The sequence below is a fragment of the Podarcis filfolensis genome (genome assembly GCF_964270895.1).
Source record: "Podarcis filfolensis genome assembly, chromosome: 5".
NCBI classification, from domain to species: Eukaryota; Metazoa; Chordata; class Lepidosauria; order Squamata; family Lacertidae; genus Podarcis; species Podarcis filfolensis.
The window spans coordinates 75,076,455-76,061,706 of record NC_139608.1 but is presented as its reverse complement, the minus strand read 5'-3'; the positions used below and the strand labels follow the sequence as shown (position 1 = coordinate 76,061,706).

Below are 985,252 nucleotides of genomic sequence, written 5' to 3'. Positions count from 1 at the left end.
GGACATGATCCAGCTAATAAGCAATTTTTACAAGTGCCACTGATATTTCAATGGGAAAGTGTTAAGCATGTTGCTCAGGCAAATTCCCCCTGAAATCACTCTCTGGCTGGATCAGGCCCCAAGGGTCTAATGGATTTAGTTATGAATCTATCTATGTATGTGTTAATGGGTTTGCTTAAAAATCTAGGTCAAAAGTAATAAATGTCCTACTTTCAAAGGACAAAGAGAGAGAGAAAGATGAGAGACTTAAATATTGTAACATTAAAGCAAATGCAGTTTGTGCAGCATTGAGGTCCCTTTGGAGTCTTGATTTAAACACAGACAGAAAACATACTTTAAAACACATGCTAAAAGACCAACTGTATCCTTCCTCCCCAATCACATCAGCCAAGGGCAAGACTGTGTACCGTATACTAAGAAGTGCGTACACGTAACGAACAGACAGGGTTGCCCCCTAGAGATGAATTGATTTTGAAAATTTGATTTTGAAAATGCTGTCCTGTTATGTTATTAAAATGTCCTGTGCAACTTTTGACCTGCTAAGTCAAATGAGCCTGAAATGCGCTTAATATTTCCCTTCATTTTGTGTAGCCACACAAATAAATACAGTTAATTAATATCTGTATGTGGCAGGAACCAGTGGCAGCTAGTGCCCATTGGGACTGGGAGACGGAGGTCAGGGAGGCCAACAGAAGGTGGCAGCAGAACCAACAACAGGCAGAGCCCACTAATTCTACTTTTGTCCCCATCCTCCTCCCTTCTGAGTTCTACAACACTGAGACCAAGGAGCCTGGGCAGGCCATTGGCCTGGGCAGGCCGGGTTATCCTCTTATATACCTGCTGGGATTGATAAGGCATCTGACCCTCACCTGAATCTCATAACTCTCCTGACGAGTGCTTTGGTCTGCCCATCAGATACCAGGCACTCTACTATTCAAATTAGGCCCCCGTGTTTTTGTTACAATCCCCTTCTCAATTAAGTAATCAATTTTAATCTAGAATTTAAATTCTCAAAACTTTCTTATTTGTCAATTCAAGCAAGTAAACTACTGCTCTCACTTCATTATTTTGGAGCTTTATAATTTAGGAAGACTTTGGAAGAAATGATTGACAAGTCTTATCAGTTGCTGACGTATGAGCGGATTTTATTTGCTGCTATTTTGGGCTTCTGGTGCACCAGGGTTTACACCAACATAATAGAGTTGGCCAGGATGCCAGAAGGGATACAATTTATGAGCTTTCTCCATTATCTGCACAGCAGGGGGTGTTCAGTCAACAGGGCAAAGGCTGAGCTGAAGCGTTTCCTGCTGGTTACTTGCTTTCAGCAACAGAGGTCGCTGTTTGGCAGTACCCAATTGGTTAGCTGTCAGATTCTAGAGCTCCCTATTGGTGGCTCTTAGGTAATTCACAAAATATAGAGTCCATTCATAAAACACAATGTTCATTCATAAAGCAGTAACATAAGTCTCCATTGCTACATATTGGCTGTATATTTCAGCGGTTGAACGTACAGCTTTATGGAGATGCTGTAGTGTAGTGCTTATGTGACTGTGAATAAAAGGTGGCCCATTGTCTCAGGGTTTTGGGGGGAAGAGGTGACAAAACTGATTTCCAATAAGTGCCCCTCCTTTATTTCCATAACAAGTCCTTGAGTCTGTACTCTGAATGGTGACACCAGGGACCTGGAAGGTGCAGGGCTTGTCAGTGCAACCCCTGTACAGTCTCATCAGGGCTGACCTTAAGGCAATTGGAGCAATTTGGCCAAATTGGGCCCCGCGTGCCACACCTAAGGGGACCCCCGCACCAGGGCAATCTAGATGGATTTTATTTATATCTATAAGATTTTGCAGACTTTGGCTGTGAACTGGGGCCCTACAAAAATAAATAAATCAAGTTGCGCCCCACTGCTTCAAATTGGGCCCCACTGGCTAGCCCTGAGTCTCATAGTTGCTGGGCCTGAGTTGGCCTGCCCTTGCATGAAGTCTTGGGTTTACAATTTTGGGAGAGGGGAGACTGCCCGCTGGGGAGCAGGAGGGCTGGCGAGGCCCCCTAGATTTAGAGGCCCTAGGCTTCAGCCTACTTAGCCTATACATAAATCTGGCACAGGGTCAAGGCAGCGGCCGCCCCTCTGCCACCGCCATCACTGCAGCAACAATATCCCGAACGTGTACTGTAGTATTTATTTATTTAGCCACGCCCCCCGGCCAACCAGATTGGTCAACCCAAGGAGTGACGCAGCTGGGGACTCCCTAATGGCGTGGGGGCTTGCCACGCCTCCCACGCAGAGCTCGTGATGAGCCCACAAAAAAGGAAATGGCTTTGGTGGGCAGGCGCTCGGGGGCTGCAAGAGATTGCTTTTTCAAAATTGCCTGGGCGACCATTTGAAACCAGCCCAGGGGCTGCAAGTGCTCCCCGGGCCGGACTTTGGACATGCCTGGACTAGAGAGTTACAAATTATGCTGACCTGGATTAAGATAACGTTTTTATTTAAAAAATTGACCAGGACCCTCCAACACTTCTCTTATGAAAATAGGGATGCCCTATTCAATAATAATGGGACGCGGGTGGCACTGTGGGTAAAACCTCAGTGCCTAGGACTTGCCGATTGTATGGTCGGCGGTTTGAATCCCCGCGGCAGGGTGAGCTCCCGTCGTTCGGTCCCAGCTCCTGCCCACCTAGCAGTTCGAAAGCACCCCTAAGTGCAAGTAGATAAATAGGTACCACTTTATAGCGGGAAGGTAAACGGCATTTCCATGTGCTGCGCTGGTGCTGGCTCACCAGAGCAGCTTCGTCACGCTGGCCACGTGACCCGGAAGTGTCTTCGGACAGCGCTGGCTCCCGGCCTCTTAAACGAGATGAGCGCGTAACCCTAGAGTCGGACACGACTGGCCTGTACGGGCAGCGGTACCTTTATTCAATAATAATAATAATAATAATAATAATATTTCTACCCCGCCTATCTGCATAAAAACATAATAAAACATTAAACAAAACTTCCCTATACAGGGCTGCCTTCAGATGTCTTCTAAAGGCTGTAGAGTTACTTATCTTCTTGGCTCAGGGGTCACATAACTCCATACCCTCCAACATTTCTCCAATGAAAACAGGGACGTCTTAAGGAAAACAGGACATTCTAGGATCAAATCAGAAATTGGGACAGCTTCTGTAAATCTGGGACTGTCCCTGGAAAATAGGGACACTTGGAGAGTCTGGACACACACACACACACACACACACACACACACACACACCTGTCTGGAGTCACACCAGGACTAGAACTGAGAAACTTAGCTCAGGCCAGTGAGCAACTGCTGCACATTGTGAATTAATGGAACTACAGCTTGGAGTATGATACTCTCAAGCTTAATAATAATAATAATAATAATAATAATAATAATAATAATAATTTTATTATTTCTATCCCACCCATCTGGCTGGGCTTCCCCAGCCACTCTGGGCGGCTGTCAGCACATATTAAAACATAACAAAATGTCAAACATTTAAAACTTCCCAATACAGGGTCGCCTTCAAATGTCTTCTAAAAGTCAGATAGTTGTTTATTTCCTTGACATCTGATGGGAGAGCATTCCACAGGGTGAAAGCGACTACTGAGAAGGCCCTCTGCCTGGTTCCCCGTAACCTCTCTTCTCACAGTGAGGGAACCACCAGAAGGTCTTCGGAGCTGGACCTCAGTGTCTGGGCTGAACGATGAGAATGGGGACGCTCCTTCAGGTATACAGGGCTCATTCAGGTTTACAGGTCAGCACCAACACTTTGAATTGTGCTCGGAAGTCAGTGAAGAAACTTTAGGACCAGTGTTATATGGTCCTGCCTCTACGCTGGCCAAGCCCTGATATTGTAAGCTATGGCAGTACAGAAATACTGTTATGAAGAAGTGAATAAAACTTGGGAGTGTACTGGTTGGCTAGCTCTGCAAACCTGCCCAGGACGGCTGTTTGATCCTCCTGGACAAGAAGCAGTGTCAGAGTGCTCCCTCTTAAGCCTTAGCTGAGTACAGGGTATTCCTGAGCTTTAGCGTGTTCCTGTATCCTTTCATTCTGGCTTGCTTCTTGATCCCACTCCCTGGTTTGTCCTTTGGCCCTGACTTGCTACTGGCTTGTCCCACAAGCTCCTGGGCCAGCTTAGAGTAATGGCCTTGGCCCAGCCTGGACACCACCTGTTGACAAGTGCAGATCCAAGTCCTGGAACCATGGTTGTGTCTTTGCCCCTTCTGTCATCCTGTGACAGATCAAGCTGAAAGTGGGTCAGTTATGGCCACCAACTCGGATGGCTTTAAAAGAGGATTGGACAAATTCATGGAGGACATCAGTAGCCACTAGTCATGGTGGCTATCTTCTACGTCTATCATCAGAGGCAGTATGCCTCTGCACCAGTGGCGTAGCGTGGGTTGTCAGCACCCGGGGCAAGGCAAGTAATTTGCGCCCCCTAACCCGTGGATTTGCGCCCCCTAACCCGTGGATTTGCGCCCCCTAACCCATGGATTTGCCCTAACCCCAGATGTTGCGCCCGGTGCGGCCAGCCCCCCCTGCACCCCCCACGCTACGCCACTGCTCTGCACACCAGTTGCTAGGAATCACAGGTGGGCAGAGTGCTGGTCTGCTCATCTCCTACTTGTGGGCTTCCCACAGGAATCTGGTTGGTCACTTTAAGAACAGGATGCTGGCCTAGATGGGCCGTTGGCCTGATGTCATGGTCTTCAGTTCCATCAGTGCAACTAAACAATCAGCCCTAAACAAAGGCACACCTCTACAGAGCTTCCCAAAGCGGCTCCCATGTCTTCCAGCGGAAGCCTTCCTTTGCAAAACTGCAGACCTGCGGTCTCTAAGCACAAGCAAGGATCAAGAGACTGGGTAACATCTGGCCAATTATCAGCTACCCAAATATCGCAGCCATGCTTAATTGCTGCTGTCATGGTTCCTGAGCCTCCCAGCCACCCTGCCTGCTCCCTGATTGACCTTAATTACCATCATTAAATTTCGTTGTAAAAATAGATGGCATTAGCTATTACCGAAAAACCTTTGCGAGGAGAAGAGAAATCTCACTGTAACTTGGAAAATTGGGCCCGGAGGGACCTACTTGGAGTTTCCAGCTCTTACACTGCTTCTCTGGGTATAGTTAACTTTCAGTCCTCAATTGGGAAAGCAAAGTGATCCTTTGCTATGGGAACTGATGATCCTGCTATGGGATCCTGGGTCTTGCTACTTCCCTCTCTTCCCATGTTTCATGCTACATGGGACAAAGGGAGAAGCAACAGGAAACACACAGGCCAGAGGTCCACGTTGGCTTCCCACGGGATTCCCATCTGCCCCTCAGTTATACAAATCAACCGCTGTTGCTTGCAAGGCAGGAGCCATAGCTCAGTAGCAGAGTACAAGTTTTCCATGTGGAAAGTCCCACGTTGAATCCTGGCATCTCCAATTAAAAGGTTCAAGCAGTGGGTGGTGGTGAGGAAATGCTTCTTCCCGAGAGAGCAGAAGACTGCTGGGCTAGTTGGACCTGACCTGGTGGGAACCAGCAACTCCCTAAGCTTCAAAACAGGCAAAGAACTCTTAAACCCAGGGCTGGGAACCTGTGGCTCTCCAGGCACAGCGCACATCACTCCCAGCCAGAATGACCAAAGGACTGTGACCTGCAGTCTAACAACATCTGGAGGACCACAGATCCCTGGCCCTAGGCTGTGTACATACCACATGTTCAAAGCACATGTCTTACCCCAAAGAACCCTGGGGGAACCCCTCCCAGAGCAACAATTCCCAGCACCCTTAACAAGCTACGGTTCCCAGAACTCTTGGGGGAAGTGATGTGCTTTAAGTGTATCTGAGAAATCATTAGCTCTTGCAGTTCCGTCTGTGGTCTGTAAAGGCATTCGCTGAATTTTTCATCCTCTGTTGCTTGCCAAATTCAGGGCCTTTCTGCACGTACTGTTTAGAGCAGAACAGCTGCTCTTTGACCTGACATTTTTAAGAGTGGAGTTGTAGGTGATTGTTGGCGTTGTTGGTCACATGTCGCTATGATCGGAGAGCGAGTTTTCCTTTCCACACTAAACTGCATACAGTAGAGGCTCTTGCTTGTAGGGAGTGCATAGGGCCACCAGACTGGGCTTCTCTGTACTAGCACCTTTACACAGGTAGCATATTTACAATCACTGTAGTTTTTACCATGACAGCAGTTAAGCAAGGGCTTCCTCTATCGCAGACCAGATATGCACTGAACACAAAACGGCAACTCGTAGTAGCACAGCCTGGAGGCAGCCCTGAGTAATCCCAAGGCAATTGCATGAGTCATCATCATATGTAAACCAGCCCTTGATGTCTTACAGCTGAATCTATGAACTGTTTCCACTGACAAATATCGTGTATGACCAATATCCCTGAACTCCATGTTGTGGACTTGAAAGTTCCCACTTTCTTACACAGGAATTTCAGAAGGGAAGCTCCAGTGCAAAATAGCTGAATGAGAACTACCAACTAAGTTTGATTCTCTCGATTTGGACATGAATAGAGACAATGGTTTCCTGTCCCACTGTACATGTTAATTAACTTTGCAAGGCTGAAATGATTGTGTTATCATGAATTACTGCAGTTGTGAATGGTCACTATGCTTATTTTCCATAGCTTTAAGCTTTCAATGAATTTCTAGTCTGCACTTTTTTGCATTTGATTGCTATTTGAGTCCCTTGTCCTTCTCCCACCGTCCTTCTAAACATATTTCTGCCTATTCAGGATAAAATTTGATGCATCTGAGAAAGTGAACCCCATTCCATGAAAAGCCTGTGCCATAAAAAATTCCTTTAATGTGCCACAAAACTCTTCGATGTTTTCGTTTAGTGCAATGCTTTGAGCAGCTCCCACAAGGCTCCCAGTGGGCTCCCATCCAGACACTGATGCAAATTTCAACAAAGGTGCAGCATCAACTGTTTCCAGATATAAAACCTCTAGGAAGACGACTCTTTCACACTTCCAAGCCATCAAGGAACTCATGTGAACATGGGTGTCTATGTACTTGAACAGGACTTTAGTCCAGTGAGGGCATATATTCAAAATCTCCTGCCTCAGTCTGCTTGTGTCCACAGAAAAGATCTTAGTAGCTTCCACACACTGCTAAAGGGAAGCATGGCAATTTGTATTGGAGACCCTTCCTGGTAACAGAGAACAGAAGCAGATATAAAGGGTCTCTGTATGCTACTAATGAACAAAGCAGTAACTGTACAAATCAACAAAGCGGGAAAGCTAGAAAGCTGAAAAAGAGGGAAACTACGAAAAAAAGAGGGTCTCTTTTCCATTTGATGTCACAGGAGGGAAGAGAGGAGCAACGGAAAGCATCTAATTTCCCAGAAATTTCTTAAAAGAAAAGAAAAAATGCCCACAACGTTCTCATAAAAGCATCGGTTGGGGGCAAACAGCAAAGGCAGAATAAAAAAGCTGTCTATTTCTGTAGTGCCCCAGTGTGCAGAAATTGGGGGACTCCTGGCCATTTCTGAGGCAATAAGAGCACTGCTGGAGTTCTGTTTGCCCCTGTCACAAGTTTATTGTAAGCAGTTGGTAGTACATTATCTATTCTATAATTATCTTTTGAAAAGGAGCTGTTTATTTCATTCCGAGCACTGTTCTCTGGAAAGTAGAATGCAAGCCAGGCAGAATCTTGTTTACTTTTTATCTGTATTTTGAGAACATTCACATCCCTACCTTTGCCGTGGAGTCAGCACTGCATGGTTAATGAATGTCATTTGACAGCACCCACCCACCCATCCACCCACCCAGATATACACAATGCTAATATCATTCCCTCTATTTCCGGTGCTTAGGCTATGAGTGCCATTGTGAATGTAGCCAATACCAATTTGGGATCTCTATGTGAACTCTAAAGGCTATTTTTATTTCAGTCCGTTTTCTATCTGTTTTATTGCTGACCTCTTACTTGCAGCTGCTTTTATTGTATGCTTTTCATGACCATACATAGCTGTCAACTTACATATTTGAAAATAAGGGACCAGCAGCCTTGAAAATAAGGGACCATCGGCCAAAATAAGGGACCTGCAGCCTCACCTGTTCCAGGCACTCCAGTCTTCCTGTCCTCCTGCAGTCTGGTCAAACTCATGCTGGGTAGCTCCGAGAACACTGTCCAACCAACTTTGTAACCAGAGGTTCAACTGAATAGAATCTGAATCACATGCGCCACAAGGCCTATGCAGCCTCAACTTAAGATGGCTCCCCGGCCTGGCTTTGCACTGCAAAGTTTGCAGCAGCACATGCAACAAAATGGCGTCCAGCATTCAAAAAACCCCTCAGCTTGCATTAACTAGCCACATACAAGGCATGCAAGCTTCACCCCCCAGTCGTTCTTAGACTTCTTATTGGGTGAGCAACACAGCCAAGCAACAAAGTTGGAGCCTCCCTCCTCCCTGGCCGGCAGGGAGGGAGGGAGAGGAGCTGCTTCCTTTGAAATTTAAGGGACATTTAAGGGACATCCATCAATAAGGGACAGCAGTGGGACATGGTGCTGGAATAAGGGACTGTCCCTTCAAATAAGGGACACTTGACAGCTATGTAACCATACAATAGATAAGTTGACAATAAAGAAGGAACCATTAAATATGGTTGCTCAAGGGCATCATTTCACCTGAGACAAGCAGGCTTAGAGAGCACTGATCAGGCTTGCAAACAGGTACTAGCCTGGTCACTTTTGATGAGTAAGAATTGCCTCCTGGTGATCAGCAAAGATGCTTCTGAATGCTGCTGCAATGGGGTAGCCTTTTAAAAAATAAATAAACTGTGAGCAAATCAGGGACTTATTTGCGAGTCCAGAAATCAGTCTCATTGTTTGGTACTGTTAGCAAACTATGATGCTGCAGTTATTTTCTGTGCTTCCGTTATGGGTGCCACTGGAGAGCTGTCCAGGAGAATTAAGGGTATGGGATCTGTGCCAGATCCTGATCAGGGCAAACTGATGAAGCCACATACACCTCTGCCAGAAAGCCATTAGCCTGTCTCCATCTCCCATGGATCAAGCAATTAATAGATCAAAGGTTTCCCAAGCAACAAGGCCTTCAAGGGAATTAGTACAGGGAGACAACAATTATGCTGTCCACAGAGGTCTCTGCTCTCTTTACAAAAAGCAGCCATTTAATTTGAAATTAGAATGCGCTCCCCCAGTTATTATTGAAAGTCCAGTTGATGGTGCTGACGAATCATCATTTTGCAATGCTTTCTGTGATGCTCTCCTTCCGCCGCCACTTCTAAGATGTTAGGATGGTATATTTCGCTCCCTGCACAGCTAAGTCCTGAAGTGGCTTAGCACTATTGCCACACCTGTACAGAAGAATGGTTGTGATGGCTGGTGACCCTGCCCCTCTTCCTTCAACACCACTTGCTGTCCATTCTCTCTCCTTGAAGAGAAATTGACAGTGTGGGGGGAGGACAATTTGAGGACAGAGTTGGAAGGTCTTCAAATGAGCATTGGGTGGGCTGGAAGAGTTGGGTTTCACCAGCTTCTCCTTGATTGCCAGCTTTCTGATGTCCCCAGCTTCCCAACTTTCCTGAACATTGTTTACATGTGGTTGACTGTAAGAGCTGGAGCGTGGGGGGGCTTTCACCCTGACTGCCCATCAGCCTGTCCTTTGACTGCTCTCCCCATACCCTATTGCTAGGCTTGGGCTTGATGTCTAGGTTGCTCCTTTGTGGCAATGATAGGTCACAAGGGAGCTTGTGGGGCCATGCTGGGGCTGAATGAATCTCTCTGGTGATGCTGGGAAATAATATATAATGAAGTTAAAACACATATATGTTTAAAATAACTTTTGTTAAAAGACCAGAAGCCTTTCTTTTAGGAATTTTAGGTGAAGACATACCGAAGGATATGAGAAGAGTGTTCATGTACACGACTACAGCTGCAAGGATGCTGTTTGCTCAGCGATGGAAAGATGATAAGATGCCGACAAAGGTGAACTTCCAGACAAAACTATTGGAATATGCAGAGATGGCCAGACTGATTGGGAAAATCAAAAATCAGGGGGACCACAACTTCAATAAAGAATGAGACAAATCTAGATTGTATTTAAAAGAACACCGTAAATACTTGAAATCTTTGGCAGGCTTTGAATAACTCTTGCAAGGACACAAAGATGGGGGATATATTTGGAGAACTATACCATAATTTGGATGACTTATAATACAGTGGTACCGCGGGTTAAGAACTTAATTTGTTCCAGAGGTCTGTTCTTAATCTGAAACTGTTCTTAACCTGAAGCACCACTTAAGCTAATGGGGTCTCCCGCTGCCGCCACGCTGCCGCCGCGCTGCCGCCGCGCGATTTCTGTTCTTATCCTGAAGCAAAGTTCTTAACCCGAGGTACTATTTCTGGGTTAGCAGAGTCTGTAACCTGAAGCGTCTGTAACCCGAGGTACCTCTGTATGCAGTAGACTAAGATATTGGAAGGACCCACAGAGGGAAGGAGGGAAGTCCTCAGATTCGAAAGAATCTTGTTTTTGTTTTAAAATTTAAATGTTCTAATTGTGTGAATCAATTTGTAAAATCAATAAAAAATATTATTATTATTATTTTTAAAAAGGCCAGGAGAAAAGGAAGACAGAAGAGAGAATTCCAGCAGGTGAAGCTTCCCGTTCCTTTTTCTAGGTAAAGGTAAAGGTACCCCTGACCGTTAAGTCCAGTTGTGGACGACTCTGGGGTTGCGCGCTCATCTCACTCTATAGGCCGAGGGAGCCGGCGTTTGTCCTCAGACAGCTTCTGGGTCATGTGGCCAGCATGACTAAGCCACATCTGGCGAACCAGAGCAGCGCACGGAAACGCTGTTCACCTTCCCACCGGTGCGGTACCTATCTATCTACTTGCACTTGACGTGCTTTTGAACTGCTAGGTGGACAGGAGCTGGGCCCAAACAATGGGAGCTCACCCCCATCATGGGGATTCGAACTGCCAACCTTCTGATGGGCAAGCCCTAGGCTCTGTGGTTTAGACCACTTTTTCTAGATAACTATTAAAGGTGCAGAAGCCCGTATTCTCTTCTTCACCTATGGCAGACTCCCGCCCAGTCACTGACCAGAACAAGAACTTCCTAGTTTCAGCAAGATTGTGGCATCCTGGCCCTCAGATGAGATTAACAGCCATCAGCTGAAACAGTGGTGGGAAGTTACTGTGGGAGCATCAGTGTTTGGCCATGGCCATGGCTCCAGGGGCCACAACTGAGACCAAACATTCTCCCCAGCCATGTCTTCCTCTGAGTGATGCTACAGATTCCCATAGACATTGAACAGAAGAGAGGATCAGCAAGGGAGCTCCAAGTATGTCATTACTGCAATTACTGAAACAATTACTGAAATGATAAAGGGATATTTCCTGTTCCCTGGTGGCGGGCTATTTAATTAATTGTTCAGGTTATATATTATTACGTCTCAGAATCCCAGTTGCACTGTCATGTAATTGTTGTGATTCTTTTTTAAAGAAAAAACCCCCCAACAAGAACACTAAACTAAAACTGCTTGTTGCCAAGGAAAAGGAAATGACACATTAAGGCCATGATACTGTACACTTAGTTGAACAAAAGGGAGATTTATTTCTGAGTAAATGTGCATAGGATCAGGCTGCACAGGAATGATTTCAGTGCAGTTCAAAGCAGGTCTTGCCCTTGGCTAAGACCTGAACAGATTCACTGTCTTAATGACAGACCAGTCTTCATCCATTCAAGCTGGCTGCTAGGAAATCAATCTAGCTCTTTTAAAGTTCTGCAACCATGTTTCCCCCCATCGCCAGTACAAAGCCCATTGCTTCTCAAGTCTTCTTCCATTGAAAGGCTAGATAGCACATTTGCTTCTCCTCTGCCAAGTCTTAGAATTCTGTAAACTGGAGATGGAAGTATTTGTTTTCGGACTGATGACTATTTTAAACAATATTTTTGTTTATTGCCTTTGCTTTATCATGTTTCACAGTAGACCTAAGCAATTCTGTAGGGTGTTTTTTGTTTAGCATCCATCAGTGGCTATTGCCAAAAACAGGTACAGATAAGTGAAAGGTTTTTCAAAGTCTGGCCTTTTTAACAACAAGAACAAGCAACAACAAAAAAAGAGGAGGAGGAGAAGCTAGGATAGTCATTATGCCCTATTTGGAATGTGAATCTTGTCTTTCCCTGTTTCAAGTAATATCCAATTTTGAAATTGAAGTGTGCTATGGAGGAAAGGGTTGGGCACCAAACAGCACTTTGCTTTTGTTGGGAAAAATACGTGAGTGCACATTCTCTCTCTCTCTCTCTCTCTCTCTCTCTCTCTCTCTTCTCTCTCTCTCTCTCATACACACACACACACATACACACACACACACCACAAATTCAAAATAAGAGAGGCGTGTACAGCTTAAACCACCCTGGCAAAATTTCTCATCAAGCCTGGATGATTTAGTTCCTGGAACGCCATTAAATTCAGTTTCCATAAAATAAGCAGAACTACAGTATTGGAAAAGTGAAACATATTAAATCAAAGAAAACACATGAATATTTCCACTACTTTGAAGAGACAGATTGAAAGGCTATTTCCTCCCTCAGTGCCTTGTTTTATTTTCTTACCTTCCAATGACTGTCAGGGTATTAAAATGGGGGACTTTTATCTCAATTAAATTATGGATGTGCTTTTTTAAACATAAATGCCACCAGGAAAGCAAGAAGAAGAGGCTGTCAGAATATTATAGCTTACCTGTTTACTGCTTATGCAATAAAATAAGATGCCCCCCATGTTCTGGCAAGTTTAGCCCAAGTAGATAATATATTTTCTTTACTAATAATGCAACAAGCCATTCTCTTGAGTGCTGATGCTTATGTAACCAAAACAACACTCACCCACACACAAGAGGAAGGTACCAGCAGGCTTTGGGGATCCCCATGGTTTATAGAAGCACAAAACTTTGGGATGGGGACAGCAGCATAGCGGGGGTTGCTGGCGCCTGGGGCGGGCAAACCACGAATGCCATCAGAGCCGTGCTGTGCTGCCTGCCTGTGCAGGTGGGAGCCTGGCTGGCCGATGTGACCCTTGGCAGGTGAATCTCTCCGATGCCCATGGAAAGAAGCGCTGGGCCAGGCCATGCTAGGGTCATCCCTTGCCTGCTTCCTCCCATATGTGCCCACTCACAGTGGGCCTTGGCTGCTCTGCTACCTTTGCTGGGGCAGGGATTCCTGCGGAAGTCAGCGCCTGCATGGGGGCGCCTGGTTGTGCACCCTCAGAATTTTGTGCCCGGGGCCACGGCCCCCCTGGACTCCCCTCATGCTATACCACTGGGTTAGGAGCCTGGCCAGGGGGAACACCCCAAAATTCTTTGAGGGAAATAATGTTCTTTAAAGATATAGATCGCTTGAAGATCAAGTGAGGACTGCTAAAATGTGTTTGAAGCTCCTAGCCGTCTCCTAGTTGCGACAAATGGAACATGAGACCTTCATGTTTTAAGGATTCACTTGCAAATCCTTGGATAGCATATAGCTCGCTCTATATACTGTATATGTGACGTACACCTAGTCCCTTTTAACACTGCCAGTTAAAGGATCTCAGATAACAGAGCAAGTCCTTTGCCAATCACAGCAGGGAATGCAGGGCTCGAAAGCCCAGTGACCTGACCCTAATGAAGGGAGTCTCATCTGTTCAAGTTTATTTGGTGATGTGCAAATAAGGATACTTCTTTGTATGGCAGCAGTCGTATGCAGTGCATGACCAGACCAAAGCAACTCATCATGTGTAGAATTTTCTAATGGCTGCTGGACTAATCCAGGTGGCCAAATGCGCACATCACACTCCAGTGATATCTGTTGGAAACAATCATGTCGCTTGAGGCACAGATGCTTTTACTCCACACAGCTGGTGTGTGAAATAAACCACATAATTTACTTGACTCAGGCAATTGCTTTCTGAAGACCTTCATGGGTGGCAAGAGATTCAGCTCCCATTTTGGCTCAACAGTGTATGACCTTGTTGCTCAATTCTTTTGCCCTCCCCCACGAGGTATTTTGGTGCTTTTTCTTCTAAGGAAAAGCACCAGGAAGCAGCTTGAATCTTGAAGGGGGATGGCAGCTCAACCTTCTCTTCGCCAAATGTTTGAGCGCTAAGAATCTCCCTCCTCCCCGCTGCCCCAAACTGCTGGGAAAGCAGCTGACAAATGACAGGCAGGGTAAGGGTTAAGCTGTGAGGTACCCAGCCTCATATAACCAACCTATTGAATTCTAATTGGACTAGATGACACTTGTGGTCCCTTTCAACTCTGCAATTCTATGATTCTATGATTCCATGCTTCACTTTGCTGCATATTTAATGACTTTAAATCTCTGCTGGGGTTCTCTCACCAAATAATTGCTGTCCCAAACTTGGATCTTGGCATCCAGAAATTCTCCCTCTCCCTCTCCCTCTCTCTCTCTATATATTTGTACCACCATAGACACTCACTATCCATTGTTTTTAAAGCAGTTAAGAAACACAGGCAGTACAACTTAGGTTCCAAAGTGGTGAGAGTTTCTAAATTATTCGTATAGAAACACAAATATGGCTTGCTAAGCCTAGAATATCTAGCTTAGACCACCTTACTGGTAGGATTCACATGGTGGAATGGGAGAACAAAGAGCTTGATAACCCTTCATTCCAAAGTGTGGGGGAGTGACCTAGCTAAGCCCAGCAGGACAGCTTACTCTATGGTCTTAACCCCATCATGCACTAATCAAACTTAAGGATATTAGTTATATGAGGCTGTCTAGCCCACAATCTGAAGCAGCATCCAAACCCCAGACTGCTTGCATCATTGCGTGAAGCTCAGCAAAACAGGGATTCTTTTATTATTCATTCTAACAGAAAGGGATGTGCACCGGCACGATCTTTTGGGTATTTGCATTTTTACAATTGCTGCAGGGACTGCAGCATTCTTTCTGAGATCTGAATCTGATGAGTATTTCCAAAAATACATGTAAACTTTAAGAGGCTATTGGTATGGGGGTGGGATATTAACACAATCTGAATTTCATATTGAAGCAGAGAAAATTGTGTGTCTGAATGTACTTTTTTAAAAAAAATCCATTCTTTGGAAGTTTATTTAAAATGATTTCATAGATCACATTATGACTCATTTGGCAGGTTCTGAGTCTTCTGTTGATGCTGTAGCTTGATAACCTATGAGTCACCCAGCCCATTAATCCTTTTTCTTTCAGTTGACTTTTATCTGCTATTCACTTTCTCTCCCATTAGAGCCCCTCCACATCCCTTTCCCTTCACTTTTCTTTTTTAGGATCAGTTCAAATGCATTTCCCCACTACCGGTCCATTTCTACTGTTTCTTGCCATTTCTGCAAGGGGCCAGAGAGAGAGAGAGAGAGAGATTTTTTGCAGCTTTCATTATTTTCCTTTACCTGGATACGAGCCAGCTTTTGAAATGCCACTCGATTATTATTTTTCCTTTTGATGCATCTAGATCCCATCTGCCAGATGCAAATGGCAAAAGCAGCAGAACAGATTAGTGGATTGGGGCAAAACTCTAGAACTAACTCATGGCAGAAACAGATCATTGTGTAAGGAATGGTTAGGAAGAAACCCCTTCTTGACAATGTCCCCAGGTTTATGAAATTATCCAGGTGAGCAGTGCAGTGCATTGAAAGATCCTTACTTCGGCTGTGCGCATATGGTTATGTAGACTGAAGATTGTCCTTCCTCAAAAGGCTTGAAGGTCAAATAGAAAGAAAGGCATAGATCTCCCCAGGAAAATGGGTGCAAATGGGGAGGGAGGCTTCTGCCCTGGTTCCATCTTCCCCCCAGACTCTTTGAGACAAACTGTTACTTCTACAAAGTAATGCTACCTCTTCTGTGGGTCCCTTAAAGATCACAAGGAAAATTGAATCTTGAATTCAAAATGAGCCACTGAGTGTGGAAATGGCATTGAGTTTCTCAGTTTAAATTGCTTTTCAACTCTGGATCCTATCTCCAGGAGTGTTAGCGATGGAACCCTCAAAAGGAGAAGCATAGTTGAAATGGGCTGCTTTTGAAATATTTCCTCGATTTGCATACACAGCTTGCATTCAGACAATACGCTTGCAACCTCAAGGGTGGGGAATTTGTGGCCCTGTGGATGTTTGGCTCCAAACTCCCATAATTCCCAACCATTGGCCATGCTGGCTGGGGCAGATGGGAGTCAGAGTCCTGCAACATCTGGACAGCCACAGGTTCCCTATCCCTACGGTACACATATTATTATTGAAAAATCATGGTTTGTTAGTTTGTTTAGCAACATTTACCTATTGTCCAACAGCAATTGTCCTCTGGGTGGTTTACAATAAGACATTTTGCAGAGCTTTTTAAAGATCTTTTGCATTCGTGGCATTTGCTGTTGCTGGGTTAACTCTGGCTTACGCTGCGAATGGTTTTAATTTGTTTTAAATTGCATTTTATCTCTTTGTCTCAACATAATTTTAGAACAAATTGAAACCAGCCATAGGATATACCAGAGTAAACCCAGCAACAGCAAATGCCATGAGTGCAAAAGGTCTGAAAAGCACTTTAAAAATGGAAAATATTCTTAAATGGAAAAAGATGAAAAGGCCAGAGATAATTGAAAAATAAAAAAGACTGCAGTTTGGCTTACTTCTGAGTAGGCGTGTATTGGATTGTACAATTAGGCTGTAGTCCTGTACTCACTTACCTGGGAGTAAGTTCCATGGAACTCAATGAAGCTTATGTCTGAGTAGATATGCACAGGATTGTACAATACAAGTCAGTTTTTACTATTTAGGTATTCAGTATCTCAAACCTGAGATTAGGGTGCCTGCAGAAGAACACATTCTGTATCTGCCCTACCCCATATTTTGCCTGCATAGTTTTTACTGCTACTCTTGCTGTGCACGAATGCATGATTACAAAGTATGTAATAAATTATTATAACAATAGTATTTTTAATCTTACTTTGCAAGTTGTTGCCTTATTCTTTCTTAATTTGGGTTAGAAGGAGAAAGCCAGCTTACTTCGAAGCTGGACTTGCACAAAACAAGGTTTTTCAGTCTCATTCCTATGCTTTTAATTTTCCGGCAAAGGACGGCAGTTTGAAACTCTGTTCAACCCACACACGTGAGCTCCTGGAGAGATAAACTGCAATTAATATATCCTCTCCTACCCATTAAAACCCATAACCCATCCCTCACCAATTTCTCTGTATAATGTCTCTTACAACAATCATAAGCATTTGTCACTGTATCTCAAAATGCCCACCCAGCTTCCCTAGCCAATTCTTAGGAAAGTGTTTTCCAACAACCTTTGAGGAAGGGGAAGGGAATCAACTGCATCCCTACCCTAGATGGAACTTTTGTTGGATTTAAGGTCATACAGCCTGGCAAGCAGTAGATGAAGAAACCCTATTTCCACCTTCCCTTTTGTCTTCCACAATTTTAAATTTAACAAACCCCAGAGTAGACAGACAGGCTAACACAGTGCCATGAAACAGGCAAAACAGAGAGGACTAAGGGGTGGCATTGGGGTGTGGGGTGGTAGTTTTTCTATCCTGAAAAAAGATAAAGGAATCAATGTCAGGAACATAGAAAACTTAGTATTGTCTACACACTGACTGGTAGCAGCCCCTAGGCTTACCCATAGGAGTTAGAAATGGCCAGGGACTGAACCCAGGGTTGTCTGCATATGCTCTACCACTGAGCTGCAGCCCTGTAGGTTTTCCTAGTAGCCCTGTGGACTATTAAGGCTTAAGCAGTACTAGCGATTTGTTAGAAACTCCTAAGAAATGTGCTGGCAAACCCTAATAAGCCTAACGAAACACCAGTCCTTTCTGAATCAAGCTGAAGGGCAACTGCAGTCATTTTGAAGTACTCTTCATCTTTCCTTCCCTCCCTATCTGCCAGGAATGAACTTATACAGTCAAAGAGGCATTCTTTGGCCTGGGAGCCTGTTTGCATTGTCTTCCTGCTTCCCTGCCTGCTATTTATTTATAATTACATACAACTCTCTCTCTCTCTCTCTCTCTCTCTCTCTCTCATATTGAGCTTTTTCCAAAACACTTCCCTCAGATTCCTACACTTGTCAGCTCCCAATTGCATGTTGATTGCAGCTTGGAGGTCAACATGAGATTCAAGAGGATGAAACAGAAATGCAAATTTTCCTCTCTCTTGTCTTGCAAATGTTGCTCCAGCCACCTCAGGGAAGAAGAAGAACAGACCAGCTGATGTCAAGCAAAGGCCTCTCAAGGAAAGCTTGATCACATGGACATGAGGCCATTTTTCACAATGGCTGGAAACTTCCAGTTGATTATTGGGTAGGTAGTCAAAACTGAACTGAGGAGGGCAAATTTTAATTGATGAGTGAGCTAAGGGCACATGTATGCTTTCCGAATTCATTTTGATTCTGCTCTCTTTTGCAGTACTAGGAAATTTTAAAAACCCTGCAACCTTATGCAAAAGTTCCACTTTGAACAGAAATGAGGAAGTGTGAGTCTCTTGAGGACACAGAAAATTTCCCAGTTCTTTGTGACTGTTGGACTTGAATAACAGCCTTCCAGGCAAATAAAAGTTGTTTCTTAACAACTTTGGGTATATCCAGAAGTCCAGTCTCCTCCTCATCTCTCGTTATTTGCATTTCTTTCTTTTCTTTGCAAGAACAGCTCCTGGGAACCTCAAGACTGGAGTAGGAAAGAGCCATGTGAGATCTAGGAGCTTACAACAACTGCTTTGAATAGATCAGATGGTCATAGAATCACAGAATTGTAGAGTTGGATGGGATGCCAAGGGTCATCTAGTCCAACCCTTGCAATGCAGGAATCTCAGCTAAAGCATCTAGGACAAATGGCCATCCAACCTCTGCTTAAAAACCTCCAAGGAAGGAGCGTCCACAAGCTCCCAAGGGAGACTGTTCTACTGTCAAACATCTCTTACTGTCTGAAGGTTTTTTCTATGTTAAGTCAGAATCTCCCATCAGGTTTAAATCAGGACCAATTTCACCCATGCTCACAAAACTACACTGTCATATAACTCTATGAATAAACTTGATGGCTACAATCCAGGAGAGATTTAGATATGTTAAAGTTGATTAAAAACAGGGGACAGAGGCCTGAATGTTGTTGTTATTAACCTTATTTATAGTCCTTCACCTGAAGGTCCTGAGGCAGAAAAAACAAACAAAATTAAAACCGAAACGAAACACTAATATTAAAATCAGCCAACATAAATTCCATAAAAATAAAGCAGCAATAAAAAAAATGTACCTCATCCTTTCCCCAAACCTGAATAAAGAGGTGCGTCCTCACTTGAGGATGAAATGACAACCATATCATGGAGTGAGACACTTCAGAGGCAAGGGGCTGCCTTTGAAAAAGCCCATCATCACGTTCCCACCCCATGGATCTCACTGGGCGAGCGGATCCCTAAGTGGGCTTCCATGGCAGATTTTAAGACATGATATAGGAGGAAGTATTCTTTCAGATACTTGGAACCCCGGTCATTTAGGGCAGGAATGGGGAAGTTGTGGCCCTCCATATGTTGTTGGACTCCAACTCCCATCAGCCCTAATCAACATGGTAATTGGGCAGGGATTATGGGAGTTGTAGGCTGGCAACTGCTAGAGGGTTTCCCCACCCCTAGCTTGGGGCTACAAATACTAAAGACATGGTTCTCACATATAGAATTATAACTTGATTACTGTGTGAAATCTGTACACTCAGATGACTGTGAGGTAAATGTGTACATCAGCCTTCCCCAATGTCCGCCATCCCTGATTTGATCATTGACCACACTGGCTGGAGGTAATGGGAGTTCAAAAACCCCTGAAGCCCGCCAGGTTGAGGAAGGCTGAACTAACTCTAGCACATGAAAGCACATGCCCGGAGTCCTTTGAGTGGACCTGGGGCAGGGGAGTCTAAGAAACTACCATTCCCAGAATTCTGTGAGGGAAGCCATGGCTGTTTAAAGTAGTACAATAGTGCTTTAAACGTATCGTGCAGATGAGACCACGCTTAATCATTCTCCTCACTAACCATGAGCTGGAGCCAATCTTTAGTTTCACTTCCTGTGGCACGTGGACCAAGCTAGTAATAAGCACATTATGACAAGATAGTGTGCTGAGTGGCGACTGGAGTACAGGCCGCATTTTTGGCCCTGCTCCCTGACATGGGGTTCTCCCCCCCCCCACCTACAACAACCTCCTGTTGTGCATGATTGTCTGTAAAGAAAGTCCAATCTCCTGCTTGTGATGGTGTCCTGTCACATTCATTGTTGGAAAAGATCTAGTCCTGGGGATGGGACCAAAAATGTAGCCCCATCCTCAATTTTCTGCATGGTTATGCTCTAAACATAAGTCACATATGGTGCATGCCTTCTCTCTGTTGAAATGTGTTCCTTTTGTGCTTAAGAGACATAGGATGTTCTATCTATAATAGCCCATTCGAACATGCAAGCCACTGCTTGCTGTTCATTTTGTACATCTCTCCCTCCCCACTTCTTCCAAGGTTTTCAGGATAGCATATGTGGCTCTCCCCTTCTCCCATTTTCACCTTCACAGCCACCCAGTATGTGGGGCTGCCTCTGAAGACTGGTTGGAAACTGCAGATGGTGCAGATCAACAGTGTGGAAACCTGAAGCAATGCTGGAGAGGCAGAATTAGAGAACGGATCCATGCAAGAAACTTTTAACATGGTCAGTTGCTCTGAATTCTTCTTTCTTCAACAGGGCTCAAGAGGACTTCACACGCCAATGTGGTGGTTACTGGATCAGTATTTTAATGGCGATGTAGGTGGCAGATCCTTACCCTGCAACTGATCTCTGGCAGAGGATAAACGCTCGCGTAAGCAGTTTCTTTCAGCCCCATTCATATAATGCAGAGGCTAGTTTGTAAGAGCCAAGTTACAGTGGCCCTTTCAGTGACCTCTTCTTAGGAAGAAATAATGCTCAATTTAGATGCAAATTTACTTTCATGCTCAAGGAAGCTGCAGTGTTTTCATGGAATATTGTACATTAACAACAGAAACACTAAGCGTAACCAGGACCTGAGGAAATGTTTATCCCAAACAAATTCCCAGTCATTTAACTGATGGGCTAATCCTCTTCTTGTGGGTTTTGACGCTCCCCCCCCCAGCGCTTGCCGTTCAACACCCCCACCTAGATTAGCATTTATTTTTCACAGTGGTTCCCTGTCCTCTTTCAAAGCGCAGAACAACTTACATGGCATTGTCCCCATGTACAGTGGTACCTCGGGTTACATACGCTTTAGGTTACATACGCTTCAGGTTACACACTCCGCTAACCCAGAAATAGTGCTTCAGGTTAAGAACTTTGCTTCAGGATAAGAACAGAACTCGTGCTCCAGTGGCGCGGCAGCAGCAGGAGCCCCATTAGCTAAAGTGGTGCTTCAGGTTAAGAACAGTTTCAGGTTAAGAATGGACCTCCGGAATGAATTAAGTACTTAACCTGAGGTATCACTGTATAGCGATAGCACTATATGTACATATGTATGTATGTATAGCGAAAACAACTAAGTTTGTTATTGGTATGAGCTTTCGTGTGCATGCACACTTCTTCACAAAAGCTCATACCAATAACAAACTTAGCTGGTCTTTATGGTGCTACTAGAAGGATTTTTTTTATTTTGTTTCGACTACAGCAGACCAACACGGCTACCTACCTGTAACTAAAACCTGTGGGGAACGTTAGGCTGATAGATAGTACTTGTCCAGGTCCAGCCAGCCAGCTTCATGGTGAGCAAGGATCTGAACCCAGGACTCATTGGTCCAAATCTGCCCAGTGCACTGCCTTTTACTGAAATGCGAGAGCCAATCAGAGTGCAAGGAAGCACCTCCAATAGAAGAATCTTTCTGTATAAGACCGGAAATCCTAGGTCTGAGTCTGAGTCGTGAGACTATGTGTCTAAAGCCAAGCAATCTAAGAGACTCAGGTGGAGTCTGCGCCTGATGCCAAATGCTAAAAGCCATCCTAAGGAAAGCAGGAGAAAAGCAATGACAAGCCTAGACAGCATCTTAAAAAGCAGAGACATCACCTTGCCAGCAAAGGTCCGTATAGTTAAAGCCATGGTTTTCCCAGTAGTGATGTATGGAAGTGAGAGCTGGACCATAAAGAAGGCTGATCGCTGAAGAATTGATGCTTTTGAATTATGGTGCTGGAGGAGACTCTCGAGACTCCAATGGACTGCAAGAAGATCAAACCTGTCCATTCTTAAGGAAATCAGCCCTGAGTGCTCACTGGAAGGACAGATCGTGAAGCTGAGACTCCAATACTTTGGCCACCTCATGAGAAGAGAAGACTCCCTGGAAAAGACCCTGATGTTGGGAAAGATGGAGGGCACAAGGAGAAGGGGATGACAGAGGACGAGATGGTTGGACAGTGTTCTCGAAGCTACAAACATGAGCCTGACCAAAGTGCGGGAGGCAGTGGAAGACAGAAGTGCCTGGCATGCTCTGGTCCATGGGGTCATGAAGAGTCGGCCACGACTAAATGACAACAACAAGGAAAGCAGGCAGAACTGCGACAGGGCTGTGGCAAAATGTCGTAAATGGATTAGCCTTTTTTGCCAAGCACTCACAAAGCAAGCTGATAGCTAATTTCAAAACAAAACCAAGCTTCAAGAAAACCACCTTCTTAACCATTAGACCTACAATTGGTCTTGATATAAGAAAAAAACTGCTCCTGTTCCCTTATGGGGTACCCAAGAGCCCATATAGAGTCCTTTTGTAGGTTCTCTATTGGTAGAAGAAAATAACAGAGACCAACCAGAGAATATTGAGAAGCAAAGCAGCTAGTAAGCCTGATCTTTATTAACTGTTGCAACAGGGTGCTCCTCCACACGCAGGAGAGAGGAGGAGGACCCAGAATAAAGGTGTGCCTGCCCTTTCATAGACATTTTAAATTGCCCGCCCTGGAGTCCAAGACCACCCCCATATACATCATACCTACATCACAGAAAAGGCGGTCTACAACAGAAATCTGAGTGCGTTGTTTATCTCATGTGTGGCAAGTTACCTGATTGCATTATCTGGCTTTTGGCCACTCTTTTGTTATTATAACTACTTAATTCCTGAATCTAGGTCACAGGCTCACACCCTCTTCATATCTTGAATGTGCCCCTAAGACAGGATTTGTGAGGACAGGATTTGTGAGGAAAGAGACAATGGGGAGGTTTCCCACTTTGACCTTGCAGAGAAATATTTGAGGTCAGTTTGTTCAGGACCTTTTTTATGGGGTTTCAGACATGTGATTTATATATACAATTATGAACATTTTATAAATATATATATGACCTTAGAATTCTTATAACAGTCTCATCCTCTCAATCTGCTTTATACGCAGGGGAAGTCCCTAACTCGCCAAGGTCTTCGCATGCAGAACGTGTGTATGTAACCTGTAAAAGGCAAAAATATTACGGATGAAGCAAAAGACAGTGCTCAGAGACTGGAGCTGTTGTGTGGTATAAAAGCTGAACAGAGAAGATATTTGTTAAATATTCGTGCTGAACTAGGGTTGCCATATTTCAAAAAGTAAAAACCAGGACATATCCCGAAAGTTGTTGAGCCTTTTTTAAGGAAACCACTGAAATTGTTCAGCTTTTCGATAATCTTGCCTAAGATCAAGGACAAAGCGCCACCTTTCAGAAATCCCCCACCAGAGGTTGATTCCATCTTTGAAATCCTGGACATATGGATTTCTTTTAATCACATTAATTACTGTTAAAAGGCATTTATTGGAGTTTCAGATTATTCTGTCGTTTGTATTGCTATGGAAGTTGAAAAATTTCCTTTTGATTTCATTCATCTGTGAAAATGCCTTTTCAAAAGCCCTGTTCTATACCAGCTGGCCACCTAAAGAGAGCCCAGCCTTAGTTTTTCCGCATTCAACCCAGTTTTCTTGACACATGCGTATAATTGCCATCCGCTTCAAAGTGAGCACCTCTTTAAATAACCAGCAAGCCTTAACTGCTGGGGGCAACTTCAAATGATACTATAACCATTTAATCTCTCCTGATCAAACAGGTTGCAAAGGTTTTCAAAACATCTAAAATCTTTTTTAAAAATCTGCTTACCGGAGGCAATGACGGGACAGGGGTGCACACAATATGGGCAAGCATGCTTCTGTAGTGCTACGTTTAATACAGCTGGAGGAAAAACCACAGATTTACAGATGGGCAACAATCCTACATTTGCTGCTGAACTCCGCCAATCTGCTGCTGTTATATTAGCAAGTAATGCCAGGGTGGTATATATATATATATATATATATATATATATATATATGGAGAGAGAGAGAGAGGAGGAAAGGCCCTCATTTCCATTTCCATTCCCCAGCAATCCAGGAAGATTAATTCCCAGTTCTCCATATGGGCCTATCAACTTCTTCTGAGCTAACAGGTAAATGCTGTGTTATTAAGCAGTTCACAGAAATGCAAACATTTATCACAGATAATATACCACAATGCTCTTGCATGTCACTGTCAAGGCCAATTTAAAGAGTTATTCTTGGGAACGCAGGGCCAGTGAATGGAGTCTATTAAACGGATGCGGTTTCCACTGACATTTGGAGCAGCTACGGTTTATCACGTCAGGCCTACTTGGAAGTTTTCCAGATCACAGAATACAGAACCGAGGGAGCCGTGAGGAGAGTACATATGAGTGGCGAAGACTTTCTGTTGGCCAAAGTGAACTGTGAGCCATATTTATAACCGTATCCCTGAAGTTCTCAGCTCATCGGGAAAGAATCCTCCTGCGTTTTGCATACTGGTCGTAACTCAAGGGCAAAATATATCGGTGTGTTCGTCCGAGGGGCTGACCGTGAAGAAAGGTGTCCAGGCTTGTTAGTTGCTGCAGCATCTGTTAAAGCTGCCAGGCCCGGCCTCCCAGCTCCTCCTGGTCAGCCAGTGGAAACTCCCATCTAATGCAGGTGTCCTGAGCATATCTAGCCCAAGCAGGACAAACGTCCAATAGTTTAGTTCTTTATTGACAAAGCACACACTTACAGCAGCTCATAAGGTGCACTGAAGACACACATACACACACACTTCTTGTGACTACGTAGGTGAAATAAAAACGGGATTAGACAGGAGGATAAAGCTGCTAGTGGCTGCTGTTGATGGTGGCTCTATACTGCCTCCCTGAACTGGATACCTGATGCTGGGGAACAAGTGTGAGAGAAGACTATTACTCTCACGTCTTGCTTTGGGGTTTTCAGGCAACCAATGTGAGAAGAGAAATACTGGAATAGATGGGCCTTTGGTCTGATCCAGCAAGGCTCCTGTTATGTTCTTTAACTACCATTTCCTGAATAAGAGGACAGAAATCTTGTATAGTTCCCTAAGGATAACCATTGGTCTGTCAAAGTGAGCTTGTAGGAGATATGTCAAACTGCTATGTATTGGGTTTAACACATTTTATGTTACAAGGTGTGTTCTAACCAATCATAGAAGCGTTGGTAGACGAACGTTCTGAGGGCATTTAAGCGCATGCACTTTCAACTGTCAACGGTCAGTTCATGCTTGGGATTATTATTGTGTGTCCAGTCAGTTTGGTTCTTGTGTTCCTATGAGTGAGCTGTTGTCACTGACAAATGTTGAATAAACTTAGTTGAGGAACTTATATTGCCTTGGGATTCTGACTTTTTCCGAACATTTAATATTGGCGACGAAGGTGGGATTGATGAGCTCCCGCTGGCTGCCAGAGGCGCAAGACTGCACCGCAGCACCACCACCTGCTGCCTTGCAATAAGCGCAACCTCACTGCCACGCTGGACTCAGCAAATAGTCCCGGAAATGAGACCGCTCCTGCTGCGTCTTCACAACCACCCACAATCGCACAAGCAACTGCTCCAGGTCCGAGGATGGCCACCAGTCATAGTCAGCTGCCACCGGACTTCGATATGAGCCATCCTACAGAATGGCCACAGTGGCTCTGCCGAATAAGGAGCTATGTCTGACTACAAGGCTTCACTAGGGAGGCAGACAAGGTGGATGTGCTACTGACGGTGATGGGAAGTTCTGCCATCACTCTACTGGAAGGTCTGATAGCACCCAGGGACATAGAGGCATGCACTTTCGATGAGCTGACACAGGCTATGACAAGACACCTCGTGCCTCAGCCACTAAGAACCACCGCCACTACAACTTTGCACACAGAGAGCAACAAGCGCAAGAATCAGCGAGTGAATACATCTCGGTTCATGCTACAGCACAAGGACGCACTAATATTTCAGGTAGGAACATCTCGACTTCCAAGATTCTGCTATCAGAAACCATTTCCTGCCGCCGGTTCCTTTGAAGCAGTTTCTCCCTGACTAGATCCTGATGAGCAGGATCCACACCTAGTGTAAATGGCAAGCGTTTAACAGAGACCTTTAAAGGGAACCTACTTTAAAATGCAACGGCACAAATGTTTTATTCATGTTCCAAAGACAGTCATGTGCACGATCACTGTCTTTTGAGTTATGTCAATTTTAGCTGACAAAGGTTCATGGTTGAGTACAGCATTCCGCTGCACTCCTGTTTAAATAAGGGATATTTTGTAAAGCCAGAGGCTGTGTGGCCTCAGGAGACGTGGGATTGCGACTAGACAGACACAGTAGTTTTGCGGATGTTAAGTTGTAAACTGGAATCTCCCTGCAGAGAAGGAATCTACGTTTTAGTCTGTTTTATAAATGAATGAATGAATGAGAAAGGCAGCAATTCTGGGGTGGGGAAGCTCAGGCCTGGGGTGGAGGCAAATGCAGCCCTTCAGCCTCTCTATGTGGCCCTCAGGACTCTTTCCACACCACACCACCTCCACCGGCCACCCCTCTCGCCAGCTCTGCTTTTCACACTTTTTAAGTATTTTGCCTGACTGGAATATGCCCTTGAACTCTGATTGTGCCTTGAACTCTCCTCTGGACGGAAAGCTGTGTGTGAGCCTCAGGGCGGGTACCAGGAGCAGGTCAGCAATAACTCACAAGGTATCAACAAAGGGAACACTTTATGCAAAGAAATAAAACAGCTCAGGCCCAGTGAGCACAGCAACTCTTCCTAGCAGGTCTTGTCCCAATGAGGCAGTTGCGAGGACAGTTTTCTAAGTCTCCTTGTTCCTCAGCTCCTTCCCAAGCAATCTCAGACTCCAACACCTTGTCTGTCTCTGCTCTGCCCTCTTCATACCTCTGCCAGTTCTGGGAGACTGGGGTGGGGTGGGGAGGAGCTGGTTACAGCAGGAAGGGGGGGGACTCCTTGACTTCTTCAGCAGCCTGCCTGATCTCTGCCTCTTAGCCTCCCTCTTCTGCCTCAGCTTCTGCCTCTGATTCTGGGCTGCTCTCTGCCACAGCCTCTTCCTGCTCACTAAACCCTGTTACCTCTTCAGCTTCCGACACCTCCTCCAGCCTGCACCCTTGTCTCTCTGACCGCTCATCGCCATCCCACCACCACTCCCCAAGCACGCCCCAAGCACTGAGCCTTCTTCCCTTGGAGGTTCCCTAGCCCTGCCACTCCTCGGCAGCCAGCCAGTCCGTGGCAGTCCGTGTATGCAGAAAATTGACTAGTGTATCATTTACATGATGTCCCGCCCACTTTTGCCCCTGGCCCCACCCATCAATCGCACCTCAGAAAGTTGCCCAGAGGAGAATGAGGCCCTCGAAGACTCAGGTTCTATCCCTGGCATCAAATGTGAAGAATTACCACCAGGAGGGGTTAAAATTCTCCTGCCCAGAAACCTAGAGAACTGCTGGCAGTCTGAAGAGACAATGCTGGGCTAAACAAAGCGGTGGTTTGACAGATTAATTTGATTAAGGGTTGTAACAATAACGCAGTACATGCATGTCTTCACAAGCCTTTTGCTCTTATCCTGGCAGCAGGTCACGAAAACAACCTACGGCATGCGGCTCTGTTGTTCTCTTTGGAGTATTCCAACAAGCCCTACAGTGGTGTGAACCGAGGATGGCAATAACGCTCTCCTCAACGGAGGGATATTTGCATTCCTTGTCAAGTACTGCTGGTGTCTCTGTGGGATTCCATTTCTGTTCTGTTATTATAGTGCTTTCTGAAGTCGGTGGTTAATATTAACTGACAGGGCCAGCTGAGAATGTTGGGCTTCCCCATTACGGCTAATGAAGCAAAATACTAATTGAGGCACTGACTGCTTCCTTGTACTTAATTGCATTACGGCATCTCAACTTGGCTTCCCCACAAATTCCAGGGCCTGTTGATGTACAGTGGTACCTCGGGTTAAGAACTTAATTTGTTCTGGAGGTCCGTTCCTAACCTGAAACTGTTCTTAATGTGAGGTACCACTTTAGCTAATGGGGCCTCCCGCTACCGCCACACGATTTCTGTTCTAATCCTGAAGCAAAGTTCTTAACCCGAGGTACTATTTCTGGGTTAACGGAGTCTGTAACCTGAAGCGCCTGTAACCCGAGGTACCACTGTATCTCTTTTTAAGATCTGGGTTCAGATACCTTCTCAGCCACGAATCTCTCAGGGTAACTGTAGGCCAGTCGCTACTTTTCGGTCTAACCTATCTCAAAGGGCTGTTAGTAGGGGGGGAAAGCAAGGAACGTGCAGGCTACGTTGTGCTTCTTGAAGAAAAGGTAGGATATAAAACAAAATGGTTGGGTCTGTGATTATTACGCCTCCAAATGTGTTGTGAACAGAACCTTTAAAAAAAGAAAACTGAAAAACGATCGCAGCTTAAATGAATTTTAAATGGAATATCAGAAGTTCAAATTTGTCAAGCTAAATTGAAAACACAGTCCTTCAATATGTCCGGCTGCACAAGCTCATTGAGACGAATGGACACTTTCCAATCACAGTTAAGGCCTGAAATGAAGGGTTTCCCCCCGTGTTAAAAATATGGGGAGGCAGCAGATTTTGTCCCCGCCCTCACCCCCTCCACTACTGTCCTCTAGTGCTGATGGGGCATGGCAGTCATTCATTACTCCAAATTGGCTGTGCTCACCCATGTCAAGATTTGCACAGGAGAAGGTCCTGGTGAACTGTGCCCTTAAGGGTTTAAACTCGCTCAGTCATTGCATCTCCTCCAAAAGTAATGTGGAGCGACTAGCAGATCTTGCCATGGTTTACTCTTTAGCATGGTCAGGGAAAGGTTGGCCTGAGACGTTACCTTAATGGGCAATCTCTCGGCAGGGCAGGTTCCCACCCTAGCAAAGTCACTACAATAAGGAGTCCGGAGAAAAGGAAAGGAAATCCCGATAACAGCTTCCTTAGGAAACTGAACAAAAACAGTATATAATTTGAGGACAAAGAAACAGAGAGGTTTTTTTTGGTCTTTTTTATTTTGGTCCTTGTTCAGGGCAGGGATGTATAGGACCCAACATACACCAGCAAACATCTTGCCTGTCTGCCTGGTTGCTAAGCAACACCTCCCCAATTCCTGGAAAACCCGGATGTATGGCAAGTTGGGCTATTTTAATTTTTTAAAAATATCTTTAAAAATTAAAGAAAAGCCCCCAAAAGCTCAACAACTTCAACCAAATACAAAAAAGAAGAAGTTCAACAGCTCTGTCCAGATTTTCACTTTTGGGAATATGGCGACCCTACTTTAACACGGGATGAATCCCTAGCCGGAATTAAGATTGCCGGAAGAAATATCAACCACCTCAGATATGCAGATGACACAACCTTGATGGCAGAAAGTGAGGAGGAATTAAAGCACCTTTTAATGAGGGTGAAAGAGGAGAGCGCAAAATATGGTTTGAAGCTCAACATCAAAAAAACTAAGATCATGGCCACTGTTCCCATCACCTCCTGGCAAATAGAAGGGGAAGAAATGGAGGCAGTGAGAGATTTTACTTTCTTGGGCTCCATGATCACTGCAGATGGTGACAGCAGCCACGAAATTAAAAGACGCCTGCTTCTTGGGAGAAAAGCAATGACAAACCTAGACAGCATCTTAAAAAGCAGGGACATCACCTTGCCAACAAAGGTCCGTATAGTTAAAGCTATGGTTTTCCCAGTAGTGATGTATGGAAGTGAGAGCTGGACCATAAAGAAGGCTGATCGCCAAAGAATTGATGCTTTTGAATTATGGTGCTGGAGGAGACTCTTGAGAGTCCCATGGACTGCAAGAAGATCAAACCTCTCCATTCTGAAGGAAATCAGCCCTGAGTGCTCACTGGAAGGACAGCTCCTGAAGCTGAGACTCCAATACTTTGGCCACCTCACGAGAAGAGAAGACTCCCTGGAAAAGACCCTGATGTTGGGAAAGATGGAGGGCACAAGGAGAAGAGGACGACAGAGGACGAGATGGTTGGACAGTGTTCTCAAATCTACCAGCATGTGTTTGACTAAACTGCGGGAAGCAGTGGAAGACAGAAGTGCCTGGTGTGCTCTGGTTCATGGGGTCACGAAGAGTCGGACACGACTAAACAACAACACTTTAACACTAGCAGAATTAGCCCTTAAATTGCATACTTACCTAAATGATCTCTGCTGCTGCATTTCCACCTCCCTCCACAACACAGAGTCTGTACCACCAGAGAAGAAAACCAGCTGGCAATGGCAAAGTAACCACCAGCAAGGGGAAATCATTCGGGGGGCCTTCAAAGCATCTGGTTTACTTTTGGGGGTACTGCTGCTATTTTTGAGACTGGCATTTTCCATCTACTTGCCGTTCTGCTCCCCCATGCTTAGCATATACTCTCTCTCTCTCTCTCTCTCTCTCTCTCTCTCTCTCTGTGTGTGTGTGTGTGTGTGTGTGTGTGAAAACACATGTGTATAAATGAATAAACAGCTATCATAAAAATCTGTAATCCTCTCTTGTTTGGAAGAAAACTAAACCCTGTAGATTACTTCATCCTCAGAAGTGGAGAGACTGTAGCAATATGCTTTTAAAAATTATTATGTATTTTAATACATTGATATCTCACCTTTCTCCCATGATGGGGCTCAATGTGGTATTTCCTGGTTGGCTCCCATCCAAGTACTGACCAAACCCAGACCTGCTTAGCTTCAGCAAGGTTTCTGCATCATGTTTGCTCAGTCCATGCCCTTTGTTATGCTTTCAAATGAAGTCATAGCTATGCTTTCCATTAATGAAAAAGCAACCAGGTGCCCGAAGCATTTTGCCTGTTCCTTAGCTTTGACATTTTGACAATATGCTTCTTGTGTGTGTTGATATTATATGACTTGCCTCCATCAACAACTACAACAATTAAAACAAACTTCTTTGTTTTTTGGCTCTCCCCTCCCCCCCCAAATCCCACCTTGCTAACATTTTGGGGTGTGGGCGGAACTATAAATACATGCAGGCAGTTCTTTATTGATCCCACATTCTGTAGGGTCCCCCCCCGATTCAATTACATTTTAATTTCATTTTGCTCAGCTCCGATTTATAATGCAGTCTTTGCTTCTCTGCATTTACATCTGTCAAGGACCTGCTTGGTGATGTATAATTTAGCAGTGCTCCTTTGAAGACAATGATTAAAAAAAAAAAAACGCACTCAAGGTGCAGCCCAAATCCTCTTTGAATAATAAGTTCACAGCTTTGCCTTAACTGTAATTCAGGCGTCTAACATGATTTTCACCTTGAATTACCACAATCTCCTTCTTAATGAACCGAAGGACAGAGATGTGAGTTAAACATTCCCGGCATTTCCTCCAGAGCCACTGCCATGCTCTTTGCTTCCCATTAGGTGTCAGTGCAGACCAACGCAATAGGATGCCACTAAATATGCTTTTCTCCTTTATAAAAATGCGTCTAGGCACACTTTACGTGTGAAGACTATGTGACGCACCTATCGTCATGTCAGCTGGGGAGGGGAGACTGCCTTTATACAGTAAACACCCCTAACGCAGGCTGCATCCAAGGCCAGCTGAATTCGGGGCCCGTAGCTCAGGCATAGTGCCTATTTCACATGCAAAAGGTCCCTCAGCATCTCCTCAGCATCTCCAGCTAGGGCTAGCAGGAGAAAACCTGGACAGCTGCTGCCAGTCAGTGTAGATAATACTAAGCTATATAGACCAATGGCAGAAGGCAGCAGCTTATGTTCCTGTGAACATTTATTTATTTATTTGCTGTCAGGGGAGAGTGGCAAATGCCTTCCCCAGTCAAGGCATCAATAATACCCAAGGCTGGCCCCTGAGACAGAAAATCCTATAAGCATCTCTCCCCGCCCTCAGCAAATGAAAACACAAGAACAGAAAAAAATAATTAACAATTTGATACATGGGCATAGCCAAGGGGGGGTGGCAGGCAGGGGCAGCTGCCCCCCGATCAATAGAAATTTTAAAAAATATATAGTAAACTGAGGTTCTCCCCCCCCCCCCGACAAAAGGTCTGCCCCCCCCACAAATCCTGGCTATGCCCATGATTTGATGCCCTCTCACGATGCCAAAAGTCAGTTGCCTGAGGCGGCTTTCTCACTGTGCCTAAGGAGATGGGAGTAAAAATATGAAATGATCCAGTGGCAGGAACTGAATGTATACAGTGCTTGGGGGGGGGCACACATACCCCTAAACATTTTGTGAATTTAAGTTTGGCCTCACTGAGGGGCAGTATTTAATATGAATAGGAAAATGAGAGTACCCCTAAACCTTTTTTTTTTAGAAAAAAAGCACTGAATATATATATATTGTTGCAAGGAGCTATTACGATCCTGAATGGTCTGGCCTGTAAACTGCATCTCAAAGGAAGGAAAAGAGTTATATTAACCTTTCCTAAACCACTGGAAAATTGAATTGTAAAACCATTTAAGCCACACACCACCCCCACCCTCATTCAGGTGGCATTAAGTGTCTTCCTTTCTCTACCAAAGTGTTTGTGACTTGACTTTTCAAAATGCTCCCACCTGACCTTATGTTCTTGGTGCGTCTCAAGGACCAACCAGCCTTTGATGTTGCAGCCCTTGAATGAGCAATCATCCGGTGCTTTTTTCCCAAGAATCTAGTCTATTTTGTTGGAGCAAAATGGACAGAAAACAAAGGCAGGCAGGCCCGTGTCTTGGAACCAGGGCAAGTGACAGGTTGTTTTTTTGCAGAGAAGCCAAAAATGTTCGTTTCCCCTCCTTGTTGGGGAGGGAATGTGTTTGCTGACATTCTGCTGAACACTTCACCTGCACGGAGTCATGTCACAGGCCCAGAAGCCCAAATGCATGTGCCCAGTTTGGTACAGAGTGCTGAACCAAAAGGTTTAGTGGTAGCATGAGAATATTCTGTGCCATTGTTCAGTGGAGAGCTGATGGGAAGCAACAAACTGGCCTCTGCCACTAGCTAGGGCCTCAAGATCACCCCCCTCCTCCCGGTCTTCTCCCTCTTCTCCCTCTGACCCCTCATCATTGTCCCACCACCAACCCCTTGGTTCTGAGCCTTCTTCCCTTGGGGGTTCCCCAGTGGGTTACTATCACCATTCCTCTGCGTCCAACCAGTCCATGACACCAGCCACACCTCTGAAAGCGAGTAAGGAAACTTTCCTGGGATCCCAAAACGTCAGGCAAGTGAGTCAGATTAGCACCAAAGGGAGCTCTTATCCTGCCCATGGGCCTTAGAGCCTTAACCCACAGGCTTCAGGAGTCTCCGGTTGCCCTACGTGTGCCTAAGTGTGCACTCTTCCCACCTTGGATCAAATCTACGCTTCCAGGTGTCATAAGAAAGCTGCAGAGATAGTGCAGGATAGTGCGCACCCCGGAAATGATCTCTTTCAGCTTCTGCCTTCTGGAAGAAGGTACAGGGTTATAAAGACTAGGACTAGCCACCTGAGAAACAGTTTCTATCCAAATGTGATTTTGGTTTTAAACGCAGTGTAAGGTAGTCTCTATGGGAGTATATTGTATTTAATTATAGGGTATCAGAGTTTTTAGGGAGCTAACCAGGCTGGGATAGCTGGGATAGCAGGCTTGTTGGTTTTTGAATGTCTGATGTAGATTTTTTCAATTTCGTTGTCCTGTATGGGACAATGACAATAAAGATTATCATATCAGTTGCTCACTTAGGCAGCCTGTCTACTCCATCTTCCTGCAAAAAGTAACTAGATTAACTTATTTAGTTTCCTGTGTTGCAGGGGGTTGGTCTAGATGACACTTGTGGACCCTTCTAACTCTACAATTTTATGATTCTTATTTATTGTATTTATATATCACCCTATACCCGGAGGTCTCAGGGCGGTTCGCAGGAAAAAAAATCAAAATATAAAACCACAAAATATATAATCAAAATAAAAACAACCACCCAATACCGTCCCCCCACCCCTCCCTCAGATCACAGTTTTGGGCACCCACCTCACCTAGTTTTGACAATTCTTTTCTGTCCCTGTTTATTTACCCAAAAGCCACGAGCAAAGTTCATCTCCTCACTTTACACGTGACAACAATGCTCTTTCTGAGAGCCGAAGGGCATCCTCAAGTAGCTTTCTAAATGGAATTATTTCAGGATGAACAATGTTCATTTTATCCTACCCACTTTCAAGTGTGATCATTTCAAGGTACCAAAAAACCCCACATATGGGCTTGATTGTTTAACCTCTCAGCAAATAGGTGATCCATGGGAATGTTTGAAACAGGCAACAGTCTTAAGACTTACAAGCTGTTGGGATGGCTGTTGATTTTATTTTCTATTTTTTTACAAGTGTCAACTTATCATATTATCATCTTGATTTATTACTGGCCCTTTGTCCTAAGTTCCCAGGGCAGGACACCACAATTTAAAACACAACATTAAAATCAGTTTAAAACAAATGACAAAAACAGTGTGGGGTAGGTCAAAAACCATAAGTCAGGGTAAAGATGCATGTATCTTTATGTTTGGATGTTCTGTGCTCTGGTAATGATCTATTTTTATTACAGAAGTCACAATAGCCAATCAATAGGATTGTGATTTCACTTTGCTTGTCAACTTCTTCAGATTTATCTATCATCTATCTAGTGCATCTGGTACCTTCTTAGATTTCAAAGGACTGTGCAATTGAAACACGCAGAATCTGCTTAATACACTACAGAGGTTGGTACTACCAATATAATCAGAATCACAGGAAACTGAGTAGAGCAGCTCATTTATTTAGTGCTGCTTTTTAATGTGTTTACTGACAGATTTGCTTTGCCATATTCCATTGCCTCTTAGTGACAACACACACACACATATTTTTTAAAAAATCTATTTTATTCCGCTTCATTATTCTAGCTGGATCATTAATTCTGTCACCTGTTGGAGGTAAATAACTACACAGCCACCCTGAGATTTCAGTGGCCTGTGAATTGCTTTTCCCCTCGCCCCCTTCCTTAGAATTTCTCTTGTAATGTAATAGCTAGGCTGTTCTGTTTTGCAGAGGAATATGGATGGACTTTTGTATTCCTTGATTGATTGTTTAATAGCCCCTGATGGGCTGCTAGGGCCTTCTTTCACAAGGTGTGTTTGGGCAAGGTGGAGACTGAGCTGTTTTAACTATCTTACTGAGGGTTTCGCCATTATTTAATCCTGCCATTGCTGGCACTTGGCTCTCTGTGTTTTGTGTTCTGATGGGTGGATTGTATTTTCCTGTTCAGAAAGTTTGCAAGCCTGCTTGAAGGACCTAGTTTTATGTTAAACATTGTAAATAAATAACGCGTGTTTGTGTGAATGAATCCTTTGGATGTCCAGGGGCCATCTCTGGGAGTGGGGGTTTCTGTCGTCAGGTTTCATTCCTCCACCCATATCCATTTAACGTCATGGTTTTCCCCAAAGAATCTTGGGAATTGTGGTACCTCAACGGTGCCAACTTCACCCTTCTCAGCACCCTCAACAAACTACAGTTCGCAGGATTCTACATGGCTATGAAAGAAGTGTAGGACCGCTTTAGGTTAATGGGGTGGATGTGAGGGGTGCTTATTTTGGACTTTATGACCTGTAGCATGGCTGCTATACATCCTAGGAGGTAAAGGAGGCTGGGGCCCTCTTTGGCATGTGCTTTATTGACAAGCCCCTGTCAATCCCTTCCACAGAAAGCGACACAAAGACTAGAAGAACTCGCTGAGGGGGGAAAAAGGGCGGTAAAGAAAAGGGAGAGAAGGCTGGGCATAGGGCCGTGCAAGATGAGGAAACTACAATTTTGGACCTCTAACTGCAACTTTTTAAAAACAACAACAAAATTTCAAGTTTTACATAATTGGTTGGAAAATAAATGGGGGAAACAGAACCTAAAACAGACATCATTGTTCTGATAAAACAAAAATATGATTTATTATTTCCATTTCCATTATGTGAGAATAATACACTTTCCAGTGTGGAGCTTACTGCTATGGGGCATTTGAAGCTTGATATACCTTAGGGCTTCAACATGTCTTAATATGGCCCTTGTCCTGTGTCAAACAGCTTACCACAACCTCATTCTGAGATTTAACTCCTCATCTTGAATACTCAGGGCAGGAGGAGGCTATGACCCTGAACCCTGTTGCCCCCTCGCCCATCACCATCCTAGTCATCCAACACTCATGTCAGTAAGCCATGTTCATGAAATAAAAATAATAAAACCAAAAGTCCAAACGCCACCAAAGAAAAGAACTTTAACTTGCCCCAAATATCCTGGGTTGGATTCCAGTACTGTGTGTGACTAGCAGGAGAATCCTAAGCATGCCTACTCAAGACATAGTAAATTAAATGGGGTGTACTCCCAGGTAGGGGGTTAGGAATGCAGCCTAACTTGCCCCATTACCTTCAACAGTACTGCACTGATTTAAGTCCTACTGGATTCAACCATCTGGTACCTTACCACATCTTATCAGAGATAGCTACAACGTGAGAAAATGTAATCCTGCAATTCCCACTCCAACCCAGCCTAAAATAACTATATTTTTAAAAAACAACCTTTGGGTTTCCTCAAAGTTTCTCATATCTCTGCTTGAGAATGAACCTGAATTCACTTCAGATTTTGCTTTAGACAAAAACTTGTGACAACCAAGGGATATGCAGGACACACAGAAATATTGCTAGTCTTAATGTAATTCTTTCAGCCTAGCACAATTTTTTTGTGCGTGTGAGAAAGAACTCCCAAGTAAAATTTGCTTTAAAATACATTCTGTGAGAAACAGTGGTGGCAATCCTGTTAAAAACTGAGATTTTTAACGCAATATAGTTTAGTAATACTGTCTTTCAGGAGCGAATGTTGCTCACTGTTCATGTAGGAGTTGGGGCGGGGGTGGGGGGGTGGGAAGACTGGTGAAGATGTACTGTATGAGATGTATGACTATCATTGTTGCTTCATCCTGTAGAACCAGTATTTCCAGCAGCTATTACCTACTAGGGAGGATTCTCAAACTGGCATGATTGTACCATATGGGAGTGTAAACTGCAGAAAAGAAAGGGTGTTTGAGCGCACAGCAGTTCTTTGCTGACTGGCTTGCACTTCTGACACAGGGGAGCCATGATAGGGATCACTTATTGATTCCCCATCTCTTGAATTTTGATTTCAGTCACTGATACTTGGTTTTTCACTTGCCAGCATTTACAAAGCTGACGTATTCTAGCATTTAGGCTTCAGGCCATCTATGTGCCAGGTTGCAATATCTTTAGTAAGGGAAAGCAACCAGTCAGAAGCTGGTGCTCAACTGCAGATTGCTGGCTAAAATCAGTTCAAGTTGTGCCTCAAAAGTAGACTCAGAACTATGGCCTTGGGCACATAAGCAAGCGTAGAACTTCTGTCAGACAACATTGATTCTTAAGATACAAATGAAGAAAGATTGCTTCATAAAATATTTTACAAAGCCCCCTCAATATACATGTGTTTTACAATATCAACGTACGTAAAACAAAAACTAACCAAAACCACCAGATTACTGCCTCCTGAAGACTATGGATGAGAGAGGGAGGAACGTGACCTGGGATAATAGATTGAAATGAAATGTAAATACATGTAACACCACAAATGTCCCTTTTAACTTTATGTATTTTGTATTTTTATGTTGTGAAGCGCCCTGTGATCTTTGGATGAAGGGCGGTTTTCAAATTTAATAAATATTCTTTTGTATTCTGTTGGAAGCCGCCCAGAGCGGATGGGCAACTCAGTCACATGGGCAGGGTACAAGAAATTAAAATAACAACAACAACAACAATTTCTTCCCTCTAGTTCATGGGTAGGCAAACTAAGGCCCGGGGGCCGGATCCGGCCCAATCGCCTTCTAAATCCGGCCCACTGGTGGTCCGGGAATCAGCATGTTTTTACGAATAGAATGTGTGCTTTTATTTGAAATGCATCTTTGGGTTATTTGTGGGGCATAGGAATTCGTTCATTATTTTCCCCCCAAAAATATGGTCTGGCCCCCCTCAACGTCTGAAGGACAGTGGACTGGCCCCCTGCTGAAAAAGTTTGCTGAGCCCTGCTCTAGTTATCCTTCTCTCCCTCCTCTCCTTTTGTTGACTCTGGCCAGTGTTGAAATTTAGACTAAAATTATTCATGTAAGGACCTGCCCTTTTGCTTTTGTTACATGGTAGAGCACTGCTATACTGATAGAGCTATATAAAGTAACTATGATGAGGATTTCAACATTGTCTCCTAGGTAGGGTTGGAGGGGAGAGGGCCAGTGCCACTCCCCTCACACGCACATCAACAGTTTCACCAAGGGCCCTCCTTTATTTTATCCCATATATGTGAATGGAATTAATTCTTATGGGGCAAAGTAAAGTCCAGAAAGTCCAATGAGAGTTCTTAACCAGCTTGCCCTTGCCCATTACTGGATGTTCTCCATTTTGATCAAGACTCTTGAGATCAAGAGTCTCTTGTTTTACTGACTGAGTTACGTTGCTAGGCTAGAGAATCAGACTATATACAATATTGGTCCACACTAAAGCCAAACTACAGGAAGAAAAGGAGTTAAATGGCAGCAGAAGCTTGTGCATTTAGAGACAAGAGAACAATCAGAAGTTTGGGGCTGGATTAAATATTAAGCACATAATTACGGCATCAAGGGAAGGGAAACACCACAGACATTTTCCAATGCCAGATTTACCATGGACCATGTTGTGCAGCTGAAAACAAACATTATTTATACAAATATAGAAAAAGAAACATTTTCCATCTTACTGTAGGTTGTTTTATTTTGAAAAATAAAATTGTATTTTATGGTTTAATATTGTTTATACAGTTGTACCTTGGAAGTTGAATGGAATCCATTCCCGAAGTCCATTCAACTTCCAAAATTTTCGAAAACCAAATTGTGGCTTCTGATTGGCTGCAGGAAGCTCCTGCAGCCAATCAGAAGCTGCGGAAACCCCATTGGACATTTGGGTTACAAAAGAATGTTTGCAAACCGGAACAATCACTTCCGGGTTTGTGGCATTCAAGAGCCAAAACATCCGAGTTTCAGGGTGTTCAGGACCCAAGGTACGACTGTATTTTGAAATAGATATATATAGGGGAACCAAAATCTTTGAAGTGCTTTGGGCCTCTACAGGTCTTAATCTGGCCCTGGTGGTGTTGTGTGTATGTGTTGTTATTTCCATCCCCATCATTCGGCCCAGACTGAGGTCCAGCTCCGAGGGCCTCACTGCGAGAAGTGAGGTTAAAAGGCAACCAGGCAGAGGGCCTTCTTGGTAGTGGCACCCGCCCTGTGGAATGCCCTCCCATCAGATGTCTATGAAATAAACAACTTTCTGACTTTTAGAAGACATCTGAAGGAAACCCTGTTTAGGGAAGTTTTTAATGTTTGATGTTTTATCGTGCTTTTAATCTTCTGTTGGGAGCCGCCCACAGCGGCTGGGGAAACCCAGCCAGATGGATAGGGTATAAATAATAAAATTATTGTTGTCATTTGCATGCTGCTTTTAACCCAGAGGTCAGCAAGGTTTACCTCGCCTGGGCCGGTTCACTCCAGCGGAGATCCCTGTGGGCCGGATTGTGAGCGTGCGCGGCTGCGATTTCCGGCATCTGCGTCTGCACAGACACAATTTTCGGCATCTGAGCATGCACAGACGTCATTTCTGGCATCGCGGAAGCGAGTTGCCGTGCAGCGCCGGTTTAGTGCAGTGCGAAGGGACTCGCTGTGCGGGTGGCTCGGTTTGGGGGTGGCTCGTGGGCCGGTTAAACGACCCCCGTGGGCCGCTTGTGGCTCATGGGCCTTAGGTTGCCTACCCCTGTTTTACCCCATGGGTCCTTCCCGCAAACCAGAGCAACAACCCATTTCAAACTCAATAAAAAGCAACGCATCCAACAGCCAGACCACAAAAAACAGGGGATATTAAGTAGGTAAGCTGTCAAGGGAGCCCTTGGGCCACTGAGTCAGCACTGCTGCGGTTTGCAGAACTCTCCAGAGGCTCCAAAACGCGTCCCCAAAAAGGGAAGTCACCATGACTGTGCGCGGGCGAGGAGGAGCAGGGGGCGAGGAAAGGAGCTGCAACCAGCCAGACGGAACACCAACTACAAATCCTATCAGCCCTTCGGCTGGCTGGCGCGCGCGCGCCCGAGCACGGCCGGCGGCGGCGCATGCGCGACGTCGCCCGGCTCGTCGGTTGAGCAACGCGGGCCGTGATTGGCCGCGGCGGCGGCGGCGACGGAGGGAGGCCGAGTGTGTGAGCGCAGTGACGGAAGGAGCGGGGGGCAAATGGCGGAGAGATGGTCCAGGGCCCTGTTCAAAGAGCAGCCGCACTAGTAGTAGCAGCAGCAGCGGCGGCGGCGAGAATCCCGGCGCGGAGGAAGCGGCGGCGCAGCAGCAGCAGCCGGAGGAGGAGGCGGCGGCGGTGGTGGCGGCGGCTCGGCGGCTCCTGCGAGGACGCGAGGCCGGCGCTCTAGCCCGGGCGGCCTGTGAGGAGAGGCGGCCGGAGGAGCCCGAGGCCCCGGGGGCGTCGCCCGAAGGCACCGAGCGAGGGCAGGAAGGAGAGAGCCCGGGAGCCCGGCCGTTGGGAGCGAAGCCGGCGGAGGCCCCGCCACCCCCGTCCCTCTCCACCTACCACGGCAGGTTTCGTTCCCCCCTCCCCTTCCGTTTCTCGGTTGTGGTTGTGCGTTTGTGTGCTCGCTTCCTCGGCCTCGCTGTGGTAAGTGTGGAGAATTAGAGAGAGGCCGAGCGAACTCCCGGAGGCCTATGCCGGGATCTCCGGCGTTGGGTGAGGAGGAGGAGGCGGCGGCGGCGGCCTGCTTTCTCTTCCTCGCTTTCGGACACGACGGGAAGCCTCGCAAGGCCGCAGAAGGCGAGGCGGCCCCGAGGATGAAGCCGGGAGGCAATCCGTATATAAATATGCGTGTGTACATAAGGAGAGGGGGAGGGTGGAGGCGTTAACCCCGAAGCCTGGATGGCCTGCGTTTCTGTGACTATAAACACCAAGCAAGGGATCTTGTCTCCCTACTCCCTCCCAAAGCTTAAAAAATACCCCTCCCCGGTTGCCCCCCATGGCACGCAACCGGGATCGGGGGCTGCAATCCCGGGCAGGAGGACTCGGTTCATAGCGGACCGCGGCGCAAGTGACTCCCGAGGAGACGTGCGCGGCGAATCGGTTCCTGCGACCTGATTATTTCGAGGGTTTTAACCCGCCGCCCTGCATTTCTCCTCCCCTCCCTTCCCGTCGCCCCCAATCGAGAGCCGGGCGGTTGCGAGCAAGGGGGGCCTTGGGGCGATCAGGTGGGTCGGAATCCGAGAGAGAGGCGTCGACTCCCAGCGCCGAGGCCTCTTCCGGGGTAAGTGCTGAGGAGGCGACTTTGGCCTCATCCTGGAACGGCCCGCTTCGGCTCGGGATGCTCCCGATCTCGGGGGGCTGTTGCCCAAAGTACGAACTCCTGCCAAGCTGTCTCGTGCGGTCCTGTATCCCCCCTCCCCCAGCTCGGACTAGGGTGCGGCTTGGACGCCGCCTCGGGTTCAGGGCCTCTCCCCCCCTTCCCACCCACCCGTTATTATTCGTAGGGGTCCCTGTCCCGAAACAGAGGCCGCAGTGGCTCTCTGTTTCCCCGCTTTCCCCTATGGTCGCGCTGGCGCTGTCTGCTCTCTTGCAAGTTACATGGGTGGGTGGGGAGCGAGGCGGGAGGACGGTAACAGCCATGAGAAAACCGGAAGGGAAATGACGACATCTTCCATTAACTTGGTGTTTTAGTTCTGGATGACACGGTATCCCCATCCTCCCGCCCCTCCATTGTCGTCATAGGGCACCATCGCCCGTGCCTTAAGTTAAAAGGGGGAGGGAGGGAGCTGGCCGCCTTTCATGATCTGAGAAGCAGTGCAGGAAAATACATTAAGCCCCTTGAGGCAGGCTATCTTTAAAAGGATGATCAGGTGGCTTTCAATATAACTTTTTGAACAACCATATGAGCGCAGCATTAATACTTAATGATGTAGTAAACTTTGCACATTTATATTCTGTGATCTTCTTTTTCACTGTCCTAGCCTTAGCTAATATCTTAGTGGTCAGCAAAGAATATGAAAGGGCTAGGTTGTGAGCTGCAAAGTAAAACTGAAGCACTCTTGGAAGAGTAGAAGGCAGAAAGGAGAAGGTGCTTCAGTTGCAAACATTTCAAGGCTAGTTTTTTTCATAGTGTGCTTGATCTGATTCAGAACTTTAGATCAACTTCGGTGTTTTGAATTTAAATAATTCCTAGTCTAATCAAATGAAATTGTAGGGTGGGCATAGAAAACCTGTGGCCCTCCAAATCTTGCTGCGGTACAGCTCTCATCATCATTCACTATGGGTCTTTGCTGACTTGGTGGAGTCCATCTGGAGGGCTGCAGGTTTCCCCATCTCCACAGTAAAGTAAAACAAGTTATTTACCAGGCAATTTTGCAAGATGCTGTTCTAAAAACTGGTGTGTGTGGCTGAATGTAATTTGTTCTTTAGCAAGTAATACTATTACTGAGCACAATTCAAAGTGTTGGTGCTGACCTTTAAAGCCTTAAACAGCTTCGGCCCAGTATACCTGAAGGAGCATCTCCACCTCCATCATTCACTGAGGTCCAGGTCTGAGGGCCTTCTGGTGGTTCCCTCACTGCGAGAAGTGAGGTTACAGGGAACCAGACAGCGGACTCGGTAGTGGCGCCCACCCTGTGGAAGATCCATCAGATGTCAAGGAAATAAACAACTATCTGACATTTAGAAGAAAGCCCTGTGTAGGGAAGTTTTTAATGTCTGATGTTTTATCACTTTATTATTATGATTATCATCATCATTAATTTTGTTGGGAGCCACCCAGAGTGGCTGGGGAAACCCAGCCAGATGGGCAGGGTATAAATAAATAAATTATTATTATTATTATTATTATTATTATTATTAACCACCCCTATAGCATAAGTTGACAAGTTGCACCAGTGTATCAATATTGATACTGGGTGAGACCAGTACAGGTCATATTTGAATTGCCCCTTTTACCAGCATGTATTCATATATCATTTGATGGTCTAGTAATAAATCTATCCTGGTTTAATAAAATATTCCACATATTTCAAATAGCAACTTTAAAAAGCTTGAAGAATTAAAATGACAATAGGGTTTTAAAAAGAAACAAATCTTATGATAAGGGCAACAGCGTTTATAAAACAATCTTCTTCTAGTCTTGTGGGCGTAAGGATGCCTATGTTTGAGAGGATGAGATCCACAGCCTTAGGGTATTCCTGAACAATGTACGATACATGGAATATCAGGATTTTAGTTGTTAGGGATGCTTTTCATGGCTTGATAACAAATCAATCAATACATTATACTTTCTTTTGTCTACTGTATTACATTCTACAGAACTGTTCTAGACAATTTGAATCTGTGGCTGTTTTTGCAAACACTGACTTAGTTGTGTGTGGGTCTGTAGGGAATTATGTGCTTTGATTGAGATGGGACCATGGGTGTAGCTGGGGGGGACGGACAGCTGCTCCCCCAATCAACAAAAATCAATAAAAATACTTAACTAACTGAGGTTCTGACCCCCCTAACAAAAATCCTGGCTACACCCATGAATGGGACATAAACCGAAAGAAAGGTTGCCACAGTTGCTACCTTATAGGCAGAAATAAAATGAAATACTGAAAATAACATTAATCTACTTAATATGTATGTATGTAAAATGGGATTAACAGTTAATAGATATTTTTGCCGTTTTGTCTTGTACAAGCTTTGTGTCTTGAATTTTGTGTGTTGAAATACTTACCTGGTATATTGAAACATCAGCTTTTTTCTCTTTAGCAGAATGTTTGTCTTCTATGCTGATAAGAAACTCTTTCCCCCACTCAAAATATTGAGTCTTTGGATGTTTTGTTTTTGAAATTTCAGTAAGATGCACTGTGGTCACAGTCAGTAGTTTTATCATCTGTTAGGAGGTTCAGGAATGTTTATTAAAACAATATAGCTGGTGTCCCAAGTTCTTAGGAAAACTACAAAGAGACTCACTGTTAAGATAAGAACCCCAAATAGTGTTTTGATTCCATATCATGGTTGAAGCATGGGCCATTTACTGCTAAGAGGAGAGCTAATATTATGGCTGTGGTTTAAACCACAAGGAGAACAGGCTGTGCTGTCATTGATGATTAAAGCTGTTTATGGTTGTAGCATCAGAGTCATGGAGTGAGCCACTGGTGTTAATCATTTTAGAAGCAGTAGCCCCCCCAGAGTGTTGTGGTCAGAGGCAGAAGCCTGTACCCATAGCCTATGAGCTATGTCCCCTTCCCCCCACTCCCATGGTTTAACTCCATAAATTTAAAGCGTTCTTGCCCTGTTCATCAACCAAAAAGCCTCCCAGGACAGCTTGTAGATAATCTTTTTAAAAAAGTAGTCTCTGACCTCATGACACACAAGGCAAAAGTGTTGAGGAGGGAAGATGGAAACTAGCAAGCACAAGAACCGCTTCTTGATGTTGTCGGGTTCTTATAACAAGCAGCTTTGATGGCAACAGTTCAGTGAGAGAAGAAGCCCAAAACATCTGCAGAGCTGGTGGAGTGGTCCTGCTTCCCTTCTGCCTCAGCTGCAGTCTGATGGAATAGTAAAGGGCAAATTTTCTACCTTGGGTAGAAAATTTGCCTTTAAGGCTTGATGGGAATACTTTCTAATACGAATGGCATGTCATCGGTAGTATAAAAACAAACAAGATCATGTAAACAATTGAAAGGGAGCTTAACTATGCACCCCCCCCAAATAAAACTAATGTCAGGTGCCGTCTGTGAATGTAGTGTGAAAAATATTTTAAGATGACGAACTTGAATTTTTATCCATAACTTGTGTTATTTTAGGTTGGCGGCAGCTAAACCAGTGGCCCTCCAGAGGTTCGGAATTACATTTCCCATCATTCCTGATGGGTCTGATGGAAGTTGTAGTTCAGTAATGTCTGAAGGGTCACAGGTTAGACAGCCCTGCTTTAGCTGATATTCTGTAAAAGTGCCATGAGTATTGTTTCTTGTAATTATTGTTTATTTGAAAGATGCTTCTGTGTGTAACTCTTAATGTAATAAAATGTAGTAAAAATTGTATTCTAAAAGATACTCATTTTTTTATTTCTACAGAGAATATGAAACAGTTGTCAAAATGACATCCAGATTTGGGAAGACGTATAGCAGGAAAGGGGGCAATGGCAGTTCAAAATTTGATGAAGTTTTTTCCAACAAACGGACTACTCTTAGTACAAAATGGGGAGAAACTACCTTTATGGCCAAGCTAGGACAGAAGAGGCCCAACATAAAGCCAGACATTTCTGAAATTCCTAAGAAACCCAAAATAGAAGAGGAAGCAATAGAAGACCCATTTGGATTTGACAGTGATGAAGAATCCCTGCCAGTATCTTCAAAGAATGTGTCACAAGCTAAAGGTTCTTCTCAGTTGGAGTCAGTTGAACCATCTCAGTCTGGCGACTTCTCTTCTGTACTTGAATCTAATAGCAAAATTACTCAGTCAATCAGTGAAGATATTTTGTCCAGCAAATGTGTGTCTTTCGAGAATGCTGTTCATGGATTAAAAGAGAAGAACTCAAACAGAAATATGGAGGATGGTGACCTCAAAAGCAGCAGTGTTAACACTGTAATAGCAGGTAAGCTTGGATAATACAGTTAATTTCAGAGTTAACAACTAAAGTCCGCCAAGTTGGCCACTCTTTTGACCAAATAATGTTTTCTTTCAGATTCAGATGCTTATCAGATCCTCTGCTTTAATTGTTCCATGGCATGGGCTTATGCATAGGGATTTCTGGTTGTGAGAGATGAAGTTTCATAAACTTCACATATTTGCAAGTTGGAACGTTTAATAAATTTGTCCTCACTAGCTGCAAGTTGAAAGTCAGGGAAGCAAGGAATTGGTTGAGGGATCTTCTGGAGCACATTTTGGAGGTGTGCAGTGCGGAGGAGGGAAAGGTGAATCCGCACCCAGTATGAGTGGAAGTTGCCCAAACAACGATGGATTCCTCCCTTTACAATGGCTCTGCCAACTTATGTGTGATTAAGTAGTGTGTTAGCTTTTAAGATTAAAATAACTTTTATGACAAGTGCAGTATGGTTGCTTTTGTTCTTTCCTTTATTATTTTTAAGGCACCTCTATAGTGATGTAGAAATGTCAAGTTCTCTGCAGAAATGTCAAAATATCTACTTTGTATATTAGAGAAGTAAGAGAAACAGAAATATGATTGAAACTAGGGCTGATATTTTTTAGCCCTTTGTGGATGAAGTGAAAAATCTAAAATTGGAGTGGAGCAGAAGAAATGTCCTGGGAGGGGGCAGTTGCAGAAGTTTGGCTTTTTGCTTGGCACATAGCCCCAGGACTCTCCAATATCTAGCTTACGGGTGAGGCTGCAGAGATCCTGGAGAGTGGTGCAAGGCTTAAAAATAGTTTAAAAAGAACAGCACTTGAATGCCACTTAATGTTGCATTAAGTGGCAAACCAATGACCAACCCCCCCATAACTCCCATAAACATTTTAATGAACTTATTTTGCCCTGTCGGATGACAAGCCTCGTGCTGCTGTTGTGAGGAAAAAACAGATTTGTAAAACTAGAGGTAGGATGCTACTGAAACAGGGTTCTGTTTTTGCTGTCTTATTGGTAACATGCAGAGTAGGGACTGAAGTATCCTCCCTACAAAATAGAACATGTAAATCACTTCGTATGAGATCAGGGGGTCTGCACTTTGTATGTTACTGCAGAAGCAAGGAAAGCACAAAACTGACTTGCTTGTGCTTCTGTTTTGCTCACTTGGCATAATGTGCAACTGGTTTTGCATTTTATACATAGCTGTAAGGGGAGGCTTGTGGTGTAATTACCTGTATTTTAATGTTACTAGTTTCTGAAAATGTGTTTAAAAGTTGGATAAAAGACCTAAGGTATAACAGGAGGTGAGGTTCATTTGAAAATCATAGAGCAATAATACTCATTAGCAAAATCCACCTGCTCAAGAATTGAAGAAAAACAGATCATGTTTACCAGAAATCTCTGGTGTGCTCAAATTAAATCCCACAGAGTAATACTCATCTGGATTCCTGAAATACTTGATAAAACAACAAGTGTTCATTCACTACGCATGTGCCTGCATAGATAATCAAATTAAGGTAGTATACACATATATTATATGATAACAGTATATGATCTCTAAATCTGATCACATAAGCTGTGATCCAGGAAATTACTACATTTGTTACTTTCCTAAATGCATAGTTGGGCACTCGAAGTCTGGCATCTCACAAAATGTCGCCCCCTCAGCAGCTTAAATTTCAGACAGAGAGTTATGGAATGTTTTAAGTTAGTAGGGCTCTGCTGTGCTCTTATGTCCAAGACTGAAGATTCTAATTCATTTTTAAAAGCGGGTCACTTGCTTGACTGTCAATTTGGCATTGTTTGCATGTCATCCTAAACCATAATTTAGTAGGAACAAATCACAATGAGCTTGCTTCACCCCGCCATACTCTTGTCCATCCTAGAGGAGAAATACAGAAGATTTCACTTAACATGTTCAATTGTTGGACTCTGGACCAACAAACCTGCTTAGCTATGATAAGTTTCAAACAAGTCACCTTCAAACAGTAGTTATTGAGGCAGGTTTGTTTCTACTAAACATAGTTAAGATTGATGACAGTTCTGGATCCAGATGGCATGGCAAGCTCTGGTTAAGCAAAACTTGAAACAAACGCTTCTGAACTCCTTCCGGAGTCCAGACACATGGGAGGAAAAGAGAGGGAAGTAAATAAGCAGTTTGTTGCTGCTTGTTTCTTCTAATTCACGTTGCACTGAGCTTTGGTTTAGCATGATGCAGAAATGCAGCCGCTATGTATACAGTTTTTTTTGATAGGAATGTGAGTTATGATTAGAGATGTTGTAATCAATCTGATGCTGAGATGCACAGTAATCATAATGATTTATGTAGCTTTTGTAAATGTTGCCTCCTCCAATTGATAGTACAAGCTAATAGCTCTTGCAGCTAGAAAGCCAAAAACACAAAATCTAGAACATGTTGCCTAACTTTTGATCAGCCCCATACGCCATGGCCATTGGCCAGAGATGATGAGAGTTGTCCATAAACACCTGGAGAGGCACAGCTTAGCTATCTCTGATCTATAGAACCAGCAGAACCTCTTTATATTTCAGAGAGATCTTGTGTTCAGAAGTGCTAGGATGATTTTTATGTGCATAGTGAGGAGGGTTTGATCTTGCCTTCTGGCTTTCTTGATAACACTCTGGTGTGTGCAATCATGAGTAGTAGTTGGGAGGAGGTTGCTTAATGTTTGCCTCCTGATAGACGCTTGAGCTCTGCTAATGAAATGCCATACTAATGGAAAGCTTTTGTGCTATTACACATGATCTTCCATGCTTTTCCTCTCTCCAGAACTGGATGAGTTTATGAACAACAGCTGATTGAAGGAGTTTGCTCTCCTTATGCAGGTGAAATGAAAGTATGTAGGTGCCATGCCAAATTAAGAGGGAAGAAGGACAATCCGTGTAGGGCTATCCTTTACCCCTTTCTGTAGCTGCAGACTTTGACTGTCAGGTACTAAGTGTCACATCCGTTTTTTGAGTATAAACTATTCTTTCATGAGTAGTGCATGTTCTTTGGTAGTTAGTGCCTGTTTTACCCAGACCTTTACAAATGTAGTCTGAGACAACTCTTTATGGGCACATGTTCTAACTCCTTTTTTACTTGAATTCCTCAAAAACTCTGTAATGGTTCTGTTTGGTCACTTTGGAAAACTTATCTTGATGATACAGTTGGGAGTTTGCTTAAAGAATGGTTATATTATCTTTTCTGTCCTTTACAAGTAGTAATACAGCAGATACATGCATAGTCGTGCCAGTTTTCCCTAATTCATTTTATGATTCTAATTTATAGTCCTATAAAATCATGATATTCCTTGAAGCCTCCCTTTCCTATTAAATATCATTTATTATCTGTATAAAACACAAGCTTGTCCTGGTAAGGATGTGGTTAAAGGGAACATCTGTTGGAAGGATTCTAGATAAGAAGGCTGTGGAAAGGTTACATAAAGATTAGAGCAACAGCTCGCCCAGCAAAGAAGCAATTTTGGTAAACGTGGTAGGAAATAGTCAAAGGACAAAGCAGAAGTAGCAAGCTAAATTCTGTTGTCAACAGCATTCATCCTTAAAGAGCTCTACTGCTGAATTCATGAGAATTGACATTGCATTTCTGCTTTAGAGCACAAGCAGTGCGGAGAGTTTTGTTTGATTACCACTGTTGGTAGAAGTTGTAGTGAAGCTTCAGTTTAACTATTTGTGATCTTGAAATATTTTAGACACTTGGCGGATAGCTTTTTCATGGAACATGAAAATGGGTTATTTGCCATGTAAATGTAGGTACTCGTCTTAATTTATCAGTAAGTATGTTTTGAAAGCTTCATACTACACTTGTTGACTTGGAATGTTTTGAAGCCTATACAGTGGTACCTCGGGTTAAGTACTTAATTCTTTCCAGAGGTCCGTTCTTAACCTGAAACTGTTCTTAACCTGAAGCACCACTCTAGCTAATGTGGCCTCCTGCTGCTGCCGCGCCACTGGAACACGATTTCTGTTCTCATCCTGAAGCAAAGTTCTTAACCCGAGGTAATATTTCTGGGTTAGCGGAGTGTGTAACCTGAAGCACATGTAACCCGAGGTACCACTGTATGTGATGAAGTGAGGGTGGAATAGCTGGAGATTTGTGAGGAAAGTAGGGTTATCTGCAGCTTATATTCACGAACTTACAAAAATAGTCTTGGAGCAGGCTTGTGCTCGGATGTTGCCTGGTTTTGGCTGGGCCGGCTCCCAAGATGGCGGCACAGCAAGTGAGGAGGAGAAGGAAGGAGCGCGGACAAGACAGCGAGTGGGGTCTGTTAGGAGGAGGAACAGGAGGTACAGCCGGTGTGCTGGGACTGGCACTAGCTGCCTGGCTTTAGCCCGCTGAGGGGCATGTGAGTCCCACCAGCCCCCGCCTCTCTCTGCTCGTCCCATCAGGGGCTATGGTGTTGCTGACCTTTTGGAAGCTGCTGCCGGCGGCGGAGTGAAAGTGCTGTCCTCTTGGCCCCCACTCCTCGGGTATTGTCTCCCCCCCCTTTAATTTTAAAGGTGCGGCTTATATTCGGGTGCAGCTTATATTCAGACCAATACGGTACTGTACAAACTGATTTCAACAAATTAGACTTCCTCATCTCCAAAAGTACGATGCACTTCATTGGGGAGATCATTTGAAAGTTTTGAAACTGACACTGAAAAAACTCTGATATAGACCCTTGTACTTCTGACCTCATCACGTGTAGGAATCACCACGAAAGCCCCTTTAGCTGATTTTAAACCAGGACAGGTTGGTTTGGCAAAGACATTCTCTAAGATATTTGGGTCCCAGGCTATTCAGGACAACATAAGGACTTTGAATTCAGGCCGAAACTTGCAAAACATGTAGTTGTTTACTAGAGGCGAGTGACCATTCACCATTTTGAAGAAGTGTTATTTGAATTGGTACAAATAAAGAACCAAATAAAGATTGCCAAAGACAGTAAAACAGTATGCTAATTACAACATAAGGAATAGACACAAAGCATGGTTACCATACACATTGCAGAAGCAGGCCCTTTGAAAAAGCAGAATCCAGTCATTTAAGTAGTGTACATACAATTCTCTCACCTCATGCTTCAAGTTATTTATGAGGATCTGTATTAGAGAAGGAGAGTAGGCACATAATACAGGCAACATCTGGTGACTGATGCTAGTCTTCAGCACAAGGGGCTGGGCCAGTTCCCAGTGGTTGTGCCACTTTGCACCATCCCTCCTCACCATTCCTGTTCACTCTAGCAGCAGCAGAAGCTCCCTATGACGTGTAAGTGAGCAGTATTCCTTCCCCAATGGCTTCATTCCTGGCAGAGGTAGGTTTCCTCTGGAGAGCTGCCTGCTACCAGCATGGGCAAGGAGCATAGCCAATAGCAGGACTGATTCGAGATTTCTCATGACATTTTTGTCTCCCTTTAGTAGAGGAGCATGGCTGATGGAGGCAGCCGACCTTGTATTGCCCACCAGCAGAAAGTTCTTTTCCTGGACTCAAATGTAGGTAATGGCAGGCTTGGTTCTGCAAGTCCCATCATAAAGATGGTAATGTGTAATTCAGCTGCAAGTTTTAATGAGATGAGCTTGGCACATATTTTAAGATTATATGGCAGAGAAACATGGCAGGCTGTCAGGGCAGTACTCCATTCTTCCTTTGGCAGCCTGCTCATTTGCCCGGATGAATTTTTTTGTCGCCAGTGGTGACTAGGTGAGTAGTTAAAAAGCAAGTCTAAAAATAAGAATAAACGATAAAACAATAGGGAACGAAACTTTGTTTGCAACCTTAAAGCCTCTAAAAAAAGCAAAGTGTGTGACCTGATACTTAAAATTCAACAAGGCAAACTTCTTCCAGAAGGAAATTCCACAACCTAGGTTTTATTTGAGGACTTTTCCCTTCACTTCTCTACCTTCACAAAAGAGAACAGTGTAAATTGAACATGAATGGTCTATGATTTTGCTGATTTCTCTGACCGTTTCAACTGACAGATGCAGACTTGAATTCAGTTATGTGAAAATATAAATAGAAGATATTTCTGGTCATGGGGTGGGGTGGTGTCCAGCCTACCCATGTCATCTTCAGAAGTGACTTTTCACAGCATATGGGGCATTTAGCAGAAGAGAGGAGTAAAGCAGGAAAAACCCACTTATATTTCTAGTTGTTTTCGTGGGTCAGAGCCATAGTTAAAAAAAGGGACCGATGGTTTATGAGAAATGTAACAAAAGCAAAACTAGAGAGGATAGATAAAACTGTCAGCAGTCTTTTAGGTCTTGTGGGGGTAGGAGAATAACTGCTTATCTTTATCAAACTGTTTCTACTATCCTTCTATTATATCTAGTTGGCTTCATTGTGTGGATTTTCTGCAGGAATAAACTTGATGAGTGTTGCAAATACCTTAGTTTACAGTGGCTAGGAAAGAAGTCAGAAGGCCACATATAATGGGCTCATTAGGTGTAGTTAAAGCACTGCTAATACATTGATTTAATGCTTATTAACTTATTAGCCTTCACAACAGTTCTGTGAAGCAGGCCATTGTTCCTGCAAACATTGTTAAAAATGTTAACTGAGGTTGAATGAGTAGAAAGTGACCTGTTGGAATCGCATCTACAGTGCATCACGGCTGAGCAGAGATTTGAACCTAGGCATTAAAAAATTTCAATGCAGTACCTGACGTAGTGAACCAATGCCAAGGACATGGGTTCAGTTCCCATAGGGCCACCTCCATATTCCAGCATTGCAGGGGATTGGATTAGAACACCTTCGGGAGTCCATTCCAACCCTATAATTCTATGACAGTAACTGCAGTTACTTCCTTTTTTGCAAATTTTAATTGGTTTACAGGAGCAAGAAAGCTTCTAGTGTATTTAGTGGATAAGCTGCGCTTAATATTGGAAGATTGAATACAGAAATTTCTAGTACGCAGCTAATGTAATGTTAAGCTGTTTGTAGGTATTGAACCTATTATGAACAAATGATATACATTGGATACATCACTTTATAATTTATTTTGCGACCTTCTGACTAAATGTAGTAACTTGATCTGACCAGCCATTCCAACATTGCTCTTTATAGGTTTTGGTCTATGTTTAGTACTATCCCAAACAGTGTTAACATGGCTTGGTCAAAGGATCTGTAACCTGAATTCAATTAGAGTTGTGAATGTTGCTGAGGCTGGTCCATAGCAATCCTGTCTGAGTTTACATTGAGGCATGGTACTGTACTGGGTAACCCGGGTGGAGTGTAATGAAAGTGGGTGGAGTGGCAGCTTTAGTCAGCAAACTCCAGACATGTTACATGAATGCTGGTTTGGTTTTGCTGCAGAAGAAAAACTGCAGCTATGGAGCGACTCTTTCCTGCCCCTGGGTGGAGATATGTTCTGTACCCAGGCCTGATTATTGTCACTAAAAACAGAAGGTAATATTGTAGTGAACCTAATATTAACAAATAACTGTCTTGTTAATGTGTCCCAACTGGGAAATTGCTGTTTGTTGAATATTTCTCTATTTCTTTGTAAAGTATAAATAAAATGCAGTTAAACTTAAAATATAAGCTATATTTAATTATTGCTATTTGTTTTATAGATACAGTACAGACTTTTAACGACAGTGAGAACAGTCACTTCATCTACAAGAATGTTGAAGACAATAATATAATTAATGCTCAAACAGCAGAAATCTCTGGGTACAATATTGAAATGAAGGAATCTCATGATTCTTGGGACTCCCATATCGGGAAGAGAGACTCTCCATCAGAAGTGTCACTTACAAAGGAATCATTAGTGACTGGCTTATATGAATGGGAAGATGAGAATGAGGATACCCGAAGAGGAGAGTATATGTTGGGTTTTGATGATGAACCACTTTCAGAGATAAAAAACAAGGAAGAATATCTGGTTAAAGAAGATATGGAAAGTCCAAAGGAAACCATTAGCGAAGAACTGATGCAAGCTGTTCTCAGGCCAAGTAATTGTCGGACATACTGTAGATCCAACAAAACAAAATCACAGGGGACAACAAATTTTGATAAGCTACTGGATGGCACTCTTCAACCTTTAGCCAAAGCAAACAGTGATTCAAATACTGATGGTGTGAACCCAGTGAAAAAAGTTGCTTTAAGTAGTGGGACCAGTTTTAGAGGGACTGGAAGGACTAGAGACTACACTGTTCTCCATCCATCATGTTTGTCGGTTTGTAATGTTACTATACAAGACACTATGGATCGTATTGATGAGTATGCCACATCTACACCTACTGATTTGGGAGAAGCAGGACGTCTGAGAAAGAAAGCCGACATGGCAACAACCAAGACAACAACTAGATTTCGACCTAGCAATACCAAATCCAAAAAAGATGTCAAATTAGAATTCTTTGGGTTTGACGACAATGATGAAGGAGGGGGTGGTGAAGGCGGCTCTAGAACATCTGGAAGCTCAAATTACAAAATTAAATACTTTGGTTTTGATGACTTGAGTGAAAGTGAAGATGACGATGAAGAGCGGCCGTTAGAAAGAAAAGTCAATAAAAAAAGAAACCGGGCAGCTCCATCCTCTTCACTTCAGTCCAGTTCTGATGGAAGTGAGAACTATTCACAAGACAGTCAGTCAAGCACTAACCCAGGTAACATTAATTTGTTGCACTCGTTTCACAATTTAATAGCTACAGTTTGATAGTTAATAATTTGGTTCATTAAGCCAAGAGTGGAAATCTGAATCTTTCTCTTTCTCTCTCCCCCCCCCCCCTTTCTGGCCCCCACATTTTGCATGTCAGCTTCAGGGCTTCTGACCTGGTTAATTCAAAGCAGTTTTCTGTTGCAGTTGAATTGAGAAACTGTGGCTTCATCTTTGTGTAGTCAACAGGGTCTGATCTTGTTTCACAGAAATTCCAGTGAAGTGTCATCAAAATATTAGGAAATTGATGTGATTTTTATTGTAGTATGTGTTAGGCTGTCTTTGAAAACAGCAACAAATAATTGAACTTAGTGATGGCATTGTGCCTTTCTGATAAAATCAAGTTACTGATCTTTATTTTTGGTATGGATTGGTAAATATGCAGACTGAAGATCTGAATAATCAAGACCTCTTTCCTTTATTTACATATACTTTTAAACATTCAAGGTGGTGAGTTACATTAATTTTGAGTGTGTGGAAGTATATGAGGTTATAAATCTTCAGGCACCCAGACCTAAGATAGAAAGCTGATGAAGATCACCTCCTCCAGTAATTGTTTGATAACTGTAGTCCTGTGAAATAAATGGAAGCAGTTGCTGTAGTTTCATTCATTGACTACAGAGTCTCCCAAAACTAAACTGGGCCATTGGAGTACAACACATGAAATGCTTGATCAGCAAGGCAGACAAGATAAACTGGTTAATCATTGTAGTGATGGTTGCTTTAGCCAAAACAAACATGAATTAATCACAGAGTAGAAGAGAATTGAGGAGAGTGACAGATTATGAACCAGCTACTTCAAAGATGACTGTGTTTCCTGTAAACATTTCAAAATGAAGTCTTCTATCTCTTATTGGTTCTCCAGCATAGTCTAAAAATATCAAGGCTAGAATGGATCTCCTCTCAACAGATAACTCTCATATCTTCCTTACTCTGCCATGTTAAACATTGCAGCAATTTGTTGAATTGAAGATTGCTTGCATGATGTTCCTTTGCCATAGATAGGTGATTGGATTCTGTCAAAGAGAAAGTGAACTCTGTTCTTATTTGGGTAGCTAAAGGATAATATTTGTAAAGCCCTCACTTATTTGTATGCTCCTCTTCCGAAAAAGCAGGTCTCAAGTGTCTCCCCCCAAAAACCAGTCCCAAAATATTCACCTCTCTTTTTCTTGGAGGTGGTGGTTCATGCTGATAAAGCCAAAATACTCCCTGTTCCTTTTCAGTGAAACTCCATATAAAAGCAGATTTTATTTATAAAAGATAATGATATGAGTGCTGTTATTCTTGGAAGGAAGTAATAATTCACACAGTAGTCAACTAGAGGATTTAAATATTCCTGAAAGTGCTTTAAAGTAGTGAACTTGCTAACAGAATTTTGTGTCTTAATGGTCAAGTAGGTGGGTTGCTGTTGAGTCTAATTGAACTGTCAAATGAGATGGCCATGAAGTAAAGTGTAGTGTTGTGTAAGTGGGAGCCTCCATTTTCAGAGGTATTACAAGGTTGCTTGATAGCAATGGCAGGAATGAGGCCCTTTGCTTTCCACTATTGTAGGTGTCAACCTTTCTTCTTAGGTAGGTGGTGCCTTGCAACTTATCTCAGATTGTTCCTTCTCACTTTTCTTCCATTTAAGCCACATAGATTATATACAGTCATACCTTGGAAGTTGAATAGAATCCATTTCAGAAGTCCATTCAACTTCCAAAACGTTTGAAAACGAAATCATGGCCTCTGATTGGCTGCAGGAAACTCATGCAGCCAATCAGAAGCCCCGTCGGATGTTCAGGTTCCAAAATAACGTTCACAAAGCAGAACAATCACTTCCGGGTTTGCGGCGTTTGGGAACCAAAACGTCAGAGTTCCAGAGTGTTTGGGATCCAAGGTACAACTAATTTCTTTCAAGCTTCATGTTCCTGTAGGTATCTTTCAGCAGGAACACACAGATCACACAAGCAGCCACAGAATTGCTACAGAATTTATTGTATTTGATGTGGTGAGAAATGTCCCCCTTGTGACCTGGGGTCTGTAAATCTTCTGTAAAAGAATGGTGGCTTTCAGAAGACTACCATATTTGTAACTTGCAACAAATTCAGTTTTTCTTACTGTTCTAATTAATGTGCTTTAATTTGACCAATGCACAGCCAGTCAGTTTGACAAACCCAGGATCGAGGCTGGCATGACTGACTGCTTGTGTTTGCACATGAGTATCTTTTTAACCTCCACCTTCCAAGCAACAGTGCCCTGCACCTGGAAAAGCCCACTTGCAAGTTCTAGCCCCTCCAGAGCAACATATAGTAAAATATGAAGGGTTACCATCGAAGGGATTTTTGCCCATTTGCACCACTCCCAAATGCAAGCCTTCTGCTTGGCCCAGAGGAACAGTTTTCCCCCCTAGAGGTTGTTAAATGTCAACCCTGTGCTAAACATTTGATCCCTAAATGTTAAGTTAGTTTTCTAGCTAAAGATTTAAGTTATTGCAGATTTAAGTTAATGCATGATTCGTGAATCTGCCAAAGAATCTGCGTTGGTGCGGATGTTAAAAAGGAATGATGGAATTAAAGAGGTGGATAACTTGGAGAGAACGCAATGAAATGGGATTCATTGTTGGTTTGTATGTGAAAGTGTAGCTTTAAAACCATGACCATGAATAGAGTAATGTTTAGTAGGCACATCAAAATAGCTGAACACCCAAGAGCCTGGCTCACTTGCACATGTTCATGACTGCAGTATCAAATAATGACTTCCATGCTTTTGGATGGGACTACACAGATAAAAAGCTCTTCCACATTGTCCCCAATGTAATAATAATTTATTGAACTGGTTTTAATACCTGAAATGGGAGCAATTAATTTCACTACGGGAGGTTTTTCAGCAGGCCTCGTGAGTTTATTTTCTTTCTGTTGTGTGTAGTTTAATTATAACTATTATATGATGATTCTTTCTCCTGTTATTAATCCAATTGTTTTATGAACTAGTAAGTTGTTGCAAGCCTGTTTGGTTTACATGTCTTTCTAAGACAATTGTAATGTCTGGTTTACATTGCTTTCCCTAACCACAGAACAGGGCCAATGAGACTTCCCTATCTCTAGATCAGGGCAGTCCAACTTTTCATACCGAGTGGACTGCAAGAGTACTTTGACATGAAACCTGCAGGCTGTGTTGTCATGCAGTGAAGGGGTGGGTGGGAGGGAATGCATTTGATGCTCCCGCTGCCTTCCCAAAGCTGGGTAAATGAGGTGCCAGGCTGAGTTTTTGGAAGGAGACGCAAGGCTCTAAAGGGAGGGCGGTGGGGCTTTTCATAATGCACTGAGCTTTGGAGTAGGTAGTAGTGGTTAGACTTGCTGCTTCTGTCTGTTTTCAAAGTGCAGTGCAATATTAGACCCCTTCCCTGCGTTGTCTGGCACAGGACTTGGTGGAGCTGAAGGTGTTAACAAATCAGGACTTGGCTAATAAGACTTGCAGAAACCTGTTTCTATATGATGTGATTGTGACAGGACTATGTAATGTAATGTGCTGTATGTTCTTGATGAGTTGATAACTTGATTTCAGCTTTCATGTTCATGTGATTATTCTTAAGCTATGCTTTATTTAACATAGAATGTGCATTTGAAACTGTTATTCCTTCCACAATAGAGTGATTTGTGGTAAATCCCTACAGCCCCACCTGTTTTTCTTTGGGAGGGGGAAATTTTATATATTCAACTAGAGTTTTCATCTGAATTCCACTGTTCCCTTTTTAAAATGTAGACTAGCCTCCTCTGATGTTTATGTCAAAAGGAGAAGGCTGCTGAGAGACTTTTCCTCCTAATGTAATACTAATGTCTCAACAAATGAAACTGATCTGTGGAAAATGTAACTTGAAAAAAGAGACATTGCACATACTTTTGTAAACCAAGAAATCTTTAATAAAAATATGTTCGTTTGTTTTTAAAAAGGAGTAGGCTGCATGTTCTGTAACAGATCACACACACATTTTTGTGATAAACAAACAAATGGCACTTTTGCTGCAAAGTACTGTTTGTTAATTCCCTCCCAGTATGCAGTACCCAGTTCTCAGTGTGTTTGAACGTTTCACCCTACATGAAGGAAACCTCCCCGATACAAACTTGAAAAATTACAACTCCTTGTCTTACTCTTATCCCGGCAGAGCTATTAGAGTTTCCAGAAGATGCATCCAGTGTTCCTGAAAGCAATAAGAAATCCATAAATCCACAAGGTGATAAGTCTAAGGAAAACACACGGAAGATATTTAGTGGACCAAAGAGGGTAAGTAGTACCAATGAAATTAGACTGTCATGGTTTTAGTAGTACTTTTGTTTAAGAGACAGTCCCAGAGCCTAGTAGTTCATAGTGCATGTTTCCAAGAACGAATGCATATATGGAAATATAATAGGATGAAAAACCCATCTGGATTTTATAGCATGCTAGTATCCTGCTGGTTGCTCCTCAGGTCCTTTACTTCCTTTATTTCTCATATATCTTGATAGAAAACAATTTGCAACAGGCACCCACCATTTGTTCACCGGAGGTGAATGTTACTGGGCTCTCTGTGTGCTGCTTGTTGTCCTGTTCACCAGATATCCTCAGGGGCTCTCATTTGAACTGTGGGTTGGTGAACGTAAGAAGTGCTGTTTTGAAGAGAGACTTTATTTTTTCTGTACTCCAGCTCAAATGAGAGAAGATTGCATATCCGTCCCAAAACCTCCCCAGCTCTCTGGAATATGGAGAGGGAGGCCATTGATTGTGGCAATTGATTGTGGCAACAAATAATGGCTCGCTAATAAACAGACTCAAGAGTTGTAGGTCCATGACTAGTGAACTAAAATGCAGATTCCTTTAGGACATGAATAATGTGAAATATTTGTTTATTCCACACCCCCATGACTATGTTAACTGATAGAAAATCTTGAATTTGAGACAAATATATACACCTTCTAAAGCTTAGTTTTGCACATAATGTCATGATGATGAGTTCTGTTCTGATGTTCTTAGAATTTAAGGGAGTAAAGCACTGTCATGTCAGTGTTAATGTTCAAAACTCCCGTGAAATGTTTTGTGGAAGACAAAACATGATGTAAAATAAATCTCATAGAGGATTTGAAATGGGTGTTCTTATAAATGGCTGGTTAGGTTCTAAATGAATATTCCAACTGTTTTGTTTTGCAGTCACCAACAAAAGCTGTATACAATGCTAGACATTGGAATCAACCAGAATCTGAGACTCTTCCGACATCACAGGTGTTGAAAAATCCAAGTGTCCCTGTGAGTAAGGGGATCTTGTTTTCCCTCTGCCAACCCTCCCAGTGCTTAGAGATGATTCATCTACACCAGGAGAAGTAGCCTGAGAAATGGCTTAAAATTATAGTAGTATACATCAGGGCAGTGTTGCAGACACTGCTGGATATTAAGGTTAAAAAAAAAACTAGCATATTCCATGGTTGTGTCATGCCTTTAGTATGACAATGGTTATGAATTTAACCAGGAATAATAATGATATTTTAACTACCTTTTCTTAGATTGAAAGAATACGTTGTCCACTGACATTGGTTTCTTACATTTAGGCTTCTCTTTTGTATGTGGCTATGCAGGTTGAATCCAAACTCATTACTGCATGTTTACTTCTTAGCATATGGGATGGTTTATGTAATTTAAACTGAAATACAAATTGCTTCAACAAGTTATTTTTTGTGACAGCTAGCTGTAAATGTTTGCATCTATTACTTTATAATGCACTTAGAAATGTTATTGGTCCTCAGTCCACACAATTTTAAATCAGGGTTTTTATTGGTCAAAGACATCTCCAAATCATATAAATAACTGGAGGTGATAATTGTGCACAGAAAGTGTTTCCATTACACAGCCAAAAATGAAAGTACAAAATGATTTTGTTGGGGGAATAATATTTTGAATGATTCTATGGCTCAGCATGAGCATGGTTTCAGGGACATATAAGAGGGAGCAGTTAACAGCTGCCATTGTGTTTTAAAATATTTTTGGGTTCGTGTATGTCTGCTTAGTTTTTTAAAGCTTAAATGTGGTTCCATTAGTCTGGATTCTTAAAGTAAATGGTAAGGATGTCACTATACTGTACTTCCATTTCAGTTGCCCCCTGGAGGCCCTTTAAAAAAATACCCTACGACATCTGAATTGTAATCATCTTGCACATACAGCATGTGTTCACTCATTTAATTTGCACTTTTGAAGCCTCTGAAAATCCCAGTGGATGAATGCAACAAATGCACATAATTTTCTGTTACCTATTTGGTGTTCATATAAGGCTTAAACATCTACCCATTCAAGTACTTTTCATTAATAGGTAAGGCTGTCTTCAAAGGAGGCAATTCATAAAGATGATGGAGTGTTCAAAGCTCCTGCACCACCTCCCAAAGTGATAAAAACTGTGACCATACCCACTCAACCCTATCAAGAGATAGTAACTGCCTTGAAATGTAGGAAAGAAGATAAAGAAGTAAGTGGAATATCTAAAACTTTCTTTTTTCGACAGTAAACTTGGTGAAAGATTTTTTTACCATTTATGATCCAAAGAACAATTGGCCAGGTGGAGAAACCTCCCTATTAAAAATAGATAACTTATCACTCTGAGCTGGCTGATGATTTCTGTTGCTGCCAGATAAAGTAGTCTTTTAAATGGGAGCTCTAAAACTAAAAACAAGTTTTATACATCTGCCTTCCAGTTATACACTGTTGTTCAACATGTGAAGCACTTCAATGATGTAGTAGAATTTGGAGAGAATCAAGAGTTCACCGATGATATTGAATACTTGTTAAGTGGACTGAAGTGCAATCAGCCCCTAAACACACGTTGCCTTAGGTAAGATATTTCTAATAATAGCATTTCCACATTTACCAAATAGCATTTTTTCTTGTTAGGTGTATTGTGTTCATAAGCATTGTAGACTATTGCACCATTGGGAGGTGAAAGCAGAAATGTGCTAATAATATACACATAGCAATTTTGTTTCCTTCAGGAACGTCCTATGGAGAACCCATGTACTGGTGCAGTTGTGTAAAAAGTATTGCTAGTAAATTGGGCTGATGTTGAATGGAAGTCAATCTGTATAGCTTAAGTCATACTTGTTAATAAGGAGAGCTATTTGTTCTCTGTGTTCTCAAGAGAATATAGTAGCCAGATTTTGACCTGACAATGCATTCACAGTAAATAGGTAAATGAAATAATTCCCACTATTGTTCTGAAGTTGCATGGTGTGATTTTTATTCCCCATATGGTTAATAAGGAATGTCTCATACTGTTTAAAGAAAGCATTGAATAGTTACTTGGGTAAACACACTGGTGAAAGGAAGTTATTAATTGTTATTACCTAGTTCGCTTTTTCTTTCTGAGTAGTTATCACAAAAGTATTTCGTTGATTCATTTTTCAACCCCTCTTTCATCTTCAGGGAGTGCTCAAGAAAACTTGCTGTAGTTTAAAATAAAACTAAAAAATGACACTAAACTTACACAAATGCAACAGAAAAACACAAGATCAGAGCCATAGTTGGATTACATTTTAGGGTGGGTCAAACATCCAGACGGTCACATAGATTAGATTAATAATTCATCAGTTGCTTTTAATAGGTTAATAATTAATCAATTGCATATGTAGCCAGTCAGTCTCACCCTTCTTTCCATGAAGAAATCTTGTTTCAAACTGGTGTTGTCTGCTACAGCAGAGCGAGACTGCTGATGGCAGGCACCCCTTCTCCAGCCTTAACCATTATCGTTAGCATGTTGATCCAGATACAGTAAATTCACCAGACAGCTGGCACTGAATCGGCTGGAAAGAGAAAGAGCTTGTGTCATCAGAATACCACTATCAAAAAACATAATGGTATCTCTGCATAAGGTTGTACATGTATGCATACCTGATTGTTTCATGTAGCTTGATCTTTCTGAGGTAGTACAGGGTAAATAGAAAACGAATAGGAGATCTCTAAATGTTTGTGACTGTGTGCAGACATCTTGATTGGAGCTCTTCAGTCACTGAAGCTCTTCCCTCTGTAAACTAAGCATTGATCAATCCTCTTTGCTGGACTGTCCTTAACTAAGGGACCAGACTACAAGTGATTGACAGGAGCTGTGATGGTGGCAGCTCTCTTGCTGGTTTGTGGCTTAGCCAGCTGATTGTAAACATTGACAACTTCCTGATTTCAGCTGCTTCCCAGGGCATCACACTGCATAGTAGTAGTCATAGAGGGGAGATGGGGAAGGGGATCAGTGGAGCACTGGGGGGTTTCTTCCTCACTACATACGCTTGCCAGGCACACTATGTCCACAGAGGAGCACCTTGAGTCAAATTGCTCACTGCTTCTGATTTTGCTATAGGCCTGCTGCACTGGGAGTGGGAAACATGTCTGACTGTCAGGCTATTTGTGCTACAGGCCTGCACTTTTGGGTAGTACCTCATCGACAAAGTTTCCTCTACGCGCTTTGGGTTTGCTTGACACGAAGCCATTGTCCTGTGGTGTGCACTTTGTCATTTGATTGCTTCATCGTGACTGTAGGGGTTTTGCGGGCAGGCAACCTGGGCTCTCCGTTGGTTGTTGAATTCTTTAAAATTCTGTGCTAGAGACTTGGAGAAACTTTAGTTCATAAGATTTGTTTTGTTTTGTTTTTAGTGTTATCAGCCTGGCGACAAAGTGCGCCATGCCCAGTTTCCGAATGCATTTGAGAGCACATGGAATGGTAGCTATGGTCTTCAAAACACTGGATGACTCGCAGCATCACCACGTATGTAGAGTTGTGGTTGCAGATGTGAAATGGCACATCCATCACTTAAATACTCATACTGGTTTTAATTGTGTTTTTATTTCGTCTGTTGTGTGTTATTTTATTGCAGTTTAAATTCTTCGGAATGCACTGAAATATAATCTCTAAGAAATGAAAGAAGCGAAAGAAATACTATTTAAAAATAATGCAGCATCTAGTACTGTGCATTATAATTGTTGTAGCAAGCAGAAAAATCGTTAAGTTTGTCTGCCAAGACCCTCAGCAATTTTTAAGTAGCCCTTGGGGAAAAGTTGGAGAACCACTAAACTGAGAGTTCAAAAAGCTTTTGCTTGGACATAACCTTGCCCCTGACTTGTGTAATGAAAGTCTGTGGGCTAACTGTAACTCCTTGGAGGACTTAAAAAATACTATTTTGATTGTGGCAGGGCTTACCCTTGTTTGTGGTGGCATGTCAGACTTCCTGAAGCCCATCACAAGTGGGGAGGAAAGAATGCATCTGTAGCATGGCATATTTCTGGATTCATAGTGGTGTAGATGGTTTAGAACCAATTTCTCTAGTCTGTTGCAGTCAGCCATTTTTGCACAGCCCATTTTTGTGTGTATCATTTTTGTATTTTGAATTAAAGTTCTCAGTGCTGTTCTTGCTGCACACAGTGAGAAGAAATAATGGCCAGCAGAAGGGATACAAAAATACAGGATGGAGGGGCTGATGGACAGAAAACTACAGTAGTGAGAGACAAGGGTAAAGAGAATTGTGAGGGGCAGCATTGGGTTTTGGAGACGGGCAGCCAAGTGGGTACCTGAGAAATGGAGGTGCAGGGAGAGAATGTGTGAATGGAAAAGCAAAACTGTGCAAACATGGTGTGTCAAGAGGACAAGAGAACTGTGTGTGCAAATGGGTGCAAGAGAGATGACAGCTAGTGAGTAGAGAGATAAAAGGAAGAGGGTTCATAGAACGGTTCAGAGGGAAGGATCCAGAAAGAGAGGACTAGTGAAATGGACTGAAATAAAATGCCAACACACCAAAATTTATATTTAAACCTCATGGCCTCACAAAAGCCAATTCCATGAATCATGGAACTGTCAACAGTCTGTCAACTGCAGAACTGTCAACTGCAACAAGGAGTTGCAGTTGGAATTTGAAGTTGAAGTACGGAATAGTTTGTGAATGCAGAAAGATTTTGGGAGCCTAGCTAGTGTTAATTAAGCATGTCAGAATTTTCATACACTGCACACAGATCTTACATTCATGTTTAAATCATACTGGATTTCTGCATCTTAACCAAATATTTACTACTTTGTTTTCCTGTTTTTCCTTTCCACTGAAGAATTTATCACTTTGTACAGCAGCTTTAATGTATATCTTGAGCAGAGATCGCTTGAACATGGATCTAGATAGAGCCAGCTTAGATTTAATGATCCGGCTTCTGGAACTAGAACAAGACTCTTCTTCATCCAAGTTGCTCAATGAAAAAGACATGAACAAGATTAAGGAAAAAATCCGAAGACTCTGTGAAACTGTTCACAACAAACACCTTGATCTAGAAAATATAACGGTAGGTTGTGTGACTGTTAACCTAATTTTTCTCTAATGTGAAAATGGTACAGGTGTTATTGCTGTTTTTGTGGGTAGAAACTAGTTAACTTTTAAAAGATGCTTTTAGAACAGTAGAGTGTAGGAAAACCCTGGCACTTCTGAAATAACAGCAGTGATCCCTGCAGGTATCACTTAGTGTAGTCATGGCTTCTTTCTCTCACATCTTCTAAAAATTCTAGGGCAGATGAAGAGTGTTGAACTCTTGAAAGATAAAACCCAAACACTTTTAAGTATTTAACAGTGCAGTTTTCATCTCATGGTTTTTTCTTCTTCATGGTAATAGGCAGACGGTATAGAACAAATAGATCTGTTTAGCTCAGCCACAAAAATAGTGTAGTTAATTGATTCTATAATTAAACACTAATGAATTTTCTGAATAATATTTCACTTGATAGAGTGGGAGCTGAAATCGGTTATTTTCGTGATTCTGTGTGTATAAAAATGTCCACTTTTACTAGGGCTAAATGTGCTATCTGGTATGAAATCTTTACATGCTACTAGTATAAGAGGTCGCAGTGTGTTTTCCTGTTCAGGCACCCATTCCTTTTCCATAATTCCTTTTTCCTCCCCCCACAAAAATACAACAGCAGCCAGACAACTCTGAATTCTGTGGCTGTTGAGCAGGAGAAGTTATCATTTGGACTGTGTTGGGGGATTCCCTGCCCCCCTTAAAACATTTGTGTATTTCTGCAAACTTTGCCTGTTTGAGTGAGACCCTGTCAGCATCTGACACCTGTGCTCTGGGATCTGAATTGCTTGCCAGTTTGCTGCTGAGCAAAATTCAGTGTGTTGCTATTAGTACATAAAGCCCTTTACAACTTGGGACCAGTTTACCTGCAAGATCGCCTCACCCCATATATCCCCACTTGACCACTTCAGTCTGTGGAACTGACACTGTTAAAGCTGCTGCATAGAACCCCTTTTAGTGTGGCAGCTGTTGTACTTTGGAACTCCCTGCCTATTGATATTGGGCAGGCACTTTTATTGTACAGTAAGCCCGCAACCTACATGCATTTAACTTGTGTGCATTCAGGTTTATGCATGAGGCAAAAAAAGGGGGGGGATGGAGGGCGGTTCTAGGGAAAATGACTGGCAATCCTACCCATCATTGAACCCAATGTGTTTGGACTATACATAGTTTTGGCTTTAGGTGACTAGGTAAAGAAATACAATGGTTCAATTTGATTTTGCATATGAATTCATTTATTTTGCGAGTAGCAAAAGAGTTGGAAGGGAGTAAGACATGGTGATAGCGCAGCAGCATTTTGCTAAGATACAATAATAATCTATAAACGCACGGAGCAGTAAAATATTTTGGTGGTTAATTAACCTGCACTTTCAAACTTATAATACATAATCATGTAATCGAGATTCAAGTGACAGTGTTAATGGAAGAAGTACCTGATAGGTGCTGCTTTTAATTTATAAACCATTTTTTCTCTGTGTGTGTTTTCTAGACAGGGCATTTGGCAATGGAAACATTGCTCTCTCTCACTTCAAAACGGGCAGGAGACTGGTTTAAAGAAGAGTTGCGACTTCTTGGTGGTCTTGATCACATTGTAGATAAAGGTATGCACATAGCTTGAGTGAGAATTAAAGTATATATCTTTTATTATTAGAAGGTAGTTTATATATTACTCGTGTGGTAGAATGAAAGGACTGTGTATTAGAATACATGCAGATAGTGAAATTTTCTGATGCGTTGGATAGACGAGCCTATGGAATGCTATGAATTTGCAAAACCCTTTTCTTGTAGTGTGTGTACTTAAACTTAGCTATTGCAGTAGTAAAATAATATATACAACTGTAGTGATATGACCTTAGTTTCAACTTTTGCCCAATAAAAAGGTATACTCTACAAGATCATGAAAGAACTGTCCCCAATAGAGAACAAAGAAATAAAATTCCTAAGTTGCCCTATTAATTTATTCCATCAGTAACTTAAATAGAGATCTTAATCATAGTTAATTCTGTGAGAGGTCCCCCCCCCCACCATTGCAGCAGAGGCCTGTTGGTACTCCTTGCTGAATGAGCCTAGTAGTTGTGGAGTGCTCAGTTCCCTAGTTAAATTTTAACATTGCAAGCCATCCCAATGATGACCTTGGGAATAAGAGTTTGTCTTGATAATGCGTACCTTTTGGAGCAAAGGAAATGGATTGTGGCAAGAGCTACACATGGATAGGAATGGATCAGCTGTCCTCATTGAAGTGAATCTTATTTTACAAGAATCAGTATCCTACGTAGCTCTTGCTTTTCCCTGCCAGAGGTTATATGGAGAGTTCTGGCTATGTGTATCAGCTGCCACAGGACTGAAACCTTGTATCTGAAGTTGTGGGTATCACTTGATCCCCACTGACCTGAGGCACACCATTGCTGGGAAGTTGTAGTGGACTTTTCCTGGAAGTATGCCTGGGCCTTGTAGGACAGGGTACAGACTGGATTCTCTTGACATCCATGACAGTCATGTTACTGTGTGCTTTGCTACTTGACATTTATGCACATCTGACATGAGGGCTGTTGGGCAAGTGTCATGATCACTTGGTGTTGATTGAGTTACAAGACTTGTGGTGTGGTTTTGCCAAATCCTTGAGACAGTCAGGATTGCATCTTAAAATCTTTTAAATGATAGCAGATGGTTATCTGTATTCTGCGTACATTTTACAATTTGATAGCTTAGGCTACCCAGGCATATAACTCTATGGTTGCGTTCACATGTAATGCTAAACCACTTAGTGTTGTTGGTTTTTTTTATAAAAAAAATCAGCTAAGCAGTATATGTATCACACTAGATAAACCAACCAGTCATGGTTTGGTTCTATGCAGATTAGCCTAAACATGCCCAAGCAAAGGGTTGGCTTTCATGCTCCCCACCTCCCCTCTTGCTTCCCTCTTGCTGCCATATGGAGGACTTCAGCACAGTTTAATTTCAATTTTACAGAATCCTGGCTTAACATTAACGTCACTTTCAGACCGGGGTCCTGGTTTAAAACAACTGTAGGTAACTTTCATAACAAGCCAACGAATAAGTTATGAAATCTTTTTTAAACCACGACCCCTAGTTTGAAAGTGAAGTTAATTCTGGATTTTGAATGAGTGAAGCTAAAGTCTTCTGATGCCCTCTTCCTAACTTGGTAGGAGAAGGTTTGTACAGGCCCATTCACTTAGGGCTAAACTCTGATTTAGCGTGAAGTGTGAATATGGTCATATATGTGCACGACATACATGTATTTTTAAATTGGCCTCTTTGTGTTTTATATGTGTGTGTGTGTGTGTGACACAAGTTGGCTTAAAGTATATTGATAAAACATAATTAGAGTATTAGGGTATTTCATCACATACATGCAATTTTGGAAAGTAAAAAATACTTCCTTTAACAGTTTAGTAATAACATAAACTCTTTGTTTCTTAGTTAAAGAATGTGTGGATCACTTAAGCAGCGATGAAAATGAAGAGAAATTGGTTGCTTCATTATGGGGAGCAGAACGATGTTTACGGGTTTTAGAAAGCGTAAGTATTTAACTTCGTAAAGAGTGATTTATTTTTAATGGTCCAGAACCAGGGATGAGGAAAGTCAGACCAATGGGTTCTATCCATATAGCTTCTTTCTATTTGTGTGCCATTTGTGTTAATTAGCTACTACACTGCTTTGGGTTAGCCCTGGGTTAAGCTTGATGGGCCATATTCAGATTGGGCATTCTGAATCTAATTATAAAAAACTAGCTCACTTCAGCAAATGTCTAACTGGTAGCGCTTTCCTAAATGGTATTGAGGTGAAAGATGTTGCTAACAAGGTGTGTGTGTGGGAGAGCGAGAGAGAGCGGGTGGGGAGAATTTCTTTGTTCCCTTTTTCTATTCTGTTTTTTGGTTCCTTGGGGGAGAGAAATGGAGACCTGCAGCCACATTGGAGGGGAGCTTGTATGTACCTGTTTGTGTGTGTAGACTAACACACATGTATATTTGACAGTATTTATGTTTGTGAACACAAGGTGCTTTGTCTCTTTCAGGGTTTCCCAAATTTGGGACACCAGCTGTTTTTGCACTACAATTCCCATCATCCCTGACCACTAGTCCCACTAGCTAGGGATTACAGGAGTTGTAGTTCAGATACAGCGGGAGATCCAATTTTGAGAAACCCTGGTCCATTTGTATATTAGCATGTCTGTGTGTGTATTATCATGAGAGATATTATTCGTTCACTTCCTGTTAATGGTGGGACGGTGACTCTAGAATTCCTTACCAAGCCCAAAGTAAAAATGTGGCGCTGGCTCTATATGTTAATGAGGCTCTTAGCTAACAATATACTATTTGTAACACCTCCGCCTGCCCAGTCAGCTCTAAGTGGGGGTAGTGTTGAAATGGCCAGGCTTGGAGAAGTTAAACTGGCTGAGGGTTTGGTTAGTTGGCCTTGTAGGCTTCCCTGAGTTTGTTCTGTTTAGCTTGAGGACTCCCTAGCTTTTTGCTTTAGGCTGGAGATCTCCCAGCTCAAACCTATTCCCTTAGCCCAGGCTGTTGGGCAACGTCAAGTGTTCTAGAAAATCCAGGTTTCTATAAATTAAGTTAATGGTGCTTGCTTAGCACAAAGCAGAATGTTAAATTGCAGCATTCTAGAAGCTTGAGAGATCTGTTAAAAGCATAGTGTTCTTTCAGAAGGTGAAAGGAGCTTAACCCGCACATCAAAGGATGATAGCTGTATGATATTTTCTTTTCTTTTTTAGGTAACAGTTCATAATCCAGAAAATCAGAGTTACTTGATAGCATATAAGGATTCGCAGCTCATTGTCTCTTCAGCTAAGTAAGTTCTAATGAATGCTTTTTAAAACACAGTATGGTATACTTCTTTAAAGGTTTATGTTGTTAGGTTATGTATTAACACTGCGATCTTGGTGATAGCTTTCCTCAGCATGGGTGTGTGTATTGCAGCTTAGTATTTTCAAATGAGGGGGAAAGCGAGTTAGATCGTTTCCTGCTTCCGCTTACTGATATGCTTTTTTCTACCTGCTGGAAGTAACTTCTGTTGCTAATTATGTTTTGTATGATAAAGTTTTGCAATCAAAATCACTTTTGATTGTGAAATGTTTCCATACAAACATTATACACACACCCCACATTATCTTTATACGTGCTTCTCAATTTGGGGGAACTTCTTTTTCTTTCAACAACTTCCCTATGGAACTCACAGGATTGGGGGGGTGACATAAGTAGTGCTTTCAGAAATTCTGGTCAGCACTCAAGCAGAGTAAAAATATTGACAGGAAGATTTATATGTAGTTTATGGGTTCCAGAGAGGGAAATTTGTTGACATAAACCCTGTATACATTTACTTACGTTTGAATCATAGCAATTAAAGAGAATTACATGGCCATATACAGTGATGCATGTTTTCTGTGCAAGCCTCTAGAGTGTATAGTATGGGGGAGAAGCTTAATCTGTTGCCATAATTGAATGAAGACACAAACCTGGAATTAGCATTGTGTCTACAAGAGTTAGCTTTACATGACTTCATCTCTCTATCAAATACGTCACGAACGTTAAAAATTCTAATTGCAAGTTTGTTTGTTGGTTTGTTTAATAAACTGCCCTATACCTGGAGATCTCAGGGTGGTTTAGAGAAAAGAAAAGTTTATGGATTATGCCGAAATGGCAAAAATGACCGGAAGAACCAGAAATCAGGAAGACTCAAATTTTAATAAGGAATGGGGGACATTTATAATTTATCTTAAAAACCGCTGTAAACAGCTAAAATTGTTAGTAGGATTGGAATAACACTTGTAGTTTAATGGTGAATTTTGGACTTAATGGAGATGTAAAAGATTTGGATTATTATAAAAGATGCAGGAGGAAATGACTAACAATAGGACCCACAGAGGAGGGAAGTTCAGGAGATTGTCTGGAATCGTGTTTTTATGTTGGATATTGGATATGTGATTGTAAAACTTTAATCTGAAAAACCAAATAAATAATTTTATTTTTTTTAAATAATCTTACTGCAGACATTTGGTGTTAAGTGCAAACAGTCCTGTTCACATTTAGCTTTATGACCAGACAACTAGTGCACATAAAAGGGGCCAAGTGACTAACATACCAGTTATGGTTCTGCTTTTTCAACGCCTTACTTCAATACTTACTGGATCCAAAGTGCTTTGTGCTGCTAATATGTTGCAGATTCCTGTGTGAAGAATCTGGGACTAGATCACTATGAAGTGCACCTTTGGACCTTTTTTCCTAATAAAAAGTACATGAGATGATGCTTTCTAATATAATTTTGGGGACTGTGTCGCTAGTTACCATTAAACCAGCATGATAAATGAAAACTAAGCTTGCTGTTTACAGCTGGAACTAGGTTTTTTACGTGAAGAAATTTTGTCACACTGATATGAAAATGATTTGCGTTGTATATTTTGTTTTTGTTTTTTTTGTAACCTTCAGAGCACTGCAGCATTGTGAGGAGTTGATCCAGAGATACAACCGTGCAGAAGACACCATCTGTCTTCCAGACAGTAGGGTACTGCCACACCAGAATGTAACAAACCATGTGGGTAAGGCAGTGGAAGACTGTATGAGAGCCATCATTGGTGTCTTACTCAATTTAGCAAATGATAATGGTAAGTTACTTATCCTAAAGCATAAAATCAGATTATCATCTGTCCTGTCGGATTGTTTCCCATGACGTCTAGAGAAAAGTATTCCTGTATTTATGCTTAGGCCAGGTGGCTGGTTAATCAGGTGGACAGTAAGAGGTGTAATAATGTCCTTCCAGCTCCCACAAAACAGTGCTGCAAATGTGAAATATGCATGCAGCTATCATTTGAGTAGAGTTAGTGTCGGTACTGCAAATGTTGGTTTTCAGTTTACAAACTTGAGGCGGGTGAGTGTGCCTGGCTGCCAAATTAGAACAATGGAAAACAAACTGTCTCTCATAAGGCAGCCTGAATTTTTTGGCTGACCTTGCACATGTCACTTAGGTATGAGTTGGGAAGCAGAAATGTCAAAAATACTCTTTTGGCTTCTACTCTGTTACATTTGAGATGACTATCGTGATTAGTCTGTTCAGTTATTTCACCTACTATGGCACCAGAGAGTCATGATGGGTTAATGCAATATTCCCAGCTACGTTGGGCTTAGATGGCTTACGTTCTGGTTTAGTTACCGGGTGTAAAAGGTGAGATTCAGTCTCCTCCATTGCAGACTGGTGTGTCTGCCTGGGAGAGGTGTAAACTTGATCAGAGATTTGTTTGTGGGACCAAAACCTTAATCTGAAATTTGATCATGGCCAGGTGTTATTGCCAGTTGCTACTTTTAAGTGGTGTAAATGCATGTTTGAAATGCCTGTGCTTTTTTAAATGTCTAATCAGCATTTATATCCTTTAACGTTTGCAGAGTGGGGTAGCACTAAAACAGGTGAACAAGATGGTCTTATTGGCACAGCGCTGAACTGTGTGCTTCAGGTTCCAAAGTTTCTACCTCAAGAACAGAGATTTGATATTCGGGTTCTGGTAAGAAAAACTTTAAAAAATGCCTCTAGAAAATGTAAGGCTTACATGTTAAAAATTACTTGTGCTAACTTCAGTATATCACATTTAACATGACATCCATGAAAACTGTTTGAAAACTTCCACTGGTTCATAACATGACAGCCTTACTGTTAACTGATCATATCATTTCTCTGTTAGGAAAGGGTTGTGATTCCCAACACATTTCTGAGTATAAGCCTATCAGTACAACAAGCACCAGTCAAACAACATCATAAAACATAAAAAACCAAGTGAACAGCAGTAGAATGAAAGCCGTAATAGGTTCAGGTAAAACATATTTGCCACTGGAAAAAAGTAATAAAAAAAAAAATAAATCTTCTTAGAGCATGCCAAAATGGGTGGATACACAGACACTGACTGGCAGATTATTTCATGGTTTAGGCAACACAACTGATCTTTGCACTGATGGCTGTTTCCGAAGGACAAGTCTTTGGCAGTGATCAAAGTGAATTTGGTGTGTCCTCTAGCAAAACATTTGTAGGAATTACAGATCTCAAATGGTTCTGTATGACTCCTAGAATGAAATTAATTCCTCTTTACTTCTGGATGAGACAAGGGTATGGGAGAAGGCTTTACATGGGGGGGGGGGGACGACGGACCCAAACACATACTCTCATTTCATCTTTAAAAGCACACATTCGGAAGACCTTTAAGACAGACATTTTCAAGATAAGGTAATGTTGGCTGGTGTAAATGGACAAGAATATTTTGTAGGGTTGTTGAAGGTGCAATTGCCAAGATTTCATGAGGCTTGCCACTTCTTGAATTTGCCAAAATTGGCCATACTTCTGAGCACCCTGAGAGTGTGCAAAGTACAGTTCTTTGTACTCTACTATCTAATATTTTCTTCCTTTCTTGCAGGGTTTGGGTCTGCTAATCAATTTGGTAGAGTACAGTGCACGAAATCGACACTGTCTTGTGAATATGGAAACAACATGTTCCTTTGATTCCTTCTGCTTGGGAGAAGCCAATGATAGCATAAGCACATCTGGACGGATGGCTGCTGTTCATGCTTTAGTTCAGGTAAATCATAGTTTTTACTTAAAAGAACAACCATTTATGCAGTGTGAGAAACAGTTATCTCCAGAGGAAAGAAGCAGTGTTGGTCTAATGTTCAAATGTTGAACTATTTGTCATTCCCATCCCTTTTAAACTAACAGAGACGATAGGCCAGAGGAGGCCCTGAGTCACTTATTTGTCCCAACATATTTTGAGCCATACATCTCTTTATAGGCCATTGATTTAATCCATGCAAGGGATAATTGAAGCCGTCTTGTGTACTATCTTAGTGGAAAACCAGATGTTACTGGGAGCCCCACAAAGAGCATCCTTGTGATGGCCATCAACTGGTTCTTCTCAGCAACTTGTATTTTACCTTTGAACAAGGTGTTCCCCTTAGTTGTTGTTGCCAATAATAATTGATTAATTTGCGGAGGATCAAATTTTGTAGAGTTTTGAGTCAAACATAGTTGTGAACATTTGGCTTGCCTCTTTAATTATTTCTTCATTAGATAAGAGATTATATTTGTTCACTTGCATTACATTTTTCACTGGGCATTACATGCAGCATGAATTGGAAACTCATATATTAATCTTCTGCTGAATAAGGTATATTCTCTGTCTCACTTGTGTTTGGCTGTTCTTGCCATAGGCATTAGGACTTAGTTTATTATTATGCTGCACACCAACTGTTGGTGTACTATGCTGTAATCCCTCAGTTCCTTTACGAAATATTATTATTGGCATTTTTATCCTGCTCCACAGCCAAAAAAAGCTGACAAATACCATTGAGGAGGCAGATACTGATCTCGGGCTTAGAATCAGAAAGGAAAAGGCACTGAGAGAAAGTAGGTGGGGGGAACTCAGGCACTTATTCTTACTTACAGAGATCTTGTAGTGAACTGTAGCAATGGGGGGAAAACCAGGAGAGCCAATGGAGAGCTCCTGTAGTCCCATCTCTCTTGCAGCCTGATGGAATGTCTGCTGATGACAGTTGCTGGAGGAGCCTGATGGCATGTAGTCTTTTAGCAGAGCTGTTAGAGAGTACCTTCTCTGCTTCTCCTATAGCCTGAGATGGGATGCCTATGCACAGTGTTAGAAACGGAGATATGAAAGCTAGGAGCTAAATGGCACCTTAAACCTAGGTTATGGGCGCCGCAACGGAGTGTCTAGGTGTGCTTTTTTATAGCAAGACTACAAAGCTGAAAATGAATGAACTGCAGCTAAAATCTTACGCTCATTTTCCACATAATCTAGTCCTCATCTGAAGACTGCAAAAAACAAAGCCATACTTCCCCTGCCCTCCCCGCTAATATTCTTGAGAGGGCCCCTTCTCCAATCTTCAGAGAGTAGCTGGAAGTGGGGAGGCAGAAAACGGTTCTCCTTTCCTTCCAGCAGTGGCTGTTTTAATCTGAATTCTTCGGCGCAGTACTGCACCCAGAGCTCAGAAGCTGCTCTCATTAATGAAATTCCCTGTCGCAAAGCGCACCTAGAACAATGGGAGTTTCGAACGCTGCCTAGGGATGACAGGATGAAACATTCAGTACAAAAGCGAATGCTAATTTAAGCAAGGGAAGGCACACAGATGAGATGCTCCCTGCTGCCAGTTAAGTCGCATGTAGCATTTGGGTTCATGACTCATCATCTGTGGAATTTTCCCTCTCAGTTGTTCCTTGAGCGTGAGCGAGCAGCGCAGCTGGCAGAGAGCCAGACGGATGAACTGATTAAGGAAGCTCCTGCTGCACAACATGACAAGAGTGGGGAGTGGCAGGAGACGAGCGGAGAGATCCAGTGGGTTACTACAGAAAAGCCTGAGAACGCAGAGGAGAAAGATAAGAAAGAAGAAGATGAAGAAGAACTTGATCTTAATAAAGGTAGGTCCAGGTTCCTGGGGAAGTCAGCAAAGGAAAGAAGTGCTAAATTAAAAAATGTCAGAGCTGCAGTTTTAGAATCCTTTCTTTCCCTTTTAAAGCAACTGGGACTCTTGTCCTAGTTAATCTCTTCCCCAAAATGCAGTGGTATTAAGGATCAAAATACTTTCCTGATTCTTACAAGCCTCACTTCAGCTTCTTTTGCTGAAGATGGTTATCGTTACAAAATACAAAAAGTTGCTCCTTGACATATTGTCATAGTAAACGTTAATATTCCCTTTTTACTAATACTTCTATTTAATTTTGGCCCATTTATTCTGGCTCAAACGTATCAGTTGATCCTTTCTTAAACATTGTTTTTCAGCACTCTTCTCTGTAATCATTCCCTTCCCTTCGTTTTATGGTTTCCACCTGAACATCTAATTTATCACACTGCCCTGCGTCTGCAGGGGGAATAAACTTAACTATGTTTACAGGGATGGGATGAGGGTATTGGTCTGGGCAACAGTGGCATTCCACAAAATCACAATATCCACAGTTAGAAATGTTGACATTCTTGGGTACAGAATTATGCTCTATGTGTGCATGTGCACATACACATAGAACACATAGAAGTAGCTGCTTTATAAGTATTTGGGCAAAGTGACATTAAAATATAGTTTGGTTATACTTCAAATATTATTGTTTTTACTTGCAGCCCTTCAGCATGCTGGGAAGCACATGGAGGATTGCATTGTGGCCTCGTACACAGCATTGCTTCTGGGATGCCTTTGCCAGGAGAGTCCAGTAAGAAAACTTTTCTGCATAGTTACTAAATGGGTCTATAAGGCTGGGTAAAAGAGACTGTCTTGAAACCATAAAATGGATCTTGGGAACAGGCATTTTACAATTTAAACTTCAGTTGTTAAAATTTTTCAACTACTTCATATGCTGTCTCAAAATGCAGTTTCCATAAGGGGCAAAACTATATGTCAACCCAGCTTTGGGTTGCATTGCATTGTCAATTAAAGTGCAAAAGTTTGATGCTTTTCAGTGTGTTAGTCTAATGGAAATTCAGTCATACTTTCAGCAGAGCTCTCAGTAATAAGCAGGCTCCTACATGCTGAGCCAGCTCCTTGCTCTATTAGCCTGAATAACAACAGCTCTGAATAACAACAGCTCTCCAATGTATTTGCCACTCCTGTTGCTTACGATGCTTGGGATTAAATGGAGTACCTTCTGCATTCGAAGAATGTGCTCTCTTACTAACCGGTTCCCCTCCCTGAGGATATATTACACACTCAACTGGAGTGTCTAGGACATGCTTGTAAATAACCACAGATGAAAAAACATTACTAAATCTTGAAGGGACATTCTTCAGAGAATGGGAATAACTAATCCTGTGGGTTGGTCTTTATATATGCTTGATATTCTCTCCTTTTTATTTTCCTGTGTGCTACATTATTTCAATAGTTGTGTGCAACTGGAAAGGGGCAAGAAGGGGCTCTGGCTTTTCCATTAAGGCTCGGGGTTTGCTTCCAACTTTCACGAAACGTTGAGATTTGTGACTTGGAAGCTCCTGTGTTTTAGTGAAAAACTGTCAACTACTAAAGGTTTGGTAACGTTGTGTCAAGGCATTGTAGGAAATGCAGGTTTCTGACATCGTGCCCGTACTGCAAGAAAGATGTATGTTGAGCAGGAAAGGAGAATAAATGTGCGGGTTGGTTACTCTAGCGTCGTGTTGGGAAGTCGATTTAATTGCCTTGTCAGAAACTTCCTAATTCTGCATTTATTTCCTTAGATCAATGTGACTACTGTGAGGACATACTTGCCTGAAGGGGATTTCTCAATCATGACAGAAATGCTGAAAAAGTTTCTCAGTTTCATGAACCTTACTGTAAGTAGTATATTACAATTGCTTATTTGTCTGGTGTTTCAGATCAAAATGCTTGAGATGACTTATACCAGTATGCCTGTCATCTTATGGAAGGGTAGGCAAGCTTGTTGTGTGTGTGTGTGTTACTAGGAACTCCGGATGTACACCACTCAGAGCCAGGTGCAAAAAATGGGTTTGCGAGATGCACCGGCACAGAGCACCTCTGAGGATATATGTTTGCAGTGCCAGAACTGAGCTCACAATCCTTTGGTGCAAAAATCCTGATTCTCCTCTCCAGTGTTATTTATTATTATTATTAAGTTTCATCAGCCTAATTGAGAAGTCTTTTCATTGATATGGAAAAGTTTCCTGCTCAACTGTAAATAACCCAGTGATGTACCAGTAGATATCATTCCATCTTCTACAAGCCCTGTTGTAATAGAAGGGCAGGCATAGGAAGATAATCTGGAGAGATAGCTCCTTGTTATTTCTCTCTCTGGTGGGGCAGTTTCCCACTTGTCAAGGAACTGTAACCCCTGTCCCACCCACCCCACTTAATGGGGTTAACAGTGAGCAGGATAAGTGACTTATCCTCTTCCATCTGTCCAAATGACACCACTAGTCTTGCCTCTATTGTAGACTGAGAAGCAGTCAAATCCCCCCCCCCAAAAAAAACCCCCTAAGATCACCTTCATTCAACCAAATCAGCTGTGGCAGCTGCAGCAAATCTCTCTGGTGTTGCAAGATTATTTTTGCAAATTTATTTAAATAACAGCAGATGTTAAATGATGGCTTCTTCTAAGGCTGAGACATTATAAATTACAGACCGCTGTTTGTAAATAGACCGCTTTGCGTGTAAATGGGGAACTGCTGCTACTTAGGTTGATGTAACATAGCATTCCAGACTGTGACCTGCTGTCACATAATCCTTAAATTAGGTGGGAAAATGCATCTTAAACGTTTAATAAACGTCCCGTGTTTCCCTCCACACCTCCTTTCCTTCCCAGTGTGCTGTTGGGACAACAGGCCAGAAAACTATCTCTAGAGTGATTGAATACTTGGAACACTGCTAGAAACTCGAGTCTTGCCGCAGGCACTTGAATGCTGGAGCTCTACCCCTCCGATAAAGGAAGGAAGTCGTGAAAGGAGTCCTCGAGGAAGCACCACCAAGAGCATTCATCAGTCTCATTCGTGTTTGGATTTTTAAGGCTACCTGGTCTCTTCACCATACACTCGGCATTTTCCGAGAGACAGTTCACCACCACATCAATCTGCAACTATCAAAAATTAGGGGGGAAATATCTGAGGAAAGTAAATCAAGAATTCATTATGTTTATAATAATGCAGTGCAGTATTTAAATATATTTGGCAGGGTTTACTCTCCCTCTTTATTTTTCTGGCTTTGTTTGTGACAACTTTAAAGGGGAAAACTTGCTGCTGGTAGTGCAACTGCTGTTTACTGTTGAGCCACTGTTTTTCATGCCAGCCAGGTGCAAAGGCAGCTTTAGCTACTGAGGTATCAAAAAATCTTCTAATAAAGATGCTCTGGGCAGCAGCATTGCTCTGATTTGAGTTTAATTTGCTCTTGCTTTTTAAAGAGATTATTCCAAAATCATAAGAAATAGAAAAATTTTAAATACTTTTTGTGATTTTAACTACTGTCTATATTTAAAATGTGTTGGAATCCAAAGAGGTTGAGGCTTGGATAGTTTATTTTTTATACTGTTTTGATTGAAAATTGGGTTGTTGGAAACTACTTCTCAGTTCTTAAAATTGTCGTGGCCTACGTACTGTAAACTGATTGACCATAACACTTCATAGCTCTAAGAGAGGCATGCAGGAAGAAGAAATAATAATCCCCTCCCAGCTGGTGGCTGTCTGTATTTCTTTGAAATGCAGTAATTGTAAAGCACCCTGTTTAAAAAGGACAATGTGAAAAAAATGTTCAATGCCAGGGGAGTTTACACTTCATGATGCACAAAAAAGAAAGGAAAAGAAGCTGTTGATTTTTGTTTCAAGGAAGAAATGTGGAGCTAAAACACCAGTGGGGATTAATGTTTCCAGTTGACATAATCTTTCTATTTCTTCTCTAGTATGGCGCAGGTAAATGCATACAATACGAAGCCTTAAATAGCTGAATATAGTGAAGATTTTGTTCAGTATGGGGTTCTAGTTCACAGCAAAGGATTGTGTTGAGACTTTAATGGAACAAAAATCCCTGCTAAATACTTTTGTAAAAGAGGTTTTGGACATTAGTGACTTCTCGCACTCATTGTTCCGATGGACAGAATTGCTCATGGTTTTTATTAAGCTGGTCTTGAATTATTCACAAAATGTTTTGAGACATTTGCATCACAGACACTTTCCACATTACCTGTGTAGCTAGTTGCATCATGTTACTTCATTGAATTTGTAAAACTTGAAGCCATAAAAATATTAGTTCTGTGTATAATGAGGGGTGGGAGAAATAACAGAAAATCTAACCTGCTTTTTAGATCTTGTGTTATCTCCATGTATAAACTTACAAACTTGTGCTTTTGTATCAGTGCCAGCTGTAAAATTTTTACATACAGTGGCTGCCTTCTATGTCTTCCTATTTTTGATAATGCAGATTGTTGGGAATTTGGTAAGGAAGTGACTGATTAGAAGCAAAATCCTATATTGGTCCTGCTTTTTTATTTTTATTTTCCTTAACATCTTAATTAAGCAAACTACCCCCCTACAATGTACCAGTGTAACTTAGAAAAAAAAAATGCTGAGGTTATGTTTTCCCTTGGATAGAGCTTCCTTATGAGAGGAAGAGCAACTTAGTAAAGCTGTACTTGTAAATTATTTCTGAGATGCAGGATTTACTGGATATATTTTTTGGCATTTAGTTTTAACAACTTAGAGCAATGGCTTTCATTTTTAGTTGGATTTCATATAGATTTAAGTTAGGCTTTTTTTCTGTATGCGCAATGACGGGGGATGATTTTAAAATAGATGCAGTGATGAGGTGGAATCAGGAGCCACACTTCTCTGTTACACTGGTAATGACCTGGATCGGAATTGGTTAAACTCGTTGTGTTGAGCATTTCTTAATTAGCAAGCACTGAAACATGCAGACTGTTTGGTTTTTGGAGAGAGGGTCAGGAAACCACCCTGCAAGTTGCAGTGTGTTTTCTTGTTTTAAACCTCATCAAGCTCTGCATTAAATGGGTACTTGAGGCCAACCTTCAAATTTAAAAGTTTTAAAGTAACTTTTTTTCCACTGTAAATATATATGTAAATAAGCGCAATTGGAAACTAGAACAGTAGAGTACTTTTCTGAATCCAATCCTATTTTTATTTTATACAGTATTTCTCAGCTGTGATATTTGGAGCAAAAGCCAACGGCAGGAATAATAGTTTGTACCAGTTTCATGAAGTATGTCTTTTGGTTTTTGTAAATAATTTTAACTCGAATAAAAATTGCTACTTTCAATACATAACATACATGTAATGAGCATAGTTTCTTGCTATTGGAGACTCTACCCATGACCTTTAATGTGAAACAGCAAATGGTATGGCTGCCATCTTGAAATTATTCTAACTATGATGCAGTAAAATGAGTGCCATTCTGTGATCAGAAAATGAACTTGGCCTGGGTTGTCTAACAGCTGGTGCTAAACATTTTATCATTTGGTAATTGCTGCAGATCAAACTGTTATTAAAAGAACAACTACCCAGGGTAGATTAAAGATTGACAAGAGTGCTTCCCCATAGCTGTTTGTGGCAGCATCACCATGGTGTCTGTGTTGTGCTTCCACAATCAGTATGAGAGAATCCCATGTCATTGTCCACTTCTGTTATAATTGGAGTGTCATTGGTAAAAGAGTATTTCTCATTGGGGTGCTAAAGATTAGATCGGAGCTTTCCAAACTGCATGTCGCCGCACATTAGTGTGACAGCTAGTGTTTAGGTGTGCCGCGCAATATGTGCCCATATCTCTTACATGGAGTTAGTTTAACCTCTGGTTTGCTAGTAAAAGTGAATTACTGTGTTGCGAAATGATGCCTGTCTTAAAAGTGTGTCACCAACATGAAAAGTTTGGAAAGCTCTGGATTAGATAGTGGGCCATTTCCTTCATAAGTACTAACATTTTAATAAGAGTCAGTTACCTTTTTCAGCCAGTAGCACCCATCTGGTAGCCAACACATGCTTTTGGGCTTCAAAAAGGTATCCATGCCAATTATGCAGTAATTAGTTATGGATAACTTGAATGATAAAAACAAGTAGCTCTGCTGGAGGTAAGTATTGAGGTCGCTCCACATGCATTGGTTATGCAACTGCTAGAAACTGCTTTCACCAGAAACTTAAGATGAATTGACCTGTGTGTTAAACCCAATTTCTTCTATCATCTCATGGTATGCTGTTAGTATGTTCATGTGCATTCAAGTTTATTTGTAAATCTCTGAGAATTGAGTGGCTAATGAATGAAAGTATGCAACATTTCAATTTGCATGCTAGTATTAAATTTGTTCTATCGAAATAAGGCTTTTAAAAATCTTGTTTAGATTTAGTGTTAGTTACCAATAGCAAAGAACAACCTCTCTTGCATTAGCATCAATTTAAATATATATAACTTTTTCATATTTAGGCTTTAGGTTTATATGATAGCTCAGTCGGTAGAGCATGAGACTCCTAATCTCAGGGTCATGGATTTGGGTGTAAGATTCCTGCATTGTAAACGGTTGGACTAAATTACCCTCTTGGTCCCTTCCAAGTCTACAGTTCTATGGTATTATTATCTAGCTTTGCCTACCATCGTTTTCATACGCATTAACAGGCTGGTCATTGCTGAATTGAAGTGGCTATTTCAGATGTTAGATCCTAGATCCTATCTCCCATCCACCCTAGCAAGCATGGCCAATGGTCTGGGATGAACTGCCAGGCCAAAAGTTCCCCACTGCTGTTGTATTGAAGCGGAAGATTGTCTGACATCTAGTTGTGGCCAGTGAGGCCTCTGAGACTCAAATCGAAATAACCAGGAGCGCTATGGAATGCAGTTGTACATGGTACAAAGTATACACACTTGGCATTGCTACAGACTAGCTCAGTGATGCTCTGCATATGATGGGCTAGCCATATGCAATTTCAGCAGACGAGTAATTTGCTCAAGAACAAAAAATACATTTATGGTATTTCCCTTCTTTTACCCCACTGAAGAAAAATCCTATGCACATAGCACCCTGGTAGTTACAGCTGCCACGAAAAGCAAGACACTAGTGGCTTATTCATCTTTATGTCAAAATATGTAGACTTCAAGTTGTTCATTGCCTAAAATTGAGATCAAGCTTAATTCATGACAGGGGCCTTATGAAAAACTTTGGTTGAACTGCCCAATTCAAGGCTTAATTTAAACAAAAGGTCCTAGTTCATTTCAGTGAAACATTGACACTAATTTATACACACCTGTCTAGAAAATGGCCCCAAACAAGCTGACTGGAAAGCCCTTTTTAACTAAAGAGCAAGGCCAGGTCAAAGCTTACTTGCCGGTAACACTGCAGTTTTGGTTCAAGTTAAGATTCCTGCTTATGCAAGCTGCCAGGGCTATGTTGGGCACACATGGTGAGAGAAGCTGTGTTATCTGCATGATAAATTAATGTGTTTGTGCTAATGCCTTAATAATGGCTTATTTCTGGAAGCACTAGAAGTGCTTCTGGTACTGTAGATCTGCTCTTCAGCAGTAATAATGAGGTGTAATCATGCAGTCTTGAAATTAGCTTATATAATGGTTCCTTCTGTACAAGGGCTTGATAGATGTCTATCAACCTACCCTGTGATGCGCAGATAAGAGTGAATGGTTAATAATTATTTGCACCTGCAAGGTAAAGTTACAAGGATACCCGACCCCTGAGATAGGTAAAATGTTTTTCTGGACATACTACCGGTGTTGGGTTGAAATAGTAATACTTCACCACAGAGCAGCACAGAGCTCTGGTTAGACCCAGAATGACTATTTGCAGTGTCTGCACCTGCCTTGGAAGAACAGCTCTACCAGCGTCTATGGAAATCCCTATTACCCCATGCAGTGTCCTTAGATGTTGCCAAGAAAGTAGGTGAAGGCTTCACAACAAGGTTCTCCTATAATGGAGACAATGGGAGAGTTTGAGGTGGAATGAAAGTTTGTTGCTTTTATTTTTAAAAAACACAGCTTGGGTGAACAAAGCCCATCCAAAGCCATTTGCAACAATGAAAAGACACGCACACACACCACTATTACAAAAAATCCAAAATAATGGCTTGTCACCCAGTGATGAGAGGCAAAATTTGCACCTTGAACTTGACTCACAGCTGTGTTGTGCAATGGCTCCAAAATATATGAAATCGAAATTATTTTTCCCTTGAGCAGTGAAATGTTGGCTTTCCATTTTTACTTGGACTTCTAACAGAAATTATTACACTTGGGACTCCAAGTGGTTTTCACATCCTCTGTTCCTTCGTCTCTTAATGCACAATGATTATTTCTGAAAATATGCTGACAGCGACACAGCGTTCAGAAGGCAAGTATAAGCACTTCCAGAAAATCCACTTAACTGGAACAATGTCTAGGAAATGCCACCTTCAGCAGTTATGAAGGACCTTTATTATCTTAATAGAATAAAAGCAAGTAGCTTCTCTAATTCATTTCTGATTTTCTTTGAAAACATACTCTTGCTACCCCAAATTTCTAGAAGGCTAAGGCTTGATGTGGCAACAGTATATTTGGGCAGTGTGTCTCAAATGTAGTAAGCCGTTTGAGGAGAAGAACGCATTTGAAGATGAGTTGGAGAAGAGTGTACTTCTGCTGTCTTGTAACAAGAGGAGGATGTACAGTGAGGGGGGAAAGTATTTGATTCCCTGCTAAATTTGCCCGTTTGCCCTCTGACGAAGAAATAACCAGTCCATAATTTTAATGGTAGGTTTATTAAAGCTGTGAGACAGGAAAACCCCCAGAAACCTAGAAGACAAGAAATTGCTTGCAAAAACATGAAAAGATGCACATACGTTTTTGAAGATTTCTTTTAAAAATGCAGACATGGAGCAAACCAAATTTAAGGCAAGAGACATGTATAACTGAAATGGATATATTTGCCCATCCCTAACCTGTACCTGTAAATTATTTCAGTGGTTAATTTATTAACTACCTTTTAGACCAGGGATGGAGAACCTGTGGTCCTCTAGTTGAAGCTGGACTCCCCACGCCTAAAGGCCTCCGCCAGATGAGTTGATGGGAACTGCACTCTAAACAACAGTAAGCGTTGGCAGGTTTCCTCCACTCTACTCCATATACTCAAAACAGTAATCCGGATTTAATCTTTTAAAAATACAATTTGTGTAATTGCACCCAGGACATACCACGAAAACGCTGTTTTGCTGACAAACATGGAAGAACGTTGATGCTCATGATCACATTTAACAACATAAGAACACCTTGCCTGAGTCAGAGATCCATTTAATTTTGTTTGTTTCTAAAAGCAGTAACTAACAGCACTAGCCTATACATGTTTGGCATGGAGTAAACTCCATTGCGTCTATGTTTATATAAAACATAGTCTGCAAAATACAATAATCTCTTTGAAGGGGTTTAATAATAAAAATATAACAATATTCAATGCAATTTCCTTCCAATGGTGGTATATACACAGTGTACCTTTACAGCACATTTGAAACACATTGTTTCAAAGAATTCCAGGCACTGTAGTTTACCCCTCACAGTTACAATTCCCAGCATCCCTTAAACTACAGGATTATTTAAGGGGTAAAGTGTGCGTCAGAGACATAGAGAAAATGCAGCTGTATTGTCACAAAACTGAGTGATGTACAAGCGTCAAGAGTTAAGAAAAGCTTAAGTAAAGATGTGTTTAAAAGAGGCTTTTAAAATGCCATCATCATCTCCATCTCAGAAATTCACTCCCCGGAAGGTGTGTATAAGACTGGCCTAGTTTGGGCTTGGGAAGCTTTTAAGCAGGGCATGCCAGCAACATGCCCTTTTGTCTGCTTTCTCACATCTGCATGTCAGTTATACAGCCTGTATGTAAGTGCTCCAACACTAGCGACAGCTGTTGACAAGGCCAGGAATGGGGAACCTGGTGTGGTTGGACTCAATGTCCATTAGCCCCAAAGAGCATAGCCAATTTTTGGCAAATGTGCAATATCTGGAATGCCCGCAGGCTCCCCACCCTTGTGATAGAGCTATCCTTAAATCTGTCTAGACCCTTCTTTCTGGCCATCAAAGGTAAGCTATTTGAATCACAGAATTATAGAGCTGGAAGGGACCCTAAGGATCATCTAGTCCAACCCCCTTTCTCTTGTGATAGGTTAATTGTGCATTGTGTGACGAGGATGCTTAACCGGGAAGGGATTACAGTGAAGGCCGGAAGAGAAGGTTGTGCATTCTGGGGGGGAAACCCACCATTTTTGAAAAAAATATACACATTGTCTATTTTCTCCACCTTACATTACACTTCATTGGATGGCAGGCACTCAAAGACTTTTTTTTTAAAAAACTGCCTTTTAACCATTTGATTAAATTTTAAATAACTGCATATCACCTGAACTCTAGTGAAGAGTCCAAAGTCTGGCATGTCCAAAGTCTGTTTTGGGGGCCTAATCTGGCCCACCAGTTGGAAATCCGGCCCCTGTGATAAAATCCTAAAAAAAAACCCCTCAACATCTTCAAACCTAAAAAAAGCTCAACAACTTACAACTTTGGTTGGCCCTCACGGCCCTTCATCAGACACCACTGCATAAGTGATAGGAGACAGATGTCTTTGCAACTTCATGGATGGTTAAGAAAGGCTGCAACCCTATGCACACATACCTGGGAGTAAGCCCCATTGAATTCAAGGGGACTTCTGAGTGGACACGTGCAGGATCCTACTGTTACTGTCCACTTAACTCATGCTGCTTTAAGGCTCTTAGTAAAATATACAGGGTTTGTACAGCTTCTGCCTTTTCCCCTGAAGCAGACATGCACCAGCAGCTTGCCATCATTACAAACCTTTAATTACATTGCAAACAAAGTGAACATTTTGTCACTGGCTTAAGGCTGAGACCCACCCAGTGACTTCACTGCCATCTTGCTTTACAGGTACAGATAGGTAGCCGTGTTGGTCTGCCATAGTCAAAACAAAAAAATACTTTTTTCCTTCCAGTAGCACCTTAAAGACCAACTAAGTTAGTTCTTGGTATGAGCTTTCGTGTGCATGCACACTTCTTCAGATACACATCTGAGAAAGAGAAAGGGGGTGTGTATCTGAAGAAGTGTGCATGCACACGAAAGCTCATACCAAGAACTAACTTAGTTGGTCTTTAAGGTGCTACTGGAAGGAAAAAAATATTTTTTTGTTTTGCTTTACAGGCTAAGGTAAGGAAGATGCTCCCTGGGTGTTCTTAAAACAATGCTTCTAATGCCCAGGTGCAAGCGTGCCTGTACATATCTATTGAGAAGTCCAATTTAATTAAATGGGGCTCACCCTTAAGTACCAACGGAAGCCTAACAGTGTCTACTCGGAAGGAAGTCCTGGTGAAGTCAGTGGGGATCCCTTCCAGCAAACCAGGGTCAGGACTGAACTGCAAACCTAACGGGTTGATAGAATCGCACTTTAGCAGCGCAATCCTAACGCACTACGATCCACTGTCCAGTGGGGCTCCCTCCCTAGTGCTTTTACTACCCCAAGCTTAATCCTACTTGTACAACGCCGCCCATGCACATAATATAAACACGGAAGAGAGAGGAGTCGCTCCCCGAACGAGCGTGTCTTGTCTATCCAGAAAGCAACCCCCTCCTTTTCAAGTCAAACTTTCATTTTTTTTGCCCCCCCTTCCAAAAAACAAAAACAACCCTCTATGTTTGCACACTGATGCAGATCAGGGATTTTTGACGGGGCGGAGAAGGCTGCAGCCGAAGTCCTGCGCGCTTGTCTAGGCATAAGCACCTCTCCCTACGAGGGCAGTTTTTGCAAGGGGTTGTGGGGCAGGGATCCGCTCCGCAGGAGCAGGATCAGTTTGGTGATCCTGGCAAGGCAGCGGGAGGCGATCGGCTTCCGTCGCTTCCGCGTGGCGTCGTAGGAGTCTGGCTTGCCGCTTCTCTCCCCGGCGCGCCGGCGCCGACCTCCTGCACCAGCTCGCTCAGCATGGAGATGTAGATCTTGGCCATCTGCAAGGTCTCCGCCTTGGAGAGCTTCCGCTCGCCTCGCAGCGCGGGCACGACGCTCCGCAGACGGTCGAAGGCCACGTTGAGCACCAGCATGCGCCTCCTTTCGCGGGCGTTGGCGGCCAAGCGCCGCCGCTGCCGGATCCACGCCCCGCCGGGAGGCTCGCCAAGGCGTCTCCAAGCGCCTAGCGCTTTCTTGTGCGCCGCCGCGGGCGCCCAGTCCAGGCGGCGGGCGGCGCTCAGCGTTGCCCTGACGTGATCGCGGCAGCCGGATCTATCGAGGAGCTGCTGATCGGGTACAGTCCAGACAGCAAGTGCCGGCTGCGAAGAGTTCGCTTGCTGCTGAGCCGGCGCCCTTCCTCCTTCCCTCCCCTCCTTGTGCCAACAGGCAGGGAGTCTCAACGGACTGGCGGTTTCAAAACCGGCCCACCCTAGGGGCTGCTGTTGGGAGCGGAGCTCTTTCATTTTAGCTCCGATTGGGAGATCTGGATGCCTCTCTAGATTTGCAAGCACACCCTCCCGCTTCCTTTTTTTCCTCCGGGGAGAGCACGTGCGAATGAGCAAGTCAAACGCAGGGAGGTTGGTTTGTTTATATTGCTGAGCTTGGGGCGGAGGGGGAGGACGGGACACGCGAGGGAAAGGGAGAAAGGGAGGAGGCTTGCAAACAAAACCCACGGGGGTTTCAAAGCGAAACCGTGACAACTTTTGTCACTTTCAAAGGAAAATAAAAAAGGAGGAGGAGGAGATTGGGGTGGAGGGAGTCTATTAAGGGAGTTCATTCAATTTGGATTAGTCTCTCTCGAGTGATCCTCTGAAGTGTGGCATCAGGAATCAAAGAGGCGTTAATCCTCTAATCTAAAATGTAATTAGATCCTTCCACATGGAAGGATCGCATGCAGTTTTGAGTTTGAAACAGGAACAGGGTTGTTTTTTAAAAAGCTTTGGAAGGCAAGGACAATAGTCATTTAGTCATTTTATTATTTCCATTTACTAGCTGGAGATCTTGAAGTGGTTTGCAATAAATTAAAAGTACCACAGATGCACACAAGGACAAAGTACAATAAAAACATCGTTGGGTGATTTACAAGGAGAGAAAAAATTACAAATACATAAGCTGTCACTAGATCCATAAACACAATACACATAGAAATCAAGACAGAGCACTGCAGGGCAGCAGAATGCAAAATCCCAACCTGCATAAAACACAGTTAATGCAATGTACACCCAGTCTCACCTTCACAATGCATTCCCCACTACCACTACAATAATTCACTACCACATAAATTAGCAACCAACCACTCATGCTCCACAATATTACAACCAATATGCAAAGGATCACTGCCAAACATACATGTAAGATACCTGCCCCATCTCTGATATGCTAATGGACAAGTGCAATGAATACAGTGTGGAACTAAGACCTGGGAGACCAGGATTCAAATTTCCGCTTGCTGCCTTCTGGCCTAACCCACCTCACAGGGTTGTTGTGGAGAAAAGGCAGGATATAAATGCAATAAATCAATAATTATTCCTTCTCTCACCTGGGAAGGTCTTGCTGCTACAACCAGAGCAGGCCTTTTCACCTGTGTGTTTTTAAAACTACTTCCATCCCCAAAATAATTGTACCATGCACAGTATTGCACAATCCCACCTCTGGGTAAATAACCATTCAGCTCTGGTGGCAGACACAAATGTCAGTCTCGGCAGCCATGGTGGCCCTGAGGGTCATACCAAACTCCATTTGTCATTACCTTGCAGCTGTGGAACAACCTTTTAACGGAAAATTTCCTGCTTTCATTAATTCTGTTAAATGATCTAAAATGGAGGGGTTTGGGGCCTAGGTCTTCCAAACAAATGAGGTAAGTAAAGACTCTGTCCTGACTGCCCGCTCCCAAAGCTGCGCTGTATGAATGTGACGCAGGAGATCCATGATTTGAAACACCAACATTTTTTATTTACATTTAAAAGCAGGGTTCGGGCATCCATGACACCCTCAAGTGCTGTGGCCTTGCTTGCCTGGATTAGAAACCTGTCATTTTTGCCTAGCTGGAATGAGGCCTACTATACAATGAAATACCTTCAGGAAAACACTCATGATTTTTATTAACATTTAAGGCTACCACAGTCAAATGTGGCAGGAAATAGCATTATGCTATTTTAGGACTATGCAAAACACACACACACAAGTTTAAGGTGCTCATCTGCAAATTTTATTACATTCTGCTATAGGTTCTGGAAAGAAAATATGGGACAGCAGCATTCTCTCTCTATACATCAGAAATAAAGGGGAAAATAGCACAGAATAGAAGGAGCAAGGTCATGTGCCAAGTCCCATGCTTTGCCCCACACACTTTTTGCTGTGAAAGGTTCCTCAACCCTTGTGTAAAATGATAATAAAGAAGACACATTGCATCAAGCATGGCTCCACAACTCCCTCATGTTGGGACAGTCAGGTTGCATCTCATCCTGCTTGTCTAACATCCCCATTGCTGTGCTACCCCTTCTGGAGTAAACTCGTTTATTTTTATTTTATTTTTTGCTTCACAGTGAACTAGTATACTGGGGGTGGGGGGTGACCAGGAGAAGAGAAGGTCAGGAGAAGTCCCAGTTGCCTTCCTCTTTCACAGTTGCGTTGCTAAGAAGACACGACCTCCATGTTGGAATAACAACAACTCCAACCTGCCCTCACAAGGCCTGCTCCACAGTATCTTGAGGCACTGGAATTCTGAGATGGCACAATGGAGTCTTCCATTTCAGACTGCGGGTGAATACTCGCCTGTAGTGAAAAACAAAACACCACTGTGTACATGGAAAACAAGAATGGCAAGGAGCAGACTAGGGCTGGAACTGTTCTCCCCACTAATACTGGCTGCTTTTTACTTGCAGGGATTCCCAACCCCCTTCAGCTAGCTTTAAAAACAGTATTCCTGCCATCACCACCCCTAAAATTTGAAGTGGTTCAGCCACTCTCCTGAATGCTGCTATATGTGTAAAGCCAATATGAGGCAAGGTCTTGATATGCAACTCTGCCACAATCCTGTCACCACCTCAGCACTTATAACCCCTTCCCCAAATTAACCAGTGCTCCATGCTTGTCAGTTTTGGTTGTTTCTGTTCCCACCTCTCATACACAGTTTTCTAGTATGCTGAAGAGGTTTGGGGTCCTGCACCTTATAATAGTCGAGTACATGAGGGGATTTCGAAGCCACGCCTGCTGAAAATGCCTCCTCTGCGCAACTGTCAGAGGCGCAAGAGGCCTGTCTTCTTTCTCACTTAGCCCCCATAGATACTGCATTCAACCCAACCTTGTTGAATGTGTATCACCACTATCCAGCTCTAAAGTGAGTTTCCCTCAAACCTGAGTGTGCAACTTTCACATCACCATTTGCACGTGACCAGAGTCCGATTTAGGTTTGATGAGGCCCTAAGCTACTAAAGGTAATGGGGCCCTTTATGTCCAGCTCTCCTTTGTCAACAACAAATTCTCACTGTTTTTTGTGTTCAATATATGCTATATGGTAATTTATGGACCTAATAGGTATCTAAAGCCATTTACACATGCAGAATGTAGGCACCCTATATACAGAAATGAGCAAACCAGTGATATTTTAGGGTGCAGGCTAGCAGGCGGGGCCCATTACTTACATCATAGGAGCCTACACAACACAAAACACTTGCTGTATGTAGGTTTTATTTTATTTGTTTTATTTTATCTTATTTTTGGAAATGTACATCCAGTTGTTTTTTTTCTTTAATTTTTTTTTGGGCCCCCAAGAGAGTGGGGCCCTAAGTTATAGCTTGTTTAGCTTATACGTAAATCCGGCACTGCATATGACAATGTATTTAAGATTTTCTCCTGCCTTCTGGCAGAACATGCAACTCGGTCATTCTGGAATAGCAGTGGGACGCACTTGCCCTTCTCTGGAGCAGAGTCAACTGTCTGGAGCATTAGCTATTAGGAAGGCTGCCTACATATAGCCCCATGGGCAAACATCCCATAGGCCTTTAGGCAGGTCCGGTCAATAGTTAGCGCTACCAGGCTACCCACGAGCCCTTTCCCCCCGCCCCACTGCTTGGCACAAGAAGAAAAAAGGAAGCCTTTGAAAGCCAGGATTTGGATTCTCAGGACATTTCCAGGTAAAGAGATTTTATTTTCATCTGTTGATGGGAAACCAGGAAAGAATGGGCTTCTGTACATTCAATGAGTCCCTCTTCCATACAATTATTAAAGGTTTAGGAGTTTTGGCCTCTGGCCATGCTCTGCTTGTTACACTTTTGCCTTGCTGCTTCTCCAGAAAATTTGAGCTGGAGTCCTAGGAATTTATAAGTGACTCTTGAGGGAGGGATTCGATTTGTGGCAAAAGGAGGATTCCCAAGGCAGCAGTGCCCCCCCCCTTGCAACAAGGGCAGAAGCAGCAGGGAGAAGTACCGTACTTAACCCTTCTCCCGCCCACTATTTTTTGCTTTGCAATTTCTGGCTCAAAAACTAGGTTTCCTGATGAAATGGGGGAAAGGCAGCTGGGGTTGGAACAGGAGAACAGTTTCCGGTGTTATCGGACTATTCATTTGGCACCAGAAGCAGCTCTGACGAGCCCTTTTCAGTGCCTTTATTCTTTGACAATCTTCCTGTATTTGCATTTTGAATCCAAAGCAGCAGAAGTTTGTCACAATTGCAGAGAGATGTAAAAGAGCATTAAATTGGGGCTGTGGGGGAGGGCACACCCGTGTTTTCTTTCTCCTGTGGTTTGTTAAGAATGCCACAGCGCTACAGAAATCAGACATCTCTGCAGGGAGCCGGCATTAATGAAAGGTCATTCTGGGACCTGATTCCATATTAACCACTTTGAAAGGGTTTTGCTCTCTCTTGGATCGCTTTCAAACATCTATTAAAAATTAACAACTCAGCAGGATTAAAGTGCCTCCAAACCTCCCTTTGTAGGGGCATTTGACGGAAAAAAATGCAAGGCAGTGTGTTTGTGGGTGGGGAGGGACTGCAGAACTTGAGGCAACCCAGGTTACTTTTTAAGAATTTTGGTAGATTTTCTGTACGGTTGGACTGCAAGAGTACTCTTGCTGTCAGTGGCGCCATCAGGGCAGAAGTCAAGGAGCCCCATTCAGCAGATTGAGTAGAAGGGCCCGTCAACACAGCAGGATTGGCATGCCACTTTGGGGGGGGGATTAAAGTCCTATTGTTGTTGATTGTTGGCATCCGTCTATCTAGGGAGACAATGGAGTGCTCCTCTGGGGGTGAAGTCAAACCGCTGCATTAGCTGCACTGAAGTGACCTCCCCAGGGTCCTGTGCCTGGGCAGTGTGTATGGAGGTCCTAGGTCTCACTTGTGTGGTCCAAAGGAAAGCAGAACAGTATATTTGGCATCAGCTTGGCTGCAGGAGTCTCTGAAACAAGGCGTACAAGGCGCCATCCAACCATCTTAGATTTGTGTAATTTACTCCTTAGCCTTTTATTCTCCTAAATCCATCCCACAAGGCAGCGGAGGTTTAGGATCAGAGCTTTCCTTTTCCTAGATGGGCTAACTTCCCAGGTTGATGAGCCCTCACTTCCCTCTTCAGCACCGTTAGAAACTGCCATGTTGAGTTAGACCCACTACTGGTATTATCTGCTCAATCCGCCAGAGCTTGTTTTTGCAAGCAGGGGAAGTCCCTAATTCACCAAGGATTTGAGACCCATCAGCTACCCTTAGCTGGTTTAGCTGACCAGTCAAAGCTGTTCCTGGGGTGTGGTTGGTGTCACATGCAGGCAGCTTCTAGGAGCCACAGGTGGGAGCTGTGTGCAGGGTGGGGACCAAAGGTGAACAAACTACCCTGGAAGGAGTACGACGTGTCCCCCACCAGAGGTACTACACCTCCCCTAACACCCTATGCTCCCCAGTCATATATAGTACCATCTAAAAAACCCATGTTAATACCATTAAGTTCAGAGTCTAAAATTGCCACCTGGCACCACTGCTTACTGTATCAGACTAAGGTCCATTTTGCCTACTGTTTCTGCTAGGAGCACACCAGCAAGACATGAAGGCTATGCCCTTTTCTCAGGTTTGTCTGCTGCATCTGGTGTTTGGTGTAAGGTTACCAGATATTTTTCAATGAATCCGGGGACACTTTTCAACTTCAGTAGGAATGATAGGATTTTGTCAGGGGATTTATTTGTAAATCCGGGGACTGTCCCCAGGAAACAGGGACATCTGGTAACCTTAGCTTGGTGGTATACTGCACTGGTATGCATAGGTTCTCTCTCTCTCTTTCTTCTTCTTCTTCTTCTTCTTCTTCTTCTTCTTCTTCTTCTTCTTCTTCTTCTTTTTTGGCCAAAATTATGGATAGTTCAGTATTCTATGGATCTAATGCTTTGTTGTTTTCTTAGTAAACAACTAAAGTAGTGTCTGTTGCCAAATATTGAAGTAGTAACTTCCATATCTCACCTCTTGCTGCTGCTTATTGAGCTATAATGTATATACAGTGGTACCTCGGGTTAAGAACTTAATTCGTTCTGGAGGTCCATTCTTAACCTGAAACTGTTCTTAACCTGAGGTACCACTTTAGGTAATGGGGCCTCCTGCTGCCGTCATGCAATTTCTGTTCTCATCCTGAAGCAAAGTTCTTAACCCGAGGTACTATTTCTGGGTTAGCGAAGTCTGTAACCTGAAGCGTCTGTAATCTGAAGCGTCTGTAACCCGAGGTACCACTGTATATATTTCTCTCTCCTGCCTAGGCTGGAGTGTGTTTAGTATTTTTGCCTGGCTCAAAGGGGTCCTTGAACTCCGATCATGCTGCTTGCTTGTCTGTCTGCAGGATAAAGGTGTATGTATGTATGAAAGTGTGTAGAAACCAGCTGACTGCATAAAATTCGCATTGCTTGCTCCACCCACTGTTGCCTCTGGCCCCTCCCTCCACTTGCATGCATCCCTCAGATGATTGCCAAGAAGGGAATGCGGCCTCCACACTGAAAAATGTTCCTTACTCCTGGATTATACAGAGGATCCAGCCAGTGTCAGATTGCAGTTGGAAGAGTCTTGCTAGGAGTACATGGCTTGGCACATACATTGCTCTCCAAAGATGCTTATAAAATGCTTTGCCTTGCCTAAATCAAGCCCTATTACTATATCTAAGAAGAGGTGGGGAGTCTGTGGGCAACATTGCAGTCCTCTGCCAACTTTTATGTAGGCCCCGGCATCTCCTGCATCATGTGGCGTCTCTTTTTGCACCACCATGCATCTCTTTTGGGTCTCTTGCACTGTCTCCTCTCTGCCAGACCGAGCTGACTCCCCTGGCGCAGGCAATTGCCAACGACTGTGAGAGAAACAGTTGCCTTGCCCCAAAGTGGTTCTGCCCGCTTCCTCCCAGTTGGCTGCACATCCTCCGTTTCAGGAAGTGTGGCCAGCTCAGATGCTGCGTCAGAAAGTCTCACGCCACTGCAAGCAGTCCCATGGGGCTCCCTCCCTACCCACAAAAAAAACCTGCGGTGCAGCTGAGCTACCATTTCAGAGGACTTTCTTGATTCTCATTGAAATGACCTAATCTAAAGGAAAGTTATTCAAAAGACTGTGCACAACCCCCTTCACATTTAAATTGCACAGCTTTCCCCCCCAAAGAATCATGGGAACTGTAGTTTACCTCCTATAGAGCCACAGTTCCCAGAACCCTTAACAGACTACCTCTGTTCATAGAATTGTATAGTTGGAAGGGACCCTGTAGATCACCCTCTGCAGCGCAGGAATATGCAACTGTCCCATAAGGGGATCAAACTTGCAACCTTGGCATTATCAGCACCATGCTCTAACCAACTGAGCTATCCAGGTGTCTCTGAGGGGAAGCCATGCGCTTTAAATGTATGGTGCGCATGAGGGAGGTGTAACTGGTAATGGACGGTAGCAAAGGCAGTAATTGCACATTTAGACTTTATTTGAATAAGGAATGTAGGCTGAGGGGTTGTCCTGTGGAAAAGGTGGGTTTTGAGAAGGACTAAGAGGTGTTAAGAGCTGGAGTTGAAGTATCGGGGTAGCAAGTAGGGCTGGAATAGATTTAGGGCCTGGAAACCAGGATTGCTGCTGCAAGTCAGTGTGGACCAGAATGGGGAACCTGTGGTCTTCCTGATGTTGGGACCACAGCTCTCACACCCCTGCCCATTGGCCATGTTGGCTGGGGCTGATGGGAGTTGGAGTCCAACAACACCTGGAATCCCACAGGTTCCGTGGGCAATGCTGAACCAGATGGACAGTGATCTGACTTAATACCCTATGTTCCTAAGGGAGAATGGGCTGCAAATCGCCGATTAAGGGTTGTGGTGCTAAATATATATATATATATATATATATATATATATATATATATATATATATATATATAATTGTTACAGTGGTACCTCAGTTTACCAACAGTCCTGTTTACGAACGATTCAGTTTATGAACTCCGCAAAACCGGAAGTAGTGTTCTGGTTTGCAAACTTTACCTTGGTCTACGAATGGAATCCAAATGGTGGAAGGTCACTGGCGGTGGGAGGCTTCATTAGGGAAAGCATGCCTCGGTTTAAGAACAGTTTCGGTTTAAGAACAGACTTCAGGAACGGATTAAGTTCATAAACCAAAGTACCACTGTACCACAAGGTACCACAGCGGCACAATAGTCATCTTCCAGCAGCATCCCGTTTCCATTTGATAAAGTACGTGTCACGAGGCAGTCTCTAAGGAGAGTGCATCACCGGCGGTATGGCAGGCATCAAAAGAACAGGCATTTTTGAAGAGTTTTTTTGGGGTGGGAAACACTTCTCCAAGAAAGGCCTTGCCGTTTTCTTTTGCGACATCATGGGGTGTACCGCGGAGACGATCCAGACAGTTTTGAAAGATAGCCATGGAGTCTGAAATAAAGCACAGCAGGTAGAAAGAATTCAGCAGGACCTTGGAATTATATTAATATCCATGCAGAAGCCAAGGGTATCTTTTTTTGAAAAAACAACCCAAGAAAACCACAACTTCAATGCCATCTTTTCACCACTGAAGTGTTGTGACACCTCGTCGTTTTTTTAGGACAGACCTTTCAAAATATATTTTTTCAAAGCATCACGAGCTGCTGTGATGCTATGCACATTGTTGTTATAATACTTCAGCATAATGGCAACGAAATAAGCATTGGTTTCATTTTCTTTAGCATTCCATGCACTTACATTAGAGCTTTTGTACTGAAGTGTCAGGGTGATACCCCCTACCCACACCCCAAGGCTATGCTTGCTTTCTACTCACTTAATAGGAATTGCTGCCAAAATGATTAAAACAGCAAAGTGTTGGAGTTGAATAATAGCTCTACTCATTTCTTCTTCTCCCCATAATATTCATTATACAAATGGTGGTGGGGAGTAGGGATGAGCCAGTTCGCCCCACTTCATCCTGCACACCCCCATCCCCATTCCTGTAGCCTCTCCTCCCCACTCAAAGTATTGGGGACTGGATAGCTCCTGCTGGGAGTCTGCATTTTCCAATGGAGAATCAAATGGAGAGAAATGCAACAGGGAGGAGCCAGGGTGGGACACAGTAGAGAAGCACCAGGCGGGGAAGAGGTTAAGTAATCCCTTATTCTGTTTGTTTCCTGCAAGTGGCCTTTTCCCAGTGACCTACACAGCAGAGGCAGCTAGTGTACTGAGAACCCCATATTTGCTGCTGAGACCCACACAATAACCCCCCAACAGGTAGGAGCACTGTAGGAACAGCAATCGGACATGAAGGAGGGGTGGAGCCAATGAGTGTATCTTGACAATGTATGTGGATCACAGTTCAGTTGTGCACCTATGGTCAATCTGTGCCCACGTTTTCTCATTCCTCAGGGGAATCCACATGGTGGAAGTTGGACTGGGGTCAGGGAAGCAGCCTTTATTGTTCTTACCGCACCACTTAAGGAAAATAGCTGTTGATATGTCTTGGGCTGACTGTAGCAAAAATACAGGCGAAGGGTTTAGCAGCCCCTCCCAGCCACCTTTAAACCCTTTGTCTCCCCACTTTTAAAGAATTCACTGCTATCCACCTTCTAACAGTAGCCCCGTGCTGCCATATGTACATAGAACCTCAGAGTCACCGCCAGGCCTGATGATGATGAACGAAACATGCCCACGCTCCTCTTCTGAAATGCCAGCACCTGAGCATCAAATTGAATGACATGGCTTTTAAGGCCCCGTAGGTGGTATATGGGGCAAGCTGGTGGGTTAACCTGCCTCTTCTTTCAGCAGATGCCGAGAGGCTAATTCCTGGAGAGGCGTGAAGCAGAACTGGCGGCCACCTCACAGGCCTCCCTGTGCCTCTTGCCAAAGAAGCCATGGCAATGCACATCCGCAGCTTTCAGATTAATCCCATTAGGCGCTCTGCAGGATGCCGCCCACACTTTGATTGATCCAGCTAGAGCTGTTTGCCAAGACCTTCCTGCTTCATGGTCCTGCACACTCTTGATGGGAGGGTACAAGGTGTGAGGATGGGGGGGGGGGGCGGTGAGGGAGACTACATGAACCACTTCAAGCTCTCTAGCCAATTCATTCGCTTTCCGGAAAGATGGAGGTCAGAATAAATACTTACTGGGCTGCAGGATCCCTGAGGAGACCCGAAAAGTGACGTGACCAAATCAGGTTCTTCAGGCTCTTGTTGGAGAGAAGTGAAAGGCTCTTTTTACGTAGCTGAACTCCCCCACCACAGTCTGTCCAAGACACAAATAAATACATATTTATGTAAATATATTTTAGTGTGGTGTGTGTATATAGCATATACATACACATATGTATACAGACACCCTGCACACATATCAAAAGAATACAAGGAATCACTGGGATTTCCAGCCTGAGCGTGGATGGGAAGACAGAGTGTTTGTTCATTTGTTTCATTTCTACTCTGCCTTTCCTTCAAGGAGCTCAGAAGCTGGGGTATCAGGTGGGCTCAGCTTTGTTTTAGAAGGTGCCTTGTGGCCATTCTTTTCCGGCCAGAGGAAATTACCCAAAGAGGCTCAAGGGCAGTGGAAAGTCAAAAAGAGATGCTCAAATGTGGCAGGCTTGGTGTTCCTTCAACCTTTAAGAGTAGTAGCAAGTGCCGAACTAGCTATGGCCTGCTGCCTTCCTGCTTTGTGCAGCCATGTTGTCCTCTGATTACATCAGAGAGGACTGGCTTAAGCCAGTTAAGCACCTCCATGGAAGGCCCTCAAGGAAGACCATGACAGTGCAGGAACTACTGGTTTTAATGGCCTTTTCCAAAGACCTGTGAAGTTGTGACCCAGTAGCGGTTGTGTCTGGCCCCATAATAGCTTATGTTGCTATTTCTGGACAGATATGGTGAGGGTTGTATACTGTGTCCTTTATGATAAGAGAGTTTGCATCAGGTAGTGCTCAATTTCTTCACCTTTCCTCATTTGGACACCCAGGGGTATTTAAGTATCCAGCACTTGTCATCTCCCAGGTTATGGTGTGAAGGTAGATGAGGCCACCACCTGACTGATGCTAAGCAGGTCAGTGCCTAGATTGGGTGACTACTTGATGAGCACTTGATAACACCACCTTAGGTTCTGTGAAAATGTAAGAAAAATACCTGGCTTGATGTTTGCTTAAGGCAGCAGTCCTAAGCATGTTTACTAGGAAGCAAGCCCCATGGAATGCAGCGCGACTTACATATGAGGAAACATGCATAGGATTTGTTGAATTCATCCTTCTGATGGTAGTTTATCTTTGTAGGGGCAGGAAGTAACTGAAGAAATTGAACTTGTTCTCTCTGAAAAGTTCCATCTGCACTTTTTGTCGCTAAATAGTTTGCCAGTATTTACTTTCTCTTGCGAAATAATTACTAGTACTTATCTTCTTTTAAAATAATGGTTCAAAATGATTCAATCATGTCTTCAAGATTTGTGTGTGTGTTAGGTTTTCTTGGAAAATGGATGGTTATGGTTCTATTTTAGCAAATAACTATTACATTGAATAGTTAGTGAGAAGCGATTTTTCAGAGATCGAAAGCAAATAAGGAAACTTAGGTTTTCTTTGGAGCAAGTTGATTAAAGGAAATTGAGTGAATTACATTTTCTCTCAGAACAGTTGATTAGAATTTTATTTAAGAAAATATTGTTCGGATAAACACCTATAATCTTTTAATGTCTAAAAGTACTTTTCGAACCCTTACTATAAAACAAATGGAGATACTTGAAAACTAGAAAAGCACTTTTAAAGGGGAAGAGCTGTTGTGAACCACTCTGAGATCTATGGATGAAGGGTGGTATACCAATTTAATAAAATAAATACATACATAAACTCTGTACCACATTATAAATTGAAGGTGATGCTTTTTCTGTGAAAGAGGTGGTGAGAAATATTTGAAGAAAAACAAAAAGTCTCCCTGTATTTTAAAGGAGGATAATTTTTGTAGGAAGACTTTTAACATCTTGTTTGGGTAATACATTTATGTTGGCTTTTATCTGATGTTGTATGGGTTGCACATAATGAGAGTGGGAGTAATTACTTCATCTCAATGCATATGTATGTATTATGGCACCCATAAAAAGCATAGCAAGCTCGAAACATATTGGGCAATTATTTAAAGTCAGTTTTCTGTGGCACTGCTTTGATGTCTTCCTTCTGATTCCCACCCCCCCCAATGACTGGAGAGAAAGGTTGACAACAGAATCCAACCAGCAGAAGTATGAGCTTTGTCTCTCCCTGGAAAAAAACAGCTGGCTTGGGGTGTGCATGTGTGGATCAGAGATGGCCAATGTGGCACTCTCCAGATGTTGATGCACTCCAGTTTCCATAAGCCCCAGCCACCATGTCCAGTCCAGCAACCTCTAGAGGCCACCTGTTGGTTATTTCTGGCCTGGGTGTTTCTCCGTTTCCTTGTGCTCAGCTTGCACATCTTTAAATAAGTCAATAGAAAAATAACTACAAGGCTCGAGTACTCTCTGCTTGCAAGGAAGGAGGAGCCATGCCCTAGAATGCCCTACCACTTGGGGAAGTTGTGGGGTCTAAGAAACATTAAGGTAGAGCTATTAAAGTTCCCTGCTTAAATCCTAGTGTACCTTCCATATAGTGGTACTATCAGGGCAGGAATTCAGGGCCTTGATCTTCTGCCCCAATTGGCAGAATGAGGAGGAAGGGACCCAATTTCAGCAGGTCTGGCTTGCCAAAGAACTCTCATGTTTCCATATTGAAGGGATTTTGAGAGTTCCTAAAGATTTCTCTACTGCAGTGTTATTTCCTTGAATGTCAACGTAGTCTTCCAGCTCTCAATGAGTGTGCAAAAATACTGTTTTCAGGGAGAGGTTTTCAAGTTATCACGCATGAGAACTCAATAGGAAGAAGAAAGGTTATTTGGATTTGAGAGAAAATGGTAGAAGATGGTAAAATGCTAGACAGTGCCATGGATGGTATTTTATACAACCTTTAATAAAATAGAGATTTTATTCCACTGCTGTCTGCTTTTGCCTGCCTACAACCTTATTGACTTGGGGACAGAGCTGCTGTGATATCACAGAATGTCCACAAACCTCCTAATAAATCAAAAAGGTCAGGTAGCAATCATGTTGATCGAAATGCCACTTCTGTGTGGGAAGTGAAAGGCTAGTTTAGCTAGGGGAAAATTCATACAGGGTTTAAGGATGAGAGAAAGTGGGCTACTTCAGCAAGATGGGAAGAGATGCAAAAGGGAATGAAAAAAAGGACTTGGGAAGTGGAAGTTGTAAGGGAAAGGAGATACAAAGGCAAAGTGGCTGCAAGAGGACAAAACAGATGATGTTCTTAGGAGTAGGAATCAGAGGAACATGTATGGGAGAAAAGGCAAGGAGTTGAGGAAAGAAGAGGAAAACTGTAAACAAGTGAGGCTATGATCAGTTGGCTGTTAGTGAGGGAAGACACAAGGAAGCCCTGGAGCCTGTGGAAAAACAAGTTAGGGAGCAAAAGGAGATTAAATGTACTGTACTCATTTTCATTTGAAGCTAGTCAAATTTCCAGCAGCACATCTCAGGAAATCCTTTTATTTCTTCTTGTGGGTATCATTAAGAACAGCTGTATGAGAAACCTCTTCTAGATGTCTGTCTCCTCCACTTATCCTTTCTTTTGCTTGATGTTAATACTGTATTTCGCAGCACTAATAATACACTTTCAGAGAGGCCCAAACATCCTCAATATTTGTTAGTGCCCTCTAGGGGACAGAAGTAGAGTAGAACGTTATTTTCATCGTTCAGAAAAGAGAAAGTTAGAAGGGAGAATGAATGCAGCTCATAAGACACCCAAGTATTTTGCACAAGAAATATGCAACAAGGTTTACAAGCCAATAAAATGAATTATTCACTTGTCAGCATACATTTATGCCATGCTAATGGATATGCATGAATAAAAAGCTGGCTTGACATTACCGTTTTGTAAATAAATCCAAGGTTCTCTTACATTTTGATAGGCCATGAAAGTCATTAGCAATCATTTGCCTTCTCTCCTAGTAAGAATACTTGCATGGCAATTCTGTTTCATTCCAGCATACATATACCGTCTGCAACGGAAATCCAAGAACGCGCCAGGCTGTCTGCCTAGTGTTCTACTCATTTTTTTAAAAAACCCCTATTGTTTATTTACTATTTATTAAATTTCTATGCCACCCTTCATCCAAAGATCCACAGGGAAGTATACGATACAAAATCACCTCTCTAGTCCTCAAACTGAATATATCTGGCCACTGATGCTTGCATGCTTTGTAGCTATAACTGCTTTGTGAATCATGGAGTTGGGTTTGTTTGGCTTCTGAGCGTACCTGTTTAATACCTTAGCTCTTACTATTGGAAGCAAGGCAAGCTATAAAAGTGAAAAGAGCAGGGCTTTTTATATAAAAAAACACGTTTAGGGGGTATTCTCATTTTCCTACTCATATTGAAATACGGCCCCTCAATGAGGCCAAACTTAGATTCACAAAATGTTTAGGAGTGTGCATACCCCTGTGTACCCCCAGGAAAAACAAGAACTGGAAAAGAGTAAGTGCATTTGCAGGGACTATTAATTTGTACAGTGCTTTAAGTTGAGGGCATACACACACACACACACACACACAAAGCTTTTAAGAGAAGAGGATGTATCATGAAACCACCCTGATTACATTAATCTCTTGTCTGTGCTGGAACACTCCAAAACTGGTTCTACAGGGTTTCAATATGGCATTGTTCCAACCAGGGAAAAGTGGATTGCGAAGGGTGCTCATTAGGTAGAACCTGTGACATTGCCAGCTCATCTTCCTCCCCATTCCCAGAGCCCTTTTCAATGCAGTTAAAAACCCGCAAATGTTTGCAACTATTTTTTAATCAAATGAAGAAGGACACATAGGCACATAGTTGAGGCTGGTTCATTAGGGCTACAAATCCCAAGGACAGTGTCAAACAAAGAAATAAAATCCCCCAAACTTCAAGGCAACATAAACTTTGAAGTCCCACACACATTTTAAACATTTTAAATTTGATCTGAGAAAAGCTCTCCAAACATTTCTGTCAAGCTACTACAGTGGTACCTCAGGTTAAGAACTTAATTCATTCTGGAGGTCCGTTCTTAACCTGAAACTGTTCTTAACCTGAAGCACCACTTTAGCTAATGGGGCCTCCTGCTGCCGCCGTGCCGCCGCCGTGCAATTTCTGTTCTCATCCTTAAGCAAAGTTCTTAACCCGAGGTACTATTTCTGGGTTAGCGGAGTCTGTAACCTGAAGCGTCTGTTACCCGAGGTACCACTGTACTGTTCTATGGACAATCAGGTCTCTGCAGCAGTCTCTGGGGAGAAAAACATGTGAGAATTTGAATTGTGCAGGGACTACCTCTTTTCTAGGCACTGTTGGAAAATCCACTCCACTTCCCAGTGGGAGGAGTTGTGGTGGATCGTGTGGCCACCCACTCCCCACTGGGGGTGGGGGACTTCATCCCCCATTGCCAGGGGGATCCCGGCCACGTCAGAGCCCGGCCAGCCAACCCGTTGGCCGGGGGAGCATGGCCGGGGCTGTTTAAATGGAGGAGCGATCCAGAGCACTTCCTCTTTGGCTCGCTTCCTCAATCACCTGCCCTCCCTCCCTATTTTGCAGGTTAGGCCTACAAATGGACTTCGGTTGGTTGCCTTGGTTGTCCAAGGGGCCTGGTAGGAATTTTTCCACTTGGCAAATTGGCACTGGCCACTTGGTTTTCGCCTACCTCGTAGCAATCGTCACAACTTTGTTAGGGTTGCGGTTAGGCATTGTTTGACCTTGTGTGGGGGAGGGGAGGTGTGGCCATCACCTGCACCTCCATGCTTAAGGGTATTCCGTTAAAGGAACCCGGGGGTGTTGATCTAGTCTGAAGCCCGGCTGGGGGGCTAAGGCCTTGACACGACCCCGACGGGAACACCAGGGGGAGCTTGAGTTGGTTCGCATTGACAGGGCTCTCCCTACCGGTGGCTTACCCTTACTGGACTTCCTGTACAATGGGCAGGAGTCAGATATAGTCAGGTCCAATCAATGCCTAAGCCAATACCACTCACATTCTGTAATTTCAATAAAGTTGTGGCCAAAATTTGTCCAATAACATAAACCTAATATCCATGTCCTTGTGTGAGTTATTTCCAACGAGGGGGTGGCTGCGGGGTCTCGACACGCAATTATCCTACCCTATCTGAAAGCTGACAAGCATTCTCAGTATTGGCCTAGTAGGGCTGCCTTGAAGGGCAGTATGAGCATGCTCAGAGCTGTTTCCTTGAAAGCTACACCTTAAAGCACATTTTTGTTGCTATCCAGGAGAAGGGTGGGGTTGCTGGTCTGAGGAGCGTTGTGTTTTTTATAATGTTTTTAAGAGAGAACGATGGTGGATAGAGCGCGTATCATTCTATAATATCTATTTTTTTACTTAATAATTTGCATTTTTGTGTCTTGGGGAGGAGGATTGGGAAGAGAAATTGTGGGTGGCTTCCATGCGTGTGGCAACTTTCAACCTTATGTGCTATTGAAACTGTAGGGTTTGTGCACATTTCTAGGTTTGAGAGAAGTATGGAGGTTTTGCATTCCTGATCTTCTTCAGCACGTCTTTCCCAAGGAATGAATTAAAATTCAGCTGGATGCGTATTTTCTTTAGCCTAGAACATCCCGCCTTTTGTCTCTGTAGGTGATGAAATCCTTATGTGCTTGCTTTTCAAATTCTCTAAATACCAATGTTATATTTAAGCCTTAAAAAACAAAAGCAAAAAACAAAAAATAGATCAGCTTCTGCCTCTTGCTACATGGGAGAAGAAAAACAAGTCAAATGTTCAAGGGGAAATAGCCAAATTCATCATGTCGCATCATTAAGAAAGTGGGCTGATAAAATGTGTCATTCTGATGCCAGACAGTTATGTAGATAAATTGATTTTGACCTTGAATCACCTTCAGTGACCCATTCATTTATTTTTTCTGGCAGGGTGGGGAGGGGAATGAATGACTAGATGCAATTTCTCTTTCAAGAAAGATGCATTGTCATGTGGACTATGGCCAGAGAAAATGTGAACTAGTCTATTGCTATTTATTTCCTGGTCACTTTTAATCCTTAGACTACTCCATACTGAAGGCATTACCCTCTTTCCTGTCATATTTTCTTCCCAGGGTTGTCTCACTACCCCAAATGCAGTCTGTCACTGATGTAGAAAAAAGCCCTCTGCTGATGTCTGAAACATATGTGCAGCGGAGGACTGGGATAGTGCCAACCTGCCCCACCTCACGGCGCATCAACCCCACCTCCCTTTTGTGCATTTCATCCCACATTTCCATAGGGCATGCTGGCTCAAACATTTTGCTGCCTGAGAGGGAGAACAAGAAAGTCTTCCCCTCCAAATTAGTTAGTTACTTCATCCAGTCATCATATTTATATACCAGCTTTCCTGCAAGAAGTTCAAGTGGGTGTACATAGTTCTGCCCCTCCCCATTTATCCTCACAACCACCCTTTGAGGCAGCTTAAGCTGAGAAACTGTCACTAACTCAAGGTCACCCAGTGAGCATTATGGATGGGTGTGGATTTGAACCCTGGTTTCACAGGTCCCAGTCCAACACTCTAACCACTACACCATGCTAGCCAGACTGGCAGCTAAATCTTACTTTGGCACTGGCAGCTGGACTGCATTCTCCACTGCAGCTGAGATCAGCAGACCAGCCTAGAGGAGCACATGGCAAGTCACATGACACACAGTGCTCTATCCTCCCAACACATTGCTGTCTCTCCAGCTCCACCCCTCAATAGCATCTACCACCAGCATCTACCAGCTCCTGTTCCTCCATGGCATCTGCAGTAGCTGCCCCACTCTGCCTCCTGTTAGGGCTGCTGCTGCTGCTGCTGCCCATAAGAGTATATTTACATAGAGTCCCATGTGCAAGGTCCAAACAACAAACAGGCAATTGTACACTTTGATTTTGTAGTGCAGGGTTGGGCAGAAGGTAGATCAGGATCTGCTACTTCTCCAGCTTCTGATACCTCCTCATCCCAGTCTTCTCCCTCATCTACCTCTTACCACTCTTACCACTCATCATTGTCCCATCCCCTGGCACTGAACCTTCTTCCCTTAGGGGTTTCCCAGCTGTTGCCTCCCTCTGCTCCCAGCCAGTGCATGTCATTTATTCAGAGTTATTTTGACTGTTCCACTGATTTGTTTCTTTAAAAATCAGTTTTAAAACTATGAATAATAATAATAATAGTTTCTGACTCCCAGTCCCCTAACAATAGCCACAGTTTATTCAAGTTGGGTGGGGAAACTTTTGGAACAGAGTATTCTGCATTATATCCACAATTACCTGCCAACCCCTTTCTCCAAATCCCTCCTTAGCCCTACTATTTTTGGATGTAGACTTAGGCTCCACCCTTCACCATAGCAAACTAGTAGGTTTCTTACTGATTGCAGCATGATGAGCAATAGCTCAGCAATGGAAGACCCAGGCTGAAATACCCCTGAACGTATGGGAAAATAATATCTGGGATACAGCAATGTCTGAGTTTCTCACCAGACACAGGAGGGCAATCAAAGGCATGTCAAATAGAGATACCATCCAAGAAACGTGGACCCCTTTCTTTAACTATGTTAATGACCAAAATCAAGACCTTCTTATATCAACCGCTTAGTATTCTCAGTGGAGGAGTTACGTTAAGTAATATGTTTGAATGTGGAATGTGTAAATGGATGAAACAAACACCATTAGATATACTGCTGGATAAGTGTTGAATGGTTATTGTATTTGTTTTAAAACCATAAAAAATAACAACAGTTAAAAAGCTTCTCACCACCACCCTAAATTAGGCTGCTGAGACAAAGAAAAGTTGGGGAGAATTTTTTTGTCCTGTGGCCTGAAGCATCCTGACCAAGGGCCTGTAGAACGTGAGGTCATTTCCTCCTGCTGCAGTTCACATTGCACTTTATGTTGCTGTACACACCATTACCTGATTTGCTTCCCCTTGTCTGCAGCTCTCTGAACACCTGTTCAACGAAGGCCTCATCTGTGCAAGCACAAGGGATGCTTAAAATTTACACACCCTAGCTTAATGGCGGTTTGCGTTATGGAATCAGACGGAAGCTGGTCCGAGGGAAAGCACATTAAACCAGCATTATCTCTCAAGAAACTGCAGGATACAGATGGCTAACAACATGTGTACTTGGCTTCAGCCGCCATTGCTGGGAGTGCACTGGAGCTGGGGTAATATGCACATGGCTCTTAATTCTTAGCTAACATCCTCCCTCCTAAGCACTGTTTTGCACCTGGCTCTGGTTAGTAGACCACAAGGTTCCTGTTGGTTTGTTTTGTCTTTTTAGTAGATCCTATAAAGCTAAATTCTGCCCAAATGGATTGTGGTGTACTGTATAGGCTGCACAGTGGGAGAGTACATCTTGGGGCACTTATCGAAACATAAAATTTGCAGACAAATGGTAACAGAATGGCATGATCACAGCCCCACACTGTGCAGAAATTCTGGAAGTCCTTATTATTATTATTTTTTATACAGTCCCAGTTATTGTCATATTAACTACAGGTCCATAAGATACTGAACAGAAAGAAAATAACATTATATAACTAAATTGATAGGTCCTCCCCTGTGTTACAAAGCCCATCGCAGAGAAATCTTGCCATCTCTGTTCAGACCTCTTTTTTTGGTAGACATTACAAATTACGCCAGAGACACACCATTTAAATCAATGCTACTGAGTAGTGAGGTTCCAACGTCAGGCGAAACAGCTCCTCTGATGGAACTTTGTGCCACAAAGCAAACATGACCTGATAAATTAACCAGTAAATTGTATTTCACAGTCTCCATCAATTCAGTGTCTTCTTTGTCTGTCGCAATAGGAGAGGATATAGATGTTTAAACAGAGAGTTTTCCCTAATTTGCTGCATTTGTGATTCTCTGATTCCTTTTACGTCACCAATTTGGCTAAAACAACATAATGTTCAAAGCCTTCTCCCCTTCTCTATGTAATCAGGAGGTTAATGAGATAATTTAAAATATGTTCAATTACTACCCCCACTACATACACTTATACAAAGTTGAAACTGGGATCAATGAAGATACCTCTAAATAGTGCTGGTTTTATAGTTATAACAACTGCTGATTCAAGCCTCTGAAATTCAGCCTCAATTGCTAGCATTTAGAAGAGATTCATTTATACTAAACATCATCAGATTTTGTATGTATAAAGACCATGGCAATCAATTAACAATTTTCTGCTTTTTCACAACACCCCAAATTCAGCAGCCTGAGGACACCGCCTAACTCTCTCTAATGGTAGGGCCAGCCCTGCAGGATTGCATATTTTATCCCTATTGCTGGTTCCATCTGCTCTAGTTATGGCTCCTATTTATCAGGGATGGTTCTTGAGTCTATACTTGATAAACCATTGCTCCTATTTTTGCCTGCTAGGGAGAATTTAAGGATGAGATTTTAAAACTTGCTAATGCAAGTTATTAGAGTTGACGTTCTACGGATTCTGTCTCCCTTCCCTGAGTCTTGAGCAGAGGGCGGATGCACCTTGGGAACAATCCTGCATGGCCGACACACACACACAGAGAACCACTTTTTAGGTGCTGGAAATCTTGTCACCCAGCAGTGGGCTGCCTTTATGCCAAGCCATTGCCACACAGCCAGGCCATTCATTCCAAGACAGGCACTTCTGTCTTTTCTATACAAGCGCCCACAGGCTAATCTCCCCCTCCACTGCCAACCTGGGGTAAAGAACAAGAATACTGCTCTTCACAGAAGCTTAGGAGTGCATGACTTTCATGGTAATGCTTGTTTTCATTGAGGCTCAGGAAGTGTTACCTTTGAAAGAAAGGCTGTGCCACCTTCTAGGTAGCATATAGGGCAAAACCTGTTTTTTTGCTGCTGAAATTCATTTTGAACTATCGATGACATAAGCTCTCTCTAGGCATTCAGGCCTTGTGCAATTGCCCTGCAGGGTGAGGACTGCGGAGAGCAAGAATGAGCTCACTCACTGGCCCTGCTCTTCCTGCTGCACAAGTTGGGAATGGACTTCTGCATTTTATCTACTCATTTATAGCCTTTCATTTATACCCTGCCTTTCTTCTTTCATGGAACCCGAGGTGATATACTTGTGGCACACATACTTGGCAGTTCACCATGCAGAGAATGGTCCAGAGTCCCAGACCTGCTTAGCTTCAGCCAGTTTGCATGTGCCTTCAGACCAAAACCTGGGACATGGTCTGTAGTCTGAGACCGTGTACAATCAGGGTTCTAAATAGTGCAGGAACTTCCTTGTGTGGAGATGACTCTCTGCTACAGGTATTCAGCCCCAATGCAGGGGGGCAGGGAGGCCATTGGGAAAGTGGCAGAGGGGGGCAGGGAAAATTAGCACTTTCCTGCTCCCCCACTACCAATGAAGTAGGGAGCACATGAGGGGGAACATCTAGAGAGGACTATACTCTAGGGCAGGGGTGCTAATTTGTGACCCTCCATATGTTATTGGACTCCAAATCCCATCAGCCCCAGCCAACCCAGCCCACAGTTAGGGATCATGGGAGATGTAGTACAGAGACATCTGAAGGGTGATGAGTCAGCTGCCCAGGATCTAGAACCATTGTTTTCTGAGTACAGTGGTACCTCGGGTTACATACCCTTCAGGTTATATACGCTTCAGGTTATATACGCTTCAGGTTACAGACTTGGTTGAAACAGAGACAGCTGAAGACAGTGGGAGTTTGAATTAGACACTGACAGAGGCTGAAAGTTTTTTAGCTGGAAGTAATTGGGCTGGAAGCTATGGGAGGCTATGTTGCTTTGGAGAATATGATGCAGGATCTTGCAACCTGTTACCGGAGGTTATATGCTTCCACTATGTTCTGTTCGTATAGGTGCACATAAAAAGGATATTACAAAGGCACAAGGTCTGCCATTCATAGTCAGAAATTTCACCATGCATGCACAAGCCTTTGGGCAGCTCTTTTTGGATTCCTGCTATTCCTTTAATCTTGAATTTGTCCAAGGGTTGATTTTTAAAAAATCCCTGTTAACTGTCACCCACCTTTCTCTGATCTCTTTGCCTCCCTTTCTACAAAGATCTAAAATCATGCCACTGTGCATCATGTATGGTCTGTAAGCCAGAAACGACAAGTGAATACCACATTCAAATATTCAATAATTGTCTTGGATTAAATGAACCCAGTGGTCCCGCTGGGATCAATTATGAAGTGCTAGTCATCTGAAACCTGCTAGGCAAACAAGTAGTTAATCAGGCATGTAGAACTCATATATCAGCTGACCTCCGTGTCCAAGGGCATGAGGTGGGTCCTTTCTCACTTGATCAGCGATGGAGGTGTGGCCAATTAGACTCGTTTTTCTCTGACATCAATATCCATTGTGTTTTCTCTTGTCCTTTAATGACCTTACAATTGATCTACTCACTCTTTGATCCTAGTTAGCTGACCAAGGAGAAGCTGGCATCCGCTTCAGTTGCTTAACTTGTTGATTTCAATTGTTGAATATAATTTCCTTGAGTCCATTGTTGCTCATTTCCATGGATGAGGTTTAAATTAGCAGATCAGAGCGGGGAAATGCATCCAAGTTCTTTGTGGTAATTAAGAAGAGGAGGGTTTGAAAGGCTTTTCATAATGGCTGTAAGAAGCATGACAAACTCTGATGCAAAATAACAGGCACTTTTAAAAACAGGCTGCTGTCATAAATAGCCTGAAATAAATTCCAAACTGGAGCTTTGAATTAGTCAGTTGAATTTTCTTTGTGGGTGTTTTCCCCCCTGAGCTAAAGCCCTGTTAATAGAAATGTCTAGTAGGAAAAGATAACAATTGCAGCCAAAATTTAAACAGTGAGAGTAAAATAGTACCTTTATGAAGACCAACCAAGATTCATGATGTACAAACTTTGGTTGACTTAGGCTGCTGTCCTAAGCACACTTACATGAAAATAAGTCCCTTTGAAATCCAGGATCCTACTTCCAAGTAAACATGACTAGGCTTGGGTTAGTTTTAGAGAAGTAAAAGTAAAAGTCTTACGGGTCAGGGATATTAAAAGGAATAAGGGGAGGCAGGTGGAATTGAATTGGGCCATGGGAAGATGGGAAGCTTGGGACAAAGCACTTGTGTTGGATTTAGAAGATGATGGTTCATATGAATTTTCAGGCTTCATAGGGGAAGAAGAGGTGTCAAGAAAAAATTCTTACAGAGCTTAGGAACTGGTATAGTGTAACAGACAACTCAGGGCCAATTTAGGGAGTATCTGATTCAAATCTGCTTCTGTAATGGATTCACTAAATAAACTGTGGTTTGACCATATTTCTCATGTGTTTTGTCAGCTCAACTGGCTTCCACTGCATTTCCAAGGTCCAATTTAGAATACTGGTTTTAACATGTAAATAGCTTGGGACCATGTTACCAGAAAGCTCTGTTGAGATCCTATCCTGATTGCTGCATTATTATATATAGAGACTGCTTCTGAGAGCAATTCGGAAATGCTTCTGGACCCAATTTGAATTGCTGGTGCATACTTTTAAGTCTCTAAAAGCATCTTGGGAGCAAAGTACTTGATGGAGCACTATCAACCTGTCTGCATGCTGTGGTCATTGGGCGCTGCCCTTCATAGAGAAGTAAGGAAAACCAACAACAGAAAATTGGGGGGGGATGACAGTGACCCCCCAATTCATCCCCCCCCCATGCCTTCACATCTCTAGCCCTTCCCTAAATAATCACCTTCACTATCTTGTAGCTATCAGCAACACCCCACTTTTAAAATTCACCCAGGCATTTTAAAGCACCTTTTAATATTATCATAAATGTTTTTAACACTCTGAGACTTTATTGCACTTTTATCTGTTTTCAATTTGTTCAAAGTTTAGTAAACCACACTGAAATCATATGGATGCTTTAAAAAAACCCAACCCCCCCGTCAATTGGCATTTTGTATATATCGACACAGATACGTATACTTTGAATGATATGGTAGATATAGGATTCCCTCTCCCCACACCTTCCCTGTGGGAAAAATATCAATCTAGGGTATAGCTGACATTGAAACGAATGGCGATCCTCTCATTGGAATCTGTGCGGGGTTTGCTTTATTTAGCGCACCGCAGCTGAGCTTGATGAATGAGGTCTTCATGCTTCAGGGTATGATGCTTTCTTGTATTTGTCTTGTCAGCTGTGACCTGCCATTGTGAAGTCAGCAAGGAGGTCAACATACGGTAAGCTCTGCAAATGAGACAAAACCTCCACAATGTCTGTGTCATTGGCCTGCCCATAACTGGGCTTGATGCCCAAGAAGACTATCCAGGTCGGTGGTCCAGAAACTCCAGGCAGGCAAGGACTTGAGCAAATGCTGGAAACCAGATGGGCAGTCAAGTTGGGACAGGTAGTCCAAAAACAGTTCATTCTTCCCCCAAGGGATGAACTGTTCACACTGAGAAGCCAGGCCAGCGCATGATGTGAAAGATTCTCTTGCTCAGAGCCTGGAGAGCAACTGTCAGTCTGTATAGTACCAGGACAGGGACCCCTTTTCTGGCTGAGGGACACATCCCCTTATGGGCAACTTTCTGGGGGGCACGTGCCAGTGGTGGGTGGGACTAGAGGCAAAAGTGGGTGGAGCAACAAATGCAAATTTTAGTTTCGAAGAGTAGATTAGCTTCTGCACAAATGTGTCCTTTTATTTAAAATGCATCTCTGGGTTATTTGTGGGGCATAGGAATTCATTCATTCCCCCCCCCCAAATATAGTCCGGCCCACCACAAGGTCTGAGGGATGGTAGACCGGCCCACAGCTGAAAAAGGTTGCTGACCCCTGGACTAGAGGGTGGAGCAAGGCAGGTGGAAGGAGGCCTTGCCTGATAGAGTCTCTCCCCTCACCATCTCCCCTCCACCATCTGAAGGTGTATGCCTGGGGATCCTTGGATCTTGACTGTTTTCACACACTAGCAACACATCCTGTTGTATTTTATCTGCACAATCAGAATAAATTTCAGGAACCAAAAAGTCGTATTGTTGCCCCATTCGTAAAGGTGCCCCCAAATGGCAACTAGGCATTCAGTTTTGGCAATCATCACCCTGGTTAAAGGAGCCATTTGATGCCTAGCTTATATTGCTGAGTTTCTAACACTGCACACATCTTCTCTAAAGAGGTCACTGAAGGATGTCTTGGTGGTTTTGACCTACCCTTTTCCTGCTTATTTCTCAAGATCTATGAACAGAACATGATTTGTGAAAACCACAGTTTGGAGATTCACCTTGCAGATCCCAAAAGTGTTTTTTTTAAAAAACAACAACAACAACTCCCTAGTTTAAATAAAAGCGTCTTGGGAGTTGGGTGCAGAAGCCTCTGAGGAAGATGTCAGCTGTAAAATCCTGCTGAGGACCAGTCACTGCTGTGCTGGATGGTAGCCAGTGCCTCTAAAGCTCTGGCATAATTTGACGGGTAATCTGGAATGATGGAACAGAACAAGACTCTGGCTGCACAGATGGGTCATTCCTTTTCTTTGCTCTGCATGCTGCTACTTACTGTCTTGTCACCTCAAAGCTTGCAGCGAGGTCAGCAGAACCTCTGCAGCTTAGATGGCCTGATCCTTACTGGCCTGATCTTTGCTGAGGTTAATAGGCAGTGTGATGCACAATCTTAATAGCCATAAAGGCATTTGGAAAGCCTAAGAAGGGAGCGTTCTCAGTTCATCTTGCTTTGGCAATAACATGAAGCACTCAGCGAAAGACTTCACCCATGAATGTGAAGTCCTCAGTGGGAATTTCAGGAGGAATCCTGGATCAATATTATATTGTCAGATGCTACTTCCTTAAAGTGATGAAAGCATCTAGGGGCAGTCATTCCTCAGTTATGGCTTCCTCTGAAGAAGAGCACACTGGAGACAAGTGGTATTTACTTGAACTCACTGAAAAAGACCTTGTGGTTGAAACAAATTTGGTCATTAAACTTTGTACTGATTCCTTTCACTGCATTCATCACTTTCAGTTCTTCAGTATGCTGATGACACACAGCTCTATTTCTTCTTCATTTGCAAGGTGTGGTGGTGGATTTGCTAAACTGGTGCCTGGCCTTGGCAGTGGACCTGATGAGGACTAACAAACTGAAGCTGTGCCCAGCTAAAAAAGAGACACTGTTAATAGCTGGTTGCCCAGTCTGGATGGGTTAAGTGTGTCTTGTTATAGGTCACTCTTCCCCTGAAGGGGTAGGGGCACAGCTGAGGGGTGCTGTGGATTGTCATCAAAGGAACATGTGACCACTGTTGCATGGAGTGCCTTCTACCAGCTTCAGCTGGTGGCCCAGCTGTCATCCTATCTGCATGGGGGTAGCCTGACTTGAGAGATCTGTGCTCCAGTAACCGAACCTATTGGTTAGATTACTGCAATGCGTTGTACTTTGGGCTGCCCCTGAAGACTTCCCAAACAGCAATAAGTGCAGAATGTGGTGGGCAGAGTATTATCCAGGATCAGGTGGTCTGAATATATAACTCCAGTTCTTGGCCCACTTGTGCTGGTGGTCAATTGGTTTTTGAGCCCAGTTCAAAGAACTGGTTTTGACCTATAATGCCTTGCAGCACATCTTGGAATCCCAATAGCTCAAGGACCACCTTTCTCCATATGAACCCATTTCTGGACCCTGAAATCAGCACGGACCCTGAGATCAACATATCAGGCCCTTCCCTGTGTGCCCCTTTCAAGATATGTTCAGGGGGTGGTAATGAGTGAACTGACCTTTTCTATGGTAGCACTCCACCCTGTCCTTATAGAATGCTTGGCCCAGGGAAGATCAGCTGGTTCCAACTTCATCATCTTTTTGGTACCAGGCATAGATTTTTTATTTTCCTTGATATTTGGACAGCACTAATGCTCTGGCTTTTTGGTGTGTATTCTTCTGTTGGATGTCAATGGATATTTTACATTGTCATGTTGGGTTGTTGTTGCTGTTGTTTTCAGACAAACACGTTTAGTATACCTATGTATATGTATTGCTTTAATGGATTTTGAATTGTATATTGCATTTTTCTGTGTTTTATTGTCATGTAAATCACTTTGGGACTCCTTTTGGGGCACAAAGCCATATATCAGGACCCCCACAAAGAAGCCTACAAACTGTGCAGCGAAGGCTGTTGGATCCTCACCCTCTCTCAACAGTTACAATTCTCAAGGTTTTATTTGAAGAAGAAGTAAGTGTTAAACCAGTTTAAATATGCTGTGCAGATAAGGTACCTGGAATAAGGGGACCCAAAGTTGAGTGCTCAGTGACTCATTGTTTCTTGAACATCTTCTGTTATATGTAAAAGCTTATTTAGATCTCGCCCCCCCACAATTAATCAACAAGTGCGCTCACATTTTATTTGCTTCCAAGCAAACATTACTATTTTCAGTTATAGCCTTTTTTGTACTTTTTTTTTTAAAAGAAGGAAGCACTGAACAGTCTGCGACAAGTGCAGTAGTTCATTAACCTTCCCTTTTTGCCAACCTCTGTGATTCTTCCAGAATTTTAATCTCTGTAGTATTTTTTTTTAAATGCTACAAAGAAGTGCTTTGCTAGGACCATTTATCATCCTTTGCCTTAAGCAAAGTATATAAGATTATATTTGTTCTTGCATTATGCTGTGAACTTCTGGGACTTTTGCAATGAATAGCTGAGGAAGTAGCATATTTTAGCAAATGCAGTGTTGCTTCTTTAAAAAAAAAAGTCCTCTAGAACTAACGCTCCTTTAAATACTGGTTTGTTTATTTTCTCTGATTGTTTCCTGGTTTGCAGTGCCACCTAGACATTTTTATAAATCTGCAGTTCAGCTGAACATGTAGGTTCACACCCCCAACCCCCAATGCCTCACTCACTGATAGTTACTTCACACATGAAAACAGAAGGAACCCAAGATTTACCATTACGGTGTCATGATGAATCTACCCATATAATTCAGGTGTTGCAAGGACATGCTTGTTGTATTCATGCTTATCCTCATGCAATGGATGACATGACCTTGGTCTGGATTCAGATTTAGTTATATTTACTGCTTTCTCAATAGTAACCTGTGCAAGCACAGAGGAGATGAAATATATATATAGAGAGAGAGGGATTAAGTTTCATCAGGTACAATAATTCAGCATTAGGAAGTGCCTCTTTGAAGCAGTTGGTCCAATTTTGTGGAGTTTGGTTGTTGTTGTTTTTACACATACTGAGCATAATCAGTCTTTCTCATTGACTTCAGTCTCAGAGACAGATTTGTATGCTCCATGAAAGCAAAGGAAATCTCTGGCGTAGGCTAATTCTGTAGAAATAAGTCCCATTGACACCAGTGGAGCTTTCTGCCACGGAATTAACTTACATTATGGAAGCTAAGAGCAACAACTTTGGTGAATACAGACTGCTTTTAAAACAAACTGGTGCTGTAACTTCAAGGCAATACTCTGAGAGCACTAATGGGAAAAGAAACACACTGTGATCATCATCAAAAACTTGCCTCTGAAACTGCTGTGTTAGTGGAGAAAGCATGCACACAGCAAAACCATTTCTCCCTCTGCTGTTATGTATGAGCTTTGGTGGAAGTTCAAGGAGGATGCTGCTTGAGCTGTGATGAATTGTGAGGCTTCTGCCATTGTGAGTAATTGATGCTTAAGATTCAACAAGTCAAATGCTTGGGAGCAATCTGTTTCAGCCTGCTTGTCATCCATTTATTATCTGAAAGTTGTTCCTCAAGGTCCAGCAAGTAAAAGCGATGCTTCCCCTCCCCACCTCAAATAATGGGCCTTCGGTGACAAAGCAACCATCAGTGGTGCAGTGTACAAATGTTGAACTGCAAGACAGACTCCAGGAGCATCTTTGCTTTTCTGCGATGTTTTTGTACATCAGAAAATGTGTGATGGAGAGAGAATGCCTGATATTTATCAGAAGGTATCAGCAAAGATGTGTCACACAGGTTTGTAACATAGCTCCTTTCTGAACTTGCTAGAAAGAATGCTCAGCTCTGCCCACAGAGGTGAAAAAAGGCACACTCTGGTTCCCTCTGTAAGTGACAGGACGGAGGACAGTGTATTGTTTTTGTGTAGTTTGATGGCTTTGTTGTTGTTTTCTTGTAGTTTTTGAAGGTAATTCATCCAATATGCTGGTTAGGAATCTTCAAAAGGAATAATATGAAATATATGCTTAGCTCATGAGCTGAATGAGTAGCTTACAATATTAATGAAAAAGACCTGTGTAATACGGTCAGCTGTCCAAAAACAAGTTGTCAAAAAGTCCACTATACCATTTCATTTCATTTTGTTTCATTTACAGTGGTACCTCAGTTCACGATCTTAATCCGTTCTGGAAGTCCGTTCTTAAACCGAAACGGTTCTTAAACTGAGGCGCGCTTTCCCTAATGAGGCCTCCCACTGCTGGTGCCCTTCCACCATTCGGATTCCGTTATTAGACCGAGGTAAAGTTTGCAAACCAGGACGCTACTTCCGGTTTTGCAGAGTTTGTAAACCGAGTAGTTCATAAACAGGGCTGTTCTTAAACCGAGGTACCACTGTATTTAGTTTATATCCCTTCCTCCTAAAAGAGCCCAGGGAAGCAACTACATCAGTGCATTTTTTGGGGGGAGGGGGAATTAAGACATTTCAGAATCATGTATCACAGCCCCTAACTCCAAAATGTTTTAATGATGTTATAGGGTAACATTCTCTCCCAGGAACAAGATTTTATGAACTTTTCTTGGCAGACAAGCCATCCTTCGTGCTCATTTATTTGAGGTAGTTGAGTGGGTATGAAATTTTATATTGCAGGACTTCAGGCAAACTTTTAAAATGTCTAGTAGGTAAGAATATGAAGCTCCAGTTATCAAAAGAAGGTAATTAAATTTCTAGTGATGGTTCGGTGAACTCTGTGTGCTTTGTCACATCTGTGAAGGCTCCTCACTCCCTGGGTTAAAAAGTGGTTGCTATGGTGTAACTAGCAGTTATGACATCATAAAGCAAGCTGATGTTAGCCTTTGAGTGGGTGGATTAGATAATGATTTGACTTGGTCCACCAGCTCATACCAGGGACAAGCAGCTATTTAAATGCAGGAGTTTCACAGTGAAGCCCAGTAATTTGCCCATTGCACCTTGCTGGTCCATAAAATTTGTATGCCAGCAAAGAATCGTCAACATTTATATCCATTCAGTCAGACTTCAGCCTTATTCCGAACACCTGGGTGAGTAATGACCTAATAAATCTTCAGCTATACTTTATTCATTAATGATCAATAACTGTCATCCCTCCCTGTGTTTTAAAGACAAAAGTCTAGTGTTACTTCTATAAACCTTTTGGCCTTTGGTGAATATCCATCAGTAATGTTTAAAAGTTATATAGCACTTTTTGAGTGTTCAGAAGCTTTTCACATGCATTTGGCTCAATAACAGCAGTATCATAGTCTTATTGCAGATCTGAAGTTGAGAGATGGTGGCTTGCCCATAGCCACCTGATGATTTTGTGCCTGAGGCAAGTCAGGATTCTGAACTGGAGGCTGTCGAATTCACACTTCAGACATGCTGGAATCCCAACTACATAATGCATGACTGGTGGTCATGCAACCTTTGCTTAAAAGCCTACAAGGAAGGAGATTCCACTACCTCTCATGGGAATTTGTTCCACTGCCAGAAAGTTCTTCCTGAGGTTTAGTCAGAATCTTCTTTCTTGTAACTTGAAGCCATTGGTTCGGGTTCTAGCCTCTGGAGCAGGAGAAAACAAGCTTGCTGCCTCCTCCGTGTGACAACGCTTTAAATATTTGAAGATGGCTGTTGTATCTGCTCTCAGTCTCCTTACCAGGCTGAATATACTCAATCCCCTCAACTGTTCCCCATAAGGCTTGGTTTCCACACCCTTTATCATCTTGTCTGCCCTCCTCTGCACATGCTCCACCTTGTCAACATCCTTCTTAAATTGTGGCACCCAGTACTCCAGGTGTGGTCTGTCCAAGGTTGAATAGAGCAGGATTATTAAATGCCTGGAAAACAATAAATTCCTCTTCACTGGGCATGGAAGACTGGACACTGAAAGAAGCAACTCCCAGCTGATCTGAGAGCAAGTTCATAGATGGTGTCTTGGCCAGCCTGCTTCTCCTAACACTCACTCACACAAGGCAGTCGATGTCCCATTGCATTAATAAGCACACCATAGCAAATATGACTTCCAAGGGTAGAATACTACGGCTGTGCCCTGATTGGCTGATTCAAATACCAAGGTTCCTGTTTGGAGCAGTGGCAGTTGGCTGAAGGGAGTCGGTTGGTGAGGTGTGGCAAGAGGGAAAGTGGAACAGCAATGGACTTTCTGCGAGGAAACTATAACAGTTTAACTGCATTGGTCAGTAGCAGTCTCTTTTTCCTATCTTCTTCACCCTGTGGACATGGGCTTTAAATCTTCAACAGCAAAGGGCCACAACCCAGAAAGCTACATCAGGCAGGCACAGCCCACTGATGAAGCAAAGTGAAGTGCTCGCCTTGTAGCCTTGGCTTCAGCCTCAAGCAGCAGAAGCCCAAGAGGTGGCACCCACCACCCACCCCATCACCTCTGCCAGCAGCGGAGAAGCACCATCACCAGCCAGGGGCGGAAGAAGGGGGGTGCGGTGGGGACGGACCACCCCAGGTGTCTTTGCTGAGGGGGGCGATTCCCAAGCCTACCCTGAGCCATCAGGGGAAGGGGGAGCTGTGCTGTTTTGCCAGCAGCATTCCCACCTTCCCCCTTCATTTTGACAGCTTGGGGGAGGCTTGGGAGTCGCAGGTGGGCGGCACGCCAAATGCCCGCCATTGGCAGATCGCTCCACCCCCGTGGGCAGCTAACTCTGCCCCTGGCTACAGGGCACGCATGCACCTGAGCAGCTATCCCACGCCTGGGACCCTCCGCATCCTGCCCCCTTCAGGAGCACCCACTGCCCCCCTTGGGAGCGTGCCACCCTGGGCAGTGCAGGCATATGCTTCGCCACTGTCGCAAGCAGCAGTGGATTACAGCAAGATCTCACCAAAATCTTGCAAGATTTAATCAGAGGTGGGAACCACTGCCAGTGCAAAGCAGGTAGGAGGGGTTTAAAGAGGTAGCAGCAAGTGGGGGTGGGGTAACATTCCTATTTTGCCTCAAGAGGCACAATGATACATGCTGTCCCTAACTTCAGGTGTGCTTATAGGCCCTGCATGTGTCAAGTGGGACCCCACCCCCTTTGGACAGGGTGGCTTCTAGGCTTTTGAAAGACTCTCAGAAAGTGCCTTTTCCCACAGAGCATCTTTTCAAATGGGCAGTTTACCCTGTGAAAGCTGAGGTGGTACAGTCAGTGCCACAAGGGGGCTCTACCACACTGAATTGGCTCGTGACCTGGAGATGAGCTCAAGAAGAAGTCATACCCATATACCATACCTTTAGAGCTCTCTTAGGCCATGGCTTCCCTCAAAGAATCCTGGGAGCTGTAGTTTGTTAAGGATGCTGAGAGTTATTTGGTGACCCCATCACAGACTTACAACTAATTTTGAATGAAAGGTAAGGGCATACACAATACATACGTACGTACACACGTACGTACGTACATGCAAACAAACAACTCTGAAACAGGTTCATCTGACACCTGGGCAGTCATGAATCTTTTGGGGAAAATATAGTGTCACAGTCTGACCCCATGATGTATCTGAGCACCATTCAAAGTGATGGTGTTGACCTTTAAATCCCTAAACAGTCTCGGCCCTCTATACCTGAAGGAGCATCTCCACCTCCACTTTCCAGCCTGGACACTGATCCAGCTCTGTGGGCCTTCTGGTGGTTCCCTCACTACGAGACATGAAGCTATCAGGTACCAGGCAGAGGACCTTCTCAGTAGTGGCACCCGCCCTGTGGAATACTCTCCCATCAGATGTCAAGAAGATAAAGAACTACAGTACACGATTTTTAGAAGGCATCTGAAGGCCTTCAGGGAAGTCTTTAATGGTTGATATTTTACTCTGTTTTTAATATTTTGTTGGGAGCTACCCAGAGTGGCTGGGGAAACCCAGTCAGATGGGTGGCATATGAATATCAATATCATCATCATCATTTATGAACAGTACAGAAGACTCATAGTCTTAAGTAGCCCCTCAGAAGTACCTGATACGGTCCCCTAGGTTTATGTGAACTTAGCCTTATAGATGCAGAAAATGCCAAAAGGAAAGAGGGGAAACCAATTTAAGCATTGCTTGTGAAAATAGCCCTCCTGGGGAAAAGAGTAGACTGATAATTTTAATAGGTAATGCTGTCTCAAGAACCTTGTTCTACAGATGTAACACCTCTAATTAGAAAGAGCCTGAATTTGGGGCTTAGGAGAAAGCAAAAGGAATAGCTTAATCACATTAGCTGCAAAGCATTTCATTCGCTACGGTGTCTTATACACTGGAGTTTTCTCAAGCAGAAGGCAGTCATGGTGCCGAACCATTTTTTTGCCCCGACTCCCACCTTCCCTCCTGTTTATACTCATTCTAAGTAATGAAAGTCCTTCTCTAAGGACTCATTTAGCTCAACATCCAGCCTGTCCCAATTAGTAAACATTTTGCATCACTGATCTCACAATTAATAGGACAATAGTCTTCTAGCTAGTTGTGACATATTGACTACATCTCAAACACTATTAATATCCTGTTGTCGGGGGACAATGCATACACACATTACAGTTGTCACATTTTTAAATTATGAGCATCCATTCCCCAGTTGAATTCACTTAAAATTGTTTACGTATGTTGATGTAAATTGATTGATTACACCCAGGCGCTCTGTTTTCTTCAAAATTACATCACCCAGTTTCACTGTGTGTTGGTGTTATATATAAACGTACATTCCAGACACCAGGCTTGTTGGCTGGACTAGCAGCATTTTGCTTGAGAGCTTCCAAGTACCACGTCTGCTGCAAAAGCAACAGGCAGGAAAGGTTTTTCTTTTCTGAGTATCACTTTGTTTCATATCGTTGAAACTGGAGTTTGGATAAGGTTTGGCAGCTGCTGAGGCCCAGATCCAATAAGGAGGCAGCTTCCTGGCTGGCATTATTTGCCACTAGTTTGGCTCTCATTTGATTACACCCCATAAAGCCTTGTAACTGCATTGAGATATTCTGTTTTCTTTTTCTTTTTGCTTCAGAATCAAGTGGTATATACGTTTTGTGAAATAAACAGAGTCCAGGGTTTGGTAACATCAACCTGAAATCACTGGGTGAGGCCATTCAGAGATTTAGAAGCATGCACAAAATCCCTCTTTTTCATCATTCTGGTAGAGACAAAGAAAGCGCTGAATCAGTGTCTTGGATTTATACTGGACTGGATGAAGGTCCAAAAAACGAAGCTCAGTACAGGCCAGAAAGGAAGATGGTGCTGTTCATGGTTGCTTCATCTAACCAGGACTGGGGTGTTAAACTGATTCTGGATTGAATTGTACTGCCCCTGAAGGATTATGTTTGCAGATTGGGAGTGTTGATAGATCTTGTATTGTGGCATTCATGGTGAATATATAATACTTTCCACCAAAATCTGGTGAGCCCACTGCACCCCCTCCTGGTCAGAAAACGCCTCACCACGGTTTCCCATGCCCTGCTAATTTCCAAGCTAAAATTATGGTAATCCAGTGTACATGTACAGTGTACCTTTGAAGACTTCTCAAAAAAATGTGGTTAGTCCAAAGTATGATTGCTCAACTACTAGATGGGAAAGAACAAAGGAAACATATCTTACAAATCGGTCTTTGTCCACAGGGCTTCCCTCTCTCTGAGATTCTATGGGAGAGTATCTTCTTGACTATGTTATCCTGAATGCGAAATGCCCTCTGCAAAGAGACTTGCCTGGCCTGGGTTCTCCAGGGTGGGGGTGGGGGGACGACAGAGGGCAGCTAAATCGAGTAAATAAAAAATACTTAACTAAAAGTGGAAATTGTAGAAATATTTTGACAGATTTTTCTGAGCACTTGGGGGTCAAAAGAAAGTAATTTAAAACCACTGTTGTTGAGACATTTCATTCTGAATCTGCTAGGCAGAACCAGACAGAGGATGATGACAGGTGAGTGTCGTGCCTCCACCCCCACCCCCAACATATATCCTGGTGTGGCGTTTGCTTCCTAGGTGGGTCATAAGGAAAGGGTTAAATGAGTGTCATGTGATTGGCCAGTGAGAGCCCAAGGGGAGGAGTTAGAGTGAGAGTTGGAGTTGTGTGAAAGTCAGTTGAGAGTTGGGAGTTGGAGAAGGAAGAGGGAGGATAAGTCTGTGGGTTGGTCGAGTTGTGTTGTGAGAGAGTGAGAGGAACTGTTAGGTGGAGTCAGATAGATAGTTGGGATAATCAGTTTGAAGTTGTTAGGAACGTATAGGACAGTAAAGGAACCAAGATTAAGAAACTGACAAGAAAAATTAACTGAAACCTTAAACTTGTTCATGCTTATAAAAATAAACTTGATTATTTGTTACTGTTAACAACTGTCTGGACTCCGTGTGCACCCGAGGGAAACGGGTTGGTGGCAGCGAAGAGGCAATCACAGTGGTGGCACAGGGATCAATAGACCGTCAAACGTCCGGGGAGCCTGTGTGATCTCCCTATCTGGCTACACCCATGTTGCCTGTGCCAGTTTCTGGGTCTTTCCAGAATCAGGGGCCTTTTTATTTTCCAAATATATAATGGATTCACAGATAAAATAATCATGTATACTTATAAACCATAAACCACATACAAATGTATGAAAGCAATTTAATAGTTATTTTTATAAAGAATACTTTGTGTGTTTTTGTTTCAAAGACTCAATAATTTTTTTATTTCCGGATGTATAAAAGATCTTACAATACCAGAATTGACAACATTATCATATTATTCACACTCTTTATTTGGAGACATGCAGATGATGCAGCCATGGTATGTCTTAAAGTAAAGCATGTGGATTAATTTGATGCTCTGCTTTACTGTTCCAATAAAATACAAATGAACATTCATGAACTCCATTTCTCAGGGAGCTTACTGTCTTTTTGTCTGCTCTTTCTAACTCTAATAAAGTTAAAGTACAATCTGAATCCCCAATCCACCAGGCTGAGGGGAGAGGGGGTAGGATATGGTCATTTGTGTGTGTATGTATGTGTGTTTGTGTGTGTGTGTGTGTGTGTGTGTGTGTGTGTCTGTGTCTGTGTCCCAGTTGAGATGAGTCCATGCCAGCATAAATATTCCTGTCATCAAAAGCCAATTTGCCTTCCAACCACTGCCCAGATCACAACTCTTGCAACTGGGTGGGTATTGTGCCATCTAAAAGGGTGGCACACAGGGGCATGCCCCATAGGAAGTAATGGGAGAGGTGCAATCCCATAAAATTGGGCCATGCCCTCTGAGCATCTACAGCTTACTACCACTGTGGAATACCTTTGAGAAGCTACCAAGGGCTCTGGCAAAAGGGCAGGAAACAAAGATCTGAATTAAATGAATATTAGTGCTAGCTGGATGGGGGTAAACAGCTCTCTCCGCCACTTTTTTGCAAACAGTTTTTTCAACAGTGCAAAAGAAACTGCATTGTGATCCAAAGAGCTATTAAAGGCATAAAAAGGTAAAGGGACCCCTGACAGTTAAGTCCAGTCACAAATGACTCTGAGGTTGCGGCGCTCATCTCGCTTTACAGGCCTAGGGAGCCGGCGTTTGTCCGCTCCACAGACAGTTTTCCCGGGTCATGTGTCCAGCATGACTAAGCCACTTCTGGTGCAACGGAACACTGACACCAGAGCAGCGCACGATTGGTTGATTTAGTTTCCTAACAGAAGACTTCATTGCCATGTTGCAAAGTTCCTTTCTTTCTCAAAGCAGTGCCTTGAGGAAACTGGTGTTTGAGAAGCAGAGGGCTGCAAAGAAAGTTGTGGTGAATGTGTAAGTAGTTATGTAATTCATTGCATTCTGGCCATTGTTTTTGAATCTTGTGGCCTACAAATTGGACTGGGTGCAATATATACATTTAGGTCCCTTGTGCAGAAGTGATTCTATATCGTAGAGAACATAATTCACAGTTTAACAAAATTGAGTTTCCATTCATCTGCTTTCATTCTTCTTGGTGATACGATGTCTTGGGTTTTTGGCAGGTGATGTGATCAAGTAAGTAACCTTGAGCTGTCACTACTGTTGTTGTTGTTGTTGCAAAAGTACATTACATACAGAACATGGAAGGAGAAAGTTCTCTTTTGAAAGCAAAAATTGAATGGTTTCTCCTTTATACTCCCTTTTCCTGCTTTGACAGCCATTGTGCCAATAAGCATCCTTGCTTACTCAGAAACTTGTTTCAAAAAGAATAATTGCAAAATGGCATCCATGTTTCCAAGGAACTGGGACTCATGCATGTAATTGCTCAAATTAATGACAGGACTGGGATGGAGTGTTTGCTCTCAGAACAAAGCCATCTTGTTAAAAAATGCTACGTGCAGACAACACACAGCAAATTGCTGAACCAGCCTTTTCTACAGCATGATTGATGACCAAAGTATAGGGCAAAATTCATTGTTTATCAAGCATCATGCCAGCTTTGGCATTCACAAAAGTATTTCCTGGATGAGGGCTGAAAAACAGCTATTTTGTTAGTTTCAAAAAGTTACATACTGCTGTGTATTTAAATGCAGAAAGGTTAAAGAATGTTGAAGTAGAGACAGGATATTCAGTGCTGAAAAGATACAAAGTAGAAAACTCGAATTTGTACTCTAAGATCTTCCAGAATCTATTATCCTTGCTGCCACAAGAGGAGCTTGTATGTATATGTACAGGCAGTGGCAGTTTTGCATGGAGGTTGCATTCCTGAGCACCACAAGTGTCAGTGGAGGAGATTAGTTCTCAGTTTAAAGGGGCAGTGCTTGCTTTTGAGGTGTGCACCCCTGGTATGTCTTCTTCTTCTTCTTCTTCTTCTTCTTCTTCTTCTTCTTCTTCTTCTTCTTCTTCTTCTTCTGACAAATTGGCAAAGTCAGGATGTTTGGATCTTCCAGGAAGGAGTCGTCAGTCTCTGTGGGTATTGGCAAGAAACATTGAGAGCAATTGGAAGAGGAGTTACTGTTCGTTGGTGTATTCCATTTAAGTAAGAACCTGCAAGATGGGTTACCTCAATGGCTGCATCCTAAGATTGTCCAGGAGAACTTGCGCCACACTTTTCAGGGCTTGTGATATTTCAGGATGACTCACTTGATACAGGAGTGTCCAGGTACTGGGTCGTGAAATCCCCCAAACTACTGCATATCGATAATCAGAGCCTGTTACATACTTAACATTACATATTATCAAATCTACTAATTTGTTCAACACATAGCAGGTAATAGATCTTTGAATATCCCATGAAAATTTGAGCATTCAAAGGAAGTCCAGAGAAGATTCAATCTCAAAATTTGCAGAGGACAATGCAGAGGAGACATTCTGGGCAACAACTTCTCCAAGACCTTCCAGTTACTGCCTTTCAGAACATAACAAATTCCCTTTCCCCTCTGCTTTTGGTGGCTCCAAGTCTGCACAGCGGCAAAATTGTTGCCTTGGATACCCAGTCACCTTGCATCATTTATTTTTTTAATAGAACTGTGTGATCTGTGCCAGTAACTTGATCATCACGACTTTGCATAGATGTAACATTCCCGAGCAAAAGGCAATTGCTTAGGTGACACTCAAAGTGGTGCAGATTCACAAGAATTGCTTAGCAAAACAGCTACTGGAGGGGGGGGGGGCTGCGCTGCTGCAAGCATTCATTACCGTAATAATTGTGACATGAACTAAGTTGCAGGGAATGTAAACTATTACAGAACGTCCCAGTTCTTTATTGTTCCCCCTGCTTTCTTCTGTAGAGAATAAAAGCAGCCTATTAGTATGGATGTTGCCATTGCCTGATTGAGCTTGTAGCGTCTGCAGTGGAAACGGCAAATTCCGTGTTGTGGATCATTGAGAAGGAAATCAAAATCAAAGCTGGTTCCAGTATCCTCAGAAAAGGATATCGGAAAAGGTACAGAAAAGGGCAGCCAAAACAATCAAGGGACTGAAGCAACTCCTCTGTAAGGGAAGCTTACAATATTTTTGGCTTTTTAGTTTAGGAAAATAAGGCTGGGTGGACAGGGACAAGACATGGTATGCAGAAAGTGAATAGAGAGAAGCTTTTCTTCCTCTCTCTTAATACTTGAACCCAGGAGCATCTCCAGTGAAGCAGAATGCTGGGAGACACAGAGCAAAGGAAATCCTTTAGGCGGTGTACCAAAAGTATGGAAGTTGCTTCCATTAGCTGCAATAATGGCCTCCAGATTGGATGGCTTAGACAAATTCATGGAGGATGAAGCTGCCAATGGCTTTTACAGTAACTGTGAAGGCTGGGTGCAGAATCAGCGGTGGGATGCCTCTGAATCTGAGCGACTAGGAGCAATAGAGTGCTATTGTACCCATGCCTTGCTTGTTACCTGTCTGGCCACCGTGGGACCAGCTAGGCAGGCCTTTGATCTGACCTAGCAGGTCTTTTCTTATAGAGCACATTGTCATATTTGTAAGAAGCTGTACTGTTTGTTTCTTCATTTTTATAAAAGCTGTAGTAAAATGTAGCTGACTATTTAAGTTCTTTTCTTCTTCAGGGCCAGCTCAAGTTAAATCACTGTCCTAGGTGAACAAAGTCCTCACCAGGAATCCCAGTGATATGAGTTGAGTGGTTGCAAAGATTTGGAGATAAAAGACTTCTAATTGCTGATGCCCATGAGAATAACTGGCAAAATTATGTCAGAGTGGATTATCATATTCTATGGAGGATCCCTGAGCAGGATTCTTAATTTCTGTTAAATCTTGCTTGCCGAATTTACTTTTAATGTGTGGGGTTTTTGTGGGGTTTTTTAGTGACAGCTGATTAACAGGCCAGGGACTCAGTCTGGCTCTCTAATGGCTCCCACCTAGCCATCAGCAGAGCATCCAGTTTCAAGGACATCTCTCTTAGGAACCTCAGCAGAAAAGCAACAGGCTCTTTTCACGCCCACAGTCTCCAGTATGAGAGGCAGCAGAAGCTCAGGCAGACGTCTTTTGTGCATCTCAGCTGCTCAAAGCAGAGGGGAATGTTTATGTAACCTTCTCCCTCTTTAGTGTGAATAGCAATGGATGCTTAGGAATGAGCTTCTGAAGGCCAAACTAGACAAGATGGCAGCCAGTCTGTGCAGCTTTCCCCATTATTGGAGCTCAGCTGAGGAAAATTAGCTGCTAAAACCAGAACCTACTCTTTCCATGTGGTTGGGGCAGGCATGCTGGTCTGCTGCCATAATGTCTTGTTTGGTGCTGAGGTGCGTAAGGGGAGAGCTCATATCCTTATGCTCTGTACTGATCCTGCTTACACAGGCTGCCCATTGGGTCCTTCTGGTAAGAAAGAGATATAAAAGGCTTCCGTCTGAGGTGGAGACTTTGCTTGATCAACAAGGTATTCCTGGCTCTGTTTCCTCACCCCAGATCCTTACCTTGCTCCCTTTCTGACTCACCTTTGCCTGCTTCCCACTTCTCAGGATCAGTTATTATGCACATTGCATGGACTTTGGAGGGGCAGAGAAGGAGGATAAACAGTCCATTGCCTGTCTTAAGGAGCGAAATCAACATGGCTGGTTCTTCTGTTCAACATGTGGCTCTCATTAAAAATCAGTACAGTGGTACCTCGGGTTAAGTACTTAATTCGTTCCGGAGGTCCGTACTTAACCTGAAACTGCTCTTAACCTGAAGCACCACTTTAGCTAATGGGGCCTCCTGCTGCCGCTGCGCCGCCGGAGCACGATTTCTGTTCTCATCCTGAAGCAAAGTTCTTAACCTGAAGCACTATTTCTGGGTTAGCGGAGTCTGTAACCTGAAGCGTATGTAACCTGAAGTGTATGTAACCCGAGGTACCACTGTATGTACAACCCACAGTGAAGATGCCCTATCACCCTGATTGCACCCACAGGGTCATTTATTTATTTTTTGAACATCAAATACAATGACTGAATCTGTGCAGTTTCATTGCTGTAGTTTCTGGGCATTATATGAAATGATTTGGGCTTTGAAAGTCAGGATCCACATTGTGACATAAAAGGTTGAGCCACTGGCTCAGCTGCTTTTGCATTCATGAAAAATGATGACAAGGAAACCCCAGCTAGACACACATGGTGACAGCTCCAAAAGCAATATATTAGTGAGTGTTATTGATAACTGCATGCCGGAGCATCTAAGCGTCCAGTGCTGAGTTAATCGTGATTGAAATGACGGGAAAATAATAAACTCCGTGGAATGATATACTGCATTTTCTGCAAATGGTTGCATTTCAAGTGCTTCTCCCTCTTGGTTGTCATCAAGCAATTAAGATCGCATATTCTCCAGAGGCTCCAGGGTTCTGTATTTCTTGGGGCTCTTTTCTGATGAAGCCTTGGATATGGTCCTACTTCATTTGACTTGCTTTCCTGAGTGACATCAGGAGCTCCCCCCACTTCTTTTTCTTTTTCTTTTATTATTATTTTTTATTTATTTTAAAACATATTGTTTAACAAACATTCCACCAAATTTCACCTCTTATACAATCTTTTTGGACTTCCATCAGTGCCTCTGTAGATCTTCCATGTTTATTATTTCTTCTGCATTTCTTAAATTCATATTGCCTTTAATTATCATAACTAATATTATCCTTTTGTTTCAATAATGCAATAATACAAATTATTCCCCTCACAATGCTTCCTGCAAACCTACAAATGTAATCTGGTCATCACAATTACTTTTCATATAGTCCGTAAATTTACGTCAATCTTCCGTGAATCTCTGGTCCGCCAGTTTTGAATTCTTCCCGTTAGTTTATCTAATTCTGCATAGTCCATCAGTTTCATCCTCCAATCTTCTTTCGTCGGTAGTTCTTCCCCCCCGCTTCTTTTTCAAAGCCTTTCTAGCTATGTATACACTATACCTTTAAAGCACATTCACAACACATTCCCCCCCTCAAAGAATTATGGGCACTGGGACTTCCGGTCAGCGCCAGCAACTGTAATGGCGGATTTCCTCCGATCTCCGGAGGAAATCTGCTTCGTGGAGCCAGGGTTCTACCGCTACGGCGAAGCGGGGACCCGAAAAAAATCACAGGCGGGGAAGCCTGTGAACTGAAGGCTCGGCGGGCTCCATTTGCGTCCCCCCCCGCTGCAAAGGAGCCTTTTTAAAGGCTCCGGAACATACCGGGGGTGAGCGGCGCGGAGCTGAGAGCTGTCTACCCGTCTCCGCGAAGCGAAGCCGCATGCCATGGTTGGAGAGCGCTGACTTCTTCCTTTGAAATTTGGACTAAAAGTAACAACCCGTGAGTATTACGGAAATTGGATATTAAAAATCCCCTTTTTTGATTCGGCACGAGCGGGGAAGGCGCAAAGAGGAAGTCCGTCTCCCCCTCTTGTAAACATTTTAAAGCAAGGACTAGATAACTAAGGTTGAAAAGAACATCTTCGTGAGAAGTCAAAAGTAACTAATTTCACGTTTTAGCAGTATAAGTGAATGTGCTGGAGGATAAGAGTTAATTCTGAAAGTGGATTGTTACCCCTCCCCCAGGACCCGGGAGCGATCCGTGAGGGAGCCAGTTGGAGAGATTTAAAAGACTTTGACAGCTGTCAAACTAGCTGTCAAAGCTGAGAGGGAAAAAAAGAGAGAGAACTTTGTTTCTATTGCCTCGGCTGGTCATATTTGTTACATTTAGGTAACAAATTGTCGAAAATCAAGGAAAATAAAGGACTTTTGGATTTATAACTGGAAGGAACACTAAGTAACCAGTACTCCCCTAGAGGGGGCTCTGGGACATTACAGAATGGCTGTAAGTGGAAAAATACAGACGGCACTTGAGAAGATCTTTCGTAGCCTGGGAAAACTTCAAGAACAAAGCACTGTTTTGGCTAGAAATGTTACAATATTGAATGAAAAAGCAAACAAACCTGCGGAAATTGGAAGGGACTTGACTCAAGTCTCTGTACCAGAACAAAAAGACTGTGCCCTTGAACTAAAAACTCTTGCAGCCGAACAAGAAAAGGAATTTGAGAAATTTGAAGAAGCTACACATGACAATTTAGAGGGAAAGGAAGGAGGAGCTATAATGCAGCAGAGGATTAAAGAAAGAAGCAAAAAACAAGATTTGGATTACAATCATAAATATGGAGACCTGGCAGGCCAAAGGCCTGTAAAGATGGATTTAAAGGAAAAGACAAATCTGATCAAAGTGGAAGCAGGAGTCTCTGGGACATTTGGACTTAAAAGAAGTAAAAAACAAGATTTGGATTAAATTTTAAATATGGAGGCCTGGCAGGAAGAAATATGGACCTTATGGGGACAGAGCTTCTCCGAGATTTGGCGTTTAACATAAAGGACTATCAAAAAAACCGGCAGAGAGGAAAGGAGAGAGACTTAAGGGCCTCGGATGTGAGATCACCAGGCTGATACCAGATGGATTGATGAACATTGGTTGGAGATTGAAACCGGGAAAAGCGGGGAGTGGGGTTTTGGGTATCCAAAGGCGGTACAAATATATTCTTTTTTTTTCTTTCTTTCTTGCAAATAATTTGTTTTGCTATTCTAGATTAAAATGGGGAAATCGTGAAATGGAATTGGGGTTGACTTTAGAAAAAGGTATTAAGAATAAGATTTGATGTATTAAGATTGAGATTTATGTTAAAATTGGTTAAACAAAAAGGATTTAAATATAATAAGGTAAAATTTGGGGATAGGAACTTGTTGAATTAAAAATTGAATTGGAATACAAGAAGGGGAGATGTGGGGAAGTCAAGGAAAAATGTTATTGAAAGGTATATGTTTGTTTTTGGTTTTTTTCTTTTTTTGTGTGTGTTTTGTTTTTCTTTAAATTTTTTGAAAACTTCAATAAATATTTTATAAAAAAAAAAGAATTATGGGCACTGTAGTTTATTAAAGGTTGCTGGGAGCTGTCACTCTGTGAGGGTAGAACTACAGTGCCCAGAATTCTCGGTGTGAGTGTGTCTGCTTCAAATGTGCTTTAAAGGTATAATAGTCTCATCCAGCTCTTGGCTAGGGAAGGAAGGAATAAACCTTTCTCCTCAGGGAAAACCTCCCTTTCCAGTGCCTATGATTAAATAGAGAAAAAGCACAGATATAGTTGCACACTACACACTTAGCATAATATGCAAGAAAGGGATTCTTCTTCTTTAAAGAGCATTCTCTTGCGGCTGCTTAAAGGAGGATATTGACTGTATTGAATAAAAGCTGATCAAAGCGAAGAGTTTGGAAATACTGGGGCGGCGGCGGGGTGTTCATCAAAACCGTGTAGCATCTTTGTTTGATATTCTCATGAATTAACAATTAGACTGGAGGGCAGAGCTGTGTAGTGATCAGAGTGGGCGGAGGTCTTTCTGTAAAGCCAGCCCTCGAGTGTAATGTTATATCAGGAGGCAGAAACGGCAGCAGGAATTTCGTTACCTAATTTTGCGGAGGATTCAAAGAGGACATGAATACTAAACTCCAGTAGTAACCACAGTTACTTCCTCTTTCTTGAGTTTCCTTTAATCTTTACAGGCTGTACCTTAATGCGATCAATTCTTGTCTCCCTGCTTCTTCTGCATCTCTCTTCTCTGCATAAACGCAGCCCTGGAGGCCTCCCTGTCTGGATATCAGGATACTGCCCTAACTATGCCTCTTTCTCAGGTGGCAACAGCTGTCACTGGCCCTGATCCAAACCCTCTTCAAGTGCTTTTCTGTGGCATTAAACTGTGATAGAGAGGTGTGTGCATGAGAACATAAGAAGAGCTCTACTGGATGAGGCTGATGACCCATCTAATCCAGCATCCTGTTCTCATAGAGGCTGACCAGATACCAGGATTTGAGCACAACAGCACTCTCTCCTCCTGTGGTTTCTAGCAACTGGTATTCAGAAGGATATAGCCTCTGGCTATGGAGGCAAACACAGTCATCCTGGTTAGTGGCCACTGAAAGACTTGCCCCCCTTGGATTTGTCTAATCATCTTTTAAAGTCATCCAAGCTGGTGGCCATCACAGACCCTCCAAGTGTCCCTATTTTCTAGGGACAGTCCCTGATTTACAGAAGCCATCCCAATTTCTGATTTGATCCTAGAATGTCCCGCTTTTCCTTAGGATGTCCCTATTTTCATCAGAGAAATGTTGTAGGGCATAGAGTTATGCAGCCCCCAGCCAAGGAGATAAGTAACTATACAACCTTTAGAAGACACCTGAAAGCAGCCCTGTATAGGGAAGTTTTTTAAATGTTTTGTTATGTTTTTATATATGTAGGGACTCAGCTACATTAGCCATGTTACAACGCTATAATTGTGGTATAAACATGCAAAACCAGATGGAGGTGTAGAGCATTTTGTTTATGTGGTTTTACATACAGTGTTTTTTCTTTTGTTGTAATGATTTAATTTATGACTTATAGTGGTTTTTTTTCTGTGTGTAGATCCAGTCTTGGAAGCTGCCCAGTGTGGTGGGAGCAACCCAGCCAGATGGGTGGGGTATAAATAATAAAATTATTGTTATTATGATGATAGAATAGAACATCCCTATTTTCATCAGAGAAATGTTAGAGGGTATGCCATCAATGCCTCCTGTGTGCTGCATGAAGAAGCACTTTCTTTTATCTGTCCTGAATCTTCCAACATTCAATTGCATTGGCTGACCATGAGTTCTAATGTTATGAGAGAGGGGGTGAAACTTTCCTCTCTCCACTCTCTCTATGCCGTGCATCAGGAGGAACGCGGGTGGCGCTGTGGTCTAAACCACTGAGCCTCTTGAGCTTGCCAATCAGGTCAGCAGTTCAAATCTCCATGACGGGGTGAGCTCCCGTTGCTCTGTCCCAGCTCCTGCCAACCTTGCAGTTCAAAAGCACACCAGTGCAAGCAGATAAATAGGTACCGCTGCGGCAAGAAGGTAAATGGCGTTTCTGTGCACTCTGGTTTCTGTCACAGTGTTCCGTTGCACCACAAGTGGTTTAGCCATGCTGGCCACATGACCCAGAAAGTTGTGTGGACAAACACCGGCTCCCTTGGCCTGAAAGTGAGATGCACCACAACCCCATAGTCGCCTTTGACTGGACTTAACCATTCCAGGGTCCTTTAACTTTTTAATTTTATGTATTATTAAAAGTATTATTTTATGCACTACTGTCATGTTGCTTCTTAGTTGCCTTTTTTCTAACCTAAAAAGTCTCAAATGGCGCAACCTTTCCAAAAAGGGGAGTCGTTCCATCCCCTTCAATCAATTTGTATAGAAACTTTTGACTATGCAAAGATGGAATGTAGCCTACTGTACAAAGGTAAGAGTCACATCTTTTGCTCCCCTCGTTTCTTCTTCTTCTTCTGGCCATGTCCTCTTTTGACTCTGGCCTCACCCACCACTGGCACATGATCCTTGGAAGACTGACTCTGGAAGTGTGTGTGACCCATGGACTATTCCTCATCCTTGGTCTAAAGCAGTGCTTTCCAAACTCGGCTCTCCAGCTTTTTGGACTACAACCCCCATCATCCCTAGCTAGTAGGACTGGTGGGCAGGGATGATGGGAATTGTAGTCCCAAACAGCTGGCAACCCCAGTTTGGGAAACCCTGGTCTAAAGCCTTACTTAGGGTCAAATGATACACAAATGTCATTTGTAGTCACCTGACAATCCTCTTTTAAAGAGGTTTGGTGAGGTCGTGAGAAGCAGTGGGTTGAGGGAAAGGTTAAAGCATCCATTGCCCATGTGTTGCTTCCAGGATTGTACTCAGGGGTTGGTTAGACTGGCACCCGCCAAGGATGCAGGCCCTATGTGTGTGTGCGTGTGCACGTGCATGCATATGTAAAAATCATGCTTCTTTACTCTGGCTCGCAGTGACTAGGAGGCTGCCCACCTGTCTGTGTGCTCCCTAGGCTGCTCCTCTGCATAGCCGGGTGAGGTGTGCAGGCTCCTCTGGGTGCTGGGGCAGAAGGGAAAGCAGCAAGAGGAGGGAGGGAGGAAAGCAGGCAGGTACAGACGACAGAGGAAGAAGAAGAGGAGGGGGGCAGCAGCGGCAGAGCAGACGCAACCCCAATGGCCATGGAGGATGTCACTGGCTGAGTGCAAAATATACTTTTTTGAATTTCTGGTCCATGGTGTCTCCTGGATTCAGAGGCACCAATACAGTGCCTTGCCAAGGGTGCAAAGGAGCCGGGACACGCCTCTGGTTGCTTCTCTGCTCCCGGTTGTGCCATTCCAGATGGGTGTCAGTGAAGGGAGAGTTGCTTCTGCAACTCATGTTGTCGTGCAACATGTGTGGTCCTTTGTTCCTGATTCTTGACATTCTCATGCCCAAGGGATTTGTTTTATTTATTTATTTGCAAATTTATATTCTCCACTTTCATAACAATCTAGCAATACAGAAATGGGTGGCCATATGTCATATGCAAGTACTAATCTCTCTGCACTCAAATGTTCTCTCTTTTATTTATGTAGTTATTTGGTGCATTTATTACCTGCCCTTCGCCAGAAGGTCCCAGGGCGGGTTTTACAATAATAAAACAACACAGGGCTGCACTTAAATAGCCAGAAACTGCTAGAATCGCTTTGTCATAACTGGTATAAAATCACTAACTGCAAGGTGAAGCAACCAATTGCACATTCCTCAAAGCTTGGGGGGAAAGGTACACCTTAGCATGCTATACTACCCTGAACATGCCCGATCTCATCTGATCTTGGAAGTCAAGCAGGGTCAGGCCTGGTTAGTACTTGGATGGGGACCATGCTTTTGCATTTATGACAGTGAAATAAAGCTTTCCTCTGCTCCTTGATATGCCAGGCAGAATCCAGACCTTTGCTGTAGCCCAGAAGATGGTTTTGCTGTGAATTCTAGACTTCTGTAGGCTTTTTGGTGGGGCTGGGGATAAGTCACTATCCAAATAAATTTTGCATTGACCTCACATGCATACATACCCTCCAACATTTCTCCAATGAAGATAGGGTCCCATTCCATAATGGTAATTTTACTATTTATACCCCCCACATCTTCCTGGGTTGCCCCAGCCACTCTGGGCAGCTTCCAACATATATAAAAAACATTAAAACTTTAAAATTCAAAAAACCTTCCCTATACAGGATTGTCTTCAGATGGCTCGGGGGGGTCGGATAACTCCATACCCTCCAACATTTCTCCAATGAAAATAGGGGTGTCCTAAGGAAAAGCGGGACATTCCAGGATCAAATCAGAAACCAGAATAGCTTCCCTAAATCAGGGATGTCGCTGGAAAACAGGGACACTTGGAGGGTCTGTGCATGGGGTTTTGTGACATCCAGAGCTCTCCACATTGAATGCATCATAGGCCTATCACGTGCCTTGGTCAAAGTGAACATGCATCTAGCTTTGTGTGTTTTTTTTTAATACAGTGGTACCTCAGGTTACAGATGCTTCAGGTTACAGACTCTGCTAACCCAGAAATAATATCTCGGGTTAAGAACTTTGCTTCAGGATGAGAACAGAAATCGCGCGGCGGCAGCGGGAGGCCCCATTACCTAAAGTGGTACCTCAGATTAAGAACAGTTTCAGGTTAAGAACGGACCTCTGGAATGAATCAAGTTCTTAACCTGAGGTACCACTGTAAAGGCATTATCATCTGAAGATTTAAAATTGCATACCCACTTTGCAGAATAATATAAAACCTTTAAGAAAATAAAAGTAGCTAGAGGCGAAGAGGCATGCAGAGGCCCAAGAAAGAGCTGTGGACGTAGAGGAGCTTTATTTGCCATGATTGGGGCCCTCCAGGAAACTCACCCAACCAACCTGCTGCAGCTGGGTGTGTGCAAAGAAGCTGACTTGAGTGCTGAACGGGACACAGCTGTGACCGGGCCTGACACACAGCTCCATTAACCTTGCTGTCATGAAAACAAACCTAGAGAAGGAGAGACCAGGGTGGTATCAGCAATCTCTCAGTGCTCTCTTCATTGTGAGAATTTTTTTGGGAGGGGATTGGTGAGTATGTTTGAGTTCAGGGTTCATGGGTGGAGTCTGGGTTGAGAGGTATTGAGTGGGGAGGAAGCAGAAGGAAGTGCTAGGAGTCTATGCCAGTTGTCTATTTTTTGCAACATTCGGTGTTACAAAAGTTTTGCTATATTAAGCCGGTACAGAAATGGTCTAAATAAGCATAAAATCTATTACCATTTTTATTTATACAGGCTTTTGTTTTCAGGAGTGAACGAGAGGTGTATGTTTTGTGGCTTGCAGCTTTTGTGTACTTATCTCTTACCAAGGCTACTCTTTTAGTTAAGATAATGTAAGAAGCAGCCCAAAGAGACACCAGAAAATTGCTTCCTATTTGCAGGTTGAAGTAAGCCTGCTTTACAAACAAGAAGGGAAGGGAAGGGAAAATGACAAGCAAAAATTTATGGAGGCTTTTGCCTTGCTTATTGAGACAAACAATGATTTTTGCAAACAGGGGATGGCACTGTTGTACTGCTGCTTTCTCAGCCCTCTGTTTTAAAATGCCTGTTTACAGAAAAGCTTCATATCTACCAGGAAGAAAATAGACAAGCCACTTTTATTACTGGTTCTTTTGGTTTGTTTTTTAAAAATTGTTTTGTGTAAAATATATTACAACCCCTTCCAGAATACAAGTAAGATTGTGTTTTGATAAGCACCCTAAAGGAAAACCTTGGTGTTCCCTATGAAGGGATTTTGGACTTGCATTTCTAACCCTCTTAAACTAAAAGTACTTATTGAATTGTCACATCTTAAATGGCCATTTAAGAATGACTCCGGTTTGTGTTATGGGCTAATCACAGAATGAAATAAGTGGTGTATTGCTGATATTCTTAGATGCTTGTGAACCGTAGCATCTATTTTTTTTGTTGGGGGGGGGGATGGCTGTTGCTGTGAAACCAACAAGAGTATTTTGTCTTGTTATCTATGCATGGAAACACAGGGTGAATTGTGATTGCTTCACTGCTGCAAATAGACAAGATAGAAGCATTGGTTAGAAGCGGAACTTAGTATTGTCGAGGGCAAAATGGGAGGCGGGCTTATGGAGCAACGACACACTTCTCCCCTCCTCCTCTTCCTCCTCTGTGCCATTTTGTTTCCTCCCTTACCTCACAATCCTAGCCAATGAAGGATCATGTTGAGAACAAGGTGATGTCATGCTTCCACAGAGCCAATTGGAACTGGTGATGTACAGTCATTGCTGAGGGAAAGCATTGTTCTAAATGTGTGTTCCCGGGTTGCCTAGGCAGCAGCACAACACGGGGAGTTGGTCACCATTGGTCAGTTGCCTGGAACGTGCCAGGGTGCTTCCCTGTCCTCTGGGGATGCGATTCAGTTTCTCAGTCCACCACGGAAAGATGAAGAAGCATGGCAATTTTCCTTAGGTTGCTACAGCACAAGAATATTGGGGGGAAAGGGCTGTCTAATCGCTGGGGCAGTGGTGGGGAACTTCAAGCACAAGGAGTAAATGCAGTCCTCCAGGCCTTTCTGTCTGGCTCTTGGGGTTTCTCAGGACATACTCGTCCCTCTGCCATTCCCCAGCAAAGGCCTCCTCTGCCCATTTCTTGACTGCTTTCTGCTGGCTGGGATGTCTTCTCAAACTGTGATAATGCCTCTTAACTTGACCGGAGGGAGCGAGGAGCATGTAGAGAACTCTGAACTGTGTATGGCTTGAATGCACAAAGGCAAGGGCCGCATCTGTTGGTCCTCCCATTTTTTGCCTCTGGCCACACCCCACTACTTGTATGTAGGCCCCTGGATAACCATGGGTGGGTGTGTGGTCCTTTGTTGCAGGAGATTCCTCCATCCTTGGCCTAAGGGATGCTGCCATGTCTTTTGGCACTGTGGTGCAAGACTGCAGCACATCACCAGAAGATAAGGCAGCATGTTTGTGTTACCTAGGTAACCGAGGGAGTTGCTTTCATCCCTCTTTCCCTAGGCAATGGGCAAACATAATCATTAGAGGACCCTCCTGGAATATTGACAAAGCAGGGGTGTTCTTTTTCCTTCCAAATGCGCAGCTTGTGAAGGAGGACACAGTGTTAAGGGGTCTGCTCCAGACTGTCCCAAACTGCAGTGACAGGGGAGCTGCTGGCAAGTATTCCTATACCTGTCAGGGGTTGCAGTGGGTATTTATATTATGATGGATGGTACGATGTGGTATAGACTGTGTGCATCTAACCTGTGGCAAGGGTGAAATAATGGCCACAGGCACATGGATTTGCAGCGCTCCTAAGGAGGAGGAGGGGAAGGGAAGGAATCTTAGCCTAGAGTCACGACCATGGGTAGGCAAACTAAGGCCCAGGGGCCAAATCCAGCCCAATCGCCTCCTAAATCTGACCCGTGGACGGTCTGGGAATCAGTGTGTTTTTACATGAGTAGAATGTGTCCTTTTATTTAAAATGCATCTCTGGGTTATTTGTGGGGCATAGGAATTCGTTCATATTTTTTTTTCCAAAATATAGTCCAGCCCTCCACAAGGTCTGAGGGACAGTGGACCGGCCCCCTGCTGAAAAAGCTTGCTGACCCCTGGTCAAGACTATTGCTTGTTTCCCTAAAGGATAGTGCTGCCTGCTCCCCAGCACAGTAAGGACAAAGGTAAACCGAAACCAAAACCAAAACACCTCATCATGGCATCAGAGGGGATGAGGCTGTGCTCAGTTGGTTGAACATGAGACTCTTAATTTTGGGGTCGGGGGTTTGAGCCCCACGTTGGGCAAAATATTTATGCGTTGCAGGGCGTTGGATTAGATGACCCTTGTAGTCACTTCCAGCTCTATAATTCTGTGATTCTATGTGCTCTAGTGCAGACAGGAGCAACTCTAGGATTTGATTGGTGGTCCATTTGCCAAACATGTTGGGCCATCTCTGCGTGAATCATGAGTCTGGCTGGTGACTCCTTCTCTGAGTATCCATAAGGCAGGGGTCCTCTGTGGCCCAAAGAGGTTAGCATCTATAGCTCAGGGAAAGCCCTGAGACAACAGTGACAACATGTCCCAAGCTGACAGCTTCATGGTTGTCCAGGTGACGAGGATAATGCATTTTCTAATAGGGGCAGCTGTCTTTCCCCTACCCCAAGAATACTCCTATGAATGATGCTATTTCATGACGAAGGTCACTCCTTTCAGGACCCTCTGTCCCAAGAATGCTGCTAGGCTGCTGAAGACAGACAAGGTGCTGCTTGAAGGGGTGGCAAAAGCTGTGTGTGGTGAGATAGAAAGACAAAGAAGTGCAGAAAGAGCCCTCAGCAACTTTGTCTTTAAATATTAAACCTGTCTTCAAATGAATCCCTCCAAGTTCCTGAATATTGAATTCAGCTTTAGTTAGGAATGAGGCTGCAACAACTGGGATGCTATCTACCATACTGGCCTGAATATAAGCCTCACTTTCCCCCCAAATTCTGACCATGAAAAATTAAAGTGCAGCTTATATTTGCGACCTTACGGTATGCAGGCAGGAGCATGGGGCAAACAGTGCCAGGAGCATGGCAAAGTGGTGCCTGCCCTGTGTGTAGTCCCCCATCCTCTCCCCCAAGGCCGGGAAGGGAGAGAGTAAGAGGAAGGGCCACTGGCAACACAGCATGGTCCCCCCCCCCCAGTATGCAGCCAGGAGCAGCGAGGAATGGAACGACTTATATTCGGGTATCTTTTCTTTTTTCTCCCCCCCTTCCAATTTTAAAGGTGCGGCTTATATTCAGGTGTGGCTTATATTTGGGCCAATACGGTATATTTACTTGACAGTTTGAAATTATTTCAAAGGAACTTAAATGGACAGCTAAAAGAAAGGGAGTGGTGGGATGTAAGAGGACCTTCTCTGTGGTGGTGCTCCATCTCTGGAATGATTTTTGAGGTGTGTATTGTGCTAACTTTACTAAGATGCACCTCATTGCTCTGGTCTTTAGTAGGGATTGGGGATTATAAGGAGTCGTTCAATGGCTACTGAATATTGCCAGTTCTGAAAGTGTGTTGATGTTGATTACTTATTTTGACGTTGTTTGTGCTTTTGGTTTTATTGCTATTAATGTGTTTTAAGATGTTGTACTTCCACCTTGAAACCTGGGGGTCTAGAAATATCACCAACAGCTAGGCAAGACTGCAGTACTATGCAGACTTATCTTCGAGTTAAAACCATTGAATGCAGTGTTACTTCTAAGTAAATGCTGATAGGGTTGCACTGAAATTGCTTCAATTAGTCCATTTTAGTGGTCCCTTGTGATGGAAACTTTTATGAAAGGTGCCGGCAGGGGTAAGTTCTTAGCATCTCGTAGAGGATTCTTTTAGAACAAGTGGTGATGAATGCCCCTGTCTGAAGCTAATCTAGTCTGTGTGCCATTTATGCATTCAGCACTATTGAAATTGGGCTGAGAGTCAAAACACTGATGACCTACCGAGCGCTGAAATGAGACTGATGATGCTCAAAGTGGTGAAATGTTTATTTCCATACTTGGCTGATGATGCACTATTTATTTTAAGGCTGTTGAACTGTGTAATAGTTACACCGTTTATGAAAGGCAGTTATCAACCACCCTTGCTGTTTATCTTACATTTATAACTCCAGCTAAGCTGTAGCCAAGGCCCTAGAATTGCTTATCACTGAACTGAGGCCCTGTCCAAACTCAGAGAGTACTTGAATCTGATCCTTCTAGTCCACACCTGTCTCTAATTATGCCTTTAGAATACCCGAACCCATCTGACTAGGATGAGAATTTACATCCATAGAGTACAAGGTATGATGAAGAGATCAGAGGCTGTGTATATGTTTGGTCCCAGTAGGATTTGCTTACTATTTTGTGCTAGGTGGGATTTTGTCACGTCTATTTCAAAGCTCAGGAAAACAGCAGAACTAAACAAACAATGTGAGACATTGAATGTAGTTCCATACAGTGAAAGCCAAAATTTTATCAAATCCCCTTCATTTCCTTCAATGTATGCTTGGTTCCTGTTTAACTCATAATGCTGCAATTTCCATCCATTTTTTTTGTTTTTTCCTAGTTTCAAAAAGAGTACAACCACGTATTAAAGCTACCATCTAGTTAAAATTGGAATGCTTCCTTGTGCATTGGATCTCCTTGTGTCCCCAGACTCAGTCCACTTCTCCCCTGGGAGCCAGACCTCAAGGGCAAAGGAGTAGACATGACAATGTATTCTGGCATCAAAATGCCCACAACTTTATTAAATTTCAGATGTAGGCAACCTTGGCATAGGCATTGGGTGTGTATCCCTCTCAGCCCCCAGATGGGGGTCTGAGGCATGGTAGGGTCAAACGAGAATATGGAACCACTGCAAAATGTGCATTTACACAGCTGGTCCCCTCCCACAGTGCTGGGGGGAGTTCTATGGCCCACTTGCCATCTGCTTGTGGACAGAGACACCCCTTAAGACCCCTCTAATGGAGTACCCTGCTATTGCTGCCACAGAAGGGATGAGTAACCACTTCACCCCTTCTTCAGTTGTTAGACTAAAGGATTCCATCCAAGGCCTAAAACCACCAAAGTTGTGACAATTGCTATGGAGAAGGCAAAATCTGCGGAGCAGGGAAAATTCCTTCCCGGCTCTGGAAAGCAGCAACCATCATATGACCATAGCAACACCCATGAACCGAAAGGAGAAAGGTTAGCCTGTAAGGAAAAAAATGGGTTAGAGTTAGAGTAAGAAAAAAATGGCTTGGGGGGGGGGGGAGAGACACATTCTGGAGCCAACTGTGCTGCTGGTGGCAGCTCTGGCCCTCTTTTGTGCTTCAGGAGCAGACCAGAGTGATGCCTGCCCTAAACTGGTCTGCTCCAGCTGCCCAGGCCACCACGGATAGGCTGAAATTTTGAAACTGGGTTTGGTGGGAACCCAGCAGCCTCCACGACAGCCAAGGGAGCAGAGCAACAGCTGGCAGGAGTCGACGTGGCTTCGGGAGGATGGGGAAGCCGCGTTCAGGGCCGCAAATGTTGCCCACCACCTGATTGGCCATTCTGTGGTGCTGTCTTGAATTAATGCAAGTGAATGTCAACTAGCAGCACTGCCTTTCCCCATCTGTATGTTAGCCAGTGGGAAACAAATGCAGTATTGGCATGCAAGCGTGTTGGGTTACTTTTGATAAAGTGTTCAGCACCCTGGAGAGTGCATGCGATGCAATGAAGGTTCAAGTATGACAGTCCTTAAAGGGGAAACTTTCCATGCCCTGCCTTTACAAATCAATACAGTGGTACCTCGGGTTACATATGCTTCAGGTTACATTTGCTTCAGGTTACAGACTCCGCTAACCCAGAAATAGTGCTTCAGGTTAAGAACTTTGCTTCAGGATGAGAACAGAAATCATGCTCCAGCGGTGCAGCAGCAGCAGGAGGCCCCATTAGCTAAAGTGGTGCTTCAGGTTAAGAACAGTTTCAGGTTAAGAACGGACCTCCGGAACGAATTAAGTACTTAACCCGAGGTACCACTGTACACAAAATAATTAGTGAAGCATAAGCTTCTCCCTGGGCTGATTCAGAAGTAATTCTAATTAGTTTGACTTTTCTTGTATTCTGTGTTGAATTAAACTATTTATATATAAAAAAGAAATAATTATAATGTGCTGTATTTCACATAAACTAGGCTATATTCCAAACTAGGCCCAAATCTCTCTTCCAGTGCTCAGGCCTGGTACAGTGTGCCCTGCAAATATTGAAACATCAAAGGCCCCCTGCAAGATAATGACATCACAGGAATGCCCCAGGACCTAGAAGTCTCACACCCTGTTTCAACTTTTCTTGACAATAATCCAACTGTCTATAATAAATAAGCTGAAATAAGGAGGCTTAATTCTGGAGACACATATGCATCCACACTTCCTCCAATTCATACTGCATTTTTCATGCTTAATAGGAATTCTAAATTCTCTTTCCTGGCAAAATGGAAAGAATTCTAGTCCCCATCCATTCTGGTTGAAGTCAAGGGATTTGATACCCATTCTTCAGAAATTAATGGCGTGATACTTGGCCTGCCTTAATGTTGTTTTCCTCTCTAACTCAAGCTGGAGAGAGTTGATAGATATTTCAGAGAATTGGAGGTGATATGGCCGAGTCATAACTGCTTATGGTGAGCACACCCAACTAATTCTTCTATACTGTCTGTAGGTTTTTGTGTGCTTCTGAAATCTGCCAGATCTGTTTTTACAAGAAATGCTGTTAGGACACAATGGTAGGAGCACACTAGGAGCAATGATGCCTGTCTTTAGTGCATGATGTTCCAACTCTCTTAAAAATAATTGTCGGTTTCCAGCTTTTATATATGGCTCCTGCCACCTTTCTGGACAGGGTCCTGTGACTTTGAGTGACATGGCTACTAACCCTGATGACTAGGTTCCACTTGCACTGTCAGAGACAGTACGTTTCTGAATACTGGTCACTGGAAACCTCAGGTCCTGCTTGTGAGAAAAGGACACTGGTCTAGATTGGCCACCTGGCCTGATCCTGTAGACTGTTCCTACATTCTTATGGAGATTCAGAGATTCTTATGGCAATGCAGTAGGAACATTTTCTGGCATGAAAATTATCAAAGAAAATAATAATATGCCTGTAATAATGAGAAAACCTTCGGCTGCTGCATCTGTTGGTTTTGCAGCAGTTAAAGGAACAAGGCCCTGTCCTTTAAAAAAGGTCGCAGCCTCTCCTCCATTTCAGTCAGAATTCTGCTTTCACTACCAATAGGTCTTTAAAAAATCCATGTAGCAGATTCTAAATGAACCCCATCAAATAATTTAAGACATCTCCAGATCTTCTTAAATGTCTGCCGACTAGAAACTGTTGAATGATAATTCTCCACAGCCAAGGATAAATGAAACAAAACATAGAACTGTGAAGTATTTTCTAATAATATTGCGTTTGGTTTAATTGAAAACCAAGCAAACATTCCAACTGTGCTACTGAAGCATTCAGCATTAGCTTATGTGCTTTAATTTGACAAGCGATATGGGAGTAAACAAATAAAATTAATAAGGTTAAACAGAACCAGGGCTACATTCTTTCCAAGATAGAAGAAAATAGTTGTTAGAGCAGTTTGTTTCCACGGTAAAAGGGATGCAATAATGCTCAGCATTTAATGCAGTACATTTCAAATGTTCAAAGCACTTCAGATTAATTCAGTAATCCTTGCAAGAGTGGCCAGTATTATTATGCCCACACTGCAGATAGGAGGCTAAGGCTATTTATTTCTTAGTTAAGTTTTTATCATGACCTTCTTCTCAAGAGCTCAGGGTAGTAATTTTGGCCCCATTTCTTACAACCACGGCTACCCTGTGAGGGAGGTTAGGCTGATAATAGTGGCTACTTTTTGAGTTTTATAATTCAGTGGAGCATTGAACCTAGTTTTCCCTGGTCCTAGTCCAGTATGCTAACCATGAGGTGGTCTTAGGGTAGTGTGACTGGTTAGGTCTCATTGGGTGCTGTGCTGCAGGGGTTGCCACAACACTGCTGTAGAATAGAGTGAGGGGGGGAGGCACTGAATTTTAGTGTCACACAGAGCTCCGCTGAAATTTGAGAGCCCAAAGACTACCACTGACACCAAACTGTGGACTCAGCTATGCAGCTGCAAATAAAATGTTTTAAGTGTGGGTTAAGTTCATTATACAAATGTGACACTAGATGGCGATGGTGAGCTATGGCAAATTCAATAAGTTTTTCAAAACTTGTTTTTTTTAAAATGCATTTTCATGGCTTTTTTATATGTGTCTAGATTCCACCTTGTCTCTGAATAGCGGTTTGACCAAGGCCACCTATTTGGGTCATAACTGAGGGGACATTTGTATCGAGGAGTTCCGAGCTCACATACTTTGCCACTACATGTATGTTGAGAAATCTGTTGTTAGCCAGGCACCGGGTAGGTAATGCCTTGCATGATGATATCAAGGAGACTTAACGAACTGAAGGAAATTGTCCTCTTTCCATTCTCCTCCCGATGGAAACATGCAAATGGGGACAGATATACCCCTCCTTTAAGTAGTTTACATACTGTCTTCTCTGGTATATTATTTACTACAAAGCTCGATGACTAAGCTCTTTAGCGACGAAACGTTTGATTACTGGAATGATGTCTGAGCACTGAACCACTGGTATATTACAAGTGTACTCTTTATTGCTGTGTTTGCAATTGTTCAAGATAAAATCTTTTTTGGAAAGAAACTACTCTTGACATTTTTATGGACGTTTATTGTTTGTTTACAGATAGTTGCCTTGGTGCTATTATCTTGGGTCGATTGCAATGGGAAGGAGTGGCGGGGAGCAAAAGGGAGTGGAGCAATGGAAATAGAGTTTACCTTTGTACAGTAGACTGGTCCCTACAGACGCCCACACTCCTCTCTATCCTCCATCTAGCAAGCAAGAGCCACGGTCAGAATTCAAGGACACATTCCAGCCTGAAGAAAGGATTCCAGAAAGGTGTGAAGTGAGGCTGGTGAAGGATATGGCCTGGAGTTAGAAGACATGGCTGTGTTTACATACCCATCCACTGTCCCACATTGAGTGGGACATCCTGGAATTACAGAAGCCATCCCAGCTTCTGATTGGCTCCCAGGATGTCTCGTTTTGCCTCCCGCGAGAGTGTGGCTCTGAAAGATGCCTTTTGGGAGGGCATGCTATTGCACAAGTCTTGTGACTCGTGCAGGAGTGTGGCCCCAAAAGAAGTGCATCTCAATTTCCCTCTGCAGCGTGTTGGAGTGTCTGTGTGTACGACCTGGGAGAGAGTCCTGGGGCATAAAAAGAGTGTCCTGGAAGGTTGCATTTGACCCCTGAGCTGGAGGTTCCCCATTCCTGGCGTACATTTATTTAATCAGCTGCAGAATTTGCAGACCACTTAACACAGAGAAACAAATCTGCAAGTAAGATAAAGGTAAAGGGATGCCTGACCATTAGGTCCAGTCGTGACCGACTCTGGGGTTGCGGCGCTCATCTCGCTTTATTGGCTGAGGGAGCCGGCGTACAGCTTCCGGGTCATATGGTCAGCATGACTAATCCGCTTCTGGCGAACCAGAACAACGCACGGAAATGCTGTTTACCTTCCCGCTGGAGCGGTACCTATTTATCTCCTTGCACTTTGATGTGCTTTCGTACTGCTAGGTTGGCAGGAACAGGGACCGAGCAACGGGAGCTCACTCCGTCGCGGGGATTCGAACTGCCGACCTTCTGATCGGCAAGTCCTAGGCTCTGTGGTTTAACCCACAGTGCCATCCGCGTCGCATAAGTAAGGTAAAGGTAAAGGGACCCCTGACCATTAGGTCCAGTACTTTACATTAAATAGTAAGTGGCTTACATAAAATTCAGATGTAAATGCCAATAAGTTCAATAGGTAAAGTGTTTGTCAGATTGTAGCCTAAATAACATTGATCTAGGTTCTGTTCAGATGATATTTTGTGCTGTAAATCTGCCCAGGCCTCTTGATGCGTAATGATTCCAACATCCATAGCCAACAAAGAATTGTTGTACGTGGGGAGCATTCTCATTAGAGAGCTACAACTCCAATGATCAAAAATCCCATATGCTGAAAAGAGACCAACAGATGGCGTTTGATAAACCCCATGCTTCCTTGTCCTACAAACGGAGATTACCAAGTGCATAATGACCACACTGAAGGAATAATATTCATTTCCTGATAGTTATATATATTACGCATAAGTAGACAACAAATACCTTTCTGCCTCTCACTGTTTATGCAGTTTTGTGGCACACAAAGTATTATTAAAGGGCATTGTGAGGTGGAACACTTAAATGTGGGCATCTGTCATGCAAATGGATCCCATTTATTTTGCCCTCTGCTGATTACAGTTCCTAACTCTTTGAAGTTTGCTTGGCACTGCAATGATATTTTCTCTCGAAGAAAGGATTTCACACAGTTTAGAAGGCATTCTCTCCTTTTGTCACAGGGAAGGCAGCAACTGGCAATTAAGTTCAAGATATGTTTCAGTAAAAATAAGTTGCTGCTTTTGAAGTGTGGAGTAAGTAGAGTTTTCATGTGGTTTGTGCAACCCCCTTTGCAGCAAAACTTATGAAAATCTACTAGAATGCTAATCAAAATGAAGAAAAGAGTGTTCCAAGGAGAGATGGAATTAATTTGCTCCCTTAAATTTTCTGCTAATGTGATATTTTCTGAATATTGGAGGAGTGATTAGTTAATCCTTCAATTCATCTCAATTTTATAAACGTTTGAAATGACCGTATTTTATAATTGACATGGTCTAATCATTGACATGTAACTGCGTATTTGAACATAGTTCTCTATATTCAAGAACTGATAATAGTTGACATTTGATAGCTAATATTTGGCAGTGTTTAGTGGATGACATGCAGTGGTATTTAGTATTTGACAGGTTATGAGATTTCATATCTGAAAGCAAAAGCAATCAAGGGAAGGCTGCAAGAGCTAAAGTGCTCCAATTTCTCATTTTGGTCAAATTTATAGATTTCTTTTTATTTTAATCACATTTGAAATTTGATATTATGGTGACACCTTGGTGAATTTCAAATACTTTTCTCCAGGTCTTCTGAATGCTTCCTAGAAAGTATTCCTTTAAACATTCCTCATTGTCCAGTACTTGGTTGACATGCACTTTCTGAAACCAGATAAAACCTTTCCAGCCTTTTTTCAGGATCAAAATCTTTCAGAAATACCAAAGGTAGGGAAATAAGAAATTACTATTTTGGGAGGGAGGGCACTGCCAAAATCTGGGAAAAAATGGATACCCTCTCACTATCATCATCAGATTTGGTTCTGCCTTTTTTGTTCAGTATTAATGTGTAAAATAGATCTGCCCAGTCATATCAACAGTTATAATCCATTTAATATGTAATCAAAACTCATTAAGATGAGCGGATGAAGGAATACTTTGTCTACGGTGAGTGATTGCAAAATATGATAATCGCTCTCACATGGGGTTTGTGCTGATGGTACATTTTACTCCTGCATAGTTATTTTTCTTTCCCATTATTTCCCCTGAGCTGGGATATATTTGCTGATGGGAAATGACTGACAGGCAAGAAGTGTAGAGTCCCCAAGATGGTTGGGGCACAAAATCAAAGTGTGTTGTGAAATTCTGGTTCAGAAAACAACAACCCAGCAGCAATCTAAAGCCCAACATGGTTTGCTTTAATACTGCTTCTCCTAGTAGTAGTACTCATAGTAGTAGTAGTAATTCATAGTTAAGATAAACTAGGAGCATCTTTTTGACAACACCCTCCATGCATCACTTTCTAAGGGAAACGGCATTAAAAGGCATTCTCCATGGTACTCCCTTCCCCTCAATCGACACGTCAACCTCCATATGATGCTCAGTCATGGGGAGGTTTATTACTTAAAGCAGCTGCAGGAAACTGCAATCTGGACATCTTCCAAGCGCCTTCCACAAAATTGTATAGGCTGACCCTGAGCTTGTAAATGTTCTCTCTTCGACTGGCATTCATTGACTAGGAAGGGGTTATTCAAGTGTGGGGAACCTTTAATTTAATTGGACTTTTTATTTTTAACTGTGCTCACTTACCTCTGTGTGACTTGGGAAAGGACTGGATAGTGATGGAACTAACTGAATCTGATCTGAATAATGTTTCTTGTTACTTTGGAGAAAGTCCTGTTGGAGATGTGGGAAATGTGCAAGCATCAGCAAGATGCATCCACTGCGTAATAAAAGCCAGTGCCCTTTCTCGTTCTTTTAACTCCTATGTAGGTGGATAGTCTATGTCAGTCCCCATATACATCCCCCTGATGATTGGAAGATGACATGCTGATTCGGTTAGCTGTAGTCCTTGCATTACCTGGCTCTCAGACTCTATCTCCAGATGTGAACTCTCTATTTCTCAAATACTGCCGCCACTGGAATTTGCACTCTGGGATCTTTTTGAATACCAGAACCCACTTAAAGCATTCTGGAAATGCTTGATCAAATGTTTTTTTACAATGAAGTGGCCTAGAGAAACGAGGGCTGCGTTCCAGAGATTTTTTACTTTTTTTGGCTGCCAGATTTCAATGGTGGCAGGAGAAGCGCATGCACATGCTTGGTTTGACCTCAAAGAGAGGGGAAAAAAGGATTGCTTTGCTGCAAGAAATTAGAAGCAATTGCAGCATCATGATCTGGCAACCGTTCAAATTCTGCCTTAAGCTCGAAGGCACTTAATAGAAAATTGCTCCAGTAGCAACTTGTGTGGGTAACGTAATGGGGCAGGATTGAAAAAATTGTTGTTAGTAAAGTACTGGAGCATTGCAGCTGAAGTTAACGGTGCCCCCCCTTCATCCCTGTCTATGTTTTAAAGTCTCACTGAGCCACATAGGGCAGTAGTAATGTGAGCAATCTGTTTAAATACTGAGAGGCGATTGCACTCAGGATCTTCTTATGGGTTTCCCATAGACTTCTGTTTAACCACTTGTGAGAACTGATGGTTGATCTAGATGGGCCTTTGGCCTGAACCTCCAGCACTCTTCTGATGCTCTAGTGACGATGCTTATCCTTGAAAAGATGATGCTTTTTCCTTGTGGAATCATGCCTGATAGAAACTTAAAGTAACTTGTCTGCAAGATTCCTATCCCAAACATGGGCCCCGGTTGATAATGTGAATGAGAGAAAACATATTTGAAATGTGGTTGCCCAAAGTGGAGAAAGTGCTGAGAAGCATTCTTCTGCCTCATAGGCTTGGTATACTCACGCAAGTACAGTGGCATCTCAGCTGCATGTTCCAGGACCTCTTGACCCGAGGCTGCGACCTAGCCTATTGAAGCATCTGGAACAGTGTAAGTTGGGGGTCCAGGGCCTACTCTAACCACAGAAGGATGCGACACTTAGAGCATCATCCCTTTAGGTGGCAAGTGTTGTGAAGGTATAGAATTGGCCAGGCCAGGCTTACCGTAAATACTTGAAGTCTAGCTCCTTGTCTTGGGGCAGCAGAGCAAAACTTCCTACCTTTTAGGTTTCATCTTTTAGCTCCCATTCTGCAGTCTTATATGGGGCACTCTGCAGCCTAGATTTAAGCATGGCCTGACCCTGAGATGTGTATTGTTCTGGTTGGGTTGATGTAGGCAATCTTATGTGCTGCTTAATGCTGTATCTTTTGACCTTGGGTCCCCAGATGCGATTAGTCTACAATTCCTGTCATTCTCAGACAGCTTAACCCAATGGTCAGGAATGAGAGGAGCTGAAGTCTAGCAACACCTGGGGACCCAAGGTTGAAGAATACTGGTCTGATAGACCAAGTGAGACTTATACCTCTGACTTGGCAGAAGAGGGAGAGCACAGATCCCTGAGCAACTGCTAATGTCTTGGTAGGCTCTAGACATGGAGAATCCTAGCTCTGTGAAATCCCTCATAACTCCATGTCAAAAAGGAATATGAACAGCTGCCTTGAAATACAAGTGATGCAAATGAAAACTGAAAATGGTGAGATTATTGTTACTGGAATCTAAGCCAAAGCTGGATCAGAAAGAACTGTCAGTGCATATGAGTAAAAACCTTGCAAGTCAGTGATAGTAGACCAGAGAGCAGGAGTGGATCTGTAACCTGGAGGGTCATGATATCCTCCAATGAGCAGTCTAGTTTGTCACACACCCTCATTGGCCAGGCTCCATAATAAGGTTTCTGCTATATGGAGCAAATATTCTCAGGCATAGCCAGTGTATACATGTCTTTTACATACTGCATTCGAAGTGTGGTATATTTCTATTTCGCACAACCTGAACACATTTTCCCCCCTTGAAATCGTATGTATCAACACTTCACCATATGTTGAGTGACATCTACTAAGGCCACCAAAAGCCAGAGGAAATTCTGTTGGGGGCCAGATCAGGTTGTCAGCCATCAGTTTGCTTTCACTAGCGCAGAGACATCTGAGGCTTTGAGGAAGCCTCAGGATATGGTAAAGCAAAGGGCACCATTGCAATAGCAAGGCAATAAAGCTGACGAAATGTATTTCTCTACTGCACTGCCACAATTGCTGAAATGGATCTACATTGTATATTGTGAAAATAGCAGGCCTGTCTCTTTAAGGCAATTTGTATGTCAAGAGACGCAATAGCCTATGACAGTTCTTCTATGCACTTTGAGTAAATAGCAGACCCTATGTAACCACGAACATATCACGGTTCACGGTAATAATGGATATGTCATAAAGCAACACCTCTCGAATCTTTAACAGAGAGTTGCTGGTTAACCAGGAGCTCACCAGATGAAGAAGGTACAGAGTACATTCAGGCTAAAGTTGAAATCTTTCCATGGCCACCATTCTTTCTCCTGTAGTTTCTTCAGTTGGTGAGCTACAGGTTAGCAAGTACGACATGGTCCAAGATTGTAAACCTACTGGAGGTTTAGTTTACAATTAAGTGATACATATTTTTTTTTGTTAAACTAGTAATGGTTGAAGGGAGAGAAGCAGGGATCACATGTTTAAATCTCTCCCATTGAAATGTATGCTCCAGTAACTTCCAGGTTAGATTACTGCAAAGCTTTATACGTGGGGCTGCCTTTGAAGACAGTTCTGAAACTGTGAAATTCAGTGTCTAGATTGTTCTGTGGTCTGAGCACATAACAACAATCCCTGCCTGACTGTCCTGGATTCTAATTAGTTTCTGGGCCCACTTCAAAGGCCTTGTTTTGTGACTCACAGCCCAGTATCTCAAGGACTACCTCTGCTGACATAAACCAACCTGGACCCTGTATTGTTCACCTGAGGCCCTTCTCTGTCTGCCCCCCTCTGAGGGAGGTTCAGAAGGTGATTTCCTGCTTATGGAATGCTCTTTCCAGGGAGGCCAGCCTGGTATCACCACTTTCTTTTTTGAGGGGCCAGACAAAAAAATTCATATTCATCCAGGCCTTGGGAATTCCATTTTCTGCTTACATTTTAGTGGGTGGATTTGAGTTGGTTTCATTTTTTAAAAATAAATGCTACATTCATGTTTAGGGACATGGGTGGCGCTGTGGGTTAAACCACAGAGCCTAGGACTTGCCGATCAGAAGGTCAGCGGTTCGAATCCCCGTGACGGGGTGAACTCCTGTTGCTCGGTCCCTGCTCTTGCCAACCTAGCAGTTCGAAAGCACATCAAGTGCAAGGAGATAAATAGGTACCGCTCCGGCGGGAAGGTAAATGGCGTTTCCGTGCGCTGCTCTGGTTCGCCAGAAGCGGCTTAGTCATGCTGGCCACATGACCTGGAAGCTGTACCCGGCCAATAAAGCGAGATGAGCGCCGCAACCCCAGAGTCGGCCACGACTGGACCTAATGGTCAGGGGTCCCTTTACCTTTACCTTTTACATGCATGTTTAGTTATTTTTTCCTCATTTTCATCCTTGTTCTGAATGTTCATTTTGTAGGTCATTTTGAGTTTCTTTTTTGGGGAGGAGGGGAGGAAAGCAACAGATAATAAATTATCATCTATGCTGCTGAAAAATGCTTGATGCTGGTGAAATTGCACCCTGTGGTGTCTGGTTTTTAGCCAATTGAATAACATGTTAACAGTTTTAGCTGTGATCTGCCAAAATTGGGCACTTTAAAGTCCATTTTATTTCATTTCATTTATATGCTGCCCTATACCCGCAGGTCTCACAGAATAAAATCAGAATATAAAACCACAAAATACATAATCAAAAAACAAACAAACATTGGTTTCAATAGGACTTAACTCTTAAGCATATGCTTAAATCTGTCACATGGAAGAGGGACCAAGCTAGGTTGTTTTTTTCTTGTTCTGGAAGGTAGGACTTGAACCAATGGCTTCAAGTTTCAAGAAAGGAGATTCCGACTAAACATCAGGAAACACTTTCTGACAGTTAGAGCTGTTTGACAATGGAACAGTCTTCCTTGGGAAGTGCAGGACTCTCCTTTATTGGAGGTTTTTAAGCAGAGGTTGGATGGCTGCCTGTCATGGATGCTTTAGCTGAGATTTCTGCATTGCATGGGGTTGGACTAGGTGACCCTTGGGGTCCCTTACAATTCAGCGATTCTATGATTCTAAGTCAGTTGGCTGAGGGAAGAACTGAGGGCAGGAGCTGTCCTGCCCTCTTGGCCCGCATGTTCTCACCAGCTGCGCTCCTGAATCTGATTGGTGTGGGGCCTTTGGCCAGCACATTAAACTTATTGAATTGAAATTGGTGTGGGGAGAGTGCTTCTGAGATGGGACAAATCTATATCAAGGGCAAGGCAGCCCAAAGCACCACAGATATCAGCAAAGAGGTGCTGCTCTTCTAGGCAATCTTTTACCACATCCTTTTTGTTTGGAGGACCCCAGGGTCACAAAGGCAATGGCTACATCTGCTTTAGAAGCCACAAAACCGAAGCATCAGTTGGTTGAGCAGGAATCGGAGGGCAGAAAAGATAAGCACGGCATATTTAATAATGGACAGTTTTATTTTGGTCTGAAGATTTATAATGCCATTTCAAAGTCTTTTAGTTTAAATCGTGTGTTTTCAGGTGTACTTGACATTTTGCGGTGCATTGATGATATCACTTTTCTTTTTACTAAAGTCCCAAGGCTAATTCACAAAAAGGAGAAAACCGCCACCCAAAACTTTTCTTTTTTACAAAATTATATTGACCTCTGATAGTAGTTTTAAGGCAGGGATGGGGAACTGGGGAAGGTGTAGTTGTTCATCTCCCATAATCCCTGATCATTGGCCATGAACTCAGGTTCATCGTGACTGATGCAATAATAGTGCTCTGCATAGGCAAATACAGTACATGGTGGCTAAACAAAAATACTTAGTCCATTTCTTGGCTAGTGTACATAAGAAAACTTAATCCAGTTTTGTTCAGAACCATGGTCCAGTGCCATTTTTGAGGGTGGGAGAAACTGTAGCATCCACAAAAGTAGTCTTGCAGAGATGAGAGGCAGTGTGGTTTGGTGGCTCAAGTAGCCATAATCTAGATGTGGAGGAATGCAGATTTTGATCCCATGAGCTTCACCACATGACCTTGGTCCTATGTATCTTGGTCTCTGAGGCACAGGGTTGTTGTGAGGTGAAAATGCTTGGCTACTTGTGGATCAGCTCCTGAAACAAAAGGGCGGGATGCTAAATTGGCATGCAAGTATGCAAACCGGCTTTAAAGAGTGCACGGAATTGAGTGGGTGTCTGGCAGCAAAATTCACTCTGCTCAAGAGGTAGCTTTGTGTTATTGAGGAGGATTGAAAAAGAGGCTGACATCAAATAGTGCTTGAATGCCATTTTCCCTGCTCTCTTTTGCATAAGGAGATGAATGGCGGTGCGGACACTTTTTCCCTCGTTCAGGAATGGATTCTGGGGTTGTTTAATTTAATTGCCATTTCTACTGCTTTCAAGAGGGCGCAGTGGCACTTCTAAGCTGCAATGCAACCACTCTGTGGCTTTGGCTGGGTACTAGAGAGGACAGGAAATGTGTATGCTTTTGTTTTGGGCACTGGAGATTTCTCATTCTATGCTGTGAAATGCTTGCTTTTCAAATGGCTGCTGGATTTTGCCCAGAATGCATTTCAAATTGAATTTGGAGGTTCTTGAGGGAAGTAGAACTAGTTTTGATGAAACTAGAACCATTTCCTCCCCCCCCCCATAGGTGGTCTTGCACATACTTATGTGGGACCCACAGAACACATTGATGTGGGTGGTTTGATTGCTTGGTGGCTTCCAGAGAGCCAGTGTGGTGTAGTGGTTAAGAGTGGCAGACTCGTAATCTGGGGAACTGGGTTCAATTCCCTGCTCCTCCACATGCAGCTGCTGAGTGACCTTGGGCCAGTCACACTTCTTTGAAGTCTCTCAGCCCCACTCACCTCACAGAGTGTTTGTTGTGGGGGAAGAGGGGAAAGGAGAGTGTTAGCCGCTTTGAGACTCCTTAGGGTAGTGATAAAGCGGGATATCAAATCCAAACTCTTCTCTTCTCTTCCACCTGCTTCTCACCAAGCTGATTGTCCTGCAAGGTCTGTTTAAGAAACCCCTCTTACAATGGGAGACATTTGCTAAGGTCTGGGACTAGAGTTGTCACCAAACTTTATTTGGGATGTAAGTCAGTGCTCCCATGTTCACTCCTCAGCATCTCCAAGTAGCCTGGGAGTGTCCCAAGTCTGAAATCCTGGCGAACTGCTGCCAGTAGTGATCTGACTTCCCCCAAGACAGATTCCTACAGGATGTTCCTATCTAAAGCACATCTTCAAGGTGAATTCAGAGGGGCCTTTCAGGAAAGAACACCTGAGGAGCATTGAGATGCTTAACAATTTTTTGATGACTAAGATTAGGCTCAAACCCCAACCCATTTTGAAAAAGGAATACAGTGGTACCTCGGGTTAAGAACTTAATTTGTTCTGGAGGTCCGTCCTTAACCTGAAACTGTTCTTAACCTGAAGCACCACTTTAGCTAATGGGGCTTCCCGCTGCCACCGTGCGATTTCTGTTCTCATCCTGAAGCAAAGTTCTTAACCCGAGGCACTATTTCTGGGTTAGCGGAGTCTGTAACCTGAAGCATCTGTAACCCGAGGTACCACTGTACTTCTATTGAAACTGCATCTATTATGTCTCAGCTTGTTTCCCACAGAACTGCATGATCATTCCTGATTATTATAAATTGGCATATACCAGTATACAGATGCTTGATATATCATGATGTTGAAAAAGTATTGCCCAGCCCTAGCACTAAACTAAATCATCAGAGGGTGAGCTGTTGTGCTAATCATAGTGGCAATTTGCCTTGTTGGACTTTGAAGATGAGGCATGAATCCCAAACTCATCAGGCAAGATTCACTGAAAACCCTACCTACAAGCAGTGGGAAAGTCCTCTAATGATATGCATGTGAATCCATCCCATAGAGCAAGCTGTTTGTTCTCTCTTCCTCCCCCTCCCACTCCAATTGCAAGAGCCCCAAGAAACTGTGTTAGAGGTTTGTGCCCAATCCCAGCTCACTTGTCATCCGGTAACTTTCTCACAAGTTTTTCCTCTGCCGGCAAGCAGGCCCTGGTCATAAGCAGAGGCTGGGTGATCTGTGGATCGTTATTGTGGCTTTCACTGTGAAATTAACAAGATAAGTGAGTCCCTGGCAGGGGGTGGTGCCACGGACCCCCTGGGTGTGTTATGCACCCCGGACCCCTAATTGGGAACCACTGTCTTAAAGGGTCTGCACCCTCTCCTTTGACATTTGTAGCTTCTTGATGGGTCTGTTTGTGTCCTATGTGAGGGAGAAAAGGTGAAAGTCAGATTTGGGCAACTTGGCAAAGTGGCTGCTAGGAGGAGGTCTGGCAACTTGGGTGGTCTGTGGGACTTACTCCCTTCTAGGCAGCCTTCTGGGGGTCATGTGCCAGTGATAGGCCAAAAGCAAAAGTGGGTGGAACGACAAATGTTAATTGACTCACACACCTGTCTCTATCTTCTGTCTAGGCAAACAAGAAACATTTTTGGAATTCCTAGCCAGTAAAAACCACTCAAAGACAGGGGGAAAACAGTGCCAGTGTGGGGTGCAGCTTGGACAGACACCCTGGAAGGCCACATTTGGCTCCTGAGGCTGAGGTCCTCCCATGCTTTATGGGCGTATAAGCTCTCTGAACTCACATAGTTCAGACCAGTATCTGGGTCATTGTCAAGGATATGAAAAGTGCCCTTCTTTTAGCCAGTGTCTGGATCATGGCTTGAGGAGACAACACCCTCAAGAAAAGACGGCACCTTTCAATCAGATCACTACCAATTAAAAATTTGTCCCCATCACTTAAATTTTGCTATTTAATCTACTTAAAGCTTTCCTTGATTAGTATCAAAGTGATCAAGGCATGCAGCCTCCTTCCTCTCCACAATGTTGAACTGGCACCACAATTAAAGATTTATTATATCTGGATTCCACCCTTTCTCTAAAGAACTTGGTTGAGCATACATGATCCCATTTGTCCCCACAGTGACCCTGTCAGGTAGGTTAGAATGAGGAGAAATGGCTGCCTCGAGTGAGTGACATAACCGATCAGAGGTTTCAACTGGAGCCTCCCTCATCCAAATTTACAATAATCTGTACCTCTACAATATCATGTTCCATAGAAGGGCTGGGGAACACCTGGCCTTCCAGATGCTGCTGGAATACATCTCCTATTATCCCTGACTATTGTCTGTGTTAACTAGAACTGATGGGAGTTAAAGTGCCAAAACATCAGGAGGGCTGCAGGTTCTTCACCAGGGCTTCCCAAACTTGGGTCTCCAGCTGTTTTTGGACTACAACTCCCATCATCTCTAGTTAGCAGGACCAGTGGTCAGGGATGATGGGAATTGTAGTCCAAAAACAGCTGGAGACCCAAGTTTGGGAAACCTTCTCCTTCACCCTTGATGTATGGTTATAAGTTGCAGAAACATGACATTCATCCTAGGTCACACTTCTTAAAACCTGGGATGGTGAGTGTGTTTAAGAAGCAGGGTGACAATTGAACAGGCTGGATTTCCCCGGGGAAAGAAATTCAGGAAACTAAGCCCCCTGCCCCATACTTTTTGAAGTGAGGCATACCGTGTAAGTTGGGCTAATGTTTTCCATTATCAAGCCTTCATTGCATCTATTATTGAAAGCAATGGTGTGTGTGCTGAACTTGATGAAGAGCAACCTTACACAGAAGGAAACAAAAATCCCTTGGGGAATATTCTTTTGCATTCCCCTGATGGCTGCCTGCCATTTATGTTAATGTGTGCAATAGAATTACAATACAATCCTCATAAAAATAGGTTCTGCAGGATCTTCTTTTTTGTGAAATCCTGAAAGGAGCTGGGCAGTGGTTTGCAAACGGGTTTCCCTCAGGAAACTGAGGCTCCTTGGACACTTATGAGGGATTCCCCAATATGAACTGCAAGGTTTCCTGACTGACCTCCCAGTGTCTGTCTTTCCCTTACCATGAATAGCTGGGATTGTAGCTCATTGGCAGAGCAGACCCTTTCCATGCTAAAGGTTCAATCCTTGTCATCTCCAGGTAGCAGAGACTCCTCTCTGAAACCCCTCAGAGCGACGGCCAGCCAGTGAGCTAAATGGATCAGTGGTGTGACTTGGTAAAAAAATACTTCCTGCATGAGCAGGAAGTATTATTACTTAATGACTTGAGTGCCTCTGAGCCTTGACTCAGTTGGTTAGAGCGTGGTGCTGATAATGCCAAGGTTGCAGGTTTGATCCCCATAAGGGACAGCTTCATAGCCCTGCATTGCAGAGGGTTGGACCAGATGATCCTCAGGGTCCCTTCCAACTCTATGATTCTACCCTATTTATTTTATTAGTTTCATTGCATTTATATCCATATGTCCCCCAAAGAACTGAAGGTGGCGTACATGGTTCTCCTCCGTTTTATGCTCACAACAGCCCTGTGAGGTAGGCTAGGCTTGAGAGGTCATGACTGTCCCAAAGTCACCCCTGAGCTTTGTGACTGAGTGAGGATTTGAACCCTGGTCTCCCTGGTCCTGGAGCAACACTCCAACTGCTACCCTATGCTGGCTTGCATATGCCGAGTGGCAGAAACGCTTCAAGTTTCGGCCTTGGTTTGTGTGGAATGACAGGACTCTAAGGTCTCACAATCACTCTGTGGCCTAGAATGTGCCCCAATGGACACATTCTCTCCAATGGACAAGGGCTCTGCAAGGCAGAGATGGATAACCTTTTATGACTTGAGGGCCAAGCTTTGCAGCTGGGGGTGGGAATGCATGCCAGCAATGGCTGTGGCCACTCAACACTCTTGCACGCACGTACGTACGCACACACACATAAAAGGCATACAGCTCTCCCCACCAGCAGACCTGTGTAGGATTGGCCCTTTAAGGACTGCATCTTTCAAAAAGGGGTGGAGCCTGGAAGGGGTGACCTGCAAGCAGAGACTCAAAAGGTCTCAGTTCCCCTCTAGGCTTTGTTGGAACAAGTTTTTCTGTGATGTGGTGCCTTGCCCCATGGGCTCCTTCATGAGGCTAGAGTTGGCCAGTGCCAAGCAGGGCCGGCCCACCCATGAGACAAGGTTAGGTGATAGCCTCAGGCAGCAGGACCCACAGTGACCTCTTGGCAAATCTCCTCCTAACCTTGTTCCCAAAATAGATATTTATTCCCGCCTTATTCCTGATGTAGATCTTCACTCACCTGTTCTTCCCTGACCCGGGCGTTGGGGACGCCATTTTGTGGCTTGCCTCAGGTGCCAAAATGTCTTGGCCCAGCCCTGGTGCCCCGTGAACCTCTTTGGGGAAGTTGTCCCATAAATAAAGAGCCACTGCTTAGAAGGTCCTTCCTCCTGTGGCCACCAGCTGCATCTCAGCTTTGTGGGGCACTTAACCGGCCATCTTTCTCCCGGGGATGTTCGTTATTCAGAACCCGAGGAAGAAACTCTACAGCACTTCAGTATTAAATAGCCAGCCATAAAGGAGCAGGGGAAGATAATGGAGATACAGATACACAAGCAGCAGCAGCAACACTTAAAGAGTAAGTGTTCCTATTGAATATACCTTTATTCTTTTGAAAACCTTGCACCTCACTCTTCTTCTCTTCTCTTTCTCCTATGCTCCATAGCAAGAAGCATTACATTATATGAACACAATGGCTATTGTAAAGCAGCAGAGGAGACGGCATATATATTTTATGATTTATCTGACTTTGTGCATTAGTATGGATAAAAAAACTGACCACTTCAGAATGCTACCCGTTGCCTTCTCCCATGTCTTCGGAGAGCCACGAAGCTGAGCTGTACCCTGTTTAAAATACTCTGCTCTGTAGTCTCTGTGGGAGATCAGGAGCCAAGTGGCTGGGTTTACCAGCCTCCTCACCAAATGCTTCATGCCGTCAGTAGTTACAAAAGCAGGAATAAATGGCAGCCAGCACCTCAACTTTTAGGTATTTGGAAATGCCTCAGTAATTCATATTAAAAGGGGACGGCGTGTTTTCCAGTAATGCACAGTACAATGGAAGGGTGAGGGCCGAGTGTGCACTATACATTTACAGCAACCCCCCCCTGAGAATCATGGGAACTGTGGTTTGTTAAAGGTGCTAGGAATCGTAGTTCTGTGAGGGGTAAGCTACAGGTACTGGGATATCCTGGGGAGGGAAGAGCTATGAAAGTATGGTGCATAATCCAGAGGCAATTTGTACAATACAGTGGTACCTCGGGTTAAGAACTTAATTCGTTCTGGAGGTCCGTTCTTAACCTGAAACTGTTCTTAACCTGAGGTACCACCTTACCTAATGGGGCCTCCTGCTGCCGCCACACGATTTCTGTTCTCATCGTGAAGCAAAGTTCTTAACCCGAGGTAATATTTCTGGGTTAGTGGAGTCTGTAACCTGAAGTCTATGTAACCTGAAGTGTATGTAACCCGACGTACCACTGTAGATGGGAGCAGTTTGTCATCCTAGTGCAATAAATTCACTTTAAAAACCACAGGGAGTTTTTTGCAGTTAGGAAACTGATAGGGAAATGCCCTGAAAAGTGCCGGGTATGGGATGGCCGAATGATTAACGGGGAGACATACAAACACCCCACAAACACATCATGATGAATGCTCATTGGCATATATAGCCACCCTGTTAGAGTGTTGGACTAGAACTGATAGAGCTCAGTGAGGTTTACTCCCAGGTAAATTGGTACAGCATTGCAGCCTATAGCGCGTATGGATCTTGTCCTCTTGGCAAGGGTGGAGAAAACAAGAACAGTTTATGTGTATCTACTGCTGTATATGCATAAAGAAATATTTAAAAATCTACGGTCTGATTTAACTTTAAAAGAGGATGATTGACACAGAGAGAAAAATGCTGTTTCAAAGGACTCCTGTCCTCCTAACCTGGAGCTTAATGGCAAAGTTTTTTTGAGGGTGTGATATTAAATCCAGCTAAGAATAGGTTCCACTTCTCTTGTTCTGAAACTTAATACAATGATAATTTTGCAGCAATTATGCCTTTACTTCCTGCTGATTGCAAAAAAGGTATCTAAACGTTGTAAACACAATAATTTTGATTTTAATTGCTAGAGACTTAGAAGGATACTGTACACTGAAGACTGAACAGCTAATAAGTAAAGATGCTTGATGCATATTACATAGGGAATAAGGGAGAGAAGGTAGTAGCAGTCATTACTATCTCCTTTGACAGCACTTAAAGACAGCGCTTGAGGCACTGCTTAATAAGACAAAGTAGAATATCTATTTTTATGAGCCAGATTCTACGATGAGGAGTCGGAAAGCTTTATCCAGTTCTATAATCTCCTTATCAGAATAACTCTTCAGTAGAGTTATAGAGGTGCCATCCTGCAGCCCGTAGTTTCTAATTAGAGCTAAGCCTGGTTCACACAAGGCTGCAATATCAAGTTATTACTTGTTTATGTGAAAGAGCTCCTGCAGATCTAGCAACTCAGATAAAACTTTCATTTAAGCATACACGTCAACAAAAATACCCCACCTTGGGCATGGGTGGGTGCCAGTGTGGCTACATGTGCAACGGTACCCACAGCTTCAGCATGGGAAATAGGGGAAATGGCAAAACATGTGTTAGCCTAACCCTTTGTCAGGAGCCAGAGTCAGGAGTAGGTCAGTAATAAAACACCCGGAACTAATCTATACTGGTCAGTACAAGTTAAAGGGCCCCTGGATGGTTAAGTCCACTCAAAGGTGACCATGAGATGCGGCTCTCATCTCACTTTCAGGCCAAGGGAGCCGGCGTTTGTCCACAGCCAGCTTTCCGGGCCATGTGGCCAGCATGACTAAACTGCTTCTGGTGCAACGGGACACTGTGATGGAAACCAGAGCGCACGGAAATGTCGTTTACCTTCCCGCCACAGCGGTACCTATTTATCTACTTGCACTGGTGTGCTTTCGAACTGCTTGGTTGGCAGAAGCTAGGACAGAGCAACGGGAGCTCACCCCGTCGTGGGGATTCGAACCGCTGACCTTCTAATCAGCAAGCCCAAGAGGCTCAGTGGTTTAGACTACAGCTCCACCTGCAACGTTTTAAATGCATTATAAGCATGTGATGCCAGAGGGCGCTGTAGAGCAATGTAAAATGGCAATGTAAAATTGTATTGAGAGGTATATAACTTTTCAAAATAGCATTTTTACAGTCTTTATATATCCAGCCCCAGTGCCAGTCAATTTAACTCTTTATTGTGTCTTCCCAGAAGGTCTTGCCCCAATGAGGCAGTCATGAAGACTGAAGGCCACCGCCTTCCCGCCGCTCTCTGAGGCTCCTCCCCCAGGCTCTGTTGTCTTGTCTCTCTTTGTTTGGCCCTCTTCATTTCTCTGCGTGTTCTAGGAGACCAGGGCGGGGGGAGCTGGTCGCAGCAGGAGGGGGAGACTCCCTGGACTCTTAGCAGCCTCCATTATTGCTTGTCATTTGAACACTTGGCTCTTGGTGCTCAATGTGCAAACTGTTGTGCCCATCTGCACCACAGATTTACGGCAAAATGCTTATGCATGTCTACTGGAATTAAATCCCCTTGAGGTCTCTAAGGCTATTCCTAGTTAATTGTGTTTAAGTGGATTAACAATATTCTTTTCTTCCCATGAAATTCTGGGAGCTGTAATTCTAGAGGAGAGGGCCACAGATCCTTAACATAATCCCCACCCTCTCATCAAATATAATGTCCTGCATACCATGGGTAGGGTGGGGTGCCCTGACCTGAAAATAAATATAAGGTTGTAGTGTAAATCTGTCAAATTTTTACGAATTGGTGCAACAGAGCAGCACCTCTACAGTTGTAAAATTGTCTTGAACTGCTGCTAGGTTATATATACACACACACATATATATAAAATATCTGAACTGGCTCAGGTGGTAAGTGACATCACTGATTGACTTTCACATCTTCACGGGTTAAAGCGCTTCGGCTCACTCTTTCAGGATATTCAGGAATTGTAATGGCTGTGAATTTTGCAGACGACCCTTCTTGTACAGTAGCAAAGCCCATTCGATACAGGTGGAACTTCTCATTTCACGTTTATTCTGAAAATGGAAATCCGGGCACTCGCATTTCTGCAGCAGTTTTGCAGGAAGGGGAACAATGATAAAATGGTGCCTGGTACTCAAAAGTCAAAACTGCAAAAATAAAGAGAGAGAGAGAGGCTGATGCATGAATGTTGCCATTCCGTGGTGTTCATTTTATAAGGCATTCCATTTACTGTATATGCTCATTCAAATGGCTCCCTCATGTAATAACACATGACAGTGCCTTCTCTCCTACCCGGTGATGACTGGATGCTGTGGGCAGAGAACTGTTCTTACTATGCAAAAGACATGTGGATTAGTTTAGCTTGGAGAATATGTTCATAGCCATGGGACCATGTGAGTGTCTTTATTATGAATGGAGGACAGCTGTATTCAGTGCTGTCTGGACCTTGTTGGGGCTAGGTGGAAGTAAGCCAGGACCAGGGAAGCACATGCCTCCCTGAGGAGCCATGCCATAGAGAGCCCTTCATAGGACCAGGTAGAATCCTATTTGAGACTCAGCTACATTAGTAAAAAACAAACAAACAAGCAAGCAAGCAAAAACACACACATTTTAAATGCGTTCTAGCACTGTGACACCAGATGGCGCTGTTGAGTTCGGTCTTTCGGCCACGTGATTTCCCATTATGAGGTTTACAACGCGTTTTCCTGAAACATTTTTTTGATGTGTCTAGATCCAGCCTTGGTTCCTTCTGGCACCTGACCCCTTCACTGTAGCTGCAATATCACCTATCCGTGATGGTAGGGTTGGGAGTATAGCAGAGGGCAGCTGAGAGGTTCCCTCACAAGAATCTGCTTTAAGATGAATCTCAGACCATTTGTCCAACTAGCACAGCGTTCTCTACACTGGCTGATGGTTACTTCCCAAGGAGGAGACTCTCCTAGCCATACTAGGAGATGCCAGGGGTTGAACAGATGTTCTAGCATCTCCCAGAGAAAGTAGGATGTGGTACAAAGCACCTAATCTTGTGTATGTGTTTAAAAAGCCAAAATACCATCCTAAATAATATAGGGCTTTCCCCACAGTATACAGAGATCATGCTTGGATCCTTGGTCCTCTGTGGTTGCATACTGATTTGATGCAAATGTAAATTAGGATTAATTTTTAGTTGCTCCATTTGTCAGAATAAGGAAAGTTTGTATTGATCTTTGTTCTAGGGCCCAATTACGTGGATTAAGTGTTTTTATTACATGAAATACTGAGCATGCTATCTATTTAATGGGCTGGCATTGATTCGTAGGAAATTGCATGTGTAAAATCAAAGCCTGTAAGTAAGGATGGTTAGAAAGTGATTTTAAACTATTTTTAAAACTAGCACACACACACACGTCTTCAAGAACTATCTCTGTAGCTATAAAAGCTATTGGCATAAATTTGATACTTTTATTATGTTCATTCCTTATGTTCTCTCCTTTTCCACATCTAAATCAACATAATTCTCCTTACCTCTAATCATCCTCCATCTATGGAGCGCTCTCTCTCTCTCTCTCTCTCTCTCTCTCTCTCTCTCTCTCTCACACACACACACACACAATTTAGAAAACCTTTTATGCACTTCTGTTTTTTGTAAGGCAGGGGTGGGGAACTTGCGGTGCTCCAGGAGTTGCTGAAATACAAATCCCAACAGCCCTAGCAGGCATGCCCAGTGACCAGAGGTAATGGGAGTTCTGGGAAAGGAATCTAGGTGTGTTGGGGAAATCTGCTATTATTTAGTGGTGAGGATAAGGCTCCCTATGTAATATGCTTTAGAGAAGAGTATCTCAAACTTGGGTCTCCAGCTGTTTTTGGACTACAGTTCCCATCATCCCTGAACACTGGTCTTGCTAGCTAGGGATGATGGGAGTTTTCCATCCAGTTTTGTTTTGAAAGAGAATATTTGATTGGGAGGGGGAGCACAAATCATTTTGGCTAGGCTAGCAGCTCCTATCCCATTCTGTGTAACATCTAAAGATGTTCAGTGTGTGATGTGACATCATTGTTCTGCAAGCTATCCTGATTGGATGCTAGCTGCAAAGATGGGGGAAAGCATAACATGATGGCGTGATGCCACATACTAAGTATGCCTATGCCAGCCTTCCTCATACTGGTACCCTCCAAATGTTGTTGGACCCCATCTCCCATCAGCCCAGCCAACACGGTCAAGGGTCAAGTCCAATGGGAGCTGTAGTCCAAATCTTCTGAAAGGCACCAGTCTAGGGGACATCATCCCAGGTACGATGGGAGGAGAAGGGAAAGAGCAAGCCACAGGACTGATGTTTTGGGCTTCAGCATTCAGTTTCAGCCTACTTTTATATATTCGTGCACACTTATTTAATAGGCGCATTTCATTGTCACTCTGACATATAGTCACAGTGACAGTGAAATGTGCCTGAATCGTAAGTATGCATGTTGAGGGCACAAAGACCAATCAGCAGTCAAGGTCAGTTGGCCAGTGTGGAAGACCAGAAATGCTTCTGTTAAGTAGACAGTGGTCACTTTCTCTGAGAGGTGCGGGCAGTGCTCCTGAAGGGCTTGCAACCCCTGGGGAGGGGAGAACAGCAGGGAGGGTTTGACCTTCTCAGAGTTTCCATACCCCCCCTTTTAAACATCTTAATTTTTTTTTAAGAGGGGGAGGAAGGGTATGAGTATAGCAGTTAAGCCCCATTTATTTCAGTAGCTGACTTTGCTCTCTCCCATTGGGAAACAAGGGGGTTCAAAACACTTAACTTTGACTGAATTGTGCCCTAAGGTTCTAGCCCCTTTGAGGCACAAAGCTGTAGGAGGCAATGAGGAGGCAATTTTACATCCAATTGTTCAGTAAGAAGTAAACATGCTCTTGGGGAATAATCCCATATCTTATGTGGCAGCAAACCTGGCTTTACAATGAAATATGCACTTGACTGGGACGCGGGTGGCGCTGTGGGTTAAACCACAGAACCTAGGACTTGCCGATCAGAAGGTCGGTGGTTCGAATCCTGCAACGGGGTGAGCTCCTGTTACTCGGTCCCTGCTCCTGCCAACCTAGCAGTTTGAAAACACGTCAAAGTGCAAGTAGTTAAATAGGAACCGCTCTGGTGGGAAGATAAATGGCGTTTCCGTGCACTGCCCTGGTTCACCAGAAGCGGCTTAGTCATGCTGGCCACATGACCCGGGAGCTGTACGCCGGCTCCCTTGCCAATAAAGCGAGATGAGCGCCACAACCCCAGAGTTGGTCACGACTGGACCTAATGGTCAGGGGTCCCTTTACCTTTACCTTTATGTACTTGACTGGGAGTGGCCGCCTGTCCAGGATCTTTAAGTATCTGTATACCAGTGGTGTCCAAACATTTTTCAAAGAGGGCCAGATTTGATGAAGTGAAGGTCCGTGAGGGCCGACCAAAATTGCTGAGCTTTTTTTAGGGTTGAAGTTGTTGAGCTTTTTTAGGATTGACGTTATTGAGGTTTTTAGGATTTTACCCAGGAAACACTGCCACAGGGTCCGAGTTAAACTGACTGGCAGGCCGGATTAGGCTCCCGAAACGGACTTTGGACATGCCTGCTGTATTCTATATGTATTTTCCACATTGTATTATTAGACATTCGCCTTAAGAACAGTGAGGGGAAAGGCTCTGGGAAGAGTGGCAGGTACAAATTTTGGAACGTTGCACCAAAGTCCACTTTATATATAAAAGGAATGGTTGAATGAATGAAGCAGCCCCAAATATATTAAATGACTTCTGTTTGGGATCTCTTGCTATTTTGCTTCAATGTACAATGCCCCACCTGGCTAGAGGCCTGCCTGTCACATTTGTGATGCCAGCAAGCTACAAGCTTCAGTGCTCCATCACCAATCTTTGCACTTTCAAAATTGACTGCTAGTCTTGTCTCCGGGTACCCAAAGGCTGACACTGCAGCTCTCCATTGCTCAGGCTAACCTGAGGCTTCAGGCTCGGAGCCACTTAAGTACCGTACTTGGCATCCCGCTTCTCCACTCATTTTTCCTGGCAGTGGTTTTAATTTTGTCTCTCCAGCTCCTGAATGAATTTGTTTTCTCTTGGATCCTTGTGGCGTATTGAAAGGCTTCTCACGTTTGGGTGCCTGCAATCACAGATGCGTTTGTTTTAAAGGGATGAATCAGTCTTCTGAGCCTAAGCATGTCCAATTTAGGCACGAGATTTCATTGAAGGCTTTTATTTTCATTATACATTTTTTTTTAAAAAACCACCCTACAACAACAGCAGCACACAAGCAACCTTTCACGCACCACTTTCTCTCAGCACGGGAGTTAAATATTTATTTTCCATTAAAAGCAACACATCTTTAGGATCTAAAATCAGAAAGCAAAAACGGGGGGGGGGGTATAGCAGAAGACTTTGAGCTGGATTCTGAATTTAACAGCCCTAGATTTTCTTGTATGTATGTATGTATGTGTGTGTGTGTGTGTGTGTACACGCACACACACACATACACACACACACTATATATATATATATATATATATATATATATATATATATATATATATATAAACTATATCTATATCTATCTATTTATATAAACAAGGGCTGCAGTCAAGTGGCAAGGTACTGACCTGAATGAAACTGTCAAAATAGGGAGCCCAGAATAATATGAATTCAAATACACAGAGTTTGTGATAATCACTAGCACTACTATCATATGAGTGATGAAGACACAACATCTGGTCCTCCTATTAAGCAAAGAGCCCAGATGTTGAATGGATGGATAACTTCGACAGAAGGCTTTTCTACTCCTTTGCTTCCTTTTTAAACTTTTCGGCAGCCCTTTCACCCTCGCGAAAGGTGGGTGGGAGTGAACAGGATCTCCCGGGTCATCATCTTCTGAGAAAGGCACCTCGGTTCCATAATCCTAGATGGCAGCGCCCCCTTTCGCTTGCCCCTCCTCCCTCTTTCCCCCTTCCAACCCTCCATGGGAAGAGAGTTAAGATGTATCTGCGATCCCTCCGGGTCCCTCTTCGGTGTCCATTCATCCCTCGGAGTTCTTACAAACAAGCCCGAGGTCCAGCGCAAGGAACCTGAGCTGCTCGCCTGCGCACGAGCCGCTCTCCCGGAGGGTCGCTGTTTGTCGTCTCAGGGTGCTGGGAAGCCTTCTATCCTCCCCTCCCCTCCCACTTCTTCCACCTGCGACCCCGGGGCCACGCTTCTTGGCTATTTCTCGAGAGTTGCGCTCAGGCTTCTCCTCTTCAACATGTTCAAAAAAATATCCCCCTCCCCGTGCGCAAAACTGGCACTACTCTGTGCCTTCCTGTGGAGATGGGCTACCCTCCCCGTTCTGAGAAAGCAGATTTCCACACATCTTTTCCCCATATCCCCTTAAGAAAGAAAGAGAGAGAGAGAGAGAGAGAGAGAGAGAGAGAGAGAGAGAGAGAGAGAAGCATTTGCAAATCCTTGATCCAAACTCAACTCTCCTTTCTCGGTTGCTTCCTCCTGCTGCTGCGTGCGTGGTTGCTGCTCCTGCTGCACACACACACACGAGCGCGCACACTTCGCCGCCCCCCCCATAGGAGCTGCTTCTCCATCTCTTCTCTGTTGCCTTTTCGCCCAGACTATATTCAGTAGTGAGGCTCTGCAATCACGTGGGTCCTCGGTTTGATGCGGGGGGGGGGGGGAGGATCGAGTTAGAGGAGGGGGGGTGCCTCCGCAGTTTGCTGTTTGCTGGGGCCCGGAGACGCGCGCGCGCGCGCACACACACGCACACGGAGACACACACTCTCTCTCTCTCTCACACACACACGCACGCGCACACACACTCACCCACGGAGTGCTCAAGAGCTATTGCTGAAGTCTAAGGCTGGCTGCTTGCTCTACTGCTGCTGTCGCTTGTCGCCTGCTACCAAGCTGGGATCTATCTCTCGACATACATTTTTAAAAACCTCAACCTCGTTCCTCCTTCTTTCTTTTTGCTGTGGCTCCATCGTTGCTGGTGGCTTTTTGGGGGTTGTGCTTTTTTTTCCCCTTTGGGTTTTTTTTTCCGCCTTGCGCTTTCCGACTTTCAAACCTCAAGCTTGGAAATTACTTAGGTTTTGGGGAGGTTGGGATTTTTTTTATTCCCCCCCCCAAAAAAAATCTGGGCATCTTTCCTCTCTCTTTCCTTGCTCTCCACCTCCTTCCCTCTCCCCATCTCGGTGGCTTTTCGCCCCCAATCCGGGCTGATGTGCTGTACGAGGGGTCTGAAATGGAAGTACTGATGCTTTGGTTTTTCCCTTGGATATTTCAATGCGTTACGGTGCGAGCGGACTCCATCATCCACATTGGTAAGGGGAAGAAGCTGGTGTGTGTGTGTGTGTGTGTGTCTGTCCCTGTCCGCGCGTCGTGCGTATATATGTGTGTAGATATATATGCAGGCTGCAGGGTAAGAGTAGCACATAAGCAATTACCATAAGAGTGAAAGGAGGATCGGGTCTCATTAAGGCGCAATAATAATTCTGATCCAGGAGGGAAGATGGAGAAAGCGAGTTGAACTCTAGCGACGGAAAGAGAGAGGATGGCGAGAGCTCTCGCTCGCTCGCTCTCCCTTCCTCTTCTCTTCCACGCCACCGCAAATAAAAGCCCTCTGAATGCACCTCACTGCAAAGTTAGGGGCGAAATAAGACTGTCCATGGTGAAAGCTGAATTCTCTCTCTAAATCTCCGGAGGCGGTACTGAGGAAGGTTTGCGCTTGCAGTTGCTTTCCTAAGCAAACCCTTTCTGTGGCTTTGGACCTGTTTGCGCCTATATTACTCTCCACTTCCGAGGAGGAGGAGGAAGAGGAAGATGAGGAGGTGGTCACACACACCACCAACCCCCACCTGAAAAGCTCCCCATAGGGAAAACTTTGGAGAGGGACTTTCCTTCTGCCCGGGCAAGTGTGGTTCTCCCAAGCCCGGACTGTGGGAGGCACAGAACTGCCACTTTCAAGTTAGCTGGTGTGTTTTTGCCGGGGGGTGGGGGAGAGATTGCAGGTGCCAAAAGAACGTAGTGTGGGTGCTCTGTCTGTCTGTCATTGGACTGGATGAGATTTCATTGGTGGATTACTGAGCACCGTGGTTGGGGGTGGGGTGCGGTGGGGGTCTCAAAGGTTGGATCGGGAGAAGAGGAAGCCGGAAAGGGAGACGGGAGATCCGGGGTTCCCTAAAAGGAACTTTGAAGGAGAACGGTGGCTCGTGCCAAAAAGGAGGGTGGGGGGACCGGACTTGCCACTGGCAGACTTTCTTCCTTGAAATTAAATAAAAGCAACGGCCAGACTCTGCAGGGATCAGCAGGAAGAAGGAAATGAGTGTGTGTATGAGAGAGAGAGAGAGAGAGAGAGAGAGAGAGAGAGAGAGAAGGGAGCTGGGGAGCTTTTGATTCCCAGGGGTCCTGGTGAAGGGAGGCACGGGAAAGCTCCCTAGTAAGAGGCAATGCGATGGAAAAGGCTGGAGAAAAACCCAAGCGAGAGGCTCTAGCAGATGATGACATCTTTTTTAAAACTTCGTAGAGATCTTTTTATAAAAAAAATCAAATCAGAGGAAAGGTCTCCTCCCCGAAGGCGGGGAGAGGAGAGAGAAAGGAGAAGAGAGGGTGGGGGAGGAGAAGGAAAGGCATGTGGTCAGGCTGGAGGGAGAAAGAGGGCTGGGAAATGCTTTCGGGTCCGCTCGGTGGTGGCTGATGGTAAACTCGTCCTTCTCTACTACCCCGCGTGCTCCTCTCCCGATGCCTTAAGCAGGAGGCTGGCGAGAGCAGGCCAAACAGCATTGCGGATCCCTTAAAAAAGATCGATTGGGGAGGGGAGGAGGGAGTCTGCTGTGCTACAGCTAGGTTTGGAAAGACTTTAGAGTTCTCCCCCATCACCCCAACCCCGAAGAGAGAGCGGCTAAACTTTAACTTCAGCTGCGTGAAGGAACCGGCTCAGGATGGGCGACTCTTGATGTCGGATTTCAGAGGGGCGCACAAAGCTAGGCACCTGCAGATAAAGTACCCCCCCCAAATCTCCCTGTACCTGTGGATGAAGGATTCTGTTCTAGTCAGAACTTAGCCCTGCCCCCTTAGTCTCTCAGCCACCTGCCTCCCGCTCAAGTGGCGGGCGGGAAGAGGAGGCTGCGAGCAAGGATGACGGCTTCTCCAGGTTGAAAAGCGAAGCTGAACTTCGCTTTGGAATTTTGCGCACGGTGTGAGCATCTGGTTGGCATTTAAAGGCGCAGGAGAGACGTGAATAATAAGTTAGAGAGGCGGACCGTGGAGGTGGGTGGCGTGTGAGGATGAGCAGAATAATATGCTTAGGCTATTTTTTTTTAAAAAAAACCAAAATACATAACAGAGTAAAAAAAAAACCCCACCACTATATATTTACCTCTCTCCTCTCTCTTCACGCTCAAAGCAGGGGTATATTATGTAAGGCTTATCGCCAGATGTTTTCCTGCTAGCTGCATAACCAAGGCTCTGAAATTAAAAGCTTTCAGGTTACTGAACACAAAGCTCAGATCTCCGTTAATATGGGGCGATGCACAGGAGGGAAGTGACGGGCAGCCCTAAGAACAGAAGGGGGGGGGCACCCATTCCGGAGGCTGACGCGTAGGTGTTGTATTGTCCTACCTTTTTGCGGATAAAACTTTTAGGAAGCCTTTCCTCCGCCTCCCCCACCCCGCGTGTCTACATCTATATAAATCAACACAGGCTAAAATCCCAAGAGCCGAGTGGAACCCCAAGCTCACGCTGCTTATAAATTGGACTGTACAGTCTGCAGGCTCCCGAGCTCGCCCACTGGCTGAAGCTGAGCAGGTCTGCGTCTGGTCAGCGCCCGGTTGGGCAGCCCCCTGGGCACCGCAGCCACGCAGCCTTGGCTCTCGAAAAAGCAGAACATAATATATTTGCAAGCAAACGAACAAGAAATGTGGTTGCCCTCTGCCACAGGGCTTCATAACCGGGAAAAATCTAATTGATCCCCACAACCCCTGAGCAAGGGAAGAGGAGAAGGTTCCCATCGCAGGCGCTCCTCTCTGCCTTGGGAATAAGGACTCTTTAGCTGCCCGTGGTGTCACAGAGGACTTGCCCTTGGTGAATATAAGGCACAAGGGAGCGGGAAGCTCTCCTGCGAAGCCGTGGCCTGGCCCGCAGAAACGCTTCCAGGAAGGCCTCGGGCATGTCCTCTGCCCCACACATCCCTCCTTCAAGGCAAGTCCAGGACAGCAGCTAGGATGGTCCGGCCTTGTCATTTTTATTGAGTGGAGCTCAGCTGAGCAAACTTCCAGAGCTCAGTTCCGCGAGTTCCTCTTTAGCTCTCCTGTTGTAACAGCAGGGCTACGAGCGAGCGGCTTCCTCCCCTTTCAATGCATGCTAGTTCAGGGTGAACACAAAAACCTGCTTTTTATCGTTGCAGGCCAGTGGTCCACCTAAGCCAGTGTTGTCCACACGGACGGGCAGCAACTCTCCTGATCTTCAGGCAGCCGACTCCCGCACCTCTGCCTGGAGAGGCCGGGGATTGAACCCGGCACCTTCTGCGCGCAAAACTGATGCTCCTGACCCTTCCCCAGCCCGCATCTGTAGCTGTGTGAATGTGGGACAGGCTTGCGCACTTGTTGCAGGAGAAAAAAAGGCCAGTTCGGGGTGTGTGGCTCCGTCAAGAAGCAGTCAGTGGGCACGACCCCTTTTGAGTAGGCTTAAATCCCCCCGCGGTTTAGGAGGTTGGGAAGTATATGTGCATGGAAAGTTGAGGGACGAGCGTGGATAAAGTAGCCTTCGGAGTAGAAAGCCTTTCTGGGTTCACCTTCACGCCACTGGCACGGCCTTTCCTTCCCATATGCTGGTAATGGGGATGATGGTTTATTTGTCCTCCACCCCCAACAGGTGCCATATTTGAAGGCAACTCGGCCAAGGACGACGAGATCTTCAAGCAGGCGGTGGCGGACTTGAGCCTCAACGATGACATCTTGCAGAGCGAGAAAATCACGTACACGATCAAACTCATAGAAGCCAACAACCCCTTCCACGCCGTCCAGGAAGGTAAGGGCGACCGCGAAGGAGAGAAGAGGGGCTCGCGACGCGTTGGCCTCCAATGCGCCCCTGGAACTTCGAGAGGGCGCGAGTGATCCACTCAGGCTGGGTTGCTCTCTCCCTAGAAGCGCTATAGACGGCGGGGGCAGCAGGAGGAGATCTGGGCAGTTGTCGATCTCTTGCCCCGCCTTGCCTTTAGCTGTTGCTATGCCCGGAGAGCTTTTGTCTTTCTCGCCGATCTCTCCTTTTGCACGCGGGATTCATGGAGGGCGCTTTGCCTAGCCAAGCCTGCGGTTCCCACGCGCCGGCCCCCCTTCTCTCTCTGTCTCTGGGAGGGGCTTCGACCCCCACCCGGGGGTAGGAGGGGGGAAGGGAGCAGGCAGCTGCCTGGCAGGGCCTGTGGCACAAAGCGGACGTTGTTTGCCGGCCGAGGTTGTGTGTGCGTGCGTGTGGTTTCTTTGCTCCGCGGCCTGGCTGAAAACTTTCCTTTCGGCCAAAGGTTGGCGCTGTTTGCCAAGGAAAAAAGCAAGCGGGGAGCGAATGAAAGCTGCAGGAGGTGTTTTGGGCGCCTTGGAGAGGCGAGCATCCTCTAGCCTTGCTTGAAGCGCTGGCTGGAGGAGTTGGTCGCTGGTTTGGAAGCCCTGAAACGACGTGAAAGGATAAATCAGTGCAGCGCTGTCGGGAGCAGACGCGCCAGCTGCCTAAAGAAATCCGAGGCTCTCTGTGTGCGGCTGTGTGGTTGTGAGTGTGTGTATACACACAGGCATATTGGAAAGGCCTGCAAGCCAGATCCTTGGAAACCTATAATCCTGGTGGGTTTCTAGTGTGCTGTGGTTCACAGCCTTAAAGAGGAATGGAAGTGGATGAAGGGAGGGCGGTTTCTTAAAGTGGAGAAAAGGATCGAGGAACATGAAATATTCCCGTGTGTATGAAAGAGGAACACCTTTAGATATTGATATATTGCCTGTGGAAAGAGCTTTTGCAGGGCAACAGGTGGATTAATTTGTGCCTGTAACTGGAGACTTCCAAGGTCCTGCAAAAGGAAGTTGCTGCCTTTAAGGCAGATGTGGCACAACTGTGGCTTTCCAGATGTGGCTGGACTCCAACTCCCATCAGTCCTGGTCAGCATAGCCAATGGCTAGGGATGAGAGGAGTTGTGGTCTAGCAGTCTCTAGGAAGGAGTGCAACTTCTCCACTTTTAAGAATAACAATGATAAAAAACATTATAACCCTATTCACTCCATTATACAAAGTGAGACTTGCCTGTGTGAGTAAACATGCATATGATCTGCCATGCACAAATCGTTTTCCTGGTTGCAAAGGATTGGTTCTGTGTCTTTTGAAGAAGGAAGGGCAGGACTGGTAGCTTAGAGGGAGAGAAATGCTGGAATCCAAGGTGTAGGAAATGTGAGCAGCATGAAGTGTTTTGCAGGGTGATGGGTTTGATGCTGTGTGGATGAAATGGCTTCTGCAAGCAAAGTCCCTAATTAGTTTGTTAACCATCAAGGTGTTTGTGAGATTCTTTGCTGTTTCTTGATACCCTCACCCTTTTAAATACTGTATTCCAGATGATGTGAGAAAGTGTTATGGTGTGGTATTTTTTCCCGTGTTTTGCAGTATCTCTACTCTTCTGTTTAGCCTTGGCCTATGGAGAGTCTATCCCTGCAGCAGGGAACCGAGGATAGGTGCCGTGAACAAAACATGTTGATCCGATGTTCTGAACTGCTGCCAGAGCTATTTAAAAAAGAAAGAACAGGGACAGGGAGGTGGGAGGAGGGCAACTAAACAGCAGCTTTGTGATCTGAACATTTCCTTCCACCCTGGTCTTGTTTTGTGGCACCTGTCAATCTACCATCCTGTTGGCAAGGGGACAGGACACCCAAAGGGAAATATTAATTGGATAAGCACAAAGAAGAGCTGTTTCAGGACTCTTGTGTCCTATCCATCCCGGATGTGCTTTTTACGGCAATAAATAGGATACATTGTACGTGATCAGGAGTCGCATGTAGGAATTATCACCTAGTGTGGTGTTTTCTGAAGGGTTTTATTTTGAAAGGAGACTGACTTGCATGGAAGGAATGAATGAATGGTCGTTTTAGAAAGAGAGGCGATGTAAATGCAGGGAGAAAAGCACACTGCATCTAGATTTTTCTTGAGCCTGACCTGTGAGATCAGGCTTAGTTACTTGAAATGTGCAACCGTCGCAGCATCTTTCTGTTGTAGCTACAAATAAAGCAGCATGGAAAACATGTGATAACCCGAATCTCTCCAGGCCTTGGTTCTGATCAACTGGTCAGCCTAGATGATGGAGGCAGGCAAATTGCCAACCTATATTATGTACAAATGCATTTTATTTTTGTGTTCTTGCCATGCAGCCAATAATTCCATAGACTTAAAGATGGTTCAGATAGGCCAACTTAAATGACAGCCTGCAAACTATCCTCAAGTTCATAAGGTTAAGACAGTAGCTGGGCAGGTAAAGGAGTTCAATTCACAGAAGAAAACATTCTAGATCCTGCCTCAGATTAGGAATGTTATGTGGGGGGAGTTTGGTAAAGAAGCTGAGACTGGTTACCGGATGCGTTACTTCAGCAGCTGTGTAGCTCCGTAGCAGTTCTCCAGAAAAGGAAAGCTATTTATATGTCTTAGCAATATTACTATTCTTCCCCCTCCCCGGAACGATGAATCATTAAGCCTTTCTTACCATGCATTGGAAATAGTTATTCCACCCCCCCTTGTCAAAATTCATGCATGCTTGTATGGGTTCTTGTTGGCTCAGCACATTCTGATGAGTTTTTTTCTGGATCATTCCCATCAAAACTCACCTCGGTTACTTGCACTTATTATAGCATATTATATTTAAATTGCTCCTTTTACTAGTGCTTTGTGCTCTCTTGGGTGTTTCTGTTCTACTTGGGGCAGCCTTTCACTTTCCATGAGATGCCAAGTTACTGGGGAAGACAACGTTTTATTTTAGTGTTGACATCAGTTTTTGCCCATAGCAAGATTGCAAGGCTCAAGGAAGGTTCAAGAGAAAATTACTGTACTGTGCTTGCACAGCACAATCCTGTGCAAATTTACTTGGAAGTAAGTCATGCTGTGTTCAATGGGACTTATTCCCAAGTAAGTGTTTCTTGCAGAGATCGGGAACCTGTGACCCTCCCAGGTGTTGTTGGACTCAAACCCCCATCAACACCTGCCAACATGGCCAACGGTCAGGGATGATGGGGACTGTAGTTCCAACCTTGCATGACTGTGTTCACAACATGGAGGGCTGCAGATTTTGCATCCCTGCTTTAGATCATTGCTGCCTTAATGTATGACAGTGCAGCAGCGGCAGCAAGCGATGCAACATCTGAGTTGTGTGTGTGTGTGCTTCCTATTGCATTATCTTGCACTTGAAACTAGCAGAGAATAGGGGAGTTGATTATTGTCAAAAGTTTTAGCGTACAATCAGATCTTCATAAAGCTACAAAGGATCAGTGGCCTATTTTGCAGCTGATTCATATTCATGGAAGTAACAGCAGTTGGATAGCTGAAATAGCATTTTGAACAGTGTCTCCTCGCACAACCTTACAGCATCTCCTTCCCTGGTTTGATTGCATTTGGGATTTAAAATATGACACCCCAGCAGAGAACGGAAGCATTTGGAGCACAGGAGACTTGTATTTTCTTCCTTTGCGTGGCATGCATCCAGACACAGATATATGTATATAAAATTTGTGGTGTTTCAGTTCTATATCGGATGAAGAAGCTATGACAAAGCTAATGTATGAGGCATACTCTGGAGAGTCCAGGGAAGAGTCTAGTCATATTTTAATCTGTTTTGGTACAGCTCATTAGGCATTGCAAAATTTTCTGCAAGACCCTGATAGGTGTTGTTTTAAACTGTCCATTCATGGGCAGTAGGCCTCTAAAATTAGAATCTCTCCCTAAGCAGAAGCTGATAAGCTGGAGGGCAGATGGGATGCTGGATAAATGTTACAATTCTACTTAAGAACTACCTCTTTTGGAGGAGTTAATATGTGCTTCTCTCTCCTGGGGAGTGATCAGCTGTTCACTCAAGGGGTGTCAGAACTTTGACACGATGGGTGAGTGAAGATGATAGTGGTAGCTCTATCTTGATTTCCAGGCTTCTTGTTGGTGTTAGACAGACGCTTCTCTTTCTCCCCCCATCGTTTTAATTTTCTTTTCTTTTCTGTTATACAGTGTGCTGACAGAATGATGCATGGATGAGCCAGGAGCCATACCATTGCTCTGTAGTATCGTTTTGGATTGCATTCTGCTGTCACTCTTACCGTTTGTTATCTTAGCGCTGTTGGTTTTTTTCCAAGATGCTCTGCTTGTTTTCCATGCAACTTTGCTAAGAGCTGTCAAAATGAAAGAAAAGATGAAGCAAATCAACTGACCTGCTCTGCGAGGACGGTGCTATGGCAGCTGCACTAAGGCCCTAAGGTGTAAAATGTTTTGTTTTGATGCTCCGTGCTTTCGTGAGCAGCGCTATATAGCAAACATTAGCGTAGCTGCAGAAGCATTTATGGTCTGTTCCTATGGTGATTTGTGCCAACAAACACCTTCGAGTAGGTATTCAACATAGCCTAATCTGCGTGTTGCCTGAATAGTATGAATGCTGTCTAGCCATGGTTGATGCTCCTTTACAGTATATATAGTCCTGGGCGTAGCCTATGGTTACCAGATGTCGCCGTTTCCCAGGGAGAGTCCCCGGATTTACAAATCTGTCCCCGTACAAAATCCGTCCCCGGATTTCATTTAATGTCCCTGGATTTATATTTTAAGTGTTGTAGATTTATCAGTAGGGAATGAATGTTGTGTGATTGGTTCAACGGCACAAGACACATCATAGGGACTTCCGGTGAGGCAAAATGGTGGGTGCCACAGCAGCGGGCCGCTCCTGAAGCCAGCCAGAGCCAACTGTGCTTCCAGTCTGGCTCCGGGCTGCTGAGATTGCCGCTGCCGCTGCTGAGAGGGAACCAGGGATGCCCGGCACATCAACAGGGGGAACCGCTGACCCCCCCCGACCCAAATTGAGCCAGGAGTAAGAGCGCCCAGCCGACTGTCCAGTGGTGCTCTGGGGCCAGCAAAAACCCTGGAGCCGATGCAGGGAGAAGGAGGAGAAGAGAAGGAGAAGGAAGAGAGAGAAAGAGGAAGGAGAGAAAAGAGGGGAGCCCTGAGCTTGCTGCACCACTGCTGCCACTGAGGAGGAGAGGTAGGAGAGCACCAGGAGGGCAAGGACATGTGGCCGAACCCAGGCTCGACCCAAGCCCACTCCACGGTGGCTAACGCTCCAAGAGAGCAGGCTAGGGCCCAGTGGAAGGCCACGCGAAGAGACCGCAGAAGAGAAGTTATTACTTCTTTTTAAATTAAATAAATATTTTTTAAATAAATTTTTTTTTCTCTTTTCAAAAAGAAAGTGTCCCCAGATTCTTTGATAAAAGTCTGGTAACCTTAGTGTAGCCAGGATTTTTGTTGGGGGGTGGAGCAGGACTTGGTTGGGGAGGCAGGACTTTTTTGGGGGGAGGGGGCACAGAAACGAAGTGATTTGTCAGTTAGTTAAGTAATTCTATTATTTTACTTGATCTAGGGAGGGCAGCTTCCCCCATGCCCCCACCCAGCTACACTCATGTATATAATAGTCATGTCAGTGCTGCCAGTCACCATTGGCTAGGCAGGGCCTATGGCTGTGGAAACCTCCTGTGTGATCCGTCCCTCACCTTTGCAGAGCATTATGGGATGCAACCACAGAGCAGTCACATGGCTCTCTGGGAAGCCTGTGAATTCGTCCTATGATGCCACACCAGTGCTGGAGAGACGTCGCTCAAGAGCTGTAGACAGCGATATTAACGATTGAGGTGCCCAGGGTACCAGTGTTCCTTCTTTTAGAGAAGGTCAAGTAAGAAGTGAGGCAAGCTGTACCTTGGCTGTGGCTATGGTTGTCCATCAGTCAACAGGTATTTGTGCTTTTGCACAGCTGAGGATCTTGCAAGTAGTGGACTGTCTCTACATTTATTCACAAGTGTATGTCTCCTTGCCTCTTTTCACTCAGCTTTAAAATAAAAACCAGCTGTCAAGATTCTAACACAGAGAGAGGATTTCCTGCAGTACCTTTGTGCCCAGGTGGAATACTATCTGCTTCTAAATAAGTTCTCGCACCCCTGTAGCTAAGCAAACCCTGAGTTGCTTATGTTAACTAGAATGCATGAGATCACCCATAAAGCATGTACGTCTATATTTTTTGGAGGTCCTGTCAGGTGTTATTCTGTCCATGAATATGAATCAAGTTACGTGAGAGAAATGACTATATAGTAAATTGTCAAACAATATTTATAAGATAAGAAAATATGGTATGAAAGCATGGAACACATGCAAAAATGCAGTAGTGGTAGCTGTAATAAGCAAAAAACAAAATAAGACAGCTTTCTAAGGATCCTTGAGGATCATACTTAAATGATCTCCCTCAGCTTGTCCCAAAGGAGGAGGAAAAGGCAGCCATAATAATGTAAGGGACTGAGATGTCATAAGCCTTCCCAGATCTTCTTCTCTAAACTGGTTCTAATATTTACACCCTTTAAACTCTCATAGGTCAGCAATAATCCCCAATAAAAAAATAATAATTGGGGGAGGGATCATCACTCTTATGCACCATATATTTAAAGCACTATTACACCACTTTGGGCTTCCCCCAAAGAATCCTGGGAACTATAGTTTCCCCCCAAGGGGCTGAGAGTTGTAAGGAGATCCCAATTACCCTCACAGAGCTCTACAATTCCCAGAGTTCCCCAGGAAGAAGGATTGGTTGTTAAACCAATCTGGGAACTGCAGTGTTGTGAGGGGCATCCTAAGTATATATAAAGCCTAAGGGTAGACAGAGGTGGCATGTAAAATAGCAGCACATTTTAAAGAGTGCTCTCATCTGCTTCCCTTTCTATTGCGCTCATAGAGTGTGGACAGCAAAAAACCACCAAAGGAATAGAAATAGACACAGGGGTGTTTGAGCCATTGAGAGAGAATGGAGAATATGAGACCATTATTTACATTTATCATTCCCTTCCTCCACCTCTGTTTTGAGCCCTTCTAGAGTTACTGATCACTGTTGTATTCTAAAAGAGAGGAATTTCACACTATTTGTTTTTGGGTGTGTACAGATGGTAGAGGGATGAACTAAAGTGAAATTGACACTAGCTGGTCCAGAAAGGAAGGAGAACATAACCAATTCTATAGGAATGAAGTGGCACTTTCTGGCTGTGTTCTGAAGTAAAAGTTTACTGGAAGAAACTCAAGGAAGCGATAATGAAATTGGGGGCTTAGGATAAGATCCTCCTCATTCTGTTGGCATAGCATGCAAATTTTGGAAAATCATAATGAGACAGAACTAATTTGTTTACGGGAACAGCAAATGTTAAAAGAATTAGAGGATAAAGAAATTTCTATTAAAGAGGTTATTTGACTACACCGTCATGTACAAATTAGCTAATTTATATATGAGTTAAAGGGAAGATATGGAAAGGAAACATGTAAGAGTAGCTGGTTATTTGTTATTTGGGGAACCAGTACTTTATACGAATTTAAATTATTGTGAACATAGTTTTGATTTTCAAAGACGACAAAAAAATGCCACAAGGATTATAGTGTGCAAGGAGATAACCACTCTTGGCAAGTACTCAAAACAACACAAATTAAAGTGACAACTATGAGCTGTTTCATACATGCACTTTTATCATTTGATGGCTTAGGATCTAATGATGTGCATCTGTGAAGGATCCATCACAGATCAAAACACTAGAGAGAGAGACTCTTCATAGCATGTCACATTGACTCAATTACAAGGCTTTTTCGGTGGAGTTGGTTCATCTATCTGTGAGCTATTCAGTAATTAACTGATATGCAGGCATGTGTGAATTACACTGATATGTGGCATCAAGGCTATGCAAACATTTCAGCAAACGATCAGCTTCACACTTCTAGGCACTGCATGTGATCACTCCCTTGGGAATGCTCCCAGCCTAACTTGGAATCTTGATTTGCAAGGCTATAGCAGCAGTTTTCACACTTTCCACCTTCAAGGAATGCTTTTCCTGCTTGCTTGCCATGGGACTCCTTATATATTGCAGAGGATTCTAGGACGAGCACTAGGTCTGGGCACAGTGGTCTTCCGAGCCTTAGCATGACACTTGTGCAATTACATTGTGTTTAATGGGACTTTGTTGTGGTTATTTAGTTGTTTAGTCGTATCCGACTCTTCGTGACCCCATGGACCAGAGCACGCCAGGCCCTCCTGTCTTCCACTGCCTCCCGCAGTTTGATCAAACTCATGCTGGTAGCTTTGAGAACACTGTCCAACCATCTTGTCCTCTGTCATCCCCTTCTCCTTGCACCCTCCATCTTTCCCAACATCAGGGTCTTTTCCATAGAGTCTTCTCTTCTCATGAGGTGGCCAAAGTACTGGAGCCTCAGCTTCAGGATCTGTCCTTCCAGTGAGCACTCAAGGCTGATTTCCTTCAGAATGGATAGGTTTGATCTTCTTGCAGTTCATGGGACTCTCAAGAGTCTCCTCCAGCACCATAATTACATTGTGTTTAATGGAACTTACACCCCAGTAAATAGGGATTGGGAGGCTGCTATGGGGGCTTCATTTGTTCCCTTGTATTCTGGCATCTTCAGCTGCTTTCTTGACAACCGATTTCATGCTGATTCATTGGGAGGTAGCGTACATATGTGAACTTGCAGAAACCAAACCCGGCTCTCTAGAAAGAACATACGGTTGCATGCATCACTGAGTTTTAATCTGTTCTTTCAATGCTTGCTAAGCACGTGCCAGACACAGTGGAAAGTAGGGGGATCTTTTCCATATTCCTAGAGTCCTGACAGTGTTCCTGCACAATTTGCTAACCAGTCTGCTGCCATTAAATGTTGGTGCTCAGTGGGATGAAAACGCATAATGCTTACCTCCTGGTGCCTTCCGAGACCAAACCCAGACTTGTTTAAGACTACCACCGGGAAGACATCTGCGACACTATCGTCTCGTTCTGCATGTGCTTTTATGCTTATGAGCTGCTTGATTTGACGCTCCTTCTTGGGCCTACATTGAGACGAGCTAGAAATAATGCAGAATAGCTCAGAAGGAAATCCTATTGAATTCAGTGGGATTTTCCGTTAAGTGTGTGTTGGTTTGCAGTCAATGCCTGTTCTTAATACAGTGGTACCTCGGGTTACATACGCTTCAGGTTACATACGCTTCAGGTTACAGACTCTGCTAACCCAGAAATAGTGCTTCGGGTTAAGAACTTTGCTTCAGGATGAGAACAGAAATCGTGCTCCGGCGGCGTGGCAGCAGCAGGAGGCCCCATTAGCTAAAGTGGTGCTTCAGGTTAAGAACAGTTTCAGATTAAGTACGGACCTCCGGAACAAATTAAGTACTTAACGCGAGGTACCACTGTAACAACAACAACAATAATAAAAATTATTATTATTAATAATATTAATTTATAATTTATACCCCGCCCACCTGGCTGGGTTTCCTCAGCCACTCTGGGCAGCTCCCAACAGAATAAAAAAGCGATAAAATATCAAACATTGAAAACTTCCCTAAACAAGGCTGCCTTCTGATGCCTTCTAAAAGTCAGATAGTTGTTTATTTCCTTGACATCTGAAGCTTACACTCTGAGTCTTCACCTACTCTGGAGTTTTGTGAATACTAATACTAACAATAAGTAAATTTTTAAAAGTAGTGTTTCTCTGCTGGTGGGTTTTATTCTGCAAATTGCTGTGCAAGAGTTGGTGAAAAACTTTGCACAACTTGAACAGAAAACAAGCAAGCATCTCTAGATGTGTGCAAAAGATTGTGTGACAATTTACAGACCCTCCAAGTGTCTGTATTTTCCAGGGACATCCCTGATTTAGAGAAGCCATCCCAGTTTCTGATTTGATCCCGGAATGTCCCACTTTTCCTCAGGGTGTCCCTATTTTCATTGGATAAATGTTGCAGGGTATGGAATTATCCAACTTCCGAGCTGTCAGAAGGCAATTCTGTATAGGGAAGGTTTTTTTTAATGTTTAATGTTTTGTTATGTTTTTACATATGTTGGAAGCTGCCCAGAGTGGCTGAATGTGATGCATAAATAGCAAAATTATCATTATGGAATGGGACATCCCTATTGTCATCGGAGAAATGTTGGAGGGGATGAACTTATACAAAGCAGCTCTCCCATTTTCCCTCCTCCTTTTGTAGCTGTAAAGAACTTGTACTAAGTTAGGGCTTTCTACTTGCGAAAGAGTAGCTTCACTTGCGGAAGGGTCCATTTGGAGACAGCCCAGCAGTTCCAACCGTCTTTGTTGAAGTAATGCTTGACTTAACAGTTTCTTGAAGTGTGTACATATGCAAATGTGTACACAAGAACAGCAGAAGGTTGGACACAACAGTGTTCCTTTGCTCCCAGTGAGCCTGTGGCAACACTGATGCCCAACAGGGGAGTGTTCACTGTTGCAAAGTTCTGGCCATGTGCTTCCCTGAAAATGGTCTGTATCACCCCGCTATATGTCAGACTAAGGTAATTTGACATGATTAAGTGTGTGTGCTTTCCCCCTCTTTTGCAGTGTCCATATGCTCATTTTAAGTTCTGGCATTGCAATTGTGTGCTTGAGCACTCTAATTATTTTTTTCCTGCAAAGGTCAGCATGTAGCACTCTCAATTGCTTTTCCCCCTGCTAAAGTAGAGATGAAACCTGCAATAAGCATGGATGAAGCAGGCGGCTGCCTCGCACACTGAGAAATTAGGGACATTCTTGCCTTCTTTGCTTTGCCGTAATATTTTCTCTGAGGTTGAAATTCCTTGTTTCAGGGAAACAGTGGTGGTGCACTGAGTCTTGGGACCTCCACAGCAGTGAGTGTAACCTGTAGTCGGCTGAGGATCATCTATAAAGTATTGCATTCTCATATAGCCATGGCATGTTGCCCCACTGCAGCCAACGGCCAACCCTTTCCTTGTCACAACTTTGCTGTGGGGCCGGCTAGTTTTGATGCTGTTTTTCTTCGATAGGAAATGAAATATACTTGGAGTCAAGTGTGAAAGCTCAGTACATAACAAGAAACTTATCCAGTGGAACAGGAAACCATCTAACTAGCATTCAACATCTTGAAAATCTAGCTGAGTGCGCACTGGAACGCGTAAGAATTTAGAAGGGATGGTAATTTCCAATGATATGCTAATATCCCAAGCATTTTTTCCTCTGCCTCCTCATTTCCATAGCTTTAAGACGCTAAGTATATAAAAAAGGGAAACGCATGTTGAAACGGTTTTCTTTTATGTGATGCCTAATAACGTAACATTTAATGAGAATGTTGGAGACTTGATGATTACTGCACTTGATAGGGCGGTCTTGGGTTTGTGGGTTTTCAATTGCTGGTGAGCTGTCCTTCCCACAGCAGCCCTCTGCTTCCCTAGCAAGTCTCCGTTTCCATCTTGGTGCGCTGATGTGGCGGTGTTCGCCCTCCCTGACCCCCACTGCTGCTACTACAGCCTCTTGAGCCTTCCTCTCCCTGTACATTAATATTATATTAAATATATGCAGTAAGAAATGGGAACAGTAATGATCTCCCTTTAAGGGGGGTTGGAAACCGAGTGGCATTAATCTAAAAAAAGAAGGGGGAGAAAAACCTGCTGTTTTGGCTGCATTAAGTCTCCCAGCAGGATTTCTCCTGCTTGACCTTACGCAGAGCCATTCCCTTAGCAACTTTTCAAAGCAGAAAGAAAGACAATGTTGAAAAAGAGACTAAAACACTCCCCCCATTTTTCAGCTGAATATAAAGTTGGAGGGATGACCTTAATTTTTTTTTTTTTAAATGGAAAACAAAGCCTGGCCAACAAGCTGCTGAATTTATTTTTGGGTCACAGTTTTTTTTGTTTTTGTCCATGGGTTTAGAATTGCTTTAGTTTTAGACTCCTTGGGGCTTCTAGTCTGCGGCACCATCGCTGGGTTTTGTTCTGTTTCATACAGGAAGTGAAGCAAACAGGATTTTCTGTGGCATGAAATGTTTCTGGAGTTACTGAGCATTAACTTTGTCAGCAGGTGCCTTTTGTTTTCTGAAAGCGCAAAGTCCCGAGTTCTTACTACTGTATGGCCAAGAAAGAAAGAAGAAGAAAGGGATTGCAGTAGGATTATTTTAAAATCTCCTGTATTGATTTTGAAACACTTTATTTATGGTGATGCGATTTTACTGGTACTGTAGCCCTCTTCAGGCATGGCAGCCATGAATGAGCCGAAAAGAACTGCCCCCTTTGCCCTGTTCCCATCACCCCCCTGTGCTGATGCCAGCTTCCCAACGTTTGGGTATATGGTCTGCAATGGGGAGCCTTTTCTGCTTGGGGCTCCCTGCATGATTAGGGGTGCTGATCTTAAGAACATAAGAAGAGCCCTGCGGGATCACATGGCCCATGTTGTCTGCCAACTTCCTGTTCTAAAGGAGATGCCGGTGGAAAGCCCGCAAGTAGGACATGAGTTCAAAGGGTGTGTCGCGACATGTTAGTGTGTCAGCTGCAGTGTGTAAGCGTGTCGTGTGAACGCTCCACGTGCTTTTCCTGGGGCTGGAAAGGAGCTAGTTTATTCTCTGGATTGCTAGTAAAACTGAATGGCTGTGTCGCGAAATGATGCGTGTCTAAAAAGTGTGTTGCCAACTAGAAAAGTTTGGAAAGCTCTGGTCTAATCTGTCCATGAATTTGCTTACTCCCCAGTCTTCCAGGAACCTCCATGGGTTGAAGAGGGAAGAGTTGCCAGATACGGGATAACTGGAAGGAGCCAAAGATTGGGAGGGGAGCATCATTTCCTGCTTTCCTCCTTAGGTTTGTCCCTGCAACACATGAAGAGGGCTTCTCTCTATCTGTTTTGTTTTATTGATCATTACATTTATATGCCACTTTTCCTCTGGAGAACTCAAAAGTGGCATGCATTCTGCCTCTCTATATCCTCACACAACAATCCTGTGTGACATAAGCCAGGCTGAGAGACTGCGGCTGGCCCAACGTCACTTCATGTCAGGGATTTGAACCCTGGTCTCCCCAGTTCTAGTCCAGCACTCTAACCACTGCACCACACTGTCTATACAGCACAGTTTTTTTTAAAAAAAACATTGCCCTTTATTTGAAGAGCTGATGGTGGTGCAAATGCGGTTATCCCATTTCATTCCAACAACTACCCCACAAAGAAGGTGAGGCAGAATGAAAGGGCTGTTTTGCACATACTTATCAGTCAGCTGATTAAGTGCTGCTAGTATCTGTGTGCTTGGGCTATCCTAGATCTGGCACTATAGGTAAAAAAAGGTTGTATCACCTTGAACACAGTGCTTTGGCGCAGGGTCGGTGCCCTCATCCACCTGCCAGCTTGCTGCTACATGGAAATCTAAAGATGCATGTAAGCCAGAGTTTGATGAATTTTTGACTCAGTTGGAAAAAACCATTATGTTGGTGGCTTAAACTGCAATTTGCCATTTCTCCGCAAAGTTGGTTCCAGGAAAAACTGACTGGCTTGTAACAGAATGGGGAGGGTAAATTTGGAGAGGTGGTTGTCACTTTTTGCAAAGCCCCTAAGCAGAAAAATCTCCTGTTGTCCCACTTCTTGGCTCGATCATGAACATTCTTTCAGATATGTGTGTCTAGGATCCAGCAATGAAGTAATACCCATGGATATATTTCTGCTTAAGAAGTGTGATAATACACAGTACTTCAAGTGCATTACATCCAAGTAAAATATGATTAAAACTCCAGTCTTGGTTTTAAAATTGCAATTTAATTCTATTTTTTTTTAAATTACTGGGTACTTAGTTCCCAAGTGTTGCTAAAAATGTACATTGTACTGTGTAAATAACTCCCTGCAATCCTACTGGCTTCAAAAACAGCTGTGTCTTATTGCACAGAAGATTAAAATAACATCTCGGCTTTTATGCTGTGCTGGTAACACAGAATAGGAGTTCCTAATTTTATTTTATTTTTATCTCGAGCCTGAGCTGTGCCACTTCCCTAGTCCAATTCAGCAACATGTGTGAAGGCCGCAGAGCAAGAGCCACAGCAGGAGTGGGGAATCCTTTTCAGCCTGGGGCCACATTCCCTTTTGGGGGCCTGTGGTGGGCGGGGCTAGAGGCAAAAGTGGGTGGGGCAATGAATATAATGTTTACCATTGTACACCAAGCTAGTTTCCATGCACACTCAAACAATCCCCATCTACCTGATTCTTTATCCAGAGAAACAAAACCCAACGGTGAACTCCATGGGTTGGACTAGCCTGCTAAGGCAGTTGCCAGAACTGAGGATCTGAGCCTCCCACTTCCTCTTAAGGCTCCTCACCAGCCGGCTGCCTTCCCAACAGTCACAAACTCCCTCAAGGAGGGCTCTCTGTGCCTTTTGTTCTGCTACATGCAACCCCCTCTTTCTTCTTGGGGACAGAGGAGTACGGTAAAAGGAAACAGTGGAACTGGCAGGTGGCTGGGGATGTGTTGCAACATCAGCCTCCTCCTCAGCAGCCTCAGTCACACTTAAGCCTGTTGCTTGCTCAATCTCCAACCCATCTGCACCCCTGTCTTCCTCTGACCTGTCTCCTGCATCCCACAATCATTCTCCTGGCTTGGAGCCTTCCCCCTCTGATGCTTTCTGGGGGGGGGGTGTTCCCCAGTTGTAGCCTTACACCATTCCTCCTTGTCTAGCCAGTCCCTGACAATCATGATGAGTTGTTCTCCTGCTACTTAGAGATGGGTGCTGGGAGAGAGGGAAGCTAGAGGTACATGCAGCCTCTTGCTTTCAGATCCTGGAATTTTCTCACTCTCTGCCAGCCCCAAATCATTTCCAAACAATCCAAAAGGCATCTCTAGTCTCAGCAATAGGCATCTGGTCCTCTCCAAGATCTGGTCCAAGGATCTTGCTGTGACAAATCTGTTGTAAAAAAACAAAAGTATTTTGCCAATACATCTGGCAACTGGGAATGGTTATTCAACAAACAGAGATAGGGAATAGACAAAAAATAAAAATGCAGTGCTCTTTTCATGGCAATCTCAAATCCATATGGGGCAAGTTCCTTCCCTCCTCTTGACTGCTGCATCGTCATCACATGAAATGGCCATCAACCATAGCAAAATTGTATCAAATTTAGTTAAAAACTGGAATATACAATAATTAAAAGAATAGAATGATCCCATTGAAAACCAACCTAGGCAGCATAAAATACTTCTAAGATGGCATTTAAAACACAGATGAGAATAGATAGTTTCAAGTCTTGAGAGAATAAAAGTAAAGGGGTCCCTGACCATTAGGTCCAGTCGTGACCGACTCTGGGGTTGTGGCGCTCATCTCACTTTATTGGCCGAGGGAGCTGGCGTACAGCTTTCGGGTCATGTGGCCAGCATGACTAAGCCGCTTCTGGCGAACCAGAGCAGCGCACGGAAACGCCGTTTACCTTCCTGCCGGAGCGGTACCTATTTATCTACTTGCACTTTGACGTGCTTTTGAATTGCTAGGTTGGCAGGAGCAGGGACCGAGCAACAGGAGCTCACCCAGTCAGAGGGATTCGAACCGCCGACCTTCTGATCAGCAAGTCCTAGGCTCTATGGTTTAACCCACAATGCCACCTGCATCCCCAAGCTGGGCTGTGCATCCCATCATGGGGAATCGAACCGCCGACCTTCTGATCGGCAAGCCCTAGGCTCTGTGGTTTAGGTACGAAGAATGCTGTCTAGTACAGAGTCAGACCATTGGTCCATTTAGCTCTGTATTGCCTACTACAAATTGCAGAACACTTTAGTGTGAGAGCTCAGAAGGGTTTTCTCCCCTCCTTGACTTGCGAGCAGAGGGAACTAAGTTTACAGTGTATTTCTGCTTATATCACAGAGTGTGACCCACACTGGGGGCTGTGGGTGAAGACAAAGGAGGGGATGGAAAGAACATAAATAATCTAGGGTTGCCATTGTTAGAATTTGTCCAGAATTTCCCGGACATATCTAGAACACTGCAGTTGGAAGCAGCACCCAGGTGGAAATCGCAAAAATGTCCAGGAAAATCCGGACGTATGGCAACCCAAGTCGGCAGTGTCATTTTTGGCAGTTTTCCTTTAAAACGGCTCAAAAACCCGTGAATTTGCCAAAAAAAGTTCCACAGCTTTGGGCAAATTCCAGATTTTCACTGTTTGAAATATGGCAACCCTACATAGATTTGTTATATCAAGGAAAACCACACTAAAAAAAAAAAGTGTCTACTATACAAAATTGCATACAAATGTATGTACTGGGAGAAATTCGCACTAAAAAAAAACTGATGTTTTCCAGGAGGACTTAAAAAATATATTAGCAAACTGATGTGGAAAACCAAAGTTAAGTTCGGAAAAATGAGAAACCAAAATAAACGTAAATGGACAGATTACCTACCTGCTGAATATATGAAATTGGGGAGGGGCAGACACTTCCTGTATTCTAGAAACAGCAACAGTCAGTCAACATTTTAGAAGGCTTTTCTCCCCAGTGGTTCCCCGCTCCCCCCAGGTCATCTTCTAGCTCCCTCAACTAAGCCACACATGGGAGTTATTCCCTTGTTTGCGGGATGTAGTGATGCGTTTGACCAGCAAAGATTTGCCACTGCTACTCCAGCATTGCTTCAGGAGTTTCCTGCTCCAGATTGCTTCTCCCTCCAGATTGCTTCTCCCAATTGTATCTTAATTACCTGTTCCCTGCTTTTCCAACACAGAATAGCATGTGTGTGTGTGTGCTGCTCCCCCAGTCAAGTGCTCAATGTAGATGAATTTATGAACATGACTTACTGGATTATTATAATTTCTGTAGCATTTTAATCATAATTACAATAACATCTGTTGGCAGTGGCACACAGATGTCTGACAGCACACAGTTTGTAAACGGTTACTCTCTCTCTCTTTCTTCTGAGAAAATGGATCTCTTTTCTCATTTCCCATCTGCCCAAGAGCAACTGGAACTGAACAGATATGGATGGGGAGGTACAATATCATCATAAAGCTGTGGCTGCCTTCGCTTCCATTATTTTGTCACCAGTTCTTCTAATTTTTTTCCAAATTGTTGGTCCATCTCTTTCTTAACCAACCCTATCAGGGTTTGTTCAAATACAAAACCTCCTCTCTCTCTCTCTCTCTCTCTCTCTCTCTCTCTCTCTCTCTCTCTCTTGTTTTCTATCACTTAAATTATTTGTCTTGGCTTGGGATACTTTGTGTATGTGTGTTTGTATATATATGTCATTCGCCCTGTTGAGACATTCATAGGAAGCAGTGTTATACCGAGGCAGATATACATTTCCTCATCTAACTAGGGTGGAATCTACACACACACACACACACACACACACACACACACACACACCGCTGTGAAAATGCTTTTTTAAAAAAAAGTTTTGAAAAATACATTGAATGTTGCATAGCTCACTGTCGGCATCTAGTGTCACATTTGTATGTTTCACCTTACAACACATTTAAAACGTTTTTATTTGCAGCTGTGTAGCTGGGTCCTTGGTATCATCTGCACTGACTGGCGGCAGCTCTACTGTGTTTCAGGTAGGGGACTCAGGTAGGGATATCAGGGACTGAACCTGCTCTGTCACTGAGCTATTGCCCTTCCCCATGTAGCGGATGCAAAATATTAACCAGAATACATATTGTGTAATGTAGACTATGTTCCCACTTCCACTCTCCTCCTTTTCATATGAAGATCTGAATAGAGCCTACACGCAGTTAACCTGGTTCCGATTCTTCCCTCACTTCATACACACAATGTGAAAAGGAGTTGGGACCTTTGAGGACACAGTGTATTTTAGATCTTCCCATATGGCCTGCCTTCAGTGGATGAAGTTACATTGTGGAAATTAAAGGAAGGCTGCGTCACAAAATGGTTTTCTTTGGCAAAAATATTAAATTTTCTTTGGCAAAAAATTAAAGAAAATATCCAACTGGATGGGATTAAGTCTTGAGAGTTTAATGTGATCCTATCGATGTCTACTCAGAAGTAAGTCTTACTGAATTTAGTTTAATTAAACTTACCTTTCACCAGTTTCCAAAGTGGTGTAGAACAATAGTAGAACATTATAAACCACAGTTAATTAAAATCAATTGCATGCATTACAGTACAAACATTACAGTATTAAAACTATGCAATGCAGACAACCTGGCCCTAAGGCAGGATTAATTGATTCCTCCAAAGGCTCAGGAGAAAATACAGGTTTTTAGACATGGCAAAAAGTTGGGGTGCAGTTGCCGAGAAGGCTCTGTTTCTCATCCCAACATGGCAAGCAATACTCAGTGGTGGGACTGCAAGAGGCCCTCCCAGTTGAGTTCAGTGGGACTTGTTCCTAGGTAAATGTTTATAGGGTTGCAGCCTAAATAGCCCATAACTGATCTGTTCCCTAGCGAGAAGCTCCCAGCTAAGTCTCTTGATATTTGGATGAAACCAGTATAGGACAAATAGCAGAACATAACCACTATAGGATGATTATTTTGAGCTAAATGGCGCAAATTTAATGACTTCTTGGTTTGTGCCGATATCTACCATTGAAATGAATCATAGAATCATAGAGTTGGAAGAGACCACAAGGGCCATCAAGTCCAACCCCCTGCCAAGCAGGAAACACCATCAGAGCACTCCTGACATATGGTTGTCAAGCCTCTGCTTAAAGACCTCCAAAGAAGGAGACTCCACCACACTCCTTGGCAGCAAATTCCACTGTCGAACAGCTCTTACTGTCAGGAAGTTCTTCCTAATGTTTAGGTGGAATCTTCTTTCTTGTAGTTTGGATCCATTGCTCCGTGTCCGCTTCTCTGGAGCAGCAGAAAACAACCTTTCTCCCTCCTCTATGTGACATCCTTTTATATATTTGAACATGGCTATCATATCATATGAATGCCCTCCCCCAAAATTTGTTCCTGTTCTCAGCTATTCCTGTACAAAAAGTACCTTAGTGGAGCAATAACAAAATAAGAACATTAATTTTAATTTGAAGAATTTTCAGATTTTCTTTGGTCTGAAAAACTAGGAAGTGCTTCAGTTAGCATATTATATAAACTATATCAAGTCTCAAGGAGGACCGGATTTTCTAACATTACTGAGTGTTATTGTGTGAAATTGGCAGTAATATCAGGTTGATATAATAGGGATATTTTGCTAAGGCTGAACAAGGAGAACTGAAGACTCTTTGAGGATGTATTATGTGGCATGATGAGTGGAATACTTTGTCCAGACTTAATATCACCACTAAATTCAAAATCTTTTAGAATTCTCCTAATGTATTAGTTGGTATTGCATGGCGACATTATGGGGGACTGAAAGTACATTGGAAATAACTATAGATAATCATATCCTCTTCTGTGAAGAAGTTGTTAATCAAACTGATGAACATAAGCCATCTTCTCCCATGCTTTTTGAAATGTAAGGCACGTAGTATATAATCTTAAGTATTTTGGGATAAGACAAAAAAATAATTCTAGAGTCATTAATAGTTAAACCTAGAGCTAAAGGGTTGATTAGACATATTGATTGTTCTTATATTTGAACAAAACACATTATCTTTAGAGTGAGAATGAGATACACCTTGTATAATGGGGATGGGGAACCTGTATCTCTCCAAACATTGCTAGAATCTAGCCAGCATGATCAATGGTCACAGATTATGGGCACTGTAGTTGGTTAAATGTTGCTGGGAATTTAACTCTGTGAGAGGTGACCTATAGTGCCCATAATTCTTTGAAGGAAAAGATGTACACCCCTAGTCTTTCACTCTCATCATATAATACTCCCTCACACACTATTAATGGGGGCACTGAATCAATACAATCAACACTCGTATTTCTGAAATGCCTTCTCTACAGTTTTGTGATACTTCTGTTCTCCTCTTTCATTCTTTCCATCTTATCTTTATACTTGTGGATCTAATCATGGGCACACCTATATGAGCATAAGCCCTGTGCTTATTAGGACTGACTTCTAAGTAGAAGGTCATAGGATTTTATATACTTTTGTTCATACACCTACAGCAGCTGCCCAGTGCAACTAACTTCCAGGAAAGCTGAATGGAGGCCCTGATCAGAGAGTTCATCTATTTTCTGATGGGGCAGTCAAGCTCATTAAGAAAGAGTTTGGGATGCAGCATTCAGCCTGAAATTAAATTATGTAAGGCCATTCCCACTCAAATATTAAGTCCCAAACTTTTTAAAAGCATGACTTGGTTCTCTCCAATTAATGGCTTTATTAGTTTTGCAGCTGTTAGTAAGGCTACAATTAAATTCCACATCTGACTTCTGAATAACCCCTTTTAAGTTACCTAACAAGGCAGCTTCAGGATCATAAGGCATATGTAAGGCAGGAACGTCTTTAATGAATTTATAATATTGATCTTAGGACAAGTCCAAAATATATGATTAAAAAACCCCCAGCAATTCATAGTATTCGACCTCCAGCTGCTATATTTGCTTTAATCTAGGAAGGGTAAGAGAATGATGGTGGGGCAGCATAGCAGGTTCTCATATGGGAACTAACCATAATTTAAAAGGCTTGACTTCAAATCCACTGCCATTCCTCAGTACTTTGCAACAGGTATGGGAAACGCAGACCTCCAAGTGTCCCAGTTTTCCAGGAACAGTCTGGGATTTACAGAAGCCACCCCGGTTTCTGATTTGATCATGGAATGTCCTGCTTTTTCTTAGTGTTAAGTTGTGGGTGAACATATCAGACGACACAGCGATTCTTCAAACAGCTCTTGTTTATTCACAGGCCAGGACAGAACTGGCTTGAAGGGCTCAGTCAGCCTGCTTATATAGAGCTCCAGTACCAAGTTACTGTAACAACTTCTAAAACTATCCAATCACCGAACATCACTTTCGATCCTTCATTTGCATAACTATCTACAGTATCCCCCTGCTGGCCCAGGGTGAGAACTTCAGTACATAACACTTAGCATGTCCCTATTTTCATCAGAGAGATGTTGGAGGATATTGGGGAAATGCTGGACGGAAACCTCTGACCCTCTAGATAGCGCTGGACCACAACTGCTATTATCCCTGACCATTGGCTATGTTGGAGGACCACAAATTCCCTACCTTGATCTGGAGTCTAGTTAAAATTACTTATCTGCACCATTGCATATGGACATAGTTGGCTTCTTCCCTCAACAACTAAAAAGTAGGTTGCATGTGTGTGTTTGTGGTGGGGGAATTTAAACCGTAGGTTAGGGCAGGAGCAAGGAGTTAACCTCTGAGCCCAAAGTTGGGATCCTTCCTCAAGAAAAAAACGGGGAGAGTCTCCATTTTGTCATGGGTGCTCCACGTAGGTTCAAGTTCCAGCATAAAAAAGGAAGCAAACAAGAAACAAATGCCCCCCCCCCAAAAAAAATTGAATTAAGGAATATTCTCAGTGAACCTGTTCAAGGTGCAGTTTATCAATATTTGATGGTAGAAATGAGGAAATAAAATCAACACTATTAAATTTGTTATTAGTGGTAGCACGTATTGGCCATGGTTCAGAAGTGGAAGGCATTAGAGGAAACTGACATTGGAAAGTGGTGGCATAAAGACTGGAGTATACAGCAGCCATGAAGGAAAAGCTCACATGGCATGTAAGATTATTGTCTGGTAGGATTAAGCCAGAAGCCTTTGGGGCAGTTTGGAGAGATCTTACTGAAAATACTAAGAGGGCACAGCTGCCACTCCAGCAGATATATGGAATATGTGAAAATGGTGTGGTTTTTGTAGAGCTATGTTGATATTTCTAATGCATCCCCATTTCCCCTTCTTTGTAGCTCATTTCCAATTTTTGCATTCCTTCTGTGAAGTATAAGATAGACCAGCTTCTACTGCCCATCAAAATGTGACCTGCCAGTTCTTTTTGTAGTTTTCTAAACAAAATCAGTGAAGTGTGTTTTAAAACACACACCAACTGGGGCCAATCTTTGTAACGTATCATCAGTGTGAAAATTTTATGCCCTGCCTGCTACCATGATGTGGTGGGGGTGATTTGTTTTCTTTGGTTTTTAATCAAAGGAGACAGTGGCCTGAGACTTTTTGCTGGAAGGTGAATATCAAAGTGCAGAAAGGAGAAGAGTGTCATCAGTGGGTGTTTTTGGACAAAAGATGTGGTAGCTGTTTCCTCCCACATAACTCTCATAGCTCCATACCTTCCAGCATTTCTCCAATGAAAATAGGGGCATCCTATGGAAAAGCAGGGCATTCCTGGATCAAATCAGAAACTGGGGTGGTTTCTGTAAATCCGGGACTGCCCTTGGAAAATGGGGACACTTGGAAGGTCTGTGAATAGTTTTGGGAAATAAATATTTCAGATTATATCTTTATGGTAATCGCCCTTTTGTCTTTTGGTCCTGAACTGGTATGCTAGCAGCAGCAGCAGCAAGCTGAGAGGAAAGGCCTTGGCTGTTTGGAGAACCTGTTGCCTGGCAGGCAATGTCAGTTACGGAAGCCACTGGTGTCACTGATATTGGCAGGCGTTGCACCAAACCCCACTGTCATAGCAGGCCTATTTGCATGGCAAGCAACCAGCAGACCTAACCTAAGGAAAGCAGAAGAGACTGTGCAGTTTAAGAGGCTTCGAAGCAAACGGCCAGGAATGTAGGTAAATGTTTGCATACAAATATATGCAACCAACCAACACAGCCATCCACACCATTAGCTGAGGGTTTTGCTTTTTGCTGCTGTTCCAGATTATGACCTTCTTTTTTTAAAAAATTTTTTTTTATAAAATTTTCCATTTTAACCATCCAATCAAATCACATTAAGTTTTCCAAATTATACAAATACATATCATATAGTCCAAATATTCTGCCAAATTATAAATTTTTGTTGGGGCTTCCCACGCTTCAAGTTCAGTGGGGTTCTAATCATCTTATGTTTCTACTGCTTTGAGTTTCCAATAGTTCCTTCTTTAAATCTTCCTGTTGTTATCCTTCCTTCCTTTCGTGGCCTCTGAGTTGTTTCCACAGGCGAGTTGAAATAAACAATAATGTGCTTCTGTGTGAAATTTGTATGACTCTTCTTTTTTTTGCAGCTGGTAAGTCTGTTGTTTGCAGAATGTCCTCACAATGCTGGTGTTTATGCCAAATCAGTCCAAAAGTCCTCTGGTGGCAGACGCCATCTTCACTCAGTTCCGATGAAATAAAACCAGATTATGACCTTTTTTTTAAGGGGAAAGGAACAATGCCCCTCCCCTGACAAGAAATAAAACATGTCCATAAGTCCTCATGAGCATGCATTTTATAGGGGAGAGTCAGCCAACAAATGCCAAAATAACAACCGAGATTTATCTCGGCTGAATTGTGTAAGAAAAACACACGTAGTGGGATTTTAAGCAAGGATTCTCTGACGGTGGCTTTTCCTTTTTTTCTCCCCCTCATTGAAACATTTTGCCAGATGCCAGACTTCAGCTAGCTTGCCTGCTTGTACATAGCGGATGTACAAACGATACACTTATTATCTGATATAAGTAAAAGGGTGCTATTGATCCCTTATGCCTGGCTGTATGATGGAGCATTGAATAGGCGAGTCATGACATTGTGTTGTAGAATAAGGCAAATATGGATTAGTTTAGCACTGAGCTGTGTTGTCTTTGAGGCAGAGCGCTACCGGTCACACTCTATTCATAACAGGATTGCACATCTGCAGATAATTGCTCTTGTAAGAAAAAGTATGGCCTTCAATATTAAGCGTCTTTGAGCTTCAGTGAACACGGAAAGGAAAACTTTGAAATGAAATCAGTGAGAAGGATGGAAACATCTCCTAGCAGGCCCAGAACCCAAGGCATTCTTTGTCTTGCTGGACAAAATGGTAATATTCTAAAAATATTGAAAGCTGCTTTGGGAAGGGAAGGCTGCTTAAGAACGGAAACCTTTAAATAACACTGCGTCTTAAAATTAAATCTGCTTTCTTGAATATGAAAAAGCTTATTGTTCTCCTTTTCAACATTTATTACATTTGTATCCTGCTTTTTCTCCAGAGAACTACCATATTTGCTTGAATGTGATGCACACCATTTTTGGCCAAATTACGTCACGAAAATTAGGGTGTGCATTAGATTTGATGGTGCCTTTACATTTGCCAGCAAATACTTTTTGGGTTTCAAGGTTTTGAAAATTGAGGTGCACATTAGATCTGATGGTGCATTAGATTCGCGCAAATGTGGTATGTGTGGAGTTATTTTCAGCATTCCTCTCCCCACAAACTTTTTTGTGCTAGGCTAGGCTCTGTCTGAAGGATGATGGCCGGCTGGCAATTCTCATGGCCAAGAGGAATTTGGGCTCAGATTTTCTCATCCAAATCTAGTCTGTGACTCCAATCCCACACTTAATTTATTTCATATTCTGGAGATGTGCTCTCCTATATTTTCTCAATAAATCCCACCTGCACTACATGCTTACATAATTTTATTGGTATGCTGCCTTTCCATATTTAAAACCAAGCTCAAAGTGTTTTATATATTAAAAAAAATACAAATACTGCTTTTTTTTCTAGGGGTACTCAAGGGAATGCAATACCTACAATATTAAAAGTGTGGCACTTATGATAACAGCTTCATGGTGAGCATAGGAACCAACTAGGTGCTGAAGTGCCTTTGACCCCCCCCATAAAATATTTGAGGGGGCAGCCCCCCAAGTTAATGGGCATTGCCATTCAAATGAAATGCATATGCTGCGTCATGTGATCAATTATGTAGGGTGGGGCTTACCTGGCCCCCGCAATATTTTATTCAAGTGGGCACCCCGATGGAAAGTACCGGCACTTTCCCCCCCCTTTAAAAGCGCTGATTACAAACATGGCAAAAGTAGTGATAAGCATTAAATAGAGCATCAAAAAATACACAACCAAATTAAACAATTTTCACATAATAATACGCTCTAAAATAAAGATACAAAAAAATATACATTTGAAGTGTTATTGTGCCACTTTTAACAGTTAAAGCTTCTTCCCAAAGCATCACCAAAAAGCCTGCTGGAAGAGATCTGCCTCTTCCTGTTTCATACAAGAATTGTTTTAAAAATGTGGCCAGGATAATAATAATAATAATAATAATAATAATAATAATAATAATAATAATTTATACATACATACATACATACATACATACATACATACACCGCTCACTCTGAGTAGCTTCCAACCAGAAGATTAAAAATACATTAAAACATTAGTCATTAGAAACTTCCCTAGACAGGTGCTGGAGAAGACGTTTGAGAGTCCCATGGACTGCAAGAAGATCAAACCTATCCATTCTGAAGGAAATCAGCCCTGAGTGCTCACTGGAAGGACAGATCATGAAGCTGAGGCTCCAATACTTTGGCCACCTCATGAGAAGAGAAGACTCCCTGGAAAAGACCCCGATGTTGGGAAAGGAGACGACAGAGGAGAAGGGGGCGACAGAGGACGAGATGGTTGGACAGTGTTCTCAAAGCTGCTAACTTGAGTTTGACCAAACTGCGGGAGGCAGTGCAAGACAGGAGTGCCTGGCGTGCTCTGGTCCATGGGGTCATGAACTAAACGACTAAACAACAAAACAGGATCAATTTTTACAGACAGAGAGTGTCTCCATTTACCTCCAAATCACCAACAAAGCTTTCGAGGACCTTCAGAGCATCTCTGCTTCACTTCAGACAACCCCAAATCAGCCCAGTTTCACTTCTCACTTCAGGGTTTGCCCAAGGCAGGTGTGGGGAACCTGTGGACTCTGGATGTTGCTGGAATATAACTCCCATCATCCCTGATCACTGGCCATGCTGGCTGGGGCTAACGGGAGCTGGAGTTCAAAAGTTCCTGGAGAGCCACCGGTTCCCCACCACTGGTGCAAAGCAGTTGCACACCCCAAGCGGATTCCTCACTCCGAAGAGGTACCGCCTAGGTACAATCATTCCATCTGGTGAATGACTGGCCCAGACTGTGTTTAAAGGGCACATCTGTGCAAATAAAATTCCTGCATCTGCATGCCCAATAACACTCTGTCCTTGCCCTTCAATGTTAGAGAGTGATTGTGCATTTTTGACACAAGTGTGCCAACTCTATGCATGGAGATTATTGAGTGTTTACTCCCTTTTCTGGTCTTTTCTGGAGCCTCTGTTTCATAAAGCTGGAGTTTGCAAGGAGGTGGACTCAGTCCGGTTCCCAACACAGAGTATAAATATATTGGCGTCAAATTATTTGCCCATTACTTTCCAAGTCAAGATGGGACACATTCTTGTTTAATTTGGCAAGGCTGCAGAGCTGAAGGACTTTGTCATATACTGGATGGTTTCAAAGATGACAGTGATTGATTGTCCTCAATGAGCTGAAATGAAGAAACGCCATTGAGTCTGGGACCTTGGTGTGCAAATCGCCTCTCTACTCATCGTTTTCAGGCCTGTTACATAATGTACCACACAGGTTGGAGAAATAGCCCTGTAGGCTCTTCAGAGGTAATGGGCCTCGATGAAATGAACTGGATGTAAGGATTTGGAAAATTAGACAATTTTATCCTCTATTTGCTGAGCGTAAGGGCTCTATCCCCATTGTATAGGGTTTATTGTTTTTTGAAAGAAGGCATATTTGGTGCTTATCAGCGAGCGAATAATTATTTTAACTTCTCTTGATGCACTCTGTGTTGCGAAGTCCTATGATAATGATATCCCAGGCTTCTTTCATCTCCTGATATCCTATGCTGTTATAATGGGAAAATGTGTCTTGAAGTAATATTGACCTAATAATGGTTTCTGGTGTCCCAGAGTTCCATTTTATGGATTCCTATTTAAAGCCGCAGGGATTGCACATCTCTGTTCTCCTGGGATTTTATTGTGATGTTAGCAGAAGGCCCACGCTGAAGATGGTGAGGCTGTTAGGGGGCAGGCGAGGCTTTAGCGCTTTCATGTCTTCACCCCTTTTTCTTCCAGCGCTTGTGTTCCTTCTCCTTTGTTTGTTCCTGCACCATGAAGGAAAAGTGTTTGAAATGCATTTTCCTCGCTTTCTCTACCAGAGGCAATTCCCAAGCATCGGGGCAAAGGCATTGATGTTGTTTAATCGCTTAGTCGTGACCGACTCTTCGTGACCCCATGGACCAGAGCATGCCAGGCACTCCTGTCTTCCACTGCCTCCCGCACTTTGGTCAGGGTCATGTTTGTAGTTTCAAGAACACTGTCCAACCATCTCGTCCTCTGTCATCCCCTTCTCCATGTGCCCTCCATCTTTCCCAACATCAGGGTCTTTTCCAGGGAGTCTTCTCTTCTCATGAGGTGGCCAAAGTATTGGAGCTTCAGCTTCAGGATCTGTCCTTCCAGTGAGCACTCAGGGCTGATTTCCTTAAGAATGGATACGTTTGATCTTCTTGCAGTCCATGGGACTCTCAAGAGTCTCCTCCAGCACCAGAATTCAAAAGCATCAATTCTTTGGCCATCAGCCTTCTTTATGGTCCAGCTCTCATTTCCATACATCACTACTGGGAAAACCATGGCTTTAACTATACGGACCTTTGTTGGTAAGGTGATGTTTCTGCTTTTTAAGATGCTGTCTAGGTTTGTCATTGTTTTTCTCCCAAGAAGCAGGCGTCTTTTAATTTCGTGGCTGCTGTCACCATCTGCGGTGATCATGGAGCCCAAGAAAGTAAAATGTCTCACTGCCTCCATTTCTTCCCCTTCCGTTTGCCTTTCTATTATGGCAGTGGCATAATCCAGCCCAGACTGACAAAGCAGGAGATTGAGAAGTAGTATGCACATTGGATATATCTTTCACAATACCTTCAAAAAGACACCAGGCTTAACAGTACAGCTGGTATCACAGCTATATATGATAGGTTCTTGTGGCTGAAATAATTTAGGTTCTCTTTGACTCAGCTGGATAGCCCAGTTGGCTACAGCATGGTGCCGGTAATGCCAAGCTTGTAGTTTCGATCAGCTGCATTGCAGGGGGTTGGACTAGTTGATCCCTAGAGTCCTTTCCAGATCTAAGATTCTATACCTTCCATTTCCCCCTTCTGTACGTAATACCTAAAAGTGAAAGCGGAGCAGTCTGTGGAATTCAGATGCTTTGCCAAAAAAGATGAAGCAGCAAAGCATTTCTGCCACACACTTACTAAACTATCTGGGAACCATTCAGATACATTAGCACAAAATAAATGTATACAGTGATTATGCATTGAATATTCCACTCCTTCATGGATGCTATTTTGGTATATGTACAGGATATAAAATGAAATAAAAACAAAAATAAAAACAGTATGGCAGTTGTAACAAGCAAGTCCTCTCTCTCCTCTCAGTCCCTCTCTCTCTCTGTGTGTGTGTGTGTGTGAAGCCAAAATAAAGATAAAATCCAAAATGGGACAACTTGTATTTCACCAGGTGTGTTTGTGCGAGATGTGAACTTGCATTATAAATATGTGCTATCGCCATCAAGCATTCAGGGCATGTTTGATGACAGGTGTGTGTGTGTGTGTGTGTGTGTGTGTGTGTGGCTATGGCTACAAACCTTTCTAAGCAGCTTGAATCTCAGGCTCGTGACCGTACAACCAATTTGGAAGTTAGGTGCATAGGAAATTCTGCAAATGTCACATGCGTGTGACCTTTTGAGTGTAGCATTCTGCAAACTCACGTTGAAAGTGCTTTTGGTGCACGGACGTTTGTGGAGCCCTTCCTCCAAAACGCACACCCTCCTCCTATTAGTCTGGTTTTCAAAACAAACTGCATAGCAGTGTTTGGGAAGGGAGGGGAGATTTACTATTCTTAGAACCAAGGACATATAATGTAATATTGCTCATACTAGACACTACTTTGGGCTATAATTCACCTTTTGGTTAAAGCTCTTCAGACATTTATAGTTTACAGTCCTGGGGCCAGATCAAGCAAATGCTTAACCGAGTGGGGAATGCTTAATTTTTTTCCATTGAGGCCAGTGGGACTTTAAAAAACCATTTAGCTTTCATTTCTGGGAATGTGCTATGATAAGAAAAAATGAAAGATTATAATTTAAAACGTAGACTGTTCATAACTATATATGTACAAAGTTGGGTGTGTCTGTGGAGCATTTGGTTCCTTTAGATTACATCTGTGTTTCCCTTGAGAGGTTGTGGACTCTCCTTCCTTGGAGGTTTTCAAGCAGAGGTTGGCTGGCCATCTGTCATGGATGCTTCAGTTAAGATTCCTTCATTGCAGGAGGTTGGACTGAATGATCTTGGTGTAGCTCCCAACTTTAGAGTTCTATGATTCTATGTCTGGGACAGTATCTTTCACTGACGGATAGTTGTTCTATATTGGAGAAGAGAGGCCCCTGATCTGGATACAACCCACTTATTTTCTTTGATAATACCACGTCCTATTACTTGACAGCTGTAAAAACAGTAGATTATCTTATGAGAGAATAATGTACGATGACTATTTCTTTAAACTCTAAGTTTAGCCAACAATTATGCAAATTGACATGGAATTTCAGTGAAATCAAGATGTTCCTGAAAGCATTGCATTCTTTACTAAGCCAAGAGCAGTATGGGTGACAAATGTTAAATAAATCTTGATTAACCTTCACAGCAGATTTCTGAGATGCAAAGTTGATTCGGGTAGCCCTTCCTTAAGGTGGGGTTTGACTCTCACGTCATATAATGGGAAAGTGCTTCCTTTCAGCTAGGCTGTGGTCGTACTTCTGTGACATCACTTCTTGCTTAAAATTTGTCCTCCTGTCAATCTGAATCAGCTTTCACCGTATTAAGAATACCCAGAATTTATTGGGTATATTTCCATTGTTCAAAAATACTTAATATACATTGCTCTGGTAATTCTCAAAGCACTATGTGAAAGAGCAGTATCAACCTCACAGGGCTGATATGGGATGAGAATAATTCCAAGCTCTGGAACCAGGTTCTGGTTCATGTATTCAGTCGGGTGCTGAAATAGCATGGTTGAGGGCTTCTCCTCTCTGTGATGCACATAGCCTCCAGAAGTCCAGTTCAAATGGTCCTGTCATTACTGGCGAAGAGCCACCATTTTTTTCCCCTCAATGCCCCTGATGTAGCATTGCTCAGGGGCATTGTGGGAAACTAAAGTGGCTCTCAGAACTTCTGGCCAACGCAATGGGAAATGCCAGAGTGGGTGAGTCCTGGCAGCAGGCAGAGGGTGTCCCGTGCTGATGCTGAACCTGTTCTAGTTGATGTAATTTCTCAACTTGAAAATGATCAAAGTGCACTTTGATGCAAACAGAGGAAGTTGGTGCTTACTATTTTCTAGGTGAGTGGAGATTTCAGCTTCCACATCCCTGCATCTGCAGTAAGCTTATATGCAAAATAAGCACCAGCATGTTTTACCTGTGGGAATGCATAAGTTGCTCACCTTTGTGGACCCCCTGCTTTGAAGGTTAGCAAAACCTTTGATTGTGAAAGAAGAGGAGCTGACATCACTGTTTAATCCAGAAGGTTTCTCCTCCTTGTTTTGCATAATAACTGTATCCATTTACTTTTGAGTGAATCCTAAAGGGTTTTAGTCAAGAAGGATTTAGATGAATACTGAAAGGCGATGCGATGCCATTACCCACTTACTTCATATGTAGTCTTTGTCATTTTAGCAATGTCAAAGTTTATTATGGTCTAAATGTTTCAGAGAGACAGGTAGAAATATGGAAATGCATTGATTGGTTGGAGTAGTTACACATTTCAGACTTGTCAAAGGGAATTTTAAGATATCAATCTTTATTCCAAACGAACAGTCCACAGAATTGCTTTCACGTAAAATGTGCACTTGCATAAATTGAAATGTACATTAATCACTGGATCATGTTTGACTTTTCTAGCAGACACACAAATATCAATGAGGTTTGCAATCCCAGACACGTTGTTGTTTTTTCCTAATCTACTTTATGAGGCTCCTTCAAGAGCTAATTACCAAGAGCTGCTTGTAACAATTAGAGAAAATAAAATAAAAATGCTGAAAACTTTGTGGTTCTGCGAAAATACCTAATTTGTTTTCATTTTAGAGGGAAATCCTTATGCTTACTCTTCCATGTCACTGCAATGCAAAAGATCAGACAGAGATTATAATTCCATTTACTTACAAATAACATACTGTTTTTCCTCTGATACACAGATGCATTACAAGCAATGTGACAAAAAACCCCAAACCCATCCTTTATCCTTAAGCATTTCTACAAATGCATGCATTTCTCCTGAAAACATTGGGGTAATGTAATGGAACAGAGGGTTGACCTGGGATATCTCTCTCCAGTGGAAGTTACATGGAATGCTCCAATGCCAGAATGGTGAATCGTACAGAGGTGCAGCAGGGAGCCTTCTTGAACTCATGGGAGCTTTTCATTTACTGTTAAGGACTTGCTAACAATCCTCTCGTGGCGGATGACGATTTCCTACCAGTGTGGATACTAGTGTGCTCTTAATAATAATAATAAATAATAATAATGATGATGATGATGATAATAATAATAATAATAATAATAATAATAATAATAATAATAAATTTATTATTTATACCCCATCCTCTGGCTGGGTTTCCCCAGCCACTCTGGGTGGCTTTCAACAAAACACAATAACCCACTGAACATTAAAAGCTTCCCTAAACAGGGCTGCCTTTAGACGTCTTCTAAAAGTTTGGTAGTTATTTTTCTCTTTGGCATCTGGTGGGAGGGCGTTCCACAGGGTGGGCGCCACTACCGAGAAAGCCCTCTGTCTGGTTCTCTGTAACTTGGCTTCTCACAGCGAAGGAACCGCCAGAAGGCCCTTGGCGCTGGACCTCAGTGTCCGGGCAGAACAATACAACCGCTCTAAATATTGCGGTTTTATTCATGGTAGTTGCCAAAACATCCCCCTCCATTTGTTTCTGGGAATTCAGGAGGATATATCAGGGTTGGGGATTCTGTGGCCCTCCAGTTGTTGTGAGGTTCCAACTCACACCAGTCCCAGGGAAGATGGGAGTTGTCATTCAACAACATCTGGAAGGCATCAAATTTAGCTACCCCTGGGATTTAGGAAATGACCAGGTCATGTTGGGATCTCATTGGGGGTGTGTGGGAGGTATATGCATCTTCTTCTAAATTGCACATTTCTGCCATGGAGAGAGCTTTGATTCATTTTGCTTCATCTTCACTAACTGCAGTTTGTATAAGCAGGGTTGAGCAGGGTGGTTGGGGGGAAATGACAGTGAAGCAAAAATAGAGCCGGGGCAATGACACTCCAGGGCATGCACACATAATTCTGACTCCCTACTTATGCTTTAAGCAGAGATGACGCCTGCGACCCTGGGTTTCCCATTCTCTGTAATAATAATAATAATAATAATAATAATAATAATAATAATAATAATTTATTTCTACCCTGCCCATCTGGCTGGGTTTCAAGAGCCACTCTGGGTGGCTTTCAACAGAACATTAAAAACTGAATAAAACTTCAAACATTAAAACCTTCCCTAAACAGGGCTGCCTTCAGATGTCTTCTAAAAGTCAGATAGTTGTTGATTTCCTTGACATCTGATGAGGGCGTTCCACAGGGTGGGTGCCGCTACTGATAAGGCCCTCTGTCTGGTTCCCTGTAACCTTACTTCTCGCAGTGAGGGAACCGCCAGAAAGCCCTCAGAGCTGGACCTCAGTGTCCGGGCTGAACGATGGGGGTGGAGACACTCTAGGTATACTGGGCTGAGGCCATGCTGTGCTCTTTTGCCACCTGCCTTTCCTCCAGTTTGCCCCTAGTCAACTACTACCTTTAAATGATCTTTTTTAGCTGGTGAGCCTGCTGGGTGCTGTAGAAATTGGACTGTCAAGCTGATGGTGTTTCTAGACGGAAACCATGACTTGAGCTGTCCTGCAAATCTCCTTGTGGGTGGCAGGTTGTTGTCACTTTATTAAGAACAGTCTCTGTCCAACCTACCAACAGATCCAGAAATGTATGTCAGTCTCAGTCTTCTGGCTTCTCTCCCTTTCTGCTTTCAAAGAACTTACAATGGCTTGAGCCATAGACACTGGAGTGGGGGGGGGGGGTTGAGCAAAATAATTTTTGGTTAAAAAATTGTTAGGACTGGCAGGTGCTGAATAAAATTGCCCCAGGGACTGGATGCATCCCATAGTTGGCTATTCTTTCTTTTGTACTAAGGAGCTATATGTTGTTGCTGGCATATGGCATCCTTGGGTGCCCACTGGTGGCAGCCCCCACTCTGTGCCCATGGCTGTGGATTTATCTGCTGGTGGCAATTGTTGACAGTTATTTTAACCTTCCACAAAGCTACGTCAGGGACATTATGAGAAACTGAAAGGGTAGAATGGGCTGCTTAATAATAATAATAATAATAATTTTATTATTTATACCCCGCCCATCTAGCTGGGTTACCCCAGCCACTCTGAGTGGCCTCCAACACATATAAAGACATAGTAAAATACCAAACACTGATAATAAAAATCTGATCCAATACAAAAAAAAATCACAATTGATTTAAAACAAACAACTTGTATCAAATAAAGCAGTATTCAATAATCCATTAGAATATAATAGTACATAGTAAAAGTAAATACCAGCAAACAATAATTAAACAGTTTGTCCTTATCAGTTACAATAAAGAATTACTAAAGTATAATAAATAAAAATAGCAGCAAGACACAATGCACAACATACCACAAAACATACAAAATCATCATGCAAGAGGATCAAATTGAAAAGCAAAGAAACACAACTTTTAAACTTTTTTAAAAAAATAAATAAATATCAGAACTCTTCTCTCTTCCCAGCTGCTTTTGCTGTTCTCAACATCATGGTCCGGGAAAGGTTCCTAGGAGGACCAGGAGAGGATGCCATGTTAAGGGTATCTTCTCCAGCTTGGAACTGGCCCTGGCATGGAGGCTGCTTCTGTGTGGCAAAACATCAGCCTTGCTACTCACTGCATGGGGCGACATACAGTATTTTCACAAAATGGACACCAATTTGACCATTCAACTGTATGCTCCATTTGCTCCTCCTCTTCCACTGCCCTTCACCATAAGGTCCTGGGGCAGGTTGCCGCAATTTAAATTGCAGCTTTAGAAACTGCTTAAAACAAATTACAGTTGCAACAGTAGGGTGGGTCTCTGTATGGCTTGTGCGCGGCGAGGGTTGGGAAATTTAGAGGACCACATGACAATGGTGGGTGGAGCCAGAGGCAAAAGTGGACGGGGGGGGAGTGGATTTTACCTGTTCAGAGTAGGCTAGTTCCTCCCCCCCCCCACTCACCCCCATCTCTGCCCTCCATCCCAGCAAGCAAGAAGAGCTGCCAGAGTTCAAGGTCTTATTCCTTTAAAACAACAACAACAACAACAAAACTTTATTAATTTAAATAAACTCATATACAAAGAATTTACAAAGAATTTACAATCTCATACTACAAAAAGAAAATTAAAGAAAAAAAATTAAGAGAAAAGAAGAAAATACAGAAAAAAGAAAGAAGAAAAAGAAGATTTATGTGCATAAAAAAACGTAATCTTCCTAATTAATACTTAAATAAACACTTAAATAAAGAAGACTTCTGACAAAGCGAGTCTTCCAATCATTCTCATTGTACTATTTATACTGTCGTTGTTTTCCTCCACAGTTTTATATTCTTTAATATTGTTCCTGTCTACTCCACAAACGGTATATGTTGTGTTTACAAGTATCACTCAAGTTCTGCTAATATGGTGTGGTTGGTACAATATGATCTTACATAATCCTTAAATATTCTCCATTCTCCAAATATTTTCTGGTTCAATACTCCTCTAACTCTTCCCGTCAGTTTTGCTAGTTGTAAATCTTCTAGCATGAGTATCTGCCAATCTGTGATTGTCGGTATTGTTTGGTTTTTCCACTTCCTTGCCACAAGAATTCTTGACCAAGAGTTCAAGGTCTTATTCCAGCCAGGAAAAAGCACCCAAGGAGGCTGAGAAGTGCAGCTGGTGAGTGGTGTATCTCAGAAGGGTGTGTACCCTGGGAAGACTGGATAGCTCAGTTGGTTAGAGTGAGGTGCTGATAATACCAAGGTTGCAGGTTCGATCCCCATATGGGACAGTGGCATATTCCTACATTGCAGAGGGTTGGACTTAGATGATCCTCAGGCTCTATGATTCTAGGTGTCTCAAGGACCAGATATGAGAAACCCAGAGAGCTTCATTAGGCCCCTAGGTTCCTCATCTCTGGGATGCCTACATGTGGCTATTTTATGGGAGAGGCTCAGTGCTCCCATTGCCGTATTCTGTTGTCTTCCAGCTTACTTTCCAGACTAAACTTTGCTAATTATTCTACATCTTTGATAGTGGAGAAGATGTGTTGCCAAGTTCCTTAGAGCTTGAGCTCATCTCCCTTCTGATCTCATTAGGTGCTGGAACTCTGCTGCTCTCGGTACATGGCCATTTTCTTTTACCTTGTTATCGCATCGTCTTCAGCTCCTTCCTCACCTCTCTCAGAAGAGTTGTCACTCTGAGCATCTGCTCAGCTGGTATGTTTTAAATCAGAAGCTTTGTAACAAGGAAGTGGATAGGGAAAGGGGCCAAAGGACACAAGTTGGAGGCAGCAGAACTTCTGAATACCAGTTGTTGGAGACCACAGGAGGGGAGAGAGTGTTCCTGGGGTTGGATCCTGTGCCATTGGCCTGATCCAGCAGGCTCTTCTTAGGGTCTTACATTCTTATGAAGCAGTGAGACTGCATTGATGCCAAATAACCAAAATGCCAATAGAGATAAGCTCATAAATATTCAAAAATATTCAATTGTATTATAGTTAAGTTTGCATTTCTCATATCTATTAGAAATGATGTCTTGTGCTTGGTCAGTCATCTCATTGCCTTTCTGTTTATTGGTCCGGTCCCTTGAATGCCTGTTGCAGATTTACTTCCTTGTGAACAATTGGATAAAATGACTCACAAAGTACATTAATACTTTAATAACACCATACCAAAATATTTCCATGACAACAAATCCGAAATTACTATTTATAATAAACAGATAATAGTATTATGTTTTCCATTACTACTGCTTTGGTATTCTCCTTTACTTGCTCAGTACTTTTTTTTTGTTCCACTTTTCTACCTCTGCAGACTCATGATCTGTGTGTTTCTTCCGCAACCCCACTTGCCACAAGGGAATGAATGAAACGATCAATTTCAGTTTCTCATTTTGTTCAGTCTGCCACATTTCCTCATCAGTTTGTGATTATTTTAAAATAATAATAATAAATTGCCAGTATTTTAGCTTGCAATTTTGCTTTATCTATACGTCACAAGCAATTTTCTCTAATATTCTGTGTTTGGTTTATTATTTTCACTAAAACAGACATTTTTAAAGACATCGTCCCCCAACATACACATTCTTTGGTTGGCAAACTGCATCACAACAGTGGGAGCAGTGTGACTTTTGAAGGTTAGCTTCGTTTTGGTTTCTGTCTTCTTGAAGTAATAGCAGTGAAATAGCAGCAAAGAAGCCCAAATCATATATGTGACCGACACTCTTCTTTGGAAATTAAACCAATGTCCAGAATTTAACATTCAAAAACTTTACTTGCAGAAACTTATAGATGAATTAAAACATAATATTTACAGTCACATGCTACTCCAAGCATGGGTTTACAGTCTCTTCGTCTAACTTCTAAACAACTGTATTTTCCTCTTTCCAGAGCTCAGCACTCAGGCTTCTGTATCTCAAACAGGCCATGCCTTGCAGCTCCTATGAGAGATTTCCACTTTTACATTCTCCTGCGGTCTGCTCTCTTTCTTTCAAGCAGCGAAGAAGCAGTCCAACACTCTGTTCAACTCAGTGTTCACAGTGGATTCTAAAACACAGTCATCCTGCGTCACATAAAACGCAGTCTCTCCTTTGCTAGATACCTCCCTTGTGACCAACGCTAGCCAATCCCATGAGAACTACTAGAGAACTCTCTAGAATTCAGTTACTGTCCAATTTCAGTGAATTAAATTACTATACTGTACTTAACATGTCTTGTTTCAGGAAGTGCAAATTAGATGGGCTTGCATTAGAATCCAAACCAAACCCAATTTCTCTCCCATCTCTACTTACCGCTGCCAATTCCACCAGCTAGAAAGCTCTAGGAAAACAGAGCATGTAAATGGCAATGTTGTGTATTTAGCACCATCTTCAGCAAACTGGCACCTTGCAGATGTTTTGAACTCCAGCTTTTATCAGCCCCAGCCAGCATGGCCAATACTTGGGAATGATGGGAGTTGTAGTCCAAAAACTTCTGGAGGACACCAGGCTGGGAAGGTTTCAGTCAGGGAAGGCGGGGAAGGGGAGGGAGGAAAGAAAACACAGAAAAATGCACCCCCCAAATGCACTTTTAATGTAATGGGTGGGTTCTCTTGTGTTGCTTTCCTAAAAAATTGCTTCTTCTAAAGTTTAAATAAGTACTCTTTCTGTAGGCTGGCCATTGTGAAACTGCAGCTGTTGACCACATACAGTGGTACCTCAGGTTACATATGCTTCAGGTTACATACGCTTCAGGTTACAGACTCCGCTAACCCAGAAATTGTGCTTCAGGTTAAGAACTTTGCTTCAGGATGAGAACAGAAATCGTGCTCTGGCAGCGTGGCAGCAGCAGGAGGCCCCATTAGCTAAAGTGGTGCTTCAGGTTAAGTACAGTTTCAGGTTAAGCACAGACCTCCGGAATGAAGTAAGTACTTAACCCAAGGTACCACTGTATAAGCAGAGCTGCAACAGTTCTAGTCAAAATAAATTTCCTTTGTTCTTTGCACATATATATTACATGAATTGTACTACAACGATAGCTGTACTTCCCTCTGTTTCCCTTTTATTTCACTTTAATTTCCAAATATGACCTAAGTTCGATCCAAAAGAGTAGTCTCTTTCTGCATGTACACCAGTGCATTCAGATTCTTTTTTAAAAAAAACCTTCTTTGCTCTTTTAAAAATAATTTATAGTTTTATCTCCATTAAAATATGGTAAGTGAAATGAGCCACAACTTTTCATAAGCCGATGACCCTTTTTTGGTGCACTGGAAACGTTAAGTGGTTAGAATTTGCGTCATTTTTTATCAAAGGGAAAAAGAACATGCATTATTCTTTTGCTGTGCGTAATTCTCATTTTTTTAAACAAAAAAAATACTGTCAGCTCAGTGTCAGTCTGTCATATCTTGCTTGTCTTGTGAAGCAACAAATGTTGGCTTTACTTCCTTAACAATGACTTTGGCGGTTGTGCTGTTATCCTGGAGTGGGAAACCATTGACAAGCTTCTTGCCTCCTGGCATTTTCTCACCCATATTTATTGTTTCTCCTTTAAATCTTAAACACCTTGAGATAAAATTGGTTAGTGTAACATTCCCTCAAGTTGCAGCTTTCTAATTGGAGGGTCAGTGTTGCAGTTTTGAGAGCCCAATTTCTCGGCTGTGTTTGGCTTTCTCGTAAAGCCGCTAGCTATTACCATTTTGAAGTGAGACAATGATTGCTCTCTTCCAGTTCAGGATGCTTTCTAATTAGGAAGTGAGGTATATGGGACTTCGAACTGGCTACCAGCTTCCAGCCGTACCAAAATGTTGTAATGCGCTCTCTCACTCTCTCTCTCTTGAAACCCACTGACTTCCATTCCTGTGTCTTCCATCTCTGGAGAGTCTCTTATATCTACCTTCTAGAGCAGTTTGCTTCTTGTTTAAAGGGCATTAATAAATGGAAACACACCGAAGAAGAACTGCAAAAAGTCTGAAAGAGCTTCAACTTTCGCTATCTGATGAATCCCTCTTGCCTTTGGAGCCGCTCGCTCGCTGCTCGCTGTGTTCTCCCTTGTCAGAGGATTTTGTATATTGACTGAACTCAGCAGCATTGCCTGAGGGGGAGCCGAGGCAGTCTGCCAATGTTTTCTCGTATTGATGGAGGCCTTTAGAGGAGGTGAAGGCTGGGAGAGGAAATGTGTGTGACATGCCATTAGAATGAAACACATCCTGTTGCATGGAGGAAAGGACAGAGAGAATGCTAGCAGTCTTGTGGTGTTGTGGTATCCATTTCATTGTTGGGGCTTGTCTGGTGCTGTAGGCAGGTGTACTGCTGAAGAGTGTGGCCTTCATTTTGGGGAATCTTGAGGCCTGGTCCTGGGTCAGCTGCCTGAGCTACAGCATGCAGAGGATACTATGCTATTGACCAGGCAAAGGCAAGAAATTGGGTTCCCTGTGTTATAATAGCATATGCTCCAATTGTTTACCAGCCCAAATCCAGGGCGTCCCCTCCCCCATGATGCCGTTGCTGTGGCCGTTAAAGTTACATCATCTAGCCTTCAAAAGTCATTGGGCAAGCACCTTCCGCTAACCCTGGAAACATCAACCGACCATCATTGCCCATTAGCAAGCGATCAAGCATGCAGAATATGGTAATCTGATCAGTTGACACCACACAATAGTATTTCTGTTACGCTATTAAATGGAAAGAGAGAAGAAAAAGTCACTTCTCTTCTCAGTGGGTGTTGCACTGTGCTCTGTGCTCCGATGAATATTTATCTTGGATGCTCATTAGGCTGGCTTTTGATAATCTCATTTGTCTTTTGGGTGGTGTTCTGGATCGGCTGAGGTCGGTGGCAACTACGTTTGCATTGTTAATAGAAACGCTCTGCATAGTACCTTACTTGGCAGAAAGGCTCATTGAAATTCAGAGCTGGTACTCAGTACTATTGACATTCAGAGGGTGAAGCTCTGGACTGCATTCTACTTATTCAACCTAAATAAAGCACATCCGAGCATGGGTGCCCTTTCTCTCTTTCTCCAGGTATTCAAGGGAGTAACGCTTGAATGAATGCCGGATAAGAATCTGGTGGCATCATAATAGATAGGCTGATATAAACAAAGTTCTTGCTCTTCCATAGTTGCTGTGGAAAATCCTCTCTTACGGTCCAGTGTAGCTGAGGCCTTTGGTTTAGGCAAAGAACACACAAAGTGATAACTAAGGATTTTAGGAGCCTCCATGCTTGGAAAGCTCATTTTAAAAAGGAAATAGTTTTAGCTGAAGTTCATCCTGTCCAAAGAGGAACCAGTTCAGTTCAAGCTCATCCAGATGAACTTGGATCGTTCCTAAAAGGTTTATCCTCTGCAATTTCCCCCTGCTTTCATGATATTACAAGCTGTTAGGGTGAGATATAGGATCCAAAAGTAAATCAGGGACCACACACAAGTAATAAGATGTCTGCAGACAGAATGTCAACAGGTGAAGCTTTTGCCATCATTGTATTGCCATAGTAGAACAGGCTTACCCTGTTTAATTTGTGCCAGCCACATGGTACCACACTATTCTGCCTTAGTCAGACCACATTGGAATATTGTGTCCAATTCTGGGCACCACAATTTAATGGATTTTGGAAACCTGGAATGTGTGCAGAGGAGGGCAACCAATAAGATCAAGGGTCTGGAAACTAAGCCTTATGAGGAGCGCTTGAAGGAACTGAGTCTGTTTAGTCTGGAAAAGAGGAGACTGAGAGGAGATATGATAGCCATCTTCAAATATCTTAAGGGCTGTCACATGGAGGAGGGAACAAGCTTGTTTTCTCCTGCTCTGGAGGGAAGGACTTGAACCAATGGCTTCAAGTTGCAAGAAAGGAGATTCCGACCGAACATTCAGAAAAACTTTCTGACGTAAGAGCTGTTCAGCAGTTCCCATGAGAGGTGGTGGACTCTCCTTCCTTGGAGGTTTTTAAATGGAGGTTGGATGGCCATATGTCATGGATGCTTTAGCTGAGGTTCCTGCATTTCTGGGGGTTGGACTAGATGACCCTTGGTGTCCCTCTGAACTCTATGGTTAAAAACGTCTTCGGGTGTCTTATAAAGGTTGTATAGTTACTTATCTCCTTGGCTCAATGGAGGCTGATGAAAGATAAGGAGGTAAGTTTTCTGCTTTGTCAGAATTCAAGTTTGTACAACCTCCTTCCCAGCCTCTGCAATGAGAAGCTATGTAAGGTTTGGCTGAGAGTCCCGTGAGCTTCATGGCTGTGTGAAGAGCTCACCCTGGCTCTCCCTGGCCCAAGTCCAACACTCTATCCACTGCAGCATACTGGTGCTCCAAGAGCATATACATTTTGACTCTCAAGCTCAACCAGAGCATGCCACTGTTGCAAGAGAAGAAAAGCAGTGGTGGTTATTGTTAAATTTGTATGTCACCTTTTGACCAAACTGCTCCTCTGGGCAGCTTAAAAGAGACTGGCAGATGCGTTTATACGAAATATTCCTATGCTGTAGACAGCATTCCAAGTTGAAACACAGGGAGGGGATAAAATAACGTCAAAAGTTTGAAGGCAATGGAAGCAGGGTGAGAAGCTAGTTGAGGGAATCTGTGGTGTACGGCGAAGCTACTTTTCTCATAATGTGGGTAGTGAGCAGGAGTGTTGGGATGCCAAACAAAATCCTCCCAAAAATCTGTATTTCAAAGTACCCTGACTTCTTTCAGCAAGTCAACAGAACAAGCACAGATGCTGGGATTCTGTAATTTTAGCATCTTTGTCTCATTTATGCCTTTCAGATTTCATTAAAAGAGAGTAATGTTTCATTAAAATTTCATTAAAAGTCAGCCATGTTTATGGCTTCCTAATATCTTGTAGGAGTGGAGAAAGGGCTCTAGAGGAGGCAGGCATGCTTTTTTTGTTTTGTTTCTCTCTCTTCCCAACCTATCCTTTATCACTGGCAAGGCTGGGCAAGGTCCCAAGACTTAAACGAGGAATCTGTGGCCCTCCAGATGTTGGTTGTCAAATCCTATCAGCCGCAGCCGGTGTGGTCAATGGACAGAGATAATGGAAGCTGTTGACTTTCACCTGAAAGGCTACAGGTGTCCCATTCCTGGCTTGCTCAGTGCTTCTTGTTGATGTGTACAAATTGGAACCCAAAAGCAGGTTCTTCAAGACTATTTTTAAAAACCCCAAAACATTTAATATGAAATTTGGTAAAATAATCTTCTTTTAATTTGGGTTTGTTTGTTTTTGCAGTGAACAAAGATGCTTCTGCAATTGAAAGCTGCAACTGGAATGTTTCACATTCCCTTTTATTAGAAGCTTTCTATTTACAAGGGCCTGACTTTTAAGTCTCCATTGACTGAATAGAATTGGAAGAAAGAAAGCATTTTCCAGTGGGATCAGAGGGTCATTCCAGTAAACCGGAGGGTGATGCATGCTGCCAGAGAGAACGCTTGATGCCTGATCACAGGTTGTGTGAATTTAAGTACCAGGAGGGCTATTAACTCAATGGGGTAGCAACAGAATAAGTGAGTCATGCAGCTTGTACAGCAGAATTGAAATACAGTAACTTTTTGCATTCGTATACTTTTTCATAACCTTACTTGATCACTTCCAGATCTGTGCAGAATTACGTGGCTGTCCTTTTCCTGTTAGGTAGTAATGTTATGAAAATCCATACCGTTGTGTCCATTAGAGCTGAGCTAATAATGTGATGCAGTAACTTTTTGGCACTCATCGGAGCTGTTGGGTGGGGGTGGGGAGAGTTTAGCTTAGCAGAGGCACATTTTCCTTATCCTCAGTTGCCCGCTGTGATGCCATGTAGTCAAATTGGATAGGTTGTTTATGTGAATCCAGATTAATGGCGTATTGCCATATAAAACACTAAGCATGACATGACTGAGGGTAGCAGAGCTCAGATGAGTCAGCAAAAATTGCCCGTTAACTCCGAGCTGCTGCTCTGTTTCTGGAAGTGAACAATTTCAGTAATACTTGAGTTGTGGGGCACAAGCCAACTTTCCTTTGCACGTGGACTCTGTGAGGCTTAAGAAAATGAGCCAAGACATGACAGTTACATAATCCAGCTTTCCATGGTGCAGAATCCACCCACCCCACCCCCCGATCTCTCTTGGTTCAGGGTACTTTGTGACAATAGCTTTAAAAAATGGCACCTTGCCCTATTACCACAACCATGCTTTGTTCTGGCAGGATTAGACTTCCTGTAGGTAACAGAGAAATAAACCTTGTCCCCGATTTTTCCAATCATCTGTATCCTGCACATGATTTAGAATGTCAGTTGCAAGCAGTGTCTTGGAAATGAGAGATGGACTAAGTCTTAATTACAGAAATCATTTAGTGCCTTCAGATTGCTAATAAAACTGAGACTTGGAACACATTCACGATCAGGGAAGGGGAAAAAAAATATCAGGATAGCCAATTAACTGCAAGTTATTTGCTCTGTTTGAGTCCGCTGCAGTGAAGCACATAATGAGTTTGGTGCAGTCATGGTGCCACTGTGCTGTGTTCGTGCATGGCAAGTGTGTGTGTGTGTGTGTGTGCAGGTTTCTGTTTCAAATTTGATAACACTGAAACAGTCTCTTGCTCTTCAAAGTTATGCTGGGTTGTGGCAGCCTAGGTAAGCCAGAACTCTATTTGCTTGGGTGTTTTATCCTGTCCTGTTTGGAGAAGGGTTGGAATAAAGTAAACTTTATACAGAATGAACAATAAAAACAAATAAATAAATAGGGGAACAAAACAAACCAGTGGGACATTCCTCTACCTCTACCCTCCCAAAGCAGTTACCAGATGACAAAAGCAGAAATCCTATAACGCTTACCTGGGAATCAGTCCCATTGAACTAAATGGAGCTTACTTCTGAGTAGAATTAATGCACTGAATTTCGCTGTTAGTAAAAGTCCTTAGGCAGATAAGAAACTGTACACTAGAAATGTAGTGAGAAATATGCATTTGATGCACTGAATTCCTTTTTTCCTCCAATTTCAGTGCCTGGGTTTCTCCTGTAACAGACTGAAACTGATTATTGCAGTAATTATCAACCGTGTGTTGGGGTGGGGTGGCGTGCTGGGTGTGTGTTTCCAAAAAAACATGTATAATGTAAGTAAAAAATTGCAGTATTCAATCATAAAAATATAAAGTGTTACGTTTGCTATTTTTTGTTCTTATGTATTTTGTGGTTTTATTTTGTGTTTTAAGTTGTAAAACATCCTGCGATCTTGGGTGAAGGGTGGTATATAAATTTAATTTAAAAAAATAATAAATAATTGAACTTTGGCTGGTGAGAAGCTCATATGCAGCTTCTGAACATGATCTGCACATCAGCATAGAATTTTTATATTATCTAAAGGGGTGGGCATGAGTTTTAAAATGGTTGAGAAACACTGGCTCACTAGTTTTAGTTTGATTGTTTACCATCAAGACCAGAGAGAGAGAGAACACTATTTTAGTGGGAGACTACCTGTGTGCTTACATCAACTAGCTGCAATGTGAAACAGTTTTAGATTGGGCCTGTTTGAATTCAAACTGTAAGCTGGGAATAGGTCTAAATATAGAACTCCTCTTTGTGGGCGGAGGGAACAGAATACCACTGGGAGAGTGCCATTACTTGTCATCTCTGCAGTGGAAATTTCGCAATATACAGTATATGCGGAGCATGTCTGGGGACTTCCAATCTCCTCCCGAGTAACAGACGAGCTCTGATGTGGGAAAAGGGTTTCACCTGTAACAGGGTCTGGTATGATTCCAAATTGGATGGGGGAACCACTTGTTGAGATTCTTCTGTTGCATAACATTGTACTAAATGACACTTGTGGTGCCTTCCAAGTCTGTGATTCAAAGTAAGATCTCTCTCTCTCTCTCTCTCTCTCTCTCTCTCTCTCTCTCTCTCTCTCTCTCTCTCTCTCTGATTTCTGGTATTTTCTTACTTCCACATGACCAAGAAATGTACCGTATTTTTTGCTCTATAAGACTCACTTTTTCCCTCCTAAAAAGTAAGGGGAAATGTGTGTGCGTCTTATGGAGCGAATGCAGGCTGCGCAGCTATCCCAGAAGCCAGAACAGCAAGAGGGATTGCTGCTTTCAATGCGCAGCGATCCCTCTTGCTGTTCTGGCTTCTGAGATTCAGAATATTTTTTTTCTTGTTTTCCTCCTCCAAAAACTAGGTGCGTCTTGTGGTCTGGTGCGTCTTATAGAGCGAAAAATACGGTAACTTAGGGCTGCCTTCCTTGTGTCCCACTGAGTCCTGCTAACTGCCAGGGCAGGGTTAACTCTATAAAGCTAAAATGGACCTGAATTTGGGAAAGTATGGAGCTGACTGCGCTGAGTATTTAGGCTGTATTCTCCAAATTATGGTCCTTGACTCCTTGTATAGCACTTGTTCCTGTGTTTTGGTTGATGTGTTTTGACATGTACCACAGCGATCTTCTAATTACACAGTTCTGTATCATTGCGTGCCATTTGAACAGCTCTTTCTGCGGCTGTGCTGTGATCATCAGCAGAAGCTTGAGGATTCGAAAAACACTTGTGGGGTTAATGCATGGTAAAAACGTTTAACCTTTGTGAACAGATCTGTTTTCTAATTAAAACCGTGATGTACAGAACACTGAAAGCGATAACGCTTCTGGAAAACGAAACCATCTATTAGTTGCGAATCAGGTATTGAATGTGGCAATCTGCAAGTCAAGTGTATTTTCTACACAAACATTCTCTTCTGGGGAATTAGAAATGGCTCTCAGATACAGTAGTACGTCGGGTTAAGAACTTGATTCGTTCTGGAGGTCTGTTCTTAACCTGAAACTGTTCTTAACCTGAAGCACCACTTTAGCTAATGGGGCCTCCTGCTGCTACTGCGCCGCTGCTGCACGATTTCTGTTCTCATCCTGAAGCAAAGTTCTTAACCTGAGGTAATATTTCTGGGTTAGCGGAGTCTGTAACCTGAAGCATATGTAACCCGAGGTACCACTGTATAAGGAGTTGCAGACCCTCCAAATGCCCTCATTTTCCAGGGACAGTCCCAGATTTACAGAAGCCATCCCAGTTTCTAATTTGATCCCAGAATGCCCTGCTTTTCCTTAGGATGTCCCTATTTTCATTGGAGAAATGTTGGAGGGTATGGAGTTGTCTCATCTCAAATCTGATCATTGGTACAGCCAGCCCACCCTTGCAGGAACAGGGGGTGGGAGTTGTCATCCAACAAAACTTGGAGGGCCATAGGTTTCCCATTGATGCCATACTCACTTTTTCAGTTGGTGGCGGCATAGAAACAGCCCTGTTACATGTAATCCTTTTATCGGAGATATTTGGGATGGAACCTGGGATTTTCAAGTAGAATCACAGAGCTAGGAATCCTTCATCAATGACTCTCTTATACAGTGAGGCCCAGTGATTGACCATTTTTTTAATCCTTTGAAGCCTTTTGTTTTTCTCAAAAATAATAATGATCACCTTTACCTTTACACAAACAGTTATGAGGCGGACTGAAATGAAGTAATATTTTTAATCTCTGTTAATTCTTCTAATAGTTTCCCGTGAAGATATGTGCTTCCCCTCTGAACCCAAGAGGAAAAATCTGAATTATAGAAGAATTATAAAGTTTTGCTGCAAAAGTGGGGTGTGTGTGTGTGTGTTTTGTGATGCGATTAGCGACCGTGAAGAAAAGCTGAAATAGTTCCACCTGCTTAAAGCTATTCAGTTGGAATAATAGTTTTTTGCACCTGCTGTGTTAAGAGACCCTAGTTCTTATGGAAGATTTTTAATAGACTCTGTAAGCTATAAGAGCCTAGGCTTCTAAAGCATGTTTCCTATTAGAGGGAATGTTTGGTTAAGTCAACTACTCTCTCTTTATGCTCCGGAGGGTTTGAAAACAAGAAGAAATTGCCATGGCTGTCTGATGGGGACACAGAGCATCAGCCCTCTAAATGAGCACAAATTCTCTTTGAAATGATGCTCTGTTAATGGTGCCACCATACAAAGTTAAGCCTGCAAAAAGATTGCTTTTATGTAATAAAAAGGTGCCATGGTACTTAAATTGAAGGAAAGAGAATTAAATTCATTAAAAGCAGGAAAAGGGGCACAAGCATTTTCTGATCGATATAGTGTGTCAGGAAGTGTCTGTTTGGAATACTAATGCCATGCTGCCTCCCACAATGTTCCGCAAAACTTCCAGTGAGGACAGTGTGCATTTCTACCACATGGGACTCTGTGAAAATGCTCTCCCAAAAGTGATCCGTCCTATTTGTGGGTGGGCAAAATGGGAGGGGATTCACAGTGTAGTCTGTGGAGAGACAGAATTCTCCAACAATTTGGACTGGGCCAAAAAATATATACCATAATTGTCTTACAGCGCAATTTGATCTTGTCAGTGTCAAATGAAATCATGTTGGAAGTTTATGCAGATGGATGGAGGAAGCAATGGAATATTTACCTTTCTCTCCTCATCCTTCCTCCATCACATGGAAGAGGATGCCTCTTCTCTGATGCTCCATGCTGCACACATCCTTTCTCATCACATAGCCCTGTGGTTGCTAGGCACCAACAGCACGACTCTGTATTTGAAAACTTCTCTGTTGTGAAATGCTGGTTGCAGACTGGCAGCTGAACATTGCAACACTGTAGTCTATTTAATTTTTAAAACAACAATGGCTTCATAATCTTCTAAAGACTACGGGAGCATGCTTTTATCTTACTATTGTGTTTGTTCATATTCAGATCTATGCAAATGTAATCATTTAAAATCATACATTTAATTGACTAGGATGACTTTAGTTGGGTGACAGGTCTCATTCTCAGATCTCATGGTTCTGAAGAAAGATACAAGGGAAGTTTGTGTTTGCCGTGATTGGGGGAACGCTTCCCCCACTTTGCACCACTTCAGAAGAACATAAAAACCCAAGAAAAGCCCTGCTGGATCAGACAAGAGGCCCATCTAATCCAGAAACCTGTTCTCACAGTGGCCAACCAGATGCCTGTGAGAAGTCCCCAAGAAGAAGTTCAATAGCACACTGTGCCTGCAGTTCCCAACAATTGGGGACAGTGAAGGCAGAACAGAACCATTATGTAGTTAGTAGCTCTTGATAGCCTTATCCTCCACAAATTAGCCCAATCCTCTTATAAAGCTATCAAGGGTGGTGGCCATCAGTGCCTCCTGTGGGAACAAATCCCCTGTGTAATCTCTACGTGAATCTTCTAACATTTAGCTTCATTGGGTGTTCCCAAGTTCTAGTAGTAAGAGAGATGGAGGGAAACTTTTCTCTGCCCACTTTCCCCACACCCTGTTTAAGCACATCTCCTTATTCTTAGTGGAAAGAGAAGAGGTTGTGAGAGATGCCTGTACCTCTATTACTTCAGAGTTCTTCACTCTATCATCTCACATTTTTCCTCTCTTTATTTTTCAATTTGGTGCCATGTAGACCTGTTTTATTGAAGAATTGTACTCCGTTCCTCTCCACAGTCTTTTTCGTTTGCAGCTTATAAAATTCAGGGTTGCGTAAGTGCTATGTCTGCTCAGGAGGACTGTTGCCTGAGTGGTCAAATTATTGAACCTGTATTTATGATACTTGGCAAGATTATTTTGTGTGTGTGTTTCTAAAAAGTTTCTGTTTATCAGGGCATCAAAAATCCTATTTAGGAGTATCCCTATCATTTAAATAGGCTGTCCTGTAGGGTGACATAAAATGGGATTTTATTGCAGATTGAACTAGCATCTGTGAAACCACTCATTGAGTCAGGAGCAAAGCGCTTTCTCATAAAACACAAGAGCCATCACATGCCCATTCTGCCTGTTTCTTTCCTCCAAATGTTACTTGGCATGAGGGATGGAGGAAAAAAATTTTTGGTCCACATTTCTATTGTAATACAACGAAACCAAAACACCAAACCGGCTTGCAAATATAAAGAACAATTTTACTTCGTCTAGCAAATTAAAGTGCAATATGCATATCAAAGCCTGGAGATACTTCTAGACATACAGTCAACTAGTGGCACAACTCTGCCAATAATGTATATAGAATAGTGTCATAGCACAGTTGAAACAAGCAAATTGTTCTACAGTTAGTTATCTACTGGAAGCACAAAGTCCTGTAAGTGGGAACGGTTGCAAGAAAGGGTTCTTCACATGGCCATACGTAGAGACAGGGGTTATACGTAAGTAGTAGTTGCAGATGAGCACCTCCTCACCATCCCACAGCGAAAGTAGTACAGTAGATCAGAAGACCTGTACTCCGGATGTTAAGTAACAGCTGTGCCTGTGATGATCTTCTATTCTTGGTGTATCGTGTTGAGTGTATAGTATTATGGACTGATGAAGCTGTTGCAAAACCTGCTTAACATCTTGTTAAAATTAAAAATAGGGACACACTAGAATCACCCCAGTTCTAATGCAGATGATTGCAGTCTATGATCTATCAGTAAAGTGGGTCAATAAACCTTCAGAATAAAGTTACGAATGAACAAGTATATTGACTGGGTTTTTTTTGCTATACTTAGCAGTGCCTTTCTCCTGCTGTCTTAAACACAAGAAGGCATTTGTTCTTACGGCTGGAGCAGGATTTGTTTTATTTTAAACCGCTGCTGAAGTGTTTTAATGCTTGACCTGGTTTAATTTTTTTCGGTTTCATATGTGGTTTTTAATGTTCTTTTGTGCACTGCCCTGAGATCATTTCCGATGGTCTGGAAAAAACAAACAAACATGCTGAATAAGCATAATTGTTTTCCAGTAATGGTTTAGAATGAGTTGTCAACTGTTATAGCCCTGCACCTGTAGTATTTGTGGAGTTGTTATTTCTCCCCTCCTGCTCCTGAGTTCGTCATACTACTATATTTCTTTAAGTAGCCTGAAAAAGGCATGTGTTCTTCCTGAAATGCATGCATTTGCATTAGGGATGTCACCAGAGCCTGAACAGGAGTATCCCTGGTTGAGCTCTGGTGAGCAGCCCACCTTAAGGGGGTCTCTTGCTTCGCCTCTACTGCCTGCTCTCCATCCCCAGAGGGGAAGAAATGGCCCGTCATCTGGGCCATGATAGGAATCCAGAGGGAATTTGCTCCGAGATGGAAGAGGCTTGTTTGGCCTCTCCTCCTCCTGTGACTATTTGTAAAACAAGCAGGAGGCCAGTACTAGAGTGACTTCCACACCAGCTTTCCCCACAGAGGATCATGAAGCTTGAATTTCAAACTCTGCCACCCCTGGTAGAAGATGCCGGTATCCTTGTTCTCTCTCCTGCGTTGCTTCAGCACAAACATAACTTTGGCATGGGCTTGGTTTCTCTTTCATGTTAAGCCGTGCCCTGTGGATATCCAGGCTGTGAATATCTGATGAGCTGCTTCTGTGCTCTGTAGAAACTGTTTCCCCCAAGCCCATATTTGATTTCATTGTCTGCCAAGAAACCGCCCACATTCTGCTCGGAATTCATCAACAGCGTATTTTATTTCCTTTCACAGCCCCTCCCCACCGAAACCCCTCTGGGCCGTGACTCACCTCTCTTGGGGAATAGGTTAAATGCTCTCCCATATAATTGTTCAGTAAGATACAGTTTTGTTTGCTTAAATTTAAGCTACAGGTCCTCTGGGGTGTTAAGATTGGCAGAGGGGGGCCCCCTTGGTTTTCCCACTGCCCTCAAAAGTCCAAGGAGGGGGAAAGGGGTGGCTCAGGAGAGGCACCCTCTGGGGCAGCCCCTAAGCTGTGACATTCCCTCTCCACAGAAGTCACTGACTTTTGCCACTTGCAGACTACGCAGCTCTTTTTGCTTTGGCCTTTGACACCTGAGATTTATTCTTTTGGATCCGCCTTACTCTTCAGGCTCCAAATACAAATTGATTGTGATGTTGTAGTTTAATATTGTTGTACCTCTGGGACCTTATTTTGAAGGGGGGTGGGTAAGAAATCCAATAAATCATCATTATCATTGTGGTAGTAGCTGCGCTCTTCATTACTTCCAACGGCAGTGCCCGTTAGGACTATCAATCTAGATGCATGCAGCTGCGTGCAGGGGCTGCGTGCTTTCTATGGGAGGGTGTTGAGCACCAGTGACTCCCATTGAGACCAACAGGTCAAGACTGAACATCTGGCTTCATGCATATTTGACTCACAAAGCTGCATAAAGCCTGTCAACCAACTTTGGTTGGCCGGGACCAGCAAGGGTGTAATAATAATAATAATAATAATAATAATAATAATAATAATAATAATAATAATTTATTATATATACCCTGCCCATCTGGCTGAGTTTCCCCAGCCACTCTGGGCGGCTCCCAATCAAGTGTTAAAAACAGTACAGCGTTACATATTAAAAACTTCCCTGAACAGGGTTGCCTTAAGATGTCTTCTGAATGTCAGGTAGTTGTTTATCTCTTTGACATCTGATGGGAGGGCGTTCCACAGGGCGGGCGTGACTACCAAGAAGGCCCTCTGCCTGGTTCCCTGTACCCTCACTTCTCGCAATGAGGGAACCGCCAGAAGGCCCTCGGCGCTGGATCTCAGTGTCCGGGCTGAACGATGGGGGTGGAGACGCTCCTTCACTGGTGTACTGGTGGCACAAAGCCCAGGCAGGAAAACAGGACCAAGGACAGCTCCCAGCAGAGCTGGCTAGTATCAGGCTAGATAGAGGGCACCAAAGGGGAGCCAGCTAGGACATTGCTCCAGCAACTATTTGAAGAGTATGATACTCTTAATCTCAGGGCCATAGGTCTGAGCCCCACATTGGGTGAAAGATTCCTGTATTGCAGGGGGTTGGAATAGATGATCCTCACGGTTCCTTCCAACTATACAATTCTACAAAGCTTTCTTCCTTATTTCTTTTATATTGTTTTATTTCTGCCAAGCCCTTTCGGAAAGGAAGGGCTAAGCTGCTAAAAGCAACACACCAATGTCATGAATAACATGTAAAAAAAGAGTTAGCCAGGGTTTAAGTAGTCCTGCTTTCAGTCTAGCATTGTCAACTCTGCTCCCTCTGAGGAAACTGTTGCAATTTGAAGGGACGTGCCCTATTTGCCAGATTTATTTATTTTATAAAATTTATACATGGCTTGATTGTTTAAAAAAAAGGTTTCAAAGTGATTTACGAAAAGATAAAACAAGAAAATCAAGAAAAAAAATTACAACAGTAATTTAAAACATTCAAAAGTTTTATTTAAAGGAAGCACACTCAAAACTTGATAATATGTTCAGGGTTTTGCATGGAATGTACCTGAAACCTTTCTCTTTCTAAGTTATTTTCCTTTAGTGATGACAGCTTGGGTGTTTCACTTTGTCCCTGCTTAGTGACAATGATAACTTCTAAAGAATAGCCAAGAGAGCCTTTAAAAAAACCCAAAACAACCCTCCTCAAAAACATTAAAGGAATGCTTTAAAGATATATGCTTAACATGTTCCCAAAGGAGCCTAGCTGTTGGCCTGCTAAAAGGAGGCATTCCCAAAGGCAGCAGATGCTTATGTAGTCCAGGACCAAAGACTGGCTGGCAGGGGTAGGAGAGGTTCACAAACGAGATATCTCTTACTCCTTTTGAAGCATAGAAGAAATGTGCCAGTGGGATTTCAATCGGAGAAGGACTAGGAAGCAATGCATTATATTGATCAGGGCTGTTCTTGAACAGTTTGGGGACACGTGTAGCCTGTGTTCCCATTTCTGCCTTCATACGTGGCTTAAAAACAAACCACAAACACTTTAAATATATATTTTTCAACTTGCATTTTCTCTCAGAACAAGGCATTTCAAAACATATTTCAATACTTTTTATTGAGCTGGAAAACATGTTGGTGCATTTGGTAAGCTTGAAGGCTGGTAAATAACTCAAAGTTCTGATGTGCTGGGGAAGTCCAGATCAGGTCACCTAGTGCTGTAATTTGCAAAAACCGACTTCCCCAAGATATCCCCATTTTAAAATAAACTTGCAGCTTCCTCCTAGCAACCTGATCCCAGCAAATCATGTAGTCGGCATGGTGAAATCTCCTGACACCAAATCTGATTGGAATTGCCTTTGTGATGATGCCACATAAACATAGCTGGGGTAGTACTTCCTTCATTCCGGCTGGCTGATGGCATCCTGGAGGCAATTCAGTCCAAGGGAAGGAAGCAGTCTTGAGTGGCTTACAGGGAGCATGTTGCTAAATACTTGTTCAAAGTGCCCCCATGAAAGTACTTATTGGGTAAGTGTTTTATCTAATATCATTTATGACCTGCCTTTCAGGATACAGATCTTTCCAAGGTGGTTTGCAAGAAACTACAACACACACACAAAATAAAGCATATCAGCTGAGTGGCACCCCCTCCCCATCTTTCCTCAGCCTAATAATTAATGTAGAATAGATTCTAGGAAGTCTTGAGAAATTAAGAGACTGCTTTCTAATTTGAGCCATCTAATGCTTGAAATACTGGATGCAAGCTTTCCTTGAGTGTTCAGACTGATTAGGGTAATAACTGATTGACATCAGATTGGAAAGAGGCACTGATTGGGACTGAGTTCTACTCTGACAATTTCATTAGCTGCTCTATGAAGGACTTGAAAATCACATCAAGGCATATTCAGTAATTCCTAAGCAGCTTTAGGAAACCGATGTTGTTCCTTAATTGTTTTATACGTATGTATTGTCTGACTTGCATCATGCAAGGCTACGACTGGAGAGTGTGTATTTTCATATTTGTGAATCACTGCAAAGACCGCACATTGTTTACTCCCTGACAATGGTATGGCATTGTCAAATCAACAAAGAGCACAGTAAGTGCAGTGTATATATAGCTTGAGATGAGCAGGGGAATGGGGAGGAGGCAGTGTCTTAAGTCTGTGCCCGCAAGCCTAAGATCGGTGGCTTAGCGGGGGAGGGGGGGCACAGGGACTGTTGCCCTGGTCGCAAAATTGTTACAGGCGCAAAATTTCAACACCTGGTACTGCCTCAATACAGCTGTGTGCGTCTGTTGAAAAAAGCTTCTCTATGTGAACCAGGAAGTGATCTCTCCAGACGACGGAACTACTACTCTTTTCTTATCTCTGCAGCTGTGATCCCCTGGGTGATGTGGACACCATTAGGCAGTTGAATGCACATGCGTACTCCGTCCGTGTGGCCCCAGGTGCTGGCAATCCATGCTACGCCACTGCCTAAGATGCTTGCTGTTTGTCTCTTTGCAAATTTTGACCCATGCTTGGATGCATGAAAGCATCATAGTGCAGACTGAGAGTGTAGAGAACTGCATAAACTTGAAAACCATTGTAGGATGGCCTAAAACGCGTATCACTTTATATGGCAAGGAACAACAATTTGAAACATATTAGATAATGAGCTAAGCAGTGGAGTCACTGTCACTGAGAGGGAGATAGCAACTGCTTGACTTGCTGTGGGGGGCGGGGGGGCATTCATCATCTATTACATATTGCCCTTTTACTGTAAGTACAGTTCTTTAAATAGTGGACTCTGAATCAAGGTAATTAAGACTGAGCTGTTGGGGTGAGTGGGTGGAGGCGACAAACATTTTTAAACTTAATTTGAATATGCTGAATGGATAATTTGTTTCCATCTGACACAAGTCTCCCCAAGGGTGCTGGTTAATAGCAGAGACGATCAGATTTTCTCATTTCTGTTGAGTTACTGTTCCAAAGCTTTGCTTGAGACCTGTGTTGTCCTCCCACTTTCTTTCCAATTTAAAATACAATCTGGAACTTGCATATGGGCTTTTATTTCCTCCCTTTTGTCCTCTTTTTTTTACGGATGTGCATGGGCGATTTTGCGTATTGATGAGATGCAGAGTGAACCAGTGCATTAGTGGACAAACAGTCAATAACAAGAGCACAGTTTTTTCTTTTCTTTTTGCACTGTCTTTTATCAATATGCAGAAGTGCTTGTGCAACAGGGAGGAAAGGGGGATGGATGCTAATGAAGAAAATCAAATGTTGCATTGCTGTTTATGCACAGCGGTCCTTACCAAATCTGAAAATAAGCAACAAAAGAACAGCAGGTTCCTAAAGCACCAGTGGTAGAGAATTTGGTCCAGGTACAATGATGAAATCAATCTCTTCCACCTGCCCATCTTTTCCAGGTTCTACAATATGTAATGTACCACTCTCTTATTCTGTTAAGAATATTTCACTATCTAAAAGCCAAGTGACAGACTGGTGCTAGCTTTTGATGCCAATATATGCCATGGGTGATATCACCTTAATTGCAGTGTTGTTCTGTCTGATAGCTTTTTGATTGACTATCTCTCTAATTCTCAATAACTTTTTTTGTTGTGTGAGTTTTCTGAGTGTGTGGTTTTTAATTTTTTTTTTAATTTATGGCAAATTTGCATAATTGCATCTAATTATGTCGCCCTTCTGCTGAAACTTATAATTGCAGCATTACAATAATGACACCTAAAAATCTATATTAAATGTTGTGGTGGGGAAATAATAGCAACATACAGCAGATAAGTTGTATTTAAAGATCTAGCATTAGAAATATGGAGATTCTAGATCATCATTTTTTGTCAGGAGGATAATGGACATAAAAATATTTTTTTAATGAAATATTTTAAAATAAATATTGGACCTGGCTAGTTATAGTTTGGTGTTTTGACTTTAAAGTGAAACTTAATTTTTAATTTTTCTTTTTAGTTCCTGGTCCAAAACCACATTTGTGCTTCAAAAATTATTTACATATTTGTATCTGAACTGTGTAAAACTTTAAATAGCAGCTATAAAAATAATACATAGCAATACTGGACTCTGACCTTGAACATGAATTATTTGGAACCTCTTGTATATGGGTTCTCGTGTGAATGTATTGCAGCATGAATGTTATTTATGCTGTTTTTCAGTGCATTTATGTTGTCCATTGTCTATGGCTCCTGAAGAAGTAGTTTTTGGACTTTGAGATACATGCTACATTAAAGATTTATTGTAGAAGCAATGACTGGAATCCCGCCCCCTTTTTGCCCCACATGATTCAAAGTGATTTACACCAATAAAAGACTGGGCTGGATCTTATGGTAGTTCAAGCAAGAGACAGGTTGAACAGTCCATGTTTGGATTACTGTACTGTAGCGCATTCTATGTGGACCTGTCTTTGAAAACAGCCGAGAAACTTCAGAAACCTCAAAGAGCTGCAGCCAGACTGTTAACTGGGGTTGGTTACAGGGAGCAAACTTGTTAAAAAGCTCCACTCACTACCGGTCTGTTTTTTGGCACAAGTCAAAATACTAGTGACGACTATAAAGCCTTATATGGCTTAGGTCCAGGCTGTCTGAAGGGACACCCTGTATTTTTGTGGCAGCCATTTGGGGCACTGTGATTTCATGCAATTTCATGCTGAGATCTTGCCCCCCCCAAAAAAAGTGCCTTTGGGGCTCCATGATCTCACACGGATCATAAGAACCACATGTCCTGGTTTTGGGAATCAGTAAGTTGGAGGGTGTGCTGTAATCTCCCATATGAACCTGCCGAGGCTCTGAGATCTTTGGGGAAGCCCCTTCTCTCACCCCCTTCTCTCATCCTCACCGAGGTGCTTAGTAGGGTTGCAGGAGAGGGCCTTCTCGGTGGTTGCCCCCAGACTGTGGAACTGCAGATACGTTAGACTGGCTCCCTCCTTATTACCCTTCCTCCAGGAGGTGAAAACTGTTTTATTCTGGCAGGCTTTTGGGAAGTGATTGCTTTTAAGGAAAGGACTGCTGTTTTTAACTATCTATATATTTTATATTGCTTTAATTCTAATATAGTTTAAATACTTCTTGACTATTATCTTTTATATGTTTTTTTGCTTTCTGTGTTTTATTTGAGTTACCTTTATTTGTTGTGAGCCACTCTGAGTGGGGTATATACATAAACCATGGGTGGACAAACAAAGGCCCTGGGGGCCGGATCCAGCCAAATTGTCTTCTAAACTCGGTCCGCGGACCGTCTGGGAATCAGCGTGTTTTTACATGAGTAGAATGTGTCCTTTTATATAAAATGCATCTCTGGGTTATTTGTGGGGCTTAGGAATTCATTCACCCCCCCCAAAAAAATATAGTCCAGCCCACCACATGGTCTGAGGGACAGTGGACCGGCCTCCTGCTGAAAAGTTTTGCTGACCCCTGACATAAACAAACAAGCAAAATTTAAATTTCACTCCCCTCTGCACCCCTGATAAGCCTCTCCAAAGGGTTGGGGGCTTATTCTGAGCAATGAGGGGCAGGGATGGATGGAACTGCTGCCAGTGGAGCACAGGAAGATCTTTTTACCTGATTTCAGGCGATTTCCCCCCCTTGCACCGCAGTTCTGTGCATCTCAGCCCATGTTCTGCAGGAGTGCACCCTGATCCTCTAGAGAGTCTTTGGAGAGGTGCAAGGGGAGGGCTGCAGAAGAGAGGATGGGAAGGGAATTTTTTGCTTGTGCAACCTTTCAACACAATCCAGTAAAAACAACGGGGTAAGAGTTAATCTAAAAACAAATTACAGTGGAATCCAAGGGGAGGGGGGAAAGCACTGGCACTCAAATCCTTTTAGACACTTTTAATATTTTGAGGATTACAGCCTAACACCCAAGTCTGTATGCATTGACTTGCAGCTGGGGTGTGATGGTTTGCTCAGTTCCTTGAAGACATTAATATGAGTCCTGCTCCTGCTCTTTGGAAGATCAGGGCTCCCTTCTACCAAGGATCAGAATCGTTCCTCAAGGTAGAAGTGGCCTCTTGTCACCTTGGCTGTGCTGCTGATGTGAAAAGCAGTCATTGGCCACTGTTACTTTCTAGAATTTGAATGCGGTGCTTCCTTTTTTTGCTTCTCAAATAATAATAATAATAATAATAATAATGGGACGCGGGTGGCGCTGTGGGTTAAACCACAGAGCCTAGGACTTGCCGATCCGAAGGTCAGTGGTTTGAATCCCCGCGACGGGGTGAGCTCTCGTTGCTCGGTCCCTGCTCCTGCCAACCTAGCAGTTCGAAAGCACATCAAAGTGCAAGTAGATAAATAGTTACCACTCCGGCGGGAAGGTAAACGGCGTTTCCGTGCACTGCTCTGGTTCACCAGAAGCGGCTTAGTCATGCTGGCCACATGACCCAGAAGCTGTACGCTGGCTCCCATGGCCAATAAAGTGAGATGAGCACCGCAACCCCAGAGTCGGCCACAACTGGACCTAAAGGTCAGGAGTCCCTTTACCTTTACCTTTAATAATAATAATAATAATATGCCTTGGTCAAATGTCTGTCCTTGGAGCCTCTCCTGTCCAGGAGCCTATTTTCAGCACTGGTAGAAAGGAACTTCGTTACTCCCCATTTGAAGGAATGAGCAAAGTGAACTCAAGTCCCATTGATTTCAGTGGAGCTTGCTACCAAGATCTTGACCAATGTTTTTTCTGTTTTGCTCCAATGAGCCCTGATTTAATGAACTTCCAAATGTAACATTTTCTGTAATTTTGTTGGGCAGGTGTTTTTATTACCTCTCTTACTTTCTTTCTTTTTTTTATATAAAGATATTTATTGAAATTTTACAGACAAAAGAGAATTACAGAATAAAAAAAGAAAAATAACAATAAAAAGAAAAAAGATACAAAAATGCAAAGAAAAATACAAAATACATGAAGAAATAAAAAATAATTAAAAATAGATCAATCTTTTCATATCTTATATTTCAATTACTTGTTTCCTGATCTCCTCACACCTCCCTTTTTTGTATTCCAATTCACATACATAGTTAATTCAGCAAATCCTTTCCCTCTTTGTTTTTATCTTAATTCTATATCTTAACATATTATAACTCTATATTTTCATCCTTTATCAATTCATTTTTGCATATTCTTATTAACTTTGTTGCTAATGCCACTTATTTTCAATCCAACATCATTTTAACATTCATTAATTTTACAGTGTTTCTGCAGATAGTCTTTAAATTTCTTCCAATCTTCTTCCACCAGCTCTTCTCCCAGGTCTCGGATTCTGCCAGTCATTTCCGCTAATTCCATATAGTCCATCACCTTCATCTGCTACTCTTCCAGGGTGGGTAGATCTTGTGTCTTCCAATACTTTGCAATGAGTATTCTTGCTGCTGTTGTAGCATACATAAAGAAAGTTCTATCCTTCTTTGGCACCAATTGGCCGACTATGCCCAGGAGAAAGGCCTCTGGCTTCTTCAGGAAGGTATATTTAAATACCTTTTTCATTTCATTATAGATCATCTCCCAGAAAGCCTCTCTTACTTTCAAGTCTCAGAGGATTCATTACTCTCCTTGGAGTAAATCTCATGGCAATCTGCTTATGTAATGGCCACAATATACATTTAGAGCATTATGAAACCTCGTTAAATGATCATGGCTTCCCTGGAAGAATTCTGAGAGCTCCAGTTTGTGAAGGGCGCTAAGAGTTGTTAGGAGACCCCTATTTTCCCTCATAGAGCTGCAATTCCCAGAGTGGTTTAACAATCAATCCCTCATCACGAGGAACTCTGGGAATTGCAGCTCTGTGACTCTCAGCACCCTTGACAAACTGCAGCTCCCAGAATTCTTTGGGGGAAGTCGTGCCTATTTAAAGTGGGATCATAGTGTTTTAAATGTGTAGCCTATGTCTATGTTCAAAGTATGCTATAAGTGCAGAAATGGCTTTCAGCCATTGTGGGATTACATGAAAGAAGGAAAAACACAGAGAAAGTGGTATATGATCCTATGCAGGAGAGGTAATGATCAATACGAATCAGTTTTAAGAATGCTTACTCAGAAATCCCATTGATGAACTCCAAGGTAGGACTTTGCTGTGGGCATAGATCTTGCCATATGTTTCAGTGGATTGGAGCCTAAATATTCTGCCAAAGACCATAGTCCACACTTATTACAATACAGTGGTACCTCTGGTTATGAACTTAATTCGTTCCAGAGGTCTGTTATTAATCTGAAACTATTCTTAACCTGCGGTATCATTTTAGCTAATGGAACCTCCCACTGCCGCCGTGCCGCCATCGCACGATTTCTGTTCTCATCCTGAGGTAAAATTCTTAACCCAAGGTACTACTTCCGGGTTAGCGGAGTCTGTAACCCGAAGTGTTTGTAACCTGAGGTATTTGTAACCCGAGGTACCACTGTAATTTATTTGATAAATATACTTATTAGCTGTCACTGCCACCACAGTTTTTGGGGGAACATCGAAACCATATATAACCATCGGTGTCTATAATCAGAAATGTATTATCTTTCTGTAAAATGCTGCATATATTTGGCACACACTGCATAGCCAGGCCACTTTTTTAAAAAAAAGAAGGTCATATGCAACTGCTGTTGTCTGGGATCAATTACAGCTGCTGTATGAGATGTCCACAAAAGCAATCTGAAAGCCTATCATTTAAGGCTGGGAATAATGCTAGGTTAGAGAGGGAGATGATTCTTGTTCCTTAGATAATTTCATAACTTTTATTTTTTTATTGGCGCGCTCTTTTCTAAAGAACTCTGTTTTCCTTCACAGTCAGGGAAACTATAGTCAGAGGTAAAAAGAACAGTTGACAGAATAATCTTTTTACCTCAGACTATAGTTGCCCTGACAAAATGATCTCTTACATTTTGCACAGTGCTTTCTTTCTTCTTCAAAGCTCAGAACGATCCAGCAAATAGCAGAAACATTTTCTAGGCCTGTTTTAGATTGAGCAAAATTGTGTCAATATTTGACAAATTGAGCTGGTGTAGCATGAAATGGCATACTTGGGGGTGGGGGAGAAAAACCTTCTTGCTTGATTCTGTTGATCATATAAATTGGCCCCTAGAGGTGAACTGTGAGCTGGAAATATCCCAATTCAAGTCTCACCTTACTCAAATTCACTTAGGTGGCCTTATAAGCTAGGATGCTATCAGCCTTTGTTCCCCTGACCTGTCCCACTGCTATTTCTGAAGACAGAGAGGAAGCTGGATAGGATTTCCAGCCAACGGAGAATGGGTCTCTGCAGAACTCCTTGACTTTCTCAATGCTTAGCAGCAGCAAACACAAATAAATGTATGGATATATTAAATCCTGACATCATTCCACGATGATTTACATATGATGGCCATTTTAATAGAGGGTGGTAGTCAACTGTGTTTTACCCAGAATAGAACTATTAAAATTAATGGCCCTTGGTCATGTTCTTCAATTTCAGCGGGTCTACTCTGAGGATAACGTAGTTGTATACTAAGAACAATGTACATAGTGGTGTGTTAAGTAATGTGGATCCATTGAACGAGGAGGGAGGTAACACATGGGTAACCTGATAAGTGAGCGATTTCTGACCGACCTCAAGAAGCGTGTGGGAGATCAAAGAAGCAATTCATAGTCACTTAGAACTTTAATTGACGTGGTAGGCACAGCAGTAGAAGGCCAATGTTTGGTCATTCATATTCTCGTATTATGACTTACTTGGAAGTAAATTGAATTAATGGGACATACATCTGTGTGAATATGGCTAAGGTTGGGCTGCTAGATGGTAGCAGTGATGGAGGGAGATTCTGCACTAAAAATGTCATGGTAGCCATGCCAGGTCTCTGCTTGTTAAGAGTTGAATTGCTGCATGCAATTGGTACACAAGTTGTGTGTTTTTTTAACCCTCATGAAACTACTATTTAAGTGTGCAAGTGTGATGAGAAGGATGCACCAAAGGTTTGAATCATCATCCATAAATGCCCATGTCGTATTCTGAAATATGTTGCCTATCTGTGCAATTGTTCTGAGAGCCTTAAGAACTTCACAAGGTGTCTAACTTGGCATTAAGTAATCCAGGGAAGCCTTGGCATCCCAAGTTGTGGTGGTGTTGTCTTATGTTCTGGGGTGGAGTTTTGATTTGTTTTTCACACAGCCGGTAGAAATTATATGCATTGGCTATTCTGGAGTATTTTCAAAGACCTGATTTTGCCCCCTCAAAGTCTCTACTATTTAGTTTTTGACCAACAAGATGTAATTTATTACATTCTACACCCCTCCCTTTTGCACTGTGTTTCCTTTGCAACAAAATGAATGGGGTGGAATAATGTAAGTTGTGTAGACACTGAGGTGAATTTGCCAGAAGATGAACAAGGCGACAAGGTGAAAACCACGCTGCATGCGAGATATACAGGGCAGTATGGAAGACGAAGCCTTCTTACACCCATACCCTGAAGTCAAGCCAAAATATTAAAGAAGTAGCGAGAAGCAGTTGAAGGAACAAAAGTGAGGTTGCCACAGACAGAGGTATACTTTCCCTCTTCTTTATTTAATTTCATTCCCGATAACTGTTTCTGGATCTGTCTGTCAGTCAAACGGCATTAGTTTCAACTTGCGCCAGACGTAATGAGTATCTTGGTGGCGCTTCTAATTACATTGCATCGGGTAGCAATAGGAACAGCATAGCACGAAAAGAAGGATGTATGGAACACCCCCTAGAAACTTAAGACTAAGCAGTCCTGGAAACTCTAGAGGCAGACTTCCACTGGAGTTCTGAGAGACTGTTCCTTTTTATAAATGGCTTCCAGCATCACTGTATATAAAGTGAGCCTGCCTGAAGGCTTCCCGTAGATCTCTGCAGGGGTCAAAGCTTCATGTCGTTGGCCCACCCACAGTCGTGTGGGCTTGGAGCGTGTGTGAGTTTAGTGAGACAGATGCTTTCGCAAGGGATATAAAAAGAGGCTAGCTCAGCTATTTCTCCATTTGGCTATGAAGTTTGCCATAATCCAGGGGTGGGAAACACATTTTGTTGTTGTCGAGGGCCACTTTTCCTTGGGAATAATCTGTTGCAGGCTATATACCAGCAATGCACAAGGATGCAACAAGTATTGGGTGGAGCTGGGATCAGAAGTACAGTGGTACCTCCGGTTGCGGACAGGATCCGTTCCGGAGCTCCAGTCGGATTCCGAGAGACTGCTTCTGCGCATGTGTGCTCGGTGGCAGACCGCTTCTGCGCATGCACAGGGTTTGTCGCTTTTGCAACTCGAAGTTTACGTAAGCTGAGGTGCTACTGCAGATGGAGAATACCTGCTTTACTTCATTTAGATTAAGTACGTGGGGGGATGTTTAGTGTATCTGCTGAGTTTGTGGGATGGGGAACCATTCCTGTGCCATTAGGAAAGGTTTTTGTTTTTTTTTTGCTTCTGAGTTGCTAAAAAAAGAACCAAATTGGACTGCAAGGCAATTAGTATTTTGACCAAAGCTGCTATGACGGGGACCAAATGAGAGACACATTTAGCTCCACAGATGTAATTAAATAAAACATGCTGCTGGAACATATGCTGAAAGATTACAGCTGAGGGTTGCTATGTGTTTGAGGAATATTTTTAAAATAGGCTTATTAATTATTCACAGGCAAAAATGGCATACTTAAAAGACCACAAATATTTTTCATCTGCTTATTCAAAAAACGGAGAGAAGATTTCTCTTCTTTGAGGATGTGGTGTGAAATAATGCTCCTTTAGAGTGTTAGTTCTCCATTGTATACCCCTGCTGTCCTCACCCCCACAGAAAAGGCAAAGCATTGGGGGACTCTCTGTTTTGCTCCACATCAGGGCCAGGACACAGCCTGTTCAAATTAGTGATGTTTGCTCACCGGCGATTTGGCAGAATTCTGCGAATGTTCGCTTTGGGTTGTTTCCCTTTTTTAGCACTTTTTTCACAAAAAGGCCTAACATTTAAATATAACTTCATGTTTGTGTGCCTGTCTTACACCATAACGGAAGAGCTGGAATGAACACACAAGACTGTAATGAGGGACGAAAGGAGCCAAGGCGTTTGTCTCTGCAATGTTTTGTTGGCAGAGTTGGGGGTGGATTCTGTCACGGAGCCAGTCTAATTCCAGTGCATCTTCGATCTCCACAGCTCAGACATTGATCTGAGGGTGATCATCTACAGTACCTAGATAAATAATTGGGGAATGGAGTCTGCCAGTACTTAATAGGTATATGTGATGTAGCTGCTCTTGTTGATACTGAAGGCCTGGGTGAGCGGTAGCCAATGGGGTTCCCTCTAGACATCATTGAATTCCAGCTTCTATCAACTTCAGTCAGCATGGCCAATGGTCAGGGATGATGGGAGTTGTGCTTGAGAGAGGGAGCCATTAGAGTAGTGTGTGACACCCCCAAAGTGGACTCTAGTCTTATCCTGGTGAGTTATCCAGGTAAATGCAGAGGGGTGTGTGTGAAGCTTACTGTAAGCAGAGTGTAATTACTTCAGGTCTGGAGAGGGTTAAGGGAGCCAGGCAGAGAACAGAGGGTTTCAGCAGTGCGTGGAAAGACATCAAATGGATGCAAGCTTTACTCTTAGATCAGGGTGGGGGAACTTTTTGGCTCCCTTCTCCCAAGGACCAGCTTGGACAGGTGGAAGGGACAACCTACCTGTCAGTCACCTGACATCATTGCTCTGTGTCATGATGGGCAGGATGGTGGTTCCTCCCTCCCTCCCTCCCTCCCTCCCTCCCTCCCACCTGTCCAGGTCCCTTGTACATCCGATTCACAAGTGCCTGGGAACCACAGTGCAAGGGGCTTTCCCAGCCCTTTGCTTAGTTGCTTGGGAAGGTTATGCCCACTTTTCCCAGATACCTGAAAGTAGCTGGCTGTCGAGTGCTTTGAGAAGCACTATGCTGAGCACTTTGCAAGCCCTGTGCTCAGAGCTTCCCAGGCCCCAAGCACAGGGCGGACCAAGCTGGTTTCTGCAGGGATTGGTGGCACAATCAAGTTCCTCGTGCGGAGCTCAGCCATGCTGCTGATCCAGCAACATCTCTACTTGCCCTACCCCACCCGCTCTTGCTGCTCCTCCTCCCCACCCTCTCTGTCTGTTTGCACCACTCACTCTTGCTCTCGCCCGGCACGCTGGTGGTTAGCAGAGTCGTACCACAGGGCTGGGTGGGAAGGCACTTTGGTGCAATGCTGCTGACAATCACCAGAATGAGCATCTTCTGGTCCAGTGTGTATGCCATAGCACCAGACCAAAACCTAGGATGTTCCAGGATTGAAACAGATGCCAGGATTGGCTTCTGTGATCTGGGATGTTCTGCTAAAAGTGGGACAGTTGGTGGGGATGCTACCCCTGATCTAGTAGATGACTTCAACCCTGATCACTGCAGGGATCCAGCTGTGTGTTCAAGATCCTCTTGGGGAACTTGGCCAGGTAGCCTACCTTGCTATGTCTCCATCCAGCTGTGTCTCTTACCTGCTCTGCACCTGACCTCTCATATGATGTCAGGTTTGGGGCTGGTTGGGTGTGTGTAGTACAGGGATGTGGTTTTGGGAAAACAGCCTTGTAGGCCAAATAGGGACCCTTGCAAGGTCAAATTTGTCCCACAAGTTGGAGAGGTAGACCTGGAATACTCGTCTCTCAGAGGCCAGGTTCCCTTAATCCTCACTACCACTCAGTCACCAGATCTGTCATAAATGGTAGACCTGTTCTCTGGTTCTAGTTGCATATGTTTTTGTTTGCTTCTTTAGCGGGAGTATTTACTTTGCTCCTCCACTGGAGAAAAATCCTGCAGACACCCAGGGCTCCATTGAGTTCCACCAAAACTTCAGAACTGATTACGCAACCCACCGCCTGCCTTGTTCAGAGAGGCCGGGCACAACTTTCTTCCCCATGCACCCAGGCCTCCAGCATGGTGAAAGGTGTCTGGTGGAAGATGTAGCCAGAGCTGAGAAATTTGTTCCCCTCCCCTCCGTATTTTTTGAACAGATGCAGAACATTTATCTGCAGAGAGAGTGAGAGAAAGCATACTTCCAGAGTTTTGTGTTTTCCAGTCAATCATTATATATCACCCTGCTACACAGCTTCTCCACTGATAAAAGAAACTAGTTTGGATTCTCTTTTGCAGAGAAGATGTCCTTAAGAATAATACGCCCTTGTAACTCTTGAAAGCATTTTGAAATTTTGGAATAAAAAGCACTATTGTCCGTCATTCTGTTAAAATCTTTTTGTTCATTCACTATTATGCTAGACAAATGCCTGTCCTGTTGTGTGTGTGTCTGTGGATTTTTTGGTTTGTTTTATGATGCATGGGGTTGGCTAGAGGCTAGCAAATCGCTCAAAATGACAGGGTACACTTGATGCTTTGTTCACTTAAAATGGGTTCTGTCTATCAGGGTCTTCAAAGAATGATACACGCATTAGAGGAAGAGTTAGGATTTATCCCACAGAAAGCTAATATTAAAGAAAATTACTGTCAGGTTTTTTCTTCTTCTTCTATGCACATTCTATGAGGTGGCAGTGGCTATGATTGGATAATGTGCTCTTGTTTTTATTGGTGTCAAAGTCTGATGGATGGGGAGAGTAAACTCATAATACATACTTAATATTTTCTCCCTTTTACTCCAGTCAGTCGAGTTGACTATATAAAGTTTGCTATTGAACTACAGGTCACGTAAAAGGCCACCAGGAGAAAATAACGTTCCATACTGTTGTGGAAAAGAGGTATTAGGCTCCATCAGATAGCAGAGAGGAGAATAGCTTTTAAATAAATAACAGAATTGCAATGTGATGGAGGTGAAAGATTTAATCTCTCAGATGTTTTAGTTGTACATGAAGATTTCAGCGGATTTCTCTAGCAAAATGTGAAGTCTGGAGTCCAGGGGTGTATGAAATATATAATACAAAATTATGTCGGCGGAGGTGTTGTAAGTAGATAGATGAAAGTTGAATCAAAGATAGTGTTCCATTATACTGCAGTAATAGAAGCTGACCTTGTGAGACTTTGGGGAAATATTTGTTTTTAGGGTTTCATTGAATAAGTAGTGCATATGGGGTTTGATCCAGAAATTTGTGAGTGCCTTAAAAACTGGGAGAGGCGCTGTTTTGTGGATTGTTATGTGACAGCATGCGAAACAAGTTGTGGTTGTTGCAAGAGATGTGGGCTGGCGCACCTCTTGAGGCATATGGGGCCTTGTACAATATGTTGCACAATACCGAAGGCAAATGGAAGCCCATCTCTGGAATTCAGTTCTCTTTTCACACACAAAAGAGATTTTGATGGTGTGATAAACCTCAGTGTTCGAAACTCCCATTGTTCCAGGCGCATTTTGTGACAGGGAATTTCATTAGCGCAAGCAGTTTCTGAGCTCTGGACGCAGTACTTCACCTAAGATTTCAGATTAAAACTGCAGAGTGGAAGGAAAGGAGGACCTTTTTCTGCCTCCCCACTTCCAGCTACTCTCTGAAGACTGGAGAAGAGACCCTCTTAAGAATATTAGGGCGGTGGGCAGGGGAAGGACCAGACCATGTGAAAAATGAACATAAGGTTTTAGCTGCAGTTCGTTCATTTTCAGCTTTGTATTTTTTATATATATAAAAAGTGCACCTAGACATTCCATTGTTGTGCCCATAACCTAGGCTTAAGGTGTCATTTAGTTCTTAGCTTTCATATCTCAGTTTCTAACACTGATAAACCTTAGCCGGCATGTTCTGCCAGATAAATTAGGTTTGCTCTGCTTGGCTGAGCCCATCAGGGAATGATCTGTGGAATTTTGAGTGTAGAACAGGTGAACTGAGCTCAACTGCTTCCTCCATTTTGCCTAAAGGCCCATTGGTAATATGTTAGGGTGCTTTCAAGTGTTTCCCCTAACAGTTGCTGTGACACCAAATAAGGAAGTGTGACAGAAAATACTAACTTGGAGGTAGGCAGTTTTAGAGGTTCCCACTCAGGAGAAACGTCATGAGAAATTCTGAAGAAAGGAAGATTTTCAATAAAGCCAGCAAATTTTTAAGGAGGGTTTTGCATATGCTTATTTCCTATGGCATGAAGTTTAGAACCACTGTTGCTGCTTTGCCTCAGCTGATTTGTAAGACTGAGGACTCAGCTATACAGCTACAAATATAACATTTTAAAGTGTGTTTTATGTGCATTATGCAAATGTGACACTAGATGGTGATGGTGAGCTTATGGCAAATTCAATATTTTTTTTTAAAAAAGCATTTTCACAGCGTTTTTTATACAGTGGTACCTTGGTTTAAGAACAGCTTAGTTTATGAACAACTTAGATTAAGAACGCTGCAAACCTGGAAGTAGGTGTTTTGGTTTATGAACTTTGCCTTGGAATAAGAACATGTTCTGCTTCCTGTTGAGTGTGTTCTATTTGTAAATTGAGTCCCCCGCTGCTATAGGAAAGCACGCCTTGGTTTAAGAACACCTTGATTTAAGAACGGATTTCCGAAATGGATTAAGTTCGAAAACCAAGGTACCACTATATGTGTCTAGATTCCACCTGATGATAGCAAGGAATTGTTTGTTAAATAAAATAAGGGACAGCTTATATTTTGTACAGATGGGCCCACTTTCCCTTTGGCTCATCTATTCCCCTTTCCAGTAGCGTTTGTTAGAACTTGTCCTACCGTGCCTTATCATTAGGGCTGACCTGACGCTACTAACCCACTTTAATATTTTATTTTCATGAGTGTTAGAGCTTATGAAACTTATTGTAAGCAGAGGCACATTGTTTCAATGCTGTTTGACACCCTTTCCCTTCCTGGCTACTGTTGCTTGCTTTGCAACATAATTTTCCTTCTTCTGTTTTTGCCCTCACTGCCCCTCAAACTCAATTGCCCCCACCAGTGGTCCTGCTAATTGCATGAATGGGATCATACCACTGTACCTGACATGGAGGCATCCTGGATGCCTGTTAAAAAATAAATAAATCCAGAAAAGTGGCAGGAACAATCTGATTAAATAGCAGAAAGAGCCTGAGTCTGAGGACAGTGAGGGCAAAGTGATGGCAAGAAGATTCAGCTGCCAGAAGAACAAAGAGCATTAAGTAAGGGTCATATTAGATTATCTCCATAGCTCCTCCCAACTGTAAAATTATTTTATTCTATGGAGCAAGTTTGGTAGCTTTTCATTTGCCTCCCTGTTGTGTGTCAGCAGTGACCATCAGTTCTTAAAATGACGCCACCGGTTGCCCTATGGTCAAGAATCAAGCAGCTCTGCTAGCTCCTAATATCACCAACAAAAATAAGTTTTAGTTCCGTAAGTATCTTGCAAGATGATTCATACTCATGATTGTGGCACTTATCAAACAAACAGAATGATTAGAAATGTATGCAGATGTTCAAGAGCTGCAAAGTCTGAGTTTGAAACAGCCCGATGATGGGATTGAGGAGAAAGACCTATCATCTGAATTAGTTTTTGCCTTTTTAGACATGGCCTAATCAGAATTAGGAAAATGAAACCCAGTTTATGTAGTGAGGTGGGTAGACGGTGTGTATTTCGTGTTTTCAGTAAATAACCTGCCCTTTTTGATGAAATGAGCTTGCAGGAAGGATGGCTATGTCAATTTTGGTTTCTCTCAGTTTCTCATCCCTCCCCCCAATTTTAAGATTAATTCTTCACATTTCCATAGCAGATTGCATTTTTTAAAAAGTTATCACAAAATTCACCATTGTTTAAATTTCTCTTACTATACACATTTATATGCAATTTTGCCCAACATAATGCATTTTTGTATGTTCCTTCCACTAATGCATGGATTTTTACTTCAATATATACATTTTTGTACAAATGACCTGGTTGGAGACCTGCATTGCAAAAATCAGAATTCAGTGTGAATTTCAAAGGATGGCTCTGTTTCAGTTCACATATTTTGCTTTAGAAAGGGCACATTAGGTAAGTTTGCTTTCAGATGTGAACTGCAAAAAAATTTTTTTTCCTTCCAGTAGCACCTTAAAGACCAACGAAGTTAGTTCTTGGTATGAGCTTTCGTGTGCATGCACACTTCTTCAGAAGAAGTGAAGAAGTGTGCATGCACACAAAAGCTCATACCAAGAACTAACTTAGTTGGTCTTTAAGGTGCTACTGGAAGGAAAAAAAATTTTTGTTTTGTTTTGACTATGGCAGACCAATCTATCTGAAGAAGTGTGCATGCACACGAAAGCTCATACCAAGAACTAACTTAGTTGGTCTTTAAGGTGCTACTGGAAGGAAAAAAAATTTTTGTTTTGTTTTGACTATGGCAGACCAACACGGCTACCTATCTGTAAGATGTGAACTGAATCGCATTTCCCCCATCTCTACTTGCAGCCTTCGCTTCTGCTGCAACAGACTAACACATACTCTGTTCCTAAATAAAAACCAAGAGGAAACTCTCACTAGGGTGGAGTCTACAAACTTATTTAAAAATGCTGTAAAAATGCTTTTTAAAAAAAGTTTTGAAAAATATATTGATTTTTTTGCGTAGCTCACTGTCGCCATCTAGTGTCGCATTTGTATATTGCACTTTGCAACACATTTAAAACATTTGATTTGCAGCTGTGTAGCTGAGTCCTAATTTCATTTCCAGATATGTTGCTGAGTCAGACATAAATCAGAGGTTAAGCTGCAGGGGATGATTTTTCACTTCCTCTCTTTTTTGTTCAGACTGGTCTTCCTATGAAAACACTAAGATATTTTGGGGTGAGGCTTAGCCCACAGCTAGTTTGCGTAGGATTGCAGCCTTAGAGTAGCCACATTTCTCTGGATGGCTTATGCACATCACTGACAGTTGTATCTTCAGGAATCTGCAAAGAGAGGCATGCCAATTGTTGGTGTACCAAATGGGTACCAAATGAGAAGATTATTCCTGATGAATAAAAGATATCAAATGTATGTTGATAATGAATCGTCCCAGGAGGCAAAAGAAAATACACTGTGCTTCTCCCACTCCTTGCAAAACAGACTCATTTCTTGAGATCTTCTCTCAAGAAAGTAATCTAGGAAGTACCTCATGGTTGGGGGGGGGGGGAGAGAAAGCCCAGCAGAGCTCATTTCTGCTTTTATTGGAGCACAATTGACTTTTAATACTACTTCAGTTTGGGAATAAATGTTCTCATTTAGTACTGGCTTGGGGCTTTAAACACTGTGGTGATTCACCTTAATGCTGCTTTAGCATGTAGTAAAAAAAGGGTAAAGGGACCCCTGACCGTTAGGTCCTTTCACAGACGATTCTGGGGTTGCGGCACTCATCTCGCTTTACTGGCCGAGGGAGCCGGCGTACAGCTTCTGGGTCATGTGGCCAGCATGACTAAGCTGTTTCTGGCAAACCAGAGCAGCGCACGGAAAGCTCATTAGAACATGGGGGTGGATTGCAGCCCCAATCAGTCAGTTTGGAGAACAGGTCAATGGTCAAAATATTCACCATTAGCATGTAGTAATGGTGAATATTTTAACCATTGTCCTGTTCTCCAAACTGACTGATGGGGGCTGCAATCCATCCCCCATCTTCTATTGAGCTTTGAAGTGGTGGTGGCTTAACTAGCCTTCCACCAGCTGCTGCCAACAGAGTGATCCTTATGACACTCTGCTGCTGAAGACCTCCCCACCCAATCACTGAATGTGTGGACCAGTGGGAGACTTGCTGGGGATATCCCCACTAGGGGTGCTTGATAGAAGCTCTGAAATGGTGCCTTCTGAGGGCGGAGCTGAGTTTTACCTAAAGTTAAAGCAAAATTCAAAAATGAAGATTTCTTTTCATAATAGAATCATAGCAGTGAGGAACATGCTGGGTCACATTACCCGGCTTCCTTCTCCATGGCAAACCACCGTGTTCTTGTAAGCATCCCATAGTATTTTCAGTATTTTAGATATGACAACATAAAGTTTGGAAATTCCAAAGGCTGCACTGAGGAGGAGCTAGCCTGAGACTCTTTTTAGGAGATAGTTTCTATGGGTCTTTTGGACGCAGGAGGGCGATCTGGAAACGGTTCCGCATAATGTTCCACACCAGCACATTTTAAAGGTAGCATTCCTCGCTTGCTTAGTTCAGAGGATTTTATTGGGCTGTATCTAATCTTCAATTTTTTCCAATCCAGTTTTTATTTTTTACGTATTCTTCAGCTCCACCAAAAAGCAACCAAGTTGTATTTTGCAAGGTGAGTGTGTGGTAATTGGCTCAGGTGCATTTCTAAGCAAGTGATTTTTATATAGAAATATGTGGTGATTTCATCAAGAAAAAAAATCAGCTTTAAATTGTGTAGGATAAATTGGGTGTGTTGCACTCTTTAGAACTGCTACATTTGCTTTGCAACCCAGCCATCATCCTATTCCTTTCTGCCCTTCTGTGTGCAGTGTTACATGCATGAACATTGCAATGCCAGAGTGGCAAATTAGAGATTGCCTTTCTTCGTTCAATTTATATAGCCAGTGACCATACCAAATCTGCATTAGCCCAGAAAATTGGGGCCCTTTTAAGTTCTACATATGCTAGATGCCATGCCTGAAGACCATTGAAATGGGTTCAGTCATAAAGGAATACAGTGGTACCTCGGGTTACATACGCTTCAGGTTACAGACTCCGCTAACCCGGAAATAGTGCTTCAGGTTAAGAATTTTGCTTCAGGATGAGAACAGAAATTGTGCTCCCGCGGCTCAGCAGCAGCAGAAGGCCCCATTAGCTAAAGTGGTGCTTCAGGTTAAGAACAGTTTCAGGTTAAGTACAGACCTCCGGAACGACTTAAGTACTTAACCTGAGGTACCACTATACTAAGCATTTGTATATTGCTATTTCCAGGTGTTCAAAGCATTTGCTATACATTCTCTCTTTATCTCCTATAACGGTGCCATGTAGGTCAGTATTATAATTATTATTATTATTGACTGTGAGGTGGGTTGATGTTTAAAGATATTAAGGCCACTAAGGAGTACACAGTTGAGCTGAAATTTTAACTTGTTAATTTCTAGTTTGTAGCTCCTAGATGATTCATTTAAGTGATGCTTCTTTACTACTTAGAACAAAGGATGTTAAAAATGTTAAAAGGATGCTAAATTTTTCCATTCTGCCTTGTCTTCATCCACAGTGGTTTGAAATTTTCCTGTTTGCTATGGCCAGATTTAACAATGTAATTATGTGGAAATAGGTGTTGGAGAGGGGCAAGAGGTGTCATTTGGAGAAATTAGGCGGTGATATGGGATGGAGGGTGGGTGAACATTCCTAGGTTGATTTGGAAATAGAGGGCGGGGTGAAGAAGAAAATTCTATGTGAAAGCTAAAATAGGGCTGCTGGAAAGGGGAGGCAAAGAGCTATTTGTGTTTGTGTGTGAAAGAAAGGATTGACAACCAGAAGTGAAGTATATATAGATTTATATACACACACGCACCTTATAAGTTATAGTAGACAGTTAAAACAGTAAAACAATACAGCATTGTAGTTTGTCCTAAAATCATAAAAATCCTGCACCAAGAAGACCTGAATTCTGCAACTGGTGCATGCTATGCAGTACATAATTTATGCAGATTATTGTTTTCCTCTTTTTCCAGAATAATTTCCTCAGCTTCTCAGCAGGGCCAAGCACAACACTCCTGTAGATCCTAATGGGGTCTGTTTGTTGTTCTAAGAATTGTGACATTTCCCTCTCACATACTTAATTTCAGGAAATGCATAACCTTTTCTGCAGAGTGCAAATTGTATTTCGCTAAGAGGAATGAATGGTGCTTTTTTCCATCTCACATTTTTTTGCTTCCTTTTGTTTTCTTTCCTACCTGAAGTAAAACACTTTGTTTTCTGTTTTTCTGTTTGTTGTGACTTTCTGCTTCCTGCTGCAGTGTTTTTTCTGACATGTCACCCTTGCTGGTACCTTCTAGTTTGTGCACTGTAAAATAATGAAAAAGATGACTAAATGTCAGACTTTTTTAAAAAAACAACAACAACCCAAAACTTTAAAATTTGACCCAAGACTGGACTTTCCAAGAAGGGGTGTGAGAGAGAGGATGAAAAAATTGTTCTGACCTGGGTTCTTTTCCTTTTCCTTGTGAAGAGGTGAAACATACATCATTGTTGTTGACTCCCCTCTGCCTTAGGAGACAATGGCAGAGTGCGCCTTTAAGGGTGAAGTCAAACTGTTGGAGAGTTACAGCGCCTGCTGTGGCTGTGGAGACTGATACAGGAGAGATGCGTTTGGTTGCAGGTGGGGCTGATGAAGGAGTCCAGTTGTGCTGCTGCAGATGCACAATGGTGTTTCTACTCTCTGTGCTCCTCCCAGCATATATCATGGTGCTCCTCAGTAAAGTGCTTACTTACCTTGTTAAGTGTTTTATGTGAACCCTCTCAGTGATGATAAGCCTTGTCACAGAAGTTGGCTGATTTGCATGAATAACGGCCACCTATAAAGTCCACCAATAGGCAGCCAGCTTGCTCTGCACATGAATGGTTTAGCCCACATGGCCAAGGGTGTTTTTAATGCAATGGCTACACATGCACAATATTCACACAAACAAGTGCTTTACCCATGACTACAGTGGTGCCTGTTTCAGCCCTGCATGAGAGGGAAAGCAAATGGGTCAAGAAAGGAAATAGAGGCAATGCTTTTTAAGCAGTTTTAATCTCTGCCGGTTAAGATGGAGGGATATTCCACCCCTACTACACCCAAAATTAAATGGTTCTTCATAAACTTGGCTTTGGGCAGAACTGGGGGCCAAGGCCCTATCCCAGACTAGCCCTTGAACAGATTCTGTAGCACTTGAGATCTTTCTGATCTGTGTCTGTATCAGCCCTTTCTGAGGTCAACTAGCACTTGAAGTATATGTAATGAAGATTAAAGTGCCTCTGGTCACGTACAGAGTGTATTTTCTTTTAACACTACAGTCATCCCGCTTTTGTGTGGCTTGGAATCAAAACAGGATTGATCTTCAGCACTTCTCTTGTTTATAAAAAGTAATCACTGTTATTGTGACAGGTAAGATTTCTAAATGCACAACAGAATGATGAACAGGTACTTGTGTGATTTGTGTCTGCTTTTGGATTATTTTGAAGAGGACTCCCTGTGTTTTGCTAATTCACTCACTCAAATTGGCTTCTTGTTTCAAGCTTCCTGGTGAGAAAATGTAGGAAATTGGAATTTGATAATTTCCTGTCTAATCTCGTTAAATATGCAGTTTAAGCAAATTCTGGTGATTGTCCCTTAAAAAAAAAGGAGAGAAAAGAAACCCAGAACAACATAATTGTCTTGTCACACAATTGCCTTGTGCATCATTCATATGTGACACACAATTTTAAAGAAGGTGTTTGTGCATATTAAGGCTGCAATCCTGATATGGAGTAAATTCCACTGAATCCACCATTCTGCATTATACATCTGGTGGGATACAGCGTAACTGATGATTCCTGACAAGGAAATGGAGGAGCTTTCAGTCATGCAGTCTGCGATCTGAAACTGTGACATCCAAATGCAGGTTTACCATGCAACAAACTGTTAATCTGAGCAATGGTTTTACCAACAAACTTTGTGAGCTACATGTATAACTGCCTCTCTTGAACAATGGCCACGTTGAGTAGCTGGGGGGAAACCCTCCAGTCAGTTCTCATCTCAAGTGCCAAATATGCTTCCACAAAAACTCTCTCTCAAAACTGATCTGTGGCTGATCTGAATTTTGGTTGACTGAGACTGGGAAAGAAGCAGTGTGTTAGATAATGGTTAGTGAACTCTGTGATATTAATCAATAAAGAATAATGTGATGACTATCAGTGTGTGTGTGTTTAATCAAATGTTGTTAATGGTATTTATCATTTTAATTGATATGTACTACCAGGCACCTAAACTGAATTGAGCATCAAACTGGAGAGAGGTTATCCTTCCCCCCTTCCTTCCTTCCTTCCTTCCTTCCTTCCTTCCTTCCTTCCTTCCTTCCTCACTCCTCCCCCTCCTCCTACTTCTGGGTTGTTCTCACTAGCCAAACAGACGGCGGAATGTTTTCCTTTCCATTTTATGAAAGGAAGTTTATAATTGACAGATATTTTATTTTGTGTGAACTATATGCCAATAAACACCAACATTTATGATTACTAGTCCTGGGATGAAGAACCATCCAACATATACAGGGGAATGGCATCTTGCTGATAAATGAAAAGCTGCAGTTCTAATTAAAAATATTGAGGTTTACTTTGAAGAGCAGCCATGCTCGAAACATCTCCTATGTTTGATTGACCACAGAAATGCCTCATTTCCATCACATCTTTGTATCTGGCACCAGGCTGTCTGTTTTTCAATTGAATTACTGTTTTTAAATCCATTATAGCGTCCACAAAGCAACTCAGCCATCCTCTCTGCAAAAGCAGGTTGAACCATCTATGCATGTGCCTAACCTCAGAGAAATGAATTTTCAAGATGCCTACCAATTTCCTTAACATTCCCCCCCCCCTTCATATATTTCTCTGAATTGTCTTTTCATTGCATATATACAACTTTACTGATCAGTGAGTTTTGCTAGGACTGACATGTAGAAACTGGGCAACAAGCAGGCACTCACATCCAGTGAGTGCCTGCTTGTTCCACAGAAATCCCCCTGCACAATTGCATGCTCTGTAGTTGCCCTCCAGAGCCCAGTGCATTCTCAAAGTCTGCTCCAGTGGGTCTTGCAATTCTCCAGAGCATATTTTGGAGGCACTTGGTTGGGGGTGGGATTGGAGGATGAGAGAAACCTGAAGCCCAGTTGCCAAGCGGATGCCCACTCACACTACATTGAAGGTGCATGGGGATTATAGGGTTAGTTTTCCAGAAGAGGATGCTAGTGTTTTTATCCTGGATTCTAACATCCCATTTACACTGCATTGCCTCTTGTACTATGGACCTGTGGCTTTTTCATCACCCCCCCTTTTTTTTAATAGCGGGAAAGAGCTGCGTTCTGGAATACCACCTGGAATTTCACCCCATGAAATTGCAACATAGAACTGCAATTTTCTGGGTTAAGAGGATTGCAAATGGATTTTTTTCCCCCTGGAAGCAAATAACATTGAAATGGGAGCTAAACTTCCTCTAGATTCTGATAGCTTTCCAGAAGTGGTTTTTATGCCATGTGAAATATCACATAAAATGTGGAAATTATTAGGTAAGGAAACGTCTTAAAAATCAGGCGGGGGGTGTGCTGTTTGAATGTGGCCTGAATCTCACCTCATGGCTGCAACTTTTAATTTGTTCGATCAGTAGACAAATCAACTAAAGCTTTAGTTGATTAATCAGAGCAAATTTTAATTAGTTGGATTACTTTTGGTAATAAATGAAAGAGAACATTCAAACTCATTTTCTACCAATGATGACTGGTGAGTTTTACTAATTAAACTGAAAGGTGGCTTTTCCCAAAGGCCACTCTACTGAGGCTTTGGTAATGTGCACACTTATTTAAAATTAATATGCTAATTGGTTAGAAGGCATATGTCAGCCTTACTATGAACCTACTGAGTTTGCATAAATAAATAAGAGTTGAAAAAGTTCTGATGTTGGTTCTTCAATGTGGTGAAGACTTTACTGTATCTGGTATTTTTTTTATAAAGATCTTCCACACAGTGATAATTAATCTAGTGAGGAGTTTCTCCAGGATAAATCCTATTCATGCCTGCTGGGAAGGCAAGTTCAAAACAACCCCAAACACAATGTGTCTGGTCAGTTTCAAGATATCTTCTAGGAATTCATAAGTCACTAAGATAACTTGACCACAAAACAAGGTGGGGCTGAACCAGAAGATAAGCTTCCCCTTCTCATACCCTCCAAGTGTCTGGATTTTCCAGGGACAGTTTTGGAATTACAGAAGACATTCCTCTTTCTGATTTGATACTGGAATGCCCTGGTTTTCCTTTTTCCTCATCGTGGAAAACAATTTAAAGTGGTGGAGAGATCAGACCCAACTCCTGTCCTTTTTGGAAATAGTTCCCTCTGGATGGTCATGTCTTCTGGTTATTTGTAAACTAAAATAAAACTGGACAAAATAACAGACCAATGAAAACACTAGTCATTTTATACTGAGCTAGCCCTTCTCTGTGTGCCCCACCTGAGGGGACACATGGAAGGTGGTCACACATGGACGGGCCTTTCCAGTGGTGTCCCCACCACCCATGAGATGTTCTCCCTAGGGAGACACACCAGGCACTGTCCTTGTCAGCCACCAGGCACCTGGCTAAGAACTTTGTTACTCAGTCTCTTGTAGTGGCGTAGCGTGGGTTGTCAGCACCCGGGGCAAGGCAAGTAATTTGCGCCCCCTAACCCGTGGATTTTAGCACTCGAGTGCGAGCGCGCCCCCCCAGATGTTGCGCCTGGTGCGGCCAGCCCCCCTACACCCCCACGCTACGCCACTGGTCTCTTGGTAATGACACTGCCAGCTATGTTGATGCTCATCTTTTAGTGAAATAGGACCTCTCCTTATTAATATGTTATTAAAGGAGCCTTTTGTGTATTTTGTGTTGTCCATTGTTTCCCCCTCCCCCCGGAATTTAAATTGGCTTTTATTTATTTCATCTTGTCAAGTCACTCTCGGATATTTTCTTTTGTATGAGGTAAAGGTAAAGGGACCCCTGACCATTAGGTCCAGATGTGACCGACTCTGGGGTTGTGGCGCTCATCTCGCTTTATTGGCAGAGGGAGCCGGCATACAGCTTCCGGGTCATGTGGCCAGCATGACTAAGCCGCTTCTGGCGAACCAGAGCATCACACGGAAACACCATTTACCTTCCCGCTGGAGTGGTACCTATTTATCTACTTGCACTTTGACGTGCTTTCGAACTGCTAGGTTGGCAGGAGCAGGGACAGAGCAATGGGAGCGCACCCCATCGTGGGGATTCGAACTGCCGACCTTCTGATCAGCAAGTCCTAGGCTCTGTGGTTTAACCCACAGTGCCACCTGTGTCCCTTTTGTATGAAGAGACTGGTAAAAAACAGCCACAACAATTGGGGGGGCAGGATAACCTCAGTGAATCCCCCCCCAAATGCACACCTACCCTTGCACACCCACACAAACTTTACTTCAGTATAAAAGAGAACAGAATGAGGTTTCATGTGAAGTTATTAGGGATCACACACTTTCCCCCTCCACCAGGCTGATTGTTGTGCCCTGTATACGATACCATTACCTAGCTCATTTGCCTGCCGCGGCAGCTTTCTCCAGAACAACCAGGCAGCTATAACACAGCCAGAGGTTTATTACTCTAACTGAGGAATGAGCAGCAGCAGCTCTTAAGAAATCTAAGAACTCTCTCAAGAAGCCAAGATTAGACTATGTTGATAAGTGTCTCTGGTAGCAATAATAGTACCTAGGAAGAAATATTTTTAAAGCCTGAGAAATACCTCATTTGCACACAATGATTTGCAACCAATTCACAGAGCCCCTTGAAAGCGAGAATATCTGGATTTGAATGTGTAGAGGGGAAAAAACACTTTAAAGAAGTCGGTGGTGGATAGAATGCAGGGGGTGGGGGCCAAAATCTTGAGATCTAGCCTGGTCTGGTGCAAGTATTTAGCATGGACAGTTAATCCAGTAATATTTCCATTAATGATACTTTTATGTGACTAGCAAGCTCTTGGATACTCTTCCTCATTTAGATTCCTCTTGGTCTGTGAACACGAGGGTCTTCTGCACATTTTAAGCAGCAACAAAGATGTAAAAAATTGTGGATGCAGGAGGGAAAAAAGAGCCAAGTAGTAAGAGTATTGAATTAATACAGTGGACTAACATTTGAGGGGCAGGGAGAACCAAGAACCCTGAGCTCCTTGGAGGAATTGTGAGATATAATGAAAGGTAATAATAACAGCAATAACAAAATAATGTTTTCTTGAACTGAATCTAGTCCGCTTGTTTGGAGAACCATGTGCTTCTGAGGTGTGGATGCCACTGCGGTGTGGCTAGTAAGGAGGCGCTGTGAGTATTTAACCATAGATCATGCGATGAAGGTATTCAGCTGGAAATTCGCCACTTTGGCTTTGCCTTTTGTTTCCAGGTAGAGTGAGAGAAGGATGTGATTGTGAAGCCTCTCAAGGAGCTGCATAGCCTTAGGCTGGATGCAGGTTGATGGGCAAGACAGAGCTTTGATCTGTGCTGTGATCATAATTATATATTTAAGAAGAAGAACATATGTTTGAATAGGCAAATGCTTTATCCAACTTTATGGCTGTATCATGGATTGTTTCTGTACCTGTTTTGAAGAAGTTCTGGTTAGCAAAGCTTTGACTAATACTTATGGGTCTGGACAATTTTTATTCCAAAAGGAGTCGGCTTTTATGCATCCAATTGCTTCATGCTGCACAATATTAGCACCTGCAATTTGTTGGCTATGGTAGAACATGCAAACCTGAGTCTTGCAACCACATTGCACCATATGGACAACTTACAGTCAAGGCCATGTGCGAACCAGCCCTAAGTATCAAAGATATGTTTCGTATTTATTTACAGTACTTCTAAGTACCCCACTGTTGAACATCATCTGCATTTTATTCTCACGTAGGTTCATAATTGAACATTATAGGAAGATCTCCTGATGTTTTAGGACAGGCTTCCTCAACCTCGGCCTTCCAGATGTTTTTGGCCTACAACTCCCATGATCCCTAGCTTGCAGGACCAGTGGTCAGGGATGATGGGAATTCTAGTCTCAAAACATCTGGAGGGCCAAGGCTGAGGAAGCCTGTTTTAGGATTTGTACAAAAGGAACACAGGAAGCAACCTTATACTGTTACCCTTGGGCCTACCTAGCTGAGTGCTGCCTGCCCTGACTAGCCATGGCTTTCCAAGATTTCAGACAGGGTTATCTCCCAGCCTCACCTGTAGATGCTGGGGATTGAACCTAGCACCTTCTGCACACAAAGTGGATGCTCTGCCTCTGAGCTACAGGACCGCTGTGGGATTCTGCCCCTCATACCATCGTCACTCATGTGCTGGAGTTATTCCTGCTTTCATCTGCGAGACGCCGGAGGGCATGTAAGGGCAGTAAATAATCTCTAGCCATTCTTCCTGGTGCCTGTAGTCATAATAAATAGTAGCTTTTATGTCCTGCACTTGAAAGAAGAGGCAAAAAGCAAATGCTAAAAATGAGTTGTTTCAGTCAAAATATGATGAACAGCTCCTTTTTATTTATTTATCTTTTTATTTTTTTAAGCAACTCCATTACAAATCATTCTGTCAACATACTAAGATCTCTGGACCTTCCAAGTGGGGGTGATTGCCATGGTAACCAAACCTAACAGATACTTCATTCCCCCCCCAACCTCTATTCATGACAAAAAGAGTAGGATCTCATCTTTCTTGTGCTTGAAGACGAGGGAAGGGTCCCCCTCCCTGTGCCTTTTAATCGGGTCTTGATGCTTCTGTCGAAAGACTTGCGTATCCCCTGTACAGAGTTGAAATGTAGCTGAGAGGGCAGGTGTTCCCTTCAGCCTATTGCTATGGAGCGATGTGCTTGCGGTTAAGATAGAGAAATCATCTCGCTAAAGCACTTAAATAGTCCATAATGGCTTATGAATCGCTAAAGGGGGGGATAGCATCCTGGAGCCTCATGTGCATGCACAAGTGTTAGAGAATGAGAGCCAACTTTCCTCTCCAAGCCAGCCGTCTTTCATTTCCCATGACAAATTTATCGTCTTTCAAGGGCCCAAGGCTAATAAACACACCTGGCTCCTCAAGACACAATTTGCTTACCAAAGTCTCTCCCTGCAACACAGGGAGAGAGAAGGGTGTTTAGCTATTGCTGCATGATCACATACAGTCAAAAATTGTCTTTTTTTTTTTAACACACACATCTTTTTATAAGCATCTCCTCACTTTTCTGAAGCAGCCTTGGCAGCCATCTGGAGGAAATTAATTGCGTACCTAATGTGCTTCACTCTTATCTGCTTGTTTTTTATTGTAACAAGAAATATGTGTCAAGCTTACCCTGTTACCTAGGTTTTTTGGGGTTGTTTTTTATGATGTGGCTTGCACCCTCTGTTGGCTGCTTGCACATGATGCATTGACTTTATGTATTTTCAGCAAAATTTATATAATGCTCAATTTAAAAAATCTCCAAGCAGCTTGCATGAAATATTCATTTAAATTCATAAATTGAGAGTTTAAAAACAGTAGACATAATACAATTATGAAAATAGAAATGAAACCAACAGTTAAATGTACAAATTAAAAATAAATGTACATAATAATATGACATGTCTGGGTCAGCTTGTCTGAACAAAAAAGTTTTTAGCAGGTGCCAAAAAACAGTAGAATTAAAGGTGCTTGTCTAACCCCAAAAGGCAAAGTTTTCTAGATTTTGGGGGGTTTACAGTTGGGTGTGCTTGTTGTTGGTTAGCGTGCCTGCTCCCCCAAAAAGATGGTGTGTGAATGAGTCTTGCAGATTTTTGAAAATGCACCCATCCTACAGGTGTACTCTTTAGAGAGCTAGGGTTGGTAGCAGAATAACTAGGGTTTAATCCCTGGCATCCAGTTAAAAGAATCAGTTAGCAGGTAATGGGACGGACCTCTTCCTGAGGCTCTGGAAAGCCATGGCCTGCCAGGGTAGCCGGATGGGCAAATAATCTCACCTGATGCAAGGCAGCTCACTCAGCAGACAACTTGGGCTTAAGGCCAAGCAATAAGCAGAAAGGTCTACCCTTAGGCTTGCTTCTTGAATATCTTTTTGTGCCTTTTGGTCATGTTGCTCTCAGCATCACATTGTGAAACTCATGTGCATATCTCAGTAGCAGCGTATGCAGTTGAAAACTGCACTGCTTACTTCTAAAAATAAAACCGTGCCTTTTATTTCTTACCAGGGAAGTCCCCGGTGCTGCTCAGGGTGGCTTGAGCACAAGTCTGTGGTTACTAGAGCAGCTATGCACAGAGTGATCTGTGATCTGATTTATACAGAGCTGTGGAATTATGGTGGACCAAATGGTTGCAGATTCCTTCTGCCTCCTCAGCCACCAACCTTTAGTCTCTCTCGCCTGCTTCCTGGGTTTGGGGCTCCTGCACAAGGATCATAGACAGGGCTTTTTTCAGGGGGAACTCACAAGAACTCAGTTCAGGCAGTTTTCATGTGGGCACCCTTGCCATTCTAAGAGAACAAGGCAGGCATTCATGGTGAATTCTGGCACCTCTTTTTCTAGAAAAAGAGCACTGATAAGTGGTCATTCATTGACAGTGAATTCTGAAATCAATAGCCATGACCCGAACCCCCAATTTTCTTCCATGTGATGTCCACAAGAGGTCCTGTTGCATGTGAAGCATGTTTCTCTGGAGCACACGTTCAGAGGATCCTGATCACACAGTAGCTTATACTTCCTTCCAAACCCCCACTGCATGTATTGGCCTGCAGGAGAAGCCCTGGATCATACCCTGTGAGTGCTGAGGGAGAAGATTTTTCCCCATGGTCAACATAATGAGTTTCCACTTCTCCCTTTCTTGAATTCCCTTGATTGTCAGAAGCACTTAAAGATGGGGGATGAGTGTTCTTTCATAATTATTGCAAGATGTAGCTTTGTCACAATCAGCTGGTTTGCCTAAATGAGTTGGACATGATTATCATAAAACAGATTTATTACCTTAGCATTTGAGGTCAATAATATAGGCAAAAGAGCATTCAGAATGAGGTTCTTAACCTTTCAAGAGTTCATCAATCCAATTTTCGCAACACATTTAATTGAGCTATTTTGTGTCCGTTGGGTAGAATCTATGGGGACTATTAACCAGGACCAAATGAATAGCTTCTTACAAATAAAATGATTAATTTTCATTCTTCTGCTTCTTGATGTCTCATGAAAGAGACCACTGTTTATTTTATAATTTGTAGTATTGTTGTATCCTATGACTCTGCATTACAAAGCTGGAAAACAAATTGTGGCATCATTCAATTTTTCTCATTACAAAACTGGATCTCTGGATGGAATGGGCTCAGGAATTGGAATAAACCTAAGAGTGGATGCTTTCATATGAGACATTTACTGTGAAATAGCCACATTTTGTTAATTCACTATTTATGGGTCACCTACATGTCACTGTCATCAAATAATTGCTCTCCTGTGCCCTTTTCACTTTTTCCTCAAACTGCAGAAAAGAGCATCTTTGTTGCTGTTCTTGAAATAATGGAATGGCAGCTCACCGTTAGTGCTTTTGAAATCCAGGGTGTAATTTGTTTCATGTTGTCAGGAAGTAGTTTGTTTGGGGTGGGTGTTTTTGTGCTTTTTAAAATTATTATTATACATTCTATTTTTGATAGAGTAATATCAGACCAGACCAAAGAACTAACTAGTCCAGCATCCTGTTCTCACAGTGGCCAACCAGCTGCCTTTGGGAAGCCTGAACACAGGACTTGACACTCTCTCAGTTGTGATCCCCACAACATGCTTCCTCTGATCCTGAATTTAAGATTTGGAGGGTCACATTAAATCCCACCCCGGCCGTAGTGCGCTTGTTTACTTCAGACTGCTCTTATGGTAGAACAGCCCAAGTGAAGAACAGGAAAATTCCAAACTTCATGTACGTACTTGAAATCTACAGGAATGGTAGCTGATGTTATTTAAAAGGCCCTAGAGTGAAACATATAATTTAAAATACACTTTTCTCTTGAGAAACAAGGTCAATCAAGAAGAAGGGGAGGGGGAACTCTCATAACTTGTATACATTAGCTGGTGAGAGGACTGTGGGAAAAATTAAAATGCAGCTTTTAGCTATGAACTGGATGCAAGTCCCTTTGGTGAATTTATTATTTTCTTCAAACATTTTTGGTGGGCGGAGGTTGGGAGGAGGAAAGGAAATATTTTAAAATAAAATGACTTGTGCTATATCTGAGCTTCTGTTTTAATGATACCCATTTCTGTTGAACTTCAGGCACAGCTTGGTGGAAATAGAAAACCCCCAAAACCAAACCCCAGTACAATACTGCAATATGATTAAACTTTGGATTTTATTACAGTCGGCTTGCTACCCTAGTGTTTTGAAAATACTAGGTTTCGTGGTTGAAATATTTTGAATTAATAATCACCAGAGATTTAAGTCCAATGGTCTAGTCTAGGAATAGATAACCTTTTTTTTGTCGGAAGGCCACATAATCTTCTGGGGAACATGCTGGGGAGCAAGGGGTGTGTGGGGCCAGTAGCAAAAGTGGGTGGAGCTGCAAATGTGAATTTTTCCTTTGTGTAGTGGGCTAGTTTCTGCACTCATAGATCCCTCTGTGCCCTCTATCCAGGCAGCAAAAGGCATGATCAGAGTTCAGTTATACTTCCAGCCAGGCAATAGCTCTTGAGGAGGGTGTAGAGCAGGGATTGTGAACTGTGTGTGTGTCTTGGGGTCAGACAGAGAGGCTTGGAGGGCTTGAGGTTCCCCACCCTTGGCCTTGGCCAGGAATTTGTTGTTGTTGTTGTTGTTGTTTAGTCATTTAGTCATGTTCGGCTCTTCATGACCCCCATGGACCAGAGCATGCCAGGCACGCCTGTCTTCCACTGCCTCCCGCAGTCAAACTCATGCTGGTAGCTTCGAGAACACTGTCCAACCATCTCGTCCTCTGTCGTCCCCTTCTCCTTGTGCCCTCCATCTTTCCCAACATCAGGGTCTTTTTCAGGGAGTCTTCTCTTCTCATGAGGTGGCCAAAGTATTGGAGCCTCAGCTTCACGATCTGTCCTTCCAGTGAGCACTCAGTGAGCACCATTTCCTTAAGAATGGATAGGTATGATCTTCTTGCAGTCCATGGGACTCTCAAGAGTCTCCTCCAGCACCATAATTCAAAAGCATCAATTCTTAGGCGATCAGCCTTCTTTATGGTCCAGCTCTCATTTCCATACATCACTACCGGGAAAACCATAGCTTTAACTATACGGACCTTTGTTGGCAAGGTGATGTCTCTGCCAGGAATTATAGAGTCACAAATCAGTCTCGGCCCAACCATTAGGCAAGGTGAGGCCTGCTGCCTCAGGTGGCAGAAGCCCCCAGGCACCACTCCTGTGGGTGCCCTGTCTGTCCCACTGCCTCTTCCAGCAGCAGACACATACCAGTGCCCTAGGTGCAGATTTCAGGCTTCAGCGTGTCCATTTTGGATGAGATCACACCCATGCCTGAAATCTGTGCTGCCCAGGTGGTATTGGCAGATATGGCAGCAGCAGGCATGACGTTTGCAGGAGTGGCAAGAGATGCAGGGCACCTGCTCCTCTGGTCACAATTTTGCTTTATTTACCCTGAATGACATCCCTGGCAAAATTGACTCTGGGCAGCTCTGTTGGATCATTAAGTCTGCGGCCACTGAAGCACAAGATGATAAACCTTAGAAAATACTGGAAGGTTGTCTTTATTTTTAATGGTACCTCTGAGCAAGTGATACGAGGGCAAATACTTAAGAGCGCAGGCAGAGCTGCATATTCAAGATACCCTCCCCCCATTTTGTAAATGCATTTCTTCTTCTTTTTCTGATGCTTCTCCTTGAGACGTACTGTAATTTCCATAAGCCAGTGTAGTTTAGTGCTTAGAGTGTTGGGTTAAGACGTGGGGGACCTGTGTTCAAATCTCCACCACAGCCATGAAGTTCAGCGGGGCCAGACACCAGACATTTTGGGCCAGTCACCATCTCTCAGCCCAACTTTCTTCACAGGGTTCTTGCTGGGAGGAGAACAATGTATGCCACCCGAAGGTTCTTGAAGGACATAAATGAAATAAATTAATAGATGATAGATAGATAGACAGACAGACAGCACCAGTTATTTAGCAGAAAATTCCCATTCATAAGCTCCATTTGAGATATCTGGGAGTCATGCTTTTTGAGGAAAATCTATCAGTAGATTGTGGCCCTTCTCATATTTTTTATACTTTAAATGTCCTTATTGTTGTCAAGACAGTGTCTGTCTTGAGCACCTGATCTGTTGACTGAATCAGTTCACAAAACCATGAGAGGAAGAAACAGATTTTTGGTTGGTTTTTTTCCGGAGAAGCTTTTGCTTTGTACACCCCACTGTTGTTGCCACAGAACAGAGGATGGATAAGAAAAACCGCAAAAGCCTTGTGGAGTTTGATATCTTCTGGACAGTAATTGGGAGGTAATAAAAGCCCATGTTTCAAGAAACCTTTAACTTCTGCAAACCCGAAAGCCGAGGTTGGTTTTCCTTTAACAACCTGAGGAAATTATTAGCTGGACCAAAAAATCAGGAAGACCATTGAGTCTGAAGAAAAGGTCACTGCCTTGTTTTGTGAGGTTATGGGGAGTAATGTAGCAGGACAGAGTTTCTGAAATAGCTTTGGCAAAACTCAGCGAGAGATGAGGATGACATGGGACAATAGTCTCTAACCTATTGATTTCAGCCACCCCCTCCTGTTTCTAAACAAATGGATTAAGAGGAATTAATCTTGGTGTCTCTAACAGTTTCATCTGCAAATAGTGCCTACCCTTACCTGCTTGGAACAGAGAAGTATAATAATATAATAAAAGTAAGGGCAAACAGAGGACCATCTTCCTCCTCCACTTTCAACCAATACATGTCTCATTTAGGTCTACAGAATATTTGTGCCTTGCCTGATCAGGGAGATTCAGAGTGCTTCACTTTGGTTGGAACATGCCCATACTTAGCATATATCTGTTTATCTAGACATCAGTTTTGGAGATGCTGTTTTCCTACCAGAGGAAAGTGGTGCGGTCGCATCAGGTGCACAGCCGAGGGTGCCTTCTCAAAGCCCATTAAGCACCTGCCTGGTTTGGGGAAAGAGTTGTGAAGGCTCTGACAGGGTCCTAGAGTCCTCCTTTCCAAAGCTGGACAAGCACTTACTGGGCTTTGGGAAGGAGGTAGGAGGGCTCTAGAACCCTGCCAGAGCTTTGTGCCTCCTTCCCGAAGCTTCACTGAAGATGGTGCCATGTGGGCTGGATGGGGGGAGCATCAAACAGCCTCATAAAGAGTGGTGTATTGCCAAGGTCAGCCCCTGTTCCTACTCCCTCCAGCTCTGAGCCTTTTGTAGGCATGGCAAAAAAGGAGAAAGGGCTCCCTAAAATCTGAATGCCCCCCATTTCCCCCATAAATTTCCCTCCTCCCCCAGGATCTGTAGTTTGGCCCCTGGTGAGTCATATTGTTTCAGTCTAGAGTGATGGAGCTAGAGAGCCTGATGTGTCCTGCAGCTTGGATATAGGGTACAGGCCCTCCAGGTGTCCCTATTTTCCAAGGACATCCCTGATTTAGAGAAGCCTTCCCGGTTTCTGATTTCATCCTGGAATGTCCTGCTTTTCCGTAGGATGTCCCTACTTTCATGGGAGAAATGTTGGAGGGTATGGTACAGCAGCAGTGACACTGGCAAGTGGTGCAGTGGTGGTGACTGTTGCACGGGTGGTGATGGTGGTGTGGCAAAGCAGAATGGCACTCCCTGTTTTGCCTCAAGTGGCAAAATGGAACTTACCACCCCTGATCTCAGGATTCCAGAATTTGCAGCTGTCAGTTCTGAGGGAAGGCAGGCAAGGACCCACAGCCCAGGTGGGGCTCACTAGCTTGCAGGGGAGGGGGAGGTGTGTGATTCCTCAGCTAGAGTAGGATCAGGACAGGTGGGGGTCACATGCCTCATCAAGCACAGAAGGTATAACAGGAAATCCATCCTGACTAGGACATAGCTCTCCTGACAGATGATTTGGTCTGGAGCCACAGTGTGGAAATAAAGGATGAGATTGCCCCTACTACTCCGCATGGGGTCTCCATTGTGGTGTGCCCAGCCCCCACTCACACTACTCCTGGAATTATCCGACCCCCGAGCCGTCTGAAGGTAATCCTGTATAGGGAAGCTTTTTTAATGTTTAATGTTTATCATGTTTTTATATATGTTGGAAGCCACCCAGAGTGACTGGGACAACCCAGTAAGATGCGTGGGTAAAATAATCAGTATGGAATGGGACGTCCCCATTTTCATCAGAGAAATGTTGGAGGGTATGAGGGTATGAAAGCGGCCTGTTTGTCATCTTCATTCGGTATTTGGATGCATACGCTGGCTTGGTCATGTCCGCAGAATGGAAGCTGGCAGGATCCCCAATGACTTGCCCTACAGGTTGCTGGCTTCAGGCTCTGGGCCCGTTGGCCAACTCTGCATTGACAAAGATGTCTGCAAACATGACACAAAGGCTGGCAACATCGACCCTGCCATGTGGGAATCCCTTGCAGATGACCACAGTGCTTGGAGACAGACAGTCGTGTTTCCACAGCAGTGACCAGAGGAGGAATGACCGCTAGGAAGAGCACAAAGAGAAGAAATGCCATGGTGCATCTGCAGCAGCACAACTGGATACCTTCATCAGCCCTAAGTCTCTACAGCCATGGCAGATTCTGTAACTCTCCAATGGTTTGATTTCACCCCAAAGGCACACTCCTTCATTGTCTCATGAGACAGACAGATGCCAACGACAATGATAACAACTGCCCTGTATTTCGAGGTTCTTTTTAGCTGTAATAGGAGCTTTGCTTCATCTCATGCATCTAGTACTAGTCAAATATGTTTCATTCCTTCCACCGCAAAACAGCTGTCTAACCACTAATGCACTTCTACATTGGTCATCAGCAAATGTACTTTGTTTGAATTCACCAGCTAGCTGGCATAAAAACATTATTTTTAATTTAACTGTATATCCAGCTTTCAGTAAACACCTTCTAACTTTTAAACTTCCTTTTAACCAGCTATGTTTTGATATTTAAGTGGCATATAATTATCATATTAAGCCACAGTGCTATTAAATCCAAGGGAGTAATTTTGAATCTAATTAGACAAAACCTACTCCTGTTTATAGTGGGCATTAATTTCCCTCCTTTAGTGGAAGTTGATATGTTGTTCCAAATTTGCTGGAATGTAGCATTAATTGCCATTTCTGTAGTACACTTCATCTAAGGATCTTGCATTATTTTTAGAAATCCTTTTTGTGGGCTGCAAAGTTAGTGCAGCTATAGCCTTGCTATAAAGAGCCACAGTTACTTTGTGACAGGCAATAATACTCTTGTTTTCTGTTGTTTAACGACAGTGCCCTGTTGGTTTAAAACATTTGGCAGCAACAACAAAACAAAGAACTGTGTTATTGGGTCAGACAAACAATGTGTCTTGTCTAGCATCCCTGCAGAGCAATTCAGGACTAGTCTATCCAGTTGGTATATCCAAGTGGAAAGGCTTTTTCGAGATGGTTGCAAGTGTGTTTTGGTGGGTGATGGAATTACTGTGAGAGTATATGGCTCCATCTTTACCCTCTATTTAAGGAGTAGCATATCAGTTTACACAGTTATGGCTCCCCCCAAAGAATCATGGGAAGTGTAGTTTGTTATCAATGCTAAGTCCTCTACAGTGGTACCTTGGGTTTTAAACACTTCGGGTTACAGACTCTGCTATCCCGGAAGTAGTACCTCAGGTTAAGAACTTTACCTCAGGTTGAGAACAGAAATCGTGCGGCGGTGGTGGGAGGCCCCATTAGCTAACATGGTACCTCAGAATAAGAATGGTTTCAGGTTAAGAACAGACCTCCAGAACGAATTCAGTATGTAACCAGAGGTACCACTGTATTCCCCTCAGAGACATACGATTTCCATAGTTCCCTGGCATTGAGTATTAAACTACTCTGGGAACTGTAGTTCTGTGAGGGGAATAGGAGTTTCCTAGAAATTCTCGGCACCCTTGACAAACTTCACTTCCCAGGATACTTTGGAGAATCCAGGACAATGTATGTATGGATGTATGTATGTATGGATGTATGTATGTAATAAATTTCTATTCCATCGGAGGATCACAGGGCAGTTGTATGCGGTATGATACTGCTTTAAATGTACAGTGCAGATGGGGGCCTGTGATATAGCAACTGCCTGCCTCTGCAATATCATATCCTCCCCACAGTGTTCTGTTCCCCACCACTGCAGCAGCAGTGGCTACTGAGCATGTACAGTTCTCTTTAGGCTGCCTGGAGGGGTGGGAGTTTCTCCCAGAGGGAATCCCGCCCCCCAGATCTTTTTGACCTTGGGATTCCCCCAGACCTGCTGACCTCTCTCTCTCACACACAAATGGATGGTGCCTTTTTTTGCTCTATACACAACAGCACATAGAAAGCACATTGGAAACAGAAGGAACGATCTGTAAAAAAATTATCTCTTGAGGGCATAAATAGGGATTAAATAATTAAACACTGATATTGCGCCTGGTAACTGTGGTGGTATTCTTCTGCATCTCAGACACTGCCCCCACCTGCACACGTATACCCTCTCTTACACACACACAAAGACCTGGCTGTTCTCTTGGTTTCCTGCATTCATTTTTGAAGTTTCAGACATTGTGTGGATGTGGAGGGGGTGGGGGAATGAGAAAAGAAAAGGCTTATCCTATTAGTGGAAAGAAATGTTACGCAACTCCTATTTTCTTCTGTGAAGCAGAGCTCTGTAAGATTGTCAGTTTAATATGGTCTTAATTCAAAAGAGGATCATTTCTCAGTGTCATACCCATTGTCTGATCAAGGATTAATATTGGCTTCTGCTCAGTTGTAGTGATACGTTAAATCACCTTTCGGTTAATTAGAAAACTGATGGAGATGTATAGATTCTTAATTAAAGAATAATAGAATTTGGGTTCGGCTCTGTTTCAGTTGTTTAATTTAGACTGTAGATTTATAGACCTTGCAGTGCACTTCCAACAATAGAGATGCATTTCAGTAGACAGAGACATTTTTGAAAACTAATAGCTTTACTAGCAGGGGAGTCTGTTGTCATTCTTGCCAAATGGAACGTTCACATCAGGGCAAAACTTTGGAAAATGGAATCCAGTGGCACTGCAGATTTGGTTGGGGTGCTGGTTCAGATATCTTATTCTGGTGGCAATACTATAGGGGAAGGATGTAGCTCAGTGGTAGAACATCGGCCTTGCACTCAGAAGGTACCAAGTTCAATCCTCGCTGTCTTCAAGTAGGGTTGGGGAAAAGGTTCCTGCCTGAAACCCCAGAGACCTTGTTTCTGTCATTGGAGATTTGCAAGCTCAAAGGAGAATCCTGCCCCAGTAGGTAGTTCCAAAAAAACTCTAGAATCAATCCAAAGATTCCTATGAACATAGGAATGGGATGCCTAGCTAGTTTAGGTGTTCAGCTGTAGGATCAAATATGAAGGTTATGGTTAAAACATCATAAAAACATCATAAAAATGGAACTGAGGAATTGGCTCTTACTCCAGTGGCTTCATAAAGGACCCCTAAATGTTACATTCTTCTCCTTTCTTATGTGATGGAGTAGAAACGAGCCATGAAACTCTGGGAGTTTTTCTTTTCTTTTTTCTGAGCAGGAGCTGTCTATTGCATGCCAAGACCCTGTGACCTGGCAGTTCCCCAGGGAGTGAATAACCAGACAAGACAGCAGCATATTAGGTTGATGGGATCATAGGTACATGCTCTGGTTATCACCTGCTTGGACTACTGCAATGCATTCTATGTGGGGCTACCTTTGAAGGTGACTCACAAACTACGATTAATCCAGAATGCAGCTGCCAGACCTGTGATGCCAGGACCATATTACACCAGTCCTAAATGATCTCTGGTTCCCAGTATGTTTCCAAGCACAACTCAAAGTGTTGGTGCTAACCTTTAAAACCCTAAACTGCCTCAGCCCAGTATACCTGAAGGAGCGTCTCCATCCCCATCACTCAGCCCAGAGAGTTCCAGCTCTGAGGGCCTTCTGGCAGTTCCCTCAGTGAGAGAAGTGAAGTTACAGGGAAGGAGATTTTTGATGGTCACACCCACTCTGTGGAACACCTTCCTGGCAGACAACTATTTAGCTTTTTGTAGACATCTGTTTGGGAAGATTTTAATGCTTGAGGTCCCCTCCTCTTTCTCTCTGTATTTTGAAGAATGGCTCGGGCAACCCGTTCAGGTGGGCAGGATATAAGTATTATTATTATTATTATTATTATTATTATTATTATTATTATTATTATTATTAACAACTGCTGATGGGAGTGAGGGTTCTGCAATATCTGCAAGTCCACAGCTTAGCTGCCCCTAGTTTAAAAGGCAAGGTATAAGTGAAAGTAAGTAAATGGGAGGGAGGAATATGTCCTTGATAGTTATTGCAGGCCAAGGTAGAAAGGTACCCAAAAACGTTGGGTACCATTTTCTAAGATGCATCCTACAAGGCACAACCTTGATTTGCTATATTGAGCTATTTGGTTTGCTGGAAAGAAAAGCAAGCTTTTTTAAAAAATAGTAAAGCGATTGTACATTACGAGGCAAAGAATACCTTTTGATTAGGTTAAGACGACATGCTCTCTCCTCCTGCTTCTTCACCCTTGATTGCTTTTATACGGCCTGGCTGCTTTTGCTCTATTTTTGTGTACCAGCTTACCATTCATAAGACATGGCCTTGTATGGGGTCAGAGAGAGGACTGGTCCATCTCTCTCAGTTTTGTAGACACTGACCACAGCAACCTCACCAAGGGTTTCAGATGAGAGACTTTCCCAGACTTACTGGGAGATCCCAATGACAGGTCCATGGACCCTCTGCATTCAAAACATGTGCTCTGTCACTGAGGCATGGTCTTCCAAATTATCTCTCAGAAATTTTAACCTGAGTCTGTGCAGGTGGGTCTTTCATCTTTGGCCTCCTCAATGCTGCTGGCACATGAATTGTGCATTTTGATTTTGTTTTTTTCCTCCCGATAGAGCAGATTTTTCTTCTGAGGCCTTCAATAAGTTTCGTGTCACTAGGTCTGTATGAGAACAAGAGCTGCCTGACATGCTTATTAAACTGCAAAGTAATGAAAAAGGCATGTGGCATAATGAAAAAAAAGAGTGACCCAGTTTTTTGGCTGGCGGGTGAGAAGTACAAACATAGACCAGGGCTTTTAAGCGATGGCAGAACCCCTTGGTTAGGGGCAGCTGAGGGGAGAAAAGAGTCTGGCTGCTTTCAGTAGGCCTGCTTAGGGGAGCTGGTTTGGAAGTAAAGGGGCAATAGTCTTCATGGCATTTTAGGAACTTAGGAAGATGCCTTGGACTGGGTCACCACCCTTTTTAGGCCATTTGGATTTTTATGTGAGTACTATGCGTACCATCCTATCTGGACGCTTCCAACTGAATTAATCTGAGCCTTGAAAAGTATATAGAGCTGGAAGAGGAAGTTGGGAAGTTCATCCACCTTTCTCCTTCAGCTTTATGTACTTTTCGAGGGAGGAAAAAGTTGCCACCCTCAACACCTCACAACCAAGGGGGCAGGGGAGGAGCCCGGTGGCTTTATGGGCAGCAGGAAACACCTCCAAGGCATCATGTTGGCAACCCCTGGCTAAACTGACTGGCAGCAGCTCTCAAGGGTGTCAGGCAGGTCTTACCAAGCCCTACTTGGCATTTCTGGAGATTGAACCTTGCAGACGTTCTACCACTGAGCTACAAGCTATGTCTGAAGCTACGTTGCACCTCTGTGTGGTTTTAACAGTAGACCATTTTTGTCACATGAAAAGGAATGAAGAGATGCCATTTGAAGCCAGAGGCCAGGGGCGGATCAGCTGTTAAAGGAATGTATGGAGATGTTATGACCAGGACAGGGCAGGGGGAAGCCAATCAGGGAAAATAAGAAAAGAGCTATGTACTGAGCATCTCTGAGCATCTCTGAGGAGATTTAGTAAGTCCTGAATGGAGGTTAGCTAATCTTTAAAACAAGCACCCCTCTCCACGTGATTTATGATTGTGTTGGTGGCATGAAGCAAGGCTGCTGGTACGGTTGTGTTTCCTGTTGGCCTTGTTCTACCACTGTCCACATATGGGGTTTTTGGGGGGTGGGGAAGGGGTGTTTGGAAATATCTATGAAGTAAAGTGTGCTGTATGCATTTATGCTCAGCAGACTTTCCTTTATGGATACTCCCCCCCAACATGTGGACAGGGTGAGAGGGTGGAGCTAGGAGGCACAGACCCAGTCTCCCATCTGGGGAGGGGGAATGCTAGAAAAAGGTGAAGAAAGAAGCCTGATTGGTGCCTGCTCCTGCCAACCTTCGAAAGCATGTCAAAGTGCAAGTAGATAAATAGGTACCACTCCGGTGGGAAGGTAAACGGCATTTCCGTGCACTGCTCTGGTTCACCAGAAGTGGCTTAGTCATGCTGGCCACATGACCCGGAAGCTGTACGCCGGCTCCCTCTGCCAATAAAGTGAGATTAGCACTGCAACCCCAGAGTCATCTGCAACAGGACCTCATGGTCAGGGGTCCTTTTACCTTTTTACATGGTCATCAGCCAGGAGGCTAATTTCTTGCCTCCTTTTGTCTCATTGGTTTGTGTACATTTTCCAGAGTTACAAAAGTACCCTTGGCATTCTGAGTTTGCCGCAAATTTTCCCCGGATTTGGGGAGACTGGCTTCTTGAATTTTCCACATCATGCAGAACAAGTCAATGAAATCTGCGCCTGTACCACTTCAGAATGCAAATGGGGTGCTACCTTTTAAATGCTCCCTCACATAAAAGAAGCCCCCATCCCTAGCTTGAAGTTGAAGAGAGAAGCTCAACACAGCCCCTTTTCTGATACAATTGGCTTATTCTGTAAATAATGCTTTTGATATTACCCTTCCCCCTCTGCCCACCCACAGTCTGAAGTGGTACGTTCCAGGATTCTGTCGTGTCAGTCTTATCACTGCATCTTGCATAATGTGTAAACTGGAGTGGCTCTTATTTAGTATTATGCGATGTTCTCTAGACCTGAAAGCCCAAACTCTGTGCAGCAGCTCAGACTGGCTGTGCTTGTCACAGATGTGTGCTTGCTGATAGATGAAAGATTTAGAATTTTAACTTTGAACTAAGAGAGGGGGATGCGGGGGGGACTCAACACTTCTATTCTCAATTTCATTCATGCAGGAAACAGGAAGTATCTTCCCTAAGTCTCAGGCTTTGCCATTTTTATTTATTTAATGATTAATCTGTGAAGCAGAATAAAATAAATCAGAATTTCATTCCCAGCAGGACTGACCTAAAAGTTTGTGCTCATAAATGTGTATTACAGTAATCTATAAATCGCATTTTCATACTCTGCTTTTTCTGCATTTCACTAATTTGCATGTCTGCTTTCTTGTATGCATCTGCTTCAGTTTGTTTGCCTAATTGCATTTTTGCTTTACACTTTCTCCAAGGAGCTCAGGGTGGCAGACGTGGTATTCTATATATTTTTTAAAAACCCACCTGCACTTCATAACTTGTCTCATCAGGCTTTTGCACTGGATCACATCAGATAACAATCAGTATAATTAAAAACAGAAGAAAAATTAGATCAGACATCCTCAAGGACTTGAGCCAATCCTACGGTGGGTACCATGTGCATACAGGAAGGAATTACCGTATTTTTTGTTCGAATGCAGGCTGCACAGCTATCCCAGAAGCCAGAACAGCAAGAGGGATTGCTGCTTTCACTGCACAGCGATCCCTCTTGCTGTTCTGGCTTCTGAGATTCAGAATATTTTTTTTCTTGTTTTCCTCCTCCAAAAACTAGGTGTGTCTTGTGGTCTGGTGCGTCTTATAGAGTGAAAAATATGGTATGTTAGAGTGGGTGGTCAATGCAGTATCCTCCATATGTTGTTGGGCTCAACCCCCATTTGACCCAGCCAACATGAATGATGGTTAGGGATGGACTCCCTTCTGAAATATGAGAGGCTCCATCTGTATTGGCATCCCACTGGCTTTCGAATACGTACCTGTTTATACAGGAATTACCTTGGTCTCTCGACATCTGTTGTCTTAACAGGGTTGCTTTATTGTGTGTTTTAAAGGTGGAAGGTAGTATTTTAATGTTTGTAGAACTAGTTTTTATGTTTTGTAAATTGCTGGGAAATCTTTTTGGCATCAGTTATCTATGCCCTGGTTACTTCCAGGCCCTATTACTGCAATATTGTTTTCTATGTGGAGCTGCCTTGAAAAACAGCCTGGAAGCTTCAGCTGGTGCCCAGTGCCATGGCTAGTTTGCTGTTTTGGACTCTGTACATGGAGCCCATAACTCCAGTCTTTCTCCCTTGGCATTTGCTGTCCAGCCATTTACAGGCTCAATTTAAACTGCTGGCGTTGACCTTTGTAATGTGCTGAATGGTTCAGAAACCATGTCCTCCAAAACCAACTTGCCCATACTTATAAGATTACCGTACCTTTGGAAGCCCTGCTCTATATAGGTTCAATTTATATGTGATGTCAGGTGGCTAGGAATGAGAGACTGGGCCTTCTTGATGATTGTGCTGATGTTATAAAATTCATTCCTGATGGGATACCTGCAGAGCAACCTCTCATTTTGTTTTTAAAATGCCAGTGAATCCTTTTTTAAAAACTTGTTTTTAATGTGTGATCTACCGTTGTTATAAAATCTTTCCCTTTTATTTGTTGGAGGGTTTGGGGTTTTGTACTGTTGCCTTACTTCAAGTTTTTATCATTTTTGCTATTATTGTGTTTGTTTAGCCTTGACTGCCTCTTCCTTCTGGTACCCAATCCTAAAGAGGTCACTGTGCTAAGGGATACCTTTCTCCCCTTTTCAGTACTGAGAGATGTCAGGGTCCTACTGTGTTAACAGCACAGTGTAGGTGTTGGAGTAGGTACTAAACCCTTTAAGCATGGGTTTCATGAACAATTATGCAGGGTTAGCAACAGACAGCATTTTATTTGAGGAATGATAAAAACACTAAACTGAATTCTGGGCCGGGTGCTATTGTAAATACAGTGGACACTCAGGTTGTGAACGTGATCCGTGCGGGATGCATGTTCGCAACCCGCAGTGTTTGCAACCCTCGGCGGCATGTCTGCGCACATGCAGGTTGAGATTCGGTGCTTCTGCGCATGAGCAAAGCGCGATTTAGTGCTTCTCCGCATGCGTGACTGCCGAAACCCGTAAGTGACCCGTTCCGGTACTTCCGGGTTTCGGCGGTCCGTAACCCGAAAAAATGCAACCTGAAGCGTCTGTAACCCGAGGTATGACTGTAGTAATCTTCTAAATGCATCCCTACCCAGCTAATTTGCTCTACTCTCCACCCTCTTTGAACTGTGAACTGACACTCCCCAACTGTCTCCCCCAACTCCATGCTCCCTTCAACTCTCCACACTCACTGGCATTAACACAGCCCAGCCCAAGCAATCTTCTTCCTCACCCCCCTCCAGACACAAACCCCAAATTTGGTTCATTGCATTGGCAGAAATCAAATTAACAGAAAAGGACTGCAGTGCAACAGAAAGAGAATCACAGACCCTCCAAGTGTCCTTATTTACCAGGTGCAGCCCCAGATTTACAGAAGCCATTCATGTTTCTGATGTGATCCTGGAATGTCCCGTTTTTCCTTAGGACATCCCTATTTTCATCAGAGAAATGTTGGAAGGTATGGAGTTATGCGACCCCCGAGCCAAGGAGATAAGTAACTATGCAACCTTTAGAAGGCATCTGAAGGCAGCCATGTATAGGGAAGTTTTTTAAATATTTAATTATGTTTTTATATATGTTGGAAGCTGCCCAGAGTGGCTGGGGCAACCCAGTCAGATCAGAGGGATATTGTAAATAATAATAATAATAGAATAGGACTTCCCTATTTTCATCAGAGAAATGTTGGAGGGTATGGAATCAGGAGTAGTTACTCCATACATTCCTCCAGGGAGAGATAAAATAAAACGACATAAGTCTAATTTTCTCCTTAGGATGCATGCACACCCACACACTTGCTGTGTCTGTAAGTATTAGCAATAACAGAGCTGTGCTCAGGAAAGAATGGATGCCACGCTCCACAGGCTAGTCAAGAAGAAGCTATCTGTTCGTGGTCATTTTGAGAGGGAGCTTAAGAGGCTGTTTCTACTCCCTTGCAAAAGGTGTATTGGTGGAAATCTCTGTTCAGGATATATAACAGTTTTATTGCACTGCGTCATCTGCTTTGGCATCTCTGACCAGAATCGAGACTTATGGAACAAGACTTGATGTTTTCGGGATCTCTGGGTAAAAAGGCCAGCTACTTTAATTTCCTTCCCTTTCAATATATTCTCCAGCTGTGATTGATATCCCTTCAGGTAGCAATGATATATTTTAGACGTTATCTCTCTGCTTATTGCATTGATATTGCAGTGTATTTCATCTCCTGCTTGTGGCTGGGACTGCAAACCGAGCTGCTTCACGTAATGTCCTCTGGATAACTGGAGCACAACATCGATGCATTTTGCGGTGATATCTGGAAACATGACAGAGTTAGAACGCATTAGACACAGTGAAGCTGTTTATTCCCCCCCTACCCCACAAATAAGCGATCTATGGTGATACTCAGAATGCGAAGGTAGGACAATTGAAATACAGTGTTGACACCTCACCCAAAACCAGGTGGATTTGTAAGTTTGACCTTTTTCTCTCCAATTTTGAGAACTTCATAGGAGTTAAAGGATATGTAAGTTGCGCTGAGCAAGGCAATATCTTTTTCCTGCTTGTTTCTGCACTATAGCGGTGTTAGGGCACAGCTCTGGTTGGTAGCTGGGCTGCAGCCGTGCTTCCTAGGCCACCATTTCTCCTTTTGCAAATGATGGGCCTCATGGTCCCAAGCAGGCTTGCCAGCCCCTTGGGTTGGTTACGTCCTTTGCTGTTCCTGAATAGCACCCCCCACCGCCGTGTTTTCAGCCTTTCATCTGGAGGATGTTGCTCCCTGACTCATTACTGTGCATCATTGTTAGCTGTTCCTGCCTTGATCCCTGGCCTTATTTGACCGCTTCTTCACCCACATTGTCATTGTCTTTGCCTTCCTTGTTTGCTTTGGGCTTCTCTTACAGAACTAGCCTCCCAACAAAGACAGCCTGGTTTTCTTGCCAAAGGAGCCTGTGGGGGGTATAACCAGTGCTCCCCCCCTAAAAAATGCTTAAGGGTACTCTCGTTTTCCTACTCATATTGAAATACTGCCCCCTCAATGAGGCCAAACTTAGATTCACAAAATGTTTAGGGGTATGCATCCCCCTGCGTCTCCCCCAGAAAAAAGCACTGGGTATTACATACCCCTCAACTTTCCCAGAAAAATTGTGATATCCTCTCCCCCCCCCCCGAGAGCACGGTTGCTATTCTGGGTGCCACAGTGTCACCCCGAGAAACACTTTTTGGGGGCCTCAATACCACATGGGTCATGTGACTCATGTGGGAATGGGGCCCCGGAAGATGGCACTCTGGTTTGGTTATTTTTTGCAATGTGTTGGAGCATATGGTACTGCTTTCCTTGTAGCCTGATCTCCCCAAAGAGCAATCCTGCAAGGACTCCTCTCTTGCTAGGCCCCGATTCTGCAGGGAAGTGTCAGGCTTGGTTTATTTAGGTGATTTACATACCACCCTTTGCACAAGCCCCATTACAATAAAAGCAATTGCTTTTTGAAAACCCACGGTCCAGAAATGACGCACAACAAGCAATAACTGAAGGCCAGCGATGAATAACAGGAGCAATCAGGTCTCTCCTTCTCCAAATGCCCTCCCAAAAAAGAAGCATCTTGAGCAACCTCCTGAAGCTATAAAGAAGTGAGGCTAGGCGCACCTCAGCAGGACAAGAGTTCTCAGTAGGTGCAAGGAGCCACCACCAAAAAAGCCCTTTCCCAGGACTTCACATATGCACTTCATCCTGTGCAGGGATCACCAGGAGGGCCTCACCTGCTGATCTTAAAGGATGAGGCAGGCCAGTATGGGAGAAGGCATTGTCACAGTTCCACTCAAAGCATAGCAGGAGTGTTGGGCAGAAATCTTGCCTGAGAGCACTGTGCCACTACTAAGCAGGCTCCCTTTCGGCCTTCAAAGTACCTTGAACATAAAGCTGCTCTGTGGCAGCCGCCCTCCTTCTACTGTGAATTAAGTGGCACAGAATGGAAAAGCTGGAAGGGGCACAGGGGAAATGTATTTAATGGCTAAAACTGATGACGTTAAGAAATGATACAGCGTCCACAGAAGACCATGAAAACCCTTTAAGGCAGTCTGAGTGCAGCGAGTGCTCTTCACGTGAGTCTCCTTTGCTTGCACAATCTCAACTGCGGAATTAAAAGCAAAAGACTGAGGATCGTCTCATCTGGTATGAAATAGCTGCTCTCTACAGCAAGACATGAAAAGTTTCACTCGGGCTGATTAATTTTTGATGCATTATCCTTTAAATAGCATGCAGAGCAGCGATGCAAAGAGGAGACAGCTTCTGATGCTGACAAGGAAATTAGCCCTCTGGTTGCTGAGTGGTGGGTGTTCTTTTCTGAGCCGTAGCCCATGGAGTCTGAATTAAAAATAGGAGAAACAATACGGATGGACCGCGGCAATAACACACTGCCGGTGGTTGTGATACCATCCAGCATTTCAGAAGTATGTTTATGTAGATATATGTGTCACACACTTTCTTAATATAATTAATGATTTTAAAAAAAACTCGCTAGGCTTTAACTCTCAGTAGTTATTATTGCTTCAAAGTTGTTCTACTGTATTTTGCTTTTGAAATGGTTGTAAGCCACCTTGCGGCTTTTTGAGGCCAAAATCATCATAATAAATAAAATAAAATAAAAATAAAATATATAAAGGCCTGGAGGGAGGACTTGTATGTTACAATGACCCTTGCGTTGCACACTGTATCTCCCTCCCCCCTGCAGTGAGGTGCTTTTTTTTTGCCTTTTCCTTATAGCAGTGAAAGAGAATACAGTGGTACCTCAGGTTAAGTACTTAATTCGTTCCGGAGGTCCTTTCTTAACCTGAAACTGTTCTTAACCTGAAGCACCACTTTAGCTAATGGGGCCTCCTGCTGCTGCCGCGCCGCTGGAGCCCGATTTCTGTTCTTATCCTGAAGCAAAGTTCTTAACCTGAAACACTATTTCTGGGTTAGCGGAGTCTGTAACCTGAAGCGTATGTAACCTGAAGCGTATGTAATCCGAGGTACCACTACAGTTAACTTGCACGAGAGAAAGCAAAAGGGGTGTTCTGTTTGGGTGTTCTCTTTGCCTCCCCACTCAAGCTATTATCACTGCATGATAGCAAGAGCGGGGGCAGGTATCATAGAGGTGCCATTACTGGTCTCACAGCCTTCCATGTGCTGGGACTAAACTGCTTCAGGAAGGAACCTGCTGTACCCCTGAGGTCCTAAATCACTCCTTTTTGTAATCCGTTTCATAATTGCAAACTGCTTGCAGAACACATTGGCAATTAAATAGTGTAGTAAATTGTTGCGGTGATGGGAGCCTGTTGCAAGAAAGAAGCCTCTGGGTGTGTAAGCTATATGAGTCAAGGCTCCATTCCTGCTTTTGTTGTTCATGCTTACATGTGTCTATAACAGTTGAATAGGGCTGATCATATAACAATATTATTGTTATTGTTCTGTTATTCTTATTCTTATTCTTATTGACTAGGTGTTTGAGAAAATATTTCTTTTGGCTAGTCAAATGGATGAACAACTATCTGACTTTTAGAAGACATCTGAAGGCAAACCTGTTTAGGGAAGCTTTTAATGTTTGATGTTTTATCATGTTTTTAATATTCTGTTGGGAGCTACCCATTGTGGCGGGGTATAAATATTATTATTATTATTATTATTATTATTATTATTATTATTATATTTAACTTGGTTTGTGACACTCTCAAAACATAAAGCATTGATGTGTTGCTGCTGCTGTTGTTTTAAAGAAACCATGTTGAAATTCATGAAACACCTAAAACACTGTAAAAACCACAAAATGGCACTGTAGTTCATAGAATCATAGAATCATAGAGTTGGAAGAGACCACAAGGGCCATCGAGTCCAACCCCCTGCCAAGCAGGAAACACCATCAGAGCACTCCTGACATATGGTTGTCAAGCCTCTGCTTAAAGACCTCCAAAGAAGGAGACTCCACCACACTCCTTGGCAGCAAATTCCACTGTCAAACAGCTCTTACTGTCAGGAAGTTCTTCCTAATGTTTAGGTGGAATCTTCTTTCTTGTAGTTTGGATCCATTGCTCCGTGTCCGCTTCTCTGGAGCAGCAGAAAACAACCTTTCTCCCTCCTCTATGTGACATCCTTTTATATATTTGAACATGGCTATCATATCACCCCTTAACCTCCTCTTCTCCAGGCTAAACATGCCCAGCTCCCTTAGCCGTTCCTCATAAGGCATCGTTTCCAGGCCTTTGACCATTTTGGTTGCCCTCCTCTGGACACGTTCCAGTTTGTCAGTGTCCTTCTTGAACTGTGGTGCCCAGAACTGGACACAGTACTCCAGGTGAGGTCTGACCAGAGCAGAATACAGTGGCACTATTACTTCCCTTGATCTAGATGCTGTACTCCTATTGATGCAGCCCAGAATTGCATTGGCTTTTTTAGCTGCCGCGTCACACTGTTGGCTCATGTCAAGTTTGTGGTCCACCAAGACTCCTAGATCCTTTTCACATGTACTGCTCTCAAGCCAGGTGTCAGCCATCTTGTATTTGTGCCTCTCATTTTTTTTGCCCAAGTGCAATACTTTACATTTCTCCCTGTTAAAATTCATCTTGTTTGTTTTGGCCCAGTTCTCTAATCTGTCAAGGTCGTTTTGAAGTGTGATCCTGTCCTCTGGGGTGTTAGCCACCCCTCCCAGTTTGGTGTCATCTGCAAATTTGATCAGGATGCCCTTGAGTCCATCATCCAAGTCGTTGATAAAGATGTTGAATAAGACCGGGCCCAAGACAGAACCCTGTGGCACCCCACTAGTCACTCTTCTCCAGGATGAAGAGGAACCATTGATGAGCACCCTTTGGGTTCGGTCAGTCAGCCAGTTACAAATCCACTGAGTGGTAGTATAGTCAAGACCGCATTTTACCAGCTTCTTTACAAGAATATCATGGGGCACCTTGTCAAATGCCTTGCTGAGATCAAGGTAGGCTACATCCACTGCGTTCCCTTCATCTACCAGGCTTGTAATTCTGTCAAAAAACGAGATCAGGTTAGTCTGACATGACTTATTTTTCAGAAATCCATGCTGAATATTGGTGATCACAGCATTCCTTTCTAGGTGCTCACAGACTGTTTGCTTAATGATCTGCTCCAGAATCTTCCCTGGTATTGATGTCAGACTGACTGGGCGGTAATTATTTGGGTCCTCTCTTTTCCCCTTTTTGAAAATAGGGACAACATTTGCCCTCCTCCAGTCTGCCGGGACTTCGCCTGTTCTCCAGGAATTCTCAAAGATGACTACCAGTGGTTCTGAGATCACATCTGCCAGTTCTTTTAATACTCTTGGATGTAGTTCATCTGGCCCTGGAGACTTGAATACATCTAGACTAGCCAAGTATTCTTGTACTATCTCCTTAGTTATTCTGGGCTGTGTTTCCTCTGCTGAATCATTTGCTCCAAATTCTTCAGGTCGGGCATTGTTTTCTTTATCGGAGAAGACTGAGGCAAAGAAGGCATTGAGGAGTTCAGCCCTTTCTGTGTCCCCTGTTTGCATTTCACCATCTTCTCCTCTGAGTGACCCCACTGTTTCTTTGTTTTTCCTTTGCTACGAACATACCCATAAAAGCCTTTTTTGTTGCTTTTAACCTCTCTAGCAAGCCTGAGTTCATTCTGTGCTTTAGCTTTTCTGACTTTGTGTCTACACGTGCTGGCTATTTGTTTGAATTCCTCTTTGGTGGTTTCCCCCCTTTTCCATTTTTTGTACACATCCTTTTTTAATCTTAACTCAGTTAAAAGTTCTTTAGATAGCCACCCTGGCTTCTTTAGGCACCTTCCATGTTTCCGTCTCATTGGCATTGCCTGAAGTTGTGCTTTTACTATCTCCCTCTTAACAAACTCCCAGCCATCATGAACTCCCTTTCCTTTTAGTATTACTGTCCATGGGATCTCACCCAGCACTTCCCTAAGTTTTATGAAGTCGGCTTTCTTAAAGTCCTTCTATAGATTTATTGCGGCCATTGGCCCATATCGAAAACAATACATCAAAATTTATCCATAAACAATACAATTTAAACAGTTCCAAGTTAAAACACCCATATAAAACCAATTTTACTTCAGTTAAGTAAACACTATACACAATAAGCTCCCTCTATGTAAACCGCAATTCAAATCCATCAGATTTTGGGGGTATGCGTCTTAGTTCTGGCACTTATTGATGGTTCTTAAGTTTAGCTAAGCTGTCAGAGTCATACAGTGATCCATTTCTCCTCTTTTGAAATAAAACATTAATCAGGTATCTAGCGACTGCAAGGGATCTACTTGTATCTTCGTCGTTTAATAAGTATATTATATGGGCTTCCTGAGGTCTGTCAGCAATTCTCGATAAATATGGGGCCAGAAACTTGGACCGTGAAGCCGAATATAATGGACAACAGAAGATTATATGATATAACGATTCTATAGATCCACTTTTACAGTCACAGAGGAGTGAGATCTGTCCGTTGGAGAGTCTGTTACCCAACACGTTTGATGGGAAAACATTGAATCTAGCCTTTATAAAGGCATACCTGTGCGTCACCACAGATAAGGTAGTTAAATAAGATGGAAGTTTCGTTGGTGGTGATAAGCCAAGGTTTATCGGCGAACAGGTGCCACCACCTGTCGCAATATTAAATTGTAAATCCATCTCCTCTAATTTGTGAGTTATAATTCTCTTGGCAGAAATTAAATCCAATTTTAATAGTTCAGATGGAGATAGTCCTAGGGACACAAGTTTCCCATGTATTATTTTTGCCCAGGGGCTAGGGAAGTCATCTCTCCAGAGACACTGTATCAAGTGGAGATTCTTAAAGTCAAGAAATTGAGTCCTAGTATGCTTGGCTGCTCCTTTCCGCTGTATAGTAAACTTCAGAAGAGCATGATCACTCGCGCCTAATGATCCTTCCACTTCTACCCCACTAACCAGGTCATCAACATTGGTTAGGACCAGATCTAAAATGGCTGTTCCTCTTGTTGCTTCTCCCACTTTCTGGACAATGAAGTTGTCTGCAAGGCCAGTGAGGAATCTGTTTGACCTTATGCTCTTGGCTGAGTTTGACATCCAACAAATATCTGGGTAATTGAAGTCCCCCATTACTACTATCTCCCTTCCTTTTGCATGCTTGGCCATCTGTTCCAGGAAGGCATCATCAATGTCCTCCGTTTGGCTTGGGGATCTATAGTAAACTCCCACAATGAGGTCACTGTTATTCTTCTCTCCCTTAATTTTGACCCAATTGCTCTCACTTTGGCTTTGAGGTTCTAAATCTTGGATCTCTTCACAGGTATACACATCCCTGACATATAACGCCACTCCTCCTCCTTTCTTGTCTGGTCTGTTTCTCTGAAATAGATTGTATCCCTCCATTATTACATTCCAATCGTGGGACTTATCCCACCAGTTCACTGTTTGTATCACAGGGGAAAGGTAATGGGGGGAGAGACTTACCTTGACTCCTTTCAGTTTTGGCCAGGGGAACATAACAAAAAATGAGAAGGCAAGTCCCCACCCCCAGCCTCCCTCCAATTTAAGCCACTGTCGTGTAGTTCCTGACAGACATCTTGAAAAAACAAGGCAATGCAGTGATGGAGATTATGTAGATACTCACCAGGGGGACATGGTAGAGAGAGCCAGAAAAGGGGGCAAAGGAGGTCCCTCAAATAGAGGGAGGGCACCAACACATGCTCCCCCAAAGCCTTCTAAAACAATAGCTAAAGGGGGAAGCACAAATCTGTGCTTCTCTGTAGTTTGAATGCTTCACATAACTTGATTCTCCTAACTTTTTCATCAACATAGCAAAAATACTTGGTCTGTGTACAATGTTCTGGTTAGAATTTGTCAGCAATATTTTTGGAGTTTGGTGAGACGATAAGACTCTGAGAATGGGACCTAAGTGGAACACGTGGCAGAAGATAACATGGTGTGTTATCTTCTGACATTCTAGTATCGAGGATCACTAGAATGCTGGGCATGCATATTGGTCCTTTTGTTGGAAGAGTATTTGCCAGTTATTAAAGACTCTGTTTGTGATGAGTCAGGGAAAGTCACTCTTGATACAGGATAAATAGAAGTGAGGAGTATTTCAGATAATGTCTTCTTCCATTATCTGTTATCTTGTAGCCAGAGCTGCCTTGATTAGAGCTTGCACCTATTCCTTTTTGCTTTTTGTAAAACTGTGTCGAATCATTTTTAGGGCCCTGAGCAGTTTGCAAGGCTGGCATTGTTCAGATCCCTTGCTCCTAGAGAGCTGTTTCTTCACTGAGCCAGATGGCATGGCTGGGCAGCTGCTGATTGCCACACACTGTCTTCTCACTGGTAGTCTTAAGAATTGAGGAATCTGCCATATAATGATCAACAGCATTGGTTGATCTAGCTCAGCATTGCTGATACTGAATGGTAGCTAGTCCCCAGGAGTCTTTCTCAGTCTTACCTAAAGGTTCTTCTACATGCAAAGCACATTCCTGCATTGCAGGGGGTTGGACTAGATCACTGTTTCCCAAACTTGGGTCGCCAGGTGTTTTTGCACTACAGTTCCCACCATCCCTGAACACTGGTCCGGCTAGCTAGGGATGATGGTAGTTGTGGTCCAACAACAACTGGAGACCCAAGTTTGGGAAACCCTAGACTAGATGATTCTCGTGGTCCCTTCCAACTCTACAATTCTATGATTCTATACTTTGCCACTGTGCAACTCCTTTGTCAGTAGTATTGTCAGTAATATATTGGCTGCAGCAGGTGGAATGTAGCAATGGCTGGAGCACCAAAGAGGTTGCTTACAAGGTCTTCCCTCCTTCATATAGCTACTATGGCCATTCAGGTTAAACTCTCCTCTAAAGGTCTCTTGAGGGCCATGTATCACTCTGTAGAGTAGACAAACATCTGGAGGATGTTTATTTATTTAGAAGCAGCAATGCTATTTCAAGATACAAGTTGTAGCAAATTCTCCTCTTTGTGCAGGAATAAAGCAAAAAATAAAATAAAATAAAATAACATTCAAAGTGCCAGCAAAAAAAGTTTTCACTTGGAATAAGTTAAGAGAAGAAGTTTCACTTAGCAGGAAGACTTTTGATCAGCTTTCACATGTGAAATCAAGAGGGTGATATTTAACTGAAAAGACTGAAGAAAAGGAAAGTGTGTGTGTGTGTGTGTGTGTGTGTGAAAGGAGGGGAGGAAACTTGCTTCGCAGAATCTAGGAGAATGTCACAGAGGCCAATTAAATATAGTAGTGAATTTTGTAAAAGGACTACAGTGACATTTGCTGAAAATAAGGTTTGAAGTCACTGCCAATCAGCTAACTGGCAGTGTCCGATTAAATTCCCTTTACCCGATTAAATTTCCTTTTCAGGTACAGTTTGAAGCCAGCCTGAGCCTTTAAAGAAAACAGTGGGTTACCTGACACCATAGTGATGTCAGGACCTGGCAGGTGGGTGGCCCTGCCTATGTATCAAAGGGGGTCACATTATGGGAAGGGGGGACTCAGGATGTCATGCATCAACCTGCTCCTGTTCCTCACTCCTGCCTTATGGGACAATGAAAGCAGGCCACTAGACTGTAATTTGGACTGCTTGGGTCAAATTAAGATTTGTATCACTGCCCCAGCTGATCAACAATTTTGCCAGTTTTTAAATCCCTTTAGAACCCAGAATTAGATTTCTAGCTACCTTCCTTGCCATTGTGGCTGTATGCAGTGTGGGGAGGTTGTCTCGGTGCTAAATTTGGCCCTGAAGCCTAGGCAGCGTCTGCAGCTCCAGACATGCTGCACCTGCTGAAATCAATAGAATCACTCCCACAGGCACACGGTAGTCTGCATTCTTTCATCTGTGCTAAATTTAAAGAGCTGCCGCTTAAATAGAAAGCCAAGGTGGGACTTCAGATGCAATCATCACTATATAGCTTTGTCCCCAAAGCTACTGAGTTGTCCTCCTTGGACTTGAGGCTGCAACAGATGCAACGACAGCAAAATCTTCTGCATGCTCACTGAACTCCAGAATATATTCCACAGACTTGGACTTGCAGATGACAACATCTGCTGGAGATGTTCTGCGCCTCGGGGGACCATAGTTCATATTTTATGGCCTTGGTCTGTCAGAGCTCCATTCTGGCAAGAAGCAGAGCTGTGAATTAGCTCCCCACCGCCTCCCCGCTGCCTTGATTCAGCCTTCAGATTTTCTCCTTTTAACCTAATTTAAGGATATATGTCATTGACATTGGAGATTACACCATGTTGAAAAGTATGGATCACACAAGCTTCTATGATAGCTCTCCAAAACAGGTTAACATTGAGCTTGGCAGCTATTGAAACCTGATTGGAGGAACTATTAGACTTGTCAGTCAAATAACAAATCCTACTGAAGGGGTTCAGTCACAGATTTGGGCTGTGTGTTGCTGAGGAGACTCATTGGTGCTTGGCTACAGCAGCTTAGCATCCTTTCCCCTTAAAAGTCTTCAAACCAGCCTGGTGTACCATCTCGAGTCAACCTGGTGTTCTCCAGTTATTGATCATTGGCCACATTGGTTGGGCCTGATGGGAAGTGGAGCTCAACAAAATCTGCAAGGCACCATGTTGGCTACCCCTAGTCTATAGTGAAAAGGTTTGGACTTAACAGATATGATAGCAATGCATTTAATGGCATCTTGTCTGAATTTTTAGAATTCTCTGAATCCTGATTCTTTCCGTGCCTGTGTATCTGGTGTGGCTTCACACACCAGCCCTTTCATCCTCTCCATTTCTTCCCCCTTACTCTGACTCTTCCTACCCATCTCCTTCTCCTCTTCAGAGCTTGCTGAGTTTCTCTTTCAGAAGGAGTGGAGCAGAACACCCAACTGTTACTTTTGTAGGGAGGTTCATTTGTTTTGCACATTAGCATAGTCAGAAAAAATATCTAAAATGTGCAACATTTTTTTTAAAAAAAGTTTCACTGTGCGTACACTATCTGCTCTTGAAACTGAACAGGCCCAGGTTCCACTGAGAAGAACCATATGGGGTTGCTGTGTGTCTTAATGTGCTCCATGATGTCTCCTTGCCCCCCAGGTTGGATCCTTGTAGTATATTGGCCATCTTACTACTCATTGCTCATCACAGTGATGTTTATTTGGCTAGTTCTGTTAGGCCATGAGTTAATTTATTAGGAAATGATCACTTCATGTGCACAGATACAACTAATTCCGTGTCATTTTTGTTTTGTTTAATATTGACCACATTCAACTGTTGAAGTTGTCAGCCTAACATCACAGCGAGTTTCCGGCTGCATTTCTGATAGCCACTTTGTACTGTCTTGATATCGCTCGAAGCTTTGTACGGTTAAAGGTGTTTAGATACTTCCGCTCCACCGAAAAGCACACTGTCACAACTCTTAAGTTTGTCTGAAAACATCACATTACAATGCAAAGGTAAGAGAGGGACCATCTCTTCCTCAAATTTGCAGTGCTTCCAGAGAAAATGTTTTGTTCTTTGATATGGGCTAGAGTTTTAGATAAGCTCACGTTCTTTAAAAGATTAGTATCTATAGTCTCTTACCCAATCTGAGACTGTAGTCCTGAAACTCCTTGCAGATATACAAATCCCACCAAGGGGTTATAAATGTCCAAGAATTGCAAGTCATTGAAAGACATGCTCTTGGGAGAGGGATTGAAATGAAGCCGAGTGACACATTTGTGGGAGAGTATCATTGCCTTGTATGTTAGACAAGAAGTGACATATCTATTACGGGGAAATCTAAAAGTTAGACAAGCAGGAAAATGGCATACCTTGCATATCCAGTTGGAGAGTGCAATGAATATTGAAGGGTAATCATGATAATCATTAAAAGTGTTTGCTGAGAACTCCATTTTCATTTGTCTGGACTTTTGATGTTTTGAGTAGTGGGCATTTCTGTTTTCTGTGAGCATTTGTCTTGTCATCAAGTGAATCAAAGTGCAGCCTCTACCAATGTTTCGGTCTTGATTTTTCAAATCCAGTGCTGGTTGTAATCCAGGCTTTTAGCAAAAGCTTTTGAAGCTTATCCTGCCCCCCCTCGGTTTACGGCCCAGGGGGTCCTAATGACATTGCTTACCAAGGGGGCAGGGAATGGTTACCGCCTACTATAAAGAGTAGAAACATAGAGCTGAAATTTCTGCGTCTGCTGCTTTTGAAACTGCAGCATTGCTCTATGAAAATAGATCCAGTTTGGCAATGTGCAAAACAGTGTTCTTGCACTATAATGATACAATTTTTCTTAGTGTTTTATCCATGCTCTTATATATTGATAAAGTCTGCATTGTAGCTAATCAACGCAGAGCAGTGCTTTTTTTTGACAGCCGTAATGAAACATTATTCCAACTCTCTTCATCATGAGCTTACTTGCTTGCCAGACTTGTAGGCAGTGAAATTCTTGTTTTGTTTTGTTTTGTTTTGTTTTGTTTTGTTTTGTTTTGGACAGGGAAGGGGAAGGGGAAGGGTGATTTTATTGTTGCCATCCTGTTCACTTCCCTATCATTCATTCTGCTTTTAGAAGTGCATCTCACTTGATTACTCACATACCCTCCAACATTTCTCCAATGAAAATGGGGATGTCCTATTCAATCTACTACTGCTACTAATATTTTTATTATTTATATCCAGACCCAGCCATTCTGGGCAGCTTCCAACATATATAAAAACATAATGAAACTATACAGGGCTTCCTTCAGATGTCTTCTAAAGGTTGCATAATTAGTTATCTCCTTGCTTTGTGGGTTGCATAACTCCATATCCTCCAACATTTCTCCGATGAAAATAGGGACGTCCTAAGAAAAAGCAGGACATTCTGGGATCAGAAAAAAGGATGACTTCTGTAAATCTGTCTGTAAACAAGGACACTTGGAGGGTCTGTATTCAACAGTTGGTGACTGGCAGGTCTTGTGCTCTTGCGCTTGGAACCTGTTTGCAGGTTTCTCGTAGGCATCTGAGGGGCCACTGTGTGAAGAGGATGGACTGATGGCCTGATCCAGGTGACTCTTCTTTTGTTCTTATGTTCTGATCTCCAGGTAGGGCTGAGGGAAAGCCTAACAAACTTTAGAGAGCCTCTGACAAAGCAGATAAAACTGAACTGGTAGGGCCTGTGTTCTGACTTAGTATACCTGTTTCTCAGTAGTCATACTTGTGGCAGTAGGCAGTTAGGATGCTGAGGTGAATGTGTTGCTTTTCCTCATGCTGAGGCATGTCATGCTTGTAAATAACATAAAAATTGGGTCTTAGAAGGCCTAAAAAGTTAATGGCTCCTGTCACCCTCTGTGGCTGGAGTGTTGGAATTGCTTGCAACTTCTCCTCACAGGAAGGCATATTTTACTCTGGAAAATCATTCATGTAACTGAAGCAAGTGACTGTGCTTATTGCAAATGGTTTGCGTTGGCGGATTAGAACCAGAGTGCAATGCTTTTCAGTTTCAAGCCCCCGTCAGTTTAATTCAGCCACTTATGCTTGCATTGTACACTGAATGTGTCTAGGCTTCCTCTTGAACTGGATTCTTTGTGGACAGAACCTTGATAAACAGAAAACTGAATTGTCTACAAATGATAATACTTGGCATTTAAAATAGCACGTTTCAAGTGGAGTTGGATGAATCTGTCAATTTCAGTTTCAGTTTCTCATTTTTACAGTCTGCAGTTTGCTTTATCGCTGCATGTGTTTCTAATTTTTTTTAAAAAATATAAAAATCTCGGCATGAAAACATATGCACACCTTTGTGCTCATATTTCCCAACATATGCATTTTTTGCATACATTTCTCCCCTGATGGAATGTATTTTTTGCACTTTATTTTCAATAATACAAGCATTTTCAAAAATAGATGCATTCTCCACAAATATACCCATTTTTTTTTTTTAAAAAATTGGGTTGGAGAAATGTGTCACTGTAGTTGGAAAATTTTGAAGGAGAGCTGTGTTTCAATTTATGTATTGATTCAGGAGGAGCAAATTTAGTAGACTCGCACGAAAATGGGTAAACAAATTTCTTCTCCACCCCTTAATCTGTCTGAAGTGCATCACACGCAATAAGCCTTTAGGGTAGATAGTATTATTACCCTCATTCTGCCATTGACAGTGGCTTGCTTGCCTTATGAGTGTAAGCTGTGTTTTTCTAGTCGCCAACTATTATTTTCCTGGTTCTACTAGTAAACCATCTGACAGTTAACCAGTACTGGACCAAGAAAAACCAGTACATCTCAGACAAAAGGTTCCCACTTCTATTTAGGTTGGAGGATGGATGGTGGCTAATGGATTGAGGTTGAATCCTGACAAGACAGAAGTACTGTTTTGAGGGGACAGGGGGCGGACTGGTGTGGAGGACTCCCTGGTCCTGAATGGGGTAACTGTGCCCCTGAAGGACAAGTCATTTTGGACTCACAGCTGTCCATGGAGGCGCAGGTCAATTCTGTATCCGGGGCAGCTGTCTACCAGCTCCACCTGGTACGCAGACTGAGACCTTACCTGCCCGCGGACTGTCTCACCAGAGTGCTGCATGCTCTAGTTATCTCCCGCTTAGACTACTGCAATGCGCTCTATGTGGGGCTCCCTTTGAAGGGCGGCCTCCAAGACCACATAACACTGGTCTTGAAAGACCTACATTGGCTCCCAGTACGTTTCTGAGCACAATTCAAAGTGTTGGTGTTGACTTTTAAAGCCCTAAATGGCCTCGGCCCAGTATACCTGAAGGAGCGTCTCCACCCCCATCGTTCTGCCCGGACGCTGAGGTCCAGCGCCGAGGGCCTTCTGGCGGTTCCCTCATTGCGAGAAGCAAAGCTACAGGGAACCAGGCGGAGGGACTTCTTGGTAGCGGCACCCGCCCTGTGGAACGCCCTCCCATCAGATGTCAAAGAGATAAACAACTACCTGACATTCAGAAAACATCTTAAGGCAGGCCTGTTCAGGGAAGTTTTTAATGTGTGACATCTTAGTTTATTTTTGGTCTTTGTGGAAGCTGCCCATAGTGGCTGGGGAAACCCAGCCAGATGGACAGGGTACAAATAATAAATTATTATTATTATTATTATTATTATTATTATTATTAACCATAATCTGTATCCCGCCCTTTCTCTGCTGCTTCCCAGATAAGTCAATACTGTATTGTTGAAACTTAAACTTTGGCATTTACCCATAGTCATCTTTGATTTAAGGGGGTGGGGGGAAACCCTTATATCAGGCCTATTTAAAAGTAGGGGAGTTCTTTCAAACAAAAGTCATTGATAGAAAGTAAGGCAGCATTCAGAAGAGTATCCATAAATCAGGTTTCTGTGTATTGTAAGATCCTTTAGCAGAGGAACTTAATGTTCCAGCGATGACTGTTGTTGTTGGTTGTTGTTAAGTTATGAAAAATTGATATGTGCCAGCGAAATGCGGGAGAAAAAAAAAAGCAAATGTAGTATAGATTTTCAGGAGAGGGAATAAAGGAATGATTGGTGCAGCCATCACAGTAGTGGAATAATGGAACAGAAATTTAAGGAGCACAGCCTCTTGAGGGTATAAGCAAATGGTGATCAATCAGCATTATGGGATTATAAAGGATAAATCTTTTCAGGCAGATATAATGTATTTTTGGAGTAGAAATGCAGATTTTACAGATGACAGGAATGGAGTAGCTATTATCATCACATCTAGGTATATTGGTATGTGCCGCACAAATATTAATCATTTTTTTACTGTGGTTGCCCAGAATTTTTCTCCCCTCGAGAGCTCATTTAGAAAAAAACACTAAGATGTACGCTTAAAATTGCATCCAAAGTTCTGATCCTCTGACTTGAAGCTGAAATTGAATCACCACTCCGCCCGCCTTTTTGTTTGCTATTGCCATGTATGCTGGAAACCAACTGAGCAAAACTGTTGACTAGGGAATTTCATGAAAATTGCTCCTGGTTACATTTTGGAATACTAAATGCCCTGCTTTGCACATCACAGCCAACCAAACTATGGCTTCCCAAGACCGCAACTTGCAGGGCTTGCAACTGTTTTGTTCCTCCTCAATCCTCTTTGACTCCAGAGTCATGCTGAGCTAAGTCCAGGTTAGCAAGGAATCTGAACCTGGGCTTGTGGTTAAACTCTGTCCTCAATAAGCATGAGCTGCAGCATAAAATAAATAAATAATACAATACAATACAATACAATGTGAAATAAACATGTTCCATACTATTAAAAGTACTACATTTTCCCAGTGTAATAAAAGGGTAAGAAAATATAGGCCTTAAAATAATGTTGAAGGGAAAGTTGGTATAATACCATGTGCTCAACCTCAAACACTGGCCTGCTTGAAATTGTCCAAGGTGACAGAGTTGTTGGAGTAACTACATTTCCAGTTATCTTAGTTCTCTTGTACTGAAGATGCAGAATTTGTGAGAGACAATATGCCAGAGTGTTTGCATCTGAATATGGGACGCAGAAGTCAAACCCTTGATCAGGGCTCCTTTACAAATTTCACTTTTGTAGATAAACTTGAATATAGAAAGTGTGAGAAATTTGTCTTTTGTAAGCACTTGTATCACTTACTGGCTGGCTGTGGTTCCCCTGTTGCATGTTTGTGCAACAGCAAACCCAGATTAGATGTTTCCCAATGTGTCAAAAAGCCTTCAAGATGAAGCTTACCAGGCAGCCTTGGGCAGGTCACTGTATAACTAACTAACTTACCATATAGTCCAGTCGGCAGTTCCATACTTGTATTATGGAGATGGGAATAAATTGCATGGGCCTCCAAGTACAGTGGTACCTCAGGTTACATACGCTTCAGGTTACAGACTCTGCTAACCCAGAAATAGTGCTTCAGGTTAAGAACTTTGCTTCAGGATGAGAACAGAAATCATGCTCCGGCGGCACAGCAGCAGGAGGAGGCCCCATTAGCTAAAGTGGTGCTTCAGGTTAAAAACAGTTTCAGGTTAAGTACAGACCTCCGGAACAAATTAAGTACTTAACCCGAGGTACCACTGTATTCTTCTCAGAAGGATGTGTTGTACTTGAACTTTCAAAGGTGCATGGTCTAAGCTTTCCTTTTCCAATGGCTTTGCACATTGAGGACTGAACCTACAAAACCAAAATATGTGTGCAAAAGTGAAAAGATTGAGCAACACTGACAATATGAATACTTAAATTTGATTCCATCCTCGCTAGTTTGGGAAGATTTCCTATACAAATAGCGTGTATTCAGATCAGTATTTTTACATGGTTCTTCTTGAGCAGACTGAAGCTGAAAAGTTGCAATCTGTTCCTCTGATTTCTAAATCAAGTTATCTCTTTTTCTCTAGCTTCATTTGCAGTTCTAAGTTCACCAACTCTTTACTCTCAATAGTAAAACCGTCGTCCTCTTAGCTGTAATGTAAATGACACTGTGCAGTTGGAAATTTTGCTTTCAGCCAACCAGCCGACCAAACAATGGAGCAAACACAATAAAATTTGTTGGGTGGTTGATTGCTCTGATGGGAATGCAACTTCATTTTGTCCCAGACTCACTGGATAAGTGAAGATGAAAAATAGACATTGAGACTATCTCACTCCATCATTTGAACACTGGAAACCAAACCATATGAGCAGTGACATCATGCAGCAAACATTTTAAAGCTGGGTAATAACTAGCAGTTATTCCTGAGTTAGGGAGAATGGATTCAAGTCCCGGACAAGCCATCTTGTTACCATGGGAAAGTGTGGCCTTTTACAAGATGTTGGACATAACATTATGTTTGCTGACTGGGAACAGTTGTGGACCACCAGTATGAAATTTATGGCATGTAATGCCTTAAGAGAGAATATTATGAAAATGATATACAGGTGGTACATGACCCCAGTCAAGCTTGCAAAAATATATCACTTGCCCGATAATAAATGTTGGAAATGTAAAGAAACTGAAGGTACATTCTTTCACCTTTGGTGGACGTGCCCAAGGATTAAGGCTTTCTGGGAAATGATTTATAATGAAATGAAAAAGGTATTTAAATATACCTTCCTGAAGAAACCAGAGGCCTTTCTTCTGGGCATTGTCGGCCAATTGGTGCCAAAGAAGGACAGAACTTTTTTTATGTATGCTACAACAGCAGCAAGAATACTTATAGCAAAGTATTGGAAGACACAAGATTTACCCACTTTGGAAGAATGGCAGATGAAGATGATGGACTATATGGGACTGGCAGAAATGACTGGCAGAATCCGGGACCAGGGAGAAGAGGAGGTGGAAGAAGATTGGAAGAAATTTAAAGACTATTTACAGAAATATTGCAAAATTAATGAATGTTAGAATGATGTTGGATAGAAATTAAGTGGTTTCCAGCTGTAATGCTTTAAGAATATGGAAGAAGGGTATAATTAGGTAAAAAAATAACTAAAATGGTGTTGGATTGGAAATAAGTGGTATTGGCAACAAAGTTAATAAGAATATGCAAAAATGAATTGATAATGGATGAAAATACTGAGTTATAAAATGTTAAGTTATAGAGATAAGATAAATGAAAGAGGGTAAGGATTTGCTGATTTGATTATTTAAATGGGAATACAAGAAGGGGAGGTGTGAGGAAGTCAAAGAAACAAGCAAATGAGTTTTATGTTATGAAAAACAATTGTTTTTAATTTTTCTTGTTTTTTCTGTATGTTTTACTTATCTTTTTATTTTTTATTTTTTTCTTATTATTATGTGTTTTTGTATATTTGTCTTTGTAAAATCTTAATAAATATTTCTTTAAAAAAAAGAAAAAAAAGAAAGTGTGGCCTTTTAAAGAAGAATAGTTAAAGTAATAATATAGGAAGAAACAGCAGTAGCTGTATAAGGGTCGAAATGTATGGCATAATGTGTAGTAGAAGATCCTGGAAAGACAGGCTGGTTAGCTTTTAACATCTGTCCCAGCAAAGTATTGTTAATGATAAAATACCTAAGCAAATAGAAGAACAAGCCTTTGCTGAAGCAGACCAGCATGGCTTCTTCAAGGGTAAGCCCTGTTTCAACAACCTATTAGAGTTCTTTGAGAGAGACAACACGCATATAGATGGTGTTGGACTTTCAATAAGTTTCCAACAAGGTATCACAGGTTAGCCACCCCTGGTTTGCACAAAGCAGCAGTGGTGCTCCAATGTTTTGATCAGGCTTGTTTCTCAACTGTACATGGAGTTGACAGGTGTCTGAGACTTCCTGTGTGCAAATCTAAATGTTACTACCCCCCAAAAAAAATTAAAAGCAGGTGTTTAGAAGGAAGGGGTTATTGGTTTTTCACGGACAATAGCAAATGTAATGCTTAGATATTCTCCCTGAAAAGAGTATATTGCTGTCAAGTGAAGCTTGCAGCAGCTTTGGGTTTTCTTTGTCCTATTGCATATAATGTAGCTTCTTATTCATACAAGTCCCAGACGAATTCTGTTTGGACAGTAGAGCTGGGATCTTAAAAGGAATTTGCTAGCACAAATAAATTGCAAAAAGAACTCAACTAGGTGTATATTTTGGTTGTAAAGGAAAGCATTTCATTTTTTCCCCTGCACAGACTGAAAAGGCTTAGCTCAAACTGTGTTTAGTTCAAACATTTAAAAGCATCCTCTCTAATCCTCTCTACAATCTGAATGGTGTTTCCCCCCAAAAAAAATAATAATCTGCCAACAGATGCAATGGAAAGCTAGAGAAAATGCTGCCAAACCTAAATATGCTCATATGAGGATCATGGAGCAATCTACTTTTTCTGGAATACGTTATTTTACTTGTTTTGGAATACTGTAAATGAATGCAAAAGTAAGGTTGGTGATCTGGTCAATGTGGTTCAGATTGGGAGCTGACAACAGGATTATGTGCTCTCTTGCCCCAGCCCTTTAGCTCCCTGAAACAGATTCCTCCTGTCCTTTCCCCAACCATGTCGATATGGTTAGACTTACCGCACTATAATTGTTAACTGGCGAATGGTGAACATCATTCCTTCTTAACCAGGATTTGAAACTAGTGTTTGAAGTTGGTTAGCAAACTCTGGATAAGAGAACCTGATAACCATTTACAACTGTGAACATTCATGCCAGTGTAAGACTTAATTATGGTTAAGGCTAAAGTGGAAAGGATAGGGTAAAGTTGCGCATGAGATCAGTGTTACGTGGATAAATCAAGCAATGAAGCATAAGATTCCCCTCTTCAGTTTGTTTATTTACTCAGTTTTATATCCTACCCATCATCAGTTTCATTGATTTCCCCGAACAGGTTGTTAATCATTTACCTGATTACCTTCAGCTGTTCTGGTAGGATTCAAATCTAAGTAATATACACACAAACACGTTTTTTGAGCAAAGAGTTGATCATCATCTTTCAATTTAGATATGTACAAATCCAAATGGATCTGGGAGTTCCTGCCTAGCATTTACCACAGAGGTAGGAAATATTTTGGGGTATGTGGGACAGATCCTATCAAGATTGGTGTGGGCCAGATTTGACAGATGCGTGGTCAATAGGTAAAGGACCCCTGGATGGTTAAGTCCAGTCAAAGGTGACTATGGGGTTGCGGCGCTCATCTCGCTTAAGGGTGAGGGAGCCAGCATTTGTCTGCAGACAGCTTTCCAGGTCATGTGGCCAGCATGACTAAACCGCTTCTGGCACAACGGGACACCATGACGAGTGCCAGAGCGCACGGAAACACTGTTTATCTTCCCGCTGCAGTGGTACCTATTTATCTACTTACACTGGCATGCTTTCGAACTGCTAGGTTGGCAGGAGCTGGGACAGAGCAACGTGAGCTCACCCTGTCTCACGGACTGGAACTGCTGACCTTCTGATCGGCAAGCCCAAGAGGCTCAGTGGTTTAGACCACAGCTCCACCCGCTCCCTCTTATAATGTGACATCATAGCAACATCACATGATTGACCGGAGGGCACCCCCTGCTGGGTTAACAAGTGCTGCCTGTTGTTGTGGGAAGAGACAAAATCCCGCATTTAAAAAAAACAATCAGGATCAAACTTTAGTGCACTTGTTAATATGCACAAATTGTATACAATATTCTCCCCCCTGTTAGATACTAACATTTATGTTTATGTTGAAGATGGAGGCAAATTCTCTGCAAAAGGGATTTTTTACACTCTGATGCTTAATACAGCTGTCCCTTCAGTCAGCTTCCTAATGTGAATGTGAAATCTACATTGGCCAGTACGCTGATTTGCATTACAAATGTCCTCCAGTTTTCACTCCACAGTAACAATGATCAGGCATTTACATAACTGGCCCATGAGAGGCTCAAAGGCAATTTAAGACTCACCTGTGAAAATACCCAAAGTTTGACATTTTGTACATTCTAGGTGTGCTTCAAATGCATGATCTCCCTGGTCCCTGCCATGACCTTCAACAATGCTGAAATTCTAGCATAGTTGTTATATGAGGTTAGCTGGGAAAGAAATTATTTAAGGCCCATGGGGAAATAAGGTTGCCACCTGTTTAGAATTTGATACGGGCTGATCTTAGTTTAGAAACTGGGTACCCAATGGATGTTATGATGGATAGACTCAGTCTGTATTTTCTGGGTTCAAACAGATTTCAGTCAGTCATGGATTGCGTTACAAAGAAGGGCAAAGGAACAATGAATGAACTAAGGGTAACTTCATTTAAAAAACAACAATACAAATGTTATTGGTTTTCCAGGTAAAGACAAATCCAAAGGAATCAACTGTTACAAACATATGTCCATTGCTTCCTGATGTTGTCACTTCCTTTGTCTTCTTTAATCACCTTCTCATCCTTCTACTAATTTTAATCCATTTTTTCCTTGCAGTCAGCACCTTTGTTGTTTCCCAAACATATAAACATCCATTTCTCATGTTTAGCCCTTTCAGCACTCTGTTCCCAGACCTGGTGTGTAGACATAATTTATTGCCATCATCCTTTGTCCATTCACATTCCACTCCTTTGAAAAATTCATTCCATCGTTCAAGGACTTGCTGGGCTATAAATAACTATATTTATAGCCAAGGTTGCAGGTTTAATCCTTGTATGGGACAGCTGCACATTCCTTTGTTGCAGGGGGTTGGACTAGATGATCCTCAGGGTGCCTTCCAACTCTACAATTCTATGATGTTACGCACTTGAAGAGAGAATTGTTCTGTGATTGATATTTGGATCAGTTGCTATCTTCAGCAATGACTTCCTCAAATAAGATCATATACAGTGGCGTAGCGTGGGGGGTGCAGGGGGGGCCGGCCGCACTGGGCGCAACATCTGGGGATAGGGCAAATCCATGGGTTAGGGGGCGCAAATCCACGGGTTAGGGGGTGCAAATTACTTGCCTTGCCCCGGGTGCTGACAACCCACGCTATGCCACTGATCATATAGGTCCATATATCTAATCAGAAGAACAGGCAACCAGAATGCTGTTGCCTATAATAGGGACCCTTAGGTTCGTATTGAAGGCTTTAGCAGATTTAGATGACTGCCATCACTTTCCCCATTACTGCAGACATAGGCAGCAGTTTAAAGAAAAAAGCGTTGCTAGCATTCATGGCAGTGGCCTGTATCCAGCGAAGCAGTTCTGTTAGCACAAGGACTTCTGGCTGTGCAACAGAACTTCTCTTCCTTCCCCGATCTCTGCGTCCTCCCCAAATCTGCTTTGATGGCTTGGGTGGGAAACCCAGAACAGATTTATGGGGTGCATGTGGGGAGGAGAAGGAAGGAGAATTCCATTGCATAGGCAGAAGTCCTTGCGCTAATGAAACTACTTCATTGGATAAGGCCCAGAATGTTAAAAGCAGCAGCTTCCAGGGAGCATTCAAGTTGCTCCCTAGAAAATCCATGCTACAGATGCCAGTAACTTGGAATACGATCTCTGAGATCATGGAACTCATGGCGTGGGCTGTGTGCTTTGTAGAAAAAGACCCAAAAAGGAGGGGGGGAGGTGATGGGAATGAGGGGAAATCTGAGTAGTATTACTTCAAGTCTAGTCTACCCACATGCTTGTACTGTGGTTGAAATAGCTTCTTACTGCTCATTTTGCCCCATTGATGAAGTGACTCATGAGATTGCATGTGCTTATCAAGTCAAAAGCTGACAATTTATGGGTAAGCATTTTATTATGGTACATGTTGTCTTGCTGCAAAATGGAAACCGCAGAATTCCATTGGTGCTCTGTGGGGAAAGAGAGATTGTGATGTCCTTGAATGCTGTTACAGTGGAGGTCAAATGATCTTTTGAAAGGCTGCGGAATAAGAAAGCAACTTCAGTTTTCGTTAAATGGAGAGAAATGGAGCACAATTAGAGTCATTTCTAAAGACTTTCTATTAGGGCTATTAGAGAGCAGTGACACTTGGACATGCAGGCCAAATTAGAAAATGTACTCCAAATTCTAAAATTATAGGCTTCCTAATTATTTAAAGAATGAGGAAGCCTGCATTATTACTGTGTACAGCAGTCTCCATTTCATGGAAGGAATTACACCCGTCACTGACCCTCACAGAGCATTATACCCCATAGACCTTTGGCAAAGACCTTTTCGGTGGCTCAGTTCCCTTTGGGCTTCCTATATCATGGACAAGAACACAGTGGTCTTTTACAATTAATGTTTTATTCAGTTGGATCAGGAGTAAGGTATTCCTAGTGTTATGTGTTCTTTTAGAAGGAAGCTGCCTTATACTGAATCAGACCATTGATATCTATTTCAGTGTTGCTTGCACTGACTGACAGTGGCTCTCCAGGTTTTCAGACAGGTTTCTCTCCTAGCAGGCCCACCAGCTTGCCCCTATGATTGAGGGGCCCGGCACATGCAATGTGCTCAACGACAGCCATGCATGCTGTTGTCATGCACACACGCCGTACGACAGACTGATGTGTTGCACATACAGCGCATGATGTGTACATGCGGTTGAGGAGATTTCACCCCTCCCATATCCAAGAATCTGCTGATGTTCTCTGCTGATTCTCCAGAGAGGAGGGGGCAGTTTCTGCTCTCTACTTATTCCGCTCCAGCCTCACATCAAAGAGAGAGAGAGACTGAGTGTCAGAGAGAGATTGTGTGTATAGATAAGGTTGCTGCTAAGAGCAGCTGCAGACACTCAGTGCAGTTCAGCATTTTCATTTAGACCTCATTTAGCTCTGTATATAGTTGTATATTATAGTTGTAGATAGAATAAAGAAGATATTCTACAGAGCTGCTCTCCGAGTCGTTTATATACTCTGCTAGACTCTGCTATACTCTGCTGTGCAACGACTGTCTTGTGGAAGTGAATCCGGTGCTCACAACTCTAAGCTGTGAGTCCACAGCACTTTGACCTGTTCCTGTGCAGAAGGTGGTCTCTGGAAGTGCTACCCCAGCTCGCTGGCCCAGTCGGGGCTGAAGTGGATGAGCCCAGTCGGTGGCACTGGCTCAAGGGCAATGCTGACAGTGGTGAGCACACGTCACCATGGAATTTTGAGGGGCCCAGCCCCCTCCTTGAAAATGGGGGGCCCTTGGCTCCTTGGCCTCCTAGCTCTCTGTAGGTGCCGCCCCTGTTTCCTCTCCCTAACTGGAGAGGCCAGAGAGTGAACATTGGATGTTCTACATGAAAATCAGACCCAAATCTGCAAAGTCAACAACTTTTACCTTAGTCGCTGTTTGTACAAATCTAATCCATCCCCTCTTAAGTTTTCGCCAAACCTCTCTCACACACGAGTGACTCCCATATGCCTTGTTGCCATATTATCAAAGGGCAGCTCCCATGAATAGGTATCATCCTGTTCCTTATAACAATCGTGCAATCCAAATTAATGCAGAGGGGAATAATAGTTGAGCTACAGGTGTGCAAAGGGATGAGTTGTACAAGAACCTGCAGAATTGAGGTGTCACTTTTTAAAGCATGCATATATATATATATATATATATATATATATATATATATATATATATTAATCTCAATCTGTTCAGCAGGGCAAATCCTAAAGCACCAGTTTCGCGTAGACAATAAAATATTCATATCCCTTTCAAACATTTATTTGTGCAACATTAATAAATTAGAAGACAGGAATATGACCTTGCCTCTCTCTGTTAATAAGGAGGACAGTTGTCTGACATAACAGAACCTCTAATATATCTGTAACAATGAATTTTAAGAATGTAGTACTCAGAGCTATACTTAGGTGGGAGGATGGGTTATCATATCTTATTCTCTTTCTGTGTTTCTTTTGAGATCTGTTCCAAGAGAATAAAGTTTAGCCCTTGTGTTCCCCACATTCCTGTGGCATTTGCATAACCTAGTGACGTGATTTGGGGGCAGGGGGAAATAGACTTCCACTGACAAGCAAGATCGTTTCCTCTTCAGCCACCATTGTCTGCTTGTTCGCCAGTCATTTTGCCAGAAGACTGTGGCCAAAGCATTTCACAATTCATCACAATGACCGGGGTTCTCCACCATCAACCTACACTAGGGGTAGCCAACAGGAAGTGTTGCTGGACTCCAGCTCCCGTCAGCCCCAGTCAGCATTGCCAGTGGGCAAGGATAATGGGAGTTGTAGTTCAGCAAAAGCTGGATGGCCTCACTTTGACTACCCTTGACCTATAGAAATGGGTTAGCCGCCTTCCTCCCAGCTTTCGCCTGGGGGTGTTTTGTTCCCTTCCCATTTACAGGCAGGCCAGCAAAGAACTTAGATGTGAACAATGATAAAATATATAATATTACATGTCCTGTTCCTGCAACCCTGGATCTGACCCATTGTGTACATGGGCTTTTGGTGCCCTAATTCCAAATATCTAAGCAGTCCTTGAAGCCAGAGGCCAGCCAGTTATGTTATTGTCGTTTAGTCGTGTCCGACTGTTCGTGACCCCATGGACCAGAGCATGCCAGGCACTCCTGTCTTCCACTGCCTCCCGCAGTTTGGTCAAACTCATGTTTGTAGCTTCAAGAACATTGTTCAACCATCTCGTCCTCTGTCGTCCCCTTCTCCTTGTGCCCTCCATCTTTCCCAACATCATGCTCTTTTCCAGGGAGTCTTCTCTTCTCATGAGGTGGCCAAAGTACTGAAGCCTCAGCTTCAGGATCTGTCCTTCCAGTGAGCACTCAGGCTGATTTCCTTAAGAATGGATAGGTTTGATCTTCTTGCAGTCCATGGGACTCTCAAGAGTCTCCTCCAGCACCATAATTCCAAAGCAGGAACTGGCAAGCCACTCCAGTATCCCTGGCAAGAAAACTCCATGGACAAAAACAACAGGCAGTTATAGTTCTTTCCAAAAAGACCCAAGCAGGGCCTGCCCCCCCGTCCCCCCCCGGGCCCACACTAAAAGCTGCTTGTAGGTAGATTATGCCTGGCTATGAAGTTTTAGGGAGATCAGGGCAGGGGAAGTGAAATTGCACCCTCTGTGAAATAGAGACCTCCCCATGAAGTCCTGTCAAAAGCCCAAACCTCTACACCATATTACCCATGTGTCAGGGGCTCGGGAGCAAGAGCACAGGGGATAGAGGAAATGGAGAGCGAAGGGGAAGAATCCGAGGGTAGCGTAGGGGAGTATGACAGTGACCCGAGAGATTCCATGATCTTCTCCAGCGAATCAGAAGATTCCCAGAAGGGGGCGCCGATGGTCAGGGCAAGGGGGGTCCCAGGGGGGACGCACCAGAAACAAGGAGCCAGCGGGGAACCCCAAAGCAGCAGCGGGGGATCAGGACCAGTTTCCCCACCAGAGCGTAGTGGGGGGGAGGAGTCACATGTGTCAGGACCAGCGTCTCCTCCAGCGGGGAGAGGAGATGAGTGAGGGCTGACCACGCCTCCATCGGAGAGTGGGGGAACGGAGGGGAGGTCAGTTGCAGCTAGCCTCCCCGAAGGGGGAAGCAGTGACAGCAGCAGTGAAACGGTCAGGAGGAAAGTTGCTGGCTGGGCACGCGCGCCAAGTTCAAATGTACAGGCGCGAGGGACAGCAGGAGACCCGGATTGGGAACCAGCTCCTAAAGCCCGCCGGAGGGAGGGAGAAGGCTCAGGGGAATCAGCGTCAGAAGAGGCTAGGAAGGGCGAGACCCCGACGGACAGGCGGAACCAGAGGCGGAAGGAGCAGAGGAAGAGGTGGCGTAAGGCTAGAGTCTTAAACTGGTGTCTGGGGGGAGGAGATTCAGACGGAGCATCAGCGGTCTGAAGTTTGAGATGTAGAGCTGCACGCTGCGGCTCTGGAAGTGAAACTGAACTTCAATAAAGACTTCCTTACTTAACAACGAAGCGGCGTTGGTCCTTTGTGAGCTGGGACCTCGGGCAGCTCTGACACCATGTTTTCTGGAAGGTGTATTGTTGGTGCTTATGGTGGCAGCAAGGAACTATCTCATTGCTGAGATTTGGTGTTAGTAGGCAAATATTAAAATACTAACACTAAAATAGGCAAATACTAATTTATTTATTTTTAAATCATTTTTCTTGTTGGGGTGTGTGTCCATGCTTGCTTACACATTGGTAGAAGTATTTATTTAATGCTTAACCTTGAATTGCTGGTGTCGTTTAAATGCCTGTAATTGCAACTTCTGGATCTGAGATAATTAATTGGTAGCTAAATGACTGATAAGTGATAATATAAAGAAGGAAAATATGAAGAAGGAAAAGGGACCTGGTGGCTGTTAAGTAGTCATGACTCAGCAGCGATATCACTTAATTTCTAAAGGACTGTCCCCACCCCCACCCCAGATCTATGCAACTTATTTTATTACACAGTGCTCCTCTACACATTATTCCACAATTGGCCATGGTGACTGGGGCCAGCTAAAGACAGACACTGTCCTGGAGTAGAGTTCAGAAAGAAAGGAGTTTTCTGAATCCAATCCCATGCCATTTATAACACTTGAACTTCCTTTTAGGATCCCTTGAGTATTGTTGCAATGTGGGTGCTTCAAAAGAAGCCTCCGCCATTTTGTGTAAAGTAGGTTCGGAATCCTTCTCAGATGACTGATCTAAATTTGACAGCTAATAATAATAATAATAATAATAATAATAATAATAATAATTTGTATGCCACCCATCTGAGTGGGTTACCAGTCACTGGGTAGCTTCCAATGAATTAAAACACATTATGGCATTACTCAGTTCTATCTTTGTTTGAAGTTGTAAATTTTTCAGATACTTATAAATCTTTTTTTTAAAAAAAATATTGAATTTTGGTTAAATGTTCTGTGAAGCCTGGTGTCTACCTTCCCTCTTTAATCATGGGGGCCATTGATAGCCATGGCAGAAGTGAAGCCCTCCCCACTCATCAGTTCCACAGGAGTCAGGGTCAAACATGTCCACATATATTTTATTAAGGCAGAGGCACCCCCTGCCATGCAACACTTTACAGAAGACATATTCACCTGCCCTTCCCATTATGTCATATGGCCTTTCTTTTCCAACAGACCTTGGGCTGTAGTTCTAGATGTCTCTGAACAGGAACAGGAAGTGTCACCACAATGGTAAATGTCCTAGCTGCCTAGGGGCCAAGACTACAATGGAATCCATTGTGTTTGCTGTGGGGAGCAGAGACCTTAATGTGATCTGAGAGCATGCTCAGTGCTTCTGAGAAAGATTGGACTATGGAGAGTCCTAGAAGACTGCCATTTTTGTAATTTGCACAACACACTTGTTACTCATCATTGTTCAAATAAGTTCATGATTTTAGCATTTGACCAACCTTTTATAAATAGGCAGATTTTGATGGTGGAAACTTCCACCTACTTCATTTCAGGATTTCTTTGGAGCAGGGAGAGGCTGATTTTTAAGGGGTGGCATGTTCAGCTCTTGCGGGTCGTCCACCTCTTTTATGCAAGGGTTCAGAGCTGCATTTCATAATTAAAACTTAAGTACCTGTTGTGTTTGGAAAGCCTACACGTGGCTTTTGATAAACCGGTTAATGAACAATAAAGTTTAATTGGGTGTATTATTGTGCAGTACACATGAACATCTAAATGTAAGACTGAAAGCAGAGTGCAATGAATGCAAAATAACGCATGAAATTGAGTAACTTTGTTGCTGTTAAAATACAGCAGCTTTGTCACCATACCCAGCCACCCAGAACTCAACTTTTTCTAGCCGTTCAGTTCTCATTAAGGAAGCAGTAAAGCAGGTTTTCTTCCCCTGTAGATTAAAAAACCCCAACACATTTCTTGAGCAATTCAAAAGAGATTACTAGTGAACGTATATAAAAGTGTGTGTGTGTATTGTTATAACACAGGAATGAAGAACCTGTGACCTTCCACATGTTTGGACTACAACTCCCATCCTGGCTGGGGTTGATGGCACTGAAGTCCAACAACGTTTGGAGATTACTAGTTCCCCCATCCCTAATTTAATTTTTTTAAGTGCAGTATCAAACAGTGTTTCTAGGACTTGTTTGCCAAGGTTGGAGTCTCTGGGGCTTGGAGTACAAACCTCTGGGTCTGAGACCCAACCTACAGAACTACCATAGACTGTGTCTGCTTGAGTCATAGAAGCATAGCATCCTTGAGTCGTTTTCAGGTGCAGAGGGGAACAGCAGTCCACAACACCAGCCTCTGTGACTGGCCAATAGTAGCCTCTGGAGAAGGCCATGCCTGGTATTAAGGAGCCTGGCTTTCTGTATTTCCCTGATCAACAGAGTGGTTGATACCTTCGACTTGCTGCAGGACAGGCTCCATCCATCTCAAGAAATATACCTCTTGGACTGGGGAACAGAGAACACGCCCTCTAAGTCTAATTTTGAGTGAGACCTTCCTTCTAGTTCTAGCCTGACCTCAACACCTACTACTTTCACTCCAGTTAATGTTTCTTCCTTGTGTCCACCCAATATATTACTAAGTTTACCTTCACAGATTTAAACTTTACATCCTTCTTCTTAAATACATGAGCAGATCACAAATTGTATTTCACTAAGGTGCTCCATAACACGGGAGCTCCCAGTGATCCAGATCTGGACCATGCTGTGGCATATATCTCCAATACATTACGCCTTGTTACTTAAAATAATTACATAATGATTGAGGCTCAAGGTAGATGTCATTCTGGGAGATGTGTGGTCGTCTCTTGCGTGTGTGTCTGTGTTTTAAAGAGTAAATGCAGCTGTGGAGGGACTTGGCTCAGAATGGGGCTGAAGCACATCGGGAAAGTGGATTTAATATTCTCCATTTGCTCTCTTTTCCCAATCTGAATTCTACCCTCCCTCGCTGCAACATGCTATTTGCCATAAAGGAAGAAAGCTACAGGTACCCATTTGGAAACAGTCCCATGATAGAGCTGTAATTGCGGGGAGGGGGTTGTTCATTGATTCATCAAGTTCCAGTTCCAGTTTGGCATGTTAAATTTAATGAGAAATTTGTGAAAGTCAAAATATGCTTTATGTATTTATTATATTTGCACCCTCTGCTAGCCTGTAGGATCAGGGAAGATTTTCACACTTTTTCCAAATGCAAACACTTGCATCGCCAGGTGACTTGTCCTGGCCTTGGCAAGAAGTCCATGGGTCCTGATGGGGCAAGGAAGTAGGTAGGGAAGCTGCAAGTGAGCAACCTCCTCCAGTTTGGGAGTGGCCTTTTGTTCTTCCCAAGCCAGATTGCTCCTCCCACACTCTTGCCCACTTCTTGGTGAGTGAAAGGCCTTAAAGGGACAGACTTGTGATCTGAGCACTCTTCCTCCTCTCTGACAACTCCCTCCAGGCTCGTTACCAGTGCTGACAGGATGACTTGGGGCTGCAGATCCCTGGCCAGGAGGAATTCAGTACATTGAAGATTTGGGGGGGATTCAGATTCTTGGTGGCCTACAGCTCAAGGACTCCCAAGTCAGTGGGCTCTGTCCTTGTCATGACATCAAGTCCTGGGATGCTTTCCAGAACGTCTTCCATTGGTCTGATGGATCTGACCTGCCCCTTGTTTGAGTTGGAGCCCAGGCTGCTGCACAGGGAGGCAGCCATGCCAATCCTTAAACTACTTGGCATTGTATGATTGTTCTGACTCCACACAGTGTAAAATCAAATGTTCACTTGTTTAGATATCTTTTTGTTCATCTACCAAATACCACTCAATGCTAAATACCATTCCATGCCAGCTGTCAAATACTGTCAGGTATCAGATGTCATATAGCATATTCAGTTAATGTTGGCAAATGTGAATTTCTTCTAGTGAATATTTCACACTGGAGTTTGGCAAGGGGTAATTTTTGGAAGCAGCTTTTGTTTCCATTTCTATCACGATTTCCTTTTTGCCTGAAAAATGGCAGTGGATGTGATGCTCTCCATGGTGCTGACTCTCCTGTCTTTTTAAGGTTGGCAGTCACAACATGCAGAGCCACAGTTGTGCTCATTGGCCAGGACTGGAGGAATGCTGGGGTGATGTTATCATATTGCTCCCCCTCAGCTGGATGGAACACCGGGGTGCTATCATCAACGTCCTTGGCCCTGCAAAGGCTAAAAGAGACAGATGCTGTAGAGCAGTACAGAAAACATGTAGCTGAGAATATGATTTAAAGTTCCAGTTGTAAAGGTTTTCACCTGCTGGAAACCTGGGATCCCTGTCACTAATGCATGTTAGGGGGCGCATTTGGGGCACATTTAGAAAGCGTTTAACTGATATTGCAAAAAGTTCGCTCAACCATACTTCACCCACTGTCCTTTTCTCCCTGCTTTCTCTCTGTAGCAAGGAACCTCAGGCTCTTCAAATACTGTTAGATTGCATTATCCCTGACCATTGACCATTCTAGCTGAGGCAGATGGAAGCTGGGGTCAAACAATATCTGCAAGCCCACATGTTTCTCTTTTCTCTGTGTCAGACTTTGGAAAGAAATGCATTTCTTCAATGTACACCCGAGTTTCATTCAAAAAAATTATTCATTTCTTCTCCCATGGATCTTATGCTTATGTGACAATATAAAATGGTTATCTAGCTGGAATTTTATGCCCTTGGTTGGAGAATGGGGAAAAAAAACCCTCAGCTATCCATTCTCTCCCCCCCCCCCCCATTTCCATTTGGCACACATACATTAAATCGATCTGTGTCCCAGACAGCTCTTTCTAATTGGGTCTCTGCTTCCATTTCTCATTATTATACTTTTAGCAGAATTGAAACTAGGGAGGTGGGGGTGGTCTGTCAAGACTCATTCAGTCAAATATATCACTGTGCCAGGAGCCAACCTTGGTGTATTCCCACCAAGTTAAACATGCAGTGCTGAGCTGCACTGAGGTTTAAAAAAAGAAAGAAAGAAAAGTGTTGTAAGCTTGTCCCAGGTAATGTAAATTGTATGATGATTTCAGAGAGTTTGGGTGCTCCTGGGACCACTTTGTATGTTGCTGCAGTGGTACAAGAGCTGCTTCCCCAGGGCTTCTTCCTGTCCTGCCGTAGTCAAGTTAGCTCTGCCCATCAGCTTTCAGATAATGTGGGCTCTCCCCATCCATAAATAGCACCCTTCTGTCTGAGTGATGATCAAGAAACTGTTAATTCTTTTAAATCTAATGACCCAGCTGGTATGTTGTGAAGCCTGAGATGGTACTTGGTCACTAAACAGCAGCCAAGTAGGAGGAGGGCCCCCACATTCTTAACTCTGGGAGATGTGAGATTGTCACCAAGGAAGAATCAGAATCAAGTTACAGTGGTACCTCAGGTTACATACTCTTCAGGTTACATACGCTTCAGGTTACAGACTCCGCTAACCCAGAAATAGTGCTTCAGGTTAAGAACTTTGCTTCAGGATGAGAACAGAAATCGTGCTCCGGCGGCGCGGCAGCAGCAGGAGGCCCCATTAGCTAAAGTGGTGCTTCAGTTTAAGAACAGTTTCAGGTTAAGAACGGACCTCCGGAAAGAATTAAGTACTTAACCCGAGGTACCACTGTAGCGTGCAGGTATTGTATGGCATGTTGGATTGAACTACCACCTGCCACAGCTGCCACCACTCTCAGGTAACAAGGCTGGTCTCTTTCCCCCTTGACGGCCAGTCTGTAGTGGTGCTCAGCAATGACTGTAACAGTGTTGGAGCACATACATTGCCTGCAGAATACCTCCAGGTTCAATTCCTGCCATTTCTAGTTACAAGGATCTGGTTGCGAGTGATGGGAAGGACCTTTGCCTGAAACTTCTGAGCCACTGCTAGTCAAAGTAGGCACTGCTCTGTCTGGGTTAGAAGAACAAATAATCTGACCTGGTATAAGGCAGCTTTCAACATTCCTAGCAGTGGAGATGGAGTAGGTGCCACAGATTCCATGCCTAACCAGCTGCATCAGTGATTTAAAAGAGAGGTAGGTAGCCGAGTTGGTCTGCTGTAGTCGAAACAAAATAATATCTGAAGAAGTGTGCATGCACACGAAAGCTCATACCAATCACAAACTTAGTTGGTCTCTAAGGTGCTACTGGAAGGATTTTTTTTTTTATTTTAAAAGAGAGGGAGAGAGTTGCTGATCTGGTGTGCAGTCATGCACACATCAGGAGTAAGTGAAAGTTTGCAGCTGATTGACTGGCTAAAAGAGGCACTGTTCATGATATGTGGGTGGAACTCATAAAAGCTAAGCGAAACAAAATGGTATTGCTATTGCTTCTTCCTTCCTCCAGATCTTTGCTTCAAATTTGCCTTTACCCTGACCTCTTAGTAGTCATCCTCAGCCACATCAAAGCCTCTGTGCATTTGCATTGACACAAATGCAATTTAAACTTTTCCTTCTTCCATTATCACTGTCATTGTTTAGATTGTAAGTTCCCAATAGCAGGGAACTTACACCTGGCTTGAGAGCAGTACATGTGAAAAGGATCTAGGAGTCTTGGTTGACCACAATAGCAGGGAATAGCTTGTGTTGTGCTGGAATAGTATTTTATTGCAGACCTAAGTCTTGCTGCCTTATAAAACTCCATGAAAAGACTTAAAAGACACATACACTGAAGGGTTCTGTTCTGCGTTGTTGCCAGACTAGGTTTCAGTTAAAGGTTGACACCAATGAACTCTCCTTTTGATCAACTAGTTTTGGCTGTTGGCCACAGTGTTCCAGTCTTGAGCCTTGCTTGTCAAAACACACTTTCTCCTCACGTTTGCCTGTAAGGTACACCTCTGTTTTGACTATCTTCTATAGATCCGTATTTTCCTAAACTGCACATAGACATGTAAGGGTTTTCTTGTCATTGGATCCTGATGTTTCATCCCAGCTATGCCACTGGTACCTAGTTTGGGGCAAGAATGATGCGTCCATCCAGTATCTATTTTATCAGATTCCCGCTTACCACCCACTATTAATAACTTTTCAGTATTAACACTCAGCCAAGATGGGCTGTTCACCCACTTGTACCATCATTCTTTCTATTCCCTGTGAAGTATAACCCTGCAGTAAGGAAAGACTAGGCTTGACTTCAGGATACTTATCTGTGAAATTAATGTTGTAGGCCAGTTCTCAATTTTACCAGTTTTTATGGTTAAATTTCTTTATTTGCTTTTGATGTGGGTTGATTTGTTTTCAGAATTACTTTCACTGCAGATTCCACCCCCATACTTTAATAGAAATATTAAGCTTTTCTGAATTCCCATCAGTTGCTAGGTTCCTGAAGTCAATAAGTTTTACAGATGTTAGATCTTTTATGTCCCATTCCTTAGTTTTAAAGAAAAAGGGCATTCACCACTGTGGTTTTCTTGGACAAGCCACAGTCATCTGTGTTCTGTAATCTCTGTATTAAACTACTATCATTCATTGTACATGGGAGTGCCCTTGAAGGCTGCTTGGAAACAGCAGTAAAAAAGGTAAAGGACCCCTGACAGTTAAGTCCAGTCGCGAACGACTCTGGGGTTGCGGCGCTCATCTCACTTTACTGGCTGAGGGAGCCGGCGTTTGTCCGCAGACAGTTTTTCCAGGTCATGTGGCCAGCATGACTAAGCTGCTTCTGGTGAAACCAGAGCAGCGCACAGAAACGCCGTTTACCTTCCTGCCGGAGCAGTACCTATTTATCTACTTGCACTTTGATGTGCTTTCAAACTGCTAGGTTGGCAGGAGCTGGGACAGAGCAACGGGAGCTATCTCTGGCTAACAGAAACGTATCTCATTGGTTTTAAAACAGCTCCTCTGGCTGATGCTCATTTTAGGTCTCAATTCAAAGTGTTGGTGCTTATCTTTAAAGTGCTTGTGTGACTTGGAAGCAAGATCCCTGAAGAAGAGTGACTAGTGGGGTGCCACAGGGTTCTGTCTTGGGCCCGGTCTTATTCAACATCTTTATCAACGACTTGGGTGATGGACTCAAGAGCATCCTGATCAAATTTGCAGATGACACCAAACTGGGAGGGGTGGCTAACACCCCAGAGGACAGGATCACACTTCAAAACGACCTTGACAGATTAGAGAACTGGGCCAAAACAAACAAGATGAATTTTAACAGGGAGAAATGTAAAATATTGCACTTGGGCAAAAAAAATGAGAGGCACAAATACAAGATGGGTGACACCTGGCTTGAGAGCAGTACATGTGAAAAGGATCTAGGAGTCTTGGTTGACCACAAACTTGACATGAGCCAACAGTGTGACGCGGCAGCTAAAAAAGCCAATGCAATTCTGGGCTGCATCAATAGGAGTGCAGCATCTAGATCAAGGGAAGTAATAGTGCCACTGTATTCTGCTCTGGTCAGACCTCACCTGGAGTACTGTGTCCAGTTCTGGGCACCACCGTTCAAGAAGGACACTGACAAACTGGAACGTGTCCAGAGGAGGGCAACCAAAATGGTCAAAGGCCTGGAAACGATGCCTTATGAGGAACGGCTAAGGGAGCTGGGCATGTTTAGCCTGGAGAAGAGGAGGTTAAGGGGTGATATGATAGCCATGTTCAAATATATAAAAGGATGTCACATAGAGGAGGGAGAAAGGTTGTTTTCTGCTGCTCCAGAGAAGCGGACACGGAGCAATGGATCCAAACTACAAGAAAGAAGATTCCACCTAAACATTAGGAAGAACTTCCTGACAGTGAGAGCTGTTCAACAGTGGAATTTGCTGCCAAGGAGTGTGGTGGAGTCTCCTTCTTTGGAGGTCTTTAAGCAGAGGCTTGACAACCATATGTCAGGAGTGCTCTGATGGTGTTTCCTGCTTGGCAGGGGGTTGGACTCGATGGCCCTTGTGGTCTCTTCCAACTCTATGATTCTATGATATGATTCTATGATTCTATGAATCATGTCCCATATGACTTTAGCATAGGGGCGGGCTTATATGTGGAGGCCGCTTTCCTGTTGCCCCCATCTTTGGAGATTAAGCAGTAGGCAAGTTGGATAGATGTTCTTCTCTGTTGGTGCACCTTTCTACTGAAAGCCGCTCCCTAGGGTGGCTCATTCAGTGCCGACTTTTCAGGTCTTTTCCAACACCAGATCAAAGACCTTATCATTTCCCCAGGCCTTTTAAAATCTCAGGTGAATGTGGTTTTATCTGCAAGAAAGGGTGAAACTACCATTGGCTCCTAGCCACAATGATTATACTTTGTCTCCATGGCAGAATGCTTCAAAATATCAGTCGGTGGAGAGGAGAGGACAGGACAGGAGAGGACAGGAGAGGAGAGTGCTTTTGTTCTCAGGTCTGTCTTGCGGGCTTCCCCTGGGCATCTGGTTGGCCACTCTGAGAACAGGATACTGGACTAGATGGGCCACCAGCTGGATCTAGCAGAGCTATTCTTATTTTATTTTTATAGGTCAGATTTTAACTTTATTTAAACAAATTAAATATCTCCTTTAATTCTTACAAGGTTGGTGGAGGGGATATCTGTATATCTGTATCTATAGGCATTCTACTTGTATGCGACTGCAGGAGATAGATGAATAAAGAAAATCATACCAGGAAATGGTGGGAGACAGCTGGAGAATCCTCGTCGCTCGTGAGGAGACCCTCCCTGGAGCCTGTAGGGTGCATCAGTGAGACCAGAGGAAGCCCCAAAGAGACCAGAGGATCAGTGGGGCTTTGTTTAGGCTGCTCAGTCTCCCCGCCTAACAGCTGGTTTACGAAATAGCGCAGCAGCAGCAGCTGCTCTCCCATATGTCCTCTAGTCTCCAGCTGGCCCCAGAGCTTCAACTCTAGATATCTGGTTCTGGATTTGAGAGGGAGTGGAAGAGAGAGCTGGAGAGCAGGGGAAAATATACATTGAAGGATTTTTGGAGGCTTTTTAGAGGGTGCTTCCCACTTTAAGCAATTTCACTTATGCATGCGTGGACCTAGAATGCAACCCCATGTAAGTAGGGGGCACCTTTATATAGGCATACACCCCCCCCAAACAAGCCCCTTTGGCAAGCCTCAGAAGAATTCCTGAATGCCTCAGAGGACTTTTCAAAGACGCTGGCACTGATTCAGTTTTGAATCAATTCGTAGAGCTTTTACAGAGAGCAAGGATAATTAACCTCTTTAGCTTTGATCCCTGTGGTAAACATCCTGTAAAAGTATAGTACCTCTTTTTATTTGGGGCATACTGAGAACCTGTTAAGTTAGGTTTAATAGATATTGGGCTGGGGTCCATACGCAATGTAAACTAACGAAGGACAAATATTGTGATAAGTTGCATCGTTAGAATAAGCCTGCTTAGTTGGCTGCTAAGCCCGCTGGTGAAAGTTCAGCTTTGAGTTTCTAAGGCCTTTAGGCCTGTGATTAAATGATAAGCGATCTGAGCTGCATTTGATAAATTAATAAATATTCTACCATGTTTCTTGGCTCTTTAGTAAGGGTAGAAGTTTGGATGTCTTGTCATTTTCATTCCAAGACATAATTCCCTGAAACATTTCACTGTTCTTTAATTATTTTTACTGGCACATTGCCTCACAAATATCCAGAACTGGAGAACAGGAGCTTGACCCATATTTTGCAATTGTGCACTTGATTTTTTATTTACGTATTTATTAAAATGCAGGATATTTAGATCTAGTTACAGGTAGGTAGCTGTGTTGGTCTGCCGTAGTCAAAACAAACAAACAAACAAACAAAATTCCTTCCAGTAGCACCTTAGAGACCAACTAAGTTTGTTATTGGTATGAGCTTTCATGTGCATGTACACTTCTTCAGATATTTAGAGTTAGTCGTGATAAAAAAATAATTGCATGGGATTGGCGTTGGAGTTTCACTACCTCCCCTTCCTTCATTCCCTTCTCTGTTTTGCTGAAACCATTGTTATAAAAGATTTTCATCTGGGCTTAGCTGAAATGACTCAGTATTCTCCCCCTTTCCCTTTTTCCTTACATTGAAAAATGCCTTCCTTGTTTGACTTCCTTTTTTTGTATATTTCAACTAATAATTTGACTGATGCTCTCCTTGGGGAGCACTGCAGTTCTTTTCTTGATAGTCCACACTACAGGGACTGCTATCTTTCTTTTTTAAAGTTTTGTTAATGATTTCCCAACATACAAACATTTTACATACATTGGATTTCAAAGCAGGCACCACAATCCAACACCCAAGAACCCAAGAGTAGAGTTTCCCATAGTACTTGTGTTCCGGTGGATGGGGGTGGGAATCTACAGCAACTTCTCAACTGTCCTCGTTCCAGACTGAATATTAAGCTGGATGGAACCATATTAATGTAGCATTTGCATGTTTTTGCCAGCAAGTCATTGCCAGTAGTGGACACACTTGTGAGATGTGGAAACCTACGAAAGAATTCAAGTTGTTCCTTAGAGATATTTCTTATCCCTGGATATTTCGGCATTCAGGTAGACGGGATCCTATTTGAGTAAGTCACAGCTGAGAGTAACAGGAGAAAGGTACTGAAAAGATAGCACAAATTGCTGCTGCTTATTATTGCATTTATTTTTATTAATTAGACAATTTGCTTATTGCCAAGCATTTCTTGGGCTCCATTATCACTGCAGATGTTGACAGCAGCCACGAAATTAAAAGACGCCTGCTTCTTGGGAGAAAAGCAATGACAAACCTAGACAGCATCTTAAAAAGCAGAGACATCACCTTGCCAACAAAGGTCTGTATAGTAAAAGCTATGGGTTTCCCAGTAGTGATGTATGGAAGTGAGAGCTGGACCATAAAGAAGGCTGATTGCCAAAGAATTGATGCTGGAGACTCTTGAGAGTCCCATGGACTGCAAGAAGATTAAACCTGTCCATTCTTAAGGAAATCAGTCCTGAGCGCTCACTGGAAGGACAGATCGTGAAGCTGAGGCTCCAATACTTTGGCCACCTCATGAGAAGAGAAGACTCCCTGGAAAAGACCCTGATGTTGGGAAAGATGGAGGGCACAAGGAGAAGGGGACCACAGAGGACGAGATGGTTGGACAGTGTTCTTGAAGCTACCAACATGAGTTTGACCAAACTGCGGGAGGCAGTGGAAGATAGGAGTGCCTGGAGTGCTCTGGTCCATGGGGTCACGAAGAGCCGGTCACGACTAAACGACTAAACAACAACAACAAAGCATTTATCTCTTTGTTGAGAGTATATATTTTTCTGTGAGTATGATGACTATTTGATTTAGTCTCATATTTGAGGAAGGGCCATAACTCAGTGGTAGAACATCTTATTTACATGCAGAAGGTTTCTGGTTCTACCCCCCCCCAATGTCTCTAGGTAGGGCTGGGAATTGACCCGGTCTGAAGTCTTGGAGAGTCACTGCCAGTCCGTGCAGACACTACTAAGCTGGATGGAGCAGCTGCCTATTTTCCAATTACATAAGATACTTGCCGAGCTCCTTTCAAACATGAGAAATTTCACTGGCTGCATTTGATTACTTACATGCTTCTGCCTTTGCATTGGCCTCTGTGCAATGAGCCAGGGCTGTATCGCACAGCTTTTAATGCAACGAGAGCAAGCTGTGTGCAAAAGCTTAAATATCACCTCCTTGGAGATGGAGTATTGTTGGTGAGACAATTGAATTGTTACAAGTTGTAGACATGGCAAAGGGACCTGGATTTGCAAGCTTGTTGTTTTTCTGTCAACACCGAGACATGAAATGCTTCATTTGACTGAGTTTCTGTATTTGGTTTTTACAAGCTGTGAGGGAGAATCATACCTTAAGGGACAAGGAATTAGAGCTTCTTGCCCTTCCGATTGCTGGTTCAAATCCAGCTCAAGTCAGCAGAGAGTTTTAAAATGCTACCGTTTCAATGGGTTCTTTGAAGCAGAGAAGGCGGGTCGGTTCTTGAGCCTGCTTTTTAATGTCTATGTTACAAATGTTTCACAATATTGTGTGCTGGGGTTTCTTATATAGGAATACGGAAATTTAGCTCTAGTAACTGGAAACTGTGTCTGAAAACACAAACAACAAACTATTGATTTGTTTTAAAAATATTTTAATTACACTGTAATAAACAACAGAAGTGAAAGCAGGGGTAGGAGGAAAAGAATACAACCAAGGTGCCATTCTCTGACATAAATTTAATATACACCCACCACTGCTTTCAGGAGAGAGTGTTATTGATTGTACCCCACTAAAAGAGGCCACAAGGCCACCTTTAAAATTAAGGGCCAAGTAAAGAGGAAAGCCATTGTCTGGTGCCTAAAAATAGAAAAAAGATGGCGCCAAGGATGCCTCCCTGAGGAGAACATTCCACTGAAAAGGCCTTCTGGTGGGGGCACACAAAGAAAGGCTACCTGTATTATCTTCATTATCTGTATTATCATGTTGTCTGTAACACAATTTCCAGAATGTGCCTTCACTCCATTCAGCACTCAGGCTCCATATTTGCTGGAACAGATCATTGACCTTCTCTAATTCCTTACAATATTTATTAATTCAGTTAACCTGGCAGTTAGGAAACTGGCCTCACACCAGGCTAGCCTCTTTGTTTATGAAGCCTTTCTCCAGGGGCTCAGGAAGAGATCTTTCACATCACCGCTACCTTTCTGAAACCAGAGATGCCAAGGCTTGAACCTGGAGTCTTCTAGATGCAGATCAAGTGCCCTATCACTGAGCTATATACTCCCTGCCCAATAGTTCACCATCCACTCATCTTGTCCATGCTACTGTGACCACCAGTACTCTGCAGGTATGAGTTTGTATGTTCTCTGGTTTCGGGAAGGTTCTTCCTCAAAGAAGATATTCTGTCAAAATGTTTTGGGCAGTTGCACTTGTATTATCAAATTCAACAACCTGCACCTGTTTCAGAATGGCTTTCTTTCTTTCTTTGCCAAAAAAAGAGAGAGAGTAAGCAATGAGAATTGGAGAAGATCAGCAAAATGCAGGAGAGTTGCTTGATTTCATTGGGAATTACTTCTAAGTAGGCTTAGGAATGCATTTCTGTACAGTATGTGCTTATGCTGTAGATGAAAAGGGAGTGACAGGGGTGACTGGCCACAAAATTGTAAGGATATATAATCTTGCCTCTTTGCTCATATCAGTATTCTAGGAATTTAGGAGGGAGACACTTGTGTCTGGACTTCCTTGATAATCAGTTTCTTTGCACTCTCTTGTTTTTTTCTATGCTAAGCTTTGCCTTCTGCTGTTAATCTCATGAATAAATGCATGGCTCAGTTTCTGGTTGTGTTGCATTGTACTTCCTGTGGCAGTTAAGCTGGATTTACCTCTCGGAAGATGAACCTTTGGAAGTGTGAATCTCTTATTCTCAGAAGGAATGGCCTCAAAAATTTATTATTCAAGGATCCGTTTAATACATTTAGAAGAATCAAGTGGAGAAGCTGCTTCTGGACTCCACTACTTCAAGCAGAAACAGGAAGGTGGCATCACCAAATCCTCCTGTAGACTACAACTCACATAATCCCTGGCCATTGGCCATATTGGCTGGGGCTGATGGGAGTTGGAGTTGGAAGGCCAGAAGGTTCTCCATCCCTGGTCTATACATCTAAAAGAAAATGAACAAATGGGGAGACAGATTCAGTGTGGTCTTCTTCTTCTTAGGACATTTTTTTCCTGTTTGTAGGGAAAGTTTCTTTTTTCTTCTCCTTACCATGGTGGACATTCCAACATACCACAGTGTCATCACCAGCCTGAAGTGATACAACCCAGGAGAAGCTTTCCTACTTGAGTCTGCCCCTAATCTTAATACTAGTGTTAATTGAGAGATGTGTTATTATTCTTAGAGGTGCAGTGTATTTATTGTCTGACTGGGCTCCCCTTCAATAAATTTATCTTTATTTCCAACACATTTCTGACCACTGATAAATATTCAAAACTAGCCAACTCAATAAGTCAGTTCTTTTGTGAATATACAAACAAAAAAGAGCAAAAACTGAGCGGGGAAGCGAGGGAGCTAAACTGCTGCATAATCTTTTATAGGATTTTGACAAGCCAGTAGTTGGGCAACATAGACAAATGGCATTAGGAAACTTGTCCTGGGAGTTTGATCTTTTAGGTTATCATTTGTGGATAGGAAACATCATAATTCCTGTCTGTCAGGAATGACACCTTCTATTATTACCAATATATATGCAAGGGAAATAACAGAAAGATTCCGAACTGCAGAGTGAAAATCTATTGTCTGGATAGGGCTGGGTCCTGCCCTGCTTAGGGTTCAGAGGCACTCTTGGCCTCAAGGCAAATAGTTGCAGCCATGGAAGTTTTACATTAGAGCTACCTCTACATGAGGGCTTTAGTGTATGTAATTGACAGACACACTCAGCAGTTACAATGAGAAGGAGGGGAGGTGGGGTGGGGTGGGGTGGGGAGAGAGTCAAGTGACACAGCCCACAAAAAGGTTTAGATATAAAACTCATCACAGAGATGCAGTGACATAAAGAGCATTTTTGAGAGTTAATAAAAATCGAGGACTTTCATGTTGATGGGTGTGACCATTTAAAGTCTGAATAAAGACATGGAGTGTGAGCAGACAAAAGGTAAACAGCAACCCTCTGCCTCTCCCAGATTTCATTATATGGCTGGTTCCTTTGCCAACATGGTGGGAGTAATTGTCAGCCATTCATTCATCCCCAGTAAGCCATGCTGGGGAAATGGTGAACTTTTATGAAATGTAAACAACCATAAGAAAATTATGCTTCTGGATTGGGAAGCATTGAAGCAAGTAGTACATCAGAAGCTGCCTTCGACCAAGTCAGAGCATTCAGTCTCTGTATTTTCTACACATCCTTGCAGCAACTGTCCAGGATTTCAGACAGGGAGAGGCGAGTGGGTGAATGGAGATGTTGGTATTGAGCAGCAAATTGACCAAGGGGAGCACATATCTGGCTCTGACACCTTTCTTGCTTTCCTCCTGTTCAGAATGCTGGGAGCGCCTTGATAACTTTGGCTTTGCCTTACCTGGAGAGCACTATTTTTGCAGGAATTTACGACGTCGAATTGAACATAGTGAATCTGTCACTACCGGTAAATTTTGTCAGTGTTGTGAAGCATCTGAAATCATTGCAGCATGGCTGGAAGATTCAGACATAGTTTGATGGCTTATTATACCAGCTGCCCCTTAGGACAGTCTAAGGTTTCCTTCCTTCCTTCCTTCCTTCCTTCCTTCCTTCCTTCCTTCCTTCCTTCCTCCCTCCCTCCCTCCCTCCCTCCCTCCCTCCCTCCCTCACCTTCCCCTTTTATTTTTTTTTATTTTTATTTAAAAAAAACACATGCAAAAATTGCCTGTGGCACATTCTGCAAGACAGGAAGGAAATGACTTTGCCATGACCTCTCCTGTAGCAGCCCATGCGATAAATAGATCACAAAGGGCTCAAGTGTGTCTTGTATTCAGAGAGAGAGGCATTGTTCACATTGCAGACAAAATGTTCCGCCGTTCATTCATATGCTGGCAGTGTGCATTTCCACTCCCCCTCCTCTCTGTTAAAAGTAATAAAAAGGGAAGGAAAGTGTAGCATCACGTACATTACTATTCAGTCAGTGTGGGTAGCTGACGCCTTGCTCACTGAAGCCGTCATGCATGCTCATCTCATTGGAAAGGATGCCTTATTAAAGTGTATCACTAAATAATAAAAAAGAATAGTTGAATAATAACCAAGGATTAATAGGTAGGTCAAGCTGCAGAAGACCAATGAGCTTTCTGGAGGTTGGGTCATGCTTGAGTCTGAGAAGTACAATACTGTTTCTTTTCTTCTGTTTTCTTCACTTGGGAGTGTCTTGCTCCTGGGAAGCACCAGTTTGCAGACCGGAAGGCTTTGTGGGATGCAGGGATGAACAACGTGGTCACACAAAAAATGGGTGCTGGCTGTACAAGACAACCTATGAGAGTATTGACATCTTTTGATTTCAGAAGCAGGTGAAGCTTGAGGAAATCAAATGGCCAGGAATGAACAGGTCGGCACTTGACAGAATATTCCTGCTCATGGGCCGGAAAATAATAATAATAATAATAATAATAATAATAATAATAATTTATACCCTGCCCATCTGGCTGGGTTTTCCCAGCCACTCGGGGTGGCTTACAACAGAATACAGTATTAAAAATAGAATCAAACATTAAAAACTTCTCTGCAGTTTGCAGTTTAGTGGATTTCCAGACCCTAAAGGTTATCTGACAGAACAGATTGGACTGGTAAAACTTTGGCTGGTTGGTCACTCTAATAATATCATTTCAAACAACAACGTGATCATAATAATTGCTTTTATGGTTGAATGCAGTGTAAATTGGGTGAACTAGTTCAAAGGTAGTGGTTTCAGGGACCATGTATGTTTGCTTATTTTGATCACTTGTACTTGATCAGTGGTTTGTTTTTTTTTAAGCTTGCATTTCAAAGATCCTGAACTGCATCTTGAATGGAATAAGGAACTTTTATTTATTTATTTAGTGCAAGGGTGATCCCTTTGGGAACTCTTTGCCGGGTTAGCGTAGTCTGAATGGGAATTCTTCTGAACTGGTGATGAATGCTGTTAGTATATGCCAGTGGGGGGAAATCAGCAATTAAAAATGATTAAGTAAGTTTAAATATTTATCAAGGTAATATTCATTATGCAGAATAATAATATGGTGGAAGCACTTCAGCAGATTTTAATACATTGCCATAGTAACTTGCTCTAATGTTGAAAATAGTTGTACAAAATGCCTTTTATTGGTGCAATATTTGTAATAGGGTGCTTTGCCATTTGTTGCTTTCAACGTGGGTGTCTTTCAGGAGCAATACATGGGAACTGGAATGTGCTTCCAACAGCAGTGAAAATGGGCTCATGGATTTCATTTTTGGATGCTTCATTTGCTTTGAAGATTAGTTTGGGTTTTTTGTTTTTTTGTTTTTTGCTTTACATCTTTTCTCTCTCTTTTTTCCTAAACCATAGTACTGCAGCACTGTGATTGCAACATAGATCTTTCTGTCTTATTGCTGTGCACTAGCCTGCCATTTCCTCTATTGCAAGGAACTGGACGAGGTCAACAAGCAGAATAAGCTTCAAGGAGCCCAACACCTCAGTCCAGATATGGAGAATATGCCCATGGAATAAATAAACTTTTTTGCATGGATCTGTTGCTGCTTTAGCAAGAGCCACATGCTAAACAGTGGGGTGTGTGTGTGTGTGTGTGTGTGTGTGTGTGTGTTAGTGTTACTACAAAGCCCAATCCAGAAGTCAGTCCTGCATCCATAGCTGCAGTCAAATAATTAGAAATCTATCATTCAAATGAGAAGAAGAAGAGTTTGGATTTGATATCCCGCTTTATCACTACCCAAAGGAGTCTCAAAGTGGCTAACATTCTTCTTTCCCTTCCTCCCCCACAACAAACACTCTGTGAGGTGAGTGAGGCTGAGAGACTTCAGAGAAGTGTGACTGGCCCAAGGTCACCCAGCAGCTGCATGTGGAGGAGCGGAGACGCGAACCCGTGCATAGCAATGTAAACAGAGACTTTGGAGTGGGACTTCGTTTTGCACCTGCTCCCTGTCCAGGGAATCATCTTGTGTAGATCAGGGGTAGCTAATGTGGTGCCCCCAGATGTTGCTGAACCACAATTCCCACAATTCCTCGTCATTGGCATTGCAGGCTGGGACTGATGGCAGTTGTGATCCAAGAACATCTGAAAGACTCTAGGTTGACTATGGAAGAGGAGAGAGGCAACTCAAGCAGCTGCCATTTTGGGCCACCGGCATGTATCGTTTGTAAGTTCTAGCCAAGCCATTAAGTCACTTCCATCATTCTTGTTTCCTTAAATCACAGGGCCATGGTAGCTGCAGCTCCAGTCACCTTCCAGTGTTCTTCTCTTGTAGTCAACATGACCAATATCTTGCTGTTTTGGTCTTTCAAAAAAATTACTGATAAAGGGAAATGTACGATATTGCAAACAAGGGACATGGGTGGCGCTGTGGGTTAAACCACAGAGCCTAGGGCTTGCCAATCAGAAGGTCGGTGGTTCGAATCCCTGTGACAGGGTGAGCTCCCATTGCTGGGTCCCTGCTCCTGCCAACCTAGCAGCTCAAAAGCACAAAGTGCAAGTAGATAAATAGATACCGCTCCTGTGAAAAGGTAAACGGCGTTTCCGTGCGCTGCTCTGGATCGCCAGAAGCGGCTTAGTCATGCTGGCCCCATGACCCGGAAGCTGTACGCCGGCTTCCTCAGCCTGTAAAGCAAGATGAGTGCCACAACCCCAGAGTCGTCTGCGACTGGACCTAATGGTCAGGGGTTCCTTTACCTTTTTACGATATTGTAAACCCATGCTGTTATCCTCATTATCAAAAGCAGGAGAATACATTCAAAACCAGCAGAGGGCCTAACAGCTGACCACTTCTCCCCTTTTCTCTACAGTAGTGAAGTGTACTCACTAACCTGCTCTTCTGCGAAAATTCCAGACGTCAGTTTGGAAGAGGAGGTAGAGGAGCTGCTCCATAGGAGTCTGGAGGAGGCCTCAATGTTTTCAGTACTTATATATTTCTGTGGGTTCTCAATATTGTTATGGGATGCAGCAGGGAATGTTTGCAAGGAACTGCGAGCTTTATCTTGATCCGAACATGCCTTTGAAATCTCTTGAACTGTTAGAACTTCAAACTGTTTCTTCTTGTTGCTGTTTTGTCCAGTGCAGTCCCAGGGCTGCTGAAGATGCTATACAACCTTGCTTGAGGTCTGTTCAGAGAGGCATGCGTTTGCACACACATACACATATAGCTGTCGGATAGCTCAGTTGGTAGAGCATTAGATTATTACTCTCAGGCTCATGGGTTCAAGCCCCATGTTGGGCAAAAGATTCCTGCATTGCAGGGGGTTGGCCTAGATGATCCTTGTGGTCCCTTTCCAACTCTGTGATTCTGTGATTCTATAAAGAATCATAGAATGCTGGTTCTGAATGTATTCTTATTGCGCTCATAAATTACCGTATTTTTTGCTCTATAAGACTCACTTTTTCCCTCCTAAAAAGTAAGGGGAAATGTGTGTGCGTCTTATGGAGTGAATGTAGCCTCTGCAGCTATCCCAGAAGCCAGAACAGTAAGAGGGATCGCTGCTTTCGCTGCGCAGCGATCCCTCTTGCTGTTCTGGCTTCTGAGATTCAGAATATTTTTTTTCTTGTTTTCCTCCTCCAAAAACTAGGTGCGTCTTATGGTCTGGTGCGTCTTATAGAGCGAAAAATATGGTATATTTGTTGGTTATGTTTTCTTGCACTGGATTGGCCAGTGCAACCGTGGATGAGATCCACTGTTCAGATCAGACTGATCCGGTCTACTATTGGTGAATAGTGGTTAGAATATCACTCCCTACTTCCTCTCCTTGTCTTCCTTCATATGGACTGCCCATTGCGTTTAATCTCTACTTTTTCTTTAAACGTGGACCATTACTTATTGACATTGCTGTAGGAAAAATAGCATCATATATTATATAGGGAGAAAGTTACTCCCCCTTTTTTGAATGGTTTCATTGTACAGTATCTCTCAGCACGATGGATCCAAACACATTGTAGCACAAGACAGGTTCCGTGCTGGGTAACGTGACTAATACGACACAGCCTGGTATATTATTAATTCCACATTTCACAGTATGTACGCTTCTGTTGGGAAGAGGAAATCTGTGGGCAATGCTGGGTAGATAATTAACAAGTAAAATAACATGCAGAGGGCTGTCTTAGCTCTTACCCTCCGAAGCAAACAACAGTTGTTCAGAATGCTTTTTATTTTTTTGGAGGGGAGGGAATAATGCACTTCTCCTGGCAGGCAAGTGCAAAGTTTTGCTTAAACAAAGAGGAATGTAAAAATGAATCTGGGAGCCCCAAGAATTAGATCCGTCAAGTTAGGCAAGGCCAAATTGAAAGGCATTATTTGGAGATAAACAGCACGTGGATGCAGTGGCATCTGGACCATAAGAAACTTGGTGCAGTTTTGCAGCATTTTTGAGTTTATATAGCCATATCTCCCTGGCATTGTGGGATATTACACTTTACTGATAGCCTAAGCAAAACGGCGTACACTCTTTATGATTATTTTTAGCTGCTGAGGTTTGGGCATTTGGTAAGTAGTTATGGAAATTGCCTTGCACAGCATATAGAAACACTTGAAAAGAAGCATTTGGCATGGGGAAGGAAATCCTCTGCTCTCAGTGTTTGTACATGGTGCTGTTATTTTTAATTGCTGTACTAGAAAAGACACTCATCAAACGACAGTAATGTGTAAGGAAAAATGGGCTATGAATATGGGCTTTAGCAGAGCTAGTGAACAAGCAACAAATCTCACTTCCGTTTCCAGTTGATTGCTGGCTGTGCTCCACCAAGCTTTTCCTTGGCCTCTGCTGTCTCATTTTCTTGCCACACTTGTCTCTGTCCATTGCCTAATCTCCCTCCCTCCATCAGTCCTTCTTTCTTACATCCCTAAACTGGTCCTGCCCAAATTCCTTTGTCCTTGCTTCGTGTAGAATCATAGAATCTTGTCTCTGCCCATAATCACCACTTGTCTCTGCCCATAATCATTCCTGATCCTGGTTTCCCATGTTTGATTTACACATGTCATCGCTCTTGCCCAGGGACCTCTCTCATTCTCAGTATCTTCATTAGCACCTACTCTGGACTTATATAAATCCACCAAGGATGTAGAAGTGACCACACAATGAACACTCAGGCTGGTGAAGTTAGGGCTCCCATACGTCTGGGATTTCCTGGACATATCCAGGATTCGCCTGTAGGAAATAGTGTCTGGGCTAAATTTCCGAAAATCAGGAAAATGCCCAGAAAAACCTGGGCGCATGGCAACCAATGTCGGAATTTGCTTCAAAATAGCTCAAAAACTTTGCCAAAAAATCTCAAGAACTTTTGTGTCCTGATTGTCACTTTTTGAAATATGGCAACTCTAGGTGAAATGCCATCTTGGGGCTGGGTAGGAAGTGGAGATGAGTTATATGACTTTGTTTAGTGACCTCTTCCCTTCAGAGAATTATATTCAGGTGCCTCTTCCCTATTTCTAGACAGTACTTTGACTAAATATCATTTCCAATTAAGGGGAAAGGATGCAATGATTTATTTATTACAATATCAATATCCTACTTCACCGTTAGATGCAGCCAACAACTCACAGGAAAAAGCAACGACGGAATAAAACTTAAAGCCAATAAAGCATCTGATCTGCAACAGCAAATATCATTTAAAAAGCTTTTAAAAATTAAATACCATTTAAAAGCTTTACCTGCTGTCTAAACACAAACTGGGTTCTTGGCGAATGCCAAAGTGGGAAGAGTTCCAAAGTTGAGGTACTAGAACTTTTCATTTCTGGTCTTTGTTGCCACTCACTTCTGAAAGTGAGGCTTGGTGGCCCCTGAGTAAGCCATCCAAAGAAGATATGAGGTCCTGAAAAGGATGGTGTACTGGTGGGTGATGTCACAAAAGCACTGAGCCTTGATGATCGGACAATCTGTGAAAGGAACATTGGGATTGGTGTACTGGTGGGTGATGTCACAAAAGCACTGAGCCTTGATGATCGGACAATCTGTGAAAGGAACGTTGGGATTGGTGTACTGGTTGGTGCACTGAGCCTCTGAGAGCAGGCAATTATCTGGTGGCTTGAGGGAGGTTTGTTTGCTGGAGAGTAGACCACTGCTAAGCCTTATGTATGTCTTAGGCTTTGTATGGTAGGTGTAAAAATTCCCCACTTGTAGGCTTTTCTCTAGTAATAAAAATGTCTTCAGCAGCAGGTATGATAAATTTCAGTCTATTGTGGTAATACCTCTACATTTTTTAAACACATTGGAGTCACATTAACCAAACTTTATCTCCCAAACCTCCTCCTTCCTCCACCAGCCTAGGTCCAAATTCACTTCGCCAGCTGCTTTACAGACGGAAGTTGTTGCAGTTCCCTTGTTCTCCCCTTCCCCTCTACACTCCTCTTCTCTGTTCCCTGATATCTAAGGCAAAATCTTTGCCCTCAAGAGCTAACAAGGACAACGTGAGAGACTTCCTTCCATCCCTTTTCATTTACAGTGGTACCTTGGGTTACAGACTCTTCAGATTACAGACGCTTCAGGTTACAGACTCCGCTAACCCAGAAATAGTACCTCAGGTTAAGAACTTTGCTTCAGGATGAGAACAGAAATCGTGCGGCGGCGGTGTGGTGGCAGCAGGAGGCCCCATTAGCTAAAGTGGTACCTCAGGTTAAAAACAGTTTCGGGTTAAGAACGGATCTCCGGAAAAAATAAAGTTCTTAACCAGAAGTACCACTGTAATGGTGTGTTCTTGCAGTAGTCACCTTCAGAGCATTGCCATTTCTCCAGCTCAGTCTGTAGCATAAAGGAGGGAGGGGAGTGTTGGTTTGGGGGACCAGTGAGGTCTGAGTGGGCAAGAGGGGATTTATTTTGGGACTTGAATTAAAATCCAAGATGGAGAAGAAATTGTCTTAGGTAAGACAAGCATCATGAACGAGCTCCTGCGACGTGTGCTTCTGAGCCTAAAAAATATGAACCTCTTTGACATCACTAGTTTGTGTAAAAAAATAATTTTGTTCGTTAAATTCTCAGCTGAAGTAGATTCAGTGCTGGGGAAGACTATAGCTGTGTAGAAAAAGGCATTAGCTAGAAGCGTAATGCTGCAATAGAAGAATAAAACAGGTGAAATTCTCCCTGTGTAACCTTTAAATTCAGCATAACTATTGATGCCCCATGCTCAGTTAATACAGGATGAGATGGAACACATTTAAACAGAAGGAGAATTTGTGGTTGATATACAATACAGTGTCTGTGGAGATATAAGTAGGAGAACCATTTTAGAATATTGTAAAAAAGTGAATAAATGAAACTACCATCATTTATTCAAAAGCAATTTCTTCACTTTTTGTGCAGCACATAAAGATGTTGTCAGCAAGTTGGGATTTTTACAACATCCTTTAAACAGATCCTGAAGCTTGTTCTAGCAGTTTGAATAGTATTTTATTTTAGCACTAATATATGATACGCATTGAAATACCATAAGTCATCTTGAGCCTATGGGGTGGGACATGGAATAAATGCATATATTTACATCAGAGGTAGTGAATGTGCATAATTAAAAACCAAAAATAAAATATATTTAAGAGCATTAGTTGTGGTTAGCTGTGTGGCTCATACCATCAGTATCACATTGCTTTTCAATTTTTTAGTTTAACAATGATTATATATTTTTGTCATACAAATGTCCTTACTAAGGTGCTGTCAGATTGAATGAACAGAAGTAAGCAGCCCCCTCAATATGTTTTGAAATAGCAAGACCTAATTTAGGATACACCCCACCCACCTGTCAAAAAGGCCCAGTCTCCTGGCTAGATCCAGTTGCCCCCCACCCTGGGTTAGTATAATGCATTGGGAAATGCCTTGTTGGAAAGAGATATCATTTTACTATATTGTTTTGCTAGTCTGTATTACAGGGTTGTTGCCTTTGTAAGCATAGCTATATTGTTTCAGAAAAGGGTTTTTTTGGGGGGGCAGATGGTGACTCCAAAATGCACAGTATTTTTATTAGACCAGCCACAATTAGCAGCAGGCTCTTGGTTTCTCCAGAACTCTTCACTGGACAAGATATGACCTGAAACAAGAGGTTTAGCAATGAGGAAGAACCAAAACTGAATACAGTACTAATATGACTGCAGCTTTTAGACTCTGATCCAAGATGGAGATTGCAGACTGAATCGGGCCACCGGGTCACTCTCCCCTAAGCTCAGTATAATCACCACTAGATTCCCTCAACCTGTGTTCTGACTCTTTTTTTACCCTTTGTCCCTTCTGCAATGCCTTCGCTCTTCTGTTGAGCAGCGCCTTAGCATGCAGCGAGTGTAACGCGAGAGAATTTTGGTACTGCAGCGAGTGCCAACAGGAACAGGTTTTACTTTACACTTGGCAGCAGCTCCTGGCACTGCTGCGGTGCAGATGGCAGCACATACGAGCGCGGTGCCTGAAGCAAGGACTGTCATGAGCTGCCTATAGCCGCCGGATTGTACCTTTGGCTACCCTTTTCCTTAACCAATAAAGAACTTAACGACATCCATAGGCTGCTGTTGCTGGGAATTGGTTTGCCCACTTACATGACTCAAAGGGCCTCCTTGCCACTGGCTTTAGTTAGCCCCAGTTGCGGAGTCAATAGTTTTCGGTGGTCATGGTAGCTGAACAACCGTCACACCTCCAGCTACATCACCTGCTGCCAGACAAAATGGGGAGGCTCAATATCCAATGCCTGGCAGTGTGGATATATAAACACCCCATTCTGGCAGCTGCCAATCTGGTGCCTTTTCACACATAGCAAACTCGATGTATAAAAGAATCCTCTTTGAAGAAGGAATAATGTGTCGCTTTCTCAAAACATCTGCCTTTGTATAAACACATTGAATAAAAGTGTGATCCTTTTTAACAGTTCTGCTTTAACTTGGGTGGATGGCATTGGATTTGTCCTGAACATCAACATCTCTGGATGAATGCAGATTTGGCAGGAGTTTAAGGCATGCAGGGTATTTCTTGATTTGCTGCTGGGACATAGTCAGTGGCATAGCCTGGAAGGGGCCATGGGAGTGGTTGCCCTGGGCGCAAAATTATTAGGGGCACAAAGTTTCAACACCCAGTGTTGCCTCAATACAGATGTGTGCTTCTGTGGCTGCGCTCTGTTGAAAACGGCTTCTCCATGCAAACCAGGAAGTAAACTCTCCAGAAAACAGAATGACTCTTTTCTTATCTTTGCAGGTGCAATCTCCTAGGTGACATGGATGCTGTTAAGCAGTTGAATGTGCATGTGTACACCATCCATTTCCCTCCGTATAACCTCCACCATGCAGCCCTGGGCTCTGGCAACCCATGTTATGTTAGATTTGGCTCCTCTGGAGTGATAAAGTGGGAAAAGGAGCAGAGAGGGAGGGCATGGTGAATGCAGTTTGTGGTTAGCAAGAGCCAATCTCCCTGTTGATCCAGCCAGTGAGCAAGACTGGTTGGGAAGTTTTTATAGGGCGTGACAGTCCTTCCTCCCTGCCATGATGCAGAGGAAGTCAGTGAATGCCCACAATCTCACTGAACTGTCCAACCACCCCCTAGGACTGCAAGTGCCACCAGTTGAGGAGCAGAGGATGGAACTGGTTGGCACCTGTGGGCTACTGATGGGTGCAGGTGGTGCTGTGGTCTAAACCACTGAGCCTCTTAGGCTTGACAATCGGAAGGTCGGCGGTTGAAATCCACGCGACGGAGCAAGCTCCCATTGCTCTGTCCTTGCTTCTGCCAACCAAGCAGTTCGAAAGCATGCCAATGCAAGTAGTTAAATAGGTACCTCTGCGGCAGGAAGGTAAATGGTGTTTCTGTGCACTCTGGTTTCTGTCATGGTGTTCCATTACACCAGAAGCGGTTTAGTCATGACCTGGAAAGCTGTCTGTGGACAAACGCCAGCTCCCTCGGCCTGAAAGCGAGATGAGCGCTGCAACCCCATGGTTGCCTTTGACTGGACTTAACCATCCAGGGGTCCTTTATCTTTACCTTTAACTACAGACCCACGGCACTGAGGAATTTCATCTCAGCCTTTCTTGCAACTAGTTATCCCAGTGTAAACCTTTCTCTTTTTGCCGAGCTAACTTTTCCAGAACTGTATCAAGAACCTCTCCTAAGCACCAGCTTCAAAACAACTGTCAGGAGGAGGATAAATTCCATTGGCAGAGTGCCCAGGAAGAACCAGTGGATACAGAATCAAATGAAACAGCAGGATTAGAAATGCATTAAACAACTTCCAAGAAATGACTCTATCCTTATAATGATCAGAGAGTAGTGGTGGAATACCAATTCAAGATGCATATTCTGATCAGCTTTTTAAAAATCTTTTTTAAAAAAATATATATGCAGAAATGGAGCTGTTTTAGTAATGTCCATGAGGAGCTATACTGCTGGAGCACAAGCGTCGATGTAAAAAGAAAAATAAAGAGCTGTATAACTGACAACCATGTAATTTGATTATGTCGTGGCTGTGTAGTGCCATATAAAAGCATAAGATAAACACTACTTGAAAGCGAGGTGATGAGCTAGTGCTCACTTTAGACAACAACAGGAGGCTGTGAAGAAATGTAGCTGAAGGCCATTGGGGAATGTGAAGTATAGAAAGCACAAAGAATAAGTGGGCACTCGAAGTAGGAAGAAATGTTTTTAATTTTAAATAGCTGGTTTTGCATTATATGCAATAGAAATGCGAGAGGAAAGCAAATTCTAAGGGTGCTGGAACGTACATTGGTCTCTTAAACTTGGTCCTCTCAATAATCTCTAGTGAGGGTTAACAGAAGGAGAGGAGATATGATAGCCATATTAAATAGCTAAAGGGTTGTCGCATGGAAGATGGAGCAAGCTTGTTTTCTCCTGCTGTGGACCCATACCAATGGGTTCAAGTGACAAGGAAGGAGATTCCATCAGAAAGAATGGTGAGTGGTGTTTGACAGTGGAACAAACTTCCTCAGAAGGTGGTAGACTCTCCTTCATTGGATGTTTTTAAGGAGAGGTTGGATTGCCAACTGTCATGGATGCTTTAGCTGAGATTCCTGCATCACAGGGGGTTGAACTTGATGACCCTTGGGGTCCCTTCTAACTCTATGATTCCAGGAGGGGTGTGTTGTTGAGATGGTGGTGGTGAAGCTTCTGGTGGGGATTGCAATTGAGACAATCACAGAGGGGCCTTCTGGCTGCCATTGCTAGAACTCCTCTGATTCTAGAGTGGGACAGAGCTGTCAAAAGGGTCTAGGCCAAGAAGAGGGGGATCTTTTTTCATACCAGGGCTGGGCAGAAACAAAAGAAAAAGTGGATGGTGCAATGAATGCGAACTTTACCTTTCTACAGTAAGCTATTTTCCACCCTCTGAATCCCCCATCCAGACAAGCAAAGGCATCACCAGGTGTCCAAGAAAAACCACTCTTGAAAGGTGCAAAATAGTCTGGTGAATAGCATGGCCTGAGCAGAGGTGGTGTGACTGGAGAATGGTGTGGCATTGGGGAGAGTCCTGAGGGTCATATAGAGATGCATATGGGGCCACCTTTAACCTCTGTGCCTATGGTTCTCCACCCCTGGCCCAGGCACTTGGGAATAGACAAAACAGATGTCCAGAAGAGCTATAGACCAAGAGAAGCAAAGGAGTCTCAGAAATTATGAATAAACATAGGCTGGCTCAGATGAGTTGTGAAGAAAGAAGACCAGATTGAGAAGAAAACTGGCAGAGAAAATGGACAAAGAGGAGAGAATTGTTGTTGTTGTTGTTAGAATTCATATACCGCCCTATACCTGGAGATCTTAGAGCAGTTCACAGAAAAGATCAACATAAAACCCACAATATATATAATCAAAATAAAAACAACAAAATAGGTTGTGTGAACAGGCGCTGCAAAGGTGTGGAAGGCTGAAACTTGCATATATACTCAAAATAACACACAATTTCTTTGGCAGCAGGGCTCTGCCAGTTTCTTTGCTCTTCTCATCTCCCTCAGAATATAAAACAGGAAACATCTTGGTAGGGGAGGCAGGCTAAGATAAGTTTTCAACAGACTTGTTCCAATTTTTTTTTTTTTTTAGGAAATCAATAGTGGGAGTACAGTTAGAAGAAATTATTGACAAGTTACTAATGAGTCTTTCAACATTATTTGGCCTAGAGGAACATATTGTGGTGGCAATGATGATCTGAATGCATATCATATTAAAGAAAGCTATAATGATCTTTATAGATTCCAAACAGATTTACAAATACGCATCATCTGGAATTCAGGCTTCCTTGTAGCTTGCACTATATATATATAGGAAAAGTGCTGATCGATAATACAAGAAGCCAACCAGCAATTCTTCAAAACAAGTCATAAAGAAATCAGGATACTTCCTGAGAAAATTGGTTTCTGTTTCAGTTGCTTAAGATATAACTTCCTTTGAGAAATAGTTATGACAGGTTCACCTGATTGCTCCCCTCTACAAGGTCACCTTTGCAGTTATTGGAGAAGGGAGATCGGTGGAGCTTGGGTGTGAAAGAAGGATTCAACACTCTGGTTGTTCACATCTTGGCTCTGACATTTTCTGAAGAATCTGACAACTGTTAATGATTCCAAGTTTCCCCATGGCTCACTGTAGCAATTAGATTTCTTGAAGGGCCAGTTTGTGAACCGAGTCAGGGGCAGAGGACCAAAGCCATGACGTCCCACCCGTACAAAAGGTCTCTCCACACCCACATCTCCTGCCTCTGGGCTGCCAACTTGGAAGCCTTTGCAATACCCCTGAGAGAACTGAATTTGACCTTGGGATCTCCAGCCACCACCCCACAGCTAGAATAAAAACTGAAGTCTAGACTGTATGTTTCCCAATTCATCATATGTCTGAGACTGGCATTTCTTTAGAAATAACAGTCACTGTAGTGAAACGGAGCCCCAAATGTATGGATGTGCTTCTAGAAACATGGCCACCCCTCTTTATTTTTGTGGAATAAAGAAAAAAATTAGTTCAAGAAACTGGAATAATTGCAATATATATCTATTGTGCATAAAGAAGGTGGGAGTTAAAGCAAAGAGCTCTTGATGATGAGTGAGGGGGGGTTGCAGAGATGGTGTCAGGGTTCAGTGCTGTACATACCTAGAACTGGGGTCTCAGAGGAGGAGCAGGACCCCCTGACCACCCACAGTCTTATGTTGCTAGGATGCTTGGGGAGCCATCAGATCCAGGTGCCCCCACCCCAGACATCTACACCAATTCCTGACCCACTTTTGGAGCCACCACTCCTGCCATGTCACTCTCAGGGTCACAGGAATAGAAGAGATGGTAGACTAGACAAGAGCTCCAGGGCCTGAGGTTCCCCACCCCATAGGAAGTTATGGGGACTAGTGAGTTGTGTCAAAGGCTTCGCAGAAAAGGTGGGCTCTGAATGATCATGGCCCAACCCTGCATATGTGCATGTGTTGGACCCCAGTCTGACCTTTCAACATATTGAATATCTGTGTGGGTGCATTCTTGTAGCCATTCGAGCACAGAAATTAGACCCAAGCTACTTCAGACCGTCAATGCATGTCTTTCAGTTGCACACAAGTAGCAGTGTGTATGTGTCAAAACACATGTGTATGTGTTTTGTGTAGGGGTCAACAGTGGATTTTGACCTCCCCCACTGCTATCTTGATAGGCACCCCCCATTGATATTTACATTCAGAAGGAAGAAGCTACTAGCACCTATGGAAGCTCCCCACACTCAGGCAACTAGCAGCTCCTGTGTTTTCTTTCATTGGGGCCACAGCTAGAGGACAGAGTTGAAAATCCCTCTCCCTGCCTTCCAGTCCCGAGTCTGCTGCTCCTCCCCGATTTGCTCTTTCCATTTCTTTACTTAACATCAGATTTAGTTTGACCCTCAAATGCTAAATCAGCAAGTACAGGCAACATACCATGGCTTTGTAGTTATCTGTCGGAAGTAGAATGCCTTGGGATATCAGTTGCTGGGAATCACAAGTGTGGAAAATGCTGCTAGATTCAGGTCCTACTTTATAGATTTCCCATAGGCATCTGGTTGGCCAGTGTGAGAACAGGGTCCTGGATGAGATGGGCCTTTTGTCTGATCCAGTCTGACTCTTCTGCCATACTTAGCCTTGATCCATAAGAAGCCACATTTCAGCAACCGTAATGTGCTGGCACTTTCGAAAGCATGGATTTCTTCCTATACGGTTGACTCAAAGGGGTCTGGCCTGGTTCGGGTTCCCAAACATTTGCAGCCGTGTGTCCGTCTTCCTTGCATACGTACTTGAAAACATTTTAGGACAGAAATAGAGGGCAGAGCTCAGGTGCCTTTGGCAATCAATACATTCTTTCACCTTGGTTAAGAAGACACAACAGCATTTTCACCTTTACCTCCCAAGAATTAAAATCCCAAAGAAGTAAACTAACATGAGGTCAATGTGAGGTGAACGTTAAAAAGTCAAAATGCCTCCAGTTTGCACTCATCCCTCCAAATGTGTATACTGTGTGTGTCCTACTTCTAAAACGATTATACTTTGAGCAATTGAAGCTTGCATACTGGAAGCCCCAAAAATTGTCAGTAATACCACCTCTTCCTCTTCTTTCTCTCTTCCTCTCCCCCTCCTCTTAACATTTCCTTGGGGTCAGTTTGAGGCCTTGGATTTCTTTCCGTTAATTTATAGCACTCATATCACTATATGAATTAGTATTGCTTTTGTCTTTTGGCTAATGACTGTGGAATATGACAAAAGATTGTAATGGTAGCAAGAAAGCGTTTATTGGTTTAGGCAGCACAAAAGAGGATCATCTTATTCAAGGGGGTACAAATAATCTTGTCGTTACTGTGCAGTGAGCAGAAGGCAGAGGGTGAGAATTTGGAAGAGTACGTGACATGTTTGCCACAAATGCTCGAAAGGCAGGGTGTTTTTCCCTTAGCTGTTTTAAGAATCATTAATCTGGGATTTATTTATAGCTGTCAAGATTGGTTTCTTGCAACAAATATTTATGCAAAGAGAGTCACCAAGCAAAGGGTGTTGGGAGCACTTTGCAAAGATGAGATTAAAGCTTCAAACTAACAAGAGGCTGTTTATCTCCTGGGTAGCTCAGATGAAGCCTGTTGTGGCTACCCAAGTGAATAACTTTAAGGATAATTTTTGAAAGCCGCATTAGGGCAATACTTTTATTGTTGTTGTTGGCATTCATCAGACTCGAGGGACAATGAAGTGTGCCTCTGGGGTGAAGTCAAACCTCTGGAGAAACACAGCACCTGCTATGGTGGCAGAGACTGGTAACTTGTAACTGCTGCTTCCCATGTTGTTGTTTTTGCTACATTATAGCAGCACCAAAGTGACCTCTCCAGGGCGCAAGCTCTATATGGAGTTCCTGGGCTGCTTAGGTGACAATTGGCTTTGCTGATGTGGTCCAAAGGAAAGCAGAGCAATGCATTTGGCACTAGTTTGGCTGCAGAAGTTGCTGGAAGGAGGTGTACAAGACCGTCTTAGGGACTCCACTATGTATTACAAAATATTGCACAAATACACAGTTATATATAAAAAGGTTACAGTAATACAAAGTTACTAATATGTAATCTATAAATTGATATCAATTCATTTTCCTTCTGTCACACCCTCTGGATTCTCATCCAGGATCCAAACAAACTCTCAGCTTGCCCACAAAAGTCTCTCAGTGAGAAGAGTTCCTGGAGATAGTGAACATCACCCTAGCCTCTTCCTCTAGACTTGCTTTTTATGGAGATGCTCAAGATGGAGGGTACTTCTTCAGGTTGCCCACAGCTGTGTCCCATTCAGCTGCACTCGCCACACCCAGTTCTAGGTGTGGTAGATTTGTTGAGTTTCCCAGGGGTGCAAAAGTTGGGGGAAAGGGCCCCCTCTACTCACAGCTCTTTCTTCACCCTCTTTCATCTCCTCCTCTAGCTACCCTGGGCTCTAATGCTGTTACCCCACCCAACAGGAAACAGTTACCATGATGTCAGGTGACCTTTTGTGCCTACAAGAGACCTGCAGAGCTTCCCATGACCCCACAACCCAATGACTGTCAGGGCTTCAAAAGCCCCTTACACTATCTTGCGGAGCACTTTACATAGGGCTTTACAGACACTGCCAAGCCCCTTTTCAGCTAAGCCAAGCTTTTACTGGCCCCACAACTGATGTCACATCTGAGGTCTGGTGTAGGACAAGCAGGCATGGCTTGGCCTGGAGTTCTAACTAGGGCTGTGGGCTGGAAGATCCCCACCCCCTGGACTAGATGAATGAGAAATGTCTTGAACCATCTTTATTCTGCAGAGCTTCTCATGCAAACTTGTGCAACAATTTCTATGCCAATGGGACAGTTTGGGTTGCATGACTTTAGGGCAATCCTTAGATTACCAAATTTTTAATACCAAAAGAATATCTCTAAATTATAAACTCTATCATTACATCCCCTTCCTGCATTGTTTGGGTTTTTTGGGGTATGTGTGTGTCTGTTATTTACCACAGGTAGTTCAGGTGCAGGGAGGTGACCCGGATGCAACAGGTAGACAAGAGAGCGCTGCATGGTACTCATCTATACTGGGAATGGTGGGGGAGAGAAGGAAGGATGGGGTAACCATGATTTGATAAGACTCTTGTCTTTGCTCTCCCGCTGTCATCTCGGACACAGCAATAGCAAGAGAAATCAATAAGGCATACCTACGGTAAGACACTCAATCATCTTTGTAATGTGTTTTGAGATCAGTGGATGAAATAGACATATACTGCGTTAGGAATCATCCATCTATCTATCAACATCTGCCACACACTTAAAAAGGAAAAAAAGAATCTCAACAGTGTCGTTTGTAACAGAAACCTAAAAGTATTCTCCTCCTAAAAATACAATTAAAAGCGACAAAGGAACAGAGCTTTGAAGTGAAAAATGTGCAGGTCTATTTTTTGTAATTCACTGAGCCTTGTTTCTGGCTAGGGGTGGTGATGGAATTCACTGCAAGAAGACCAAACGTTGAATTGGCCCCTGTAGTCTACTCGTCTGCTCTGTTTGCAAAGTGGTCTTTCTTTCAGTGACTAATGCGGATTTCCCTGATGCTGGTTTGTTTGTTTTTAGAATAATTTGAATATGATGATATTTGTTCCAATACAATTTAGTCAGCTACCATCATCATCAGTGTTTAGAAACATAGACTTGTCATCATCAGTGTTTAGAAACATAGACTTCCTTGTGGAAAGGCCCACACAAGGGCCATCTAGTTTCAACCACCACAATGGAAGAATCTTTTGCCCAATATTGGGTTGAACCCACAACCCTGAAATTAAGAGTCTCATGTTCTACCAAATTAGCTATCCCAGCTGTCAAATTTGTTCTTAACCGTCTTCTAACTGGGTACCACTGAAATGTGCATTCACTTCAACCAGTCTTGATTCGCAACTGAGGTCATTAGGTTAGCCACTAACCACCATTAACTTTCACTGTTTTATTGGTAACCTTTCTCTCACTCCCACCCCCACCGCCCCGCCATGTGACATTGCCAAATGCACACAGAAAGCACAGTCATTATGTCTTAAGGTGAACCTTTGATATTTATTAATGTAACAAAAATGGGCCTTACTTGCATTTCCTGAGTGTTAAAATATGAGTCAGATGCATGTATTTTTGGAGTAACATTATTTATAAAAACTTTATAATAAATGGCTAGTTTTCCTATTACCCTTCTTATGCTTATAACTTATCATTATTCATCCATGCAAAAATGCTGACTACATCTTTTTGTTCTTTTGAGTGGGGCAGTGGGTGGGTGGGTTGTGGGTGTGGGTGGGTGTGCGTGTGGTTTGAGATCATAAGTACACCCTGAAAACTATGCCTTGAATAATGGGAACTTTTTTGGGGGGTGGGGATATATGCTTGACAGTACAGTGGTACCTCGGGTTAAGTACTTAATTCGTTCTGGAGGTCCGTTCTTAACCTGAAACTGTTCTTAACCTGAAGCACCACTTTAGCTAATGGGGCCTCCTGCTGCTGCTGCGCCGCCGGAGCACGATTTCTGTTCTCATCCTGAAGCAAAGTTCTTAACCTGAAGCACTATTTCTGGGTTAGCGGAGTCTGTAACCTGAAGCGTCTGTAACCTGAAACGTATGTAACCCAAGGTACCACTGTATAAGTTGTTAAAATGCTAGCTAGATGACAAGAGAAACAGTAACTCTGTGTGTGTGTGCACGTGTGTGCGCGTGCATGCATTTGTGTGCAGAGGGTGTCCATCGCCTCCTGATTCTCTCTTGAACAGATAGCAACCCTGATGTAAGATGCATACTTCAATGGGCAATTACCAGCTCATTCAGTTTTTAGCCAGCCCTGAAATTGTCATTAAAAAAGTAAACAATGGTGTTATTTTCTAAAAGCTGAAGGACTGGATCAGGAAGAAGTTAAAAATAGCTAAGTTGAAACTGAAGTGAAATGGTATGGGTGATGAGTCAGTTGAATCATATTGAACCAGTCGCAAAAATCTGATTGCATCCCTATTCCTGGCATGCAGGAATCATGTGTAAGACAAGTTCTTTCTATATGAGAGAAAGAGACAGACACACACACACACACACACACACAGAGAGAGAGAGAGAGAGAGAGAGAGAGAGAGAGAGAAATAGGATGCAAGTGGAAATAAGATGTGAGGCTTCCACTACATTGTTAAAATGGGCACAGATTTAAAATGGGAGAGAATCCTGGCGGTTGCTCAAAAGCTTTTCTTTTTTTTTTAAAAAAATAATATTTATTGCTTTTCCAACAATTTAAACAAAACGAAATAAACAATACAATACAATACAAAAACACTACATAATATAACATAAAAACACTACACAACACTAACACATTAGACTAACAGAACTAAATAAAAACAATTTAAAACACACCAAACAATTTCATTATCTTATCTTTCATTCACTTATTTCAGCGACCTCCTCACACCTCCCTTTTTGTATTCCACTTCTATTTAATTGTTTCAGCAATTCCTTTCCATCTTCCTCTGTTTTCTATCCTATAATTATCTTAACATTTCTTACCTTATTTTGCTCTAATAATCTAGTTATACTTAGTTCCTTATCACATTTCTACTAAAGCCATATCACTTCATTTCCACCTTTTTCTAACATTCATTAATTTTACAGTATTTTTGTAAATAGTCTTTAAACTTTTCCCAGTCTTCTTCCACCAACTCTTCTCCATGGTCTCGGATTCTGCCAGTCATTTCCGCCAGTTCCATATAGTCCATCAACTTCATCTGCCATTCTTCCCGGGTGGGTAAATCTTGTGTTTTCCGCTCAAAAGCTTTTCTTTGGCGCACATTACTTATTAGAGACTTCTAAATTAGAATGTAAGGCCTGATGTTGGGAGGGCTAGAGTCTAATATGAGGCTTCAGAGAATGGCTTCAAGGAGGAGGAAGGTCTTGTCATGCTTAGCAGATGGAGAATGTATTGTCTTCAAAGGAAGACCCATGAATCCTGATGAAAGTCTTCTTGACCATGAAGGCATTGAACCAGGCCCAAGTTCAACAGCAGAAGGATCAGACCCCCTAGGGCCTATCTCCTAAAAACACACCATTAACTGCTAAATGCTAAATGCCTCCATGCAGATAAGCAAAATGCTGGATCACTGAGCAATGTGCTAATATGTGGGAACCAGCCCTTTCACAATGATAAAAGCTCCAAATATTTTCATCAGTTGTTAATCTCATAAGGGATTGCCAAGGGGTAAATTCTGGAACACAAAAAGTTGCCTTAAACCAGGACTAGCTAAGCGTTGGCCTTCCAGATGTTTGAAGACTTCTACAGCTCCCGTTATCCTGACCCTTGGCTATGTCCAACAACATCTGGGCAGCCACAGCTTAGCCACCACTGCTTTAAACAGAGTTAGACTATTGGTCCATCTAGCTCAGTACGTCGTACACTGGTTGGCAGTGGCTTGTCTGGATTCCAGACAGGAGTCTTTCCCAGACCTATTGGGAGATGTCTGGATTGAATTGAATTGGGGACCAGTACTCTATCGCTGAGCTATGGTCTTTTTCCTGAGTTGTAGGCATCTCTATGACCTTTGCAGTGCAAGCAAGAGATTTATGCAGGATGATAGTTGCTGTGCGGTTGAGTAATCTCTGGCTGTCTTTGATGTGCCTAATGAAAGTGGTGACCTAACTTGTGGATTGGCCTGGTGCCATTTGTAGCATATGGCCCTCCAGGCCTTGAATATAGGACAGTCAAAAGATCATTCAGGAGCCAGCAAATCTTTGAACAGAGACTTCTCCAATTCAGCAGTGGCCAAAGCACTGGCTGTGTGTTGTCAAATGGTTAACAGGATATGCCCCAACTTCTCCAGCTCATAGCAGGATTAACGTTGAAAATCAAAGCAAGACTTTGGAGTGCACTTAGCTTAGAGGTCAGGGGAATCTGGATTTGCCCACGCTCTTTTGTAGAATTGGCTAAAAATCATTTTGTGGGATTACAGTTTCTATTAAATAGAATGGGTATTTGGGAAACACGTTTGCTTCAATAATAATAATAATGATGAAGGAAACTCTAATGTTTCCTGATACTTAACTTCATTAAAACCCAGTTGCAGCATCCCCAACTCAACAAGGTTACTTTATGACCCATATTACTGATTAGTCCGATTCATAATTAATTTTAATATGAGGACTTGCATAGCCCAATTGGCTGGAATTCAGGCAAGGTTTCCTATGACCCGAGAGGTTACTGACTACCAGATGTTGTACACTTGGAGTAAAATGAGCTGGCACTTTCAATCCAGCGCCTCTTGGCAGGTTAAGCATTTACCTTGGGACAACAATATTCTGGAAACACTTGGTTACTTGAGCGGGGTGACAGTACGGCAGTGGTGGGTGTGGCCACCCCACACGCTTGTTCTCTCTCTCACACAGGGCATATGCAGGCAAACACACCCCTCAACTGATCGACACAGTTCAGCTGAGATGGGGGGAGCAGTTATAACCCCACTCACAAAATGTTCAATCTGGTGACTGGCAAGAGAGACACACTGAGTTGGGCAGAGAGGTTTGAACCTCTCGGCTCTCCCTTGCGCACTGTCTATGCTGCTGGGGGGTGGGGGAGCTTGAGAACCCCTAAAAAATTGTGCTAGCTGCCCCTTGTCAACTGCCCCTTGACATAAATGACTGAAACACACAGAGCCGACCCACCCATTAGGCAGGGGGAAGAAGCTACCTCAGGTGGCAAATGTGCAAAAGGCAGTGTCCCAGCTGCCCAGTGTGTGGCATTGCTGCTCATCTTCCCTGCCACTGGTGTGGAGAAGAAAAGCAGTAAAACTTTGCGGAAAGCCCCCGCTGAATTCGGCAAGAGGGAGGTGTTCCAGCTTGTGGTGTTGCCGCTTGTCTTCCTCACCCCTGGGACACAGGAGACGAGCAGCAAGACCTTGCAAAATGCCCCCGTCTCATCAAATTTTGGCAAGGGGGTTCTGGCAGCAGCGGACATGGTGTGATGTGGCAAGGTGGCAAGAGGCAGCACATTCCCATTTCACCTCAGGAGGAGGGAAGAACTTGCCCTGGGCATGCTGGGTGCAGAACATCTCTGGATCTGTCTACTAGGAGGCGTAGCTTTGTCGTTCTAGTCCCTGCTGTAGCGCATCAGGTCTGAGTGGCACCCCACCCCCTTTGGAGGCTCTGTTTCAACCTTGCTCCTAATAAACCGTATGTCACCTTTAAGCCATGAGTATAAACACATTATGCCCTTACCTGTGAAAGGGAGCAAAGCCAGTGATGTCTTGAATGTCTGAGCAATGGGGAAAAAGGAGGGAGGTCAAAGCTCATTCTAATTATTCATACAAGACCAGACATTGTGCTTCATGAATCATTCAGAACAAGCCCTACTATAATCTGCTTCTTGATTATATCTCTTGGATGTTGTGCCGGATTTTCCCTTCTCCTCCAGTTAATTTTCTTAGTGATAAGGCTCTTTGTTCCATACCTGGGCTCATATTCCCTTTCCTGCCCTGGAACATCCATCCCTATTGCTTTTGACCTTCTTTAATCATTGCGAATATGAGCTGTTTTTTAATTGAAGGGAACATGTCTTCTTCAAGGGCCAGATGGTTGCACGCACCCGTTGCTATTGATTTCCCATTAGCCAAAGCTTTGAATTAATTTAATATATTTCCATCTCGGCATGTGAGCTTCAGCACTTGCCGTGTTTAATTTAGTCTTGGCCCAATTACACAGGTCCATATAGTTAAATAATGGAGGTCAGAGGGCACGAAACGGCAGATTTCTTCCTCTTGACTTAGTGGCAGCCAACAGTTGCCATAATCTTCACGCATCTTCTCAAAAGTTGACACCAGGATCTATAGCTGCATCATGCCCTTTCTTGATCTATGCCTCTTCCTTTATTTTTCAGTGCATGGCTCTTTCCTTATAATTCCCAACTGTCTCAGATCGCCCATATTCATCACTTTCTGTGTGCTTTTCCCTTTGTGCCCCCTACTTCTGTTGACTTACAGCTGTAGTTTATTTTCCCCCAGATCAGCAAACACTGTGATGGATACCCATTTGCTACCAGCATGGAGGCCTTTCCTTCTTAATTAGAAGCCGTGACGCAGCTCTCCAGGCGCAACAGGCTGCTGAGTCACCTTTCTCAATATCTCTCCTTCACTGTAAATGGATAAATGTGGCTTTGTTTATCGAAGCTCCGGAGGAAAAGTTTCTGTTCACTCCGTAAGCTTTTAAAGGGGACCAAAAGGATCGGAAGCGTTTGTAACGTGAGCAAAACAAGAAAGAGAAGCCTGAAGTGTTTCTAAAGGTGACCTTGCTTCATTTAGTAAAGCACATTCCTTGCTGTGAGTGAGAGAGGGTTGATTTCAAACACAGAGAGAGAGCACTTGGGTTTCATCACTTGGTAACTTACTGCATCTTGTTGACCCAACTATTCTCATGGGCCAGATCTACACATGCAGAAGAACGAGGCGGCAGAGTCATCCTAAGGGGGGAGCGTGAACTCCTACCATTTCACATATGGTGTTTCTGAAGCCTTTCCTTGGCATTTGATTGACCCTGCATTTTGAAATAAAAATAGAAGACACCAATATGAGTTGCACTTATGTAAAGCAACTGATTGCCTGTCTTGCCATCTATGGCCTGGGGAGAACCTGTCGTTGTCCCCATCCCCTCTAGTCGGTAAGCCTTGGGAACTAGGAATACTGCCAGCTCTCCAGGGATCCCCTACAACAGTTCATCCTCTCTGGTTGCATTGAGGAGACCTCCTTTCACCATCATACATTTAACTGTATGCCACCTTTCCACAACAACAGTGGTTCAAAAACAAGGCCAATAAGCAGTCCCAGCTGAACAGCTCAAGTATGAATGGGGGAGAGAAAAATGCCTGACACAGAAATAAAACGGTGGCATTTAAAACCCAAAATGCTGGTGTTCGTCATCCCTAAAGGCGTTCCACAGAGCTTCGCCACAATTTGCTTACATCTGTAAGATAGAAGCCACACCCCGCACCTGTGGCAGCCCTTCTTCCCAGCTCTCACCTGGGTCTCTTTAAACACTGCAGTGCTTCAGATAGCTCTTCTCTATACCTTGCTCTCTTCCCACCCAACCTCCACTGAGCTTGCTAGCTGTGGCTCCAAGTTGAGGACTAAGCAGCCAAACGATCTCAAACAGGCCAGTTTGAAGTATTCCCCAGCTACATTAGTGCACAGTAAGTGAAAAAGGGTTCCAGGCCTATAATGCACACCCTTCAACATTTTTGTGATGAAAATAGGGGTGTCCTATTCTATCATCATCATCATACCCTGCCCATCTGACTGGGTTGCCCCAGCCACTCTGGGTGGCTTCCAGCACATATAAAAACATAATAAAACATTAAACATTTTTAAAAAATCTTTATACAGGGCTGCCTTCAGATGTCTTCTAAAGGTTGTATAGTTACTTATCTCATTGGTTTGTGGGTCACATAACTTCATACCCTCCATCATTTCTGAAGGTTCAGGTACAGTGCTGGTGTTGTCCTATTGGAGAGTGGGTTTTGTTTTGTTTTTTAAAAAACCATTTCCCCTTGTATATTTGATCAAAATATACATTGAGAAACATGGGTAAGTTGAAACAATAAATTGTAATGTCTTCATGAGACAGATAGTGTTAATTGATCTTCATTTTTCTTTTTTTAAACCTTGCTTGCTATCTTAATAAATAGGGAGGCAATAATCCATCCTTATCAGGAAAGTAGTTTTTCCCTGCCACCGATATTTTAGGAGGTGAGTCTTAAAGCCCATTATGGATAGCGAAACAAGATAATGTAGTTTAAGTGCACAACCTTAAGATGCAGAGATTGACAGCACCGATTATATATGTAACAGCAGCCTTTTAAAATGCATATTTATCTCCTACTTGGCTGTCGGCAAGACCACTATGTATAGTACTGATGCGCCAAACTCCCCTTGAATTTTGTACTGCTTCAAGAATTCATTACCCTGCCAACTCAGTCTGGGTTGTTCTGATTTCCTGACACGCACATCTCTGCTCCCTTTCTTCAATGACTCTCCTCTACTTTTTGAGTTGCTTCTATCTCATTATGTGTTGGATGCTTCATGCTGTTCTCATGTGCCCAACAACAATCAACAGGGACATTAATGATCAAAACTCCCTCCACTGTTGGCCACCAAACTCAGAGCCACAAATGAGGGGGGTGGGGGAGCACATGATTTGCATGTGTGACATTCCAGGTCTAGCATGTGGTCTCACCAGTACTAGATGATTTCTGCCTGAGACTATGAGAAGCTGGAGCCTATCACAGTTAACAGACTGGGACTAAAAAGGGAGGGAGGGAGCCGGCGTTTGTCTGCAGACAGTTTTTCTGGGTCACGTGGCCAGCATGGCTACGCTGCTTCTGGCGCAATGGAACACCAAAAGCAGAGCAGCGCATAGAAACGCTGTTTACCTTCCCGCTGGAGCGGTACCTATTTATCTACTTGCACTTTTTTGGCGTGCTTTCGAACTGCTAGGTTGGCAGGAGCTGGGGCCGAGCAACGGGAGCTCAACCCATTGCGGGGATTCGAACTGCTGAACTTCTGATTGGCAAGCCCAAGAGGCTCAGTGGTTTAGACCACAGCGCCCCAGGATTGGGACTAGATAGCCCATTGCTCTGATTTGTTATGAAGGCTCTGGTTGATTAAAGCTCTGCTGACATGAGTTCATGGTCCAACTGAAAGTGAAGTGGTAAGAAAACCAGAGAGCCAGAATTTGATTATTGGAATTGCAAAACATAGCTTTCCTAAGCTTTATTTCCCACTCCTTAAATGCCTTTAAACCCTATGTTCATGTTACTATAATCTAGAATGGAGAACTTGGCACACTCATGGTTTGGTGTCACAAATGCCACCATCCAATAAAGAAACCCTTTCACCAAGCAGATCTAGCTATGTGTTTAACAAATCAGACTAAATTATTGCATTTACTAATTGTAAACCCACTGTTTTTACCAGTGCGGAGAGAGCAATTAAACCACAGCTGAGTAGTGCATTAATTAGGCTTACAAGTGTCCCAGTGCAGAAAATAGTAGCCAGTAATCACTATGTAGAGGGGCTGAACACAAGAGAGGTGCAGACATCTTATGGGGGTGGGGCGTGACTAAAAAATAGAAGATTGTTAGATTGTAGAAATGAGGAGGTATGTGGGGGATATATACACACACACACAATTGGAAAGTGTACAGATGAAGAAATACATGACAAAGTATTTTAGAAGTTATATATCGATTATTGAGAAACAAATATGATTGTAAAATCAGTATGTTGCAGGGGAGGTTGCGGGGGGGGGGGAGTGTAACACAGACAGTGTTTTGTCAGTTTTGTTTTGATGGTATCCTTGACTTGATTGGATCTGTGCCTAAAAATTATAAAGTTCTGTTGTTATATAAAATGTAAAATAAGCTTTTACCTAACCAGAATGGCCTGGATAAATTCAATTCTTACACTGCCAATCTCTAAGTTATATCAGCCTTTATAGAAACATGTGTGTGTGTGTGTGTGTGTGTGTGTGTATACACACACGCACACGCACACACGCACACACGTATACAGATGATAGATAGATAGATAGATAGATAGATAGATAGATAGATAGATACAGGATAACAGAAGGGTATTCCTCAAGTGGTGGTAACATGTGACAATAAATGCTCTTACTGAAGTTGCTGTTGAAAGGGCATTAAAGAAATAATGGAGAATAAAGCTATCAGTGACTGCTGATGACTGCTCATTGCCTCTGAATGCCAGGTACTCGGGTTCATGAGTAAGAGAGGGTTGGTGTACTCATGTCTTGCTTGCAGGCTTCCCATAGATATTTGACCTCTATGGGAAAAACAATGGTGGCTTTTGATTTGATCCAGCAGGACTCTTCTTATCCCTCTCTCACACAGGAAAGGTGTCATACAGAGCAAAGTGACACCTCATTTTAACATGCTGGTTGCTGAAAATTTTGCTTTATTGAATCACATTTGTCCCCTTCCCTCCCCACAAAACTGAAAAGCAGGTGATCATTGTATTTGCTTCCATGCTCTGGGTAGAAGCTAGTTCTCTTTCTTTAAAGAGACCTAATGCATTGTAGTTTACCAACATCTGGAAGAGTGGATGATCTAATTGGGCCACTGTAGAAGCTACATGTTTTGACATCCCTACTTTTGTTGAATGGTTTTAGGGTCAAATCACATGCTGTAATTAACAAAAAGGGTACAGCTACATCTCTTGTTTTTCTTGCTGAGTGTGGGGAGCTTCTGTGCATATTTCTGCTAGATGGAAGAGAAAATCACCCTCAACTATCCTTTAGTGACTTAAGAGAACACATACTGGTTTGACCAAACCACAGTGTGTTGTTACATCTGCATAAGCAAACTAGGCTTGCAGCAACCTGACCAAACAATCATTCATTATTGTTTTATATTATGCAGTGAGCCAACTTGAAAGGGAGGACATAAATTGCCATAAAGAATAATAAATTAACTAACCAACCAACCAACCAACCAACCAACCAACCAACCAACCAACCATTGAGGGTTATAAACTGTGGTTTGACAAAACCAGGATGTTTTCTATTAAAGGCCAAACCAGACTGGACAGTATTCAAGTCCGTAGCTCTGTCATTCAAGCAGAAGCCCTCTGCTGACAGGACACAGCTGAATCCTGCCCAGTGACAGGTCCAAGCCCATGCAGTGAGCTTTGTGGCTGAGTGTAAATTTGAACCCAGGACTCACAGGTTTAAGTTTGATGCTCTGAGATCTGTAACTTTGTGAAGAGAGACAAAGGCTGTAAGAAGAATTTTCATCTCCCATGAAACTCATCCTGAATTCAGGGGGAAATGCCATGACGGTTAAGCTAAACAAATAATATTAGTTTGTGAGTTATGCCTTGTGAGTTGCTGGAAGTGACCCTTCCTTCTTCAAAGAGGCCTTTTCTGCAGCATTTCCTTGCCTTCTTTTTCTAAAAAGGTTAGAATGCAAGAACAGAGATAAAAACAGCTGCCAAGAGATGTGAGCAACCGCACTAAGGAATTTCAATGATTTGACTTTCTAACAACTTGCTTACTCCATTCTGCTTCTGGTAGCAAATATGAGCTGCTGTTGAAGTCCACAGTGTCTCTTCACATGAGGATATATATATCATATGTTATGATGGGTTTCCGTCCAACTCGAGCAGTATATTAACAGTGGATTACTGGATATGGTCCAGTGAGAGAGGTTGGATAGACAAGAAACTGTGCTCCGCTCAGTAATGGGAGAATGTCAGGCAGGAGACTTGGTACAAACAAACAGTATTTTGCTTTTCTAAGGGCTGGATGCTGTGAGAAGTCTGTGTCGCTCTTCTGCCAAGTGCCCACTTCACTTTCAGTAATCTTACGTTTGTCCCTTGATGCTTAACAAATCAATCAAGTTAAAAATTGCCTTCCCAAGTTCACTGTGACCTCTGACGGGCAGAGAGGCTGCTTGTTTTAGACACCCTTCAGTCATTTCCAGATCTTGCTGGGCTAAAAAACAAATAAACCTGCTATGTATTTTGGAAAGTTGTTTGCTTGTTGGTTATGCATTTGGACTCCTCTTAAGATATTGTAACCAAATTTTGCATGGTGGTTCCTCAGATCAAAGAGAAGGTTTTAATCTATCTTTGGATACAATAGGCTGTCATTTTGAGTCACGATGAAGGTCTTTGTCTCTTGGGCCTGCCAGCTTGATGGATCATGATGACAAAACTGTGAATTGGGCATCTGTGGCTGATCTCAGGGCCCATGAAAGGTTTTTTGGTGGAGAAGGGGAAGAGGCTTCAGATAACCTAGTCCCAAACTGTATTGGGCCTTAAATGATACCCCCATGCAATTTTATTGTTTTACATGTGACCTTTTGGAGAGTTAATTTCCATTTGAATCCTGCATATTTTGAATATTCCTCCCCACGCTGCAAACAGCTTGTTTTCCGGAGGGTGAATTGTGCCTCAATAGATTATCTTGAATTGTCATCTTTCTATGGTGCCTCAGCTGAAGAAGATACTGAAATAATGGTCCTCTCCATCCCCTTCAATGATAATCTGCTGTAATTAATAAATTGTTCATCTTCAAAGTAATCCTCATGTCTAATTATTGGTAGCTTAATCCATTCTTTAAAAAAAATAAAAAATCACCCACCATGTTCTGATTGAAATCTTTTGAAAAGAATAGTTCTGCTAGAGACGAGATTGAAGTACTTACTACAGAATTGTACTTCTTTCAGTCCTCCTTTAGCACTAAAATTTCCAGCACTGTTTCCCTATTTCTGCAGATTGTAATAAATACCAGGGGGCTTTGTCACCCACAAAACCACAGGGAGATAAATTAATCCTTTTTAATCCCCTCCAATAAAATCTAACCCTGGGTTTATTTGTCTGTAATTTGATTGGTTTTCTGCCTGGGGTATGTCTCACCTCTATGTGCTTTTCATACAAATTGCCTATAAACCAATGGGAGAGATTAAACTTGTTTTTTTTTTAAAAAAAATCCTAAAACATGAAATCTGATATGGTTCCTGTTTTGTGGAGAAAACCCCAAAATTTGCAAGCTTTCCAGGACCTATTTGCCTGTAATTTGGAAGGCGTTACCAGTATCTTGTCCAATGGGAGCTTCCACAGAGTCCTCCTCTGTGGAAGAGTTGTGGGACCATGCAGAGAACCACCATGCAGATAACCCCAGTGCAACTGGGTCCCTTTGAGAACCTGCTTTGGTTCAAAGGGATCCTAAAATCTCTGGTCTCATGGGCATCGCATCTGTGTTTCTGATAACCTCTCCAACCACACTGGACCCCTGAGTCAAGTGCAAAGGAGGCTATGGAGCAAGCAGTGGAAACCCAAGAGGCACTGGCCACCTTGCCTCTGCTGCCAGCAGAGAAGCAGCGGCGGCACCGGTTTCTGCTGAGATCTCGCCGAGATCTTGTGAGATCTTGCCAGAAGCTGCTGCTGCTACTACTGGCGCTTCACCGGCACTGCTGTGTGATACAGGTAAAAGAGGTGCAGTGCTGCTGGCTTGGGAGCAGTGATGAGGGAGCAGGAAGTGGTGAAACAGCACACTGCCCCATGGCTGCTCACAAACATCATAACACATTTTATTCCTGCAGTGGGGGCAAAATAAGCTGGGAGGGAGTTGTGACTCTGTTGCGGAGCACTTGATTTGCATGCAGAAGTTCCCAGAGCTCATCCCTGGTATCTTTTGTTAAAAAGATCAAGTAGTGTCAGTGATAGGAAAGGGCGCTGGAGAGCTACTTCCATTCAGAGTAGACAATTTTGGGCTAGATCGTCTGACCTGGTGTTCTGTGCTAGAAATGTGCTGGTGGATAGTGGTGTTTCTTTGGAAAGGAAACTCAGTAGCTGAGCACATGCAATGCAAACCAAATTATCCCAGATTCTTCTTTTTTTTAATGTATTACTTTTCCATTTAAATGTATATAATCACATCATTATTATCCACTTTACTTCTCTGGCTCTTTAGAGCCTGTCAACTTCCTTCCCTCCCACCTTTTGACTTTCAAAACTAACCTTTATATGACAGCATTTTCTATGTTTTCCAATTCTAATGTAACTCTTTACTAAATACCTCAAAATGTAAATAAATATAGAAAGGTAAAAAATTTCTCATGGCAAGTCTTCAGCTAACCCTACTCGTGTTGTTAATTGCTTACAATGATCTTTCAAATAGTGAATAAATTTACTCAGTGCTTCCAGAATACTTCATCGTGCTGGTTTCGGGATTTTTCCCGTCAGCTTCGCCAGTTCCACAAAGTCCATCATTTTCATCTGCCACTCTTCTTTCGTTGGTATTTCTTGTTGTTTCCAATTTGGGGCTAAAAGGATTCTTGCCGCTGTTGTAGCTTACATGAACAGTATTTTATCTTTTGTTGGTATCTCTTTACCTACTATACCCTGGCTCTTTTAACAAAAGTGTTTTTAAACATTTTCTTTTACTCATTATATATCATTTCCCAGAAAGCCTTTACTTCTTTACAAGTCCACCACATATGGTAAAAGATACCTTCCTTGTCTCTGCATTTCCAACACTTGTTAGATCAAATTATCCCAGGTTCAGTCCCCAACATCTCCAGATATGGGTTGGTAAAGACTTCTCTCTGGGATGCTAAAGATCCCCTGCCATTCAGTATAAACATAGGACAGATTCACACTATATACATTTTAAGTACATCCAACACATATTCAAAGCACATGACTTCCTGCCAAAGAACACTGGGAACTGTAGTTTGCTAAGGGTGCTGGGAATTGTAGCTCTGTGGGGGGGGGGACTGCAGCTGCCAGGATTCTTTGGGGAAGGTCATGTGTGTTAATGTGTAAGTTTATGCATGCGGGGGAAAAGGACAAGAAAGGGATAAGTTAGGTGTGCTGGTTAATTTTCGTGTTTTTTTGGATGTTTTTTTCCTGCACCTGCACCTGGTTAAACAGGTGTGAGTGAGTCAGCAAGCATGTGAGAGTGACTCAGCACAATCTGAAGTATACAAACACTGGTTTTTGAAGCAAGTTTGGTCTTCACCCCTGTCCTGAACCTAGTCTGTGTTGGGACTCTGCAAGGAGTCTATATGCTGGTGGAAGGACTGTACAGTATACTACAACTATATGTAACCTATAAGCTGAGGAACTGCATTATACTGTCAGTGAAGGGACTGATCCTACCTAGAACTGCCTGGTGTTTTTCTGTTCCATTGGCACACTCTGCTGGTATGTTGAATGAGCACTCTGCACATGCCCCAACAAGGTGCTTTAAATGTGCGCTGGATGTGTTTTTAATGTGCGGTGTGGATCAGCCTTACTGAGTGAGACCAATAGTCTGTATATAAAGCGCGTTGTCTGCTTCTTCGTTAATTGCTGATGGGCAGCAATCCCTGCTCATTCCACTCTTTAGTCATGAACCTGCTTACAATTCTCCTCCTTGCTGAGAAGAACTGTAAGTCCCGTGGAGTCCCTCTCTTCTTTTTAGTAAGAGGATTGTGTGGAGCTGTTTGCCTACTTTAAATGGCTCCATTCATTCTCCCTCCTCTTTTATTATCTCTTATTATCTCTGTTATTTCCTCAAGAAAAGAAATATTAGGTGTGATATAGGACAACTTTGATAGTTCAGCTTTTATCAGTTCACAAAACACTTTTTTCCCTGGTTAAAAAACCCCATACAATGATATTTCAACATATGTGGCACTGCGTTAGGTAATAAACCACAAATGAAACAGAAGATATCTCCCCAGTACATTTATACCAAATGCGGCATTGCATTTCACATCTATAATCTTTTAGAATCCTACACAGAGGCACCTTTTCATTCGTAGATAAGTAGGCTGGCACTTTCATTTTTCTAGTTAAAAACTGAGAAGCATTTTACTGCAAAAATCTAAGATATGTATGAATATATAGAACATTAGTTTAGAAGAAGCAAAGAAACATTGGCCATTACAAATGGGTCATAGAATCATAGAATTGTAGAGTTGGTAGGGACCCCAAGAGTTATCTAGTTCAACCCCCTGCGATGCAGGAATCTCAACTAAAGTATCCATGACAGATGGCCATCCAGCCTCTGCTTGAAAGCCTCCAAGAAGGGAGAGCCCACAACCTCTGAACTGTCAGAAAGTTATTCCTGATGTTTAGTCGGAATCTCCTTTCTTGAAGCCATTGGTTTGAATCCTATCCTCCAGAACAGGAGAAAATACAGTGGTACCTTGGGTTACAAGGGACGCGGGTGGCGCTGTGGGTTAAACCACAGAGCCGAGGACTTGCCGATCAGAAGGTCGGTGGTTCGAATCCCCGCAACGGGGTGAGCTCCCGTTGCTTGGTCCCTGCTCCTGCTAACCTAGCAGTTCGAAAACACATCAAAGTGCAAGTAAATAAATAGGTACCACTCTGGCGGGAAGGTAAACGGCGTTTCCGTGCGCTGCTCTGGTTCGCCAGAAGCGGCTTAGTCATGCTGGCCACATGACCCGGAAGCTGCACGCCGGCTCCCTCGGCCAATAAAGTGAGATGAGCGCTGCAACCCCAGAGTTGGTCACGACTGGACCTAATGGTCAGGGGTCCCTTTACCTTTACCTTTACCTTGGGTTACAGACGCTTCAGGTTACAGACTTCGCTAACCCAGAAATAGTACCTCAGGTTAAGAACTTTGCTTCAGGATGAGAATAGAAATCGTGCTCTGGCGGTGCTGTGGCAGCGGCAGGCCCCATTAGCTAACGTGGTGCTTCAGGTTAAGAACAGTTTCAGGTTAAGAACGCACCTCCAGAACGAATTAAGTTCTTAACCCGAGGTACCACTGTAACTTGGTTCCCTTTTCCATGGGACAGCCTTTGAGATATTTGAAGATGGCTGCCAATGAGTAGTTCTGAGCTGATGGCTTTTCCATCCGTCTCACCTGTACAGCAAAGACAGTAGGAGGAGCACCAAAACTCTGACAGCCTAGAGGTAGCTGTGGGGTTGAGGCAGGGAAAAAACATAGACAGGTGCCAAGGCTAGGCACTGTGCCCTAGCAATAAGAGGAATACGTCTCTTGGCCCAGCTCAGGCCTGGATCGGATCACCAGAAATAGGTGGTGGTGGGGATAAAGTAAACAGCAGGGTGGAGACAGGAAGATGAATGGAAGGTAAAGCTTGGATGAAGAGAGATGAGGGAGATGGACTGAAGTAAAGAAAGCAGGAGCTGGAGCGTCAGGAGCCAACAGGGGCACCTATCGCCACCAGCCTTTTCTTGCTTAAGACTTCTTAAGCTGTCATTGACTGGAACATTGCCTTGTACCAAGTGGGACTGTTGATACATTTTTGTGCAGTCTTGTCTACTCTGACAATACTTCTTGCATTTAAGTCTGAAATTATAACCTATGATGATTTCAGAAGAAAATTATGTTGTTCCAATTATGTTTGGTTTTGTTGCTGTTTAGTCGTTTAGTTGTGTCCGACTCTTCGTGACCCCATGGACCAGAGCACGCCAGGCACTTCTGTCTTCCACTGCCTCCCGCAGTTTTGGTCAAACTCATGCTGGTAGCTTCGAGAACACTATCCAACCATCTCGTCCTCTGTCGTCCCCTTCTCCTTGTGCCCTCCATCTTTCCCAACATCAGGGTCTTTTCCAGGGAGTCTTCTCTTCTCATGGGGTGGCCAAAGTATTGGAGCCTCAGCTTCACAATCTGTCATTCCAGTGAGCACTCAGGGCTGATTTCCTTAAGAATGGATAGGTTCGTTCTTCTTGCAGTCCATGGGACTCTCAAGAGTCTCCTCCAGCACCATAATTCAAAAGCATCAATTCTTCGGCGATCAGCCTTCTTTATGGTCCAGCTCTCACTTCCATACATCACTACTGGGAAAACCATAGCTTTTACTATATGGACCTTTGTTGGCAAGGTGATGTCTCTACTTTTTAAGATGCTGTCTAGGTTTGCCATTGCTTTTCTCCCAAGAAGCAGGCATCTTTTAATTTCATGGCTGCTGTCACCATCTGCAGTGATCATGGAGCCCAAGAAAGTAAAATGTCTCACTGCCTCCATTTCTTCCCCATCTATTTGCCAGGAGGTGATGGGACCAGTGGCCATGATCTTCGTTTTTTTGATGTTGAGCTTCAAACCATATTTTGCGCTCTCCTCTTTCACCCTCATTAAAAGGTTCTTTAATTTAATTTAATAATGTTTGGTTTATATATATATATTAAAAGCATTATGATTGTGCATGCGCTCACACACACTCGTTCTTAATGGCTGGATTACAGTTTTATTCCTTTTGATAACAGTTATATTTCAATGGCTTTGACTATTCTAAAAGATATCTGTATGTTACAGTGGAACCTCGGGTTACAGACACTTCAAGTTACAGACACTTCAGGTTACAGACTCCGCTAACCCAGAAATAGTAGCTCAGGTTAAGAACGTTGCTTCAGGATGAGAACAGAAATCGTGCTCCGGTGGAGCGACAGCAGTGGGAGGCCCCATTAACTAAAGTGGTACCTCTGGTTAAGAACAGTTTCAGGTTAAGAACGGACCTCCAGAACAAATTAGGTTCTTAACCCGAGGTACCACTGTATTTTGATTTGCGCCAATCGTCGACTTTTTGCTGTCTTTGAATTATGTAGAGATTTTTGCTCCAGAAGCAACCAGGTGTTCTGAAACTTGGACTGGATCAAACGCATGAGATTTGGCTTGACTCCTAGCCCTGTGTGGACATGAGACAGCCTTTCTCTAAGAGCTCAGTGCCAGACACGCCTATTCCAATTGGTAAGCGAGAAGTCAGATGGTGTTTTCCAGCTCCTGCTATAGTTGACTGAGCTGCCACTATGAGAAAAATAATGAGGTCTTTATGGAGCAACTTGAACTGCAATGGAAACCTTGAACTTTGCTTCTTACTGAGTCTATGGAAACCAAGGCTGCTGAGCTGCCCCCAGACACATCAGAGGGGATAGGACCCCTGTAAGTAGTAGGATTAGCAAGAGTGGGGGTGCAAAAGGACTGGCACCAGCTTCTCATTTATTCCATAGTAACATGAAACTCCAGATCCTTTCTCCAATGGCATTCCCCCACTCCCAGCTCAGTGCGACAAAGTTATGTTGTTGATGCCGCTGCTGCGTTTTATGTATTATTTATTAGACATTGTAGCCGAAGTGGACTCTGTTTCTCCTAATCTTGCAAATGTTAACATTGCCACACGCATATCAATGTTCACGTCGCAGAATGCAATCCAGTTTGTGAACATCATAGTTCCTTTATTATTATTATTACCATTTGTAGTCACCTTCTACATTTGAAGAGCGGCAAAAAGCAAGGCTTGATTACACAGCCGAATTTACCGGCAGGGAACCGTTCCATTTTTAATGCATGCGCCCTGCTTACGACGCAATGGAGACTATGACTGCTCTCTATAGCAGCTTGATTCAGAGCATAAATAATTGTTGTCTTACAAGCAGTCAGCCCACTTCAATCTAACCAGACACATCAGTGGGCCTGGTTTATACACTTTAGCAAGGATGGCATACACCCCTCCCCTCTTCAATGTACAGTGGTACCTCAGGTTAAGTACTTAATTCGTTCTGAGGTCCGTTCTTAACCTGAAAGTGTTCTTAACCTGAAGCACCACTTTAGCTAATGGGGCCTCCTGCTGCCGCCGCACTGCTGGACCATGATTTCTGTTCTCATCCTGAAGCAAAGTTCTTACCCTGAGGTACTATTTCTGGGTTAGTGAAGTCTTTAACCTGAAGCGTATGTAACCTGAAGTGTATGTAACCCGAGGTACCACTGTATGTGATATGCAAGGTGGTTTCTCCATGCAGGGATCCCAGTTACCAACTTCCTGTGACCTCCCACCAGATATCAAAGAGAATAACAACTACCAGACTTTTAGAAGACATCTGAAGGCAGCCCTGTTTAGGGAAGCTTTTAATGCTTAATAGACTATTGTGTTTTAATATTTTGTTGGAAGCTGCCCAGAGTAGCTGGGGAAACCCAGCCATATGGGCGGAGTATAATAAATTATTATTATTATTATTATTATTATTATTATTATTATTATTATTAAATGGAAGCAGGTATGCTTACTGTGCATAGGGGTGTCCACATGGAAGGCCCACCTCCTATGTATGGATGTGCAAAGCAGAGGACAACAAAACTAGCCCCCTCCTCTGTGTGTCAATTTATTTCATTTCTACTTTCCTTTCCTCCAAGGAAAGGAACTGAGCCCTTTCCCCCCACCCAATCTTATCCTCACATCAATCCTGTCAAATAAGTTAGGCTGAGAGACGAGGAGTGTGTCAGTGTCACCCAGTGAGCTTCATAGCTGAATGGGGATTTAAACCTGGATCTCCCTGGTCCAAGCCAGACACTCATAACAAGCACAACACAGTGGCTCCCTAGAAAGCATTTTGCAGGTCTGAAGCAGAGGAAAAACCTGTTCTCTGTAGCTAGCTGAGCATAGTGATTGCACCTGAATTTCAAACATTTCTGAGGGCTAACAGACAAAATTCCTGAGCTGTAGGATCCTCCCCAGATCCTCTCATGTACCTCCAGATGTTTAAAATAAAATACCTCTGCATCACCGTGACAGACCGGCATGGCTAGCTGCAGTGATGGATATATGAGCCAAGGAGGTTAATCTCTTTCCATTTTTCACCCTTACATATTTGTTTCAACTATTCCTTTCCCCCCTCTTCACTGCCTCAAGGTGGCCAATTAATCTTATGTTCCTTCCTTTCTACCAGGAGAACAACTGCAGATATGTCTCGTCGTTCTCCACAAAGGTGTGTGAACAGGTCCCATATTTTGAAAGCGTGCCAAGACATGCACACACCACAGAAACCCACTTTGCTTTAAAGAGACCCTTCTGAGAATTTCTATCTCTACTGTACCCCAACTTCTTAAGCCTAGGAATAAAGGTCCTTGAGTAGACTTTGAATCAAAGTCGTTTTTATCAAGATAATAGAGGGATTTTCTATAGGAGGAGTATGGCTCTATCCTTCTTCAAAGTGGGTGAAGTTCACTGCTTCTAAGATTTAATTCAATGATCTTTTGAAAGAAAGTGCTGTCCTGCCAAAGCTACTTTCCTCAATGAAATCTTTCTACTCTTTCCAGAAATGGAAGACTTTTTGCATTTGCAGAATGCAAAGCTTTGTTTTGGAGCCACCTGAAATAAGCAACCAGGAGCAAGTTCCCGTGTTTGTCAAGAAACACGCTCAACAAAAACTGAGAGCCACAGTCCTCTTTTCTACACCCTCCACTTGTGTTTTCTTGTCACAGAGGATTACTTCCATCATTTCTAGATTGAACGTTAATGAATCTGGGAGATTTGTATGTGGGATTGTGATTCTGCCTCCTTTAAGAAAAGAAAGAAATAGCTTTAGTCATCCTTTCAGTGAAAAGTCAACAGGAGAGATTTTTAACTTGGGGAGGGGTAAGGAGATTGAAATCCTCTATTGTATTTATTTGAGATGCTCTGTCATAATTATCTACTCATGTACAAAGAAAATCCATTTACAATTAATCGGTTTGAAGTTTCACTCTCCATTTTTTTTTTAAATGATTATCCAATTCATAATAGTACACAATATGCATTCTGCAGCTGTCATTTCTTTGTGGGAAGAGAGATTGTTAATGTTCATTCTGCACACGAATAAGAGGCCTTCTGTCGTCATGTTAAAATAGCTACTCTGCAGAGGCATGTGAGTTTTCCTCATGAACCGTACAAAGCTTGTAAGGCTTAATCAGTTTAAAGATAACATGATCTTGGAAGTGGTTTTATATATTTGCTCTCTGTGTGCATGTAAACATGCGCATGTGGCGCATGGGCGCCCATGTACTTTGAGGCTATTCTTTCCTCTTTCAAAAAAGGATTTTATTTTCTTTGTAATCGCTTGCAATCACTGTTCCATGTAATAAGCTGGAAAGAGCTGTGTTCCTTCCTCATGGCAAAAATATTTGATCGGCTACATCTGTATCCTGCCATGTGTTTGCAGTGCACTGTTATAAATAAGGTGGGCGCTCTCCATCTGTTATACTGCAATGCAGGCTTTTCCTGGGAAGTGTCACTTTTAAAGACGGTGATGGATGGATCTCCCTAACAGAGTTCTGAAACTAGAATGGGGTTTTCCTAGTTTTGTCAGAAAGAGTTTTCGTCCCTTGCCCTGTATGTCCTGTGGCACAGAGGTTGTTTGAGTGATATCACCGTTGCTCAGAAAAATCTCAAAATGAGAAACGTAAGTATGTACCCCATGTTAGTTCTGCTGAGAGTAGACCCATTGAAATTAATGGACATGACTGACTTAGGCTCATTCATTTCAGTGGGCCTATTCTGACTCGAACTTTGTTGGATACAGCCCATTGTTTCCAGAGAGGTGGAGGTAGTATTTATTTTTATATCCTCCTTTCCATAGACCAATTATGACCCAGTCCGGAATACAGAGACTAGGAAATAAAATGACTCTGGTAGTGTGTGAGAGAGAGGAGGTTCTCCGAGTCTATAAAGTATCACCTACTTTACTACAGTGGTACCTCGGGTTAAGAACTTAATTCGTTCTGGAGGTCCGTTCTTAATCTGAAACTGTTCTTAACCTGAGGTACCACTTTAGCTAATGGGGCCTCCCACTGCCGCTGCGCCGCCGCTGCCAGATTTCTGTTCCTGAAGCAAAGTTCTTAATCTGAGGTATTATTTCTGGGTTAGCAGAGTCTGTAACCTGAAGCGTCTGTAACCTGAAGCGTCTGTAACCCGAGGTACCACTGTATAGTCAAAGCCTTTTCCCAGCGATGATTCAGGTGTGCTATTTATCTGGAGGAGTGCAGAGACTAGCACTGTTAGGGGACAGTGTCACATCATCAGCAAATTGGTGCTTCTGCTGCCTTCTTTAAAAGCAGAAGTGCTCAAGCACATGGACTCTCAAATGGATGGGCTTAGCACTGGGGCTGTCACGAGCCTTACCAGAGGATATTGCAAGGATCCTGATTCTGGCACAGGCAAGTGAGACTCAAATGGGCCAGAAGCAGAGGGTCTGGCTGATGGTCAAGATGCCAGATTTGGCAAAGGCAAGACCAGAGAGTCTGCATTAGTGTGTGCTGAATGTTTTCCTTCCAGTTCTTTATTTTCTGCCTTTCAGGATAGAAATCCTACCAAGGTAGCTTAGGAGTAACATTCATTTACATGTTTTAAACACCCACTGAACAATACCCAGGGCTTTTTTCCCAGCCGGAACTCACCAGAGCTCAGTTCCAGCACCTCTTGGGTGGGTGCCATTGCCTTTCTGAGAGAACAAAGAAGAAGTTCGTGGTGAGCTCCGGCACCTCTTTTTCTAGAAAAATAGCACTGGCAGTTCCAATATATAAAAAAAACACATCAGGATTTTTCTCACAAGGCAGTTGATGCTAGATCACCTTGGTGGCCAGGGTGGGAGGGGGAAAGTTCAGCAGTAGCATGTCCTGGGGATGCTCCTTCATGAAAATAACAAGTTGGCCTTACTATGATGAATAGGAGCAGTGGCAGGAGTGCTAATAGTGTGTTTGTTTGTTTCCAGCACAAAACAAGCATCCTAAGAGTGGTAATGTTGTCTTAATTCGCAATGGAGTCAGTGCGTTTTGTATCGCTCTTTGATGCCAATACATTTTAAATTGCCGCTTAGCATGCAATTATTATTACCTGATTCGCTTGTAATTAAATGTGAAGCCATGCATATTAGAAACTCAATTTGGAGATTACTTTTCCATCTGTAAGGGTTCTCAAATGATGTGAATGGGTGTTTCATATTTTTGGTGTGCAAACTGCCGCTGCTCTTGTTTATTGCAATGCTCTTTGCTAGGCCGTCTCTCTCAACCCTGCGTGCTTTCTATTCCTCCCCGCCCCCGCCCCCCCATTTCCTCCTCTACCCCCCTTCCCCTCTCCATCTCAGTAACATCCTACACATGGTAGGATTTCCGAGGTTGCAACAACCAGATTGAATTGTCAGGCTTGGCTACTCTGAAACACTGCCAGGCTTGATTCTGTAATCCCTGGAGAATTAGGGGGAAAGGGGATGGACCATGTCACATTCGCTCACATCATCTAAGCTTGTCATCAGGTCACAGGCTAAAGAGAACAATTACATAACTGCTCAGGCATGGAGGCATGGGCCACATAGTCATTAAGGAAGTCTGACTCAAGCAGGCTGTTCTGCTATGTATATTCACTGCCCTGGGTGTAGGGATGCTTGAGGAATTCTCTTGCTGTCAATCCCAAGGCAAACTAACCTGATCTGCACATGCAAACACCCAGACCAATATGCAGATTGGAATATGCCATTATCCTTCAGACTTCACACCTCCAAATTTTGCAACACAGTTCTAGGCTCAAAAAATGTACCCCAATACCTCAAAAATGTGTTTATTTTTTTTTTTTTTTTTTTATTTTTATTTTTATAACAAACCAATAAAAATCAAAACAAAAATAAATCCCAACTTGGACTTCCCCACCCCTTCCGATTCTGCGTTCTTTATATTAACCTTGTCAGCAATTTATTACCTTATGTCCTACCTTATTGTAACTTTTACATGTTATGTATCTAAATTCAATATATTATATCACAATTTTTATACCTTTAAAATAAACGTAACATGTTCAATTCATATTATCTCCTTTTCTCTTTTATCACTTGATTTACTATTTACTTAATCATGATTGCTAAAGCGTATCCTTTCCAAATCATGCACAATCTTAAGATTCATACAGTTTATAATACTTTTGCAAGTAGTCTTTAAACTTTTTCCAGTCCGCCTCAATTGTTTCTACATCCAAATCTCGGATTCTGCCGGTCAGTTCAGCTATCTCCATGTAGTCCATCAACTGCGTCTGCCATTCCTCCAGCGTGGGTAAATCTTGTGTCTTCCAGTTCTTTGCAATGAGTATTCTTGCTGCTGTACTAGCATACATAAACAAAGCTCTGTCCTTCTTTAACACTTTCTGGTCCACCATGCCCAACAGGAAGGCCTCTGGTTTCTTGGGAAAGGTATACCTAAATACCTTTTTCAACTCATTATAAATCATTTCCCAGAAAGCCTTAACCTTTGGGCATGTCCACCAGAGGTGAAAGAAAGTCCCCTCTGCTTCCTTACACTTCCAACATTTATTGTCAGACAGGTGATGTATCTTAGCTAACTTGACTGGGGTCATGTACCACCGGTATATCATTTTCATAATGTTTTCCTTCAAGGCAGTACTTGCCGTGAATTTCATTCCGGTGTTCCATAACCTTTCCCAGTCTTCAAACATAATGTTGTGTCCAACATCCTGTGCCCATTTAATCATAGCAGATTTAACTGTCTCATCCTGTAAATTCCACATAAGCAGCAAGTTATACATTCTAGATAACAGCTTTGTCTTTGGTTCTAACAATTCTGTCTCTAGTTTCGACTTTTCCACCTGGAAACCAACTTTTTTATCCATTTTGAAAACCTCTTGAATTTGAGCATAATGTAGCCAATCTCGCACCTTATTTTTTAGTTTATCCTGGCTCTGCAACTTCCAATTGTCTCCAATTTTTTCAGTTAGTTCCCAATATTTCGGCCAGTAGGCCTCCATATTGGGTCTTTTTCGGGCCTTGGCCTCCACTGGTGATAACCACCTCGGAGTTTTACTCTCTAGTAAGTCTTTATATTTCATCCAGACTGCAAAAATTGCTTTTCTGACAATGTGGCTTTTAAACAATTTATGTGCTTTAACCTTGTCGTACCATAAGTATGCGTGCCAACCAAAAGCATTATTAAAACCTTCCAGATCTAGGACATCAGTGTTTTCCAACAAGAACCAATCTTTCAACCAGCAGAAGGCTGCAGCTTCATAGTACAACCTCAGGTCCGGCAGGGCAAACCCCCCTCTTTCTTTTGAATCTGTTAATATTTTGAACTTTATTCGGGGCTTTTTGCCCTGCCAGATAAATCTAGATATATCCTTCTGCCATTTTCCAAAGCAATCCACTCTGTCCACGATCTGTAAGGTTTGAAACAAAAATAACATTTTCGGCAACACATTCATTTTTATAGCTGCGATTCTTCCCAACAAGGAAAGTTTCAATCTTGACCAAATTTCTAAATCCTTTTTAACTTCCAACCAACATTTCTCATAATTATCCTTAAATAAATTCAAATTTTTGGAGGACAAATAGATCCCAAGGTATTTCACTTTTTTAACCACATTCAGCTCTGTTTCTCTCTGAAACCCCTCTATTTCTGTAATTGTTAAATTTTTGGTCAGAACCTTAGTTTTTTGTTTATTCAACCTAAATCCCGCCACCCGACCAAATTCAGATATAAGTTCAAGAACTTTTTTTGTACTGGATTCTGGCTCCTGCAGTGTCAAAACTAGGTCATCTGCAAAAGCTTTCAGTTTATATTGTTTCACTCCGACCTCTATCCCTTGTACCAACCGGTCCTCTCTGATCATATTCAGTAGCACCTCCAGGACTGAAATAAATAACAGAGGGGATAGAGGGCACCCTTGTCGTGTCCCTTTTTCAATTTTAAATTCCTCCGTCACCACATTGTTCACTATTAATTTAGCTTTTTGTTCTGAATAGATTGCATGTAATCCATTCTCAAACCCCCGTCCTACTCCCATCCCTTCCAAGTTCTTCTTCATAAACATCCAAGATATGTTGTCAAAAGCTTTCTCCGCATCAATAAAAATTAACACCGCCCTTGTGTTCCTGTTAGTCTGCAAAAGTTCTAAAATGTCAATGATGTTTCTAGTGTTCTCATATAAATGTCTACCAGGGAGAAAGCCTGCTTGGTCTTTATGAATTACTTCATTTAAAACTTTTTTAAGTCTATTTGCCAAAATGTCTGCAAATATTTTGTAATCCACATTTAGGAGTGAGATAGGACGGTAGTTTTTAAGCTGAGTCTTTTCAGATTCTGACTTAGGTATCAATGTGATGAAGGCTTCTTTCCACGTTTCTGGTGCCCTCTTCCCATCCATGATCTGGTTGCATACCTCCAACAAAGGTTGTATCAAATAATCCTTCAGAACCTTATAATATTTGGAGGTAAGCCCATCCGGGCCTGGAGATTTGCCTAGTTGCATGTTCTGAATGGCACCTTCAATTTCCTGTGAGGTTATTGTAGAGTTCAAGATTGATCTTTTATCTTGAGTTATTTTTGATAGTCCATTTATCTTTAAAAATTGATCTATCTCTGATTCTTTCTGGGGCCCCTGTGCATACAGTTCTTTGAAGTATCTGTGGAAACACTTCCTAATTTCTTCTGGTTTCTGTACTATCCTTCCATCAATCTCTAGATTTGTTATCGTATTTAGCTTTTGTCTTTTTTTCAGCTGCCAAGCTAGCAGCTTTCCACATTTATTTGCTGATTCAAAGGATCTTTGCTTCATCTGTTTTATTTTCCATTCAATCTCCTGATTGATCAATTTTGAGTATTCTGCTTGGTGGAATTTAATTTCTCTCAGCACCTCCTTGGACTTTGGTTTGGTTCTCAGTTTTTTCTCTCCTTGGTGTATTTTCTCCAGTATTTTGTCCTTCTTTCCTTTCCAGAGTTTTTTCTTAATTATATTCTGTTGTATCAGAAACCCTCTCATAACAGCTTTGCTTGCATCCCAAATCGTTCTTTTTTCAACTGTAGTATTCAGATTTATCTCAAAATAATCCTTTAATGTTTTTTGGGCCTTTTTCACAATCTCTTGATCTCTTAGTAGTGTGTCATTCATTCTCCATCTGAAGGAACCGGGTTGAGTTAATCTAAGTTCTATTTTCAAGGCATTGTGGTCGGAGCATGTTTTTGGGCAGATTTCCACCTTTTTAGTCTTAGGTGCCAGCCCCCTGGAAGTCCAGATTTGGTCGATCCTTGACCAGGACAGGTGGGCCTCAGAGAAAAAAGTTCCTTCTTTACCTAGGGGGTTCTTTGTCCTCCATATGTCGATCAAATCCAGATTGTCAGTCAATTCGAAAAAAGTTTTAGGCAGTCTGCCGTCTGATGTTAAGTTCTGGTTGTAAGACTTATCCATATGTGTAGACACCACTCCATTCATATCTCCCATCATTATGATGTTAGCATAATCCAGATAGTCCAGCAGCGTCTCATGCAGCTTCTTGAAAAATTCTAATTTCCCGTCATTTGGGGCATAAATTCCTAATATCAATATTTTTTCTCCTTGGGTTTGAATTTCAATTGCCAAAATTCTTCCTTGTTCATCCTTAAATAAAAATTTAGGTGTCAGGCTCTCCTTGGCATAAATCACCACTCCTCTTTTCTTTACTTTGTCAGACGAAATAAATTCTTGGCCTAGTCTTTTATTAACCAAAACCTTCCTGTGGAGCCTGGTCACATGGGTTTCTTGTAAGCAAATAATGTCCAATTGTTCTTTCTTCAATATGTGAAATAACCTCCTTCTTTTCTCCGGGGAATTTCCGCCATTTATATTCCAACTGAGTAGCCGCAGAGACATCCTGAACTATTCTGCCACACCTAGAGCGGTGTGTCTTCTTTCTCCTCTGGTTCCGAAGGTGCAGGTGTTGCTCCACCTGGGTTGAGTATAGGCCAATTAGCTGCTGCTTCTTTTTGGAGATCTTCTCCGTGGTCGTGCAGGAACTTTTGTAGGTCCTCTGGTGATCTTATTTTAACCTTCTTCTGTTTGTAAGTAAATGATAGCCCTTGTGGGAACTCCCACCTATAAGGAATTGTGTTGAGTCTCAGCAACTTAGCCAATTCTGAATAGGTGGCTCTCAAGTCCAATAACTGTTTAGGAATATCTCGGTAAATTTCCACCCTTTTCTCTTGTATCACAATTGAGTTTTTGAAATGTAGGCCTAGTATTTTGTCTCTCTCTTCCCTTGATCTCAAAGCTATTAAGCAGTCTCTGGACCTGTCTTTTCTTACTAATCTTCCCAACCGAAAAGCCGATACAATTTTGAAATCACTTTCTTCTTTTAAGTCCCAGAACTTTGTAAACTCTGTTGTCAAAAGTCCAATCAGATCTTCTTGTTCAATTTCTGGGACTGCCCTTAGCCTGAGGTTGGTCTCGCGATTTTTCAATTCCACCAACGAGAGATAGGTTTGTTGGTCCCCTATCTGTTTATGGAGAGGCTTGACTTCCGCTTTAACTTCCTCGACTTCTTTTTTAGCTGATGTTGCAATTTGAGCGGCTTCCCCTGCCAGTTTACGATTCTCTTCTGTTGCTCCTTGCAATTTTTCAATTGCTAGGTTATGTTGGGAAACCTGATCTGTCAATTTCTGGATCGAGGATGTTGCTTGATCAATTTTTATTGATTGGTTATCAATTTTTTGATTTATTGCTGACAATTGTTCCAAAACTTGTTTCAGTATTCCCTCAGCTCCTCCTGCTGCCATATCTTCCTCTTCAGATCTTTCAGGCTTTTCGGTTTCTACTTTTTGTGTCGCAAGCACAGCTGGAACTGATAATCTACGTCCCTGAGTTAAAGTTGTTTGCAAAAGCTGTGCTTGCTTTTTTGCTTTCTCTTTCTCCTTAGCTTCTCTAGCTTTGGCTGCTCTTGTCTTTCCTGTGCCACTCATCAGTCAATGTTCAAGGTCAAATGTTGTAGTCCCATGGGAAAGGCAAGCCCAAAATTAAAAACAGTCTATTGAGAGAAGATAAACAGAAAAACTTTTCCCAGGCCTCTATATTCCCAATGTCCTCTAGGGGGAGTGCCACCAAAGTTTTAGTAAGAAGAAGATAACTTTTCCGCCATTAAAGTCCCTTTGTTCCAACTTTAAAAACAATTTTAAAGGCAAATTAGTTCCAGCACACTAAGAAAAAAGTCCTGCAGGGCACTTTTAAACATGTAACAAAGTTCCAGCAAGGTGCCTGCAATTGTATCCACTTCAGCTAAGTAAGCTCAAAATTACACTCTCCAGTTACAAAAGTATCTGGAAGTTTGCAACAGTTCCGCAGTTTAAACAACTTTACCCGGCCACCCGGGAATTTGGGGTTAGAATCTTCCCTTGCCCCTTGGGGGACCGCTCCAGGTCAAATTTATGCTGTATTTATTCTTTAAAAGGAAAATTCAAGTGTGCACGAAAGTCCCAGTTTAAAGCTTTAAAGCTTCCCTGTTCACAGCGCTTTCCGCTCTTTAGACCGTCTGCTTTGATCTTGAAAGCAGTGCCGGAAGACGGACTTCCTCTTTCTCGTCTCCCGTTTTTAGCCAAATTTTCCAAATTAATTTGTAGGATCTTGGGTCCTTACTCACGGGTTTGATGTTTCAGCCCGATGTTTCTTGGAAGAAAGGTCAGCGCTCATCCGTGACAGCCGCGCGGCTTCGCCTCCGCAGAAAGAGCGATGAACCCACAGCACCGCTCCCCCTCCTTCACTCCGGAGCCCCTTACGGGGTTCCTTTTGTGATTTCGGGGTCGCTCCAGGTGCCCGCCGGGTCCCACGGCCACGGACTCACTCTGCCCGTGGTTTATCTTGATGGGTTGCCGCTGCGCCGTCGCGAACAACCCTTTTCTGCGGTGCCCCTCTTCAGAGCTCGAAGAGGTCCGCCATCACGGTTTCGCGCCGCCTCCGGAAGTCCAATACCTCAAAAATGTGTTTAGAAATGTGTACATGGAGAGAAAAGTATATATTACACATGGATTTTCATCTCGCCCAGATTTCTTTTTTTAATGGAAGGTTAATGTATACAGAAAAACAAATAAACAAATGCAAAATTGAATGAGACCAGATCCAGTCTGACCTGTACCTGGGAGCAGTGCTGACCTCAAGGAGAGTCATTTGTATAAGCTAGTGGTAGATTCTGTCATTTTCTTAACTGATAATGATGCCATTGTCATGATCCCATTTTTCCCCCCTGTATTGGGGAGTCAAAGCTCGTAAGAAAAACAGTAAAGGTAAAAGGACCCCTGACCATTAGGTCCAGTTGTGACCAACTCTGGGGTCGGGGTGCTCATCTTGCTTTATTGGCCAAGGGAGCCGGTGTACAGCTTCCGGGTCATGTGGCCAGCATGACTAAGCCACTTCTGGCGAACCAGAGCAGCGCACGGAAACACTGTTTACCTTCCCGCTGGAGCGGTACCTATTTATCTACTTGCACTTTGACGTGCTTTCAAACTGCTAGGTTGGCAGGAGCAGGGACTGAGCAATGGGAGCTCACCCTGTCGCGGGGATTCGAACCGCCAACCTTCTGATCGGCAAGCCCTAGGCTCTGTGGTTTAACCCACAACGCCACCCGCGTCCCCAAGAAAAACAGTAATAACATGTAAATGAAATATGTACAGAATACAGCAGTTAGCCATGCCATTTTATAGCACCACCTTTGATTGATCAGTGTTTAGGATAACACAGTGCACAAGGTAGTCATGATGGGCAGTTGCCCTTTTCATTTAAGTGGATCAGGATGTGCAAGACAATTAGGACTGGTTTGTACCCTTAATCAACTCTAAATGATGGTAAAATACATTTGAACTAATGAAGGCAAATGTTGTGAGGTGACAGGCTAAGGACACATTAGTTTGTATTTCAGTCTATTGTTCTTGTGCAGAGTTTCCCAAACTTGGGTCTGCAGCAATTTCTGGACTACAACTCCCACCATCCCTAGCTAGCAGGATCCCAGTGGTCAGGGATGATGGGAACTGTAGTACAGAAACAGCTGGAGACCCAAGTTTGGAGAGCCCAGTATTGTGTGTGTTACTGTAACAAGATGAAAAAAAAGCCACACATATTAATTATGGCTTTTTATCTGGCCTTTGTTTATCAAATTCAGAGATATCTGCAGCATGCTGTGGTCTCTTTAAAAAGGCACTAAACATTGAGATTTGCATAGTGATTTTCATTCAGTTGATCAAAAAGCAGATGATTGCTCAACAAAAACCCCTTAGCTGGTTAACAGTCCTAGATTTCACACACAGAGAAAGTAATTACGGAAAATATAACAAAGAAGGTAAGTGCATGAAAAATCAGGTGGACAAGAGCATGTTGCTGTAGATAACATTGTTGTGTGCTCATGCATATGAGCCATTAGTAGCTGAGGTAGCACAGCATGGTTTTGGGGAATCTTCTGGGAGAAGCTGTACAGGTGGTTGTAGATGGGTGTATCATTTGTTATTTTAATGATTCAACTGCATCCTTTCAAGCATCTATCCAAATGGTGTGTTAACGTTCTCTGCACAATGAGAGTTAACCTTTTGGGAATATCTGCAGAGAGCAAGAGGAGAAGATAGGTTCTGATTCTGTAACACACACCCCCTCCAACTCCACTGCCCCAAAAGTGCTTTGTAAGCAAAACGAGACTCTTGCCTGTACTCTGCCAATGCAACAAATTCTACAGATGGCAAACTGGATTAGGATTCCACCCAGCAAACTAACTGGGTTTAATTCAGTAACCCCAGCAGAATCTGTCTGTAAGTACAACACAGTCCCATATTCAGAATGATTAGCAGGGATTGAAAAATCTCCCTGCTTCCTCATTCTTAATACAGGGAAAAAGCTTTCTGAGATGAATTAGAAAGTTATCTGTCCAGTCCTTTCTCTACAACACAATACTCTCCAACATTTCACCAATGAAAACAGGGGTGTCATATTTGTTGTTGTTGTTACTGTTGCTGTTGTTGTTAAATTATTTATACCCCACCCACTCTGGATGGCTTCAAACATATATAAAACCATAAGCATTTATAAACTTCCCTATACAGGGCTGCCTTCAGATGTCTTCTAAAGGTTGTGTAGTTACTTATCTCCTTGTCCCAGTGGTCACATAACTCCATACCATCCAATGAAAAGAGGGACATCCTAAGGAAAAGTGGGACATTCTGGGTTCAAATCAGAAACTGGGACAGCTTCTGTAAATCCGGGGGTGTCCCTGGAAAACAGGGACACATCTAGATGTCTTCTAGAAGATTTGAACTACAACTCCCATCAGCTCCAGCCAGCATGGTCAATGGTCAGGGGGTGGGTGAGTTGTGCGCCAAACTGTGTGGAGGACATTGGGTGGGAGAAGCCTGTTTTATGGTTGGTTTGAACAATTTCTGGCCTGCCTTTCAGCGGATGCTTCTAAGGTGGCTAACCATTGCAGCCTTGATTCTAGCATCATCAACTGGCAGTGGTGCAGTGCGCTGTGGCATAGCTCTTTATGATACTGAAAGCATTAAGTATACTTTTCAAAGTTCTTCTGTTACCAGACGGTGAAAGACTGAAAACAAAGAGATGTTCTCTCACAGGAAACATATACTCTTTCTCTCCAAGGACAGCAGTATAAGGAATGGAAAAAGAGTGCCCTCTTGACGCTCTTTAAGCAGAAATGTTAAATGCAATTTGGAAGGGGGGAGGATCTCTGCGAAATAACCAGGAGATATTTTAGACTTCCAGGGACACCTGTTCACATTATTTTACAGCCTCTTTATGTTGCATTTAGCCAGTTTTTGTTGCCTTGGGCTCTTTTCTTCTTCAAGGCAGAGCCAATTCCCTCACAGAAAGTAAAGCTCAAGGCAGCACAGCCACGGCAATTTGCTAATTCACTCTGCTTGAAAGAGAGAAGAGTCGAGTTCAAGAACTGACATGGGCCTTCGTTTGCAAATACGTGTGTGTGTGTGTGCGCGCGCGCATGTGTGTGCACACCCGCACGCGTGCTTGCATGCATGTTGATATGGTAGAGCACCATTCTCAAAAAGTTCATGTTGTCTTTGTTAAATGATCAGACCAAGAGATGGTTTACTCAGAGTCACCAAGAGAGTTTAGAGCCTGGTGTGGGTTTTATTGATTCCCCTGTGCTATCCACTTCACTGAGGCCTAGGCCTGCACTATGTAAGGGGTGGAGGGCACACTTTGCCATCACTGCAATGCCCATTTGCAGCCTGTTTCTTTTCCTCAAAGCACTTACCCAAATATTCCCCTCTGGTTACAAGCTAGACCTGTCAGTCACAATGGCGTTCCACCTTACCCTTCTCCAATGCATTGGGATTGGTGAGTCTGGGTAAGAGCATCTCTCTGATTGCAAGCTAAACCTGGTGGTCATAAAAGATCTCTCCCTTTCTCTCCTCTCAATAGTGTTTTTCCTTATACAAATTTTGGTTTGTGTATGTGTGTGTATTTTGGGGGTTGCCTTTGGATATTGCCTGTTGCTTTCCAGCAAAACATTTTACTCCTCTCTGGGAGGTGGGTGTTCTGGGGAAACTGAGTATACCATGGTCCCATCAGACTGTTGGGGGAAGAGGAGGAGGAGGAGGAGGAGGAGGAGTTTGGATTTGATATCCTGCTTTATCACTACCCTAAGGAGTCTCAAAGCGGCTAACATTCTCCTTTCCCCTCTTCCCCCACAACAAACACTCTGAGAGGTGAGTAAGGCTGAGAGACTTCAAAGAAGTGTGACTGGCCCAAGGTCACCCAGCAGCTGCATGTGGAGGAGAGGGAATGTGAACCCGGTTCACCAGATTACGAGTCTACCACTCTTAACCACTACACCACACTGGTTCTCATAGGGAAGGCTGTGGCTCAGTCTTAGAGCATCTGCCTTGGGTGCAGAAGGTCCTAAGTTCAATCCCCAGTATCTCCAGGAAGTGCTGGGAGAAACTTCCTGCCTGAAACTCTGGAGAGTAGAAAATACTGAGCAAGGTAGGCCAATAGGCTGCTCAATACAGTCAAACCTCAGATCCCGAACGCCTCCATTTTGGAATGTTTCGGCTCCCGAACACCGAAAACCTGAAAGTAAATGTTCTGGTTTTCAAACGTTTTTCAGAAGCTGAACGTCCGACATGGCTTCTGCTTGAGTGCAGGAAGCTCTTGCAACCAATCAGAAGCTTCACCTTGGTTGTCAAACATTTTGGAAGCCGAATGGGCTTCCAGAATCGATTACATTTGACAACAGAGGTTTGACTGTATAAAACAGCTTCATAGTTCCTATGTTATACGGGGACATTAGTTTTGCTTTTAATTGAAAACATTCTGATGCCATGTGTAGGGTTGCCATATTTCTAAAAGTAAAAACCAGGACACCCCAAAAGTTGTTGAGGTTTTTTTCCAGGAAACCCTAGAAGTTGAAAATCCAGAGGAATCATGTGACACATTGAGGGTTCCTGCTTCAATTCAGGGGACTTCATGCAGATCCCACTACACCTTACACAACCCAAGAATCACACCAAGGCACCTCATTTTATTTCAGGATTTGTCCAACTTCAATGCACACTCCATATAAAAACATTTTCCAGTGGGATTTCTTTGGATGCTGCTTCTAGATACCATTCCAGGCTGCTATCATAGTAAATGCTTGGTAGGCAGTTGAAGAAAAGAAAAAATCCATATCTGTATGTGTATATATATATATATCTATAATCGGTAGGTTACAATAATTTGGGGCTAGATGTATCAATACTTCATGATGGATTAAAATGACCAGTACAGTGGTACCTCGGGTTACAGATGCTTCAAGTTACAGATGCTTCAGGTTACAGACTCCACTAACCCAGAAATAGTACCTCGGGTTAAAAACTTTGCTTCAGGATGAGAACAGAAATCGCTCAGCGGCAGCAGGAGGTCCCATTAGCTAAAGTGGTACCTCAAGTTAAGAAAAGTTTCAGGTTAAGAACGGACCTCCAGAATGAATTAAGTTCTTAACCTGAGGTACCACTGTAATGGTTTTTTTTAAAATTTTTAAATCAAGGTGCTTAAGTTATTTTTTTTCCTAGAAAGGTGTGATGCCAATGCTCTAAACCAGTGTTTCCCAAACTTGGGTCTCCAGCTGTTTCTGGACTACAGTTCCCATCATTCCTGACCACTGGTCCTGCTGGGTAGGGATGATGGGAATTGTAGTCCAAAAATAGCTATAGGCCCAAGTTTAGGAAAGACTGCTCTAAGCAAACAAAATCATTTCTGCCTTTGTTGTTGGATGGGATGGGCATTCACACATGTGAGTCGCCGCTTGGTATTGTGATCACCAAGTGAAGAAAGCACAGGTATAATGAAGCCTTGCATTAGAGACCTATGAGAATGCATTTTTAAAAATGATCAATGAAGCACAAAGAAAATGAATGACTGATTGAGCAAAGGTTAATGAGCAGATGGGGGAGGGGAATGTTTGTGCTGGACCCAACCACATTACTAGTTTGTCGCTTTCGTGTATGCCTTTGACTGTTACGCTTGCTTTTCAGCCTTTCTGGGAAAAATTGATTCTGCCACAATCCGCACTCTGAAAAAACATTTCATTTTCCATTAGTAAACTGGCTGTCACTTAATTGTGCCCTTATTTGCACAAGTAAACAGCTTCTAACAACTCTTCTTATCTATTTTCAAACAAAGGTCTTTGTTAAAAAGAAAGAAAGAAAATAGGAAAAAAGAGATGAAAGTACAACAGTAGATGTGAGCAATTCTAATTACGCCAAGGACAACTTGCATAATCAAAATTATAAGCACATTCTCTTCTTATCCCCAAACAATTTATTTTAGCTTGTCCTGTGTCAGCCTTTGAGATATATCTGTTAATTGCTCTGTTGTGCAATGAGTCAACTCTAACCCTTGGATTGCTGCACTGTGCACTAGGAAATGAAAGGTATTTTGATTAGCTTTCCTTCCTCACATTTTGTCTTGGTACGGGCAATTGTCACGAGGCTGGACTCGAGAATAAAAGGAACAGATAGTTGTGATCATAATACTTTACCTGGCTGATTATTGTTGGTGCAGGGCAGGCTATGGAGTCAAGACAGCCTCTGCATTTGCCACAGGCAAAGCATTCCAACAGGAAATATGGCTTCCGTCCACTGAAGGCCCCACTTACTGGAATGATACTATTAACAGAAAGGGCAGTACTTTTGGGAAGGAGAATAAGTTGGGATATGAAAGGTCCCAGGTCAATTTCATGGTATCCAGGAAAGGGAAAGACCCCTGTCAAACCCTTTAGAAGCGTACATAATGCAGAGCTTGATGAGTCAATGGACTGTTTTGGTGAGAGGTGGGTTCCTATGTTCTGTGTTTCAGCCAGGAAATGAGACTAAGTCAGGTGTTTTTGTTTGGCTCTGTATAGGAGGGGACACATTTGACCCAAGGGGCCAGCTCTGTGGCATAGGTAGAATTCTTCATCAGTAGCTTTGACATTGAAGTTGATAAGCTTCCAGGCTTGTGCCTCCAGAGAGACATTTTGACACACGTGGGCAGTGTCTGCCAGAGGCAGGTTGTACAGCACATCTGACAGTCATGATTTCAGAGCTCTGTGCATCTCCTTGTCTCACCACAGTAGCAGGACCAGGGTAAGTGGTGCATAAAATAGGCAAACATAGTCAAGCTGTGTTGATTTGCAGAATGTATAAATTTGGGCTTTTCATGCAGAATTTGGATTCTCTTGTTGTGTACACAGTGGCTATGCATTTGAGTGTTCATCCGTACGTTTCCTGCAAAATGCATGCCAACGTTGATTGTTTTCTTTTCCCAGTGCCCCTGAAAGGTGTTAGAACTGTTCAGCAGAATTCCTGATCATGTATAGATATAAATGAGCCTTCGACTCCAAGAATAAGTTTCAAAGCTTCACTGCAGAACAATCTTAAAATTAGTTATATGTAACGTTGAACGTTACAAACACATGAATCTTCTGTTTAGCTCCTGTGCATTGAGAAGAATGCCTAATGCTCCTGAAGAGGAGCCCATTATATTTTATGAAGGGGGCCTTGGCATCTTCAAACCTTGGCCCTCTTATTTCAGCATCAACTTCCAGAGGCAAAAACTTCTTTACACCAAAATGCTCCAAACATGTGATTTTGCACCACTTGGCCTGTTGTTCCATGAAAAGAGATGGGGGCGTGCATGTCTGTCTCACAGCTTTTTAGTTATCTGAAGACCTCTATCATGTTTCCCCTTAAGCTTATTTTTTCTCCAGGCTAAGCATACCTTGTTATTTTGACCATTCCTTGTTGCACATAGTTTCCAGACTTCCCACCATCTTGTTCGTCCTCCTTTGGACATGCTCTGTGAAATATACTCGGAGTTGAGTAGTAATTTCATGCTCTTTATTTCAGCTCATAGGAACAGTGATTGAATTCCCCCCTGAACCTCAGGCTTTATATACATTATTTATACAATGAGTACCATCTGATTGGTTGATTATGTTTCCCTCCTGGAGCCTGATTGGGCTGCTGCTGCAGGCCAATCAGTTGTTGCATCCTAGTATCCTAATAGGCTGATTAACTTCCTCCTGGGGTCTGATTGGGCTGCTCCTGAAGGCAATCAGGTTGTTGCATTCTAGGATCCTACCTGCCTATTATTCTAGGATCCAAACTTAGTACATAACACCTTCGTTTGTCAGCATCCTCCTTAAGAGTCCAGAATGGGGCCCAGTACTTCAGATGCAGCCTGACCAGTGCAGTGTAGAATGAAACTATTTCTTCCAGTGATTTAGATACTAAAGTGATGGCAACACCTTTCTTTTAGCAGCTGCTTTTCTTTCTTTTTTTAAAAGTATTTAAGTCGGCACAGACTCTTTGCTATTTTTATTGTTAGCATCTGGTCACATGGAACTCTATCTAGTCACTCCGATACTTTCTTTCTGTTCGTGCAAACTTTGCAACACGTCTATAAAATTTCCTCAGGAAGCTGCCCTTTTATGGTCCGTAACTCAGCATTGAATTCAGGACCTTTTGCATGCAAGGCACACTGTCTGCCACTGGGCTATGAGCCTTCCCTAAGGGCTTCATTCTGTCCTCGTGCAATAGCAGGCTGGCAATTCCAAATGATGCTGAACTGGAGTTGGCTCAGTTGACGACACAGGCGTTCTGAGCCACCAGCATTCTTGGAGTGCCCTTTGAACTTGCCATCTGCTTCGTACACTGCCATTTACCTGTGGAATATGTTAATGTGTGGGCAAAACATCTGCACCCCTTCTGCATTCAGATCGGAAGCATAATTTTGCAATTAGGTGATCTTGTAATGGATAAAGTGGCATGCATGTGAAAGGTGCCTAATTGCTTACATTAAGGAGACTTAAAATACACTTGTAGTGGGCTGTCAGTAAGGGCTTGGTGTGGCTGAAATCACGTTTGACTATTTCCTTCCTTTTTTTTGAAACACATTAGCTTCCCTAGGAGGTAACATAGGAGATTAATGTTACTGGCAAGCACCTTGTTTAAATGTGTCTCTTTATGATTGCACATGGACAGTTGGCTCATATAAATCCAGGCACAGTTGCTGCTTGTAATCCTGGCTGGTCAAATTCTCCTTCTGCTGGAGGCAGCATCTCACTGTGCTGAATCCATCCTGACTTAACCAGATATTACACAGTTTGGCACAGTAGTCCATTGCTTCCACTACTGTCAGGAACTAGCAGGGCTGCAGCTGGGATCTATGAATCTATACTCTTCTTGGCTATGAATCCACTCAGACCTGCCCATCAAACAGTTCCCAGGGCTATGATGTCCTCCCATGCTCTAGAATAGTGTCTCCCAAACTTGGGTCTCCAGCTGTTTTTGGACTACAATGCCCATCATCCCTGACCGCTGGTCTTGCTAGCTAGGGATGATGGGAGTTGTAGTCCAAAAACAGCTGGAGACCCACATTTGGGAAACACTGCTCTAGAATGACTCCACATTCCCAGGGAGCCCATTGGTGACCCCCACCCCCCGATCTAGTAGGTGTATAAAAGCTTCAGGGGAAGGCTTGGGCTTTGCTTTGGTCAGGGAAGGGGAATTTGTGGCCCTCTAGGTGTTGCTGGACTCCAACTCCCATCAGCCCTAGCCATCATGACCAATGGGCCATGATGAAGGGAGTTGTGGTCAAATAACATCTGGAGGGCTGCAGGTTTTCTACCCTTGACTTAGGTAACAGGCAGCATTGGCCTTGCCTGTCCATCAGCTATGCCCAGCTCTCCTGCCTGATTCCTTTCATCTGTCCCTGAGGGACTGAAACCTTTCTCCTGCTCCCAGGTTTTTCTGCACTGCCTATGGGTCAACATCACCAGTACACCTTGGGAGCAAACCTTGCAACAGGCTGTCAAAAACCTGGAGCTGATCCTGCAGTGAGCTTCCTTCTAGGACTTCCTACCACCCAGGAGAAGTGAGAAGCAATTGCCACTATGATGAGCCAGATCCGAGGCACTGGCAGAGAGCCATGCCCTGCAGCTTTGCTAGGATGTTTTGGAATTGGCAAAGTGTCTTCCTGTGATTTTTGCAAAGCATCAAGGACATCTGGTTCTGAATAAATGGGGTTTTAATTTATGTTCCATCCCAAGCAGTCTCCTTGCTAGCTTTTCGGACTGTCCTTAATTTGAAGCAATTGCAAGATGAAGCTGCATGATTTTTTTTTGGTTTGGGGGGGGGAGGACTTTTTTATTGCTTTTTTAAAAATAAGGCAGCTCAAAGCACTAACAGATATTTTCTTAATAGGCACATACCATTATGGTTTTATATTGTCTTTTGGATTGTACGTTTCAATTAACTTGATTGCAGCATCTCAGATTGTTTAGGGAAGACATATATGTGTTACTTAGTGTCTGCAGCTATCCATACCCATTAATTTCACTGTGTCCACTTATCTCTTGTGCAGAAGCTGTCTTCATTGTCATTGCCTGGCAACTGGGTTGTGATACTTGATTGGATTGTTGTTGTTGCTGCTATTAATACATGAATAATATATCCAGTCCTCTGCTGCATTATCTACTTAGGTTAAATCTAAGCTACAGGGGAAACGGGAATTGTTTGAGAGGCCAAGGCATTTCCAGTCCATCTGTATTAGGTTTGACTTTTTCTCATCCAACAGCAATTGGAGAAATTGGGTAAATTGAATTAACTAATGCATTAGATAGCAGAATTAAATTTGTTCACCGAAACTAATAGAAGCTTGAGCAGAAACCACAATGGGTATGGACTGAGCTTCAAAATAGAGACCAAATTATTCAGCTACTACACTTGGCTTTTTCCAGTCCTTCTTCCCTCCCCCTAAGTGGTTACAATAGTTTCTTAGTTTCACTGTAAAGAGAAAACCCACATGACATAAATGGTACTCAGAACTGTGTTTTTTCTCTCTCCCTCTCTCTCATGTTGGGTGAAATATTTTAAACAGAGATAGTTGGTTGTATGATCAAGACAGTTGGATTTGATTTTTTCTTACCTTTCATGAATCCCGCCCCCCTTAGAGGACTGGGATTTGCATATGCTGAAAATATAAAGATGATTATAATGCTTGCAAGCTTAAGAGGAAAGTGCAAGATTGATTCCCCCAAGTTTTCATTCTAATTCAACTTTCAAAACTGACTTGCTGAATTTTGGGGTTGGGAAAAAGTGAAGATTTTAAAAAAGAAAAGGGGAAACAAACATCTAGTTACATGGAGAATCAAGGAACCAGGGAAACATCAGTTTTGGGAAATCTAGTGCTGTTAAATTAGGCAGCTGCTCCCAGCCTGGCTAACTTCACCTCAGTCCTGCAAGTAAACTTCACAATATCAGTTGGTTACAACATGCTTAGTTCTTTATATCAAACTAGGTGTTTTTGAATCACATGCTTGCAAATGGTCTACAAAAAGCAGCACTTGGGGCCCCTAATACGGATCATGTAGTATTATTACCATCGTCCTCAGTTATCACCATAGAATTATAGAGTTGGAAGGGATCCCAAGGGTTATCTAGTATACCACTTTTCCAGAAAAACTTTTCTTAAAGCTGTTTGCTATCTACGTATCAAATAAAATACAACATGGAACCATTAAGCACCTCTCTTGTACGTAAATAAATTCAGCACATTGCTAAAACCAAAGTAGCTCTCTGGCCTGAATTGGCAGATCTCTTCTAACGTTGCACAGACCACAAAACTTGACCTCTTGCAGTTCGACCAGCGCTAGACTTTGAGAATATATTGTTTTGAATCTAAAGTACTCACATCTGCATCAGAAACAGAACCATATAACACCCATCCTGAGAGACCTACATTGACTCCCAGTACATTTCCAAGCACAATTCGAAGTGTTGGTGCTGACCTTTAAAGACCTAAACAGCCGCGGCCCAGTATACCTGAAGGAGCATCTCCACCCCCTTCGTTCAGCCCAGACACTGAGGTCCAGCTCCAAAGACCTTCTAGTGCTTCCCTCACTGCAAGAAGTGAGGTTACAGGGAACCAGACAGAGGGCCTTCACAGTACTGGCATCCACCCTGTGGAACGCCTTCCCATCAGATGTCAAGGAAATAAACAACTATCTGACTTTTAGAAGACATCTGAAGGCAGCTCTGTTTAGGGAAGGTTTTAATGTTTAATGTTGTATTGTGTTTTTAATATTCAATTGGGAGCTGCCCAGCCAGATGGGTGTGGTATAAATTATTATTATTATTATTATTATTATTATTATTATTATTAGCCACATTTCCTTCTAGGCAATGTTCTGGGAGCCATATGCCAATCATGGGTGGGACCTGAGGCAAAATGAGTGGAGTAATTAATATAAATTTTACCTTTGTGTGGTAGGCTAGTTTCTACACACAGAAAGACACAGTCACATATACCCTTCTGTAATCTCCATCCATACAAGCAAAAGGTATGATCAGAGTTCATACCTTTGATTTAGGGGGGATTCAAGGACAGTAGAAAGCAGAGCCAGTGAAGGGCTTGGCCTGGAGAGAAGGGATACTGCTGAGAAGAGGGTGTAGTTTGGGGAGAGTCCCAATGGGTAGATAGAGGGGCTTGGAGGGGCCACATTTGGGCCCCAGGCTCTAAGATTCCCCATCCCTCTCCCCAGGGGCTCAATATATCCTCATTTCTATTGACCAGTTTTTCTGCAGAAACTTTCCCACTTTTATCTTAGAAATGAAGTCATGTTCTGTGGAAGAATGAATTGGCAGATGGCATCTCATTTTACTGAGAAGCAAATGGTAATGTTCCTCAAGGTCACAATCTGTAACTTACACTGCAACACACCAAATACTTCTGCTACCATATTCTAATTGCTTGAAGTTTTACTTTGTTGCCACAATTGCTTAGGAGGAGGAGACGGAAATGAACATGGAAGCAGAAACATCTCCATGGTGCAGCTGCAGGGTTTAATACTTGCTCTTATTTATTTATTGAAACAATTTATATACCACTTAATTACAATGGTTTCTAAGCAGTATACATGAAACTCAATACATACAATGAAGATAGCGTCAGTTAAAAACTAACTACAACATTGGAATGCAGTTGAGATACTTGCTGGACTCAGTAGCAGGAAGGAGGACTCTCTGATCCTCATCTGGAAGGAAGTTTTAAATTATTGGACCCACAATATTAGTTAGTTTTCAAGGTTCCACAAGACTCTTGGTTGATTGGGGTGCATGTGTTTGTATGTTTGCTGCAACAGGGTAACACAGTTACCCTTCTGGAAATAGTTTTTAATCTGCTTTCATATGGGAATGGACAGGATAAAACACAGAGACAAGAAGAAGCTCAGGAGAATGTGGCAGAAACATGAATGCAGAAGCCATCTCACTCAAATGTGCTTGCTACACACACACACACACACACACACACACACACACACACACACACAGCAGCTTACATGCATATGGGTCAGTGAACCTGGCTAGTGCATTTAAATGAGGTGGTGGCCTTGTAGAGCACTTAGCTCAGTAAGCATTTTGCCCGCAAGCAATCTGACATTTACATCAAGCCGTAGTCCTCCCCTCCGCTGTGGTGTCATAGTTATTAAATTATGCCCATTGCTGCTGTTCCTGGGTACATGTCCTGCAACAACATGGGAGCACTTAGCGACAATCTAGCACATTGCCTCGTTCCTAGGCTGTGCTGCCCAAATAAAATATTGCTCTCTGTTTTGCTTCTGCCTGTCGATAATGAAACCACCGCCTTTCGGCCGGCTGATCCTCCCAGTGCCAATATGCACTTGGCTTGTTAAGCCATGCAGAACATGTGGCATTCATGGCCCACCTTGCCTTGCGGCTTTGTTCTGCTGAGCCAGCAGGGTCTTGCCTTTAAATGTACACAGTGCTCCAGGGTACTTGCAAAATCCAACCCCCTGCCTCCTGACACAAGCAGATACAACATGCAGGACAGAGAGCAGGAGCTGGCACACAACGGGGAATAGATAAGAGAAGACAAGCCAGGGAAAGGAAGGCCAAATGGGGCTTTGCTGCCTGTTCTGATGCAGCCCTACTCAAGTCTTGATAATGAAAGTCGAATTGCATGTGATGGGTGTAGAGCAGAGCCAGGCAGCGATTATGTGTAGTAGTGAGAAGCAAACTGTTAGGAGTCCTGGAGTGCTCATTAATTTAAGGTTACCAGACGTCCCTGTTTCCTGGGGACAGTCCCCAGATTTACAAATCAGTCCCCTGACAAAATCCATCTATTTAGTAGGGAGCTGAAAAGTGTCCCCGGATTCACTGGGGGAAAAAAATCTGGTAACCTTACATTAATTTGAGGTACACCCTGAGTGGCAAGCAGTAAACCTCCAAACAGTTCCATTTGTCAAGTTAAGTCTCATTTTGGATAAATACTTGGAGGTGCAACTACTTGCTGCAAGGAGCTGATGCTGAAATATTGTTGCTTTCTGAAAATGCCACAAGAAAATAATTTTGGTGGTGGAGATAGCATGTGGCACCATAAGAACAGTCCTGCTGGGTTTGGACTGCAAAGATCCATGTTGGGCAACCACTAGGGGCCAGCCATGTTCCTCTGGGAAGGCCACCGTGAAGGCAGGCTTGAAGTCTGGTCTAGGCCTCTCCATGCTAGGAGCCAATGTGGTGGAGGGCCCTGATGTATGGAAGGCAGCATGGGCTCTGACCTCAGGGAAGGAGCCATAGCTCATTAGTGGGACACATGCTTGTAATGTAGAAGGGCCTGGGTTCAGTGCTTGGTACAGCTAATTAAAGATGGACCACAGGTAGTAGAGCCAGGGAAACACTCTGTAATCATAGAATCATATTATAGCTGGAACTTTAGTACTTAGGATATGTTAATTTCAGTTTCCTAGCTGGAGCGAGGGGGACGCCGGTGGTTTAACCCACAGAGCCTGGGACTTGCCGATCAGAAGGTCAGCGGTTCGAATCCCCGCGATGGGGTGAGCTCCCGTTGTTTGGTCACTGCTCCTGCTAACCTAGCAGTTCGAAAGCACAAAGTGCAAGTAGATAAATAGGTACCGCTCTGGCGGGAAGGTAAATGGCGTTTCCGTGCGCTGCTCTGGTTCGCCAGAAGTGGCTTAGTCATGCTGGCCACATGACCCAGAAGCTGTACGCCAGCTCCCTCGGCCAATAAAGCGAGATGAGCGCCGCAACCCCAGAGTTGGTCACGACTGGACCTAATGATCAAGGGTCCCTTTACCTTTACTAGCTGGAGTGAGAGTAGCTTAACCATTTGGAGTGGAATGGATCCACTCCATTCCCACCCTCCAACTCCTTCTCTAAATTACAAGCTGGCTGGAGGGGAAAAACACAGGGCAGATTGTGCTTGATTAAACGCTAACTAAGCTTTGTGAGCTACAGACATGCACACAGACTTGGGAGGCATCACTAGAAAGCACCCTGAGGATGTACATTGTGGGGCAGAGATTGGTACAGGTGGTCAGGCTGTCTTTTAGGGATGCTCTTTCTTGACCTTCTGATTGGAGGATCCTGCACAGTTTATGAGGAATCTGAAGGCTTTCCTGAACCCAGTTTGAAAATAATGGAGGGAACACATAAGTACCATTTCTGTAGGATGAAAGTCACAGTTAGAGTAACTGAGGGTTCTCGAGAGGAAGCCTAAGATGATGACAAAATTCTCTGAGGCCAGATATGATCAGAGCCTACACAAAGCAGCCCCTCACCTCCCTGGGTTCTGCCTTTGTGCTAGCATTTGTTAGGGAAATGTGGCCACTGGGTAACATTCGATGTCACTGCAGAACTTTCTGCTGGCGTTTTCATTTGTAGAGCGTAGATTACCAACTCAGCTAAAGGTCAGAGAAAGGAAACTAATTTATGTCTCATTAATTAGCAACATGGAAATAATAGACAACGTTTCTCAAGGCCTGTACCCGAGCATCCTCCACAAAGGCAGTTCAATTAGCTATAATTTAACAGACTTGCCTCCTAATCTGGCTCGGCTGTCAGAATTGCCTCCTAGCACTCAGCGCAACACAGAGTCTGGAACTCAGACTCCACAGATTTTGTTGGCATTTTAGCATCTTTTCTGGACTTTCTAAAGTTCAGTTTGTGAGGAACTGATCTGGAAAACCGGGCGGGGGGCGGCGGCAATCGACAGTGTTTTTTCTTGCTATTTAAACAGCGACAACAATTTATTTCCAGCGCCCAAGCTTGTAAAATTGCCTTTTCTGCATCTGATTTTCAAAATGAGGAGACATATTTGTCGTCAAAAGAACAAAACGACATGGTTACCATAGAAATGGAATCTACAGTTCTACATCAGCTACATATCCTAAGGCACACTATGCAGCTTGGCAGGGCAACTTGTATAAAGTACCCATAACATTGCCAACTCCAACAGCCATTTTTCCTTCCCACCTCCCACAATCCTTAAAACACTTTTGTAACGGTTTTTTACAACTGCTTTTTTACCTTTTTTTAATAATAAGGGGAGGAATAAATATAAAGTACAGCATGATTCTATTCTATATATAGTGCTGCTTCAAATATTTATTTTTTAAACAGGACAGTTTTGCCTGACTTGCAAGTGTGGAGACAAGACAGATTGAGAACCTGGGCTCACATTGTGGGTGAAAGCAAGGCTGCTCTTCCACACACAATACCTGCTTTCCTTAAAAAGAGAGAGAAAACAAGTTTTCCACTGTTATGATTGTGTGTAAATGAGTAAATGTGCGAAAGCATCTATAAGGCTCCGAGAAATGAGCTTCTAAAAAGGGGGGGTTGGTTCATGAGGGGGGATATTTTAATACAGTGGTACCTCGGGTTAAGAACTTGATTCATTCTGGAGATCCGTTCTTAACCTGAAACTGTTCTTAACTTGAGGTACCACTTTAGTTAATGGGGCCTCCCACTGCTGCCGCCGCTGCCGTGCGATTTCTGTTCTCATCCTGAAGCAAAGTTCTTAACCCAAGGTAATATTTCTGGGTTAGCAGAGTCTGTAACCTGAAGTATCTGTAACCCGAGGTACCACTGTACTTTGCAGCTCTAAAGCCAAATCAACCTATGGTATAAAAGCTGAGATAATTTTGATTGCAAGACTTATGCTCCAGAAATAAATGCTTTTGAGTGCTCGCAGAGAGGTGTGGTGAACCCATATCCCTGCCCTTTCAGCCTCACCCATAGGCAATGAAATTTTGGTGGGGGGTAGTGGGATGTGGCTTTGCAGAGGAGTGAGGGGAGGAATCTTGCTGGTGTTCCTGAAGGCAACTTGCTGTGGTCCATCACCATTTCATCCTAGCCCCAAACGCCTCAGATTTAGTCTATGTTTTGATGTAGCATTCTGAGAGGCCTTATGGAAAAGTGACAAATGTAACAAGAAATGTGTATTTTGTAGCTGCATCATTCCAGTAAGGTAGAAATGATTGAAATGATGTACTCTATGTACACGTCATGGCAAACCCAGGTTTGTTGTGGCATAATATATGAAATGACCATTAATCTGTGCATAAGTCCAGCTCTTTTTCCAGAACCGCAGGGACACAAGCACAACTTTTTCCAAATCAGTGCCTCTGAGCATATGCTCTGCTACTGAAGCCCTTTGGATTTTGGTCCTCAGCAATGCAAATTGTCTTATTTTACTTTGCTACTGCTAATTTACTAAGCTAATGTTGCTGGGGGTTTGGAAAGTTGTTCCATTCCGTCAGGCTAAATATGGTCCTGTTAAACATACGCATATTTCTCGTTAGTTCAGCTTAGATCTGACAACATCAAAGAAAAATATTATGGATCTAAATGGGGACTTGTTTGTATATCCCAAATCTAATTGAGGGAGTTTAGCTAGTTTCCCTGTCTGGCTTTTCTAAGGAAGATACAGCATTATCTGGGCCCAGCTTTCTGTTGCTACACTGAGCAGTTGTAAAATAAAAATTAATGGCCTTGAGACAATTGTTCCATTATACGAATAGAACACATCCATGTAGTGAAACTGCTTTGCTTCTTCCACTTGACAGCTGTCTCTGAATAAACTCCTAAGTGAATGAAAGTGGGGGGGTGGGGAGAAAACATATCCTGATATGAAGAGATGAGAGGAAATCACATCTGCAAAATTGATGGTTATTATCAAGTGTTACACTTATCGCAATAAGCCTGCAGTCCATTGACAGTGTGTTGACGTGATATGAAATGTCTAGCATAGCTGTTGCATTCACACAAATGAAGAGTTGGATTCGTGCAGCCTCTTAATGAAGCCTCAAGTATCTCATAGCTTTGATGGATCTTGCAAAGCTGTTGGTTCAGATCACCACTACACATGCCCATGCCTGGAAATGCCTCCTTCCACCCACTTTGGGAGAGGGCCAGGGGCTCTGGGAAAAAGTAGTCCATGCCAGAAATAGACAGAAAGGCAAATCCAGGCATTCAAATCCCAGCTCTACCCTGGGGATTGCATCTGGAACCTTCCGTGTGCAAAGCAGATGCTGTACTACTGGGGTGGACTTTGGTAATATGGCTCCCTTAGCAAGGACATAAATTGGCACCCTCCCAATACTTCATATTTTCACAATCATTCTTTTTGGTACAGTTGCTTTTTAATGGATCTTCTTAGTAGGAAAGTGTATAAATATAGGTTTTATTTTTATTATTTTGTGCCACCTTGGCTCAGTGCCCTTTGTGGAGGGACTGTCCACACTGTCCTTAATCTGGCGCTGGCTACAGACCTTTCTCAATATATATTATTATATTATATTATATTATATTATATTATTATATTATATTATTATATTATTATATTATATTATATGGGTCACCATACGTCCAGAGTTTCCTGGACATAGTTGGAATACCTCAGTCAAAAACAGTGCCTGTGCAGAATGTGCTAAAACGTCAGTGAAAATCTGGACATATGGAAACCCATACTCATTGAGATTTAGCAAAAAAAAAGGCTCAGCAAGGTTTTCACTTTTTGAAATATGGCAACCCTGTTATGTTGTTATGTTATGTTATGTTATGTTATGTTATGTTATGTTATGTTATGTTATGTTGTGTTGTGTTATGTTATGTTTTATGTTATGTTAACATAGCAGGGACGCGGGTGGCGCTGTGGGTAAAACCTCAGCGCCTAGGACTTGCCGATCGTCAGGTCGGCGGTTCGAATCCCCGCGGCGGGGTGCGCTCCCATTGCTCGGACCCAGCGCCTGCCAACCTAGCAGTTCGAAAGCACCCCCGGGTGCAAGTAGATAAATAGGGACCACTTACTAGCAGGAAGGTAAACGGCGTTCCGTGTGCTGCGCTGGCTCGCCAGATGCAGCTTGTCACACTGGCCACGTGACCCGGAAGTGTCTCCGGACAGCGCTGGCCCCCGGCCTCTTAAGCGAGATGGGCGCACAACCCTAGAGTCTGGCAAGACTGGCCCGTACGGGCAGGGGTACCTTTACCTTAACATAGCATAACATAACATAACAACAACATAACAACATAACAACATAACATAACATAACATAACATAACATAACATAACATAACATAACATAACATAACATTACTTTATTTATTACATTTATATACCACCCTTCATCATAAGATCTCAGGGCAGTTTACAGAATAATATACAAGATAAAAACACAAGCAAATAATTAAAACAGAACAATAAAACAACAACCTTCCCTCCCCACAGATACATTTAAAAGCCTGCAGAATATCAATCAGCCAAAGGCCTGGTTGAAGAGGAACATTTTCGCCTGGTACCTAAAATTATATAATGAAGACCCCATGTGAACCTCCCCGGGGAGAGCATTCCAGAAATGGGGAGCCACCACAGAGAAGGCCCGTTTTAATGTTGCCACCCTCCAAACTGTAATGAAGAAAAGGGGCCTAATTTGATTAGTAGAATCACCTGGTAGGCGGGGCTTTTGTGCTCCTTCTGGTGTTCATTGAAGTTCAGTTAGAGAGGCAGCTGTCATTCTTGCCTCGTGTAGTTTTAGATACTCTCAGACACTACATTGTTGTGTTACAGTTTTCTTTATCATTAAAGCTTTGTTTGACATATACAGTACTCTGCCGAAAGAAAATAAACTCTGCTGAAGAATGGTGGAGTGAGGGGATATTGCCAGCCTGACAGGAGGATTGATTTTTTTTTTTAATTTAAATTTTTAAATCACTCCTCCCTCCAACAATATGAACCTCATGTGGAAGGAGGCACACAAAGAAAGGCCTCAGATGAGGAACGAAGAGTCTGGGATGGTTCCTATGCGGAGAGGCAGTCCTTAAAGTATTGTGGTCCTAATGGCAAATAAGCAGTAACAGCAACGGTTTATTTCTCTTTAGGTTTAATGCAGCGCCTGGGATTGTGGAAGGAGGCGTTCTTTCTGTGAATGTCTATAGGGATTGTCTGAGCCCATGGCTTCTTTGGGTGCATTAGGGTTTTCCGTATATGTGACGCCTCATTCAGAGATCAGCGTTGCCATTGGTTCTGTGTGTTGTGGATGTGAGTGGCCCCCAGAATGGCGAGAAACTAACAGGTCTCTGAAATGCTGTTTGTGCGTCTGAGCATTGACAATGGTCTGTATACCTTCCGGCTAAGTGTAGCTCCTATTTTCTCATTCGACGGCATGCACTGAATTTGCAGAGAATGTTGGATTATTACTTTTTCTGTGGGGTGCTTTGTGTACGGTGGTTTTTATTATAAGCTCCTTGGAGCAGGGAAACTGCTACCGAACCCCCTGCCCGCTATAGTGTGGGGATTAAACCAGGCTGATATACAAGGGTTTTGTAAGCTTGCCGGCCGATGCAGAATTCTGACTAAACTGAGAGTGAGATATGTGTGGCGATTAAAAAAAATGCACAGCGGTGACACCAAAGTGTAAAGAAAACACACTTCCCAGGCTATACAGAAATGTGTGTTTTAGCACAGCTCCCAGGTCCTATTCCTGCTGTAAGCCAAAAATGGCTTATCTTCTGAGTTTACGCCAATAAAACTCAGAGACGAGGAGTTAGGAGTCCATTGTTGTTTATTGCTAGGCAATAGGTTGCAGTCGAATTGTTTCACAAAACTGCAACCCCGCCCAAGGGCGGTGGTATTTCTAACATTTTAAACAAAGGATTTCAATTTTCACCAATCATGTACATCATTACCACATTTCGTGTTTAATACACAGCGCAATAAACATTAGCAATTTCTGTTGATTCAGCTCTGATTCCCAGCGCTCTCTGTTAAAAGTTCAAATTTCTGTTAATTGTGTTAGTATGCATGTTGGGAACTTGTGTTACGCGTAGCCATTTGCACCATGTATCAACTTATGTTCTAGTTTATTAGCTGTATCTTTGCGATTCACATATTAGCTGTACTTCTGCCCCAATGGGGGCGGCAACTTGCACAAATCATCAGTTTCATAGAGCAACAGGTTACCATAACTTCTCTATTAGAAGCACACTCAAAGATTTATAGGGGTTCACATTATCATATTTATTGTGGCCCTTTGGGCCACCACCACCAGTGAACCTGCTCACCCCAACTAGGCATGGGGGGATTCCATTCAGTTCTTGTTTAAAGGTGAAAATGTATAATTTGCACTTTCCAAAGCAAAAGACGAACAGAAATCACACTTCTCCAAATTTTGCCAGGCCAGGTACAGGGTTCAAAAGTGAATATACCAGTTTAAAGCGAGCACACAATTGCATGTATTAATGAAAATAACATAGAAAAATGCATTATATTAGGGAAAACTGCTTTGAAAGTTAGCTGCTGAATTGCACACTTGGAAAAGCCAAACCTGCAAAAATATCTGCAAGACACAGTTGCCCTGCTAGGAAAACATTGGCAACCTTAGCTGGGAGGGGAACTAGTATACCTACGTTAAAAAAAATGACCCCAGCAACCCGGCAGAAAACAAAGCTGAGTTGTTTCAACTTCTACAATAGGAACCCGCCTCTTAAATCTTAAAAGAAGGTGTTCCTACAGGCAGCACCGCTTAGAAGGCGTAAGGAGGTAATGGACTGCGCCGAGACATAAGTGCAACATAAAGTATAGGCTCACATGTGCTGGCAATGAAAAAGCTGACCGGAAATAAAGTGTCCAGTATTTCTAGGTGTAAATGTCCCTCAGCTGCCATAAAAACAGTAAAACATACAGCAACGCGGTTCCAACCTACTTTACAGCAGCGAGGAGAGTTTCAAGCCTTCAAGTTCCACAGTTCAGAAACCTGTTCAAGTTTGGACACATTTATGGCCGAACGTCAATTTAGACCAAAAAAAATGGTCTAAATACTGTCAGAATAAAACCCACTTTCTTTGAGATCTAGGACATGAAGGCCTTTACTGAGTGAAACACCACAACCTTCACTGAACTGCATCTCAACACATAAAGTTGCAGTAAAAAAACAAGCCTGCAAAGTCTTTTCTGCCCCCTCCATTGATTGCCTTGCTAGATGAGATCACTAGATCTATAGGCAATACCTAGTTTTTATGCCTGAGCTTTACAAACCAGCTTCACCACAGTGAACCTATGACATTTGCTAGAGCTGTTTATTCCCGCAGTAGCCTCTGTTACAGAAGTTCACGACTGCGTGCAGCCGGCTGGTTCTTGGGCACAGGATTTGCATCTTGCTAAAATGACACTGAATTGCTGTTGTTGGTATCCTTCTGTCCCAAGAGACAATGGAGTGCACCTCCAGGGGTGAAGACAAACCGTTGTATTAGCAACACCAAAGTGACCTCCCCAGAGCGCAAACCTCGGCAGCGTCTATGGAGGGCCTGGACTGCCCAGACGACAAGATTCCCCTCTCAGCCTTGCTGATGTCGTCCAAAAGAAAGCAGAGCAATGCGTTTGGCATCACCTTGGCTGCAGGAGTTGCCGGAAGGAGGCGTACAAGGCACTATCAAACTGTCTCAGGGACCCCACTTTGGATTTGTGTAGGGTTTACTCCTAAGCTTTTTCTTCTCCCAAAGATGTCCCACAAGGCAACCAAGGCTTAGGACCAGTGTTTTCCTTCTCCTAGATGGGCTACCTTCCCAGGTTGATGAGCCCCATCTGCCCCTCACTTCCTTCTATAGCATGTGCAGAAACTGTTTTCTTTACCATTGGACAAGAATACTGTCCAAAGAATACAGTGGTACCTCTGGTTACGTACTTAATTCATTCCGGAGGTCCATTCTTAACCTGAAACTGTTCTTAAACTGAAGCCCCACTTTAGCTAAGTGCTGTGCTGCCGCCGTGCGATTTCTGTTCTCATCCTGAAGCAAAGTTCTTAACCCAAGGTACTATTTCTGAGTTAGTAGAGTCTGTAACCTGAAGCGTATGTAACCTGAAGCGTATGTAACCCGAGGTACCACAGTACTGTGAATTGTAGTTTGAGAAGGGGTGCTATGCATAGTTATCTGCATGACACTCACAGCAGGCCTTTCCAGGCATCCAGTGTGCAGCTGGGTGGGGAGGGTCGGCAGGATCCATCACAGCCTGTGTATTCAGTGGCAGAACAGATCTCTGTGCTCTGCAGAAACAGCACTGCAGATCAGCAGGTGGTGTATTACAGCTTCCTAGCTGAGCGGCATTAGCTGACCTGAGGAATCCCATGGGGTCCCCTTGGCCTTCCATACATGTATGGTGTCTGGCTTGGTTCCTCCTCTTTTGATGCAGGTGGAGCAGAACCCTTTCCTAGGCAAGCTGAGACACACTGGCCTGCCTCTTGGTTTGCCATCCTAGCTGCCAGTCTGGACAAGAGACCCAGATGTGAACTTTGTGGCATGCATCTAATCCGGTCTGAATCTTTCCATTATGTCTGTAAATGTTCTAATTCATGGAGCCGAATGTCCAGATGCAGATGAAATCTCTGCTTAGCCCAGATTGTCCCTCAAAGCACCCCCCCCCCGCCCCCTGAATCTTGGGCTGACAGCAGGAAGCTGATAACTGTCAGTCTGTACTTAGTGTCACCTACAGATCATGGGGCTCGCAGCTCGGGTGGCCCTTGTGACTGTGACTGCACGGTCCTTGCTTTCTATTTTGTAACGTCATATTAATGGATAAAAAAGATGACTCCTGACCTATTTTTAGCATGATTTAGGAAATAATGTCTGTTGCATGATGCGCCTAGCAAAAGATTGAGAGGATTATTGAGCGATATTAAGCATTGGCTCAGAGTGACTGAGCAGCCCCTGTGGAGAAAGATTTCCCCCCACCCCACCCCAACTCCTGTAAGGATGCTGAATGGTATGAGTTTGATTCCTAGTAGTCAGGCTACACTGGACCTGGAAATGGAGATAGCCCACAATAGCCAGCATTACCCAGTAAACATTAGCACACTTTGATTTCAATGTGCATGTTTTATACTCAACTGAGTCCTGCTCAAAGAAGACCCATTGGGGTCTACACTGAGTAGGACTAATGTTGACCACCACCCTATGCATTTAGATATCTCCTGCTGAAATCAATAGTACTTAAAAGTGCCCATCTTTGACTGGTTCATGTCTGCTGGGCTCGTGTCTATAGTTAGCTTGTATTTTGCAATGCAGGGGCACAACAATTTATTGAGGCCTTCTCCTCCTCATCCCCTTCGTTTCAATGTGTTTTGTGCAATAAACTTCCAACTCAGCTTGGGGTGGGAGGCATAAATTTTAAAAAAGAAAAGCAGAAAGGGATCATGAGGCAACTGAGACAGTAATTGCTATCGACCCTGCGTCCACACACATTGATACATGCAGTGAAATTTACAAACTGATAGTGTAGATAGCATAGCAAGTTGCTTGGAGATATTGGGAATCGTCTAGCTCCCTCAATGAAAAAAGTTCCAGTTGTGAAATGGGACTTTCCCCCATGGAGAGGGGGGAGAAAGTGCTGTTGCACAAGTGAAAATCCTTATGCTGACAGGACAGTTAGGGCTTGTTCACACATCTGCTTGTGCCATGCCTAGAAAGCAGGGGTCTTAGCCGTTTTCCGCTTATCCCATGCTTTCTAGAAATGGGTCCAAGAGGTTTTCAGATTGCTCCACCACTTTCTCCAGGAAAACCTGCTGTTTACCGTGGAATCGCAGCAAACATCAGTCCACAGAAAACCTGGTTGATATTTGCTCTGAGTTGTTTTCCCAGAGGAAAGTGGCAAGTCAAGCGGAAGTGTAGATGAGCTCTTAGTAAATACTACATTGGATACAACCCTTTTGTGTAGTAAGCAACTAATAAATGTAGTAGGAATAATAGTAGAGTGCTGTAGACCTGAACCAAGTTTCATAAGTTTTTGTGTGTGTTTTTTAAAGCATGTATGAGGGGATATGACTGGGACTCAACAGCATGTGCAAGACCACGGAATGTGAGCAGTTTCTAAACTGCAGAGCTAAAGCCAATTAAGAAAATTAAGTCTGATGTAATAGCTAATGAAACCAGTGTAGCAAACAGTGAGTGAGACTGATGGCCTGGGACATCTTGCTTTCACAGAGCTCTTCTGTAATTGTCACAGGAAAGGCCTTGAGAATATTTGTTGGCCAGGCTACTTCTGTTTGTCTTTCATTCTCTTTCCGTACTAACATTCCCATGTTGTTATTTACACTGTTTACTGAGTATTAGTATGAATCATATCTAATACTAATAAGAGATGGCAATTCATAGCATGAGTCCTCAATTGCTTAGGATAGCTTAATGGCCTCTCACAAACATCTCTGAGAAGGCAGCGGCCTAGCCTGTTCTCTCTGCATTTTACAGCCTGCATGCTGGTACTGCCTTTGTCATGATTCACTTGACTTTGTTGTTTTCCTTCCGCAACCCCCCGCCAATGGAAACAAAATGCCATCTGAAGAGGATAAATTATATAAAATATTCCTGAGGCAAGCTGGCATCAATGAGATGGCAAAAAGTGTGATAAAGCTGAGGAACAAAGAGGCGGTTCATATGCTTGTTTTCTACAGAAGGGAGTGCCAATCTGGCACCCATGGGCACCCACGGTTTCAAGCACACAGCTGTATTCCCTCGGAACCACAGTGTCCTTCCGCACTGCTTTAATTTGGCTTGAAGGAACCATTGTCTTGTAGCCAATAGGATATATTGCTCTCTCTGTGTGTGTACTTGGTTGCAGCATATGTGTGTTGCCCACAACTGTTTCACTCATTTGCAAATGTGTCATGGTCCCCAGTAAGTTGGCAGCCTCTGTATCTCGAGTAATGTAACAGGCATGAATCTGGAGGTATAATTTGTTTGCAGCCAGCGCTACCACCCAGTGTGCTTAGGTTGCTGCCTTAGGGCCACGGAAATTTGAAGAACAAACTGAATTGAAGTCCAGGGTGGTTTCTAAAATACCCTCACTGCTGCTCTCCTGGCAGTGAGGAGCCATGGGTTCAGGATTTTGGAAAGCTGTGAATTGCATGTTTTCCTGGATTTTGGAAAGCTGTGAATTGCATGTTTTCCTGGGGGGAAGTGATGGTGCTTTCCCCGTGCGGGTCGGATGCTCCTGTAAATATCATACCTGGCACTGATCCTACAAACTGAGTAACTATTGCTGTGAACAGTTACATTGGGCCAATACAATGGCTATGTATGCCAAAGGCACATATCCTTTATTTTATTTAAAAAAAGAAAAAAGGGTGAAGGTTTTCACATTACAACATTGTCCTGAGATATTAAAAGTATTTACAACAAATAATCAGGGCATACATTTGCCCCCCTTCCATTTGTTTTCGATATAGTGACTATATCCAAGACAGAGGTTGCCCCTGAACTGACATGGAGATCTTCATGGCAGCTTCTTCAACCCTTGAGAACATCTGTCTTTAGCGTTTTACTCTATTTATAGTCTGTAATGCTGGTTCTCTTATGCAGAACATGGCTTCATAAATTAGTCTCCCCCAGCCGATGCTGTCCATGTGTTGGGTTACAACTTCCATCAACCTCAGTCAGCCTGGCCAATGGTCAGGGATGATGGGAGTTGTAGTTCAGCAACATCTGGAGGGCACCTGGTTGGGGACGACTGCCCTACATGCTATCCACATAAGACAAGTCTGTTTCCCAAATAACTGTTAAAGCAAAAGACTTAATTTGTAGGAAGGTTATTAGGGGATGGAGTGTCAATCACCTCAGCTTCTCTGGCATTAGGTAGTTCACTCAGCAAAGAACTGGATTTCAACCTTGAAAGCCTGTCTGGCTTTAAGACAGTAAAATAAGCTTAGAGGGCATAGACTCCATTTACAGTAAGTGTCTAAATGGGGATTTGTCTGATTGCAGAAAGACGAAAGAAGCTTGCTGGTCACTGGATCATTTTTTTTTTTTTTTGCTAGATGAATCTCATCTTGTACATTTGTTGTGCAGAAATGAGCTGATAGAGAAAGGTTGGTTGGAGGGCAAGAAAGTCATGAGTTCAAATCCATGGTCTTGCTGAAAATGCTTCTGGGGTTTTGAATTATTTGGGTTATTCAGTCAAGAGAGCAGGTGGTGTTGGGGTGGATGAAGGTAGCAGAGTTAAAGGAGCAAAGGTTTCCAGCAGGGATATATTGAGAACCGAGGGCAGAAAAATACAGGTGAGTGAGGCTGCATAGAGTTATAAGGTTATGCTGGATGCAGAAAAACCCCCGATACTGTTGTTTTATGAGGATGGCACACTCACCCTGATGTACCATAGCATATTCAACATGTTAGGTTTCTTTTAAAAGTATCTGAACAGGCTTCTCCTCTAGGTAATTAAAGCAGAAATAAAATAAGACAATCCCTTTAAATCATGCACTACAGGTACATGGGCCTGGGGAATCGTGCACTGTTTTTCCAATTAGTGTGGCACAGACTGTGTTCACCACCTCTGTGTTCATGCACCTGGGATATGCTGAATGGCTGGTGGTCAGGAGTGCCTTGGTGTACATCAGATGCATATCTAACCCTAGAGTTTTGCTCATGTAGACACCCTTTAGTCAATGATCACATGGTAGTCCACATTTGAGTCCTGTCTCTCTCTGATCAGGGTCTGATAAGGGCCCTGCCACTTGAGTGAAGGTGTAAAGTTTTTTAAAAGGAATGACATACATTGAGCCATACATTGCAGGACGTTTTAATTGTGTCTTTCAGCATCTCCAGCGAAACTTTCGAGGGTGAACAGCCTTGGGTAGCGGGTGGCTTATTTCAGGCTTAGCATCAGAAATGTCTGAGCTACCATTCTGAGGCTTAGAGTCCTGGTGGTTTTATCTTCCTTAGGGTGGTCTATAGAAAGTCATTCCCCACATCCAGGCAGGGCTGGCCCACCCATATGACAAGGTGAGGAAAACAGCTTAGGCGGCAGGATCCATAGGGGCAGCAGATCTTTATTCCATCCCAGGGGTGCCATCTTGAATAAAATATTGTGGGGGCCCAGGTAAGCCCTGTCCTGCATAATCTACCACATGACACAGTGTACACCCTCCATTTGAATGGGAATGCCCATCAACTTTGTGGGGGCCCAGCCCCCTCAAATATTTTATTGTGGGAACCGAAGCCCCCACAACCCTTAGGAGTTGGCTCCTGTGTTCCACCCTTGTTCCTGAGGTAGATCTTCACTCGCTGCTTTTTCCCTGGAAGGAAGGGGAACACCATTTGTGGTTTGCCTCAGGGGCCATACTGTCCTTGGCCGGCCCTGCCTCCAGGTAGTAGGCTGGGCAGATTCTGGGGCATAGGACCTGCTCGCCCAGTGAGCCTCGGATGAGAAGATGCATCTTTGCCAAAACTAAAGTAACATCAGTGCCACACACTTATTCTAAAGGAGGTCATTCAAGAGGGGGGCATTGGGGGGCACCACACAGAAGGCCCTTTCTCAAACTACCACACCATGCACCTCCCTTGGTGGTGGAGCCATAATATGGGTCTCTCTGCTTAATACATGAGCAGTTTGGCGGCAAGAAAGGTCTTGCTTAATGGGGACAAGGGGGCAGGGAGCATTCTTGGATTTGGGGAATAGGGACATAGATCTGTGCTCGAACCTCTGTCTTGTATGCAGAAGGTAGCAGATTCAATCCTTGGTATTTCAAGGTAGAACTAAGAAAAGATTCCTCCTGCCTGAAACCCTGGAGAGCCATGGCCAGTCAGAGTAGAGTAGACATTACTGAGGTAGCTGGCCAATGGTCTGTCTTGGTATAATGCAGCTGACTATGTTGCTAAAATTTCTCACTAAGCGTTCAGCGTTTTGGCAGATTCATTTGCCATGCACCTGAGTTAGAGGAGTCAGTTTGGCTTCAGTAGCACAGCCTTCCCTATGAACATGTGCAATGTCGGGATATGAGGTTTCAGCCTGAAGGCAGGCAAACATAAGAGGAGGTGTCAGAAGGTGATCCCAAGTAATGGTCTGTGAAAAAAGCAATGGAATATTGAAAAGCAGGTTTTATTTTCTATTATTATCTCTCACTCTGCTGAGTCAGGGCCTCCTGTGCTGGTGCGGCTTCCCCTATCATTTGCCACCGTAATGGAAATGTGTAAAGGAACTGTTGTAATGTTTTGCTTCATTAGGCAGACCTTACTGTAAAATGTTTTAAATTCAGAGCAATAAAAATAAGGATTCTTTAAAAGCACTGCAATATTGATGGCCGGGTGGCTATCCATACACATTGCTGGTATCGACATCTAATTGCCGGCTTGGAAGCATAGGATAGAGCTTTTGCATTGGAAGCTGGGAGCTACCCGAATTTAATAATTCATGCTTATGAGAGGATGGATATGGAATAGGTCCCTCTTGGTTGCTGTCAAGGGCAAAGATAAAGAGAAGGCACGCAATATTTTGACTGCCTAGTGGCCTCCACAGGGTTTAATCCAGCACTGTGAATTATGGGAGTGCCTTTTAATCTTTTTTCTTAATGTACACCTGAGTTGCCAACCTTAGGGTTTCAGCACTATCCCTTCCCTTCAAATAAGCAGATGGATCTTCTCTAGTGCATATGTAAAAATATAAAAGGGTCAGTTTGGTGCAGCCTGCCATATCACATGCTGGTGAGACTATGTTAGAACTTCAATTGTAAATGATAACACATAGTGGTGGAGGGGGAAACTGGTTCTCCAACTCCCATCAGCCATGGGCTGGGGAAAAAAATCTTTTCAGCTCACATTTAAAGCCAAACCTACCCCAGTTTGCACTTTCCAAAGCAAAAGATGAACTGACACGCTGCTATCCACTTCTCTGAATTTTGCAGTGCAGTTCTTCAGCCAAATAATGTATCGAGAAATGTGTTTGCTGGCTGAGCATAAACATGACTGTATCAGTGGAAATGCCATACAATAATGCATTATAAAGGGGGAAAGATGCATTTCAAAAATATGTATGTGAGCCAAAATATCATACTAAATTGTGTATATTAAGACAAAGTTGCATTGAAATGCAGATGAATTTTCATGAGGACTTAAAAAAATAATTTAAAAATCCTCAAACTGATGTGGAAATGTGGAGAACCTATGAATAGGTAAACTGCCACATAATCCTTGGATGCAGAGCGGTATAGAAAATATGATCTTGATACCATGCAGCTGGCGGGTGGGATGGGGGGCGAGTAGGAATGCTGCTCTGGTCCCTGGTATTTCAACCATCACTCTTTTTGATTGCCTGCTTCACACATCAGGGTTTTTCATGCAACTCTGTGTCGGAGGATGGCCAAGATAGCTTGTGTACAGAAAAGGAAAATGATATTGTCTGAATCAGGCCATGCCTTGCCTCGCATTAGTCAACCATGCCATTCTTTTGGCTACATGGAGCTGTCACTGCGGAAAGGGCTCCTAGTTTCTATAGCTACAGCAAATGTAATTACCAAAAAGCACCTTTCTGCAAATTTCATTGTAACTTCAGATCACTAATGACATTTATTCCTCGCTCTGCTCCACTCCCTCTCTCCCTCTCTCTCCCCCCCACCTTCCCTTTGCCGTATCTGCTATCCAGGACAAATTCTGAATTTAACTTGAGTCAATACCGTTTCCCATCTTAATTAAGTATTTATTTCATGACTTATCGCCACGGAACTCCAGGTGCTGTCTGTAAACATATTACAAATATCATTACTACTTATTTTCTGGTTGGAGAAACTGCACTGGAGCTGCCCAAAAGAAAACATTTCCCTCACCACCACCTGCCCCATTTTATAGTTTGCTAGATAGCAAATACAGCATGATATCATTGCAGTGATGATTTATAGTATTCTCCAATATCTTACATTAAGCCAGAGATACCTCAGAGACTGGAATATTATCTCTGGGAATATAATATATGTAAATATAGACTGGGCAACACAGGGCTTTGTGACACATTTGGCTGTGTAATCTTCTTGCCGACAAAGAAGAAACTGGGCAGAAAAATTACACACACATGCACCCTTTTGTCTGGAAAATGACATTCCAGCCGACTGCCTTATGATTGTTCTGCAGTTACAAAAAAAGAAAAGAAAAGCCAAGGAAATAGCTTTTATTTTATGGATATGAGGCTGGGAACATCTGGGTGGGGAATGGAGAAGAAGCAGATTCATGCTAAAAAATTTTTATCTCAATTGTGGAGCCAGAAGCATCTAGAAGAACAGAAAGGAAAAAGGTTCAGGGGCTTGGTGGGTATTTCATTTTAGTTTTCTGGGACTGGAAAGCTGGATATGAGGCCTGAAATTTCCTAAGAATCAGGATGTTGCATGAGAATTGATGTTAAAATTTTGTCATGTCCAGAAGTAAGAAAATAATGAATCATTTTTATTTTTATTTGAGAGAGAGAGAGAGGTGGGTGTATTGATTCTGGGGGCCAGCCTAAAAAGGTTTCAGAGAAGAGACTCTTGGATATACCCAAGACCGTTGTTTTAAGAGCAACATTTTTATTAAGAGTATCTGTTGAGGTTACTTTTTTATATCTCTGTAATAACTAGAAATTTTATCAGCACAGGTCAAAACCTTACATGTACTCTTTTAACTAGACCTGATACAACCGGAGGCGTGTTAGTTTCACATGCACTGGATCATAAGGTCTGGGTTTTCTATGTCTCTCTCTCTCCGCCCCCCCCAACAGGACCCAAAATTGCATTTAAATTATATGCACTTTTTCTTGAAGCACGTTTTGCAGATTCTCCTTTCCAGAAATACATCCACTCAATAACTGTTCCAATACTTGTCTGGAGGTCCTGAAATAGGTTGGTTGGTTTTGAAATGCAGAGTGAACACATTTCTCCTCCCTTCCTTGTTATGGCAACTAGGCTATCTACCATCACTTGTTCAATAGAGCAGCATCTTTAGCTTACTGTACCTTAAGCTTTAGTTTCTCCAGGTTGTAGCTCAAGCCACTGAACACAAAGACCTTGAGTCTGAAGGTCTAGATTAGTGTCTGGCCTTCCATTCAGCCCTGGTCTAGATCCAGCTGTCAGTTCAACTTGACATCTGCAAGAAGTACCTGCATGATGTGATGGAAAGGAGGAGATGATTTGGCTGGCCCAGTAAATGCATGCACTGAAACTAGGACTCTCGCCTTTAGTCTTGAACCACTGCTCTCTCTCTCTTTTTGTACATACACAAATAGCAAATAAGAGCCCACTGGTAGACGTTCGAAGTTGTAATCAAAGCCATTTAGTAAATACCACTGCTATGTGGAAACAGTTCTTTTGAAATTCAGGCGCAGTGCAAATAAATTGGCATATTGGTGTGGGGATACAAACAAGTCTAGCTTCCAGCACCCTTCTATGTAAAATGATCCAAGAAAACGACATCCTTTAACCTGAACTAACATGTGTGTATCTTTGGCTGTGTGTGTGTGTTTTTCAATGCTTGCCTGAGGGTTGCCTAGTTTGCCTGATTTAGACTCCAGCTAAAATGGTCCCCAGTTGATTTGTCAAATCCAGCATGAGTCACACTCTGCACGGCAGGAGAAGGGTAGCAAACCCTAATTTAATGTGTCATTCTTTGAATCACTGTGCCTTCCCACTTACAATTGCCATGCTTTTTTGTACTGTTGCAATCTTTTTAGGAATGAAGCATTCTGGATGAGTTATTTCCTGACAAGTTGACTAAAACTGAAAACAGCTTTCGCTTGAGAGTGAGTGATAGCTGCATTAGCCATCCTGGGTGGACTTTCTCCTGGAAATGGAACTTTTGCTGGGATTTTTTTGGTTTTCAACATGTACAGGCATTCAAATATGTGCTCCCTTGTATTCAGCCTGGTACGCCCAAGAAGACCATGTGGTTTCTCTAGAGGTATAACTTGGTCTGGCGAGAGAGGAGTTGTTTACTTGAATGGCTGAGCATGAGCAAGGTACCCAGTGCTCTGCTCACATTAGTTTTCTTTCACTAAAATAGAGTTGGGAAGAATGGTTTGCCAACAAACCATTTAAAACATGAATAGCTGATATGCTGCACTCCATATGCTGCTGGATTACAACTCTCAACAATCCCAGCGAGCTTGACTAATGTGCAGGAATGGTGGGAGTCATAGTTCAACAATATCTGGAGGGTACCACACTACCTTCTCCTGCTTTAATAAAAAGTAGGTGGCTTAAAAAAAAAATGTAGATAACAGCATATGCATGAAATACATTGTGATAATGTTGTAAAAAACTGTCTATATTGTTGTTGTTGTTTAGTCTTGTCCGACTCTTCATGGCCCCATGGACCAGAGCACGCCAGGCACTCCTGTCTTCCACTGCCTCCCACAGTTTAGTCAAACTCATGCTGGTAGCTTCAAGAACACTGTCCAACCATCTCGTCCTCTGTCGTCCCCTTCTCCTTGTGCCCTCCATCTTTCCCAACATCAGGGTCTTTTCCAGGGAGTCTTCTCTTCTCATGAAGTGGCCAAAGTATTGGGGTCTCAGCTTCAGGATCTGTCCTTCCAGTGAGCACTCAGGGCTGATTTCCTTAAGAATGGATCGGTTTGATCTTCTTGCAGTCCATGGGACTCTCACAAGTCTCCCCCAGCACCATAATTAGGTACAGTCACATCTCTTGTTACATTTGTTTCAGGTTAAATCTTTTCAGGTTGCGTCCCGCGGCAACCCAGAAGTACCAGAAAGAGTTACTTCTGGGTTTCGCCACTCGCGCATGTCTAGATGCTCAAAATGACATCACACGCATGCGCAGAAGCAGTGAATCGTGACCCACGCACGCATAGGTGCGCAGACGCAGGTTGCGTTCTGCTCATGTTGTGAACGGGGCTCCGGAATGGATCCCATTCGCAACCAGAGGTACCACTGTATACTCAAAGGTCCATCTAGTCCAGCGCTCAAACTCCACCTGTGATCAACCAAATGCCCCTGACAAGCAAAGCAAGATGGAGATAGCCAGGGTTGGCATCATCAGGCACTGCTGAAACCCCCACCCCAGTAAGAGGCCTATCCGATCCTGGTCTTGACACAGAGGCCATGGGGCACAATGGAGTAAAGTAGATTGGTAGTTGCAATACCTAAGGATAGGAACGAATGAGCGACCTCCTCCAAAGTTAAAGAGGGCTGAAAGCTACTGCGCTTACAGAACCGTATCTCCTTCCCAGGAGAGATGCTGCTGCTGCCTCATTCATCTGCTCCCTCTGAGCAAACAAGCTGATGGGAGAGTGGAGTTGCACATCTGCCTGTCTTGTCTTCTTTTTAAGAGGGAATGCTGATTGGGCCCAGAAGAAGAGACAAGTGAACAGGCAGTGGCAAGAGCAGTGAGGAGCTGGGTCCCCCACTAAGACCACCTTTCCGAAGGGCCCCTCAGGACTTGGAACCGGCACTGGCAATGGCCATCCCTTCATCCTTTACTACCAGCATCTTTTACTCAGAGGCAGGGCTGGCTCAAGACATTTTGCTGCCTGAGGAAGACAAGATGGCACTCTCCGTCAAGGCACAGTCAGAAGCCAGTTGGACTGGTAGTTGAATCTTACTGCTGATGAAAGGACATAGTTTCCCACTGTATTTTAGGGCAGCAGTCTCACGTAGGTGGTACAGGGCGGGCCACAAGGCACTCAGAGCTCTGGCCACTCTTCCTACTTCAGGTGCCAGCTGCCTCACTCTGCCTCATCATAGGGCCGGCCCTGCTCAGGGCTAAGCTACCTCTGGATGTGCAGGCTGAATTCAGCTAAGGTGACTATTGGCCACCATAGTCTTATCCTCCATACAGTGGTGGACTTTGGGCTTTAAAATTTCAACGGCACCTGTGCACTGCCAAAATTCAGCGCCCCTCCGCCTCTCGCCTTCCATTGTTTAGCTTTGTTGCAGCACCCTCTGTGGCACCCTCTTTGCTCAGTGCCCAGTGTGGGCAAACTGGTCCCGCTCCCATAAATCTGCCTCTGCTCCATAAAGTTGCTCAATGCTTTTTTAAAAAAGCCATCTAAGCTAGAGGTGGACATGACAACTCTTACAATGACAAATTGCATATGTAAAGTTATGCATTGTGTGAAGTTGTCCTGTAATTTGTCAGTCCCGAACCCACCTGCCTATCAATTTAATTAAATGACCCCAAGCTCTAATACTGCATGAAGGAGGTAGAGGAGCATATCTCTCTGTTCGCTGAACATGGATGGCTTTAAAGGGAGGGCTGTTAAAATTAATTTAATTTAAGATTAGTATCAGCACTCCTGGTCAGTGTTACAGCTAATCTTTATCTATAGCGACTTCAACATGTACATTATGGCACTCAGTCCTGTTCTTATCCTCACAGCATCACTGGAGGACAGGTGAATATAATTCCCATTTGGGGCAGCAGCAGGAGGGGAACAGAGAGAGTGAGGCTCTGATGAGTTAATGGCTGACCTGTGATTTGAAGCTGTATGTTGCAGATCCAGCTCTAGCACTATGTCTACAGAACTAAATGCTACATAAAGTTGTTTCAATGGCGTCTCTTCAGAGAGAACTTCTGGGCGTAATGTTTTTCAAGCCTAGTCGTTTTGGGCCTGTTCAAATGCCCAGTGTGTAAGGAAAATAAAACTCCAGCATGACCAGAATGTATTGATTAGAGATGGGCGTTTGCAACGAGCTTTTAAATTCAGCCTGTATTTGGAGATATTAACTTGCTACAGAAGAGTTTACAGCTGGTGACACTGAAGTCAAGTGGAGGAAAACTCACACTAAAAGGGCCAGTCCACTTCACCTTCAAGTGAATAGAAGTGGAATTATGCCCTTAGGCAATACTGTTGGGTGTCAGAAAACCTAAATGAATCAATATCAATTGTTACAGTACATGAAACCTTTAACAGCACACGGTTGGATCTAATAAGTCATGTGGTAAGCCATTAAACTTCAGCGTTCACCTTAAAAGTTCCATTATTGTGGTGTGTGGGAGATCAATAGCTAGAAAGCAATTATTGACCTTGGGTGCCAAATGAAAATTATCCCAAAATATCTATGTGGCACAAAGTATGTTTCTACTATATATTGTGGGCCACTGTTTACCTTTGACATGGAATGACTTTTTCAATCTATGAAGTTCAGGTAAATCTAAATGCACCTGGTATAATAATTTTTGGCCACAGACCACAAGAATTGAAAACGCAGAGATGATCATCCCGAGTGAGCCCTTATTTCCTGCTTGCAGTGATGGCCTTTCTCTGAGGATGTTCAAAGCTATGATCAACTGGGCAATTTCACATAATCCCACATTTCAACATGTTTCTTTGTTCATGTACTGTGACTGGTTGGTTACATTGGGGAGGTAACAATATTAAAAAAATAACCTGGCATTTGGTAGGAAGGAGCGTTAGCTTTCCTCCACACTTCCCTTTGCAAACCAAGCCACAGGCTACAAACAGTGACAGCATGTTTACCAGTATGGGACCAGGATATCTGAAGACCCACCTCCTCACATTCAGGAGCCCTGCTATGCATCTTGCTACTGTCAGAGGCATGATTGATTGGGCTAAATAACTGAACCTTTTCTTTTGTACCTTTGAGGTTGTAGAACCCACTTCCTAGATAATTTGGGTTGGACCCTCCTTCTTAAGCTTTAGGCGGCTGTTAAGGCTTTTTTTTTTAAAAAAGCATAATACCTTACTTTTAAGAATGTTAGAAGAACTTTGCTGGAACAGACCAAGGGGCTATCTAGTCCAGCATCTTGTTTTCCCAGTGGCCAACCAGATGCCCATGGGAAGCCTGAAAGCAGGACCTGAGAGCAAAGGCACTCTCCCGACCTGTGATTTCCAGCAAATGGCATTCAGAGGTATGCTTTTGGGTGCTGTTGGCAGTGGCATAGCAAAGTCAGGTGGTACCCGGTGCAGAATTTTTTTTGTCACCGCTTCACACACATTGAAATTTCCCCTTCCTCCCTCATTTATGTACTGAAGTTCTCACCCTGGGCCAGCAGGGGGATACTGTAGATAGTTTTCACTCAGGTCCACATATGCAAATAAAGGGTTGAAAGTGACGTTCAGTGATTGGATAGTTACAGAAAGTGTTACAGTTGCATTGTAGTGGAGCTCTATATAAGCAGGCTGGCTGAACCCTTCAGTTCAGTTCTGTTCTGGCCTGTGAATAAACAAGAATAAACAAGAGCTGTTTGAAGAATCGCTGTGTCGTCTGATATGTTCACCCACAACATAACACCCTCCATCTGCCCCTTGTCAAAGAAAGCAGTGCAGGCAACTATCCAATATAGATTCTGCCTTCTCCCCCTCTCTGCCTCCATCAGATAGCTGCCTGCATGGCTTTCTTTGAGGGGGGTGGAGGGAGGAAAGGGGAGAAGCCAGGATCTAGATTGGATAGCTGCCTGCGTGCGTGCCTGCCTCAACATGCCGTGCACCCAGGGTGCGCTGTGATCGGTGCCCATTGGGAAGGAACAGCGCAGGAAAAGGAAGGAAATGGGATAGGAAGCCCCATTGGGGGCGCCGATTAGCGCTGTGATCCGCACACAGGGGGGTGATCAGTGCGGCAATTGGCACCCGGGGGGCAGCACGGCGATCTGCCCTGGGGGGTTCTGGTACCCCCCTTAAGGGATGGCAACCGGGGGCCCCGCCTACCTTCCTACGTCCCTTGCTATTGGACTGGCTTTTGGATTGGTCTGAAGTTCTTTTTCCAGGTGATTAGGCTTCTGTTTTACTCAGCTTCTGTTTGCGAAATGACTAACCTGGCAGCAAGAAACAAAAAGATAATGAGAGGCTTCAAGGGAGTGTACAATTGTTCTAATGAACATTCATAATATGCAGAGTTTTGGGTCCAGGTCTGGTGTATGTCCAACAACCACCCCAATTTCTGCCAGTACTTGTGACCACCCAGAATACAGAGGCCTGTGGGCAGGTCCTCCAGAGTTGCCGCAAAACCAATAGTTTGAATTCTCTGTGCCATACGAATCAACATATAGTACCATCTATGGATGGTTTGCAAAGTGTTCTCCTCTCTGCACCTTATGCAGCAAATATGCCTGCTGCATTTTCTACCAGTGTTGTAAACATGTACAGTGTGGAAGTTATGCAGCCCTCTCCAAACATTCATATATGCCTGTTTAGGTTCCCTGATTGAGCCCATGGTGCCCAGATGTGGTACATGGTTATTTCAAGATTCAAGTGCAGTTATGTATGCCTTCCATACTTTTTGCTGCATGAAATACCTGTTAAATGCAGCAGTTTGCCATAGGAACTCTGGAAACTGTGGAGCTGTCTATGATATGGAACTGCCCGATGACCTCTTTGTTTAGGATGGGGGTTCAAATGAAGTTGTTAATCATATGATGTGGATATGATACCCGATATGAGAGACCTTGCAAAGGCAATGCCAGCATTGGATTCATTTTATCTATGCTTTGCTGAATCATTTTTGAGCTCTGGGGAATTTGATCCCAGCCAGGCCAGTGTAGAGACCCTGGCTTTATTTCATTCCCCAGCTGTCAGGCAGAATTGCATATACCTCATTAAAGAGATACATGCATTTGCACAATTGCTCCAGACAAAAGCCTCACACTGTCCCCATTTCCCTAGTGCAGTATGTAAAGCAAAGTAGAGAGATAGGGCCCTAATTAAATAAGCTGCAACTCTGTTCCCAGGGATAAAATCCATAATTTTCAGCACCGTTGCTCCTTTTTCAGGCTGTGTGTGCCTAAAATATATTCCTACTGGAAGAAGCGAAATGATATTTTGCTTTGAATATATTATAAAATTCATTAAACTTTTGGCTTTGCGGGGCAGTGAATGTACACATGTAGATCTCATTAGCTCAGCCCATATAATTTACCACTCTCTGATAAGCACTATCTCAATTTGACTATCTTGAAATAATCTTCTGAAAAGGAAGTACAGAGCTGGATAGATATTTGGATTAAGTGAAGGGGAGGATCTGCTTCGTTTTTTTAGATGTTCACTGCTGGTAAAATGTTTCATCTCCTCTTGTTTTCCTCTGGGTAGATGCATTTTGATGTAACATTTCTGCCAGGCTGGATAAAATTTATGATCAAGGCTAGACTACTATCTAGCCACTGGATCATGACTCTATTGTCTCGGTTAGCATAATAACAAGATGCTTAAGCAGATTTTAGGATACAAAAGACATAGTGACTTGCTCAGTGTTCACTCTGTGCTGTCCTCTGTAATCTGTTAGATAACGCTTAGATGAGCCACTAAATTATGTTAACTGTGAACAGTCAATTACTTTCCCACGGGCTTGTGGGTGCCACACAGTTTGTTGTTTTTGAAGCTGCTGCTGAGCTGTAAAAACTTTGCTCAATTTCTTTTGAATTGTTAGCGTGCTTACTTTTTTAATTGCAGCTAGTGGTGCTGTAATCATTCTTTTGTTAAGAAGGTCTGAGAAAGCAAAATATTTTGATGCCTTTCTGTGTTTGTGCTTTCACTTGAGATTCCAGGTCAGACACTGGTCCATCTATTTCGGGATTGTATATCTATATGGACTGGCAGAAGCCTTCATTTCATTTCATGCTGTTTCATTTCCATACCTTTCCTGGCACCTTCTCTGTGAAAAGCATGTGCTCTAACAATGACCTTGAGTTCTTCTCTTTGCTAAGAAGTTTCCATTGCCTACACCGGTGCCATTATTTGGGGACACAATTTTATAATAACTGAATGTCCACTAATATCCATTTTGGGTAGCCATTGACCTCCATGTAATGGTCTGGAAGAGCATAGAGTAAATCTGGCAGAGTCTGTGTGGTGGAGGCACCAATTTCATGAACTACCACCGCCTTGTGTGCTTATACACAGTGTTTCCATGTGCTCTGGTTTGTGTCACGGTGTTCTGTTGCGCCAGAAGCTGTTTAGTCCTGCTGGCCACATGACCTAGAAAGCTGTCTGTGGACAAAAGGCAGCTCCCTCGGCCTGAAAGGGAGATGAGCGCCACAACCCCATAGCCGCCTTTGACTGGACTTAACCGTCCAGGGGTCCTTTACCTTTTTACCTTTACATAGGGACATTGTGATTAGAATGGTTGTTGCATTTCTTTCTTTCTTTTTTACTAACCACGATTGTGCAAATACTGACAGTTATAGTCCAAGGAGAAATCTGGCCATACAATTAGTGTCTCTGTGTGATCCCCAGGAGTTCACAAATCTATCGGTATCCCTACATGATATTGTGGAGGGTTGCCAACTGCCTGAACTGGGCCCAAAGAAAGGATGCCAAAAGAATGTGTTTTGTTCACATTTTCATGACTGTCATTTAATTAGTCATAGTAGGCTAATGAAAACATCTCCCTCAGGTGCTGGAAGGGGTCAGTGTGTCTGGCTGTTAACCAGAAGCTGGTGGTTCGAGCCCACCCAGGGCAGCTGTGGGCAGAATTCCTGCATTGCAAGGGGTTGGACTAGGTTACCCTTGTGGTCCCTTTCAATTCTACCTAATTTGTATTTCCTGAATGAACACATGAGGCAAAATACAGCTATTCATCATAGTTCCCACTTCTCCAAATTTTGCAATTCAAATTTTCAAAAAAATCCATACAAAAAATGTTTATATTCAGGAGTGTGCTAAGAATGCACATATTTGTGAAAATAATATACAAAAATTCAGTATATTAGGAAAAGCTGATTGCAAACATGCATAAAAAGTGCAAACAAAAATGTGTATATTAGAAGAAATGCACATGGAAATGAGGAGGAATTTTCAAGCCAATCTCCCCCATCTTTTTTAAACACAAACAGATGAGGAAATGGGTTGAGCTGAACTTAATAATAAAATAATTTGGATTGATGGAATCATCCATCCCTAGTCTAAAGAGCAATAAAAAATTGGAGTTACCTGAGTAAAGGTGGCCTTAGGCAAGCCGCTGATTCACAATCCCTCATTCTGGCACGCAGTACTGAGCTGCTGCAACTGTATCAGGAATCGTGTAAGAGAAGTGCTTTGGGTGTTCAGAAAAGTGCTGTCTAAAGGCTAATCATTATTGCAATGATGGATACTTTCTGTGATGCAAAGGAAAATACTGAGCTAAAAGAAACACAGCTACAACTCATGTTTTGTTGTTGTTGTGTAGTCGTTTAGTCGTGTCCGACTCTTCGTGACCCCATGGACCAGAGCACGCCAGGCACCTCTGTCCTCCACTGCCTCCCGCAGTTTGGTCAAACTCATGCTGGTAACCTCGAAAACACTATCCAACCATCTCGTCCTCTGTCGCCCCCTTCTCCTTGTGCCTTCCATCTTTCCCAGCATCAGGGTCTTCTCCAGGGAGTCTTCTCTTCTCATGAGGTGGCCAAAGTACTGGAGCCTCAGCTTCATGATCTGTCCTTCGAGTGAGCACTCAGGGCTGATTTCCTTAAGAATGGATAGGTTTGATCTTCTTGCAGTCCATGGGACTCTCAAGAGTCTCCTCCAGCACCATAATTCAAAAGCATCAATTCTTCGGCGATCAGCCGAAACTCATGTTTTAGTAACATGCAATTAGCGTTATAAAACTGCAGTCAACCACTGAATAGTTGTCATGAAATTTGGGGTGCCAAGCAGAGGTGACCTTACACTCATTTTACAATGCATTTAAGCTAAAATTGTGACTGGGATCTCAAAGGACCACATTTCATCTTAGGGCAGGGGCCAAAGGGACCATGTTCTGTGTGGAGGGGGACCCTGATGCTGTGCTAGATGATTCAGCATCTGAAGAAGTGTGCATGCACACGAAAGCTTATACCAAGAACAAACTTAGTTGGTCTCTAAGGTGCTACTGGACAATTTTTTAATATATATATATATATATTTCAGATGATTCAGCTGTTAGAGTAAATTAACAACCTCCCCTTCCTCCCGGTGTGTGTATTTAAGCACTTTGCTATCACCCATAGGGGTCTTCAGCTCCTGGCCTGGACATTAGTTCAGTGTCTTATCCACAGGCACTCCTACCTGCCGCAGTCACTTTTGTGCTGTGCATACATTCACCAGTATCTGTACAGTGGTACCTTGGGTTACATACACTTCAGGTTACATACGCCTCAGGTTACAGACTCCACTAACTCAGAAATATTACATCGGGTTAAGAACTTTGCTTCAGGATGAGAACAGAAATCGTGCAGCAGTGGCAGCAGGAGGCCCCATTAGCTAAAGTGGTGCTTCAGGTTAAGAACAGTTTCAGGTTAAGAACAGACCTCCAGAATGAATTAAGTTCTTAACCTGAGGTACCACTGTATAGATATGTAGAAAGCAACTGTATACCAACAAGGGGTGGAGTGGGGGAGGCCAATACTTCAATTTGTTTCCATTCCACTGTTTTTCTTATCTTCTCTCTCCCCCCCAAAAAAATCCCCAAATTGTATTAGATTGGTTCTTAGTTTGCAAGTTTTAGGAGAGCTCAGTATAGGATCATTGTTCAGTTGTAGGTCTTTTCCATATTATCTGTTTGTTCCTCTTTATTCGGTTTCCCAACAAACAACACCTCCTTATTTATTTACATTTCAGTTTGCTTCCTCTTCTTTCTCCGCGTGGTTGTGCAAACCACTCCCCCCTACAAATGCACCATGTGTGCATTTGTGCTTGTTGCTTTTTGTTTATTTCTGTTCCTCATCACTTCTCTGTTTTAGTTTGCTTGTTCCAAGTTTCATCCTCCTCCACAGGAGCCAACTCCTAGGAATTAAAGTCCCTTCGCCCTTCCCACCCCCCCCCAAAAAAAATTTGAGGGAGCCCCCCCCCCAAAGCTGATAGGCATTGCTATTCAAATCATGTGATTGATTATGCAGGGTGGGGCTTACATGGGCCTCCTTATATTTTATTCAAGTTGGGATCCCTGTCCTCCTCTCTTTCATTTTGTGGTAGCTGTGATTTCATTATGTTGAATTATTGATGTCCAGTATTATTAACATTATAAATTAAAGCATTCCCCCCCCAGGTCTGTTACTTTTCCCCATTAAGATGAGCCTTCTAGTCCCTTCAGTAAGCTGCCAACTGGGTTGCTCATTGCTAGCCCTTTCTTACTCACTTGTCAAGAGCACCACTCTTATGTCACCAGTTTTCAGACTTATTACCCACAAAACTCTTGTGTAGGAGAACCATGGTGTCTATTGTTCTCAAAATGTGTAGGCCTCATCATCTGAGAAAGAAAAAACCTTTTAAACATACAATTTCTGGATATGGATAAGTCTTTGGTTATGAACAATAACTCGAATGTCAGGTTTTCTTAAGTGTTTTATGTGAGTATAATTCAGCAGTGCTTGATGTCCCCCTCTCAAACAATAAATCCATTCAGATTTGTTTTAATTTTTTTTGCTTTCCTTAAAGTTAATTTGCTCATTTATGATAACTCTACCATTAGTTGTGCAGTGATTAATGTAATTGATTGACAAGGATGCTTATTTGCCGAGACACAATGATAGGACGGAGAACTGTCAAGACAATAACTTTTTCTCCAGTAATTGATCAAGATATTCACTAATCATATGAGAATTGGCATTAAGGAGAAAATTAGTAGATACCTTTGACTATTAGAAAAGACTGATATAGTCGTTTTGGGAGAAAGCAAGACAGTTAATGTTCTGATTAGGAATGAACTATAATAGGGATCCATAGAGCCTGCCATGCAGAGAATTCTTCTTCAAAGCAGGAACTAATTGTCTTTGGCGACAAGAGAGAGAGATAGAGAGAACAGTTTCCTGCTTCAGTGGCCTTGGCTCTGTGTGATTGAACTGAACACTACAATTTTGTCTGGATCAAAGCACCGGGAAGACATGGAAGGCAGTAGTTGGAAACTACAACAATGAGAGGATCTGTGAACAAGGGCTTTGTAGTAGCCCAAGGCCAACATTTTCACACTACAGCTTGACACTAAAAATGAGGAATCAGCAACGGGCAGCCTTCAGACAGCATCCATTCCCCAGGAGCTGCCAGCTGGCCTCAGAGACGATGCTGCTACGGCTCCCTCAGCTGTACATTAATTGATGGAAGTTGGATGGAGGAGAGTCATGTGTGTGTGCATAGCACACATGGGCCAGATTCATGGCAATTTGGTTAATTTTGCACATGAGGAGACATAAGTGGGTAAATCTGGCATTTACTTTGTCCAGAGATGGGCTCCTGGAAGTGGCAACTGGGGGAAATTGATCAATGAATCATCAATGGATAACTTCTTAGCAACAACAACAAATGCTTGAGGAGTAGCTTTCTGAAACTCTCAGTCTCTGACTTGCAAACCCTGCTCCCTAATCCCAAAATATGCCTTCCCAGTAAGTAAGCAAAAAATTCATGGTGCACTTTGAATTTGTTTTATTGCAGCAATCTGGTGTTTTTGAATATTTGCAGAATGCTCTGCTCTGAATATTTGAATATTTGCTCTGAATATTTGAATATTTGCAGAATTCTCGCTCTTCCCAGAAGAAGAAGAAGAAGAGACCAAAGCATTATGCAAATATTCAGAGCAGAGCATTCTGCAAATATTCAAAGACACCGGATTGCTGCAATATAACAAAATCAAAGTGCAGCATGAATTTTTTGCTTGCTTACTTTTTGCTTTTTACTTTTTTTACTTATTTTTGGCACTTATGTATCACTTAACCATGTCCTCTGGTTAGTTCACTAATTAAACGCAATCAACTAAAGCAGCCAATATAAAAGCAGCTCTGGAACATAAATTAGCAAAACCCAGATTAAAATCATACAAAGCAGCAAAAACTTGATGTAAAACAGCACTAACAAAGGGAAATCGTTCTAAGACCAAAAAACATAAAAAGCCTGGAAGAACAAGAAAGTCTTCACCTAAAGATCCTAACACAGACACCCAGTTAACCCGTCTGAGGCCTGAGGGCAGCATACCAGAACTGGGGTGCCATCACTTCACCCTAGTAACTACCTTCCTCCTCACTTCATTGGATATGCATAGCTGTCAACTTTCAGATTTGAAAATAAGGGATCAGCAGCCTCGAAAATAAGGGATCAGCAGCCTCACCTGTCCCGGGGACAGTCTACGAGATATCTAACAATCCGGGATAGCAGCGGGAAGCAGCGGGAAACAGCGCTGGAATAAGGGAATTTCACGCAAAAAAAGGGAAGGTTGACAGCTATGATTGGATGCAGAAACCTGGAGAAGGCCCAGTGCAGAGTAAAGAATCCTTAAAATTTCATAGATCAGGAGAGTATAAACTTCAGTTGCCTGCATTTTAAATATGATTTAGGCCCAGTGTCAGTACTCCATACTCAGGCAGCTGCTTGATCTAACACAAAACAGCAATGTCCACTAGAGCTGTTGTTTGCCTAGCCAAGACTAGCCTGCTATAGCTTCATTTGGCTGCTGCCGCCCAGATGTGCTTACCTGTTGGCTGTACTTTTTGATCCATTGCTTGCCTCTGATCTGTGCGGGCCAGCCGCTGTCTTACATGTTTCAAAATGCAAGGCCTGGTCATCTGTTCTCATCTTTTGAGAAATAGAAAATGGTGGCCGCCAAGCAGTTTACATCTAAGAGTACAGTGGTACCTCGGGTTACATACGCTTCAGGTTACATATGCTTCAGGTTACAGACTCCGCTAACCCAGAAATAGTGCTTCAGGTTAAGAACTTTGCTTCAGGATGAGAACAGAAATCGTGCTCCGGCGGTGCAGCAGCAGCAGGAGGCCCCATTAGCTAAAGTGGTGCTTCAGGTTAAGAACAGTTTCAGGTTAAGTATGGACCTCTGGAACGAATAAAGTACTTAACCCGAGGTACCACTGTACTGCATACCAAGTTCTGCATCTAAAACATGTTGGGAAGGCAACAGTGAGTGGCAGCCTGGGCAGCAAGAGGCAATGTGTGTGAGAGGGGGGCATTGATGGCAATATGCCTTGGGCCCACTCAAGTCTGGCATTGGCTCTGATATAACTGTTTTCAACAGCCTCCGTCTTGCATTCAGAACCAATTCTGGTGCAAAACATCAAAGGTAAACCTTGAGACTTGGCATCCCTGCTCTTGCTTACTACCAGCTAATTTATTAGCTTTGCCAAACCCTTTAAGCTAGAGGCATGAATAAAAGCTTTATCCTTTTAATCTTGAGTTTGGGCACGGGATTCCTCTTTTTAGACAGGGCTGGGGGTAAAAATACTGCAAATTCCTAGGCATAAAAAATCATTTCCAAGTGCTTGGGTGACCAAGCACCTGGGCGCTTGCCAGCCTTGCTTTTAGTATATTAATGAAACAGGGACTTTGGCTTATGCTGGTATAGCTATTTTTCTCCTTATATGTTTTTTTTAAATACATCTCATGCCAGAATGCTCATCTACTTTCATTATCAAAGCCATTCTGATAAAAATTCAGTTGGTCAGGTTGTGAAGAATATGACTGAAGGAAGTAAGCCTGGTTTTATGAATGAACAGAAAGCAATATCTAAATAGTCTGGTGTTGGGAAAATCTGCAATATCCTGTTGCTGCAGCAGTTTGCTGATCATTGGTGTTATGTACTGAAGTTCTCACCCTGGGCCAGCAGGGGGATACTGTAGATAGTTATGCAAATAAGGGATCAAAAGTGACGTTCAGTGATTGGATAGTTTTAGAAAATTGTTACAGTTACGTTGTACTGGAGCTCTATATAAGCAGGCTGACTGAACCCTTCAGTTCAGTTCTGTTCTGGCATGTGAATAAACAAGAGCTGTTTGAAGAATCGCTGTGTCGTCTGATATGTTCACCCACAACTTAACAATTGGCTTTTTGATCTTGCTCTACATCCCAGTGGTCTGTTTCAGATGTAGTAACAAATCATGGTTTGCTGTTACCTGCACAAGCCTCAGGTTTGCATGTTCTTTCTCCCCTTCACACACAAGGTCAATTTGAAAGTTCAATTCCTGACTGGAAACTAATGACCACTTGTTGAAATTTGACAAATGGTGGTTTGTTCAAACCACTAATCATGAAACCAGTGTTTCATTTTTTTCCTTGCACTAATGGCCAGAACTGCAACTTCGATTTAGAGATAAACCAAGTAAAGCTCTGCTTAATTAATTGGTGGTGGTGTGAATGAAGGCCACACAACTATTTGTTTGCTATTTTGGTTCTGGTGTGTTAATGTACAGTGGTACTTCAGGTTACAGATGCTTCAGGTTACAGACTCCTCTAACCCAGAAATATTACCTCAGGTTAAGAACTTTGCTTCAGGCTGAGAACAGAAATCGTTCTCTGGCGGCGCGGCGGCAGCAGGAGGCCCCATTAGCTAAAGTGGTGCTTCAGGTTAAGAACAGTTTCAGGTTAAGTACAGACCTCTGGAATGAATTAAGTACTTAACCTGAGGTACCACTGTATTAGGAGGACATAGGTGTCTGTTTCTTTTGAATAATGCTTTTATTTTTTCAAACTGTAAGCTATTTCAGCCATTCTCAAGTATTTCAACAAGGTCCAGCATTGATGCTTCCGGGCAAATGAATTTCAATATAATTTATAAATTATGGAAATATATTATAATGTAAGAAATTGAATTTGAAGGCAGGTGGCATAAAAACATAAAGACTTGAATTGGTTGCCACCCCAAAAGTCTACCATTTGTTGCACCAAAACATACCGGTGTATTTCCCCATAATAATTGCAAGCAGTGGCTGGGGGCCAGGAAAAATCATTAGCGAGTTAACTGTGCAAGTCTGCAGAATTAGAAATGGATTAAAACACCTAATAAAACAAAGGTGAACAATATGAGGTAAAACCCATGAAATTTACCCAAGGCGGAAATGCCAGAAAAATGTGGACATAATTCAAATACTGGGAAATGTAGAGGAAGGAGATGTGCGGTAAGCTATGTCAGGCGTGGTTAACACGCCCCCATGGCTCAGAAGCTGCCTGCAATGAGGTTTTGGGATACTCATGATGACCACACAATTGTGTGTTGTTGTTTTTACTTTACTTATAACATTGACAGACTCCCAATTTTCCCCCATTTCCCCCCACAGTTAATTACCTTCCTTGGGGCTCCCCAAGCTCCCTTGGGTAATCGACACTCATTTAATTCAATCTGGACTTCCAAAGAAACCTTCAAATTGTCTAATTGATTCTTTCCTATTACTGCTTGCAGGTAGCTATTAATAGTTCCACTCATTAGCAGATTATTCACTTCATTTCTATTAACTGCTGGCTGCATTGTTGCTCCTGCTGCGATGCTTTCAGCAGCCAGAGACTAACTATCATTCCCAAGTCAGGCTGAAGGTATCAAAGTGAGAGAAACAAGGCAACCAGAAGTTAATACGAGTGGCTAAGAGCAGTAATAGGGTTGCCATATGTCCGGAACTTCCCGGATATATCTGGAATACTGTAGTTGGAAGCAGTGTCTTGGTGGAAATCGGGGCAGGGGGGAGTCTGGGAAAATCTGGATGTATGGCAAGGCATGTCAGCAGTGTCATTTTTGGTGATTTTCCTTTTTTAAAAAGCTAAGCAACTTTGCCCAAAAATAGCTCAAGGAATTTGGGGTGGGAGTAGAGGATGTTGAAGGACTAACTCTGAAAACAATCAGTTTATATTCAGTTGAAAAGTAAAAGCAAATAGAAATAGAATGAATTTGGGGGAGGATTAAGGAATGAAGTTGTTTGGCTTTAAACTGGGGAAAAGAGCTGTTTGATAGTGGAACGGCCTCCTTCCGGAGGTTGTGGACTCTCGTTCCTTGGAGGTTTTTAAGCAGAGGTTGGATGGCCATCTGTTAGGAATGCTTTAGCTGAGATTCTTGCTTTTCATATGGTTGAACTGGATTACTTCCAAATCTACAATTCTAAGATTCTTTGCCTACTTTACCATGTGGCCCTTGAAGAGTTGGCTGTGGGTCCGTCCCCCAGTGCAGAAAAGGTTAGCCTTTCCTGCTATAACTAGACATTTTCTCCAGTGAAGGCTACACTTATCTTCCCTTTGTGTTTTTCTTGCTTGAATAGCTGTTGGTGCCTCTTGGCCCCTTGGCCTATGCACAGGGCCAGTGTTATGTACTGAAGTTCTCACCCTGGGCCAGCAGGGGGATACTGTAGATAGTTATGCAAATGAAGGATCGAAAGTGACGTTCAGTGATTGGATAGTTTTAGAAAGTTGCTACAGTTACGTTGTTCTGGAGCTCTATATAAGCAGGCTGACTGAGCTCCTCAGTTCTGTTCTGTTCTGGCCTTTGAATAAACTAGAGCTGTTTGAAGAATTGCTGTGTCGTCTGATATGTTCGCCCACAACTTAACAGCCAGAGCGTCCTTTCTTTTTGCTTCTGCATTCCCTGAGAAATTAGCAGTTTGCACCTGATTGTTCTCTCAGACAGGGAGTGGGGAAGCTGCTCCGTCTCTGCCTGGTGGATAGGGCCAGCCTGCCTGATATTATCTTGGGTGGCAGAAGATATCACCTTCCAGTAGCCATATGTCCCCTGGCTGATGCCAGAAACCCAAGTAGACAATACTGCGCTAAATGATCCAATAGTCTGATATGGTATCTGGCAGCTTCCTACATTCCTATGGAGTGTGTTTTTCAACTTGGAGAACACACATTTACATTACTACCTTGCGTGTTTCTTCTTGCTTTGTCTAGTCAAATATTTATGCTAAATCTGGAAACTCAAGATGCTACTAAAAGTATGTTACTGTGATTATTAATAATGATAATAAAGTTTCAATGCAACCCAAGATACACAACATAGTACTTCTGGGAATTTGTTGTTGATACGAGATTCTGTAAAACCAATACCTGTAAAACCAATACCAATGCTTTAGCTTGCTGTTTGGCTCTCGTGTCCAGCACACTATGTGCAACCCTAAATTATGCTTCCCAGGGCAACAGTGTTTAATAGATTTATATTGTCATGTTAATTTCTGTATCTGGAAAAGCGGAAAACACAGTTAAATGCGCATTTAAATGTTTATTTACCCGAAAAGCACAGTTCTTTCACATACCAGTGTGAAAAACATTCAGGAAAAACCTGCAGTGGTGAATATTGCTAAAAAGAGCTTTGGATGTGTGCTGTTGAGAAGTTGACCTCAAGTTGACACTGGCTCTTGCATATAGCTCTATTATGCTGTGTATAAAAAGCAGGACAACAACCAGATGGAGGCTTAGGAGTCACAATTTGCTTCAGGAAACAGACTGTTCAATGGCAGAGAATTTCCCCTCTTTCCTCTTAACCACATGGCACGCTCAAAGGAAGGGAGTATGGATGGCAAAAGTGTCCTTGATGACCTGATTGAAGGCATCAGTGTTTATGTGTTCATAGGCCTAGAGAAGACAATCCAGTCAGAAAGCGATGGGATCTCTATGTGTGGCAGCACAAAGTGTGTGAGAAAGAGGGACTGTCCACATTGGGTAGTGGATTTTGACTGGCTAGCTGCAAATCCCTCCAGGATGGTCACTTGATGACTTTGGGCTGATTGCTATCTCTTAACCTCACCTACCTCAAAGACAGAATCACAAGGCTTGATTTCCCTTATGAATCCTCTTGCAGTGCCTTCCCAGATCAGAAAGGAGGAGAACAGGGATAAGATGTCTATTGCTGCTGTACCCTTCTAGCCTCAGCAGAGATTGCTGAGATCGGGCAACAGAACCAATTGGCAAGGCCCCTTTAGGTGATGCAGGCTGAGGCATTGACCCACCACTCCTCTATCACTTCTCAAAATTACCCTCTAGGAGAACTAGTCACTGACCATGAGCCTGGGACTTTCTTTGTCAGTTGTATTACTCTCTGGGGCTGAGAATGTTTACAACTGGGAAGTATAACTAGTGGTCCAGTGAAATTGTAATGGTCAAAAGCGGCCCCATTTTCCATGCTAAGAAACCCTGCACATATATCAGTGTCCTTTCCTATGTTTGCCAGCAGGCAACTTCCTCAGTCTATTCATTGCAGAATAAATAAGACCACCCCACTCAGGCCATTCAAATTAAGGAGACGGGGCAGCAAATTAAGAACAGCTCTTTATTTATTTATTATGCCCCACAGTGGGACATTAAAAGCACATGCTTTCTTCAGTGGCCTTATGGTCTGGTTAAGTGAGGGCTTCCTGATGCTATGTGGCTGTGTGTCCAGCATAATAATGACAGCCCAGGCCTTCTTCTCTAGTTAGTCAAGTTTCACAGCCCTGCTGTGTCCTTAACACAGCTTGTCATGACAGCTGTTGTATTAATATAGTAATAATGTCACCAAGGTGGACATTGGTTCAGGCCGATTTCACAAAGCCAGAACAGAACTGGGCAATTTGGGAGTTCACACAGGGGAACACTATCTTGAAGACGGTCTTTCTATTTAAAAATGGCTGCATGCTTATAACAAGTTCACTCTGTGCTGGGGGTTGCATAGATAGGACAAAATGTGATGACTCCATCCAGAAAAGCACAGCTAAACCCCACTATATTCATAAAAGGGCAATTATGGACATCCGTACCCTGAGTCTGGAGGCTGCCAGTCTCACATTTTAAGCCAAACTGGACAGGTGTTTAGCATTTTCTTTCCAAAAGCTCTCCATTTGGACAGATTCATATTTGTTCCTATGGTGAGATTATGTTTGAAACCTAGATTAGAACCCTTTTCCCTGACACTTCACTTTCAGTGGGAAGGGATTTGTATTTTTGTGTGGAAGAACATTCAGTTTGTGTTACAGTCCAGACAGGGGTTTTACCACCTGGCTGAGGACATATTGGGACACAGATTTTGGGAGGAAGCCATTTGATGACAAGCCATTTGATGACAAGCTCAAACTTCTCAAAGGAGGAGTTCATTATCAGACATACAGGTGAAACTCGGAAAATTAGAATATCATGCAAAAGTTCATTTATTTCAGTAATTCAACTTAAAAGGTGAAACTAATATATGAGATAGACTCATGACATGCAAAGCGAGATATGTCAAGCCTTTATTTGTTACAGTTGTGATGATCATGGCGTACAGCTGATGAAAACGCCAGATTAACAATCTCAGAAAATTAGAATATTAAATGAAATCAGCAAAACAAGGATTGCAAATAGACCGATATTGGACCTCTGAGAAGTAGAAGCATGCATATGTACTCAGTGCTTGGTTTGGGCCCCTTTCGCATCAATCACTGCCTCAATGCGGCGTGGCATGGATGCTATCAGCCTGTGGCACTGCTGAGGTGTTATGGAAGACAAGGATGCTTCAATAGCAGCCTTCAGCTTTTCTGCATTGCTCGGTCTCATGTTTCTCATCTGTCTCTGGGCAATGCCCCATAGAGTCTCTAGTTTTCCTGAAAGACAGCATGTATGCTTTCTTGAAAGAGTCTCCAGAACTGCTTTTCCTTCGTTTTTCATTTTGAAGAGAAGTGTAACTTCTGCTTAGAGAGCAATCGGCAAAAGCCCCCATTTTAAGCTCTTTTCTGAATTCCTAGCACTTCTGACAGGCCATCAAGTGAGATGCAATGCCACTTTCTTGGGTGGCCTTGAAGACCCACTTTTGGTACTATGAACTTAAAATCCCTTTGAGGGTTTTGACACATGGCCTACTGTCCTTAAATAGATACAGCCCATCTTGGGTGCTTTCTATCACTTCCATCAGCTGCAGATCCACTTAAGAACTCCCTGTTCCCACTGTTTCAGTGCAGATAGACAGTCTGTGCCGTCTATCTATTTATCTGCAAACTGAGCACAAAAGAGCCGGCAAGCACTTGGGCCATTCCAGTTGTTAAAGTACAATGTTACCTCAGGTTAAAAATTTAATTCATTCTGGAGGTCCATACTTAACCTGAAACTGTTCTTAACCTGAGGTACCACTTTAGCTAATGAGGCCTCCCGCTACCGCCGCACGATTTCTGTTCTCATCCTGAAGCAAAGTTCTTAACCCAAGGTACTGTTTCTGGGTTAGCGGAGTCTGTAACCTGAAGCATTTGTAACCTGAAGTGTCTGTAACCCAAGGTACCACTGTACCATCATCTTGTCTGACTTGCACAAAGCTTTCACCTTAACTGGCCTGCAGTGGTTACCCTGTTTCAATCTTACTGAGCATTTGTTCTGATTTGTTTACGGGGCAGTTATGTAACAATAAACCTTCATTCAGATTTGTCTGTGAGGTGAGGTCTTCCTGTTTATTACGTGTTCATCCCACACTTTTCAGTGCATTTCCCTGTCAATTTCCTAACAGCAAACAGTCCTTTCTTTTTGAAAAAGTAAATTTGTTCTGCTAGGGAAACAGAACACTTCAGCCCATTTCCAATGTGCAAACCTAAAGTTTTGGTATATTGTTGAATCCCTTCTGAAAAATACTGACATTATAGATGCACCCCCATTGTAGTTCTGTCTTTGTATAAAATAATGTTTCTTTTCTGGATTAGAATAATTTTGGACAGTTTACCTTTGTGTGTAAACTCTTCCTTTACTCTCTGTAACAAAGATTCCTAACGGTAACTAACTTGCTTACTGATAATTAAATGGTAGGAGAGTGGAATAGGGATTGCTGAACTGCCCTTATATACCAGACAGAAACTGATAAACAGCCACTGACAGGTTGGATCCTATCTGAATTCATCATATCAAATGGCAACAGTAAAAATGTTGAAACAGCGAGAGGAAAAGGCTAAATATTTTAGTAGTGTTTGATCTGCAGAAGAGTTTTTAAATTTATATATATTTATTGCAAACCTCATATATGTTTTCTGGCAAAACTGGAATTCATAGTAGAAATGATTTTTGTCCAGAGGCAGTTTGAGAGCTTGCTGTGTTTCGTTTGAGGATCTTATTACAAGAGTCAGGGAGACAAGTATTTATTTAGAAGAGTAGGAACAAAAAGGTGAGAAGGAGACTTAAGGAAAACTGAATGGTGAGAGGCAGAGGAGAGCTGCAGCAAAGTAGGGGAGTATTCCCCCCCCCCCTCAAAAAAAGAACTGTAGGCAAATGTCATTTTAAAAAAACCCCCAGCAACAACCCTTCAATATGAATGTTTGCACTTTGCACATTAATGCTGAGCAAAACCATGGCTAAGCATAAATGTGCTGGCTCCTGTGTAGAAGATGGCACCCTTTTTGCTTCTCCCTGATCCTTTTAGCTCAGCATGGCATGGCAGCTAAAACAACAGCTATAATCCATTCCTCCTTAATTCCAATCAATAGCCAAGGTTTGCTTTTGGTTACAGATCATGTTTAAGGAGACAGCTCAACCACAGTCCCAGGTCCACACAACATGCCAAGCCAAATCTTAGCTCAGCTGCTACACTGAACTGAGCTAAAAAGGACGTGCACAGTTCTGGGAAGCCATAGTACGGCTTACTGCAACATGCGAGCCAGGTCGCTGTTTCCATTTTCAGGAAAACTTGCTGAGTAAATTAATCAACATCATCACTTCAAAAGAAGATAAAAATGGTTAAAACAAATTAAAGCAGCAGAGCGATAAAAAACAGACTAAATACCAGCAGAGGTTAAAACCACATTTTAAAGGATTAACAGGCCTGGGTAGATAAAATGTTTTTCGTTAGGCACTGAAATGAAATTAGAGTAGGGATTATGCAAGACTCCTTGTGTTTCCCAGATGGGGTGTGATAACTGGAAAAAAGCCCTTTCTCTGGTCATCAGGCACTTCATCAAATCTCTGAAAGTGTCAGAGCCCTGAGGTGGGTTTCAGAGGATGATTTTAACTCTTAGGCAGGTTAGTGTGGGATAAGGTGGTCTTCAGTCCTAAACCATGAATGTCTTTAAAGATTAACACAATCACTTTGAATTGTGCTCAGAAATAGACCAACAGGAAGTGCAGTGGTAAGATTCCTTCCACGTGGCTGGTCTAGGTTAGCCATCTAGCAGCGGCTGTAGTTTGGAGTACTTTGGTTTCCGATAAATCTTCAAAGATAGCTCTGCAAACAATGCATTGCTGTAGTCTAACCTGGATGTTAGTGGAGTCCTGTAGCAGAGTTCTTCCTGGCATGTACCATTTCAGGCTGCAAGGAAGAGGGGGTTGTATTTTTTAAAATGTCTCCCCTATGTAATTTAAACGTCCCCCTGGTGTGTTAGCTAGTTCTCTGCATGGAACAGGGATTAATTTTGAGGAAGAACATTGGGAATGCAGCTCTCTGCCTACTGTCTAATTTGGTCTGGGTCAGAATGAAATGTCTACAACATGTTTTTGCTAAATATGTAGACCAGCTCTTCTCAGGTTGTTGTGGTTCCATGCTAGACACCAACTTTAATGCTTGTGTGGCATGGTTATAAATCACATATGCACTGCTTTGAGTGCTCAAGAAAGCATCCCCAAAGCTGCTTTCTGGATTCCTTCCTGGTGTTCTGAAAATTGTTACTGGAGAAGCCCATTTAAATGAAATCTCTGCACTGAAAATGGGGATAAAGGTTTTCAGCAGGAGCGGATGCCAAGGGAGAGGCAAATTCTGGCGTTTTTGCTGCAGCTTCTCTTCTTGCTGCTCCTGCTGGGCAAAGAGAACAATTGCTTCTACATCTGGAGCTTCCAGATAGGTCTGGCCAGCTGGCGTAGAAATGCCTCTTCATGGGCTGAATGACCCTGTCCCCAAGAGACTGAATGTGCAGGCTGCATCTGCTGACCTGGCGAACAAGGGGCATACTGTGACTCTCTTCCCAAGCTTGCAACACGCTTGGCGTAGGGAACTGGGAAGACTCTGACAGCCCCGCTGTGCCAAGAGGATTAGCGCAAAGCCCCTTCCTTTAAAGTCAGATAAACTGAGTGCCTTTGCAAAGTGGGGAAACAGAGATATTATTAGGCCATGTCTCAAACCTCCACTGTCCAAATAATATATAAGCATTTGGGAGAGGGCTGTAGCTCAGCGGTAAAGCATCTTCTATGCATACAGAAGGCTGCAAGTCCAATCCCCAACATCTCCAGACAGGAACGAGAATGGCCCCTGTCTGAAATCCTGGAGAGTTGAGGCCAGTCGGTATTGATGATGCTGAACTAGCTGTACCAGTGCTCTGACTCAGTCTAAGGCAGTTTCCTAGCTGCCTAGATTCATTCCTCCTTCTTTATTTAGTTAAATGTATTTTTGTGTGTGCGCCATCACATCTGCCAATCAAAATGGAGGATGGATGAAATTTCTCTTGTTGTTGCAGGAAATAAATTGCAGGAATGGGAATGTATTGCCAAATATCCTCCCAACATTCAGCGACACAATTTAGGTCCCTACTCTGGTGCCCTAATAGCTTTTACCGCCTACTTGTGGCTCTGCTAAGTATGCCTTGTGAGTAACCACCGCCGTTGGGTCTGTTAACGCAGAAGGGGGGGAACTATTGATGGGCAGAGCTAGTTAAGCCCATCACACCTCCCCATTGGGCCCACCAGGCCATTTTGACCTGGCTACACCCACCTGCCAATCACCTGACATCAGACATGACAACAGGCATAGGCAGGCAACAATAAGTTTGGGCTTGACAGAAAGGAGAGTTGAGAGGAACAGGGAGTAACTGAGTCAGATCAATTTCAGTTTGGTCGCGACTCCAGAGAGGAATCTGTGCATGGATATAAATGGGCACAGGGCAATGGGTCCACCAAATATGGTGTCCAAACTTACTTTGGGTTTTTTTTTGTGGGGTGGGGGCACTGTTAGTCAAAATACGATCATGACTGATTTATTGGCCAAATGAATAAACTTTTGGTTTAATTTGCTTTTGACATCCTTTGTTTGTTACACAAACTTTCTCTTGAAGATTGAGAGAAATTGTTGTGCAATTTCAAAACATTTCAATGCATGTTCAGCCCCCATATTTGTTTTATGGAGAGGAGGAGAGATGCAAAACATGCTCTGATTTAAAGCAAGGCCTCTCAAGCATTGTGCTTTAATTGTTGGCTTCTTTATCTTTATAGCCCATCCCCTTTATGTGTTAGTAAGAAAAGCATAACTTAGAAAAACAAAAGTTTTTATCTAATGCAAACAATCCCTCTATCTTTCTCTGGCTGAAACTTAGAACCCAAATGGCCTGCTGCCCAAGTGGAGTGCAGGTTTGACTTTCGGCAATTGCAAGATGTTTTACAAAGGAGAAGTCATATCACTTGTCTTCATTTCCTTGCTGACTGAACCTGGAGCACCTGATGGGGAATGCAACTCAAACTAGAACGTTGATTATTCCGTCATAAAATGTATCCATATGCACGCACCTCTTTAGATTCCTTGTCTTAGGCTTGGTTTGGCTATTGCTTTCCCCCCCTGGTTGTTACAACATTAATGCCTACTTGGTTAATGATATTTGATATTGTCACAATATAACCTCAGAAATCATTAGGAAATGAAATGAATCTTGGGTTCCTAGGTATTAGTAATGGCTTCTTTAATTTTGGCTAACAAGTTGGTTGACAAACAGAGGTTTTTAGGTATTCATGACTGGTCCTTAGTTCCATTACAGCGATACTTCATTTTATTCATTGCTGCCTGCATTAGTATTCAAAGGAGGAAAGCAACTTGGGTGGAAACAGCCTAAATATTTATGCACTACTGCTAGGGTCAGCGTTACAAGGCCAGCAAATGATTTTATTTTTTAAAAATTACATCATGAAACAAACCAGCTTATCAATTGTGCTTTGAAAAAATTCTAGTGCTGTGCAGACAGAGACAGTGGTGGAGAGAGGAAGTTACTTTTTATGTATTTAGGGCAGTTTTTTGTTTTTTTTAAATCCACATCTCCACATAATCATGGCTGCAATTGTTGTTTGTTCTAAGTAGAATGTTGAATATGAATACACATTGTGATGGACAAAGATGTTTCCAAGTTAGATATCTAATGGCGACAACAGTACTTCTACAATAAAGCTTTCGTCATTCAAGATATCAAAGCACTCTCCAAACTTTGATCACATCCCATTGCTAAGAAGTAAGTCTATATTTGGAGCTTCTGTGATGTGTATAGCATATCTTTCTGCTGAAAAATGCAGTCTAGGATGAAAGTGTAAATAGACTTTACAAGCTGCAGTGGATTAAACTATTTAAAGACAATCATTAAAAGGCATAATATGTTGAAAAATGGATGGTAAGAGTGACATCCAACTAAGACTAAGTGGAATAAAGAATTTAAGTTGCCTTTGAGTATGATTAATATTGGAAATCCACAGGAGCAAATAAAATATTTGAAGCCCCCCCCCCTCCAAGTTGATGGGCATTGCCATTTAAATGGTGTGTGTGTCCTCTGTTCTGAGGTAAATAACAGCCAAGATGGTGATAGATTTCACCATTTCTCATTATCAGACATTTCCCGTCATCAAAATGTCTCAAATGGTTAGTGCTTCATATTATAGCTTTCTAGGTGATGTGGAAGAATATTTTACTGGTACACTTTGGGACAAACAACACATTACGTTGTTTTGTATTGGCTTATACTGGCTAATGTTACTCTGAAGAAAAATCAGCTATGGGGCCCCAATATGGAATGTGTTCCCAAACCAGATTAGAGAGCCAGCGTGGTGTAGTGGTTAAGAACGGTGGACTCGTAATCTGGTGAACCGGGTTCGCTTCCCCTCTCCTCCACATGCAGCTGCTGGGCGACCTTGGGCTAGTCACACTTCTCTGAAGTCTCTCAGCCCCACTCACTTCACAGAGTGTTTGTTGTGGGGGAGGAAGAGAAAGGAGATTGTTAGCCGCTTTGAGACTCCTTAGGGTAGTGACAAAGCGGGATATCAAATCCAAATTCTTCTAGGGCCCAGTGCCACTTTTTTTCTGAAAAAACAACCCTATTTGGCTGTAGGCCCCTGGAGGTGCAAGCATAACACAAAAGTGGCCAGTTCAAGTACTTTTTAAGTGTGAATGATGTAAGATATAATTTAACCTAAGGTTACCAGACGTCCCCATTTCCCGGGGACAGTCCCTGGATTTACAAATCAGTCCCCATACAAAATTCATTGAAGTTGAAAAGTGTCCCTGGATTCATTGAAAAAAAATCTGGTTACCTTAATTTAACCCCACATCACCTCCAGTTTGAGGGAGAGACATATACACATTCTGTTTTCAGAGTTTCTGGGTGTTTTTCTCTAAGTGATTGCAATTTCTTGATTACTAAATTTCAGCTTTGTAGGAGGCACATAAAGTACCTAGGCATTTTGATATCCCGAATGAATGAGTCAGTGAGTCCTAAGTGTCTTTGTGTACACGCAGCAGCACCTAAGCACACATTCCAGCATCAAGTTATTAAATAATAGTAATAAAATATGATTCAATTCTTATGGCTCATTGATAGCGAACCCATCTAATGTATTCTGTATGATTAGTGTGGAGACTCCCAAGATCTCCACACACCTTCAGGGAACTTCAGTTGTGTAGCTTTCACAGAGAAGCTGAACTTGTATATTACAAAGAGTCTTTCTTCTGCTTTTGATTTAAACTGCATAGGGCTATCCCTGGATGACAAATAAATAGTGTGCAGCTACCAGTTGCCTAGCTGAGATGCTCCTTCAGTAACCCTGCGAAAAATTAGAGAAGGTTCCCAATGAGTTCAGAATTTTCGATTAAGACATGCGCCACCAGGGGCAGTTAATATTAAACGCTCATGATTTTTTTATTAAAGTGTGAACTTTGGTGCAATTCCTTCAACTTTGGGACTTTTCGCTAACACATAATAATAAATTCATCTGTTATTCCCACGCTAAACAGCGGATCAAATCCAAGACTTTATTGGAATCATGATTTATTCACATCAGTAGGTTTATTTGTCAGGGGACGTAAATTTCTCAGACCCATTTCCCTCTCCCCTCCATATGTCTTTGTTTAAGCAAGTCACCTACTCTGTCCCACTGAATACCAGTTGCCAAGGAGCATGAGCAGAATGATGCTGCCACACTCACGTCCTGGTTGTTGGCTTCTCACAGCTGTCTGGTCGGCCACTGTGGGGGCAAAATGCTGGACTAAGTGCTATTTTTCTAGAAAAAGAGGTGCCATAACTCACCATGAACTCACCTCATTGTCTTAGAATGGCAATGGCGCCCACCTGAGATTTGCCAGAACTGAGTTCCGGTGAGTTCCTGCTGAACCAAAGCTCTGCTCTTACCCATCCTTCAGCCATTTGCACATGCCGTTCTGTGGTGTGTATGAAATTTTTCAGATAAAAGAATAAATTGAGGTAATTTTAACACTACTCCCATTTTAATAGCTTCCTCGAGGCTCAGGAGACATCAAAATGTGATGTTCAAAGACTTGCGATGCTTCAGGGTTCTGAGCACCCGGGATAGTAGTGAGCCTAAATGAGCTTGATAAAAATTTATACTTACAAAAATAAACTAAAAGCAAAGGATAAACACTTCAAGCTGTTTCAGATTTACTTTAATAAGTCAAATGCAGTTTGCTTGCTGAAAGCCTATCCTGAAACAAGTCTTGACTTGCATTATTACCTCCCTTCTATAAAATAATTTTTACAAAATTGAATTTTAGAAAACCATTAGAAATTCAGACAGGAGATTTTTATATGTGCTTTAGAATAAGAACAGAAACTATAGCAAAATTATTCATGTATAATGGCATATATTAAGCATGTGTGAAGCCTGGGAGCACAGTTTATTTTCAGTTCCATTTTTCTGGTCCTGAAGAATAGACCTCAGTGGAAAATATATCTGACTATTGATCCTTGAGTTAGTTCCGCGGCCATCCTTTAATATGTTCAACTACTTGCTTCATAGAATAGATGCTTCTTCTTCTTCTTCATTGTCTTCTTCTTCTTCAAATGGACATTTTGTTTGCAATCACATTGCATTGTGGGCTTTGTAGTCTTGTGGGTCTGCTTTCAGGCAATCGTGACATAAATACTCAAATCTCCTCAGCTGAGTTTACTATATTCAAATGATTTGGTTCAATGTGAAACTCAAAAGCCTGTTGCCTAGCAATGGGCCCACATATTCTGCTACAGCTTCAACAAAGCAGCTAAAGAGCAGGATTCTTCCATGGGTCCATAGGAAAAGAAATGGAAAGTTAGATCTACCTGCTGAGGGATTTGAGCAGGTACCAAAGTGACCGCTCTCCCTCATCATGCCATGTCCTCCCTCCATCTGCATATAACTCTCTTACCTATGCTTTGGCAACCACACTTTATGTTTACTTCTATGTTCATTTGTAGACCACCTACTATCCACACATCTCAAGGTGCTACACAAAAAAGAAAATCCAAATAAATAACTCATAAACATAGATACCAGATAAACACATTATCAGATAATTTAGATTAAGAAAATCCAAATCCTCTTAACTCTTTTTCTGGAGCTTCTTGCAATTTGGGGAGAGTGTGGGGCCCATAGGGGAGGAGGAGAATGAGTGTTGTGCAAGCATAAATCCTTGTTCTAACAGGTCACTTGATACAACCCTCTAGCTATATAAGGAAGACTACAGAAAATTACTAGGAACATGAGACAAACTCCCAGTAGTGTAATACAAACAGTACCCATAAATTATGTGAAGCAGGAGTGCCAACTTGGCGCCGTGACTGTGGGTGCTTAGGGCCCTGGGTACCATTCAATGTGCATGGCCCTGGCACTGAAATTTGTGGGTGCCCGGCCCCTTAATGGGGAATTTTGTGGGTCCTCGGGCACCCAGGACCCCAGGGACCTGGCACCTATGGTGTGAAGGTACTTAGATAGCTAAGAATTGCACCTTCTCTATATGTGGCATGGGTGGATGGTAGGTTCGTGATGGAGTGGGGGTGGGAAATCACACCAGCACATAATTGATAACATGCAATTCGCTGGCACAAAATGCAGTGATGGAGGCTGGCTTAGATGGCTTTAAAAGGGATTAGAGGGATTCACGGAGGATAGACCTATCAATGGCAATTAGCCAAGACAGCTGAATGGAATCTTCATGCTTGGACTGGAGGCAGCATCCCTTTGAGTACCAGTCGCTGTGGACAAAGGCCAGGGCAACCTTCGTTCTTTGCTCACACATTTGCTAGAAGCATCTGTTGGGCTTTTTATGGTAAGAGAATGGTGAACCAGATAGATAGACCTTTGGTCTGATTCACTTGGGGTTGTCTTATGCTGTGAGTTGGGAACTTCTGCCTTACAAATAACACATCTCCTTCTGATATTTTAACATTTCTTTCCTTATCCTGTTTGTTGGACGTAGCTCACCCTTCTAAGGTATGCAGGAGAAGCGTTTTCTCCTGCAATTACATTTCCATGATGGCACATTGAAAGAGATGAGGCTAGAGGCATGGGTTACTGGGGATGCACTCTGCATTCTCTGTTTAATTAAAACATGGCAGATTATGCCAAAGGAAGCTAAAACTGTAAAACCGAGCATCCCGTGCCAAGTATTAGGATTTTATGAGGACTTGGCAAGGCATCCGTGTAGATTTTTAGTCATAAATATGTGTGCAGCCTGCGTTTCAGCCCATTGAGTTTGGCTTTTATTTTGAGTTTCGGCTCTGCTGGACTGTTTTTTATTCACATCTAATGAAGCGGGAGGGGGGAGAGGACCCCTGAATGATGTGAAAGTCGTCTAAGGAAAAATGGAATTAAAAACAAACAAACACGGCTCCATATCAGGAAGTGGCTATGGGGCTTGGGTCATGAATGCTGAACAGTAGGTCACTGCACAATAATTAAGCCCATCAAATCCTCACCATCCAAAGGTTGTTCATTGACCTGTGAGAAAACAGCTAGGAATATCGGTCTGCTGCTTGATTTGCATGTGTGCGGTACAAACCTGCTATACCTGGAAAGCAATTTGCTGTTTGCTGTGATGGCGCAAACCCCACACCCCACCCCACTCCCTCAGACAAGGTGCATAAGACCCAATACCAACAAAATCGCTCTGGCATATGAGGCAGAAAATCCTCCCTTCTTCCCTGGCAGTAAAAAGACAAACAAACAAATTAATTAAACGACTAAGCATTTGCTGCCCTTTCACAAGACCCCAAATTTAGATGCCAGAGGTGGCTACTTCACTCTGCCTAATGATAAGGCCGGCCCAGGATGTCAATTGACAATCCCTTATCAACTGTTTCAGTATGAGCAGCACTTAGTTGATTAGTTCTAAGCAATCGTCGGTGCCAATTCCAGCAGAACTGAATGCTAATCAAAGTTTAATTTAGTGTTGTATAATGCAAAGTGGGATGTCAAGTTGCCTTTGGTGTCTCCCCCAAAGTGATTGTTGTATTGTGATTCAATTTACCCATGTTCACTAAATCACTGGTATCCATCTCTGTATTGCTTAAGGTAAAGGTAAAGCGACCCCTGACCATTAGGTCCAGTTGCGAACGACTCTGGGGTTGCGGCGCTCATCTCACTTTATTGGCCGAGGGAGCCGGCGTACAGTTTCTGGGTCATGTGGCCAGCATGACTAAGCCACTTCTGGCAAACCAGAGCAGCGCACGGAAACGCCATTTACCTTCCCGCTGGAGTGGTACCTATTTATCTACTTGCACTGGTGCGCTTTTGAACTGCTAGGTGGGCAGGAGCAGGGACTGAGCAATGGGAGCTCACCCCGTCACGGGGATTCGAACCGCCGACCTTCGGATCAGCAAGCCCTAGGCTCTATGGTTTAACCCACAGCGTCACCCGCGTCCCTTTAGTCCATGATAATGCTGGACTAAAATGCAGCTGTCAGGAAGGAAGGACAGTTTCTCATTGAGACTGAATCAAGCTTCAACGCAATCAAATTCTGAGCTTGCGCCTGTGGCTGCCAGCTTCACTGGCCTGGTCTGATGAATGCTAAGCTACACATGCAGGTACAAAAGGCAAGACATTAGCTCAAAATGCATCTCATTATTAATCATGAATGGAGTAAGAGTCTCAGGGTAAGCATGCTCGATATAATAAAATGAGCAGCATCAGTACGGTGTTGGTGGTTTCCATTGAGTAAGTCACTTTTAGGGAAATGTTTACCTCCCTCCGCACCCTGGCAATTCCCCAGTGCTGGTTTTAACCAAGGAAAAAGATGTTGGGAGATACGAAGATGGATCTCTCCCTCCCTCCCCCCGACAACCTAGTTTGCCCTCAAGACTTTTTCTGACATCTTTCGGGATAATTGTGGACAGACAAAATGACACAGATTTCCTAGCTTATACAGCCGAACTACCAGAGTGTATCTGGCCAGTGCAAATGAGAGATTTTCAAAATGCTTATGTAGTACCATTCAGTAACCAATATTTGCAGCACACATTCATTCCAATTTGGATATACAGAACAAAATGAGATTTGAAGAGCAGTGGGGTATTTTCCCTGAAAGCGTTGATTGTGTATTAAAGTTGTGTTTATTTTTCAGCGGTGAGATCGTATGTCACAATATAGAGTTGAATGCTTTATGGATTGTATTTCTGGAGGGTGCCTAATCTAGACAATGGTTCAGCCAGACAGTCTGTTGGTTTCTTCTTCTTTTTATGCTTTTTTGAGGTTGCCTCTGACACTTCTCCAGACTGGATGCTGTGCCAAAATGTGGCACTTATATTGCATGATTCATCTGTGGCCAACCTTACCAATATTGGTGATGGTCCTGCTGCTCCCCAGTGTGTTTTGTTCATGTGAAGTGCTGGTTGTGGAGGGGCTCCCCATAGGATTCAAGCAGTTTAAGTCAGCCACAAAGATCTCTCCCCTTTCCCCTATCTGGATGTGATTCCATGCACAGCCACAGGCAGGAATTTCCTGCATTTTGCACAGGACAAGCCCCAAACATAGTCCACATCCACCTTCTGCTGAAAGAAGCCTTTGTACATGGAGCCTGGGGGTCAATAGGCTGTACTTGAGAGCTTCTACCAAAGCCCTTCTCACTGTCTCTTCACAATCAGAAGTGCACTGTGTATAGCTCAGTTGGTTAGAGCATGGTGCTGAATGAGAATGCCAAGGTTGCAGGTTTGGTGCCCATACGGGAGCTTGGACTAGATGTTGCTCAGGGTCCCTTCCAACTCCACAATTCTATGGTTCTATGTAACACAATGGAACGCGGGTGGTGCTGTGGGTTAAACCACAGAGCCTAGGACTTGCCGATCAGAAGGTCGGCGGTTTGAATCCCCACGACGGGGGGAGCGCCCGTTGCTCAGTCCCTCCTCCTGCCAACCAAGCAGTTCGAAAGCACATCAAGTGCAAGTAGATAAATAGGTACCGATCCAGCGGGAAGGTAAACGGTGTTTCCGTGTGCAGCTCTGGTTTGCCGGAAGCGGCTTAGTCATGCTGGCCACATGACCCGGAAGCTGTTTGCTTCCTTTGCTTCCCTTGGCCAATAAAGCAAGATGAGCGCCGCAACCCCAGAGTCGGTCACGACTGGACCTAATGGTCAGGGGTCCCTTCACCTTTATGTAACACAATCTGGCAATGTTCCAATGTGGAATGCCATCCCACACACATTGCAATTTATTTGTCGCTAGGTTAAACCAGTTCTATTTCCCCCAGCATTTAAATTTGGTCAGTGCCTAAACTTGCTGCATGTTTTTAGCTGCTGGTGCATATTATAGTTAATCTTGTGTTAATCTTATGGTTGTGTTGTCTCTTTTATTATTTTACTATGTAAAATTATTATTTATGCTTCTTCACCACCCTTTTTATTTTATTTTTTACTCTTATCCCAGCTTCTATAGTAACTCACTCCTCTGCCCTCTCTAAGAAGTAATTAATTTCATGGTGGAGATGGGTGATAGCTGGAGTAACCTGGACAGTGAGTTTCCTCGTTGCTCTCACTCTCCTTGACTTGGAGCAGAAAAGTCCCTGCTAAAATTCCCCATATACAGTATATAACAGCTGTCAGGACAGCTCCTTTTGGTGTTAATGTTCTGCTTGTCCCAAGCAATGATACAAGTAAGATGATAGTCGTCATTGGAACAACATCTATTGCTATTGTTGCCTTTGAGCATTTCCTGATGTGATTCAAAAGCTTTCATTAACAGAAGTTGCTACAATAGACACTGTCTAGTTGTGTGTGTGTGTGTCAATTCATTTCACAGTTGTCATGTAACAGATGGGAGCTCATTGTGTTTGTGATCATCATGGGCTAGACTTCCCCTCTGATGTGGAGATGAATGGATTTGTATTCCTTCACTGTATCTTCAGTCCCTGAGCTGATCTCTAACATGACAATTTTCCCGTGGAGTTTCAGGGTATATTCCACATCTTTTGGAAGCACTGAAGAAACCTCAGAGCCTCTCAAGGAAATTTCCCTTTGGAATTTTACAGCTCTTCATCATGACTTGATGAAATTCTGACAGTCTGGAGGCAACTGAAATATCCAAGGCATTTGATGCCCAGCTTGTGTAATAGAATTTCAGAAGAATGAGTGAATGCTACTTTTATTAAGGCCTAGTATAGAGCTATGGTTCACTCTGGCTAGTGTGACTCAAATAAACAAACAAATTATCCTGATCTCCTAGCCACAGGTAGATGACTCGGAACAAGATTTGGGTACTCCCTCCCTATCTTTCTCTTCTTTTTTGTGAGTTCCTTCCCACCTTCCATGGTTTGCAGACCCTCCAAGTCTCCCTATTTTCCAGGGACAGTCCTGGATTTACAGAAGCCATCCCGGTTTCTGATTTGACCCTGGAATGTCCCACTTCTCCTTAGGATGTTCCTGTTTTCATCAGAGAAATGTTGGAGGGTATGCAGTTATCCAACCCCCAAGCCATCTGAAGGCAGCCCTGTATAGGGAGGCTTTTTAAAGTTTAATGTTTTATTTAGTTTTTATTAAGGATTTTTTTGTGTTACAAAGCAAACAAACAGCGAAAGGTTGTCTCCACTTTCAATTCATAGTCTTTTTCACAGTTTGTTTACGTTTGGTGAGAGACATAAATATGTATATACATATATACTTATCCATATATATGTATATTATATATGTTGGAAGCAGCCCAGAGTGGCTGGGGCAACCCAGGCAGATGGGTGAGGTATAAATAGTAAAATTGTTGTTGTTGCTACTGAATAGGATGCCCCTATTTTCCTCAGAGAAATGTTGGCAGGTGCGGGTTTGTTGTAACCATAATGTTCAATTAATGGGCAGCAGTGCTATCCATGTTTAGCCAGGCTTGCTATTGTTCAGGTGGGTTTGCAAGCCCTGCTTATGGAGCAGCTGTGGTTAGTGCCCATGTAGCTTTATGACACCGTGGAATAGGAATGTGCAAGCCTGTAGTATTATACTAATCTCTGCATTATGGTTAGGCCATCAGGACCATTGCTTTTGCACTAGCCCTAAGTGACTTAACTGTTATTTCACAGAAAATAACATTCATTATCATCATCATCATCAACAACAACAACCCAAGTACAGATTTTTTTGTCTTTGCCATTAGCCATCAGACTACCCAAGTTAAAACAATAAAAGAAAAACTGAGATACTTTTATAAAATACTTTTTATAATTGTGGAAGGAAAAATATATGGAGATAAATGATAATTAATTTTATAGGGTTGGATCTGAAAGGAGATTAATGAGGCCTAACTCTGCACAAACGGTTTTTTATTTGATTGGCTCAGTAAAGTGGCACTGACCTAATATTTAGGGCTTTTTGAGGACGTTCATATCTTTTCATCCATAGAAGATTTGTTCTTGTTAATTGGTTTTATTGTGCAGAGGACAAGGGGAAAAGGAGCAGTATTTTTAAGTGCCTGTGGCTCCTCTTCAAGTGTGTAATGTGCTGGGCCTCACAACAAGCTTACCCAAATGATTCAATTTGATTTGAAGATTTAAAAAAAAGAGATTTTAATTTTTGACTCATGTGCAAAAAGAAAGGAAGAGACGCTTCTGCAAATGGGCGAGGAGTTTTAGTTTCCTCCTGTCAGGAAAAGTTCATGCACGACTCTGTGAACTAGAAGGGCTGTGGTATGTGATGACCAGGCAGTGCAGGTGACTTCAGTGTGGTGTGTCAGAAGGAAAATGAATTGATATTGATTTATATATGTTAGCAACTTTGTGTTAGTGCAACATTTTTATATGTAGCTGTGCATTTTTGATACCTTATTTAAGCTGTCTGTTATTGCTTTAGTTATCTGTAAACTGCTTTGAATACATTAAGCAGTCTAGAAATTAAATCATATAAAATAATCGAAACCAAATCATAAGGATAGCCATAGTCTTTCCCACATTGAAAAGCAAGGTAGAAAACAGAACAGAAGTTATGGATGTCCTGTCCTCCACATTGACCTCCTTCGGGTTAGAAATAATAATCCTTTTTCAGATTATAATTAATCCACATGGCTCTGTGCTTGGTGTTACCCCCATAAGTCTCTCTGCCATTTCCACACACTTATCCTTTCGTTTTCACCCTCTTCTTGGTTCCCAGGAACCCCTTGCACCCTCATTTACCGTATTCTGGGATTGCAAATCTATAACCCTCCAGGTGTGCAATGTACTGTGACACAATGGGTCAGTGTTTCTGGCTGTTAACCAGGGGGGTGACTGTGGGCAAGATTCCTGTGTTGCAGGGGGTGGACTAGATGACCCTCAGGGTCTCTTCCAACTCTACAATTCTATGATTCTTCATTGGATTTCATCTCCCATAAACCCCAGCCAGCATGGGCAGGATGATGGAAATTGTATTTCAGGAACATCTGGAGGGCCATTCCTTGATGTTTGCACTCTATTCCAGTTTCTGACAGGTGCTCCTGTCTGCTCAAAAGCATTGGTCCACAGAGTCACCACCTTGCCCTGGTCAACTCCCTTTCTTGATCAAGATGTGGAATTTTCTTTCTTTCCTTCTTTCTTTCTTTCTTTCTTTCTTTCTTTCTTTCTTTCTTTCTTTCTTACAAAAGGATCCCTGATGTGAGGATCCAAATACTGTTATCACTAACCAGCTGTTAACAAATTAGATTGAAATCCACACAGCATATAAGAGCTCACTTTAACTGCACATCAATGGCAAAACTCATTCAAACTCACGAACGAAATCCAGTCCAAAGCCATATCTAAAAAAGGTAAAGGTAAAGGTAAAGGACCCCTGACAGTTAAGTCCAGTCGCAGATGACTCTGGGGTTGCGGCGCTCTTCTCACTTTACAGGCCAAGGGAGCCGGCATTTGTCCGCAGGCAGTTTTTCCGCATCATGTGGCCAGCATGACTAAGCCGCTTCTGGCGTAACCAGAGCAGCGCACAGAAATGCCGTTTACCTTCCCACTGGAGTGGTACCTATTTATCTACTTGCACTTTGATGTGCTTTTGAACTGCTAGGTTCGCCGGAGCTGGGACTGAGCAATGGGAGCTCACCCCGTCGTGGGGATTTGAACTGCCGACCTTCTGATCGGCAAGCCCTAGACTCAGTGGTTTAGACCACAGTGCCACCCGCGTCCAAGCCATATCTACATGGGCTATTAAAACTAAATGCTGGGGGAACATGCTTTGCTGCTTTGTCTTATTGAGAACTACTGTCATGTAGTTATGTGATGTGGCCTCGCTAGACTGTCGGCCAATGAAGTAGAGAGGCTAGGGAAACTTACAGTGAGGTGATATCACATGGTACATTGCAATGCACATGTCTTTAGACCCTTTGAAAAAGGAAACATTTAGCTAAGAAGTAGGTGGGGGTGAATGCATGAGGAATGACCCTGCCCCCTCCTCCCGCCTAGTTGTGGACGAGATAATACATTAGCCTCCCTCTTGTATTGGGTCAAAGAATAAGACCTAACACAACCCTTATCCCTTTGCATGCTAGGAGAATTGCACTTTATGCAGCAATTTCTCTGTGTATTAAACAATCAAAAGAGTGTGGAGTCCATTACAACTAGTATTTTGGGACACAAGGCTTGTGTTAAAAGACTCTAAATGTTTCTTACTTCCAGTAAAGTGCCTTTGCTATTGAATTATACAGCTTTGTCTGTATTTTAAGCTCTTAATAACAGAGTGCGACTATCGGGTATTGCTCTTTTTAAGGGAAAAGCAGCCCTTTATTATGCTTTTCTCTCAAAATAAAGCCTACTTTAAGGTTATGTTGGGACTCCTATTGTAACGCTTTCTTCTCACTTACAGCTAGCTGAAAATATTTATTTTACCTGAAATACACAAGGAGTGTCAAACCGAAACTGTTCTTTAATGTTTCAGCAAAAGGCTCCCATCCAATTAGAGTTAATGAAACAACATAGTCTAGATCTGTTAATGCTGATGAATTTGTGGGCACAGTTTAGAAGCATTTTAGCAAGGCGTGGTACAGCTTTCAGCTTAACTTGGACCAAACAGACTATGGTAGCTTTTGAACATCATGTTGATCTGTGGTTTAATGGCGGAGGAATGAGGCTCCCCCAGGCTCATGCTCTTCTGTCTCTCTCCTCCCCACACAGCCACGAAAAAGAAGAAGAGTTTGGATTTGATATCCTGCTTTATCACCACCCAAAGGAGTCTCAAAGTGGCTAACATTCTCATTTCCCTTCCTCCCCCACAACAAACACTCTGTGAGGTGAGTGAGGCTGAGATACTTCAGAGAAGTGTGACTAGCCCAAGGTCACCCAGCAGCTGCATGTGGAGGAGAGGGGAAGCGAACCCGGTTCACCAGATTACGAGTCTACCGCTCTTAACCACTACACCGCACTGGCTCCGAGAGGACATAGGCACCAACTCTTAGGGGCCAAGGCACTTTGCTCCCCCCATGTGTTTTTTTGAAGGGGCCGCCCCCTCCAATGTTCAGAGGGCAGAGGAGGCTGAATGCGGAGCCAGATGGCTTTGGTGGCCAGTGGCTCCTCTGCCTACCACTTGGGGGAGGAACAGAGGAAGCATCCCCTGAGCTGGTGTTGGTGCAGGAGGAGGCAAAGGAGGCTGATACTAGAGCCAAGCACAATGCGGCTCTAGTGGTTGACCACTGGCTGAGAGCAGGTTTCCCCATCTTTTCCTTGCACAGCAGAAGGGGGGGAACAGGGGTGCCAGCCACTGGGGTTGTGCTGCCTCCGCACATGACTCCGTCCCTGGCTCCTCGTGACATCGCACGTGTGATGTCAGGACATTGCATCAGGCCCCCACAATCTTTTTCAGAAGTTGGCTCTTCAGCAAGAGGGAGAGTCCAGAAGTTTTGACTTTTACTTAATCACAGCTTCCTATGTTGTCCATAGGATATGTGACAGAGCCAAGAGGTGTCTGGGAACGACTGGACATTCTGGGGCTTTCATGGAGCCATTTGGGATATCTGTGCACTTCAGCCAGGAAGCAGGAAGGGGGAAACCAAACCCCTCAAATTCTGAAGTAGCATCCCAGTAGCATCCCTATGAAGAAAGATATGTTAGACCACACAGTACTCCAGCTGTACACTAGATGCTTTTTTCATTTCCCCAACTTCAGATTTCTCCCTCTTAGGTTTTTGGTTTAGTGAGTCAGACACAAGCTGCAAGGGAAAAGCCATGCCTCAATGTCATAGTTTTGTTTCTGCTTAATAAAATGATGACAAGCGTTGCAGCGCCTGTGAGACAAACAAACATGCTTTGCTTGGAGGACATGCACCGCAGTAATAGAAATCAGTCTGCTCAGGCTTGAAGCTATTACCTTCATCATCCTCTCTTCATGTTTGGAAGAAGACATTTTCTCCACCACCGATAACTTTTTAGCAGCTATCAGTGATGCATGTTATTTTGCCGCCTCTCTTCGTCACGTTGATCATAGGCCTTTGGTTCAAATAAATATGTGACGAAATGCCATCTGACATCCTATCTCCACTTTGAAGGGTTGCTTGTATTAGCAGAGTAAATTTTGAAATTATTCTTGTTGGTAAGTGCCTCCTGCTAGTTCCATCATTCTCGCTGTCATATACATGGCAGCCCGAGCTCAACGCTAGAGTAATTTGCCGAGCAGGAGGAGGGAAAGAAAGCATCCATGTTAGATTAGCTAGTGATGCTTTGGGTACATGCCTCCCTTTGGAACATGGCACTAGGGCAAGGAAAAGAATGGGAGAGCACAACAATCCACGCTATCAAAATAACTTGGGATTCGGTGAGCAAGTACAAAACCCTGCTGATGAATGGAGCCGCTCTTGTGAAGAGCCCAGCATTAGTGGGGGCCATTCCACAGTGTCTGTTAGATGATTATTTTGATAATTGTTAAAGTAGCCTCTGCTTGCGTTTGACAGTGAATTGAATGGTCAACTTAGTGCCAGTTAGAGAAATTAAGACTCTGCCATGTAAGGAGGAGGGTCGGAGGGGTTGGGATGCAGGAATTGATCCACCACTTTCTTATTCCCTGATCACACGTAGGATTGTTCTGCCTCACAACCATTCCTTCTTTCCTGCAGACTATGTGCTAAAATGTTCTTGTGGGCCCAGGTGCAGTGAGCCCTCTGCCAGTGGGGCACAGGGAGAGGTATAACAAGCACAAAACACATGTCTTGGGATTAAGCAGGCCACAACTTTATTGATTATAGATGTCAGTAGGTTTTGGCATAGGCATTGGGTGTGTATCCTGAATCATCCAGCCTGTCCCAAACACCAGCATACATGGTAACCAGTCCTACTAGTGAATACAGTCTCAAGGGCAAATGCTAGCAGGTAGTCCAGCAGTCCAACAAGTCAGGAAACACGGTCAGGGTTCAATACACTAAACCAAGTCCAACAATCAGACCCAGTTTCCACCTCTGCAGCCAACCCAGGGTCAGGGAACATGGAGTTCAGTCCCAAAAAACACAGTCCCATGGAGCACCTAGGAAACCCAAGCATGGTCCATCAACATGGGAAGTTGTGCAAACCCAGCACCTCAGCTCGGCTTCCCTTTTATCCACTGGATCTTGACTCCAGCATCTGGGCTTGATGAGGCATGTGACTCTAACCTGTCCTGAGCCTAATGCAGCTGAGGAATCACACACCTCCTCCCAGAGCTAATGAGCCCCACCTGGCCAGCTAGTGAGCTGGGCTATGGGCCCTTGCCTGCCTCAGCTTCCTAGAGCATACCTCCTGGTGCTCCCTATGCCTCAGAACCTGCCATGTTCATGGAGATGGGGGCCTCTCTGGCTCTGATGATGGATAGTGTTCCTCTGGTTCTTCTGCACTGACTTCCATCACCCCACCATCATTTGTCCTGTGAGTACTTTCTGTGTCCCTATCCTCTTCTTCTCCATCCCCATCTTGCCCAGGTGTGTACCAGTCATGGCTATACCCCTCGCTGGGATCCTCTTTCTCCTCCCCGTTGGCCTGCCAGTTCATGACACAGCCCAACTGCTATTTGATTAACTGTTAGGATCAACCCTGGGCAAATGACCGCCTTATGATGTACCCTCACAGAATTGCCAACTGAGGGTGTCCTATGGCTCCCCGTCCGCTGTCTGAGCATCCAAATATAAGGACCTCTCCCTGGGGTACCCCATTTCCTTTTGGGGGGCAGGATTCATGCCAGTGACTGACTTGCCAACAAGTTGTGACAATTGCTATGAGGTAGGCAAAACTCCCAGACAGGCCCTATTTAACAGGAGGGGAAATTCCTGCTTGGCCCCGAATACCTATGATACAGTAAACCTAACTTTCTGGTAAATGAGGTGGTAGATATGGGTGTGATGGTGAGAAAAGAGATCTGGGCTTGTATCAAGCGTTTTTGTTAATGAACTGGAAAATGTAACAATTGAAATGTATGTGGTTATGCTTAATGCGGAGGAGGTGCCAGCATAAATGGAGAGAAAAAAGGAGTCATTGCAGATGTGCATCCAAGCAGTCCTCTGAATGGAACTCAGAATCCAATATCAAATTGAAATGCACAGCCTCATTTTCATGCAGATAGGCACATGTACAGCTTGATTGTGACAATTTTTAAAAATATAACTGGAACATCCAGAAAGAAAACAAGAGGGGTGTTGGTGTGTGTGTGTGTGTGTGTGTGTGTGTAATATATAATGCTAAGAACAGAATGAGTATTTTGTAAAGGTCTACTGAAGTTTTGAGCATTTTTTAATTATTTTTTTAATTGCATCAGTTTGAAGCCTAAATGCCAACAGTTACGAACTCTGGGCAGAATATTAAGCATGTACAGTAGTACCTCTGGTTATGAATTTAATTCGTTCCAGAGGTCTGTTCTTAACCTGAAACTGTTCTTAACCTGAGGTACCAGTTTAGCTAATGGGGCCTCCCGCTGCCACCCCACGATTTCTGTTCTCATCCTGAAGCAAAATTCTTAACCCAAGGTACTACTTCCGAGTTAGCGGAGTCTGTAATCCGAAGTGTTTGTAAGCCAAGGTGTCTGTAACCTGAGGTACTACTGTATTTGCAATGAAGTGCACATCCTGGTCTTGTTGTCTAGATTTCCATTTGAAAAGGGAGCCATCTTAGATATCTCTTGAAGTTCCCCAAAATCTTCCTAAAGCTTGGGGAGGAAAAAACATGGGGAGGAATTCAGGAACTTTTATTTCTCATGCACAACTGAATAGGAATAATTGTATATAGATTATACAGTGATACAGAAATAGATTTAGATTCAAGTATATAGATGGATCGAAAGAAGTCCAAGAGAATAAGAATCAGCAGCTGGCGCATCTTCAGGTAATGTTGGACCACAATTTTCATCAGCTCTGATCATTGACCATACTGCCTGGGGCTGATGGCAGTTGGAGTCCATCAATGGAAGGCCACAGGGGTCTCCAAACTTGCCCTAGACCAGATCTGGTTATCAGACTACCAGCATGTCAACAGAGTTGAGAAGGGTGTGGGTGTGGGATTATGACTGTGGCTATAAGATTTCTCAGCAACCTGTTTATCTGCCAGGCACCTTCTACCTCTTCTTATAAGTACCCCTCCACTCAAACTAGCCTAGGATATCATACCAGCTGCAGTAATGCTGAAAAGAGGCTTATGCTCATGTGCCACTGGTATATTACTCGGTGATAAAGCAACTCTAATAAATACAAAGTTGGTAGAAAATCAAAATGGGGGGAAAATATTGCCCGATTCTTTAAGATACTATTAACTATGCATGCTGGTTCTTCAAATAATTTTCTCCTTCAATCAGAATAAATGCATCTTGGGATTAGTGCTCTTTCTACAAGAGATGTTTGACAAAGTGAATATGAATAAAATGCATAATATTAAATCTTCTGCTGGCAGTGTACACATAATCAAATCAAAGACAATTGCAAGGACATTAGATATTAATTCTCACTGCATTATCCAAATGTGACCTTTTCCCTGCATTATATCCTAATTAGTATATGGAAAGTTGCTGAGGTCAGGAACTCAATTCTGGTAACGTTAGACCGTGAGAACACAGTGCGCTTTCAGGCATCTCTGGTTGTCTCCTTGGACAGAATCCTCTTGCCTTCATGGTGGAATCCATTTTTTAAGTGAAGATAATAAGCCTTGTTATCAGCTCAGTTCTCCTCCACTGACTGCAGTCTATTTAGTCCTGCCTTGCAATGATGTAAGTGGGAGCTTTTATCTCTGAGACCTTTATAAATCCTGTTTGGTAATGAGAAAATTTAAAACATGGCATTAGGCCATGTTGGCGGTGCAAACTTTCCTGCAGACGTAAACAGGTATTGCTTTTCTAATGCTCCAACCTGGTGAACGTTGTTCCTTCCTTGCCCACTGCAATATAACCTTAATGTAGGTCTGTAAATAGTCACACTTCTGGTCTCCTGTGAGGAGAAATGTGCCTCCATTTGACTAGGCAGAGAAGTGTTTGCAAATGGGAAAGGAATTGGTTTTCCTTATCGCCCTTTTTTCAGGTCACCATGCAACAATTGACACTTGTGGGTCTGATAAGTTATGCAGGCAATAATTAAGTATAAATTAACTATAATTTCAATTGAGCAACACAATATAGACATACTTTTATTTAGGATAATAGAATAATAGAATTGGAAGGGGCCATGAGGGTCATCTAGCCCAACCGCCTGCAATGCAGGAATATTTCACCCAATGCGGGATTCAAACCCATGATCCAGAGATTAAGAGTCTCATGTTCTGCAGACTGAGCTATCCAGCAACAGCTTGCATCTCTGTCAAAAGGAGAATCTGGCATATACAGTGGAACCTCTAGTTATGTACTGCTCTGCATAAATAACTTTCAGGTTCCAAATGCGATACATAACTTTCGGGTTACGAATGGGTTACGAATGTGCATGCGCAGAAGTGGGGCCTCTGCCTATGGAGTTTTCGGGCTGTGGACGGACCCCCGGAAGGTCCACTGTATGGCTTTTTGTGTGTGACATTGCTCACTAGTATGGAGTCCTGGCACCTCTGTATTTGCAACCCATGACAGCCACTTTGTGCTTGCCAAAATTCAGGGACACAACAGGGGTGGGAGCTAAGCTTGTGGGCACAAGCCAGTTTTCTCCCTCTTAGGCTGCCATCCCAATATATAATCTCTAAGGCATACCTAATACCTGCTGACTGTGAAGGAAAAAATGTGCTACTCATACAGATACTCAGATGCAAACACATCAATCAATGGGATTTACCGTAATTCCTAGTAAACACATTTAGGAATATACAGATCTGGGATTATGTTTGTTTCACAAACAGAAATGCTGTTTCCTAAGTGACATTTTGTGCTCATAGTTAATAAATTCTGTAAGAATCACATTGTCTCAGCCATTGCTTTTAGATCTGCAGGACCATGAGCAAAAACGAGAGCAGTAATGCAATGTTTTTTGCTTTCCCCATTTAGCTTGAACTCAGATAATGCTTAATCAAGACTTTAAATTGTAGCATTGATTGAAATGACAAGTAAGGTCACCCAGTGCATGAGAATCCAGGCAGCCTGTCCTCATGCTTACACAGTACATGATTGTTGCAGTAAAATGGATTAACATTACAAATTGAAATGTAATATTTCCTGCATCTCAAACAAGGTTCCTTACTGGTGTCTTGTGGCCTTAGACATTTTCTTTTCCTTTACATTATTCATTTCATTTTTGAGTTTCGGCTGATTTCTCTTTCTCTTCTTTTTGACATATCCAACATTTAACCTTATTTAATAAGCATGTTTCACTTGGCAGATGCAATTGGATAGCAGCAGGGTTGCAGTGTGTTTTTAAACCTTCCTAGGACCCTCTCTCTATTTTGATGCAAAGGCAGATGGCACAATTCTTTTGCATATATATATATATATATATATGTACTCATTGTACATATGTACTCATTGTTATGTACTCATTGCAGTAGTTCCTGGTTCTTGCTTCAGAAAGCTCAGATCAGCTTATGTGAAATTTAAAGACAGTCTATCAATACAAGCATTGACAAAGTGTAGATCTGCTTAGCTTTTATAATGTAATGGTATTCTCTGAGGTAGTATTGAGAGATGATCCTTTCTTCATCTCAGACTTCTTAAACTCACCCCTCCCCTTCTAAATCCACCCTACTTTCTGATATCCCTAATCAAGAACCAAATGTCTGTTTGATGGGTGAGAATTCAACTTTGTTTGGGTGCTTCTTTGTGTGAAGATCTATGGACTGGAGCAATCAGAATAAGGTCCACTATTGGACTGCTGATTCAGGACCCTAAACTGTGTTTTATATAATCGACTTCTTAGTTTGTTTTATGTATATCACAATGTTCTTTTGTTGCTATGGCCGATGGCTGACGCAAATAAACTTTCATTCATTCATTCATTCATTCATTCATTCATTCTGTGGACTAAGGTTGTAATATTGCCCATAGTAATTTATTTGTGTTTTTATACTGTAAACCACCTTGTGGTCCTAGGATGAAGGGCGGTATATAAACCAAATCAATCAATCAATCAATTTGCACATGAGCCTCAATCACAGCCAAAAGTTTGTCTAACCATTTGGGCTATTTTATGTGTGTGTGTGTGTGTGTGTGTGTGTGTGTGTTGTAGTATAGCACTCACTGCTCCCCTCCCCTCCTTCCCTTCTACATTCATACTGTTGTTAGACTCCAGTTCCACTTGTTCAAATCCAAATCTGACTTTGGAAACAGGGCTACCCCAAGTCACAACACCCCTCCCACACTACACTTAAATCACTTCAAAAACACAGCCATCCACCCCTTCAGGCAGCAATCTCGGCCTTCGCCTAGCCCCCTCCTGCAGCTGCCTAAAGCAGATCACTTGACCCTGCTGTAAGGCATGGCTGGCCTCCTTGAGAGGCAGATGGAAATAAGGCTAACTGTTGATTAATCATCTGTAATCAACAAATTACGCTAGTAGGACTACAAGAATTTTGTAAGGAAAAATATACGAAGTGTTACAAAGTAGAAAAAGATGGAGATATTCGTTATGAGTTTGAAATGTAATAGGGAAAATACGAATTGCTTTAGAGATTAGATTTGGAAATTTTCAGACAGGACTGATGGAGGTCAAAAAAATGGAATAAGATGTAAAAGTATGTTTAATTATTGTTGAAAATGGTATGTTAAAAAACTAATAAAATTTTATATATATATATATATATATATATGAAATAAGGCTAACTGGGGGCTAGTTCTTTCTGCCTAATGGTAGAGCCAGCCCAAATATCTGCTCACTCAAAGCAGAGGAAATGTCTAGCACTAACAGTCCATTTAAAAGTATTTCTCAAAATCCTAGGCATTTTAATTTTTTTTGGTAAACCACTTTAAGATTATTTATTTATTTATTTACACTCAAGCAGTTTATAAATTTTATGAAATAATCACAAATGTTGCGTGGGCCACACAACAATTTTAGAACTTTTATGCTAGGAAGTAAGTCCCACTGGAACCAGTGAACACGATTTACTTTAGGTTCCCTGCTTATTAGTTTAATTTATTTATACGAGCAGCATAGGCTGTAATCCTACCTAGGAGAAAGCACTATTGAATTCAGTAGGAGTTCTTTCTGACTACACATGTTTAGGATTGTGCTTTAAGAACAACCTTTTACCCACTATTTAGGGGTCACACAGTCTTTAGAGTGCCTAGTCCGAAATGGTTAGAGGGGGAAAGCAAGCAAACATTTCTGTCTTTAGCAGCTTCTAAAATAACTTTCTTTTGTTGATAGATGAGGCCTTGCTAATGCTAAAGGTCATTAGCTTCTATTTGTGTTTCATGTCATTCCATTACCTCTTCAGTCCCACATTTTGCCCTGGAGTCACTGAGTGTTTGATTGAAGGCTTTGGTGGAGAGGAGAAAACCCACTAAAGGGTGCGAAATAATGTAAGGAGAAATCACTCTGCATTGTGGCAGGTAATTGTAGGTGGCAAGTTTGTAAAATGAAATAAAGAAGCAAAATGGAATGGTAGATCCTTAGGTGTGGAATCAGAACAGGAAAATGGTCAACAACAAAAGTATTACCCAGTGAGATAACATTGCTAAATTGGGTGGAAATGAAAGAACACCTGGAAAATATGACAACAAAGATGCAAAATCTAGGGGGAAAATGGAATGCAGTGCTAATAATGTGCAGTGATTTCTCTGTTTTATGAGTATGTGTTTTTAAATAAAATAAAAAAATAATTCCTGTTTTCAAAAACTAGGGTCAAATGTGCAGACAATGCATTCTGTAATCTTGTATCCTTTCGAGATATGAGGTGTGTTGTGAACTTTCACACACCTTCCCTTCGATTGTCTGCTATACTCAGGCTATATACTTGATGCTCTTTGCATCAGCATTAACCTTGGTTATGTTAACTGGACTCCCTTGTAACCAGGCCTTTGCAAACCAGTATAAAACACTGGTCTCAAACTTGAGGGTAAACCTGGTTAGCATTGAGGCAGATTTTAACACTATTCCATGATTAAAGAGTTCTGTGGTAGTATAGGAGCAAACTCAGAGGGGCCGAGGGTTTTTCAGCCCCCCAATAAAATATTTGAGGGTAGAGGGGGCGGGGGGGGGAGTTGATGGACATTGCCATTCAAATGGTGTGTGTTCACTGTGTCATGTGCTTGATTATGTGGAGCAGAGCTTCCCTGTCTCCCCCCCCCCCCCAATATTTTATTCAAGTTGGCATCCCTGCATGGTCAGAAGGAGGTAACTGGTAGAGGATGGAGAGAATGCATAATCCTACAGCCTCTTCCGACTTATGAATCATAAACATTATGTTTGCACCAGGCATAAGAAATCAGCTAAAATAAGAATCTTTTTCAAGGGATGGTTGTGTCTCTGCATATACCTCTGACACTTGTTTGCTACATAGGGGCAATATTCTATGAAATGAGCAAAATAAAATACGAAGACTCCAGTAAAATCCCCAGAAAGACAGTTTTGTTTTACCCTGGCAAGAAAACATTGCAGTACTGTATATTATACATTTTGCTCTCTTGCTTGACCGCCCATCCATCAGTCTTTTGAAATATCAGTCCCAGGAGCTGATGTTGTAGTGAATGAGTGAGTCTTCTACACTGTTTCCCACTGATCCTTGTTATCTGTTTAAATCCCTGTCTTGTCAAGTGAAATTTTGAATTATGAAGGAGGTTTTTTAAATGGCGTGAAGCGAGAAGCAGCTGGCCAGACAAGTTGTACACGGCCTAGACTAGTAGATTACAGTGTTTCAAGAGCCTAGCTTCAGATTGTGGCATTCTAATGTGTTTTGCAGTGTTCATTTAAAGCACTAGCAGTGTCCTACTTTATGGAAGACAGTCCTCTGTTTCAAGGACTGTCATGGGCATAGGAATCAACTCCTAGGGGCTGAGGTCCCTTTGCCCTCCTAATGAAAGATTTGGGGTGTTTGGGGGCCCCCAGAGTTGATGAGCATTGTCATTCAAATGGTGTGCATGCGCCACATCTTGTGAGCAATTATGTGGGGTGGGGCTTACCTGGGCATCCACAATATTTTATTCAAGTTGGCACCCCTGGCCATGGGGCAGCCCTCTCTTTGAGGAGTCCTGTTTGAAGGTATGCCCAGTCCAAGTCTGGTTTAAAGACCAAGAACTGTAAGAAGGAAGAGTAGCAGCCTTGAAACTGATCATCAGCTGTGAGCACCTGGTTAGCAAACAGGTCTCCTCCCCACTGCGGTGAGATGTATTGCATTTTTGTCTACATTATAGCAGTTATTGCCAGGGCCATCTTTACCTGGGGGCGCAAGGAGTGTGGGACACCCAGGCGCAGAATTCTGGGGGGCGCCAAATGTATACTTACTGTATACCCTCTCAATTGTCGGCAGTGAAAAGCAATGGAGCCCCCCTCCTCCGTTGCTCTGTTACTCCGTAGCGTCAAATATTCCTGACGAGTCAGGAAACAAAAGCTGCGTCCTTGTTATAGGTGAGCAATTTCCCCCCTAAAAAAGGTTAACAACTTTGGCTCCCCCCCAAAAAAAGTTAATTTGGGGGTGCTGGGTGGATCTTTGTACCCCGGCGGTGCATATGCTAAAGACGGCCCTGGTTATTTCTATATATGCATCCACTTAAATCAACTTAAGCTCAGGGCTTTTTTTTCAGCTGGAACTTGACGGAACTTAGTTCCGGCTCCTTTCAGGTGGACCCCATTGCCATTACAAGAGAACAAGGTCATTCATGGTGAGATCCAGCACCTCTTTTTCTAGAAAAATAACACAACTCAAACCTCATTGGTCTTCTTTTGTGGAGCGGGGGGGCGGGGGACAGTAATGCAAAAGTGGCCACCTTAACAAGCTGTCTCTTGGGGATGGCTGTTTCAGCCAGCTGTATTCAAGACTGACCCTCTTCTCAACTTGTTTTTCCACCCATTTGAAGTGCAAGGAGGGGGGAGACACAGATACCCAAATCTTTTTTCCCCATGAGGGAAGCAAAACACATTCTAGTTGTGCTTTTGAGCAGAAAAAAACCAGTTGGATAAAAGATTAAACAGCCCTTCCCTTTGTTGTTTTTCCTGCTCATGCCTTAAGTCTTCTGAGTCTACTATTGGTTTAAAACAATTGTTGTATGCAATTGCATGCATATCATGTCTACTGTGGTCCTAAATACAACCAACAGCTGGTCAGGTATTTTGCCAAGAGCACATTTGCCATCACCATCTCCCACCCAGGGAACATAGGGATGCCCATATATGACTTTCTGAGAACCATGGAATTAAATTAATGCTCTGCTGTATTACTTTCTACCAGATCCAGCCAGGGCAATCCTTGGATTTATTGCAAGATCTGCAGTAACTAAATTATAATAAGGGTTTGGAACTGATGCTGAAAAGTGAGAAATGTTTTGTGGCTATGGCAGAAGCAGTGGGCATGGAATAAGGTTTTGTCACTGATGAGCAATGACTTCATCTAGTGAAATAGTCAAATGAAATTGGGCTGAACTGACTGCAAAATATACTTATATAGCCCCTGCTTTAGATAATAGTTGATAATTACCTTACTAGGTCATTAATAAGTCTGGGAGATTTATAGTATTTTATTTAACAAATTCCATATTCCCCTTAAATCAGGGGTTGCCAAACTTATTAGCCTTATGGACACAATTGAAATTTCAAGAGATTTCATTGCTTCCCCCTGCCCCTGTCATTCCCCAACAGCTAGGATCACCTTGAATTTTCATGATTGAACACAGTGTCCCCCCAAACCCACCGTCAAATCAAAGTTCACATTGATAGACTACACAATAAAATATATCTATCAATAGCACAAGTCTGGTGTTTTCCAGTACCACAAAACATTAATCCAAGGCCTGAATACTCATAGATTTTCATGATTTTTTTTTTCCAAACAGTGATAAGAAAACCACCAACAAATCACATCTCTGGACACATAGCTGACAATAGTTTGATGGTGATTTTGCAAAAATCTGAGAATCCATAAGAATCTGTGTCTTGAATCCATGGTTTTGTGCTATGACAGTAATAGAAAGCTCTGGATCAATAGTTTTTTTATAGCTCAGTCCATGGAAACAGATGTGGCCTGTGATTTGATGGCAGTTGGGGAGAAGGGACCAATGAAAAAAGTATTCAGTTTTCAAGATGATCCACTTTACTGGTTCAGAATTTGTGTGTGTGGTTGCATTTTCTTTCTCTGATTCCTGCAACTTCACACTTCACACTTTGTCCCCCCGGTGTCACTCATTCACTCTTTTTCCACCCACCTCTCCAGTCTCCCAGATCACCTCCTGTCCCCTTTCAGCTGTTCCACTTTCTGTTCAGCTGCCCAAAAGCACATGGAACTGAAAGCTCTTCCACCATCTTCCATCAGCTCTGCATCCTCCTTGCCACCTCATGACATAGAGAGCAGTGTGTGACAAAGAGAGCAGGTCTCCCAGACTTCAGGGGAAGTCCTCAAGGGGACCTTTGTACCCTTTGGTACCATGTTGTGAATCCCACTGCTAAACCTTCTCTGCTGCTTCTTAGATGTGGCTCTTTCTACTGGCTCCTCTTGGACTTTGTTGGGAGTACATATGGATGGCAGCTCTGCAGTAGTTGTGTGTAAATATGGTTCTGCTGTAATCCTTAAAGCCCTGGAACAACATAGATAAGGTCCGTTGCATGGATCTTTACTATGAAATCCCCACACAGATGAAAACAGGGTGGAATTTTTAAATACCACTCACTACTGTAATGTATCAATATATCTACAGTGACCCAGCAATAAAAAATAAGCAGAGCAGAAGAATATTTGTGTCAATATTAGGAACCATACACACAGAACGTTTCAGTTTTCAAAGATACCTGCGTAGTATGATTCTCCCTTTGGAATGTGCATAACAGTGGTTTAAAATGCAAGAGAAATGCTGCTAACCTGAAGCTAACAAACATTCAATGAATATCCATGTTTATTATGGCGCCATTGCATGAATTTCTTACTATGAAGATTCTTCCTATTTATGGATGGATTGCGGCAAATTGGCTATTTGGGCACATGTCCATAATCTGTGGGATAAATAATCCACAACATTGCAAAGATTCATATGCAAATGGATGCATTCATCCATTCATCAAATTGACTAAGTGACAATATGCTTATTTTATGAAAGCACAATCAACTATACTTTGTAAGCTTGGGTACACAAAGGGTGGGTGCAAGAAACTATTGGGCCTGGCTATGTGATACAGCATAATTCAGATGTTCTCATGCTTTTTTTCTTATGTTGATTTTCTTTTTTAAAGTCCCATTATGTTTGCATTATGTAGTTTGCAATATGTTTTGTTTGTCCAACTTCAGAAAGGTAAGCAAGATTCTTCCATGTGGAGTGTACATTTTTCTCAAATATCCGTGCCTCGTTACTCTGTAGTGATCTGATCTATGGGAAATTATTTTGCATTAAAACGATTTGGGCAAGGGTCAATGGGCAAGGAGCTGTCACTTGAAGATGGCTATTCCTTTAGAAGTGTATCTGTTTTCCAGTGCATTAGCACATTGTTGGGCACAAATAGACTATTTAGCTGCTTATCTCGTCCAAGGCTGTGAATGCATCCCGGTTGCCTGTCGTCGCTAGGAAACCATACTAGCCAATCAGCTGGTAGAAGTTTACTAAAGTCCAGCTGGTGAGATTTGGAACATCTTGTCCTGAATGTTAAAAAGGGTATAGCCATGTTATGGAAAAGATAAAGAAGGTCTAACACCAATTAAGCCAGAGGTGATTGCGTAACATATCAGAAATGAAGTGTTTAGGGAGCTTCCTGTGTGTCCTAAAGATCACCTGATGTATGTAGTCCACTTTTATTGTACACTACAGTTATGATAGTCATAAGTGCAGGGCTGGCCCTACCATTAGGTAGAGTGAAGCATTTGCTACAGGTGGCAGATTCCTTTCTGTTGGAGATCAAAGCTATGTGTAACACAGGCCTGCCATATGCCTCCTTAAACTGGCCTGCTGCCCTCAGGTGTAACTATCCTATTATAAGAGTCAACTTCTAGTCCACTCATCTTCTGTACATGGAATGGGGAGGGCACCATCTTGTCATTTGCCTCAGGCAGTAAAATGTCTTAGGTTGGCCCTGCTTAAGTGCTGTGTTGGAAGTTCCCCATGGCAACTCATGTTTGTTGCAGGGAGATGAAGGCTCTTCTCTTTGCTTTGCCGCTGCGGCTTTGCCTAGTTTGCAGTGCAGCAATGGGGCAACTACTGCAGGCATCTGAGTTAGGTTGACTGGGACAGTCCTGGGGTTGTGGCATGCTCCGGAGCTTGCCCCACAGCAGCCTAGGGCCTGAGTTGTTCATTCTTTAATCCTCAATTTATCATCTGAATGCTTAACAATCAAGGAGGAAGTTGCCCTAGTTAGTTCTGACAGCTGAAAACTTTTCACTTGTGCCTTTAAAAAAGTACTGCCATAGTTTTGTTTTTCCCCTTCTCCAAATGAAACTGTTAAATCAATCTTCCCTGTGTGTAATTAGTGGGAATATTATTCTTATAGGAAGATCCTATGAGGGTACAGATTTGTATTAGCAGTTCCCGTTCTAGCCTGCATGTTGGTTATCTGCAGGCTGAGCCGACAAAAGAAGGTCACTGTATTCTTGTGACCTGGCAAATGGAATTTCTCTGAATTGTTCTTTCTCCTCTAAACTGACCTGGGGAGTTAAGGCCAGCATTGTTGTTGTACTTCAAAACTCTGGGCATGTTTGGATCTGGCTTCCCCTGCCCACCGATTCCATTTTAGTACCATGTCTGGGCAATAGCATATTGTGCTCGAGGCTGGTGGAACAAACGAAGTTGGATATCAATGGAAGAAATAAATTTCATCTTGTAAAACTGGGAAATACTTGTGTCAGACCAAATCTATCATAAGAAATCAGACAGTTCCCAGTGGAAATACATAGGGTAATAAGTGTACAAGGTCATTGTCTGCCAGAGTCAAGATGTGGAGTGGGAGCAGGAGAAAATGTAGTCTTCTGCCCTCCCCAGCTAGATCAGAAAAGTTTGAACAACATATATTTAACTCCCTTTCTGGGAAATCAGAGAATATTGCTGAAACAGAGTTATGGCAAGCTTAACTAACCAGGCATGAAGAGTGATTAAAGTGATTTCCAACATGTAACAAAGTAAGCCTGAAACAAAGAAGGGCAGTAAATTGTATCCAGGGCTGAGTTCATGTACGGCTCTTCTAGAGTATGCATTGTAGTCTGTTTTATTCTGATTATTAGTGTGTCTATTTACAGGCCACGATGCATCTGGTGAAGTAAGCTGTTGTCTACCAAAGCTCATGCCCAAGTAAATGAGTCTTTTAAAAAAGAATTTCAATCAGTTCTTTTTTTAAAAAATAAAAAGGTAAAGATCAATTTAAAATAAATATGAAGATAAAATAGCAACGAGGAAAGATAATAGTGAGGTGTGCCAGAATAGATGCATGGTGACAGTCTAACCCACCTGACATAGAATCATAGAATCATAGAGTTGGAAAAGACCACAAGGGCCATTGAGTCCAACCCCCTGCCAAGCAGGAAACACCATCAGAGCACTCCTGACATATGGTTGTCAAGCCTCTGCTTAAAGACCTCCAAAGAAGGAGACTCCATCACACTCCTTGGCAGCAAATTCCACTGTCGAACAGCTCTTACTGTCAGGAAGTTCTTCCTAATGTTTAGGTGGAATCTTCTTTCTTGTAGTTTGGAACCATTGCTCCGTGTCCACTTCTCTGGAGCAGCAGAAAACAACCTTTCTCCCTCCTCTATGTGACATCCTTTTATATATTTGAACATGGCTATCATATCACCCCTTAACCTCCTCTTCTCCAGGCTAAACATGCCCAGCTCCCTTAGCCGTTCCTCATAAGGCATCGTTTCCAGGCCTTTGACCATTTTGGTTGCCCTCCTCTGGACACGTTCCAGTTTGTTAGTGTCCTTCTTGAACTGTGGTGCCCAGAACTGGACACAGTACTCCAGGTGAGGTCTGACCAGAGCAGAATACAGTGGCACTATTACTTCCCTTGATCTAGATGCTATACTCCTATTGATGCAGCCCAGAATTGCATTGGCTTTTTTAGCTGCCGCGTCACACTGTTGGCTCATGTCAAGTTTGTGGTCAACCAAGGCTCCTAGATCCTTTTCACATGTACTGCTCTCAAGCCAGGTGTCACCCATCTTGTATTTGTGCCTCTCATTTTTTTTGCCCAAGTGCAATACTTTACATTTCTCCCTGTTAAAATTCATCTTGTTTGTTTTGGCCCGGTTCTCTAACCTGTCAAGGTCGTTTTGAAGTGTGATCCTGTCCTCTGGGGTGTTAGTCACCCCTCCCAGTTTGGTGTCATCTGCAAATTTGATCAGGATGCCCTTGAGTCCATCATCCAAGTCGTTGATAAAGATTTTGAATAAGACCGGGCCCAAGACAGAACCCTGTGGCACCCCACTAGTCACTCTTCTCCAGGATGAAGAGGAACCACTGATGAGCACCCTTTGGGTTGGGTCAGTCAGCCAGTTACAAATCCACTGAGTGGTAGCATAGTCAAGACCGCATTTTACCAGCTTCTTTACAAGAATATCATGGGGCACCTTGTCAAATGCCTTGCTGAAATCAAGGTAGGCTACACCCACTGCGTTCCCTTGTCATTGTGCAGGCTAGAAGCACTTCTCTCCCTACCCCCACCTCTCTTTTAAAGCCAGCAAAATATGACTAAGATGATCTACACCTGTGGAGACTATGCTTTAGTTCCATCCTTCCTCCAAAGTCTATTTTTTTGCTGTCAGTGAAACTACAGGTAAAGCGCAGGAAGAACTATGATCTGATGATGATGCCATGTAAATGCTTTGTAAAAACTGAATGAGCAAAACATGGCCGTTCCAGAATAAGCGCCTAGTGCAAACATAACCCTCGAGGGCACACTTTTATATTCTGGACTTTTTTTTAAACTTAAGATTTTGATTACCCTTGAGCAGACCAATCATATTCATGACTTAGACCTCTGTTCCTTAATAACCTCTGTGTGACCAAGTAGCTAATGCCATTTTGGAGATGTAAAAGAAGACTTTAATGAGAAACTAGTCAGCTATGAATAAATAAAAACAATTCCCATGCATAACGATGCTTCTCTGTGCAATTCGCAGAGCTAGCCTATCATTTGTTTTTCAGTAATTGGTGAAAGAGGACTAGGCATTTGGAAGCTGGCATCATTTCCAAATCCAATTCTCCACCCCACTGTTTTCGCCTCCGGTTTTAAGGGGTGTCTTCTCTCTAAGTTTCATTGATCTCCCTGCATGACCAGATGGGGAGCAGGTATTTGGCACCAGTTCCACTGGTGCCAACTCGGCAGGAGACCCAATCTTCTAAATTTAAACATTTATCTCCATCTGTGTAAGAGAGCTCGTCTCGACAGCAGCATTGATGAATGGTGTTGCCATGGGACACGGAGAAGAAAGTCTAATAATGTGTTAGGTTGAACTGCTTTCAAATAATAACTTTTTCCTGGGGTCATGTTCTCATTTCTTTACTTCATGTAATGATTTGATTTAGGGTATTGCATGCACATTACCAGCAGCTCTGCCCTTTTGAAAAGCTCTTGTGTCAAATCTCCAAACTATTTTTTTGAACTTGGAGGAACTGAAAGAACTAATTTAGGTGTTTTAGCTTATTGAAAGCGCAGAATAGGGAACATATGCATACATGTCTGGTTTGTGGCCTATTTCTCTATAACTCTAAAACTTGTTGCAGGACCAGGCGTTGGGTTCCCCATAGCCAAACCCATGCAAATAAGAGACCAATGAGACTGGTATTGGGGGTCAAAACAGGCCCCCCATTTATTGAATACAGATGAAACTTGTTTGGCTTGGGCATCGGGCATTCAAAATACTCCCCGCCTGCCCACCGGAAGTGATGCATGGTCAATCCAGATGGGGGTTCCTAAGACTTACATCAAATAGGGTGACCCCCAGAGGGACTGCCATTTGAGGGAGTGCCTTTGTCCCTGGCCCTGCCTGGACACACAGTCATGGCCACTCCCCCCCCCAGATTCTATTAATGAGATACCCCAGTGTTTGGAGGGGCAGGTGGAGACTACAACCTCTCCTCCATCCAAAACAAAGGATTGCCCCAATGCCCAACTGCTCAAACACTGGGTCCAGCCTGCGTCTTAGCTGTGCTTCTGTGAGAGCTTGCCGGAGGATGCTTGCCTGTTTTTTCCACTGCGGTTGCCCAGCGGATAGTATGGTAGCCAAGAGCCCAATAGGTCAGCTGGCACAAGGGTCCATCACCATTCTTCCTTGATCCTCTAAAGCTGCCGATTCCAGGCTGAGTCTAACTCGCTGCTTATTTCACTGTTTGTCCGTCTGCTCCTCAGCTTAGTTCCGTCTTGTCAGCCCTGATAATGGCTTCATCAAATAAGTAATTTTACTTGTTTTCCTATATGTTTTAATCATCTATGGTGGACACTTCTCTTTAATGCATTCACAGGGTAACTGGTCACTGGAATTCATTTGGGGAATAGGACGCTCTAGAGTTCAATAGATGTCTGATTGGTTGTTGCTGCTTTATTTTGTGCCTCTTAGCTGTCTTAACCCCAGTTACCTGGGAGTGAGCACATTGAATTCAGTAGGGTTTATGTCTAAACAACTAAACAACAGCAGCAGACATGGCTAGGCTCACAGCATTACTATTTGATATTTTATTATTGTTTTTACTGATTACAGTTGGCTGTAAAGCATTCAGTAATCATATGATAAGCTGGAGTTGACAGCAGAGGCACCAGCTTCTCAATAGGATTGAGGGGGCTTGGTGTAACATCCTGAGAGCCAGTGCGGTGTAGTGGTTAAGAGCGGTAGATTCGTAATCAGGGGAACCAGGTTTGCGTCTCCGCTCCTCCACATGCAGCTGCTGGGTGACCTTGGGCTAGTCACACTTCCTTGAAGTCTCTCAGCCCCACTCACCTCACAGAGTGTTTGTTGTGGGGCAGGAAGGGAAAGGAGAATGTTAGCAGCTTTGAGACTCCTTAGGGTAGTGATAAAGCGGGATATCAAATCCAAACTCTTCTTCTTCTTCTGATGGTGCACATGCAAAGTCATCAAACACATGACGTCCTGATGTTGTGAGGAGCCAGGGAGTGGAGCTAAATGCTCTCTGAACATTGAAGTGGCCCAGCCCCCTCAAAAAGAACATGGTGGAGGAAGTGCCTCAGCCCGTAGGAGCTGGAGCCTATGGTTGACAGTTGCTGTTGACCAGCTTAGAGGTTGAGGAGGAGTAGAAATGCAACAATAAATATCATCCAGTGGGTCCAAATATGGATATTGAGGGGCTATTTAAGCCTCACAAGAGTTGTGTTGGTACACCTCTCCAAAATGCAGCTTATCTTCTTGGCAAAGTTATTTATTTACTTCTCGCACTTCATATATATCACTGGGAGCATGGAGCAATCCCGCCCCCAACATAAGAAGAGTCTAATGGGATAAGGCCAATGGCATGTCTAGTTCAGCATTCTCTTTTCACAGTGGCCAGTCAGATGCCTATGGAATGCCCACAAGTGGAACAACCTGTTAAGGATATACTCTGGGCTAAACAGATAGTGAAATGGGTTAACATTCTGAGTGAGGTGGGGAAGACTTTATAACAGCAAGTACTGGTACCTTTCTTGATGACTTCTTAATCTGTGATTAATTTCTAGTGTGCTCTCCCCCCTCCCACTCCATTACCTGCATTTATCATCAGCCTCACATTTAACAAGCACTATTTCTATTTTATTTCATTCTCCCTGAAATTGCTTAATAAATTAGACAAATGTTAAAATTAATTATAAGACTCAGCAAACTCCTTGAACATCTAACAATAATTTTATTAAATAGTATCAATTGTCTTTTCTTCATAGTTAATATAGCTTTTACCTTGGCATAAATTAGGACCCCTGTGAATCTGAGAATTTCCAAAAGCAGAAATTTTTTACCATCATAATGAGAAAGAGAACGATTAGAAGGCAATCGCCCTCTGTCAAAATTCCTTGTATTAAAGCTTGAAAGGAAATAGACACATTGAAACTCAATTTTAGCTTATGCTTGATGGCTGCAGCGCTTGCATATGTGAATGGAGCACCACAGATCAAACATCAGCTAGGACTTCCATGTCATCTCACATCATCTCAAACACAGTGCTTGTCAATAGATTCCTGTTCAGTTGTGCGTTATCAAATGTTGAGTAATTCAGTGATGAGAAATTGGATAATATGCATGCATGAATGAATCAACCCTCATAACTGGCCAGAATCCCCAATTCTCATTCCATTTGATAACCATAGGAGCCAACTCCTAGAGGTTGAGATCCCTTCAACCCCCCCATAAGGATTTGGAGGGGGCTGCCCCCCAAATGTTGATAGGCACTGCAATTCAAATTGTGTGTGTGTGTGTGTGTGTGTGTGTACACAGTGTCATGTGATTGGTTACGTGGGGCAGTATTCTATTCTATTCAAGTTGGCAGCCCTGCTCATAACACAACTGAGATAAAGTGCCTGGAATTATTTATTTCCCTTCCATTGGTCAATATTTTGAACAAGGCTTAAATTTAAATAATCTGGGTTGTCCCCAACAGTGGCTCTGCACTAACCGAAAGTGCATCCACTCATGAAAGGTGCAGCAGCTGAATTTTGTGATCTCCCCCTTACTAACTACAGAGTCCATGTCATATCCCTTGCTGTTTATAGTTTTGCAGGGGCATTGGGTAGGAGGACTGGCAAATGTTGGGCCCATTGAGCAGAGTAGTTTCTGCTAGTCCAACCCTGAAATTGGAATTGGAGTGCATTGCATGGAGAAGGGCCATAGCTCAGTACTGGAGTCTAGTGTTTTAGGCTTACATTTCAACCTCCAGCATCTCCAGGCAGGGCTACTTATGAACAGACCTTTAGACATTCCCAGGCTTCAAAACTTCTAGGATGCCAAGATCTCTTTCATCTACCCAACGTCCAGTGTGGCAACTGCTGATACAGATTCCCCTTGTCAATCTTTAGACTGGTAAAGAATAGATTTTTTTATCTGGTGGCAGCAAGAGTCTCAAATGGGGAAAGGGAGAACAGAAGTCTCTCTTCCCCTGGTGGCAAGGGACACAGGTGGTTAAGATATGGCCTGCCACACCCATATCATGTCTTTCTGAGCTACTGCAGAAACTTCTTCAGTTGTCAGAATGAAATTAAGCATGCTCAGCTGCTCACTGAAACACAAATTACGTTAATTTCCATTGCATATCAGTGGTTTGGGTGCTGCAGGAAAAAACCACAGATTGCCAGTTGCTAGTATATCCAAGTCACTAGCTCAAGGCTTGGAGGAGGAGAGCATTTAATAAAACAAGCAAACAAACAATATGTGGAAAGGATTTACTCATGGATGAGTAGAAACGCCTTAGAGTGTTATGAATTCAAGGGGAAAGGCCAATGTTTCATTGATAGAAAAGAGACTTTGATTAGTCACAGGCATCTTAACAGTAAGACAGACCAAAGGCTTTCTCCCAAACCAGCCACTTGAAAGTGTGTGTAATCATGCCACATGGCAAGGACACAGATGCTGTTTTGGAGGGGAAGTATATTCAGATATATGGGGATTGAGCTTTTAACTTGTTGCTCAGTAAGGAGATGGGAACAGCATGGATCAGCATTCAATGCACATCACAAATCCCAGTGGCTTAATACAGATTGGTGGCTAAGTCTCACATTTTAAAATGGGATTTAACATTTCTTGGTCACTGACAGTGTGATCCATAAACCCAAACACAGTAAGAAGGCTCACTGATGTCACTGATGTCAATGTAACATCCAAGTGTGCTGAGAGAGAGGCTGCACACACAAACACACACACACACACACACACACACACACACACACAATGCCTTTAAAGAACATTCAAAGCATATTTTTGAAAAGTTCTTTTTTAGTCAACAATTCATTAACGTTTAGGAATGTGTGGGCAAGTGAGAAATACACACACACAAATGCACACACACACACATGTATATATAGCCAGGTTATATATCAGCATAAGTATTCCCTCACTGGTGCAGTAAATATTTGGACTGTACTGTGAGATTCTTTGTACCTTGTACTGAAAAAATGCATTTCTTAATGCTAAATAATATATCCCTCGCAGCATATTAGAGCCTGAAAAGGGCACTAAGGGGTCTTAACCTTCTGCTTTCAGCTGTATGCAGCAGGATGCAATATTCTTAAATAAACCCTGACACACATTTTATCTATACCCATTTTATAAATCATAAATCTCCCTGGGCAACTGCTCGATAATTTCACTGCTCAATAAATGTTGCCATTAGGAAGTTTATACTAACTTCCTAAATCTTTATATTTCTTTCTTTCTGTTACAAGCTTATTAGTTATTTGGAGACTGTTAACTTCTAAATGCTTTCACTTTTTGATAATGATTTGACTGAGGGATGGGCATAGTTTAACTAGGACTTCACCTTCAGAAGGTCGCAGGTTTAATCCTTGCCATCTCTGGTAAAGCATTTGAACAATGTGCAAGTGGGGAGGGTTATTTTTTTGTTTGTTATTATTTTGTGTTTTTTGTGGGGGGTTATACTTTGGTTGTTGGATGAAGGACAGTATATAAATGAATGAATGCATGCATGAATGAATGATAACAGGACTGGGAAAATTCCTTGCATCAGACCCTGGGGAACTGCCTACCACTCAGAGTAGACAGCAGATTAGACATAACTGGATGGACCAATGGTTCTGAATAAGGCAGCTTTGTAAGTTCATATGATAAAGTAACAACGTCTTATCATATCCAATGATACAGTCAGGCAACAGAGAACAGGGATTCACACCTTCCACTTACTCTTATTCTTTTCCTGTCAAGCCATGCCACTTTTCAGACAGGGATTTCTCATCTGACTGCCTCCCTCAAAGGCCATGTTTCCTCCATGTTCTCTGATAACTGGTCTAAATGCCCTGCTGCTTTGGTCTTAGGAATTGTGGACCAGAAACTGAGCAGCCAGAAAGATTGTTCCACACATGGTTGTGCTCAGTGTGATAAACTTATGCACCACTCTCAATGACCAAAGGGTCCTGACATGCCCTTCAGATGCCTCATCCACATCCTCACATGTCACAACTTGGGGACTCACTGTCACTGCCAAAGTATTTTCATATCTATCTATCATCTATCTATCTATCATCTATCTATCTATCATCTATCATCTATCATCTATCTATCATCTATCTATCATCTATCTATCTATCTATCTATCTATCTATCTATCTATCTATCTATCATCTATCTATCTATCTATCATCTATCTAATCTATCATCTATCTATCTATCATCTATCTATATCTATATCTATCAATCTATCTATCTATCTGTCTATCTATCATCTATCTATTCTAATTAATCTTGCATGTGCTTTGTATGTGGATTTAAGATTAGGGTATAATTAGAATAGAGGGTTATGTGTATGTGTGTGTGTTTTATTATTTCTATTGTCTTTCCCCTCTCTTTCCCTTCTTCCTTTGTCTTCCCCTCTTTTCTTCTATTGTTTCTCTTTCTTTTCTTTTTAGATTTCATTTGTTCTAGATATAATTTTACTGTATTGTGAAAACTTTAATAAATAATAATAATAATAATTAATATTGCATGTTCTTGATAATGTTTCCAGCACTGGAAACTTGTGGATTGGCACATTGAGAAGGGCTAGATTTATGAGTCAGCTGTCATTCCTATTCACAGAAGACATTAGCACATCTTGTCTGTCCCATATCCTGCAAAGGCAAAGTCATCACAAGGGATTACGTACATTCATTTGGAGAAGGCTAGATGGGAGCGTCTTCTGTTTCCACTTTAGCATTTAATTGCAAACCAAACATTCAGGACAAATCTCCTGGGTGGGGAGCAAAACTGTGTTGGCATCACAACTTAGATTGTGTGAAAGAATGACCCTTTCTCATGTATTGCTTCTGCCATAATCAGTACATGAATTAAGTTCACTTCTCAATGTTATACAAACAATAGATTGGGTTAAAAGTTCGCCTGCTCATTCCCACGCAAACCTCTCCATGAGAGGTCCTTTCCTTGATTCCCCCTCTCTCAAAAGTTAGGCATAGAGCAGTTGCATTAAAGATCTTTTTGGTGGTGGCCCCCCAGCTTCAGAACATTCTCCCCTGGGACTGAACTTTGGGCACGGAACTGGGACTGAACTTCAGGCATTCATTCACCCAGATTTTTATTGACTAGGAAATCTGATGCTGCTGCCTTATTGTTATTGTTTAACTGGTGTTTTGCTTGATTCTGTTATTTTTATAGCTTATATTTGTTATTTTGTTGCTTTAACTGGTGTGTTTTTTTAAAGCCACAAATTAGAAATATATTTTATAAAGTGAGGTATAAAAAATGATTTTTTAATGACCTTGGATTCCACCATTCACTTCAAGCATGCACAAGAGGCCTAGCTTTTACATTTCCTGCTCCATGCCTGAAGGCTTCTGACATGTACAGGGCAAGGAAGGTGCTAAGTCTTCACTGCTGCAGAGTCTTGGAGCTTGCCTGGGGCTCTCTTTAGGCCATGTTATACTGTCATCTTTCAAGCCTGAGGCCTCCGGTTATTTTCAAAATGGGCCTAAAACCCTGCCACAATATGTCATACCCTTGTTCAATCTCCCAGAAAGATTCCCCTCCCTGACTGACAACTGGTGTGGAATTGGTGGCATCCCCAGTAGAGCCATGCCATTGTACCCCATATGCAGTCTTGTTCATTGATCTGAAAGAATAACAATCCTCTCTCTTTTTTATTATCAACCCCAAGGATCAGAATCCTCATCTTGCACCCAAACATGCTTTAAAGAATCATAGAATTGTATAGTTGGATGGGTCCCCGAGGGTCATCTAGTCCAACCCCCTGCAATGCAGGAATCTCAACTAAAGCATCGATGGCAGATGGCCATCCAACCTCTGCTTAAAAACCTCCAAGGAAGGAGAGTCCACAACCTCCCAAGGGAGTCAGTGTCAGAATGTTCTTCCTGTTGTTTAGTTGGAGGTGGAATCTAGACACATATAAAGAACACTGTGCAAATACTTTTTTTTCAAAAAAAGTTTTTTAAAATATATATAGTGAATTTGCCATAAGCTCACCAATACTATCTAGTGTCACATTTTTATAATGCACTTAAAACACACTTAAAATGTTATATTTGCCGCTGTATAGCTGAGTCCGGAAACTCATTCTTTATAACTTGAAAGAAAAAAGCCTTTCACACAGATCCTTGCTGTGGTTATGAAAGTGTTCCTAAAAGGTGCTTGTTGTTGTTGTTTAGTCATTTAGTTGTGTGCAACTCTTCGTGACCCAATGGATTAGTGCACGCCAGGCACTCCTGTCTTCCACTGCCTCCCGCAGTTTGGTCAAACTCATGCTGGTAGCTTCGAGAACACTGTCCAACCATCTCGTCCTCTGTCGTCCCCTTCTCCTTGTGCCCTCCATCTTTCCCAACATCAGGGTCTTTTCCAGGGAGTCATCTCTTCTCATGAGGTGGCCAACGTATTGGAGCCTCCGCTTCATGATCTGTCCTTCCAGTGAGCACTCAGGGCTGATTTCCTTAAGAATGGGTAGGTTTGATCTTCTTGCAGTCCATGGGACTCTCAAGAGTCTCCTCCAGCACCACACTTCTCTGAAGTCTCTCAGCCCCACTCACCTCACAGAGTGTTTGTTGTGGGGGAGGAAGGGAAAGGAGAATGTTAGCCGCTTTGAGACTCCTTAAAGGGAGTGAAAGGCGGGATATCAAATCCAAACTCCTCCTCTTCTTCTTCTTCTTCATAATTCAAAAGCATCAATTCTTTGGCGATCAGCCAGCTCTAACTTCCATACATCACTGCTGGGAAAACCATAGCTTTAACTATACAGACTTTTGTCGGCAAGGTGATGTCTCTGCTTTTTAAGATGCTGTCTAGGTTTGCCATTGCTTTTCTCCCAAGAAGCAGGCATCTTTTAATTTCATGGCTGCTGTCACCATCTGCAGTGATCATGGAGCCCAAGAAAGTAAAAGGTGCTTAGGTAGTAATTAATCTGAATCTGTGCAGACCAAATCCTCTTTCCATGTGCAAGCCTGTTTTTTATCTGCATCTTGAAACAACCTTTCCCCAGATGTATTTTACGATATTTCCTGGACCTCCTTTTAATAGTCTCTTTGTCTGTTTCAGCATTGTTCTATCATGATTTTCATTGCATTTTAAATTGGGGCAATAAATTGGGCTCTTATTGAGCATCCACCAAAGGATGGCAGAAGGTATCTGCGTTTAAATCTCAAGGACTGCAGCAGCTCTGTCCTTCAGGAATTGCACTGCAATGTCAGGGTTAGCTAAGATGGAGAACTGAATGTGCCTGACTGCTTTGGGGGAATCCTTTAGATGTTCAGGAGCAGCCTCACCTCTGTCATTGCTTAGTCCAAAATCATATCTCTTTGGACAATGCATACCCAAGCCTCTTGCATGAGTTTCATCTGCATCTAACTACTGGGTCTGTACAAGAGATGAGGAGCACATCTTCTTGCTCTGTAGTCCAAAATAGGTAAACTATTTTGTTGAGAGCACTGAGAAAACTGGTTGCATCCATGTGTGCTGCAACTGCCACAAGTATCACACACAGGTCTAGTTTGTAACCGTCTTATCTTTTGCCTTTTCCTTTAGAAAGTTGTTTGCTGCATTACCATTTGCTTTTGCCTTAGGATTCCCAACTGGATGGATTTTGAAGAAGACAAGAAGAAGCCAGGAGCTGTAACTGAATGAGAGTGTGTTTTGACTAGTGTTTTTGCACTCATTGGTCTAAAATTACTGAGCAGCTGTGTCATCTTCTCACGTACATGTTCTTTATATCCAGTGCTATTTTTCTAGCAAAAGAGGTGCTAGAACTCACCATGAACTCTTTCTTTGTTCTCTTATAATGGCAATGGTACCCATCTAAGATATGCTGGAACCAAGTTCCAGTGAGTTCTGGCTGAAAAAAGCCCTGCTTAAGTTAAAAGCTTTGCTTTCGTTTTTTAATAGAAAGCTGAGGATTCAGGCAAGTGGTCTGGAGTACCCCTGGAAGCAGGGGAGGGGGCAGCTTCTGCAACCATCTGATCCCTTTTCAGCCTTGAAGTGCATGCCTCTATTGTAGTTTTTAAGGCTGTCTTATTTCATAAATGTGTTTGATTTGAATATTTGGAAATACAGAGCTAGGCTTTAGAAAACAAATGGATGTGACATGCTGTTATTGTTCTTTCCTCTCTCTCTTTCATATGTGATTGTCTCTTGCCAGTGAAGCTCATTTTGATGTCTGAAGTACATTGTCATGAATTTAATACATGGGATTAGTGGTGGGGTAGTGGAATCTGTGAGTAGTATTCATATGATTTCGGTAAAACTGCTGTGTTCAGTAGCTTCAAACATTAAATGGCTTGCAATATATTTACTAGAGGAAAGCGAGAGAGTCAAAATTCTATGGAATTTTCCTTTCAGGGAGACATATGCTGCAGCCTGTGTATTACAGTGGCCCTGCCAAATTGTGGTATATTTTAGGAGGGAAATGCAAATAAAAATGTGTATAATTTAAATGCAGTTGAAGTTAGAAAAAAGAACAGTGAAAGGGACAGGGTAGACCACAGTGTATACCATCTTGATGGCTTCTGAGACTTTCAGATGGAGAAGAAGTGATATGGATTATGGTTATTTATTAATGATTTATTAATGAGCTGGTTGCATGGGAAATTGAGGGTTAAATTTGGTGAAATGTGAAGGGTGGGTGACACTGGAAGATTGGCAGTGTTGGGGGGGATGTATATTATATATTTATAGATATTTTCCCCCAGGGGTTTAATTTTCACCCTCTGCACGCAGTTCCAGTTGTTTATTACTGGGGTCCAGATGTCAGACAGCAATGTTCAAGGCCATGTTAGGGAGGAATGTGTGCATGTTTTTCACAGGCAAAGTGTTACTCAAGAGGTATCAGAAGGAAATGTTTCAAAATTGATGAATGACTATTATAGGTAGATAAAAGAGGATTTACTCTTCTCAACTATTCTGAGGACAGGTTATAACAATGTATAAAAGCCATAGCAGAAATTGGTAATCAAACAGGTGATGTGTAGGGAGATTATGGGAGTTGTAGGCCAAAACATCTGGAGGGCCACAGATTGGGGATGCCTGGGATAGAGTGTTCTGCCCAAAGTGAAACCCTTGCCATCTGGGGTCTAGAGCTTTCTAATATGCCTAAGTACAGAATATTCTGTGAATGTTCATTCATCTACTTCCAGGGTAGGGTGCAGAAGGGTATTGTTAACATAGCTTAGTAGTGGGGGTGGGGGTGGGGGTTACGAGCTAGGAATTCCTGATACAAAGCTCATCTCAGCCATGAATTCACACTGTGGCCTTCAGCAAGTCACAATCTTGCATCTCCAAGACCACATTTATAGCATAAAGGCAGTAATGCTAACCTGCCTTACAGGATTGTTATGGAGAGAGTTTATGTGAAGCACTTTTGAGCACTTAGGAAAATTACTCTATGAGTAAACTTAAGTTGTTGTTTTTTTTTTTTTTTGCAAAAAGAGCAACAAGGTATGTGTATATTTATCACAGGAAATCCATTAATAGGTTTGTTGCGTACACAATCCTATATGCAGAGAGTGGACTCATTCTCTGAGCATGGATTCTTTGAGTGAGTCAAAACAATGTCATTCATGCGTAAAATAGGTGCTCGTGGTCTTGGAGGAACTCCAAGTTTTGCAGAAGTACATTAAAAATGCTATGAAAGAAAAGAACCCTAAATGTGGGAGAAAACCAAAGCAGCTCAATGAGGAATGAATGTACTTAGCGGGTGCTGGATGTTGGATGAGTGAGCAAGGAGACTTGGGTGGAATGGAATATCTCAGAAGGTGACATGACTGGCTAGCTGGAACCCTGAAAAGGAACACTCCATTGCACAAAATTTCAGTGCCAGTCCTATTTGTATAAAGCATAGGGTAGAGACACAAATCCTGTCTCAGAGTAATAACTTCCACCTCTGGGTGTTCTGGCAAATACGGAACAGATTTTTTAAAATTGTACTTTAGTTTCCATTTAATGAACAAACACTCTACTTCTAAGCTATGATACTTTCTAATTCTCTAGTCAGTATTATAGACTTTGCTGAATGCGTATTAGCATTATGTTGAGGGAAAACCGACCAGTGCGTCTGTTGACCACTTGATGGCATCGCTACGTTGTACGGAAACTGTACTGCTGCCTCCTGTAACACATCTCTGTACTTCTTTGGTGAGAGAACGCATTCAGAATTTAGAGTGCTAGAATAGGAAGGCAGCTATTTATTAATAAAGTCCAGTAAATGAAATGAAAGCTTGAGGCCTCATTTTCCAAATCTTATTCTCTTTCCCTAGTTTACTACTAAGTATTCTGACTGATTCTATTCGCCTGTATAAAAACCAGTGGAACAGCCATTTAGATTTCCTTCCTCTGCCTTTAATTTAGAGGCAGCATTTGTCATTTTCATCTTTTCTTTGCTTGCCACGTTTCTCTCAAAACAGAAGCAGGTGAGCCCCATTCCTTCTTGGGGAAGCCTACAGGGTCCTCCCGAGATCGTTGGAGGAACACACTTGCAGGACATGGCCAAACATCTGCAATGTCAAGGACAGGTCAGACTGTTTTAAGTGCTTTTTGGGTCCCCAGAGTGAGACTCTGAGCCAAACTCCTGCATTAAACAAAAACCAAAAAGAACAGCCTTCCCAACATTTGGCTGCCAGAGGCATCTGGGAAACTTACTAGCAGCACATGCAGGCAGCATCGCATGTCTCCAGCATTTAGGATTCAGAGGTGTAATGCCTCTGAAGACAGGGGCTCCATATAGCTCTCACATGTAAACAGCTCAGGGTGGCCAATGTGGCTGGACTCGGTCGCAGGACTCCCAACTTTCATCAGCTTCTGCCACCATGGCCAAAGTCTAGGGATGATGGGAGTTGTACTCCAACAACTTCTGGAGAGCACCATATTTCTTGTGTGTATTTGGTGGTGGCCCTCCCTGTTTTCAGGAGATTATGATAGTATAAGACATTACAAGGTACAGTGGTACCTCGGGTTAAGAACTTAATTCATTCCGGAGGTCTGTCCTTAACCTGAAACTGTTCTTAACCTGAAGCACCACTTTAGCTAATGGGGCCTCCAGCTGCCGCCGCGCCGCCGGAGCGCGATTTCTGTTCTCATCCTGAAGCAAAGTTCTTAACCTGAGGTACTACTTCCGGGTTAGCGGAGTCTGTAACCTGAAGTGTCTGTAACCTGAAGTGTCTGTAACCCGAGGTACCACTGTATATCCAAATGCATCTTTACTGGGAAGAAAGAAAGCCTATGAACAAGATAGTTGGTGTTTTAGGGGGGCAGGGGTGCAAAGTTGGATAGATAACTGATGTGTTTATGCCTTGCTCACAATGCATGTACATTGCTGAATTTCTTTATGTTGGGTTAGTGTAGACTTGATGACTAGCAACAGAATGTGTAGTTTGGCTGTGTTGAAAATATTTTGTGTTTGGATGGTGCAAAAATTGATCAATGGTGGCCCGTTCACACAGGCAGATAGATAATCTCTGAATGCTATGGTCATCAGGTTATGAGCATGCTTATTGGAAACAACTCATAATGACTAGCAGCTGAGTGAGTGGAAAGACATTGCATCTGAGGTGAATGTGAGGCAAATATATAATATCTGTCTCTGGTAGTAGTATGATTTGCAAGGGTCCGTTCTTCACACTTGATTTTGCAGACATTTAAATGATGGGTGGGCATGCATGTGTGAAACAATTTTAAGATTAAATTCTCTTTGTTCATTCTATATGGGAAAGCATAATGCATTTTCTGCTGGGTTTGTATAATTGTTTCCTAAAACTAAGAAAGATCATTTGCTTTAGTCAAGAAGCACTAATGACATGCTAAGCTGTCTGTGGAATGTTATGTTTGCGGGCTTACATGATACTTTTGAATTGTTCTGTGGGCCATTAAATCAGTCTGGCCATTTCCGTGATTGACCTATAAGGACACACTGGAGAATTATGTGACAAAATTGCCATGAGGAGATGCTTCACAGCTTTTGGTTCATAGTTAGTGGGGGGGGGGAGAAACCCCCTCTTTCTTTCACAGTTTTACTCCTGAGTCATATTGAGTAACAGTGATCTGTGTTCCAGGAGCAGATACCAGAAAGAATGTGAGAGGTTTAACTTCAGCTTCTGAAAGGGTACAAAGCAGAACATTTCTCAGATATGCAAGACTAATCTGAAACAAAAGACATTTTAAAAAATGGTTTCTGGGCCTGCTTCAGAGTCTGGCATCCTTCGGCAGATGCCAGGGTCCCGGCACCACTTATGCCTGATTTATACCTGACCTGCCTTTCTTTATTTCCACCCCCTGACCTTCACTCCAAGCATCATCATCTTAATTTCTCAGAATGTTCCAACTTAGTATTGTTTGGGGCATTGTGGGAAACTAAAATGGTGGTTAGACCCAGGGGCCTATTACTTATTTGGAATGCTGCTGCTCCATTTAAATGGGAAAAACTATCACATGGTGATGGACAAACTTTATTGTTCAGATTGCTTCTTTCAGGGTTCAGGAGGAGATAATATTTACTTTTATTTCTATTTTGATGACTTTTATCATATCTCTAAAACATCTGTTTTTGAAAATTGAAGTTAGTGATTTTCGGGGAGGGTGGGGCTGGGAGTGGCATGAAAGTGGTTAGGCTTTCCTGGGGCACAAAATAGCCCGTCACTGTGTATGGCTTCATTCTGCATTCCTGCCATACCAATTCCCCTCAGCCTTTTAGGATTATTAGAATATTCAACTGCATACAGGAATGGCCACATCTTTTCATTTTCACATGTGGCTTGTCTCATACATGCCAGGGTTACGTTCCTGACGACCACCTTAATTCCACTTGCACCCCCCACTTTCAGACTGACTGAAGCATGCAAAAGAGGACACCCCCCCTTCGCGTCTCGTGTGATGGATTTATGGGCCATAGTGCTGGCAGTATTCCTGACAGTATGCGTAGTCAACTTTGCATTGTACATTTTGTGTTACAGATAGGTAGCCGTGTTGGTCTGCCATAGTCAAAACAAAAAATTTTTTTTTCTTCCAGTAGCACCTTAAAGACCAACTAAGTTAGTTCTTGGTATGAGCTTTCGTGTGCATGCACACGAAAGCTCATACCAAGAACTAACTTAGTTGGTCTTTAAGGTGCTACTGGAAGAAAATTTTTTTTTTTGTTTTGACTACATTTTGTGTGTTAGATGTGCTGGATATGACTTGCCGACATTTTTCATTTAGTTATCCGAGTGTCTTGGCCTACATGTGTATGAAATATGACATTTCTGTCAATTGTGGAAGGATCCTAACCACTTTGATACCACCATGAAAGAGTAGGTCATTGAGTGAGGGCCAGGAATCCTTCTATACGACTTTCTTTTGTTTCCCCCCTTCCATTTAAGTCTACCCCACATGAATATGCAATCTTACTTCATGTTCACTCTCTTTGTTGGCATGGCAGAGATTTTCAGATGCAGTAGCATCCTCTTGTTCCCTTTCTGTCACTCCTGTCAAGCAGCCTCATATACATCTCCTTTTTCTTCTTTTTAACAATTCAGGTCATTAGCTGAGGCAAAGAGAGGGAATTGCTTTGGATGTGTCCTTTTGAAAGTTCTTAAGCCTTAATTAAACATACAACTGGTTGGCCTTTTGACTTGATGCATTTTGATCTCTTGGCTAATCAGGGCACTTAAAGAAATCACCATTACTTTAATGGGCTCAGCTTAGAAAACCAATCAAAACAGGAACTCTGGTGAACACTTGAGTCATTCATAGCAATGGGGCTTTCAAGCATTGTTTTGTATTTTTAATGGAAACTTATAAGAATCTTATCTTCCGATGAACGTACAAATGTAAAGCTGTCATCATGCAGCCCCCATTGGAGGATCTGTAGTGTGGTATCACAATCCTGGATTTGCATGAGCCAAAGTGGTTGGGAAGGTGAAAATGAGTTTAGTAATTTCTTGGGGTGGGAAGAGGAGAGGGGTAATATGGGTGGGGGAATGCAATGGGGTTGGTGAGTAGCGCAAACAGAGGTGCAGCCCCATGTCGTATAATGAAAAGGATTTTGAACACACATCATTTTTAATGCCAATTCCTGGATGCCATTCTGTCAAAAATCAGAGCCCAGGGAAATTAAGGGGTGTGTTTCCCCATGGTATGAAGCCTTAGTTCTCAGTGGAGGATGTCATTGGGCTGCATCTGTTTATACTTGGATATTTTTTAGGGTATGTGTAAACTGCTTTAGTTCACTGGAATGAGTTGGTTGAATATTTGCCTGCATCATTTAGAAGATTTAAGGCCTAATCCAAGCATGGAGAACAATCCCCTTAATGATTCCAAAGAAACCTGCAACTTGATCCTAGCCATGTTCACTTGAAAGTAAGGTGAGCAAATATCCTACTTTATAGAGGAGAGTCCTCTGTTTGAAGTGTTCTCTGGTCCAAGTCTTCTTTAAAGATTAAGAACTATAAGAAGTCGGCAGGGGCTTTGGTCTGTGTGCCTGCTCACAGGTGTGTCCAGGTACTAACTGTTCAAGGGCAACTACAAGGTCCGTGATCCCTCCTTATAGTTTGTAATCTTTCAACCAGGCATGAACCAGAGAATCCTTCAAATAGAGGACTCTTTGCCTTCAACAATTAGTACCTGAACACACTACAGATCCTTTAGTCATTCTCCCCCGCTATGGCAAGATGTATTCTACTCCTATGTAAATGACAGTAATGATTTCCAAATTTGCATATGTAAATATGATGCAAATGTGTGCCATATTTTTGGTGATTGATTTCCTCTTTTTGAGGGAATACATAGGTGGCCACCCTACTTGAAAGGAAGGCCTATTAATTTCAGTGGGATGTAAAAGGTAAAGGTACCCCTGCCCGTACGGGCCAGTCGTGTCCGACTCTGGGGTTGTGCGCCCATCTCACTTAAGAGGCCGGGGGCCAGCGCTGTCCGCAGACACTTCTGGGTCACGTGGCCAGCGTGACAAGCTGCATCTGGCGAGCCAGCGCAGCACACGGAAACGCCGTTTACCTTCCCGCTAGTAAGCGGTCCCTATTTATCTACTTGCACCCGGGGGTGCTTTTGAACTGCTAGGTTGGCAGGCGCTGGGACCCAACGACGGGAGCGCACCCCGCCGCGGGGATTTGAACCGCCGACCTGACGATCGGCAAGTCCTAGGCGCTGAGGTTTTACCCACAGCGCCACCCGCGTCCCTACAGCGCCACCCGCGTCCCTTCAGTGGGATGTACTTCCAAGTAAATATATTTATACTTAAAAGCAAGAAAAAGAATCTTATGCATGTTCACTGAAGCGTAAGTCCTACTGTGTCCAACAGGGCTTACTCCCAGGGAAGTGTGCATAGGATACAGACATGAAAAAAATATAATTATGCCCTGTATTACAGCTACACTTTTTATCATAGCCAACATAAACTAGAGAAGGCATAGGTTCCAGTGATTTAGTTTTTATCCATACAACTTTTCTGGAATTGAAACTTTCATTTGCAAAGGCACAGAAAAATACATTTCCTGGTCTATTTCTGGTTTATGAAGATAACCTTTATGATGTAAAAGTCTTCAGCCAGTCTGCTTGGAACAAAGCATCAACAGAAGCCAGGGCTCCACAATCATGCAAATGTCTCGGGTGGTGGTAGTCTGAAGCCTCTTTTATGAGCAGTGAAATGCCAACTTCCAGTGCACACTTTTAGACCAGAAATATCAGGTGTTTCCACCCTGGATGGGCAAGCTTGCAGGATCTGAAGTTTTGTTTTGTTTTTGTGAAAACAACTTTGTAATGAGGCTAAGCTATTTTAATACACCCAGATGAAATGACATTTGCACTGTATGTGTGCATATTTTATTCAGAGAGGGAAAAGAATATACACTGGGTCCTTCTACATGTAAAGGTTATCTGTCTATCTATCTTTGAGGTTTTCATAGAATTGTAGAATTGTAGAGTTGGAAGGGACCCTGAGGATCATCTAGTCCAACCCCCTGCAATGCAGGAATATGCAGTTATCCCATACGAGGATCGAACTTGCAACCTTGGCATTATCAGCAGCATGTTCTAACTAACTGATCTCTCTCTCTCTCTCTCTCTCTCTCTCTCTCTCTCTCTCTCTCTCTCTCTCTCTCATTGATGATATTAAGTTGACCTCAATACTCATTATTTTGTGTTAGGATACAGGAGTGGTAATCTTAATTTTAATCTTTTAATCTATTTCACTCCACTATCCATATGATTAACACACTTTTTACAAACCTAGGTAAAGGGAAAGGTACCCCTGACCATAAGGTCCAGTTGCAGATGACTCTGGGGTTGTGGCACTCATCTTGCCCGATAGGCCTAGGGAGCTGGCGTTTGTCCACAGACAGCTTCCAGGTCATGTGGCCAGCATGACTAAGCTGCTTCTGGCGAACCAGAGCAGTGCACGGAAATGCTCTTTACCTTCCCGCTGGAGTGGTACCTATTTATCTATTTGCACTGGTGTGCTTTTGAACTGCTAGGTGGGCAGGAGCTGGGGCCGAACAACAGGAGCTCACCCCGTCGCAGGGATTCGAACCGCCGACCTTCCGATCGGCAAGCCCTAGGCTCAGTGGTTTAGACCACAGTGCCACCCTAGGAAGGCTAAATATTTCACTAAGCCCTGTTAACGTTCCAGGATTTTTGAATTCCTTGTATAGCTCTTGCAAACCTTACTTGCTGTGGTAGAATAGCACACAGGCAGTTGAGTCTTGTGCCAAGTATCTGCCGCTGTCAAATGGAATCCTTACAAATGTTGCCAATTTTCCCTTCCGTTTCCTATTATGTTTGTTTGCTGCTTAGCTAAACTGCTTTAGGAGTTTTAGCTTCAAGAACAAAAAAGTCAGAGGTGCCATTTCTTTGAGAGGGAGGGGAGGTGCGAAGGGATTTCAGGAGGGAGCAAAATTTTCAGTACGGTTCAAATAACTGCTATCAGAAGTTTTCAAAACTGAATTGCAAGAAGGCATGCATTTTCAGAGTGTTCTATACACTTTTCATTATTAGCACTTTTATTAGGGTTTTTCAGGAAACGTATTATATCCCAACTGTGTATAAAATGAAGGCACAGACTGGATTGCAGCTACAACATTGTAAATCTCACAATTTCCTATTACATGTGTCCTTTTGAAAGTTCGTAAGCCTTAAACAACATGCCCTATAAAGGTAGCGCCAAACTATGCATTAAGTTAAAAATGTAGTTTCTTTATCCGTGCTTATTTTTAAGACTTTAAATAAATAGTAGCCCAAGGGGTCCTGATTTTTACGGTGTTGTAGAGGAAAGGGGTTAACTATTTTCTCTCACACAACACAAATCTCTCCAAGTGCCATGTGGCACACAAAGGAAGCTGCCGTTGGTAAAATAAAAATGGGACATTCCCTTTTGCTTATATCTTGCATTTGTCTCTTCTCTTTTTATACTGTTTGAGAGCAGGAAGATATGATGGAATAAAATAGCCCTTTAAAGCAGCCACCTTCCAGTGTTACTTGATATTGTTATGATGATGCTATTGTGCTCTGTCAAGCAAGGAAGAAACCATCGTCCTGGGCTTTGTCTAGCTTGCTTGCTTGCTTGCTTAATGGACTTTGGCTGGTGGCTATAAGCTACTGGAATCTTCTGGACGTAACTAGCAGTCAGGGCGAGAGTTTGAATCAGTGTTCTGGCTGCACTTGTGTGTGGCAGAGGAAGGGAACAAAAAGCAGTTTAAATTTGGGCCACAAAAAGAAACCATACTGACATTCTGCAGCTGGCTTAGGAAATCAGCAATACTGTTGGTGTTTTGAAGGTGAGCGCTGTCTGTCTGGTTAGCTTCTACCATTTCCTCCATCAGGAATGGAGAAGTAATTTGATTCAGTAGGCATTCAAAGCTAAATCTGTCAGATTTGCACCAAACAAACCCCAAAACATAAAACCATTCTTCACACCTTATGCTGAACTTACATCTGCTTCCATCCTATTTTTGCTCTGACCTACTCTTTGGATAGCAATATCTTGGCAATTCTCATGGTTCTTTGGGAAAGGTTTGCTACCCTGCAGCTTTTGCCTTTGCTGTTAGTCTGAGATGACACCAGTGCCAGGTGATCCCTCCTAGTGATTTGTGGGTCCCCCCCTTCCTTTTTTGGTCTCAGCCTTGCTATACTTTTCTCTTTTATCCTCCCATCTTCCCTCTCCAACTGAGACTCAATAAATTACCTGTGTGACACGCTAAGCTTTCTCTGGCAGAGAGCCTGGGAAATCAAATCTGTTCCCAAACCTAGGCCTCCCATTTGAAAGTGAAGTGTTTTCTTGTAGCTAAATCAGGTCACCTCCTTTGGAGGAAAAGAAGAGGAAAATCATATCCCTATAATTAACAAGGAGTAAATTTAGATAATGCAGCTGGCATAAATTTATGGGAAGGGTCAAGAAGGAAATAATTTTGCAAGCATGCCATCTCTCCCTGTACTGCACAGCTTTATCGTGTTCTAACCTTACGAAAGGAGCCATTGGGTTTCCTTATCTACTATTGATCTAAAGTCAATATCTTCTTTTTTCCATTTTTGTTGTTGAAATACTCTTATGTAGCTTTGCTAAATGTAGATTTTATTTATTTAATTACTAATGGGCTGAATCTGGAGCATGGGTTATTCAGTGGCGCTCAGTGGATTCTTTTTGAAAACTGGTGGCTCTCCATGGTTTCTTGCTCTTTCTAAGTTGTGAAGTAATTGTGCTTCAACAGTAGTAAACTGTCCCATTGGTCCGATAGCCAGAAATAGGAAGCAGAGGGGGAGTGTTGGTGCTGGGGCTGAACGATGGAAAAGAAAGGAAAAACAGTTAAAATCCAAGATCATAAAATGATTCCATAGTTATCAGATGGCCCCAAATATGTGGTCTCAGACATCCTAGAACTTCAGAACAACAAATGTTTTGTTGAATATAGGCAGGTTTTCTAGCAAATTGGTGCCACAAATGTGCACCAGACCCTAAAGCTGCAGGATATGCTTTCCTTAACTAAGGTTCACTTATTTGGGATATCAGGTCATTTACTCCTGTTCCCTCAGAGTTGTTTCCCAAAGTACTCAATACAGTTCTAACATTTCACAACAGAGATGCCCAACTACTTCATGCTGTGTTTTCCAGAGAGTATTCTGTGAGCTTGAGAAACATTTTCCCACACAAACTGACCTCATGGATGGTCAGGCTTAGTAATAAATTTGGTACCATATATCAGTAAGGCAGTTGTAGTCAATGTGGTGTTTTCAAGATCTTGCTGGACTACAACTCCCATCATTCAAACCATTGACTAAGGCTGGCTGGCACTTATAGGAGTTTTAGTCCCAGTCATCTGGATGGTACTATATTGGCTCCCTCCGGAGTAAGGTACTCCTCACAGTTATAGGAAAGAAATACACTCAGCTATAGCCAGGACATTGCATTCAAAATCTGAAGATGTAGTGATAAAGTGTGAACTATCACGATTTGAAAACATTTCCCTCAAATTAAACATTATATTATTTCAATTTGCTAAGTAAATAAAACTAACCTTGTTTTCCTTCTGTAAAAGAGAAATTGTGAAGGGATTTATCACACCTTGACCAATATTTTTTTGGCAGTACTGAAGCATCGTCATTCAGGGCATGCATACTCTTCTTTGGAAGTACCTTTTTGATCTTTCTCTGAAATCTGAAAAAAGGGGGGGTGGAGATTGAAACTGAAAATACATGATTCTTTTTGCATTAAGAGCAAAAAAACCCCACACATTCATGCTGCCTTTGTTCTGAAGGAAGTAATAACTGATTCAGTTTAACAAGCTACCAAAACATTCAGAATTTGTTCAACAGTCAATCTTAGGCCTTCAAAAGTGTTCTTCTTTTTCAGATTTTTAAGTGTCATACATGGTGTTGTTGTTTAATGCTCAAGATTGAGTTCTCCATGCTGCATTCTAGACATGCTTGGAGGACATTCCTTTTTAAAGGAATGCAAAGCCCAGCACAGCCTCTTAATACTGGGGTGTGCATACATTTTATAATGAGCAAAACATTGAATTGATCGGTTCCAATTAGGATTCATTTCCATTATCCCTTTCATCACTCATTCATAAGTGTCTGGGAGGGGGGATAACTTTCTCTGGCAGCAGTGGAGGTCCTCTTGGTGGTTGTCTCCAGCCATAGAAATTCTATCATTTATTTTGTCATGTTAGTCTCCCTCTGTGTACACTGCTTGTGTCATTCCAGGGCATTCTGAGAAAATGGCAGCTGCCAGCCAATGGAGACCATTTTCTGTTGGCTTCTATCTCCACTCCTCCAGAGTGTCTCAGAATGTTACAGTGTCACATTTGGGGGAAATAAAATAGCAGCTTCCAGGAGATAATCACAAAAATCCAATCCACCATCAAGGGCTTCTTCTGTACTGTATATTACAAATGTATATATTTACGGTATATTACATTTTTGCCCTGCTATTCCTCCAAGGAGGCCCTGCAGTATTGGTGGCCCATAATCCTCACAATAATTATGTGAAGTAGATAAGACAGTGTCTCGGTGACTGGCCCAAGGCCACCCATTGAGATTCAGAGCTGAGCAGGGATTTGAGAACCTTGGTCTCCCTCGTCAACAGATTGTGAAATCATTGTGCAACAAAGTTATCAGCAACCTACTTGTGCATTCTCTTGTACAATCTTGTTTTGTTGATGTAAAATATTTCACCAGCAGAATAAATATAACACTAAGTGTCTTTAACTTAGCACTATGTTCAGGGCCGTCTTTAGCATATACACCGCTGGGGTGCAAAGATCCGCCCAGCGCCCCCAAATTTAGTTTAGCCCCCCCAAATTAACATTTATTGAGTTTTTTAGGGGAGGGGGGAAGCCAAAGTTTTTGACCTTTTTTTAGGGGAGCGAACTCAAAGTTATTGAGCTTTATTTGGGGTGGAAGTAATCACTTACCTGTAAAAATGACGCAGAGGAAAAAACTACTTTTGTTTCCTGACTCATCAGGAATATTTGGCGCTAAGGAGTAATAGAGGAGGGGGGCAGGGACTTGCGTTCCATTGCTTTTCACTGCCACCGATCGAAAGGGACCGGTATACAGTAGGTATACATTTGGTGCCCCCCAGAATTCGGTGCTCAGGTGCCCCGCACCCCTTGCACTCTCCAGGTAAATATGGCCCTGACTATGTTGTATACAACCATTTATTCTCTAGATATTTTGAGACCTCTTGAAACTTGGGCACATTTCTAGTTTGCTTGCTGGTAAATCCAGCCCACCCTAGATCAGCCACTGTTGTTTCATACAAAGTTCGGAAAACAAATTGCATAGGTCTTTTAAATAGTCTGCTGAATAGATTGGCTTAAGTTTAACAACAGAACATTACAAGTGAAATGAATTAGCTTCAAAAAAAATAATACTCTAAGGCGGTTGAGGCCAAATTTTATCTGCAAATTTGCTGGTTGGTTATTGAATATTTTTAGATTTGTATATGATATTCCTTGATAACTGATTTCATTATATGATATTTGCCAATAGTTGATGTCATGGTAGTATTTAATAAATGATATGTAATGGCATTTTATAAGTGATAATAACATGGCTACAAAACAGTTGTATTTAGTATCTGAGAGTGTTTGATAGTTTATATGCAGCTGTCGACTGACAGCTGATAGGAAATCAGATTTCATGTGTGATATTTGCCAAAACATTTAAACAAACCTAAAGCACCCGACTTTTGAGGCAGAATGTACATATTCAGAATGTAAAACTAAACAGTGCATTCAAAATATCACATTCAAAGTTGGTGAAGAGAAATGGTCAGATGTCTAGTATTTGCCAATATTAATTTCACTTCTGAAAAGCAGCATGTGCCCTCTATGCAGTGCTATTTTTCTAGAAAAAAGATGCCAGAACTCACCATGAATGCCTTCCTTGTTCTTTTATAATGGCAATGGTGTCCACCTGAGAAGTGATGGAACTAAGTTCCTGTGAATTCTGGCTGAAAAACCTCTGTGCCTCAGCAGGTTCACTTTTTCAGTAGACATGACTTGGCCACAGATTTCTAGATTTTCTCTTCTTTCTTTTTTAAAATACTTTTTGTTAAGTTTTCAAAAGCAAACTCAAAGAAGAACATAAGTCAAATTTCCAAAAACAAAGTCCACTTAAACTCTTGCATCCAGCATCTTAGTGTTTTCTTATTTACACTGTGCTTTGTCGCGCTCAGACTTCCTTCCTTCCCTGCTTCGGCTTTCACACATTTCACACCTACTCCTACAGATTCTTATTGACCCTCCACCCACATCACAAGATTTAAGTTAATCCTGCTACAGTTTTTAAACTTCTACAATTATTCCGTATATATACAACAAATTTATTCTACTCCTTTTCGAACTTTGTTACTTTTTGATGTCTAATCTTATTAGTCATTTTCGCCAACTCTGCATATTCCCAGCTTTCTAGATTTTCATCTACCTGTTTTTTTTTCCTCCTCAGCCTGTGACCTGATGACCCTGGGGATATTAGCCTTAGTCACCTCCACCGGATGTGCTTCTGCCAACGCCCTGCAGTCTTTGACAGATGCCATGCACATCCCCCACCTCTTCGTACAGCGCAACACAGGAGGGTCCCCACGGACAGCTTGCCACCTAAATCCTAGCCTTGAGGAGGACGAATACACGCTAGCAGCCAGGCCGCCTGTTCGCCTCAATGATGTTATGCTGAAGCTAGTCACCGAATTGCGATGGCAGAAATTTATAGTGTTCTATGACAGCGATTACGGTAAGTGCAATGAATCATTTCAGAAACATCCCCTGAGTCTCCATTTCTTTGAATGTTCTGTATCCTCTCTTTCCGCTGAAGAAAATAGACCAAAGACATGTTTTGGTATGATACTTTGGGTTTTTTGTGTAACCAACGGGGAAAACGTGTTGAATGGACACAGTTTTTTCTTGCTTTTTTTCTTTCTTTTGAGTGAAAGGTTGCTGTGAAAACTAATTTTCAGCCAGACTACAAGTTGCTTAGCAACACCTTATCAAGACAGCTGAAGTTTGATTCATCTCACAATTTTTCAGTAAAATATTAATAAACTGTTGACACTGATTGGCAGGGTTCATATACTGTATGCAAGGCAGTACACAACAAGAGTTCCTAAACCAGTCCTCTGTGATCTGCTTCTTTTCAAGTCTCCGTGTTGCTTGCTTTAAAAATTAATTTTCCGTATTGCCACATGTGTAATTTATTTCTTTACAGCATTTCCCCTACTTCTCCTTTCTGGACTAGATATCATTGCAACCTATTCCTCACATGATAGGATTAGCATTTCCTCTGTGTCATAGGTACAGTCCACATGAAGAATTTATTTCTGGCGTGAAACTTCAGACTTGATCTCTGCTGCCATGCTGAAGTGTTTGGAGAGCAGAAACTTCTGACCTGAGGTCCAAACTAAATGAGACGGTGTTCATGTAATAATGAGCAATTTTAGGTTGTGGCTTTAAAAAAGTGAGTAGTGGGCACAGAGAGGGAGAAATCCAAATCTGAACCCATGAGACTTTAACCTGCCCCTCTCCTCCATGCTGGAAGAAAAGCTTCCATTAGCACAAAAGGGAGGTTCTCTTTCAATGTGAATAGCAGATACAGAGTTCCCCCAATCCAGATCAGGAATGCAGTCTGTAAGGCAAATTAGCGTATTTGCTGGCTCCCCAAAAGCAGAGCAGGGGAACTGCTTCCCTCTTATGGTTGATGCAACCAATCATTGTGACCGATGGGTTAGAAAGAGGCAGATGATTGACTCCTCCCACATGGTTGCACCATTCACTTTTACTTGAGGTACATCACTGTGCCCATGTGTGAAAGGGACCTTACCATATGCAAGTACAAGCTTAGGAAAGATCTGGGCACGGGGCTGGATGTGTGTGAGATACATGTCAAACAGATGTCAAAGCCAGACAAAGGTAGAATCCCAGAGCTCACTCTGAAAGTTAGGCATGGAAAGAAGACAGATGTCCTCATCAGGATCAAAGCACTCAAGGCCTGGAAGGTGGAAAGCAAATAGTGAAGTGGGGCTGGGAATAAAAACCACATGCATGCTATCATGAACCTGCTCTCATAAGGAGATTTGAGCCCCTTATTTGCAGTTTCTTCTCCATGGTAGATGCGCCCCTTAGAAAGATGGTGTTGGAAGCTGATATCTGACTCACCCATCTTAGGCCATATGTTTTGAAAGTATACTCTAGTAGCATAATTTTGCTTTGGAAGACATAGTCAGTCAATTTTGGACTTGTGATATTTGCAAATGTGGGGTCAAGTGGATGAGAAAGGTCGCCCTGTAGATGTTTCTGCTACAATGAGCAACTGGGAGAGAAAAAGATATGGCTGCCAATGAAGAAGTGATGTTTCTTAACAATCAACACTTAACTAGGCATTTTATTAATCTGATTTAGGATGAACAACAACAACAACAACAACAACAACAACAACAACAACAACAACTTATTTATACCCTGCCCATCTGGCTGGGTTTCCCCAGCCACTCTGGGTGGCTTTCAACAAAATATTAAAATATAACCGTCTGTTAAACATTAAAAGCTTCCCTAAACAGATGTCTTCTAAAAGTCTGGTAGTTTGTCTTTGACATCTGGTGGGAGGGCGTTCCACAGGGCGGGTGCCACTACCAAGAAGGCCCCCTGCCTGGTTCCCTGTAACTTGGCTTCTTGCAGTGAGGGAACCACCAGAAGGCCCTTGGCACTGGACCTCAGTGTCTGTGCAGAACAATGGGGGTGGAGAAGCTCCTTCAGGTCTACTGGACCGAGGCCATTTAGGGCTTTAAAGGTCAGCACCAACACTTTGAATTGTGCTTAGAAACGTACTGGGAGCCAATGTAGGTCTTTCAAGTTATGTGGTCTCGGCGGCCGCTCCCTGTCACCAGTCTAGCTGCCGCGTTCTGGATTAGTTGCAGTTTCCGGGTCATCTTCAAAGGTAGCGCCACATAGAGTGCATTGCAGTAGTCCAAGCGGGAGATAACTAGAACATGCACCACTCTGGCGAGACAGTCCGCAGGCAGGTAGGGTCTCAGCCTGCGTACCAGATGGAGCTGGTAAACAGCTGCCTTGGACACAGAATTGACTTGCGCCTCCATGGACAGCTGTGAGTCCAAAATGACTCCCAGGCTGCACCTCGTCCTTCAGGGGCACAGTTACCCCATTCAGGACCAGCATTACGGTATAGGAACTGGGTGTGAAAAGCCCCCTTGGCACCTTCTGCTGTTTTCTGAATGACAACAAGTCTTGCATTACTCATGACATGTAATTTCTAGAGCACTGATACTTTGGAAACATATCTGAAAAGGGGGTTCTAAGTTTTGCACGCTGCAGAAAACCTGGTTGCTGTTGTTGGGGAGTGTAGTGAACAAATCACAACAGAAAGGGGCACAACATATATTCTTAAGGCCACATACATGCTTGCGGTTGGGCTCAAAGAAGTCTGTTTGTAGCAGCAATAGTGGATACCCTACTGCTGTCCCTGGAAGCCTATCTGAGACCCTCTGATAAAGATGATTTGTTTTTGTTTTGCACTAACTAAAATAGCTAACATACACCCTTACTTAATTTTTTAATTTTGTTTGTGGTGTGGTGACCTTGGACAAGCAACTGACAATTGTTTTGGTTTATTTTTGTGTATTTATTTCATTTAAAATACTTGTATTCTTATTTAAGTGTGGGCGGGGGGAACATTTCACATACAATTAAAATACAGTACTGTTAAAACTCAAACTTATAATCATTAAATTCTGCTAAAAATATAAACTGCATTTTTATTTTTTTTTAAATCTGCACAAACACTTTGTTTGGAAATAATGAACTGCATGTATTTGTGTTTGCATTTTACCGCATTGTGAAGGAACTATTGAATAAGCAGATGAAGAGAGCATTTAGAGCTGAGAGAAACATGTTTTATATATAGTAAACAGATAACAAAGTGCCTAATTTTGCCAACATTATGCTTTTGTTCTACTCTGTGGCAAAGCTTCAGTATAATTAAGAGTGGGGTGGAGGGGCAGAGAACCTTTTAAAACCAAAGTGGATCCATTTTTAGGAAATGCAAAGATGCATTTAAATGGCAAGTTTGTGAATTAAAACTAGTTTTGTAGGCATTATGGCCCTATACCAACTTAAAGTGAAGGGAAATATGAAAGCCACCATTTCATATTAGGCACTGGATCCAATTTTGCAAAAAAAAAATAAGATATGAGAATGCCTCATAAAATAGTAGAACATGTTCCAGTTCTGATTTACTTCTGTTCCATTAATTTCAGTGGGGCATAGAAATCCAGTCCTTTGAATGCTTTATATTCAGAAGTGAATCCAACTGAATTCAATGAAGTTCTTAGGAAATGAGCATAAGATTGTGGCCCTAGTCCCTACTGATTGCAACAGAAATGTTTGGAGAGTAGATTATTTTTCTATGTTGAATAATCATGCCAAACCACTCTATTGAATTAATCCCCATTTCTATAGGAAAAATCAGTCATTGGTGAAGTAAGAAATGGCTGAGGGAAGAGGCAGACAAGAAGAGAGAAAATATTAAGGTCGATAGAAAGTATAAAATATGTCTTTATTTTAAAGATGTTTGAGAGGAACAGGGATATCATGATATTTCTTTGTAAGGTTTCCGTTCTGTACCAGCTAACCTGGGAGTAAGAGAGTTACATCTGAGTAGATGCATATTATAGGATTGTGCTGTGGATGTTTGTAAAATGTTAGGCAGGTTGAAGGATGATAAGGCTCTCTGGGCATCAAGACATCCGTGTATTGAGTTAATATGTGGTTAGATCAGTTAGATAAATATTGGAAAATTTTATATTTCAAGGAAGCACACAGTCCCATTGGTCATCAAATTGTATTTCTTCATTTTCCTCTGATAAATTATTCTTCAAGCATCATACATGCCAAGCTTTGTTTAGGAGCAGTCTGGTGTTATACACACACACACACACACACACACACACACACACCTCTACTTGTGGCACGAAGACATATTACACGACAAAGCTTGACTTGCATTATGCCATCTTTGGACTGCATCTTGGATCACCTGGTATACTGTTTTTGTACAATACAATATTCAAGTTAATACACTGATACTGGAATGGACCACCTTAGTATACGGTACAGCATTTCTACGTAAATGCTTTCCTGCAACAGTGCAAATTCAATTCTGATCAAACTTTCCAAAACCCAGGGAAACAAACTTCCGGATGAAAACTGATAGGTGAGGCTGTGTGGAATGTTGAGAAAAAACAATGGAGTTTTAAATGTGTGTTGCAAATGGGAATGCTGTGGTATTATGTGAAGTTAAAATATGACTGTTTCTCTGGATTTGTAGAGCTTGGTCCCTGTTGCCTAGTAACTACTAAAAACTTGCCATCTGCCAGTAGTTCCTTAATTATTTGTCTAGAATATGAGATATTGGATCTTTGCAGAAGTTCACACAGGAGTTTCAGTGTAGTGCAAAATAGGAAGTATATGATGGAATATGGTAAACTAGGTAGTGGAATCCAGAGGTTTGGTGCACAATCATATTACTCCTATTTACTATATCACCTCAAGATCAGCTATTGATCTCCCATGTCACATTGCAGAGGTAGGCGTTATGTATTCGCTACTAGTACAGGATGTTTTGCTGGGAGCTGGTATGCTTAATGTCAGCACCTCAGATATTCATTTGTTTTTCTAACCCTCTCTTCCTTTTAGAAAGCACAGAGCATGTTAGCTACATAGGAGTGCCAGTGGTCTTCTGTCTAGGCACTCAGTTAGGTCCACAATAGGGAAAGACAGCTTTTCTCACTTTTCCAAGCATCAGTTTGCCACATGTCCACATAAATTTGCAATATAAAAATATATTAAAAATGAAAAATTGTCAACATTTTACTGCACAATTCTTCTAATGTACACATTTTTCTTAGCAAATTTGCCTATTAGCTACACGTTTGCAAGCAGTTTCCCTCAGCATCACATATATCAGGCATGTCCGACAGGTTGATCATGATCTACCTTAAAAACGTTCAACAACTTTGCCTCCCCCCCCCCATGGGTTGATCACAGTATTTTTATACTGTGAGTAGATGGCATTCTACCAGTGTGGTGTAGTGGTTAAGAGCGGTAGACTCGTAATCTGGGGAACCGGGTTCACGTCTCCACTCCTCCAAATGCAGCTGCTGGGTGACCTTGGGCTAGTCACACTTCTTTGAAGTCTCTCAGCCCCACTCAATTCACAGAGTGTTTGTTGTGGGGGAGGAAGGGAAAGGAGAATGTTAGCCGCTTTGAGACTCCTTCGGGTAGTGATAAAGCGGGATATCAAATCCAAACTCCTCCTCCTCCTCCTCCTCCTCCTCCTCCTCCTCCTCCTCCTCCTCTTCTTCTTCTTCTTCTTCTTCTTCTTCTTCTTCTTCTTCTTCTTCTTCTTCTTCTTCTTCTCCTCCTCCTCCTCCTCCTCCTTCTCTTGGGAGTTGGATGTGCCTGACATATATAAACTAATATAAACATTTTTGTGCATACTTTCTGCTAGTACAGTGATACCTTGGAAGTCAAATGGAATCCATTTCGGAAGTCTGTTCGACTTCCAAAACGTTCGGGAACCAAGGTGCAGCTTCCGATTGGCTGCAGGAAGCTCCTGCAGCCAATCAGAAGCCGTGGCAGACATTTGGGTTCCAAAGAATGTTCGCAAACCGGAACAATCACTTCTGGATTTGCGATGTTTGGGAGCCAAAACGTTCAACTGGCAAGGCGTTCGACTTCTGAGGTACGACTGTATATGCATTCATCGACACCTTTTTTGGGGGGTTGGGGAACTGCATCATAAAATTTGTGTGAATTTTGAAGGGCTCCTGTGTTTCAGTTTGCATATTGTTCTGGGATGTGCAAATTAGGTAGGTTCATGCTAAAAATGCAAAGAAAACTGAATCACTTCCCCATCCCTAGCCTACACTTGGTTAGTTTCAGTGGATTCCCCTAGATCATTTAACTGTAGCCTTCTTTCGTTTTCTTCCTACACACTTATATATAGGTCTTGGGTGGAATACTAATCAGGGCAACAACATGATTTTAAACCTTTATTTCTGACACATTCTCATAGCTTTACCGTAAGCTTTTGCCTCGGTTTTTTCTTTAATGCATTTGTAGCTGTCTGGAAATGGAAAAAGAACCCTTCTCCCCACGCCCCCGTTCCGTGTTGAGTTTTGTTATGCTGTCAGTTTTCTTTTTTTAAAAAAATTCTTCTGACTTCTAATTGAACAAATTTGATCCGGAAGCCATTGTGCAAATGGTATTATGCATTTTGTTTCTATTCCCAGTTACTTGTAACCGCAACAGCACTCTGCGTAATTAGGTTACTTAATTTAAATGTGGATTTTCTCATTCCTGTTAGTATTTTTATTTAGCAATGCTCACATAACATTAAAAATGTAATTGAATTAGGCGAAATCCCAGTGAAAATGTTACAGATAAATTGATTCCAGTATGTACCTTTTTTGTGATTGACTGGAAACATACAAGCAAAGACTGAGTTATAAACTCCCGACATATATATGAGAAATTTCCTCCCTCTCGTTGTAGAGCACAGTACTTCAGCTCTGAATATTGCTGAAGGAAATGTGGTATAGTTGTTAAAATATTAGACATGAACCAGAGAGACCTGAGTTTGAATGTGTAGTCACAACATGAATTTCGGACACTCAATGTTTTTCAGCCTGTTATCTCAGAAGAAGAAGAAGAAGAAGTGTTTGGATTTGATATCCCGCCTTTCACTCCCTTTAAGGAGTCTCAAAGCGGCTAACATTCTCCTTTCCCTTCCTCCCCCACAACAAACACTCTGTGAGGTGAGTGGGGCTGAGAGACTTCAAAGAAGTGTGACTGGCCCAAGGTCACCCAGCAGCTGCATGTGGAGGAGCAGAGACACGAACCCGGTTCCCCAGATTAGGAGACTACCGCTCTTAACCACTACACCACACTGGTTGTTGTGAAGACACTATGTACAATGTCTTGGTTTCTTGAAGGAAGGCTGGGTAGAAATGTGAAGAAGAAATCACATTTGGGAGTGGGGACTGTAGCTCAATGGGGGAGTCCATTCTTTGCATGCAAAAGGTCCCAGGTTCAGTCCAGGGAGGACTGACTGAAACCCTGGAGATCTGCTGCCAGTGGTGGTAGGAAGTGTGGATTCAGTTTCTACCTCAGATGCCCAAAGGACCAAGGCCATGTCCACATGGGGATATCAGGACCAGTGAGCTGTCTACCTGAGGCAATTCTACCCAACTATGACCAAATGAGGGAAAATATAGGGAGAGCCACTGCATCAACAAGGAAGCACTTTTCTTTACACCAACAGAGCTTCTGGTTCAAGTTTGTTTGCTGTTAGCAATGAAGAGACCCCTTTCTCACTGCACTTCACTGGTTATTGGTTGCTTTCACATTTGCCCAAGATTACATTGGACTAGATGACCCACAGGGCTCCTTCCAACTCTACAATTCTAAGATTCTATGCCTTGCAGTTCTCTAGTTTGTATTTCCTGGGTTGGCCCACCTACAACTTCACAGGGGATGGGTCCGAGGTAAAACAAGACCACTCTTTTCTCCTGAAAAAGGAGGTCGCTACCCTAACTTAATGAGTGGGGCAAGAACTGTGTACAGCAGAGTTTCCCAAACTTGGGTCTTTGGGCTACCATTCCCATCATCTCTGACCGCTGGTCCTGCTAGCTAGGGATGTGTGATAGCCCGGGACTCGGGCTTGGACTTGGAACCAGAGGAGTCTCAGTCTGCACCGGATCCTTTGCCTCAGGCGTCATCTGAACCAAGTCTGGGGCCTGATCCTGAAGAGTCCCAGTCTGTACAGGTTCCCCTGCAACAAACACCAGCTGGGCCAAGTCAGGGGTCTGAGCCTGCCCTGGCTCCAGATGCGGGGATTACCTTGTTGCCTTCAGCTGGGCCATCACTTACAGCTGCTCCACTACTGGTTCGGTCAGGGGAGGCTGAGGTGGCCCCTGGGTCTAGTAACCCACCAACGTCTCCCGAGCTGCAGAGACTAAGGTCTGAGAGAAGGAGAGACCTGAGTACTCGCAGGAGGAGTGCTCACCTCCGGGCGAAACAGGGAGGTGAGTCGCCGGGGGATCAGGACCGTCTGTTACCCCAACAAAGATAAAAGGCTATCGGACCCCACCCCAGGTTGTGGGAGTAACATTGCTGCATGCCAGATCCTGCCTGAGATCCTGTCCTTGCCCTTGCCTTTGCCTGGTTTCCTGCCTCGTGTCCTGCCTTGGCTCTGTCGGACTGACTCCTAGCGGAACCTTCGGATTCTGGACCGGTCCTGGACCGTGTTTCTCGGATCACCCCCGGGCCCAGCATAGGATGATGGGAGTTGTAGTCCGAGTGTGGGAAACCCTGGTGTAGAGTCATTTTGATAGCAATACCGAATCAGTTTTCACATTACAGAAATGGCATCGTTGTTGCTTATGTCTTCCCTTGGCCCTCCGCCCATGTCACTCAAGTAATGTTAGAAAGAGAGAGAAACAGACAACGCCCCGTGCCAGTGTTGTCATTGGGAATGGAACACGCTGGTGTGGGAAGTAACCTACACTATCAGTTGCCTCCCACCTTTTTGACGTTAACATTACTGGAGTGGCATCACTGCTGCTTCCATCGTTAAAGAACTAGCCTCTGGACACATAGATTTGACTGGCTCCTCACTGGATCCCCTAAACCTATTAATAAAACCCTTTATAAAATTCCGATGCAGAGGGACACATCTCAAAGGCATCATCATCTGTATTAGCATGCACTATAAATACACTTTCAGAGAAGAGGGATATTATCTGGGTTAGTTTAAATTCAGAACTGCAGTGTTATTAGACAGAACAATTTACTTAACACTCAGGAACCAGGAAATGACAATGTTAATTGCCTTCAAATGTAAGATCATAATTCAGTTTATTCTGAAAAATACACGTTGATCTTTTAAAGAGTGTAATGAACTCTGTGGAGATGGATATCCAGCACACTTATTTTGAATATGTGAGAGCTGAAAAATAATAACAGCAGCAAACCAGTGTACAAAAGGTGAAATTATACATCCTCTGCGGTTCATCTGGGGAGGGGTGAGAGGGCGAAAGGTAATGTACAAAATGGCAAATGGCAAAAAAAAGCAGCTATAGTAGAATAGTAATCATGTCATTTCATGGAACGATTAAGCAAAAATTGTGCTTGAAAGGGGGCAGAAAAGCAAACTTTGGCCTGGTTATAAGGCAGCGATCATCAGCTCAGTGCCCTTTGTATGTTTGGTCCTTTATTTAGTCATTATCCCTATAATCTACACAGAGGGCATTTGCTGGGGCCTCCACACCCCAAGAGTCTCTCTGTCTCCAAGTCCAAGCCTCTTCCCATGGAAAAGGGTGCCTCACTGGCTGCAGATAGGAGGAAGAAGAGGAGTCACCATTTCCACCACAGTGCGAACGCTTGACATCACATGCACACGCCTGAACATAGTGTGTGTGTGACGTCGCACGTCCGCGTTGCATCTGTCGGGATCTCCGCTCAGCCAAGCTGATAAAGCTCATTTTCCTCCAGAATTGCCCCCGAAGAATAATTAACAACCTGAGCCTTTGATGAGGCCTCAGGCACATTCCATTCAGCAGAGAACCCAAAACACGTGGAAGTGATGAGATTTATGGCTACATTGCTATGCTTTATTTCTTACTACACAGACAGCAAAGAAATATACATCCTCTCTCTATGAAAGCAGAGAGCAACTGAAACAAAGGAACAGGAAACTAGTAAACATCCGTCTCCTGCCTCCGTGAGACTTCCAACAGTATGGAATCCCTGGAATGTAAACAGAGTCCTGTGACTCCAAGAACACTGCTCAGTGGCAAACAGAAACTAACAGCATCAGTGGGCACCCACAATCCTAAGGGTGAGATGGCGCCCCTGTAAGGTATCTGAGGAGGTTGGGAATGGTGTGAGAGAATTACTGGCTTGTGTGTCACACAAAATATAGGCCCAGGAGCTTCCAGAATCCTTGCAGTAGTGCTGCTGGGCAAACCTTATGTAATTTATATTTAAACCTCAAGCCCCAATGCTGCAGCTGCTTGCCTTCCCACTATCACTTCATTAACTTCTGTTTCTTGATTAAATCAAACAAACTGAAAGCCAACAAGAATCTTACAGGATACCCAGCACAGTTCCTGATGCCTCTGTGTTAAGTCCCCTGTCAGAGATTTTGGGTGGGTTGGAGTGTATACTAACCTTAATCAATAAAAGCTTTTCAAGTGCCGAGTGCCAGCTACAGCTGAGTCCTCAGTCTGGCCCAGTTTAAAAAATGATTTTAGCTAGGCATCGGTTTATTGTACAGCACAACCAGGATGGCTATCGCAACACCACATTAATAACAACCATAAAGAGTGCTATAGGGAATCTTGGAGACATAATCTTTTGCCATTAAAACATCACACACACACACACACACACACACACACACAATTGTATGTTCTTCACTGGCCAGTTAAATAATAATAACAACAACAACAACAATAACTAAATTAATTTATACGCTGTCCATCTGACTGGGTTGCCCCAGCCACTCTGGGTGGCTCCCAACCAAAAATAGTAAAAAACATAATACAGTGGAAGCTCGGGTTGCGGACGTGACGTGATTAGGTGCTTCTGCACATGTGCAAAGCACAATTTAGCACTTCTGCGCGAGCGGCAAAACCCGGAAGTAACCCTTTCCGTTACTTCTGGGTTTCCCACGGTCCGTGACCTGAAAATGCGTAACCCGAGGTACCACTGTACAACATCAACCAATAAAAACTTCCCTGAACAGAGCTGCCTTCAGATAGCTGTTTATCTGAACAGAGCTGCCTTCACATAGCTGTTTATCTGTTTGACATCTGCTGGGAGGGCGTTCCACAGGGCGGGTGCAACTACTGAAAAGGCCCTCTGCCTGGTTACATAATAAACAAAGTGGTTACATAATGAAAAGATACACTTAATAAAATCAACCAAAATAACACGAAAACCCCATCAGACAGCATTAAAATGTCTGACTCATTTAACATGGTTGGATGAAATTCCATGCAACCATCTCAAATCCGGCTACTCACTAAGCAACAAAAATTGATTGCCAGAGAGAGAGATTGGGGCGGGGTCAGAAACATTTTAGATAAATCATTTGAATTGACACTTTGGGATAATTAGTCAGCCATAAGTATGTATTCCTTTGATATACGTGGAGGGAAACAATAAATAATGGGACCGATCCTTTATTACCTACCATATATACTCGAGTATAAGCTGACCCAAATATAAGCCGAGGCACCTAATTTTAGCACAAAAAACTGGGAAAACTTATTGACTCGAGTATAAGCCGGTTCACCACACCACAAACCTCCTGATAGCCCGGAGTGTGTGTGTGTGTGCGCACATGCGCACACGGCAGAGGGGGCTTCTCTCTCTCCCCCAGCCCCTCCGTCCCCCTGCCTACCTGGGGTGCTGCTGAGAGGCAGAGGCTGGTGGCGGCAGCGGCGGAGGAAGCACAAGCAGCCTGAAAGGGCTGATTTGGGCTGCTCGTTCCTCCTCTGCTGACAGCAGCAAAGGTGGAGGAAGAGGAAGGAGCAGCCCGAAAGGACTCTCATTCGAGTATAAGCCGAAGGGGGCTTTTTCAGCATAAAAAATGTGCTGGAAAAGTCAGCTTATACTCGAGTATATACAGTATATAGCACAGGTGAATCACCCTTCCAAATCCTGGTTTGTGTTTTTTTTTTTTAAATAAATTTTTATTAAAGTTTTACAAAAGAAAAAAGTAAAAATTTACAGAATAAAAAAAGAGAAACCACAAATAAAAATAGACAATACAAAAAAAAAGAAAACACACAAAATACACAAAAAACAGCTAATTAAGAAAAAAAGAAGTTAAAAAGATAAAACAAATCCATTTTTCTCTATATCCTCACAGTCATATGCTTGTATCCTTGACCTCCTCCCCCCTCCCCCCTTTTGTGTTCCCATTTACATACTTAATTCAGCAAATTCTTACCCTTTTTCAAATATCTTAACTTTGTGTCATAACATATTATACCTCAATATTTTCAACCATTTATCCGTACATTTTTTACATAATCTTATTAACTTTTGTCACTAGTTACCACTTATTACCAATCCAAGCATAATTTTAACATTCATTAATTTTACAGTATTTCCGAAGATAGTCTTTAAATTTCTTCCAGTCTTCTTCCACCAACTCTTCTCCCAGGTCTCGGATTCTGCCAGTCATTTCCGCCAATTCCATATAATCCATCAGCTTCATCTGCCACTCTTCCAGGGTGGGTAGCTCTTGTGTCTTCCAATACTTTGCGATGAGAATTCTTGCTGCTGTTGTTGCATACATAAAGAAAGTTCTGTCCTTCTTTGGCACCAATTGGCCGACCATGCCCAAGAGAAAGGCCTCTGGCTTCTTAAGGAATGTATATTTAAATACTTTTTTCATTTCGTTATAAATCATCTCCCAGAAAGCCTTAATCTTTGGGCACGTCCACCAAAGGTGAAAGAATGTTCCTTCATTTTCTTTACACTTCCAACATTTATTATCGGGCAAATGATAGATTTTTGCAAGCTTGACTGGTGTCATGTACCACCTGTATATCATTTTCATAATATTCTCTCTTAGGGCATTACATGCCGTAAATTTCATACCTGTGGTCCACAACTGTTCCCAGTCAGCAAACATGATGTTATGACCAACATCTTGTGCCCATTTAATCATAGCAGATTTAACTGTTTCATCCTGCGTGTTCCATTTTAGCAGCAAGTTATACATTCTTGAAAGTGTTTTAGTTTTGGGTTCTAACAATTCAGTTTCCAATTTTGATTTTTCCACCTGGAAACCTATTTTTTTATCCAAATTATAGGCCTCTCTTATTTGAAAATAATGCAGCCAATCTCGCACCTTATCTTTTAGTTTCTCAAAACTCTGCAATTTCAATTTATCTCCTTCTTGTTCCAATATTTCCCAATATTTCGGCCATTTGGCCTCCATATTGGACTTTTTCAGTGCCTTTGCTTCCATTGGTGACAACCACCTTGGGGTTTTATTCTCCAGTAAGTCTTTATATCTTAGCCAAACATTAAACAATGCTTTCCTGACAATATGGTTTTTGAATGCTTTATGAGCTTTAACCTTGTTGTACCACAAATATGCATGCCACCCAAAAACGTTATTGAAACCTTCTAAGTCCAAAATGTCTGTGTTCTCAAGAAGCAGCCATTCTTTCAGCCAACAAAATGCGGCCGATTCATAATAAAGTTTCAGGTCTGGCAGGGCAAATCCGCCTCTTTCTTTAGCATCAGTTAGTATTTTAAATTTTATTCTGGGCTTCTTGCCCTGCCAGACAAATCTAGAGATATCTCTCTGCCACTTCTTGAAACATCCAAATCCTGGTTTGGCTCTAAACTTCTACTTGTATGAGCAGAAGGTCCACCTGCTCATAGTGGTGACTCTTGTCTCCCACCCCACATGCCATTCTGAAAGAGTGGAAGGGGCTGGAGTGGGCTGGAGTCAATATCTCCCCCCGACACACCCATGCAAATAGTGGCAGGGTGTTGGACTCAAGTTATGTAAATCATGAGAACAAGATTCCACAGCCTGTGACAACCCGAATTATATATGGTGAAAATGGTGACTCCTGTATCAAATCCATATCTCATCTGAACACATCCTCACTTATTTCTGATAAATCTTGGAGTCTGATCAGCTTCCAAGTCCCAAAAGCGTATACCATGCTTCAATATTTTGTTTTCATACTGTTTCAGCCAACTGTGCTGACTACGAGACTTTGCCTGCTCCATAAAACATTTCTGGAAGCCCATTATCCTCCATTTGGAGCAACTTGGAATAATGCATAAAGACGGCTAACAAAATACATAAATCAAAAGGCATTAAGCTAACCTGTCCTTATGTGAGCTGCTGGGGTACCAAGTAGCAGACTTAGCAAAGATTTTAAGAACATGCTCTGTAGGTTCTAGTTTTTTAAATCACAATGAGGCTCAGACTTCTGCTGCGTATGGTAATTGTTTGAAAACTTTTAGCTACAAAAATCAAAATTGCTGAGCTGTTGATATTTCCTCTTTTGTTCCTTCTTCCAAAACTGTCGGGGAGGATCTCAGTATTTTCTGCACGGTAGCAACTAAATAATGTTTCTATGTGCTTTTTCCAGAGAACCAGACTTCTTGGTAATTGAAGATCTGAATCTGTCCCAAGTTTTGTCCATCACCTGTTCTTTCGTAGCACAAAGGACATGTTTCAGCAGTCCTTACCTTTGCTTTGACATAGGTGACATCAAGCCATAGTGCCAAAAGCTTTCGAAAGATGTTTCAACCATGAAAAATGCAACCATATCAGCAACATGTACATTGACAGAGACATTTTTCTAAACAAGTCTGAGGCTGGAAAGGAAGCATTAATCCTCAACTTTATTATTTCAAGTTTAAATAGGTAGGGAACCAGCAGACAAACTTTTCAAACTCCCCTGGTAGGATTACCCTACAGACTTGACTTTCCAGTCATGCTTGACTCTTGAGTCTGTATATGACATTCTTATAAGAGAAAATAACATTTTATCAATATTTCTGTTTCTTAGTTTAACCCACATGGCCAATCCTATCAAACACTGGAGTAAAAACTACAAAAACTACAAGTAGTTTTATAATAATTTGTGCAAATTTAATGTAAATATAAGAAATTGTTTTAAGTGCAAGGGTAGGTCTATACAGCTTATCTATAAGAATTAAATGTTAATTTCTAAAGATCGTCAATGACCCCAAATATAACACACTCCTGATACTTTGCTCATGCATTTCCTCCTTATTCTTTATTCTTGTTAGTATGAATAAGAAAATCTTATTGAACAGTAAGCTGCACCTTATCTTAACTGCTGTATTAAGATAAAGTAATTATTGCATTGTTAAATGAAAGTTTTCCCTCCGTTGGGGTTGTTTCCCCCCATTCACTTTAATTGGAGTCTAAATGACACTAATGTCTTTTTAATAGAGCCCTCAAATTAAAACAAAAGAAAAACCACACACAGAGACAACAGGAAGGGACTTGAAACCCCATAACGAAACCCTTATTGTAGGAGAGCACTCGGGGTATGAATTGACACTAGTTAGAGGAATAGTTTTAGGTAATTTTGTACCCATTTGGGGAAATGAGACTCCAAATGCCTAGGAGGATTGTGAACTGTACTTGGCTTTTTGGGGGGCGTGGCAGCCACATGTTGTAACTTCAAACTCAGGTATGGTTTGATGGTTCATGTCATCTCTACCTTGTTGAAGCTAAGTAGGCTCAGGCCCAGTCATAGACCAGATGGGTAATTAACCACTTGTCAATCCTCTGTGTTATTTCTGAGAACCAGTATGGTGCTACTTGGTGATGGCCAACAGATGGTGTGTATAACGACAACAACCTGGGAGACCAGGATTCAGCTCTCCACTCAGCTATGAAATTCACTGGGTGATCTTGATTTAGGCCAAACCCTGACTCTCAATCCTAACTTACCTCTCAGGGGTGTTTTGAGAATAAAAGGAACCTTGACCTCTTCAGGGGAAACGTGGCACATAAATATAATATAGTCGTACCTTGGAAGTCAAACGGAATCTGTTCCGGAAGTCCGTTCAACTTCCAAAACATTCAAAAACCAAAATGTGGCTTCTGATTGGCTGCAGGAAGCTCCTGTAGCCAATCAGAAGCCGCAGAAGCCCCGTCAGACATTCAGCTTCCAAAAATAGTTTGCAAACTGGAACACTCACTTCCGGGTTTGCAGCATTCAGGAGCCAAAACGTTCGAGAACTAGGCTGTTAGAAAACCAAGGTACGACCGTAAACAAAATGAAAGTACAGGCCTCCCCTAGCCATTGCAAAGCATTCTGGAGGCATAACAATGCTCTTTTGCAAATCTTAAGATTTATGATAAACAAGACCCCATGATTTCAGGTGTGTGATCAGAAAAGGATCAAAATAAAAGCTGTCCTTTCATTCCCTGTTACACAGATTAAACACACATAAATTTAATACATTTACTTAGCCTATGCAGTTGTAATAAAAACGTAATAGGTGAAATACAGAGAGCCGCTGTTTTATGTCCTCACTTATGCTGCATAGCATTTCATACCGGGGTTGTCCCATTGAAGTCAACGGCCCATAACTTTTGGTGTTCTAAATCAGTGTCACTCCATTGACTTCACGCTCATGTTGATTTACACTTGTTGGGAATCTGGCTGAGCAGCTACTTGGTGTGAATAGACTATCGCAGTCTGCTTCATTTGCAAATTTTTAATATGGTATACACAAACACATTCAAGCAGCTTTTGCTTGGCTTTTTTTAAAAAGAAAGAAAGAAGAAGTAGCTATGTCATTTGCCATAATATGTAGAAGGAAAACTCAAAGCTGGTTTAATGTATTAAACAAGGGAATTGACATATCCATGGTGAATTTCCCATCTCTTGGTCATATCTTCTAGCATCTTGAGTCCCCAGATGTTGTTGGACTACAAGTCTCATCAGCCCTAGCTGGCATAGCCAATGGTCAGGGGTGGTGGGACTTGAAGTCTAACAGCATCTGGGTACCCAAGGCTGAAGAAGACTCTAGAGACGAGCAGAACTGTCTGAGTAAGGGCTGCTGTATAGTCAATATGAGTATGACAATAAAAAATTCCATCCTGGTTCCCTTTATGACCACAATTCAGGCTACCAGCCTAGGAGGAAGACCATCTGGCCTGACACAGTGTGAACTAATCTTCTCCTTTCTGTTGTGATGATTCTTTTTGGTCTTGGGCCAAGGCCTCTGGGATTTCTAAGCTGAAAGCCTTTCTTGTGATTGCTAACGTGATTTTGGGTGGGCACACAGAGATTTCATAAAGAACTGTGAGACCCATAGCGCTACAATTTAGGCATTTATGAAGTTGTCTTATACCAAGTCAGGAGAGCCAGTGTGGTGTAGTGGTTAAGAGCAGTAGACTCGTAATCTGGGGAACCAGGTTCGCGTCTCCACTCCTCCACATGCAGCTGCTGGGTGACCTTGGGCTAGTCACACTTCTCTGAAGTCTCTCAGCCCCACTCACCTCACAGAGTGTTTGTTGTGGGGGAGGAAGGGAAAGAAGAATGTTAGCCATTTTGAGACTCCTTCATGGTAGTGATAAAACGGGATATCAAATCCAAACTCTCAGGTTCCTACTGGAGATGCCAGTCAGAGTTTGAACCAGGGACCTTTTTCAAACAAAGAAGGTGTTCCAACACTGAGCTACGACCTTTCTTCAAAAAAGGGGACAGCTTTCCCAGTCCAGGAGTCTCTCTCATTTATGTAGGACCCCATGGCCCTGTTGAGTTCTTCCTGCCATATTAAAGTCTCCCTTCCCTGGAACCCACTGCTGTTAGTCAGTGCTCCCTTTCAACTCTCCTATGATTCAAAACTGCACTTTAGAACGCCTTAGAGCTTTATGTATTTGTTTAAAAGGAACTTTCTGAATATAAGTTATTCTGCAAGTGACAGTCTTCTGCATGGACGGTGCTTCTCCTTCTATCAAACTGCTTCCTGATTTGAATGCTGCAATATTCAAGCCCACTGGAAACGCAGTCTGCGTGACTGAGTTTCAGTGGGGAGTATTCTAATATGAACAGCATTATTGCAGCATTAGTTTTAAATTGAAGCACTACATTACTTCTCCATACAACGTGAGTAAATGAATTAAGTCTAATTGCCGGGAAAATATACTAAAATGAGCAGTTGCCTGAATTCAGGCTGTATTGTTTTTATGTTTGTGACTCTCCATTTAACATGGAAATAGAACCCAGGGCAGAGTTATGCAAATCAGAACACAAGAAGAGTCTGCTGAATCAGACCAATGGACCATCTAGTCCAGTGTCCTGATCTCACAGTGGCCGTCCTGGTACCTATGGACATGCGTGCAACTCTGCCCATCTGGGAATCTCCGCAACTGGTGTTCAGAGCAGTGGGTTCCCAGTGCCTGGGGCCATGCGGAGTGTGGGGGAGGAGGGAGGGAAACAGATGGAATACACATGCACATTCAATTGCCTAATGGCGCCTGTGTCACCCAGGAGATTGCAGCCACCTAGATGAGAAAAGAAGAGTCGTTCTGTTGTCTGGAGAGGTCACTTCCTGGTTAGCATGGAGAAGCCATTTCCAACAGAGCCCAGCGACAGAAGCACACAGCTGTATTGAGGCAGCACTGGGTGTTTTTTGCGCCCCTAACAATTTTGCACCCAGGGCAACGGCCCCTGTGGCCCTCTCCACACTACACCACTAGTTCAGAGGAGGGAGGCCTGACTCTTTTCTCAATGCTTTTCACTGAGCTCTGTGAGACATTGTAAACTCCAGCCTAGGACACTATTGGGAGGGACCCAAACTTGTCTTTAAGTCATAGGAGCAGATTTAGCTGCTCCCAAGTGATGTCCCCAAGTGTACGCTTTACTTTCTCCCTCTAAAGTGGTTGGGTGCCATCAACACCGATGGAGGAAATAATAGCAATAAATCACTGCACATCGGGATAATGCTGCAGTCATGTGAACTGGACTCCTAACAGAGATACTCTGTACCCCCCCCCCCCCCCCCCCGGAGGAGTCCCTGCATTGTACAGGCCCATGCGCCGCATGTGTCCCATTCCTCATCATGATAGGCATTTCACTGCTGGTCCATTTTTGCCAATGTGCTTTGTGTGCATCTGAATTTCTGAGGGCTGGTGACTTACATGTGTGAGTGCACTGTGGCACATACAGCACCACAGGCAGAACTTTTCAGTCCTCTGACATCACCATTAATGGGATCGGCTCACATCTTCAACCTTCAGTCATCAAGTGTAGCAAAATCAAGAGAAGTATATGTAGGAATGGACATTCTTTAAAAGGGCTACCTCCTGTTTAGCTGGAATTATTTTGTTCTGCTGAGATTAGGAGGAGAGTGCAAGGGATGTACATTGTTCTTAATGCAACTAACCTCCAGCATTTACTGTTTTCCCCCTCTCTGGAAGAGAAATTAGATGCCTTTATTTATGTACCATAGCAATAATACAGCTGTGAGCTGGATGTTCTACTGCAGCTGCAGAGTGGTAGTCAGGCATGGAACTATTAGGGTTGTAGTCCCACCCAGATTTGCTTGATGTGGTTTCTGAAGTCATGAAAAGAAGCCTCTTCTTCAGCCACTCAGCATAAAAATGAGATCTGTGCTTATAGATCTGGAAAGCAAAATGGAGTGAGATACAGACTATGATGACTGGGGTAGGAGAACTAAAGATAGAGAGAGACACCTTTTAATTATTTAATTCCAGAGTACATTCCAACAAAATGCGGTGAGCCTCTAGAAGGTAAACTCATTGCAAATCAATAGGACTCCTGCTGATCTAAGTGCTGTAGGCATTTTGGCCCACAGATTGTAAAGATGACCTCAGTCATTATGGAGTTGAACAAACCCCAGTCTATTTTTCAAATTACTACATTGTAACAACAGCAGGGTCCTGTAGATAAGAGGCATGATTATACTTGCCTTTAATCTTCTCTTGTTCTACAAATGTGTGGCTTTTTAATACTGCGAATCAGTGTCTTCTTCATATATATTTCAGGTAACGGAAAAGTTGTGGGGTTTCCTGCAGAGATGTTAATTCCAAATCCTAACAACTTGCTTAAATCTAGTGCAATGTGAAAAGCAGTGTGAGACTAATCTAACCACAGTATAGGATGCCCTCCCCCAACATATGTTTTTACATCAGGGTGGGGTTTACCTATACTTACCTTTCCTCTGTTCTTTCTGGACAATTTAAAGCTTTTTGTCTGAGCACCCCTTTTTTGTCCTGGAACTTACTCTTTGAAGCTCAATCAGAGCAAAAGTCAATCCATGGAAAACTTGAACTGACATTTGCTCTGATTCAGCTTTAAAGAGCGGGTTTTTGTGGGGAAAGCTCAGGTGGGGGATGGGACCCACTTGTACACAGAGCATTAAAGGGCAGACTTCTGACTGGAAAAAGCAGGGCAAAATATGTGCGGATAAACCCCAGATTAGTATGATTTTCAATAGATTAACAAGCATTTCTGGCTCCCTAAAGGTAAAGGAAAAGGACCCCTGACAGTTAAGTCCAGTCACAGATGACTCTGGGGTTGTGGCGCTCATCTCACTTTACAGGCTGAGGGAGCCAGCATTTGTCCACAGACAGTTTTTCTGAGTCATGTGGCCAGTATGACTAAGCCGCTTCTGGCGAACCAGAGCAGCGCACGGAAACACCGTTTACCTTCCCGCCGGAGCAGTACCTATTTATCTACTTGCACTTTTTGGCATGCTTTCGAACTGCTAGGTTGGCAGGAGTTGGGACAGAGCAATGGGAGCTCACCCCATTGCGGGGATTCAAACCACCAACCTTCTGATCAGCAAGCCCAAGAGGCTCAGTGGTTTAGAACACAGCACCACCCATGTCCCCTCCCTCCACGTCTGGCTCCCTACTGTTTAATAAAAGCAACAGCTAAATTGGGCAATAACTCAGAGATACATTTGTACATTTATATACGGGTCATTGCAGTCTTGGGGGACAATTTGGTAACTGGCTTTGCCCCCTCCACCCACGCCCTCATTTTATATCTGGTCCCAGCAGCTCTGCCACTATTTCACACCTGTCTTTGGTTGGTGGATCTCAGGTGTTAGTTAATTAAGCACCTACCCCTGCAAATTGATTCTGAAAGGCTGACGCCTGACCATCAGTGATGTGCTGGTAAATTCTGAAGTGCAGGAGTTCACCATGACAGCACCTCTAGCCATGCCATGAAGGGGAGTCCAGAATGCAAGGAGATACGTTGATCTATCCATCTCTCCCCCCCCCCCCATCTCTCTTGTTCTCTCGCTCTCACTCTCCACAGCAATACATAGTGTAATGCCCAGTTTATCAGGATCAGCTGGCAGGAATAGAATATGAGTTCCTCTGTGCTAATCTGTCACAAACAACGGTAAAACTTGAAAGTCCTGTTATCACCTAACTCACTTGTCAGAGCAAGGAGAATCCATCAGTTACCCTCTGGCAGAGAATGTCATTGCTCCTGCTCTTAAAAAAACCCTGGATTTCTCTCCCCCCTCCCTTGTTTAAATCACTCTTGAGCATAATCTATGCTGTGCATGTGATATGTATAATTTCTTCTTCTGTACCTATGTGGAGCATTAAAAAAACATAGTCCTGAGAGCGAGAAAGACACACACACTCCATACAGAGACACTCTCTGTTCCATTTGCCCAGGACTTACATTGCAGGATCTATAGCATGGTGATTAAACATGCCTTACCTATTTCATTATCCCAGGCAGTATAAATGTTCAAAATAAGGATAAAAAAAGAAGAGTCACACAATAGCTATAAGCACAGTGTGTATAGAGGTTTCCTCAGAAACTGCACATCTTTGGGCAGTGCCCAAGCTAGCCCCCTGTTGCTTTAATTTGAATTGTGACTAGGGCAACAGCAGTGGCATAGCATGTGGGGGCACAGGGGTGGTTGCCCCAGGCACAAAATTGTTAGGGGGTGCAAAATTTCAACACCCAGTGCTGCCTCAATACAGCTGCGTGCTTCCATCACTGGGCTCCACTGAAAATGGTTTTTCCATGCAAACCAGGAATTAATCTCTCCAGACAATGGAGTGACTGTTGTTTTCTTATCTCTGCAGCTGCAATCTCCTGGGTGACATAGACACCATTAGGTAGTTCAGTGCACATGCACACTCCAACATGCACACTCTCCCCCCACCCAAGTGGCCCTAGGTGCTGGCAACCCATGCTATGCTACTGAGCAACAGAGTTTGGCCTAACGTGTAGAGAGGTTTTCCTTGAATTTTCATTAGAATTATGATCATTTTTCAACAATTAAAAGACAGCATCTACAAGGAGTTGTAGGGTTTTCAAATACTTGGCATATATTATCATGTTTCAGAATTATTGTCTCCATTTTCGAGAGTGGCTTCTCTAAAGCCACTTGCTGATTTCATGGCAGAAGTGAAATTTGGACTTGGGGCTTTCTGACTACCCTCTACCCTGAAGCTTGCCAATGGGTGTTTAGAAAAGTAAAATTGTGGCCAATTGGTTTCTGGGCCTAGCATATGTGCAGGTTCTTGGAAGTGGTTTGTTCTTCCAATTCCATTTCTAGCCTTTGATTCCAAAATTGTCCTGGGTGGCGTCTTCTTTTCTTTTTTTAAAGGCTTGCTGTGACTGGAACTACTCTCATTAACTCTAAATTCTGGTGTCAAGAGCAAAGAGTACAAAGTTAGCAGGAAGATTTGTATGCTTGTCTTTATGGGTTTAACGCACATAATAAAGATGATAAAGAGACTTAATTTCACCAAGTCAGCAACTTCAATGCAGCAGTAAAAAAATAAACAATGTGGCAGGGTTAACGCGGGCAGGAAAGAATGCTGTCTTTCCTCTGTCTTTTAAGAATTAGAGTTGTTTTAAAAGTGTGTTTGTTGCCAATGTAAATTCATTTTAAACAGTAACATTTTGATCTGTGTAGCTCTTCCTTCCAATAAGCCCTTGCTTGTTAACAGTACAGGGTAGCTTCCAGCTAAGTTTAATTCAGGGCAGACACATTGAAACAAAGAAACATGACTAAGTAAAATTTAGTTGAATAGCCCCCTAGATTACAGTGAGCAATGTTAATTTAGGAGGAGTTGGAATTGACTTAATATGGGGCTACTCCAGAATTGGTTTCATATCCCCCTATATTCATTAAATGTGTGAGAAGTTAGAGACTGGAGTGGTTCACATGGGAGGACGCAGTCCCTGATACAGAACGCACACAACCCTCCAAATGTAGTAATCTGTGAGGGTCAGCTATATGCATTGCGTGGACAGGCGGAGTCCCCAGATCCCGAGCGGTCCCCCCTGTCATGTGGAATAACGACTCAAGACAACGTGCTATGGGATTAAATTGGCCACAACTTTATTAAATTTCAAATGTGGGTAGACCTTGGCTCAGGCATTGGGCGTTCTCCCTCCCCAGTCCCCAGCCGGGGACCTAGGGAGCATCAGAGTTACCCAGTGTGTGTGTGTGGGGGATGGGCCGGCTCTGGAGAACATATGTTCAAGCAGAGATAGCCGCCCCTGTTACGTCGCCACCGCAGGGGAGAGCAATGATGACCTTTCGGCATACGGTCAAAGCCTCCCTTCAGAAACCCCTTTAACGGAGAACCCTGGTATCGCCGCCGCAAAGAGGAAGATGGACTAAAGGATTCCGCCCAAGGCCTGATACCGCCAAAGTTGTGACGTTTTGCTACGGGAAAGGCAAAACCTGCCAATGCAGGGAAATTCCTTTCCGGCCCTTTACATAGCAGCGCCCGCATACCTGTGAAGAAAAGTTAACCTGCAAAACCTGTGAAGAAAAGTTAACCTGCAAAATAAGACATTAACTGAGGGTGGGTAGGGTGGGAGAAGCTCTGGAGCCAAGTGAGGATTCTCAGGTAAGATCCTCCCTCTATTGTGTGGGCAGGTAATCCCTCCCCTACCTGGCCTGGTCTCCTTGGCAACGCTTCCCCCAGGTGGGATTGGACAACTGACTGAAGTAGGCGGAGACCTCCAGGTATCCCACCTGAGGGAAGGCAAAGCCAAGCCTATGCTGATGGAGCCGCTCCAGATCTAGGGGCTGCGCGCATCCACGCAAAGGGTGCCCCCCATTTTAAGCGGGGAGCGGTTATTACTTTCCTAAGCAGGGCTTTTTTTTTCAGCCAGAACACTCCTGAACTTACTTCCAGCGCCTCTCATGTGGGCCCCATTCATGGTGAGTTCTGGTACCTCTTTTTCTAGAAAAATAGCAATAGTCCTAAGTATAAAACATTAAAATCCCACTACCTTTCTAAATACAGTGGTACCTCAGGTTACATACACTTCAGCTTACAGACTCCACTAACCCAGAAATAGTGCTTCAGGTTAAGAACTTTGCTTCAGGATGAGAACAGAAATCATGCTCCGGCGGCGCAGCGGCAGCAGGAGGCCCCATTAGCTAAAGTGGTGCTTCAGGTTAAGAACAGTTTCAGTTTAAGAACGGACCTCCGGAAAAAATTAAGTACTTAACCTGAGGTACCACTGTAAATGAATCCAAAGACTATTGGGGGGGGGGATCAGGCCAAGAAGCATGCAGCCTTTCTGTTTGCAAACAAATATAGCAGATATTTAATGTAAGCATGGGTCACTAATGGTATGTCTGTGATTAACTTTCACAGTTGCATACTTCTGTAGTTCTCCCATCTCCCATACCTCCAAAGTATGCAAGATTGTGTCCTGAATCAGTGCTGTAGCTACGGGGGGTGGGGGGTGGGGGGTGGGACTAGCTGGGTTTTTTTGCCCCAGATGAAGCCCCCAGAGGGATGCCACTGAGGCTCCCAGCCAGTGTGTGTGTGTGTACACAAATGTGTGTGTGCGTGTGCGCATGCGTGTGCCAAACTGGGTCTTTGACCTGGGTGAAATAAAGTCTTGTTTCACCCTTGTCCTGAATCCACAGTATGCACTCCTCTCTCTCTGCACATGGAATCATCATTGATGTGAAGGAGGAGTTCGTGCTAGACTGGTGCAGCAATAAGGAAGTGCTGTATCAAGGATTGATTTACACAACAATTATTACCACTGCCAAGACAAGAATGATCCTGGTTTTGAGCCTGTCCCCTTTCTGCCAGTGTGAGTGATACAGTACAAAATGAATCATTTTCCAGTGGATAGGATTGAAGCAATAAACACACACACACACACACACACACACACACACACACACACAATATATAAAGCATAAGAATTGCAGAATGTGGGTGCCACAACCAATTAACCCTTGTTTGCACTCCTAGCAACCTTAGTTGGAAAAAGGCCAACACCTACAGCAGGGCCTCCCTTGCTGATCTAAGGGTATGGGGAAATTTATATGGGATAAGGCACTCCATATGGCATTTGTTCCTAATCTATGTGCCAAAGTTTACTACTATGACTTGAGAAAATCACTAGTGCGCTGGGCTTCTTCTTCTTCTTCTTTTTTGGGTGCCTGCTTCTAGTTAGAGCACTTAATTCTACTGTATTCTCAAATAAGGAGTGATTCAGTGATCTGATTATGCCTGGTGTAGATAATGCATCCGAATCGCCCAGTGGAGGTCCCTAGTGAGGATGACTGCTGTGGTTCTGACTTCTGTCAGGAAGCATGCTCAGTGCAGCTGTTCCAACAGAGATGCAATAGGTAAGCTTTTTAAAAAGGTGGCTGATTTTGCTGCATCTCAGTGTGGGCATTGTGAAGCATGTGCTCAGGTGCAGCGTGCTTTCAATTATAATTTGAAATGTCTGCCTCAGGTATCAGAAGCTTTAAACAGACTGCCTAAGGTACTCAGGACCTGGCTGTTATGGGTTTTTGAAGGTCAAAATTACTACCTTTGGGTAGTTTTCTAGAATGACCATTGCGAACCAACATGCCAGCCAAATCATCTTATCAAAATGTGGTTTTAAGTACGCACACTCTGATCCACATTGTACTTAGAAAAAACACCACTTTGTTGTATTGATATGAAATGATCACCCAGTGCTTTTTATAGGCAGATCTGACATTTTCTGACTACCTGAGGGCATGTTTGGCATAGAATGCTGTTGTGACACTTTCGACCAGAGGACAGTGAAGGAAATTAATTGGTCGTTATTGTCATTATGTATGTGTGCAAAGTGCTAGTTGTTTACATTGCAAAAACAAAACTAATTATATGTCTGCTGTTTAATATCAATACATATTCAAGTGCTGAAACTCCAAATAACAAAGAAGCACTTAGGGGAAATATAATTTATTCTCTGCTGGACAGAAATGGCAAAATTGGTTTCTTCTTATAATTTTTGCTGTCTTTTTTCAAATTGGGCTGCTGCACCTGAGAGTCTTCAAGGACCTGGCTGATAGTTAATTTATTAAAATGTAATCACATTCATGACCTGTAGTATAATTGAGCGCCTTTTGGAAAAGTAGGTTTCTGCAGAAAATAGTGAGTGTGTCGGCTTATTAGGATGTGTTGTTTCTGGCCCACCTTTTTAAAGATTGCCTCAAACTGAAAGTTCCCAAGGAGGGATTTGAAGTGCCTTGGCTTGTATATTTTATAGGCAAATGCTAATAAAAATTAGCATTTGGATATTGGTTAATAATGTGGTTTAGAGAATTGAAATTGGAAACCTGGGAATATGTGCACGCAACTCAAAACTCAATACTAGTACTATAAAATTTAGTTAAATGATAAAGTCTCTTTTGATCAATTAAAAAGATGTCCTCAATCAGGCAACAAATTGTTTTTCATCCATTTATTTATTTATTTTACAAAAAAGGAGAAGACTGTTAAGATCAGCTGGAGCTTCATGCTGTACCTTTTATAAGGTGTTTGGTTGGTGGGTCTTGCAGGGCAGGTCTTCTCAGTCACCAGCATTCCACACATCAGCATTGGTGATCACATGCTTGAGGGTGGTAGACAATTTTGTCTACCTGGGTTCCACCATAACCAGCGAGCTCTCCATCGATGCTGAGCTGGCAAGGCAGCTATGTAAATGGCTCGCCTCGCCAAAAGGGCATGGGAGAATGTGATACTGTGATTGTTGGGTCTCTCCCACAGAAGCGAGACAACTCCGGCAATAATTAACTCAGGTTTATTGCTCAAAAACACAAATCACTCTAGAGCTCAATCACTCAGCGTCTGCTTCCAAATTAGCTGTTGCCGAGCCTGAGTTCCGCCCCTTCCTCTTCCCACATTTAAAGCCCCACTTTCGCTTCCTTTCCTGTTCACGCCTCTCATTAATTCTTGTGTGCTTATACATCTTGGGATGTGTCTTCTCCCTTGAACTCCCCCCTTCCTTCTCCTTGTTCTTGGAGCTCAGGCTTCTACCCTCGTACCTACGGGACCGCCTCTCCTGGTATGCCCCACGGAGAGCCTCAAGGTCCATAAATAGCAACACCCTAGAGGTCCTGGGCCCTAAGGAAGTTAGATTAGCTTCAACCAGAGCCAGGGCCTTTTCAACTCTGGCTCCGGCCTGGTGGAACGCTCTGCCTCATGAGACCAGGGCCCTGCAGGATCTGATTTCTTTCCGCAGGGCCTGTAAGACAGAGTTGTTCCACCTGGCCTTTGGCTTGGAGCCAATTTGATTCCCTCCCCCTCTTTCTTTTTTCTTTTTCCTTTCTCCTCCTGTGATGAGGCTGCATTTTAGTATTTTAATGTTTCAATATTTTAACTGTTGTATTTTAATCTTGTTTTTAAGTTGTATTCATTCAACTTGTTTTTATTATTGCTTGTTAGCCGCCCTGAGCCCAGCCTTGGCTGGGGAGGGCGGAGTATAAATAACAATTATTATCATTATTATTATTATTATTATTATTATTATTATTATTATTACTGCAACTAAGCTGCTCCTCCCTCGTTCCACATTCCTGCCTAATTACCTCCTGTCTCTCCACGCTCTCTCCTCTGTCAGCAATGGAACGCAGCTGACAGATACTAACGTCCAATACCAAGATGAAGGTCTACCAGGCTTGTGTGTTGAGCACTCTGCTTTATAGAAGTGAGCCGTGGATATATATCTCACACAAATCTGTGTGCCAAGGAGACTTGTCATGTAAAACTACACCATTAGTAAAGGTGGAAGAACCCTACCCATTTTTGCATCTTGCCTCCCAAACAGACACAGAAGCTATGACATTAAGGATGGTGAATGTGTGACCCTACAGATGCTGTTGGATGTCAGGTCCCATCAGCCCCAGCCAGAATGGTCAGTGATCAAGGATGATGGTAGTTGTGGTCCAGCAACATCTGGAAAGCCACAGGTTCCCTGTTCCTGCTTTACATATACCCAGTCGATTGTGGGAGGCAGCACTGAGGAAGCATTAATGACTCCAGGAAACGTGAGGGGGTCTAAGTGATATTAGGATAGTAGTAAGAGATACAATGAAAGATCATGTGGCTGATTTAAGATGGATCACAAGGAGCGGTTAAAGACAGGCAACTCTTGAGAATAAATTAAGAGTTTAAGGCTGTAATGTTATGCACACTTAGGAATTCATGGTAAGCCCAGTCTGGAAGCAGTGGTAGAGTACAGAGAAGGGCAGTTCCTGCCTCAAGGTGAAACTGAGCTGCTTTTAAAGGGCTGAACATACGTCCAGCCTTAAACGGGGAGATAAAAATTAAATACGGCATTTAAAACTTTTGAAAGATATGGGCTGGCAGAATATTATTGGTAATTATGCATGTATGCTCCTTTCAAGGACTTGCACCTTTCAAAAGGTTTCATTGCACATCATTGTAATAATGGAGAAACAATTTGGGAAGCATTTTACCTGCGTTTTCTATAAAAAAAAGGGCGGGGGGAAGCAAATCACTCTGCTATTCTTCCCTTCTCAGCACTTTTGATAACCTTTGGAAAGCAGAAAGAGCTTTCCCCACTCAGTAATGTTTAGTGTTTCATGTCATTATTAGGGTAGTTGACAAAAGTTGTACATCCTTGCAAAGAAATAATGACTATAATAAAGGGGGATTGGAGATAGTGCGGCTACTTCTTTCTTCTCCGTAGGGCATCTGAAAATAATTGGAAACTTGTTTTTGCTCCCTTCATTCCATTAAAAGCACAATAATTATGAAATCTTCAAGAAGTATAATTTCTTCCGTTTCATGGTACTTCACTACTGATAAAGCAGCCACATCACGAACATAGGGGCTGTGCAGCTTCAGGTGAAACTAATGTTTCTCAGCTTAGAATATTGATTGTTTTACACCATAACCTCTGGGCACCTGGAGAAGGTTCATCCTTCATGGGAATCGCTTTCTCTCATTAAACTACGGCTTGTGTGAATAATTAGCTAATACTTCACATGTCTTCTTTCTACAAAAGGAGAAAATGTACATATAAGCATATCAGGAAAGAATACTTTCAAAAGTGCTTACATGGGCCAAAACTCCATATAAAAATGTGTTTAATAGGATAAATTCATACTGAAATGCTGATGAAATTTCACAATGATTCTTTCTTAAATAGATCACAATTTGCTGCAGAAATGTGGAAGACGTGTATGTTATTTTCACAAATACCGTCATTTTTAGGCACATACTCCTCTAATATATGCATTTTTGTAAACATTGGTTGGAGAACTGCATTGCATTGCATAATCTGGATAAGTGCAAATTTCAAATTTTATCTATTATAGCGGTACCTCGGGTTACAGATGCTTCAGGTTACATGCGCTTCAGGTTACACACTCCGCTAACCCAGAAATAGTGCTTCAGGTTAAGAACTTTGCTTCAGCATGAGAACAGAAATCGTGCTCCGGCGGCGCAGCAGCAGCAGGAGGCCCCATTAGCTAAAGTGGTGCTTCAGGTTAAGAACAGTTTCAGGTTAAGAACGGACCTCTGGAACGAATTAAGTACTTAACCCGAGGTACCACTGTATTTGCATACAGAAGCTACAGAGCAATCACCTAAAATAAAATATTGGTGGACAATGGAGGCTGCAAGCCAGGAAAAGTGAAACTTGCATTTGAAAGGATAAGAGAATAAGACAGAAAATTAAGAAACTCCTTTCCAGTTTGGAGTGCAAAAGGTACCTTTCTTATGAAAGTGCAAAAAGTTTGGGGTGCAAAAGTGGTCAGCAATATGTGGACACAGTGGCAGATACTGACATGATCTGCCTGAGGTCACAGTGGCCAGTCTTACTTCCTCAGGCAGGCATCATAAGTAAAAGGTCACAATGCCTGATCTCTCTCCTTCAATTGGGCAGCATGAACATGAGGTCACAATGGCCAGTTTTTTCACTGTATCTCTCAGTGGGCAAGAGCATGTGGGCTCAGTCTCTCTTCCCAATATTGGGCAATGGCAGTGGAAGGTCAGGGTGATGAATATTGCTTCTCTTACTGAAATGGGCAGCAGCACATGGGCAGAGACACAGCTGGCAAGGGGAAGGAGGAGCAATAGTAGACAAGCACCCACATCCATAGGAGGGCTGCTTCTCCCTGTGAGTACTCCACAGGGTACTCTTGGCACCACAAGAGGTGAGGATAACTTGAGGCAGGCCAACAACTTCCAAGGTCTCCTAGAGGGGGGGGCACAGGTTGATAGGCAGTCTAGCAGGCTCTGGGTGATGAGAAGAACAGGAGGGAACCACAGAGAAGGTGGGGCATAACATTTCAGCATGTGCCACATAGGGAGCATGTTAGGAGAGTGAGAGACTGGAGGGCAAGTGTTGGGTACATGAACAGTTGAATGTGAGAGAGGAGTCAGTCAGGGAGCATGCAGCATATAAGGAGGAGGAACTGAGAGAGTATATGTGGGGTGCAATGCTCACCCTGGGTTTGGCCCCACCCCACAATTCACAGGATAGCTTGGTGAGCCGCAGCAGTGGAAGTTTATGTCAGGAGCTTGTCCTATACTTGAGTAGGACCCTGGCAGAGACACATGCCTGACTGGCATGTTATCTCCCTCCCGGTCGGTCGTTCGGGAGCTTCAAAAGCTTTCTTCAGCCCGAACATCACAGCGACCGATGCCAACAGACATCGGCGCACTTAGGGATCTGCAGAGTGTTTGCAGCTTGCGTGACAGACCTCAGCAACTCAGCATTTTGGCTAATCTACTTTATTTACATATAAACACACACAGAGCACTGCAACATGGCTCCCTCTCTCTCTAGCATCAGACAGCAAAGAGAAAGAACAAAGGACAATAGTCTCACTTCACAGAACACAGTAACACAAACATCCTGTCTCCATCACTTCCCACTTTGTGGAGTCAAAACATACATGCCATGTGATAGACAAAAATCCCATGACTGCAGTCATGGAACAGGAATCCTAACAGTTTAGCCTTCAGGAATGAATATCAACTGTTGGGGAAGGATTAGGGGAAAAAAGGGGTAGGGGATGCACAAAGGTGAATAGACAGAGATGGGAGATGATTCAGTTGATTATTAAAAGGGGCAAAACCCAACCACCATGATGTACAACACCTAGTTAAAGCTAAGAATCAGAGAATGGAACAGAATAAAATTAAAATGAGTGAGGACTGGGAAGCAAATACTGAAGGGGGGCATGGAGAGAGATCTGCCAGCTACTCTGCATCCAGAATTGGCAGCAGTGTGCAGTTAAGGCAATGGTTCCCTATAATAACAGTGTTCACAGAACCCATCTCACAATGGCCCTGACTGGGTACTGGCAAGATGGGACAGCACTGAATGAAACCTTACGGCAGGGTTTTCCTCTACATGTAAGTACTGCTTGGTGGGTTTTAATGCTCGTTGGCCAGCAAGGGATGCTGTGATTGTTTCCTAATCCTTCTCCTTCTGCTGCTCACCTTCTGGCAGAAGCTCCTACATAGTTTTGCATCACAGCCTCCTGGCAGCCAACTCTGAGGCCATGGTTAGACTAAAACTAAATGACTTGTGCTTTTTTGTGTTTTGTTGTTGTTGTTTAGTCGTTTAGTCATGTCCGACTCTTCATGACCCCATGGACCACAGCACACCAGGCACTTCTGTCTTCCACTGCCTCCCGCAGTTTGATCAAACTCATGCTGGTAGCTTCGAGAACACTATCCAAACATCTTGTCCTCTGTCGTCCCCTTCTTCTTGTGCCCTCCATCTTTCCCAACATCAGGGTCTTTTCCAGGGAGTCTTCTCTTCTCATGAGGTGGCCAAAGTATTGGAGCCTCAGCTTCATGATCTGTCCTTCCAGTGAGCACTCAGGGCTGATTTACTTAAGAATGGAGTTATGGCTAAAACTAAATGCATATCGCTGCTGGTAGAACTGAGTGCTGAAGCTGGCACTTGAAGTCTAGTAGGCAGAATATACTGCTCAGTTGGCAAGGGCAGAAAGCCAGGATTAGCCAATCTAGAGGCTTCAAACTGGCCTACAAATTTCAGGGGCTTTTGCGGCATAAGCGGATTCCTTTCTGTACTTCAAGAGGGATCTAAGGAATGAGCATCCATAATGCAAAATTGCTCAGCAAAGGCCTCTCCATATGTCCTCGTGATACTACTGAGGCAGTCATGTCTGACCCCACTTCCAATACTCTTTGAGCCTGTAAGCATTTTGGTGTGGTCCAACTGCTTCATTTCAAATCAATCCATAGCCCATAGCGTCGTGCTGAAATCCCATAGCTTTTAGTACCACAAGTGTTCTATTTTTGTTCCCCTTTTGTTGCCCTGTAACCCCTCCAGACAGCAATAATGTGATTGCTTTGAGGAAACTTTGCAGAACAAACTAAAGCAGAATAAACCCACCACTAATGCCTTAGTTTTGTGTCAAGAATATGGTGCAAAATAGACCCACAATAAGACACCAGGCTGGAGAGGCCCTAGACTGCACTTAGCTGCTCTCTTAGGGTTCAGGGGTTTTCAAGATACACAATGAAGCCCAATAAACTCTCTGCTTTGCCCCTTTTCACTGGAACCATCCATTGTGGGTGTTGGCTTCAGTTAGGCAGCTCCTAGTCATGCTTTTGTAAAAGTCTCATGTATTTTGAAAGACGTGGCAGGACAACAGCTCTGGGTCTGCCAGTTAATCATTAATGATTAAAAGTTACCTTTGGAAAGCTCTGGAGAAGCCATGCCATAAAGGGACTGGAATGAATTTTCAACTTGCAAAGTGGCATTCTGCCAATTTAATTTCTACCTGATGTTTCAAAATAAATAAATAACATAACTCTAGCCCATTTCTCTGCAGTGCGTTCTTTGTGGTATTCAGTTGTTATGTTCACATCCCGGAAAAGAATTGGATGAAATAAAACCTAAGTGTACATTTTTCAGCATAAGTACTGTGACACAATATGTGCATAATCTTTGCTGCTGCAAGCTTTATACAGCATACTGGATGGCGTAACATAGGAACTCTGTGAACTTTTACAATGATGCAATAAAATGTTACTGGTTTAGTTTCCTCCAGAACTGTTTTTCTGAATCACGGGACATCTACTCATGGAACACTTTGACAGGACTGTGATGATTTTTTTCCAATGAGGAAGACCTAGGCACCATTTGTAGACACTTTGTTTCTTCTGTCTACCCCTGTTCATACACTTTTTGTGTCTCCCTTGCTATGTGAACCCAGCCAAATAGCCAAACAGGGAACACTGAGATAATGTCACGGTGAAACAGAGCCAATCAGATTTAACTACAGATTTGGCATAATCCCTGAGGCTGTATGAAATAACATTGTCCACATTAGACCAAGAGACAGAGCATACCCCTATGTTACCCAGGAAACTGGGTAGATACAAGGACAACAAAACTGTCTCAGTGATGGGTGTTTTCTTGCAAATGTCAAATTCATTCCCCCCCCCCAATGCCCTAAATCAATTGAGATGGGATTTACTATGTTTTGTTTGATGCAAATTTGGTAAACAAAAAAATTAAAAGTATGTCACTTCACTTTTCTGCGCTGTATAATACCTGAAAGGTTTTCCCAATAGTCAAAAGTAGTTGAACTGCAGTATTTGCCAAGGGGAACAGAATCAATAAACAGTATGGCTTAAATTTTTGGCTTATATATCTAGTTTAAATGTCTGAGTTGGAAAACTGAAAAGTTTTTCCAATAGTCAAAAGTAAATGAACTGAAGTATTTGTCAAGGGAAGTGGAATCAATAAGCAGTGTGGTTTAAATGTTGCATTCAAACAAATGCAAAGCTATACTGGGATTTTATTTTATTTTTGAAAGTATTTTGCTCAAAAATGTTCTAAGGCATGACAGGCAACTCAGAAGCATATACTCCCCCTTCATTACTTAGATTTAAGTGGGGGAATTGAAGGTGACTTAAGAAACAAAAAAACCTTTGCAGTACAAAATATGCATAAGATTAAAAACAAGAACTAAAGGATCATAGACTAATTCTAAAAGCAACAGACAAACTCAACATCCTTCCAATCAAGTAAACATGATCATGATCTGAAAGCTGCTAACATGCTAAGGCTGCAATCCTAGCCTCATTTCCCTGGAGGTAAACCCAGTTAAATTCAACAGGACTTCTGAGTAGACATGGCATGAATAAGTTGAGGGTTTTTTTTTAAAGGAATAGTCATCTAAAAATAATAATTGCAACTTTGATTTTAGATTTGGCTAGCAGTGTGCCCCTCCCAGTTGCCCAATGTGACTTGTGGTAATGAATCTATTCATTCTGTTACTAACAGTGCAATCCTCACCATGTCTTCTCAGATTGAATTCAGTGGGGCTTACTTCACCGTAAGTGGGACTAGCAATGCAACTTAATTATTTTCACCTTTCTAAAAGTGGAAAATACTATGTGGAAAAAGGAACAGTAGTGGATCTCCCCACCCCACCCCAATTTTTTTCTACCCTGTATCACAGAACTCACCCTCATAGTTCAGTGTGAAACAAAAGGGAGCATTGTCTGGTTACCGTGGCAACATGAGGGTGAGCTGCTTGTTCTCCAACACTGCACTGTCAAAGTGGTATCCTGGCTCCATACAGTGCAGGAGCACAGGAATCCAGTAGGAGAACACTTCAATCTCCCAGGACATTCTATACAAGATCTCCAAGTAGCTGTCATATTACAAAAGAATTTCAGAAATAGAATGGAAAGAGAAGTTGCTGAATTGTAACTTATTACCAAACTTAAAACCATGGGGAGACCTGGTCTGAATTGGATTCTAATCTCATTATACATGATAAAGCTATTTTTAGCCATCTCACCCCTTGCTTTTTCCTGCAAGACTAATTGCAGTCATTAACAGTCGTCAACAGGTTTACCACACCTATCAGCCAATCACCCACTGCCACCACCCTTCTGAATAATACCCCTCCCCACCCTCTCACTATATATAAGGGTGTGGTGACTTCTGTTTCAGTGTATTTGAAGAAGTGTGCATGCACACAAAAGCTCATACCAATAACAAACTTAGCTGATCTCTAAGGTGCTACTGGAAGGATTTTTTTTATTTTGTTTCTCTGTCCAGTGTCTCTCTGCTGGTTGCCTAGCAACCCTCTGACTGCCTTCTAACTCTCCCATTTCTTGGGAGCTATCTGTGTCTGTGACTTCTTTGTGAAATGGGGGTCAGGTCAGGCTCCCCTTTCCCAGCTCTGGTAGTGAGCTCTTGTCTGCAGAGTCAGCCTCTGTCTTTCCTTGTTAATTTTCTGAGCCTGACTCTTCCCCTGCGCTCAGTTCAGCCACGTCCCTGAAAAATGGGCAAATAAGTTCACCTCCATAGCGCAGTCTAAGTGTAAGATTGCCAAACACAAGACCCTTCTCATGGGAGCAGAAAAGCCTCAGCTTTTGGCTCTGCCACCCTCTTGACTTCCTGCTATCAGCATAGAATACACCCACGGAAGGGCCTCAGAGACTAATTTAGAGCAGCATGACTGGTTCTGCCACACTGGGTGCTGAGCCTAGGAGGCGCTGAAGGGCGTCACAACCATGATGTAGTGAATTGAGCAGAATGGAAGGCAAGAGGTTTGGGGAGGGGGGTTGGTGACTTTTGGCTTCACACACGGCGCCACTGAAATTTGAAAGACCAAAGTCCGCCCCGAGGGCATTTGCTCTAGTAGAGGCATTCACTAACTCTCTTTGCTAATTTTCAGGGGTCACTTGGAGCTATGGGAGGAGGCAGAATTAATCTTGGTAAAAGTTGCCTTCCTTCCTCTCCATTTGCTGGGCCAAAGTGGCACCCATGGGTTCCGTCCTCTGTCATTATAATTAAAACGTATATTGCTTTATTTACCTGCTTAAACTGTTGTTGTTGTTTAGTCGTGTCCGACTCTTCATGACCCCATGGACCTGTCTTCCACTGCCTCCCGCAGTTTGGTCAAACTCATGCTGGTAGCTTCGAGAACACTGTCCAACCATCTCGTCCTCTGTCGTCCCCTTCTCCTTGTTCCCTCCATCTTTCCCAGCATCAGGGTCTTTTCCAGGGAGTCTTCTCTTCTCATGAGGTGGCCAAAAGTATTGGAGCCTCAGCTTCAGGATCTGTCCTTCCAGTGAGGACTCAGGGCTGATTTCCTTAAGAATGGATAAATTTGATCTTCTTGCAGTCCATGGGACTCTCAAGAGTCTCCTCCAGCCCCATAATACAAAAGCATCAATTAAACTGTAAGCATCGATTAAGCTTAAAAAAACATCAATTAAGCTTAAACTGTAGCACCTAGTTAAAGCAAGTGTGTCAAATCTGCAGACACTGGGCTGTATATGCTATTCCACTCTTGTACTGCAGCTCCATCTAATAAATCCCATGGTGTTTTTGTTTTGTTTTGTTTTCCCCAGCCCCTGCCTGGCATACTTCATACAGCCCATGGGCTGTGACGTTGACCAAAGCCACGCCGTGGATAAAACTTGTCTGTACAGAATCCATTTCAGATGCTCTCAATAGCACAGAGATTAGAGAAAGGGGATGCTGTGAACGGTCCATGTTTGCCTCTTTAGATGTAGTGTTTTGGATATAAAACTGATTATGATGCTGGTGCTCAGGGTTTATAAATAGAGCTTTGAAAAAGAAACCTTTAAAGATAAGATGCAATTGTTGCAAACAGGGTTAGAAGCCAGATTGCATCTGATTATCCTATTATGTAATTTGTGCATATCAAATGTCTGAAATAACAACGACAGAGCATGGATTCCTCCAAGTCAGGCTTAGCTTGCTGCTTCATGCACAGATCACTGCTCTGCTGGTTTTTAAATCCTGGATCTTACAGTAAGCAGAATGAGCAAAACAGTTGTTGATCAGCCAGCTTTGTGCTCTGCAGGAACTCCAAGAGTCTCTTTCCCTCCAAATTTTCCAAGATGAACAAACATCAGCCATTTTCTACAACACTTGGGTTTAGCCAAGCCCTGATGGAAAAAAGGGCAATAATTGGCACAGGCGTTCGTGTGTAGGATTCTAGGAATTTACCTCTCTACACAAAGTCTTTCAAAGCTGTCTGAAGGAAAGGGCATAATATTTAGATTTAGGGTTGCCATTACTCTTTCCTAATAGAGAGGATGTATCAGTCTGTTTCCAGATTGTGTCTCTTTCAGATCTGTTTGTAATTCCCTTTAGTATTGTTTCCAAATTAATCTTTTGGTTTTTTTAATCTGCATGAAAATTCCTATTTAAATATGCATTTAGATCCTTTTCACATGTACTACTGGCAAGCCAGGTGTCTCCCATCTTATATTTGTGCATCTGGTTCTTCCTGCCTGGTATTTCCTTGCTAAGTAGGAAATATATGAAATGGCTATAATGGGCTTCCTCAACCTTGGCTCTCCAGATGTTTTGAGACTACAATTCCCATCATCCCTGACCACTGGTCCTGCTAGCTAGGGATCATGGGAGTTGTAGGCCAAAAACATCTGGAGGGCCGAGGTTGAGGAAACCTGAGCTATAGAGACAAGGTTTAAAGATACTAGAGTAGCTTGCTTCAGACAGGAATTGAATGAATTGCCGTGCATCTAAGGAAAATGGTAGGGCACATTCCTGATAAATAAGACAAATGTATTCTTTGATTTCGTGATGATATTGCATATTTGGCTCAGTCAGTGCATATTATGTAAGCAAACAAAAGCGCCTGGCCTGAGCTTTCTTATGCCATTTTTATATCCGCCAGTATATATTAGCTCCACTGGAACGATTTACCCCGGTGTAAACATGAAAGACATTCATTCTTCTGGATGGAAATGAGACTGACACAACAAATAGTGTTCAGACTTGCTTCTGTGCTCTGTATTGCTCAGTAGTTATGCTAATGCTGCTATAAATATCTATGCATAGGTGGGCATTGGAACAGTGCATCCTCAGACATTTACATTATTGAAACAGCTAGCACTGTATTCTGAGTACTTAATATAATGAGTCCAAGGACACACAGTTTTCCACAACGCTGTCATTTTCAAATTCATTTCCCCACATATCGTTTACCTAAATCTCAACCAGTTTGTATATGCAGCACTCTTAACGGCAGGTAATCTTTCTATACAGTACTTTATATTCAAGTATAGCTATGGGATAGTATTTAACTAAGTTTCACTTGTAGATCCTTTTAAATTAATGGACCTAACTTTGCCATGTTCATTAATTTCAATGGGTCTATCTGGGTAAGGCTTAATTGAATGCCACCCATGGTGTCCATTTGTGTGTGCGTGAGAGAGGGCCTTGACACAAACCTTTAATGGCACAAGTTTTGGTTCCCGACAGGACTGCATGATGCATGTGAATACCCAAAACATGTTGCTGAGGCCCATCGTGTATGTCTTCCTCACTCAGTTGTCACCTACCTATGGCAGTGACGGATGGGTTAAGATCTGCGTGATGATCCATCTCACATGGTTTGGTTCTCATATTCACAAATATCCCAGTGGCATAGGATCATATCATCCTAACAACTCACACCTACAATGAGCAGTTGGGACAAGAGAGCATTTATCTTTCTGACAAAAGCTCTTCCCAATAGAAAGGTTACATTAATGCCAGTACTCATACTTTGCATCTTTGTAAGTAAGGAACACAAGCTACTCTAAAACCATTGATGATCAACCATGCCTCATCACTCTTTGGGAAAAATACAAAGGTACCAGCCAGGAAGTAATTTGATTAAGATGGCTTAGGGTGTTTTTCCTCAAAGCTAGACATGTCCTGCTTTCACAGCTTGTCCTTTAACTGGCTACAATTTTGGTTTCAAATATCTCTTTGAACTTTATCTGATATCGCTGTCCATTTCTGCTCAGCATGGTATTTCAATGCATTATTTCTAAAATCTATCTGTCTTTCCGATCTCTTTGTTGCCTGCTAACTTTCTTTGATTCTGGCCTTTTCTCTGTTCCATCACTTTCTCCAATCTTGAGTCTTGAAAGCTATTTGTCTGGAGTTGCTATAGTACTCTAGAATGAGTGTATTGTGTGTTGTTCTGCCTCTCCGTACCCTGGGCCACCAATTGCCTGCCCCCAATCCAATATAGATAGCTTCTGATACATTTCTGTGTGGATCTATAAAGTGTCAGATGCTTTATTATCTGCATTACCCCTATTGCTTGTTGGCCTGTTCTCTCTGAGTGCTTCAGCACCACCAGTGTTGATGGCCAGATTGTGTTGTGTTGATAGCACTGTAGATAGTGCCATGCCAGATTCTGGATGACACAAAAAGTTGGTGAAGCTCAACCACATCCTACAAATCCTCAGGCCTGGTTCTTCAACAGAGCAACTCCTTACTTGGGTAAACAATGAACTACTCCCAAATTGACCACTGCCAGTTACTGGCATGTCAGCCCATGCAGCCTACCTGTTTTCCAGCTTACCACTGTAATAACTTGTCCAACCAAGACCCCCAAGTTCCCTATTCCTCCATGAAGGCAACAGTAAAGAATATATCTAGAGTTAAGGTGATTGTGACATCAGCAATCAGTGGGCCAATCGTCTTCTACTGCCCTTTCCCTCTGTGTGTTGGAAAATTCTGAGCTGACAAAGGTGAATTTGGCCAGAGAGACAACTGACTAACACAGTGTGCACTTTGACAAGGTAGGGTCATGTATTTCAGGCTTATGAATAAAAAAGGAGAAAAACCCTTCTGAATATTATGAAAAGACCAACCCACCTCTAGTCCACATTTCAATATGCGTTGCTATCATTTTGTGGGCATCCTGCCAGCAGAAATGTAATGTGAGTGCTGTATATAACTGGGTGACCTTTGAAAAGGCCACATGGGAAGATTAATATTGGTGACTGAATGCATGGATAATTATTCTTGTTGTCATTAATTATTTTACATGAGAAGGGGTGGACTCTTAGAAGTATGCAACAAAAGCCATAATGTTATAGCCTGAGGCAGAATGTTTTATAATTATAAAGCCAATTAAAATGTCTCTTACCTTCTTTGTTACCTCTTGTGGGTAATGAAGTGAGATTAAATGGATAATTCCAAAATGTACATTTTCAGAAGAAACAGATTTTCTACATGTGTTGACAACATTTTGGTTATTTTAAGGAATTACTTTATTATATATTTGACAGGTCATTGTATTTCATGGCTTTCCCGTCCCTGTCTTCCGCTGATTATATTTCAGTTGAAACTTAATCCCCCTAGATCATCATGACACAACCTTTCTTCCAGAAGCCATAATATAGTGTCTGTCAGAAGAAGAAGAAAATTCCTCTCTCTCTCTCTCTCTTTTTAAAGTGATTATTACCTTACCATGGAATTATTTTTTCGAATTAATTTTGGCTAATAATGCTTTATCTAGTTCTAATCGATACGAACCCAGCATTATTTTCTTGCATGCAAGATTATTAGTTATATACTGCATTAGGAAGCCTAAGTAAAAGATATGCTGCTATTGTTCTTGCTTTTCATGAACTTGACAGAAGCAAAAGATTTCCTTACTCTTTTTCTGACATCAAAAGTTACAAGAATAAGGTGATTAGGTTCATTTTCTGTTAATGAGTTAATGAAAATAAGTTTTCCCTGTAAGCTTTGACACGATTTCCCCTTTGTTCTGGCAAAAGGGGGAAGGCAAATAGGGGTGCAAAGGCTGCCAGGGAGGGACAGTTACTTCATGTCCTTTTGATGTGTTGAACTGCAGAGGTAGCCTCCCATAGAGAAATGCTCAAGGGCCATTTGCATTACTTGAATTCAGAGTGCTGGCTTATAGATGTGTTGTTTTTTTCTTATTAAATCATGAATATTACAGTGGTACCTCGGGTTAAGGACTTAATTTGTTCTGGAGGTCCGTTCTTTTTTTTTTTTTTAATATTTTATTAAGGGTTTTCTTGTTTTACAGTGTAAGTGTAATGCCTCGTATTTTTTTTTTCTTCCATGTAACATTTTTACAAATCTGTTTCATTTGATGAGGCATTAGGGAGAGAAAAAAGAAAAAAAGAAGAAAAAAGAAAGGGGGTGGAGGGAGGGGAGATGGATGGGGTGGGGTCGGGTAGCGGTGTTTCTGTTATGCTTAATGTATGTAGAGTTTGGTGTCAGCGTGCTTGTGTTGTTCACTTGTGTTCCTTTGGTGGTGAGAGAGGTTGGGGTTGGCCTAGGGTGTGATTGTTTGTTTGTGATTGGCTGTGGTGATCTTTGTTTTCGTGTGTGAGTGAGGTGGGTGGGTGTTTTGGATCAGGTTAGCCATATTGATTTGTATGCTGTTGGTGGATTATTGTCGTTGTCCTGTTGGGCTGTGTATGTGATAAAGGGGAGCCATACCGGGGTGAAGGTGTCTTCTTCTATTTGTCCCCGTGTCAGTTTCAGTTTATTAGTTAATTTTTCTAGTAGGGCTGTTTCCCATACTATTTGGTACCATTGGTCCATGCTTACTCCTGACAGGTCTCTCCAGTGTCTGGTTATGGTGTTTCTGGCTGCTGAAAGTAGGTGGGTTATGAGTTCTTGGAGGTCCGTTCTTAACCTGAAACTGTTCTTAACCTGAGGTACCACTTTAGCTAATGGGGCCTCCTGCTGCTGCCGTGCCGCCGGAGCACAATTTCTGTTCTCATCCTGAACCGAAGTTCTTTTTTTAAAAAATAACTTTTTTATTCAAAATTAAAACAAAACATATTATCCAGAAACATATCATCCTTATTTCTCCCCAAGAAAATTAGTTTTGTTGGCAGGCATGAGATACAGGGTCTTATCGGCTGTGGCTCCACAGTTATGGAAGTTTCTTCCAATTGACTTACACTTGGCACCTTTAGTGTAGACTTTTGAGAGGATCTCGCTGCTGCCTTTCTTAAGCGTGTTAGCTTTCTCCTTGGAATTGCACAATTATCTGACATTGCTTTGTGATGGCTTGGCTCTTCAACTATTTTAAATAAATAAGTGAAGTAAGATGTCAATGATATTTTTAGGGTATGTGGAGGGAGAGATTTAAAATGTGAAGCCCATTTGCCCAATTGCATTCATAGTTTTTACAATTAATACCAGATTTTTAAAACTGTAAAAATTAAAAGAAGAAAATGGGGAAATATTAAAGACAAACTTATTTGGCAAATGTGATCAATATTTTTTCCCCCTTGCTGGTTTTATTGGTTGCTTTAAACTCTCTTAAAAATGTAAATTATAATATATCAGTGATTTTTATATCCTTGTTTCTTGCCCCTTGCCTGGGAACTTGTAAAAGAGCAAAATTATTAATAACCTTTGGCTGACCTGAATTGATTGGCACCGAGTCATGGCTGTGATGGGACAAAAATAATAAGGTGCAAAATCAAGTCATCACTTTGGACCAGGCATCAGCATTTTGTTTGGTCAGTTATGAATTTTTAAGGAGTGATTTGACAGCAACAGCTCCCATCCAAAGAGATGGCAGATTGCATTCTGTCTCCTAAGATATATTGCCAGAGAGAGAAGAGAGGCTGGAGTTGTGTTGGCATAGCTATGATACGAACAGTAGCCACAGTGCATTACAGAGACGTTATTGGATGGTGACAATGGATATGATATGCTTTCTGCATGGTTAATTCTTGAAAGACTCTCGTTAAATTTGAAGTGTCATCAGAAACAAAACTCAAGAAGCAAAATGTAGTATAATTTCCTGTGGGAGATAATATATTTGTCATTGACAGAATTTTGCAGCTGTGGTTCTTCTTGGATTTCTTGTTTGTTGCTAGCGGTACTAGATAAAGGCCTGGAATGTCATGGTGTGAGGGAATATGTCTGTTAGTGAGGCTCCAGACCCTTCTTCTCTCCTGTCACTGATCTACCTCAGCTCTCGCCTTTTTCCTCTTCTCCTGTTTCAGCCCCTTGAGAGTAGCTGAAATTCCCAGTTCAACCCAAATGAGCTCTTTGCCTTGGCTATTTGACGGACTTTGAGTGGAATGCCTTTGCATAACTTTGTCCAGAGGATTTATTGCATGGGTACGTTAAGTGCAAAAGAAATAGGTCCAGTTGCTTTTTGGGTGTGAGGAAAACTTGTAACAATGTATTGCTCTCTCTGCTTAATTCTTTTTCATATGGGAATAACAAAGTCCATCAAATATTAGTTTGAGTGCTTGGCTCCCATTGGTGCCAGCTCGCTGCCACATTAAATTTTCCAGAATTTTCTCTCAGAAATGAGAGCCAAGCAACTTGTTCAATGTCTGCTACCAGGTAAGACTGCTGGGGTGCAGTCGGCAAAGCTGTTGGGGGCATCAGTGGCTAGTATGCTGAGACAATGAATGTAACTTCTGAACTTCAAGTATCAAATTACTCTGCTCTTACACAGTAAATATTCATTTGAATAATGTTTGCATAATATTTTGAGAACTTCTGAATGAATAAATATTTCATTAGTTTAATGTGATTCATTAGGCATTGTTTTAAACCAGAAAAATAATCCTCAGGTTTCCATGTATTTGTCTGCATTAATCCTCAATTTCTTATTCTAGGTGTTAAATATTTTCCCCCTTTTTTGAACTAATGTGAAATATTGGGCTCAGCTATATACATTTTTTGCATCATCATGGAATGCTGCTGCCATCAGTACTGGACTATAGTTAACATGATGTGGGTCCAGGCTAGGCTTCTTTAGGAGCAATCAAATTATGGATTGTTTTCAAGAGGCTAGGACTGTTTCCCTCGCAATTAGGCATTTACAACCTCTTGGACCCAGATGGACATCCTCTGTCTGCTAGATTTAATAAAACATGAATGGGAAGGGTTGAGCATAGAAATGTTGTCCAGACTCTACCAAGACCTTTGTTCACATGCTCAGGCTCCAATAGGTGAAAGTCACCCAACAAAATTGGACCAGGTAGTGCTCTGGACACCCGTAACCAATGACACCACATTAATTGTGAAGTCAAAGCTACTCCTTTGATCACCTTGCCAACAAAGGTCCGTATAGTTAAAGCTATGGTTTTCCCAGTAGTGATGTATGGAAGTGAGAGCTGGACCATAAAGAAGGCTGATCGCCAAAGAATTGATGCTTTTGAACTATGGTGCTGGAGGAGACTCTTGAGAGTCCCGTGGACTGCAAGAAGATCAAACCTCTCCATTCTTAAGGAAATCAGCCCTGAGTGCTCACTGGAAGGAAGGACAGATCCTGAAGCTGAGGCTCCAGAACTTTGGCCACCACATGAGAAGAGAAGACTCCCTGGAAAAGACCCTGATGTTGGGAAAGATTGAGGGCATAAGAAGAAGGGGACGACAGAGGACGAGATGGTTGGACAGTGTTCTCAAATCTACAAACATGAGTCTGACCAAACTGCGGGAGGCAGTGGAAGACAGGAGTGCCTGGCGTGCTCTGGTCCATGGGGTCACGAAGAGTTGGACACGACTAAACGACTAAACAACAACAAAGCTACTCCATTTCAGTCAGATTTTAAAAGGCCCCATACACCTGGGGGGGGGCACAACTTATTCTGGATAAGGACACAACAGTGGAAAAGGTTCATTACTTCAGTTTTATGACTGCCACAGTGAGTAGACCTATGTTTCATTGGCATCAATATGTGTTTTTCTTTACCTGTGCTACTGCCAGCTCAAGTGTATATGAAGTAGCAGAAGAGGGCCGCTGGAATGATTGTATCATCTGCATGAGTTGCCTCTCCATTCTAGGGAGCAACTAGAGCTTTGACAGAAGCACCAACCATACCAGCCAAGAAGTCCCCCCTAAGAAATCCATCGGAATCCATTAACCTCAACAGACAGTAATGAAATATTTGCTCATATTGTGGAGAAAACATTTAATAGATGGTACTCATGTTTATTTAACTAACATGCAAGGCCTATGCCTAATAGGGGAGAAACATAGGCAGCCGCTCCTCCTAAGGGTCGCATACAGTTTGGGGGTGGGAGGTCAAGGCAGGTGGGAAAGCTGGACTCCTGATGGTTCCAGCACAGTTTCTCTCCTGATGTCAAAGTAACTTGTCCAGCATGGGCTACTGGTCATGTGACATTTGCTTCTTTGCCCCAGGCAGAAAACTACCTTGAACCAGCCTTGAAACCATGGTCTGATCTAGCCTGAAATTACATACAGTCAATGGGAGCATTTTTCTTACGGACGAACTTTGGAAGAATATGTTCTATTAATTTATTTTGGAGATTCTTGTTTAAGATTCAGTAATTTTATCTATTTAGTAGTGTTACAGCCTTGTACAAAGCATGCTGTCTATGTTTTTCTTGTTTCTTTTTCTGAGGGAAATAGCAAAACCCATCAAAACTTAGCTCAGTGGAGTGTCCATAATCACTGTTGAATTTATATTGCATGGTGGATCTTCCTCAGAAGTTACCTACCATGCATAACTCTGGGGAGCCATGTATGGTAACAAAGCCCAGTATGTGATCTTGTGTATTGTAAATGCAAGAACTATCCTATTTCCTGAGTCTTATCAATGGAACCTTCTGTCCCTCCTTTGGAATAACCACATGCAGGGTACTGAATAGAAACTTTAAGTCACTGGAATTTCTATGTCTTGCACTGAAATCAGAGTACAGTTATTGTAATGTGAAATGTTTCTTCTCCCTCCCCCTTTATCTCCCCCTGCTCCCAGTTGCAACCATCCATAAAACAAAACAATGTAGGCAAGCAGGGGAACTCGGTGCCAAACTGTGCTTTCCAAAAGTAAGAATGATCAGCTTTACAAAACTCGGCACAACTATAATTCAGCTGTATTGTAAAAATATATTCAGAAACAAATATCCCATAGAGATTTTTTTTATAAAAAAAAATATTACCAGTAGATGCAAATACAATTGCTTGGAAGACCACTACTGTGAATTGTCTACACTGGTGTGTTTCAAACTATGATGAAAACAATGATTTTTTAAAACTAAGTTTTTGAATGTAATGTGTCTTCTGATTGAGAGTTATTGTGGGACATTCCATTCCAACACATCAGAAAAGTTTACATGAAATAGTCTTTCCAGGAAATATGTCAAAACAAAATTTTTTTTCCCTTCCAGTAGCACCTTAAAGACCAACTAAGTTAGTTCTTGGTATGAGCTTTCGTGTGCATGCACACTTCTTCAGATACCAAACAGGAAATATGTGTAATGACTGGAGTCCTATTGCTTTCACAGGCATGTTTGGTGGGAATGTGGAAGGGGGAGGGCTGCTCCCAAAATTTGATACTCCCTTCCTAAAGATACTAGACTGGCTCCCTCCTTGTTGTGTCCCCCCCCCATGTCCTGATTTTGGGGGTGAAAATGTTGGCAGGTATGCAGGGTAAGCACATACCCTCCAACATTTCTCCAATGAAAATAGGGGTTGCCCCAGTCACTCTGGGCAGCTTCCAGCTTATATAAAAACATAATGAAACATTAAATATTTTTTAAAAACTTCCCTATACAAGGCTGTCTTCAGATGTCTCCTAAAGGTTGTAAAGTTACTTATCTCCTTGGCTGACAGGTCACATAACTCCATACCCTCCAACATTTCTGCAAGGAAAATAAGGACATCCTACCATAGCCTCCAACATCTATCTGATGAAAATAGGGACTTCCTAAGGGAAAGTGGGATATTCCAGGATCAAATCAGAACCAAGGATGGCTTCTGTAAATCCAGGACTGTCCCTAGAAAATAGGGACACTTGGAAGGTCTGTAAGCAGCCCAAAATTGTTGGGCACATGGTCAGGAAAGAGCTATTGGTGCTCAACCTCTGCCGCCTGAATTATTAGAGAGGACTGCAGGGTTGCAAACTCACTGTTCCTTCTTCTGAGGTGTTGAAGTTGGCAGAATGAGATTTTATTTGTGTACGAATTGTGGTATTGTGGATTCTAGGGCACCATGCCACAAATATTTTTGAATGGACAAATGTCAGCTATTCTTCTAGATTCTGACTGTTTATTTCTGAATGATGCAATTGATAGGTGAAGAGTAACTCCATTACAACCTGAAACAGGCTTTGTCATTTCTTGTTTTCTTTTTAGTTATCAACATGTTATTGTTGATAAGACATTGTAAGTAAAGGCAACAGGGTCTAGATAGAGTTATGGAGAACAGGAGATATATATAGCCTTTGAACATTAGGCCAGGCAGGCAGAATGCAATTGATATTTGTTACTATTTGAGTTCTTTGACGGTGAAACAAATTGGTAGTTTCTCTGCCTTTCCTTTGTCAAGAGTTTTCACATGTCAACAATCATCAGATGGCACAAAGACTAAGAAAAATGATTTTTGGAAGTAGAGAAAGCAAGCAAAGATGGAATGAAGGCCTATTAAAGACTTTAGGTACAAGGCAAAGACTTTATAATCACTATCTTTAGCAGTTAGAAGAAGAGTCTTGAACAGAAGCCTGAAGCAGCTTTGTAGAAAGACGAATCGTTTTTGGCTACCATGGGTGCAAAAATGATTGTATTATTTTGTACTTTTATTGCTTTCCTGCCAATCCTGTTGTGATAACAGCCTTGCTGAATTAGGTGAAATAAGTGTATTTACCGGAAAATGGAATTATAGCTTGGATCTACTGTTACAGCTTTTTGATGAGCTGTATATAGTGCATTAAAAATGTTTTTATTTTTTTCATTCACAAGCTATTCTTGTCGTCACATGAACAGCCCTCACTGGTGTGGTTCTGATCTCAATTTCTTGATCTCATAGACCATGGCTTATTGGACCAGAACAAATCAAGTGCCCATGTGCTTGCCCCTCACCTCTCTGACCTTAGTTTGAAGGGAGAACTAGTTGGGTGTGACATGGAGTGTGACATGGAGATGTGGTTTAAAATACTAGGTTATCTTTTCCATAAAGGTAAAGGGACCCCTGACCATTAGGTCCAGTTGTGACCGACTCTGGGGTTGCGGCACTCATCTCACTTTATTGGCCAAGGGAGCCGGCGTACAGCTTCCGGGTCATGTGGCCAGCATGACTAAGCCACTTCTGGCGAACCAGAGCAGCGCACGGAAACGCCGTTTACCTTCCCACTGGAGCAGTACCTATTTATCTACTTGCACTTGACATGGCAAGTTCTAGGCTCTGTGGTTTAACCCATAGCGCCACCGGCGTCTATCTTTTCCATAGCTGGATATTTAAGGAGGGGAGAGGAGAGGAGAAAGTGTATGGGCACAAGGCTTGTTCCTGGTCTGACAAAACATTGCTTATTGGGCCATGATTATGTTTTACATGGATAGGGGTGAGCTGGGTGATGGTGGTAATCCATTCTAGAGAACTGGAAATTTTTACCATTTGAGGAGTTCAACTTCCCCCTTTTCACCTTGCTGAAAATGTCACATTTCTCTCTTTCCCTTTTCCTCTGCTGCTGTATAGAATGTAACATTTTTTTTTGGGGGGGGGAGATTCTGCTTGTGATATTACACCCTACAGAATACCATAGGGTGGTGTATATCTAGAATGTGGGAAATGGATTGAGGATTAAATCTGTAGATTTAGATCTAAACCTCTTATCCTATGTGTGTGGGAGAAATACAAAAAGAAAAATGGGCTGTGAATCCATTTTAGCAGAGTAAAGCACTTACAAGTTTCACAGTGTATTAAAACTTAAGAATTGGACAGTTATACATTTTTATCCTTTTAATTGGTGGTCTGTTGACCTCCACCCCCATTGCAGAGAATGAACCACACATTTTTAGTAAGATAAACAGAAAAAGGGCTTACTTACATTTCAATGCAGGCAGCATATACAGCAAAAGTACACACAGAAAAATACTTACAGTTTAATAAAAGTTGGTAGTCTTAGCTAACATGGCTGAAAGCAGGAACCATGGCCATGCACAGCTGGTCAGCTTAGAGGCATGGTGGAAAGAGAGTCTCCTCACAGGCAGAAGAAAATATAAAGGATTGTCTCATATGGTACATAGTTCCTGCCTAGAGGAGGGAAAGGAAGTGACCACACAGAGAGGGTTTCTTTGTGAAGTTCAAGAACTCGCTGTGTACTAGTCATTTTCTTATCTGTATTTTGTACCTTGAAAGTTGAACAGAATCTATTTCGGAAATCCATTCAACTTCCAAAATGTTTGGAAACCAAAGCGCCACTTCTGGTTGGCTTCAGGAAGTTCCTGCAGCCAATCGGAAGCCATGCCAGATGTTCGGCTTCCAAAAATGGTTCACAAACTGGAACACTCACTTCCAGGTTTTGATCGTTTGGGAGCTGTTTTGTTCGGGAATCAAGGCGTTTGAGATCCAAGGTACGACTGTATCTGTGATTTTGGCTGCAAACACCACATAGAAGGGAACAGAGTTTCTATAGAGTGTAGGCTATCCTTTTCCATGTGGAAATTAGTGCATACACTGGGCCCCAAAGCTCCCTACACAACACTAAGTTATTGTTTTCAGTCTATCTTTGTAAATATGAGAACTATGTCCTTTGTTTTGTAAAGTTTGCCTTTCCCTCAGATTCTACAGCTGCTGCTGGGTTCTCTCGGTGGCCTTGCTCTATGTTCTGCTGCACCAAGATGTTGCTGCATATGTTTTGCTGAACATATATGGCTGCTCTTCCCTTGCTGCATAGCAGGTTTGGGGAACCTTTGGCCACCCAGATGTTGCTGAACTGCAACTCCCTTCAGCTCCAATAGCCAGAAAAGACAGGAGTGCAACAACATTTGGAGGGCCAAAGGATCCCCACACCTGCCGTCTAGTGATTTAACTGGAAATGATTTTGTAGTTTTATACTATTCTTCCAATAGACCTTCAGAGTTCTGGAGAGTTCTGATTGAAAGTAGATATACAGACAGACTTGGACAAAAGAGAAGGCACACTCTTTCTGTTCCTTATGGAGATAGTTGAAAGATATCGGTAGGTACAAGAATCTGTACAAACGGCTTTTACTGCTTCAGCCTTATCTGTTATATAAAGCCAAGTTGCCCAGTTCTGAACTACATGTGATAATCTGAGTGAATACCAACCCCTCCAAAAAAACATCCTTTTTGTTTTGAAGCTGGAAAGAAGGGATAAGTTCTGCTGGTACTAAGCACTGTGCTGGAATAAAGCACTGAATAACGTGACAGGAAAGTGAAAGGACATTCTCACTTTCTCTCTGCTACAAGGAACTTAGCAGGAGGCAACTCCGCAAATCCTGTGTAAGCCACATTTTCTTTATAAATGGCCTCTAAACCGAATAAAATATATTGTGTGTGAAAGTAAAAGACTACAAGAAGGCCTAGCTTACATGTGGTTAGATTTCATCGAGACTGCGGTTTTTATCTGAAGCTTCTTTCAAAGCTCAAAGGTCATCGCTCTTTTGAAAGGCATAAGAAATTTGCCAATGGAAAGCAGTTTCTGCAGATGTGTAGACTCTGGTTCTGTAGGGTTGCTACCTTTTAACCTGGTAAATTGTATGGACAGTCCAGTCTGTTGGAAATCTAGATGGTTAAAAACCAAACTCTTAGAGTTGAAGTTTCACGAAAACTGAAATACAGAAACACAGACAAGCCTAAGTGTCTGAACATGAAGACTAGAGAAATTATTAGAAAGTTGATCACCTCAGAAGGGAGAATTGAGGGATACATATTCTACATGATCTTATTTAAACCAGGAATGGGGGGAGGGTTTATTCCATGTATAGCACATGTCAAACCATTTGTAATCTTTGAAAACACACGTGTGAAGGAAGAGAACTTCCACCCATTTTGTGTTGGGTATTTGGTTGTAAAACATGGTTTCTAAAATGGTTGCTTTTTGCTTTAAAGCGTAGGATGGTCAAAGGTTCCCATGAGAGTTAAAAGTACAAGGGGTTGTTTTGCTCAGGAAATTGCTCACAGGGAGTCAAGGTCTATGTTCAAATGTGAAAAAGAAAGATAGAGTAATACTCTACCTTCCTCCTAATTGGCTAAAAGGTTGTCAGGGAGGAGTGCAAATAAGCTAGAAAATAAGCTAGAAAATAGAGTGGGCTAGTCAGAAGTTTGCTTAGTTAGGAATCTGAAAAGTTGGAGTTGAGGAGCTGCAAGAGAGAGAGAAAGGGTTGGAGCACTTTGTAAGAGAGCCAGCACCCTGGAAAGTGTTAAATAGCACAGTTATTATTGTATTATAATTTTCTTTATATCACACTTTCCTCTTAGAACCCCTTAGAACCTGGACTCCAGGTGGCACACAGAAATTTAAACAAACACAGATTAAACTTTAAAGTTAACAAGAAGAGGATGGTTTTGCTGGTTTGCTTGCTTCCCTTCCCTTTCATGGTGCAGGTAGCAGTGCCATCCGGAACCGTCTCATGGGTCTTTAAATAAATTGTGCCACATCTTTATAATACAGTGAACTATCTAACCCCAACTCTCTTCTGGTTTTAATTAGCTAAATATTATGTACTGTTCATCATGGCACAGCATTAACTGAAAGTTTCTCACTGACACGAGGCGCACAGAGCTATTTTTCTCCGACAGATAATTTAGCTGAATCACTTATTGGGTGACTCTACATCATTTACTGATTTAAGCTTTTACTTCCACCACCTTTTCTTATTATGCCTTCCATGACATATCATGAATGTGCCAGTATGATATTTAATCCTGGTACACAACCTGCACAATGATTCACTTTATTCTGGTATGAGAAGGCTGGCTGTAGTCACATTATTTTGAAATTCAACTCCCGTTCAGGCATTTATCAATGTTTCATCTTGTAGAAGCCAACCATCCCCTGCTTTGCAGAAGATGGATTGGGACGTTCTGCTGGATCTCTGGGTGACCTGACGTAGCTTAGCAGGCATTTCTGACTCACAGCTGTGTAATAATAGCATTAACATCCAGCACTCTCAAATTGTACTGCTGAAATGGAGGGAGATAAGTTCACTTCACTTCTGGTAGTTAAAACAAATTACTGGGCTTGGAATTCTTGAATTCAAAGCATTTGACTTCTGCACCCAGCTCCAGTTGGTGGAACGGGGTTCCCAAAACAGCAAAGTAGATCCTGTAAGCTTGATTCCCCTCCCCACTCCTAATATACTGTATGTTCTGGGTGATCCCCCTTTTTGACTAAAAAAAGGGAGGGAAAGGGATATGCGGCCTAGGTGGAAATCTGAATTGGGCTTTAGAGAATTGTCTTTGGTGGTAGCAGCAGAATGAAAGCGGGTGAAGGCAAGGCTCAGAAATTAGAACAAGGTGGGGGCAATCTTCTCTGAAATACTTACTTGTAAGGCTGATTTGTGAGATATACTTTGGTCTATTGGCTAATTCAGGGGCTGAACCAAAAGAACCAATTTGTGTATCTGTCAGCCTGGCTATGGCTTTTTCTTCTCTTTTCTTTTCACTGAGGGCCCTTGTGGAACCACAGTGGCACCAATTCCAGTTCTGTTACATGAAATGTTCAGTTGACTATTGATCTTGCTTAATTGCACATTCAGTTGCTAAAGTAATTCAAATTTCAGCAGGAATGCCATGTGTGATCTCTGTCAGTGACAATCTCCCTAGCTCCATTTGTGATGCCCACATTTGGCTGACTCATGCAGTCTACCTGAGAGACTCTCCCACTCAGAATTTTCTCCATGAACCACCCAATTGTACACTTCCATACTGTCTTGAGAGCTTTCTCTCACTCTGAGTCATTTTAATTTTACCGTTTTTTCCTCACTACTTCTCACATCCACATAATGGGGTTGGGATAATGGCTCTCAGACCGACGTTTACATGAAAATGAGAGCAATCTTACAGTGGGTGATCCTCTCAAACTACTTTGATCACCATTCATCTTTTTACCCAAAAATAGCCATCCTTTGTCACACTGGGAATGCCTACATACTTATTGTCGCATGCTGATAGGGGAGGAAAATGGATGTCTTCAAATATATTTTGAGAATAGGGCTATTAATCTCTAATCTTCCTTACATGAGTATGCAACAGATGGCACTCTGATGTCATTGGAAAGATAAAAATAAACCAGAATTAGAGTCACAAATGTTGACTTCTTTTTTTAAAAAAGCAACTATTTTTATACATATTTTGTGGGTGGGTGTGGGTGTGCATGAACTCTGGAGAAGAATAATGAGGCAAAGAACGAAGCAATTTAACAATAACCCCCTTGCCCCTGAGTTGGATCAGATCCCCCACAAAACTTTGGGTCACTTCGGAATTCTTGTATTTCTGTACCCTATAACTTTGTTCCTGTTTAACTCTACGTTTCTCCAGGTCTATGGGATTTGCAGGGTGAGGCTGTCCAAAATATTCCCTCTATGCTTGACAGAGGTTGGGTTTGATAAGGCAGTGTAAAGGACAGTCTGCATATTTATTTATTTTTAAAGGAAAGGAGTTGAGATTCAATCAAATCATGGCTTAGATGAAACATAAGCAACTCGTGAAGGTGCCATCTTGTTGTTTGGGGGTGGTGCAATGGCACAAGACTTCAGATTATTCATTGTGCAACATGTTAAGAGAGCTGTGTCTGAAATGCTACTGGTTCCAGCACAGCATCATTCATTATAGAAAACGTTAGATGAACAATACTCCAGCTGCATACACACTAACCTGTTTGTAGCACAAAAGCATAGTTCTTCTCGATTTGAAATAATTCATGGTCATCCTCAACATGCTGCTTTCAAACTAGATTGATTCAAGAGCCCACCATCCATAAGAGTTGGTGTAGTTCCTTGACACATGTTTGCAACCCCTCCCCCCTTGAATATGTTATCCATGCCTTTTCCTCCCTGCACATGCCCCAGGTGAATGAAGACGGGAGTAGTGATTGTGAATTTGGTACATATCCACCTATGGCATCCTTGGATAGATGTTGATACCCTCCCTCCATTAATGGGGCCACCAGAATAATGGGTAATGAGCTTTTCTTTTCAGAATGAACTCAGTTTCTCAAGAAGCAATTTCCGTTGGCAAAATAATATGTAGTAGATTCAGATTGTGTATGGACTATGTAAAACAACTGCAATCGCTTAGTCTCCATTGGTTCTAGAATACAATGTTGTGTGAATGCAGTTTTGGTATCATCTCTTTGAACCATTTGTGTCCTGTTTCACAAAACCACAAGGCCAACTGACAGAGGAATAGCCTAACATCTGGAAAAGCTAATTTCAGGTTCCTCTGATATTTTCTGTAGGCCCTAGGCTTTCGTAAAAGTTGGACACATTCCTAAAAAGTCAGTGCACGTTTTAAACATTTCGCCCAATGCATGTATTGTGGGATCTTTTATTTAAGGTTTTATAAATGTTCTTTATAAAGTTCTTTACAGAATGTTGCCAATGCCTATTGATGGAAATGAAATAGCTGGAGGTATTATTGTAAGTCAGGGCTGAAATGCATTAGCAGAACTCAATTTATAATTTGTTTCAGAGCAGGCATTTTACATAGTATCTGCTTTCTTAATCCCTGCTGGCTCTTCCTAACATTGTTAGCAGCCCACCAAATGGCTCACAAAGACTGTGCAAAATAGATATTTCTCTTTTATGGGCAATAGGTTCTGATTCAATTTGCGCCTGATTTTGGTTTTGAGTTTTGTACAGAAACAGCCTACTAATAAATAGAAATTATGCCAACTATGACCCCCTTCAGTTTAATGCATGCTTGGATCTTGGAAAAGCAAGCATGAATAATAGCAATGGTCCATTCAGAAAGCCCTGGAATAATTTGGAACGGAGCAAATTATTTCCAAAACATACAAATATTCACCCAGTTTCAACTTCAACTGTCCCTTTTTCATCAGGAATACCCACGATTTCCGGTTACTTTATGTTGTCCCTCCTTTTGATGTGTTGTTATACAGTTGTTCATGTGACCTGCTAGAGTCTTGTAAATAAGAAGAGCCTGCAGGATCAGTGCAATGGTCAATCTAGTTCAGCATCCTGTCACAGTGACCAAACAGATGCCTGTGGGAAACCATAAACCTCTTGCGGTTTCCAGTAACTGGGATACAGAAGCGTTACTGCTTTTGACCGTGGAGAGAGAGCATGAAATCTGCCTTTTTCACAACTGCCACACTGGATTGACATCTTCACTGAGCTATCCATTAGGATCCCAAGGTCTTGTTTTTGGTCAGTCATCACCAGTTATCATCCATGAGCATACATGTGAAATTAAGATTGTTTTTTACACTCATGTTACACTTTCTAACATTACAGTGGTACCTCTGGTTAAGAACTTAATTCGTTCTGGAGGTCCGTTCTTAACCTGAAACTGTTCTTAACCTGAGGTACCACTTTAGCTAATGGGGCCTCCCACTGCCGCCGCGCTGCCGAAGCAGAATTTATGTTCTCATCCTGAAGCAAAGTTCTTAACCCGAGGTACTATTTCTGGCTTAGCGGAGTCTGTAACCTGGAGTCTGTAACCTGAAGCATCTGTAACCCGAGGTACCACTGTATATTATTACTTTTGCTATTTTACTGCCCATTCACAACAGGGCTGCCTTCAGATGTCATCTAAAAGTCAGATAGTAGTTTATTTCCTTGATACCTGATGGGAGGGCATTCCACAGGGTGGGTGCCACTACCGAGAAGGCCTTCTGCCTGGTTCCCTGTAGCTTCGCTTCTCACAGTGAGGGAACCATCCGAAGGCCCTCGGCGCTGGACCTCAATGTAATATTGCATAGATACTACGGATGAGTCCTGACTTTATTTTGGAACCAGCTGTTATTGCTATCATTTCTGCTTAAGCAATTGATTGCTCTTATTATCAGTGTTAATTCGAAGAAGCTGATATTATTGAGTTTAGTAGAGTCTCCACCTGCATTTAGTATTCTGTAACTAATGTTTAGCTATAAACTGCTATGGGAATATCAGCTTGGAAGTGGGATACTGTACGTATTTGAAGAAAGACAAATGTTTGGCTTTTCCAGAATTGTGTGCAATGCTTTGACACTTTGTTTGCCTGCTGCTGATGTCTCATTTTTTGCCAAGTGGATGACAGCATGTGTCACTGATACTTGTATGATTGATCATTGCTTGTGCTGCTTGTTGTCTATGTTTCACTGTGCACTACACTGCCAGACTTAAAAAAGAAAAAAGAGCAACCTCCTCACTTCAGTTATATTAGAGGAGATGAAATCTAGGATGCCATGGAGGTACAATAAATTAAAAGTAGGAATAACCAAAGGAAGAAGTAAACAGAGAATCACTTCTCTGTTGGAACCTGATAAATTTGGGTGGATGCCACATTTTAACAAGGGGAGATTCTCATTTCAGTCTATGACCAGAGGAGGAAAGACCTCTGGGAAGAGTGCAGAAAGAAGAAATGTCATTGTGCATCTGCAGCAGCACAACTGGACGCCTTCATCTGCCCCAGCTGCAACCCAAAAATTCTCTCCCATATCATTCTCTACACCCACAGCAAGCGCTGTAACTCTCCAACAGTTTGACTTCACCCGCAAAGGGGGCACTCTTCCATAGTCTCCCGAGATAGATGGATGCCAACCATGTTTTTATTATAAATATTTTTATGTTAATTTCTTTGTGATATTTCATGGCAAGCAATACATTAAACAAATTAAGAAAACTGGGTGATGCAAAAAGAAAAAAGGAGAAGGAGAAGGGTGCCAAATCTGAGGAAGCAAAAGTTATGTTGAAAATTCATGGAGAATGCTCAAGAGAACTGAACCATGGAATGAATCTGTTTGTCACTCTCTCAGTTCTGTAATCTAAACCATGGGAGAGAAAAAAAAACAAAACAAAAAAATCACATATTGCTAGTTTTCTTCTTCCAAAAAAGATGGGATTTGGACTTGATCTTCTTTTTCTGAAGTCTCAGCCTGTATTGTAAGGTAACTAGTTCCCAAAAGAAAAACAACTTCCACACCTTCATTAGGGAAATGAAAAGACCACATATCATGAGGGCTTGGTAGAAACTATCCACCCTGTTTCAGTTCTTTTTTAAAAAATATATATAACTTTTATTAATTTTTCATTTAACAATATACAATCACACCATTATTATCCACTTTACCTCTCTGGCTCTTTAGAGCCTATCGATTTCCTTCCCTCCCGCCTTATGGCTGTCAAAGTTAACCTTTATGTCGTAGCATTTTATACGTTTTCCAATTAAACTCATTACGAAATATCTCAAAATTTAAATAAATATAAAAAGGAAGAAAATTTCTCATTACAAATTTTCAGTCAACCCTACTAGTGGTGTTAATTGCTTACGATGATCTTTCAAATGTCATATAAATTTAGCCCAATCTTTTTGGAATACTTGATCATGCTGGTTTTGGATTTTTCCTGTCAGCTTCACCAGTTCCGCAAAGTCCATCATTTTCATCTGCCATTCTTATTTCGTTGGTACTTCCATTGTTGTTTCCATTTTGGGGCTAAAAGAATTCAGAAACCCTGTTTCAGTTCTGTTGTTATTGCAATCCTGTTACTGTGGGTGAGATTGGTGGATAGAGCAGAGGTGTGGTTGATACAGGATACATATCGGAAGAAAGCTTAAGGGAGAATTTTTATAAACTAAGCCCAGTTTTTCAAGCCCTAGAAATGGCCCTTTTGGAGCTTTTGCCACAGCATATGCGTGGCTCTTTGTGCTTGGACAAGCAATAGTGAAACAATTTTGATTTTTGCACCATTTATATACTGCTCAACAAAAACATCACCACATGTTGAAAATGCAGATTTCAGTATGAAAACTGAAGCTCATGAAAATTCAGCCTAGCCTTTCCCACAAAGCTGATGACAGTCTCAGTAGAAATTTGGGTTATGGGCTTGAGTTGGACCTACCATCAGTTGGATTTTTATGGTGTCCTGGAATGTAATTCCACAGACGATTAAAATCTAACAAGAACTGTGTTCATAGAGTAATAAAGATATCTTAATGAGCCAAAGGAATTATATTATTAAAACTGGTGTTTAATGTGATAATAGAATTAACTGGCCCCATCATTTGACTGAATGCACAGAGCGTGATGCCTGTTGCGCAGGATGTCCCCTGTCATTTCTTGTTGCATGTTCAGGTCTTGTTGCATGTTCAGCTCCCTGTAATTGGGTTTCCTTCACACTTCATTTGCTTTAAAGAAATTTTGGTATATTTTTCAGAAAGGGGAGGCTAATTATTTCACTGCATTATTGTGGATGAGAATCCCTTTGTGAAAGTTGACTAGCGACTCCTTTCTTGGGGATGTAGTCCTTGTCTGAGATGATTTAACTTATCCAACCCTGAAACTTACAAATCATTGCACATGGCAATATGTAAATGCCTCTTAATGTTTGAGGGGGTGTAATCCAGAAACACAGGAGCCTAAAGCTAGGACTAGCGAGTTGTCTGAGTACGTGGGTGCCCAGACCTTAGTCAAGTGGAAACTGGAGTAGGAGCATGCAACCTCGTCAGTCCAGGCAGGATGTATGAGGTCTCTGGGTTGACCAGGTATGATACAAACAGTGGGGACTTGACCTTTTGCCTGTTCAATAGAACAGAACATCCTGACTGTGAGAGCAACTGACCTAAAAGGTAAAGATAAAGGACCCTTGAGCGTTAATTCCAGTCGTGAACGACTCTGGGGTTGCGGCGCTCATCTCACTTTACTGGCCGAGGGAGCCGACGTTTGTCTGCAGACGGGTTTTCCGGGTCATGTGGCCAGCATGTCTAAGCCGCTTCTGGCGAAACCAGAGCAGCGCATGGAAATGCCATTTACCTTCCCACCTTCCCACCGAAAGCACTTTGACGTGCTTTCAAACTGCTAGGTTGGCAGGAGCTGGGACGGAAGCAACAGAAGCTCACCCCGTCGCAGGGATTCAAACCACTGACCTTCTAATTGGCAAGCCCTAGGCTCAGTGGTTTACCCCCCAGCACCACCCGTGTCCCTTTTCAACTGACCTTAGGGGCCCTCAATTGGAGAATTCATACTCCAGCTCAGGGGCATAGAAAGGGTGGGGAGGAGGTGGTCTGCCACAGGTTCCATCATGGAGGGAGATGACAAATTATCAAGGAACAATTACTGCCCTACTAGGGCAGTTCGTTAAAAACTTGTTTTTGAAAATGCCTGCTCCAAAGGTCTTATCTTACTACACTAGGGATTATATAGCTATATATGAAATTTCATGCATATCAGTTAATATCTTGACCGTCCTCCACGAAAATAGCTGTTTACTTGGCTGTTTTCCCATGTTATGAAGGCTGAAATTTCAATTCAGTGGAGCACTTACTGTCCCCAACCCTAACCCTGCGGAAAGCCATCTAATTAGACTTTAATTTGATTTTGACATGCTTTTAGGAGGTAATTTAATTATTGTTTGATTTTATACCAATGTTATGTATCTGATGTTAGCCGCCCTGAGCCCGACTTCAGCCGGGAAGGGCGGGATATAAATAAAAGTTTATTATTATTATTATTATTATTATTATTATTATTATTACTTATTATTATTCCTTTGTAAGAAAATATGAAATAACGTAAAACCATTTTTGCTGGCAAAAAAAAAAAAAAAAGAATCAATGGGGGGGGGGGGCTTGACAAGAAATTTTGTGCACCGGGTACCACCTACGCCTCTGCTCCAACTTTGAATTCAAGTATGGCTGTTAACAGTCTCGCTTCAGTCCAGTCAATAGTTTTATTGAAAATCTTCAAGCAGAATTCAAAATAGTTATTCTACTGTAGCACATTTAACTATATTATTATATTGTGATAAATGGGCATTTCATCCTTCAGTGAGGCCTGCTACAGTCTACCCCATGCCAGTGGTGCAAATGTAGCTCAGTAGGCAGTCCAATAGTCTAATGTTCCACAGCATGAAGCAAGAGGCAGAAATAGTTCTATCTTTGATTGCTTGGTAATCAGATCTTTCCCCCTTTTTTGTATGTTCGTCTTTACTAGTGGAAATCTCAAAATAATGTTATGAGTTTTTTGTGGGTGTTAAACTGCATGCCAGACCCCTCTAATCCCCAGATCCAGCAAGTGTTAAAATCTAATCAAGCCTTTTAATTCCTGGACTTCCTGGTGAGGTGATGGGGGATTAAGGGGCTCAGTGTGAGATGGCAAATGGGTGGTGTCTCCTTTGTCAAGAGAAAAAGCCAGAGTTTTGAGTGGCAGTGATGTGAGTGAGAGGAAAAGCAGCAAACTGGAGAGAGTGTCAGAGCAATGTTTGATTTCTGCTTGAATCCAAGGCTGTGGCTATGGGAGAAATAGGACCCTTTTGGGGTGTTAAGAAGAAGAAGAAGAAGAGTTTGGATTTGATATCCTGCCTTTCACTCCCCTTCAGGAGTCTCAAAGCGGCTAACAATCTCCTTTCCCTTCCTCCCCCACAACAAACACTCTGTGAGGTGAGTGGGGCTGAGAGACTTCAAAGAAGTGTGACTGGCCCAAGGTCACCCAGCAGCTGCATGTGGAGGAGCGGAGACATGAACTGCTGTGAACCCCTCCATTGCAGGCTCAGAAGGCATATATGTGTAAATAAACCATATATCATAAAGACCCCCACAGTCATTTCCAAAAGGAAATATGAACCCTGGGTAAGCTCCTGGGACCTCTGGAATCTCACACCACTCTGGGATTGGGGTGGCATGCAACATTAACATATGTCATGAAATTAATTGGCACCATCAATACTGTTTGACTGATCATAGCAACCAGTGAAGGAGAATTTGTAAAAGCAAGATGAATTTCTGTCTTCAATGGCTGTCACAGTAAATATTGTGTGGTAGGCACCCCTTACAATTGTCCTTCATGATAGGGTTGCCCTCTATTTTGCACTATCATGTATGTTCTCCAATGGAATGAGTGGAGGTATATATTTAAGATTGCCCCTTTTGCTCCTGTATGTTGTGAGAGATTACATTGGGTGGAATTCATTTGCACAAGCATTCCAGTTTTAGGGGACATGGGGAAGGAGATGAAGAGAGGAAAATGTTGTTGAGCAAGGGGAAGAACTTCTGTGGACAAGTCTGGGTAGGTGGATCCTTCTCATAGTTTCTCTGAGAAGTCTTCTATATGGAAGGATGTCCTCTACCATATTCATTGACTTGGAATTAGTCTATAAGTTGCCATTTTGATAAGAGTGTGTGTCTTCTTGTCCCATCACATAAACATGAAGATTTCAGTTACTTCTCAAATTGAAATAATTATGCCATTACTGGTCAAATCTTCCTTTGAAAAATGAAATATTTATGTGCTGGTTATAGGTTCTCTGTCTTAGTACTGGAGCAACCATCAGCCTCACTTTCCAAAAATTAAAAATAAAAAAATCAAATACTATCTGTTTTAAAACTATCCAGTAACTTAAACTAAAAGGTGGATGTTTCCTCCAAAATGTTGTTAGGTTGTTATTAGAGTGAGAGACCAAGGTAAAATCTGAAAAAAAAACACCCCACTATATCCAGTTTATGAATCCATTACTTGGTTCAAATGCTATATCTAACAATGACATTTGCACTGTGAAAGTCAGTAGGGGGAAAAAATCAATGTGTTTTAAAGGCCAAAATCCAGTGGTAGATATAGACCACTGAATTGAATATCATCCTTTTAAAAGCAGATATATTTGCTATTAGAATATTGTGCAAGAAGATGCTTTTAGGTTAGCTTTCATCTTTCCATTAAAATGAAAAGGATTTCTCTAGAGCAATCTATTGAAAGAAAATCCAGTTACCTTGACTTTGAAGATGGACTTAATGATGGTGCTGAATTTAAAACTCCGAGCTGAAATGACAAGGGCAAGTTTAATGTTGTTTAAAGTAGAAATGATCTGTTCTGTGATATTTCCGAATTTTAAAATATATAGAATATGTATAATCGTGCTGTCAAGAGAATTCAAAGAACATTAGCCAGAGACAAGTATGTAAATGTTCGGATTTTGCTCAATCCACAAGCCTCAAGCAAGCTTTTCCTTGGGATTCCCTTTACTTCTTCAAGGTGGCTGTCTCTAAAGCTGAGTAACTTTGCAATTTTTGACACGCACACTTTATGCAGTGAGTGTGTTAGCTATGTTCACAGTAGCACTTGGTGTGGACAACCCCTCACATTGAGGGGAGGCAAACCTGCGATGAACAGGTAGCGACTGTGCTTAGGAGCTATGCCTAACCACTGCATACCCACAAGATGTTTGCAAGCATGTACTTCCCCTTCACAGTTTATTTATCTGTCAGCACGAGTACTAATATACATGTAGCAGATATGCTTGTGACGTACAGCGTGAATCGATTCCTGGACAGTTCTTGCTCCCCTTGTCTGAGCAATCCCATCACTGTTTAGGAAAATGCAGATGAGAAGACCACCTTCAAGTCTAAAAGCCAAGATTATTCTCTAAAGATAAAAGCAACCAAGGGGAAGCATTGAAAATTGGAAAATATGGCTGGGGAAAAGATGTTTGTGGAGCAAATAGAAGCTTGGATGGAGGCAAATTACAGTAGGGGTAAAGGATGGGGGGGAGGGACTCAGCTCCTCTTTCCCACAGCACTATGGCCCTGATCTGAATTATAGACACACTCCTGCCATTTTTTTTTAAAAAAAATAATCTTCTTCTATCAAATTGGAAGAATCCTGTTGATTGGATCTCCCAAAACATGGCTAGTTTAGCCCTGAGAGGTAGCCTATTAAGAGAAGGTACTGTTAGTGGAACAGATGTGTGAACCTGTGATTTTTTGCAGGCTGTACTGAAATTCTGTCGGGGTCTATTCAAAATTTCTGTAGATGTTTCACTTATGAAGAACCTTCCTCATTTACCTCAGTTTTTACTCAGGATGGAATTCCATGACAACTTGGAGGTATACAGATTCCATACTGTCTGTCCCCAGCAAGCTTTTCTAATATTATTGGGCTTCTGTGAACTTACCTCAGAATTCCTTTGGATGATTTGTTTGAAGAAGACACTTCAAAATGTCCTCAAATTTTGCTTTAGTCAAATTTGTGAAGTCAATTCTAGGCTTCTTTTAAATCACTGTAGTCTCCAGTGGTCTATGCAAGTAAATTAGAAGACCTCATTATTTGTTGTTGAAGAAAGCTGGAACATAAATATGATAAGTACATTTAAATTTTGGGGTCCAGAAGTAATATTTCACTACCTCACTAGTTTCTGTTTACAGTCTACTTTTAATAGTCAATCTGTAGATATTTGAGGTTTAATTTGGGAATTACCCCCAATATATATATTGAGTCTCATCAACAATAGTATTTTTAATGCTATGGCTTTTTCTGGTGGCAGTAAATTGGGAGCTTTGCTTATAAATGGTTTTCTCTGAGGCCAGTACTCACATTTATGTATATCTAGATTTATCTGCACCTGATGACAAGTAATTAAATAGGTGGACTCAATACATTGAAAAACACTGCATTTCAGATGTCATGAACTGATATGAAAGTTCACACATACAGCTCTGCCAGTCATCACTTGATGGTACAGTCACAGAGAGGTAATACATGAACAGCCCTGAGGCCAAAGCATAGAATAGCAGGGCGGTATTCAGTCAGAACTGAGAGAGAAATATTGTGGGGGATGCGTGGAGTGGCGTGAGAAGAGGAGAAACTTTTCTACAGTTGATCTAGCTCAGAAATTCCATTCATATATTCACAATATTAGTGATTTGTTATGTCTGACATATGAAGGATGCATATATAGCTGAGATGACCACCAAATAAAGATCAGCAGTGTTGATTGGGCTGGACTTTTTTTAAGGATCTATCCAAAATCTTGAACTGTAGCATATTTTCTGGCATGCCGGAGTACTTTTTAGATTGGAGGTAGAGCCAACAGCTAGTGGAACTTGAAATGCAAATGTGCATTGTGCAGTTGTGATGTTATAATGTATCTCATCTTGCCAGTGGGAGTGAAACAGCACAGGGACTTAGTGCCATTTTTTTTAAAATATTATTTCCTTTGAAGCCATAAGTTTAGATGGTGCTACTCAATAGAAAAAGCAGCTTGATCCCTTAAAAAACAATCAAATACTGCTGCATTGCTCTGGAGAAAAGGAATCAAAGAAAACCATTCATTTCAAGCCCAATGTGTATTTGGAGAGGTCAGGGAGGGAGAAATATCTGCCAAAGAGAATGAGCTGTAATAAGAATGAAAGCTTTTGTTTTTCAGCTGTCAGAGTAGATGTTAGGTTAGTAAATATTACAAATAAAAGGCATGGGAGCCCCCTCTCAAACAGGTAACTATCACAAAGTGGTATCACAAACATATTTATGGAAAGAACTAATTCATTCCAAATGATCTTTTTTTTTAAAAAAAATAAAAATCAAATGTTAATTTGACTTTGGAAAGGGGATCTTGTAATCTTCCCAGCCAATGTACTTATTATAAGTGGTAAGCTGCAAATCGAAATTGCCATAAGTTTTTGCTGAGATCCATACCAAGCCCTTTATAGTAAAGGGAGCTGAAAGATGGCAGAACTCTATTTGCTGTGACAATGGGTTGCTATAACACAAATTCAGAAAACACGGCTAAGTCCTCTCATTGCCCATTCACCAGTGCCATTAGCAAAAGCAAGAGGTTTGGGAGTGCACCAGGATGTTGTTGAGAGTAATGAATGGCTCTCCCTTTTAAAAACACAAAACACCTTTGATATGTAAAGGTGTCCTCCTTTGTTCTGCCGCTGTTCACTTTTATTTCAAAACACTCTGGCTCCCATCCAGATATAGCCGTGCCCAACAAGGCTTGTGTAGCCTGACACAGTGATTGGTGGTTCACACCATGCAGTGCAAACAGGGCCCACATTCAATACCTCATGTCCAAAGATTCAGGGCAACGGAGGTGCCCAGGGCATCTAGCCTGTGCCCACATTTCCTGATCCAGCAAGGGCCACCTCTGTGTGCGATATCTCTTGTGTTGGAATGAATGGTCTCTGGCCTAGAGGCGGACAAATCAAAGAGCCCGTTTTGCAAATGTACTGAGCTGATCAGAGATGTTTTCTTATGCATTTGATGGGCTTTGTCTTTTGAACAAGAAGCTGGGCTGCTTTGTGCAAAGTCCCTTCAGTCTAGGCATTCAGATGTCGGCGCTTATTATGCATATAATCAATCACTCCTCTGTCTTCCAAGATGGTTGTCTGAAGTCTTGTATAGAATCTTACAATGGGGATGCAGATGCCATGTTCTGCAGGGGTGGGGGATGGGGAGAGCTTCATTTGAGATCCCTTGGCTTAGTTAAATTGTAAAATTGTCATGTTTATAGTGTGTATAAACATATTCAGCCAGACAAACATATATTCAGCCGGAACTAAGTTCCGGCACCTCTCCAGTGGGTGCTATTGCCATTCTAAGAGAACAAGGGAGGCATTCATGGTGAGTTCCAACACCTCTTTTTCTAGATATATGCCTCCCTGATTTGGGAATGCTTAAGTGAAGTTTTCTAAAGCTTCTTCCTATCTGTCAAAGCATGAGCATTGTTCTTTAACCACTGAGATATCCTCTTGAGGCTGACTGTTAAGAGTCTGAGAGTGAGACAGTGCCACTTTTCAACAAATATGCAAGCAGGTTCAACTGTGCAGTTTGCTCCAAAGATACTGTTACGCTACTTTTACAAAAGGGAGTGTAAGGTCCTTTTCAATAGATTTTTGGGTACACCTTACTCTGTTTGCAGGAAAGACACTTATGGTGCTGTTTCATAGATTCCACCATTTCCCTCCCCTATTCAGTTAAGCTTGGCCATGATCCAAAGCGTGCTGAGGGGCTTCAATATGTCCATTGGAATGTTTTCCCCCCTTTTCTGAACAGTAAACATCTTTCCCTGTCATAAACGGCATCCCTCTCACATGTTCCAAAAGTGGGTTGGTGTATTGCACAGGAGTCAGCTTTTTAAGAACTCTCTCTCTCACACACACATTGAATACATGGAACTCGTTGTACGGTGTATTGAATCTTAACCTTTAAGGCTGAAATTATTCTGAGCTAAAGCACTAAAAGTGAGCATCCCTCCCACCTTTCTCCATTGTACTGATGTGAAATTCGAGGTTGGTCTTTATCAGTTCTGATGACCTCTTTAGCAACATGGTTGGTTTCTTCCCTGGTAAAATAGTTTTGGGTACTCCTATTGTCATATGGGAGTACCCAAAACTATTTTACCAGGGAAGAAACCAACATATGAGGGACGCGGGTGGCGCTGTGGGTTAAAGCCTCAGCGCCTAGGACTTGCCGATTGAAAGGTCGGCGGTTCAAATCCCCGCGGCGGGGTGCGCTCCCGTCGTTCAGTCCCAGCGCCTGCCAACCTAGCAGTTTGAAAGCACCCCCGGGTGCAAGTAGATAAATAGGGACCGCTTACCAGTGGGAAGGTAAACAGCATTCCGTGTGCTGCGCTGGCTCACCAGATGCAGCTTGTCACGCTGGCCACATGACCCGGAAGTGTCTGCGGACAGCGCTGGCTCCCGGCCTATAGAGTGAGATGAGCGCACAACCCTAGAGTCTGGCAAGACTGGCCCGTACGGGCAAGGGTACCTTTACTTTTTATTGTCATATGAAAGCATAAGTCCTATCAGACTTGTCTCATCCAGCATTCTATTCAACCTTCAAATTGTGTCTTCTAACACAAGGCAGGTCTTATGTGGTTGTTTTGGTTTTGTGGATCAGCTCAAGGTGTGAATAAAGGAATGACTGCATGTCTCTGTTGATTTCAGCTCTTCAGAAAGCAGTGGTCTTAGCATATCACGAATTAACTGTGAGTCAGCCATGTAGTGCTGCAGCTAAAATCCTAGGCTGCATCCAACAGCATATTGTCTGGCTCATAAGAAGCAATTTTGGACCACCCCTTTCTGCTTTGATCAGGCTACACCTGGGAGACTGTACCCAAATGAAGGTAACAATGATGGCAAGTGGCATAAGCTCAGCTCCTATTAGGAAGGACTAATGGAGCTGGCTAGGCTCGCCCTGGACAAAAGATGATTAAAAGGTAATATGATAGCCATTTTCATGTCTGGAGCAAATTTATGTTGATGCAGAGGATAGGACCCAAACCAGTGAGTTCCTGTAATAGAGAGGATTACGAATGAATGTTAGGAAGAACTTCCTGATGGTACAAATTATTTGATAATGGAACAGACTTCCTTAGTAGATAGTGGATTCTCCTTCACGGAGGGTGTTTAAGTGGACCCTGGATGGTCATTTATCAGGAAAAGTCCAGTAATGGCTTTCCTGCATTGGCCTAGGGGAGTTGACTAAATGACCTTTGATGTCCTTTTCATGACCCATTTCCTCATCATTGCTAGATTAACTTTCCAGATAGTTTTTTGATTATTTAGACAGGAACCTAATAAACTCCAAATCTAATGAACATTTAAGGTCAAAGTAGACACATGATTAGGATCTCAAGTGTCACTGCTTTGAAGGACACAGAAGTGGTGCTTGAAATCCTTTCTTTGCTTGCTCTTGCCCTGATCTAAATCACCCTCCTACCAGAAGCTACCATTAGTGCCATGAAAAACAAAAACAAACCTCTCACACACAAAAGCAGGTACAGAATTGCTAGACTCATTTGGCCTTAATTGAAATGTCAAAACATCCATATTTATTTCTTTTCTCCTTGCTTCATTTCTGTCCCAAGGAGTCCACCCAGTTCCCTCTCTCCTCCATGGTAGGTCATTGGAGGAAAAGGTTCAGATGGACCTAACTTGGTATTTTCTAGGCATTATTTCCAGCCTCTTATGAGGTTGTAAGCTCTCCTGTTGCACCACCCTCTGAGGAAATACTCCTCTACCTTTAAAAGGGGTGTGTGACAAGCAGCAGAGATGCCCCATTGATTCACAGAACTTTACTGTCTCAAAATGTAATTTTGAAGGCTGTATATTCTGTGACTGTAGCATACAGCCCCCTCAATATAGCAAATAGCATTTTCAATTTCCACAAGGTGAAATTGATCATACTTTTGTATTGTGGCCTCTTCTCACATCCCCCTCTACATGTTCAGTAAATCATAGAGGGAAGTGGGATAGTACCGTCTGGCCCTGCCTCCAATCTCCCTTGTCTGCTGGCACTGCCTCAGGCTTCTGCCTTTGAGCAGAGCATAACACACATGCACACACCCACACCCTTGTGTGCATAGCATTGGTTTTCGGCCAGTGTGCTGTGGCTCCCTGGGGAGACTTGAGGAACGTTCAGGGGAGCCCCAGGGGCTGTTCTTTCATTAACTTGCAGCCCGTATCTCCCTGCATGAGCTTTTTCTCTCTGAGGAACATTCAGAGGATACATGCATTCCCAGTTAAACATGAGTCAAAAATGGTGCCGAAAAGGGGCGGAACAGGGAAATCCCCACTTATGTGCATCCTGTAATGGAACCCCAGTGTAAGTGGCTTCCACAGGGGAGTTTCAGAAAGAATGTGGTTGGCCAAGGAAGTCCTGGATTCAAAAAGGTTGAAAACCTGTATAGGGCCTACATATATAAATGGGAAGCTAAGCACAGTTATGATACCAGAAGTATGCAAAGCTGTATGCATATATGTGCACACAGTTGTATATGTGCAGCACCTGCAATTAACATTCTGCCTAATGCATAGAGGTAATGAAATGGTAATGAAAAGATCCCTGCTTCTTGGGAGAAAAGCAATGACAAGCCTAGACAGCATCTTAAAAAGCAGAGACATCACCTTGCCAACAAAGGTCCGTATAGTTAAAGCTATGGTTTTCCCAGTAGTGATGTATGGAAGTGAGAGCTGGACCATAAAGAAGGCTGATCGCCAAAGAATTGATGCTTTTGAATTATGGTGCTGGAGGAGACTCTCGAGACTCCAATGGACTGCAAGAAGATCAAACCTCTCCATTCTTAAGGAAATCAGCCCTGAGTGCTCACTGGAAGGACAGATTGTGAAGCTGAGGCTCCAATACTTTGGCCACCTCATGAGAAGAGAAGACTCCCTGGAAAAGACCCTGATGCTGGGAAAGATTGAGGGCACAAGAAGAAGGGGACGACAGAGGACGAGGTGGTTGGACAGTGTTCTCGAAGCTACCAACATGAGTTTGACCAAAATGCAGGAGGCAGTGGAAGACAGGAGTGCCTGGCATGCTCTGGTCCATGGGGTCACGAAGAGTCAGACACAACTAAATGACTAAACAACAACAACAATGAAATGGGGCTGGCATCTGTGATCCCACTCACCTGCAAATTTTGATTGGAAACATGAAAGGGAAAATGAGAAGAGCACTAGCATGGTACTCTTCTAGAACTACCCCTTTATATATTGCTTACAATGTCTGTGAGGCTAAGACAAGCTACTGAAGTAGATTTGGAAACAGGTATAGTTCGTGCCTAATTTCACACACGTGATCCCAAATAGAGTGTATTCAGAGGCGAATTTAGGGCAGCGTGACTGGTTCTGCCACACTGGGTGCTGAGTCTAGGGGGCGTCACATAGTGTCACAACTATGATGTACTGTGTGAGCAGAAGAGAAGGTGAGAGGTGAGGTCCCCCTGAATTTTGGGTCCACGCAGGGCACCACTGAAATTTCAGAGTTCAAAGTCTATTCCTAGCATATTCTTCAAGGCTTTGAATTTATCGCAAGATATGTGATGTCCTCATTGTTAAAGAAATGTGCAGATATTATAAAGACATTAGGTCTCTCTTTCAAGGCACCAATTTCTTTCTGATAATTCTCTCATAAGGGTATAGTCTTGATTTTAGAATTGAGGGTCATACTGACCCACCCAGCATTCACATGCTATCCTGGCTCTGTTACGCTGCTGCGGTAATTGAATAAATCTTAATGTGAATGCTAGAGAGTGAATCATGCTACTTTAGTATTCCCTCCCTCCCCAATTCCCCATCCATTTTCAAAAAATAAATTCATCTCACAAAGGTTACCCTTTCGGCTTCCTTCTGTTCTTGTGTGTCTCCTGAGTGAACTTTGTTTTTATGCCCTGATGACAGGCTATACAAATAAATGAAGATACAGTAGGTGTATTTTTCTAAGAGGTTGAACTTCAGTACACACATCAGAAATGGGATAGTCCAGCTAAAAGAAATATGAAATCGAATAAATTGCCTGCTGAACTGTGTTGGCTGCAAATGTCTCTCGCAATGAAACACTGTGTCTTAGCTTTACAGGGATGTAAAGTGAGCATTTTGATAAAATCAGGTTAGGAGTGTGTGTGTGTGTGTGTGTGTGTGTGTGTGCACGGGCGTGCACACACAAAGAGAATTCAGCTGTTGCCCCCAAAACCTTGCATTTTTTAAAGTACAAAAGTAATGCAATTCTGTTTAATGTATAAGATTATAAACCTCACAGGCCGTCTTCCTATCCTGGGGCTCATCAGATTATGGAGCAAGATGAGGAGGAAGGCAAACATGGAACAAAACTGCATGGACACTGTCATGCAGTTGAGTGCTCTATGCATGTCTGGAGCTCGTGATCAAACGGGATATATGTGCTGCACCAAGTCCTTAGGAGAAGGTGTGTTTAACAAATGTAAAAATTCCAAACTAGAAGGAGGCCAGAAACAAAAGGATGCAGCCTTTGTGTTATAAGAAGGCAGGGGTAAGTAAAGGAAACCATCTTCCTGGATAGCTCAGCTGGCTAGAGCAGGAGTCAGCAACCTTTTTCAGCTGTGGGCTGGTCCACCGTCCTTCAGACCATGTGGTAGGCCAGCCTATATTTTGAAGAAAAAAAAGAACGAATTCCTATGCCCCACAAATAACCCAGAGATGCATTTTAAATAAAAGCACACATTCAACTCATGTAGAAACACACTGATTCCCAGACCGTCCGTAGGCCAGCTTGAGAAGGCGATTGGCCCGCATCCGGCCCCCAGGCCTTAGGTTGCCTACCCCTGGGCTAGAGCATGGTGCTGACAACACCAAGGTTGCAGGTTTGATCCCCATATGGGATAGCTGCACATTCCTGCACTGCAGGGGGGTGGACTCAATGACCTGCAGGTCCCTTCCAACTCTTCGATTCTATGATTGAAGGTAGCTTAAAATCAACTCCCAGTCAACATGGTCAGGAAAGTACGGCATTGTAGTCCATTGTAGTATATGGAATACACCATGCTGGCTGCCTCAAACATACATAAACTAATTTCAACATTTGCTATATCAATTTATAAAGAACATGGACTATTGGTGAAGCTGTGATGTGTGGAGCTGGACAGGAAGCTATGAGGACCTGAAGGGAATTGGACTTAGATGATCTTTGTGGTTCCTTCTAACTCTACGATGGCATCTCATAAATTCCAGACATTGTCAATTATTTTGAGAAAAAGAAAGCTTTGCAGCAGATACTGAACACGACTGAATCTGTTAAAAGCACATTAAGCACACTTACCATTATCTCAATTTTCTGACTCAAAATTTTCTATTAAAATTAGTGTGGTTCAAACTGAACGGAGAAATTACAGATGTGGAAGAGTGGATCATATCAAATTGCTTCTTTATTCATTGCATTACACGTTAACTGCATTAACATTAACTGGCGACCCAGTTAATGGGAAATGTATCCAAAAGAGATCTCTACTAGCTGTTTTGCAACTCCCTGAAAAAAGCCTTTAAATATGCACTGGTCAAAACACATTGGGCTGTTTTAAAAATAAAATCCTCCCCCCCCAGCACCATGAGACATGTCCTCTTTTAGTCTTAGGTTCAACAATGGGTGTGCTCACCCCACACTCTCTCATATACACTCATGTACACACATAGGCAGACATGTACCCAGCTCCCACCTCAGCTGGTCAATGAGTAACCAACATTCAACATACCTCACAGCCAGATTCCCATGGCTGGTGACAAGGCAAATTCCTCACTCGATGTCCCCCAGGTAACAGATTCAAAATCTGCTGTGGACTCAGTTGCACAGGATGGAAGGAAATGATTCTACTGAAGCCCTGATGTGAGTATGGAGGATGACAGGGCTACAGTTGCCACATCTCAGTCTTCCAAAGCCTGAGGCTGACTTAGTGATGTCACAAATCAGTACCTGGTGATGTCACAATTATGTGGGATGGGCCAGGGAGCATGGCCAACTGGGCAAGCTGGCGATGTGAAGGCAATCAGACAAATGGCCTGGAGATTTATTTCATCTGAGACCTAACAGATCTACTTAGGGCGAACTGGAATTGCAAGTCCCAAATTGTGGCTTGTGTTTTAAAGCAACCAGTTGGTGGGCAGGTTCACAGTTGAGCAACAGGATGCAGAAAATTGCTGGTTACTATAAAGATATGATCATGTGAGTGGAGAGAATGACAGGAGAGAGGAAAGAGGAAGGGGAAAGGGAAGATGAGGAGGCAATATATCAAGTAGAATTCAGGGGTGCCCAAACTTTTTTCAAAGAGGGCCAGATATCTGAAGCAGACTTTGCACATGCCTGAAGTGGGTAGTAACATTAATAGAGGCTAGGTACACCCTGATAACAACCAATTAATCCTCATTTGCATAACCAACCTTTGATCCCTGTTTCAAAGTAAAGAAAGCCAATTTCTGTTGGTAAGCTTGGTTGGTTAGAGCCCAATGCAGTTCAGGTAAGGTGGGTTTGAACAGTCTCCACCTCCACCCTCACCAAACTTGGAAAAAGGGGTGGTATCCATAAATTTCTGCATGGAGGGATGAGTGAGCTATTAAATGGATGAAAACTTGCATTTCAAATATTGCAGATGAGTGAAAACAGGGGACATAAGCTGTCCACACTTTCTCTTGCCCCTCATAAGTTTGAAATAATTTTGAACTGAACTGAAAATCACTGTTACAAAAAGAGAACAGGAGTGAATTTAATTTTCCCTCTTTAATTTTTAGTTCATATTCCTCAGAAGTCCGCTGTCTTTGTTTAAAGAATACAGTTTTGTGCCTTCCTTGCGTTTTGTTTTTTTAAAAGATGCTGTTTATTCACACACAAAATGAGATGCATCTACATACCACTTAGATATTGAAAATCTGCATGAACTTGCTATAATTCTGGATTGTTCCCATCTTTGCTTTCATATTGCCAGTTTACAGAGGTGTGGAAGATGATAACAGTTAAATGCCGGTCCTCTTGATATAGAATCCCTGTGAGGTTGAGAGGGGTGTAACTACCAACTTAAGGCCCTGAAAGTAAATTATCTCTCTTACTCCTGTTCCAACTTATCAGAGCTAAGAAAACATAGAAGGACTTTCTGAATCTCATTCTCGAGAATATTCTCCATCACTAGGTACAACCTCTTGACAATTTCTGGTCAGCGGGTTTGTGTGTGAGAAACTAGAAGGGATGGAAGGGGGTATTCTGAAGTACTGTAATAATATACTTCAATATTGTGTTGTAGGGCTTACACATCTAGCTTTACGAATCATGTTTGGCTTCTTACATCTAGTGCTAGTTTGGAATAGTAGCTAAGAACACGAGCCAATTCAAATTTCATTTTGGTCATGAACTCACTAGGTGGCCTTAGGCCAATGGTTTGTAAGTGGATCTGGCAGGCAGGCCAACTGTCAATCCACCCACCCACCCACCCGTCAATCACCTGATAACAGGATATGTAATGCTTTTTTAAAAAACAAAAATATTTTTGCTGTCTCTGTATGTTGTCTGCTTCCTCAAAGCATTTTTTTCAGAAGTTTGTGCATATTCCTCACACCTTTTGATGTACATTTACAATGAAACAGCATCCTATACATCTACATATAGGGTGAGTCCTTTAAAAGAGGCCCCGTGGATACAGAGTACACATGTTCCACGGCGCCTCTTTTAAAAGACTCACCCTGTACAGTGTGCACATACACACAAATGCATGCACATTTTCTATAACTTTTGTGTGCAATGAAATCTAGGTCCTTAAATGACCTGGGAAAATTGCATTGAGGTTCAGACTGCTGCCTCTTCCATCCATACACATCCATACAGAAAGAGTAGGAGAAAGATCCTCTGGTGGTTTCCCCCTAGTGATAGGATTTCCTTTCCTTAGAGGAAATCCTTGAAGGATTCCTCTCCCTTTTCCTGAACATTGCTAAAATGAGTATGTGACCTTCTGTTTACACTTTCTCTTCAGTGTTACTGATGATGTGAGACATTTTAGCATGATGACTTGTAGTATAGTAATTGTAGTATAGTTAGCAGTCTTTTCAACAGGTTGGAGACTAAATTGATCAGCCAGAATGCCACATTAATTAATATTCATATGAAGGTTGTGGTTTTTTTTGTATCTCTGCTGCTTTGGTGTTTTTTTAAAAAAAAAATCCAGGGTTATCTGTTTCATAGAATGACATTCAACACTATTGCTGGGTAGCAGTTTTACTTTCCAATTCCTAAACAACCATTGTCTCTTCTGCATCTTAGGTTTGGAAACAATTATTTGTTTGCTCTGATTAGCTGCTATTTAAAAGCATCGTTACTTCAGCACATCGTGTAGCTGTTAAATTTCCCAGATCGCCAAGGAGCTATAGATCTCAGAAAGGCGTGTACTGTGCAATACAACACAATTTCTCCTGTCTGGCTCTCTCATGATGGATTATGACTGGTGAATTAGAGGTCTGATTTATTGTGGGTCGGTGCATTGTGGGCAATGGTTCGTAGCGGCCATGATGTACCAGAAGCAGAGTTGATATAATATTTTAAAATACTGTTTTTCTCCAACTGTCTCCTTCCTGAACATCTCATTTGTATTCCTTCCACAGAGGTGACATGATTATGTTGGGATTGAATCTGCCAGGATCTTGTTTGGAGTGCTAATCATATTTGCTGGTATCTTTTCATTAGCATTTTAACCATTACTTTACATAATTTACCTTCTAAACAGTGTTGATTTTTTTTTAACATGACATTTGATGGGCTGCATTAATTGATTGAATTAATTTCACTAAAATAAAAAAAACAACACAGAAATGAAAGCATTAAAACAAATATGTGTAAAATGTTTACTGAACATAGATTAAAAAAATAGAACTGCAAGGGATTGACTCACTTGTTGAGCATGTAAACCAAACATCCCAAAAGACCTTACAAAAGATGAATCATAGCTTAATAACCAGAGCAGGCTGCTGCTTCTATTTTTGCCGATCCCATATTTAGATGTATAGCAAATGAATCAAGCTATTTCTCCCTTGAGGCTTTATTTATTTATTAAACTTAATATTCTATATTTTATCCTAGAACCCCAGAGCAGGCTAGAACAACAAATACATAAAACAGTAATGAAAAATAACTTACAATCAATTTCTATTACCTGAGGAAAGTCCCGTTTTTGTGACTATCCTGTGGCATGGTATTAAGCACTCTGATCTCTAATGAATAACTTTTTATTATGAATGGAATTTTGGATAAGCTTGCATTTCCAAAACAAATTATAATTCTGTTCACTTTTCAGTACTCATGTCTAAATCTGCAAAGCTTTCTGAGGTCCAAGTAAACTGGAATGCTTTCCTTTTGATCTTGTCACATTTCCTGATTTTTTTTTTTTTGTATTTTCCATCGCTTCATAACGTTACTCATTTTCCCTCCACTAATGAAGGCACCGTGTTTAACTTCTAATGCCAGAATGATTAAAATGGATTAGCAGCTAATCACTGCTAAAGATATCCATCCCATTGAGGGAGACTGCAACAGAAAACCAGTGAATTACAGCTGTCAAGAGATTCCGTTCTGTCGCATGTGGCTTGTATTGGGGAAATGGGCTAGGAACATGGAAAGCTACCACCACACAACCTGTATCTAACTTAAGAGTTTTCTACATTGAACTGGCAGTGTTTAAGGTAGGAATCATTTGCAGCCATACCTGACGACACCTGCAATTGAACCTGAAAGCTTCTGCATGCAAAGCAGATGTTCTACCACTGGGGTACAGCCTGCTTTCCCAGGGTTTCTAATTGCAAAACCAATATTAATTAGCAGACCAATGTCGAGATGTTTGTGCTAACATCTACACATTCTTTATGAATGGCCGCTGTTAATCATATAATTGCAACTGCCTGTGCTTTCTGCATTTCATTTCCCTCTGAGATCAGTGCTTACAATTTCAAGCTCCCCCATGTGTATTTATATCAGCAAATTTGTATGCACGAGGCCTCTAGTCTACTTTTGCCGTGATAAATTTGGCAGTTGCCCCAAGACTCTTTAGTAACAACAGCCTGTAGTCTGTGCTGCATGAGTCTAGTTTTACAGGAGGGGTGCCCAGAACAAGAATCATCACCAGAGGCATATTTAGGGGAGTGAAACTGGCTTGTTCACACTGGGCGCAGAGCCTTGAGGGTGCCACAACTGTGATGTAAAATGGAAGGCAAGAGGCAAGCGGTGCCAAATTTTTGTGTTATACAGGGAGCTGCTGAAATTTGAGACCCCAACGTCCACCACTGTCATTGATGATAGTGAAACTACCCCCCATCACTATGTTGACATCAAAATACAGTGGTACCTCGGGTTACATATGCTTCAGGTTACATACGCTCCAGGTTACAGACTCCTCTAACCCAGAAATAGTACCTCGGGTTAAGAACTTTGCTTCAGGATGAGAACAGAAATCGTGCTCCAGCAGCACGGTGGCAGCAGGAGCCCCATTAGCTAAAGTGGTGCTTCAGGTTAAGAACAGTTTCAGGTTAAGAAGAGACCTCTGGAATGAATTAACTAATTAACCCAAGGTACCACTGGAGCAGGAACCCCGTGCTGTAAGGGGTGATGCTGGGGACGGGCTTCATTGTTTGGCCCCTGAATGGATTAGAATGACAACAGAGAAGTGGGCGATATAAAGAGTTTCCTCTTTAGAGTTTTCCAGAGTGCCAAGTGTGAAGTTCCTGATATTTCCAGGCTCCAAGAAACTAGACAAAGCCATAAAGCCATTGCTAACCTTCAGAGCTGTGCTATTGGTTGTAGCCTTGAAGAAACGAACTTGGGCTTCCTCCATTATATTCCTTGCCCTGAAAAATAATGAGGATACTCGGTAAAATTTGGACCACCAGTTGATGGAGTACAAATGGTTCAAAATGGAAGCTCTGAAGGCGATCACCAAATCTATTGATCAAGGTGACTGGATGGCATCAAGAGAACTGTTGGAAGCGTATCTTCATAACCCATTCAACTGGAGCCACAGGATTTCTGGTATGGCAGCCAGTGTTACCAGCACAGAGCTCTCCCCCTCATCTCTGTCCTCACCTCTGACCCCAGGGTTTTCATCAGTTTCTTAAGAACCCTGATGGCTCATCACAGGACCCTGTGGGTGCAGGTTCCATTCATGTCTTGATGACATTCTCATCAAGGCCCTGTTGAGGGGACAGCACAGAAGAGAAGTCCAGGTCCCACTATCCTGGCTCAGGACACATGGATTTGAGGTGAATTTGGAAAAGTGTGAACTGAAGCCCATGCAGAACATTGTCTACCTTAGGGCCCAGATTAATGCCCACTAGTTTCACATCTGTCTCATGCAGGAGTGAGTGGACATAATGTATATCCCAGTACAGGAAGTGAAGTTGTCAGAGATGTTAGACAAAGGAGATGGTATTGGACTTTCGGAGGAAGAGAGGACAACTAGCCCCGCTGTACATCGGGGAGGGCTGTGTGGAGAGAGTCTCTTCCTTTAAATTCCTAGGAGTTTATCTCAGTGAAGACCTTACTTGGAAAATAAATACAACCCAGGTGGTTAAGAAAGCCCAACAGAGACTCCATCTCCTAAGAGCATTGTGGAAGAATGATGTCAATCAACATTTGATGATCTTCTATCGGTCAACAATAGAAAGTGTACTTTCATGCTGCATCATGGTGTGGTACGCTGGTTTGACATCATTTGATAGGAAGTGCCTACAGAGGGTGGTGAATACAGCACAAGGTATTATGGGCTGTCCCGTGAATCCGCTGGATTAAATAGTGGAAGAACATTGCCTCAGGAGAGTGAAGAAAATTCTCAGGGATGATTCACACCCTGGCCGGCACTTTCTTGATCTCCTGCCATCAGGCAGAAGATATAGAAGCATGATTATTCACACCAACAGGGTAAAGAATAGCTTTTATCTGTGGGCTGTTAGGCTGCTGAATGAAAAGATAACAACAGGGCAACTGACTTTTGGGTTTGGTGGGTGTGCGTCACTAAACAAGGGGAATTAAGACTAAGAGAGCTGAGTGGGGGTGCTCGTGTAATCTCACTGTATACAAGTTGTACAAGTAACTATAAAGTATTTCAATTTAGTTTCAATGTGGACTTGATGGAACTCGTGAAGCTCGAGGACATATTTGTCTCCTGACAGGACCTTGTGAACTGGTTCCCGTTTCACACTCACCCTCCACCACACATTCCCCTACCCTTTCAATTTCTGACTGCAGAATCGCACAGCCTACCCCTCCTGACAGAGACAAGTCTGAGGCATTCTGGCTTGAATAAAGTACTATTAATTCCATGCGGATTTAATTTCATGCATGGAAAGTGTAACACCACAACATCTTGCTTTTGACTGACAAAGCAAAAGTTGTGCCACACTCCTCTCACTACCATTCTGAATTAGAGTGCCTGTTTGCTGAAATAACCATCTACAGAGGGCCGCAGTACTTCTAAGAATGACATTTCAGTATTTGAAATGCAGGCCGACTGCTACACAATTGGCTACAAATTGATGTCAGAGACAAGAGAAGAACTCAAAAAGGATCTTTTTATGTAAGGCTGGCATTTTCCTCCATTATAATCTGCTGGCCTTTCTCTAGTAAAGGTTCCATTTGCCCATGCCTTTAACTATTCAGAGATGAAGACCAAGCTATTTTTTTGATCTTTCTTGTTGTCAGGTTGACAGGAAAGGATGAAGGAGGTAGTATGTCTTAGAACCATAGGACTTCACGATATAAAGGTGATATAACTAATCTGCTGAGGTTCGCATGTTAAATATTAAACATATCTTCCAAATGTAGTTCAGCAAAATCAGTCTACATATACACAAGCCACTTCACAACTGTTTGTTGCACTAATACCACCACGAATTGCTCCTGAATGGAGAAGGGGACAAGACTATGGAGAAAAGTGTTTGATTCTCAGTGATGAAAACAGAAGAAATGGGGTAGGTTGAGTTTCCACTTCAATGGTATTGTGAATATACCTGTAACATTCTCCCATTGGAGTGAACCCCTGTGGGGGGGAAAGTACAATACTTAAGAATACTACAGTCAAACCTCGGTTGTCATATGTAATCCGTTCTGGAAGCCCGTTCGGCTTCTAAAACTTTTGACAACCAAGGTGTGGCTTCCAATTGGTTGCAAGAGCTTCCCGCGCTCAAGCGGAAGCCGCGTTGGACGTTCAGCTTCTGAAAAATGTTTGAAGACTGGAACATTTACTTCTGGGTTTTTGGCGTTTGGGAGCCAAAAGTTCCAAAATGGAGCCGTTCGGGAGGTTTGACTGTATTGTGGAAAGGTATATCTGCCTTTCACTCCTAAGACTATGTGGCCTTGACCCTCAGTGATGGGGTGTGGGATGCAAAGTGACATGGTGCATTGAGCACAAGGGTGCACTACACGCTTCCCAAGATCCTTGGAATTTAAAAGCTTTTATTTTTTTTCCTCCAAAGAACACACCCATTTTACTCTATATAATGTCAGGCATTTCACTGATAGTAAATAATGGACTCAGCTACATTGGTAAAGAAACAGCAGTTTGAATGAGCAACACCAGATGGCGCCAGAGAGCAGGAAATTTTAAAAGACAATTTTCCATAGAGATTTTTTTTTCTTTTGTTATACTGTAACGATCTAATTTATGATTTATTTATAGTGGTTTTTTCCTGTGTCTAGATGTACCCAATATAGCAGGCTTCCTCAAACTTGCCCCTCCAGATGTTTTGAGACTACAATTCCTACCATCCCTGACCACTGGGTTCCCTGCTAGCTAGGGATCATGGGAGTTGTAGGCCAAAAACATCTGGAGGGCTGTTTGAGGAAGCCTGCAATACAGTGGTACCTCGAGTTACATACGCTTCAGGTTACATACGCTTCAGGTTACAGACTCCACTAATCCAGAAATAGTACCTCACGTTAAGAACTTTGCTTCAGGATGAGAACAGAAATCGTGCTTCGGCGGCGTGGCGGTGGCAGGAGGCCCCATAAGCTAAAGTGGTGCTTCAAGTTAAGAACAGTTTCAGGTTAAGAACCGACCTCCGGAACGAATTAAGTATTTAACCGGAGGTACCACTGTTTCTCCTGCCAACCTAGCAGTTCAAAATGACGTCAAAGTGCAAGTAGATAAATAGGTACCGCTCTGGAGGGAAGGTAAACGGTGTTTCTGTGCACTGCTCTGGTTCGCCAGAAGTGGCTTAGTCATGCTGGCCACATGACCCAGAAGCTGTACGCTGGCTCCCTCGGCCAATAAAGCGAGATGAGCGCCCCAACCCCAGAGTCGGTCATGACTGGACCTAATGGTCAGGGGTCCCTTTACCTTTACCACTGTATAGCTTTTGGTGATTCCATCCCAACCTACATACTTAAATTCACATTTCAGCACTGCAGAATATATTGTGACACCTTTAAGCTGCCTTCCTCAATCTGGTGCCTTCCAGACTTTTGGGCTACATTTTCCATCAACCCCAGCCATTACAGCCAATGCTCTGGGATGATGGGAGTTATAATTCAAAACTTCTGAAGAGCTCCTGGCTGGGAAAGGCTGCCTTAAAGTCTAGCAGGTTTACTGTGGCATAAGCTTCATCGGCTAGAACCCACACTATTAAATACATCTGCTGAAGCGAGTGCCCATCCATGAAAACTTAAATCACACACACACAAAATGTTGGTCTTCAGGGACCCATATGACACTTGGCTGTTTTGAGTACATGTCCTGGTGTCTAGAATTTGTCACATTTAAAAAATGGAAATTCTAATGTATGGTAAATTTGGAAAGTATAATATTTCTGATGGATATCCTGTTTACCTTTCAGTTTTTGAACATTTGTGTGCTTTTGGCTGAAGGGAATTACAAATCAAACTAACTATATATTGCAATGGGACTAAGAGACATAGCTAGATTAAAAGGGGGGGGGAGAGATAATCGTAGAAGACATCCATCAAGTTTTCCTCACAACAATATTGAAGATTTGGACTGAGCAAAAGTTTGTGAACAATTACTCTCTAAACCCATTATTATCACACCATGCAAAATGCAAATTTCGATCATTATGTAAATTTGCTGGTTGGTGTAATTTATGTAATTCCAAGTACTTAATGAAGTGATTTTTATTCCTGAGCAATGGTGTAGGCATTCTATTAAACTCTTCTTAATCGAGAACTTCTAGGGGAGATGTTTTACTGGGTTTTCTTTAAAGTCCACGAAGAGTGGAAAATGTAACAATTTAATTTGATCTGATTTAGCGTGTTACTTGAAATAACTCGGTATGTAAATATTATGCACCCCCCCCCATGTAGTTTACATAGTGAATGTTATCGCTGGCTGATTTTGCTGTTCTGTCAATGCAGGGACTATAATGTAGTTGTTCTTGTGTGTGAACACATAGAAGTGGACACAGGGCTTTCCCCCCCAGCCGGAACTCACTGGAACTCAGTTTTGACAGCTCTCAGGTGGCGGCCATCGCCATTCTAGGTCCAAGGTTACCAGATTTTTTTCAATGAATCCGGGGACACTTTTCAACTTCAGTAGGAATGATAGGAATTTGTCAGGGGATTGATTAGTAAATCCACGAACTGTCCTTGGGAAACGGGGACGTCTGGTAACCTTATTCTAGGAGAACAAGGGAGGCTTTCATGATGAGTGCTTTTTCTAGAAAAATACAGTGGTACCTTGGGTTACATATGCTTCAGGTTACAGATGCTTCAGGTTACAGATTCCGCTAACCCAGAAATAGTACCTCAGGTTAAGAACTTTGCTTCAGGATGAGAACAGAAATCGTGCTTTGGCGGCACGGCAGCAGCGGGAGGCCCCATTAGCTAAAGTGGTGCTTCAGGTTAAGAACAGTTTCAGGTTAAGAACGGACCTCCGGAATGAATTAACTACTTAACCCGAGGTACTACTGTAGCACTGAGCGCACATATACATAGCACTTGCACATCCAAGTTGTGCATGGAATTTCCAGATTTTCTTCAGTGTGCCTGGGGCAGGAATTTCATACATGAAAGCTTTCCCTATACAGACAGTGTGTCTTAAAGGACATTCTCTTAAGCAAATGAATGAAAGAAAAATACAGTCTGCAGTAGCATCATACCCCCAAACTGAACCTTTGGTTGAGGTAACAATGGTTCATTTTTCATTCTGCACAGGAAACCCAACGGTCACCATTTTGGTTTTCCTTCATTTTCTTTTTTGGGGAAAAATGCGCATCAGTTGTTGTAAGTCTTCCTTAAGAGAGCCAGTTTGGTGTAGTGGTTAAGAGCGGTAGACTCGTAATCTGGGGAACCGGGTTCGCGTCTCCACTCCTCCAAATGCAGCTGCTGGGTGACCTTGGGCTAGTCACGCTTCTCTGAAGTCTCTCAGCCCCACTCACCTCACAGAGTGTTTGTTGTGGGGGAGGAAGGGAAAGAAGAATGTTAGCCGCTTTGAGACTCCTTCGGGTAGTGATAAAGCAGGATATCAAATCCAAACTCTTCTTCTTCTTCTTCTTCTTCTTCTTCTTCTTCTTCTTCTTCTTCTTCTTCTTCTTCCTTGCTATCTGATATTTGAAAACAATAGGGCACAGAGTTCAGTGTACACATCAGAGCCCCCAGAATTCAGCCACAGGGTTGTACGTATACACTTCAGCCAAAAAATTCATTTATATGCACCATGTTTTCTAGTTTCTCCAAATACTGCCTTGTCCTGGAGTTGATAGGATTCATAGTACAAAATCGTTTGCTTTCATAATCATGAAAATGTACTGCTCTTAAGGATATGCAGCTCATCAGTGCTATATTGTTTTCCTTTTAAAATATCCCCTTGCTTCGAAAGCAAATGGCAGTTCATAATGTCAAGAATACCTTTTCCCAACCCCCTTCATATTTTTCGGCTCAGGCTCACAGTTCAAGGATGGTACAGCGGAATTATCTAAAGGAAGCTTTGATCTCCAAAAAGGTTTGCTTTTGATGATACTCTTCTTTGAGAAAATGCACAGCCATTTGCATAGCCCTTGTGATAGATGAGGCATATTTATTCATTATTTGTCTTCACAAGCATTCATCCCAACTTTGCTCTTCCAGTAAAACTTTAAAATATTCTGCACTTTTGCTCTGCTCTCATACTCAGGGGAAAAGAGGCTGATTAAATGCAAGTTGTGGTCTTGGAAAGATTTGGAATGTACATTTCCCAGGTGAGCAATACTGCTTTTTTTTTTTTGCTTTTTTTTAACCGCTAATAGGAAGGCTTCACCTTTCTTGTGGAGAATAGTTGGGAAAATTAAGCTATAGGGTTGTTGCTATTAATTTAGACACTCCACTTTTTGTCCTTTTTGCTGGATCTGGGGGGGAAATGCTAAGATCATATTTCCCAATTAAGATGCACAATAGCTTTCACACAGTGGCCTGCAGATTTATGAATGACCATTAATGACATGTAAAGACACCAGTTGTATGAAAGGGTTTCTCCACATGAATCCTATGTGATTTGGATGACAATCGTGACCTTTTCCTGAGTTGCTGCAGTCATGGGAATCAGAGTGGCTGAGTATGGAGCCCCAGTGTGGAGGCACCATTTCATACCATGACTACCTCCACATGATTCTTGTTAGGTCACGGGTGGAAAGTTGACCTTTCAGCCTTGTTCACACAAGGTCCAAAGTCAGACTCCTCCATCCTTGCTTTGTGGGGCCTACAAAATTCACCCATTGTGTGTTCAGCATTTATCTTTCTTCTGGCACAATCCTGGAGCACAGCGTGGTGAGACAGGAAGCATGGCCTAGTGTCCCTTATGCTATTTTTCTTTTCTTCCAGAGCTGTGCTGCAGCACAGTGCCAAAACAATAGAGTGTCACACAGTTGCCTAGGCAATGGGGTCACTTTTGCTGTCTTCCAGCAACAAAGCTATCCGATAAACTGCAGTGCAATGTGGGAAGAACAAAATGGCACTGACCGTCACGACTGGAACGTTTATGAACAGCCACAAAAGAAAAGTACATTTGGTTTTTTTGTTTGTTTGTTTAGCAGAGTATTTTATGGTCCCATTTCACCCTTGACTGTTGACATGGGTGCTACTTTGGCTTAATGTTTGCCACAAGGCTGTCAACAACTTTGTGTTCGTCTAAAGACAATCATAATGGAGCCACTAAGTATCTGAACTAGACCTTCCTTTTCTTCTTCCTTCTGGTTTTCTTATTTGTATTTCCATGGTGTTCCTTGCCAGAGCGTCTCCGACAGCCGTTAAGAGACTTCGCTTCTTCCATTTCCACCTGTTTGTGTCAGGGACATATGCATGCCAATATTTCAGTGCAATATTTCAGAACGCTTTCTCCTTCTTAAATTATTTCTCCTTGTTGCTGTTAGGCTGCTTTCAGATGTCGCGTTTATCGCATGACACAGCCCTGGGAAATCACTGACTCCCTCCCCCCCCCCAATGAATATATTGTTCTTACATATGCTTCAACATACCAAATAAGGCTGATCCCTACACCAAGCAAGTTAAAACTGACGTTTAGATAATAGACAAGGCATCAGAAGTAAGGAAGAGGCAAGAATGAAAGTTCTAGAGCTCATTTTAAGAAGTGGCCAAACAAGCCCAACCTGCATTTGTTGACATTTACCCGTGTTCTTCTTGCCTCTTCCTTATTCTGTCACTGTATATGTCAGGGACCAGCCCAGCTTCTCAAAGCTCCTCTCTGGACTCACATTAAGCACCTTCCCTAGTGTCATTAAGGGCAAACTACTTAAGGGGAGCTTCCAATCATAGAATCATAGAATTGTAAAGTTGGAAGGGAACGTGAGGATCATATAGTTCAACCTCCTGCAATGCAGGAAGATGCAACTGTCCCATGTGGGGACTGAACCTGCGACCCTGACATTATCAGCACCATGCTTTAACCAGTTGAGCTATCCATGGTTGCAGTCCTGCAGTCAGATTCAATGCCATGTATTGATGATCTCATTCTTTGCCTTTATGCAGAGAGATGGGCTCTCTGTGAGCTTAGAGGCTTTGAAAAAAAAATCTTAAAGACTACTACGAGGTACTAACTAGGGCAAGATATGGTGGTACATCTGGAAGAAGACATTAACAGTATTTTGATTTAGTGATGAGATGTTTCCCTTTTCAACTCCCCTAATTTTACAAGTTACAAGTAAGATTTGAACCAGGGACTTTTTACATGTTGCACTCCTAAGCCACAATCACTCCACCAACTCTCCTGGCTAGCAGAGCTTTTCGGTACACCTCTCGTTGATAGCACCCAGCAGCATAGAAATATTGGAATGTTTCCAAGGACCAAGGTTAGTTTCTGTAACTAGATGCAGCTCTAAGCATGTACTTTTGGCAGAGAGCAATAATATGTGGTTGGCAATATGCTCTCCAGTTCAACATCTTCAGTGCTAGTGAGGAACTGTCAAGAGAAATGAGGTGTGGAAGTACATCTGTAGGCCAGAAAGTTTAGAAATGAGTTTATTTCATGCAACACACAGGATTGTCTTATTTCGTGATGTTTAATGCTCTGTTCTCTATGACACTGTGTGGAGTAATTTAGTAATTTTGAAAGAAAATGTAACCAATCCACGTTAAATTCTTTAATTGCAATGTTTCAGCAGTCAGCCGTTTTTAGGAATTGTGTGCAGTGTTTATTCCTTTATTGTAAATTTTACGCTGCAAGCCTTTACATGTCTATTCAGAAGTAAGTCCCACTGTATTCAATGGAGCTTACACCCAAGTAACTGGGTAAAGATTATGGAGCCTTACACTGGAATCCTAAGCATATTTACTCAGAACTAAGCCCTACTGAGTTCAATAGGATTTACTCTCTGGTATGTTCCTGATTATTCTCTCAGTTTCCACTATTATTATTACTACTACTACTACTACTACTACTACTACTACTACTACATCCCACCTTTTTCCCTGACAGGGACTCAAGGCAAGCTACAGCTAAAATGTCATTTCATTCCATTTACAGAGGGAGAGCAAGGCTGGAAGCAGTAAATGCTGGGGAATGTAAAACGAAATCTTCAAATAAGGCAAGGGGAAAGAGAGAAATGGAGTTTAAGGGGGAAAGTGGTGATCAGAAAGAAATTGAAACACTCCTCATTTACCTGGGACTTCTCTCCCCACCCCTAAAATTGCACCCTCTTTCATCACTTTGGAGCCAGTGGCATTATCCAGGGTTGGCAAACCCATTGTTTTCTGTGGAATACCTAGCTTTAGTTTTACCATGCATGTTTCCAAACTCTCTGAAGGTCAGGAAATTTTCTCTGAGAAACATATTAAACCAACAACAATGTTGTTTGCAATTACAGAGTGTCTATTACTGATACTGATACCCAGTGTAAACACAAGAGACGTGCGGCTCTTATAATGTCACTTGGGGGAGACTTAGCTGAATCAGCGTGACCTTTTAAAAGGCTTTCCAGCCTAAGAAAATATGCACACACAGAGGGAGAATAACTCTCTTTCCTTATATTGCTTTTATAGTTGGAGTTTCCATTAGATTTAGCAAGGAAAGATTTTTGTTTTCATAATACATGCTCTTTCCTAAATTTCGCAAAGTGGACTGCCATTTAAAAAGGAGCCTGTGCCCCTGCTCACACACCACCCCTGCAATTTTCCCCATTTTAATCCCCTAGAGCTGCTTCTTCCCACTGCATACAGCTACTAAACATGCTCTTCACTTTTCCACCCTTTTCTGAAGCCACCTCTCCCTTCTGCTCCAAAGCCCTACTTTTTACCCATTTTTACCTTCACTCCCATTCTCATGCCTCCCCTTCCTCATTTTGTGCACACTTGATGATATCCCTTATCTTCCTCCTCACACACATTGCAACTGCTAAGCACTATTTTCACCTTCCGCCCAGTCATCCACTCCTATTCTGCATATCCTTTCATAACCCAGCTTTCATCTTCACCCCATGCCTCCTACTCTCCATTTTTGCAACTCCCTCTGTGCCCCACCTTCACCCCTTTTTTCTCCAACTCTCCCTTCCACACCCCCATTTCCAAGGCTTCTCCGTGTCTTCTATTCTGCAGCCCCCTTTGCACACATACCCCACAACGATGCATGTAACTGTATCTTTATGATGACTAGAATCTCAGGAGAAAGCCTGACAGTTAAGAGAAGGTTAAGGTCAGATGATGGAGGGCGTACATTTATTAGTGTGTGCTTGGTGATAAAATTTCTGTTCTAAATTGCTACATCCAATGTGGAATTTCACGTTGAAGATAACACCTGGTACCAGGAGTGAACTGTGTGATTGTGTGAAGGTACTATGGGATATTTGAGAGATCCACTTCCTTTATCTCTCTCACATGAGGCAGGTGAGAACTGGAAGAGGGAAATGTTTGATGACAACGAGAAGGAAGAAATGCTGAAAGGAAGAAAGTGGCAGTTTTAAACAATAGTAGACGTTTGAATGAAGTGTGGGTGGAGTAACACTGAGGGGGGAATGATGGTATAAAGAACAACAGAGGCTTGAGTAAAGCAGGGATGGAGAGCTACCAATGAGCTGCTTTTTTATATAAAACAACAACACCAAACAAACAAACAAACAAACAAACAAACAAACAAACCAGTTTAAACAAGGAGAAATAGCAGAGATTGGTTCAACAAAGAACACCCAAAAGCAAACCTTGTTTTAAACTCCACTTCTCACCCATGTTTGTCATCCCCTACTCACTCTGCAGTTTGGTCAAACTCATACTGGTAGCTTCGAGAACACTATCCAACCATCTCGTCCTCTGTCGTCCCCTTCTCCTTGTGCCCTCCATCTTTCCCAACATCAGGGTCTTTTCCAGGGAGTCTTCTCTTCTCATGAGGTGGCCAAAGTATTGGAGCCTCAGCTTCAGGATCTGTCCTTCCAGTGAGCACTCAGGGCTAATTTCCTTAAGAATGGAGAGGTTTGATCTTCTTGCAGCCCATGAGACTTTCAAGAGTCTCCTCCAGCACCATAATTCAAAAGCATCAATTCTTCGAGAGTCGGACCAGACTAAACGACTAAACAACAACAACAACTCACTCTGCTGAAACCTCTGCCATTATTTAAAACCACCACTTCCTCTCTTAGTTTCTTTCCATCCTTGCTTTATTCATAATAGCACTGTCATTTGAAACAGCCACTTTCTTCCTCTCATTATCTGAACAGCAGTCCACAAAGTGGTCAATATAACGTGAATTCTTTTTTGGTGTGTTCGTTTGTGTGTGTGTGTGTGTGTGTGTGTGTGTGTGTTAAGATAGATAAGGAGCAGGATTTTTCTCTCCCTTTGCACCTTCTGAACTTGACAGCCTATAAGCAATTTATTGCATGCCATCCAGTCTGCTATAAACCAAGCCAATTCCTGCCTAAATTTGACAGATGTAATCTGACTAGTTATTCTTAGTGCACAAGCCAATTTGTTTACTCCAACATCTGGTTTGTTGGCCATCAGTGTCTTTACTCTTGTAACGGAGGTTAAGCATCAGCTTAATTCTTTCACAGGCTATAGCCATTCAAAGGAACTCATAGTCCTTTCTGTACCTTTTAGTTGATTCTTTTAATCTTTCAGTCTCTGAGCTAATGGACGCTAACTCTACTTGTATGTCCATCTCGTACAAATTAGTTTACATCTCTGCTATTTACATGCTGCCGTTTCCTTCTAAATTCTGGGAAACTATTCTAAAAATAACCTATCTCTGAACAGTTTTCTCCGGGGCCACATAATTTGAAGACAAAAGGACTTCTTAGCTTTAAAAAGCCTCCCTCACCATGAATGTGTGTCCAAGTGAGGATAATTAATTGGTCCCCAAATGGCACCCGATTCCTAAGACATTCCAGGAGCACTCAGCAAGGGTTGAATGTACCTATATGTGTTTTAGAACCTTATTGCCACTTACTTTAAATAGGACTCATGGAAACTTCCTAGGACTGGAAGCATTCCTTACTGGATACAGCCAGGGCAGCCTACTTTGGGCAGCATGATCCACAGAAGCGGCAGCTTCCAAAGAATGCATCCATTTCTGCTGCTGCTGCAGTGGTGGTGATGCCATGGCATGCATCTTGGAGGCTGGATCTGCCTCCGTAGCCCCCATTGTGGCCACATGCAGTTGCACCAGCACTATGGTGGCCTGTCTGGCCTGTCAGGACATTGACGAGGTGGGTCGCAGGGAGAGGGGGCAGGATGGCGCAGGTGCACTGAGCAGGCTCCAGCTTCCTCCTCGTTCCTCACAGCAGCAGCGCTGTGATCTGAACCAATGAGCCGATCAGAAGGTCGGCGGTCCAAATCCCTGCGACGGGGTGAGCTCCCATTGCTCTGTCCCAGCTCCTGCCAACCTAGCTATTTGAAAGCACGCCAGTGCAAGTAGATAAATAGGTACCGCTGTGGTGAGAAGGTAAATGGCATTTCCATGTGCTTTAGTTTCCGTCATGGGGTTCCGTTGCGCCAGAAGCAGTTTAGTCCTGCTGGCCACATGACCAGGAAAGCTGTCTGTGGACAAATGCCAGCTCCCTTGGCCTGAAAGTGAGATGAGCGCTGCAACCCCATAGTCGCCTTTGACTGGACTTAACCGTCTAGGGGTCCTTTACCTTTTTACTGGCCAGAGCTTCAGCGTGCCATCTTTGGAATTTCAAGTCTCTCCCTCACCCTCCTGGCAGCAAGACCATGTAAGGGCTTTTCCTCAAAGAGAAGCCCTTTGCCGTATATCACGTCCCACTCCCTGCAGCCTGGCAGAGGGACAGGGTTACACAAGGGTTTTCCTTGAGGATAAGCCCTTGCTGAATCTTCCTCCACCTTGCCCCACAGGGGGGTGGGGCATGGCAAGGGGTTTTCTTCAAGGAGAAGCTCATGCCAAACCTCATGCCTCACTCATCATGGGGACAACAGGGGTGTGTTTAGCTACAGTGCCAAAACTTCTCAGACCGCCCCTGGATACAGCATTACAATATATGTTCAGTGTTGATACTCAGCAACTGTACCATTTCAGGATTTTGGTCTACATGATGAAATTACCTTAGAGACTAAATCTCTTTGGACACTTTCACCAGCAGAATTTTAGCAGTGATCAAAATGCTACTGCAGGAGCTTATTCTGGCACAAGCTTGTTATCAAGATGGGGTTGCTGACCAACAGGAAGGGTCTAGAAGCTAAGTCACCATGAAAGCGTAACTTGATGCAGCAATGACTGCAGGCCCTTCTGATTCATGTTGCAATTAGTGGTTGTTAATTAAAGTTGGTGGCATTCAGTTCCTGATGTGCATGATGCATTTTAGTTTTGTCTCACAAGGAGTTTTCTGTGAGTTAAGGCTGCCATCTTGGAAACTGCAGTCTAGCTGTCCCACACAGGTGTGGCAAAACGAGTAATACATCAAGGAACTTAAAGTGATCACTCACAGAATAACTGTGAGTGTCTGAGTTGCTTTAATTATCAAAGTTGGAATGGGAAAATGAATCGTAGAATTGTAGAGTTGGAAGGGACCATGAGGGTAATCTAGTCTAACCCCTGTGCAATGCAGGAATCTTTTCCCCAATGCAGGGCTCAAACTCACAACCCCGAGATTAAGAGCTTCATGCTCTACTGACTGAGCTATTGCAGGTGGACTGTTTTTTAGCTATTGGAACCCCTTCTTTTTCTAAGTGGCACTTTCCATTTTCAGGGTGCAAACAACAAATAAAACAACATACTGCAATATATTTTTGCAACGTAAGTTGTGTCTAGGAGTTCTGTTTTTAAAAATAAAATTTTTCTGGTTGTAGGCAGACACATCCTTTCCCACAAGTACATTTTTGAAACTGAAGTTTATTCACGCTCTATTGATAGACAATACAGATTAACTCAGTCCATAGTACGTTTTCTGTTTGTTATAGGCAGAGCTCTCGAAATATAATAGCCCATAAACAGAATAGGCAGCTTAAGTGTGGGTACCTCTTTAACCATCTGTTTCTCAACAGAAAACATTACAGTGTGGCCTGGGTATAACTTTTGTGTTGTAATTGATTTTGCATCCTTTAAAACTGCTGAATGCACTTTTATAAAGGGCATAGTACATAATAGAACTTGCTGGTAGTAAAAAAAAATGCTCATTAGAAGAGGAAGAGCAATTTTTATGAATTCAGGGATTCTTACTCAAGGATACTTGTGGTTGTGGCAGTAAGCAACAGCAGTGTTAAAGCACAACTTTAGATAGCAAGCATTTCATAAATGTTGAGGCAAGTAGTTTATGTGCTATAATTTATTACATTTTTCATCTGCAAGGGTGGTTTATTTTTGGGTCCCACCAAATGTTTTCTAGCTTTGATTCATGGGTTTTAAGTAATAATTACCCCCACCTCTATTCATTTTATCTGAGTATTATTCATCTTTCTTTGATACTCTTCAGCACCACTGGTTCCTGCAGTTTGGCTGACCCCCCCCCCCCAATCAAATAATACAGTCCAAGTAGCAAAGTCTGAATTTCAGCAGTCCAGAGTCAAACCTGAACCACAGTCCCATAGAGGTCTAGGAGCATCCAAGGCAAGGTCAACAACATGGGAAGTTGAGCAGCACACACTCTCAGCTCTGCTTCCCTTTTTGCATCCTGATTGCAACATCTGGGCTTGACGAGGCATATGACCCTCACCTGTTCCAAGTCTACTCCAGCTGCGGAATCACACAATTCCACCCAGAACTAGTGAGCCCCACCTGGCCAGCTAGGGAGCTGGGCTGTGGGCCCTTGCCTGCCTCAGCCTCCTAAAGCTCCCCTCCCATTGCCCCCTATACCTCAGAGCCCCCTGTGTTTGTGGAGACAGGAGCCCCTCTAGTGATGGGTCCTGCTGCTCTGGTTCCTGTGCATTGACCCTCATCCACTTGCCATCCTCTGTCACCCTGTGAGTACTTCCTTCCCCATCCCCATCTTGACCAGGTGTGTCCCAGTCCCTGCTACACCCCTCGCTGGGATCCTCTCCTTCTTACCTGTCATCCTGCCAGTTCATGACAAGGAGTAATTCCATTTGCCTATGCTGAAACTTCCAATATATAGATTGCTTGGGTTTTCTCAGATTGTAGTATTATGAGAGAGGAAGGAGAACCTCCATCTATCCACATTCTTGGCACCATGCATAATTTTATATACCTCTATCATACCTCACATGGCTCTCCTCCTCCCCCAACTAAGAAAGCCCTAAATTTTATAACATCTTCACTTCAGAGAGCTGCTCCAACCCCTTGCCCTTTCCACTGTTTCTGACTCTACAGCATCCTTCTTGAGATGTGGTGATCAGAACTGCCACTAAGTTTTGGTTTGAGAGGCAGTTGGTAGCAGAAGCCAGCAGTTGTGCTCCCCCATTCATTTCTTGAGATGAAGAGGCCTATGATGTTGCTGTAAGAGACTGGGAAAGCTTACCGCTGATCCCTCCCCCTCCTTTCATCATGCATTTCCAGGAAAGCGCAAGACTTTTGAGGTTCTGGTGTAAGGATGCCAAACTGATAATTCTCAGGAATGGGTGAACATTGCCCTTACCGTATCGAGTGTCCTTGAAACATATTTTCATGGATTAGTAGCAGCTATGGAAGAAGGTGGGGAGACGAAAAGCTATTATATTCAGACTGGATGATTTATTACTTTGGAAATGGTGCAATTATGGCAGTGTGGAAAATTAAATGGGTGTGTTGAATGGAAATAGTTCTTCAGGGAATCCCTCTCCTGCATTGAGTTTGGTCTATGTCTGCTTGATTTTTTATGGTAATTAATTTCCTGAAATAGTTTCCTTTATGCATTTGAATATAGAATACTAAAATCCAGCAGGGGACCTGTGGTTGCCCTTTTGTGCTAAATGTGAAAGGGTTATTGTAGCCTTAAGGGTAGTTTTGATGTTGTTCTTTTCTGCTGGGTGTTTTGGGAGGTCCCTGCTTTCAGACCGTATCAGCTATTTCAGGAATGATAACAACAGATGATTCAACAATTGCCTGTAGTAGTCTTCAAATATTTCTTAATATAAATCTATGCTTTTGGTGATTAGCGGGATAAGGAACGTAACTTGCTTGGCTATTAATACTGCTCTTTTTCATTGTTTCAAAACACAAACCCACAAAATATCTTAAGAGTGGTTTTGGATATTACCCAGTAGTAGGATTGTAGAGTTGGAAGAGACATCCAAGTTCATTTAACCCAATCCCCTGCAATGCAGACTCTTTTGCCCAACGTGGGGTTCAAACCCATGACCCTTAGATTATAAGCCTCATGCTCTACCAACCGAGCTAAGTGGGATTACCATTTTTTGAAGAGCAGAAAAGAGGAAACATTTGCCAGCTTCAGCTTTTAACAATGGATTGCTATGGCAACTCTCATTTTACATACCCATGAAAAAGAGGATTTGTTCTAGAATAAGCAGACATATGGCAACCATAGGACTCAGCTAAGGAATGGGGTGTGGAGCTAAGGAGCATAGTGGATGCATAAGTGACTTAATGGATTTGTTCTTTGTGCTTTGAGTGAAAGTCCAGATGACAAACACTCTGGCTCTGTGAATAGACAAGTGGGTTTGTACCCACATCTGGAACTCGTACATCTTTGAGCAGGCATAGGCAAACTCTGCCCTCCAGATGTTTTGGGACTACAACTCCCATCATTCATGACCACTGGTCCTGTTAGCTAGGGATGATGGGAGCTGTAGTCCCAAAACATCTGGAGGGCAGAGTTTGTCTATGCCTGTCTTTGAGTGGTTGCCACAAATGTTTATGGGTCATTAAAGGAGTGGGCTTGACCCCATTCTACATGAGTTTGTTTCAAGTCCCTGAATGGCTTGTGAGACTTTTAAAGGAAAGTGTGGAGCCTGGGGTGCAGCTTGTGGCCACAGTGACCTCCATCCTTCCAGACAGCATAGGCGATGCTGAATTATATGGACCACTGGTCTCAGCACCATGAAGAATAATGTAACATAATCCCTGTGATCCCAAAGCCTTCAGCTAGACAAGAGGTTGCCCTGTGCTTCTCTGCGTGACTAACTGTTCAGTGCTGGTCTTCCTGCCTTGCCTTTTACCAGCTGACAGACATGCCCAGAACTATTCTTTATGGAGAAACATAGGGCATAGCCACTTGCGAGAACATGTAGTTCTTTTTCTTTTAAACATAAACAACTTACATAAAAAGTATACATTGGTTTTCTGAAATTTAGGGAACCATGCCTCAGCATTGCCTTAAAAAGCTGGGGTGCAGAATTAAGCATTTTTAGGTTCGGTTGATTTTTTTCTCTTCCATTTAAATCATTGGAAGTTTAAATTTGGCTTGATGGTGCCCTTGGCTGATTTATTTGGCCTACCTTGAAAGTACTTTTGAGTGACTGTGGAATATAGTGCTGTTCTTTTATTGCTGGAGTTGCTTTAATTCTCAGGAAATGACTGACAGTCGAAAGGATAATTTAGAATTTTTTTCCTGAGAGCCAAAGCATCCCGCCACCAAGTTTGCAATATACATTTCCATTTAAAAGCGGTTTTAAATGGAAATGTTCCAAGCAAGTTGCCATATGAAAAGCTTTGGCACCGCACTTGAAAGGCTGTAGCACCAGTCAGAAAGTTTGATTTTGTAAAGCAATTAATGGGATAATAGTCTCCAGGGGTCAATTGAGAGAAGCAAGCTCTTGCTGCCCCCACATAGAAGAAAGAACATCAGGAAATATACAAAATATAACTTGGCAAAAGCAGTTTGCATATGTGATTGAATTTTGTGAGCACACAGTATGAGATGCTAGAGCTTGAAGCTTAATTTGTACACCCTTTTTTCTGTGATCTTAGTCCCATTGCTCCTGTGAAAAAATTAGCTTTTGAAGTGAAAACGTCCATGTTGGGTCTATGCCCCTGCCCTGTCTAGGTTGCTTTGAGAAGTATAGGAATTCCTTTGATTCTCTCAAGGACCATTGTTTTGTGAAGATAATTATTGATGCATTTGCTTCAAATACTGTATTAAAATTGATTCTGTTAAGCTGTCCATTTGGGCTTTGGACAAGGCAATACTAACAAGCTCACAGAAGCTATGTGTGGTACATAGACACAGAGGTTTCCCTAAATACCTCTTTCTGCCTTGGCTCTGAAGTGGAAGACATTCACAGCATTTTCTGCCTGGTGGTTTTCAGAAGACCATGCTAGCAGACTCTTCTTAGTCATGTCCCTCATTTCCATTTCTGGAACAAATTTTGCTTCCAGACTTACTTTAAATTCAACGAGAGTAAGTTGTATGTGCTAAAAATACTGAAATGGTCTCCAAAAAAATGACCAGGGCATCTCTCATCATAGGCCAATAATTAGCCCCACCTGTTCATGCATTTGGTTCCAAAACTGCTCCTCAGTCTGAGAATCAGACTTCTTGTCAAAAGAAACTTCCACTGCCCCCGCCCCAGACCAAAATAAAACTCATGTGAGTAGTGTAATGTCAGAGCAATGAACTCGCATGAGATTGTGGCTCCTCTCCCCTGAACTGGAAAATTGCAAGTTGAGATTTTCCACTTCACAGAAGGAAAGGAAAGATTTTGAGTGAATAGGCTGTGTTGATGTTACACTGTTTATGTGGGTAGACCAGCCATGTGAGCTGTTATTTGTGGAAGTGTAGCTGACTGATTTTAGGGACTGTCTTGAAGAGAATAGTCTTCATTCAGAAGCGAAAATTCAGATGTTGATACAGAAACAGGAAATGTGGCTATATTGAGAATGGCAAAACTGGGCTACTACCTACTTGCAGTTTCCTTGTTTCGTGGGGAGGAGGAGCTTATGAACAAAATGCTCATTTCCACTCATACAAATGATATTACCCTGAACAAAAGGACATTTCCTTGAACAAAATGACATTTACCTGTCTATGGCTTCCTGAGAACCTTTCTGGTCATCTGAAGTTATCTTATTTGCATGCTGATTACAGCATCTGGGCTGAAGAAGGCATGTGGTGAAGTGTTTAGGAGGAGGAGCCAAGGCATTGTCCTTATTTCTTCTGTTTAAGTATTTGTGTTTCATTTGCCCTCTAAGACAAGAAAGTGAAAAATTTCAACCTCAAGAAACAAGGTACTAGGGTGGGCAGCAGCAGGGATTCAACAAAGTGAAAAGATGAGGTCTTTTTTCTTTTGACATTGGGGATATGTGTTTATTCACTTACATAATAGAATTTCTCTTGGGCCCTTGTAGGTGTGGAACCACAGTTAAAATCAAAGGACTTAAAAACTAAATTCTCAAATAAATGCTACTCCTTCATCACCTGCTGAATCTTACCCAGTGAATGCCCAAATCAAGGAGAAAGGCTTTACTGTTCTCTCAGGGATGATGTAGTTGCATCCTTTCTTATGAAACCAGCATTGAGAAGAGGGTTAAACTAGATAATCTGTAATATACATTAGATCCTATGGTTAAAAGTGATCATAACTTTGTCACAGGAGGGAAATATAAAATTGCAGGGAGCCATACTGGCCTACTACAAAAACAAACAAACAAACAAACAAATCCAAAAGTTAGAGTAGCAATTCAATACCTTTATTATAAAGTTCAGCACCAACAAATTACAAGGAACTGACCAAACTTTTGGTTTCCTCAAAATTCTTCATCAGGCTGAAAGTTAAGCAGAAATGAAAAGAAATTAGAAGTAAAATGAACAGATTTTGCTGGCCATTATGAATTACAGCAACGCTCCATTTTGTAGTTGTTTGGACTTTTTAGTTAGTCATAATAAAGGGGATATAATACACCAGGGGCAAGTGGTATTTGGTCCTCCAGATTTTGTTGGACTCCAAGTGTCAGGGAACTGTCATCGGAAGAACAGGAGGTGAAAGGGCTCACAGAGGTTGGGAGAGACTTATCAGCTGAGGAGGGAACCAGCAGGGGGAGAGAAGGAGCTCCAAGGGAAAGTGAGTCGGAGGGATGGCTCAGAGACACTTCCAGCGAAAACAGTGGGGAGGTTTCAGGACCTCCTATAGGGACACCCACTCCTCGCCGGAAACTGTCGCGCCGAGAGTCCAGAAGGCGCGTTTCCGTTAAGGAGCTTTTATGCTGGAGGAAATTCCGTAAACGCCCACTGTCGGATGCTACCAGCGACTGACGGAGCCATGCTTAAGGAGCTCCGTTACAGACAGAGGTTTGTGGACTTAGCCAAACTCTGAGGGACTAAGAATTTCGCGCACAAGCAGCTCATCATCCCATCACACCAACTTTCGCCAACCCTAGCCAGCATGTCCAATGGTAAGGAATAATAGGAGTTGTAGCCCAGTAACATCTTCAGGGCCAAAGGTACTACATACCGGTATATAGGTTCTCCTGTACTATACTAATCACAAGATACTGTAATCTTTTTTTTTTTTTTAATAAATTTTTATTAGAGTTTTACAAAAGAAAAAAGTAAAAATTTACAGAATAAAAAAAAAGAAACCACAGATAAAAATAGACAATACAAAAAAGAAAACGCACAAAATACACAAAAAACAGCTAATTAAGAAAAAAAAGAAATTAAAAAGATAAAACAAATCCATTTTTCTCAATATCCTCAAAGTCATATGCTTGTATCCTTGACCTCCTCACACCTCCCCCCTTTTGTGTTCCCATTTACATACTTAATTCAGCAAATTCTTACCCTTTTTCAAATATCTTAACTTTGTGTCATAACATATTATACCCCAATATTTTCAACCATTTATCAATACATTTTTTTTACATAATCTTATTAACTTTTGTCACTAGTTACCACTTATTACCAATCCAAGCATAATTTTAACATTCATTAATTTTACAGTATTTCCAAAGATAGTCTTTAAATTTCTTCCAGTCTTCTTCCACCAACTCTTCTCCCAGGTCTCGGATTCTGCCAGTCATTTCCGCCAATTCCATATAGTCCATCAGCTTCATCTGCCACTCTTCCAGGGTGGGTAGCTCTTGTGTCTTCCAATACTTTGCAATGAGAATTCTTGCTGCTGTTGTTGCATACATAAAGAAAGTTCTGTCCTTCTTTGGCACCAATTGGCCGACCATGCTGTAATCAAAGGTACACCCATTGAAATACTGTTCGTGTATTTTGAGGATGGTGGTGGGTTGTGGGAGGGTTGTGTTCCTTGGTCTCTTCAGCGAGCCCAGAAGGCTTGCAATTAATATAATCCATGTAGCATCAGTCTAGACGTGCAGCACCAATAGCCTGTTTCATGGTCTGTACTGTGATTCAGAATGACACGTAGGGTATGTTAAAGCCTGTTAATGTGTGATGATAGTGTTAATGTCTTTTAAAGCTTTCACATGCAGCCTGTAAAAAATGGCGCAAAACATAGCAGAGGCCATTATTGGAAGGTGTTGGGAATGGAAAAAGAGAAACCCAGGAAAGTGTAAACAAATCAGTAATGTGTGCAAAAAGCAGCTCTTTGGGTAGACTTTTAAAAAAATCTTACTTTCTTTAAGCAAACTTAAACTCTTCCGAGTTTAAGATTGCTTAGAGGAAGTATGATTAAAAAACACAAGGCCAAGAAGAGAAGTAGAGACATACAGGCAGGTATCAAAGCAGGAAAAACCCCCCCCACAAAGCGCCCCAAACTGTAGTGCAAGAGAGGCTTGAGTATAACTGCCCCAAGAGGAGCATTTCATACCCTCCAACTTTTCTGAGATGAAAATAGGGGTGCCCAAAGGAAAAGTGGGACATTCTGGGATCAAATCAGAAACTGGGACTGCATCTGTAAATCCAGGCTGTCCCTGGAAAACAGGGACACTTGGAAGGTCTGGCATTCAAAATAAAGAAATGTAATCTGTGATTGTTATGGTCTGTGAGGGGAAGCTGGGGTGCCAGCCAAACAGAGTGTCTGGTTCTGCTGCCCATGCTTCATGTTACCTTATTGCTGCTTCTAGGTGAAAGGTTTTCTTTCCTCTCAGGCTGCTGTTCATTAAACAGCCTGAAACTCCTGGTATCTCCTCGAGAACCGTACAAGCTAGCACGGAACTTGGCACTTAGATGTGTATCTAATGGTATGTAAATGGAGGGTATGTACAGTGGTACCTCGGATTAAGTACTTAATTCATTCCGGATGTCCGTTCTTAACCTGAAGCTGTTCTTAACCTGAAGCACCACTTTAGCTAATGGGGCCTCCTACTGCTGCCACACTGCCGGAGCAAAATTTCTGTTCTTATCCTGAAGCACTGTTTCTGGGTTAGTGGAGTCTGTAACCTGAAGCGTATGTAACCTGAAGCGTATGTAACCTGAGGTACCACTGTAAATGGAGAGCACCAAGGTTTTGTAAGCAAAAGTGAATGTGGCTGAAAGAATAAGCAAGGTTGTTCTTATGAAAAAGATTTAAACATAAGAGTGGTTACGACTTCCGGTTTCCTGCCGATGGAAAAGGGATGATGGGTCTGGTGGGGGTGCCTTGGGCAGCACTGGCCTCTGTCCCTCTTTCCTTCCCTCCCTCCTCTGATGCCCTCTTGCGTCTCTGCCTCCCAAAGACTTGCACAGCTGTTTGTTGCAGCAGCCCTGGCTACAAGCTCTGCAGGTGAATGGAGCCTCTGGGGCTGGTCAGGGGCTGCTGGTTGCAAGGAGCTGAGGCAGCCTCAGGAGTAAACAAACAAGTGGGTGAGGGAGCCCAACCAGCCAGTCTGCCAGCCCTTGCTGCTGGGAATGGACAGACAAGTCTTAGCCACTGTGGGGCAGTGTGAGGAGACACTTCTCTTTGGGGTGGGGGCGGCTCAGAGACCAGGGGTGGCAGCAGCGGCTGCCCAGAGGACTCCCAAGGAGAGGGGAGAGGAGGCTGAGGGTGTACAAAAAGGGGTGAGAGGCTGCCGGCTCTGCAGGTAAGGGGTGCTATAACTGGGCTCCTGAGCCCCATGGGGGTGCCACAGAAAGAATGCAGTTGGTCAAGGGAGCCGTGGACTGAAAAAGGTTGAAAACCTCTGACTTAGGCAGATCTCATCCTCCAGAATGATGTGTGAGATTGTCCTGATCTGAATGCCAAATGTAAAAGAAGTCCCTGACTAATTATAGGCTGGGCTTACCTTTGATTTACATTCCAATCTGCACACATTCCAAAAGCCTCAAAGGCAACAATTTTCTCTGTCCTGGGTGTACTGTACATAGTTTATCTTCACCTAATTAATTTTTGACACCTTCCAAGTTATCCTCCCCCCCCCCCATAGGCAAAGCCATGAGTCAAGCCACAAACTAGCTTCATAATCCCCAAACACAGAACAGGATTTTCACTTTTTATAGCAGTCCATTTCCTTCACAGTGGTCAAACTTTTTCCTTTGGTCAAGGCAATATGGCCAGTGACTCAATGAGTGCAGGGCTAGTCAGCTATAGAGCTGTGAATAAAACATTTTAAGTGTGTTTAAAGTGCAATATATAATGTGACACCAAATGGCGATTGTGAGCCTTATGGGAAATTCAATGTTTTTTGAAAAAAGGTTTAAAGAAAAAGCATTTTCAGAACGTTTTTTATATGTATATTTTATGTATAGATTCCACCTATGGCACGGGTGTCAAACACAAGGCCCGCGGGCCGAATCCAGCCAACCAGACCTCGTCATGTGGCCCGTGTAGCCGCCGGCGGCTGCCAGCCTTCACCTTTTATTCTCGCTTTTTTTTTTGACACAAGAAAGCCGCCTCTTCAGCGCATGCACGGCAGCCTACAAGCCAGAGAACGTCTGCCCTCTAGCGGCGCCGGCCGTTCTACACAGGAAACCTCCACTTTACATGCATTCAGGAAACCTCCATTTGTTTTTATATTGAGCACATGCCATCCTGTGATGTGACAGATCCAACGGCTGCCTGAACAACCGGCCCTTTGAGGGTGACCAAACTGCTGATGCGGCCCCCCGATGAATTTGAGTTTGACACCCCTGACCTATGGGTATTATTGGACTGTATCAGCCTCTAGGCAGCAGTGGTTAGTTAAACAAGTCAGCCCATAACCCATGGTGTTGTTTAACTTGTTTAAAAACTGAGCTGTTCCTTCATACATAACACTAAGCTGAGATGTTTTAAAAATGAAACTGAAACTTGTCATGGGAGGAGAAGGGAGTGAATGAGACCAAGGCTTTGCTTAGTCTCAAGGAATTCCCCATGGTTTAGTGTTCCATGTTAACACAACCAGGGAAACAGGAAACTCATAAACTGTAAATTAAGACATTAAATCAGTGTAGCAAGTTAAAGGCGAATGGTAAAAGGCAATAGCGGATCTATTCTTAAGCAAATTTAATTTTTGATGGAATTAAATGAAGAATATGGATTAGGGATGTTTATTGTTTTCAGTAACTGTTTAAACCTCTTCACAGAACAAAAAAATTATCAAAGTCACAAGCTGTGGTATTTCTGACTAGAATTTTCCAAGACTCCCATTAATGAGAGACTCATGTTAATCTGTGGGAAATGAAGCAAACTTTGTTGTTGTTGTCAAACTTTGCCTTTGTCTGGTAGCAATACAATTACCATAGCTTTTTGGGTTTTTTAAAATTATGTCCTTAATCTATAGGTGTGTTATATGAGTCGGAAGGCACAGTGATCTAAAGTTAAGCTCCTTAGCTTAGGCAAATCACAGCATATAACCGGCAGGCATAATGATACTCTTCGCTAGCTTGGAAAATTGGTGTTGTCCACTTTGACTAACTATAAATGCCAATAAGATAAAGTGTTATGAGATAATAGGTAAAGGTAAATACAGAAGCAGTGAAGTGGTGGAACAAGGAAATCTAATGTGTACTGAGAAAGATTGATCCGTGCTGATGATTCCACCAAGGACGAAGTATGTGGGAAATGTCTTTTCACAAGTGAGACTCAGAAAAGTAGCAATATAAACAGATTTCACACACACACACACACACACACACACACACACACACAAAACCCACTGTATTTAATGCCAAGGCAGACATTTCATTGTACACGCAGTGTTAATTTGTCAACTGAAAAGCACATGCATTAAATGAAACAGCCATAAATGAGAGTTCTTTGGAAGATGGCAGGAGTTGAAACAAAATAATTTAATGAAAAAGGAAGATGGGAGAAAGAAGATTAGAAAACAACAAGTGAAAGGGTGGGCTCCCATTGTAAAAATACTGGTACTGGGTACAATACAAACATGTACAAAGGAGACATAATGGCAAAAACTGACCATTGAGTGGGTACATGAAGGAGAGATAGGTTCTCCTTATATTGGCTACTCATCATTTCTCCCTCTTTCCCAAATGGGGTAAAGGGGGGGAGCTATTTAGTGAATCCATAGATTTAAAAGAGTGCTGTCCCACTCCCGCTTATCTCATCAGCCCTCTCACCTGCATCCAAAGTCATTCTTCCCACATCTTAGCACCCAAATACACACTCCCCTTTCCATTTACTTTGATGGCAGGAGTATAAGTAGCTCTGGAGATTATATGCCTGCCTCTCTCCTTTCCAACGTCAATTGACTTATTGTCACAGGAGACTCTGAAATAACTGGACTTCCCACACCACGCCTAATGTGAAGAATGGTTTCAGTAGGAAATTTAGTACCACCATTAAATCATTCCTTTGCAAAAGTGATTCGTGATTAGTATGATCAGTTATGCAGGGAGGGATGAGTGATCCTGTGTCTGTAGCCACACTTTGACTTCACCACATGTGGCTTCACCACATATGTCTGCAAACAACACCTTTTAAATGTCTGGTCCTTAATGTTCCCAGCTCCTCCTCCTCCTGGAAGGAAGGAACACATGCCTTTGTCCAATGTGAGCACTGGAGAATGGTTATTTAAATCAAAATCATGCAACCGGCTCCCAACATTTTGTTTCCTTTCTAAAATATCCCAACACATTCTAGTGTGACCACAAAACAAAACTGAGGATAGAGATGGGCAGATCATTCTATTTCTGATTCGCATCAGTGTTACAAGTGTTCATTTAGAAGTCTTGTCCTGTTTCCACATTAATTTGCCACACAGAAATATGTGTTCAAGTCCTTTGTGTTGAAATATTTCATTATTATGAAATTTATCACAAATTATATATCTATGCATGCCTTTTATCTCAGAGTATGCATTTGGGCGTGCCTTTTATTCTTTCTTATTTTGCACTGAGCCTGGGTCGCCAATTTTGGAGAAGTGCAAAATCCAAAGGATTAATACATTTTGATCTGCACATTTGTCTGGGAGATGCTGATCAGGTCAGTAAGCTTTGAAATTCACAGAAATAGAATTACTTAAGCATCCCTAAGCAAGGATACGGTTAAGTATATCTATCAAATAGTGGGGCTTTGTAGACCAGAGTGAGTGTGATTCTTAACGGCAGGAGACACTAGAGGGAGGAAGCAAGTTTGAGTCCCTCGCCTAATCCTGTCCTCAGATACAGCTCTCTACATTCTCCCATATAAGTGACTGTTTGCCAGTTATGCGGAGAAATAAAGTTTTGAACTTGAGAACAAACTATGGTGAGAGACAAACCTGTCATTCATTCTTGACAGTATGTGGCCTGGCACATCTTGAAATGAGTCCCACAATGGGTGAAGGTGCTCTGCATTATACCTGCCATATTTCCTCAGGTACACTATTCTATCAACCTAAAAGTCTTTTTGGTAGTATGCTTAAAGGAGAACCGTGGAAACCCATTGGAATCTGATTCTAAGTGAGTCCTTTGAATCCAAAGCCCATAGAAATTATTGGCAGTGACTTCCAACTTGTAGCTGGGATTGGAGCAGGAATGTGTGTGTTTTTTAATTAAAAATATTTTCAGTGCTTGCCTGCCATACATGATATGCAACATCTAGTCACTATTCAAGACAAAACACTTTCGTTCCCACTACACACATACCACGGTTCCAATTTTTCATTCAAACTTTCTGAATACTTTTGCTTTCCTATCTGGTTGCTCAGTGAGCTTGTGGAGAATATAATTCATCCTAAAGCAATAGCATCCTCATTCATCATCCACTGCAAATAATGTTCCTTTTTCCAAAACAGCTTTAGATGCTGGTAAAATGTAACGTTAGTCAACCCAAAAGGAGGATTGTCTATTTGTCAAGCTCTGCATTAACATGAAGAACCAGACAGTATTAAAAACAACAACTACTACTTTGTCACTGTAAGTCATATACTATAGAGCCATAAAAGAATAAAGATAGCAAGGGATCAGAGAATCTGAATTTGCAGAAGCCAAACACCAAGATGACAGCATCAATAAAATATTTTATTGAGTAACTTGCATCCTTATCATTGTGATTATTATTTGAATGTGTATGGCAAGCAGTAGGTTGAATCCAGACTTAGTTATACATTACAAAGTATGAATCCAAGCCATGATAATTCTGAATATAATCACACACACACCACATATACTATATAATAATATTTCTCTTTTTGCTGTTTCTAAACAATTAGATTTTAAAAATCTAAAGTTCCTGACACTTCATACTACATTCATTTCAATGAGACTAAGAGTGTGGTCGGATTTGGCCTGTAGAGACCCACATCTAAACATCTCTCATCTTAACAGAAGTTTTGTGATGCTAAAATAGAGGGAAGCACATTCACACATTTACACTAAGTTCTTTGGCTCAAGGGTGGATTCTGGACTTACTCGGTGGTCTTTTACTAATCACCACCCCTTAGCCTCTGTTATTGCTCCCCCCCAAAGGGAATATTGGTAATTTACCTTGTATGGCTGCTTTAAATATGGAGGAACTTCAGGGCACACTATGATCTATTCCAGGGATGGCCAACTCTCAAGAGACTGCGATCTACTTTCAGAATAAAAACTGGGTCAGCTCGAAGTTGTTGGACTTTTTTTAGGGAGGAGAAAAGCCCCGGTTTTTTTAGGGGTTAAAGAAAAAAGCTTGGGGGGGGACTTCCATTTGGGGGGGGGGGTTAAAGGCAAAGGACAAAGGGGTAAAGTCACTCACAAAAAGATCATTATGGATGAAAACAGCAGCACAGAGAAAGCTCTGTCTTCCCTTCCAGAGATCAAACAGCAATGGAGGGCGGGGCCGGAGTCAGTTTTAGCGACGCTAAGGAACAGGAGCCAGAGATCGACCACAATCTACCAAAACCTCATGGGGATCTACCAGTAGATCGCGATCGACTTGTTGGACATCCCTGATGTATTTCATGGGTAGGCAAACTAAGGCCCGGGGGCCGGATCCGGCCCAATCACCTTCTAAATCCAGCCCACAGACGGTCCGGGAATCAGCGTGTTTTTACATGAGTAGAATGTGTGCTTTTATTTAAAATACATCTCTGGGTTATCTGTGGGGCATAGGAATTTGTTCTTTTTTTCTCTTTTTTTCAAAATATAGTCCGGCCTCCCACAAGGTCTGAGGGACAGTGGACCAGCCCCCTGCTGAAAAAGTTTGCTGACCCCTGATCTATTCCAAACAAATAAGTGTCATTGCACAACAGTATACAAATGTCCTAATGAAGGCAGTTGGTGCTGTAATGAGGAATATTGAATGTTAGGGTGAGGATGGAAATGGCATTCACAGTTGTATCTCTATGGCATGGGTCACATGTGCAGCAGCTCTCAGGGTAAGGAAGTTCCTCTTATAACTTTGTTAAACCTCTCATATTATTGAGCAAAAATATCAAGTTACCCATATTTAGTATGTGTTGACAATGTTAGATACAAGGGGGGAAATCTAATGATCTCAGTGTATTTCTATTGTGCAAAAATACCCACGGCTGGACACAGATGAAGATGTTTGCAAGTAGTCCTGCACACTGCTTTGATCAAGGCACTTTCAAATTCAAACCATCAACGTTGGCACTAACAGTAGGGTACCGTTGTGTTTTGCCACTGTTCCCAAATCCTAAAGCATTTAAACAAACAAGCAAGCAAACAAACAAACTTAATATTGTGAAATCAGGCTTTGTCAGAGTCTCAGGTTTGGTTCTCACAGGCAGCTTGCAGACTGACCTTGATGGAAGTCACTGTGGGTTGCATGGAAATAGTTCCATGATATCATGCATTTGCCGCATTTAACATATCTCCAGGAAATGTAAGTAAAGGGCACCACTCTGTTCACAGGAAACGTTCAGTGAGATGAAATTAACTTGGCAAAGCACACTGATAGCACACAGCTGAAGACAAGGCTGTCTACCTTTTGCGGGGGAGCGGGGAAAGCCAATTGTTAACTCAAAACATGATGGCTAGAATACATAGAGCTAACAAGCTGTAGTTCTGGGAACCCAGACATTCCTCCATGCCCAATGGCATCAGGTCTGGCACTACAGAAAAGGCAAAGGCAGGGCTTTTTTCAGCTGGAACTCAGTTCTGGCACCTCTCAGGTGGGCGCCATTGCCATTAAAGAAGAACAAGGGAGGCATTCATGATGAGTTCTGGCACCTCTTTTTCTAGAAAAATAGCACTGGGTAAAGGCATATTTTTGGGTTTTGTACCTTGAGCACCATAATGCCTTGGGTTGTCTTTGTATATGGAGACTTTCAAGGGTAGGTTTTGATACGGCATACAAGTAATTTATTCAAATAAAATTCCACTGGGCTGCCACTAGCCCCTGCAAGGCATCTCTTTGCATGTTGGCCTTTGTCATTGCTTTTTCTCCTTGCTCCTAGCTTTAAAACACCAAGAACATAATTTGTGTTTCTCTTTGGCAGATATCCGTGGTCTACAAGGATTTCTGGACCAAGCTTCAAAGCTAGGACTTGATGTATCTTTACAAAAAGTAGACAGGAACATCAGCAGGGTTTTTGCCAGCCTTTTCACTACTATGAAAACAGAAGAGTTGAATCGCTATCGAGATACGTTACGAAGAGCGATCTTACTTCTGAGTCCAAGAGGAGCACAAACTTTTATCAACGAGGTTAGTACATTCTTTCTGGAACCAGTTTCTTGTTGTAATTCTTGTAAAAAAATAAAAATACTAGTTTGCAGTCTTAGGAACTTTTCTGAAAAGCACTCATTTGCAGATGTGTGAGAGATATGAGGTGACACTGGCGTATCTGGGAAATACAATTTCCACACTTGTGTCATGGAGTCTGAGTTGGGTCTCTTCCGGTCTGTACTAAAAGCTCTGTGTAATATGCTGTTAGTCAGAGGTGTGTATGTCGTGTTGGGTAAGGCCTAAATGACTCAGCATCCCTTTTTAATATTTCATCTGAATCGAGTGATGAGGTCTGCAAAGCTAAAACAAGTATTTAACTGTAGTATTTCTGTTCTGAAGTTGACAAGGAGCTAGATTTCATGTTGTCTTAGTTAAGCTGGTGTGTATGTACTTGAAGAGTACTGCACTGATAGATGAATTGATACTGTCTTTTGAGGAGCATTAGTATTCCATGAAAACCTGGATGGAGGACATGGGACTGTAGGGAACTGTTAATTGTGATTTGGGGAAAAGGGGTATAAGGAATTAAGAGAGATGGCTTGAAGTGTGAACTTCAAGGGATAGAGATCAGAAAAGAGTTTCATGTGAATATGCCTCAGAAATATTAGTTATCTGAAATGTGTTACACCTGATAATCTAAACAGAGGTGGGGAAACTCAGACCAGGGGCCAAATGTGGCCCTCATGCCTTTCTATATTGGTTGTGTGAACTCTCATTTGGAAAATCATTTACTGGCAGTGCTCCGTGTCCTCTTCAGCATGACTGGAAGCTGTTGTTGAACAGGGATGATATCACTTGATTTCCTAAATCAGGGGTCAGCAAACTAAGGCCTGCAAGTCGGATCAGGCCCAATTGCCTTCAGGGTCTGGCCTGCGGATTGTCCATGGATCGGCATGGGGATTCTGTTTATTTGGGATGCACCATTTCCCTCCCTGCGCTGTTCCACCCCCCCCACTCCCTCACACACACTGTGGCGGGGCCTCCTCCCTACCTCCTCCTGGCTTCTCCCCTCCCTGCCTAGAGAAAGAAGGGGGTTGGGCTGAGCTGGCTGAGCACCATTTTAAGCAGCCCCTCCCCGGAGCCAGCCCTTTCATGCAGCTCAACTTCCCTCCGCTGTTGTTGCCGCTGCTGCCCTGGTGCTCCTGTGGGCCAGAGAGTGGACCGGACAAGCTCACTCTGCCTACCCACGAGAAGCAGCAGCAGTGGCAGTGGTGGCGGCAGCAGCCCCTGGGAAGGTAAGCACAGGGGCTGGGGCTGGGGAGGAGGACTACTTGCCCCCCCTTCTTCCAGCTCCGCCTCCCAGTGCTGCTTCCCCAGCCCGCCACAAGGTCTGAGGGACAGTGGAGTGGCCCACGGCTAAAAATTTTTGCCAACCCCTGTCCTAAACGAAGGATGAAGAGGGGTGTGTGTGTGTAGCAATCCCCGAATTTCACAAGGCTAGAATGTAGCCTACTTTGCAATGGACAGTGTCCTATCTGTTGCTCCATCCTCTATTTGTCTCTGTCCCCATCCACCACTGCCATGTGGTCCCAAGAAGGATCCTCAGAAGGACTGAGAAAGGTTCCTCACCCTAATCTAGGTTGCCTTTGGAATCAACCTTTGTATTGAGCCTAGTAGTAAAAGGCGAAAGATTTTTACAATCTGAAGAGAAACCAGAGCTTTATAGGTGTGATCTGGGTGCCCTGTGAGCTGAGCCATGTAGCAGAACTCCACCACCACAATATATATTTAATTAACTAGTAGTCATCCACACCACACCACTAATTTTATTATGGCAGCTCAATGTCAGTTCTTCCTTATTAATCTACAGCAGCAAGTATTTGTTGCCATCCTTTTTTTAATCTTTAGAATTGTTGGAGATGAAACTAATTACAATTCAGGTGTAACTGTTGGGCAGCAAATCTGATTACCGTTATTATCTTGTGGGATAATATTGTCATTTATTAATTTTCACACATTGTCTTCTGAAATGAAATAGATTATTAGTAACTTGAAAAATCAAAAACACAAGTGCCAGAGCTCAGGTAATGCCACATTTGTACACCGAGGGAATGTGATCTTAATTGCTCTTCTTTCAGTTTTTGTTCCTTAGCCAATGTGACATTGAAGTATTATTGTAGTTCATCACTGCTTTACACTTTGTATTTAACACTTTATTTAATTTACGATTGGCTGCTTGGTGCGAACATGGAATGCAGACTAAATTTTCATAATAAAAAATGCAAATGGTTAGGTATTTATATGTGAGTGAAAAAAAGACTGAATAAGAAATAAGCAAGAACTAACTGTTGTGAGCATCCAGATACTTTGTGGAAGGCAGCGTTTTTAAAATGCTCTGCCTTAAGAAACCATTTCCTTTTTAGCACCTGCAAAAGAGCTCATACATGCTTTCAACAGAATCTTTGTGCATATAACAAAGGTTTGCGGAGTTTTTTCTGGGGTGCATACTTAGTTCACATGTGGTATTTATTGTCCATTACACTGTGCAAACTAGTGTGTGCCCTGGAATACTGAAATTGAAATACTTTGTTGTCACTTGTACAACTTGTATACAGCGAGATTACACAATATATATTCACCAATCTTCTGTAGTTGTTTGGAAAAATAAGTATTTGTTGTTGAGCTACCTTTAAGGAAAGCTTGTCCTCCATTATTTGTGGTCTTATTGAGGGACAAACAATAAGCTTCTGAGCCAACCACAGGACTCCCCAGAACTGAGTTTGAAAGCCACTGGAGTAAAGTATTAAAATCAGTTCAACCAGCTTAGTTTTCCAATGCTCTTTGAGTATCTCTAATACGATTTTCTCTATATGTTGGCTTCCTTCCAGATCTTGAAGGATACACCTATGAGTAGGCTTTCAGATTTGCTGAAAAGAAAGTGGTTAAATCAGAGGCTGAGTTATATTTCTTTTCATTCTAGCGACCATATTTCATTACATGCTATCAAACCAGTCACCTCTAAAATCCATAACTCCTGCTAATATTCATGAGGTTTGCATTCACATGTTGGAAAGGCAATAGCCCTGCAGGACTGTGAAGTTTAAAGGGTAATGTACTAAATTATCATGCTGCTTTGGCCATCCCCAGAGAAAAGTGCTATTACAGGAATTATTAGGGCTAATGATCCTGATATTTTTCCAGATCCCTGCAGGAGTATAAGTCTGGGCTGAATTAAGAAGTAATTTGTTCAAAAATCTTCTGTTACTGAATCTTGATTGATTCAAAAAAAAGCTTTTGGAAAGGGAAGTTGAATAATGGAAGTATGTAATCTCTCTAAAGGCTCCGTGCATTTGCAATATGCTGAAGGGAGTAATTCGACAATCATGTTGGCCATATGGAAGCTAGCAGGTTACTTAACTCCATAGTATTTATGCATCTGTGGACCCCCTGCACACCATTACAATCACAGGAGGAACAAAGTATGGTGTTTGAGATGGTTTTCAGCAAGGCATTAAATGTGTTTTTATTATTTATGGAAGAAAAGAAATATTGTCCCATTCCCAACAACCACAGCAGGTTTGACTAAATTTCCGACCATAATGGTGAGGCTGAGGAGCTGTCCAGCACAACAGGAGCACGTTGTATGCAAGGTAGACTATCTCAGCAATGCAGTTATCCAACCAAGGAGTTCAATAAAATCACAAAGAGCTGGGTAGAAGTGGATTATACAAGAGTCAGTCTACAATGAGCAGATCTTCTCCTGTTGCTTCACCCCATCTAGGAGCATCACAGAACTTGAACCTGGACCGTACTTTTGGTTCTTATTTTCTCCTCTCATTTAGGAGATGGGAGGTCCCATGCAATCCTGTGTGCACTGTACCTTCTTATTGCAATTCTTCTCCTAGGTCTCTGTGTGTGTGTGTGATGATGGAGAGCACCTAATCAGGAGGCATATTTGTTACCTTATTCTAGAAAACTAGCAATACATCCTTAGGATATTTTATTACCGTAATAAGAATAGTCTAAGAATGACATTATATATTTTTAACTTTTAAACATGTTTTTCAACTTTCGGTGGCATTGTGATTTTAATGAATTTAAGGAAATTGGTGGAATATCTACTGATATTCTGGATGAAGGTTAAGTGCTATGAAGTATGTAATGCTTCTTTTTTAGCTTTATTTTATTTTTATTTTTTAAAAAGAGAGTGTACACAGAATGACAAATCCATTTTGGTTCCAATGATTTTAATGGAGCCACCACAGAAGTGCAAATGGTTTGGATCACAGCACCTTTGGATGTGTTGTTGTTCCATTCTTATTCAACTATTTTTAAAGCTTTTCAAACATTACAACAAATTGAATGTATATATAAACTATTTTGTATCTCTGTTCACCTGTGTCTGAAACTAAACAAAAAGTTAAAAGAAAAAAGGAAAGAAATTGATTAAAGAAAAACTGAAGGAAAATTGGAAGAAAGGTTTCCTAGTAAGAGTATATTAATCTGTTTGAAATCTATATATCTCTCATACTCAATACACTGTGCAGTCTGAAAATTATTATTTTCTGCAGCTATAATCGAAGGTTAACCAAAAGACTAGAAAATCTTTCAAGTATCTCATAAAACTCCCATTTCTATGGTAAAGCTAAATATTTCTTCATCTGATGTTATGAGATGTTTGCTTATAAGTTGCTACAGTGAAAGGTGAATTTGTCAATTTAATTCACGGAAAACTTAAATATTTAAAAATCAAGAATGCAAGCAAGCTTCATTCCCCCAATTTTAGATTTGCTTAGATGTGATAGTGTGTTTTCCCCAGTGTCTGGAGATGTAATACATGTGAAATACTTGGGTTGAGATTCTGAACAGTCTGAAGTGTCTTGTCAGCAAAATGTTTTATTTATTTATTTAAACACAACTCCCTTTTGCCTCAGATTCTAAAATATTGCACCTTGCGACACCATGTGCTTTTCTGCTTGAATGATGATTAGCCTCTCACTAGGTTTTCCCAACTTTATTATTATTATGCTACGAGGTGCTTAATACCTGAGAATGGACCTGAGGCACTGATGTAATGAAGATCACCGTGTGAAGTGGAAAGTCTTAAACATTTCATGAAGAAAGCTCCTCAATGCAATAGCAACAAAAATAAACATTTGTGGATTACTAGTGATTCTTATACATTGGTACCTCGGGTTAAGATCTTAATTCATTCTGGACGTCTTAACTTGAAACTGAGGTAGCACTTTAGCTAATGGGGCCTCCCGCTTTCTTGCATTTCCTTTTCATTGGGATGGTTTTCGTTGCTGCCTCCTGTATAATGTTACGGGCCTCCATCCATAGTTCTTCAGGCACTCTGTCCACCAAATCTAAATGCTTAAACCTGTTCTTCACTTCCACTGTGTATTCATAGGGGATTTGATTTAGATTGTATCTTACTGGCCCAGTGGTTTTTCCTACTTTCTTCAGTTTAAGCTTGAATTTTGCTATAAGAAGCTGATGATCTGAGCCACACTCAGCTCCAGGTCTTGTTTTTGCTGACTGTATAGAGCTTCTCCATCTTTGGCTGCAGAGAATATAATCAATCTGATTTCGATGTTGCCCATCTGGTGATGCCCATGTGTAGAGTCGTCTCTTGTGTTGTTGGAAAAGCGTGTTTGTGATGACCAGCTTGTTCTCTTGACAGAACTCTATTAGCCTTTGCCCTGGAGCAGGAACCAGCAAGCCACTCCAGTATCCCTGCCAAGAAAACTCCATGGGCAAATCTTTAGATAGCTGTAAAGATGTTGTTTATAAGCAGATGTGCAGCAGGCTATGGTTGCCTATAGAGGTTGAGCATTCTGAAATCCAGTAGTATGGATGTAAGCAGGAGAGCGAGTAGATGGGATAACCTTTTGCACCCTAGGCTCTGTCCCAAGTTTGTTTCCTTAGCTATAGGGCCTCCTTTTCCTGTGAGTTCATATGACTTTGTCTCAAGATGCCCAGATGGCATACATAAAGTAGCGAAGACAGGGAGTTCCAGCATGTGACCTGTAGCTTTGATCACTGCCATTGCTCCAAGTCTCTGCCAGCTGCCAGCATGAGGAAATGGCCACAGTTTTGTTGATGGTGATACTACTGGTGGTGCTGGGCCTGGTAGGAGCTGTGTAATGTATTCTGCTCATTATTGATCCAGAGCAGAACGTATAGTTAGCAGAGTAAAAACTTAAACACATTGTGGGATTCCCCCAAAATAGACCAGAAGCAATTGTATTTCATCCAGCAGAGCTTTACTGCTACTGAAGGCAAATGGGCATAATGGTCACAAATCCAATACATTCAGGATTGGCACTGTCCAAAAGAAATCCAATTGCAGCAGACTTAACTTAAACTTACAATAACTTATAATAAGATTAAACCTTAACACTAAGGATACAGAACAGAACACCACACCGGAAGGAAAGAGAGACAGAAAGAGAGTGAAACTCAGGCTCCTTCTGGCCTTACTTTTAAAGTCATGCTGTTCAGTCTTGTTTGCTTAAGCCAAGAAATTGTCTCTTCAAAGATATTTAGCACTAGTAAACACATCAATGGCACAAGACAACTGAAGAAGCCCAGAAAACTGTTCTCAGGGAGTGTGCTATCCACCAACCCCAACAAATCAGCAGCCTCTCAACTGCATGGACTGCTAGGGTGAAACGGGGATAGAACACTGACATCCTGTCTTCTTTATTACCTCATACACTGCTTCCTCAGCACCTCACAGCTACTTGGAACAATGTTGAACTTACCCTTTTCTTGAATCTTTTTGAACTTATTTAAAAAACAAAAAACAAAAATGAAAAACTGAGTCAAGAATTTGTAAGAACCTAGTAAAATCTGATATTGCAACTTCACTTTATTTTAGGTAGTTTGTAAGTTTTCATGGCGTTTTGTAAGTAATTGTCTCTTTCTCACGTATTTGATAAATTTTTGAACAACTGTGTGAATATTTGTCGCCAACGTGCTGTACGAGTTGCACTTACTTTTATAGTCAGCATGACCTTGACAGAAAAAAATAACAGAACCAGTTTAAGCCAGCTGTACTCAGCTTCTCTGAAGGAATAACCATCATGAACCTTCTGCTTGTTTCTTTCACACACAGAAGCCTCCAGAACCCTCTTGAATCAATTAGAATAGGAAAGATCTCTATACCTCAGATCAATACTTTCTGTAATAAGAAATGCAAACTGACAGGCTGCACCTGCATAAAGATGTAGTGAGTCCTTCACGAATGATGCCAGTTGAACCCAGTGGCCATACATGCCTAACATTTCAGCTCAACTCTTCTTTGGAATGGTTTGCACGGCCTAGTTCTTTATTCTGTGAACCATATGTATGTCCACAGATGAAAGGCATCCTCATCACCCTGATCAGCATATATTGGGGGGAGATAGGGGTTGCCATGTTGGGGGAGGAGAAAGATGACCCAGGAGACCACTGTGGGGTGGTCTGTGTACAAGGGGGAAGGCTACAGAAAAAGGTGGATGTGAAAACTGGTGCCAAGCGAGGCTGCGGGGTAGAAGGGAAAAGTGGCTTCAGAAATGAGGTTGGGAGGGTCAATAGGGGGCTTATTAGTTTCATGAAGTGGGAAGGAGAGGTCTAGGGAGTGGTACTGTGATGGCTTGTGAATGCTCTTTGCAATTAGTACCCTTGCTCACTCAGAGATATATATACAGTCCTTATTTTACATATGTACAGACAGCGCATCCTCCGGTTCAGATTCTGGGAGTGGCCTACGCTGGCTTCTCCTCCAACAGAAAAGGCGGGGAAGTTTCATGTGATACTTCTCTCCCCCCCCCCTCTTTAACTCTCTCCTTTCCCTGGCAGACGGAATAGGCAGTGTCTCACTATCTGTGCCAGAACTTCCTGTCTGGAGCTGAGGCTCTGGTTCATCATCTGAGAGCCTTCCCGCCTCCTGGCTTTCCCCTCTTTCCTCAATCACCACTTCCTGCCCACCCTCCTCTGCCTGTTCCTGCTCCTCCCCTGCATTCTCTGGCAGTACCATGACAGGTACGCAGGTTGGTGAGATATAAAAGGAGTGTAGTAGGCAAGCAGGGAAGGGGTGTGACAGGTAGGGAGGGGTGATGAACAATGCAAGCAGGAGTAACAGCCCCATGTGTTTTGTGAAGAACAACCATGTCTTAAATAATCCAGATATTTTCTAGCATTCTCAATTAAATAATGGATGCTTTTGAAAATTTGGTACAAGAGCAGTAACTATGCTGAAGCAGCATCTCAGATGAATTTAGCTTTGTTAGGTTCTCTAGGGGTTTTGGTTTTTTGGGGGGGATGCAGACAATAAAGTTAATCCAAACATATGTAAATTCGTATTTTCAATTTTATTCTGCTCTAATCCTTTTGAATGGAGCATTTCAAGGTTATATTTGAGTGTCTATGGAATGTATGGTAGGAGATCTAATAATGCTGGTCGCTAAATTAATCTTGAACGATTAAATCTTGTTTCAGCATGAGTATATGATGTGATGTGTGTGGTTTTATCACATGAATAGGTTGCAGCTCAGTGAGGGCAGAAGACTGCTTAGGGTAAAGAGATACATGATATAAATATTAAAGGGTCAGAATTGAAAGGCAAGCTCAGACACCGAGGGAATTGTTGACATTAATATTCTGAGATTAATTTTAGCGTGAGAGACATTTGTTTTTATTAATGTAGCCTGCCTGAAAGTTCACTTCAAATGTTACTCATTGTACATTTCATCTTTGTCAATTTCATTCCTTTAGTAATTTTATTTTGGGGGCTGCATCGAACGTTGGCTGGTTTCAAATTTTTTTGTGGTGCTCTGTGTATGTGAATGTGTATGTATATGCATGTGCATATGTGTATGTGTGGATGTTTCTTGAAAACACTTGCATTGGGAAAGTTCACCTTTTAGTCAACTGTCCACTACCTTTGTTCCCCTGACCTGTGGCTGCTTTGGCACCATCTTTCCTTGGTTTCTGAATTATTCACTGAGTCATCCCAAGCAGTTAGTGAACATGGTGATGTTTGGCTGATTTACATCAGAATTCTACAATCATGGGGAGATGGCCCATAGGATGTTGTTGGACTCTCTCTCCATGGGTGGAGAAAGCAGTCCACTCCCAAAGGCCTCTGTGTTCCAGTTACAGAAACCTTTCTCTCCTGTAAGTGCTACAGAGTAGGAAGGAAAAGGGAACCTTTCAGTGGCAGATTGAGAGAGACTTTGGACCCATGGGATCAAAAGCTCTTCTGTTCCCCTCAACACACACTTGGCAAGGAAGGGAAAATATGCAAGCTTGAAGTTGATATACCGCTCCCACCCCCTACTCTTGACTGTCATGCAAAACTTTGTTTGGTGGTTCTGCAGATAGTAAGTTTCCTGGTCTATCATCTATCTATATCTATCTATCTAACTATCATCTATCTATCTACCATCTATCATCTATCTATCTATCTATCATCTATCTATCTATCATCTATCTATCTATCTATCTATCTATCTATCTATCTATCTATCTATCATCTATCTATCTATCATCTATCTATCATCTATCTATCTATCTATCTATCATCTATCATCTCTATCTATCTATCATCTATCTATCTATCTATCTATCATCTATCTATCATCTATCTGTTTATCATCTCTCTCTCTCTTCTACTGTATCATCTGTCTATCATCTATCGATCAATCATCTACATACTTGTGAGAGAGCAGACAAAGGTGCAGCTGAATTTCAAATATTTGTCTGAAAATTAATGGCCCTGAATTTAAAGACTTGCTGCGCTGCTTAGACCCCCTTGGAATACCTTTCTTACTTTGTATGCTAATAGTAGATGAAAGTATTGACGGCATGCCTACCCAGTCACTTTTAAGATGGAAACAGTATCCAGAATTACCATATTTCCCAGTTTTTATAAAGTGGTGTCCAACTTTGAATTCCAACATCCTCATTTCATTCCATGTTTTACCTTCACCATCATTAACCCTAAATAAATTTCGAATTTGGGGAAGGAATTCCAAATAAATGTGCTCAAGAGAAACCTTTGTTTCCCTGAAGATTTGAACAATCTTGTCGATGCAGATACATCCATTAAATGTGACATGTTGGGGTTGGGTGGGATTTTGTTGTTGTTTTATGTGTGTGTTTTGCATATGCGCAGTGCCTCCTAAGGATGAATGAGTTTCTGAAATGGTGCTTGCTGTTAACCTGTATTTAAATATTTATGTACATGTGCCCGAATGAATTATTACTCTGCCCTTATTGTTGCTGTCATATGTTGAACATTTATGAAAGGCCCTGAAAGTGTTCTACCAGCTTAATGATTCACGACAAGATTGCTGTGTGGCGTGTTACAATCCTGATTAACAGAGCTGGTGTGACCTTGCATTAATTCGGTACTTGAATGCACATCCCACTGAAATCAGAAAAAAGCTTAGGGTTGGCTCACAAATACATTTATATCAGTTGCTTTCTCTATATTTGGGGGATCATCTCCAGGATACAAAGGTAAAGGTAAAGGGACCCCTGACCATTAGGTCCAGTCGTGACCGACTATGGGGTTGCTGTGCTCATCTCGCTTTATTGGCTGAGGGAGCCGGCGTACAGCTTCCGGGTCATGTGGCCAGCATGACTAAGCTGCTTCTGGTGAACCAGAGCAGCGCACGGAAACGCAGTTTACCTTCCCGCTGGAGCGGTACCTATTTATCTACTTGCACTTTGACGTGCTTTTGAACTGCTAGGTTGGCAGGAGCAAGGACCGAGCAACAGGAGCTCACCCCGTTGCCGGGATTCGAACCGCCGACCTTCTGATCGGCAAGTCGTAGGCTCTGTGGTTTAACCCACAGCGCCACCAGCGTCCCTTACTCCAGGATACAAAGTGCTGTGTAATTAGCATCAGATTCCCAAGGGGCTTGGGGGATTGCATTTCCCAAATAGTAGTTCTCCATGTCAGGTGACAAACAACTTTTGAAACTGAAGAGACTTTGAAATGTAGGTTGTGATGTGACAAGAAGGTCAGCTGCTCAAAGTAAGGACACCAGTAATATCACTGGGCGGGATCCTGACCCAGATTCATTTGATGTCTTGCAGCACAATGTGTAAACAGACTCCATTGTGTTTGAGGCAGACTATTATTTTTCTTGGTGCCACATTGGAAGGATGTTCTTCCTCTTGGCACAACTCTTCCCTCTGGATCAAATCAGCAGGATCTATGATCTTCTCCCCATCAGCAAGAAGAATAGGTGACATCCTGCTCTCCAGAACTGTTCTGCCTAGCAGTGGGATAGGCTGGGTCATCTAGAGCTCCCTCAGAGCCTAGCCATTGGTCTTTGTTTTTCTGAGACAGGGTTTTCCCTTCTTTCTGTCTGCTTGCTCTCTTTTTGAACAATTTTATGTCCTGTTCTCTTCAGCATCAGTGGTATAGTGGTTAGCATAGCTGCCTTCCAAGCAGATGACCCAGGTTTGTTTCCTGGCCAATGCAGAATTCCCCAACATACCTAGAGGTGGTGGTAGAGTCTCTCCCCCTCTTTCTAGACCTCAAGATTAACCTGCTTCTCTGAAAATTCATTATAATGTGGACAAGCACAGTGAATCCATTATTAATGCAACTTGAAATTTTAATATTGCATGCAAATGGATCATTAAGGCATGAAAAGGATAGCAGGTCTGTACTTTGGACAACTAACCAAGATATATTAACAGAATCAAGATGTCTTTGTTAAATAAAAAGTAATAAGCCCAGTATAGAATCAATGTATTATTATTTTTTTAACAATGGCATTCATTTCATAGACTGATTTCTGTTAAAGACAAAATAAATCTCATGTGCTTTGTAAAACAGTGTAGCACTACTATTCTTGGTGATTTGGGAATCCTATAAACAAAATCTCTCTCCCCTGGACACATATGAAATGTCAGTTCAGATGCTGAGAACATGTGACATCATGTCGATGTGTGAGTAGCCTCGTATTTCTGCTGTAGGATTTAAAGTTTAAATTCTATATGGGAACATCCAGATTCCCTGGATGGCTTGTAGCATATGATTAGGAACTACCATATTTTTCTGTGTATAAGACAAGGTATTTGTATTAAGAAAGAATGTTAAAAATTTGGGGTCATCTTATATACGGATAGTGCTGAGGGGGGGACACTGGCGATTGGTTGCAGCTGCGAGCAGGAGATTGTCAGTGGCGATTTTGCGGGTGATTGGTGTCTGCGACGGCAAGGGCTGCTGTTGATTGGCTGGGTGTGGGATTGGCAGCTGCTGGCGGCGAGCGGGCAGACGATTGGTGGCTTTGGGGAGGGGTGCAATTGGCACCCCTGCCCCCCAAAAACCCAACAACTCTGGGCAATCCCACCCCCAAAAAGCTCACTAATTTGTTAAACAGGAGTCCCACAAAATAGGGGTCATCTTATACATGGAGGCGTGTTTTACATGGAAAAATACAGTACTTTGTGGGTGGCATCCATAAATCTAGAGATCTGAATTCATTCTAGATCATTGTTACTCCAACAACTATAATCCAAAAGTGAAGAGGCTTCATTTCATAGCAAGGGGTAAATATATTGAAATGCATGGTCTGCTGCTTCCTGGCTATGAAATGAAAACTCTTCACGTTTGAATTACAGTTTTGGAGTAACAACCTAGTTGTATGTAGCAGAATCACAATTTACAATTTACAATTTTCTTGAAATAAAATTCAAGGCAATAAGATTAATGGCTGCCATCCATGAATAATTATTGAATTTATTTCCGAAGAATATGAAACTCCTGGAACTCAATCATGATTATTTGGAGATTTTCATTGTTGTTTATATAGTGGCCACAGCTGAGATAACTTGTATTTTGAGTTCTCTACATATATATTGGCACATGCTCTCATGCTTCAATAAACACTTCTATTCAGTGACTTTTTTTGGAGCTGAAAGAGGAAATCTGCCTATCTGGGGATATTTAATGTTCTTTGTAGTAAGGAAGGGAGGGGCCCCGTTTCTCACCTTGCCCATCCTAGTGAAAAAAATGACTGAAAACTGGCCATGTTGTTTGCTTAACAAGTGAAAGATGTGTGGCTGGCCTAATTTGATCCATGGACTACACATTGCTCATTGCAGATGTTAGAATAATCAGTTCTGTTATGTTGAACTTGGAATCACTACAGTAAGTATTCTTCTTCACCTTTTTTTATTTATTTCAGAAAATGCAGATGTGTAGATAAACATGTAAATTGATTTATTTTAATAGGCTGGGTAAATGTTTCAATTACACCCTGCATTTCAAAGATAAAGTTTATAAGTTCCCTGGCATGCACTGTGAAGATAAATCAAGGACTATGAAAAGTCTGTGGTCACAGAATATATAAATATGCATAAAATTGTAAATACTTGGGAAATGACTTTATCATTTATAGCAAGGGATAATTTTGTGCAATTTCAGAATCATTTACCTGAATACTTAAGATGACTAATTAATAGTGGATGATTAATTCTTAAACATGACCTCACATTTGCATTTCATTACCTGAGTGCTTGCTTGCCCTAAAACTGTAGAAGTACTAAACAAATATGCAGTAGCACTAGTTTTGCATTGCAGAATCTGAAAAATAGATGAAAACTGAATCCTAGAGCTATTTATGGGATGTTCAACTTTTTGCCATATGTTGTAGAAAGCTCAAAGGCAATTTGTTTCTAGGAGATGTTAAAGATTCATAACAACCATTTTTCTGTGAAGAGATCTTCTTCTTCTTTGGCGATCACTTGTAGCCGAGTAGGATTGTATTCCATAAACACGGTTTTAACAATGAGTCCATAAGTGACTGTGGAGGCCAATTCTGGATCCACACGTCCTTCCACAGTGGGGACATTGGTTTCCGGGCAGGAATTGATCACGGTGTGGATTTGCCAAGTGTAATTGATCACGGCGTGGATTTGCCAATTTGGGATTTTGGGGTTTGGGATGGGTTTTTGGAAGATGCCTGTGCGTGAATTTGTTTTATGTGCGTAAATCAGTGCACACTGACCAACACCCAGTCTTCACAGTAAGGCTCTGTTCCGATGGCATGAGTAGTCACGATGACTGGTAGATTCTTATCTGCTGCAACCTTCATCCGCCTTCACAGCCGTTCTAACATACTGCTTGTTATCATTCGCCTGTTCTGCCGTGGAGGACTTCTTGGATCATTCTTTGTCTAGCTCTTTTCCTTTGACCTTACCACCTTGGGTGACCCTGCTGGGAGTACAGTGGTACCTTGGGTTAAGAACTTAATTCATTCTGGAGGGCCATTCTTAACCTGAAACTGTTCTTAACCTTAGGTACCACTTTAGCTATTGGGGCCTCCCGCTGCCACTGCGCCACCGCCGCACAATTTCTGTTCTCATCCTGAAGCAAAGTTCTTAACCCGAGGTACTATTTCCGGGTTAGCGGAATCTGTAACCTGAAGCGTCTGTAACCTGAGGTACCACTGTACGAGAATTCCTGACAGCTTCACTCACAAGGGTCATAGGAACGTTCAAGCCCACTCACCATGACAAGGTGATGATTCAGCAAGTGAGATCACTCAGTTTTCTATCTATCATCTATCTATCTATATCTATCTATCTACCTATCTATCATCATCTATCTATCTCAGTTATATATATACTCACTTATTAGTCAGAAGTCGGCATCCCTACCACCCCATACAATATCACAGCAGTGTTGAGCTGTTTTTTTATGCTCAATCAAACCATATGAATGGGACTTTATAGATTGTTCCCTCCTAGTTGTCACCTTGCTTTGCGCGTAGGAAAGAATCAGGTGAAAAGAGTCCAAGTGATGATGAAAATAATCAAATAATATGCATTATTTGTAGGAAAAGGGAGCACTGCTGTATAGTTTTCTGGTGGGAAATGACCATTGCCCCATTCAAGTTGGATGAGAAAAACTCAATGATTGGTCACATTATTCAGTTTCAGAACAATAGCATGGGATGGAATAATAGAAAATGAGCACTTGCTTAAATTAAGTATGAATGGGTGCTATATGGAATAATGGTAACTAGCTCTCTTAAAGTGCATGAGCTCCTCTCAGATGTCTTCTTTCTCAGGAATAAAGAAGTGACAAAATCATTTTTTCTCTCCCTCCCTAAAAACAATATCCTAAAGCTATTTTACCCAATTGAAGCATATCTGCTAAGAAGCAGCAACAAATTCCAGTTAGATCGCTTTTCTGAAATTAGACTATTATACAACATTCTTTCACTAAATAATGTAATATTTAACACTCTAAGAGCGAATGTAGAAATCATCTTACTAAAACTATGAAATGAAAAATATCTGAAAGCCTTGTCTGCTTGCTTGTTATAAGTATAGCCAAATTATATAGATGTAAAATTGTAGATTTTTTTCTGCTGAATTAACAGTGCATGTTTCTGTGGCTGTGCCTCTGTTTCTGTGAGGAACACATTTTGGGTGATGATATTTTGATTAAGATCAGTTAATTTTAGGATGGCAGGTTCCAAAAGGACTCCAGCCTGTATTTTTGAGAATAAAATCTGGTTTGGTATCTATTAACAGAACCTAAACTAGCAAAATTGTAGACAATGGGAAACAGAATAGCAATTCCCAGAAGTGGTAGAAAAGCTACATTTTATTACAGATAAAACCGAAGATACATTTAGGGATGTTCATCAAGGGCAAGCACTCATATATGTTTAAATTAAGTTTATCACTGGAGAATATACAAACATACATTTGTATATTTGTTATTTGTATGCCATTTTTCCACTGTTCAAACCATGTTCAAGGCAGCTTAGAACATGAAAAAAGTGCCTAACTACAACATGACAAAAGCAGTCATAAACAATAAATAAAATATTTACAAATACGCAACCCAGTGAACAATTTCCATCTAAATCCCAATGAGATCTAAAATAAAGATACAAAAACCAACATCAAAAGCAGCAGCAACCCCCCCTAAAAAAACCCAACAACCCCAAAACAGTCCCCCCCACCCGAATGTTTTTGTAGGTGGAGTCAGTCAGGCCCCCACCCTCTCAGACCAAGGTGAAAAAGGCCTGCAAGGCAGGGAGAAGGTCTTCCAAGACTCACAACCAAGAAGCTGCTGTAATTGTACAATAAGATTTCTTCTTGTTAGGCAAATATTGTTCTGTGAAAGACAAATGCAGAAGGGCATCATCAAATCTGAATGTGATACGTCACTTGCTTCAATTTAACCTTTATATCCATAGGATGTAACATATTGAAACACACACAGAGAGAGTGAAAGACAGAATGTAGCAAGGGGTCAAAAGAGAAGGTGGAGAATTGCCCTGTGAGATACCCTGATGCTGTGGCAGGGACATGATGAGAAATATGGCTTTGGAATACATGTGTTGCATGTGAAAAGTCTTAGGAAATTCCTGTCTGAAACACTGCAGGCCACTGTTGGTCAGCATATCATAGACCCCATATTTCTTCAGTTTTCCTCAAAGTTGCTTGCAACAAACAATGAATTATAATGCAGATAGAACATTTCTGCTGTAAATCAATTACCATACTTCTCAGAATTTTCTGAAGCTTAGCCAAGTCGTCTTTGGTTTTGTTTGTTTGTTTTAAATTCATTAATTTTGTTGCCACTGAAGTTTTATGAGATCAACTTGAGTACTTGAGCAGCACAATTGATCTTGGGGGCTAAGCAGGTGAGTTCTCACCCCCAACCTTCAGTGATGCTTTTACTGTTGCTTGTGTTGCTTCGTAACATTTATGTGACACTAACAGTGGTTCGGGTAGATGTATTATCGCAGTGTAGTCATGGTATGTGAAATATACATTGAAGGTAGTATTGATTTGTGGTAAATACCTCCTGCTAATATGCCCTCTGGGTCCAATTGACTAGGAAGTTCTCTGCAGCGAGCTCCACTGAAATTAATAGGAACAAACAGCAACATCACAATACTTCCCTTCCACTGGTCTTGTAAATTTCTGTGGATCTTGTGCCCATAATCTACATTCCTGTAGAAGTTATAAACAAATCACAGAGATTTGCATGCAGTTAGTCATATATATGGGATTGCGCAGCTTTAACCTGTGGTCTGAAATGCAGATATATGTGAAAGTAAATTTACCAGGAGCTAAGAGAAGTCATGGATGCAGACAGGACTTTCAATGCTTGCTGTTGGACACAATAGCTGTAGAGCTTTCATGTACAGTGGCAGTATACCCCCAAATTCCAGCTGCTGGGGTCAGGCATTGGAAGGATATTGTCTTTCTGCCTTAGCATCCTGGCTTGCCTCAAAAGAGGATGCTGGGACAAATTTCTGCATTACAGGGGGCTGGACTAGATGATTTGGGTTCCTTCCAACTCTGAAATTCTATTATTCGATGACGATAGGGTTGCCATATTTCAAATGTCATATTTCAACCAAAATTGTTGAGTTCTGGGCGGGGGTGACCTCCAAGGTGGTTGAACAACAACAACTTCTTCTTCTTCTTCTTCTTCTTCTTCTTCTTCTTCTTCTTCTTCTTCTTCTTCTTCGCCTGCTTTTAAACACACACACACACACACAAACAAATACACATGGCTGCTGTTTTGGGCAAAGCTGGTAGATTGAGAAACTTGTATTTATTTATTAATTAATTAATTAAAAAAACTAAAGGTTTGTGCTTACAGCTAAACAGATACCAGTGTCCATGCCCATAATGACATCAGGCAAGGCCAGCACACCCATGAAATTTTCTTTGAGAAAAGTAAGTGGCTCATGTAAATGTAAACTAAGCTTTAATAGTAAAGAAGGTTGTATTGTAACAGAGTAACATAATGAGAGAAACTAAATACAGCAACAGGAGGCAAGTCTGAGGCAAGAAACAAGGATAGTTGGTCCCTCTTAATGGACATTCTTAACTGAACAGAACTGAACACACACTGAAGGGAGGGGCTGATTCTGAAGCAAAGCACACAAGCCCCACCCACCAGATACCAAGCACTCTACTATTCAAATTAGGCCCCACTGTTTTCCTTACAATCCCCTTTTCAATGTGCCTAATTTGCATTAATCAATTTAAATTTAACATGTAAATTCTCAAAACTCAAAGTTCTCAAAATTCTTATTTAAACATTCAACGTTTTGTTTTTTTCTCCTGGCTTTGCTTGGGGATAGAAGGTCTTGTTCTATCACTTCATTACAAACAGTTTTTCTACCTGCAACACACTTGTGCAAACCTGCTCCTTTTCCTTGGACAGATATTTTGTTGGTCTACCTTTCGGAAACACAAGGTTCTCTAAACAGCTTCAGTTGGATGGATGGATGGAGAGATAGACAGCATTCCAAATGAACTGTATTTAAGATTCTCTCTGTTCAGGTGTGTAGATTTTTGACAAATAGAACAGTCTACTGCCCCCAGATTCCTGCAGCTTCACGTTCAGATTGTGAATTTTGGGCTAGAGTCTCTGATGAAGAGCAGATATGTGTTGAGCTAACAGCATTTGCCAGAGGCAATGGGCCTTTAGGGGACTGTGTGGTATGAAAAGGAGACATTTGCACGTCTTATCAGAAGGCAAAAAGAGCACTCCAAAAACTAAGAATTGACTGTACGTATTAACAGTGGCTTGAAAGTCCTCTTAGATATGGACTTGGCAAGGTAAAGTCATGCTTCAATGCCTTGCATTTGTTTCACAATCAGCTTGAGAGATACATTGTCCATGCACACACACACATTGCCCACATACTTATTTCATATTATGTAGAAAACCCGGCAGCACTTAACAATTTGTTGATTTATTTCTGATTAGTACATTTATTTTGTTTTCTTAAATTGATGCATATTATACTATAGTAGTAAAGCATCAAAAATTGTTGGCGTCCATCTGTCTCGAAAGAGCAAAGTTTAGCCGCTGGAGAATCACAGCACCTGCTGTAGGTGCAGAGGCTGGTAACTCGTAGCTGCTCTCTCTTGCATCGTTTTTGATGCATTAGCAGCACTGAAGTGACCTCTCCAGGACACAAGTCTGGGCAGTGTGTATGGAGGTCCTGGGCTGTCCAGATTAGAAATCCCCCCAGCCTTGCTGATGTGGTCCACAGGAAAGCATACAGCTTAGCTGGAGGAGTTGCCAGGGGTAGGTGTACAAGATGCCACCCAACCGCCTTAGGAACTTCACTCAGCATTTGTGTAGGGTTTATTCCCGAGACTTTTCCTCTTGAATATATCCTGGAGTTCTGTGGTTTCCAAGGGGCATATGGTAGCTCAGGGAGTGTGGTTCAAAGACTACCCTCATTTGGTAACAGGCAGAGTTTGTACATTTTCATCATCAAATTTTCCTCTCTGTGCTTAAGAATATCCATTTCTGGAGCTTTCCCTCTAGTCTAGGGGTCAGCAACCTTTTTCAGCTGAGGGCCAGTCCATCGTCCCTCAGACCATGTAGTGGGCCGGATTATTTTTTGGGGGAAAAATGAACAAATTCCTATGCCCCACAAATAACCCAGCGATGCATTTTAAATAAAAGCACACATTCTACTCATGTAAAAACACCAGGCAGGCCCCGCAAATAATCCAGAGATGCATTTTAAATAAAAGAACACATTCTACTCATATAAAAACATGCTGATTCCTGGACCATTCACGGGCTGGATTAAGAAAGTGATTGGGCCGCATCCAGCCCACGGGCCTTAGGTTGCCTACCCCTGCTCTAGTGTTACAGCAAGGTTATCAAAACAAGTTTTCTATACTAAAAACAAGAATGGCCACTGCCAACTTCACCAAGGTCATATCACTCCACTCCACAGAAGAATGTCCTTAACTCAATTTTGGAGTTGCTATATAGTTACAGGAGGAGAAAGAATATGTACCTTGAAACAAGCAAAATGTGACTTTAATGGGTATACATAGAGGGGAAGTTCAGAGCTAGATCTGTAAGGACAAAAGCACAAAGTCTGAACTGGCTTCTAAATCCTTCTGATGTCCTCTGAATCCAAAACTCCATAGAGGGGCTCTGTGTCAGACTTGCTACCAACCTCATTGTCTCTGTGTTAAACACTATATTCCTCTCAACTCCTAGAAACAGTTTTTGATTTTATAGCTGGCTGTATAAGGTGTTATATCCTGCACATAAATTCCTATAGGGCAATTGAAGAATAGCTCTGGAAACTTTTTTGACTGAATTTGGGTCACTTAATTTTAATAGACTTGCACTGTGCTGTGGACCACATTCAGTGGATGAGATCAGTGTGTTTGGCACAGTCCCACCCATTCAGCTCAAAGCAATCAGATTAAAAAGCTTTACACTTTATTAATGTGTGTGCAAATGACATTTGAGTTCCAAGGACACTCTTTGTAAAAGCACCTTGAATAATCAATCCTGGTATCCCCCATTCCCTCAGTTGCTTAAGATTCTCTCTCCCCTGATCTCCAGTTCAAGAAGCCTCTAGTTCCTTTATTTGTTTTACCAGACATCAAGTACCATTAAAAATATATATATAAATGAAATGTTTTGGCTTCAGAGTTCATGCTTCTTGCTTGGCAGCCCCAGAAAAATTGGAATATGGGGACACAGCTGCATGTGTGATTGTGAAAATATTTTGCCACTTGTTTCCAAAACTACTTTATTCCTTCAAAGAACTTTTTAATCATCATCATCATCATCATCACTGCAGCTTTGAATGCTTCATGGCAAAAGTCCAGTTCTTGCAGCCATGTTCTTGAATAAAGATGTTTCAGTGAGATTTTGACCTCTCCACCTTTAAGTGGAGAAATAAGCTCTATCAAAACCATTGATTTATCTATATAACTCTTGTGTTGCAGATCTGTATGGAGCCTGTTCTCCCTTGGCTGTGGCACCAAGGCTTTTGATAGGGGCTCCTTTATGTTTGCTAGCTCCTGGTCAGGGATTTGTGAGTCTTCCTTCTAAGAAATGATGCTAGTCTTACTGAAAGTTCCTTTTTAAAAAATAAAAAATAAAAATCACTTTTTAACATTCAAGTGGTGTTTTGTCCAAGCAGGATTTCTTAATTCACCTTAGATTTTTGCTTAAGACAAATTTCAGTAGCCATTTAGGAATGCACAAATTAGCTCTGGGGAATTTTGATAGTGTTCTAAAAAACAACAACACACTTTTGCTTTCTCTTGCAATCCTATGTGTGCTTTGCTAGAGTAGAAACATCCACATTTTCTTGTCAAATTTGATTCAAATGTCTCCTTCGTTGAAATTTGGTAGTAATTCTACTCCTGACCACTGGGCAACTGGACTCCTAAAGTTGGATGTGAGAGTTCAGAACCACAGCTGCCATCCCAGTCATGAGTAGAGTACCAAAAACAGCCCCCATAAGTTTTAAGGATATTTGAAGAGTGCTTGTATAAAACCTATAGGTGTTTGTTCTATAAGCACAGTTCCTTTTTGAAAAAGTGTGCCAGTCTCAACTTTCCTAGCAGCCATCTTTATAAGGAGAAAAACTGGTAGTAGTAAGCAGTTTGATTCCCCAAAGAATGCTTAGCTTATATATGCACATGCATCACTTGATATCTCAACAACTAATAAATATTTCTGAATAGGAAATCTTTGGCTTTCAACTGGCCTTAATGGCTTTGTCTGTGAGATGCCCTATTTGGTTATGCAGGCTACTATTTCAGCCAGTGATGTGCATATGCATGTGAAAATTAATATTTGAAATGGGAGAACAAAATAGATCATAGTTTCCTTCTAGTGCATCTAAAAAGCATCCTTTCTGCTCTCCCTTACAGAATTAGAACAAAAATTAATAAAAGAATGGGACTCCATAAAAGAGTACATGAAAAAACATTGTTCTGAAGTGAAAATATCGGTATGTAATGAGTGAAGTTCTATAGGGTCAAAGAAATGAAGAAATGGTTGTAATAGGTATAAAACTAGAAGCAATATAAATATAACACAATTAAGAAGACTGAAAATTTGAAGTCCCAAAACAGTGGAAGGAAGTGAAAGTCTATGTATGTTTTGTTATGTATGTGACTGTTATTATTTTTCTTTGTTTTTCTTCTTTTTTCTTTTGGGTTTTATATGTATAATTTATATTGTAACTTTGCAATGATTTTTTTAAAAAAAAATTAACAACAACAACAACTATACCTGTGATACCTAAACAATAACAACATACGTAGAAATGCTTACTGAATATGCGATGGTTGCAGCTTAACATTCTGACACATTCCAACAAACTGATTTCATTCAGATCACTGGCAGGAGGTGATTGCCTATAAGTAACATCATGATAGAAAATGGTTGTGTCAATTCATTCTTGGTGAGTGTAGCCTAATAGGCATGACTCATAAGTTAGCATAAAGTCTGAATGTGCAATCCAATCCAAAGTTTTTGGCAGGGAGCTCAGTCCCTGCTCCTGCCAACCTAGCAGTTCGAAAGCACGTCAAAGTGCAAGAAGATAAATAGGGACCACTCCGGCAGGAAGGTAAACGGCGTTTACGTGTGCTGCTCTGGTTCGCCAGAAACAGCTTAGTCATGCTGGCCACATGACCCGGAAGCTGTACGCCAGCTCCCTCGGCCAGTAAAGCGAGATGAGCACCGCAACCCCAGAGTCAGTGTGGTGTAGTGGTTAAGAGCGGTGGACTCGTAATCTGCTGAACCGGGTTCGATTCACCGCTCCTCCACATGCAGCTGCTGGGTGACCTTGGGCCAGTCACATTTCTCTGAAGTCTCTCAGCCTCACTCACCTCACAGAGTGTTTGTTGTGGGAGAGGAAGGGAAAGGAGATTATTGGCCGCTTTGAGACTCCTTAGGGTAGTGATAAAGCGGGATATCAAATCCAAACTCCTCCTCCTCCTCCGCGACTGGACTTAACAGATAGGGGTCCTTTTACTTTTACATTCTATAAACTCCAGCAAAACTACACTGTTCAGTATATGTATGAATACCATTTGAGTCCAAGGCTGAAAAGCCAGTGGGGACTTCTGCACTGGGTATGCATAAATTCAACAGCAGAGCAAAAGAGAAGAGAACAGAGAGAGAAAGAGACAAAAGAGAATACTTGGCCAGGACTGTAGCTGTTAAGTCAGTTGGTGGGGGTCTTTTGCTCAGGTTCTTTATCGCTGACTCACACAGTAATTTGTAAAGCTGTCAGTTGAGTGCACCTATAAAAACAGCCTCAAACATTTTCCAGGGCTGAGGACTCCCTGGACCGCTTGTTTCAGAATTCCAGTCAGCACCTCTTCAAAGCCTATCTCTTAGTTTTTTGTAGAAATGTTTCTCAAACTCAGTACAAGCATCTAACCCCCCCCCCAAGCAATAATTGCTATCTTACCAGTGAGATTCCTTCCTTCCTTCTTATGACTTATATGTATATTGCTAAGATGGCAACCACAGGTACGTGCTGATCTAAAAGCTGATGCTTTTGTAGAGGAAATAGTTAGTATTTGCATTCTGGCTTAGAGTGTTCACATATATCATCTCAGTTCAGCAGTCCTTCCTATAGTAGGTAATGAAATAGTAGAAATCATAGAGTTGTAGATTTGGAAGGAACCAATTTGCAATGCAGGAATATGCAGCTGTCCCATACAGGGATTGAACTTTCAACCTTGAGGTTATCAGCACCATGCTCTAAGCAACTGAGCTATCCAGGCTGATAAGTATTATTGCTTCACTTTTGCAAAGGGGAAGGGTATGTGTGGCTGAGAGTGTTGCTTGTTTAAAGACCACAATCAAGAGTGCTAATCAGCTTGTTACTGCTTAATATTCCTCCTTTGTGGGAGTGGAACATCTTGTTTTTGTTCTTTGTGCTGGGTTGTTTCTGAAATAAACACCAAACTGTTTCACACCTTTTCCAGTTTGGTGAAATGGGCTTAATTATACAACGTATTGTGTAAGTCAGAGGGGTTTTTGACATTTGTTTTCTAAGGATCTGCAGCAAGTGTTTGGACTCCTGTTGTTGCATTCAGAGCACACTTCTGGTGTGACTATGCAATTTTCTTTTCCTTGTGGGGATAAAAAACTCAGTTACACATTGTGTCTCATAGCAGCCTACAAGACTTAGGAGGCTGGGGAAAAATTGATTTAGAGGTATTGTCAAAAGGTGATAAAATATATATGATCATTGTAGATGAAAGATATACACTGGCAGAGTATAAGAATGTAAGAAGTGTACTATTTTCCTTGAGTGTACCTTTCAACATATACCAGAGAAAACTATGTCCATTTTATGATTATTTGAAAAGGTGGTTCCTATGTGGTTATGTGTATGCTATTGGCATATATCTGGGTTGCATGCTGAGGGGGGGGGGGGATTATGAAATGTTGACTTTGAAATACAGTTTTTGTTATAACCTTGACAATATATTATCCAACAACTTAGGAAATATATATTCAGTCAGATGTTACATATTCCCACTTTTTTTATTTATTGTTAGCCGAAATCTTCTAGGCTTTTGTAACTAGTTGCTGGGAGAGGCAAGATAAAACTCTTATGTTCTTATTATAGTGGGAGAACACCAGGGGATTCTGAGATCTTCACAAAGAACACCTACATTTTCCATTTAAAATGCAACATGGAATTAATTATTTTATGCTAATTTTGTTATGCTGTATAGGAGTGGTTTGGTTTGAATGCTTTATTCAGAACTTGATATGAAATGGTTTTTTTTCTAAAGAAAATGCAGATATTTTGTTTCTGTGTTTTGTGCATGCACAGTTCAAAGTGGGAAAGTGTTGGGTAAATCATGGAAAATAGGGAAGCACTGGTAGAAGAGCATGATTTGAGGTCATATGAAAAGATCAAGATGTGCAAGGTGCAATTTCCATCACAGAAAAAGTTGGATACTTTTGGGTGTGCACTAACACTTCAGATCTTATGTTGTTGAATCTGTTAGATTGTTTTACGACTTGGCTACTATTTTCTCAGCCACATCCAAAATAATTTAATAAGGGTTACACAGATAATGTAAGCCAAAGTGGGGCGAACATTTAAAATGCCCTATATAGTTATGAATTATTACTACTTTCCAGACACTGCTGGTTGGTCCTCATGAGACATTTATCCAAAGTCTGCTCTAGTTACCGATTTTTATTCTTCAGTACTTTAAATATAGGGTGTCAAAAGATAAGCATCCAGACCCAGTTCATGTCATAGCCAAGCAAAGACTGTGGGAGCCTATCCCTAAATCTCCAATTCAGTCTAAGGTTTCTGAGGTCCTTAGATGGAGCAGGACTGGACTAGGGGATGAACTGGATCAGGAAACTGATGAAGCTGGAAACTGGAGACTGACATGCAGGTGGTACTGGTGACCAGGTGTTAGACAGAAGGCCAGGCTGGGAGGAAAAAATATATTAACATCAATATGCAACTGAATCCCCGCTGATGGCATACTGCTCTGTTTCTCCATTTCATCAAGTCAGGTGAGACTGTGAAGGTGGTGGACATGTCTGGAAGCAGTGAAGGGGTACATTGGGGCTAATAAAATAAGGCTTAATCTTGATAAGACTTGTGGTAAATTGCAGTCAAATATAACTCACAAGGTGGGGCTAGTTTGATGCATGAAGGATTACGACAATAGATCTGTATGCTTGGCTCAGCAAGGTTACTTACCTCACCTGGAATAAAGTAAGTTAAGTTCCTACTTTGTTCATTCTCTTTCACCATGTGAACTCTGGGAGTAATGGACCTCTCACCTGGGGCTGCAGGCTCAGACAATGTGCTTAGAATCATTTTTCTGCATTGTGCAGCCCAAAATTTTCTACCTGTGTTCTTTCTGCTGCATGGAATAACACATGAATCTGACTTAAGTTTTGTAAGTAAAGCATTTAAAGTTACTAATGGTGAGGTCTGTTTATTGTAAAAGGGGCAGAAATGGGGAGGCACTGTTAGGATATTTAGAAGTTTTAACAGCCTAAATCTCCATGCTATACTGCTGCTTGCTTTTGTGATTTTAATACACTTCTGGGGGCAGGGGGGGTCTCTTTTGCTGGAGAGTATGCTTAGCCCCACACTTTTGATCTAGGGATCCAGCCAATCCTTTTTAAAATTACCCCACAGCTAATTCCCCCCTGGCCTCCTCACTGGCCCAATTCAGCCAGCTAGCCCTAGGGATTATCTACAGTGGTACCTCGGGTTACATACGCTTCAGGTTACATACGCTTCAGGTTACAGACTCCGCTAACCCAGAAATAGTACCTCGGGTTACAAACTTTGCTTCAGGATGAGAACAGAAATCGTGCTCCGGCACCGCAGCGCCAACAGGAGGCCCCATTAGCTAAAGTGGTGCTTCAGGTTAATAACAGTTTCAGGTTAAGAGCGGACCTCCAGAATGAATTAAGTACTTAACCAGAGGTACCACTGTAATTGATTTTTGAATTTTAGTGTTATTCATGTTTTTAGACTGTATTTTATGCTGCTCTTATAATTAAGTGTTTTAAAGTGTTTTAAATTTGTTGTTAGCTGCCCTGAGCCCGGTTTTGAACCAGGAAGGGCGGGGTATAAATAAAAAATTATTATTATATTATTATTATTATTATTATTATTATTATTATTATTATTATTATAAGGGTGATTTATATTTTTCCACCCTCCAGTACTGCGGGTGGGTGGTTCTCATGTTTGAGAATATGTTGTATGATCTGTCTTGGGAGGGCTTGCACTGAAGGAACAGGTTCATAGTCTGGGAGTAGTCCTGGAGTCCCACTTGTCACTGGAGTCTCAAGCCGGTGAGCTACTGGGCCCAGTTCAAGGTGTTAGTACTAGCAGATAAACCCCTAAATGACTTAGGGCACGTGCCTAAAACAGCACCTCCTCTAGTAACAGCCATCTTGGACCTGATGATCAAAGGGTGAGGCCTTTTTTATGGTGTTACCACTAGGGTTGGATGTCGACCATTATGAGGGCTTTTCAGTGGTGGCTCTGCATTGTGGAATGCCCTCTTGTGGGAGATGCATCTGTCTCCTTCACTATTGACTTTCAGGGGAAATGTAAAACATTCTGGTTTAGCCAGGCAGGAGATGGTTGAAAGATGCTGTTCCTAGTAACCCAATGACTACTGGTTGAGATAAGGTTTTTAAACGTTTTAGAAACTTTTAAAACTGTCCTTAGTTGGTTTTTTTAAAAAATGTTTTATCACTGCTATATCTTCCATCCTGAACTTCTTTGGCAGGAGGGACAGGATATAAATTGAATAAATAAGAGTAAATAATACTGTCTGTCAGGAGCAAGGTATGATGATTCACAATCCACATCCTTTTGTGCCATAAGAGTTATGTAGTCTGAGCCACACAGAAGAAGAGAAGAAGAGTTTGGATTTGATATCCCGCTTTATCACTACCCTAAGGAGTCGCAAAGCGGCTAACATTCTCCTTTCCCTTCCTCCCCCACAACAAACACTCTGTGAGGTGAGTGGGGCTGAGAGACTTCAGAGAAGTGTGACTGGCCCAAGGTCACCCAGCAGCTGCATGTGGAGGAGCGGAGATGCGAACCCGGTTCCCCAGATTGCAAGACTACCGCTCTTAACCACTACACCACACAGTATCAAGTACCTCACTAGACTAAGTTCCAGCCTCAGGCCACAGGTTTCTGGTTCAAGTCATGGAGTCTCTGATAGGATGCTTACCTAAATTTGCAGTGGCATCTAACCCCCCCCCCCATGGATTTGCATGAATAGTCCAAATCAGAGGACAGTCCAGATCATAAACTGTTCATAAACTGGTTGATACCGCTTGGTTGAGGTGCCTCCCCCTATTCTTGTTAGCACCACAGCTGCTGGGGGAAGCTACTGCCTGGATACAACCTTACAACACTTTGACAAATGAAACTCATTGTTTCATAACAAGGGGAATTTATGCCTTTCCTCCCTGCTCGATACCGTGGAGGTAAATTTTGCATTAATTGAATTCCTCTGAGGGAGGGGAAAAATATGGATTGAGATTCTATTGTACGAGCATTTAATGAGATATGTTAGCGTTCCTACTATCGCTAACCTAAAATTAGAATTAAATAAGAGCATGTATATAAATCTTGACAGGGAGGAAATGGCCCAGTGAAAACATTATTACGCAAAGGTGTTCAGCCAATCTCATTCACCTTGACCAAAAATTTGTCAAGGCTAGACCAAAAACAAATCTCCTGGAACTACTGAAGCTTCTGTGCTGAGATTTGTAATTAAAAGTGAGCGCTTGCGTCCCATCTGCTTACCACATCGCTGAAGCTATGAGCACTGTCAGTGGTTGCGAGGGAACAAATAAATCAACAGACTAGTGGGATGCGCTTGTGCTTAGTGACACCCACCCATTCCTCTCTTCCCTCATTGATATTGATTTGCAAACGAGGCTGCCTGTTTATTTATAGGAATCGGGTCGTTACTCCAGCAAAGTGTTCTAGCCAGGATACGGTAGCTTTCCAAAGGCTCCTGCTCCCATTGTTTATCACCGTCATTTGTCTCTTGGAAGGATCAGGAAAGCCAAAGAGGGCCAAAACTCTGCTGCCAAGTTTACCCATTTCCCCCCATTGCTCAGATCATGTGACTCTGATTCTGCCTCCTGCCGTGTCCAGCGCAAGTTGATTGTCACTTTTGTTTAGTCGTCCAGTCGTGTCCGACTCTTCGTGACCCCATGGACCAGAGCATGCCAGGCACTCCTGTCTTCCACTGCCTCCCACAGTTTGGTCAAACTCATGCTGGTAGCTTCGAGAACACTGTCCAACCATCTTGTCCTCTGTCGTCCCCTTCTCCTTGTGCCCTCCATCTTTCCCAACATCAGGGTCTTTTCCAGGAAGTCTTCTCTTCTCATGAGGTGGCCAAAGTATTGGAGCCTCAGCTTCAGGATCTGTCCTTCCAGTGAGCTGATTGTCACTACCAGTGCTTTTTTTCCTGGGGGGACGCAGGGGGATGCATACCCCTAAATATTTTGTGAGTCTAAATTTGGCCTCATTGAGGGGCAGTATTTCAATATGAGTAGGAAAATGAGAGTACCCCTAAACATTTTTTAAGAAGAAAAAATAGCACTGGTCACTACCTTTTATGTCCTCCATGTCCTTATCCTACCCTGTGTTTCTGTCTTCCGATTTATTGATTTATTTCCCTGCATGCCCATGACTTCACCAACTTCTGTAAAGTCTTCTCCTCTCTTAAATGGCTGCCCATTCTTTCTTTGTTAGGACCTTCCTCTCAGAAATTTTCCTTCCTTCAGATCCCTTAGGAAGCTCTGCAATCCAGGTTGTCTCCAGATTTCCAAAATTCAAAACAAATTTAAAGGTTCCTCTGCAAACACAGTTTAAAGAATTTCAAGGGAAGTCAAAAATTCCATAACAATAACAGCATTTCTCAGGTGAGTTGCACATTCTCTTGAGAAATAGAATGCTGTGAAATAGGTAGCTGTTATCTATCTGGTTGCAGTTGGTTTGATTTTCTCAGCAAGTCATCTTGTTTGAGCCCATAGCAGTCCTGACTTTTAGTTATTATTTAGCTATGCTGCCATATATATTCTGTGTGCAATTTTATGGATGAACGCACAATCTATCTAAAGGACTTCTGTTCCAAAGTAGCTGGTGTGCAATGCACTTGTTCATTGCAGTTGTTCCCATGATCTGCCTCTGAAGGTTTTAACCCTAAATAGTTGCTTGCCTGAAAGTTGTTCAGAATTTTGCTCTTGATTCTGTGAAAGACTTACATGGAATCAATGACATGTTGCCATCTAGCTTGATGGAAGCTGTGCTGGAAAAAAGTAAGCCTTTGGCTGCCTGAGCAAGGACAAAATCCCTGCACCCATAATTTCTTATTTTCACGATAATTGATTGGTACCCATATAAATATAGGTCTTCTTCTCCTCCTCCTCCTCCCAGTTGTACCTTGGATCCCGAACACCTTGCGAGTTGAACGTTTCGGCTCCCGAACGCCACAAACCCGAAAGTTAATGTTCCGGTTTGCAAACGTTCTTTGGAACCTGAATGTCTGACGCAGCTTCTGATTGACGAGGAGCTTCCTGCAGCCAATCGGAAGCCACGCCTTGGTTTCTGAATGTTTTGGAAGTCGAAAGGACCACTGGTTGATGATGATGATGATGATGATGATGATTAATGTGCCCCCTCGCCTGCACTGCCTAAATCCAGTGCTGCTGCAGTAAATGGCAGAAAACCCCTCTGACTGGTTTTGATGACACATGAAATCCCCTCATGTGCAACTGAACTATGTCAAAATGGTGGTATGTTGTGCACTTAGAATCACAGAATCACAGAAATTATTTACTGGCAGGGGGGCTGATGGAGAGGTAGCATTAGTGTTCATTCATCCAGAAACTCTGGCAGCAATTGTAGCCAACCTCTCTGAGCCAATTTTTCTCTTGGGACTCATCTTCTTTCCTTTTGGAGCTCATTCTATTCTGCTGTCGAATGGAATAATACTTCAGCTTTATAGCACGGATTCTTTGTACTTATAAATTCACAAGTGATGCTTAAATTGTTTTGTTTTGTTTTTTTGTATTTCCCACATCTGTAATTCAGATATAATATATCCACAGGCTAGAAGATACATTCAGTTCAATCGCTTTGCTTTCTGTCCAACATTACCAGTGTTCCCAAATGATGCGTTGAAGACTGACAGGCCTTCTTAGTGTCACTTGTGAAAATGATTTTGTTACGTACTTGAACAGACTTTTGATGTTATGTCAAATGCCATTCTGAAATGAGATGGCCTGTAAATATTTGATTGCACACACAGTAGCAAAAGTTTAAGTGACATTCCACAGTTGTTGTTGGTTTTTTAAAATAGAAATAATATGCAACCCCACCCTGCACAGTTTGTGGCCCACCAGAGACTCAGCTATACAGCTGCAAATATAATGTTTTGTGCGGATTATACAAATGTGACACTAGATAAGATTGTGAGCTTATGGCAAATTCAATATATAGATATTTGAACACTTTTTTTTTTTTTAAAAAAAAAGCATTTCCACAACATTTTTTATTTGTGTCTAGATTCCACCTAGGTTGAAAGTAGCCTGCCAGTCATTTATTGGCCTAGTTTCCGTGTCAAATTAAACCACAGTTAAAAAACTATGGTTTAATGTGAACAAGCGATTTTGCGCCACTCCTCCTGCTGCTGCTTTGGAACAAACCAGAGTCTGGCTTGTTGTGGCATCTGAACTTGGGTTGAGGGTTTGTTTCTCCCCAAGCAAACCATGACTGACGTGGGTGGCGCTGTGGTCTAAACCACTGAGCCTCTTGGGTTTACCGATCAGAAGGTCAGCGGTTTGAATCCCCGCGACAGGGTGAGCTCCTGTTGCTTGGTCCCAGCTTCTGCCAACCTAGCAGTTCGAAAGCACACCCAAAAGTGCAAGTAGCTAAATAGGTACCGCCCCGACGGGAAGGTAAACAGCGTTTTGGTGCACTGCTCTGGTTTCGCCAGAAGAGGCTTAGTCATGCTGGTCACATGACCCGCAAAAACTGTCTGCGGACAAATGCTGGCTCCCTCGGCCTGTAAAGCGAGATGAGCACTGCAACCCCAGAGTCGTCTGCCACTGGACTTAACTGTCAGGGGTCCTTTACCTTTACCCTTTAAACCATGAGTAGTCAGCCAAGAACAAACATTAGTTACTGCTCATGATTTGTCTGGAGAAAAACAAAAATATAAGTTCAGGTTTGCATGCCATGACAAGTTAGACACTGGCTTGACAGCAGGCGTGGAGAAGGAGCAAAGTGAGACCTTTTCAGCACTGTGTGCAAACACACGGTACGTTCAAAATGATTTATTGTGATATATGAATCATGTTCACATTGAGTCCAAACAGCAACCTGAAAAGGGCCCTGGTTTGCCACTTACCCAGGACTGTTAAAACAGCAGCCTTGCAAAGCCCCTGCAATATTTAGTGGGTAGGCTGAATTCAGATTAATGGGTCATAAGTTGTTCAGATTTGCTCTCTAAAACTCACAAAACACCAAGCTTACTCAACTTATGCATTAAGATATAAATTGTTCATATTACAAAAGTATCTCATTGCTCTCAAACTCTAAAATGGGGGGGGGGGCCATTATCACCTTGACTGTGGAACAGTGTGTTGCTTTAAAATGCAGAACACTGTGATATGTGCTCCTTATGAGTTTACTATTCAAGTTTTAGAAATTGGGCAGAATTTTTGGTATGTGCCAGAATGTGGGGAGGCCACCTCTGTGACACTTCATTGGAAATATGCTAAAGCAGTTTGGGGATATTGGTTCCCTTTGCTTCCATCCTTGGAAATGTCACTAGTTTCCTCAAGACTCACTCTTTTGGCTTCATTCAAAAATCATTTAGATGTTCTACCTGTGGAAAAATCCCTAAATTCATACCAATTTTCTCTTGGTTTAAGCTTTTGGTGTCAGTTCTCCAGATCAAGGTACTTCAAACTGTAATCATGGAGAGAGCATTGGGCAGTAAGGTCACCCTTACATTGACTGGTGGAGAAGGTCTGGGCAGGGATTGTGAATACTTAATGTTCATACAATCCCACTTTCAACCTTCCTGTTCATTGTAGGAAATTTTAAACTCACCTTCTACAATGGGGACTACAGATTGAAACTCTGCTTGGTGCCACGTATATCAGGTTACACACCTAGGATTGAGGGACAAAGAAGCAATCATTGCTCCCCATTTTTGAAAACAAAGGCAAGCAATGATCCGTATCAATCCCATGCTCCAAGTGAAACACACAGACTCCTGTTTTGTTTTGTTTAGTCATTTAGTCGTGTCCGACTCTTCGTGACCCCATGGACCAGAGCACACCAGGCACTCCTGTCTTCCAATGCCTCCCACAGTTTGGTCAAACTCATGTTTGTAACTTTGAGAACACTGTCCAACCATCCTGTCCTCTGTTGTCCCCTTGGACGTCCCTTTGGGCCCTGAATCTTTCCCAACACGAGGGTCTTTTCCAGGGAGTCTTCTCTTCTCATGAGGTGGTCAAAGTATTGGAGTCTCAGCTTCAGGACCTGTCCTTCCAGTGAGCACTAAGGGCTGATTTCCTTCAGAATGGATAGGTTTGATCTTCTTGCAGTCCAAGGGACTCTCAAGAGTCTCCTCCCTTTTCAGAAGTTGCCCTCACAGCACACCAAACTCCACAGCACCAACCATCTTGGTGAAGGACCCTCAAGTTTAACAAGAAGAGGGCAGTTTAAAGGCCACAGCTCAGTTGATACAACACATGTACACAAGGCCCCCAGTCCAGTTCTTGAGATCTTTGAGGAAAGGATCTCATATTTCCGACAATCCCAATTTTGCCACATTTTGTTGCAGCCTCATTTCAGGGATAACTTCACCCTTCAATCATTTGATTTTAAGGAAGCAGCTATATTTACTCGCTCTTTATAGGCCCATTGCACATTGCTAAGATGCAGAGTAGGCACTGTTAAGAAGCTGCTGACCAAAGTTCTACATAAACTTCTATTTTTATGATATGCCCAGATCTGAAATTATTGATCATATAACAATTAAGTCCCCTAAATCTATTCTAGGGATTCACCTAACCTTTCAAAGCAGATTTGGGGTTAGTGTGGGGTGCATGCAGGAGGAAAGAGAAGGGCAGAAAGTCCCATTGTGCTAGCAGTAATCTGTGTGCTGACAGGACAGGTTAGTTGAATACCACACATACTTGAAATACAGCTGTAGTTCCCCCCCTCCACCCCCCTCATTTTTTCTCCAATATAGATTAGATGCTTTTACTATTGGCTAGTGAGGAATATTCAGTTGGGGGGAAGAGAAAACAAAAAGGTGTAAAACAACGTCAAATTGCAATCTATTGCACTGCACACTTCCTCCAGTGAAGGGCTTCCCAATTCATCTCAATGTGGGAACTCGTGTGTGTTAACAGAGTGCAGGAACTGAACTAGATTGGAAGAGGGGGTAACACTGATTCCAAGAAAATAAAAATTCAGATTATACTCATGTAAACTCAGCGTAACAAAATGATTTAATATGCTCATTTTCTTTAAAGAAGAGACCCTATTAAGAACAAAAAAACCCCATTAATTTAATCAGCCTAAAAGATGATCCAATTATGTCAGACCAATCATCCTAGAAAAAATATGTCTGAGGACTGGCAAAAAAATCTGCTTTCCCTAAGATATATAGGAGCTGATCAATAGTCTAAGGTGACCTTATACTGGATTCATAAATTTCTATAAGAATGATTTAAAACAACAATTAATGAAAAAATGCATAATATATGGACAAACAAGCACAGCTATTTAAAACATCTAAGAGATAAAGAGCCACAAAATAAATTATAGAGCATATTAGATTTTACATAAATAACAGAACAAAACAAAACAAAATACCCAGACTGAATTTAATCTTTGCTGGAGGGATTGTAATGGCAATGCAAAGGAACATTTACATCTATTATGAAAACAATCCCTTGAGTCAATGTATTTTTGTTAAATTAAAAAATGTGGAAGGTTAAGTTACCCTCAAACTAAGTCTGCTATTTCACTTCCCTCCCCCACTTCTTTATCTTACATTTCATTCTAGTGACTTATTGACAACTCGCTGGTAGTTAGAAAGACAAAGGCCAGAGTAGACAGTTGAGAGTTGAGTTATGCGTGTTAGAAGCTGGAAGCAAAGTGGCAGGCTGGCAAGGCCAGGGGTCAGAGCAATGCTTGATTTCTACCTGAATCCAGTGCTGTGGCTATGGGAGAAGCAAGACCTCTTTGGGCTGCCAAAAATGCTTTCCAGGCAAAATTGTATTAGAAAGGTGAATATTAGGAGAAATTTGCACTAAAATGGTGGTGAGCTTTCATGAGGACTTTAAAAAAAAAAAAGAATCTGCAAACTGATGTGGAAATATGAAGATCTAAAGTTAACAATGGCAAAATGAGTAACTGAAATGGACAGACTATCCTATCCCTGCCCAGAGTTCACCTGTTCTGACCTAAAGAGGATGGCTTTGGACTATATAGATTGGTCATTTCTTTTCCTGTGATATCTTCCTCCTTTGTAGGTTTCAACCCTTCTCTTCAAACCCTTTTCTCTCTCCCCAGTTGTATTGGGGTGGGGGATAAACATGAATGTTGGCACAGTGAGGGGGGGTAGTATTCTCCCCCGTTCCCCTCATCATGGTCCCGGTGAAAATTGTCCTCGCCCCACCAGTATTTGGGGCTGGGGAAAGGTGGATTACTCACTTGGCTTCAGATTGTTATTTGGATTCTGGAAGCCCGGGAGTAGAGCTTTTATTCCACTTACAGATAAAAGATAAAAGTAGAACAGTAATGACTGGATGTTGCTAAATCATCCACCTTTGGAAAGGTGCCCACACACAAAGCTGCTGAAAGCTTTCCCCCTGATTCTTTCCTCAGTAGCATCTCAGAGTTGGCAAAAGCTCATTGCTGACAGAGTGTAATTAAACACACACACATAGTTGCCAAAAGGTTGCAGAATGGCACTGCGAACAGGAAATGACCACAGACCATGTTGTCGATCGACCAATTCGCCTACCTCAGTCACAATTCTTCTTGTCTGTACCTGAAGGAGATTGCACTTCTGTTCCATACCAAAAATGTTGGAAAGATCTACTAAAGGAAACCAAAGAGAAAGCATGTGTAGCTGTGTATTTATTAATCATATTTATGTCACACACCCACACACCCATAAAATGTGAGTAAGTAAAGTGTGGCAATCCCACACTAAACCCTCCACCTGGATGAGATCTCCTGATTCTTTATACTGGAAATGTCCAGGATTTCACCTGGGAGCATCTATATTCAAAGCAGGTGCTCTTTCACGGAACTACAGCCCCTCCTCACTCTCGCCATGTTGTGTAGCGAGGCCCTGTGACGACCCTGTTCCCTAAGGTGCAAATAACTTGACAACACATGGCATCTTGGTTTGGGATCAAATAAAGGGGAGGCAGGAGACTGCAGTATTCATTGATGAGAAAAATGTTATGCGCACATGCTCAGAGGTATCTTTCTATTTTCCATTGCGCAAATTAGGGTGGGGTGTAGATGATGATGAAGAAGAAGAGTCTGGATTTGATATCCCGCCTTTCACTCCCTTTAAGGAGTCTCAAAGCGGCTAACATTCTCCTTTCCCTTCCTCCCCCATAACAAACACTCTGTGAGGTGAGTGGGGCTGAGAGACTTCAGAGAAGTGTGATTAGCCCAAGGTCACCCAGCAGCTGCATGTGGAGGAGCAGAGACGTGAACCCGGTTCCCCAGATTACGAATCTACTGCTCTTAACCACTACACCACACTGGCTCACTCACAATTGAAATTTGTCTGCAATGAGAGTGAGGGAAGTTGTGAAACACATTACACTTTTTCTGAAGCAGAGTGGAAGAAACGAGTGGATTATTAAGAAGAGAGAAGCAGTGTATGTGTGGTTTGGTTGTAGTTAGGTAGCAATGGACCTGGTGTCAGTACTTCATTTCTAAAGAGTGATACTGAGGCTTTACTCTTGGGCAACACAAGCTTGATTTGCTTTGTGGTCACTGTCCTTTCCTGGTGGCTTTTGCCTTGCTTACATGGACTTTTAGTTCCTGCTTTCTGCTTGTTGCATTTGCATCTGGATTGTGTTGAATCCACCATTGCTCATCAAGATATGTTGCTGGGACGGCCATGTTCTGTCCCTGACCCTACCCACCATGCATAGGCACATCCCTGTTTCCATCGGCAAAACGTTGGAAGATATGGGATCTCAGGTAGCTCTGTTTGAGGTTGTGGAGAGCCACTACCAGGAACGGCCGACAGAACTGGTCATGAGGGGTCAATATAAAACAAACAAATGTATTAATTTTGTGCAGTGAAAAATATAATAATATAGAAGTAGGTTTGGAAGGGGGGAGTTGTCAAAAGTCTCAGAATGGAGTGAGCTGTATAAGGGGTGGGGGCAATTTGCTGTTACTTTATGTGGAAGCAGAAAACGAATAAGCTTTGCAAAATGTGTTATCCAGTTAGTTGTCCATTCTTATCACAATTGCAATGGCCCATAGAATCTCGCAGCCGTACACTTCTCTAGCCAGAGACCTCGTTATATGCTCTCTCAATCTGATTTTCTTCGCTTTATGTACTGAACCTTGATGCTCCCAGAGCCAATTTGTTCCTGTCTTGTGATTTCTTGCTATATACATTTTTTTGTTCCCCCTCAGATTTATTTAGGACAATGTAAACAGGGTCTTGACAAGATAAAAATGTAATCTTTCCTAAACTTGAGTCAAATGGACTTTGGCAAATGCTTCTGAGTGCTGGGTTCTGCAAAGCTGTTCAAATCTGCAGGGAGAGCATAAAGCGGGGCAAACTAGAGCAGTAGAGCAGGAAGAGAATTTTTCTACTATTCACCTCCATTGCCATATTGCCTGTCCTTGTTGAGGGAATAAGAGTACAATTATGAGCCCATACAGATGGGCCATTTTAGCACACATTTTTCTACACATCCACATTTGATGTATGGTTGGACATTCCTTACTACCTGATATACAGCCAGCCATATAATCCTGGGGTGAAGCAGCTCATCCTGATGTAGTTTGGTCATTGGCATGGACTCTCTAAGGTAGGAATGGGGAACCTGTGATCTTCCACAGACTTTTGGACTCCCAATTCCCATTAGCCTTGGCCAACATGACCAATGATCAAGGATAGTGGAAACTGTCTTGAAACAACCCCTGAAGGGACACAGGTTTCCCACACCTACTTTTAAAGACATCCCTATACCATGTCCCTGTGAATCCTAGAGCTATGTTTTCTTCTAGCTGAATTATACAAGGTTGGCTATGAACAATAATAATGTATCTTTGGAGTTGAGTTGCAGATATTTAGAGATTTCTCAGGGGTTTCCCCCCCCCCTAATTTATTTCTGTAGGAAACACCAGATTTCCTCCAGGGTGGCTTGTCACCTTTCCCAGAAATTATGGCAGTGTTATTGTGGGAAGGAGATATTATGGACACTTCCCAGGTGTTTTAGAGCTTCTGGTGTATCAGAGCAGTACAGGGAGGGGATGTGCCACAGCTGCTGCACTGCTGGGGTGGTAATAATAATAATAATAATAATAATAATAATAATAATAATAATAATAAATTATTTATACCCCACCCTCCCCGGCCAGAGCCGGGCTCAGGGCAGCTAACACCAATAAAATCACAGTAAAAACATAATAGGACGTGGGTGGCGCTGTGGGTTAAAGCCTCAGCGCCTAGGACTTGCCGATCAAAAGGTCGGCGGTTCGAATCCCCCGGCGGGGTGCGCTCCCGTCACTCGGTCCCAGCGCCTGCCAACCTAGGAGTTCGAAAGCACCCTCGGGTGCAAGTAGATAAATAGGGACCGCTTACCAGCGGGAAGGTAAACAGCGTTCCGTGTGCTGTGCTGGCTCGCCAGATGCAGCTTGTCACACTGGCCACGTGACCCGGAAGTGTCTGCGGACAGCGCTGGCTCCCGGCCTCTAGAGTGAGATGAGCACACAACCCTAGAGTCTGTCAAGACTGGCCTGTACGGGCAGGGGTACCTTTACCTTTACCTTTTAAAAACATAATGGGGGGGGACCAATTTAAAATAATGGTTAAAATGCAATTGAAAATGCAGCCTCATTTTAAAAGTAGCCGATAGATTAAGACCATAAGAGGAGCGCAACATAAGGGTCAGACTGAGTCCAAACCAAAGGCCAGGTGGAACAGTTCTGTCTTGCAGGCCCTGCGGAAAGATGTCAAGTCCCGCAGGGCCCTAGTCTCTTGTGACAGAGCGTTCCACCAAGTCAGGGCCATACTGGCCCTAGTTGAGACCAATCTAACCACCTTGCGACCTGGGACCTCCAAAATGTTGTCATTTGTGGACCTTAAGGTCCTCCCCAGGACAGACAGCCCCTCAAGTAGGGGTTGACTGCCCTTGTTTCCCATGGCAAAGGTATAGGGACATGGTTAGTGTGGATTTTCATCTACATGTCATGTAGCGTCCTTTTTAAATCAAACTTACAGCTGGGATTTATGGAAGGGGTTGTGACCCAAGTCAGTTTCAAGAGCCAGAACCAGCAGACAGGAGCAAGGTATCAGAGCCTGATGTATATGTCAGAGGCAAAGGACAGAGCCAAAGTTGAGGCAAGTCAGTCAGTCACCTTGTTCCTTCTGGACTAGCCCCAAATGTGTCAAGGAAGAAAGAAGTGGAGGATCCATCTGTGGAGAAAAGATAACAATGCAGGCATGGGCAAAAGACTTGCAATAACACAAGAAGGCAGGAAGGCATCAGCTACAGTGGGACAAGATACAGGATTTAGGGATCAAGCTGCAGGTCAGAGAAACAGTGGGCTGCAACCTGCTGTGGAAGTATTTATATGCAGCGGGGACCTCCATGGGCTGATAGCATGCCATTGGGTGGAGCTATACAAAGTGGAAAATGCTGCTGTATCAGAAGTCCATGGAAGGTCAATCCTGAACCCCAATCCTGAAGATGGGATGTTGGAGCCCATAACTATCTTTCAGAGCCATGTCACTTGGTGTTTGTGGCACTGATTCATTCATTTCTCCTGCTCTGAGCCCTAATATGTCAGGTTGTTTTATTACAGGCATGGCAAACTCAGCCCTCCAGATTTTTTGGGACTACAACTCCCATCATCCCTGACCAATGGTCCTGCTAGCTAGGGATGATGGGAGTTGTAGTCCCAAAACATCTGGAGGGCCGAGTTTGCCTGTGCCTGTTTTATGACTTGACTACTCTGTGAATTTGGCCTGCTTTTTCAAAATCATAGGAAAGGTGAGGGGGGTGGGGAGAAAATTTGAGTTGTGATGTAATGATAACTCTCACACAGGGTATGTCAACGTGAAATTCTTGTAGATGTGACAGTTAATTTTTTAGATACAGTCAGACATAATTTAGAAACTGCAGAGCCTTGTACCCACATTTTACTAATTCTAATCAGATTGGCTTTTCTATAATGCTGTCAAGGGAAACTGCAGTGGTCCAAATCAATTCCCCTTTTCCCTGTGACTGAGGTGTACAATCACAGAAAAGAGCTCAAAATGAAGGATTGCAAATCCAGCCCAATCTCTTCAGATATTATTGTTCCCTGGCTTCTTCTTTTAGTGAACCGTTCCCTTTATATCTTAGTGGACTAATGTTCCTTCTGTAACAGCTAACAAACTGTGTAAAAAGGTTTCTAGCACAACCATTACTTACTAGCAGAATGGGTTTTCAGATAAATACTGCCAGAGGGTTAGAAACAGGAAAGCATTGACCAACAGTAATTACCTCCTGACAGGTCTTTGGGGCTATGTGTGAAATGAGGTGGTGGTTGCTGTCCAGGCTCTGACAAACCAACTATCTCTTCCCAGTGCTGGGGCGAAAAATCATTTGTTTCCTTTGCTCTGTGAAGGCTGCAAGATGTGATTGAGATTTAGGGAATGACTAACCCACGGTGGTCTCTCTTGACTGAGTGAAAAGTCCATTGGTCGAATGTGCCGTCAGAAATCTTCTGTAGTGCTACTGCTGAACCTAAATTCATCTTGTGATGAAGAGAACTTCAAATCACCTGTCATTTTTTCAGAAAAACTGAACATTGCCAGGAGTCGATGAGTTGCAGAGCTTTTACATACTCACAGAGTCCAACATTATCCAGATTATTATTTTTATATTGTTTCATTTCATTTCTGACACATTACCCTTCTTCTCACGAGAGGCTAGAGTCATTAACAATAAATAATCCAACATTAAAACAAAGTTAAAACCACAATACAACATAAAATACCATGTTTAATGCAACACGTTGGTCAGCAATACATTATACAAATAGTGATACCCCCGTCATGCTCCAAAGGCTGGGTAGGCCAAACTGGTAACTGAATGAGAGTAATTGGTGGGTGGGGGACCATAAGAGCTCAGCAGAGAAAGAGTTCCATAGCTTGGGTGCTATCACCAAAAAGACCTTGCTTTGTCTAGTGGCTCCTCAGGACATGTTCACCAAGGGCACTGCAAGAAGAGTCTGATACGCAGGAAGTCACCTATTTAAGTAATCTAATGTGTTCTGCTTGTGTTCTCATCATAAGCATCTATTTAGTAGGATGGCCAAAGGCAGCGGCAGACTTGGGTGCTATGGCACCCTGTGTGAGCCCAAAATTTGGTACCCCCACCCACCCTGCACAGGTAAGGAGGCATCTGGCTTTGGGAAGGAGGCGGAAGGGCTATGGCAGACTCCTAAAACCCTCCCACCTCCTTCCCAAAGCTGGGATAGTGCTAACTAGGATTTGGGAAGGAGGCTGTAGGACCTTGTCAGAGACCTCATGTCTCTTTCCCCAAGCCCAGCACCTTGCTTACTGAGCTTTGAGACAGTGCCCCCTCAGCTCAGTACCCAGTGCACGATCATCGCTTAAAGGTAAAGCGGTCCAGTCGCTTAAAGGTAAAGCGGTCCAGTCGTGACCGACTCTGGGGTTGCAGCGTTCATCTTGCTTTATTGGCCGAGGGAGCCGGTGTACAGCTTCTGGGTCATGTGGCCAGCATGACTAAGCCACTTCTGGTGAACCAGAGCAGCACACGGAAACACTGTTTACCTTCCTGCCGGAGCGGTATCTATTTATCTACTTGCACTTTTATGTGCTTTTGAACTGCTAAGTTGGCAGGAGCTGGGACCGAGCAACTGGAGCTCACCCCGTCGCGGGGATTCGAACTGCCGACCTTCTGATCGGCAAGTCCTAGGCTCTGTGGTTTAACCCACAGCGCCACCTGCGTCCCTCATGATCATCGCTTGCACAGCCCTAAATCTGCCCCTGCCAAATGAAAGGGATGGTAGGGCTCCTGCACCTTTAAATAGTTCAGCCTGCAGCTGCTTCCAATAGCTGAATTGCACCGTTAGGTAAGTAAAATAAGCAAAGGGTCTAAAATAGACTGTTTACATTTTCCTATGCGAAGATTTAGAGGGGCACAATATACTTTGTGACTCAGGCAATTCAGCCAGACAAATAAGTTAGTTGACTTCTGCAATAAGATGGGTACTCTGTCCTTGTGTTTTGTTTGCAAATTGAGGGAAATAATGAAAGCCTCCCAGATGTTTAAGTGTTTCAGTGATTTATTGAATAAGAAATAGATTAGCAAGAACCACCCTTAAATCTTCATCAGTGTCACTGTAATGTTGAGTTTAAAGCCCATTCTTCATTAGGAGATTATGAGGAGGCAAGAGAGGTTCAATGTGTGTCTCTTCTGTCACGTTGCAGAATCAACTAATCCCATTGGTGGTGTTCATTCTGCTGCTGAGAGTAATCTGTAAATAATTCCTGCTTTGATCTTTCAAATGCCACTGTAGATGTATTTCATAACAATTTCATGTCCGTCCCCCCCAACATCCTGTTGTTTGCTAACACGTATGGAAGCATATTTAATTTGGGCAGAAAGGAACAGTGCCCATTTTCTTAATGAAATAAAGATACTTTTAATGTTCTAATCCCAAGTAAAAGAGAGGGGAGTTATAATTGGAAACTCTCAATATCCACAGGTGTCAGGGAAACAGATGTTTGCTTGAAGATCTTGGAAGGGGAAAAAATGCCTGTTCCAATCAGCTGCTGTCGTAAGCCAATAAGGCTTGACTTTCATGTTGGTGCCATAGGCCAAATTTGCAATGCAATGTTAAGGACATCCATTGAATGTTGCAGGCTGTAACTTGAATGTGGGCATGAAAGAATGGGGACAGACAGGCTGAGAAAACAATTTTGCTTGCCTTCAGAAGTTTGCGGCCCTGGTTTAAAATGTGGTTCAATCATAATTCTTGTTTTAAAAATGAGAAAAGGGACGTGGCCTGGTTTGTGCCATCTTAAATAATTACCCTCCCAACTTTTATAATCACTCTGTGCCAATTGATGAGAAAAGAAATGGCATTTGAAAATTATCAAAGGGGCTGTCGACACTTCTTGGTGGAATTTTCATAGATGGGGTGAGGGTTTTCTGTTGTGATTCCTTTCTTTTTGAACTGGTTGTGGGGTGTTTGCAAGTGTCCTTTCTTTCATTCTGTAGATAATTTCTCTGGTGGTCTGCACTCTGCAGGCCCCCCAGGTGCACACATTCCCCAAAAACCTCATGACATTCTCAAGCTTGGGCTTTCCGGTAAGAAAGGAAAGGCTGCTTGTCATTTGCCTGGCAACTGTTCCTAGTTCATTTTTTTTTTTTTTTTAAAAAGGATGCCACTGCAGAAATATTTTCGAACAGCAAAAGGAAGTGCATTGCTCTCAGGTGCTTGGTTGCCAGCTCCCCCCCATTTCTGTCACAGTGCAGAGGAAGAAGTCATGAGCAAAATCCTCCCATGGGGCTTTTTCAGATCAGGAAGTGTGGGCGGCCATTCATGTTTGAATGGAAAGGAAACTGGCCACTTTGCTATGATAAGGTAAACTAAACCCCACATCCATGAAAATTAAAAATTATAAAGCATGGTGTGGATGAAGCAGAAAAATGTAAGCTGCTTTCCAGGAGAAATACACCTTTCAGGAGATTGAAGGAGAGGTTTCAGCACAGGTACTAGTTTTAACCTTGATACGTGAATGTGTTTCTTTTGGTCAGATGATTGGCAATTTTACTGATGGACTATTTGGCTGGAAGGTGTGGGTGGGTGGGTCGACTAAACAGACTTGTATGCCCCCCATGGGGTCATATTGCTATTCTACAAACAAAACACTCTCACAATATTTTGTAGTTTTTATGTCCTCCCCATCAATGCTCCAGCGCTTAGTATAAGATTCATAGCACAGTGTCCTACATCCCCACCCCCCACCCCCGGCAGGTAGATTTTTGAAGTGGGCAGTGCTAAATGTTTCTGCCCTTTGAAAAGAAAATGGTGTCAGCATGTGGCTTAACAGAAGGTCAGAACAACCAATGGCTTATTACTCGGGTTAATGTTTACTACTAGTCTGTGCCTTCAAGCCTCATTGCCAACAAACAATATTGAGGCCATTCAAAACTACTGTAAGATATCCTCCATATATGCTCAAAACAGTTTTTGAGGTAATACTGTTTGCATAATGTAATTTTGAGGTAATACTGTTTGCATAATCTAATTATTAAATTTGTAAAGTGCTTTGTTAATGATAGCTTAAGCACGGAAGGTTATAGGGTGAGAGGAGAAGTTCCTGCTACATTTATTTTACTAGACAGTGGAGGGTGAAACGTTTTTTAAAATATATTTTTTTTAATCCTGCAGCTATCTGTTGTAGCCATCTAAATCTTTTACTGCATCTAAATCTCTTATTGCAGTGAAAAACAATCCAATTTACACCAGCATCACTGTGAACAAAATTTGGTCCACTCTTTGTCTTCTGCACTATTGTAGGACTTTCCAGAGAAGGTGATTGCACCTATTGTACTTCCCTATTGAATATTTGTCTTCTATCTATGAACAGCTTTACATTCTTTTATTTCCAATTGAAATTCAAGGTTTGGGAGTTGAACAATATTGAAGATAATAGCTTAATGTAAAAGAAGAAAGGACAAATGCTGAAAATTGAAACACAGCACATGCTCGTTTTGAGCTCAGTGAATGAGGCTGTGTATATTTATGCACAACTTAAGTCGTGTATGGATTTTGTTTGGAAAAGTTACAGATAAATGGATCGCCCAAAAAGAAGAAAGCAGAATAATAATTAAAGCAGAACTCTTTAATGTTCATGTAAATGAAGTAACTCCTTTCTGAGGAAGAAGTTTCATGCAGATCAATTCTACACATGTAGCACTTGCATTATTCCTGTGTATCTTTTGAGGAGCAGCCATGATCTCTTTGAACTGGTAAAGAACTCAGTAAGAAGAATAAGAGAGACAAAATGGAGACCTTATCCATTTTGGCCACTGTAGCACATTCCTATAAGACAGAAGCAGTCCAGCTTGTGGAATACCACCATTGATTTCCCTCTATCTATTGCTTGCAGTCTGGGTAACATAGTTCTGAAGCAGGGTACTCTGTTACAGTGATATTCCATAGTGGTTAGATGAGTTAGACTCCAGTATTTGACATTGGGGAAGTCATTGCAAGATTTCTCTGTGGTTTATCTACCTCCACCTGTTACCTCAGAATCTGCCTGAGGGGCCTAGATGGGTTCAATACTTTTTTTTCTTTTTGGCAGTAAAGCATTTGAATCATTGTGGGTTTTCCATATTGTGAGTCCCTGTTCCTGCAGAATATACTGATCTCTGGCAAAGCCTGCCAAGCCATCATGATGTTCCTGATACGCGCTAGAGTTATGTGAAATGCTCAACCTTGAAAGTACCACATTCAATTCATCCAAGCCCCAAAAAAGAAACATTGCTTAACATTTGCCTTGTTCCCATGCCATTTGGCATGCTTTTGTTTTTCTAGGCTGCTGCTTCTTGGCAAAATTTCCCCTTCTTCTTTGCTTCAAATGCCCCTACTATTATTTAATTTGGCTGTGGTGATCCATGGGATGGGCATCCATGACATCATCACATTGGGCATAGTGTTATGATACTCTCTACAGATTCACAGGAGTCGCCATAGCCAATAGAATCGGGGCAGCGGGAGTAAATGAGGCCAAGGACTCTGAGGGCAAAAACAAAAATGGCATTGAGGAGAGCACTACAGAACAATGCAAATGTGTTTGCAACAAGCACCAAAAATTGCTAAGACTCAGGGGTGCTTTGTGACACTCTCCAAAAAGAACATTAAGCGAGATGAGTGGTTTCAACTGAGCCCCAGTGCGCAGCTCATTGAGAATGCAAGAATGGGCCATATTTCATTCTCACCAAGAGGATTTTAGCCTGTTTCTCAGCACAGCTTTTTTCAGAATCAAGCTATTGCCCTGATGAAAGGAAGAAGGGACCCTGACTGTTCCAATCAGAGTGGATTTTTGCCTCTTTCTCCAGCCTTTTTTTAACATCCAGGCCATTGCCCTGCAGCTGGCAGTGTGTGGTCAGCCGTCAAAGGCTGGTGCTAACCCAAAAAAGTACAGAGGCTCGTTGCTGTTGTGGATTTCACAGGATATTTCTACCTTTCCATTTCTCACAGCCCAACCACTGTTTAGATGGACATTGGATCATTTTTGCTCCAGCCGAATTGTTCTCTTTCTGCTTTGGTATCACCAACCCTTTATAAAATATATCCCTCAGCATTCCTGCAACAATGTGTTATTTCTCTTCCATTAGACCCTTGACTTAGACTTGTGGTAGCTTAGCCCCCCACTGCCTTGCACAGCACCATGCAAGTAACAGTTTTCATGCCATTTCAACCCAGGACTCAGTAGGCCTACCAAGCGATATGCAGCTGGGTGAGGATTGTACTGGGGAACTGATGATATGAAGCAACACCTCCATATGAGACCTACCCATGTGGCAACCACAATCTCCATGATTGTAGGCACATGATTTTCACCCACTACAATTCCATCAACTGCCTTAACCACATGTGAGGCTCTGCTTGGAAGTATAGGTTCATACGCCATGTTTATCCTGAGCCTGTCAGGCAATTCACTTGTACAGACTAATCCACAAGAAACAACCAACACATGAAGGTGATTTGTGGTATGTTGTTTGAATGCAGTAGCCTGCCACGTGGATTGGACACAAGTCACAACAAAGCAAAGAGAGAGATTTGAGAGAGATTTTGAAGCTACACGTGAATGACATGCAATCTGGAGACAGATCCTTCAGAGAGCATTTTTAAACCTGCCTTCGGGTGGCTTCAAGTGATCTGGCCTTATTCGAAATCAGAATAGAGGCCGATTAAATTGATGATATGAGTGAGAAGGATTCCAGACTCTTGTTTGCTTCTTTTAAGCCCATGGTGATGGTGATTTGGATTGATATTGGCAGCAAGTTCCAAACTGCAGTATGTTCCTCACCAAAAAGAAAAAGAAAAAGAAAAGAAAGAAAAAGAAAACCCAGACAAAACAATTTTCACCTCTTGCATAGGGACAAAGACTTCCTGGTGAGTCAGCTACCACAGTTCAGGTCTCTTGGATGCCTTCAGATATCGTTTTAATTCAAAGGAAAACAGAATTTGGGTGCTTTGCGATGTAATTACTCCCCTCCCCCATTTTGAAGGCTAGTGATGGAGAGAAAATTAGCTGCAAACACCACATCCAAAGGAGCTGAGGAAAAGAAAAAGATAATAAGCAGTTTTGTGGCATTTAATTTACTGGCAGTAGATTTGTAGCGGGGAAAGTGGCAACTAGCCAGTGGACAACAGAGTATTAATTCCCTTTTATATTTAAAGCTTGACAGTCTTATTTCTCAACGATCGCAAGTTGTATTTCAGAAAGTTGAGAAGGGAAAATAAACCTTATTAGAAGAACTTTAGAACTTGAGACCTTTTGAGAGTTTATGTGATTACTGATTGGCATTTCCAATCACAAGGCCTGTCCAGAGTTACCACACTGAGCTCCCTTTACATCGATTCTACTGAAGAAGAGCAAACATTCCCGAATTCCCAGTACAGTGGTACCTCGGGTTAAGTACATAATTTGTTCTGGAGGTCCGTACTTAACCTGAAACTGTTCTTAACCTGAAGCACCACTTTAGCTAATGGGGCCTCCCACTGCTGCCGCACCGCTGCCACGCGATTTCTGTTCTCATCCTGAAGCAAAGTTCTTAACCCGAGGTACTATTTCTGCGTTAGCGGAGGCTGTAACCTGAAGCGTATGTAACCTGAAGCGTATGTAACCTGAGGTACCACTGTATACCTGCAACATGACTTACTGTATGTGTTCACACTTCATAGAATTCTTCCTCATCATCATCATAAAAAAAAGTGGGTAAAGATTCTGCACACATTACATTGCAGTGCCAAGCAGTGGAGAAGCATTTGCTGTCCAATGTTAGTGTATGAACTAGCTTACAATAGACCTACTTGTGAGCTCTCCATCGGTATTGGCTGGCTATAGCAGGGGGCAAAGAAAGATAACTTGATGGCCTGATTCAGCTGGACTCTGGGTGGTTTTGTTTTTTAACTAAAACTAAAGATTGATTATGAATTAGCATTCGCACAAATACATCCAATAATCCCCGTATTACCTCTAAGCTTTCAGAAGCATGTGTTTGCTGAATATTCATGTATGCAGTAGCCATGGCTGGTGTTTTCAAGTTTGGCAATGGCAAAACCATTTCACAAAACAATATGTTCTTAAGGTAGCATTTGATTCCTCCAGTTAATTGGAAATGACTCTATGTGATCTGGTGCCAGATGTTCCCTTCTATAACAAATCATTCCATTTATTTATTTTGCTTTTCTGTAGACGTGATTATGTAGAGAAATAATGAAAGTAGAAGTTTGGGGGTGTAATTAAATTAATCTCGACAGGAACTGTGCTTGTATGAAGGGACACATTAGATACCAAGATCCTGTTAGCTGCTTAGGATGACAGCTGCTTCATTTTTAGCTGTTTTATCCCTCTTCTTCTTCCTTTCTTTTACCTCCTGTTGCATTCACAAACATCCTCCTTGAAAACGCGTAGTAGAATCATAAATATGTGCACAGTGGCATGTATGAAAGGCGGGTGCAATAGTTCAGGGAAGCAAACTGAGAAATAAACACAAGCTGACATAATTATAACATTTTATTGTTAATATTTGATGCAAAGGCACTTCCAAGTTGTAACAGATATCACGAACAAATGCTGGCACATTGAGATGGTGTTGCCTTTTAAAGTGGGGAGAAAAGAGACAGCTCTCTGTGCTGTTTTGCAGATTTCTTAAGTTTCCTCTACCTTTACCTTTTCTTCAAAAGGAGGAACAAAACCCCTTATCCTTACCATTAAATTTTTCCACAACCTTGACCTACTGTAAATCCCAGCCCTTATTTCCCATTGAAATAAGTGAAGGTTTGTGGCCTTCACTCTTCCAATTCTGCCTCTCTCTGGTCCGTCTCTTTATATGACTCGATCCATTCATCCTTTCTTCCTCTGATTCTTGGAGCTCCCTCGCTGGCGACACACATGGCACCCCCCCTCTTTTTTCCTTCAGATCTACCAATTTCATTCAGCCTATACACGCACCCCTGAGGTCATGCTAAGAGTATGTCCACCAAATGGTGGAAACATATATGGAAACGTTAGCTGAAAGTTGGTACACGGTGAGCAAGCGTCTGCTTCTGAATTTTGTTTGCCCCAAATCTTATGGAATGTGTCTCTGTAGACCTCTTTGGCACGAATCTAGCCAGCTACAGCAATAAATTATATGGCTGTTTCTTGCTGCCAGCACAAACACTGCATCTGAACTGATAAAAAAAGAGAATAAGGCAATGATAGGAATGTTTGTTATATTTCAAAGCAATAAAAAAACCCACCTCTGCTGAGTCAGTTTTACTGGGAAATTTAATCATGTTTAAAATCCAAACTGACAGAGCATTTCCTCCTAAGAGTGGCGGAGGACAAATGTGTATTTTCTGCACTGCCATAGTTGTGGATGGGGGGGGGGGTCTGTTACCAGCACTACTTGGTTATTGGTTTGTGGTGTCGAGACAATAAGCAAAATCCAGAAAATATTGCTGTATTGTAGGTTGCAGTGGGGCCTAAAATAGTACAGGCTGAATGTTTATATATATGTTTGAGTGCTTCCCTGCACTTACACACACACACACACATTCCCCAACTATTGTACATGTAGTAGCACAATGCATCAGCGGATGCGTCTGGAGAGGCTGCTAATTGTGTGGCTTTGTCTCTAAATTGTATTGACATCAAAGGGACTTAAGCATTTAACTGTTTCATCGATTTCAGAGGGACTTAAATCACAACTAACAGCTGCTAGAATGTACCAAACGGTGTGTTTGTTTTTTTTTTTTTGTTTCTTGTTAAAATGTACTCACATTATTGCTAAATATCAAAGTGAGGGTGAAACCGCAGAGACTCTTGTTACACTGTAAAAGTCTGCTGGATAAGTGTGAAGGGATACATGCACACGCACACATACATACACATGAACTTCAGTTGGACAAAAGTGAGCTATATTTCCATAACCGAGGAATATTTTAATTGGGTGTTACTGTCACTGTAAAGAAAATTCTCCTCTGTGCACTTTGCTCCCAAAGGTTGTGTTTTAAGAAATTTATGCAAGGTTGATGGAAAATTGAGAACTAGTGGCCAGTGAACTTATTAAATACATCATCATTTGCACTGTTTATAGATTGCACTGAAGTCTCATAGACTCATAGTATTGTAGAGTTGGAAGGGACCACAAGGATCATCTAGTCCAACCCTCTGCAATGCAGGAATCTTTTACCCAACACAGGGTTCAAACCTGAGATTAAGAGTCTCATGCTTTACTGAGTTATCCCTCTGTATCCTGGCCACTGACAACAAAGATGATATAAACAGTTCTAAAATCACCACAAGAATAAACACAATGAAATGCATGAATTTCAAAGCCATGTGAAGTGCTTTTAAAAATTGTGTGTGTGTGTGTTTTAAGTGTTGCGTATACATAATACAACTGTTAATGTTTACAGCAGAATACCATATATGCCTACCATAAGCAGACCTCAGCAAATTCAAACAGATTCCTCCCATGTAAATGGATATCGGATTGCAGCCTTTATTTTTTAAACCAATTGTAACAGAGTAATTTTCTATATTAATAAGAAAAAGAAATATAGGCACTGTTATTACCAAATCACTTTGATATTTCAGCTTGTTACTCAATATAATCAATGGTGTATTGTGGTTGTAACACAACTTCAAATAAATTCTGTTTTTCATATTTCCATATATTATTTTTTCCTCCTCGCTTCTTGATAATCCCTCTGAAAGTGTGACCTTTATTATATATAGCCACATGAAATGCTTGTAGTGTTTTGAACTCCCTGGTTCATAGAATCCTGAAACTCCCACTTCTGCTTCTTAGAGTATTGTTCTAATCCTCATGATAACAGCTTGAAATTATAATAGCAATTTGTGTGCAATCCAGGGCGATTTAAATCATTCCAAGGATATGGTGTGTATATATAGTATAAAACCTCAGGAACCCAAAGCAAAAATATGTTTAAAAATTAATAGCCTCATATTGTTCAGATTATTATGCATTTGTCATGACTTTAGATGGGTTGACTCATATTTGTTACTAACAATTCCGGTGCGTGAACATCTCAGAATAAAGTGCAACATTTCCATTAGCAATGACTTGGTTTTCAGTGCCCAAGGCAGAATGATAAGCAAATCGTGTTGCATCGTAACACAAAAATGCAAAAGAACAGCAATTTTCTGTCATAATATGGCAGCAATGAGGCTCCAAATGCCAAATACTTCAGCATTTCCAACTCCATCCTTCCACAGAAAGTACATTTACTCAGCACATTCTCCACAGATTATTCATTTGTGGAAAAGACCACAAATTTCAAGGCCAAATTACATGTTATGCTAAATATGTCACTAGTAGTTGCATGAATCTTTTTAAAAATGTTCGTAGCAGCTGTTGAAGGACCTCAGACATGATTAGGACATGACACATGGGAGGAGATCAACATTTTCTTTCACACCATGGTCCTGACAACTATCTCACTGCCGCCCCCTGCTATTTTCAGTTCCCACTCATGCCAGAGGAAGTTCCCTTCCAAAGTCTAACAGCTTCAGGATGGTGATTTTTCTCAGGTCCATGTCACAGGTGCAAAGGTTAAAGAAAAGCCCTCCTGCTTGCCCACTCCACTCCCCAGCAGCTGCTGTTTACTATTTTAAACAGATTTCTGCAGCTACAAGTGATGCAAGTAGCTTTGTGTATTATTTGACTCTCAGTGCTCGGAAAATTAGCTCCAGTGTTTGCACATTCATTGATTGCCTAACATTTAATAATTCACAGGATCGAACATGTGACACATGCAGACCCATTGGTTTAAGTCTGGATCTGCCCCAAAATGTAGGTGGTGGTGATGGTAATAGGGTGTATGCCATTTAGGGCAAAAGAGAATGGGTGATGTTATGTATTCAGTGGCCTGTGTTTTTCTGAGCTTGAGTCTAGGCTAAGGATTCTTAGCCCCTGTGTTCTGATTCGGTAAAAGGTAAAAGGTAAAGGACTCCTGGACAGTTAAGTCCAGTGGAAGGTGACTATGGGGTTGTGGCACTCATCTTGCTTTCAGGCTAAGGGAGCCAACATTTGTCCACAGACAGCTTTCCAGGTCATGTGGCCAGCAGGACTAAACTGCTTATGGCGCAACAGAACACCATGATGGAAGCCAGAGTGCATGGAAACGCTGTTTACCTTCCCGCCACAGCAGTACCTATTTATCTACTTGCACTGGCGAGTTTTCAAACTGCTAGGTTGGCAGGAGCTGGGACAGAGCAACAGGAGCTCACTCCATCACAGGGATTTGAACCGCTGACCTTTCGATCTGCAAGCCTAAGAGGCTCAGTGGTTTAGACCACAGCGCCACCTGTGCCCCTTCTGATTCGATACGTGATATCCAATCATGTAGCATTATTAGGTTTGGGGCTATTGGTATTGACCCTTAAACTCTGAGTCATGATTTACAGCTTGGAAGTTTAGGCAGCCAATCACGTTGAGAGTGGGAGTGGCCCAGGCCTTCAGAAATATATATAGGCAGTTCCTTTGCCCCTGTCAAGTTCTGTTAGTTCAATAAACATTCTTGCTGTTATCACTGTCTTGCCTCGTGGAACCCACCTACACTTCAGGTGAGGAGAGTGGAACTCTCTGTATATCCCCCTTTTAACTGAGAGGCTGCCAACATGGTACTTTCCACAGCCAAGGATGATGGGAAGCTTCCACATTGGCTATCCTTGGCATAGCTCTTCATATCCACTTGTCCTTAGTGGTTTTCTTTCCCAGATGATCTCACTGTTCGTATCAGAGCCCACCAGAAGAAAGAAGACATTAGGAAATATATCAGGGGGAGGTTTCAGCATCCAAGTTTTCAGCACTCTCTTTCCTCAGACATTCCCCACCTCTCTGGAATTCGTCCAGATATGAATTTAAACCAATGAGTTTAGCACCAGCTAAACATGTGACCTAACTTCATAAAAAAAATGTTTTGGAGGTTTGAAGAGCCACCTTGAACAATGAGAGACTGAGCATTGGCAGCGAGATGAGAGATCTCTGCTAATACCTGTCTTTATTACAGTTTTTTATTGTTTTGTGTTGTATTTTTGTTTATCACTTACAGATTTTTAAATATTAAGTGCTTTCAATCCTGGATCAGTATGGCTCATCACCTGCAGATCAAGGGTGATCAAGTTATTCAGTTATTCAGTGTTTCACTATTTATTTCAGATGTGGTACAGAGATAAAAGAGAAGTTTTAACACTCGCCGTATGTTCCATTTCCAAATTGTAATGCCAATACAGTCTTTAAAAAAAATATATTTTAAGAAAACATGTTTTCTGAAAGGGCAAGACTAGTCTTTTCAAACAGGAAATAAAAATAGAAATCTACAGCTTTGCCAAATTCTTTTCCAGGAAGTCTGATACTGAGGATAATATTGATGCATTAATTAGTCTGTTTGGATAAAGAATTCATTTAGACTTAATAAAGGTCCTGTTCTTGTCATTGCATAGATATTTAAAATGAAATCTGATTATCATGCTGCTGAGGGCAGCAAAAAAATTGGCCCAATTCTGTTGCCACAATCACCAAAAAGTAATGGTTAGTTCACATCAGGCAACTTAATGCAGTCAGTGGGCTGGAACCATAGGGTTTGTATGCTGCACACTGTTACTTCTTGTAAGCTGTTAGCTGTTTTTATACCTCAGGACTGAATTTCAGAAGGGTCAAGTCTGCTGTTGGACATTATCTTAGAAAATGGCTTTGCGGAGGGGGTATATAGTACTCATCACATTTGATGATGGTACAATAATGGTTTGGGGTTGCAAATCTCTAGCTGTTGACACATAAATGCCCGGAGTGGAGGGTCGTGCAGTCAATATCAGAATGAAATTCAACCAGGACAAAATACATGCATTCTGGGAAAATATAAAAGGTGGGGAAAAAACTGACCCGACTATAGCAGTTCTGAGGGTGATGAGTGAGATTAAGCTTAGTGCGGGATACAAAACAAGCAAATCAGCTGTGGTGCTTAAGAACAATGCCATTTAAGACAAAACACGGAACTTAGTTTTCACATTTTCCTAACATAATAGGCATGCTGAACTAGCTTCATAGAACATATTCCAGAAGTCCAGTTTTGACGTTACCAGCTCTGTGGCCAGGCTGTGTTGATGGAGGAAGAACCATAGCTAGTGCTTCAGTTGGCTCCTACCCTCTGTGGCCAAAAAATTTAAAAAAAAAGGGGGAAGCCAGAGCAATACCAGTTACATAGCTGCTATTCCTTCAGAAGGAGTGCAGCTCTGTCTAGAACAGGCAACCCATTTGAGCGCGGGAACAACATACTTAGTAGTCCTCCATCTTGTCAGCACCATCTTATTGGCCCTCATCCAGCGGCCTCCCATGGTATTTAAGCACTGGTCCAGGATGTACAGCTACACCTGGCACAGATATAACAGAGAAATAGAGATCGGTGTCATCTTTATGCTGGTGATACCTCAGCCCCAATCCCCTAATGACTGTTCTCAATGGCTTCACGGGATGATGCCAAAGATTCAGAGTAGGACGAGCTTGTGGTGCCTCTTCACCTCCACTCTCCTGTGTTGTCCTCTTCTGATGCAGAAGACTGTAGCTCAGAAGCCCTGGTGAAACTAGGGTCTCTCACTCTCCCCCAGCAGTAAATGACTGCTAATAAGGCTACTTTCAGAAAAGGTGGGGCTAGCTGCTGAAACAGCTGCTCTCTAAGATGTAGTCTGGAGATGTCTGCTGCTAAAACAACATCTGAGCTCTGCTCCCATGATGTATTTAGTCTGCGTTCTGCATGGAACTGTTCAGGATGCCCTCACCTCTGCTGAGGTCAGTGCTTGCAACTCTGGATACAGAGTGAGGGTTTTGAGAAGTGGCCACACTATAGATGCTTTAATGATGGCTGATTTTACTACCATGCAGAAAGATGCATTTGCTGCTTTCTGGACCCCCTGGTAAACACCCCCATCTTGCTTGTTTGAAGCAGCCATGGTGGGCAAGGGTTGGGAGGGCATGTGGTTGGCCAACAACCACAAGAACCATGTCCACATCCTCAGGCTTCAAGAGCCGAAACTGATCCCATAATACCAGACTAGATGGTGCACTGGACAACTCACTTGGACCCGTCACGACAATGGCATCCAAATCCCAATGGAGTTAATTCATTTAATTTTTCAAGTGCCTTCCAAACTTCCTGCAGCAGGCTTCTGAGGGGACAATCCAACTAATTTGGAGAACAATCCAATTAAAGTTAAGCACATTGAAATCTCTTTGATTTCAATAGAAGATTTAAGTGCATGCTTAATTCTCTCTGATTCAAATCAATGGGGTTTCAATTCGCTAAACTGTGGCTGGATTGTGCCCAAAATTATTGTGTTTATGTGGGATTTAGGACCACAGTAGGGGAACTTTCTTTAAGTACAGCAGTAATTCCTAGCTCAAATAGAATTCTGTTAATATCAACTATATTATTTCAAATCAGATGACATTGCTGAACATATAGTAGTCATTTCAACATGTTTCATCCCATTAAGTTTTTTATGATATTTTTATTGTACATTAAGTAAATGCTCCTCTAACCTTGCACTGCCACATTTTACTTCCCATGGCATTTTCAATACACAACATTCATTAAAGGGTATGTTATGAGCTTAAGTGGTACAATGGACCATATCACAGAGAAGGAGATTAAAGCCATTAACAGAAATTACAAAGCAAATACTTTCGGAAGAGATATAGCCATGGAAATATGTACATTAAAGAGAGACGACATCACTGGGAAGGAAACTTTGTATAGCAGCGGAATTCCCAGCTCTCCCCATTGGGCCCTTGAAGCCATTTTGGCCAACGCACGCCTGTATGCTCTACCTCTGACATAATATATGATTGCCCGTGTTTGCAACATGCTGTGCCTTTGTCCACATGGTTTGATTTCAAAGGAAGTAAAAGGAAAACAGGGCACTGTGGTGTCATTGTGATGTCACATGATTGACTAGTGTGTGGTTCCACCCACCTTTCAAAGTTGACCTGCAGAGGAAGGGGGAGGTCACAGTCTTGCCCACAGGCTAGAACCATCTTCCCCCCAAGCCCTGGTTATATAGGATCATATAGGTTGGGGACAAACACTAGGTTTTAAGGTATGGCAAATGTCATCAGTATTCATGATATATATAAACTTTTCTTTGTTCTCATCCAGTTAGAATCTCCAGTTATATAGGCTTCACAGGTTTTTACAGTGCCACAAATGCCAAAAAACCTCTTTACTCGAGGTGATGGTACAAACAATACTGTCACCTACACTCTGAAGGCAGGGAAGCACTACTGTCTGTCTCCAGACAGAAACAGTCTGAAGAGTAAAAAAAAGAAAAGAAAGAAAAAGAAATAATCCAAATATTTTGAAACTTGCGGAATATTCTGCTTTTGAGGTTCACCCAGCACTGTCATAGTAGCTGAACAAAGCTAACCTGCTTATTGTTCCTCCAACAATACGTGGCAATCAAGGATAGTTTAAAATACTCTTCCAATTACTGCAGCAAAACTCATTTTATTGTGAGAGAACAATGAACCAAATATTACTTGCGTAGCTTGCCATGGCACAACAAAGAATGCTAAATGCCTGCTTGTCATCTTTCTGGGGCTAACCTATTTTTCCTTGCAAAGTAGCGTCTCTGTAAGGGCACACCCTCATTATGTTTATTTTGGGGGTTTGAAGATATTTATCCAGTAACAACAAAATCTGACCCCTAAATCTGTATATGTTGGAGCTTCTGGCTGTGCTGGGCCTTACCTGGAATAGGACACAATGGACAGCACCAAGAAGTTGAAGGAGCAAGAGAGAACAAGTGGCAGGATGCTCTGTGTGTTTTAGAAAAGGAAGCCTCCCTTCAGGGCAACATTAAATATTGTCATTGAGCAGTACCTCATACAGCAGTGGACCACTGATGAAATTTTGGATGGCTACCTCTTTATGGGATTCTTGCAAAAAAATGCTGGACTAAGTAGATCTTGGCCTGATCAAGCAAAGTACTGGTTTTCCTCTGGAAAAAAATGTTTAACGGGATCACTTAGTAGAGATTAATACGTGCATTAATTGCCAATAGATAATGAGTATGCACTTTTACTTTGTAAATTTAATACATATACAGCCAATTTGAGTGCAATGCTAAGTTACTGGTGTCATGAAAACAGGCCTCCGGCTCTTCTGCTCTCCTCCTCACAGAAGAGAAGGATGAGAGAGGCAACTGTACAAGCCTGAGCTTGTGCAGGTTCATGACTGGAGTGCTAAACCCTACCTGAAGTGCTCCCTTTGCTGTTGGGCTGGCAACGTAGTTTGGGAGGCTCCTGGCCCCTTGGACCCAGGGGAAGTTGCCTGTAAGGGTACTGGCCCTGTTTATGGGCCCAGGTGGAATTTGGTTCAGTGGTCCCCTGATCACCAGCATCAAGGTCAAAGTCAGGAGACCGGTCTAACTCCTGCCGTAGTGACTCTAACTTCCATGTCCTGGTCACAGCTGGACTCCAGGTCACGATGACTCATAGAATTAATGAAGAAAAAAGTTAGATTCACTGATGTTATATACTAAAGTTCTCACCCTGGGCCAGCAGGGGAATACTGTAGATAGTTATGCAAATAAGGGATCGAAAGTGACGTTCAGTGATTGAATAGTTTTAGAAAATTGTTACAGTTACATTGTACTGGAGCTCTATATAAGCAGGCTGACTGAACCCTTCAGTTCCGTTCTGGCCTGTGAATAAACAAGAGCTGTTTGAAGAATTGCTGTGTCGTCTGATATGTTCACCCACAACTTAACAACTGACATTTCAGAGCTTTGTCCCCTAAGGTAGTCTGATCGGAGGGCCTAATAAAACACAAATAAATAAAGGCAGAAGTTTAATACCACAATTTTTTTGCTGAAGTTTCTGCTGTGCATTCTAAAGTGCACTGGGCAGATTTTCCTGGGCCTTATCACTGATTCATGAGAATTAAAGTGCATCTTAGGACATGGGTCCGGTTTTATGTTGGGGGAGCAAAGGCGAGCTATCTGTGATGTGACTGGTCAGTTAAGTATTTTTATTTATTTACTTGATGGGGGGGCAGCTGCCCCCTCTGCCCCCCTCCTTTGGCTGGGCCCATGTCCTAGAATGAAGCCAACATTCTCCTTCAGATGCACATTTCTGGGGAAGATCACTACTATCAGTGCACAAGCTGTATTTCAGGGGAGCTTGATCTACACATTGAGGAACCTGTAATAAGCTTCCATGGAAACACAGCCTGAAAACTGACAAAATAGGAGATGGGAGAAATGTCCAAGGCACACTAATATTGTTTAAAATGCTTAAGACTAGCCATGCAGTGGTACACACTAGAGGGTGCTAGCACTTAGAAAATATTGCACAGTGTGTTCTTTGATTATCATAAACAAGAAAGCCAAATTAATGTGGGCTGCAAAGTTATACCTGAAATTGCAGCACAGTCTTTTCCTTACGTTTGAGAATGTCCCCAAAGAAGCCTATTTATGGAAAGTAGATGTAGCTTAGTACAGTGGCCAAGAGAGTGGGCATCTACTTCAAACCTCACCTGTGTCATGAACTTACATGGTGGCCATGAGCAAGCCATTTCAGCCTCAATCCCGGCCTTGTTCCCTGTCTCATCTGCAGTGTGGGGCTATGAATCCTGATTGACCTTAATGGTTTGTTGCAGGGATTATTGAATATCTGTGTGGTGTGGTACAGAGAAGCATTATGTGAACACAAATTATTCTTAAGTGCTAGTAAGAAATGTAACACAGATAATGCATGACTTTCCTCATTTTTCTTTACTTTCTTAAATACATTTTTATGTCATTTCAGCTTTTATGTAGATCATTAAGCTGTTTTATTGAATAGCATGGTTTTTGTCGTCCCCGTCCCTCTCTTTTCTCATTGGTTTCTCCCCAGTCTTGTTTGTTGAACTCCATTTCACACTCCACATTCCCTTGAGCCCCAGTAGAATTAATCCTTTGGTTTCTAGCCTCCACTGTCTCATGGGGGAAATGTGTTCTTCCTTTGCTTTATAAATCATAAGTTCTCTCCACACTATAACTAGCAATTCCACAGAAAACATTCATGCTGTCATCTCTGTTATCAGCTGAGGAAATTATTTTATTTTTCTTATGCATTCAGTCACTTGTGTTTCAGAGAGTAGACTTGGCCTGTCTAGTAGCACCAGAATGCAGTCAAAAGCTGAAGCCATGAGTTTGGCCAAATTAATTCATGATAGGAGATTGGCAAGTGTCCTTTGGAAGCCTATTTTCCGTAGACAACAAGTACTTCCTAGTTTTTGCCACATACAGTAGATGTCTGCAACTAGACTTGTTTTTCTTTATTAAACATGTTGGATTTGTTTTGTAAATGAAATTTGGATGCACACACACACACACACATTTTTTTTTGGGTGCAGAGCTCACTTAGTCCTGACTACCAACACAGTTAGGTACATTTGAGCCCATTGAAATAAGTGGAATTGAATTCTCAGTTGTTTATTTAGAAAATGCATAGCCTGCTTTTCCACTAAAATAGCACTCAAGGTAGCTTACAAATATGAACGCCAAACATACATTTCTAATTACACCCCTAACATATATAATCAGCAAGGTAAAGAGCCAGCACTAATATAGCTTGATGTGAAAAGGCAGGGTAAGCAGAGCAAGGTTTGCTGGACACCCACAAAGGTCATAACAATGGTGCCGAGTAGGGTATTCTACAAAGAGGGTATCACCACCCGCCTACTCCCTGTCCCCTTGCCTAATCCCTGAAAGCAGGTCCTCCTTTAAAGATAATTGCTGGGCATATGGGAGGAAGCAGCCCTTCAGATACCTTAGCCCTAAGCCAGTTATGGCTTTATACAGTGCTATTTTTCTAGAAAAAGAGTTGCCGGATCTCACCATGAACACCTCCCCTGTTCTCTTATAATGCAATGGCACCTACCTGAGAGGTGCCAGAACTGAGTTCCAGTGAGTTCTGGCTGGTAAAAAGCCCTGGCTTTATAGATTAAGAAGGAAGCTGGAAGTCAGTGCAGATCTTTTAAGTACTCATTGTACTTACCTCCAGTATTAGGCAGGCGCTGGGGATCACAAGCAGGAGAGGGCTGTTGTGTTCATTTTCTGCTTATGAGTTTCTATAGGCATCTGGTTGCGTACCACGGGAATGCCTTTCCGATCCAACAAGGCTCTTATATATATATTAAGAAGTGTGATGATACATTCATTAAATTCAATGGAAGTCAGAGGAAATTCTCAAAAAGGGAGTTTAAAGTGCAGATAGGTATTTTTTTGTCATGTGTTGGCTGCAGCTGCTACCTTTAAATGTTGTCTGATGTGGACCATTGGCAGTATTTCTCTTGCAGTCTTCAGCCCTTCACGATAGCCCCGAACATTTTTCTGGCATAGAGCTAACTTTATTTTCCTTCACTTTGCCTTCTTAATTTTCACGACACACATGTAAGGTGATAGAACTAGCAGGGAACTATATTCCCTTGCCCCTGTTGCCTTATGCAGTCTAATACTGTAGTTCAATGAGTAGCAGTGGCTTTTGCGTGTTTGATAGTGATGGAAGGAGAAAGTGAGATGGGATAATGGAGAGAATCAGTGAGTGGGCAGTAGACCCATCAAGGTGAGCAGGACACAACCAAACATAGCTTTACTTAGCCATCATTCCAGAAGAAATTCCAGTGAAATAACAAATGCAAGAGTTTTACAGGTCTCTCAGTCTCTAGTTTTAGGATGTTTGCATTAAGAGACTTGAACTTGATGGTAGCAAGTGCACAGTTTATTTTAAAGCTCCCCCACCCCCCACTGAACCTGCTGACAGCTGACACCAGATCTTCGAATCTGTCAGTACACACGCCTTACAAGGGTGTCCACTGAAAGTGGTGATTTGGGGATTCTTGGGTAAAAAATGGTGTGTGTGTGCACAGGATTGAATTTGCTATGAATACCTTGCTTCAAGGAATCTAGTATTAGCCAGCAAGGGGAGATCATGGTAAAAAAGAAATTATAAATGCATAACAGGAGTGATGCAGTAGTTAGCTGACACAGTGAGGAATAGATGGAATAGCAATGCTGAACCCAAAGTTCTGGCATTTTTGCAGTGACAGACAGGAACACTATCACAGGTAGGCATGAATTCTATGGCAAGTGGTGTTGTGGTGTTAGCTCGTTACCTGTTAAATATGATATGTGGCTCTATCCACAATAGCCAGTCATTCAACTCCAGGTCAACTCTTTCTCTCTAAAACAATCCATTCCTCAAGTGGCTGTGAGTCCACCAGATATTTGCTTGAAATCTTCCCCTTTTCAGAAAGACATTGACAGATGACTTTCTGCTGAGAGGTGAGACTACGCCCCCAAAGATATTTCTCAGGCAAAGAACACAAAGAAGGAAGGAAACTATGCAAATATAAGCAGAGGAAAACAAAAACAACACCCAAGATATTCATGAGGGTGACACATCTGAGAAAGAATGTCACGGAACAGCCTTCTGGTATGATTCTGAAGGAACAGGGAATGCAATTTGCAGCAAGTTACAAGAAAAATTAAATACAAGCTTGCAGTGAATCTGAAAGAGTTTTGTCATAAAAGTTCAGGCTTGCACTAGAGCATCATTAGCTATCAAAAGACTTAGGTGTTGAGTTCCTAGGATATCCCGCCATACCAATCAATCATCTTTCTTCCATTTTGTTGTCTGCTGATGCAAAAATATACATACTTTTTATATATCCTGTAATCCACAGTAGACACACACAGTAGACTCGGCGATCAACAGGTATTTACAAATCAGATACCATGCTGCCATGTTCCTTTTTAATTAATTTCCAGCGGGGTAGCCATTCTAGTGTTTGGCAGCGAAACCAACCAAGCGTCTTGCGGTACCTTAAAGACAAAGTTAATGAAGTGGCTAATGGCTCATAACAAATCCATCTATGGCTGCAATCCTAACCATGTCTACACAGTCATAAGTTCCACTGAATGCTGCAGGGCTTCCTGCCAGGTAAATGGGATTAGGATCACAGCCTATTTGGCTTGATTTCACTGTTCAGCTTAAATTTCCTGTCCAGCCTCATTTCTCTCACTCAATAGCAAGGAGGGGCATTGTAGCACCTTGTTGATATTTTGCTCTTTGTATCCCAGATTTGACTAATTACTTCTGCCATTTAACCACATATGTGTCCTTTTCTTAGCGACGCGGGTAGCGCTGTGGTCTAAACCACTGAGCCTCTTGGGCTTCCCAATCAGAAGGTCGCTGGTTTGAATCCCTGCAAAGGGGTGAGCTCCCATTGCTCGGTCCCAGCTCCTGCCAACCTAGCAGTTCAAAAGCATGCCCCAAAGTGCAAGTAGATAAGTAGGTACCATTCCGACGGGAAGGTAAATGGCGTTTCCATGCGCTGCTCTGGTTTCAGTGTTCCGTTGCACCAGAAGCAGCTTAGTCATGCTGGCCACATGACCCGGAAAAACTGTCTGCAGACAAACGCCGGCTCCCTCAGCCTGTAAAGTGAGAAGAGCGTCGCAACCCCAGAGTCGTCTGCGACTGGACTTAACTGCCAGGGGCCCTTTACCTTTACCCTTTAAATCTTTTTATTAAAAGCAGCATTGCTTTTCATAAATGTGTGTTGTTTTCAGAAAATTGCCCTCTGTATATGTGTGTGTGTGTGTGTGTGTGTGTGTGTGTGTGTGCGCATGCTGAAATATAACAAACTAATATCCATGTGAAAAGAATAATGTTTTTATAATTCACTCACTGCAGGAAGACAATTAAGGTAGCAATACTAATCCCACTTCCCAGTAAGTAAGCTCCAAATTCAGTGGGACCTACTTCTGATTGGGATTAGTTTAGGATTACAGCCTTAGTGTTTATAGTTTACCTCCAACAATTAACAACATCAGCTAATAACACTTCAGAAAAAAGCAACGCAAAGAGGAACCTTTGGGACAATGGCAGCTATACAACAGTGAATACATAAATAATGTACATTAGAAAGCAATTTATGAATCTATTTATGTTTAATGTGCATGATTTTTTGTAGAGATCTAAGCCAAAAATCATTTATAGGAAGAGTCCATGCCGTAATAGGAGTTGGCTGGGCAGATGGAAGAAAATAATTGTGAAAATAAGAAATATTAGGGTGCACCAAATTTTATCCTTGTTTAGGGTGCTATATTACTAAAGTCTGCCCCTCTCCCCCATTAATATTTTCCTCTTCAGTCTGGACACAAACTCCCCCATTATGAAAGAACATTCCTTTTGTTTCCTTTTTCAGTGTTGCCCTATGGGGCATGCAACATGGGTAGCACCATTTTGAACAAACTGTCACAGTGCACCTATGTTGAATAGAGTTTATGTCCACAACACACTGCCCTTGACCAAACAGTTATGTTTACATAATTTGTGTAATTCCCATCATTGTGATCACTGGGGTTCAGGCTGGGCATGGATTTTCTGGCAGGAGAGAAAGTTGTGTCATTCTAACCACATTGCTCAGAGAACCTCTCCTAATTCGTATTGTTTAGCAGATTTAGCAACTGCCGCTGCCGGCTTACAATTCCAATCACATTTTTCTGCCTCATTCTGCAGCCATCACATTATCTGCAGAGGCAGACTCAACTGCAAATAAGTATTGGAATGGAGCCGACCAAGCACTGACCTGGGAGACTTGCACTGTCTGCTGAATGGATTAAAAAATGCACACACTTGCAAACATCGGCCAGCCATCTCTCTGTACATATATTCACATTTGGCACATTTAAGGCAAAATGGTCAAACACAAGCACCAAAAATCGAACAAGAACTATCCATGGGTACGCGAGGAGTGCATCTAAATAGCATTTATGCTTGGAAAAGTGCACTACAATGAATAGTTTTATATCTCCATAAATATGAGTTTGTTTCTGAATGGAAAAGGCGAGTTACTTCATATAAAAGCACTTAAGTGGCATAGGAATTATTTTACTTAAATTGTTTAGCTCTCTGGTGTTTACTGGGATTAATATCACAACGGATTTTCTGTGTTTCACTTTATTGATTTTGTTTTGATAGGGTGGCTCTGCTTGCTGCCTCAGAAAAAAACAAAGTTGTAATTGAATAGCACTCTGTTAAGAGTTATATCTTTCTGAACATTAATTAATGCTGCAATCGTATAACACACTTACCCGAAACAGAATCTAATTAAATTCAGTGGGGCTTAATTTGGAATAGGTATGTACAGGATTGCACTGTGAGTCTCACAATTTAAACAAAGCTGACAAGGATAAATGCCAGAGGTGTTATAATAGAACAAAAGAGGAGAAATCTATCTCTGGAGGCTTCTTCCTCTCCTGTAAAATAGAGTAGTTGTATTGGGGTGTGCAGGGTAGCAACTACATTCACACACACACAAAAAAAAAACCAGCATGATGGGTAAAAAGGAATTCTCTGTTCCCTGTTAATGTGTACCTTTTGTTCATTGGATGCAGGGACTTAAACTGGAAATGAGTACTGATGACTCGGAGAAATGGGAGATATGGAATAGTTGGAGGGCTGATATGGAAGTCTATGAACTATTAGTCCGGAAGCTTCCATCTGGCTGTGGCGTTTGACAATCTCTGACAATTGCTACAGCCAGCTGTTGAGTCCCATTTCAGCCTTCTCAATAGTATCTTAGGGGAGCACATTCCTAGGATTGTGAACTCCTAGGATTCACAAACTTTCATTTGCCGGTGGCTGTTTAAATAATAGAAATAATAATCAAAAGTCAAACTGAAAAAATGTGTTCTGTAGGGTTTAGGTTTCTCGGAAAAGAAATACAGATTAGACAAGGAGCGACAACGGCCGTGCAAATTTGTCATGGTGTTAAGAGCTTCAGGGAGGAAAGCACGCGTTTTGTGTATCATGCTTTGCAATGTATCACCGCTTGTTCAGGTGATCCAATATAAATGCAACTTTTTAGCACGTTAGTTACTTTGATTTAGCCATGCTGTGGAAATTGGAACAAAGTGTGTAATAAGACAGCTATAATCAGGATTTGCCAAGGTTTATTAACACCTTATCGGGGCTTTGGAAGGCTCACTGCAAACCCACTCCTTATTTGCATTATCTCACTTTATGAAATTTGAAAACAATCTAAGCTAAGGCACCCAGCGCGGCTCATTAGCTTTCCCAGAACACCAGCATTTGAAAGGACATCAGAAGAATAAATCAACTATGTGTAATTTTTTAAAGGTGTATGATTAATATATTTACATTTGAGATTCAGATTTTAATTATTTAGCTGCCTGTGTGACAGATACATAATGATTATTGGTGACTTCTACATGAATGTCATGCATAGCTGGTTCTTTTTTTGTAGTTGAGTTATTCTTTGGCAACAGAGTAGATGCAGTGCTCTAGACTTTGATTTAACTGCTTTATGAAGCACTATTGGTAATTGTTAGACAAGTTTGGTCTTCCTGATACTCATATGGGAGTAGCCCCCTTTCCTCCTGGCCTTTTGTGAAAGCTGCTATCCTTTTACTGATTCCTTGTTGCTACAGGTCTCCTTCACATGCCCAATGGAATGGGAGCCACTTCCCTGGAGAGAGATTCCATGTTGCTTGTAATGTGTGTGGATGAAACAACGATATGTGCAGAACCAATTAACCTGGTTTCTTTCCTTATATTGCATTTTTATATGTTATCATTATATGTCATAATATTTGATAAATGGAATGCAACCATATTTCCCTGCATATGATAACTGACATGTAATGGTCCTTAGTACTGTATAGTATTTAATAGCTGACATGTATTTTCCATCTGAAATCCTTTGACTGGTAACCTGCCAATTTTTTTCATCATGTGACATTAAATTGACAGTTGGAAGAAATCAAGAGATCTAAAACAGCAGAATTTGAGTTCTGAAGTAACTTGTTCACATTTAGAAAAATCCACGTTTTGTATTTGGAATTTAGCATGCAGAATTTTAATAGCGAAATTTGGTGGACCTCCAGCCCCTTATGTTCATACAGAGCTAAAGGCATTTCTCGTCGTTTGACACTCCTATGGCTCTTTACTGTTTTGAAAGTTTAAGGCCATCACACAGCATCTTGAACAGATATCCTCATTGGAGGAGTAATGGTAAGCAACATTGTAATAATAATAATAATAATAATAATAATAATAATAATAATAATAATAATAATTTATTTATTCCCCCCCCCCGCCCATCTGGCTGAGTTTCCCCAGACACTCTGGGCGGCTTCCAATCAAGTGTTAAAAACAATACAGCATTAAATATTACAAACTTCTTTAAACAGGGCTGCCTTCAGATGTCTTTTGAAGAGAAGATAGCTGCTTATTTCCTTCACATCTGAAGGGAGGACGTTCCACAGGGCGGGTGCCACTACCGAGAAGGCCCTCTGTCTGGTTCCCTGTAACCTCACTTCTCTCAATGAGGGAACCGCCAGAAGGCCCTCGGCACTGGATCTCAGTGTCCAGGCTGAATGATGGGGGTGGAGACGTTCCTTCAGGTATACTGGACCAAGGCTGTTTAGGGCTTTAAAGGTCAGCACCAACACTTTGAATTGTGCTCAGAAACGTACTGGGAGCCAATGCAGATCTCTCAGGACCAGTGTTATGTGGTCCCGGCAGCCACTCCCAGTCACCAGTCTAGCTGCCGCATTCTGGATTAATTGCTATAGAGGTGATAAAATCAATCAACCACCTGAAAGCGCACAATGGGATTCATTTAGGCTAGATTCCACTGCACCAGGTGCCCATGACCACTAAACTTGTATGGATAGTGTCAACATTTTATATAGTTTAGTCACCAAGAGGCACTGAACCTAGTTATATCTGAGTGTGAAACAGTTATGTCCTGAGGCTGCTTGCGATGTAAGTACAATGTAAGTACATACCATATTTTCCCGTGTATTGGATGAGGTTTTTTGACACAAAAATCATGTCAAAAAACTGGGGTTGTCTAATGCATGGATAGTGGCATGAGGGGAGAGTTGCCGCTGCGCACAGGGAGCGATCTGGGGGTGCTGGCTAGTGGTGCGCAGCTTCTCCCAATACTGCAGTGATCTGGTGGCGTCTGCTGGCAGTGCGCAGCTTCCCCCAATGCTGCTGCGCACAGGAAACACTCCCTACCTGTGCACTGGAAATGATCTAGGGAGCGTTTCCTGCTCACAGCTGCTTGTAGGGATAGTCTCAACAACTTTGGGCCATCTCCCCTGGTTTTGTTAAAACTGAGTCCCCCAAAATATGGGGGTGTCTTATACACAGGGGGCATCTAATAGACGGAAAAGTACGGTACATATTGAGCTGGAGTTCTGAATATTCAGCTTCCACCGAAACAGTACCTCCTATCACAAGCTGATGTCAGTCCCTTATTTCAGATTCATCAAGTGATAATAGAGTCATGGAGATTTCTTTCTTGAACAGTAATGAACCCGGATCATAATCTGAGGCCCTTCTTTATGCACCTCCTCCATGATAGGTCTGGAGGGGTGGCAACATGATAAGAGGCCTTTTCTGCAGTGGCTCCCCATTTGTGAAAATCTCTCCCCGGGGAGGCTCGCCTGGTGCCTTTGTTACATATCTTGAGGGGCCAGGCGAAAACATTCATCTTCTTCCAGGCCTTTGGCTAATTAAACAACCTTTTAAACTGTGTGTGGGAGGGCTGTTGTTTTTGTTTGTTACTATGTTATGCATTCTTCTGTTTTTATATTGTAAACTGCCCTGTGCTCCTCAGATGAAGGGCACTATAGAAATCTAATAAAAAAAAATATTAAGATGATCTAACAGTGGAAATGACTGAGTGGATAGTTTGCCATTCATTTTTGAGCCCACTTACTCTGTGATCTCTGACTGTATTGTCATGTTTATAAAGTACTATTTCTGTAGCCTCTCTGCATATTTTCACATTGTTTATACTTTGCCATATAACTGAAAATTTTTCCTCCCCATTTTTCCTTTTCATTTCATGTACCCCTCACACTGTGATTGGGAAATCACACAATTTTTACTCCTGTATGTTTCGTTTAATTTGCCTTTTCAAAATGTTCTATCACTTAGAAAATGCTTGTCAGTGGAAATTACTGTTCAAGAAAGAAACCTACATGACTCCTTTATAGCTTGATGAATCTGAAATAAGGGGCTGAAATCAGCTTGTGATAGGAGGCACCGTTTTGGAGGAAACTGAATAATCAGAACTCCAGTGCAATATGTGTACAACTTTCTCAATAATGTGTGATATTTATATTGTGTGTTACATCGCAAGCGGCCTCAGAGTGTTTGACAGTCTGCAATTTAGGATGACAACCGTGGGAAGAGCTGGATTTCATTACTGAGGAAGGGAGCTATGTAGCCAGAGTGGGAAGTGGAGGCAGAACATAACTGTTTTAAAAGCAAGTGCACATCCCAGTCCTTTTAAATATATTTTGTATGTTGTCATTGGAGCTAGAACTACAGTGGCAGACCCACCCCACCCCCCAGAACGGCTCAGCAGTTCTTTAAGAAATCCCTCCAAAATATAAAAGCCACACATACTTTCCTCTCCAACACACACTTTATTCTCCTGTCTGACCAGCTCTGAAAACATTTCTGGTGATCTGTTGTTCTCTGACTGGTTGAGTCTCTGCAACCAGTTGTAATCCAGAAGTATAGCTATTGCAAAGAGGTCTCTCCCAAGTGTCTCTAAGCAGAAATCAGGCTGGCTGAAATTCAGCCCTACATGGAAAGGCTCCTACTCCATCTGTTGTTACGAGACCTTTCCAGCAATCTCAGGGATGGCTTTATAGGGCCGCCTTGAAGAGCATGTTCAGTACATTTCCCTAAAGCGTGCTTCCTCAAACTCAGCCCTCCAGCTGTTTTGAGACTACAATTCCCATCATCCCTGATCACTGGTCCTGCTAGCTAGGGATCATGGGAGTTGTAGGCCAAAAACATCTGGAGGGACGAGGTTGAGGAAGCCTGCCCTACGGCCACACTCACATCTCAAAACACATTCTGTGTAGCTAGCCAGGAGAAGGGTGTGGCTGCTTGTTTGAGTCCCACCCTGCCATGGGCCAGGAGTCAGCTTCACCTGTTGAAAAGCAGCCTGAAGGGGGAGAAGGCAGGGTGACTCCACCTGCAGCTTATCAGTCTTCAGTGACAAGGAGGAGAAGACCCTGATGAGTACCAGCTGGCTCCAGCCTTCTTAAGCAGAGCTTCCAGCAGCTGCAAGATACTGGTAACAACACTTGTATTTCCTGGCCCTACCTTGCTGCTTCCTGATCGTTTTGATCCTTGACCCCCTGATCACTGGATTCCTTGACCCCTGGAGCATCTGACCACATGGATTGCTGTTTGCCCGACGATAGGACTCGACCTAACTTTGGATGCTGACTCTGCCTCCAGGCAAGTACACCTCAGAGATTCTTCTGGCTGGCTGAACTTCCACTCCACTGTTCTCTGCACATGGTTGCTCAGTAATGAGACTATGACCCCCCCCCCCCATTTGCAAAGAAAGCACATTGGTAGAGAGAGAGTACATTTTTCTATGCTATCTGTTTTTTCCTTGCTCACTTGCAATTATTTTTGTGAAAATGGGAGAAGGATTGGGACAAAATGGAAGGTGGCTTCTATGTATATTGCAACTTCCAAGTCTTTCTATAGGAACTGTAGGTTTGTGTGTGTTTCTGGGTTTCAGAGAAATACAGAACTTTTGCATTCCTGTTATCAAATACAAACCGAGGCTTCTAATTGGTGAGACAGGGGCAGGTTGAAAGGTGTGGGACAGAAAAGTTGCTTATGCTTGGGTGGGAGTAGGAGGTGTGCCCCAGTAGGCTAGCTTCCACGGTCCCACACTCTGTGGCATAGCACTAATATGAGAAGGTTGGTACTACCATTCTTATTCCTGTTAGAGAGGAAACAGGATGGAGTGCTTCTTCCTGTACCTTAATCCTCTTTAAGACTTTATAATAATGGTGCCAACATAAACTGCCTTGGCCCAGAATACATGAAGGAGCATCTCCACCCCCATTGTTCAGCCCGGACACTGAGGTCCTGCTCCGAGGGCCCTGCGAGAAGTGAGGTTACAGGGAACCAGGCAGAGGGCCTTCTCAGTAGTGGCGCCTGCCCTGTGGAATGCCCTCCCATTAGATGTCAAGGAAATAAGCAACTATCTGACTTTTTAGAAGGCATCTGAAGACAGCCCTGTTTAGGGATGTTTTTAATGTTTGATGTTTTATCGTGTTTTTAAAATTCTGTTGGGAGACACCCAGAGTGGCTGGGGAGGCCCGGCCAGATGGGTGGGGTATAAGTAAAAATTATTATGATTATTAATGATTATTAATTCAAAAAACTGTGCCCACTAGAGATGGGGCCATTTTTCAACAGATGGCAAAACCAAAAATGATGAACAGGTGGAGGGGGAGGTATGCATCCTGATAATCTTGCTGGTTTGGAAAGAATGGACAAAAGCACTCTCCTCTCACCAATGCAACAATGGCACTCAACAGCACCAGCTCATCAAAAGGACGGACACACACACACACACACACAACCTTAACACAGCAGGCAAATTCCTGAAGATCATTGATTGCTGGCAGAAGTTGCTTTGGCAGGCGGGGGGGGGGGGAGGTTATGCAACCCTGCTGCAACAGAATGTTCCAAATATTGACCCTTGTACTGTTTACATTATTTACCCCTGAACTGTGTGCATGAAAAGTAGGCAACCTTTTGCCCCTAAGGGCCATATGCAGTGGTTGAGGTCTGCATCCCAGCAGACACTGTATGCTGGGGGACATTCTCATTCTCACAGAGAGAGAGATTGCTGGCTATGATGGAAGAGAAGATATGCTTTTCCCCACTGCTGTTGCACTCCCCTCATCCCTTCACATAGCTGTTTGGTAGGCTGTGGTACATTTGGTTTAAATGCAGAGGAAGGCACATGAAGCTGGCTTTCCCCCACATACCTTCCTCTTTGCTACAGTTGTGCTAGAGAAGCATTGAAACCCGAAAGCATCAGTAGCCAAGTCAACGCAGAGGAGTTGGGGCAGAGCAGGGGCAACACAATGGGGAAAGAGAAAACGGAATCAATTAAATCGGAGGGAAACTGGCAATAGTGTTGGCAGCAAGATTCTGCAACAAATTCAGTATTGGTGGTAACAATGGCAACAGGCAATTGGGAAGAGGAAGACAAATCGAGCATGGAATACTGGGGTGGAAGGAGGGGTTCTGTGCCTCTACCCTGTGACGCCTCATGGAGTGTATGAATTGGAGCTTAATGATGCTGAATTGTGTGAGTTGATTGCTGAATTGTGTGCACTGGTTCCAATGAACACAATGTGTGTGTAATGAAATTAAGGTTATTTCTGTGGTGATTAATTTCTGTGATGGTTCATTAGCACATGCAGACCATCACTTGAACATGTATGAATAGGTTGTAAGCCAACGCTTAGTATGATCTACTTGAGTGTGCCTTTGTGTCCATCACCCCTCAAAAAAAAAAGGTCTCTTCTTAAAGGAAAAATGTGTTATATATCCAGAGACTTTTAAGCAGAAGAATCTTCTCTTTTGTAATGTCCACGCTTTGAGTATATACACTCACAATTGCAACAAGGGTAAGTGTTATTTAAATAGGACTGCTGTTAAATTGTAATTTGCATGTCTGTTTGCATCGCTTTACCTCCATTTATGTTGTGAGGAGAGCTGAAAGAGAATTATGGTCTGTAGCCCATGGAGTAATTGTTCGTATGAGTATTACCTAACTTAGCATTCCTTCCCTGTTTTTGAATTTTCAAAAACTGTTTAGATTAAGCTATCAGAGCACAAAATATATACCATCTGAGCCTTCATGGTCTGCTAACTTCCAAAGTGACTGAATGGATTTTCTTCAAACTTTCCAAACAAAAATTTACCTGTGAGCAGCCTGAACTCAAGAAAGGTAAAATGAAGTAACTGTGTTCCTGCTGCTAGTCAAAATATCTTGGTAAATGTGAAAAATAGAGGCCTCTTAAAGGTACATGTTTACTTTTAAGGCTTCTCTAATTCTTGTGTTTTCCTCTTATAGGGAATAGTTACCTTTAACTTTTTTATGGGACATGGGTGGCGCTGTGGGTTAAACCATAGAGCCTAGGACTTGCCGATCAGAAGGTTGGCGGTTCGAATCCCCACAATGGGGTGAGCTCCCATTGCCCGGTCCCTGCTCCTGGCAACCTAGCAGTTTGAAAGCACGTCAAGTGCAAGAAAATAAATAGGTACCGCTCCAGCGGAAGGTAAACGGCATTTCCGTGCACTGCTCTGGTTTGCCAGAAGCGGCTTAGTCATGCTGGCCACATGACCCAGAAGCTGTCTGCGGACAAACGCCGGCTCCCTCGGCCAATAAAGCGAGATGAGCGCTGCAACCCCAGAGTCGGCCATTACTGGACCTAATGGTCAGGGGTCCCATTACCTTTAACTTTTACCTATAAAGAATGGGGGGGGGGAAATAAGATAGCTTTTCCTTTTAATAACTTACAATTTTTAATAGCTATCCATTATCTCACACTTTCCTTGGATTCTTGAGGCCTTGACTACATGAAAATACATTTGAAATGCTTTGCTTAATTGATTTGTCTGTTAAAATCAGATTATTAACTAAACAACATTTCACTCAGTGATAACACTTTTCAATAGTAAATAGTCTCTTGCTGTTTAAAAGAATCATTTGGATGTTAATGGTCTGAACATTTTGAAAAGTGCAATTTATTTTACATGTATGATCACTTGACCTGTGTTCAGTCCTTAATTCGGCATCAGAAGTTAGTGAATTCTCTGTCGCCTTCCCCTACCTAAATTGTGAATGCTTTCATATTTCTGGGTTGAAGCTACCCTTTGCCTTCTGCAGGTGGAAAGGGTTCTTCCATCCATTGAAGACTTTTGATCTGGCAGAGATATCTTGCTGGCAGAGAGGTGCTTTTGGCTGAATTCCCGTTCTCTTTTCAGCTGGCAGTATCCATAAAAGGGTGCCGGGGTTGAAGGGGAAGGAAGAAATTGGCAGAATAATCCTATTCAAGGGATGCTCTTACTGATGGGAGGAAAATCTGGATTCAATCCACAGTCCTGACCACCTTGCTCAGAATGTCTCACTCTGAGGAAGGCTCCCATGGCTGTTTTTGAGAGCAAAGCAAGGAGGCAGGGGAGGCAGAGAGACTACCACCATTAAATCACTTGTAAAATGTAAGTAAGTAGGGAGTGAAGAGGAAATGGGGGTGGTGAGCTGGAAGAGGAGGCGACATCACTCAGCTCAGGAAACTTAATCACTTGTACCAGCCCTGTCAGTTCTACTTCTCAACCCTGGTTTTCCAGCTGAATTTCATTTCACCCCTTCTTTTTGGTCACTCATGTGTTCTCTTGCTTCTGTTTTGCTTCTAGTGAATTTCAGAGGCTGAGGCAGATGGGGGCAGCTCTTTGGAAATGTTGGAGGAATTTGGAATTGACTGGATTTTCAAAAATTCACTCTGGCATTTTGAAATGTTGATTTTAACATCTGTTTCTTGGAGCTAGTCTTCCCTTGAGTTTAGAAGTCCTGCTTACCTATCAGTTCTATGGTTCTTTTAGAACCATAGAATTATATTGCTGGAAGGAAACTAGGAGATCATTTTTTTTTCCCAGAGCTGAAGAGCCATTACTGGGAATGTAAAAAATATAAAATCAAAATAGGGATTTGTTTGTTTATTAGTAAACTGCAGGAAGAATTCTCTTAATATTTTCCTCTAAATTTGTTTTATCTCTGTCCTACAGCCCTTACTTTTATCAATAGCTAATTTATTACACTGGTTTTACAGAGTTGTTCTCTTACGAGGTTAAGTTGATAAAAGGCAAACCCTTTGGCTCTTATGGTACCTTGTACTCCGACTAAAGCTGACATAAGTGGTCAGTGAATCACCTTTTAAATTTCAGGAATGATTGCCAGTTTTTAATTAACAGAGGAGCAATCAATATTGCCATTCATTTCAATTTACTTCATACCAATAGGGATGTCAGAAAGTGATCAGGTTGGGAATTATGTTTACAGTGTTTAATGGTGCGGTTCACTAGAAGTGCTAATTAACCGCCAAATGGTACTCACTGCCCTTTAGTAACAAGTCTTTTAACTTTCCTATTCAAAAGAAGTAATTGTGCCATTTCTCAGGACTGCTGCAATGTCTTACCAATAGACCAGCTCCATTAATCATACTAATGCAGAGTAAGTGATTTCAAGCTTATGTTTTAATCATTTTTTAGTTGGCTTATTGTATGTGCAACATGCCCTTTGTTCACTCCTTTGTGCATGCATATTATTGTACCCAGGTAGTAAGAGAATTTAATCATTTTTAGTATTGCCAGGACATAGCATATAACACAGAGATTATTTAAACATGCTTATTAGCTTATTAACAAGCTTTTAATATTCAGTGTTTGTGTGTCTGAATACCAGTGGTCAGTGGCACTGCCCACCCAACGATGATGAACTGATGAGGACTAAGCTGCAACTTCCCCAGTTTTAATTGTAACATTCTAAAAAGAAGCTAATTTGGTGGGCTAGAAATTACGCTTTACAGGTACAGTGGTACCTTGGTTTACGAACTTAATCCATTCCGGAAGTCTGTTCTTAAACCAAGGCATGCTTTCCAATAGCAGCAGGGGACTCAATTTACAAATGGAACACACTCAACAGGAAGCAAAACATGTTCTTATTCCAAGGCAAAGTTCACAAACCAAAACACCTACTTCCCAGTTTGCAGCGTTCTTAATCCAAGTTGTTCATAAACTAAGCTGTTCTTAAGCCAAGGTACTACTGTACTCACCTTTCTCAACACAATTTGACACTATTGCTCTCCCTAGCTGCTGTGTCAGTGTCATATTTTTCCTCCAGCTGCTGCAACTTTCTCCTTGCTGAATTAGTCAGTGGGTGGTGATCTCAGTCAGTTAGGTATCATGCAACTGGCACTACATACCCAATCAAATTGGACTACATGGTAATGTCATTCAGGGAAAATAAGAGAGGTTGAAAGTGAACACTAATGAAAGCAAATCACACATGCGATCCTAACCCATTAGGGTGTCACAATGCCATGTAGCCTAATAATGTCTCTGAGAACAAGCCAAAGGAAAGAATGCTAACAATGTAAAAAACAAAACACAAAAAACAAGAAACAAGAAAACATTTGTTTGTTTGTTTTTCCCCCCAGAGTGTTGCAAAAAATCATTAAGAAGGGGGTGGGTGTTCTTACAACTGCCAAAAATGTTTGTGGAAAAATATGTGAGTAGTTTTAGCACACCACTAGCATTGACAATTCACAAACAATTTGTCTTCTAGTCAAGAAGCCATTTGCTGTTATCTTAATTCCAAGCAATGTGCAAAGTTTATTAACCATCTGGGTTAATTCCATGTATCCCTGCTTTATTAACCATCTGGGTTAATGCAATGTATCCCTGCATTTTAATCTCAACACAATGGATTTTACTGAGATTAATCCTACGGGTGGATTTCTAGTCTTATTTTGCCTTTGATTAAAATGAAACAATTTAGCTCCCCCCCCTCAAGTTTTACCAAAATGGTTCAACAGTGCGTAAACAACACACTGTATGAACAATAAAGTCTATCATAAAATACACTATATTAATATATTAAGTTTACTCAATTAACCTAGTGTGAGGAGTTTGTTTTTTTTCAAATGGTGCACATCTACCATGAAGTAAAGAATAGAAACTTCGTTATTTGCGTGTTCAGACCCAGAAACCTCCCCCCTAAATAAATTCACACTTCATTCAAAGTTTAGGTTTGGTTTTTGGCAGGTTTTAGGCCAAAACTTTATTGATTACAGAAAGTGACTGGTTGCATAGGCTCTGGTTCGACTAGCTCCCTGCCATCCAGGTAGTGCTGACCCAGGGTTCCAGCATAGGTCAGCCAAGGGTGAACACCTGAATAAGTGGAAAGCCAGGAGCAGGGTATCTCCCCCCACCCAAATGTCCCCCTGGACTAAGGCACGGGCATATCCCCCTCTCAGGGGTTGACCAAACCATCAAGTCCCTGGATTCCTTTAATGGAATACCCTTCACACAGGGATGGCGAGAGCGTTCTCCCATCCCTATCACCTGAACCAGAGCCTGTCTGCAACTTTACAAGTTGTGATGATTTGCTACATGGCAGGCGAAACCCAAATGGCACCAGCCAATCAGCCAAGTGGGGGAAATTCCTGCCGTGCCCCTGTCCCAACGACGGACGACACACGACAGCATAGCAAGGTCAAGCACAACAGGCTCTAAAAATAGGTAGAGGTGGGTGGGTGTTCCGAATGCACGCGCTGCAAGAGGAAGTGCTGGGTCATGTGCATGGGCATAAATAGGTCCCTCAAACCGTTTGAGGCCAGATTGTACCCAGCTTCGAGGGGCCTACCAATCGGGTGTTGTGGCTTACCAATTGAACCCACCCACAACACAGGGTGCCTGTTGTCCAGGTCTCACCGCAATACGTGCCCTCTTTAAGGGAGGACCCGATTAACTAGCAAAAAACCAGTTAAATGGATTGGGATATGTATAGAAATATGTATATAATTTGGCTGCTCAGTAACCCTGTTTGATTACAGGAGAGCTAGTAATAGAACGTTACATGAAGAAATTTTTAAACAGAATTATTTAGTACTTTCACACTGAAAGAGATAAAAATAACATAACATATGGCTGAGGTATGCACTAATGGACGTTTATAGCTTGTTGATTTGTATGCATGCATAAGAGAATAGGATGCTCATATATATATTGTAGGCTGATAAATTGGCATCCATCTGTCTCGGGAGACAACGGAGGAGTGTGCCTTTGGGGTTGAAGTCGAAATGTTGGAAGGTTACAGCGCCTGCTGTGGCTGTTGAGGCACAGGTGGGTTTCTTTCTTTTCTTTCTTTCCTGGTGCAGAAGTTCAGTCTACTTGTTGAGTGATACTCTCAGCTCCAAGCACCCATTGAAGAGGTGGGTCAGCATTTTATTAATTGGGGCCACCTGGCTTCAGGTAGGCAGTAGCTGACCAATTATATAAGATGATAAATTATAAAAAAGGAACTGTGCTGTGATTCTATTATATGCACATTTATGTTATACATACTGCTGGGGTCCTGTCTGGTTAATCGGGTGTTTCATTCCATTTACTGATTTATCAACTAAATATTGCAGCTCTAGAGCCAGTGCCAACTTTCTTTCTTTGCCTGCTTGACTCAGTTTTTCCTCTTCTTAGTCTTTCTGCCACCCTCCCAACCGTTCTTTGAGCGCTCTGTTCACTTCCAGAGGAACTTACCATAGGCCCCCAACATCACTCTCCCCTTGTTTGCAGTTTGGGGATAGATCTAAAAACAGGGGGGAAATGTCAGAAATTAGATTGTTTTAACAAAAGGGGGGAAAAATCTCTATGGAAAATCACATTTTGAAATCTTCTGCTCTCTGACACCATCTGGTGACGCATGTTCATAGCGCAGCCAAATCACTGTTTCTTTCCTAATGTAGCTGAGTCCTTACTCTGCTGTTGCCCATTCCTGTGTGGTCATGTTACTGAGGTAAAAAGCAGTGCCTTTGTGACATCATCAATCATTGCACCAATCCACTTTCTTGCTTCAGGCCTCTTTGTTCTTTAACTTAGTTGGTTACTAGGCATTCATGAAGGTGAGTTGAAGGTTGCAGGCTGGTGTGATAATCATTAGTTTCACATGGAAATTCCCCACAAAGCAGGTGAAATTACTTCAAGTCTCCCATGTAGTTACTTGTGATGCCCAGAACTCAACAATTACTTGTTCCAGGAAGACATATGTATTTTTCCCATTCCAGTGATGTGGTTTGAGAAGAGGACTGACTTGCTCACAGATGCATTCACTAACTTCTGAAACCTTACTGCTAATACAGTATCAATACAGATCACCAACATAAGTGACTGACAGTCCAGGGCTTGATAGTGGAGACTCTGTAGTCTCTATAGTATGGAGGAAGGGGAATTAAATGTTGCCCCAGACACCCCGGGTGGCTTCCAGCAAATTAAAACATCAAAAATAGTAAACATGTTAAATTTCCCTATACAGAGCTGCCTTCAGATGTCTTCTAAAAGTCAGGTTTATTGTTTATTTCCTTAACATCTGATGGGAGGGCATTCCACAGGGTGGGCGCCTTCTGCCCCATATCTCACACTATTCTGGAGGGTGCGCCTGTCCTCAGGGAGAGGTTTACTATGTGGGGAAGGAGGATGCAGAAGGTAGGGTAGATAGAAAAAAACCAAATCCCTGCTTTGCATGGGCAAAAGTGCTCTCCTTCACCATTGGATACAACCTAACAAACCTATACAGTGGTACCTCAGGTTACAGATGCTTCAGGTTAGAGACACTTCAGGTTACGTACTCCGCTAACCCAGAAATAGTACCTCTGGTTAAGAACTTTACCTTGGGATGAGAACAGAAATTGCACGTCGGCAGTGGGAGGCCCCATTAGCTAAAGTGGTACCTCAGGTTAAGAACAGTTTCAGGTTAAGAACGGAGGTCCGGAACGAATTAAGTTCTTAACCCGAGGTACCACTGTACTAAAAGTGCATACAGAAATCTTATGTGTCAGACCTCAAAGGCAATATTGGAATACTTTGCACCCCGCCCCTAAAAAAGACCTTAAAACTGAAGTCTACTTCATGAGGAGCTCATTACCAAATCTGAGAAGAACATTTGTAAAAAATAAAAATAAAAATAAAATCCTGCTAGATAGAAGTGACTTCAAGTAGGGCCAGTCTCACCCAATTATTTGTCTAGGACTTGTCACTGGCACTAGATCATTTGTGAGCAGCTGTAAATCACACTGTGCTAAACTTAGAACTAAAGATGCATTTTTGTTATCTAGGTTTGTTTCTGATTATGTTTATGCATCCTGTATGTATAAATTATTACCTGATTGGGTCTTCCATCTAATCACTGAGGAATGAGACTTTGAGGTGTTCAGGCAGTACTTGTCATTATTTAAAATGTCAATAGCAGGAACTGACATGTTTACTGTCAGGGCTTTCTGTGCTATTAAAGCTTGCGGTGATTTTCACTGCCCCCTTCCCAATTTCCCCACTCCCTCCAACATTTGACTTGCTTTATTGATTAAGTGGCAAAATGTTATGCCCAGTGATCAAATTGGTCAATTATGTACATCCACAGAAAGCAGTAAAAATGCTGAATGCGGTACTGGAGGCAGAGGAAGCTTAAATATCGCCTATGGTTTAAAGAAAGCTATCAGGACTCTAAATTTGAAATTCTTCCTTCAATGTTAGCTACTGGGTATGAAATTAAACATCACCTTGCCAACAAAGGTCCGTGTAATGGTTCTAGGGGTTGCTCGTGCGTAAGCTGGTGCTTATCTCCCCGGCTGGGTGCAAACACCTGGCTGGGTTGCCAAAGTGAACCTTTTCTGTCCGGGCAGCCACTCACCCATGGCTGACTCAATCGCTGGCAGAATCCGTCAGTGGGCATTTCTTAAACTTCTTCCAGCAAAGAAGCTCTTTGACGCCTAGTCTCCTCCTACTCTCTCTGCGTGAAAGCCTTCTGCGCAAGGAGGGCATGGGCAACGGAGGACCCCTACTCTCCCCGCTGGTCCCAGGCAAGGAGTCATGGGACCGCCTCGCCACTTCCCCCATCTGCCCCCCTTCTCCACTGGTGCTACGCTGATTCTCTTCCCCAGAAGATGGGCTGCTTCTCCCGATCCCTGGACGCTCTCTGGAATCCCTCTGGCTTTTGCTCTCTCCCTCCAGCACTGATGGCAGTTCCCTGACAGTACGTATAATTAAAGCCATGGTTTTCCCAGTAGTGATGTATGGAAGTGAGAGCTGGACCATAAAGAAGGCTGATCGCCGAAGAATTGATGCTTTTGAATTATGGTGCTGGAGGAGACTCTTGAGAGTCCCATGGACTGCAAGAAGATCAAACCTATCCACCATTCTGAAGGAAATCAGCCCTGAGTGCTCACTGGAAGGACAGATCCTGAAGCTGAGGCTCCAATACTTTGGCCACCTCATGAGAAGAGAAGACTCCCTGGAAAAGACCCTGATGCTGGGAAAGATGGAGGGCACAAGGAGAAGGGGACGGCAGAGGACGAGATGGTTGGACAGTGTTCTCGAAGCTACAAACATGAGTCTGACCAAACTGCGAGAGGCAGTGGAAGACAGGAGTGCCTGGCGTGCTCTGGTCCATGGGGTCACGAAGAGTCGGACACGACTAAACGACTAAACAACAACAACATGAAATTAAAAATAGGATATCTGTGGGTTTGTTGCCTTTAACGTTTCCAATTTAAAATTTCTAAATCCAGAATCTTGGGTAGTTAAAGATTTCAAGAAATGGCAAAAGGCATAATTGCAAGATTCTATGACATTTGGTTAACTTTGGATCAGAAGCAGAATACATCTATGAGAAAATGGGTATAAGATTTGGATAAGAGATTAACCAGGTAACAATGGAACTGGGTTTGGGGCAACTTCCATTCCAATATAATTTCAGCAGACCTAAAGGAGAACTATTCTAAAACCCTCTATCAGTGGTATTTGACACATTACAAGTTGAATAAAATACACGAGTTAGGGTCAGATAAATATTTAGATGTGGATTAAACAAAACAGATTACATATATATTTCCAGGAATTGTTCTCAAATACAGTGGTACTTTGGGTTACAGATGCTTCACGTTACAGACGCTTCAGGTTACAGACTCCGCTAACCCAGAAATAGTACCTCGGGTTAAGAACTTTCCTTCAGGATGAGAACAGAAATCGTGCTCCGGCGGCAGCGGGAGGCCCCATTAGCTAAAGTGGTACCTCAGGTTAAGAACAGTTTCAGGTTAAGAACAGACCTCCGGAACAAATTAAGTTCTTAACCCAAGGTACCACTGTAGAAATATTTTGGAAATCCCTTCAGGCTAATATCTCTCATATGTTAGGATACCATATACACTTTCAGAGACACTAGCTTCTCAAAATGATTGAGGGGGCCTGTCATGATGTTCTGACATCATGTGTGCAATGTCCCACAAAGTTGCAAAGATCCAGGGGGTGGGGCCAAGTGCCCTCTGAACAATGAAGGGTCCCTCTCCTCAAAAAAATTGGAGGGGGAGGGTTTGCTGTGGCCCCAGCACCTATGTACCCTTTGAACCTTAAATATTTCTGCTTGGTTATCTAAAATACGTTATTCTGGAAGATGATCAAGAAACAATTTCAACCTAATAACTGCTGCTAAGATTATCATACCTAAAAATGGGGGGGGGGGGGAGAGAGCATATCTCCTACTGTAGCTGAACTAATTGAGAAAAATTGGTCCATAGTAACTATGATTAAGCCAGCATATTATAAAAGAATACATATAAATCAGCCTAACAGGGCTATGGAGAAATGGGTATTTTTTTGTAATGTTTTGGAACAATAAGTTCAGTGATAATGTCCAACCTTTTACTGCTTTCAACCTGCTATAATAGTATTTATTTATGCTCCTTATCTTTGTTTATTTGTGTTTACACACACACACGAAGCGAGAGAGAGAGAGAGAGAGAGAGAGAGAGAGAGAGAGAGAGAATGCTGAATGCCTGAAACCAATGTGTATAGTATTTATATAATTGCTTCACTGATTACCCAGATGACCGAATTGGTTTTCGCTTTGGCTGACCACTCAACCACCAAGCATTATTTGTTTTTTTTTTTTTTTAAATAATTTTTATTACGTTTCTTTTCATAATTTTGACAATTCAATACAATACAGAAAAACCCAAATACAAGAAACAATTTTTGATTTTTTTAACAAAAAAGAAAACCATTGGACTTCCCCACACCTTCCAGATCTGCGTTCTTTGTAGTAGCAATATCAGCAATTTGTTACCTTATTTCAAACCTTGTTGGAACTTTCCATTATTATGTACCCATATTCAGTATATTGTATCTTAACTTTGTTACCTTTTAAAATAAACATAAAATATTTGATTCACATTGACTTCTTTTCTCATTTGTCATTAATTTTACCATTTGCTTAATCATATTTGCTAAAGCGTAACCTTTCCAAGAACATGCACTGTCTTAAAGTTCATACAGCTTATAGTATTTTTGCAAATAGTCTTTAAATTTTTTCCAATCCGCCTCGACTGATTCTTCATCCAAATCTCGGATTCTGCCGGTCATTTCAGCTAGTTCCATATAGTCCATCAACTGCGTCTGCCATTCCTCCAACGTGGGTAAATCTTGTGTCTTCCAATTCTTTGCGATGAGTATTCTTGCTGCTGTGGTAGCATACATAAACAAAGTTCTATCTTTCTTTGACACTTTCTGGTCTACCATGCCCAGCAGGAAGGCCTCTGGTTTCTTGGGAAAGGTATACTTAAATACCTTTTTCAGTTCATTGTAAATCATTTCCCAGAAGGCCTTCACTTTTGGGCAGGTCCACCAGAGATGAAAAAATGTCCCTTCTGCCTCCTTACATTTCCAACATTTGTTATCAGACAGGTGATATATCTTAGCTAGCTTGACTGGGGTCATGTACCACCGGTATAACATTTTCATAATATTTTCTTTCAGGGCACTACATGCCGTGAATTTTATCCCGTTGTTCCATAACCTTTCCCAGTCTTCAAACATAATGTTATGTCCGACATCCTGTGCCCATTTTATCATGGCAGATTTAACTGTCTCATCCTGTGTATTCCACTTAAGCAGCAAGTTGTACATTCTCGATAATACCTTAGTTTTTGGTTCTAACAATTCTGTCTCCAATTTCGATTTTTCCACTTGGAAGCCAACTTTTTTATCCAATTTAAAAACCTCTTGAATTTGAGCATAGTGTAACCAATCTCGCACCTTATTTTTTAGTTTATCCTTACTCTGCAGTTTCCAGTTGTCTCCAATTTTTTCGATTATTTCCCAATATTTCGGCCAATAGGCCTCCATATTGGGTCTTTTTCGAGCCTTGGCCTCCACTGGTGATAGCCACCTCGGGGTTTTACTCTCTAATAAGTCCTTATATTTCATCCAGACTGCAAAAATTGATTTTCTGACAATATGATTTTTGAACAGTTTATGAACCTTAACCTTGTCGTACCATAGATATGCATGCCAACCAAAAGCATTATCAAACCCTTCCAGATCCAGGACATCAGTGTTTTCTAACAAAAACCAATCTTTCAACCAGCAGAAGGCTGCAGATTCATAATATAACCTCAAGTCCGGCAGGGCAAACCCTCCTCTTTCTTTCGAGTCAGTTAGTATTTTAAACTTTATTCGAGGCTTTTTGCCCTGCCAGACAAACCCAGATATATCCTTCTGCCATTTTCCAAAACATTCCACTCTGTCCACGATCTGTAGGGTCTGAAACAAAAATAACATTTTCGGCAATACATTCATCTTTATAGCTGCTATTCGACCCAACAAGGAAAGTTTCAATCTTGACCAAATTTCTAAGTCCTTCTTAATTTCCGACCAACATTTTTCATAATTGTCTTTAAATAAGTTCAAATTTTTGGAAGACAAATAGATCCCTAGGTATTTCACCTTTTTAACCACATTTAATTCTGTTTCTCTCTGAAACCCCTCTGTTTCTGTAGATGTCAAGTTTTTGGCCAAAACCTTAGTCTTTTGTTTGTTCAACTTAAATCCTGCAACCCGACCAAACTCATGAATAAGTTCTAAAACTCTTTTTGTACTGGGTTCTGGCTCCTGTAATGTCAAAACTAAGTCATCTGCAAAAGCTTTCAGTTTATATTGTTTCACTCCGACCTCTATCCCTTGTACCAACCGGTCCTCCCTAATCATGTTCAATAGCACCTCCAGGACTGAAATGAATAAAAGAGGGGATAGAGGGCACCCTTGTCGTGTCCCTTTTTCAATTTTAAATTCCTCCGTCACCACATTGTTCACTATTAATTTAGCTTTCTGTTCTGAATAGATTGCTTCTATTCCATTTTCAAACCCCCGTCCCACTCCCATCCCTTCCAGATTTTTCTTCATAAACTTCCAAGATATATTATCAAATGCTTTCTCCGCATCAATGAAGATTAAAACCGCCCTTGTGTTCCTATTGGTTTGCAATAGTTCCAAAATGTCAATGATGTTTCTGGTATTTCCATATAAATGTCTACCAGGGAGAAAGCCAGCTTGGTCCTTGTGAATTACTTCATTTAAGACCTTTTTAAGTCTGCTTGCTAAAATGTCTGCAAATATTTTGTAATCCACATTCAGGAGTGAGATGGGACGGTAGTTCTTAAGCTGGGTCTTTTCAGATTCTAGCTTGGGTATCAATGTGATGAATGCTTCTTTCCACGTTTCCGGTGCCCTCTTCCCCTCCATGATCTGGTTGCATACCTCCATCAAAGGCTGTGTCAAGTAGTCCTTCAAAGTCTTGTAGTATTTGGAGGTAAGCCCATCCGGGCCTGGAGATTTGCCAAGTTGCATATTCTGAATGGCACCTTCAATTTCCTGTTGAGTTATTTTACAATTCAAGATTGATCTTTTATCTTGGGTTATTTTTGGTAGTCCATTTATCCTTAAAAATTGATCTATCTCCAACTCTTTCTGAGGCCCTTGTGCATAAAGTTCTTTGAAGTATCTGTGGAAGCACTTCCTGATTTCTTCTGGTTTCTGAACCATTCTTCCTTCAATCTCTAGATTTGTCACTGTATTTAACTTTTGTCTTTTTTTCAGCTGCCAAGCTAGCAGCTTTCCACATTTGTTTGCTGATTCAAACGATCTTTGCTTCATCTGTTTGATTTTCCATTCGATCTCTTGATTTATCAGTTTAGAGTATTGTGCTTGATGGAATTTGATTTCTCTCAGCACTTCCTTTGACTTGGGATTGGTTCTCAGTTTCTTCTCACCTTGATATATTTTCTCCAATATTTTATCCTTCTTTCCATTCCAGAGCTTTTTCTTGATTGTATTTTGTTGTATCAGAAACCCTCTCATAACGGCTTTACTTGCGTCCCAGATCATTCTTTTTTCAACTGTAGTGTTCAGGTTGATTTCAAAATAGTCCTTTAACGTTTTTTGGGCCTTTTTCACAATCTCTTGATCTCTTAATAAGGTGTCATTCATTCTCCATCTGAAGGAACCGGTTTGGGTAAGTCTAAGTTCTAGTTTCAAAGCATTGTGGTCGGAGCATGTTTTTGGGCAGATTTCCACCTTTCTAGTCTTGGGTGCCAGCCCTCTAGATGTCCAGATTTGGTCGATCCTTGTCCATGACAGGTGGGCCTCAGAGAAGAAAGTTCCTTCTTTACCTAGGGGGTCTTTTGTCCTCCATATATCAATCAGATCCAAATTGTCAATCAGTTCAAAGAAAGTTTTAGGCAGTCTGCCATCTGATGTTAAGTTTTGATTTTGAGACTTATCCATATGTGTAGATACCACTCCATTCATGTCTCCCATCATTATGATGTTGTTGTAGTCCATATAGTCCAACATGGTCTCATGCAGCTTCTTAAAAAATTCTGATTTCCCGTCATTTGGCGCATATATTCCTAATATCAAAATTTTTTCTCCTTGTGTCTGGATTTCAATCGCCAAGATTCTTCCTTGCTCATCTTTAAATACAAATTTTGGTGCCAGGCTCTCCTTGGCATATATCACCACGCCTCTTTTCTTAACCTTGTCTGATGAAATAAATTCTTGGCCTAGTCTTTTGTTAACTAAGACTTTTCTGTGAAGCCTGGTCACATGGGTTTCTTGTAAACAAATAATGTCCAATTGTTCTTTCTTCAATATGTGAAATATTTTCCTTCTTTTTTCCGGAGAATTTCCGCCATTTATATTCCAACTAAGTAGCTGCAGAGACATCCTGTACTGTTTTGTTACACCTAGAGTGGTGTATCTTCTGGTCCCGAGGGTGTAGGGCCTGCTCCGCCTCCAGGCGGAATCCCAGCTTGTGGTAGAGGACAAAGTGCTGCTGCTTCTTTTTGGAGATCTTCACCGTGATCGTGCAGGAACTTTTGTAAATCCTCTGGTGTTTTTATCTTTACCTTCTTCTGCTTGTAAGTAAATGATAACCCTTGTGGAAACTCCCACCTATAACGAATTGTGTTGATTCTCAGCAGTCTTGCCAGTTCTGAATAAGTGGTTCTCAAGTCCAATAACTGTTTTGGGATGTCTCGGTAAATTTCCACCCTTTTATCTTGTATCACCAATGTATTTGCGAAATGTAGGCCTAATATTTTGTCTCTCTCTTCCCTTGATCTCAAAATTATCAAACAATCTCTGGGTCTGTCCTTCCTTACCAATCTTCCCAGCCGAAAAGCTGACACTATTTTAAAGTCAGTTTCTTCCTTAATGCCCCAGAATTTTGAAAATTCTGTTGTCAAAAATCCAATTAAATCTTCTTGTTCAATTTCTGGGATTGCTCTTAATCTGAGGTTATTCTCACGATTTTTCAATTCCACCATCGAGAGGTAGGCTTGTTGTTCACCAATTTGTTTATGCAAAGGTTTAACTTCACCTCTAACTTCCTCGACCTCTTTTCTAGCTGCCGTTGCAATTTGAACAGCTTCCCCAGCCAAATTACGGTTTTCTTGTGTAGCTCCTTGCAATTTTTCAATTGCTTGTGTATGCTGGGAAACCTGATCTGTCAATTTCTGGATCGAAGATGTAGCTTGGTCAATTTTTGATGATTGGTTGTCAACCTTTTGATTTAAAGCTGCCAACTGCTCCAAGATTTGTTTCAGAACTCCCTCAGATGCTCCTGCTGCCATATCTTCCTCTGCTGGAATTTTAGACTTTTCGGCTTCTGCCTTTTGTACGCCCAGCACAGCTGGAACTGATGATCTGCGTCCCTGAGTCAAAGTTGTTTGTACAAGCTGTGCCTGCTTTTTTTCCTTTTCCTTCTCCTTAGCTTCCTTGGCTTTGGCTGCTCTTGTCTTTCCTGTACCACTCATCAGTCAATGTTCAAGGTCAAATTGTTATTGTCCCATGGGAAAGACAGATCCAATTTAAAAACAATCCAGTGAGAGAGAGTAAACATAAAAAGCTGTTCCCAGGCCTTATATTCCCAAAATCCTCTAGGGGGAGTACCACCAAAGTTTCAAAAAGAAGAAGGCAACTTTTCCGCCATTAAAGTCCCCTGTATGTTAAAAAACAGAAATGCAATAGTCCCAAATGGTAATAAACAAGTCCTGCAGAGTACTTTAAACTTTTAACAAAGTTTCAAAAAGGTGCCTACAATTTGTATCCAGTCCAGCTTGTTAAAGCTCAAAAGCTCAAGGGTATCCATACGTCTGTAAAAGTTTGTAACAATTTGTAACAGTTCCGCAGTTAAACAGTTTCCCCTCCAGCAGCCCGACGATTTGGAATTTAGCTTTGAATGATCTTACTGGGGAGGATCGCTCCAATTTTCCTTTTAAAAAATTGCTCACAAATAAGTCTATCTTTTCTCGTTAACAGTCACTTCTGAAAGTGCATGAAAGTCCCTCTTTAAAACATCCCTTTTCAGCCGCTTTTCGCTTCTCTGATCCCTTGCTTTGATCTTGTAAGCAGCTCCGGGAGGCGGACTTCCTTTTTAACGTCTCCCGGTTACAGCCAAAATTTTTTTCAAGAATTTACTGCCGAATTTAACGTCCTTACTCACGGGTTTGTTGTTTCAGTCGAATCTTTAAAGGAAGAAAGGTCGGCGCTCATCTGCAACAGCTGCGCGGCTTCACTCCCGCAGAAAGAGCGATGAACTCACAGCACCGCTACCCCTCTTTCACTCCGGAGCCCCTTACGGGGTTCCTTTCGCGATTTCGGGGTCGCTCCAGGTGCCCGCCGAGTCCCACGGCCACGAGCTCACTCTGCTCGTGGTTTTTCTTGATGGGTCGTCGCTGTGCCGCAGCGAAACGACCCTTTCCTGCGGAGCCCCTCTTCAGACTAGAAGAGGACCGCCATTACAGTTTCGCGCCGCCTCCGGAAGTTCAACCACCAAGCATTATTTGAAGGCTTTGCGATGGTGCGATAACTTTACTTTGATTTAGAATACAATTGTATATAAATTTAATAAATAGTAATAATAACAATAGCAGGGCTTTAAGGAGAAGATGACAAGGCACTCATGACACCAAGTGGTTGATTTCCCCGTTTTTTTAAAAATAAACATTTATTTATTTACTTTTAAAAAAGACTTTTTAAAAAAAAGATAAAGGAAGAGCTTCCTCTAAAAACATCAGTGACCCCACTAGTCTCAGTCAGTTGGTACCCAGTCTCTCTGGCTTTCCAGGCTTTGATTAAAGCTCATAGCAAGAGGTAACTTGCCCCATGGGGCTCTTTCAGATCAGAAAGCATAGCATCTGGGGAGGCTACAGAGCATTGGTTAAACGTTTAATGGAAAGGGGAAAAACACTGCTCACAGCAACCTTGCAATGATAGGCTAAGCTGTTGAGTTATAAAGAAATTTTGATTAGATTCTAAAGTGCCATGAAAAAGAGGCAGGGAATCTTCTGCAGGGGAAGAAAACTTTTGAGAACCTGGAGGACAGATTTTGGCACAGCATTACCAAAAATTGCCCCCCCTTTCCCCTGTGCTGCTGGTGGATGCCTATTGTTAATGTAGGGCAGCGTTTCCCAAACTTGGGTCTCCAGCTGTTTTTGGACTACAGTTCCCATCATCCCTGACCAGCTTGGGATGATGGGAGTTGTAGTTGTAAGGGAACACACTGGATACCCCCATACCCCGCACAATGAGTTTCATGGCTGGGCAGTACTAAAGCCCAGGTCTCCCTATTCTAGCACTGTATCCATTATAGCACAGCCAATTTACAAAAAAGTACCACTGCTTGAAAATCAGGGTTTGAAAGATTTGGCATGTGCAACGAAGGAATTAAATCTTCCTTCAAGCTGCAGTTCAGTGTGCTCATCTCTCTCTCCGTCTCAGTTCCTGTATCCATCAAAATTTGAGCGTGTAGTGGATGCAGTCAAAAGTTCATCCTCATGACCCAGAATTTGTTTCCAGCACTGTCTAGGCAGATGCCTCTCAGATGCTAACATGGAGGCTCAAAGGCTACCACACTCCTCCTTTTTGTCTTATAATTTGTTGTTTAGAGATATATTGGATTTAAATAGCATTGTAAATGATTGCTTTTCACTGTGTAAATTACCATACGCACAGATGGCACTGATGATGATGATGATGGGGATGGCTGGCCCCTTCCCACTGTACAAGTCTATGTTTCTATGATTATGACAGCAGCATGTGAATTCTTCAGGCTATCATCTCCTCTTTAATTAAGCCCCTGTAAATGCATGGCAGGACGCGGGTGGCGCTATGGGTTAAACCACAGAGCCTAGGACTTGCCGATCAGAAGGTCAGCGGTTCGAATCCCTGCGACGGGGTGAGCTCCCATTGCTCGGTCCCTGCTCCTGCAAACCTAGCAGTTTGAAAGCACGTCAAAGTGCAAGTAGATAGATAGGTACTGCTCCGGCGGGAAGGTAAATGACATTTCTGTGCGCTGCTCTGGTTCGCCAGAAGTGGCTTAGTCATGCTGGCCACATGACCCGGAAGCTGTCTGCGGACAAACGCCAGCTCCCTTGGCCAATAAAGCGAGATGAGCGCCGCAACCCCAGAGTCGGTCATGACTGGACCTAATGGTCAGGGGTCCCTTTACCTTTTTACATGCATGGCATGCTCTGCTGATTTCAATGAACTCAGCATACTAGAAACCTATAGCCAGTCCAAGGGCAGATAGAATTTAGTGACAAAGAGTAGCTTTGAATAGAAGCCAGTGAAAAGGGAGAGGGAGAGCTACACCCTCCTCCATAGATTCCCCTGGATCCACTAGGGTTGCATGCACACCATACATTTAAAGATCATCCTGCACCCCAAAGAATCCCAAGAGCTGTAGTTTGTTGCTCACTGAGCTACATAACAAACTACAGATCCCAGCATTCCTGGGGTGGGTGTGTTTTAAGTGTTCCTGGCGTGCATGCAGCCTAATTGTTGTAACAATTGTGCAGCGCGAGCCAGGGAGAAGTCAAGTGCTTTTATTTTTGCCTTTTGCCAGAAGTGTAACTACTGTTGCTAGGTGGCTCCTTTGTGATAGAGAATTGTGAATTGTTTCATTCTAGAACATGACGTCTCCCTAGACTGTAACAGATGTCCTTTCTTTCCCAGAGCAACACTTCCATTGCAGGCCTGCAGAATTTTGCCATTTTTTATCTGACAGCCCTAGCAATCTCCGTTTTGGGTGTCTCTTGGAGAATATACACATGCTGGTAAATGTTTCATTGAAAAAAAGGATGTTTTAGGCAACCTCCTTTCTTGTGTGTTCCATTCTGGAGTTTCTTCCAGCCAAACCATTGACACTTGTTTTTGAAGTTGTTCTTTCAGCATTCAGTATTGTTGTGAGATGTTAGTGTGCAACATGCACTTTGATCCTTCCCTTAATGGCAGATCCTATATTTTGATTTTTAGCATTATTTTTAGGTTAAGCCAAACTTAATGATCAGTTCATACAACCACACACAGCACTTGATTACTTGGGCAAATGAATGTGGGAGCTGTCCAGTGAAAAGCGTTGTGTTTGAAGGGATTTGAAAGGTCTGTCTGGTGATTATATCTATGCATTCATATCACCAGTTGATGCTGCACTCTTTGAGCAATGGATGCCATGTATCAATTGTTTGAAACAAAAACAGCACTGCAAAATAATAATTTAGTCTGGAGAATCTTACTGCCAGAAACACCAGTTAGACTTCAATCCTACTAAAATTATTGTTAAGAATGTTATTAAATGGAATCTGAAAGATTACTTTGTGCATGCTTAGTGGGTTAAATATATATATATATATCCTCCTCTGACAGGCAGGCTGGTGTACTGTATAATAAACTGTATTTGAAGTTCCCCTTGAGACAGAATTATATATTACTTTCAAAAATACACATTTCCTAAACTCGTTCTTGTCAGTTACTGGGTTGTTTTTAATAATGCTTATTCATTTTTACACCTTCTATACCACATTTTCTACATTTTGTGCTTTAAAAAGAAAGAAAAAAGGAAGCGATCATAAATCCAAACTGTACAATAGAAGGGACATTTGCAACGCAGAATTGGCTGGAGGGGTTGTATGCTTCAACTTTTCTTCTTCTTACCACTGGACATTATTTATGTTACTGGAACTCACTGGGGAGAAAGTGGGGGAAGTGATTAAGGGAGAAGCATTGCAGGCTAAAATGGGGGAAGGTTAAGCAGTCTCCCCACCGCACCTACTGATTCCCTCATGAAAATGCCTCCTCTGCCTCCACGTTCCAAGCTAAACTGGATTGAGATCTCCATGTTTGTCCCTTGGCTTGCAGTTCAGCTGCCCATTTTGAAAGCTGTTTTTCCTGCAGCATGAGCAGCCTGCTGTTGGAGAAACCCAAGATGTAGTACAGTTGACTGGGCCCAGGCTTGTGTATTTAAAGCATTATCAATATACAGTATGAGAAAAAACAGGAGCAGGAAAACAGGGGGAAAGTGTCCCTGCAATCTTTTGGCAGAGGGGGAGAAAACAGAGGGAGGTGAGCAGCGAGGCTAATCTATAAAGGCTAGTGAGATATTGCTCCACCAACCTCAGTCAGCCCTCACCTGCCTGCCTTCCTATTTCCATGTCCCATGAATGTGAGGTTGCCCTTGCACAAGTCAGCAAGGACAAAACCAAAATTAGTTGGCACCAGGAGTGCCCGTCTGGCATGTTCTCTCCCTCCTGGTCTTTTGGGAGCTTCAAAAGCTTTCTTCTGCCCAAACATCACAGCAACCGATGCCAATAGATATTGGCATACTTAGGGATCCACAGAGTGTTTTTGCAGTTTGCGTGACAGACCTCAGCAACTCAGCATTTTGGCTAATCTACTTTATTATACACATATGGAGCACTGTAACATGGCTCCCCCTCTCTCTAGCATCAGACAGCAAAGAGAAAAAACAAAGGATGATAGTCCCACTTCCCGGAACACAGTAACACAAACATCCTGTCTCCATCATTTCCCACTCTGTGGAGTCAAAACATACACCATCATGTGAAAAACAACAATCCCATGACTGCAATCATGGAGCAGGAAATCTAACGCCCAGGGCTCTGGGTGCCATGCAGCGTGCATGGCCCTAGCATCAAAATTTGTGGGTGCCCAGCCCCTTCATTGGAGAATTTTGTGGATGCTCAGGCACCCAGGGCCTCAGGGAGTTGGCACCTATGGTTGGCACTGCATGTCATTGTCTCTGACCCTACCTACTGTTGATCTGCTTTCTGCCCTACCGGTTCTAATGGGCACCAGCCATCACTGGATGGAGAGGGTAAGACAAGGATACCTTCAATAGGGAGAATGGAGAGAGGCCAGGGTAATGTCATTTGGCTTTATTTCACTTGGGGGTGAAGATATGCAAAGTAATGGCTAATATGCCTCTGTATCTATTCAAGGAATCCAAATATAACTTCAGGCCCATCACTGAAGTCTGGTGTGTGCACTGACAGGGTGCAAACTGTGGGTGCTGGTGACAACTGACAACAGGCTGAGGAGTTATCCGTGTATCCTTATATTTTTATCAGTGTGACAGGAAAATAGTTGAACAACTTTTCATACTGAGGAAAATTGGGATGCATTCCTGCCAGTGACAGACAAGCCTAACATGGTGGTTAATGAGTGCAGATACAAAGACCTCAGTTTTATTCAAACGCTATGAACATAGTGTGAGTGGAATAACTTTTTTTAAAAAAAGAATTATTCTGTTATTCTGGAACCAGAATCATGTAGTAAAACACTCTGGGGATTAACAAGTCAAAACTAAAAGATTCACATTTTAAGAAAGAAAACTTTCTGACGGAGATGAATTAAGTTGTGGAACAGTTTCTTCATCGATGTGGTAGAAATAAACCCACTTGTCTGAAAGTTTTAAACAAAAATTGACAGAGCATGGAATGATAGCACTTGGCATAATATTTGGACACACACACACACACACTACTACCCTTAGCCCCCTTGTGACAGTAAGGTGAACTCAAAACCTTGCACCCACCAAAATTCTAAAGGGATTCTGTGAACGAGGCAGAAAAACAGAAGCCTCTTTTGCACAGTTAGCAGACTTCCGAGAAATTGGAGGACACATTTTGGCACAGCACTAGTAGAAACCTCTGCCTTTTGCAAGGAAGGCTAGAATGGAGCCTCCTAAACAAAGGAGGGAGTCGCATCCGTTGGGCCAAACCCACTTTTGCTTCTGGCTCCACCCACCATTGACATGTGGCTCCAAGAAGACTGGCCAGAAAGGAATGCTGTCGCTGGGATTGAAAATAATCCCTTCTCCTGCTCTAGATGTTATAGGAAGAGGGGGAACACAAGATCTGAGAGAGATGTTTTTTGTGACCACCTTGTGCTCACCCTAATGTCTTTATTTCATCCTCAGAAAGGCTTATTTCTGGTTCTGTTTCAAGCAGCTTACATGGCCAGACCCAAAGCAAAACTGATATTTTGACCAATTTTTTGTGCCTTTGGACCATTTGATGGATTTAAGGGCTCTGTTTCTCAGCTGAATACATGGAAGCATTTTTTTAAAAAAATGTCAATATACTTCTACTGACATTCAGGGATCCCCCCTCCCTGTATTCACTCCTCTTATATCCCTGTCCAACTAGCTTTTTGTTCAGTTCAAGCTTTGCAGAAGAAGCATTTGCATAATGTATTACACTTTAAACAGTTTCCTTCCTTTTATTTAAAAATAATCTGTAAGTGGACAATTTTATTATTATTCTTGCATAGAAATTTGATTGCATTGTTGGACTGACTTATCTCTGCTAACAGGAAGTAAATGCTTGATCTGCATGTGAATTAATATTACACAGTGATGTGCAATCAAAGGGTGAAAGAAATAAGGAAGGGAGAGTCTGCCTAAGACAAGGCTACCCTTCTAAGGTGACTCTAAATGGAGTGGGGGAAAAGCAGAAATGGCTTCAGCTCTAAAACAACTTTCCTGCAGCTCTTTCAAGCTACAGCATTAATGTATCTTGCTCTGTTGAACTCAAATGGATGGATAAATCACTTTCTCTTAACCAGGGCTATCCAGTGTGGTACCACTTAGATGTTGTCGAATCACAGCTCCTATCAGCCCCAGCCAATATGGCTAATGATCAGGAATGAGGGAAGTTGCAGTCCAACAATATCTGGACAGCACCAGGCTGGATACTCCTGTTGTTAAGTACTACTAGTCTGTTCCATTTAAAATGAATTCTAAAACACTGTGTCTCGTTTCATCTTCCCCTAAGCGCTGGTTCTGGCACTGGATGGTAGCAATGTCCTTCCTTGTGGTGGGTACTAGAACCCAATCTGGGGAGAATGTGCCTGACAACAAATAGAGCGGAAAAAAAGATGCAGAAAAGGACAACCAAAATAGTCAAGGTTCTGGAGCAACTCTGCTTTGAGTAAATCAGGAATTTTTACTTGGTGGCGGGGAGTGAAGTAGCAGGGGCAAGATAGAGATATATACCATTATGCATAGTGAGAGAAAGTAATTTTCTCAGTCTCTAATAATACTAGAATCAGAGTCATCCAGTGAAGGGGAATAGTGAGAGAGTTATGACAAACAAGAGGAAGCATGTTTTCACACAGGAAACATCTAAACTCTGGAACTGGTTGTTGTGAGACTTAGTGATGGCTTTAAAGCCAACCTGGATGGCTTTAAAAGGGAAATTCGTGGAAGATAAGGTTGGCCTTTGCTACTAGTCATGATATGCCTCATATGCCTCTGGATATCAGTTGCTAAGGAACTATTGAGTTAATGAGCTGCTTGCAGGATTTCCATGGTATATTGGTTGACCACCTTGAGAATATGATGCTGGATTTGATAGGCCTTTTAGTCTAATCCAACAGAACTCCTTTTACGTTAACCATGTCTTTTGTGAGTGTGGTAGATTGCTTGAACCTATTCACACTAGATTATATTTGTGTGGTGCAGGCAGGCGTGTTCCTGAGGCATGGGCAGAGTCCTATACCCAACCATAAGTTTATTGTGCTGAAGTGTTTACCTGCAATAAAGAAACAATGGGAAACACATTACAGCAAGATCAGGCCTACAGTCTATGCTGAGTCTTCCCATCCACTGAGCTTTAGCATTCTGCAGGCATTGAAGCATAATTGAAGGGGGAGGTTATAGGAAGAGTTTTTTTAAAAAATCTTTGGTTAATTTTAGTTGTAGGCAGGGATGTATAAATATCCATGTTGAACTTTTTTTTATCTTTTTGTCCTAATTTTTATTTTGCTGGAGGCAGGATTTGGTGGCAGCTCTGAAGGCTGACATGGACAACCACTTGGGGAGGGTTTTTCTTCATATTTTCTTCATGACTTATTGAAACTGTCCTTTCCCAAGTGTGTTTTGCCATGAGTGATGTTTTGAAACAGTTGTATGTTACATTGGAACTAATGTTGCCATGAAATCTGGCAACAATGGCTGCCCCCTTTTGTGCACTACAGTCGTACCTCGTTTTGTAGCCGGGATCTGTTCCAGAGCCCCAGCCACTAGCCTAAAAGGACGCAGGGCAATGTGCCGTGTCTGCGCACACACACAGAGTGGTTTGCGCTTCTGTGCATGCGCGAAGTGTGATTTAGCGCTTTGCGCATGCGTGAGTGGCAAACCCAGAAGTAACCCATTCTGGTACTTCCGGGTTCCCCACGGATGTTCGACGAAATGGACACTAGACAAGGCGGACATTCACGGAAGTATTACTGTGTAACATTCACAGTCTTAGTGCAGGATGTGGCCTACATGGACAAGGTCAGATCTTGATTGACACCCCCATCCCTTTGGTGATTGTGGAAACTTACTGATGAAACCCCTTGCCTATGATTACTTTAACTATGCAATATTGTGACACACTCTTTCCGAATTATATCTTCTTTCTTTCATCTTCCTAAATTTCACTACCTAAGCAACATACAAAGGGGAAAAAATGACACTTCTCATTTTTAATAATGGTTGCAATTTGGAGGATATTTTCACAGAGGAAAAAAAATGTGTTAAGTGGCAGTTGCGAATGCAGGGAATAATGAGTCTAATTAATTTGTCAAGCCACTACTAATTATAGTGTGTAATATGGCACATTTTTAGATTTGATGGAGTATGTACATAAACATTGTTTTCACTTCCTAAATGCTGCATTAAAATGTACATTGTAAGCAAGATGGTTAATGGAAAGTGCTTTGCAATTGACCAATTTCTCACTGTGACAGGACAGTGGTTTTCCTTCATGTACATTATGCTTTATTTGTACATTGCTTCTTGTCTTTCTCCACCGCGACGTTGAAATATTCATGTGCTGAAAATTTGCTCATGTCCTCGGTGCAACAGGAAGAAAGGCCAGCATGCCCAGAATGGCTGCCACATGGAAACCTCTTTCAAATGTCTTTCCATGGCTGCTGTTTCCACATAGAAAGCTGTTCAGATCCATTGACTTCCCATTCGGCCAAGGCAATTTTATCCATGCCACCGTAGACAGGAGAGAGAGGGGATGTTTTGTCCTCAAATTGACTCACGACTAGATTTCACCTAAAGTGAAAATGTGAGGCAGATTTTGAGGTTCCTGGTTAGGACAAAATTGGAAGAAACTCAAAGAGAGTCTTGGAACATCTTATGGAAAACTATATTGTTGCAAGTCAGGTAAGTGGTCCTTGTAGCTCAGGATTGTCAACATTGAATGAGAATAGCTCGTTAGAGTTTCAGACAGGAATGTTCAGTACCCCTACCTTGAGATACCAAGGACTGAAGCCAGGACACTTTGCATGCAAAATAGATGCTCTACCATGGAGCAATAATGCAATAAGGCATGTAAAAAGAAAGAAAGATTGGTGGTAGGCGGAGGCACACACACATACAAGCCTGGAATGTATACAAAGCATTGTGGCATGTTAGTACAGAGGAGCAAGCTCTCTGAAGCTGCCCTTGATTAATCTGAAAGTGATCCATTGTCTTTTGGGGATTTCCCCCTCGCTTGGTGCTCTCAGATTTCTGAACCAATCCAAGACCCAGAAAAGGAACCACTTCACCTTTTTCAAGACTGTGAGGAGAGCAGGGATCATCTCTGCTCCTCAGTAGTGGCAGCAACAGTACTCCCCTCCATTTTATAGCTGTGGCTGTAGTATGTAATTTGTGCAAATATTTGCGTCCATTTCACCAGGGACGCTGTACATTTCCCCAGTAAGTCATTTTAACGGGCTACCATTTCAATGAAAGGGCATTCTGTGATGGAAATATTAAAAATTAACAAATTTCAAAATGATCAGTGCTTCCATCTCTGACAGAATGCTATCGCTTTGCCATTAGCAAATGCTGTGAATATTTTTGGTGGGGAGGGGGGATAATATTGGAATGTGATTGTATCCCCCAAATAGCAAATATTTCAGAAAGGGATGTATATGAAGATTTACTAGAATGAAAGATAGCTTGATGTGGAGAGCTTTATTGCTTCAGGGACTGAAAATTGTAAATGATCCTTCATTTATGCGTAGTTATAAAGATGCGCAGAGCGGTATATTCTAGGGTTGCAACTGTATGGCACAACTGGGATATATCCATTCTGTCACACTATATGTATACTACAGTACTATGGCAATAATTTATGACTGTCAAATAAAAGTCATGTAGGTTTGCAACATATTAGATGTCATCCTTATATTGGCGACAGTGGTCATAATCCCATAGCCAAAGGCCACATATATATCTGGTTCGGTGCAGCTAGAGGAGTTCTATTCCCAGATACTCACAGAACAGCTGAATCTGGCAAGAGCAGCCAGGGCAGATTTACAACCCTGGAACCCTGAGGAGTTTCCTCTGTTCTGCCGCGATGGGGTGCGCTCCCATTGCTTGGTCCCTGCTCCTGCCAACCTAGCAGGTACCACTGTATAAACAAGATTCCAGTAGGGTTCAGTACATGGAACCACTTATCAAAAACAAGCAAACAACACCTGCATCTAACATTTATGTTAGTGTTGTATAGCATAACCCATGCCTATTAAACGCAGGTCAAGCAGGAAATTGGACCCATGCTTTCTAGGCATGGGACAAGTGGAAGTTTGGACGATCCCTAAAGCTCTACTATGTGACAATGCGGTTTGCATAATTTGACTCTACATATGACATTGATGGGGTTTCTTGATGCTTCCCTGCTGCACAAAAACAAGGTGGTTTGGTTTGTGCTGCAGGCACAGCATCATAGGCTGTGACACTGAACTGGCACAACAGATGTGCCCTTGTTCCAAAGACGTGTCAGCGACTGCAGTGAACTCACAGCAACCAGCCCAGTAATCTTAACAGCAAAACAAGAGAAGCATGTGATTAACGGCTTTGGAACAGAAACATTTACTAAAACGCTCATGGAAGCTGGTATTTATTGCACATTGGCACTTGTAAATCTAAATAAGTTATCTTCATAGTAGGAGCATTGATGAACCAGTTAAAATTTATGGAGCAGATAAAACTGAGAGAATTGAGATTTAAAAAATCTAATTAAATTTGAAAAGATTTGATTGTATCAGAGGCTAATGATGTGGACTGTTTCAAGGGAACTGAGGATATCCAGATTGTACTCCTCTTATTTATGTCAAGTGGTACCTGCTGTTTGAATGGTGCCATTAAAATCAATAGGTATTTTATTACAACACCATGAAGGAGCTTTTATCTATATGTCTAGGCAATCTGGATGCTGCTTAAATGCATTGTGCTATCTCATAATAGGTACGGATGCATTTACAACATGGCTGCAACCCAAATCCACTTCTGGCTTTTGACTATATAAGCTCTATGCAGCTGGGAAAGTTGGAGGGGGGGGGGAAAGGTACACTATAAGCAATGGAGAAAAGTCTACAGAATCCCACTCACTTAATGTCTGAAAACATCCCTTTTTTCTATACTACACTGTGCTAGTGTCATGGCAAAGAAATGTTTTATCAGTGACCTTGCTCTGTCTCTCAAAAAAGGGTTGCCTTCAGTTGACTGCAGTGTAGTTTGTGTGTGAGAGAAGAGGAGGTGTTGTTAGGTCATGTTAACCATGTTGACTTGTAGGCTGTCAGTGGGTTCTTGCTTTCTTGTTGGGCTGTGTATGTAATAAAGGGGAGCCACACCGGGGTGAAGGCACCTCTTTTGTTTGCCTGTGTGATAGTTTTAGTTTGTTGCTTAGTTTTTCTAGGAGGGCTGTTTCCCATGCGACTTGGTCCATGTTCACTTCTGACAAGTCCCTCCAGTGTCTAGTTATGATGCTCCTGGCTGTTGAGAATAGGTGGCTTAAGAGTTCTTTGTAGTGTGAGTGTGTGTTGTTGTTTTGGAAGATATTTAAAAAAGCCAGTTCTGGAGTGGCTTCTAATACCACATTTCTTGTAGGACTGATGTCCAAAAGGGTTGGATTTTGGGGCAATCCCACCACATGTGGAGGTATGCGCCTGCAGAGTGAACTTTTGGTGAAGTTTCTTGGTATATCAGCACCAGTTTCTGTGGTGTTAAGTACCATCTAGATTAGCTTCAAAGTGAGTTCCCTTCTTTTAGCTGAGATGGATTTAAAAGGTCAATATCTCTCACCGCCAACAAAAACTAATAAATGAACAGAAACAGAACCTACCCACACAACGCTGACACAAAAACCTTGTGCATACACTACATAAAAGAATGAAAGTTTACTACTCCCCTTCTCTCTCCAGCCTCCCTCCACCTGTCTTCTCCCTCAGCCTTATACAGTTTATAACATTAATGTCTCACATCAAATATAACTGATCTGTATAAAGGACTGTATGAACTGAAAGCAGAAACTTAAGTATGTACTTTTGTAACCCAAGAATATCTTTAATTGAAACAATTTTTTTAAAAGGGTGGAGTAGGCAAATAAGTCTCTCCCTATCATTGATTCAGCTGCTCTCACCTTAAGAGTTTTGCTGTTCATGGTTGCTCAAATGCTGGGAGGGATGCTTCAGGAAAAGAGGCAGGGGAAAAGAGGGAGGGAGGGACAAAGGGACAAAGTAGGTGGCAGAGGAAAGGAGGACTGAGACAGGGAGGAGAAAGGAAGGAAAACTGGGAAGGAGAATGCGCAGATAAAGGCGATGCCCATCACTAGGAGCTGCAGCGGTGAGGAATATTCCACTCTTACTCATTTGAAATAACCAGCCAAACATTTGGCTGTAGACCTTGGTTGGAAATTAATGGGTTAGCTTCTGCTCCTGCAGAGATATAAGAACATACTGTGTTGGGAGAGGGACACAGACCACTGTGTGTCTGCATAGATGTACAGTGGTACCTCAGGTTACATACGCTTCAGGTTACATACGCTTCAGGTTACAGACATCACTAACCCAGAAATAGTACCTCGGGTTAAGAACTTTGCTTCAGGATGAGAACAGAAATTGCGCTGCAGTGGCACAGCGGCAGTGGGAGGCCCCATTAGCTAAAGTGGTGCTTCAGGTTAAGAACAGTTTCAGGTTAAGAACGGACTTCCGGAACGAATTAAGTACTTAACCCGAGGTACTACTGTAAAAGCAAACACATCTACCAGCAACCATAAATTCAAACAAGAACCCCACTATGAAAAGTTACGTAGGCTAATATTATCATGTCTTTTGAGGGCATGCAAATTAAACTACTAGCCTGCACAGGTTTGTTTCGCTTCTCGGAGACTTTTCTCGTTGTTTGTTTTGCCCTACTTTGTGTAATTTCATCTAGAACAAACTGTGTGCTGCGAGGGTGGATGCTGTTTTAAATGGTTGATAAGCTGGTGCTGTTTGTCGACATCTTGGGGAATCTCAGTTGTCAGAAAATCTGCCCTGGAAGCTGGGCCACATAGAAGTTTTAGAGGCCTGGGGCTAAACTAACCTGGGAGTCTCTTGGCACAGAAAAATATATGATTGTGTATGCAGGGGATGTATTGTTAATAGAGCCCCTTGGAGGACTTATTGTAATTTAAGCCAGAGGCCAAACTATGTCTGTATCATGGATGGGAGACTGGAGAAATAGTTGATACTTGCATTTTCTGAACAGATGCTGCTTGGCAACTAGTCAGCATTGGTCTGCTTTAAAAAAAACATACCCATAAATTTGAAGGTTTGCATTTTTTAAAAAAGGATGGTAAAATAGTAGATGCAGCTCTACTGAATGGTGAGGTGTAGTTAGGCATAATAGGAGATGATAAATCCCAGGCTGTAGGTCAGTTCCCTGCTTTGCCCCCAGGCTTTAACAGTTGCATGATGACAAATATTCAGCAAGGACAGGCTTGGGAAAAGCTGTACCTGCTGAATTTCTCCCTGTTACGCAGCTACTAAAAGCAGGATTGTCAGGGCTCATAGATGGCCATAAAATTTCAAGGTGGCCTTCTCTCAGGGTCCCCAGGGAAAATGAATAAAACTCAGAGTGAAGAGCCAGAGAGAACTGGCCAATGCTTGTACTCCAGCCTTCTTTCTTAGTCTAAAACATACTGCTGCATGGAACATCTTTCACACGGAGAACCGATTCTCTGAATGTGGCAATGATCTTCTTTGCATAGGGGTTTTTGTGCTTGGAAATGGCTTATCTGCATCCAAAGGGAGGTCTTGTCTCCTTGCCTATACAGTGGTACCTCGGGTTACATACACCTCGGGTTACAGACGCTTCAGTTTACAGATTCCGCTAACCCAGAAGTAGTACCTCAGGTTAAGAACTTTGCCCCAGGATGAGAACGGAAATCGTGTACCGGTGGCGTGGCAGCAGCAGGAGGCCCCATTAGCTAAAGTGGTACCTCAGGTTAAGAACAGTTTCAGGTTAAGAACGGACCTCCGGAACGAATTAAGTTTGTAACCAGAATTAAATTTGTTACCAGATTGCCATTGTACTTTTCTGAGCTGACTCAGTTCCCCTGCCTCAGGAGCATCTTAGAGGCAGAGAAGTGGTTTCCCCCCCCTTCCTTCCCCACTCCTCTCCCTGCTGCCATTATTTTGCCCACTTTTGCCTGCCTGCCTTTTCTCCATCTACTTCCTTCCTCCACCTGCCTGACCCACCATAGTAGAAAGACTAGACCAGGTTCTCCAAATTTCCCTTGCCACCAATGCATTGCTGTCTTGGCTGCATCAGATACCATTTATCCTAGAAGGCAGAGCGAGCAAAAGCCTCCCACATTCCCACGCAGGCTAATGTATGAGGAAGGAAAGTCTGAGAGTGTGCCTTTATGCCAGTGGGACAGGACCAGCCTCATTAAGACCAGGCATAGGCAAACTCAGCCCTCCAGATGTTTTGAGACTACAATTCCCATCATCCGTGACCACTGGTCCTGTTAGCTAGGGATGATGGGAGTTGTAGTCCCAAAACATCTGGAGGGCAGAGTTTGTCTGTGCCTGATTAAGACAGTTATACCAGTGATTTTGGGCATGCAGCCTGGAGATTAGCTCACCACTGCCACCATCATATCAATGGGTGGACAGACCTTCAAGGAGAGGGCTGGGTCTATGCCTGTTGAGTGCTGGGGAATACCATGGGCAGCTCACCCTGGTGCTTCCAAAATATAGATCAGGCTTCCTCAACCTCAGCCCTCCAGATGTTTTTGGGCCTACAACTCCCATGATCCCTAGCTAGCAGGACCAGTGGTCAGGGATGATGGGAATTGTCTCAATAAACATCTGGAGGACCGAGGTTGAGGAAGCCTGATATAGACCTTTTCAGCTCAGTTTCTACTTTGCTAATGAAGTCTCTTAACAGTGAAATTAAAGTTGCTACTGAATGATACCTAAGACAAACATTGAGGTGAATTTGAAGGGAATCTGTTTCAAAATGTTTAAATAATAAGATCTATGAAATTTTGCATCCATGGAAAGTCTTGTGGGGCTTTTTGAGATTTGAATGAAATTTTGTCTGAAGAAGAAATCTGGGAAAATTTGGAGGGTCTTGCTCTGGTGCAGCATCTGTGTGGATTTGAGGGAAGCTAAAGTGGAACAAAGCGTAATCATTTAGCAAAGTTTCTCAGGGATATTTTACACACGTCAAATTGAACCATCTCTGCTTTCGCTATAATTGCCAAAGGCTTAGCGACATATGGATGAGGGATTCTTTAAATATGCTCCTTGAGAAGAACCCTCATCCCCCACACTGATTTTGATTCTGAACAAACAGTTGTTTGTAGATTAACTTAATATATTCATATTGCTTGTAGAACATTTCTGCACTGCTATTGTAATCAAGAGACTCTATAAATGTAATTTATGTCAACAAGTCAGAAGCACTCCCATAAATTTTACAGACACTGACTGAAGTCAGCCAAGAGATCTTGTTTGGGATGCGAGAATGTACTGGATAACAAGGGTTGCCATAATTTTATTTCTTCAACAATCAAAGATAATTACAAATAAGGCTATTCTTTTAACTGCCATTGGCTAAAGTACCTTCATATCTGAATAAACAACACATTGCTAATAGTAAATAAACCCCAGTTCTAAATGGGGAATTATTTAATATATAAATTATTTTGCTCACTATTAACATCTTTCTAATAGCAAGTATGAATATTTTACTTTTATTGCCCTCAGTTCAGAGAAATGCAGTCATTATTAAATAGCATTGAAATCAATGGCGTAAGTCCCAGAGACTACCTCTGCACTAGGTACTTAAAGCACTATGATGCTACTTTTAATTCATGGCTTCCTTCCAAGAATCCTTGGAACTATAGCATGATAAGGGTGCTGGGAGTTGCTAGAAGACCCATATTCCCCCAGAACCCTACAATTCCCAGAGTGGTTTAACAATCAATCCCTCGTCCCAGGGAACCCTGAGAACTGCAGCTCTGTAAGAGGAATAGGGGTATCTTAACAACTCTTAGGGATGCAGGTGGCACTGTGGGTTAAACCACAGAGCCTAGGACTTGCCGATCAGAAGGTCGGCAGTTTGAATCCCGCAATGGGGTGAGCTTCCATTGCTCAGTCCATGCTCCTGCCAACCTAGCAGTTCGAAAGCACGTCAAAGTGCAAGTAGATAAATAGGTACCACTCCGGCGGGAAGGTATTTCTGTGTGCTGCTCTGCTTCACCAGAAGTGGTTTAGTCATGCTGGCCACATAACCCAGAAGCTGTACTCTGGCTCCCTCGGCCAATAAAGCGAGATGAGCGCCGCAACCCCAGAGTCAGCCACGACTAGACCTAATGGTCAGGGGTCCCTTTACCTTTAACAACTCTTAGCATCCTTAACAAACTACATTTCCCAGGATTCTTTGAGGGAAGCCATGGATGGAGAAAATCAATTATTGGGAGAGCCAGCCAGAGCAGCAACTTTGAGACATTGCTGTCAATCTCTTCTGATGATAAGCTCCTTTGTTTCTGTGTATCCTCTTTAAGGCTTTGGCTCTTACCAGACAGTTTTTTATCCCTGTCAGTGTAAAAGGAGCAGCATTTTTAACCCTTGTCACCAGTGGACTATGCTATGGGTGGAGCGAGGAAGGATTCCCACGACAAGTGCTTGATCAGCAGATGTCAAGGCAATAAGCAACTATTTTACTTTTAAGAGACAACTGTATAGGGAAGTTTTTAATGTTTGATGCTGTATTGTTTTTAATATTCAGTTGGAAGCCACCCAGAGTGGCTGGGGAAACCCAGCCAGATGGGCGGGGTATAAATAATAATTTATTATATTATTATTATTATTATTATTATTATTATTATTATACCCTGTAGCATTGTTACCTGGCTTTCCAATGCACACAAACCACTGCCAGTTACTGTCTTCCACCTCCCTCTTAGTAACTGGCAGTGACATGCAACATTGAGAAGCCAGATAAGCTACACTGCCCCGTCCTCCAGTGGCGTAGCGTGGGGGGTGCAGGGGGGGCCGGCCGCACTGGGCGCAACATGGGGGGGGGCGCTCGCCGCCTCCGGAGTCGCCGAAGAGCCTCGGGCACAGGCTGTAGCAGAGCCCCATGTCTCGCGGAACCGACGAGCTGTGCGCGCGTCCGGGCTGAAGGCGTCCAGCAAGCAGCGGCTCTCAGCGCTCGCCGCGGTCCCCGTGCGTCAGGGCCGCGGAGGGCGCGCCAGGCAGCCCCTCCTCACAGCCCCACCGCCGCCAATGCTGCTGCAGCTGCTGGGCCATGTTGCATTTTCCTCGCCTCTCTGCCCTCCTCCTCTGGGCAAGCGGCGTCGTTTGGGCGGCAGCGCCAGCGGCAACTCGCCTCAGATCACCTGACACGGACCCGCTGCCGCCGCCGTGGCTACCTTACCATAAATACCCCAGCCCAGGCAGCAGCAAGAAGAAGCTGGCAGCGGCGGGAGGTTAGGGGTTAGGGGGTGCAAATTACTTGCCTTGCCCCGGGTGCTGACAACCCACGCTACGCCGCTGCCGTCCTCCCTGCCCCACTTTGGGGTTAAATGTGCTGCCACCCACACACTTGTCATGGGAATCCCCATGTAGGCAACGCTGCCCTGCTTAGTGAGGTTAATCTGTGATGTGGCATATAAATAGGTTAAATAAATAAATTACGTAAAGCAAAGCTCCTAGGCTAGGATTTCAGAAAGGCAGGGAAACCTCTTGTGTTTTTCCGACGAATATCACTAGACACTGGAGTTTGAGAAAAAATATTCTATCATTGTCATAATGATGCAAAGTCCCGATAGGCTTAAAAAAATATGGGGACACAAAGTGCAATTTAAGAACATGCTGGTTTCTTTGTCTTGACATTTTAGGCTGCACCACAAGCCTTTCTTTTAAAAATAAAATAAAATCATATTATTTGCCTGGTTAAATTTATTTATTTATTTAAGCTAAATGATGCAAGGTACATCACCACCACCACCATATTATTATTATTATTATTATTATTATTATTATTATTATACTGCACTTCATCTGAAGATCTCAGGGCGATTCACCACAAAAATACAAGTTAAAAAGACAAAGACTAGTGTTGTTCATTACAGTCGTACTTTGGTTCTCAAACAGAATCCATTCCAGAAGTCCGTTTGACTTTCAAAACATTTGGAAACCAAGGCACGGCTCCTGCAGCCAATCAGAAGCCACGCTGGACGTTCGGCTTCCAAAAATAGTTTGCAAACCAGGTTTGCTGCGTTCAGGAGCCGAAATATTCGAGAACTAAGCTGTTTGAAAACCAAGGTACGACTGTATATTGAATAAGAGAAAGTATTGCAGTCTGAACAATGGCAGCAGCGTGAAGTGGAATAGAAGGGAATGGGGCATCAAAACTCTCCATACGGTGAAGTCACGACACAGGTTTTGCATTGCTAGATGTTGCCAGGGGAGGGGAAAAGTGGAAGGCACAAGTCTGCCATAAAGACTAATTTTGACCACATTGCATCTTGCTGGGATCCCAGTTAGGATAGGCCAGGCCATCTTAGAGTCAGGGATGATGTGCAAATGTAATGTTGTCGATAAATACAATTTCTTACTTTCCCCATAGGAGTGGTAGCTAGTCATTTTTACAAGAGAATGTATAGGGTCTTCACCTGTGGGGGATTACATCTATTCCTTGTTTCTCCAGAGTCAGGTTTTGCCCCTTTTCAACTATGTCCCAGATCTCAATTCACTATGTTTGTTCTATAATTGAGCATGCACACTTTTCCATCTGCATCTCCCATCTTGGGTCACACTGCCAGGAGTCCGATGGACCACTGCAAACCAGCTTTCATGCATATGGGTTGTGAGATGCAGTGGAAGTGTGCATGTGTGTGTGAAAGCAAGAGTGATTACCTGCAATTTCCTTCAGAAATCCTCTAGTCTGGCGTTACTGTTAACTTTTATAGGCTAGCACATGTTGTTTTCTGGTACATCTTTATTTCTAACCCTGGGAGAATGAATGCATAAATAAAAATCTACAGAGCCTCTGCTGCTCTCTGCCATTTAAATCCCTATTTATCTCACTCTAGGATGCCAGAGAGGAAACTTAATGCTGAGTATTGGTTCAATAAATGTCAGGAAGGGCAGGCGGTTTATATCTTCCTTTGCAATAAACATTTAGTCCTCATGACAAAGATGAGATCAGAGGGTGGGGAGGAGGGGGCGGAACAGCTTGAACATTCACAGCTCTGTTAGATGAGAAAGTGTGTGTGCAACAGAGACCATATACCTCTTAGTCTAATTTCCAGAGATGGTTAATATCCTTTTCGTGTTTCCAGTGCCTGCTGTTCTGGAAATAACATCGCCCACTCGCCCAGTCTCCCTTGTTTGAGGAGCTGAGCTAAACATGATTTAATCCTGCACAACGTCAGTGTAATTTTCTTTCCTACCTTACAGGTGTCGTCTCACTTTACAGAGTTTCTTCTAAGTTGTCTCTTCATTTTCAGAACACTGTGGTAGGCTTTGTTTGCAGTAGAATGAAAGATAACTGCATTTGTAATGTATCAGGCTAATAAGCAACCAGATACTTACAGAGATGGACTACAGTGGTACCTCAGGTTAAGTACTTAATTCGTTCCGAAGGTCTGTACTTAACCTGAAACTCCAGTTACAGATAGGTAGCCGTGTTGGTCTGCCATAGTCAAAACAAAATTTTTTTTCCCCTTCCAGTAGCACCTTAAAGACCAACTAAGTTAGTTCTTGGTATGAGCTTTCGTGTGCATGCACACGAAAGCTCATACCAAGAACTAACTTAGTTGGTCTTTAAGGTGCTACTGGAAGGAAAAAATTTTTTTTTGTTTTAACCTGAAACTGTTCTTAACCTGAAGCACCACTTTAGCTAATGGGGCCTCCTGCTGCCGCCGCGCCGCCAGAGCCCAATTTCTGTTCTCAACCTGAAGCAAAGTTCTTAACCTGAAGCACTATTTCTGGGTTAGCGGAGTCTGTAACCTGAAGCGTATGCAACCTAAGATACCACTGTACCTCTTCAAGTAAACCTGGGTGTGTACCATAGAGGCAGAAAGGCTGAAGTGCTAAAGGAATTTTGACAACGTTAATAAGCCAAGATAATGACCACTCCCCACATCAAATGGGGGGGTGCCTTTTGCATGGTCACGCACAGCCCCCCAGATCCCAGTGCAGCTCCCGGTAGTACAGGCTGGCTTCGCCCTCCCCAGGCTGGATACCTGGAGGTCTCCGGCTACCTCAGCCAATCACCCAATCCCCCCTGGGGAGGCGTTGCCAGGGGATCGGCCAGGTAGGGGGAGGGACCGCCCTGCCCACACAACAGAAGGTGAATCTTACCTGCGAAGCGTCAGTTGGCTCCAGAGCTTCTCCCACCCTGCCCTCCCTCAGTTAAGCCTTCTTTTGCAGGTTAACCTCTTCTCCACAGGTACGTGGGTGCTACTACGTCGCTGTTGAGGGGCCAGAAAGGAATTTTCCTGCATTGACAGGTTTTGCCTTCCCCATAGCAAAACATCACAACTTAGGCGGTTTCAGGCCTTGGGTGGAATCCTTTAGTCTGTCTTCCTAAATGGGGCATGAATCGGTGACCCACATCCCCCCTTGCGTCAGTGATCCCAGGGTTCCCCGTTAAAGGGGTCTTGAGGGGAGGCATTGGCCATGCACTGAGAGGTTGACATTGCTCTCCCCTGCGATGGCGGTGAAAAGGTGGGCGGGCTCTCTGCTTGAACATTTGTTCTCCAGAGCCAGCCCAATCCCCACACATTCTGGATAACCCTGATGTCTCCCAGATCCCCAACTGGGGGCTGGGAAGGATAAATGCCCCGTGCCTGAGCCAAGGTCTTCGTACATCTGAAACTTAATAAAGTTGTGGCCAATTTTAATCCCATAGCACGTTATCTTGAGTCATTATTCCACTCGGGGATTGCCTGGGGTTGGGGGGACTCCGCCTGTCCACGCAATGATACACACACACACAGGGCAGGTAAAAAACCCACAGCAGATCTGGCCCTCTAAACTGCCTGGGGTGGGAGACAGTCTTGAAATCCCATGTACGCTGTTATTTACTGTGTGAGTAGAAACAGATTCAAGAGACACAAGTTTTGTTGCAGCTGGGGCAGATTTAGGCGTTCAGTTTTGCTGCAACAGGTGCACCATGCTGTTTCTGAATGGACCCTGTAAGGAACAACAGAATTTTTGGATCGCTATGTAATTCCAATCCACACAGTAAATCTAGCACAGACGTCACCAAGCTAAGGCTCACGGGCCGGAAGCGGTCCACAGAGGTCGTTTGACCGGCCTGCGAGCCACCCCCAAACCGAGCTGCCCGTTCGTGCTCTGCGCTAAACTGGTGTAGCGTGGCGTGGGGACTCACTTCCATGGTGTGGGAAATTGTGTCTGTGCATGTGCACATGCTAAAAATCGCATGCACGCATGCTCACACACGCACATGATCCGGCCCACAGAGGGATCTCTGTGGGACCGATTCGGCCCAGGCAAGATAAACCTTTCCAACCCCTGATCTAGCACAATACTATATGATCAGTGATTATCTTTGTCTCCTCTCTCTTTCTCTCTCTTGCAAGAACATACACACACACACACACACTCACTGAACATGTAGCACATATGCAGACCACACAAATATACGGAGAAGACAGCTTCCATTCCTTATATCCCTAGAATGAGATAGGGAGGAAAACCTACTGTTATTCAGAAATTGCTATCTGAAGTGCTGAGAAAATGGTTTCCTCCTCCCTGTGCTAGGAGGAGAGGAGCTTCACTATCCAGCACAGCACTGCAGTGGACAGGAAAGCATGTTCTCCTTACTTTTCAAATGTGCCTCTTTTCCCTCTGGTGTGGCACCATTGCTAAGAGGTCTTAGGCAACAGGAAGGAATGATCCTTTTTGTGTCCTGAGTGCTAAGTCCTCCCAGCAATAGCAACTTTGCACAGGGCTTTTTTCTTTTCTTTTTTTGAGCTGGAGTTTCAGGTGAGCACCATTGCCATTGTAAGAGAACAAGGGAAGCGATCATGGTGAGTTAAGTCACATATTTTCTTAGAAAAATAGCACTGCAGAAGGAAAAGAGGCCAAGTTAGGGTTCATCCACACTCCTGCTTGTCTGCTGCCTCGAAAGCAGGGGTCTGAGAGATTTCCTGCTTGTCCTGAGTGGTTTTGCATTGCCTGGAGCTTTCTCCAGGAAAACACACTCTTTACCATTAAATCGGAACAAACAACAATCCATGGAAAACCTTATTGCTGTTTATAGAAAGTAGACTATTGGGATGTTTATTTTGGAGCAAATATTTTGAATAATTATTTTTATGTAGCTGACAGATGGAAAAACAGAGGCCCCCCTTTCTCTCCCCCCCCCACACTCTTCTGCTTTTGATTTTATATAGATTAGGTTCTTTTATCTTGTTGTAGCATAAAATAGCTTTAATAAAAGAATATGCACAAAAGGAAAGGAAAGGAAAACCTTATTGCTGTTTGGTCCAATTCTGCAGTAAAAAACCCTTTCCAGGGGAAAAGCTGTGGGGCAAATGGAAGTGTGGCTGAGCCCTTAAAGTGGTATGGCAGGCTGGATCCAGACTGCAGGTTCTTCCTGCCCCGATTTAGCATTCTGGTGGATAAGAACCCTTTGAAGTGATAATGAGAAATGACCTGTCCATGTGGCGATACAACTCTCTGAACCAGCTGTAGCCAGTTCCAAGCTCAGGCAAAGCCAGGAGATATTTTATCAAATCTGCAAATGAACTGCAACTCAGCAGTCTCACATTCTATCTGACCTCTAAGCATCTTTTCCTACAATGTGATGCCCTTAAGGTCAGAAACTGAGTAACATCCTGGGAGATTTAGAGCTGAATTCCCGCCTTTGCTTCAATGAATAATGTAATGGAGGCACCTGAGGCTAAGAGATATCATGCTATTGACTAGTTCTCCAACTTGGTGGACAACTGCACATAAGTGCTTTAGGTCAGAGGTTTATGTTTGGGTTGGTAATTATAAAAGGTTCAGCGGAGAGTTATCTAGATATCTGCCCTCTAGTATATGAACCAGATACTCTTCTGGAATTGTGCTTGTGGTGATGCTGCTTTGAGCCAGCAGTGTCAATCTTTCAAAATTGAGGATTCCATTAAATAAGTGTCACATTAAGTTGTCGTTCAGGCATTCCACAGAATCATCTGCCAAGCTTCATTACTTCCTCTTGTTCCCTATTAAGCCACCATCTTTCTCATATTTTAATTGTTGGAAGTATTTTAGCAAATCTTGTCAACATCTATAACTTGGAAAGCAAACCACTAATAGAGGTAGATATGTGTGCTTCATCAAGGCAATGGATCCCTCCTTTCTTTTAACACAATTAAGGCCCTAAGCATTCGAAATATGTTAACCAGACATTAACCAAAGGATAATCTGACTGTGTGACTGGTCAGTCAGAGATTCCCCCTTTTTTGTATTGACTGATGCAACAAAGAACTACTGACTTCCCTTGTGGGGCGTGTGCTAATAATAATTTATTATTTATATCCTGCCCACCTGGCCGGGCCTTCCCAGCCACTCTGGGCAACTTCCAACAGAATATTAAAAACACAATAAAACATCAAACATTAAAAACTTCCCTACACAGGTCTGCCTTCAGATGTCTTCTAAAAGTCAGATAGTTGTTTATTTCCTTGACATCTGGTGGGAGGGCGTTCCACAGGGTGGGTGCCACTACCAAGAAGGCCTTCTGCCTGGTGATGGGAGAGTGAAATAGTGACTGTTATATGACCATACTAAAGACAAGCAACAAAGTCTACAGCGATGTGCCTCAGTCTTGACACACATTCCTCCCATCACAGTGCTCATCTGCCTCCTGTTGAACTTACTGAATATGCATATTGTTATAGGTTTGTGGGTTCTAAATGCCTGGGTTCAGTATACATTAGAATTCAATTAGTGCTTCTGTGTTAGAATTGGGAAATGGCCAGACTCATGTGTGTTTAAAATAGACCCATATGTGTATTTGACCTGTGTACCAGATGCTTCTAATAATAGAATTGGAAGGACTCCAGGGGTCATCTAGTCCAGCCCCCTGCAATGCAAGAATCTCAGCTAAAGCATCCATGACAGATGTTTTCTGCTTAAAAACCTCCAAGGGCCACAACCTCCCAAGGGAGACCGTTCCACAGTCAAACAGCTTTTACTGCCAGAAAGTTCTTCCTGGTGTTTAGTTGAAATCTCCTTTCTTGTAACTTTAAGCCAGGCATAGGCAAACTCGGCCCTCCAGATGTTTTGGGACTACAACTCCCATCATCCCTGGCCACTGGTCCTGTTAGCGAGGGATGATAGGAGTTGTAGTCCCAAAACATCTGGAGGGTCGAGTTTGCCTATGCCTGCTTTATGCCATTGGTTGGAGTCCTACCCTCCAGTGCAGGAGAAAACAAGTCTGTTCCCTCTTCCATGCAATGGCCCTTGAGATTTTTAATTAGCATGTGTGAAAGACTAATTAGGTTAGATGTACTTCCTGAATTGTGTATTAGAGTCTTCATCATCCTAGGAAATCAGTGTGAGTAAAGAGAGAAATGGAGTCAGCCTAATTTCCTTCAAGGCGATGGTTATGAGCACATCAAAGGAGTGGGGCATCTCCATGAGTTAGAAAAGGCAGAGACAAGGAAAGCTTAGGAACGGTGGGATGTAAGCTGACAGGAGGAAATTGGGAGAGGGGTGTCAGAAGGAGGCATGGCTTTTTGCTGCCAGACTGCAGTCATGAGATGAAGAGAAAGCTCTTGGGAAGTGATGCTCTGATCCCCCTGTCCCATCTAGATTCAGGTTGCATATATGTGCAAATAAACCACATATCATAAAGACACCACAGTTTGCACTGTGCCTTACCCTTCAAAAGGAAAGACCGACCCTGGATAAGTGTGCATGGTACCCCAAGAATCTCACATGGCTCAGAGATTGGGGTGGTGTGTAGCAATATTGATTTAAATGGTGACCCTTAGTAACGGAACCCTTAGTAATATTTCAGGGGGTTCTGGCACACATTCATGGTTCATGTGGTGACACTGTCCCGTTGCGCTGTTGAGGGCAGCAGTACAGACCAACACCATAGTAAATTGAGAAATTCCAGCCATTAGTGTTCGTTGAAGTAGATCAAGTGTTTGCATGGCTCTAATGCCCCATTTGCATTCCAACAAGCTGCAGAAACGTAAAGTAACTGTTTCTTTGATTTTCTGTTTGTGGAGGCTTGAAGTTTCATTTAAAAATGTCAAGGAAGCTCTGTGCAGCAGAATTGTCACCAAAACTTAATCTGAAGTGTACTTTGAAACAAAAGTGGAGGTCCTCTTCTGGCAAAACATCTGAGGAGTTTTGAGGGAAGACGAAAACTAAACCAAATTCTAAAAATTTAGCAAGATTTATTAGGGGTTGGGGACAATGTTTGAGAATCACATGTTCCAGATTAGCCTTTGCCATGTTATCGGGCCTGTTTAATGCTGTCGTTTGATCTGTGGAAGCAAAGTACCTTTCAAATTACCATTTCAATAGTTTTCCATAAATTTCAATTAAAAATACCTCATTTTTATAAGCATAAAATATATGTCCACATATAATATAATCCACATTGCCCATTGGAAAATAAGTAAAATTAATGTGGCTTCCGATTGATAATTTCATGATCTGGTATCATAAAGTTTCCAAGTGTCTTGTAAAAATTATCATTTGATGAAGGTTGGTTTCTGTTAATGGTCCCTTGGAAATTTGCATTATAGCCATACTTATTGCACCAGGGCATTTTAAGATATTAGAACTACAGTATCTCAAGGATTCGTGTTTAGCTGGCAAGCTCACTCCATCTTTTTGTTTCCAACAATGCCTTTGTTGTTTTCCTAAAGTGCATTTGTAAAAAGTGTAATAGGTTTCAGAATTCCAAGATAAGACAGAACGACAAAAGTAGCAAATGAGAAATAGTTACAGTCTGAATAATTCTTTGTGTGAGAAAGTTAAAGATCATTTTATGATGGTGGAACTACTATTATAGTACAGCATCCACGGGAGTGCGGTTCTGAATTATTAAATTTGTGATCCTAGAGAATTAATTAGATCCAATTTCTATATCTCACATTACGTAAGAGACCCAGAACAGCAGGAAATTATCATAGCTAAGTGGGAAAGTGCATGCTTTGCATGCAAAATAATGCAATGCTGGCTATCTCCAGTTCAAGGTATCTCAAGGAGCAGAAGAAAGAGCTCTGCTGAAGACTTAACTGTGAAAGGCTGTTGCCTGTTGCCAGATAACGTTTTGTTCACCTAGGTGGACAAAGTCAGATTCAGATGTTCGTATGGATGCCAGTGACTCCTCCACACCCTGCCCTTAGGATCACATTTGGACTCCTAGGCCAAGAGGGAGCAGCTCAGATTGTGGCTTCTTTCTATGCCATAATAACCTCTCCAGAAACTGTAAAGATGCAAATAATTGTTTCACTATTGCAATTAAAACAGATTAATGATATCACATGCTTACAGTGTGACTTTAAGTATAATTGGAAATCTGTTGGAAATCTGTTCAACTCAAGTAAGTCAAGGGCAGTTCCCCCCCCCCCCATAAACCATGCAAATGCCTTTAGCACAGAATTGAAAATGGAAGTGCTCTCCAACTGGGCTATTTCATTAAATACATCAACAGTGATGGATCATGGTGTGTGGAGGGGTCAAAGTACAGCAATCCAAAGACAAGTCAGTGGGATGGTGAACACACAGAGTAGGACATGCATTCAAGTCCCTGCATTCAAGTTCAAGACCTTGTGTGATCTTAGACCAATCCCTCTTTCTGCCTAACGCAGAATTGCGAAAATAAAGTGTTACAAGCAATTTTTAAGCAGTGCCCTGAGATCCTTGAAGCATGCCCTCCAAGTGTCCCTATTTTCCATGGACAGTCCTGAATTTACAGAAGCCGCTCCAGTTTCTGATTTGATTCTGGAATGTCCTGCTTTTCCTTAGGATGTCCCTGTTTTCATTGGATAAATGTTGGAGGGTTTGGAGGTCATGCAACCCCTGAGTCAAGGAGATAAGTAACTGCACAACCTTTAGAAGGTAGCCCTGTATAGGGAAGGTTTTTTAAAATGTTTCTTTATGTTTTTATATATGTTGGAAGCCGTCCAAAGTGACTGGAGCAACCCATTTAGATAGGCAGGTTGTTGTTGTTGATGATGATGTTAATAATATAATAATGAATAGGACGTCTCTATTTTCATTGCAGAAATGTTGGAGGGTATATTGAAGTAGCAGTTCAAAAGCACATCAAAGTGCAAGTAGATAAATAGGTACTGCTCCAGTGGGAAGGTAAACGGCGTTTCCATGTGCTGCTCTGGTTCACCAGAAGCAGCTTAGTCATGCTGGCCACATGACCCGGAAGCTGTACGCCGGCTCCCTTGGCCAATAAAGCGAGATGAGCGCCGCAACCCCAGAGTCAGCCACGACTGAACCTAATGGTCAGGGGTCCCTTTACCTTTACCTATATTGAAGGGAGGCATAGCATAAATATCCACCAAATACCAGCAAACTTGACAGAGTGACCAAAAGTTTCAGGGGAAAAGAGAGAGAGAGAGAAAAGAACAAAAGACAGGTTTGCATAAAATTCGTATATAACTGTTGATGGCCAAATTCAGACTCTGCTGCCTCTGCTTTAGGGCTCCTTGGCTTTAAAACAGGCTCAGACTAACAGCGCTTCCAACAGGACTGCCTTCAGACAGCTCTTCAAATTGAGGAATTAAAAGAAGGGCACATGAAATATACTATGTACCTCTGATGGAAATTCCATGGCGTCTGGAGTTAGTGCAATTCACTGAAAACAAGCAGTATCACTGGCAAAATACAATTTTAATTACTGCTATCACCTACATACAAAAGAAAACTTGTTTTTAAACCAATATAAATGCAAGCACATTAGATAAGTCTTGGTGGAAATTGTCTATTAAAAAACAAACAAACCCAGAGAAGCAGCTCTTTGATTTTTCATTATGACAGCTGGTAGATACAGAAAGTAATTATTTCTTATAATAGAATGTATTTATTAGCAGAGTTCTTTTAAAACTTCAGCTGTTCCTTATTAGCACTTGTAGAAACTTCAAATCATCGCATCTACCTCACATCTGAAAACTTGTTTCACTTCAGTCCTGACATTACCCAAATGCTAAATGTTCACATTTAAACTCTCAGGTTCTAGGAATCCAATATAATAATGCTTACCATGTATATGGTACATTCCCAAATTGTTCAAATCACTCAAAGCCTGTCTCAGGCAACCATCTACAAAATGGGTATGATAATAGTGTTGTAAGGTTTACAGTGAGAGTGTATGTGGATACTGAAAGTGCTTCATAAATGCAAACATTAGTAGTAATATTTTGATGGAATCTGTCTTCTGCCATGGCTGAGAAACGTCTTGATTCCATATTATCATTTTCTCTTTTTAACACGCACACATTCCCCACCACCAAATGAAACTATTTCTAGATTTCCCCTGAGTTCTTTCCTCCTGCAAGGAGCAGGATATTAGTGAGAGTCTTGGCAGCAGAAGCCCATTTGGACTTGAGTTTTGCTCGCCAGAGATTATCCCCCCCCCCAACTTGTTGCCTGACATTTTATCAGTGCCAATTCCAGTGTGCTTTTTTTGGCCATCATCACTGCTAATGCCTTTCCTCAGGGCAAACTGCAAGTAATATCTCTTTGAGGACACTCATCCCCCCCCCCTTTTCTTCCCAGAGTGACATTTCAATCCCGAAAATTTACCAGCTTCTGTTTCAGCGTCCCTCATTTTAAGAAATATTTTACTTGGCTGATTGCAGAGAACGGCTTTGCAGGGAAAATATTGTTGAGTAAGAAACAACATCATTTGGCACTGATGGTGTAATTGAGGGTTTCCTTGTGCAGCAGTTACTCGCGGGTCTCAAAAGAGCTTAGTGCAATCTTCGGTTGATTTCATGATACTATTTGTAATTTTGTTCACCGAGTACCACTGTATCTTGTAGCCCATGGTGAGCCCGGAGCTGCCCTCTTGAGGAAAACACATGCTTGTGTCATGAATTAGGGATTTATTACATTCATCCTACTTTGCTGGTTTAGAAAACATTTCCCTCGTAGTCTCTAGTTCTGATTACTTTGCTGAGATGTCTGACCGGAGTGGCTACAGATTTGTGACACCACAGGTTTAATTACAATGTTGCTGTAACTTGACTGGTTCCGTGGAGGACAGGGTTTTCACTCCTGGGAGATCAAATAATACCTAATTTGAACCACAACTGACCTGTGGAATTAAACTTGCAAGCTATAAATTTAAATTACAGTGCTTTCTTGTAGCTGAGATCTATTTCCCAGCTTGCTTGCTTGCTTACTTCCCTGTTTCACTCTGCCAACTGGTTGCCAATTTTCTTAGCTGCTGAAGGCAATGCAATGAGCAGAAATTTAGCAGGTGAAATTTGGATTGGTGGGAAGTGGTGGGGAAATATTCTGGAATGGCCAAGTCTGTTTGCAGTTATAGCCACCTATATTCATATAGTCATAGAGCTGGAAGAGACCCCAAAGCAGGAATCTCAGCTAAAGCATCCATAACAGATGGCTATCCAACCTTTCCTTAAAAACCTCCAAGGAAGGAGAGTCCACAAAACCTCCCGAGGGAGACCATTCCACTGTCAAATAGCTCAATTTGATTATTATTTATTACATCATATGTTATTGTAGGCTATTAACTTACTTTTTCAGATACCAGGTCAGATCAGCTGGCAACAAGAACTCCAGGATAGTTAAACAGAATGTTGTCCTCTTTCTAATAACTTGGAAATACATATACAAGGTATATGTGATAGGAAACGGAACTTAATGAGGAACAGTTCTTTAAATGATTAACATGGAAGAAGAGTCCATTGTCCCTATTTAAGGCCAGGTTTATATGCTGGCCACATGACCCAGAAGCTGCACGCCGGCTCCCTCGGCCAATAAAGCGAGATGAGTGCTGCAACCCCAGAGTCAGCCACGACTGGACCTAATGGTCAGGGGTCCCTTTACCTTTACCTTGTATAGCAAAATCATCACATTCATTTCTGCTCTTCCAACATATGTTTCCTAAAACCACCAGAACTGATTTTTAAAAATTATTTCAAATGGCCACCCTGAATTTTTATATGCTCAAGAAGGATGAAAGGTTTGTGCATAGGTGTTGTTTTGGCTTTCCTTTGCTAAATTTCAGTCTCGACATGTTAAAGGAATGAGATCCCTGTAATTTATTCTCCACAAAAAAATGCATTTAAATTTAATTATATTCCGGTCTGTAAAGGTGTACACTATTTTAATGTTCTATTACCACTTTCTTGCTTTTATTCTAACTTGCGTTGCTGGGTTGGAATTTCTTGTCCCCCACAACCCTTCAATTCTAATCTTTTCAAAATAAAGAAAAACAAAATATCATTTCAAAAAAAAAGAAAAGAATAAGCTTTTCTCACCTACTTTTTCTGACTTAAATCTGCAAAAATGTTTGACTTAAATTACCAGAAAAAAATAATATTTTCACCCCATTCTCATTGGTTATGACGGTTTAGAAAATGGAATCTTTTGGAGTGTTTGATCAGACTCCCACGTAATTAGCCCTTTAGAAGTTGGGAGCTTGTGCCAGTTTTCAGTTGGGGAAAAGGAAACTATGACTGAACATAACATTTTTTGAAGAAAATGTTTGATCATCTGTCCTGCTGTTCTTTATTATGGGTCTGCAGCAAAAGCAGAAGCTCCAGCTCCCCCCACCACCAACCCTTCAATTCATTCTGTTTCTGCCAGGATTCTATGTACTTTTCCAGAGAATAAGTTATGCCTAAAACATCTTCCTCCAATACAGAAGACAATATTTTCATCTTGTTTGCAGAAACCCAAGAGGAAACCCTTCTCAATTTACACCTATTTTCTGCTGATTCTTGGAGATTATGATTGCTAAGCACACCTAACCCTTGGGATTCAGTCTCATGTGGAAAAACTCAGGGCCCTATATGGACATTTGCTTTCCCCACTGTCTATATTAATTCCCTATCGAACCCATGGCATGAAAAGCAGCTTTTGAGAGAGGGGGATTTTGAGTTAAAAAAGAATGCCAACGGGACTATATTCCCACTGCCCCACTTCAAATTACTGCTTCCCAAGGCTTCTTTCCATTTCTTTTTTAACATCTACAAATTGTCAGGATTTATTTACATGCATATATATGTAACCGGGTGGTTTGCTTAATTATTATTATTTTTATAGACTTTTTCAAATTTTTTTATCTGTTCATAATCACATAGGGAAAAGTCCATTGGAAGATAATTGTGACTTGTAGCAAAATATGAATAAATGAATGGAGGAAGAATAGGGGGAAGGCAGACACCCTCTATTCCATGCTGATTATTGCTAATGTTTATTTCATGAAAACTGTAAAGAGCTGGGCAAAGCAGTTGAATTGTTGTATTAGAGGAGAGTAAATTGGACTGTATGGAAAGCATCAGAAACCTAATAGCACTCTCAGAAAACACCCTTGATTTCAGATGCATTTAATATTATGAATCATTAGCGATAGTTGCCTGACTAGCCTTTTGAAAAGTGCCCCCTTGCTGTTCAAATGAGAGTACACTGTTTGCAACCAGCTGAAGAAAGAACCAGTTAAACCTAAAAGGCTTCTAAAGTCGTTCTCATCATTATTTTGTGAATATGATTTAAAGGAGGGGGAAAGGAAAGTGAAGTGCTTTAGCACAAGAAATTAATATTTTCTCTGAGTATGGTCTATTTTCTCGTGAAAATGCCATGATGTTTCTAATCAGGAGAATAGTACATTTCTCCAAAAATGTACTACAAAACAGGTGGTTGAAAATATGCAACACACATAAACACACACAAACACACACACAATCTATCTATCTCTCTATCTTGGCCTAATTTCTTGCCTGCCATTGTGTTTACAATGACATTTTGACAATAAGTGCAGTAACATTTCAGGGAAATGAGCAGAGAAGTAGTCACTTACCGGTATACAATGTCTTACGTAAAAAGAAATGTTGGTACGGGATTCAACAATCTTCCTGAACTCTCTTTCAGCTGTGGCACAGTGGCTAGGAGCAGTGGACAGAGAGCAAGGAGATCAGTTCAGATCTCTACTCAGCCAGGAATCTCTTTTGAGTTACTATAGGCCAGTTACTGTCTCTCAGCCTGACCTGCCTCACGCAGTAAAGGTAAAGGGACCCCTGACCGTTAGGTCCAGTCATGACAGACTCTGGGGTTGTGGCTCTCATCTCGCTTTATTGGCCGAGGGAGCCGGCGTACAGCTTCCAGGTCATGTGGCCAGCATGACTAAGCCGCTTCTGGCGAACCAGAGCAGCGCATGGAAACGTCGTTTACCTTCCTGCCAGAGTGGTACCTATTTATCTACTTGAACTTTGATGTGCTTTCGAACTGCTAGGTTGGCAGGAGCAGGGACCGAGCAACGGGAGCTCACCCCGTCACGGGGATTCAAACCGCCGACCTTCTGATCGGCAAGCCCTAGGCTCTGTGGTTTAACCCACAGTGCCACCCGCGTCTCGCCTCACACAGTATTTTAATACAAAATGGGAAAACCAAATGCATGTCACCCTGGGCTCCTTGTAGGTAGTGTTGGGTATGCATTTAATAAGTATATAATAACATTGTGAAGTAACCTATTCAGAGGCAAGCCAGTAGATGGATGCAGGAACCATTAGACGGAAGATTAGAAATAAATTTCACGCTCAGAATCTTGGGATGGAGGTGTTTGCCTCACCTCTAACAATTAAACCTCTCTTTATACTGCCTAAAATGAACTGCCTTCATGAACATTTAGAAACACTTCCTGAAGGCAGCAGATGGCATTGGATGGCAGAATTTTTTGATAGTCAAAGGTGATGATATCTTTTACTCGTGGTGTGCACACTCATTTCTTTTATCTCTTGTGTCTGGTCAGACAGGTTTCTGAAGCACTACTGAAATCTTTTTTAAAATGTGAAGAAAGGAAATGTTGAGATAAAGGTGCATGTCATGAGTGATGGTGCCTCTTTTGTTACCTCCAACATTCTGAGCAGGCAGCGGGAACCATTGTGTCTCAAAGAGACTCTTCACCAGTTTTAAGAATAGCAGAGCAAGAGATTTGTATACTCTTTGCTGATGGAAACTCATGCTGCAGTACATATAGCAGCCTTTCAGGTATAAAGGCTGAAGGCCAAAATTACATGAGGTAGAAGATTCATGAATAGATCTACTCAGGGTTTGTTTGTTTTAATAAATAATCTAAGCATAAGAATTTGTGACAGGAAGGTAAAGGTAAAGGCCCCTTGGACAGATAAGTCCAATCAAAGGCAACTATGGGGTTGTGGCACTCATCTCTGTTTCAGGCTGAGGGAGCCGGCAATTTCCACAGACAGCTTTCTGGGTCATGTGGCCAGCATGACTAAACCGCTTCTGGTGCAACGGGACACCATGATGGAAATCAGAGCGCACAGAAACACTGTTTACCTTCACACCTATTTACCGTATTTTTCCCTCTATAACACGCAGATTTTTTCTCCTAAAAAGGAAGGGGAAATGTCTGTGCGTGTTATTGAGCGAATGTGTGGTCCCTGGAGCCAAATGGCAAAAAAAATCAGGCAAAAATCAAATCGCGCGTCTCGGAGAAGGGAAACCTGAAAAGAGGAAGTGGCTGCTTTCCTGCATTCTGCCTCAGGGTCCTTACTGCCCACCCTCCTCTGTTTCCTTGCTGTGTTTGCTCAAACGGAACAAAGAGCAGGGAAAGCCCCTCCCCTCCAGGCAAGCAGAGGGGAAAGCAGAGTGTCGTCTCTGTGCTCCGGTGCTGCTGAAAACATGCAGGAGGGGGGAGAGAGAGAGAGAGAGAGAGAGAGAGAGAGAGAGAGCGAGAGCTGGCTGGCTTGGGTGGGTAGGTGAGGGAAAACTTTTGCCTTCCTTTCCTCCCTCCCGTTATACCCCTCTCCTGCATTCTTAGCCAGCTGCTTCTCTGCACACCCCTCTCGTGCTCCTTGTCCATTCTGTATTTTTCCTTCCTTCCCCACTTAAAATGTGGTTAAAAAGCATGGATCCACATGGATCCTCAGGATCTTTGCATTGGGTCACCCCAAATTCACCATCAGATCACATAGCATGTCCATGGCTACAGCCTGCCCCCCAAAAATCACACACGCACTGTTGCCTGGGGCTGCAATGGTGCAAAAATGTGGTTAAAAAGCATGGATCCACATGGATCCTCAGGATCTTTGCATTGGGTCACCCCAAATTCACCATCAGATCACATAGCATGTCCATGGCTACAGCCTGCCCCCCCCCCAAATCACGCACCCACTGTTGCCTGGGGCTGCAATGGTGCAAAAACGTGGTTACAAAACATGGATCCTCAGGATCTTTGCATTGGGTCACCCCAAATTCACCATCAGAGCACATAGCATGTCCATGGCTACAGCCTGCCCCCCCCAAAATCACACACCCACTGTTGCCTGGGGCTGCAATGGTGCAAAAACGTGGTTACAAAGCATGGATCCACAGGGATTCTCAGGATTTTTGCATTGGGTCACCCCAAATTCACCATCAGATCACATGTCTGTGGCCACAGCATGAAGCACAAAAATGATACATCCACTGTTTCATTCAGAATGTTTTTTCCCTTGTTTTCCTCCTCTAAAAACGATGTGCGTGTTATGGTCAGGTGCGTGTTATCGAGCGAAAAATACGGTATCTACTTGCACTGGCATGCTTTCAAACTGCTAGGTTGGCAGGAGCTGGGACAGAGCAATGGAAGCTCACCCCGTCGCGGGGATTTGAACTGTCAAACTTCCGATCAGCAAGCCAAAGAGGCTCAGTGGTGTAGACCACAGCGCCACCCACTTCCCATTTTTGGTCCAGTGTAACTGTTCACAGAAATAGTTACTCAGTTTGTAGGATAAGTACCAAGTATGAGATTTACAGTAGCATTAGATTCACAGGAAGAGAGGGCAATTGAGCAGGATAGGGACACGAGAGGAGTGGAAGGGGAGAGTAAATACTTTCCCACTATGTATTTTTTTCTGATTAAAGGTCAGAAAAGGTTTGCTATAAGCCCTGATGGGAAAAGTCAGGTACTTCTATCTTTTGCCCAATGGGGCTAATGGCAGCTATGATTTTTACCACAGACGTGGCACAGAGGAAAGGTTTAAGGATGGCCTGAGAGCAGTCTGAGGTGATCCAGGAGCTGGAAACCAGAAGTCACAGGACAAGCTATGAGTCAGGAATCAAAGAGTAAGAGATAAGTTATGAGCAAAGGGAAGTACAAATGGGCCAAGGGGTAAGCCAGATGTCAGGACTTGAAGAGCAAAGCAGAACCAGAGTTTAAACCAGGAGAAAAGACCCAAGAAAACGCAAAGATACAGGAGCACACCAGAGCTAAAGAATAATGTGTTGTGCAAGCAAGGCTCATCTGGAACAAGAAGGCCTTTATTCTCCTTCATGGCCAGAGAATGCAATAGACAGCCTGGTTAGGTGGAGGCAATGTGACGAATTATTCACAGAGAAGATGGGCACCTGTAGTTCAGTTGGATTTGATCAGGAGTTCCTGACATTCCCCCAAGTACTTCCCCCATAACATACCTATACCTATATCTGCATCTATATCATCTATCTATATCTATCTATCTATCTATCTATCTATCTATCTATCTATCTATCTATCTATCTATCATCTATCTATCATCTATCTATCTATCTATCTATCTATCTATCTATCTATCTATCTATCATCTATCTATCTATCTATCTATCTATCATCTATCATCTATCTATCATCTATCTATCTATCTATCTATCATCTATCTATATCTATACCTATTTATTTCTAACACACACACATGAATTTGTTGAGAGATCTAGTTATGGATCTGCCATATGACATGTAGCTTGGCTCCAACACAACTAATCTACTTGATCTTAAAGACAGTTAAGCTCAGTGTTTGCAGAAGATGGAACTGTTTACATTCCACATAGAAAAAGGTGTTATCCGGCTTTCTTGTTTCAGATGAACTGGGAAACAGAAGATAAATATAATTTTTGCAAGGACACTGTGTCCTGCTGAAATCAGCAGGGATTTTTTTTATCGTGGGATGAGTGCACAGAGCATAGGAAAAAGAGTGCAAAGAGCATAGGAAAAGAAATGAATTTGAGGACAGGTAAAAGGGAGGTGTGGTTTGACTCAACCTCCAGAAGGGTTTCTCTGATAATAAATGTGTGAGAGAGAGTTATTGGATTTCCTGCCAAGGCTTTTATGCTTAATGTGGCTGCCTGCCGACCACTTACTAATTGAAGTAACCAACTAATTTGAAAGAAAACAACTGCAGAACTCTCCACTGAAATAGCATGCAACATCAGCGTGCGCCAGAGTTGAACAGAGGGTAAGAGGGTAAGAGTTCAATTAGCTATAATCATAATAATTTCTTCAAATAAGCAGCTTTATTCATCCCATGTGCTCCTGCTCTTCCATGCAATTACTGAAAAGTTTGTGTTTTTTTAGAATGCATATGCTCAGTTTTTCATCTTTGAATATTGGAACAGAAACCTAGCGATCCAAATCCTGAACATTCTCTCCAACATTATTTGTATAAAATATTTGTTGATAATTTATGTCCCTCACTGGCAACTAATTTTAAACTGTGACCATATTTTGAACGGGGGTGGGGGTGGGAGGCTGAAGGAACTTTCCTTCCAGCCACTGATATGCTAGAGTTAGATGTGAATGACACTTCATCTCCCTTCACCTAATGTGAACAAAAAGTTTTGACAGACCCCTTGCTTTATATACTTCAGCTACTCAATCTCCCTGGCAAATGGCTCTTCAGCCACCTCCACCCCACTGTGAGTAATAATAGAGGCTTTGGAAGAGTTGTCCCCCTACCATTATGCATCTCAGCTAGAGGTGGAATATTCTGAAAATCTCAACATAGGATTTATCTGCACAGATTTTTTTTCTGAGTCCCATCTTGCTCTTTGATCTCAATGAGAAGCAAGTTACTCACCCCCCCACTGGTTCCACTAAAATATGAGCAATTGTTGCATGTTATAGATGATGTTATATGCATTATTGTAGATGTTATTATTATTAGTATTACCATAATAATAATGCACCCATCTGGCAGGGCTTCCTCAGCCACTCCGGGCGGCTTCCAACAAAATACTAAAATACATGCATATTCTACACATTTCCTAAAGCAACCTGCACATTAGCAGAACATAAAACAATGCATATAACTGTATAAAATACTTATGGATTAATTATTATATAATCACACTGTAGAAATATAGGATCACCTGGTGCTGGACTTTTTTGTATATATTATACATAAAAATATGTGTGTGGCTTTGCATGCAACTTCACATATATTTAGCCAAAACAAAAAATGCATGAGCAACTTGATCATAAGCAGCGGCTCGATGTGAGAGGTGGTCTGTTGCAGATAAAGCTCAATCAGCTCAGTTGGAGACAGTGCTGTGTATCAATCCATCCAAAGCAGATCCCACCTCCATCCCTGGCCTCAGCTATTTCCTCCAAGATGAAGATGACAAACTCTTCATCTCCTTCAACTCTGAGCAGTAACAGAGGCATTGGCAGAGTCCTTCCTTTGTGCACTTCAAGCTGTTAACTTCCACATTCAAGACAACATACAGGAAAATGGGAATGAGCAGCTGAAGTGCTTCGTATTTAGCTCCAAAATATTTTCCGCAACACTGTCACCTTGCCTTTTCTAGCATTCCATTCTTTCCTGGGGTAGATTTACGATAACCAGAAGATCTGTCAGTCACAAACACTGGATGGAAATAATTGCTCTGTTAAGTTGCCTCCAGACTGTCGTTCTTTTATGGGAGGGGTTCCGTTACTGGAAATTTAGGTTAGGGCAATTAAAGTAGATTAAAGAGTTCTGTCTTCCTAGCACAGCAAATCCACTTCAAAAAATGTAATAGACATTTTGCAGTGAGGAAAGTGACAGGAAAATCCACGGAAGAGTGTGGAAAGAATGAATGATTAATGTGAAGGCATGTAAACACCCATCAAGTATATCTGGATGAATGTGCATTATTGTGTAACCACTCTGCAACTAAATCAGGATGAATGCTCAATAAACAGGGCATCTGGAAGAGTCTTTAGTTTGGAAGACAGGGTGGAGACTTGTAGTTACAAGGGTTTACTCGCCACCAAGTCTATTATGAACCAAGCAGAGAAGTTCAGGTCCAGCTCATAATTCATTTGCCACCAGCCAGGCCTGTTCCCTCAAGTGTGGACAACCATGGATGGTCAGGGCTGATTAGAAACAGCAGCATGTCAAGGAAAGTCCACTGCCTTTGGATGTATAGAAATTATAGCTTCAGTTCCTAGACAAATTCATTTCCCCAGCTCTCCCTGCTGCCTGCTTCCACTCTCCACAAGATCAATTTTATTAGGGGAGTATGAAAATATAGCAAGGCTTCCAATCAGAGAATCAGCATGATTGACAAAGGGGGGGGGGGACTCTAAGCCACAACAATAATTTTCAAAACAGCCATCAGAACAACAACATGAGGAAAGTTACCTGAAGAGGCCTAGCAAAACAAAACTCATTATGATGTGAACTTGGGGAGTTTTCCCATCACTGCTCACAGTAGCTAAGCAGTTTGATGTGTTATCTTTTTATGCCTTTTGTTTAGAACCTATCAAGACAAACAGCTCATTCATTTCAGACTGCAGGTGGGCATGATTGAATGCGCACCCTTATTTATTTTTTAAAACCTACTCCTCACAAAGAAAACTAGAAGTCAAGGAGAAAGTGTTCTGGCTCCCACTTTCTTCATTATAAATCATTTTTTTAGGGGAGGAGGGGTGATGGATTTTTTTTTCTGTCTCCATAGGAGAACATTTAAAGTTGCAGTCCCATACCTTTAGTCTGAAGTGGCAAACATTGTTAAGGAACATTGCTAAGAGCTGTTTGTCTAAAGAGCTTCAAAGCAAAGACAATGAAGAGCTGGCTTAGATGGTCTAAGTCGGCCATTCTCAACCATGGGCCTCTAGATGTTGTTGGACTAAAACTCCTGTCATCCCTATCCAGCGGGGCAAGAGGTCGGAGATATGGGATTTGTATTCAAAGAACATCTGGGTGATGGGACCCAAGGTTGAGAAAGGCTGTTCCAAGTTCATAGTGAGTTATGGCCTCACTTCATGAGTATTCCTACCTAAGGTCCATATCAAAGATGTTCCCTGGTGTGGGCAAATAAACTTACAACCTGATGACCTCAACTTCTGCAGGGAGTTCTACAAATTGATACAGCCATGTGATGAGAATCTGGCCAAGGGGATGCTAATCCCTATGGTGAATATAAGATCTAGCCAGCAATTTCTTTTCACTGATTGCTCTTGTCAAGGGATGCTCTAAATTGATGGAGCACTCTGTAAAGACCAGGCTTCAGAATACATTGAACTGTTCTCTGAGAGTGATTGAGAGCATCAAAAGTTCTTGTTATTTTATTGTTGCTAACTGGTTTCCAAGGATGCACTATTTTGTGAGGGTTTTTTGTTTTTTTTAATAGTTATTTTGGTTTGCAAGAAGATACTCAAGTATGCTCTAGGGGGTGACAGAAGAGGAAGCAAATGACTTCTAATAATCTTAAATCACATTTATTTTTCATGTTTCTGGATGCTATGCATGTTTTGCTACTAAGCTGGAGCCCTGTCACTAACTCACTGCAGGCTTCTGTGTAGCAAAATATATAAAGCATTTGGGTCAATTTCTGCTCCTTGGGAATAGTGAACTGAGGTTTTGGAAACTATCACCACAGCAGAACATTGTTTTCTGAACCCAAACCCCTACACTTTTAAATAGTAGTAGCTGTGTAAGGTAGGTGGGCAAGTATTTAACTATTTACTTATCAAAATGTTTTGCTGAGGAACTGCTCTATAACTTCGGTGGAATCTTTCATGTCACTGGGATTTTGCACATCATTATGTGATGCACACCTCATTCATACTGGCCTGACTGCCATGCCATCTCAACAGAGAATGCATCCTAGATACATGCAGCAATTTCTTAGGCTGTATGTTGCAGAGGATAGGAAATGGTGGTTGTGTTCATCTTCTCTATCATTATTGGCTTGTGTTATATTCCTTGCTTTGTTTTAAATCATTTTCATGGCCTTTTAGTATTGATTATATCATTGTGATCTGCCCTGGAATCTTGTGGTGAAGGCTGGGTGAGAAACCTCTGAAATAAATAAATACTGATCACTTTGTGAAGCCCACGATAAGCTTCTGAAATCCTTAGGGATCTTTAAAACAGAATTGGTAACCATTGGCCTGATTTTTTTTGGGGGGGGGGAACCTACTCATGTTGCTGTTGTTGAAAGAAACCTAAGTTCTTCCTTTTTCTTTTCAAGTTGTTTAGTATTTGGGGATAGTGATAAGCATAATCCTTGGTGGATTACCCAACCCTGGGTAAGCAGAAAGTTCCCTGGAATCCCACGCTGCTCTGAGACTGGGGTGCCATGTAACACTCAAATCAATGAAATTGATGAAGGGCAGGGTATAAATCAGACCGATAAAGTAAATAAATATATGCTTTGGTCACATGATTCTGGCGGTGATTTGACGCAAAAGCGTGAAGTGATAAGAATATTGTTGGTTGTTTCAAAAAGATGAGCATCAAGAAGATCCAAAAGTATTTGGTGTTGAAATAATAATAATAATAATAATAATAATAATAATAATAATTTATTTATATCCCGCCCTCCCCAGCTGAAGCAAGGCTCAGAGCGGCTAACAACAGTAAAATAATACAGCATTCTAAAATCAATTCATTATAAAATCAGTTCAAATCAAATTAATGGCAACCATTGGGCTAGAGTTCTGTGAGGAATTACCAAAGGAGGGGGTCAGGCTGTGCCTTGGCCAAAGGCCTGTTGGAACAACTCTGTCTTGCAGGCCCTGCGGAAAGATGTCAAGTCCCGCAGAGCCCTAGTCTCTTGTGACAGAGCGTTCCACCAGATCGGAGCCACAGTCAAAAAGCCCTGGCTCTGGTTGAGGCCAGCCTAAGAATGTGGATAGCTCAGGAAAAACATTCTGCTCACTTATATAGGTGGCTATGAACATAGAAAAGGCACTGAGTGGCCTGGCTCAAAGGAAGAGATACACATTCAATGAACGGAAATAATTGCTTAGCATTTTGAAAGTCAGCCTAAATTTGCATCATTGCTTTCAGCTCTGATGATATATATGGTGATTTGTCTTATTTATTGCAGCATATTATCTTGGCTAATACTTTTCCTTCTTCGAAAGGTATGATGTCCTTTCAAATTTCTTTTCAGTGCTTGTGGTCACTCTTGCATGAAAATGCCATTTGTTCTTCCCATATTAAGCCTTGTGCTTTCATGTAGATTGTGGCTTTGAAAATTTCCTATTACGGTAAATTAATTTCACTTCATTAAGTGGATGGGTCACAGGCAGAGGAATAATAGTATTTAGTGGGAAAGAACATTGGCAAGATGAATGATGGGAAAACAGCCAGCCACTGCCACTCTAATACTGAGAAGCGGCTTTTTGTGTTAACAGTCTTTTGTTTGGAAGTTCTGTGATATGGACTTCTGTACAGTGGTACCTCAGGTTAAGTACTTAATTCGTTCTGGAGGTCCGTACTTAACCTGAAACTGCTCTTAACCTGAAGCACCACTTTAGCTAATGGGGCCTCCTGCTGCTGCCGCGCTGCCGGAGCACGATTTCTGTTCTCATCCTGAAGCAAAGTTCTTAACCTGAAGCACTATTTCTGGGTTAGCGGAGTCTGTAACCTGAAGCATATGTAACCTGAAGCGTATGTAACTCGAGGTACCACTGTATTAGAGTAGTACTCTGAGGCTGAAATTCTTTATTTCTGAATGGGGTTTAGCGTGGAGCAGACACATAGGGTTGCATTGTTATTCCAGTCGTCTTACTCATTCGATGCTGCAAAGTGAATTTCTTCCCAGGTAATGGAACTTCCCATGCCTCTCCACCCCCATATGTCCCTGATCTACTCTGGTGGAACTCCCAATCCTCTGAGGCAGATTTAAGTGGGCATGTGGGGGAAGCTGATGAAGTTATTTCTAAACCACCAGGAGGGTGCCTGATACTGGACAAATATTGACATAAATGTGAGGATGAATGAGTTGCCCAAAGAGGACAGTACAACAGGAGAAAAGGAAAGGTGGAGAATTGGGCCTTTCTCTACCCACAGAAAGAGAAAGGAAGATAAAACCTTAAGGACAGTCTGTGCAAGGCAAGAAGAGAGAGAACTGGCAACAGAAGAGCCAGGACCTAATAGAGCTACTTTGGGTACATCCAAAAGCCCAGTAGGATGTTTAATCTCTTGCGGTGGTTAGATAAAATGTTTTGACTTAAGCAGCTAGATGTTCATTGCCAATTTTGGAGACTAAGATTGTTAACAATGAAGAACATTTATTTAAGGTAGTGAACATAGGAAAGATTTTTGTTAATTTTATTACAATATATTTGCAGAAACAACAAAAAGAAATGGTCTCGTTGGCAGGATTTAAATTAAACATTTACAACTTTAGTTACAGAGAACAAGAAGTATAACAATGTGATAACATTGTATTGTATACAAACAGCAGAATGTATGATTGGATGTAATAAACCAGAAATGGTAGTTGAGGGAAGTCAACAGGGGGGTGGGGGCGTGGAAAATGCATGTTTAGTAATGATATTTTATATTTGTTTTGAGAAAAGAAAATTAATAAAAAATCATTTTTAAAAAGTATTATTAATTTTATTATTGGTAGTAAGCATTGGTAGTAAGCAACAGGAGCTGTCAACCTGTTTGTTCAATTCGCCATGTTATATGTTTGTTCATATTTGTTAATTTTCATGTAGCTTCATAAAATCATTGTTTCAGTAATTCGTATGGGTGCATTCTGGGTAGTGTCTAACTTAATTCAAAGCATTAAAAGTGGCTACTCAAATATCCGCTCATCTTTCTCAATTGCTTTCCTAAGAAACTTAGGGCTATCAAATAGTATTTTCCCATAGGCAACAAAATGAAAGTTGAATTTTCCATTTTATTTTATTTTATTGGAAGAGGTAAACTCCAAATCAGGGAGTTGATGACTTTTCCATATATTCATAGCAAGTCTTGGACCACAGCTATTAAAAAGAAGATTAAGCCAGTTCTTCCTAAACATTTTACAGGAGTCTTTGGACTATATGAAATGTCAAGAGACAGCAACAAAATTTCATGACTGCCAAGCTTCTTGTGACTTATATCTATCACAGCAATTTCTGTGATTTGTTTCACTCACGGACAGAAGTCTTACCCTTGTTGAAAAAGACAGAGGAATTTGATGAGAGAAAAAGGCCAATATATGGATTATGGAGAAGGATGCCGAATGGAACTAATGAAGAGAAACAGGACAATTAGGTTGGTGGGAGGTTAGGGGAGACGATTTTTTGAGCACAGCATGTTTCCTCCCAGGATTAACGATTGACATAGAACACAGCCCTGAGACATTTCAATTTGACAGAAGTGGTGATATGGCCTTTAAGGGGAAAGTAACCAGTAAACCTGTAGTTTGAATGATTTTCCACCAAGCAGCTGAAGTTCCACTACTTTTGGAGTGAGATAGGTGGAAATGTGCGAAACCTGTCATTTCCGTGGATATTTCTTCTTTCCTGTGAGCTGGAAATACACAACCTACAAGAATGGATATGGATTTTGTGGAACAAATCTCTGAAAGATTGTTGTGAGCTGTGGGTACACAATTTTGATTTGTTGTTGTTATCTTCATCACGGTTCAATCTGGCTTCACACCTGCATTGGGATGGTCCTAGATTTGATATTGCTATCCCAAATTGATGATCTGTGCCTTTGATCCTCTGCCAGTTTGGCTACTGTAAAACAGTTTATGTGAGGCTGCTGTTGAAGGTCACACTTCAGCCGGTACTGTGAGAATGCTGGCAGTGGCTCCCAGCTGGTGGTCCAGGATAGTATAAAGACAAGGGAAGGTTTGTTACCGTCCTCTTTTTTATTCAGTAATTACAATTGTACCTTGGTTCTCAAACGGAATCCGTTCCGGAAGTCTGTTTGATCTCCGAAAACATTTGAAATCCAAGGCGCGGCTTCCAATTGGCTGCAGGAGCTTCCTGCACTCAATCAGAAGCCATGGAAGCTGCGTCGGACTTTCAGCTTCCAAAAAACATTCGCAAACTGGAACACCCCATACTTTTTGTTAGACCTTCACAGTTTCTTCCTAGAGAAACTATACTAGTTGATACAATTCATAGTTACTTATTATCTTTTTGCTGAATTCTGTTTCTAATTTACTTGGTACAGTGGTACATCGGGTTAAGAACTTAATTCGTTCTGGAGGTCCGTTCTTAACCTGAAACTGTTCTTAACCTGAGGTACCACTTTAGCTAATGGGGCCTTCCGCTGCCACCATGCTGCCACCACGCAATTTCTGTTCTCGTCCTGAAGCAAAGTTCTTAACCGGAGGTACTATTTCTGGGTTAGCAGAATCTGTAACCTGAAGCGTATGTAACCTGAAGCGTCTGTAACCTGAGGTACCACTGTACATCTGTCATTTTATTTACTCTTTTCTCTGTTGTAACAGCCACTTTGCATATGCTGGGGATGAGGTATAAGTATTTTTTAAAAAATAAATAACTTACCATCTGTACATTTTGTTCCCCATTTAAAAGTGTGGGCCTTTGTTGAGAACTGGCTACTCTGACAATGATTCTGAACTACATTAGTCTTCTCAATCAGCGTCCATTTCCAAACTGCCATCATTCCCGGTTGGAGGGAGGCATGTTTAAATCTTTCTTTCAAATATTTATGCAGCCTCATGTGAGAGACATGAATCTGGTGATCATTGGGACTTAAAGTTAGGACCCAGATGGATTTTGGATTTTGTCAGAACTATCACCTAGTATCCATGGGAGCTCTCCCAGGTCCTGAAGGACCAGCTGCCTACGATTGCCTTCCTGATCCTTATTGCTGCACCCTGCTGCTAATTGCCTCTCCTTTTTGATCAGTTCTCCTATACCAGCACTCCACAGGCTCTCCAGCCCATTTAGAACAGGAAACGATATAATCAATATAAGGCAGGTCTGAATCATTGCTGCACATTATTTGAGTAGTTTGCCTAATTGTGCAACAACAAGTGTCTTCAGTCACTATTTTTCTCCATGAACCTAGTGAATATTTCAGACCTCCTATTCGGGAGGCCATTTATCCACAACAATGCTTAGGACACTTATCCACAACAACAAATGTGTGGTTTTTGCATTGAGGTGAGTAAAATCATAAATATTCATGGCACCGCTGTCAATGAGCAGAAGTAATTTCCATGTCATCAGTGCCAAAAAGCTAAATACATGGCCAAAACCAGAACTAGAATTTGAAAATTGTAAGCGCTATAATCATCATCTCAGTAGAAATATTTGTAATTCGGGTTTGGTTTTGGTTCACATGAATGCCTTCTTGCACAACTAGGCATCAAATGCTTGATTCATGCTGTAATCCTGTGCCCATTTCCCCAAGAGTAAGCCCCATTTAATTCAGTGGGACTTACTTCTGAATAGATGCGCAAGCAGGGTTGCACTGTCAAAAGCCTCGTTTTGATGCTGCTCTGCATACGCCCAAATTACAGTGCATAATACAAGAGAGTGGAAAATCAGGCCATATGTGCATATTGAGTGAGTTACATCATTTTCCATATGAGCCCCTAATTTAAGTAGTCATCAAATGCAGCCAAACTCACAGGAGCCAAGATGGAAATTAGTTGACACGATATATGCAAAAAGTGTAATATTTCAATTTACTTGTTAGGGAACTGTTCATAATAGTGCAAAAAGTGTAATATTTCAATTTACTTGTTAGTGTAACTGTTCATAATAGTGCATTTACCCTAGTTAGCTATTACGGGGGAACCAAAACATAAGGCAAAATTCTCTCTCAGATCCACATAGTGGGCTCTGTGTGAGGCTAATATTTTCCTTCCTGTCTCTTTTTTTCCCTTCTTCCCAAGATGTGAAGTGTAAAATGAAGAGAATTGCATTGCATTATTGCCGCTTTTCAAATACAGCATACTCTATTTGCTGTACTGGCCATTTGGCTTTTTGACCTGAGGTTGGAGCGCTGAAATAATAAAGGGAGACTTAAATGAAGAAAATGTTGGGGAAACATTCTGGCTTGCTAGCTAGATGGGAAATTCAGAGATGTGTTTTATAATTTTAAAAAGTATTCTGGACCACTGAAATGGATCGGTCATTGTCAGTTGCGGTAGGATGTACCGTAATTCAGTCTGGATGTCTTCAACCTATCTTTTTGTAACCATACATAACCTGCAGCTGAGTCTTATTGAAGGTTTTAGTTTTAAGTGAGCAAAATGAAAATAGTGTAATGAGGGGGGGGGGGAATCCAGCACAATGGTGTGCATATAATGGCAGAGTTTGAGACCTAACACTTTGCTTGTCTGCATTCATTGTTTCCCACAATAAATAAATAAATTTGTATCACATCCCTCCTTCAAGGAACTCAAAACATCTTGTATCGGGTTCTCACTTTTATTCTCATAGCAATCCTGTAAAGTAGGTTAGGCTGAGAGATTACTGTGCCCAGCACAAAGAAATTCTCAGGTTACGGCAAAGCATGTTTCAGTGAAGGAGAAACACCTACTCCCCCTTGGAAATATAAAAGCTTTCATTTTTTGGATCTGCCTCTGGAACTAATTGGAACACACAGATTGCCTGTAAGGCAAAGGGCAAGAGTGCAGAAAAAATGTGACATCCCTTATTTTTAGCAAATCTAGAGTTGAACTTTGGGTGATGCACCAGATATAAAGTTTATCAAACTATTGCCCACTTGTAGGGCACATGGTTTCCCCCATAGGAGTGGGGATTGGACAGATCTGAATTACTCTTATTTTTATAATTATAGCACTAGGGTTGCCTTGACTCTTTTAGCCCACGATGCCGTTCTACAGCCTTAGATTTTTTTTTTGCAGTGGGCACAGTCTAACCTAATTAAATCTACAGATCACCTCTTCCATTTCATCTTCAATCTCTTACAAGCTGTCAATTTGCCTTTTCATCATGCACAGCAACTTTCTCTCTCTCTCTCTCTCTCTCTCTCTCTCTCTCTCTCTCTCACACACACACACACACACACACACACACAACCTTTCTTAAGATCTACACTGAAGAAGAGTTGTGGTGAACTTGAACGCTTGTATGCTGCCTTTTCATTTCCATTTAGATCATATTAGTTCCTCTTGCATATGAATTGGTAAACAACCAAGTCTACTGCTAGGAATATACAGTACAGCTATCTGAAAAACCAGTCTTGAAGTGCAATCCTATCCATGTCTACTCAAAATGAAGCCTCGTTGAATTCAATGGGGCTGACTCCCAGGTACGTAGAGTTAGGATTGCAGCATAACTCAGGTATACTTAGTTTCCATTTGAAAACACAACCACAATTAAAAACGGTATGTAGTGTCAAGTTCAGGCTCAGACAAATTAAAGAGCTAGTAACTGACCTAAAAAGCAAACCCATGGGAAGGTATGGTGGTGGTGAACTTTCACCTCTCTCCTGTGGAAGATTTTGTGTAGTGGCTATTTGATCAGTTCCGTGTGTCCAACTGTGATCCTGCAGACCAAAAGGACACAGGACTGTTTGGTTCAGCAGTGGTAATGGCAGGAATAGGATGTCTCTTGTTACACTAAGGAGGTGTATGCAGGGGCCGATCTACTATGAAACTAATTAAGCTTAAGCTTAAAGGCCCCTAATCTAGAGAGGCCTCGGAAGTGACTTTCGTCCACATTGCTCTGAAAAAATCGGTCTAGTAGACCCAGTTTGTGTTGCATGACACAAATTGGTTAATTTTTCGTTAATATCCTAAATTCCTAAATGTTTACCATTATGGGGCAGTGATATGGATGGGCATATTCATAATGTTGTGCAGCAATAATTCAGGATTGGAGGTTTAATTTGAAATTTATCACTGAAGAATCTAATCTTCTGTGGGCCAGACTGTTCTGAGGTGCCGTTGGGGGTTGAGGAACTGGTCAGATAACCCAATATGTAAGCACGATATAAAAATAATTGTTTCCCCAGAAGTACTTTGTGACAACCTTATTAATTTTTGGTTTCTGATTTCAAGAATTGGCACTAAACACCTGGAAAACTAGCTGAACCAAAAAAGGCTTTTCTTTTCCCTAGCCTCTAATGAAAAAACAAGGGCTGAGTTGTAAAGTCCTTATCTGAATGGTAAAAGATTGTCACTTTAGCCCTTGTTGCCTTAATTTTTTTTAAACACCTTAATCTTTTAAAAACAGTTTAGTTTGGGATCAAGAAACAGCATTGAGGCTGACAACCTTCCTGCCAAGTTCTGGGACGATGCAATTTGGAATGGCTGAGATATTAAACCCAGAATGTCTGAGTTTCTAATAGAAATGTCAACTCGATATTAGCTCCAGGAGTGCTACTGCAATTTGGAATGGCTTAAATGTACTTTTTGAAATCCAGCGGTGCCCCTCAGGCTTGTGGAGCTGCAGGAGTATTTCTGCAATGTGCCTTGTTATTCGGTGGCCTACCTGTTTGTGTGGCATTTATCTCTTAGGGGTTAACCACTTACATAAAATATATATGACTTGTCTGTAGTTTTAGATCTTTTTTTTCTAGATGACTTTGCAAAGAGAGTGGGTGCATGTGAAAGTACATATAGAGTTTTCTCAGCTGCAATTTATATTTAGAGAATGTGTTTGAATTTGTCTTTAACCTTTATGTGTTATACAGCTTACGTGCATTCTGCAGAAAGAAAGAGATAAACATAGTATGCTTTAATTGCTTTTTAACTGGATTAATAGGACTGGAGTACTGTGCAATTTTACTGTGAGACAAATTTAACATGAATGCAAATCACCGTTTGGAGTTGGGTGTTCAATGCAAATTGCTCAAAGAAAGAACACATTGATGGCGCCACATCTGTCCAGGAGGCAAACTTGTAAAATGTCTGACCGTTTTCCTTTCACACATTTAAATATTCCTCAAAACATCTTCGTCACATTGCTACTGTGCAATATAAACTCTGGATCAGTTCACACATTCATCACGTGATAACCATTAGGGGGATATATTCAAATGTAGTTGAAGCACCATAGATACTGTTTTCATCACCTCATGTGATCTTAGCCACACACTGTTTTGCAATGGAATCATTTCAGATATCCAGTTGTGAGAAGTCAGGTGATATACATAGTTGCCCGAAACGGCTCTTAAAACTGCAATTCTGAATGTTCTTAGAAGAACACACTTGGATGTCCTTCTCAACAGACACGATAAGGCTTGTGGTGTTTGTCTGCCTATTTACTGCTTGAAGCTTGGAGGAGGCCTAGAGGCCTGTTTATATATTAGATGTTCATTTATCCCAGAATATCCCCCCCCCGCCCCAGGTAGCTTCCTTCACACACCAAACCTAATATCCCCAAGATGGAACATTTAGTAGAACAGGTTGCTAGAGACAAAGTAGAGGGGTTGGTCAAAAGATGGTGGGAATATATACTTTTTATGTATGTGATGCTAAAACTGACACAATATATAGTATGCTTTAGGTTAGCCTTTGTCCAGTTTGGGTCCCCAGCTGCTTTGGGACTAAAACTCCAATTATTTTGAGCCAGCATGGCTGGTTTTCAGGGGTGATGGGAGTTGTAGTCAAATATTGGCAGACTAAAATTGTGAAAGGCTCTTTAGATATTCTCCCAGCTATATATGAGCCAGTTCTTCTGTGAGCAGCTCATGTATGTTTGGAAGAACATTTAAATGCTAGCCCTCATGGGTGGTGAGAGTAAGACTGCTTTAAGAGATGATCTGGAAGGAACCAAAATAAAATATATTAGAAGTGTGTGGGAGTGGTGGTCAACAGCAGAGAAGAGGAGTGTAAGAGAATGAGGAAGATGAACTAAGATGGTGTATACTTATACCAAAGTACAATGAAGTATTTGTTGTTATCATACAATGGCTTCCATAATTGCTTCATAACACAAGGATTATGGGTGAGGCTCAATTGCATGGGGTGTTTCCACTGAAAGAACCCGTGTGGGAGCCACATACAGAGAAGCAGCTCTCCTACAGCCACAGCGAGGATAATTTCTAAAGGGCACCACAGTAGTGCCATCGTTAAGTTTGATTAATAGTTTCTTTCTGCTCCTTTCCATTGTAAAGCTCTGCATTAGCTGACAAAAGAATGAGCATATTGATTTGATTGCAACAGCACAACCGAGAGACCTGTGAATGCTAAAATGCACAGTTTCTTAAAGGAATGATCTGCAGGATCTCTCTTCTGTTTCCCAGTATTGGAACCGTAGCGGCAAAGGCTTGATGGAATGCACCAAAGTGTTTTGCCACCGTGTTTATGCTAAGGTCACAACCCATCCCAAACTAAGCACATTTAAGTACTACTGATTCCAGGAGGTGATGAAATGCCATCCTCTCCTCCCTCTATAGTCTTAAAGAGTCACAGTGCAGGATAAGCAGTGTGGGATTTGGGTGGGGCAAAGAATTGCCTGGCTGAGAGATAGGTCAGGCAGATTGATAGTGACTTGCTTAAGCTCACTCTGCATCCAAATCCAAAATCAATTTACTTCATTGCATTGGCTCGCACTGGGGATAAGCAGGTGCTTATTGTTGCAGCTATGTGTCAGGTAAAATTGACACATTCCTTTCTAACTTTCATTTTAGAAATAAAATGCAGATGAACATGAGGATGTGCACCACTAGGTGTGCACCACCTACAGGAAATCTTTTTAAATGTATAATCTGCTGCAACAAGCAATCTTAATATATTTTGCTTAGACTGTGAAAATTAAAAGTCCCTTCATGTAGCTATTACAAATGGATTAAAAATTATTCTTTATCAATAAAGTCAGATGATACAATACAGTGAGCAGATACTGATTATTCTTTTACTGCCAAAGCGGAGTGGTGATTTATCATTAGAACTGACAGGACTCCAGCTACTCTGAAAATGGGATTATTTTCAAAACGGCTATTTCTAGAAGGCTTTCATTTATATAACTCATCCATGTTGAAAGCTAGGAAACAAACTGGATAAAGGAGCACTCTGATTGCTCAGTTGATAGAGCACGAGACTCAATCTCAGAGTTACAGATTTGAGCCCCACATTGCGCAAAAGATTCCTGCATTGCAGGGGGCTTGACTTGGGACTCAGATAGATTGGTAAAGAAAAAGTGTTGTATTTGCGTTGTACATGCAATATAACACTGTGACACCACATGACGCTGTGGTGTCCCGTCTTTCGCTAACGGATTTCCCTGTATGAGTTTGCAACGCGTGTGTAGTGTTAGAATATTCCGTTCCACCTTAAAGGACAGGCATGAGACTGTTGTGTGTCACGTGTCTGTTTACACTCCAGCACAGCTTGCTGGGAACTTCCTTTTGTGTGTAGCTTTTGCTTATGCTTCTTGCTTTGGACATGAAGGGGAGAAGACATGTTTTTCCTTTTGTCCTGATGTACCCTGAATAAACTGCTTGTAAATATGCTCAGCACAGCCTCTCCCTGCCACTTCGGTTGCACAGTGTTATTTACTCTGCTGAGTGTGCATGCCCAGCTTCTGAAGGTTTCTGAAGCTAGGGTCGCAGTTTCATGCTGATCCAAGGACTGGAGATCGCCCGGCACACCGGCCGGTGGGCTGGGGCCTGGTGGGGGCCTGCCAATTGCCCCCAATTCCTTGGCTGCATCCCAACATCCAGCCTAGATCCCAACATCCAGCCAAGATCCAGCCTAGATGGCTCTTGTGGTCCCTTCCAACTCCAGGATTCTATGAAGAGATGGAAGAATTGGGCAGTTTCAAGAGGCACTGGAAGCTGCATTAAGTGGGGGTTGCAGGTTGCCTACATGTGCTCTACCATATGTTGCCACTGCTGGCAGGCCTGCAACGACTCCTTGGCAGATACATCTCTGCAGAAAATATAAAGTTTGGAAAATACTGAGGGATGCTCTTTGTACTGAGTGTTTTAAAAAGCCCTTAAAAAGCTACCTGCAACCTCTGCTTTACTAGAGCAATACACATGCAAATAAGCAGCCAGCAATTGGCCCTCATAATACTCCGTTATCAGTATGTCTTTAAAGCCATGAGGCATGTTGCTAAGATCCCAAACATAAAGTCCCCTAGCAGGCTAAGCCCCTAAGAGAATGTTAAGCAAGTGACTTTAAATAAATGTTCCTTCCCGACAGCTCTGCAATTAACTTGTATCGACGACTGTGTAGCATGTAGTTGTTCAATAGTTAACATGCATATAAATAATCTACGACATATTGAGCTTTGTAAAAATGAAATCTCACTGAAAGCTCTTGGAATATATCCATGTACAGGAATTTGCCTTTATTTACTATTCCGTAAAGACAGAGATGAAATGGAATGTGTGTAAATGTGGAATGCCAGCTGCATTAAAGGCAGGAAGACTTGCTGGCTGGTTGGTTTTTGTTTTGCTTTCATGCTAGATGAAAACCTTTCAACGCTATTTAAGCTTAGGAGAATAAATTGTTTTAGTGCTAAGGCTCTGTGCTCTCTCCAATCCCTGCCAAAAACAAAAAACCACATACCCCCGACTTGGTACCACTCGCAGAGCCCAACCAGGTATAAATATAATTTTTCAATTTCGCTCTAGTGAAATTTGTGTGGTCTCTGATGCATACTTCCAAATCTTATGGCCAGCCTATCCCACTGTAAGGACAAATGTGTTAGTGCAGTAAGTATTGGGAATGAACTGTTAGTAACTGCAGAAAAGTAAATGTTTCAAGACCTCTGGTTTTTATTTTGTAGTGTTGCTTGTGTGTATCCTGCTGGCATTGAGTTGATATTTACTATCGACTGCTGCTCGATTTTTTAAAAAAATAATTGTAATTGGCTGTATTTTAATTGTTGATGTGTTTTTCTTTTATCTTTTTTGAAAACCACCCTGGGATCACAAAAGAGATGAAGGGTGGGGTATAAATCACATCAATCCAGTCGGCAGATCAGCCTAGCTGACAAGTAACTATTCCTCCCTTCAGCATAAATTTTGGTTGTCCCAGATTATACTGATAAGAGCAGAGTAGAATGTATGATAAATCATGGCAGCCCGTCATGAGAGTAAATCTCATTTTCATGGCAGAAGATCCTGATCATTTAGATGGAGACACTAAATGTGGATGTGCCCAAACTGCTTTCAAAGGGAGCATGGTTTTCTAATGCAGTTGCGTACATTTTATTGTGTCTTCTTAACTAGTTATGTGGTTTATAGATTTTGAGAACATGAAGTTTTAATTTAGTTGTGAAATACCATTTTATCTGTAGTGTTATATGTTCATTTATCTGCCTGGAAACTGTGTGCAAGCCTCCTGAGAGTCTGTTGTCACTGAAACACTTTTCAGATTCCTTTGAAATGCCTCAGCTTTTCCACTTGAGCGCGGACCTCCAAATACTCAACATTTTCTGTGGCAACTGCAGCATAGGCCTACTGCATAGATAATCTCTTCATCAGCCCTGGACTTCCACCACTATATATATATATATATATATATATATATATATATATATCCAGTGTTGGTGAGAGGCAGCTGGTGACCACAACATAACCTGAATAACGACATATACCAGTGTCTTCTGTGGGATACATAGAACTCCCATGAGAAAGATTTTTGGTTTATCAAAACCTGCTTTGCTTCTTTCAAGGGTCCTCAGAGATGTTGCTTGAACAGAATTCTAGAATTTTGTCTTAGAATTCTGCCTTCTGTGACATTTGGTGGTAGCAACAATAACGATAGTAAACACAGTGCTATTTTTCTAGAAAAATAGGTGCTGGAACTCATAATGAACACCTCTTCAGTTCTCTTATAATAACAACGGCACCCACCTGAGAGGTGCTGGAGCTGAGTTCCAGCTGGGGGGGAAAGCCCTGATTTTATTTTTATTTTTGTCTCTGACGGTGACATAAAAATAGCTCTACAAGAGCAGACTAACAACCCACCAAGTTCAGCATTTTGTTTTTATTTTGAGGTAATAATTAGTCATTATGAACAGCAGCCATTGATAGCCTTAACTTCCGTGAATTTATCTAATCCTCTTTTAAAACCACCAAGGTTAGCAGCTATCACTATGCAAATTCCATGTTTATATGCTGTGTTGTAGAAGTAGTTTTGTCTCTCCTGAAACTCCTACCCTTCAGCTCCATTGGATGAGCCTAGGTTCTAGTACTGTGAGGGTGGAAGAAAAACAACTCTGTGTCCTTTCTCCCCATACAGTGGTACCTCAGGTTACATACACTTCAGGTTACATACTCCGCTAACCCAGAAATAGTGCTTCAGGTTAAGAACTTTGCTTCAGGTTGAGAACAGAAATCGTGCTCCGGCAGCGTGGCAGCAGCAGGAGGCCCCATTAGCTAAAGTGGTGCTTCAGGTTAAGAACAGTTTCAGGTTAAGTACGGACTTCCAGAACAAATTAAGTACTTAACCCGAGGTACCACTGAACTATGCATACTTAAACACTCTTACCATGGCCTCTCGTACTTCCCTTTTTCTGAAGTGAAAAACACTAAGTGTTGTAGCCTATCCCCACAGAGGACTTTTTCCAGGTCAATGATCATTTTGGTCACCCTCTTCTAACCTTTTCTAGCTCCACAATAACCATTTGGAGATGTGGCAACCAGACCTGTGTTTATTTATAATTAAATTTCTATCCTGTCCTTCCAAAGGAGCCCAGGGCAGTTGTACACTGCATTCAGAGTGTGGTCACATCACACATTTGTATAAAGTCATTAGGATCTTGGATGTTTTATTGTCAAACCCTTTTCTAATGACCTCTAACATTCACCTTTTGTATAGCAGCAGAATGTTGGGTTGACATTTTCATTGAGCTCTCTGCCACAACCCCAGGATCAATTACTGGTCAGTCACCTCCAGCTCAGATCCCATCAATGTATATATGAAGATGGATGGATTGTTTGTTTGTTTGTTTGGAACTTCACACTTGCTCACCCTGAACCAGATTTGCTATTTTGATGACCATTCTTCCAGTTTGGAGAGATCTTTTTTCAAGCTGTTTGGTTTTGCCACCCTAAATAATTTGAGGGTCAACAAACTTGGCTACCCATGCAATATCATGTGCTAACTATTTTACTTCACTTGTGCATGGTGTCTCTGCTCACCTTTTGGTGATTACACCTCCTCTATCAGCCTCCTTTTCCAAAGAGCCCAAAGAGTGACTTTCCAGGACAGAGCAGAACCCCCTTCCAAAAGGTTCCTTCCAAGACATTCTGTTTGCTCTTCTCTGAATTCAATCCATTACCTCTCATTATGAGGAATTGTATTAATGGACTGCGATTAATGGGGACCCTTTAAAAGAAAAAAAATCAACCTGTTTCCTAAAATCTGTTTGAGGTGCAACCAAAGGGAAATGCATCTGTTTCAATGTGTTTCTTTTTGTACTAAATTTGCAGAAGTGATTTGTTTGGGTATTTTTAAGGTGAAATAAATGAAAGCTGGAAAGTCTCCACTTTCTAATGCACTATCTGTCTTAAAAGCTGTGTTTCTTTTTTGGGAGGAAATGCTGCAGGCCATTAGTCCTGAATGAAGTCTAGAGCCTCGGGGAATTTTATGAGAAATGGACACACACATACACACACCATAGGAATGACTGAGTCATTTTGTACATACTCTAAAACATTTCCATGAGGAAAAATCCATTTTTAAATCTCTCGAACCATATATTATACAGAATAGCACAGGATGAATAACTAAGCTTTGCTTCTGCAACAATAGCCACTGTTGCTCTGACATACTTAGACACCCTTAGGTGAAAAAAAATGACATGTTCATGTGGTGTGCTTTTCTTTTGAAAAGATAGTGCTGCCCAGACTCATGCAAAGTTACAGAATAGTAAAATCTGCAGGGAATGAACAGCTCTCTGGCTATGTCTTGTGCCACCATTAGCTGATAGGTTACCAGCTGGGAGATCAGACTATCTTTGAAACCTGTATCCAATTTTGTGCACCCTTTTGCTGGCTTCTACTGTTGCTGGTAGCAGATCTTTCACCACCACAACACTGGTAGCAAAAAGGCTCCACACTGACAGGCAAGAGGGTTTCCAAAAATTTTTCCCCTCAAAACCTCAGATTTAAATGACTGCCTCCCCACCCTTTCATATTCTTCAGAAAGGAAGAATATGAAAGGGAAGGTGGATGTCACAAAAGAGAATAAGAGAAAAGCAAGATAATGTAGACGAAGAAAGAACAGGGCAGGATCATCACAATATTGGAGGGGGAGCATTCTTTGTCTGCAACCCATATTGCTCCTCTTAACTTACTTTCCACTTCCAGGAAATCTCGTTGATGGGTAAACATGGACTTGCTTACGGTGCTGGTATTTCATTAGTAAAGCAATGTTTCTCACTTCAGTGTGCTTTACTGATGGCCTGTAATAATTGGACAGGAGAATTTGCTCAACCAATATTTGGTTGATCACATTGGGATGTGGGGGTGGGGCACTGGAGTATATTTGGGCAAGCTTTCCTTCAGGGAAATTGGGACGTGTCCTGGGGAAATTGGTGCAATTTGCACAACACACTGTGTGAAATCACTTACTAGTACTCCACCGTTGGATATATGAAATACTAACAAGTCAGCTTCTTTCTGAAGCCCTTTCCCCCTCTGCATCACATTGCTGTTTTGCATCCATCAATTTAGCCTGACACATCATGTGCAGTTTCAGCCTTCTTTCTGAAGCCCGAAAAGACCTATTCATTACATTGATCCTGTACTTGGTCAGTGTCCTAGTTAGAAGAATAAAGGAAGCCCTAAGGAACACTGTCACAGGATTTATATACACCATAGAGAATTAAACCAGATCCTTCTGGATTTTCCTATCCTGAATAAATGATCTTTGATGCTGCAGTGCTGTGTCCTTGTGAGCTGCCCAACTGGAGGTAGCCATCTAATTCACAATGAAGTATGTAGCTCTTTAGATGACTGCCAATTATATAACTAATGTATGAGAGCAAAAAGTGCCAGAAAATACCTATTGTAAGCTCTTTGTAGCACAAGGCATACGTTAACTGGGGAGTGTTTTCCAACTCCTTTATTTTATTTTCCGTTGTTTATTTCTTTCTTTTCTTTCCTTTCTCTAGGCAGTGGAAACCAACCTGGCTTCAAAGGATAGTCACTGGGTCTATGTTAACGAGGTAAGAGAATGAGGCTGCGTAAAAAGGCTCCTTTGCCTGTTGTTTCTCTTTCTCCCATCCATTTCACTCTCATCTGCCCACTTGTCTTCCTTTTTTGTATTTAACGATAGACAACAGTTGTGGGGGAGGGGGATTTCAGAAAGTTGAAGGTGTTGTGATAGAGCCATCACTTTCAGTGGTTTACATATCAGTTTCTTTGTCATAGGAGCCAACTCCTACGGGCTGAGGTCCCTTCAGCCTCCACAATAAAATATTTGAGGGGGCTGCCCTCCAAAGTTGATAGGCATTGCCGCATCTTGTGATTAGTTATGTGGGGTGGGGCTTACCTCCCCCCCCCAAAAAAATCCCTTGCCCTCTGTCATCTCTTTTTTGCAGGGCTTTGAAGCAGGGAATGGGGCTTGTGCTACGGTTTAGGTTTGCGCTTCGAGACTCCCAACCACCCCCAAAAAATGAAGACACAGTGACACGGGATTTTAGTTTAAGTTATTGGGCAAAATTTAGGCCACAACTTTATTGAATACAGAATGTGAGTGGTATTGTCTTAGGCACTGGAATCATCCAAACTATATCAGACTCCCACCCACATCACAGAGAATCTGATAAAAGGATGAAACACCACCAGAGGGAACCCCGCCAATGCGAACCGACTCAAGCTCCCCCCGGTGCCCCCGTGGGGTCCTGGTATGGCCCTAGCCCCTACTGCGGGGTTTCAGACAAAACCCAGGCCAACCCCTGATTCCTTTAACGGAATACCCTTGAGCTTGGAGGGGCAGGTGATGGCCGCACCTCCCCTCCCCACACATTGCTGATCCAATGCTTAACCGCCAAACCTTACAAAGTTGTGATGATTGCTACATGGTAGGCGAAAAGCAAATGGCTCTGCCAATCTGCCAGATGGAAAATTTCCTACCAGACCCCCATTGCAAAACAGGCGACCAACAATGTTTATAGCAAGGCCAACACACCAGATAAAGGGTGGGTGATCCTCTGCATAAAGGCAAAGAGGTCCAGCAAACATCGCACAGGGATTAAATAATGGTTCGCGGCCACCCCCCAAGCCAAGCCATTGGCTTTAGGGACCAAGTGGCCATGAAATGACCAACCAGAGTGGAGCAGGACATAGCCCTGCCCACACCAGGAGGTGGGAGATGCCTGGGGGCCTGAGCACAACCCGTACCCTCTTTGAAGAGGATCCGATTTGTTGGATGGGTGTGTTTCACAGTCCTTTAGCTTCCTGAGCTTGCGTCTCAAGTGTGGTGTTTGCAGATTGGCTCATCAGATTCACAAGCTTCCTTGGTCCCAAGGCTCGGAAGCTACCCTGAGCTTGGCCCTGCAAGTTAGCATAGACGTCGTGCAGTTGTACAGATCTTTGCAAAGAATAATAAAAAAAACAGGCATCAATCCTCTGGGGGTTTCCTGTGCATCTCCCCCACAAGCAACATTTATTGTGTCCATTAATCAGAGGGAAACAGTGCCAGATTAAACCCTGTGGAGGCCCATAGGCAGTCAAAATCTCAGGGGGGCCCTTGAAAATTATCTCCTAATATGTTTTTGTAATTCTCTATCAAGTCAATATTATTTTGATCCATTGTTGTGGGGCCCCTGAAAAGCATGGAGCCCATAGGCTGTTGCATACTCTGCCTATTTGGTAATCTGGCAGTGGAAACAGATGTGATTCACATACTTCTTATCCATCCCCGTGCTTGTCAAGTGTACCATTTTTGGACAAAAGAATCAAAACTTGTAAACATCCAGCTTTACTGCAGACACCGTTGGCGATGGAGACTCTCTCACACTAACTTCTGTTGGCGGGGTGGGGTGGGGGGATAGGGCAGGGAGATTGTCTCTCTCCAGCCTGAATAATACCAGAATGCAAATTGTACGGCTCCATTTCCAGACTTTTTCTTGGCTGGCATAAACAGCATGATAAAGATCAAAACAAAGTCCCGAGTGTGCCCAGGAAATGGCAAGGCTTGTCATCCTGTTCTTTCTCATGCTGACCTACTCCACTAGCTGTGCTTGTAGGGAAGAAAGAATTATTCCACATAAACCTCAGAAATGCAGATATATAGCTCTTGGTGGTCTGTAAGCTTGCAGTCTGTTACCATGGACAACCGAGAAAGCACTGAGCTTACATGTAAGGCCGCTGCTCTCCAGTTTGCAGTGTCTGAATGTTACAAAAGATTAGCTCTCTGAGCTTGATGCATTAACATCTTTTCTGTAGAACTGAACTGATTCTATCACTGTTATCCAGTTCTGCATTGAAGCAATGCACGTGTTTGGCTTGTATGCCCCCCCAATTCCACTTAAAGGATAATCGAGCTTTATTTATGTTGTGTATATCAATACTGGGGGCGGGGGGAGAATGTCCCTAAGCTGCATTTTATAGAGGCCCATATTGAAAGTCTGAGCACTGAGAAATGACTCATAATATAAGCATGGCGGTGGGGGTAGGGAGAGAAAATTTCCTATGTGATCATTTGTAAATTTCTGGCCACTTAGTGGAAGCTGCATTATTATAAACATTTGTATATCTTAATAAATGTATGTTCTTTATGTGCTTAAGGCTGGTAAAATATTTAAATAAAGAGAGCTGTGTTATCTGTTGTTTTGTGCTAAAGCATTATATAGGGGACATCAAGTTTAAGTACAGACTTCTTTGTTCACGTTTCATACCGTCCTTTGACTCTCACTAATCATGCGGAGGAAGGCAGCCATATATGTTAACAGGAACTATAAATTGCTTTTGTCTGGTTAGCGGTAATGCATGGAAATTAAAAGGGGTAGTGGGTATAAAATTGCTACCTCCAAAAAGCCATTATGAATCTTCTCCAGTCCCTGTGATGTTTATGGAACTCGTTCTTTTTTGCTGTAATAGCTTCGTAAAAAAATCACCACGAGAAACGCACAGAGGAAATCAGTGTTTATATTCACATAAATACAATGCACTGTCTACTCTGTACAGGGTTTATAGGAGGATGTTGTTGTTGCTGTTGTTGTTGAGGTGCTGAAATTCACTACCCCCAATTAAAACCGTGTAATGTGATGCATAATTTTTCGCCTCTCTTCTGCCAAAATAAGACTTCCGTGGGCTTACAAATATGTACATCATTTATTAAATGCCACAAAATATGGACCCTCTTCCACTGACAGAGTACAGATAGGAGAAGCATTTGCAGGATGCAGATTTAAAGGTATCAGTCAGAAAGTTCACGAGACAAGAACAAATTAGAATCCCTACATAGCGTGATAAAATCCCGGGGACAGGGTTATGATGGGTTACAAAGTGCAAATAGGTACATAAATATAATCCAGTGAAGAACTATCAATGTGCAAGCTTATATAGACTTTATAAAATTCAATTGAGTTAAAACAGACAACTATACATTCTCTCAAATGTCTAGAATCTGAGAGTTTGAACAGAGTAAATATGTACTCAGAGAAACAGAGAAGCACTTGGTATGCTGTCTAGCTACAGAGGGCTGGTGAGTTAGTGGCTTCTCATTTTGAACTTCTGTATGGATTGGAAGGAATTAACCGTGTAAAACCTTCTGTCCTACTTCCATAAGAGGACTTGCTCCTTGGAGTTTGATTCAAATTTGAGATACTCAGGCATGCATTTTTGCAGCATGTAAAGTATATGCACTGTTAATGGAGCATGTCTTTTTCGGTCCATAGCTGACTGTTTTCTTCTGCCATTGTAAATCATGCCTATGGGATGTGGTGGCCATTGTCTGAAAGGAACCTTTCCATTTGGTTCAAACAGCAATACAGTCGTACCTTGCTTCTTGAACAGAATGCGCTCCCAAAACCATTCGAAAACCAAGGCGCAGCTTCCGATTGGCTGCAGGAGCATCCTTCAGCCAATCGGAAGCCGCGGAAACCACGCCGGACTTTCGGCTTCCGGAAATCAATCAAAAACCAGAACACTCACTTCCGGGTTTCAATCATTCAGGAGCCAATTTGTTCAGGAGCCAAGGCATTTGAGATCCAAGGTTTGACTGTAATTCAGTGGAAATTGAAGTTATATTCCAATTTTTATTTTAAAAAGGAACAAGCCACTCTCAACTTGTGTTATGCCTGGATTATCTGCATTTCAGAAGGGATGATCAGGATGCAAGTCACAGAGCTGCAGGGTTAATATTTATCAGAATGTACGAGAAAATTAAAGGAGAGGAAGGACAAATGAAAGGATATGTGATCTGCTTAGCATAAAAGGCTTTAAGAACAAGGAAGAATGTGGAGGAAAGCAAGCATCTCTTTGACAGCTGAGGGCTGTAAGCAGTTTGACCACTCAGAAATGTGACAGCACAAGTCCCTGCAGGATCAAGACCAGCATCATTCAAATTCCAGGAGAGATCCCACAGGAGGACCTAGACAGGATAAAGAAATCCGGTCCAAGCTGACAAACTATAAGGAATGCAGTCCAAATAACAAAGCTGATTCCAGGCCAGAATCAGATGCAAGGAGCTTACTTGAAGCAGGCACAAACAGGAATGTCGAAGGGCAAGGAGGCAGATACTTAGGGCAGATATATCACAGTATTGAAAACCAGACACCACCCAGCCCTTGTGTGTTTGTGTGTGTGTGTGAGAGAGAGAGAGCTCTTAACATTTGTGTCACAGCCTGGTACTTGATCTTTGTGTTTGATTAAGCAAAAGAAAAACCTTAAACATGGTACATATTTTATCCACGTACGTTAGTTTTGCATGTGTGAGTAAACTGAGTACAAATATGACACGAACATTTTCCCATGATTAATTCATGGCACAGCCCTTTCGAGTTAATAAAAATGTAAAGGTAGCCCTCAGAGCAATTTCAGTTGTGCATCCTTGCCCTGTGATTTTATATAGGGTGCCCACGCTTCAAGATGACCTGTTTATTCTACTATTAACTATCCTGTGCAAATTCTCCCTGATGCCTAGGGCAAGGGAGAAGCTTTCGGAAATGGAGTTGGACTCAGACTACCTGTGGCAGCACTCTACCGATTGGCGAGTGGGGAGAGAGGCCATTTTTGCCCATTCTCACTCATTTTAGCCCTCTGTGCCCTTCAGGTGGTCAGGGGACCCTACAGAATACATGGGAGATGGCACTGGGGACTGCTGGATTCACTATCTGCAAATGGAACGAGCCCTTCCATTAATGGAAAGGCAACTCTGGATCCATCCCAGGGTGTGTGAACTCCCATTTTAGATTCGTAGAGAAGAAATGTAAAAACTGGAAGGACTTGCACTTCCTGTTGTTTCTTAGATTTCCCATAAGTGCTCTAAGTGAGCTACGCATCAAGCCCTGGCCTGTAATTAGCTAATTCTGGAAGTCAACTTCCTCCTTGCTGTATCTCCCTGTCGATGCAACTTCCATTAGCTGCAGCCAGTGTTTCCAGACATAAATTGGTTATAATGAAATTTTCTCCCCTTTGTTTTGATGGGAAGATAAAGTGCAGCCCCATTGCTGTCACCTGAAATGCCACAAAACAGATTTAATTACAAGTTGCTAAACTAAGTTGGAAAGCTGAAGGTTAGAGTTGCTACTTGACTTTGAGGCTTTCATTTGTGGCTATTCACGTTAATGACTTTCAGTCAATTCAGATTAACACACATCCAATAAGTTTCAAAGGGTAGCGCTTATTACCTCACCACAAGCTATCATTACCATTCTTTTGTTTCTTTTATCTGTCAAACACATTGCCAGAGGAAAGAATGTCATGCTTTATTCATGTTGTAAATTCTCTGTATGAGATCCCAGAAATATTTGAGGATGTTTGTTCTTTTCCTGTTACTGTGAGATTAGATCAGAGTTTCTATAGTATGGTAGTGATAGGAAAACACTTACTTTGGTACTTCACATTGGCTTACTGTGCAGAAACGTCCAAGAGCGTCTTCTCAGCATATCTCGGTAAAATTAAGTTGAACAAAAAAAGGTGTGCAACAAGATGTTCTTTTGAAATGAACACATGTGAGAAAAGGTCCCAAAGGACCGCAAGCAGATAAAACACTCATTTTTAAAAACTCAAGTTTACTTTCCAAGACCACCTGCCGCCTACGGATCTGTCTGTTGTAAATGTTAATTCACAGTTGATCAGCTGTAAACACTGATTTCCTTGTAATTAGGCGGATTTTTAAAAATCTTAAATTATTTTACAATAAAAATGGTATACATTTTTTCACCTGCTTTTCCTCCTGGATTTGTACCTGTCTCACCCACCTCTGCCACACAGACCCGGAAGGGCATCTGCCAAGGAGCATAGCTCCCAGGCCAAAAAAGGTTCTCGCCCTTGCCCGCAATTAATATAGACATTTCCACTGTGGGTGTCATGAGTATTCTTATCCCACGTTATGCTGCCATGTGATGTGACTATTGGCAAAACCTATTTGGAGTTTCACAACCTTCTGACTAGTTGCAGGACCTTAGCCAGACCTAGCAGAGTACACGCAGAATCCACGGAAGCAATTGGCGACTTGGCTGCAGACAGGATAGACGAAGCAGGAACCAGGAACTTGTAGTTAGGTGTTTATTATATACAGTGGACTATTTACAGGAACAGAACACGGATCTTTTGCTAGCTCTCTCTGACACGACTCACAACTCCTACACTCACACAGAACTCTGAACTCACGAACCTTGGAACTAACACATTCCAGTTAGTAGGCCATTAATTATCACTCCCTTGAGAGAGCTTGACCAATCAGGGAGCGGTCTCCATGTCTCTGTTATCACCAGGCAGTCTTACCCCTTCAGATTGCCTTCCAGCTGTCTGCCAAACCTTAATTGACTCTGTGTGAGTAGTTGCACGTACACAGTTTCCCAACAGTGACACTAGGCCACCACCATGTACATTGAGGTACATGTATCAGAACCAATTTGTAATGTGTGGGTTGACACTGAAGACTCTTTGTCTTTAAGCCTGGGACCATACACAAATTTCCCTGGAAATACTAAACTCAGTGGAACTTGCTTTCAAGTAAATGTGTCTAGGATGTGGCTGCATGATTATTTTTGTCCATTCCTGGTCTGTTTAATTTTCTTTCCCTCCAGCTTCCAATGGATCCTTGATTTAATGTCCTCCACCATCTCTGCCCAATTCTGCAGAGCACCTGCTCTTCTGCTTTTGACTGTCAGAGGCCATGCTACCCATTCAGTGCATGATGGATGATTATTTACTTTGCTGTCTCTGCCATAGTCTAGACATCCTTACTTTCCATTTTCACCTCATGGCCTCATTCATTGTTTGTGCTGGTGGCTTTATTTCTCCCTTGTCTGATGTCATTCTTGGCTAATAAATCTATTGGTAGCTATGTTCTTCCTCCAAAATTCAAGTGATTTAGATTATTTGCATCTGGGATGTATCTTATGTAAATCTTCAGCTGTTACTGCTTCTCTCTATAAATAATCCGTTACTTAAAGTTAGTTCTCATTGAAATAAATGAGACTTAAGTCGTGTCTAACTTGTCCCAGTGGTTTCAAGTAAGTTAAACTTAGTTTGGATACAGTCCATAGTTAATATTGAAGGAAATGGAGCAGGAAAGAGCATTAACAACTAAGATGGTGTTGTCTTGATAATGAGGTACAGAACTTAAAATATCATAATCAACATTGTTTACTGAATATAATATTTGGGATATTCTTTGGCAGAAGAAAGCTTCAGTCTACTTTTTGTTTCCAGTGGTGGCTGGGTATGAAAATGTTCCCCATACCCTATATCAGTCTTCAGGTACTTTCTTCTGCATGCCTTTTTCAGTTTTCTGAGTGGGGTGGGAATAGCTTAACCATTTTTTTCTACAGAGAGAAAGTGTCAGGGACTCTCAGGGCTCCGAGGAGCAGGTGGAAGAGGTCACAGGGCCTGAGGCTGATGCAGGGGAAGAGAGTAGCTTCCAAGCACAATTCAAAGTCTTGGTGCTGACCTTTAAAGCCCTAAACGGCCTCGGTCCAATATATCTGAAGGCGCGTCTCCACCTCCATCGTTCTACCCAGACACTGAGGTCCAGTGCCGAGGGCCTTCTGGCAGTTCCCTTGCTACGAAAAGCCAAGTTACAGGGAACCAGGCAGAGGGCCTTCTCAGTAGTGGCACCCACCCTGTGGAACACCCTCCCACCAGATGTCAAAGAGAAAAATAACTACCAAACCTTTAGAAGACATCTGAAGGCAGCCCTGTTTAAGGAAGCTTTTAATGTTTGATGCATTACTGTATTTTAATGTTTTGTTGGAGGCTGCCCAGATGGGCAGGGTATAAATAAATTATTATTATTATTATTATTATTATTATTATTATTATTATTATTATTATTATTTATGTTTTGTGCCTCCCATAAGACAGGAGCCATAGCTGGAGGATGAGGAGGGGTCTGAGTAGTCAGAGATGGTGGAGGAAGGACAGGACAGGCCTGAAGGGAGAGGGTTGGCAAAACCCACTCTGTCCCCTCCCCCACTGCTCCCTAGGATCTGGCAGAAGGGTGGGGGGTCTTAAAGAGCCAGGCGCACCAACAACTTCAATCTAGGAAAAGTCACAGGTTGCTTGTACTTGTGCCATTAGACTAGAGCACTTAAGTTGGCATGTTCCAACAGGGCACAAGCTCGGGGCACAAGCCTGGGGAGGGGTGGCAGCTGCCTAGCCATTGTAAGTTCATACTTTGGCAATAAAGAAGTAAACTACTGGCTGTTTGTACTCCTTGGGCTGGATATGCGCAAGACACTAAGAGGCAACAATTAATATCATTTCCTAATAATCTCGGAGAACAGATGTACCATTTTTTTAGCTTCCTGAGCCCCATGGAAGTATTGCAGGGCCAACTCAAGGCAGTTTTTTTTCCTGAGCAGTTAGAGGATACAGTAAGAGTAGAATGCTGTGGAAGCCACGGGTGGGCCCAGTGAAGGAGGGATTCCAGTTGATGACACAGTGGCAACAGGATGATTTCTCCTCCCCTTGGATCCAGCCCCTCCCATATATCCGGGGCGGGGGGGGGGGGACTGAATAAGCAGATGGCGGCTCAAAATATTGGTCTCTCTGTGGTTGCGTAACATCATGCTTATGTTTGAGCAGGCCAAGCAAAATGCCCAGACCCAGCCACCGTGCCAGGAACTCCAGCTGGCACTGTCAATTTGTTTGTTCCCTCCCATGCAAATTGCCGGTGCTAGCTGCTTTGTTTCCTCCATGAGTCGTTGAGTGAAGCCCCGTGCTTGTTTGTCCTAAAAAAAATGTTTAGGGGTACTCTCATTTTCCTACTCATATTGAAGTACTGCCCCTCAATGAGGCCAAACTTAGAATTTTTTTTGTAAAAAAATTATTTAATCATTTTTTCAATACAAATAACAACCGCAAAAGACACATACAACCAAAACCATAATAACACAATTTGACAATTCAGATTTGAATACACTGATATACCTGTGACTACACCTTCTAAACAATATTTTCCCACCTCTCTCTCCTCCCCCTACTTCCCACCACTATCCGCCTTAAATATTCCTTCCAGATTTCTTCATATTTATCCATTCTTAATTTGCATTGACATGCAATTCATTCGTATGTAGCTAATCTGTCCATATTATCAATCCATGTGCTCAATAGGATTCTTTTTGTGGCTCTTCCAATTCACCAAAACAAGTTTTTTTGCTTCCAATATAGCATGCTACATCCATTTATTTTTTTTGACCCCTTGTAATCTCCCAGGCCAAACTTAGATTCACAAAATGTTTAGGGGTATGCGTACCCCTGCGTCTTCCCAGAAAAAAAGCACTGCTTGTTTGCATACCTAGAACTGCACCAACCATGACTCCACATTGCTGCTCTTCTATAAACCAAAATATGCAAGTAAGGGAAATCCATTTCACGTTTTTAAAGCACCAGCCCTGCTGTAAATACTGCATATAAGTCTACAGATTTTTCATCAACCTCATGATCCTCATGCCTATTAAAGTTTAATCTTCAGATTTTTCTCAGGGACATTTTTTTTTCATGGAACTCTTTTTGGTTTGGTAAATTATTAATGTCATTAAAATTTATAATTTTCCTTCATTACCTCTAGGAAAATAGGAGTTTTTAATGTGAAACATAATTGTCTCATTTTGCAATTTGTGTTATGATAACTGAAGGCAGCTAAAGGAGATTTAAATATTTCCCCTGAGCAAAATAGCTAGGTATTGCAAACACAATAATTGATGTTCTTTGTCTGCAAATAAATAAATACACAAATGGATTGAGTACTGGGAGCCGGAGATGCTTTAAAATAATCTTTGGGTTTTACTTCCTGAATGTTCAGGAAGATTAAATATTCAGTATGTAGTTTTGGCGGCTGAAATGGTGGTGGTGGTAGAACGTTTTTCGCCAGAGGCCTCCAGAGAGCATTAGCTGCCTGTGGGATGCTGCCTCTTACAGAAGCTAACAAGCAAAGCAAGAAGTAGCTTCCATTGACATGGGCACTGCCCCTTCCATTCCCAGACCATAGGTTATTGCGCTAAGATCACTACATCTATGCCTTAGAAGGGGAATGTGGGGTTAACAGAAGTTAGCAAAGTAAACAGACAAACTGCGAGAAAAGGACAATAGGGACTTTGAAAAAGAATGGGAACCTTTTACAATGTATTTGCAGAAACAAACAAAAAATGGACTCGTTGGCAGGATTTAAATAAACATTTACAACTTTATTTACACAAAACAAGAAATATCACATAGTATTATATACGAACAGCAGAATGTATCATTTGATGCACTAAACCAGAAATGGAAGCTGAGGGAAGTCAACAGGGAGGGGGGAATTGAAAAATGAATGTTTAGTATTGATACTGGAAATTTGTTTTGAAAATGTAAAATCAATAAAAAAATTGACAACAACAACAAAAGCAGAAGTTCTTATAGACTACATTCTGTCTCCCCCATCTAGCATATTTTTAGATGTATGCGCTATTAAATGTGTTGGTTCTGTCTGTCTGCCTCAATCTCTTCCCCACACCCCTGAGTTTTAAGAACAACACTGAAGCTCAAACACTTCTCATTGTTAATACAGGCAAGCCCCATTTACGTGTGTGCAATATGTGTGCAATCGTGCACACACACACACATCATGATGAACCTTGAAAGTGACCAGAAAATGTCACAGGAGGGGTAGGGGGTGGAAATGGGGTGTTTGCAGGCTTTTCCAGTGGTGTCTCAAATATACACAATTTCACTTAAGTGTGTGGTGCCTTGGAATGTAACCCCCACATAAACTGGAAGTTGCCTGTATAACCAAACGTGGAAATAGTTTCTTACTTATGCAGCCTCCCCTCCCCGCCCCCCAGCAACTATTTAAATAAATACTCTACACGGGAAATTGGTAGCTTTCGAATCATCGTGTGTTTTCGGTCGTAAGTTGTGAAAATTATGTCAGCTTCTCAAAATACATTTGCGACTGAGGCGTTTCCCCTGGCCACAAGAGTAAGCAGATAATGAGACTATTAAGTACAGCTATGCTTGATCAGACCAAAAAGCAATGCTTTGCATGTACCGTTGGGTTTAATATCGCTTGTGTTCATCGGTATGATCTTGATTGGATGTAATTGACTTTAAAAGAAGAAGGGCTGATGCAAAAGAGACACACTCTTGCCTGAAACCCCAGGAAAAAAATCTTGAGTAATGTTATTCCGGGCACCAAGAATCTCGCTCCCTACACAGATTAAGTTGCATAAAGTAGGTGACACTGTTGTGCCACAAGCAAGTGGAGGGCAGGACAAAACAAGGTGACTCATGTCAAATGTGTTTTCCTATCCCTTCCGAAATAGCCAATTTAATCAGATGGAATATTCTCAGAAAGCATGGATGCTCTGACAATATCCTATGGCACCTGTCATTTAGAAAGAGAGGGGGGGGGGATCTTCCTGGATTTATTTTCTTTAGTTCCAGGAAAAAGCCATAAGTGCTTTTAAATGAGCCGTTATTTAGCTAGTAGCCTTCAGATTAATACCTTGATCTGAAATCTGTCCTCCATCATCATCATCATATTATGGCACAGGATAGAAAACACTACAAAGAATAGGTTCAGATTATACTTATTACGCAAATTTGATAAGCTGTGCTTATTTACTAGTACATTAATACATGACGTAAGAATGCCATTTAGTGAGGATCCTGATTATTCCCCAGGAACATCTATATTTCTGGCCACTCTGTGTAACGAGTGGTGGTTTTTATGGTTGATTTAATTGTCTTATACTTTAGGGCATGCATGCCATAAGTGCAAGCTCCTTTGATTAAAAAGTGCCTGTTTATTCTGTTGATACTTTTGCTATAGCTATTATGAGAAAATATACAGCAATCCAATAAATGTTTTAAATTGAAGTTTCAATTTGTAACAAATGGTGGGATTATATTGTACGTTGCTTTAGGATGCCCCATGGGAAGTGATTCATAAATGAAATTAACAACCACCACAACAAAACAACCACAACTGTCTTCACATGATAAGTCTGAATGAAGAAGAAAAATGCCGTAGAAGCATAAATTTCTTCCATTTTAATTATTCTACCTATTTACTTATTACACTTAGACTTCACTATTCCCTTGTGAAGCCTGAGAAAAATATTTGAAGCTATTAATAAGTAGTTCCTCATCCAGACACTGAAAAAAATTATCCAAACTTCTGTTCACCCCGCCACTTTCCTGGGGGGAAATTGATGGTTTAGAGCTGAAATTGATGGCTTAACGCAATTGGGTTTTCTGCAGATTGCAGTTTGTTCCGATTTAGCACTAAAGAGCAGCCTTCCCAGGGAAACGCAGTGGGGCAAAGGCAAAGCCACTCAGACCCATGCCTAGAAAGGATGAGGCAAGTGCAAAGCTGCTCGGAGCCATGCTTTCTAGGCACAGAATGTCGTGTGTAGATGAGGCCAGAAATTGGCTAAGTTTTCACTAGGTAAGAGCACCGAGTTCTCTCCGTCTCAGTTATTTTCTGTTTTTTTAAAAAAAATGTCCTCAGAAATATATAGGTGCTGGACTTGAATAAATAAAAGATTCATTCAAAGTACAATTTATCATGGAAGTGGATTCTAATGAATTTGTTTCTTTCCTCACAGGAAATCAGCGACAATGAAATTTTGGAACTGGTGCACAGTGCTCTCGGGAGGATGACCGTCATACGGCAGATCTTCCCTCTGTCAAGAGAGAACAATCAACGATGCATGAGGAACAACCACCGGATATCTTCGCTCCTCTGTGACCCACAAGAAGGTTATCTTCAAATGCTTCAGGTCAGTAGCATATCTGTTGAGTAAGAGGGACCATCCCTTCTCTTTCCCCTGGGAGGAGGTCATGACCTGTGACTTTACTAGGAAAGTTTCACAGGAGTAATAGAACAGAAGAAATGCAAATGGAAGGACTAAGGTCTCAGTGTGTTCCACATACAGGATGTAAATGGCTGTTAGCCAACCCTATTATCTCCACCCCCTAGTTTCCAAATGCTTTAGATCTAATTTTATTGGCAGCCCGTTGCACTGACTCCTGTCAAATCCTCTTGGGATGCTATTTTATGTAAAAAGTATGTTATGTTCTATTGCCATGTATTAAGCAATTTCATAGGCACAAATGTATTGACTAGGGAAGTTGAACATGGAAATTTTGACAAGAGCTGTGCTGAAATGACTTACCTGGTTTTTGCATTCCTTGGCGTGTGTTGAAATTTGCAATTTTTGACGCTTGAGAATATTCTCGTGTGGTTTAGTTGTGTGAATATAGATAAGCGCCACAACCCTAGAAAGAGCTAAGCACTCCTAAGCTCATTCAGAATTTCTGACCCAATATCCTTTTAAAATCAAATAAGACTAAACAAACTGTCATAGCCAGGAATGTGAGAATTATATTCAAAATGTCCTCACAGGTACATTGGATTCATGTTTATACCTTATCCCATACCTAGAAGCAAGCAGGAAGCTCAAATTGTGGGGAAAGGAAAGAGAATAGGACTTTTCATAAGGAAGTCATAGGAAGATGCTACATCAATAGTCCGCTATTCTGGAGGTCCGTTCTTAACCTGAAACTGTTCTTAACCTGAAGCACCACTTTAGCTAATGGGGCCTCCTGCTGCTGCCGCACTGCCGGAGCACAATTTCTTTTCTCATCTTGAAGCAAAGTTCTTAACCCGAGGTACTATTTCTGGGTTAGCGGAGTCTGTAACCTGAAGCATCCGTAACCTGAAGCGTCTGTAACCCAAGGTACCACAGTACTATTGTCCCAATCTCCTGTTGGTGGGCTTCCTATACACACCAGGTTGACCGCCATGGATTCTGGGCTAGAAAAGCTTTTTGGTGTGACCCAGTGGGGCTCTTAAGTTACTTCCCCACCCCACCTCATTGCTGGAGCCAAAGCACCTCCTCTTGGGCCGTTGGAGATTCTGCACCTGCTCAGTCTTCCTGTTCCCAGTTGCAACTGAAGCAGTAGAACAGGAGTGATGATTATATTAACTGCTCCCCCCGCCAGACCTCAGATGTTGCTTAGAATGTTAACGGTAAAACATTTACTGCTTTCTCTGCCAGATTGGAAAGAGTGTTTCGGTGTTGTTGTTTCCTTTTGAAATGTCCAGTAGTCATCAAATCAAGTTAATATGTAGTAATAAATAATACGTGGACCCCTTTCTTATTAGCTGTTGCTGGCTCTGTTTTGCTATACTAAGCAAGCAGATTTCTGCCATCTTCTTAGGGTAGTATTTATTGGGGCAAATAAATGCAACTACTTAGAATATAAGCCAATAAAGAAAAAATGTTTAGGTCACAGCATATTAACTTTAATCTGATAGAATTAGCTAAAATTCTGCCGGAGCTACTTGGTTCTGAATGTCCTCATGAACAGCACCCAAAGGTTTTCTTTATTGGTGACAAACCTTGTAAAGCTCTGTCTGAGAAGCCTAGTAAAACTGTCCATAAAACTCAGACAGTGGAGCACATCGCTCCTAAATTGTGTGTGCCTTGACTGTGCAGTGCCTACCTTATTCCATCAGATCTCTTGCCAGCATTGTCTTCTGGCCCTCATTTGGAGCCATGAAGCCAAATGTTTAAATAAATTTAGGTTTTGTTTGTTCCAAATCTCTGAAGTGGGAGGATTTTGATGGAAGGTCTTGACGGTAAGTGTATGCAGAGAATGAGTTTGGGAGGCATGTTACTACTTTCTGAATCGTGGTAGAAGCCCTACTTCATCACACACAGAGCCCCTGCCATGACAACCTGCCACACACTGGTTTATGTTCGAGTGTCACTTTTTCTATGAGTTGCAGATGTTTCTGGGGTGTGCTCGCACTTTGATCATTTTACCCTATTGCTCTGCTTTACGCTACGCATTAGCCCTGCTGACCTTCTCACCCCTGTTAAACTTTAGGCCTCGGGATCCAGATTGGCTTTGGTTTGCAGACATTTGATCTGGCTAGAACAACGTGTGTCGGACAGCAGCAGCATGCATTGGTTTAAATGCCTAAAGAGAACCTATAAGTATATGCACATGGGTTCTCTTCTGACATTTAAGCAAGTGCACATGAGTTAGGAGAAGAGTCTTCTGTCAAGACAAAGCTTGCCTTTATGTGCATTTATTCCACCCAGATTCAAAATCTGTCGAGGTCTTTCACTGGGGCAGTGGCACACCTCAGGGTGGACAATTACATTTCCACACTGTATTAATTTATTAACATACTTCTAACCCAAGCTATATCAGTATTTTTTTAAGTGGGTTTTTTTGACGGGGAGCTATTGGGTTGTTGTTTTTATTTTGATTATGTATTTTGTGGTTTTATATTTTGATTTTATTCTGTGAACCACCCTGGGACCTCCAGGTATAGGGCAGTCTATAAATTCAATTAATAAATATCAGTTGATCTCAGGGCAAGATACAGCAATCAAACCAAAAAACATGAAGCACAACCCATAATAGTCATGTTCAGCATAAAATCTTAAATTCTGAGTGCCAGCAAACATCACAAGCAAGTCAAATTCTAAGCTATTCTCACCATAGGACAAATGCCTGAGTAATAAGCCAGGTTTTAATTTGGTGTGAAGTTAAGTACATATAAGTAATTTAGCCTTAATGGGAAATAAGGTTAAAAAATATGTTATTTATAGTATGATAGAAAATAGAGAAAGATGGAAAGGATTTGCTGAAACAAGTACCAGAAGTGGGATACAAAAAGGGAGGTGTGAGGAAGTCGACGAAACAAGGGAATGAAGGATAGAGTATGGAAAAGGAGGGATGTTTTTAAATTGTTTTTGCTTTGCTTTATTTATGTGTTTAGTTTAATGGGTTCAGGTTGGGTTTTGTATTGTTTATTGTATTGTTTTTGTTTTTCTTCTCTTTTGTTTTTTTCTTCTTTTTTGTCTTTCTTTTTCTTTCTTCTCATTTTTTGTAACTTTTAAAAGTAATAAATATTATTTAAAAATAAAATAAAATAATAATTTGGTGTGGAGGACAGCTCTCTCCCACCTCACCAGATCTTAACTTTAAGGCAGGAATATGTAGTGAGAGGTGCTCTCTTAAGTATCATGCTCTCAATCCATTCAGGGTTCTAAACATTATGACAAACACTGTGAAAGTGGGGAGGAAGCATACTGGCAGCCAGTTCAATTCTTTTAGGATTGGTGTTGAACTGCAAACTCACTTCCACCTTTTGCACTATCTGCAAGTTGCATGTCATTGTCAAGGGCAGCCCCAAGCAGAGTGTATTGCAGTAGTCTAACTGGGAGCTTATATGGAGCATGGACTGCTGTGGCCAGACTCTCTTTCTCCAGGAACAGTTGTAGCCAGTGGGCCAGCAAAAACCACCATGAACCACAGAGACTACTTGAACTCTGAGTGACAACTCTAGGAGCAGTCTCAGACTGTGTGTCTGTTCCTCTAGGGGGAGGCAACTAGCTAAGTCTAGAGCAAGCCTGTTACTCAATTCCCGAATATGCACTGCATGCTAGGAAAATGGTTGTCCCATTCTTCACTCTATTGAACAACGTATATGAGCTATTAAACATTAACCAACACTTTCTGGTTGAGGGCCCTCAACTATTTACCCTGAACCTGGGAGTCAACTGCAGTATCTCTTGCAAACTTGAACTGGAAATACGTGTCACGTTAACATATAGCTGCTTCCCACAATGGAGACTAATTTCATCTTAATGGGACAATTTACCTATAAGTTCAGATGTCTTGCCATCATTGGACGTCACCAGTGATGCGACCTGGAGGCAAGAAGAAGCACACAGTGTTGCACTGCTAGAATGCAAGTAAGTTGTCCTAGACAGAATAAGGGTAATATACTGTTGTGAGCACAGATTTTCAAAATGACTCCTGCTCTATTATTAGTTGTGCTGTGTGATGCAGATCATCCATTACCCCTGAAATAATATATTTACCAGCTAAGGTGTAGGGTTTCTGTTATTACTGAAAAATAATTTCACAGCTCTGTGCTTCTGGGGTTTTTTAAATTTTTTTTATTTCTATTCACATTTTGTGTGTGCTTGCAGGAACTGATTTACCTAAACTCAGTTTGTTCTTTGGAGTTTTTATATTTAAAATATGGGATGAAAGGATCTGAGGCAGCTGACGTTACTCCGTCTAAACCCAAAATATATAGAAAGCATTTATAATACACTGGGGGATTGAAGCAGTTAAACACACATGCTATGAGCTGAGTTACAAGTCCTTAGTTCAAACATAATCTTAGCCATAAAGTCATAGACATCTGATTTGTCACTTTGGGAACAGGTTGCTGGACTAGATGGGCAGGCTCTTTTAATGTTCCTTAAGTGCCCTTACATAAACCAATAGCTTCAGACCTTATTCACCCTGAGCTGTAATGTGACCTACTTTACAGGTTTGTTGTAGATGTAAGGTTATTTTGAACTTCAGTCTGCAGAGCCAACAACAACAACAAAACATTCTTGACGTACAGTAGATATTAACAAGCTTGAGGTGCAGTACCCCATAGACCAAAGGCAGAACAGAAGTCTCCCAGCACCACTGATTGGGTTTGTCTTTTCAGAAAGGCCCAGAGCCAATTAAAAATGGTGGCAATCCAATAAGATGATCTAGGAGGAGACAATGGTCAATGGTACTGAAAGCTGCCAAGAGGTCCAGAAGAACAAACAGGGTTACATTCAACCCATCCATTCCCTGGTGTAGTCATCTACCAGGGTGATCAAGGCTGTTTCCATCCAATAGCCAGGCCAGAAACCAGATTGCAATGGATCTAAGTAATTACTTTCCTTTAAGACTGCCTGGAATTGAAATGCCACCACTCTTTCAATGTTACTGAAGAATGAAATATTTGATACCAGACAGTAATTGCTGCCCTTTTCAAAAGCGCCAGCACAGCCTTTTGCTGATGTTCTGCTCTTCTCCTTGACTTCAGCATTGCAAAATTGCACTATGCAGGGATTTGGAAGGAGTGATGTTTCAATAGCACCAGGGGGTCATATTTGTATCAGTCACTACTATGGCTACTGCCTGCCCAAACAGTTCCTGATGTTTATAAGAGCAGTCTGTTAGTTTGATCTTGACTGCTGTAGTCCATTCTAAATATCTCTTAAGAAATAGGGAAATAATATATTTCTCCTACTATACCATGTTAGATCTTAGTTAACATTAGAAGTAATATTGCTGTATGTACAGCCCCTCTGAGAACCTTTCATCAAAGTCAATAGTCCATGGATTGATTCTGGAGATAATTCTGGGGTCTTTGGAATATATGTTAGTACAGTGGAACCTTGGTTCTCAAGCGGCTTAGTTGACGAATGAATCAGCTCCCGAACGCCGAAAACCCAGAAGTGTTTCAGTTTTCGAACGTTTTTCAGAAACCGAACATCTAACACGGCTTCTGCTTGAGTGCAGGAAGCTCCTGCAGCCAATCGGAAGCCACACCTTGGTTTTTGAACGTTTCGGAAGTCAAACGGACTTCCAGAGAGGATTATGATAATGTACCACTGTACCTTTTATGTTCTCTCTCTCTCTCTCTCTCTCTCTCTCTCTCTCTCTCTCTCTCTCTCTGTCATTCTTTACTGGAACAGTGTAGAAGCTGCTTCCCTATAGATTAGCTTCTTGCCACTCCACTAACTTATTTAAAGAGAGTTCACATAGGTTGGCTAAATGGCCTGATCTTTTTTAAATGACAGCATCATCTATGAGGTCCAGCCCACTGGCGGAGGAAGAGGAGTGTGTGGGGGGGGGAGTGCACCGCCCCCGGCAGCGCGACCCCCAGGGTGCCATCGCAGCTGCCCCCCTGCCTGCACTGGGTGCCCTGCCCCTGTAGGCAGCGCCCCCCGCCCCCAGGACGCACCCCCTGCCCCTGCAGGCAGCGCGCCACATCTCCGGGACACGCGCCCTGCCCCCACCTGCTCTCCACCCCCAGTGCTGGAGCATGAAGCTCTGCCACTGGTCCAGCCATGTGGACGTCCAGCCATGTGGACGTGCCTTACAAAGTGCTTTTGAAATATGTGAAGGAGAAATGTGGTTTGATATGGGATGGAAAAGAACAGGAATGTGAATAACCCAATGACTGTCAGTCTGCTCTCAGAAACAGAAGCCAAGTCATTTTTGTCAATCGGGTTGGTGGGGGTTTTTTGCCTAAGGGACACGGTTGAGATTGAATTTGTGTCCTGTGATTACTAGAAATCTTTTGTTACTCTCAGAAGGATGTTGATTCTGTGTGTGGGGGGTTTATGCAAGTAACTGAAGGACACTTGTTACTTGAAAGATATGAACAACAGAGACAGAGAGAAATTGTTCAGGGAGTTATAACTGTGTGTAAAAGAGCAAAATGAAGAAAAAAGAAATGAAAACTGAGTATTGGTGAAAATTCCCTGACAGGGTGATCCATTAAATAGTGAAAGATTTGCTGAAAGAATTGACTGTAATACCTTACCATGTGAATACACATGGCTCTAAGACTCCAGAAAATTCTGCCTCTGGAAGAGTGGCATGTGTTTCAGTTACCTCCATCTGCTACAGTCTTGACAGATGACAGTTGTGTCCACTCATGGAGTGTGCTTGGCAACTGAAAGTCTTGGGATACTCAGCCTGAGAACACATTATTCAAGCAATGGCATCTGGCAATCAGCTTGCTTTCCTAGTTTGTGTCTCTCCCCGTTGTCCTCTTGTCTAACTCGATACCTAGCCTTGCTGACTATTCTGAACCTGCCATAGGTATGATCCTGGGTCATTCTCCTGCTGAGCTGCCTTATTCTCCTGAAAGATGTTTCTTTTTGATTAAAGGAACAGAAAGTTTGAAAGAGTAACTTCCAAAAAAAGAAAGAAAGAAATTAATCCTGATCTATTCAACTTGCTCAGCAGTAGAACGTTCCAAGCTGTAGGCAGGTTCCCCCCTTTTCACCATTATATCCTTTTTGTTCCTGACTGCCGGGTGAGGTTGACAGTTCACCATACCAGTAATTTGCTCCTGGATTTCCAAGTCCCCTTTTAACCTAGTTTGGAATGGACCCTGCATGGGGTTGACCTACACACATACACTTGATTTTGATTTGATTTCCCTTCCTTCCTCAGCACTTTCTGACTCGGAGCTTAATGTGTGAAGTGGCTCCAGTGACGAGCATCAATTTTAGGCCACACTGGATGATACCAAAACTTCTCTGAAGTGTTTGATCTGGGATTATTCATTAATGTGCGAATCATCCCATAGTGCAAGATTATACAAGTATATTCTGAAGGAAATCCCAGTGTTCAGCGGGGTGTATTCCCAGGCAAGGAAGTATAGGATTGCAGCCTTAATGCATCAGTGAAAGCCCTTTGCATGGGCACCAGGTGGGCACCATTGCCATTATATGAGAACAAGGGATGAATTCATGGTGAGTTCCTGCACCTCCTTTTCTAGCTGCAGTTTGACATATGAAAGGGAGCTTCTTGTGGCAATGTTGACCAAGTTTCCAAACAAGGTGATGCTGGCATGGTTAGGAGCTACATTGGAGGGTTCCTTCCATGAATACTAGGTCTTCATTCTGACATCACTTGCTGAACATGTTACACCACCAGAGCTCCTGAAAAGATACTCAAAGAACATGGATTATAATGAAGATGGACAATATCACCAATTCTTTCAGGATGTATTATGCAAAAGTAATAAGAAGTACTTTTGTATGTGTCTAGTAAAAGGTACCTGGGTCTTGCAGTGGAGATGGTTGTCTTGCTGTTCTTATGTGCATATTTAGAAATGTATTGAAAGTAGCAAAGGGGCTTCTCCATTGTGGCATCCTGACTTCCTTCCCCTTGAAATCAACCTATATTTCAGGCACTTTTAGGCACCAGGTTAAAACCTGTCTTTCTGCTCAGATTTCTAAGCTTTCACTTGAGGTGGTTTTAACGGCCGTTTCTACTCTTGCATTTTTAGTGTATTGTGTTTGGTTTTGTGAAATGTTATTTTTACCTGCTCATAGATCTCCAGATGTGGGGCAGGAAACAAATTGTCTGAATAAAATAAAGTATTCCTTCTCCCAAGTGTGTAACGAGGAAAAATCAGCAGTGCTGCACAACTCAGTAAACCCAAATCAAAAGTGGTGACCTTGTTTTTATTTTCTCCTTAGCACTCCTTTTCTACCAATCGAGGCACACTGCTCCCGAGATAATTCTTCAGTTTCCTCTTTTCTCATGTCTTGAGACCACCTGGGCAGGCCTTGCATAGCGGTTCAGGAATTTACATGAATTCCTTGTTATCGTGCACCTCCATGTGCAGTGGGTGTTCGCAGCAAATTGAGATTTGTGGTGGTGCTTGAGGTGGTAACAAATGTGAACAAGCTTTCCCCCTTTCCTCCTTCACAGCATTTCCATTTTTGGCAGCAAAAGTGTGATGCTGTAAATATCTTCTCTGACACCAGAAGAGAGTTGTGTGAGGGAAACATGTTCACTTCTATGAGTCCATAACGGATGGGGCCCCTGAAAGGGATTTGAAGTGACAGCAATGTGGAATTCTGAATGTCATGTTTAAAGGAGGAAAGGTAGCTGGAAAGGTTCTTGCTGTATCTAAAGCATGGGAGGGAACTGGGGGAAATTAGTTTGACCCTGATCTGGAAACACATTTGTGATGGTGTTGTTTTCCTTCTGTGCAGTGAACTGCAAAGTTTGAAGGGGCCTTTCCGTGTGGAGTGATTTTAGTAAGTCGCTGGTGGAAGATGCAGAGTTTGAGTGATGTGTATCTCTACTTTGAATTCATGTATATTTCCTAATCTCTCTTTTTTTAACAGTTCTTGTTTTAAGGTTGTCATGATTTTTACTGATTGGTTATTAAGCTTAAAATACTCAGTTCTGTAATTATAAATATTTTTAAATTGTAGATCTCCCTGACAAAGGATCAGAGTGGTCTGAAATGTGATGGGAAATAGTGTATACTATTTTTCCTACCCTGTGCTTTTTGCTCATTTTCTCAATTTGAAATTTATTGGGTCCCCAGTTTTCTGCTTAGGTTTCCTACCTATAAGCAGTGACGTCAAAGGCACCCGCCTTTTATTCTATTTGATTTTTGGATTCCCTGCCCATCACTTCTTGTCACCATTTGGACCTCTGGAATGTTCTATTTTCTGCTAACATCTGCCCTCTCCATTCTACCTGTCCATCTAAACATATGGAAATACCTATGCTTCAGGCATATGAGAGAGAAGTAGATTCTGCCTTAAAGAGAACATGCACATTAACAATGAACAAAAAACCTAGAGGCCATGAGTGAGAGCACACATACTAAATACCATAAACCAGGCATGGGAAACTTGTGGGCCTCTGGATGTTGTTGGACTCCAACCCCCATGAGCCTCAGCTATCAGGACCAATGGTCAGCGACTGTGGAAACTGTTGTCCCCCAACATCTTGTGAGCCACAGATTTCCCATCCCTGCTGCAAACAGTGAGGGAAATGGGAAATAGGCAAGCTGTCTGTGTCCTCAAACAGCAGTTTTTTGGCAAGGAGATATATATATATATAATCTCCATCTTTCAAAATAGAAGATGTTCAGAATGAACAGTCTTCAAAATAAAGAATTTTTGAAAAGGCACCACATGTTATATATACATCAAGAAGGAATTGTCTGGTAAATACCCAGGGTTGGGGAATATAGCAATGCAGGAACTGTGGCAGATAGAACATGAAGTCAGTCCTAGAGCTTTCTATAGAGAGAAAGAGAAAGTGTATTCTTGGAAAAAGATGCTGTGACTTCCCTCTCTCCAGAACTATAATAGAACAGTTCAAACCTGAGAGTATGTGTAGTGCATTTCACGCTGGCTACTAAAACTCAACTCTACAATGAATTACTAATATGAAGTGTGGGTGTGAAATGGAATTCATCAGGGAGCAGAAGGAATCCGGTCTCTCACTTTCGGTACATTAAACAAAATGGTATAGTTTCACCTTCTATGCGTAAAACCTGCTTTTAAGTGAGCTACAGAACCCCGATGAGAAGCTCAGTATAAAAGAACGGGGAGTCCAACTAAATGACAAATACTTGATTGAACGTTGGCTTTTGAAATGTGGTATGAAGAGACAAAAACTGGAGTTGGGTAGAATAATGAGCTGCAGACTCAAATCCCCTGAGGTTAAACTTTGGCTATTTTTGCAGCTCCATTGGCACTCTGATTTGAGTCTCCTAGAGCTACCTTCTCAGATTTAGTGATATTGGTGCAATAACATCAAAAGTGTAGGGCAATCAGAGTTTCCTGCCCTTGCTATAACTTGGGCATGGGTGCAAAAATGGGCCTGTAAGGCCAAGTCACAATTCAGAGCTCTTAAAATAATCATATTTAATCTGCCGTCAGTTTTGTCTTTGTAATTTTTAGACATGCTTTCAAGGTGCTTGAGGCAATCTCAGATATCAGCTTGCTTGGAGAGTGACTGAGGTTAAAAAGAGAGAGAGAGAGACGTGTGCATCAAGGCCCAGGTGCATACCCCCAGGAATAATAAAAACACATTGACACAGAATTTTAGTTTAAAGGTTAATGGGCAAAATTTAGGCTATGACTTTATTGATTACAGAAATGTGAGTGGTATTGGCTTAGGCATTGGCAATAACTATAACTGACTCCTGCCCGCCTTGCAGGAAGTCTGAAAGGGTAAACCACCAACAGAGGGAGCTCCGTCGATGAAGCTCACCCCGGGGTTCCCGTTGGGTCCTGGCATGGCCCTAGCCCCTCAAGCAGACTTTGGATGAGATCCAGACCCACAGATTCCTCTAATGGAATATCTTTGTACCTGGAGGGGCAGGTGATGGCCACACCTCCCCTCCCCCACATCACAATAAGCCAATGCCTAACCGCCTAACCTTACAAAGTTGTGATGATTGCTAAGAGGTAGGCAAAAACCAAATGGCCAGTGCCAATCTGCCAAATGGAAAAAAATCCTACCCGGCCCCTGTTCCAAAACAGGCGGCCAACCGGTGTCCAGAGCAAGGCCAAAGTGGACACTTAAAACTAGGGTGGGTGGGCGGGTGTTCAGCGGCCATTGGCGCAATCGTGGGGCCACTGCAGGCTCGGGATCATCCGTCTCCCCTTCCCCTGGGTGTGTGTAGGGGGGGGTGCCCTGGCACACGCACAACGCAGACACTTGAAAAGGAGGATCCGTTTTGTAGATTTATGTGGGCTCTGTGTCAGCAGCCTAACCTGGTCAAGAATGAACATTTTGCATTGAATTCATCTGGGGAAGAAAATACAGAGATATGGGATTCTGGCTACGGAGAGATCCCAGATATTGAACTCAGAGGATGGTAATCTCAGTTGACTTACTCCAGAGTCTTACTCAGAGTCAACCCATTGAAAGTAAAGAACATGACTAAGTTAGGTCCATTAATTTCAATGGGTTTATTCTAGTAAAACCCAGAATTTCTACATATAATGCATGTGCTCTACCAGAGTGCTGATTCCTTCTGTATCTTGCTGTTGTTTGTGGAAACCATAGCAAAATAGGTAATCAACAATTATTTACATGATGGACTTGCCATTGCTTTAAACATGAATCAGTTCCATGCTTGGTTTTGCCTACCCCACTATACCCTTAAACATACTGGGGATTCTTTGACGATTTCATCATATCTATATTACATTTTGTCCCTGTTTTCAGGTCTCCAACCTCTATCTCTATGACAGTGTGCTTATGTTGGCCAACGCCTTCCACAGAAAGCTGGAGGACAGGAAGTGGCACAGCATGGCAAGCCTGAACTGCATGAGGAAATCAACCAAGCCTTGGAACGGAGGCCGCTCCATGCTGGAAACGATTAAGAAGGTAAGAATAGGAAAATGGAAACCCAGCGGGCAGACTGAGCAGGCAAGCTTCCTTACCAAGGAATTCACGTTGCTTTGGCATAGCAGGATCAGGAGGAAAACGGAGGGTGAGCTGGGGAACACATTGGCCAGGATTCAGGGAGAATAGAAGAGAAATACTTTATTGTCACTGTACCACTTGTTTACAGTGAGATTAAACGAGCCCCCCTCCCCCCCACAATCTCTCAGTCCTTGTTACACTCTGTGTGCTGTCGTACGACCACCAGCCCTGAACATCAGCTATAATAATAATAATAATAATTTATTATTTATACCCTGCCCATCTGGCTGAGTTTCCCCAGCCACTCTGGGCGGCTTCCAATCAAGTGTTAAAAACAATACAGCGTTAAATATTAAAAACTTCCCTAAACAGGGCTGCCTTCAGATGTCTTTTAAAAAGAAAATAGCTGCTTATTTCCTTCACATCTGAAGGGAGGGCGTTCCACAGGGCGGGTGCCACTACCGAGAAGGCCCTCTGTCTGGTTCCCTGTAACCTCACTTCTCGCAATGAGGGAACTGCCAGAAGGCCCTCGGCACTGGATCTCAGTGTCCGGGCTGAACGATGGGGGTGGAGCCGCTCCTTCAGGTATACAGGACCGAGGCCGTTTAGGGCTTTAAAGGTCAGCACCAACACTTTGAATTGTGCTCGGAAACGTACTGGGAGCCAATGCAGATCTCTCAGGACCGGTGTTATGTGGTCCCGGCGGCCACTCCCAGTCACTAGCTGCAATGTTTCTGTCTTCCATTCAGCAGCCTCACGGCCCACGGGTAGAAACTGTTCTTTAACTTGTTGGTGCAGCTTATCATGCTTCTGTATCTCCTGCACAAGAGCAGGAGATTTAAAAGGTGCTGGCCAGGGTGTGAGTCATCCCTGAGAATTTTCCTCGCTCTTCTGAGGCAACGGTCAAGGCAGATGAAGGGAAGAATTTGCACGAGGTTTTGTGAATGCCGACATAGACCTACCTGGGCTTTGTATCACCACTGACCTGCCCCACCCACCAGTCCCCTTCTTTCCCAATATAAAATGAAACAACAAAACAAAAGCCTTGTGGAAGGAGGAGGAAATAACAAGTGGTGAAGGCCCTTATGTGGCATGAGAAGGACCTGTGCCCCATGATGCCTGGCAGAAAATGTCACATTGTGTAGCGTTGGCTGCTGCCATAAGCCTCCTCATTGATTGCAAATGACCTTGGAGTGTCATTTGCTGTCGGGGATAATGGGATTTAGCAGCCAGGTGTCTCTTTTCACGATTGGAGCCCTCTACCCCCTTCTGCTTAGCTGAGGTAAGTTATTTTTCTTTGGAGAAGGGGAAACTGGGAGGACAAGCGTAAGGTAAAAACCCCAGTTGGAGGCAGCCCGCTGTGCCCTGCTTGAATTTAGCATCCTAGCTTTGAATAGTCATGCCATTCTTACTTGCAACTCTAGGCATGAAGAATGAGAATGGTGGTTTTGTGTTCTAGGTTGTGGTCAGTCCCCAACATTATCCAGACATGCCAAGTATGGCTTATATCTGCACAAGGCCCCAGCAGAATTCTGTTTTAAATCCAAATAAAATATTTTCTGCTCTTTTGGCAGTTCTAAGGTAAAGGTAAAGGGACCCCTGACCATTAGGTCCAGTCGTGACCAACTCTGGGGTTGTGGCGCTCATCTCGCTTTATTGGCCGAGGGAGCCGGCGTACAGCTTCTGGGTCATGTGGCCAGCATGACTAAGCCCCTTCTGGTGAACCAGAGCAGCGCACGGAAACGCCGTTTACCTTCCCGCCACAGTGGTACCTATTTATCTACTTGCACTTTGACGTGCGTTCGAACTGCTAGGTTGGCAGGAGCAGGGACCGAGCAACGGGAGCTCACCCCGTCGCGGGGATTCAAACTGCTGACCTTCTGATCGGCAAGTCCTAGGCTCTGTGGTTTAACCCACAGCGCCACCCACGTCCATTGGCAGTTCTAGTGTGTGTTAAATCTCCCACAGGTGCTTATGAGTATTAAATGGTTTTTGCCAACATTCTCTAGTTTCCTTACAGAATGGGTTCCTTTAAAAAAAGGATTATTATTTTTCATTGATGTAGATTAAGATCATACAATGTACAATTTACATAAAAATCTATTTATTTTAGAAAATGGATTGTATTTTAGAAAATGGGTTCTATTTTTAGAAAATGGGTTCTTGTGTTTGTAGACTATTGTGGGCATTTGTGGTGCTTATGATACATGATGCTACTTTCAGTTTCATTATACTACTTTTGTGATCTATATAATAAATGTCCTAAAACTGATGACCTTCTTTCCTTAGGGTCACATCACTGGTCTCACAGGTGTTATGGAGTTCAGAGAAGATGGTGCCAACCCCTACGTCCAGTTTGAAATCCTTGGAACCAGCTACAGTGAAACATTCGGGAAAGATGTGCGGAGGGTAACAATGTTTTCTCTTTTTTCTGCTTTTCTGTTCACACTGAAGGAGAGTTACATTCTAATTCCCTAGGGATAATGCTACCATTTTAGAACAACTGGTGGAACTGATCTTGCTCACAGCACTAAAGTCGTTAGCTGTGGAAATAATATTTTCTAATTTCTCACACACCTAAGCCTTGGATGATAACAATTTCAGGCTGTCAGGATGGAGTCCAGAAAATTGTTCTCAAATGTGCTATATTCCTTAAAATATTCCAACACTGAGACAGTGAGCATAATTGTGAAAATGTTAAGCTCTACTTGTAGGTATTTCCAGGTGAATTATAGTATAATTGGTATAACTAAGACCTGTCCTACTTGGGAAACAAAATGTGATATTTTATTTCTAGTCACTGTAAAATCTTTCAGCGCAGAGACAGAGTGTTATACTGAAAGAAATATATGACTATGTAGAAGAGGAAATAAATTTATTTTATTTCTGTTCCCCAAGGCAGCTTACATTTTCTTAAAAATCAAATACAATTAGAGTGGGGCTCTTGCATTTCAGCTGTTTAACATTAGCCTGTGTCCGTTGCCTTTTTAAATAAGAACCACCTTGACCAGGGCAAAAATTTCTTTGAAACAAAGCAATTTGGGATGTTTCAGGGAGAAATCACGAGTAGGCAAAGGATTTCACACTCTCTAGACCTCTCTCCTACCCTGTAAAACTGTCTGTTCCCAAGGGTCCTCTGCAACAGAGACGCAACCATCTATCATTGCATATATCCACAGTGTAACATGTAGGTTGGGGTCTTAGAAGGAAATGCATAAGTAGGTGAAGCCTGATAGAGATTCAAGCAATAGAATGATTTGTCAGTCTGCTTGGAACCTGAGTGTAACTTTTTCATTGTGTATGTAGCTGTCTGCCTTGTTGCATTTTGGTTTTGAGAAATCCATACAGAATTAGGCTCCTGCTGTTGGGGGGAAATCGGTGCCTTCTGGGATCTGAAGCTACTGAAATGAAAACCTGCTGCGTGAAAGCAAAATGAATTAATCAATAATTAGTGGGAAAGGTGTGAGAGGATGGAGTCTGTGGTTTAGTTGTCGTGTAACGAAAGTATATCTCAAGGAAGGCCGTGCCAGAAAACAAAAGACTCAGCAGTTAATTGAACTTGTGCTGATGGGTTTTTGAATGAGGACATTGTGAGAAGGAGGAGTTGGGAGACTGATGGAAGGGGAGGAGAGGAAGATAAATTAAGGTCCTGAATTCAAGTAAAGGTTAAGGGTGAATTGAGGCAAAGCCAATTGCCTTTTTTTTCACTGAAAATTTCCATGGTTATCTTTATTTTCACTGCGATTGTTGTTCCCACCCCTTTATTCTCCAAAGTGCCTGTATCTCCATCTGCTCTTCCACCCACCCCCAGTAAAGGAAAATAAAATGGCTATGTGCTGTGTTGGTGTTGACCTTTAAAGCCCTAAATGGCCTTGGCCCAGTATACCTGAAGGAGTGTCTCCAACCCCATCATTCTGACCGGACACTGAGGTCCAGTGCTGAGGGCCTTCTGGCGGTTCCCTCACTGAGAGAAGCTAAGCTACAGGGAACCAGGCAGAGGGCCTTCTCAGTAGTGGCGCCCACTCTGTGGAACACCCTCCCATCAGATGTCAAAGAGATAAACAACTACCAGACTTTTAGAAGACATCTGAAGGCAGCCCTGTTCAGGGAAGTTTTTAATGTGAGACATTTTAATGTATTTTTAATATTTGTTGGAAGCTACCCAGAGTGGCTGGGGAAACCCAGCCAGATGGGCGGGGTACAAATAATAAATTACTATTACTATTAAGGTGCGACTCAAATTAGGCTGGACACAATCCACTTGTAGGTTCCAACCAACCACCTGAGACCAATGCTTTATAATACGTCTTGGTTAGGTTCTAAAGTCAGCAGGTAAGCTGAAAATCATGTATAGTCAAAATTATCTTCAATTGCCCCCAAAGTGCACTCTTGAACTTTGGGCTCAGGGAAGTCTTCCAGCTCATTCACTCTTCCTCATCTGGCTGGGGGCACTGCTACATGCCGACAGTGCCCCCCTCAGTCCCTGTACCTTCTTGGGGCCAGTGAGCAGGAGCTGCATGGATCGATGAAGGGAGAGAAGGGCTCCCCTGCCTTCTCCTCTGGCTGGTGGAGCTCTGGTACATGTTGGCTACTAGGTAGGTGTCACGGGGCAAGGAGAACTGTTATGTACTGAGTTGAATAGGATCCAAAATGCAGCAATCTGATTGGTCCTAGAATAATAGTATTCAGAATGCAGCAGTCTGATTGGTCCATAGGAGCCACCCAATCCAGCTCCAGGTGGAAGGGAATCCGCAACCTGATTGGCCTACAGAGATTCCGGAATTAGCCAATTACGTGGGGCCCATTGTATAAATAATGTATATAAAGCAGACATTCTGGGGGAACTTCCATTCCTTCTCACCACTATGAGCTGAATAAAGAGCATCAAATCCACTCTCGACTCTGAGTATATTTCAAGAACCTTGGATTCTCCTTCTCCATCTCTTTGCTGCCTCTCCACAGGCAAGTGACCAGCAGAAAGGACCTTCCAAAAGGGGGAAGAATCCAGGAAAGGATTAAAAAAAAAAAGTAGGAGGAAGAAGGTAGGCAGATGGAGACAACATCAAGCAGGTCCCGTTGAGGCAGAATGAAAAGGCTGGAATGGATCCTTCTACTGGCAAATGAGATCAGAGGGCAGGGCAACTGGTTCCACCGCCCTGAGTGCCAGGCCTAGGGGGCACTGCAGGATGTCACAACTATGATGTAGTGAATTCAGCAGAATGGAAGGCAAGAGGTGGGGGGGGGGGCACCAAATTTTGGTCTCACACAGGGTACCATTGAAATCTGAAAGACCAAAGTCCACCCCAATGGGATCCTATAAGAGGGAAGTAGGAACAAGGGAAGCGAAAGGGTTCCTTGACACTTTTGTGGGAGCTGCAGCTAAATGCGTATAGTTGAATTTACATAAATTAAATGTCTGTATGATGCAGCTCCATTGTACACATTTCTGCTAGTTTCGTTTCACAACATTGTGCTTTCTTTTCATTTTGAAAGCAAGCCTTATCAGTTGTTTCTCAAGGTATTCAGAACGGAGGTAAAACTGCCATCTCACACACATGCCGTATTTTACAAGAAACATTCTGTTTCCAGTGATAACATTTATCATTTGTGTTCTTCATTTGTGTCATTTCAAACACTTTTTTTTTTTTAAAAAAAGCTTCATTTTCTTTAAATATCATCTGTTTCTTAGAATCAGCCTTACTGTTTCCCTTAGCACTTTCCCAAGCAGACTGCAGAAATCACTTCTGGTAGTGTTTGTGATTTCACTTGGTTGTGGTTGAAGTCTTGCTTTTTGATGCTTTTCATTCCTGTTACTATTTTAAACAAAATCTTGCCATTGGTTAAAGCAGCTGGTTTTAAAAACAAGACATAATGTTTGGGCCATATGCCATGTAAAACTGGATATAATTCTTTTCAGAAACTTGAAGATAATACAATACAGTGGTACCTCGGGTTACATATGCTTCAGGTTACATACGCTTCAGGTTACAGACTCCGCTAACCCAGAAATATTACCTCGGGTTAAGAACTTTGCTTCAGGATGAGAACAGAAATCGTGCTCCGGCAGCGCGGCAGCAGCAGGAGGTCCCATTAGCTAAAGTGGTGCTTCAGGTTAAGAATAGTTTCAGGTTAAGAACGGCCCTCTGGAACGAATTAAGTACTTAACCCGAGGTACCACTGTAGAGCCATTATTATCACTCTATTTGCCTGGATATTTTTCTTAAGGCCTACTGTGACCTCTGATCAAATAGGTTATATAGTGCTTTAAAAACATCAAGTTCCTACTTACTCAGAAAGAAATGCATGAATCTGCCAATTTCAGTTTCTCTTCCCCCCTCCATCCTAAATTCAGTTCTCCAAATTTCCAGAAGAGTTTGTGCAATTCGCCAGCATTTCCTCTAGCATATACATTTTTGTATACAATTTTGCCTAATACACACATTTCTACAAAGCAATCTCCCCATATCTAATGCATTTCTGCATGTTATTTTCACTCATGTATACACCCTCAACGCACACATTACTACATAGCATTTCCATTGTTGTACTGGAGAGCTGCGCTGAAAAATTTAGAAAGCAACTAATTTTAAAGGTTGACCATGTTTCAGTCTGCATCCCCCCCCCCCCGAATAACGTTTTGTATTTTTGTACTTCTGAGCAATGCTAGCTCTATCATACTAGTTTGATTGCCGGGTATGAACATTCATTTTAAGTGTGTTGAAGCTGGTATGATTGAGGCCTTGTTATCTGATATTTGCTACTTGAAGCCCTTTTTACTGGTGCTGACGGGGATTGAATCTGGGACATTTTCTGCATATCAAGCATGTGCTGTGTCACTGACCTATGGGTCCAGTGGCTTCAATATCCCTCTGCATTTTTCAGTTGTGTTTAATTTGGAGCTTGTGGTTCAAGACAAGGTGATGATATAGCAGTCTCTCTCCCCCTCCCTCCCTCCCTCTCTCTCTCTCTCTCTTTCTCTCTCTGTGTGTGTGCATGCTTTAGTGATGACAGTTCATGTTAGGTATTTTGGTTCTGATTTGCATCTGTATTTCTGTTGGTACCCAAATTATATTAATCATGACCACGTGGTGTGAGGTTCCAAAAGGTGTACCACATTCCATGCTCAGCTATGAGTCAGTTTAAGAAGGGAGTTATTATGCGAGGGCCATTTTCTGGAGATGATTGAGACACAAGGGGTTAAACTTCCAACCATCTTCCCAAAGTGTTGCCAGGGAGTCCCATTACACAATCACCACTTCTTCCAAGCATACCTTGTGCCTGCCAGCTGAGGGAGACACTGATACTGTTCAAAGTGTTAGATTTGATGCTGAGGTCTAGTTATCACCACCTAGTCTTTGTACATACTAGCAGATCTCTTTTGTTATTGAATTCTTTGGAGATATGATCCTCCCAAGGCAACGCTAACAAGATTAGCTTATTTCAATAATTAAGTGCTTCCTTTTACTGCTGTGTGAACTGTGTCACTCCCTAGATAGTTGAAAATCTACTGAGATCGTAAATGAAAATCATGATATACCAGAAGGGGGATGGTGGTATGAAATGGGGGGAAACTTATAACAGAAAGTGTTTCCCAATTTGACTATGTGATTGCAAAATAAACTCCACAATTTTTTAGAAAATGCTCGTAAAAGTTCTGCAATAATAAAGTGGTGAACGGTTATGGGCAAGCCTTCATTTTCAGTATAAAAATCAGTTGCAGGCCTCAAAGCAAGGTGTGTAATCCTAGGGTTACATTTTTCAAGATGCTACACAGGGGATCTTGTATTAGAATTTCCCATGGGTTTCGTTTAACTAATTAGAAGCCCAGCTGGGAAAGAAGCACTAAGGTGTTTAATCCTTTCCTCCTGTGTCCTTTCCCAAATCTGCAATCCTCTTCCAAAGCTAATATTAGCTTAGGAAGCGGGTGGGGTCGGGTGTGGGAATGTAACTGGCAGCTCATAGAGCTATTTAGTTTCAGGAAAAGGGAGTGGGAGCAATATCTTAAGATTGTCTTTAATAAACACAGTTTTAACAGAGTCCGTAAGTGACTGTGGAGGCCAATTCTGGATCCACATGTCCTTCCACAGTGGGGACATAGGTTTCCGGGCAGGAGTTGATCACAGTGAGGGTTTGCCAAATGTGCCTTCCTCTTAGCTTGTTTCTCCCTGAGTTTGAGCATTTTCAAACACCATGACACCTTTGGAAAAGGCTGTTCTCCAACTGGAGTGCTCGCAAGCCAGTGTTTCCCAGTTGTTTGTGTTTATACTACATTTTTTTTAGATTTGCCTTGAGAGAATCTTTAAACCTCTTCTGTTGACCACCAGCATTACGCTTTCCATTTTAAATTCGGAATAAAGTAGCTGCCTTGGAAGTCGATAACCAGGCATCCACACAACATGACCAGTCCAACGAAGTTGATGTTGAAGAATCATTGCTTTGACACTGATTATCTTTGTTTCTTCCAGTACACTGGTATTAGTTTGCTTGTCTTCCCAAGTGATGTGTAAAAATTTTTGGAGACACCATTGATGGAATCTTTCAAGGAGTTGGAGATGGTGTTTATGTCCCAGTGTGCCATTTCCCCATTGTTCAACTCCCACTAGAGCTGCTAAGTGGCCAAACATAAGCCGTAGAAAAGGCTATTCAAGGATGTACTGCATAATGCTTCCTTTTTTGGTTCTTGGTGAAACTCAGTTAAAGTTATATGGGGGGGGGGGGGAAGCTTCATAGGAGTGAAGGGCTTGAGAACTGATGTCAAACTGGAGTTTCACAGCATTTGTGTGATGATTTTTGTAGTGGGATATAATATTTACTGGGGTGTCCTGAACAGTTCGTGCTTAAGCATTTTGTAACTGATTTAGGACTGAACTAGAAGTGACACTAATAGCCATTGGTGAGAGCTTCTCTTACAAACTGCAATGTGAAGAGCTGGAGGCAACATGCCATGGTGGTGCAGAGAGCACCCCCTCGCATTCACAGCAGCCTCATAAAGGATGCCTGGTGGGAGCCGGGGAGTGAGGCAGGAGGAGGAACCAAAAAGTGGGAAAAGTTTGGTGACAAATACTGGGCCTTTGGAACAGGGATGAACAGCAAGGAAGGGAGAATGTCTACCACCAACAAAGCCAATGGAGCTGAGTACTTAATGAGAATGGAATAAAAGGGAGACAGAGAGAGAAAGTTGGCAGTGATAGAGACCAGACAGGGAGAGAAATAGATGGGAGGGAGAGGGTTGAGGTTACAGCCTCAATGGCGAGGCAGAGATACCAAAGAAAAATTACAAGGACAGCATATTACAAAAAGAAACCTGTGGTGGGAAGAGTCATTTCCTCCCTGGGGAGTTGAGAACTCACTGGGCGGAACCCAGGGGTAAATAACCATGCTGGGCCTCTGAAGGGACCCTATAGGTTGTTATTGGGAATGAGAAATCTGCCAGGCACTTTCAGAGAGGCAATTTCTGACAACCCTGTGGCAGGGATGGGAAGAATTAAGCTTCACATCCCATGATTGTGAAGCTCCCCAGGCTGCTATTTACATAACAAAAAATGTGCATGTTAATCACACTCACACAATGTGTGCAACCAGGTAAAAAATGTGTAGATGTGTGTAGATTAGTGAGGAATGTGTAGATTAGTGAGGAAAATGTGTAGATTAGTGAAGAACAGATTGGAAGTACCCTCAGCACAGTGTGTACATGCCTTTTCCACTTCAGGGACAAGTTCAAAAGCAAGCAGGCCTTCTAGTTTGCTGGTTGTGGGAGGCACAGAAAAGCTGGTTGTGGAAGGCCCAGAAAAATAGCTCTCATATATCTACCCTTCAGAAAATAGAATGACTTCCTTCCTGGCTGAAGCATAGAGATAGAAACAAGGCTGAGCAACCCAGGATTCAAACTGAAATAATGTAAATCTGACCTGCATATTGTGAAGCCTGCAGAAAAGCACACTTAAGAAAACTACATCTCTTCCAGACCAGGCCATTCTGTCAGTCAGAGCATCGACAGAAAGAGAATCTCCAGATTGCCTAGGAAATTGGGTGACTTCCCTCTCCTGCAGCCATCACAATGCTATGTGATTCTCTCACTCACTTCCAGCCAGTACAGTGATACCTCAGGTTAAGAACTTAATTTGTTCTGGAGGTCCGTTCTTAACCTGAAACTGTTCTTAACCTGAGATACCACTTTAGCTAATGGGGCCTCCCGCTGCCGCTGCACTGCCACCGCGCGATTTCTGTTCTCATCCTGAAGCAAAATTCTTAATCTGGAGTATTATTTCTGGGTTAGTGGAGTCTGTAACCTGAAGCGTCTATAACCTGAAGCGTCCGCACCCAAGGTACCACTTGTACTGTATTATGAGTTGCAACATAGCGTAGGCTAAAAAAGAAGCACTTTCTTTCTTTGGCTCAATGAGTAGACTCTGCCCTTCTTCAAAGCCCCTTTAAGGTATTAACAAATGAGGCTGCAAAGGAAGGTGTGGAGCTTTGGCTCAATCCTACTTTTCAAGGTGTTGAAGGTGAATCTACATCCCCTCCAGTGCAGTTAAAAGGCTATGTCTGTCTTCATCATAAGTCATATAATATGCACTTCTGAATCAAGACCCAGTGTTGCGGTATTGGTGGAGCACTGATTTGACTTCTCAGAAGAGACACCTTCAAAAATCTTCTGTTTCTATGTAAAGTTCTGCTGTCAGTGGAGTTCTGTTCCCAATGCACTTTTAAGGAGTTACCAAACTCCTTCCCTCCCCAGTTCTTGTAATCTGTAGTCTGACACTTGATGCATTCATTTATTTTTATAATTATTATTACACTCGCTATTATAATTGTTGGTATCAGACTTTGGGAGCTGACACTTTTTTTCTTGCAAATGTTTTGATTTCAGCAGCTCTGCTACAGGTTGGAATGTGAGTCAGAATTTCCCCCCTTTTTTTAGTACAGCAAGTCAGGTTTCTGATGTACTTAATGGCATTTTACCTCAAAACGCCACATGATTATAGGATTCATCACTCTTTTAAGATCAGCGTGCTTTTCACATGCATCCTTCTGACAGTTACTTTAAATTATTAGAATCAAAACTAATGAAACCTGAAGCTGATGTTACAGAGAACTTTATGTGCATTAGAGGGATATATCCTGTCCTAGTTTAATCTTCTTTCTGTATAATTTGGTGGTGTGTTTTGCTTTGGGGAAAGGGAGTTTATGACACACATTAAGATGCCAATGTGCATGTAGTTCTTGACAGATTGATATATCTGGGTCTATATTTCTAGAAAGACAGAGGAGCTACTGCTAATAATGTGTCTTAAAAATGTAACAGAAAAATAAAATTATAAATATGTATAAACAGAGATGCACAATTTTGCACAATACCAGCTACAGTTTTGGAGCACTTGGAATTATTGTTAGAACTATAAACCAATTAATCATCTTCCTTCTATAAATATGTTTGAAGACTGTTTTTATTGAATCTGTATAATCCTAGGCAAAGTTCAGATAAAAAGATATACTTTAATGTCAAATGCAGTCAGAAACAATATTCAATAATCTGATGATTAATTAATATAAAATTGCTCTCAGTTAAATAAATGGGTGTGTCACTAAAACATACAAGCAATCACAAAAGAACTTTCTTCAATATCTCAAAATTTAATAAACAAGTTTTGTTTATTAACTGTTTATTAAACAGTTTGGAAGGAAAAGACAGTTTTAATACTTCCTATTTTGTATAGACCAATCTCAAAATAGCCTAAACAAATTAAACAAATGTGCCATTCAATCTCAGCCCCAGACAGCTAAAGCTTAATTGATTTTTCTACTGATTAAAATGAGTAAAGGTTTTAATAATAACCATAGTAACTTGTGAAAGTTTACCAAATAAGTTGGTAAGGACAGAAAACATAGGCTGCCTATCTGTAATGTATGATTATTGCTGAATATTCCTATCTGTTAGAGGCTTAATTATGGCTGTTCCCCATGCCTACAGGTGAAGCTACGGTTTTTGTTTTTGTTTCTGTGCAGTACAGTGTTACATGTGTAAATTGGTTTGCAGATTGAGCACATGTACAACTGTCCACATGTTTTCTTATTTCAACTCACATGTATGAGTTGTGTAAAATGTTGTTCAGGAATTAATAGTATGCTATCACAAATGTACTTCTCTGATAAATGTAGGTATTTTCAATGCTGCTTTCTAATAAGGTTGCTTATGTAATTGTGTTTTGAAAATATTGACATGTAAAATAATGTAAGTTCTTGCCATAGTGCTTGATCAGATTCTGACTCACAAATCGTACTTCTCATGCAGACGATTCATATGTGCTCTTAATACTCAACAATTTTAACATGCAAAAATGCTTTCCCCCCCCCCTGCTTTTGTCCTGAGAATGTCAACTACCATCATTGCCATGAAGTGTACACATATTAACAGACTTGAAGAGTAGCTGGAGAGACGCTGAACTCTTTAGTGATGCAGTAATGGGCCTTGCACCATATATGTGTTTCCCCAGTTAAATTTCCTAACTAGGTACCCGCTGTTCACATACATACATTTTCTCAGTAAGGAAGTCCATTCAAGTGCTTTGCCAGGTAAATGAAAGATCCATTTTCAGTAACGCTGAAAGGGGAAAACAACAGCTATTAGCAATAACGTGTATATTTGTGGGTGGTGGGAAGAGGAAAAAATGAAGACGAAAAGATAATTTGATGGGACTCGCTTGCAGGTTGGGGTAGCTGTCCTATCAGATTGTTTGAACTTTAAAGCAATTTGCAAAATATGTGATCTTTCCAGAGATTGTCTCTTATGTGAACCCAACTGAAATGAAGAGGAGCTGTGACAGTCAGTATCTGTATGCTTCTGCATGATTCTTGTTCTGTTCAATCAGAGGTGCTATTTCATTGCATCAGCATCATGTGGCTTTAAGCACAATGTCTATTGTATCCATCAGAATTCTGAAACATTTCATTTCAAAGTAGATTCATCTTTAACATGGCTGTGAAGAAAAGCTTAGTATAGGCATTTCAATGTATGCTAATGAAACTGGAAAGGGCCTAGAGCCCAAATTTTTCAGTTGATAATAATAATAATAATAATAATAATAATAATAATAATAATAATAAATTTATTATTTATACCCCGCCCATCTGGCTGGGCCTCCCCAGCCACTCTGGGCGGCTTCCATAGAAACCAAAAATACAGTAAAATATCACACGTTAAAAACTTCCCTGAACAGGGCTGCCTTAAGATGTCTTCTGAATGTCAGGTAGTTGTTTATCGCTTTGACATCTGCTGGAAGGGCGTTCCACAGGGCGGGCGCCACTACCGAGAAGGCCCTCTGCCTGGTTCCCTGTGATTAGAGTGTGATGCTGATAATGCCAGGTTTGCAGGTTCGATCCCTGTATGGGGCAGCTGCATATTCCTGCATTGCAAGGCGTTGAACTAGCTGATCCTCAGGGTCCCTTCCAACTCTACAATTCTATGATTGACTTCAGTATTGAGACACTAGTGAGCTGTTCAGTTGTCTCTTTCCCTCTCTTTGGACTGAATGTCACATTTTTTTTAATTAGTCAGACACTTTTATACCACCATATCCTCTGGGTGGTTCTAGTCTTAGAACATCCCTACCCATGCTTACCCATTCATGTCCTGTGTGCTGCTTTACTTCGCCCTATGGCACTATTTTGGCAACACTCCCACTGGTGCTAAATAATAATGGATAGTGTCCAAAAGAATTTTGTAAGGGTATCTGTCAGGGACTGTGCTGAGGAGGGCTGCACCGAGGAGGAATGGTGGGAGCCACCCCCTCCCCCTCCCCTGCTCCTGCATCTTCCCAGGAGCAGGAGGACAGTATAGATTTGGAACAGTGGCTTGCAGAGGGGCATAGTTCAGAAGGCAGAAGCTGGGAAATTTTGGATGGGGAACAGCTAGGAGAAGAAACACTGGAAGAGAGAGGGTTAACAGATTCACAGTCTCTGGACAGCATCCCTCCACCCAGCCAAAGGTCGAGAAGAGCTCAGAAAGTCTCAGAACAGCAAGCGGAGAGGGTACAAGCTTAGATTACAAGACGTAGGAGTGACGTAGATTAATAGGGATGGAGGGGGTGTGAGCCTTAATTGGGAGCACCGCCATTCTGGGTTGACACTTTATTTTGTCCTTCACTGTGTTTATTAAAGAAACTAACTAGTAAGAATTCCTATCGTTTGATCTGCTCATTTACAGGGGAGGAAGCCAATTCCCCAAAGCCTGACAGTATAATAAACAAGTAATAGTGAACATTATAGATCAAAAGCTAGAGCATTGAAAAAACAAAGGAGATTGACTTTGTTATGGCTAGATTCCATGCAAGAAATAACCTATAGGCATCCTAGAATTTGGGAACTGATAATCAGGTCTGTGAAAGGAATAGATGTTTCTTGCTCACTGTTACCTCCCAACATTCTCCTTTAGTCCGCTTGCAATGTTGCTATTAGTGCTGAACTGAAATTTCTCAAAGGGCAATTTTTTGAGAAAAGGGAGTTTTCGTCTAGAAAAGGGCACTTCACATAATATTCTCTGAAGATTTCCTACCCACCTTTTTGTGTTGGTGGTAGAGGCGGCTGTTTCCCCTCCACATGTCCCCAAACAATTCTAAGTCCAGGGCACAGCAGAGGATGAGAAATATTGGCCAGGATTCCAATGCTGCTGTTCTCAAATGCAAAGAATGAAACCAAAACACCTTAAGGAGAAAGGAAGACACTGTCTATCATTGCTAATGGTGAGTCTCTTCCATGAGAATCTGTTGGAGAATTTCTCTACCCAATGAAGAAATTAGGTGTGATGGTTTCCTTCATATCTCTGCCCACTTACACAGTAGGTAACGTTGAGAGGTCATTTGCAATGAGGTCTAGTTGCTATCCAGAAGCAAAACATTTGAAAGCTTCTTTGTATAGATGCATCTGACATTGGTTTCTGTCTGTGTCTAGCTCTGCCATTTAAGAGCCTACTGACTCTACCACCCTGTTTTTCTCACCCTCTTTGTTTGCCTGGAATAAATGTAATGGTCCCGAAACTACTGTAGTAATTAATAAGCAGCCCCTGCTACAACTATAAAATTGCATAACAAGCTTCCAGACAGTTTCCCTCTAAAATCTACTCTGAATTAGCATGTAGCAGGAATGTAGTTCATTATTGATTCCCTGTAGCACCTTGGCTGTAGCAAATGATTGATTGCTTTAGAGAGGCTTAAAACAGTTTTAATAAACAGGCTTACTAATCAGTAACCAAAGAGAAAAAAAGGCTTTTCAGATCCTGTATCATGGAGATTAATAGTCGGTGTCAAATCAAAATAGTGCATGAAACAACAGTATGATTATTACAGAAACACCACCCTTTGCATCCATATTATGACACAATCAGCAAATGTGGATATTCTCCTATGCCGCCTTCCATGACATGACATGATTTTATAAACACTAAGCTAATTGCAACAGTAGTGTAGAATATTCTAGTTTATTTTATGCACTTTATATTTTAAATTAATTAGTTTATAATGTGAAGATTTTTATTTTTAACTCTGATGTGATAAATATGGGGTTGAGGCAGTTGCTTGCCCAAGGATGTCAAAGGAGCTCAAAAGCAATACTCACCACAGTAAATATTATTATGTCTTAAATTTCTATAGACATGCATAGGATGGTGCTGACAGCAGGATTCTCTTTGTGTCCATAGTGTTTGGAAGCCTGCCAGTCTGCTTCAGGTGCACTCTGTGTCATTCAGATTCGATTTGTTATTGAGGTTTAAATCTGACCTGTTAATTCCGAAACTCTGTCTTGTCCCGACTCACTATAATGAAAATAGCTATAACATAGTGTGTTGTTGTTTTTTACATAAATGGATGGAATTTGCAGGCAAAGGCACCTGGGTACAAACAGTTTTTAAAGTGTTTGTGCAGAAATGAATGAGCCATTTATTGGCTCTGATTTCTATCATCAACCTACAGTTTTCAGAATCCCTGGCAGTTTACCTAGAACTAGGCACATTTCCCACAATGAAGGGAAATCTCTGGGAAATCTCAAGTAGGTAACAGCCTATATTTGCCAGGTTATATCAACAAAATTTTTACTACCACTTCTAGTAACAGCAGGATTTAGATTTTATGTAATAGCACTGAAATGCATTTTGAGGAAAGGCTACACTCTACTCACAATACAACAAAGTAGTAATGAAATATTTGTTGTTAGAAATGTAAGTTATGATACATTTTCAGGCACTGTGCATATAAGTAGTTGCCTTTTTGGCAATTGAGACTGGGTAGCATCTCCTGTCCCCACGTGGCCTAAATAGCAACCAGGGAGATCATACAGTGGGCAGGAAGTGTCATTTATAAAGCACAGTGAAGACAGGCTGAGCAGAAGGAAGACAAATAAATTAGCAGAGCCTTTTTAATTCTGAAAGTCTTACAATTGTAATAATTGCTTTGATTAAAGAAAACAAACCCATCACCTACTCCTTCCCTAATGCTACCATAATAATAATTACTGCCATGCCTCCTTTGCTGACAGGTCTAATATTAGAGTTTCCCCACACTGTTTTGTTTTTTTTTTAGAAAATGTGGCTTGTAATAAGATGTTTGGCCTCTGCCGGTTATAGGAGATTAGGAAAGCATTATTGACTGTCCATCCACAAGAAAACTGATAGGATGCTCATGCCTAGAAGGCAAACTTATACTCCTTTAAACTAAATGATTAGCCTTGTCATATTTCTGCTGGCATTGTGGATTATACTGTCAAATGCTTTCGAAGTCTTTCCACATTCAACACACTTTAATTAATTGAAAGAGAAAGGAGGAGGGAGGGGGGAGAAGCAAGTAACCTGTTTTTCCTTTTATTTGCCTGCAAGCATGAGGCATTTTTAGCAGTTTGCGGAATTGCAAACAGCCAATAAATATTTCATATCAGAACTTATTTATAAGAACCATTGTTTCTCTCTCTGCAGGCAAGTTTTTCTCCTATTTATTTTTCGGTTATTTCATGTTTATTGTGTTTCTTATGTTAATACACAGCAAAGCTCTCGGTTGGTTTCTGAGTTTGTTTGTTTTTACTAAACAGTACAACTTGGCTGTTATAGGTTTCACTTACAGAAACCCAATTTATCGGCTGCATGCTATTAAAACAGTCACAAGACTTTCGCTGGGTGCCGTTCTAAGAAGAAAGGGCTTTATCAGTTTGTGCATGTGCAGATAATTTAAAAGTGACTTCATAGAAGGCAGTTGGGGGGGAAAGTAACATCAGTCTCAAGGTGCTGCATTATCTGCAGAGATATCGTCAATCTTCAATTTCACCTGTCACAAACTAAACAGTCACAAACTAAACTGGGATCCTGTCACAAACTAAACTGGGAAACCTCTGACCTACGGCTGGAACCTATGAGTTAATTGGGGCTGTGCATGCTCAGATTTGGAGCCCTATTTAGACACAGAAAGCAATAAGCATGTGTAACATCACAGTTCTCATGAATGGCAGGCAATATAAGGCCTTTGATATGGCCCTGCTTGGTATGGCCCTGATGTGAAAATTCATCATTCTGAAGTTGCTTGGTCAACAGAGCTGTATCTTCAACTACAGCTGCCATAGACAAGTTGCAAAGAAGGACGAGGGCATGCCATTTTAGGGGGGAGGTGTGTGAAAACTTAATCACTGCAAATTTCTTCAGTGAGGGGTCTTTAAAATACAATTTTCCATGTGAGGAATACAAATCTGCTATTATTTTTTGTGACTGGACAACATTTAGCTTGGTAAGTCTATGTTTGATGAAGGAGAACATAAACTGATTTTGGAAAACCAAAGAATTATAATTTTACCTTCTGAAAATGTCAGGTAATGCTAAATAGCAACATCAACAACAACAACTGCAGCAGCTGAGCAGCAAGTACTTGGCAATCATTTTAATTATTTCTATACAATTTTACACACATTTTACTTCTGAAGCAATAATAAATTATATTAATTTAACCAAAAAGTTTTTTCAGTTCCTATATAATGTTACAACTTTTTAGCACCCCTCATGTTTGGAATTTGAAAGTTGCAAAATTCAATACAGCTTTCTCCTGTACTTTAATGAAGTAGTAGTTGCTACTGATCACAGCCATGACCTTGCCAGGTTCCAGTCAGAAAGAAAGAGTCAGATTTTCTGCCAATCTGTAACAGGCTTCAACTGTTCCACTGACAGACTTTTGAAAATAGGAAATGGCAACCATAGCCCTTCCTTTAGCAGCTAAAGTTTTAACTGGTGCAGTTCTTGACCTATATGCCACTGAGCTTCCCTTCTCAGTCCTCATATACATTTATAATACATGTTTTTGAAAACCCAGTTTCTTACATTTTAAGAACATACAAAATACATCTGAGGTATATACCTGAATGATACAATTGAGGTGCCAGTCAATAAGGATTTCAATTGCTGTTTTTCAATGCACATTTTGGAACAGAAATGATCTGGTACAATCTTTTCTGCATACACATGATACATTTAAAAACAAGCCACTTACTGTGCTGCTACAAGTTTTGTAACCAGTTTGCAATGAGGCTTTGTCTCCTTGATGTGCTAAACCAATATCTTAGGAAACAAGCCCCAAAACAAAATCTCTTCACATAGAAAACTGTATGTCAAGGAAAACATTTCAAATTTAGGATTCTGTCTGACGGGCTACTCCTATAGGTGTCATAATCCACTTGAAAACAGAGATCAAGAAGAGTGGCTCAAGAAGATCTTCCAGCTTGTTCGACAAAGAGTGCAAGCAAGCTAAAAGCTTTTCTTTTTTAAATGATGTTTTTCCACAAATGAGGATTCCATCATGTAAGCCTGTACCTGCAGATGGTATAGAATTGAGACACAGATTTACCACCTCAGGGAAGACTAGATTGGAATTGTAAGAATTAAGCAGTATACTTGACCAATGCTTTCTTATCTGCTAAATTTGGGGTCCCCCTCCTTTTTAAACTGGTTAAATGGAAATGTATGCAAAAAATATTGGTATTTTACTTTTATGCAGTAAATAGGAGACTTTTCTGTTCCCAAAGCCATTGTACTGAAGAGGGACAGAGAATTCAGGTGTTAAAGAATCAGCTTTGCATGACTCTCCAAAAATCAATAAAGATTTCCCCCCAGCATCAGAAATGAAAGTCATTAAGGATGCTTATTAAATTCCTGCTTCAGTTCAGGTGGCCGAGTGTGGCATAGGTAACTCATTACCCCAGAAGGATTCTAATTCAGAAGCATTTTACCAGAGAGCTACAAAGCAAGTCTATATTAGTGTGCATTAGGGATTTTAGTTATTATGAATTACATTCTTTGAAAATCTCATTTAGAACCAGGAACTGAAATGCTGTTGGAAGACTCGGAGGATTAATTCTTCCTGAACAATAGACTGTCACTGATCACTCTGTAAAGTAATTACGCCAAATTTAATTATTGTACAAGCTCATTGTCAGATAGGTGGAGTGTGCCCAAAAGAGAGTTTGAAAAGGTGCCACAAAAGTGTATGTGCTGGTTTTGGGAGCAAAGGGGGGAAATTACACATGTTTTAATTTAGCACGGCCTAGTACTGGGCTTTTCTAATTAATGCATTGGGTTAATGGAAGGAAGGGGCTAGTTTGCACATTTTTTTAGTATCTGCAATGTGACAAAACCAAATATAGAACCGGAAAGTTGGAATGGATTGGAGGGGACATGCAGTGTAACCTCCCCATGGGAAAAATTACAATTAGTGGGAGTGCATTAAACCTGGTTGAATCATGCCCTGTAATTTTTGCAAAACAGAAAGCACATTTTCCCATTGATAATAGATACCTGTTTAGTTTTAATTTTGTAAAAGTGTTTGCCTTGAATCTCTGCCAGTATGTGTACTGGAATTCTACTGTCTCTGATACTTTTGTTGCTTGCTGTGTACTTTATGCTTATCACCAAATGCCATCTGGATTAATAAAATTGGTTGCTCAGAGAAATAATTTCTGTCTGTTAGTCAAATTTGAATATTGAACTCGTAGCTGACATTTTTTCTAATTAATAATGCCAGAATACTAAATATGCCTTGAGAAAAGACACCACAAGCCAAAGAATGAAAGATTTACATGTGACTTTGTGATACAATGTAGGGTATCCCCACGCCTCTTTTAGAAGGATAAGCAGATAAGCTCAGTAAGCCAATATTGCAAATAATAATGAGTCTGCTGTATAAATAGTGTTGGAAAGAGGCAGTTCTGTGTTTTTAAGAGCTAATGAGAATTGAGTAGGATGGTGGTATGTTCTGCTTCCAGAAAATTCTCTCTCTCTCTCTCTCTCTCTCTCTCTCTCACACACACACACACACACACACACACACGAATAGAAAAGGGAGGAATACACTATGGGAAACAGATCCTTAGTTGTTTCCCTAGTAAATTAGAACCATTAAACTGCAACCTTATGGAGATAAGCATGCATACCTTCTTAATATTGCCAAGTAAGGCTAATTTGTTTCACAGAGAACTAATTATCTGCTGGATAAAAAAACAATTCCCTTGCACAATTCCCTATGTTGAACAAAAACAGTTTGTTTGTTTTTTGAAATCTCTGGAAGAGCAGTAAGCAGAGCTGTAAAACTAGAAATCTGCAGTTCAACTGTTACCTCTGCTGCAGACATACTTGGTGGTCATAAGCAAGCCACTTTCAGCCTCAGTCCACCACCTTGCTATCTGGAAATAATGATCCTGACCTTCCTTACAGAAAATAATATATTAAAGGACTAAGTGTTGCACATTCACATATGTTCTTCCATTCATGGGAAGCCCCAGTGGCGTAGCGTGGGTTGTCAGCACCCGGGGCAAGGCAAGTAATTTACGCCCCCTAACCCATGGATTTGCGCCCCCTAACCCGTGGATTTGCGCCCCCTAACCCATTGATTTGCCCTAACCCCAGATGTTGCGCCCGGTGCGGTCCGCCCCCCCTGCACCCCCCACGCTACGCCACTGGGAAGCCCCCTTGTGTGTGCCAATGGATCTTTGATTCATTTCTGGCTGATTCCCATTTAACACACTGTTTTGGCGGGCTCCCATCCCTCCAGAGCAGATTTTCTGGGAGTGTCGGAAAAATGGCACAATGACAAAAATATCCCTTTGTGCTACCTGCATCTTTTGTGGTAGCTGAGAGGACCCTTTCTGTTGTGGTGGTGGTGAGAAAACAATATTATAAAGAAGCATTTTCACCCCCATCAAATCAGAAAGCTAGAATAGAAGGGACACTTTACAAGCAGGAAAAAAAAAACCATTACTTGAAGGATCACCTTTTCCTGTATGAACTTCCCCAAGCTATATGATCTTCAGTAGAGGCCCTTCTCTTGTTTCCCATTAATAACAGAAAGTCATATGATGGGCATATGAGAATTGGCTTGTTCAGTGACTGCACCTAGGTTTTGCAGTTGCAATAGTAAGGAAGCCTGTTTGGACCCTAGCTCCCCTTCTACTGGATTTTAATCAGCTGCTGAATACCTTGTTTATTATTGTTGTTGTTATTTTTATTAGTTATGCACCTGGTGCAGAAAATTAAGAGTACAGAACTATTTTATTAAGGCAGTTCCAGGTGAACCCTTAGGTCTTCCATCTCTTTTCTCTTCAGTACCAAACTTCAAAATGTTGCTTAAATTTGAGAGAATTTTAAGAGCAGTTTCTGGTTCACTGTATGGAGCTGCTGACAAGGAAATGTATGAGAAAAACCTGGGTATATAAGAATCGAGTACTAGCAAATATTTGTTTGTACATTGTTAGTGTTCCAGCTATTCTTTTACGATTATGCCAGTTATGGACTTCCGCTTGAGGCGCCACAGAAGATGGCTGAAAAATTCCATCGCTCCGTCTCTCATGGGGTAATTAGAGGCTGAGATGGGAGTAATCAGCCTCCCAAAATCTTCCCGGGGGGTACGGGAAGACACAGTCTCATCCGCGGATGCCCAACAAAAAAGCCCCAAATTCGGAAGGAAGGAGGAGCTGGGGGCACTGGATGGAAAGCCCCTGAGAGAGTCTGGCTCTCCTGGATGCTGTCTCCATGAGCGAATCAAGTTCCATTTCTTAAAATGAAAAATTGGATTTAAGTTTTGGACATGCTTCGAGTGAGGAGGGAGGAATTACTCTGCTAATTAACCCAGCCATTGAGGTGCCAAAAAAGACTGAGTGGAAGAAGCATTAACATCTAAGTTGGTATGTTGGAATGGAACAAAAGCGGGGGGGGGGAGCCTCTCTTATTATTGCACTTTGCTTTATTATATTATTTGGCAAAAAACAACAACAGAAGAACCGTTTACATTATGTATAACAAGCGAGATTAGAAAGTTTTGTATTTGGTGATATAATATGGCTCTAAAACTATAAAATGTTTGGAAATAATACTACTATATAATTAAGGCTTATGATCTTTGACTTGCTTGGAAGAGGATAAAAGATTCTCCAATTTGTTGACATCAGACAGAAGCAGGATCTCATTCGCTGCTGGAGAGACGGTAAAAAAAACCTTGGAGGGTTTCCTGGATTCTATGTGGAAGCTGTGTCACACTTTTAATTTGGAAATCCGCCATGATTGGAAGTCCAGACCCGGCTGCAGAATTACAAATAGTCATAGGGGGAGGTGAGCCTTTAATATGTCATTATATTTTTGTTTCCAGTTTGATTCGGTAAATCTCCCCTGGAAAGGCTAATGTTTGATGCAACCAGTCTGGGAAAATTACTGAGCATATGCTTAGACTTGATTTCATCAGAACTGAGTGAAGATGGCGGCTGCCAGCAGTGAAAAGACTTTTGGATTGATGCGGCAGAAACACCAGCATGTGAGGAGATGCTGCAAACTTATAGAGGGGAATCATAGACATAAAATCCACACAGAAACACCTCATTGTTTGTTTTAACTCGCTTGTGGGAACAGCTCAGAAGCTGTGAAAGAGTGAAGGTCAACAACAGAAAGAATTAGAGGAAACATCGGAAATGACTATGAAAAGCAGTAGAAGTATGAGATGATTAGAGCCCTCCGAACTTGAAGCATGGGAAGTCCTATTAAAAATTTATAATTTTGCAGAATATTCGGACTATTTGATATGTATATGTATAATTTGGAATATTTAATGTGATTTGATTGGATTGTTAAAATGGAAAATTTAATAAAAATGAATTTAAAAAAATACAATTATGCCAGTTATGAATTTTCCCTACGTACTATTTACATCCCAAACAGTAGTTGATATTTAGCAGAACAGACCCATTGTGCAGAACCAACCCTTTCTTCATATCACTTTCTACTTATATACCTTTTATTTTCCTTCAAGTTCCTAGTGATCGCCCAATTTTTTTGTGGGACGGGATTGACTGTATGAATCGCATTTCTCAGATCATACCATTTGCAAACTGTTCACTCACCCATGCTGAAGACCCATGCTGAAGACTTGTGAGCGTTCAGTATACACTTATCTTCTATTTGCTGAGTATGGTTTTGCCTTAACATGTAATTTAGACCTTTCAATTGATATAGAGAATCCACATTCATAGGACGGTGATTTGGCTGGCAAAAGCCATAGCATTGATTCATGGCATTATATTTTCCAGTGTGATGAAGGGGCTATGTGATGCTTGATGCACACCAACCATTTTACAGCTATATACTTCTGTTCATTTCCCAGTTGGCTGCTTTGTTATAACTTTGACAGGGGCCATAAGTGTTTGTCAGTTTCTAGCCTGCAACACTGGCATATTCTATCCTCCCCACAGAGGATCACTGGACTGAATCCCAGCATGTCTTCTTTTCTTTAACCTTAGCATGTAACCAATATGAAATGTATATTGTATACGTCCTTTCTGGCTATGTAAAATGAGTTTTTCCTCTTGAAGGCATTTTGTTTATCTAATGCCTGAAGAGCTTTCAGTGGACGCCAAGGACTAAAATATTCTTGCTCGGTAGTTTCCGATGGTTGCTGGCTATTAAGTACCTATGGTTTGTCTCTGCAGGGGAGGAGGGAGGAGAGAAACATTTTGGAGTTTGAGCAAAATCCACAGAAATAGAAATCTGACTTTTTTTGGCTAGCTGAGAGTTCTAAGAACCTGCTCTTTGGAAAACTGATTCTCTGCAGATCAGCATTGCCTATCTGTGTGCTAGCTTACCTCCATTCCACCCCTTTTCTTCAACCTGTTTATTTGAAATTGAACACACACACACACATACACACACACATTTTCCCGTCTATAAGACACCCCCTATTTTGGGGAACTCAGATTTAAGAAAATGTGAGAGATGTATAAGACACCCCCTAATTTTTTACTTTATTTTTTAGGGGGGAAACCTAGTCTTATACACAGAAAAATACGGTATATATGTCTCTTCAGCACACTCAACTCACAAGAAAACTGACCCTGTAAATATTGTTTCCTGGAACTTTGTGGGAAGCCCCGGAACAGTATTTTTATTAGACAAATGGTCCATCCCCCCATATGTTTCCAATATTTTAGGCTTTTGAAGTGATGCATTCTTTTCCAAATGCAAGGTTATAAGTGGAAAAGTAGATTTTGGGGCTTGGTCAAATGTCCCACTCCTCCTCTGGTGAAGCTGCAAGGAGTAAGCCTTTGCTTCTGTTTGTTTGTTGTTGTTCTTTAACAACTATGGTTTACCATAATGTTCAAACACGGGCAATCTTTGGTTAGCCTGAACTATAGCTTGGGGTGGGGGGTGGGTGCATATATGTGTACAGAGGATACAGGAATGCATTGTCCTGGTGCCTGCACAATATGGCCCCTCTTCGCTTACATCTCTCGTAATGACTGGCATTTTGTTAATAATGCACCATCTTCTCAATTCTGTGCCCTATGGGAAATAAACACAAACTTTTATGACACTATAAATGACTGCCACTACCATATGCGTATCTCAGAATGGATTGTCATGCTTTGTTGCTGCTGCTTTTACTTATTGTGAATGCTTCTCACTCAAGTTTAAGCGTACATTTTAAGAACAGCCAATGTCCTCCTCTAATTTCTTCTTCTTTTGCCTTCATCAGCGTTTTGTGGTCATTCTTCCTTTAAAGATTGGCATTAATTGGAGCAATTTATTTCACCACAGGTGGACACGGTGTATTTATAACCCTCAATGTCTCATTATAACAACCTGTGCTTATAACAACCTCTTCTGGTTGACTGCTGTTTCCAATCAGTATGTATGTGATGACAGCCAATACATTTGTTCAAGCTTCTGTGACCTCCCTAGACATCACTAATGTAACCCAGGGAAAATATTAACCATTTTGAAATGTCATAATGGTTGTTGGTTCCTAATAGCAATATATAATGTACACCTGCACAGATTGTGATGCACCGAGCTGATTTCATCCTAGTCATAGGTGGTGGTCCACCAGGAACTTTATAAAATTGGATTTATTTATTTATTTTGCCACTTGCCTGGGATTGGGGAGTAAAGGGGGCATGTTTGTCAAATGCGTGCTTGTTTGCCTTGATGGCTGCAAGCTGTACAGGTCTGATCTAAGTTAATGTTTTATCATCACCAATGCTCATTGTAGTCAAGAAAGAGCATCACAATTGAAGTCTAGTTGCACAGAACTAGAGAAAGTTTCCTTTACCTGCCAGTGTTTGGAAATTCAGTACAAAACAGGTAGGTTTGAAAATAAAACCAACTTGGGGAAAAAAATAACAACAGAATGAAATTGTGGGCAGGATTTGAAATTTGAGCAACAGGAAGAAATGATAATATAAGAAATAGAGGAATTAGATGATGTGTGATGTAATAGAGGAATATGAATTATGCAGTATATAAAAGGGATGACTATAGAAAACAGCATGGAAGGGAAGGTGATTATAAGAGAAATGTATGTTTGAAGTTTGAAATTAATTGGTTAAAGTAATGAAAACCTAATAAAAATCTTAATAACAAAAAGAAAACCAATATTATTAATTTTTAAAAAATGCATTATCTATTTAAATGTTTGTATCCAGCCAAACACACATTCCAGAATCTGTGGCCACAATGCCTCCAAAATTAAGCAAAGTTCAGTCCCATCGATTTGAGTTGGGCGCATTGAATCCCTTGCGACTTCAGGCATTCTTCACTGTGGCTGGATCTTACGTTGCATTATCAGCAATGTTAAAGACTTCATTTTGCCAGCATGTGTTTACATAAAGACTTACAGGTCCTTTCTTAACTGATTATCAGCTGACCTTCTGGAAAGCATGCTCCCATTATGAGGGAAAAAAGCACTTCCCAGGAGGACGTTGCAAAGTAGTTTATCTGAACTAGCAGTTTAGTAGTTTTTGCAAGCTTATGCAAAGGGTGTGAGGCAGGAGGAGCTGCCTGGTTGGTTGCTGCAGCTCAGTGGAACATGCAAGAGGAAGGTTCAGGCAGCAATAGCACTGGTGTCTGGCTTCCACATACCCTGTGTCTGTCTCGGCTGCTTCCATGATGTTCCGGTGGGGAATTAATGACTGCTTTAGCTTGATCTGTTGTTTTTAGCTGCCTCCATCTCTGTTTATTTTCATTTAAGGTTTGATGAGATTCTTCTATGGGTATGCATAAATTCCATTTATCAGCTGGTTATCAGCACTGAAGAAAGGAGTGCAATACATCTTTAATAATAAACAAACAAACAAATAAATTTAAAGTTCTGCACCTTTTGGCTTTTGCTCATCGAGGCATCGGTTGCAGGGAGAAGAATATTAGCACCTTGAGCCTTTGAAATGGCACAAGGTGCCTTAGCTTTGTGTGGAGTCATGATCTCATTGCTCTGGGCCATTGTTGTTGTTGTTTTCATCCAGCCAAAAATGTTTAATTATTTAATCAAGTTGATGAATCAATTGCTGTAGCTGCCCTATGAATCAGCAGTCTTAAAAAGATTAATCTTTTAGGAGAAATCTATTGAGCGGGATTGAGTTGATGGTGGCAAGGCTAAGATAGATAACCCTGGCTGCAACCGTGGTCCAGTTACACAAATTGTAAAAACAAAACAAAAACCAGTGTTGGTTTTGTGTGTTTGTTTGTGTATGGGTATTGGCCCAGTAACAACAAACCATGAGGGAAGAGTATCAGTTTTGAGGTTCATTTATCCCCCTCATTCTTGGCACCCAAGGAGTGGAGGTTTAAAAGTTTCTGCTACTGGTTTGCTCTTGCTGCAGTTTCCTCTTTTGACTAAACTTGGGAAGTTGCTTTATATAAACTACAGTTGCTTAACTAGCTAGGATATTGAACTAGGATCGTGGTTCATTTATGTCTGAACTGAGCTTCTGTGTGTTATTTACCAGTAAGAAATATTTTAAGTAGCCTTTATTTGGATTATTTGTTCATTTATTTACTGCCTTTTTAAACTGCAACTTCACCACATGGTGCCAGGGCAGGGTATGTACATAAAGCAATATATAGTAGTACCTCGGGTTACATATGCTTCAGGTTACAGACTCCGCTAACCCAGAAATAGTGCTTCAGGTTAAGAACTTTGCTTCAGGATGAGAACAGAAATCATGCTCCGGCGGCGCGGCAGCAGCAGAAGGCCCCATTAGCTAAAGTGGTGCTTCAGGTTAAGAACAGTTTCAGGTTAAGAACGGACCTCCGGAACGAATTAAGTACTTAACCCATGGTACCACTGTATAAACCAGCAAAGTAAATGGATGTTCCTGCTATGTTTCTGTGTTTTAAAAGTATATTATATAGCACATAGACACAATATGTGGGCCACATGTGGCCCCCACAGGCCTTTGCTGTGGCTCCCCTCACATTTTCCATGCCTCCCTGTCACCAATTGGCATTTGTGCTCCCCTCAGTGTGGGCCGAGAAAGCTATTCATTTGTTCTCCTTTCCCAACACATTTGAATGCAACACAAGTGATTCCCGAGAAAGAGAAGAATGCATTTCACTGAATTTGGTCTAGGTTAATGATGTATCTTACAGAATGTGACTGCACATAACTTTTTAGAATTTCACCTCCTCTACAATAAAGAATCATAAACTCAGCAGAATAGATTCCTTTTTCTCTCGTAGCAGGAAGCACTATCCATTTTTATGGTATCTCTCTAGCACTGCATTGCATAAATTGTGACCCGTGAAGATTAACAGAGCCTGCCAATCATATCTGGTGGCCTTCCAGATCCTTAAAACCTCATCTCCTCATCCCAGGTTTTGCAGTTCTAGGCCGGCAGCAAAAAAAACCCCCCAGTAATCTAATGGGCTACCAATAAATTGCTTGTGCCCTATGTTCAGCTTGGTGGATAGTATTGTGTAAGCCTTTATAGAAAATGTGAACTTTCATTGCCATTAATTCAAGATGAAGCTGTATATTTTATTAAGGCTATATTTTAATCAAGTTGAAGGGGGTCCTGAATTGGGGATGAGCTAAACACTGGATTTTTAGTGTCTCCTACCTGGACCCATTTTGGAACAGTTTCCAGTCTATATACCATAGGTTCAGTTTTAATCTGAAATGGGTCAGTATATCCCTCTGTCTCTTCCTCCTTCCCTGCCAGCACCACCTTACTTAATGTGAGCAAACTTGTTTTCTACTGCTCTGGAGGCTAGAACTCAAACCAATGGCTTCAAGTTATAAGAGAGGAGATTCCGACTAAACTTCAGGAAGAACATTCTGATAGTAAGAGCTGTTTAACAGTGGGATGGACTACCTCAGAAGGTTGCAGACTCTCCTTCCTTGGAGGTTTTAAAGCAGAGGTTGGGTGGACATCTGGCATGGATACTTTAGTTGAGATTCCTCATTGCAGGGGGTCAGACTAGATGACCCTCTAGGTACCTTCCAACTCTACAATTCTATGATTTTATGAATGTTGCATCAGGGACCGCAGTCACAATAATGTTGCACAGACCCATTGCATAATTCCCTAGCTGCAGAGAGCTATATTTTCTATGATCCTAGCTTCCTTGGACACTTGACCAGAAAGCTCATCTCCCTCTACAAAGATATTGTGTGTGTGTGTGTGTGTGTGTGTGTGTGTGTGTGTGTGTGTTCTGAACCATGACGCTGCCACAAGGTGTACCCCAGAACATTATTTTTTTGTTCTGCATGCATTGTAGTTCCCTGATAGTAAATATCTGTGCAATATTGTTTTTAGAACAAGATGCTCATATTCTCATGATTAAGATTTCATGAGCAAAAGTTGAAACCCATTACCAAAATTCAGATACCACCCACCCCTTCCTCTACCCCTCCCCTGAATTTGCATTCTGTGATTGTATCGGGAAGGCAATGAAGTTTGTCTAGAATGATTTGTTCAATATAAAATCATGCTGTTTAATCTTCATACTTCCATTATTCTGTAGTGGTGGTTTATTATCCATTATATGACACCGTTAATTTGTATGGCACTTTACCAGCAGAAGTCACATTTATCGACTGGAAGGAACAACCTAAACCTCTTTTAGCAAGTTGATTGGATATGCTATGACTCTGGAAGTTGGCTGCCCTAGTTGCGTTTGTATATGTACCGAGGAAGGAATTTTCAGGATTGACATTCATGAACTCATCTCTGCATCAGAAGGGGCCAGGGCCAGGTGCCTTTCAGATTGGCTATGATGCAATGCCATCTCAAACCAAATCATTGTTGTGTTGTGACTGGCCCAGGATAGAAGTCAAAGATAAGCAGTGTTTTAGATAATTGACAGCAGAGATGGGCAGAACCTCTCGGCTCCACTGTGCAGAAGGTAGAACAAAATCATTCATTCTGTCAAGGTGCTGGAGTGGGTTGTGGAATCCAGAATTGCATTTACAATCAATTTGTGGAATCCAGAATTGCATTTACAACAAAAATGCAGGGGGAAGCATTTTTACCAGGCTTCCCTCCTGGGGTGCAAAAGTACAGAATTCGGTATCTCCCAAGTCACATCCAAAATGTTTCCAAGTGCTTTGTTTGCTTATATATTGTGCTTATACTCCACCTTTCCTTTAAGGAGATCAAAGCAGCATACACAACTCTCCCCTTTCCCATTTCAACCTCAGCGACACTGTGAGCTAGGTTAGGCTGAGAGACAGTGACAGGCCCACGATCCAAATAGTGTGCAAGCTTTTGCATTTTCCAGAACTCTTCCTTAAAGGTAAAGGTAAAGGGACCCCTGACCATTAGGTCCAGTTGTTGCCGACTCTGGGGTTGCGGCGCTCATCTCGCTTTATTGGCCGAGGGAGCCGGCGTACAGCTTCCGGGTCATGTGGCCAACATGACTAAGCCGCTTCTGGCGAACCAGAGCAGCACACGGAAACGCTGTTTACCTTCCTGCCGGAGTGGTACCTATTTATCTACTTGCACTTTGACGTGCTTTCGAACTGCTAGGTTGGCAGGAGCTGGAACTGAGCAACGGGAGCTCACCCCGTCGCGGGGATTCGAACCACAGACCTTCTGATAGGCAAGTCCTAGGCTCTGTGGTTTAACCCACAGTGCTACCCGCGTCCCAAACTCTTCCTTAGGCTAAATGATAAAAGTACTTTAGCCACATTATCAGGGAATTCGAAACTGGAGGAACACCATCTTATGCAAGCAAAAGGTGGGACTTTACTCCCTGAGTGAGCATTTTCTTCAGCTACAAGGTAAAGCTGGCCAATCTGCAGGGGCGTAGGAAGGGGGGTGGGGGGTGCGGCCCACCCCAGGTGTCATCCCTGAGGGGGTGACAAAATGGCACACCCTGGGGATGTGCCTGAGCCACGTTCCTCTCCTGGGAGTGACGCAGTGGCTTGGGGCCCCGCGCTGCCCGAAACGGCAGCATGGGGCTTGTGTCCACCAGGCTGACTCCATGGGCAGCTCGCTGGCCATGCCCCTGGGCAGATCGCCATGCTGCCCCCCCCCGGGTGGATCGCTACACAACCCCCATGGGTAGCTTGCCATGGTGACCCCTGTGGGCAGCTTGCCCCACCTCCGTGGGCGACTCTCCCCACCCCATGGGTGGCTCTCGCCACTCCACCGCTATGGGTGCTGGGGCAACTAGCTATGCCTCTGCCAATCTGGCTTATAGAATCATAGAATGGTAGAGCTGGAAGGGTCCCTGAGGATCATCCAGTCCAACCCCTGCAACAAAGGAATATGCAGCTGTTCTGTATGGGGATTGAACCTGCAACCTTGGTATTATCAGCATCATGCTCTAACCAACTTTCTTTTTGTTACATAGCACACCTAAAACGAATCTCTACTTATTTTAATGTAAGGAATGCCTATTTCTCTTGGCCACCTACCAAGAAACCTGTGTGTTTCTTCTAAGGATGGAAACAGATCTGAGTAACGTCTGTATTTCCAGAGACGGGGAATCAACCATTATGCTTTTCTTTGCGGCAGGAGGCTTTAGTACAATCTGAATTCTGGATAGCAACCTTTAAAAAGTCTCATTTGGATGTCTGCTAACGCCTCCCCTACTCAGCCTTAAAACTCTTGCCAGATGCAGACACAGGTGGCTTGGTCAGTAGCGAGACAGGAAGTAAAGTATAACTGCCTATATAGTTATTTCTCCCCTAATTGAACCTATATGCATATTTGATAGCTGAAGCTGCACACTAAACTGGCAACAGAGCTAACCCAATACTTTCCCCTACAATATGGATACAGATTATGTTTATCCTCGGAATATTGACATTCCAGTTACAAGGATTATCTCACTATGGATGTTAAAAGAGCAGACAACATATTTAACACAAATATGTTACAAAATGAAATCAATACCCAATGAAAGTTTAAAAGAAAATCCATTGAAACAATCTGCCACAGTAAACAGTACAACACAAATATAAGAATTGCATATGTAAGCAGGACTCTTTCTGTCTAGTTTAAGTTAATATTTCACCTGTGATTAGACCAAGAGGAAGTTGCAGGAAATTCTCCAATAGCTTGTTTTGGTTTAACCAGAAGCACAACCATTTTCTTCTGCTCATTAGTCAAGAGATTGGAAGAAAGCATGAAAGTTTATTCAATGAGTGCATTGCTTAATCCTGACTTATCTAATTGGTGACTTTCTGAATGTGAATGATGTAAAATGGATCGTACAATAACTGACACCTTTAAATATTCCAGTTTACCTTCCCCAAAGCAAATTCCATGTACCATTCAGAAATTACAAAAGGAGACTACTGCCTTAAACTTCCTGAAAATATCCTTATACCAAGGCTATCCACAGTTCTTGTCATTCTGATTCTCTTATATCAAAACTCTGATATTATTTGTGCTAAAGCATGGGTCAATTCCTCTGGTTGTGTACATGCCGTTTTCTCATTTAACTCACCTGGTGAATTATTTAGCTATTGAAACTGCTGTGTATTACGTGACTTAACAAATAAAATAAAATATTGGGCTATATAATATTGGATCTGAGGGAGTCAACTTCACAATTCAGTAAATCAAGAATTTAAAAATAAATGAAATAAACTGGATTGCCTTGGCAGATATATTTTTCCTGGGACCAACAGATTTGTTCTATAACTGGCTGATCCCTGTGAGCAGTTGTTTGTCATCATCAGATTTAGGAGCTGTTATCTCTTGCTTTATTTTATATATAAATTTCTACAGATTTAGAAGCTGTTATCTCTTGCATCAGTTGATGACTGTTGTGTAACCTCTGGCTCTGAGAGTCCTGGAAGAAGGTATAGCTAATTTCTGAAAGGAATGAAGATTGTACAAGTCTTATCAAACAGCAGCAGGACTCATTTGGTTTAACCGTGCTGGAAGTTAGTTTTTCAGGCACTGATCTTGACAGGTCAGCTGTCAAAAACGGGTGTCTGTATCCATAAATTCATCGATCCTACAGAATGCATTCCTGCCTCCTAGAACAAGTGCAACTCAGAATCGACACATTTGTGAACAAATGGGATGGTTAGGGGCCTAGAGATTCAGAGGAGGGGGGAGCCTTTTTGGTAAAAGGCTTTCTTCATGTCCTGTTATTAACCTTATCTGCATTGTTATTATTTTTGAATGCAGTGTAGAATTTTACCCTTGCATACAAAAAAGATTTTTATGTGCTGGCTGGTATGAAATAAAAGGAAACTATAAGCATGCCTTAGAGAAATTCTCCTCCTCTTTGGACTGTTTAATATGCAAGAAGCAAATTGTAGCTCTCTTTCTTTTTTTGAGTCAAACATAATAGAAAATCTTACTTATGTTGGCTGATTTCCAGAATTCCCTAGCCTTGGTGCTGAATTTATTTAGATTTCTTCAAAGGTAACAAATACTTAGCCTTAAAGAGAAAGGTCCCAAGCCATCCAAAGTCAGGAATGACTACCTTTTTATTGATTTCAATGAGATTTAGTCATTATTAAATTTAATAAGATCAAAGGATTTTGTGTGTTAGATGACTCCTGACCACAATACCTCAAGGGCCACCTCTCCCCTTATGAACCGACCCTGCACTGTTTGACCGAACTGACCCTCCCACTGGTTAGATTTGTATTCATACAATCATAGAATTGTAGAGTTGGAAGGGACCCCAAGGGTCTTCTAGTCCAGCCCCTTGCAATGCAGGAATCATATATAAAGCATCCATGACAGATGGCCATCCAGCTTTGCCTAAAAGCCTCTAGGCAAGAGAGCCCACCACCTTCCTAGAAAGTCCCTTCTATTGTGAAAAAGCTCTTTCTGTCAGTAAGTCCTTTCTTATGTTTAGCTGAAATCTCCTTTCCTGTAGCTTGAATTTTTATCATTTGATCATACTCTGTCAAAGCATTCCTGCAATAATTCTTGCACACAATAGATTCTTAATATTCCTCTTTTAAAAAATAAATTTACATCCTGTATTTCAGAAAATGTCTCACAACGTGGCAAACGATAATATGTAAACCATTCCAATAAAACACAGAAAATCATTTTAAAAAAAAATACTCAGAGGTAAAACACAAGGAATCAACAACTGACGAAACTAGCAGCCAGCCCTAGATTACTAAAATCTAGCTGAGCTCATCAGTATAAAAGAGACATCAATAATCAATAGGTGTCAGTAATGTGAAGATTGCTTCTAAATTTTATGGATATGTTCTGCACTGGAAAAAGAAAGGGTGGCTACCTCTGTCTCCGTGGCTTCTAAATACCAAATAATGGAAATCGCGGGAGCTGAGAATGCTCCTGTGCTTAGATCCTGCTTGCTGGCTTTCCACAGGCAACTTATTGACCACTGTCCGAACAGGATGCTGGACTCAATTGGCCTATTCCAGCAGACTCTTCTTAAAGTTCCAAGATGTTAATCAGGGAGGTTCAAGGGAACAAAATGTGTTGAGAAATAGGGCTTTGTATTCCCTGATAACACATTTCTAGTTGTGGGGGTCTTGGCTGACCATAATTGGGCTCTCCCCCCCAATCAATAGATCACAATGGTCAATCCATCTCCTTTAAATAGGCAGGGTCACAATGGCCAGTCCTTCTCCTTCAAGTAGGCCTCATCATCATTAGCTCACAATGCACAACTTGTCTCCTTCAGGTAGACAGTGTCATCATTAATGGTCATCAGTAGGTAACAGTGGCCAGCTTTGTTCTAAGAAGGCAGCATCAGCAATCAGGCGCATTAGTCTCTCTCTGCCTCACTGAAGCTGGCAGAAGCACAATGACCCCTCATTTCTCTCTGAGGCAGTCAGAGGTCTTTGGGAAACAGCAGCTCTTACTTTCTTCTGTACTCCACCACATTAGTATTTCATGTCTAAAACTAAGGAAGAGTCACAGGTAAGGCTGTTCCTGTTGTGTTTTCAGCACCTATTGAAGACCTTCCAGGAGTCTTTTTAAGTGGAGATTTTTATCCCATGCTGTATCTGTATGGGATTTGAAATTATTTTTACCTATGAAAGTGCTTTTAATCGTTATAACTCTTTTTGTACATGAAATTGCGTAATTCTTGTTATCACTGACGTGGGAAGTGATTTGGTATTGGAATTAAATATATACATTAGAAAGAGAGAGGGAGAGAGAGAGAGAGAGAGAGAGAGAGAGAGAGAGAGAGAAATTGCCACCACAGGCACATAACGTCAGTGGCTGGTGCAGAGAGAGTTGAAAGAATGTACACAGGAGACTGGTATTGGGCTGAATTAGGCCATAACTTTATTGATTACAGGAAAGAGTAGGTTTAGCTAAGGCTAAGGCTCGCCTGCTACCTAATAGGAACCCAGTGAAGTTGACTCTGTACTGGGAGCCACCCCTGACATGGATTGGGTGTAATGACCCTGCATAGGCCGCCACTGGGAGAGGTATATTGGCCCATTGGTCCCTCTGTGGAATCCCAGAAAGATTCACTCCTCCTGAACCCCTCTAATGGGGTACCCCCACAACTAAGGATCCAGCCCAATGCCTTATCTGCTATGAGGTAGGCGAAAACCTTCAAGCTGGCCAATTTGCTTGCAGGGAAAAAATCCTCACTGGTCCCAGATACCAAGTAAACCATAGTAAGGTGCACATGCCAAATTGCCAGCTCCCCACTAGGTGGACCTTTAATAGTCTGGGTGGGTGGGTGGAAAATCCTGCAACAGTCAGCAGACAGGGAGAGCTGCACTTGGCTGCTCTCTTAAATATGTCCCTACTTTGATTGGCCTAGCGGCCAAGGAATGGAAGGTCCAGCGCAGTCAAAGGTGGGTGGCACCAGGTGGCCAACATCACACAAGATGACGATGGCCTCCCTGGACCATCCACAGATGTGCCATATTGACAAAATGAGTGGAGTTGGGATGTGATGTGATTTGGGAAACAAATGTTGGAATGAACAATCTGCCAGGCACTTTGCACCCAGAATCAGTGGCAGACAGGATCTCAAAGCAATCTTCCCTTATATTAATAGCTTTCACCGTGTCCTCTTCTCAGCGCCCCTGAATATGATTGCCAAGTTGTGGCACCCTTGAACCAAACCCAGTGGCAGGGTTTTGTCACGAAGTGTCACAATGCTGCCTGATGTGTTTGCAATGCCAACTGGCCAGCAGCGACCTCAGGCATCAGGGTTCTTGTTTTTCCTATCCCCTCTGGCTTCAATTGCTATGTTGTTTTGTGTCCCCGCATTACGGCAGCCAGTGTGAGACAATGCGGATGCTGAGGTTTGTTTGCTTTGTTTTTATTTTAGTGAGTGTGCTGGAAAGGAAATTGACTGATTTTACAGAAACTACATGCATACCCCTAATGACTGCTACAGAATGCAGTTTTAAGTTTTGTAAGTCATAAGTGCTTAAGGGTGATCAGGGCTGGCCCAGCATGTTTTTCTGCTAGAGGCAAAACACAAAATGCCACTCCCGCCTCTGCTACATGCCTGCATGCCAAAGAACACCCACTGTACATCTTTTTGGCATGCGCCCACTGCTGCATGCACACGCAAACTGCCGCCTAGGCACATGGTGGAGAAGGTGGCGGTGGCAAGTGGCATGGAGACTGGATCTGCTGTCCCACCAAGCTTTCTGGAGCCTGCTGCCCTGTGGCGACTGCCTCACCTTGCCTCATATGTGGGCCAGCCCTGAAGGTGATCATAGGATCCAGAATTTGTGTACTGTTAAAAATGAAGAAAAAAAGTTACTTCCAGACTTTGGTAATAAGCTTATATTTATACCCGAGATCACGGAACAGTGCCTCTCCTCTCATCACATTAAAACAAGGATCTGACCAAGTCTGTGGCTTTTTCTCAAAGTGGGAGGAGTTTCCGCCTTTGTTATCTTTGAAACATGTGTGCCATTTACTGCGGCAGGCCATTAGGTTTGATGGACTTTTCTTTATGATGTTGTTCTGTGCGACTATAGTTTTAAGTTTTGCAATTATTCAGCTTGCTTAATTTATCAGGTTGGTACAATGTTCCACGTGGTTCATATCCCTAACGGCGCTTTTGCTACCACTGCGCCATGGCGCTTCGACAGCTATTACCACCCAATGCCTTTAGCTTTTCAGAGGGCTCAACCCATCCCAATACTCTGCTCAGGGAGGCCACACCTTGCCGCCACTCTGCTCAAGAAGCTGATGAGCCTCTCTCTGGTTCCTCTCCTCCGATGATGTCCCTCAATGCTCTGGAGCTGACTGCGTGGCCAGCGGCAGCTCCGGCCCCTCTTTTGTTCTTCATGAGCAGACCGGAGTGAAGCCTGCTCCAAATCAGTCTGCTCCAGTTGCCCTGCCCCCCAGGCCACTACACATAGATTAAAATTTGAATCTGGGTTTGGTGGGAACCCAGAAGGCCCCACCATGGCCAGGGGAACGGAGCAATGGTTGGCAAGACGGTGTGGCTGCAGGAGGACGGGGAAGCCACGCACCGGGCCACAAATGTCGCCCATTGCTGAACTGGGTGAACTGCCATTAATGTCTTAGCATGCATGATTAAACAGAGTATGCATTACAGTCCAGATTTGTGGTGTCAGATACCTGTTTCAGATGCTTCAAACCAACACTGATTCAAGTAGAACCAGAAATGCAAAAATGCCCTGAGATGAATGTGCATAATTATGGGAACAGAACTCCTAGGCAACCATTTTGATATAGAGACAAACAATTTGCTGTAGACTAAAGATGTACAAAAATGATCTATAGGAACGAATGTTTTGAAATAATACAGGCGGCCAATGTTCTTGTGCAACCCATTTAAAGCTCTGTAATTATGATCATAAAATTGTTTGGGTAATAGAACATTTCGTTCTTCTGCTCTCTCAGCCTTTTCTGTGTTTTCACGCATCTTTCTCGTCTAACTCCTCTTTGAAGTATTTTATGCAAAGATTACAAATGTATTATTTCCTCTTCATATTTGTTGTGTTATTTCCATTTGCAGTTGGCAACATGGGACTCTGAGAAGGGGCTGAACGGCAGTCTGCAGGAACGGCGCTTGGGCAGTGACTTGCAAGGATTAACACTGAAAGTGGTGACTGTCTTGGTATGACCATATTTGAGTTGAGGAAGCAAAATGCTCAAAAATGTTACTTGCTAGTCTCTCTCTCTCTCTCTCTCTCTCTCTCTCTCTCTCTCTCTCTCCTTCCTTCCTTCCTTCACCCAGCGTTTATTCCCCCCCCACACACACACTTTAAAGGTTTTGTTCATTTCTCTTGTCACCTGCAGCACGTGAATGCTGCATTATGCATAGTATTGCCTAATCAGGAAAACAGCCATGAGAATTTCCATTTTTGCAGATTCTCCACTGCAAGGGCCATGTGAAACTAGAGTTTATGAATGTTGTGTCAAGGTATCAAAATGTTACTTATGTATTGCCTTTTTATACCGCCTTTCTGCCAAGGCACCCAAGGTGATTTGTAATTTTAAATACTAAAAAAAAAAAAGGTGCATAGAATAAAGAACAGGCCATTGACAATCAATTCATGAACACAGGAAACAGTCGGAACACTGGTCCATCTAGCTCATAATTCTTTGTGGTCTCCCATATTCCATTGCAGTACAGTATGATACTTATGTAACACTTAGAGCTAATAAATATATACTAGTAGGGGGTGCCCGCCTGCTCACTTTGCTAGTCATGCTTGCTCTCCCTGCCTCAGTTTTACATTGCCCAGGGTTTCGCTGTCTTTGTTTAAGGTGGGAGAACTGGAGATTCAAAATTCCCTCTCCTCTTAGCCCAACTCCACATCACAAAACCTTTCCATTCCACCCCAGGTTTATCTCTAGCTGTCCACCCGTGTGGGGGGACTATATCTGTCCTCTACCTCCTTTGTCATGTAGGGCAGAGTAGGAGTTGAGATTCCTGTTAACTCTCAAGTGCCTCCCCACACAACTCTCCCATGTTTACCTCAAGTTACCTCCCCCTTTTTTGCGCTTGTGTGGGGAAGCCCCTACCGCCACACCTTCTAGGCTGGGGTCAAACCAATCTCCCTCCCCACACTCTAAACTCCCTCAGCAGACCCAAATCCTTATCTCCCACACCCAAGTTCCCACTCTTAATTTAAAGCAGGGGTAGGCCTCTTCATTCTTTTCCGTAAGCGCTTTCATACCAGGCAGTATGTTTGGGGAGTGGATGAAATAACGTGGACACGAGGAAGTTGCCTGAATAAACTTACCCCAGCATTACCCTCCATTTGGCTTCTCCTGCTTTTTCTATTGCTTTGGGAGTCCAAGGTGGGATGGTCAACATTCCTTCACCTGGTAACTTAGCAACAGTGCTTAAGCTTCCTTAGCAAAGGTGCTGCCTGCCAAAGGTGCTGCCTGCCATCTTAGAGTTGTCTCCATGCTTTGTTTTATAACTTCCTTTAGAAATGTCCATTGACAATGATAATGAGGTTTTTTTAGAGGTGTGGGATTCCACGCACACACTAAAATGTTGCAGGGTGCTATCTGACTTATGGCTCAGATTTTGAACTAAATAAACTAAAAAGAGAAAGGCTGATTTCCTAACCTACTGCAGCTCCGGAAAAAGAAAAACCTACAATGTACTTGCAAAAACAGCACCTAGCTTAGAAGTTATTTGCTGCATTGAACATTGTGACCTCAATATGTTGTTTTCTTTATGTATCAAAAGTGTATGGGCATGCCAGTTGCTTGTTTGTGATGTCAAATCCAAGTTGAAAGGAGACTCTAGTCTGCAATATGATGTATGCAAGCCCCCTCCACCTCGCAGCTTCAATTCTTTGTCCCCCCTCCCTTTTGCTTTTGCTATTCTCTAAGATCACAGTGCATTAAAGCAACTTAGAGTGCTTCAGTGAGATCTTTAGGACACCCCCTCCCCCTGCAATCTGTTATTCGCTTTCTCCCCTCCAGCTGTTAAGGGTCATGATCAGATCTCCTGTCTGTCCAGGAGGTGAGCTGTTCTACCCCTGAGAAGATGTCAGCAGCACTTTGCATAGATAGCCAAGAGCAACGGCAGTAAAATCAGTTGGGCTGGCATCCCCCTGGCAAGTGAGCGTGTAGTCTATGTCATATTGAAACCATCACCCTACAGGATCCCCTGTCCTCTTGTGGTTTCCAAAGTGCAGTTCATTAACTCCCAAAGTACCTCGGGGGGCCAGCCACTCTAAGATTTATTTTGGGGTTGGTTTAAAATTATGAATAATGGAAGAACGAGTAACAGATTTCTCACTTTTATCCTGGAAGTCTCTCCCCGCCCCCGCCCCCCTTGGAAAGTCAATCCAATAAATGTGAAGCTAAAGTGCTGGAGGCTTGGCAACATCACCATTCTGGGTGCCATTGATACCATGAGCTGGACTATCTTTGATTAATCATCTTTAAATTTCCATTTAAGCATCAGCTTAAACCTTGCTTTGTTCTCAGGAAGAACCTTTTGTTATGGTGGCTGAGAATATACTTGGACAGCCCAAGCGCTATAAAGGCTTCTCCATTGACGTCCTGGATGCACTTTCGAAGAATCTGGGCTTCAAGTATGAGATCTATCAATCTCCAGATGGCAGATACGGGCAACAGCTCCATAACAGCTCATGGAATGGCATGATTGGAGAACTAATTAACAAGGTATATAGGGCAGAAAGACTATATATTCTGTGAACTGCCTTGAGACCTCCGGGTATAGGGCGGTATATAAATTCAACTAATAATAAGACAGTCATACCTCATGTTACGTTTACTTCATGATACGTTTGCTTCATGATTACTTCCGGGTTTCGCCGCTTGTGCATACTCAGATGCGCAAAATGACGTCACGCACATGCGCAGAAACGGTGAATCACAATCTGCGCGTGCGTGGACGCGCTGCTGCGGCTTGCGTTCTATTCATGTTGCGAATGGGCCTCCGGAACGGATCCCATTCACAACCAGAGGTACCTGTGTAATAATAATAATAATAATAATTGGAGAACGAACTCAACAAGGCAATCCTATACCTGCCTAATCCCTTATACCTGCTTAATGAGACTTACTCCCAGGTAAATGGGTATAGGATTTGACCTAAATTGAGGATATGTAACATGTCAACTAGAGGGACGCGGGTGGCGCTGTTGGTAAAACCTCAGCGCCTAGGACTTGCCGATCGCATGGTTGGCGGTTCAAATCCCCGCGGCGGGGTGCACTCCCGTTGTTCGGTCCCAGCGCCTGCCAACCTAGCAGTTCGAAAGCACCCCCGTGTGCAAGTAGATAAATAGGGACCGCTTACCAGCGGGAAGGTAAACGGCGTTCCGTGGGCTGCGCTGGCTCGCCAGATGCAGCTTGTCACGCTGGCCACGTGACCCGGAAGTGTCTGCGGACAGCGCTGGCTCCCAGCCTATAGAGTGAGATGAGCGCACAACCCTAGAGTCTGTCAAGACTGGCCCGTACGGGCAGGGGTACCTTTACCTTTACCTAACATGTCAACTATATGGAGCCACTTTGCCTGCCTCAAAATATTGCCACTGTAATAATTACTGCAATTAAAGACTAATATTTGGAATATTGCCTTTCTAACATCAAAATGTAGATACTTGGGATGTGCCAGAAATCCTTGGAAGATTTCATTAGCCTTATTGAAACAATATTGGCTTATTTTGAATATCTCAGATATTTTACCTAAAGAGAAACTTCCTATCTGTTTCAATTTAGCCTATAAGTGAAATCATAGGAATCTCTCCCTGTGAAAATTTGCTAGATTTGTCAACACACTTTTTTTGGTTTCCCCTTGAAATTCTGCAAATGTTTCACCTGAGGAGGAACTTGGAATTGCACTTGAATTTTCGTTTAGAGGAGAAATCCAGTGGCCACTCTAAAACAGATAACTTTGTGAAATGGCTAAAGGATGGAACTTACAAATAGGGGTGTACATTATATGCACACAACAGCAGACTACGAATTCCCCTTACATGCTTTATGGCATCCTTTCTGCTATCGCTTTCTTACTAAAAGCCACTCCACCTTGATTTCCAAGTGGGCTAGATGCATGCTTTTTATAGTAATGCTATTTTATAATGAACAGTTGAGTGGTTTCCCAAAGAGCAAGTTATAGTTTTGCCTTAAAAAGAGAGAGAGAGACTTTTAAAATGTAGAAAATGGAAAACACATCTCAAAGTGATTGAGTCGCAACTGATTTGGGGGCACTTGTGTTCACTTGGATTAAGTGAACGCTGCTTAAAGCAAAGCGGAACAGATTTCACCATTTAATCCTTAGGAGCACAGATGCTGGAATATATTTTGTAGGAAACATCACTTCATTTCTGACCGAGGTTGAACATTGTCATAGCGATAGAATGAAATCTTAGGCATTTATATTCAATGGTGTGGCCATTTCCAAATACTTTTGCTCTATTGCGTTATACTGTATTGCTTGTCACCTAGCATTTCTGCTCAGAGAAAGTTTAAGATGCAAATGAAAGCAAAACATAACATCAAAAAACTGTTATTGCTGTAATGCTGTACAGGAATATCCTTAATCTTATCACTATTTCAAAGCATCTCGGTAGTGGCGCCCGCCCTATGGAACACCCTCCCATCAGATGTCTAGGAAATAAACAACTACCAGACTTTTAGGAGAAATCTGAAGGCAGCCCTGTTTAGGGAAGCTTTTAATGTTTGAAGTTTTATTCTGTTTTTAATGTTCTGTTGAAAGCCGCCCAGAGTGGCTGGGGAAACCCAGCCAGATAGGCGGAGTAGAATTATATTATTATTATTATTATTATTATTATTATTATTATTATTATTAGTTCATGTCACCTTTGTTCTTTGTTTGTTGCTTTGAAATAACACACTCAGTCCTCAGAAAATCAGTCTGCTTTGGGAGCAATTCAGGATAGACTGTTTTGCACATGTGAAAAAAGCTACACATGAGCAGGGCTGGGTATGCAAAGCTCCACCTCCAAGTTGTAGAGCAGCCTTTCTCAACCCTCAACAAGGGGGTTTCCCAAGCTTGGGCCTCCTGCAGTTTTTGGACTACAGTTCCCATCATCCCTGACCACTGATCCTGCTAGCTAGGGAGGATGGGAGTTGTAGTCCAATAACATCTGGGAACCCAAGATTGAGAAAGGCTGTTGTATAGGGAGAAGCTGTGTGGTGGGAGGCCTCAGAGAAGCTCCCTGCTTTAGTCCATCACCTTCCACAAGTGGAAGTGGGAGTGGGTATAGAGCTCATATGCAAATCCTACACACAGGCAGAATTCCTGGGCAGGACTATGGGGCTCCTCTGTCCATTTCCTGCTAAGTGTTAAAGGGACACCATCAGCATCTTATTCTTCACAGCAAAATCGTTTTAGGAATGCAAACTTCTCCACCTTGTTTCTAATTGTTCATTTCTATTCATCATTGCAGCACAATTCATGCATTGATGTAGGGTACAGTGCGTACAAAAACAAGTTAGCACATAAGATGAATAGTTCATACAGTGAGTTGTATGCAGTAATAAGCAATCACCAGCACCCTGTGCTTTCTTCTTCATAATGGTTCAGTGAAATGTTTTGCACATCTAGAGTGGTTTTGGAATTGTGTTTTTCAAAGAGCAGCCCCACATATGCCGCAGATGGGAAGGTATTTGTGGACAAGGTGGAGACTTTCCAAAGGAGCTTTGTTATGACATAGGCTGACCTACCGTTTGACTTGGAGCAGTCAATAGTCGCAGTTCCACTCAGCACATCCCAGCCTTTTGAATCCCAGACCTTGGGTACTGAAATTTATTTGAATGGATAAGGGTCCTGCAATTATAGTTCATTTGCATACACAACAAAATCATGTTGTGCATTCTCTCCCCCCCCTCCCCCCGGACTTTACCATTTAGTCTGAATGTTCTTCACAACGCCCTCTCCCCTACACAGAAAAGTAGCAGGCAAGAGAGAAAGGCTCCCAGTGGTATTCTAGTTTTCTATGGGTAGAAAATCTGTTTCTTTCTTTCTTAGTTTTATAATGGTAGAACATTGAAACCTTCATGCCATCACCTGCAGCCTAAGAAAGAAACAGGAGAATTTCCACCCAAAGTTAACTAACTCGCTGCCCTCATGCTAAGCAGGGCATCGCATCCTTCCCCCACCAGAATCTGTGTCCACACCAGTGATAATGTCCCCAGCCCTTCTTCATTCTGAAGGACTTAAAATATGCAGAGGCCAGCGCCAGTCCAATATGTTTTGTTGCCTGAAGCGGAGCTCAGATGGCATCCCTTCCTTGCTTTAAAAAGCCTTACGGCACCATTTAGACACCAGTTCATCTATTACCAGCTCTGTGGTGCTTCCTGACACCAGTCACCTCACCCTGCAGCATGGCAGGGCTAGATATGCAATTTTTTTTTCCTTTTTACAAATAGCCAGAGTGGATTGCTGCATCTAGTCCTGGTCTTTGGTGGAGTGGGGCTTGTTTTTCCCCCTCTCCGCCATAACTTTTTCGGAGCAGAACCTAGCAGTTTTTCTCCCTCCTTCCCATCTTTCCTTTGCTGATGAATGGCAGACAGTTCCGCTGGACCAGGAAAGGCTCTGACCATTGTTTCTGTTCCCTTTGCAGAGAGCTGACTTGGCCATCTCCGCCATCACTATCACACCGGAACGGGAGAGTGTTGTAGACTTCAGCAAGCGCTATATGGATTATTCTGTAGGAATCCTGATCAAGAAACCAGAAGAGAAGATCAACATCTTTTCTCTCTTTGCCCCCTTTGATTTTGCGGTGTGGGCTTGCATCGCTGCGGCCATCCCTGTTGTTGGCGTTCTGATATTTGTGCTGAACCGAATCCAAGCAGTAAGAGCCCAGAACTCTTCCCAGTCCACTGCCTCCGCTTCCTCCACACTTCACAGTGCCATTTGGATTGTGTACGGGGCCTTTGTTCAGCAAGGTACTTGGTCAAGTATTTTTCTGTCTGACAAAAAAACCACAGTACTGATGGCTATTCACTACTTTTCAGTCTCAGCACAAAAGGGTAGGCCGTGGACTAACCTTTTGCAAATAACTGCTTGAAGGGTACATTACAGAACTTGTTTTGCTACTGACAATACACTTTGAGTTGACATAACGTGATTTCACAGCACACAAAACATGTATATTTCTGTGCTCCAAGCTGCTGGTTAAAGTCTCATTTTTAGTTGTTGTTATTTTATTTCTCCCTCACACTTTAAAAGTAGTATTCTAGGGCAGTGATACACAAAACACTATGTTGGTCTTTTAAGCTGACCCAAAATAACCTGTTTGTGCCAAATTATATACTTGTGCACGAACACGAAATGATTTTATTATTCTTTATTAAATTTCTATACCACCCTTCGCAGGGTGGTTTACAATATAAAAAGGCAGTAATACATAATACAGAAACAAATAAAAACAATACCCCCACATATAAATTATTCTACTTTTGAAAACACCCATATAAATATGGTTTGTTTGTTATTTTAGGACATTAGGAGGGTAGTATTTTATGGCTTATGTAAATGTGCTGAGGTTTCCCCCCACTATATATATTTATATTTATAGCAAATTGTTGTAGTATATATGCTTTGTGGCTTTAAAAAAGCCTTAAGTGCCATTAGTCTTAAGTGCAGGTGAACATTTTGAAAAGTGACTGGAGTAAAAATTACTCGCAGCGGTCAGGAGCTGCTAACTGTAGCTCCAGTTGATGTGCATTGCCCTATAAAAGCTAGCTGAGCCTCTGAAATAAATTTTCTGATACAAGGTCTGTCTCAAACGCATAAGCTACCTTGCCTCTTTGAGCTAAGCTACTAGAGCAGAAGAATCCCCAACAGCTCTCACATATGTTATACATATACAACCCAGGTTTCCTCTGAAATAACATGTATGTCTTAATACAGTTACAGAATTATGCTGCAGAAATGTAGATGACTATGAATGAGCTGCTGAGGTATTAGAGGGCACTCAGTAAAATAGGCAGTCCGATGTAAACAAGACTCGGTCAGAGTGAAACTGCCAGATTCAGTGTATAAATCTGTTTAATTCCTCCTCCATCCATGTTTTAAACATTCAGAAAATCCTCACCACATTATTTTGTTGTTCTCGTAGCTGAACTCTGTATGTGAATCAGATCAGTGACTGAAAGAGCAGAGGTTAAAGGGCAAGAGGAATTTTCCATGGAGTGCAGGGTCCACTGTGGCATTCAACACTAAAAGGACGTCCCTCCCTAACTGCTGCACTCTTTTTGCAGTGTCAGTATTATACCTATTTTCAGCCTGTGCTCCTACTGGGGGGGGGGGAGTGAGTTCAATGCATGATGTAGCCGGCAGCATCTCATCATGCAGTGAAGCAGACTCCTAAGAATGTAAACGCTACGTCACTGGATCAGATCAAATTCCATTTGTAAATTCCATAAATAGTAAATAAAGACAACGATGGTCCTACCCTGCCTAGTGTCTGGTAAATAATAATGTGAAGAGTAGATTAGAGCTTGTTCCATTATTCCTTAACCTTCCACAAGTTAATAGGAATGATCCAGCTACATATTAAAATCTTTGGCCCTTTAATTTCAAAGTTAGAGATAAGCAAATCTGTAACCAAAACAAATAGAATTGTAGAGATCTTCTTCTTCTTTTCTAGATTATTCCCGAATGTGTTCTTTTGTCAACTGACTTCATTTGAAGTCTTGCATTTCAAGCTGAATTTTGTTGATTACCGCATGGAAGTAATCCCCCCCCCCTAATTATAAGGATACATCTTGCAAGGTTGTTAGAAAAGAAATTGGGAGAGGAGCAAGATGCAAAACTTTTAATGGGAAACTTTGCCCACTAAATGTGGTCTCATTGAGATAGTTGTCTCACAAGCTTCAGTAATATAAAAAAGAGGCACTTTAAATTAAGCAACCAACAACAGGTGTAATCAAAGATCGACTGATGGCGAATGTGCCTTTGAATTAAAGGAGAAGCACAATTGTGTAGGAATCATCTATCCCCATAAATGATTTAAAAACAGATCAAGAAATGATATAACTAACGCCATAGTCTCTTGCTCATAATTTATTTTATCTTAATAAATAACTAACGTCACCATCATTGCTTGGGGTGATTAGTTTTGGTCAGGCTTGTATAGTTTTCTATAGTATAGTATGGGGATTTTCAGCTTTTTGCTTCCTACACCATTACACTTTCCTTTCTAACTGTGGGATATGAATGCAGTAAATAAATAAATGTGATGTTTCACTCACCCTAAATATGGTTTCGCACAACCAGTTTGTCCCATTACATGGTGATTTTTGACAACGCACTGAGGAAACACGTCTGTGGGAAATGTTTTTCTTTGGGTTGTGCCCAATAGAGTTGCCATCAAGATCTGAAGTGAATTTAGCTTCTTAACAAGCAAAATCTTTCTGAATTTTAGGAGAAGCCAAAAGAGTTTCACTAAAACTGTGGACACTCCTCAGTGAGTTCCAGCTTTTAGTGGATTACTTCTAAAACGGGATGCAAAGCACAATTGGAAAGTTTCCCAAAGCTTTTGGGGGATTTTGAGGAAATCACAATGTTGACAGGACCAGGGAAACTTCTCAGAAGGGTTCTGAACATTCCCAGGTCAAATATGTATTTGCCTCAGTATGTCCAAATTTTGATGAAGAACATGTTTATATTAGTAAAATGCCCATGAGGCACGTGCAGGTCCAGTGTCTACTTTTAGACATGTTACAAGGAGTGCTATAAACCAAGAAGAAGCAATAAAAATATGTCATTAATGTTTTGATGTTTTCGGTTATGTTTCAGTAAACCACTTGGGAATTTCAGAGCCAATTTACACATTCATTTAACTCACCTAGCAAGAGGTGGTGGGACAAATGACAAATAGGTTCTCCGATGGTTAAATATTACTCTATAGTTGAATATACCTCCCTGCCCTTAAAAACTAGTTATCTCAGGGATTGGGATGCAGACTATTAAACTCCCTAACATGCACATTTTTGTCATGGCGTGTGGCTTCCACCCACCATGGCCATGTATTCAAATATACAACCTTCAACCTGTAGTGTAAAACTTGATCTACACAAGCAGACAGATCACATGGTACAGAGTTCGCAGAACTGTAGCATTTTGTCTTTTAATTCCCACAATTATGTAAATGTGTGTTTCTTTTTGTGTGTGTGTACATCCAGCTTTTTTATGATGATGTTCATTAAAATACAAACATTGTGGGCTTAGAATGCTAACAGATAACTACCAGACAGGAGTTATAGACCGGCATTAGCCTTTGTAAATAAGCTCCCAAGAGCTCACACATTTTCTTATATTTCAGGTGGTGAATCTGCAGTCAATTCCATGGCAATGCGGATCGTGATGGGTAGCTGGTGGCTCTTCACTCTTATTGTGTGTTCATCCTACACAGCGAACCTAGCGGCATTTCTCACTGTGAACAGAATGGACAATCCTATCAGGTAAGAGCTTTTCCCTACCACATAGCTGAGAAACCTGAACATTTAAATAATAATAATAATAATAATAATAATAATAATAATAATAATAATTTATTATTTATACCCCGCCCATCCGGCTGGGTTTCCCCAGCCACTCTGGGCGGCTTCCAACAAAATATTAAAATACAATAGTCAATCAAGCATTAAAAGCTTCCCTAAACAGGGCTGCCTTCAGATGTCTCCTAAAAGTCTAGTAGTTGTTTATTTCCTTGACATCTGATGGGAGGGCGTTCCACAGGGTGGGCGCCACTACTGAGAAGGCCCTCTGCCTGGTTCCCTGTAACTTCGCTTCCCGCAGGGAGGGAACCGCCAGAAGGCCCTCGGCGCTGGACCTCAGTGTCCAAGCAGAATGATGGGGTGGAGACGCTCCTTTAGCTAAACTGGACTGAGGCCGTTTAGGGCTTTAAAGGTCAGCACCAACACTTTGAATTGTGCTTGGAAATGTACTGGGAGCCAATGTAGGTCTTTCAAGACCGGTGTTATGTGGTCTCGGCGGCTGCTTCCAGTCACCAATCTAGCTGCCGCATTCTGGATTAGTTGTAGTTTCCAGGTCACCTTCAAAGGTAGCCCCACATAGAGCGCACTGCAGTAATCCAAGCGAGAGATAACTAGAGCACGCACCACTCTGGCAAGACAGTCCGCTGGCAGCTAGGGTCTCAGCCTGCGTACCAGATGGAGCTGGTAAACAGCTGCCCTGGACACCAAATTAACCTGTGCCTCCATGGACAGCTGTGAGTCCAAAATGACTCCCAGGCTGTGCACCAGGTCCTTCAGGGGCACAGTTACCCCATTCAGGACCAGGGAGTCCTCCACACCTGCCCGCCTCCTGACCCCCCAAAACAGTACTTCTGTCTTGTCAGGATTCAACCTTGATCTGTAAACATGAAGAAAGGTGTATTGGGCAGGAAGGAGGGCATTTGAAAAGGTTTGGGGACAGCAGTTGCAGTTTGTGAGAAATACCCACTTGGAATGAAAAAGCCTCACCCGCCTAACTTTGTTTTGCCATCGCTTATCAGAAACTAATTCAGAATTTCCTCTGAAACTGTCAATGCTGGGAAACTGCAGTGCTATTATTTATTGAAAAATGTTAATTCTGCTTGAGAGGCCAGGCTCTAGGATCTGCCATATGGCTACAGCTGCACAGGCTCATGAAGCAAAAACTATAGAACATCTGGCCTTAATGTTTGCGGGATGTATTTGTGTAACCTCAGTTGTATGTGTCATTTCATATAGTTATGCGCCGAAAATTGCACGTGCGTAAGGGAACACGCTTCCACAACGTGGTTGCACTGAGAACAGCAGAGGTCTTGGAAGCAGTAGAGTGGAAGATAGTACACATCATATATCAGCATGGTAAATCTCCCTGGCTTATAAAAGTACTTCATACTTTTACCCTTAGTAGTACATTTAGCCTTTTTACCTTTCTCTGTGTCAGTGATTAAAACTTCCAGCCATTCATCCTGAGGTGCAATTGCATCCAGCTGTCAACAAAATTGGCAAGAGCCAGCTTCCAGCTGATTCGTTACAGTCAGTGATAATGTACAAAGGAGACAGCAAGACAATTTCATCTGAAGACACCTGCTTAAATATATATATATGTAATTTTCTTCCCACATTTCTTTCTGGAAACATTAATTGATTCTTCCATCTCAACTAAAGAACTATATGCAGGCCTCAGTCCTTTCCAGACCCTCCAAGTGTCCCTATTTTCCAGGGACAGCCTCAGATTTACAAAAGCCATACTGGTTTCTGATTTGATCCCAGAATGTCCCACTTTTCCTTAGAATGCCCCTATTTCCATCTGAGAAATGTTGGAGTGTATGGTAGGAAGCCTCTAATTACATTGGATGAATGTTGGAAGGTATGGAGTTATGTGACCCATGAGCCAAGGAGATGAGAACTATACAGTGGTACCTCGCAAGACGAATGCCTCGGAAGACGAAAAACTCGCAAGATGAAAGAGTTTTTCGTTTTTTGAGTTGCTTCGCAAGACGATTTTCCCTATGGGCTTGCTTCGCAAGATGAACACGTCTTGCGAGTTTGTTTCCTTTTTTCTTAAAACCGCTTGAAGAGGTGCAGTTGCGACTGACCGTGCTTCGCAAGACGAAAATCTGCGCAAGACGAAAAGACTCGCGGAACGAATTAATTTCGTCTTGCGAGGCACCACTGTACAACCTTTAGAAGACATCTGAACGTAGCCCAGTACAGGGAAGTTTTTTAATGTTTAGTATTTTATTATTATTTTTATATGTTAGAAGCCACTCAGAGTGGCTGGAGCAACCCAGTCAGCTGGGTGGGGTTCAAATAATAAAATTATTATGATTATTCTGGAATAGGACATCCCTATTTTCATTTGAGAAATGTTGGAGAGTATGCCTTTCCCTGTTGCTGGAGTAGATTAGCTCAGTTCTAAAGAAACTGAAAGTGTCTGAAGAAACTGAAAGTGTCTGAAGAAACTGAAAGTGTCTGAAAACCTTCCAGCTCATCAGAAGAACTCGTGCTTGAGTGCTGCTATATTCTGCATTTGAAATTCCTTACCTGTTAAAATTATCCATGGAGCACTTTTCTCTACTGTTACCTCCAAACAGAGAATACCCTATTACTGCATTCCTTCCATGATAGACTGTATGGCTTAGCCTTTCAGCTTGTATCTCTGTTTTCTATGAGTTTTCTTCCCTTGAGCCACAACATTATTGATTCCAGATGGATGTGGTTTTGGCATAGACATTGGGTATATGTCTATGCCAGTGTGGTGTAGAGAGCCAGTGTAGTGGTTAAGAGCAGTGGACTCGTAATCTGGTGAACCGGGTTCGCTCCCCCACTCCCCCACATGCAGCTGCTGGGTGACCTTGGGCTAGTCACACTTCTCTGAAGTCTCTCAGCCTCACTCACCTCACAGAGTGTTTGTTGTGGGGGAGGAAGGGAAAGGAGAATGTTAGCCACTTTGAGACTCCTTTGGGTAGTGATAAAGCGGGATATCAAATCCAAACTCTCCTCTTCTTCTTCTTCTTCTTCTTCTTCTTCTTCTTCTTCTTCTTCTTCTTCTTCTTCTTCTTGTTTCAACCAGCCCATCTGTTGGTTGATTCTCCAAGGGGTTGAACCAGTGGTGAGGAAATCCTATGACATATGTCAAATAGGTGCTTCCCCACACAGATCACTACTGAGGAGAGCTGTGGCCCTAGACCCTGCCTGGGTATCCAGACAGGAGCACCTCCTCTAGGATCCCTTTAATGGGTTACTCAATTCCCTTGGAGGGACTTACAACCTTCCCTCCGGCCATGACCAGGTTTTTTACCCAATGCCTTACCCACCAAAGTTGTTACAATTGCTACAAGGTAGGCAAAAACCTCAGGTTGGCCAACTGACCAGAAAGACAAATACCTCCCCAGCCCCTAATATGGCAACCAATCATAATTCACAGCAAGGTCAGGAAACAAATGCTACCCCCAAGAATGGTAGGAGCTGGCCTAACTGTTGGGCAGTTAGGAGGGAGATTCTGTGAAACTGAAGTGCCGTGTGAGGGGCCGGCACTCTTTATATACTCTGGGAGCAGACCTGAGTGAAGACTACAAGGGACCCAGTCAGGCTTGCTTGCCGAACATGCCCGCCCCTTGTTCTGGCTGCTGTTGGCCCACTTGCAACCAATTCATATGCTTCCCAGACAGCAGAAGAGGTTTTTTACATCTCCTTTATGCTGAGGACCCAGCCAAAGAGTCTGTGGAGGCAGCAGGCCGTCCCATGCTGCAATGCCACAGTACCCTTGGCAGTTTGCAATATAAAGTGGTACCTCGGGTTAAGAACTTAATTCGTTCTGGAGGTCTGTTCTTAATCTGAAACTGTTCTTAACCTGAGATACCACTTTAGCTAATGGGGCCTCCTGCTGCCGCCGCACCGCCACACGATTTCTGTTCTCATCCTGAAGCAAAGTTCTTAACCTGAGGTACTATTTCTGGGTTAGCGGAGTCTGTAACCTGAAGCGTCTGTAACCCGAAGTACCACTGTACTAGGGAAGCTTCTGCATGGAATGGGGTGTGTGGAGGGAGAAGTCTTCCACTAGATGGTTTAGGCAAGCCACTCTCTCCCAACACCTCAACAATTTTCAGTGGGGTGATGTTAATACTGATCTGTGTTTCACTGTTGTGAGAAGTATCTGTTAGGATATTTCTGTTCCACCTTAAGAAGGGAGCAGGCTGTTGTGTGTCACAAGCCTGCGTACTTCATGCTCACAGACAGTTTCCGTTTTGTATATAGCTTTTGTTCTGGCTGTTTCCTCAAGCAGTCATGTTTTTCCTTTGTTCTGACCAACGTTGAATAAAACTGTAAAGCATGCTCTCCTGGGTGAATCTTCCGTTGTGGAAACTCTGCGAAAAGGGCGTGCATGAGTCTTGGAATGTGTCTGAAGCTCGTGTTGCTAATTGACTGATACTGTTCTGATGGGAGTCTGGAGTTCATCCAGAGACGACGATGGAGGCCTGCCTGATGAGGCTGCCTGATGGCCTCTGTCTCCCTGGCAGTATCCCAGCAACAGGTTATGGGCTCAGCACGCTTCCACTGCGCCACTCTGCAAACTTCCAAAGAGATTTGCTGATGAGTTTGCTAAGACAGCAACTGCTGTTCTTAGTAGCTCAGAGAAGGTGTGGGAACCTTCAAGCTTCAAAGAGGTTCAGGAGTTAACCTCTAAAGATGCTGAGCCATGGCCCGGGCTTCCCCTGCCCCCAGCCCCACAAGCTCCGGGAGCGATGGCAAGGTTGAGCGCAACCTCACTTTCGCTCCCGGACCCCCAGCCCCGAGGCTAAAAACGAAGTCAAGACAGCTAGCAGGATCCATCCCGCTCGCTGTCATGGCTTCTTTGCTCTTTGGGGCTCAGGGGGGAAATATTTTTTTTCTTTATTCCCCCCCCCCCAAAAAAATAAGTGTGCCCTATGGGCCGGTGCGCCCTATAGGGCGAAAAATATGGTACTTGCACTGGCGTGCTTTTGAACTGCTAGGTTGGCAGGACCTGGAGCAGAGCAATGGGAGCTCACCCCATTGCATGGATTCAAACCGCCGACCTTCCAATCATCAAGCCCAAGAGGTGCAGTGGTTTAGACCACAGTGACATCCGTATCTACACACACACACACACACACACACACACACACAAACAACAACAACAAAAACATCCCAAGTTCAATTCATGTAGGTTTGGGACAGATTTCTGTCTGAATCTGTGGAAGCTTCCTCAACCTTGGCTTGAGACTACAATTCCCATCATCCCTGACCACTGGTTCTGCTAGCTAGGGATCATGGGAGTTGTAGGCCAAAAACATGTGGAGGGCCGAGGTTGAGGAAGCCTGATACAGACACTACTGAGCTAGATGAACCAACAGTCTTGACTGAATAAGGCAGCTTCCTTTGTGCCTAGAAAACCTTTAGCATGTTTTATCTGGAAGGCGTTTTCTGGCATTCATTTCTGTAAGGTACTTTCAAACATTATATGATTATTGCCATTTGGATGCCAAACTCTCATCTGATTCATCCAGTGCCAGGCATAGAGTCCTGCTGTGTGTTTCTTGTGCTAATGCATATTGCTGTTGCTTTTTTGAATGGATTTCCAGTTCCCCAAGCATTATAATTACACATAGAACAGAACAGCTGTTTGCTACTTTGAGCTTCCCCAGGCTTGTAAGGAACACACATCTGAATTAGGTTTCTTTCAGAAATTGTGAGATTTAGGACATCAAATCATAGCTGCCAGTCACACCCACTCATCTGAAAACCAGTCATCTTTCGAGATTTCCTCCCAGTGTTAGTTTGCTAACCCCTCTCCCCCCATATTACTATCCTGCCCCCTCAAAGAATGTTCGACTGGACTACAATGCCCTCTTCCCACTATTACATGATTCCTTTCCCTTTTATTCTCATCACAACCCTATAATACAGCAATCTGAGAGAAGACCACCAAGGCTGAGTGGAAATGCAATCTGAATCTCCTCCATCTGAGTCCAGCGCTTTTCCCAACGCACCACTTAGGGCTGACCCAACTATGGGCATCGCTTGTCCACTCTGCCTTCCTGGAGCCATGGCATCAGCTGTGTAGCCCAGCCCTGTGTGTGCCTGAATTTAATTAGAGATGATCTGGATTCCCATGTTGCTGCTTGTTTGCAAGGATAAGTGTGTGGAGTTCGCAACTACATACATATTCTAGGGCCCAGGTTCAGGAGCACCCTTCTGGTAATAATTAAGTGCCATGCTAAAAACAAACAAAGTAGGACACATAGAAAAGTAGGCTGTCTGCAAATTCAAAGGCATTTCAAATTAAAGCCTTTGTCAGATAAGCTTTTACATTTGCAGTTTTTTATGAATATTTTAGGTACGTCTGTTTAACTCTGTTCCTTGATTGCACACACAGAGTGTGTCTGTTTATATAATCATATCTATTGTCTGGTGATTTGGAGTGTTGTCAGAATTTGGACCTTAATTCCCAAGTTTTCATGTTTGTTTATGTCAAGGTTGAAAACCGAGTCAAGTAAGACCCCTGTTAACATGATCTTCCCTTCTTTGTTTTATTGAGGATAAATAATCACGTATATCAGCATTTACACAGAGCACCCAGCCCACAAGTGATCTTTTGTGTGTGATGCATTTCACCTTCCCCACCCATTTCTCTGCCCACGTCAGTCTGTTTTAAAGTCTTTCAGGCAGGGAGCTGCCTCTTTAAAATTTATTGGTCAGCATCTAATAATTTAGCCCTTTAAAAATAAGATAAGATGATGTTGAGCCCTTGGCTTTAACCCTTTTGCTCTTGATTGTGATTCCCCTTTCTGCTGTCACCACTTCCTAGCATCTTCTTGTTGTTAAGGGTGGGGTGGTTCCATAGCAACAATAGAATTTCACTACTGTCAGGATGTATAGAGGCAGCTCATTTCCCAGGCAACCATACAATGGCCCCGTTCATTCTTTGTACACAGAGGCAGATTTACGGGAGCGTGATTGGTTCGCTCACACCAGGTGCCAAGCCGAGGGGGCACCGGAACAGTGACTTAGAACGGAAGGCAAGAGAGTGGGGGCACTGAAATTTGAAAGCCCAGATTCCGCCACTGTTGTCTGTATAATAAAAGTGGATCAGATTTGTGGCATAAACTTGCCACCCCTTTGCCCACTACTCAAGAGATAAGAATCCACCCATCAAATAAATACATAGGTGGACAGAGCCTGATAGAAACCGTACTAGAACCTTAGAGCAGGAGGAATACTAACAAAGATGTCCTGGAAAGGGTGCAACATTCACTGCATGTTGTTTTTCATGAGACAATCTTTAAAATTCCAAATCAACTGAAATGAGTTTGTAAACCCCCTCTTGCATCTTCCGACCATCTACATTTGTGAAGATTGCCCCAGTATGGTATACGCGACTTTCCCAGGGCTTTCCAGGCTGTCTAACAGAAGAGATGCCTTTGCTTATAAATTAAGCCATGCAGGCACAAAGTAAGGAAATAATCTCAAATGCCTCATAATTAAGTGTCTCTAGCTTGTATTTAGGGATAGGGAGACACATTCTGCAATACTGCAGACTCACATTGCCAACGCATTATTTGTGATCCTTGTCAGTAACTCTGAGGCTGGATGCTTGGTGATCCCCGGAAGGCCAGTGCTTGGTGTTAAAGGCTCATCTGCCCTGTGGGTGAGCTGGCTCTGAGCAACACTGCTTCATAGTTGGAAAAGCTTATCTGCATCTAACAGATAGTGATAGAAACAGACTAACACAGAAACAAACAGGCATAATAAATTAACAATATTGAACCTGTTTAACAAATTCCAGTAACGTAAAACTGAGCCAACAAAGTTTGTATAACTATCCAAAGGACTTTTTTAAAAAGCATAGTCTTCATCAGTCACCTTGAAGTAGTCTAGTAATGGGGACTGACAGACCTCACTTAGGAAGCCATTCTATAGAATGAGACACAATGGAAAAAATGCTAGTCATGGTTGGCACCAGTCCTGCTTCCAAGGTTGAAGGATTTCCAGGAGGGCCCTACATGATTATCAAAGCACAGGGATGGAACTTACAGAAGTAGGCACATGCTCAGGCACCAAGTAACTAATAATAATAATAATAATAATAATAATAATAATAATAAATTTTATTTATACCCTGCCCTCCCCGGCCAGAGCTGGGCTCAGGGGTGCTAACACCAGTAAAATTACAGTAAAAACATAATGGGGGGGGAACCAATTTAGAATACAGGTTAAAATGCAATTTAAAATGCAGCCTTATTTTAAAAGTAGCCCATAGATCAAAACCATAAGGGGAGGGAACATAAGGGTCAAACTGAGTCCAAACCAAAGGCCAGGCAAAACAGCTCTGTCTTGCAGGCCCTGTGGAAAGATATCAAGTCCCACAGGGCCCTAGTCTCTTGTGACAGAGCATTCCACCAAGTCGGGGCCAGTACTGAAAAGGCCCAGTTGAGACCAATCTAACCACCTTGCGACTTGGGACCTCCAAAATGTTGTCATTTGTGGACCTTACGGTCCTCTGCGGGGCATACCAGGAGAGGCGGTCCCATAGGTATGTGGGTCCTAGGCCGCATAGGGCTTTACAAGACCAGCACCTTGAATTATGGCCAAAAAAATAATTGGCAGCCATTGCAAATCATGTGGAACTGGTGTGATAGAATAAAATGTCTAGTTTTCATTAGCATTTCAATCTGATAACGTAGGGACAGACAGGAAACCTCTTTCTGTTACGTGCCTGTCATTGACATCCTGAGAAAGAATCGGCCATGATGGGCTTAAGTTTAGTACGAACCCTTGGAGAGATGAAAAGGGTTTACCAATTTATAAAGTAAGGTAGCAAATGTTCCCCAGTGTGGATGGCCTACACTATTCATAAGATGAGCTGTACATTATAATTTCCACAGAGTGCACACTACATGTTCTAGCAATCAAACGTCTCTTTGGTATTTCTCTGCATTTCCCTGTTGCTTCCTTGAAGCACGAACTGCTCTCTCCTCTTTCTCTTTCTGAGCTGTGGAAGCAACATCAAGGAAGCATACTTTAGAGCGTGCCCTAGAACTTTTAATACCGCAAGCCCTGTCAGATTCAAGAACTTCAGAAGGAGTCCTTTATAGACTTTCTTTTCATAAGACTAATGGGATTGCCAAACTGAGAGTCCCAGTGACCTCTGCTTGTTCTGATTCCATAGCAAAGTTCCAGATCCACCTTCAGTTTATTAACATTTTTCAGTGAATGCGTTATCAGTGAATGGGATTATGAAAGGGAAAATAATGAACCACCAGCACTGTAGGTCATGCAAATCAGCACCATTTAATTAAAGCACTATTTTTTAAACCGCTACACAATAATACTTTTATTGACTTCTATATTGCAAGTTTGTAATTTCATTTATTTATTAGATTGTCATTGCCCCCTAACCTGGATGGAAGCACCATTTGTCTCATAGAGATGCCAGCAAACTTTTTCAGAGTTAGGCCCAGGAATGAGCTACTAGAGCTCAGTAATGTTTGCCTCAAAATAAGAGATAAGAATTCAAAGCCCCGGGATTCTTCTGCAGCTTAGATTTTTTTTAAAAAATGAGGGGGGAAAGGCTTATTGAATAAATAGCTTCTTAAAGAAGATACGCGGTTAGAAGCAAAAGCCTATACCCCAGTGGGAGAGGGGGCTTTTGCAACTAGCATGATCCCCCCCCCAAGATAATTCTTCAAAGCAGCTCCCCAGTAAAGGGATAAAGATGGTTGACAATGACTCTGCAAGGAGGCTACGTTGAAGAGCTACCCTTGGTGAAACTAGGAGGGGGACAAAAACCCATCACTATCAAATATACTTGGGCTGCAAGGATCTCATACAGATGGACTTTCTCTAAGAGTAGCTCTTCAGCTGAGCTCCCTTGCAAAGCCATTGACAACCATCTCTGTTGCTTTGCTAGAGGGCTATGTTGGAGAAATACATCTTGGAAAACAGGAATGGGGGCCAAAATCCCAAACCCTGTGGAAGAATATTTTACCCCAAGGTTCCTCTGTGGGCCTTTGGGGCGGGGATGGGCTTTTTCATCCAGTTTTCCTGGGGACATCTCTTCAAAGCTGCAAAGCCACATGGAAACATCAGCTTCCCCAATGGTTCCTCAGCGAGCTGAGCTTTTTACCAATGCTTTGGTAAATATATCAGCCCAATTCAAAGCCATTCTGACGTGAACTGATAGGAGCTGGCTGGCAGCTCCCAGTCTTGGCTACCATGTTTCTTTACTGCACATGATACCATGGTCTCTTGGGAATGTGGTGTTCAGTTTTAACTGGTCAAAAAGTAAATCTGGCCAGCTCAGCTGCTAAATATAGCCAAGTCATGGTCAACTCTTATATAAATGATTGCCTTTTAAAACTGTTAGAATAAACAATTATGCTGAATGTCAAAACTATTCTGTTCCAGAGAACCCTTTAATCATGTCCTCTCAGAATCTTTATTGAGCACTATGCCAAATTACCGGTACATGGAAGCCCCTTTTAGCCCAAACAATCTCAGTGGACTCTCTGGTACTTCTGATTCCTGTGTCACTGGAGTGATTGCTCTTGTGTTTATTTCTTCATGAAGTCTGTATTCCAGTTCCTAATGTGACTCACCTTTAAGTTAGAACACGTGGCTAGCTGGAGAAGCAGAGGGCAGAAATTCTCTAGTGATGATTTCAAGCTGTGGTCCATGGACCACTAGTGGTCTGTGAGCTTCATTTGGGGGGTCTGTGGCATATCTGTGGATTTGTGTCTGAAGATGGGAGATAGCATATTCATCATGTTAAATATCCATATGACTTTTTAATTGCATTTTATTGATTATTTAGTTTCTTATATTGTATATTCAGTAAAATACAAGATATAAGAAATAAAATAAGCAATTAAAATACACTTAAAAAATCATAAAGCATCTGGCTCGCCGCACTACAATTGCTGCCACAGGCAGAAAAAATCATTAAGTGATCTGCCAAGACCGTCAGCAATTTTCAGGTGGTTTGTAGGAAAGAAGAAAATGGTAGCCATTGCTCTAGTGATAATCACACAACAGTTGCTGTAAATGAGGAATGTGTGACCTTTATTCCTGCAAAGGGGCCCCCGCTAAGGATGGCATTGTATCAGATCTTTGTTCGATCTTTGTTGCTGAAGTTTAGATAGATGCGTCTCCAAATCTGAGTAGCTGGATAGAAAGATATGAAGCAGGTGGAAAGCAAATCTACATAGATTATCAAGGTAGTTTGTTACTTCCATTTGTCATTCGCCAGATGTGTCTGATTCAAACAGAATGGTTTCATGCCAACTTTATGATACACTTGATTTAGGTAAAGTGGCTAAAACCTGCTGTTGGGACTGAGTTGTTCTTTATTTCAGTCTATCACTTTAGTTGCTTTTATTTCTTTCTTTCTACTATTAATTATATTGCATGTATTAAAATACTTTGCTTTAGTAAATGCGTTAACCCTTTAAGCTTACTCAAATAAAAGGCAAAATAGCATAGTGATTGTTTGAAAACGTTCACCCCGCAATTAAGCTCATTTTTGTGTCTTGGTTGAAAAGTGTAGCCATCTGTATAAATTGCTCTTAAGTGCCTTTTATTTTGTTCCGTTTCCAACTTGGCAAACAAGATTACCCTGTAGTTGATGCTTCCACCCTCCCTCACTCCCTAGACCTAAAGCTAATGAACAAGCTGGAGCTCTTCTCTAAACTGATTTATGCATAGAGGAATGCAAACAAACACCCCACACCACTGAAAGCTCCTTCTAAGTAATAAAGCATTCAGAGAATAAAAACTTAGAATATAAAATGCATTCACCACTATTAGAGCTGCTGTAATCACACTCAGGATGGGTTATATCCATCCTTTCTTCCATGGAACTTTCGGAGATGTACATAGGGGTCTGGGGGCAGCCTCCCATTTGGGCATTGAGGTTACCCCTGTTTAACTGCTCAATCCCCTGGGATTAGTTTTTGGCACATCACAGTTTTTCAGTCCATAGCGGCTAAGTGACAAATGGGGTGCTTTCAAGTGAGCTCTTACTATTACCGTGGTAACGGGGTTTTACAAATTATTATTATTTCTTATTCTATTATTAATATTCATTAAATTTGTATGTCACCCTATCCCCGCAGGTCTCAGGGCGGTTCACAGGATAAAATCATAGCATAAAAACACAAAATACATAATCAATTTTTTTTTAAAAAAGGAACAACCCAATAACCCCCGCCCAACACATTTTTAAAAGGCAAATGCCAATCAGGCCAAGCCCTGGTTAAAGAGGAAGCAGAGAAGAAGAAGAAGAGTTTGGATTTGATATCCCGCTTTATCACCACCTGAAGGAGTCTCAAAGTGGCTAACATTCTCCTTTCCCTTCCTCCCCCACAACAAACACTCTGTGAGGTGAGTGAGGCTGAGAGACTTCAGAGAAGTGTGATTAGCCCAAGGTCACCCAGCTGCTGCATGTGGAAGAGCGGAGACACGAACCCGGTTCCCCAGGTTACGAGTTTATCTCTCTTAACCACTACACCACACTGGAAAGTTTTTGCCTGGTGCCTAAAGGTATATAAGGAAGGCACCAGGTGAACCTCCCTGGGGAAAGCATTCCACAAATTTATTGCATTTCCCCTAGAAAATGTAAATCCAGATTAAACAGTGGAAATATGGTCTGGCATTTTAATACTGAAGACAATGCTACAAAAAAGAATGAATGAAAGAAAGGAGCCTGCATGCACGGCAAGCACAGATTCAACAATAAACACCCATTTGCCTAAAATCTAAACTCTGCTGAATCCTTTTCATCTCTCTGATGACTGACTGTCTATGGCAGCATGGCTAAAAGTCACCAGTCCAGTCTAATAAAAGTCCTGAAAGGGTCCTGCAAATAGACCCTTATATAGTCCATACCTTTTCTTCAGTATCTGAGGAATATATAAAGCAGGATACAGAAATGCAACATAGTGTTTCCTCTTGGCAAGAAGTCTGCTATGACTCTGTGAGGAACATATTATTTTATTTAGCTTTGTACAACAGATTTCTGTGCTTGTCACTTAATGGAAAGCTCCAGAACTGCTAATAGTGAAGCCCAAGGCAGGAGAAATCTTGTTCAGCATGTGTGTGCAAGATTAATTAATACTAAGTCACCATGAATAAATGATAGTAAAAGCCCTTGTTTCTACTTGAAATGTTTAGTTAGTGGTTTTGTGTCACTTCTGTGTTTAACCAAATTGCATTATTTGCTTCTTTTCTTTGTGGCGTCTGTAATCCTACAATTGATTGGGTTAGGCTGGAAACTGGAGTAAGGGAAACAAGTGTTTTCTCTGCCATTTCACTCAAAATTACCTGTTTTGTGTCTACAATATTTCAGGATAGGGTGAGAAAAAAATGGGGGGGGGGTAGGAAGAGAATCAATGTGGCTTCCATTTTGGTTCTTCCAGAAGGCTTGGGAAATCTTGGAAATTTCAAAGTGGTAGCCACAATTCAAAATGGCAGCCTCCTGGTTAAACATTGAAAGAAAAACACATACTTTTACAGCAACTCACTATTTTGAAGATGATTATTTTGCTGGATTGTGCCCATGGCACATCCAATTTATCTGGATGAAAAAGAGTACAGTCCGTGTCAGATCCAAATACCTCCTTCTGCTGCATTCCTCTTCACTCCTGTGAATGAAAATGTTTCTGACATGCACAGGGGTCCCCTGTATTACATGCACAAAACATTCCCCTGACTATCAGAGGACATAGGGAAGCATTCTTATCTGCACATTTCCACATGCAGCTCAAAGCCACAGGACAGTATCCATGAATATATTTGCTAGATATCTTGCCTATCTGACAGACTTGGTTTTAATCTTTCAAATACTTGTGCATATGCTAAAAATATTATGAAAATGTGCACTTAAAATTCAGTGACCATCGGTCACTCCTAATACAGCATTATTCACAAAGGAATATGTGATACACATAATAGAATTCCATTTCTCTACAGGATGGGATTTCATGCAAAATGCATTTGCTTTGCTCTGCTTCAGTTGGTCCGGTCTACATTGCTAGTCTTGCTATAGCTGCAGCTTCCCACTGTAATTAACCAGCTCTTTTTATGCATTTATTCTTCCCTCGCTGTTGCTTTGTCATGTGTGTTGCAGTGTATGCAGCCACAAGGCTTCAAAACATGTGTGACTGTCACTGAAGCCCTTTCTAGTTTGGGCTCAGGGTGGGTGGGTGTGTTTAATTTTTTTTTTAATAATTCCCCCTATGTTTTAGTTGTCCCTATTTTATGTGTAAGCCACCTAAAAAAATGTTTAGGGGTACTCTCATTTTGACTCAAGAAAATCACCATTTTATAATTCAAATGGGGGGAAATAAATACAATGAAACTGACCAATCACTGTGCTAAATTCCAACTCCTACTTCACATATTAAATGCTCACTTCTGTCTGAGACTCAGGAAACACAGTGACAGGAAATGAGGCCGCCATCACGGGTAGCAAAGGAACTGACGATTCACTATGCTAGAGAAGAAACTTAAAATTTATTCTCCTGTTTCTTCTCCTGTTAGATTCACAAAATGTTTAGGGGTATGTGTACCCCTGCATCCCCGCAGAAAAAAGCACTAATAATAATAATAATAATACTGTTGCAAGGACTGTCTTCTCTCCTATAAACATGCTGACTTGATGTTTTGCCTCATAACCCCCCATCTTCATAGGTGAAGTTGGTTAAGATATGGAACAGGGCCTTTTGGGCAGTACCACCTAAGTTAGAGCTTTACAAACTTTTCATGTTGGTGAAACACTTTTTAGACATGCATTATTTCGCAAAACAGAAATGCAGTTTCACTAGCAAACTGGAGGTTAAGCTAACCCCTTTCCAGCCCCCCAGAAGGAGTGTGGGGAGTGTTCGTGCACACTGTAACTAACACACTAACTTGTTGTGACATATAGTTTGGAAAGCTGCAGCCTAAGTTGTTTGACTCTCTTTCTCTCTGAAGATCTGAATGGATTCCAGGACAGCCCAACTTTTCATACCAAGGGCCACAAGTGCACCTTGACATGGCGCCTGTGGGCCACACATTGCCTCGTCATGTGGGGTGGGGAGTGAGGCCAAAATTTGATGCTCCCCTCAGCCCTCATGCTGCTTTTCAAAATCCAGCTAAGTGAGGCATCAGGCTATGAAAGTGCTACCTAAGCTTTAGGAAGGAGGCAGAAGTACTCTGAGACACAGCCAGAGCCTTCACACCTCCTTTCCAAAGCCCCTCAATTACCTGTCTTTGGGAAAGATGCACAAGGGCTGGGGGGAGGTGCATCAAATGTTTCCGAGGGCCGCCCAAAAAGGCCACGAGAGCCACATGCAGCCCCCAGGCCAGGCATCAAACCACCCTACTGTAGATCTTTCAATCTGCTGTAATGGGTGAAATTCAACTAACAAGCCCCGTCAGTGAAAGCCATGGGCAAAGGCTTCCACCTGTTTCAGTGGGTCTCCCACCTCCTCTCCCTGTACAGCCCTGAAATGGTCTTGGGGCTGGGAGGACTCCCAGTATAGCGTTGGGGGAGGAGAGAGAAAATGTTTCTGTATTGCAAGTTGCAACACTGGCACAGACAGAATATTTTCCACAGCACATCATTGAATTCCATCCTGTTCTATTTCACTGGGCCTTTGGATTTGAATGAGTTGTGGTTTGTCTGATGGGTTTACAGTAAACACTGGTTAAAAGTAATATTTCATACTAGGTAGGCTTTTTTGTGCTACTTTGTATGCATTTTTTTCATATCTATGTTGCTTTACAAATCTTGGATTTTATTGGTTTTTACCTTCTTATTTGATTGTCTCTGCAAAAGCAGCCTAAAATTCAAATATAAAGGATTGCCTGTAATTCTGGACACCAATTGTGCATTAGTGAAACCCCCTATTTCGTACTAAATTCCATCTGGGAGGGGGAGGAGTGAAGGACCCTTTATTCATCAGATTTTGTTCTTTGTATGCAAATTATATCTAACCAGTTGTTAATTTATGCCCCCCCCGGCCAGCACTTTATGCATTTGGGAAACATAAAGTGTTTTTGAATTCAGACCTACATGGATGTTAAATACATTCCCCCATTCCCCTGCCCAGCTCTGTTTATTCAAGCCAGGCATTTAAAATTTACATTATTCAGAATGTTGGTGGCAGAAACTTCAAATGTGTCTATTCAGTGATTTTAATACTTGGACAGAGAGGAGGAGGGAAGGTTGGAGAGGGAGAGAAAGCTAAGCAATTTTAAACTCAGCAATGGGAATTTGGCACACGGGTAGCACACATTTTCTGTCCAAAGAAGCTTAGAAGTCTGCATGCCCTGGGCAGCACTACATCTTAGTGGCAACTCTTCTGTTGGAGCAGCTTAGTTGCACCATTGAGCTGAAAGCTTAGTGTGGTGGCCCTGAGCAAAAAGCTTACCTTCATGGCCTCCCTATGTCACCAAAACATGCATCTGCCCTAAAATACATTGTGTTTTTAATTGTGCAGATGACCTATGCGGGGGAACATGTTATTTCCAAAGTCTACGACATTTGCCTTTGTTAATTTTAGAATTTACTTCCCATCTTCTTTGCAGATGCCACAGGGCAGCTAATAAAAATATGTATGAACCTATGTATCTCATCTATCCTGTCTACTCTAACATGCTAAGTCAAAAACTTAGGGTGTTACATGAACCTGAAATACCCTGTAGCATCCCTGCATGTGTCCCTATTCTAGGCTTGCTGCTTTCTAATCAGGAGGCATCCCCAGACCAGCGACTCTTCAGAAACACAGGGGATTGGCTCTACTCAGGGTTGGTAACTAATTACTTTTCAAGTACGGAAGTTCCCATCTCCCTTGGTACCTCACTGATTAGAATTAACAAGCATCTGGTAGATTTATAGTCTTTTCACTACAGTATCATGTTGCCAGCACAGACAGACTCTCTGCAAGGATAACAGTTGCTCACTCTTGACTCCTCCCAACTTCCGCAGTAAGAAGCGCGCCAACGGCATGTCCCTCCGGCCCTGTGTCTCCTTTGTTCCCAGACACGGGGGGAGGGGGTCCCCCCAATCTCAATTGATGTCTTGCCCAGCTGCTCCCTCCCTTCTGGTTGCTTAGCTACTATCTCAAAAGTGGGTAGCTCCTCTCTCAACTTTGCAGCTTCTGTCTCTGCCTGCCTGTCTGGTTCTGGAAACACTGGAAGCGGGGGGGGGGGGGACACAGGGAAATAGTTCCCCTCTTCTTCTGTTAGAAGCTGATCTCCCTGTGATTTCATTCTGCAATCTTCCGATCCAGCCCAGCTCCCAACATTACTCTTTTAAACTCCAATAGTAAACATTACCAGCGATAAGAGTACAGCCTTCTTTCAATTTATTAGATGGGACGCGAGTGGTGTTGTGGGTAAAACCTCAGTGCCTAGGACTTGCTGATCACCAGGTCGGCGGTTCGAATCCCCGCGGCGGTGTGAGCTCCCGTCGTTCGGTCCCAGCTCCTGCCCGCCTAGCAGTTCGAAAGCACCCCTAAGTGCAAGTAGATAAATAGGTAACACTTTATAGCGGGAAGGTAAACGGCGTTTCTGTGTGCGGCGCTGGTGCTGGCTCGCCAGATGCAGCTTGTCACGCTGGCCACGTGACCCGGAAGTGTCTCCAGGCAGCGCTGGCTCCCGGCCTCTTGAGCAAGATGAGCGCGCAACCCTAGAGTCGGACACGACTGGCCCGTACGGGCAGGGGTACCTTTACCTTTACCTTACAGCAACTCTGCTTCTGCAGCCAACACCATCCCTGGTGCTCTGAAGGTGGTGGGGGAGTGAAAAGAGATCAGAGAGGAGCCAGCAGCAAGTGGCTTGTACCTCAGAGGCTAGATCAAGCACCTGAGGTGAGCCTCTTGGGTGGGACAGCCCTGCCTGTGTGGAAAAAGGAAAATCACATTCTATGACCCAGATGCAGTCACACAGACACATGCATGGAAAATTGCAGAGATTAGTTTACGTCGCATGCAATTTATCTTGCTGCCTCGGGGCATTGGGAAGGATAAGGAGCTTTGTGGCTGCAGAAGACCTACCTTTAGAAAATATACCCCAACTGCTATTCCTGAGGGTTCACTAGGTCATCTGTACACAGGCTTTCAAGCTCATCTCAAGAGAAATAATGGCCAGAGACCTACTTTAAAAAATGATATTAGATTCTTGGCATATCTTCTACATTTCTTGCTGCTTTGGTGTAATCTGAATGCATACTCAAGTCTTAGATTAAACCTTAGTACATAATCTAGGGAGGTTCAAGAAAGCACTGACATATGACGTTGACAATACAGGAGATCTATTTGTGGCATTTCCTGATGAGTACAGAAAAAATATTTAAAGATTTCTGCATAGGGTAGCAGCAACAGCAAGGTTAACTATCCTTTTTACTCCCTTAGTATTTGAAATTATTTTCCTCCCCTTCACCTGTAATTAAGGCTCTATTTATGCAGAGGAACTAAGAAAATCTAAACATTTCAGCATTTTCAGAAATATTACAACTTCAGTAATTGCTGCAGTAAAACTCTCCATAAAAGTATTTGCGCTGTAACCATTCTTAGTTCTATAGTATTCCACACTTGCAAAAGTGAATGTCAATAAAAACTCCTGTTTGGATCTTGAATTTAAAGATGGCCCAGTGTTTTCCTGGTCACCTCTTGGTTAACCACTTAGGCTGCAGTTAGTGGTTGCATGCATTTCTGCAGCCAGGTTTTTATTTTATTTTAGAGGTCATGCCAAGCTGGCCTTTGACTCTTAGCCTAACCGAAACAAGGTATTCTACATTCCTCTGTTACCACCCAATTAACAATTAATTTCTCTTTTTGATCTGAATATATGGCTTGAATTCCTTTCCTAAATTTATCTCCGAAATTCATTTCTCCAATAATTTTTTTTCACAAATTCCCAAGAGACATTGTCAAAGGCTTTTTCAGCATCTATAAACATCAAAGCTGCTTGTTTTTCATTTCTCACTTCCAGGTATTCTATAATGTCAATAATATTTCTTATATTATCCTTCATTTGTCTGCCTGGAAGGAATCCTGACTGATCTTGATGTATATAGTCTTTCAATACTTATTTCCTAACCGAAACAAGGAACCCACAAGGAAGCAGCACAAATTGCTCCCATGGAACAATTTTCCTCAACAGTGGTTGGAGGTGGACCAAGGCCTTGTGCGCGCCTGTCTCCAGCCCAGCCCTCCCAAGCTCCATTCCTTTGCTGAAAGAATGGAGACTCTTCAAGCAGTCAAGTGATTGGCTTGGAGATGAGTGTGTCTCTTGCTGCTTGCAGCCTCCTGCCTGGCATGTTTCCTCCGCTTCTGGGCAGGTGGGACAATGCAAGAGACATTTGGCCCTCTGACCTCAGGGCAGGGTGCCTGTGAAGGTCCTGACTCTGGTTTTGGGGTGTCAGGCTCAGTGATAAGAGAGTGGTCCTGGTTTTCAGCCAATAGCACAGTGCGGCGGCGTGTGCGATGGCACTTTTCCCTCTCACACCATTGGGCCCACTCTCACTTAGATAAATTGCCCCCCACCTCACTGAACAACACTTTACTCAAAGGTTTCTTTTCCTTTCCTCTTAAAATTCTAACCCAGAGTATCCTGCGGGACCTTTGTGAGGGGGTAACTAATAAGTTGGTGTCTCAGGCAAGATAATATATAACACAAATGGATTACTTCAGGCATATAGTACGATTACACTTTAATTCGTCCTCAGTTGTTTTGCGTTATAGGTTTGGTTCCTTTAAACTGTGATACTTTCTTTCAGTTATCCACCCCTTTTAACAATCCTGCTCCTGAGGTACCTTAAGCAATACACCCAAGGGCTCGCCACACCCCCTCCTTTCACTGGGTTTGGGAGTTTTTTCTTTTCCTTAGAAGAATCTCTCCCCTCCAGACTAGATTTGAGTCCCAAGTAGGATGTTCCTTTCCATCTCCTACTTCTTCTGGCTCAATCTCTGCCTCCCAGTAAAATTTCCAGTCTGTTCCTCCTACAGGACACCACATTCTGTCCTTCACAATACATTCAGAGTGGAAGTTGTTTTGTTTTCCAGAACCAACTCTTTCTCGCTTTCACTCTTTCTACCTCAACCTGTCTCCTAACCTGTCTCCCTACCTATCTCCAGACCTCTCCAACCTCTATTCCAACCCTCTCCCTCACTCTACCTCCCACTGTCTCTCAAAACCTCACCTTTTAAACTCTCCCTCCTGGAACCACAGCCAATCAGAGACTGCCGTTCATTAACCATTTTCTGGCAGAGAAAGAAAGAAAAAAGAAACACCTTTTGATCCAACTTGTCCAGCAAAACCAACTTTTTTGTCACACACAGTAGCCTTGAATCTAAGTAGCTCACCCTCCTCCTCTGACTCGGAGCTTGAGGCCAAGGCCATAACACACTACCAAAAAAAGCATTCATTTCCCTCATGGGACCATGTCATATATTACATATCACCTAAGAATACTTGGGTGTTGGGAAACGTATTTACTACTAATGTTTAGATACTAGATGTGTGTGCCTTTCCTTCTCCCTCATTTCAGGAAAAGGTTGGCTTTCTTTCTTCAAAACTTAGTCATTTATCAGTATATTAGAAGAAAGGAAAATGTCAAACACTGCAAGTATGCCTGTTTTCTTGTACACATGGGGAAAACCTAGTATATGACGGAGCCTACAGAGGCCTCAGTATTTGTCAACCTGCCTGACATTTGCTCTGAGCAGTTATAATATTGCCTAACATGACATCACAGCAAATGAGCCAGTGGCTACAGTAATGGGATAACAGATGAACAGCTGGTTTTTAGCCTACTATATAAGCATCAGAAATTATAGTTTTGTTCATTTAATTCCACAGTATTATCTATTATTGTGAGATATGTTGATAACAGGCTGGGCAAAATGCAAAATATTATCGAAAGAGTTCCAGTCTAAACAGATTGCTTCAAGCAATGACACTTTTTATTTTTATTTTGCAACTGGATTCATTTTTATCTCTTCATTGGAAGTTTTGCTCTGATCACAATGACAAGCACCTTGCCACATGACTGGCACTATATAAATGATGGACAGTAATCGTGGTAATATAATTATTACAAAGAACATTGCCTCTTGATACTCCACCGGCTTTGGTCTTCACGTTTAAAAACAGCCCCTCGATGGTTTGAGAGCTGAGAATTGGAGTAAATGGGGCATCCTATACATTGGCAGCTTCATTTTGCAAATATTGTGGATATTAAGGCTGTGGAATCTTCTTCCTGTTATAATATTAAAGCAGTAGGAGCACAAGATTTGGAGTTAAGAGTGCCAAGGAAAAGAAATAAAGCTCATGAATGGTCACAGCAGCTGGCTTTAAAGAATGAAACAAGCCTAAGCTCTGATGAGAATCTAAAATTCGATTAGAGCAAAAAAGATGATTTTCGGCAGTAATGGAAGGTTTATTGGTTGGTACTTGAGCTAACAGGGATTAGGTCTCAAAGGGCAAAACGAAAGGATATGAGAAAGTGCTAAGGAGATTGCATTGCATACCTCTTAATTCATCAGCTGCAGTTTATATTGTGCCAGCTTCATTTAAGGGTGCTACACATCTGTCTAGTATTTCATGTCCAAATCTTTGGGTATGTTGTTTGCCCAGGAGGCAATTTCAGCACTGCTTCATGTAACTTAGAGAAGGCTTTGTGCAACCTATGAAAGTAGTGCTCAGAGAGTATTGCCTACAGCAGTGATGGCCAAACTTGGCCCTCCAGCTGTTTTGGGACTACAACTCCCATGATCCCTAGCTAACAGGACCAGTGGTCAGGGATGATGGGAGTTGTAGTCCCCAAACAGCTGGAGGGCCAAGTTTGGCCATCACTGCTGTAGGCAATACTCTCTGAGCACTATTTTCATAGATTGCACAAAGCCTTCTCTAATTGGAGGACCACAAAATACCACACCACTCATTCCTAGTCTTACCTGCCCAACCTGCTCCCTCTGCCAACTGTATTTTGTGACTCCACCAAGCTAACTAAAGCACACCCGTCATGCATTGTGCCCTGCCAAGGGGTTGAAAGACACATCCCTTCTGCAGCTTCAGGCAGGTAGCAAACACCTCTACTGGGCCAGCATTGAGAGCTGGTGGACTTAATGTGACTTATTTGGTCCCATCCCTTGGGAGCCTGCGATACTGAAGAATGAATGGAGATGTGCCTTCCATCATGAATAATATGTTAGATCCCAAGACGGAAGTAGAAACTGATGGAAGACTAGCCTACTACACTAATAACTTACTATAATACTTAAGTCCAGAAGAAAAGGTGAATTTGGGATGCCAAGGCAATTTTGGACATCATCACCAGCCATTCACAAATGTTCAGCAACTAGAGACTGATGCTATTTGCGAGCTTTAGTTAAAGCTGCTTAAGGGCTTAAAATGATAGAAGTCCTTAAAGCAACTTAAGCCACTTTAAATGTTTCAATCAGCTTAAGGGCTTGAAGAGTTTTGTTGTGGTAGCTGGAGGGTGTTCTGCGGGAAAGGAGTTTCAAGAGAAACTCAAGAGCGCCTTGTGTTAGGAGGGCTGAGGGGTTAATAGTTGTGGGGATGGGTGAAATGGAAAAAACAGAGGTACAGGAAATGAGAACAGGAAGACAGACATATATTTTTCTCTTTATCTGTACTATGAAGAGAGAGGGGAAACATTGAAAGATATACACTTATTAGGCCATATCTCTATTTAATGATTAGCAGAATAAATCTGCTGAAATACTTGCAAGAAATCCATGTGGTCTTATTGTTCCACTTAATGAAGATACATTTTGTAGTGATCTTCTTATACATCTGATTCCACAGAAATAACCTAGTCCATAAATAATGTAACTAAAGATAAGGGAGTGAGCAATGAGTGATGAAAATTAATTTTTCAGTAGATATAAAAAATCATGATGCTCACGGCCAGTTTAGAGAGAAGATGGACTGGATATTCAGTTAATGATCCTCTTCGTTTTATATTTTTAATTTTAATTCTGCCATTCCTGTGTTGGTTTGCTGGTCTAATGGATGCTGTTGTGTTAGTTGTTAATATTTTAGATTTTTTTTTTTTTTGCTATTTAAAAATTGTTTTATATTGGTTGTCAGCTGCCTTGAGAAAACTGTGTTTTGAAAGATGGGATGGAAATCTCTGAAATGAATGAAAAATATATTCCTTAATTTTTACTAGTGGAATGGTGTATATTTTCTCCCCTGATACCTCAAAATGATTCCCCCTTCCTGTTTCTTCAACAATTGTTGTCAGCAGAAGACCTTAACTGGCTCTTGTCAAGAACTCTCAGCATCCTATGAAGTAACTATAAAGTGATTTAACTACTAATAAATTTGGGGTAGTTATTTTGAAATGAATGAGTGAGGAAGAATTTCAAGACACCAATTCCTTAATTTCTTAAAAGAATAGTAAATCTCCAGGACTGGATAGGTTTGGTGTAGAATATTATAAACACTATTCAGAAAATCTTACTCCACACTTACTGGAGTTACTTAACAATCTTATTTTCAAGAGAACAGAACCTAGGAACCTGGAGGCAATCAAAATTAAACCTAATTCCTAAACTACTAAGCAGTTTGATTCCCAGTGGCCATTCATATTATTTAATATAGATTATAAGATTTTTTTTTTTACTACAATTCAAATAAATAGACTAAAGATGAGTAAACCTCATTATACTGACCTGGACTAGTCTAGTTTTCTAATGCATGGCTTCCAGCAGACCCCATCAGTATTTGCCTGAATGTTATTTTTTATTGCAAAAAAGAAAAAGAAAAACTATTTTTAAAGCCTTTGTTTGTGTAGAAAATACTTTTCTTTGGCAAGTAATTTCAAACATGAAACATGGACTAAAATTAATTAAACTTATTTACCAGCACTATACATCTAATATTAGAAAAAAAGGCCATGGTTCCAAATTTCTAAACATTATCTAGAGTTACTAAGGATGAATGTCCCCTCTCCCCTTTACTATTCTTGCTTTGGAAGCTTTGGCAGTAGCATTAAGAGCTAACATTAATATCAAAGGACCTATCACAAAAGGGGCTAAATAAATAAATAAAAGTTTATAGTGCTGTCCTTTTTATTATTATTATTATTTATCAAATTTATATACCACCGTTCATTATAAGACCACAAGGTGGTTTACAACATACAACACAAATGTCACTAAACAACATAGTATCTGTATAACATACAAATCAAGACAATGATATAAATACAGGTATAATAAAAAACTTACATAACCCTATAGAGATTCCAACAATGGCAAATGCATTTTTTTTAAAAGGGGGGGGGGAGAAGAAAATCAGCAGCAGGGTATCTGATATACTGAACAGTGTAGGAATATAAAATCTTCTCTCAAAGTTTTTTTCTTAATCCTAGGCACCCACAGGAAATGGGAGACCCCGCAAGCTTCAGCTGGTAGCTTTGCTTTCCCCTCCCAGTCACTCATGCATTTACAGATGACATGGTTATATATGCTGCCTGGCCCATCCATTGCAGCTCCTTCTTTAAAAACAAGAATGGGGAAAGTAACAGAAAGGAGCAGGTTTACAAATGAATTATAGTAAATCTAATATATTTAATAACATCCTTCCTAAAATACGAAGTGGGATGTGGGTGGCGCTGTGAGTTAAACCACAGAGCCTAGGACTTGCCAATCAGAAGGTCAGCAGTTTGAATCCCTGCGATGGGGTGAGCTCCTGTTGTTCGGTCCCTGCTCCTGCCAACCTAGCAGTTCGAAAGCGCGTCAAAGTGCAAGTAGATAAATAGGTACCTCTCCGGCGGGAAGGTAAACGGTGTTTCCGTGTGCTGCTCTGGTTCACCAGAAGCGGCTTAGTCATGCTGGCCACATGACCCAGAAGCTGTACGCCGGCTCCCTTGGCCAATAAAGTGAGATGAGCGCCGCAACCCCAGAGTCATCCGCGACTGGACCTAATGGTCAGGGGTCCCTTTAGCTTTACCTTTAAAATACAAAGTAACATAAAACAATAATTAAAAGTACTCAATAGTCCAAAACAATTTTGGTACTTGGGGGTTAAGTATACCCTCAAATCAAAACAAGCTTTATCAAGCCAATTGACTCTACCCTACTCTAATGGAAAAAGATGTTAAAAGTTGACAAAAACAACCTCTCAGTTTTAGGGGAAATAACAGCAATTAAAATGCATTCTTTATTGAGAATGCTATACCCTTTTCAGGAGTTACCCGTTTCCAATAAAACCTACTATTGGCAAAAGATAACAGAATGTTATATATTTAGAGCAAGGGAGAGATCACAAACAAAGAAAGAATTATCTATACAAACCAGTCTCTAAATGATGTCTCTTAGTTTGCACTATAGGGGGATGGATGATTTAATATTGGCAGGGGGATGCCAGTGACCTGTTTTGTTTTGTTTTTGCTCTGCTACTTGGTAAAGGAGATGTTAGGTCTGTGGTGCTCTATGATTAATAATGATCACCCAATGTGATCATTTTAAAAAGCCCTTTCAAGTCGACACAACTGAGAGCTATCAAGTGACAAGCGATCAAATGATGTACAACCAGTGGCATAGTGTGGGGGTGCAGGGGGGGCCGGCCGCACCGGGCGCAACATCTGGGGGTTAGGGTTAGGGGGCGCAAATCCACGGGTTAGAGGGCGCAAATTACTTGCCTTGCCCCAGGTGCTGACAACCCACGCTACGCCACTGTGTACAACTATGAGTGATCCAATCTCTCGTTGGAAAACACTTTGTGGGGAAGGGGAATCTTAATTTACCAGCCAGATGAAGATGGTTGAAACGTTCCCTCTTGGTCTGGCTGCTAAAAAAGCCTATGAATAAATATTAATAAAGGGAAGGAAATTACCATTTCAAATATGCTGGATGAAAGTGATAGCTCTGGTGTTCTGTGGCAGTTATATATTAATTTAGCAGTGGCTGTCACAGCAATAATTCAGAGCACTTTCATATTTAGGTTCAGCTGCGTAATTCATTTTGATCTCCCACATTCATCAAAGCATTGTTTTTGTTTATGTTGATATCATGAAGCACAGAGAGAAGAGTACGGAAGAGGAGATTCACCCCCTGAAAGCATCTCTATCCCATATGCCTGTTACAGCAAGATGCTGTTTTGCTCTAATTGTATGTAATTAATGAACAATAATCAGAAAGATGTCTTCACTGTGAAATCATGATTTAGTTTTATTTTCTCCTATCATGTATAATTCATTAATCTCAGTACGCATTGTACACTTGTGCTAATGCTGAATGCAGAAGAGAGCGTTTAGTAACTACTGTTTAAGCTCAGCATGCCTCTTAAGAATTTCTTCAGCACATTTCCAGTGTATTCCCTTACCATTCATTAAGTACTACTCATTAAGTACCTGCATTTGTAAATGCAAAGGCGGCCAGCTCAATCTCAGTTCCAGATAAGATGCCTCAAGACAGGCAGAATATATTGTCAAAGTGAGTTAATCAGGTGCTACAAAAAGCGAAGACTCAATTGGCTGCTAAAGGCAGGTCAGAGAGTAGAAGTCTAGGAATGACAAATACTAGTAACAGGGCCACCCCTCTGGGAATTCATTAACTTTGAAAGAGAACCATAGGGAAGGTAAACTGATTAGGAGATACCTGTTGATAGCTGAGATATGTGTGTCCATTGAGCACTCTGATATACATAAAACAATACAGTGGTACCTTGGGTTAAGTATTTAATTCGTTCGTACTTAACCTGAAACTGTTCTTAAACTGAAGCACCACTTTAGCTAATGGGGCCTCCCACTGCCGCCGTGCCGCCGGAGCACGATTTCTGTTCTCATCCTGAAGCAAAGTTCTTAACCTGAAGCACTATTTCTGGGTTAGCGGAGTATGTAACCTGAAGCGTATGTAACCTGAAGCGTATGTAACCCGAGGTACCACTGTACATATCTTTCAGCATCAGCGGATGATGAAGTGGAAGAAAGATTTGTGCAAAATTAGCCAATTGAAGCAGAAGAGAAAATGGTAGCTAAAAGAAAGTGTGAATGTCTGCACGGATTGAAGCACATTTATACATCCCTTGCTGGAAGTTCCTTTTACTCATGAGTAGTCCACCACAGGGTAGTGGGAATCCCACTCTAGTTGACAAATAAGTGGGTGGTGGTAAGGAGACAGCGTAATTAATAGGACCAGACACCCACTGCTAGTGGGCCACCTTTACTGGATTGGCACCATCCACCACAATCACCTTTTGCTACACTGATGTGGATGAAGAAAAATGGAACGCAAAATTATGGAGTGGGGGAATCATCATGGAATCATTGTTTACTACACTTGATCTTAGCCAAAAGGCCAAGAAGCACTCCGGCAGCTTTCCTAAGAGTGGAAGTAGGATTACCCTCTGTGTCTGCCAGGGCCCACTTAAGATTCCTGCGTTTTTTCACCAACCTCATAGATGCTCCGAACACCTTATTGGCTAAACAAGCCTTTGTATCATTACAAAATAATACCACTTGGCATAAAAACCTACTAGACATTTTATCTAGATACAACCTACCTGAGTTTAATACTCTCAAATTGTGGAGCCCTGATAAAGTTCGGGAATGGATCTTTGAAAAAGACGCCTTTTTGGACTCCACTAAGATAAAAAACTCTGGGTTTTCCTACTGGTTCCCTCGAGTAAAAGCAGGCAAAATCTGTGCCAACTACTTGGTGGATATCACTGATCCCACCCTTCGGAGAGCTTTTACTATGGCACGGTTCCAAACATTGCCAACTGCTTATTTGACCGGTAGATACACAAAAACCCCAGTAGAACACCGTTTATGCCCTTGCCTTATGAAAATTAAAGAGGATCTTACACATTACCTCCTCTATTGCCCCATTTACTCGGGCTTTAGAGACGCATTGCTGCAAATTATACCCAATTCTATAACCAGTCCTGAAGATAGAGTAAAATTTTTGTTAGTTGATGCAAACCCACGCATTACCCATGTGGTAGCGGTTTTTGTGATGAAGGCTATGAAAGCCAGGGAAAGATTTATGGACGACAACGTAAAGACCCCTTCATCGTCTGTTTAACTCGTTGCTCGTTTTCCCTCCTTTTCTATTCTGTGGGAAGAAGGTTTTGTTGGCATAGTATGTAATGAATTTTAATATTTTTAACTTTTGTAGTGTTGATGTTTGTGCACAGGCATGGTCCTCACAATAAATGGATTTGATTGATTGAATCATTGTTTAAAAATATGATGGTCTTATATTGTTGTATTTATCGGCAGCAACGAAGGCTTACTTGTGGTTACTCATACTGGGATGCGTGTATTGAAGTTTTTAAGAAATAACAGGTTTTATCCAGTTGGTGTCCTTGCACAACTGAAAATGCTTTTGATCAACTGGAAGGGATCCTTTAACAGGGGGAGGGGTGTAACCCTCTTTAAAAAAACAGTTTCAGGAGACACAGGGGCCTGCAGGGAAGAGGGGGAGATGCAAAAAACCCTTCCCTCCTCTTCCATTTTCAGACATCTCTGCTGGAGCAATAGTACTAAGAGGATTGATTCTAGTCTTGTCTAATGAAATTAACAAGTATTAGAAGCTGTTTCCCTTAAACTGACAGCCAAATAATCGGTATAGATGCATTTCTGCAATGCACACATGTTCTTTGACTACAGTTATAGGATTTTCTTCCTTCTGCAAGATCTGTTGTGTTATTCGTCATGTTAGATTTTTAGGGGAAATACTGAATTTCAGGCTAAAAAATCTTAAAACCTCAAGTCCCATGAAAGGAGCCATAGGGTGGCTTGTTCTTCACATCTTCCGCTCTCCCCCAACTCTGCTGCCATGATCAATCTTGTTTTCCTTTTCCAACCTGCTTTTAAGTTCCTAAAACAACCAGGAGATCAAAGAAGTACAGTTTGACCCAAGACTTCTTTTGCTTCCTTCAGATTGAGAAATGAAATATTGATGTTGCCCCGCATTCCACAAACATTTGAACTCTTCTTCCATTTCAGAACATTCCAGGATCTTTCCAAACAAATGGATGTATCCTATGGTACTGTCCGGGATTCTGCGGTTTATGAATACTTCAAAGCAAAAGGAACAAACCCTCTGGAGCAAGACAGCACCTTTGCTGAGTTGTGGAAGACTATCAGCAAGAATAATGGAGCTGATAACTGCGTGGCAAATCCCTCTGAAGGCATCCGGAAGGTAAGAATGTGGGCATCATTAATTTACCTCTAGGAGGTTTGTGTTTAATATTTTCATGGAGGATAAATCCGTTTGCTGTTCCGTAAAAGCAATGAACTGGCATTAATAATTTTTAAATAGATTCAAAAAGAAACCATCTAAACCACAGTGATTACATTGCCATTTATTCTTCCCAAGAAAGCTGCAAATCTGTTTGGAATGAGATTGGTGTGATTTTTTTTTTTGTATTCTCTCCCCCCCCCCCTTCTGAACTGAAGCTTGCACTTAGGTGACAATCAAAATCATATTGCCTTTGATGAACCCACAGCAGGAGTCCAGAGAGCCCATTGTGTATGGCTATTGTTCTAATCCATTAAAACTTTCATTACATCCCTTGTATTGTGAATTTCTGATTCCTACCATTTTCTTTCATATCAGCGAGGGTGTTAGTCCTTGTCATTTTATGTACTGAGTCAGTTGCTAAGCCAGTGGTTTACATTCAAGGTCTGGTCTAAATTTGTGCTTGGAATTTTGGTGTAAAGATTTGCATCCCACCAAATATAGCTTCACAGAACCTTTGTGTGTGGAAATAATTGGCTGGATGCTCAGCTACGTTCCAGCTGCCAAATGGAAGTTTTTCCTGGGGCAAGATAAAGACAACCCCTTCTCATTTTTGTGAGGCAAATCAGGGGTGGGTGGGGTGTTGGATCTGTCCTGGTTCATCTGTTCTCCCCCCAGAGCTTGCTACACAGCACTCTGGAGAGAAGAGCTCCTTTTGCTCAGTTCTTTGCTTTTTTAAATCAGGATTCACCTTGCTGAGCTGCAGCTTGGAGGATGAACATACTGTGGGTTTGGCTAGCTAGCTGGCAGAACTGTTTTTTTATTTTATTTTAAAAATATGCTGCATAGTAAGGGAATAAGAGGCTAATTGCCCAGAGACCTGCGGGTATAGGGCAGTATACAAATTTAAGTCATTATCATTACCATCGTGGGACCAGGGCTTTGACTGGCCTGCTCACTCTACTCCCAACCTTTGCAGAACATGGTGTAGCAAGGATTGCGCATCTTCACTGATACCATAGTATGTATTTGGATGTATATCTCAACTCCTGTCTTGGTGCATATTGTTTCATGCAACTGGGTTTGCAGTTAGGCCTCATTGTATAGCTGCTTTGGGTGTCCAACTTCCAAGTCAAATGTCATTATGCATTCTCCCATCCATGCAACTTTTGTTGGTTTTGGAGATGTAATTCCACTCAGTCATGCATTCCTTCCCCCATAGATTGGTTAGATTGGTCTCAACTAGGGCCAGGGCCTTTTCAGTACTGGCCCTGACTTGATGGAATGCTCTGTCACAAGATACTAGGGCCCTGTGGGACTTGACGTCTTTCCGCAGGGCCTGCAAGACGGAGCTGTTCCGCCTGGCCTTTGGAATGGAGTCAGTCTGACCCTTATGTTTCTCTCCCCTTATGGTTTTGATCTATGGGCTACTATTAAAATGAGGCTGTGTTTTAAATTGTATTTTAACTTGTGTTTTAAATTGGTTTCCCCCCCCCCCTTTCTCCCCCCCTTATGTTTTTATTGTGATTTTACTGGTGTTAGCTACCCTGAGCTCAGCTCTGGTTGGGGAGAGTGGGGTATAAATAAAAAATTGTTTCTTCTTCTTCTTCTTCTTCTTGTTGTTGTTGTTGTTGTTGTTGTTGTTATTATTATATCTCCTCTACCATATACGCTCATATAATTTTAAATGCCTTCAAACCTTTGTTGCTGTTGCCAGAGTCAAGTGGCAGTTATTGGGTTCAATAATCAGAGGTGACTGGAAACCTCATACTGAACCCTGTACTCTCGTTGCATTATTTATTTTAAGTGTCAGCTCAAAGCTGGCACATTTTGTCTATATGCCAGAAGGCAAAGGGATGTATTCAGACTAGAGCAACAATAGAGGAACCATCTGACTTCTAGCCCTGTGGCAACTTGGAGACCCTTGTTATATGTGTACTTCCTAATTTCTCCTGTGCCATATATATCAGTATGAATGGAGGATAGATGCCACTGGAAGAGCCAGTGTGGTGTAGTGGTTAAGAGTGGTAGTCTCGTAATCTGGGGAACCGGGTTCGCGTCTCCGCTCCTCCACATGCAGCTGCTCGGTGACCTTGGGCCAGTCACACTTCTTTGAAGTCTCTCAGCCCCACTCACCTCACAGAGTGTTTGTTGTGGGGGAGGAAGGGAAAGGAGAATGTTAGCCGCTTTGAGACTCCTTAAAAGGGAGTGAAAGGCGGGATATCAAATCCAAACTCTTCTTCTTCTTCTTCTTCTTCTACTTGGTAGCACTAGACAACAGATGCAGAGAATGTGGCACAAGTGCAAAACAGTGAAAACATCTTAGCCATACCATGGCATCGCTCTTCCCTTGTGCTAATGTCTCTTTTGCTAAAATTTCAGTAATTTTCTGGAAATACTCCCTGCCCCCCCGCCCCGAGCAATTGAATTTAACCTCTAGCACTGCATGCTATGAGAGCAAAAAATCTGCCGAAATCAACAGGACAAAGAAATGCAACCTAACACTGCCTTTCTCTCCCCCGCCTCACCTCCTCTCGAAAGCCTGATTGTCACATTCATTTTTTGATGTTGAAAAGTTGCTACAATGTGACTTTCACCTTTTATTTCCATGTGATAATCTCTCCTGAATGTGCCCCCAACTTGCTGAGATCAGAGATTTGCCATGTCTTTGGGAAGCCACGGAAAGCTGTCATTCTGCGGGGCACAGCAAAGCGCAGAGCTCCTCACACTGTGTGCCTTCAAAAGAAATTTCTCCACATGAAAATCACAGGCAAAAGTCACATTGTAGGGAATTTACCATATCAAGGGTGAGTGTGAGAACTAAAGCACGCTCTGTCATTATATTGCATTAATGTAGGCTCACCAAAAAGAAAGGAAAAATGCAATTTGTGTATAAGGTTTAGATTCCAGTGCGGATGCTTCTACTCAAAATGCAGGTAGATGGTAGGCAATATAAAGCTCTCTAAGGATGTCCTTTCCTCTGTTTTCTTGCTTCCAGTATCCGTAGGCATTATGTTCCACATAATTATAGGAGCAGTGAAATTATTTAGTTTAAGGAGAAAGCCCTTAACATTTGTCTGACAGCTATGCAGAGCTGGTGTCAGAGGTCAGCATTGCTAGGCATTGAATTATTATTATTATTATTATTATTATTATTATTATTATTATCATCATTATCATCATCATCATCATCATCATCATCATCATCATCATCACTACTATTCCCATTGCCTGTCCCTAGAATCTACTGGTCCTGTTGCTTCTCCTCCTTGCTGTTTAGGGCTGTTCACTTTCAGTGTGAGCAAGGAAGAAAAGAAGCAATGAGAACACAAGAAAAGCCTGCAGGATCAGGCCAATGGTCTATCTAGTCTGGCAAGGTGTTCTCACAGTGGTCAGCAAGGTTCCTGCAGGAAGCCCAGAAGAGGACTCTCCTTTCCCGCAGTTACCAGCAACTGTAATCAGGAATAGTAATCTCAGTATGACTTGCCCTCTTGCTCTCTCTGGCAGGTGGTTTCATATGGGCACTGGAGGGAAGGCGAGTAAATTGGCAGCAGTAACACCAGCAAGGAAGACAAGATGGGCCTATTCAGAGAGGGCAGCCCGCTGAAAACGTCTTGCCCAAAAGACCCAAAAAACTTGAGATTTCCACTGCTGCTTTCCTTCATAATTCCCAAATGCCAAATAGAGAAATTTAAGAAATGGAATCCATACTGCACAACTTGGAGTGTCCTGAAGTGTTTGAACAAGAGAAGCCCTCAAGAAATTATCTTTCATTCATATTCTCCCCCTCCACACACACAGACAGAGAGCACTTGGGACTTGTTCATTGATGAAGTTGTCAAAATTGTTAGGCTCCTTCCAAAATACAGAGAAGTTTGAAATTTCACGTATCGTCCTCTGACACATCTTGCTTACTAAAAAAATTCTGTGAATTGAACACACTTACTTCCCGCTCGACCAGATTTCGGTCCCTAGCCCAGCTGTGGTTGCACTGCAACTCCCATCATCCCTACTACTGGTCCTGCTAGCTAGGGTTGATGGGAGTTGTAGTCCAACAACAGATGGGAACCCAAGTTTGAGAAACACTGGATCATTAAATCCTCTGAATTAGTCAGTCGTTTGTCCCATGTACCAAAGGTAAATGTTGGCATCACTTTTCACTTCAGGCTTTTCCTCTAAATACGAATGGGCAGAAATTACATCAGTGACTAACACTTTTTTCATTTTTATGGGGGGAGGGGGAATGATGAAAAGTCAAAACCCAGACCATCTATTTATGTTGTTTAAAAGATTTTGATGGGCAGAAAACAGAGGTAAATATCTGACACATCCCAGAAGTACTGCCATTCTTCTAGAGCCCTGTGACTTCAGTTGTGTTTGAGCAGCTATATCGATCTAACATCAGGGATTTTAAAAATGTAATACCCCCTAGGCAGTCATTCCCAGTCTTATCCATCACACATCTCACTCCATCCATGATAATGCTTTTCTGTGCTATAGCTGTCGTTGTCCTATTGGAATATATATATATATATCTATTTTTACAGTAAGAGACTTTTGCAAGATCAGCTTACTTCAATTTTTTAAAATGGGATATACAACAGTAGCACATTTAACATTTCCTTCACCTTTTTGTCACTTTTCCATAAACATCAGTTTAGATAGAGTGAACACTCACACAACGGGGGGTGGGGGTGGGAATCAATAAAAGTTGAACAAACAAACAAACGGCTGGGCAATGAGCCATCACCAGCATTGTACTAAGATACCTCTCAAGTCACTTACTACTTCTCATGAAATCTCTATTGAAGTGACCCTTCGTTCATTTCTTCATCCCCCCATAATTGGGCACAACCCCCCCCATTGAGTCTAAAGATGTACCAACCTGCCTTAGAGAAATTTAAATAGTTTTATCAGAACTGTTTTGCTTTCTCTCAATATCTCTTAGATCTGATTAACTTCAAATTTTGCTTTGAAATATGGGCAACAACCTGGGGAGAAGTCAGCCCACTGAAACCTCTTTTGGCTTTCCTAGACCTTTCTCTGCTGTTTTGCCTGCAGAACACCATAAATCCCATTCGCTTTGGGCAAAGCGCAGTGGCAACCGTAGTCTCCTCCCTGTTCGGAAGTGGGAAATAACTCCAGTGTAGTAGACTAGATGGTGCAGCGACTCAAAGTCTAGCGTTCCTTATCTCGTGGTAATCATTTGCTGGCTGTCAGACAGGGAACAGCATGTGATTGGAGCCATGAGCTTATGTGGAGAAATCTTCCCCAGTGAGTGAAGGAGGAGCACATGACACATCACATGTCAGTTAAATCAAATTGAGATGCACATCCTTCACATGTCATAGCCCTGAAGTGGAAGGCTTTGTCCTTGGGTTCTGCTTGGGAGAGTGAGTATGTAATGTATGTCTTGTGCTACTGAACGTGTTCTGCATCACGAATTTGATTCTTGCACCATTGAACTTGGTTAGAAACTTCCATTGACTTTAATGAGCTTTAGATCATGCCCTGATACTCACATGCCCCCTGATTAGTTCACTTGCTGTCTGCTTTGCCATCTTCAGCCTAGGGGTATTGTTTTAATTAGCTGTGGTCTTTCTGGGTCAGGTGCATTAGTTTCAGACTTTTCAGCTCATTTTCTCATTACTGAACCCTTGGTGTGTGTGGTTTTTTGCCTCTGAAGCTACCGAAATAGGAGAAAGAACGAAGCTGGCTTTGCTCGAATGTCCTGCACTGCAAAAGCCATGCTGAAGCAGTATAATGCACATCTGCTTAGGAACCTTATGGAAAAGATCTAGATTACACGCTGCCTTAAGGTGCAAAAATGTCACTGACAGCTCATACATATACCCCAAAACGGCTAAAAGCTATAAGTGTATGGAATCAGGGTTTTGCATGTGTTGCCCTAGCTAAACAGGAACTTTTGTTTTTGATTCCTCAGTTCTATTCTTCAAGGACTGAATATATCCATCCCCCACCCCTTTCGTGGCAAACAGCTGGTAATAGGATTACAGTTACTTTTACAGAACGGCACACATGCAGCCTCAGATGCTATGTATACCCTTTGTTGGGTGCAAAGAGTTCAGCTGCAATCTTCATATGCATATGTCACCATTTAACATCCATCTATTATGTCGGATGCTGAATGCATGCATAAGAATATAAAGATACATATTTTATAATCTATTGCATAAACACCCATTTATTATGGATAGATTTATTTAACATTCATGTTTCAATGTCACACGGGCAAACTGGTTGAATACCAATGCATTCCATTTTGGGATTCACTGTAGAATTGGAAAGTTATTTAAATGTATATTATAATATTGTCAAATTAAGTCTGATTCTTAATTTTCTGGCACAAATGGCTTTTTAAAATTGCATAACTCGGTCTGCTTAGCCCCAAAGCTTGAACAGCAATGTAGTTCCATTCTAATACCTGGCTGACTTAGGTGCCCTATGATTAAACCCTGGGATAAGCCAGGCTTATTGTTTAATAACATTTTCAAATAAAATATAATGCTCATATTATATTTTCTTCATGGCTCACTGAGCGCTTTGGTTTAAAACAGACAAGTTGTTTGTGTCAAATACAATGCCTAGACATTATATATATTTTCAAACATAAATTAGCGTTAGCAAATGGAAGCAACAGGGGAAATGTTTCCATGGATGGAAACTTGACATGCCATTGGACTTCAGTGGAGACTAATCTGAAATGTTAACTATAAAAAGCAAGATTTCTTATATTTTCATTGGACTAAGCTTCTTGCAATGAACTGCCATTTTCTTAAAGGCATGGGAAGGCGGTAAAAACCTAAAAGTTGTCGTACGAATCCAATCCCCACACTTTACCTGTTAATTGGACACAAGACAGCCATCAGTGTGAAAAGGCATTCATATTAGAAAAGTAAATATCTGCCAAAAAAGAAAAAAAAATCATGCACAGACAAATGGGAAGGAAGCACCTCTCATGCCGTTTCTACCAGGGAGTTGTGAAATTACATCGGATAATAGAAGGAAAAGGCATGAAATGCCACCTTATACAATAAAATTACTTGACAATGAGAAATGAAGGAAAATTCCACACTCATCTCAGTGACAATTTGCAGGGCTGGCCAAAGGTGTTTTGCTTCGTGCTCCTATGACACATGCAGAAGTCGACTAGCTCAGCAGTTCAATCTTTCTTCCATTTAGGAGATAGGACAGCATCTTCCACCATAGCTGAAGGCAGCAGTTATGGGGCACACTTCGCTTTGTCCTCAGGTCCACTCCCCTCATCCAGAATCTGCCACCTGACGCAGTTGCCTCATTCTGCCTAATCGCAAGACTGACCTAAACAGTTTGCACATGATCGCTAATTCATGTGCTTTCTATTGTCCTTTAAAAATGTCACTGTTGTTCCGATGTCATAATCCACTACTTTATCTCTCAGGCTCATAACATTCAGTTTCCTTAGCAGTTTTGTGAAATGAACTTTACAAAATATGTTTTTGGAAGCTTTAGGTAAATTTGAGCAATATGTTGTTGTTTTTCAGGTAATCTAGCAGGTTTAAAAGGTTTTGCCTCATTGTATAAGCCTTGCAACTTCAAGTTTGCCTTGGTAGGTGCTTTAGAGTTTGTTTGGTTGTTTTACTATAGGGGAGGGGAGAGTCTCCCCCCCCCCACAACCCACTGCAGTTTTTAGGGTGGGCATACAGGTGAAGCCCACAGATATACTAAGGAACACCTTTAGAGAGAAGAGAGCTGATGTTCTGTATTGAAAAAGGACGTAAGCATATGTGAGCCACAAGGTTCCTGATTTAAATACTGCTTTAATCAGATGCTCACTAGGGAAGTCTTAGGCAAGCCACTACCTTTTAGCCTTGGCTCCCCATCTGCAATACAGAGGTAATAACAAGGTTGTTATAGGAATTACAGACATAATCTATGGGGAAATATTCTATATAATTGCTATTTAGTACTCATTTTAAATAGTCATAATTACTGTACTAGAGCTAATTCTTTAGTTTACGCATGAGCTCAAAAATATTAGTGTGAAATCTAGCTGATACAATTGTTCAGCATCATTTTTCCCCCCGATAAAGAGAAATTCAAGGGTTTTTGGGATTTCACCCATCATTCAGTTGAAAGGAGTTAAGAAGTAGCAAATTTATTTAGTACCTTTCTTTTTGGGGGTGGGGCTCTTAGATGCCAATATCTCGCAAATTCAGCACTTTCCCCACGAGGTTCCATATTTTGTATGGAATTAAGCAGCAAATTTGCTTCTTGACTTCCAAGTAATTTTGTTTTATAAATTACTGCTTCAGCCTTAAGTATTTGAGGTGGCATTTTATGCCTTTTGATGTCATTTCAGAAATTTCTAGCGGAAACTATATGAAATATGCTTTCTTCCCATTTATCTGACGTTTTTATCAATAAAACACCCCTTCCCTTTCCCCCCTTTGCACATTAGGCTATCTTCCTGTCACATCCAATCAAACAGTAACTTGCAGGCACACATTTGATCAAAAGGTGATAATTTGCAGAATCTAAAATATAAATACCTAAGAACTTTCAATTTCAAAGCGGGGGAATGAGAATGTCTTCTTCATGCCTACCACACTGCTAACTGAGGAAAGAGAGGTGTTTTCTCTACGTGTCTGAAAAATTGACATAGGGGACATGAGAAACCCTTATTTGATTCCCTCCCCCTCTTTCTTTTTTCTTTTCCTTTCTCCTCCTGCGATGAGGCTACATTTTAATATTTTAATGTTTCAATATTTTAATATTTTAATGTTGTATTTTAATTTTGTTTTTAAGTTGTATTCATTCAACTTGTTTTTATTATTGCTTGTTAGCCGCCCTGAGCCCGGCCTTGGCTGGGGAGGGCGGGGTATAAATAATAATAATAATAATAATAATAATAATAATAATAATTATTATTATTATTATTATTATTATTATTATTATTATTATTATTATTATTCAGGGGTGTGAACAGGATTTTCTGGGCCCAATATGCTGTGAATTGGGCTCTTTGCTACACTTGCTGAAAAAAATGCACATAAAATTTGCATGCATATGTCATATGCAAATTTGAACCCTCTTTTGCAGGATATAGCCATAGAAGGAGGAATAAAATGGCTACTTGTAATCATATTTTGCTTCCTTTAAACAGAGTGATGCATCATTAGACTGTAAAGGGACTTTTTCTGGGTCTCCCCTCTACCCCTGAAAAGTAGTACAGCTCCAGTGCTTAAACCAATCTTCATCTGGCCTAATTATCACATTTTTGGATGCATGAGACCCACTTGTGTTCAACTGAGCTCCCAGTTTGCTGTGCACAAAGGATCCTCTCGCCATGAACCCCATTAAACACACAGATACTTATTTTTGAATAGACATGTATACCAGTGCACTGTAAGCTAACCATACAGTGAGTTTTTAATAAGTGCCTGGAGTTGTCTAAGCATCTTTGCATATATATTTTTCAAATTTTGGAATGAAGGGGTGGGTGACATCCAATTGGGGGGGAACACACACACTTTGAGGGAGTGTTGGATCTCAAACTGTAGAGATTCCAAGAAACAGAAAAGGATAAATAAAAATGCAGGGGTGAGGAATACTGCACTGTTTATGACCTCAGGAATTCTTGTCTCCTGGTATCCAAACACCTCACTTGTCAATCACAGTTCTGACTTCACTCTGGCAAAAAGCACTGAAAGGCAGGAACAGCCATATTGGTTCATCTGCCAGCACATTTTGGTTCTTAACTTCCTTTACAGGAGACCAATCAGCTTACTTTAAAAAATAAATAAAATCCCAGAGTCTGATGCTTCTGCTGTCTGTAGACTTGGTACATCTGCACCCCCATACCCCCTCTCAACAGACCTGTCCTAATCCCTTATTGACTAAAATGTTTACTGAAACTTTATGACTTCTGTCTAAGTTCCTTGAATGTTTTACCTAGAGAAGTAGCTATGAATTTCATTCCAGATGTTGTTCTTGCGACATTTTGGTAGAGCAGTAGTAAAGACATCTAAAATTATGTTCGCAATCTTCTGTTTAATGTTAAAGTGGCAGAGGATAGTTGAAAATGATCTATTTTTATGGTGCAGGCCAGAGTCCTTTATAAGCTAAAACCTTCGTTATTGATATTGAAGGGGCCAGTAAGCTTAATGGCTGCAATTCAGCACAGAGTTAGGCGCACTTAAACCTGTGGATTTAAAGGGGCTTAACTGTGTTTATTGTGCTGGATTGTGGTCTATTTTGTTTCTCTGCCATATTCTCAGTGCAGCCCTCAGTGCCACAGTGCTATAAGGGAGGAAGAGAGAGGACAACCTCACAGCTTCCATGTTTTGAGACTCAGACTGGAAAGCTTCTGAGAACGAAAGGGAGAAATTCCGCATAGGACACATTCAGCTTGTACGGCAGAGGCTGGAACAGCAGTATTCTTCTCCGGGCATTGGCTTGTAATGGAAATGGAATGCCTGTGGATGATAATATTTCCCCAAGCACCTATGGTGCAAATAGGAGGCATACTGTAGATAGGGACTATCATTCCTGTCAACAGATTGCAGGCTCAAGAGAGCCAGTGACAGTAAAAACCCTGAAGCAAGAGACAGATACAAAATAGATGAAGTAAACATGTCTGGTGCAACCTTGTCTCTCAGGTTACATTTGCTTCTGGTTTTGTCTCTATTTAGAAATAACACAACTAAAGCCATGCTATGCTACTGGTTCATAGGCAGGACTGGGCCTATTTATCACCCAAAGCTATAGGTGGCCAAATTCTAGGACACCACTGGCAGACTAAGAAGGGTTTGTGGCACATCCAGATAGGAGTAGCACGGTCTATTCCACAGGTGGTGGGCATGTCCCCAAATAAAAAAAATTGGGACATGATCTATGAGGAAATAAAAAGAATGCTAAAACACACATTTTTAAAGAAACCTGAAGCTTTCATATTAGGCATTCTAACGATAAGCATCCCAAATGAAAATAAAAGAGTGTTTCTTTATGTGACAACAGCAGCTAGAATGCTAATAGCAAAATACTGGAAAAGTGAGTTAATACCAACAAAAGATGAGTGGCAATTAAAGTTGTGCGAGTACTGTACCTCGAACTAGCCAAAATGACAGAACTAATAAGAGATCACTCAGGCGACAAGGTATAAAAGGAATGGGATTGCTTTAAAAACTACCTGACAAAGTATGGTTCCAAAAACAATACTTGGTTGTGCTTAGATTAATCTCACAGATATAATAGAAAAAAACCTGATTTTAATAAATGAATACAGAATATTTGTCACTTAAGAGTAGTGTTGAAGCCGCAAAGAGATAGAGGGAAGTCAGCTAATATAGCAGGGATTCAAACTAGTTTTCCGGAACAGAAAGAAAGTGACTGTAAAGAGAGAAAGAAAAGAAGGATTACAAATGTAATTTCTTTCTGAGAACCTGGCGTAGAGAATATTCAAATTACTGTTTGTATCCTTTGAACAATTTTGTGTACTTGTCTAATTCTTTTTTATTATTATTATTTATCATTTTTTAATTTTTTATACTTTTTATTTTTTGTATTTTTTTCTTTTTCTTTTTGAATATTTGGATGTCATGTTTAATTCATGCTTTCTCTGTAATTTTTTAAGATGCAATAAAGATAATAATAATACTAAAAAAGGAGTAGGAAGGTACAGCCTGTACTCGGGCCTGCCTCTCCTCTGCTGTGTTGCCATTTGCTCTCCGGCACAGTACGCTAGGGGCAAAACCACAGTGAGATGCAGAGGGGTGCATACACGCTGTAATGTATAAAAGTGCGGTGGTGATCTCTTAGACTGCGGATCTGGCAAATATCGCATTTGCCCAAAGGGAAATGTGATAGTCGCCAGAGGGAAGGGCTGTAAGTTCAGTGGTAGAGCATCTGGTTTGCATGAAAAAGGTCTCAGGTTTGATCCCTGGAATCTCCAGGGAGGGCTGGGAATATTCCCTGTTTTGAAAAAGCCAGTCAGTGTGGTCAGTAATGAGCTAGATGTACCAAGGCTTCCAATGTTCCTAAAGCTTTGGACAATGGTGGACATTTTTGCCCAGGTTTTCTCTTTTCAGCCAGAACTCAGTCTCGGCACCTCTCAGGTGGGCACCATTGCCATTATAAGAAAACAAGGGAGGTGTTCATGGTGAGTTCTGGCACGTCTTTTTCTAGACAAATAGTACTGCTATTGTCTGTTCCTCACAACTTTATCAGTGTTAGCCACTCTTGTCAGGTTCAGAGGATTTAGCTGTGAAAACCCTGACCATTTTGCTCAGGGAAGGAAGTAGCATGCCACCTTCTTCCTGCAACAAGTTGTCCCAGTTCCAGATGTGTTTCAGATCCATCAGGCTGGGGTGTCAAGGAAGACATGCAGGCACTGATGCTCAGCCATAAAGGCTCATTGGCTTAGCAGGGAGGCTTCAGATGACCACCCTGATATTACGTTGTTCTGATGGTGTATTCATGTTTATGCCATTGGCAATTATCTTGTCACAATTCCATGCACAAACATAGAATTAAATGGAAGTATATGTCATATATACTGCATCAAGACTGAACAGTTTTCATCTTGGTTTTGCTTTTGGAACTCCTGGTCTGGCCTTCTTGTTCCCTCTGTGATATTTAACAAGGACCACCTTTGATTCAGTAGGTGTTTCAAAACCAAATCCTTGACAGCTTTACTTCCCTGTTTAAAGGCTAAGAACCTGATTTTGTTTTCAACATTCTGTCATTTCTTCACTCCTCACTTTTATCTTTTGAAATGCCATCAAAGTGTTCAGCAAATATTTGTGACCAAACATCTTTAAGGGAAGGTAGTCTAATTACCGTTTGCCTAGATCTCTAAAACAAAGTTGGCTAATCCTTAGTTCACCCCCCCCCCATTTTTTTCCTGCTTCCCTTTAAGATCCTAACAATTTTGGTGGTGCCAGCTAGCAGGGTGTGGTGGGGAGAAGACATAGTGCTGGGGTGGGCACCCTAAAGCAGATGCAAATACCCCCTCCTCAGTCATCAGATCTATCATTTGATGAGCAGAAAGGGGTTAATAAACCCTCCCCCTCAGCTAATCTGCATGGCTCTAAGTGTGTGTGCATGCACAAGAGTTTGGGGTGGCCACACCCACCCCTGGAATGAGGGACCTGGAGGGCTGACCAAGGGTCAATGACTGAAAAAAGACTTACTGTTGGTTAAAGGTGGAAGTTGATAAACCGCTGGAATGGGATTTTCCTATACAGGGGTGGGGGGAGAGAGAGGGGGGGTGGCAAAGATATTCTGGTTTTACATTGGTTTTTACTGATATGGTTTTTCGCCAATGAATTTTAGAAATATTGGTTCCGTGAGTGAATGGACTGACAGTTCTCTTTTGGAGTCTTCTGACGCACTGCACAGAACTACATTTCCCAGAGTTTCTTGGAGAGAGGAAATTAAATGATTAAATCATAGTAAGAGCCAATCTGAACATTATGGTAAAGACAGGTGCTGTGCATCTGGTTCCCCCTCTGCAATGACTAATAGAACCTGTCTCGTAGATAGGTCAAATTTCTGTGCTTGCCTGTCATCAGCAAGCGGAAGGAAGGAGATGCCTTGTGCTGTGTGACGTCGGGACATTGTGTGGCTTCTACTGCATGTTAAAGAGACTGATTCATATAGCAGCAGTTTTAGCACTTGGCATTTGATTACAATAACAACTAATTTGGTCCCCAATTCCTGATGTAAATTTGCAGAACCATATGCAAGAGAGAAAAAAACACCCAAAAGAAAAAGAAACATCCATATGCCTTTTTCTGCAGGGGGGAGGGTGGGTGTTCTTATTTAATTACACATTCAAAATTATTGCTTCCCTGAACCTGATGAGAAAACAGAAATGATCTAAACTTCCTTTTAATAGCTTGGGAGCCTGCATTTATGATTACTCATTTATTTGCATTAAATTCACCAGCCCATCTGTTCCACTGTGCTTTGTACATTCACTGGAGACTTAAAAACATATTACTTAAATGTATTAGGAAGTCAATGATTACTTTAACCAAGCAAAGCGATCGGGTTTCTTCTCCCTGAATTCCCATCCAGAGACATTTCTTACATCTTATGTTAACGAAAATGATTTACATTCCTCATGCGCACAGCATGCAGTCACTGCTTGGAATCCCAATTAGAGCTGACATTTGCGGACGAGAGATGTGTAGGTGTGTACTAATATAAGTAAATATTAGCCACAAGTGAAACTCGTGGGAGAATTTGGTTCCTTTAGCCTACGATGTCACAAGAGAAAAGCTTCCTTAGAATAACTAAACTTCTGATAGTTGAAGCACGCTACACTTTTCTGAAATAAAATGAGGCTTGTTTCATTCTTTCACCCAAAAAGGTTTACTTTGTAACAGGAAAAAAGCACACCACAAAATTTAATGAAGAATTAAAGAGCGTTATTGAATCTATTAACGAAGTGTAAATATAAAACATTTACACTTCCCGCACCTTCCAGGTAGTGATGGGTGAACTAGCCTTGGCTCAATTCCAAATTGGCTTGGCATTCTTAGATGGTATTTTGAAGGAGTTGGGGGGGGGTGCGTGTGTGAGGATGCAGGAAGCTTGCTTATTTTCAGAAAGCTCCCTCTCAGCTTATAATGATGGATTTCAGATATGGATGGTAGTCAGCCGCCACATCTCTGCGGAAAAGCAATTGGGAGAATTGACCCAAATAATAAAACTGACCCCAAACAGGCTTGTAAGTTTTAGTTTCACTTGCTATTTTCAAATAGCATCTCTATTTTCAGTGAGTTTTCAACTCACCCTCAAAATCTTGGGTTTTTTTTTCTCCAAATTACAGTAAAGCCCACTAAGCCTGGTTTTTAAGGCTCCAGGAAACTCTGCTGCCCCTGTAGGATAAGCCTTCAGAATCAGGGAGTTATCTGAACCAAAGGAGTCCCTTTATATATGCTCTGTAAGGACTCCTCCTACCCCATATGATAGGCAAGAATGATGCCCTAGCACCAATCCCAGATCTAAGGTTAGGTGCATGGGCAGAGGGAAGGCTTACAATAAGTAAGCTCATCCATCTACTAGCCATCACATACTTACAAGATCCTTCACTTAATTTAGCAGGGCACTTAAACAGTTCTTGCAAGTCACTCATATGTAGAAGGTATGGGTGGGGGGCATACCCCTTTTTTTAACATTATCTTGGAAGGTTGTGGCTCTCATCTCTCCCTCGTAGTGGCTACTTCTATTCAAGCTGGCTAGACATAATTGGTTTGATGAAACGGTCATTAGGACCACTTTTGATACACAAACTAGATGTCTTTGACAAGACATAATTTGCTCTGTCTTTCACTTACTGTGTTACTGTTTCACACAAAGAGATATTTCAGCAAGTGATCCCAAATTTCAAAAACACATTGATGTATGAATATGACATTCATACGGAATTTTCCCTAAATTCTTGGGGTGAATTTTAGGAGTCCTTCTGCATTGGAATTTTACCTAAGCCACATTAAGTTGTGAGCCTCTTTCCCCCCCCCCCCACCCCTAAAATGAAATTTGAAGCAATTTTGAACTGAGAGTTCTGCTTAGCTTAAATATAGATTGGAAATTCAGGAGAAGTTAAAAGAATGTTGATCTTGGGAAATTTCTTACAGCTTTTTTTGGGGGGGGGATTTCATATACAGGTATGTTACCACTAAATGTTACACATATAGTGAAAATAGAGGTGAATTTGAGAAGACCTGGGTCTGGCAAAATGTATTTGGTGATTTTAAAGCATTCTTAAAATGTATGTATGCCACTACTGTGGCCCGTGTTTCGTAAGCTCAAAAATGGAAAACGAACAAGGTCCCAACTAAAGAAGAATGACAACTTAAGCTGACAGAATATGCACAACTTGCAGACTTAACATATAGGATAAGAGAACAAGAAGAACATACATTTGGAGAAAAACAGAAAGTGTTTATTGAATATATGGGGGGAAATTGTGTACACTTGAAAATGTTGGCAGCAGTAATATAAATTCAACAGTGTAAATAAGTTTTGATGGATGTAATAATGGAATACTGAATGGTTTAGTTTTTGTAAAATATGCAGGGATTTATGATATGTAAAATGAACCAAGGAAAGAGAAGAAGGGAAGTCACTGGTATTTTAAGGATGTTTAAATGAGTACTCTAAATTGTAAAACAGAAAATAAAGAAATTATATTAAAATGAGCAAAAAAGAATTCTCTGTTCAAAAACTGATAGCTTTTGAAAGAGAATAATAACATTCTATCCAAGTTAAAGATGTGTCTGAAAGTTTTGTTCTTTGTTTTTACAGGCAAAGAAAGGCAACTATGCATTCTTGTGGGACGTCGCAGTAGTGGAGTACGCGGCATTGACGGACGATGAGTGTTCCGTGACAGTCATTGGAAACAGCATCAGCAGCAAAGGATATGGGATAGCGCTCCAGCATGGCAGTCCATACAGGGATCTCTTCTCCCAAAGGTAATACAAAAGTGCTCGGGCTTGAACCCCTTCCCCGAAATCAAGCCGAGTATCCCATTTGCTGGCATTTAGAGCCTTGGCTAATCAGCTGCTTCTGGGTGAATATCGCTTGTAGCAATGCATTTTAGTTCTGTTGCTTCTTCAGGGTCGCAGCATGGCCCATCTGGTTCTCAATTCAGGTGAGTATGAGGGGCAGTCCAGCCCTTTCTAAATTAGAACTAGTTCACAGGCGAAGAACTGTGTGAGAGTAGAAAATCATGGCTACAAATTAATGAAAACTGTCAAGTGGGGAATAATCAGTGAGAAATGTGTGGTGTATTAAATTTCTATGCTCAAAGGTAGGCAAATGAGAGTTGCTCCTAAGAGCCACTTTACCTTTTTCACAGCAACAAACCCAGGTTTGCTGCTCAACAGGAAGCTGCAGTCAACCCTGTCTCTCTAATGAGTATACCTGTATGATAATAAGTTTCCGAGCACCTTTTTGCCACATTCATAATTCATGCTTCTTGCTCTGCTCTTTAAAATACCAGATGTATATTTTAAAAGCATAATGGGTTGGATCCAGATTTTAGCCTTCTGCAAAAGGAGGCTTCTTCTACTAGCAGAAAGAATAATTTTTTGACATTCTGTGAGATCGCCTCCAAAATAAGCTAACAGAGAACCAGAATTACCATTTCATTAGGGCAAGTCCTGAACAACATGTCACCTTCATAATCAATATGTGCAATAGTGATTGCATTTGGCTTAGTGTGTCTTACTTTGGAAACAAAACATGAGCATTCCTGAAAGTCTGAACTGACAATTTAGGTGGAAAAAAGGAAAGCGGAACAGGTGGTTACCTTGCTGAGCAGCACTAGCTTATATACCGTATTTTTCGCCCTATAAGACGCACTTTTTCCCCTCCAAAAATGAAGGGGAAATGTGTGTGCGTCCTATGGGGCAAATGCAGGCTTTCGCTGAAGCTTGGAAAGCGAGAGGGGTCGGTGCGCACTGACCCCTCTCTCTCTGCAGGCTTCAGGAAGCTATCCGTAAGCCTGGGGAGCCCGCGGGAGTTCCCGCAGGGCTCCCTAGACTGCGGATAGCAGCCTGCTTGCCCGGAGCGTGGGGCACCCTGAAGCAGAGCGCCCCACGCTTCGGGCAGATCTCCGCAGCCTAGGGAGTTCCTGCGGCTGGGGGGGGGGGGTAATTTTTTTCCCCTTTATCCCCCCCCCCAAAAAAAACTAGGTGCGTCCTATGGGCCGGTGCGTCCTATAGGGCGAAAAATACGGTAATTTATCCTGGAAGTGTGGGATTGCATCACGGGCACATGGGGATGTTTCCAGAAGCAGGAAAGGAAGCAGATGGCATATGTTACAGTTTTCACTCTGCAGAAATGCTTCCACTCTTCTGTCCTATATATAATGCTCTTATATTCACTCTCATCATGATAAGATCAGGTTCAAGATGGATCTCCCTAAACTATAATCAAGTAGCACTTGACTTATACCACGGCAGTTTTGGGGGCTATCCAGGTCAGTCAGAGCTTTTGTCTGTTGGCATCCATCTGTCTCAAGTGTGCCATTGAAGGTAAAGTCAAATAACTGGAGAGTTACAGTGCCTGTTGTGGCTGTAGAGACCAATATGGTAGAGACATATTTTATTGTAGCTGGGGCAGATTTTGTACATCTTGTACAAAATGTGTACTTGACCAAGCCTGCGTGAGTCAGAGCAGCCTAGTCTTGATTATCTGTGGATCGCCAGGATCTCAGGCAGGGCTGTTTGACATCTTCAACTATCTGCTAGTTTAGGATTGGCAGTGCTTCAATGGAAAATAAATTCCCCACCACCACACTTGAATTTCTGTTTCCCACAATCTCTTTGGAGGAGTACAAAGCTGTTGTCAACGACTGGTATGATCCTTAAACAGAAGCACTCCTGGAGATTTAATCATCAGAGCATCTGCACAAAGTTTTCAGTTTTTCCCTGTGGTGCCTAATTCAGGGGTTTTCATGCCTGCCAGTTGTCAAACAAAATGGGGCTATGAATATTTAAGGTAATGCTCTCTTAAGTCTTGCTGTGCTGATATGCAGTACCACAGAAGCTGATTGCAGGAAACCATGCCTAGCTCTACAGTTACCTGTTGGCTTTTGTTTGGGGGTCAAGGCTGCTTCCCATCCCAATTCTGCCAGTGTCCATTGTTTTCTGTGTCCACATCTCACCACTCCAGTGTGAAAATCTGGCTGGACAGGAATTTGGCAAGCATTGTTAATCTATCCAGTTCAGTGTATGATTTGGAGATCTTGGGACCTAGAACTATAACAAGGTCAATTTAATAAACCAATGGAAATGATAGGGGGTTCTCTGCTGTACCTCTTCTGGCTATCAGATTTAGTATCCTAAGGTCTCTTAGTCAAGCCTTTCTTCATGGGCTGTTTTCTTGAGTAAGGGAGTGGCCATCGCTGCCTATAATGGTTTGTACAAAGGCCATTAGGACTTCCCCTGTAGTTGGAGACCTATTGCACTCCTACCCACAAGCACAGTGTTTGTGTGCTTCAAAAGCACAGCTTGACAGTGCTTGCTTCCTCTAACTGGTCACAGCTGGGGGTTGCTTTTCAACAGGGAGACGCTTCTGAACTCACAGGTGAGGCTTCATTTGTACTAAGTAACGTTCTCAACATTATTTTTGACCATTATGCATGGCACCAAGATAATGCTGATGAAAGACTTGTGCCACAGTTTGCTGAACAGCAACGGTAGCGCCATTTCCACCCCACAAGTCCATCGGTGGATCCAACCCAATATGTTGAGAGGCCCTTCCTTATTCACAACTTTCTGAGTGTGTTGTTATATTGATTCCTGCAAAATTTCACAGTGTTCACATCTCATTCATTGTGCAATTGGGCATACATTTTTTTGGTAGCACAAACCTTGCCGATTGTCAAGTTTATATTCTTCCAGTTGCAGATTTCCTCTGTGCAAGCTTCCCTTGTCGAAATATAATGCTTGTGGTTTTCCCTAAAATGATCTCTGCAGGATCTTAGAACTACAAGAAGCTGGATACTTGGATGTGTTCAAAGAGAAATGGTGGCCACGAATGGGACGCTGTGATCTGAACAGCCACACCAACGCACAGACGGATGGGAAGGCCCTGAAGCTTCACAGTTTTGCAGGGGTCTTCTGCATTTTGGCAGTGGGCCTGCTCCTGGCCTGTTTGGTGGCAGCCCTGGAGTTGTGGTGGAGCAGCAACCGTTGTCATCAAGAGACACCCAAAGAGGTCCATAACTTTTATTCTTATCACAATTAAGTGTAGAGAATGTAAAACTTACATCAAACTGAAGCTGTGGAAATCCAGTTCACTGGATTACAATTGCAGATAATTACATTTAAGCACAGGTTTCTTTCTTTTTAAAAAGTTATATCCCTTTTCGATATTTTTTTTTTTATAAAAAATCCCTAATGTTTGTGTTTTATGGAAGGTACCAAAATGTCAGCTCTGGCAACTAAAGTCCTGTATTTATTTATAGAGCAGATACAGCCTGGGCAGCAGCAGCACTGCAAACATTCCCACATTGCCCCACCATTGTGCCTCAACCTTGCCATGGAGAGACCATCTTTAGGGGTAAGAGAGTAGCTCAGGCACCATGCCTTTGGCCCCCTCTGTTAAAACTGACAGACAAGGATGTTTAGGGCTGCCTTAAATACACAGATTCAACACCTCCTGATTCTTGCAACAACAACAAAAATCCCATGTTTACCTGCTGGCCAAGCCTGCACCACATGTCACCTCCTCCTCGACCCCAAGGACCCCTTCTGGTTTGGTGTTAAAATACTCGACCTGGAATATGGGAAGATTGAGAGCAAGTGTAAGGCTATTTACCTCCTCACTTGGGGCCCTCATCTGATCTTTTGGTTAAAGCAATAGAAGCAATAATGCAGTCACCAGGTGACATGAATCTTAAGTAACAAGCTAGATAGGTCAGGTGGAATGTAGTGACTTCAAACCATTTAATAGTTTAACTTTAAATTTTTAAACTTGGTAATACGCAACTCATGATTCACCAAGCTGGTGACAGCTCAAATATAGTTGTGTATTGTGATCTCACATGAGCTAAACAACCCTTCCTGTCCCATTTTTTTGCAGTCCTAGGTAAACCACAAGAGCATGAGGTTTATTGAGCTTCTAGTAGGGTCTGTGTTCAGCTTGGTGAATGTTTGTTTTTTTTTGGGGGGGGAGGGTGCATATGAAAGCACTGAACTGGTTGTTTGTGAAATGGGGACTTGAGTAAGGCCCTTCCCAGGTGTCTTCTGCCACCATGGAGAGATTATTTCATTCTAAGATGTGAAGTCTCTGTGGTAGTTAGTTGCTGTAAGCTGATAAAGCAGTCAGAGAGGGATTGCAGAGGATGATGTCAAAATACGGCAGCAAGGAACTTCAATATGTTCCCATGTGCGCTTATGTAACTCAGTTTTCTTTGTGGAGGAAAATATCCCTTTACAAAGAAAGTGTGGGAGCAGTGCATAACTAAGGCAAGCGCTTTTAGAGAAATATGTAATGCTGTTTTCCTTTGTGTGAACAGATGAATGAATCTTTATTCCACTCATTAATAACACAATAAATCATTCAGGCCCCATCACTGGTTGATGTGTCCACACACCCCCTTCTTGTCTCTTTCTAAAAATAATACTCTTCAGAGCTAAATGAGCGGCTTTTAGTTAAGTATCTCTTATAGTCAGAATATGAAATTGCCTGTTATCAAAGGTTTTTCTTGCAAATATTTCAAAGCAATAATAATCAACCTGTCATAGCCATATCGTGCAAAGAGACAGCATCTGTTTGCATCTGTTTCAATCTTTAACAACCTCACCTCTCTGTTGGGCTTTGAGACATTAAGGCACTTTAACCTTCTTTTCATCTTGAACAGATGCTTTGTACCAGAGGGTTATGACAGCAGCCACACCCCGACTGGGGAAGAACACAGGGCCTATCACTTTTAATTTTTATTTCTGAATAGCCAGAGTGTTGCACTAATTGACATGCCTACCACATACAAACTGATGGGAAGGCTTATATTCTATAATGCTACTTGTCATTAACATTCCACTTGTCTGGATTTCCTACTTGTTCATTCAATTTGTCCTCCAAGTCTTCAGCTACCATGCTTCACATCCAAGTCAGAGAAATCATTTTGTAAGTAAGTCCACTGTGCATTCTTTTCAAAGGGAACTTTTTTTTGGTCAAAAAATAACTTACTTAATTTGCTCACGTAGCCAAGAGTATCATGAATCCATTTCTTATTCACGAAGAGATGATGTGTGGAGAAATCCATCTATGGGCAAATACACATTATTAGTGTGAGGGCTGAAACTTTTAGTTCGTTCAGTTAATAGTGAGTGAACTAAAACTAAATTGAACTGAATGAAGAATGTTTATTGCTCAGATAAGCCTTGGCGTCCAGCCCGCTTTGGTTGTGCAGTTCTGCTGGGCCTCCGAACTTCAAAGGCCACATTCCAAAAGGCTCTGAGCAAACGCAGAGATAAGCACAGCGGCCAGAGAAAGCTGCAAGCTCCAATGCGTTCTTCAGTGTGCTTAAATAAAATCCACTCAGGATCTTAGCAGCTAGAAGCAGTTTTTATTTACAGCAGACTATCCATTGTCTATCACAGCGAACAGCATCGTGAAAACACGTCCTCTCTCCTCAAAAGCGAAAGTAGAGAGAAAGAACAAAGGCTGGAGACTCTCGGATATGACGTGTCTCCCCCCTCCTCCCAATTTGTAGGCAGGGCGTACACACTGAGCTGTTTAACCCTGTAAGCTCAGGTTCTCCTCACACTGAACACTTTAAAGTTGAGTCTTCTGCATGTTCATGGCAGTAGGGATGTTTGAGGAATTTGCTCTTTGTGGATCCCGATTCAAAGTAGCCTCTTAGAAATAATGTAGGGTTTTTTTTGAATTTTTCACTTCTCCAAAATTGTGGTGCAGTTCTAAGTTTTAAAGACACACCCAAATGTGTATTATATATATAGTGTGCTTTGGGATTTTAAAAAAGCCTATAGAAATGCATACTATGAAGTAATAAAAAAAATTTAGTAAGAAAATAGATTCAAAAATACCATTCAAATACAAGTTTTCATGCATTATTATTATTATTATTTAGAAAAAACCCTCTGCAAATTAATGAAGAGGTGGGACATAACCTCTGAATAAACCCTTGTGAAACTGACTCATGAAATAAATTCTAATTTGCCCTGTCAGTGCTGCCCAACTTTCAGGGTACAACTAGACATGATGTGGAAGAAATATATGAACCAACTGTGTCCCAGAGGTTTTTTTAAAATGTGAACGCAGTGGGACAAGGCCTCATACAGAGCTGTGGAAAGTGTGGCAGTAACATTTCTCTCCCACAGCATTTTCCTGACTGAAATTTCCCCCTGTGGCTGCTGTTTGTCCTGTAGGGAGAAACCTACAGTGCAGTGTTAATCAGGACAAGAGAATTAGAAGTAGGGGAGAGATTAAGTTGTTCTGTCCCCCAGAATCATAGCCCTTGTTCTATTAACTTTTAAAAAAATGGGTCATGGATTTCCTGCATCAAATCTACTTTCCCTATATTTGGGCAAGTAAATCCATTGAAGAAAGTAGGAACCATTTCTGAGAAAACTTTGACAGGATTAGGATGTTAGTTGATGGTGTGGTGGTGGTAGGGAGGCAGCTGGGGTTAATGAGAACAATGTTTAATTGATACATTTATAAGTTAAACGTTTAGACCTTTTGTTCTAGAATGCCACTTGAAAGAGAGAGAAAGAGAGAAATGTATTAAGGATTGTCTTTCTTTCTAAGGTTCACTCACTTCACTATCTCAAAATGGCACCTATAATAAATTAGCTGTTGGTGATACATGCACACTTGTATAAATTGAATCCGTTATTGGTTGAAATGCAAAATATTTTTTATAATCAGTGGATGGATGACCAATTAAAATGCATGCTTTCTACCCTGCATTTCTCACCACTTCGAACATGGCAGGTTCTTGGTGCAAAATGGAATTGCTGATTTAGTTCATTCAAATAGGGCCTACTTTACACCTTGCCAAACTGCCAGGTACATTTTTCTGAAAGGTTTGCCCAAAGTGTATTTCACACAACAGCCTTCCTCCGAAGCTGCTGGAATATAACCTCCATTGTCCACAGCCAGAATAGTCAAGGATAATGGGGATAGTCCAAGAACATCTGAAAACCTAAGACTGGAGAAAGCTGCCATACCATGTGTAAACAATGCACAACTTTTTTAAAAAGTATGTCTACATGTGGATGCACATGTATTTCAATTCATTGTCTGAAACCTGTTTCAGACATTTTGAGCTGGCAATACACACGTGGCCCATCACAGTGCATTTCACTCCTGCCTGTGCTGTGCTGGCGGCAGTCAGGGAGTCGCAATGTATTGCCAGCTTGCCCATCTGCCTGTCTGCATGTTTGCCTTTGCCCAAGCAAGTTAGGTGGGCTGCCTCTTTCCTCCCGGTCAGTCACAGGAAGAATGAGGCAGCCCACCCTGCTTGCAGGCAGGCAGATGAGAAAAAACCTTCTCAGGCTCCCTCTTCTGAGGCCGGGACTGGGCTGTGGAGGGAGCAAGTCACTAGAAACTCCTTCGACTGAGCAAGCAGGTAGCTTCCTTCCCTTCCTCCTGGTCGCTTCTCCCTCCCTCCCCAGCCCAGCCACTTTTTCAGATGTTTTCAGTGTTTGAGCATTGTGATATATCACAATGTTGAAAACCAGATACCATCCAGCACTAGTCCTCAGAAGTGGTTTTTATTTTACAAGATATACCTGGAGTAGCTCTACTATTTTTGTAATATGCAAAGGGATTTTGAGAGGCACTTCCTTTCAGCCGTAATATCAAAGAGTGGCACTATGAAAAATAATATCATGAAAAGTCCTACCTATACAAAGTTCTTACAATGCATCACAGCGGTCATATTATTTCCCCAAGCACAGGTAATAAAAACTATGCCCCAAAGTTGTAGCCAAATACAAAAACGAATGGTTAAATAGAGGTCAGCTTCTTTTTATATCAAGGCATTCTAACTCTCTATTCATTTGGGAAGGGGGCTTTTTTTGCCATTCTTTGCTGTTTTTCATTGTTGGGATGCTGTCTTTGTCTGCTTCTTGCACAGAATTCCAATGGGCTTCTGATTGTGTCCAGCTTCACTAATGCTTTGGAATCTGCAGTTTTGCTAATAGGATTGTCTCTTGGAATTGCCAGAGCCTAGTTATTGCTTGCTAAATGCTCTCTAACATTGCAAAATGCTAACGACCCATTCCTAAGATCTGCTTTGCCAGCAAGTAGGCACTTTGCATAGCCCATGCTCACCGGCCACTGTAGCAGTGCAGAATTTCAGTCAACTATGCCCTGCAAGCACTGCAGGGATCTTTCAGCCAGGATTTTAAGGCAAACCAACCGTGGAAGATTTGATTGAAACATTTCGGGGGAATTTCCTCCTGGGGAGTATATTTTTAACCTAAGTTCAGTAGGAGGCGATACTTTAAGAAATGAAAAATGGATTAATAACTTCGGGTAGATCATAGAAACAGACAACTCCTCTCTTAGGTAGTATCTAGGCAGAGGAAGCCACTTTCATGCTGATTATGGCATGACTTGCAAGCTATTCACTGCCTTGGCTATACTTTTAGGTCTGAGATGGGGAATGTGTGACCTTCTGGATTTTGCTGGATTACCACTTCTGTCATTACCAGGTAACATGGCTCACGATCAGAGATGATGGGAGTTGTAGTTCAACAATACCTGGAGAGTGACAGGTTCCCCATTATTTAGGTAATTGTTCCATGCTGTGAGAATATGGATGGTGCTTACCAGGGCTTTTTCAGCTGGAACTCAGTTCCGGCACCTCTCAGGTGGGCGTCATTGCCATTGTAAGAGAACAAGGGAGGCGTTCATGGTGAGTTCCGGTACATCTTTTTCTAGAAAAATAGTATTGGTGAACATTTATGAAGTTCCCAGATACCTTACAGCTCCCTACTATCAGTTTGTTATTGAGTTTTCGCCTGATAACGATAAAAAATAATGCACACTGAACCATCTAAACCTGTCCTAATTAATAATCTAATTTACATCATAATTTTATAGCAGTTCCTAGGGAGTCCCAGAAATTGCTATCAACGAGAGAGGCCCTCGGGCACATTTCAAGCCATCAATAAATCCTATTTTGCAATCTGTTGCGGCCATCAGTTAAAACAGGGTTTTTATGTAATCATATTGGGAAGGTAAGATGTAAAGGAGGACAGGTTCCCAGTACCTTTATCAGTTGTGTGGAAAAGGGACTTTCAACAAGGCCACCTTTAAATACTGTACTGAATTCAGCTTTGCTAAGTATCTTTCCCCACTCCCTAACCTTCATTTTGCTGTGTAGCGAAAACAGCTGCCTGTTAGGTCCGCTACTATTAGCAGCTGAAAGCAACTTGTGTTTGCCTAACTGCTCCTTATCAGACCATGTGAAAAACATTCTACTAGAATGTATTTTGCCTCTTAGCGGCTTTCAAAGGGCCAATAGTGAGATTAGCACTGCAGGAGCTAAAATAGTGGCATTTTGTTATTGTCAGTGCCTTCACTCATCTCCCTGCGAACCAATAATTTTTTGAAATCAGTGCACAAGGCTCTAGTGTGCAAAGCTTTTGAACTAGAGATGACCTGTTCCTACAGGTTTGCCTCTGGCACACTAGGAGTGTCAACCATTTTTTTTTTACCTTTTTCTTTTTACAAGCCTAACCAGGTTTACATGTTTTATGCCTTATTGTGATCTCTAATGCCACAACCATCATAAATACAATTTTATTGGTATTTATCATGAATATTTTAAACTGCCTAGAGCTCTTTTGTTCTAGTAAGTGGTATATAATGTTTGATGTATCAACTAAAAAAACAAAACCTCCCCCTTTCAGTGTATTTAGCTTGAATAATACCATATCTGTTAATGATGGGTGTATTCTAACCTACCTCAAAACATTTGCATCCTAAAAACTCCTGCTGTCTTAGAGCCAAGCTTCACAAGTGACAGTCCCATGTAATGTATCCAATGATGGACAGTATCACTTCAAACTGTGTGTGTTAAATGTTTGAATGATCCCTCTTTTTGAACAAAAAAACTGTCTGCATATTTAAAGCTAGTATGCAAGGGAGAAGGACAGGCTACAAGTATCTCTCAAACATGCTGATTTTGTATTTGCAAGAAATATTTCACGTATGAGCATTCAATTATTTGATCTTTCTCCTGTATGGAAGGTGTGAATTGCTCTCACTCTTTGTTTTATTTACTGAAATATTTGCTAGCATCTCTGCAGCCTGGGCTTGCCAAGTGGTGCACAGCATAAAAATGAAAATACAATAAATGCAATGAATTTGATCACCCAGCAAATTGCACTACAAATTAGCATAAAATCATAAAAACTAAAGAAAAGGCTAGGGCAAATTATTCACCTGGCACTGAAGAGAGACTCGATATTGGCGCCAGGTGTAGACTACAGAGCTATGTTACTTGCTGATTGGGCAACATGTGAAGTGCTCCTCAATAAATGGACTAAGTTGGAAATGCTGTTCTCCATGCAATCTAAAGTAGTAGAGTCCAGCAAGGGATAATTGCATGGGATTTCTGATCATGTAGATTAGCTGCCAGAAGGAAGAACATTCCTTAGGGACTGAAAAAAATAACACCACAGGTTCTGCATAATGGTAGCCATTGTGTACCACCTGGCTCCATTGTACTTAGGCATGTATCACCTCCATTTTTTTTTTTAAGCACAACTGGGGCATTCATGCACTTTCAGAGTGGAAAATTAGTTGAACTGTTTTGGGAACTGGGTCCTTCCTCCTACTTAAAAATGAAAACACTGAAGACAGGCACCATGGTGCTCTCCAGATGTTGTGGACTCCCACCGTCACTTTGGCCATGCTGGCTGGAGCAGATTGGAAGTGTCTTTCTCAACATCTGCCAGACAACAGGTTGACTACTCTCAACACAGACTATCACAGGTGTAGGGAAACTTAGCCCTCCAGATGTTTTGGGACTACAACTCCCATCATCCCTAGCTAACAGGACCAGTGGTCAGGGATGATGGGAGCTGTAGTCCCAAAACATATGGAGGGCTGAGTTTGCCTATGCCTGAACTATTATCTCTCTTTTTTTGCCATTTCATCACTGTCTTCTCTCCCCCCCCCCCCAACCCACCCTGTTGCTGGTTGTTTTTCTTCTTACTGTTTTATTTGTTTTTTTTCAACTTGTGTTCCCTATTCCATGTGAAGAAAAATACAAGATTTTAAATATATATATAATTCCCCTTCATTGTATGTTTATATTTTACATTGCTTTTTAAATTATTATTTTTATGTATTTCAATCACATCTGAAATCTTTGTACTTTTTTTGCTAAAATTTCTCATATAAATAATCATCTGTATGTATCACTGCATTGTACTTTAATTTTCTAAGATGAAATAAACTTTTGGGAGCAGGAAATAATAATAAAAAATGTCACTGGCAATACAGGGCAGTAGAACAGTAGCACGCTAGCTACTACACAGGGCCAATTCACATGTGCAGCCTCTTGATTTTTCATTGCTTACAGTCCACTCCTGTCTACAGACTGTCTACTCAGAAGTATGTACTCCAGAGTTCAGTGGGGACTCAGAGTACAATGGGGCTTGGTATGAAAAAATGTGTTCACTAGGATAAATTTACACCAAAATGCTGGTGAATTTTTGTGAGGAAATTCACAAATTGTGGCAGAAATCTAGAGAGCAGAATTTAAGATTTGGAAGAAAAAAAATGAGAAACTGGGAGAACTAGCAGGTCCTTCCATGCCTAACTGCAGCCTTAATTGTGGTTAGATGACTGAGAGTTTGAATTTGTCGCTGATTCCATCGGAAAGTAATGTGTTTGAGGCTCTGTAAAATGGTCACACACACACTGGAAGCAAGCTATCGCTTATTAAACAATGGCCTGCATTCACTCATACTTACTAAGGCAGATTTCCACCCAAACAAGCTACCTGCCATTGAAGCCTCAAGGAATCAGAAACTGCCACACTTCAGAAAGTCCCAGGTGGCGGAATGTGGAATCTCCTGTAGATTCCAAAGTGTAGATAGAGAAGAATGGAAGTCATTCTACTCTTCTCCAACACTTTTCAGAGAAATATCAACTTATCATTAGCTCTTGACTACCACCTGAATGGAGTTCCAAAACTACCATGCAAATAGAAGTTGAAGAGCTGTTGAAGACCTGGCCATTTGACAGACAGTTTTTTTGTGATAGGTGGTTGGATAATTCTCGGACATACAATCTTAAATCAAGGCACTGAACTGTTTAGAAATCTGGACTACCCTAATCTACCAGCATATCTATTCCAGGGGAAGAGAGAGGAATAAGGGGAGGGGAAGATGTATGTGTTCCCACTGCAACATGTAACCGGCAGTAGTGAAGGAATGTTATATAGTTATAACGTATGGCCTGTATTAATATGAAAGATAAGCGCAAGAAGCCTTGGGTTCCATGGAAGCTATACAAGGGTTTCTCAGAAAAGAAGTTCACTTTCCAATACACGAGACAAGGAGGGCAAGCCATAAGGCCACTGAATGGCCCAGCCATGTAATGAAATATGACGTTATGAAATACAATGAGTTATGCTCTGTACCAGGGTTAACTTGTACAGAGAAAATTATACCAAAATAGAATCCTGTTCTAAGTGAATGGGACAGAGCTGCCGGTTATCTAAACACCTGCCAACATGCACACAATTTGAAATACTTGCCTACATTGGCCTCAATGGTTACTGTGAGCCTGCCCCCCCACCAAAGAAATATATAAAGCACTCCTAAAATGTAGCACTAATTGAGAATACCTAATTTATTGGTGAAAATTGTATACTTCCTTTCTTTTCCAATATACAATTCTTTTTCGGTATCCAAAATGGTGAAGAAAATAGGATTTTAGAGTATGAAGTACACCAAAATTAAAAACGAAAAACTCCAACAGAATCAGACAAATTAACCTGGACCATGCCAGTCACTTTCAGTAGTTTGGGTGCATTTTTAGTGTGTCATTTATGTCACAAATAGGAAATATCTGAATTAGCTGATTGAAGGCAAACTTGTGACTGAGCGCACAACTCCGCCAAAAAAGTCAGAAGTGGGCGGCAACCAGTTTATGCCACTCCTAATTCCAGGCCAGGTCACACGGGAAAACATACCTTGATTTGTTTGAATGGTTTTACTCATATTCCAGATGATATGTACTATCATTTTATTCATACTTACTTGGAAGCAAATTTATCCAGTGGGGCTTATTTCCAAGTAAGAGTACATTGAAATGCAACGCAGGTATAGCTGAAATAAATCAAAACCTGCTTTGAAATGACAATTTCATGTCATGTGGCATGTCAGTGACGGGTGTGATTGATCAGCAATGAAAAAATACCAAGGGTAACACATTAATCTGAGAAAAATTAGAAAGTATTTCTTCCACTCCCACCAAAACCCCAACACACTTTGGGGTGTGTCTGGCATATGCTGAAGGGATGGGAGGAAGAGTTCAAATAAAAGATGCAGGCATTTTGCTTACTATCACCAGTGTTGCATGACATGGGTATGCTGATATCTGTCATCACTATGTGTACATTTCTTAGAAGCCACACTATTTGATCATTTTCCCCTCCCTCTTCTTCTTCTCTGTGTTTTTTTGCCCCTTGGAGATTGCCCATGATGTGAGGCTGGGTCTCAGAACCATGGTGAGCATTTATAAAATCACATATAATTAAAAAAAAAATAATCCATGCTTGCAGTCACTCCCTGAAACCTCCAACCTTTCCACCCTCCCTGCCTCTTTTGTTGCCTGTAGTGAATGCACACCTCAGCTGCACAAAGCACACATTTCCTCAGCCTACAATGCTGTCATTTCCAAACAATTTCATTTTCATACCTCTTGGCATGAAAATAAAAAAAAAACACCCTCATGTGATGTCACATTTTCCTTAAAAATGTTATTGTACATCCTTTTTTGCTGCTTTTTATCTGTATTGTTCTGAGTCAGTGCCAGACCATTGATGCATCGGGCCAGTACTGTCCATGCCAACTGCTTTGCCAGGCATAGATGCCCTTCCCAAACAGTGCAACTGAGTTCCTTATAACTAGATGTGCCAGGGACCAAACCTGAGACCTTCTGCATGCCATGCACGTGATCACCTACTGAACTATAATCCATTTCTTAACCTTACAAAACTGACTACTGTATATGTATAGACACACATTCATTGCTGCTACTGGAGATCTCCCTCAATCCAACTCTAATTTAAGGGTGTGCAGAACCACAGGAACTCCTCAAGGGAATGGGCCAGTCTATCTGAAACTTGGAGTGCCCATTCATGACTGTTTTGAAATCCCAGCTGCTTAGTTGATGCGAAAATACCTTAAGTATATTGGAGTACAATTCATTTTTTCTCATTTTAGAGAAAAAAGCAATCATGTCTTTGATTACGTCTGTAATTCCTGATGATTCAGTCTGTCAATCCAGGTTTCTTTCTTGTGGGAAAGTAACCCAATGAAACATGGACTCGGTGAGCCCCAATGATGTATCCCCCCCCCCCATAAATTCAAAGCATGAAAATGTTTTTCTTCTGTAATTTGAAGAATTCAACAGAAGCCTATAGAGTTGCATTAACACTAGTGAAATGTATCAACATGCTGTTTGGTTGCAGTTGGAGTTTGGCTAGAATGAAATTCGAAGCAAATCTGAAAGTACTTCCTCAAGTGAGGAATTCCAAGGGAATTTAAGCCCAACAAATTTCATCTGTGTGATGAGGGTAGTTTCCTACATCCCTAATTTTAGCTCTTCCACCTGGCTGTTGGGAAGTAATTAACATGCCAGGTTCCCAGAATCTAGATATTTTGACATGAGGAACACATATTTGGAGGTCTGTAAGGTTTCAGCAGGCTATCAGATGCATTTTTGTCACAGCAGCTAGAAAACAACCTTTGCTAAAAACAATGTTGACTCACACCGGGAAATGTTGTCAATTATGCCAACAAGGCCTCATTTTTAAAATTTGTTTTGCTTAAAAGCCTCACTATCGATCTTAGTTAGGCACGGTATGGAGAAAACAGAATGAGAAGCTGTCTGTATCTCATAATACTACAGCTCAAGGGCATCAGACACAACTGACTAGGGCTGGACGCAGGACAGACAAAATAAAGTAGTACTTCACACAGCACATAATTAATGCATGGAATTGATCGCCACTAGCCTAGATGGAGGTTGTCTGTTTATTATTTATTTTTAAACAAATCTACTTTGTCTATTTCCCCAAAGGAGCTCCAGACAACTAGAATAGTTCAAAACAAAACAAAACACAGCAAAATAAAATTTATCAAAGGTTAGAAGACATTATGGTTATACGGAAACTTCACATTCTGAGGTAGCTGCTAGCTTCTAGTTGCTGGCGATATGACAATATGAGAGAGCTTCAAGCCATGTTTGTGGGTCCTCTGGAGGAATAGGAATATAGGAAGCTGCACTGATCCATCTAGCTGAGTACTGTCTAAGCTGCCCGGTAAGCTTGTAGAGAGGCAAGTTTGCATACATGAGTCTTTCTCAGCCATGCCTGGAGATACCAAGTACTGAACCTTTGATTTTGCATGCAACACACTGCCTGTAGCACTGAGCTATAGCCCTTCCTTATCTGGCTGAATACAGTGGACAACAGGATGCTATGCTCGATGTACCTTTGCTCTGATTCAGGAGGGATCGGCATACGTTCTTTCATTTTGCACATGGTTACTCAACAGTATCACCCCCCAAGAAAACAAGTGATGGCTACTTGGTAGTGCTATTGCCTTTTACTGCTCTCATCTTGTTTGAAGATCAGCAGACATTAAGAAATCTGTTTCAAGGAACCAACACCAAAGCATCAGGGTGCCGCTGAGTATTTTCTCAGAATTTCAGATTCGCCAGCACTCTGATGCTTCCCAGAAACACGAGACCACGTGAGCAAAGGCAAAATAACATCCTTCCTTTCAGTTCTGCTTTTTAAGTACGAAAACATATTCCAGATTATTTCCTTGCAAAAGGGATTGTGCCCGGTGAAATTATCTGAAATTATCTCTTGTGGACAACAGTTACATTTGGTTTACCTTGTAGGAAGGTACTAGTCATTGTGTGTGTGTGTGTGTGTGTGTGTGTGTGAGAGAGAGAGAGAGAGAGAGAGAGAGAGAGAGAGAGAAAATGATAAAAGGGAATTGGCCTATCTGAATGCTTTCTATATGACTATAAGAATGTGCTTCTGTGAGAACAGTATGCTGAATTAGCTGTGCCACTAGCATGACCCAGGCTCATGTTATAGTCTTATGAGATCAAATCAGATCTGTTAAAAGTGAGGCCCTGTTTTCTTCCTATTCACTATAATGAGGAATCTAAAAACTGTGATGACATAGCCTCTCCTCCTCACAGACGGGAGGTGTTGTGAGCGGGAGCTGGTCCCACGTCAGCAGGGGGGCGTAGTCGGACTCCTGTGTCACTGTTCTGGCTGCCACGCCCTGCCCAGCGGGCCAGCCAATAGGGATGGTTTGTGGGCGGGGTCGAGCCACATTCAAGCGTATGTGGCAGCCTCGTGGCTTCACTCTGTTGCCCGTCTTGTGTCTTATTTATCCCAAGTGGGCGGAGGGTCCTTGACTCACAATTCCCCTTTTCATAGAAGTGGATGAAATTTTTGGTCATTGTAGTCCCTCCCCAGTGGATTATGCATGCCAAATTATAAGAAGATACACTTGGGGGGGGGATTGTGCAGGGCACCTTTAAATTTTGATTTATTTTTTTTTAAAAAGGCTTTAATTTTCTGCCAAATGGGAGAAGACTGTCAAATTGATTGATGCAATGGTTCTTTCATAAGGGCAGACATTAATGTTAGGGTTGTGACAATATGAATTATTGGGGGCAGGAGTGGGGGAAAAAAACACTGATCTCTAGGAAAGACTGATGTGTAGAACATCTCACTCCTATCTCACAAAGACCCTGTTACCTCAAAGGATCCCCCTGAATTTTTGGAGATGCATGGAAACGTCTCCATTGATTTGCATGGGGAAGGTAGGTAACAGAAAAATAGCATCCATCTCCAAGAAAAACTGGCGTGAGGAAAAAGGAAACTTAGCAAGAACTCTTTTTACCCAAAGGTTCATTGATTGTGGGATTCTCCTCCACCACCCATGAATTTTTCTTGGGCTGAGAAATCTGTCCACTGACTTGCATTGGGGAATGCATAGATCACTGTGAAAAACTAACAGTTTAACCACCCCCCCCCCCAATCCATGTGATTGGGAATGTCTTGGGGAAATCATTCACTGTGAATAAAACCTATACCTATGTGTCAAAATGAAATATTCTCCCAACTCACCTCTCGAGATGAAGGGATAAATTGGAAGGCAAAACTACATAATTCACACTTCCTGAAACAATGTACAGTGGTACCTCGGGTTATGAACTTAATTCGTTCCAGAAGTCCGTTCTTAACCCGAAACTGTTTTTACCCTGAGGAGCGCTTTCGCTAATGGGGCCTCCGGCTGCACTGCCAGCACATGATTTCCATTCTCATCCTGGGGCAAAGTTCGCAACCCGGAGCAACTACTTCCGGATTAGTGGAGTTTGTAACCTGAAGCATTTGTAACCTGAGGTACCCCTGTATTGTACCAAAATACAGCCACCCTTTGATATTTGCGCTTTTCTGAATTTTGCAATACAGTTCTCCATGTTAATGAAAACAATGTACAAAGTCACAGGGCATTAGGTGAAATCTTGCAAAATGTGTTGGGCAAACTTCCCTACTAAAAACGTGTGCATTTGAAGAAGAAAAATTCACACCAAAATGTTGATGAACTTTTATGAAATGAAAACTGATGTGTGCCCTTATGGCTGGAAAAAGGAGCAATAGAAAGGAAGTATCTCATCCTTACCACCTCAAGCTCTGGGCATTTCCCCAGTTACAAGGCCTTTGGACAGTCAAGGAGACAAAGCCATTTGAAAGCTTAGGCAATGTCTGATGCACCTTATCTTTCTGAATCGAATTGTGCCACCAAGAAGGTACCATAAGGTGCACCAGAGAACTTTCCCTATATTGTCCAGATTTGCCTTGTTATTTGGGATGCCTACAGAGACAATGAGCACACCCTAATGGATAGGGCACAGTTTTATTTATATTTGAATAACAGATTCAGAAAAATGGGCAGGTCCCATCATAGGCCTCTATAGATGTACAACATTGATTTGAGATCTTCCCACATGATCCATCCATCCCATGGCATTCCAGTATTTATTTCAAATGTTATTATCCATCCATAAGGAACTGGCAGCTACATTTCACCCATAACATGATTTGACTCACAGCAAGAAGACTGTAGGGATTAAATCATTCCATTGCTTCTGAAATTGAAGTATTTGTGTAAACCAAAGGTCTACCCACCATATGCCACCTTTAATTCACTCTTCTCAGACCTTACACCTGAAAATGACAGGCACATTGGCTAAAGAGACCCTTTTCATAGTCTCCCAGACCTGGTTCATATGTTCCAAGAAGCAGTGAAATAATATATATCTAGAAATTCCTATATGTGTTTAGATTTCCATTATTGCATAAAAATAAATCCACCACAACAGGGGGGAAATTGTCATACTAGACAGTTAAAACATTTGAGCAGAAGCTTCGTAGCCAATAATATGCCAGCGTACAACAAATATTAACCCACTTGCCTAATAGCTATTTTGTTCACCCATAACACTCTTTACTCATTTTGGTTATTGCACTTTTCTTTATTTTACTTTGTATCATCATTTCTTTCAAACTCAGATGTTTTGTCTTGCTACCTTAGCTTGGGCCAACCTAGTTGCCCATTCCAAATTTCTTTACATTTGCACTCTACTTTCTAGCAAACTAGTGGTTGTGGTTTGAGGATCACTACCTCCCATCCAATTATTACCTTGTCAATTGTTCTTTTCTTCTCCAAGCTATACTAATTTACTCTGAAAATAGCTTGCCTTGCACTGGCTTCTGAAACAGAGTATGTTAATAAACTTCTTCGGATATTTACATTTTTAAATGTTTAGTCTCACAGTGGATATGGAAGAAGAAGGGGGCTAAAATCTAACCACATGTGAACTGTTGGGTCTGCCATTAACACGGAGTAAATGATAGAATGGGCCTAGATGATATTTACAATTAAATGCAAGAGTATCAATACGACTTGGCTCAGTTCCCGTTGGTTCCCCCCCCCCATCAGTTCAAAGGCTGCTCTGCCACCTTTTTGATATGGAGTGACAACTGTATGGTTCCATCTTGATTCAAGCGGAGTCTATCCCTCTTGTCCAGGCCTGGCTTGTCTCAAAATATTCCCCAGTGCCTAACAAATCCAACCCTTCCTCCTGACACCAATGTCTGATTCACACATGGAGGCTACATGGCTAAAGCTATCTGGCTGTCTCTGCAAATGGAATTGGTAGCATTCATGAGAAAGCTATCATGGAGGTCCTGACTTCCAACAGCCTGCCTAGCAACTTCAATTTTGCTTCCAGGACCCCAGTGGTTAGAATCATAGACTTGGAAGGGACCCCAATGGTCATTTGGTCTAACACCCTGCAGTTCAAGAATCACAGCTAAACCCCCCTGCCAAATGGCCATCCAGCCTCTGTTTAAAAACATCAAATTAAAGAGAGCCCACTACCTTCTGAGACAGTCCATTCCACTCTCAACTGCCCACTACCATCAGAAAGTTCTTCCTAATATTTTCTCAGAATATCTTTCCTTGTAATTTGAATCCATCGGTTCATGTCCTCTGGAGGAGCACAAAAAAAGCTTGCTCCATCTTCCATGTGACAGCCCTTCAGATATTTGTAGATGGCAATAATAGCACCTCTTAGTATTCACTTGTCCAGACTAAGCTAAAAGTCTGAGATATCAAATAAATAAATGGATGCTATATAGCATCTCATCATTTGTCTGCTCAACTTGCCTTGATTATTTGTCCACTGAGGAGTCCCTGTAGTTTCTGGAACAGGTTTGGTTGCTTCGTAACATAGAAAAGATCTGGAATATAGCTCCAGTCTGATTTAATAAGTGCCAGTAATTGCCAAACTAAGCCCAGCAAAACTGCATTCTGAATGCAGTCAGCAAATTTTATGTAGCATTAAGTGATGTTTGACTAGGTCAGTTGACAGTGCTAAATTAATGTACACCACTGAGTCTTGTTTTCCACATGTATCTATGTTCAGTGATTACACCTTGCTAAGTATTGAAAACCTTGACTAATGAGGGTGTAAATTAATGTATATTAAAAGCCAACTGTTTATTCATCTATTTAGCTTAACAGTGCATAGCGGTTACTTTAAAATCACAACAAAATACATGTGTTACTCCCATTTCTTCCCTTTGGCAGGCGATAATAACGAAACCTCTGCCACTCAAATTCTGACAGAATGAATTGGAATTATGGCCTTGCAAATGGACTAGACAAATTGGAAAGTATTAATGGAGGGAGTGAATGCAGAATTATTAAAAAAAATATTCCCTTATGGGTTATATACATTATAAGCGTGGGGTGCTTTTGGTCAGGTTTCAAGCAGCCACGTTCTTGGAAACATGACTGACATCCTCAGTTTTTAAACTAGAAGTACAATTCTTCATGTCACATGGATTACCATCATACGAAGTGATTATATGCACACCGTGGTAAGATACCACTTGGCCAATAGTGATTTATGTTCACCTTCAATGTGAGATTTTTGGAACAAGACATTGGCTTGCTTAGCAGAAACTGCTTCTGCTTACAAAAGTCAGGATAGCCACCGCATATTACAGTCCTTGACATCATATCTCAATCTGTTCCAACTCTCAGTTGCAGCTTTTGGGGATCAGAGAACTGTAGAGTTGGAAGGGACTCCCATGGTCATCTAGTCCAGCCCCCTGCAATGCAGGAATCCGGCCCACAGCCGTCCCTGGGTGGGCTTGAACCACCAACCTTCTGGTTAACAGCCAAACACACTGACCCATTGTGCCATGGGAGATGGGAGGCTTTGAGTGGATAGGGGGATCAGCCAAAACTAAGTGCCACTGCTTTTTAAAGTGGGTGTGATTTCCACTAAGGCAAATAAATCATTTAATGCAATCCATTGTTTTTCACTTCATATTAAATTCAAGACAGTGCCATTATAGTGAACGGTAGGTATATATGCTATACCACTGTTTTCATTTCCATCTATTTTTCTTCACTTTCCCTATATTATGCAGATGCATTTCTGCATCACCTGTCTTAAAACAAATCTCTTTTACATTTAAAGCTAATGAAAATTGATATCTTCATTAGGGACTGTAAAACAAAACATTTTCTTGTGGCATTTGGAATATGATTTAACGGCATAATCATGTCTTATGCCTTCTGAGATGGAAAGTGCCAAGTTGTTATATTAAAGTTTTCATCTCTTTTAGCTAGTGTGCCTATGTTCTTCCTTTAAAGTCACTACAAATAAACTACATTTGCTGTAAAAACCAAGTGGGCACTTTACAGATAAAACTCACTTCCCTCTATAGGACTATACTGTTCATCATTTCCTCTGATTGATTGAATCCAGGTAGTGGACAGTTAGACAAATGCACTGGCATCATCTTCCCCCCCCTTTCCCTTTTTAAAAGAGGGGATGGGACAAAGCATCTTCAGATTTCATATAGCACCCCCAAATTATAAGGGGGCCACTTCAGATATTTGGCAATCCTCTTTTATAGTTTTTGTTTAGATAAACAACAAGGATGTAAGTACAGAGTTACAGAGTACTTGAGTACCCCATACAGGCCAATCCTGGTGCAACAAAGTCACCAAACTGACCAGGAAAAAAAAACAGGTCAATCTGACCTTTTTCTTTATACTTGCTCACTGCTAGATCTCTGCCACTCCCTACCCATAAAATCCCAATATGGTTGCCATAATTCTTTGAGTAATGCCACTTTTTCTGATTAAATATTAGTGGCAAAATTCCCCCCTCCAACTGGCCATGTTGCCTTGAAATACAAATGACATATTCTAGTTTCTATTCAATTAGCTTTTTAGAAAAATACTTCCTAGCATAGATGTCAATGCTGGTGTTTCTCGCAACTCTTGTTTGTTGTAGATAAACGTAATTGGCTCACAGCTCAAAATACGTTTGATGTACTGTCAAGGGAAGAATCTTTTTGAAAGACGAACACAATTATTCATTAAGGAAGCTGGCTTTGCAAGCCATAAGTTTCTCTTATTTACCTGCAACTGCTTCAAGCTTGGATGACGCTAAAGGGGTAGCATGATTTTCACTACTCTATCCTACTTTACTCCCGTAAGGTCTCTGCGCACAGAGATGGTCCATAGCACAATTGCTTCTTGAGCCACTACTGACTTTCCACGGGGGCAGAAAGACTTCGTGCTGGGAGTACCCAGATCATTATCTTGTCCCATGTTGTTTCCTGTCTACAGACATTACTGGGCTGGAACAATGGGAAACTCTGTGGTGGGCCATGGAAATATTATATTGTACATAGTTGAAGCTATTAATGTTAGTGCAACTATTTGCCCTCTAGCTTCCTGAACATTTGTTAATCAGCTGAGCAATATCTGACAGGAAGAAACGTCCCTCCAGTTTGCATTGGCTCTGTTAAGTTGTGGGTGAACATATCAGACGACACAGCGATTCTTCAAACAGCTCTTGTTTATTCACAGGCCAGAACAGAACTGAACTGAAGGGTTCAGCCAGCCTGCTTATATAGAGCTCCACTAGAACGCAACAGTAACCATTTTCTGTAACTATCCAATCACTCAACGTCACTTTCAATCCCTTATTTGCATATGACGACCTGAGTGAAAACTATCTACAGTATTCCCCCTGCTGGCCCAGGGTGAGAACTTCAGTACATAACAGGCTCTTGGCTTGTATGACTTTCATATAAAGCAGGGTGATTTGGATAGTGCACGGGGCAAGTGCCTGGGTATCTGGTGTGGGTTGTGGCGTACACTATTCCTTGTATTCACAGTAGGCTTTATTACTTTTTTCTGATGCTGAATTTATAGTCATAATCCATATCCAAACATTTAACAAATGTTTGTGCTGCTCCTCTCCTTCGTCATCTCCAATACCAAGTGTTTTCTTTCTGTATCAACTTCTGAGACTTTTGTCCACGACAGGCCATGTCTTGCATAGGTTACAGTTAAGTTCATATTTGCTAGTCTTCTGTCAAGCTGATGGCAAATTATTTGCCCCACCACTACGATCCTGGCATCTATCCCCTTACATTCCCAGGGCCACTTCATGCACGACATTTCGCATAAACAATGGAGGAAACCAGTGTACATTATCATGAGTGAAAGAGCATTATCTGTTGCTGTGTACATCAAGAATCTGCTGTGTGCACTGAGAATCCACTGCCAATTGTGAAATAAATCAGACTTGTGATGGTGCGCAACAATATAATCAAAGGGCATTGAGTTGGTCTTAAGAGTCCACACCATGAAATATCAGAGACATTTGCTTTTGTTTTAGCCATGCAAGGATCAAATGACCTAAAGGCAAAAGGATTTCTGCCTGTAATACTATAGAAATCAACAGTTAGGGTGATAAAATGATCTGCCATCTGTCAAGGCTTGGGCCACCATGTTTAGATCAACCCACACAACCTGTGACTCATCAAGCACACCCAAACCACTGGTCATATAATATCAGGTGTTTGACAACCACCGACTTTTCTAATTCCACTGTTAGAAAACAACAAGAAGAGGTTTATTTAATAGCTAGTGGCCCACCATACATGGCTGGTGAGTTAACTGGGTAGGTCACAAGTTATGGAAGGCTGATCTAAATCAGCAAAGATAGTCAAAGGAGTCTCCATAATAGCAGCCTAGACCCAGACGCCACAAAGACATACATTTAGGCTTTACTGTGGGGAGAAGGACAAATTATATGAGAACTAGAAAAACTTGTCACCACTTTCTCTTTGGATGGGAATAGAGCCTCCCCAATACTTCAGAATTAATAAACTTTTCTCTCTTCTCTCATAGGATAAAGAAGTGAACCTGGAACAGGTCCACAGACGTATGAACAGTTTAATCGATGAAGATTTAGCTCACAAGCAACTCTCCCCAGCATCCATCGAAATCTCAGCCTTGGAGATTGGGGGCATGCCACCCAGTCAGACCCTAGAGCCTGTCCGTGAATACCAGAACACACAACTTTCTGTCACCTCCTTTTTACCAGAACAGACAACTCATGGTGCCAGCAGGACACTCACAGGTGCCTCTGGTAGCAACCTGCCGCTGCCTCTGAGCAGCTCAGCTACCATGCCCTCTATACAGTGTAAACACAGATCACCAAACGGAGGACTATTTCGTCAGAGCCCTGTGAAAACCCCCATCCCAATGTCCTTTCAGTCTGTGCCGGGGGGAGTCATTCCAGAAGCCATGGAGTCGTCCCATGGAACATCCATATAATGAAATCGACCAGCAAAGATTTTTAATACAATTAAAATGAACTCTTACATTTTTCTTGTACATATCTGTAAATAATGAAAGAATGAAGTGGGGTAAAAAGTGTATTTTGAATATTCCCAATTTTCAAAGTCAGTAAAAAACAAACAAAAGAAAAAAAGAAAAAAAAGAAAAATGTATGAATGACTTTGTAAATTTTGTTCTCTATGAATAAAAAAAGGCAAACTACTTGTGACCATTCTCAAGTGCCAAAGAAGACCTGTTAATGGGACTGAGGGCAGTAAAATATTTCTCCAGATTTTAACTGGTACTCCCTTTTTTTTGGTTCGTGTTCTAATTTCCTACTTTTAAAGCAGAGAAAGCTATTTCTTGCTGGAAACCCAGTCCTGCCATTCTGTTCATTTATTTTGCCCCAGATTCTGCTGTTTTATTAAAAAACACAGTCCTCCTAGGAAATTTAATGGTGCAGACACATGCAACAACCCCTAAAATGCCACTAAAATTGTGCAGACAATAAATTAAGGACTCCTTTCTCATGACAAGGGTGAAATGGTCGTTCTTTATTGCATTGTGTTGTATGCGCAGCTTCTGCAAATATATATATATATATATATATATATATATATATATATATATATATATGCAAGGCAAGGCCCTATCCAACTTTGCCTTTGAACAAAGGTAGGATAGTAGGTAGGATAGTATGTGGATCCAGTTTGAAGAGCAGCATTTGCACCTATAGGAATTTGGCAGAGGGAACAAAATCCAGAACCCTAATGTGCCTCTTGATGGGAAACATCCCCAGCTTTGGAATTTAGGCCCTATCTCTACAGCCCCTGCAGCTGCACTGGAGATGGAGTAGAATGGCAACCACAACCACCTGTTTGTGTGCAGGTTTCCCAATGCAGGTAGATGTCCGCGAAAGTCTGTTGGGTCAGATTGCCATATGCATATGTGTTCTACAGTTTTGCAGATTCATTGCCAGCCATTGCTTAGCAGTTTGGCTCTTTTGTATGCATGTTCCTCTGTTGCACATAGGGTGGAGCTATGACTTGATAGAGCCTTATCTGTTGGTTTATCTGACAGGGAGGATGTGACCATGCTTCGGTGGCCAATTAGGATCTGGTGGTGTTTTTGTTTCTGTTACGTTTTGGGGGACTACTGTCTAATAGGAACAACATTCTCTGTTAACGGCCTAGTTCTGAATGACATGGCTAATCTGGTAATTAGAAATTGCAGCTTCTGTTTTGTTTTCCATTTTCCTCTGTGGTTTAGACTAGGCATGGCATTCAGCTAGGCAGTCCTGCGTCAGGTTATCCCTTTCTTCCTCTAACATTCAGGTAGGCTTGCTTTCGTTGTAATGCCATCATGCTGTATGTTTCTCTGCCCCATCTCACAAACTCAGGCAGTTGTTTTGGGTCATCGCCTTCAATTAGGGTTGCCGTGTCTTGAACAAAAAATAGGACAGCCTGAGTAAGGAAAAGAGGCACAAGGGGTCTCCACCATGCCTGTTTCCCTGGCTGGGGCTAGCAAGCCCTAGCCCAGGCATCCACAAACTCGGCCCTCCAGATGTTTTGGGACTACAGCTCCCATCATCCCTAGCTAAGAGGACCAGTGGTCAGGGATGATGGGAGTTGTAGTTCCAAAACATCTGGAGGGCCGAGTTTGGGAGTGCCTGCCCTAGCCCAACCTACCTGAGCCTGAGCCCAAGTCCGAGCCCAAAAAACCCTCCAAAACCCGGACATTTCCTTTAAAATCTGCCTGGATAGGCATGTTGGTCCCCCAAAAGAGCACATGTCCAGGTTTTCCCGGATGTATGGCAACCCTACCTTCAATTCTACCATGTGCTGTTTCATTGAATATTATAACCTTGCCATTAATCCAGAGCTCTCTGGTTTGCGCATGGAGCAACAGGATGAGAAGGCTTCCTGAACCCCTTCGGTTGTACTGCACATTTCCATTATTTCCACTTCAGTACACAAATGGAGAATCATGTAATAGCTCTTCCTAGACAGACTACAGATAGGGCATTTGTATGACTGAATGCTCCTGCAGCTTGAAAAGGAGAAGAAGAAAGAAACCATTTCAAATAGAAAACCAGGGACAAGAGACCTGATCTAGCCTCTCTCTTGATGTACTAATTTTCTGTGCAGACCGCTTTGCCCCCTTGGGGTGAACATTCAAACATGTTCCACTACACACATCTGTAGTCTGGAACAGTAGACTTACTGGGCCAAGGTAATTGGCTCTTGCATTGTAAAGATTTGCACCAGATTATCTGTTTCTAATTCTGCTGGTCTGGTCTCCCAAGAACCCAATGCATGCAACCAAGAACTTCGGTACATGCACTAGTGTCCAACTTTAGCTCCTTGTCCTGAATCAGAGGTTGCTCTGGAAAAGCCCCTGACTTTCAAGGGTGGCTGTTTGGGTGGACTCAAGGTGCTCCAGAATGGAATCAGAATGCCCCAAAGCCCCAGAATATGGGCAAAAGCTTCAATCATGTCTCTTTGGATCCCACCTATGGTTTCTAATGACCCACTAAAGTTGTTATGCCTTTAGCCTATGTATTAGCAGTTGCAGAAGTTATGATTACTTTTGGTGGGAAAATTATCAGCAAAATTGAATATGGATTTTAAAAACCCCTACCATCCTTTTCATCTCAAATGTACACATTGAGTTGGTTGGCTCGTGTTATTTTGCCCTCTTTCCATTTGCAGCTCGGCAAGCATCAGATCTGAGGATTTGAATAACACAGAAATTGTTCTCACTCAATTTGTTCTTTTCATAAACAGCCAGATCTGGTTCCTAGCAGAGCACCACTAGGTGGAAAATGCAGGCGAACTTGGTATGGTGCAACAAAATCACTATCTGTGTTAATGGAGGGTGTGGGAGAAAAAAACATGTGACTGATCCAAAGCAGATATGCCTATTAGATCCCTTAAAATAATTAGTCAGCATAAGAGTCTTGAGTTGTACTTTTGGATAAATAAAGGTTTCATTGGTTGCCTCTTATATTGCCTTGCATAGTTACTTGAAGAAATATATACAGGGTGGGGGTGGGGGGAGGACTACAAAAGCATTGCTTTTTCAACAATTTCCCAAGACAATAAGTCACTCTTAGAAATTTCAATGCCTTCAATCTTTTTTTCGGTCACCACTCCCTGGTTGATTCATATTTGCATGAGACATGTCCCCAAATGCCTAACTCTGCAGCCCCAGCATAGCCGCCTGACACCTATATATCTGCCACTGTTTCTAGCTCATTCACATTATATGCCTTTCCACTGCTCTACAATTAACTTTCCATTAGGCTGCCTTAGTGAACGGGGCCAGCTTGCCTATACAATTAGATCTAAACATCACTGTCTTTTACCCAGCATTTGACAATAGATCAGGAGAGTGGGTCTGACTTATGATAACCAGGACTGTTGAATGAAGAACTAGATCTCCTCAGACTGTTGGTTCATTGAGCCCAGTATTGTCCTCTGTCCCAGAATCCCATACTTTTCAGATCAAAAACCAGGATGTGCTCCAGGGGGAGTCACATGACTTGCACCATGATTTCATGCTTTTTTCAGGGCAAGATGGCAGCATGGATCACGTGACTCGCCATGGAGCATGTGAGATCGTGGTACCCTAAATGGCCGTTGCAATCTCACACTAAAAAATGAGATGTTCCATTTTCCCCCCATGACACTTGGTAGGTATGGAATCTCTGCCTGGTACTTGAAAGTCTTTAAATGTATATGCCATTTGCATGTTGCTCCCAGGACCCTGTTATACGTGAAGTGTGAGTTCTGCCAATGAGCTACAAAGCCCCCCTTGCAATGAGTGGGAAGCCGGGGCAATTGGTGCAAGTTAACTTAATTGAAAAACTTTAAAAAATAATAATAATCATGAATTTGCTTCACAATCTGCAGTTTATTGTTTTAAAATAAAGAATGCTGGCATGCATTCAGCAATATAGTTACAGGTCATGTAGGATCTTCAGATACTAAACGGCATTGGCTTCATGGAAAGCCACCTCAGATGAACAAAGAAATGTAGATCCTGTTTCCAGATATTATAATCTGAAGCAAGGCATTCAAAACACTTAAAAGCCCTAATCAGCCTCGGTCCTGTATACCTGAAGGAGCGTCTCCACCCTCTGCCCAGACACTGAGGTCCAGCGCCGAGAGCCTTCTGGCAGTTCCCTCCCTGCAGGAAGTGAAGCTACAGGAAACCAGGGAGAGGGTCATCTCGGTAGTGGCACCCGCCCTGTGGAATGTCCTCCCATCAGATGTCAAAGAAATAGATAACTATTTGTCATCTGAAGGCAATCCTGTTTAGGGAAGTTTTTAATGTTTGATGTTTTTAATATTCTGTTGGGAGCTGCCCAGAGTGGCTGGGGAAACCCAGCCAGATGGGCGGGGTATAAATAAAATTACTACTACTACTACTACTAGATTTACTTAGGGGGGAAGTGGAAATGTGGAATAAAAATAAATTCTGATTTTATTTTTTGGAAAATACAGAAATATTCTCACCTCTATTTATTTGCTTTGTTTTTTAATTGGCCCTGTGCTACTTGGTACAGATTTGGTTTTCTTTCTTTCCCCTTTGCAGTTCTCCAAAAATCATTAAACGCCTCAACAGATGGTTGTGTCAACCCTGGAGACAGTGAAACAAAAGATGGATTTAGATGAGCATTGGAAAAAAGCTACGGGGTGATGTTCCTCAGTCACCCCATTGCAATATTCATATATAGTATATAATTGTTCCAAATGATTCTACAGAGGCTCAGATAATCTGCTCTGTTTGAGAATGTGTTCACAAATTGCTTGCTGTAAGACGTTTCCTGGCCTTATGTGAATACTAGTCTGTCCTTCAGGAAAAGAATGGAAGAACAGGACCACGTGTGATATTACTGAGCAGCTTCAGACTGGACACAAGAAAGATACAGAAGGCCAGCATGGCAAAGGTCATAGATCTGCATTTGTGGCTATTATAGGGAGATAATGCTCAGAGAAGGCAGAATCATTGTCATCATCTCCATAGCAAAGTCTTTCTCTTCAAGTGAAAACTATCCTGACATTTGTTCATATTTGAAATCTTGCTACTTTACCAAGCAGATTCTTTTACATGTAGACTACTGAGAATTATCCTATGAATTTTAAAACAGTTTGAAATTTCAAGGAATAAAACATACCACAAGATTAAATCATATTTATTTATAATGGAGTTATGCCTTATCATTTGGCCATGCTACTGAAGGGGGGTGGAGCCAAACTGGCCCCCAAAGATAGAAAAAAAAATCTTTGGGGTGAGGGAGTGGCAGAGGTTTGTCTTGCCATAATATTTGGTGGCTGGGGGTTTTATTTCATTTATTTTTCATTATTTTATGTGGGGCAGTGTGGGGAGGTTGCCACAGTTTCAAGCCTTGGAGACAGTATGCCACTGAGAACGACACTTCATTATGCTTGAGTGCCAATCCTAGGAGCAATTGTGACAGGAAAAGCTATTGTCTGCATGAAAAGCAAATTCTCCTCTGATCATGAAATTGATTTTCATCAACCCACCCCTGAAGCCATCAGGAAGAGCCTCCCCATTTTCACTGCAAGAGAATGGGGTCGCAAAGGTGGGAACACATCTTTGGTCCTCTAAATTGTCCCTTTTCACATGTTTCATTTTAATCCTTTGAATTCAGCAAAACTCCCAAATTTCATCTCAATTTAAAGCACATTTTAAAGATTTGGTACCATTCATATTTGTGGGGATGCGGGTGGCACTGTGGTCTAAACCACAGAGCCTAGGGCTTGCTGATCGGAAGGTTGGCAGTTTGAATCCCCGCGACGGGGTGAGCTCCCATTGCTCGGAGCCTGCTCCTGCAAACCTAGCAGTTCGAAAGCACATCAAAGTGCAAATAGATAAATAGGTACCGCTCTGGCAGGAAGGTAAACAGTGTTTCCATGCGCTGCTCTGGTTCGCCAGAAGCGGCTTAGTCATGCTGGCCACATGACCCGGAAGCTGTATGCTGGCTCCCTTAGCCAATAAAGCAAGATGAGCGCTGCAACCCCAGAATCGTTCGCGACTGGACCTAACAGTCAGGAGTCCCTTTACCTTTACCATTGCTTGACTGAAAAGCAAATGCAAGGGCATTCAAAGAAAATCTACCTTTCAATTCTGAGACCCCTTGAAAAGCATCCCAAGGCTCTGTGGTCCTTTTCATTCACAACAGCATCTACAATCAGAGGATTTTTCTACCAGCTGGTAATGGGCTACAGCTTCTTCAAAGTAATACTACACAGTTTGGCTTCAACAGACCCCCTTTACCTAATGCACCATCCAAAAACATTCCCAACATATTCATACAGATGTTAAATATCACCACGGACAAAATAGTGCCCCATTACACAAGTCCCATGGATTGAAGAGCACTCCCCCAACACTGGATTCAACCACACAGGTAGGAATGGAACCACTATAATACAGTGACTCTGATACTCATCCCGCAGTCAATCCAGAGGGATACCATGGTCAATGGTATCAAAGGCCACCGAGACATCAAGTATGAGGAACAGGGTTGTGCTCCCTCTTTCACTACTGCTACAGCTCTCCACAAGTTGGAAGCTGCAGTTCTGCAACAGAGAGCACTCTTCTTCTCTTACAATGCATGATTCTCTCCATGCATGATTAAGACCCCTGCTCTTCCAAATCTCATAGGGAACAGACTCTCTGCTGCAGGAAGTCAGCCTACAATGAAAGGAAGCCTATTGTGATGACAAAGGGAGAGAAGCCAGCTACTGCTGATTTCACAAAAGGGAGATTTGTGGAAAGAAACCCAACATCTTCTCACACCAAAGAAAATCCCAGTCAGAGAACCAATTAGATTTTTTTAAAATATTTTTCATAGATTCCCTGCAGCATCAAGATATCTAGGTGTTCCTTAAGTAGAGTGAGTTGCTCTATTCCTCTAATCTGGATTTGTCAAATGCAGGCTCTTCAGGGTAACGACTGTAATTTCATTACTCATTAAAATGGGTACAATGAAGGGCCAGCATTCTGTCATAAATATCATTCTCTTCTGGTCATGAAGCTCTAATTCAAGTATCTTTGACATCAGTCTTTTTGTTAAAAAATACATTATAACACAGAGGATAAAAAGCTGCTAGCTTCAAAACAAGAATAATGGAATGGATCCAGACCAAATTAGTTACACTTATGTCACACTGCAATCAGTTTGAATAATTTGTCATGAAATATGTCCTCTTGATTTCAATGGGATCTAAGTGTAACTAATGTATTCTAGATCCAACCCAATCCCTCTTCTCTCTCTCCCTTTTTCTTTCTTTCATGTTTTTCAAGATTTAGAAAAGACTTCTGCTTCTTCCACTTTGCTTGTAGTCCAACTATGCGAAAAGAAACTGAACTGCAACTTATAGAGCAGTTTGGGCTATTTGCCAAAAAATGGCTAGATTGTAATGTTTTCGTGAGGGATTTGAGTGTGCTTTGAGTGCCCTGAAGCACATAAGATGAGGCTGATAATATAAGCAGAACAAGAGATGGCTTCTTTTGTGCCCCCCCCAGCAGTATATGCAATGTTGAAGGAAGCACCAACAAACACCATTAAGCAAACTGGCAGTAATGTGTTACCAAGCAGTTCACACAGCAGCACTTGGCTTCAGCCAGAGCTGACATTTTTGCCCCTCAGTGTTGCCATTGTTCACCATTGGGTATTGCTGCCCCAAACACATGCTTTATATTAGCAGCACATTTCAAAAACATTCACTGCAGACTTTGAATCTCCACACTTCTCAAGCCCCAACTAAAGGTTGATAGAGATACCGTGGTACCGCAGGCTACAGACGCTTCAGGTTACAGACGCTTCAGGTTACAGACTCCACTAACCCAGAAATAGTGCTTCAGGTTAAGAACTTTGCTTCAGGATGAGAACAGAAATTGCGTGGTGGCGGCACGGTGGCAGCAGGAGGCCCCATTAGTTAAAGTGGTACCTCGGGGGGCCACCAGGGGGCGCATTGGAAGATGGCCGACAATAACATCTCTCTGACCCACACGAGGTAATTAAGAAGCTGTTATGGGAGTATGCAGCCTCCCTTGCCCCCCCCCAAGGGAATGGGGGGGACTGCCTTGCCTGCTGTGCCCATAATTCACCCCCAGATTCGAAAGAACGGGGTGAGGGCACTAGGCACGAAGCCCTCGGGTGGGTCTGGCTCTCCCGGACACTGTCTCTGATCGCGCACTGGCTTGCATCAGCTCGAAATATATAATTGGAAACAGAAGCAAATGCACATACTTCAAGTGAAGATCGGGAGTAAAGACTGCTGATTAATGGGATCTCTGTGAGCGGAGCGACGGGCTGGACAATAAATCAAGTGAAGACTCATCATTAAAAGATCAGTATGTCGGAGCAAAACAGAAAGGGGGGGAGGAAAAACTTTTCTTTTTTTTGTCTTATGTGAGTACCCAATAATCCTCCCTCCCAGAGAGAATGAATCGTTGCAAATTACTAATCACAAGCAGGAGATTAAGAACTGTGTGGAAATAAATTGCTGATCAAAGAGAGGACTAGTGGGAACATCTGATGGAAAGAAAGCTTTGTGACACAGTTTCAAATGGAGATTTGTTAAGACAGGTCTGCTCACAGGAGGACGAGGGGGAGGAGGACCATGGTCATCAGAATGTGAATGTATGGTTATCGGAATGTGGATTTGACCTGGCAGGGCCCCCTGAGATACAGTTTCGCAGGCCTGTGAAAATCAACGGACAGACTGTGGGAATGTTTTTTGTGGAGGTGTGGAAATGGCATCTGTCCTTTATGTGATATGGCTCTTGGAGAGTGTAAAACCCACACAGGATATGTTTGTTTTCAACCCGCTTGTGAAGATTATCAGAGATCACAAAGAAAGGAATATATGATAACAACAAGAAGATGAGGAAAATAACAAAGAGACTATCTGGACAGAACTGGACAGAACTGTGTAATTAAAGCAGCAACAAGAGTGATGTTTGGATCCCTTTCGGAGCTCGAAGTATGGGTACCCCCAATAAAATTTTAAAAATCTGGCTGTATAATTTGGAACTAATGTGATTTGGATCCTGATTGCGGTGTACATGAATGCACATGAATGAATTTTGTGTGCACAATAATGAATATGAAGGCATTATACTGGAACACTATAGTGTGTGTGTGTGTGTGTGTGTGTGTGTGTGTGTGCGCGCGCGCGTGCTCAGCTGCATAGTTACTCCCAATCCAATAATTGCCAAGGGGAAAAATAGGCCTGTATGATTGGGCATACCAACATGGTTCCAGGCTTCAAAACAAAACTGCAAGCAGTTTGGCTGGAAACCACAGAAAGCAGATCCTGCACCACTATGGTAATGTATGATGAGGCCCTGGAGGCACTAAGTCATTTTTTTCACATACTGTAGTTAAATGACTTGCATTGGATTTCAGAAATGTGTTCTTTCTGATGAAACATTTTAATGCTGTTTTGAAGGGCTTTCCATGTGCTCTTTTCCAGGATATTATTTTCCAGCTATTATATTTTGAGCACAAGACATCTAGATTTTATTTCAGTTGCAGGCAAGGTTGAAAATGTTGCTTTACAATATGTACCTGTTTCTAAACACATACACACCACATCTGGAACTGACTGCAGTTTGTGTCTGTGTCTGTGTCTTTTGTTGAGAACAAGACTGGCTGGATCAAGAGATGGCTTGAAAACTCCTCCTTGGGCTATAGATTTGACATGTCATTTATGAGTCACAACTGAACAAATTTTCATGGGCTCCTAATTTACTGAGACTTGTGACAGCGGTAGTGGTTGAAGAAGGAGCTTCACCAGCATTCCATGTATGCTTCCTAAAGAAATTGCCACAAAGCCTAAAGTTGGCCCTGGTTTCGGAAGGGGCTAGGGATGGGCAGATATGTAATTTCCTATTCTTCAGTTCAGTTCTCCAACTTAAGTTTATGATTTAAAAGAAAAGCAAAACAGTTATAATGAAAGATGATCAGCATTTTAGTGCCAATTTCTCCTAATATATACAGTATGCAGTTGTGACTAATATTCACCTTTTTGCAAAGCAATTTCCCCTAACTTTTGTACACTGTTTTCTCTAATATATGCATCAAGATGCACACTTTTCCTAGCATATAGGCTTTTGTGCACATTACTGGGATGGAGAACGGCACTGCAAAATTCAAAGAGGTGTGAATGCCAAAGGATGTGGCAGTGTTTCAGTTTGCATATTGTTTCAGAAAGTGCACATCTGGTAAGTTGGCGCTGAGGTGCAAAGCAAATTGCATTGCTCCCCCAAACCTAGAAGGCGTATATAATCTTCTCCAAACTACATTAACAGGGCGGCTTTTCCTCAAGAGCTTGTCAGGAAGAACCACTATAATTAGGTTTCCCCCTCTCCCATTTACATTCCTGGCATTGCCAGGTGAATCAAATCAAAATGTCAGACAGGCTTTTCAAATGAAGTTTCTACAGAGCATTTGGATCAATAAGAAGTTTTCACCGTCTGCATAATAGTAATATCTGACACAAGGTACAATGTGAAGGCCTGTCAAGCCAAGATCTCAGGAAACAATTTCTTACCCCAAATGGGCTGCACATTTATTCTAACAAAAAGGTGGGAGGGGAAACAGTGTTTTAGACATTGCAAAGGTTCTGTTTGTGAAACAAGCCCCACATTGCTTTTTAGGGAATAAAAGCCTCATCCTTTTTTGTTGTTGTTGCATGCAGCTGTGTTTGCAGCCCACAGATCTGTCAGTCTGTGCTGCTGACAGTTTAATGCAGCCACTGATCACCTCGGCTCGCTCTGAAGGCCTATTCAGGTAATGATGCTGATTATTCAAAGAAAGCACATGACGAACTGCCAACTTACCGGAAGAGAAGCTATTTGACTATGTGCTACAAGGGATCTGATCTCTGAGCTTTCTGATGCAAGTTCTTGCAGCTTTATAAAGCTCTTTCTCAGCAGCTTTTCCTGAATGCTTGCTTTCATTGCAGCCATTTCTGCAAGTGGAATTAAACGGTGAGTATTTTAGAGATTACTTTTAAGCCGAGTGGGATACCTTGAGCAGAAACCTTAATTAGTTTATTACTCCGAAACTTCAGGTTATGGAACATTAGTTCCTGACACCTGGAGGTCATGAACAATATATAAAGCAATCAAAACTAATTTTGATTGAAGTTGCTTTGTTCTGTGCTTTCCGATTTTACTCATTAAAAACAAGCAGGGGCTGAAGAGATTTATCCTCAAAAGGTTTGGTTTGACATTCATGGGACTTGCACCAGTAGAGTTGTCCAAGGATGAGTGCAGAGAAAAGGGCTACCACTCGATGATGCAGGTACATAGTTTTAACAGGAAAGCCTGTTTGCAATCACTCTTTCTCCTTCTTCTTGATGGAATGAGAAACCGAAATGTGTGTGTGCTTGCGGTTGAATTACATGGTACATTGTGGTTGAATTACGTGGTACAAGGAACATGGAGCTGTTGTTGAAAACAGCAGCACAGTGAAAAGATCATCTCCCACACATCAGAACACCTAATTCAACTTAAGGGACAAATTACACATTTGACTCAGCCATCTGAAGATCCTGAGGATCTCCTTTACCCCCAGCCCAAAGCAGAACAGGCAGCTGGCAAGCCCGATCCTGATCCGTATCACTTATCAGGTTGGTGGGCCAGATCCTTATCCCACATACTCCCTGTGTGCCAAATTTGACATCAGGTGACACAGTATTTTGACAATCAGCTGATTGTCATGGCTTGCAAAGGACAGCTTCCCTTGCAAAGACACAGTACACTTTGGAGCCCCACTGATCTGCTGTTATGTGGAGCTTCAGAAGCCCCTTTAGGGCCAGCTCAGCCCAGTTACCTTTCACCTGCCCTGTATGACATCAGGCATGGCTTGGTCATAATCGCTTGTCACGCCAATGAGAAGGACCAGCAGGCCACAGGCCAAAGGTTCCCATGCCTGTTGGAATACAAAGAGATGCTGTTTTGGACACTTTTGATAAGGGGTGCAACAACTGTGGCACCCAAGGCACTGTGGAGCTGAAGACATTTGTGAGATGGTCAGTCTCCAGACCACCTGAATCAATTCAGTTGCACAGTTCCTTGAGGATACAATGGAAGCTGCAAATTACTTCTTCTTTGCCACCTTCGCTGCCACATGCTGGGCAGAATTATGTAGCCTAGCCTAACAAGTATTGCCAATGTTCTTTGTAAGGTGTCATTCTGCCTTTAGTGAAAGGGGTCTTCTATTGCAGGCTTCCCATAGGCATCTGGTTGCCCAATGAAAGAACAGGATGTTTGGTTAAATGGGCCTTGGGCCTGATTCAGCAGCACTTGCATCCCTCTCCCTGTTTGCCAATATAGACCAGCATTCATCTTGCTTCTGGGGCTGTTTGTGTTTTTGTGTTAGATGGCATTGTTCAAGGAGCTGAATCTCTCTGCACCATCACTTCTTGACATTTATAGCAGTACCAAATGCCCACAAGTGAACTTTGTGGCACAAGGTCCATGGCATTATGAATTCATTACATATGACCATGGTAGATATAAGAAAATGTGAGGAAGAAAGCCGAGGTAGCTCCAGAGAAGTCCTAAAAGCATGCCATAAGACTCCTTCCTACCTCAAGGACACGAGCTCTCCGGGCCTCCCAAATCATGAGTGTGTGTGACATTATACAGCTCCTTTGAGTATCTAGGTTGTGTGAACGGAGCCCTTGTGTGTGCAAGCTGGCCAATGGCAGCAGGACAAGCAGATCAATGCAAAATGTGGCCAAGATGTTGCTCTTGTCATTTTTAAGCAGCAACTTCAATGGAAAGAGGTGTGGATGTTTTCCATACAGAGTCATGTTTGCAATCTTGTTTTCAAATTTTAATAGGGATTTTATTATGCCTTTAAAAATTTATGGTAGGCAATTATAAAATGCAAATAGAGGCCAGATTAGCTCCAGATCCACCATGTGTCAAGCTGGGTGCATGTGCGGTAAAGTTCAATCTTGTTTGCACATTCTGTTTATTTGTTATATGCCGAGTAGTCTAATCTTCAAACACAAATGCATAACTTTTTTGTTATATGACCTTTTTTAATTGTTTGGTTTTTTACATGTAAATTGGTTCTGTGTCGGCCAAATACTACCTTAATTAGAAAACAGAATATGCAGCCTGGCTCATAATGTTTCCATTAGCTAGTTTAAATAGTCTGCAGATTTGGAGTGGAGCCAGATAGTTTATTCAGAGAATAGTTTTAATTGGATTATTGGTACATATATTAATTGATATATCACTAATCCACTGTTAAAATGTAGATGGAGTTGAAAGCCTTCCAAAAGGTCCCTGGAGATTCTAATTGAAACATACTCTTCCCATAGAAGGGGGTGCAGTATGATTTCCACAGCCACTGCCCCAGAGCTAAGTAATCCATCTTATTTCACTACTCAAGTGAACCTAAGAACATGGGAATTGTGAGTATGAATTAAATTTATGACCTGCCCAGTTGAGCACTAAGGACAGAGGGGGCCAATATTGTGCTCATCAAACACTGACTAATTACAAATCCCATAATCCTTGACATTGGCCATATTGCCTGAGGATCATGGGAGCTGTATTCCAACAACAGCCGAAGGGCACCACGTTGCCTGATCCATAGCCTTCAACCTATGCTGGCACATCCCTCCAGCCAGTACACTCAAGCTGAAAACAGAAAACAAAGATATCCTGCTGGTGCTTCTCTGTTACTGGCTAGGTAGCTAAAGTCTAACTGGATTATCACTCAGGAAATATGAAATCACAGCCAGCTTGCAGCTTCTGATCAGGAGATGCCAAAACCACTCTTCTCCATTATCACAGTGTCCCTGGCAGGAATAGGCAATATGGCCTTCAGAAATGCTGTATGGCTGGGATTTACTGGCCTGAGGTAGCTGACCAGTGTACGTCAGTGCTACACACGAAGGTGCATAGGACATCCATTCTATGGCAAGGGTGTCACAGGAGGAACATTGCCCCCATATTACTCACATGCTAAATAATCAGATTCCACAGAGATATAGTTCAGCATTAATATAGGTTCTTAAGTTGGTGTAATACCAAGGGTATAATTAAAGAGGAGTGGAGAGCAATGCATCTCTGAAAACTTTTAACACCGGGGAGCTTGAAATTACTAGTCTCAGCCTCCTATTTTATGGAAATGTACTGAGATGAGGTCTGATTCACAAAGCCACCAGGCTCAGGGTAGCCTCTTTTCTCCTAGGCCTGCAGCAGTTCCTTGCTCACCATATATATCAAACCTAGTGGAATTAAGGCCAACCTTGCTGGGAAGCAATAACCTCAGGAAGCAGATTCCCCAAGCGTGAAATTTTTCTGCTTCTTATCTCTCTCCGTCTCTCATGTTATGAAATGAGCTCTGGTCGGGGCAGTGTGACTCAAGGGTGTATGTTTTTGGGGGGGAATCAGAGAAGACCTTCAGTGGGCCTCCTTAATCTAGGAGACAAATGTTATGTGAACAAGACATTCCTTCATGCCTCCTCTGACCTTTTTAAGTACCTGATGCAGGGTGAGAATGACAGCAGTTTGGAGGTTGAAGGATCTCACCAGTCCTGGCTGATTCCTGTCCTCACCACCCTTTGGATTTGACACTGGGTGGGAGGGAGGGTGGGAGGGAGGGCGTCAAGTTGACATTTTTGCTTCTCGGGCAAAAAGTTCTATGACTTTTGCTGAGCCCACCATAGGTTGAAGAAAACAGTCAACAGCCACAAACTCAAAGATCTGATTCAGCCCTCTCAGTATGTCTCCAGGATGTGCAGAAGACAGACCTTCTCAAATGGGACATATTAAGAACCCAAGTCTACAGTGGGGGGGGGGGTACAGATGGGAGGAAATCACCTAATTCCATGTCTCTCATAAAAGGCTGAATATGAGAAACTGGCATAAAATGGCTCCTTTGGGACTTCCGGAGGCGGCGCCATCGGCAATGGCGGATTCCCTCTAGTTCTGAGGGAGTAGCTCCACGGAAATTGGGTCTTGTCCGCTACGGCGAAGCGGGGACCCCTTTGAAATCACAGGCGGGTGAAGCCTGTGACCGTGGGACTCGGCGGGCACCTTTAGCGCCCCCCCAATTTGCGAGGGAACCCTGCAAGGGGCTCCGGAGTGAAACGGGGAGTCTGGCGCGGTGCTGAGAGTCAATTGCTTCTTCCGTGGAGTGAAGCCGCGTAGCTGTTGCCGGAGAACGCTGACCTTTTTCCTGTGACAATTCGGCTACTAAACAACTACCCGTGAGTAGGTCAAGTTTAAAGATTGGGGAATTTAAGAAAAAAGAGGATTAATTTGGCACTGAAGCGGGAAGGCGTAAACAGGAAGTCCGCCTTCCGTTTTCTGTATACAGATCAAAGCAAAGACCGTCTAAGCTAAGACCTGGAGAGTTGCGTTAAAAAGACTTAAATCCTAACGTCAAATTAAAAGAACTCCCTCCCTGAACTGCAGGAGAGGGGAGGGAAGAGGGGAAAGTATTTTTTGCCTGCAAAAAAAGAAAAGAAGGAGAGAAAAGGGAATAAAGACCACCACTTAATCCTTGGGAACGGATTGCCAGGATCAATAGAATTGCTGTATTGAGAGTCGCACTAATTTATGGACAATGTAACTTTTTGACAGTTAACTCTGCAAGTGAGATACTTTTTGAAGGGCTTCTTTGGACTTGAGACTGTTGCATATTTTGTTGAAGGGGGGACTTTGGAAAGTTGGAAAAGATACCTTATTGCAATATCATTGACTGTTACTGTGTCTCCCTAGAGGAACACTGAAATTGCTACAACTAGTTGGGGAATTTTCCACTTCTAACTAGCTAGGGAAATTTCCACTGCAAAACAAGCTTTGGCCGTGGGACTGACCTTGATCCTCAGATAAAGTGTTATGGCAAACTTGCCTCAGGAAAAGAACTTGACTCAGGAAAAAACAACAAGATCGGGCAAGGTCAGACTGCAGCAGACCAGTGCAGCATTGAAGCGCAGAGCATCTGCATCCGGCCCTTCTGCACCACAAGGGGAAGATCCTGTACAAGCTGGGTCAAAAGGAATGGCATCTGAAGAGGGATTTACTTCAGTATTAAGTAAAATTTATGAAACCTTGGAAAAATTAAGCAAACAAGTGACTGAAGCAACAACTAAAATTGACCAAAATACTACTAGCATCAACAACTTGGGGCAGAAGGTGAATTCAAATACAGAATCCATTGAAAAACTGCTGCAAGAATCTACTTTGAATCAAAAGACAGCTGAGGAAGCAAAGGAAAAAGCAGCGGCTGTAGAGGAAAAGATAACACCGATATGTAAACAGTTGGGGGACCACCAGTCACTTTTGTCTATGATTGAACTGAAGGAGAAACAGACTAATCTGAGGATCAGGGCGGTACCTGAACTTGAAAAAGACAGCCTAAGTGATTTTCTTACACAGGAATTTGCAGACTTTTGGAACCTGGATGATAAACAAGACTTCAAGATAGTAAGTGCTTTTAGACTTGGAAGAGGAGGGAAAAAGAACAGGGTGAGAGACTGTTTGATTACCCTCCGATCAAAAGAGGAGAGAGACAAAATACTGAGTCTGCACTTCCAGAATACCTTGGAAATAAACAAATCAAGAGTGGAGATATTTAAGGACATCCCGAAACATCTTTTGGACCTTAGGTCTAACTACGGAGATTTGGTGGCCCTGTTGAGAGGAAACAGAACCACTTTTAGGTGGGAATTCCCCCAAGGCCTATCTTTTACCTTTAAAGGGAATAAGTTTAAAATAAGATCAGTGGAATATAAAGAAAAATTTCTGAGAGAACACGAAGAAGACCTGCAAAAAGAAGCTGAAGAAGAGCCAAGAGCTTTAAAACCAGGAATACAAAACATAGCACCACTACCTTTGGGATTGGACAAGCTAGAGAAAGTGATACGACCATCAGAACAAGAACAATTATTGGGAGCAGTCGGAGGAGAAGCAAAATAAATACACCATGTCTCTGCAACTATTAAGTTGGAACATTCATGGATTTAATTCCCCGGAGAAAAGGAAGAAAGTCTTTCATTTATTGAAAAAGGAACAATTGCACTTGATTTGTTTACAGGAAACACATGTGATAAGGCTACATAGGAAAGTATTGATTAATAAAAGATTGGGCCGAGAGTTTATCTCATCGGACAAGGTTAAAAAGAGAGGAGTAGTTATTTATGCAAAAGAGAGCCTATCACTGAAATTTGTTTTTAAAGATGATCAAGGAAGATTTGTGGCAATCGAAATTCAGACACAAGGAGAAACATTTTTGATAGTAGGAGTATATGCACCAAATGAGGGGAAATCTGAATTTTTTAAGAAGTTGCATGAGACATTGTTAGACTATATGGATTACAACATTATCATGATGGGAGATATGAACGGAGTGGTATCTACAAACATGGACAAGTCGCAGAGACAGGTAGTTACAAAAGATGGCAGACTACCAAAAACCTTTTTTGAATTGACTGACAATATGGACTTGATTGACATTTGGAGAACTAAGAATCCCTTGGGTAGAGAGGGAACCTTCTTTTCTGAAGCCAAAATGACATGGACAAGAATTGACCAAATCTGGATAACTAGAGGACTGGCACCTAAGACTCGAAAAGTGGAAATTTGCCCTAAAACTTGCTCCGACCATAATGCTGTGAAAATGGAGATGAAATTAACACCAACTGGTTCCTTCAGATGGAGGATGAATGACACCTTGTTTAGAGATCAAGAGGTTATCAAGAAGGCCCAAAAAACCTTGAGAGACTATTTTGAGATAAATTTGAACACCACTACTGAAAAAAGAGTAATCTGGGACGCAAGCAAAGTAGTTATGAGGGGGTTTCTGATTCAACAGAATGCAATAAAGAAGAGAGCTCAAAATGAGAAAAAAGATAAAATTTTGGAAAAAATAAAAGAGGGTGAGAAGAAACTGAGAGTGAAACCAAATTCACAAGAGATTCTGAGAGATATAAAGTTATATCAAGTGCAATATATGAAGATGATGAATCAGGAAATCGAATGGAAAATTAAACAAATGAGACAAAAGACATTTGAATCGGCTAATAAATGTGGAAAATTGTTAGCCTGGCAAATGAAAAAAAAGACAAAAGCTCAATACTATTACCAATTTGGAAGTGGAAGGAAAGAACATTCAGAATCCAGTCGAAATTAGAAAATGCTTCCAGAGGTATTTTAAACAGTTATATACACAAGGGCCACAGAAAGAGTTTGATATAGACCAATTCCTAAAAACAAATGGACTACAAAAAATCTCTCAAGAAAACAAGTTAATGTTGAACCATAAAATTACAGAACAGGAGGTAGAAGGTGCCATCCAGAATATGCAGTTGGGCAAATCTCCAGGGCCGGATGGCTTAACCTCAAAATATTATAGATCTTTGAAGGATTGGATAATTCAACCACTAAAGGAGGTCTGTAATGAAATTTTGGAGGGGAAAAAAGCGCCAGAGTCGTGGAAGGAAGCCTATATTACGCTTATACCGAAAACTGAGTCTGAAAAGACACAACTTAAGAACTATCGCCCCATATCCCTGCTCAATGTGGATTACAAAATATTTGCTGATATTTTGGCTAAAAGATTAAAGAAAGTATTAGTGGAAGAAATACATAAGGACCAAGCCGGCTTTCTCCCAGGTAGACACTTGTCTGACAACACGAGGAATATAATTAACATTTTGGAGAAGTTGCAAGTGAACATCAATACTAAAGCAGTTTTAATCTTTGTAGATGCGGAGAAAGCCTTTGATAATATTTCTTGGAGTTTTATGAAGAAAAACTTTCAGGGGATGGGGGTTGGTCAAGGGTTTGAAAATGGTATAAGTGCAATTTACTCAGAACAAAAGGCTAAACTAGTAGTTAATAATGTGGTGACAGAGGAATTCAAGATAGAGAAAGGTTCACGACAAGGCTGCCCAATTTCCCCATTGCTTTTTATTTCAGTCCTGGAGGTTTTGCTAAATATGATTAGAAGGGACCGTCTGATTAAAGGTATACAGGTCGGAGCCAAACAATACAAATTGAAAGCTTTTGCAGATGACTTAGTATTGATGTTACAGGAGCCAGAATCTAGTACTAAAAGAGTATTAGAACTGATTCAAGAATTTGGTCATGTGGCAGGATTTAAGTTGAACAAGTTAAAAACTAAAGTTCTTGAGAAAAATTTAACACCGATTGAGAAAGAGAGGTTTCAGAAGGAGATAGGTCTAACATTGGTTAAGAAAGTAAAATACCTGGGGGTTAACATGACTGCTAAGAACTTAAACCTATTTAAAGACAACTACGAGAAATGTTGGTCAGAAGTGAAAAAGGACTTAGAAATATGGTCAAATTTGAAGCTTTCCTTGTTGGGTCGAATTGCTGTTATAAAGATGAATGTATTGCCAAGAATGTTATTTTTGTTTCAATCATTGCAAATTTTGGACAAAATGGACTGTTTCAAGAAGTGGCAGAGAGATATTTCTAGATTTGTCTGGCAGGGCAAGAAGCCCAGAATAAAATTTAAAATACCAACTGATGCAAAGGAAAGAGGTGGATTTGCCCTGCCAGACCTTAAACTTTATTATGAATCAGCAGCATTCTGCTGGTTGAAAGAATGGCTGCTTCTTGATAACACAGACATTCTGGATTTAGAAGGTTTTAATAATGTTTTTGGGTGGCATGCATATTTGTGGTACGACAAGGTTAAAGCACATAAAGCATTTAAAAACCATATTGTCAGGAAAGCATTGTTTAATGTCTGGATAAGATATAAAGACTTACTTGAAAATAAAACCCCAAGGTGGTTGTCACCGATGGAAGCAAAGGCTCAGAAAAAGCTCAATATGGAGGCCAAATGGCCGAAATATTGGGAAATTTTGGAGCAAGAAGGAGACAAATTGAAATTGCAGAGTTTTGAGAAATTAAAAGACAAAGTGCGAGACTGGCTTCACTATTATCAAATAAGGGAGGCTTATAATTTGGACAAAAAAATTGGCTTCCAGGTGGAAAAATCAAAATTGGAAACAGAGCTGTTAGATCCCAAAACTAAGATACTTTCAAGAATGTATAACTTGCTGTTGAAATGGAATATGCAGGATGAAACAGTTAAATCTGCTATGATTAAATGGGCACAAGATGTTGGACATAACATTATGTTTGCTGACTGGGAACAGTTGTGGACCACAGGTATGAAATTTACGGCATGTAATGCCCTAAGAGAGAATATTATGAAAATGATATACAGGTGGTACATGACACCAGTCAAGCTTGCAAAAATCTATCATTTGCCCGATAATAAATGTTGGAAATGTAAAGAAAATGAAGGTACATTCTTTCACCTTTGGTGGACGTGCCCAAAGATTAAGGCTTTCTGGGAGATGATCTATAATGAAATGAAAAAGGTATTTAAATAGACCTTCCTGAAGAAACCAGAGGCCTTTCTCCTGGGCATAGTCGGCCAATTGGTGCTAAAGAAGGATAGAACTTTCTTTATGCATGCTACAACAGCAGCAATAATACTTATTGCAAAGTATTGGAAGACACAAGATTTACCCACTGGAAGAGTGGCAGATGAAGGTGATGGACTATATGGAACTGGCGGAAATGACTGGCAGAATCCGAGACCAGGGAGAAGAGTTGGTGGAAGAAGATTGGAAGAAATTTAAAGACTATTTGCAGAAATACTGTAAAATTTATGAATGTTAAAATGATGTTGGATTGAAATTAAGTGGCATTAGCAACAAGGCTAATAAGACTATGTAAAAGTGGACTGATAATGGATGAAAATACACAGTTATAATATGTTAAGATATAGAGTTAAGATAAATGAAAGAGGGTAAGGATTTGCTGAACTGACTATGTGAACGGGAATACAAAAAAGGGAGGTGTGAGGAGGTCAAGGAAACAAGCAAACGAGTTTAAAGATATGAAAAAAATCGATTTGTTTTTAACTTTTTCTACTTTTTTCTTTTTTGTATTTTATATTTTCTTTTTTTATGTATTTTTTGTATTTTTTCTTCTTTTTTCTTCTCTTCTTTTTAATCTGTTAATTTTTATTTTTTGTAAAATCCTAATAAATATCTTATAAAAAAAATAAATAAAATGGCTCCTTTGACCATAAGAATCTTTTCCTTCCACATGCAGAGTAGATCTTGGAATACAGAATGACATTTTAGGTGGTCTCTATCCCCCCCCTTCTGAACGTGAAGGGGGGAAATCAACTCGCATCAATCAAGATGTTAATAAACGTGAAACTCTGGTGAGCAGGGACAGATTCGTTTTTCTCTGCCAGGTCATTATTAGGTCAGGTCAAATGCAAAGGAGTTTGGAACAGCCATAACAACAGCCAGCAGCTTGTCAGAAAGCCTATATGTGATGTTTGAGGGGAGGAAAGAATTCACTTGAATTTGTTATGAATAAGAGCAGCAGGAAGACCTTTCAATACAGCAAAGGAAGGCTATGGGGAATTTTCTTGGCTAAGAAATATATAGTGAAAAAGGAAAAGGAAAGGTGAGGTAGGTGAAGCCTCAAAATGATGCTCAATTAATATTATTTGTAATATGCTAAGGGAATTTCAGCATGTTGCCTTATTTAGTGGCAAGCAGACCTTATTATACTTACTGTAACTTTTCAGTGTCTTAAGAGTTATGTCTCCATATCATTATGACAAACATTTCCCCACCCAGTCAGCCATTATGGGGAGCTGGGGAAAGAAAATACGCTATGTAACTGTGGTAGGACTGTGGCAAATTGAGCTGGATGTGATGGAGAGGCCGAAGGGAGCTCGTCACAAGGCTGCTATTTGTAACAATAGCCTGGTGCTCTTTGTAAGATCTGTTTTGTAAGCTCCACCCAATGGAATTCTACCCATACTTGTGCATGCCTTAATGAACAACTGTGAGGTGGCAAGAATACTAAGCTGCTACAATTCAAGGCCCACTCTTGCAATCCATCTCCCAACCAGCCCCTGAACCCCATGTAAAGGTTCTGCTTATGTGGATAAATTAGAAGCTTTCAATTTACAGGTTGGTTGAATCAGGAAACATGAGATGCAGTTGAGAAATTCTGCGCCATTCCCCTCTAACTAAAACAAGCCTTGCAGCTGTACATTAACAAGATTGAACTCTTGCTCTTTTCTTTGAGACAGTATTCTGCACACACACACACCCCCAAGATTTTGCAGTTACTGCCCCTTTTACTTGTAAAAAATGTGAAAGTAATCTAGAACGCTCTTAACACCATGGTATCAAAATATCAAAAACCTGTGCCCCCCCGCCCCCGCTAACCCATTTCTGCCACAGTGGGTTGGTGCATGTGTAATAGGAAACCATGTTTGGTGCTAAGTGGATGAGCCTCAGCGCACCCCAGCGAAACCTTGGACATGGCCTCTTTCTCCTACAGCACAATTCAGAGGAGAGCTTATGCCAAGATTACTTTCTGTTTCAAACAATTCCAGTTTAGCGATGTGTTTGAACAAGGAACCCTAGTTTAGAATAAACAATGGCTAGCTAAACAAACCAACTACCAAACCTATGGTTTCAAGTTGGCTTGTTTAGCAAGTAGCCACTGTTTGTTTTAAACCAGGCATAGGCAAACTTGCCCCTCCAGATGTTCTGGGACTACAACTCCCATCATCCCTAGCTAACAGGACCAGTGGTCAGGGATGAAGGGAATTGTAGTCTCAAAACATCTGGAGGGCCAAGTTTGCCTATGCCTGTTTTAAACCAAATTCCTAGTTTGCCAATCTTCTTTGAAACTGAAAGTAAACTTGCAAGATAGTTTCCACCTGACTGTGTGGCAGGAAGAGGGGAAAGAGAGCATAAGCTAACCCAAAGTTTTGCTTGGGCTCACTGAGATTTGGCTACACAGATTTAGCTACATACTTTGTTACATGCAAATGATAGCTACACTAGACTTAATGTAGTTATGGGAAACCAAATAAGGGTATGGCCATTTGGTTTTTAAAAGCTCTTTCTAAGCTTTTCCACTTCCCTCGCATAGAGTAGACCACACAGCTGATAAGTCACAAAATGGTATACCTACATAACACTTCAAATGTGCTTTTCTGTACTGCAGTTAGAAAAGATGCACAGGAAGTCAAAATGTTGCTTATTTACAAAAGGTAAAAGTTTCTAGACTATTGGTAGAGAAATATGCTGGTTTCAGACCAGGGTTCACCAGTTTTTGAACATTAATATTTTTCTATTTTTGGTGAATGTAGTTGTGCCCCAGTATGTTGTAACAATGAACCCTTCCCCCTCAAAAAACAAAAAACAAAAATCAAATCTGATATCAGGAATGATTAGGCACAATACTTAAAATAAAATAGCAATTAGCAAAGTGCAATAACTTATGTGCATATCAGGTGCACTCCCATATTAAGGATATTTTGAGGCAGTTCTGCTAGCTCCATTTCAGAAGGGATATCCCAGAGTTGTAGAATGTGTATATTCTAAAATGATGAAGGGGAGAGAACATTTTCCCTACCAAAAAAAGGGGGCGGGAGTCACTAGAGAGGTGGGCTTTTTTAAAAGATTAATATGAGTGGGTAGAACAGGACAGACATCAATTATCAACGATGTGGAGAGTGTGAATAGAGAGACATTATTTTCTGTCTTCTAAAGCACTAAAATTCAAAGCCACTGAATGGAAATGACTAGTAGTAGGTTCGGGACAAAGAAAAGGAAGTACTTCTGCACACCACAGACTTTGAATTCATTACCACAAGATGGGAGTAATGACCGCCAACTTCGGTGACTTTAGATGTGAATTGAACAAATTCATGAGGAGAAATCAATATATAGCTATGAGCCTTACACAAAACACTGCAGATGGAACAATCCTGTTCAGGATTGCAGCCATGCTTTCTTATAGGAATAATAAAATTATTAATAATAATAATAATAATAATAATAATAATAATAATAATTTATACCCTGCCCATCTGGCTGGGATTCCCCAGCCACTCTGGGCGACTTTGATCACACTCACACACACACACACACACACACACACACACACACACTCATTTCTATCCCCACCCTCAACAGAGACTCAGTATTCTATGGCATAATTCATAATTGGACTGGTTTCTTATGATGAGGGGCCTTGGATTTCCCTCCTAATCTTTTGGTACTTTTGCAAACTGTTGGGGTTTCCCCAAGGCTGCTGATACATCCTGCTTGTGCATAGATGGTGTCATTTTGCTGCATAAGCATCAGCTGTTCCACAGGATCCCACTAATTTCCAGGTGCTGGGGTAGGGGCAGAGCTCCTGGGAAGAGCTGTCTCCATCATATCTTGTTTGTCTGCTTCCCAGGGGAACCTGGACGGTCCCTGCTGGGAGACAGAGCTCTGGACTAAACAGACCTTTAGTCTGATCCAGTCAGGCAATTCTTAACATTCTTATTGAAAGCGAAATCTGAAGATAGACTATAAATAGAGCCAGCTCCGATGAAAAGAAAAGCTTTCAAAAATGCCTCCGATAATGACCTTGATGGGATTAAATTAGCTCTGATGGATCTCGATGACATTCTTTTACAAAGACAGCGTTCTGAAAAACAGCACATCATGTCATGGAGTTGAAGGCTACAAGGAGCTCTGCAGAGGTACAGACAAAAAGGAAGGACAGGGGTTGGCATCGCAATGGAGGGGCAAAAAGGGAGAGTAGAGCTAAGTGCTTTGTAGGAAATGAATAAACACATGCATTCATGGCAGCCCTTGCATAAAGCTAGTAATTCCGGTCAGAGTTCCTATCAAAAATAGGTCAGCAACTGCTTTTTTCAGTCTCTGGGTGTTACTAACTTTCTGGCTAGTCCCTGAAGCTGTTCCTTTAACAGCAGCTCGATTTGCAGGTATTAGTAGCTGAAGATAGTGTTCTGCCAAGGCCAGGTGGTTTGCCAAGACCACAGGTTCTTTTATGGATGCAAGGCATAAACATGCTCAAGAGTGGGGGATTGCAAGCTTTATTGACGCATAGCAAGTATAAATGCATCACGGCACAGTTGCATCTAAGCAAAGCTTCAGTGGACACATAAAGCATATTACTACACACCCAGGCACAACTAAAAGAGACAGAATAAATGGTGTAGTGGCTGATGTCAGAACTCTTAGATACGACAGTGGACAGAGCCCCTCATAGCTGTGGCTGGATGAAATCCTGGATTTCTAAAGACAGTGCCTTCAGCCTGCATATTTGTATTGTGTGTCAAAGTCCCAAGCCACCCCCACGAGAATAAAGACACAAGGACACAGAATATTAAGTAAATGTTAATGGGCAAAATTTAGGCCACAACTTTATTGGTTACAGAATGTAAGCAGTATTGGCTTAGGCATTGGCATCCACAGACTACATTTGACTCCTGCTCGCCTTGCAGGGAGTCTGGTAAGGGTAAACCACCAGTAGGGGAGCCCCGCTGGTGTGGATTGACTTGAGCATCCCCTGGGTTCCCGCTGGGGTCGTGGCATGGCCCTAGCCCCTCCCCAGGCTTTGGACGAGATCCACACCACCAGATTCCTTTAAGATATGATAAGATATGATGGAGGGGCAGGTGATGGCCGCTCCTCCCCTCCCCCACACATTGCTATTCCAATGCCTAACCGTCAAACATTACAAAGTTGTGACGATTGCTACGAGGTAGGTGTAAACCAAGTGGCCAGTGCCAATTTGCCAAGTGGAAAAATTCCTACCAGGCCCCTCAATGGTGACCCACCAAAGTCCATAGCAAGGCCAAATGACGCAACCTGAACAAAGGGTGAGAGGACGGGAGATCCACAGTGTGAGGCTGAAAAGGGGCAATTCAGCATCGCGCCGTGGTTTGAATTGGCCCTGGGCACGCCCCCAAGCCGCTTGATTGGCCGCTAGGCTACCTGGCATGGCCGGGCCTCCCCAGTGTAAGTCGGGACGCAGTCCCGCCCCCCACGCTGAGAGGGGAGGCTTGACGGCTTACCCGCAACACGTCCCCACTAAGAGGTGGAGCCGATTTATTGTCTTATGCTAGAGAGGACTGATTGGCTTATTACTCACACCCACCTGGGTATACATTATTAGCCCCAACATTCCTTATGCATTTCTGAGGAAGAAAAGAAATCTACAGAATATATTCTTATGGTTTTGAACCAGTGGCGTAGTGTGGGGGTGCACAGGGACAATTGCCCTTGGTGCAAAATTGTTAGGGTTGCAAAATTTTAACACTAGTGCTGCCTCAGTACAGCTGTGTGTTTTTGTTGTTGGGACGCATTGAAAACATGTTCTCCATGCAAACCAGCAAGTAGCCTCTCCAAACAATGGAATGACTCTTCTTTTCTCTGCGGCTGCAATCTCATGGGTGATGTAGATGCTGACAACGGCCCCGGGTGCTGGCAACCCACGCTACACCACTGCTTTGAACTAAAGACAACAGTGTGTGCCAGTCCGTTGCCTTATCTAGTTTCAGCCTTTGATCCTAATTGCTAGCATATTACTCCTTGGACTTAATTAGCCATGTGACATTCTAATGTTTTCTACTGAATAAAAGCTGGATATACAGATGCATATTAACTCACACAAGCATGGATTGTAGTTATAAAGCAATGCTAGATCCAGGCCTTAGGCCTTATACTGAGGCATCAAGGGAAAATTGATGGCAACACACTATGTCCCTGTGATAACAATTCTCTTCCGTAATGTGACACTACAGATAGGGACCTATTTATGTGCTTGCAGGATACAAGCTTATTTACCTATCTAAATGTGCCCTATTCCCCAAATCCAAGCCTGCAATGGTAATGAAATAGGCACATCCTGGCACAATATCGCATCATGCATTGCTAGGTTTGCTCAGCACTAGAATATTGGCCTCTATAATGATATAAACATTGTGCCCTAATTTTTGACGTTTATGTTGAATAATCTCCCTTTACAGATATTGCTAATAATCAGTGTTGTCAGCTGTGTTTGCACTATATTTCAGCTTTCTTGGAAGTCTGGGAGTACCTTAACCTTTTGTGGAATAACTCTTACCTCCATTTTCTAGGTAAAGAGTTACAAATCTCTACCAAACTTGTCTAGTAATCAGATAATCATGACAGAGGTATGTTTGTATTTATTCCTGATCGGCATGAAGCAGAAACAAAACTATAGAAAGTGCATTATGTTGTGCATTCATGTGAAATTTGTGCTTTGGCAACTGCTTTTAATATAGCACCAGACTGGGTGAACTATATTGTGAAAAGTAAGATAAGATTATTCAGGGAACCAGAAAAATGTAGCAGTGTGAGGAAGGTTCCCCTTTATCACATATACAGCACAACAAGACCTATTGTGCGCCCCCCCCCCAACATACAAATCAATATGACTAACCTGACACAACCCCCCTATCTTTAGGCTAGCTATAGTCTGGGATATGGCATATAGAATCAAGTTAACAAATATGGTTAAAGTGAGATAGCATTGGCATATTGGTTTGCCATATCTTGAAGAGCAAAAAAAGAGGACAGCCTGAGCTGCTGACAATCTGAGCCTGGAAAAGAGGGACATGGGGCCATGCCCATGTGCCTCTTTCCCCGACTCAGGCTGGCAACAGTCATGGCATGCAGTGTCAGTATATGGAAACATCACCCCTGCAGACAGCCAGTTTGTTGACATCACATGATGCGCCTATCTGTGGGAAAGAAGAATTTCCCAGGACGTTCACAGGCTGGATAAGTCTTTGTGAAGAGTGTAACTTGAAACCTTCTGTGTGCGCATGTTCAGGAAGTTTGTCAGACTTGCTAGAAGAACTGAACTGAAAGGACGTGTTTTTCTCTAGTGCTGTAATGTCAGAAATAAACATAATGTAAATAGATTTCTGACTTATTTTCTTTCCCCTGAGGAAGCAGGAGGGAGGGGTTGTGCATTTTACCCACTCTTGGGAAAATGTCGCCTATCAAAATCTCCCTGGTCTGTCTGGATATCAGCCAGAGGAGGTTACCGGTAAGCAAGCTCCGAGGACAGTGAGAGGGGCCAGCCTCTATGGAGGGGGCTTGCACACCAACATGCAGATCAGCCCAAGCCGCTCGAGCCCCCAAAACCCAGACATTTCCTTTAAATTGTAAAAATCTGCCCAGATGGGCACGTTGGCTCCCCAAAAGAGGACATGTCTGGGTTTCCCTGGATGTATGGCAATCCTAGTTGGCAATGAGAAAATGTTTTCTGCAGAAAATTGGAGTTTATTATACATTGCAGCAATGAAGTTCAAGACCCAGTGAATCCATATTCTCTGCCTGAGGAAGTCTAAGAGTACAGAGAGTAGATTAAATAGTAAACAACACAGAAAATGATGTTGTTTATCTTTTAGGATTTGAAGGAATGTGTAAATGTATTTAAATAATTGAGAACAGAATTATAAGTAGCAAACTATTTTGTATAGAATTTGTACAGTATTAAATACAATTGTGCTTTGTTGCATCACACTGTATTAAACACCTCTCTATAGTCTTGTTAATAAATATACATTAAAATTTTAATAGGTTGTCTGGAAGGGCCAAAGAAAAGGACTTTTAAAGACCAATGGAATGGTACCCCATTTTCTTACCCCACTAGAAATTAGCGTGGTCAGATGTGACCATTGACAGTGCCCCCTGCCCCTTTAACAGTTGTGCAGAAAAGGGAATTTCAGGAAGTGTTGCTTGCATTACTTGCTGATAAGCCCTTCTACCCATCCATGAGAGGGTGTAATAATAATAAAAGACAGAAATCGACAGCATCCTTTGCAAACTTACAAAAGAGCCACATTTTTAAAAGCCCTGGCATACATTTTCCTTTCCTTCCATCAGGTTGGGATCCTCTCACTGCTGCTCAAATGGCCCAAGGAAGAACAAGCCATAGCCTGTGACATGGAGCAGATCCCCGCCCTCCGTTTTACAATTATCTTTATATAAGCGAAAATTATGCGTACAGCGACAACAGACTGCACTGGCTGGGGTAATTTAGCTTTATTCCAGCAGGTGCTTCTGATTTTGCTGCTCCAGCATAAGCACCCACTTATCCAGCTGAGCTGATCTGCTAGCCCTGCTTTATCGCTGCCTTACCAGCTCACCAGCTTTCTTTACTTAACTGCCTTAATTGCCAGCAGCTGGTAGGCAGCTTCCTAGCATATTGCTTCTCAAGCAGTCAACACTACTGCAGAAGTAAAGGAGCGTTTGGCTATTCACACCAAACCTGCAAAGTCTGGCTGGAAGGGTGGGTGGGATAGACAAGGCTCAAACTCTGGTGGAGGCTGAGATTCAGGCTTAGGGTTGAAGTCATTTTTGTTGCCCCTGCTCCAGTAACTTTAATATCCAGAAATTAAGCAGCTGAAGCTTTATCTGGCATGGAGGCAAGTGATGGGAAAAGCTCTGGTTGTTAAATTTCTGAATATCAGGTTACTGCAACACAAGCAAGGTCAGTTTTGGAGGAGGCACATTTTAAAAATAAAATAAAATAAATGACAATATTGCCACTAATAATAATAATAATAATAATAATTTATTATTTATACCCCACCCATCTTGCTGAGTTTCCCAAGCCACTCTGGGTGGCTCCCAATTAAGTGTTAAAAACAATACAGCATTACATATTAAAAACTTCCCTAAACAGGGCTGCCTTCAGATGTCTTTTAAAGATAGGATAGCTGCTTATTTCCTTCACGTCTGAAGGGAGAGTGTTCCACAGGGTGGGTGCCACTACCAAGAAGGCCCTCTGTCTGGTTCCCTGTAAGAGTTTGGATTTGATATTCTGCTTTATCACTACCCCAAGGAGTCTCAAAGCGGCTAACAATCTCCTTCTCCCTTCCTCTCCCACAACAAACACTCTGTGAGGTGAGTGAGGCTGAGAGACTTCAGAGAAGTGTGAATAGCCCAAGGTCACCCAGCAGCTGCATGTGGAGGAGCGGGGAAGCGAACCCAGTTCACCAGATTACGAGTCCACCGCTCTTAACCACTACACCACACTGGCTCTCTAACTGGCGTAACCTCACTTTAACCTCACTTCTCACAATGAGAGAACCGCCAGAAGGCCCTCGGCATTGGATCTCAGTGTCCAGGCTGAACAATGATCAACAAGTGTGCTTGCCACCTAAATATCACTTCTGGCTCTTGACTTATGATATTTCCCCATTCAATGGAAAGTGTGGCAGTGAAGATTGTGCCACACCTGAGCAGAGGGTGCCTCCAGACTGCCATTATTTGGGGAGAGCAATTCCAGCACACACTGACTGGAAGTGCAGGTTTGCAAAATTAATGCAGGTTGAACGATTCAGCTGCTCAAACACAACTTTTAAACACAGCTTTGAAAAAGAATTGGAGTTTGGAAAGTGAGGGGGGAAAGTGTGGAGAAACACCCCACGAGCAAGTTGGGGTGACTGCAGGACAAATGCTTGTTTTTGGATAACCACCCCATGAACAAATCCAAATGAATGCTCAAGAAAGAGGTTCAATGTAATCTATCCTCTGCATAAGCTTTGTGTAAGCAAATCAGGATGAAGGCTGGAGAGGCTGAGAGTGAAGCATCAAGCGTACTTCTTATCAGTGCTATTATTCTGGAAAAAGAGGTGCCAGAACTCACCATGAATGCCTCTCTTGTTCTCTTATAATGGCAATGGCACCCACCTGAGTTTCAACGAGTTCCTTGTGAAAAAAGCCCTGTTTGTTATGCAGTGCCAGTTAGAGAACGGAAGGAGACAACACAACAGCGGCTGCCCAGTCAGAAACATCTGGAGAGAGCCTGACCAAGGTGACATGGTTATTGTAGGGTGTCTGATTCCTGAGGGAGTCAGTTGCGTCTTCAGACCCAGAAACCTCCCCCCTAAATAAATTCACACTTGACTCAAATTTTGGTTTTGGTTTTTGGCAGAATTTAGGCCACAACTTTATTGATTACAGCACATGAGTGGTTGCACAGGCTCTGGTTCGACTAGCTCCCTGCCATGCAGGTAGCACTGACCCAGGGTTCCAGCATAGGTCAGCCAAGGGTGAGCACCTGGATAAGTGGAAAGCTGGGAGCAGGGTATCTCCGCCATGTCCCCCTGGACTCAGGCACAGGCACAACTCCCTCTCGAGTGCCTGGATTCCTTTAACAGAATACCCTTTACATAGGGATGGCGAGAGGGTTCTCCCATCCCTATCACCTGAACCAGAGCCTATCCACAACCTTACAAGTTGTGACGATTTGCTACACAGCAGGCAAAATCCAAATGGCAAGAGCCAATCAGCCAAGTGGGGAAAATTCCTGCCGTGCCCCTGTCCCAATGACAGATGACACACGATGGCATAGCAAGGTCAAGCGCAAAGCCCTAAAAATAGGGAGAGGTGGGTGGGTGTTCCGATGCACGTGCCGAAAGAGGAAGCTCTGGGTCATGTGCATGGGCATAAATAGGTCCCTCAAACTGTTTGGACTGCATCCCATTGGCCAGATTGCATCCAGCTATGAGGGACCTACCAATCGGGTGTTGTGGCTGACCAATCGTACCCACCCACAACACAGGGTGTCCATTTCCAGGTCTCACCACAATACGTACCCTCTTTAAGGGAGGACCCGATTTGTAACTACCAATATAGAGTTTCCATTATAAGGGGTGGCAAAATCTGGAATCTGAGTGGGACCTGAAGAAGGAACTCTGAGGCCTTGTGTTGTGGTGATGTGGAAATACCCAGCTTTTCCTATATGGCAATAGATCCCAAAGCAAAACTTCCTAGGCAGTGGGGAAGCCTATGTCTAACTGACGATGATCCATCAAACTGCACTGCTTATAGATTTGATTTGTGTTGGGGGGCAACAGTACCCTTTGTGCTAGGAAAGTGAATAGGCCTTCCAACTTCTTAACTTTCCTTCTGTGCCTTTAACAACCATCTGGCATGCAGGGGCTTAGCAGGAGATGACAGTGACAGGGGAATAACACCTCACTTGCTTCGTTTTGGCATGCCAGCCTGCCGCACAAGAGCAGAGCCAGCGAACAGAAGCAAAAAAGTGACAACTCCACCCCTCCACAAGAAAACAAGTAGAAGATAAAGGAGAAATTACTGCCTGCCTAGTCATTGTAGCTGCGTACAGCCAATTCCGAAGTGCCTCTGTGGCCGCGGCAGTCAAAAGTTGGGAGTGAAAGGAAAATTATATATAAATATATGATTTAATGCGGTGAAATTCGCTTTCTCTGCAGCTTGCCCACAAGCACTTACTGTTGTTTAATTTCGGTGTCAACAAATATTGATCAACAAAATTACTTTCCAAGGTCATCATTCTGGACACAGCATTGTAGCCAGTGATAAGAATAATCTATTTCCAGTGACAGCTCTGATGCAAGAGATACAGCACTATATGAACCACTCACTCATTTAAGGAAGCTGCAGTGGGCCATCTATCTGGTATACTTCCGATTAATTAATCTAAGGGTCGAATTCTTTTGCAGCTTGTAATTTTTGCAGTGTGTTCACAGGAAGCGGAGACTGTACTTTCCCTGCTCTAAGTGTGTAGTTTTTGTTTACTCTGCACCCTCCTCTTTTCTGGTGTAAAGAACCATCATCTTTGGGCCTTTAAACTAGCCATTTAAAAGCCCCAAAGGCGATGCTTCATTATGCTAGAAAAATGCCATTGTTCTGCAGTACATAATCCTGAGATCAAAATATGCTTCAGGAGTTGCAGTAGGTGGAATTGCAGGCTGTACACTGTATCACGCCTTAGTGTTCAAGCATATGCATTTACATGGGTGTGCACTGGGCAAGATACATTCATTTCCCAGATGTGGTTGAACCTCTGTGCACCTCATGAATGGTGCTGAATCCTGAATAGTGGATAATGCTAGCAACTCACATAAATAACACTGTAAACAGGGCACCTGTTAAATTGGACGGCATTATCACGTGTCCTCAATTTGGAGCCCAAGAAAGCGCCATACTGCAAATTGTTAGTACAAGACTTTCTATTCTTTTTGAAAAGAAGGCCTAATTGCTGTCTTTTCAAAAGATGGCTTTCTTTCTTTAGTTCCACATATTCCTTTATACTCTCATTTGGTAACGGTGTTTTGCAATGTGTACATTTATTTTTATTATCTGGTTTTTATTATTGGTAGAAGACTCTTTAAGATGGCATTGTCTGTTTTAATGGATTTCTCTCTTTTTTTGGTCCTTTGTGTTAACTGCTTTGAGCAATTTCCCCCCCTTTTGTAGAGTGGCTATTTAACAGAAAAAGGAAAAAAAGGAAAAAGAAAAACACTAAATGACGCTAAATATAGACATGCAAAAGTAGTGCTGGGATAATTAATTTGGGGTCTCAGAAGGTCTGGGAAGATCTTTTTGAAGGTAGTGGATTGGTTTTGTATTCATTTTGGAAACAATAGGAAGTGGATGGGAACTGTCAATAAAAATGCAATTATTATTAACTCATTCTGGTATGGAGCTCTCAACTACAGCTATAAGCTACACCTGTTATGTAGCATTAGGGCTTGTAACTCACCAGGGACAGTGTTCAATGTGTGTGTGTTGGGGACAGATCATTCTACAGACACACACATACCAGTTGCATGTTTTCAGGTGAATAGACAGACTCCCAAAACTGAGTGAGCTCTACCTCTTGACGCTGTCCCCTGACCTGATCTGGACTGCCTAGGTACTGGTGTTAAAAAAAGTTATTTGCAAGACCTGGCAAGTCTGTATTTGCATACTTGGTTCTGAAGTCATTTCTACTTCTTTTCCAGTTACTGATTCTGTTTCTTTTCATTATTTTCTTTCTGGGGTAATGAATAAGATTGTTGTGGCAGTCAGTGTATAGGCTAAGTAGGCTGAAGCCTAGGGCCTCTAAATCTAGGGGGCCTCTGCCCCCCCAGTGGACAATCTCCCCTGTCCCCAAATTGCAAACCGAAGACTTCATGCAAGGGCAGGGCAACTCAGGCCCAGCAACTATGAGACTCAGAGCCAGCCAGTGGGGCCCAATGAGAAACTCTAGGGCCCAACTTGAATTTTTTTTGTGGGGCCCTAGTTCACAGCCCAAATCTGCAGAATCTTAGAGATATGAATCCGTGTGCTAGGTCATTTTCACAAGGTCAGCAAAGCCCTTCAGAAATCAGACCTGTTATTGAGTTCTTGTGCATGTTTGTAAACAAATTTTGATGAAGTTTTCTGATGTCCTTTAGAGGAGAAATTGTGAATTGCAGGATTTTAAATACCCATCACCATCCTTGGCTTCATTCCATTTTGTTTATAACACTCTTCCTTTTTTCTGGTCGTGAGGGTGGGGGGTTGGGAGGGGCCTCACAAGTGGAGTAGGGCCTCTCCTTATCTAAATCCATCCCAGTATTAGGGGGAGGAAGGAGCTGCACTCCCTTGCTGCCCCAGGGCATCCCTATAGGAGCCAGACAGAAGAAATAGGCTCCAGAGAGCAGGCATAGATCCAGTGGAAATTCTCTTGCTTCTGTCCTGCCTCACCCCTCCATAGCAGGAGTTTCTCACTTTAGCCTCCCTCCCTAGTGGTGGATGTGAGCAGCGACTCGTCAAGCCCTGAATCTGTGAACATAAATGGTTTGGTGGGTACACAGTCTCCCACAACTCTGCAGAGGGCACTGGTAAGAAAGGTTGCTGACAACAGTCATCTGCGGTGGATCCCGTCTTACTCCCGGGCTCCCTCAGTTAGGTTATGCTTGCTCGTTTGATTCCCAGCTTACCGTAGGGTTCATTGGGGAAAGCCTGTCTGCTCCTTAAATGTATGCTAAAATGGAGCACAGATATCCATGGATGGCTTTGGGGTAGGGTTGCCAGAAACAATCTGGACACAAATGCTGTTGAGCTTTTTTAGGCCAAAGTTCTTGAGCCATTTTTAATAAAAATTGCCAAAATCTACACCTCTGATATGGCTTGCCATGAGTCCAGATTTCCCAGGCATTTCAGCAATCTCTGCCCAGACACTTTTCAAAGGGCGAATCCTGGCAACGTCCAGGAAATTCGGGACGTATGGCAACCCCACTCTGTGCTATTCTGTGTAGTTGCTGTTACTCCTCCCATCGTTCCCAAATTGTTCTGTTGCTATGGAGCAAAGACTTATCCCTGCATGCATTCCTCTGGTTTTGTTCCACTTCCTAGTACTTTGTTTAGGGAGGAAGCAGATGGGCAACCTGTTTTCTCACATTCTTTAAAGTTTCTTCATACTGATATAGTGCCATTTCAGAGCACTCAACTAAACATCGCTCTTTGGAGTTGTTCCCTCTTTGTTAAGGAAAGTTTATGACTTTCACAACAGAAGCTTGTGCTGCTTTAAAACCACAGAAAGCACATGTAATTTCACACTTTAAAATAATGATGAATCACACACACTCCCCTCAACCTCCTCATTGCACAAAACAAAATCATGATTTCGGAGCTATGAATATAGTGTCTAACAGTCGCAACAAAATGCCTCTACTACAGTCTGAAATTTATTTATGATTTGCTACATCCTGACTATTATGGACTTAAATTTAGAGCCTCTTATTTTTAGCTGGAACAATATTCCATTCTTAGACTTTTCTGCTCAATTTCTTTCAGTTTCTGCTCGGATTATAAACAACCAGTTTTATTAGTAGCATTAACACTTACAATGGTTTAGCATGCATCTTAAAAGGGGGGAGGGGCAAACTTTAGACACACATGCCAAATGTAATTTTGATTCCATTCCCTTAAAATAAATAGATAAACTCTGAGGCTTTTTGCTTCAACAAACTTTTGAACCAAATCCAAACTGCTTAAGTATTCTTGTGTTGGATGCCATTAATGTATTATGGAAACCTGAGGATTAATTATTGAAAGGGGGGAGGGAGAAGCCTGGAAAGACAGCTGATGGATGTCATTTTGTATATTACTTCCCAGCTTCCTTTATGTTAAGTTTAAGGTCAAATTCTTCAATAAACTAGCAAGAGATTAGCTTATTTTTAAAAAGAGAGAGTCACCTTTCTCTGCAAGTAAGACTGTGAAGAACTCCAAAAGTTGGGAGAAATTAGGTGCAAACATATTTCCTAGTATCTTGCATAAAAGTAGAAATATGCTTGTGATCTGAGCACTTAACATTTTCTCTAGCAGCGTGGTTCATTTCTAAATGCATTCAGTGGAAGCAAGCCCAGATTCAAATGTTACCTTTCGGTTTGGGGGGTGAGCCTGGCTTAAATCAATGAGACTTGCAAACCAAACGTAACCAATTTTACAGAAGACCAGTTTAGAAAGTGGTTGCACGCACATACCGATGAATTACCACTTGGTAAATGATTGGGTGTATTCGCTAACAGTGGAGCACTAAATGCAGACTGAATTGTACAAGCCATAAAGCATCCATGTCATGATACAACAATTAGGCGGCTCTGCTCAGCCACATTCTCAACATGCTCATCTTGCTCACTTAAATTAGGCAGTACTCTCCAATGCAAGGGTGCCAACTTGAATAAAATATTGGGGTGGCCCAGGTAAACCCCGCTCCACATAATCGCACGACACCCCCCTATTTGAATGGCAATGTCCATCTACTTTAAGAGAACTGGCCCCCTCAAATATTTTATTGGGGGGCCGAAGGGACCTCAGCCGCTAGGATTTGACTCCTATGCTCCAACGAATGTGTTTAGGATTGCAGTGCAGGTAGAGTGTAGGATTAGAATAGTGTGGGGGCCATTACCCAAGATTACCTGTCAAATCAATCACCCCATCCAAGATTATTGTTTGACTAAGAAATGCTCGACCTTCTGGTTGACTAGACACATTGAAGAATGACAATACAGAAGCTTCCCTGAAGTTCATGTGCTGGGTTGGAAAAAATACCAGTTGCCTGCACCATTCATTCCAAATAACCTTTTCCACTTGCAGGCAGATGGCTATGGTCACCATAAGTCTACCCTGCACTTTGCAATATCTCTGTTAACACAACATTTCTGTCATTGCTCTGACTTTGGAATATTCAACATATGTACCTTGAATACTACTAAGGTCACCTTTCCACCATCACTTTCAGCTCTACTCTGGATGAAAACCTTTGCATATGTGCAGGGAATAAAGGGCATGCAAGGAAAGGAGGGATGGAAATATACCCATAGAATAAGGAGGGTCCATTTGTCTGCACATTTACAATATTAGGTACTTTGTGAGCCTGCCTAATAATTACATTAGGCCCTTTTGCCGTCTAATGTGCTTCCGTTTTGAGTCTGAGAGACTTTAGGCAACTTCAGAAACAAAGTAGTGCTTACCTCACGTTGTCTTCAGGTGGTTTCATGGCTGCCTGCTAGCCTATTAAATGGAAAGAGAGGCTTCTTTTTCTCTTTACTGCTCATGTGCAACATTGTCTAAAGGAAGGAAGGCAAAAACAAGTTGTGAGTGATTACAGTGGTTAAGCTGAGCTGTCTGGAATTGGTTGCGGCATGCATTTTTAGATTTCCCCTCAATCATTTTTGCACAATAGCCACAAAAATGACAAATGAAACGCACTATTTGTCTGCAAGATACAGGGAGATTGTTACCCATCTTATTTATTCAAATTTGTCCGCATTGCAATCAACTGCAAGCAGATGAATGTTTCCTGGCTTGGAGGGCTGTACGGAATATTTGGGAGCAGAGCTAGGTCTGGTAAGCTGGTTTGCAGCAACAGTATGATTTAGAGTGGAAAAGTGGGGAGGGTGCTTAATCCCATTGCTGCACACTGCGTTTCTCATATGGCCTCTTATACCAAGTTGCTTTGCCTTAACCTGTGCTTCTGGCTGCAAGTTCGACAGAGTAAAGAGGTACCGGTATGTGGGGACAGAGAGTTGAGCACCTTTCCTGTACACCACTTCCCTGCTAGGTAAAGGTAAAGGGACCCCTGACCATTAGGTCCAGTCGTGACCGACTCTGGGGTTGCTGGCCGAGGGAGCCAGCGTACAGCTTCCGGGTCACGTGGCCAGCATGACTAAGCCGCTTCTGGCGAACCAGAGCAGCACACAGAAACGCTGTTTAGCTTCCCGCCAGAGCGGTACCTATTTATCTACTTGTACTTTGACGTGCTTTTGAACTGCTAGGTTGGCAGGAGCAGGGACCGAGCAAAGGGAGCTCTCCCCATCGCGGGGATTTGAACCGCTGACCTTCTGCTCGGCAAGTCCTAGGCTCTGTGGTTTAACCCACAGCGCCACCCGCTTCCCTGCTACAAATCACATAATCACTAACCTGTTCTGCATAGTGCATAGAGGAATACTCATAACTTCGTGCTTTAGTATCTCCTCCCTTGCATGCAAAAAGTCCTAGGTTTAATTCCCAGCATTTTCAGGTAGGGCATTGAGAGGCACCTGACTGAAACCCTGGAGAGCCACGGCCAGTCAGGATAAACAATACTTAACTAAATAAACCAGTGGACTGACTTGAAGTAAGGCAGGTTCCTATGACCCTAGTGTTTTCGGTGGTGTGAGAAATGAGGATGTTGCTTTTTCACATAAACCACAAATGTAGCAAGTTAGACAAACGTCAGCAGCTCAGATCGATTCACACCTGATCACGAGAGATGCTTAGAGCATGTGGCCAGGATGTGGGGTTTAGGTTGGCTTAGCAAGTAACTGCATAAGAACATAAACTAAATAAGGGAAATAATAAATAAGGGTAAAGGGGCACTGAAATAAGGGTAATGGGAGATGTAAACGGAGGCGGGGATGTTAGTAGGGAAATTAGGTGGTCGTGATAGGCTGTCAACCTAGTAGTACCCAGCCAATGGGGATGCAAAGGAGGGAACCTGCACTTCAAGGAATATAAGTTCATGCTTTGCCAAAGCTAGGGTGTGCCGCTCTTGCAAAAATGTATTGTACTAAATCAACTCTTTACTGCTTCACCAATTTTGTTCAGATTGTATTTTAAGGAGCGGGATTAAAGGTTTCAGGACCCACTTCTTACAGTGGTGATCTCTCAAGCCAGGACTTGTCACCCAGTGTGGCTTTGTATTTTAGTTCTATAGAGCTGGAAGTCGCAGGAATGGCTATGGGCTGGTTTACTGAGCTTTCAAGGAGAGAATATGCAAGCAGCTTCTTTGTCTTTTTTTGGAAACGAGACCAGAAGGCTTTCACAGCCTCTCTCACTGGTCACATGATTTTTTGCTGTAATGAGTGAAGCCCTCTTGGTCTCCTATACTTTTGATCAGGTCTCATATGAGAATAATGCCAACTGACCTGCAATTGCAGACTGCTAGCAAAGGGGACATCCCAAGGACTGCAGCATTTAGCAGAAACTCCATCACAATGTATGGGACAAAAGCAAAATGCCCTTAATTTTGCATTGATCATTTCAGATCATTTCCAGGTTTTAGACTAAAGAAACAGATGATAGCAAACAGCAAACAGAAAGGGCAATTGTAACACACACTTCTTCAGGGATCAAGCTTCTTATTGTGCGTACGTTGTTTCAAACGTCAGTGGACCTGTTTTTATTCCACGCACAGGTTATATTTATTTGTTCCAGAAGTCTTATAATCCTTCCTTAGCAATTTGTGGGAGCTACAGGTGAAATTATTTCTCCTAATTTATTATCAAACCTGAGTGGTAATTTGGCCTGCATGCTAGCTTAGCCTTGAATTCAGTGACTGCAAATTATGTCTGATGCCCATTGCAGCTGCTTTCACAGTTGTGATCTCAAGGTTAAACCATAATGGAGAGGGTTAAGTTCACTCCATAGTTGCCTAAGTATACAAGGAGGGTTGGAGAGGATCCCATTAGTTAATCCAGCCAAATGTTAAATCACAGAAGCAGAGCTAAGGGGAAGAAAGATAAATTATTCTCGCCACCTATATTAGTATTTCTGCTCCCTCTCCCTCTCAGTATCTTCAATAGATATACATACAAATATATTTCCTGATAATGGTTTCTTCCTTTCAACCAGAACTTTGGCATGCTTCTCAAAGATGACTGGACTGAGAGCAAGGCTTTTACCATATTTAGTGTGCAACACATGGGGTGGTATTCAACTGTATTTCCGCACCAGTGCAAGGGTTCCCCCCACACACCTCATGCATGGCCACCATCCACAAATCCACTTCAGAGGGTGTGGTTTGGGGAACGCAGAACAGATTTGGGGGGCAAAGGAGGAGGAAAGGGGGGAAGAATGCTCCACTGTGCTATGAGAAATCTTTGCACTGACAACACTAACTTAGTGCTACAGTGGGTACAGCCCATGATCACTGAGATTTAGTTAGGTATATTCTTGTGAGTTTGGCAGCCTTGATTACCATGAATGGGCCTTAGCACTATGTTTCTGGCTAAAGGAGGGATGGGCAAACTTTTCTCAAGGGCTACCCTCCCTTGGGTTTAATCTGTGGCATTACATGTTGACTGGGAGTAGGGTTGAAGCAAAAAGCAGTTGGGGTCATACTGTTTTGTTCTTTTAGCCATCCCCCCCTCCATTTCCCCCCTCAGGCTGCTGAACGAGGAACAGTTCATACACAAGAATAGAATGCAGGCAAATGACACACCCCCCCCTTTACACAAGGATAGAATAGACCAACATACCAGGCAAATGACAGAATAGACTAACATATCAGGCAAATGACAACCCCTCCTTTCAGCTGCCGGGAATCCCAGGGATTTAGCCGCAGAGTAGATCTCATTCTGGCCAGACTATGCAGAACCTACATCGGTTTAGGCCTGCATCAAAACTCCACATCCCTTTAACCTGCCTCAAGCCATATGGTTTTTAAGCTACCTTCACCTGATGTAGACGAGCAGGCAAGCAAAGTAATTAATTACAGCTGTGTTAGCTCTGCACCAGGAGCACCTCTGCAAGCAGTCAAGTCAGCAGGAGTCAGCTTTAGAATCACTGCTGCTTTTATATGGCGGTATGAAGGGTTAGTTGTGCAAGGGCACCTACACCTCTTAGATTAAGAATTCATCTTCTGCATTTCAATTCCGGGGGGGGGGGGGTCCTTCTGTTTGTCAGTCCTGAAGTTACTGTCAGTCAAAAGACTCTCTAGTCCCCTTCGCCCATTACTCATGTAACACGGGACTCCACACGTTGATGGAGGTACGTCATCATACTGGGGACTGAGGTCCAGCTCTGAGGGCCTTCTGGTGGTTCCCTCACTGTGAGAAGCGAAGTTACAGGGAACCAGGCAGAGGGCCTTCTCGGTAGTGGCACCCGCCCTGTGGAACGCCCTCCCACCAGATCTCAAAGAGAACAACAACTGCCAGACATTTAGAAGACATCTGAAGGCAGTCCTGTTTAGGGAAGTTTTTAATGACTGGTGTCTTAAAGTATTTTTAATATTTTGTTGGAAGCCATCCAGAGTGGCTGGGGAAACCCAACCAGATGGGTGGGGTATAAATAATAAATTGTTGTTGTTGTTGTTATTCAGTTTCAGTTTCCTGTGTACCAGTTAGCCTCACTTCCAACCACATGTTGAGCATGAATTCCGTAGCAAGCCTTCCCCATGTTATAGAACCCTAATCATGCAGGGTTCCAGATCATGTGAAACCCCGCCTAGGTAGGCTTCCCCGTTTCAGATGTCCACATGCAGTGCATGGGCATGGTGTGGATGTCTAGTTGGGAGTACAGGGCGTCAGGGTGGGGCCACTGCTGCAGCTCAGCCCCCCTCCAATATGTGACATCCAACATCATTTATATGCAGAGTAGGCCCATTGAAATCAGCAGGCTTAAGTCCAAATATTTCAATGGGTCTACTCTGAATAAGAGTAACATCCAATATATGAAGTATGTCTTCATAGAATTGTAAGGAACCATGAGGGTCATCTAGTCCAACCCCCTGCCATGCAGGCATCTTCTGCTCAGTGTAGGGCTTGAACCCATGACCTGCTTTACCAACTGAGCTATCCCAGGCTTATAGAGGTTACAGTGGATCTAGTAATTAATGGCACCAACTGAGAAAAACAAAAACAAATAAGCCACCAGAACCACATGACATTCAATCCCAAAGTTTTTCCTAAGAAATTCAAATGATAATGTGTTGTTCTTGTAACAACAGAACAAAAATAATTTGCCTCTAAAAAAAACCCCACCCTTTTCAAAAGTTGTCTTCAAAGTAAAACATTTTGGAAGGATCCATTTTGGAAACATGAATTTAAGTCCAAAGGAATACAACTTAGGGCACACACAGTTGTTGATATTGGTTTTCATTACACAACAGAGAAGATTTTGGGTTGGGTTCATATGTGGGAACCCAGGTACAAATCTCTCCTCAGTTGTGAGACATACTGTGTGGACTTGCCAGGCCTAGGCAAACTCAGCCCTCCAGATGTTTTGGGACTGCAACTCCCATCATCCCTATCTAACAGGACCAGGGGTCATGGATGAGGGGAGTTGTAGTCCCAAAACATCTGTAGGGCTGAGTTTGCCTATTCCTGACTTGGACCAATCACTCTCCCATACAATACATTGTTTCCTACTGATTTCAATGGAGTTTAATAGGGTTGCCATTAGGCCTGGGTGATATATTGATAGATCGCCCAGGACCGGTATGAGGAGCAGACCTTGATGTTGGCTTCACTCAGTGGCATATCGCTGGTGAAACCCCACTGCTGCTGAGTCCCTCTGCTAGCAGCATCCACAGGAAGGAGTCAAAAGTACCTTCTGCTAGCTCAGGAGCAAAGTCAGTTTCACCAGAGATATACCACTGAGTGAAACTGCCATCACACTCTGCCTTCATATGATGCCCTCCTCTTTAAACTGCTCAAATGAGGAGTGTGCAGCTGCCCTTGCCTCAATCAAGCAGTTAAAGGAGCCCCCTGCCTGATGCTAGCTCCCGCAAGCCAGCAGTGGAGTGGGGACTCCATGAAACTGCTCAGCTGAGGGGAGCACGGTTGCTGCTCCCTGCAGTGAGCAGTTATGGAGCCCTGATGTTCCACCTGCTCATGGGCAAGTGGGGAGAACACTGGGGCTCTCTCAGCTGGGAGAGGGGGAAAGTTCCCTCCCCCAGCTGAGCGGCACAAACCAGCTGCATTGTCCCAGCTCATGAGTGCCTGGGTGAAACCGCCTCAGCTCTCGAGGCGAGAGCTGGGGCAGTTTCACCTGGTGTCTCGCGGGCAGAGGCCAGCGCATCTTGTTTTTGCAACATTGCAGTATATCGCCAAACCACGATGTTTGGCTGGTGATACATCACAGTGTTGAAAAGCTGATATTGCCCAGCCCTGGCTGCCTTACGTCCGGAATTTGCCAGACATACCCGGAATACTGTGGTCGGAAGCAGTGTCTAGGCAGAAATGGGCAAAGTGTCTTGGAAAATCCAGACGTATGGTAACACATGTCGGCAGTCTTGTTTTTGCCAACTTTCCTTAAAAATAGCTCAAAAACATCTTTTTAGCCAAAAAAGCAAAACAGAAAAGGGGGGAAATAGCTCGACAACTTTGCCAAATGAAGCTCAAGAACTTTTGTCTCCAAATTTTCACTTTTTAAAATATAGCAACCCTAGTTTACACTCAGCTAAGTGAGTGCAGGATTGCAGCCTTTGTCTACCTGTCCAGTGTGTTGAGTGGATAAAAAGAAATAGCCTCATATAAACTACCCCGAGTTCCATGGACAATGGATGCATAAAAATGTAAGATAGTATAAAGCCTCACAGGAAATAAAACCGAGACCTCCATGACCTGCTAGAGTGAAAAGGGCAAATTCAATGCTAGGAATTATTAGGAAACAAGGGTCATAATGAATTCAGTGAGATAAGTAGACCTAGTGTTGCAGCCTAAAATTGTCAAGATCTTCCCTAAAAGTACACAACACCACCACAGTGATTTACTTTCAATTTAGAGATTCAGCACCCCCCCACCCCTCTGCAATGTGACTAAGCAGGACATGATAAAAGTTAGAAAAGTATGAACAGTGGATACAAAAAGGCTTTTCACTCTCACAGAACTTGGATTGGAGTCATCCAGTGTAACTGACTGGCTGTACAGAGGTCACCAAAGACAAAGGAAAGTGCTTCTTTGCACAATGCACAATTAACTTACAGAATTCACTACCACGGGATTCAGCAAAGGTCGCTAGCTTATGTGGCTTTCAAAAAGCATTAGACAAATTCATGGAAGATAGGCCTGGCAATGGCCATTAGCCGTGAGAATTAAATGCAACTTCTGTGCTCAGAGACAGTGTACATCTGAATAGTTGTTGCTGCAAAACTGACAAGAGAAAGCTGCTGTCTTTAGGGAAGGTCTTCACACTTTTTACAAACCTAGGACTTGCATACTTTGGAGAAGCCAATTGTGGGCTCCATCAAAACATCTGACTGGCGAGTGCTGAAAACATTATGGCAGACCTTTGCTCTGATCCAGGAAAGCAACTGGAAGGATGACTGTAATGTTTAAAGAGCGTGTTGGATGAATATCTCTTAGGGCTCAGTTTGAGATGTTATGCCTAACCATGGTTTGCCCCAACCACAATTTATTTCTCCCAGCTCAGCAATCCAGTTTCTAGGTTCAGATACCTGTAAAAGCAGAGTAGTGGTTGTAACTGTAGTTTGTCAATGAGTAATTCATGAAATGAATGATCCATTGATTTTTGGTTTTGTTGGCCTGATGGAAATTGGAGTTCAATGACATATGGACAGCTGCTAGTCCCCTATCCCAATTCCATATGGACATGACCGTCTTTTCTGTAGCCGTACCCTTTAGAAATTCTATGCGGGTGAAAGGGGTAGAACTTTGGAAGGGCACAGTTCCATAAAATGCTCCCCTCTCTTGGCCCAGAATCATTCTGCTGGATCAGACTCCATCAATAATTAGGGCAAGGTTTGCCTTCAAGGAACTTAATTCAAGGAATTAAAACATCCACGAAATATATCTATTTGTTCTCATTTTTAGGTCTGTTATTGTTCAAGCCTTTTCATCCGGTGTTCAGCATCATTATGCGTTTACACCAAAGTAAATCCCATGTGCAGCTTGTAATTACTTGCATTGCTGGGAGACTTCGAAACGCTGGAAACTGTGTGGCTGTATGAATAATTAAGAAAAAAAAGGGGACTTAGAATCACAGGAAAGTGTCTTCCTGGTTCCCATTGTCTGCTTTTCAAGCAGAAGCATCAAGCAGGCAATAGCCCTTGACAGACAGGAACGTATCAAGATAGATTACCAAATATTTACTGAGTAACTCAAGTAGAACAGGAACTTCATTTTAAAAAATGTTATATTAATGCTCTACCACACAGGTCTGACTGCTGAGGAATATTAATAAGCATGGTAACATTTGCTAAATGAAAAGGTAGAAAGATAAAGGATAGGGTTTTTTAAAACCCCCACAAATAAGACATACATTGTCTTCTGCAGTGAAGTAGTACTTGGGGTATTTAGCACACAAAGTCAAATATTCCCTTAATATAACTCTACAATTACTGGTTGACTATCAAATTTTGCCAGCCTGGCTGGTTCCATCAGCCTTAGAGGATGCTGTCAAGGACATCTTCTTCCCAGATGCTGTACCTTGGGATATGCCCCCAAGGGATAAGAAAGAAAGAAAGAAAGAAAGAAAGAAAGAAAGAAAGAAAGAAAGGGAAATAAAATAGCAGCATAATTGAATTTTTTTTTCCAGCAGAAAATTGGTGCATGCGTCACATACTTCCAAAGGAAGCCAATAGAGGGAGAGGTGCCTTTGTGTAGAAGTTGTGCCTGAAGTCATGGAGGGGTTGAGGAGAAGATAGAATTGAGGTGGGGGCAAAGTGGGATAGAGAACACCACAGGCCTGTGTTAACCCATACAGGTTTTGAATTTTTGAATTTTGAATGCCACTGAAGTTTGCTTGAAATGGTACTTAGGATAGCTAGTCTGGAAAATGAGCGTCACAAAAGCAAAATATGTCTGATAAATGAGTGGACTTTTTCAGAGATGACAATGGTTGTATGGCATTATCACGTTATACCAGTGAATCCAACCTGCAAATATAAATGCATATTCCTCACTGCAATTGGATATCAGCCTCCCCACACTGAAGTCACCAGGAAAAAGTATGGAGGATTTTTGATGGTGGGAGAGCTTTGTCCCACATGTTCGATTTCTGGAAGATAAATAGTTGTGTATCTCATTACAATGCTTTCATCCCAAACAGCCCCCACCCTTAAAGTAACCCCTACTGGTTTTGGTGAATAACAACAGTTAGGATTGTAGACTTGTTTTAATTTCCGGCATATTCTTCTTCTACAATTTCTTTATGAAAATTGTCTTTGCTTCAAGCATTGGGAAGATATGGATCAACTGACTTGTCTGGAAAGTTCTTGCTTCCCCCTTGTCTTTCTCCGCCATTGTCTATACTAGTGATGCCATTCAGATGTGGTGGACTGCCATTCCCTCCATCCTCCACCATTGCCAATGCTGGCTAGGGCTGATGGGAGTTGTAGTCCCAAACATCTCTGGCAGAAACCATGTTGACTACCCCTGATTTAGGTTAGTTCACGTATGATGCAAGTGTGTGAGAGGCCAAAGAACTCCAAAACACCGATATTCTGTTCTGTGTGCAACTTAGTTTGCCTTGTGCTAGCTTCTGTTGTGAGGTACACCCATTCATGAGATAAATTATTATGAGCCTTTAGACTTCAGCAGTCTTGCTAATGTGAAAATGCACATTTGCTTTACCAGCTTATGAGGTATTAAGTGACTTGTAGTAGATGTAGCTCACTGTGAGGCTGAAGCAGTGGCTTGGCAACCTCCTCCCAAGAATAATATCTCAATCTGGCTTGCCTGAGCTTCAGCAGAAGCAGCACTTGTAGGAGTGGTACTCACTGTGAGGGAAAGTGTGAAGATTACCTCAAATTCAGACCTTGCAGTCATTGAAGTTTAGGTTGGCTAGTGCTTGTTACAGACTCCTTCTTTATATGTTTCATTGGCCTAAAATGGTCAGGAGATGTTTTTGAAGGCAGTGGGGCATGGAGGATTCCTGGAGATGCCTTCTCCACCTCCTCATCTGCTGTTGGCCTCCTCTCTTCTTTCAGTAATTGGGCAGAAAACTTTGATGCGGAGGTAGGAGCTTTCCTGCTGAATTAGGTCACAGCAAGATGTCATGTGGAAGGCTGGAGTCACTGTGAACTTAGCAAAAGTGAAGAGAAATTCTAGATGGAATTATGTTCCCGCATTGCAGGGGGTTGGACTACATGACCCTTAGGGTATCTTCCAAATCTACAGTTCTGTGATTCTATTAATTTGGCAATTTCTGCTTAGTAAAGTGTTTGAGGAATTTCAAAGGAAGCTAAGGCTACAATCCTAGCCCCACTTACCCGGGAGGGAGCCCCGCTGAATTTAATAGCACTTATTTTTGAGTGGACATGGTTAGAGTTGCATCTTAAAAAGAACTTCAGTAAGACTCATGAGATTTCTAAGTTAGGTTGTGTAAATACCTAAAAGCTGAAGTGGGGGTAGGACAGTGTACATGAGTGGCACTGGGATGGGATGTTTATGGAATCAAGGTAAGAGAACATGGTGTGAAGTATTTCCTCATAATTTCTTGCTTCTGACCAGTGCTTACATTCTTCCTTACTTCCAGAGTGGAGTAATGCTATGCATTCTGTGTGACTGGAAAATATTACCCAATATCATTCAGAAGTATTGTTTAAAAAGCATTTTGTTAGAACGTATTCGGTGCAAATATGGGGAGAACAAAAAAACACATTCTGGTAAAAGCCTCATAAAGAGTCATAGCTGCCATTATTATTTTATCTATTCCTGTTAATTCTTCTCTACAGTTATTACAGTAATAATGGTGCTCTTTACCCTAGCCCCTTTGGGAAGAAAAAAGGAGCGAAACGTTTAAAGAAAAGGGAGATGAAGGTATCTTTTCATTCATTGGTGGCTGAGCCATAGATGGAAGCCATCAACATGGTGTTAATTTGCCATCGCAGGAGAAATGTCAGAAAGGATTCTGCAAATGCGCTGATGGGGCTAATTATGCTGATATTGTAACATTCCCACAGGCAAGAGAATCAATCTTGCCCTTGACAGTCCACTGACAAATTTCTGTGAAATTCATAAAGAAATCAATATTGCTTGCAATGTGAAGATAATTGTGAGGCATTTAGCTTTGTTTCCCTCCACCTTTCTTTCAATACTTGAATCCTTTTTTTTCTTTTTAGATCGCCTCTTGACGTGAAGTTGCTTCACAGTGCAGCAACCAGAGAAGTTAGAGAAACTTTGGGAGCCAGTGGTTTCTTTCAGGACACGATGGGCCCAAATAGCATGTTTTGGTCATGCTGCACAGCGGGAGTGTATGAGAAATTCATGCTAACTCTCAACACCATGAAAACTTTATGGCAGGAGCTCTCTCACTTGTCCCTGTTGTTCTTTTAAGTTGTAAGTGAATTCGAGAAGCCCACTTTCCTTTGCCTTCTGCGTTGAAAAATGCAACTGGGCTGTGTGGCTGGCAGGAAGCTGCAGAGAGACTGCAGGTGGTGTGGACTTTTCTGTTAAGTTGAAAAAAGCAAGGGAAAAAATGGAAAACCCTTGGTCACCTTGTTTGGTTAAGTGAGGTAACAGCAACCCCCTCCTGAAACTTTTGAGACATCCGTCACATCCCCCAATTTTCCAGGAGACCTTCATTTCACTCCCCACCCAGTAAAATTCATATTCTGCCCATCTCTATCCATCTGACAGGCTCCATCTCAGAAAGCTGGGTTCATGGGGAGATGCTGGGAAGGGACAAAATCTTTGCTCTTTGCCGCTCAGTTTGTTAACCTTTCATTTGTCCCTTTTTGTGTCCTGCTGCTCAAATCTACAATGTGGACTATTTTTGCTTCCCTTCATCCGATTAGCCCGCTGAACCCTCATCATTTTAGTCACACATCCAAGTTCTCACTGGAAGAGGAGAATAAAAACCCGGCACTTGATGATTTTGCACCTCGTGACACCCGGCCATGAGGAAAAGTGATGACAAATGACCGTGTTTACTGGTAAAACTTTCATAGTTTAGGTTTGATGGTACTGTCAGAGATTCTGTCAAGAGCAGCTTATAGTTTCAAAAGGCTCTTTTGACACTGTTCATTGGCAAGTGTTAGATGAAATGGAATGCCGGAGAGCAATGCAAAGCTACAAAGCAATGCTCCTTGAAGTGAAAAAAACAAATAAACCTCCCATTCTTTTCCTTTTCTTGAGTTTCCTCAATTGTGTGGTTCAGTAAAATAATTTGTGCTGAACTGTTCAGTATACTCTTGTAGGGGAAACACAGATGGCTGCACAAAGGAATAGATGGAAGTGGTTGAACTGCATGTGATTCCAAGAGGCAGTACTTATGTTCTTATTCCTAAATGTCCCTGTTTGATTCCATGGACCATTATTATATCTTCTGATACTGATGACTTCCACAAATTAATTAGTTCATTTTCTTTAATACTGCACCCTACCAATTAACTTTCATCATACAACATCAAACTTTTAAGGTTATTAAAGGAGGAAAATAAGAAGTGAGAAACGCCCCCCTCTCCATTTATAATTTTATAAACTAACAGTTGCCTTACCCCTCACCCCAAACTACAGAAACCTTGACCACTTTGATATTTGCTCATAGGAAATGCTTTCCAACCACGCTGATTTTAGCTGCCTTTTTCTAAACCTCCTTCAGCCCAGTGCTATACATTTTAAGGCACAGTGACTAAAATTATATTCCATAGTCTAAAAGTCTCTCCTGACTAACACTTATGTCTCTTTCCCTAGTACCCCCTTCAACACACACTGCATATACCAGATTATCCCTTCTAACCTTAAGATTTCACATCCTCATTTTTTACCTCAGTTCTTGACTTATTTGCCCCCTATCCTCAAACCTCTTCCTCCACTTACCTCTTCCACAGTTTCCCTTTTCTCAGTTCACTCTGCATCTGTCTGTTGGCTGCCTTAGTTTTGAGTGACCTCATCACTATTTCCCAGAACTTCATCCCAGACTACATTCTGTGACATTATACCAGTTCGAGTTAGAGGCTTCACTGCATATAGATTTTCACTGGAGAGACTACAGTCACACAAAATTCATGATAAGGAAGGGACTAACTAGCAATTATGCCCAAAATGCTAGAGTTTACATGAAATAAGACACAACTTTAAAGGTGAACCTTTAGGCTTGTCACCACGTAACAAGCTTAATGTGGAAAAAGAAGACCGCTTCTCTTCTTAGGAAGGGAAGCAAAACACTTAGTTTGAATTAATTCCATACTTCTGAAATGCAGAATATGCAAGGGCGACAGAGAATTATTTTTAAAAGCATTGCCAACTGAAGTTTTTAAAAAGAGCAAGCATTTTCTAATAAGAAGGGGGGGGGAGAATCAATTAAGTTTTCATGACCTTCTGAAGGTGGGAGATTGTTGGTCACAACATGTTGAACAGAGATTTCTAAATATTATTCAGCAGTGACTCATCAGATAAATACTTGTCTTATCCTATGTTGACATTTTAACAAGGTTTTTTTTTTTTTAAAAAAGGCATTTCTTAGAGAAAGAAAAGAAATGCATTCATACAGGGTTTTAGAAATCAGATGTTTAAAGTCAAAGCTGGCTGGCTTGAGCTGTCATCTAATTGCTCCATCTTGTGGCCAGTTCAATAGCTTCCCAGTGTTTTTGAGAAAGATGGTCATCTCACCACATGTTGAAAATTAATCTCATCAGGTGGTGGAGTAAACCAACAGCCTCATTGCAAAGCTAGCTGAAACGCAGTCTAAATCAGTGTTGATTATCCATTGCAAGATATTACTTCTTAAATCTGATTGTGCAATATGGTTTGTGGATTGCAGAGCTTCAAAAACTACGTCTAGGTTACTTGAATTAATTATATTTGCTGTTCAATACTTATAGGTGCCAAAGAATACACTTTAAAAAAAAAGACTTACATTTTTGCCATCCAAAGCTAAAGCTTTTGGAAACTTACTGATAAGTGCTGTGAGTTACTATATCTGCTACAATCCATTGGGTTGGTGGATGCAGATATCAAGGACTTGTTGGAAGCGGGGGGGGGGATCAGCTGGGGGAACCCCAGGGAACCTCCAGGGGAAGAAGGGTCAAAACCTTCGGATTGGTGATGGGACCAATAAATAAACAAATAAATGGGAACAAACAAACAAACAAAGGCTGAAAAAAGGAGGTACCCATTCTTTAACTGGCCAGATGCATATACACCAAAGATGGGACTTTCATCTTTACCTAGTCCAGACTATAAAGTGCTGCCAGTTGCTCCAATACACTGCTGAGACAACTTGTATTTTTTCCATCAGATGGACGACTACTAAGCATGGTCCTGAACTATCACCTTGATCCTTATCCAAGGTCCTGGCCCTCTGTTCCAGAACACTGGACCTCCTGATCTCCAAGGAATTGCTAGGTCCATTCCTTCCCTTGGTGGAGGGCATCGTAATGTATCTGGACATAGGGGAGGATGGTATTCTGAGTGAGGCCCTTCTGAGTGAGGACCTTAAGTATAACTAAGCTGGAAGTGCCCTGGTTATTTGCAAAACTGTTGATTTTTATGGATGTAACCTGTGAAATCTCCCATAGTTTGAACTGAAACATTTTTATTCCTATTCGCAAGAAGGTGAATGAATGTTTCCCATCCACCCAGCAGCTGATAAGTCACAAAGACATAGTAATCAAACTACATGCCAACAATCTTATTTTGAATATTGATGTTAAAATCGTTGACTACTACTGCATGTCAAGTGTCAGGTGCTGTCCAATACTGACTGCTACTGCTATAATTAATTAACCAACCAACCAACCAACCAACCAAATATTGGAGCGTAAAATGCTGAAGTTGAATATAAAATATTTGTCAAACAGCTATGCTCTGAAAATAATTGGAGGATCATCGCCATCAAAATCCAAGGTAGGGAATTTCAGCTAGAATTTAGGGGAAATTTGTTTTCCCCTCTAGGTGCTTACTTCAAGAGTTCATGTCCCCCCCTTTTTTTTTGCAAACGCCTGGAAAATGGATAGTGACAATGATTTTGAAATACAGCTCTTCAAACGAACATGGTCTCAGACTGAGTTAAGTGTTGAATAAAACAACTGTTAGTTATTTCTGGATATATATATATATTTCTAATATGAATGAAACAGATGAAATTCAATCTTGTATAAGAACTGGGATGTATGGAAACGGAGCTACAAGACTGAAAATTCATGAGGAAGGCAATTCATCTCTTATAAGGAGAGAGGCATTTTTAAAGGGCTGTTCTAGGTCCTGTATGACAGCAGCATGGAAATCCCTCACCAGCCTTAAAAATATGGGGAGAACTGAAGAGATATGGGGAAGGCTTAAATGGCAAATTGAACTGCGCACTAAAGCAAAAGGGTCTAATAAATTGGGAGATAGATGAAATTGGACATATTTTCACCCTCAAAGTAGGTGCTGATGGGGTTGGAATGTATACAGTAGGGATTTTTTTAAAGGTGGGGGGAAGAAACATTCTTGCACATGTAGTAAAAAGGATAGGATAATAAAATATATTTACAGTAGAATATATTTTACTGATACGTTTTTCTGATCTTTAATGGATCTTTCCATTCTGTGCCATTTATCAGAGCTTTCAGAAGGAAAGAAGGTGAGAACAGATTGAGAATGACACAATCGCACTGAAATAAGTGGGAGCCGCATTAGGTGAGATGACATTGTACATCCTGAAATGTGAAGGACTGCCTTAATCAAACCAGCTAACTAACTGCTTTGAGATGTGACATTTTAGGTCCCACTCAGATCAGTGGGGCATACCTGTTTCTGAGTACATTTGTAAAAGGTAAAGGTAAAGGGTGTTGAATGGCCTCTTTAAATTTGAAGGTTCATTATTGTTCCACAAGATGTGTATGTCTTTAAGGGCCAGAGCAAATAATATGACCCAGTTTTACAGCTGTGAAGCAGTATAGCAGGTGCTGTTAAGTTGTGTTAATTAATCTGTGTCAACAATTGGGTATAGTATATAAAGAGCAGCACCTAGCTCTCTCAGTACCCTAGTGGATGGGTTGGAGGTTGGGTCATGCTTGTTGATATATTTAATGTAAAAGGAGTTTTTGTTATTTTGTGTTCCTTGTAATGTGTGGTCTCCCCAGCAAGCTCTCTGCAGTGCAACTAATCTGCAAATAGCCAACAAAGGGACCCCTGACCATTAGGTCCAGTCGTGACCGACTCTGGGGTTGCGGTGCTCATCTCACTTTATTGGCCGAGGGAGCCGGCGTACAGCTTCCGGGTCATGTAGCCAGCATGACTAAGCCACTTCTGGTGAACCAGAGCAGCACACGGAAACACCGTTTACCTTCTGCTGGAGCGGTACCTATTTATCTACTTGGACTTAGACATGCTTTCGAACTGCTAGGTTAGCAGGAGCAGGGACCGAACAACGGGAGCTCACCTCGTCGAGGGATTCAAACCGCCGACCTTCTGATCAGCAAGCCCTAAACTCTGTGGTTTAACCCACAGCGCCACCCGCATCCCATGTATAAAATCGTGCTGTGTGCCCCATTGAATTAAATACTAAATATTTCAGTGGAATTGCTTTGGGGTGTAGCCTTCACCTGAAAGTGATCAAATGGAAAGAGATGCTTGGACCAGGCAAAATGCCAAATCCATGCTGGGCGAGGGGGCTTGTAGGCGCCAAGCGTCAGGGATATTCCAGGCTTCTTCCCCGACATTTCAACTTTCATTTTAATAATCTCTCTCTCTATAAACTAGGAGCCCAGGAAACTGCCTTATACCAAGTCAGACCATTAGTTCATCGAAATCAATATTCTTGCCTCCTGTGGAGCTATAAGTAAAACTTTGTAGGAAGTAGTCTATACTTTTCAACTAGCTTCCCAAAGTTCTCTTGGTGATTGACATGTAAGAGGAAACAGCAGTGTTCACATCCCTTCATTGTATGTACATGCCAGTGAAGGACAAAGGGGCAGGATTTTCTCTCTTGTCAACTGCAGAATAAGTTTTCCACCAACCGTCTATACAATCTCATAATTTTGCTGGTTGGCAAGGTGGCACCAATGATCAAGGCTTGAGAACAAATGGGTTGGCCCTTGACACAAATGCACACATGTACACCCAAGTATGCACGCACAGAGTTTACATTGATTTAAATGCCTTGTATTTTAATTTTCAGTAGATCTGGGCTTTCTGACTCTGGGCTTTACACCAAACACATGGGCATGTGTACAGTGATGGCCACCAACTTGGATGGCTTTAAAAGAGAATGAGGCAAATTCATGGAAGGAAAGGTTATCAATAGCAATGCTTCTGAAGACCAGTTGCTGGAAACCACAGGAGGGGAGATTGCTCTGGTACTCAGATCCTGCTTGCTGGTTTCTCACAGGCATCTGGTGCACCACTGTAAGAACAGGATGCAGGATTAGATGGGCTGTTGGCCTGAGAAGAAGGAGTGCAGGAGTGACTCATCATAGGGATGGATCTTAGGTCAGGATGCTGATGACCAGAGCTACAGGAGGAACATTTGAAGTTGTTTTATACAGTCACACCTCGGGTTACAGACACTTCAGGTTGGTTTTTTTTCAGGTTACGGACGCTCCAAAACCCGGACGTATTGGAATGGGTTACTTCCATGTTTGTGAGGTCACGCAGAAGCGCTAAATCGCACTTTGCGCATGCTCAGAAGCACAGATTTGCAATCCGCGTGTGCGCAGATGTGGCACTGCTGGTAGCGAATGCTGTGGGTTGCGAACATGCATCCCGCATGAATCACGTTCGCAACCCAAGCATCCACTGTATTGAACTTTCTAATTCAGTGTTGCCCCACTCTGACTGCACTTGGCACTGTTGGGTCTCTTTCACAGCTCTCTTGGTTTAGCAGCAATTTCTCTTTGAGAAAATAAAGTGATAACACTGAACCAAAGCTTTAAAAGAACCAGAGTATCTTGTATACACAGCATATGTGTTTTCATCATTGAACTAATGTCCCTTCCCAACTATGCCCATCAAATGGAAACTAGCCAGTGTGAAGACACAGCCCCTGATTCAAAGTAATAGATAGTAACTAGTATGGCCAATGCAGCTATAAAGCAAGCAAATCATTGGGAGAATCCATTCATTCCTTACATGGAAACAGAGAGTAAAAAAGTAAAATACTGATGCTATTAAACCACACAAATGGTTTGTATGTAACATCTCATTTAAATTTTAACACTGGAGGCTTTGATGGAAATGAGCCAGGCCAACAAGAGCCAGGGCAACAAGGGAAACACATAGCCAGGAAAAGCAAGGATGATTAGTCTAATAGCGAGGGATAAATTCCACTTTTTCATAAACTAAAAATGATGTGAAGCCAGCACTTCAGTCACATCCGAGATACCCTATCAAGAAGCAAAGACTCTCTATATAGGGCAATCACAACAGTCAACAATAAATGTAGAGAAATAGCTTCAAGACATGGCAACAGTGGATGCCATGATTTTGAGAATGTAAAGTCCACTTTGGTCCTGAAATTGGAAGGCTTTGACATTAAGAATTTGAAGAGAAGGATTAAAAGAAAATTATTTTGGGCTGCTCATGAGGGAAATGTTGCTGAGATACTGTGAGCAGAGCAGGAAGCATGGAGAAAGCTTTGCTTAGTGGAAAAGATTCCCTCACTACCCTCTTTCCACCATATATGTTAGAATTTGGAAGGAATAGCTGGGCATAGTGCTTACAGATGGCTAAAACATTGCTTTGGAAAATAAACCAATTAAGCAAACGTTGGGCAAATGTGGCAGACTGATGATTGAAAATGATCTGGTGGACCTTTCATCATCCAGCTCCATATTTATAGCATACATTTATACCGTAACCAAGTCACAAAAATGATTGGTGCCTGGCCTCATGTTGAACTGATCTAGTGCTATTATCAAAGACATGAAACTTCCTGGCATGGAAGAGACGAAAGACAGACGGTGCAAAGGGACAGACAGATAGGAATTGGCTACAATAGTGAGAGTGGTCAAGTATGTTTTCTTACACTGAATTAAACATGTACTTAAAGGAGTGCAACGGTGGTTGGCTCCCCTCCTCAGCTTGTTTCAGATACCTCTGTGGTTGTTTTGCAAGAGCAAGTGCTCCACCTGGTACCACACACATTCTATACCAGTGTTTTCCAAACCTCTGAGAGTCAAGGGACACCTTTTTTTCAAATCAAAATTGAAGACAAGATGGGGGATCTATGGCTCTTCCAGTGTTGAGCTCCCATTGACCCTGAGCCTTGGCCAGGCTGGATGGGACTGATGGAATTTGGAGTCCAACAACTTCTAGAGGACTGCAGGTTCCCCATTCATGCTTTAGGCCAATTACTCTCACACAAGATATCTACCCCAAGCGTGAATGTGAGGATAAAAGGATGGAGGAGAGAACATATATTCTCCTTGGAGAAAAGGGATCATATAAATGAAATGCATACATTTCCAGCTCTGTTTGTTTCTATACTATGAAAACAAAAATAATGAAAACAAAAATCTAGTCTATAACATTCATGAAAGACCATAAACATACTATATATTAACCAAATTATACTTAACGTTTTGATGTTTCGAAAAGAATTACAAATGATAGAATTGAGTTGTCTCTTTTTACAGTTTGTTGTTTATTACCTCTAATATTTTCATGCTTCACTCACACACTGAAAGATATACATCTAGAGGATGTGAGAGTTAAGAACACGCACACACACCCAGTGGGAGATGCCACTTCCTGTGTTTTGGCATGAACCTCTGATGTGGGCATAACTAGTAATCTGAAGGAAGTAACCCTAGAGAAGTGTTTCGTGCAAGAGATCCAATGGGATGCCTCCTGGATGCTCAAACTGTCTCATACTAACATAGTGGATGCCCTGTACCACTGTAGGGCAAAATCCATCAAGCACAGGGCCAAGCATAGATGCAACTATTTTGCAGAGCAACTAAATGAAGCTTGTGGACCCACCGGTGGTTAACAGACCACAGTTTGTTACCCTGTGTTTTAAAACATTGTAGCGAACCTCAAACTATTCATTACTGTGAACAAGGAAGGCTTTTAATGTGCTAGAAATTGCTTTTGAGAGCATGATATATGATATAACTCTGGAGTTCCAGCTATGACACAACCTCAGGCATGCTTCCAGGACCATGTGCTTCACTTAGTGATATATGCCAGGTGATCTGGAACAAGCAGAGACACTGTCTCTGAACATGATGAATGCATTATGTTCTGTATTGCCTTCATTAGTAATGTGAGACAAGGTAGACAGAGAGTTGGGCACAAATGAAGTGCTATCAGGTCTAAATAACATAAAGTAAGTGTATTTTTGGAAATATTTCAAACAAAAAATTGTTTTTGGAAGATGGAAAATACAAAGACAGTAGTTCTTAAAGCAAGACACACACACACCAATTGTACATGGAAAGAACCTTGCAGTATTAAGCTACAATGGAAATCATGGTTATACTATGTTAAGAAAGGATTTGGCGGTGGCAATTACCTATTTCTATTTCCTGAAACAATATGCAAATCCAACCACAACCATTTTTTCAAAATTTGCAGTGCAGTTTTCCAGCAAAGTAATGGGCACAAAATGCATTAACTGAAATAAAATGTGCATGGAAATTAGGCCTGTGCACCTGATTCAGCTGCAGCCTCAATCCTGAACCAAACTGAGCCAATTTGGGAGTATCCAGGCTTTGGCCAAATTGAGTTGAGACAGCCTCTGAATACCCTGGTTGGCTGACCTGGAGAGATCTGGGGCTAGATCTGTGTCTAGTTTTCTCCATTTTTGTTTGCAATAGCATCTCATTTTGTGTTCATGCCAGCAACTGTGTAATGATTTTTTTTTAACCACCACAATGTGATTTAGTAAGGTTTAATTGTGTTGACTGCTTGGCTAGATTAGGCATATTTATGCTGACAACATGAAATAAAAAGCATGAGAGCTGCTGCTTTAGCCCAAATCAAGGTGTTCTGAGTCTTAGATCAAAGACTCCAAAGGGAATAAAGAAGCAGATTCAAAATGTTTGGCATTATCTGTAAAGCAAAGAGAACCAGTAGGTTGTAGTTCAGAATGGGCAGATGATAGAGATTGAGAGCAACTAGTAAATCTCTAGATGATTTGCAAGGACTTCTGACTCCCAACTGCTTTTTATTTCTTCTTCTAAATTAGGTTGTTAGAATCCCTGGTCTATAGTAACTCAGATGCAGATTTGTACTTATCTATGCGATTCATTCCAGTGCATGTGGCTCATGGAGTAATTGGCTCTGATTCTTGAGTAAGAATGTTCCTAACAGGCCTCCATCCATTCAGGCAGTTTTTTGCACTTTCATATGGCATTTTCTTTTTCACAGCGACTAGTTTATTTTGCACAAGTACTTTCCACTGATGCAGAAGTATACAGAGTTCATAATGTATATCATAGAGCACGATAGGTGAGCATGACTCAGCCATCAACAGATATTTACAAAATGATTACCATTCCTGTGTGTTCCCTTTCAAAGTTAATGCATTCTCAGAGGGGTAATCCTGAGGGCTGTGTACCATATTTGGCTGAGCCCTGAGTCGAATTGAGCCTATTTGTGGGGATTTCAGAACTGATGAAGTCTGGTTCGGAGAGCCATGGATCTCCACAAACCAGAGCTGTCTGGGGACATCAGGCAGGAAAGTGAGGCTGGCATGAAGCAGAAAACCTCGAAAAAGGCTAAATCAGGTCCTCCCTTAAAGAGGGCACATATTGCAGTGAGACCTGGACACTGACACCCTGTGTTGTGGGTGGGTACGATTGGTCAGCCACAACACCCGATTGGTAGGTCCCTCGTAGCTGGGTGCAATCTGGCCAATGGGACACAGTCCAAACGGTTCGAGGGACCTATTTATACCCGTGCACGTGACCCAGAGCTTCCTCTTTTGGCACGTGCATTCAGAACACCCGCCCACCTCTCCCTATTTTTAGAGCTTTGCTCTTGACCTTGCTATGCTGTCGTGTGTCGTCTGTTGTTGGGTTAGGGGCATGGCAGGAATTGCCCTCACTTGGCTGATTGGCTGGTGCCATTTGGGTTTCGCCTGCCGTGTAGCAAATCGTCACAACTTGTAAGGTTGCGGATAGGCTCTGGTTCAGGTGATAGGGATGGGAGAACGCTCTCGCCATCCCTATGTGAAGGGTATTCCATTAAAGGAATCCAGGGACTCGATGGTTCGGTCAACCCCTGAGAGGGGGATATGCCCGTGCCTTAGTCCAGGGGGACATTTGGGTGGTGGAGATAGTCTGTTCCCTGCTTTCCGCTTATCCAGGTGTTCACCCTTGGCTCACCTATTCTGGAACTCTGGGTCAGCGCTACCTGCATAGCAGGGAGCTAGTCGAACCAGAACCTATGCAACCAGTCACTTTCTGCAATCAATAAAGTTGTGGCCTAAATTCTGCCAAAAACCAAAACCAAAATTTGTGTGTGAATTTATTTAGGGGGGAGGTTTCTGGGTCTGAACACACAAATACTGCCTCATGGCCATCTGTGTTTCCACTTGACTCTCCTTCCTGCCTGCGTGATGCCTCACCCCTTAGGAGGCTCAAGGAGAATTGGGGATGGGCCATTTGTGCACAGGACTAGGAGTCTTTTGCAATAATGGTGAAGAGCCTTGTGGCATCTTAAAAGCAAACTAAACTTAACTAAGAGGCTAATGTCCATCCAAAAGCAATCCTAACCATTGAATTCAGATGGGGGGCGGCGTTAGGGTTTCAGCCTCACTATCTTGATTTTACAGCTCAGAATAAACGTAATCCTGTTAATATCCCTCATTCAGGCACCAGCGAAGGACAGTTTAGGACCCTGCTGTTATTTCATTCTTTGTATCCTGGGTTGTGTGAATTCCTGGGGGCATATTAAACATTTGACAGCCACTCTAATGCCACTTACACAAGCCCTTTTGGTAATGCAACATTTTATTTCGTAAATTGATATTTTATGCGGAAGATGGTCATGTGTGCACAACTCCTGGAATATAATGCTCAAGCTAGTTTATGTATAAAATGTTTGTGCTTGACAGCTTGAGGTCTTCAGACTTTAACTGAGGAGCGCTGATAAAGTCAACAAATGAGTTCACTTCTTTCCATTGGAAAATAGAAAATAGTGAATAATGTGTTCCAGTGGATTTAACATTCACTGTAGGAAGCAAGCAATGATAACCCTACTTACCTGGGAGTAAACCCCACTAACTCAACAGGACCTACCTCTAAGGAGACATGTTTAGGATTGCAGCCTTTGTGGTCATAGACTGCTCTCGCAGCAAACATACATACACACAAAGTCAACAACAGAAAAAAAGAAAAGCAGTAAGACCCCTGTCAGGACAGCAGCAGTTATACATAAATGAACATGTTTTGCCTGAAGTAGCAAACTGTTCTGGACCAGCCCTGTTCGATTTACATATACTATGCATTTTAAAAGTCCATTTTGTTGTAGAGGTCTTGAGTGAAAAGTATTCACAGCAAGAGTCTATGCTGTAATGGGTTTGGACAGGTAGTAATTCTTTGTTCCTTTTCAATAGGTCCCTCTGACATCCCTACTCTCAAGCCTCTATTTTGTATCTGACTCCATGCACAGCCAAAGTTGGACCCTTGGCTGTAGTTGCTGGGCCTCAGAGGATCCTAGTGTGAGACACAGTTGATCCTGCATGCCTGAAGTCCATCCAAGCCCAGAGCAATGGACGGAACAGATGGATGGGATGGGAACAGGAGATTTAGGTTCAAATCTACTCTGTTGTGAGGCTTGTGGGGTGAGCTTGCCAGGGTGATTATTTCTCTCAGCCTAGCCTACCCCAAAGGGATTTGTCATGTGCTTTGTTGGGGAACGGTGGAATAAAACATAGCCCAATGACAACAGGAGGTTACCAGCTTAGCTAACCTCGCACTCAGTATATAATATAGCTTAACTGATGGGTCTTTCTGTCTCTCTTTCACTTACACATACACTTAAAAATGTTGATATGAAGCTTCATAGCAAATAAAAGTTATTGGACTTCGCCTATTTCAGTACCTCCAACCCACCTGTGGAGTTTCAGCCTGACTGGCTGATGTATATATTTAGCAAGGCTTCTAGGAAATCCAGAAAAGCTTTGCACCAGAATGTTCAACTTCTCTGGTGATGGGGCTGCTGGTTTAGAAGGTTGCTCCTGTCCTTCTAGATCTAGAAGATCTCCATTTCTGTCTGCTCATTTGACCTTTGCCTGATATGCTTCACTCACTTTCCTGCTGGTGCATCACAGGAGAATCTGGTAGGTGAAACCAGAACAGAAACTGGTGGTTGTTGGATGAGGCTTGGCAGAGTTTGGAATTTACTGGTTTTTCAGACCTCCCAATGCAACTGACTGAGAAGTTGGACTAGAAAACACAGTAGCCAGCTGGCAACCCCCACTTGCTAACTTAGAAGAGCTGTCAGTCATATTGTTGCCTAGAATTTGGCTTTGGCTTAATTGCCCAGAATTTTGGAAATTCTGTTCTGCAAGGACGGTTGGGCTACCTCTAGCCCATGGTGCTGAGGCCAAGCCCCACTGATGTGGCCAGTTGTGACCCTGGCAGCAACTGCAGCAATGGTTTGCACTCCCTAATGGCCTTTAGCCTCACTATTGATCACATTTCCACCACTCCTCCATAAAGCAACCCTGAACAAGCTATTTTTCAGGTGTCATGGTTTATGTAAGTGTGCTTAATCTGAGATGCAGCAAAGGACAATGTTTAATTTATCAGCAGTCTGGTTGTCTGCATGACTAAGGACTGAATTGTTGTGTTTTGGAGTGGTTGTTTTTTTGTGTTGTTGTTTTTTTGGCACCTAGCACTGATGTCTTGGTATTCTGTGCCTGTGTCTCTGAGTGTGATGGAGCTCTTGTAACTGAGGAGAAACAAATTCATAGAGAAGCAATTTAGGAATGTGCTGGAGAGTCCACTGCAGCAGCTGTCATTTAAGAAACAAAATACCCAATTACATATTGAGCGAATACTGCGGGGGGGGGGGGCGGGAATATCAACATAGACTATTTTTCTCATTATTATAAGCCATTCTTGGACCTGGTACAGACAAGGAAGTAACAACACTGATCCCCCCCCCAAAAAAATGGCAGAATAGCTGCATAGACTACTATCTTTGAAGGCAAATCTGCAAGACTCAACTTGCCTCTGTTTCCAATTTATCACAACGTAAAAGAAGTGACAAACACAAACTGATGAAGAAGATGGAAGAATTTATCTCTGCCTTGCACCAGTACCCAAATATATGTGTGACTCAATCAACAGGCATTTTTTTCCTGCTCTGCTTTAAGTTTTGCTCCTAATGCTGCAATCTGAAAAGAACATTATGAAATTTGAAAGCTGGTGGGCACTAGTTCCAGTAGATGATATCAGTTCACCATCATTAGTAGTAGCCAAGTGGCAGAAGTGGCAGAAGTAACTCCTAATCTATATATTTTTTAGCTGCTGGCCAGAAGAAGCCTCAGATTCAATGCTTTCAGAAGCTCCCTGCCAGTTTGCGAACATCCTCACCACCATTATTTCATATGGATAATCAGACATTTTATTTTTACCAATGAATCAGAAGGGCTTGTAACTTTAATTCTGGGTACTTAAAACCAAATTTACCAAATTTATTCTGACTTAATATATTTTTGAATGCAGTTTTGACTAATATACACATTTCTGCAAACAATTACGCCCCCCCCCCAGTGTAATGCTTTTCTGTGCATTACTTTCACTAATATATGCATTTTATGCACAATAACCCCTCAAAGTTTAACTTTTTGTACACATTATTTCATTGTAGAAATAAATTGCAAAATAAAGAGAAATTTGAATATTGAAGGATAATGGTGTTTCACTTGGTGCATTGATTTGAGAAAGGCATTTCTCATTAAATGCAAACAGAACCAGATTTATTGGGGTAGCTCAATCAGTAGAGCTTGAGACTCTTGATCTCTGGGTCGTGGGTTTGAGCCCCATGTTGGGCAGAAGATTCCTGTGTTGCAGGAGATTGGACTAGATGACCCTTGTGTTCCCTTTCAGCTTTGCGAGTCAATGATTCTATTCCTCCATCCATACTTGTAACAGGGCCTTCTTGGTGGTGGTTCCCCATTTGTGGAATCCCTTCCCTAGTGATATGTATCTTTCTCTCTCATTATGAATATTCAGAAGGAATTAAAAAAAAATTCCTGTTCACCCAGATATTTGATGGCTGAAAGACACTGTTCCCAGCAACCTTGACATTATTAGCTTTGAGGTGTTTTTCTTTTATTTTTAATTGTATTGTTTTTGTTGCTTTGCTGTTTGCCACCCCAGGCTCTTCTGGGAGGATGGGCAGAATAGAAACAATAGAAACATACATACAAACATACTTCAGCTAACCAGAACAGCCCAAAGCAGCTGTTTAGGACATTGTATATTCCTAGATGTGAACCATACCAAGCTGGGCTCATCTTTTCCTGTCTTCCATTTGAACGGAGATGTTTAGAATTGCATTGTAAGTCTGGAAAGGTGCTCATCTAAAATGCAAGTGGTTTGAGATGTCACCACTTGGTACTGGTAATATTCCTTTTAAAATGCAGTAGTGGGGAAATACATCGGAAGGAGATGCTGGAGCTTATTAACCTTTTGTTTCTCATTGCAATAAATCATGAAGCGGACTCATTTGTAACCAATAGCTTTAGAAAGGTAGTTATTTATGTACTACCGAAGTTGTGGTGTGCAGAATTTCTTTTATGACTTCCTAGTTTCTTTGCAAGTGACAAGGATGTGTTCATAACATTGGACAGGGACGGGATGTGCATCTTAAATTTTATTTTGTTCCTCTATAATGAACACTTAACAGATATTAAGGTCTTAATTTCACTGAATGGTCTCGACAGGTTTCAAGGTCAGGTGACGTCTGTCTCAGTTTCATTGTCTCCAGGGGAAAAAAGGATCAATATAATAAATATATGGCAAGTGGGGGAATTGCAATAAAAATTGTTCAGGGTTTCAGCCAGTCAGTTGAACCCGCTTCCAGGATACTCCATTACATTTTCCCTACTGGCCTTTGTTTCTCCTTTAACAATAGCATTCCATCCCCACTGAGCATGCCTCATCCTCATTGGACAGTTTTGGAGATTTCTCCTTAGGGGTTTCCCCTCTATATATAAATTTCTCAGACTTTTCCTTTATTGAAACCCCCCTCTTCTGTGTGGAAGATGCCATTGGGGCCATAAAATGAGTGGCATATAGGGAACAGATAAAGGGTGCACAACAAAATGACATGTGTGCGTCTGTATGGGTGGGAACCTTCAGAATTTCCCCCTCAGACAGGAGGCTGCTCAGAGTGAGGGATTGGGTGACTGCCAGCTGCTGTCATGAACTGGCAGGATGATGGGTGAGGGGTATAGCTGGGACTGGGACACACCAGGGCAAGCAGGGGATGGGAAAGGAAGTACTCACTGGTTGATGGAGGATGGTGAGGAGATGGGGGTCAATGCACAGGAACCAGAGCAGCAGGGTCCATCACCAGAGCCAGAGGGCCCCCTGTCTCCTCAAACACGACAGGCTGTGAGGCGTAAGAAGCAGTGGGTGGGGTGCTCCAGGAGGCTGAGGCAGGCAAGGGCCCACAACCCAGCTCTCTAGCTGGCCAGGTGGGGCTCACTAGTTCTGGGAGGAAGTGTGTGATTCCTCAGCTGGAGTAGGCTTGGAACAGGTGAAGGTCACATGCCTCATCAAGCCCAGATGCTTCAATCAGCATGCAGAAAGGGAAACAGAACTGAGGGGCTGTGTCTGCTCAACTGACCATGTTGAAGGATCTTGACTTGAATATTCCTGAACCTCTATAAGACTGCGGTTTGGGTTTGACTCTTGACTGTTGGACTTCAGGCTTGGCTACTTGGATTAACCCTGGACTGTGTTTCCTGATCTTTGGACTTTGCTTCTGTGGTTTGAGTCCTGGGTTTTGAGCTTTGGATTTGGTATACTGACTTGCTGCCAGATAGGCCAGGGGTTCAGGACAGCTGGTGAGGGCAAGGGGTTTTGGACTAAAATTGGGGAGGGGGAGGTAAGGAAAGGGCTTGGCTTCTAGCTAATTTGTATATCTTGCCATTTTATCAGAACTTCTGCCACATATATTTTTTTCAGTTGGGGGGGGTTAAATATGGCGAGCCTAGGGTAGCCTTTCATAAGGAACACAGTAACAGAGTATCTTGTTATCAGACCATTGGAATAAGTCCACCCTGGGAGCTTTTATATAGGTTAGGAAGTATCACATTACCTGATTTCTTTGTTCCTTATTTTTCCAACCTTTTGTTTAGTTCTTATTTCTATATTTCTTACTTGTGATATATTTTTTTAAAAAAGTCATCATGAAAATTCATCAGGGAATGTTCCTAATATACACATATCTGTATGCTGTTTTGCCTAATTGACACATTTTTTGCAAAGCAATTTCTCCCAACAAAGTGCATTTTAATTTTATGTTCAGCAAGGTATGCATTTTACACACACTTTATACTAGTATGTGATTTTTTGGTGTACACATTACTTGGCTGGAGAACCGCACTGCAAAATTTGTGAAGTGCAAATGTTGAAGGATGGTTGTGTTTTGGTTCCTGTATAATTTCAGAAAGTTCAAATTTGGGTAATGCAACTTTAAATGCAAAACTTTAAATGCAAACTGAATCAAATTGCCCCACTCCCCCCCCCCCCAATCCCTCTTTTCTTGCAAGGCTAGTTAGTTAAGCTGTCGTTCCTTCCTTTTGATTAGAGCTCCGTGCTGGCTTACAGGTTGAATTTCTGCCTGGCAACTTTAAGATTCTTGGTTTAGCACCCATTGTGGGGTGAAGTCTGCCTCTTTAATGTTCTTTGGATGAACTCTGTGGTCAGTTCAGTTATTTCACAGTGGTTATCATTGTACCCAACAACTCTCTTCTTAAATACTCACAAGTAATAGTAATATTTTACACTTCAGATATTGGGGGCTGCATTTTGATAGGTAAGTTGTTTATCACTTTCTGCTTGCTCTCCTTCTGGTCCCCTTAAGTGAATCTCTGTGCACGCCGAGATCCTGGAAATTCAAAAAGAGCTGTGAAGCATTAGGCAACAGCTTTTCTTTAAAAGTGCTTGCCTGTCTATGGATTGTTGGGAAAATATCTCACTATTTTATCTGGTTCATCTTCCTCTCTCTCTTTAGCTTATTAAAATGCAGTCTGTAGACTTAAAGGATACTTTTCTTTAGTATGAGATATAAAGTATATTTATTTGGGACCAATCACAACAGAGCCCAAAAGCAATGTTCTTTGTCATTCTACATGTGCATCTGGTTGACTGCAGTGGGGGACCCAATAAATAATGGAAACAGGAGAAGTCAAGAGGTTTATTACAGCCACGTTATTACAGACCTGCAATTTCCTCTGCAGTGCTGCAGTTTTATGCATTCGCCTCAATTGCAGCAAGTATTTCTGCAGGGCTGGTGGGGGGAGGGGGAGAAAAGAACCTGGTGGAACTGGAAACACTATACAGAATAACCAAGCAGAATATAATACAGGCATTACGATGGAGGCTATATTTTTGTTCCCTCATATTCATATCTATAACAGCATATCTTAGGGCAGCTGTTGAAGATAGGAATTGGAGATGGGCAAATCTGTCAATTTCGGTTTATCATTTTTCCAGTCTGAAATTCAGTTCTCCACATTTCCCCCCCCCCAAAAAAAAAAAATCAGTTTGCAACCTGTCATTAAGCACCCATTAAGCTTCATCAGCATATATACATGCTTGCAGGCAAGTTTGTATAATATACACATGCTTTGTATTTTATTTACACAAATATATGCATTCTTATCCACACTGTACCCTTGTATCTGCATTTTGTACATATTACTTGGCTGGAAAACTACATGGCAAATTTCTCAGACGTGTATTTTGAATGATTGCTGTGCTTCAGTTTGTATAATGGTTTGGGATTGCAAATTAGGTAGGTTCGCCTTTAAATGCAAACTGAATCAAATTTATCACTCGTCTCTGCTAGGAATACAGTTATGCTTTTAACCAAAGCATTCCGTACAGTAGATTTAGTACATGCTCCACTTTTTAGTGCTTTTGAATGCACTTTAGTACTGTTCACTAAACTCTGATACATGGGAAGAGATGTAAATATTTGCTAAAAGGGGCATAATTTGCTCTACACGAGAATTATGGCACAGAGGGGAAATGCGAGACAACCAGATGAAGTTGCTTTAATTAGGAAACATGATTTCCTATTGTTTTACTGCAAAGAAGAGGCCACTGTTTTGTGGAGCTTCTCCACCCGGCAAAGAAAACATTTCTGCCCTGGTCTCCCTCTATGTGCCTGCTCATACATTTGACAGTTGTCTCTTAATATGTATTCTTGTCACACTTTGTTGATGGAATAGTGTCCTTTTGGGAGTTGTTTTTGGGTGGGGGCAGAGAATGGTGCTAGGAGAATTAGATCATTGGTTATAATGCAGTGCTGCCTATCAGTGTTTTGTGGCTCGGGGGCCTTTCTGGAAAATCAGGGTTGACTACTTGTTGTCTTTACTCCTGACATCTTTCCTCCAAGTTGCAGCTCCTATTGTGGGAAGTACCCCAATTCCAGCACTGAATGTGCAGCTGTTTTTCAAACCTGGGGAAAAGTTGATTCCTTCTCCAGATAGTTTCTCTATTTGCATGAGTATCACCTATTGGTTCCTATTTCTGTCATGTCATCAGATGTGAGTGCCACATAACCCCTTCATACCATGCCTATGTGAACTTCTAACTTGTAGAACAACTAACATCTTTTAAATAACCTCTTTAGCTGTGTACTATGCAGTGCAAACCTGGTACTGAAGTACTTCCTTACAGCTGCGGTTAATGAAAGGAACTCGCATGACGCCCACCAAATGGTGGGAATATGGTCAATCGCTGGCTGGGTAGATTTCCCCCTCATCTCTCTCTTGCTTTCTGTCCTCCCCCCTCCATCCTTTGAGATCCTTTCATCCTCCCCTTAACCTTAATACTAAGTCTCTCTCAGTCACATGCCTCTGTTGCTAGTCCTAAGTAGCCTCAGATCATAGGCAAGGAAATAGGTGTGTGATGAAGGTCAGAACTAGGGCAATGGCTGATGATGACACAAAGGTGATACTTGCATTCCCGTGTGTCCCCCGGTCCAATAGCAGCAGAAAACAGTGGTATTCCTCAATATACCTCATAAGTGGGAAAGAGGCATTCAAGGGCACGGGGACTAAATCCCAGTGCCGGATTTACGTATAAGCTAAACAAGCTATAGCTTAGAGCCCCACTCTCTTGGGGCCCCCCAAAAAAAAATTAAAGGAAAAAACCTGGATGTACATTTCCAAAATATAAGATAAAAAACAAATAAACTAAAACCTGCATACAGCAACAGTGTATTGTGTTGTGTAGACTCCTATGATATAAGTAATGGGCCCCACCTGCTAAGCTGCTCCCTAAAATATCACTGGTTTGCTCATTTCTATATATAGAGTGCCTATATTCTGCATGTGCAAATAGCTTTAGATACCTATTAGGTCCATAAATTACCACATACCATATATTCAACACAAAAAACTAGTGACAATTTGTTGTTGACAAAGGACAGCTGGGCATATAAAGGGCCCTATTACCTTCAGTAGCTTAAGGCCTCATCAAACCTAAATCCGGCCCTGCTTATTCCCCAGGTGAAAGGTTGAAATTTTCCTAGACACAATTGGTTACTATGCTCTCCCTTGAAACATTTTGGGAATACCAACCCCTCAGGTTACTAGCAAATCAAGAGAAGGGCAGACATAACTATGTGATCTCAGAGGTTGCCAGCCTTTTGGGCCCACTTGCAAACTGAAGAAACTGTTGTGGGTACCACATACCCTGCACCTTAGCATATTGGCTACAATAGAAAGTATATTTCAAGACTAATTTTAGTGGTGTGACCACTCTGCCATTTCAGAAAGCTTGTATATTTCATGTTTTCAAGTGTTTCCCATTGTACTCAATCTTCCTGGTTTGTTTTTTGGGTGTTTTTACTGAGCCCTACCATGACATGCCTCTACAAGAAATCTGTTTTCTTTTCCCCTTTAACATTTTATGCTGTTATTTTAGGTGCCAATTAGCCACAGGGTGTGGGCATTGATTGATCATTTATGCAACACGAGGAAAACCACTTCATTCAGTGACAAGAAAGCTATAAAATCAATGGTGGCTTGTATTGTGCCATGCAACTATTAATACAAACACCTTGACACCAAATGTCTCCTCCTTTATGGCCTATTGGATCATTAGCCCCAAAATGCCACTTTGCCACCATCAGTTCACAGTGAATTATTAGGCAAGGTATAATATAGAGTAGTTTTAGATATTGATATTTTTGTTCTGTTGACAGACAATTGAGAGGCGAGGTAGAGTTAAGCAAATGTGTACAGGAAGAGAAAAGACAGGAGGCATATTTATTATAGTTACTCACTGAAAGCTTGTCTTTGAAACTGTGTAAGTACACAGAAACTGTTTGATAATAAAATGCATGAGGCGCTTCATATTTTTCACAGGTGAAAGAAATACCTGTTCATTTAAGGAAAGATGGACACCTTTCGGAACAATCAGGGGTTGCGTGTATTAGCTCCTAGGGCTGCTCAAGGCATGTTGACACCTGAGGCAAACCACAAAATGGTTCCTCCCTCCCCAGCAGGGAAGAAGGGTGAGTGAAGATCTACACCAGGAACAAGAGGTGGTGGTGGTGGGGATAAATATCTGCATTGGAATCTGCTGCCCCTATGGTTCTGCTGCTTGAGGCAGTCACCTCACCTTGCCTAATGGGTGGGCCAGTCCTGTTAGCGTCCATTGGCTCAGCAGCCAGTTTATTTTCACACTCCGTAGCACCCAAAGGAGCAGGTGAGAGGAAATATTCTCTGAATACCAAATGGCCACAGCAAGCCTTAACACTAACACTACTGTTTAAATATATATATCATTTCAACCCTGTTTTGAAGCAGGCTGGGTGGAGCATTAGTGTTGCATTAGGCAGAAGGATTTAACAACAACAACAACAACAACAACAATAATAAATAATAAATATTTCACTTGGAAGGAAGACCCATTATACTTCATGCAGCTTACTCCCAGGTACGTACAATTGTAGTCTTAGTGACAAATGTTTCTACCAAAATGATAATGTTTGAATGATCTAAATATTTTTGCCCCTTTCACTTAGCAGCAACAAATCACACTCCAAAAGTGTTTTGGCCACTTAACAGTGCCCAAAGCATTTAGATGAAAGCTGGTGTTCTAAGTGTTTCACAGCAGTCGTGTGAGTCTGTGCTTTTTGTCTGGTAGCTGATAATGGCCCCCCTGGAGCATCCATCACCCAGAGAACCTTTTCATTCTCTCCTCCCCACTGAAGAAAAATGGTATACAACCGTGCTTGTAGTGTTTACGATGCTTTGACGCAGCTACAATACTGAATTACATTGGGCAGGGCAAAATTGAAAAAGAAAAACACTACAGACTTCACATACTTTGTAATAATCAAATTTGAGGGGAAGGGCCATGTGACTAAAAGCTAGAAAGAGAGAAGGAAGTTAAGAATTGAGAACCATAGTTTGTATATTTTTTAAAATGTTGTCGGAGGACAGGGAGTGGAGGAGCATGCAGGAACCAGCTGATGTTTGTTATGCATAGAATTTAAAGCACAACAGCATAAGGAAAGCTCTGCTGGAACAGACCAAAAGGCCACCCTAGTGCAGCATCTTGCTCTCACAGATGCCATTCAGATGCCAGTGGGAAGCCTGGCAGCAATACCTGAACGCAACAGTACTCAGTGGTTCACAGTGATTGGCAAATACGGCCCTGACAGTTGAATGAAGGTTGAACACAGCCATTTTTGGCTTATTGGATGCTGTTTAATATCTAGACTGGAGATGTTTCAGAAAGTAAGAAGCCTGATTTGAATGCTCCAGGAGAATAACAACTAAGTGTGTCTCTTTTTAAATACCGTGTTTGCCTGAATATAAGCCGCAGCTGAATATAAGCCTCACCTTTAAAATTCAAGGGGAGGGGGGGAGACAGTACCCAAATATAAGCTGCCCCCTTAAAATTCTGCAGGCACTCACACCCATTCTGTTTTACAGGACGTTTGTTTCAGCAGCGATATCATAATAGCCAATTTTTGTATGGTCGTGAATTTAAGCCGCACTTTAACTTTCCACAGTTGGAATTTGGGGGGAAAAGTGAGACTTATCTTCAGGCCAGTACGGTAACTGCAGGCTACAGTGGTGGTGTATCCAACTTTACAGAAAACAAAACAATGGAGAGGCCTCTTTCAGCCCTTCTGGAAGACGTGCCATCTTCCAGTGGCTGGGCTCACTCGCCACCTCCAGTTGTTGAGGAACATGCAAGTTTCTGGGCAACAACATCCTTGTTCTCCTCCACTTTCAAACGAAGTTGGGCCCTGCTAGAATGAGTAACGGTGGACGGCGATGCTGAGAGGACAGGAAAGATGTTCTCTGCAGGTGCCTGTAGCTAATTAGCAGCTGCTGCTACGGTCACCCCATGGCCTTTGCCCAAGTAGAGGCTGGTTCACAGACGGCTGTGTGAACTGGATCACACAGTCTACACAGAGCTGCAGTTCCTTGAAGCTGACTTGTTTAACAATTTATGATGTCCCTTTCTGATCTGTAAGAACACTGTCCATGGGCTATGAAATCTGAAGCCTTCCCTGATAAGGGAGATGGATGTCCAGAAGGATGGCAGGAAAAGCTGAGGGCTTTGTAGACAGTGATGTGAGCTGGCAAGAGCCTTCTGCTGTCATCTCGCATCCTTTCACAGTTTAACATGGTATAAAGTTCACCACTGGCATCTTTGTCTGCCTTGTGTTCTGATTGCTCCCAGTAGAAACATCTGAGCCTGCAGACGGACTCTTCTTCCAACCTCAATCACATTGTGCATATATTAGGAAAGCAGATGTTGGGGGGGGGGAGCCCAAAGTGTAGTTCCAAAGAATTTTAGCTCATTCTCTCTCTCTCTTAAAAAGAACAAAAACCTTGATGGAACAAACAGATGCCTTTGATCCTTATTGCCTCTTTGTTACCATGAATAGATAGCAAGAAGAGGCTTCTCCCATTTATCATGAAAAAAATAAGATATAGCCAATACTGGTATGATCTTTTTAATGAAAAGACTTTGTCAACAAAGTCTTAGCTCAGGGGTGGACAGCATTCTCTGGTCAGTTTTCCAGGGTCACAGGTCAGCAGAGGGTAGAACCAGAGGCAAAAGTGAGCAAAGCAATGGATGTAATTTATACCTTTTTACAGTAGGCTAGCTTCTACACCCCCCCCCCCACATATCCCTATCCTTCATCAAGGCAAGTGGAGGGGAAAGTAGTTTAGCATCTGTGTTAGGTGGCCAGACAATGGTGTACAAAATCTGGTTGTGAACCACCATTATTTGGTCCCTCGTGGGCCTGTTGATTTTTTAATAAAATGAATGTTGTGTTCGTCTTTTTGCTTATAAGGAAAATAAATAGCAACACACCATGTTTGTTTTCTTAAATGCTTGTTGCATTGGTATTTTAAGAACATTCTGGAAAGATAACCTAACTCTTGAGGCGATCTTTCTGGAAGGCCATTTGTTCTCCCATCTTTGAATTGTATACAGTGGTACCTCGGGTTAAGAACTTAATTCGTTCTGGAGGTCCTTTCTTAACCTGGAACTGTTCTTAACCTGAGGTACCACTTTAGCTAATGGGGCCTCCCGCTGCTGCTGGAGCACAATTTCTGTTCTCATCCTGAAGCAAAGTTCTTAACCCAAGGTACTATTTCTGGGTTAGCGGAGTCTGTAACCTGAAGCGTCTGTAACCCGAGGTACCACTGTATTGGACTCTGGTCCAATGCTGTAAGCCAGTTGGGGGATTTGGAAAAGCATTTATCCTCTCTCATATCATTATAAATGCTGCAGGTCTGGGTCCAATTTGTGCCCAAACCTAGATATGTGGAAAGGGGGAGTGGTGGTGATGCTACCCAGGAATAAATGACTCACAGAGTGTCTCACCTGATCAGTATGAGTGTTGTCCTTTTCGTTGTGTACTCCCTCAGTGATTTCAGCTGGAGGTTATGTTAATGGCACCCCACTTCCCAGTGTTTTTGAAGATGGTTCCTGGAGAAAGTTTCTGTATGGGTTTTATGTTGTTTTTTAATCTACACTTTTTATGACAACAATTACTAAGGAACATTTGCCTGTAAATAGTCTCTCTTTCTCTCTCATTATGAATCAGTCAGTCATTAACCTTAACAATATTGATGCATTCTCCCCATGCATCTCAAGTAGTTTGATAAACAACAGAAGAGGAGAAGAGCCCATTCCCCGTGCTATGATGTGTTTCCGCATCATCGGTACTGTATAAATACAGACACGCTTCATTGTGTTGTGTGAGATTTATGAAGGAAGTACAATATGGTTGGGAGGGGAAGAGAGAAACTCTCACAGAAGCATATTGACAGAGAAACAAAGATAGATGGATAGGCAAATACAGGAGACATGCACTCATACCTATTCAAACAGCATACAGTTGTCAATATATGGACAATGCTTGCGGGTAGAAATTACTGCCAATTTATTATCTTTATGTCATTGTGAATCTCAGCGGCGATAAGTGTTCTGAGGAAAATAGAAGCCTGTGAAATGAAGGATGGAAAAGTAAGAATAATGGAGAATAAATTTATCCAGATGGAAGAGTGGGGTGGGGTGGACAACAAACATGACTGCTCTGTCCACAGTGGTTTCTTTTATCCACATGGCAGCTCTTTGGCCATGGCATCCACATCCCTATGCCATGAGCAGAATCTACAGTGCTGCACATGAGGCTCATCCAAGCTGTGGCATGCTATCTGCCAGGTTGCACCTAATGACAGGGAAGTCAGACAACTCATTAGCCATGGCTCTGCAAAGAAGGAATAGGAAGGAAATCAAACAGATCCCTAAGCAAGGGTGTCATGCATCCAGCCCTAAGTTTGATGTAACCAGATCTTTGGTGACAAGGGTTGGGAAGATCAGCCTATGTCCACCCTGTTTCATTTTTGCTGGCACTCAACAATAGGCAGAAATAAGAAGCAAGGCTCAGTAACAGATATAGCTCTGCTTCATAATATTGCATGGGTGGGAGGTAATCATTAAAATGAGAGTCAAATATCCAAGTGCCACAATAAATTAAAAAGAATTTGGAAAGTTTAGAAACTGGCCTGAGTGAAGATAGTTAATGCCTCTTGTTATATAATACAGATAGTTGGGGTTTTTGTTTGTTCTACAGAGCAGGCTATGGGAATGAGACTTAAATCATTAAAGAACAGCCCCCCAAAAGTAGACACTGTTATCTTTCTGCCTAAATGGGAAAAAAGCCATTTTGCTTCTGATATGTCACTTTACAAGCAAGAGATAAATTTGAGAAACAAATTCCCATTACAGTGGTACCTCGGGTTACATACGCTTCAGGTTACAGACTCCGCTAACCCAGAAATAGTGCTTCAGGTTAAGAACTTTGCTTCAGGATAAGAACAGAAATCGGGCTCTGGCGGCACGGCAGCAGTGGGAGGCCCCATTAGTTAAAGTGGTGCTTCAGGTTAAGAACAGTTTCAGGTTAAGAACAGACCTCTGGAACGAATTAAGTACTTAACCCAAGGTACCACTGTATATATGGCACCCAGTGTGCGTTGGGGGGAAAGTTTGATGATACTGAATACGAATGATGCACAGGCTAAGTTTTCATAAACAGTTAATGAGGTAATGAACCTGTAGCTTGACTCTGTCACTTCAGATTGTAGGTGAGGGTTCACAGGATGGCATGCACCTCATGGGGAAATAAATCCAAGCCATTGAAATCTAGCATGTCAGGAAGAAGGCCAGAGGAGAACTGTTATGATATCTGGTTTTCTGTGGACATGGTATGTTTTCTTTTCGTATGGGTGAACATTCAGTCATGAGTCAGGACTCTAGGCAATCTGAAGTGAAAAGGGCAGACAGAGATTTAGCACCTCACTTGCTGTTTATGATAACTGGATTTCAGAGCATGGGTGAAGAACCTGTGGCCCTTCAAATGATACTGACCTACAAGTCCCATCACCCCTGACTATTGGTGATGCTGGCTAGGGATAATGGGAGCAGAGGTGGTTTTAGGGTAGCATGACTGGTTTGGCCGCACTGGGCACATGTGCCACTGCAGGTGACGAAACAATGTTATAGAGTAGAGTGTGAGAGGCTGGGAGGTGCTGAATTTTAGTGTCACACAGGGTGCCACTGAAATTTGAGAGCCCAAAGCCTGCCACTGATGGGAGGTAGATTCCAATGTCATCTCGAGGGCACATATTCTCCACTCCCGTTTTAGAGTCTATACAGATAGCTGGACTATATTTTACAGCAGGATGGGGCCAGGCCTCAGAGGTCCAAGAGCTCGGACTGCTTCCTGGGTTTGTTTAATTTATTATTATGATTATGATACACAAAAACAAAATAAGGCACTTTTAACTCTTTGATATCACATAATCTATATTATTTAGCAAAAATCACATCTTTTATCAAATCACATCCCTTATTTGCTTCAGTTTGTAGCTCTTAAGCTGAGAGAATGCGTCACAATTTGGTCCCACTAATAATCAGTTGCAAATACCAAAAAAGGGTTAAAATTGAGGGGGGGAGCTTAAACTTGACACCCTGGGGTCAAATGGCCTTCCCAGTCCTTCCTCTGATTGGCCCTGCTTGGAACAAGTCATGAGAGCCATTTTAACCATCATCATTTAGGTCTGGTGACAAATCAATAACGTGAGGCACAGTGTGTTGAAAAACCTTGACAAATTGCCATCACAACTCAGCAGCATTTGCCAAGTAATGCTGTGCTACAACAATGGTATGGCTGTTGATGTGGCATATTTCACTACGCTTAGGGATAGTTGTGAAGCCTGCCTGAGGAAGCTTGCAGGTCAGGCTGTTGACTCATTTAGCTTCCACTGAAGTTTTTTGGGATATTGTGCTTAGGCAGGAATAACTGGATCTGGGCTCCACTGTGGGAGAACATTAGTGGCCACTCTGATTATGACATCCAGGAAGAGCCGGGGGGTAAAAATGGGAGGTTTTGTGAATTATGCTGACCTGTATCTGTGATCTGCACTTAGATATGGCTTCCATGTGCATTGATCTGCCAGCACTTCTATTTTGTTCTTGTTGTTTAGTTGTATAGTCGTGTCCGACTCTTCGTGACCCCCATGGACCAGAGCATGCCAGGCACTCCTGTCTTCCACTGCCTCCCGCAGTTTGGTCAAACTCATGTTGGTAGCTTCGAGAACACTGTCCAACCATCTCATCCTCTGTCGTCCCCTTCTCCTTGTGCCCTCCATCTTTCCCAACATCAGGGTCTTTTCCAGGGAGTCTTCTCTTCTCATGAGGTGGCCAAAGTACTGGAGCCTCAGCTTCAGGATCTGTCCTTCCAGTGAGCACTCAGGGCTGATTTCCTTCAGAATGGATAGGTTTGATCTTCTTGCAGTCCATGGGACTCTCAAGAGTCTCCTCCAGCACCATAATTCAAAAGCATCAATTCTTCGGCAACCAGCCTTCTTTATGGTCCAGCTTTCACTTCCATACATCACTACTGGGAAAACCATAGCTTTTACTACATGGACCTTTGTTGGCAAGGTGATGTCTCTACTTTTTAAGATGCTGAGCACTTCTATTAACCTTCTATTAACATCCCAGCCTTAGCTACGTCCTAGTAGGCAAACTGTTTCTTTTGAGCAACAACAAGGAGGAGCCTGCCCAGATGGCATAGCTGGAAAGCCTTCTCAGCATGAGGGCCAGGTACTGATTGTCCTGGAACTTCACAAATCATTAGAGGATCCCCACTGCTGCCTTTCTCAAATCCCTAGCATATGTAGATATTCAGAGATGACACAATTAATTAACATATATCATTGACAGCTGGATCTGGGCCTCTCTGTTGCCAAAGGGGACGTGTGTTGTTGTTCAGCTGAAGAGCTGAGAGGGCAACTCACAAACCAACCTTTATTCTACTCTGTTCCTTCTCTGAATCAAACGCTGCACTGGCTTCATCAGATATAAAGCTATTTTAAATCAACACTCATGGCAATTTGATTGCTGTGTGACACTGTCCTCAGTGCTTCATCCTAGAAGAGTGCCTGGCAACTATTTCGGTTGTCGGGCCCTATCTGTCACCTATATGAGATCAAGTCTCAGCAGGATTTCTCCCTCTTTCACTTTCTCTCCACTCTTTTATTGATTTGAAAGTGTATAATTCACTCTTTCATAAAACATACCGAGGTGGCTTACAAAATATAAAATACAATAAAACACATGCACATCTCTAAAACATAATACGCATCAGTAAAACATCAGTAAATACTTACTGGTTTAAAGGAAAAATAATATTGTGAAAGCCTATCTAATTTTTTTATTTATTTATTGAATTTATACTGCCCTAAGGGGACGTGGGTGGTGCTGTGGGTTAAACCACAGAGCCTAGGACTTGCTGATCAGAAGGTCGGCGGTTCGAATCCCCACGACGGGGTGAGCTCCCATTCCTTGGTCCCTGCTCCTGCCCACCTAGCAGTTCGAAAGCACGTCAAAGGACAAGTAGATAAATAGGTACCACTTCGGCGGGAAGGTAAACGGCGTTTCCATGCGCTGCTCTGGTTCGCCAGAAGTGGCTTAGTCATGCTGGCCACATGACCCGGAAGCTGTATGCTGGCTCCCTTGGCCAATAAAGCGAGATGAACACCGCAACCCCAGAGTCGGCCACGACTGGACCTAATGGTCAGGAGTCCCTTTACCTTTATACTGCCCTAAACCTGGGGGTCTCAGGGCTGTTCACAGAATAAAATCAAGATATAAAACCACAAATACATAATAAAAATAAAAACAACAACCCAATAGCCTCCCCTCCCCCCCAAAAAACCCCCAAACATTTTAAATGGGCGTAGGATATAAATCAGATCAATCAAATGCCTTGTTGACAAGGAATGTTTTTGCCTGGCGCCTAAAGGTGTATAATGAAGGTGCCAGGCAAACTTCCCTGGGGAGAGCATTCCACAGACAGGGAGCCACTGCAGAGAAGGCCCAGTCTCATGTTGCCACCCTCCAGACCTCTCGAGGAGGAGGCACATGAAGGAGGGCCTCAGAAGATGATCTCAGGGTAGGTTCATGTGGAAAGAGGCAGCCCTTGGGGTATTGCAGTTCTAAGCTGTTTAAACAGTGCAGTTTTCAAAAGATGTCTGAAAGAAGGCAGGGACTGTTCCTCCCAAAGCTCTGCAGGCAGGGAGTTCCACAGGGCAGGCCTGCCGCACTAAAGGTTCACCCCAAGTGGAGGCCAACTGAACCTCAGGGGTGCAGGAAACCAGCAGAAGCATCACATCAGAGAATCTTAGTGAACCCGGTGGAGTGCTAGGGATCAGACAGTCCTTGACGTACTTTGGGCTCAAGTTCTTTAGGGCTTTGTGAATTAACCTTGAAGCTAGCCTGGTAGAAAACTGGCAAATTGATTTCAAGGAAGGAAGCTGTGTGAGCTTGTATGAGTTTTCAGCTCACAAAGAAAGAACACTGTTGTTGTTTCAGCAAAATGAACTGGGTATTATTCTCTCACAGACACAGGCTGCACTCATCCGTGAGGTTTATTATGTTAGTTTTCTTTGTTGCAATGCTAGTGCTTCCGTCTTGATTTCTAACACTCATTTGACGCTGCAGTATCCGCTGCATTTTGGAACGGTACATATACCACCATGTTGCAGCACATTTTAGACCCCAAGAAAGAACTCTTATGTTGGGACACTGGCCCAAATTTCATCACATGAGCAGAGGACTGCCTGAGGCAGTAGGATTCACAGGGGCAGCAGATCCCAATGCAGATCTTTATTTTCCCCCTTGTTCCTGATGTAGATCTTCACTCCCCCCCCCTTCTTCCCTGTCAATAGGGCAGGGGCGAATGCCATTTTGTCATTCGCCTCAGGTGCCAAAATGTCTTGATCCAGCCCGGGAGGTGGCATGATAATGAAAGCACCATTAACAGTGTCACAGACAGATTTTTCCTGGCAACAGTTAACGTGGAAATGAAAACTAAACATCTGCTAGATCCCACTAGATTTCCAGAAGTAGCTTTCACATCATGTGAAAGCTGGAATAAGATGTGAAATTAACAGATGTGGAAATGTGGGGAAGACAGAATAAAGTGCTGACTGGATGCAGGCATGCAGCCACAAAGGCAGAGGGGAACTCCCCTGCCAGCTGGATGAGACCAACATCTCTGGCATAACTGCATGGTCTACTAAGAGCTTACAACATTGCAAAATGTGGCCTAGTCCTTGATTGTGTTGATGCTGAAGAGTCTAAGCATGCCCACTCCTTAGTTCAAAATTTGATTAAAGGTTTTCTCATCATCATTACTCTCCTTGATGCTGGTAGCAGGTACAAATGATTCTGCTGCTAACATTGATGCATTGAGGAGGCGAAACGAGAAAATGCAAGGTAGCCGTGCTGGTATCAGGCAATGGCTATAATTGAAATTGCCGAGGAATGATGATGAAAGGACATAAAATATCCGCATTATGCCAAATAAATTCATTGTGATTAGTTTTATTACAATGAATAGCAAATGAATTAAAGATGGAGACACCTGAAGCACAGAAAAGTGCTGCCTAGCTCAAAAGCCCCCCTTCTGAAGGGTCCATCTAATGGAAAAGCCATGTATAGATTAAAAAGCTGTGCAATTATATGCTATAATTACACCCAGTCTAAGGAAAGAATCTGATTAACCATCTTTTGACAAAGTCAGCTTTGAAAAGGAGACATAGTGAAACCATTTTTTTTATTTCAGTACAGTTTCGTACTTGAAGTGCTCTTTTCAATATTATTCATAATTTTGCATCATAATGCCATGTAGGAGGTTATGTGCAGTAGAGATCAGTGATGTGGCATTACCTGTATTACTGTGGCTTACCAAGAGCTTCAATGCCACCTTGTCTCTATTCCTTCTCTTCCTTGTAACCCATGGTGATGCCAGTAACAGGAGGTCAGGTAAGCTCTGATTCACCTTAATTGCATGTACCTAAACTTATGGTGTGCAATTGAACCCCTCCTGCAAAATAGTGACAGCCTGGAGGTGACCCAGGGATTAATGAATCTGTCAGTTTCAATTTTTATTTCTCTATTGTTTTTTTTTGGGGGGGGTACTATTAAATTCAGTTTTCCACATTTGACAGTGTTTTCAGTGTGAATTTCCCCCAGTGTGTGTGTGCACACGCTCAGGCACAGTTTTAACTAATATGCACATTTCTGCAAGCAATTTCCCCCATTACAAGGCATACTGGTACATTATTTTCACTAATACACATATTTTTATGCACACTGCCCCTTAATGTACAAATTGTTTAGTTGGAAAACCGCAGCACAAAATTCAGATCAGTGTGAACTTCAAAGGCGTTTCAGTTTCTGCACTGGTTTGGCAAGTGCAAATCAGGAAGTTTCTTGTTGAAATGTGATCAAAAATGGATTTCTCTGCATCTCCACCCAAGACTCACAAAGCGATCCTGTATGCCAACTCAGAAGCATGGAGCTTACTCCCAAGTAAGCAGGGACTGCAGCCACACAATGCAGTCTGATTCATGTCTACACAGAAGTTCGTTCCAATGTGGTCAGTGAAGCTTACTCCCAAGAAAGTGTGTATAGGATTGCAGTCTTAGGCAAGTTAAGGGAATGCAGATCAATGGCTCTGGGGTGCTAGCCACCTTTTTAAGAATAGGATACTCTGTGTTCACAGGCAGCATGAAGAAGCTCACCAAGGTTCAAATGTCTGAGCAGGAGGGCAGCAAAGAGGCTGCTGACTCATCCCAGGTAACACAAGAAGCAAGTTGTATTGGTTGTAGCCTTCATTTCCTGGCTCATAATAATAAATCTGGCATGTCAGTTTCAGGGAAATGCACAGTTGACAACCTTGCCTGCAGCGCCAACTGCTCTGTAAAACACAGAGAAGGTCACAGTTGGTGACTTCCTGATTTCAGGTCATGGTTCTGTGGAGAACCTCCCTCCAGCAGTAGATGTGTTTCACACCTAGCTGCTCCTTTTGCCAACCTGTCATATTTAATTAAAATGGGACGACAGGCTCTAAGATTCTTTGTAGTGGGCAAAGCGAACCTCCTTTAAAGCCTGCACTTCACTGGGGTGTCTGTGATTATTCTGTTCCCATACAAATGTAATGGCTCCTCTTGAGTTTCTGCCACACCAGCTTTGAGCAGCTTTCTCCAGTTGACCGGCAAATCTCCTTCTCCTCCTCCTCCTCCTTCTTCTTCTTCTTCTTCCTCATCCTCTTCCTCTTCCTCTTCCTCGTTCTCCTCACTTATTTTCTCAGGAGGCTCTCCTTAGACTCCATCAGCCCCTGTCAACATGGCCAATGTTTAGGGATGATGGGAGTTGCATTCCAACAACATCTGCAGCCATCAACCGGTTTAATTTTGAACTATCTTGTGTTTCCCTCCCTCCTGCCTCTCCACCCCACATGTGGATCCAGTCAAAATATTGGCAAATCAAGGGCCTTTATAGCAGTGGTGTAGCAAGGTCAGGTGGTACTCGGTGCGGAAAAAAATCTTTTCACCCCCCCACCCTTGAAATTTATTTATTTATTGCCTGCAAAAATGGTTTGACTTTCTTTTTCTTTCTTTTTGTGGAGCCAAAGGTGTTGAGCTTTTTGGGGGGAGCTGAGCGGGCAGACCGTTTCGGCAGCAGGAACCCTGTGCATGCCAAAATCACAGCATCTCTCACTGACGTTGACTGACCTGCAGCATTTTGTAAACCCCCTCGGAGGTGACACCCAGGGTGGACCGCATCCACCTTGCGACACCTCTGCTTTTCAGTGGCACTGTCCAGAACAGAGAATATGTGACATTCGCAGATATTTGCAGCTTCTCTAGCACGCTGAAAGAGCTGATCCAGTTCTTTGATATCATATCTCTCCCTACCATGAACATCTATTCAAAGGAGATTTTTTAAAAAATGCTTAGCATAGGTAAGGAACTTTCCATTTCACAGAAGGGTATTTGGCTAAGCATCTTTGGGGGGCACTAATTGGCCCTTTTTCAAATTGGTAAGGGCCTCTGATTATTACTCCTAATGCATCTCCATGACCACTGCCTCTAACAACGTTAATTACCAGCTGTGACTACTGGCAATGAATGTTTGAAGATCTAATGTCCCCCTCCTCTCTTGTTCACCATTGTAGCTTTTCAAAAATTAAATTGCCTCAAATTCTAAGGAATACTCTGCCTTGAGCTCCTTATGGGTCTTGACTTTATGCCCAGATTTTCCTGAGAAGCAATAATAATAATAATAATAATAATAATAATAATAATAATAATAATAATTTATTATTTATACCCCGCCCATCTGGCTGGGTTTCCCCAGCCACTCTGGGCGGCTTCCAACAAAACACTAAAATACAATAACCTATTTGGAATGTGTTGCTTAACAACTGATACAGCATGTTGGCCCAAAGTGGAAGCAGGAAACTCAACGATTTCAACTTCACAACAGCCATGAAATTGCACGATAGCCTTCAAGGAGCAATGTCCGAAGTCAAGACAGATCAGATGGGTCAGAAATATCAGGGGAGCAATGCTGGTGTTGGGAGTAGAGATGGGAGAGAAATTCAGTTCAGTTTGCATTTAAAGGTGAACCTCTCAAATTGGCCATTTCCAAAACGAATAGACAGCTACGCTTTGAAAGTCACACTTCTCCAAATTTTGCAGGGCAGTTCTCCAGGCAAAAAACACATACAAAAATGTGTGCACTAGGATAAGGAGTGTCTAAAAATGTATCTATTGGTGAAAAAACAAAACAAAAATAGTATTACAGAAAAATGTGTTGAAGAAAGGTGTATGTTGGGCAACATCACATAAAACACAGTGGGCTCTTCCAGACTTACTTTTGCACTGCATTCCCAGGCAAAGGTCCCCACTTTTTTATGATTTTCAGTTTTATACATTTCAATAATTTTACAATCATTTTAACATTTCAAAATTCCTACTTCCTTCCCCCTCTTTCTGCAGTTCCTTAATTTTTTTTTTAATATTTTCTGCATATTCCAAATTAACTTAACTTATTTATAGCAAATGTCCACACTTTAAAGCTCTGCGTCTGATTGGGGGGTTTGTTGTTGTTCCAGCATTTCCCCCAGGAAAACTCACATTTTACCACTGAGGTGGAATCTAGACACATATAAAAAACACAAAAATGTTTTGAAAAATATAAGCTCACTATCGCCATCTAACTGTCACATTTGAATAATGCACTTAAAACGCACTTAAAACATTATATTTGCTGCTGTATAGCTGAGTCCTGAACTGGAGCATATGAAAATCTATGGAAACCCATTTGCCGTTTGCTCCAAGGCTCCAAAAACATAGGTTTTCCCAGGTAAATATCCAGGAGATAGATGATAGATAGATGATGATGATTGATAGATAGATGATAGATAGATAGATAGATAGATAGATAGATAGATAGATATGGAAACCACTGCCCAGATATAGAGCTTTAAATCTCATCCTTGTGCCTAGAAACACAGCACAAAAGGAGGTGTGGGTGATCCCTACATATAGTAGGAGAAATCTGGAATAATACGCTGATGAATTTTCTTAAAAACAAATTCACAAATTGATGTGGAAATGTGGAGAACTGAATATATGATTAGAAAAAAATGTGAAACAGAGAAAAACTGAAATTGATAGATTTGCCCATTCCTTGAATGGAGGCGGTTCTTAGCCCCCCCCCCCCCCGCCCACATTTTTCATCTCAGTACCCCACTTCCTGCCATTTCCCTAACCACACCTTTTCTCACATATCTGGTTTCTGGATCAAGTGGGGAAAGCAGCTGATGAGAGTGGAGAGTGGAAAGCAGCACAGGGCAGGGAGGGTTAGGCATGGCTTGCTCCTAGCCTGCTCTTTCTCCTCTGAAAATTCAGCTTTCTCTTTGCAACCACCACCCCCAACCAAAATGGCACTAGGACTATCCTAAATGCAATGTCACAATTCATTGCAAATCAAAATGTTTTTCACCACCCACTCTCCTGTAACAGAGTTCTCTGAAACCGCCAAACTTTAACAGGCATCTTTGACAAAGGCTGGACATAAAACAGCAACAGTATCTTTGAAATGAATAAATTTAACATAATCCATCAATATAATACACTATCTAGAGCCATGCTGTGAAACAATACATACATAATTTACTTGACTACACCAGCACAAAAGCAACAGACCTATTAATGCAAAAAGGCCCCAAATATCCCAGTCCCCTTCATACATTAATAATTTTCCCCTCTCCATCCGAACACATAATTCTCTTTCAAAAGTGGGGAAATAATTCATAATTTAATGAGTACTGCAACAGAGAAATCAATGAAGATCGCAGTGTCTCTCTGATTTTTCACTCAGGGTGGTCAAGAGTCCATCTCACAATTTTTGAAACTGCATATTGTTAGAAAGCTGGGCTTGATGGGATTAAACCATTGTGGGGGTTTTTTGTTATGCCTTTCCACCCTTTGTGTGCATGGATGGTGCAGTTTTGGTTGCATAAGCATAGGGAGAATTGGTCTTAGAAGGAATGGTGATACCTGGGGATGTTTCTTTCATTGGCAGTCTACCTCCAGGGTGATGTTTGACAGCAGTCTTCAGGGCCAGCCCAAGACATCTTGGCATCAGAGGAAAACCCCAAAATTGTGCCCCTCTCTAGACCAGGGAAGGGGTGAGGGAAGTTCTACATCAGGAACAACGGGAGGGAAGGAAGATCATGAATTTGGTAAGTTAAAAACTAGTTTACTTTCAAACCCTCCAAAGGTTGGGTTCATGTGCTTCAGAAAAGTTGCACAGACAGTAAACCTTGGTTTAGTTACAAAGCATTAAAAGTTCCTAGATTATTGGTATAGGAACTCAAGAGAGGCTTGTAAGAGCCATTTAGTCTGAGCTGGAGCAACCAGTTCAAACCTCATTAGGCATTGAATGTCTCAGGTAGACTGAGGTTGCAGCAATAGGCTTGATTACTCATTCCTTCCCAAGGTAAGGAGATGTGACCTAGCTAAACCTGGCAGGACAACTTACTCTATGGTATTAACCCTTTCATGCAGTAATTAGACTTCAATATGTTGGCTATCCCACAAATTGTTAGTGCAAAAAGCCTCTCAAATGGAAACAGTTGGGAGTGTTGCTGTTTCTGTTGCTGCATGTGCATCATTATGATTGCGCTTTGGAAATCCAGTCTAGGATTAACAGTTCGCCTTCCTGCTTTTGTTGCCTGCTTGATTCCTCAAATGTTCAGTTTTGTAAATGAGTATGTATTTTTTTAAAAAAAATATTGTAAGCTCCCCAGGGCTTGTTGGAAGGAAATAAATCTGGTGAGTGGAACACCCCCAGAACTTATCACTGAAATAGTATAAACTGGAAACCCCTCCTCCATTTTGAAACATTATCATCTCCTTTTCTCTTTATCTGTTGTTTGTAAGAGGAGGAGAAATATGCACCACTGCTTAGGAGGAGAAGGAGTTGGGGGCTGGGAAAAACCTAGAGGGGAACAGAAGTTCATTTGAGCAGTTTCTAATATAACCAGCAGTAGCTTTGGCATCACTGCACAGACACATTTGAAAACCTTCTGGGAGATCCCATGCATGGTGAAATGAAATGAATCACTCTAATTATGTTTTTGTTATGGATCCTGAAGCAATAGTTCTATGAAACAAAACATCTCGCCTGCCGTGATGTGTCTGTGTTTGTCAGTTTACATGGGGCTAAAGGGAGAAAAGGGCTTGTTTTGACATAGAAAGGTATAATCCAAAAGTTGTTGTTGTTGGTTTTTTTGAGAAGTATATATAAACATGCACTCACACTCTCTCAGGAACCATTCACACAACCAAAGGGACCATGTGTCGTCTCTTGACATTACCATGTGTATGATACATCCAAGGTAAGGATGGGTGAATATGACAATTTTGGTTTCTCTGTTTGGAAAAATGACAGTCTTATGTTCCAGTCACGTTTCCACATCAGTATGCATTTTTAATAATTGCCCTTGTGCAAATTTATCAGCATTTAATGTGAATTTCTTTCAATATACATGTATCTGTATGCAATTTTGCCTAATATACACAGTTTTGCAAAGCATTTTTCACTAATATAATGCATTTTGAACATTGTTTACATTGATATATATACATTTTGATGCACTTTACTCTGGTAGATGAATTTTGTACGGCTGGAGAAAAGCATTGCAAAATTAAGAGAAGTATGAATTCTGAAGGATCACTGTGTTTTGGTTCATGTATTGTTTGGGGAAATGTGAAATAGATAGGTTGGGCTTTAAATGCTCAGTGAATCCAATTTCTCCCTCATCCCTAATCCAAGGTTCCATTTTTGGCAGCCTGCCGCAATGTAGGGGTTGCAATGACATGCAAAAAAAGTTTAATGTTACATGTGGTGGCAGCTTCTCACCATTAGCTGACCATAGCTACCTTGTGCTGGACGACTTGCTAGTCCAGAATATGGCAGCTTGGCTATTAACTGGAACCTGGAGAAGACTGAATAATCTACTCACTGTCAGTTTCAAGGAGTTGGTACTTGTCTTAAAAGCCCAAACAGGTTGGAAGCGTTAAACTTGAGTACTACCTCCACCCATATCCTAAAAGGCATCATATGAGACCTTGCTCTGTATCTTGGGTCATGCAGGGCTGAAAATGAAACTGGCAACAAGGAGCAGGGCGTTTTCTGTAGCGGTAGCTGTGTAGCAGACCTCCTTCCCTAGAGAATTTTAATCATCAATCAAGATTTTTTTATGGCATTCTTAAAGCTTCATTTTAAAGATCTCCAGTGGGCAGTGGCTAGGGAAAGGTGAAGAGTTCAATTGGTCTGCATTTCACAGCAGACCAACCCAATCTGATACCGTCCAGCTTGCTTATGGATTGAAACACAACTCCCAGTTGGGTGATTCCCTTTTCTGGATTTTTGCGATGCTGTATTGGTGCAGAAGAAGCACACATATGCATATTTATGGACAAATGCACTGAAGAGCATTGGAAAGTATGTTGTTTAGATAAGGTGTTTGTACAAAAAGTCGTACAATTTAAATGGGGACTTTTTGTATGCTTGGTCAAAAAATCCACACAAAGTGGGACAGATTGGACCATTGTCATCAAGACTGAAATTCAACAGAATTCAGCCAGCCAGATATATAATAATGTTGTTGTTGTTATCCACTGCTCACCCAGTTCTTGGTGGTGGCAGTGCATGAGAGGGAGAGAGGGAGAGAGAGATTCTAGTGTCTAATATGTTTCTAACTGCAGTGCAGAATGGATTGCAGCTTTTATAGTTTTACTTGTGATTTTATTGATTGTTTTTAAATGATATGGATATTGCCTATTATTGTAAGCTGCCCCAAGGGTCCTTTGGACCATGAGATGACTATACATGTAAACCACCATCAAAATAATTGGTGGTTAAAGGTTTGCAAGGTTCATGGATTTTTTTTCTTCATCTTCCCCTCCATCCACTAAATCAGAACAGTTCTCCGGAAGCTTTTATGACTTTTTAGCTATTGTATTATAACTTTCATAGGAGTCAGTTACGGAGAATCAGGCCTGACTTGCTTTTATAAGGTCAGAGAAGAAGATACTACATTTGATAGGCCATTAGTCTGTTGTTGTATTGTAGTTAGGAATGGAAAAGTCTGATAAACTGAACTGCAGATGAGCCAAGTGTATAGACTCGTTGCCAAAAAGAAAAGAAAAAGTCCCTTCCAAAAATAAACTTGCATTGAGGCCAGGTGGAAATGTGCTCTTGGCTCTTATTTATCAGCATGTGAATCAGAGCCAAAATTTCTCTACCTGTCCATCTCTTAGAGCAACAGCTCATTTTGAAAGTCTTATAGCTCAACTTCTCATATTTGGTTAACCAACCCCTTGCTCCTCCTGGGTTGGGGGCTAAATAATCGTAGGCCCCTGTGGAGCAACTCAGGGTGAACAGATAAGCTTATTTTCATCCCATGCTAGCTTCATATGTACACATCCATAGGTCAGTCTAGTTTTTTGTGGATTTTTTTTAATGCAAAAAGCAATTCACTCCTGAATAGGGCAGACTGTGGGGTAGGGCATTTTGATGCACTCATCCCCCAATTTGGACGGCAGTGGAGAGAGAGTGGTACATATAAATCAATGGAACTGCCATTGAAGCCGAGTGCCCCCCTAGCTATCGCCACTGCCACTATACTTGGCTCTGCCCCCTGGCTCCTCCCAGCCCCCACTCGTCACAGGGCATGTCATCAGCCTCCCCAGATATTTTATTCAAGTTGGCACCTCTGCTCTTCTTGGGTTCTTATGATTGGACCAGAACCGGTACACATTTTGCAAATAGTTACTTAGCACACTAACAACAAGCTATCCTACATGATATTTTTTTTAAGTGCAACTAAGCATCCCCAGAAGTGATACAGCACTTGTGTGTAAAATTGCAGTATGAAGTACCCATTTAACTAACAGTAAGCCCCACCAAACACCATGGGATTTATTTCTTAATAAGCATGCATGAGATTAAGCTGTAGGTAGAAGAATCTAAGTATGCACGGACCATGCATTTGGGTAAATTGATCATATATGCAAATCAAATTTTGTCATCCAAGGGGTATCATGTAAGGAACTATTCATGGGACTTAGAGGCTTAAGACTCCTCTTCCCATAAGCCTCCAGATTGTACTATATCTTACTTACAAGGACTCTGAAGTTTGGAAATAGATCCCTTCAGGTTTGCAGATGCACAAGTCACTGGGTGCTAGCTTGAAACAAAGCTGTTTATCCTGTTTTGCAAAGCCTTGTGTATAGCGGTGTTGGATCAAGAATCCTGGCAGCTGTTCAATGCCTCTATTAAGTCTCTCGGCATGCTGAGTGTGAACTAGATGTTTCCAGAAGTCTGAGCAGAATCAGACTGACTTGGGAGTTCATGCAGTTAATGAAAGTGCTAAGCTTTCTCAACTGACAAATCTGGCTCCCGGGTATTTACTTCGACTGTACAGGGCTAGTGCTTATAGGATGCTGGCTTCTTGTTCAAAAATCCACCTGCAATCATGAAAGCCCCATTCCTTGGGCAGCTGAATTGTACAAAAATGCATTGGCTTTCCACACTGCTTTAATACCTGGATATGATAACAAGTTGGTTGATCTATGCCCATTTCATACCTTCCGGAGATGCTGTGGAAACTAAGGGCTAACAACCCTCTTTTGTGTGGGCTTCTCACTGTGTAAGAAGTTTTAAAACTTGTTGAGAATCTCCTCAATCTCTTCCCCATCCTTGTAGTTGGGCATGGCCAGAGATATTCCTAGACTTCAACTAATGTCATCTCATTGACCATGCTTGTTGGGGCTGATGGAATTGGGGGTCCAACAATACCTGGAGAGTTGCAGGTTCCTTCTCTCTGCTGTAACCTGTTCTTGGCTCCCCAATCCCATCAACCCCAACAAGCATGGCCAAGGAGATGACGTTAGTTGAAGTCTAGGAACATCAGGAAGACCACAGGTTTTTCTAACCCTGGATTAGATCTTGGTGGGCTTCAGGAGGAGCAGAGCAAAGAGCATCCCATGTGTGATAGTTATGGTGAAGTAGGCCACTGTTCCACTATATGTAGAGGGAGATGGTGGTGAGAACAATGCTCACAGCTGCCATTGTTAAGCTGCCACATTGCTGTCTCATCACACACTTCTGTTTATCTCAGCTAAAAAATTGTGTGTGTGTGTGTGTGCACTATGGAGGAAGCACAACAACTATACTGTGCACTGTGTTGTTGTAGCAGCTTTTGAAATGATGAACTGGGGCTGAGCTTAACAGCCCGGCTTTGCACAAATGTATGCCTACTTCAGGCATGTCCAACTCTCAAGAGACTGCAATCTACTCCCACTATAAAAAAACTGGCAGAGATCTACCCATTGGTTGACCAAAGTTGTTGAGCTTTTTGGGGGGAGAATTCACCAAAGTTATTGAGCTTGGGGGTGGGGGGAAGCACAGGATTGTGTGATCAACCAGGATCGACCAGGGATACACCTAGATTGACTTTGTAGATCATGATCGACCTGTTGGACATGCCTGACCTACTTCAAGCATGCTGACATGGTGAGGGTAATGCTGCCTTTAGTCAGAAAAAAAATGCACCTTAGACTTAACAAAGAATACTGTTTCCCCAATTTTATTTTTAGTTGGTCTTTTCACAAACGCAGATATTCTAGCAGCTGTCCCAGAGCATCTCCCCTGCCACTAGTGCATCTCCTGTGCCCTGATAAATTGGCAACAAAGCCTCTCTACACATGCCCACGCACACACTGTAGGTTGAAATGTTGCCACCAGGGAAATGTTGCCAGGGGTCAGAGACCCCTTACCGTTAGGTCCAGTCACAGATGACTCTGGGGTTGCAGCGCTCATCTCGCTTTACTGGCCGAGGGAGCCGGCATACGGTGATGCAGCCAGCATGACTAAGCCACTTTTGGCAAACCAGAGCACCGCACGAAAATGTTGTTTACCTTCCCACTGGAGCGGTACCTATTTATCTACTTGCACTTCGTGCTTTCAAACTGCTAGGTTGGCAGGAGCAGGGACCGAGCAATCCACCCCGTAGTGGGGATTCGAACTGCTGACCTTCTGATTGGCAAGTCCTAGGCTCTGTGGTTTAACCCACAGCGCCACCCGCGTCCCTACCTCTTGCATATGGGTAGGTTATTTGACATAGTATGTGAACCTGGAATGCAGAGAACATAAGAAGTATCCAGATCAAGCAGGCCACAAGACAGTCTCCTGTTTCTAATAGTGGTCAACCAGATGATGATAAACAACAGCAACAACATTCTATTAGTCACCTTCCACAAACATTTCAAGACTAGGGTTGCCATACATTGGAAACAGTGTCTGGGCAGAAATCACTGAAATGTCTGGGTAGTGTAGATTTTGGCGGGGGGGGGGGGAGCTCAACAACTTTTGTGTCTGGATTTTCACTTTTTGAAATATGGCAACCCTACTCAAGATGATGTACAAAATTCAATAAAAGCTGCTAAACCAGCTAAAAATCACAAAATAACGGCTCAGAAAAAGCTCAATATGGAGGCCAAATGGCCGAAATATTGGGAGATTTTGGAACAAGAAGGAGATAAATTGAAATTGCAGAGTTTTGAGAAACTAAAAAATAAAGTGCGAGATTGGCTTCATTACTATCAAATAAGGGAGGCTTACAATCTGGACAAAAAAATTGGCTTCCAGGTGGAAAAATCAAAATTGGAAACAGAACTGTTAGATCCCAAAACTAAGATACTATCAAGAATGTATAACTTGCTGTTGAAATGGAATACTCAGGATGAAACGGTTAAATCTGCTATGATTAAATGGGCACAAGATGTTGGACATAACATTATGTTTGCTGACTGGGAACAGTTGTGGACCACCGGCATGAAATTTACAGCATGTAATGCCTTAAGAGAGAATATTATGAAAATGATATACAGGTGGTACATGACACCAGTCAAGCTTGCAAAAATCTACCATTTGCCCGATAATAAATGTTGGAAATGTAAAGATAATGAAGGTACATTCTTTCACCTTTGGTGGACGTGCCCAAAGATTAAGGCTTTCTGGGAGATGATATATAATGAAATGAAAAAGGTATTTAAATATACCTTCCTGAAGAAACCAGAGGCCTTTCTCCTGGGCATGGTCAGCCAATTGGTGTTAAAGAAGGATAGAACTTTCTTTATGTACGCGACAACAGCAGCAAGAATACTCATTGCAAAATATTGGAAGACACAAGATCTACCCACCCTGGAAGAATGGCAGATGAAGGTGATAGACTATATGGAATTGGTGGAAATGACTGGCAGAATCCGAGACCAGGGAGAAGAGTCGGTGGAAGAAGATTGGAAGAAATTTAAAGATTATTTACAGAAACATTGTAAAATTAAAGAATATTAAAATGATGTCGGAATGAAATTAAGTGGTTTTAGCAGCAATGTTAAAAAAGAGTATGTAAAAATGGATGGTTAACAGGTGAAAATGTAAAGTTATAATATATTAAGATAAAGAATTAAGATAAAAACAAAGAGGGAAAGGATTTGCTGAAGTAACCATTTGAACTGGAATACAAAAAAGGGAGGTGTGAGGAGGTCAGGGAAATAAGTGAATGAAAGGCAAGACATTGAAAGATGGATTTACTTTTAACTGTTTTTACTTCTTTTTCTGTATTTTGTATCTTTTGTTTCGTTTTTCTATTTCTATTTTTTTTTTACTTTTGTAATCTTTTTTGAAATTCTAATAAATATCATTTAAAAAAAATCACAAAATAACATCAGATGGAATACAAAGTAGACATCCATGGCAAAGCCTTGTTCATCTGGCTGAGAAAGTTTGTCAGAACAGAAATGTATTCCTGTTTCTGGAGAGTGCAGATAGTGAGAAACTGTCAGATCTCGACATGTATGTTCTTCCAAAGAACAGGGGCAGCCACAATAAAGGTCCTGCTCCAAGTTACTTGGATTCCTGTGGGAAGTCCCAAAGCATGAAATGCAGGCAATAACCCCCTCCTGCTGTTGTCCCCCAGCACCTGGCATTCAGGGAAAGCTGCCTCTGAATGGCTTGAATGTGCATGCAAAGTTTTACTGCTATACTGTACCTCAATTTGCACAATAGCAACGTGGTTGCAGAATGTAGTTTCTAGGCAGATCTGACTTGGACTTTGCAGATCCAGATATTTGTTTCCCATTCTATAGAAGCAATGCAAACTAATTCCAAAGGGATACTAGCCTCCTGGTTGCTTGATATACTGCAGTCTGCCTGCATTTGACATGAATCCCAACTCAAGTCAGACAGCCCAAGACACAATTTATCCACTTAGTCTACAAGTAAGTGGATCATTTCCAGACATAATTGTTTGTAAAGCAGGAATGTTGCATAAACCTCAATGGACTTAGCAATAGATTGTCAAGTCATGACAGCAGGCCACAATAGACACCCCAAGGTCCACTGGCATTTCAGCACAAGCCATTTCTGCCCATATCAGTCTAAGTGTCAGGTTGGTGCAATTTGCATTGGTGGGGATAGATGTCATCTGGTCTGGTGGACTCTAATGGACTTAGGCCAGCTGTTCTCATTGGATGTGCATTCTTGAAAAGCCCCAAACCTGTGGTATGTGCTTCTGACCCTGAGGGAAGCCCCAAGGCTGTTGTGGTTTGAAGGAAAAGCAGAGAACACTGAAAGAAACAGCTAGTAGTTCGCTGGAAAATGCCTCCAAGGGGGCAATGTGTGTGCAAAAGGAATGTGGGTCTTTGTAAAAACAGACAGATCACAATAGCTCAGATTTGTGAGTTTTTTGGATCCCCCCTCTTTTAAGCTGTACTTAAAATTTTATAATGTATAGCAATTTCTAATGTGTCATAGCACAGAAATCAAATTAACCATAGCATCTGTTCACCTGGGCTTGTTGACTGGAATGTTGACTGGAATTCCAGCAGCTGGTATTGTTTGGGTGTTTTTTGAGATGCAATTTTAGATGTTTTTAATTATTATATGGGTTAATACTTTCTATGTTGCACACCACCCTGGGCTCTTATAGCAGTAACAGCAATGTAGAAATACAGAAAAATCATAACATGGTGATTTTTTTTTTTAACCATATGGGTAGTATTCAACTATGTTTTACTCAGAGTAGAGCCATCAAAAATAATGGGTACAAGTTAGTTGTGTTCATTAATTCCAGTGGGTCTACTCTGAGTAAAGCTTAGTTCAATTCCACTCCATACATGCTTAATTAAATGTGAATAGTCCATAAATTATATGCTTAGGAAGACTTATAGGAAGTTATATGCCTAGGTCTAGGACATCAGGCAGCTGATAGAGCACATTAAGTTCCTTTTCGTATGTGTTACACCCTTCCGACCTCTTGCCCTCCCTCCTCCATGACCTCATTGCATCTTGAAGAAAAGGGTCAGTGCTAGGAGGGAGATGGTACTTTTTCACAAACTGAATCTAGTCCAAAGACTTCCAGTTTTTGAATCCTATGCCAGAAGTTCTCTTTTGAAACAGTTAAGATGCATAGATTTGCATGAATTACATTCAGATAACATTGTATTACTTGAGAGCCAGTATGGTGTAGTGGTTAAGAGCGGTAGTCTCGTAATCTGGGGAACCGGGTTCGTGTCTCCGCTCCTCCACATGCAGCTGCTGGGTGACCTTGGGCCAGTCACACTTCTTTGAAGTCTCTCAGCCCCACTCACCCCACAGAGTGTTTGTGGTGGGGGAGGAAGGGAAAGGAGAATGTTAGCCGCTTTGAGACTCCTTAAAGGGAGTGAAAGGCGGGATATCAAATCCAAACTCTTCTTCTTCTTCTTCTACTCTTTGCCACCAAACTTTTGAAATGCAGTTATAGGTATTAGGAATACTTCGATGCAGATGTGCTTTGCAGAACCCATATGAGATGGTTTTTGTGAGACGATTAAGTCTATTAGAGACTTCTGATATCTCTGGACAGCCTTTGACTCACTCCATAATACCTGCTGTCTGTCCCCTTCCTTCTATAACTTCCACACTTTTCTGAACCCCATCTCCTATCCTGCTCTTTTGTCTCCTCCTAGTCCCATCTTCTCCTCTTGATGCATTGACCTCCCTCCCTCTCATCTTCCACTTCTTCAACAAAGCCCCTTCTTGAGATTCCTGCCCTCTCTTTTCTTATCAATTGCCATTTGACATTCCCCAACTCCAGTGTTTAGGGTCAGTTCCTGATCTTCTTCCCTGTCTCAGCACATTCTGCCTAATGAATATTGTAAGCTCCTTTGAACAGGGACCTCATACCATCTGTGTTGTGTACAGAACCTAGCATCTGGTTACATGCTTCATCATACCAGCAGTTATTATTAGCTATTCTACTCCATTCTTGAGAATGAAAGACTTCAAATAAGCTTTGACTCAGACTTTTGCTGTTAGATATCCATGCAGGCAGTAGGCTTTGTAGATCTGTCAATATTTAGGATATCACACAGCCCCAAGCTTTCAAAGAAAGGTCACACCGATTCATTGATGTCGAAAAATATATGTATGCTGAAACGGTAGTAGGACTATTTCTTGTTAACATGGAATCCTGGTATCTTTAACGAGAGGAATAACTGCTACTTACAGCCTTATCGTGGGAATCTTCTGCAATCCATACACAAGCACTTTAGACGTGGCCAAAAGCATTTGCAACTTCACAAAGCATAGTGAAGGAAATGAAGGAAATGCCGCGCTCCATTATCACGGGCATATTGATTGGCGGAAAAGCATAGAACAGGCTTGCCTGGCTTGTGGCTCACTCTAACAATTGTAGCTCTGGGATGAGAAAAGCTCACCCACAAGTAAGTAGGGTTAGGATTGCAGCCATAGGTACATTTAAGACTCTATTATTATTATTATTTTGTTTCTTCCAGGAGAGCAGTTCCACCTTATGCTGTTGCATTATATTCATTGCAAATCTTGAGCTTGATCCTGCCAAAGTGAAAAGAAGTTTTCCCATTACTTTTGACCAGAGAATGTTAACTGTAGCTTGGTCCCATCAATTATTATCCGGATGTGATATTTCCAGCAAAAGCACAAACATTCAGCCTGAATGTGAAGTATCTTTTCCATCACTCCAGTGTCTTGCTGCTTGTTAATTGTCACCATCCCCCCCCCTCTCTCTCTGTGTGTAATTCTTCTAAATGAACTGGTTTTTTAAGATTGTGCTTGCTCAGTTTCTACAACCCACGCAACTTTGGATAATTATGGCCACTAGACATCTACATGAAAACTTTTGCAGTTGTATGGCCACTAATTATAAGCCATCATTTTCCCTGCCTATTTTCCAAACAGATGGGGAAAGTCAAAATGTTAAGTAGCTTCATCTTCTCCACAGGGCTCTTTTGAAAGCTATAAACTTCTGGATAGCATCCAGCTTTCCTCTAGGGCATTACTTCTTGTGTTTCACCCCTGTCGTGTGGAGGGCAACACAAAAGCAAAGTTAAGCAGGACTCTGCTTAATCGGCACAGCTCTCTCTCTCTCTCCCCCCCCCCGCCTTGGCTCAGCAGAGGTGTGTTACTCAAAGTGGGTTGATGTTTTCAGTATATGTTGGGTTCTAAAATTAAAGCCTGAAATTGTTGGCGATTTTCAAGCTTGTCAGTGTTTATCCGTTCAAGGGCTTACTCACAGGCTTTGCGGCAGGCTTTGCACATTCTGATTCTGTGCATCTTTGTAGCTGTCCATACGGAGGATAGTTTTCAAGTCTTTCCCTTTTTTAAAAAAGTGGACTTAGAGTAAAAGATGTGCCGAGCTTGCATGAAAGAGATGCTGAGAAAGACGTTTGCATAATAATGTACATTCATAATGTTGGAATTGAACTTCACGATGGAATTAACAAATAGTCAAATCTGACATGGCTCTGTTGTTCTGATTAAGTTACTGGGGGAATTTACCTTCACAGTACTATAGAATGATTCCATTCCTATTGGGTGCTGCAAGGTGTTGTGACATAAAATGAAGACCAGCACCATGCCCTCCTGTTCAGAAATGGGGAGGTCATATGTAGTCATGTCTAAGTTAACTATTCTGTAGTATTCATGTTTAAGTTCACCAATAATAGCTTAGTTGCTTAGAGCGTGGTGCTGAAAATGCCAAGGGTGCAGGGTCGATCTCTGTATGGGACATTTGCATATTCCCGCATTGCAGGGAGTTAGACAATATGATCCTTTGGGGCCTTCCACCTCTATGATTCTATGTTAGAGATGGAAACCTTCTACTGAGTTTGGACAGATTCACAGATGCTGGATTCTCAAAGCATTCTTATTCCTGCTTATCAGTACTTCTTGGTTTGTGTACGAGCTTGCTTCCAGACTACAAGGGATCACTATCGCCACCTGGCCATCCTTCCCGTCTGCTATACATCGTCCCCAGTGCCATTATTCTATCTAATTGGAATTCCTTTAATGGAAACTGTAACAGAGAAAAGATGGATGACACAGCTCCAAATGGAATGGTCAGCAGGTGAAATGTTGGCATTGATCTCTACCAGCTGCACAACTTCGATTATGATGGCCTGCAGTATGTATTTAATAGGCATTAATGTCTCTTGCTTATTGCCTTACTGAGGTATTACGCAAGAGACATTGGTAGCCTCCCTACAACCCACCCACACATATATTTTCCATTTCTGTTTGGCGTTTGGTAAACCTGAGATTAGCATTACTGGTTTTAAATGGAGTATGCTGTGCTAATCATGTTTCTTCCAACTAACCACAGTGGCTTCCTCAATTGCTGATGTGGTATTTGGGAGTCAGTGATCCTTAAATGTCAGCTTAAGGGTCGAACTGCAAGGCTTCAGTCCTTTGGCTGCAGATCTTGTTTCCCCCCCAACTGTCTTCATACTGTTAGTCTAGCTGGTAAGAAAGTAGGGGATGTTAAAGATTGTCCTGTTCTGCTTTAATGAGAGAGAGATGAAAGTAAAACAAGTTAAACTAATGACACTTTATTAATAACTAACAGCTTCATAACATTGCTTTGGAATTATAAGACACCCACCCAAAAAAAAAAAAAAAATCTGTGTGGTTTTGAAATTAGTGATTAAAATCAGTTCAGTTTTGAAAGTTTCAGGCCACTATCCGGACTCAAAATGGTATCCAAGTGTCTCCATAGATGAAAAAAACCACTCCTTGATCTCAGCACCATACAAACTTTGGTTGTGATAACTTAAGAGGTATCCAAATGCATAACAAACAAACAAATTTGTCTCCCTGGAAGAGTCCCTTGAAAGCTCCTCTCTTCCCACAGAAACACTTATGGGTCTCTCTTAGGTCACTGGTTGGGCCCCATCCTCCCTGTTCTACCTAGCTTTGGTGCTAGTTCCATGTATTCATTTCCGCTCCTCCATGAGCTTTTCCTGTTGCAAATGGAATAGGAATAAAAATGACTAAATAAATGGAATTATAACCTACTATTGAAGAGTATATAATATTATTTGAAAAATCACTTAGCTGACCCATCCACATCAACATACTGAACAACAAAAAAGGGGGATGAATCTGGAAGAGTGCAAATATAAGCAGTCAAAAAATGGAAATAAGAAAGAAGCTAATGAATTCAAAGGGAATGGACAAGACAGGAAGGAAACTGGTAGGGTATGTATGGTCCCTTAAACTGTACAGGAGGTGTTGTTAGGGGCATATCACTGCACAAAGAAATATGAGAAGACCTGCCATGTGGATGCACTGGAATTTTGATACTGCTGGACAGGGCTGAAAAACTCATGGTCCTCCAAATGTTGCTGGTCTGCAACCCCATCAACCCATGAACTGTGACCTTGTTGACTGGGGAGGAAAGGATTTGGGGCCCCACACTACCTGGAGGGCCACAGATTTCCCTGCTCCGCTGTAAGAGAACAGAGGAGTTGTGATTTCAGTGAATACATAGACTCCCTTGATTTGATGTCCCGCTTTATGCTGCCTCAGAGGCCAGTGCCCATTGTGAAATACTGCTCTTGGTAGCTAATGGTGAGAGACAGCTTCAAGACACAGAGGACACAGTTACACCACCATTAGACACCTCTTATTATTTTAATGGGAGAAATTTTTGACTGGACTGTGAAGAAAGAAATTCCATATAACAGGATGGAATGTGGTAACACTTCTGATAGATAGGGCCTACAGTCCTTGCATGCATTGTCCATAATCCCATGAAGGTCACTAAGATATTCCGGTAGAAAAAGACCATAATAGTGGATGTTTGCTCCATATATTATAGTGAATGACAAGAGTGTCCAATTGCAGCTACTTCCTTCAGCACACATTTTCTGTATCAATTTCAGTGTTCTGTACCTTCTCAGCTAGAGCAGGCAAAGCATGACAACTATTATTAATCTTGGGACTTTTCCTCTTTTCTTTCGAAAGCATGCATATTGAAATGTACCCACATTCAGTGATTTCCCAGGAGAGTAAACCATCAGCTGAAAGCAGCTGTGTGGCCAGGAACCAGCAGAAGTTTGCGCATTGACACCATCTGAAACTTTCCCTAATGCCCACTTTTTAATTCTTAAAAAAGAAAAAAAAAGTATGTTGCTTATTAGATGAAGCACAGTTGGTGTGCTGTTGCTGGAGAAGAAAAAGAACAGCTATAAAGTGGGAGGAACAAAGGGTTTAGAAATTGCAGCCTGAAGGTTGTTGCCCTCATTCCTTAGAGGAATCTTGTATGGTCTCCTGGTTTCATATATTATAGGATAGAAGGGGGGGGGGAATCCTCTACATTCAAAATTTAGCAATATTTCAGAATCAGGATTTTACTCAGCTTAATGCCTTATAGCACACTCCTAAGTATTCTCCATTCTTAAGGAAATCAGCCCTGAGTGCTCACTGGAAGGACAGATCGTGAAGCTGAAGTTCCGATACTTTGGCCACCTCATGAGAAGAGAAGACTCCCTGGAAAAGACCCTGATGTTGGGAAAGATGGAGGGCACAAGGAGAAGGGGACGACAGAGGATGAGATGGTTGGATAGTGTTCTCGAAGCTACCAGCATGAGTTTGACCAAAACTGCGGGAGGCTGTGGAAGACAGAAGTGCCTGGCGTGCTCTGGTCCATGGGGTCACGAAGAGTCGGACACGACTAAACGACTAAACAAGAAACTATTCAGTGTGGCTTAATTTCAGGTAAGTGGGGTTTGGATTGCAGCCTTAGTCACTAGCAGCTAACATGTGCCATTCCCCTTATTAAGTTTACTAGTTTTGTACTCAGACACAACAATTTCAGCTTGTACTCTGATAAGACTCTTTGGCTGCATCAGTTTCCAAAGGTCCCTTTCCTAGTTTTGGTTTTCATGATGATTTCAGTTATGTAATCTGAAGTATAAAAGAGGAACATTTAGAAGGTGCAATCTCTAGAGTCTGGGTGTTGAATAGGGATGGGGTTCTCTGTTTGTCTTTTGATCACATTCCCCCCCCCCATCGTGGTTCACATTTTCCTGCAAATTTATGAGTCTGGCAGCCCCTCAAAGCCTTTCTATCTGGCCCCAGACCACAATCCTTTCTTGGCCACATGCCCTCTCCTTAGAGAACATCCTTGACATCCTCCTTGAAGATTTTTGCCTGGCTGGAGTGTGTCCTCAAACACTGGTAATGCTTCTCACTTGGCTAGATGGAAGATGCAGGTGTCTTTGTGTGGGTCTGCGGAAAAAATAGCCTACTGTAAGAAGCTAAAATTCACATTCATTGCTATGCCCACTTTCATCTCTGACCCTCCCCCCCCAACTGCCATATGGCTGCCATTAGCCCTTCAAATAAGTTAGTACAACCCCATGGATTTCAATAGGCTTAGCACTCTTCAGTTCCCCCAGCTGGAAATTTACTGATGATGAGAAAAATATACATCTTGCTAAGTCCTGTGCATTTGAAAGCAGTGTTTTAAAATATTAGGCACTATAGATAATTGCATCCGAAGGGGAGGCAGGTGGGCCTTATTTATTTGCAACGTTTCTTAAAATGATGTCTTCCATGTGAAAATGATTCTTCCGAGGTAACGTCACTTTTTGTACAGTAAAATTAAGCTGAGGCTGTCCATCAACTTGACGTGCTGCAAATTGCAAGTTAAAAACAGTTCCAAAGCTGTGCATACATATATATAGCAGATACCAGTCAGGCACATTAGAGATGCCAGAATCCATATTGTGAACAATATTGTGTGAAAATCTAGGACTGTTGCCTGTCACAGCTGTGAAAGTTCAGATATGATTTTTACGCTTAATGAATGTTCCGTTTGGGTGTTATTAGTATCTGGACAGCAAGAAGTGTGTCTGTGTCAGTTCAGTAACTTGTTAATTCCAACCCACCCCCACCAAAGCTTGAAATGCCTTTGTAAAGTTACTGTAGCTCTAGTGTGAGTGTGAGGTCATGTTCGGGGGCATTAGTACCACTTCAGTAAACTTTGAAGCTGACTTGGAGAGTCCTGCTCAGGAAAATTATCTTCAGCATTTCAAGAGAAGTAAAAAAGAGTCATGAAAAGATGAGTAACAGCTCCTAGCAAGATCCAACAACAGGCTTTGAATGAGGAGGTGTAACGGGCTGCTTTTCTCTGCCAATACAGTGGTGCCTCTGGTTAAGTACTTCATTCGTTCCGGAGGTCCGTTCTTAACCTGAACCACCACTTTAGCTAATGGGGCCTCCTGCTGCTGCCGCCGTGCCGCAGGAGCACAATTTCTGTCCTCATCCTGAAGCAAGGTTCTTAACCCGAGGCAATATTTCTGGGTTAGCCGAATCTGTAACCTGAAGCGTATGTAACCTGAAGCATATGTAATCTGAGGTACCACTGTAAGATGTTTGAGGTGGTATGCACACTCAATCCAAATAATTATTCCCAGTCAATGAATTATCGGGGGGGGGGGGAGAGGATAGTTTTACAGTGGTACCTCGGGTTAAGTACTTAATTCATTCCGGAGGTCCGTTCTTAACCTGAAATTGTTCTTAACCTGAAGCACCACTTTAACTAATGGGGCCTCCTGCTGCCACCACGCCGCAGGAGCACAATTTCTGTTCTCATCCTGAGGCAAAGTTCTTAACCCAAGGTATTAGTTCTGGGTTAGCGGAGTCTGTAACCTGAAGCGTATGTAACCTGAAGAGTATGCAATCCGAGGTACCATTGTATTTTGTTCTGTTGTACTAGCAGCCAGCCCAAAGGTGTAAACCAGGCATAGGCAAACTCATCCCTCCAGATATTTTGAGACTACAATTCCTGTCATCCCTGACCACTGATCCTGTTAGCTAGGGATGATGGGAGTTGTAGTCCCAAAACATCTGGAGGGCCGGATTTGCCTATGCCTGGTGTAAACCAAGAGATGCTTTGGAAGCATCTGATCTTTGATCTCCTCCTCCAGAGAACCTATTTTTAAGCCCCGAAAATGGAGTATCCATATATTTTGATCAGACATCTGCTTTACCTTCTTGTTTACATGTGTATTGTTTGAAAAAGCAACTGAGACTTTTGATCAGCATGGGAGAAAATGGCTCCTATGGAAAGATTTTTACATACAGAAAAAGCATCTTCGGGTGATAAGAATAAAGATAATTTTGAGACCAAAAAATGGCACAGTGTAATCCTACATGTCTACTAGGAAGTGAACCCATTGAGTTTAATGTGACAAAATCTCCAGTAAAAGGGGGTGGAACTGATTTACAGAATGTTTTTGTGCATCATGGCAACATTAACAGCCATTATGAGTTATGAACTCTACCAGCACAACCCAGCCAAAATTAAGCAGATTTAATGTACCAACCTCCCTATTGCCTCTCCTCTTCCCCCTTCTGGTAAGCCACAGCAATATTGGTGCCAGGAGATAAACCAAATACAACAACTTCTTCCTGCCAGATGGGAGCCAGTTGTGTTGGTGTCAAAACCAAGAAACACATTGGAAGTATGGTTTTGTCGTGGGCTAAGTCTAAGCTGAAACAGGAAGTCTCTTATAGCCCTTCCTGTCTTGAAAGGCCCAGTGACAATTTGGGGTGGATAGGGCCAGTCCAAAGCCTGAGAAAAATTTGCTTCATTGCTCAGCCCAGGAAGATGCCATTCTGTGGCTTACCACATAGGACAGCTATACACAGAGCCCAAGGGCTCATGAAAAAGCTATTGGAAGCAATGGGAGTAAACAACTTTTAACGTTGACTAGATTGCATCCCTCTTGGTTTTTTTTTTATAGTATTTCCATTAGCTACCTTCCCCCTGCCTTCCAGTTGTGCTCTTAAAGTGGAATTGGTGCAACTGCAAATAGAATAACCCTTCAGATTATGCAAGAGGAAAGCAAACTGTGGTTTTGACCAAGGAGTCTTGCTTTACGGTGGTCAGTGGAGTCTTGGTGTTTGGTTTATTTACCATTATATGGTATGAATGACCTTGCTGCTCCAGCTCTGCTGATTTTGAAATGCACTTCTTTTGCAATTATCTAAATGCCTTGCCTGTGCTTCCATGCTCAATGAACCCTCAAAGGCCAGTTATTGTTCTGTGTATTTTGCTGCTGTGAATGTTATCCCCTAATAATTCTCAAAAATCAATCTTCCCTAAGTAATTTCCTCTATTGATATTTGCTCTGAAAACACACGCACACACACTAAGAACAGGGGATTGGCTAGTCAAAGCTATACTTGCATCTATATCCTGCAGGAAGCTAGGATTTTGATTTGAACGTCTGTTCATCGCTGTGCACATTTGATCTTGGCGTTTAGCATTTGTGTTTTCTTGGGAGTGTATGGGTCTGGTTTGATTTGGTTTATCATGCACCCCAGCTGTGTGAAATTTCAATATCAGTTCCTATAGTTTCATGATGTGTTGCAATACCAAGTTGTGGATGAGCTTATGATGGTGCTTGGTAAATACAGTTGTACCTTGGTTTTTGAACAGCTTAGTTCACAAACAGTTTGGAACTCAAATGCCACAAACCTGCAAGTAGGTGTTCTGGTTTGCGAACTTTGCCTCGGAAGCCGAACGTCCAGCACGACTTCTGCGTAGGGTCGTAGCTAGGGGGTTTGCAGAAATTGACTGACAGCTTCGCTTGCCCCATTTGGAGCCCACACGCTTCCCTGCGTGCCTCTGCTGCTCCGGGCTTCCAGCTGCAGTTAGCAGAGCTTAAGCACAGCGACAGAAGTAAGAGCCGATGATAGCCTTGTGTGCTCAATAAATCAGGCAGACGCTCGGTGTCTTCCTTATCTTACAAAGAGCTTTAATCTCGTACAAATCAACAGATCGTAAATCCCGGTGACACGCAACTCATTTTCCCGGTACGTTCCGTGAGCGACTCAACTCACACTGTGTGTGTCTCTCTCTCTCTCTCAGAGATACTGAACACTCCCACTTCTCGCAGTGTTCTAAACACGCCTCCAAGAATGTGAGACGTCACTCAGAACTTCTTAACCCTGTAAGTTCTGACTCTCACCATAGGGGGTGCAGGCAATGTGGGGGGGGATTGGCTAAAAATATGTCCATAAATATAAATATTGATTATTGCCTCATAAGAAATGGTTTTAAATAGAGGGTGAATTGAATGAGTGGGGGTGGAAGAAAGGTGGAAAGAAGAGCTAATTTGTCTGTGGCTAGGGGGTGCAATCTGGATGCTTCCACCAGGGGTGCAAGATCACCTAGCTACGGCTCTGCTTCTACAGCTTCTGGTTGGCTGCAGGACACTTCTGCAGCCAATCGGAAGCCGTGCCTTGGTTTCCAAACATTTCAGAAGTCAAACAGACTTCCAGAATGCATTCTGTTCGAAAACCAAAGTACGGCTGTTAACCTCAAACACTGTTCCCACTTTCCACTCCCAAAATGGTTGCAACTGTGGCAGTCTCAGACACTGACTCTTTTGTCACCCTTACCGAAGGGGTTTTCTGATGTCTGAGTCATCAAAGGACAAAAAAAGAGCAAAATTTTCACTCAGACAGGCAGACCAAGACAGGCAGACCAAAAACCTCAGTTGAATCTAATGTGGGGAAGGGAACACATAGAGTGGAAGGCTTAAGTTACCAGGAAAACACTTCCTGAGGTCGAAACTCAGTGTGATGACATGGCTTTCGAATGAAGGGCATCCAGATGCAAAAGAGGACAAGGTTTCTGCCTCTGTGATGCCAAAGAAACTTGAAACTGGTCACGATAAAGATCCAATCTGATACGTTTGGAAGTGTTCAGAAGTGCATTGCACCTGGGTCTCCAGTGAACTGTAATAGCCCCATAATTCAAACCAAGAATGTCAGTTAATTTGTAGTTTGTGTGCATGGGTGTTTGGCATGACTAAGTGTAACCCTACGCATATGAGGTGTGAGCTTCACGCAGTTCAGTGGGACTTATTCCTGTGTAGATAGGATTGTTGCTCTGCAATAGGGGGATCCCTTAGATATTTACTCCAGTACCCATCACACTGATCATTGGTCAAGGTGGCTGATGGGATTAGGGGTCCAACAACAAACATGGCAGTCCATGTTTTCCCCATCTCTGCCTTAAAGCCAGTTGGGTCCAACAAGGTACACGATCTCTCAAGAAGTGCAGCTTCTCAGAAAACAGGGCTTTCCTACTTTCACTTTGATTTATTTCTGTAGTAAGAATTAGAGTGGAACTCTTCAAAGCATCCCAAAGGTCACACACTTATCTCAATGGCAGTTATTTGGTGGCATTTTCTTTGCTTATCAGAAGGTGAAGAAAACAGGCACTGATTTGGAATGATATGTAAACTGCACAACTGAAAATGTTTAGATTTTTCTTTTTTCTTTTCAGCCAGCCGGAGTCAGTGGAACAAAATCCACTTTGATGGACAGGGCCTGGGTTAAACATTTGGTAGATCATATCTTGATGGATAAGGTTGGGAGGGTTCAGAGCCCAGTAGTAGAAGCCATTCTTTATATGCAGAAGGTCCCAGGCTTATAGTTCCTCAAACCATTTTTGCTGGGCTTCTGTATATTCAGCTCTGGTTGCCAAAAAACAAGCAGACAAAGCTTTATGTGTATAGATGGGAGTTTTAAAGTAATTATAATTTAAATAGAACAACATTTTGCCAAAGTGGGGAAAGTTGTAACTAGGTGATCTCATACCCTCCAACATTTCTCCGGTGAAAATAGGGATGTCCTATTCCATTATTATTATTATTATTATTATTATTATTATTATTATTATATACTATGTTTGCCCCCACCCCCTGACTGGGTTGCCCCAGCCAATCTGGGTAGCTGCCAACATATATAAAAACATAATAAAACATTTAAAAGCTTCACTATACAGAGCTGCCTTCAGATGGCTCAGGGGTCAGATAACTACATACCCTCCAATATTTCTCCAATGAAAATAGGGATGGCTTACTATATGCTTCAACAATTCTCCAGTGAAAATAGGGATGGCCTAAGGAGAAGCAGGACATTCCAGGTTCAAATTGGAAACTGAGACAGCTTCTGTAAATCTGGGACTCTCCCTGGATTTCTCCAGGAATGTCCCTGGAGGGTCTCTGATTTCTGCACCTCCTCAATTTGTTGTCTATGACTAGGTGCTAACTCATGAGTACAACATTCAGCAAGCATGGCCAATAGCGAGGAATGGTGAGTTGTAGTTCCTGGAGAGTGAAAGCTGAATGATGAACAACTTCAAGGCTCCTTCTCTCCCTTCTGGTGGCTCTTTATCTATTAACACAGAGCCCTTTCAGTTGAAGACACCTTCAAATAGAGGACTGTCCTCTGTAATGTAGGGCGCCTTAGCTAAAAGATGCCTCGTTAACAGCTCTACATTTACAAGGAACAGAGATGATATTTTTAATACCTAAAAATATTTATTAGCTGCTGTTCAGTCAAAGCACTTGGAATAGCTTGAAAAACAAGGCATCAAAAGACGAGAACATCAGACTATGACACATTTAGCAAACTGTTTAAAAAATCAAGCATAAAATGGCAAAAAATAATAATGAGTGAATGAAAATGTTTTCACTAGGAAAGAAAATGATGCCATCAGTGAAACCTCTCTGGCATAAGAGTCCAAAAGATAGGGCACCACAACTAAAAAGGCCCTGTCTTCAGGCCCCATGTGACCTACAGAGGTGGGGTTGAACATAGCTTCTGATATTAATGGATAGGTTCTTTCAGGAGCAAGTGGTTCTTTCAGATCAGGGGTCAGCAAACTTTTTCAGCAGGGGGTTGGTCCACTGTCCCTCATACCTTGTGGAAGGGCTGGACTATATTTTGGGGAAAAAATATGAAGGAATTCCTATGCCCCACAAATAACCCAGAGATGCATTTTAAATAAACGGACACATTCTACTCATGTAAAAACACGCTGATTCCTGGACCGTCCACGGGTCCACAGAATTGACTCTATGTCAATTCTGCCTGTTACAGTTTATGTATATCCCTAAGCAGGTCTAAGGGATGCGGGTGGCGCTGTGGGTTAAACCACAGAGCCTAGGACTTGCCGATCAGAAGGTCGGCCGTTCGAATCCCCATGATGGGGTGAGCTCCTGGTCCCTGCTCCTGCCAACCTAGCAGTTCGAAAGCACGTCGAAGTGCAAGTAGATAAATAGGTACCGCTCCGGCGGGAAGGTAAACGGCGTTTCCGTGTGCTGCTCCGGTTCGCCAGAAGTGGCTTAGTCATGCTGGCCACATGACCCAGAAGCTGTACGCCGGCTCCCTTGGCCAATAAAGCGAGATGAGCGCCACAACCCCAGAGTTGGTCACAACTGGACCTAATGGTCAGGGGTCCCTTTACCTTTACCTTAAGCAGGTCTACTCAGAAAGAGGGGCCATTGAATTCAGTGGGACCTCCAGGTAAGTGCGAACAGGATTGTTTTCTTGCTGTGCAGTTCAAAGCATGGGACTCCACCAGAGGGCTGTTAAGCTGATAGATCTGCAACATCCGAATCACTCCCAGTCAGAGGGTCTTGTGGTTTGGATCACTCTGCCTATTGCTTTTTTTTTAAAAAAAAAACAACTTTATATTTTTGATACTTTGGATAGTTGAAGCTGATTTTGCAATTTCTTTTTAAGCCAGCTTGGGTCCTATTATGGTGGGAAAGTGGAATATAATTGTATCTTTATAAATCTAAGACAGCTTGTATTATTGCAGAATGGTTAACATTGTAAGGTTAAGAAAAGTACATAATCAGATTCCTTGCAGTTTTACCTATATTTATTGATGGAGGGTTCTAAACGCACTTGGATTGACTTCAGCATTTTTAAAGAACAAAGCATTATTTTTTTTAAAAAAAGTGGTAGAGCATTATTTTTAAATGATAGGTTGCCCGCACTGAATTTCAAATACAGATATTTATTGTGTACTCTGTAATATGGGTAGGTGTTCCTTAAATGCGAGAAGTTAAACAAAAAAATTGTTAAAGGAGGTTTGCAGGACACTACTGTGTAAATGCCATCAATAATGCAGCTACCACTGGGGAAGAATAGAGCTTAATAGCTATGCTTAGAAATTGACAATAAAACAGAAATAATTGATCTAGAATCAAACAGAAAGGAGTACAGAATCCTAAAGGGAGAAATCAGGAGCACTAGCAGCCATGAAAATTAGGCTTCAGGCATTCAAATAAAGACAGAAGCCTGGTATTTTATAAGTATAATGGCAACCATTTAAAATATAAACGCAGAGCTGTTAAATATGCACCTTTTCAGAACACTGAGCTAAATATACAGAAATGTAGCAAAACTCGTATGCTTCCAGAAGCTATAAATCATGTTCAGTACCTCTGTATTATATAGCTTCCATCATGCCCACAATCATGTTATTGGAGCATGGGCTGCGCATAATGATTACCCAACATCCGTCTTATCTTTCATTTTCGGGTTGCATGTGAATACTTACATTCAGATATGATTTTATCCATGGAGAAATGGGTAGCTATGAGAAATACCACTGCTTCCAGCAATTACTCTTTCTTTCAGACGCTGCATTTCTTGCGCTTGCTGTGATACATTAAAAAAAAGAAGCCTGGTTCTATTAAACCGATATTAGTATAGTGTGCTCTACAAAGAACTGACCACTTTGATAAACAATGTTTGTTTGAAGGCAAATGTCTTTTTATTACTAGAACAGAACTGCAAATGTATTCACAATCCAGCAGGTTTTCCAAAGCCATTCCGGGGATTTTGAATGCGAGATTTAAAATTGCACAGTCGGTAGAGCATGAGACTCTTAATCTCAGGGTCAGGGGTCTGAACCTCACGTTGGGTGAAAGATTCCTGCATTGCAGGTGGTTGAACCAGATGACCCTTGTGGTCCCTTCCAACTCTATGGTTCGATGATTCTAAAACTAATATTTTGCATTTTGATTTTTTTTTTTTAAAAAAATCAGGATTCAAGTGCATTGTTCTTAGTATTTCTTTATTATTTTGGGGGGCATCAAATATGTCCAGTGTCAAACACTAAATAAAATTTTAAGGCTTCAAACCTATGGAAGTCTACCCGAGAGTAAGCTTCATTAACCACAGTGGGAATTAATTCTGAGTAAGCATGCATAGAGTTGTGCTATAAGGTCTTGATCCTAAAGTACATGCGAGTATGGGGAAGAACGAAGGTGGCTCAACTGCCATAGTGTTTTCTTCCCCATTGAAAACCATGTGCATGAAAGGGGAGGAAGCGTTTTAGACATGCTCAGGAATATGTCTGAAATTCTCTCCAGGGCTGAGGCATGCCAGGGGACAGGAGTGACTTTGGGTCTCTTTCTCGGTCCTCCCTAGCACATCGTTGATATGCCTTGACATGCTCCAGGGTGTTGGACACTTCAGCAGCCCTCTGGAGGAGCAATCTGACATTGCATCTCCCTTGGCAATGCATAGCTCTGTTTCCAAATTTGAGGCACAATATCTGATGTATTCTTCGACCCCTGTGACCCCTTCCTTGGGTGCCTAGTATTGCAGCCTAAGTCTGTTAAATGCCACAAAATGCTGACTATTAAATACAATCTGCAGGAATGACCACTGAGTGTGGAGCACACTTCCACCCACAGACAAGCCACAGCTGTCTGAACATCATGCCCTCTATCTAACCTTTGGCTTTCTCAGTGGTCTGCCGTGCCCCGTCTGTGACCTTTGTCTCCTTTGTCAAACATTGTGCAAGGGGAAAGTGACGCGGTGGAAACAGGTGCCAAAATAACTTTGTACCACCCCTCGATTTCGGGATTGTAAAGGTCACAGTCCAAAATGTATCTGACTGGTTTTGCATATTGTGCTAAAAAAAAGAGCCTCGGCAGAGCTAGCTGGCAGCTTGCTTGTGCACAGCTCACCTGCATTACCAACTCCTGCCTCATGCTTTCACTTCACAATCAGATGTTAGCACCACTCTGTGCTAGCTGTTCTGTCAAACGCTTAAAACCATTGCGTTGACTTTAAAATATTGACATCAAATAACATTACACGACAAATGTAGCTATAAAGTACTGGGTAGAGAATACCTGGCTTTGAAATGTCCACCTGTGGAATCCCCACTGGCGTCACCACAGATAAAACAGGATGTTCCAGCTCAGGGACGGGCTGAGTTGACTCATGATCTGCTAGCTCCAAGCCAGGCCCAGTGCTGTCACTGGGAATTCCTCAGGCCCCATCCTGGCCCAACTGCTGTATTGCAGAGATGTTCAACCAGTCAACCGCGATCGACTGGTAGACCCCCTGGTGTTCCTGGTCAATCGCGTGATCCTTATCGATTGCGGGAGTAAAAAAAGCAGCGGTATGAATGCCTCCCCCCCCGCTTCACTTTGTCCCTCCGTTGTGTAAAGTGGACACTGTTTGGCGGTGTTTGGAGAGGTGAGTGATGTATGTTATTCCCCCTAAAAAAATATAATCCTCCCCCCCAAAAAATTCAACAACTCTGCTCTCCCTCCCCCCAAAAACTCAACAACTGGTCAATCCTCAATGACAGTGGGTAGATCACTGCCAGTTTTTTGTGTTTTTTTTATACTGGGAGTGGATCACATTCTCTTGGGAGTTGGACGGGCCTGCTGTACTGGCTCCAGGTTGACTCTGGCTGGCATGAGCAGCAGGGCAGTAGACTGAATAGTGCCCCTTCCAGTCCCCAGATGCAGTTTGTATTGCAGCCCTAAACAGCATGCTGCTGCTGACTTGTCAGAAGTAGATTGTCATACATAGTTTCAGAGAAACAAACAAATCACCTCTAAGATCCTTGCAAAAAAAAATAATAACCATTATTGCCATAATTTTCCCAACGTAACTTTTCTTTACTGGAAGCAGAACGGAGTTGACGTCAACAGAGCCAAGGATAACAACAGACCAAATGGATCATGTTTGGTTCTTAATGGAACTTAAATTTACAAGCTGATACATTTTTTTGCGGTTGGGTATTTTCACTTCTTTCGGAGATTGAGCAGGATTTTGACTGTCACCTTTATACCTGATTTACTCGCAATATATATTTCTCTAGCAGCTAACTCCCAGTCCAACTCTGAATTGAAAATCTTGGTTTGGTGAGCATTTGGACTTGCCTTTGTTATCCTCATTTGCTCGAGAAGACTAATTTCACATGGGAAGGATGGCGAGCTTTCTCAGATATTAGATTTTAATGCTTCTATTATTTTAATATTATGCATACTTCAAAGCAGTTATTCAGCTCCTTCTACTCTAAACCTCCTAAAAATGAAAATTATTCAGTGGCTTGAAAAGAAATAGTTTCCATCCTGTGTGAAGTGAACATGAGATAGAAATGCAAAAGTTGAGAAATGTGCCTTGGTTTCTCAGTTAAGACTGCAGTCCCCTACATATCCTTCTTTTTTTCAAAGGAAATGTGTTTGTGGATTCTGATGTAAATACCACCCATCTCAGATGGCTATTCTTTTTCCACTGGTTCTTGTTTGTGCTTCTGAGGTTGAACTGTCACCAGTTTTTGATGCAACCACTGCCACAAAGGCATGACCAAAGATGCTTCCAGACTGAGCTCCTTCCCTGTGGATTTCAAGTCAAGCCTCTGAAAAGAGGTCCTAGGATAGAGTGGTAGTAGGACCCTCTCAAATCTCCCTATTCTGTTTCCACTCGCTATTTGCTCCCATCTCCAGGAGTATTGTACTCCTACTGTCCCAAGCAGAGAGGTGATATAACTGCCTTCCAACTCCCTCTTGCCTTGTCCCACTGTGTCCATATCTCAAGAACATAAAGAAGAGCCCTGTTGGACCAGACAAAAAGCCCATCTGGTTCAGCATCCTGTCCTTCCTGTGGCCAACCAAATGCACATTGGAAGCCCACAAGCAGGACCTGAGTGACACAGCACTCTCCTCACCTGCAAGCTGGTATTCAGAGGCAGCTCACCTTTGTTCTCTCTCTCTCTCTCTCTCTCTCTCTCTTCCTGCTTTCCCCTAAACCCTTCCACCCTCCTCCCCACTGGAGAATCTTTGGACCACATAAAGTATGGTTGCCAGATTTTTTCAATGAATCCAGGGACACCCCCCCCCTTTTTTGAAGCTGAGTAGCAAGGCTGATTGCCGAAGAATTGATGCTTTTGAATTATGGTGCTGGAGGAGACGCTTGAGAGTCCCATGGACCGCAAGAAGATCAAACCTATCCATTCTTAAGGAAATCAGCCCTGAGTGCTCACTGGAAGGACAGATTGTGAAGCTGAGGCTCCAGTACTTTGGCCACCTCTTGAGAAGAGAAGACTCCCTGGAAAAGACCCTGATGTTGGGGAAGATTGAGGGCACATGGAGAAGGGGACGACAGAGGACAAGTTAGTTGGACAGTGTTCTCGATGTTACAAACATGAGTCTGACCAAACTGCGGGAGTCAGTGGAAGACAGGAGTGCCTGACGTGCTCTGGTCCATGGGATCATGGAGAGTTGGACACGACTAAACGACTAAACAACAACAAAGCAACAGGGTGTCAGTAGTGGGGATGGTGAGGCAAAAGACCCCGGGCCCAAGCACACATGCATATTGTATAAAGGTGCAAAGCCCTTCTTTCACACCCTGTGAAACATAAATATGCAGAGTTTTTAAAAAACAGAGCAACAGCCACCAGACTGCAACTCCCGAGCCTCCCCTGATCAGTCAAAACAAAGGGGGAAGGGGGCAGGAGATCTGTACTGCCAGACGTCCCCGGTTCCCCTTCGGCAGTGGTGGCAACAGCAGCAGTCAGCAGCCCAGAGCCAGCCTGGTAGCGCAGTTGGCTCTGGCAGTTGGCTCTGGCTGGCTTCAGGAGCTGCTCGCAGCCGTGGCACCCTTCATTTTTCCTCTCCGGAAGTCCCCATATGATGGGTTGTGCACACAACACATCATATGGGGACTTCCAGAGAGGAAAAATGGTGGGCGCCATGACAGTGAACAGCTCCTGAAGCCAGCCAGAGCCAACTGTGCTACCAGGCTGGCTCCGGGCTGCTGAGGCTGCCGCTGCCATATTTCCCGGGAACAGATTTGCAGATCTGGGGACATTCCGGGGATGGAATTTGTCCGGGGACAGATTTGCAAATCCAGGGACTGTCCGCAGGAACCGGGGATGTCTAGTAACCCTAACTTAAAGGGAACTGCATTCTGGTAGTGGTGACAAACCCCTTTCCCCTAGCTGGCCACAGTCACTGTCCCAGAGACGGCCATTGAGAGAGCAGCACCCACAAAGGACATGTTTTGGAAGTGTCAGCAGTTGGCGACTATCCCAGCTCAGCCTGTGCTGCAACCAGGAGGGACAGGGGAAAGACTGGAGGCTCATTATGACTCTCATCTTGTTCATATCTGGAACAGCAAGCATGCAGTTTTCAGAACAGGAATGGACAATCCCTAAAGGTTCACAGCACCTCTACGTGTCATACATCTACCTGGGGCCATAGCTGAAGCACAGTCTCTCACAGCTTGCACTGGAAATACAGTATCCACACTTGGATGTAGAATGGTAGGGAGCAAATAATTCAATAAGGGACACTGCTCTCTGAGAAGTGTACATTTTCTGCACGTGTTAATGGACTGCAATGTTTAATTTGAAATAGTTGGCTTTGTGTGTGTGAGCACCCGCAGACAACTAAGTGTGTGGGGGGGGGGGGCGATATTTTTGAGAAGTTAATAATTGCCTGTGATCTGCTGCAAATGTATCTTCCTCCTTTTCATTATTACATTTAAAAAAGTATCTCACCTGCTTTACTCCAGCACATATGTCCTTGGTAAATTGGCTTTAGTGACTATAGGTGGCTTACAGAGAGAGTGGGAAATGGGCAATTTTTGCAATGCATTGGCACCTTTGTCTCTTTCAATGACAATAATCAGAATTTTGCTCCATATAACACAGGATAAGGGTCTTGCTCTCTTCTCTCATGTCTTTCTCAGATTAAAAAAAGGAGAACCAGCCCAGTTGTCATTTATGCACATAAAAATACATAAATGGGTGCAGGGAATCTATGAGCATCAGAGCCATATGTCTCTGGAAATTTGCAGTGGAAACAAATGACCCACAAGGAAAATGGATAATGCATTACAAAATAGGCACCCTGGAACCATGTGGCTAAACTAACAGTAAAAATGATCCATTCTTTCAACATGAAATTAATTCTCTGGTGAAATATCGAAAAGAGATTTTTAGGCAGTTTTGCCACCTGCTCCTCAAGTATCGTTTCTGTATATTCAGGTTTTTGATTTATGAGGAGCAGGGATATTTTGAAATACCTATTTCAACAGGGTGAAGTTGCTAAGATTTTTTTTTATCCTTGGATTTATCCTAGCTTTGCAGCATCATAGCAAACTTTTAAATAGTTTCAGAGATAGAAGACTTCCCTGCTTCTTCTCTTCTGATATATATGCTGTTCCGTCAAACATGCATACCAATAGCAATACATTATATTATTTTAATTACAGGAAGATATGCTGTGCTCCTCTCATTGTTCCCCTAACACCAGTTACTTGAGCTGCGTGGTGTTACAGAATATGCACAAACATTCTAACTTCCTGAGAAAGAAATGGGTAAGAAACAAACTGTTCACGGTCCATCTTCTATGAGAAGGAATACTTGTCATTTGGAGGGGGGAAATACTTCATACATGCTCTGGGTGGAGGTGCTGTGTGAAATGGGACTAGAAAGCTGAGTGGGAGAAAGTTCCAGAAGCTAAGAGACCAGATGCAGGATGCCTAAAAAACAAAACAGAGTAAAAACAAGTGAAAAAGAAGACCTTGATGGAAGCGAGAGTCTGGAGGAGAAGGCCTGTAGAATGTAGGAAGGGAGTGAAACCATGCTTAAGATTGAAAGGTATAGACTCTGAAAAGGGCTTCAGTAAGAGTTGTTTAAAAAGAAGAATTCTACCATTGTGCATCCTGCCACCACTGTGGTACAGTATTAGGAATTCGAAGATGGGATGAGGTCCAAGAAGTGATAGGGTGGTGTATTGAATGATTTGAACTAAGCAGACTATTCTGTGACCACAAGCTTCCAGTACACATTTCTGCTGATACATCCAGCATGCCAGATTTGAGTTATATTCTTTCAGACTCTCCTGATGGTGTTGGAAATGTGTGTGCTGGGGACACTGTTAATTGTGGTACCATGTGCCCTTAAACCCATCGTTCTGAATCCACCAGTGAAGATACAGAAAGGAAACTCAGCACGTGTACAAATGTTCACACTGGCATTAGGATTTGAGGCAGTTGGAATAGCCACCAGTTTTGCAGAGGCATCCTAACTGCAGTGTAGGAATATGCATCTCAAATAGCTGTCTCAAGTTGTTGCTGGTATGGGTGATGGTAGCTGTTGCCATGTGTTTGAGGAATGACTATTGACTAGTGCCAAACAACATATAACTTTATTCCGTAACTACGTTGCAACAAACCATGGGATTATGCCAGTGCAGTTACTGAAACCAATTTACACAGAATACTTACATACTCAGATGATGGATGAGCCAGTCTGTAAACTTAAACAACCCTTGTATACATTGCATTGGAAAGGATACTGTTAGAGGCAATAGTTCAATAAGGCAGCAGGGAAGGTGGAATGGGGAACAGAAGAGGTGGTGGAAATGGACGACATAGAATCTCTAGGCATCTAGGCTCTCCCAGCATGTCAACACTTCACAGATCCCATTGTGGAGATCCCCAAACCCCCATCATGCTGGTTCATAGGTGATTGTTTCCAAAAATAACTTCCATATGGCTGGGTTTCCAAGTTGTTGCAGGAATTTTTGAACCAACTTCTATGCCAGTATCCTTTGTGAAGTGTTTATGCTAGTGTCATACCCCTTTCAGAGAAGTGAGAGCTTTGGAAAATGAAAAGGCTCTTATGAGCAGCCACAAAATCCCCATTTTATGCAGGGAAACTGGCAATACTCAAACCATCCCCAAACAACAGGCAAAAAGGCACCCTCCTAAAAACTCAATAGATAGGAAAATTGGGAGGGGTCGAGGGCCTTGACAGGCACCACAAGGGGTGTTTCGGTGTGCTGTGGTGCCCACAGGCACCACATTGAGGACCCCAGGCGTAGGTACTTGGGGGAGGGAACAGGGGCCTTTGCCACAAATTATTGGCCAGGTAGATCAGCTCCCCAGTGCAATTGTAAGAATCTCTGTTTAAAGTTTGGATTATGCAGATAGGGTTCAGCTTTTAGTCATCCTACCTGACAAAGGGAATGGAAAACACAAATTAGAAAGTGAATAAGCAATGCAAATCAATAGGAATTACTTCCTCCTAAAAAAAATCCCAATCAAGTAAAGTGAAATGGAAGCCCAATAGTTCTTAGCACTGCTGTTGTGGAACCTAAGCCCCAAGGTGTAATTGAAATGTAATGCTGATCTGAATCCTTTGAGGAATTAAATTGTTATTGCAGGGGGAGAAATAAAGTTTCCTTAATATTAACAAAGTCTACTGACATACAATTTTCTCTGAGGGCTACTTCATAGCTTAGACGCCTTATTGCTGCATTAGGACAAGTATCAGAAAAAGGAGTGAATGTGGTCATCTTTTCATTCCAGGTCTATGACATGCCCTAGAAAAAAAAATCTTCCCTACTCCCTACCCCAGTAATACTGGCTTTGAACATTCTTACGCATAATGGCTGAATATTCCAAAGTCTTGAGGAACCAACCGATGTATCATGTATCACCTTCCAGAGACTTTAGTTCACATCATCAGGACCACTGACTGTATCCTCAATTGACAGTTTCTATAGCTATAGCTATAAGTATATATAGATAAGGATGAGTGGGTGGTTCAGTGTGTTTCTGGTGTGTGTCAATTATTCCATGTGCTCTATTATATATTCATTCAATTCTGGTTCTACATGAAAATTTGCATTATTTTTGAACTTATTTTTCATGAAATAAAATGCATTTTACTCTAGAGTATGTAGCTTTGTCAAAAACATGCAACCATCATCATCAACC

The 985,252-nt window shown here is 42.4% G+C and overlaps 2 protein-coding genes and 5 long non-coding RNA genes across 16 annotated transcripts; 2 read left to right on the top strand and 5 right to left on the bottom strand.

Annotated features, from left to right (window-relative positions):
- Window positions 1-24,674: 24,674 nt before the first annotated feature.
- Window positions 24,675-80,586, top strand: WAPL (WAPL cohesin release factor). Of its 3 annotated transcripts, none has more exons than XM_083614582.1 (19): window positions 24,675-26,219; window positions 45,354-45,874; window positions 53,432-54,466; window positions 58,661-58,779; window positions 59,680-59,775; window positions 60,830-60,982; window positions 61,209-61,345; window positions 63,151-63,262; window positions 64,591-64,818; window positions 66,317-66,428; window positions 68,269-68,366; window positions 69,575-69,651; window positions 71,286-71,461; window positions 72,237-72,352; window positions 73,253-73,414; window positions 75,057-75,264; window positions 75,959-76,047; window positions 77,042-77,137; window positions 78,124-80,586. In XM_083614582.1, exons 2-19 carry the CDS (start codon window positions 45,376-45,378, stop codon window positions 78,187-78,189), a joined length of 3,579 nt encoding a protein of 1,192 aa, XP_083470708.1. In that variant the 5' UTR covers window positions 24,675-26,219; window positions 45,354-45,375; the 3' UTR covers window positions 78,190-80,586. The 3 variants fall into 3 exon arrangements, with proteins under 3 accessions (XP_083470708.1, XP_083470709.1, XP_083470707.1); XM_083614583.1 differs by lacking the exon at window positions 24,675-26,219 and adding an exon at window positions 40,454-40,850; XM_083614581.1 differs by lacking the exon at window positions 24,675-26,219 and adding an exon at window positions 40,688-40,926.
- LOC310763058 lies at window positions 59,281-72,705 on the bottom strand. Its single transcript, XR_014548440.1, has 3 exons — window positions 65,221-72,705; window positions 64,499-65,166; window positions 59,281-63,658 (listed from the first exon to the last, which is right to left on the bottom strand). It is a non-coding gene; the product is annotated as an uncharacterized lncRNA (long non-coding RNA).
- An 88,576-nt stretch (window positions 80,587-169,162) lies between the features above and the next one.
- On the top strand, window positions 169,163-871,513 carry GRID1 (glutamate ionotropic receptor delta type subunit 1). Of its 6 annotated transcripts, none has more exons than XM_083614626.1 (19): window positions 169,163-169,733; window positions 173,281-173,436; window positions 473,189-473,473; window positions 579,860-580,065; window positions 724,842-724,895; window positions 737,937-738,110; window positions 749,929-750,090; window positions 752,419-752,529; window positions 787,829-787,930; window positions 790,270-790,467; window positions 794,397-794,721; window positions 798,105-798,243; window positions 827,270-827,465; window positions 843,822-843,988; window positions 847,001-847,241; window positions 847,497-847,586; window positions 857,719-857,754; window positions 868,076-869,076; window positions 869,361-871,513. In XM_083614626.1, exons 1-18 carry the CDS (start codon window positions 169,655-169,657, stop codon window positions 868,502-868,504), a joined length of 3,150 nt encoding a protein of 1,049 aa, XP_083470752.1. In that variant the 5' UTR covers window positions 169,163-169,654; the 3' UTR covers window positions 868,505-869,076; window positions 869,361-871,513. The 6 variants fall into 6 exon arrangements, with proteins under 6 accessions (XP_083470752.1, XP_083470751.1, XP_083470753.1 ...); XM_083614625.1 differs by having other exon boundaries at window positions 169,164-169,733; window positions 752,419-752,538; XM_083614627.1 differs by lacking the exon at window positions 857,719-857,754 and having other exon boundaries at window positions 169,165-169,733; window positions 752,419-752,538.
- Window positions 345,313-545,254, bottom strand: LOC310763053. Its single transcript, XR_014548434.1, has 4 exons — window positions 545,078-545,254; window positions 536,237-536,404; window positions 535,055-535,104; window positions 345,313-345,367 (listed from the first exon to the last, which is right to left on the bottom strand). It is a non-coding gene; the product is annotated as an uncharacterized lncRNA (long non-coding RNA).
- Window positions 421,353-424,299, bottom strand: LOC310763759. The gene is made up of 2 exons (XR_014548791.1): window positions 422,106-424,299; window positions 421,353-421,961 (listed from the first exon to the last, which is right to left on the bottom strand). It is a non-coding gene; the product is annotated as an uncharacterized lncRNA (long non-coding RNA).
- On the bottom strand, window positions 652,591-657,422 carry LOC310763006. 2 transcript variants are annotated; one of them, XR_014548354.1, is made up of 4 exons: window positions 657,391-657,422; window positions 657,173-657,221; window positions 654,691-654,854; window positions 652,591-652,802 (listed from the first exon to the last, which is right to left on the bottom strand). It is a non-coding gene; the product is annotated as an uncharacterized lncRNA (long non-coding RNA). The 2 variants fall into 2 exon arrangements; XR_014548355.1 differs by having other exon boundaries at window positions 657,323-657,420.
- Window positions 844,177-857,712, bottom strand: LOC310763043. 2 transcript variants are annotated; one of them, XR_014548420.1, is made up of 4 exons: window positions 855,992-857,712; window positions 847,723-849,294; window positions 846,105-846,207; window positions 844,177-844,225 (listed from the first exon to the last, which is right to left on the bottom strand). It is a non-coding gene; the product is annotated as an uncharacterized lncRNA (long non-coding RNA). The 2 variants fall into 2 exon arrangements; XR_014548421.1 differs by having other exon boundaries at window positions 846,105-846,203.
- Window positions 871,514-985,252: the final 113,739 nt, after the last annotated feature.

What these genes read in the sequence shown, in the direction of transcription:
- WAPL (XM_083614582.1), top strand. Translation starts at nt 45,376, where the DNA reads ATGACATCCAGATTTGGGAAGACGTATAGCAGGAAAGGGGGCAATGGC. An exon ending in GTAGGAAAGAAGATAAAGAA is followed by an intron (nt 60,983 to 61,208) that starts GTAAGTGGAATA and finishes TCTGCCTTCCAG; the next exon opens with TTATACACTGTTGTTCAACA. An exon ending in ATGACTCGCAGCATCACCAC is followed by an intron (nt 63,263 to 64,590) that starts GTATGTAGAGTT and finishes TTTCCACTGAAG; the next exon opens with AATTTATCACTTTGTACAGC.
- GRID1 (XM_083614625.1), top strand. Translation starts at nt 169,655, where the DNA reads ATGGAAGTACTGATGCTTTGGTTTTTCCCTTGGATATTTCAATGCGTT. An exon ending in TGGAGAGACCATCTTTAGGG is followed by an intron (nt 847,587 to 857,718) that starts GTAAGAGAGTAG and finishes TGCCCCTTGGAG; the next exon opens with ATTGCCCATGATGTGAGGCT. An exon ending in GGCTGGGTCTCAGAACCATG is followed by an intron (nt 857,755 to 868,075) that starts GTGAGCATTTAT and finishes CTTCTCTCATAG; the next exon opens with GATAAAGAAGTGAACCTGGA.